This window comes from Lissotriton vulgaris, chromosome 9 (assembly GCF_964263255.1).
Source record: "Lissotriton vulgaris chromosome 9, aLisVul1.2, whole genome shotgun sequence".
NCBI classification, from domain to species: Eukaryota; Metazoa; Chordata; class Amphibia; order Caudata; family Salamandridae; genus Lissotriton; species Lissotriton vulgaris.
This window is the reverse complement of record NC_141697.1, coordinates 531430760-532445858: the sequence shown is the minus strand read 5'-3', so window position 1 is coordinate 532445858 and position 1015099 is coordinate 531430760. Positions and strand designations below refer to the sequence as shown.

General features: G+C 46.2%; 1 protein-coding gene and 1 long non-coding RNA gene across 2 annotated transcripts; one reads left to right on the top strand and one right to left on the bottom strand.

Moving 5' to 3' along the window:
* The first annotated feature begins 41240 nt into the window (after positions 1-41240).
* ITPKC (inositol-trisphosphate 3-kinase C) lies at positions 41241-944127 on the top strand. Its single transcript, XM_086938015.1, has 9 exons — positions 41241-41541; positions 371721-371858; positions 659983-661558; positions 903254-903353; positions 915546-915759; positions 916659-916863; positions 921137-921238; positions 926533-926604; positions 941541-944127. The coding sequence occupies exons 3-9, from the start codon at positions 660167-660169 to the stop codon at positions 941742-941744; spliced, it is 2289 nt and encodes a 762-aa protein (XP_086794141.1). The 5' UTR covers positions 41241-41541; positions 371721-371858; positions 659983-660166; the 3' UTR covers positions 941745-944127.
* On the bottom strand, positions 131355-144705 carry LOC147690376 (uncharacterized). Its single transcript, XR_015299789.1, has 3 exons — positions 143561-144705; positions 136491-137065; positions 131355-134003 (listed from the first exon to the last, which is right to left on the bottom strand). It is a non-coding gene; the product is annotated as an uncharacterized LOC147690376 (long non-coding RNA).
* Positions 944128-1015099: the final 70972 nt, after the last annotated feature.

Below are 1015099 nucleotides of genomic sequence, written 5' to 3'. Positions count from 1 at the left end.
TGGGGGAAGAGGGTGCGTTACCTGTTGATGTGGGGAGCTTGAAAGGGGTATCTCGCACAGACAGAGCTCCGGTATATTAAATTGCCCCTGGGACCTTTTTTTATATTTTCACTCGATGCGAGGCACAAGATGGCTGCTAACACTTGCTGGTTTGAAGTGTCAGCAGCCAATCAGAGGACCCTTCCTGGTTTGAAGTGCTAGCAGCCAATCAGAGGCAAGCTCATGCCTGGGAGCTAGGCACAGTCCAAATATATATATCTTTTTTTCCTTTAATATCTCAAAAATTACTGAACGGATTTACACCATTTTAACAAAAGCGCGCTTTCTGGACCAAAACCTTTCTCCCTGCCAAATTTTTTTTTTTTAATTCTTTATTGTCAGGAGTTCAAAAGAGATATTCATATTTTCATTCGTTAATTGCAGGTACATTTCTTTAGCATTTGCACTCAAGAGGAAATGAACTCGTCATATTATGCGTCAGCAATTAACATTATTTGCCACGGTTATGCATTATAACAGTGAGTGTACACAAGCATATGTAGATCACAACCCACGTTAGTTCCTTATTCATAGAAAATACCCTGATAAAGCAATGTTGATAGTTTTGTCTGAAATTAGCAATATGAAGTGTAAGTAAAAACAAAAAAACATTAAAACCCAACTTTGGTCATCATAGTGCAATTGAGTGCGCTCATATACATACAATTTCTTACATGTTCAGTTACACAGCAGTTCACCTACGATAGCTGTGCGGTCCCGCATCCTCCCGGCCCCCTCCTGCATTATACTGGCATGTCTTCTGCTACTAGTCTTCGTCATCCTCAGATTCCGAGTCCTCACCCTCCGGCAAAGCCTCACATGGTTCGCCTCTATACTTGTTCCATGGCGTCCACATTCTATTCCACTTGCGGGGGCAAGCTCTTAATACATACACTGCCCTTTCCTTCACCATTAGGAGGTCCATGTTTCTTATCCACCCTGCCACCGTCGGCAACTCCGGGGCTCCCCACCGCTGTGCAATGTCCCGTTTAGCCACTGTCACCGCCAGTGTGACCCACAGTTGACCATACCTGTTTAAGTCTGTAGGATCCCAGACGTTCAGCAAGCATTTACGGGGTTCCGGCAGGACAGATACATTGATAGCCTGTGAGATTGTACGCATAATTTGCCTCCATAGTTCCCTGATTTGTGGACATTCCCATAGCGTGTGTAATAGAGTGCCCTCCTCCCCGCACCCCCTGAGGCAGTATGGGTGCGGTGCCCTCTGTATCCTGTGCAGTAGTGTGCGGGTGTAGTAGGTGCGGTGTAAAACCTTAAGCTGCACCAGGCGGAATCTAGCTGAAATGCCTACCTCCCGTGGCGAGGCAAGTGCCTCGTTCCATTCCGTATCATCCATGTCCCCCAATTCTCCCACCCATTTTTCTTTAAGGCGTTGTGTGGGATCTGGCAGATTATTAATCAGTTTTTTGTACGTGAGTGAAGTCGCTTTTTGCTCCATAAATTCAGTCAGTAGCCTGTCTTCCAGTGGTGATGATTCTGGGGGTGTGGTGTCTAGTGGGATTGCTCGCAGTAGAGCATGTCGGATTTGCACATACCGATACGTTTCAGAGGGGCCCAAGCCGTATGTCTGTTGGAGCTGCGGGAAAGGGACAACCGTACCTTTGTCCCAGAGGTCCCCCACCACTGAGATCCCTATATCGTCCCATCGTGCAAACCCCTTACATGTTCGCAGGTTACCCAGTGTTTTAGCGTCCCACAGTGGAGTTAGCCTGGTGAGTTTACCCTTCCACCCCAGGCGTGATTGTGCCGCATGCCAGAGCGTCGCCGTGTGAAGTGTTGGGCCAAGGAGGGCCTTCACTTGTGGGTAGTTATAGAGCACTGAGAGCATGCCCTCAGTCCCCAGTTGTGACCAATCCGCCTTATATGCAGGGTCCTCCCGTGATACGTGGATCCAATGATTAATAACCTTAAGCTGTGACGCCCAGTAATATAGTTGGAGATCTGGTAGCGCAATCCCCCCTTCGTACCAGCCCTTCACCAATTTAGTCTGTGCTATCCGTGCTGGGCCATTACTCCATAGAAGACTGGAAACCAATGCCGCTACCTGTCGGAAGTATTGTGGAGTAACCACATAAGGGGAGTTTTCGAGCACATAGAGAAATCGTGGGAGAGCCATCATTTTATAGAGTGCCGCTCGCCCTAGGAGGGTCAGCGGTAGTGCGGCCCAGTACTTGACATCTGCACGCAATCGCTGCAGAGGTGGCTGTAAGTTCTCGGTGTAGAATTGCGTAGCCTCGGCAGTCACAAAGATACCCAGGTACTTAAATGAGGAGGTGGTTATTTTGAGGGGGCAGTCGGTTGGCAGCACCGGGCCCGGGCCTTTAAGTACATAGAGTATGGACTTGGACCAGTTCAGGGTATAACCCGAAGCCTTGCCGTGCTCGTCGCAGATGGTCAACAGGGCGGGGACCCCTTCTGTCGGTCCGGTCATATAGATCAACATGTCGTCCGCATATAGGGAGACCTTGTCCTCCCACCCGTCTTCCCAAGTGATGCCCCGAAATAGCGGCGTCGCTCGAAGCAGGACTGCCAGTGGTTCCAGTACTAACGCAAACAGAAGGGGCGATAGCGGGCACCCTTGTCTAGTTCCCCTCCCCAGTGGAAAGGCTGAAGATATGTGACCATTTGCAACCACCTGCGCCACCGGTGGGGTATAGAGTAGTCGTATCCATGCAAGAAATTGCGGGCCGAAACCCATTCGGGTCAGGACAGCAAACAGGTACTCCCACTCCACCAGATCAAATGCCATTTTCGCGTCTAGTGAGAGTATCACAGCCTGTTCCGTAAGAAGATGCGCCCGCGCCATTACCCCGTGCACCCTCCGTAGGTTCAGCGCTGTGCTCCTGTGAGGCATGAAGCCCGATTGGTCAGGGTGTATTAGGGTATTCAGATGCTTGGTTAGACGACTGGCCAGGAGTTTCGCCAGGATCTTTGCTTCTGCGTTGAGTAGGGAAATGGGTCGGTACGAGGCGCAGTCTGTCGGCGGCTTGGCTGGTTTGGGGATGGCTACGATAGTGGCCGTACGTTGGTCGAGCGGAAGCAGTGCCTTTGTCACGCTCTCTTTGTACATGTCTAAGAGAGGTTTGGCCAGTATCGAATCCACCGCTTTATACCATTCCACAGGAATGCCGTTGGGGCCTAAAGCCTTGCCGGATTTCAGCGCCTGTATTGCTAACTGGATTTCTCCCTCCGTCAGGTCTGCATCAAGTTCCTGCCGTGCCTCAGGTGTGAGCACAGGGGTAGAAATGTGGCTGAGCGACGCCATGGCCTCCTGTTCTGTGACCGGTCGTGTCGGTGTGTAGATCCCCTGGAAGTGGTGAGCTAGTGTGTGGACTATCCGTTCTGGGTGCGTCTGCAGCTGGCCCCCCGCATCGTATAATCGTTGTATTCCCTTGTGACTACCGCCCCGCCTGTCCAGCCATGCCAGCATCTTCCCTGCCTTATCTCCCACATCATAGATGCGGTGTGCTGTGTTCGCAAGGTGTCCTTTAGTGATTGTAGTGAGGTGTGCCTGGTGCGGTGTCAGGGGTGGGGTTTGCCATGTGTGCATTATTTGCCGCGTGTAATGCCAGTTCCAAATTAGCCAGTTCGGCTCTGGATTCCCTTTTGTGCCCAGTAATGGCCGATATTGACGCCCCTCGCAGGACCGTTTTATAAGCCTCCCATAGTACTGAGGGTGAGGCAACCGATCCCGTGTTTTCATTGAAATAGTGTGTCGTAGCCAATTTAAGTTTCTTCCTGATACCGGGTACCTGCAGATAATTGGGGTATATCGGGTATAGCCTAGCGCGCTTATGCTCTCTGGTAGAAAGGTGAAGTGAGATCGGGGAGTGGTCAGAGATGCCTCTTGGCAGAATTTCCAGCCCGTCCACTGAGCCCAACCCCACCCCCAGAAAGAAGAAGTCAATACGTGAAAGGCTATCGTGGGGGGCTGAGTAGTGCGTGTAGTGCTTCGCCATGGGGTTCAAATGACGCCACACATCCGTGAGGCCCATGGCAGTCAGGAATCCAGGAAGCATGGTAGTGCCTCTCCGGCGATCCCGTATGGGAAGGGTATCCAGTAGGGGGTCCGTTATAGCATTGAAGTCACCCCCAAGGATCATATCCCCTTCCGGGAGATCGATGAGAAACTGGCCAAGTGCTGGCTGTGCTGTAGCATGTAACGCTGGGGGGGATGTATACAGATATCACATTCAGAGCCATCCCCTCCCATTGGCCTGAGAGCGCCGCAAACCGCCCCTGATCATCTGTCTTGTGGCTGGTGACTAAAAAGGATGAGTTGTTCTTGAGAAGTATCCCGGTGCCTCTGGAACCTGAGGTGAATTCGGAGTGCACTGCCATGGTATAGCCACGCCTATTCAGTGCTTTGCAAGTGGTCCCTGCCAGATGTGTTTCCTGAAGCAGCACCAGGTCAGATTTATGACGTTTAATGGTTTGCAGTACCAAACCACGCTTAATTTTGTCCCCCAATCCCCTGACGTTCCATGTTCTCCCTGCCAAATTTAGCGTAATTCCGTTCAGCAGTTTGACTTGTAGCCCTGTCTAAAGTTTCCTATGGAAAATGCATTGAGAAAACACTTTTCGCACCTGCCTTTTTTCTAAACCCCCCTCCCATGACCAATCACCCCTAACTTTCAAGATAGGAGCTGGTCAAAAAAGAGAAACTTTTTGGAAAATGTCGTAAAGATTCGTCAAATGAAGCCAAAGTTCAAAGCACCTGGAGGGCTCCAGGAGTGGAGCTGCACAACTCCCCTCCCAACATGAGTGAAGCCTCGGGGCTGCGGGGACCCCAGTGGGCCCCCGCAGCCCCAGCGAGCCCCCACTAATATTTTTTAAGAATTGCCCCCGGAACCTAGCCCACCTATGGGCCTCATTAAAATAAAATGTGGGACCCCGCGGCCCCAGCGTGAATTTCGCCGATATTTATTTTTTACTTTTTTTAACGCTTTCTTTGGCCCTGAGGGTCCTTTTAATATCCCCTGAGCAGGTCTAGGGGGTCAGGGTGTTTCTACCCTGCCCCCTTCTCTTGTTTTCTACCTTTGTTTCACTGTTTTCTAGCAACTCACTTCTACCGAGCCACAAGATGTCTGCCAACACTTCCTGGTTTGAAGTGTTGGCAGTCAATCACAGTGAAGCCCGTGCACAGGACTTAGGCTGCACCCAGATATCAAACATTTTATTTTTCTAATTTCTCAGCAACTACTGAACGAATTTACACCATTTAAAAAAAGGGTCACTTTCTGACCCAAGCACTACCTTTTTGCCAAATTTGAGGTAATTCCGTTCAGTAGTTTCGACTCTAGCCTTGCACAAAGTTTCCTATGGGAAATAGATTTTTTGACTCTTATTTTTTTAATTTCTCGAAAACTACTGATTGGAGTTACATCATTTCAAAACAAGGTTGCTTTCTGGAACAAACTCTACCTTTGCCAAATTTGGGGAAATTCCATTCAGCAGTTCGGGCTGTAGCTTGTCGCAAAATTTCCAACGGAAATTAACATGGGGAAAACGCGTTTTGGGACCCCCTTTTTTCTCAGCCCCCGCTTGATGAATCACCCCCAAACTTTCAGGGTAGGAGCTGACCTGGATAGACTTTTATGTGGGGAGAATTTTGCAAAGACTTGTCAAACAAGCCAACGTTATTAGCAAGCCAAAAAATGTTTTTCCTATGGAAACTAGGTTGTAACTATAACTACCTACTGCCGACTGCCAGTAGGTAATATATATATATGCTAAAAAGGTGTATTGCACTGAACAATGCGTCACACACCCCCACCCATTAGGTTTTAAAGTCACCTTTCTACCCTTACTGTGAAATAATCAAGGATAAAGGAAACACTATATAGCCTCACCTTTCCTCTCATAACTTCCACAAAAGCACATATTGATGCTGTGTCCTGGAGAAAACAGCTGCTGGTTGATCGCTCTTGACCAGCTCAGCCCAGGCTATTACCCTGTTTGAAAGGCAGACTTTAACCAGTACAGAATGTGCTGAAGGTGCTGCTGGGGTAGCAGTTCATGAGCGCCACTCCGGTGTCGAAGCAAGGCCCCTATGAGTACCTGTGCACTTGTCTGAGGAAAAGTTTGGGTACTCAAGGGGAAAACATTAGAAAGTGCCAGTAGGAAATGCCGGTAAGTACCAGACCATTTCAAACACAGTTTAAAATCACATGTTGATTGAACGTTGTTGTATTCTGCATTTTGATAAAGCATGCACTTGCTGCGCCAGACGTGTGATCTGTTAGATGCATGCCATAGTGGGCGCTTAGTTCTTTAATGCATCCTTTAAAGGTCCAGTGCATCCTGTAAATGGCATTCTATGTTCCATCGTTCTCGTTACTGACTTGGCCGTTTCTATCGCCATTCAGTAACATAATCACGGAGATGGAGGTCATTTGAGGATAGGCTCATTTATTGGATTTATTGTTTTTCACAATAAACTTCTTGGAAACTTACCAGCATCTAGTGAATTTCTTCTTTGTGTACAACATATATTTGGAGACTGGGTGGTTTTTCTCCATTTCCAGATCCCACCTCATCCTGACGCGATTGTCACAGCTTCCTCTGTGGCAGTTCTTTCGTTAATTGATTCTTCGGACCTCCAGCAAGAGCTATGTGTCTGTCATATGGTCTGGGACTACTGACCACCCCCTCCCTGTCTTGTACACCACCACACCAACCGTAAAGTAAAAGACATACTAGGAATTTCTTTGGAAGGCAGGGGGTCTCACGACACCCCGACCGTATTTATTAAAATATGAAAACAATAAAAAAATTGTGAAATGAAAACATTAATCAAAACATTAATACCAACATTAATATGCAAAATTCTGACATTAGATATACAGCAATGTAGACAGGTATGAAAGGGCTAACCTTAACAAATGTCTAATACAGCGTGTTTCCTAACTGAATTTAACATCCTACGTATGAATTTTGCATCCTAACATTTCTGGGCCTACGGCAAGGTCGCTAACCGATGTCAGATCCTACCTGCCAGCTACTCCCTCACGTATGAGAGAGCGCATGCTCGACAGAGCCCGGTTACCGGGAGAGTACGTCCCTCTCCCGGTTACTCCGTACGCTCTGTGAACTCCATTTAACCAAAAGGAGGGCCCTTTTACTTTGCGCCATTTGCTGACGTCATAGTGTTCGTGCGGGGTGGCTACCAGCCTAAGGAAAGCTTGACTCCCTCCCCCGCACCCTTCCAACCAAGTGGATATCCATGCCCCTGAAGTTCTAGGAGAGATCATTAGCCCCTTCCCCTGGGCGGCCCCATTCGAGAATGGTGACGCCCCCTATGAGGAAAAGCAGTCAGAGTACAACCGATGCCCAGGCTGCTGGCGCAAGACGCCTCTTAGTTCCCATCTTGAACAGTTATCAAATAAAGAGACAGGCGCTGGAAGCAGGGACGCAAGAACAGAGTTTTATTTCTCATGAGGAGAGCCTGTCATTTCGGACACGCACACAGTGTCTTCAAGAGGTGCTCTAAAAGTCTTACTGAGGCTTCGTCTTTTATACACAGGTCTATGACGCACAAACATTCCTTATTGCAATAAAAGGCACTTTGAAGTACGAAAAGACATGTCTGGAATCCCAGCTTCAGGCCTATTCCCATACCCTTCGCTCGGATGTCATTCCCCCTCCCATATGTAACAAGTGATTGTTACCACGGAGATTCCTAATGAGGCTACTTAACATCTCTCTCACTGAATCTCGGGTGGAACAGGACTGGAAACATGCCATGGTCGTCCCCCTGCTTAAAAAATCTGGTGCTGACATCACAAATCTTGCCAACATCAGGCCTATATCCCTGCTGCCAGCCTGTTCCAAAATATTGGAGCGCCATGTTAACACCCAGCTCAATGAGTTTGTTGAAAACGTGGGATATCTTCATCCATCCCAATCAGGCTTTCGCGCTAATTATTCCACTGAATCCGCACTCCTTGGGGTGACTGAGCGACTCCGACACGGTATCGATAGCGGTGAGACCTTTGCGCTTATTCTTCTTGATTTAAGCGCTGCTTTCGATACCGTGTCCCATGCCATCTTATTGGAGTCTCTCTGCTCCCTTGGTGTTGTTGGACCAGCGCTTGCCTGGGTGGCCTCATTTCTCAATGAGCGCACCTTTCAGGTTTTCTCAAACAAAGCATAATCTGCGATTCACTCCTCTGCTTACGGCGTCCCTCAAGGGTCTATATTGAGCCCTCTGTTGTTCAATATTTACATCAGACCACTTGCTTCTATCGTAGAGGACGCCGGTCTGTCTATATACTCATATGCAGACGACACGCAGATTGTGTTTTCTTTGTCTAGCAGCAGGGCTCAGGACACTTCTGCCCTTAAAACTGGCCTTTCTCGTGTTGCAGCTTGGATGCAAGCGCATCTGCTAAAGCTCAACAGTGACAAGACCGAGGTGATCATACTAGGCATACATAAAGATCTGTGGGGCTCTAGACACTGGCCCAGTGATATGGGTCCGCTGCCTACCCCCGTGCCTGTTGCCCGTAACCTCGGTGTCCTGATCGACGATAAACTCTCGATGAGGCAGCAGGCAACTAAGGTCGCTGCAATCTGTTTTAATACTCTACGCTGGCTGCAGAAGATCATATGGATGTTGCCTGAGTCCACTCGAAGAACTGTCGTACAAGCCCTTGTGATGTCCCGCATCAACTATGGCAATGTGCTCTATCTAGGCGCAGATAAAGCCACAATCAATAAACTCCAGGTTGTACAGAACTCAGCTGCTCGCCTGCTGCGCAATGTTCCACGTAGAACGTCCGCAATGCAAGCTCTGCGTGACCTTCACTGGTTAAAAATTTCTGATCGTGTGGTCTTCAAAACTTTGTGCTTCCTATTTAAGATTCGTCAGGGTTTTGCTCCCATCTACCTGCACAATCTTGCCCAGCCATATCAGCCTGGCCGCTCTCTTAGGTCATCCAACAATGGCAATCTTGTGATTCCTAGAATCCGACTGGCAAAAATGGGAGGCCGTTCATTCGCATATCTAGGACCTAAGATGTGGAATGCTCTCCCGTTGGCGCTAAAAACAGAAACTAGTCTTCTTGCTTTCCGCAAAAAATTGAAGACTCTTCTGTTCTAAGTTCTTCGGTTCTGTTTTTCTTTTCTTTCAGCAATTGCTTGTTTTCTTCTTCAGTCTGTCCCTGGCGCCGGGAAACCCATTGCGGGTAGCTGTGCGCAATACAAGTTCAATAAATAAATAAATAATATTGTAATCTTGCAGCCGGACATTCCAACAGGACACGAGGGCAAGAGGAGATGGTCAGATCAAAGGTTGGGTAGGCGATAGGGCACTTCGGCTGATGTATCACATTTGCTGTGCAGGGCCATATGGGGGGGGTGTACATCCACGAGGCTTGGTCTTATGACTTGGGACCGGGTCGAGAGGCCAAGCGTGGCCAGGAGGGATCATCAGAAGAGGAGAAGGGTGTTCCTGGGGGGAAGGCGAGGGGGGGGTGTGTGTGTGGGTCAGGCGGGGAGTCGCTTTTAGAGCAGGGTCGCGCAGAGGGAGGGAGTGTTATGGCCTGGGATTTAACAAATGGGGCAGGGAGGCCGCGGTATCTAAAATGGCTGTCATGTATGTGCGTGCATGGACCTACGCCGTTGGGATGAGGCGGTCAATGCTTCGTGGTATTCGTTCTGCTTACAGTGAGAGATATGGCGAACACAAATGAACGCCGCTTATGTACATTTACATTTGTCATTTTTCACAGTCGCCGCTTTTTAACATAAGTTAGTTCATTTCCGTGTTTATCCTAACTGGCGGGGTGTACATGTAGCCATGTGTGGTCAATGAAATAGCGTTTGTCAATACTAGCGGATTGCGTATAACCATGTGCAGTCGATGCGATAGGCGGAATGCAATACATATGAATTCACATTTGTCGGGTTATACATACAAGTCTAGAGATCGGTATACTACTCAATCGGGGTCAAACAAGGAAAATGTTCCGACATATTATAGCAGTTCTGATTCTCTCTCCCCGGTGGTATTAATGTACAGATAAAGGTGACCGATAAACATTTTGAAAGCAATACAAAGTGGTCGAGGGAGGAATTCAGTTCTATACAAGCAATTAGTCAAGGGATAGAATGTTCAAAAAAATAGGGGGGGGGGTCTTCGTCACAGTGTCTTTTTAGCAGCGAGCCATCACTGGTAGGCTCTAGTAGTCCGTCTTCTTCCGTTGGCGCTGTTGAGCACCGGCGGTGGAGCTATAGGTCCAGCTCGGATCCAACCTTACGCGTCGCAGGGTGCGATCTGTCCTCTGCTGTTAGACCACAGTCCTGTTTCCTGACTACTCTTTTTTTAGTGGTGCCTCATGCTGGGCACCTGCATTTCTTTCTCCTTCCGTGGCAAAACCCTATTCCACCTAAATCCTGTTCTTCTTTTCGGAGTCAAAATCCATGTGGAAAGAGGGGGTGTCGTTGGATAATCGAGGGAAGAGAGGGCGGAGTGGGATCAGATCTCTGAAACAAACCAAGGGAGCAAGGGATAACGAGCAGGCAGGCCCATTGATCGGGCTCGAAGGGCGGGGGGGACTTCTGGCACACGTGAGTCGGCAAACAGAGGGCTTCAAGGCGGCCCTTCATCCTTTCAATTTCCGTGCTTGAGAGTGGTGCCTCGTCCCGCGTTTCGTTGCTCTGCGGCTCCACCTTTGGTCAAAGTTACAGATTCTTCATGATCTGCGGCCAGGCTGAGCGTCACGTCCGGCCCCTCTCCTCCGGTGATTGTGCATCTTTGAATGGGTACAAAACAAGCTTTAGAGAACTGGCAGGAGAAGACATTTATACATTTCAATTCTGTCCCAAATCCTAAGTAGTTGGGGGATATGTTCATCGGTCACAGTTTTGGTGTTCATTCATGACGTATATGGAGAGAAGTCAGACTCCTATCGACTGTGTGTTCTATCAAACTCGAAATCGGACCCTTCAGTAGAGACTCGTCTTTCTAACCCGAGTCCTGACAGTCTTACATTTTCCTTCAGGGTCGGCTAACTCTTGCAAGCAGGGGGAAGTGCTATCATCATGAGAGAGGGACAGGGGCTAAACATTCTTTTCTCGGGGAGCAACGGTTAATCAGGGTCATCAGTTATACTTCGGGGACAGCAGATATGGAGCTGGGGTCAATCGGGAGAAGCGAGGACGTTCTCGGCATTCGTACTTGGATGCGGAGGGGTGGGGTAATCTGGGCATTGGGGATTGTTTTTTCTAACGAACTGAAAAACGGAAGGCCACTGACATATAGTCCCCCCTATAAAAAGGCCAGATCAGGGGACATCAGTCGTCTCACCTGTCCTTTCCTTCTTAGCCAATTCAAGTTCCTCCATTTTGCAGAAAGGAGAGGTAGTAACATGGCAATTTACGATCGTTTTAGGTTCTGTCAATTTTTTCTGAACACCTTTGTGTTCACAAACCAATTAGGCTTGTGCCGGCGGGGCACAACGTAACCACACAAAGGAAAAGGAAACGGGAGGGGGATTGGACCCTCAGAGAGAGTCGTCCGCATTCTAAACGAACTATTCGGTACACGTACGACATGGAGGGAGAAAGAGAGAGAGAGAGAGAGAGAGAGAGAGAGAGAGAGAGAGAGAGAGAGACGTGTACGATAATAGGCCATTTAGTGCGCACACAACACAGGACAGCGGGGGTCAAGTTATATAGAAACACAAGCTGAGGGACAACGTAGATCCATACATTACGTACACACGAATTTAGACAGGGGAGATTGTATTACATACAAAAACCCAAGACAAAACATAGAACAGTTTCTGGCCACAAAGATTTCTGCCTGCATGCTGCGCATTCTTAGTATCCTACTTAATTCATCTGGGTGCTGAGCTTTTTTTTTTTTTTTCTTCTTTTTTTATCGTCGGCTGCCTTGTCTGGTGGCGTTTTGGTTGCAAATACTTACACTTTTGTCAATTGGTCGGGAGCTAACCTGGTCGGGCTAATGCTCATGGTGGGATCTCCGAATCGTTTTTAGTGAATGGATTTCCAAGCTGAGACAACAGAGGGTATCAGTCGGGAGAACAATGGGGCAGCTTTGAGTTTTATGTCTATGAGGGTGCAAGAAGAAGGTGGTAAATCTTAAACATTGACTATATTCCTAGTCTTTCAGGCGGAGGGTACTTGGGTAGACCTCACCCCGGAATATTCCTTAACCTTTCCTTACTTAGTTAAAGTTTGAATTTACTCATTGGTGCACGTTATTCTTGGTGGCACTATTTGGGGTGCCGGTTGGAGTCATATTTCGGCATACTGTAATAACCTGTCAAGTTTCTGCTTCACCCTCCCAGTCGCAGTGTTCAGAGAGAGAGAGAGACAGTTATTTCCAAGTAAGGGAGCGCTATATCTTTGTTTGTCCATCGTGTATGGGCACCATGTTCAGACCCCCCTTTTCCCCATTCCATTGGTCGTTCAATCATCACTCAAGTCATACACAAAAACATTTCTTTTATCAATCCAAACATGTGCATTGTGTATTCAGTCGAGCTATACACATCAGAGCATGCACACGTGCATTCATATCGTGCAAATTCGTCACGTTCTCAGGGGTAGTCTCCATAGGTAATATCTAACTTTCACAGTGCTATCCTGACTTCCGCACAGGACCATGGCGTGCTGCTTAGGTCTTCTCCATACTTTAGGCAACGTTCCGATGTGACCTGCAGAAAGAAGGGAAGAAGAAGGGGTGGGGCCAGCGTTTTTAAACCACATCCGCGCGCATAAACCCGAAAATGCCTTTACTTACAACATACTCGACCTATCTCCGCGGGATGCAGTCCCCACCATCTCGGCGTTTTAAGCCCAGAGGGACCGGTAGTGCGGGAGAGATAATTATTGATGGACTGCGTATTGCATAGATCGCCCAAGTGTGGTATTACGGGACGTGTGCAGGGAAGGGTCAAGACAGAGGGCAGTCGGTGCAAAGTGGGGGGTGAGCTCGTGTTCTCCTCCGAGGAAGAGGGATGGTCCAAAGTGGTACAGGGTCGTTTTGTGCACCAGGTGCGGAAACTAGAGGGGCTAGGTAGCATTCCTTCGGAGTGGCTTAGGGGCGTCTAAAACAATTTCCCTGATACATGTGGCATACAAGTAGAGACTAAATACAGGGATCTTTATCGATTGCCTTACGTTGCATAAAAATGAAAAAACACACACAACAAACCTGGACCATTCACGTTTGCAATATTTCTGTGTACTATACTTTTTAACCTTTAACTAATCGAAGCTGCTTCATTTCACCTGTATTGTACTTATATCGGAAACAGTGTTCATTTATTCAAAACTTACCAATCTAAGTGCTACAACTATGTTTGTTTTTCAAAAACCTTTAATTAAAAATGTTGGTGCACAAATACGGGCCTACAACCACGTGGGCCGGCCACGGAGCAGACTGGAACTGTACACGCGGGGATATTTATTTGAGGAAAGCATAACAGAGTCGGTGGTCGGGGATTTCATAATTAAAATGTGCGACAAATACGATAAAATCATGTTGAAAATTCATTGTGAGCAAGTACCATAAGTGTCGAAAAATTTTTAAACTTTCAATAACATGATGCGCCAAAACTTAATATCAATTCATTGTCTGAACATATAATCGGTACCCATCCCATATCAATTCATTGTCCGAACATATAATCAATGCCCATCCCATCTCGCCATGTGCAAAAATTGCATACATATCTCATGATATCAAGGCTGAGCAACCGGGACACAACAAGGAGTTGCGAGTTTCATTTGTACCGGCGCCATTTTGGGTGAGGTCAGGCAGGTCCAAGTATAGTCAAAAGGTCTCCATCAACTCGTGGTTGGACCAGAACCTCTTTCGGCAATCCAAAAGTTTTCATTAAAGGGTAGCAAAAGGGACTGGCGAAATGAACCATCAGTCAAAAAAAGGGGGGGGTGGCAACAATCATTCCTACCGGGTCATACTGGTGTCCCACCGGAACTTGATCAAATTGGTAGTCCGCAGGATTTTAGTCATTCATACTGAGGCTGGCGCCGGCATGAGAGCGCCATCGTCTCGTGGCTACATCCTGGTCGTTCCGTCGGTGACCATGGCAGTCATTCCCCATCGGGGGGTGCCCGCGGGGGGGGGTCAGGGGTCAGGGGCCCCGCCCCCGCGGCTCTCATAGAATCTTCAAAGTCGAGGAGAACACTTCTGGTCGTGGGACTTATTTTCTAGCTGACAAGCGACCGGGCCATCTTTTCACGCCGGGCCCGCTCCTGCAGGGTCGACCGCCTATTTCATGAACTTGGCTGGTTTGGGCGAAGCGTCGCTGTATCGCAACAGTGGACGAGCCCTTGTCGGGTGAGTGGAGCGTCGCTGCACCACAAGAGTGGACGAGCCCTTGTCGGGTGAGTGGAGCGCTGGGGGTGCAGCTGGGGGCCTCCACCTGGGGAGGTGGGAGAGGCTCGTTCGCGCCGCCTCTCCCTCCCAGTGCACCCCACGCCGTTTCCCGGCTCCGACGTTCGTGTTGGCCGGACCAGGCGATAAGAGGGGGGGGGGGGTCGGAGGCATAAGCAAGACATCCCCCCCCGGTGGCCTGCAGGGCACCAGAAGAGGATGGGAGGACCAGTACATTCCGGGCCGACCATCCCACGACCTCTCCGGCTGATGGCGGTTAGTCGGGCCCCGCCCTGCACGTGTCGAGGCCTCATCTTCCGGATGGGCGTAACCATGGACCTGTTGCACTTCGGGAGCTTCCGGAATGGGGGTAGGTATCTGCTGACTTGTATCTATCTCATGTTACCGTTTATTGGGCGTGGCGGGTGGTGGGACGGACAGGCATGTTTGGATCAGTGAGGGGCTGCGGAGCCTAGCTACCTCGTGGCTGCCGTGATGTCAAGCTTGGCTTCTCTTACCACTTTCATGTTTCTTATTGTGGGCTGTTTCTAACGTTTCTCATTTCTAGCGAAGTCACGAACTCATCAGTGGCCTACTGATTTTGCTCGATTTCTTTTTCCTTCCTTTTCTAGTGTGTTTCATGCTAAAGTTTCTGTTAACAGGATACGGTGATTACTTCGTATTTTACATATGTCCTTTTATTAGGGGTGCCCTCCGGTTGAGCCAGATGATTTACCTCTAATAAATGGTCCGGGTGGAACTAGTTTACCAATCAGTGGGGAGCAGATAGGTATGACAGATTACAACGGGGGACAAAGGTCCGCATTACCTACCCTTCACTACTTGCAAAGACTAGACAGGATATTTCTATTCCACGTTATTTGCAAACAGAGAATACCTCAAGCGAACTATTCCTGGAACAATAAATGTCCAGGCAACTAATCAATCAGTGGGGAGAAAAACAGGCATGACGGATTACAATGGGGGACAAAAGTCTGCATTACCTATCCTTCGCTATCTGCAAAGGGAGACAAAATATTCCTATTCTTCTCTGTTTGTAGACAGGGAATATCTCAAAAGAGCGATAATCGATAAAAATCGATAACAAACAATCAGTGGTGAGAAAGATAGGCATGGCGGATTACAATGGGGGACAAAAGTCTGCATTACCTATCCTTCCCTATTTGCAAAGAGAGAGGAACGTTCCTATTCGTCGCTGTTTACAAACAGAGAATGTCTCAAAGAGAACCAATACTTCAAGTAGCAACCAAGGCTAAATGAACCAATCAATGAACAATACCAGTATTTAAATACTGATTCCAATACGAACAATCAATCAATCAATCAGTCAATCAGATGGATAAAGCCATCCTTACCCGGACCGGACCGTGCGGACAGTTCTTCGCCTTCCCTCTTCCAGCGCCCGATCGTTCTCTTACTCCATGTTTTTACCGCAGCATTCCTGTGGGATTCCAGTCAGGACAGTAGGTCGCTTGAGAGAGGTCCGTTCAGAATCGGTGAAGTTCATTCAATCGGCAGCCGGACGAGGGCCCTCTCATGGCAGGTATACTCCAATCGTTTAGATGTTCACCCCATCGTCTGGACCTCTCTTACCGGACCTTATGTCGCTGTTGGGCCCCAAGTGGCGCCAATTGAGGAAAAGCAGTCAGAGTACAACCGATGCCCAGACTGCTGGCGCAAGACGCCTCTTAGTTCCCATCTTGAACAGTTATCAAATAAAGAGACAGGCACTGGAAGCAGGGACGCAAGAACAGAGTTTTATTTCTCATGAGGAGAGCCTGTCATTTCGGACACGCACACAGTGTCTTCAAGAGGTGCTCTAAAAGTCTTACTGAGGCTTCATCTTTTATACACAGGTCTATGACGCACAAACATTCCTTATTGCAATAAAAGGCACTTTGAAGTACGAAAAGACATGTCTGGAATCCCAGCTTCAGGCCTATTCCCATACCCTTCGCTCGGATATCATTCCCCCTCCCATATGTAACAAGCGATTGTAATCTTGCAGCCGGACATTCTAACAGGACACGAGGGCAAGAGGGGATGGTCAGATCAAAGGTTGGGTAGGCGATAGGGCACTTCGGCTGATGTATCACATTTTGCTGTGCAGGGCCATATGGGGGGGGTGTACATCCACGAGGCTTGGTCTTATGACTTGGGACCGGGTCGAGAGGCCAAGCGTGGCCAGGGGGGATCATCAGAAGAGGAGAAGGGTGTTCCTCGGAGGAAGGCGAGGGGGGGGTGTGTGTGTGGGTCAGGCGGGGAGTCGCTTTTAGAGCAGGGTCGCGCAGAGGGAGGGAGTGTTATGGCCTGGGATTTAACAAATGGGGCAGGGAGGCCGCGGTATCTAAAATGGCTGTCATGTATGTGCGTGCATGGGCCTACGCCGTCGGGATGAGGCGGTCAATGCTTCGTGGTATTCGTTCTGCTTACAGTGAGAGATATGGCGAACACAAATGAACGCCGCTTATGTTCATTTACATTTGTCATTTTTCACACCTAGGACCTTAAGTTGCTGCTCACCGATCATGGCCTTACCGCCACAGGCCAGCATAGTTGACCGACAACCTGCCCCCCCCCCAAAATCCTCCTCTGAAAGGTCATGCCTACCTAACAAAACCCTCCAACCATGCCAAGATATTCTTAGTCTATAAGTCATTGCCTGCCTCTGTCAGATGGACCCCGTCGCGTAAGTAGAATTGATCCCCCCAGATGCACCCATGCGGGATAGTCTGCAAATTAGGCGTTCAAAATAGTTTCTCTATCTAGCTGTTGATCCTCTTTACTGAGTGATTCAACGCCCTGACCAAGTCCCCCCCTCTCCACTGCAGCCTAGGGATCAGTTGAGACCATACTATGGTGCAGCCAGGGCATATCTTAGCAAGCCAACCCACTGCCGAGATGATTTCTTCCAAAAGGACCCTCCTGCCCAGTTTTGCTAATTCGTTTCCCCCCAGATGTAGTATAACCACTGAGGGCGGTGGGATGTGTTGGCCGAGTAATTCCAAAAAAAACACCCTAAGCTGGTTGAGGCAGAGCCCCCCCTACCATGAAAGGATATCTTGAAACCCCTCTGCTCCGCCCTCCTTCTACATCCGCCTGTAAGGAAAACATGTTTCGCACGTTTAACATATGAGTGACCCACAATCCATATTACTTGTGTCCTCCTTTTGTCTTCTTGCGTTTGTTGCACTGATGATGGATGCTGTTGATGACCCAGAACCAGTTCCCGCCCTGCGTCACAGGCTCGAGAAACTGTAACAAAGCAAACGACAAGGCAGGTGTCAGATATTTTAGTTGCACCTTACAACATGTGCAGCCGCACATAACGTTTATAGCAATTGGAAGACCATCTCCCAATTCTTTTCACACTGTTGGCATGCAACCCTCTCGCTGTTGCTTCAGTAGCTGCCCCAATTCTAAAAGAATGTGTCCCAAAATCCTCTGGGTTGAGACTGACCTTGCTGATTGCCATTGACAACACCCTTCTGAACTGAAATTTGGTGAGGGGGTTCCCGTCTGCATGCACTAACAATGCCCCCCTGTCTTGCCTATCCGCTGCCAGATGAAAGCCTCAACATGAGATACGGGGCAGCACGGATTTGCCCATGCCCAGTGAAGTACTAGGCTATCCCCCCGGGCCTCCTGATCTGTTTTTGATTTAAGTATTGTTACCAGCATTGCATCACCCTTTATCCTTGTGCTATCAAACCGGAGCCCACCCTGCGTGTCCAACTTGTTTCTAGCCACCAGTTCACTTACTCGAAGTGCCCCATAAAAAGCCAATGAAAACGCGGCTTTGAATAGTAGCACCTCCCATGCGGAGCTACAGACGTTGGGCAGAGCCACCAATAGCGCCGCAAGCTGCTCTAGACCTATTGGTTGTCTGGGATGAGTGGTATTCGCCTGCATACGCCGCCAGCCCCTCAGTGCCTTACGCACTATGAAACTGTTTGTGGGATCTCTAGCTCCCTTGGACTGCGCAAAAAAGGAGACGGACGCCTTATGTCTGCTAGCTGTCGCAGCTGAGCGCCCCTCCGTGTGCAACATCTCCATGTAAGCAGCAAAATTCTCTTCCTGATCCCATCTAACCTCCCAATCGTGCCCCAAAAAACAGCAATAAGACATAAACGCCCCTTCGTATGCCGTCCTGGTCCTGGGGGCTAGGCTAGCTGCCACGAGGTTCTGTAATCAAGGACACCAATCGGCCAAAGTGTTGTTGGGAAATGTGCCGGTGTAGCCTCTGCAGCTGGTAGATGTTCCCTGAATACCTGCATTTTAAAGCGAGAGAGTGTGACAGCTGCGTTATTCTGGACCCCCGGGACATGTTTGGCCCTAAAGTGTACATTCAACTTCAATCATCTCAGCACAATCTCCTTTATGAGGCGGAGTATAAAATTACACCGCGCTGCCTGTTGGTTGATACATTCAACTACACTCATGTTGTCTGACCAGAAAATCACTGATTGATTGCACAAGTGTTCTGGCCAAACCATCAATGCGACCCATTTTGGAAACAGCTCCAAGAAACCGATATTTGCAGGCAAACCGCTTTCCTCCCACCATGCTGGCCACTGTTGTGCTACCCACTTGTTTCCAAGTGTGGCGCCGAACCCAACACTACCCGTAGCGCCAGTCCATTGACCTAACTCTGCTGATGTAGTGGGGGGCCGGACCACACTACTCTGCCGTTGAAGTCCTCCAGGAATGCCATTCATATCCGCATATCCTGGTGAACCTTCACTGACAGGCTAGTGCGATGGTGTTTTTCCCGCAGCCCCTTCATGGCCTGGGCGATTGAGCGTGAGAAAGGACGTGCCATAGGTATAACTCTCAGTGCAAAGTTCAGCTGCCCCACGGTCTGCTGTAGCTGCTGTAATGTCACCTTTTCCTTACCCAAACATTGCTGCAGGGCTGCTCTGAATTTCTCGATCTTTCCTCTGGGCAACCTAAAACAACCCTCCACTGAGTCCAATTCAATGCCTAAAAATTCCAAGCATGTCCCCGGGACAACAGTCTTTCCAGGTGCTAGCGGGTCCCCAAAAAGTCAGCATGAGCACGCAAAATTTCTGCAATGCCCACGCGCACTCCTGCGAGCCCGCCACGCCCAGAAAAATAATATCATCCAGGTAATGCATGACATGTTGGTGACCTGTTGTCTGCCTCATTACCCATTCCAGGAATGAGCTGAATGTCTCAAAATATGCACAAGAGATCGAACAACCCTTGGGAATGCACATATCCATATAGAACTTGCCTTCAAAGGAAAAACCTAGGAGGTGCTGGTCTAGGGGATGTACCAGGAGGAGCCAGAATGCAGATTCAATGTCAGTCTTAGCCATTATTGCACCGGGGCCAAGGGTGCTCAACATCTCTACTGCTTGGTCAAAAGACGCATACTTAATGCTACAAATGCTCTTGTCGATAGCGTCATTCAATGATGCGCCCCTAGGTGCAGATAGGTTGTGGATGAGTCTGTACTCGCCCCTCTCCTTCTTTGGGACTACTCCGAGGGTTGAGCAAACAAAATCGGGTACCGGGATGTCACCAAAGGGACCAGCTATCCTACCCAGGCGCAGTTCTTTCTCAATTTTAGCGGCTACAACAGCTGGTTTATGTCTCACTGACAACTGATTTCTACATTCTGGCGCCCCAGTATATCCCACCGCTGGGATCCGGAAGCCATGGGAGAAACCTTCCTGCAGTAGCCTTGCAGAATTATGGTCTGGGTACCTGTTTAACCAAGGAATCTTAGCCAGGACATCAATGGGTGAGTGAATGACACGCGGGCCTCCCTCTCTAATCCTATTTTCTGAGGTGTTACCTTTTGAACGGCATGCCGTTTCTGGGTGGGAAGGGTGTCCACATATGTAGCACGCGTGCTTGAACTTACAAGTGCCCGCTGCTCTGGTGCAAGTACGTCTGTTAAAGTCCCAACACACGCCCTTTTTGTCCCCTCCACCTCTGCTCTTCCGGGGCGCGTCACCACCTTGTGCCGGCCGAAAGGGCTACTGGGGTTTGGAAGGGTAGGTTTTGTTCCAACTTGCATCTGCAACCACTGACTGTCCACCTGTGAACTGGCCATGCCATGAGAGAGAATCTACCCTATCCCAGGTCAATGAGTGGTCAAATTCATTTGCTTTCCTGAAGGCTATATCATACTCCTTCCACCCGTCCCCTCCATGCTTATCACTCCACATTGTGATTCTACTCTGGTAACAGGCCATTTCAGCCTGCAAGTTGGGGGAACGTTCAGCAGTGATTGCCATGAATACCGAGAAGGCTCTAATCCAATTAGTCAGTGTCTCCTCCACCCTGAATTTACCCAATTGTGTCCGCAATTCACTAGGCAACATCCATTCTTTTTGTGACCTGGCATACTCGATTTCACTATTGTCAATTAACAATGAAAATATATTCACATATTTGCCCGCCCAAATCATCTCCTTCACCACTTGTTAAACATGTTCGCCCAGGTTTTCCCTCCTGGACGGTATCGTGCCTTCCCCTAACAGAGGCAACGCAACATCCTTACCACTTTCCGCAACTTGCGTTGGTGCCACACTCTTATCATTCACCACCGCGCTGGCAGAACCTGTTTGAGGAGAAAGGTGTGCTAGGCGCCCCACCGCCACCCTTGGCCAACATAATTTTTTCCACCATTTTTTGTACCTCTGCGGAAGGATCTTATGATGAAGGTAACAACCCCCCAATCTGTAACCAAGGGAGCACTGCTGCTATCTGCGCCGCAAGCTCTACCGGCACCGGACTAACCACAGGGGGTACACTCCCTGGGGAGAGGGATGCTGGGTCCTGATCCACGACAGGTGCCGGGTTCGCAATTGGTACTACCGGACTTACTGCTGGGAACGCCGGGGACGCCGGATTTGGAGGTAACGGCGGCGTGGCAGGAGCCGTTGCCACCGGTACACTTAACGGGGTCATGGGAGTAGGTACTGGCACCTGGTCAGGGACTATCTCTGGTGACCCCACTCCCACTGGTGCCTTGGGGGCCTGGCTATGAGTCTTCTTGGCCCTGCCCCTTTTAGGCTGTACCGCCAGCTCTCCCCTAGGTTGAGGGGGCACTATCACCCGCTTGGGTCTCCCCTGTGGCCCTACTTGACCATCCAACCTCTGACTCATCTCCGCAACACTTCTCCCTAGCTGATCCACTTTCCCCAATCTCTTGTCCATCGCTGTCATTCTGCCCATCATGGACTGCAACATGGGCTCCATGCGGGAACTTTTTCCGCCCCGTCCACTTGCCATTCCCCCGTTTAAGAGTGGCCCAACCTACACTGCAAATGGCTGACACACTTATAGGCACGATGTGCCTTGTACCTTATTTGTTGGAGGCTCTGAGGCTGGCCGTAAACACCACGCAACTGTGACCGCAACACACCAGCTAGCCTGAGTGCTTGGGCGAGCGAACTCTAGCCCGGTGGCCCGCCAGAAGCAATGAAATGCAGGCCTGCCTCAGTCCTCGAATCCGGATGTCCCCTGTGTTTTCCGTCCGTCCGTCGACTCCACAGAGCCTCCCTTCTGCCACTGGGATAATTGGCCTACGATAAAAGCAATGTTAGAAACAGTATTGGATGCCAAAGTATTTTTCACCTTGCAACTCCCAGTCAATCTTCCTTATTAATACCAGACTTACTCCAAGCCTGCACAAATGTGACCATGGACAATCCTCACGTAGTGACAAAAATCCTGCCTTTATTTCAATTACAAACCTCAGTTCTTCAAACTATTCCCTGCTGTGTGAACTGCCCCCTATTATTGCTGTGGTGTCCTATACACGCCTACTGTTCACAAGCCTTTTCAATGACCCATGCGATCTCCCATCTAGATACTAACCAGGCCAAACCCTGCCTCAAATTCACTTCCCCCTATGTTGCTTGCTATCCCAACCTCGTTCTGACAACAATAAAAAAGGGATGGGGGGCACACCCGACTTATTTGGCAGCCTTTAGTAGAATCACTAAGGTATCACCCCAAGAGCTGAATGAGGCCTCATACAACAAAGACCAATCACCCGACAATGAATTTGAATATCCGGCAAAGCCCCCGCTAAATAAAGCGTTTCCCGGGCTAATCTATGCGTTCGGCCGGGGCTCGAAGCGCGATCTGCGTGTTAGATAACGATGTCGCTTGCTGCCAACCTCGCACATGACTTAACAACTAAGTCGGAGGCCCTTAATATTCAGCCTGACCACACCTGCTCTTACCGCACTGGGCCCCGGCCCAATATCCCGCCTCGCAGCACCTAACCTCTACCATGCTGCTCTGCTCCCGCGTAAACCACCCTGCACAGTTCCCTGCCGCCGGTCCCTCGACTCGCCGGTCTCTGCCGCTATACCAAGCGTCCCGGTGCCGCCTCAAAACTCCGGCTGCGGGGTCGCTCCGATGTACGGTGGCCCGCTTCTCTGTCCAGATCCTGTGAGACCTGAAAGATAAATAACAGAATTATTTAACCCCTATCCGAGGGGCACGAAGTAGGCGTGAGGAGCGTGAGGTGCAAGAGAGCGCCTCCCGCGCTCCTCAGGCCTTTTAACCCCGTGGCCTTTGTGGGGGCTGACCAGTCCAGCTGGCCCGCCTCCCTGCCAGCCCACCCCCTTGACCCGGAAGCAGTCTTAGTGCTTCCTTGTCAATGGTCAGGCTGCACCAATCGGTGGTGAGGCGCCACACGCGGGGGGTTCCGGCACATTTTTGTACGTTGTTTCATCTGAAACATTTTCAGTGATTTTGTTCATTATTTTTTTTGTGTTAGTTTTTTCTGTTTCACTGCTTTATTGACTCCCTAATTTTACAAAATGCCTGGAGGAATTAATTCTCACCAACAACCTCCGCTCCATGATTTTTAGATGGTCCTGGTAAACTCAATTTGGAATGGAAGCACTGGTTTAAAATATTCAAGAACTATTTAGTGGCAATAGATTGAGTTGAGTACAATTCCGCTAGGAAACAAGCTATGTTATATGTTTTTTGGGTACGGAGGGGCAAAACATTTTTGATAATTTACTTGAAGTGCCTGCTCCGGTTGGAGAAGTGGGGGATACATGGAATGTATTTTTTTTTTATTTTATTTTTAAAACCTTTATTATAAAAGAGCACACAGCTATTCAGCCTAACATCCCGGAGGCAAGGCAGCATAGTATCAGGAGGAAAATAGTGCAAGGCGATTTACATCAGAACATTGCAGGTTGTTTTTTATTATTTTATAAAAGATAACCAAACCAAGAAAGAAACGCCAAAGGGCGCAGAAGATAGGCAATGGAGTAGCGAGGACGTGTATGGGTCGGTCAGAGGCAGAGGAGGACAGGTAGAGAATCGATAAAATAATGAATATATATTAGGATGGGGAGGGGGAGGGAAGGTAAGAACAGGAGAAATACAATAAGCATAAAGCAGTTGGTGTCACAGGTTACGGTGATAGGTGTTCGTCCCGGGGAATAGGTTCCGGTGGTAAGCACACATCACCCCTGTATGCATTCCATGCCCCCCACACTTTGTTCCACGTCTGAGGCCTCCCCCTGGCAGCATAAACCGTCTTTTCTCTGAGCATACACCAATCCATATTGGCTTTCCATTGTACCACCAGGGGGGCCGTGGCAGCACCCCACTTTTGGGCGATATCTCACTTAGCAATCATATTGCCTAGTGTCGCCCAACGGGTCTGCGTCGTGTTGTAATCAGTCGGTTCCCAGACGTTGAGGAGGCACCTCCGCGCCTCCGCAGCCAACTCAACACCAGTCACCTCTCCCATAATCCGGTGTACTCTCGCCCAGTAAGGGGCGATAACGGGGCATTCCCACAGAATATGCATAAAGGTAGCGAGGACCCCGCAACCACGACGACAAAGGCCATCGGGCGAGAAGCCCATGTGCACAAGCCGGGGGCCGGTGACATACACCCGGTGAAGGATTTTGAATTGCACCAGTCGGAGACGCGAGGAGATGGCGACCTCCTTAGGGGAGGACACTGCACTCTGCCAGTCCTCGTCGTCAAGTTCCAGGCCATCAGCCACCCATTGTTCTCTCAAGCACAGGAGGAGATCAGTTCGAACATTTATCCGTTTTTTATAGGACAATGAAATAGCGCTGTCAGGCATATGGCCGTCCAGAATCCTGTCCTCCAAGGGGGAGCTTTCGGGGATCTCTCCCTCCGCTGGCCTAGCAGAAATCAACGCGTGTCTCAGCTGGGCGTAGCGGAAAAACTCTGAGCCGCCCAAATGATACTCGGCCTGCAGTTGGGGAAAGGTCTTGACTTCTCCCTTAACAACCATGTCGTCCACTCTGGAGATACCTATGAGATCCCATTTATCAAAACCCTTGGTGTGCCACAGTCTGCCCAGGATATCAGAGTCGTACAGTGGGGTGAATCTAGTCAGTCTGCCCTGCCAACCCTGTGCTTTAGTAATCACCCGCCAGGTGTGAACCGCTGCCTTGGTCGGGCCCGTAAGGCGCCGATCGAAGGATCTGGAATACAGGGCGCGATAGTAGTTGCCACCGCGCAAAAGCCATCTGTCCATTGCGTAGCCCGGGCTGTCCGCGGGGCCATAAAAACCATGGTTGATGGCAGTGAGCTGAGAGGACCAGTAGTAACGCCTGACGTCCGGCAAGGCGATACCTCCATCATACCACGGCAATGTGAGCTTCTGGATGGCGACACAGGGTCGACCCTCCCAGAGCAAGGCGCGTTGCAAGCTCTCAATTTCTCGAAAATAGCGAGCCGGAACCGAGTCCTGAGTGTTCTGTAGGGCGTACAGGAACCTGGGCAAGGACATCATTTTAAACAACGCCGCCCGGCCCAGGAGAGAGAGCGGGAGCTTGCGCCAACTATCCACATCTCTCTGCAGCCGCTGGAGAGGGGGAAGGAGATTGTGTTCATAACGCGCCTTTGAACTACCGGAAATGTATATTCCCAGGTACTTAAAGCCCTGACCGGCCAACTGGATATTGCAGCCTCTAGGGAGGCGCGGCGTGTCCCCCTTTAGAATGTAAAGGGAAGACTTAGCCCAGTTAATGACCAGACCAGAGTGGCGTCCAAACAGCCTGAGCACGTCGCATGCTACAATGAGTGACTTGCAGGGAGAAGTAAGATAGAGCAGGATGTCATCTGCGTATAGAGAAACTCTATCCTCAAAGCCCGGGGCCCAACTGATACCATGCAAGTCCGGGTGCACACGTAGCATGGCCGCGAGTGGCTCCAAAGCCAGCGCAAACAGGAGAGGTGACAGGGGGCAACCCTGCCTGGTACCTCGATGGAGAGCAAAGGACGCCGACATGCGGCCATTGACTGTAACATTAGCCAACGGGCAAGCGTAAAGAAGTTGCACCCAACTCAGGAAGCCCGGTCCGAAGCCAAGCTTCGCTAGCACCGCCCAAAGATAACTCCACTCAAGGGAGTCAAAGGCCATCGTGGCATCAAGGGAAGCAAGCACCGCCGGTTCTTCAAGGGTGTGAGCTCTGGCCATGACACCATGAAGCTGACGCAGGTTAAGGGCAGTGTTACGGCGAGGAATAAAACCCGATTGGTCCGGGTGCACCAAATCACCGATGACTCCAATCAACCGATTGGCAAGCAATTTGGCTAGGATCTTAGGCTCCGCATTGAGGAGATGGGGCGGTAGGATCTGCAAACGTCTCTCGGTTTCCCCTCCTTGTGAATAACCACGATGGTGGCCAACCGCTGATCCAAGGGGAGGAGGCCCTCCTCCCGGGCCCTCAGGAACATAGTCCGCAGATACGGGGATATCACATCCGGTCGGATTTTATATAACTCGACCGGGATACCATTAGGGCCAGTCGCTTTACCCGAGCGTAATGCACGGATTGCCAAGGCGATCTCGTCAGCGGATATGTCCCGGTCTATGTCGGCACGGTCCTCTTCAGAAAGACAAGGGAGGTCAATGGCCGAGAGGAACGCGGCCGAGTCAGCCTCGGAGCGGTCTGAGTTGGAAGTATAGACACCCCGGAAATAATCAGCAAAAGACTCGGCAATGGCACTTGGGTCCGTGACGGTCACTCCACCATCGCCCAAGATCTCCGGCACCACACGGCTAGCCATCTCGCGACTGTCCAACCAAGCCAGCAGCTTTCCGGCCTTGTCCCCCACATCGTAAATACGACCTTGCTGTTCCCTGGCCAGTATAAGAGCAGCATTCGTGGCGAGATCGTGGTATTCCGATTGCTTAAGGGAGAGGTCATGCAAAAGAGAAGGGTCGGGCTCGGGTCCCAAACGGGACTCGAGGTACAAAACCTCATCTTCAATACGCGCGAGGTCGGCATCCCTGACTCGCCTGGCCTCCGCAATGAGAGCAAGGGCCTCACCCCTCAACACAGTCTTGAATGCCTCCCACAAGGTGATAGCCGAGCCAACCGAGCCTACATTTTCCGAGAAATAGAGGTCGATGGCCTTGGCCAGGAGCGCACGCGTCTTGTGATTACGGAAATACCATGGGTTTACCGCCACCGGACGGTCAGACAGGACAATGTTAAAATCAAACGAGACCCACAGCGGGGAATGGTCGGAGATACCCCGTGCCAGAAAACGGGCCTCAGATACGGCAGGCGCATGCGCAGCCAGGGTAAGGACGTAGTCTATACGGGACAGACTTCCGTGGGCACGCGATAGGAAGGAAAATTGGCGGAGCACGGGATGTAGCAGTCGCCAACTGTCCACCAACCCCATAGAATCAAGGAAGGAAGGCAACCACATTTGGGAACTGCGGAGATCTCTCGGCGGTTGGCGGTCCAGGGAGCCAGAGCAGACTGAGTTGAAATCACCCCCCATTATCAATAGGCCCGCAGGCAGGGATAAAATGGCGCCACCAAGGTCTTGGAAGGTACTGGATTGCAGGCCCGGGGGAACATAAACCGAAAGTAGCGCTAAGGAACGCCCCTCCCATCTTCCCGCCACCGCGGCGTAGCGTCCCCTCTCATCGATCACAGTGACGTCTATCTCAAGGGGAAGGGACGCACGCACCAGGATACCCGCCCCCCGGGAGCCCGAAGAGAACCCAGAGTGGGCCACCATTTTGTAGCCTTTACGATTAAGGGCCTTGCAAGAGTTCCCCACCAAATGTGTCTCCTGTAAAAGCACAATGTCGGGCATATGTCTCTTAATCAGTTGAATCACCACCCCTCTCTTAACACGGTCACCCAACCCATTGACATTCCAACTGATCACTTTCAATTTCCTACCCCCCATCGTCCCGCAACCCGTCCGACCCGACCCCAGCCAACTCGATCCTCAAGTAAACAGTAGTAAACACAATCCAGTGCCCAAAGAAAGAAGAAGAGAAAGAACGAACACACAAATAAACTGGCATAGTTGCACCCCCCACCCTGCACCCCTGCATAAGACTAAAAAGCCCCCCCAACCAGCAGTGTGCCTGTCGCCCCAAATAACTACTCTACAAAAAGAGACCCAGAGGAGTAAGGAATCTCCGCGAACACCCCCCGCCACCCTCCATGTATCAACAGGAAAGTCAACAGGGTCAATTAAAACAATACCCAATAGTCACATGAGGCGGAAAGACCAAGCACCGGTTTTTCCCACTGCAGAGCCAAGTCTCATAGATCGGGCCACCAGCCGCACCTCCATCATGGTCGTCTTGGGCGTCTCGGCGCGGCGACAAAGTATCCAACCAGTCACTCACATTCTCGGCAAAGTCAAAGAAAAGGGCACGGCCCTCATGTTCAATCCGGAGTTTGGCAGGAAACATCATGGAATACTTATATCCCATATCACGCAATCTCCGTTTCACCCCGGCATAGCTCTGGCGCTGCCGCTGTACCGTCCTGGTAAAATCCGGATAGAAATGTATTTCGGCGTTCTGGTACTTGAGCGGTCCATGTCATCTGGATGCCTGCAGGACCGCGTCCCGGTCACGAAAGTCGAGAAGTCGTGCCACAATGGGCCTAGGCGCCACGCCCGACTTCGGCGGGCCGCCCGGCACACGGTGGGCTCGCTCCACCGAGAAAAAGTTGCTAAGGCCAGACGGTACCAGATGGGTCTTTATAAGTTCTTCGACAAAGAAGTCCGTCGCCGCTTCTTCTGAACCCTCCGGGACACCGACAATGCGGACGTTCTGCCGCCTGGCACGTCCCTCAAAGTCCTCCAGCCTCCTTGAGAATTGATCCGCAGTCATCCGCAGGTTCCGGACCTCTGTTTGCAGGTCCGAGACGTCGGCCGTCAGGCTGGAGGTCTTAATGTCCAGTGTTTTGACACGATCATTAGTTTTGCCCAGGTCAGCTCTAATAAGAGTCAGGTCAACGGCCATAGTGTCCACCTTGTGTGTCAAGACCTCATGTTGCTGCTGCATGTCAGCCCGGAAACTGGTGATGGCTCCCATAATGTCGCTCAGGGTAGGCTCGGAGCCGTCTGGCGAGCCCGTAGGTGGGAGGCTCTTGGCCGAGGCTCCCGTAACAGGCGGCGTCTTCGGCTGGGTATAGCGCTCAATCCGGTTCTGTTGCGACTGTGCTTTCCCGCGGACGCCTTTGTTCGATGTCTTGTCGGGGTCCCCTCTGCCCGCCATGTTGGGTCCGATGAGGACAAAGGGCTGTGCCAGTCAAGCCCGAGCCCAACGAGCAAGATAGAGTTTTCCGGGCTGAACAGGGAGATCAGGCCGTCTTGAGAGCGCACTGCGGGCGCTAGTATTCCGCCAGCAGAGACGACAGGCAGTCACTCCGCAGATCGATCGTGCGGAGTGACGGAGTCCGGAGAGACAATGGCACAGCACTGGCACGGAGTTCCACTCGACGTAGCCCCGCGTAGGAGTCACCGATTCGAAATCGGAAAACAGTTCTCGCCTCAGTAGACCATCAGCAATGAGAATCCACCCTCGTGGATCAGGATTTCAGACAGGATATCTGAGGAGGATCGGAAGGTCCGCGGAGCTCCGAGCTTACGCGGCCATCTTGGTTGCCCGCGAAGCTCCTCCCCCACATGGAATGTATTTATTGAGGCTGAGAAAAGACTAGAGAAACAATTTACTACTGAGCCGAATGTTGTTTTAGAATGGGTTAATTTTTATTACGGCCAACAAAGTTATGATTAAAGTATTGAACAGTATGGGGATAGTCTCTGCATTTTGTCTAGTTCCTGTTGTTTTGAGGATGCTGGTGATCAATACTTAAAAAAACAAATTGTGTTTTATTGTTATTCTAAAAAAGTACAAGAGCATTTACTGTGTTGTACTAATCCTACTCTACAACAAACTGTCAAAATTGCTAAAGGCATAGCACGTTCTGTTCTCTCTGTCAAAGCATTAGCGAATGCATCTTGGATGCCTAATGATCTCAATAGTACCTGTGTGAATGCAATCAGTAGGGAATGTTAAGAACAATAAGTTCACCAAGTCTAATATGTGTTACAGATGCGGTTCATACAATCATTTAGGTAATAGTCCCAATTGCTCTGCCATGGGTAAAAGGTGCAACAAATGTAGCAAAATTGGCCATTTCATATAAATCTGTAAAAGTTCTGGTTCTAGTGCTGTTAGAGTGAATTGTGTTCCTGAAATCACTCAACACTATACACCTGACCTGATGATGAGGAGTGCTTCAACACTGTTACTGTTTTGAGCTTAGCATAAAAATCTTCTCATGTTGTAACAAATCACTTTCTTCATTGTGATACAAAGAAAAATTGACCTTTTTGCAAAGTCCAAATTGGTAGTGTAAGCTTACAAATCATGGTGGAATCTGGTTCACCAGTAACTATGTTATCTGAAGACACATTTGAAGGTTACTAGAGTAATACATTTATTGAAACACCTGACATCAAGGCCATAGCGTATGGGGAGTCAGACATTTTTACCAAGGGGTATTTTATTGATGTTTCAGAGTTTTCTGGGAGGTCCCCCTCTTTCAAAATATATGTAACAGTTAATGGTTGTGACATAATGGGTTGGAGAGAGCAAGGGAGACTAGGCATAGTTTTGAGACCTGGCCCTACCGTTCTCGTCATGCTGGTAGAGGATCATACTAGTGAAATAGATACAATTTTGTAGAAATATCCTACTGTATTCTCTGATTCTGTTGGTGCCGTTAAGGATTTTGAACATGAAATAATTCTGAAACCAGGCGCAGTAGCAGTCAAACATAAAGTCAGGGATGTTCCCTTATCTATTAGAAATGAATTGAGGCAACATTTAGACCAGTTACGTGCAGAAAAAATATTTGAATCTGTCAATTCTGCAGAATGGGTCAGTGCTGTGGTGATCGCTAAAAAAAAGAAAAAGGTAAAATCCGTTTGTGTGTGGATTTACGCTTCTTAAACAAAAAGATTATGGTGGACTGCTATCCACTCCCTAAGATAAATGAATTCCTTTGGAGGGAGCTAAAATCTTTAGTAACATTGATCTGAAAGTGGCTTATCATCAAATTGTGCTTAAAAAAGAATCTTAAGCCCTTTGCACTTTCATTACGCCCTTCGGAGCGTTCAAGTACTTACGCTTGCCCTTTGGTCTTGCATTGGCAGCAAGCGTGTTTCAAAAATTTATGTTTACTCTATTCAAGAATGTACATGGTGTTTTAGCTTTCCAAGATGACAAGGCTTATTTTTCCTAAAGATATTTTTTAACACAGCCATATTCTGGACAACGTCTTGGGTATTCTATCTAAGCACAGTATGCCGGTTTCAAAAGACAAGTCTAAGTTTTTGACAGATAACGTAAAATACTTAGATCATCAAACCAAAGGAAGATCTTATTGGAGCTTTAAAAGAAGCAACCTCACCTTGTAATGAGGATGAATGTTGATCCTTTTGGGGGTGGAGTGATTAATATGCCAGATTTGTTTGTGGTCATGCTACTCTCATGTAACCACTTAATAAAATGTTGAGGAAAAAAGAAAGATTTTGTTGGGGTACAGTTGAATAGAATGTTTTTCAGGAGATAAAAGACATACTATCTAAGGTGCCTGCTTTAAAATCGTATGTGAGTGGTCACAAATGTATTATAATGGTGATACCAGTGCTGTAGATTTAGGTTCTATCTTATGTCAGAAAGTAAGTTTGTCTGAAACTACGTTGCTTTCGTTTCCAGGGTCTTATCCTCAACTGAAAGAAAATATAGCACCATAGAGAGGGTAGCACTTGCCTGTGCAAGGGCTATAACTAAATTTAAAACATATTTTTGAGGCACAATTTTTAGCTTATGCACAGATCACAAACATCTTACGTTTTTTTGTGTGTTAAAGAAACTGCCTGTGCTTCTTCAAGACTCATCCGAATCTTATCTAAATTACAAGAATATAATTTTGATGTCATATATATACCGGGAAGCACAAACTCCAGAGCTGATTGTGTATCCTGGTTACCCGTCCCACAAGAAGAAAGCGTGGAAGTTGAATTGTTTGAGAATGAATGAATGTATTGTGGCGAGCATGGATGTGGTACAGCTGTGTGAGGGTACTATTACTGAAACAGAATGGGACACTACTTGTGAGACTAATTAGATTTTGTGGGATGTCAAAAGCTTTGCTCAACAGGGTTGGCCTCCCATCAAAAATGTCAAGTGTACTTATTTGTGTTCTGACAATTAGCTGATCAGCTTGTCCTTGGAAAATGATATTCTTATGAGAGCGGGAAAAAATGTTATACCCACTGCTTTAAGACCTAAGATTTTAGAGTTAGGCCATATTGGTCATTTAGGGGTTACCTCCACCAAGAAAACCCTAAGATGCTATTTTTGGTGGTCTTACATGGATGCCGATTTAGATACCTTTGCATGTAATTGTCAAGAATGTATCTTATCTAATAAGCACTGGAAGACAGAAGGTACTCCTCTAGTCACTACACCATTACCTCAAGTCCCTTGGAATAAATGTGCTTGTGATTTAGATGGCCCCATCATGACACTACCTTTTAATAGCAGGTACGTAGTTGTCATAATAGATTATTTTTTGAAGTGGATATATTATGATTTTGTGCAAGAGACATTCACTCAAGAAGTCATTATAGTTTTGTACAAAGTCTTTGCTTTAGAAGGCTACCCAAAGGAGTTGATCACGGATAATGGTGTACAACTTGTGTCAGAAACTATGGAGTCCTTTTTAAAAGATAAAGGTATTAAGCACTATGATGTTGCTCTTTATTTGCCTTGTTTCAAGGGTGCTGTTGAAAATGCCAAGAGACTCATCAAGGAAGGCATTCGAACTGCTCTCATATGCAACAAGGATGTTGTTAAGTTTGTCCAAGATAAAGTTTGGGCTTACCATAATACTCCTCATAGCCTTACTGGAGTCTCACCATTTTCCTTTTTGCAGGGCAGACAAGCTCAGACTGGTTTATGTCCTGTGTGGTTAAAAGACAGATCACAAAGTATTGTGGGGGAGGTTGTTAATCTTAAAGATATTAAAACAAGAGTTCAAAAATCACAAATCACAAAAGAAAACCAAAGCATATCATGGTAACAAAAAAAGTATTGGTACTACTGCTGTCAAGGTTGGGTCATGGGTCATGTTGAAGAATATGAGACCTAGGAAATCCAAAGTGGAGTTCAATTTTCATGGGCCTGTCAAAGTTACCAAAGTTGCTTGTTCCTCAGTTCTTATGAAAGATGGGCATTGGTGAGCAGTTAAGAATCTTGTTTTGTTGAAGGAGTTTTAAAGCACAGTGGTAAGAAATAGTTTGCAACAACATCAAAATTGTGATTTGTTTTTGCCTTCTTTATTTCCTATCTTCACTGAAAGGGATAAATTGGATAATCATCAAACCAGGGCAGAGGATTGTGTCATCATTCAAGGAAATTCAAGGATGATCAACAATACTAACTGTGATGATTTTCAACAAAAATGTCATTACTAAATATGGTAGAGTTTCAAAAAAATCTTCATATTTGCAAGGGTTTATGGTTTAATTTACTATTTTTTGTGTGTTTTTGTTTAGAAGAAGGGGAGATGTGTTCTATTCGGCATTGTTATAAAGCATGCGCTTGTTGTGCCAGACGCATGCTCTGTTAGAGACGCATGCCCTAGCGGGCGCTTAGTTCTTTCCTGAATCCTTTGAATGTCCAGTGCATCTTGCAAATGGCGTTCCATGTTCCATCATTCTCGGTACGGTCTTGGCCGTTTCTTTCGCCATTCAGTAACGGAATCACGCAGATGGAGGTCGTTTGAGAATAGGCTCATCTAATGGATTTATTGTTTTACAGTAAACTTCTTGAAAACTTACCTGGATCTAGTGGATTTCTTCTTCAGTATACAATAAACGTGTTTTGTGTTGTGCAGGTGAGGCCCTAACCTACACTAAAGTGGAGGAATTTGAAGGCAATGGGAAACGAAAATAAAGCAATTTCTAGCTATAAAAAAGAAACCTGCTCAAAGAATAGAATGCTGAAATCTAGGATGGTATAACAGGAGGTATTTGATCATTCTTTGCAGTAAATTTGAGGGGCACCATGAATATAACCACGCAACCAATACAAACATAGAGATGCCGCCTAGCTGCATAATGAAAACCTAACAGCTATGGCAGAACAACAGCATTGAACAAACACAAAAAAAGAAGAGAGCACAAGAATATAACACAGAGATAACACAGGAGATGTGGCTACTGACCACAGCTGCTGTGGTTATAAAACAGGGGAACCATAGCAAAAATGTCCTGCTCTGTAAATATGTAATATATAATTGTCCAAGCCTAATCGCTGTTAAAATGTAATCCTGAGTGAATTTGCAATTTGTATACATATTTATATCTAACCACTAGTATATGAAGTAGACATTTGTACTTACTACCATTCCTATGTGATGTTAGAGTTTATCTGTTTGTATCTCTTGCTTGAGTGACTTTACAACTTGTACATTTGTAATTTTTCCCTCCTTTCACTCTACTTGTATTTATAACTCTAACCACTAGCATATGTAGTAGACCTTGTACTTACTACCATTCATATGTGATTTTAGAGTTTATCTGTTTGTATCTCTTCCTTGAGTGAATTTACAACTTGTACATTTGCAATGTGTCCCTCCTTTTGCTCCACTTGTACATTTGCCATTTTTTTCCTGTTTATATCTCTTTCGTAACTCATATAATCCAAAGTCCTTATGTAACGCAACTGATTATTTTTTGAAGCGCTCTGACACCTATGGGTAATGCTCGCGCTATATAAAATCGCATTAAATAAATAAAAATAAATGAAATTAAAAATGCTTCAATCACAACACCCTTTTGATCTGGGCAAATCACCATCTCTCTCTCTCGCTGCCCAAATAAATGTGTAACTTCGTCTGGTTTTACTGAAAAACGCTCTAATGCCCTTGAGCCAAGTTCGGGCTATAAAAAACACAAACTAAAAACAATGTGGATGTTTAATTTAGGGCCATACCTCATATAATGTAAGAAAGCCAAACTTGATGCTAGTCTATACCCAGTGGCGTAACGAAACTTGAGGGGGCCCCCCTGCAAAACACATGGAGGGGGCCCCCCCCGGTGACCCGGCCCACCACCTGCCACTTTGCCCCACCCCCCAAAAATCTAGCATATTTCAATTTGAAACCTCCAACATTTAAATGAAATACCTCTATATTGTCTTTCTGAAAGTTCTAATGAGAAAGTGGGAAACCCTCTCAACATATAAGCTATGCCATTTCTAACAATAATGTTAAACGCAGATTATTTAATTGAAGCAGCAATCAGAACGATGCCAAGGAGCAATCCTATTGTCTCAGGAACTGCAGCAATAAGAACAATGCCAAGGAGCGATCCTATTGTCTCAGGAATGGCAGCAATAAGAACAATGCCAAGGAGAGATCCTATTGTCTCAGGAATGGCAGCAATCAGAACACTGAAAAAGAGTGGTCCTATTGTCTCAGGAACTGCCTATGGCTGAAGAATAACTATGAAGGGTCAGAATTAGAATTGACATTAATGGACAACAACATGAAACTTTGAAAGTCTAACCCAAACCTGGAATTCCATAAAAGCTCGACTGGGCAACCAGTGGTGCTGGTGATGTTTATAAATGGTGAGGCGTAAAAGTTGTGTGGGAGAGCACCATGGCGAGTGAGCGCAGCGAGCGAGCCTGAACCATTAAAAGAGGGTTCGGGGGCTCTCCTCTGAGAAAATTTTGAAAAAAGAGTAGGTAAATGGTGCGTTTTCAAGCAAATGTGAGAAGCAAGAAGGTTATTAAAGCAATTGTGAAAGTGTAGTTATTACATTATTAAAGACATATCACATACCAACAACATGATAGCTGCTTATTCAGTATAACCACAGAGCTTCAAACAGACTTCAATACACAATGCAGAGAACCTCACATATTTTTTTAATTTAAACTGCAAACAACTAAACAAACAACTGAACAGAAACATTCAAGAAGAAATATTATGATTGACGTATTGTTCATTTTCTGTCCACAAAATCTAGAGAAGTAGTCACTCTGCACTTCAAAAAGTGTTCATCTTTATATAGCGGGAACGCAACCCGAAAGTATTAGCGCAGCTGACTTTACATGAGCGCGCCAGTCAGTACACATTGAGGACGCAATCAGTATCACTCAGTGTCCTCCCTCCGAGCTTCATGCAAACAAAGTCAAGAACTGACTGGCACGCTCATTTAAAGCCAGCTGCGATAATACTTTCGGGTCGCGTTCCCGCTATATAAAGATTAACACTTTTTGAAGCACTTCAAAGAGTGTTCACAAAAAAGTATTTAGTTCATTTCATCATGGACTTTGCAAACTCACTAACAGGGTTAATAGTGAGTTTGCAAAGTCCACGGTGTAATAAAATACACAGGGACTCACTGGAAATAACTACATATTTTCTTGTTAGGCACGGGGAGATTAATGATTTTTCCCCAATCCCCAGTATCACAGGATGTTGAGCCAACGACGCCACGCCGACTTGCTTGAACCACACACCACAAATATTTTTAAAAAGCGAAGGAAAGTTTTATTTAAAACAATCTGTTCAAGAATCATTTAATGTCATCAGGGCAAGACGCTACAGAACAGAGCTGGTTTTATCAGGGGGCCCCCTGAAAGTCTGGGACCCTGGGCCGGAGCCCACTTTGCCCATGCTCAAAAAGTCTCTGGTTGGCATCTGACAGTCTTTTTTGCTGCACCCTTCCTCCTCCTTTTCCATGAATTCCCTCACTACCACTCACCGACAATGCACCTCATCTCTCTATAACACCTTTCTGACAAACATTTCATTTTTTATAGCTCTACTCATAGTTTACTCACACTCAGTTCTGTGATCTGCATGGTACACGTTTTTTGTAGCATGCATATTAACCCTATGCGCCTTGTGGGTGGTTGGAGTGCCGACGTGAGTGCATGGTGAGTGATGCAACAGTGTGAGAAATGGGTAAGAGGAGTGGCTGCAGGGTGAGTGAGGTGACCATATGAATTTGGGTGTGGATGTAAGTGCAGAGTGGGACATATGAATGCAAGGTTAGTGATGGGCTTGTTTAAGTGAGTTTGCAGATTAAGCAGTGAGTGGGACAGCTGAGGTAAGTGTGACATGAGTGCAGGGCCAGTAGTATGCTTGTGTGACTGCAGGGTTAGGTACAGCAGGGTGAACAACGCAAGTGCATTGTGAGTGAAGAGTGATCACTGTAAGTGCAGGGTGAGCGGGTGAATGGTGTGAGTGCATGGTGATCAGTGTGAGCACATTGCGATTGCTGTGAGTGCAGGTTGAGCGTAAAAGTGACGTACAAGAATGAGGTGTGAGTTGTCTGAATGCAGGGTGCATTCCCAGACACTTGAAGTAACTTAGCATGTTATTGACGCCGGCGTAGGGTTTTCAGATATACGTTAAAATATTGCTATTATGGCGTTAATCAGGGATCGATGGTTGAGGAAATAAATAAGGACCTGATCCTCCAACAAACTTCCTGTCTTGTGATTAGGGTTGCTAGCTCATTATTTTGATGTCCCAGACGGGACAAAAATAAGCACTCACCTAAAGCCGTATTTTCAGCACCTATCTGTTCATACTTCGAACAACAAATATAAATAGAAAGCACTTTTAATTGTGTTCTTGGGCTGCCTGAATGATCCATGACTGATCATTAAAGTGAGCAAAGACAGGAAAGTCACATTACAGATCAATACAAACTTTATTTATAAAGCTATTTAATGTCAAGACAAGGTTTTTCCAAGCTCTTTAAACAACACATTGCTGTCATTTTTCTTATGGCAACCTTACTTTATATTCCTTTTCATGAAATGCATTCTCACACTACGGCATTAAATGTAAAATTCAAAAAATGTAAGGAATAGGCAGAGTGTGGGCCCAGGGGGTACTGGAACCAGAAAAAAACTAAACCTTGGTAACCAGTTTACAAAGGTATGTAAATATGCAAAAGGTCTCTGGCCTCAAGGCAGTTGCCTTCAACCCCCTTGCTTCTGGGCCTGGAAGATGAAGTTACCTCCACCCAACGCACATGGCATGCGCCATTAAATTTATGAAGTAGGACTGTTATGAGGCAACTCACTGGTGCAACCAACGCCGACGAGAGAGTGTAGTACTAGCTGTGTGTGCTACAGTGCTGATGGGGTCCCTGGAGGCTGGAAAACAGGGGCTGCTGAGGGCATAGCTGCCATGGTTTCAGATTGGTTATGTGTGACATTTTCATAATTTCAGTGTAATTATGAGTGACATTTCAACAACTAGGAGTGACACTTTCTAGTGTGCCAAATCAAGGAATGAAGACGAGGGAAACATAGAAATATCAGAAATTACACCCATTGAAGCGACAAGAAACTCTAAGAAGATCTTAAAACTGCTACAAAGCACCAGAAATGTAAGGACACTAACCTATTGCCCTTACATAGGAGTGCTACATAGAGGCTGTGCTTTGCTGCAGCCAGGCCGCAGAGTCAGGGGTTTTGAGGGAAGCAGAGGCGTGTGAGAAGGCTACATACACATAGCTGGCAAGTTTTCAGATTCTGTGACATCACCATGGATTCAGTGCACTTATGAATGACCCTCAACAGCCAAATGTGTGACACTTAGTGTGACATTTTCCTACGAGCAAGACCAAGCAATAAAGTGCAAGGAAATAATAAATATTAGAAATGATACCCCTTTGATCAAAGAAAAGCCCTAAAACATCTTTCAAAACCACAAAATGGAAGGTTAAAATACTGATACAAAACTATTTGTTTACCAAGAACATAGAAAAGTAAAGCAATCATCACCATAAAATGTCTTACACCCAGATGCTATTGAATTTTATTGCATCCTATTGGTACAGTGAAGTACGTGTTGCTGAGATCGAAAAAACACAGGGTTGATATGTTGATGTTCCAGCCAGTAAAAGAAAAAGTAAAATCAAACCTGCTACATATTTTTACCGTTTATCCCTATACTTCACACACATAAAAAGAAAGCATGCTTAAATGTGTTCTGACCAACTGATACCTAAAGTAAACAAACACCGAAATTGCACATTACAAATGACTAAATACGCTTTTGTTTCCATTTAGTATAAGGCATGTCCAGGATCCAGGCCTTTGCAGAGTCTTAAAATAACAATTGATGGCCGGAAATTTTCTCTTGGAAAGGTCTGAACTCTGAATGCATGACTCACCCGAGTGTTCCACAGTAATACCCATCTTTGTATTTAAAACTCTGTTAGTTAACCTATGGATATGAATATTTACATAGGCCTTCTCACTAGTCAACACAATGGACTGCATAATCAAAGATAGCTGCACGACGCGTTTGGTTCACATTTACTACCAGCCTGGTATACAAGTCTCAGGCCACTTTTGACATTGACAAGTTTGGTCTAACTTTAGGTAAAAGATTTACTCACAAGAAGATACTCCTGTGAGTACATCTGCTCGCGGTAGAGGGTGAATGGGCCTTACGGATCCAGTTTGTTCTGGGGTGGAAAGTACCTGACGGCCTGAACACACACACACTCGAACACACAGGAACACACACACAAACATGCACACAAACACACACGAACACACACACAAACACACATGCTCCCCCCTCCCCAGTGTCTGTGGTTAGTCACAAACTTCCTCTGACTGCTACACATCCTGGCTATGGTTGGCGGTTTACTCCTGTAAAGGGTCATAGTAAATCAATCTCCATGGTAGGAATGGGCAGGGATCACCTCTAAGATTGGGAGTGGGGAGGAGGAGAAGGAGTTTCTCCACAGGAGTACATGTTTTCCCTCACAAAAGAAACACACGCGACTGCACTTCTGCGAAGGTGTGTCTGAAACGCTGTGCACAGTAATGCACGTGGACAGCCCCTTACATAAAAACAAGGACGAATTCATAGAGTTTTCCCATACTGGCAGTTCTACTGGAATTGAATACCCAATAAATTAATGTTAGCGTTGGTGCAAAGGGCTGTGCCTGTGGAGATTGAAGGGTTATATCTAGAAGTCACAAATCATCACTGCGGTTTTAATGATGCCTTCTTCTGCATACCGTGTCCTTGGGCTCGGCCAAATTATCTGGTGCAGCCATTTCTTAATCCCAGAAGAAGCCTGGCCTCAAATATATAACTTTTTGCTCTTTACATTCACTTGCTGCTTAAGCAGCTGATCTACTTGTAAATTAGTGGGAACGTTTTCCTTCAAGTGCCTCAGAAACTCTTGAGCCTGTCATGTTTACATTCGGAGAACTGCAGGATCTATAGAAGCGCCGACTTTATATACATGGGCAGTGCAGATACTGAGATTCTGGGGGTAAAGGGTGGGTGGGGAAAGTCTCGAGCCTTTTCAAAGTGTTGCCTCTACCTTCCTGCTTCAGCCTGTCGACCTTCGTAAACAGAAATATGCATGAAAATAATTTATGTTAAGAACCTAATTAGCATTTTTCTACTAATGGTACGGTGTTACGAATACGACCCTGCACCCAGCAGAGTGGGCTACCTGTGTGACATTCGTTATTGGGAAAGGCAATGGTTTATTATAAGCCTGAAAACGTGCGATGGCTGTCATCATCTGTCTAAAACATACCTGTTTCAGAGGAGGCGGGCCGGGCAGCTAGCAGAAGCAGACGGCAGGGGCAGGGTTGGGCAAGGCTAGCCAGGCAGGGGCTGGGGGGCTTGTAATACATTAATTTAAATTATGGCCGGTGACGTCCTTCGGACAGTCCTGCGGTAGGAGCGTGGCTGGGTCCTGGGAAGGCGCACCTCTGTCTCACGCTGTGACGCAGCACACTTTTAATTGCGTGCGCACGTCACGGCAAATGCAATCAGGCCAGGGCAGGCATTGGTCACCAGCCCTGTCCCACCCCGGAGAACACTCAAACGACGAGCCTCAGAGGCCCCGGCCGGGCCCGCACTCCAGTTATAAGAGGCTCGGCTGGGGCCCGTGCGTGCGCAGAAAAAGTTGTGCCCCATTTTATTAATGAAGAGTGGGAAGGATTCATGAGCCTCTGAGGCCCGGGCGACGGGCCGGGGGGCCCCCTGGTGCATGCCTTGCGCACCATGATCTAATTTGTTAAAATGCCGGGGGAGTGCTGTGCGCACTGTGCACCATTCAATCAATAATGAAGTGAGGGCCTCCTGGAGCGTGGGGGCCCCTGGAGCGGGGGGGCCCCCCCGCAATGCGTGGCCTGCGGGGGCCTGTGTTACGCCCCTGTCTATACCTTTACAATCAGAAAAGTTAGCTCGATGCTGTCTCTATCCCTGACTGCGGTGGGCAGAGACTCGCACTCAGCAGGTGCCCACCCTCTTCAGGTGAGCGCGTCGCCTCCATGAGGCGCACGAGACGCCCATTGGGCTTTCAGTAAACAAAAGTTTGTAAGGAGGTGGGTGGAGCAGGCGTGGGAGTGGCCAGCAGCGCCTCCTTCCTGTGATGGCCACGCCTCGCTGCAGCGTTGTCGCACTCCGCTGGTCCCGCTAGTGTCACTGTGTCTCGAGCAGCCGGCGCGTGGGAAAGGTTCTGTGAGGGAAGCAGGTTTCTTACGTGGCGCGGCGGGGGACACAATACCTTGAGTGATGACGCGCCATGTAATTCGCCTTTACTGGCGAGCCCAAGGTTCGCCGTTGCGTGGAGCTTCGCAGTCCGCTGCTCTTTCCAACCCAGGAGGAAGCTGAAGTTATTAACGCCAGAGTAAAGAGGCTTCGAGGGCCAAGAATAAAGACGGGCTGCAGGTGAGTGGACATGTGAGTCCGCTTTTTATGTCTCCGATCCTTTCGCTTGAGGAGAAAATAACGGTAATTTACAAGCCAGTGTAATGACGCCACACATATAAACCAACAATTTCGCAAGAAAACGTCCAGCTCAGACTCCTGCAATCATAGAATAGACAACTAAATAGCACGGATCACAGACTCATTGAGGAAGTGGCCAGACCATCCTCAACTTAGTCACCAAACTGCAAACCGTCCTGAAACAGCCAAAGAACAATCTTGGGGATAACTTTCACAACTTGGTACGCCCACGGCTAAACAAGATATCACAACCGTATTCAGTCTCAACACGGATAAGCAATATATCTCTCAATATAACATTTGCACAACACTATGTACTGTAAGCAGGACCTCTCAAATTATTGTTTCTGCGGTATTTTCAATCTTCTGGATTTATTTTATACTAGCCAATGTATTCCGCCATCTGCTGCATAGTTTACAGATTTCAACAAAACATGTTTCCAGCTCAAAGTCAGTTGCAACACAATGGCAGACCCATAGCAAATATTAGTTGGTTATCTTTTGGTCGTTACAGCCTGATATCAAGCTGTTGCCGATGAGATTAAACAGTTACATAGGCAGTAATAATGCCCCAAATTGATGAAATGTGGACTGGCTTTTTGTCTGTGCTTGAAAAAAACCTTATCATCACCGGAATGCACATAATAAAAGAGGGGCACCTTTTATTATAAGTGTGCACATAGACTTTTTTGTGCTAAGTGCAAATTGCAACTTTTCAATAAATATTTTACTCTGAGTGATAGAAGGGGCTCTGTTAGTAAAAAGCTGTTACGTACTTTAGGATGCAATTTAATCACTTGTTGAGTAACATTTTAAACAGTATCTGGCTAATGCATAGACTGTTCTTTCTTAATAAACCTTTGCTTTTTGCCCAGCATTGGGGCCCCCTTTTTAGATTTGGCTTCAGAAATCGTTATCTGCTTGTATGATCCAGTTGACAGCAGTTCTTCAAAAAGTACAATAAAGATAACTACATAGAGAGTGTAGGCTTTGGGTCTGCCCCTTTCATTAGTTTTTATGTTTTTTTTATTTTTGGTTTGCCATTGATTTCATGGGCTGTCCATTTCGTGGATTGTTGCATTTACCATGAGTGATGCATTAGGTTTCAGTGATAGGGCATCAGTGGCAAAGCAAAGTTGCCATTGGATTTTAAGTAAGGACACTGGGCTCTGACTACTGTTTGAGTAGTAAAATAAGGCAATAATCATGGTTGAGTAGTTCCCTGAGGTACCTGTGCCTTCTTTACATTGATTGCTGCTTCCTTTTGAGCATCAATAAGTCCTTTTTTAAACTGTATCTGTGACAATGTGTGTATCTTGTATTTCCAAGCAAGTGTGTGTTCTCTGATGTATTTACTGTGCTCGTATAGAGAGATTTCAGTTGCTGATTTATGGCTTTTTTGTTTTCAGAAACGTGCTGTTTGGATTCCTTAGTGTGTCATAAAGATAGGTCACTGTTCAATAATGTCTTTTGCTCATTTATTTGTTTCACTTTGCTGGCCTGAAACCATGTTGGAAGTGCGTTTTTCTTTTGTTACAGAAGTGAACATCTGCGCATACATAGACTTTATTAAATCCATCATGAAATACTGGCCATGGTCAAAAGCATCAAATTTGCAATATATTTTTTTTGCTTTCTACGTTTTTCACTTAGGATGCAAACGCCATTTTCTGATTCCTTTTCATAAAACACATCTTTGATAGCCCACCTTACCTCTCCTAATGCTGTATGTTCAGCAATGGGGCTCTACTACTATCTTCCATACTGGTGTAGTCCAAGACTTTGCTTTTATATGTATTTCTTTCTGGGACATCTGGAGGGAGCACGCATAAAATCTTCAAGTTAACACGCCTCTTAACAAAAAGAAAGGCATATTGGCTCTCTCTCTGCTTATATATAAATATTTTAAAATTACAAAACAAGAAAATAACAGTCAGAGAACGTGCATCTTTGTGTATTAATTCCTGCCAAATTAGCTAGTCTTCCAGTGTCCTATAATTTTAATGGCCCTAACTAAAACCCAGTAAAGCGCACAGTATGAAAACAGTCAACATAACATTACAGTAGTAAAATGTCAAATCATAAAGGAAAAATAATAATAAAGCAGCTGTGCAATGTCAGATACAATTAACCACGGCAGAAACACTCAAAAAAACCACCTCATCTTAAAGAGCAGTCAACAAAATCTTGTCACTATAAGTGGGCGAAAAATGTCTGGCCGTTCTAAAAACAGCTGATAAAACAGTTGAACAAAAATCAAAAAAATAGATCATAGTATCTAAACAGCAGCCAGGAAATGAGTATGCACGTCTAAAAATAGGCAGTCGAACGCCACAGAATCCTACACTCAATTATCCTAAAGGCAAGAAACCTAATCACAACTCCATAAAAGGCAACCCTGAAAATGGCACCCTTAAAAGACGTCAAATGCATAGCTCTAAAGAGCTAGTGGAAAAAAAACAGCATCTCACATACAGGCAGAAGAACATCCCACGATGATAACAGCCAGTATAAAAGTAGCTAGCAAAACTCCACTACATAATTCATTATTCTCCTACTGAATTAATGGAGCTATGCAAAATAAAATGTATCATACTGTTTGTTTCTGAATCGCATCACAGCGTTAGCGCAGATGGATAACATTTGCTCGTCAAACAGTAAGAGCAATTTGGAAGCCTTGTTGGGTGTATGTTCCCTTCTTCTGTCTATGCTAGTCACCACAGTCCTTCTGCTGATATTCCCTATTTCTGTCATTTTTGTTCTAAACAGGATAACAGATACGCTTTCAGACCATCCCTTCCACTTTTATTTGGACCCATCAGAGCTTTCTTCAGCCAGAAATATTAGACCAGTTGGCTTCCCTTGTACTGGGTCTTTGGCTCTTGCTTAAGCCACTTCTGACCTTATTGTTATGTTATGTTATGTTATAGGTGTTTGTATAGCGCACGGCTGCCCCAGCCAAGGGGCGTCCCGGCGCTAGCTGCCATTGTCCAGGGGACAGCTGAAGATGTAAATTGGAGTTATTGAAGTTATCCCCCCTCCCCCGTTAGCAGTTTTTAAAAGCAGAACTTCAACAATTGTGCATGTAGTATGGGGTCTGACAGCCCCATTCTTGTGATCATTTGGGTCAGTTTTCGTACAGTGCCCCTTAGGAATTTTCCATGCAGGTTGAAGAGCTTCTCATATCGGTTTGCTCCATAAGTTTGCAGACTTTGTTGCATAGTCATTATCCTCCCTTAACACAGGCACTTACTAGTGGTGATTCGTTCATTTAGACAGACCAGCTTGATTTGCTAGGGATTAAGTAGTCATACAACAACAAGTGTACCCAAGTGAACACAAAATGCTGATCCAGTTTAGCTCTTAGATACCCTTGCAGCCCCTATACCCAGATTGCCCCAGTCTCCCATAATGACCCTTGCAGCTCCTATACCCAGATTGCTCCAATCTCCCATAATGCACTAACTTAAGGAATCGTGCGGAACCATCATCTTGCACTGACACAAGGGCTCGCCATAAAACGCTTCCCATCACAGAGCTGTCATCTTGGATTCTGCATAAGTCAAAATTGAGTAATATTGATGATATTGGTCTTGTAAGTCATCCTTATGTTGTGACACTCTGTAAGGCATTGAAGACCTCCAGTGAGAGGGATGGCATATATAAATATTTAGGACTCTTCTGGGCTAGGCTAAATAATATTTCTTCTTTTTCTGAAAGACAATATACTGCTCCAACAGCTCCCAATTGTTCCCCTTACTCTGCCTGCAGAACTTCTTTATGGAGCCCAACAGGGCATGAACTGCTTTCCCATCTTGGTTCCTTGCTTGTTTTAGGTGAGAGCTTCATTTATTATTAGTGCATGCCATTGTTGCCTCTGGTCTCCCACCATGGGATGGTTCCCCTTAATCTTAAGCTCATCCAGTGACTAGAATTTTACATGATCTTTGCTCTCCCGAATACTTCACAATGACAGCACCTGCAAATTCTCCTTCCTCCTGAGAACGAGCTATTGATGACCTTATTAATAGCAACAGTTGTTAAGTCAGACATTTTGATGAAGATGTTTTTAACTCATAGGAGTCCTCCAATCCTGTTTCCAGTAGCTGCTACAGTTAATTATAGAAATTTGAGCATGGCAGTGTGGAAGGCTCTCACACCGCAGCATGAAAGAATCTTGGTTGAGAAAGATGGTTCTTGCCAGTGGCGTAACCAACGCCACCGCAGTGCGGGTGGGGGAGGGGGGCAAGCTCCACCTCCCCCAGCACTGGCAGGTTCCTGGCCTGAGAGCTCCAACTGGGTCCGGAACTTGGGGTCCTCCTGCATTTACGCGGGGCTCAAGTTGCATTACGCCACTGGTTCTTGCCACCTTGGTTTGCACTCTTCGTATTGGTTTTTCAGGTGCAGCTGTCCATTTACTGGAACCATGAGAAATCCCTCAGTCCATGCTGGTTGGCTCTTTTGCTGTTCGTTTTGACCTCGAAAAGTGGTACTCTGAGTAGTAAGCTCTGTTTTGGGTCCCTTTCCTATATTTTCAACCTAGAAATATTCTTCCCTGTTGGTTCTGATAGATGTTGATGTTTCATTTTACATATTGCACATTACAATCTAAATTGTCTCAGCACCCTATACTAACTAGTAGGCCTGTAGTCAAAAGAAGTAGAAGTAAATGGGTCTTATGTTTTCATGACCAGCAATATAGATTAGGTATGTTTACTAACTATGACGAGTGATAAAGAGGCATCTAGAAATCCAGTACAGGAAGGGAAGCTAGTTAACGAAAATGTATTTGCCGTCTTTGAAGCTTCGCAAGGGATAATAGTCTCTTAATGGTATTTTAGAGCCACCAATTCTTGCTAACATTCAACTATAAAGCAGTGCACCGTTAAGGCAAATTCTTAACTTTTGACAGAATATTGTTATACTACCTGCAGTGAAAAGATTTTACGCCACAGTATGGGAGCATTCGAGTTGTGGATTGGTGAAGCAAAAATTTACAGTACGCTACCTGTTACTATTATGATATGTTTACAACTAAATAATTTAAATCACCTGTGCTATTATATAAGTTGTATTGTATACGTGAGCAGGACATAATCTCATACAAATTAGAAGTGACGATACTGTGCAATAGTGAAGTATATACCCTGTTATTTTAATTTGAAAATGAAAAACTCTGTATACAAATTTACTAAAAGTGAATTCTTTTATTTTCTGGTAGCTATAGTCTGTGCTCATTAGCGTCGGGAAATATATTTATGTATCTGCTGTTTTTAGAGCGTGAACACAACAAATGGGCAAAGGAGTTCGCTACTGGGTTAAAGGCAAATATAAACAAGTGCTTGCAGGGGTAGCTGGGTTCTGAAAGCAGAAGCGTAAGTGGACAGTTATTTTCTTGTGATGTCGTTTTCTTTGAAGAGGTGTGTCAGCTATGTACTAAATTGCAGTAGGTTTCGGAAGGTCCTGATTAATTTGCGGATGCAGTTCCAGTTTATTTGTGTATAAAGGGAGGTCTTTTACCCTGTTTTTTCTTTTTTTTTTGTGCACTTCTTTGCCAGCGGTCAGATGGTTGCTAGTGTAAGCCGTTACTGACAATGGTGTCTGACATGTTCCAGATACAAGATTATGGGAGGGCTTGACCTATAGTTCTAAAGTCAGTCAGTCAACAAAGCTTTATTCGATATGAAATATCTTAAAAGCATTCAACATTTAAAAACACAGTACATAATAAATATAGTTAAAAAGAAAATTACATTAATAATCAATGTTACAATAAAAAGATAAAAATGTATTAAACAAAAGCAGCTTTGATGAAGAGATAAAAATTGATAATTGGACTTATTCATCATAAAACTTTCGATCTTATAAGCCAGGCCCAACTTAGAAATTTGGCCGCCCCGCAGGCTAGGGTTGTATTTGCATCTGCTCGGAGGATTCTGAGGGCGGTAGAGTGATTCCTGATCTCAAGCTGTCGGCACACAGGTTTTAACCATTTCATTCTGGGTTTAATGTAAGCCGGACATACAAAAAAAAGGTGTGGGATGTTTTCAACTACACCTGCACAGTGTGGGCAATCAACGGGCAGTTGGTGAGGAGGACTCCATTTACTCGTGCGTTCACAAACAGGGAGGGTGCCCAACCTGAATTGTATAAAAAGAGCCCTATCTCTCGGTTTCTGAATAAAATCCATGTAGGGCTCCAAGCGAGGCAAAAGCTTGTGTTGGCGAAACTCGTCAGTCCATCTACCTAAATTAGGATCTCTATGCTCCTGGTTATCGATCCATGCCCAAAATGCTCTCTTGGTTTCTCTTTTGGACTGCGGAATCCCTGCCTCCCATGCAGTTTTAAGACCAGTGGCCAAAAGGAGCCTTTTTACATTAGCTAGCCAACCAATCTTATATGATCCCTGGAGACTCATTACTTCTCTAAGGCCGTCAGCATAACCAGATAATTCGGGGATGCGCCATAATCGGGCCCAATAAAGGAGGGGACGCAAAGTAATTAAATCCTTGATTGAGCGACGACCCAAGTCGCTCAGGAGTGGCTTGGTGGGGGTCCCCCTGGGGATCAAGGCAAGCTCTCTAAAGAACTTATTTTCTGCCAATGCAAGGGTGTCTACGTTACCAAAGCCCCAAAGTTCAGCTCCATATAATGCACAGCCCACAGCCTTTGCGGCGTAAATCTCCAGTGCTGGGGCGATGGGCCTAGAGATTGAGGCACGATGTTCCCTCCCTATCGCACCCACAACCCGCTTGTGGTTTAGGGCCATTTTTTCAATGTGTGGCTGCCATTTCAGGTTATCTGAAACTCTAATCCCCAAGTAATCAAAAACTTTCACATGCTCTAGAGGCACACCATCGAGAACGAGGGTGGATTTGGACGACCTACTAGGGTTGAAATAGAGGAGCTTTGTTTTGATAACTAGGCCCCTCTCCTTACAAAAGAGGCAGAACCGATCCAAAAACTTCTGTAAACCCGCTGGTGTTTTCGATACCAGCAGAGTGTCGTCCGCAAAAAGTAATGCAGGGACTTTGACACCTGCCAGAATGGGAGCATCGGCATTAATTTCCGATAAGAAGGAAACAACCCCATTCACAAACAACGTGAACAGGGTTGGCGCCAATACGCATCCCTGGCGGACGCCTCTGTTCACGGGGATTTTGTCTGTTATTTGTTCCTGAGTGCCCCATCGAATACGGGCATAGTTCCCATCATGCATGCAAGCCAGGAGGTTCAAAATGGGCGGGGTAAACCCCATCTCTTACAAGACCCACCATAGGCGTTCTCTAGGAACCAGGTAAAAGGCGGTCTTCAAATCAATAAATGCAAGATAAAGACCACCTTTGCCAATGGTTACCACCTTCCAGTGTAGAAGTACCAGCCTAAAAGCCTGGTCGATTGTGCTTGTGCATGCCCTAAACCATGCCTGGAATTGCGAGATGATATTGTTTTCTTCGGCTCACGAAAGGATCCTCTCCAAGAGGACCCTGCCAACCACCTTCTGACCTGCATCGATAAGGCTTATTGGGCGGTAATTGGCAGGGTCCCCCCTGGACCCTTTTTTGTGAATAGGGACCACTACTGCTCCCTTCCAGGAGTCTGGGACTGGAGACCCTTCAAGCAAAGCATTGATCAAGAATACAAAATAAGTGGCCCAATGCTAGGCGTTTGCTATAAATAGGTCACCCGGTATACCATCATGTCCCGGAGTCTTGGCTGTGACGATTTTATTTATGGCCTTCACCACCTCATTTTTCCCTATGGGGTCAAAGGAGCCCAAGGGAATAGAGATGGATGCCATTGGGCAACTTAACGACCCGCATCTCTCCAAAATCTTGTCTCCTGCATAGAGTCTCCTGAAGTGATCAAACCACTCCCCATCAGTAATATGGTTAGGGATTTGGTCCGGATCACAACCATTAGATCTTCTTACCAGGGCCCAGAAGAGCTCGCCATTCTTAGACTGGCTCGCTATCTTCAGGCTAGTCCAATGCGATTCTTCCCATGCCCTTTTCGCCTTTACGATGGCTCGTCTATACTGTTGCCTCGCCATACGCACCTCAACAGTATTGTGGGTTTTAACGGCAAGTAACAATGCTAGCTTTTTCCTCCTACAATCTTTATTGAACCACTTCTCCATTGGCTTACTACTCATGATGCGCTTTTTATGAGACGGAGCCTCTAAAAAGAGCGAACCCAACAGGTCAATTGTTTCAACATAGATTGTCTCCACCACTGAGGGCCCAGTCTCGTTCATACAAGCAACCAAAAGCTTAGCAGTCTGATCTCTTAAGATTTCCCCCGAAGCTAATTTTCTTTGTTCATTCAGAATGAATTTTGGCCATTTGAGAAACCTTTTGCAATTGGATGGTATAATTGCCTTTGATAGCATCTCAGAGCTAGTGATAGGGATAGAGGGTTATGGTCGCTATCAATAGACGGTATAACAATCATGTCACACACATATTTCCATTGCCTCTTATCAACCAGTATATAGTCAATTCTGCTCGGACATGACACCCTGTTATAAGTGTTTGCTCCCAAGACATCGGAGGGTGTACGCCCATTAACAGCTCTTAAACCAAGTTCCAACATTAGGGCACTCAGTTGAATGACCACCGGTGACCATTTCTTGGCTGGCAAGATCGACAGTAAAGGTATACCCCATCTTGCATCTTCAACATGGGTTCCCAGAATATCATCAATTGCCAAAGGTTCAAACGTACAGTTTAGGTCGACGGCAATCAGGGTGAAAGAGTCAGGGGGGCAGGACAAAAGCACTTCAGACAAGATGGAAATAGTTGAAGATTTTGCCCCTCCTTGAGTGCCTCTTGCATAGATGTTAAAAAGTTCTAAGGTTATATTGCCCGTTGTGCCTTTAATCATTAGTCTCATCAGGTCTGATGTTGGACATGAGTGATACACAACTTTACAGTTAAGCGCAGCCTTAACCCAGACCATGAGACCACCAGATGGGCGCCCGCGTCCAGAGGAGATGGCAGGTATATGGAAACGAGTAACCGCGCTTGAACAGCGGCTCGAGACTCCATGTTTCCTGGAATACACGCAAATCATAGTCATCAATAAAAGTGTTCCAGTCCGGGAGAGATAGCTTGTTGCGTAAGCCCGCTATGTTCCATGAAACGACTTTAAGATTCACAATAGAACCACTGCCTTGAGTTGAATAGGGGCCCCATACATTCTCTAAATTATCCTCTAAAGGTGCTGGAACTATAGTTGGCGATTCAGGAAATGGACACAGGGTTGGATGAGGTGGACTGGCAGTACTATTGCTGAGTAGGGCAAGAGTGCTTGAAGATACCCCTTCGTGAACCTGAAGTCAGTCAACGGCCTCCAAACCGCTAAACCGGTTTTCGATAGAGATTTGACTCGGTGTTGGTAAAGACTCCAGTCTGCCCCCGTTAATCAAGCCCCTCCCATTCCACTTTACTAATGTCCACCCTTCATCTACAGTGGGAAAATAATCAGGGGGATAAAAATAGGACAATGGGAGGGATAGGATGGAAGCCTTTGGACTATAGTATTTCCAGTTACAAATGTGCTCCACTGTCCTGGGGTCTTTAAAATTAACGAGAACGCAGTCCCCCCTGATATCCTTAGCCATATGTCACACCCAGGACACCCTTCGTACCATGAGTATTTTACTCGAAATGTGCGTTGGCAGTGGTCTATACTTGTTTAGCCAATCGGCAACTTTATTTCTTAAAACCATAAATGACTCTTGGCCTGGTTTACTCAGGGCCGGGACCCCTGCTAAAACCACCAGATAAGGGCTTACTTCCGGGGGCAAGTCGATGTTAACTACCCCCCCCGGGAGCCTGGGCTACGGGGTCCCCAACTCCCTCCTTCAACTGAGCTGATTTGCACTGGGTTGGTTTGTTAGTTACTGAAACCACTGGTGCCTTAGTTGGGGGGACAGTTGAAGCCTGTAAAACAGTAGTCGGAGCTAACGGAATTACCCGATCAGTAGCGACCTTCCCTCCCCGGGATTCATTGAAGGAACATTGACCCTTGGTATAGTTACCATCTTTAATGAGTCAGCAATTCCCAATGATGCAATTTCAATCTTGCTTAATTGCTGTTCAATTTTGGTCAATCTATCTTCAACTGGGCGAAGAAAGTGTTTCAAAAGATCACCCATTTTAACCAAAAGGGGGTCCTCCATCCATACCCTTTTCCCTGGGCTCCCTAAGCTCTTGCCCCCAGCCTCAGCCTGGGGTACCACTCTCGTGGGTATTAGACCTTCATTAGATGCGTCTACAATTACAGGTGTAGTCGCAATGGCCTGGTCCCCTACAACAGTGGTTACTCGAATATTTTTGGGCAACTTCACTTTCTTACCACCAGTTTCATTAGCCTTCCCTTGCTTATGCTTTGGAATTGCCCCTTTTTCTTAATCTAACAAGGGAACCCAAACAGTTGGCTGAGGACCGTGGGGAATTATGTTACAAAAGACAATGGTCCTTAGCTTATCCAAATCAGAGGTGTGAATGAAATATAGGCCATAATAGGAATCTATATTTGTCCACTGTCCAGCCGGACAGGGTATTTATTTAAACAATGAGAAAGCAGTTTAATAAATGTTTTAGGCACAGTCCTGTACCTTACTCTGGAAGAACAAACAACATATAAGAAGAAAGAGTTCAAATTGGGTGGCGGTTAAACAGGACCTCCAGGCCAATTGCATCTGCGCGGACCCCGTAATTCAGGCAGAGGAATCTCACTCTGAAAGCGCGGTTTACACCAATTTATGTAGGTGGACTCGCCAAACACTACTGATAAAAAGAGCCTATTAATGGGCGGTTGTATTACATTTATAGACAGGCATTTGTTTTCAACCCTAGTCCTGATGATGATCCCGTGTAACTAGAGTAAAAGTGGATCGAAACGTCGACTTAATGTAGTGCTCTCACAACCTAGCCATTGTGTTTTATCTTAGTTGTGTCTAGCACTTCCTGGCAAACCTTTAATCTAATATTGATTCGAAAGTGGCCAGCATTGCTCTCTTTTGCCTGTGAACTCTTTCTTCTTATATGTTGTTTGTACTATCTGTGCTCATGCTTGAGTATCCGAATACAAAAGTTTTTCCCCTGGACTCTTTGTTAAAATCCAAACTTACGCAATGTGGATGCTTAGTTATTAACACAAGAACAACGGATATAAGTTCGATGTCAAACTATCATTAGTATTTTAGTGCATATCGTTGTTTTCTTTGTTATTTTTGGACCAAAACAATGGATGATAAACTATATTAACAAATGTCACATGTATTTTATGAAATATTTATGAGCTTCTAAATATTGGGGTTGGAACATAATTGGTTATTGTTTGACATCGAAGATGTTTCTGTTGTTCTTGTGTTTATTAATTAAGCATCCACATAGCATAAGTTTGGATTTTAACAATTAGTCCAGGAGAAAAACATTGGTATTGGTTTGGCTGAACCCTATCCCCTGTGCCTTTATAAAAGGTGTTACTCTCTAAGTTGTTAATGTCCTCATGCTTGAGCATCCCACTGTGCTTTGTTGTTTTCAATCATTTAAATGTATGAAAATGTAGTAATTTCTTTTCTTGTAGCTGTACATGGCATTTTACTGTTTACCAACAGTTAACATACGCCCTTGTAAAACTCCATGAAACACTAATCTTATCCGGGTTCCAATTACTTTATTAGTTTATTATTATTATGATTATTATTTTTTTAAATGTAAAGTTTTTCTTGCAATTCCGCAAAACAAAGAATAAATAAACAAGAAGTAATGTAGAATTGCATCCCTGTAAATTGCAAAAGTTCTCTGGCTTGACATATACTTTCGCTGGACTCTATAGATTCAGGCTGCACAACCAAGTGTCATCAAGTTCAATCAGAGCAGGACTTTACTAATATAAATAAGAATTTGACATCCAGTAAGCATCAAGAAACATACACACAACTTATCATGAGTCTGCATGAAGTTGATCTAAAAAGCATTAATACAAGTACCCAGATAACTCCCCTCTACAGTGCTAGGTGAAACCCACCTCTCTATACATATATGCAAAGGCAGCTTTCTTAAAAGGATCATAAGGCCCAAAATCTTTCAAGTGTTATTGCTTCTCTTCATGCATACCGCCATCTATCCCATTAGCTCCAAGCCTTTGACCAGTTGCATCCTGGAATGTCAGATTCTCCTGAAGAAGTCCCTAAATGCTTTTGGGCCCCAACATGATAGGTAAAGTGGCTGAGTAGTTATCTGCCATATCTTTACAGTAAGTAAGATCTGTAATTCATTCTTCAGTTTTAGGCATTGTTTCATTACCCCATTTTAGTGCTACTCATCTCTTTGCAAGCAAACATGCCATAAAGGTATATTTCCTCACTCCTTTAGGTATCTCCTGGTCATAGCTTAGTGAAGCTGTGAGAGAGTTCTTTCAAAATGTTCCATTTTGGAAAGGATCTCAAATAGTTGGACCCAATGTCATGTTAAATGGGGGCACAACCAAACGGCATGTATAGAATCAGCTCTCACAGACCCCACAACACTGTCAAACCTTCGACCCATATCACTTCTCCCAGCACTATGTAAACTTACAGAGACATGCGTAAACAAACAGCTCACCGCGTACCTGGAAAACAATAACCTTCTTCACCCTAACCAAGCGGGTTTCCGTTCCCACCATTCCACTGAATCTGCCCTCATCTTCTCAACGGAAACAATTAGATTGGATCAGGGCAAAAGAGCTGTCCTGATCCTACTTGATTTATCCGCGGCATTCGACACGGTGTCCCACGATATTCTACTTCATCGCCTTAGTAGCGCAGGCATAGGGGGCACTGTGTTGAAATGGTTCACCAACTTTCTCAGACAAAGAAAACAAACCATCATCCTAGGGCCATATCACTCTGAGGCCAGGGAAGTTCAATCTGGGGTACCTCAGGGCTCTAGCTTAAGCCCTATATTGTTTAACCTGTATATGGTCCCATTAATGAAACTCATCTCCTCCTTTGCTATCAGCTCAATAGCATACGCCGATGACACTCAACTAGTGTTAATTCTAGATGAGGACGCCGCAATTGCCGAACGCTCCCTTAGGGACTGTCTGGAAGCCACCTTTAAGTGGATGAACATAAACCACCTGAGATGTAACACCGCAAAGACCGAAATTCTACCCTTCGGGAAAAATAATTTGTTCTCCCCCCAAACCTGCTGGCCACCCAATGCCGAAGCCCCGCCAAGCACTATAAAGAGTGCCCGCAACCTAGGCATCAAATTTGATGAGGCATTATCATTCAAACAACAGACCATTGAAGTGGCTGGCTCATGTTTCAATGTCATCAAGAGCCTTCGGAAATTCTTTGATTTCCTTCCCTTATCAGCCAAGAAAACAGTAGCAGTGGCATTAATCACATCCAGGCTAGACTATTGTAATGGTCTATATGTAGGGGCCAACAAAGCCTTACTACGTAAGCTGCAAATGGTACAAAACGCTGCAGCAAGATTAGTGCTAAAAACATCGAGAAAGTCCTCGGCTTCGGCAGCACTAGACACTCTCCACTGGCTTCCCATTCAAAAGAGAATACTATTCAAACTACTGATAATTTCCTTCAGGGCATTCCACAAAACAGGTCCAATTTACCTGTACAACAAATTCAACCGCTACCACCCCGGACGTCACCTAAGATCTGCCACGGCCAACCTAATGATCATCCCAAAATTCCGACTGTCCACTAGAGGGGGAAAGTTTCTGACGGTCAAAGGATCAAGAGCATGGAACAAACTCCTTCCTCAAATCCGGGAAATCTCATGCGAAAGTAGATTCAGGAAAGCCATCAAAACCTGGATCTACAATCAAACAGCCACTACCTGCAAAGCCCTGGTCTAACTCTGAAACGTCTCTAGGGGTTATTATATCTTTTCCCCCCCTTGATCCACACAAATCACATCTAGCGCCAAGATGCTCCTCGGAGCGATAGAGCGCTATATAAAACCCGAATCAAATCAAATCAAAATCAAATAGCGAAGGAAATTAGAGTTCACATCCAAACCTAAAACCTCAAGTCAAGATGGAGTGTAAATAATCAATGCAAGAATTTAAAGTGTATGATTTTGTGTTTACTATCCATAGATACATTTTCTGTTTGGATACAGCAGTAATGCCATGCCTTGTCTGGCAGTACCTCTGTCAAATCGCCCTCCCACTTTGCCAATATTTTAATGATTGAGGTTAGTCGGTTAGCTCTGACTGCTTTATGTAATTTGGATATAATGTCTTGGTGCCCGCTGCTAGTGATAGGTTGTGTCAGGGCTGCAAGTGCATGTGGTTCACAGTGAAAGCAAGACTGCCTTGCCTGTAGTTAATGACAAAGTCTGAAGTATAAAAAAGATCTAAAGGTGTGGATCCCTCCATATCTTTAAGGCCCTCTAACGATAACAATTATTTGGCTGAATGGAGAACTCCTAGCTTAGTTATATTTAATCGCAGCAACTGTTTTTGCACCCTCAGCCCTAATGCTGCTTCCAGCTGTGGGTTACTATGGATATGGATCTTCGGTAAGTATACTTCCTCCAACCCCAGAGCCTTAGCAAGCTTGTGCCAAGCGTATATGGTGGAATTTAATGTGTAGATTTGCACTAAAGGTCTAGGTAAGGGCCTGGTCAGTACAGTAGTCAATGGAAAGGGGGTAATCATTTCTCTTTCTGTTGTAATCGCTGGAGATTTGTACTTAGGGTAGTTCCACTGAGAAGCGTAACTTGCCTGTACTACCCAGGAATAAAGATCCAGTTGTGGTATCGCAAATCCACCTCTTGCACATGGAATAATCAATACTTCCCAACTTAGTTGAGGTTGCCTAGCTACTCACACAAAATTGGTAGATATCCTATGCAGGCGGTCAAAAACGGATCCTGAGAACACAATGTGTATATTGGTGAAGATGCACAAAAACATGGGTAGGAAGATAATTTTAATAATAGTGCCCTGCATGTTAGAGAAAGCAGGAGGGGACATCAAACCAATGTTTTCTTTTCAACCATAACTATAACGGTCCCGTATTTGTACCACACAACTTTCTCCAGAAGGCCATATATATTTTTATGCCCCAGTAGCACATTGGTACAGTGCATCGCTCTAGTGTGAATTCAAGGTGTAGCTTATTTATATTCAGTGTAATCGGAAAACCGGATTTATTCCAATTTATCTGAAGTCACGGATATAGTCCACAGTGTATAATCTCTCTAATCAGAGGTGAAACATTGTTAGACAGCTATCTCACATAAAGAAGTATATTGTCAGCTTATATTGAAATCAAGTATCTAGCACCAGCAATCACAATGCCTCCATATGTGTGGGATTCTTTAATGAAACAGGCCTAGGGCTCTACTGCAATTGCAAACAGTAAAGGTGAAAGGGAGCACCCCTGCATTGTACCACAGGTAATTGGAGAAACAGAGGAAACTCTTCAATTCAGCCTAATCTGTGAAAATATATTTATTATAGAAGGGTTATCCTGCCCAGTAGCCCGGCTCCTTCGCCCCATTCGCATGAGAACTGCAAATATGTATGGCCACTTGAGAGAATTGAATGCCTTTTGTGCATACTGTTTTTATTAGTGTATAAACACTCGTGTTAAGTTGATTGAAAGGTTCAAAATATACTTATCTTTGCTCGAGTCTAGCATTAGCTAAACTGCATAAACTAGAGGAGTATTCAGACTGATAAAGTTTGGCAAACCATATGCCGCAGCGTCTGTAACGGGTTAAGCCACCTTTGTAAACAAGTGTCACTAGAGGACACCCCTTGGCAAGTGGGAGAACATTTACTCCAGTGCAAGTTTTCAGCCAAACCTTTCACAATACAATGCCTGAAAGGGCCTCAAACAAGACAGGAAGTAATGCAATCCACACTAGTCAAAGTATTTATCTGTTTTGTAGACCTGTTGTTCTTAACCGTTGAAGTCTGTGGACGAGAACTTGAAGTAAGGGACACCAACCTAAGCAATTTCTATAATTCGAACCTCAAAATATTATACTAAAATAAAGAAACAGGTGTGCATCAAACTTATACACAAAGTATGGAGTATTTAATTTAATTCTAAAACAAAAAATATACATACACTGATTGTATGTTTTTTTAATAGGAACGTTGGAACTTTTCAAAATGTGGTTTCATTTCTTAAAGATGAAATGATATGGTAGACTCAAGCTTATCAATTTTGTTCTCATAATACTTGATCTATTTTTGCTCGAGCATACTAGTTCTTCAATTGAGGCATGGGCGTCATTTAGGGGTCGCCAGAGGTCACAGCTGTGACCCCTGGCTTGCCCATGTTACCCATGGCACTGTATTTGCGACCTCTGGCCTCTGAGGTAGCAAAATCAGTGCCAGGAACACAGGCGGGTAGCTCGTCCTTATGGGCATTTGTTGGGGCTGCAATCTCCTTGTTTTTTGGCTTTTTTTTTAGTACACTAATAGTGAATAATATATTATTCCATATTAGTGTTTTAAAAAATAGAGTACAATTATGATCCTTCCTGGCAGCAAATGTAAGTAAAATGCTTTTAAATGCAATTTGTGTCCATACGTGCAAGTAAGAGTGTGTTTATGTGAGAGACAGTGTTTGTATGTGTGAATGTATATGTATGCATGTGTGTGAGTGAACCTAAAGGTCAATTGGCGTGTGATGTCACTTTCCCCACCCCAGGCCTATTGGTTAATTGACGTTCATGAATTGAGGCAACCAATTGTCCATAATAAATTTTGTGTGCTGCACTTGTGCTACTCTCATGAATCAAGTTAAGGATACACCAGTGATTAATTCGAGCCATGGATGCAGGTGGAGGTCACCAGCAATCCTTTTTGGGGACTGGCGCTTATTTTTCCTGATTGGACATTTCGCAAGAGCAAGTGAGAGAAAAACACTCAAGGGCAAAGAAGAAGCAAGAGAAAGAGGGTAAAAAGTCACAAAGAGAGAAAACAGGAACTTGCAAGCTACGATAAAGAGGAAGTGAATGTGTGCTAGTGGATTAAAGAGGCATGAGGTGGATTCTAACTATGCATGTGCTGACATTTAATAGCACCAGTTACCGGCTTATGAAAAGCAATTTGGGCACCCGCACTCATTCGTATACAAGCACTTAAGGTGTACATTTTCCTTTTTTTGGATCAGGCTGCGAATATTTAATTTTATAAACAGTTGCAGATCCCCAAAATAGTTGTTGCAGATCCCTGGGGCCTACAGACTCTAGATTAAAAGTCACTGTTTTATACTGTTAAGCGGCAATCTATATATATTATGTGAGCAAGGCCACCCGCGGTGGCCGGAATGCGTCATACCGCCATGTCAACGAAATAAACATCATTTGAAAAAACACATATCTTAGAAGTCCGTGTCCTTGTGGTGGAAGTAAATCACTTTATCTGGGACTGGTTTCTTTATATATAAATGTGTGTGTACGTGTGTATGTATGTATATATATATATATATATATATATATATATATATATATATATATATATATATTTTAGAAAGGTGAAATGTATTCCTAAACAATTCTCAAATTGTTTTTAGAAAGCTTCCTAAGGATAGTTAGCTTCTGTAACTATCTATAAGTACCAGGTAAGGTCCTTCTTTGAGTGGCTTCGAATAGCATGAAACCGGTACAAGATATTTAGCAGGCATTTGTTAGTGAGGACAAAGGTTTCATTACATTGCTGCACTTCTGTGGTTACTTACAATGTTAACACAAATTAATCGGTATTGAAACCCAAACGTCCTTTCTTGCTAAGGTTTTGTGTTTGACATATTTAATATATTTTGAGTTGTCTAATGTTATGTTTGTTGAATTGGTTTTCTTATCTTAATTTTGGGTCATTTAGAGCAAAACAGTTAGTACACCCCTTGCTTGTTATTTCACAATTTGCTGCAAGACTGTGATTTTAGTTGAGCAGGTCATCTAACACGAAAAAAGTGGATCAATTGTCAGTGAAAAATAAAAGCTTCACAAATAATTTTATATTTGTTTTTGTTAACTCTTAATATCGCATTAAGGCTTGTTTTTGCCCCCCGTGAGACGCCCAGACCAGCTGTTCAATAGGTCTTTAAATACTGAGGTGATGCAATCAAACTATCATCACACCTGATGCACATAACGCGCAGTTTTTATGTGCCCCGCAATTGCAGCATTTCCCGAGCATATTCCGGACGATAAGAAAGCCTAAACAATGGTCCTAGTCTCCGATTTATAGTTGCTAAGTTTAGTGAAGTGAAACAGTCAAAGATGCATTAGCTGATTAGGCAGTGTTAGATTGTTTTCAAACGGCCTGATAATATTCCAAGCTAATCACAACGATTTTACATGAAAACAATGTGCCACAGATACACCTTTCAGGGTAAGGTTCTTGAAGCTGATGTCGAATAAAGCATTCGGCAGGCAGAAGGAGTTAAACGGAGGCCAAACTTCACCTCCCATTCTTCAGTGCTCAGTCCTCTGCATATTCATCATAAATAAAAGTCATCCATCTCTCCGATTGGACCAACAAAAAAAAGAATGGCACAAAGCCTGATTACGTAGTTACAGTGTAGCCGCCTTCTATCTAACTCATTTGAAAGTGGTAGAACATCAGACTAAATCAGTGCAAATATTTTTATTTTTTAAGGAATAGTTTTCAAACATGAATTTTGAAATATTCGTGCTTCCACCCACCCTGAGAATGCCAATAGTGAACTAAAAGGCACATCAGTTGTTTCCACCCCCCCTGACAATGCCAATAGTAAACTAAAAGGCAAGCCAGCAAGTAAGCTATTTGCACCCTTTGGATGGCCTGGACCATAAAATCAGTTGTTGGAGAAGTTTTCGTACAGTGCACATCCTGAAGGAAATGTATTTCAAGATCGTATTATATATAATAATAAAGAACAAGCATGGCAAAGCCAATAGGTTACGCACATGCGAAATCTATTGTCTTTGCCAATGTTTTTTGTACATGTTGCAGATGACTATAATAAAAATGTGAAATAACTGAAAGAGCTGCCGACATTGGGGACTGGGTTTGATTCTCTGCGTTGGCTCAACATCCTGTGATCCTGGCCATAAAATGCTGAAATACTTTATAGAACATTTATGTGCTTTTTAGGTTTCGCCTGGGGCACGGAGCGTTAGCTCCACCCCCAGGAGAAATCTCTAGTCTTCAGTATGGGGTGCCTTGAATACGCCCTCTGTTCCATTGGCTAGCTCCATAAATGGAGGCTAGCCATTGGAACAGAGATCTGTCCGTCAATCACGGACCAGATTCGTGGGCATTCCTGACATTTTTTCCCTCTCTTCCTCTTTCACGTCGTCATTGCGGCGGTGGGCGGTTCCTATTTTTTTTTGTGGTCGCCTTGTTTTGGTCAGTTTCGAAGTGTATTTTTCAGGAGTGGGCTGCGCGATTGCCCTCTCCGTGAGTCAGAGAGGAGTCTTCGCTGGGATGCCCCCCCCGCCCCGCTTCCGTGTCTTTCCCGCCGCCCCCCTCCCGCTTCTGTGTCTTTCCCGCCCCCCCTCCCGCTTCCGTGTCTTTCCCGATAAAAATACTGTTGCAGAAGACTGAAGTCTTCACACTTTAGTCACCAGCCACCTTGAAGTACTGCACCTACGGTACCCGCATCAGCATGCTTTTCTGTGCTATATTTAACGTCAAAGAGACCCACCGTTCGACCGACCCTCCCATTGCCTTAAGACGCGTGCGTGCGCTTCGAACACTTCACAAATGGATACGTGATGCAGCCTGTGCACTACTTCGGACGCATGCGCCGCTTGCTAATATGGCTCAGAACACATGCAAGGTCTGAGTAGTGTTGCCTGTCCAAGAGTCGGCGCAGCTTAGCCAGCTTTTCATTGGCTATCTTTCAGGAACCCCGGAAAACCATTGGAAATCGTGGAGAATACTGACCTACAATTCTTGTGGCTCGAACTGACCACACCAGCTGGAATAGACCTAAGTTGGAAGTGCGAAGAGTCAGTATAAGACAACAACCGGCCCAGGGTGGTGCTTTTACGACATGGAGGACGACGCGCCTGTAATTTATGGGTTAGAATTCCAGGTAGGACTATCATCAACTAGAAACAGCTATGTTGGTGTATGGAGGGTTTAGAAATTAAATTTGTTCCCGCCACAGCATTTTTGACACTACAGTTAAAAAAAAAACAGTTTGCATTCTGAAACGTATTGTTTTAGAGGTCTCATTCTGCACATGGGCTGGGGTTGTAAAGTGCCTTATGAGTAGTAATCAGTGTGGGCTCAGCTGTAAGAACAGGTAGCTTCTTCGTTACTCGGTCAGGATACACTTCGAACATACGGTTCAGTTGTAGTTTGCAAGTTTAGGTATACGATACATGGCACTTTTCTGTCCAGTCTCTGGTCAACGCCAAACCAGCACGTCATGTAACATTGAAACATTCCATGCAGCATCAAAGCAACGGGACAAGACCAGATCCCGGTAGAATTCTACAAAACTTTTTGGGAGGTACTAGCCAAAGACATTTGGATAATCTGTTGCTTGGCACAGGGAGGCAGAATTGTTCCTCAGTCTTGGGCGGGTGCCGATATAATCGTGATATTAAAAAAAGATAAACCCGCTACTGAGCCGGGTTCTTATAGACCCATTACATTGCTTAATGCCGATGCAAAGATATTCTCCAAGGCACTGGCCAATAGACTGAGCAAGGTGATAGAGAGGGTGGTCTCCCCTACACAACATGGATTTATACCAGGGAAAGGAACTACTGTACACACTAGACAGCTGATTACTATATTGGACGCTGCAGCGGCCTCAGGTGACCCTGTCGCGGCTATCTTTTTGGATGCCGAGAAGGCTTTCGACAGGGTCTCTTGGGCGTACCTTTGGAAGGCTATGGAGTGGGCTGGTATAGGTCGAGGATACATAACTGCAGTCCAGGCACTATATAAACATCCTAGTGCTAGGATACGTATTAATAGATCATACTCTAACGCAGTGCAGATCAGACTGGGGACTAGGCAGGGATGCCCAGCTTCACCCTTACTATTTGCAATATATCTAGACCCCTATCTGAGAAGGCTCACAAAAAATAGGAGGATTACTCCAGTTATGTTACACGGGAAAGAATATAAATTATTTGCCTATGCAGATGATGTGGCTGTCATAACACCGACACCAGAGGAGTCATTGGCTGAAATTGAACAGGAGGCAAGGAAATTCGGAGAGGTGTCTGGATATTTAATAAATAGGGGGAAAACACAGGTTGTTCAGAATATACACACCACATTTGCAGATGCAAGAGTTGTCTCAGACACAAAGTATTTGGGTGTTAGGGTGACGGCAGATTTAGAAAAATTAGTAGAGATAAATTTGGAACCATTGCTAGCCAACGTTAAAAGCAACCTGGAGAGGGTAAATAACCTACACTTGACTCTTATGGGTAGAATTAACTTTATTAAAATGGTTACTTTTCCGAAATTTTTATATTTGTTCAGGGCAATTCCACTTTTTATTGAAGGGATATGGTTTAACAAAATAGAATCAGTAGTAAATAAATTAATTTGGGCACAGGGGAAGACACGTAGAGCGTACCGGTTTTTAACACTACCACGAGAGAGGGGAGGCTGGGGAGCACCTGATTTTAGATTCTATTACTGGGCAACAGCTCTACAATACTCCAAAGGACTATTAGGCGGAAGTCCTCAGGAGGACGAGGGGAGAAAATGTCCGGCGAACGTATATGAAGCACTCTTAGGTAAAGCGGCAGAAAACGCTTTAGTAACAACGGTGGACTTTGCATATTTTAAGCATACAAGATTTAAGACTCTGAGTGCGATATATAAAGTCTGGAAAGCAATAAAGAAAAAATTGGGACTGGGAAGGTATAATCGGTACTTAAGGCTCTATATGAATGATAATCTCCCTATGGAAATTTTTTGGGACACAGCTATGAAAGAATGGGATGAGAAAGGGATCAAGAAATTGGGGGACTTAATGGATGAAGGGGGAGTAATCTTAACGTTCCAAAATATACAGCATAGGTACAAAATAGCTGGACATAGCTTCTTCAAATACCTACAAGTGAGGAGTTACTTCCATACAAAAACGGGGGGTGCAGGAGGGATGGCGAGATGCAAGATAATGGATTATCTGGGAAGCAGCCTCTCATGCTCAATAAGACAGCTGTATGCAGAGCTACAAGTTTACAAAACAGATGACAGAGAGAAATACAGTAATAAATGGAGAGAACAGGTAAAGGCACGACCGGAAGATCTACAAATTTCCTTAGATTTTGGTCGAACTATTTTATGCTCAGCTACACTCCAAACCCAACACTATAAAACAGTCTATTCACTATACTATACACCAGCTAGAATAGCCAGTTGGGGAGGCTCCACTGGAATAACGTGCCCAAGGTGTAATTCAGCACAGGCTAATATTACACATATGTTCGCACAATGTCCGCAATTATACACCTTAAAATTGGCAATAGAAGAGTTTCTGGAGAAATCACTGGGAATAAAAACTAAATTAACTGAGGAGCTGATAATTCTGGGGGTAAGCTCAGAGGAAAATATAATGTATCCAGAATTCTTATTCATGGTTACAGCAGTATACAGGATAATTGTTGCAAAAGCATGGAAGGAGAAGATAGCACCGTCATTCCAGACTTGGGTAGCAAGATTATTATCTACATATAATTTAGAGAGGGCCATATATGACAGAAAAGGAAGGAAGGCAAAAGCTATGGGGTGTAAGATATGGCTGCCCATTGAGCATTGGAAGTATAGGAAAACTACGGGTGGCAATAACTGAGAAATTTGTTGAGTCTATAAGATTAACAGATATGTTGTATGATGTGCCATACTTATGTTTAGTGTGTTAGTATTCTAAATCTGCATATTATTATTATTTAGCAACACAAATCTGTATTTGTTGTAAAAGACTATGTAAATGTTTAAAAACACATTGGATGTAACAGAAAAAAGGAGGGGGGGAAAAAATTTCTTGAATAAAGATATTTAAAAAAAAAAAAAAAAAAAAGGAAATCGTGGAGAATACTGACCTACAATTCTTGTGGCTCGAACTGACCACACCAGCTGGAATAGACCTAAGTTGGAAGTGCGAAGAGTCAGTATAAGACAACAACCAGCCCAGGGTGGTGCTTTTACGACATGGAGGACGACGCGCCTGTAATTTATGGTTTAGAATTCCAGGTAGGACTATCATCAACTAGAAACAGCTATGTTGGTGTATGGAGGGTTTAGAAATTAAATTTGTTCCCGCCACAGCATTTTTGACACTACAGTTAAAAAAAAACCAGTTTGCATTCTGAAACGTATTGTTTTAGAGGTCTCATTCTGCACATGGGCTGGGGTTGTAAAGTGCCTTTTGAGTAGTAATCAGTGTGGACTCAGCTGTAAGAACAGGTAGCTTCTTCGTTACTCGGTCAGGATACACTTCGAACATACGGTTCAGTTGTAGTTTGCAAGTTTAGGTATACGATACATGGCACTTTTCTGTCCAGTCTCTGGTCAACGCCAAACCAGCACGTCATGTAACATTGAAACATTCCATGCAGCATCATGATGATGCAGGAACACAGAAAACAAAGGGAAAGCAAGACACAACATCTTGCCTGTGTGTATTGATCCCTTGCTGAGAGCACTGTCCGTCATGGGGCTACTTTGTCTGGCAGTCACTTCCATTTGAATTTGACTGACTGAGGGAGCCTGGTTTATTTGTAAAGGACAACAAGGCTTTTCATTCATAATTCCGGCAGCGGGGACGGGTGCTAATGACAGAGCCCTGAATAATGAGGGCGCGGTATTCAAGGCAGGAAGGAGCGCGGCCGGGGGTTGCCAAATGCGGCAGCCAGAGAGGAGACGGACTGCAGGGAGCGCAGGCGGCGCCGGCACTCTGGGATCCACATCTGCAGCACGCCCTGTGTGACCCTGGACACCCGGAGAGATCCGCAGCACGCCCTGTGTGACCCTGGGCACCCGGAGACAGCCACATCTACAGCACGCCCTGTGTGACCCTGGGCACCCGGAGAGAACTGCATTAGCAGCACGCCCTGTGCGACCCTGGGCACCCGGGGAGAGCCGCATCTGCAGCACACCCTGTGTGACCCTGGGCACCCGGAGAGATCTGCAGCACTCCCTGTGTGACCCTGGACACCCGGAGAGATGACCGCTGAGGATGGCACGCGCCTTACTGAGGTCAGACTGCCCATTTCACGTCCTAGAGAGAGGGGGCGAAAGGGAGAGGAGAAGTGGGAAATTTTGAGATGTCGAAAATGAGGGAGAAAGGTGAACGAAAAGAGAGCGGGGGCCAAAAGAAGACCAGGAGAGCGGCAGTAAGGGATGGAGGCACAGAGGAGAGGAAGATAAGCTGAGCAGTGTAGGGGGGAGGGGGGGTGTAGAGAAGCATGGAAACGGAGACGGGGTATGTTTGTGTTTCGGGTGCACACGCGCGTGAGCGCTTGAGTCACTAGTTGTCTTTTCCGAAATTAATTTTTCAGTTGTCTTTCTTAAATACGCTGATATTCCCTTTCCGTTTGTCTGTTATCTCGGCATTGCTTTATTTTTGTTTTTAAAATGCTTTTGTTGTTGCAGTGAATCATTTTCTGTTTGTGTCATTTAGGGTGGGTCAGATGGGGTTCTAGGCGCCCCCAGGTCAGATTTTCACTTGGGTCGGAGCCTTTGATTTACTGCTTCCTTTGTGGGGTTTTATTGGTGTTGTCGGCTGCGCCGTCCTTTTCTTGTAATTATAATTCGGGAGAAGTAAAGTGAGCACGACCCCGAGTGCTGTGGAGTGGAGTGTGACGTCAAAGTTCAGGTCTGGAGGGCGGAGTCAAAGCTTTAACAGCAGCAATATTTAAAGTGCCGTCATAACTACTGGAGTGAAGTGCTGTGTCTTTGGGGTTGGAGGGTTGTGCGGCGATGTCCATTCAGTGCCGCCTGTAACCACTAGTGCAAAGCTCTGTGGAGGTCCCGGGTATATCCCTTCAAAGTGCCACCGTACCTACCGCTGTAAAGTGCATGGGGCGGGGATAGTCATTGAAAGTGCAATGTAAAATGTAACGTGGAGAGGGTCTGGATGTTGAGTGTGACCTGAAGCTTGTATTTCCTGCATAGCAGACAAGTGGTGTCCAAAGTCTCGCTGCAAGAACTGTTTTTTGTTGCAGGTTTATAAAGCATGAACTGGACCTGAAGGTATCGGAGCGCTTTACATGAGCACCAGCTACATTACACAGTCAAGGACACATTCATTTTTTATAGCTACAGGGAGAGTGAGTGTTTTGCCCAGAATCACAGGACGCTGTGCCAACGCTGAGACTCCAACACGGTTCTTCAGATTCAAAGTCGACAGTTTTGGCCGTTAGGCTACCCCCCCTAAAAAAAAAATGAAGAGGGGAAATAAATAAGTGAAAGTGGAGCTGATAAAAAAGTTGGGGCGGTTAATCCTTAAATACATTCGGTAACCTATTATTAAATAGCAAAGTGCAGATGGGTGTGATCTCGAAATGCCACGGGAACGTTTAGGAGACTTTAGTCGAAAAAATGTCCTTTAAAGTGCAGTGGATGGAAAGGGATTCCCTGCACTTCATCTTCACACTATAAGCGTACCGCGTAATGTGTGCTAACGTGTTCATCCGAAGTGCAGCAGTGTTGTCTAGTATAGTATTTACGGTTGGAATGAGTTAAAGTGCAGGCGACATCTGTACACACAAAATGACCCGGGTATATGGATTTAAAGTCCAGTGATTGTGGACGAGCTTAAATTGAATTAGTGTGTGAATTTAAAGTGAAAATCAAATGAGTAATGTGCTTTGAACGTGCTGCAGGGTGTACGTTTAAATACGTTACTGAATAACGCGCAGCTGACATAGGTGCCCTTAAGTGCAGAAGGGTGTATTCGAGTAAAGTGCAATGAGAAGGGAGCCAGGTCCTCACCCAGAGGGACAGTGCGTCCATTTAAAGTGCAACAAATAATGTTTGAGGGTGCAGTATGTGGGCTGTGAGAGCTGTGAGGGCTGTGAGGGTTGTGAGAGCTGTGTGGGCTGTGAGAGCTGTGTGGGCTGTGTGGGCTGTGAGAGCTGTGAGAGCTGTGTGGGCTGTGTGGGCTGTGAGAGCTGTGTGGGCTGTGAGAGCTGTGTGGGCTGTGAGAGCTGTGTGGGCTGTGAGAGTTGTGTGGGCTGTGAGAGCTGTGTGGGTTGTGAGGGCTGTGAGGGCTGTGAGAGCTTTGTGGGCTGTGTGGGCTGTGAGAGCTGTGTGGGCTGTGAGAGCTGTGTGGGCTGTGAGAGCCGTGTGGGCTGTGTGGGCTGTGTGAGCTGTGTGGGCTGTGAGAGCTGTGTGGGTTGTGAGAGCTGTTGGCAATGTAAATAACAATGCCATTTATTTATAAGTAAAAAAAAAAAGAAATGTCATGAGCAATGCCAATAGCTCTAACTTTTCCAAAGGCGAAACCATTGCATTGTAAATGCTTGTTTATAAAAGCTGCCCATACTGTGAAAAAATGTGATTCATTCACTTTTAAAGTGTACCAGTTTCGTAGGTATGGAGAAGAAGAAGCTTGTGAGGCAGGAAGCCCCTGAAGGGATAGAAGAAGGGCCAGGAAGCGCCTCGGCGGTGCAGGAGGCGGCACTCACGCTTCGCCACAGGGAGATCTGGGGCGGCAGAACCTCAGTAGGAAAGAGGGAGATATTAGCCAGAGCTGGTTCCAAGTTGGGGGTAGTAGTAAAATATAGCAGTAATTTGTATTCAGGGGGTTCCCTAGACATTTTGAACCCTGTGCCACTGCACCATTAAAATCATGACTCTAGTGCTTGCAAGTTAATGACACTTCTGACTGTATAAAATATAGAAACAATTGTGATTCAGTGTGTTTCCTGAACCTTTTGGCCCCTATGCCACTGCACCATTCAAATCATTAGCCTAGTGTCTACAAGGCTACTGCACCTGTGACTGCTTGTAAGTAGTAAAATATAGCAATACGTGGAGTTCTGTGGGCTTCCTAGAGCTTTTGGCTCCTGTGCCACTACACCTGCTGCACCATTCAAATCATTACCCTAGTGCCTTTAAGGTAATTGTCTTTGTGACAGTTTGTTTAGTAGTAAAATATAGCAACAATCAGTGCCCAATGGGTTTCCTAAACCTTTTGCCCCCTGTGCCACTGCACCTGCTGCACCACTCAAATAATTATCCTAGTGCCTGAAAGGACAAATGAGGTAATCATTCATATCCAGTAATATTTGTGTTCCGAAAAAGACACAGTTGCAGACGGAATACATAGTTATTGTGGAGCTAAACATAACCACAATAGCTTTCATAAATAGTGCCTTTAAACTTCTTTAACTCTTTAACGCTAGTTGCCACAGATGTCATAAATAAAGCATATGCTTTACATATCAAAGTGAAAACCAAACGTTGTTCAATTATGTTATGATGTGGCTGGCTCTTTCCTGTGAAAAGATCTTATGCTGGGCTTGACAGTGAATGGGCCATAAACAGTGTAAGTTGCCTAAGATCACCATATGTTAGGCTGAGATTGAAATGCGGGTTTGTACTTTGTTCCTAAAAAGCAGTTTCACAAATTCAATGGACTCACCAAAGAAGAGGAATTTTGCAAAAAACATGTTGAATAGGAAGAAGTCTCTGCAATAATACCAAAAATATATTTCATACACATGCAGAACTGTTTTATCTTAGTAGTACTAATACATCAGACTAAATCAGTGCAGTCCACAAGCGCCCTCCTGAACGTTGCATGTGGCCCCCGTTGAATGGGCAAGCATTTATTTATAAGTTCATAGTTTACATTGATGTGACACAAAGCAAGTAATTAGTACATCAGGCTATACATCAGTGCAAGTTTTTTTGTTCTTGGAAGTAATAGTTTTCAAACATGATTTTAGAAGTGTTTGTTTCGTTTCCACCCACTCTGAGAATGCTAATTGTGAACTTCATGCCCCACGACTGAGAGGCAGGTGTTTTGTACAGGTGAAGAACAAGATACCATTTGAGATGGCCAAGTCTAAGATAAAAATGTTAAGCAAAAGGGCATAAACAGGCTCCATGGAGAAAGTAAGCTGCATTCCTCTTTCCTGTAAACGCTCTCACTTTGAAGGCAGCCGAAAGTAAAAATAAACACCAGGCTTCCTCGAAGATGCAACTTGACATTTGACATTGGTCTTTGAATGCCCAGCAAATGTGATGAGATTAAAAAAATTCTAATACACTTGCAAAAATTGTCTTGGGTCCAGTCAGGCACATTTGTCAAACCTCAAGCTCAACCCTGGGTAGCTATGGCTTTGAGCAGCAAGGCTTAAGCAAAGGAACAAGTGTAAAGCATTTAACAGTACCAAACAAAGAAATACGAAAGCCACAAAACAAGAAAGAAATCCAACACCAGTTTATAAAAATAGATAATATTTTAATGAATTTTTAGAGTCCATGATGAGTAAAAGCCACTTAAGGGTTCCGTAGATACAGATTTTTAAAGAATACGTAACCTCAATATTACCGTAAATGAGCATTGGTAACCGTAAAGTTTATACATTTTTGAAAAGTTTGTAAGAGTTGAGTTTGACTACTCCTGAACAGCTTGGGCGACCAGATCTGACAGAGATGAGGTCGGGGGGGGGGGGGCACTAAGGAGTATTCAGATAGTTACTTGGCCACCAATGCATTTTCCAGTCCAGTTCCGAACTTTACCGCACAACCACTAAAGACTTCAATAGAGTGATCCTGATGTTGAGAATGCTCAAGGATGCTGTGAGTGCTGTGAGGTCCACGGGGCTGCCTGCAGTTATTCCTCAGTCCACAGGTTAGGTAGGGTGACTATGGCCACAAAGGTCGTGATCCCTAGAAGTCCACTTTAGAAATAGTAGAAGGCCAGCTGAGGCTGAGCTACCGGTCTTCATTTGCAGCAGTCCCAGCGATATCCTTTGGTGGAGGCTGGTGACCCCCTTGGCGGCCAGTCTGGACTGAGATGACACTTCTGGGTCCAGCTGACACAGGTGCAACTTATGGCCATCAAGGATTGGTCTCTTGGCAGCAGTCCAGCAGCAGTCAACAGAGATTGTACTGGGGTGGGCTACTGACTTCATCTTTGTTGGCCCTGGTGCTGATTCCAGGGGGTCAGCCAACAGACCCTTGGGGCCACTTCTTTGGCCGGGACTGGGGAGCAGCTTTTCCCAGAGCCACAGGCACAGACCTCTCTTCGCTAGCCCAAGGTGCGACAGGTGCAGTCCAGCAGATGGTGTAGCCTCTCTCTGCCAAGACCAGGGATCTTCAGGGCAGTATTTTTTTGGTCCTCTTTGCAGATCCGGTGTGATCTGAATTTTATGGTGCCAAGGGTATCATATGTATTCCCAGAAAGTGCCAAGGGGGGGATAATGCGGTCACTAGCCAATGGACTACCAGGTCCCTTTCTTCTTGTTGCCGACTTTGCAGCTATGTTTGGCATCTAGCAATCCCAAGTCCATTTTTCTGCCTACTCTAAAAATGTCAGGACCATTCCTCGGATGTTAGAAGAGTGATAGCCCACCTTAGAGGTTTAGTGTCTTGTGGGCTTTACGCCCAGAGTAAAACCGGCTTGGGCGCTGGTCTCCTCTCTCTGTTCCCATCGCCAGGCAGTCTACAAGAACAAAGTGCAGTCTGTCGAATTTGAGTGCCATTTACCCACCAAAGGCGGCCTAATCTTTGAAGGTCGCCTTTTGGGCCAACACCCTAAGTGGCGTCCTGCGAAGAGGAGGTAACACCTTGTTCTGCAGAAGGATGCTATACTTCCTAAACCTGGGAGTGGTTCACACTACTCCCCAAGAGGGCAGAAAGCTGTCTTGTGGCCAGTGACCATGTGAGGCCACTGGACAAACAGGGTCAGAGAGTGGCAACTTGCTAAAAGTTGTATTTCTTTTAACATTGACATTAAATTTGACTTGGGCATCAAGTCTGGTTGAATGCAACAATTAATTTAATGCCTCACTGTACCCACCTATGTAGTCCCATTCGGAAGTTATCCGGGCTGAGGGATCAACCAGTAACCCTTTGTTAGTCAATGAGGCTACTAACTCTTCCACAGCAAAACAACAGTTTGGAAGTGTTGCTGTCGGGGCATATATATAATACATATCCTACTTAATAATATACAGCTCCTTGTCTTAGGACTCGGGAGACTTAAATATATTGTTGAGGGAAGTGGACGCTTTAACATTGGTATGAATGGCAAAGTCGAACTGGCAGTTTTACCACTGCACTTCCTGTCTGCAGTGGAAGGCTGGGAGCCATTTTGTACTTGGTAACACGCAGGGTGGCACAATCAGTGCTGCAGCCCTGAGTGGGCCATCTGCCTTACATACCCTGGATACCATATACTAGGGACTTATAAGTGAGTCCGTCTCTGCCATTTGGGGGTAATACATTTGACAAAAACTTTGTAGGGGTTAGAACTGACACTGATGTCTGGTTACATACCTCAGTGCACTCTACTCTGAGTCATTAAACCAGCTGCATCAGTCTAAATGTATGGGAGGTGAACATGCAAAAATAGGCATTTCATTACTCACCCCCTGCTCCTGATGAAAGGTGATGAGTAACTAATCCTGGCCCTGGTGGTTCTCATCATCTAAGTGGAAAAACCTTGAAAGGCCATCTACATTGGCATAATCAGTCCCAGGTCTGTGTTCCACTGTAAAGTCCATACCCTGTAGGGAGATGGACCATTTCAACACTTTGGGATTCTCTCCTCTCATCTGCATCAACCATCTGAAAGGTCTGTGGTCAGTTTGATCTCTGAAGTGAGTCCCAAACAGGTAGGGCTTCTCAAGGACCAAACCACAGCAAAGGCTTCCCTCTCAATGGCCTTCCAAAGATGCTTGCTGGGCAGGAGTCATCTATTCATAAAGGCAGCTGGTTGATCCTGACCCTGGTCATTCAGCTGTGATAATACCACCCCAATCCCATGTTCTGAAGGATCAGTTTGGACAACAAAAGTCAGGTGCCTTGAGGACAGGTCCTGAGCAGAAAACTTCCTTAAGGGTGTCAAAGGCCTTTGGACATTGCTCATTCCACATGACTTTCATTGGCTACTTTTTATACAGAGCTTGACAATTTCTTAAAAACTGCTTCTTAGTGTCGACTTGGCGGATCTTTCAAGTGATTGCTAACTTATTAATTGTCTGGTACAGCTAAACACAAGTTCTGGATCTCACTGCTAGGCACCAGTTTGAGGATTTGGGTGTATTATACGTTATGGCTGTGCAGACTGATCATGTAATACAATCGCAAAAACTGTCTTGGGTGCCATAAGGCTCGTTTGTAAAACCCCAAGTTGAACCCTTGGTAGCTATGGCTTCGAGCAGCAATGCTTAAATAAAGAAACTAGTGTAAAGTACTAAACAATGAAATAAGAACACCACACGATACAATGAAATAAATCCCACACCAATTTATAAAAATTGATTACATATAATGGCCCAAGCCATCTTGTATCTGTAAGCCAAACCCCTAAAACTGCACCAACATCAGTACCCCTGACCACTGGCACTCGTCCGTATTCAGTAACTGACTATGGGCCAGATGTATCAAGGCTTTTGCGACTCGCAAAGGCTGAAAATCGCAGAATTTCGGCCTTTGCGACTCGCAAACGGCCGTTTTGCGATATTTCACATGTATGAAATAATCGCAATTTATTTAATCGCAATTATTTGCGATTCCTTCTTTTGCATAGCATTTAAGGAATCGCAAATTTAGCGATTCCTTAAATGATATGTATGACACATTTTTGGTGTGCGAATTTGTGTTAAAAAATCGCATTTTACCATCAACTTGTAGTTGGTGGTAAATTGCGATTTTTTTCAAAAATGCCCTAATTGGCATTTGTAAGGGTGGCATGTGACACTCATACATGCCCATAGGGCATGTATGTGTGCCACATGCACACACATGTAGATTTGAGGGGTGCAGCAGGGTGTCTTTGAGACACCCCTGCACCCTTGAAATAATTCTCAAATTGCGATTAGCAAATTGCGAATTCGCAATTTGAGAATTACTGCACAATCATTCCTATGGGCCTCCTGGCCCATAGAAATGAATGGGAAAATTATTCCTTAATTGCGATTAGCAATTTGCTAATCGCAATTAAGGAATTTTAAGGAATCGCTAAAAAATAGCGAAATTCTACATACATACCATTTTGCACTTCTCAAATAGCGATTCCTTAACAATCGCTATTAAAGAAGTGCAAAATGGTTTCTTGATACATCTGCCCCTTAATTCCTTCTTCAGACTTGGTGGTGGAGGCACCAAGACAGCACTCTTTATGGGATGTGAACCAGGACAATTTAGATCCAAGGCCAGAGGGTACTTGCATTAACATGCAGAGAGTCTGTGATGGGCCAAAATTAGACCTCTCTACAGCTGTGTGCCCCTACGTGATCATCACAAAAGATTTTTGCTTCCAATCATGCGTAAATATAAATTCAGGCAATGTCGTCAGGGATTGTATTTTTTACAATTGCTGCCTGACCCTCTAGTTGTCTGCTACTGTGTTGCTTCCTTTTTATGTTTTTATTTAAAAAACAGGAGTTTGCTCACTGATGGAATTAATTGTATTTTATGCTTTTAATTGGTTTTATTGCTGTCTTTGCTTATCAATGCGATGTATATATGTACCTTTATGATTCATCTGGAAATTAATCGAATAAAGGGATTTTGACGTGACTTGACTTGATTATATTGTTACAAAGATTTAGAGCCCAAGATGAGCTAAATCCACTGTAGGATTCCAGGGATACAGATTTTTAAAGAAAACTTAAATCTCAGTTTAACCACAAGCGAAAACTGTAAAGTTTGTAAACTTTTGAAAAGTTTTCAAGAGTTGAGTTTGACTACTGCAGCCCTGCTTGGGCGACACAAATCCTACAGGGAGGAGGTCTGAGGGTACAATAAGGAGTATTTGGACAGTATCCTGGCCACCAAAGTGTTTTCCAGTCTAGTTCCAAACTTTACAGCATGGCCAGCATAGATTTCAGTGGAGTGGTCCTGATGCTGTGTATGCAGCAGAAGGGAGAAAGATCAAAGATGCTCTGGGTGCTGTGCGGTCCACAGGGGTGCCTTTGCATTTGTGGTTATTTCTCGGTCAGGTGGTGCGGCTTTGGTCACAGGTCAATGTTTTCTCGAAGTCCTCTTTGAGACAATAGAAAGCCATCTCCGTCCACATTGTCCTAATGATATCCTTTGGTGGAGGCTGGTGTCCCTCTTGGCGACAAATCTGCACTCAGATGACACTCCTGGGTCCAGCTGACTCCGGTGCAACTTTTACCTGTTGAGGATCCGTCTCTTGGGGTGCCCAGTGGCAGTCGGCAGTGATTCTACTGAAGTGGCTACTGACCTTTCAAGTTAGACTATTCAGCTTTGTTTGCCCAGGTGCTGGTTCCAGGGGATCAGCCAACTGATCCTTCAGTCACTTCTTAGGTCTGGGAGCAGTTTTTCCCTCAGCCATGAGCCACAGGCACAGTTCTCACTTTGCTAGCCCAAGGTGCAGCAGGTGCAGTCCAGCAGGCGGGACAGCCTCTCTCGGTCAAGTCTAGGGGCCAGCAGGCCAGTCCATCTTCTGTCCTCTTTCCAGTTCCGGTGTGATCTGAGGTTCAGGGTGCCAAATTTATTCCCAGAAAATACCCTGGGGGTGATGCAGTCACTAGCCAATGGGCTACCAGGTCCTCTCCCCCTTGGTGACAACTTTCCGGATATGTGTGGCATCTAGAAATCCCAAAGTGCACTATTCTGCCCTCTCTCAAGATCTGGAAATTCTTCCTGGGATGTTAGGAGCTGGGGCTGCCTGTGGGCTACACGCCCAAGGGGAAAACAGTTCTCTGCGGTCTACAGATGGTTGTCGAGGGGGTACCTTGGGTACCTCACTTTAAAACCCTGCACTGTGTGGCTGGCACCATGGGGTGCCTGCCACAGGGTGCAGAGTTTTACACACACCCATTTCTCTATAGGAGCCTGTATTACGTCCGGTTTATGGCCGTAGCACGAGCTCCCATTGAGAACAGTGGAACCCGACTAAACAGTTTCGGTCGCATCGCAATCAGGTGGTCGGAACCGCCAACCTCAGGTTGGTCGGTCCAAAGTCCGGGGCGGTGCCGGTCGGAGGCAACTCCGACTGACATCATAATAAGCCCCTATATGAGAGTAGTTGTTGGTTTGAGAAGAAATGAAGGAACCTGGCTTCAAATGCTTTACATAGATGTTATAGTCATGTGGTTCTTGCACAAAATAGCATTAGCTTCCGCATATAAAATAAAATGTTTTATACCAATGCGGCTAGAATCTTGTTAGCAAGGGTAGTAGTTCTTTGGAAACCCTTTCCTGAAGGAATTAATACTTTATCCCTCAATCCGAAAATTTAAATCTGCATTAAAAACCTTAGTCTTGGTGATAGTGTAAGGTTTCATAGTGGCCTGAGGCTTCTGTCTTTACCTAGGTACTCCCTGGCCTTAGCATCACTTTTGTAGCCACGATACCCTCTTTGAAGAGCAAACAACACATGGTAAGGAGGTACCCTCCAGAAAGGTTGGAAGGGAGGACAAACTTTGAGGTGGAAAAACCTCCAGAAGCAGATGAAGATGGTATAAGACAAATGTCAGGACTCAGTTACCCAAACACTGAGTTGAAAGATCCAGACTCACAAGACTTACAGAACATTCTTGAATGTTGATTCCTGTGAATTATGGATTTCCTCCAGCATGGCATTTATTGGAGTTTTCTCTCCAGTCAGTTAGTCTTTTTTTATTTTATTTAATCAATAAGGTGCTTCCACAAGCAGTAGATAGAAAAAAAACATCAATACTATACAAGCTTAAAATACACAAAACAGTTTAAATACATCGATCTAAAAGTTTTCGCTAAAGAAGTCTCATAGATATTAATGACACATTATAATACAGAAAAAGAACCAACAAATTTCATTATACAATAACAAGTGATCTTAACAAATATTACCAATTTAACAAAAATGAATAACACATAATGCAAGAAAGGATCTAAAGAATTTCATCAAACGATAGCAAACATTTATCGTAGAACGATGTAAAAAAAAGATAAAGTGCTTCCTCTTGTGTTGCTATAAAATGTTTAGAAATAACCGGACAAATGAATTTTTGTTGAAGATGTAAAAGACCCGTGCAAAAGAATAAAACAGGATTCATATACTGTTACTTGGCACTACAACATTGACAACCTAGATGAAATGACGTTTCCTTCTTTTTGATCCCTGTATTTTCACCACTTGATATTTGATCAAGCCTAAACTTCATAAAGAATCTTCATACAGAGGGACATAAATTAGCCTCTAGGTTAAATAGCATCTCACTACGCCTTACACACATAAGCTCAGATGCAGTCTTTTTATATCTAAACAGTGTCGGACATCATCCTTAAAACCTTTTATCTTAGCAACTTATTTTAAAGAAACTTTAGAACACTACTGTTCTTACAGGATGGCACTTCCTCACATTTGAAGTCCTTCTGTTTCAGACTATAGGAGTAAACATTACCAAATGTGTAAATATCCTTCCTAACCCTCAAGAGTTCCCTCCATGTGATCTTTCTCAACTTGTTGTCCAGGCTTCAAAACAATTGAAAGAAATAAAGGATCACCTGGGAATAGGCTTGAGAGTTTGTCCCAATCAGACTCAGTTCGAGATTAATAATTTTGGCCTAACTAGAGGTACTAATGTTAAAATGTAAAATCTGATTCTCTAATTTTTTGATTAAGCTATTCCTCATTCATTTTTCACCCCGCCCTACTTCCAGCCTGGTTCTAGCCTTGACACTGCATCTGTATAAACATGAGTAAAGAATCTGGATTGGGACATTGAAGGCTGTGTATACATGCAGAGTCAGCTCAAAAGAACAGCTGGCGTCTGCTTTTGGTTTTTCAGACAGTGGTAAAGCCTCAAGTAAAGTTTCCCCAGATAGCATATCTTGTTGTGCAGCTTCAGAACGCGACAATTGCACAAGGCACCAAGGCTGTGATTTTTTTACCGGTACCTAATTTGTGTGTTTTTCCCAAAGCTTTATTTACCTCTGGGCGTTCCTTGTTTGTGATCTCTTGCTATAAAAACCCATGTAACCATCGTTCGGTGTGCTTCCTTTCTTGAGTATCTCTATGGTACTTGTCGGACAAGGCCCCATTCATGAATGTTAATAAATGACCCATGGTTTGTACTTTGCTCCAGTGTCGATTCCTCCTTACTTGTTAAGAACCCGTAGACAAAGAGGTGACCCTGCACCAGTGGGTTATCAATAATCCGCTTCCACAAATTGGCGCCCAGACGTGGGGCACTATCAAGGGCTCGCAGTCGGACTGGGGAATGAGATTGTGTCGGTAAGATGAACTTCGCTGAGGGGCGCCCCACCTGAAGAGACTAGGGTTTCTCGTGGTCCAGGGTGATTTTTCAGCTCTCCGACTCTGATCTTCCTAGTGGCTGCTGGCCTTGACTGGGGCCCTCAGACGGTCATTTTTTTTTGGATCAGGGAGGATCGACAGGTCGGAGTTGAAGACTACACATAAGGTAGATCTGTATTGAACTGGTTCATTTGGTTAGAATGTGTTTGACATTTGCTTGGACTTTATTTGCAATTTTCTTGGCATTTGTTTGGTATCCGTTCGGAATCTGCTTGGAATTTGTTTTGGAATTTGGAATCTGTTTTGGAACCTGCTATTTGTTTGTCTAACATTTTTCCTTACAGGTGATGTGAGAATATTTTTTATTTCTCTCTGTTAATACCTTTTTTATATCTTATATAACATGCCTGTATTTAGTACACTTTGGAAGTTTTGTTGCTGCTTCTGCGATAAACAGAGCATTTTGGAAGCAAGTCAGCCGGCGTCACCAGAAGGTATGCCGAATTTTGAGATGTACATCAAATATGGTATTTGTCCCATCATGTATAATGCATTTTGGAACAAATATAATATACAAAAGGGAATCCTCAGTTGCAATGGCCTTAGAGGGAACAATGGACCCTCACAAACTCGAGTATTTAGAGAAACAATTGTTTTTAAAGAAAGTTAGGCCAGCTATGTTTGACATTTTGTATATGTGGAGGAAGGCAATAAAGGAGCAGCAGCTCAAGGCAGAGAAGGTACAAAGGAAACAGGAAAGGAAGACAGAGTATCAGAAGTATAAGGAATTGGAGGTTAAGGAAGTTCAGGAGAAAAAGTAATGTTTAGATAGAGAGCACAGATTGCTAATATCTAAGGAATATATAGTCAGACCCACAGTAGAAGCATAAATCCACCAAGAAGATGTGAATTCAGATATTGATGAATTATTGATTGAACGACCCCCACCCCCATATGTACCTTTAACACCTCTTCCCCCTGGCCACCAAATGTCGTTCCCCCTGTACCTCCGGCTCCACCTCCTTTGCCCGCGGTTGTCCAGCTCCCTATTTTCCAACCAGTACCGGTAGATCCCTTACCTCCCCCCATCCCAGGCCACTGCGCCTCCATCCCAGGCTACTGTACCCGAAATGACTGATGATCCTGAACTTTCTGTATCTGTTTTGACCCCTCGAATTCTTCGTTCTAATGCATCTCAATCACATCAAGAGGTTGATGGTATTAAATTGGTTGAGTGACCTAGAAATGGAGGTTGGAGAAATGATAGATCAGATATAGGATTTTTCTGAGGGCGAGCTTCTTTGTCTCATAAATAAGCTTTCTCATCAACTTATGGTCCAATGGGAGATGACTACAGGACAAAATGGTCCTGATGATGTTAGAGCTATTAATCAACATTTTCAGATAGGAGCCTTCCCTGTAAGTAGAATTAACACTGCCATAGCATTGATAATTGGATACCGTAATTAACTTTCTTCCTGTCCTCGAATAAGACCTATGAGGGAAGCCGCGCCTCAGTTCATTCCTGGAAGAGGGAATGCAGATAATGATGACCCTAATAGTCCCAATGTTAGAGCCCATTTTTTGTACAATTAGATATATACACCCTGGAAAAGGACAGATGTATTTACTTTAAAAGCCTCTTTACCAGACATACAGAAAAATCCTAGAGGATTTTATGATGTACAGGCAGCCATTGATTCTAGTGTTATGACCTTAGCTGATATTGATATGTTTGTTTGTATGATCCTGCCACCGTATATGTGGCGACTTACTCGGAAGAAGGATCATGCTGTTGACCTAGGAGGATATTGGACTGCCATCATAGCAGCCAACAGGGATAGGAAACCTGGTCAGAAACCTAGTCAGCTTATACTGGATCTTCCTGGTAACATTCTTACATAAAAACAATGGTTCCGGTCAGGAAGATAGATTGGGTACTTCTCACTGCTTGTAAACAAAAACTGGGAGAGGCTGTCCCTGATTTCTATACTCGCTTTGAGGAAGTGTACCACGGTTTTAGTGGGCAAGATAAATCTACACCTACGGGTGCCCATTTATTTGTAGATCGATTTGTGGGAAATTTACTTCCCGAGATATCTGTTCGCTTAAAGAATTCTGAGAGTACGTGGGCTTCAGTAACCCCGAAAGCTATATCAGATATGGCTCAGTATTATCAGAATCAGTTGACCACTGATCAAGAACGGAAAGAAGGAAAACTAAAAGAATTGAAAACTAAGGTAATGATGGTCCAGGCCTATGGACCTCAAGGTCGAGGTTGTGGTCAAACCTATGGTCAGAATTTCAGACAAACACCTCCAGCAGGGCCACCGCGTAGACAAACTCCACTAGGACTGGATCACTGTGCTTACTGTAAGGAGAAAGGACATTGGCGTTCTAAATGTCCTGTTTTAGTTGCTGGTGGGAAACGAAGGGGACAAGTGAATGGTAGCCAGGGGTCTTCAGCTTCCCAAAAGCAGCGACAGCAGGTTCAAGCTCCAGAGAGAAATAGGTCAGGAAATTATTTTGATCAACAAAATAATCAATATTCTATGGAGGATTGGAAATCAGAGGAAACTGTGGGAACACATTTTTCTTAGGACAGCGTAGTACAAGGTGGACCAGTTGAGATACCTGTAGACCAGTCAGGACCCTATATAACAGCCACCATACTTGGGCAGGATCAGAAATTTTTAGTGGATACAGGGGCGACACGTAGTGCGATATTTCAGAAACTGGTCCCTGGGACACCCTTGTCTAGCCAAGTGACTACATCGATAGGATTTGATGGCACACCAACTCCTAGTCCTGTGTCCCATAAATTACCTTTGCAGGTTGAGAATTTTGTTGCTTCAGCCCCCTTTTTACTTCCCCCACATGCTCCAGGTAATTTGATGGGACTTGATCTTTTGAAATATTTCCATGCTACTATACATTGTTCCCCATCTGGAGTACGTGTCATTTGTGGGAAAAAGACATTGCCTAAACAATATAATTTTTCTTTATGTTTGAATCTTGATTCTGTCCCTTCATGTGTTTGGGCTACTGCTGACACAGATGTGGGAAGAATGGACAATTCCCCAGTACACATACAGGTTCGGGAGGATGCTTCCTTACCAAGGTTCCCGCAATATAAGATATCAAAAGAAGGTGAGGATGCGCTGATATCTATCGTTTATGAGTTGGTCAGATATCTATCATTGATGACATGATACGTACAGGAGCTGTTGAGGAAGTTTCCTCTAATGCATGCAATAGCCCCATTTACCGATTCATGATTGATTTAAGAGAAGTCAACAAAATAGTGATTCCTCAATATCCTGTCGTCCCTGATATTACAACCTTGTTGACATTAATCCCACCTACAGCCACTCTATATTCTGTTATTGACCTAAAATATGCCTTTTTCTCTATTCCTATACACGAGAATAGTAGATATTTATTTGGATTCTCATTACGGGTCGCTCATTTAGATTTTGAAGGGCTCCGCAAGGCTATACAGAAAGTCCTAGCATTTACAGTCAGGCACTTAAACGGCAGTTGGATGAACTTCTTTTGCCACCAGGAGTTACAGTTGTGCAATAAGCTGATGGCATTTTGCTAGCCGCAGACACAGTTGAGCATTGTAAAGAGGTCACTCTCTCCCTTTTGCATCATCTTGCTGTCAAGGGACATAAAGTCTCTAAGAATAAGCTGCAATATTGTCAGTCTGAGGTCACTTATTTGGGTTACCTCTTGGCTAAGGAAGGCCACACTCTGACTAAAGACAGGATTCAAACTATCCTAAAAATTCCTATTCCAAGTACTCAGAAAAAGTCAGGGCACTTATTGGTATTACTTCCTACTGTAGACAGTGGATCCCCAACTTCTCACTTATCATCAAACCTTTTTTGACTCTTGTTACTAAAGACACTCCCTCTCCTCTACCCTGGACATATGAATGTCAGGAAGCATATCAGCAGCTTTGTGCATCCCGTTGTTCTGCTCCAGTGTTAGGCACTCCAGACGATGCTAAGCCTTTCATATTATATGTATACGAGAGAGACGGATGTGCATCGTCAGTTTTTACACAACCGTAAGGTAGTAAACATCGTCCATGTGCCTATTTTTTGGCTGTATTAGACCCAGTGGGCGGAGGACTTCCAGGCTGTCTTAGACCGGTTGCTGCCACCGCCATCTCTATACAACAATCTGAGGGGGAGTAACAAGCTTATGGTTATGGTACCCCATTCCGTAGATGCACTCCTGAACCAGACTAAAACACAACACTTGACTAGCTCTAGACCCACAGGATACAAACTAACGCTTTTGGCACCTCATATTAAACTCAAGAGATATTTGACATTGAACCCAGCTACATTGTTACCTTTGCCAACTGAACAAACTCGTGATTTGCAAGACAGTTTTTTCCTAACAGAAGAACAAACTAAGGGGAGAATAGATTTTAAGATACACTTTTGTTAGATCCTGAGGGGGAATTATGGGTGGATGGTTCTTGCTTGAAATTACCTGATGGCCCCACCTCTGCATCCTATGCCATAACCACATTACAAACTGTGGTAGAAACAGCCCGTATTCCACAAAAATCTGACCAAGCAGTTGAACTCATTGCGCTTTTGAGGGCTTGCGAACTCAGTCAGGGATTATCAGTAGTCTTTGGAAGGAATGGGGATTCCTAACCTTCCATGATTCTAAAATACAGCATGGTGAATTGGTAAATAGTCTTCTTATTGCCTTGACATTGCCAAAGAGTGTAGCCATTATCAAATGTACTGCCCACAAGAAAATTATAGATAAAGTGGGGCAAGGAAATGCCTTTGCAGACGAAGTGCAAGAAGTACTGCAAGTATACACACAAGTAGGAGGTATGTATTACGAACCCAAGCTGAAAGGTGGGAAAATATGTATACAGAGATCAAAGAAATACAGCAGTTGGCTCCGGAGCAAGAAAAGGCAGAATGACAGAAGGAAGGAGAGTTGGATGATGAGGGATGTTGGAGATCAAAAGATACGTCGAAATGGAAGTTGCCCTATGCCTACTTATTATGTTTTGTGACTATGGCTCATGGACCTGCTCACGTCAGTGCAAAAAACACCATCTCCCGACTAGAACAGGTTTGGGATAATCAGCACATTCGGAAAACAGCAGAACATTTGGTCAAACATTGCATGATATGTCTACAGCACAATCTTGGGAAGGTACTATCAACCCCTACTAGTGGATTTTCTCCTCCCCAGGTTCCCTTTGAAGCACTTCAAATGGATTATATTCAGTTAGAGCGCTGTAATAATTTGAAGTATAAGTTAGTTGTGGTTTGTTCCTTTAGTAAGTGGGTAGAAGCTTATCCCCCCAAAAGACAACACAGCCTTGACAACAGCTAAAGTTCTGTTAAAGGAGTTCTTACCCCATTTTGGGGTTTGTAGAGTCCTATGGAGCCTCAACGGCCCCCACTTTACTGGCCAGATAATAGAGTACCTAATGAAGGGTTTAGGTCTAAAACAAAGGTTTTGTGTTGCTAATTACCTCCAGGCAGCGGGTCTAGTAGAGGGGTACAGTGCCACATTGGAGTTGAAACTAGCGAAGATACAAGCAACAACGGGCCTTAATTGGCCAGATGCTTTACCCCTAGCGTTATCTGTTTGTTCCATTCCACATAGTAAGATTGGACTTTCTCGCTACGAAATAGTTTTTGGCAGGCCTATGAATGTGTGGGGACCCCCAAGGCAAAACATGATAAAATAAATACAGTACCCTGTTTTGAGTGATTACCTGAAAATTTGATTGAAAAGTATTCTCTGATTTACCAGCAGGTGCATGAAGCCCAACTAGACAAATCAGAGTGTCCCGCTCATGGTCTCCAACCAGGCGATTTCGTGTTGGTGAAAAACTTTCAACGCTCTAAGAATCTTGAGCCTTGTTGGAAGAACGTCGAGCAAGTCTTGCTGGCAACCCGAGCTGCTGTCAGTGTCACCAACAGACGCAATTGGATAAATGCTGCACACTGCAAGCGAATCCCAGCAATTGTTCTCCAGCCAGAAGACAGAAATGATCTGAAAGACATCTTACAGATTCAGAAAAGTGGTGCTCCTCTGAACTAAGACACTCTGTTTCCTGATCAAACTGCGCCTTCAGCAACAAGGTATGATTTACGACCAAGGAAGGGAAGGAGCAGAAAGAGATACCGGAGGACCAGTTTCAATTAGTGGAACGGTTCAGCTGTGACACGGTAGGATCACAGAATCGGCTGAACTGGGTTCAGGGGGGGGGTTGTGATACGTGTTTAGTGGTGCCTGGATCTCTCTCCGCCCTGTTGTTGCATCAATACCAAGAAGGAGAAATGCAGAAATTGGGATCTAAGTTGTGAAGCAATGACAAAACTCTGTGTATGGTGACTCTGTTTATATTATTGATAATATTGGCAGCAGTTTTTTGGACTAAGGAGAAAGTGATTCTGGCTAGAAACTTATTGCCTACTACTCCTGTCCCCACGGAACATTATTACTTCACTCTTCCCTATCAAGAGAAAAAACATTGTATGTCGTATCTCAATCATACTTTCATCCAAATGTTTCATCATACTCATAATGCTACAAACACTACGAACTGCTGGGTATGTGGAATGATGCCAGCCCATCAGAAGAAGGGAGGAACGCCTTTCATTACCTTGCCATTTTCACATAATGGCTCCTGTAAAGCCTGGTTTGCACTTTTGTGGGCCTCTGCAATTAGTAATATTACTCAAGCTGATGTAGGAAGACTCAGTGCCCAGCTCAATAAGGTCTTTTACCCCGATGATGAAGGCCACCCGCAGGCCAAGGGAACTGTATGGGAGTATCGCAGAGGAAATTCCTCCACAAGATATGTTTTTCCTAACACTCGAACAGCCAAAGGTAATGGACCTCCTGTTATCGCTGTAACCAGAGCCTGAGCACATTTTTGTGTGAGCAGTATTGGCAGCATTTCCGTGGGAACAAGTGACTGTACTACAGTATTGAATATCACTGGAACGAACAACATCAGTTTTCTATCTTCCCATAATCCTTACTTCATTTGTGGAAACAAAGGTTATTATCATCTACCAGTTAGATGGTCCGGCATATGTTATGTGTCCTTTTTGCTTCCTCCTGTGTTTTTAGCACCTGCGTCTTATCACAAAGACCAAAAACTAATAAATGACATTTCTTTGAATCGATTTAGAAGAACCATAAATAATGATGAAGTAGATCAAACTGACACTGTATTACAACAATATGTTGATTTTAATTTGGGACTCTTATTCTTTGTTGGTGCAGCTTTAAATAGTAGCAAAATTAGGCGTTTGACCCGTATAGTAGAGGCTGTAACAAATCAAACAGCACTGACTCTTGGTAATATCACAGATGAGCTCCAAATTGCAAGGATTATAACCCTGCAAAACAGAATGGTGCTCGATGTAGTACTCGCTGATCGTGGTGGAGCATGTCGCATCATCGATAGTAGCTGTTGTGTGTTCATTCCTGACCACGCCCCTTCTGTCTATGACGCCATTTCCAAATTACTTAAAATAGCTACAGAAATACATCAAGACCAAGGAACCTGGTCCTGGTCCGAATGATTACAGGGACTTATTTCCACTTGGGGTTGGAACTTATTAATGGGAATAATAATTATAGGAGCCATCTTTCTCACTTTCTGTTGCTGCATTCAATGTGCCCCTACGATATGTACAACTTGTATAACCACCTGTATTAATATTAAACCTCCCCCAATTAATGTTCATGAATTGAATGATGCACACTGAAATTTACGAACTTCTGAATATTAACATACAAGATTAAATATATATACTTTAAAAAATGGATTCAGCACAGGCTGAAAAGGAAGGACTGTTAAAATGTAAAATCTGATTCTCTCATTTTTTGATTAAGCTATGCCTCATCCATTTTTCACCCCTGCCCTACTTCCAGCCCGGTTCTATCCTTGACACTGCATCTGTATAAACATGAGTAAAGAATCTAGATTGGGACATTGAAGGCTGTGTATACATGCAGAGTCAGCGTAAAAGAACAGCTGGCGTCTGCTTGGGGTTTTTCAAACAATGGGAAAGCCTCAAGTAAAGTTTACCCAGATAGCATATCTTGTTTTGCAGCTTCAGGACGCGACAATTGCAAAAGGCACCAAGGCTGTCAATCCTTTCCGGTAACTCATTTGTGTGTTTTTCCCAAAGCTCTATTTACCTCTGGGCCTCCCTTGTTTGTGATCTCTTGCTATAACAACCCATGTAACCATCGTTTGGTGTGCTTCCTCCTCGAGTATCTCTATGGTGCATAGTCGGACGAGGCCCCATTCCAGAATGTTAATTAATGACCTATGGCTTGTACTTCGTTCTAGTGTTGATTCCTCCTTACTTGTTAAGAACCCGTGCACGAAGAAGTGACCCTGCACCAGTTGGTTATCAATAATTCGCTTCCACACTAATACCAATATATCAAGGTATCACTGTTGAGCGAATAAGTCTGAAAAACATGACCATGAATTTCTAAACTGAAAGCATCAAAATACTGCTCCACTTCATAAACCAAACCTAAACATTCTAATTGAGTTTTGGGTGTTCGTAACCCAGCTTTCTGCAGTTATAGTCCAGAGCTGCAGGTAAGGTGCCCTAATGAGGGGCAGGAACATTTTAAAGATTTTGGGGGCTCTGGGCAAAAAGGAATTTTGGGGTCCCCTGTTCAGAACAACTTTGAATTTATGGTCTAATTTCAGCTTCTTCATACTCTCTTTAGCCAGGTGACTGACAGTGCACAGGCACATTCGTCCAAATATTCGTGCAAACAATTTCTTTGACGCCCTCCTATTTCTGATATGTGAGGTCCTATTTTGATCTGAAAGAAACCTTTTTTGTTTGTTTGATCTGTTCATCACATTTTTGTACATAACCGCAAAACAGTACACCATCTTACAAATTATAATATATAGCCAGCATGTAGTCAGCCAGGCTAGATTTGTAACCCAACATTGCAATGGTATGAAAAACATCCCTGTTACCTTTTGCATCTATACTTGTAAATGACATACCCCATTAAGCATTTATCGGTATCCCTTCTGCAGCATGGCTATGAAATCTTGTGGTAATACAGTAACATTCTACTGTGCATACACATATCTATGGCCTATATACAACTTATTTGGCTTCACTCTGCCATAACTCATCAATCTGTTTATGCAATCAAACAGTCTCATTAATAACTCTCAACATAGAAACATCATCGGGGGCAGAATTTCCTGGGAAGGGGGGCTGGAGCCTTATAAAGGTAGGTATTAAAACATGAATCTCAGTTGCTATGAGACGTTACTCTTGTCCGCAATTATATAGTTGTACTACATGTCTGCTTGGAGAAGTTTACATAACAATTTGGGGTGTATGGGACACTCGTCCCAAATCACTGTATATCACAGGCCACGGTTCAACGCATATGTTACAAAATATCAATCTGGAAGAGAGGGATCCGGAGGGTCTTCTGGTACCATCAGTCCCTGAAGCGTACATAGCATTACATTCCATGCAGTAGAGATAGGGAATTTATGAAGCCCAAGCACATCTTTGCGTATTAAAGAGACCGCCTCTGCCTTAACCCAATTCAGCATTGAGAGAAACTAAGCCTTCTTCGGTGGGGCCTCTTCCGCTTTCCACCAACGTGTAATAAGCTGTTTGGCCACAATTAAACCCAAATCTAAAAATTTAGAAAATGCTTTATGTTTTTTGCTTCTCAGGAACACGCCTGTGATACATGCCTCCCACGTCCGCTGTACCTCCCTGTCAGTGCTAGTGGCCAAGGGTCCAATCACCCTGCCCCCGTATGAATGCAGCCCAGGGCAGGACCGGAGCATATGCAGCAGATCTGCATCTACCAGTTTGCAACGCGGACAACATGCGTCCCATCTGTGAAAGTACCTATTTATTTTGGCTGGGGAGAGATATGCTCTGTGAATAATGAAGAATTGGATCAATCTAAAGCGGGCATTTCTAGGGATCCGTGTAGGGCTCTCCAAGACTACAGACCACTCCTTCTCTGAATAGGACCTCCCCCGATCTGCCTACCATTTAGCTCGCCCGATGCTAAATCCACTAAAGCGTGCTCTCGGATCGACTCTGCAAACCACTTCTCCAGGTGCCGTCCCGTACCCATTACGTGTACTTATTGCATAAGGAGATGTGTTGGAGGTTCCTGCGCAATATCACCCCACCAGGGCCTCATCATGGTCGTCCAGGAGGCATAATTCAGGAATTGGCCGAGAGGAACCCCATCCTCCTCCGTAATGGTGAGGAACTGCCATAATGCACCCTCACCATACAGGTTGCCCAGGGTAGTAAAACCTATTTATGCCCAATCAACAAGATCCGAACTCTGTACCCGTCCTCTCACTGTTGGCATACCCAGCAATGGCATAACAGGTGCATATGGTATAACGTGCCTTGTGAGGCGTAGCGCCCTGCGAAAGCACCGTGATCTGAACCAATAAAGAAAGCGGTTCATTCGATCTGTTACAGGGGTGGAATAAGAAAAGGATCCTATCCAGAGAGAGCGGGGGCCACTTTCCGCAGAGTCTGAGAGGTGTATTTCCTCCACCCATTTTGCTACCCATAATATTTGGGAAGCCAGAAAATAATGCTCTAAGTTGGGTAAAGCCAACCCTCCCCTTGACTGCAGCAGGTGCAACTTCGTTAAGGCCCCCCTGGACTGCAAGTTGTTCCAGACAAAATCCCTGACGACCCCCTCCAGGGAGCGAAAGAAAGACACTGACAGGTAAAGCGGGAGGTTAGAAAAATAGTAAAGGAGACGTGGCAGCATGACCATTTTTATTAACTCCACTCTACCTATCATCGATAGATGTAAATGTACAGGAATTTATATAGCGCAAATCACCAACCGGTCTCTAAGCGCTTGCTTAGGGAACCCGTCCTGGTATTCCCCTGTGAGATAACCCCGGCAGGGTATACGCAAGGTGAAAGCCAGGCCTCCCGCCACAAGGGGCCGTTGTGGAGATTAAGCAAGCTATTGCCCAGAGACGCAGAGTGTGAACCCGTGAATCGAGTAGGCACCGGAGCGAGAATTGTCGAGTCCATGGACATTTTAGGACTCAAGACCCCGCCGAGCCGGGAATTGAACCCTGGTCCCGGCCTGACCTCTGCTTCCAGGTCTACCTCCTCTAACCAGTGAGCCACACTTCTCCACTCCAGATGGAGCGTCTTCCAAAAATAAACCTTTTTTTATGGCTGTGCATGAAACATAAATTCAGCATTTCTCTGAAAAATGTCTGTAATAAACTCTCACACATCACCCACATTAAAAATAAATGAAAGGAAAACACTATTTAAAACAGTTTGTTTAAGAAGTACTACCGCTTGGAAAGAAGCCATGGCAGACCAAAGGTGTGAATTTAGCTCGCAGTGGCTTGCTTTCAAAAACTGAAAAACTGCTTTTCTGAAGTGCTTCGGACTGTCTGTCCCACGTGTTGGTATTCAGAAAACTGCTCTGTCTTCCCAGACACATTATGCCAGCTCCACCCCTTAATTGGCCAGGAGGAAAGCAAGTCCATGTACCTCAGAGCAATAGGAAAACTTAAACAGTTTATTGACTTTTATCTACTCTTCTGTAAATGCTTGGGCTTGCATTCAACCTCGGAAAAAAGGTGGAGCTGTGGCACAGTTTCTGTAGAGAGAGAGAGAGCGAGAGAAATTCTTTTCCCAGTGCCAGCTTGTACAGGAGGGACAGCTGGAGCGGTGCTGCGCTCCATAGAAACAGTCTTGAAAGCCTGCCATGGTGAGCTTAATGCGTCCCTTCTTCCTGCAGTCAGCTGAAACATGCCAGAAGGGGATAGCACAACAAAGAGATGGGGTCAACCCTCAAGCAAATTGGGATAGGTTACACCAGAGGGGCAGGAAACTGGACACCAAAGAATACCTCTTGAGTAGGAATGTTGCCGTAGTTATAGCTAACAATGAAAACATTCTGATTCGCTGGGAATTATTATTCCATTGTTAGTAGGCTATTGAAGCACCCAGCTTCTAAATCTCTTGCTTCAACAACAATCCACTTCTTGACATAGAAAAACACATCTTCTTCAAACTTGCATCTTCTGAGCAACATAATTGAACAGTTCTTGCTACTTAAAGGTGTCTGGAATTATATGATTGTCTACCTGTCCAAGGGATGGGATGATTCAGAAATCTATCTACTTGTCCAGTAAAAAAAGTCCGCTTGTCCCCCTTGGTGCCGTACAGTGAGATGACAAATATGGTAGAATTCTCATTGTGCCAGAGCACTGATAATAGAATCTCTGATTACATTAGGGTTCGTATTATATAAGAGGTTGGATTCTAAAAAGGCTCTGCACTTTTTTTTGGGCCACTTTCCTGCAAATCTACATACAGGGACTGTAAGTAGGTGTGAAGAAGCAGATCCAGGGTAGAATGTCATGTGAATCAGCACACCGAAAAAATAACATGTTTAAGGATATCACCAAGTCCTCGCCAATGTCTTCCTACTAGGGCACGAGTAAAAACATTTCCAGGATGGGGAAAAAAGGTGAGGTAGGTAATAGGGAAAGTAAATTTGCAGTTCTTCAGCAGATTCCCACCTGGGTAAATGTACATATGCATATTTGCTCATTCAAGAATGGAATTCAACAATGGTTTGTTGGGCACATATTCGAGCAGCGTATTTTTGGCTCAACTCTTACGTGTCTCAAATACATAACATAAACATGTTCTTAGCACATGCTTTCTTTCTGCCCTAACAATATTAATGTAATGTGTTGTACTTGACATCATTATTGAAGTGTATTCACTGTAGGATTAGGGATTCATGGATACACTGTGTGCCTTAACTTTGTTAAATGATATACTCTCTAGCGACTTGATGAATAAACCGTCCTCACCTATTAAAAGTGTGTTTACTTTAGAAACGACAATGGTTTATGTAATGTGTGCACTAATATTTCCTATTTGCATTTAAATATAGTTCTTAGAGATACGTATGCACAAGCATTAAACATTTTACTCTATGCTACATGTAATGTGAATCTAATGTACTTACATTTTAATTAATTTGTGTTCTAATGTACACACATTAGATGCGGGCCATTAATTTAATACTTTTAAGTTTTCGTGACAAGGTCTGTTTTTTCATTCTGCATAAAATGTTAGCCAGTTCTGCTTGCATATTTTTTCCTTGAAGGTAGGTTCACATGGTTTGGTAGTTTGAGAATAGACACAACTCAGTACTGTAGGTTCACATGGTTTGGTAGTTTGAGAATAGACACAACTCAGTACTAGCGATAGAGGGTGAGCCTGAGAAGAAGTCCTTAACAAGGAACATGGAGAGCCAGAGCGTCAACCAAAAGTGTCCATTTATTAATGTTGCAAAGGCTCATAAGTGATTAAGGACAAAATATCGTTCCTATTTCTGGCCTCGGAAATAATGTCGATGTTTTTGCTTATAACATGAGAATGGAAAGGACAGAGTGGTGTTACCTGGAATATTCTGGTGCAAATGACTGGAGTTCACGCTGTTTGAATTTAGGCTACTTTCCTTTGGACTTTGAGAGGTTTAAGCCTCTAAGCGTATTCCCTTTCACCTTTGCGGAGTGTGGCTTAGGCTAACACTTTATCCCCTGTCCCAAGAAGACTCTTGACCAAGCTTCTGAGATGCTGTCTCCTTCCTTTTACTGCATGCACGTTTGCACATTTTCCCTATTTTTCAGCATTTTCCTGATTTTGGAGATTCTTTAGGTTCCAAAACCATTCTTGTTAGCTTAGATTCGACTTAGATGAATTTAAATTGTACTCATGTATAGATGAGAGAAGCAGAAGCTTTTCTCTAAGCACCAAATCCTACTGTTGATCTTTTGTATTGCTGTGACTGAATTACATGTTTGCCTTATACTGGTATGCCTAAAGTTCTTTAGGAGGGTGGGTTTCGCAGTTGTTGTTCTGTAGCTTTACAGCATGGTTCATCAAAGGCTGTCCTGGAGGGCTGGATCCATGCCAGATTTATAGCATTTTCTTATTTTTAAATGTAGTTTTCTTATATACTGTCATGGATCCAACCCACGCACACAAATCACTCTACGACATCGGACCAGAATGCCTCAACTCTCGACTGTCCTTCTACACCCCCTCCCGCCAACTACGTTCTTCCAGCCAAGCCCTCGCCACGATACCTCGCATCAACAAGACCACCATGGGAGGCAGATCCTTCTCTTACCTGGCTGCTAAAACATGGAACTCACTCCCCGCTTACCTTCGCCTTACCCAGAACCACCTAGCATTCAGAAAGCAACTTAAAACGTGGATATTTGACAAGTAATCCTCCTCCCCTTTCTAAGCGCCTTGAGACCCTCTGGGTATGTAGTGCGCTATATAAATTCTCTGACTTGACTTGACTTGACTTGACTTTAGAGAAAACTGCTTTACTGCATGGTTTTGAGATTTGTCTATCCTAATGTGACTGCTAAATTGTAATAAACCTTCTTAACTATAGTCACTGATTTCTAGTCCTTATTGTGTAGCTAAATGGGTTACACTGTTAATTGAAATTGATTGATTTAATGCTAACTTCCTTCACTTCTCAAATGGCAAAGAAAAGGTCCATCGAAGGACAAATGGTTAGAGGGTTGGCCCAGAGCGCAGCACAAATGGTTTCCAGGCCTACTTCCTAAAACTCCATTAAATTCCTGAACGTCTTAAATCTGCATAATTGCAAGAACGTGCTTGTGGATGCACTATTGTGACTTTCTTTAGAAATCGGGCGCCTCGTTTATTTTCATGCTGCCCCTCATGGCTTTGCATTAATTCAACATTAATATTAGCATGCCACAAAAAATGGAATAATGCCTCAGAGAGATGGTATTTATATTTGCTCAACAGTCTAGCAAAACGTCTTTTCCAAGTTTTTTTTGTGTGTTTTATTTTGACAGCAAATGATCACAAATATTGTTTTCATGCTCATACATGTATTTGCATATGATCAGGTATCCTTCGTGGAGCATTGTAAATAGACTCATACTGTTACATTTTGCAAACTTATCTACACATTTTATACTGGAGACACTATCGGTATGGCGAACTTACCACTTACCACTGTGATTTAGTTTCTTTCCCAGAGCGCTTGCCCCCAATGGAAAAGGCTTTGCGTAGTGAATTATATACAAGTTTGTAAAACGTATACGTGTAGTTACAAATCTTGCCTTAATGTCAAACTATCATCAAATCACAGATCCATACTATAGTATTGTAAACTGGCAGCCAAATAATTTTTTGCTGTAACTGGTTGGGTCTACTTGTCCACTGGATGAAATTAATATGAAAACTTGTCTTCGACCCTAAACAATATATCCTGCGCGTTGGTTGATACGATTTCCACAACCCTGTGCTTTCTTCACAGTCAGCCAGTCTAGTCAACAAAGTAACTTAACTTTTTCAAATAATGCTTTACGGCTGAAGAAAACTTTTTTTTTCATTATAACTGCAGCAAAATAAACATATAACATAAGTGACATAAGTATCATATGTTCTGTCCAATAAAACGGGCAAAGGGTTATTGTGACATTAACAAACCACTCTGTCTTCTTAATATTTTATTGCCATAATCCCCACCATGGAATTATCTATTCTTAATACACTTACATATTATGTATACTTTAAATATTGCACCCGACATATGCGATTGCTTCTTGGCAAGTGATTGGTGGTCTTACTCCACTCCTGTTGAAGAAGCAGCATTTGGGACTGATGAGTTGTCTCTGTGTCAATATGTGCATCTGCTAAACTAGTGCTGATCATGTTGCAGATTCTTCACATTAGTTTTGCCACAGTTTGAAAACGGTCAGATTAATTCAGGATTGTCTAATTCAGTACCTTGCTGAATGAAATGCAGTGTACCAATGCCCGACAATTTCTGGCGCACACATTTGCACTATTTTAGCAGAAACTTTTACATGCGTGGGTTGTGCAGGTCTCTTTTCTGTTTGCTAATGCTCGCTCGCACAGCACATGTTGGGTATTTCTTTAAGTTGTTTGTCTGTTTAGTATGGATTTTCCTTTCTATTTAAATATTTTCCTAGATGAGATCATGATATTGAATCCCCTCAAATTTGAGTATTGAAAGCTTTGTGCAATTATATTAAACTTAAGTTTTCCAAAGCAGTTTATATTTAGAATAATTCTGGAGGGCTGGAAATAGAAAATGGATGTGTGTTAAAACTGGGACGCTGCGGTGGAAAGTAGCACAGTACATAGCTGGATAGATTTAATCTGTATTAAGTGTTCCGTCAGTATGTTTACCCAATGCAGTGCTAAATGGAAATTGGGCCGGTGGCTGGACGACTTCCTTGAGCCGGATCTTTGCCATATGAAAAAAAACAAATCAGGCTCTTCAGAATAGAGAGGATGTAGCCTTACGGTTAGAGCGGTCGACCTCGAAGCTTGGGAACCAGGCTCGAATCTCAGCAACGACGCTCAACACCGTGTGATTCTGGACAAATCACTTAATCTCCCTGTGCCTAACAAAAAAAGAATGTGTCCATCTGTAACGAATCTAGTGCTCATGTAAAGCGCTCTGATACCCGATGCCTCGGGTCTAGTTCGCGATATATAAAACTTAAAAAAAAATACAAGAAAAAGGAAACTGAGACTGTGATTGACGATTACAGAAGCCTACTAAAAGCACCAATTAAAGCTATTTGACAAACACACTTCTTTTTATTGATTGCCTTAACCCTTTCGTTTGTCCCACCCCCAGTGCTTATCCCTGTTTTTTTATGTTTGGAGCCCTGTCGCCTAGCCCTTCATAACTTTTTTTCCACAAGTTTTCCATAAGAGATAGCCAAGACACATTCTGTAACTTTTTTCCACACATGTTGAGATTCGAAAGGAACTCAAGGTTTGTGGGTTCCTTTCGAATCTCAAAAATCTCACAATAAAAAAAAATAGTCAACATGTAGCAAGTTGATGGGTAATTGTTTTACAAAAATGAGAAAAAAGTTACTGAGCAAGAAGGCATGTCTTTTTTTTCTAAAAGTTACATTAACAAAAGGTTTGCTTGGTTAAGATCACCATCTTTACTGCCTTCAGGAACAAGAAGAGTTGTAAAAAAACATTTTTTTATCACACTGTTGGTATTTTTCAACAGGTGCAGTTGCAAATTGTGGTGGATACTAGTATGAAACCCATGGCTAACCCCGGAAATGTAGGCATTTCTGAAAGCTAGACAAAATTCTGAAATTCAGCAACTCCAGTGTAAATCTCTCATGTTTACCCATAGCAACTAATTGTTGAAATAAAAAATAATGTAAAAAAAGGAAAAAAAATATATATCTAACAATGTTTTCACCTGTAATTATTTCCCCAGATGGTTGATTTGCAAAAGTAATGTACCATTACGTCCATCAGACCCTTCTGGTTATAGAAATATAAAGTGTTTTTCAATTGTCCTAAGACGTGATATCTAGAGCCAACACCTGTAAAATGAAAAATGTGTAAATGTCCTCAAGATACTGAGTATAGTAAAAGGGGTGATTTTTACAACTGCTGAATTTGGAAGCCAAATATGGAGGCAGATTCATCTGATAGTAACACATGTTCTACTAATCTGTGTTCCCACACGTCTCCTGATTCAAAAGAGTACCTCACTTGAGTGTGTGGGCTTAGTACCCGTGACACGAAAGGTCCCAAAATGCAGCTAGGGAGCCATCAAATTTTAGTCACAAAATCAACCCATTTTGGCAATGTGGGTAGCAGTGGAATTCAGGCCTGGGCTAAACAGGCACTCAAGAAAACCTACTAAACCCGACCATTTCTGAAAACTAGTTTAGGGTGGTGTGACTTGCATGGACCTGTCTCTTTACTTATTTTTGCATTTGTTTTATACTACGTACTTTACCTGAAGGTGTCAGAATGCTTTACATTAGAACCAGTTACATTACATAAGGACTTCAGAGTACATGATTTACATATAAGATACGAAACATATACATGCGTTTAAACACAAAAAGAAAATGTTACAATGGTGTGTACGAAAGATGTGCAATTTAAACTAACAACGTAGCTATAATCTGCCAATATTGGCGGGAAGTGACAAAGTTCCTTATCATGCACTTTATCCCATATAATACATGGTCACACCATCATCTTTACTCTAGACCACTTAAAACCTATGATTTCATACCCATACAAACCTCAAGCTTAGGCTAGAACATGCAAAGTTCTGGAATCGAAAAAATTCTTTCCACTCAGCATTCCACAATTCACTCTATAAAACAATACTCCACATGTTTGGTTGGCATAGCGCCCTTAACACGAACGATTTAAACCAGCGTCCATGTAAAGATCACAGTTTTCATCCATTCCTTTTGCAGGGGCGAGGCCCAGCCAAACAAATGGGGTGCAGTTTTTTATTGGGAGAAGTGTGGGAACGCTGGGTGAAAGGGATTTTGTAGCTCCCAGCAGATTCACAGAATGTGAGGAAAAATGTGTGATTTCTGCTAAAGTTTGAGATTTGCTAGACATTCTAGTCAAGAAAGCATAGGGACTTTCACACTAGCCACATTACCCTGGTGGCACCTCGTTCTCTAGGTTTCAAAAAGGCCAAAGGTTCGTACGGTTTCCCGATTGGCCGCTGACCCTGTTCCCAAACAGTGCAGCTATTCACCATGGCAAGTGAGAGGAAATTGGGATGTATCTCCTCTCTGCTGGCCCGTATGTCAAAACTGCACCTTAAAGAATCCACATTTCCTCTTGCTTGCCTTGGTGATGCTCAAGAGGAAGGAGACTGTTAGGGCGTTAGTGGCAGAGGTATGGCCTAGTGACGTGACAGACCGGTCCCCACCCTATTATCTTTATAAAAAATATCCCTGGCATCAGGTGGGTTGTCTGCCTTTGGGGGCAAATTGGGTTACATTATTTGACTTGCTTGTGTATTATGCGCTATTAGCAATTTTGCCCCCCCACCCCCATCCAAAGATGGACGAAATTCTGTTGGGCCATTTGTGGTCTTGGATCAGTGTCTGATGCAAACATGGCCAGACCACATCCTCTACTCTCCCTTTTTTTGGCCACTTTTTCCTGGCGTTGAGTGGGCTTTTGGAGCAGTGAATTGGGATGCCGCCAGAGTGAATACCAGCGGCTGAGAATAATTTGAGCATTCCACCCATCACTGTTTTGTATACTTACTGTGTCTCCCTAAGTGGAACGGGTAATCCCAGACGTGAGTCCCGTACACACTGTGCCACTGGAACCAAGCTGTACCCGGCTGATGAGCCCATAACTAGGGTAAAACCAACCCTGAGTTGCTTGTGTTCCGGTTCAGGGAGGAACTAGCTTGGGAGTTCGGGTTGGACTATTCTTATTGGAGTATGTTATGTTATAACAATTTATTATGCGCACAGCGACTCCAGCGAAGGAGCATCCCGGCGCAGAGACACGGAGCAAACATAACACAACAAGGAGATAATGCCACAGAAAAGTGCTAGAACAGACTAAAACAGGGAGGCTAAAACAGGAAGGTCTTTATGGCTCTACGGAAAGACAGCAAGTCCTCAAGCAGCCGAATTTCAACTGGGAGGGTGTTCCAGATTCTCCAGTATTAGGGGTGTCTTTCATAGATTCACATGCCTGAATCATTCCCCGTCGTCGGAGTGGGAGCCCACGGTACATAAAAAAGTAGTAAAATATACCCTTAGTACATAATAAATAACAATATACCCAACCAGGAAGTAAAGTAGCCCCAGCTACAGTAAAGAAAACTTCCACAGTAGAACCTGTCCAGGTCATTATGTATGGACCAAACTGCAGCCAATCAGGCCACAGCTCCCACCAGAATGCTCTCCCCAGAGACCCAGGCTCTCAGATTTTTTACCGCACGTCGTGTGATAGGGAGTCCCTCTGAGCTCTGCTCATTTCTTCTCTTTGATCGAGTTTATTTCTACTACGATGTCTACTTCTAAGTCCCTCTTCAGGGCCTGTGACTCGTGTGGAAAGGCGAGACTGTTTAAAGAAGATCCACACACTCGCTGCATCTACTGTTTGTACCCTGACCATCAGGTTAAGGAGTGTAGCATCTGTCGTAAATTTTCACCTAAAACCCTCAGGGACAGAGAGGGTCGCCTGCTGCTGTGGCTGCAGAGGATAAAGAACAAGGATGAGCCACTTTCTGAGGTAGGAAGTTTCACCTCAGAGTCTACTAAGGGGTCTAAGAAAAGGAGAGCTGAGAGTGCTGTGCCTACTCCGAAGGCTAAGGTGGCGAAACACCAGATCGCCTCACAGACTGGAGAGCCTTCTACTTCGAAAGCTCAGAAATCCTCTGAGAAATCTGTTAAGCTTCCAAGCTTAAAAAGAACGGAGTCTTTAGTGTCTCCTGTGAGACCTGGGCATAAGGCACCATCAACGCTGCCGATTTCCAGTCAGGCTGCCTCTGCCATGACTACTACTTTGACTTTCTCCTCACCAAAATCGACTATGGTGATGTCCTCAGCCTCCTCTCCAACTTTTGTTCATGTTCAAATCCGTCCCATTTCGTCGACGAAGGCTATCACACCTCTCGTCGACGATAAGACATCGACGACTCTGAAACAGTCGACGAAGAAACCCTCGTCGTCGTCGACGGCTGCTCCGTCGACGAAGAAGACCTTGCTGCCGTCAACACCATTGTCGACGAAGATATCGTCGACGGACCCATCGACGACGAAAAAGACCCCGTCGACGGACGTGTCGACGAGAGCGTCGTTGACGAAGATGAAAATTGTCTCGTCGACGGCCCCGTCGACGGCCCCGTCGACGATGAAGACTGCTCCGTCGACGGTTCCCTCGTCGACGACGAGATCCACCACGTCGACGAAGGTACCACCACCTCTGAAATCGAAAGAGCCCTCGTCTTCAACGTCCAAGGCGACGACACAGAGCTCGGATTTGCCACAATTGCAAGACAATCCACCTACACCTAAATTGTCGTCTTGTACAGACCTGCAAGTATGGTCAGCAAAAAGCACTGCCATACCTCTTCCATCTCCAGCCACAACTGCGGCTTTATTGCAAAAGAGGTCATCTCAATCCACGCCATTGTCGCCACTCCAAATGCCAGACAGGCTATTGGATTCTGAGGCAGAATCTGGTGATGACATGTTCCAAGCGGCTGAGAGTCCTTCAGACTTGCTGATACAGGTTAAAGATCAAGAGGAAGAGGAACAGCAAATTCAGACACCTACATTGGTGAACACATCTGCGCCAGGGATGCAGATGCCAATGGAACTTTATGAGAATCTGCAATATATGCTGAGCGATTATTATCGCCGCTTCCCGCCTTCGTAGTCGGGCGACTCTCATGTTACCTCCCCACAGCCTCAAGTGAGTAAAGGTGCAAGGGCTGGTAGGTCGGAAGAGGCACAGAATACCCGACCTACCACACCATTATCTCCCCACCAACAGGATGATGACAATTCGGATGAGGACACTCATGAAGAAGGGGAGTTGAATAAATCGGACTCTTCGGAGTATGAAGACTATCAAGCAGATACACCATCCCCAGATGAACAACCAAAGGCTGAGTCACCACCGGTGGATATAGCGAACTTCCATAGAATTATGGACAAAGCTACTAAAAGATTTCTGGTTTCAATGGAAGCAAAGCAAGATGAATGCTTTCTTTATGATTTTAAGACTTTATCTCAGAAGCAAAGTTGGTCTATCCCCATTATAGACTTTATCTGGAAGGAGGGGCTTAAGATAATGGCCACGCCAAATTCTTCTCCTGCGGTATTGCCGCGAGTCGACAAGAAATATAGGGCGCCCGCCTCTTCGCCTGCTTGTCTCATCGGCCAGGCAAAGACGGACTCAGTCATCGCGCAAGCAGCTCAGAAGAGGGCTAGGAACCCCTCAACTCAGATCTCCATTCCAACGGACAGAGACGGAAGACGCCTCGATACCATTGGTAAAAAGGTATCTACTATTGCGGCCACCACTGTTAGAGCTGCTAATTCGTTAGCAATTCTCGGTAGATATGACAGACAAATGTGGTCTGACATATCGCCATACATCCAGAAACTGCCTGAGCCAGACCGCTCTGAGGCCACCAAGATTTTACAAGAAGGCGAATGTGCTTCGTCTGAAATTATCGACGCAGCAGTGGACGTGGCGGCCACAGGATTCAGACAATTGGCAGGAGCTGCAGTGCTCAGAAGAGAGGGATGGTTAAAATCTACGTCCTTTCGACAAGAAGTTCAAGCCAAGGTTTTAAATATGGCTTATGACGGCGAGTTCCTTTTTGGCACACATGTGGACGAAGCCTTACAGTCCATTAAAAAGGATACAGAAACCGCACGTTCTTTAGGTACTCTGCAGTACCGTAAATCTTCCTTTCGTGGTGCAAAAGGAAGGGGTAACTTCTCCAGCAGAGGAGGTTATTACCAGCAACGCCAATATTCGAACAACCAAAGCAACCAGAGGTACCAGCCTTACAAACAACAACCTTATGGTCAAAGACGGAATACTTATACACAGTCCCGAAGTAAAACTACCTATCGGGGTAGAGACAACGCCAACAAAAAGTGAGAACAGCGTCCTGCCGCCACTTTGCCTACGCCAGCCACAAATTGGAGGAAGAATATCCCTGCATTACTCTCAATGGTCCAATATTACAACAGACAGATGGGTCTTGGATGTAATCTCAAAAGGTCACATGTTGGAATTTGTGAAAACCCCTCCAAATTCGCCCCCAAAAGGACCACCCCCAGCACATCTCAGGGAGCTGTTCGTCCAAATCAATGCAATGATTCGGAAAGGGGCAATCGAGAAAGTACCACAACATCAGAGAGGAAAAGGTTTTTACTCTCGTTTTTTCTTGATCCGCAAAAAATCGGGGGAGTGGCGCCCCATCCTCGATTTGCGTGCCCTCAACAAATTTATCAAGAAGTTGACTTTCAGAATGTTGTCACTCCAAGAGATCCTCCAGTTTCTGACGGAAGGCGACCACATGGCAACCCTGGACCTTCAGGATGCTTACTTCCACGTACCCATCTTCCCCAGGCACAGGAAGTTCCTAAGATTCAGAGTGGCTGGCAGGGACTTTCAGTTCAAGGTCCTTCCCTTCGGACTACGTTCAGCCCCGAGGGTATTCACAAAGATGTTGGCACCGGTGGCGGCCCACTTGCGGTTGCAAGGTGTCCAGATTTACCCATATCTGGACGACTGCCTTATCAAGGCCAATTTCTATGCCGCCGCAAGCAGTCATATCCAGACATGCCTTTGCCTGTTTCAAAATTTAGGCTTCTCAATAAACTTCAAAAAATCGGACCTAACACCGTCTCAGAGGACGTCTTTCCTGGGAGCGACTCTGGATTCCAAAAGAGCTCAAGTCTTCATTTCAAATGAAAGACAAGCAAAGATCCAGGAACTGGCGAGGGCACTCCTCAGAAAAAAGTGTGTTTCAGTTCGAAGATTCAAGTCTTTCCTAGGGATGTTGTCATCGTGCATCCTCCTATCCCCGAACTGTCGTCTGAGGATGAGACCACTACAAGAAGAACTTGGCCACCAATGGGTGCAAATTTCCGGTTCCTTCAAAGATGTCATCGTCTTAACGCCTCGAATGAAACAAGCAATTCTGTGGTGGACTCAAGAACGCAACCTGCGAGTAGGCTGCGCCTTTCTAGCAGAAGTCCCCAGTTTCATCGTAACCACGGATGCCTCGCTGGAAGGTTGGGGCGCTCACCTTCAAGGGATGACAATCAGTGGCAAATGGAGCACACAGCAAAAGACATGGCACATCAATTTATTGGAGTTGAGGGCCATCTTCCTTGCACTCAAATCATTTCAAGCGACTCTGTCAAACTCGTCCGTGTTAATCCGAACAGACAACACGACGAGTATGCATTACCTGAACAAACAGGGGGGCACAAGATCAGCCCGTTTGTCTCAGCAAGCTCAGGAAATCTGGAATTGGGCCCTGGCACACAACATCAACCTGGCAGCAGTACATGTCCCGGGAGTAGCCAATGTACTAGCAGATTCCCTAAGCAGATCCAAATGCAGCACTCACGAGTGGGAGCTGCATCAGCCGGCACTGGATCAAATTTTCCAGAGATGGGGTCGCCCGATCTAGATCTATTCGCGACCTACCACAACAAGAAATGCATCCATTTCGCGAGCTGGATTCCACACAAGGACTCTTGCGGGGACGCTCTCTCAATGAACTGGGAACAAATCTTTGCCTACGCCTTCCCTCCGATTCCTCTAATTCCCAAGGTCATCAAGAAGATGAGGAGACAACCGTGTCGTATGATTCTAATTGCTCCACGGTGGCCCAGACAATACTGGTTCACACAGCTTCTTCTCCTCTCAGAGTGCGAACCAGTTCAGCTGCCTCAAATTCCGGATCTTCTGACAATTCAGGATGGCAAAATATATCATCCAGACCCTCATTCTCTAAAATTATCAGCTTGGCTCCTCAACACCATGAGTTCGCACATTTGAACATTCCTCAGGATTGTCAGGAAGTCCTGAACAATGCTAGGGCACCTTCTACGAACAGAACTTACAAGCTTAAATGGAAGCGTTTTTGCGCTTGGTGCAAAACTATGGATTTACATCCTATACATGCTGAACCAGACAAAATTTTGCCCTTCTTTTTACATCTTGCTAAATCGGGCTTGGCGCACTCTACACTTAAAGTGTTTTTAGCGGCCATATCCAGATACCGACAGGACGGCAAGAATTCACTATATTCCTCAAGAATTATCCAGCAATTCTTTAAAGGTCTATTCCGCATGTTTCCACCAGTACGTAGGCCACCTCCATCCTGGCACTTGAATATTGTGTTAGCTCAAGTTATGCGCCATCCTTTTGAGCCAATTCATAAAGTTGATCTAAAATTCATCACCTGGAAAGTTGCTTTACTACTGGCTTTGACATCTGCCAGAAGGGTCAGTGACATACAGGCGTTTACATCTAAACCACCTTTCTTGCAATTCACAAATGATTCGGTGATACTGCGCACCAATCCGAAGTACATGCCTAAAGTACCATCGGATTTCCACCTGAATGAGCCAGTCATACTTAAAACGTTTTTTCCACATCCGCAGACACCAGCGGAACGAACTCTACACTCGCTGGATATCAAACGGTGTCTTAAATTCTATCTTTCCAGGACAGTTGCCATCAGAAAGACTGATCAACTATTTGTTGCACATGGCAAACCACGACAAGGCAGTGCAGTGACAAAAAAAACTATCGCTAGATGGGTCTCTTCAGCGATAGGGCTCTGCCATCAACAGGCAGGTAAACCCTTGCAAACCGTGCCCAGAGCACATTCTACGAGAGCAGTCGCTTCTTCGACTGCTTTGTTTGCTGGTGTGCCTCTCCTGCATATCTGCAGAGCTGCAACTTGGTCCAGCAGGCACACATTCACGAGGCATTACTGTCTGGATTCTTCAAGCGATACCGATGCCTCGGTGGGAAGAGCAGTCCTGCGTAATCTTTTCCAATAAGGTGAGCCTCTGCTATTTCTCTCCCACCTCCTCTTGCTCTTTTGACGCCTATTGTGTTATTGCTTTGCATTGTGTTTTTCTTGCATTACTGCTATGTGCCTTGGCGTCCAAGAGCTATGTATATGTTGTTGCTATTACTGCTCACTACTCTGATTCAGGCATGTGAATCTATGAAAGACACCCCTAATACTGGAGAAGAACAATAGTTACTTACCTGTAATCTGTGGTTCTCCAGTATTGGTGTCTTTCATAGATTCACATGCACCCACCCACCTCCCCTCAGAGGCTCACTCAGGCTGTTTTATCTATACTTTACTCCGGTGCACTCCGGTGCTACAAAATCTGAGAGCCTGGGTCTCTGGGGAGAGCATTCTGGTGGGAGCTGTGGCCTGATTGGCTGCAGTTTGGTCCATACATAATGACCTGGACAGGTTCTACTGTGGAAGTTTTCTTTACTGTAGCTGGGGCTACTTTACTTCCTGGTTGGGTGTATTGTTATTTATTATGTACTAAGGGTATATTTTACTACTTTTTTATGTACCGTGGGCTCCCACTCCGACGACGGGGAATGATTCAGGCATGTGAATCTATGAAAGACACCAATACTGGAGAACCACAGATTACAGGTAAGTAACTATTGTTCTTAACGCGGCTCTCACCCTAAAGGAGCGTCCCCCCATCCTGCTGAGCCTGAATCTGGGGACAACAGCAAGGGCCTGACCTTGAGATCGAAGATTGCGGGTAGGGACATAGAAAGAAATGGAGTTGGCCAGAATCTCAGGGCCTATGCCTCTTAGGATTTTGAAGGTCAGACACAAGACCTTGAAAAGAATACGCTTCCTAACCGGGAGCCAGTGCAGGGAGCGGAGGACATGAGACACCGGGCAGAACTTAGGTAGTCCAACAATGGCTCTCGCCGCGGCGTTCTGCACCCGCTGCAGACGGGTTAACTCAGCCTGGTTAGCCCCAGCCAGCAAAGAGCTAGCGTAGTCCAGACGAGAGATGATGGTTGCCTGGACCACAAGCTGTCTGGTAGGGGCATCGAAGAACTTAAGCACCGGCCTTAAACCTCTTAAGAGACCAAAGCAACAGGCTGCGATTTTTTTGGTGTGCCCTATAAATGTGAGACCAGCGTCTAACCAGACCCCTAGGTTCTTCACCTCCGACACCGGGGTCGGAGTGGGGCCCAACTCCGAAGGCCACCACTGATCGCCCCAAAGCTCCACTCCCTTCCCGACAACCATAACCTCTGTTTTTGTGGCATTAAGCTGGAGACAGTTACCTGTCAACCAGCTGGCCACCGCCTTCAGTCCAGACTGAAACCTGGGGGCATCCTGTTCCGCATCCCCGCTGAGAGTAACCGCCAGCTGTGTGTCGTCGGCATATGAGACCATGGTTAGGCCCCACTGCCTTGCGACATCAGCCAGCGGTCTCACGTAGAGGTTGAACAACGTGGGACTCAGCGAGGACCCCTGCGGAACCCCCATGGCCAGAGGCTGGAACCTGGACTTGAAGGGAGGGATGGCAACACAGAAGGAGCGGTTGTCAAGGAAGGAGCGCAACCATTGCAGCGCCTGGCCACCGATACCAATCTCCTCGAGCCGCTGAAGGAGGATGCTGTGCGATACAGTATCGAAGGCGGCGCTGAGGTCTAACAAAATCAGCGCCACCGTCTGACCAGCATCCAACCTTGCACGGAGATGTTCCACCATCACAAGAAGGGCAGTCTCCGTGCTGTGGCCAGCACGGAAGCCATTCTGTGTGGGGTCGAGGGCATTGGACCGGGCTAAGTGTTCAGACAGGGCCAGATTGACATGGGCCTCTGTCAACTTAGCTGGCCAGGGTAGCAGCGAGATGGGACGATAGCTTTCCGGCTTAGACGGGTCAAGAGAGGGTTTTTTAATGATCGGAGACACCACCGCCTGCTTCCAGCTAATGGGGACAACCCCGTCTCTAGGGAGAGATTGACAAGGGAGCGTATAGCCGCGCGTCCCACAAAGGTCTGGTCTCGAAAGAGGGCAGGCCTCACTGGATCGGATGGAGACCCAGATTTAACTTGCGTAGCAAGTTTGTCAAACCCTTCCAGGGTGAGAGGGGGAAATGAGAGCAAAGCGGGCTGGTGAGGTGTCTCCTTAGGACTACCCAGCACTTTACCAGTGCTCGGGAATGTCCGATATATAGCCTGGACTTTTCCCAAGAAATAGGAAGCGAGGGATTCACAGTGTGTGACAGAGCTCTCAGCCGTGGAGATAGACCGCTTAGACATAAGATCTTTCACCGCCTTGAAGATGGCCTTCGACGGGTTAGTGCTGTTCCGGAATTCCTCGGCATAAAATGCCGCTCGGGCACGACAAATGGCCCAGTGATAGAGCTTGACGGACGCGACATATGTAGGGATAAGACTGATTTGTATATGGTTGTTTAAACTGTAGTGGCATGGTGTGCACAATAACAATGAATTGGGATACAGCCCGAGTGATTATCAGTGGTTGAAATTAATTCAGGCATTCCATCCATCTCAGTTTTGTATGCCTTTTGGGGTAAAGGCATGGCCTGATGATAGGATGGGACGCCCATCCCTTTTTTTTTGGCCAATAAATCCCTGGTGTCTAGTGGGTTTCTGCCCTGAGTAGGCTGTTTTGGGGGTAAACACCCCCTATCTGCCCCTGGGGGAGGGGGGCAGAAAGGCTGTTGTGCACAGAGTGGTAGCGGGGGGGGCACATTCTCATAGACTAAGCTGTGGACTTTGTTTTTCATTTCAATCTTTATTTCGATCTACTTAGATCATAAAAGATATACATACAATTTAAAATCAACTTGCAATCAATAGAAAATAAAACAAAGATTATAAAAACCTTACAGTAAACATTTTAAAAGAGTAACAATGCATTCTAGTAAAAAATCAACAGTACATTTCATTTTTCACGAATCAGTGACTGACTTAATATAACGAGTGCGGGTGTGCCACATCGCTGTTAGGAATTTTGCCACCGCAACCACAATCGGGGGTGATAAATCCATCTTTAAAATTCTGTATGCTGGAAGATGATGTCTAAAACCTAGGTTTTTTAAAAGGGGGATGAGCCAGTGCCTCCTGGATCTATGGTAAGCTTTACAAAAAAATATGATGTGCAAATCATTTTCCTGAGGATGTGTGCATACCGGGCACTGTTCTGTGGGCGAGGGCTGACCCCAGCGTTTGGTGAAAGCCCTAAGGGGGAGTGTGCCGTATCGCCACTGCAGAAACAATTTCCGGGTCAAAACGGGACTAATGCCATCAAGGACGTGCTCTAGATAGTATGAGTCTTTGAATTTGATGAACAAATTGGTGAGGGACCCCTCCCGTGTACTCTCTACTAATGCATGTAAATTTCGCTCATAGAAATCCCTTGAGAGGAGTTTACGTGGGATCCTAGAGCATGCATTTCCCGGGTCTAGACATAGTTCTGGTCTTCCTAGGCTCTCACAAGTTTGTCTAATGTATCTCAACCAGGGGATGTGTAAGGCATTTGGTAAAGATAGGATCTCTTGGAGCTCAGTCCTGTAATTCATGAGTTCAGGCGTACTCCAAATTCGACGCCAGAAAGTGATTGGTTTCAGTCCCAACTCCTCTGTAATTGGTCTTATACCCAGATCTAACCTCATCGGGAGAAGCGGGGTGCTTGAGGGTAAAGCTACCAGCTGCCTAATGAATTTATTTTCAGTGGACAACAGGTTTTGGGCTGGTGTGTGACCCCACAATTCCCCCCGTAGGTGACTGCCCCCCTTGCCTGCATTTTATACATTTGGAGCACAGGACCACGGGGTTTGTAGGTTGACCTATTCACCATCCTGCAGATGCCACCCGTTAACTGTGCTAATTTCATGTTCGCCTTAGTCCGGTGCGTATCCCAGGTCATGTTTTGGTTTATATTCACCCCGAGGTATTCAATATTAGATACCCTCTCGAGTCTCAGTGTGCCTATAGTGGGATTGGGGCGTGTTGAGGAGGGGGGGTTGAGAATCATATATTTAGTTTTGAGGGCATTGATTTCAAGCCCCCGCTCCACGCAAAAAATCGTGAACCCATCCAAGACCCGTTGTATTCCCATAGGGGATTTGGACAGCAGCAGGGTATCGTCCGCAAACATAATGGCAGGCACCCTGCTCCCGTTGAGCTTTGGAGCATCGATGTCACCTATCCTAGTCAAATGGGCGATTACCCCGTTGACAAAGAGGCAGAACAGGGTCGGTGCAAGCACACAACCCTGTCTCACCCCCCTGTCATCGGGGAATCTTCCAGAAAGTGCCCCATTCCTACCGCACCTAACACATGCAAAATTCCCCTGATGCAATCTTATCAAGATCGAGAGGATATCAGCTGGGATGCCCAACTCTGCCAACACAGTCCATAGTCTAGCTCTGGGCACTAAGTCGAAGGCGGCACGCAAGTCCACAAATATTGTGTACAAACTGCCACCCTCTATTACGGCTGTTTTCCAAAACAGAAGATTTAAACAAAAAATCTGGTCCATGGTTGAGACCCCCTTTCTAAATCCTGCCTGGTAGAGGCTCAAAATTGCAAATTCCTCTATCCAACTTTGAATACGGTCAAGTAGCAACCTACCAATTATTTTCTGGGGTACGTCTATGAGGCTGATGGGCCTGTAGTTGGCTGGGAGCAGAGGTGACCCCTTCTTGAATATCGGCACAATCTCTGCGCCCAGCCAAGTACTCGGGACCTCCATACCCCTCAGGACAGCATTAAATAGCAGCACCAGGTAAGGGGCCCACATGTCAGGCTCCTGCTTAAATAAGTCGCCAGGTAAACCGTCTAGTCCGGGCGCCTTGCCTGGTGTCAGCCCTGCAATGGCGGCTCGCACCTCCATCTCTGTGAAGGGTTCCACATCTGGTGAGCCACCAAGGGTCGGTTGTGCTTGATTTGGAGCCCCATCATGAACCATGTAAAGTGACTGGAAATGGTCCTGCCAAGCCTCTGCTGAAATATTGGGTTCGATAGCCGAAACTGGCTCCTCGGACCCCGTGTTGACAATGCCCCAGAATTTGCGGGAATCCCTGCCAACTAATAAGGTGGCAAGATTTTCCCACTTCTCCTGTTCCCATTCACTCTTTGCGTGGGTGACCAAGCGTTGTAATCCCTCCTTCTGGCCTGAGTCTCAAGTCTATCAGTACCCGCCTTGATTGAAATCAGCAGGTCTGATTTGGCCTTACGGCATGTAGCGTTATACCAGGTTGGGCGGTTGGGCGGTTGGGACAGCCGCCCCCTCTTATTCCTGTGGTAAATAGGACTTCAGCTACTGACTTAATAAGATCCTCGTGTGCCAACCTCAGTTGCTCATGTATATCCTGGGTGCTAGCAAGCTCCATTATTGAGCACACCTTATCAAGTGTAGGGATGACCCGGGCATAAAGCCCTGAAATCTTCTCTGCATTCACTGCTAGCTTCTCCCACCTCACTCTCCGTCAATTGTTCGTCAGTGCCAGCTGGTGCGGGTGCCGCTACCCCTCTGTCAACTAAGCCGGGGAGTGCATATTCCAGTTCAAGCGCATTATGGTCGCTGTCTTCCCTTTGGATCACCTTAAAATCAATGATATGCGACCATAAAGCGAGTTGGACCAACATGTAGTCCAGTCTAGACTCCCTACCCACTCTATTGTATGTGCATTTGGGGGGGATGTCGGAGGTTATACGTCCATTGCATGCCCGCACACCATGTTTGAGGGTTAAGCCAGTGATCTGGACGGCAAGAGGAGTCCAAGCTCGGGGGGGTGGGAGGGGGGGCTGACGTGGGGGGTACTGACCACACTGCATCCTCCTCTAGGGAGAGTCCATCCAGTAGGCCTGGGAGAGGCTCAAAATGGCAGTTTAAGTCCCCTCCTACCAGAAAAGGTGTACCCTGGGGAATGTCGCTGAGGAAAACAGATAGTTCGTCGATGGTACGCGACTCCTTTGTGATGTTTACCGGCCTGGAGTAAACGTTTACTACGGCCAGTCTACTCAGGTTAGGCCACTCCAACAGGACCCCCAGAATATCCTCCGAGGCTGTGTCAGGTAATCTGGCTTTACAACCCAGGTCGACCTCCACCCACTTTGCAAGACCTCCTGAGGGGCGCCCCTTTCCCCCCCATTTCGCCGGGATGGAGAATGTCGCGAAGCCTGGACGATAGACATCCTCTCTCGCCCAGGTTTCTTGAAACATACATATCTCCATACCCTATATAAATAAGCTCCAATCCGGGCAGTTCAATTTGTTCCCCAGGCCAGCCACATTCCACGATAATATCTTTAAAGAGGATTTTCTATGATCCGAAGTTTTTAATGATGGAGTGTCCGTCTCGCATGTACTTGGCAATAATTCCTGCTCGACTATAATATCTGTCAAAACAGATCGGGACCCTGCAATAGTCGATTGGGCCGCCTTGATATGTTTTTCCTTCACGTCCCGGTGAGTCTCCCCAGGGGAATTATCACAAAGTTCAGTGGGGTGGGTAGTTTTTCCTTTTTTGGGACCCCCCAATTGGCCACCGTCCTCCCCCGTCCTGGCCAGATACTGTCAGTCGACCATATCTAAACAGCTAAACCTGTTGAATGTCGGAAAGTGGGCAAAGTGCTGAGGTCTGGAATGGTGGAAGGCTCCTCTCTCTCTGCCGGCCCATCCATCCCTCCTACTAGGAATTGTTTCCCATCCCGCCTCCTCCTCGTGTATCCACGCCGTTGGTGGGTAGAAAAAGGATAGGGGTAGGGCCTGGATAGATGTCCCCTGGTCCTGGTGCGACCCTCTGCATATATGGGAGACGGTCCTGGGATCCCTAAAATTAATTTGGACACAATCTCCGGTGATTGATTTCCTTGAGTTACCTAACCATGGGACTCTCCTTACCATAAGAACCTCGCTCATAACTCCATGGGGAAGAGGTCTTTATGTACTGAGCCAACTAACCACCTTATTTTTTAGTGCCAGAACAGGTTCTTTGTAATTAGGTTTAAGCTCGGGGACGCCAGCTAGAATAACTGTATATGGACTTGCCTCCGGTGGCAAGTTAACTGGCCTAATTTTTTTAGTGGTGACATGTGCTCCCTGTGTGACTGTAGCTTTCCTCTCGGTGTTACTGGAAGGTACGGCACAGTCAGTTGACTGAGGGATAGCAGTAAGTGGTGTGGGCTGCTGAGTCTGTAATATTATGGGAGCTATATTACCATCCTTCACTGGGGGCACTAATGTGGTCTTCTTGTTCCTAAGCTCCACCCCTCCTCCAGCTACCTTACTATCTTTATTGTAATTGTCCACTAGTTGCACCGTTTCTTTCTCTATTTTCACAAGCCTGTCCTCAATCTTTATTAGGCGTGCTTCTAGGGGGCTTATTAGTAACTTCAGAAGAGCGGCAATGTTGGACATAGTAATGTCATCATCGCCATTGATTTTATTTGTGCGAGGAGGATTTACATTATCTAATGCCTGTGGGGATGAATTCGTGATGGGTGGCACCTTAGTATAGTCCGGCTGTGCTGGTCCCTTATTAGTTGAACCCTTTTTATTACCCACAATTACAGGGTTGCGCTTTGCAACTTTAGCCTTGCGCCCCCCCCCTATTTTGTGCCCCTCTTTTCCTCTTTGGTATAGCTCCTTCCCTTTCCCCCTGTGTAGGATCACTAGTTATACTGTTAGTGCCGACCGTGTTACCTATAATGACAGAAGGTGTGGGGGGAGGGGGGTTTTCTTGAGACCTGGGTAGGGCTAGTAAACTTAGCTCATCAGGACTACTAGCATTGCTATGAAGGGTATAATTGATTATATTAGTCATGGCTAACGTCCCACTAGCCCCATTTTCCTCAGTGTCTAGCTCAATACGTTCTAGTCTATTTTCAGGTGTCCTAGTATGAGCTATAGGGCCTAGAGAGGATCTTTTCACCCATTCAATTTCCTGGGATACACGCCTTTCAAGAGCCGAAATTTCATCAATCAGGAGAGACCCCGCTTTGACAAAATAATTGGCCAGTGTACCTTTTGCTTGTCCGGCTGCCAGCGTGCTCTTGCTCCTTGTCTCTCTAGCAGTCGATGATTATGGGAGCTAGATGAGATAGTATGAAAAGATGGCAAGAGCAAAAGGGGATGGCCCAGTCCCGGTCTCGTCCGTTTTCGAACGGCCTCAAACGGCCCGCCCTTTGCCTGGGCTTAGCCCGGCGCACGCCCGCACGCGTCCCGCGTTCGCGGTAATGGGCGTGGATATATAGGTGCAGCAGGGGGCGGTAAGAGACACCAGGTGCGCTGTGTTGTTAGAGCGCGGTGAACCCTGGGTCTCGCAGTCCCGGCCCCTTGCAGCACACGGCAGTCGTCCCAATGTTCAGCAGTTCTCCTCGGTGGCGGCAGGGAAGATATGCCCAAAGTCCTCGACCCAGCAAGACGGCTGCGAGCGGCACCCGCGGAGCGGGGGCCGCGGGCCGTAAATAGTTGTGAGGTAGGAAGGGGCGGGAAGAGACACCAGGTGCGCTGTGTTGTTAGAGCGCGGTGAACCCTGGGTCTCGCAGTCCCGGCCCCTTGCAGCACACGGCGGTCGTCACAATGTTCAGCAGTTCTCCTCGGTGGTGGCAGGGAAGATATGCCCAAAGTCCTCGACCCAGCAGACGGCTGCTTTTTATATAGCATCTTGGTTTGCTACTGAGGGCCAGTGTACCTTTTGCTTGTCCGGCTGCCAGCGTGCTCTTGCTCCTTGTCTCTCTAGCAGTCGATGATTATGGGAGCTAAATGAGATAGTATGAAAAGATGGCAAGAGCAAAAGGGGATGGCCCAGTCCCGGTCTCGTCCGTTTTCGAACGGCCTCAAACGGCCCGCCCTTTGCCTGGGCTTAGCCCGGCACACGCCCGCATGCGTCCCGCGTTCGCGGTAATGGGCGTGGATATATAGGTGCAGCAGGGGGCGGTAAGAGACACCAGGTGCGCTGTGTTGTTAGAGCGCGGTGAACCCTGGGTCTCGCAGTCCCGGCCCCTTGCAGCACACGGCAGTCGTCCCAATGTTCAGCAGTTCTCCTCGGTGGTGGCAGGGAAGATATGCCCAAAGTCCTCGACCCAGCAAGACGGCTGCTTTTTATATAGCATCTTGGTTTGCTACTGAGGGCTATCACAAGTGTTGTATTCCCTCTCTGAGTCCTCAGTCTGTGGCGAACATGAAGATCTATACCGATGAGTAGAGTATATGTGTAAATTTACCTGAATTGCACTCAGTGAATAGACTTTAATGCTTTTGCTACATTCTGCCAATTAAGGAAAGAACAAAGCCTGTTAAGCGAGCGGAAAAGCTTTTTAATGCTGTGGCAGATGGGCTGTACATGCCATTAGCACTGTGTGTGGAATGCTGAGATCAATTCAGAAAAACATAAGGCTTATAATACTAGCAATATTAACCACTCTTTGCATGCTTTTTAACTTGAGTAAGAGTGTTAAGCAGGGATACAAAGATCATTGGAACAGTTGACTTCGTTGGCTATGTTGTACACTAAAATTAAGGGACAGGGTGCTAATGGCTTTATTACCTATGTGTTTACAGGCATTACCAGCTGTTAATTGCCATTCTCCCCTTTTAGGCGGCCTCCCATTATTTTCAGGGACCAACAATGTTTTTCTGTCAATCAGCTGTCAATCAGCAGGAGTCAATGCCCTCCATAGAATTTGAAATCCATATTCACAACTTAAGCACAGGACCGTAACACAATTAGGAGTTCTGTAACATTCCATGGTTTTAATAGAGTTGTCATCATTCCATAGTTCTAAATACTTAATTTTAGTAGTTTTAGCGGTGCCACACATTTACTGGGAGTATTGTCACAGTAAGTTTAAAGAATTAACGTAGTAGGCATATATACTGTAATTTAGGTTTGCTCAGGTGCAAAATGAATACAGGACATTTGTCATGGTTAAACATATAAATACATTTTTTTATTTTACCATTTCCTTTCAGTGTTGAATAATGAATTTCTACCATAAGTCTATATTCCTTGTATATCAAATATATGTCTATTAGGTTCAAATTTCCATGGTTGGTGGAGGGCTGTATAGCTGTTCTAAGTCTCCTCACTGTGATTGTAGAGCCACGATTGAATAAATATGACCAAAATACTTCTATCTCCAAGGATTTGGGCTTTAATTTTATATCCTATAGAGTTGATTTTGAATTGAGAATAAAGTCCCCAGATGGAATGTATACAACAGTTTGTTGTTAAAATACCTTTGTACGATCCTATTTATATCATCAGTATATTTGGTTGGCCTCCGTGTGATTCGTCCGGTCTGAAATCCTCCAATTAATTTGAAGCTGTGTGCTAATTCCACAGAGAAATCAAGATATTTAACCAGACTTAGTTGACAAATAACTATAACTAGTTCTGTCTGATCTGTCATTGCTGCCTACTCGCATGTTACAGAGTATTCATGTGGCCAGTGTATCTGTTTGTAGCACTAACAATATTCTTCACTTTTACAGAACATAAAAAGGTGAGGTGGTTGTTTCTGGCCGCATATATACTGCTGGTTCGATAGATAGTGGCATGATGCAAATGGTACACTACACAAATGCAAATTCTCAGTAACAATATAGATCCAGAGAACATTTAGTCAAAGAAACAATGCACACTTATTCTTTGAATTTTTGTTTCAAAGGACCTGGGGAATTTGATATGTTGCTGTGTACTTCTAATTCCTTGGACCAGACCATAGCCAGAAAATGCAGATGCATTCTCCCGGGAGTCATGTCACCAAGGTGACCTGACAGAGTAGTCACACAAGAGAGGCAGGATTTAATTCCAACATGTGAGCATAGCCATCTACATTCCTTGCCCCCTTCAATCTGCATTGGGAGCATCAGAAGCACCACAGGTGTACCCTGGATAGAAGCAAGAGACCGATGAAGAAAGTCCAATAAAAACCAGGGCATGGAGAGAGACCCCATGGTGTTTGTGCCTGCCACACAAAAGGACTTACAAGGCATTCGATAAAACATACTATTGCCAATTTCAGATATTGCCTTCGAAGAGACCAGGGAGAGACTTGCGAGAATTTCACAATTGTTTTGATCTTCCAGAATAATATGCAAAGGGCAGAAAAGTACTGCAGAAAAAAGAGAAAGAACAGTAGGAGAAATAGTTGCTGAACCTCCATTGCCTCGGCAGGAGGGTGAGTACCAGGCTGCTTAAAAAGAAAGGTTCCACATGAAATTGAACTTGTATCCCAATGAAAATGATTGTTTTACCTGATTGGGTACAGAAATTAAGGAAAGCTTCCAGCAGTTATCTCAGATAAAGGGATGCTGAGGCAGACAAAAACTGTCTAACTTTGTTGAGAGCTTAGTCTGGGAAGAGGACTTCTGCAGTGCCTCTAGACATTCCCAGATAAACCTACAAAAATGGTGGGGCACACAGTCAAGCTGACAAACACACACATATACAGTCACAATCAAAGTCACAGCCACACAAACACACAACAATCAAAATATTGCGAGTCAGAAAGGCGCCACATTTAACAAATAAAAAATAAAACTTTAATTTACCTTATCCTGCAGCACATACTCCATGTCCTCCAGTCCCTGGCTCCAGACTCCTCTGAGCGCGAAGTCAGGTCCCAAAGCAAACTACCTTATCCAATCCCGATGCTGCTCTCATGCTGCTATCAATGTTAAGCAGCATGAGTGAAGCGTTTGGATTGGTTGGAGGAGGCTGGCTCAGTGTTTCGGAAGGCACTGGACAGCTGAGTTGGAGACCTTTGAATTGTGCATGTCGGGCTGGCTATAGCAAGAAGGCTAGCTAAACCAACATGTGCTCTTCAAACTGAAGTGACCACTCCTCATTGCTGCCAATCAGCAGCAATGACGCAATGACTCAATGACACCGCCCCGCCCTGGCTCTCTGTTCAGCAGTGAGTTGAAAAAAAATCATTTTATTACCATTTTATTTTTCCAGTTTTCTGCATAGCATTGTGGTGGTGGAGCGACGCTCCTCTGCTCATATGGAGGAGTCGCCACTGGACATTCCTGCAAATGCACTGCTACAGCCCCTAAAATTAGACTCTGAAGTTACTGCAGTTCATTCATTTTTTCAGGTGGTGGACAGAGAAATGCCGCTTAAATCCTGAGACTAGGAAGGAACCTTGAAGTCCTTCATGCGTCATCCCCACTTTCGTTTAGCTTTTTCAACATAAGATGGAAAAAAAGGAGCAGAGGATGGTAACAGAGTCATAAGAGTGCAAAATAAAATGTGTGTTTTTTTTTAAAAGTCAAAAGAGTGCAAGGTGGGATTCTAAATGGTTCAGAGAAAGCTTCAAATAGTCTTACCAAGAAAGCTTCAGACCCCTTAAGTCCAATTAAGGATCTTTCAACAGTGTCTGTGATTGTGATTCCATCTACAACCTATGTTCAAACCCTAAATAAGGACTCGTTTGTGGTCTCCCAAGCGAGATAAAAAAGCAAAGCCTATAGTTATGGAAGTCTCTACTGGTCCTTGTGCCAGGACCTCTAGGACACTAGAGACCATTGGTCTTTTTGCATATTTATTGTGCTAATTTTTGGGTAGAAAACTACTGTAATTAACATGTAAGTTTAGAGTCTCAGACCCTTGACCAAAACGAAGTGGACTTTAAGATGAATTGAACAATGGCAAGACTTTCATTGACTGGCTCGTGAATCGGGTTGAAATTCCTGATTTTATGATTTGCTCCCTTCCTATTTTTTTTCCTTCTTTACAAATTCTAATATGCAAAGGTCTGGACCTGGCTGAACGCAATAAACAGGCACTTGACTAGTGTAGATGTTTTCGTATTTTTTTCTTTTCTTTTACATATCTTGGAGCACCACCAGCCCGAAATCAACCTCGAGGGGAACACCTAGTTCATTCATTATTTTTGTTCATTGTAGAATTGGGTAAAGTGGATAGAGTTGTAAGTTTTGGTAGCTATTCAGATAGAAGTCTGGTTCATTGGTCATCTGAAACTCATGTCTATTTTAGGCTTTGTTGTAGCTGAAAGTGACAAGTAATGCATTAATGTAATGGCCACAGGAGGAATTATTCCGTCGACCATTGACCTGATAAACGTAAACAGAGTGATTTCCACTTGTGGTAGACGTAGATCAGTTGGCCTTCCACATGTATCTTTAGAAACCTTTCTCAACATTAGAAAGCCTACAACGTTGGAGTACTGAAAAATAAGCACTAAGCCTCATTCACTGATTATGGAACCCAAAACGCATCATTTGACCTCCGTTATATGTTGTGCACTTTAAAGTGACCCTCAATTACAATTTACAAACCTGTTATAAACGTTTGTGCTCACAGATAATCTGCATTACTTATATACCCTCTGGACACATACTGTATACTCTCTGGCTAACACTGCATGACCTCTGTCGTGTTGTATATGGCCATACTCTGCATGCCCAAACCATGCTCAGCCAGCTGTCGAAGAGAGTTGTCACACAGAGGACCATGTCTGCATCATTGAACTCAAGCAAGTGAAGAAGTCAGGAAAGCCTTCTTTTCACTTCGGTCATTGAACGAAAACAATCCCATTGGATCCTTTCAGTGGTGAAGAATAGCTGTGCTAGACAGCTAGTTAGTACAGCTACTTACTTTTAGGCTAGTTCTTCCCTATTCAGCAACTCAGCAGTAGAACAGCTCTTAATTTTTAGGTACAGTAGAGCATTCCCACTTTGGAAAGAGATACTGATGGATCACTGACAGGATACAGGAAACAGAAATATTGTGTGGACAGAATATCGTGTCAGAAATATCGAGGACCAAAATATTGAGAAGGTAAGTGCAAATAGGTGAGCATAGATTAACTGTTCTTAACTCCACATCTGCGTACCTTGAAGAAATATATATTGAAGGTAAGTTTCCAAAGTTAAGCAAAGTTTTTCTTTATATAACTCCAGATATATGTACCTTGAAAAGATATATATATATGTTGGTTTAACATAACAATATAAATATGATACATCAGTATAGAATGAGCATTGTCTTGTGCAATGCTACTTTTGCTCAGAGATATGTTTTGTGGTTAATTGCACCTACTAAATAGTTAGGACATGATCTTTTATAAGATGCAGTTATGGGTAACCGATTCACGGCATAATTGTTTATCAAATAACCGTTTCATGACAAATGTTGCCTTAATGTGCATTATGTCGAAGAAACAGTGAATGGTTAGAAATGACTTACATGTTGATGCAGCAAAAATGCGATACGTTTCTATGGTCATTTGTGAAATTTTAACACATTTCAAGATGGTGTGCATTTGGTGTATAACCACCTAAGTCCGTTGTTTGTGTCAATAAGGGTTGCAAACACAGATAATGGTGCCGCGCAGTGCATTCCGATGTTAACACTGACGAAGGGATTTCATTCCCGAAACGCGTTTGTTCGAAGAATAAAACCTTTCTGCTGAAACTGCTGCTGCTGTTTTCGTGAGTGCTGGCTTTCCTTACAACCCGGCTGGGTATTTGTGAGGGAATTGGAGCTTGGATTTGTAAACGCGAACACCATCGCGTTACTGGCACCCGCTTTCAGAGTGACTCGTGCGTTTGGTGTTTTTGGAGCGATTATTAATTTGAAACGAGTGCACCACCGTTACCGGACAGCTTGAGGGATAAAGAACTATATTCCCCTTGATTTGAAAAGTGGTGTCCGAAGTAATCAACGAGCAATACAAAAGCCGGCACAACTTCAGAAGCGTTAAGCCTGCTTGTTTAATGTATTGCTCTATGTGATTCCAACACATGTTTTCATAGACGGTTAAGCGAGGGAACTTGCAGCAGCAGGCAGACAGACTGTGGGTATCGCCTCCCGGGACCGGGATACTGTACGATACATAGAAACTGAACATGTTTAACATGTCGGAACGCCGAGATGCGGCTGGAGACATCTTCAAAATTAAAAATCCGGACATCACTAAACTACCACCAACAACTAATGTGGCAGTCTCCAACACTTTATCAACCCAATTTCAAAAATTGGAGAAGCTATATGAACGCGAACTCCGCAAATGGTGGGAGGGTACATCATTGCAGGGGTACATAGAGGTACAGAGGGTGCCTCGAGGTCTTCGGATCTTTACTGTACCCGCATACGAGAACCCTGACCCCCTACTGTTAGAAACATGGGCGGCACATATAGCTAACTCTTGCAAAGGCATGCTGGAGATCTTGATTCAATTTGCGTGGAGCGACCACGACAAGGTCGTGAAAGAAATAGAGGAGTTGGAAGAATTGATTGCACAGGATACTAACAAGGAAGAACAAGAACAACTCAGGGCTAATATGAAAAAGAGATTACAAAAATATGAAACTAAAATCAAGCAGAGAAAACAAGAAAAATTTGACCGTGATGAACGGCATTATGCAATGGGGAGGGTTTTGACTTTCTCTAAGAAATACGATCAGCCACGTAAAGAGGTTGCGAGAAAAAACCTCATGCCGAAAGGCAACATGGAGACAAGAGTTGAGACCTCCGACTCAGAAGTCACTGCAAGTGAATTATCTGAAGACGAGATGGCAAACACCACTGCAGCACCTTCAACATCAACTACTAAGACCCCTTTTCAACAGGAGTTCACAGTCATCCAAGAGAGCTGGCTCCGAGATGGCAGGAAGAAGCTCCCAGAAAAGGTAGACAAACCAGAAGGGGAGGTTGGAAAGGGAAGAGGCAGAGGACAAACAAGAGCAACTTCAAGGGTCACCAGAAGTCAAAGGAGAGGCAGATGGTGAATGCCTCGGACCAGCTAACCATTGTTAATTTATCACAGAGACAATTAACAACTACAGAGGAGTCCGTTTTAAAATTAGGACTCACTTTTTGTCCTTATAAAAACTTGGAATATACACAGACAAGAATTGATCTGTATAAGTTCGTTCGAAAAGTCAAATTACATAAATTCTTTAAAACAAAACCGACTGCTAAAGAAGCGAAACATCTAAGAAATAACAAAAAAGACACTGATCTCTTATGTGTGAATGATTTGACTGCTTGTGAGGTTTTACAGAATCTAAGACGAGAAGCTGACATGGAACCGTATACAACAAGCAACTCCTTAACACAAAGATTGGCTGGTGTGAACATTGATCAAGAAGCACCCAAAAGTGACTTTAAACTTGCTTCTAGATTTGTCCCCCAAACTGCCATGGATGCTATCGACATCTTTTCGGATGTAGTCATCAGGGACCTGATGACGATGAGGATTGAATCCAATCATCGGAACAAGCATCATAACATCACGAAGGAACAACAAATGGCGATCAAGAGTTTGACGGAGGACAAAACGATTGTATTCAAACCCTCCGACAAAGGAGGCAACATTGTCATCATGTCCAGACCACAATATGTTGCAGAAGCCATGCGCCAGCTCCAAGACACGTCGTGCTATACTACCATTACGAAAAAGGAGTACTGGGCAAGTATCGAAGAACTACATAGCTTGCTCAAGAAATGGCACGATAGACAGATGATCGATCTTGATGAATACCTTTTTCTAAAAACAATGAACCCTACTCTTCCTTGTTTCTATCATCTGCCCAAGGTGCATAAGAACATTGAAGCCCCTCCGGGCAGACCCATCATTTCCTCCATTGGAGGCCTCACAGAGAATCTCTCAAAATTCCTGGACCACTTTTTGTTTAGCTTCGTATTATCTCTGAAATCTTACATCAGGGATACGACGGACTTGATAAAGAAAGTGGAACCTCTTGTCTGGCAACCCTCATATGTACTAATCACCTTAGACATAACAAGCCTTTATACCTGCATAGACCATGAGCAAGGTCTTGGAGCTGTTGAATTTTTCCTGAATCAAAGAGAATTGAAATTTGCCACTCATAACAAGATGTTATTGGAACTTATAAAATTCTGTTTATACAATAATATCTTTCTTTTTCAGGATGTACTGTATCAACAGCGCTCTGGTACGGCGATGGGCTCCTGTTTCGCCCCCAGCTATGCAAATTTATTCGTAGGCTGGTGGGAGGAGCAGGTAGCCTGGGCCCCCAGGAACGCCACCTGGAACAACAAGGTGGTGTTATGGAGCAGGTATATCGATGACCTGTTCCTAGTGTGGGATGGGTCTATTGATGAGGCTAACCGGTACATAGAAGTGCTGAATGAAAATGAGTGTAATCTTAAATTCACTGGTGAAATACATAAAGAAAGGGTGAATTATCTTGACCTTCAAGTAACTGTAAGAAATGGGCATATCTGCACCCAACTTTATCGTAAGCCGACCGCAGGCAATAGCGTTTTACACGCTTCTAGCGGTCATCCCCGTAAACTCATTAAAAATATCCCTTACGAGGAGTTTTTGCGACTCAAGCGCAACTGCACACAGGATGAGGATTTTGAAACAGCAGCCGCTGACAGTATAGAGAGATTCTGTAACAGAGGATATAACTGGAACCTCCTTCAAGATACTTTAAAGAAAGTTAGAAAGATACCTCGCAGGACCCTCTTTGAAGATAAAAAAATTGAGTCCTCTGAAGAAGTGAACTTCCGCATGATTATACCTTTCTCTGCGGATTCCTTTAAACTAAGATCCATTTTATCGAGGCATTGGCATATTCTCAAATCTGACCCAATAGTAGGGTCTGATATTCCTGAGAAACCATTAATAACTTTCAGGAAGGCACGTTCACTGCGTGATGAGATGGTTCACAGTTTTCTACAAGCACAGGAGAAACAGATAGGGACACTAAAGGATGTTAAAGGCTTTTTTCCTTGCGGAAAATGTAAAGCCTGCTCTGCCAGTAAAAGAACTCTGTCGTATGAAGTCACGGGCTGTAAAGGTGGGAGAAAAATCACCAAATTTATGTCCTGCCATACGGACCATGCAGTATATTGCCTGATATGTCCCTGTTCTTATAGATATGTGGGAAGTACTATCAATCCTGTCAAACTTTGAGTGTTGGAGCACATGCGGGCTATTGTGATTAAGGATTTCACATATCCAGTAGCCAGGCATTTTGCAATTAAACACAATAGTGACAGGAATCTCCTCAGATATTTCTGTTTAGACCAAGTTGTAGAAAATCCCAGAGGGGGCAACAGATTACAGACGCTGAGAAGATTGGAGTCCCGTTTCATTATCGATCTAGAAACTAGGGCTCCGAAGGGACTGAATATTGGGGAAGAATTGTCAACTCACTTGGGTTGAATGATATATGTTTAGAATGCATATCAGCTTGTCTTACATTCTAAACACAAGAGTGATGTAAATTCTGATCTTTAATTGAGGATGTACTCCAATGTAATTTTTGATGACCATGGAAACTATATGTAAAGTTTGTCATTTTTTCTTAACATTACTCTGAGATGTTAGCGGCCACAAAGGCTGCAATTGCCGATCCACGGCGAGATTTGGTTTAACATAACAATATAAATATGATACATCAGTATAGAATGAGCATTGTCTTGTGCAATGCTACTTTTGCTCAGAGATATGTTTTGTGGTTAATTGCACCTACTAAATAGTTAGGACATGATCTTTTATAAGATGCAGTTATGGGTAGCCGTTTCACGGCATAATTGTTTATCAAATAACCGTTTCATGACAAATGTTGCCTTAATGTGCATTATGTCAAAGAAACAGTGAATGGTTAGAAATGACTTACATGTTGATGCAGCAAAAATGCGATACGTTTGTATGGTCATTTGTGAAATTTTAACACATTTTAAGATGGCGTGCATTTGGTGTGTAACCACCTAAGTCCGTTGTTTGTGTCAATAAGGGTTGCAAACACAGATAATGGTGCCGCGCAGTGCATTCCGATGTTAACACTGACGAAGGGATTTCATTCCCGAAACGCGTTTGTTCGAAGAATAAAACCTTTCTGCTGAAACTGCTGCTGCTGTTTTCGTGAGTGCTGGCTTTCCTTCCAACCCGGCTGGGTATTTGTGAGGGAATTGGAGCTTGGATTTGTAAACGCGAACAGCATCGCGTTACTGGCACCCGCTTTCAGAGTGACTCGTGCTTTTGGTGTTTTTGGAGCGATTATATATATATATATATATATATATATATATATATATATATATATATATATATGAACGCTCAAAGGTCCCTTCCCTCAAAGGAACGACAGCACTCCGGGGGTGATGAAATTCACAGCGGTCTTTGTGTATTCAAATGAAAGTCAACAAAAAACGCGTTACGTCGTCAGCCTTCGTCAGTATCTTTATATATATATGCTCCTCCAACCGGTTTACCGTGCAATATATATAACAGAAATATTGCGAAGGTAAGTTTACTCCAGATATATGTACCTTGAATCTATATATGTATAGCTTCAAGGTACATATATCTGGAGTTATGTAAAGGAAAACTTTGCTTATCTTTGGAAACTTACCTTCACAATATTTCTGTCCTCCATATTCTTGACAAGATATTTTGGCCACACAATGTGCTTTCTCCGATATTTTGTCTAAATACCAAACTGACACTATTTTAAACCTTTATTAACTGCATACGTTTCTCTCCTTACAGAAGTTGAATATGCTGAATTAGGTTCATATTCTGGCAGTTGTCCAAAATGTCTACTGGTGTTGTTCAGTGAATCTTCTTTTAGGTCTGACTTGACAGCGAACCTGTCACCAGACATAATGTGGTCAGCCTAAAAACAGAGCTTTAAGGAGTACTACAGAGAGGGGCTTTGGCTCCACCCACATTCTGTTAGCTAGGATTACATGTTTTGATTCAGAAGGTGTGTGCTTCCACAAAAAAGTGCTTCCCATTCAAGCAGATGTAATTTTTTTTTTTAATCATCCAGTTGCCTGAGCCAGAAGCAGCATTGCTACCTGAGCCTGAACTTTCAGGGGCAAACACAACATTGTAATCAGTGGCAACCGCTACTTAACAGAGCTGATGGGGCGGGGGAGTGGGGTAAATGGGGGAAAACACTCTTACCTGCAGGACATCCTCTCGGACCTCTTCGGCTCCTCTGTCGACAGCAGGAACCAGGAAGCACATAGGCTCCTAGACTCCCCTGGTCAACCACAACGCTGGCTTACAGCAGCGTTGTCATTGGTCTGAGCTCCGTGGTTCGGCGCTCAGAGAGGGACTGGGAGGCAGTGCATTTCTCCAGCCAGGCTGTGCATTACTGCCGATGGAGAACATGCATGGTGTGTATGGCTTGGCCGGCCAAACGGCCATGCTCACTTTATAGAGTGTGCTCACCACTCCTCCCCCTGGCCCCTGCTCTGGCCAGCCCAGACCCTCCATGCACCTAAGCAGGAATGGAAAACTAAAATGATAATAACATTTGTGATTATCATTTAAGTTTTCCTTTTTAAACTTCATGCAGAGCAATTGGGCGATGCTCCTCCGCATTTGCACAGGAGATGCTGCTGATTGTAATGCTGCTAAAGTGTCTTTAGATAATTAGCTAATTTACATTGATTGCTCTACTCTTGCAGCAGCACAGATGAAAAGATGGCAGTCAGCAATAATGTTTTGCAGTCCGAGTACCCTCATCTTTCATCATTAACTTTAGACTTCAGAGGTCATATATGCCTTTGCCATGCATTGCTAATTATCCCATATATTAAATCACTCATGACATGATCTATAACATAATTGATTCAAGACTTTGCATGACGGGCGTGAATTCTAGTTACTTTAGGGTATGAGTTCTAGTTACTTTAAATAAATATAACTGGTGTATTTCAGGGTTTTGTTAGTTTAAAGTGGTATTTTTTAAATGACATTTTCACCTAACTATAATGTTACTTTAACCTTTAATTTTTTAAGGGCAGTTTAAGTCTTTTGTTCATCTAAAGTAAGGTAAAATTACAAATCTGAAAGAGACACGTTAGTGATAGATTCCTTACCTTGCAATATCCCCCAGGCTTCAGTCTGGATCCGGAAAGTTTTCTGCTTAGCAGTACCTCTGCTCGCCGGTAGGTGGAGCCGTGCGGCTCCACGACCGTCACTGGTATCGTAAGCGCTGGGATGACGTCACGGAGGCTACTTAGGTGCCACACATGCGCCCTGACGTCAGTTCTTTCTTTTTCCGCGCCAAAAGCGCAGATCTGGATTGAGCATGTACCTCAGTTATTGTTTGACCTCTTTTCTCTAGACTTTTGTCTCTCTTTCTTGTCTACTGGTGCACGTAGGGATGCCCAGCTTTAAGTCTTGCGGGTCGTGCCACCGTAATATGTCGGTGGCGGACCCCCATGATGTCTGCCTCTACTGCCTGGAGCATGACCATTACTCCCGGGACTGTCGGGACTGCCGTGCTGTGGTCCCGAAGGCCTTACGGGAGCGGTGCCGGAAGTTGCTGGAGGTCCGGCCCTCCTCTCACCGCCGCTCCGGGTCTAGGGGCCGTTCGCGGGACCGGAGCCGTCGCTCCTCGGATTCCAAGTCTTCCCCGTGAGATTCCGGTAAGCGACGCCATAAAAAGAAGTCGAACAAGCGTGTTTGCTCTCTGACGTCTCCCTGTCACTCCCCAGAGGCAGACATGGGGGACAGGGGCTTCGCCACTGCAGCTCCTCTGGAGCCTGGGAGTCCCACGGCCTACCCGCTATACCTGGGTCCGTCGGCGACTCCCGAGCCATGGACCGCCTGTTTAGGCCTCGGGCTCCCGCCGGCTCACCTACGCGCCCCGTGGTCCCGTGTCCAGGACCTGTTGGCCCAGCGGCACCGCCACTGGTGCTAGCCCAGGAGCCACTGGATCCAGGCCCCTCGGCTCCGGCCCCGGCGCCCCAAGGTGCAGCACCGCTGGCTCCGGCCCTGGCGCTGCCCTTGGCCCTGGCCCCAGCCTCGCCACAGGCATGCCCCTACCCCAGTTACCAGACCATTTTGTTCCGGCCTGGGATCCATGTTGGGATTTGGCTCCGGCGCAGCCCCGGCTGGCTCCGCTACCGGCGGCGCTGATGACCTCTCCGGCTCCGGCCCTGCCACCACGGCTGGCTCCTTCTACCCCGGAGCCGGACGAGGACTGGGACGGCTCTGAGGACCCCCTTGCGCAGCAGTGTGACTCCGAGCAGGATTGGGTGGATGAGCTTCAAGATGCGGGTAAACTTGATGAGTCTTCTGGCCCGTGGTTTGCCTCACCTCCGCCTACTATAGAGGAATGCGCTTCCTATACTATGGTGTTACGCTGCTCCGCGGAGGCTCTCCATCTCGACCTCCCTACGGTCTCCCTTAAGACCAACCTCCTTACGGAGGTGCTCCAGACGGCGTCTACGTTGTCGGAGCTGCAGCTCCCTTTCAACGAGGCCCTTACTGAAGTCCTCTTGGGTACTTGGTTGTGGCCGGCCTCGGGGGCACCGGTGGATAAGAACGTCGCTAGGCGTCCTCGTCCGGCGCTTGGTGATCCATGCCTTCTTGACCACTCATCCCATGCCTGAGAGCCTGATCATTCAGGCCTCGACATCGCAGAGTGCTTTTCCCTCGGCTCCACCAGATAAAGACTCTAAGAGGCTGGACCAATATGGCAAGAGGTTGTTCTCCTCAGCCAGTTTGGGGTTGAGATCGGTTAATACTGCCTGTTTATTGGGCTGTTACTCCCACGCAGTGTGGGATTCGGTGGTGGAGGTTCTGCCTCAGTGCTCTGAGGAGGTCCAGGCTGTCCTTTTCCAAGCAATTGCGGAAGGCAAGGATGCAGCGAAGTTTGCCATCCGGTGTGGTTTGGACACTTCTGATTCATTGGGCAGGGCGATTTCCACGATGGTAGCCTTGCGGCGCCACGCCTGGTTGCGTTCCATTGGGTTCTCACCCGATGTCCAGAGCTTGCTCATGGACATGCCCTTCGATGGCTCCCGTCTATTTGGTGACAAGGCGGACAGTGCCCTGGAGCGCTTTAAAGGCTCATGGGCCATAGCCAAATCTTTGGGCCTTTCCATGAAGAGCCCCGCCACGCCAGGGTTTCGTTCCTTTCGTGGCCAGGGTGGAGGCGCCCAGACGCGCTACTCCTCCAAGCCTGCGCAGAACCCGCCCCAGCGCGGACGCAGCTACCGCAGGGGCGGGTCTGGTAACCAGCGGGCGGGTCAGTCTACATCCACACTCGCTGCTTCCACCTCCAAGCCATCCTAATCCGGCCTTCAGGGAGCACAACACGCCGGTAGGAGGCAGGATTCGTCATCACCTCCACCACTGGCGCGACATCACATCGGACAAGTGGGAGCTGCAGATAATCTGCCACGGTTACTCGCTCCCCTTTCTGTCCTCCCCTCCTGCCATGCCACCTCGGTACTACCACGTGTCGGGGGATCATTTGGCTCTTCTCCGTCAGGAAGTCACTTCCCTCTTGGCCAAGGGGGCCATCGAGCGAGTTTCCGATCAGGAAGTAGGGAATGATTGTTATTCCCACTACTTCCTGGTCCCCAAGAAGGACAAGGGGGGCCTTGGCCCTATCTTGGACCTCCGGGACGTAAATCGCTTCCTCCAGAAGGAGAAGTTCAAGATGCTTACTATGTCTCAGGTCCTGGCTGCCCTGGACCCTGGAGACTCGATGGTGGCGTTGGACTTGCAGGACGCCTATTTCCACATCCCCGTCCTGCCAGCCCACCGGCGCTACCTGCAGTTCACGGTAGGCCGGGAGCATTTTCAGTTTGCCATGCTCCCAGTCGGCCTTACCAATGCCCCTCGGGTGTTCACGAAGGTGATGGCGGTGGTCGCAGCTCATCTGCGCAGGTTAGGGGTGTCAGTCTTCCCCTAACTCCACGACTGGCTGTTGAAGTCGGGCTCGCCCCAGGCAGTCGTCACCCACCTCCAGACTACGGCCAACCTCCTGCATTTGCTGGGGTTCTCCATCAATGTGCCGAAGTCGCACCTGAGTACCTCTCAGAAGCTCCCTTTCATCTGAGCTGTTCTGGATTCAACACTGTTTAGGGTTTATCCTCCCGAGCAGCGAGACTGGGATATTCAGGCTATGGTTCCACTCTTTCAGCCTCTATCCCGGGTTTCAGTTACGATGACCCTCCGGCTTCTGGACCTGATGGCCTCCTGCATCCTGCTAGTGACACATGCCAGGTGGCATATACGGGCTCGTCAGTGGGACCGGAAGTTCCAGTGGGCACAGCATCAGGGCAACCTGTCGTATCACGTCCAGATCTCGGAGGGCGCTGCGCGACAGTTGCAGTGGTGGCTCACGAATCGCGATTGGGTCAGTTGCAGATCCTTCTCCCTTCCCCAACCGGAGCTCACAGTGGTGACTGATGCGTCCTTCCTGGGATGGGGAGGGCACATGGGAGGGGCGGAGATCAGAGGCCTCTGGTCTCCAGCGGAGTCGAGGCTCCATATCAACCTTCTGGAGCTGCGGGCGATCCGGCTTGCACTGAAGGCATTCCTTTCCTCTTTCCGGGGAAGTGTAGTGCAGGTGTTCACGGACAACACCACTGCCATGTGTTATTTCAACAAACAGGGCGGGTGGGGTAGTTGCACCCTATGTCAGGAGGCTCTGCACCTCTGGACATGGCTGGAACATCAAGGCATTACCTTGGTGGTTGAACACCTGGCTGGTTCTCTGAGCGCCAGGGCGTCTGAACTCAGCCGCCGGTGCATGGTGGATCACGAATGGTGCCTGAACGTGGCACAAGGTCTCTTTCTGCAGTGGGGAGGGCCTTGGTTAGATCTATACGCCACCGAAAAGAGAACGCGCAATGTCATCAGTTCTGCGCATTGGAGTTTCCAAGGCGGCACTCGCTCGAAGACGCTTTTCGTGGCGAGTGGATTTGCGGTCTGTTGTACGCATTTCCGCCTATACCATTTCTGCCCAGAATGCTGAAGAAGATCAGGTGCGACCGGGCCCAAGTCATTCTTGTGGCTCTGGACTGGGCTCAAAGAGTATGGTATCCCGAGCTACTCAGTATGAGCATCGATCCCCCGGTCCGTCTGCCTCTTCGGGAGGATCTTCTGTCGCAGTAGCAGGGGACGGTCCTCCACCCGACCCTGTCTAGTCCTCCACCCGGCCCTGTCTAGCCTCCACCTCCATGCGTGGACATTGAGCGGCGACAGTTGACTGCTCTCGACCTTCCCCCCGAGGTCTGTAATGTGAGTCTAGCAGCCAGGCATCCTTCCACCAAGATGGTATACACCTGCCGATGGAACACATATGTGGCATGGTGCACAGCAAAGACTGTGGATCCCCTTTCAGCCCCTCTTTCTGAGGTTCTTCTGTTTCTCCTTTCTTTGGCCCAGCAGGGATCTGCTCTAGGCACTATCAAAGGCTATCTTTCTGCCATTTCACCCTTCCTGAGGCTCCCTGATCAGCCTTCTCTTTTTAAGTCCCCAGTTGTTAACCGCTTTCTAAAAGGATTTACACACACATTTCCTCCCGTGCCCTTCATAGTGCCTCAATGGGACTTAAATCTTGTCTTGACTTTTCTGATGTGCGCTCCCTTTAAACCTCTTCATAACTGTCCTTTACGTCTTCTTACTCTTAAAACAGCTTTCCTGGTTGTTATAATCTCTGCCAGGAGAGTGAGTGAGCTCCAGGCCCTTTCTTCCAAACCTCCTTTCCTTTCCATCCATCCGGACAAGGTGGTCTTGAGAAGCCATCCTTCTTTTCTGCCAAAGGTTGTCACGCCCTTCCACATCGGGCAGACCATTACTTTGCCCACCTTCTTTCCGCCTCTGTATCTTTCAAGTGAAGAGGAGAGGCTCCACTGTCTGGACCCAAAACGTGTGCTCGTATTCTATCTGCAGCGTACACAGCCGTTCCGGGTGGATGATCAGCTTTTTGTTGGCTATGTGGGCGCCAAAAAAGGTTGGGCTGTGCACAAATAACCATCTCCTGGTGGGCTGTTCTGTGTATCAAAGCATGTTACTCCTTGGCCAAAAAGGAGCCTCCTGTGGGGCTGCGTGCCCATTCTACCAGGGAGACTGCAGCCACTACTGCCTTGGGACGCGGCGTTCCCTTGCAGGACATTTGTCAGGCAGCTACGTGGGACTCGCTGCACATGTTTACGAAGCACTACTGCCTTGATAGTCGGGTCCGGAGAGACGGCTTCTTTGGCCGTTCTGTGCTCCGTGACTTTTTGGTGTAATCCAGTTTGCAGACCCACCACGGGGTTGGTATTGCTGGGGTATCTATTCTAAGGTAAGGAATCTATCACTAAAGTGTCTCTTTCATATGCACAAGTTACTACTTGTGTAACAATATATCTGTAAGAGACATTAGTTAGTGATAGATTCTTTACCCCCCCCCCATGCATCCTCCCTGTTCTGCAAACTGATTACTAGGGTTAAGGTCATCCCCTTTTAGGGCCCTAGTTTTTTGCACCAAAGGTCGGTTTCTGGCATGGCACTCCATTTCGGCACGGAATATTGTGTACAGAACTGACGTCAGCGCGCATGAGTGGCGCATAAGTAGCCTCCGTAACGTCATCCCGGTGCTTACGATGCCAGTGACGGGTGCGGAGCCGCACAGCGCCACCTACCAGCACGCAGAGGTACTGCTAAGCAGAAAACTTTCCGGATCCAGACTGACGCCTGGGAAATATTCTAAGGTAAGGAATCTATCACTAACTAATGTCTCTTACAGATATATCGTTACACGAGTAGTAACTTGTGCTTCCTAACTAAGCGTCACTTTAACCCTTGTTTTTTTCAGGGACACAGATACATTGAGGGCCTTTGGGTCAACTTTGTTCTGCCAGTGGTCTGTGTGAGTGTCATTTATGCTCTGCTTTCATCCGTAAAGCATACTGCATGGGTTAATTGTTCAGTCCACGATAGTCATTAGATCTCTTCCCCGGTGAATAACACCATTTTCTGATCATGTGTACACCCATCTGAAAATCAGTGTGCTTCATTGTCAGAGTTGTATGGCCAGTACTTTAGTTTCACCTTTCTCCTTTTATAGTCCTCCTTTCGTATCTTTCCTTCTCCTCTTTATATTTTAACGTTTTTTAAGAGGATACTACAGCTGTCCAGGCAGTGCTAACTGCTCTTTTGCTTGTCACTAATTTTATCTGCAGTGCGCCACATCCTACATGGTCACTTCCTCTAAACCTGGAGAACATTATGGAATGCTGTTGTTCATAATATATTATTGTTTTACCATTCCAGGATGGGCAAAACGTTGGTGCTAAATGTGGCAGCCATTTTAGAACTTTGAAACAAAAATAGACTATTTACGTTATGGTCATTTTTTATCTGATCGAATAAAGGATTTGACTATTTATGAAATTGCTGTATTATGGACATTCGCTGCTATGTTTTGTTATCGAAGGCTTATGCTTTGACCTACTTGTATGATTTTAATTTCTCATGCCTGTGTTGTTGATTTTGTGCGTGTTTTATTGCTCTAGTGTCAGTGGTGAATGCAGGAAAGAGTCAGTGGATGGATGAATGGATGCATGTGTGAAAAGATGAGTGACGGAGTACCTATATGATGACTTATTGGGTGCCTAAATTCAGCAGTGGCACAAAAGGCACTTTCATTCATAAGCCGGACCTATTGGCATTGCCATTTCTTGTTATTGTGGGATCCAACACTAGTTTTACAGTACAATGACTTTTCTTTGCGGTTTGCATTGATGTGCCCTTTTTGTCTTTAGAAGATGGCTGCCCTGTTGCTGGCATTTAGTGTGGCAGCAGAAGGTCTACTGCAGTACATACTCAGAAATCCTGTCTTACCCCAGAAGTGTCATGGGAGATGTCTGAGTCTAGCCTAATACCAATCATAGGTTGTCATTGAATTTCCCCAAATCCGTTTTAGTAACATCCAAGAGCATTCAGTGCTTAGGAGCAAACATGGTCTTCAGCTTGGCAAATGTCTTTCCTCCTCCAGAGAGAATAATTACCTTTGGCAAAAGGGTGGATCATTTTATGAGAAATGACACAATATCATCCTTGTGGGTCAAGGGGATTTTGAAATAACAGCAGTCCTAAAGAGGGGCCCCAAATACCAAGCTGCACATGTGTTCATTGCAGCCACATCTGGCTGACCACTGGGCAGAACTGATGGACCACCAGTCCAGACTCCTCCCAGTGTGACCATATTTTGATCCATCTTTGTAATGATGGGCAAATACTAAATGTGCTGCTCTGTCCGCAACTGGCAGTCAACACTAACTCCTCACAGTATAGGTGGCAGGAACCTTGTGGAGTGCTCTCTTTTAGTGGTTTGAGGCACAAGTAGAGATTTGCCTCTTGACACATTCAGTATCAATGACATCTTCTATTTAAAGAAACATGGGGACATCCACCCGTAGCTGTTCATGTCTTGTCTATGGTAATGAGCCTTAAAGTATTACATGTTCTTACTGGTCCTCCGCATTGCTGATATTGCATACCAACACAGGACAGAATTACTAGGCATCCTCATTGAGTGAAAAAGTCTCCAAATGGTGCTGGATCCGTTCTTCGAGGCATGGGTCTGTCAGCTATAGATGCCCTTGTCACTCATATGAACACTAAGTGCAGCAAGCAGGTGGGCCTACTAACCAAGGGAATGAGCAGATGTTGCATTGGATATGGCCTTTCTTTAGTGTCTTCCCTTAAGCTCCTCTGACTTGGAGGATTCCTTCAGGAGATGAGCCAGGATGGTCAATCATCCTAGTTGTCCCGCCTTGGCCTCACCAAGTTTGGTTTTTGGACCTGCCCTTGTGGTATAGATGGACCACATCATCCCCTCGAGAGGAAAGACATTCTGACCTTGAAGGCCAAAGAATGTGGCAGTATTTCCTACTAGTATTGAGCATGTTAGCATTTGCACGCCTATGTGTTTCTTCAGAGACCTTGGAGGTGGTAGTGGCTGCCATTAAGTACTGCACCAGAACTTAATCTAAGCATTTGCTTTTGCACACTCTTATTGTCCACTAGAAGGACTTGTCTGCTCACCGGTTTCTTGGATTGTGTTCTCTTTCTTATTTCACCTGGCTAAGCGCGGGTGTCGGAGGCAGATGTCGAGGACCACCTGCAAGATTTGTGTTTTGACCAGGCAAGACATCCCGCAGGCAGTTGGCGCCCATTCCTTTCAGTAAAGCCGGTTAAGCTTTTGGTGGTCGAATAACATTTAGATTTAAGTGTCTTCAAGCACTTCGGCTGTGAATTCAACATGTTCAAGAGGGGACATTTTCAGCTAGAGCTAAATGTCACCTGCAGGAAAGTCAGGAGAAATTACAAGTAGCTTGAGGTAATAGAAGCTGCACTGTGGACGAAAGTTAAATGTGCTCCTGTAATTCAGGCTCCCAAAATATGAAAAAGAGAGCAAGAGGGTGCTTGATTTAAGGGGAAAGATGACGGTTCGTTCAATACAATCCTAATATTATTCCTCCTGTATTTCGTCTTGCATTAGATTGCTTTATTCTTTTTTAGAAGGGCAAACGGTCGCAGAAAAGGATGTGACAACTTTTCTAATCTACTCTCTCACAGCGCATCGTAGACGAATGATAATAGGGTGACCAGAAGAGACGTACAAAGGTGCATTTAGAGGACAAATCAATAGGCCATCGAAAACAAAATCAAATTTTCTTTTCTGTCAAATTATAGTCAATCATCCCAGGAAGCAGGATCCATTTGGTAGACGTAAAAAAATATTAGAGCTTTTAACTTTAAAACTACATTATGTACCTATAAAGTAAAACAGCAAAACATTCTATTTACAGAACTGTGGAACTCATCTAATTTACGTGATTTATAGAAAAAGTTCTTTAACATTCAACTCTGATATTTGTAATGTTTTGTATTTCTTTGATTGATTTTGTTATCTAAGCTGTTAAATACATTACCTTAAAAAATTAAATGCATTGTTGTGCCGTTAAACGTGGATGGTCAATTAAACGAGAATGTGAATCTGTGGATTCATTTGGCATTCATTTAATGTATTTTAAAGCATACACGTTTTCTAGCATAAATCCGGACATCGAGGCAGAGTACAATGTCTCTATGTTCTTTTTAATGACTAGTAAATACATCGTCATAGGTCACTCTCCTGGCAGTCTTCTTTGCAAGATCCTGGAGAAAAAGTATTGGCTTAATACGCAAGCAATGTACATCAAGGCTGACCTCAGCCCAAAATCAAACAAAGATTCTCATTCAGCAGTAGGGACAGGTCCGCAATTGATGTTGAGACAAAAATATCGTTCAGAAAAGGATCTTGCAGACTGTTTATTCATACTGCGTTGGCGCACAGGTACTAAATATAGTTACAATGAAACCTAACATTTATGAGAACAGATAGATCCTCTTCATTTAATAGCGAAGTGCAAAAGTCTCCTATAATATTATTATGCGAATCAGTTTTTAACCTCTAACCCGCCCTCCATGATGATGACTTTTTAGGTCTAGCATTAGTGTAGACCAAGGCCACAGTATTATGTGCAGGGGCGGGCCAAATTATGCAATATGTTTGAGTAAATTATGCGGCATAAAAGGGCAAATTATGCGGCGTACTGCGGGGCTTTTTATGACAGTATTACTTCCTTATTTTTTCATTCTAAGACTAGTCTGGGCATTGGTTGCACCTCATTAGTACCAGTTTAACACCCAGATAAATAAATAAGCTGATGGCAGAACTCAATGGTACAATGTGGCCTGTAGACGGGCCAAAACAGAACTCCTTGGAGTAATAAAGGAGGGCAAAGGAGGGGAACGCCTTAAGCAATGCAGGCATGCCTACAAGAAACTTCTCGCCCAGGCTAAAATAGAATGGGAGGAAAGCCAGTGGGAAGAACTCACCAAGGCCCTAGCAGTGCAAGACCAACGCCTGTTTTGGAGAATGGTGAACGGGGGATCAGGGAGCTTACATACGGCTGTGGAGCCTAACATAGCTCCTGGAGTGTGGCAGGCCCACTTCCAGTCCTTATATAGCGCTGAGTCCGGAGAACTCCCTGCGGTGATCGAACCAGAGAGGCAGGGCTCTCAGGCGGATCAAATAACACTGAGTGAGGTCACTGCTGCCATTTCAGGCCTGGCTTCGGGGAAGGCCCCTGGGCTGGACGGGCTACCGGGAGACCTGTACAAGCAGGAGCCCACCGTCTGGGCGCCCTACCTCGCTGCTCTCTTTAATGGCATTCTCGGTGGGATGGAAATCCCTAGTACTTGGCTGGGGGCTGAGGTGGTCCCGATTTACAAAAAGGGATCCCCCCTCCTCCCAGCCAACTACAGACCAATTAGCCTGATCGACGTAGCGCAGAAGTTGTTCGGCAGGGTCCTCCTGAATAGGCTTCAGGAATGGATCGAGGAGGCAGGTGCCCTCAGTCCATATCAGGCAGGTTTTAGGAAAGGGGTATCGACTGTGGACCAGGTTTTCAGATTGAACCTGGTCTACTGGAAGACAGTGAGGTTCGAGGGTGGCAGTCTCTACACGATTTTCGTGGACCTACGAGCCGCCTTCGACCTCGTGCCCAGGGGAAAACTATGGGTCATTCTAGCAGGGATGGGCGTACCACCAGACATCTTATTGACCTTACAGAGGCTGCATCACAACAACTATGCGCAGGTAAGGTGTGGGAGGTCGGGGGAGTTGACTGAGAGATTCCCCGTGGGCAGGGGGGTAAGACAGGGTTGTGTGCTGGCGCCGACCCTGTTTTGCCTCTTTGTCAACGGGGTAGTCGCTCATCTGAACGCCACTGACTACACAGATGCCCCCAAACTAAATGGCAACAGTGTGCCCGCAATAATGTTTGCGGACGACACGCTGTTGGTATCCAAAACTCCCATGGGCATCCAAAGGATACTTGATGCCTTTGTGGCCTTCTGTCAGGACAGAGGATTGGAAATCAATGCCATGAAAACCAAATACATGGTATTGAATCCAAGCCCCAAACAGCGCCCGAATCCACTGCTGGGAGCAGCACGGCTGGAAAGAGTAGCCACGTTTGAATATCTCGGCGTGACACTCAACGAAAATATGACCTGGGGGACCCATCAAACCAGGGCCAACCTTAAATTAGTACAAATCACCGGGGGTATCTCCCGGATGATGACTGGCTCGACTTATCGCCCATTGGGGGCCCTAATTCAGATATATAAAGCACAAGCCAGGGGGGCGATCTTGTACGGGGCTGAATTGTGGGGCCATACTCCATGTCAGAATCTGTCAGTCACGGAAAACAGATTCGTAAGGCAAATTACCGCACTTCCTCCCAGCACCCCACTTCTCCCTTTGAGGCTTGATTTAGGGCTACGGCCTCTCGCCGACGAGATAAGTCTAAGACCCATAGCCTTCTGGCGCAGGCTTTGGAGCAGTGACGATCTCGCCGACTATAGGGCGGAACTGGCCGAAATACTAAAACACCCCAAGGCGCTTAGTATCCCCTGGGTCCAAAATATCCAGTCAGTGTGCACAGATCTGGGGCTCCCCGAATTGTGGAATAAACCAGCAGATACAGCACCCAGAATCTCTAAGAGATTTCTGGCGAATCTGTATCATGAACACAAAAGGGAAAGGGCTTTAGCTACCCAGACAGAGGGGTCCCTTTCCTCTAAATTCCTGCAAAACAAGGACCTTTACGCATTTGAAAAGGCTTTTGATCCTATATACCCCGTTCTCACTAGAAAGTTATTTCTCCAGTGGAGATACGGCACACTGCCTTTGCGCTCCTTTTCTAGTACCTGGTCGCAAGTCCCTTCCACCAAGTACTGTCCCCTTTGTGTTGACAAAGAGGAAAATGACTTGCATGTGATTTTTTTCTGCCCAGCATATATGGCAGCCAGAAAGTACTGGCTGCTGCCTTTGATCAAGAACTTGGGTGGCAGGGAATACATGCCTATGTATAGGATTCTAAAATGTGATGTTTCCGGCCCAATTGTTTTTGCGCTTGCCAAATTTTTTACAAATGTGTGGTATACACGTAATCGTCTTTTAAAAGATGCGGGGTAGACTGTTGAATTCCTTTATTTTTAACAGTGTTAATAATGTTTGATGTGGATTTTAAATCATGTACTGATGTTTTATCAAATCTGATACAATTATGTGATTTTTAAATTTATGTGTATCTTTTATGACCAAATGGTCGAAATAAAGATTGAAAATGAAATAAATAAGCAAAAGAAAGGTGACCTGTCAACCTTTGCGTAGGGCCTTCCACTGAGTGGTAACACGTTGCTGTACTTTTAGTAACTTTTGCATTGTTTAAGCTAAAATCAAATTATTATTTTGTCAAAATCAGCAGATTATGTGGCAGATGTGGCAAATTATAATTATGCAAACATTGCACAATTGCACAATTCCAGTGTCCCCGGTCTAGACCATTTTATTTTACCAAAATGATAGCTAGTGTACTTATAGGGGCTTTCAGACAGTCCTCTTTATCAGTTGGTCTGCTGTGTCATTCACATTTTTCTGCCACCCACTACAGCAATACAGCATGGAGCACAGGGCCAGCCCACTTCAGCCATTGTCAAATTTCACTGCAAGTGATGACATTCTACTCTTTCGCATTCTGTTTATAAACACAAAGTAGTTTGCTAAGCTGCCACTGACCACTAAGGCAAAGTGTGCTGTGTGGGGCCAAAAAATATTTCTGCTCTGAGTGAGTGTTTATTTTTTATATTAACGAGGGCCTTGCATATCCTCAAAAATAAAGTTTTACAACACTCAGGACCAAAAAATCCCCATCACCTGCGGAGCCCCCCCAGGATTCCATAAAACCTCCTGTCATCTTCAACCTGCACATGGAACTGCTTGGGCCTTTACTCATACTTAACAACAATATGCTGATACACAACTTTGAAATTCTCCATACTACCGCTACGGTGGAGATCCACGCCTCCACGTAGCACCTGAACGCTCCCGCCTCCTTGCTCCTCCCTCTACCATGAACGCGAGCGCGATGGTGATGGCGATGGTGATGGTGTTGGCATCTATCTGAAGCAGATGCCGGGCCGGCGTTTCATCCGGAGTCGAATGCCGCCCCGATCACTTGATAGCCTGATAGCGGTCCTCGTGCTGCTCCGCTGTCAACTCTACCGCGAAGGATCCGAGGAGGCGCGTTGTTTGGGCTGCTGCTGCTGCAGGGGGCTACAATATCGGTTCCACCGGCTCCATCATCATTCTCTGTATCATTTCACCGGTGTGAGGTGGATTCTGAGGTCTGGTATGCTGGTATGCTGGATACGCTGAATGGATCCTAGTAGGCATTGACTCTTGACTTTTTTCCTCAATAATAAACGGCACTCCTCACTAAAGCAATTTGATAGCGTTTCTTACCCAGCAGTCACATTTTGCAGTGTTTGAATACTACATGCTGCATACAGGACTACATCTCCCATATTGCCCTGCTTTCCTGAAAATCTCGTGGTCACACTCTATTGCTTTGTTCAATGCTAGAGTGTTTCTATTGTGTGACTCCCCCCATTTTGATAAACTTCTGGAATAACTGCAGTCGTTAATGGGCAAACTAACAAATGTGCGTGCTAAGGCGAGAGCCCGACGGCTTAAGGCTATAGAAGAGGCCGCATCTGAAAAGACAACTGACCAGATGGAAGGCAGGGCGGAGATTTCTTTGGTGAGCTCCGAGGGGGAGATTGAGGCAATTATAGAGTCCCCTGATATTCCTGATACATTGGGGAACGCTCGCCCACTTGAGACTCTTCAAACTGACTCTATTCAACAAGATTCCGTGCCTGTAGTAGATACTAGTGCACAGATGAAGGCGTTGTCTACTAACAAACCTTTAAGACAATTTCCATTGTTTGAGCCTAGAAATAACTCGCTCACGTCGAGCAGTTCTGTTACCGCCCAGCCTAATCCTGGTTCAGTTTGCGCTCAAGATTTAAGTACAGCTCCTGCTGCAATAGTAGTCACTAACTTGAATGACGGAGCTGATAGTCAGGTGGTTCAAGACGCAAGTTATGGAATACAAGTCGGGGAGGAACAAGCGGGTTTTACGAGCCCTATCCTGTCTTTGAATACTGAGACTAACCAGACAACAGGTTTAAATACAATGCAATTGTCAGTCAAGGACATGCTTAACCTAATTTTGGATGAGATTCGTGAAGTGAACCAGTCTCAAAAAGCAGAACTTGCTGGAATTCAAAATCGTTAGGACAAAATTGAGGATATTGTCACTTCTTTCCCACCTCGTCTTCAGGAGGCTGAAGCCAGAATTTCAAGTTTAGAGGATGAAATCCCCAAACTTCAAAAGGACGTCAAGGACGTTTATAAATCGTCTAAGACCTTGGAATCCAAGCTTGATGAGTTGGAGAATTACAATCGTAGATCAAATCTGCGAATAGTAGGGGTCCCGGAGAAAATTGAGGGCTCGAATATGGTTCAGTGGGTCACTTCTTTTATATCGCACGAAGTCATTCCGGAATTTAAAGGTGATTTGACAATCACCCGAGCTCATCGTGTGCCCGCTCAGCCATTTCCGAACTCCCCTTTTCCCCGTACTATTTTGGTTAATTTCGCTGACTTTCGGGTTAAAGAGACAATTCTGACAAGAGCCATAAATCAGGGTCAGTTCGCAGCAAATGCTACTTCAAAATGCCGGATTTTTTCCGATATGTCTGCCGCCGCTGCGAAGCGTAGAAAAGAGTTTGTGAAACTTCTGCACCTGTTTAAAGCTAAAGGGGCACAAGCCTCTATAGCACAACAGTCGAAATTAAAGGTGCTGATTAAAGGCAAATTCCACTTGCTAACAGATATTGATGAAGCCAACGATTTGCTTAGCCAAATGTCACCCGGATAGATGTTGTAGGCAAACTCTATGTTTTCCTAGCACACTTTTTGCTTGTATTTTTTTCAGGTTTTTTCTTTTTTCTTTCTTTTTTTTAAATGATGGTTATACTCTGGTTACAGATATGGTGGATTTGGTGGAGGGGTGAGGGAGCGGGAGGGGGAGGGCTGGGCAGGGAAACGGGGTGTTATTCCAAGACACCTCTATGGTTGGGGGGAAGACCCGGTGGCGAGCGTGGGGGAGAGTATTAGGAGGAGGGCCATGGGTGAAGGGGGGGAGGGGAAAAAATGGAAAAATTGAGGTTGTTTTCAGTGGATTTGAATGTGGTAAGATCTTGCATTTTTGGTACTCTGGTAGGCATTTTTGCATATATATGCGTAAATTAAGTTTTTTTGAGATTAAAACTTTTGTATTTCTTTGTGCAATTAATTATGCTCCATGTCGCTTAGGACGGGGTTGAAACTGATATCCTTTAATGTGAATGGTCTGAATAACGCCAGAAAAATGCGTGCAATAGGGTCCTGGATTAGAACTGAAAATCCTACAGTGATCATGTTACAGGAGACTCATATAGCTGCTGCTAAAAAAGAGGATTTCAAGATGTTTAAAACGTGGGCTTCTTTTCGGGGGTTTTCGTGCGCCATGGGTTCACAACGAGGTGTCGCTCTATTTATAAATAAAAATCAAGAGATTGAGATAGTCCAGACTGAAAATGATTCTTCAGGTCGTTGGTGTTGGGTTTCATGTAAAGTTAAAAATCATCACTCCTTGATTACTTTTATTTGCTTCTATGCCCCTATAGAGGATAATCCCCAGATTTATGATGCTCTGTTTCAATCTCTTCTATTGGTCGGTGGAGATATCATTATAGGTGGTGATTTTAATATACTCATGAACCCTAATTTTGACTCCACATCATCTCTTAAGAGGCAGTCTAAGCCTAGATCCCTTAAGACTATCCTAAATTATATATCTTTATTTGGTTTATGTGACCCATGGCGTGTGAGAAACCCTCTGAAAATGGAGTATACCTGCTGGTCAGGAAGGTTTAAATCCTCATCTCGTATAGACTTTTTTCTAACATCTAGACAGCTTAAATTTAGTTCACAGAGATTTTACCACAATGGCTTTTCAGACCATGCTATGATAGTGATTAATTTTGACTATGCGGAGACTACTAAGGTCTCGAAAAGATGGATGTTTAATAAAATGTATTTACAGAATTTGAATTGGATATCAGCATTAAAGTTGGAGATAGCAGAGTACATTAACCGAAATATAGGCACGGCCCCTCTTCATGTTATCTGGGACTCGTTAAAGGCTTTTTTACGGGGGGTTCTTATTAGTAAGGGTGCGGCTGAGTGGTGCGTTGTGAAAATTAAAAGGAACTCTTTGCTTCAAAAAATTCAGGATTTAACATTACGCTATCAACGTCAACCAAATTATGCAGTTGTAATTCAATTGAGGGAAGCTAAACAAGCGCTCAGCGCTCATTATTATGAGCAAAGTGAATTGGTGTTTCAGAAACAATCACAAAAAGTGTACGAAGAGAGTAACTTTTCAGGGAAATTTCTAGCCTGGCAAGTAAAAGAACAGGCGGCTTCAAATTTGATTCATTCCTTAAAAGACCCTCTTACTCATTTCGATACATTTGATCAGGCTGAAATAAATAATATCATGCTTAAACATTACGAGAGTATTTACTCTCTAAAACATATTTTCGATCACCAAAAATTATCAGAGTTTTTAGACCGACATGAAATTCCAAGTCTACCCCTCGAAGATCAGAGGCATATGCAAAGACCTTTTTCTAAAGCAGAATTGGAAGAAGTTGTTAAAAACCTTCCATTAGGCAAGGCTTGTGGTCCCGACGGCTTCCCCTCAGAATTCTTTAAAGTTTTCTTTAGTTCCTTCAGTGACTTATTTTTGCTATTGTTGAACTCAATGCTGGAAGGAGGGCAAGTCCCGGAATCCTTCCATGAAGGTACAGTCATTAGTTTTTTAAAAAAAGGGAAAGAATCCAAAGATCCGAATTCTTACAGGCCAATTACTTTATTAAATTCCGATTATAAAATAACTACTAAGATGCTTTCACTCCGTCTTAATGATCATGCGGCGGATTTGATCCATCCAGATCAAAACGGTTTTATAATAGACAGACAATTATTTACTAACACACACTTTTTAGTTGAAGCATTAGATTATTTTGAAGCACGTGGGATACAGGCCTTGGTATTACTTTTAGATGCAGAAAAAGCTTTTGATTTGGTGGTATGGGACACCCTTTTCCTTATTTTATCTAAGTTTGCCATTTCTCAACGCATCATCAATTTGATAAAGAATTTGTATGTAGGGGCTAGAGCAAACATAATTATTAATAAATCATTAGCAGGCTCAATTTTAGTACAACGTGGCACTAGGCAAGGCTGCCCTTTATCACCCATTCTTTTTGCTTTCTTTATCGAACCATTAACTATTGCTATCATGAATTGTTTTCAGATCAAATCTCCAGTTACCTCCATGGCCAAAATCAAACTCTACGCAGATGATATTATGTTACTTATTAAACCCGATTTGGAGTCACAGACTTATATTTTTCAAATTTTTGAAGAGTTTGAATCTCTAGGAGGTTACCGAATTAATAAAAAAAAGACAGAAATATTGGTTTGTGGGGGTGCAGACCCAGTTTTACACAAAGATTTACAAGGCTGTATTAATTCAAAACCTAAAAGATATCTGGGAATTTTGTTCTCTTCCAATATTTTGGATTTATATACACTCAATTTCGTCCCATTAATAAAAAAAGTTCAATCAATGTTTGCTCGTTGGGACCCTCTGCCTTTAACTATTCTCGGTCGCATCAATTTAATTAAAATGTCAATCCTTCCTCTTTTTAATTTTTTGTTCGCATCAATTCCAGTCTATTTGCCGGGTACTTTTTTCTCCAAAATAGAATCTATGTTTTCCAAATTTATTTGGGCAAAAAAAACACCCAGATTAGATATACGGACATTAACTGCAGAAACTGAGTATGGCGGTCTTTCCTTTCCAAATTTGAAAGATTATTACTATGCTTACTTTGCACAGTATTTAGAGAGATTTAAGAACAGGAATGCAGCAACTAGTTGTTTTATAAATTTTTTCTTTGATTTGATATGTTCAGAAATTCAAATTCCATCCCCTTTGTTTGTACCGAAATCTCCCAAATTTGTGCGGTATAAAATCCTAAATTGGTTTTTTAAACGACGTAATGCAATGCTTAAGAGCTATTCACTTCCACCCTTTCATTTACTAACTCCCTTAATTGGAGTGTTTTCCTTTTTAAAGATTAAAATCGATCCCATTGTTATAGAAAATTGGGGCCCGGCCGGGTTCAGAACATTAGCAGATTTTTTGGTCAGCGGAACTTGGCTCTCTGTTAACGAGATGTCAGGTCGAATTGTTGGCAATTTTTTGCTAATTGGTTCCTATTCTAATTTAATTTATCCTATGTTGGCGCAATTAGATCCCGGTACCATTTCGAATTATACTTCTACTCTTGTTTTAGATCTTTTTGTTAATAACTTGGAGAAGAAACCCGGAGCATGGAAACAGTGTCTGATACAAAGTCGGGAGGTAGAGCTGACTGCTAAAGCTATCCGTAAATGGTACACTCAGGAAAATTTAATATTGTCACCGGAAATATGGAAAACTATTAATCAGTTTAATTTCTGTGTACTGCGTGGTGCCAATTGGCGCCGGATGTTGTATTTTAGCAAGTGGCTATTATATCGTACACCAGTAATAATTGCTAAAATGTATAACAATGCATCTGCTTTCTGTTTTAGACATTGCAATTGCGAACAAGCCGATTGGTCACACATTATAGTGTTTTGTCCTAAAATTAAGCATTTCTGGGAAGAAATTATTGGTTTTTTAAAAACTTATTGTATGTTATCAGTCCCATGCAATGCAATAATGTTTTATTTGGTTATGATCCTGATTGTACATTTTGAAGTCACTTGGCAAAATTGATTTATATTATAATGGCCGTGGCTAGATCTTTACTATTGCAGAATTGGCTTTCAACCTATATCCCGACGCTGCAGGAATGGCTGGAAAAAATGAAAAGGGTTAGGAAAGCAAATTGTTATATGCTCAAAGAGTTGGGGGTATTAGAAAATTCGATCAAATTTGGGGATGATATTTTGAGTAAATTGGTTTGACATTACGTTAAGTTGAAACCAAATGTAATTTTTACTTTGCTGTGATTTTCCGTGTTTTTTGATCTATGCTGCATAAAACCTGAATACAACTTCAATAAAAAGAATTTAAAAAAAAAACTATGCTGATACACAACTTTGAAATTCTCCATTGCTTTAGACATCCAATACCTCAAACACTGTCTGTACATCAGCAAAACCTGGATATCCAGCACTCTACCTGAAGCTCAATACAACCAGGATATAATTCCTGTTACTTACCAAGAAGAAACAAATAGTCCATACCTGGCTAAGAGACATCAACTTTGATGGCTTTTGAACCTCAACTTTCACAGAATGTCAGATCACTTGGATTCCCCCGGCACAGCATCCTCGCCCTAAAAGAACACATTGCTTAAAAAAACAAAGATGGCCTAGTACTAGTCTGTCTTCTAAAGAAAGTGAAACCATTACTTCCAGAAAGCCACTTCAGAACTGATGTTCTAGCCCTCGTACTCTATGATCTCGGTGGTGGTAACGCCCTGCTCCATGGTCTCCCAGACTCCTCACTGGCACCTCCTTAAGGGCATCCTACATGCCACAGCACATTTCATCGAGGGTCTGAACAGACCCCTGCTTATTTTCCAGACAAGCTCACCATCTCTTGTGATACTCTGCACAAACGCAGCCAAGAGACCATCAGACTGCAAACTAAGTGTGAAAAAAAAGAAAAAACAACGCAGCAGGCATTTTCCATCTATTCACTCAGGATCTGCAACGACATCCCCGTACCCTTGAGGATCACTTCTGTAATTTAGGAAAGAGTTGAAGATCCACTCTTTCAAGAACACAACATCACAAAGGAATAACCATCTACAAACCAGCTACCTCTCCTATTATTCATTGACGTTATGCTGTCTTTGACCCTGTGCAGTTCTCCACTACCTTTTGGCTAGGTTTGCGCTATAGAAATACCATGTACATATACACATATATACTTCTCCAATCCTGGTCACAAATTGATTAAACAGGCACCAACTCCTTGGGATGTTAGGATCAAAGAAAGTCTTTATTCCAAGCGATACACCGCAGACACGTTTCGGCGGACACGTCCGCCTTGCTCACTACATCTGGATTTACTTGGTACATATATACCCATGAAAATATAAAACAAGCATTGATGAAGCCTAAAAGACTGGTGCTAACGATTCACCTGTTGAGTTTGCCAGTGCTTCATTCCTCTATTGAGTAATTGTCCTGACATCCGCACAGACAAGATTGATTAGGTTTTCTATATATTTAATGTTGTATACGTTGCATCGGACAGACAGTTCATTATAAAACAGAAGAGCAATATCGCCAGTTGCCTCCGAGGCCAAAGTTGCAGTTCAGTAACCTTTTTAAAAGAAAATGTTTTTAACATACTTTATTGTGGACCTTGACATCACATCCAGTGCATAGATTAATACAGAACGTCCTTTATTCTTGAGACACCTACCAAAGATACATTGCATGAGTCTACTATCAAGTGTTGGTACAGTACTGAAATAAACAAACCCGACAACATCCCCTCCCTCCCTAACCTTCCCACCCCATACTCCTGGTCTGTCTATGTTAACGCTAATAGTAACCAAAGGGGGTCTAGCAGGGTATTTCCCGGGGGTCTATATTACCCTTAAATTACAGTATGTGGGCCGGGGTTCGGGAGCCTCAAGTCAGTTGGTCGTGGAACAGTATAGTAAATTCTCCAGTATTAGGGGTGTCTTTCATAGATTCACATGCTTGAGTATTCCCCGTCGTCGAAGTGGGAGTCCCAAGGTACATAAAATAGCACTAATATATGCATGTATATATGAGAAATATCATAAATAAAAATATACATACATATAATGCAATAGAAATGTAAACTTAAAAGAGTACCATAGAACAGAATAGGCCCATTGAAAAGCCCAAGGGAGAATTCACTTTAGTAACATATTAGAGGCATTATGTGTTGGTCCACATTCCAGCCAATCAGGCTGTAGCCTCCTCTAGAACCTTCTCCTCAGAAGCCCAAGTCCTCAGATTTTCTACCGCACGTCGTGTGAAGGGAGTCTCCCTGAGCTCTGCTCAGTTTTTCACCAGTTCTAGCTGTTTTCTCTTCAGAGATGTCTTCTACAAAGAAAACCCTTTTCAAGGCTTGTCCATCATGTGGTAAATTGCGCCTTTTTCATGAGGACCCACACAGTAAGTGTATTTACTGTCTTTACCCGGATCATAATGCCTCTACCTGCAAGTTCTGTCGCACCTTTCCCCCTAAAACTTTGAGGGATAGAGAGGCCAGTCTCATTCTGTGGCTACAGAAGTTGAGATCTACTGAAAGTGTGGTTTCTGATGCTGAGAGTCTGTCATCTGGATTTTCTAAATCCTCTCAGAAGCGTGGGTCTGAGACTGAGGTTCCCTCTCCTTTTCTTAAGAAGAGTAGAATGCTGGGTGCCTTCAAGGATGTCTCCCCACAGGATTTACTTCAGGGCGCGCCTACGGGACCTGGCTCTCTGGCGTCTAGACCCAAAGCTGTGCCTTCCTCTTCTAAATCGGGCACTAGCTCGTCGACGGGCCCGTCGACGCATCCGTCGACGACATCAGCGTCGACGAAGTCAGTCATGGCTGTTTCTACGTCGACGACCACTTGTTCCTTGTCAACCAGCTCTGCAACGATGACGACCATCTCGTCGACGAGCAGTCATGAGGTGAGACCCATCTCGTCTACCATTAAGATCTCGTCGACAATCAAACCGTCGACGAAGAAATCATCATCGACGCGCCTCTCGTCGACGGGTCCTCTGTCTACGAAAAGCAAGCCATCATCGTCGACGACAACTCCGATGTCGAGATCTTCATCGTCGACGATTGCATCGTCGACGACTACATCGTCGACGACGACCACTCCATTGACGGTAGCCACTCCGTCGACGACTGCTCCGTTGACGGTTCCACCTTCGTCGACGGCTACATCCTCGTCGACGAAAGCATCTTCGTCGACGGTTAAAGCTGCAACCTCGTCGACGACCTCGTCGACGACCTCGTCGAGGACTCCGTCGACGACCAAGAAATCATCGTTGACAAAGACTAAATTACCAATTTTTACGCCGGTTTCTTCCACAACGGCGCAAGGGTCCCTGGGTGGTGCAAAGACTGTGGAGTTCTCGTCAAGGGGCTCGTTGACGTCACATCAACCCCTAACCACTGCTACCACCTTCAAAGTGGTTACTGCCTCGTCTCTCAAGACTATACCACTCATCCAGTTAAGTCCAGTACGGAGTGGATCACAGCTTCCGGAAAAACTATTTCAATCCGGAGGAGAGGAATCAGGAAATGACTCTGAAATGGATCAAACTTATGGCCCAGCTTCCAGTCCTTCTGAATTACACATTAAGTGTCAGGATGATAGTGACGAGGATGAGGACGAACATAATGACGTCGAAGATGGGAATTAACTTTTTCCACTTGATGAGGCAGAACCAACTAGTTATGAACAGGTTACACAAATCCCTTTGTCTTTGGTGCAAAACCTGCAGCACATGCTGGATGACTACAATCGTAGGTTTCCACCATCCTTGCCTACTTCTCCAGCACCTCAAGTGCCCCGGGCTCAGTCTCCAGCGCCTCCACCTCAATCTCCAGCGCCTCGACCTCCAGCTCCGGCACCTGTTGCACCTACGTCTCCAACTGGTACTCGTCCTTATACCGATAATGAGGATCAAAATCCTCATAACACTGAAGATAACGACACCGATAATGAGATGCAGGATTGGGACAATTATAGGGCACAGACACCTTCTACTCCACCTGCATCACCAAGAGCCTCACCGCCAGTAGATATCGCGAGTTTTCATAACCTCATGGTTCGTGCTGCGAAGAGGTTCCATCTTACAATTGAGGCGCAACAAACTGATTGTTTCTTATACGATTTTAAGGACTTGCCTCAGAAGCAATCACATAACATTCCTATAATCGACCACATATGGGAAGAAGGTCTGAGGTTGATGGAACGTCCTAATTCCATACCAGCTGTTTTGTCCAGGTTGGACAAAAAATATAAAGCGCCACCTACTTCTCCGGCCTGTTTGGTTTCTCAACCTAAACCAGATTCTGTGATCACTCAGGCGGCACAAAAAAGATCTCGAAATCCTGCCATACCTTTGACATCTCCGCCTGATCAAGATGGCCGTAAGTTGGACTCCATTGGTAAGAAATTTACGACAATAGCAGCGACAACTGTGAGAGCATCCAACGCCTTGGCTATTCTAGGTCGCTACGACTGCCAAATGTGGTCTGAGATCGCTGCTCTGATCCCTCAGATGCCCGATTCCATCCGAGATGAAGCGCAGGCCATAATTCAAGAAGGGGAGAGAATTTCGGCCGAAATAATCGATTGTGCCATCAACATTTCATCCACTGGTTTTCGGCAACTGGCGGGTGCTGCAGTCTTGCGCCGTCAAGGCTGGCTAAAATCGACCTCTTTCCGCCCAGAGGTTCAATCCAGGGTTTTAGATTTACCCTACGACGGTGAATCTTTATTCGGCAAGCATGTCAATGATGCATTGGAGCTGATAAAGAAGGACACGGACACTGCAAAGTCCTTAGCAACATTACAGTATCGAAAACGGCCATTTCGTGGGGCACGTGGTAGAGGAGGAGGAACCTCTACTTTTCGTGGAACAGGCCAAAATCGATCATACACCTACAATGATAATAGACAGAGGAGCTCTTATCAGTCCCAGAGTCGTCAATCCACCTCCAGACCTTACCAGCGTAAGTCCAATTACAGAGGTGGTGCGAACAACAACAAAAAACAGTGACAAATCCAAGCTTTACCCTCCGGCGACTGTACATCTTGGAGGTCGGATCTCAAAGTTCTTCTACGATTGGTCCAACATTACCACTGACCAATGGGTCTTGGACGTTATCTCAAAGGGCATACCCTGGAATTCACGAAATTCCCCCCCACTCGTCCACCTTCGGGTCCACACTCTCCCCATCTAAAGGAACTGTTGGCTCAGGTGAAGCTAATGATCAAGAAAGGAGCCATAGAAGTGGTACCGCAAAATCAGCGCGGCAGGGGATTTTATTCCCGTTTCTTTCTAGTAAAGAAAAAATCAGGAGAGTGGCGTCCCATCTTAGATTTGAAGGCTCTAAACAAGTTCATCGCATCAAAGACTTTTCAGATGCTAACCCTGCTTCAAATCTTGAATTTCCTCATTCCAGGAGAGTTCTTTTCAACGATAGACCTTCAGGATGCATATTTCCATGTACCTATTCATCCCAGGCACAGGAAATATCTCCACTTTACAGTCGGCCAGTTTCATTACCAATTCAAAGTCCTACCATTCGGCCTTCGTTCAGCACCGAGGGTATTTACCAAAGTTCTAGCCCCGGTTGCTGCCTACCTGCGTCTCCAGGGCGTCCAGTTTTATCCGTATCTGGACGATTGTCTAATAAAGGCCAAGACTTTTCAGTTAACGGAACAGCACATTCAAGTCTGTACCTCCCTCTTCGAAACGTTGGGCTTGTCCATCAATCTCCAATAGTCGCACTTTCTACCATCTCAACAGCGAGATTTTCTAGGAGCCTCGCTAGATTCTCGGCTGGGACAAGTATTCGTTTCTCAGGAGAGGCAAGATCGAATGATAAAGAAAGTACAGTTCCTACAGTCAAGATGTACAAATCATTCCTCGGCATGGCTTCTTCGTGCATTCAGCTAATTTCCAACTGCAGATTGCACATGAGAGTCCTACAGGAGGAACTGGACAAGCAGTGGAAGCAGGTATCGGGGTCGTTCGAAGACAAGATCCATCTAACGCCCCGCATTCAAAAAGCTTTGGAGTGGTGGGCTCATCCTCCAAACATAGCGACAGGCCGTTCATTCAGAGACGAACCACCAACACTTACACTGACAACAGATGCATCCCTAGAAGGTTGGGGGGCACATCTCGATGGGATGTCCGTAAAGGGAAAATGGACGACGTCTCAGCGCACTTGGCACATAAACCGCTTGGAACTCCTGGCGATTTTCTTGGCCTTGAAGTCCTTTCAGAGGCTAGTGCAGGGACAAGCATTGCTGGTGAGGACAGACAACACCACCAGCATGCACTACCTCAACAAACAGGGCGGCACAAGGTCTCTCGTGCTGTCACAACTGGCACAGGAAATATGGGATTGGGCTATCCAACGCAACATACATCTCACAGCTGTTCATGTGCCAGGTGTGGCCAATGTTCTGGCGGACTCGCTCAGCAGAGCCCTCTCAGACAACCACGAATGGGAAATCAATCAGCCAACTTTGGATTTCATCTTCCGTCAATGGGGACAACCGCAGTTGGATCTCTTTGCAACTGCTCTCAACAAGAAGTGTCAACGATTTGCGAGTCGGCATCCACACAGGGAGACGAGCGGGAATGTCTTTTCAATAGATTGGTCGAACGACTTCATCTATGCATTTCCCCCACTTCCGCTCATTCCTCGTCTGTTGCACAGAATGAGGTTCCAACCGTGCCAAATAATCCTGATTGCACCCAAGTGGCCGAGACGTCCTTGGTTTTCGGATCTTCTTCTGTTCTCTCTGACAAATCCGATACCTTTGCATCCTCTGCCTCATCTACTAACGATGCAGCAAGGTCAGATCTGCCATCCGGATCCAGCATATCTCCAACTTCATGCATGGAACCTGAGTGCAATGAATTTACACGCATAAATATCGACGAGGATTGTAGGGTGGTACTGGCAAGTGCTCGCGCTCCATCTACAATCAAAACTTACCAGTTAAAGTGGAAACGTTTCTGTGCTTGGTGCTCCACTAAGTCCTTGGATCCAATGTGTGCTCAGCCTGAGCAGATCTTGCCGTTCTTCCTGTCATTAGCAAGATCAGGACTATCACACTCCACTCTAAAGGTGTTCCTGGCTGCAATTTCCCGTTTTCGCCATGATGCCGTAACATCTTTGTACTCCTCCAGAATAATTAGGCAATTCTTCAAGGGCCTTTTTCGGATGTTCCCACCGATCCGTCGGCCCCCACCTACTTGGCGATTGAACTTGGTTTTGTCCCAACTGCTTTTGCTTCCATTCGAGCCCATCCATTCGGCAAATCTGAAATTCCTCTCTTGGAAAGTGGCTCTTTTGCTTGCTCTGACTTCGTCCAGGCGTGTCAGCGACATCCAGGCATTTACTACACAGCCACCGTTTCTACAGTTCTCCAACGAGGCTGTTACGTTGAGGACAAATCCCAGTTTCATTTCAAAGGTTCCCAGTGATTTCCATCTCAATGAACCAATTATTCTTAAAACTTTCTTTCCAGCACCACAATCTGCAGCGGAACGTTCTTTGCACACTCTGGATGTAAAGCGCTGCCTCAAGTTTTACATTCAGCGCACAGCGGCATTTAGAAAGACAAATCAATTATTTGTGGCATATGGCCCGGTGTGCAAAGGACAAGCTGTTACCAAACAGACTATCACCAGATGGATATCGTCTGCCATATCCTACTGTCATCAACGGGCTGTCAAGCCCCTTCCTGCTCCAGCTCGAGCTCATTCCACGAGAGCTGTATCGACTTCTGCTGCCCTCTTTGCGGGGGTACCTCTGAGGCACATCTGCAGAGCTGCTACTTGGTCTAGCAGCCATACTTTTACGAAGCACTACTGCCTGCAATCAACAGATGCCGCGGATGCAGCAGTGGGTCAAGCGGTGCTGCAGAATCTCTTCCGATGAAGGTGAGCCTCTGTTGCTACCCGCCTCCAGTCATAAAGGTTTTTTCTCATAAATTTGGTATTTATTACTTATTTAGTGATATGTTTGCCAAGACTTTATTGTGTACCTCCTTTATGACTTATGTGATGATTTTACTGCTTTCTATTTTTATTCAAGCATGTGAATCTATGAAAGACACCCCTAATACTGGAGAAGAACAAAAGTTACTTACCTGTAAACTGTGGTTCTCCAGTATTGGTGTCTTTCATAGATTCACATGCGACCCTCCCATCCTACCCTCAGAGGCTCTCTTCTCCTCAGACACTTATAATTACTTTGTGCTACGAAAATCTGAGGACTTGGGCTTCTGAGGAGAAGGTTCTAGAGGAGGCTACAGCCTGATTGGCTGGAATGTGGACCAACACATAATGACTCTAATATGTTACTAAATTGAATTCTCCCTTGGGCTTTTCAATGGGCCTATTCTGTTCTATGGTACTCTTTTAAGTTTACATTTCTATTGCATTATATGTATGTATGTATATTTTTATTTATGATATTTGTCATATATACATGCATATATTACTGCTATTTTATGTACCGTGGGACTCCCACTTCGACGACGGGGAATATTCAAGCATGTGAATCTTTGAAAGACACCAATACTGGAGAACCACAGTTTACAGGTAAGTAACTTTTGTTCTTATGGTGTTAGGATACATTGTGGGGATGATAGATCAAGTAGTTCGAATTTGTGTAGCATGCATCCCATTCCATTGAAATGGGTTGTTTTCATAGTCCTTTCTCTTCCTCCCTCCGAAGGGCTACGCTCTCAGCTTTCCCCCACTGTATCATGCTGTCTTGCCTGCTGGATAACGTTGGGCACCTGGGGGACTTCCACCTCATGGTAATGGCTCTTATTGCCAAAATGAGGGCCAAATCTACAAATCTCAGTTGTACCTTCTGTGTTCTCGTACGTCTACGAATGTCCATGAGGCAGTCCAAGGCGTCCTCTGAGACAGTAATGTGTGTGACCTCGCCTAAGGACTGACGAGCGCCATTCGAGTAGTCCTGTAGGTGGGGGCAGGTCCATAGCATGTGAAGAAAGTCTGCCTCGTCCCTTTTACACCGGGGGCAGCAATGGTGTGCTTCTGGGAACATACGGTGGATCCTTTGTGGGGTGAGATACGATCTGTGAAGGACCATTGTTTGTATTAATTTTAGTTTGGCGTTACGGGACACTCTTTTAGGGTGTTCAAGCATGCACTTCCAGGCTTTATCTGTGATTTCTGTAGCAGAATCCTCAGACCATTTTGTTCTAAGGCATATAAGTGTGGTTGCAGCGTGTGCTCGTATACCCGTATATAGCCATCTGACTAGGTGTCCCCCATTCCCCATATAATATAAGAGATGGACCAGGTTATGTAACGGAGGTTCACTATGCTGTGGGGACCATGTGTTCTTAATGTAATGAGAGACTGCAGCTTGTAATAGATATAAACGTGTGGGTGCACCTGTAGCCTGTAGAAAGGATTTGTGATTAAGTAGAGCACCATTTCCGAAGAATGCCCCAACATCCTCCACTCCCGTCTCTACCCAGTCGCGGATCCTGGCCCTTGTGAGTCTGCCCTGCGGTGTGGGAATACCCAATAAGGGAATATTCATCGAGTATGGGGCCGCTGTAGAGGTATATGACAATGCCTTCTTCCAGCACAGTAGTGCCGTCTTTAGTAGGGGAGGGCTATCCACAGGGATCTTAGCCTTAGGTAGGAGCAAGGAGTGTAATGCGCCGGTCCAAATCCCTAGGTGAATAGCCAATTTCCTGTAGGTTTCTCCTGGCAGTCCAATAAGAAAACCATTGGAGCTGACTAGCGTAGTAATAGGCTCTGCTGTCGGGAACTCCCAGGCCTCCACCACAAGGTTCCAACTGGAGGTTCTGTAGACTCACTCTCCTATGGCCTGTCCCCCAGATGAGCTCCACTAATATAGCATTCAGTGTGTGGAAAATAGACTGTGGGACAACAATAGGTAGGTTCACAAAATAATACAATAGGCGAGGGAGCATTACCATTTTCGAGATGGCGAAATGCCCCATCACCGATAAAGGCAGCGAGGTCCAAAAAGCCACACTGGCTAGAAGGGCCGTTATGGCCTTCACTAGGTTGCCATCAAGTTCCTCTATCTTTGTTCTATAGGCCTGAATGCCCAAGTATTTAAAGGTGGTAGGGGCTACTGGCAAGGCGGACACGCCAAACCGTAGTTCGTCTGGGTAGGGTATTTCCTGGAAGAAGTAGGCCAGAGATTTTCTTGGGAAGAAGGCCCGAGACACGTTTGTACGTGGTAAAGATATCGGGAAGGGGAGCATTATTGGCAGTCAGATCATGTAAATATAGTAGTATGTCCTCTGCATAAATTGAGATCAGGTGGGTCATGCCATCTATGGGAATCCCAAGATGGTCTGATGACCTTCTGAGAGCTATTGCCAGGGGCTCTAGTGCAAGAACGAACAATAGGGGAGACAGCGGACATCCTTGCCTGGTATCCCTGTGAATTGTATACTGGCTCGAAATATATCGACCCGTACGGGCTCTAGATGTGGGGGAAGCATACAGTAGGCGCACCCATTTAAGGTATTTGTCTTGGAACCCGAATCGCTGAAGTTTCGCGAACATAAAATCCCAGGAGAGGGGTCAAAGGACTATTGAAGGTCTAATACCAAGCATACCACGGACTGGTATGCGTGCGGGCGGCCCTCATGACATAATGTAGCCATCTCTGGTTAAGGGGTGTGCTATGGTTCGGCAGGAACCCGCATTGATCCCGATATATGAGTGTATTAAGGTAGGGTTGAATGGGATTAGCAAGGACCTTGCTCTTTCGCCAGCAGGGAGAGGGGCCTATAATTAGACATATCAAGGCCGTCACATAACGGTTTGGGTAGCGAGGTGACTAATGCTTGCATGGTGGATTGTGGTAGATGGCCTGCTTCTAGGGCGGCCCTATATACTGTCTCTAATGTGGGTACCAGAGCGCCTGAGTACGTATGATAGAATTCAATAGGCAATCCATCGAGCCCAGACGCTTTATTACGATTCAGACCTTTGATTGCAGTTCGAATTTCTTGTTGGGTGATGGGGCCATTTATTTCTTTTTGTACTGTATCTGGGAGTACAGGGAAGGTAAGATCCTGCAAAAACTCTGCAATAGAAGAGTTCTCATCTAGTGTGGGTGCAGCATAGAGAGTGCTAAGATGTGTGTAAAAGGTTACGTTTATCTCCTGCGAATTTGTGTTATTATCGGTGGGTCAGGCCTATCTCGCACTAGGCGGGCTAGCAATGTACCAGTTCTATCCGCTTCTGAATGTTTTCGCTGCATGAATGCCCTATGATCAATTATCCGTAGAGTCTCTAGTATCTTAGCGTGGTCAATACGGGCACTCTGTAGTGCCTCTCTTTTATTCGGGTCCGTCACAGCCTCCTGTACTAGTGTGGTCATTTGTTGTTCAACTCTGAGCAAGCGTTGATGTGTCTCTTGCAGGGCTCCCACTATCTGTCCTATTGACACCCCCGTACAACTACCTTTAGTGCATCCCATTGTATTAAGTTAGATGAGGGTGTGTTCCAATTTTCTGCTAAATAATTAGTACTGGTGTTGGAGAGTGCTGTTCGAAATAGAGCTTCCTCTAGTAATTGTGGGTGAAATTTCCAGGTGGGTACAGGGGTTGGTACATTACCCTAGGTAAGTGTGAGCTCTAGGGGATTGTGGTCCGAGAAGGTTTTTGCCAGATATGTGGACAGACAGACCTGAGTGACAATGGAATTGGAGCAGAGGAATTTATCGATCCTGGTATAAACTATGTACGGGGCAATAAAAAGAATACTCTTTATGAGTAGGGTGTAGATGTCTCCATGCATCAGAAAGCACCCAACCAACTGCCCAAGTATTAAATGTGTCAGCTAGCTTACTGGCATTTGTACTGTGAAGGGGAGGGTGGAATCTATCTATGTTTGTGTCTAAAACGGCGCTCCAATCATCTCCCAACACCCATGGGATACCATCCCATTCAGCCAACGCTGCACTCCATCGGTGGAGAAATCGGTCCTGATCAAAGTTAGGGGCGAAAATACTGCCCAAAATCACCAAGGAGCCATCTAGCGTGCCCTTCAATAGGATGGTCATCGATTCAGCGTTCCAGTTCGATAAATGGGACCCCGTGGCGTAACCATATGGTCGTACCCCTAGCAAATGCTTAATAGCTTGTAGAGTAGATCTGCCCTCGCCATTTTTTGTGTGTTTTTTGTGTTTCTGACTCAGTTGGATGGAATTCCTGCAGAAAGACTATATGGGCATTGCACCTAAGGAGATAGGCGTGTATACGGTGCCTCTTCTGAATCGCCCCCATCCCTCGTACATTCCATGTTATTAAGTTATTAAACCTTAAAGTGGCAGTGGTTCTAGGCATGCAATAATAGACTGAGTGGAGCTCCACATTAGATGGAGCCGATAGACCGACATTGACCAGGAGTCCCTTTCCCCTCTAACACTAACAAAACATGGCACAGCGACCGAACTACGCTGGGCCCAGCAACAATTTGCAACAATCATACATCAGATAACAGTGCGTACGCTCATAGGGGGGTCGCTGCCACCAACCATGGTCGTGTAAGTAATCTAGTATAGGCTACAACCGGTATCCCATCAAAGCAATGATAAGTTTGCAGGAGCTCAGTAGCCGTCTGTCAGTACGTTCTCTGCAGATAACCCAAACTCATTACATAATCATACAAATTAAAACATAGCTCTAGCATTAATGTTCAATACGTGAAAAAGGATATAATGAACGCTGGAAGGCGGGGTCTGCATCTTCTGCACAAGAGTTCAAAGTGCAGCGATTCCTGTGTTGTTCCATACTCATTGTGTGTCCATATCGTGCTTCAATTATCAATTAAGCCATCCTCTGTTCTGGGTGTGATTGTAGGGAACAGAGTAATACTATGCTCTGAGTCTGAATTTATGGTGCTATCGTCTGAGTCCGTGGGGATCTTGGTGGAGTCCTCTCAAAATGTCCCAGCAACAACAAGGACCCCGTCCTGGTTGAGTCGCTGTTGTTCGCGAGATGGTCCAGCGCAGTCTTTGTTCTGAATGAGCTTCCTTGCCCGTTGGTAACCCAGCCTTTGTAGTTTGTCGAAGCCCTGTGAGGAGTTGTCCGAGCGGCTGAACTGGCTTGAACCAAGGCACATAATCTTGAGCTATTCCTTGGCGTCCACCGGGCTTTCGAAGAAGTGTTTTTTTTTGTCATAAATGACTTTCAGTCGAGCTGGGTACAAAAGGGCGTATATGAGTTGCGCTTTCTTGAATTTCTTCTACACAGCTTGATAGGACGATCTTTGTCTTTGAACCATGACGGGGTAGTCGGGGTACAGGGAATGCGATGGTTCTCGTACTGATTCAGTGCTTTTTCTCTTGTAGCAGTATATCACAGTCCCTATAGTTCAAGATTTTTATTATAGGGGGCGAGGTGGTGCGCCTGGCTTGGGTGCCCCGGTTGGTATTCTATGGGCCCGCTCAACACAGAAGTAAGGAGAGAGACCCTCCTGTGCTATATTGTCCCTGAACCAGGCTTGCATAAATTCTGCTGTCTAAGTGCCCTCGCTGGGTTCTGACAGGCCAATGACACCGATGTTGTTGTGCCTATTCTTACCCTCTGCATCTTCCACCCGGTCTAACAGGCCCGTCACCTGTTTCTGTAGCTGTTGTTGGGTTGCGGTATTCGCTGTGTTTCGGAGGTTCATGTCTTCGAGGGCTTGTCCGTGTTCTTTAACGGAATCAGCCAGTTTCCAGTGGTCCACCGTGAGTAAAGTAAGGCCTTTGGTGAGCGTGCAGATCTGCAGTTCAAGTGCCGCCCTGGAATCACGGATTTCTTTAAGTATTAAATCCAACTTGTCGGGTGTATCTTCAATAAGCTCCAGAGACGCAGCCCCCGGCAATGAAGGCCGACTGGAAAGCTCTGGCGCAGTGGAGGGGGCGCCTGCTCCTTGGTGTTCATCCAGCGTTTTTGCTCTGACTCTGCCCATGTTGCGTGTCGACCTTGGTGAAGCGTATTATTCTCCGGTCGCTCGGGGTAGGTGGACAAAATGATGGAAGGGGAGGAGGGCCTATTCTGCTCCACATTGGCCAGGCCCTGCAGTAAGTCCCCAACAGGAAAATATCAGTGTGTATTGATGAGGCTCGATGTAACAGTTACCCGCGGGATAACGCTCGGGCGTCACCCTGGGAGTTTGTGACCGTGCACCACCGCCGGGCCTACATGGCCGGAGAAGGGCCAGATGACAGAGGAGGTCCCATGTATAAACCAGCAGAAGCGTCCCCCCGCTGAGGTTCTGGTGGGGGGGGGGTTCACATAGGGGATCTCACCGTACAAGACACCTCGAGGTAGGCCAGCGAAGTCTTCAGGGGGTTTGTGAGTCAGATATAGTCCATCAAAACCACGGGGGAGAAAGCATACGTGACGTGATGACCGGCTCCAATTAGCTATGCCTCCCTGAGCAAATGCAGAGTCTTGTAGTGCGTAGTGTAACCCATCTGGGCCGCTCTAGCAGTCCTGAGGCACGGCGTCGACAATGTGGAGCCCGGGCCGCTATGGGGCAATGCTGGTAGAGAGAGTGTCAGCAGTGCCCAGACTGTAGCCCTGTGTAGTAGCGTCGCCCCTGGTGGGCGGGGAGGGGTCCACGGCAGCTGGTGGACGAGAGCGCCAGCAAGCCTCAGTCCTACCCCGACTTCAGCCGATCCAAGTCCGTAGCGCCGGAGCCACACCGGACATCAAGACGCAGGGGGGCTAACGATGTGCCCGGTTATAGAGGCCAGAAAGGAGGATGATGCAACAGAATCAATGCGGGCGTACTAACTCACTGCACTGTCTCCAGCAGGGTCCCTCCGGCGTTTCCAGGCAGCCCACATCGTCGCCGGGTCCGCCGGGAGCGACGTGAGCCCAGTGCAGCGGCCGCCCGCAGGCACCTCCCGGGCACCGCCGCGCGGCGCGCATGCCCGTCCACAGTGCACCAGGGCCTCTGTGTGGAAGCCGATATCCGACCCGGCACCGGCGAGCAGGCCCGTCCTCCACACCTCACGGGATCACGGCTCCGGGGGTCAGAGAAGGTATCGGACCATGCAGGGGACCACAGTGAACAGGTGTCCTTGTCCACAGTCGCCAGTAGACCGGTCCAGGATAAATAAATCCCCCGAGGGTACGGAGCTCTACCAAACCCCGACCGTCATCTTTGTTAAGTAACCTTAATTGGATTCTGCATACTGCAGCTATCAAGTCTGGGGTGGAAGGTCCAAATATTGGCATGTCCTTTTTTAGAATGTGTAGCAAGGTTCTAGCTGCAATCCGCTTTCAAAATGTTCTTTGTGTCTGTGTATGTGTCTAAAAAGCACAATTTGGCTTCAGAAAATGGCAGATCAGTGAGCGGAATGCCTTTGAAGTTTAATGACTTACAGAATTCTCAATAGGCCAGAGATTGCATCATGCTGGTAAGTATAATAATTGTCTTTTGGTAACAATGCTGTCTGTTATTCTGGGCAAAGAAAGCATTTCTCAGGCTGCAGGACAGGTTTTATCAATGATAAATGGCCCACCTTCCTTTGTTAGCCCCTGTAAAGATGGAAATCCTTGAGGTGGTAACTATGGATCAACTTCCCCCTCTGCCATTGAAGTGTTTGGACCCAATGTAAGCCTGAAAGGATTGAAGTGGAAGAGGCAGTAGTTCTCATAGCATGCCTTCACTGGGGTACTTTTGATCTTAACCCATCACAGAGCACTAGCATACTTACAAGTACTTCTTTGAGGATGTAAAGAACTAATGGTTCATGAAATCTTGCTGCAATTATGCTGCCTTGGGTATTATTTTGCGTATAAGTGTACCTGTTTACTTACAGTGGGGGATCAGCTGAATGGATCGGGTCAATGTAGCGTAATGATTATTTGTAGAGTAGCGCTTTGTATTTAAACCATAACTGTAAGGACCAGTACAGCCATACCAAAGCCCAGTGGTTGTCTGTTATTTTCCCTACACAGCACACTAGCGTTGACAATAGATGCTTGCAAAATACCACAAGAAATTTATCTTTAAGGTATTCATCTGTTTTTATTTGTACTGTTATCTCCCTTTATGTAGTGCCTGCGTGGTTAAGACCAGATTCCTCATAGGTTTACCATGAACTACAATATATTTTCAAAACTTTTAATATGATTGTGTCTGCATGAATTAGCATTACCTATTTTATTCATTCAAAATATGATACTAAAGAGTGCTTTAAAAAAGGCCAACGTGAACTAGCTTTCTCAACTCAAGTCAGTCATGAAGGTGGGAAGGGAAGCATACCTTTATTCTAAGGGTAAGACTGGTTACTCACTGCATTTTCCAGTTCCTGTTGCTGTGGGAATTGTTTGTTTAGTTATAAAAATGAAATTTCATGGATGCTAGGTGTTTTTGAATCATTGTACGACTACCCCAAAAACCCCAATGTTGTCCCTGAAAATTCTGAACAAAAAGGTAAGTCTGACACATTTTGAGATGCTAGTCTATGTTTTGAAGGCAGTCTAATCTGAAAGAAACACGTTAGTTATAGATTCCTTACCTTAGAATTACCCCAAGGTGTCAAGACTGGATCCGGAAAGTTTTTCTGTCTGCAGTACTTCTGTGCGTCAGAAGGTGGTGTCGGTCGGCTCCGCGTCTGTCGTCAGCGTCGTGGTCGCCGGGATGACGTCGCTGCAGCTACTTAGACGCCGCACTCGTGCGCTGACGCCAGTTCTCTCTTTTCCCGCGCCAGCCAGCACAGATCCAGGAAGACTGCTTTTTTCGAGTCTCCAACTCCGAAAAGATGCACAAGGGATGCCCAGTTTCAAGGCATGCGGTTCCTGTAACTGACTGATGTTGGTGTCAGATCCGCACCGCGTGTGCCTTTTTGCCTGGAGCGTGACCACGACCCCAAGTCGTGCTCCAACTGCCGGTCGATGGCGGCGAAGGCTTTGCAGGAGCTGTCCCGAAAGCCGCTTTAACACTGGCAGTCGGCTCGATGCCGTCGGCTCCATGCCGTTTGAGGTCCCGGTCAAGAGGAAGGTTGGGGAAACCGGTTGCGGAGCCACCACCATTCAGGTTCAAAATCATCGAAGTCTTCGCACTCTGGGTCGGGTAAGTTGAAGCATTAGAAGAAGTCGAAGAAGCATTGTTGCTCTTCGACTTCTCCTCGTCGATTGGCCGAGGCATGCGGGTGGTGCCCCTCGCGAGGCTTCGCGCACGGAGCGCGAACTCCGAGTTTCCCTCCCTTTCCGGGACCCGGAGCGATTCCCGCCCAGCTTCGTACATTCTACGAGGCGATGCATGCCATCTCTGGGCAGACCGACCCGCTGGCGCGCCTTCGGGCCCCGGGGACTCGGTTGTGGGGACTAGGTCTTCGCTGCCGGTGGCTCCAGCCCCGGCACTGCAGGCCCCCCTTGGATCCAGGCCTGGATCCAGATCGGCGCTGGTTGACCTCATTATGCCTCCACTGGCGCCGCTTCTGACGGCACCAGTACCGTGTTCGACGGCGGTCAGGCCCCCGGGCGGCGACGACTCCGGCCTACATCCCAACGTGGACATGGAACCGGACCCGCGTTGGGTGGGGTTTTTATGCCCTTGTTCACTCCTGGGGTCCCTGTTCAACCACAATGGCACCCAGAGGAGAACACCTCCCCTGACCTTGGCATGTTGTCTCCTCCTACCGTGGCTACGGAGGAGGGAGCGTCATACACAGTGGTGTTGCATAGTGCGGCCGAGGCTCTCAACCTTGAGCTTCCTACGGTGGTAGTGAGGACTGACCTCCTGACTGAGGTGCTTCAACCGGCTGCAAGCTCTTCGGAGGCCCTGCTGCTGTTTAATGAGGCCCTCTGGGCATGTGGTCCAGGCCCAACACGGGGGGGTTTCGTGGACAGAATGATTGCCCGGCGCCACAGCCCGGCTCCAGGTGACCCGACCTTCCTCTCCCAACATCCCACCCCAGAGAGCTTGGTAGTTCAAGCTTCCACTTCCAAGAGCGCCTTCCCTACCGCTCCACTGGAAAGGGTATCCAAGAAGCTGGACCACCTTGGCAAGAAAATGTTCTCTTCCGCCAGCTTAGGACTGAGGTCCGTAAACACTGCATGTCTCTTGGGCTGTTATTTGCTTTCAGTGTGGGATACGGTGGCGCAAGTCCTGCCTCAGTGTCCGGAGGCTGTTGCCGCCGGGAGGAATGCAGCAAAGTTTACGATACTTTGTGGGCTGGACACTGCCAACTCTCTTGGCAGGACCATTTCAACATCGGTAGTGCTTCATCGCTACGCCTGGATGAGGTCCACTGGCTTTTCAGGGGATTTCCAGAACACCATGATGGACATGCCCTTTGATGGCAGTCGCCTTTTTGGCGACAAAGCTGACAACGCCCTAGAGCGTTTCAAGGACTCACGGGCCAAGTCCTTGGGCCTCCCCACCCGTCCGGCGTAGTCTGCTTTTCGCCCCTTTTGTGGCTACGTAAGGGGTGCCCCGCTATGTCCCGCCCAGAGCCACAGGCTGCAGCAAGTTACCCAATCTTCGCGCAGCCGGGGACGTGGAAACAACCGGCGTGGTTCCGGAACCCAGTGGGCGGGCCAGTTCACCAACTCCCCCTCTGCAGCAGCCTCCAAACCCTCCTAGTCCGACCTTTCAGGCCCATCAAATGCCAGTGGGTAGCAGTATTTGCCATCACCTCCCCCACTTGCGCACCATTACGTCGGACAGGTGGGTTTTGCCAATAGTCTGAAGGGGCTCTTCCTTCCCCTTCGAGACTACTCTTCCAGCCATGCCACCCCATGTCCAAGGATCATATGGCCCTTCTCCAGCAGGAAGTTACGGCTCTCTTGCCCAAGGGAGCCATCAAGCGTGTTCCTGTCCCAGAAGTGTATTGTGGTTGTTACTCCCATTACTTTCTGGTCTCCAAGAAGGACAAGGGCCTGCGTCCTATAGTAGACCACAAGGACGTCAATCGCCTCCTCCGGAATAAGAAGTTCAAGATGTTGAAGTTTGCCCAGGTCTTATCTGCCCTTGACCCGGAAGACTGGATAGTAGCATTGGATGTGCAGGACGCCTATTCTCACATCCCCTTCCTGCCTGCCCACTGGCATTACCTATGGTTCACGGTAGGCCACAAGCATTTTCAGTTTACCTTTGGCCTTACCAGCACCCCTCGGTGTTCACGAAAGTGATGGCGGTGGTCCCAGCTCATCTGCACAGATCAGGGGTTTCAGTCTTCCCTTATCTCGACGAGTGGCTGTTGAAGGCGGGCTCGCCCCAGGCAGTCGTCTCCCACCTCCAGACTACTGCCGACCTCCTGCATTCGCTGGGGTTGTCCATCAATGTGCCGAAGTCACACCCGATTCCCTCTCAGAAGCTCCTCTTCATCGGAGCGGTTGTGGAAACAACTTGTCTTCCGGTCTATCCTCCTGAACAGCGAGTCCGGGATATTCAGGCTATGTTTCTGATCTTTCAGCCTCTATCCCAGGTTTTGGTCAAAATGACCCTGAGGTTGCTGGGCCTCCTGCTGGTCGATCATGCCAGGTGACATATACGGGCTCCGCATTGAGACCTGAAGTTCCAGTGGAATCTGTCCGATTCTGAGGGCACTGCACAACAACTGCAGTGGTTGCTCATGAACCAAGATTGGGTCTATGGCAGATCCCTCTCCCTTCCCCAACCAGACCACATTGTGGTGATGGATGCATCTCTTCAGGGATGGGCGGCCACATGGGAGAGCCGGAGATCAGATGCCTCTGGTCTTCGGCGGAGTCCAGCCTTCACATCAACCTTCTGGAGCTCCTCGCGATTCGTCTTGCACTGAAAGCATTCCTTCCGTCTGTCCGGGAAAGAGCAGTGAAGGTGTTCATGGACAACAACACCACCATGTGGTACTGCAACAAACAAGGTGGGGTGAGGTAATGGACCCTATGTCAGGAGGCCCTCTGCCTCTGGACATGGCTGGAACATCAGAGCATATCCCTGGTGGTTCAACACCTGGCAGAGCGGACAAACTCAGCCGCAGGTGCATGATTAATCACGAATGGTATCTTCACTCAGGGGTGGTGCAAGGTCTATTTCGACAGTGGGGAGAGCCTTGGTTAGATCTATTTGCCACCGAAGAGAACGCGCAATGCAATATCAGCAATTCTGCGCGTTGGAATTTCCAATGCAGCACTCACTCGGCAACTCTTTTCGTCGCGAGTGGAGTTGCGGTCTGTTGTACGCCTTTCAGCCTATACCACTACTGCCCAGAGTGTTGAAGAAGATCAGTTGCGACCAGGCCCAAGTCATTCTTCTGGCTCCGGATTGGACACGAAGAATCTGGTATCCCGAGCTGCTCAACATGGCCATCGATCCTCCGATCAGACTGCCTTTTCGGGAGGATCTTCTGTTGCAGCAGGAAGAGACTGTCCTCCACCCAAACCTGTTCAGTCTCCACCTCCTTGCTTGAGATTGAGTGGCGGCAGTTGACATCTTTTGACCTGCCTCCCGAAGTCTATGTCGTGATCTTGGCAGCCAGATGTCCCTCCACTAAGATGATATACGCCTGCCAGTGGAACCAATTTGTGGCAAGGTGCACAGCAAAGGCTGTGGATCCCCTTTCTGCCCCTCTTTCTGAAGTACTCTTGGTCCTTCTCTCTTTAGCCCAGCAGGGCTCTGCTCTGGCACTATCGAGAGCTATCTTTCAGCCATCTCTGCCTTCCTTCGGCTGCCAGATCAGCCTTCTCTTTTCAAGTCCCCGGTAGTTAAACGTTTCTTAAAAGGCTTAACACATCTTTTTCCTCCAATCCCCTTCATTATGCCTCAGTGGGACTTGAATCTTCTCCTTACCTATTTATTGTGCGCTCCCTTTGAGCGCTTCATAACTGTCCTTTAAGACTCTTGACTCTTAAGACCGCTTTCCTGGTAGCCATCACTTCTGCTAGAAGGGTAAGTGAGTGCCAGGCCCTTTCTTCCAAACCTCCTTTCCTGTCTGTCACCCGGACAAGGGGGGTCTCAGGACCCGTCCATCCTTCCTTCCTAAGGTGGTCACTGCCTTCCACACCGGGCAGACCATCACTTTGCCCACCTTCTTTCCGCCTCCGCATCCTTAGAAGGAGGAAGAGAGCTCCACCGTCTGGACCCAAAACGTGCACTCTCCTTCTATATGGATTGCACAAAACAGTTCTGGGTGGATGATCAACTTTTTGTTGTCTGCGTGGGTGCAAAGAAGGGTAAGGCCGTACACAGATGCACCATTTCTCGATGGGTCATGGTGTGTATTAAGGCTTGTTACTCTCTGGCTAAAAAGGAGCCTCCAGTCAAGCTATGCGCCCATTCCACCAGGTCGACGGCAGCCACTACTGCCTTGGGAAGAGGAGTTCCGCTGCATGACAACTGTCAGGCAGCCACATGGGCATCGCTGCACACATTCGCCAAACACTACTGCCTGGACAGCCAAGTCCGGAGAGATGGCTTCTTTGGCCGTTCTGTTCTCCAGGAATTTCTGGTGTGAGTTTGGTTCGCAGACCCACCACCGGGGTTGGTATTGCTGGCGTATCTATTCTAAGGTAAGGAATCTATAACTAATGTGTTTCTTTCAAATGCACAAGTTACTTACCTTCGGTAACAATATATCTGAAAGAAACATTAGTTAGCAATAGTTCTCCAGTATTGCGGTGTCTTTCATAGATTCACATGCCTGAATCATTCCCCGTCGTCGGAGTGGGAGTCCCACGGTACATAAAAAGCAGTAATATGCACATAATAACTAAATAACCTTGGTAATAACCAGCCAGGAAGTAAAGTAGCCCTAAGCTACAAGAGCAAAATCTTCCACACTCATGACTATCCTAGTCATTTAGTATAGACCAAACTGCAGCCAATCAGGCTTTTCATGTTTCAACAAGCCCTTTACTTTAAATGGATCATTTTCTACCACTTTTTGAAAATCTAGTGTTTGTGTCTTAAAATGTAAATTTTGCACTCCTTCCCAGTCTTTTAGCTTCAAAAAATGTTTTTCATCATTGTATAAAACCATTGTTTTTCCCCCTGAACCACTATGTCCTCGAATCTGATGGAACAGCTAGTTCTGATTGTTCCTGAACTATTCATTTTCTCTACAGATATATTGTCCCACTTTGAACTGTACATCACCGCTCTGAGGAAGGTGTAGCCCCATCCGGGGCCCAACACCGAAACGCGCGTCAGCGTCCTTTTTCATCTGGGGATAACCTTACTGATCTGCTTTCCATCCCCCTGATGATTGTTCTTCCATCTATAACAATCTGATCAGTTCATGGCTGTTATGTTCCTGTGAATTGTGTGTATGTGGTATGAATTGTTTGATACTTCAGTATGTCTGATGGTATGAGAGCTTTGTATGTATGTGGGACTGTATTGATGATAATTTATTTAGTTTTATATAAAAAAAGTCATGCGGCATGGCACTTGTGTATTTAAATTTTTTTTCTAACGAATAAAAAATCCTATAGTTTTGTCATCATGTTCTGATATAATTCCTTGAGTGTCGGGGGGTTATTTATTTATTCAAGGACCTCTCTGTTAGGCCTGTAGTTGTAACTGACTGGCAGGTATATTTTCTCCTTTTGTAGTGTGTTTTTTCCCTGCTTACCTGCCTGCTATTATCCGGGGGTCCCCCTTCTATTTAGTAGTTGCAGCCAATCAGGTGACAGCACCCACCAGAATATTCTCCCCAGAGGCTCAGGCTCTCAGATTTTCTACCGCACGTCGTGTGAAGGGAGTCTCCCTGAGCTCTGCTCAGTACTTCAATTTTCTGACTAGATTTCTTCATCCAAGATGTCTTCTACTAAAAAATCTCCCTTCAGGCCTTGTGAATCCCGTGGAAAGCTTCGGCTTCTTAAAGAAGATCCTCACAAAAAGTGCATTTACTGCCTTTATCCTGATCATGAGGTGAGAGAGTGTAAAACCTGCAGGACCTTCCCTCAAAAGACCCTCAGAGACAGGGAAGGACGCCTTCTTCTGTGGCTACAGAAGATTAAAGACCAGGACAACCCCCTTTCTGAAGTGGGAAGTGTGGCTTCAGGGTCATCTATACCCTCAAGAAAGAGGATGGCTGAGGAAGATCTATCTTCCACTGGGACTAAGGTGTTGAGAAAGACTCAGCCCTCCAAGGGCTCTAGTTTGCCTTCTGTAAAAAAGGCTCCTCCACCTTCTGGATCTTCATCGGTATTGCCCCCTAAAAGGACTGGAAAGTCTTTGGCATCTGAGAGGCTTCCTGAGAAGGTTTTTCCTCAGAAGAAGAAGTCAACGCCGTCGACAGAGTCATCGCCGGTTCCATCGTCGTCGATTATCATCGTCGACAGCACTTCAACGTCGACAGTCACCTTCTCATCTCCTAAGCCTAAGATGATAATGTTGTCAGCCTCTTCGCCGTCGACGCTGGTCTCTGTGGTGGTATGATCTATCTCGTCGACGAAGGTAATGCCCTCCATCGTTGACGCTCCGTCGTCGATTACTAAAGGAAGTAAGATTCCGTCGACAAAGACTGGCCTGATGTCGATGACCCCACTGTTGACGAAGACTACCCTGTCGACGAGTGCCCCGTCGATGAAAACTGGTTCGACGTCGACGACCCCACCGTCGACGAAGGCTGCCTCGATGTCGAAGATCCCACTGTCGACGAAGACTGCCTCGTCATCGACAGCATCATTGTTGACGAAGGATGCCTCGTCGTCGAAAACATCGTCGAAGATTACACCAGCACTTAAGTTGACTGTCTCGTCGACACCATCTCAGTCGACGACGGCACAGTCTATGACAAAACCATCAATGCCACGTTTATCGACGTGTACAGCACTACAAGTATGGTCTTCCACACCATCTACAACCTCGTTTGCCCAACCGATTTCATCACCTTCTCTGCTTGAGAGACGTGGTTCATCATTACAAACTCTATAACCACTTAAGTTGCCTGACCAATTGTTGGATTCAGATGAAGATGAAGAGCTATCAGATGTAGACGACAGATTCCGCACCGCTACTAGTCCCTCTGAATTACTTATTAAATATCAGGAGGAGGATCCAGAGGAGGAACTGTTCTCTGAATCTGTATGTCAAGCTCCTACCACGGTGCCCTCAACACAAATGCCTTTGGACCTTCTTAATAATTTACAATACATGTTAGACGATTACTATCATCGTTTTCCTCCATCTCTCCCGTCCACTCCGATGCCTCAGGCCTCTACATCTGCATTCAGATCTCCAAGACCACCTTCTCCAGCATCATCTCATCATTCTCAGGAAGCGAACACCACGGATGAGGATAGAGAGGAAGGAGAGGTGGATGACAAATCTAGTCTATCGGAGTGAGATGACTACCAAATTCAAACACCATCACCTTCGGCTTCAGCTGCGGCTAATTCGCCTCCAGTAGACATCGGAGGTTTCCATCTTCTCATGGAAAGAGAGACGAAGAGGTTCCTAATCCCGATGGAAACAAAGAACGACGAGTGCTTTCTTTATGATTTTGCAGATCAGCCGCGAAAGGCAAGTCAAAACTATTCCCATCTCTGACTTCCTATGGAACGAGGGTTTAAAAATTATGGCTACACCCAATTCCCTGCTGACTGTATTGCCCTGCTTAGACAAAAAGTACAAGGCACCGGACAATTCTCCTGCATGCCTAATAGGACACCCTAAAGCTGATTCGGTCGTTGCTCAAGCAGCGCAAAGACGGGTCAGGAACCCCTCTTCACCTATTTCAGCTCCACCTGATAAAGATGGCAGGCATTTGGACTCCATCTGGAAGAAGGTCTCCACGATGGCAGCAACCACTGTAAGAGCTACTAACTCCCTAGCGATATTAGGGAGATACGACAGGCAAATGTGGTCCGACATCTCCCCATACGTCGACATGCTACCAGAACCGGCAAAAACTGAAGCAAAGCAAATATTGAGAGAAGGTGAACTGGCTTCAGCAGAGATGATCGACGCAGCAGTAGACGTAGCGTCTACAGGTTTTAGACAGCTAGCGGGTGCGGCTGTTTTGAGGAGACAGGGATGGCTAAAGTCCACATTGTTTCGCCAGGAGGTCCAGACCAAGATAGTCGACATGCCTTTTGATGGAGAGTTTCTTTTTGGCCAGCATGTTGATGAGGCCCTACAGGCTATTAAAAAGGGCACTAAAACAGCGAGATCTTTGGGCAGTCTGCAGTTTTGCAAGTCGTCTTTTTAAGGGGCTAAAGGGCGTGGATCCTTTTCCAACAGAGGAAATTACAATCAACAAAGGTCCTATCACACCTCTCAATCAAAACAGAAGTACCAGCCCTACAAACAACAATCTTACGGACAGTGTGGTAACTCTTACACGCAGTCCAGAAGAAAGTCCTCCTACCGCGGAAGAGATTCCAATAAAAAACAGTGAGACATGCCACCTGCCACCATCTCTGCCCTCCCCTCAGTCAAAAATTGGCGGAAAAATATATTGATTCTTCTCGAACTGGTCTGCAATTACTACAGACAAATGGGTCCTGGATATAGTGGCCAGAGGACACAATTTTAGAATTCATGAAAATCCCCCCAAATTCTCCTCCCAAGGGCCCGTCTCCGGCTCATATCAAGGAGTTGTTCACCTAAATACAATCAATGATACAGAAGGGAGCGATGGAAAAAGTTCCTTACTTGCAAAATGGAACAGGTTTTTACTCAAGATTTTTCCTCATAAGGAAAGTCGGGGGAATGGCGTCCATCCTCGACTTGCGCGCACTCAATAAGTACTTAACCGCATGCGCGCTAGCGGGTTTTCCCGCTGCGCCCTGAAGATACGAAATTCGCGGGTTACGTGACAAAGCCAACTCGTCATGCGCACAGCGCAGGTAACGCCCATGACGAGCTGGCTTTGTCACCAGCATCGAAGGGGTTAAAGAAGTTGACCTTCCGAATGTTAACACTTCAAGGAATACTCCAACTTCTTTCTATGGGGGATCACATGGCCACCCTCGACTTTCAAGACGCTTATTTTCATGTGTTGATCCTCCACAAGCACAGAAAAGTCTTACGATTCAGAGTGGCTGGCAGGGATTTTCAGTTCAAAGTTCTCCCCTTTGGACTTGGTTCAGCGCCCCGTGTTTTCACACAGGTTATAGCTCCGATAGCAGCACATCTACGCTTAGAGGGCATTCAAATCTTCCAATACTTGGACGATTGCCTTATCAAGGCCAGTTCTTTCACAGCAGCAAGCGCACTTGTTCAAAGGTGCCTGTGTCTATTCCAGTCTCTGGGTCTTTCCATAAACTTCGAAAAATCCCATCTCATTCTATCTCAAAGAAAGCCTTTCTTGGGAGCCACACTGGACACCCATCTCATTCAGGCTTTCGTCTCTAAAGAAAGACAACACAAGATCTGCAAGATGGCTCGTGTATTGCAACAAAAAGAGTAAGTTTCGGTTCGGATCTTCAGATCTTTCCTAGGGATAATCTCATCATGCATCTCTCTGATTCCCAACTGTCGTCTCCGAATGAGACCTTTACAAGAGGAACTCAACCTTCAATGGTTGCAGGTTTCGGGGTCGTTTTACATTATCTGCATAACTCCTCGTATGAGAGAAGTCTTTCACTGGTGGACTCAAAGAAAAAATCTGCAAGAGGGATGTGCATTCCTGGCGGAAGTACCAAATTTTACCATCACAACGGATGCTTCCCTCGAAGGATGGGGTGCACACCTTCAGGGAATGACTGTCAACGGAAAGTGGAATGTGCAACAAAGGAAGTGGCACATCAATCTCCTAGAGATGCGAGCCATTTTCTTGGCCTTGAAGTCCTTTTGAACAGTCATCCAAGGGTCCTCGGTTCTAATTCGGACAGACAATACAACAAGTATGCTCTACTTAAACAAACAGGGCAGTACAAAATCGACCCTTCTCTCCCAGCAAGCCCAGGAGATTTGGGATTGGGCTCTGGGTCACAAAATCAATCTTTCAGCGGTTCATGTTCCAGGGGTATCCAATGTACTAGCGGATTCTCTCAGTAGATCTGTAATATCCATTCAGAGAATGGGAGATCCGTCAACCGATGCTGGACCGAGTCTTTCGGAAGTGGGGACACCCCGATCTGGAACTGTTTGTAACAATTCAGAACCGCAAATGCCCACACTTTGCAAGCTGGCTTCCCCACAAGGACTCTTGCGAAGATGCGCTTTCGATTAACTGGTCTCAGATATATGCATACGCCTTTCCTCCGATTCCGTTGGGTCCCAGAGTCATCCGCAAAATGAAGAGACAGCTGTGTCACCTCATTCTCATTACTCTCAGATGGCCTCACCAATACTGGTTCACCGAACTTCTCCTCCTTTCGGAATGCGCTCCCATTCAGTTTCCACCAATACCGAACCTTCTGACCATTCAAGGGGGTCAAATTTGTCACCCGGACCCAGCCTCCTTGAAATTAGCAGCTTGGCTCCTCAACACATTGAGTTTGCACATTTAGATATCCCTGCGGATTGTCAAGAGGTTTTAGCCAATGCTAACCAGCCAGGAAGTAAAGTAGCCCTAAGCTACAAGAGCAAAATCTTCCACACTCATGACTATCCTAGTCATTTAGTATAGACCAAACTGCAGCCAATCAGGCTTTTCATGTTTCAACAAGCCCTTTACTTTAAATGGATCATTTTCTACCACTTTTTGAAAATCTAGTGTTTGTGTCTTAAAATGTAAATTTTGCACTCCTTCCCAGTCTTTTAGCTTCAAAAAATGTTTTTCATCATTGTATAAAACCATTGGTTTTCCCCCCGAACCACTATGTCCTCGAATCTGATGGAACAGCTAGTTCTGATTGTTCCTGAACTATTCATTTTCTCTACAGATATATTGTCCCACTTTGAACTGTACATCACCGCTCTGAGGAAGGTGTAGCCCCATCCGGGGCCCAACACCGAAACGCGCGTCAGCGTCCTTTTTCATCTGGGGATAACCTGACTGATCTGCTTTCCATCCCCCTGATGATTGTTCTTCCATCTATAACAATCTGATCAGTTCATGGCTGTTATGTTCCTGTGAATTGTGTGTATGTGGTATGAATTGTTTGATACTTCAGTATGTCTGATGGTATGAGAGCTTTGTATGTATGTGGGACTGTATTGATGATAATTTATTTAGTTTTATATAAAAAAAGTCATGCGGCATGGCACTTGTGTATTTAAATTTTTTTTCTAACGAATAAAAAATCCTATAGTTTTGTCATCATGTTCTGATATAATTCCTTGAGTGTCGGGGGGTTATTTATTTATTCAAGGACCTCTCTGTTAGGCCTGTAGTTGTAACTGACTGGCAGGTATATTTTCTCCTTTTGTAGTGTGTTTTTTCCCTGCTTACCTGCCTGCTATTATCCGGGGGTCCCCCTTCTATTTAGTAGTTGCAGCCAATCAGGTGACAGCACCCACCAGAATATTCTCCCCAGAGGCTCAGGCTCTCAGATTTTCTACCGCACGTCGTGTGAAGGGAGTCTCCCTGAGCTCTGCTCAGTACTTCAATTTTCTGACTAGATTTCTTCATCCAAGATGTCTTCTACTAAAAAATCTCCCTTCAGGCCTTGTGAATCCCGTGGAAAGCTTCGGCTTCTTAAAGAAGATCCTCACAAAAAGTGCATTTACTGCCTTTATCCTGATCATGAGGTGAGAGAGTGTAAAACCTGCAGGACCTTCCCTCAAAAGACCCTCAGAGACAGGGAAGGACGCCTTCTTCTGTGGCTACAGAAGATTAAAGACCAGGACAACCCCCTTTCTGAAGTGGGAAGTGTGGCTTCAGGGTCATCTATACCCTCAAGAAAGAGGATGGCTGAGGAAGATCTATCTTCCACTGGGACTAAGGTGTTGAGAAAGACTCAGCCCTCCAAGGGCTCTAGTTTGCCTTCTGTAAAAAAGGCTCCTCCACCTTCTGGATCTTCATCGGTATTGCCCCCTAAAAGGACTGGAAAGTCTTTGGCATCTGAGAGGCTTCCTGAGAAGGTTTTTCCTCAGAAGAAGAAGTCAACGCCGTCGACAGAGTCATCGCCGGTTCCATCGTCGTCGATTATCATCGTCGACAGCACTTCAACGTCGACAGTCACCTTCTCATCTCCTAAGCCTAAGATGATAATGTTGTCAGCCTCTTCGCCGTCGACGCTGGTCTCTGTGGTGGTATGATCTATCTCGTCGACGAAGGTAATGCCCTCCATCGTTGACGCTCCGTCGTCGATTACTAAAGGAAGTAAGATTCCGTCAACAAAGACTGGCCTGATGTCGATGACCCCACTGTTGACGAAGACTACCCTGTCGACGAGTGCCCCGTCGACGAAAACTGGTTCGACGTCGACGACCCCACCGTCGACGAAGGCTGCCTCGATGTCGAAGATCCCACTGTCGACGAAGACTGCCTCGTCGTCGACAGCATCATTGTTGACGAAGGATGCCTCGTCGTCGAAAACATCGTCGAAGATTACACCAGCACTTAAGTTGACTGTCTCGTCGACACCATCTCAGTCGACGACGGCACAGTCTATGACAAAACCATCAATGCCACGTTTATCGACGTGTACAGCACTACAAGTATGGTCTTCCACACCATCTACAACCTCGTTTGCCCAACCGATTTCATCACCTTCTCTGCTTGAGAGACGTGGTTCATCATTACAAACTCTATAACCACTTAAGTTGCCTGACCAATTATTGGATTCAGATGAAGATGAAGAGCTATCAGATGTAGACGACAGATTCCGCACCGCTACTAGTCCCTCTGAATTACTTATTAAATATCAGGAGGAGGATCCAGAGGAGGAACTGTTCTCTGAATCTGTATGTCAAGCTCCTACCACGGTGCCCTCAACACAAATGCCTTTGGACCTTCTTAATAATTTACAATACATGTTAGACGATTACTATCATCGTTTTCCTCCATCTCTCCCGTCCACTCCGATGCCTCAGGCCTCTACATCTGCGTTCAGATCTCCAAGACCACCTTCTCCAGCATCATCTCATCATTCTCAGGAAGCGAACACCACGGATGAGGATAGAGAGGAAGGAGAGGTGGATGACAAATCTAGTCTATCGGAGTGAGATGACTACCAAATTCAAACACCATCACCTTCGGCTTCAGCTGCGGCTAATTCGCCTCCAGTAGACATCGGAGGTTTCCATCTTCTCATGGAAAGAGAGACGAAGAGGTTCCTAATCCCGATGGAAACAAAGAACGACGAGTGCTTTCTTTATGATTTTGCAGATCAGCCGCGAAAGGCAAGTCAAAACTATTCCCATCTCTGACTTCCTATGGAACGAGGGTTTAAAAATTATGGCTACACCCAATTCCCTGCTGACTGTATTGCCCTGCTTAGACAAAAAGTACAAGGCACCGGACAATTCTCCTACATGCCTAATAGGACACCCTAAAGCTGATTCGGTCGTTGCTCAAGCAGCGCAAAGACGGGTCAGGAACCCCTCTTCACCTATTTCAGCTCCACCTGATAAAGATGGCAGGCATTTGGACTCCATCTGGAAGAAGGTCTCCACGATGGCAGCAACCACTGTAAGAGCTACTAACTCCCTAGCGATATTAGGGAGATACGACAGGCAAATGTGGTCCGACATCTCCCCATACGTCGACATGCTACCAGAACCGGCAAAAACTGAAGCAAAGCAAATATTGAGAGAAGGTGAACTGGCTTCAGCAGAGATGATCGACGCAGCAGTAGACGTAGCGTCTACAGGTTTTAGACAGCTAGCGGGTGCGGCTGTTTTGAGGAGACAGGGATGGCTAAAGTCCACATTGTTTCGCCAGGAGGTCCAGACCAAGATAGTCGACATGCCTTTTGATGGAGAGTTTCTTTTTGGCCAGCATGTTGATGAGGCCCTACAGGCTATTAAAAAGGGCACTAAAACAGCGAGATCTTTGGGCAGTCTGCAGTTTTGCAAGTCGTCTTTTTAAGGGGCTAAAGGGCGTGGATCCTTTTCCAACAGAGGAAATTACAATCAACAAAGGTCCTATCACACCTCTCAATCAAAACAGAAGTACCAGCCCTACAAACAACAATCTTACGGACAGTGTGGTAACTCTTACACGCAGTCCAGAAGAAAGTCCTCCTACCGCGGAAGAGATTCCAATAAAAAACAGTGAGACATGCCACCTGCCACCATCTCTGCCCTCCCCTCAGTCAAAAATTGGCGGAAAAATATATTGATTCTTCTCGAACTGGTCTGCAATTACTACAGACAAATGGGTCCTGGATATAGTGGCCAGAGGACACAATTTTAGAATTCATGAAAATCCCCCCAAATTCTCCTCCCAAGGGCCCGTCTCCGGCTCATATCAAGGAGTTGTTCACCTAAATACAATCAATGATACAGAAGGGAGCGATGGAAAAAGTTCCTTACTTGCAAAATGGAACAGGTTTTTACTCAAGATTTTTCCTCATAAGGAAAGTCGGGGGAATGGCGTCCATCCTCGACTTGCGCGCCCTCAATAAGTACTTAACCGCATGCGCGCTAGCGGGTTTTCCCGCTGCGCCCTGAAGATACGAAATTCGCGGGTTACGTGACAAAGCCAACTCGTCATGCGCACAGCGCAGGTAACGCCCATGACGAGCTGGCTTTGTCACCAGCATCGAAGGGGTTAAAGAAGTTGACCTTCCGAATGTTAACACTTCAAGGAATACTCCAACTTCTTTCTATGGGGGATCACATGGCCACCCTCGACTTTCAAGACGCTTATTTTCATGTGTTGATCCTCCACAAGCACAGAAAAGTCTTACGATTCAGAGTGGCTGGCAGGGATTTTCAGTTCAAAGTTCTCCCCTTTGGACTTGGTTCAGCGCCCCGTGTTTTCACACAGGTTATAGCTCCGATAGCAGCACATCTACGCTTAGAGGGCATTCAAATCTTCCAATACTTGGACGATTGCCTTATCAAGGCCAGTTCTTTCACAGCAGCAAGCGCACTTGTTCAAAGGTGCCTGTGTCTATTCCAGTCTCTGGGTCTTTCCATAAACTTCGAAAAATCCCATCTCATTCTATCTCAAAGAAAGCCTTTCTTGGGAGCCACACTGGACACCCATCTCATTCAGGCTTTCGTCTCTAAAGAAAGACAACACAAGATCTGCAAGATGGCTCGTGTATTGCAACAAAAAGAGTAAGTTTCGGTTCGGATCTTCAGATCTTTCCTAGGGATAATCTCATCATGCATCTCTCTGATTCCCAACTGTCGTCTCCGAATGAGACCTTTACAAGAGGAACTCAACCTTCAATGGTTGCAGGTTTCGGGGTCGTTTTACATTATCTGCATAACTCCTCGTATGAGAGAAGTCTTTCACTGGTGGACTCAAAGAAAAAATCTGCAAGAGGGATGTGCATTCCTGGCGGAAGTACCAAATTTTACCATCACAACGGATGCTTCCCTCGAAGGATGGGGTGCACACCTTCAGGGAATGACTGTCAACGGAAAGTGGAATGTGCAACAAAGGAAGTGGCACATCAATCTCCTAGAGATGCGAGCCATTTTCTTGGCCTTGAAGTCCTTTTGAACAGTCATCCAAGGGTCCTCGGTTCTAATTCGGACAGACAATACAACAAGTATGCTCTACTTAAACAAACAGGGCAGTACAAAATCGACCCTTCTCTCCCAGCAAGCCCAGGAGATTTGGGATTGGGCTCTGGGTCACAAAATCAATCTTTCAGCGGTTCATGTTCCAGGGGTATCCAATGTACTAGCGGATTCTCTCAGTAGATCTGTAATATCCATTCAGAGAATGGGAGATCCGTCAACCGATGCTGGACCGAGTCTTTCGGAAGTGGGGACACCCCGATCTGGAACTGTTTGTAACAATTCAGAACCGCAAATGCCCACACTTTGCAAGCTGGCTTCCCCACAAGGACTCTTGCGGAGATGCGCTTTCGATGAACTGGTCTCAGATATATGCATACGCCTTTCCTCCGATTCCGTTGGGTCCCAGAGTCATCCGCAAAATGAAGAGACAGCTGTGTCACCTCATTCTCATTACTCTCAGATGGCCTCACCAATACTGGTTCACCGAACTTCTCCTCCTTTCGGAATGCGCTCCCATTCAGTTTCCACCAATACCGAACCTTCTGACCATTCAAGGGGGTCAAATTTGTCACCCGGACCCAGCCTCCTTGAAATTAGCAGCTTGGCTCCTCAACACATTGAGTTTGCACATTTAGATATCCCTGCGGATTGTCAAGAGGTTTTAGCCAATGCTAGAGCACCTGCCACGATTAAGACATACAAACTCAAATGGAAGAGATTCTGTGACTGGTGTCACTCTGCCAATTTACATCCAATTTTTGCCAAGCCAGAACAGATCTTGCCGTTCTTTCTTCATCTGGCTAGATCGGGTTTATCTCATTCCACGCTGAAAGTTTTCTTGGCAGCCGTATCAAGGTTCCGTCAGGACGGCTCTAACTTTCTTTATTCTACTAGAATAATTCAACAATTCTTTAAAGGACTACTTCTGAATGTTTCCTCCTATTCAACGTCCACCTCCATCCTGGTATTTAAATGTGGTGCTCGCTTAGCTCATGCGTCACCCCTTTGAACCTATTCATGAAGTGGATCTCAAGTTCCTTTCGTGGAAGGTTTCTCTACTTTTATCGCTGACGTCAGCAAGAAGGGTCAGCGACATTCTGGCGTTCACGATCAAGTCTCCTTTTTTACAATTCACTTCAAATTCAGTGGTGCTTCGTACCAATCCAAGCTTCATGCCTAAGGGTTCCTCAGACTTTCATCTTATTGAACCAGTAATTCTAAAGAAATTTTTTACAAATCTGCAAACAGTGGCAGAAAGAGCTTTGCATTCCCTCGATATCAGGAGATGTCTCAAATTCTATCTCCAACAAACTGCAACAATGTGAAAAACAGATCCGCTATTCGTAGCATATGGAAGGCTACGTCAAGTTACGCTGTATCCAAACAGACTATAGCCCGTTTGATGTCCTCAACGATTAGTCTGTGTCATCAACAGGCAGGAAGGTCTCTACGCTCTATGCCAAGAGCACATTCTACAAGAGCGGTCTCCTCTTCCACAGCTCTCTTTGCTGGTGTGCCTCTTCATCAGATCTGCAGAGCGGCAACTTGGTCCAGTAGGCACACGTTCACCAAACATTACTGTTTGGACTTTACAAGTGATGCAGATACTTCAGTGGGACAAGCAGTTCTCCGCAATCTTTTCAAATAAGGTGAGCCTCTGTTCCCTCCTCCACTATGCTCTTTTTAGACGCTTATTCTTACATGTTATTTTCTTTTGCCAAGTATGTTATGCTGCATTGAAATGCATGTTTACATTATACTGTGATACAAAGAGCGTCTAACGAGCATTATGATTTGTACTGCTATCTACTCTGATTCAGGCATGTGAATCTATGAAAGACACCCCAATACTGGAGAAGAACTATAGTTACTTACCTGTAATCTGTGGTCCTCCTGTATTGGTGTCTTTCATAGATTCACATGCACCCACCCACCTCCCCTCAGAGGCTCCTCAGGCGATTATGTTGGCTTCACTCCTGTGTGAGAAAATCTGAGAGCCTGAGCCTCTGGGGAGAACATTCTGATGGGTGCTGTCGCTTGATTGGCTGCAGTTTGGTCTATACAAAATGACTAGGATTGTCATGAGTGTGGAAGTTTTTGCTCTTGTAGCTTAGGGCTACTTTACTTCCTGGTTGGTTATTACCAAGTTTTTTTGGTTATTATGTGCATATTATTGCTTTTTTATGTACCGTGGGACTCCCACTCTGACAACGGGGAATGATTCAGACATGTGAATCTATGAAAGACACCAATACTGGAGAACCACAGATTACAGATAAGTAACTATTGTTCATTCCTTACCCCCCCCACCCATCCTCCCTGTTCTGCAAACTGATTTCTAGAGTTAAGGACATCCTTTCAGGACCTTAGTTTTGTGCACCAGTGGTCAGCGTCTTGCATGGCTCTGCGTTTGTGGCGCGGAAAGTCGTGTACCGAACTGACGTAAGAGCGTGAGGGCGACGTCTATGTAAGTAAGTAAGTAAGTTACTGAGCTTATATTTTCGTGTTACTAAATGTTAGTGCTTTAGTATGAAAGACAAAGATAATCTGAATGTGTCTATCGATGTTAAAAAGTGGAGAGGCTTCTGTCGGGTCACAGCATAACTTTCAAAGTGATGCAAGTTTCATAAGAATTTCTCTAAAACTTGTCCCTTTGCTCTTGTGCATGCAGAAGAGAGCTGACATTGGTGTCGAGCCATGCTAGGAAACTTTAATTAAGCTTAAAACCTTCAAGTGTACATTCTCATTGACAGCCACCAAGCAGTTCCATTTTGATGAAACCGCTTTATTTGCGACAGCTGTCTTGAATAATAAACTGCAACACACACTAGTGGTTGTGTGGCTACCTTTAAAACTCGTTGCTATGATGCGGTTGTCCCTACAAACATTGGGTTCTAGGGTTACATCTCTGCAAGGTTTATGTCTCACAAAAACTATTGATCCGCAGTTTTCTTAAGATGGACAGTGGCCATCCTGAGTCGCCACAACATAAAATTCAAAACTTCTAGGGCCAGATGTAGGAAGCCTAATTCCGGTCGGTAATGGCCAAAATTACCGAATTTCGGCCGTTACCGACCGGAATTAGGCTTTTCATATGTAGATGGCTACATTTCAGATTTGGTAATTTACCGAATCGGTATTTAAGAATTTGGTAAATTACTGATTCTTAAAAATACCGAATCAGTAAATTACCGAATCTGAAATGTAGGGGGCACTCAAATGACTGCTTTCTAAATCGATAATGGCCTTGAAAAATTTTACAAAAAAAATGGGGGAAAAGCCAATTAGGGAACTCTTAAAATGTTTTATTGCTACCTGCATATCAATTTCTATTTATGGCTCGGGAAAGTGGGGATAGGCGAATATAAAATCCATCCAACTAATGGAAAACAGGTTCCTGAGATACATCTTAGCGGTACCTGAGAGTGTCTCAAGTTATGTTTGTCACATGGAATTAGGTCAGCGATACATCGAATATGTAGTTAAAGTCCAGCCTATACTGCTTTGGCATAGGGTCTGGACTACTGAAGAATGTACACTGAACTGAACCATTATGATGGATGTTTTAAATCTAGGACATGTGAGTAGGATTAAATGGCTTGTCTATGTGAAAGACTTTTTAGTGAAAATGGACTGCCAGAAATAGTTTGATGATCCCACCTCAATGTGCAACATCCCAAGAAAAGTACTAAAAAAACAATGCATGGAGTACCTGGGGGTTAAAAGAGCTAGTCAGGAAACAAAGAAAAAGGCTGTAAGCTCACATCAATTGATATTGAGTCAGGATAAATTACAGCCGTATTTAACCTTACATATGAGTAACTATGAGAGGTTTGTCCTGACACGTTTTAGGTTAAATATCCTTTTTAGAGCTCTCAGTTTCCCTGTTATGAATTCCTGGTCATATGATTTAATTAAGTGCCCGTGTGACAATATATCAGTTCAATCGGATATTCATATTTTATACTTCTGTAAATGTTATATATTGTATCGGAGGAAACTGATTATCCCAATGTTAAAGGAAATGAATGCGAAACGCTGTCGCCCAGCCTTTTTAGAAATGCAGAAACTAGATACTGTTTTAACAGTGGCATCTATTTTAGAATTGTTTTAAAATGTTTTTAGATCACGAAAATCAATTTGTCTGTAAGAAATTCTATATTTAAAAATTGTTGCTGACCTTTGATGATTAGCTTTTTAAAATAAATGATATTTTTTTAATTTTTTTTTTTTTAGGATACATTTCATGTATGATACTTCGTTTTAATGTATTTCCTGTATGTACTTTCATGGTTATTATTGATTAACCGAATAAAGTTTATAATAATTGAATTGACTGCTTTTCCAATTGTAGGATTCGTTATTTACCACCAACTATAAGTTGGTGGTAAATAACAAATACCTTTGAAAATGCAAATCTGTGCATTTTCAAAGGTGCCATGCGGCAGGCATACATGCCCCTAGGGCATGTATGTGTGCCACATGTGCACCCATACACAATTGAGGGGTGCAACAGGGTGTCAAAGTGACACACTGCCACCCTTCAATGTTTTCCCCCTTTTACCGAATCGGTATTTACCGATTTGGTAATTGCCATTCATTCCTATGGGCCTCCAATGAATGGCAATTACCGAATCGGTAAACCGTATCTTACCGATTCTGTAATTTTTAACAAAAAATCATCCCATTTACCTATTCTTAAATACTGAATCGGTAAAATTCAGTATTTAAGAATAGGTAAATTGGGATTACCCACATCTGGCCCTTAGTCACTGCAGCTGTTCACTCTAAAATTCTGGGGAAGCAGCTCAACTGTAGGGTTCTGCGCCTCACATCTGATCTCACAGTATTTGTCCGATCTTCGAATCACGTTTACATTCCTGTGGCACTTCGTGTCGATCTGCCATGCCTGCAAGGAACTTTAGTAACCACATTATGTAGCATCTGATGCCAAAACAAGACAAATTAAACAAATCAAGACTACAAGGCAAAGAAAATTATAAAGCAAATAGGTCACTATCATTATTATTGCATTTTAGCTTACAGGTTTGATTCTTGAACATGTTTTTGTTGACCCCCATCCCTGAATTAAGTGGTAGGTTCACTTGAGGCAATGGGAAAGAGCTATGTATTAACGGCCTCGTGTTGGGGGTGTACCATGCTAGTTTTTTGACAACACACTGCCTTCTAATGCCTAATGTAAACATATATGCAGCTTCAAACAAACTTAGAAATTGTTTGTTTTCTTTCTTAATGTACTGTTCTTTCAGATGATACTCCTGGTTAAACCAGATCTGGAGGGACTGGGACCTAAGTAGAACTTGGTATTACTCCAACACAAGCTTACTTGGTGAAGTTAGAAATCCTTAAAAAAAATTTATGGGTCTTCTTTAGGAAAGCATTATGTGATGTTAGTTTGTCAGTTTAGAGTATCACACGAAAAGGAATGACCAAGTGGGACTGTGAATATATGGAAACAAGGGGTGCAAGATCCCCTTATTGGAGTTCATTATTAATAAATGGAGGCAATGTTGACAGGCCATCTTCTTTTTAAATGGCAGAACATGGAGCTTGAAATGTGGGAGGCAACAAGGCAGTAATTTCTGTGAGTTATGCACTAATCTAGGCATCCTTCTTTCAAGGCTGGCATATATGTGGTCTAGTGTGTGTGATACAAAGACGTGTAAACGTCACTTGAGCAGAGATAGGAAGCTAGGGGCCAAACATACAGTTATGGAGTGACTGTGTCAAACCTAATGGCTCTTTTTAAATGGAGTTCCGCTATTTTATTGAGTTTAAGGCTGAGGCTTTTCGGACAGGGTTTGACATATCCATGTCTGGAGCCAGTAGTCAGTCTGAGGCTTGGTCACTGTTGAAGACAAACTTGTTTATGGTCTGAACAGAACCTGGCATTCAATAACGTTTATGGGTAAAAAGTGGTTCCACAGTTTTGCACTGTCTCTAAAAATTATTCATGGCCTATGTTTTAATGATATAATTTCTTCACAATTATTTTCGCACGATTAGTCAGTTCTGAAATGTTTTGTCTTTGACCGCAGCTGCTTATTAAAACAAATATGGGTACGAATCATGTGCAGAGGAAGGTATATAACATTTTTACTACCAATATGTTTGTAAGGGAATTTCAAGAACAAAGTTCAGAAATCCGGATGGGAAGAGAGGAGAGGAGATATAAGAGACGACCTCCTTTCAGTTAAAATCTCACCTAAAGTATTCTACACATATAGACCCTTCCCAGCGGAGGATTTTATATTTCTGTAACGTGGAGCTTTGTCCTCAGTCAGGAGCTCCACTTCACAGAAATATGAACCATCCGCTGGAAAGGGTCATGTGATCTTTTCATGAACATAACTTGCACGCTAGCAGCAGCAGAATGACCACATCAGAATATAGTCCCAGCCAGACGCGTTTCGGGAACTAAGGCCCAGATGCATGAAGCTAAAAACCGCTCGCAAAGGGGCAGATTCTCAGAATCTGCCCCGTTGCGACCAGTATTTTTGCATTTGGGATGCATCATCCCAAATGCAAAAATCGCAAATTAAGAATTCGCTAAATTGCAATTACTTGCATTTAAGGAATCTTAAATTGAGATTCCTTAAATGCAATGTACTAAAGTTTAAAAAATAGCGATTTCGCTAATAGGGCACGCAAATTACCATAAAGTTCAACTTCATGGTAATTTGCAAAAACGTTGAAAAATGCACCAAAGTGCATTTTTCAAAGTTTCATGTTGCGCACACACATGCCCTAAGGGCATATGTGTGCGCAACATATGTGCACAGATCAATTTCAGGGGTGCAACAGGGTGTCCTTTGGACACCCCTGCACCCTTGAAATCGCATTCTAATTTTGCGATTCGCTAATTGCGATTCGCAAATTGAAAATGTCTTCCCATTCATTCCTATGGGCCTCTAGGCCCATAGGAATGAATGGGGAGGTATTCCTTAATTGCGACTCGCAATTTGCGAGTCGCAATTAAGGAATTTTAAGAAATCGCTATTTTTAAAGTGATTTCTCCTTGCATAGCATTTTGCTATTCCTTATTAGCGATTCCTTATTTTTTGCTAATAAGGAATCTCAAAATGGATGCTTGATGCATCTGGGGATAAGTTCCCTTCTTCAATGGCTTGTAATGCGTGAAAGCAAAGACAGCACTTTTTTCGCACACTTTTCAATTCTGAGTCCCCACCCATGTGGGCGTAACCAACCTAATGGAATTCTGGTTCTCGTAGTGTTTGAACGTTCTCCTCACGTGAGTCTATCTTTCATTCAAATTAAAAGCAACAGTTTTATTCAAGTGGGAAGATGGGCATAATGCTTACACTGATTGCTCTGCTTTTCAGTTGTGACTCGTTGTGCACTGCCTCCCACGAAGCGCTGGCATCATCATGATGCCAACGCGGGCACGCTTGACTGGGGGTAAGCCTCTTTCCGTGTCTGGGCACAGCCGCTATTAATCCACAAGAAAGGTTTGTCCCAAAGGAAAGCGCCTCTGGCAGTTGAGTATACAATCTTTTAATGAGCATAACTTGCAGGCTAGCAGCAGCATAGTCACATCATGTCAACAGGACCCCCCGCCCTGCAACATACCCAAACATCCCGCAAATAACACACAAGACGCCAGTGTTAGATTGGGGAAAATTGCTGCAGGCTTATTACAAACAACGTTATGTAATCATGGTGGGTTATCTTACGGGCGATCCAAGGGCAGGCCGCATTCTCGCCACCTGCCCGCCTGATGAGCCAAGCAGCACTGTGGCAAACCACCCATATGCTGCACCATTATGGTAATAAATATACTCACGCCCCTTGCGGGGCGTGTCTAGGCAAACCCCCGGTTGCACAGGCCCACAACCGCCCGAAGGACTACTGGGGCGCCGACACAGGTTCCCGGCCTCCCTTGAGGTTCCAGGTTTTAGGCTCTGGCACCCCTATGTGCCCGCTGAAGTACAGTGCTGTACCTCTCTGCTTCCAGATCGCCCTGTAACTCCGCCACCGTCGCCGTCCGGGCCCCCCACCACTTCGCTACCTAGATTACCTGCAATCCTTGCTCTGCAGAGCTTCACGTAAGTCCAAGAGGAACAAGTCCATCCTCCCGGTGAAAGGTGAACCCCGTCAACCTCAAAGTAACCCTTGTTCCTGCCCTGGGTAATTTCATGCCTGATGAAACCAATGCCCCTCTGCAGGTGACTTTACGCATTGCGCTGGTGAATCTCCTCCTAGACCTTTCTATTGCTTCACATTAATAGGCGCCCTGCAACACCCTGCGTGGCACCATTTCTGGCCACTCTACCTCGTACTCCCTAACGAGTCTGCAGACTTCACCCGGGTCCAATTACATCTACAGCAATAGCGCAGACCTTCCCAAGTACGTGAGGCCAAAGCTCCCAAGGTGGGAGACCAGGCGATGGGGAGGGGCTCTCACTGAAGCTAGCAACACCTCGAGTCTAGGCAAGGGGGTGTACCAGCAGCTTCCTCTCCTATCAGCAACCTTATAGCTGCCGTGCTTCCTGCAAGTCTTAGGGGAAAAGGTCCATTCCTACCGGTGAGAGGTGAACACCGTCGACCTCAAAGTAGCCTAGAACCAGTCCTGCAACGCTATTGCTTCCCAGGATTTGGCTCCCTGCCACGCCCTACGTGGCACAAAACCTGACCCCCATACTTCACATAGCCCCAAGCGTCTGCAGACTACACCCTGGTCAAACTTTCATCTTCTGCAGTCACGCAGTCCTCCGGGTACGTGAGGTCGTAACCCCCCAAGAGGATGACCAGGTGATGGGGAGGGGCTCCACAGAAGGTATAGGTTGCTCAAGTTTATTCACAAGGCTGACCCAGCTCAAGCCAGGGAAACCCAACCATACGTATTCTGTGCTCGTGAATCCATGTGTTCAATTCCTGATTGATGCCCACCGTGCTGAACCACAACCCCTCTGGGCGTAACGTGCAAAAGTGGGTGTTAAAGGATACCAGATAGACCAGTGTGCACCCCCGCAACAAACTAAGCGGGGAAAATAGTGAGGGCCCCTCCCCCTTGTGAGACACCGGAGGAAGCCATGACAGCAAGTCTATAAATTATGTATTTGAGGTATCCAGGAATAATATCGCACAGCAATTAAAGTAGTTTCATAATAGCTAATATGAACAATTCCAATAGCTTATATACACAAATCTACTCGCTGCGCGTAGGAACGTACAGCCTCCTACTAGCCGGAACAGGTGGATGTAAAATCTTCGCCTGCTGGTAACATGAGCTTGGGATAATATGCCACTTGTAAACATTAACTACCCTTAGTGCATGTCAAAAGGAGGAAACCCAAAATACTATGTGTGATCAGCTCGTCTCCCGCCATCGCTGAAAGGCTCCCTGGTACATCCGGCCCGAAGCAAAGGAATATTTGCTAACCCGGCGGCTGTAACTAGCATGCATGTTTCAAGACCCAAATGTGTAATGCTGGGTCTTGAAAAGGCCGTTGTAAAGTATGTTTGGGTCTCTCACCTGCCACATTAAACTTCATCTAGCAAACAAGGGCCAATGTGGGGCTACCTGAAAGAAATAGATGGCCTGTATAACAATGACCAAAGTCGATAAAGTCAGAGGCAGGCACTGCATCCCCTGTTGGGTGACCCATACAAATCCCCTCACGCTTAATTGATGAAGTCCTAACCCGGGTTACCCTACCTGTTGTTCAAAAGTGACCCTCAATGTGGAAGGACACCTGCCCTGGTTCGCTCGGTAGCCCCACTAGTGCAGCCCTCAACCGATGTTTAAAAATGGGCATGCTTGTATCTTGTAGGAACTGGTGGACGTATGTGATGTGCAGTACATAGATGAACCTTGGCCTGAAGTACGCATGCATAATAACTGCGCGCTGAATACAGCAGGAGCCTGCCCTAGAAACTGCCCCTTGTGTAGCGACTTGGGGAGGACATACAACACCCCTTCTGGATGACTTAGCACCGCCCAGCTGTGCCCACAGCCCCACACAATTGCCAGATGCTATGGTGCCTGAGCCTGATGACCCCTCAGGTGGCCCCCAAGTAGGTTGGGTGGATCTCCATAGTGGTACCCGCAATTGAAACAGAACCTCCCTATAAAAGCCCTGTCCCCCTTCATATAACGATATGAATTCACTGAGATGGGACAAGGGCCCTCAATGCCGCACGCAACCAAGGGCAAGCCTGTATGCCAGTAACGAGAAGCAGGTCGACCACAATATACTCATACGGAGTAGGTACAGGTAGAAACTATATTACTTAATCAAATGGTAATTAAAATTGACTGCTGAACATTGTTTACTTTTCTTCCCATAACCACCTCCGCCTGAGTAGTCATGCCCTCGCTGTTATCTGAGAGGAGCCTTTTATTATAGAAAATTAATTCTCCTTGACTCAGGAGGAGTCCTCCCAGGGTGTTCAAGTGGATTGAGAGTCGCCAAATACGACGTGTTCTCCTTCTACCTGTGTTTGGTACCTATTGTAACCACGCACATTACTTCTCTCTTTGAACACCCTGTTTGCTACTTCTTAACGATTGTTTGGTACGGTACGTGCACCAGTGCCACCATTGCCTACGACGTTTGCTACTTGATATTTCATGTCCCCAGCTCTTGCAGTAATATGCCAATACTTGCACTCAGTACGCTCTTGTAGCTTGCACGCCTGTAACCTGTCTCCTGAAAAGCTCCGAATGCTAACTCTTGTAATGTATGCTCAGGAGAACATGTCTATATTTGCTTTTAAAACATGTTCGCTTATAATGCTCTCATGTATCGGATCTGTTCATATTGAGGAGCGCTCTGACACATGCTGAAGAAGTCCGCGCTGTACGAAGGCATAGATAGTGTACAAGGATGTCCACTCCTGCGGGATGAGTAGAGGCAAGGCAAGACTCGCACCCGCTTCACCTGCAACAAAGTCGACCGCTTACGCAATGAGGCCCCCTCACCACCATTTAGACAGGTGCCTAGCCTAAACGCTGCCATGCCATATCTTTTCCCCCACTAGGTCGACGTTCGAGCCAGGTAACTTTTAGGCGGGGGGAATATATAGTCATTTTCACTCTAGGTCTCCCTTCTCTTTGCGAAGCTCGGGAGCAGCCGAACTGTCCTGCTGTTATAAGGGCTCTAAGTGTAAGCCTTACCAATAATATGTACCAGCCACGGTTACTACTTAAATACTTTATGCAACGAGCCCCCTAAACCAAGCCAATGGTTAAACTTGTATGTGTGCTGCTACCAGTTGTATCCTGTATCCATGTGCAATGACCAGAAAATAAAATCCACACGGGCGGCGCACAATGCACCAATTCTTAGTGTGCATCATAAGCCGCGCCCAAATTGTGTTGTCCTTGCCCCCTTTGAGGGACCCTTCCACATGGACTCAGGAGCCATCAGATTCTCCCTAGTACAGAGACTTATGGAGAGCCGGTCTGTTCTGTTAATAAAATATTGGCGGTGACGCCAAAGGCCACAGACTATTGATCTTCACTTATGACCCAGGGAAATCTATGTTATAAGTGCTGTGCCATCATGTCAGGTGCCCCTTCTGATGTGTGATTCCTTTAGCCCTTGCTGCCCTGCAAACAACGGATCGGACCCAAGGTATGGCCTAGATGTGGCAGCAGAGTTCTGTGTGTGTTATGTCTGTGGAGACATTCCCTGCACTGGCACAGTGGAGCGCCGAGGTGAACCGGGTAACCGAGCGCTCACCTCGCACCAGTTCCGTTACCCTAGGACACACCTACATTCTGTTAGGCACCGGGGTGAAAGAGTCATTAGCCCCGAATTTCATTTAATGCGATTGTATATAGCGCAAACTTACCCGAAGGTGTGACGTGGAACGGCCCCCGGGCGCGAACCCTGGTCTCCCGCGCCAAAGTCGGCGGACCTCTCCCCTAAACTTAGTGCTGACGTGGGGTTCCTATTCTAATCGTGTGCCAGGATTGTCATGTATACCTGTGTGCAGGCCGTCCCCTTGGCGGTTCGGATGGACGCTTCACCAGGATTGATACCTCTCGGGAGCCGTGAGTGATGCAGACGCTCGGATTCCAAGGAGGGGATGCACTTACTAACAAATTATGTCAATACGTTATAAGGCGCCTCCTATCCGCTTTGCCGCAAGGGGAAAAAGACCCTGCCCCCCTGCTGGTAGCCGAACTTATGCCTCAGAGAGGCCCGTGACCCCAGAGGCAGAAGCCCTAGCCTCTGAGCTACCGCTCCAATATGCAGGGAGTTTAGAGGGCAAGCGGGCCTCTAGCGCTGCGGGGAGGAGGCTGTAACATTCTTCGTATAGAGGTGCGATGCACTTCCGAACCTCAAGGCACTACAAGCGAGGCCTAGCCCCCAGAGGGGGCCACCATCTAGGCGCCCGGGCGGTATACGGTCGCTCAATGAACAATGATGACCCACGCTACCTAAACATTTAGCAAGCTACCTTAGGCCACACATCGTTGCGGGGGGGGGGGGGGCACTGATCGAGCGTAATGAGCATTACCTGGGCCAGGTCCCAGGATAACGCTATAGGCGGGGAACCATGAGAATCGTGCTCTAGTTGTGTAGGCACAGGGGGATGAAGTGGTTTGGCCAGATCCACACAAGTGGCGCCGAGGTCCGACCCGGTTCCCAAGTAAACAGTTCTATGTCCTGTCCCCGGTAGCACTATCCCTAGTCGACATGGAAGATACCGAGGAACCCACCACACTGTGGAACTAACTTATTACCCGCCTGATGATCACCATTAATCACCGCCTACGCGGGACCTCATGGTGGCTGGCTGCGGGGGGGGGGGGGGGGTTGTTGAGGACTCTCTCCATCCCTGCATGCCTCCTCGAGGTCTACCCCTAGATCACAGGCTAAGGAGGGCAGAAGCCATGAGGCCAGGCCAACTCACCCTGCCATCCCCGCGTCCCGCAACTATCCACAGAGTGAGACCACTCCCTAACCGTTAACAACAGACGTGCCTACGATCCAGTGGGGGCAGAGCTAACCCGTGTCCTCGGAAATGCCCAACATGTTCCGCACAATTGCTCGCAGTGACTGTGCACCGATAATATCCCAGCACAGCGAGCCACGTCCGCGGGGGAGGGGGAGGACAAGACCCAGCCCGAGGGAGGGGGCTCTCGAAAACTCCAGGCAGCGACGGCTCGGTCGGGAGGGACTGCGGACCTGCACCAAGCGTGGAGACAAGGAACCATGTCCACCGCCCGGTCCCCCAGGATCCTGCCCACCCAGCACAGCTAGCTGGCACGGCCGGCCACGCCAGGTACGAGCGCTACTCCCTCCTTTTCCCAGGTACCCACGACCGAGGACCAGATCCCATCCCCCAACACCAAGTCGACCAGGGGGTGGGAATCCGAAAAGGGGGGGGGTGTTCAAGCTGCGCCCGCCAGGTGGAGGACGCGTTCCCGCGGACCCCCCTACTACACGCTGAATTAGACGCCAGCATACAAACCGTACCTCAGCCCCTGGGAATGGGGGGGCGGCGGGGGGGGGGGGGGGGTTCGGGGGTATCAGCGCAAATATGGTGCAGTACCCCGACACCGCGCCCCCGTGCTCTATCACCACCAGGCCGCCGGTAGCCATACTGCACTCCGCCACGCAGACTCAATACCGCGACCGCATTTCTAACATAGCGGGGGGGACATCACTATTGCGTGCAATCCAGGACCTAAGGACACAGCTAAGTAGCTCATACCCACATTACTTGCAACCCCCAATGCACTCGCCCCAGGACATCCGCTGTGGCGCCCCTGATGCCTGCATGGTTGTAAAAGGGGACCGAGCAAAGGGTGCCCTGTCTGAGCGACCAAGAGACCGGGGGAGGGGGGGCGGACTATGGCTGACTCACCGCACTCATCGTTCCCTGAGGAAAAGTAAGTAGCCCCGACCACGTAGGGCTGGAACCTTCCATCTTTTAATCCAAAGTCGAACGCCTTATCATCAAGCCAGCGTCACCATAAGGAATCGTGCATGGAACGAACAACGGCAGGTAAATGCTGTTACATAGGGGGGGGCACGACCGAGCCTGAAAGGACTGCACAAACGGCCCAATATTGGCGGCATGACCGCGAGGCCGACCGACATATTGCCCCCGCAGAGCAAAGCAAGGGCACACCCTACCGAGACTGAAATAGGGGAAACGATCTGGTCTGTGTGGGGGGGGCTGGGTGCCACATGAACTAACCACCCGACACCTGCTGGGTAAACCGCCCGAGGACTCGTGCTTCGGCCTGAAATGGCGGGCAGGAGGTAGCATCCGGTTCCCGTCCCCTTGGGCACCCACCCACGCGCAGTGATGAGCAGACAACGTGGAGAACCTAGTGGGTGCATCTGGGTCGGCCAAGGCCTGCACTGATCCCCCGCCAGTTCGACCGGTGAAGGTCCACTGCGTGAGCTCAGATGTTGTCTCTGCACCCCCGCCTCCACAGCAGTCCGCTCCCAAGCAGGCCACCTAGCCCAGCTCTACCTCCGAGAAGAGGGAGTAGGCGGAGGGGGGGTACCGGCCCCTGGGCCCTCCCTCACCGCATCTAAAAAGAGTGTCCCTGGGGCACGACGCGCGGCGTCCGGAGCGGCAAAGAGGCTACTAAGATGGCGGGGGGAAGCTAAATGCCCCCTCGCCCTGCCTGCCGCCCCGGACGTGCGTCACTGGCGCCACCCTCCCGCCGGGACTCCACCGGCCCGGGGAGGAGAGGATGACCGAAGGCAGGGGGGAGGACCTCTGTGGCTACGGGGCCGCCCTGCTGATGGCCACCAGGTGGCCTCGGGCAGCCGCAGAATGACTACATCAGCAAATAGTCCCGGCCAGAAGCGTTTCGGGAATTAAGTTCCCTTCTTCAACGGCTTGTAATGCGTGAAAGCAAAGACAGCACTTTTTTTGCACACTTTTCAATTCTGAACCCCAACCCATGTGGGCGTAACCAACCTAATGGAATTCTGGTTTTCGTAGTGTTTGAACTGTCTCCTCAAGTGATTCTATCTTTGATTCAAATTAAAAGCAACTTCCCGAAACGCGTCAGGCCGGGACTATTTGCTGATGTGGTCCTTATTCTGCTTCTAGCCTGCAAGTTATGCTCATTAAAAGATTGTATACGCAACTGCCGGATGCGCTTTCATTTGGGTCGTATATATCGGTTTTTAGCCTTTTCACTGCAGTTTTAGTTTTGTTTAGTAGAACAACCAAATTGTTAACATTGTATAATGGAGCCTTTCCCGTTGCAATTTTGGATTAAAAAGCATTTTGAAGTGCAGTGTTAGAAACAAGACTACTGAGCACGCAGTGCAACTGCTGTGGCTGGGACAAAATAACCTTAGCGTTGTAGGCTTGACAGAGAAGATATGACACTTGTGGAAAATTCCGTAGTCGTTATCTGTTTAACAAACATTTCCTTCACTTGTTAAACAGCTCAGAACGGCAGAAACAAACGTATTTAACTTTTACACTACCGTGATGCCCTGGTCGAATAAAGTCTGGTTTATTTTGAAATTGTAAACAAAGGTAAATATCCCCAAAGACCTTCTAACCATAATAAAGGAATTGCATAGAGGAAACTGGGCGCAAGTCATTAAGGATACCGAGGGATCTCTGACGAAAAAAATACCCATTGACAATGGTCTAAGACAGGGTTGTGTTCTGGCCCCACAGCTATTCCCAATTTTCCTGTCAGATCTCCCGGCCTATCTTGAGGTAGAGGGTAGTGCAAGTCCGAGAATGGATGGTAACAAGGTGCCCTGTTTACTCTATGCAGATGACCTGGTAATAGTGGACCAGACCGAGAGAGGCCTCCAAAGAAAGCTTAATGCTTTCAATGTATACTGTGCCAGAAAATTCCTAACAGTTAACTTAGACAAACAAAAATACTATGTTTTGGGAAAAAGATAAATAGGTTTAACTGGTACCTAGGGGATCTTAAACTAGAGACGGTAAATGAATACCGTTACCTGGGTGCATGGTTTGATAAGACATTGAACTGGTGTACCCATTTGGATTCACAAAAAGCAAAAGCACACGCTTCAATCTGTGGTCTAAAAAGGTTCAACAGGGACTACGGAGAAATGTCACATCGACCTATGTTAAGAGCTCTTGAGGCAATGATTCCCCCCCAAGTCCTATATGGAGCAGAAATCCTTTATTTGAGCGGTAAGGGAGCTTGGGACTTGGTGGAGGGGAAATGTCTAAAAAGCCTTCTATCTCTCCCACAATCGTCCATGGTTCAAGCCATAAGAACTGAAATAGGTACAAAGTCATGGGATATACAAAATCAAATGGCACTAATTAGACTTTGGAATCGATTCGAAGATTTAGAAGGGCAAAAAGTTGCCCAATGGGGTAGGAGAGAAATCCAAAAGAGTGACCTAAAATGGGCAAAAGCGTGTAGAGAAAGACTGATGCAAATCTGTAAAAGGTTAAAGGTGGAGGTGTCCCAGGAAACGCTCCAAGTATCATGTACTAAGACTGAGTTGAAATTAAAAGGGAAGGAAGTAAGCAGAACCATTGACATGGGATACCTAGAGAAGAAGAAATCAGTATCACACATGATGAATGCCTGGTCAAATGAAAACTGGTAGATCAGACAGGGTGTTGCAGGTGTAGTTTAGGATGCAAAGGAGACCTGGTACATATCCTACTTGATTGTCTGTCATTTTTAGAACAGCGGAAAAAGTGGCTGCGTCCTGTATTAATAAAATACGATGTAAGGACAAGGGCGCAGGCAACAAATTTACTATTTGAAATCCCTACTATTGATATTGCAATTGGCCTCGGGAAATATATAAAGGCGATGTTAAGTGCATTAAGAGGCCAAGAATAATCTGTAGTACTGTATGAACTCTAACATGAAGGAAATGATACAAGAACCAAAGGAAAGAAATGAGTTTTAAATGTAGGAATACGTTTTTATTGCAAGATGTAAATTTTTAGTGAAATAGATACACGTAAAAAAGGCATGTAAGAGTTTTACCTGACATTGGATTAATTTTACATTGTTTTATGGGTTTTATGAGAATATTTTAAACTTGTGATATTTCCTATTGCTATTGTTTAAAGACTATGGTCTTAATAAACAAAAATGTTGACTTGTATATATCGTTTTTAGCCTTTTCACTGCAGTTTTAGTTTTGTTTAGTAGAACAACCAAATTGTTAACATTGTATAATGGAGCCTTTCCCGTTGCAATTTTGGATTAAAAAGCATTTTGAAGTGCAGTGTTAGAAACAAGACTACTGCGCACGCAGTGCAACTGCCGTGGCTGAGACAAAATAACCTTAGCGCCGTTGTAGGCTTGACAGAGAAGATATGACACTTGTGGAAAATTCCGTAGTCGTTATCTGTTTAACCAACATTTCCTTCACTTGTTAAACAGCTCAGAACGGCAGAAACAAACGTATTTAACTTTTACACTACTGTGATGCCCTGGTCGAATAAAGTCTGGTTTATTTTGAAATTGTAAACAAAATCTAGTACTATAGAAACATACATTATTTATGTTCAATTTAAAAAATAATGCAAGCACAGTTATCGAATCTCATATCAGTCTCGCTAGTCATTTAACAAATATTCTACAGTACTACGTTTTCTGTGGTACAAAAGAGGCATAATAATATAAAGTCGTCAAGCCATTTAGTGACTTATGATTTACTTTTTGAAATTCGTGCTGCATGTAACTATTGATGGTGAATGGGTGTGCTGGATCCAGGCTTGAGGTGAACTGGTAAAAAAAAAACGTTCTTAGGAGCTTAGTTGATGGCGCAGGAAGGGGGAAAAGGGTGTTAAAAATAAAGCTGGCAGAAAGAGTGTTGGTACAGGAGATTATGTGGTTCTTTCTGCAAAAGGAGATGGTAGTCAACACCTTTGATCTAGATTAGCAAGCGATTCCTAAACATTGTTCCAAGGGCAACCATTCTTTATCCTTGATTTTCTCAAAAGTGGTGATTAATTTTGCCTGACTGTATCCAGTACCTGATTAGTTGGTGTCTTGGAAGTGTGTGATGACACAGACCATGCCCTTATCCCAAATTACTTTATGAATACTGGAAATCAACCTGAAACATGTATATTGTTTACTGCAAGTTTCATTACCAAATTGCTTCAAGTTGCTTAAAAGAGGGGTAATGTGATAGGTTAGAGTGACTGACCCAGTTTTAGGAGTTGCAAGAAAGACAGCAGTTACAGTAACAATGGTTTTTGTCCTATGTGAATTGCCTAACACAGTGTTTCTCAACCTGTGGGTCATGACCCACTGGTGGGATGTGGTCCAGTTTTAGGTGAGTCATGAAAGCCCAAACAATAAATAAAGATGCTTTAAAATCCAGCATGTGCCTTGTTACTTTTGCTGCGCTTCAAAGATAGAGATCAAGGGCCAGATGTAGGTAAATGAGATTTACCGATTTTTAATTACCGATTTTTACTGATTCGGTAATTAAAAATCGGTAATTCTGAGGGGTGGATATGTAGGAACATCCAGATGTTCCTTTTACCGAATCGGGAAATATCTGTATTTACCGATTCGGTAAATACCGACCGGTAATGCCCCATTCATTCCTATAGGCTTTGAAGCCCATAGGAATGAATGGGGAATTACCGGTCGGTATTTACCGAATCGGTAAATACAGATTCTGACAAGGGTGCAGGGGGTGTCACTTTGACACCCTCTAGCACCCCCAAAAAAGGTTCGGGGGCCATGTGGCAGGCATACCTGCCCTAAGGGCAGGTCTGCCTGTCATATGGCACAGGTGTGCATGCACACATGTGCATGCACACCAGAATCGGTATTTTACCATCAAATAGTATTTGATGGTAAAATACAGATTCTGTAATGCTTGTGGGACTCAGAAGAGTCCCACCTACATATCAATTTTACCGAATCGGAAAAAATACCGATTCGGTATTTTACAGAATCGGTAAATTTACCGATCGGTAAATTTACAGATTCTGTAAAATACAGGGCCCTACATCTCAAATTGCATTTACCGGTCGGTAACGGCCGAATTCGGCCGTTACCGACCGGTAAATGCCTACCTACATCTGGCCCCAAATGTTGGACTATCTCTTCTAGAAAATAGCTGCTTTTTTAACTTGGGGATTGGCATTTTTAAAATCCTCTCATATAGCAGTCAGAGAAAGATAGGTAAAGTGAATGATGTGACAATCTTTCTGGGGTACAAGTAGTGTGAAAGGAAAGACTGTAGGATGACATTTTTCTGTTACACACAACAACATGTAAATACCAGTAAATGAACTTTACACATTCAACAGTTAGGAAAGCAACATTTAAAAGCATATTTTGAGGGTAATTCTGAAGTGTTATGAAAACAGATTTTAATAGCATCAAAACAAATCAAGACACTTTACTTGGTGATGCACAAATGATAAATATTCACTGAAACACAATTTCCACACATTATCATTTGTCTGCAATATTGTTTTATCAGTAAAACAGTATATCTCCAAATTTAATGGCCATTTTAATAGAAAATGTGTGGTCTGTAAATGGCAGTGCTCTACCATATGATGCTTTACTTACATTAACAAAACACCCACCTCATGTCCATTGAAAATAGTTCGGTCGTGAAAGCTTGTTGTTCTAAAAATTGGTGTATGGTTCTGAAAGGTTTGGGAAGCACTGGCCTAAAGTATTTGTAGTTCGGAAAATACAGCAGTTACAGACATAGCTGTGAAGGCCGACAAAATTAAAATGCAACTGTAAATGGCGTAGCAAGAGCTTAGCTGCACCCTTTACAGAATTGCAAGGGGGCATCTGTAACAGAGATGGGGAAGCTTGGCTTCAGGAGCAAGTCTTTGCAATGATTGCATGTGAGGGGTGGTGGAGAGTGAGCTAGAATTGGATGATGTTGGTTTTATATCAATATTTTATTGGCATTTAGGAAATTAAAACGTTCGCTCTTATGATAAGATGCAATAGTCGCATGCAGATTATATAAAACATTTGATTCTATGAAATAGTATAGTTATTGTATATGTAGCATTAAACAAGGTCCTACAGCATACATTAAAACGGCATTGCAGGACCTAATGTGAGTGTATCTGAAACTATTACTATTGCTGACCAGAGACCTCAGTGTGTTTAAGTGGACATCCTCTTGCTCCCTATATACCTGTTCATACCTCTTAACCATTCTTGGATGGCAGGGCAATAGGGGATGGCCAATACTTTGCTGTTTCCCTTTTAGTTAGTAAAAATTCCATGACAGGTGGCGAACACATTCCTCTTTGGTAACACTCCTTCTCCATATTGCCTAGTGTTACAATATTAGGTGAGGCTTCTGTCAGCTTGTCAATATATTAGTTGATGTACGTGCATTTTTTACCAGTAGCATTGAATGCTATTGCTTCCATAAGTGACAAGGAAAAATCTGTTTATGATGGTGACAGGAGAGACAGTCTGGGGAAGCTCCTAGACCCATTCTCCAAAGGTAGATGGGTGATTAATAACCTCTAAGGAAGTATTTAAATTGGACCGGTATTTTACAGAATCGGTAAATACCGACCGGTAATGCCCCATTCATTCCTATAGGCTTTGAAGCCCATAGGAATGAATGGGGCATTACCGGTCGGTATTTACCGAATCGGTAAATACCGATTCTGACAAGGGTGCAGGGGGTGTCACTTTGACACCCTCTAGCACCCCCAAAAAAGGTTCGGGGGCCATGTGGCAGGCATACCTGCCCTAAGGGCAGGTCTGCCTGTCATATGGCACAGGTGTGCATGCACACATGTGCATGCACACCAGAATCGGTATTTTACCATCAAATAGTATTTGATGGTAAAATACAGATTCTGTAATGCTTGTGGGACTCAGAAGAGTCCCACCTACATATCAATTTTACCGAATCGGAAAAAATACCGATTCGGTATTTTACAGAATCGGTAAATTTACCGATCGGTAAATTTACCGATTCTGTAAAATACAGGGCCCTACATCTCAAATTGCATTTACCGGTCGGTAACGGCCGAATTCGGCCGTTACCGACCGGTAAATGCCTACCTACATCTGGCCCCAAATGTTGGACTATCTCTTCTAGAGAATTGCTGCTTTTTTAACTTGGGGATTGGCATTTTTAAAATCCTCTCATATAGCAGTCAGAGAAAGATAGATAAAGTGAATGATGTGACAATCTTTCTGGGGTACAAGTAGTGTGAAAGGAAAGACTGTAGGATGACATTTTTCTGTTACACACAACAACATGTAAATACCAGTAAATGAACTTTACACATTCAACAGTTAGGAAAGCAACATTTAAAAGCATATTTTGAGGGTAATTCTGAAGTGTTATGAAAACAGATTTTAATAGCATCAAAACAAATCAAGACACTTTACTTGGTGATGCACAAATGATAAATATTCACTGAAACACAATTTCCACACATTATCATTTGTCTGCAATATTGTTTTATCAGTAAAACAGTATATCTCCAAATTTAGTGGCCATTTTAATAGAAAATGTGTGGTCTGTAAATGGCAGTGCTCTACCATATGATGCTTTACTTACATTAACAAAACACCCACCTCATGTCCATTGAAAATAGTTCGGTCGTGAAAGCTTGTTGTTCTAAAAATTGGTGTATGGTTCTGAAAGGTTTGGGAAGCACTGGCCTAAAGTATTTGTAGTTCGGAAAATACAGCAGTTACAGACATAGCTGTGAAGGCCGACAAAATTAAAATGCAACTGTAAAAGGCGTAGCAAGAGCTTAGCTGCACCCTTTACAGAATTGCAAGGGGGCATCTGTAACAGAGATGGGGAAGCTTGGCTTCAGGAGCAAGTCTTTGCAATGATTGCATGTGAGGGGTGGTGGAGAGTGAGCTAGAATTGGATGATGTTTGTTTTATATCAATATTTTATTGGCATTTAGGAAATTAAAACGTTCGCTCTTATGATAAGATGCAATAGTCGCATGCAGATTATATAAAACATTTGATTCTATGAAATAGTATAGTTATTGTATATGTAGCATTAAACAAGGTCCTACAGCATACATTAAAACGGCATTGCAGGACCTAATGTGAGTGTATCTGAAACTATTACTATTGCTGACCAGAGACCTCAGTGTGTTTAAGTGGACATCCTCTTGCTCCCTATACACCTGTTCATACCTCTTAACCATTCTTGGATGGCAGGGCAATAGGGGATGGCCAATACTTTGCTGTTTCCCTTTTAGTTAGTAAAAATTCCATGACAGGTGGCGAACACATTCCTCTTTGGTAACACTCCTTCTCCATATTGCCTAGTGTTACAATATTAGGTGAGGCTTCTGTCAGCTTGTCAATATATTAGTTGATGTACGTGCATTTTTTACCAGTAGCATTGAATGCTATTGCTTCCATAAGTGACAAGGAAAAATCTGTTTATGATGGTGACAGGAGAGACAGTCTGGGGAAGCTCCTAGACCCATTCTCCAAAGGTAGATGGGTGATTAATAACCTCTAAGGAAGTATTTAAATTGGACCAGGTGCAATTTCACTGGGATGTCCAGTTCTCAGGAGGCTATCATTGCTACCATCCCTTAAGTTTCATTCACCCGACCAAGGCCAACCTCCCAACGCTTTCTGGGTTTGCCAACTTGTCTGAGGCTTTTTAGACCAGTGTGCAAAATACTTGTAATATACCTCTGAACTCAGTTGGCTCTTCACTAGTTTGGCATCCAGTGGACTGAGCTTCAATAATGTCAGCAAGTCTGACTTATGAGATTCTAATGCACATTGTAGTCGGAGATACTTGTAGAACTGGAATTTGTGTAGGCAGAATTTTGCACTTGAACAAGAAAGATTTCATGCGATCCTGCTCCCACACATTGAGATGCATATTTGATCACATTACCTAAAGCCTGCCACGCTCGCCATGTGTTTCAATTATTTGCCACAACACAAAGTGGTCTTGCGGGTGAATGTTTGATCTCAGCCTATCCAATTCACATATTGTGTCTAATAATATATATTTTCTGTCTATAAGCCATATTATGGTGCCTACATCTCCAATTGGTACTTTCTCTTTCTAACAGTTCATTTTCTGGTGCCATTACAGCCAGATAACCATTCACCTTCCTCAGGATGCCGATAAGTATTGTAAGCTTTATTCAGAGCTTAATGGAGCCGGAAAAGGGTGGCAAACCTCAATAAAGCAGATACCAGTGAATGGTGAAACTCCCAGTTCTTAACAAATATCTATCCTCCTAAAGTTCAGAAAACATCTGGCAGCACAAAATTTCTTCTTCAAGTAAAAGTTGTCAAAGATTCAAGACATTTTGCAGATGTTCTCAGTAGTTTATAACCGAAGAGAAATTGACTCCTTTGTACTTGAAGAATACCTTTACAGTCGCTCTGCCTTGTGTTCTTTGCCATTGGATTTAAATGTTGTATGCCCTCCTGCATCTTACAGTTTGTGTAGTGATTGGAGCTCCAAGAGTGGATTATCTAGTAGGCCAAGTGGCAGAAAACAGGCAGCATAAAAAAGCATACGCCAGCCTATGTCTGCGAAGGGCATGAAGATATATTCAATAAGTAAGTTGGCCTGGTGCAGTAGTGAGAAATAGGTATAATAGTTAGGTTGAGGATTCCAAGAGCGCCTTTATAAAGAAGACACCCAATTCATTTAATTTGGTGGCAGGAGGGATGTAGGGTGCGCAAGTGCTAACAGAATTCCATGGTTATCCATTTGCATGCCTAACACCCTTGCATAGCACCCTTTTTTACCTGAGAAAATTTTAGTGAGTCTAAATAGAAGATTTTTTTTCTAAACAAAATTGTCATCCCATGTTAGCCCCTATATGAAAAGTTTAGGTTACTCATATCACCGTAGGAAAGCACAGTTGGTATCTATGATGTCAGTCTTCGGGAGCTTCAGGGTAGCAAGGGAATGTCTATTTTCAAACTGCAAGACCACACCTTGTATAAGCCTTTTGTGAAGACCATTCATTTTTCAGGACAGGAGCGTGAATCTGTGGTGGTCATCTGTTGCTTCTATCTCCAAATTCATGTAGGGGTCGCATCTGAGCCAGAATGAATGCCAATCAAACGAATCCAATACATATAACAGTGCAAATGGGTGGTTATCCCACACCCCCAATTTCCCTCCACCCTGCACTTCTAACTCAGAATAATCTTTCACTTAAACTCAGGTCCGATACCAAGGTTGATTAGAACATTACAAAGAAAAAATTAAACGAAAGCTTTGTTCTAAACTGTGTATTCAATAAGCACATCATCCTGTTGGCAGTAATTTTGAGACAAACTAGGTAAATGTCCAATCTCCACCTTTCACTGTTTATATGAGTGATACTTTTAAGGTGGACTATATGGGAGAGAGGTGTGAAGATATCCGCCATTTATCACAATATGTGGAGTTGCAGAAAGTTGGGTGCCAAAGATAGGGAAGGGTGGACAAAAAATGTAACCGCTGGTGTCCACATGGTGTCTAGTACTGAGACCCATGCCCAGCTACCCTTTTCGGTGATCCCCAAACCACCCATGGTCTAGTCTAAACACTCCCATAAAATTGTCGAATACATTACTAAACATAAAGGTACCTGTTCTGCCAGTAAGATGCAGAAAGGATGGTGCACTATATTTGACCAATTGCAGAACCTTTCGTGGGCAGCCCAGGTAGGGATGAGTAGCGAGACCTAATTCCCAACCAACCCCTCCCACCTCCCCATTCACTCATTACTGTTTCCAATCACTCTTATAACATTACTGGCCAATACATCTATCAGCATATATATTTTTTTAACACTTTATTTTTGAGTTTTGAAACTTAGCATAAATATACAGTGATGCATCATCAATAGTGAAAAGAGGATGGTACAGTTGTCAAAGCATGATTTGAATAACAATGAAAACCGAGACATATCAATGCATACCATGTCAGAAGTATATGGAGTGGTGTGGCTCACTGGTTAGAGGCGGCAGACCCGGAAGCAGAGGATGGCCCGGGACCAGGGTTCAATTCCCGACGCGGCAGGATCGTGGACCAGGGTCAGCGAACTCGATAATTCTCCCCTCGGTGCCTACGCTAACCAGGGATCACACTCTGCAACTCTGGGCATTAGCTTGCCTCATCTCCACAACGGCCCCCCACATACGCCGGGGATGCCTGGTTTCACCTTGGAGATACCCAGTAGGGACCATCTCACAGGGAAAGCCAGGACGGGTTCCCCAGCGGTCTACAGCGCGGAGATACCCCATGTGGGGTGATTCGTGCGCTTTACAAGACGTCATTACATTACATATGTCATGCCATGCCAAAACAAGAAAAAAGAAAAGAGTAGCGAACCGAAGTCTATCCAGATACCGAAGCACCAGAGTTAGAATAGACATGTAGAGTCTGCACACTCAGTAAGAAACCCCATGTTAATGGGTGGAATCAGGCATTGAGAGGGTTTGTAGGTAATTTTTCAGTGGTTGCTGAATATCTTTAGGGCAGGAAGTGGGGGCTGCATATAATTCACTAGTTGTGTTGCAGTGGATGAGGCTGTATATCCATGCATCTACCGTAGGTGGGTGCTTACCTCCCCAAAGGATGGCAACCTCTCACTTGGCTAAAAGTAAGGCAATGGCAGTGTACCTTCATCCGGACTAAGTGACGTCATGGACATAACCCAATAAAGCGAGTAAGGGTCAAACGCAAACTGGGCCATCAGTGCAAGTCTAGGGAATACCTCCCTTTGGAATATTGCTACCATAGGACACGTCTGCGCCATATGGGCAAAATGTGCACTCTCAATGTGGCATTCTGGCGTGTGAGTGGAATCAATGCAGGCCAGCAATGCAGGTGTGGCATATGCTCTGTGCAAGAACTTATAATAAAGCAACTTGTGACTGGTTAAGAGGGACTAGGCGTGTTTGCATGCAACAAGTAGCCCATACCTTGTCTCTTAGAGAGTACCCTGAGTCCATCTCCCATGCTAGTCTGACTATGGAGTCATGGATTGGCAGGAGGTGCAGGCAGGAGTGGTATAGTTTAGAATTGAGCCGGTCCCCTTCCAAAGCATTGATCCCCAATGACAATAGGGTGAATTCAGTGGGAGCTAACGGAGAGGAAGGGATCTCCATCAGCGCACTCTGGAGTCATCAAAACACGAAATGGTCCATAAGGGAAGCGTCCACAAAGCTTGAATTAGCCATACAAGATCAAACATGCCCATCCAGGAATACGTCCCCAAAGTCTGCAAAGCGTAAGCCGTTAATGTGTGCTATATCAACACTTCCCTAGTTATGGAAATCCATGGGTTGACTGCCAGGGGGATCCCAGGGGAATAAAGGACTCAACCAACAAGCATTAGAATTAGCCGTCTCCAAGCCCAACAGGTTTTGGACAAGGTCTGTATGTCTTCTGGATGTAGTGAAAGTCTCGCCGGTAAGAGTGCTTCCAGTGAATTGGCGCTGCAAGGTCATCTTCAGGTTTATAGTATGGTATGTGAGCATCAGGATGGTACCAGTGTCTGGTATACTGATACTCTGCAACCAGATAGTAGAGATGTAATGGGGCCCCCAAAGCCCCCATGCTCATAAGGGAGCACCAGAGTGCTCCATCAAATACAAGGCTGTTTTTCTGCCCACACAAGCCGGGTCAGCACAGTCCACAGAATCGCACAAAACAAGTTAGTGAGGGGTATTGGAATGTTTTGAAAAAATACAAAAATCAGGGACGAACTACTATTTTATAAAGGCAATTCGTCCTGTCATGGATAATGGGAGGCAGATCCAGCATTCCACTTGTGAAGTTAGCCTTTCTACTGCCGGGCAATTGTTCAGGCTTATAACCTGTTCCTTATCTCGGTGAATATGAATGCCTAAGTAGCAAACTGAACGTTCACAGCACTTCAGGGTAAAGTTGCAATGTACCCGAGTAGTTACATCAGTTAAGGGTAATAGCACCGACCAAATCCAATTGATATGGAGGACAGACAAGGTCCCAAATCAGATTAATTCCTGAAGTATTGAAGCTAGATTGTCCGTAGGGTAATATACAAATAATATATGGTCCGCATAAAGTGAGGAAGCCACTATTACAAGTATGATAAGTGAAACAACAAACCTCTGTGTAGGTGTTTAGCCTTTACATGTGGTGCTAGTGGGTCCATCACTACTATGAAATGAAAAGTAGAGGCAAAAGAGGTCAACTCTGCAGTGTCCCCTGCTCGATTCAGAACGAGGACGAAAGTGTACCATTCACCCTAATCTGAGCAGTTGGGAGTGAGTACAGAAGTGTCACAAGGGATGAAAACTATGATGGAACCACTTTTTTCATTAAGTACGGCATGCAGAAACGGACGATCCAAGGAGTTGAAGCCTTTTTCTGCATCCAAGAGGGCGACCACGGCTGGCAATGTAGGAGATATCCTGTTAAACACAACAAAGATAGTGTGCAGATTTGGAGATGTTGAGTGATATGAAATAAAGCCTGTGTGGGTCGAAGAGATAATTTGATCTGTTCAGAGCTCAAGGCTGGTCGATAGTAGCTTAGCTAAGGTTTTATTATCAAAATGTAATTGAGATAGGGGCTAGTAGGAGCTGCAATGGTGTGGTTCTTTACCTGGTTTTAAGGGTAGGGTGATCACTCCAACTCGCAGCGTGGGAAACAGAACCCCACTCTCCAGGACCTCCAATTAGAGTACAAGGAGGAGCATGGCTAAGAGGTGCTTGTACGCCTTGTAGAAGTTGCCAGTATAGCCATACTTTGCCAGGGGCCTTGGAGTTGTCCATGGAGTCAATTCCTTGAAGGATCTCCTTAGCGGTAAAGGTTTAACTGAGAAACTGTCGGTGTGCAGTGTAAACCACACAGAGGAAATCTAGCTCGGGTAGGCTGTACGTTCAGTGACATTATCATCCAGGCATGTGGTGTACAGATTGACGTTATATCAAAGGAGCTTGAGCTCTACATCAACCGTGCCAACAAGACAGGTGCCATCCTCCCGGTGTATTTCAGAGATGTAGGACGTGCCTCCAGGGGGGTACAGGAGTCTTGTGGCAGCTCTCCCTCACTATAACAATGGGCCCTAGCATATTTCCCCAAGTATGAAAGCCTCAAGCTCTGCAGTGTCTCTAAACTCAGCCATCAAAGCGGCACGTCAGGGCAGTTGGGCTTCAACGACCTTCCAAGCACTAATGTGGCTCAGCTCAGGTAGTTTCACCTCAGTGCTGGTCAGCATTCTATGCAGATCGCACAGTATGATCGGTTAGAAATGCACATGCCTCTGGTATAAGCCTTAAAGATTTTCCATAAGTCAGCCTGCGATTGCACTGAGCCCTTATTAAGTTCAAAATATTCAATAATGACCATGTGAAGCTTTGTATGAAAGATTTCAGTGTGCAGTGCCATATGATGGAAATCCACCGGTGCTCCAGACTGCCAGCGATGGGGACAGTCAGTGACCTCACAACAGAGGAGTGGTCAAAAAGTGTACGCAGGAGGTGGGTGATGGAGCCGAGCCACAGCACTACAGTGGCAGAGAGAAGCAAATAGTCTATGCACGTCTAAGTGCAGTGCAGTGCGGAATAGAAGGTATATGCGGGGGACATGGGGTGCGACAGGCGCCATGAATCACGAAGTGTGTTAGTGTCACAGATGTTACAGAGAATTTGCAAAGCGCAGGGTTTTCCCACTGGATTTCGCTCAGTGGTTTTGAGTGTCGGGTCTATGATTATATTGAAATCACCTCCCAGTACAATATGATCTGCTTCAGTGCGGTCGATCAGGGTACGGAGCGAACAAAAAAATCTGGGTCGTTAACTTTTGGAGCATATACATTGACAAACAGAAGACAATGTGTAGCCAGGTATTCAGCCACAAGAACCTCATTGGATTGAAAAGCAGAGCTGGAAGGACAAGCGCTTGTGTATCAATATGGCTGCATCATAGGAGAATGTGCTAAAGCTGGAGATTTGCAAAGGTGTGGGAAGGGCCAGGTGGGAAGGTGATGTCCACATTGTTGCGTTGTAAATACTGCAACATCTGTTTACCTTTACCATGCTGTTAAGGCCTCTGATATTTCAGAACATGAAAATTGATTCAATTGATTAGGAGTACATTAACATGGGTAGACATGGCTCATGAGCAAAATCAGTATATGATGAATAATACATGGCATGTAAGCAGAGTGGTGCATCACGAAAAAAAGAACAAAAGCAGAACAACAACAAGTCCCCCACCCACCCACACCTTGCAGTACTATATCAAGTGAATCCCCGTAGCTGTAAACCAAAGCAAAACATGAATCCCTCAAACATATCAGAGGTATACACCTGGGGGAACTGCAAACACCACAGTGGGTAACGCCGATTTCTGATATATCACAAAAAGAAAAAAGATCAGTAGGAGTAGATAGTCACATAGGAAGACAGTGGTCCATCAGCAGAGGCACCAAGCCAGAGGGGAACAAGTGGGCACCAGGCGGCCGGTCGCCACGCAGTCCGCATCCAGAGTGGGTGGGTGGCCTACTGTCTCGGAAAGAGTTCCATGCTAGCCGCTACCTGAGAGTTCAGCGGGTCCCGGTCATTGTTATTGCGCTCTGCAGAAGCAGGCTTCACAGTGCGTTACTTGCAAAATGTCATCGCATCCACTGGGGTATCGAAAAAATGGCTCTTCCTATTGAAATCCACCCAGAGGTGTGCTGCATACAGCATTCCATACCGGAGTCCCAGTTTATGTAATCTGGCCATGACCTTGGTGTACATACGTCTAGCATCTTGGACTGCAACAATAAATTCTGGGAAAAGGAAGACACTTGATCCTTAGTACTGAAGCAGGCCCAACTCACATGCCCTCTGTACCGCTACATCACGATCCCTAAGATTAAGGAGACGTGCAATAATTGGCAGTAGTGATGCTCTAAGTATCAGGTGGTGGCCCAAAGATCTATGTGCACGATCAACTACGAAAGTGGGTGTAATGGCTGCCCTTTTCTGTCTCCTTTAAGAGGGAGAATGATGGAGAGTGACTCCAGCCTATCACCCCCATAGCATAGGGATTAGGACTATAGACAGGATCCCTTCCTTTCATATAGTAGAGCATTTTCGTGTCCCTTTCCTTAGTGTAGGGCTTATGAATTTAAGTTAGGAGATACATAAGTATTAATCAAGATTTGCCCATTTGCTAACGTGTTAGGATATTTTCCATGGAGTTACGCATATTGTGGGCCCTGTAGGCCTTAAACGAGACAGACTCCATCTTGCTCTCTGCCTGGTAGCTCGAGAGGCCTTCTAGGTCAAGTGTAGTGTTTTAGTTTCAAGCTGTTGTTCGCTTGGAGAGAACCGGCTCAGGCTGGCCCTTATCGAAGGAATGTATTTTTCTCCACTCCGAAGACACAACTTCAGGCCGGCCGGCTGGGAACGTGTCCTTGGTACGGGGAGGTACAAGAATTTGGTGGGCGGCAGGTTGCTGGCCGTAACTTTCCATGAAGGAACGGGCTTTGATATTAGCGAAGGTGTTAGTCAGTTGTCAGTTAGTTCGTAGGTGGCATCTAGCCGTTAGCATCTCTGCCATTAATTATTTCATGGCGGACAGTCGCCATCTTTGAAGTCCGAGAAAGATTTAAGACCGAAACTCTCTGAGAAAGACTGAAGGAGAATTAGCGCGGAGCGCACTGACACAGAGAGAGAGAGAGACGGTAGTTAATAACCAGCAAGGTTCCGGTGGCCTGGAGGGAAGCAGACGAGGTTGAGCCTAGCGGTGCAGACGTGTACTTGTGACGGCTGGGGTGTGACTGCGAGGCGAGCCAGGACACAGAGACGAGAAGGGAACCTAGATGACTGCCGAGTCCCGACTTCACGTTAACAAGGTGATCTCCGCCCTTTCTTTAATGAGCGCGCATTCTAACCTTTACCTTTTCTTTACAGAAATTATGTTGCATAGTATTGTGATGTATGTTTATTGTCAATAAATACCCTAGTTCTTAGAGAACTGATATGTGCCTTGTATTCTTGTTCAATCCTGGTAAATGGATTTCCTAGTTGAAAGTTGTTTGCATGAACGGATGTGAAATCCCGATCAGGTAAATAGTGATCAAATAAATAGGGAGCGAGTGGACCTTTGATGCCAAGAATAGGAGGTACATCATACCATTTGGGAACCGTATTAAAATTCATTATCATAGTTCTATCCCAAGTAGATAAATGAGACATTGTCCCGATAATTGCTCATAGGAATGTGGTCGTCGTTGATATGCGGCATTAGTGAGAACGTTGGGGAGGATTACCAGCGTGGATACCCACAGGATTGTGGCTTGCGTAAGTGAGAGCGTCAGGGGGGATGACTGGCGTGTAGGTTTACCGGATTGTGAACCGTTTGGAAAGGAGAGCATTGGGTTCTGCAGGCCCATGTGTAGACGCACCGGATTGTGTGTCATATCTGCCCTGGGGTAGATCAGTCTGGGTCGGAGTGGCCGCAAGACTAACTGATGTGAATAAGATATTGTAGAAAATCTATGCATGTGTATTGCTATTTCCCCATCCTTAGGTACGACCTGTATATACATATATCTATCCATATTCATTGTGAATACGTTCTAAGGAGGGAGGTGAGTACGTTTTGGCTGGGTTATAGGGGCCCCTAGGGGCTGATCCCATCTAAGCGGAAAATCCGGCCATTACAGTGGGGATGAAGGTCTGTCGCCCCAGGAGTTCAGAGAGCAAATGCTCAACAAAGAGGTCACCATGGCCAGTGTCTGTCATTTCCGCTATGCCTAGGATGCAGATGTTATTACGCCACCCCCTTGCCTCCAATCTTCATTCTTCAGGCCACTGTCTTCAATCGTGTCTCCAAATGTTCCAGTCTCTTCACCACAGTAGCAGTAGTGTCCTCAAGGTCTGAAAAGTGCTCTTCCGTAACAAATATCTGTGCATCTTGCCTGCTTTGGCGTTCACCCATACCATCCAGTTAAGTGGCGATGATATCAAAGTGTGCATCTATTGCACGTATTCCATCTTGGAGTTCAGCCATAACTTCTTACAAGCCTGCTGCAGCGGCGGGCGCAGGGCCCCCAGTAGCAAAGTCCTACATTTCAGATGCGGTCTCAGCTCTCCCAGTGGGTTTTAGTTGCTCAAAAGGCAATATCTCTGTATAGGGTCTCCTTGGACCATGTTAGCACTAGGTATAAGTGCGGTCCACTCCATGCCACTTGTAAGGAAGATGGTGGTCAGACTAGGCAATATTAGCAACAATGATAGGTGTAGGGAGGGGGGGTCCCAGCTGCTGTTGTGAATATCAGAGACCGTGTAAGATAGGGGGGACCCCAGGAAAGGACTTGCCCTATCACACCTGTATCAGCGTGCATCCAGGCCATGGGCCAGACTCCGGAGTGCAGCAGGAAGTAGAAGGCACTAGGGCTTACCGATACAGTCCCTGTCTGCGGCAGTTCCCAGACTCTGGGCGCAGGCACTTATATCAAAGCAAGCCCAGGCACCTCACCCGGGCCAGAGAAGAGCTATGCTGATGGAGTTAGGGATAGCAATGCCTCCAACTGGGGCCTCCTATCGAGCAGGCAGGCCCAGGTGGATCACTCCTGGGAATACTTCAGCCGCCTCAAGTAGCAAGAGAAAACAACTAGGCCATTAAGCATCCAGGTCAGTGGTGTGATCTAGAGGAGTAGGAAAAAGCATTGTACCAGTGCTATGTTGTTTGCAGGGATTCGAACGGGAGCCCAGAGCGGGCGCCACCAAGGCAGATGATTTAGGCAGTGAGGCTGCAGCTTGGCCCAGGCACAATGTCGATCACGCAGTAGGCCCGATCCTCAGGCCAGAGTGCTCAGCGGATGAAGGTGTTGGTAGGACTCCGCAGCGCATGAGCCGCCGCACCTATCCAGAGCCGTCCGATGGCCCCTCGTCTCAGGCTCATCTGCAGACCCTCTCACCGCGGGCCCTCTGAGGCACACAGCTTTTGCCAAGCGCAGGCCCGCCTCTCTTAGCAGGGCAGCCCCCAATAGCGGCTTAAGTCAGCCACCAAGGGTGGCAGATGGTAGGGAGGGGGTCCAGCTCATTGCGACTCATTTGACAGCGATTATCGGGCCAATCTGAACCAGGATCAAAGCCTGCTCCGTCGGCCATCTTGGTCGCCGGTGTGGTCACGCCCCTTGGAAAAAATTCTTAACATTACATCAGTGTTGTGTAGTTAATATTTTATGCATTGGGAATTTCTGAATATTGCACCTTCAAGGATCTTATGGACAGTAAATTGTATTTAATACATAATCACATTGGTAGACTAAATAGTAATATTTCTGTTTTATAGTCTGTATTCCTCCAAGTTTTGAGTAGATTTTCACCTCTTTCAGTGCTGATATATTTTTGGGTTCAGCATTGAGTCATTGAGTTACATCATCCATATATAACTTATTACCTGTGTATCTGCTAATGGGGGTGCATTATTTCTGAAGATAGACCATAAGCAGACAGTGGTTATTTGAATAGTACAACAAGCATTGCCAATGCCAGTAGGTCAAGCTTATAAATGAAAATACCTACATAGTCATTGATGGGTTTAAGCATTCAATAAGTCATCATACATGCACTCTGTTGTTCATTGTTACACTGATATAGCCATTCTTCCACCCATTGATTCATTTTCGCATTCACATTGTCTTACATAAGCACAATAAAACACACAAACTCAACATATACAAAATAAATGTAAGGAATAAAAGTAGAAAAAAGAAACTTGGCTGCTTCTTCAGCATGGGGTATACATACTTGTAATAAAGAAATTAAATATAGCAGAGGGTGACCATCTTGCAGTGGTATTGTACATAGGGTAACCTTTTTTTAAAGTTCAGGTATGGCAGCCGGAAACTGACCAATGTGTTCACCGTCTTGAAATAGTAAAACAATGAGGCACTGAGGTTAATACTATTGCAGTCACCTGGTTTATTGGTACTGGATGTGTGGGGCGGAGCATACTGGAGATAAAATGTGATTCAAACAAGCCCTTGGGTAGTACAGTTTGGGAAGCTGTAGTATGTGCTACAAATGAAAATAAAAAGTGGAGAAGGAAAGACAAATACATATCTTCAAGTAGACTCTGATTCTTCAGTGCCTTGACTCCTTACACTGGTGCACACTCAAAGGTTTGGCATCACTCTTTCATATCCTAACATAGTTTTGACTCCATAGTCAAAAGACATGAGAAACACTTCATGCCAAGTGGTATTCGAATATTTTGTTGCTACAAAATGATAAGAAGTAGCAAAACTACTTAAACCAAACACATTTTATCCCTTGAAAGTATTTCATCATGGATGATATGTCTCTTTAATCTTTCTGTTGTTTACAGAGTTAGCAACCCCTTACTAGAATTGCTCAAGTGGATTTTATTTAATTTCATTACATGTTATGTCAATTTCATCCATAGTGCCATTAATCTCAACCTTCATCACTTATTAATGCCCCTTAGAGGGTGTAGTGCCTACCCCTTCCTGGGTACCCACAAATGACTACGCCTCACACGGAGCTCGTTTTATGGCAACGATTCTATGATGTCCTTTGTTGGCCACTCTCAATATAACTCCTTCCTGAGTTATGGACAGTTCATCCTTTTTTAAAAAAAAAGTTTAATCTTTTTATTGAACAGTTTAAATAGAACAACATAGTAGCTGTAAATTTCTCAGCCCACATGGGCGCAATCTTTCACTACGCCCTTCAAAGCATTTTGACAATAACATGTATATCTGCCTTATATATCTGCAGTTGGGTCCTCCACTCTACTGTCTGCCTAGCCAGTAGGAAATCTCCGGGTATGTGGACCATTACATTTTCCCCAGACCCAGTCCCACTTCCATGGGCGCAATTTATTCTTGTAGACTTCTGCTTCAGCGATCATACACTAATCCATATCTCGCTTCCATTCAGCCAGAGTCAGTGTCTCCGCCACTCCCCATCTCCACACAATATAGGGTTTTGCGAATATTAGTCCCACAGTGGTCCAGAGCTGCTCAGCTCGATTGAGGTTAGTAGGTTCCCATACATTAAGCAGGCACAGTGTAGTTGTCAATGATATGGTGTCACCAGTGACAGCTTTCATACATGCAATTATTACCTCCCAGAATTGTTTGATGGATGGACACTCCCAGACAGTATAATAGAAGGTGCCAATACCTCTGCATGCTCTTCTACACCCTGCTTCCTCAAGCCTACCCATTTTAACGAGCATGGTGCATGTAATGTATGATCTGTGAAGTATTTTCAATCTTGAAGATATTGCCACCCCTCGAGGCTACGCAAGCGCCTCCCTCCAATCCTCCTCCTCCAGGTCGCTGACGTCTGCCTGCCACCGTTCCTGGAGACTAAGCAGTGTGTCTGGTAAGTTATTGATGATTTTTGTATACGTCAGGAAAATGGCCTTACTCGGCATGTATTCTGGATGAGCTTGCCCTCCAGAGGAGATGCCTCCGGGAGATTCTTCCCTCCCGAGACCGCCCCCTCTGAGGGCGTGCCTTATTTTGGAGTATCTAAAGAGTTCCCTTTCGGCTAGCTCATATTCTTTCTTCAGTTCTGTGAATGGTATCATACCCCCCCTCGCCCACAAGTCCTTTACCTTTGATATACCAATGATATCCCACTCATAAAACCCTTGGTACCGGCCTAGCTTTCCCAGGTCTTCTGCCCACCAGAGAAGTGTGGCAAGCGTCACTTTGTTGCTCCACCCCAACTGTTTTGTGACTCTCTGCCAGATTGCTACCGTCTGGGCTGTCGGACCCGTGAGTTGCAATTTTCTTGGGTGGTGTACAGCGCTTCATTATATCCCCCAGTTCCCTTGAGCCATTCATCCATGTAACACACCGGGTCAACCCGTCCACAATAAGCCCATCTGTTGACAATCGCCAGCTGTGCTGACATATAGTATACACAAATATTGGGAAGTGCGATACCTCCCTCGTACCAACCCCCAACCAGTTTGTGAGTGGCTATGCAGGGCGTTTCCCATCCCACAACAGGCTTCTAACCTCCCCGTCAATTGCTTTAAAGTATGTCTCCAGAATCGCATAGGTGTATTCTGCAGGGCATTTAAAAATCGCAGTAATGCCATAATTTTACATAATGCTGCTCTTCCTTTTTTTTTTTTAATTAAAAGTTTTATATTTTCAACATGTATCAGCAAATATTACAGCACACTTGTTTGAATTTTAGCATACAGATCATATTATACATTAAAAATTCTGTGTTCCACCCTTTCCACATGCACTTTTCTTTCATTAAGAACCCTAAGGTTACCAAGCCTGTCGTTTTAGGAGAAGACATAAACATAAGCCTAGCCATAATCACAAACATAACCAAATAAGGCCTATTACTACTGCATCCCTATCCAAGATTTCATGCAGTGTGTACAGCAGCTATATCCGTGCTCACCATTCCTCTCTTCCATAATTCTATAGGATGCTATATCTTCGCCCCCAACGCTCTAGCTCTCCGCCCCTTCCTGTCGTGTATTACTTTCTCCAAGTTGTAAATGGAGAGTAGCCTAGCTATCCAAGTTTGAAAGGTTGGAGGAGCTCTATCCAGCCAAGCCGTAGCTACACAGATTTGAAACACTGCCATGGCAACAAACATAAACTCTATGGGCTGTCCCTCTCCCTCCCTCATCAGTCCAAGCAGTATTAATTCCGAAGAGATTATTTCTTCAATCCCTAACGTTCCCCCTATGAAAGTCTTAATTGCCGCTATTAATGAATACAATTGTGGACATTCCGCAAACATATGAACTATATCAGCATTGGTTGAATCGCAACGCGGGCAAGTTGTTCCCGAGGTGCTGCCCCATTGTGCTATTCTAGCAGGAGTGTAATATAGCGAATACAACGTTTTGTAATGCTGTGCTTGTAGCATTGCTGAGCATAGAACCGAACATCCTAGATCTAAAGAGTCCTGGAAATTCTCTTGCGAGGTGCCTATTTTCTTCCCCCATTTTGTAGCAAACTTTCCCCTATCGTCCTCTTTCAGTACATACAATTCTGCATACAGCTGTCGGATCGTACAATGCTGACTACGCTCTATATACTCCATTATCTGGCATTGCTCAAACCCTAGTGTACCTCCCTGTTTGTTCATAAGATAGCTTCTCAGCTGTAGGTACTTAAAAAAGCTCCTTCCGGATAGCTTATACTTTGTGTGTAGCTCCTGAAACTGGAGGATGCCTCCCTGATCACATAGGTCTACTATTTTCCTGATGCCCTTTTCCTCCCATTCTCTCATAACTGAGTCCCTAAAAATATCCCCAGGGAGTGACTGATTTGTATATAGCCGAATATATCTATTGTATCTCCCCAATCCTAGTTTTTTTGAGACTGCCATCCACACCTTATACGCTGCCTTTAAAGTCTTGAACCTTGTATGCTTAAAATAGCTGAAATCAATTGTATTTAAAAAGCCAACAGTGCAGTATATACATTTGTGCAGACGGTTCCGTTACCCCCTTGATCTACTCCACCTCCTCCTATCATCCCCTGGAAGTACTAAAGGGCCTCGGCCCAGTAGTATAGTCTAAAATCTGGGGCGCCCCAACCCCCTTTCCTCTCGGGAGTGTGATGTACCGATATGCTCTCCTCGTTTTCCCTTGCGCCCAAATAAGTCTGCTGAGGATTAATTCTAGTTTAGTAAACCATGAGTGGTAAAAAAAAGGGGGATAGCCCTAAAGATATATAAAAATTTAGGGAATATAATCATCTTAATAACATTTATACGGCCCATTAGAGTTAGATGCAGGTTGTGTATTCTTTCAGTGTTTTTCTTTTGCTATTAAGGGCTCCATATTTATTTCTACCAGCCTAAATCCGCGGTCACTTTGATCCCTAAGTAAGTTGCCTCGGGAACCACCCTAATGTCCTGATATACTGTGATGTTATTTTGTACTATCTGTGTCTTCCCCTTATTTAATAAATACCCCGAGATTACACCAAAATGCATTGCCTCCTGCTCAATTTCCATAATGGCCCTCCCTGGCTCTGGTGTAATAATTGCCACGTCATCTGCGTAGGCGAACACTTTGTATTCCCTACTGTGCAGCTTAACCGGAGGGATATTGTTATTGCCTACAAACCTACCTAGTATAGGGTCCAGGTATAGGGCAAACAGCAGGGGTGAGGCAGGGCACCCCTGACGGGTCCCACGCCTTATCCGAACTACGTCCGTATATCCTTTATTGATCCTGATCCTTACCGTTGGTTCAACATACAGGGCCTGAATTGCTTTAATAAACCCCTGGCCGATACCAAACCAAGCCATCACTCTCCACTAATAGTTCCAGGAGACCCTGTCGAAAGCCTTCTCTGCATCGAGAAATATGGCAGCGGCATGGTCCCCTGCAACTCCAGCGGCATCCAGGATAGTGATCATTTGCCTTGTATGTGAGTGGTCCCCTTCCCTGGGATAAACCCATGCTGTGTATTACTGACCAAGCTCTCAATAACCCTACCCAATCTTTGTGCCAATGATTTAGAGAAGATTTTGACGTCAGCATTCATAAGCGTGATTGGCCTATAAGACCCTGGTTCTAATGGAGGCTTATCTTTTTTAAGTAGGACTATGATATCTGCCCCCTCCCAGGAGTGTGGAACTGAAAGCCCCATCTGTGCCTGCCCAAAAGTCTTATGCATATCTTTCCCCAACACATTCCAAAAACTTTTATAGAATTCTGCTGGGATTTGATCCGGGCCAGTAGCTTTTCCAGAGGGAAGTTTCTTTATGGCTGCTTGAATTTCTTGTATTGTTAACAGAATGTCTAACTCCTCTTTCCCCTCATTTGATAATTCTGCATGTGGTATTTCGCACAAATATTCCATGATCTCCACATCTGTGTTAGGGGGGCCCTGATCATATAGTGTTGCGTAAAAGTTCCTGAAGACCTCTCTAACGTCTTCCACCTTGTTTATAACCCTGCCTAGCCCATCCTTAATTTCTTTTATTTCTCCCATTGCCAGGCTTTGCCTTGCTCTAATTGCTAGCAGATGTCCAATCCTCTCGCTATATTCATAACATTTCTCTTTTCGCTAGCTTTTGCCTTAGATATTTCCATCTTTAATAAGATGTCCTCTATCGGATCTCGCTTGATTATAGCCCCAATAAGAAGTTCTTACAAATCCGCCAATTCTTTAATCCTTTTCTCCATCTTAATCCTCACCTGCCTGTCCCTATACAATGTATAACTCAGAGTTTCCCCCTCACTGCAGCCTTGAACGCATCCCAAGTTATGCCCGATGAACCCATTCCTCTATTTGTCTCCCAGAAAAATGCGATCCACATATGCTCGATATACCCTTCCTCCCTAAGTAGCCCTCTCTCAAAGGTCCATAAGTGCTCCTTCTTCCTTTTATTACTGAGAACTAATGTTAAAATAAGTGGATTGTGGTCTGATAGTATTCTTGGTATCCTTTCCAACTGACTGCTGCTTACCAAAGAACTTGAGACAAGAAAATAATCTAATCTGGCCACCACCCTATGTGGTGCCGAATAGTATGTACTCTCTGTACCTGGTGGGCTATTGTGGGCCCATAAATCCACTAATGCATTATTTCTTACTAAATTTCCAATAGCCTGGCAAGTCTTCTTCTTTCTTCCCCTATGTAAACTCCCTCCCTCCCGTCTAGCCCATCCATGCCATTCATATTGAGGTCCCTGCAGCAAATTATGGGTTCGGGCCACAATGACAACTCTGCATCTAGAAATTCGAAGATATCTGGTTCATCATCTGTTGAGCCGTAAATCGAAACGATTGTGCATCTCCCCGCATCCGTTTCCCCCTCCACCTTCGCCCATCTCCCCCATTGATCCTCCTTTTTCCTCATGACCCTGGCCCCTCCCTTTTTTGCTAATATGGCCACCCCTCTTGTCTTCGTGCCTTGTTTTGTATGTGCGTGTACATCAAAACCTAGCTGATCCAACAAGTGTTTATTATTCCCCTCGACATGGGTCTCCTGAAGGCAGATTACGTCTAGTTTAAACATTCTCAACATAGAAGCCACCTTCAACCTCTTGCCTCCTTCATTCAGACCGCAAATATTTATAGAAGCTACCCTTAGCGTCATTTTGTTTACTAAATATTTCCTTTCTTACTGCCAACTTCACTCTAGCCTTTCCTCGTGCATTTCTCACCCAAAAAGTGTGTCTCTGTATCCTTCTGTCTTTGTGCTGTATCAAACCTACCGCCACCACCATCCTCTCACCCCTCCCCCCCTGACCCCCTCCCCATATAGATCCTCCCCCCGTCTACAGGCAAATAGGTCAGACATAACCTATGTGTGGCTGCTGTAGATTGTAGTGTCTCTACCCTCTCCTTCCCATACCAAAATAGAATATGCTGTGTCGTCCCTATGGAGCAGGGGTGGCCCATTCCCTCTGTTACCCTGTCCCCTTCCTTTTTCTGTAAGTTCCTCTAAGAACTGGGTAGCCTTTATTTCCGAGTAAAACATCCTGACCTGCCCTCTCGTTATAACTTTTAACCTTGCTGGAAACAGTAAGTATGCCTCTGAACCCAGACCTTGAAAGGATGTGATTAATTGCCTAAGCTTCCACCTCCTCTCTACCGTTACATGGCAAAAATCCGGTCTTGAAAAGAAGTTAACCCCCTCAAATGTTTTCTTAGCATCTGGTCTAGCTTTGTCCATTATCTCTTGTCTTGCCAAGAAATTTCCCATAAAGACCAGCATAGACCTAGGTAGGTTATTCTGATTGCCATCCCTTCTCTTCTTGAGTGTAAGCGGGAACCTGTGTGCCCTTTGAACCTCTGTCTCCCACTGCCATTGTGACTCAGGAAAGGCTCCCTTCAACAGTTTAATAACATAACCCCTCGGGTCCTGCCCTTCCACCCCCTCCGCCAGTCCAAGGAGTCTAATGTTATTCCGCCTCTGACGGTTTTTCAAAATCCTTCATCTTCCACTGGAGGTCTTCTACCACCTTCTCCTGATCCGCATTAAAGGTCTGCCAATCCATTACATCATCTTCCAGTCTGCCCGTTCTTTCCTCCACCTGCGTCACTCTTTCCTCAACTTCTTCAACCTTCCTATTCATCTTCCTTAGAGAACCTTGGATCTTTTTAGTTGCATGCCTGGCCCTCCGGCTCTCCGCTCTGGCTTCCCCCTGCATCTGTTTTAACGTGCTAAACATTAAGTCCAGCGTAGCATGCCGTGGTGAAGACCCGGTATTATTCCCTGCTGCTGCTGCCCCTTCCACGTAGCTACTTTCTTGATATACGTTTGCAGTGGCTGAGTAGTCCCATAGTAGTTTTTTATTCATGCTGGCCGGGGAGGCACCTCCTGCCCGTCTCGTCGCAGACTTCCTTCTTTTCTGCGTGCTTTTGCCCCCTTAGCCAGTAGAGCCTAGATCTGAGTCCGAGCTCTCCCCCATGCAGCTTCCCCCTTCGCTCGATAAAATAGAGTCAGATTCCTCATTAACTGAGAAAAACCTGTCCCCTTCAGGTGAGCCTCCGCCTCTGGCTCCTTTATTCTCTTCCAGATCTCTTTGCGAGTCCAGTCTTACCAAGCTACCCCATTTTGCTCCTTCCACCTTCCTGCTACTTAGTCCTGCCTCGACCTGTAGCAACGCATCCAACATTGGACAATTAATGGTGTTCGCTATCCCCTGAAGCGCTGTCTCTGCCCCCTCCTATGCACCCCCGCTAACCTCCTGTTTGTTGTCCGTGTGAGCTGCTGCCTTAATGCAATCCGCGGAAGGCGCGCTTTCCGTGATCGTCTCTGCCTCTTGCGGTTGCCTGGAAACCATGACGCTTGCGTCCACGAGGACGGCTTTCCCCGGACCGGCGTCCACAAGCGGAGTATGCCTCAGAGCGGGCTCGGCTGCCGTTCCTGCCACTGACTTTGCCGAAAATGATTCTGTTAAGGTAGGCTACCTCAAAATGGTTTCCTTAGGACCGGCGTCCACAAGCGGAGTATGCCTCAGAGCGGGCTCGGCTGCCGTTCCTGCCACTGACTTTGCCGAAAATGATTCTGTTAAGGTAGGCTACCTCAAAATGGTTTCCTTAGCCCCGGGGGTGGTGTTTGCCTGTTTAGGTGTATCGTCTTTCATGGCTGGGCTCTCGTTACGTTGTATTCTGAGTGCCGCTGTTCCGTGCAGTTCTTCGCCAGTGTTACCCGCATTGTGCGTTAGCTTCAGTTCCATGTTCTTTCCTTTATCCATCTTCTTAAGTTGCGCCTTCGCCGCCACGCTGGTTACCGATGCAGAGCGCTTAGTGCTGGTAGGCTTCTTCACGTTGCTGCCAGAGCTCGAGCCGTCACGTTGCCCCAGTGCCTTCATTGTGCTAACTGGGCCCGGTAGCTTCTCCTTTTCTTGTCTTGATCACTGCAACATTGCTCCAAATGGTGTGTAGTTGCTAACGCCACAGTAGAGGTTCTTCCACCAGGATTTCACTGCCAGCAATACAGTATAAATCCCTCGGTTTAGCCGCCGCTCTGGGCGTAGATATGCCTTCCCCTTCGCCTGAGCTTGTGTATATTCAAAGTTCCACAGCATGTCCGAATTGCCTGTCCGTCAACATTCCGTTCAGGAGAGGGAGGGAGTGCGACTGTCCTCTACAGTCCACTGGCGGCCATCTTGCCCCATAATGCCACTCTTCCTAACAGGGACAGCGGTAGGACCCGCCAATGTTGCACATCTCCCCTCAGTTGGACGAGCGGGGTGAGAAGATTCCGCTCGTAAAAGACATCCTCCCTGGAGGTGATATAGATGCCCAAGTAGGTGAAACCCTCTGTTTCAATTTTTGCCCCGCACCCCGCTGGCAGGGCCGGAGCCGCGCCGCCATAAGGGGAAGACCACCGTTTTGGACCGGTTGATGGTGTAGCCAGAATACTGCCCAAAATTAGAGCAGATCTTGAGGACCCTGGCAATGGAGGATCGCGGTGACACTATGTACAGCAGCACATCATCTGCATATTGCGAGATTCCGTCTTCCCGCGCCGCTGACCATCTTAGTCCCTGGATAATTGAATCTTACCTTATCCAGCTTGCCATAGGCTCTAATATCAAAGCGAAAAGGAGTGGAGACAACTGGTAGGCCTGCCTTTTACCCCTATTTAGATTAAATGCGTGCGCTGTATGCCTGTTAACTACTACTTGTGCCAGTGGTGCGGTATACAGTAATTGAAGCCAGGTCAAAAATGTACCACCCAGACCCATGCGCTCAAGGACTGCAAACATGTATGGCCACTCAACAGTGTCGACAGCCATACGGGTGACAATATTGCAGCGTCCTCATGTATAGTGTCTCTTTGGCATAAAACTGCATTTATTCGCCATATATTTAGGGCGGTGTGGCGGCCCGGCATAACTCCGGACTGGTACGGATGAATGAGCTTAGTCACTACTGGGATCAGTCGTCGAGCCAGGACCTTATCCAGAATTTTGACCTCTACATTAAGGAGGGAAATGGGCCTATAAGAGGAACACTCCTCTGTCGGCTTGCCATTTTGTGGATTATCACCATGGTTGCCAGTCGCTGATCCTTGGGCAGTACCCAAACCCGCTTGCTTTCTTCAATCACTGCTAAGGAGATATGATGCCCCCTTTGTGGCAGTTAACTTGGGAAGCTCTATTGGAATGCCATTAGGCCCCATGGCCTTGCCGGATTGTATACTATGTTTAGCAGCAACAATTTCCTCTGCTGTAAAATCTTCCCCAAGCTGCTGCCTATCCTCTTTGGGGAGGACCGGAATCTGGACATCTTTTAATAAGTGCAGGGACTCTTTAATTGTGCTTGATGCTTCTGGGGAATAGAGACGTGCATAATGATTGGCGAAGGCCTCTGCGATCTCCTGTGGGTCCTGCAACCACTCGCCCTCGGAGTCCCTTATAGTCGTAACCCATCTCCCTGCCTTATCCTTCTTGTCTAACCAGGCAAGTAGCTTGCGCGCTCTGTCTCCGAGTTCATAGACTCTGTGTTGTATCACTCGAAGTTTACTAATCGCTGTTTCTGCCACTAGGTTTTTATATTCATAGTGCTTCACAGCCAGTGTATGCTGAGTATCATCTTCTAGTAGGGGGACGGGGGACTGCTCCAGAGCCAATATTTCTCTCCCGATTGCCTCTACCTTATTCCCTTTCTCTTCCACATGTCTAACCACAAGAGAGAGTGCCTGCCCCTTCACAATCGCCTTATATGCCTCCTAGATGGTCTGTTGGTACTGGACAGACTCCACATTTTCTTTAAAGTAGTATTCAGTGGTTTTTACAATGTCTACTTTGATGTGTGGGACCACGAGGTAACAGGGTTTAATTGATATGGATCGTAGCATGGATTTCTGGCTCAAACTAAATTTGGCCAATATTGGAGCGTGATCTGAAATCCCCCTAGCTAGATGGCTAACCTCTGAGAAGTACTGTTTGTCTACCGCAAGAGTGAGGATGTGGTCAATCCAGGAAAGGCTGTTGTGTAATCCAAAGTGGAATGTGAATTGTTGCGTCGCAGGGTATGCCTCGCGCCATACATCTATCAACACCCGGGTAGTCAGGAATTTAGACATAGTGTTGCCCATGCGTATAATAATTCTTGGCGGGAGTCTTATCTTACTGATCATTGAGGGTCATATTTAAGTCGCACCCTATTACCAGCCCCCCCGTCGGGGAACTCAATAATGATTTAGCTCATGTCTGGTTGTGCTATGTTATGTAGGGCAGGGGGTATATATGCAGACAGGACATTGATCCTTGCGCCCTCCCAGCACCCGGTCATTCCTGAAAATCTGCTATGCGGATCAGTGTATATGCCTGTCACCGTGAAGGGGAATTGCTTACGCATCAGTATCCCTGCCCCTCTGGAACCTGAAGTAAACCCTGAGTGTACTATGAGCCTGTACCCCCACCTTTTGAGCGCCTCACAAGTATTCCCTATCAGGTGGGTTTCTTGGAGTAGCACCACGTCTGGAGGCTGTCTTTTGCTTTATTGAAGTACTACCGCCCTCTTGAGTTTGTCTCCAAGACCATTTACGTTCCAAGAGAGTATGCGAAAGGACGCTGCCTCCCCTACCTCTCTTATAGGAGCCCCCCTTCCATGCCTTCCCTCACCCGCCATCTGTGCAATCACCCCCAGGAGAGCAGATAGCGGCCCGCTCATTATGTGAGCACGGCATCCTCGTGTCCCTGACTGCTTTGGTGATTCTTTGGTGTACTGTAGTTGACCCATCTTCTGAAGTGTCAGTAGTGTTCTGGTCTGCTGCTGCAAGTGAATTATATAACTGTAACGACCGGATTTTCGGACCAGATGGAATCAGCTCCTAAGAGCCCCTCTAACCCAGTCGGAACGTAATCACCTCCCTCCTTAGAACGTATTTACAATGGGTATAGATATATGTATGTACATCTCGTACCTAAGGATGGGGAAAATAGCAATAAACATACATAGGTTTTCTACAATATCCTATTCATACCAACTAGTCTCACGGCCACTTAGGCCCAGACTAATCTACCCTGGGGCAGGTCTGATTATATACTCTTACACCCTGATCTCCCTCAGTGCTCACTCGACACGCAATCCGGCGTGTCTACACATTGGGCTGCAGTCCCAGTGCTCTCTCCCTTCATCTGATCCACAATCCGGCGGATCTATACACCGTCTCCCCCCGGTGCTCCCTCACTTACAATATGATCCACAATCCGGCGGATCTATACACCGTCTCCCTACGATGCTCACTCACAACATGATCCACAATCCGGCGGATCTACACACCGTCTATCTCCGGTGCTCTCATTAACGCCGCGTACCAACTTTCCTATGAACACCTGTGGAAGGAATCTCTCCTTGTCTACTCGGGATGATACTACAATAATAGAAGTTAGCACGGCTTTCCAAATTAAAATATGTACCTTCTGCTCTTGGCATCAAACGTTCCCTCTCTCCCTCATTTATTCAGTCACCTCTTACCTGACCGGGATTTACATCCGTTCATGCAAACAATGTCTGACTAGAAGATGAGGTTACCTTGATTGAACAAGAATACAAGGCACATGTCGGTTCACTAAGAACTGGGGTATTTTATTACAATGATTATAAACACAATACTATACAATAACATATATTCTACAAAGAAAAGTGAAAGGTTAGAATGTGCACATTATAGGGGAAAGGGTCGGCATCACCTTAGTAATGTGGAGTCTGGGTTCAGCAGTCATCTAGGTTCCCGTCTCGTCTGTGCCTTGGCTCGTATCGGAATCACACCTTAGCAGTCACGAGTACACGTCTGCACCGCTATGCTCTGTCTCCTCTGCTTCCCTCCAAGTCACTGGAACCTTCCTCGTTATTAGCTGCTGTCTCTCTCTGTCTCTGATCGCTCTGCGCTACTTCTCCTTCTCCTTCAGTCTTTCTCATAGAGTCTCAATTTCATGATCTTTCTCAGACTTCAAAATGGCGATTGTCTGCCTGGAAATAATTAATGGCATTGATGCTAACGGCTAGCTGCCGCCTACAGACTGACTGACTCACCGCCTAACACTTTCGCTAATATGGAAGCCTGTCCTTTCATGGAAAGTTACGGCCAGTAACCTGCCGCCCACCAAATTCTTGTACCTCCCCGTACCAAGGACACGTTCCCAGCCGGCCGGCCTGAAGTTGTGTCTTCGGAGTGGAGAAAAATACAGTCTTTCGATAAGGGCCAGCCTGAACCGGTTCTCTCCAAGCGAACAACACTTCGAAACTAAAACATTACACTTGACCTAGAAGCCTCTCAAGCTGCCGGGGCAGAAAGCAAGATGGAGTATCTCCCGTTTGAGGCCTACAAGGCCCGAAATAAGCATAACTCCATAGAAGGTATACTAACACTCTTGCAAAAGGACGGATTAGCACTAATACTAATGAATCTATCCCCTAACTTAAGTTTATAAGCCCTGATCTAAGGAAAAGGGTACGAAAATGCACTACTGTGCCTTATGAGTAGGCCCTGTTTATAGTTCTAATCCCTCTACTAAGAGGGTAATAGGCTGGAGTCATCTTCAATCATTCTCCCTCCAAGGAGGGCCGAAAAAGTCGGTCAGAACACTTCACCCTTGACTCCAGTCTATTAATCATTTAATTATATGGAACTAACATCTGTGGAAGAATAATAGGAGACAAAACTAACTGATCTATTCCTCTTGCCAAATCTACAATATTGAAGTAGAGAAGGAATACACTGAATACAGCAGCAAATGGCTACTAAAATACAAATAGAAATCATAATACCCCCTAATATCTGTCGTAGGGAATGTAAGTCAGGTAACCAATTGAAGAGCCAGTCAAACCAACCCTGATCAATATGTTTTCTAACTTCAGCAGTCAAGTCGTGAAGCTTGTCAATATGGGCTTGGATAGATTTGGTGTGGTCCGACAAATTAAAACAGCAAAGACCCTCAAAGTCAGAACAATCATGTCCATGCTTTAACAATAGTCAATAGCTGCGCGGTTCTGCAAAATTGCTCTGCATTCACCCTGGGCATCTAATAACATGTCAGATAAAATGGTAGAAGTTTGATTAATCGATTTCACCATCCAGCAGGCCATTTTCCCAATGGATTTGGCGTTGTAAACTGCCAACGCCGGGACACCAATAATGGAGACAGCTAAACTAAGGTATTCAGATTTGGAATAGAGATGCAGGGAAGAATCACAGTCCTCATGTAACATCATAGAATCGCGGACTACACTGGAATAAGTATTGGGATGTGAAGAAAACATTAATAAACGCAGTCTGGTGATGGCACATGGACCTCCGGAAATATTTGCAGGAATATAGGGCCAGGAGGAATTCCCGCAGGAAAATAACCAACCAGAGGGTAACAGCATTGTACGGTAATGGCTAGGAGCAACCAATATACGTTTACAGGTCATATTATTTTTAACAGAAACACATGAAGTCGGGAGTCTTCGTAAACACAGTAAACATTCATGAGCCGAAAAAGAAGTGGCAGGTTTTTTTTTTTTTTTTTTTTTTTTTTTGTTAACTGTATTTTTATTGCAGATATATAGTAAACATACAGACAGTTATTTCGAGTGTCTCATCAAGTAGCAATGACCTACACCAGTTGTAAAACAAGTTTTACACAGCCGTGTAACCCGCATCCCGGAGGTCGGGCGGCAATAGCTAGTAAACACCGGACCAGGAAATCGTACAAGGAAACAATGACATCTGCTCGACAGAACGATCTAGTATCTGCTTTTCCGTTTCTCCCCCACCCCTGACCCCAACAAAGAACTGGCCCTACTGCCCAAATGAATTTCTTTTTAACCAAACAGATCATTATTGAGTCTGTGTAGCACCTCACAGTCACGCTTCATACGTTCCCCCATCGCGCTGATGCTCAATAATGCAGCGTCTCAACATCCCCAACTAAGAAAGCCCTATCCATCTCTCCCACCACCCCCACTACCCCCACCCCCCCTTGTCAGTGTGCCCTCTACTGTCTCTCTTGTGACATACTATAGACCTCCATAAGAAAGCGGGCGACTCCTCCTGAGCTTCTCCAAGTTCGGCCCCCCGGCCAAGCGGGAGTCCAGGCGCTGCCCCAATCCGCGCACGTTACCCCTTCCATCCTCCATCTCGTTCGGCCCATGCCGTCAATCTCGCCTGCTGCAGGTTACGCGGTCTAGCATGCCACATCCACAACCAATGTCCCCGCTCTCTCCCCCTCTGTCGCCCCCTCCTGGCTCGCCGGCACGTCAACCTCATCATCCCCATCAGCTTCTGACAGTGCCTGTAGGTCCACCACTAGCGCGCTCCATGCCCTGGCTGCATCTAGCGCTTTATCATTAGCGGCGCGTCTGGCTAATTGTAATCTAAGTGTCCCTTCACTAGTCGCCCATTGCTGGAAACACTCCCGCCACCTCAGGAAGCTGGGTCCCCCCCTAGATTTCCAGTGCAGTGTGAGCTCCCTTTAAGAAGTGGCGGGTTTTAACTTCAGTTTCACACATTCGGTAATTGCTTTAGGATCAAAAGTCAAGAAAAAACATAAATCACCTTGCGTGATATTATAAGTGGTAATTTGGGAATTAAATGGGGGAATTGACTCTGAGAGAATAGTACATAAAGGACAAAATTCATGAGCCGCGAAATCGCCCAGAATAATATTGGGTCGGGCACTTGATATATTGAAAATGTGTCTTAAAGTGTCCGTGGAGGCAGGGACGGCAACCAGGCAGGTTGCTAAAATGTCAGTTACAGAACGCATGGGGGTCAAACAAAAATGCGGGGAATTAGTAACCCGCTTAGCCAGGGTGGTCCAAAAGTTTGATGAGGAATCCCACGCAGCGAAGGAACGCGGAACTCGGGTTCTCCAATCAACCGAAGTCTGTGGGTTCTCTCCTCTCCCGGCGTAGCAGACCAAAAGGAGTCCAACGCCGGCACATCCTGCAGCAGCAGTCCAGAGAATGATCTGAAAGAAAATCAAATACAGGCATTATTCATTCTTGTAAATAACATTTGTCAGCCGGGACAGCTTCCCAGCTATCTTTCCCTGGTTTCATCACCAAAATGGTATTATCATGACCGGTTGCAATAATTTCAGCCTGTTCAGGGGGATGTTTAGGCGATTGCACCCATATTTTCGCTCCAGGGTTATCTGTAGAGCCGAAGCCTTTCTGGCCTCGCACAGTTAGCAAAGTTGGGGCAATGCCTTTCTGAATCTCACCACTGAAAACAGGCATAATTAGCAATTGAGCAACTCGGTCAGTCTTTTGAATCGATAAATCAACCTCACTGCTATTCAGCAGGAGAACCTTATTCTCTCCCTGATAATCACTGTCAATCACTCCTCCGAGTACTTGAACACCTTTCAAGGTAAGGCCCGATCTAGGGGCGATCAGACCAAAATTTCCAGCTGGTATACAGACACCAACGCCTGTTTCAACAATTAATCGATTTTTACTTTGAAGAATAGTATCATTCATGGCATGCAGGTCCAAGCCTGCGGAACCTGGGGTTGCTCTGCATGGAGCCAAAGCTCCGGGGGTAATTTCCCAATACATTACAGTATTGCCAATGGTGTTGGGCTTTGCATCAACATTTGGAGGAAACAAACGCATCAAAGGAGATTCAGCATGTAACAAGGGACGATTATTCAGGATCAATAATGCTTGGACTAAAAAATCCCTCCAATTTCTGTAATGTTCATCAGTTAATTTTCGCAGTTGTTCCTTTAGCAAAGCATTCATTCTTTCAATCAGGCCTGATGCCTGTGGATAATAAGGAATGTGAAACACCCATTCAATATTATTTTCCACACAAAATTCCTGCACCAATCTTCCACGAAAATGGAATGCGTTGTCAGATTGAATTTGAAATGGAACACCATAATATAATATTATTAATTCAAATGTTTTAATGGTATTGATTTGGGTAGCTTGTTTGCAAGGGAAGGCCACTAAAAGGCCACTATAGGTATCGACAACTGTACAAACATATTGACAATTTTTGCTCATAGGGAGCGGGCCAATATAATCAATCTGCCAAATCTGAGCGGGCAATTTTCCTCGATGTAAATGGCCTTTAACAATATATGGTACTTTCCGTTTTCTAGAATGTTGACAGATGGGACAATGCAGAATAATATCTTTAATGTAATTTAAGGGAATATAAATTCCTCGATCGGCAGCCCACCTGCTAGTGGCTCTCTCTCCAAAATGTCCTGCTTTCTGGTGGGCCCATTTCGCCAATCCCGCCAAATCAGAATCTTGCATGTCCACCACTGCCTCAGCAATTTTAGATTTTTCATCTGCAATGTTATGAAAGAATTTGTCAAGGGAGTCTATTGGGGTATGAGCATCCACATGAAAGATTGACACAGTACTCTGTGGGAGCATTTCCCAAATTTCTTGCCATAATTCTTTTCCCCACAATTCTTTTGAATGCAATTCCCAATTATGAGAATGCCATGTTGGTAACCATACCGCCAGTCCATTAGCTGTGGACCAGGAGTCAGTGAAAATATGACATGTGCCAGGTAGTTCCTGTTTCAAAACTTGGTAAACAGTGTATAATTCAGCATATTGACTACTCTTTCCTTCACCAGTTGTACTGAGCAATTTCTGCGTGATCGGATTATAGGACACTGCCTTCCAATGTCGCTTCTCACCAATGAACCTCGCTGAACCATCCGTAAACCACACATGTTTTCTGTCCTCCGCGGACAAATCATCAAATGGCTTACCCCACTTGACAGGAGATTCCTGTACTACAGGTACGGAGCAATCACTCCCAGTCTCATTCGATGGCGCCTGCGCCACTTGCTCATGTAATGCTGCCACACCTTTCGGACCCACACGTGCCCTGTCCTGAATGTACCATTTCCATTTAATCACGCTCGCCTCTTGAGCATGTCCAATTCGATGAGTTTTCGGCGAACTAAAAACCCACTGCATGATAGGAATTTCAGGTCTCAAAATCACAGCATGGCCTAAAGTCAATTGCTCGGTATCCACCAGAGCCCAATAACACGCAAGCAACTGTTTTTCAAAAGGTGTATAACGCTCACCAGCCTCAGGTAACTTTTTAGTCCAAAAACCTAACGGTACTTTTTGTCTGCCTTGTTTTTGCCACAGACTCCAATTCGCATACAGACCTTGTACAGACACATTCAAATCCACATCACCCTCACCCACAGGCCACAGATCCAAGGCGTAAAGAATCGCTTCTTTCGCCAAATTAAATGCATTCTGTTGCGGTTCACCCCATTCAAACGCATTCTTTTTGCGAGTGACTCGATATAAAGGAGCCAATATCTGACTCAAATGGGGAATATGCTGACGCCAAAAACCAAACAAGCCAATGAAGCTCTGAGCTTCTTTTCTGTTCCTCGGGACTGCAAAATCTAAAATTTTTCGTTTAACTTGCGGGATCACCTCTCTGTGACCTTCATGCCAATTAATGCCTAAAAACCGCCAACATTTTGGGATGGACCTTGCAACTTATCAGGATTAATTTCCCAGCCTTTTTCACGTAAGCAGTCAAGGATTTGATCTAATTGGGTCTGAACTTGATCTTGTGTCTCACCTTGAATTAGAATGTCGTCAATATAATGACACACTTGAATTTGCAGGTGTACAATTTCTTCGGACAAATGCTCCGCCACCAGCCGGTGACAGATCGTAGGACTATGTACATAACCTTGAGGAAGACTTCTAAACGTCATTTGACGTCCATTCCATGTAAAACTGAATTGTTCCTGACACTCGGGGGCAATCGGAATTGAAAAGAAAGCATTAGCAATATCAATAGACGCATACCATGTACCTGGATGCTTCTGAATTCTTTGAATTAAAGTAACAATGTCTGGTACTGCAACAGTCAAACGGGGTGTGTGTTTGTTTAGTTCTCGATAATCAACGGTCATGCGCCAAGAATTATCACTCTTGCGCACAGGCCAAACGGGGTTATTCCAAGCAGAAGTAACCGGAGTTATAACTCCTGCGTCAACCAGATCCTGTATTGTGGCACTGATCTCTTCATGACCACCTGGAATACGATATTGTTTCTGAGAAACCACTTTTGCAGCCTGGGGAATTTTTATGGGGGGCATCCGTAAACGACCAACCCGTACGGGTCTGGACGATATGTAGTGCTTATTTCCAAATTGATAACAACCATCCTCCAAATGCAAAGTCATTCCTTTCAAAATATCAATTCCAATTATATACTCCAAAAGCGGTACAACAAACACAGAATATTCTTTACGGGGAATTCTACCTATTTTCATTTCAAGTGTAGTTTGCACTGCGGGGGTTTCTTTTCCACCTAAACCAGTAATCGTAAAAAATTGTCCTTTGAATTTCTTTGATTTACCATGAATTAAAGTGGCCTCCGCTCCTGTATCTACCAATGCTCGGGCCCTTTGGATATTACGATGTTTCAAAAAAATTTCAATATCTACATAGGGTCTGTTGTCTCTGTGAGCCCACCTGCGTACTGGAGCTTGACCTATTTCCTAGTCATTTTTACTGCGTTCTGTCAACCAAGACAAATCAGGATAAATGCTCTCAGGTTTCTTGGGTATCAAAATATCCTGTTCATATCCACCTCCATTACGAAATGGATTTTTGTCATTTTCATAGAACTGTGAATTACGATCAGAAAGCCTGTGACGATCCTCTCTTCTCCTCAACTCAGGGGAATAATCCCTTTCATCTCTATATCTGTAGGAAACACGATCATCTCTCCCCCTTTCTTTTTCCCCCTCTTTCACTCTCACTTTTTCACGGCGAGGGGACACATCACGTTCATAGCGCCGATCATCACGGCGATCAGAATCCACACGACGCCTCTCATCACCACTGTCATCAGAATAACCACGGTCACAATCATTCTTACGCACACGACGGGCACCCTCCTTCCGATCCAAACCACGCTTACGAAAGATATCCCATAAGCGATTATTAGGCTCACCGTCAATGACCTCCCTTTTCACACCATCAGCCAACAGTGCAAGAAACATATCACGTCTAGAGAATTTATACTCACCAGGAGCACGAGCATCGGGTCTGGACTGTCTCTCAGGTTTAAACCATTCATCCAACTCACCAAGTTGACGAACAGATTCAAGCACCATAGACAAAGGATTACCAGTCTGATTGATTAACAAAGTCATCATAACCTGCTTATAAGCAACAGGGGAAGAACGGATAATGCGATTGCGCACAGAAGATGTTAATAGACCATCCAACAACCTATCAGAAGTACTGAGAAAAATCGCAGTTTTCATCACTTCCTCTTTCAAACGTTGCGACGCATCGCGCAAAGTGTACCACGGCTTGTCATTGACAGGCCAATCAGATTCAGTAGGGTATTTATGGTTACAGCCATCATTTGCAAGCTGGAGTAGACTAATTTGGCCAGCACCATTATAATTCCGAAAATGATCTTGTACAGTAGAATCGGAACTCAAAGAGCAAAATCGTAGACAATCACCTGCATCCAACATGATACCTGCAGCACCTAATTCATAAAGGCGCACCATCCACGTAAGCAAAGCCTCACCAGGCCGTTGTCGAAATCGTTGTAAAATGTCACTAACCTCCTGTTGAGTAAAATCTTCAATACTATCCAAATGGATACCATTCGGCATACCAGGAGCCTGTTGCAATTTGCGTCGAAAAACTGGGTGAGCAGAAACCTCTGGAAGAGCTTCCGAAGAAGCTCGATCCTTAGATTCAAAGGAACAATCAGGACGAGATACGTCATCAGAACGGGAAGAGCGACCACGGTCGCTAGAAACATCGTCTTTGTCACAAGAAGCAGATTTACAGTCATGTCCAGAGAGAGAAGATACGAGCTTGTCACCCTCCTCAGCCGAGGAGCCAGAATCATTCGAATCCCAGATATTACCATCCCACTCATCGGGGTTCCAATCCAGTCCGGCTTTTGCCACAACCAGACGCACTTTCCGTGTAGAAACACGACCACGACGGTGTTTGTATTTGTATTTCGCAATGCGCACCGCAGCCCTCTCGGCTATAGTCTGATAAGTCTCAAGTTTGTCGGCAAGCAATTTATTCTGACATCGCAAAAGAGTATGCGCATTCTGCACTTCAACAAACTTTTCTTCCATATCCACAAACCGCTTCTGCAATTTAACAAATTTCTCATGAAGCATTCTGTATGCAGTCAGCACAATCCAACCTCTGCGTCCCAAAATAGGAAGCTCATCACCCTTAACTACTGGCGCTTTTTGCAAGCAGGAAACCAAATCAGCAGGCTCCGACTGCTCCAAACAAGAAGTCCAATTCTCACTCAAACCAGTAGAATCGGCCCACTCACGGGCCAAGGCTTCGTAAGGCGTTGATTCCCAGCCGGGAATTTCAACAGGCAATTTAAAAGTAGATTTCAACTTACGCGAAAAAAAATTGAACACACAAAAAATATATACACAATTATCAACAAGGAAAATACGTACGAGCCGAGCGCAAACCAACAAGATTAAAACAATACAGCGCACACAGGCTTCGTAAACAGTTTGTGACGCCAGATGTAACGACCGGATTTTCGGACCAGATGGAATCAGCTCCTAAGAGCCCCTCTAACCCAGTCGGAACGTAATCACCTCCCTCCTTAGAACGTATTTACAATGGGTATAGATATATGTATGTACATCTCGTACCTAAGGATGGGGAAAATAGCAATAAACATGCATAGGTTTTCTACAATATCCTATTCATACCAACTAGTCTCACGGCCACTTAGGCCCAGACTAATCTACCCTGGGGCAGGTCTGATTATATACCCTTACACACTGATCTCCCTCAGTGCTAACTCGACAAGCAATCCGGCGTGTCTACACACTGGGCTGCAGTCCCAGTGCTCTCTCCCTTCATCTGATCCACAATCCGGCGGATCTATACACCGTCTCCCTCCGGTGCTCACTCACAACATGATCCACAATCCGGCGGATCTACACACCGTCTATCTCCGGTGCTCTCATTAACGCCACGTACCAACGACGATCACTTTCCTATGAACACCTGTGGAAGGAATCTCTCCTTGTCTACTCGGGATGATACTACAATAATAGAAGTTAGCACGGCTTTCCAAATTAAAATATGTACCTTCTGCTCTTGGCATCAAACGTTCCCTCTCTCCCTCATTTATTCAGTCACCTCTTACCTGACCGGGATTCACATCCGTTCATGCAAACAATGTCTGACTAGAAGACCAGGTTACCTTGATTGAACAAGAATACAAGGCACATGTCGGTTCACTAAGAACTGGGGTATTTTATTACAATGATTATAAACACAATACTATACAATAACATATATTCTACAAAGAAAAGTGAAAGGTTAGAATGTGCACATTATAGGGGAAAGGGTCGGCATCACCTTAGTAATGTGAAGTCTGGGTTCAGCAATCATCTAGGTTCCCGTCTCGTCTGTGCCTTGGCTCGTCTCGGAATCACACCTTAGCAGTCACGAGTACACGTCTGCACCGCTATGCTCTGTCTCCTCTGCTTCCCTCCAAGTCACTGGAACCTTCCTCGTTATTAGCTGCTGTCTCTCTCTGTCTCTGATCGCTCTGCGCTACTTCTCCTTCTCCTTCAGTCTTTCTCAGAGAGTCTCAATTTCATGATCTTTCTCAGACTTCAAAATGGCGATTGTCTGCCTGGAAATAATTAATGGCATTGATGCTAACGGCTAGCTGCCGCCTACAGACTGACTGACTCACCGCCTAACACTTTCGCTAATATGGAAGCCTGTCCTTTCATGGAAAGTTACGGCCAGTAACCTGCCGCCCACCAAATTCTTGTACCTCCCCGTACCAAGGACACGTTCCCAGCCGACCGGCCTGAAGTTGTGTATTCGGAGTGGAGAAAAATACAGTCTTTCGATAAGGGCCAGCCTGAACCGGTTCTCTCCAAGCGAACAACACTTCGAAACTAAAACATTACACTTGACCTAGAAGCCTCTCAAGCTGCCGGGGCAGAAAGCAAGATGGAGTCTCTCCCGTTTGAGGCCTACAAGGCCCGAAATAAGCATAACTCCATAGAAGGTATACTAACACTCTTGCAAAAGGACGGATTATCACTAATACTAATGAATCTATCCCCTAACTTAAGTTTATAAGCCCTGATCTAAGGAAAAGGGTACGAAAATGCACTACTGTGCCTTATGAGTAGGCCCTGTTTATAGTTCTAATCCCTCTACTAAGAGGGTAATAGGCTGGAGTCATCTTCAATCATTCTCCCTCCAAGGAGGGCCGAAAAAGTCGGTCAGAACAATAACAAACAACAAACAACGTCCCAATCTCCCTCCCCAACTGCCAACCTCTCTCCCCACCCTGCCTCCCTTCATGACGGTGTCAATAAACCCTCCTCCCCAACTACGCAGAGTGCCCGTCTCTGTGTACCCAACCCCCCCACCTCTGCCCTTGGTTCATAATTAAACTATCTGCTATAAAAGACATATGCATATAGTTATTGTTATACTCAGCCTCTCCTCGCTTGCCGACCTCTGGTTGCTAACACAGTTCTTTCCCCAAATGCGGTGCAGCTTGTCTCTCCTCAGGCCCATTGGTCCCCCTGAGACCACTTAAGTGAGTCCTCGGATCAAGTTGCGCAGTTCGTAAATGGACTGTCTAAAGTTTTGAATGTCCTCCTCAAATCGCCGATATGAATCCTGCTGTATAGTTTATGTAGTACTCGTAATATGCTGGCCTTTTGTCTCCTTGGGTGGGATCCTGCCACTTCTGTGGTTTCCCTGCTCGCCACTCCTGCTCGTCTGAGTTGCCTCGATCGCCCACTTGCCACCATCATTTCAGCCAGCCCCAGACATCTCCCGGTTTGGTAAAAAAACAACTTTTGCCCTCTGCCTCTATTTTTTATTTTGCTGTGAACAACATGACATATTTGAACTCCTCTCTCTCAGAATTTTTTTGATCTTCAAAAAGGAGCGTCTCTGCACCTTTGCAGTGAAATCCAGAAAGAATGTTATAGTACTATTTTCGTACTTGAAAGGTGATGCACTACGTGCAGTTTGAAGAATAATGTGCCGGTCCCTGAAGTTGAACACCCGAGCCAAGATGGGTCGGGGGTGTGCACCTGGCTTAGGCCTGCCCCCTGGCACCCGATGTGCCAGCTCAATGGAAAACTAGTTGGAGAGTGTCTTGGGCTGCAGGTGCTTCTTGACCAGGTCCTCCATAAATAGATCTGCGGCGGGTCCCTTGGCTCTCTCCAGCACTCCCAAAATACGGATGTTATTTCTTCTCGATCTGCCCTCGTAGTCGTCCAGCTGGGCTGTTAAGGTTTTGATGCAGACTTGCAGTTCTGCTTGTTTCTTGAGAACTGTTGTGTCCGTACTCAGGCCTCAAGCCACTTCCTAAGCTTTTTGACCCATGAGTCCATTTTCCTAAGGTCGGCTCGCAGTAGGGATTTATCAGTGGAGACTGAGTCCTGGCTCCCCTCCAAGGAGGTGCGCACACCGCTGATAGCTGCCATTAAGTCCTGCAGCGTGGGGGATACCTGCTCAGTCCGCTTCTGTTTCACCTCCTGTTCTGCACTGGATTGCGCTATTTCTCCCTTCTGTACTTTCTGCCATGAAAATGTATCCAGCTTGGGATGATGCGAGCCTCGGCCACCTTGATTAGCTGCCATCTTTACACCTTGACTAGCAAACCTCCGAGCCTGGCCTGCGTATTGTCGGAGTACTCACAGCTTCCTACCAGGGAACAACCCATGGTCTGTCGGTTTTCCCCTTTAAGGGACTTCGTCCCCCCAGGAGTGTTAGCCTGAACTGGTGTATTGAACTGGTGTAGTGCACAAGCTTGTCAGTGCAGTGTGCCACTGGTATCAACCTCGGGCCTTCTTACCACTTAAGGCTGATCTCCGTTGCTGCAGCTTGTGCCACTAGCAGCCGCTCAATGCCCAGTTTCTCTGCCGCTGCAGGGCACACTCCTTATTCTTCTTTGAGGATTAACACACCTCTGCCACCCGGTCTCAATGTCTCACTTGCGCCAGGCCGTTCTACAAGCGCCATTTGGTGTCGTGAAGGCCCCCTCGCCCAAAGAGGATGTCTGTATGGGGCCCGTAACTACTTTGGGCGTACTGGTGCTGCACAGCAGCTCAGGGCAAGGGATCAGTTGTTCACACAGGCCTAATCTCCTCAGACTCCACACACAACCGGCCTGGCCCCAGCCGGCCCCAGGCCTTTCTCTTGGGTACATGAGTCACTGGGCTGCACTTCTGCCGCCCGTGCGGGTGTCCCTGTGTTTCGTTGATGCTGCAGCAAGTGGAGCACCCCCCCCCCCACCGCAGCAATCGTTTGTGCGCCACCTCCTTGACTCCGGATCGGTAAATAGGTGATAGGTATGTAGGGGGCATTATTTTACCGAATCGGTAAAATTACCGAATCGGTAATAAAATAAAAAATCGGTAAATTTACCGAATGTGAGCCACCCAGATATAGGTGGGACTCTTCAGAGTCCCAGAGGCCTTACCGAATCGGTATTTTACCATCAAATCAAATTTGATGGTAAAATTATTACCGAATCGGTATTTTACCATCAAATCAAATTTGATGGTAAAATTATTTTGATTTAAAAAAATCACAAAAGTTATCACAAACAAACATCAAAGCCAAGTTAGACATAACATAAAGTCACTATATCACCATACTTGTTTTGTACAAGGACATATAATAATCATGATTAAGACAATAAATAATTTACTAAAAAAAGCTCTAAAACAATCCCGTGTTAGCGGCCAGGAACTTACATAATAAAAGTTGTCTTTTTAAAAAGAGCATCAAATCGCACAATAAAATGCATCATACAATAATAATGAAACATTTAACATATTTTAATTACTGGCTTGCTTGTTTTCTTACAGTAAGGAACCTTTTGTTCTTTAAGTATTGATTGTCCCTGTTTCCAGGTGGTTTCTGAGAAGGGTGACCCATGTCACTTTTAAGCTTTGTTGAATGTTGACTTTCAGTTGTCACAAATGTGTTGACTATCAAACAGTCGTATCATATTTTGCTCAATCATTGTTAAAATCAGTTACTGAATATTTTGAGACACTTCAGTTGGACTAAACGCTACATCAGTCATCCTTATTTGTTTTCTTAAAGATTCAATGTTAAATCTTGTATATCACTTTCCTTTTGGGTGATTCCTGCTCCATTCCATCGAATACAGTTGTATTGGGCTTAGGCTGCAGCACCCACTATTTGTACTTTATATGAACTATTTATTTCCTTGATTCCTAATGACTTACCTAAGTGAGCTAATATTTGTAGTGATCTCATCGGTTTGGTTATCAGTGTTATCACAGAGATAACTTCATGTCATCACTGGAAGGATACTGATGACGTGCACAGGTTTTATTGGTGCACTTAGCTGGTGACGTTCTGGTATCAAATGTTTAGTTTCTGTAGCATGACTTGTAACTTGGACATGTTAATGGACAGATGCTCTTTGGAGAAAAGGGTTAGGTGCAAAGTATGGTACATTTCTGTGCAGCATTATCTCTACGTGACTGCCTCTAAGATAGGATATAAACACGGACATCTTGGGAGGTCATGCTTAAGTTGGTAATGAACTTCCAGCTGACAATTATAGAAGGTGCTGGTCATTGTTTTGAATATTCAATATGATTTCTCATAATAGCAATAGATTAAATAAACTACTTGCTGGGATTTTGTAAATCCACTGTTTCACTGCATTTTTTCTGCCCTTTTAGTAGATCCTTAACACGGTAAATGACCATCAAGGCCTTTATTTCCACAGAAGGAAATCAATAAATGTAACATTCTTTAGATTTGATTTGTGTGAACCTGTGATTATTAATGAATATGTGAAAGCAATCCCTCTCTTGATTTTGAAATGAACTAGCGGAAATCTTTGATGGTATTTTGACCGTAAGGCGGATTTGTAAATTGCAGTGTTCACCCTAAGGAGGTGTCTTTGTTCTATAGACACGTAACAGATACGAATTGTTACACAACTCAGTGGTACCCATTTTATCATCCTTGGAAGGATGTAAGGCTGAGCGGAAGCAGCGTGATCCAACCTAGACCATGGTTAGATTAGTTCACATAGTCACAAGATCCAGAACACAACTTGTTCCTATTTGATGATGTGTGGGTTGTCAATACAACATTTTAAAGGATGTGCTTCCAATGGGATTCATGAGAAAGCAGTCCATGTGTTAATAAAATCCCAATCACAGTTGTTATTTTTTCTAACTTTTTTGTGTTCGGGTCCTGTTTTGGATGATGAGATACAATTGTAGGATGTGTACTCATGCTCTAAGTCCTTTCATTCTTTCCTGGTATCTTAAAAAGTAAAGTAACATTTAGAAAAGGATAGCTCTTCCTTTTGATGTGGTTTGCTCTTCTGTGCATTGGTGTAAGATACTCTAGCTTTATTTTTGTGCATTGTGTGTGCCGCCAAGTAAAATAGTTTAAGACAAGCATTGTTAATGCCAGTAGGTCTGGTCTATAAATGAAAATGCATTCTCATCCACTTGCGAGTTTGTGTACTCTGTCACTCAACCTTGCCCTCAAGCATCCATTTATTCACCCACAGACTCATTTTTGAATTGACTCACTTACCCATCCACAAGCAAACTGCACATAAACACAACAAGCATATTCAAGATGAATTAAAAGAATAAATGGGCATTTACATGCAATAAATCTGCCTCTGCCATTGTTTTTTCTGTTTGCACTGTCAGTTGTGTTTTTTTATAATGTTTGTTGTGTAACTGTGTGAGCGCCATTGGTTTACATTATTGTCTTAGTAAAAGTTGCTTATATTGCTTAATTTGGAACGGGTATCATTTTTATAATGTTGCACAATTTGTTCTATGTGATATAGTTTTCATGATTCGTTAGTATGATTCTCTTATTTATATTGTTTTCAACATTAGATACATTTATGTTTTGTGTAATTTTGTGATTGAACCTTTGTTATTATTATAGTCTTTAATTTGCCCCAGGTTCGAGTAATAGATCTGCCCCTGTTTGATGTAACTAAATAGTAGAAATGACATAGTAGTCCACCACATTGGTCAAGAGAGTGTTGTCTGGTAGACAATTGAAAATTGAGGGCCTTACTCTGATTGCTGGAGTTAGGAGAATTAAGGCATATATATATATATATTTATCACCGTGACCAAGCCTTACCGCGAAACGCGTCGGCTTTTGTAACTATTGTTGTTGAATAAAGGAATTTGAGCATCCTGGAGTGTCCCGACCTTTTCTGTACCCTGGAGGGTAGACAGGAAGATTGTTGTCATATTTTCAAAAACGCCGGTTTTGTGGAAGGGACCGCCGCACAGTTAAGAGCCCTGGATTACCGGCACATTGTGCAAGTATATATATATATATATATATATATATATATATATATATATATATATATATATATATATATATATATATATATATATATATATGTGTGTATATATATGTATATATATATATATATATATATATATATATATATATATATATATATATATATATATATATATATATATATATATATATATATATATATATATATATATATATATATATATATATATATATATATATATCCAAAAGTTTACCGTCTTAGATTGTTGACAGAGAGTCGAGGCCCAGGTTAGCTTGGTTCAAGTGCTTTTATTCGGCAACAACAACACTCAACGCGTTTCGCAGCCTCCGCCGCTTTCTCACGAGAAGACGGTAAACTTTTGGATTTAACGGGGCGAGGCGAAACCCCGTCGAGGCCCGCCACACTGAGAGGCGCAGGCAAGAACTTCGCCAAGCTGTTTGGAATATATATATATATATATATATATATATATATATATATATATATGAAAATCCAAAGGATTGCTTCACTGCAATAAATGCGCACTCAGGAATCCGATGTCAGCATAGAAATTTATTTTTCAGTTATCACGCTACGCGTTTCGACACTCTCTGTGTCTTGATCACACGTGAACCACCCTGCAACGTGTGGTGTATTATGCTCAAGAAAGGTAAACATGGAAAAGGTGACTTTACGATAGAACAGTACATTTCCTTGCTCCAAACAAACCGCCATTTTGTAATGGGGTAAATACCAGGTACATTATATTCTAGTACAAGGGTCTACTATGCACATACAAAAATAAAAGTCAAAAGGTAATGAGTGTTAAACAAGAATGAGCAACCTGCTGGTATATTATTACCTGGGTACATGTTACTGAAAATTCGGAAATCTCGACTTTTCATATGCATTGTGTCCAGATAGGTACAGAAAAACACCAAGTATTAAGAGAAGGTGCATATGATGGTGGTATCAGTTATAACAGCAGAATGTGACTTGCAAGCGGTCTAGTGCCCGTAGTTTTAACAAAATATAATTCAAAATCATGATTTTGAGCCTCTTCCAAATTTATTGAAAGAGACGACATAATCCCTTCGGTCTAGTGCCTAAGAACTATGAACAGTTATATCTAGTTCATCATATTGGATGTAAATCACCATTACCATAGGGAGAGCATACTCACACCCACACAAACAGGTACGGAGTGCACATCTAAGTGAGAAAGGACGTTTCACTTTCGTACTGGTGAAGGTGTCTTTCATTCAATGTCAGAGGAGAGAGAAAGATACAAAGACCGTGAAGTGATTTGTGACGGACGAGACTCCAAATTCCCATTACCTATGAAAAACACATAAACATACAGTTAAAATCTCTTCAATCAAATCTTGCTTAATCAGAGTAATAACAGTTTCTTAGTTTCAAAGCACATCTGAGCATAATACTGTCTTGTAAACTGTCAACCTTATAATTTTGTATATACATGACCATGAAGAAGGACTGATTACCAAAGAAATCAGAAAATATGACAGTATGACAGAGGGATGTAATAATCAACATTAATCCTCATGAAGATGAGTGGCTAGTTCCTCATCAAGGTTGTGACCCCCGGGAAACTTGGTTTCGAGCTCCATTATCCATTTTGACTCCTTCTTTCTAAGGGCCAATTCTCGGTTACCACCCCTTCTACCTATATTAACCTGTTCAATGGCATAATATTTCAGGAGGGAATTATTGGATTGGTGGAAATCTTTTAAATGACGCGCAATGGGGTATTTCTCATCGACATGTGTAATGGCTCTGAGGTGTTCCTGTACGCGTTTTTTGGCTGTGCAGGTAGTACTCCCTACGTATCGGAGTTTGCAGGGACACTCCAAAACGTAGATCACAAAACTGGTGTTACAAGTTAGAAATTGTTTGATTGCCCTTGGTTCCCTTTTGCCTGGGATATCGATGTTTTTCACCATCACACTGGATTTACAGGCTTTACAGTGGCCGAATGGGTAAAAGCCCTTGAGGCCCTGTATGTGTTGTCTCTTTTCTGTGATGTCACCCTTCACTAAGATATCTCTAAGATTCCTTCCTCTGTTGTAGCTGATTTGTGGTCTGTCTTTAAGAAGGGGACCTACTATATTGTCAGACTTCAGGATGTTCCAGTTATCAGCAAGTATTTTTTGAATTTTGCTTGATTTGCAATTGAAAGTGGTTACAACTCTAGTTTCTTTATTAGGATCTTGGTCTTTTTCTTTAGGTTTGAGTGCTTCAGTTCTCTCTACTTGTGTTATTTTGAGAACTGCTTTAGACAGCACATGTTCCGGGTAACCTCTTTCCCTGAACCTTTCTAGCATCTTTTCTTGTTCAATTGCAAGACCCTCATCACTGCTGCAATTTCTCCTTGCCCTCAGAAGCGCCCCATACGGAATACTCCATTTGAGCGAGAATGGGTGTGCACTGAGGGCATGAAGTAAGCTGTTGCCAGCAGTGTCTTTCCTATGGAGTTTGGAAATATATATATATATACATATCAGTTAAAAAAAATATATATATCAGTATAAAAATATATTCCTGTTGGTAAATGGGTGTTGGAAGAAAGAACTGCCCATCATGCCTATCGCAAAGGTTGATTAAGTTCTCTGGGAATGGTCCATATGTACTTGGAAAACAAATTCCGAAGGTTTTAACTACTGTTAATAAATAGACTAGAGAAGTAACTGATGAAGTAATGTAGGGGAAGAGCTTACGGTAATTGAAAGAAGGAGAGCGGAGCTGAGGATCCTCCCAGCATCACAGCATCATGCCGCCTTGGAATAAGTCAATTGCGGTCTGTTTGGGGCATAGTGATCAATGATGCTATAAAACACATTTTAACAGAAATTGTTCAATCAAGGGTAATGTTGTTGGAACACTTGCTACCAATTTATGATGCCCTCATTCATGCCCTGATGGCTACGAGATCAAAGCATGGTACTTGCCCGCCTGTCAGCTGGCCAGTAAGTTGACAACATGGTCCTGCTTCAGATGATCCGATCTTCCTAACTAAGCACCTTATTTCAGAGAGACTTGTGGTGCAGGCCTCTTATAGCAAGGTCGATTCCAATGTTTTCCTGACAACTTATTCAGATTGGAAAGCAAAACGTATTGCCACTTTTGGCAAGCAAATATTTTCATCCATCAGTCTAGCTCATAGATCAATAAATGTGATTTGTCTGCTTGGCAGATATACCCATTCTCTTTGCGACATAGCCAGCAAGATCATGCCTGTTGTGCCGGCAGACCTTAGACCTTTTGTGGCTCAGACGATACCTAATTGACAGGATGCAATGACGTACATCATCTGTGCAGTCCGAGATCCTGCGGATTACCTTGTCAGGGCTGTAGGCACCAAAGTCATGCTTCGAAGACACACATGGATGAGGTTGGATGATGTGCAGATGTCCCTTATGGATATGCCCTTTGATGGGTCAACACTGTTTGGGGGAAAAAAGCAGACACTGTGGTAGATAGGTTTAAAGACAAATGCGCCTCTGCATGCTATGCTCTTTGCAGTTACTGATGGCAGCAAAACAATTTTTCCATCAATTCAGGAAATTCGTAATTTATTCCAGAGTCGAGCATTTAGGCAGCGTTCAACATTCCCAGTGGGTGGTAAAGCAGACCATCCAATTTTTGGGGTGTTATGGCTGTAGCGTTGGCAGACACCACACAGTCAGCAGTATTTCTCCTCATTCTCAGCAGCAGCTAATGAGGCAATTTAGTTTAACTTTAAATGTTCATTGTAGACTGAAGGAAGGCTGGATTCAACATTTCCTCCTTGGCTACAGTCCCATTAAATCCTACAAATGCGTCTTACAGATCATTCATAGGAACTGTGTTCTACCTTTCATTTCCTCCTTGCTTCACCTTCCCGTCTATCCAGAATGATTTTTAGCGGATCTTTTGACAATTCTGAAACAGTAGGTACATCTTTTACTCACCATGGGTGCCTTTAAACGGGTATCAGCCTTGGAGACAGGTGAGGGATGCTATTCGCTTTACTTCCTCACCTTAGACCTTCACTCTTTGTATTGTTTTCCTCAGAAGGAAAGATTCAAAATGCTCAAGCTGGCTAAGATCCTTTCCACCCTAGACCCAGGAGATTGGCTGATGTCCCTGGACACTGTCACATTTTTTTCCATATACCCTTCTTGCAGTCCCATAGGCGTTAACCTGCAATTAATTCATGTGAGCCAGAAACCTTTCCAATTTGCCTTGCTCCTGTTTGTCTTTACCTCAACCCCATGGGTGTTCACTAAAGCAACGGCAGAGGTTGCAGCCCATCTTTGAACATCAGGAGTACAGGTTTTCCTGTCCCGCAATGACTGGCTGCAAAACAATGGATCCCACGCAGTCATGGATCACTTCTGGATCACTTCTGGCTGCCAAACTCATTACATTTCTGGGCTTCTCTATCAATGAGCTGATGTCCCACATGTGCACTACATAGAGACTTCCATTAATTGAGGCGATTCAGGACACTGTGACATTCAAGGTAATTCCTCCACCACAACGAGCCTGAGACATTCAGGGTATGGTCCTGATGTTTTGGAATCAGTCTGGGATCTCTGTGAGGATGGCCTCATGCATTCTCCTTTTCCACCACACCAGTGTCACTTACAAGGCCTGCAATGGAATCTCAAGTGCTAGTGAGATCAACCTCAGGAATGCCTTTGTGACCCAGTTTGCATATCCAGGGAGACATCTCGGGATCTGCATTGGCGGTTGTCGGATATCAATCTGATCTGTAATAGGCCTCTCTCCTTTCCCCACCCAGAGCTTCCTAATAGAGGCACAGCCCCATATCAGTCTTCTGGAGCATCGGACAATCCTTCTGGCCCTTAGGACTTTCTTGCTTTGCATTAAGGGGAGTCTAGTGCACATTCTCTACTGCCATGTTGGAACTTCAGCAAGCAAGCCTAGTGGTACACTCTGCCAGGAGGCTCTGTGCCTCTAGATGTGGTTGGAACATCTTCCTGGTCACCAGTTGTCTGATAGTCCCTGAATGCCAGATCCAATGAACCGAGCACACATCATTTGACTTATAACTTGTAGTTGCTCCATTTCGTGGTTGTGCAATTCGCCTTTGCTCGCTGGGGGGGCCCTGGCTAGATGTATTTGCCACATTGAGAATGCCTAGTGTCAGCAATTTGCGCACTAGAGTTCAACTCTTTAAGAGACGTATTACGGGTGGAATGGAGTGAGGTACTCTTGTATGCTTTCCTGACGATATCTCTCCTGCTTAAGGTTCTGAAGATGATCAAGAAAGACGGCCCAAGTTATCCTAATTGCCGTGGACGGAGCCAGGAGAATGCGTTACCCACACCCTCTGAGCCTGCGCATTTGCCCTCCAATCACTCTTACACTTTGGGAGGACCTACTGTCTTAGCAGCGTGGGAGGACCTTGCATCTGAATCTTCACAACTTATCCAAGCATGGAAATTGAGCAACGGCAGCTAAATGCAATTGAATTGCTGACCTAGGTGGTGGATGTTATTTTTGCTTGCTGCCAGACATCCTTCTACGAAGTCCGTCTAATCTGGACACTGGGACAAATTACTTGCTTGGTGTGGATTCCACCTGACCTCCTACCCCCACCGAAACCAAACTTTCTTAAGTACTTTTATTTATTCTCTACCTAGTTCAGTAATGCCCTACAATGGACACAGTGAAAGGTTAATTATCTGCCCTTTCTGCCGTCCTTAAAGTCACTGTAATTTATTTCATAAAAGGTATGTCACTTGTTTCATTCCAAACTATTGGTTTTGTAATGCCCCAGTGGGACCTTGGCCTGGTCTTGACATTCTTTATCTGTACACCCTTTAAGCCTAAGTACTGCTGCTTTTTAATGCTATTGACAGTGAAAAAGTGTCTTCATCTTTAACAAAATCATGCCATGGAAATGGTTTGTAGGCACTGTCAGTACAACCACCCTTCACTACCTTCTTTCGGACAAGTGGATGTGGAGGATCCAGACCGCTTTCCTGAATAAGGTCATTATGCCCTTTCTCTTTGGACAGTCGATTATCTTGGTTTCATTCTGTTCTCCACCTCACCCCTAGAAAGAGGAGAAGATGCTTCATTGCCTCGATCAAAAGAGGGGATAGAGCTTCTACATTGGTCAGACGGAAGATCACTGGAGAAATGATCGGCTCTTCTCCTGTTTCTTAGGTGTGAAGAATGGCATGGTGATGCGAAAGAGGGCACTGCTTAGGTGGGTAGTCCTCGGAATTAAGATCTGCTATGCACTGGCCATATAACAGCCCAAATAGGCATGATACCCTATCCATCAGGGCCAATGCCACTACAATGGCATTGGTACAAGTGATGCTTGTTCTTGACATATGTCAGGTGCAACATGGGCATCGGTGCATACGTCCATGAAGCACTAATACTTTTAACAGCCATGTACAGCTAGAAGGACACTTCAGTCATTTTACCCTGCAGGGCTTTACACTGAGCCTCTGCCAAAAGACTTTATCTTTGTGAGGTACTGTTTTGTTATCTATTCCAAAATTGAGGAATCTGGGTTAGAAGTCCCCAGCAGACGAATTTGGTTCCTTACCTTAGTAACATTATTTCTGGTAAACTCTGTCTAACGGGTTATTCCCAACAGCCTTCCCAGCTCCCCATTGTGTGAAGTAAACTCTTTAATGTATAGAAGGGTTCCAAGTAGCCCTTAATAAACCACCACGCACCCCCTCTTTACCTTTCCTCCATCAACTACATTTTCTTCCTATCAGGAAACGAGCCATCTTTAAGTTGTTATGTACGGTCTTTAAGTCTCTCCAGGGGAGGCGCCTGGCTTACCTCAAGAAGAAACTTGAACTCTATCAACCTGTGCAGCAGTTGAGATCTAGAAATCACAATTTGCTGTGCACGCAAAGAATAAGAAGGGCCAAAATGGGCAGGCATGCTTTCTAGCCCCCAGCTATTGGAACAGTGTTCCTGAGGAGATCCGTGCATGTTCCAACCTTTCTCGATTCAAGAAAATGCTTAAGACCTGGCTGTTTTAAGATCTTACTGCTCATAGTGTGGTCTCTTCTCAGGCGCCGAGAGAGACCCCTGGGGATGATTCGTTGTGCCATACAAATTAGTAGAATAATTGTTGTATGCTTCATATTTGAAGGCCTGGAAAGAGAAACAGACAAGAAACTGACATCAACATCTTGGGGGCAGGAGTGTTTATATGCAACTCTGCTTTATCATTTTTGGGCGGAACAGATCCATTTGACACCCCTAGTAGGTGCACTGGAGCATTGCTGTTGTAATGCCCCAGATCCAGTCTGGCACCTGGTGGATATTCTAAAGTTGAGAAATGTGCGGTTAGGTAGAGAATTCTCTCGAAAGAACCTTACTGTAGGCCAGTAACGTGTTTATTTGCACCAGTTCCTACAAATTATGAAATACTGCATTTCACAAATTTGATGGTAACTTTCATTGCAAATAGGTAATAGTGGTACAATACCAAGCGGGGCTTCCAATAGATATACATGTTGGATGGCAAATCTTGAGATGGTAGAACGATACTATGCTAATTGAGGTGTAGTTATTTCACATTGTTTGAAGAAAACTTACACATTTACACATGTAAGTGATCTGTAGTAGTACATTTTTTGATCATGCATGGGTCTGCTACTCTGCAGAAAATATATCAATGTCCATGGTAGCATATAGATAAAAAAGAGAAGCAAGGGAGACCCCAGGAATAGGTGTTAGGTTGACCTATGGCTTATTGGAGACCTCAGCATCTCACTTGAAATGTATGCCCATATTAGGCTTGGTTCCTCTAATGATACATTCACTCTCCTTTTGTCCTAGTTTCAGTTCTCGATTCCCTCCCCCTTGAGAGTTCTTGTATTTACTAGATTCCAAAATAGAAGATGTTATTGTGTTGATGGTTTTTTATAGAGATTTCTAACCATAGATACCTCTTTTTTTTTTTAATACTTCCTCATGCGTCAGACTGGATCAGGAAACATTTGAGCAGTACCTCTGCCGGTAGGTGGCATTGTGCAGCTCTACACTGATGTCGTTCCACTCGGGAAATGATGGGTGGAGCCAATATTGGTGCCAATCCTACTTGCTGATGTCTGTTGCTTTCTTTCCCGCCACCAGATGCGGATCTGGAGCTACTTCTTGTCTCTTCTAGACCATTTTACCTCAACAAACTCTGTAAGGGAAAATGTCACCTCCCAGGACGACGGGGTTTAAGCCTTGTTGGGCCTGTTGCAAGCAACATTCTGTGACAGATCCCCATCAGGTTTAGCTGTGGAGCCCAGGGTCAACTCTTCACTGCAGTGTTTGCTCATAAATAAATCCAAAGTCTATTTGGACAGTGCGGCAAAACTCGGTCGCCAAGCATCGGAGACATCCGTGTCTGGGCCAGTCCAAGTCCATAAGTTGGTTTTAATTCCGTTCCCACTTCAGAAGTCGGTCTAGAGTCTGATCATTGTTGCACCCCATATCCTCAGGTAGGTTGAATAAAAAGCATAAGAAACCCAACCATAATTCTGCCCCTACCTGGACAACATCGGAGCCAATTCTGCAACTTGTCCCCGGCACAGCCTGAGTTTCCAGGGCTAACTGTAAGGCTAAGGCAGATCCAAGAGTTCCGACTACCTATGGCATGCGTATGGGCCCAATGGAGCAGAGCTTCTCGATTGGTGATACCACTGGTGGGTTTAACCTTCGGCACCAGTTGGACCCACTGAGCCCACCACTGGGCACCTGTTGGCACCCTTTGTCGACTCCACCTCCACATTTCACAGCGGTCCCCGGAACATCAATACCTATACTGACTCCAACAACGCTGGAGGGCGAGGCGCTAGCCATTGTGCTTTATGGAGTCGGTGCTGTCCCAACCTTGACCCAGGCCGTGCTTGGTGTCTTCAAGCCTCAGCCCTGGTCTACTCCACCTGAGCCTCTCAGCTTCCCAGTTCGGCTAGATAGATCTTATAGGCTGCATTCCCTATTTTGGCTATACACTGACAATGAGTATCATGTGAAAGGCAAGTTTGGGCAACCTTACAATGAAGACAACTGTTATCAGGACCCCCAGGTTGCCAGTGTCCAAGACTCCTCTTCTGATACTGGCCTAGTCTCACCTCCAGACGCTGCCACTGTGAAAAGTAGCTTCTTTGCAATTATTCTGTAGAGTGCAGCTGATGTTCTCGACTTCCCCATCTTGGAAGTTAAAACTAACATGCTAAATGAATTTCTCCAAACCGGTCAGACCAATACTGAGAGCTTCTTGCCCTTTAATGGAGCCCTCACTGACACTCTGTTAAGCGCATTGCCAAGCTTTGCTCTGGTCCTCAATGCATTGCCAGACATCACCCTGCAACTCCTCTTTTGTAACACAGCAGCCCCCTCCCAAGAATTTAGTGGTGCAAGCTGCCACAAGCAGTACAAATGCGAATTTCTTTCCCACTACTCCAGATAGAACGTCTAAGAGGGTCATCTCTCCGATTGGTCATTGCCGGTTACCTTTTAGGCTGCTTTTCCCACGTTCTCTGGGGCTGCCAAATTATCCCATCTCATAGTGACCTAAGACATACAAGATGCCCTGATGTGGCAAAATTTACAGTCTATTGTGTCCTGGATACCACAGATTCTATTTGTGGAGCCATTAGCACTAGCGTCGCTATTCGTTGCCACACCTAGTTAAGATCTATGGGTTTCTCCGGCGATATACAGTTGTCCCTTATGGACATGCCCTTTAACGGAACACACCTTTTTGAGGACAAAGTGGACTTTGCCCCAGAGCATTTCCCTAGCACACTCCTTGGGTTTTTCTGCTCTGCCATGCCAACTGCAACAGTCTTTTTGACCATGCCATGGCTCTGGCAGGAGCATACAGACACCAAATTAATCTGCAGCAGGGTTTGCAACCCATTAGTGGCCATGGCACCCACAGATCCCACGGTCAGTGTCAGCGGGCCAGTCAGTCTAACCCCCCCCCCCCACACTGCGGGCGCACCTGCCAAACCTCTTTAGAGTGGCCTTGGTGGAGCACAGCCACCTGGTTGTAGGCAGAATCCAGACATTTTTACCAGGCTTGAAGACTATAAGATTGGCTAGCTGGGTCCTGCAAATTGTACAGAAGAAGTATGTCCTACTCTACCTGACCGCGCCACTGCACCTTCCACCATCCCCAGAAAGACTAACAGAGGACCGTCTGTCCGTCATATGGCAGGAAGTGCAAGCACTTTTGGCCAAAGCGGCTATTGCGAGAGTGCCACATTGGAAGTGGTTTATGGTTGTTACTCCAGATACTTCCTGGTGCCAAAGAAAGACGAAGGTTTTTGTGCCATTTTAGACCTGCGCCCTCTCAACACCTTCCTTCTGAAGGGATAATTCATAATGTTTACTATAGCCCAGATCTGGTCTGCCCTTGACCTTGGAGACTGGATGGTAGCATTGGACCTGCAGGACACATTTTTACATCCCTAACCTGCGGGCCCACAGGACCTATCTGCAGTTCTTGGTAAGACAGGTGCATTTTCAGTTCAGTGTGCTCCCCTTTGGTCTCACCAGCACCTCTTTGGTGTTCATGAAAGTGATGGGGGTGGTGACAACATTTTCAGAGGTTAGGGTTCCCAGTCGTCCCCTACCCCGACATTCGGCTGCTGAAGGTAGTCTCCCATCAGGCAGTTGTCACCTTCCTCAATACTATGGCGAAACTCCTGTAATCCATGTTGTTCACTATCAACGTGCCAAAGTCACATCTGACTCCTTCTCAGATGCTCCCTTTCATGGGAGACATTCTGTATATGATTCAGTTTTGTACCTTTACCCCAGAAAGGAGAGTCCAGGACATCAGGCTAGGATCCCCATCTTTCAGCCTCTGTTCTGGATTTCAGTGAGGTCGGCTCTGAGCCTGCTGGGATTGCTGGTCAAGCACAACTTGTGGCATATGCTGGCTCTTGTGTGGGATCTGAAATCTCAATGGTAAAAAATCACAGGGATCTGTCCTACCACTTCCAGATGTCATAGGAGATTGGAAAAGGCCCATAGTGGTGTTGTTCGACCGCAATTTCGTCAGTAACAAACTCTTCTCCCTTCCTAGCCAGAAATGACGGAGGTGGTCAATGCATCGATTCTGGGTTGGGACAGCCACATGGGAGAGGAGGAGATCACAGTTCTCCTGTCTCCAGCGGAGGCCCAATTCCGCATCCACCTTCTGAAGCTGAGAGTCCTCCATCAAGGGAAGGCCTAGTGGAGGTGTTCACAGACAACACGACCACCATGTGGTATTGCAACAAACAGGAATGTATGGGATTGTGGACCCTGTGCCTGGAGGCTCTGCGCCTCTGGAAATGGCTGGACCATCAAGCAATCTTCATGGTGGTGGATCATCTACTGGGATCTTTGAATGCCTGGGCAAATTACCTCAAAGGTTGACGCCTAGCAGATCACAAGTTGGTTACACCTAGAGGAGGTGCAAGGTCTCTTCCACGCATGGGAAGAACCTGGACTCAATCTCTCCCCACTGCTGAACAAAGGCAGTTTCAGGAGTTCTGTGTGTTGAAGTTTCCAAGGCGTCTCACTCAGAGATGCGTTCTGCCTGCGGTGGGACTGGGGACTCCAGTAACTCTTCCCACCGATACTTCTCCTGGCCCGAGTTTTGAAGAAGATTAGGAAGAACCAGGCCCAAGTCATCCCATTGTCCCCAGATTATGCACAAAGAGAATGGCATCCAGAGTTCCAAGATTTGAGCATCTGTCATCTGATCACTTTTCCCTTTCAAGAGTATCTGCTATCGTAACAGCAGAGTAGGGTCTTCCAACCGGATCTAAACTGGATCTAAACAATCTCCACTTTTAGACTTGGAGATTCAGCTGCAACCTTTGACCTTCCTCTGGAGGTGTTTGATGTCATCATGTCAGCCAGGCGTCTCTTGACAATAACTGTATACGCCTGTCATTGGTACAAATTTGTGGTCTGGTGCAGCACTCAACAGATAAACCCCCTCCAGGCCAAGTTGTCTGATGTTTTGTGGGATACTCTTTTTATTAGAAGGGTGGGGAATGCTGGGTGGTAGGCATTTGGTGCTTTCTTGCTCAATCAAAAACCTTCCCTTACACAAATGCATGATAAATGTTTGATTGATTTTAAAGAAGGTCTGACACTCGCAGTGCATTTCGGGTAAGAAAACATAGGGGGATCCCAAAAGTCACAAAATCTTGGACTCTCCTGGGTATCTAGTTTTCAGAAATGTCTGGGTTTTGTAGGTTTCCCTGATTGATGGCTGAGCTGTGCCAAAATCCTGCATTCAACCACATCATACAAATGGGACAATTTTCAAGACGAAAACTTGATGCCTTCACATTGTGTTTTGAGGCCTATTGTGTTGCGTGTGCTACGCTTAGCCACGCAAGTGGGCTACCAGTTTTATTGGGAGATGTGTGAGAACACAGTATAGTAGAACATTTTTATCAATTGAACTTCTCTCTATTTTCTGCTTCCAAATGTAATCCAGTTTGCAAATTAGAACCCATTTTGCAAAATGTCCTCTGAAACAGAAAATAGTAGGGATAACCCCCAAATTCAGAGTTGTACAAGTAGCCAATCGTCCTAAACTCACTATCTGGGATATGTTTAAAAGAATGCCTAGGTTCCCTGTAAAACTATTTTTCATTCATTACATTTTAGATTATGGATTGATGCATGTTCTGTAAACAATGAAATATCATTATAAACTGCAGCTAAGTTCTTATTGCTTGCTTTTTGTCAACCAGGTGGCAGTATCCTCAGAGTTGCACCTAATACAACTTGAAGTGCTCCACAGGACCTATTTCACAGAGTGACATTATGCAAGATAGAAAAGACCACAGACCAACTCAGCCTGCAACAATGTGGTGAAATAGGCACCTTTTCACACAATATGGGAATGCCCGGCAATAAAAACATACTGGGCGACAAATATGAGCACGATCACACAGGTTAGTGAAGCTCCTGTACCACCAGAACCAAAATGTTGTCTCCTAAACATCTGGGAACCAACAGAAATGAATCACACGGGCAAAGCTTGGGCAACACTAGGCATGACAATAGCAGAACAAAATATTGCCAGACTCTGGGGGGCACGTACTATCCCAATACTGGAACAATGGTGTAAGGATATTGATATGACGGCTGAAAAAGCTACATAATTTCACAGAGGGTACCCCAAAAAATGGGAGCGGATGTGGGGCAAATGGAATACATTTCGGGGAGGCATCTGTACCCGACCTGCTGCAGACCCATTCTCAGACAATAATGAATAAATTGGAATACTATACATTCACAATCAGGCCTAATGATATATATAAGACATAATGTATACATGTGGTTAAAATAATGTATAATGAAGAAAAAAAATGTTGTGTAAATGTGTCATCGCAAATGTTGCTAATGGAAGTCTTGTACCTAATAAAAATGTTTATAAGACAAAAAAACAAACACTATATATATATATATATATATATATATATATATATATATATATATATATATATATATATATATATATATTCACTGAAAAAACCATAGGTTATAGACCATATATAGTTAGGAATGAGCATTTACAAAACCTTAATTTACTCGCACAAAACCATAGAAATTCGCATATATAGTTAGTTGCAATAACTATATATCGCGCACCCGCAATCCACTGCTGATGATGTCACATATTACATCATTCATGACATGGTCAGTGACATCACTGATGACATCACTGATGGCATCACTGATGACATCACTGATGACATCTCATTTGACATTACTGATCACATCACTAATAATATCATTCATGTGATAATACGATGAACCTCTTCAGACTCTAATATAACCTTAGATACAATCAGTGTAAACAGACACTCACAGATTGTCACTCATCCATGGAGTTACTCACACATCTAGTCAGTCATGAAAAGAATCAATCACTCCTCCATTTCCTCAACTATACAGTTATACACACCTTACTAATTCAAACATATTCTAACACATATTTACTCTCTTATACAATCTCTGATACAAGTTCACAATGATTCATAAAGCCACTCTCACATTCACTGGCTCTTATGCTCAGTTATTTATATATGTCAACTCTCACATGTACTGTGTTTTACATATGTACTTACTTTGACATATAGCACTGAGATATCCATTCACTCACCAATACACTCATGCACACAGTCAACTGCCCATACAGCTGTTTCCACATGCACGTTTGAACCCATACATCTAGTGAATCAACTGCTCACACATCTATGCACAGAGTCATACACCTCCCAGCCACCCACACACATACTCAGTCTTCCATACAAATACTTGGGCAACCATGAATGATGTAAAATGTGACATCATCAGCAGTGGATTGCGGGTGCGCGATATATAGTTATTGCAACTAACTATATATGCTAATTTCTATGGTTTTGTGCGAGTAAATTAAGGTTTTGTAAATGCTAATTCCTAACTATATATGGTCTATAACCTATGGTTTTTTCAGTGAATTTCAATGGTTTTTTAATAGCAAATATCAAAAGCTGTAAAATGTCAAGTACGTGGTAGGTAAAAACATTTTCGTATTTATGCACGCTGATGTGCTTTGAACGCTGTCCCCCCCCCATCTCTTTTCTTTTAGGAGTATTCTCTCTTTGCAGATAGTGAAGGGTAGATAACGTAAGCCTTTGCCCCCATTGTAACCCGTCGTGCCTGCTTCCCTCTACATTTGATTGATTGTTATCCAAGCATTTACTGTTTTAGAATTGGGTGCTCTCATGCTGACGCCAGCTTCAATCTGAAACATCCAGAAACACTGTAGACTACCAATTCAATCAGTTCCGGTGGAGCCCCAACGTGACCCGGTAGAGAAGAACTTGCCCTCCCCTCTTTGACTGATTGTTCTTGTTGCCTGTCCCTTCTCTTGTCATTTAACAGAACTTTTTGGACTGCTGAAAGGGGTTGTATTCCGACCGCTGGTTGGTGGAGACATTTTGACTATATTCTGGACCTACGTTGTCGCGAAATGCGTCATATGACGCGCCACGTTAGCGCACCCGGAAGTGCTCCGGTGCGCAAGGCGCAGCTTACCGGAAACGATCCAGAGCGCGGAGCGCGGCGCGCAGCGCGTAACGTAAGCATAACAGGTCATGTGACTTGTTAATAAAACTTTTCATTGGTTCATTTTACTTTTGGTTTCCTAATGATGGAAGGCTTGATCATATGACCTAAAAATAACACTTTTCATTGGATTAAAACATTTTTTTTTCCCAAACGATGAAAGACCCACCTTTTTTTTTCTCACTCAGCAATCAAAAAAGGTTCCGTTAGATGACAACAGTGGGGACAGGCAACAAGAACCATCACTCAAAAAAGGGGAGGGCAAGTTCTTCCCTACCGGGTCACGTTGGGGCTCCACCGGAACTCATCGAATTGATAGTCTACAGTGTTTCTGGATGTTTCAGACTAAAGCTGGCGTCAGCATGAGAGCACCACCATCTCGTAGCTCCGTCGTGGCCATTCCGCAAGCAATCATGGCAGCCGCTCCCCACCGGAAGCCTGCGGAAGTCGGGGGCCCCCAAGACTTTTGTAGAATCTTCAAGGCTGAGGGGACGCTTTCGAGAATGGAGCCCAAGCCCTAGCAGACAAGCGTCCGAGTTCCAAGGTGTCCCAGGGCCATTTTAGTGGACCAGGCCCAAATCCGAAGAGCCGGCCGCCATTTTAAGAGTCCTGTGGCAGCCGCCTATCGCTGCACCGCAAGAGTGGGAGCAACTCAACTACATGGTGAGCGAGATGCTGTAGCCGCAAGAGCGGGCGGTAAACAGCTGAATGGCGGAAGAGGCACAGTGTAGCAAAAGCGGGGGGAATGGCAACTGAAACGGTAAAGGGGCGCCCCACTACAGCAGACGAGCCTCCACCTGGGGAGGCCCATTCACGCCACCTCCCCCTGAGGAAAGTAAAACAGAAGGGCACTGTAGTTTCAGACACACTTAACACTAATGACTTAACAAAGATATCGTCTGTCTATGAAGCAGCTGTCATATTCACAGAATTGACAAAGAAGTGTGCAGACACCAATGCTATTAAGAAACACAAGGAAATCCCTAACGCATCAGCATTCTCGGAAGAGGTTGACACAGATGACATCTTAAGGAACAAAGAAAGACAAATTAAGGATGAGGAAGTTGTCACTTTAGTTTTTTCATCAGCTAGCGACAGCAACAAACACATTGTAATGGAGATTAGAGAGGCTACGGATGGGTGAATAAATTATCAAAAGAAATGGCGACTCCCCCCTTTAGCAGATTAGCTAAATCTTTGCATAATTTGGGCATAAAAGTTATATTATTGGAAGTAGATGGTTATAGTTCTGGTTAATTTCCATTCAGAGTGTCCTACACAGCACCACTCTAGGTAAACACTACTTTATGTAAAACCTGGGACATAGCACTCATTGGAATGTTTGTGATCTTTCCTGTTAAGTTGCATCATAAGTTATTTTAACCATTCCATATAAAGTCATGTATAAAAATGAATACACAGACACAAATAACATGTGTATCCAAAAACAAAATACAGATTTCGGCCTTATTTATTGCCTCTAGTTTTCAAAGGCAAATTTCTGTGGAAAACATGCACATTAAGGGTTGCCTTTCCTTAAACCTTTGTTTTTAAAAAAAAATTGGAAGAAAAAAAAAGTCTTCCCTTCCATAAATAACCCAAGACTTTTATTTTGTTATGGCAAGGGAACGAAATAGAGAATAAACTATAGTTGGTCACCATGGGGTTTAAAGAAGGGATGGCTCTTCACCTGGGTGCCGTCCAGAACTCAGCACGTTGTGCTGCCTTGGAACTATTCGCACAACAGACCGCTACTGACCATTGTTGCTTCTGTTTTAATAAAAAAATGTTAAGGTGTTTACTGTTTTTGTTGCGATGTATATATTTATAAGTTATTAAAGTGTTATAATCCTACTACTTTGTTGGAGTGCTATATATTTTTAATGTGACACATAATTGTGAAGACTTTGATGTACAAAATGGCATCCCTGGAATCTTCCGCTTCAGGCTCGGTCCCCCACACCCTTACAGTGAGAATCCCCTCCCCAATCACAATACAGGATCGTTATCAGATAGTAGGAACGCGTGTGGTGTGACGGATCTCATGGGGTTGGGGCCTTGATCTACTGTAACTCCTTTGAAGAGGGGTGATTCTTTACAGTTGGGGCCATAAACTACATCCGCAGGGCTTGGTGATAGCCTGGGACCGGCCTGGACAATCGGACACAGAGGAAGAGGAGTGTCAGAGGGTGCGGTAGTGAATAGGGTGAAAGGGTGGTGTCGGGCGGGAACAGGGTGTTATTCTCAGGGAAGAGCAGCGCAGATGGGGGGAGGTTTATGGCCCATGCATAAGACAGAGAGCGGGGGTGACCAGTGCGTGGGGGAGATGCTTGCGAGAGTGGGGAGCCATGCTGAGGATCAGCGGCGTTCAGAGAGTGGGTCTGGTCAAGGCATCTAAAATGGCTGCCGTGCACGACAAAAGTGTGGCATTGGAAAAAAAGCAAGATGGCGCAGACAATGTTTATCAATACGAATTAATTTATAACAATTATTTTTAACAACATATTTACTCGCAGTGTCAAAATGGCGGTCAACACGTCCTGATTTCCCTCGAATCGAACGTTAACAGACGTCATGATCGGCGTCGTGCAGAGAGTGGGTCTGGTCAAGGCATCTAAAATGGCTGCTGTGCACGACAAAAGTGTGGCATTGGAAAAAAAGCAAGATGGCGCGGACAATGTTTATCAATACGGATTAATTTATAACAATTATTTTTAACAATATATTTACTCGCAGTGCCAAAATGGCGGTCAACACTTCCTGATTTCCTTCGAATCGAATGTTAACAGACGTCACGCAGCAAAAAAAAAAACGCTCATGCGCAGCCGCTGGAAGACAAGTATCAACATATATGAGCATCCTCAGCCACCCTCAGAAAACATAGGGGGTCAGGATACGTCTCCCGTACCCCCTTATACCCATTTCTCACATTGTTTTTCCTCCATCTTGTAATTTAATTAAAACGAAACACAAAATGGCGAATTCCCGTTTCGCCACCGGTTCGCGAACCGGAAAGCGCTTCTACCGCGAAAAATCAAATTTTATCGTACCGGGCGCACCCCCCCATGTTTTGCCCCGCGGGGCCCTTTTAAAGCCTCCACATCAAACCTAGGGGGTCAGGGAGGATCTACTATGCCCCCTTATGGTCATTTGCCCCTTCGCTTTGGCCTCCTCTTGTCTCTCGATCCTACCGAGAGACAAGATGGCGGCCGCTCCGGACTGTTTCGAATGTTGACAGACACCGGAGAGCCAATCAGCTTCGCTTCGCAAAGCTCCGTTACGCGAAAAGTACGCGAACTGGAGCGCTATCCGGGACGCTGTCACAGATATATCTGTTTTTTTAAACGTTAATTTCTCAAAATCCACTGGAGCACATATATTGAGACCCAGCAAAGGCACATCGGGCTAACAGTCCCTACAATTTTGCCAAGTTTCGTGTAAATCCATTCAGCCGTTCGAGCTAAAAGTGAGGCCAAGCGCCCTATGGAAAAATGAATGGGAAAAACGCGTTTTGGGACCCCCCTTTTTTCTTGGCCCCCCCTAGACGAAACCCCCCCAAAGTTTCAGGGGCTGATTGGAAACAAAATGTGCCATTTTCCTGAAAATTTCAGCCGATTCCGTCCACAAACGCCAAAGTTATTAGACATAGAATTTTCAAAAGTTCCATAAAGAAAAAATCCTAACTATATATACCTACTGGCGACCGCCAGTAGGTAATATATATAATATCACAGAATCCGATAGTAATAGAGGCTGTCAGATGGGGCGGTCCTCACTCAGGGTATCGGAAACCCTGCAACATGAAACACCAATTCCTGACGATTCTCAGAAAAAAGCAAGGACACCTTGGAAATTGCAGTATTACAGATATTACTGACTGCACCAGAAACGTGTTTCAGCTTACGCCTTGGTCACACTGAAGGCTAAGCAGCAACACCATCTTTTTATTTAGTTTTACAAGTGCACCAAACATAGTAAAAGGACAATAACCCCCCCCCCCAAAAAAAGGAAGTGAAATTTCACAAAAACATAGCGGCCATCTTGTTACCTTCATACAGTTAAACACATAAGAAGCCTTATTTTGTATACACAATCCTGGCTAATTGTAGCCTCTCTACACAAGCCACTGGAAACATAAAAATCTCCAATACAGATGTACCTTTTATTTACAGCTATACAAAATAGGTCAACTGTATACTCATGTGGCTTAGACTGATATTAGTCTTTCAACTTGAACACTTGAGACAACTAATCATATGCTCATTGCTTGCTTGTACCCATATCTTTATAACTGCTTAATAGCTGCAATAAAACAAGCTAGCCCAACAGTCACATGTTCACAGTATATGTGTAAACAATTCTGCCCCAGTGGGCGTAGGATTTCAACATCTCTCAGGTGCAATTTCTGATGTACGTAGTCAACAAATCTGCCCCAGTGGGCGATGGATTCCAAACTCATAATATGAGTACATGGCCTGAGTTAAAAAAGGGCACCCCACCTAAAAAATGTGACAGATGACATAAAATCATTGAATTATATTAGAAAACTGTTGAAAAGCAGACAAATTACATAAACTTTGTATCTTAAAAATTACATTCACCAGATGGAGCTCATCACATATATGCAGTTCATTAACCTTACTGTCATAGATGTACCGCTAACTCTTCACTTGAATTTAATCCTAAGGGAGTCATAGTATCCAGGTTAATGATGTATTTAGACTCTAGTTGGCGTAATGACAATTGTCTATTCCCACCCCTTACATTCACTGGGACAGCATCAATCACCACGATTAAAGGTTTTTCATCTTGAAGGTGGTAATCAAAGAAATGTTGGGCAACTGGATACTGCCAGTTGTTATGGCGTATTGCTCTGACATGCTCAAGTACACGCTTTTTTGCGCAGTGAATCGTACTGCCAATATAGGCTTTAATGCAGGGGCAGATTAGTGCATAGATGCAGTACATGGTATTGTAGGTAAGGGCTTTCTTGATTACAAATTCCCTCTCTCTGCTTGCTATAACAAGTGTTGTGCAGTCCCTGCTGTTGCTGCACGCTTTACACTTTTTACAGCATCGAAAACCTGGGCGACTAGTACCTGTTGTACCAACCATCTCAGTCACATGGTTCGGACTCAATTCATCTCTGAGAGAATTACTTCTCTGAAAAGTAATTTGTGGGCACCTGGTAAGGTGTTTTCGAAGGTTTACATCAGTTAGCAAGATGTGCCAATGTTTTTTAAGTATCTGACGCACATCCTGCGCTTGTCCCGAATAGGTCGTTATAAATCTCAATTTATCATTCTCGCTTTGACGAGTTGTTGAATGTAGCAATTTTGCACAGGTTACAGACTCAACTCTATTACATGCCTCTGATATAGTTCAACCACTGTATCCTCTTTCTTTAAAGCGTTGAAACATTCGTTCTTTTTCTTCACAGTAACTGCTCTGTGAACTACAATTGCGTTTAGTGCGTAGTAATTCGTCATAAGGGATACTGTATATAAGTTTCCGTGGATGGGCACTCGTGGCATTCAAAATACTGTTCCCTGCAGTTGTCTTCCGGAACAGTTGTGTTTGTATGGTATTATCCACAATTTCCACCACAACGTCCAAGAATTCTATTCTAGTTTTGCTTATATGTTCAGTCAGAGCCAAAGTTTAGTGACTAAAGTCTTGACTGAGTCGATATCCCCATTCCACATAATGAAGATGTCATCAATAAACCACAGCCCCAGGGCACAGCGATCATCTTCTGGAATTTGTGAGACCACCTGCTCCTCCCACCAGCCCATCACCAAATTGGCGTAGCTGGGGGCAAAGCAGGTTCCCATCGCTGTGCTCCGCGACTGGCGGTAGATGACATCATCAAATATGAAAAAATGATTAGTCAAACAAAACTGAATCATTGCTAAGATCATTTCAGAGTGTGACCATAGAGAGATTGAACGAGTTTTCAAATAATGTCTTATGGCCTGTAGGCCGAAATCATGTTGGATGCACGTGTATAAACTACACACGTCAAGGTGAACCTAGGTGTAATTTGGTTCCTAATAGATCTCATCAATAATAGTTAGGAAGTGTGTTGTATCCCTTAAATAATATCCACGGGTCAAAAATCATTAGTATGTACCCTACATATAACTGAGCATAAACACACTAAGAACAATGTCACGCAAACTAGGAAAAAATCTTAAAGAAAATTTCCGATTCCCATCACTCACCAAACTTGCTGACATGCTTCATCATCTGGGTCTCCTCTTTTTAACCACTCCGGTGGTTCTAAGGGCTACAACCGTATCAAAGGGATAGGGAGCCCGAGGATGTTTTGATCACACAAATAGTCTTACCCGATGAGAGTAATTATCATGTATGGATTGACGTGCAGTGCTTAGGTGAAAAAGTGAGGTTAAAATTGAGATATGAGAGACCTACATTTTATTGATGTATCTCATAGTTCAAACTAAAAACAGTGCAAAGATAGTGTCAACAAATAACTATCTAGAATATTATCGTGGTCGACATGTTTCAGCAGACTTGGTTAAAAGGTCTAACCGTGCTTTCTTCAGGACCCACCTAGCATATGCTACTGCAAGAAGTGAAAAAGCAATACAATGTAAGAACATAAAATTTAAAGTCACATAAAAATGGTTGGAAACAATACAGCCATAATCATCTATCTTGTGGTGTGTATCATCCTTCCTTTTTGAGCATTCTTTGACAGAAGGTGTCTGTAAGGGAACAAGGAAGTAAACATACTAAACTCAGTATAGGTATATGCACAACTCATATAGGAAAACATAATAATTACAGAAAAGTGTATATAGTGGCTGTCAAGTTGCCAGCTATTAGTCCCAACAAATGGGTCATCAGCTTATAATTCTCACCTTGGTGTTCAAAGGAAGCTGCCTCACCTTACCTGGCAACGGCTCAGGATAGGGGGGGAGGCACCGCTCTAAAAAGTGGAAAGAAGAACAATGAGCAATGGCTGTTTCTCCTGCCACTTCAACAACATCTAAAACTGTCACTCAGCCACACTCGCATGCACTTCACGTCACTAGAAGATTACAATACAGAATATATAAATATGTACTGTTGTCGTCTTAAGATGTGTCTATCTCTTAGGTTGGCTTAAACATAGCCCATTGAGGCTCTTATCTCTAGACTTAACACCTTTATCGAGAGATGCGCAAGCCTGCTTACCACATACTTCTTGTAGTGTCTACATCTTAAATAGGACAATTATCTTGCGGCGTACTGTTCCACTTTTACATATGGAGGGAATAGCTTGTTGTTAGGCTCACTAAGATATTGTCCTCATTAACGCCCACAGTAACACTGCCACAAGCTAGCATAAACTGCCTAACAAATTAATCAGAGATCGGTGATCTCGTTCTTTTTTCTCGAGATCCAGGTCAGACACGATGCCTACTATCGCATATCTCTCACGGAGTCCGGGCTGCCACGGCCAGCCCCTCCCCGTTATACGCTAAAGACCCACACAAATAGTTAACTTATTCCTGCTTACTGATCTCTGTATATAGAGAAGCGTAATAACGGTAGCACCATCACGGTCCACAATTAGAAGAGTGGAGCCCCAACACGACAAGCGATATATAGCCCAAACGTAGGCGAAGCCTAAACGGTCTAGGGACTCACCTGACCGTCGGTACCTCGTGACAGGCAACCAAGCCGTCGGGAAGGTACTGGTATGTCGAAAACGCCAATATTTATGTTTGTCCCGATTCCTTGTTCCTAGTTGCGCTTCGCATAGACGTTTTCATGACGTCATCAGTGTTTGCCCACAGGGCTGTAGGGAATTGTAGTTTAGGAAAAAATACAATAGTCTTTTTTTTCCTTCTTTCTTAAGATTCAATCCCCTTTAGAAATACCACCTCTGTAGAACATCAAACTATACATTTTGAACCCATTACACTTAGGAACCTTTCTTAGATGAGATCATATCTATAATTACTTTGACACTTTAACAATTAATTGGCTTAGCCCAAAGGAAAGGATTGGGAGGAAGGGAATAGACTCCATCTTTATAGTTCTTAGACATTGTAAAAACTCTAAATGTAATCCATATTAATTCCATCGAAGTACAACTGCCACAATTCCATTGTCACAGGTGAACAAATAGTTCTGCATCCATGTTGTGGCCCCAAGGTATCTCTGTCCCAATAGAGAGTATCAGTCGTGATTTTTGCCTCCTAAATTTTTCACTGTCACCTCCTCTCTGGTGAGCCCTCACATGTTTGATGCCCCAGTAATTAAATGTCGATAATGACTGGTTGTAAACTTGATCAAAGTGAAAGGCCATTGGGTTATTCTTATCACCATTTTTTATCGCTCTCATATGTTGTAGGATTCTTAATTTCAATTTATTCTTGGTACTACCAACATATAACTTTTTGCAGCCACATTTTAAAACATAGATAACTTACTGTGAGTTGCATGTTAATTTTTCCTTGTTTCGCTCCTCATGACCTTCAACTGTTCAATAACTCTTGCAATTTAGACCATGGTATTAGTCCTTGCAATACAGCCCTCCATATTTCTAGTTAACCAGTTTCCTTGTTTGTGTTGTTCTTGCTGGTGTACAAAAATTCTCCTAGCTCTCAACATCTGGCTGTCGGGGATCTTCCACTTGAGGGCATCTGGATGGCCACTATTCGCATGTAGTATAGAGTTGGTAGCTGTTGGTTTTCTATGGATCCTGGTTGTCAATATGTTGTCCCAAATTTACAATTCTACATCCAGGAAGTTATATGATTGATGACTTTGTGTGTACGTGAATTGTAAATTACAATCAATGTGATTGAATTGAGGTCACAAATTATATATATATATATATATATATATATATATATATATATATATATATATATATATATATATATATATTTTTTTTTTTTTTGCACAAAGGACGCCGCACACAGCAACTTCTTTTTACAGGTTTATTTCAGTGCCCAGTCTAACACCAACGCGTTTCAGCCTGACGGCCTTGCTCACGGTAGGTGCAATTACTTTCTTGCAACTGTTTATACTTTCTTTGATTTCTACTATTCCCATAGACTTCTGGGATATGTAGTCCATGTTTACATACAAGAATACACTTTCTGTTAGACATTGTTCTCAAAATTATTTCATGGGATACATTTTATCGCAATGTATTTCAAACAAGTGTGCATTTGATCAGACATGCTGCATGCTTATCAAAGTTCGATATTTGAATGCTATTAATGACATTTATAATACATGTAGCAGTGTTGCATTTACACATTTTCAAACATTTTTGTGTGTATGAGGCAAACTTATTGCAACTTGCATTTATATATATGTCCTGCGTTATGGTATAGTACCCATATCAGATTGCTTTCACATGATAGTTCCATGCTGCATGTCCTTATCTCTTAGGAGGGCAGATATTTTTAGGGCCTCCTGTCTCTGCTTGTTACTCCAAATGCACATAAAGCTCCTCGGCGAAGTTCATGCCTCTCAGAATTTTTGGTTCTTAGTCTTATAATGTACCTTGATTCCAGCTGTCGGAGTTTCTTTTTTCGATCTCCCATCCTCTCATGTTCCTCCACAGAGTTGATTGCAAAATAAGACATTTTTCTCCAGTCTCCCCCTTGGCAAGTTAAAAGATGTTTCGCTGTGGCGTATGCCATATCTTTATTTTTGACCGCCCTGATGTGCTCCAGGATTCGTTTTTTCAAATTACAGATTGTACTGCCTATGTAGAGCATTCCGCAGTTGCACTGGATGGCATACACCACAAATTGCGTCGAACATGTGATCTTTTTCTGAATTTCGATTAATCTTCCTTCTGGGTCTGTGATGCTTTTTTTATTGATGCCAATTTTACAGGCTTTACAGACTTGACATTTGGTAAAGCCATTTTGTTGTTTCTCCAGCCAGTTTGGATTCTTGCTCTTTTGTTGTTTTCTTTGGTTGAAGTGGCTCTGAACTATTGTGTCTTTTATAGATGGTACTTTTCTGAACGTGATCAGAGGATTCAGACCCATTAACTTAGCCATGTCTGTATCCTGTTTGAGGATGGGCCAGTATTTTTGTACTGATTGACGTATTTTGTGAGACTCCTTGCTGTATGCCAGTATTAGTCTTGGAATTTGTTGAGTTTTTTCCTTTTCTTTTTCTTCCTAGTTTTGTTTACTAGGATTTCTGTTCGTGAAATTCTCTCGATCTTATTTACACATTTTTTTTAAAACACGTTCTCGATATCCTCTTCCTCTTAGTCTTTTTGTGCTTTCTGCAATTTCTTTTTTCACGTTCTTATCATCTGAACAATTTCGTTTCATCCTCACGAACTCCCCATATGGAATGTTCTGAATTACTGATTGGGGGTGAAAGCTCTTAGCATGTAAAATGCTGTTCGTCGCAGTTTTTTTCCTATATAGGGTTGTTTGAATCTGATCTTGTTCTATGTATACGCAGATGTCCAGGAAGTCAATTTTTTGGCGATTCATTTTATAGGTAAAAGACAACCCAATGTCATTGTTGTTTAGCTGATCAAAATATTTGACAAAGTTTTCCTTGGTTCCATTCCAGATTAGGAACAGATCGTCTATGTATCTGGTCCATAGTACGATTTTTTTCTAAAGCGTCGCTATGCTCTGTATTCCAGGCTATCTCCTTCTCCCACCAACCCATGGTTAAATTGACGTAGTTGGGGGAGAAAGCCATGCCCATGGCACATCTGCATATTTGATGGTAAATTTCATGGTTAAAGAAAAAGATGTTAATATTTAAGCACATTTTTATCATGGTTTTTTGCGCATTGAATCGTACTGCCAATATAGGCTTTAATGCAGGGGCAGATTAGTGCATAGATGCAGTACATGGTATTGCAGGTAAGGGATTTCTTGATTACAAATTCCCTCTCTCTGCTTGCTATAACAAGTGTTGTGCAGTCCCTGCTGTTGCTGCACGCTTTACACTTTTTACAGCATCGAAAACCTGGGCGACTAGTACCTGTTGTACCAACCATCTCAGTCACATGGTTCGGACTCAAGTCATCTCTGAGAGATTTATTTCTCTGAAAAGTAATTCGTGGGCACCTGGTAAGGTGTTTTCGAAGGTTTATAGCAAGATGTGCCAATGTTTTTTAAGTATCTGACGCACATCCTGCGCTTGTCCCGAATAGGTCGTTATAAATCTCAATTTATCATTCTCGCTTTGACGAGTTGTTGAATGTTCAATAGACATATATAGAGAAATAACGTCAATTGTGACCATTAGATACGATGGGTTCCATGATGCATTTGAAAGAGTTCGTAGGAAGTCCTCCGTGTCTTGGATATATGAGCTAAGTGTCGCTACCATGGGAGCTAGGTAGTGATCCACATAGGATGCAATATTTTCATATGCAGAATCGCATGAAGACAGGATTGGTCTTCCCGGTGGGTTTATCATAGTCTTATGCACTTTGGGCAAAAAATAGATTGTTGGAATAGTAGGATTCTCCTTAAGTAAAAATTTGTATTCATCCGTATTGAGCAGTTTGTGATTGTGCCATTCATCAAGATTTTTCCGAATGTCAAATAGCATCTTGTGTATTGGATTAGATGTCATTTTCCTGTATTTTGTTTCATCCTGAAGTTGACGATAGGCCTTTTTTTTGTAATTTTCCGTATTCTGTATCACAATGTTGTCGCCTTTGTCCGCGGGCTTTATTATTATTTTAGTGTTGTTTGCAAGATCTTGAAGCACTTTGTTCTCACAGTTTGACAGATTTTCTCTTGTTTTATTCGAGTTCCTTACTTTTTCCATTTTGCTTATTTCATCCATGATGGCATCTGAGAAAGAGTCAATTTTATTTCCAGGGTTTAGCTGTGGGCAATATTTAGATTTCTTTTTATATCCGCTGCTTGTGTGCTTTTTGGTGTTTATGTCTTGATCTTCCAATACAGAAATTGCTGTGCTTTCATCGTCTGATAGATCGTTTGCCAAGTCATACAGATTCTTCAAATGTGGTATCATTTCTATTGTTAGACCCTCATTTTCATTTGTTGATATTCCTTCAGTTGTGCCAGCTTCTGTACTTGGTGTTTTTTTATTGTGTTGGTTTGCAAAGATCTTAGCAAGCTTTAATTTGCGAACATATTTATAAATGTCTATTTTGGTGTCCACATAATTGAAATGTTTTTGTGGGCAGAAGGAGAGGCCCTTATTTAATACTTGATGTTCTGTTGTCGTTAATATATGGTCTGATAGATTTATTACCAGATCCTCAACCATTATGTCCTCTTGGCGCGGTTTCTCAGAGGGTAAGATCTTTTTCCGGTTTGATCGTCTGGTTTTCCGGTGGCTCCTAAAGATTTTGTAACGTTTGTTCCAAACCCTCTGCCTCGGCCCCTGTTCTGTCCCTGGTTCCGTGACATGCTCTGGTCAAAATTGACCAGTTCCATCTCCTCTAAAAAAGAAAGAGAAAAAGTAGATGCTGCGGTTGATGTTCCTCCCCTTTGGCTTTTGCCGATATCACCATCTGTTACGCTTACATCCGATTCACTACCAGATTCTGGTTGGCACAGTCCCTTTGCATAGTTTCTTTTTAGAGCATCGAATCTCCTCGCAAAAGTTAAAATTTGACAATTTTTGTAGTCTGATTCGTCTCTCAGGAATTTTCGCTGTTTTGGTTGCTGAATTTCATCCTCATATTTTTCCAAACGCTCTTCCATTTCTTTGCGTAGCTTATCTGAATCGTTTTTTTCTTTTTTTGATGTTATTTTCTCTTCTATTTCCTTTATTAGAGTATGTATTTCTTCTAAATCCTTCTCAGAGTGTTTTATCAAAATGCGCATCATTTTCTTGCTGCATTCCATGTTGTTTATTCCCCATTCCTCCAAAAGATCCCTTCGTGTGTCTGGGCATGTCTGATCAAATGCACACTTGTTTGAAATACATTGCGATAAAATGTATCCCATGAAATAATTTTGAGAACAATGTCTAACAGAAAGTGTATTCTTGTATGTAAACAAGGACTACATATCCCAGAAGTCTATGGGAATAGTAGAAATCAAAGAAATTATAAACAGTTGCAAGAAAGTAATTGCACTTACCGTGAGCAAGGCCGTCAGGCTGAAACGCGTTGGTGTTAGACTGGGCACTGAAATAAACCTGTAAAAAGAAGTTGCTGTGTGCGGCGTCCTTTGTGCAAAAAATTGTCTTTTTGGCCATTGGTCTGGCCCAACGCCAGCACCCGCTGTGGAGCGATCCTGTGAGCAGACCACATTGAATGAAAAAAAAAAATGTATATATATATATATATATATATATATATATATATATATACACACACACACACACATACACGTGTTACCATCCTTGTGGGGACTATGTGTGAATACCAGCCTTGTGGGGACTAACCTTTCCCAATGTTTTTAAAATACACTAATAACAGAAAAATGTTAAGAAAAAATTCATTATACAGGATCCTGCTTCAAATTTGCAAATATATTGTTATTTAATCGTGCGCACAACACCATCCTTGTGGGGACTTGAACACGTGCTACCATCCTTGTGGGGACCTAGTCCGTAACACTATTTGTGATTGAATACAGTCAAAGGTGCATGGCTAAATGTTTATTTTATCAACAATATACACAAACAACATTATAATCTATTCATATATGAATTGCTACTATATACTAGGGGTATACATTAAAGACAGGTTCTGTTAATATGCCAGAAAATATCATATCACGCTTAAAGAAAGACCCTTAAAGCTGTATTTAACCTATTTATTAGTGCTTAAAATCTTAGGAGATAAGGGAACAAACACATAAATAAATTAACATATGGAACTAAGGAATATGGTCAAGTGGAACCCAGAGCTTGATTAGTTGCTAACATTTTTGCCAAAATAGATGTTCAAGTCCTATCAGAGTCTCATAGGTGACACCTGTTGGCTTTGCCAATGCTTGTTATATGACTGTTCTTCACCCATCTATGGGAATGACGCTGATTTAATTTGTAAAGCATTAGGAACAGTTTCAAAACTATCAATTCAATTAAATGTAATTTCAACTTATGGCAATATTTAAATATATTTTTTAGGAATGTCACTAATGTTCTAAGAACATGCTTTTCTGTTAAAATTAAACTTCCCATTGCTGTAGGCATGACATTACTGCAGATCGGCATCTGAGAGAGCATAGCTGTTCACACAATGCAACTCTAGGCACTCACTCATCTAGCCATCATCTTAAGAACGTATTCCAAAGTGCATATTATTATGTAATCAAATTTGTAAAAAACAATCAGATCAGTTTATATTGTATCATGTTTTAATGCACCATCATTATTTAATTGCAGATAAGGATCATACCACAATAGTGATGTAATCTGGGATTCAAATCGTATCCAAATTATTTGTAACAATGTTTAACAATTTTTAAACTCAAATAGTCTGAATTCAAAATTTTCATGTAAATAAAGTTTTACTTTATTAAATGGGGAAAATGTTAGTTTGCATGAAAAGTATGTTTTAACCCCGGGTTTTGCAGCTTTTCCCTTGAAATATCTGTGCTTTCTGCTGCTAACTTGTGTTCCTGGTGAACAAAGTGTGTTTAAATGCAAAGTGTGTTTAAGACTGCAGTACCGCCTCCTGTCTATGGGGGCAGAGGGAGCAAAAATATAAACACACTTTCTGAAACACAGGTCCCCACAAGACAATTTTTTAAAAAGTTGTAAAAATTGAGACAGATGTTCCTGAAGCAATTTTTTATCATTTAAAGGACATTACCTTGTGGGGACCTGGGTTCAGGTCCCCACAGTGCAATCAAGTCCCCACAGCGTGAGTGTGTTATCACACCCAAGTCCCCACAAGGATAGTAACACAAACCCACACACACACACACACACACACACACACACACACCCACACACACACACACACACACACACAGCGTAGGGGCCGTATCCTGGCCCTGAATTTGAACATATACTACAAAGGACGCAGCACTCCGGAGTTGAATTTGAAGATTTTATTCATGGCAACACTTCACCAATGCGTTTCAGCCCTCCCACGGCTTTCATCACAGTTAGTGAGTCTTTTCTCTCTTGCACTCTATATACTAATGTGGCCTTATGGGATTTGTAGTGTCATTCAAATTGAAAACTTTATTAACACTATTTACAAACAAGCATTGGAAATGCAATAGGTCTCGCCTTTGTTTAAGTTTAAGCAATTTGTTTTGTGAATGGTATTGTTTTTTTAGCTTTTTTTTACTTTTAACTCCCCAAAAGCTCTCTTGCTTTCTCTTCCTATTGTTAGCAACACCTTCAGCTGTGTTACATCCGCCCGCCCGCACCTCTATTACACTATTATAAAGCCAAATTTTGCCGGAACAGTTATGGGCTGTGTGCTTAGTTAAAAAAATAAAAACAAGCATTGGTAAACACGAATGTTGATCTGTTAACTGTGACAATATCTGTAAATCATTGTTTAAAACAAGTAAAAGATGCAGTTTTTTATTATTTAAATTAAATTTTTTAAAGTACCTATTATGGCTGTTTAAATTCAAACTGGAGCACAGGAGCTTTTAAAAACAAGCACAGTGAAAGTAAACAAGTGCAGCAAGGGCACTCACTGAAGAATCTTTCCTGTTCTGCGTAGCTCCAGTCAGACCTCTTGGCTGTAAAATAAAGAGTAATAAAGCGGGTAGTTCCTGTTTCTGTTGGGGCTACTCGCTTTTGTAGCGGGGACGATGAAGTAAGTAATATGCCACCAAAAGATGCAGTAGAAAAAGGAAGCAGGCTCCGTGGAGCGGATCGCAACCCCCAATTATGCTGACACAGCCTGCAACTCTGGCGGAGTTGTTGATGTGTAGGCCGGCTGGCTGGTCTACCGCTGATGCGAGCCGCACCTTTTACTTGGGCACAATTAAAGGGTAGGCCGGCTATCCGGTCTACCGCTGATACGAGCCGCACCTCTTCCTCGAGCACCGTTATCAAATGCGTGGGCCGGCTCGCAGGGCTACCGCTGATGCGAGCCTTACTTCTTTGATGATTCCTTCACTGTCGCAGGGACTGGAGCATGGCTTCACTTATCAATGCAGTGAAGACGTCCCGCTGCCAAGCCACGGCTTACAGAGGTTCTGGTCCCAATGCAACTTCTCCTCCGGACATAGGCCGAAGCGGTGAGAGTAAGGCATGCAGTACTTGGATGATCACGCTGCTAGCTCCCAAGACGGCCACTGTGGCCCCCGGGGATAGCAGGTCGGCAGACCAGTCTTTTCCCCGGGGTGTTCGCGCGAGGCTAGGACAGGCAGAAAGTTAGGTAGGGGGTTAGGTCATGGGTGGGAGGGGTTAGGAGGCTATTTAGGGGGACAGGAGGGGAACAACTTCCTTTTCCTGTCCCCGGTGTCTCAGGGAGAAGTTAGTTTTGGAGAGCAGGCAGAGTGTGATTTAGGTAGGTGGAGTGTGATTTATTGTTTGTGGACGTCGCAACTGGTGCCCCGGTGCGACGATTAGCCTAGATTACTGGGTCTGTAGTTAGGCGGGGTGCTATTTTGCATTAAATTCCGCGTGTCGCCACTGGTGCCCTGGTGCGGCGAGCGTAGGTGCCAAACCTCACGCATCTCGCGGACGGACCGAGCGCGGGTGCCAAACCTCATGCATCTCGCGGACGGAACGAGCGCTCAGGACCCATAATGACAACGCCCGACGCAGAGGCGGTGCGGGCTGCGCTGCTAGTGCTTGGCCGGGCTGGGAGGGCGGATCTCCTTCAGCCCGGTTTCCTGGACCAGGCGTGGGTCGGTATGACCCGCACGCCCAGGTCAGCGTCTGCGGGGGTGGCTGCTGTTGTCGCAGCATGTATGGATGAGCCCTCTGGGGCTTGGGAAGGTGTGCCCAAGAAGGGTAAGGGTAAGAAGCAGCAGGAGGCCTCCAAGAAAGGGGGGAGGCGACTGAGCCTCCCTGCCAGGATGGAGGCCGGGGAAGCGGAGCCGGAGGAGGAGGGAGGGGCCGAGGGGGAAGGGCACAAGGGCCCCCAACGTGCTGTTGGGGAGCCCGGGCAGGGCCAGGCTTCGCTGGCGTCACAGGCCAGGGTGTCCAGGAGCATGGGCCAGTTGGTGGGGTATGACGAGAGCAGTGAGGGCAGTGGGGGGGAGGACCTGGATGAGTGGGAGGTGGCGGCTGGTGAGGAGTTTGCTATCACGCTGTCAGGGGGGGAGTCTGGGGGAGAGGAGGAGTTCACCGTCCTTGAGCAGCCAGTCGACCTTTCGGGGGGCCGGAAAAGGGGTTGTCAAGACTCAGGGTTCCAAGGGCAAGTGTCCTTTGAAGGCGCAGCAGCAGGTGGGGGTAGGGCAGGCGGCGGGGAGTGCTGCGGCACCAGTGCCCGGGAGGGGAGGCCTGGGGGAGTCAGGGCAGTCTTCCATGTAAAACAGGTGGGTGCACATGACCGAGGAGGAGAGGGCCCGCAACCAACGTCGCGTCTTTGCTGAATACGAGAGGGAATGGCAGCGCTTATGCGAAGCCAGGGAGGCGAAGTCGAGTGGGGTGCCCAAGGGCGATGAGGCCCTTGCACCTGCGCGTGGCCGGGGGCCGGCTGGGGGTCGAGGAAAGGGGTCCCAGGGACTCAAGGGCAGTGGGTATGGGTGGAAGGTTCAGGGACTGCCTTGACGGATCAGAGACCTGGTGGCACCGGGGCCTCCCCGAGCGCATACGGCTCCGGGGGGTGGGACCAAGCCAGCAGGGACAGCTGGCAGAGGCCAGGGTGGGCCGGCGGGGCGCAAAACGGCCTCCAAACACCAGGACGAAGAAGCAGGGGGGTCCGCGGCGGCCTGCCCTCCAACGAGGGAGCGGGCACCGGCGATGTTGGAGTGTGAATTTATGCCTGGAGTGAAAGGGAAAGGTGTTAAGAGAGCTGTGACGGAAGTGGTGCCACTGGATGTGCAGGATGAGTGGTTGGACTATGAGAATGAGGAGGATGATTTGGAAGAGGGTGAGTTGCGTGAACCTGAAAGTGTGTGCAAAGCTAGGGCGGCAACGGCCAAGGTTGGTGCTTTCCAGGAGGCATGGGACGGCGCCAGTCGGGCCAACAGAGGTAGTTCGAAGCCGGCGGACGCACGGCGGCAGGAGAGGGACGCTCCTGCAACTTTGTCAGGTGAGGGCGCTTGGTGGGACACCTGGACGGAAGGGGGGAAAGGGGGAAGGAAGAAGCCCTGCCGGTCGGTGGGGGTGGGGGATGGGTCTGTGCGGTCTGGGACCCAAGGTGGGGTGGTGCCTGTGACGTCTGATGGGGGGAAGCAGGTCGCGACGGCCAGCGCGCAGACTGACAAGGCGGAAGACATGGAGGGAAAGGATGAGGGGGTTGAGAAGCTTCGGAAGAAGTTGCCATACATGGGGCTGGCGATGTCTCCGGGATCGCATTTGTCGGACAAAACGAGGGCAAGGATCTGGAGGCATGAATATGTTGATGTGTTTAAGCTCCTGCATAGGGAGATTCAGGCGAAAGAGGGGTCTAAGGAGGAGGAGTGGGAGTTGACCAGGTGGCCGAGGGTGCCGGTAACGATGGAGAATTGGATGTCGGCCTTTTTGATTTATGCGAGTATTTATTGCGAGAAGTACGGGGATCGGGCTATTGCTTTGTTGAAGTATATGGATGTGATCAGGAAGGCGCAGCTTCACTTCGGGGGTTTTGTATGGTTGAGCTACGACGAGGAGTTCAGGGCCAGTGTCAGTGTTAATCCTGACAAGCCATGGGGGGACGTAGACCAGGAACTCTGGATTCAGTGGATGTCTTCGACACAGGCGGCGGCGTCTACGCATACGGCCAGCGGTCTTCCGGTCACTTATCGGTCTTTTCAGCCGCGCCCCGCCCATTCTGGGGCGGGTAGTCAGGGAGCTGCAGGTGGACAAGGGAACCAAGCTGTGTGGTCTGGGGCAGTGGGGCAACAGTACAAGCCAGTGGCTTCCGGGGCCTGCTGGGGGTTCAATAAGGGTTTCTGCAACCGTCCCTCCTGTAAAAGATTAGACATGAATGTCCAAAGTGCTGGGGGCGTCACCCAGTTACACAGTGCCTCACCCTGGCTACGCCATCAGAGCAGTGGAAATTTACCAAGGGTAGGGGGCAGCCTGGGCCGAAGGGCCCATACTCCGGTTAAGGTGGAGGCCATGGGTCCATGGCTCTCCCGGTACCCTGATATGGAGGCGGTGCTGCGTTTGTACTGGGGTTTCGTGGAAGGTTTTCGAATTGGATATCAGGGGCCTAGGGAGAGGTGTTGGGCTGAGAACCTGCGGTCCGCCAAGGAACTGCCGGATGTTGTGGCGCGTAAACTGGAGAAGGAGGTTTCGGAGGGCAGGATTGCAGGACCTTTAACTGATTGGCCGATGTCGGATCTCATTGTCTCGCCGTTGGGGGTGGTGCCCAAGAAAGAGCCTGGGGAATTCAGATTGATTCATCACTTCTCCTGGCCGGAAGGTGGGTCTGTGAATGATTTTATCGCGGAGGAGGATTCCAGAGTGCTGTATGCGTCAGTGGATGATGCCATTGGTTTGGTGAGGTCCTGCGGGAGGGGGGCAAAGCTGACCAAGTGTGACATCAAGTCGGCCTTTCGCCTTCTCCCCATTCATCCGGCAGATTTCCCCTTGTTGGGCATGCAGTTTGATGGGCACCTCTTTGTGGACATGGTGTTGCCGATGGGTTGTGCGATTTCCTGCACGCTCTTCGAGACTTTCAGCTCATTTTTGCAGTGGGCCTTCGTGGACCGCAGTGGGCACCGGCTGGTGTCCCACTATTTGGATGACTTTCTGTTTGTGGGCGCGGGTCGCTCTGGCGAATGTGGAACGGCTCTGCAGCAGTTTCAGTTGTTGGCACAGGAGTTTGGGGTGCTGTTGGCACCGGAGAAGACGGAGGGGCCTAGTTGTTGCTTAACATTCCTTGGTATTGAGTTGGATTCGGTAACTTGGCAGGCGCGCTTACCAGTGCAGAAGGTGGCGGAGATGCAGGATGCCTTGAGAGGCGCACTAGAGGTCAGAAAGCTGCATTTGAGGTCTGTGCAGCGTTTGTTGGGATTGTTGAACTTTGCCTGCAGAGTGGTGAGGGCTGGGAGGACGTTTTGTAGGCGGCTCGGCATGGCCATGTCGGGGGTGGCCGTCCCACACCACAGGGTCAGGGTCACGCTGGGAGTCCGGTCGGACTTGCGAGTGTGGCTGGCGTTCCTGGAAGACTTCAATGGTGTGTCTTTGGATTTTGCACGGGACAGGATGGTGTGGCAGGTTCAACTCTACTCGGACGCGGCGGGAGCGGCAGGTTTCGGGATCTTCTGGGACGGTCGCTGGTGTGCGGAACAGTGGCCAGCTCACTGGCTGCGCCAGGGCAGGAGCATTGCGTTTTTGGAGTTTTTTCCCTTGTTGGTTGCACTGCTGGTGTGGGGCCCAGAATTCAATACCAGGTCGGTGTTGTTTCATGTGGACAATATGACGGTGGTGGACTTGGTGAACAACCAAAAGGCGAGGGACCTGCGAGTGCTGCGCTTGCTGCGAAGTTTCATGCTGCTGTGTCTGCGTTTCAATGTGCTGTTTCGCGTGCAACATGTGCTGGGCGCGAGTAACGAAATTGCGGATGCGTTATCTCGTTCGCAGTGGCAGCGCTTCAGGAAGCTGGCGCCGGGAGCGGAAGCTTGCAAGACCAAGGTGCCGGAGGGTATCTGGGCGTGGGGGGAGTGAGAGTGGTTGATTTGGTTGAGAGGTCCTTGGCGGAGTCCACTAGGCGGGCGTACAGGTTGGCGTGGGCTGAGTTTGGGAACTTTGTGGGTTGGGGGAAGGGTGAGGGGAGGTTGCCCAGAGAGGTTTGTGAGCAACGGGTGGTGCGCTTTGTGTTGGACTGCATGGATAGGGGATTGTCGCAGACGACGATTGCTGGCAAGTTGGCAGGAGTTTCTTTCTACAGCATGGTGCATTTGGCTTTTGATCCGGCTAGATCGGATCTGCTGAGTCGAATGTTGAAGGGTTGGGGGCGGGTGCGGGCGGAGATGGGCGGGGGTAGTTGCCCCGTGAGGCGGTTACGTTTGACTTGTTGGAGAAGGTTTTAAAGGAGTTGCATTTCTGTTGTTACGACGGGGAGGAGGTGGCGTTGTTTCGCCTGTGCATGATCTGGATGTTTTTTGGAGCATTTCGGGTGTCAGAGTTGCTAGGGACCCGTGGGGCGCCGGGTCGGATGTTTGCAGATGTGCGTGTGGATGGGGTTCGGTTGGGCATATGGTTGGGGCGTTCTAAGACGGACCAGGTGGGGCAAGTGGGTATGGCTGTCGGAGAGTGGGTGTGCTAGTGTGTGCCCGGTGCGTGAGTGGCTGGGGTTTTGTGGCCAAGTGCGGAGGTCAGAGGGGGAGATTTTTGTGCACGCATCGCGAAAGCGCTTGACGTCATTCCAGTTGCTGGCTGTGCTGCGGTTGGCTTTGAGGAGGCTGGGCAGGGATCCGGCTCGCTTTGGCACGCACTCGTTTCGGATTGGGGCAGCTACTGCGGCGGCGGGTTTGGGTTGGTCGTGGGAGGAGATCCGGAGGATTGGTCGCTGGCGGTCACGGTGCTGTGAGCGTTATGTGCGCAAGTGAGGGCGCGGGGTGTGCGGCTTGGCAGCTGCGCTGCCTGTCGGTTTTTCCTTGTTATGCTTGGGTACTAATCTCTTTCTCTTCGTAGGTTGTGTTCGGAGACCAGGGACCAAGACGGTCACTTGGGTCGTTGGGCATTCTTTTGTGCACTGGGCTTCGAAATACGCTGACAGGCAGGTGTACGGCCTGAGGAGCAGCCATCACGAAGTACAATGGTGGGGTTAGAGTGGAATGCGCTGGGGTGAACTGTTGCCATGGCTAACGAGGAAAGTGTCGCAGCTGGGCTGCCCGGACATGCTTATCATCCACCTGGGGAAAATGACTTGGTGAAGCAATCGGGGGTGTCACTGTTGCATTTGATGCAGAGGGATCTGGAGGCGATGAAACGCAAACTGGCTAGCGCCTGTATTGTGTGGACTGAATTTGTTCCACGAAGGATCTGGAGGGGTGCACTCAAGCCTGCGGCCGTTGAAAGGGCCCGCAGGGAAATGAACAGGGCTATGAGACTCTTCTGTGCGGATCAGGGCAAAGTGCTGGCTCATGTCGGGCTTCAGCTGGAATAGCCACTTCTTTTCAGGGATGACGGCGTGCACCTTTCTCACATGGGAAATGCATTTTACCTGATGGAGCTGCGGGATCTGATTAGTTTTTTATGGAACGAATCAATATGGTGTAAGAGGGACTGAGTTTGAAAGGTGCACGCTTGGTGGGGCAGGTAACCCCCCTCCGGGGGTTCCCTGGGTGGAGGGAACTGGGAGGGGTGGGGAGTCCATGACGGGCAGAATCACCCTTCCAGTGAGGGAGTTACAGGTGCAGGATGGGAGAGAGTGGTAGACGGGAGTGCGATGAATGGAGATGACGGAGGAGTTGGAAAGTGAAAAGGGGAAGTGAATGAGATGCAAAGAGGTCGTGGTGTGATTTGGGAGTGGCTGGTGGAGCATGTGAGTGGATGATGGGTGAAAGGCAGGATGTTGGGGGGATTGTTCAAGTTAATGATGGTATGTTTATTTGTGAATGTCATGCCTGTCCTAATAAATGGCCTTTTACGCAAACTGATGCGTGGAGTGGTTATTGCGCGATGCGGCCCCCGGGGAAAGCAGGTCGGCAGACGATTCTTTTCCCCGGGGTGTTTGCACGAGGCTAGGACAGGCAGGAAGTTAGGTAGGGGGTTAGGTCAGGGGTGGGAGGGGTTAGGAGGCTATTTAAGGGGACAGGAGGGGAACGACTTCCTTTTCCTGTCCCCGGTGCCTCATCTAGAAGTTAGTTTTGCCACCCACCCACCCTACATAGATGAAGGGGGGACGCTGGGTGTTTTGTTGAAGTTGCCAAGTTGGGCAACATGCCAGTTTAGGACAGGATGGCACAATAAGGGGTGTTTCCGGGAACTGGGAGGGGTGGGGAGTACATGACGGGCAGAGTTACCCTTCCAGGGAGGGGGTTACAGGTGCAGGATGGGAGAGAGTGGTAGACAGGAGTACGATGGATGGAGATGACGGAGGAGTTGGAAAGTGAAAAGGGGAAGTCAATGAGATGCAAAGAGGTTGTGGTGTGATTTGGGAGTGGCTGGTGGAGCACGTGAGTGGATGATGGGTGAAAGGCAGGATGTTGGGGGGATTGTTCAAGTTAATGATGTTATGTTTATTTGTGAATGTCATGCCTGTCCTAATAAATGGCCTTTTACGCAAACTCATGCGTGGAGTGGTTATTGCGCGAAGGGCCAGACAGACGATATGCAGACACATGCACATCGCGTTTGCAGGGGCTGTATTTTTATTAGCGCAGAAGTTAAAGCGCTTGTTTGTTGTCAGAAGTGGGCAGAAGCCATTTTAGGCATTTATAAAAGTTAGAGCTATTGGCGTTGAAATTGACCGTGTTTTACTTCTTTTTTTTGTTTACACTGGAATCTATGTTGTATGTATGTGTTCGTTGTCAGAAGGCTGCGCTTGATGAATCAGATGTGCATTTAAGAGACTCAGGCTGTGTCTAGTGGAAAAAGACTTCCACGGGGATGGGCCTTCTGATGTACCACCCCGAGCGGGGCTTAATAATGGTGTTATTTTTCATGTTCATCCTGCTCCTTCAATGCATACATTCCGGACAGTGGGTGTTCATCACCATTTAAGAGCAGCTGTGGATTGGGGGGAGATTGCCGAGTGGCCCTTATTAGTTTGGTGGGTGAGAAGGGGTCGATTTTGTGTTTCCTTGCCGTTTTGGGCAGGAAGTAAGCCTGCATATGGTGATTTAAGGAATGGCGAGGGCGTTATATCTGCTATACCCGAGCAAAGGGTGCTGTCTAAAGCGGCTCATAGTTTGAGCCCAAGCCACGGCGGCCATGCCCTGCATAAATTATTAAAGAGGCGTGTACTCCGGGAGCTTGCTGGAGTGCAGCCTCAGTGAAGTGGTTCCATGTTCATAAAATGAAACAGTAGGAAATGTGTATGAAGAGCAAAATAAAAGGATTAAGTGTCAGAGCTATTCTGATAATGTCAGAAAAAAGGCCACTTTAAATAGAGAAAATAAATAAAATAGCATGGTCAAGTATCACGAAGGGATTTAGTGTGGAAGAGTGGCGCGTGCGAGTAGCAGGCTGCACGGCTTTCTTTGTTTAGAGCAACCGTGGGAGGGCACTTAATGAAAATAAATAAGCAAAACAGCGTGGGCATGCAATACGAAGGCTATGGATGTGGGGGAGGAATGAACAATGATGTGGGTGAGTAAGTGGCAGCACGGCTTTTTGAACACAGTGCACAGGGAGAAGAGCGGAACGCGCTGATCAAAGAAAACCGCGCAAAAGTGCACAAGCACAAAGGGTACAAGGGCAATGGGAGGGGCCGGGAGCAAAGACAACAGGGACAACGGATAGCGCTTGCAGATGATAGATATTCAAAACAAGAGCTGTAGCGGGCAAGCGAGCAAATGCAAGTTTGATGACCTGCCGGCAACGAGACATGTGGCTGCCATTTAAGCATGTAAATTATGAGACCAGATTGTTTTTAATTAAGACAGCACCTGCCTTGCAGGCGTTCGTGCAGCGGGGGAGGGAAGGAGGGAACGGAGCATATTCAAAATTTAAAACGCACTGCTCCGTCAAAAAAAAGCACATTGTGCCTGCAGTGAGAGTAGCTCAGTAATACAAGAAAAAAGTGCCTAGCGGCTAATTAAGAGACACTGTCTCCCGCTGCAAGCATCCACTCCCGGGGGGCAGGGCCAAAAGAGGACAGGGTGGCAACAAGAAAGGACTAAAAAGCCTCCTGTGCAATCATCACACTATGTTCAACATAATCTATGACGACAAATGACGCACACGAATGAAAATTGCAGGCAGAGCTGAGACGACTTCTGTAACGGTATTGATTCCAAGAAACCCTCGCATGGCGAGACAGCGCATGCGCACTGCTAACGCCAGGCAAGACCTAAAAAGGATTTCCACTATTGCCATTTCATTTTCATAATGGAATATGTGCTTCACTTCAATGTAATTCAATAAGTATTGTCTAGCATTACAATTAAATCACGATTCATTCAATTAATCGAGGCTATACCACCTTCTGGTTCAAATACCCTTATATTTTTTTTGTATAGTACATTTTTTGTTAGGTGTATTTCGCAGTGCATCAGGGTATCGTACCCAATTTAATTGTTGCAGACAATTAATTGCCACTGTTTCTATCCAAATTCTCCTACTGAATATACAGAAAGTTCATGTTTCAGTTATGTTCTCTATCAAGGATTTTACTCTAAATGTACAAAAAGTTCCTCATCACTAGTAATCCCCTTTGGGGTCTTTGTCCCGAGTCTGATGATGTAATGGGATTCCATTTGGCGCAGTTTTCTTATTCTGTCCCCTCCACTCTCATCAGGTGATATTGCATGGATGCCGTAATAACTCATTGCCTTCCAATTTCCATTCTGACATTGTGCCATATGTTTGGCGGTGGCAAATGTCACGTCCCTTTTTTTTACTGCTCGGATATGTTCTAAGATGCGTTTTTTGTGCATGCAAATCGTATTTCCAATGTATTTTAATGCCCAATTGCATTCAATGATATAAATTACATATTGGGTGGTACAGGTGATCCTTTGATTGATGTTTATAATGTTCCTATTGGGTTCTGTAATTGTGTCCATATTTCTTCCGATTTTGCATGCTTTGCATGAAAAATACATTTTTAAAGCCTTTTTGTTGCCCAGTCAGCCCCTTTGTTTGCTGAAGTTCCTAAAAGTGGCTTTTGACCAATAGATCTTTTAAGGATTTGGTTTTCTTGTATGTTGCCACCGGTTTTGACCCCAGTAGTTATCCTATATCTCAGTCACCTGCAATTAGGTACCAGTACTTCTTTATTTTATTGAGGATCTTTCCACTTTCCTTACTATAATTTGTCACAAATCTTGGTGCCTCCTGTTTTTCTGTTTGTTTCATTTTATAATTTGGTATCAAGGTCACCTCTCTGGGCTTTTTATCAATTATTTTTTCACATATATTTAGTGTGGTCTCTCTGTATCCTCTTACTTTGAGTTTATCCATGGTTTCCTTAATTTTCTCTTCTGCATCTTGAGTTTTGGAGCAGTTCAGTTTCATGCGCATAAACTCCCCATAGGGGATGCTAGCTATTAGTCGTTTGGGGTGAAAAATTGTCCCATGTAGGATGCTATTTGTCGCTGTATCTTTTCTGAAGAGTATAGAATGTATTTGGTCATCTTCAATATAAATTAAGGTGTCTAGGAAGGCTATCTCTTTTCTACTTGAGGTGCAAGTAAAAGACAAACCAATTTGATTCTCTTTTAATTTTTGATAGTATTCTTCAAATTCTTGTTCTGTGTCATTCCATATTAAAAAAAAGGCATCAATATAGCGGACCCATAAAATTATCTTTTCCAAATCATCCTGATTGTCCACACTCCATGCTACTGTTTTCTCCCGCCAACCCATTGTGATGTTTGAGTAATTCAGAGAAAAGAAAATGCACATGGCAGTCCCACACTGCTGTTTAAAAAGTTAAAAAAGAAGATGTTGGGAGTTCGAGAAATTTCAATCATTGCAAGTAACATTTGTGTATGTTTCAGTTCAGTTACTTTTCTCTATTTGAGGAAGTAATTGCACGCTTCCAGACCAACTTCATGTCTTATAGACGTGTATAAGGATACCATGTCTATAGTTATCAATAAATATTGGTTACTCCAACTAATACCTGTTAATATCCTGAGGAGATCTCCTGTATCTCTGATATAGGAACTCATACTTTGGGCTATTAGTGCAAGAAACGTGTCCACATATTCTGATAAATTTTCATAAAGTGATTCACACAAGGAGACAATGGGTCTCCCAGGTGGATGGTGAAGAGTTTTATGTATCTTTGGTAAGAACTATATTGTCGGAGTTACCGAGAAATCCTTTATTAAAAATTTCAATTCCTCATCGCTGATAAGGTTTTTGCTATGCCATTTATTTAGTTTTTCACTCAGATCATTCTGTTAATTAGATTTGTTTGAATCTTGCAGTAGTTGGTGGTGTCATCTAGCTGCCTGTAGGCTTCCTTCATGTAATCTTTTGTATCCATCAATACAATATTTCCTCCCTTATCAGCGGGTTTCATTATGATTTCTTTATTTTCCATCAATTTCTTAATCGATTCCTGTTCCTTTTTACTTAAGTTTTCTCTTTGTTTCTGATTTCTTGCTTTTGGTATCTTGTCCAGTTCTTCAATTATCGCCTGAGAGAATTGATCAAATTTGTTTACTGGGGATAGCACAGGGCAGTATTTTGATTTTCTTTTTAATCCTCCCTCCGCTTTATCAGTTTCAATGGCTAGATGTTCCAACACTTGTTCCTCTGTCATCTCCTCATCACTTAGATTATATAGGAGGTCAAACATACTTTTTATATCTGGTATTTGGTTGATGCTGATCATTAATTCACTTCCATCTCCTTGAGTTCTTTCTTCTATTTGTCTTTTTTTTAAATGTGTGTTGGTGTGTATCTTGGCTAGTTTAAGCTTGCGTACATATTTATGTTATGTTATGTTAAAATAATTTTTACCGCGCACGGTCACCAAACGGTTTCATGGCGCTCATAGACAAAAGCAGAAGGGCCAAGCAGCAGGGTTACTCATAGGCTAACTGAAAGAGATGAGTTTTGAGTAGTTCGCGGAAACAGGTATAGTTAGGACAGACTTGAATGGGAGTCGGAAGGGAATTCCACAATGCAGGGGCGAGGAAAGAGAAACACGAACCTCCATGCTTTTTACGTTTATACCTGGGGACAGTTAGGAGGTTGTGAGCAGGGGAACGGAGATTTCTTGAGGGAGTGCGACGCTTAAGGCTAGGGAAGTGAAAGCTGGGGTAAGAGCAAGGAGTGCCTTAAAAACGGTACAACCCAATTTAAAAATGCATCGAGAGGCCACTGGGAGCCAGTGCAATCTCCTCAACAGGGGCGAGACATGTTGGTGTTTAGGCTGTTGAAAGACCCGTCTGGCCGCCTGATTTTGTACCAGCTGAAGCCGATGAAGGTGGTAAGCAGGAATCCCAACATAGAGGGAGTTGGCATAGTCAATACGGGAGGTGACAAGAGCCACGATACGAATTTTGCATAGGTCAATCCATACTTGTGTATAGTTGTAATGACTCTCAGGGCAAAACGATAAGCCTTTATAGTAAAGCAATTTCGTTTTTTGTTAATGTGTATTTTGAGAGCTTCAGGATTAAGTTGGTGTTGTCTACTTTTGGTTGTGCAGCGAATATTGTTTTCTTGCACTTTGCACGTCAGGTTTTTCTTGTGCTTGCGAGGTGTTTTCTTCTCCTTTTTCTCTGCCTCGATTTGTATTCCTTCTGTGTCCCCTTCCCCTCATGAATGTCTGATCCATGTGTTTTAGCCGCAACTCCCCCAAAAAAGTTACTTTCGGTGCAGCCGATGTTCTACTTGTTAACTCTCCTTCACTAATGTCAGATTCACTTGTGCTTCCAATCATTACATTGGACACTTGTCTTGGATAATGTCTTTTGAGTGTGTCAAAGCGCTTTGCAAATGTAAAAATTCTGCCATGCCTATAATCTTGTTCGTCCCTTTTAATTTTCAGTTTTTTTCGTTCCTGTATTTCAGATTAATATATTTCTTTCTGTAATTTAGCGATTTCTTTCTGATTGGTTTGCCTATTAATATTTTCTTCCATTTCCTCTAGTTTTTTAGTTAGTTCTATTACATCAGTTTTTGCTGGTTTTATGAGTATACGCATCGTGTTTAATGAACATTGCTAATTGTTTTCAGCACATTCCTCTTTTGGTGTCAGGATGTGTAGGCATGGTAATAATATGTAATCCTCTTGGAATTCGCTTCACATCAATGTACTTTTCCAGTGCTATTATTTCCCAGCTTTTATTGATCTCTTTTTTATATAATCTCTCCATTTCATTAATTTGTTGTATAACTGATAAATCAGTACCATTTTGTCTGCTTAATACACTTGTGCTTGGGTCATCTGTTTCAATCCCCAGTTTAAACATTGTTGCTGCCTTCAATGCTCTTTTGCCTGCGCGTGCCTCCATTTGTAAACTTCTGACAATAAGTCACTATCTAGGTGTTGCAGGCGATAATCTTGTCATTTTACCACAGTCACCGTTTACTCAACTCCCGCCAGATTCGCTCAGACTGCCAGCCTTATTGTTTATGTGCCTGATTCCATAAGTCTAGAGCAAACATTTGGCTGCTTCGAGTTAATCGCTCATGGATTCCGCATATGCCACTAACCTCTCGGGAGACTCATGTGTAGGCGACGCCCTGCGGTGCTATACCTCTGAGGTGAGTATCTTATTCTCGCTAGTCACGTTAACTCGGTAGCCACCGAACACGTTACTTTGCCTGCAATGTGCAATGTGATCCTTGAAAGTCCGGTGCCCTCAACAGCAGGTGCACAGCGTAGGGGCCAGATCCTGGCCCTGAATTTGAACATGTACTACAAAGGATGCAGCACTCCGGAGTTGAGATTGAAGATTTTATTCATGGCAACACTCCACCAACGCGTTTAAGCCCTCTCACGGCTTTGATCATGGTTAGGGAGTCCTTTCTCTCGCACTCTATATACCCAGGTGGCCTTAATGTGGCATTATGGGATGTGTAGTGCCATTCAAATTGAAAACTTTATTAACACTATTTACAAAAAAGGATTCCCACTATTGTCATTATACATTTTCATAATGGAATACGCGCTTCACTTCAATGTAATTCGATACAGTATTGTGCAGCATTACTATTAAATCACTATTCATTCAATTAAGGGAGGCTATACCACCTTCTGGTTCAAATACCCTTATAATTTTTCTGTATAGTACATTTTATGTGGAGGGTATTTCGCAGTACATTTTAAACATACATATATTCCTGGGGGGCGCTAGAGGGCGCCGGACAAGATGGCCGCACTTACGTGAGGCTCTGTCCAGACCTAGTCATATTCGCCCATTTATCCTGAAATATCTCGTGCCTGCACCCTGTGAGGAAGCTGTGAGGACCCCACTGATATCGGGGATCAGATGCGACGCTTCTTTCTGGCGCCTGAGGTGACACGGAGAGCCCCTGGGGGTTGAGACGCTCTGAGCCGCGATCGCGCGGGTGCAGTCTGGTGGCCTCGTGGAGAAGACGTCCCGCTGCCGCCCGACCTGAGGACTCCGATACCTCCTGTGTGCGCTGTCCCAGAGGCGTGGAGTCGGCGGACTGCGGAGGTGCGACTGCGGCGGTGTATGACAGCGGAGTAACTCCGGAGCGGTGGCGGAGCGGCGAGCGGCCTGGACCCGACCCGCCGGCGTTGGTGAGTGGGGCGGGGCGCTACGCAAGCCCGGGGCTGCGGAGGTGGCGCCGGGCATGGTTGGGCCGCGCCGCGCGAGCTGAGGCTGGCGGGGGCAGGGCGGAGGGACCACGGAGCGTAGCGATGGCAGAGCAGCGACCCTGAGGAGTGAGTCCAATCGCCTGGGGCTGCGGCGGTGATTTGCCTTGAAAGATACAGAACCGCTAAGGTCATATGCGGCACTAGAGGACTCGCGACCTGAAGCGCATCCGCCATTTCAAGGGGCAGACATCCAGATCGGGAGGCATTGGCCTTTAACAGGAGCCTCATCGACAGTAGCTGCGGACTGTGCCCGTGTTTGTGGTGCTCTGTTCCAAGTCATTGGAAGCTGTGCTGGCTGTGGACATATAGTGCTGTGGAGTGCCTGTGATTGCGACGAGGTGCGCTTCTGCTCTCTCTACCAGCGCTATACTGAAGAGCACTGCTGTGGGCTGGAAATAGCACGAGGCGGTACCTGTGTGTTCTGGACCTGAACCGTGGGCATAGCCTGGAATAACTGCATTGCTGCTTGGCGCCTCTTCTTGGGCTGAACTAACCGCCACCATGGGCAGGACAGACAGGAATCAGCCTAAAATAACGTTTGAAGCGAAAAAAAAAATGCGCACACCTCTTCCCAGGCGCCTGCTGACTCTGATCAGGGGGGGGCTGTAGGGGGCGCCCCGAACTTGGAATCCACCCTGGTGGCCATGCAAAAGACCTTACAATCAATAGAGGGCACCATGGAATCAGTCAATCACCGCCTCGATCAAATGGCGACACAATTCGACCGCCAAAACGAACGCATGGGGGAGGTGGAACAGAGAGTATCTGCCACGGAGGATGGGCTGGCCACAGTCTCTTCTAAAGTGTTCAGTATGGAGAGGGTGTTGGCGGTCATACAGGCCAAAAACGAGGAGTTGGAAGGGAGGTCCAGAAGGAACAACGTAAGGGTCACGGGCCTGCCGGAATCCACAAATGTGGGCCGTATGGAAGACTACATGGAGCGCATGATTATTGATATATTTGGGGCTGACCAACTGTCCAGAGTCTTTATAGTGGAGCGGGCCCATCGCTCTCTTGCCAAACGGCCTCCGCCTGGGGCACCACCGCGGCCGATTGTAGCCAGGGTACTAAACTACAGGGACCGAGATACTATTCTTCGGCTTGCGAGGGAAAAAGGTACTATTGAGTACCAGGGCAACAAACTCGAGTTCTACCCTGACTTCACCATGGCGGTGCAGACGGCTCGAAAAGAATTTGCTGCGGTGAAACAGATGCTGCGAACTGAAGACGTAGCATATGCCATGCTTTACCCGGCACGCCTGCGGATCGGACCTCCTGCGGACAATAAGATATTTTCCTCCCCAAAGGCGGCCATGGACTACGCCAAAAAACTGAAAAAGAGAGCTAGGGAGCCGAGGGACCGCCGGGACGATGGCGGGCAGGAAGAGGCCGCCTGATCTGAAATGTGCTGTTAACTGTGGAGGGGGAATTGATGCGAGCTACTGCGTTATGTCACCTGCACTGTTGCTCGGGCTGTTATAGCTTCTAGGCCACTGGGGTCTGCTTTGCCCTGTTAAGCGTATATGTACACTGTGGATGGAGGGACACAATAACTGATGGGGACTTAGTGGAATGTGAGGCGCTGCTTTTTTCTAGGTCATTTCACCCGAGAGTGCAGTGCAGGGCCGGGCTGCGGTCCGCTGGGTTTGCGCGCTATGTTCACGTGCTGCGGTGCGCATGCAATGCGCTTTTGCCTGCAAGTTCTGATATATTCGCTGTGGACCCGGGCGGGGGCTACTCTAACAATGTACTGAGGTTTACTCGATTGTCTGTTACTGTACATATTCACGAAATGGGGCTGCAGGCATGGGGATGTAGTTCTAGTGTTAGGTCTACGCTCTCGTCAATTCCTGGCGGGAGTGGAGTGCCACTACGCACCCCAGGATGGGAGATCCCCACACGCAGTTGTTGGTATTGTTGGGGTTTGTGGAAGGGGGGACAATGGGGTTGCTTTGGCACATTGGGTACGCTGAAGTGGGTGGCGGGATGGGGGTTGGATCTTTGGGGGATGTTGGGGGACTGTTATCTTTCCTGGTCAGGGCAGTGAGACCTATGATGCTGATAGACTGTGCTTGGAATTTTTGGTTCTGGTTCGGCCTCCGCATTGGAGGGTCTTATGTCATTTCTGTGCTGATGGTTGTGGTGGACGGGCCTCCGAGAGGGGAGCTGGGGAAAGCCTATTGCATTGAGGGTGGATTGCGGGATTGGTGTTATGGAGAGGGGGGGTAAAATCAAATGCATTACTTGGAATGTGCGGGGACTCAATAGGCCGCAAAAGACTAGACAAATGCTTGCCTTTTTGAATAGACATGGCGCGCAGGTGGCGTTCCTTCAGGAAACGCACCTTCAGGGCAAGGCGGCCGAAATGGTGGGCAAACAATGGGCGGGGGTGAGACTGGCTACGAAATACTCTTCCTATGCAAGAGGGGTGATGATTCTGATAAAGAGGAATGTACCATTTGAAGTTATACATGAAGACATAGACCTAGATGGTAGATACATCATAGTGCAGGGTAAATTGTGCGGCACACTGATAACTCTGCTCAACGTCTATGGGCCAAATGTGGATGACCCTGAATTTTATGTAACTCTCTGGAACAAGCTTTATTTGCTTGCACCATCGGCTGTCATTTGTGGGGGGGACTGGAACGTCACACTGGATTCGGATCTAGATAGGAAACAAGACAGACCTCCTGTACGTAAGAGGGCAGTGGATGCGGTGTGTGAGGGTATGGATGGGTTGCGGCTGCTGGATGTGTGGAGGCTACGCAATCCGACCAAGCGGGAGGGCACCTGCTACACCTCAGCGCATGATACATGGTCGCGATTGGATTACTGGCTAACGACCCGAGATGTCAGCGGTTGGGTGGTGGGTGCTGAACATCTGCCTCGTACTATCTCTGATCATGCGCCCGTCACACTGGTGCTGCAGCTCCCATCGCATACCCCCACTCCTTTCACCTGGCGACTTTCCTCTGGGGTGCTGACGGATCAGGTGTTGTCTGAGAGATTGAGGCAGATAATCGAGGAGTTTTTTACGAACAATGTGGGGACTGTAGACAGAATGGGGACAGTCTGGGAGGCCTTCAAGGTGACGGTGAGGGGTGCGTGTATAGGGCTGAGGTCAGGGGTGCTCACGTCCATTAGGGGTTCCATGACAAGGTTGGAAAGAGAGTTACTGATTCTGGAGCGGCAACTGGAAGAGGGGGGAGATGGCACGATCCTTGCTGACATTCGAACAAAGGTGGACGAATACAACGATCTGGCGGAGCAGGAGGTGAAATTCCTCTCAAAGAAGGCTACAGCTAGGTATTACGGCGAAGGGGGTAGACCAGGAAAGGGCCTGGCAGATCGGATCAGGGATCCATGGGCGCGTCACTGCACAGTGCAGGAGATTGAGGATCATGGGAACGTGGTGACTAGCACGGAGGGTATACTGGCCTGCTTCTCCAAACATTATGCGAAACTCTATGAACATAGGGACACGGCTGATGAGGCAGAAGTAAATCAATATTTGGAAGACGTAGCCTTGGTGTGGCTATCTAGGGGACAGCAGGAATTCCTTATGCATCACATCACTGAGGCCGAATTTAGGGACGCAATAGCGGCCCTCCCTAGTGGTAAGGCGGCTGGTACGGATGGCTTGCCCTCCGAATTTTATAAAACATATGCAGATTTACTGATCCCGCAGCTGGCACAGGTGTTGGAAGAAGCGTTTGACTGCGGACAATTGCCGGCAACCATGAGGGAGGCACTGCTGGTGGCACTGCCTAAACCGGGGAAACCGCCTGATAAGTGCGACTCGTATCGTCCCCTTTCACTTATGAATACTGATGTAAAGATAATCGCGAAAATCCTGGCCACAAGATTGCGTTTACTGCTACCTGTTATGGTCTTACCGGACCAATCGGGTTTTATACCACTTAGATCCACTACACATAATTTAAGAACACTCTTTGCTGTACTGCACCTGCTTAAACCAGAACTGGCTGCAGCCGCGGTCATGCTGGATGCGGCTAAGGCCTTCGATTCAGTGGCGTGGAAGTACATGATGGCTGTACTGCACCGGATGGGGGTGCCGTTCTTCTTCACGTCACTAATTGCCCTCTTATATACTGCACCCACGGCGAGAGTTAGGGTCAACGGACACGTATCTTCCTCGTTCCCGATACAGAGGGGGACGAGACAGGGATGCCCTTTGTCTCCGTTACTGTTTGCCATCATGATGGAACCTCTGGCCTGTATGTTGCGGCAACGGTACGCTGCAGCTGCATTGAAATTCCCGCTCAGATCTCTGGCGGTATCAATGTACGCGGATGACATGGTCCTGTACGTTAGGGAACCGGCCCTCCACCTGGAGAACATCTTACGCGAATTCATTAAGTTTGGTCATCACTCCGGACTCACTATAAATTGGGACAAATCTGTGATTGTGCCGCTCACAGAGGCAACTCGTCAGACCCCGCTAGAATTCCCCCTGGAATGGGCAACGGAGTCAGTTCGGTATCTGGGCGTCTGGGTGCATAGGGACTGCCAGGAAGTCGTCCGGGCCAACTATGGAGTTGCTATATCTAAGCTAGAAGATCAAGTAGCGCGCTGGACTCGTCTCCCATTGACTCTAGCGGACCGAATATCCTTAATTAAAATGGTGGTGTTACCGAAATTTCTCTACCTTTTCATTAACATTCCTATTCTGTTGAAGTCGCATTTCTTTGCAAGGATTAGATCGCTTCTGATAACTCTCACATGGGCTGGCAAGAAACCGAGAGTGACTTGGGAGGTGCTGACCAAACCGTATGCGCTGGGGGGGTTCGCCCTGCCGGACATGAGGCTGTATTATCTCTGAGCACAGGCGCACTTTGCGAGTTATTGGTTGCACGCTCCGCCATACACCCCGCATGTGGCGCTTGAGGCGAGTGCGGTTCTGCCGTATCCGCTGAGGGCCATGGTTGTTAACAAACATTCGGTTTTTGAGAAGGGAGAGATAGACACAGTGCGGATCACGGCGACAGCTTGGGAACACCTTGGTCGACGGGCGGCCCGCCTGCCCGCCTGCCGTTGTATGCACCGGCTATGCCGCTACTTTACCACTCTGATGTCTCGGTAACCGGTGAGATTGGAGGGTTACAAGTTTTGAGGGAAGCCGGATTGCAATCCATGGGGGACCTTTTTCCAGGGGCGTCCTTTCTCTCCTTACAGGCCATGACGGCTGGATCGACCAACACGTGCATGCCTACTTTTATTTATGCCCGGCTGCGGGCTGCGATAAAAGATTTGTATCCAACGTATCCGGAGGAGCCACCGACACTCGGGGCATTGCAGTTGCTCTACACAGCTAAAGACAGGGCTAAATTGGTCTCTAAACTGTATAAGGCTGCGCAGGAGGATGAGGGAGGGGGGGCGGAACTGGCAAGAGCGCGGTGGGATAGAAGTCTTCCAGACCCTCTTAGTGATGAAGAATGGCGTGAGTGTTGTAACATGACGGGAGGATATGTGATAAACGGAAACTTCCGTCTTTTACATTATAAATTTCTGCATCAGTGGTACTACACACCAATTCAACTAGTGAGGTATGGGCTTCGAACGGCTGCTCGGTGCGTGAGATGCAGTGAGGATGATGCTGACTTTATACATCTGGCCTGGGGGTGCTCGCGAGTGTATGACTTCTGGAGGGCGGTGACTGAGTGTCTGACGGTTATGACTTCAACTGAGGTTAAGCTTGATGTGCGTCTTTGTCTGTTGGGTATAGCCTCTGGGGTGGCAGCACAATCACGACGTCTAGTGGTGCTGGCGCTACAATTAGCCAAGAGGAGAGTCGCTATGGGATGGGGGGGGAGGAGGGCACCAGACGTGCAGCTCTGGCTGAAGGATATGGCTTACTGTAGAGACCAGCTGCATTGTTATTATGAGGGTCTGCCGGAGAGATCACGCCCGCAAGACATATGGGCTCCGTTTACGCTTTATGTCTTGTCTCTGGAGGACAAGATAGTGAGAGGAATACGACCACTGAATTGCTGGGAGAAGATCATGTATCTGATTGAGTGTTGCTCGAAAGCGGTGGTGATGAATGCGTCGTGAATTGTGCTCGTGCTGTTGTGCTCGGTATGTTCTGTACATTTGCTATGGGAGGTTGACCAGAATGGGCTACCTTCTGCTATCTTGCTGTGATCCGAGTGTATGATGTAAGAATTGCGTTACGATGCCTAATCTCTCCATGCACACTGTGCCGTTTCCTGCAACAGCTAACCCTTGAGCGGTGTATGTGTCCGAACCGTAAGGCTCACTAAGACCAGGACTGGGAGGGGTGGGGGGGAGTTTAGATTGTTAGTCGGTTGACTTTGTTCTGCAAAATCGAAAAAATTAGACCGAGATCACATAAGGGCTATACGGCCGCTATCAACGTGTTCTTTGATCATTGCAATTGGAACATATATGGTGCCTACAGGATCTCAGTCTGGAACTGCACTTGTAATGATGATGTATGTTATTGAGAACCACTGTGACTGTATGGAACACTAATTGCGGCCGGCCCTGCCAGTGGGTTGTAGGCGCACCGCTGTGTTTATTCGTAATGTGCAATAAAGGTCTACCAAAAAAAAAAAAAAAAATACATATATTCCTGCAACCAGTTGGTCTGATGGACCTAATAGTTTATTACTTTTAGCTGCTGCTTAGAAAAATGCAAACACTGTGTTAAAAATGTTTCTTTTACAAGAGCCCCACCACAGGTTTGCGGACCTGTGGTGACGCCAACTGTTGTCACCAGCACAACGGGAGGTAGTTTCTAATGGATGGCATTATAAGGCAGCTTGTTTAAGCGGAACTGATCATCCAACCACTGAGGTATTTTATTAAACTTTTTAACAGCGGATACAAGATGGACTCACTTGAGTAATACTTTGTGGAACTACGTGAACCACTAGGCCATCCGAGTGATCACGCCCAATGGGGCAGTGTTCAAGGATAAAACTATATGCACAATTCTGTCCTGTGGTTCGCTTGTAAACGCCAATGATTAAGGGAGAGATACCCAAAACGCATCTGGCAGCTAGAAAACAGTTGGCCGGTTTGCCGCTAAACCTGACTGCAGCCTTCATTAAAATAAGAGAAATATCACCTACATGCGCGGCTCTTCCATTGGGGTAAACTTTGCTGATGGAGATATATATATATATATATGTGTGTGTATGTATATATACATGTATGTATGTGTGTGTATATATATTTTATATATATATATATATATATATATATATATATATGTGTAATATTACCTACTGGCGGTCGCCAGTAGGTAGTTATAGTTAGGACCTACTTTCCATAGGAAATCCACAACATTCTATTTGGAATAACTTTGGCGCCGGTGGAGGACTCTTCGCGAATTACTCCAAGAAAATGGCCTGCTCGGTTCCGCTCCTTCCCTGAAAGTTTCGGGGTGATTCGTCAAGTGGGGGCCGAGAAAAAAGGGGGTCTAAAACGTGTTTTCCCCATGAAATTTTCATAGGGACCTTTAGCCAGGGCTACAGCCCGAACGGCTGAACGGAATTACACGAAATTTGGCAGAGATGTAGAGTTCTGTTCGCAGATTGTGCTTTTTGTTAAATGGTGTAAATCCATTCAGTAGTTTCTGAGAAAATTGCAAGTAAAATCATAGCGATATCTAGAGACGGAGTTCAGCACGCGTACTGAAATCTGTTCAATTACGAGCGCGAGCTGCATGCTGATTGGCTGTGAACTGTCTGTCAACACTCGAAACCAGGAAGTGTTGGCGGCCATCTTGTGCCTCGCTAGAACCGAGGCACAAGAAAACAGTAAAACAAAGTTGAGGAATATGGGAAGGGGGTAGGCTAGAGACATTCTGACCCTCTAGGCTTGCTCAGGGGGTCGTACATGGATGTTTAGGCTCGATTTTTAAATTTTATTTTTTAAAGAAAAATCGCGGCGTATGTGTATGGAAATACCTACAATTACGAACAGGAGCTGCATGCTGATTGGCTGTCAATACTCCAAACCAGGAAGTGTTGGCCGCCATGTTGTTCTTCGGGAGAGGAGAGTCACAAGAAAACAGTAAAACAAAGTTGAGAAATAAGGAAACTGGGCAGGGTGGAAAGATTCTGAGGCTATAGTCTTGGTCAGGGGATTATCATGGATCTTTAGGCTCAATTTTTATTTTTTTTAAAATTAAAAATGGCGGGTACTCGTGCAGTACCTGTACGCGGTGGAAAAGGTGAAAAAAAAGTAGAAGTCGGTTTTATTCATTAGGTCCCGGGGGGGGCAAATTGCCCTTGTGAATAACCATAGCAGCCTAGGTTAACATCGGAAGTTGGGCTGCTATGGGAATTTACAAGGGCCTATGTTTTTTTTATTAATGTTAGGAGGGTGGGCTTGATATTACGTCCTTGTTAATTGCCATAGAAGCCTATGTTCTGGTGTTAACATGGGCTTCTATGGGAAATAACAAGGCCGTATTATCATGGTCATTATTATTATTATTATTATTTATTTATTTATTTATTTTAGGAATTTGTAAAGCGCAACTGTCACCATTGCATTCATCCTGGAGCTGATGAGATCAGAGGAGACGGAATAGAAAATACAGGGAGAGAGAGCTTACAGGTGGATTAACAGGGGAATAGCCAAGTTTTAACCCTTTTTCTAAATGGGAGGAGTTCAGTGAGGTGCCTGATCTCGACAGGGAGAGTATTCCATAGTTTGGCAGCTGCCACCTTAAAGGATCTGCCTCCGGCTCTAACTTTCCTGAATCTGGGTATGACTACCAGTTTGGCATCAGAGGATCGAAGCTGTATGGTTGGAGTGTACCAGGCGGGGCCAATACCATGGAGAGCCCTAAAGACTATACAAAGGGCTTTAAATTGAATCCTTTGTCTTATAGGTAACCAGTGCAGTTTTGCCAGGGCGGGCGGTCCATGAGCTCTTCTTGGAAGCCCCAGGGCCAGCTTAGCAGCTGCTGATTGGACCCTCTGGAGCCTGTCCAACAGGAACTCAGGGGAACCAAGCAGGAGGGCATTACAATAGTCCCGCCGGCTAAGAATGTTACATCTGACCACTTGGGCACAGGCCTGGTAAGGTAAGAGGGGAAGAACTTTTCTTAGGGAGCGAAGGATGGCAAAACAACAGGCAGACGTTTTTTGGACATGTGTCTCCATACTGAGCCTGTGATCCAACATGACCCCCTAGATTGCGGACTGATTCCACCGGCCGTACGTTGGTCCCTGTTTCCGGGGGCCAAAAGTTGTTCGGAAACGGTCGGGGAATCCTAGTTCCGGCACTGAAGAGCACCTCCGTCTTCCCTGCGTTGAACTGAAGGGAGTTGTCTTTTAGCCACCGGGACGTGTCACGCAGGCAATTATGAAGGACCTCCACAGGAGTTGAGTCCTCTCCTTTCAAGGAGAGGATCATTTGCGTGTCGTCAGCATAGTTGATAATCCTTATGTTAAAACTTTTAACCATTTTATCGTCTGTTTCTTGCCAATAAAACGGCGATAATTGTAACACCGGTCTTTTTGAGCTCTCTCTCTCTCTCCCCGTACACGTCGCGGGGAACGCCACATTTCTGGGGCAGTGATATGTAAAATGAACTTCCACCTCCGGGTACCTGCATTGTCTGGAGTTTTTTATTAATGTTGGGAGGGTGGGCTTGATAATACGTCCTTGTAAATTCCCATAGAAGCCTATGTTCTGGTGTTAACATGGGCTTCTATGGGAAATAACAAGGCCGTATTATGATGGTAATTATCGCGGTTTTATCGCTGGTTTCTTGCCAATAAAACGGCGATAATTGTAACACCGGTCTTTGATAATATGCACCTAAGTTTACTGGTCAAAAAAAGAGCAACGGGTCATATTATCCACAAAAGGCGATACATTATCGTCGTTTTTATCGGCAGGAAACTGCCGATAAAGCGGCGATAATGGGCTTGATAATATGCCCTTGTGAATAACCATAGGAGCCCAGGTTAATACCAGAACCTGGGCTGCTATGGGAAGTTACAAGGGCCTAATATTAAGCCTATTATCGCCGTTTTATTGGCAGTTTCCTGTCGATAAAAGCGGCGATAATGTATCGCCTTTTGTGGATAATATGACTCATTGTGCTTTTATTGACCAGTAAACGTAGGTGCATATTATCAAAGACCGGTGTTGCAATTTTAATTTCTATGATAGTATGTAAAGCTTTCATTTTTTTTTGGGTGCAGCAGTTGTACTCTCTTTGTATGCTCAGCGTCGTTTCGAAGCCCACGTTTTCTTTTTCTTCAAGTTCAACAAGCAAACCTTTCTTTGTATCAGTTAGTAAATCTGTCGCTTTCTTTTCCTGGTTCGTGTGCGTCATCCGCTGCTGTACTTTTGTACAGTATTAATAGTAATATTTTTTATATATTTATTTGAAAGGTAGTGCAGAGGCACCAAACGTTGATTACGTACTCCGTCCATCGCCATTTTCGTAGTTTCTCACCATTGTTTTTATTATATCTGTTAGTTAGAACTCAGGAGTTTTCAATCTAAGTCTTGAATATCTTACTATAGTATTTCAACATTATTTTTATTGTGGGCCGTCACACCCCTCCCCCACAAAGTAAAAGAAGTAGTTTTTTAAAATTAACTTTTATTAAACAATAAATATAAACGAAACTCAATTATAACTATATTGGAACTGGAAAAATAACTTAAACAATGTTATAAACAAATTGTGAAATGGATTCCAAAAGGTGTCAGATTGGTAATCTGCAAAAGAAAAAAGAAAATTAGAGTTTATGTAGATGTAAGTAAATGAGCTGAAGCATTACGGGGCATATTATGAAGAACGGCGATAAAATTATCGCAGTTTCAGTGGCAGGAAACTGCAGCTAAAGCGGCGATAATGGGCTTGATAATATGCTGTTGTGCATTCCCATAGCAGTGCAGGTTCTGGTGTTAACCTGGGCTACTATGGGAATTACAAGAGCATATTTATCAAGCCCATTATCGCCGCTTTAGCGGCAGTTTCTTGTCGCTGAAAAAGCTATAATTTTATTGCCGTTCTTGATACTATGCCCCTACAAGTTTTGGTAATACTTCATTTTTACTTGTGCAAGTGACTCGTACATTCCAGTTCTGTTATAGTGCTGCGTTCAAGTGGTGTCTATATGGAAGTGCCTAGTGTGTTACTGACGCCCGTTATGGCGACTTATTTCTAATGCATTCCTGGGAAGGCTTTGTAGATCTAGGCCTCTGTGCTTACCGTTGTATAAACCTTGCGGGTACACATTTCAGGCAGTTGGTGTCACAACTTATTCTGAACAATTCTTCTACACGTCTACACCTCGAAGACAGCAGTGTCTAAGTTTAAGAGAGAAAGAGAAATGATGTCACAGAGAGTGAGAGAGAGAAAGAGAGAGAAAACAACAGTAAAACTGTGTCGCAGAGTCTGAAGTTGAGATTTTTTCCTTGCGTCACTTTACTCATGTTAAAAGTGACTCAAAAGTGGCGTAATAAGGTTGTGGATCTGTTTGTCAGACTGTTGTAACCTATCTGTTGTAATTGCTCGGAGGTAATTATAGATCAAACCCATTATAGCCACTTTAGCGGCAGTTTGCTGCTGATAAAGTGGTGATAATTTTGTCGCCAAGGCTTGATAATATGGCCCTCTCTCGTTTCACAAATAAAGCTAACTACAGTTTTACGAGTGCAGTGTACCTGGTACATTTTACTTGTTATAGTGCCGCATTCAAGTGGTGTCTATATGGAAGTGCCTACTGCGTTACTGACGCCCGTTATGCCGACTTATTTCTAATGCATTCCTATGAAGACTTTGGAAATCTAGGCTGCTGTGCTTACCTTGTATAAACAGTGCGGCCACCGGAGTTCACCACTCCACTTGAACTCTGCTTCTATACGTGAAAGTATATTCAATAAGTTGCAGAGAATTCCATTGCTGTTGCTCGATAGGCCGTGGTTGCTTCTGAACGATGTTTTCTGAACGAAACAAAAGGACATTTTGATTAGTCATCGTAAACTGAGTTGCGTAACTACTATCAAAGGTGAATTTTAATGTGGGTTCCTAATATTCCGTAGTTAAGACTGTTGCAGCTCCAGCAAACAAAGGAAGATCAATAAGTTAATAGAGGCCTGGGACGGCCTCGTGACGCAGAAAAAAAATACTATCATGGACGCCCAATTAATAATAATAGAGGCCTAAGCACGTGGCGTAGTACAGAAATACGACACAGAAATTTATGCACACACAAGTTTTAAGATTAAAGGTGTATAGGACCTCGTGACTTATAAAGAAATAGTTAGCACCATCGCTGCTGATGGTTTTCCCTTCCTGTGCTGTTTTCCAGGCTTTACCATTGTTCATGACGAGCTCAGCTTGTCATAAGCACAGCTCAACCGTACCTCATGACGAGCTGAGCTCGTCATGAGCATCGAAGGGGTTAAATTATGTAAGTACAATTTAAAACCATTGAGGGGTAGGAAAGCCATATGAAGGATAAAAAAATAGTATTATGCATATACAATTTACAGTGGAGGCTGATGTTGTGACGTCTTCTCTTACCTTTGTTTTTGTCATCTTTTGTTGTGTCTTGAAAGGCTGTGGTTTCGCGGAGTCTGGGGTGTTTTCGAGAGTGTGTGTGTCATCGCAGCAGAGAAAGGTAAAAGAGGGCGTGCTCACGTTAGTGCCCGCATTATATGGGAACCGCGGCGGCTGACCAAACCAAGCCCTGGGCGTTATTGGTAGCGTTTTCACGGTCTGCAAGAATGATAGCCCTGGGGGGACATCCCATTGGCTAATGTACTGGTTTCCAGGCTAAATGATAGCAAGCATGCTTGGTGGTGGCATGTGTGTAGTGTGGGTGGGCGTGCACCGCGCATGTGCAAGGATGAGTGTGTGCACTAACAATTAACAACAGAGAGAGATGGGGCGGTGTTATAATGTACGCAGAGGCAGGCCCAGAATCGTATCTGCAATGAGTCAGCACTTCTAATCATTCTCCTTAGCGCGCCCTGAGCTCTGATTTGTCACTGAAAGGTGATCGCACCATAGTTTGTACTGATTATCATACTCAGCGTGTACCTGCGCATACAGTACGAATATGCTTTGACGTTACGCGTCGCATTAAAGCTTCGGTGTGACGTCATGTGCGGCGTTCTGTATGCGAAAGAGGGCAATGTTTCTACTTGGTTTAAAACATGTATGTATTTAATGTACATACTAAGGGCAGACATTTGGGATAACTATGAATTTTTTTAGTACTTGTAATAATCATTTATTACTTTTAAAAAGAATCACACAAATCGTGGTAGAACATCATGCGTAATCGTATTGAAAGAGTTGCGCAAGCGCATCATAAGCGTACGCAAAGCCATGTGAATTAAAAAGTAGAGATTTGATTGGTTCATAACTTTTCCTATTGCGACTGTTGAAAGTTCCGTCCCATTATAATTATTCAACTTTGACTTTTTAAGAAGAAGCATTTGTTCTGAGAATCTTCTCAAATAGAAGGAAGTACACAATAATAAGAGCAATGGAGTCTTCTTCCAGCAGTTCTTCAGAGGAAGATTTCATTCCTGAAGAACCTAAAAGAAGAGGAAAGAAGCTCTAATTGTGAAGTTTTTCGCGTATCCAGAAGGTCAAAAAAAGGTTAATGCTCCAAAAGTAACCTGTAAAATTTGCGAAACAGCTCTTTCAAGGGGTGATCCATGTACAAAAATACTCCTTTGGCACAGCAAATATGGTGCGACACGTGAAGAATTTGCACCTCAAGAACTTTGCTCAAGCTGCAAGACGGAGGTTACACGAGAACCCACCTGCTGCTACACCAAGCACATCAACTGCGGCAGCAGGATTTTAAGCAAGCAGTCCACACCCACATATTGATTCTGACTTTGCTAAAGTTAAAATTCTATGCATTTATTGCGATAAACTTTTATGTTATGGGGAACAGTCTATAGACTTGATGAAACGCAGGATGCAGGATCATTGCTGTCCTCTACATTAGTTGTTCTTTTTAGGTCGAGGACCTAAAGGCTGCGCTTGCGCAGTCTTTGGTTGGAGAATTCATGTTTTTTAGACGGGGCTTGAACCCGCCTCTCTCCTCCATCTCTCTTCCATTGGCTGGCTTCCTAAACGGAGGCCAGCCATTGGAGGAGAGAGGTATCACTCCAATCAAGCCCCGTCTCTTTCAGATTTGGGGGAGTGTTTTTGGCGTTCTATCCACCTGTGACGTCATCTGTCACTCAGAACGCCAAAACACGCCCCCGAATCCGAAATTTTCGGAGTTGCGGCCGCCATTTTGCGTTTTTCTTGTTTTTCCAAATGATAGCAAGTATGGAGTTACTTAAGCACCCGAGCCTTGGCGACACTATATAGCTTTGTTATGCCACATAAAGCATTATTGATTTGAATTGTTGTTTCCCCATCCTACAAGGCTGTCACGCATGCTTGATGCTTTATCTTACTTTTGTGACGTAGTTGCGACTCCCCGAGTGTTGGCGGACATCCGGCCAGTCCGTGCGCTTGCGTTCGTGCGGCTGAGGCGGAGCCTCCATTGGGTTAGGCTTTTAGAGTGAGATCAGCTCTAAAAGCCCCAGTGACCGGGTGAGAAGGACTCGGGAAAGGGAATGAGTTCACTGGAAGTAAGGGCTAAAAGCAGGAAGTGAGACTCAAAAACTGAGATGCGAGTCCCTCTGGCACGAAAAACGACCTAGCAAAGTCGGAAGTGAAATGATACCGGAGTCCGGTGTGATGGATACCATATTGGAGCTCATGTTTGACCACTGGAAGGCCCCAGAGGCCTGAAGGAAGTCTGTAGTTAGCCGGAGAACCCCCCGGAAGCCAGTAGTGTGATTGTGAAGCATTCAACCCTGACTGTGGGAAGGGGCCCAGTCATGGCCCTCGAGTCCCCGTCGTGCCAGGATCCTTCCTCGGGAGGGCTTCGTAGGCGCCGGCGGAGGCTGGATTTGCGACGGGTGTTTGTTCGTCGGCGTGAGCCACCCGTCATCCCCGCTCCAATCCCACCACCGCAGCCTCCGCCGCCGCCTCCAGAGAGCCCAGCTGAATGCACTCTGTGCCTTGAACCGCAGCCCCCGGGCCCTCCGTTACTACCCTGTCCACACCGCTCGTGTCTGGCCTGCCTGCGGCAGTACCTGCGAATAGGGATCACCGAGAGCCGCGTGGACATCTGCTGCCCCGAGTGTGCTGAGCTCCTGCAGCCCCACCACGTCCGCGCCATCCTGACAGGGAAGTCGGCATGACTCGCATTATTGTTGATGGGCTTTCGATTAGTGGAAATGGAGGATATAGGACAAGTCTCTGACCGTGAAACCCAAGGGAAATAGGGATCAACAGCAAGTCTGTAGTGGGTATCTTGAGATGGGGTTGTTGAGAGGGTCCTGTGCGGGTACACCTACAAAATAAGTCTGCATTTGAATCTCTTCCTTATTGCTTAAGGTCCGATGTTCCCAGAAATGAGTGCTGACCACGTCCGTTCAACTGGCTCTGTGGGGGAACCTGACTCCTCACTTCTCCCATGCCCAATCTCTTTCTGTTTCTAAACACTTGTAGGTTACTGTTAATTCACAAACCTTGCCAGCTACTCCCTCTTTCCCACCCCTCTCGTTTTGCTCTCTAAACTCGTAGATCAGTTGTAATTCCAGCACCCCTGTCCTACGACCAGCAACACTTCATATTTACCATTTCCTGGCGGCCTTCGAACCCACCCCGCCCCCTGCGCCCGTAGAAACCTCGCACAAGTACGTCATCAGCTTGCTACTGCCAACGTGCCCGATTATTGCGATGCTGCAGTTTGATTCGCATATTATGCAGTAAGAGTGTCACAGTTTATAAGGCGAGGAAGACACCTAACTCGGGGGGCCGTGTCTGTGCCTAGGTACAGGCCCAAGGCAGCAGATGTGGACATCTGTCTTCGAAACGTCTCCCCTTTTTATCTGTTTTTAATCCAATTTAAATTTTTGGTCTTTCCCTTTCTGTAAAATCTTAGTACTATTGACTCCAGCTCCTGAAAATATTTCTCGCACTGGGTGCACGTTGCTTGAACGAAAAGACATTCTTTGCTTGCTGCTTTGGGCCTCCAGGCACTTGTTTATCTAGTGAGAAGGAACTTTTGAGGTGGAGTTGTGGACATGTGGGGTGGAGCTGCATAGCCCATACTGCCTCTACTCATTTATTTGTTTCTTCACCGAATTAACCTCTTGCTACATCAGGGGTCAATCCCATCACGTCAGTAGTCTTTCCATTCCACCTGCGCTCTAGTTATGTCCCTCCCCCGGAACTCGCACAAACACTTTCTGGTTGCTTCCACCTACGCATATATTTTGTTCCTCACTTGAATGCACGGTGGTGCTATCTTCTTTGATCTCTTCAGATTACATCTCTCAATTATTCATGATATTAGCAGTGGCAGGTAGTACTCTCATATGTTAAGGTTGTGCTTCAATGAACAACAACTGCTGTTTACTGGCATGTACTTAGACCCGCTAACATTAGATTCTCCGATTTGCATTTGTCAGAGATACCAGTCAGGCTCTCCACCCTGCCCAAAAAAAAAATGTTAATGGTTTCTCCGTATTTCCTAGAAACCAGAGTAGTCCTGGAAGCCATTTCATTAGCAGATTGTGGTATGCAGTTATGCTCGCTCATTGGGCTGTACTATGCTTTCCTTGAATTCAAGTTTACCACGCATAAAATGAGGCTATTGCACTCAACCGGTGGCTGTGAGCTGCTGTAACGCAATAGTTGTCCGACTATTGTGGGATGAAGTTGATGGACTCTGTTGGTTAGGTTTCAAGTTGCTAGATAGGGTTGTGTGTGTTTTTAAACTTGGATCCCAGTGGCCTCTCTAGTTTGTAAGTGGTAGTAGAAAGGATTGCATGGCACCCGTGTCTCTCCAAGACTTGGTGGGGAAACTTGCTTTCCATGGGCATTATATTATGACAGACTTGTATAGTGCAAACATGGAACTTGTAGAAACATGTTGGTTTTTATTCCATTACGCTGAGAAATAGGGGCGACGTTGTTTAACAATTTGTTGCCTGTTCTATGTCAGTACCCTCTTTTGTTAGTGTGGCGCCTCCCTTCTTGTAGATATGAAAAGGTTGAGACGGAAAGAAGCATCTGTTAGGTGTAATGGTCGGTCCTTTACGTTAAGAATGTTGCAGAATACAGGTGTTTTCAAACATGATCTTTGAGACCCTTTCCATACAAATTCAATAAGTGCGAAGTATACTTCAAATCACGAAGTAGAAAGTGCTTTTAATAATAAGTCCTTATTTGTGCTTGAACCAGCTTTTACTGTGAAACAAAACCTTGGCTATAAGTTCTTATGCTGGAGCTGAGTAAGGCCCTACAGATTCGGGTTTCATGTCTTCCTTTCTTTACACCCCTGCAGTCAACATATCCTGCTTGTTATTGGCAGTGTTTTAACGATGTATTTATTGCCCTTTTTCGCCGACTATGTGTAATCATCAGAATGGAGAAAGTAGACGCAGAACATCTTATCAGGAAGAGATAATTAAGTCAGAAGGGAAATGCCCCATTTCATTTTGCTGACACAACCAGTTCTGTTGCTCAGAAATATAACAAGTTGTGGTTCGTATTTTTGACTGGACGGCGACAAGCAATCTCATGACGAAGCAGGAGGGGTAATTTTTCGTCAGGGAATGCATAGTTACCGTTTCGAAATGACGCCCTCATGGTTCTTGGTGTGCTTTCTCTTTTATTCCCCCCCCCCCTTGTTAATCTCTTCCTTGTACACGGGTTCGATGAGTTTGTACTGTAAAGCACTTCTTGGCCTGTGCACTGGAGACGGCACCAGTATAATTCACAATCCTGGCACTTGTTCGATCTCCTGTACACGAGCCGGCAGACTAGTGATTTGCTGCTATCTGTCCAGCAAGCAGTGGTAGCCTTCAATTCTCTTCTTTCGATACTTGGGACCCCGTTGATCTTCTCGTCCATGGACATTCTCTGCTAGTGTATCTGAGCATCAGCTTCTGCCCCGATCAGCTTCTTCGACTCTTGTCTTACTGTAGCACCCCCCTCATTCAGCGCAGCCGTATGTCACCAGGGCACCACATTTCTATCACACCGTGACCCACAACCCTATCATCCGTAGACTTTTAGTGCCCTTTCCATGAGGCACAGACTTGCAAACACATTGGTCTGATGCGCTGGCTGCCACACCCTCAGGATGGCGTGGAATATGAACTGTTGTCTGCGTGTCTCTGTAAACAGCTGATGTTGGAGAGCTAAAGCTATGTCTAGGTGTCTAGGTGTATAGTTACCAGGCTTACTAAGACATGTTTATTGTCTTTTTATGTTGTTGCTGCTAGCATAGCCTTTGGTGACCAGTTTTTAGGTCGAGGACTCGTCGCACTGCTGTAAGCAGTGAGGGCGGAGCTCCGAAGATTTAATGTTTTTTAGTAAGGGGGCTTGAACCCACCCCTCTTCTCCATTGGCTGGCTTCCTAAATGGAGGCCAGCCATTAGAGGAGAGGGGCATCACTCGGTTCAAGCCCCGTCTTTTTCGGATTCGGGGCGTTTATTTAAAGCTTCTTTCTATTTACTTTCTCTCCTCTTCCCATTGGCTGGAATTTTACCTTCCAGCCAATGGGAAGAGGAGAGCAAGTAAACCACGCCCCCGGATCGGAAAAAGACGACACTTTCTCCAAGGCATTTCTGCTTTGCCTCGGAGAAAGATGGTATTCCTTTCCCCCTTGCGCCGTGTCCTTTCTGCCTGGGCCACAATGTGTGCTGTTTGTCCCCTCTTGTGAAGTAGCTGCCATGGCTACAAAACCCCTACAACCAAGCATTACCCCTGAATGATAAAGTGCACTTCGACGCCTCGGAATGAGGCATGCAAGAAACGCTATAGAAATGCAAATACAATTATTTCAACTTGTATTTGTTAAAAGGATTGGTGACATGATGAATTACACGCAGCCTAAATATAGGCTGCCCTTCCAAAAGAAATTTGTACGTCGAGTTCGTTGGGACCTGCGCTGCGTAAAAAATATACAGCAGTAAAAATAGAAGAAAGACTCGAGTTTCGCGTCTCTTCGGTGTGTACTAACTCACCCTGGGGAGAAACACCTCTATGAATGGAGGTAGATTAGTCACGTGGTCACCAAGGCAACCAATGAGCGTTCTGCATTCTGCGGGCACTTGATTCAAACTGGCACCGCTGCTGCTACTCTAGGGAAGTGCCTTCCGTGTAGGTGACCGTCTCTGGGGTGCAGCTTCATGGTACTGCAGACAGCCACGGCTGAAAGCCTTAATATTGTGCCGCAGACATCAAAGCCGCCCTTCCACAAATACCTATTTCTTCCCAACGGTGCATCTTCATGGTAAGTTTGGATTTCTATAGCAATCGGCGAGGGTTCTGGGTGTGTGTGTGGCTCTGGGTGTGTGTGTGTGGCTCTGTGTGTGTGTGTGTGGCTCTGAGTGTGTGTGGCTCTGGGTGTGTGTGTGTGGCTCTGGGTGTGTGTGTGTGGCTCTGGGTGTGTGTGTGTGTGGCTCTGGGTGTGTGTGTGGCTCTGGGTGTGTGTGTGGAACTGGGTATGTGTGTAGGGCTCTGTGTGTGTGTGTGTGTAGGGCTCTGTGTGTGTGTGTGTAGGGCTCTGTGTGTGTGGGGGGGGGGGCTCTGTGTGTGTGGGGGTGCTCTGTGTGTGTGGGGGGCTCTGTGTGTGTGTGTGTGTGGCTCTATGTGGCTCTGTGTGTGTGGCTCTGTATGTGTGTGTGTGGCTTTGTGTGTGTGGCTCTGTGTGGGTGTAAATGCAATCAGTCATGCATTAGCGAGCAATTAAGCTATTGGCATTGTAAATGACAATGCCATTTATTTAACGATTAAGCTATTGGCAATGTAAATGACAATGCCATTTATTTATGATTTAAAAAAAAAAATGTCATGAGCAATGCCAATAGCTCTACCTTTAATAATGCTGAGACCATTGCATTGTAAATGCTTGTTCATTTTTTTGTTCCGCTTGGAATTTGTTGAGAAAACACACAAAAAATACAAAACAAAAAAAACAGGTTTTTTTAGAACTACCTTCACTGGTCAAAGAAAGAACTATATTTCTATGTTAGTGTGTAAAAGTTTGTCAGAATGAATGTGTAGTTCATAAAGGAATGAAGGAATATGTTACTAGTGTATGGAGAATGTGAAAGTGCAGAACTATAAGGAACTGCTACAGCATAAATCTATAAGCTGTTTATCTATAGTATACTGTAGTATGTCCGAAGCACTTGGATGTATCATATGTACATAAATATGTTACTAGTCTATCTTTCAATTTGCGCTGCTGGTGAAAGTGCCTGGGTGAATTTGTATGTGTTAGGGGCGGATTTACAATCTACTTGTGCCTCTTTTACACAGCCGTTGCGTCACTTTTGTGACACAGCGGTGGTGCAAAAGATGTGCCATGGTGTGTGCTATTAACAATGTGACGCATCTATAGGGTGTATTACATTGTAAAGCGCTGCGCCAGAAGAGGCTTTCTTGTGCAGAAGGGGGTGCAGCAAGGCCTCATAAAAGTGACTTAGTGAAAAGTATAACATTTTATTCAGTGACTTTTGAGGTTATGCTGCGTCAAAACATTGCACATGCTTGAAGCAGGTGTAAGGATTGATACAGCATTGTGAGGATAGGGCCGCAAGATAATTTCTGGAGCTGTGTTATACTTGCAACCGACATCAAGCAATAATTCATTCAAAAATTACTTTGCAATTTAGTTTTGTTATTATTTTATAATAAGAATATGAAATATAATCTAAAAAATAAAATAAATATAAATATTTATATTAAAAATATAAGAAATTAGTCTAAAAAGAAAGACATAATAAATAATACAATTGCAAATTATCATTTAAAAAACCTATTAAATTGACTGAAAAAACCATAGGTTTCACACACGTTATAGTTAGGAATTAGCATTTAAAAAACCTTGCAAATTCATTGAAAAAAACATAGGTTTCACATGTTATAGTTAGCTGAACATTTCTCTCATACAAAACCTTTGAAATTCCTCTGTTATAGTTATCTCAGCTAACTATAACTTGCGTGCCCGCAATGCACTGCTGATGACGTCACATATTACATCACTCATGACATGGTCAGTGACATTACTCATGACATCACTGATGACATCTCAAATGACATCCCTGATGACATCACTGATGACATCATCCTTGTGGCACACCTCCTCATACTGTAATATAACCTTTGATACACAATCAAAAATAAAAGCTAAAAGTTTCAAAAAAATGGAGATACCAATTCCAGTTAAAACAACCTATTGAGTAATCCCAAAATCTACATACACATCCACTCATTCACCAACAGTTCTATATAGTCACTGATACATGTACTGACTCATCATATGTACTCATACACCTATATATCCTGTTATACACCGACACTCATCTATAGAGTTAGTCACACACATACTCACACAAGCAAATAAACTATCAAATATCCATTTACTTGCATATACAGCTATACACTCACCACTACACTAACTTCTACAGAATCTTAGACATACTTACTCTCTTAAACAATCACTTATAGAAACACATACTTATTTATACAGGAAGTCTTAGAATCTGTCGCTCTCAGATATACTCACTTATATACATCAATACTCACATATACTAGTTTAAAACATATGTAGTTACTCATAAAGATACTATTGAGACAGACATTCACTCACTAACACACCCATATACACACTCATCCACCCATACAGTCCTGCACACATGCTGTCTTCAAAACACATACAAACAGTGAGTCAGTCATTCACGCATCTGTGCGCTAAGTAATATTTCCCACCGAACCGTACAAACACTCATTTTGGTACTCAAAAAACCAACTAATAACTAACTAACTAACTAACTCATGTAGCTACTCTCCAACCCATGCAGCCACTTATATACAAAGTGGGACTCTGATACAGATATTTAAATATTTAAAGATTACTCGCTAGTACACCTATTCACTAAGATATACTTAATAAGTCAGTTATACAATGAATTTTACAAAAAAAACATCCATTTAGACACTTATTTACCCATTTATTCTTCCATCGACCTTTAGATATACATATATAAAAAAATATTTTTCAGAAAGACACACATTCACTGGATGATGTCATAAGTGATGTCATCAGGGATGTCATTTGAGATGTCATCAGTGATGTCATGAGTGATGTCACTGACCATATCATGAGTGATGTAATATGTGACATCATCAGCAGTGCATTGCGGGCGCGCAAGTTATAGTTAGCTGAGCTAACTATAACGGAGGAATTTGAAAGGTTTTGTATGAGAGAAATGTTCAGCTAACTATAACATGTGAAACCTATGGTTTTTTCAATGAATTTGCAAGGTTTTTTAAATGCTAATTCCTAACTATAACGTGTGTGAAACCTATGTTTTTTTCAGTGTGTGTGTATATATATATATATATATATATATATATATATATATATATATATATATATATATATATATATATATATATATATATATATATATATATATATATATATATATATATATATATATATTCCTGCAACCAGTTGGTCTGATGGACCTAATGGTTTATTTCTTTTAGCTGCTGCTTAGAAAAATGCAATAACTGTGTTAAAATGGTTTCTTTTACAATTCTGCTTGTTTCTAAAAGGAAAGGTGGGGGAGATAGTGATCTTAGAACTGCAAACCTTTTGTTGGTAGCATTTTTACAAAGTAAATATGCTTTTTTGCATAGCACTTTATAAAAATAAAGTTAAAAAATGTTTGTTACATTTCGACTTTTTTCTCACTCCCCCTCCACCCAGGGTAAACCACACACTGTGGGTACCACAGAATCCCCAACATGTGGGGAGAAGGTTTCAATTTTTGCTAGGACGCCTTTTGTGGAAAAATTTATCAAACCTGCCACAAATACACTGAGCACAATCAATCAATCAATCAGTGACACTTATAAAGCGCGCTACATACCCGTAGGGTCTCAAGGCGCTGGGGGGGGGGGGGAGGGGGGGCGCTACTGCTCGAACAGCCAGGTCTTCAGCTTCTTCCTGAAGGAGAGGTGGTCTTGGGTCAGGCGCAGGTCGGGAGGGAGGGAGTTCCAGGTCTTGGCGGCCAGGTAGGAGAAGGACCTTCCTCCTGTGGTCGCTCTTTGGATGCGGGGGACGGCGGCGAGGGCGTGGTTGGCTGATCGAAGGTGGCGTTTGGGAGCGTAGAAGTTGACTCGGCTGTTGAGGTAGCTCGGGCCTTGGTCGTGTAGGGCTTTGTGTGCGTGGGTGAGGAGGCGGAAGGTGATTCTTTTGTTGACGGGGAGCCAGTGAAGGTCTCTCAGATGTCCGGAGATATGGCTGGTTCGTGGGATGTCGAGGATGAGTCTGGCTGAGGCGTTCTGGATCCGCTGGAGTCTCTTCTGGAGCTTGGCGGTGGTACCGGCGTAGAGGGCGTTGCCGTAGTCCAGTCGGCTGGTGACGAGGGCCTGGGTGACGGTCTTCCTGGTCTCGGTGGGGATCCACCAGAAGATCTTCCGTAGCATGCGTAGGATGTTGAAGCTCGCCGAGGAGACGTTGTTGACTTGCCTGGTCATGGAGAGGGAGGAGTCCAGGATGAAGCCCAGGTTTCGTGCATGGTCTGTCGGTTTGGGTGCGGTGCCCAGGGCGGGAGGCCACCAGGAGTCGTCCCAGGCGGAGGGTGAGGAGCCCAGGATGAGGACCTCTGTCTTGTCCGAGTTCAGTTTCAGGCGGCTGGTCGTCATCCACTCGGCTACCTCTTTCATCCCTTCGTGCAGGTTGGATCTGGCGGCGGCGGGGTCGTTGGTCAGGGAGAGGATCAGCTGGGTGTCGTCGGCGTAGGAGATTATGCTGAGGTTGTGTTTGCGTACGATGGCCGCGAGGGGGCTCATGTAGACGTTGAAGAGGGTGGGGCTCAGAGATGATCCTTGGGGGACGCCGCAGATGACTTCGGAGGCCTCTGACTTGTACGGTGGTAGGCGGACTCTCTGTGTTCTTCCGTCGAGGAAGGAGATGATCCATTTCAGCGCCTTGTCCTGGATTCCGATGTTGCTGAGGCGCCGTACTAGGGTGCGGTGGCAGACCGTGTCGAATGCCGCGGAGAGGTCTAGGAGGATGAGGGCCGCTGTTTCTCCATTGTCCATCAGGGCTCGGATGTCATCGGTGGCGGCGATGAGGGCGGTCTCGGTGCTGTGATTGGCTCGGAAGCCGGACTGTGAGGGGTCGAGGGATCCGTTCGTCTCGAGGAAGGCGGCCATCTGCTTGTTGACGGTCTTCTCAATGACTTTGGCTGGAAACGGGAGGAGCGAGATGGGGCCGTAATTCTTGAGGTCGGTGGGGTCCGCTGTTGGTTTCTTGAGTAGAGCGCTGAGTTCGGCGTGTTTCCAGCTCTCAGGGAAGATGGTGGTGTCGAAGGATGTGTTGATGATGTCTCGCAGGTGGGGTGCGATGACAGCGTCGGCCTTGTTGAAGACGTGGTGAGGGCAGGGGTCGGTCGGTGATCCGGAGTGGATGGAGTTCATCGTGCGGATGGTGTCTTCGGTGCTGATCGGGGTCCAGGCGTGGAGGGTGGTGGTGGGGGGTGGTTGTTCGGTCATGGTGTGCGTTGGTTGGTTGTTGAAGCTGTTGTGTATGTCCGCGATCTTGTTGTGGAAGTATGAGGCGAGGGAGTTGCAGAGGTCTTGCGATGGGGTGATGTCGTTGTTTCCTGCGCTGGGGTTGGAAAGCTCTTTCACGATGTTGAAGAGTTCCTTGCAGTTGTGTGCGTTGTTGTCCAGTCGGTCCTTGAATGCTGTTTTCTTGGCGGCGCGGATCAGCTGGTGGTGTTTCCGGGTGGCAAGTTTGAAGGAGGTCCTGTTGTCCGGTGTTGGTTCCCTTCTCCAGACTTTCTCGAGGGCTCGGCAGTTCTTCTTGGAGCTCTTGAGTTCGTCGGTGAACCATGGGGCCTTCTTGCTGCCGGGTCTGCTAGGCGGGGTCCTCAGTGGGGCGAGCTCGTCCGCGCAGATGCTGATCCACTTCGTGAGGTTGTCGGCGGCCTGGCTGGGGTCCGCTGAGCTGGCAGGAGGGTGCTGGCTCAGGGAGGTGGCGAGCTGGTCTGCTGTGATCTTGTTCCAGCTTCTGCGGGCGGCCTGTTGCTGGTGTTGGTGGGTCGTCGTTCTCTTGAAGGTGAAGTGGACGCAGCTGTGGTCCGTCCATTGAAGCTCTGTGGCGTGGCTGAAGCCGATGTCTGTGCTGGAGGAGAAGACTGCGTCGAGTGTGTGTCCGGCGAGGTGGGTGGGGGTGGACACCAGTTGCTTGAGTCCCAGGTTGGCGAGGTTGTCGAGCAGGGTGCTGGTGTTGCGGTCGTTGTTGTTCTCCAGATGGAAGTTGAGGTCCCCCAGGAGGATGTAGTCAGCGGAGGGGAGGGCATGCGGGCTGACGAAGTCGGCGATGTCCTCGCTGAATTGTGTGCGTGGTCCAGGGGGTCGGTAGATCAGGGTGCCTCTGAGGGTGGTGTTCGGGTTGGTGTGGATCTGGAAATGCAGGTGTTCGGCGCTGGTCAGGGTGTTGTCGGTGCTGGTCGTGAGACGGATGGTGTTCCTGTGGATGATGGCGATGCCTCCTCCCATCTGGTTGGCGTTGCGGTCCCTCCGGACGATCTTGTAGCCCTCTGGGATAGCGATGGCGATGTCGGGAGCTGAAGAGGCGTTCATCCAGGTCTCCGTGAGGAAGGCAACGTCAGGGGCTGTGGCGTCTAGGAGGTTCCAGAGTTCGATGGCGTGTCTGTGGACGGAGCGGGTGTTGAGCAGGATGCACTTGAGGTGGGTGCTGCTGGTGTTCGTCTTGGCGGGTGCTGGTGCGAGGCAGGTCCGGATGCAGGTGAACTTGCAGGCGTGGCAGCTGAAAGGTCCGTGGGTGCGTCGTGGTGTGGCTTGGTGGCATTCTGGGAGTCGGCCGGTGTTGAGTGCGATGAGGGAGGCGGCGGAGTACGTCAGGCGGGTAGGTCGGGGTCTTCGTGGGCCAGGGGTCCTGGCGCTGGTCGCGATCCGGTCGCGGACGGGCGCAGACGGGCTTACCTTTGGCGCGCCTTCGGCGCACAATCGGCGCGCCCGCTGCGCGTGACCGCTGCGCGTTCGCACGGTCGCCATTTAAGGCGAAGTGCGCGGGTGGGCGGAGCAGCTGGGAGGCGGGAGCGGGGAGGGAACAGAATAAAAAAAGGGGCGGGGTCGGCGGTGGTGGCGGGAAGCGGGGGGCGGCGCGGAAGGCGGGAAACACGGGGGAGCACAGTGGGGAAAGCCTCAGCAGCTAAGGTGTTAACGTTAATTCCTAATAGATGGGGGAGGAAGAAGGGATCCGGGAAAAGACCAAATGTGGGATTGCTAAAAACGTCCTGTTGAGAATCCCTCTTTGTGTTTAACAGGTGTAATTTCTCTAGTGACTTGTTTTATCTGACTTTATGTCTGGGCAAGTGTCTATTTTTTTAATGACTTAACATATGAACTTAAGCAATATGTTACAAAATGTTGTCCTGAAAGCATTTCCTGAGTATAATTAACGTGTGTACTGGAACAGGAGGAAGGATTCAGCAGCTGTACCGGATCTGTACTCGCCAGAAAGACAGTTTTAAGATAATTCAAAATTGCTATTGTGTCTGCTTTCCTGGTTTGAGGCTGCCTCTGTAAGTAGCAAGCGAGTAATGGTGTTAACAACAAGGACATTTTAGTTCTTCTCTGTGTAGTGAAAATGGATGCTTTTCACTGTAAATGGATCAGAAACAATGGAGGATACTGTCCCTTGTTGCAACAAGAATAGACAAAAAGTGTTACTTATTGGAAAGGCAGTAGCTTTAGAGCGAAAGCAGCTCGAACTTCACATCTTTCTGGGGGTCTTCAGAGTCTTCTTGTTTTGAAGAAGGTGTTGGAAGCTTTATAAATAAATTAGGGCCGAATATATAAAGGAGTTTTTCGATCCCAATCATGCTGAATCGGAGTGTGCTGGAAAAAAACTGCTTTTAGCAATGTACTAAACCCGTTTTAGGAGTCAGTACTTTTTACCGAATCCAAAAATGGGTTTAGAAATAAAGACGCTGTTTGGAAGGAGCATGTTGTAAGTGTCCCTTATAGATAGTGATTTCATAACAAGACGGGAGGATACCATTATGCATTATTCCTTTTATGCAAACTCCACACAGCCCCTTCGAAGTATTACATCACAAATAAAATTGTTCTATAACAAAATACAGCTTTCCATCCTCCCCCCGTATATGCAGTGAGGAGGGGAATGGTTATCCATGAACCAAAATGCCAGTCTGTAAGCAAGGTCATTTATAAGACCATAAATCTAATTATTACCAACCAGTAAATGGGACGCTCTGTAGTGTGATAGCAAATCAACCATCGCTAGTCCTTCGTCATATGTTGATTTTCAGCATTTGCTAAATACCACCCGTTGGAACCCTCTCCCTATATAAATGCAGTAAGGGCAGAAGTAAATAATGGTAAGATCGCTTTGGATGTGTAGTATAGGAAGTTTTGTACTGTTTAGAGTAGCCTGGGAGAGTGATCATTTTCAGTAGTGCAAAAAAAATAAATGGTGGACGGAATGAACAATGTCAAACACTCACCCCAAGTAAAGAGATATGGGCCTAAATTCATTGTCTTTTTTGCTCACCATGCCATTCCAGTTTGGACACAGTCATATGCAATTCAGTCTTGACCCTGCTCCCCATGGCAACAGTCCAGCCCGCACTGCCAGGCCAGGTCCTCCCTGCACCAAAAACAACCATCCTAGAACCAGTTTTGGGGTATCACCCCTTATCAGCCAGGGTAGCTTGACTCCGATGGCCTTGTGAGCCCGGGGCCCACGTCTGGGTATAACCGTCACACTTATGGCAACAAATGCAAAAAGAACAAATGATAGATGGAATGATGAACAATATCAAACACTCACCCCAGTAAAGAGATCTGGGCCTAAATCCATCGTTTTTTTGCTCACCACGCCATTCCAGTTTGGACCCAGCCATATGCAAATCAGTCTTGACCTTGCTCCCCATGGGAACAGTCCAGCCCTAACAGCCAGGCCAGGTCCTTCCTGGACTGGAAATAAGCATCCTAGGACCGATTTCTCCTTTCTTGCTGTGCCACCGGAGTCAGGCTAGTCTGGCTGATGAAGAGTGAGAACATAATGAGCATTGTCCAAGGCCAATGCACTAAGACTACTTGTTACTTAACCTACAAGATCATACAGATGGAATGGTACCACAAAGATGAAATATCAATGGTAGAATAGTGACTTGTTTCTGTAACTTTTCACATCCATCTGACAAAGCCTACTTTTACCTGAATATTTCCTAATGGAATTGAATAAAGAATTCTCTCTTCCACTACATAACTGCTGGCCTATTTTATGAGTGCTGCTTGCATCCTTATGTGCACATTGCCATAAAACCCAGAGCATTGAACCTAGAGCACTGCCTGGAATGCATGGCATTGTGTAAGAGAATGTATTGTACCACTTGTTAAATAATAATTAGGCCTGGACCTCTGTACTAGAGTGAATGTTTGACATTGGTCAACATTCCATCCACCAATTGTTCTTTTTGCATTTTTTGCCCTAAGTGGGACGCCTATGCCCAAACGTGGGTCCCGTGCTCTCCATGTCACTGGATTCTAGCTAGCTTGGCTGATGAGGGGTTGTACTCTGAAACCGATCCCAAGATGCTTGTTTCCGGTCCAGGGAGGACCTGGCCTGGCACTTCTGGCTGGACTGTTCCCATGAGGAGCAGGGACCAAACTGGGGTGGCATGGTGAGCAAAATAACGATGCATTTAACACAGATCTCTTGATTGGGGGTGAGTGTTTGGAAAGTTTCAGCACCACGCCCATCATCTTGTTGTGTTTGCTTTTTCAATAGTACAACACTCCTGAGTAGGGAAGATGACTTTGAAGACCACCGTTGGAGGTCATTTCGCATTGCCGCAAACCAAAAGGTAAGATTATCAGTTTTGGTCTGTGCTGCCTTAGCCTGACTGTGAATACCTAAATAGCAGACGCCCACATGATGCTCCCACTCCACATATCACCCCAGTGGCCCTATGGTAAATAGTTTCCTTTTACCTCAATTAACCCAGAGCCTCAAGTGGTGCCAGAAAGTATCAAGGATATCCATTGTGATCGGTCCGGGGTGCATGGGTCTCTGCCAAGGTTCATTAATAATTCATCCGCTTATAGGGTTACCCTGTCTTCATAAGTATTAGTCCATTTGAAGGCCCATGTAAGTGGGTCTGTGCAGAGAATGTGTGGTAGGGGCTCTATAACTGTGCTGATATAGATCCTCCAATTCTTACCGAAGAATGTGGTTTCTCATTTAGCAAGTAGTGCGGGCTGCATCCAGATGTTCGAGCAGTGAGAACAAAAAGGTCTATTGCCTTTTTTGATAAGACCTAATCGAAATCTGTGTAGCATCACAGCCAGTAGTTGCCAAATATTATATTATGTTGGGTAGATCTGTGTGGCATACAGCTGCTATGGTCTTTATGAATAAGGTCAGTAACATCTGTGGAGAGCCATGTTGCAAGTACTTTGGCCAAAATTTTAGTTTTGCAGTTGATCAATGATATAGGCCTATATGATGAACAGAGGTTTTTGCTGGGCGATCTACGTTAAGGATAGTGACAATATGTGAGATCTAGTAGGGATTTTGTATTGATATTGGATTGGGAGAAAAATAACTCTATAGGGGGTCCATAAGGCCTGGGAACTTTCTTATGGACAGTTGAGAGATAGCAGAAGCAATCTCATTAACAGTGATAGGCTTGTCAAGTGTGCATCGCTATATGTGTGAATTCCTGCCATTAGACAAGCCTGTGTTTTTGCATAAGGCAAGACATAATGGGCAGCAAATGCATGTGCCAACCCCTCAGGAATTCTAGGTAAGATGTCTACAGACTCTTCCTCAATCGGGCTAATTTTCCTCAGCCAGTGAAATAGTTTGCCTGTTTTGTTGTCTAGCTCATAGAGTCGGCGCTGGGACAGCTGCCAGAGTTTCCTGGACTCATTAGATTGAAGTAGCTTGTGCAATTGCATGGCTTGTTTCTTGTGTACCTGATTGTTTGGCCTGTCTGAGGATGGCTTTCCTCTTAATTTTGTTGAGCAGTCACTTAACGTTCCAAGTAAGGCAGCGGAGCGAGGTATTAGTGTTTTGGAAGGTCATAATTGGAGGTTAGATCGAAAATCACAGGCGGGCGCGGAGTCTTGGTATGTTCAAGTTGAGGAAATAGGATGCTTAAGAGAACACAACGTATACAACTTTTACTATGGCACTTCTGATACTTTTAACAGTGAAGTTGCTGTCCTTTATAAACAGGGCTGATTACACCTTCCCAGATGGGGTAAGATGTCACACTCTGTCTAGAATATCCCAACTAAGCAATAAAAAAACATATTAACTTCCCGTATAAAAACAAAATAAACAGAGTGGGCAGGCTCTGGTGATAAACCGCCAGTGCCTGTAGGATCTCAGACACAGTATGGCATGTAACAATAGGAGTTTGATTGCGGTTTATGGATAAAGAGGGAGCTAAAGGCACCCCCACCCTATTTTTGAAACGGAGTACTGACAAATCGACATAGTAAATCAGACCGCTGAGGACTGGACTGTTAGTAAAGACGGCGGTGAGGATATTGTCGAGGCCAAGTAAGGGTAGCATCCAGTTCTGAGCCTTGGAAGGGTGACTGCGGGGCACTTTCTGGTGAATGAGTTGACTGTCTTTATGAAGAGGCCAAACAATCCATACGGACTCTGTAGCTCATGTTGAATCTCAGCGAATCTAGGGGAATGGAGCACTACCATTTACGTCTCCAATTTCACCAAGACCTCTTGCACCAATAAATGTCATGATTGTGTGTTGCTGCTGAAGAGTCAGTCTCTGACAGCAGTCTTTCCACTCAGTGCAGGCCTTTATTCCACCCACTGTCGGGCAAGTTCTGGTGGATCAAAAATAAAACAATTATGTTTGGAAAAAAACCTTAAGTTTGACTGGCAAGAGTAGCAAATATTGCAGTCCCATATTTCCTAGTTTTTGTTTGACTACGATGGAAGTCTTCCATTGTTTTGTACGTCCCTCATGTAGTCTGAAAATACTGTTACATTATGGGAATCATACTGGATGTTGCCCTTTGTCCTGACTGTGTGAAAGACTAGGTGCTGAGCAAGAAAGTTAACAAATTTAGCAATAAGAGGTCTGGAGGCGGTTCCTGGGTGTGGCCTGGCCCAAATGGCGATGGACTTAATCCAAAAGAAAACAGTGAGACAGCTCCTGTGTAGGCACGAAGGTCTCCTGCCATGTCATCAAAAATTGGACAGGGATTGATCCGTCTACCCCCTGCAGAAAGCTCACAAATCTCAAGTTAGGAGCAGAGCTCTGCATCTTCCATTCGTATGTGAAGTGCATGGGCCTCAGTTGATGCCAAGTCAGGGTACCCTTGAGCTCACTGACAGTGTACTCCATTTCAGATATTCTCCCCCTTTGCATCCGATGACCCTCTCACAAGCATTGCAGAACTCCTATTTGGAGCAGGGAGACATCAGTTCTCACATTGACGATCTTTGCCTCAAGAGTACGTTTTAAGTTGTTTATGACCTGTAGAATAACTGCAGTAGAGGTGTGGTAAGATTGAGTTGTGACCATTGGTGTTCCATCTGTGTCAATGCCCTAATAGTAATTGTTTTTTTAAATGTATTTGTCAATCTTCTTCTCTGCTGTGACTGAAGCTGATCTGTCTCTCCCATATGGTATGGTTATTTTTTAGGGGTTTGTCCAATAAGATCAGATATAGGTCTAATAGAGGTTAAGAAGAGGGTGGGGTATCAGGTCACAAGCAACTATCTGGTCTTCACACAATACCTCAAGCACAATGTGGAGAAAACTCTATAAATCTGTGTCTGCTTTTTAATGTTTTAATGTGAGCATGAATGGCTCTGATCTCCAATGCGCAATAAGCCTGGGCCTACGTGACCTAGTTGACCACTCATGAATCGTCTCAACCTCCCGGGAGTTGATGCACTTGTCAAAGCACCCCAGGAATAGGCGAAGTGGTGGATAATAGGTGATCGTTTCACTATGTAGAGAGGGGAGAGATATATGGAACAACCACCTGACATCAGAAGTTAGCAGGTCATTGTTCACTGTGGTTGGATGCCTCTAATGCAGCAGGTAAGCAGGGAACAGCACCTGGAAAGGTCTAGGGAAGATAGGAACCTGGGCTAAGAATATCCGCATGGTGGAGCTTCCCTGCTTCCAGCGCTTCGAGTCTAGCCACCAGTCATGTGTCAAAGATGGATGGGCGCTCACTTTTCCTCTGTTCCCGGAAGGCAACAAGCAGCCATTTATGCTTCCCGGGTTAGTGAATGCGGTTTGAGCCTTTCAAGGGCCATGTAGTCTTTAGTGTCAGAGGGCCCCAGGATCATGTGCCAGATCCTCCAGAGGTCTCGTTAGCCACCTTCTTAAGGGAGCCACAGAAGTGCAAGCAGTGTTGTCACACCAGGGTGTCCCAACATTGGGTTGTTAAAATAATAAAATGGTAATATACAATTCTTTGCTCCCTGAACTGACATAGAGCCTTATCTTTGCACCCTTAGATTCTAAAATGAAGAGGGGTCTTCAGAGATGGGGGCTTATACACCTCCACATCCTCTGACAGGTAGTCCTTTTCAAGATGATGGTGCTGCCTCATTTCCTGTGTCTTTTAAACTTTCTCCATAGCTATTCCGACACTGTGGTTTACAACCCTTAATTATTTAATTATTCCCTTCCTCTAGGTTGGGGCCCCCCATATCACCTTTGATAGTTGCCGGCAATCACACTACAACTGCAGAATGGGAATGGCAAACTTGCATCACTATTATATAGCATTCCAGTTGATTGTGATTAATGACTGGCTTAGTGGGGGCTGGGATGACCTGACCTACAGGGTCGAGTTGGCCCTGTTGAGACTAGACCAAATCATGGGTATCCTGTATGGTGCTCTTCTCCCTCAATTCCTCACGGTAATTACACCTGTGGTCCTCCTGAACTGGTAGGCAGCGCTGTGACTTATGGCTGGGATCATAGACTGACACGTTTGACCCCTCTTTGGATGGGAACGTGGCTGCTTCACACATCAGACGTGAAGGGTTTGTGAAATGGGACCGGATAGGAATCACTCTGGTCGGAAACCCATATTCAGACGTTTCAGGATCTACAGAAGCAGTATCCAGTCTCATGTACCCAATTTCCCAAGTACCTACAATTAGAACACGCCCTTGCAGCTCACATCCCCTTATATACTGACATTTCAGACTTCAGCTCCCTGGTGGCTAAACTAATAACTGAGAGGCAAACCTACAGCGCAGTCTCACAAGTATATCACTCCCTGGTCATCAACTCCCATGACCAGTTTACAAGACCGAAACAGAGGTGGGAGGCTTGGGTGGGGGAACTGGACGATACAGCATGGAGGGAAGCTAAGATGGCCCTTTAGGAATTCGCCATCTCCACATGCCTCAGGTTGATCAAACTCCACTATCTCCATCTAAACTACATGGCACCTTAGCGGCTTTAGCGGGCGGGCATGATTCCCTAAGCTAATTGCTTCTGCTGTTTGTCGCTGGATGCAGAGTTTTCCCACATGGTCTGTTCATGCCTGGTGCTCACTCAGTACTTGCGTGGGATAGAGCAGGAACTCTTGTCAGTCTTGGACTGGGCCTCAGACCTCCCCCCTCGAGCCCCTTCTGGGCTTGCTGGAGTATTCGGGTTGAACAAGACTGGAGTGTGTGTTAGTTGGGATTGTTGCATTGGTCGCCTAGTGGTAAATGACCTGAGGGTGGAACTCCAAGAACTCTCTCTCACTGTCTGCTTGGTGGGCAGGGCTGGACTGCTGTGCTGAATAAGAACAGCCTATCTCCACTGCCAGGAGTTGCCCACAGAAACGTGTGATGATTTGGGGCAATTGGTGGGAATATCACAGTTTAGGTCTGCCTTATTCTGAAGGCAGTAGAGCAAGTGGTCAGATGTGAGGGGGATGGGTGCGCCGTACAGCCAGCGTCAAGACTTCGCATTATGAAGTCCCCAGGGAGTGTCAAAGGAATCCCAGTAGGCTCCTGCTTGATCACTGCCTGTGCTGCTGCTCTGGGCCTGTAAGACTCAACTAAGTTTTCAGCCCACCCCCATCATTCCACGTCAGCTGCCACCATCATGTCCACCGCACAATATGCCCCTGTCTCTGCTGCCTCATTCTGCACCTTTGCCCACCAGCAATCAGAGAGACAGGGACCAGTCAGCTACCATGTCCTAAAGGCCGGGCTGGCAGATATGCCATAAGGATTAGTTACTTACCTGTAATCCTAGTTCTCTTCCAGGGGTATCCTCATCAAAGTCATAAGCATTAGAATATTCCCGCCCATGCGCGGGACCCCGAAAACACTATATTATATGTGCCCCACATATATATATACATATATATATATATATATAAATAATATATATATAAAAACAAGCAATAGCAGGCAAATCACATTAGAGCTGAAATATGCTGTGAAGAATTTCCACCCTACATGTATAATAAGCATTAGAAACATGAGAAACAACACCAAAGATTGTTTAGAAATTGTTTTAATGCTCAGAAAGCAGCAGAAATTCTCATAACTCACTGGAAGCATAGGAAGCTCCCAGGCTGCATTGCAAACACACAGTCTAAAAAGACTGAAAAGCTAACCTGTAGCTGAATAGCAATAAACTGACACCGTGCCTTTAAGGCACTCATGACCCCCTGTATCCCATCATGCCCCAGGGGTGACAGTTAGGTCAGTTGTTCTTTTCGGAGACTGAAAACAAGCCCAATAACAAATAGGTTAACAATATCTCCTTATTAAAGAGTATCCTTTGCCCGGGGAGGCGGGAGGGTTGCTTATGACTTTGATGAGGATACCCCTGGAAGAGAACTAGGATTACAGGTAAGTAACTAATCCTTCTCTTCCAGGGTATCCTCATCAATAGTCATAAGCATTAGAATAGAGTAGCGAGCCTCTCCTCAACCCTGCGGGCAAAGGAATGATAAGACAGTAATCTCATCAATAAGTCTGAGTAGACTATAGACCACCCAAACAGATTCCTCAAGGAGGCTTGCCCTACTTGAGTATTGGCCCTGGAATCATATTCGAGGCAGTAATGCCTCGTAAAGGTATGAACTGATTTCCAGGTTGCAGCCTTGCATATTTCCGACATTGGAATGTCATGCAAGAAAGCCACTGTAGTGGCCTTCCCTCTAGTGGAATGCGCTTTTGGAGACATCAACAAAGGTTTGCCTGCTAGTTGATAGGCCAACTTAATGCAAGAGACAATCCATCTGGAGATGGACCTCTTGGCCACTGGAAAACCTGTTCTCATTGAGCCATAGTTCACAAACAGCTGGTCCGTTTTCCTAATCCCTTTAGTCTTTTCGAAATAAAACTTAAGCACTCTCTTAAGATCTAAGGAGTGAAGTGACCGCTCGGCTGGGGTCGTAGGATTTGGGAAAAAGGAAGGGAGGGAAATAGACTGATTTATACGAAAATCAGAAATGACCTTAGGCAAGAAAGATGGGTGAGCCCTTAGGACTACTCTGTTGTGGTGGAAAATAGTATAAGGTTCCTTCGCACAGAGCGCTTGAATCTCACTTACTCTGCGAGCATGAGGTAATCGCCACCAAAAAAGCTGCCTTCCAAGAGAGATGTTGTAAGGAAGCTTTGTGGATGGGCTCGAAAGGAGGTGACATTAACCTGGATAGAACTAGGTTTAATTCCCAAGGAGGGGAAGGATTTCGCACAGGGGGATACACTTTCTTCAACCCCTGGAGGAAGTCCTTAACCACTGGAACCTGAAAGAAAGACATCTGATCAGATGATTTTCTGTATGCTACAATAGCTGACAAATGCACTCTAATTGAAGTGTACTTTAAACCAGCAGTTGCGAGGGAAAGGAGGTATGGTAAGATGACGTCCTCCTGTCCCTTAGTCGGATCCAAGTGATGATCTCTACACCACAAGTAAAATCTTTTCCACTTGAATGCATAGGACGCTCTTTTGGAAGGTCTCTTAGCCTCCTTTAAAATGTTCATGCATTCGGGAGGCAAGTTCAAATGTCCATATTGCAGGACCTCAGGAGCCATGCTGTTAGGTTCAATGATGGGAGGTGGGGATGCATTATCCTCCCGTTCATCTTGCTCAACAGATCCGGCCTGCAAGGGAGCCGTTTGTGTGGACACACAGACAGATGTAGAAGGTCCGGATACCACCGCTGCCAAGACCAATCTGGAGCAATCAGGATCATTTCCATGTTCGATCTGAGGAGCTTGGACACTACTCTCGGGATCAGTGCTAGGGGAGGAAACGCGTATGCGAACATCCCTGCCCAATACAACAGTAGAGCGTTCCCCTGCGTTCCTGGCCGGTGGAACCTGGACGCGAAGGCGTTGCATTTGGTGTTTTCGTCGTCTGCAAACAAGTCTATGGATGGACGACCCCAGCAACGAAAAAGCTCTTCTACTACTTCGTCGTTTAGCACCCAGTCTGGCTGATCTTCGAAGTGCCTGCTGAGTGCATCTGCTTTGATGTTTAACTCGCCTGGAAGGTGCACTGCCACTACTGCGAGACCTCGAGAGAGAAGCCAATGCCAGATTGTCTGAGCCTCTCGAGATAGTGGGCGAGATCTTGTGCCTCCTTGTTTGTTCAGATAGAACATGGTGGTCGTATTGTCCTTCTGAACTAGTACTGAGTTGGATGTGATCGCTGGTAGGAAAGCTTTGAGAGACAGGAATACCGCTCTGAGTTCCAGCATGTTGATGTGGTATGTCTGCTCCTGCGCAGACCACTGGCCTTGAATCTGAAGCGGACCCATGTGTGCTCCCCAGCCTTGCAGGGAGGCATCCGTCACTATAGACTGGGCAGGAACGGGTTGGTGAAACGGCACCCCCACCATCACATTCTTTCTCCGAGTCCACCATCTGATGGCTGTAGGAGAGTAGGGTCTGCAATCCTATGATCACCCCAGATTTTTGCTTTTTGCTTCACTGGTTTACGACTTCTCTGGCTGTGGGCCTGCTAAATAGACCCACAGCCTTGCTGTTCTCTCACTAAATTGACACGTGTACCTTAGGTGCATTATCCAATTGGTACTGGGCCACCTTATCAGACCCTGTAACTCAGGGCATAGGTGTACCCAGGGCCTACCAGGGGCTGCAGCATGTATTATGCCACCCCTGACTGGCCATCTAAATCTGACACAACTGGCTGCACGACAGCTGGGGCAAGGTGGTGTAATCACCCTTTGCTTTAGATATAGTATACCTATATCTAACCCTAAAATGGACACACAGATTCCTATCAGTCACTCCTATGGCAGGCCTTGACAATCCTGAAGGCAGAGTGCTTGGAATCGTGTGAGATGGTGCTCTGGCATGAGCTGAGCCCGTTTGCAGCTTGCGGAACCAAGTCCTAATAGCTGTTCCATGATAACGCATACCATATACTCTTAAGTGCGTTATAATCCTCGCGGTTATATGCTATCTCTGGTATCGCTTTATCAAAACATGTCGAGTAAGGTGTCATACGAATTGGAATACTAACCCCTCGCCAATTCTGGCGACGGGGTTAGCATTCCACCCTTCTAGAGGGACACGAAATGTATGTAACTGTGAACCCCGGTTAAAGTTAACTCAAGCCTCAGCATCACAAAATGGATGCTGCCACCACAGACACAAGTCTGACCCCCTGCAGCTGGGAGTCCTTCCAGCGAGGGGAGCTTGGACAAAGGGTTTCCTGTCAGGGGCGGTGCTAGCACCATCCCAGACAGGGTTTTGTGTATCCTGGGTAGGCAGGGCTTTAGAGGAAGGTGACTGCAAGTGGCACCCCGGTGCTCACTATGCATCTGCCGGCTAGAACCAGTTCCAGGGGCACACCAGCCCCTGAGCTGGGGAAAGTCCGGCATGGGAGAGGGGTGTAACCACCCCCCTTCCTGGTCCCACCCATGGGCAGGACCTAGTCGCGTGCCAGCCCCTTTTCCTAGTATAAAGATAGGAGCGGGCCCCCTTCCAAATTAGATCATCTTTGAATCCTGAAACTACTTTCTACGAAAGGAACTCTCGACTTCTTCTCAAGATTTCTCCCTTGTGACTAAGGAGTAGTCACCCTGCACCCGCAGGCACCATCCAAGAACACTGCGGTTTGCTGCACGTCCTTCCTCCGGAATCCGACTGACCAGCACGACGAGACCCGGCTTCCCTGGCACCTCTGACCTCTACCCACATCGTCAGCTCGGCTGAGATCCGTGGGTGCGACGAGACCTCGAGGGACCGGCCATCTTCAAGACTGCACAACGCTTGCCCAGCACGACCGCCGAGGGATCCTCGAGTGAGTGCTTTGGGGTCCGAGAAGCCCCAACCCTGAGCAGCTCCAGCACCGAAGTTCAGCCCTCCAGCATCCACCAGATCTGCGTGGGGCCCTTCTGCTTTTTGCTGCTCACCGCGTTGTCTGGCTACTAGCCCGCTGGCTTGTGGCCTTCCCGACGACGAACGACGACATCAACACTGCTGGTCTGGTTGCTCCAGACTGGCCCTTGCTCCCCTCCAAAAGAGGAGCACCCCGGACCCTCCTGGTCCACTCCAGACGCCATTTTAAGTCCACCGCGTGGGCTTGCATTTGCCAAGACTTGTTGCCCCAATCCTGAGTCCAGCGAGGTCGACAGTAGATACCATTGTGGGACAGCTCGCACCTCCATCCTGGTCGCCGACAGCGCCTCCTGGTCCGTGAGACTGCAGAGCCCAGCGTCGCCCACTCACCTGGTCGAGGTGACTCCATCCGGTGCCATCCTGGTGCCCATCTAATCACTAGCTAGTGATTCAGAACTTGGTCCCCTCTGCTTACAGGTGTCTTCCATCTTCGATCCAGGCTTGGATCACTTCGAACTTCTTCACTGGTCGCCTGCCAGCAACTTCTTCTTTCAGGCTCCATAGACTGCAACGAGGATTCCCGACGTCTTTCCAGACCTATGCAGCCGCAGCCCCTGGGCTAGTTAACTTCGGCATTTCGGTGCCCCAGCATAGCCTCACTATCCAAGGGTCCAGATCCTTTTTCGTTTCAGCTCTACCTAGTCGGATTCGTCCGATATCACTAACTTTGTAAATTCCTAGCATCCATAGACTTTGTCCCGCATCCCGCGTGAGAGTGCACACTCTGCACCCGAGTCCCCTAGGCCTCCTGCTAGTAATCTGAAGGTTCAGTAGTCCAGTCCTAGCGATTCCAAACCCTATGAGATTAGTACTTACCTGCTAGTAATTTCGCATTCCACTTTTGTAGTATATGGTTTTTCGTGCCCCTCGGGCATTTGTGTAAATTGTGCAACTTATAGTATTTTCGTAAGAGTTTTGTTGTGTGCTTAGTACCCTGTCCTCATAAAGAGTACAGGGCTGTTGTGATCTAAATAAATACACTGTTTATTTTCATAACACTTGTGTGGTGTGCTTTCACTTGGTGTTCAAGGGGTATATGTGATGGTATAACAGCTGGCTTAACACGCCCTCTAGAGTTTAGCCCGAAGACTGCTCGTATCCATGCTACTAGGATAGCTGGTCTATAAGGTTGACTTACAACCAATCATCAATAAGGGTTGTTTGGACTGATACAAAGTGCTCACTAGAATAGTGAACATTATATATCAGGCCAACTTCTCACATTGGTGAGCAGCGGTTGGGATTTGAGCTTGCTGTTGTTTTACCACACGTATCATAAGAATATCATTGTGAAAGATCACATAAGTATTAAGGTACATATAACTTAGCTTAGAATACTCTGAGTTCTACTGAACCAGCTGTTGTAGTTCAACAAGGCTTAGTACACCTTGACTACAACTCTTAGCAAGGGATCAGTAGGCAAACAAATAGTGTAGGTAGGTGCATCGCTTACACCACACTAGAAGCATGTCTAACCACGGAGAGTCTTCAGAGACCCCTCTTGTGGTTGTGGACCCTCCACAGGTCCCTTCCAGATATGCTGCTCTTAGCTTCCAGGAGATGAGACAAATCTGTACATCCAGGAAGCTAAAACAGGGTTCTAACCCTACCATTCCTTTTCTGATTGGTCTCTTAGAGACTTATGATACCAGGAGGACTGCCAACACAGATCCTTCTCATCCAGATGGGAATATGCCCCACTGGTGACCCTGACCGCCACCTCCAGGCAGCAGATGATGCAGAGGAGGAGGAGGAAGAGGAGTTATCAGGGGATGAGGCTGACAAAGGTCAGGTAGAAATCAGTAGACTAACCAGGACCAACTTAAGCAGGCATGAGAATGGATTTGGGGGACCCCCAGGGCCACTCTCAGGCAGGCTTAACATTGGGAGTGGACGAGTTAGATCTCTATCCAGAGGCTCTAACAGATCCATTCTAACCAATGGCTCTCAGACCTCTTCTCATAGAGGGATGTCATCCCCTAAGAGGAGAGAGCATGAAGCTAAGATGAGGGAAGCCAATCTGAGGATTGAAAGGGAAGAACTTGCCCTGGCCAAAGAGAGGCTTGCCTTTGCTAGAGAGCAAAAGTTAAGTGGGCTAGATTCCACTGGTGGCAGCATTCTCCCAAGAGAAAAAGACAGAAGTTTAGACACTAGACACCTGAGTAAGATAGTGCCCCCCTTTAAACAAGGGGATGATATCCACAAATGGATAACTGCTTTGGAGAGGGCCTGCACTGTCCTGTGCGTCCCCCAGAGTCAATGGGCAGCTGTCTTGTGGCTCTCCTTTGAAGGCAAAGGTAGAGATAAGCTCCTCACTACTAGAGCTGAGGATGCTAACAATTAGCAAGTCCTGAAAAGTACACTGATAGATGGGTTTGGCCTAACCACTGAGCAGTACAGGTTGCTGTTCAGGGATACCCAGAAAACTCAGTCTCAGGATTGGTCAGATTTTGTAGATTGTGCCACTAAGGCTTTGGAGGGCTGGTTGCTGGGCAGTAAGGTTACTGATTATACAGGATTGTACAATCTGATCATGAGGGAACAGATTTTAAACAATTGTCAGAACCAGTTGTTGCATCAGCACCTTGTTGACTCAGATCTGACCTCTCCCCAAGAATTGGGAAAGAAGGCAGACAGATGGGTCAGAACAAGGGTTAAGCAGAACCAGGGCCAGAACCAGGGTGGTCAGAAGAAAGCAGACCAGAAGGGTAAAGATACCAAAGGTGAACAAAATGACCAGAAGTCTTCGACAAGTCCCCAACAAACCAAAGAGGGTGGGGGTCAGGCTTCCCAGAAGAAGAAGACTCAAGAAGGCCAGTCTAAAAGGTGGTGCCAATACTGTACAAGTAAAACTCACTGGTTTAGTGAGTGCACCAAGAAAGGAGGGCAAACTCCTGCCACTGCAGCCCCTAAGGCAACTGCACCCCCTAGTACAGTCAGCAGTGGTAGTGCACCTCCCAAGGGATTAGTTGGGTTAACCTTGGGTTCTGAGGGGTTTGACAACTTAGTTAACACACTCACTCAGGCTGTCCTTGTCTGTACAGGGGATGTGGATATATCCCCTGATGCCAGTCCCAATACTTTGGGCAAATACAGACAGACACCTTTTATCAATGGCAAGATGGCTCAGGCCTATAGGGACACTTGTGCCAGTGTCACAATGGTGACACCTAACTTTGTGGACCATGGACAGATCATACTAGGACCAGAGTACCTAGTGACCAATGCCAGCAATTTCACTACCCACCATAGTATGGCACTTGTTGATTTCTCCTGGGGAGGGGTAAGTGGCCAAAAGAAGGTTGTTGTTAGTTCAGACCTCCCAGTTGAATGTTTGTTGGGCAATGATTTGGAGTCATCCCTATGGTCAGAAGTGGAGCAGAGGACTCACATGGAGATGTTAGGCTTGCCAGCACATGTGCTTGCTGTGACTAGGTCACAGGCCAGAAGATGCCCCACTGAACAGGTGCTGGATCCTGGAACAATGGACCAGACACCTTCCAAGAAGAAGAGCAGTAGGGTTAAGGCAGTGCCTTCCCCTTTGCCCCAGGTTGAGGATCAAGTCTCAGAGGAGGCTGACCTACAGGAACTGAGGGAAACTGAGCCTAAAGAATTTGAACTTGATCAAGTTGAGTTTCTGGGCTCAGGGGGACCCTCAAGAGAAGACCTGGGGAAGGAACAGTTAGACTGCCCTTCCCTTGAACCCCTCAGACAGCAGGCTGCTGCTGAGGCTGCAGGGAACGCCACAGGTACCCACAAGGTATACTGGGATGATGGACTCCTGTACACTGAGGCAAGAGACCCCAAACCTGGTGCAACCAGGAGGCTGGTTATCCCCTTGTCTCAGAGGGGTTTCCTTGTTATCTTGGCCCATGAGATTCCCTTAGCAGGACACTTAGGCCAGACAAAGAGTTGGGACAGGCTTGTCTCACACTTTCACTGGCCTCATATGAATGAAGATACCAAGGAGTTTTGTCGCTCCTGTGTCACTTGCCAAGCCAGTGGTAAGTCAGGTGGCACAACAAAGGCCCCCCTTATACCAATGCCTGTGGTGGGGGTGCCCTTTGAAAGAGTGGAGATTGACATTGTTGGTCCAATGGAACCCCAGACAGCATCAGGGCACACGTTTATACTGGTGGTGGTGGACCATGCCACCAGGTATCCTGAAGCTATTCCCCTTAGGACCACTACAGCACCTGTTGTGGCAAGAGCCCTAGTTGGAGTGTTCTCCAGTGTGGGCTTCCCTAAGGAGGTTGTCTCTGACAGAGGTGCAAACTTCATGTCAGGATATTTGACTGCTATGTGGAAGGAATGTGGTGTCAACTACAAGTTCATTACACCCTATCATCCACAATGCAATGGGCTTGTTGAAAGGTTCAACAGGACCCTAAAAGGGATGATTCATGGACTACCTGAAAAGCTCAGGCGTAGATGGGATGTCCTGATACCCTGCCTTTTGTTTGCTTACAGAGAGGTCCCACAGAAGGGGGTTGGCTTCAGCCCTTTTGAACTTCTGTATGGGCATCCTGTAAGAGGACCCCTGTGTTTGGTGAAGGAAGGATGGGAGAGACCTCTCAAAAAGCCTGCAACCAACATAGTGGACTATGTACTTGGTCTCCGCTCCAGGATGGCTGAGTATATGGAAAAGGCTTCCAAAAACCTTGAGGCTAGCCAAGAACTCCAAAAAGCTTGGCATGACAATAAGGCTGTCCTGACTGTGTACAAGCTTGGACAGAAGGTGTGGGTGTTGGAGCCAGTGGCCCCAGCAGCACTCAAAGACAAATGGTCTGGGCCCCACACAATCCTTGAGCAAAAGGGAGAGGTCACCTACCTGGTGGACCTTGGAACTCCCAGGAGCCCCCACAGGGTGCTCCATGTGAACAGGCTCAAAGCATATGTTGACAGGAAGGACATGAGCTTGCTCATGGCCACAGATGAGGGACAGGAGGAAGAGAGTGACCCTCTCCCAGACCTGCTCACTCAGAATCCTGATGATGGATCAGTAGATGGTGATGCCTTTTGTGGCAGCCTCTCTGACCATCAACAGAAGGATTGTAAACAGGTTCTTCAATCCTTCAGACATATGTTCTCTCTGACACCCAGTCAAACCAATTGGTGTACCCATGAGGTTGACACTGGTGACAGCCTGCCAGTCAAGAGTAAAATCTACAGGCAGCCTGATCATGTTAGAGACTGCATCAAAACAGAAGTGCAGAAAATGTTGGAGCTGGGAGTCATTGAGCCCTCAGATAGCCCTTGGGCTAGTCCAGTAGTTCTAGTGCCAAAGCCTCACACCCAGGGTGGTAAGAAAGAGATGAGGTTTTGCGTAGACTACAGAGGCCTCAATGCAGTCACTAAGACTGATGCCCACCCAGTACCAAGGGCAGATGAACTTATAGATAGATTGGCTTCTGCCAACTACTTCAGTACATTTGACCTGACAGCTGGGTATTGGCAAATCAGGTTAGCTGAGGATGCCAAGCCCAAGACAGCATTTTTAACCCCTGGTGGACATTATCAATTTGTGGTAATGCCCTTTGGTCTGTAAAATGCACCTGCCACCTTCCAAAGGCTGGTGAATCAAGTTCTCACTGGGCTGGATGACTTCTGTGCAGCATATCTTGATGATATAGCTGTCTTTAGTTCCACCTGGGAGGATCACCTGGTCCACCTGAGGAAAGTGTTAGAGGCACTGCTAGCAGCAGGTCTCACTATCAAGGCCACAAAGTGCCAGATAGGGCAGACACAGGTTGTATACCTGGGCCACCTTGTAGGTGGAGGCCAGGTTCAGCCACTGGAGAGCAAGATACAATCCATCAAGGATTGGGCTCCTCCAACCACCCAGACTCAGGTTCGAGCTTTCTTGGGCCTGACTGGTTACTACAGAAAGTTTGTCAGAAATTATGGATCAATTGTGACTCCACTTAATGAACTGACAAGTAAAAAGATGCCAAAGAAAGTTCAGTGGACAGCAGGCTGTCAAAAAGCATTCGATGACCTAAAGCAGGCCATGTGCACAGCACCTATCCTAAAGAGTCCAGACTACTCCAAACCATTCATTGTCCAAACAGATGCTTCTGAGTTGGGTGTGGGAGCTGTTCTATCTCAACTGAATTTTGATGGTCATGACCAGCCCATTGCTTTTATAAGCAGAAGGCTGAACTCCAGAGAGAAAAATTGGTCGGCTATTGAGAGGGAGGCCTTTGCTGTAGTTTGGGCCCTGAAGAAACTGAGGCCATACTTGTTTGGCACTCATTTCAAGATTCAGACCGACCATAAGCCCCTCTTATGGCTAAATCAGATGAAGGGTGAAAACCCCAAACTGCTTAGGTGGTCCATTTCCCTACAGGGGATGGATTTTACAGTGGGGCATAGACCTGGCACTGATCATGGCAATGCAGATGGGCTCTCCAGGTATTTCCACTTAGAGCAAGAAGACTCACCTGGTCAAGGTTAGTTTATTGTCCCAAAGTTTGGGGGGGGGGTCATGTAGGAGAGTAGGGTCTGCAATCCTATGATCACCCCAGATTTTTGCTTTTTGCTTCACTGGTTTACGACTTCTCTGGCTGTGGGCCTGCTAAACAGACCAACAGCCTTGCTGTTCTCCCACTAAATTGACACGTGTACCTTAGGTGCATTATCCAATTGGTACTGGGCCACCTTATCAGACCCTGTAACTCAGGGCATAGGTGTACCCAGGGCCTACCAGGGGCTGCAGCATGTATTATGCCACCCCTGGCTGGCCATCTAAATCTGACACAACTGGCTGCACGACAGCTGGGGCAAGGTGGTGTAATCACCCTTTGCTTTAGATATAGTATACCTATATCTAACCCTAAAATGGACACACAGATTCCTATCAGTCACTCCTATGGCAGGCCTTGACAATCCTGAAGGCAGAGTGCTTGGAATCGTGTGAGATGGTGCTCTGGCATGAGCTGAGCCCGTTTGCAGCTTGCGGAACCAAGTCCTAATAGCTCTTCCATGATAACGCATACCATATACTCTTAAGTGCATTATAATCCTCGCGGTTATATGCTATCTCTGGTATCGCTTTATCAAAACATGTCGAGTAAGGTGTCATACGAATTGGAATACTAACCCCTCGCCAATTCTGGCGACGGGGTTAGCATTCCACCCTTCTAGAGGGACACGACATGTATGTAACTGTGAACCCCGGTTAAAGTTAACTCAAGCCTCAGCATCACAAAATGGATGCTGCCACCACAGACACAAGTCTAACTCCCTGCAGCTGGGAGTCCTTCCAGCGAGGGGAGCTTGGACAAAGGGTTTCCTGTCAGGGGCGGTGCTAGCACCATCCCAGACAGGGTTTTGTGTATCCTGGGTAGGCAGGGCTTTAGAGGAAGGTGACTGCAAGTGGCACCCCGGTGCTCACTATGCATCTGCCGGCTAGAACCAGTTCCAGGGGCACACCAGCCCCTGAGCTGGGGAAAGTCCGGCATGGGAGAGGGGTGTAACCACCCCCCTTCCTGGTCCCACCCATGGGCAGGACCTAGTCGCGTGCCAGCCCCTTTTCCTAGTATAAAGATAGGAGCGGGCCCCCTTCCAAATTAGATCATCTTTGAATCCTGAAACTACTTTCTACGAAAGCAACTCTCGACTTCTTCTCAAGATTTCTCCCTTGTGACTAAGGAGTAGTCACCCTGCACCCGCAGGCACCATCCAAGAACACTGCGGTTTGCTGCACGTCCTTCCTCCGGAATCCGACTGACCAGCACGACGAGACCTGGCTTCCCTGGCACCTCTGACCTCTACCCACATCGTCAGCTCAGCTGAGATCTGTGGGTGCGACGAGACCTCGAGGGACCGGCCATCTTCAAGACTGCACGACGCTTTCCCAGCACGACCGCCGAGAGATCCTCGAGTGAGTGCTTTGGGGTCCGAGAAGCCCCAACCCTGAGCAGCTCCAGCACCGAAGTTCAGCCCTCCAGCATCCACCAGATCTGCGTGGGGCCCTTCTGCTTTTTGCTGCTCACCGCGTTGTCTGGCTACTAGCCCGCTGGCTTGTGGCCTTCCCGACGACGAACGACGACATCAACACTGCTGGTCTGGTTGCTCCAGACTGGCCCTTGCTCCCCTCCAAAAGAGGAGCACCCCGGACCCTCCTGGTCCACTCCAGACGCCATTTTAAGTTCACCGTGTGGGCTTGCATTTGCCAAGACTTGTTGCCCCAATCCTGGGTCCAGCGACGTCGACAGCAGATACCATCGCGGGACAGCTCGCACCTCCATCCTGGTCGCCGACAACGCCTCCTGGTCCGTGAGACTGCAGAGCCCAGCGTCGCCCACTCACCTGGTCGAGGTGACTCCATCCGGTGCCATCCTGGTGCCCATCTAATCACTGGCTAGTGATTCAGAACTTGGTCCCCTCTGCTTACAGGTGTCTTCTATCTTCGATCCAGGCTTGGATTACTTCGAACTTCTTCACTGGTTGCCTGCCAGCAACTTCTTCTTTCAGGCTCCATAGACTGCAACGAGGATTCCCGACGTCTTTCCAGACCTATGCAGCCGCAGCCCCTGGGCTAGGTAACTTCGGCATTTCGGTGCCCCAGCATAGCCTCACTATCCAAGGGTCCAGATCCTTTTTCATTTCAGCTCTACCTTGTCGGATTCGTCCGATATCACTAACTTTGTAAATTCCTAGCATCCATAGACTTTGTCCCGCATCCCGCGTGAGAGTGCACACTCTGCACCCGAGTCCCCTAGGCCTCCTGCTAGTAATCTGAAGGTTCAGTAGTCCAGTCCTAGCGATTCCAAACCCTATGAGATTAGTACTTACCTGCTAGTAATCTGAAGGTTCAGTAGTCCAGTCCTAGCGATTCCAAACCCTATGTGATTAGTACTTACCTGCTAGTAATTTCGCATTCCACTTTTGTAGTATATGGTTTTTCGTGCCCCTCGGGCATTTGTGTAAATTGTGCAACTCATAGTATTTTCGTAAGAGTTTTGTTTTGTGCTTAGTACCCTGTCCTCATAAAGAGTACAGGGATGTTGTGATCTAAATAAATAAATACACTGTTTATTTTCATAACACTTGTGTGGTGTCCTTTCACTTGGTGTTCAAGGGGTATATGTGATGGTATAACAGCTGGCTTAACACGCCCTCTAGAGTTTAGCCCGAAGACTGCTCGTATCCATGCTACTAGGGTAGCTGGTCTATAAGGTTGACTTACAACCAATCATCAATAAGGGTTGTTTGGACTGATACAAAGTGCTCACTAGAATAGTGAACATTATATATCAGGCCAACTTCTCACAATGGCCTCTTTCGTCGCCTGGGAAAGAGCGATTCGATCTTCCCAGCGTCCTGTCGCTTGGTCCCACTGATCCTCCAGAGCCTGTTGTAGAGGACGCATTCTCAGCCTGGCGTTTGGGATGAGGAGCTCTCTGCCTCGACGTGGAATGGCGATGGTCAGCCGTCGACGGAGATCTCTGTCTCGACGTCGAGTGCCTGTGCGACGACGGCGGAGGGGTATTGGGCACACTCGACGCCGAGCGCCGACGCTGCACTGACGGAGACTGCGTCCTCGACGCAGATCGACGAGCTACTGTCGACGGCGGAGGGGTCTTGGTCCTCGACGCCGAGCGCCGCTTCTTGGACGACGGCGGAGGGGTCACACTTCTCGACGCCGGTCGTCGCCTGGTTGACGACGGCGAAGTGACCTCCCTCGACGCCGGTCGTCGCCTGGTTGACGACGGCGGAGGGGTAATGGATCTCGACGCCGACCGTCGCCCGGTTGACGGCGGCGGAGTAGCCTTCCTCGATGCCGATCGTCGCCCGGTTGACGTTGGCGGAGTGGATTTCGACGACGGAGCTGGATCTTTCGACGTCGTCGACGTACCTGGTCTTCTCCTCGACGGCGAGCCCGCCGTCGACGGTAGTTTTGAAGGGGAAAACTCCACCTGTGGTTCTTCTCTCAGCGCCGAGCCCGGTGCTGAAGTTGAAGGGTATGAAGACTTCTTTCTTGAAGATGTATGAGCCTTCTTGGAGCCCTTCTTCACTGGTGATCTTCCTCTTGAAGCCCTGTGAGCCAGGCCATAAATTCGAATCCTCTCCCTGTCTTTGAGAGTTCTTCCTGACAGGTGCTCACAATGTGGACAGGTGCCTGGATCATGATCTTCAGGCAGACATAGGATACAGACGTTGTGGTTGTCTGATTTTGCCTTCTTGTTCCACAAGAAGGACATTTATCAAAGAGTGAAGGCATTCTCAGAAGAAAATGTTCACTAAACTGACTGAAAGAAGCAGTATCTTACTTGACTAGATGTTAAATGTCGAAGTAAGAGAAAAAGTTGTCAAAAAAGAAGTATTTTTCTGTCAAAAACCAGAAAAATAGTGGAGCTGTGTAACCAGGGTCCTTCTCTGAAGGAGCCGTAAAGAACAACTGACCTAACTGTCACCCCTGGGGCATGATGGGATACAGGGGGTCATGAGTGCCTTAAAGGCACGGTGTCAGTTTATTGCTATTCAGCTACAGGTTAGCTTTTCAGTCTTTTTAGACTGTGTGTTTGCAATGCAGCCTGGGAGCTTCCTATGCTTCCAGTGAGTTATGAGAATTTCTGCTGCTTTCTGAGCATTAAAACAATTTCTAAACAATCTTTGGTGTTGTTTCTCATGTTTCTAATGCTTATTATACATGTATGGTGGAAATTCTTCACAGCATATTTCAGCTCTAATGTGATTTGGCTGCTATTGCTTGTTTTTATATATATATTATTTATATATATATATATGTATATATATATATATGTGGGGCACATATAATATAGTGTTTCCGGGGTCCCGCGCATGGGCGGGAATATTCTAATGCTTATGACTTTGAAGAGGATCCCCTGGAAGAGAAACCTTCGTACTTTGTCAAAGGATTTCAAGTGCCTCACCTGGCGCCTTGTTGGCTATCTAGCCACGCCCCGATTGCCTGATTTTTGATGTTCTATATGACTGCTTAAGAGAAATCAAGGGCAGGGATTTCTGTGGATTAATGGTTGAGTTGCTGCCCCATTTAACTTTCAGTGAAGTCCTTGATCACCTTCTGTAACAAATTTCTAGTGTCGTAGTCATTGGGAGGGTTGCAATAGCAAAAATGGTAGCACTGGCCCCATGTTTCTCCATTCTTCAAAACAAACAATGGCCAATAACTAGAAGAACATTCAAACCACTCAACTGTTTGTTAATTTCACTTATCTGGGCGGGGAAGAGGAGCTGAGTCAGATTAAACGTTCTGAAATCCGACACACTGAAGGTAGGGCTGGGTTTCCCCGAACTGGAGGAGTATTATCTGTTAGTCCAACTAAAGCATGCTGCTTGATGGTACGGACTATGTTAACTGGGAAAAGTGGCTACCTGTGGACTCCTTGGGTTTATATGACCTACTGAAATATTTGATGGTAGGTAGGCAACAGGATAAACTCTGTCTGTAGTTAGTGCGACAAGTGACAAATGTGCGGGAGTTAGTAATAAAGAGAGTTTTGTGCAGACCCTCATTCTCTAGATAGATTCCAGTATGGTGGCTACAGCAGATCATACAAAACAGCTATGCAGTGTCTTTGGAAGCTTGAAAGGAGGGTGGGTGCAATACACTTGGTGATCTATACCCACGTGACAAGTGTATTACATTTTGAGAGGCGCAGGCCAACTTTGGGGTAGGCCAGGGTCAATTTTTACAATTTCCCAACACTTGACTAGATTGGTCAAAGAGATGTGGACAGATTTTCTAAAACCCGTGGCGTGGCATTTACGTTGGGGGCATTGTTTGATGGGGGCTACTCTTGGGCCTGGTCTCCCACCTCTATGCAACCCTGAAATAGGATAAATCGGAAGTGGAAATGCGTGCTGAGGCAAGATGGGAGGGGTTTCTCGTTGAACCACAGACAGAGATATGATGGCAGAAAGCTTGCGAGATGGTCCATGGTGTGAGTAGTGATAATTGATTCAAATTGGCTCACTTCCATGTGCTTTACTGTGCATATTTATCACAGGTGCGCTTATGCAAACTTTACCCTGGAAAATGTGATCGATGTCTCAGATGTGGGGAGGGAAGTGCTGATTGCTTGCCTATATACTCTGAGCTGCGCCATTATGGCATCATACTGAACAGTCGTGGCCTGGCAGCCAATGAGCAGTGACGAGCATTCCCTTGCCGACATCCCTACGACATTGCCTACTAAGCATTTTCCCTAGCATAAAAAAACAACAACAAGATGCAGTGTAGATTCACACTCCTGGGATTAGTTTTACCAAAAGGAGGCTAACTATTAAATGCCTGTTGTACAAGGGACCCACCCTTAAGTCTTGGATCCGAGATGTGTAAGAATACGCCTTAGCAGAGGAGAGACACATGAGAGATTCGAACTGACAACAAGGTGGGGGATGATTGCTCAACTTGGGATGAGCTGTTACAAGAACTAGTAGGCCCAGATAACAATAAAGCACTAGCAAATCACACAGATGCATGCAATAGGGGAGGCCACATTAAGTTAGGAGGGCTAGTCCCATGAACATAACTACTGGTATTTTACCTACATACTACGCTAACAACGGCAGGCCATAGGTGTTGCCCCTCAATCAAGTTCAATACAATTTAGTGTCCTGTGCATACGCTTCTGGCACTTGCCGCCGTTCAGTGCCACTGGAGACCAGAAAACAGGAAATTCTTCTAAAGGAAGGTGCACCAAGAAAAAAGGTCAAATTCGCAAGATTAAGTCCATCATCTACATTTATTATTCCATAGTATTGCACACATTTTTTCAAATCCACCAACGAGTTTCGTTCCTGGATGCCTAGGAACTTCATCAGAGCTTAAAGTATACTGTGGACCGCAGTATATACTTGACAGTTTTCAGGACTCGTGTCTCGAGCTGGGGCAAGATATGGTCCCTGTATATCATCTATGGACGGGATGAATGTAACCCTGTGATATGATGAATGCCCTAGTATGGTACAAAAACTAATATTCTAAAGTATTGTGAATAAGTTACACTATACTTTAAGCCCTGAGGAAGTTCCTAGGCATCCAGGAACGGAATGTGTTGGCTGATTAAGAAAAATGTTTGCAATGATGGACTTAATCTTGTGAAATTGAACCTTTTTCTTGGTGCACATTCCTTTTTAAGAATGTGCTGGTATTGTACCTGTTTAAGCATGATATTAGGGCCTAAAAGGCTCAGTGCTAAAAGTCAGCCTGAGTGCAACTATAACAGATAGATGGGAGAAAAACAATTCAGAACACAGCCAGTACCCTACCTGTAAGAAATGTATGATTATGAATGTAACGGGTTTTCATGTTGTAAGCGGAGAGCGGGTGCATTTCCAATGTGAAACTTGAGAATGTAATGACAAGCATATGCCTGTCCTGATTGTACAGTTGTGTACTGTATGACATAAAATGTATGTTTTTAAAAAAGTTATTTTATGAGAAATTATCTACTTCCACTCCTGCCAAAGTGAAATATTGCAGTGCCCTCAGAATCAGCTGCACACTGCATTTGGGTGTGTGTAGCAGAAGCCTGGTATGACCAAATGTTAAGCATGGGCGAATTTTGCGGATCTCGCGTTCGCGAATTTTGCGGATTTGCGAACTCGCAATCCGCAAAATCCGCGAATTCCCGCGAATTTGCGGATTTTTTTTGTGTGTTCGCAATTGTTTCTGCCAGTTCGCGGGGATTTGGTACTAGTTCGCAATTGCGAACTTACTTGTCGGCTCGCAACGGTCGCGACTATGTTGTTTCTACGTCTGGTTCATCATCACAGCCTCCCAGCACCCTCTGTCTAACCACTGGCACCCTCTCTTTGACCCATGCCACCCTCTGTTACATCAATGCCACCCTCTGGTTCATCATCTCTGTAGAAGATGGGGGGGAAAAGCAAGCCCACCTGCCCTGCTTGAACTGACATGAATTAATTTGGGGTTAGTTTATTAACAACACCTGCCCTGCCCCAACTGACAATAATGAATTAGGGGCTAATTTATGTGTCACTGAAAGAATTTCAAGTTCCAGCCTGGCACCTGCTTGTCTGCTCCTTTAGCTGTAAATCAGGACCTTTGTGGCATACAGTTAAGGTCAGAGCAGGGTCACACAATAGTTGCAAGCAGGCAACCGAATTCTGGAGGGCCCCCTCAGGAAGCACTACAAAGAATCGTTACAAATCATGAGGTTGACCTTTTGCACCTGCTCATTGCTTTTGCTTTTGCTGAAATCGTTTTTCGGTTTTTTCGCGCTATTCGCGGGGCGCGGCGTCGTGCGAAACCGACCGCGGAAGCCGCCAATTCGTGCGAATGAGCATTTTATTTTTTTGCGGCTTGTTGTTTCGCGAGTTTTTTTGCAGTATTCACGAGCCGCTTGCAGCGCAACACGCGAATTTACCCCAAGGTCGAGTACGGGCGCGGCCATTTTGTTTGCGTGACGTATTTCCGTTTCCGCCCGCTATGTATAATCTCGCGCAGTAAGCGCATTGCGAGTAGAGGTTCGCACGAGATCGCGCGGGAAATCTAGAGGTTCGCACGAGATCGCGAGGAAAATCTTGCGCGAACTTACTTTCGCGCTCGTGAACGGGCGCCGGCCATCTTGTTTTTCATTCATTTCCTGTGTCTGGGCATGGTGTTTAATCCTCTTGGTATCTTTGCCATCCTTTGCTTGTTTTCAGTTTTTTTTTACGATTTTGCTTCTTATCTATCCCTCTCTTTTCCTAGCTGTATATTTTTGTCTTTTCTGCAATTTTTCTTTACTTTTAAACTACTTTTTTAAACTCTTTTCTTTTCTTCTTCCCTATCCTATTCTTTCTTAATTTTCTACTTCTTCCTACCTTACCTGCCCAGACCATGGTCAAGCCATGCGCCGTGAAGCTGCCCAGGCACTTGAGGGCCGCAGCGGCGGCGGGGAGTAGTGCTGGACCCAGTGCCAGGACAGCATGCGGGAGATTGAGGGGGGAGCAGGTGACGCGACGGGAGATATTCAGCCCGGAGGAAGTGGGCGCGCTGGTCTACTTCGTCCAGCGCCGCCTGCCCAGGACCATCGCGGGAGGCGGCAGGATCGCGGCCGGCAGCTACAACATGCGGGAGCGCCGGAAGCGGTGGGAGAAGGTGTGCTGGGCCATATCCCACCTCTACGGGGTCCAGCGCACCTACAGCCAGGTCACCCATCGCTGGACGGACCTCCTGGACCGCGAGCGCGACCTGCTGGACCAGCTCGGCTTGGAGATCCCCGGGCTTGGTGAGTAGTAGTAGCCATTTAATCACTCACTACTATGATGTTTTCTCCTGCTCTGCGTTGTTGTATTGCAAATATTTGTTTTTTACATGGAGCAAGCCAATAATGCCGCTGATGACGATTACATTGTAGTTAAATTATATTTCAAAATCTTCTGTGCATTTCAGGTGCACTGCTCTCCTTCTCAGTGGCGTTGCTACTATGCTTATTTGTTTTCTATTTCGTGGTCTCATTGGCCTGAGTAACTATTATGTATGAGTGTACTTTACAGAACTGCGTAATGCTAGACACTAGGGGGCAGATTACATTTACAAGCCCCTTGCGCCACGTTTACGTTGCCTTGCGTGACGCAACAGCGGCGTAAACGTGCTGCATCCCTGCGAGTCATTTACAGCATGACGCATCTAGGGAGATGCGTCACGTTATAAAGCCATGGGCCTGCACCACAATGGGTGCGTTCCTAGTACGCAGGGTGGGCGGTCCGGCGGCTGTGCGCCTCGCAAAATTGCCTGCGTGAAATCTACAAGATTTAACGCAGGCACTTCTGCGACGCTGCTACGTCAATTCAATTCCTTATGTCTGCTCGAAGCAGGCTAAAGGACTGACACAGCATGTTAAGTATTGGGTGGCCCTGAGCATTACTGGAGTTGCATTGCGTTGGCGACGTGACTCCAGCGATGCGCCACTCTTACGTGACGAGATGCGTCACGCAAGTGCCTACCCTTGCGCCAGGGCGCGCCGCATTGTAAATGAGGCGCATCTGCCGTGTCGCAAGGGTAGTTTTGCGTGACGCATTTGATCTGGCGCATCTCTGGAGATGCGCCAGAACGCGTAAGTAAGTATGCCCCTAAGGGGCAGAATTGCAATTACCGTCGCATCCCTGCAAAGTAGCAGGGATGCGCCATTAATTGTGCGGCCCGCTACCACCACCAAACATGGTGCGCCGTATTTGCAATGCGGCGCACCATGGGCCCAAAACGTCACCGAAGCTTTACTGCTGGAGTTGCGTCACAACGATGGCGCAGCTCCAGCAATGCTCTGGGGTACCCTATCTCCCCAATGCTGGGTCAAGCCGTACGTCTGCTTCAAGCAGGTGCAGGGTTTGTGTGACGCATCATTGTCCTAAAGGTGACTGATTGAAATTTTGTAGATTTCCCTCAGCCACTATTAGGATGTGTTCCAGCGCAGGAATGCCCTCCCTTGCGCCGGAACGCCCCCTGATGGCGCAGGGCTTTATAACGGGATGCATCTCCCAAATGCGTCACGTTGTTATAATATTATACGCCGCACCATGGCGCCCTTTTTTGTTTAGCTGCTGCGTCACAAAAGTCACGCAAGAACGGCGCAAAAGAGCCGCAAGGGGCTTAAATCTGCCCCTTCCTTTGTACCCCTGACAATAAGAAAAATAGTGGCGGTGGATTGATAGTTTGACTATTTAAATGACTGGTAATGTAGCAGGCAACTGTTAGTGTTGTCACTGATCTGACTGAAATCACAATGGAGTTTGTCTGTCACTTTGCGTCTTGCCTGCGGACTGCTGCCTGCCAGTCCTAGGTGAACGTTTCAGTACTTTGTTTAGTGAGTTACGTGACTTTCGAAGTCACAGGTCCGCAAATAAATGAAAACTAACCCTAATCAATATAATTTCGCGGAAATATTTTGTTATTGTTCTTTTGAAATGTTTGATTTGGTTGACATTGACAAGCAACAATCATCCATGTTTTCTGTTCTTTCTTTCATGTTGTACGTCAGCTCCCCCCAGGGGCGAGAGGAGGACACAGGAGCAGCAGGCGGCGGATGCTGTTCAACAGGGCCAGGATCGGGCAGGCGAGGGCTCCTCTGCTGGCCCCAGTAAGTTTTCATTTTAGACTAGTACCTATTTTTCCTAGCGTTCCTCATTTGACTTTTTTCAAAATTGTCTTTGCTCTTCTTGTAGACTGTATCTAAATTCTTATCCTGCCTCTACTATGACTCCCTGTGGTATTACTAGATTATTCTTATTAGTCTGTCTGTGTAGCTAACTAAGATTGCACGGTTGGCGAAACTCCCATGATTCTAGTCAGCAATAGCTCTATCAACTTAGTGCAGTCCTCTGGGATTGTCCATAATGTCTTTTGAAGTGTTCTATCTGGACTCATGCTTGCAAAAATTGCAAAACCTTTCGCTCAGTCACTCTAGTCTGGACCAAAAAACACAGATTGTATTTAAGTTTAAAAGCTTTATTAAAAGTAAACACATTTATTAAAATGAAGTCATAATAAAACTAAACGTTTAACTGATAATGGAAAAGTGGTTAGTGCTGACGATTAATTGAAGACATTTCTTGTGGTCGAGCCGAGCTCTCACCTCGTTTCAACTTGATCTTGTTGTTAGAAGTCCATCTTCTGTCTGTGTGGAGAAAAATGGTGCGTGTTAAAAAAACAGCCTTCATCAGTTGTGCCAAAAAGTGCAGCAAGACAACCTTCCCTGGAAAAAGGGACATTTTTTTTAACTTTAACGTAGACAGTCACAAATTACATTGTTTTCACATGTCTTCATTCCTAGACCAAAGACTAGTGAGTGCTTTATTCTAACATTCTTAAATGTACTTTGTAGGTGGAACATCTGGTGGCGGGGCCAGTGTGGAGGTGGTGGTGCTCGACACGGAGGCGGAGGGCGATTCTTCAGGGGAGGAGGCGGCGGCTGTGAGAGTTGAGACGGTGGTGGTGGCGGCCAGAGGTAAGCTCTTATATATTCCTTACTTATTGAGATTGAAGACTAGCTGGGAAGGCAAGAATATGAGATGCATGGCTGGGTGAATGATGAAGCAATGATGGGTGGAAGGACAACAGCCTGGGTGGGTGACACAGAAACTGTATGTGTCCATATACCTGGATCATGCTACTATCTGACTCTTAGATAGCATATGTGTATCTAGAGCAGGGGTACTCCTAGTACGGCCCGCGGGCCGGTGGTGGCCCGGCAAGCCTTCCTTGGCGGTGCGCAGACCTTGCAGACAATCACTGCTCCCCCGGACCCCACAGAGCAGAGGCTTTTTTGTATTTCACCTGTTAGCGCCCCTGCATCTCCACTCTGACAATCACTGCTCCCCCAGCCCCCACAGAGCAGAGTGGAGATGCAAGGCCACAAAGAGGTGAAATAGAACAAAGCCTCTGCTCTGTGGGGCCGGGCAAGCAGTGATTGTCAGGGTGGAGAAGCAGGGGCGCTACAACAAACAAAGCCTCAATAATATGTTAATGGTCTTTTAAAGACCTGTTAAGTACTTTGGTGTTGTTGTCTGTGTGTGCGCGTTGAGGAAGCGGTCTCAACCCGGGCTGAAGGCTGACACAGATAGACACACACACAGTGACATGACAGAGGGGGAGGGAGAGGGAGGGCAGGAGGGAGAGAGAGATGGAGAGGGAGGGCAGGAGGGAGAGCAGGAGGGAGAGAGATGTATGTAAATGCTGGGTCTGGTGGCTCAGTGGATGAGGGCATCTGCTGCAGGGACCTGTGTGCAACCTCATGGTCACAAGTTATCGTTTTGCTTTAGCGCCGCCCCCTCTGACTCCGCCCCCACCAGTGCGGCCCTCGGCCCCAAACTACACTGTAAATGTAGCCCCTGAGAGAAAGTTTGTGAGTACCCATGATCTAGAGAGAGTAGACGGTCAGTGGATGAACTAAGTGTAACTTTGAAGAGCATGTAACACTGCACCCGCACGTCCGTTCCAGTGTAGGAAAGGCAAGGAAAAGAACTTTTAATTTTGTCCAAATACTACCATCAATAGTAGCAGTAGTTTGTATTGCAAGCACTGCATAGATCCAGTTATTACGGTGGCCACTCCCTACCTCTCTTAATAAGTTTAGTAGTACTCAGTCATTCATGTGTGGATGTATCACTGGTCACTCAATAAAAAGCAAAGCACCTAAAGTCATCCCATATATAAGCAAAAACATCCCATGTGAAGTGATAGATAATCAGATTATTTATCTTCTTCAATTTTCCATTTCTAGTACTCATTTCCACTGTAGGGTGAAAGTTAAATTAATTAAGCAGTAGCCCTTGAGTTGTAACAGAGTATTCTCAGTGCCACCCGTAATAGAAAAGTAAGAGCTTCACCACCTGCATGTACTGGACGGGTACAGTAACGCAACGCAAGTCTAGGTCACTCCTCATGGCGTGCGTCTCTTTTTCTTGGGTGCAAGTTTACTGCGCTGCCATTATGCCGGCTTGCAGAAGGTAACGTACCAATTTTCCAAAACAAGAGACAAGAAGAAGAATAAGACTGGTGTACTTTCATAGTCGACTCCAATGGAAGTCCATAGTGCTCGTAGAATTTGTTCCTTAAACTCCCACTAATGTTAGAGCAAGGATGAAGAAGTGGGAGGTTAGATAGATACTGGCCTCAATAGTTATGTAATGCGTTTGCAAGTTGCTAGTTGTAGTGCAACACAAATTTCTGCTGAATGATTGAGTTAATCTTAAAGAGCATTGGTTACAGACTATGTCTTTCTTTCTTCATATAGGTTCTCCTTCCAAACGAACAAGGAGGAAGGAGCTGGCTAGAGCGGCCCGGCAACGGCGGATCGATGCCACTGTGGCCGAATATCGGCGGCTGGTGGCCCTGGAGGACGAAGAAAGTGTGCAGTCGACCACAACAACTACGTCGTCTGCATCGGCCTCCGTTCCCCCACGGGCTGCCAGTGCCACCCAGCACAGTGGTCCACCCAGACTGAGCCGGGCTGCCAAAGCCAAACGCCACCGCCGAGTAGCAAGGACAACAGCTACAGCTGCCTCTCACAGCCGTTGCACCTACAAGGCATTGAAGGCACGCCTGCGCCGCAGTACCCTGATGGTGTCCCGCCTCCAGCAGGAGCTCCACCACTTTTCCAACCAGTTGGAGGGGCTCCGCGTAGAGCACGCCTTGCTCCGCCAGGAGCATGATGCCCTGGCCCAAAAAGTTGACAGCATCCACCCATAGTGTCCCTTGCCCCTTTTTTAGAGACTTTTGGGGGGTGGGAATTGGGAGTTGGGTTTTTGGGGACTTTTGAAGGACAATCGTTGGGGTTAGGGAGGGTCTTGCGGGAGATTATTTTGTTAGGGATATAAATATACTTTTTCAAACTTTATCTGAGCATACCCGTTTCTTACTGCTTGCCTGGCGGGTGGGGGTTTAACAGTGACTTTGTTTTCCTGAAAGTTTAGTTCCATTTTCTTCCTTTAAGTGTAAATGCCCAAATGTTTTCAACACTAAGTGCCTCTCACAGACTAAGTGAAGTGAATCCAAGAGTCCTAGGACTTTAGTAGTACTACCTTCAGTCTCTCGTCTCTCGTACTAATACTCCATTATACTCCCAAACCACCAAACGCTTATCTTACCTGTAATTTGTGTTTGAAAGTAGGGCTAGACCCAGGGCTGGCTCCACGGGAAACAGCAAATAAGGTTGGCAATCTTGGTCGGATAAAATTTCCTCATAGCGGTGGTACTAGTGGTGTGACACAGTGGCAGTTGCATGCCTATGAAAAAAAAGAAAATGAAATCTGGTTTGTCCTCCTGAGCAATTCAACGGTACAACTGAGAATATAGCAGGTGACAGAAGTACAGTAGAACAGTGCCACATTGTAGCCTAACAAATGGTAATGTATAACTACTAATTCGGTTGAAGTTCTTTCACATTAACAATGGTTCTTTGTCAAGCAGAGTAAGAATATATCCTCGGATTTCTTCACCAGCCTGTTGCTATCACCTTATCCTCCCAGGCAAGTGTGTGGATTTATTGCTGTAATTTAGTCACACATCAATCAAAACCACACAGCCCGGGGGAAGAGGGTTAGGGTTTGAAAAATGGATGGGTACGGGGGTTTTTGGGAAAGGTTTTGGGAGACAAGAAAAAATAGCACAGCATAGACAAAGAATTGTGAACATAAACAAATCTTTGGGTACAAACCTATCCATCAATCTTTGAAAGTGCATGCACTACTGCAGGGCCTGTGTGGAATTATTGATAACGATATTCAACATAAGGTCTCTGTAGCCAGATACCCGAGAGCCTTGCTGGTCACTATAAATCCATTCACAACAACACTCAGTGGGGTTGGTCTGGAAGGTATAGTAGATAGAAAAGGAGAAATTGCTTTTTTTCTAGGTGTCCCCTCACTCACCAGGGTTGCCCCTTGGTGACATGCTTCATCATTGGGGCCATCCCAGTCCTCTACGGCCTGGGGCGTGCTGCGACTTGCGAATTACGTAGGAGCACTTACAAATGACTATGTGTGGTGCAGATGTGATAGTGGAGTGGACTAAGTGATGTGTTAAGGGATCAATTTAGAAGCAGAGAGAGATCCAAGAAATGCAGTCACAGTCAGAGAAAAAGGCAAGGGATACTGTATCTATGTGGTTGTAGTGGTCCTGTTGGAAGTGGTAAGTCAGTTGCCTGCAGAAAAAAAATCCTCCTATTAGCGGCACTCCTCCATTGCAGCCGACGCTTCGTCCATCGATGTTGGTCACCAGAAGACACCCTGTAAAAAAAAGCACAGCATAGACAAAGAATTGTGAACATAAACAAATCTTTGGGTACAAACCTATCCATCAATCTTTGAAAGTGCATGCACTACTGCATGCATGTCAGTGAAAAGTAAGTAGTACATTCGACAACTGTGGAAGAAAGAATGCGACAGTACAGGGCCTGTGTGGAATTATTGATAACGATATTCAACATAAGGTCTCTGTAGCCAGATACCCGAGAGCCTTGCTGGTCACTATAAATCCATTCACAACAACACTCAGTGGGGTTGGTCTGGAAGGTATAGTAGATAGAAAAGGAGAAATTGCTTTTTTTCTAGGTGTCCCCTCACTCACCAGGGTTGCCCCTTGGTGACATGCTTCATCATTGGGGCCATCCCAGTCCTCTACGGCCTGGGGCGTGCTGCGACTTGCGAATTACGTAGGAGCACTTACAAATGACTATGTGTGGTGCAGATGTGATAGTGGAGTGGACTAAGTGATGTGTTAAGGGATCAATTTAGAAGCAGAGGGAGATCCAAGAAATGCAGTCACAGTCAGAGAAAAAGGCAAGGGATACTGTATCTATGTGGTTGTAGTGGTCCTGTTGGAAGTGGTAAGTCAGTTGCCTGCAGAAAAAAAATCCTCCTATTAGCGGCACTCCTCCATTGCAGCCGACGCTTCGTCCATCGATGTTGGTCACCAGAAGAAACCCTGTCCACTGCCTGCCTGATGCTGAATTGTGGCTCGCTACTGTGAAGCCTGACTCCATCCTTTTTTCCCCATTACAGAGACTGAAACCCGGCCTGTAATTATTCAACGAAAAACAGGAAGTGATATAATATTACAACACCACTGATAAATAAATATAAGGTATGTAGGCTGTGGAGTGCAAAAAGTCACAATTTGATTTTCCTAGTAGACAGTACAATATTTTTGAAAGTGCGTACTCTGTCTGAGTCACCTTTTGAAGGATAAATAAGTATGGGCAAATTAATGTAGCGGATCTTTACCCTCAAGCTAGGTGTACTGTAAAGTGTTTTTTAGAACAAAATTAGATCTTCCTATCAGTGCTCCTACCCAGACCCTTACTAAAGCCAGTCGCAAAAATGTAGAAGACCCCCAATCAAATCTCAAAAAACGAGGCCTAGCAGAAAACTGGTGACAAAACTTACTTTGAAAGTAACAGTAGGCCGAAGTACCCCCTTCCTAATTACCCCTTACCCACCGTGGATTGCATTCAAACCACTTGCAAGCAACCAAGCAAAAGTAGCCATAGCCAGCATCGCTCCAAGACTCGAAATCCCCCCCACTCAAACACATGCAATAGAAATACTGCTAACCCTAACGAACCCTAAGTTAAGAATAGTGGCAAAGGCTTTCTTTAACTATGCCAAATCCCCCCTTTCCCACCATGGATTTTCTTCAAATGACTTGCAACCAAAATTACACATTCTCACGAGTGCTCTAAGACCCCAGAACTCAGTTGCAAAAATCTAGAACACCCCGAAACACATGCAATCCTGCTGCTAGGGCTAACCCTAACGAACCCTAAGTTACAAAAAGTGCCAAAAGGCTTTTCCGCCTGGATTTTGTCCCAACCACTTCTACCCGGTATTAGACCTTCCCAGGAATGCCCCAAGACCCGCCAACCCACCCGCCAAGAAGCATAACACCCCCAAACAGGCCAAAAGCAAAATCTCATACTTGCAATATTTCTCGGCCTTCGGTCCAAACGCGCTGCGTAGCTAGGCCATAAGTCGGGGTTGCCACGACGGATTTCCTGAAAAGCAAATGCAATCAAGATTAGAGTGTCCCAGCAGTGCTCCCAGACCCCGAAACTCACCCACAAACACCAGGAAGCCCCCCAAACAGGCCCCCGAAAAGGCCACATTGAGCAAAATGTCAGAAATAGCCAAAAAAAAATCGGCCTGGATTTTGTCCCAACCACTTCTACCCGGTATTAGACCTTCCCAGGAATGCCCCAAGACCCGCCAACCCACCCGCCAAGAAGCATAACACCCCCAAACAGGCCAAAAGCAAAATCTCATACTTGCAATATTTCTCGGCCTTCGGTCCAAACGCGCTGCGTAGCTAGGCCATAAGTCGGGGTTGCCACGACGGATTTCCTGAAAAGCAAATGCAATCAAGATTAGAGTGTCCCAGCAGTGCTTCCAGAGCACGAAACTCACCCACAAACAGACGGAACCCCCCCCTAAGAGCACCTCAAAGGCAAGCAAGTCATCAAAAACACTAAAAATGTTCCACCTGGGATTTGGTCCAAAACACTTTTATCCGGTATTAGAGCTTCCCAGCAATGGCCCCAGAGCCGTCAACCCAGGCGAAAACTAGTAGAAGACCCCCAAACAGCCAAAGAGCAAAAGTACAAAAATGGGGACTTAGTCAATTTTTCACAAATTTCCCAAATCACTCCGCGCGCGCTCTGCAGCTAGGCCCTAACTCCCCTCTGCCACCATGGATTTGCTTCAAACCTCTTGCAAAGTAAAGTATATATAGCCAGCAGTGAGCCCAGACCCCGAAACACACCCACAAACACCAGGAAGCCCCCCAAACAGGCCCCCGAAAACGCTACATTGAGCAAAATGTCAGAAATAGCCAAAAAAAAAATCGGCTTGGATTTTGTCCCAACCACTTCTACCCGGTATTAGACCTTCCCAGGAATGCCCCAAGACCCGCCAACCCACCCCCCAAGAAGCATAACACCCCCAAACAGGCCAAAAGCAAAATCTCATACTTGCAATATTTCTCGGCCTTCGGTCCAAACGCGCTGCGTAGCTAGGCCATAAGTCGGGGTTGCCACGACGGATTTCCTGAAAAGCAAATGCAATCAAGATTAGAGTGTCCCAGCAGTGCTTCCAGAGCACGAAACTCACCCACAAACAGACGGAACCCCCCCTAAGAGCACCTCAAAGGCAAGCAAGTCATCAAAAACACTAAAAATGTTCCGCCTGGGATTTGGTCCAAAACACTTTTATCCGGTATTAGAGCTTCCCAGCAATGGCCCCAGATCCGTCAACCCAGGCGAAAACTAGTAGAAGACCCCCAAACAGCCAAAGAGCAAAAGTACAAAAATGGGGACTTAGTCAATTTTTCACAAATTTCCCAAATCACTCCGCGCGCGCTCTGCAGCTAGGCCCTAACTCCCCTCTGCCACCATGGATTTGCTTCAAACCTCTTGCAAAGTAAAGTATATATAGCCAGCAGTGAGCCCAGACCCCGAAACACACCCACAAACACCAGGAAGCCCCCCAAACAGGCCCCGAAAACGCTACATTGAGCAAAATGTCAGAAATAGCCAAAAAAAAATTCGGCCTGGATTTTGTCCCAACCACTTCTACCCGGTATTAGACCATCCCAGGAATGCCCCAAGACCCGCCAACCCACCCGCCAAGAAGCATGGCACCCCCAAACAGGCCAAAAGCAAAATCTCATACTTGCAATATTTCTCGGCCTTCGGTCCAAACGCGCTGCGTAGCTAGGCCATAAGTCGGGGTTGCCACGACGGATTTCCTGAAAAGCAAATGCAATCAAGATTAGAGTGTCCCAGCAGTGCTCCCAGACCCCGAAACTCACCCACAAACACCAGGAAGCCCCCCAAACAGGCCCCCGAAAAGGCCACATTGAGCAAAATGTCAGAAATAGCCAAAAAAAAATCGGCCTGGATTTTGTCCCAACCACTTCTACCCGGTATTAGACCTTCCCAGGAATGCCCCAAGACCCGCCAACCCACCCGCCAAGAAGCATAACACCCCCAAACAGGCCAAAAGCAAAATCTCATACTTGCAATATTTCTCGGCCTTCGGTCCAAACGCGCTGCGTAGCTAGGCCATAAGTCGGGGTTGCCACGACGGATTTCCTGAAAAGCAAATGCAATCAAGATTAGAGTGTCCCAGCAGTGCTCCCAGACCACGAAACTCACCCGCAAACACCAGGAAGCCCCCCTAAGAGCACCTCAAAGGCAAGCAAGTCATCAAAAACACAAATAATTTTCCGCCTGGGATTTGGTCCAAAACACTTTTATCCGGTATTAGAGCTTCCCAGCAATGGCCCCAGAGCCGTCAACTCACCTGCAAAGAGGTACAACAACACCCCCAAAAGTGCTGAGTCTTTCTTCATTGGGCGTAAACCAGCCCTCTGGTTTGATGGAAATAGGAGTCTGGAGGAGGAGGATAGAGGAGCATGTTCTTCTGAAATTGTGAACCTGAGGAATGCAGACTGCGGCAACTTCAAATCAATTAGCAAACCAGTGAAGACAGTTCTGCTGATGGGCTTGATTTTGTGATTATCTGATTAAAGTTTGTAATATATTAACTGTGCACAACAAAGAAAGACAGACAGAAAGGAATAAAAGTGAATAGGGACGAAAAAGAAAGTTATTGATTCGTTGTCTCATTTTCAGGGCTCGGTATCACGGTCCAGGAATAAGAATAAGGCTTCGTCATCATACTCTGCGAATTCAGGCAGGGTGAGCTCAGTGTCACCTGACAGAGTAGAAATTCCCTCATCTATGTTGCTGGCCACCTCCTCTTCATCCGGCACGCGTTCTCGTACTCTGAAATCTGGTGGTATGAGGTGCTGATTCATCTTGATCATTGTTAACCTCTCCACATTTTTGGGCGAGAGGCGGCTCCGTTTGGGAGTTACAATGCCACCAGCAGCACTGAAAACCCGTTCAGAAGACACGCTTGCGAGTGGGCAAGACAAGTAGTTTAAAGCCAGGTTGGTGAGCTGTGGCCACAATTCTTTTTTCCCATGCCAATACGCCAATGGGTCAGAATTAACATAGACCTCTGTTGAGTCATTCAGATAGTCCTTCACCATCGACTCAAGGTCCTCTTCCAAGGTTCCTCCACTTTGCTTAGCTCTTGCTGTGCCTCTGACCTTTTGAGAACCAAACCCACGCAGAGCTAGCCAATCCTCTTCAGCCTCCAATGTTCCTGTTGTGTCTCGTGCAGGTGATCCGGTTGCCGGTGTCTTTAACGGCTGAGAGGTCACTTGTGCCACAGCCACAGGTGCAGAAGTGGATTGTTTTGACTGGGGATGGCCTGCTGATGTACTGCCATTTCCTTCAATTTTCAGCCGTTCTGTTTCAAACTTCTTGGCTGACAAGGCTAGCCAACGTTTGTACTTTGGAACATGTTCATCATCAAAAGGAAAGAATGCTTGGCCTGCCAGCGCCTTTTTGTAGCGTGGATCCAGAATAGTAGCACAAATGTAATGCTGTTCTGAGTGGATCTTTTTAAGACGTTCATCACCTTGTAGGAGCTCTAATAATTGCTCAGCCAGAAGCAAAGAGTCTTGGTTTTTGTCATCTTTTTCAAACACAGAACACACCTCCTTCAGTTGGTCCTCCAGCATGTACAACAATGGGATAGCTTTTCCCAAATTAGAGTCCTCCTTGCTGACTGCACGCGTGAAGAACTCAAAAGGACGAAGCATGCGTGTCAGGCCTTGAACTATGTTCCATTGCGGCCCACCCATCCTCAGCTCCTCTGTACCCTCTGTAAGGAAATATTGATCGAGTTCCATATACTGCTCATACAGACGCTCAAGCATGTAGAAGGTTGAGTTCCAACGTGTTACCACCTCCTGGATGAGTGCTTTCACTGGCATTTTACGTTGATATAGCAGGCTCCTCAGCTGCTTCCGGGCCTTAAAAGAATGGCTGAAATGCTTGCACATTTTTCGGCAGGTGTCCAATACACTGTACGCTGCACTGGCTTTATTAGCCAAGAATTTTTGGACAACCAGGTTTATACAGTGCGCCAAACACGGCACTCTGAAATAGTAACCGTCCCTCATGGCCTTAACTATATTGGCGCCATTGTCCGTGGAAACATAACCAACCTGGCGTTTTAGTGGGGACAGCCAGTTAAGGACCTTTGTGTTAAAGACATCCAAAATGTTTTCTGCTGTGTGACGTTTCTCCAAACCAAACATGGCTAGTGTTGCATGTTTCCGAGCAGCTTTAAAAACAATGTCCGTGTCAACACCTGCGTTTAGCTTTGCTTTAGCCCCTGAAAAAGAGACCCAGTGTGCAGTGATGCACATGTAATCAGCGCCTGCGCCACTGGTCCACATGTCTGTTGTCAGATGTATAGTGTGAACAGCACTCTTCTGCAAAGCTGCCCCAATCACCTTCAGAACATCTTCATGTAGTGCTGGAACCGCAACTCGGGCAAAATAGAACCGGCTAGGAACCTTCCATTTAGGGCAGAGCGCTGCCACTAATTCTAGAAAACCAACCCCTTCTACAAAAGAAAAAGGGAGAAGGTCCAGAGCTAGCATTTTAGCCAGCTTAGTGTTATACAGACGCGTCATTGGGTGGTTGCGTTCATATTGCGCTTCTGTAAACAACATCTTTTTAATGTTGCCCTGGACCAAGGATTTACGGGATGATGATGATCTCTTCGACCCAGTTACGCTCGCTGATGTACTTTTCCGCATTGATGTCTCACTCTCTCCCACACTCTTAGTGTGGCTCACATGGGGTGTGCTGCTGACAGGGGTACTGGGTGTAAGTGAAGTGTTTGAATCGTCTTCTTCCTCCTCGTCATCATCAGATGAAAAGTCAACGTTTTCATTACGTGCAATTCTGGCTTGCATAAACGCCTCTAGGTGCGGAAGCCATTGGACAGGGTGCGCTCTCTTAAGATGACCTCTCTGGCCTCCGGTACCATAGTTAGAACCAAGCTTACCACGACCAACTCGAACCTTACAAAGGCTACAAATGGCTACGTTTTCCATTTTTGGGCAAACACTAAAGAAGTCCCAAACTGGAGACTTGAAATGTCTTTGGGGGCCGGAGGAGGCGGCGATACTGGTGGTGGTGGTCCTGCTGCTAATGCCAGATGAAGTGGAGGATGTGGATTGCCGAACTTCAGTACGTTTTGCACTTTCACCACCACGAATTGAGGTCGAGGACGAGGTGGGTACCTTCTTGCGAGGAAGAAATATGGAAGCGGTAGGTTTTGGTGTACTACTTAACTCCAAATCTAATGATTCCATTTCCATTGCCTCCTCGCCGACATCATCATCACGCTCAGCAGCTTCTCGGGATAGGGTCAAAATGTCTCTTTGCTGCATGCCCGGTGGGGCTGCAGTGACCTTTGTGATGACTGGCTCGTCATCATCGTGAGAGGCTTCATCACCAGCAGTATCTGTCACTTCTTGTTGAGCCTCATCACACTCCATAGGTTTCAGTTTTTGGACGACCTTCCTTTTACGCTTAGGTACCTGTGTCAGATCATGGTGTGCCTCACTGTCAGACCGCAGTTGTGGTTCCCAAGACAGATCACTTGCATCAGAACGAGGTGGGCTTGAAGAAGATGTAGACACCCCCCTTGATCTTTTCCTTGCTAGGGATGTGGAAGACAATGAATGATCATCAGGAGGAGTGGCTTCCAATGATACCTCGGCTTCATTGTCGATTTCCTGATGTGCCCCTACTTCGGGAGGAACAACTATTGTGGGCACTTGTGAACCTCCATGCACCTTTGCTTGCGCATCTCCTTTTGCTGCCTCTCCTTCCACATGTACTTGGGCGTGTACTTGCACATGGTGTTGTTGTTGCGGCTGTGGTTGTTCAACACTTGTCAGATGAGTTACAACAACCTGTGTTGATTCAGGGACATTGCTGCTACTTTCTTGCGATGAGCCAACATCACTGGTCGATGGTGATTGGAGAAGTACACTGACTGCCTCTGAAGCACTCAAGGGCTTTGACTTAAGTTGGCGTGGTGGTGGAGGCACTGAACCCAATGGAGCAGGGGTGCTGCTCCCAGCTTGGTCCCCAGCAGATCCTGCTGCTGCAGGCGTACTTTTTTTTTTCTCCCAAAAAACGTGGCGGCTGGCACACCAGCCTCCTTGGTAACTTGCTTCTTCTGCTCCTTACTAGCAACTTTCTTGCTAGAGGAGCTACGGAGACCTTTCTTTGGGGCCATCTTCTTCAGAGCAGGTCAGACAGCAGGCCGCAGTTGCACGAATTGTAGAGTTGTCTGAGGCCAGACGTGACGTCGCGTGACGTTATGCTGCACACACACACCGCTGCAGGACTTCTTCCTGGCACTGGTGGTTCTCTTGAGTCTTGTGCACCTAAAAAAAATGGAAGACAGAGGAACATCAGTTCAGTTATACAGCACAAAAAAATCGAAAAACACTGCAAAATCAGCACAATCCCAATCCATCCATGCCCTCCATAATGTTTAAATTCAAGACAACCCACAGAAAGACTAGGCCCATGCAAGACTCACTACCCCTGGGCATAAATAAAGGTTGAAAAGTAGGCAAAATGGTTGGAGGCCTAACAACAAAGCCTGCATTAAAAATGGCCACTTGCCTGCTAGCACATGGCCAGTGCCTGTAGCTGCACTCAAAATGGCCACCAGCCACATGGCCTGTCCCTCCCCATGAACACCCCCAAAAATCGAAAAACACTGCAAAATCAGCACAATCCCAATCCATCCATGCCCTCCATAATGTTTAAATTCAAGACAACCCACAGAAAGACTAGGCCCATGCAAGACTCACTACCCCTGGGCATAAATAAAGGTTGAAAAGTAGGCAAAATGGTTGGAGGCCTAACAACAAAGCCTGCATTAAAAATGGCCACTTGCCTGCCAGCACATGGCCAGTGCCTGTAGCTGCACTCAAAATGGCCACCAGCCACATGGCCTGTCCCTCCCCATGAACACCCCCAAAAATCGAAAAACACTGCAAAATCAGCACAATCCCATTCCATCCATGCCCTCCATGATGTTTAAGTTCAAGACAGCCCACAGAAAGACTAGGCCCATGCTAGACTCACTACCCCTGGGCATAAATAAAGGTTGAAAAGTAGGCAAAATGGTTGGAGGCCTAACAACAAAGCCTGCATTAAAAATGGCCACTTGCCTGCCAGCACATGGCCAGTGCCTGTAGCTGCACTCAAAATGGCCACCAGCCACATGGCCTGTCCCTCCCCATGAACACCCCCAAAAATCGAAAAACACTGCAAAATCAGCACAATCCCATTCCATCCATGCCCTCCATGATGTTTAAGTTCAAGACAGCCCACAGAAAGACTAGGCCCATGCTAGACTCACTACCACTGGGCATAAATAAAGGTTGAAAAGTAGGCAAAATGGTTGGAGGCCTAACAACAAAGCCTGCATTCAAAATGGCCACTTGCCTGCCAGCACATGGCCAGTGCCTGTAGCTGCACTCAAAATGGCCACCAGCCACATGGCCTGTCCCTCCCCATGAACACCCCCAAAAATCGAAAAACACTGCAAAATCAGCACAATCCCATTCCATCCATGCCCTCCATGATGTTTAAGTTCAAGACAGCCCACAGAAAGACTAGGCCCATGCTAGACTCACTACCCCTGGGCATAAATAAAGGTTGAAAAGTAGGCAAAATGGTTGGAGGCCTAACAACAAAGCCTGCATTCAAAATGGCCACTTGCCTGCCAGCACATGGCCAGTGCCTGTAGCTGCACTCAAAATGGCCACCAGCCACATGGCCTGTCCCTCCCCATGAACACCCCCAAAAATCGAAAAACACTGCAAAATCAGCACAATCCCATTCCATCCATGCCCTCCATGATGTTTAAGTTCAAGACAGCCCACAGAAAGACTAGGCCCATGCTAGACTCAAATACCCCTGGTGAAAAGGCCACAAGTACAGGCCCAAAAAACGAAAATCACTGAAAAATCAGCACAATCCCATTCCATCCATGGCCTCCATGATGTTTAAATTCAAGACAACCCACAGAAAGACTAGGCCCATGCAAGACTCACTACCCCTGGGCATAAATAAAGGTTGAAAAGTAGGCAAAATGGTTGGAGGCCTAACAACAAAGCCTGCATTCAAAATGGCCACTTGCCTGCCAGCACATGGCCAGTGCCTGTAGCTGCACTCAAAATGGCCACCAGCTACATGGCCTGTCCCTCCCCATGAACACCCCCAAAAATCGAAAAACACTGCAAAATCAGCACAATCCCATTCCATCCATGCCCTCCATGATGTTTAAATTCAAGACAACCCACAGAAAGACTAGGCCCATGCAAGACTCACTACCCCTGGGCATAAATAAAGGTTGAAAAGTAGGCAAAATGGTTGGAGGCCTAACAACAAAGCCTGCATTCAAAATGGCCACTTGCCTGCCAGCACATGGCCAGTGCCTGTAGCTGCACTCAAAATGGCCACCAGCCACATGGCCTGTCCCTCCCCATGAACACCCCCAAAAATCGAAAAACACTGCAAAATCAGCACAATCCCATTCCATCCATGCCCTCCATGATGTTTAAGTTCAAGACAGCCCACAGAAAGACTAGGCCCATGCTAGACTCACTACCCCTGGGCATAAATAAAGGTTGAAAAGTAGGCAAAATGGTTGGAGGCGTAACAACAAAGCCTGCATTCAAAATGGCCACTTGCCTGCCAGCACATGGCCAGTGCCTGTAGCTGCACTCAATTCAATTCAAAGAATCTTTATTCGGTGATTAAAAAACACCATAAAAGCACATTTATATTTACACAATTAAAAAAGCATTAAACATTTCAAAATTCTTTGTACAATATATTAACAGACTTAGCTGCAGCAGTATGGCCATATTTAACATTAAAAAGAGAGAATAAAAAGTTTCAATCTACATCTCTAGTGAGCCTTAGTCTTAGGGCAACTTTAATAAAATTCATAATGCTACACAGTGTCAAAGGGTCCTCGGCTTTCTGTAAGAAAACTAATGCCTCCCTAGCGTGGACCAAATTTGCTTTTTTCAAGATATTTACAAGGTATTTACGCCGGGGCATAGAGTAGAGAGGGCAAAGTAAGACCAAATGAAGGGAATCCTGCGGAGACCTATTGTCGCAGCCGCAGGGCCCCTTCTGGTCTATTGTTGTGACAAACCCCGCTGGTGATGCCAACATGAATGGAAGTAAGTTTAGTCTAAATCGGCACATCAGGAACCTATCCTGGGCATTGTGCATGAGAAACAAGTACGGCTCCATACCTTGAACGCTTTTTACTTGGCAATGGGCCCTCACAGTCTTTTTACATCCTTCAGCCTCCTCTCTGCACATGGTTTTCTGTTCCAGGAATAATCTCCCCACTTGCTGTTTGTCCTGGGCTACAATCGATGCAGGGTGAAAGAAGAGGTTCCCAAGGCCTAGCTCCTCTAAGATATTCTTTACATAAAGGAGCCAAGGGATGCGCATACATTTGTCCCTCTTCAGACAATCTGATAAAATTTCTCTACTTAGTGACGCCTCCGGGTTCACCCAAATTTTTAACCATGCTATGATTGGCCTCAGTTTTATCAGATCTTCTATGTATGGTCTCCCTAACTCACTGTGGACAATCAAACCAGCAGTACATTGTGGAGCCCTCAGAACTGATTTCAGGTATTTGTTTTCTTCTCTTTGTATGCTAGTGGTATTAACAAAGCCCCATACCTCTGCCCCATAGATTACCTTGGAGCAGGATACAGAGCTATACAGGTTTAACACCTGTTCCGGGGACCATCTTCCTAGCCTCCTGCCATAACTAGCAATTGCCCCATTAGAAGATACCATTTTACCACAGCGTTCCTCCACCAAGGTATCAAACCGCAAGGCACCATCAAATGTAACACCAAGGTATGGGAATGTTTTAACCTCTTCCAAAATGTGGCTCCCTATTTTGTAGGTAAATTTAGAGGCGTTTTTTTTTTCCCTGCCAGGAGCACATAACATTTACTGAGATTTGCAGAAAGATCCAGGGCACCCATAAAGCTAACGAATCCGTCAATCAGGGTTTGAAGGCTCCTCGGTGTGCGTGCGATCAAAACCGCGTCATCTGCATAAAGCAGAACGGGAATGTGACGCAACCCCACCCTTGGGCAATCTGCCTTCAATCCTAGCAGAAACTGCTCTAAGTTGTTGATATAAAGGGAAAACAAAAAGGGAGCGAGAATGCAGCCTTGATGCACTCCACTCTTGCAAGGAAATGAACTAGTCAGCCCCCCCTCCCTATTAAAGCGGACCTTGGCAGTGGTATCACTATGCAGTTCTCTCAAGATGTTAATTAGGCCGCTCTCTATCCCCATGCTGAGCATCATGCCCCACAGTTTTTCCCTGTTCACGTGATCAAATGCTGCTGCCAAGTCCATAAAACCCATATAAATGGGTTCATCACTAGCTATGGTATACTTGGCAGTGAGCATATATAGATTCAAACACTGATCGCTAGTGGACCTCCCTGCCCTAAAGCCGTATTGGGTGTCCGAGAAGATGTTCCTTTCCTCGGTCCACTCGGACAATCTATTAAGGATTGCCCTCCCCAAAAGCTTTGCTGACACATCAATCAGGGAGATCGGGCGGTAGCACTTTGGGTCATCCCTGTTGCCCTTTTTGAAAATTGGCACAATTACTGCCGTGGACCAGGATCGGGGCAGGCCATAAATAATAGCGGTGTTTATTACCCTTGTCATAAGGGGGGCCCACAGTTCGATGTTACTCAAAAAGAGATCGGGAGGGATTCCGTCAGGCCCCGGTGCTTTGTTTTTAGTCAGACCCTCAATCCCTGCAATTATTTCCTTGATGGAAAATTCCACCAGTGTGGCCTCGATAGGACTGGCCGGGGAGTCTACAATGGAACCTGGCTCGTGATTATAGAGGCCCCTAAAGTGGTTAATCCACTGCTCTGGGAGACTATTAGCCCCTATACCCGGGGAGTCTTTTTCCTGGAAGGTTGGGTTATTAATTATTTTCCAGAAACCCGCTAGGTCCTTTTTTTCCCCCGCTTCTCGTAAATCTGCCCATGCTTCCGCCTGCAAGGCAAACTTCCTCCTCTTAATTTCTCTTTTGTAAACGTCTCTACACTCTTTTACTTTGTGGGGGACCCTTGGTTTGGCTTTAAGGGTGCTTTTCAGCTCCCTCAGAGCTTTAGAGCAGGCTTTATCAAACCAACGGGGATTCCCGTCAGTCTTGAGAGGCAGACTGGTTTTTAATAAACCGTTGACCAGCTTAGCAATCTGGTCGAAGGCTTCCATTACCCTCGGTCCATGGACTTCGGTGTCCAGGCAATCGTTAATAGCTAGTTTCCCTGCGTCCACTAAGCCCTTATAAAACTTTTCTTCATCAATTTTAGCCCATTTTAATCTCCTGCCCTGGTCTGATGCTCTCTCAGTAATAGTAGGGTGGGCTCTGGATCTTGGGCCTGCCAAATACAGCAGTTCCAGGACAAGAGGGTTGTGGTCGCTAAAACCACTCCACTCAATCCCTACACTGATTATCTTGTTCATTAGTGCCCTAGAGACCAAGATATAATCTATAAAAGAGGAGCATCCTCTACCCTTAAATGTGGGGGGGAGTGTGCCACCCTCCTGCATCCCTACCATATTAATGGTATGTCCAAGATCATGTTTAAGCCGTAACATCCTAAGGGCTAAGCCCAACGGCGTGTGAGTGAAATGCGGTCCCTTCTCCGATGGACATCGGGACCAATCTATGTTTGTTTGGACCAGTGCTGGGCACAAATGGCAGTTAAAATCTCCCATAACCACTAGCCCATATGAAAGCCCGTTATTTTGACCTGTTAGTACCTGGCTCAACCTGTTATCCAGTTCGAGGGCAAAAGGGGAGTTAGATCCCGCAGTCTCATTATTATAGAGGTTTACAGCGACGAATCTAAGTCCTTTCCCCGTGAACCTAACAGCCTGAATCCTGTGGGAGTTGCACTCAAGGCAAGCATATTTTCCCGGTAGGCTCAGATCAGTATAAATGGCCAAACCTCCCATGGCTCTCCCTGATCTTGATTTTTGCGCAGGTACAACAAAGGACTTATACCCTTCTAGATGAAAATTATTCTCCAGGGCCCAGGTCTCCTGCAGGCATATTATGTGAAAATTCCTGATATATTCAAGCCACTCCTTGTTGTTGACTTTCCCAGCCAAACCGGCTATATTCCATGAAATAATTTTTAGTGCATCCCCCACCTGGACCCCACTTCGTTGCATCCCATCTAGAGGTTCTCGCCCTTCCTCCCCCGGGACTGGTCCTTGCGCATCACCCATGTGTGCATTTTCTACGGCCCTCGGTTCATCCAACACCTGGCTCCGGGCACTACTTGTTGATAGGTGGGTGGGAATCTCCTGCTCTACATTTTGGGCACCTCTGTCCCCGCTATCCCCCCTGCAGTGTACTGTTTGTCAGTCCACCCCCTCAAGTCCATCCAAACAATGGAACCGATTAAAAGTTTGGAAAGGTGGTAATGGCCTATTAAGTGGTAGCCTGGGATTGAACTCATGGTGGTGGGCGCCCCTTCGGCCCACCCTTTCCCAGTTGTCATAAGAACGGGTGCCATGTGTGCGAACCGGGACAGGAGGAAAGAAAAAGGACACCTGAAGTGTTTGGATTGTTGTCACTAGTGATCTATTCCTTCCCTGGCATATGTGAGCAACTGTTCCAGTATCCCTGAAGCTCACCAATATGCAGTCCCCTATGATGGATTTACGTGTTCTCCCTATCCAGGGTACCCTTCTGACCATTATTATCTCGTTACTTAGGTGTACAGGTAATGGTCTATTCTGATTTAGCCACTTAATCACCTTAGTTTTTAAAGTGCAGAAATCCTCAGCTTCACCCTCCTTTAATGGTGGGACGCCCGCCATAACTACTGTGAAGTCATTCGCCTCTGGTGGTAAGTTGGGTCTGCGTGGCCTAGGGGGGGGGCTTCATTAATGGGGTAGGTGCTACACTTTCTTTCGGCTGTACTATGGGGACGCTGTTTACCTTTGCATGGGGGCTAGATCCTGTACCATTGGATGGTTTATTTAAAGCAGGATTGTTCCTCTGAGTTTGTGGTGGGATGGTCGTAATGGGCGCCTGTGGGGGAGCCAGGTGTAGTGCGCTATTCGGGGCTTTTGAACTGACAGTGGATTTAGGGGCCTTTTCATGGGATTTGGGCGGGTTTTTAATGCTACTTAGTGTGGCCTCAAGGATGGTTAATCTTATTTCCACTTTCTTAATACTTTCACTAATAGGTAGCAAAAGTGACCTAAGCAGGAATTCCAGGTTGCCCAGCGGGGCAACAGAAAGAGGGGCATTGGTGGTGTTACTAGCCATCTCGTTAGACACAATGGGGGCCCCACCCTCCTGAGCCGTGGGTATGGGGTGTAAATCACCCGCCACAGTCACAGTTGGTGTGGTATGTTTAGGTGGTTTCCCAAAGTCGGAGTGGGAGATCTTGGGTTTATTTTTAACCTGGGCACCCTTCGACTTCCTCCTACGTTTATTTGGGGGGGGTCCAAATACACCCTGCGCAGCAATTTGTTTTGGTTTAGCTTTTCTAGGCTTTGATTGTGGGGGGGGGTTGGGAGATTAGATCAATCGTCTCCCTGGTTGGGCTTTCGCTCCTCACTGGAGTTGACGTCCTTGGTGTTTGTGGGGGCGTTTTCGTGACATCCCTAAGCAGGATAGGGACGTCTTCCAATAATGTTACATCTGGAGTAGGTGTAGGGGGATGGTCTCCTAGGTGTCGGCCTTTCAAGTTGTCAATGGAGCGTCTCCGCTCAGCCCTAAGTCGACTTAGCATGTTTTCCTTGTCCCCTTCTACCCCCGCCCGTGGGAAGTAGTTCTCTAGGGTCATGTTTTTTGTTCCTGCCTGTCTTAAGGGGGTGCTTTCCCTTGCCGGGGACGGCATTGTTTCTTGGGGTATACTACAAGCAATAAGGTTGTTTAACAGTTTCGGTACCTGGGGGTGGGCGGCGGGCCAAGAGAATAGGCCCAGCCCGGCCTCCTTCGGCCCCTGACGGCCACAGACGGTCCCGCCCTTGTCCCGGGCTTCTCCCGGCGCCCTCCCGCGCGCTCCCGCGATGCGGAAGCCCTGTACACTAATATACACACTGCTACCTCGTGATAGGTTGATAGGCGGGTGGGGGCGTGGCCAGGTACGGGCAGGGCAGGTCCGGTTTTACTTCGTTGGCGGGGGCGTGGCCAGCGGGGAGAGCAGCCCAGGTGTGACCAATTGGGCGCGCAGGGACTCCTGGACGCTGGAGTCCCTGCCAAGAAGCTCGCAGCCCCGCCGGCTCGCTTGCCTGACCCGCGTTTACTCTGCCAGAGTCCAGAGTCTAACTTGCACAATCCGCTGACACACGCGCTGCGGGACCCGCGAAGCGGGTCCGGCGAGGCGCTGCCTTTCTCCTCTGCAGCAACTGGGCAAGACAGTCCACACGCTTCCCTGAGGCAAGGGTCCGCTCCTCACAGCTCACAGAAGGATCCCCACCAGCCTCCTTGGTAACTTGCTTCTTCTGCTCCTTACTAGCAACTTTCTTGCTAGAGGAGCTACGGAGACCTTTCTTTGGGGCCATCTTCTTCAGAGCAGGTCAGACAGCAGGCCGCAGTTGCACGAATTGTAGAGTTGTCTGAGGCCAGACGTGACGTCCCGTGACGTTATGCTGCACACACACACCGCTGCAGGACTTCTTCCTGGCACTGGTGGTTCTCTTGAGTCTTGTGCACCTAAAAAAAATGGAAGACAGAGGAACATCAGTTCAGTTATACAGCACAAAAAAATCGAAAAACACTGCAAAATCAGCACAATCCCAATCCATCCATGCCCTCCATAATGTTTAAATTCAAGACAACCCACAGAAAGACTAGGCCCATGCAAGACTCACTACCCCTGGGCATAAATAAAGGTTGAAAAGTAGGCAAAATGGTTGGAGGCCTAACAACAAAGCCTGCATTAAAAATGGCCACTTGCCTGCTAGCACATGGCCAGTGCCTGTAGCTGCACTCAAAATGGCCACCAGCCACATGGCCTGTCCCTCCCCATGAACACCCCCAAAAATCGAAAAACACTGCAAAATCAGCACAATCCCAATCCATCCATGCCCTCCATAATGTTTAAATTCAAGACAACCCACAGAAAGACTAGGCCCATGCAAGACTCACTACCCCTGGGCATAAATAAAGGTTGAAAAGTAGGCAAAATGGTTGGAGGCCTAACAACAAAGCCTGCATTAAAAATGGCCACTTGCCTGCCAGCACATGGCCAGTGCCTGTAGCTGCACTCAAAATGGCCACCAGCCACATGGCCTGTCCCTCCCCATGAACACCCCCAAAAATCGAAAAACACTGCAAAATCAGCACAATCCCATTCCATCCATGCCCTCCATGATGTTTAAGTTCAAGACAGCCCACAGAAAGACTAGGCCCATGCTAGACTCAAATACCCCTGGTGAAAAGGCCACAAGTACAGGCCCAAAAAACGAAAATCACTGAAAAATCAGCACAATCCCATTCCATCCATGGCCTCCATGATGTTTAAATTCAAGACAACCCACAGAAAGACTAGGCCCATGCAAGACTCGCTACCCCTGGGCATAAATAAAGGTTGAAAAGTAGGCAAAATGGTTGGAGGCCTAACAACAAAGCCTGCATTAAAAATGGCCACTTGCCTGCCAGCACATGGCCAGTGCCTGTAGCTGCACTCAAAATGGCCACCAGCCACATGGCCTGTCCCTCCCCATGAACACCCCCAAAAATCGAAAAACACTGCAAAATCAGCACAATCCCATTCCATCCATGGCCTCCATGATGTTTAAATTCAAGACAACCCACAGAAAGACTAGGCCCATGCAAGACTCACTACCCCTGGGCATAAATAAAGGTTGAAAAGTAGGCAAAATGGTTGGAGGCCTAACAACAAAGCCTGCATTCAAAATGGCCACTTGCCTGCCAGCACATGGCCAGTGCCTGTAGCTGCACTCAAAATGGCCACCAGCCACATGGCCTGTCCCTCCCCATGAACACCCCCAAAAATCGAAAAACACTGCAAAATCAGCACAATCCCATTCCATCCATGCCCTCCATGATGTTTAAGTTCAAGACAGCCCACAGAAAGACTAGGCCCATGCTAGACTCAAATACCCCTGGTGAAAAGGCCACAAGTACAGGCCCAAAAAACGAAAATCACTGAAAAATCAGCACAATCCCATTCCATCCATGCCCTCCATGATGTTTAAATTCAAGACAACCTACAGAAAGACTAGGCCCATGCTAGACTCAAATACCCCTGGTGAAAAGGCCACAAGTACAGCCCCAAAAAACGAAAATCACTGAAAAATCAGCACAATCCCAATCCATCCATGGCCTCCATGATGTTTAAGTTCAAGACAACCCACAGAAAGACTCAGTCCACCCACCACTGAGTACCCCTGGGCAAAAGGCCCCAAAACAGCCCAAAAATCGAAAATTCCAAAATTTTAATTGCAGCAACTGTAATGCCCCAAACAAACTTACTTGTAAAATTTCTAATCCAACAGTGATCCAAAGAAAGTCAAAAAGGCCTCAAATCCAAATATCCAGCAGCATCCACAAAAAGTAATCCTACCAGCTCCAGACCCAAATGAAAAGTGACCAGGAGATGGACTAAGCACTGGGAGGAGCCTGCTGAACAGGAACAGGAAGTTGAAGACTGTGGGGCACTTCCTTCCTCCCACCCCCCTGCCCCCCTCCCCAAAATGGACTCCTCGCTAAAAAAGTGCAGGCAAATGTCAAACTAAGGAGTTATTCAGATAAAAATCATCATTTCTAGAAGGTTTATGCTGCTTGCTGGTGGATTTCTTGTGCAGAATTGCAAATTTTATATTTTCGCTCGCCGCATCTCAAATCTCGCAATTGCGAAGTACCGCGAGACGTGATCTCGCCGTACTCGCGTTGACAAACTATCGCTGGCAAGCCGCGATGACGTAATCGCGCTCGCCAATTCCCGCGGGATCACACAGCAAGATCCAAAATGGCGCAGCACTCGCAAACTATCGAGAAAAACAACTCGGCAAACGATGATAAATGCCGCGCGCCGCAAAAATTGTATCACCAACGCCGCGCGCCGCAAAAAAAATCCGCTGCGTGCGAATTTGCGGATTTTGCGGGAAATTCGCAAATCTCGCGGATTGCGAATTTCCCAAAAATCCGCAAAATCCGCGAGCGTAACGGATTTTCCGCCCATGCTTACCAAATGTCCTATGTAGCGGGACCTGGCAGCAGAAGTAGTAACCCTTGTCCATAGTTCATGTGCTGCTAACTCCTGTTAGACTGATTTTGTCTGTGCACAGTAGGCTATGAGTGGAGCCTGAACCTTTATCCACGCTTTGCACCCAGGGCCTGTATTCTATAACCCATGACCCTGCAAAATAGGATCTGGGAGGAAAGTTTATCTTTCAGCCTCCTCCAGCACCTGTCTATTCCATGTACATATCTTTTGGCCCTCATTTTGTATGATGTCCATACCATGTGCCCATTCACCCACACTGGGGTATACGGCTCCAGTCTGGTGACAAGCTATATCTCGCTTGCCAACTAAAAGTCCCATCAACACAAATCATTGAGCTCATCATCCCATTCAATCCCTAATAATGTGTGGGCCTGGTCCAGGTTCTAGGGATACCCCACCACAGCTTGAGGTAAATCTCAAAACTAGTAGCGAGCAATTTTGGGGCACTTTCAAATCAGGTGAAAAGAAGTCTGCCTGTCCATGAGCACAGAGTGGGCAAGATACGTCCCTTGGTCTACCCATAATGTAATGGCATCTGGTTTCTCCATGATTGGCATATTTGATTTACTTATAAGTCCCTAGTACAGTTCACTATATGTGCCCAGGGCCTGTAAATGAAATGTTACTAGTGGGTCTGCAGTACTGATTGTGCCACGTAAATGAGTAGCCCTTCAAACATGTCTCAGGCCTGGCACTGCAGAGCCTGTGTGTGCTGTTTAAACTGCCATGTCAACCTGGCAAGTTCTCCTTCTTGCCAGGCCCAAACCTTTCCTTTTATTACATGCAAGGCAACCCTTAGATAGGCCCTAGGTGCAGGGTGCAGTGTATTTAAAAGTGTTACTTGTCTGGGTATTGAAAAACTGCTAAATTAGCTTTTCACTACAGCAATGCCTATCTTTCCCATGGGTTAGCATTGGAGCTACCTTGTAATACTTTACAATTGTAACTTCCAATTGGGAGCAGATGGAAAATTGGAGTTGGTATCTCTGGAATCACAATGTAAAACACATCTTTTAGTGAAGTTGGGTTTTAAATTGCAGGTCTGAAAATGACACTTTTCCAGAGTTGGTATTTTCTTGCTTAACCATTCTCTAGAAAACATGCCTGGGTTGGATTACAGCTGCGCTTTGCGAATTCACTCTAGACAGTCAAACACAAAGGGAGCTGAGCTGGGGTGTGCCCTGCATATCCTGATGGCCCATCAGCAGACTGATTGGTCTTCCTGATCTAGAGTGGTTGGAGGAGTTGGCACTTCCACCTGAATAGGACTGTGCTAACCCCTTTACAAAGAGCTGCTATACCCCTCTTTAGTGTGTCTAGAGCAGGGCCAGGAAGGGCATGCTGTTGTGCACTACAATGACCTTTCTTTGAAGTCAAACCTACTTCAAAGGCTATAATTGATACAAGTACTGGATCTCTGACTCAATATACTCCAAATGCTTCTGGACTGAGGACATTCTGCCAGGAAGAAGAGCTGTTGTGCTGCCAGGAGGGACTGCCACTTTTCTGTGTTGCCCTGCTGCTTCTTGTCTGGGAGACAGAGGCTTGGAGTTTACTCTCTGCTTCCTGCTTTCTAAAGGTTATCCAAGGGCTTGACAGAGCTTGCCACCTATTGCTGAAGTCTCAGGGACATAAAAGACTTCACCTGCATCTTGCAACCATCACCTGGGATCCTCTGCTATGAGTCCTGGCCTGCCAAGTGGTGCCAAACTCAGTTATCGGCACTAGGAGGTGAATTAGGTGCTGTAACCAAGAAACTTGATGCTGAGTGTCAGTCAGAATTGGCGCCTTTCTGAGAAATGGATGCACCACCTCTGCCTGCACTGAAGCTGTGGACACCACTCAGCAGGTGTGCAACGCCATAACCTCGACTTCAGGGCAGCCCGACCATGCCCCATTGCCTCTGAAGAACTGCGGCAGCGTGAATCTCTACACCGCATCACCGACTTCCGTGGTGCCCTATCCCGACTCCGCCGCATTCCCAGCCCTACGTGACCCCCGATTAACGCATCACCTTGGGCCCAACTGTTCGAATTCGACACAGAGTAATCAATGCCCCGCGCTTTAGATATCGCCGCTGCTTCAACGCCTTCCGTAACTGAGGACTCGCCCGCAACCGACACATCACCACCTCTGTGCAACTCATCGTCCTGGAGCGGCAAAATCTTCAACGACCCTACACCGCTTTAAGGAATCAATGCCTCACCTACTACCACGACTCCTCACCTCCACAGCGTGACATATCCGATATCATGTCCTTGGTTTCCGACGCCATGTTGTTGGTTTTTTACGCCACCAAGGCACTGAGGTGCGACCAGTTACCCCAGTGGGAGCTATAGACTTCTAAGCACTGCATTTTGATTTCATCTTTAAAAATTCATAATATGACTTGTGTATGTTGGATTTGGGTTGTTTTGCTCTTGATTTACTCAGATAAACATTGTCTGTTTTTCTGAACTGGTGCGGAGTACTTTTGTGGTGCTTTCACTTTGTTACTTACTGTGTGTGTGTATGTGTGTGCACACATTTTTCACACATTTTGTCTTTAGTTTAGCCTGACTGCTCCGTGCCAAGCTACAAGGGGCTGAGCACAAGTAACCTTTTAGTGTGTACTACACTTACTGTGACTAGAGTGTGGGTCCCTACTTGGACAAGCACACCTCTACCAACTAGAGACCCCATTTCTAACAAAACGCTTAATGGTTTACTGACTAATAAAGAAAATGAGATGGGTTTAGACCGTCATGAGTAGGTTAGTTTCACCCTTGAAGATTCTTAATCTCTGTCTCATTCAAACCAGGTGAAGTTGATACGAATTCTGTTTCAGACTTTGGTGTTTGTGATGCACATTCTGGCTACTTAAATTCGCTAATAACCTAATTAGAACAAGCATTGGCATAGCCAATAGGTCTCGCCTTTGGGACCTTATAAGTGTTTAGCGATGCAACAGTTGATGTTGCTGCACCAAGGATATTGTGCTGCATAACTAAATACTTATAAAGCCCCAAAAGAGAGACCTATTGGCTATGTCAATGCTTGTTTTTTTGGGGGCAGATTTTGGGCCGGTTTTAGGGTTAGTTGGGTCCGTTTTTACTGTTGATTTCCCTTATATTAAAAAAACCATTGCCTGCAGCAAGCACAAACACAACATTTAGTCTCCCATACCTTGCAAAAAACATATACAACTTGTTTTTACAAGTTCAAAAGAGGCCTGATTTGGAAAAGTGTGCCACTGTTTAACTATCTGATTCACTAACAGAAGACACTTTTATTTTGGTTTCCAGGACTATTTTTTGTGCCAGTTTGACGCTGGTGACAGACACTTTCCATAACAAAACAAACATTGCAACCCTAGGTGGCTAGGGGTAGCATGTTATGTATGCAATGTGCATTTGACTCCGGAAGCTGATAAAACCAGTGTAGCAGAAGGTGACGCACAGGATCAGCCTTTTGCATTTTGCAAAAGCAGAAAAATCTGTTCAGTTTTGCAGTATAAAATTACAGCATAGGCTCGCTTTTAAAGTTCTATGGTTGTGTCTGTACAGCAGTTAACCAGGAGAAGCGCGCTGTCTATCACATGAACGTGAAAAGAGAGAAGCGCTTAACACCTGAACCCCTCAAGCCTTTTTTGCCTAACGACTGACATCCACCATAACATTCTGCTGTTGATATTTTTGCTGCGTTCCCTAAACTGATCAGTTTGCTTGGCACAGACATAAGCATATACTTGCTGCTGCTGGTTAGAAGCTGTTCTCATCACTGCACTGCGACCTGTGGGCGTTCATTAAAATTCTATGTAGGAGATGAATACTCACTGAGCCCACGAGAATAAGCACTTCCCATTAATTGCGGCAGTCACAGATTTTTTTACCATTCGACTTAAAGAAAACCGAACACCAGCGGCTGAAATAAACAAGACAGCATAAAAAAACATGCAGTTGAATATACTTGACCAAACCAAAGGGGATGATGGACAGAGTGGTGAAAATTGCAAGCACTCACCCCCAGTCAACTGATCTGGGTTTAATCCATCATCATTCTTTAGCTCACTCCGCCACCCCAGTTCAGACATGGCCATATGCAAATCAGTCTGACCCTGTGCCTCATGGGAACAGTCCAGCTCGAACTGCCAAGCTATGTCTTCCCTGGACCGGAAGCAAGCATCTTGGGACCGGTTTCTGGCTAATCAGCCGTCATCAGCCAGGCTAGCTTGAATCCAGTGGCAAAGTGAGCAAGGGACCCACGTCTGGGCATACCCTGCCAACTTAGGGCGGACAAAACAAAACCAAAGGGGATGATGGACAGAGTGTTGAAAATTGCAAGCACTCACCCCCAGTCAACTGATCTGGGTTTATCATCATTCTTTAGTTCACTCGGCCACCCCAGTTCAGACATGGCCATATGCAAATCAGTCTGACACTCTGCATCATGGGAACAGTCCAGGCCGAACTGCCAAGCCATGTCTTCCCTGGACCGGAAACAAGCATCCTTGGACCGGTTTCGGATTCATAACCCTCATCAGCCAGGCTATCTTGAATCCAGTGGCAAAGTGAGCAAGGGACCCATGTCTGGGCATACCCTGCCAACTTAGTGCGAACAAAGCAAAACCAAAGGGGATGATGGACGGAGTGTTGAAAATTGCAAGCACTCGCCCCCAGTCAACTGAATATACTTGAACATAGACACTTAAAATTGCATTGTAAGAACCTTTGTGCAATCATATATACACATACCAGTTTGTACCAAGTGACATGAAAGGGACAAGCTTGGGATAAACTTTGATGCAAAGACGTGCACTAAAAACTAATACTGTGAATCCTGGTCACTATAAAGCGCTCTGACTTCGTCCTTAGATTGACAAAATCAGAAATCGATAAACTGTAGAATAAAGTGTCGAATCTGGATGATTTAAAACTCAGAGGCTTCACTAATATATTTATATTAAAAACAACAACCATCGTCGAAGCACAACAGTTACACTGTAAACAACACAAGGTTATAGGGTACCCTTGTATCGCATGTATTGCCTGAGCAACAGGTGGCCTCTGCAAATTTAAAGGGGTTGTGAATGAACATAACGCGCCGCCCTGGTGCAATATAATCACCATGTGAAACCACCAGTAAGGATTTGCATGAAAATTCTGCTGTTCACTGAGGCAATACATCAGATCTTTCATTGCAGCGCTGTCAGACTGTCCGTGTTCTGGTCTGGACATCAGATTTTCCCTGCCCTTCTCTGTTGGAACATTTCAGACCCCTTTCTTTCAAGATACAATCCATCATTAAGCGCAGAGGGGGCTCAGTTACAGGGTGCCATGGGAGCTTCTTGAGGGAGCTCGAATTCAGCCCGCGCTGAAAGAAAAAAAAAAAAGCACACGAGTGGTGCGCGCCCGCGGCGGAAAAAGTGAATAAAACAGCTGCACATCTGGCGAGTGATGTGCGATGTGTGCGCACAATGACGAGAGCGGAAACCCATATGGCGCCTCTGCTCGTCATTGTGCGCGTAACCGCACGCCTGTTCCCAGCAAAAGGGTAGCGTCTGGTAGGACTTTTGAAAGCCCACAGACTAAATGTCTCGCCGACAGCGCGAAACCTAAAAAACGATAGGCAAAAACGGATTTCTAGCTATTAGCAGCATGCCATTAATGGAACCAAGGGTACTGTCTCATAAACTTAATGTATTACTTGGTTTTCTGAACAAAGTTAATTAGATTTTACTATAAGATATACAAATCAGTGCTGAAGCATGTGTATGTAGTCCAGAAGACTACTACTTCAACGCATCAGTTTGGAAGCTGTCTTTCTACCCCCAATTGTGTTGGATTTCTTTTTTTAGATTGACGCTTATTTCGAATTAGTATCAGGGCCCTACTGAAGTGGTATGGTGTCAAATATTCTAGATTTCACTGGACATGGAAGTCAGGCTTGTAGAAATAATAATATATTTTGTAAGTTTGCGTACCCAGAAAAAAGATCGTATTTTAAGATCGTGTACTAAAATGAAGAACTACCGAAAAGGCTTTCACAGTTTTTTCGAGTGAGCTCACATCGGCCTGGGACGTTAACTCATAGCGCGTTCGAACATTTAGCTGTATTATTGAAATATGGTTTGCGGCGTTATAGGATGTGAAATACTACATGCAGAACTGTAAATGCCTGAATTTGCGGTTGGTCTAGATAACTTGGCGATTATCCCTGAGTTTACGGGCTAGATTGCATGACGTTGCTATTTATGTTTTGAAATTGCCAATGTACACAAAAAGCAGTGAACACATTGTTTTAAAATTCATTTTTATCGAAATGCAAGGTACAACCGTCAGAATTCTTTGAGTGAAAGAATGGTTTATGTTCTTACTGTATTTCGTCCGATTCCAGTTCAAGTTTTATAAACCTTGTTAATGTGTATCTCACTGCAATGTTTGGTCATTGCAGCGAGAGGGCAGCCTTATCCCACATTTAGTGCACGCTTCTCTAAAGTATAGAACTATTAGACATTTTGTGTTTGCGAAATGCCTGTTAATTTCTGGACAGACCTTATTGTGATCAACAGAAAAAGACCTCTAGTAGGAACTAACAGAGAAAGGGACTTTGGCTTAGTTAATATATTTATTTACCTTCCTGCTAGATATGTTCGCTCAGAAGTTGTGTGTTTCGTTGAAAAAAATGTATGTATTACAGATTATGCTCAGTCCAATAGGACTGACTTGATTATAGTGACATGATAATAATCAAGTCTGTAGGCATGATTGGTTTATTAGGAAAATAAAGTTATATCAAATGTCACAGTGCTGGCCTGTTCATTAGAAAAAGTTATGATAAAGGCAGTAGGCCTGACTTCTTTATTACCATGTTCAGTGCCCTGCTGCCTGTTGGCTAGGTTTGCTCTATAGAAACCCCACGCACATGCATACATACATACATACATTTATTGCATATGTTAAAGCCAATAGACCTTTATGGGTGGATAACTTTTACACTGTGTCAAGGGTTTCGGACCATGTATTATATAACATAGATTCCCACAGCTTACTAGTGGACAAGGCCTTGATTACTCTGGCTAACAAAACCTATTTTTTTTAATTAAATTCCATTTTTTTGTCATGATGTTATGTGATTACAAGAAAAAGAGCTATACATAGTAGTACTAAGAGCGGGGCTGTGGTTCCGTCCACTTCTCCTTCTCTGCACGCCTTGATTGAATAATAGTTGTGATAGTCTGCCTAAGAAGTTATTGCTCCTAATTGATAAGTACATGTTAATGTAGACCTCCGATCACATACAACTTTGCGGGTCGTATGCCTTTGAATAATAGAGTAGATAGGAATTCTGACTAAGTTTTACAGACACATCAGAGGAGGTCGCACTATAGTATATAAGTAATCCTATCTATATCCAAACATATTCATCCATTTGCAAACCTATCCATCATGTATCCTTCCATCCATCCATCCCTCCATCCATCCACACTTTCACTCATCCATCCATCCACCCTTTCACCATATCCATCCATACTCTCATCCATCCACTCTTCCACCCATCGATACACTCATCCATCCAGCCATTTACCCTTTCACCCACCCAGCCATTCTTTCACTTACTCATCCCTCCACCCATTCACCTTTTCAGTCATTCCTTTCTTTCTCCATTGGCCCTTTCACTTAGCCATCCTTCCTTCCATCCATCCACCCATCCTTCTACTCATACACTCATGAATCCATCCATTGACCCTATCACTCATCCATCCTTTCACTCATCCATCCACCCATTCACTCGCCCATCATCCACCATTCCACTCATTCATCCATCCATTCACCTTTTTACTTATCCATCGAGCCACCACCCATCCCTTCACTCACTCACTCGCCCACCTTTCATATTAATTATGAGCTGATCCTTTGTCTGCAGAGTTGCATACAGAAGAGGCCCATCAAGAATTTCACCCTTGCTGTAGTTCCTAAAGCAAGGGGTGGGGTGGGGCTAGGTTTCACTATGCCCCTGCACATAGGCAGTCTGAAAAAGTGGAAGTCATGAGTTATGTATGATGCACAGTGCCATGAGGTGACTGTGACATTGTGTTGTTTCCAGGGCTTTAAGCCGGATGAAACAAAGGGGTGGGGGGTCTCTCCAAATGGGTTGTTTGATGTAATTAAGGGTGTGGCTTTAAACACCTAAGTTAAAAATCTGTGCTTAGCATAGTGTGCCGCCGGACTTGTATTTTGCCTCTTCTGTCATTGCATCCAGATATATAACACAGCAAGTAACGTTACACCTACAACAAGCCAGAACTATTGGCATTGCCAATTGTTAGTTGCATAAAATAAAAATGCAGCAACCATGGCTTCGTTGGATAAAATATTGAACATGCAGTTTTCTAAAATGATGAGACTGAAGAACCCTAGCCCCTTCTTTTTAACTTATTTCACCAGCTTCTTTGAATGAACTGGATTCTCACGTAGCAGCATTGGCGTTTTTGCACATTCTTTCCATCTGACAAAATGCGCTGCCCTAAACGTGGCAGGAGGAGGCCACTGCATGCAGTAACTCTCCAAACTGGCCCATTGTCATTCTATATGTGGCAATCAGCCGCAGACAGAATGACAGTGGGCGGAGTGAAGCTGCTCTTGTGCACCCAGGAAGAGTGCGAGGCGGCCCCATTAGGGAGCCTAGGCTTAAAGCAGGGAACAGTGCTGTTTCCTGCAATGCCCAAAATTATGGGCAAAAGGCGTCCGTAAAAGGGATCCTCACGGACAACGGACGTGAGGTCCAAATTACGGATGGTCCATGAAATTTACGGATGGCTGGTCACCCTAATTCTGACGGATACTATAGGAACGGTTTTTATGTGAAATTGCTTGCCAGAAACCTAAAAAGTGGTTTTACTTTATGAACTCTGTGATAAATGCAATAATAGGTGGGGATTTTTACAGTGTGAACTCCTTGTCAAACTCCATGGGTATGATCTTTAAAGTGTTAACCCTCCGACAAATGCATAAGGATGTGGCTTTACATTGTGAACTCTGATAAAGGCAATACGAGTTTTTTTTCACAGTGAATTCCATGACAAACAACATATTAAGAGCCTTTAGTTTTTGAAGAACTTGACTAATACAGTATAAAAGGGTTATTTCACTCTGTCAGCTCTGACATATGCAGTAACAAGTGGTTTTGAAGATTTATCCCTTTTAGTTTCAGCCATAATAAATACTCAGTGTTTTTGAAGCAAATGCCAAAGTATAGTTTGGGTCTACCTAATAGGTTGTGAGTGTCTTTAGGCCCTGGTGACATGGTCATGTTTATGTCAAGTTCAAGCCAATAGGCTTGCTTGCTTTATTGATTTTTAAATATGACAAATGCAGCAGTCGCTCACTTTACAATGTAAACGGATTGAAAAACTGTGTAGGCTTAATCTTTTTGATTGTAAACTGCTTAATCTTTTTCACATAGGCCCATAACTGCAGACCTGTGAGCAGATTCGGGGACCTGAAATTGGATCTGCAAATCCTGCAAGAAAAAAGAGGTGTATTTGCTTTTTGGTACTCTTTCTGTCGCCCTTGGACAGCGCCCAGAAACCTTCCCCTTGTGGTAAGTTCTTGCACATCCAGTGCTTATATGTCATCTCTGTCAATTTTGTTGGTGTGTAGGCTTTGTTGCCCTACGTCCTGTAAAGCCACAGCAACAGGTGTTTGTTGTTGCTAGCCAATCAGATTGCAGGTGCAGGAATCGAAGAGTAGACATTTGGCCATTTAAACTGGCAAGCTTGAAACTCTTTTAGGTTTAACTTGGTTTTTATTGACATTCTGCAGTAATAACACAACAATTACAACGGTTTTGTAGCCATACATCAGCATATCTGCCCCCCTGGGCTCGAGTACAGAAAAGCAGCTATGCCATGATAATAACAGCCAGACATAACAAACCAAACATTTTTATTTTATTTATTTATTATTACATTTCTTAAGCGCACAGCTACCCGTAGGTTTCCCGGCGCTGGGAGTATAAAGCAGTATACAAAATGAGGGGAGAGTCTAGTCAGCAGTCTTACATATTGAAAAGCCAGGTCTTAATTCCCTTACGGAAAGTCAGGAAGCACTTTTCGGAGCGCAGAGGGGGGGGTAAAGAGTTCCAAAGAGAGGGAGCCAAGAAGGAAAATGAGCGCCCTCCCATTTTTGCTCTCTTGATGCGCGGTATCCGGAACTTGTTCTGGGTGGAGGACCTAAGTGTACGCGGTGGAAGATAATACTGCACCAGACCAGATAGGTAGCGTGGAGCTTTTCCGGTCATTATTTTATGCATAAAACATAATGCCTTAAATTTGACCCTGCTCTCGATCCTCAGCCAGTGTAGTTTACGCATATGGGACGAGGCTGAGGATCTGGCGGGTAGGTTACAAATAAGACGAACAGCCATATTTTGTACTACCTGGTACTTCTTAGTTTCCTCCTTGCAGGCACCCAGAAGTAAGATGTTACCATAGTCCAGGCGTGAGATGACAAGAGCCTGGACTACAGTTCTCAGGGTGTCGACAGGCAGCATCCACGAGATTTTCCTAAGCCACCTGATGATGGTGGTACAGGTGGCGGAGACTTTCACGACGTGTTGCCTGAAGGACAATTGATTGTCCAGGAGGACTCCAAGATTACGAGCAGAAGGAGTTGGGGTGGGAAGAGGGCCCATCTCCGGCGGCCAATGTTGTGGGCCCCAGAGCGGCATGTCAGGGCCAAACAGGAGAAGTTCAGTTTTTTCCCCGTTTAGTTTTAATTTGTGCTCCAACATCCATGCCGAAATCTGTTTAAGTCCAGCTTGAAGGGAGGAAGAGGGGAGGTGCTTGTTAGTGGAAAGAGAGTAGATGACTTGAGTGTCATCAGCATAGGAGTAAATAGAGAGACCTGCCTGTTCCGCCAAAAAAGCAAGAGGTCTCACATATAAATTAAAAAACAGGGGACTGAGAATAGAACCTTGTGGGACACCGTGATTAGAGGGAAAAGTTGATGAGACAGAAGTAGAGGAAAAAACTTGAAACGTGCGATTGGACAGAAAGTTAGAGATCCAGGCCAGGGCGGAGCCATCGACACCCACCTCTCTCAGGGTGGACAACAAGATGGAATGGGAGACGGTGTCAAATGCGGCACTCAGATCCAGTAAAATGAGTGCCACGGTCTCCCCGTTGTCCACCCTTTGCCTGATGGATTCTGACACACCAAGGAGAGTGGTTTCAGTCGAGAAACCAGCCCTGAACCCAGATTGAGAGCCATGAAGAAGGTTAGAAGTTTCCACATAAGAATTAAGCAAAGAATTAACGTGTTTCTCCAAGATTTTAGAAAAACATGAAAGTAAAGAGATAGGTCGAAAATTAGATGGATTATTAGGATCTAAGTTGGCCTTTTTTAATAATGGAACCACCATAGCGTGCTTCCAATCGTTGGGAATGCTAGCTTCAGTGAGGGAGGCATTCAAAACCTTTAGAATAATCAGAAGTAGGGCTGGGTCCAGAGAGCTAAGGATTTGGGGAGGCATAGGATCAAGGGGGGACCCAGATTGTATGTCCTGTAAGTACTTTTTTAAAAGCGGAGGAGAGATGTGGTCCCAAGCGAGGAGTTGAGGAGGCACGGAAGTAGAACAAGGGAGGGTGCCAAGTGAGGGAGTACCTGAGGTTGAGACGGGGTGAGTGGACACAGCAGGAGAGGAATTGAAAGTGTCATAAATTTTCTCAATCTTTTCAACAAAGAATTTGGCCAAAACTTCACACTGGGGGGTGTCAAGACAGGGGGCCTTAGGTACAGTAGATGCACCTGACAGCTCCTTCACCATTTTGAACAGGTCCTTAGGTCTGTTCTGTGCCGTGAGGAGCGTGGTATTCGCAAAGGAAGCTCTGGCACAATCACACAACGTGTGGTATGTTTTAAACATGCACACTGAACCCTTCCCCCTCCCTTTCCTCCCCCAACTGGTGTGCCAAAGACTGAGCTGGAGGAAACCTTCCTTTCGGCACAGGGCTAGGGTGAGAATCAAGAGCCTGTAGGTGGTGTGTTCGGCTCAGTGAGGCGGAGGAGGCAGAGATACTTCGGGCATGTGATCTCATTCATTTCAGTGGCCAACAGAAACACTATAGGTTGCCAGACATCATTAAAAATGGACATGGAGTTAGTGAGAGAGGCCTGGATCCGTTCCATCCCCAGAATGTACCAGACCCTGTGTAGCCACCCCAGGTATGTTGGTTTGACTGGCGTGCCCCAGTGCGATAAGACGTTTTGAAGGGCTGCCCCCATGACTAGGCCCATCTGAGTTCCCCTCCTGGATTGCAAGGGATAAGTGAGGAGGTTGGGCAAGCTAAGTATTATATAAGCTGGGAATCTCGGGATTTGTGTTTCGAACCTTCTGTCTACTTCATCTAAAATCGCTTGCCAATAGCCTTCAATTTTTTCACACTCCGATTACAGGTGCGTCAGACTACGGTCTGGGTTTCCTTTCATTAGACGAACTGGGGTAAGAACCAATATGTGGCCACCTTGATTGCCGTCCCTCTGCTAGCCGTGTTCCTTGCTGTGTGATTAGCACTATAATAGATATATTTCCTCTCTTTTGGGGAATGGTCTCTACCTAGATGCGGTGCCCAGCGTTTCTGACTGGCTGTTGGGGTCTCGGGGGGTTGTCCCTGATTTTTTGAGCCAGCGGTTCTACGTAGAGCGCAAAAAGGAGGGGCGACATTGGGCACCCCTGCCTTGTCCCTTTCTGGATCTCGAAAGAGTGAGACAAGACCCCGTTTACTCTGATTGTCGCCTTGGGCGAACTATAGAAGCTCGAGATCCATTCCCGGAACCTGTCTTCCAGGCCGACGCGCCTCAGCACCTGGTCCAGATGGTTCCAATTCACCCGGTCAAATGCCTTCTCCGCATCGACCGACAAGAGAAGAGCATTCATATTCTTATAGGCTAAGTGCAGGATTCGTTTGGTATTATCGCTGCTTTGTCGATTCTGGATAAAACCGGCCTGGTCCGGCTCTATGATGCCCAACATGAGCGGGCCAAGGCGGGCTGCTAGTATGCCCGTGAATAGTTTCAGGTCGACATTCAAGAGTGACACTGGGCGATAAGAGCCACACAATGTGACGTCTTTCCCAGGCTTTGGTAAGACCACTATAGACCAGCATCTCTGGTGGGATGGCCCCCGGACCCATGAATGAGTTAAACAATCTTGTCAAAGCCGGAGTCAAACATGATTGGTATTAGCAGGGTGGGCGACCTTTGGGCCAAGGGCAAAATTAAGACCTTTGAGGCATTAAAGATAGAATACGAGTTGAGTGACAGGGAATTTTTCAGATATGCACAGGTTCACCATGCGTTGACCTCGGTTTTCACTGTTGGCGCCGACATCCCTGAGTCCTCCCCGCCCGAAGATCGTGTGCTTGATGGTCATGTGCCCGATAGCACGATTTCATTAATATACAAGAAGTTGATCAAAAATCGGGCGGATCTACTTATACGTCTCAGGGAGGTCTGGACTGGTGACGGTTTGGAGCTGGATGATGAGGACTGGCAATCTGCGTTATCTTCACCTAAGGAGGTGGCTATTCCTGCCCGTCTCTGCCTTGTTCAGCTTAAAATCCTCCATCGTGTGTATGTTACTGGTCCGCGCTTGGTTCGTAAGGGTTATTCCCCCGATGGGTTATGTAAACCTGGCTGTGGAATGGTTGGAACCTTCCTTCATATAATTTGGGAGTGCCCGGAGGTGGTTGCATTCTGTAACCGTGTGCATGCAGTGATGGAGAGGGTCACGGGAGTTGTATTACTGCCTGAAGCCAGGCGCTGCCTGTTGAATGTGTGGGAACCGAATGATTATAATGTTGCTCAGACCCAGTGGGCGACCCTTGGGAACATGATTGCCAAGAGAGACATTGCACAGTTGTGGGGTTCCCAGCGGCCGCCCACGGTATCGGTATGGAAGGAAAGTATGGATTGGTGCATGTTTAGAGAAAAGACTGTATATGTGGCTAGGGATAGACCTCGAAAATGGAATAAAATCAGGAACCAGTGGAATGCCTACAGTGGAAACATATGTACGCCCCCTTTCGTTGAGAACCTAGATGTCTCCCTTTCCCCCTGATCTGACATTCCATGTATCCTTCACTTTATGTTACTTTCGACTGGCTTACCCGCTGACCGCCCTAATCTCTGTATTAGTTATATGCTGAATAACATTGCACTCAGAAGTCCTTCCTGTATGAACACATGTCCCTGTATATTGTACTATTGCCTTGTGTATTGTTCTTTCTTTTTTTCTACATAAAAAACGAAAAGCCGGAGTCAAGACCTGGCAGAAGTTTTTATAAAACCTGGCTGAGTAGCCGTCCGGGCCTGGGGACTTCAGTAGCTTGAGGCGAGAAATCGATCCTATCACCTCTTCCACCTGTATTGGGGCTTCCAATGCCGCTGCTTGCCCGGGAGCAGCCCAGTCGTGTGGGAGTCCCTCAGATAATTTTCGATATGGGAAAGAGATGAGTTATCCCTCTGGTAGAGCTCGACATAAAATGCCCGGAATGATTCTGCAATCCCGTTGTCACTCGCCTCCATGTCGCCGGAGGTCCTTCTGATGCCCTGTACCTTTGTTTGTTGAGTATGAGCCCGGAGCTTGCTCACCAGCAGTCGTTCTGTTTTGTCCCCCCGATATAGAAAGAATGTTTGAGCCGGAGTGCGGCATATTCGGCCCTATCTAGATCCAGCCCTGCCAGCTGAGCCTGCGCCGCTTTCAATTGCTACCAGACCCTCGGAGCTCTCGTCCTACTGTGTACCCTCTCCAGTTCCAGGACTTGTGCCGTTAACTGCTCCCTTTTAATTTTACGTTCCCTATTCTCAGCCGCTACTATTGCTATTAACTCCCCTCGCACCACTGCCTTGAGGGCACCCCAGAGAGTGGTGGGGGGGGAACTTCAGGGGAATCGTTGAGTGTGAGGTAATTTGTGATGCATTGAAGGACCTGTTCTCTCATTTCTGATCTATGGAACATATTCTCCCTTAATCGCCAGCCCCCAGGTTTGTGTCTTGGGCGGGGTATCTCCAGGGACACTGTGACTGCATAATGGTCTGAGAGCGCTACATGGATGATGTCTACATCTTGACTAGCGTTGCAGCTCAGACGTGCCTATTAGATAGTCTGGCCTCGCATATGAACCATGGGCTTGTGAATAAAAGGAGAATTGTGTAGAATGTGGGTGTGCCTCCTGCCATAGATCCGACAACCCTCAGGATTGTAACCACTGCTTCCCTTCCTGTGACAAAGCCCCCGTTTGGCCATAATGTTGATTTGATCTATCTGCCCTTGTATCCATTACTAAGTTGAGGTCTCCACCCATAATTACCCATCTCTCCTGCACCCCCAGAACTTCAGACAAGGCGGCCTTCAAAAATTTCTCTTGCCCCGAATTAGGGGCATAGATTAACCCCACCACCAGAGTACGGCCCCCCATTTCTACCTTGTAGACCAGGAGTCATCGATTTATGTCTTCTACTTTATCCTCCACCCACCCTGCAAAGCTCTTAGCTACCAATATGGCCACCCCAGCCGTCTTATCTTGAGTCGAAGAGTAAAAAACGGGTGAGGGAATGCTCTGGACCGCATGCGATGCCAATCTTTAGGGAGGAGATGAGTCTCCTGCAGAAGGCACATTTCTGCTGCTCCCATATTCTCTAAGCTGGATAGTATGGCCCTCCTTTTATTGGGATTATTGAGGTCTTTAAGATTAAGGGTAACGATGCAAAGTGGAGAATGCATCATAGGGACTGTACCTTACTCTCTCTTTGAATCAGGGATTAGAACCCTCCCTATCCCCAATCCCGCCTTCCCCTGTCCCCAATACTGCCAATACCCAGCTCCGTGCAGCGGCACCTGTCCCCTGCCCTGTAGCACACCAGTTCCCCCCTCCCTAACCCCAACACAAACTCCCAACATTCCCTGAAATTTCCATTACCCCCGTCACATGGTCTTGGGTCTCTGGAAAAGAAAGGAGATAGGGGCATATGGTGGTCCAAGACTTCCCGCCCCCGCAAGCCCCCCCCAGCTACATCTCACATGAATATTGCAGTTCCTCCAAGGATCATGAGGCATCCTGAGATGCTGTGTCCTTCCGGACAGTGACCAGGGCCGCTCGCCTCTCTTGTGCTATGAAACTCGCCGCCATGCGCCTCTTCCCAACTTTTTGCAATAGCGATCTAGCAGAGCAATGTGCCGGGCTAGCTGGCTCCTCCTGTCTGGGAGGGGAGAGACCCACCAGTTTACAGGCATCAGTGAGGGAACTGATTTGCAGGGGCCTGCCGTCCCATTTAAAAATCAGACGGAACGAATGGCCCCATGAGTAAGCGATCACTTTGTCACTGAGGAGGGTAGTGAATTCCTTAAAGTCCTTTCTCTTTTGTAGAGTGCTAGCGGCCCGATCCTCGTAGAGGGTGATGGAGTGGTACATATATTTGATGGGTTGCTTCATTCTAGCCGCGCGAAGGATCCGCTCTTTAAGGGGGTAGTCTGGAAGAAAAGCCAGAATATCTGGAGGAGGCGCTGGTGCCCTCCGTTTCAACCCTACTCGGTGAGCTCGATCTATTCGAATCTCCATGGAGGACTCTGCTCCCAAGATTGCTCGGAAGAGCTCTTGTAGATAATGAACCATGTCCGTACCTTCCACGTCCGATGGCACCCTCCTCACCCTTATGTTTTTTCGCCGAGAGCGATTTTCGAGGTCCTCCGTGTGGGTTTGGAGGTCCAAGTGCTGCTCCTTGTTATTTCCTCGTCCTGATTTTGTTCTTTTCTTCCATGGAGGCCAGTCTTTCGCCTATCGCATCCACATCCCGCCGGATTTCCTTCACTTCGCTAGCTACCTCGCTTTTAAGGGTGTGACAGTCCTCTCGTAGGGTGTTGAAAAGAGACTCCAAAAAGGAGGGTGGGATTGGAATCTCATCATTCCCTGGGTCTGGTTGGTGAGGCTTCGTGAAGGGGACCCTTCCCCTTTGCCCCCCGTCGCTGTTGGATGGGTTAACATGTCCTTCTTACCCCTCAGAGAAGACATCTGAGCTGTGTGGGGTCGAGTGCTTGGGCGTTGAAGTTGCAACTCGAATGAGTTTGCCTCCACATGTTCCCTGTGGCCATATCTGTGTCCTAAGTGCTGTTTCCGTGGATCCGGCCGTCAACTGGTCACCACGGCCTTGCTCCGGCTCGTGCCCCTTGGCCTCCTGAGTCGCCGCTCCCTTATATGCCTGTGATGTGTCTATTCCGTGTAGGCGATGTTGCGCGCGGAACCTTGGGCCAAGCCCTCCCACAAGCCCCCAGGTCCGATGTTGTCAGCCGAAGTGTCTGGCCAAACGGCCACTCGAACCTCAAGGACTTCCAGATAGATGGCGCTACCCTCTCCGTGTTGACCCCCTCCTGTGGTTGTGGTTAGCTTCTGACGGTGGCGGGGACCTTGTCAATATTTCCACCTCGCCTCCCCTCTGCAAGGCCGTGTGATTCTCTCGCTCCCTGTGTCAATGTCTTTCTCTCATCTGGGTATGGGCCTCTAGATATCCTCCATAACGCTGCCGTGAGCGTAGCTCGATCCTTCAGTGGGCTCCACTTACGGAGGGAGGAAGCGCCAGACGAAAATGTTGGCCGGTACTCCCCAACTTCCAGCCTACCTCTCACTGCCAAAGCCCCGGTTCGGGGAACAGCTCCATAGACCTCCACCACTCCCAGGCGAAACAGTGTTAGCCAGCTCTTCAGTTCCTCGCTCCGCCGCCGCCACTATACCAGGCCTCAGCTCTGGTCCCTCTGTGCCGGTCTCAGCGTCCTCTGTCGGGTTGGCCTGGCCTCCCGACACCCTCCACCGGCCAGCTCCCCGGCAGTCAGGTTCGCCGCCGCATTCAGCTGCAGGATCCGGGCAGCAGCTCCACTCTACCCACCTCTGGGATCAGACTACAAGGGCCTCTGGGAATCGGGTTAGTCGGCCTCTCCCTAGTTCCACGAGGCACTCTGCCTCACGCGTCGCCGTCTCGTTGTTTCTCAGCAAGGCTCACCGCTGTGGACCTCCGGAGCCTCGCCACCTTCTTCGCTGTATCCTGGCCGGGATCCCTCTCCACACTTTGTGGGTGTCGCCTTGCAATTATGCGGCGGAGCCTCTGCCCCAATCGGCAGCCCGACCTCGGCTCACGAGCCGCGCACCCCCGTTGCCGCTGATCCGCTCAGTCTCAGCCCCACTGTCCCACAACCAGGCTCCGTCCAAGCTGCCAGGCAGGCCAGGCCGCTCACCCTAGCCCGCGGGGCGGCTCCCTGCTGCTCGTTGCCGATGTCCGGTCCGCAATGTTCCATCAGATCTCCCGCTGCAGCCTGCCGCCCCAGCCAATTTCTTGTACTCACTGGGGGCCGGTTAGTGGATTGGCACCTGGGCACCTCTCGCCGCCCGCCTCTGTCAGTAGTCCCTCTAGTGTTGGAAGGCGTCCACCATTTTAGCCATCCTCATGGCGCTCCAGCGCAGCAAGCGGCATCAGTTTCCAACTCCTCCCGCCTGATCGAACTTAAATGACACTCGATGTCAGGCCGGAGAGGAGTCTCTATTCACCCCTTGGCTTTTGGGGCCTGCACTAGGCATTGAAGAGCGAGTCTGGACCGCGGGAGCCGGGAGACGATAGGAGACACGTCTTACCCGCTCGCCGTCTTGGCCATGCCCCGCTTGAAACTCTTTTGAAACCACATTTGAATTTTTCAACAACTAAATGGTCGGATCAGTGGTTTCAATTATCATTTTTTAAAGCAATTTGAAATTTGTGGATTCAGCAAAATATCAGAATTCTGTATTGTAAAGAAAAAAATCTGAGAGATGTGGGGAAGCAAGATGTCTGTTTTTGAAAAATTATGGGGTAGTAGATATGCTTAGAAGCTTGGAAAAATTGTAAGAAAATTGTTTAAAAAAATCCACTCAACCTATGGGGAATTTGGTGAATTTGATGGAACCTGGCAGCCATTTTTATTCAGATGCAGGCAGCGCTTCCCCTAAATTCACTACTTTGAGAATTAAAGCGTTTCATGAAATGTACACTGTTTTTTAAAAAAAAAACGTTGTTTTAATTGTGATAGATCTGATGGACACTTCTAACTGCCGATTCCTTACCTTTAGAATATACCCAGAGGTAGACTGGATTCCAGAGATTTAAACAGTATTGTTTCTGCGTGCCGGTAAGTGGCACCATGCAGCTCCTCATTGACTTTGTTCCACCCAGAAAGCAACCATGAGCAACACCCCTGGTATCAACGTGGATTCTTTTCTGTCTGCCCCAACGTATGCAGTTCCGCCTCTTGCTCCAAACATTTTCCTGGTCGAATGATGAGTTTTTTGCTCAATATTTCCTTTATTCAGAGTGTGCAAGAGAATAATGTCTCCTCCGAAATCTACAGGGTTTAAGCTGAGGAAATATAAATTTTGGTCATGTTATGTTCCCTAGCGCGTACCCCACCGACTCCATGTACCAGCTTAAAGTGCATGTAACTTCCCTCCTGTACCAGCTATGAAGACGCAAATACATTTGCGTCCAACGTTAACTTGTCCTCTTTCAGATCCACCCTGAATGGATTATATAGTCCGTTCCTAAGTATGCTATGCCACCGTCTTTTTGTAGTACACTTTACATGTTTCCCTGCTCTGGCAGAGTAGGCCCTGATTACTGCCATCGAGCCTCTTTTGGCTTCCTGACTCTGACAGCCTCTGCCCAGGCTACCTCTGTACCCGTGAACTCTGACTTACTTTCAGCGCGGCCCCTCGCGCTCAGCTCAGCCTGCTTTCTGCCAAGACTGACTATAACCTTCGAGTTATCTGTTCCGCTCCTCGAGAATGCATTCCTGCCTACTAGCTCCAGTAAACATCCTCCCCAGCTGCAAAGCCCAAGGGCCGACCTGTCTCAATACAAGTAATTCATAGCCTCTGTTACCATGCTTCCATGGAAGGCCCCGTGCCCCACGCTTCTCATGTAGACACTTAGGCGCTTATACACGCATCCACAGTTAGCATAGAATAGCTTCTGCCCTAGAGACCTTTCCGCCCAGATAGTATGGTTCCTAAACATCAGATATCAGATACGATAAAAGTACAAGTTGGTCTGACATGCCAGACTTCTGTCTCTTTCCGTCAGTGTAAATGTCAAGTCCCCTGCACCCCGTCAATCACACGTCATGCAGCCGCGCGCGCATCCAAGCTTCCGATTTCTGCTGACACTGCAACAATTCTGTTAGCACCACCCCTTGGTGCCACCCACTTGCGTCACCTATCAGTGACGTTTCTAGCACACACCTCTGATTCACGCCTAGTTTACGCCTCTTGATTACGTACTAGTAACACGTGTATACTGTTATCTTGTCTTCTCTCAGCTGTTACGCCTCTTACATTACTTCTTATGGTATAAATCAAGTATATAAGCTATGTAATGTCAATAAAGTTTGCTCTATCCCTTCTGACACCCCTGTGGTGGTCAGAACATGATATCCTGGTCTAGACCATTCCTTTATGAGGAATAAAACCCTTAGAAACTCTAACACCACGGACTCTGTCTTTTTTCATTCCGATTGAGTTGCTATTGATTAAGTACTTACCTGCATAGAAATTAAGAGAGTAAATTAATTATTTACGTCATTTTGGCGCCCGAATAGGGACCCCTCCCCCACCTCACGCGCCGGTTGGCGCATTGCAAGCTCTGTCCCCTGCCGTCAGTTAGACGGAACCTACGCGTACCGGCAGGATTTCCTGCATCTCCCTCTGACCCAAGGAGGTGACGAAGACTGCGATCAGTGCCCAGACGAGGCGGTGAGGAGTGCGGAGGATCCCGACCAGAGCCTAGCCGAAAGAAGCAAGGTCCGAGGTGTCAAGAGGTCCACCAGGTTTCCGAAGTTTTCCGAAGTTTTCCGAAGCTTTCCGAAGTTTTCCGAAGTACCGAGTCGAGTCCAGTCGAGTTTTCCGAGGCCTTCTGTTTCCGTGCTTCCCGGTGAGTACCATTGCTGGGTCGTATCTAGACGGGTTTGGGTACGCAAGTCCGGTCTGCACTGTTTTTAGGCAGTGTATCTGTACTGTTTAGCAGTATATCTAGTATTCCGAATTTCTGCACTGTTACATCAGTGTATCTGTACTGTTGAGCAGTACATCCAGTATAGGGGGGTAGTCATCTATGTTTTATTATGTCTTCTTATGTGATTAATGTCGTGGTATGAATGTGACTGTTTAATGTGCATTATTGTGTTTCTTGTATCAACTAGCTGTAACTCGTATTAAATAGTAAAGATCGAGCACTCAGTAATAAGTAAGCAAAATGCCGTTTTTCAACAAGTTAAAGCAGATAGGAACCAGGAAAGGGATACTGGAGGAAGACATTCCTATTCCCCCTAGGGACACTCCAGGTAACTTTATGTACCACAAGCATGGCATAGATGCCATATTATATCTAGATTTATGGGCCGATTACACCAAACACCTAGACGAAAGACACAGATGGCCTGTTACTGGAACATGGGATGCCGAGTGCATCATGAAGGTAGAAGAAGCATTATGGAAAAAGAAAGCTAGACAATCCCAGAAAGACGCCATAGAATTCTGGCGTAAGGAATCACATAAGCGTGCTGAGAAAGCACTCCGTAGAGAGGACAGACTTAAAGAATCAGAAAAAGCCCAAGAAAATGAATTAGTTATTGAAGGGATCCGAGTAAAGACAGAACAAATAGACCGTGCTCGAAACAATCTTGTAAACGGAATGTATCTCGCGGCCGAAGGTACACCTGAGGCCCTATCAGACATACCGAAAAACTTACCGTCACCATTAGTTCCAACTAAAGTAAGGCATAAAAGTACTAAAGACATATTCCTAAATTCATATTTAGAGGATGTAGCACCAGCTTACGCCAATCTGCCTGTTCGTGCCCTGCCTACTGACAGGGATGGGGGTGGCACTACGCCCCCAGATCATGTTCCGCCAGTACCGCGACAGACTTCCCCTGTTCCGCCAGCTCCGCCACTTCCCGCACTCAAGATTGACCTACCGAAACAGGTCCTACCTGATCCTACTAAACGACAAATTCAAGTTCAGATACAGACTCCGCGGAGAGATAATGCCCAAGCATCCGCCTCAGGAGGTGCGACTGCGGGTCCGCAGACCCCGCCATTAACACACAGATTCAATTTAAGGGACACGCAGAATCCGTTCGTGTTCCAGTCTCCCCGTCTTGACGCATTAAAGGAAAACATGTCAGTTTGCAGATATGATCCAGTACCCGGAAATAACGATCTAATGATATTGGCATCACTACGATTAAGATCTGCCACTGATATCTTGCTATGCTATGTAGGAATGAAGGAGCGTCTCGATAGAATATACGAGTTTATACAGACAGGGAAAGACCCTGACAGTATCAAGGATGCCATGGATAAACAGAAAGTTGACATTCAAGCACAGATATTACGATTTTTCATAAATTGTCTAATAAGAGAACGAGACAGGCCCGAGACAGATCAAAGTGAATTAGATGGACTAACAAAGTGGGGTCAAAATATAGCCGAAGGAAAACATGACAAGGGGGCTTGCATAGCCAGTATGTACCAGAAAATTAGAAGGGCAGTGATAACGGCACATCAGAAAGGGAATGATAAAGCTTCCTCCGAGGAGGAAGAAGAACTTACAGAACAAGGAAGGACTGCAGATACTATAGCGTATGTAGGTAAAGGAAACTACCTTAGGAAAGGCATCCGTCCGGAAAACAAGAGAGTTTTTCTCTCTGCTTTAACAAACCCGAATTCTTCTGAACATCAGTTCCAGGAAACTGATAAAAGGCTTCGAGACCGAATGGGGTACCATGTACTCAATTCTATGGATGAACAGGAACTAGCCCGGTCAGCCGTGTTATGGGCCGAAAACCCAGACATATATAATGACGATACATTAGCACAGACATTCTTGAACCTTTCCCCAGACGAGCAGAAATTAGCAGGTGTATACATGATTCAGCACCTCCTCATCAAGTTCAGAAACAACCATTCCGATCCAGGTCCTTTACACGAAACATTAGAAGCACTACTCATGGATAGATGGAGAGGTTTCAGTACCAAGTTAATACAAATAATTATAGAACAACGACGTAAATATAACACCTTTATAAGTTCTGAATATGTTCCCCCCCCGCCTCCAGAAAGAAAAACGTACCACATGCAATGCCTGAGTGGCATTGAAAGTCAGAACCCCTTACGAGAAGTACACCCAGTTATGGGTGCGGATCAAGTTTTGAAGCGTGTGTATGTCCACACACCACTGACTAAGTTAGAACTGTTAGAAATGAAGAAATTAGTCCCGTGTCATGATAAAGACCCTGCAGGTTTTCACAGAGAGCTTAAAGACATGTTACTGATGGGGGATTACACATATGATGATATTATGAAAATGTTAAAAGTACTGTTGCCCACGGGCATTTACGAGAAATTAAAGGAAAAGGATTGGGAGGTGGGAGAGTCTAAGATAGCATGGGCAGAAATAGAAGACGAAGAAAGCAAACGAATCCCAGGGGTAGGCCTTGGGGATAGGACTAAAGCACTGCCCGGACTAATAGTACAGGTTTTGCCAAGATTATTGACAACTAGAAAGGAAGATTGGGACGCAATCTCGTCCTGTAAACAGAAACAAGATGAAGATACTAGTGACTTCTATTCAAGATTCGAGAAATGTTTCATTATAAATAGTGGCCTACAACCAAGCAGCGAGTCATATCCACATCTTTTCGTATCAAAATTAGTCGAGAATTCCCTACCGTTAGTTAAAAATAGAGTGTACAAAGTTGAAAGTACTTGGCAGGCAAATACGCCATCCCAGATGTTACAAATGTTACAATATCATCAGAACAGAATTAGGGAAGAACAAGATCAGGAACAGAAGCGTATGAAGGACACAAAAATGAAAATGTTGGTGGCTCAGACGGTCCCAGCCGACGGCCAGAGAAAAGGTGGGGCCCAGACAAGTCACAATACAGCTCCCGTTAAAGGGACATGTAATTACTGCAAGCAGCCAGGTCACTATGTACATGAATGCCCAGTCCTGAAACACAACATCTCAACAGGTAAAACTAAAGAAAGACCGCATCCGCCTAGACAAGATCAGGTCCAGCAACAGACTTCACAAAATGTACAGCCGATGCAGAATACACAGCCTATGCATGCTCCATCACACACAGCACAGACAGTAGCAGTACCGCAGCCACAGCCCATTGCCGCGACTCAGCAAGTTTCACAACAGATGTACCAGTATGCCCAATCTGCATATCCAGATTACCCCCGATACACATGAAACAGCCTAGAGAGGGAAGGTGGTTTGCCTCTTATTGAAATTCCTGTAGATCAAGAAGGTCCTTATGTACACAGTCACGTATTGGGAAAAGACAGAAAGTTTTTAATTGACACAGGGGCAAGTCGCACTACAATCAGTCACAATGAAGTCCCAGGGGCACCCCTCTCAGGCTCACAGAATGTATCCCTTGGTTTTTCAGGACAGCCTATTGTAAATGAAGTTTCGGAACCAGTACCATTAGCTGTGGGTCCATTGTCCCGAGTTACAGATTTATTACTCACGAAATCATGCCCAGAAAATCTGTTAGGAATCAAAACACTGAAGGCTCTAGGAGCCATAATATGCTGTTCCCCGGAGGGAGTCAGACTCTTTCTACGGGATTTCAAGGGTCATTATGTTTTAAGAGATTTTGATGTCAGATTGAAAAATGTACCAGATCACTTATGGGCAAAAGGCCCAGCTGATGTAGGTTGTATGCATATCACTCCATATCGTGTTACACTCAAGACAGGAGTTGTTCTACCCAGAATCAGACAATACAAGTTACCACCCGATGCTGTAGTGGCTTTACTGAAAATCATTGAAGAGCTTATTGCCTAGGGAGTGGTCGTAGAGACCGACTCCAATATCTGTAATTCACCCATCATTCCAATTCTTAAACGTACAGACCCCAATGCACCGCCAGTATATCGGCTGGTGATTGATCTTCGAGAACTGAACAAGTGCATCGTAACGCAGTACCCTGTGGTCCCCGATATCTCTTCCCTATTGACTGCTATTGATTCAGAAGCAACGTTCTTTACTGTAATTGACCTCAAGAACGCTTTCTTCAGTGTACCTATTGATCCGGAGAGCCAATATCTCTTCGGATTCAGTTTAAATGGACGAAGTTTCAAATTTTCCCGCGCACCTCAAGGATTCACAGAAAGCCCCAGCATCTATAGTCAAGCACTGAAAAGACAACTAGATTGTGTTCAAATGCCAGTTAACACCGCTTTACTGCAATACGTCGATGATCTACTGATCACCGCACGAAGTGAGCCCGAATGTGAACAAGCATCATTGACAGTTTTACATTTCCTGGCCGACAAGGGACACAAGGTGTCTCCTTCGAAGCTACAATTCTGTGTTCAGCAAGTTGTGTACTTGGGTCACTTGCTGTCCAAAGTGGGGAGACAGCTCACTCCCGATCGCATTCAGTTAATTGTAAATATGCCACGACCCCAGACACAAAAGGAAGTGCGGGCCTTTATAGGCCTCACCTCGTACTGCAGACAATGGATTCCTCAATATGCATTTCTAGCTAAACCACTCATCCAGTTAACGACGCAGGAGGCAGCAACTTCGCCTGCCCTCCCTTGGACTCAGGAACATACACAAGCCTTTGAGGAATTAAAGAAAGCATTATGCCAAGCACCAGTTTTAGCGACACCATGTTACAACAAACCGTTTACACTTTTTGTTACAGAACGTGATGGTACAGCGTTATCTGTCCTCACTCAAGACCAAGCAGGTTCACATAAGCCTTGTGCTTATTTTTCAAGTACATTGGATTCAGTAGCCCAGGCACTCCCTGCGTGCTTAAAGTCAGTAGCAGCAACAGCGTTAGCAATCAGACAGAGCGATTCAATTGTTCTAGGTCACCAGTTAACAGTACAAGTTCCACATTCTGTAGAGGTTCTTTTAAACAGAACCCAAACTCAACACTTGACTATAGCACGACTGACAGGTTACGAATTGACACTATTCCAGCCACACATAGAAATCAGACGTTGCAGTATCCTGAACCCAGCAACACTGTTACCTACAGTTATGACAGATCCAGTTCCGCATGATTGCATAGAGATCATTAATGCAGTAACAAAGCCCCGACGAGATCTAGCAGATGTTCCGTTGACAAATCCAGACCTGACACTTTATGTGGACGGTTCATGCATGAGAACAAGTACAGGAGAGTTAGTGGCCGCGTATGCCGTGACCACTGAAACTGAAGTTAAAGAAACACATCGTATTGATACACTGTCTGCTCAAGCGGCAGAGCTCATCGCTCTGACCCGAGCCTGTATTCTAGCCAAGAACAGAAATGTCAACATATACACTGATTCCCGTTATGCGTTCGGAGTCGTACACGACTTCGGCATGCTGTGGCAAGAACGAGGTTTTTTGACCTCTCATGGTGCCAAAATCCAACACGGTCCTCTCATTCAAGCACTGTTAGAAGCAATACATCTGCCTTCAGCCATATCCGTCATGAAGTGTAAAGCACATACTAAAGTCACAGATTCTGTTTCCCAGGGTAACGACCTGGCAGACCAGACAGCAAAACATACAGCACTGACCCACACTCAGATAACTGATACGACAATGACAACAGATCCGACAAACTGTATGACAGTCAGGGATCCCACACTAGATGTTATCGACATTCAGACACATGCTACTCCAGAAGAAATAAAGAAATGGATCGAACTAGGAGGGATCCAGACAGATCAAGGTTGGATGACAAAGGGAAAATCTACATGGTTCCTCCCTGACTCTATGGTTCAAGTTATGATAAATACAGCACATAGTCCTGCACATCTAGGAGAGAAAGCGATGTTAGACAGTTTACAAAATCTCTGGAACAATAAACACTTACGAGCAGCAGCAAAACAGAAAGTGCGTACTTGCATGATCTGTTGTCAGTTCAATCCAGGAAAAAGCGTCCCTGTAGAGCAAGGTGGATTTCATCCTCCCGATCACCCTTTTGAAGTCCTCCAGATGGATTATATCCAGATGGACCGTTGTCGAGGATTTAAATATGTTCTCGTAATTGTCTGTGCTCTGTCCCGCTGGACCGAAGCATACCCAGTCCCAGATTACACTGCTCCGACCACTGCCAAACAGCTGGTTCGTGAATTTTTTCCACGATACGGCTTGCCTCGTGTCGTGTACTCAGATAACGGTCAGCCATTCTCATCTGCATTAATGAAAGAAGTTTCCTTATTACTGGGATACCAGTGGAAGTTCCATTGTGTCCGACATCCCGAAGCAGCAGGCCTTGTAGAAAGGCATAACCAGACATTAAAGATCCGCCTTGCCAAAATATGTCAGGAGAAAGAGGTCGACTGGATAGTCGCCCTGCCAGTGGCACTATTCTACATGAGAATGGTCGCCCATTCGAGATCAGGGCTATCCCCGTACGAGGTGGTCTTTGGCAGACCACCGAATATGTGGGGGACGCCCATTCCGAAAAAGATTACTGATGTTGATTGTAACATGTTGACAGATTACCTTGCCTCCTTGATGTCTGCACTCCAATCATGTCGTTCACAGGTTGCCGCAGCCTTCCCTGACAACACTGATGTAAAGCCACACGACGTCCGTCCTGGCGACCTTGTGTTCGTCCGCAACTTCGACAGAAAGAGTCCGCTGGAGCCCCGCTGGAAGTCCCCGAAGACCGTTCTTCTAACAACAAGGACGGCCGTGAAAATAGAAGGAAGAAAGGGGTGGGTCCACACGAGTCATATAAAAAAATTCTTTGGACTGAAACCTGATCGAGACTCGTCCACCCCCACCAAAGACTGTGTCGAACAAAAAGACTTTACAGAATCTGAACGAGAAAAGACTCCTCAAGAACAATATCGCATGAAATTACGATCTAGCAAGTCAGACAGTTTAATTGTTTAAGTCCTCCCCTAGGTGAATCGGTTAAATAGTCTCTGACATGTATCCCCTAGATCGAGATAGAGAGAGAGAGAGAGAGGCCAAGAAACGTACATATTGTAAATCACTTCGTAGTCACTGCATAGTGACACTATTAATCATGTTTATTCTTAGTATTCTAATTATTGTTGTCAGCATCATATTACCCATCTATTACCCTATTTTCAAGCGTGAACATTCTGCCTATAATGTATCTGCTGAACACACTTTTAGTGAGTTACCTCCACACGAGCTTTCCTACAGACTTGCGCTGCGCAACAATACATTCATTAGTATGCTACATCATTCTCATCAAACTAACAATGCTACAAATTGCTGGATATGTGGCCGACTCCCTCCCTACCAGAATTACAAGGGAGCCCTGCCCCTCTTTCCGTATCCGTTCACTCACAATGGCTCCTGCGGAGCATGGTTTAAAATAATTAATTCCTTAGATCCTGACATTGCTGTTTTCGATGGGGGCTGGGTTTGGGGAAATCTGAACTTAGTCCTGCTCGACGTCTGTTACCCAGATAAGGAGGGACTCCCCACCAGAATAGGAACTGATCTAGAAAATGAAGTGTATGGATTAGGTAATTATACAATTAGCCTTATGATTCTTACTGTCGAGTCCGAAGCTGCACCAGTTCTACCCATTATGTCAGTATTGCCAGTTACTGGTGAATTATGTATCAAGAAGAAAGGTTCAATACACTTAGGTCATAGTAAATGTACTACTGTGGTCGAATTCAGTGATCATGGAAAATCGTCTTTTAAAGCTATTAGTCACTCTTACTTTGTTTGTGGTCATACCGCATACATACGTCTACCTCCAGATTGGGATGGTACCTGTTACATTGCATTCCTTCTGCCACCTGTTTTTCTAGCTCCTCCTGATTACCATAGAAATACCAATCTAGTAAAGAATAGACCCAGAAGAGATATCCCACTTGTCGACTACACAGAAACGGCATGGGAACAGTACACCGACTTTAATAAAGGATTCTTTTTCTTTTTAGGCCCTGTTCAGAATAGTAAATTAATACGCAGATTAACTAGAACACTTGAAGCAGTAGTGAATGAAACTGCCTCCGCCTTAGGTAACTTAACCGAAGAGCAGTCCGCCATGCGGGTTGTTGTCCTTCAGAATCGTCTTGTTATTGACGTCATCTTGGCAGATAGAGGTGGAGCCTGTAAGGTCATCGGGTCAAGTTGCTGTGTTTTCATACCACAAAACGCACCATCTGTATATCAAGCTATCACCCGTCTCCATAAAATTGCAAATCAGATACATCAGAATCCAGGCACCTGGACTTGGTCCGGTTGGTTCTGGACAACGTTAACAGCCTGGGGATGGAAGATCCTATCCTTCCTAGGCATTGGCCTAGTCCTAGTATTCAGTTGCTGCCTGTGCCTGCAGTGTGGGCCAGCGATTTGTGGACTGTGTGCCACGTCATGTATTGAACACTCCAGTTTTCTCTCAAAACGTAAACGAAAGAAAGAAGAACAAATGATGTTGCAAGAACAAACTGATCGATTCATGAGGATCGATATTTCATGAAGGGTCCGTAGGGAACAAGGAGGGAATGAGGAAATATAAATTTTGGTCATGTTATGTTCCCTAGCGCGTACCCCACCGACTCCATGTACCAGCTTAAAGTGCATGTAACTTCCCTCCTGTACCAGCTATGAAGACGCAAATACATTTGCGTCCAACGTTAACTTGTCCTCTTTCAGATCCACCCTGAATGGATTATATAGTCCGTTCCTAAGTATGCTATGCCACCGTCTTTTTGTAGTACACTTTACATGTTTCCCTGCTCTGGCAGAGTAGGCCCTGATTACTGCCATCGAGCCTCTTTTGGCTTCCTGACTCTGACAGCCTCTGCCCAGGCTACCTCTGTACCCGTGAACTCTGACTTACTTTCAGCGCGGCCCCTCGCGCTCAGCTCAGCCTGCTTTCTGCCAAGACTGACTATAACCTTCGAGTTATCTGTTCCGCTCCTCGAGAATGCATTCCTGCCTACTAGCTCCAGTAAACATCCTCCCCAGCTGCAAAGTCCAAGGGCCGACCTGTCTCAATACAAGTAATTCATAGCCTCTGTTACCATGCTTCCATGGAAGGCCCCGTGCCCCACGCTTCTCATGTAGACACTTAGGCGCTTATACACGCATCCACAGTTAGCATAGAATAGCTTCTGCCCTAGAGACCTTTCCGCCCAGATAGTATGGTTCCTAAACATCAGATATCAGATACGATAAAAGTACAAGTTGGTCTGACATGCCAGACTTCTGTCTCTTTCCGTCAGTGTAAATGTCAAGTCCCCTGCACCCCGTCAATCACACGTCATGCAGCCGCGCGCGCATCCAAGCTTCCGATTTCTGCTGACACTGCAACAATTCTGTTAGCACCACCCCTTGGTGCCACCCACTTGCGTCACCTATCAGTGACGTTTCTAGCACACACCTCTGATTCACGCCTAGTTTACGCCTCTTGATTACGTACTAGTAACACGTGTATACTGTTATCTTGTCTTCTCTCAGCTGTTACGCCTCTTACATTACTTCTTATGGTATAAATCAAGTATATAAGCTATGTAATGTCAATAAAGTTTGCTCTATCCCTTCTGACACCCCTGTGGTGGTCAGAACATGATATCCTGGTCTAGACCATTCCTTTATGAGGAATAAAACCCTTAGAAACTCTAACACCACGGACTCTGTCTTTTTTCATTCCGATTGAGTTGCTATTGATTAAGTACTTACCTGCATAGAAATTAAGAGAGTAAATTAATTATTTACGTCAAAGCCTTGTGGATACTGTTGTAAACAGTGTCTGTGACAGACACAAAGGAGTTGAGACTGTGGTGTTTGGGTTCAAGGCACAACTCAGTCCTCCGTGGAGTGTGTTCTTATGAATTCGAAGGTGATTCAGAAACTTGAAGCTCAGCTGTACATCACCGAACACCAAACAAAGTCACAGAAGTCCCGCTCCCACTTGAAGGTGAAAGTCCGCTCCTGCACTCTGGGCTGTACCCATGACAGTTCTTTGTCAATTCTTCTGGTAAGTCAGATCGAGGCACAAGAAGGCTAAACAGAATTTGTGGAGTCTTGCCACTCTAAGGTTTTGAGGATGTCAGGGTGCCTCCTGGTCGCTTTCTCTGGCCCCTACCGAGGAGCAGATTCTGCAGCTGATCAAAATACACTCCAACTTCCAGGACCATCAGCAACGTTCCAACAGATTGAAGTCTTCAAAGAGGCCAGGTTGCACTTTTTTGGCACTCTTCCAGGCTCCTAACATCTGTGGAGGCATCCAGTTGGGCTTCCACTGGCAGGTTTGCTCTTGACCCCATCTGTGCCTCCTCAACCCATCTCCAGTTCCACTCTGACACCATAGCCGACTTCTAATCCAACATCATAATCCATTGACATTGACACCAGCTGCAACACTACCATATGCCACCCCTGCCCCAATAGTCCTGTCCGACTCCAAGTCAGATTTGTCTCAGCCTACATCGAAGTTGTGTCCCGAAGTTGCACCAATGTTGCTGGTCCAAGTTCAGTCAGATTCTCAGAGAATCATAGCTTTGCATCGGAGCTGCATTCCAATGCAACAATTTTTCAGTTTGGACTCTGATCAGATTCAACCAGCCTCTGGGGATGACAATGGGGATGAGGGGATTATTTTCTCCCGAACTATGAAGATGACTCTTTATATATAAAGACTTGCAGGAGGCCACTGGGTTGTGTTCTTCCCCTGAGCCATCAATGGAAGAGAGTGCCTCCTTTGCCGTGGTAACAAGATCAGTAGTGGCGGTATTGGATTTATAACTACCAACTATAGACCTTACAACTAACTTACTGACAGAAGTTTTGCAACTTGAACAAACTTCATCCGATCCCTTAATTCGATTTAATGAGACACTGACTGACACTCCTATGGGCAGCTGGTCTAAGCCTTGTTCCAGTGAATAATGAACAGGCTGGTTGCCAGGCATCACTGGTGGGCACCAGGCAACCTTGACGTCTGGATACAGCACCTTAGACACAACGTTTGGTGGTTCAGGCTTCCACTAGTAGGGTGAACCCTGTTCATTCCCTACAATTCTCCCAGGAAGAGCGTAAAATGAATTGAGGCATTCGGGAAGCAGATAGTTTCCTAGGCCAACTTTGTCCTCTGGTAAGCTGTTTGTGAGGAGATATTGCAACGCTTTATAGGACGTGGTTAACAAGAACTTGTTGGTACAGGTGGAGCGCAAGAGAGCCCAATGGAAGATGGACGCAGATTAGTGCTGCTCTGCGGACTGGGGAAAAACATCTGCACACAATCCTTACCAGAGTGACTATCCTACACGTAAAACACGCACCCCACGGTGGGGAATTGGAGGAGGCATTGATTTTGCCCAGCAGCGAGACTATACAGCACCACAGCAGTGAACTGCTGGGAAGTCGACGGACCTGGAGCGAAGTGAAGAACCACAAAATGGAGGCCACCTGTTGAGATGCGGAGACATTATCATAATCCAGTAAACAGACCGGAGGGTTGCTGCTGCGGAACCTGGGCAACGGCACAGAGAATTGGCTATGGGCTAGACCATGGCGACTGCCAAAAATACTGCGGAGCTGCGAGGTGATAGCTGAGTCAACTCAGACAGCCCAAGGTGCGGCGGAGGCAGCCATTGAGAACTGAGCTGGATGTGGTGAGCGGTTGTGGGGGACGCCTGGAGTGCTGTGTGCATTGGGCGGCAGCGGAGCGGTATGGAAGAGGCTGGTGACCACCCGCGATAGTTCTCAGCTGATGGAGAGCGTAGCAGCGTATTGGTACGGGTGAGCGGCAACACAAAAGTCTGGCTGTGTGAGCCACGCTGTGTCTCAGTGGAGGCCTCGGCTGTGGTGCCTGACCAGGCTATGATCTGGAGTTTGGGCTGTTAGAGAAATTTCCGTCTATGGAGTTACTCGGCCTTGTGGCTTGGGAGGTCAATTCGTGCTATAGAGGCTAGACTTCACCGGTGGGTGCCAGGAAGGAGGGATGGGGGGTGGCGGGCTGGGCCGTGAGGCAGAGAGTCCTGGGCCCTGATGAGGCTGCCATACAATAGGGCTCTGCTGTGAGTTGCTATAGTGTGGAGGATCCACTTAATATAACATGCGTATTTGTGAAGCGCACGTTCACCCCAGCAACGGGGCATCTTGGCGCTGAAATAACGGATGTATATTGTTACCTAACTCAATGGTACTCATTTTATAGACCTCAAATAGATGAAAGGCTTAGTGGACCCGCGGGCATTTGAACCTGTGACCATGAGGTCGAACACAGGCCCCTGTAGTGGATGCATTAGCCCACTGAGCCACCAGACCCGGATCAACTCTGCTTGTAATACCTGAGGGGCCCTTAGGGAGCAACTGTGGACACAATAAGTGGGGACTCAAACAAGCATTGGAAACAGTATTCTAGGAAGAAAATAGTTCCTAAAGTGAAAGATTGCACTTCACCCCCTTGCCCTACAAACCTCAGAAGGCCCACAGGTGTCACCAGGAACATAAGGCTGTCTCGCCTCACCTTTGAGGCCAAGTGGGCCACAAAGTCAAATAGGGAATCAATGTCAGACTTGGAGCAAGACACTCAGCCCCTTGGGTCAGCGGAGCTAGAATATAAGCTGTTGGCGATGCAGCAGAGCCTGCAATCTATTGATGGAAAAATAGATATGCTAAATCTACGCATCTCTATGGCAGAAGATAAGATCCAGAGCACCCAAGAGAAATGCCTAAATATGGAGAAAGTTCTGGAGATTCTCCAGGCCAAAAATGAGGACCTTGAAGCAGTGTTTTGCCTATCCAGGGAACGCCAAGGTATCCAACATCAGGGAAACAATCTCTCCTCCTTTCCAGGCTTTACGGCCACTGTGCAACAGGAGGGAATTAAGTACATCATGCTACACCCAGCTAAACTGTAAATTGACTATCAAGGCTTCCACAAAATGTACAACACCCCCAAGGCAGCAATGGATTATGTGAAATAATTTACTGTGGCCCGAAGAACTCAGCAGGACCCGGCGATCTAAGATGTTCGGCGGCAGGAGGGACTATGGGCGCAGATTTGTCGTGCCCGCCCCGCCTGTCAGCTGTTGGGGGCACAGGACGCTCAAACTCCAGACAGACATAAGCTGGGGTGATGTCAAACTGGATGGGATCAAATGATATGCGAGGTTTGCATGGAGAGAGCGGCATACTGATGTTGGGGGATGTGAACATCATTCCAAGATGACGGCGCGTGGCAAGGGTCTGAACTCAGCCGTGCAGAAAGAACACTCACATCATGACCCCCCTACTAACAGTCCTATGGAACATTATTAGCTTAATGTTTCACTGGTCACCTCCATCCACCAGGAGGTTACTCAGGTCTCTAGCCGCCCCCATGTGGATTATCCTGTGTTCCTTTTGTTAGCTTTGAGTTCAGCATTAAGCTTGAGGTGAAACCCTCAGATGTTCCTAATTGTACCTATTTTGATTAAAAAAGAAGATGGCTTTAGCAAAGTTGGGCTGCTGAAGTGGGAGGGGGCTCTGTTTTGCATTAATTACCTACAAACACATGCATAATGATATTGCCAGGTACAATGCTTCGTTCAATATGGGTACAGCCACGTGGGATCATGGGGGCTAGGACGGTGGCCAGGGCTCCAAGTGCTGATCTGTTAGTTTTACTAACATGGAATGTAAGGGGACTTAACAACTCAAGAAAAACAGATGGGTATTGGCCTATCTTGATAGACATAAGGTGCAAATAGCGCTGTTGCAGGAGACACACCTAAAGGGTCGAGCTGCAGAGGTGGTGGGTGCACGATGGGCTGGTTACTGTGTGGCCTCCTCCTATTCTACCTATTCGAGAGGCGTCATCATATTGATTAAGAAAGGAGTCCCCATTGAGGCCACACACTCGGAGATAGACAAGCAAGGCCGCTATGTGATAATAAAGGGTGTCCTTTACTGTACCCTAATGACCATCGACAACACTTATTGGCCCAATGTACAAAAGCCTAATTTCTTTTCACATATATGGTGTCGGCTGCATTTTCTGCTACAGAAGATTGGCAGGGTAAACAATCTGCAATGGTGATACAAGATGAAATGGAAGACTACGGTCTGATTGACAATTGGAGATTTAGAAATCCTGAATCAAAGGAAGGTACGTTTACCTCATCAGTCCATGGATCCTAGTCCCGCTTAGATTACTGTTTGGGGACAAGGGAGGTGCACACGTGGGTGCGGGACATTCAGCACATGCACAGAACAGTATCGGACCACTCTCCGGTGAAGCTGGTGTTGAATATCCCAACTTATGTACCCACGCAGTTCCAGTGGCATCTGCACCCCACAGCGCTTCTGGACCCGGTATTCCGGGAAGTGGTATGAAAATCCGTAATTGAATGCTTGACCATAAACACGGATGTAGGGGATAGTGCGGGGGGTTCTCTGGGAAGCATTTAAATCCAGCATACAGGGGTATGTGTGTGCGCACAAATAGGCATACTAAGAGATATCCACACTCAGCTTCAGAAAATAGAAGGTACACTTCAGCAGTTAGAGCAGGACTATGAGACCGCTCCAAAGGCTAGCACCCCAGCGGCCATAAGAGTCGAGGTCACAGCTTATGATGCTGCAGCGGCACACGGAATCCACCCTCTCTCCCATAGACAGGTGGTCAGAGTGTATGGGGAGGGCGGGAGGGCGGGAGGGCCTTAGGCCAGGATGACACTTAGCCACAGAACTGAAAAAACCATGGGCGCACATAATTAGCGTTAACAAATCTGATGGCACACCGTGTTTTGACACGCCAGCAATTGTGGCGGAATTCTCAGCATTTTACGCACAGTTATATAGTTACTGGTAGAGCACGTCAGGTGCGAATATCTCAAAATATCTGGATGATATTGGTTTAGCATATCTCTCATAGGGCCAAATTGAATACCTCATCTAAACTATCACGTCGGATGAAATTAAGGATATTATAAAATCGCTGCCTAATAATAAAGACCCGGGCCTAGATGGCTTACTGGGTGAATTCTATAAAGAATTTGTGGAACATTTCTTTCCCCGCACCTACACAAGATGTTTAAGGCAGCATACACTAAGCAAACACTGCCCCCATCTCTTAAAGCATGGGTGTGAGTATTTGATTGATTCAGATACTCCGTCCATCACCCCCCCCTTTTGTACCGCTTTTGGCCGCCATAAGTGTGGCAGGGTATGCTCAAACGTGAGTCCCTTGCTCACTTTGCCACTGGATTCAAGCAAGCCGGGCTGAAGACGGCTGGAATGCCAGAAACCGGTCCTCGGAAGCTTGTTTCCGGTCCAGGGAAGGCATGGCTTGGCAGTTCGGGCTGGACTGTTCCCATGAGGCACAGGGTCAGACAGATTTGCATATAGCCATGTCTGAACTGGGGTGGCAGAGTGGGCTAAAGAACGGTGATGGATTAAACCCAGATCTTTTGACTGGGTGTGAGTATTTGAGTGATTCAGATACTCCGTCCATCACCACCCCCTTTTGTACCGCTTTTGGCTGCCATAAGTGTGGCAGAGTATGCTCAGATGTGAGTCCCTTGCTCACTTTGCCACTGGATTCAAGCAAGCCAGGCTGAAGACGGCTGGAATGCCAGAAACCGGTCCTCGGAAGCTTGTTTCCGGTCCCGGGAAGACATGGCTTGGCAGTTGGGGCTGGACTGTTCCCATGAGGCACAGGGTCAGACTGATTTGCATATAGCCATGTCTGAACTGGGGTGGCAGAGTGGGCTAAAGAACGGTGATGGATTAAACCCAGATCTATTGACTGGGTGTGAGTATTTGATTGATTCAGATACTCCGTCCATCACCACCCCCTTTTGTACCTCTTTTGTCCGCCATAAGTGTGGCAGGGTATGCTCAGACGTGAGTCCCTTGCTCACTTTGCCCCTGGATTGAAGCAAGCCGGGCTGAAGACGGCTGGAATGCCAGAAACCGGTCCTCGGAAGCTTGTTTCCGGTCCAGGGAAGACATGGCTTGGCAGTTCGAGCTGGACTGTTCCCATGAGGCACAGGGTCAGACTGATTTGCATATAGCCATGTCTGAACTGGGGTGGCAGAGTGGGCTAAAGAACGGTGATGGATTAAACCCAGATCTTTTGACTGGGTGTGAGTATTTGATTGATTCAGATACTCCGTCCATCACCACCCCCTTTTTCACCACCCCCTTTTGTACCCCCATCTCTTAAAGAGGCTTTCCTGATAACACTCATGAAACCAGATAAAGCCCCAAACCAATGCTCAGGGGTGTGGGATTTATTAAAATATCTACTTGTCCTCTAACAAAATCCACTTGTTCCTTTGGTGCCATGCAGTGCAGAGGCAAATTATGGCAGCAATCTCATTATGTAATCACTCTGATAAGTCTCTCTGACTATGCCAGACCTCATATCGTACTAGGGTTTGAAATCTAGCAATTTGCTAAATTTGCTACCTTACCGCAGATCTACATACTGGGGCTGGAGGTAGCAGTAAGCAATAGTTCCCCATGGTTAGAATGCCCTTTTGAGTCTGTGCAATTCTTCTGGCATGTTTTATGGGTCATCATTATCTCGTTTTCAATATTTTACCATACAGAGAAAGGCTGAACGTTTACTCCTGACAAGGCAGAAGTAAAACTTCTTCTAGGGTTGGGGAAAAAAGTGGTTGGTGGGAAAGTGAACTTATTACTGCTCAACCGATTTTTGCATGAGCAAACCTACAAATGCATATTTGCTCGTGCTAAAATGCAGTTCACAAATATTTTCTAGGAGTACGATTCCCTGACCTACTCCTTTAAATTCTTGAAAGCCATAAATCTGCATTAATGCAAGGATATATACCATGGCTGTACTTTTGTGACTTTCTTTAAGAATTGGGCCCCTATTTAGGTCTTGTGTTAACCAAGACATTTTGTTTTTATAAAATTCCTGTTTCTCGCTCGCTCTTTTTTTCTCTCTCTCTCTCACTTTCTATCTACTGGCTGGCTTCACTGTGAGTGACATCATTCTGATTTTTCACAAGGAGCGTATCGGCACGCAAAGTAGTTTCTTTCAGTGCAACATTCAAGAGGGAAGCTAAGATCTTCCTAATGAGTAAGTTCCTTCAATAGGCAAGACAGTTCATCACTAGCACCGTGACATAGATGTTTCCAAAACAGAACAACATGTAAGTAAAGAGAAACTCACCAGTTATACTGGGGATAACCTTTGTCGGTTCTATACTATTCCAGACGTATGGATGTCGAATGCACGGAAAAAGTCACCTCAGAACTATTGGTACTGGAAGTCCCAGTACACCTTGTAAAGTAAGCAATCCCAATAACTTTTATTGTAACCATGAAGGTAGACATATACAGGAATTATATAGATATATGTTAGTTTTGATATCAAGTTGTATCCTAAATCTACCTCATGTCCTTGTACATACTTAAGCTAATACTGTATAGCTGTACACCTAACCTATCTACCAAACAGAACAACAATGTAAGTAAAGAGAAAGTCACCAGTTCTGTAGCAGGGGATCTCTGTGTATAGTCATAATCTAGTGAATAGTCCCGCCCATGTGCGTGGACCCCGGAGCAATCAAAAATAATCTCTTAAAGTGTCGAAAAAATGCAGAACTGCACAGACACCTAAGAGAGAAATTAAAGACATATAATGCAGCCTATAAACAGGCTACACTGTCCAGTACTTCAACTAGAAATTCCACCAAAAATCCACAAACAGCAAAGCCTGTCCAGATTTCCTTTGCCCTAGCAGCAAAAACCCTCTGAAATGATAGAGAGGAAGACATGGACAGACAAGCCCCATAGGCTGCCATTATGTGGCTCAAAACAGGGTTCTGTGCCTTTAAGAGAACTTTCCAGAACTTAACAGTATCCCAGAATGCACTGCAGGTCCCTTTTACTTTCAGTTCTTTTTTCTGGCTCCTGCAAGCAGGACCCTGGAGCATTGAGCTCTCCCATGTTAAGGGTTTTTGGTGATTTTTTCACTACTTTTCTCAAGTTAAGTGCTTTATTGCACTTTGGTGCCTTTCTCCTTGGTTCTTGCACTCTGTTTTTTGTCGAATATGCCTGCTTTATTCGATAAATGCCCAGAGTGCTCCAGGAAGAAGGCCAAATCGGATCCCCATGAGGTGTGTATCCTCTGCCTTCCCTCTTCACATATCCCAGAGGAGTGTGTGATATGTCAAGGCTTCTCTGGCAGGACCCTGAAGGACAGGAAGAAGATCAGACTTCAGGGCCTCGAGGATAGAAGATTGAAGGCACAAGGTGGGTCTGGAAGGGCTTCTTCTGCCCATGCTGAGGCCTCTGGGGGGCTCCCCAGGGGCAGGAAGGCCAGCAAACGTCACCATTCTCTGCCTGGGTCTGTTGCGGCCACTACGGCATCGAGAGGAATGACTACGGTCTGCTCCCCATCGTCGGAGACCAAACGACGTCAACGCTTGGCATCCAGGGATGTTACTAGACCATTGAAGTCCCCGGTGACTGTCTCTTCGTCGTCCTCGTCGACGTCGGCGTCGAGCTTTCGACGTCGACAGGCCAGGCGTCGGCGCTCGCCGTTGAGGCGACGCCGCCTTTCGCCGTCGGCGAAGAGGAGGCATGCGGCGTCGAGGGAGTCCTCGTCGTCAAGGTCGCCGTCGAAGCACGGGTCGACGTCAAGGCCCAGGTCGCCGTCGAGGCACACATCGCCGTCGAGGCATGGAAGATCGCCGTCGAGGCATGGAAGATAGCCGTCGAGGCGCAGACGGTCGCCGTCGAGGCGCCGGAGATCGCCGTCGAGGCGCCGACGATCGCCGTCGAGGGGCCGACGATCGCCGTCAAGGCGCCGACGATCGCCGTCGAGGCGCAGAAGGTCGCTGTCGAGGCGTAGAAGATCGACGTCGAGGTGAAAGCGTTCGTCGCCGAAGAAGAGGCGCTCCTCGACGTCAAAGAGAGGCGGAAAGAGGCCTGACGCCGTGGGATGTTCGCCAACGTCCCAGGTGGGTAGAGATGGAGGTTCGCCGGGATCGGTGTACTCCGAGGTGTATACCCCGTCAGGGAAGGTGACTCCCCCTCCTCCATTGCCGAGGGGCCTCCCCCCGAGGACTCCTACTCCTCCTCCGTTGCCTCCACTGCAACCTGGACCAGGGTTACCAGTGAAGCCGCCTCCAATTCCACCGAGGTCGACTTCGTTGCCTATTCTTCCTACGCCTCCCAAGGGTACGCCTAAACCGAATGCCCCGTCCAAGCCCAAGTCACCCGCTCCGGTGGATCCGGTTGATCGCCCTCGGCCGAGGAGGTCACGTTCACGTTCAGGCTCCGGACGGAGAGGAAGATCAAGGAGTCGTCATAGATCCTCCACCAGATCAAGGCGTCGCCATAGGAGGCGGGGGTCTAGGTCCCGCACGGACTCTTCCAGGACCCATTCCTACTCCCCGACCTTATCGGACTCCCCAGAGACCAGGGTTTCTCTAGTGGATGACATTGCCACTTTCCAGGAGGTCCTCCTGAGGGGGGCTGCGAAGCTGGGTATCGCTGTGACGGCTCCTACACCTTCGACGTCAGTGATATTCGAGACGCTTCACAAGAGGCATCTGTCTCGCCCTTTGCTTCCGCTAGTACCTGGATTGAAGGAACCCGCAGAGGAGCTGTTCCTCACACCGGCGGTGGTGAAGGCCGCTCCCTCCCGACTTCTAAAGAAGTACAGGGCCCCGGATTCGGACCCTGCCTTTCTGAGAGTTGATCCGGTACCGGATTCGGTGATAGTGACGGCGGCCAGAAAGCTACACTCTACCTCCCTGTCCTCCACCGTGCCGCCAGATAAAGAGAGTCGATGGATCGACTCAGCTGGGAGGAAGGCGTGTGGGACCGCATCCACAGCCATGAAGGCGTCCAGCGATACAGCTCTGCTGGGGCGTTATGACCGGGCGCTGTGGGACTCCCTGCAACAGTTCGTGGAACTGCTACCAAGGGACAAGAGGGAGGACTTCCAAGAGATCCTCAAGGAAGGGATGCTAGTGTCCAATCAGGTCATCAGCGCGGCTGCGTATGTCTCCTTGTTGGCTGCCCATGGTTACTGCCATGGAATCAATCAGCGACGACATGCCTGGCTTCGGCTCACGTCACTCAAGCCGGAGGCCCAGCAGCGGGTGGCCAACCTGCCTTTTTCCAGGGATACTTTGTTCGGAAAACACGCAGATGATGAGATGGCCTGCATGAAGGCGGAGGCGGAGGCGGAGACCCTTACGGCTGTGAGCTTGGAGAAGCCCAAAGAGAAGAAATCCTACAGGCCGTTCCAAAGGCGCTACGGCGCACAAGGAAGAGGACGGGGGCAGTCTTCGGGGCAGCAACAACAGCAGCAGTTCCGGAGACCCTTCCAGAAACGACAGAAGGGTAGAGGGGGACAGCAGTCCTCGCGCGAACAAGGGCCTAGCCGGGTCTCGACCCTGAGCGGTTACTTCCCCTTCATCCGTTACCCGCTCCGGTGGGGGGAAGCGTTCAATTATTTCTGGCAGAGTGGAGAAAAATTACTTAGGACAAGTGGGTGCTGAATATTGTTTGAAATGGATACAGTCTTCGGTTCATCAGCCCTCCTCCAGTGATCCCTCCGGTCAGCTCGCAGTATCAACTGCGCAAGCTCCAGGCGGAGGCCGACATCCTGTTAAGGAAAAAAGCAATAGAAGACGTATCTCTGTCTCAAAGAGGAAGAGGTCTGTACTCCCGGTTCTTCCTGGTTCGCAAGAAGGACAAGAACGAGTTCAGGCCCATTCTGGACTTGCGGCAGGCAAACAAGTGGATTCGCAGAGAAAAGTTTTGCATGCTGTCGTTGCATCAGATTTTTCCTCAGTTGCAACAGGGGGACTGGCTTTGTGCCATAGACCTACAGGATGCGTACTTCCACGTGCCCATCGCGTGCAAACACAGGAAGTTTCTGCGATTTCAATACGGCATCAATCATTACCAGTACACAGTGCTGCCATTCGGGCTGAAGTCTGCGCCCAGAACATTTTATTTTATTTATTTATTTTATATGCTTATAAAGCGCCGGACTAGACTCCCGAAGGGGTATCTCCGCGCTATAACTGCAAATGAGAGTGATAACAAGAGGTGTAGCCAGATGTAATATGATCATTAGTTGGTAGGGAACAGGTAGGTTTTTAGATTTCTTCTGAAGTTCATATGGTTGGTAATGGATCTTAGGTCCAGCGGTAGTGTGTTCCAGAGTGTGTCCCATTCTCGAAGTGCATGGCAGTGGTAGCGGCACACCTCAGGAAGAACAAGGTGTTTGTCTACCCGTACTTGGACGATTGGTTGATCAAGGCCTCCTCCTTCTCGGAAGCTCAAGCACACTTCCAGAAGACGTGCGTTCTCTTGAACAAGTTGGGGTTGCACATCAACATGTCCAAGTCTGTCCCAATCCCGGTCCAGAGCATTCAGTACTTGGGAGCCACCATCAATACGCTGTCAGCAAGCGTGTCTCCTTCGGAGGAGCGACGGCGATCGATCCTTCGGAAGGCTCAGGCTCTTATGACCACTCCATCTACAACAGTGAGGATGGTGTCTTCTCTACTGGGGTCGATGGCCTCTTGTATCTTCCTCGCTCCTCATGCACGACTACACATGAGACCTCTGCAGGAGTGCTTGGAGGACCAATGGGACCAGAGGAGAGGATCTTGGGACGACAAGATACGACTGTCTCTGCATGCTCGTCAGTCCCTGAAGTGGTGGTGTTCAGCGGAGAATCTCCTCAGAGGTTTTCCCTTCCACAAGGACATTTCCACTCAGACTATTGTGACGGATGCTTCTCTCCACGGCTGGGGAGCGCATTCGGGAGACTTACAGATTCAAGGCATGTGGTCTCCGATGGAGTCCACGTATCACATCAATTTCCTGGAACTCAGAGCTGTTCACTTGGCACTGAAGGCTTTTCATCCGTCCTTCCAGACCACCTCTCTGCTTGTACAGACGGACAATACGACCACAATGTATTACCTCAACAAGCAAGGGGGCTCGAGATCGCGCACCCTGTCTCGGGAGGCGCAGACGATCTGGCACTGGCTTCTGGCCAGAGGACTGACAATAACGGCTACCCATCTACCAGGTGTGCAGAATGTTCAGGCAGACGCACTGAGCAGACTGATTCAGGAAAACCACGAATGGGTCACAAACGACGAAGTACTAGGAGAAGTCTTCGAAAGGTGGGGGACTCCAGACGTAGATCTGTTCGCCACCGCCGAAAACAGCAAATGCCGAGACTTCGCCTCCAGGTTCTACCAGCAAGGGACGCTGGGGAATGCTCTCTGGATCAACTGGTCGAACAGCTTTGTGTACGCTTTTCTACCCATTCCCCTGATTCCAGCGGTGCTCATCAAGCTGTCTCAGTCCAGGGCACGGATGATCCTGATTGCCCCTGAATGGCCCAGGCAGTGGTGGTTCACGGACCTGCTTCACCGGTCTCTCCTTCCTCACATGCGGCTGCCGTGCAGGCCGGACCTTCTCACGAAGTTCGGGGGCAGATGTTGCACCCCAACCTCTCGTCTTTGAGTTTGGCGGCATGGCTCCTGAGATAGTGCAATATGGCCATTTGAATCTGCACGAAGATTGCATGGACATACTAAAGGAGTCTAAGCGACCTTCCACTCGGACCTCTTATGCTTACAAGTGGAAGAGGTTTTGTATCTGGTGTGGGTCCAAGAACTTTGACCCAACGACGTGCAAGGAAGATGTCATCCTTCCTTACCTTCTACATTTGGCGCGGTCTGGCCTTAATGTTCATTCCATTAAGGTTCATCTCGCTGCATTGACTGCCTACAGGAAAAGCCCTTCACAGACTTCCTTCTTCCAGATCCCTGTGATCAAAGACTTTTTGGGAGGCTTGAAGAAAGTGTTCCCTCCTGTCAGGCTTCCTTCGCCTTCATGGGAATTGAATGTGGTGCTGTCCAGATTGATGAAGGAGCCTTTTGAACCCATTCATAAGGCTTCGTTGCAGCACCTGTCCTGGAAAGCGGCGTTCCTTGTGGCCATTACATCGACCCGCAGGGTGAATGAAATTCAGGCGTTGTGTTGCCAAGAACCTTATGCTGTGTTTCATGCTGCTAAGGTTGTCATGCGTACTCACCCTAAATTTCTTCCCAAGGTTATTTCTGATTTTCATGTCAACCAGACTATAACTTTGCCTAAGTTTTTTCAGAATCCTTCGTCTCCAGCGGAAAGGTCCTTGCATTCCCTAATTGTTAGGAGGGTGCTGAAATTTTATCTGGATAAGACCAAAGATATTCGTAGGTCAGACCAATTGTTCATCAATTATGGATCAGTCAGGACGGGTCTTGCGACCTCTAAGCGGTCCATCTCTAGGTGGATTGTGTCCTGCATACAACTGTGTTACCAGAAAGCTAATAAGACCTTAGGAGGTAAGCCTAAGGCTCATTCCACCAGGGGCAAAGCTGCCACGACAGCCTTGCTCCGTAATGTGCCGATTGCAGAAATATGCAAGGCCGCCACATGGAAGTCGGTTCATACCTTTGCTAAGCATTACTGTCTGGACACTGATGCCAGAGCAGATGCTCAGGTTGGACAGGCTTCGCTGCGGAATTTGTTCGCACGATAGTGGTGTTGATTTCTTTCTCCACCACCGCTTTGGTGTGGGGATGGGCTTGCCATTCTATTCACTAGATTATGACTATACGCAGAGATCCCCTGCTACAGAAGGAGTAGTTTCTTTTCTGTAACTCCAGTTCTGTAGTAGGGGTATCTCTGTTATAGTTATAAGCGCCCGCCCTCCTCCCCTGTGGAGAGATATTCATGTAAGGAATGCTACAGGTCTGGCGTGTCACGCCTTCAAAAAGTACTGAAAGTAAAAGGGACCTGCAGTGCATTCTGGGATACTGTGAAGTTCTGGAAAGTTCTCTTAAAGGCACAGTACCCTGTTTTGAGCCACATAATGGCAGCCTATGGGGCTTGTCTGTCCATGTCTTCCTCTTTATCATTTCAGAGGGTTTTTGCTGCTAGGGCAAAGGAAATCTGGACAGGCTTTGCTGTCTGTGGATTTTTGGTTGAATTTCTAGTTGAAGTACTGGACAGTGTAGCCTGTTTATAGGCTGCATTATATGTCTTTAAATTCTCTCTTAAGTGTCTGTGCAGTTCTGCATTTTTTCGACACTTTAAGAGATTATTTTTGATTGCTCCGGGGTCCACGCACATGGGCGGGACTATTCACTAGATTATGACTATAACAGAGATACCCCTACTACAGAACTGGAGTTACAGAAAAGAAACTACTCCTTACTGGGGATAACTTTTGTCGGTACTATACTAGCCCAGACTTATGGATGTAGAATGCACGGAAAAAGACACTTCCGAACTATTTGTAATGGAAGTCGCAGTACACCTAATACAGTAAGCAATTCCAATAACTTCTACTGGCACCTTGAAGATAGACACATACAGGAATTATATAGATATATGTTAGCTCACTGTATATATTTGTGCTAATACTGTATAGCTATATACCTAATTTACCTCATATCATTGTGAAACGTTCTGCTATACACAAGATGTATCTCTAACCTACCTCATGTCATTGTGAAACGTTCTGATACCCAAGGGTCACGTTCGCGCTATATAAAACTCTTTAAATAAAAAAATAAAAACTGTGCAAATTTGTGGTTTTTGAGACCAAAAATATTTTTGCTTTTGCCAATGTTTGTTATAATGATGAGGACTTAGCAGTTACCACAACAATAACGTTTATAAAAACATGGCTGACCATCAAGGTCCTGCTTTTTGGCTTTGCCAATGCTTGTTTATTGTTGTTTTCCTATAATTTCTTTGAAACTGGTTACACTGATTTCCCATTATAAATATTCTTTGGGAAATACTAGCATGCATTAACACATTTTACTAAATGATGCTTCAAAGAAACGGTACCCAACTCTTTCCACACAGGGCTAATTCCCCCGCGGTGGGGGGGGGAAGAGGGGAGGTCGCGTGCGGCGCCGCAGTACTCATGACGAGCCCAGCTCGTCATGCTGCACAGCGGAGCTGTCCGCCCACTGCTGTGGAACGCCCGCACAGTAGGGGAATTAGCCCCGTATAGGCGTTCCACAGCAGTTATGACGAGCTCAGCTCCACTGTGCCTCATGACGGGCTCAGCTCGTCATAATCGCCGAAGGGGTTAAATGTTCACAGTAGTTTAGCAAAATGTTTTTTTCTAGTTGCATTTTTTTTTTACAAACATTTCTTTTTGAAAGCAAAAAATTATCAATCTTCCTTTCAAGCATTTGCATATATATGCATCTAATGAGAGAGCGTCCTGGAAGCATTATACATAGTCTTATATTGTTAAACTTTTCAAACATGCGCACATATTTTTATACTGGAACCACTGTCAGTAGTGCCGTCTGACCTACAACATTTCCTTAGAACGCTCACCCTTATAAGAAAGATTTTCCATTAATGATCCATAAATCCAAGTTCGAACAGTATTAACATACGGACACAAATATTCCTGTAACTGCATACAATGCCCTTCTCTGATCCATAATGTGGTACTGTAATCTGGCAGCCAACAGTTTGTACTGCAGGGGGTTGGGGCTACTTGTTCCAAGGAAAAAATGAACATCAAAACACATTGTCCTTGACCCCAAACAATTTGTCCTGGGTGTCAGGTTATAGGAATTCCACAACCCTGAATGCTCTTCTTATAGGCTGCTGTCCTTATCAACATTGATAAAAAAATTCTTGCCAAGATATTGTCCCCCAGACTTCAACCACTGCTAAATAACATGATTTACAGGACCAATCCCTGTTTATACCCACCTGCTCAACGGCGCAACACGTACGGACTATATTTGCATTATTCCATTCGCTGATGTGAGACCTATCACACAATTTAACACTACTAAACCGACTTAATTTAAAGCTTTGTGTAAGTTGAATATGGCTGAGGAAAACTCTATAGAGGAATTGAATACATGAAAATTGAAGACTAAAGAAAAAGTAAAGAAGGGAGAAAGGATCAGTTGGGAAAAGAAGAAGCAGCAGTTAGGCTGTTAGTAATACATTAGAAACTTAACCTGTATTTACAAAAAAGGGGTAATTTATGTGTGACTAGCAGCCCGTCCCGACCTTGTCTGGGAGCAACAGGCTTCCCCGCCCCACGCCCGCCCCGACATTGTCCAGCAGCCCGGGCCCCCGCCTGGCCCGTCCCCTGCCTGCCCCAACCCCCGCCTGCCCCGACCCCCCCCTGCCCACGACATGGGTCACCTTACCTCAGCTGCTGCTCCTCCCGCCTGTCCTCTGTTCTCACCGCCGCTGGCCTGTCCGCTGCTCCTCACGTCACCTCCCCCCCTCACCATGTCCGCCGCTCCCTTACCTCAGCTGCCGCTCCTCCAGCCTGTCCGCTGCTCGCACCGCCGCTGGCCTGTCCGCTGCTCCTCACGTCACCGCTCCTCCCCCGCGCCATGTCCGCCGCTTCTCGTCGCGCTCCTGGACGCCGCTCCTCCCCGCGCTCCTGACGTGAGCACGCACGTCGAGGCCGGTACTACTTCGGAGGGACTACTTTTTTTTTTACTCTACATTTTTTAAATAACGTTTTTATTTTACATTTATATAGCCTATAACCATCTACACACCCTGACGATTCCAACGGTGTATCGGGTATGTGGATTGGCGCTGTGGTTCCCGAGTTTACCCACCTCAAAGGCTGAAAGTTCTTCCTTTATTATAGTAGTATAGATAAGAGAGAAAGATCGGGATCAAAGGTCAGAGATGGTGGTTTTGGGGTGATTGTGTCCAAGAGTTCAGAGGTGTGCATGATGGAGTGTTTCAGGGCAAGAGCCTGTAGGTAGTAGAGTTCATTATGTGTGCAGTAAAAATGCCTATTTTCAGCTTTTGCCAAATTGGGTAGGAAGATGTTATTTAGATTTAGTCCAGCACATGAGGTTAGAGCAAAATTAGCGGCATATCTAAACCAATAAAATTAATTGTAGAGAAACAAATCAACCACAAATGCAATACATAGTCATGAAAAGGTGGAGGAGGGCACCACAGAGGGGGAGTGAAAAACAAACTAGGTGGATAAATCCTGTGAAACATCTGCATCCGCCAACCAACCCAGAATGGGTCCCTGTTTTTACAAAAAAGGGGTAATTTATGTGCGACTAGCAGCCCGTCCCGACCTTGTCCGGGAGCAACAGGCTTCCCCGCCCCACGCCTGCCCCGACATTGTCCAGCAGCCCGGGCCCCCGCCTGGCCCGTCCCCCTGCCTTTCTCCCCCGAGGATCATTCTGAATTAGCACCATCTCTAACCTATTAATGATTAAGTATTCCCGCCAACAAATCCACAGATCGGGAGGCTAACTCAAGAGCCAAAAAGAAGCCAAAACCAGTCTTGCCTACGAGATGGATAAAATATATGTAGCAGACAGGTAGGGAGGAATAGCTGGTGAATGTCCTATCATGATTATCTTTGAATCAGCTACAACCACAACGTTAGAGATGCCATACAACTTACCAAAAACAAATCCCCAAAACAAACGAAAAATAGAACAAGATGCAAAAACATGAACCGCATTGGCTCCCACAAGCCCACAGCAGTCCTCCAGCCGTAGTTTTATGATGAAGAGACGATGCAGAGTATGATACCAGTCGTTGGTACATTCGGGATGATGTACCTTTACACGTGATACATACAAAGCTACGTGAGACAGTCCATTACTGTGCCGAAGGTCAGCGACCATTACTTCCATATTAAGCAGATCACTCCACTTATTTGCCCTCCACTGGAACGGATCCTCAAGAAGATCCTGAAACGACAGGTATATTAATTTATAAACCAGCCCAATGGTTGGATATAATGGAGCATTCCTTATAAGTTCCAGACCAGGGTTATCAAAGCAACTCAGATCTTCTTCCTTAAGACTAAAAATAAAGTGCCGCAACTGAAGATATCTATAAAAAACTGTGTATGGAAGAGTGAACTGTTGATGTATTTTTCCAAATTAAGATAGAACATCTCCATCAAATAGTTGACCTAAATTCAAAAGGGTTAACCCTACCCCAGGTCTCCCTGAAGCCATCATGGATACAATAATGAAGGTTAGAATTATAGCCCAAATACGTAAGCCAATAAAGCGGGGTGATACCGGAAAATATTCATCTAAGGGAACTCCAAAAAAGATGAAAACATTTCTAATGTCTTAAAACAAGTTCTCTTAAAGTTTCATGCATCCACAATAGAACTGTATTGCGGTCTTGCAGGACGCACAGAGAGTAGCACAGGGGTTTCGCCTATTTTAAATCGTCGTGATTTTTGCTGTCATTACTTTTACCAATTTTAATTGCTGTTTGATTGTACTGCTACTAGAATTCACCCGCACACTTGCACTATAAAAAAACCTACCTTCACCACCCGCTATTTTATCGTGGCCAGAACTCCCGGTCAGCTATTGCGCCATTTTGGTTGAGGGAGGGTCAGGCTTACTGCCATCTTCAGGCGCCATCTTAGGAGGCGCTCTAGATGCTTGGCAGCTCCTACAGGCCACCATATTTAAGTGGGGGAATGCAAGCGCGCAGTTCTAGACTATAGAACTGTATTGCGGTCTTGCAGGACGCACAGAGAGTAGCACAGGGGTTTCGCCTATTTTAAATCGTCGTGATTTTTGCTGCGAATACTTTTACTATTTTAATTGCTGTTTGATTGTACTGCTACTAGAATTCACCCGCACACTTGCACTATAAAAAAAACTACCTTCACCACCCGCTATTTTAGCGTGGCCAGAACTCCCGGTCAGCTATTTCGCCATTTTTGTTGAGGGAGGGTCAGGCTTACTGCCATCTTCAGGCGCCATCTTAGGAGGCGCTCTAGATGCTCAGCAGCTCCTACAGGCCACCATATTTAAGTGGGGGAATGCAAGCCCGTCTGCGCTCCGGAGGCGTGAGGCGCCGGCAATGCCGCCCGTTTGGATGGCGGTCGAGGGCGGCTAACCTATTATAGAGAACAACTTTTGAAGCTAGGTAAGACAGAATATAAAGGTTCCCATGAGAAATGCTGGAAAGACCCTCATTGGTGGGCTGATTAATAGCCGGTCACTTGTTAAGCATTCCACTGAGGTCTCAGGTCTGATAGAGGATATGGGACTGGATGCTCTGTTTTTAACAGAGACTTGGACAAATGCAGTTAGTTGTAGAAATGGGATGTGCATGTCCTAATGGCTATAAAATTCTTCACAAGCCTAGAACCACGGGCAGTGGAGGAGGGGTGGGGGTGATTTTTAAAGAGGAGCTGGATATTAGACTTTTACAGATAGACGAAGTAGAGGGGATAGAAATGATGGGGTTCTCATTACAATCTTCTAGCGGTAACCTACTTACAGGACTGTTGTGTTATAGGCCTCCAGGTGGTGCCACACAATAGCAAAATCTCTTTGATATTATCACTAATCTTACGTTGACACACTCCAGAACGATTATATTAGGAGATTTTAATCTTTAGGAAGACGGGAATGTTAGCAGCCAATTGCGAGATTTGAGGCATACATGTACAAACTTGAATCTGTCCCAGCTGGTGGAAAGTTCAACACATCAAGGGGGGCATATTCTTGATCTGTTATTTTCCAACCAGTCCACAACTAGGATACTAAATATAGTGCCTCAGAACTGGTCTGACCATTATCTCGTCTATTTTAGCATTGGGATGTTATACTCTGGGGATAGTGCTGGTCAGCAAAGGTCCTGTCGGAGAGGTAAGGAATGGGCAAAACTAGATAAGACTAGAACTCTTGTATTTGCCCCAGATGTTACATACTTTGTACCTACGATGACCGCAGAAGAAAACTATAAAGTTTATACTAACCATATAACTGACATCCTGGACCAGGTAAACCCTATAAAGGAAATAAAAAACAGAAGCAAAATCACGGCTCCTTGGTATAATGAGGAGCTGAAACAGCTCCGCATGCTCCGCAAGAAGGCGGAAAGGAAATGGAGAAAGTGCTACAGTGAGGAAGATAAAAAAAGATCTAAGATTGATACAATTGCACTATAAAGAGCGTATTCTTAAGGCTAAGGCAGATTTTTATGCCAGTTTAATCATACAAGCGCCAAACGGGTCAAAAGCACTTTTTAAAATGATCAAGGACCTTTCCTCCCCTATATGCATGGAAAATAAAGTGGCAGCATCCCAAAAATGATGTGAGGAAATCACTCTACATTTCCAGGATAAGATTGCATAAATCGTGGATACTCTCCACGTTAATAATAATGCTGAACAACGTAGGCCCAGATGCATAAAGCTAGAATCCGCTCGCAAAGGGGCAGATTCTCAGAATCTGCCCCTTTGCAACCGGTATTTTTGCATTTGGGATGTATCATCTCAACTGCAAAAATCACAATTTAAGAAATCGCAAAATTGAGATTACTTAAATTGCTATTGCATTTAAGGAATCTCAAATTGAGATTCCTTAAATTCAATGCATTAAAGTTAAAAAATTAGCGATTTCGCTGATAGGGGGCGCAAATTACCATGAAGTTGAACTTCATGGTAATTTGCAAAAACTTTGAAAAATGCACTAAAGTGCATTTTTCAAAGTTCCATTTTACATGTGTGAAAAATGTACCCATATGCAGATTTCAGGGGTGCAACAGTGTGTCCTTTTGACACCCTGGCACACTTGAAATTGCAATCTCAATTTGCGATTCTCTAATTGAGAATCACAAATTGAGATTGTCTTCCCATTCATTCCTATGGGCCTCTAGGCCCATAGGAATGAATGGGGAGGTATTCCTTAATTGCGACTTGCAATTTGCGAATCGCAATTAAGGAATTTTAAGAAATCGCTTTTTAAGCGAGTTCTTCATGCATGGCATTTTGCTATTCCTTATTAGCGAATCCTTATTTTTCCCTAATAAGGAATTGCAAAATGGATGCTTGATGCATCTGGGGGTTAATCCTGAACAACGGAAAGAGGAAGTTCAACAACAGCCTGTATCTTTGGATAATTTCCAGACTCTAACAGAAGCTGCTTTTGACAGCTTGGTGGATAGCGTATCCTCAGGCTCCCCCCTTGATCCTTTCCCCCATAAAATGTGGAAGTCATTTGGGCGAAATAGCTTTCCATGGCTTGAGGCAGATATGCAACCAGTCCCTGGAGGAAGGAATGGTCCCGGAATGCTGGAAATTGGCGGTGGTGACTCCACTGGTTAAGAAGCCTTCTTTGGACCCGTCAACACTGGCAAACTTTAGGCCATCTCTCTCCTACCTTATCCGGCGAAAATTCTAGAAAAAGCAGTCAGCAGGTCACTGTCGTGCTTCTTGGAGGAGAATCATCTACTTGATAAAGATCAGTTTGGTTTTCGCCCAGGTCATGGGACCGAGACGGCTCTGGCCACTATGCTGGATAATTTGCGTATGCGAGCCGACAACGGGAATGCCACTGTTTTAGTGCTTCTCGATATGTCGGCCGCATTCGACACGGTGAACCATCCCATTTTAGTGGAAAGACTGAAGAAGATAGGAGTGAAAGGTCGGGCATTGCAATGGCTCCAATCTTATCTAGTAGGACGACAGCAGGTGGTAACCTTAGCACTGTTCTCCTCTAGTAAATCTCCAGTCACCCATGGGGTGCCGCAGGGATCTGCACTTAGTCCTATCCTTTTTAATGTTTATCTGCAGCCCCTGGTCCCCATTATAAAGTCTTCTGGAGTCCGCCTAGTCAAATATGGAGATGACACGCAACTGGTATTTTCTTTAGAAGGTGACCATGCACTATCTCTGGACAAGTTCCAGCAATGCATGCGGCGGACGACTGACTGGCTCAGAAGAAATTATTTGCAATTTAATAGTGGAAAGACTGAGGTGGTATACTGCTCCTCTGGTAGGATGCCTAGACAATTTCCAACTGAGTTTAGACTTACTCCAGAGGAGGAATCACTAACCCCGGCCAGTAAGGTATGTAATCTGGGGGTGATGATTGATGACGATCTCCAGATGGAATCACAGGCAAATAAGACCACCAGTGTTTGCTTTGCCTTAATACGCATGTTACGTAAAATACTCCTCTACTACCCAAAGAGTTGCGCTCACTGGTGGTAAGAAGTACAGTGGGAAGCAGGCTGGACTATTGCAACTCCCTGTATTTGGGGGCTCCACTATACATCTTTCAGGGGTTGCAAAGAATCCAGTCTGCAGCAGCTAAACTGGCCCTTGGCAGGCAACAGAGTTCATCTACAACTTTGGCTCTGAGAGAGCTACACTTGTTGCCTATAAGGGAAAGGGTTCATTTTAAGTCCATCTGTCTGGTTTTTAGAGCGGTACATGAGCTAGGTCCTGTTCCTCTGCAGGAAAGGTTTACATGATATCAACCCATAAGGCAGCTTCGCTCCTCTAGTGCCGGCCTGTTGATGGTCCCTAGATTTAAACGGTCTACGTTAGGAGGAAGGGCATTCGGTGTGGTTGGTGCCCGTCTGTGGAATGAACTCCCCCAGAGCCTTAGACAATTCAACTCCCTTCTAGAGTTTCGCAGGAACCTAAAAACCTGGCTCTATCCCAAGGCCTAAGTCCCTGTTCTTTTTTCTCTCTGCTGTGACCTGCCTCCATTCTGGTCATCTCCTATCAGTCTGAAGCGCCAGGATATCCGTAGGGTGACAGCATGCTCTATACAAGCTCCAAATCAATCACTCAAACAATCAATCACGATACCCAAACCAGGGACTATTGATTAGCCAAGCGGAAGAAACTCTGTGAACATATGCGCCAGTGGCCATCGCCAAACTCAAAATTAAGCAAAGTCGTGAAAAAAAGTACTCCAAATAATAAAACTTCAAAACCGAACATAAGACCTCACCATCTTCCTAGCGCTGTTGTAAGAACTGAATCTTACAGTGAGGCTTCCGAAAACTCCAAATAAACTTCTGCCTCAATGCCTCCACTTAAGTGAAAAAAGCCATTGGGAAAAAAGTGGAATACAATGGAAAAGATAAAAATACAGAGGGAGAGTAATCTGTGTAGGCCTCCGATCTAAGCAGGTGTCAAAGCAGCAACGTCACCCGCATAAACCAGATTTTAACCTCAGAAAACTGCATCTCTTCAGACCATTTCAGAGATTCAATAAACGGTTCTATATATAGCGCAAATGGCTATGGGTAGAGAGTGTACTCCTGCTGGATACACGGAGAATATAAATGGGATCTGATAGCAAGCCTGCACTGCGAATCCTTGCTGTAAGACCAGAATAGAGGCGTCTCACTCAAGAGACACAGACTGGGCCTAAGCTGGCAATAAATGGACCCCCCAGAGGAAGGGCCAAGAAACCCCTTGTCTACATCCAAACAGATCATACCAACAGGACCCTCGCCAAAAGAGGCCACCTGAAAGGCCATGATTGCTGTGTTGACATGCAATGTTGTGTCCTTGCCTGGGATAAAGCTGTGTTGATTAGAATCCACCAATTCCGATATGATAACAGACAGCTGATTGTCGAGAACGCTCGTATAGATCATAGAATCTGCGTTAATTAAAGAAATTGGACTGTATGATCTACAGTGTTTGGGATCCTTCCCCTTTTTTGGAAAAAAGACAATGTTGGTCTCCCTCCAAGACTCTGATATCTGGTTAGACTCATCAAAAGAATTAAATAAATCCCTTCTTTAACACCAGAGCAAGAGTCTGCGAAAAGGTGGAATAAAACTCTTAACAGTATCTGGTCAGGACCGAAGCCTTCCTACTGGCAAGGGAGTCAATGGCATTTTCGACCTCCAGAAGGGCTATGGGTGCCTCAAATTTGGAACAATGCCTAGGAAACACCTTATGATCATAATGTTGCCCGATGAATTAAAAAATGTCCTCGTTGGAACAGAAGGAGTCCCTCCTATAAAGGTCCTGAAAGAACCGGCGGAAGTCGTCACAAATAGCAACTGTATCGGTCATAAGATCCCTGTCCTCATCCCTGATCTGCTGGATGGTATTAACATTAAACTGTCTCTTACTCTAAAGGAAAGAGTTTGCCCCATGCTTTGCTGTTTTCATAACAAGTCATCTGCTTGGCCCTTCCATTTTTTTCACCCTGTCCCAAATTTGTTTTCTACGGAAGGCTCTGAGAGCAATATCCCACTCCAAGAGCCAGTCGGCCCGAGGTCCATCCTTCACCATAATACTATATCCTAAATCAGATTTCAAGTTGCCAAGAGTCCGTTGTGTCTCAATTTCTTCCATCAATACCATCCTCCCTGGACAGGAGGCAAATTTAAGAGTCTGTCCACGTCCTGAAGCCTTGAGGGCATCCTGACCACTGGAAGTGGCACTGAGCCAATAATAAACCCAAGGAACTTCCTGAAATCGATATTCATAGAACTAACATAGCCACCTTCCAATAGCAATCTACTTTCAAGCATCTAGCTCCAAGGCTCCAACACCAGAGAAGCTCCCTAAATTGAAGAAACAGCGACAGAGAATTGTGGTCCGACAAGACCCTCTGATTAAGTACAATTTTGGACGAAGAGGTCAAAGTATTACTAACCAGGAACATATCTAACCTTGACATACTTAATGAAGAGCAGAATAAAACATAAAAACCAGTTGATTAGTGGATTTTTTGGTTTAATACTAATAGTAACGGCAACAGTCCTGGCTAGCAGCTGCACAATCTATTGTTGAATATTATTGTTGTCTGCAGATGTAGTTTTAAATGATTTGAAGATCCATCTGCAATCTGCCACAGGTGTCCCTCATAAAAATCAAAGAAGCAAACGAATTGGTCTGTAAAAGAGCTCCAATATGAGAACTAGTCTTTTGTTTGTATGCATATCCTGAAAATATGTCCTCTGGTATGGTAACCCAAGAAAACTTGTATTGAACAAGTACAATATCAGAAGTTAACACTACCCTTAGAAGGCCCCCAGAGACATGTAACACTATTCACAGTACGCATGCCATAATGTGTCTGACAAAGAAATGAGTATCATACTGCCTTGCACTGGTGTAAGGAATAGAGAGCCCTCTGAAATGCTGACAGGTTAACATGCTGCATCACCCATAAACTGCTCCTTAGAAGCATCAACACACCCTTAAATTATCAATGGACTCTGCCGCATTACAGGCATGCTGTTCTAGACACTTGAAGAATAAGTCCATGCAAAAAATATGCATGAATCACTGAGCTTCACCTACACTACTTGGTAGAAGATGACTCATAGCTCTGCTCTCTCTATAGGTAATCGCCAACACTGCCCAAGTGATCATCGATGTTGCCCTGACTCCTCTCGCCAACCATGCAAACATCTTTACCCCCATCAGTCTAATTTTGCTCCAAGCAGATCATGTATTTTGTCTCCCAGAGGGTACTTGCTGACTTCTGCCGGCTTCCAACATGCATCAATAATACTTAGTTGGTCCCGTCTGCTTTAATGCAATTGGAAACTGACTTTTTGTTCCTAGATTAGATAGTATTTCTTCTATCAGGCAGGAGTTGACTACCAGGAGGCTCCACTGCATTCGACCTGTCCAGCCTTAGAATTCAGAAGGGTTCTCCTAATCCACCATTAAGTTTTTTCTCAATGTCAGCACTCTGAAGGTATGGTAAAACTACGGAATTAGCAAATCCAAGTATTTATGACACTGTTAGGTGAGACATGGATGGGATTTCTAACAGCTGACAGTCTTACCCTGTGATTCTGTTCTTGCCTGCATTAACGCCTGGGAGTCTACTCGGCGAAAGGGGTGCATTTTGTCCAGGAATCATCGAGGCTGACCAAACAGGGGCCGGGACTGCGAGATCCAGGGTTCCGCGCAGGATCAACGAAGCGCACCTGGAGTCTCTTCCCGCCCCTTGCTCCTCCTCACATAAAGACACGCCCCCATCGCTAAGCGGGACTCGTGTGGGACGCCGGACGAAGCCCGGACAAAGAGAGGACAGTCTGAGACAGTCCGAGACAGGCCGTGACTGGACTGGGCACGACATACTGCCCGTACTGACAACAAGTTTCCCGGTCAAAGTAAGACTTTCTGTGCCTGGTTACAACCACATTGCGACTAATTATTGTTCACCTTCTTCACCTAGTGCTTAACCCAATTGTAATTGTATCCCATAGAATTTGTGTTATAACTAACTCTATTTAGGATGCCAAAGAGGATTCCTGCCGCTGTGGCAAACACTATGGATAATTATATGGTACACGTTGTAACCAAGATCAATAGTGAAAGAAGACAGTCGCTAAGACTAAGTCAATCCCCCATTCTTCACCCCCCGAGTCCACCACCAAATTCCCCATGGGTAGATATACCATCTCAGGATGTAGGAAACGAAAGCCCAGATACAGAGATAGGTGATAGTGAGACTCTTAACCATAGTGTACTTTTAGAGTCTGACCAAGAATTAGATCATGATAACGATACTGAGTCTCAGTTGGAAGATACAGTACATGATTCCCCAATACAGGTGGACACACAGGTGAACACCGTAGTTGAAGATCCTCCTGTTCTTGTGCCTGTTACACGGGCGATTAGAAAATGTAGAAAAGCACAGACAAATCGAGGAGGGTCCCTCCCAGGTAAAAAAAGGGTTGCATCACCACCGAAAATTAGGGATAAAAGTAGGGGGCAAGGGGTTGATAGCGATAAATCCAATGTGGATGATGAGTTACGTAACAGGATAGCGGATATGATTGACAGCAAGCTTAAGGCTTTTATTAAACCGGTGATGGCTAAATTAGATAAGCTCTCCGCTGAAGTAAAGAAACTAGGCACGGTTCAGAAAAAGATAGCGGATGAGGTGACAGACCTATCAACCATAGTCACAGATCTAGCTAACACAACTAAAGAGCTCGCCACGAGTGGGATAGAGGGAGGCGCAAATGTTGCACAGACCAACCCCCCTGGACACACACCAGTAACAGACCATAACCATCTAATGATACTAGAAGATCCACCTCCAAAACCATCTGATCTGACCACATTAAGCACAGAAAAAGACTCATTACAATTTATAGAAGATGGCTCACCCTTAGTATTGGTACTGGCAAATGTCCCTCCTCTGATTACTGGCCAAATAGAATCCCCTACATCACTGACAAGTAAGGCCCTGCACTGGCTGTCTGGTAATATGCAGATGGCCCCCTGGGGGAAACAACAGCTAGCAGGAGAGGTCAAGTCAGCAGAAGGGTACCTTGGATAGGGCAAAATCCCAAAAAGTTTACTGGTGATTGTATAGTTTTAAACTTTACGAATTCAGCTGTACTACCAAACATTCTATCAAACATACTCCCCCCCCCCCCCCCCCCCAACGCAGGAGAGGCACTATTGTCCCACTTACTTTAGAATGTTTTGGAAAGAAACAGCGAAGTATGACTTACCCCAAGATAATCCATACCTTTACTAGATCAGCACGGAATGGAACAACAAATGGATGGGGCATAGGTGCTTTAGCTAACAATTGGGGGTGCAGTTCAGATAGGTGGGAAGGGCCACAACAGATATACCAACATGAACATCAATACCCTACCCACTTTAACAACCAGTTTAACATCCCTATCTCCAACAGGTTTGATGCTTTCTATGGACAGGGAGGGTTGGAAGGGGTTGAATGACTACCCAATACACTCCTTTCTCCTGCTCATAGTAATTGTACACAAAAAGGAGTAGGACTAGGGTACGAGGATAACACAATTGTGTTGCATGTACCCAACTCCGAGATGACAGTTTCCACAGCCCAGACAAATCGATCTATCAATTTATCAAATATGAATAACCCAGCCTCTACACATGTAGACATAATACATAATTCTGTGGTAGAACAGGTAGATAGATGCATAAGCCCAACGCATGTTACCCCAGCTGAAAAGGCTGACACAGACAAAGACACCAAAATTCTGTGCTCATTATCACCCTGTAATGAAAGTTTAATATCTTGGAATATCGCAGGGCTTCTTGATAAATCTAATGACATTGGTTGGTTATCTTTAGTCAAACAACATGCGGTAATATGTCTCCAGGAAACATGGCTGGTGGGAAAAAACGTACATATCGAGGGTTTTCAAAGTTTTTTCATCCTAGCAGAACCTTCAATTAGTGGTAGAGCAAAGGGGGGGGTTGGCAATATATGTTAATTTAGCTCTTACATTCTCTAAAACTGAGTACCATTCAGGTAATCGAAACATTCAGGTTTTAGAGCTAAAGAGGGGTAAAACTACTTTCACCCTGATTAACTTTTACAACGCAGTCAATCAGACAGGTGACTGTAATATACAGCCTTTTTGCGACTTTTTGAGAGACAATGTTGGGAACTTGCCCCGTCAAATGCTGCTCGCAGGTGATTTTAATACACACCCGTGTGGAAACCCCGGAGAGACTGTCATCGACCAACTGGGATGTAACAGCCTGGAAGGTTTCCACTTTGATCACTCGTGGCGTGGAACAGAATTAAACACGCTAATGAATGAAAATAATCTAATTGCAGCAATGTCTACGGTGGCGGACCAAACCCTTTTTCCCATTCCCACGTTCAAAGGCCATGCAACTGGATCATATATAGACCACATTTTATTGTCTGCTGACCTCGCCAACACAGTTCTGGACTTCTACATCCAAATGAGCATTTATAGCGATCACAACCCTATATGTATCAAAATGGGTGGGGGGATTTTTGAACAGTGAAAGCCACGAGTGGATAGCGTGTCCATAAAATGTATAAATGGAAAGCGTCGTTTAAAATGGTCAATGGTGAACTGTGAAAATCTGTATAATTCTATTAATAATTTATGCAGTTCTGAACTTTCACTATGTATATCACCTGTATCATCACCCCAACAAATTTTGGCATCCTTTGAGGGCGTTGCTCTAATAGTAGGGTCTATGCTAACTGTGCCAGTTAAAGGGAATGCAAGCAGTAATCCAAAATGGTTTGACAATGCCTGCTCCAAGGCCAGCTGTGAGCTCAAGACAGCACTGAAAACTAAACCCAGAGACCCGGTGCACATTAGGGTTATGCGTGCTAAGTATAAAAAGTCCCTTGCTACCCGTAAGAGAGAGGTAAAGAAAAGTGTTTGGGAGTCTCTTTTAGATCCCGAAACATTGAGAAATAGTGCCATGTTTTGGGATATTATAAACAAACCCCTATTTGATCACTCAAGTAACTCTGCCGTGGGCACAAATATCCCAGAGGAAGAGTGGGTTAATCATTTTAGTTCCATCTTTAAAAGCAATGAGTTACAGGCAGAATATATCCCGGTTAAACCTAAGGAGAATTCATTGCTCTTCTCAATAAACAAGGTTGAAAAGGGAATTGAAGGGCTGACAAGTAACAAGGCCCCAGGACCGGATGGTCTCCCACCGGACCTTTTTAAATCCTGTATATTGCTATGGGCACCAGTCCTCACCGCCGTACTTAATGCGGCCGTGGTTTCTGGTTGCCCAAAGTCATGGGGGGTATCCACCATTGTACCCGTGTTCAAGAAAGGAGACCGTAATAGCCCCCTCCGCTACAGACCAATATCTCTAATTAATTCTGTCGTCAAAGTAGCAGGGGAGTAATTTTAAATAGACTGGTCGCATGGGCAGATGAAAATAAAGTAATATCCCCAATTCAATATGGATTCAGGCCCGGTCACTCTACAATCACCCAGTGTCTGAACTTGTACCTAATTATAGGGAAGTACACCAAGGCCCGACAAGGTACAATTCACATGGCGTTCATGGATCTGTCGTCGGCTTTCGTCTGTGTAAGCCGTAGAAAACTCTGGGACGCCATGATGAAAATGGGCGTAGAGCAGAATTTAATTAACATGTTAGCAGATATGAATTCTGATACGAGGGCAAACGTCCGGTACACACGAGATTTAAATGTGACAAGAGACTTTGGAGTGTACCGGGGCGTTCGACAAGGGTGCATTTTAGCCCCGTTCCTTTTTAATTTATATATAAATGATTTGGAAGAGCATCTTTTAAGTACAGGAGCAGATTATCCTTATATTGGACGTAAAGGACTGCCGGTTCTGCTTTATGCGGATGACGCAGTCCTTTTGTCCAGAACTGCTAACGGTCTTCAAACATTATTAAACTCCTTCTTTACATTCATGAAATCTCGAGATTTGAGCATAAACAATTCTAAATCTTTCGTAATGAAGGTTGGCCAAGGCAACAAAAAAACAAATTGCTTAAACGTTAATGGGGTAACAATCCCTGTAACAAAAACATTCTCCTACCTCGGAGTCCTGTTCGATCATCAACTGAACTGGGAACCCGTAGTACAGAAAAAAAAGGGAGAGGTAATCAGGGATAACGCGGCAATATCCAACTTTGCAAGAAAAAGGGGCAATAGCCCAGTGGCTGCATTACTCCAACTTTACCAGGCCAAGAGTGTTGCTATTGCATGCTATGGCAGTGAGATATGGGGATACGCACCACTAGGCACCCTGGAGATAGTAGAAAATAACTTTCTCAAACAGATAATAAGGGTTCCTAGGGGAACAGCAAATTTCTCCGTACATGAAGAGCTAGGTATGCCATTTCTATGTGATAAAATAGCAGTAAACCCTCTAGTATGTTGGTTAAATTGCTGGTTAAATAACGATGTACCTCTTACCCAGCTTATATTGAGGGAAGCGCTAACATGGGAAAATAGGCTTAAGGTTCCTTGGATAAAGTATTTAAGTAACTGCTTCAACGAAATAGGGCGTCCCGAACTCTTCTTAACACCAAAATCCATTTCGAAACAGGATGTTATTCTTGTGAAGAAGGCTTTTATCTCTTCCAGGTATTTAGATAGGGAGGCCGGTGAAATAAGGAAAGGAAGTGTACGAAAACATGTGCTACTAAAACAACTTTGCTCATGGAACCGTACCTGTCATGGCCGATGTCAAGCTATGATCGTTTCTTGTTGACAAGGTTCAGGCTGGATTTATTTCACTTACTCCTGGCCGTGCCTAAGGGATCCCACCGTGGACAAGTGTTGCCGGCTTGCGGCTGCGACGAAAAGTCTCCGCAAGACCTGGCAGACTTTTTATTTTTTGTCCGCTATACATTATACCACGGAGGTTATACTTAAAACCCTGCCTCAAAAAATTGAATTTCTCTCAATTTAGACCAGCACTTTATTATCTTCAGATGCTAAACTGTGATTGTACCTTATTTGTATGCAGTTTTTTAAAATTAGCACTCAAATTTAGGAAAAGTATGGAAGGATAACTGCACTGGTATTAGATATATTTTTAGAAAAATACTAACCTTTTTTATACCCTAAGAACATCCCTTTTTAACATTTTGAGTGTATATTCTGCCTGTAACTTCTTGTAATCTATTTAATCAAACTGTTTTTTAACCTCTTTATGTAATTATGAGTCAATGTATGTTTTGTGTGTAATGCTTTTATGGTTGTTATTTTAAATAACCGAATAAAGTTATTTGACTTGACTTGAATAAATCCTCAGATCTGGTGTAATAATCCGAAGATGATCTTTTGCTTAAAAATGAGACTGGGCTCACTGTGCAAAAGGCAAATCTCTTCTCTGATGGGTATCAGGTTATATGTATAACGAGTTCCCAGCAGAAACATTCAACCTGCCTGCTCTATGCCTCTTCACACCGCACATCACTGCAGGCTCCTTCTTTGTTTCACTCTCCATATTTCAAAAATAATCTCGGTATTCTAGGCCTGAGGCAGGGAAACCGAAGTAGAGGAGAGAGATATAACAACTTATTTGAATGTGGTATCTCGAGGAATATTTAGTCTGATTGTCTGGTGATATAACAACTTGATAATGTGGCTAGCAATTCACATGCAGCCCAACGTTCAGTACTTCCAGTTCTTCAGTTTACAAGACAACTAACTGCCCATCTCCAGTGGCTTGCGTTGTTCAGTCAATTCTGCAGAAAGAGAATGTAAATTATTTCTTCTTTGACAATCACTAACTCTGGTTCCATTGCTTTGGATAGCTAGAGGAACCTTTGTGTGTTGTAATAATTTTTTAACATACATATCCTAATATCGCGAATACTTGAACTAAGCATCTATTTTGCCGGACTTGGATTTAAAGTTTCCTGCTATTATTTAATTTTGTTTTGTGATATGCTTAAGCGCTAAATGTGGAGTCATCGGACACACCACAGTGGATATTAGCTTTTTTGGAAACAAATGGGGCCTATCTTAACTTGCTGGGTGTTGTTGTGTAGGAATGCGTTGAAACATGCTACTGCTGTGTTGATTTTTTATTTAATTTAAAAAAATGTAAATTCAATATATAGATTATGTGTACATAAAAGCTCCCTTTTCATCCATACCATGGCAAAAAAACGGCACACTCCCTTTTTAGTATCCGTCCTATTGAGTCTGCCTCCTCTCAAATTATAATGATCAATAGTAGGAAGTCGCATTGATCCGTACATATAAATTAATACATTTTATTCCGACGAGTTATGGCATTCTTGTGCCCGTATCTGTGCAGCACCATGTGTCTCCCTCTTGTGAAGTCCCATATATCTTCTGGCAGAGTTGGACTGGCTTATAGGGCAATCAGGCAGTGATTTTCCAAGTTATTTACAAGGTTAGAAATAATCGGTATGTTGATGACTTTGGCATTGGTTAAGTCCCACGATGAGGATGACTTCTTGAAGGAGTGCAATATTTTTTTAAACTTCCAACTCAGACGCTGATACAAAGTCCTATGTTGTATTGTCATTTGGTTGACTGAACCACAGAGCCTTTGTTGCTAGCTTCATCACACACCCTTGTTTTAAGTGCTACTTGTTCACAAGTTTATGTAATGATTTCGCTTGTTGATGCTACTGAACATCGTATGTACTGCTTATTTATGTTCTTGAAAGAACAGTTTTTTCTCAAATACGTGTTTTCATTTAGCAATTGTCTCGAGGCCATGGCTGGTGGATTTGTATAATGGGCGACTGTAGCAAAACATAATTTAAATTACTAATTGACAGACTGTACATTTACAGTTTCTGGTCCGAAGCTAATTTGCAACCGCATTCCGAGAACCCAGTGTACAAAGGACGTCTCAACTGATGATAAAAATCAGAAGTGAATAGTGCTTTTTTTGTATGACATCTTTGCTTGCACATATTATTAAAAAAATGAAAGTAAGTATGCAAAGTAATGAAAAACAACTTCTCAAGCTTCGATTGGTCTGTATATGTCCTTGGTAGAATATCCTTATGTCAATGGGATGATTGTTGAGCACTCTAAAGTTCACGTTTTTTAAAGCCTAGCCCTGCCATTGGAAGTAGAGAGCCACTGTGCCCATGACGTCAGAGATTCTTCCAATTCTCTATGGTGCCGTTTTAGTCTTTTTTTCACCACACAGGAAAATATCTGGACACTACTTCATTGATGCATTCTTTCTTTCCGACGTATCACCCCTTATTCGCCTGTCAGTTTCTTTTTGTTGTCGCCTTTTTGTGTTTTTGCTTTCTGACCAGATGCAGATTTTCTGTCTATTTCTTTATATGTCCATATTATTTGCCTCCTTTAAACTTATTTAAATTAAGTTTCACTTTTTGTTGACTACTGTACTCTGCGTTTTCTGGCTTGATGGCTTATTAAACAATGTATAAGGCCTAGTGTCAAAAGTCACTAGGACTCCAGTACGCACTACAAAAAAGTTATTTATAAGGTTTATCTCATTCGGTTTAGTTTAAACCTTTTATTTAGAAAAACATCAAACATATGTATGTACTCATTATTTTCTTGAATTGGTGTTTTCCAACATGAATATTACAAACTTCGTAATTCAATGGTTAAATTGTGAGAAACAGAAGGTCACATTTTATCAAAACACAGGTACAGTGCGAAATCAACACAAAACAAATGCAAACAAAAAAAAACAATGCATTTCGGGGCAATGGCCCCTTCGTCGGGGGTCTAATATATGAAAGCACAGTAGTGACCTGCATGTGGTGGCTCCTAATTAGCCAAACATTTTCTGTTCTTTAATCAAATTTGCATCTGCATATAAACCTTGTGTGCAAAGAGAAAGAAACCTGCGTGTCTAGGTAGTCGCGTTTCGATCACGCAAAAGTATCTCTTCACGATTCGCCCGTTTTGACGATCCGTGCTCTTTGAAGTTCACGTCTAGAGAACTTATAGTCCCCACCAGTACGACCCTCAGGTCGAGATTGTCTTTCAGGTTTAAACCACTCACCCAGCTCACCAAGCTGACGAACAGAGTCAAGCACAGCAGACAAAGGATTGCCAGTTTGATTAATCAACAAAGTCATCATGACCTGCTTGTAAGCAACAGGCGAAGAACGGATAATTCGATTGCGCACAGAAGATGTTAAAAGACCATCCAGCAATCTGTCAGCAGTACTAAGAAAGATAGCGGTTTTCATGACTTCCTCCTTTAAACGTTGCGACGCATCGCGCAAAGTGTACCATGGTTTGTCATTAATAGGCCAATCAGATTCAGTAGGATATTTGTGATTACAGCCGTCAGACGCAAGCTGGAGCAAAGTAATTTGACCAGCACCATTATAGTTCCGAAAATGATCTTGAATAGTAGAATCAGAACTCAAAGAGCAAAACCGTAAGCAATCAACAGCATCAAGCATAATACCGGCAGCGCCGAGTTCATAAAGGCGCACCATCCAGGTAAGCAAGGCCTCACCAGGCCGTTGTCGAAATCGTTGTAAAATGTCACTAACCTCCTGCTGAGTAAAATCTTCAATACAATCCAAAGCAATACCAGCTGGATTACCAGGGGCTTGGTGTAATTCGCGCCGAAACACAGGGTGAGCAGAAACCTCAGGAAGAGCTTCCGAGGAAGCCCGCATCTTAGATTTAGAAGAACAATCGGGGCAAGATACGTCATCCGAATGGGAAGAACGAGCACGGTCGCTGTGAGGAACCGTATCAGTATATGAAGCAGATTTACAATCACGTCGGGAGCGAGAAGATTCGCGCTTGTCACCCTCCTCCGCCGAGGAGTCTGAAGCATTTGAATCCCAGATATTACCATCCCACTCATCAGGGTTCCAATCCATTCCGGCTTTTGCTACAACCAGACGCACTTTACGAGTAGATACACGACCACGACGATGTTTATACTTATATCGTGCAATGCGGACCGCAGCTCTTTCGGCTATGGTCTGATATGTTTCAAGTTTGTCGGCAAGCAATTTATTTTGACAACGCAAAAGAGTATGCGCATTTTGCAACTCAACACACTGTCCTTCCATGTCCTTAAACTGCTTTTGTAGCTGAACAAACCTCTCATGAAGTATCCTGTATGCATTAAGAACAATCCAACCTCTGCGTCCTAAAATAGGAAGCTCATCACCCTTCACTACTGGCGCTTTCTGTAAGCACGATACCACATCGGCAGGCTCCGCCTGCTCCAAACAAGAAGACCAATTTTCACTCAAACCAGTAGAATCAGCCCACTCACGGGCCAAAGCCTCGTAAGGCGTACACTCCCAGCCGGGAATCTGAATCGGTAACTTGAAAACCGACGGTGATTTTTTCGCAAACATATTAACACAAAAAATTATTTACACAATTATACACAAAATATTATACGTACAAGCCGAGCGCAAAACAACAAGATCAAAACAATACAGCGCACACAGGCTTCGTAAACAGTTCGTGACGCCAGATGTAATGGCCGGATTTTCCGCTTAGATGGGATCAGCCCCTAGGGGCCCCTATAACCCAGCCAAAACGTACTCACCTCCCTCCTTAGAACGTATTCACAATGAATATGGATAGATATATGTATATACAGGTCGTACCTAAGGATGGGGAAATAGCAATACACATGCATAGATTTTCTACAATATCTTATTCACATCAGTTAGTCTCGCGGCCACTCCGACCCAGACTGATCTACCCCAGGGCAGATATGACACACAATCCGGTGCGTCTACACATGGGCCTGCAGAACCCAATGCTCTCCTTTCCAAACGGTTCACAATCCGGTAAACCTACACGCCAGTCATCCCCCCTGACGCTCTCACTTACGCAAGCCACAATCCTGTGGGTATCCACGCTGGTAGTCCTCCCCAACGTTCTCACTAACGCCGCATATCAACGACGACCACATTCCTATGAGCAATTATCGGGACAATGTCTCATTTATCTACTTGGGATAGAACTATGATAATGAATTTTAATACGGTTCCCAAATGGTATGATGTACCTCCTATTCTTGGCATCAAAGGTCCACTCGCTCCCTATTTATTTGATCACTATTTACCTGATCGGGATTTCACATCCGTTCATGCAAACAACGCTCAACTAGGAAATCCATTTACCAGGATTGAACAAGAATACAAGGCACATATCAGTTCTCTAAGAACTAGGGTATTTATTGACAATAAACATACATCACAATACTATGCAACATAATTTCTGTAAAGAAAAGGTAAAGGTTAGAATGCGCGCTCATTAAAGAAAGGGCGGAGATCACCTTGTTAACGTGAAGTCGGGACTCGGCAGTCATCTAGGTTCCCTTCTCGTCTCTGTGTCCTGGCTCGCCTCGCAGTTACACCCCAGCTGTCACAAGTACACGTCTGCACCGCTAGGCTCAACCTCGTCTGCTTCCCTCCAGGCCACCGGAACCTTGCTGGTTATTAACACCTTGGCTGCTAGGGGTTTTCCCGCTGTGCGCTGCTTCTTGTGATATCCCATTGTTCATGACAAAGCCAGCTTGTCATAAGCGCAGGGCAGGTAACACTCATGACGAGCTGGCTTTGTCATCAGCGCTGAAGAGGTTAACTACCGTCTCTCTCTCTCTCTCTGTGTCAGTGCGCTCCGCGCTAATTCTCCTTCAGTCTTACTCAGAGAGTTTCGGTCTTAAATCTTTCTCGGACTTCAAAGATGGCGACTGTCCGCCATGAAATAATTAATGGCAGAGATGCTAACGGCTAGACGCCGCCTACGAACTAACTGACAACTGACTAACACCTTCGCTAATATCAAAGCCCGTTCCTTCATGGAAAGTTACGGCCAGCAACCTGCCGCCCACCAAATTCTTGTACCTCCCCGTACCAAGGACACGTTCCCAACCGGCCGGCCTGAAGTTGTGTCTTCGGAGTGGAGAAAAATACATTCCTTCGATAAGGGCCAGCCTGAGCCGGTTCTCTCCAAGCGAACAACAGCTTGAAACTAAAACACTACACTTGACCTAGAAGGCCTCTCGAGCTACCAGGCAGAGAGCAAGATGGAGTCTGTCTCGTTTAAGGCCTACAGGGCCCACAATATGCGTAACTCCATGGAAAATATCCTAACACGTTAGCAAATGGGCAAATCATGATTAATACTTATGTATCTATCCCCTAACTTAAATTCATAAGCCCTACACTAAGGAAAGGGACACGAAAATGCTCTACTATATGAAAGGCAGGGATCCTGTCTATAGTCCTAATCCCTATGCTATGGGGGTGATAGGCTGGAGTCACTCTCCATCATTCTCCCTCTTAAAGGAGCCAGAAAAGGGCAGCCATTACATTACACCCCTTGACTGCAGTCTATTAACCACAAACTAAATAGAACTCACATCAGTAGAAGAATAATAGGAAACAAAATTAACTGACCTATGTCTCTTGCTAAGTCTACAAAATTGGAGCAGGGAAGGAATGCACTGAATAAAGCAACAAACAGCTATTAAAACACAAATGGCAACGATAACTCCCCCTAAAATCTGTCGTAAAGAATGCAAGTCAGGTAACCATTTAAAGAGCCAGTCAAAGAAACCCTGATCTATGTGTTGTCTAATTTCTGCAGTCAAGTCGTGGAGTTTGTCAATATGGGCTTGGATTGATTTAGAATGGTCGGACAAATTAAAACAGCATAGGCCCTCAAAATCGAAACATTCATGACCATGTTTTAACAAAAGATAATCAATAGCAGCGCGATTCTGTAAAATAGCTCTACGTTCGCCTTGGGCATCTAATAAAAGATCAGATAAAACAGTAGAGGTTTGATTGATGGACTTAACCATCCAGCAGGCCATCTTGCCGATCGTTTTGGCATTATAAACGGCCAATGCAGGCACTCCAATAATAGAAAAAGCTAAACCAAGATATTCCGATTTAGAATAAAGATGGACAGAGGAATCACAGTCCTCATGCAATGACATTGAATCACGTACCATACGGGAATGTGAATTAGGATGTGAGGAAAATATTAATAAACTCAATCTAGTGATGGCACATGGGCCACCAGAAATATTTGCAGGAATATAAGGCCAGGATGAATTCCCGCAAGAAAAGAGCCAGCCAGATGGCAATAACATGGAACGATAATAACTAGGGGCAACTAATAAACGTTGACATGTCATATTATTCTTAACAGAAAGACACGAATTCGGAAGTCTCTTCAAACACAGCAATCGTTGATGAGCTGAAAAAGAAGTTGCCGCTTGTATCTTCAGTCTAATACATTCGGTGATAGCTTTAGGATCACATGTCATTATAAAACATAGGTCTCCAGGGGTAATATTAAAAGTAGTAATCCGGGAATGAATAGGGATATCGAGGTCTGGAAGAGCAGTACATAAGGGACAAAATTCGTGGGCCGCAAAATCGCCCAGAATAACATTTGGTCGGGCATTCGAGATATTAAAAATACGTCGCAAAGTCTCGGTAGATGCTGGTACGGCGACCAAGCAGGTCGCTAAAATGTCAGTCACAGACCTCATTGGTGTAAGACAGAAATGTGGAGAGTCCGTCACTCTCTTTGCGAGTGTTATCCAGAAATTAGATGACGTAGTCCATGCCGAACGCGGAACTCGGATTCTCCCATCAACCGACGTCGGTGGATCCTCTCCTCTCCCGGCGTAGCAGGCCAAAAGGAGTCCAACGCCGACACATCCTGCAGCAGCAGTCCAGAGAATGATCTGAAAGAATACAAATACAGGCCTTAATCATTCTCGTAAACAACATTTATCAGCTGGGACAGCTTCCCAGCCATCTTTCCCTGGCTTCATCGTCAAAACGGTGTTGTCATGACCGGTCGCAATAATATCAGCCTGTTCAGGAGGATTTTTAGGCGATTGCACCCATATTTTAGCTCCAGGAAGATCAGATGATCCGAAGCCTTTTTGTCCTCGCACAGTTAGCAACGTTGGGGCAGAGCCTTTCTTGATCTCACCACTGAAGACAGGCATAATCAGTAACTGAGCAGCGCGGTCAGACTTTTTGATCAATAAATCAGTCTCACTGCTATTAAGCAAGAGAACCTTAATCTCTCCCTGATAGTCACTGTCAATTACTCCTCCGAGCACTTGAATACCTTTCAGGGCCAGGCCTGATCTGGGGGCAATTAATCCAAAACTACCGGCAGGTATACAGACACCAATGCCAGTTTCAACAATGATTCGGTCTTTTCCTGGTAAGTTTGCATCATTTAAAGCATGCAGGTCTAGGCCTGCGGAACCTGGGGTCGCTCTACATGGAGCCAAAGCACTGGGTGTAATTTCCCAATACATGACAGTGTTGGATAGAGAATTAGGCTTTACATCAACATTTGGAGGAAACAAACGCATCAAAGGGGATTCAGCATGTAACAAAGGGCGATTATTTAAAATCAATAAAGCTTGAAACAAAACATCCTTCCAATTCTTATATCGGTCATCAGTCAATTTACGCAATTGTTCTTTTAACAAACCATTCATTCTCTCAATCAGTCCTGAAGCTTGTGGATAATATGGAATGTGAAACACCCAATCAATGTTATTTTCCACACAGAATTCCTGTACCAATCTTCCACGAAAGTGGGATGCGTTGTCTGATTGAATTTGGAATGGGACACCATAGTACAGAATAAGCAGCTCCAGGGTTTTAATGGTATTCACTTGGGTAGCGTTTTTACAAGGGAAAGCGACCAGAAGGCCACTATAAGTGTCAACAACTGTACAAATATACTGACAATTCCTGCTCATAGGGAGCGGACCAATATAGTCAATCTGCCAAATTTGAGCGGGCAATTTTCCTCGATGTAAGTGGCCTCGAACAATTTGAGGCACCTCCTTTTTCCTAGAATGCTGACAAATGGGACAATGTAGAATGACATCTTTAATTAAAGAAAAAGGAATATGAATTCCCCTATCGGCAGCCCACCTGCTAGTGGCCTTTTCTCCAAAATGTCCTGCTTTCTGGTGGGCCCACTTCGCCAATCCCGCCAAATAAGAATCTTGCATGTCCACCACTGCCTCAGCAATTTTAGATTTCTCATCTGCAATGTTATGAAAGAATTTATCAAGGGAGTCAATTGGAGTGTGAGCATCTACGTGAAAGATTGTTACAATACTCTGCGGGAGCAACTCCCAAATTTCTTGCCTTAATTCTTTTCCCCACAATTCTTTTGAATGCAATTCCCAATTATGAGAATGCCATGTTGGTAACCATACCGCCAGTCCATTCGCAGTGGACCAGGAATCAGTGAAAATATGACATGTGCCAGGCAATTCTTGCTTCAAAACCTGGTAAACTGCATAGAGTTCAGCATACTGACTACTCTTACCATCACCAGTTGTACTCAATAATTTCTGCGTGATTGGATTATAAGAAACAGCTCTCCAATGTCTTTTCTCCCCGATGAACTTCGCTGAACCATCCGTAAACCACACATGTTTTCTATCCTCCACGGACAGATCATCAAATGATTTACCCCACTTAACGGGAGACTCCTGCACTACGGGTACGGAACAATCACTTCCAGTCTCATTGGAGGGCGCCTGCGCCACTCGCTCATGTAAAACCGTCACACCTTTCGGACCCACACGTGCCCTGTCCTGAATGTACCATTTCCATTTAATCACGCTCGCCTCTTGAGCATGTCCAATTCGATGGGACTTCGGTGAACTCAAAACCCACTGCATGATGGGAATCTCAGGCCTCAAAATCTCAGCATGGCCTAGGGTCAGTTGCTCGGTATCCACCAGAGCCCAATAACAAGCAAGTCATTGTTTCTCAAAGGGTGAGTAACGCTCACCAGCCTCAGGTAACTTTTTAGTCCAAAAACCTAATGGCACTTTTTGTCTGCCCTGCTTTTGCCACAGGCTCCAATTGGCATACAGACCTTCCACAGACACATTCAAGTCCACATCACCTTCACCCACCGGCCACAAATCCAAAGCATACTGAATTGCCTCTTTAGCCAAAGTAAAAGCATTCTGTTGAGACTCACCCCATTAAAACGCATTCTTTTTACGAGTGACTCGATATAATGGAGCCAAAATCTGACTCAGATGGGGAATATGCTGACGCCAAAAGCCAAACAAACCAATGAAACATTGAGCCTCTTTCCTGTTCCTAGGGACTGCAAAATCAAGTATTTTTCGCTTCACCTGTGGGATCACTTCTCTGTGACCTTCATGCCAATTTATTCCTAAAAATTTTACATTTTGGGATGGACTTTGTAATTTGTCAGGGTTAATTTCCCAACCTTTCGCTCGCAAACAGTCAAGGATCTGATCCAAATGGGACTGTACCTGGTCTTGCGTTTCACCTTGAATCAAAATGTCGTCAATATAATGACACACCTGAACTTGTGGATTCGTGGGCACTTCAGACAAATGCTCTGCCACCAGCCGGTGACAGATCGTAGGACTGTGTACATAGCCTTGAGGAAGACTCCGGAACGTCATTTGACGTCCATTCCACGTAAAACTGAATTGTTCCTGACATTCGGGGGCAATTGGAATTGAAAAGAAAGCATTAGCAATATCAATAGAAGCATACCATGTACCTGGATGCTTTTGAATTCTCTGAATCAAAGTGACAATGTCTGGCACTGCAACAGTCAATTTAGGTGTGTGTTTATTCAATTCTCGATAATCAACAGTCATGCGCCAAGAATTATCACTTTTGCGCACGGGCCAGACGGGATTATTCCAAGCAGACGTGACCGGAGTTATAACTCCCGCGTCAACCAAATCCTGAATTGTAGCAGTAATTTCTTCATGACCACCTGGGATACGATATTGCTTTTGAGAAATTACCTTCGTGGCTAAAGGAATTTTAATAGGTGGCATTCGCAAACGGCCAACCCGTACGGGTCTGGTCGAAATGTACTGTCTGGTTCCAAATGATAACAACCATCATCCAAATGCAAAGTCATTCCTTTTAAAATGTCAATTCCAATTATATATTCCAAAAGTGGTACAACCAACACAGAGTATTCTCTACGAGGAATCCTACCAATTTTAATTTCAAGTGCAGTTTGAACTGCGGGTGTTTCTTTACCACCTAAACCAGTAATTGTGAAAAACTGTCCTTTAAATTTCTTTGATTTACCATGAATTAAAGTGGCCTCCGCCCCCGTATCAACTAATGCTCGGGCCCTTTGGATATTACGATGTTTCCAAAAAATCTCAATATCTACATAGGGTCTGTTGTCTCTGTGAGCCCACTTGTGTACCGGAGCTTGACCTATTTCCTAGTCATTTTTCCTGCGTTCTGTCAACCAAGACAAATCAGGGTAAATGCTCTCAGTTTTCTTCGGTATCAAAATATCTTGTTCATATCCGTCTCCAGTACGAAACGGATTATTGTCATGTTCAAAAAATTGTGAATTACGGTCAGAAAGTCTGTTACGATCCTCCCTTTTTCTCATCTCAGGGGAATAACTCCTCTCCTCTCTATGTCGGTTGGAAACACGATCATCTCTCCCCCTTTCACGGTCATCCTCCCTCCCCCTCTCGCCAATACGATGAGGGGATGCATCACGTTCACAACGCCGATCATCACGGCGATCAGAATTCACACGTCGTCTCTCATCACCACTGTCATCCGAACCACGGTCATACTCATTCTTTCGCACACGACGGGCACCCTCCTTCCGATCCAAACCACGCTTACGAAACATGTCCCATAGGCGATTATTAGGCTCACCGTCAATGTCCTCCCTTTTGACACCATCAGCAATAAGAGCAAGAAACATGTCACGTCTAGAGAACTTATAGTCCCCACCAGTACGACCCTCAGGTCGAGATTGTCTTTCAGGTGTAAACCACTCACCCAGCTCACCAAGCTGACGAACAGAGTCAAGCACAGCAGACAAAGGATTGCCAGTTTGATTAATCAACAAAGTCATCATGACCTGCTTGTAAGCAACAGGCGAAGAACGGATAATTCGATTGCGCACAGAAGATGTTAAAAGACCATCCAGCAATCTGTCAGCAGTACTAAGAAAGATAGCGGTTTTCATGACTTCCTCCTTTAAACGTTGCGACGCATCGCGCAAAGTGTACCATGGTTTGTCATTAATAGGCCAATCAGATTCAGTAGGATATTTGTGATTACAGCCGTCAGACGCAAGCTGGAGCAAAGTAATTTGACCAGCACCATTATAGTTCCGAAAATGATCTTGAATAGTAGAATCAGAACTCAAAGAGCAAAACCGTAAGCAATCAACAGCATCAAGCATAATACCGGCAGCGCCGAGTTCATAAAGGCGCACCATCCAGGTAAGCAAGGCCTCACCAGGCCGTTGTCGAAATCGTTGTAAAATGTCACTAACCTCCTGCTGAGTAAAATCTTCAATACAATCCAAAGCAATACCAGCTGGATTACCAGGGGCTTGGTGTAATTTGCGCCGAAACACAGGGTGAGCAGAAACCTCAGGAAGAGCTTCCGAGGAAGCCCGCATCTTAGATTTAGAAGAACAATCGGGGCAAGATACGTCATCCGAATGGGAAGAACGAGCACGGTCGCTGTGAGGAACCGTATCAGTATATGAAGCAGATTTACAATCACGTCGGGAGCGAGAAGATTCGCGCTTGTCACCCTCCTCCGCCGAGGAGTCTGAAGCATTTGAATCCCAGATATTACCATCCCACTGATCAGGGTTCCAATCCATTCCGGCTTTTGCTACAACCAGACGCACTTTACGAGTAGATACACGACCACGACGATGTTTATACTTATATCGTGCAATGCGGACCGCAGCTCTTTCGGCTATGGTCTGATATGTTTCAAGTTTGTCGGCAAGCAATTTATTTTGACAACGCAAAAGAGTATGCGCATTTTGCAACTCAACACACTGTCCTTCCATGTCCTTAAACTGCTTTTGTAGCTGAACAAACCTCTCATGAAGTATCCTGTATGCATTAAGAACAATCCAACCTCTGCGTCCTAAAATAGGAAGCTCATCACCCTTCACTACTGGCGCTTTCTGTAAGCACGATACCACATCGGCAGGCTCCGCCTGCTCCAAACAAGAAGACCAATTTTCACTCAAACCAGTAGAATCAGCCCACTCACGGGCCAAAGCCTCGTAAGGCTTACACTCCCAGCCGGGAATCTGAATCGGTAACTTGAAAACCGACGGTGATTTTTTCGCAAACATATTAACACAAAAAATTATTTACACAATTATACACAAAATATTATACGTACAAGCCGAGCGCAAAACAACAAGATCAAAACAATACAGCGCACACAGGCTTCGTAAACAGTTCGTGACGCCAGATGTAATGGCCGGATTTTCCGCTTAGATGGGATCAGCCCTTAGGGGCCCCTATAACCCAGCCAAAACGTACTCACCTCCCTCCTTAGAACGTATTCACAATGAATATGGATAGATATATGTATATACAGGTCGTACCTAAGGATGGGGAAATAGCAATACACATGCATAGATTTTCTACAATATCTTATTCACATCAGTTAGTCTCGCGGCCACTCCGACCCAGACTGATCTACCCCAGGGCAGATATGACACACAATCCGGTGCGTCTACACATGGGCCTGCAGAACCCAATGCTCTCCTTTCCAAACGGTTCACAATCCGGTAAACCTACACGCCAGTCATCCCCCCTGACGCTCTCACTTACGCAAGCCACAATCCTGTGGGTATCCACGCTGGTAGTCCTCCCCAACGTTCTCACTAACGCCGCATATCAACGACGACCACATTCCTATGAGCAATTATCGGGACAATGTCTCATTTATCTACTTGGGATAGAACTATGATAATGAATTTTAATACGGTTCCCAAATGGTATGATGTACCTCCTATTCTTGGCATCAAAGGTCCACTCGCTCCCTATTTATTTGATCACTATTTACCTGATCGGGATTTCACATCCGTTCATGCAAACAACGCTCAACTAGGAAATCCATTTACCAGGATTGAACAAGAATACAAGGCACATATCAGTTCTCTAAGAACTAGGGTATTTATTGACAATAAACATACATCACAATACTATGCAACATAATTTCTGTAAAGAAAAGGTAAAGGTTAGAATGCGCGCTCATTAAAGAAAGGGCGGAGATCACCTTGTTAACGTGAAGTCGGGACTCGGCAGTCATCTAGGTTCCCTTCTCGTCTCTGTGTCCTGGCTCGCCTCGCAGTCACACCCCAGCTGTCACAAGTACACGTCTGCACCGCTAGGCTCAACCTCGTCTGCTTCCCTCCAGGCCACCGGAACCTTGCTGGTTATTAACTACCGTCTCTCTCTCTCTCTCTCTGTGTCAGTGCGCTCCGCGCTAATTCTCCTTCAGTCTTTCTCAGAGAGTTTCGGTCTTAAATCTTTCTCGGACTTCAAAGATGGCGACTGTCCGCCATGAAATAATTAATGGCAGAGATGCTAACGGCTAGACGCCGCCTACGAACTAACTGACAACTGACTAACACCTTCGCTAATATCAAAGCCCGTTCCTTCATGGAAAGTTACGGCCAGCAACCTGCCGCCCACCAAATTCTTGTACCTCCCCGTACCAAGGACACGTTCCCAGCCGGCCGGCCTGAAGTTGTGTCTTCGGAGTGGAGAAAAATACATTCCTTCGATAAGGGCCAGCCTGAGCCGGTTCTCTCCAAGCGAACAACAGCTTGAAACTAAAACACTACACTTGACCTAGAAGGCCTCTCGAGCTACCAGGCAGAGAGCAAGATGGAGTCTGTCTCGTTTAAGGCCTACAGGGCCCACAATATGCGTAACTCCATGGAAAATATCCTAACACGTTAGCAAATGGGCAAATCATGATTAATACTTATGCATCTATCCCCTAACTTAAATTCATAAGCCCTACACTAAGGAAAGGGACACGAAAATGCTCTACTATATGAAAGGCAGGGATCCTGTCTATAGTCCTAATCCCTATGCTATGGGGGTGATAGGCTGGAGTCACTCTCCATCATTCTCCCTCTTAAAGGAGCCAGAAAAGGGCAGCCATTACATCAGCTCACGACGCGGAAGCACTTGGAGACAGGCACACCGCCACCACCGACACCCATACAGAGGTGTCTGGCTCAGTGGACAGCTTGCCGCTGTTCCTGAAAATTACAGCCCAAATGGCAGAGGAGTTCTGATCTGCTGAGACTATGATCCCCTCCGGGTGGTAATGTATAACTGACCCCCCCCCCTTCTTTCGTATATGGTGGGTTGCATGGGGGACCCACTTTGTTGAGGGCTAACTAGCCCATGCAGACCGTTCAGTGACAGTCGACAGAGGCCTGTCACCCCCCGGTATGCACACGGACTTCATTGACTTGTGCCCACGTTGGGCACCACGGTTTGGCTCCCGGGCACGTTGGCTTGGGGACCTTTTTGTTCAGGGGTTATATGTTTTCACGACACTCTCACCTTATCCCAACGCAGAACTGACATGGGTACCCGGGTGTTTCACTGAGTCGCATCACACAGATGGTTATGGGGCCACTTAATAATTACCAACTGTGCACCTGGAACGTGCGTGGCATGGGAGCAGTGCAGAAACGTCATAGAATATTGGCCCAGCTTAATCGCAGGGGGACACAGATTGCATGCCTGCAAGAGACACATTTGAACGCTGCTGAAGCTGTGAAGCTGCGCAAGAAATGGAGGGGGCAACTATTTGCTACCTCCTATTCTGCGTTTTCGAGAGGAGCAGCGATATGGTTTCGCGGCTCTGTCCCCTTCCAGATGTTGGAGCAAAGAATCGATAATGAGGGCCGATATGTATTTGTGCGGGGGCTGTTAGACGGGGATGCTATTGTATTTGGATGTGTGTACTCGCCGAACTCAAATCAGTCGGAGTTCTTGTTAACAGTGAACGGGGTGCTAGCGGAATGGGCTGATCATCGTTCGTTCATTGGGGGTGATTTCAATGCTGTGCTTGATGTTACATTGGATAGGTCACATCCCCCTTTACAGGCGGCTGAGAGTAGGAAACAAGCGGATGCTCTTACTAGATGGGCTGAGGGCTGGGACCTGACAGGTGCATGGCGCAGCACACATTCACAGGAGAGGTAATATACTTTTTTCTCCCCACCACACCAGCTTCACACCAGAATCGACCACATTTTCTGCTCCCGCTCCATAGCAGATGCAATTGTCCAGACCCAACACATGGGGAAGACTCTATCCGATCACAGCTCCGTAGAACTCACCTGGCAATGGGGCAGGCGGCTAGCCCCCATCCCCACTTGGAGACTGTCTCCAGACCTCCTTGAAGACTCGGTATTCCGGGCCTCTCTGTCCGATGCTATAGTAACCTACTTCTCCACAAATATGAACACGGCCAGCACCCGTCAAGTGGAATGGGACGCATTTAAAGTCTGTCTGAGGGGGGCAGCAATGACCGCTGGAGTGGGCAGGAAACGGGAGGTAATTAATCAACTGAAGGAGGTGGAGGGCTCACTAGCGTCCCTAGAGAATGAGGCTGCCGGCACACATGCACCCTTCACACCACTACAGGAGGCTCACATTAGACACGCAGAGCTGCTGGAAGACCTGAGGCTCCTAGACTATAGAGAATACACGAACAGGCAGCATACACAGGCGGATAGAGCTGGCCCCCTTCTAGCCCGCCTCTTACGGGACTCCCCAGTTAACCACCCTATTCTGAAAATCTTGGACCAGACGGGCAGCCCAACTACCACCCAGGTCGGGATTAACATGGCGTTCAAGGAATACTACACCACGCTATACAGCCCCCCACAGCCCCTCCCCGAGGTTGCATTCGAGTCCTTCACGAGGGACTTAGACCTGCCTCAACTCACTGACAGGCAAATCAAAGACCTGAAGCGCACCATTACAATAGCTGAAATCAGGCAGGCAATACGAGCCCTCCCAAAGGGCAAGACCCCCGGAACAGATGGCCTACCAGCCGACTTTTATGCAACATACATAGACCTTCTGGCCCCACGGTTACACGCTGTTTATTTGGAAGCACTACGGACAACTGCCCTACCGCAATCGTCTATGCAGGCATTAATCACGTCCCTTTTGAAACCTGCTAAAGAAGGGCTTCAGATGGCTGACTACAGACCTCTGTCCCTTCTCAATACTGACTCCAAGATATTGAGCAAGGTACTGGCATCGAGGCTCGTGCAATACGTACCACAGCTGGTCCACTCGGACCAATGTGGTTTTGTTCCGGGCCGCAACACGGCCATGAACCTCAGGCGATTGGCCCAGCTCATGCTCGGAGACCGGGAGGACACGAGCTTCAAAGGCTGCATATCCCTAGATTTGAAGCAAGCATTTGATTCCCTTAGATGGGACTATATGTTTGACACGCTGTCTAAATTTGGGATTCCACCCGAATTCCTCGCTTGGGTCAGATTGCTGTACACCACCCCCACAGCTAGAGTGCGCACCTCCGGCCATATATCGGCTCCTATAGCTATAGCACGGGGCACCAGACAGGGCTGCCCACTCTCCCCCCTCCTCTTCGTCCTTGCCCTTGAGCCTATGCTCTGTAAACTCCGGCTGATGGCCCCCCGATATGGCATTCTAAGGCATGGGACGGCACACATAGTGTCCGCTTACGCGGATGATATTATCTTATATCTCCGGGACTTGAGGGGTGACTTGAGCCCTATTGCCCAGGTCTTTGAGGACTTTAGGACGATCTCTGGCCTGACCATAAGCGAATCCAAGTCCTATGGGTTCACATTTGCAACCGCAGGCCTGACTACCCCCCTACCCTTCGCCCCTCACGAGTTCCAGAGGGCTGAAACCACCTTCAGATACCTGGGGATGCAGATTTATAGGGAAGCTGACAAGATGATTGACGGTAACCTTGGGAGGGCCATCAGAGTGCTGAAATCGCAGATACAATTTTGGCTCACACTACCACTCTCCATATCCGGCAGAGCGGCGATATCCAAGATGGTGATGCTCCCCCGTCTTCTCTACCACTTCACTAACTTGCCACACCTGATCCCAGCAGCGACATTTAAGACTCTAGACACTCTACTCACCGAACTTGTATGGGGGCACGGCCGCAGGCGTATAGGTCTGTCCAAGCTGCAGCTCCCCTCTGACGCCGGTGGTATGGGCCTGCCGGACTTTAGAGCTTACAACTATGCGTGTCAGCTACAATGGCTGGCCTTCTGGGTGGCGGGTCGCAATCTTCAGGAGATCGATATGACGGATAGGGAGCATGCAATGGGGAAAATACACACGTTACTTTTGCCCAACTCGGAAGGCATTAAAGTATACGTCCCCTGCGTCATCTTATGCACCCACGATCCCGCTCTTGGGCATCCCGCTGGCCACGGGAACTCTAACGGCGGACTCGCTGGAGCAATGGCATGACGCAGGAGTGTCGCATGTAGGTGACCTGTTTGCGGAAGAGCACCTGTTGTCCTTTGAAGACTTTAGAACCACCCATGGAGTCCCTAGAGGCACCTTCCTCCTACACGCTGGCCTTCGCCACTATATCACACACAAGTGGTCCCCTGAGGGACAAGAGCCGGTTACAACCCCTCTCATCACAATGCACTACCTGATGGGCACGGGCGCCCACCTGACAAGGTGGCTCACTGCTAGCATTAAGAGGGGGAGGGCGTTCGATCTGTCACCACTTCGGGAAGCATGGGAGGGAGACATTGGTAGGCCCCTGAGAGACAAAGAGTGGGAAGGTATCCTTCAGTTTCCCAAAAAAGTAGCTAGGAACCCCAAGTTTAAGTTCATTCAATTGATGCTACTACATAGAGCCTACCTGACCCCGCACCGCATACATATCATGTTCCCTGATGCGAAAAGCAATTGCCCCCGATGCGACACCGAGGACGCATCACTGATGCACATGCTTTGGCAATGCCCCAAACTAGGATATTACTGGACCACGGTCCATGATTCGCTCAAGAGAGCGGGTGCTCTGTCCCGATCTCCTACACTAGAATGCACATTACTGGGGTTGGGACCCTCACAACGCACCAGAACCGTGGCGGCACGTTTCTCGGACCTGGCCCTGTTGCTGGCGAAGCGTGCCATCACGATGAGATGGAAGTCACCTAAACCTCCCAACCCTGAACTGTGGAAGGCGGAGGTGGTGCGATGGGGTAAGGCAGAGGGAGAGGCACTGCAGCGGGAGGAATACAGAGGCCTGAGGAAAACGCCAATCTCGCTGGACTGGTTTGCCACACTGGGAATGTTTGAAACTGGGGACGACGGGGATGACGGGGATACATGTGCCTCGCCGAATGTAGGATAAATGTGTCCTTAGCCAGACTGTCATGCACTGTCACTGACTGTGGTGCGCTATGATGAGGTGCGACGATCCTCAAACCACTGTACTTGCCTCGTTCCATCTGTGTGTACAGACAGATGAAGCTATATGTTGTAATGCCGTAAGTGACCCAGTTTAATGATCATTCAGTCATATGTTGTTGTGAGAGTGTCGGGTGGGTTGGTTGAGGGTGGGGGGAGGGATAGCATTGACCGGGGTTTGTCTATCTGGTGACGGTTATAGTCATCAACGAAATGAAAAATAAAGATAACTATGCAATTATATGTTCTAAGCGAACACATGAATGTATTACCCTGCTTCCTACTGGGACTGGAAATTTCTGTAACTGCTTTACCTACTATGCTAATAAACAGATTTTCAAAAAAAAAAAATCGAAAGGGAGGAGTCCAGGATGAAGCCCAGGTTACGTGCGTGATCCGTAGGTATGGGTGCGGTTCCCAGGGCCGGTGGCCACCATGAGTCGTCCCAGGCAGAGGGGGATGACCCTAAGATGAGGACTTCCATTTTGTCCGATTTTAGTTTTAAACGGCTGTTCTTCATCCACTCAGCTACTTCTTTCATTCCTTCGTGTAAGTTGGTTTTGGCGGTGTTTGGGTCTTTGGTGAGGGAGAGGATCAGCTGGGTGTCGTCTGCGTAGGAGATGATGTTGAGGTTGTGTTGGCGCGCAATGGATGCGAGGGGACTCATGTATACGTTGAAGAGGGTAGGACTGAGTGATGATCCTTGTGGTACGCCGCAGATGACTTTGGTGGCTTCTGATCTAAAAGGGGGAAGGTGGACTCTTTGGGTTCTTCCGGCGAGGAACGAGATGATCCAGTCCAATGCTTTTCCTTGTATTCCGACGTTGCTGAGGCGTTGTATGAGGGTGCTATGACAGACTGTGTCGAAGGCTGCGGAGAGGTCAAGTAGGATGAGGGCGGCTGTTTCTCCTTTGTCCAGTAGAATTCGAATGTCGTCTGTTGCTGCGATGAGGGCGGTTTCGGTGCTGTGTTTGGCTCGGAAGCCGGACTGTGAGGGGTCGAGGGATTTGTTGGATTCAAGGAAGGCGGCGAGCTGAGTATTGACGGCTTTCTCAATGACTTTGGCAGGGAAAGGGAGGGGCGGTAGTTTTTAAGTTCAGTGCGGTCTTCTGTGGGTTTCTTCAGGGGGGCGCTGAGTTCAGCATGTTTCTAGCTTTCCGGGAAGGTAGCGGTGTTGAAGGAACAGTTGATGACATCGCGGAGATGGGGTGTGACGATGGAGTCTGCTTTATTGAAAATGTGGTGGGGACATGGGTCGGTTGGCGATCCTGAGTGGATGGAGTTAATCAGGCGGATGGTGTCTTCTGTGGTGATTGGGTTCCAGGCGCAAAGGTTGTTAAAGTGTGGTTTTGGTTCGGAGGTGGGTGGAGTGGACTGGTCTTCGGACTGGTTTTCAAAGCTGTTATGTATTTCGGCAATTTCGTTGTGGAAGAATGAGGATAGCGAGTCGCAGAGATCTTGGGAGGGAGTGATGTCGTTGGTGGCGGCGGTGGGGTTGGTAAATTCTTTGACTATGTTGAATAGTTCCTTGCTGTTTTGGGCGTTGTTGTCAAGTCGATCCTTGAATGCTGATTTCTTGGTGGATCGGATCAGTTGGTGGTGTTTGCGGGTGGCGTTCTTGAAGGTGGCCTGGTTGTCAGTGGTTGGGTTTTTTCTCCAGGCTTTCTCGAGAATACGACAGAACTTCTTGTATTTCTTAAGGTCATCGTTGAACCAGGGGGCTTTTTTGCTACCTTGCTTGATTAGATGGTTTTTCAAGGGTGCTAGTTCGTCGGCACTGTGGGTGATCCATTGTGTGAGGTTGATGGCTGCTTGGTTTGGGTCTGATGATTTGGCAGGGGGGTTTTGGTGAAGCGAAGTGAGGAGCTGGTCGGTGGTGATTTTATTCCAATTTCTTCGAGGAATAGGTAAAAAGCGTAAAGAGGCTAAAGGAAGTCAAGGAACAGAGACAAGGAATTGCAAATCAGAGCGTAGAGAGTAAGAGAATCTGTATGCAGATATCACTGAACAAAGATAAAGTGGAGACAGCGAGTATAAACATTTGAAATTAATAGCGAGATAATGTAATATTCTCTGACCAGTGATCAGGAGCTACCACAGCTAAGCCAAGTAGGAATTCTAGGAATTCTTGTACGTCAGCTAGTCAAGTGAGAAAATAATGCAAAAGCAAGAGTTTTCAATTGGGGATTTGGAATTAGTTGTTACTTATAAAGCCTGTAGTAGGAAGAGGAACCTATGACTTCAGGGAGTCCAAGCACCACTTCAAACAACTTGAGAGGAAATGGAGACTCAACAAAAACACCACTATAAAGTTCCATATACAAAGCCGCCCTTAACCTCTACCACCAACAACTATGAGATGCAAGGAAAAATGCCCTAACTCTCATACTGAAAGCCAGCTCCAACAAAGGCAAATAACTCTTCAGCATCATCAACGGGGTCCTCCAATCCTGCAGCTTCCAACAACGGCATCATTCCATACCAAGCACTCTGCAACAACCTCTCAAACTTCTTCAAACAGAAGATTGCCAGATCTACAACACATTTTGAATGTACTACAACACATTTGACCCACAGCATACCAATACAAACTCCCCCAATCAGCCGAAAACCTAAGCAACTAGAAGCCCCTCTGTAACAAAGAAACCACTGCCCTGATGAAGACCATCCACTCAGGAGCCCCCTCAGACCCATGCCCCTACATCATATACAACCATGGAAGAACCATCATCTCACCTATGCTCACCACTATATTGAAAACCTCCATAACCGATGGCACCTTCCCATCTTGCTGTAAAAATGTGGAAGTCAATGCCCTATTGAAGAAACCAACAGTGGACCCCAACATCCTCAGCAGCTACAGACCCATCTTGCTCCTGCCTTTTCCTGCTAAAGTCAGTGAGAAAACCATCAATACCCAACTCGCAGACCACCTAGAACTCCATCAATTCCTAGACAGCTCTCAATCAGGCTTTCGGCCAACCACAGTACATAGACCGACATCATTGCAGCCACAGATGACATCACAAGCGTCCTCGAACAAGGAGAAACGGCCACATACATCCTCCTCGACCTCTCCGTAGCTTTCGATACAGTCTCCCACAAATCACTCATCAGAAAGCTTCAGCACTTCTGTATCTGCAGACCGGCCCTCAAGTGGATATCCTCCTTACTTATGGACAGAACTCAAAAAGTTAGACTTCACCCCCTATTCCTTAGAACCCAAGAAACTCATCTGCGGAGTCCCTCAAGGATTGGCGCTCAGCCCAACACTCTTCAGCAGCAACATGACGCCCCTCATGGACATCGTCATAGCCCACAGCATTAACATAGTATCCTATGCTGGTGACACACAGCTGATCCTCTCCCTTACTGACTCCCCCAACTCTGCCAACACAAATTTTACCAGCTGCATGAGCACTGCCTCTACGTTTATGAAAAACAACTGCCTCCAGCTCAACACAGAAAAATTCAAAGTCTTTATTTTCAGCAACAACCACTCCCCATGGAACACCTCTAGGTAGCCCTCCGAACTTGGCTCCCCATCCACCCATGTGGACCATGCCAAGAACCCCAGGAACATCCTGGACACCAATCTCTCTATGAACAGATCGATCAACGCCGCCTCCTCGTCATGCTGCCAAATCCTGTGAATCCTGTATAAGATTTTAAAGTGGATCCCACTGAACACCAAATGAACGGGTCAGTCAGGCTCTTATCACATGTAGACTTGATTACAGAAACGCCCTCTACATCGGAATCCCAGCCCATGTCCTATGCCGACTCCAAACCACTCAGAACTCCACCACCAGACTCATCCTGAACCTTCAGTGAAATAACCACATCTATCCACACTTCAACAATCTCCACTGGCGCCCAGTCCAGGAAAGATGTAAGTTCAAGCTACTCACCCACGCATACAAATCTCTTTACAACAGCGGTCCAGCTTACTTCAACCACTGCTGCAACTTCTACCAACCCACCAGACACCTTTAGTCTGCGTCCTAGGCAAGAGCACTCCTCCCTCACATCAAGAAGACCAGAAGGGGAGGACGCTCCTTCTCATACCTCAGATCCAAGACCTGGAACAACCTTCTAAAACACCTCGGAACCTCCCCCTGCCCCTCCCTCATTGACTTCTAAAGGAACCTCCAGACATGGCTCTTCCAGACATGATCTCCTCCACTTCCTCAGACCTGCCTTACTCAGCTTCTGGATACACTCACGGGTGATTAGCTACACTCTAGAAAATCACATAGCATAACTTAACATAGTTGAAATAGAATAAAAGCAAGTAATGGAGAAAGTATTGGAGGGAAGAAATAGGAAAGTAGGATATCATTTTCTGTATATTTGATAGGTCAAAGTAACAGTTCTAGACCACAGTCAAAAGTTGTTTAGAAAAGCACAAGGAAGATGCTGTTGAGATGTCTAGCCAAGATTCCGTGCATTCTTCTGCATCATTTTCTTTGCGTCCATACATATAAAATATCCTTTTATTAAGATGAAATGGCAATGATAAATCTAATATTTTCTTAGTAGTTTAATACACTGCCATTACAATTTGAATGTGGTCCTTGATTGCTTACCAAATGACATGTCAAAGTAGTAGTGCACCCATAATTGTAGCATTTTCTGTATACCCATACTTTCACATATACAGATTATAAACTGTTTTGCAAAATCAGTCTATCCATTCAACAAAGGTGTCCCTTCAAATTATGTACAACTTGTTTCATGGTGCATAAAGAATTCTCAAATTCTTGGGTGTGGTGTTTGACATTTGTAAGTCCGTTTTTAGCCCTTCGATCCTTTCACATTTTCCAGAATGCTAAACCAAACAGGAGAACTCTAAAGTCACTGCTGCACCAGTGTGCTCTCACATTGATTTGGCTTGCAATTGCCGTCTCAAAGGATAATTGTGCACAAGTGTATGAACCACTTGCTTTGGTGGGGTTGGGCGTAATCTGTCACTCTCTCCGAGGACAGGTTCCGGCTTGTGATAATCAATCTCTAGAAGGAATCTGTTAAATAAATCTCTGTTGAGGTTGGCAACTATACAACTTACGGCCTCATTACGAGTATGCCTGTGCAAAATTTTAATTACGTTGGAGTAATTGGCATAATTTTTGATAAATTAATGTAACTAAATGTATGTGAAATTACAGAGATTGCCTTATTACGCCACCTTGCATATTTTCGGGTAGAAATGGTAACGCAAGTTGTATCGTTCAGGTAATTTTTTAATGCAAGCAGCATTTAAGGTCGTTTTTTTTTTAAACACACAACTACAAATTCGAACACGAATGTCAGTATTTTGAACGCGAACTGTAGTTCCTTTAAAGTGGATGGTCAACAAATATTTCAGGTACATTTTGTACTTGAGCGAACTGCTCGGGTAACTTTTGAGCATAAAAGTACAAATCTGAACACATGCAGCAGTATTTTTTATTCCAGCAGCCGTATATCAGCTCGGTGTTGATGTTAAGGTACATTACTATGCTGTTATTAAAGACAAAAATTAATTGAAGCAAGCCTTTTTCAAGGTCAATTTATAGTAGTAGATTTAAAAAAAAGAAAATAACCAAGTTATTTAAATTTTTTGTTATTTAAAAATACCTAAGAATGCAACAGTACACTTCTTAAAACAAATGCAAGTTTCTATTGAGCCCACGCATAATTAGGTCATACAAATTGTTCTTATAGTAGCAGTAACACAGAATCATCTTATGCTATTCAAATAAAATACTTGCAAGTGCATAAGTCCCAGCTACTGCATGATTCTAAGTTCTATGTTTTTTTCCTCCACTGACTATAGCCTCTTCGAGCCCACTAGAGGAGTGGCTCAAGGATTTTGTATTGCTCCCAACCCTTGGTAGAGCAGGGCACCACCTCATATACCGGCTGTGGGAAACTGATGGTTACTACCAGAACATTCAGTGAAAGCATGGGTTTTTTTACCTGTCCCCTGAGAAAGACAATAGTTGGCCTCTCTTAAAAGACTAAAAAACATTCACCACGTCTCTAACAATAACTGGGGATCCCTAAACGTCCCCTGGTTCAGAATTTTGGGTTGGATCATGCATCATGCCACATGCCCGAAATTTATGATACGAAAGGTACCCTTTGTTAGAACATGGATGGAACCCAAAATTATGCCACCCCCATCAATCCCCACACCAACCCCGACACGTCCATGTTCCTGTTAACGCGACTCAGACACCAGGTTGTATTTTTAATTAGCTGATGTTAGCTAGCAACAAAAATCCTTTTGAGCTTCATAATGAAGCCCCTAATTTAATGTGATGATCAGTGTGTTGGTATGGCCAATACCTGACCTATTGGATGTCTATCAGCCTCCCCTGTCCCTCTGCTCAACCCTGAGTAAGAAAACCTGGTGAGACGCCTTAGGAAGCACCCAGTGAACTTGTTGGACACCATAAATAAATAAGGCATTAAGAATGATTAGTTGTTTGCTTCCTCTCATCGCACTTACTTTGGGACCATTATTTGATAGTACTCTGAACTTCTGTCAGAGCCTCTCAGGAAAGCTGGTGCACAGTGTTCACTGGGTCTGGGATATCTTTGTTGCTATTTCTGCAGAGGAGATCTTGGGGACCAACTTGCAGCGGTTTTTCACTGCTAGAAGAAGAGCTGTTGTTGAACTATGACTGGAGCTGTCTCTGACTCAGACATAGGCTAAGACTCAGCTGAATGTTAATCCTACATTTGCAAAAGGCCTCCAAATGAGCGGAATAGCTCATTGAAAGATAGCAGCTATCTAATATGCTTCTCTTCAAAATAGCGCGCATTGAATAGGAATCACAGTTCACAAGGAGATTATGGATTTTACCCAAATATTTTCGCACTTCAGTATAAAATAGTCAATTGACCTTTCCTCTAAATACTGCAAACTGAAATCACTTGTCCCCCAATAACGTGTTTTTTCATTGTTGTTGATGTGACAGCATTTTAATGGGACTATTTTTCAATAAACTATTTTGAGTATCCTTTTAATGTTAACCCTATACCACCTGCCATGCAAGTTACTGAAGTTCATACTCTGTTAGGAAGCATTTTGCTATTTTCTCGGAAGAGTACATTGTTTTAGAAACAATACCAGTTTCGGATTTACATGCTAGTCGTAATATGTATATTACACTTTCCTTTCTAAATCTTTGTGTACCAGGGTAACTGTTTTTAATATGTTTGTGAATTATTTTTGCAGGTGCTTTGCAAGCAGATTTGTAGTCATACAAGACAACTCTTTATTGAATGTGTTTTTCTACCGAAGGTTACACATTTGTAAAGAAATAATTTCTAGTTGGATTGAGGTTTTAATTGGATTTTCTTAGAACAAAATCATCTGTGTAGCCATAGAGGGCTGTCAGGGACTGTCCGGGACTATGTGGAGAACACAGTCAGGGACTTGGACAAGGACCTGGTATAAAAGGTACACAGAAAGAGGACTACAGCGCTGCCCAGGATCATACAGGGAGTCAAAGGAGAAAAAGGGATCCACAGGGGAAGCCTGTAGAAGTGAACAAGATGGGTAAGACTCAGAAAGGAAGGGCACCCACAAGGCAATTTAGCATTCAGACTAACTACACCCAGGACAGACGTGCAAGACATATATATATAATACAACATTAACAATAAAGGGGAGTGTGGGGTAAAGCACTCAGGAGCTCCACACAGTAAGACTGAAGCTCAGTAAGTTTCTCACCCACAATTGCTGTTACAGATACTGACTGCAAACACCCACATGTAGGATATGCATGCAAAGGCAGGGTCTGTGAAGCTTATACCTATGGTGATGTTATAACTGACAATACTCACAGTGAACAAGAAACACCACCTAGGTAGTCAGCTGTCCCCATGGATCCTGGCGATCAAACAGGAACACGCAAGGCAGTAACAGCAAGAGGGTAGAACTAAACACAAGCACAATAGACAAGGAGCTAGCAAGGAGGAGTGCTTAACAGGAAAGGAATCAAGAAAACAAAGTAGCATAGAAGGCAGTGATGGGGCAGGAACAAGAAGTGAGCTAAGGCTTAGGAGTCAAGGCAGTTCTGCAGACAGTGCCGGTTTAGGAACAGGGAACTACCAAAGCTTCAGGAGTCAAGGTAGCAATGCAGGCAGTGCTAGTTCAGGATTAGGGAAATTACTAAAGCTTCAAGAGTCAAGGTAGCATTACAGGCAATGCTAGTTCATTCAACAGGATATTACTACAGCTCAGAAGCCAAGGAGGCAAGAGAGCACTGCAAGCAGTGCTAATCAGGAACAAGAAATAGCTGAAGCCCAGGAACAGGAACAAAGAATAGCTATAGCTCAGGAACTCAGGAAACCAGAGCACTGCAGGCAGTGCTAATTCTGGCACAAGTAATAGCTATAGCTCATGAACTCAGGAAACAAGGTAGCACTGCAGTGCTAATTCAGGAACAAGGAAAACAGCAGCAGGTCAGGAACAAGGCATAACTAATGTTCAGGAAACAAGAATAGCAAAAGCTCAGGAGCACTGGAAACAAGGCTCGGTCTCATCGGTAAACAGCTACAATGGCCAACCCTGGCCTAAGGGTAGCTGGGGCTTAAAAGAGCTCACAGTAATCATATATATCAGGTGTGAGCAGGCTAGCAGCAGCCAGCCACAGGTGAGCTGAATTCCTCCACCCATCCTTGGCCTGCAGGGATGGAGACAAAGCAGTGAGCAGGGAATTCTGGGTAATGGAGTTTCAGGCATGAGTAGGCTGGCTTCAGGTATAAGCAGGCTGGCTTTCACAAAACCCGGGATGGATTGGGAATGGATGTCAGTTCCCAATAAGTGTCCAAATGCCTGGAAGTCAGAATATGCATGAAGGGGAGGGTCTAGAAGCTTATTAGAAGACTGGAAAGTCCGACTATGTGGCCCCCTGGTGGTGGGCACGAGAGCACAGGGAGCGAATTGTGACAACGGCAACCACCTCCTCTCAAGGTTTCATACAGGTTATGCATCATTACACCATCATTCGTAATGCTCCTCCGCAATTCGTTCTGGGCGGGGGTATGTGAGGTGGTGCCTGACCTGACCTCGTCAGAGCCGGTCGCTCCACCTGCCGCGTGGCTCCTCCTGAGTGCACCCGGTCTCCCTGGTACCACCGCCCGCTCGCCGCCGCCCCTGAGGCTGTGACTCCTGTGTCTCCGTTTTTCGTTCATTCTCTGTGCCAGCAGTTGTTGTTTTTCTCCCCGTGTGGTGCCCCTGACTGAGTGATTTTTGTAGTTTTCCGCTTTTCCCCCCGTTGCCTTCCGCTCCCCGCTCCCTGCCGCTGCTCCCCTGCGGCCCGCCCCCTTTTCTCTTAGACCATCTCCCCTTCCCATTCGCCACCCCGCTCCCGCCCTCCAGCTGCTCCTCCCTCCCACTGGACATTTAAGGCGCTTCCACGCAACGGGGAGCGGTGACCTGACCTGACCTTGTCAGAGCCGGTCGCTCCACCCGCCGCGTGGCTCCTCCTGAGTGCACCTGGTCTCCCTGCTACCAAAGCCCGCTCGCCGCCGCCCCTGAGGCTGTGACTCCTGTGGCTCAGTTTTTCGTTCATTCTCTGTGCCAGCAGTTGTTGTTTTTCTCCCCGTGTGGTGCCCCTGACTGAGTGATTTTTGTCGTTTTCCGCTTTTCCTGCCATTGCACCCCGCTCCCTACCGCTGCTCCCCTGCGGCCCGCTTCCTTTTCTCTTGGAGCCTCTCCCCTTCCCATTCGCCACCCCGCTCCCGCCTCCCAGCTGCTCCTCCCACCTCCTCTCCATTTATGGCAGAGCCCGGGCGTACGCGCAGCGAGTGCGCCGATTGTGCGCCAAAGGCAAGCCCATCCGCGCCCATCCGCGCTTGGACCGCGCCCAGCGCCAGGAACCCTGGATCTCGACGATGCCAACGCACCCGACGAACCTACGACGCCGCCACCCTCCGCGCACTCAACACCGGCCGGAACCTCGCCTGCCACTTGGCCACCCCGAAACGCACCCACGGACCCTTCACCTGCCAAGAGTGCAAATTCACCTGCAGCCATCCTGGGCCGGCACCCGCCAAGCCTACCACCAGCAAGAATCACCTCAAGTGCATCCTGCTCAACACCCGCTCCGTCCACCGACATGCAGTCGAACTCTGGAACCTCCTAGACACTACTGCACCCGACGTCGCCTTCCTCACGGAAACCTGGATGAACGCCTCCTCAGCCCCCGACATCGCCATAGCCATCCCCGACGGTTACAAGATCACCCGGAGGGACCGCACCAACCAAACCGGAGGAGGCATCGCCATCGTCCACAAAAACACAATCCGCATCACAACCAACTCGGAAGACACCCTCACAGCCGCCGAACACCTGCACTTCCAGATACACACCGACCCCAGAACCACCCTCAGAGGCACCCTAATCTACAGACCCCCGGGACCACGCACTCAATTCAGCGAAGCCATCGCAGACTTCATTAGCCCGCACGCCCTCACCTCCCCAGACTACATCCTCCTAGGAGACCTCAACTTCCACCTGGAGAACAACAATGACAGCAACACCACCACCCTGCTGGACAACCTCGCCAACCTCGGACTCAAGCAACTGGTGAACACCCCCACCCACTACGCCGGCCACACGCTAGACCCCGTCTTCTCCTCCAGCAAGTACATCTCCTTCAGCCATTCCACCGGACTCCACTGGACAGACCACAGCTGCGTCCACTTCTCCTTCAGGAAAACCACAACCCACCACCACCCGCAACAGGCTCTCCCGCAGAAGCTGGAGCAAGATCACTGTGGACCAGCTCACCACCTCCCTCAGCCACAACCCTCCCACCATCACGACGGACCTCAACGATGCAGCCCGCAACCTCGCACAATGGCTCTCCAACTGCGCCGACGAACTCGCACCACTGAGGAAACCACCCAGCAGACCCCACAGCAAGAAAGCCTTGTGGTTTACTGACGACCTCATAAACTCCAAGAAAACCTGCCGCTCCCTGGAGAAAACCTGGCACCATGATCAGACAACAGAGAACATGACAGCCCTCAAGAACACCACCCGCAAGTACCACCAACTTATCCGCACCAACAAGGATCTACAATCAGAGTACTTGTAAAGCATGCTACTTATCCGTGAGGGTCTCAAGGCGCTGAGGGGAGGGGGGAGTTGCTGCTACTTTTCGAAGAGCCACCCAGAAGACCCCACAGCAACAAAGCCTCGTGGTTTACCGATGACCTCATAAACTCCAAGAAAACCTGCCGCTCCCTGGAGAAAACCTGGTGCCATGATCAGACAACAGAGAACATGACAGCCCTCAGGAACGCCACCCGCAAGCACCACCAACTGATCCTCACCACCAAGGATCTACAATCAGAGTACTTGTAAAGCGTGCTACTTATCCGTGAGGGTCTCAAGGCGCTGAGGGGAGGGGGGAGTTGCTCCTACTGTTCGAAGAGCCACCCAGCAGACCCCACAGCAACAAAGCCTCGTGGTTTACCGACGACCTCATAAACTCCAAAAAAACCTGCCGCTCCCTGGAGAAAACCTGGCGCCATGATCAGACAACAGAGAACATGACAGCCCTCAAGAACGCCACCCGCAAGCACCACCAACTGATCCTCACCACCAAGGATCTACAATCAGAGTACTTGTAAAGCGTGCTACTTATCCGTGAGGGTCTCAAGGTGCTGAGGGGAGGGGGGAGTTGCTGCTACTGTTTGAAGAGCCAGGTCTTGAGGAGTCTTCTGAAGGTGAATAGGTCTTGGGTCCTACATACAAACTACATACAAACAAGGTCTGGACAACAACACCCACAACAGCAAGGAACTCTTCAGCATCATCAAAGAGCTCTCCAACCCCAGCGCCTGCAACAACGACATCACACCCTCGCAAGACCTCTGCGACTCACTCGCCTCGTTCTTTCACCGCAAGATCGCCGACATTCACAACAGCTTCGGAGCACAGACCACGCACACAACCACCGAACCAGCGCACCCAACCGCCACCCTCCGCACCTGGACCCAGGTCACCACCGAAGACACCGCCCGCACAATGAGCACCATCCACTCCGGCTCCCCTAACCACCCATGCCCACACCACATCTTCAACAAAGCAGACTCCATCATCGCACCCCAGCTCCGGGACGTCATCAACAGCTCCTTCACATCAGCCACCTTCCCGGAGAGTTGGAAACACGCCGAGATCAGCGCCCTCCTGAAAAAACCCACGCGGATCCCACAGACCTCAAGAACTTCCGACCCATCTTGCTCCTTCCTTTTCCTGCCAAAGTCATCGAGAAGACGGTCAACAAACAACTCTCCGCCTTCCTCGAGACAAACGGATCCCTCGACCCGTCACAGTCCGTTTTCCGAGCAAACCACAGCACCGAGACCGCCCTCATCGCAGCTACCGAAGACATCAGGTCAATGCTCGACAACGGGGAAACCACCACCCTCATCCTGCTGGACCTCTCAGCAGCCTTCGACACGGTACTCCATCACACCCTGATACAACGCCTCAGCGACACCGGAATCCAAGGCGCAGCCCTGGAGTGGATCATCTTGTTCCTCGCCGGAAGAACCCAGAGAGTCCACCTCCCCCAGTTCCGGTCCGTGGCTACCGAAGTCATCTGCGGTGTCCCACAAGGTTCCTCGCTCAGCCCCACCCTCTTCAACATTTACATGAGCCCCCTCACAGCCATCGCACGCAAACACAACCTCAACATCATCTCCTACGCTGACGACACACAGCTGATCCTCTCCCTCACCAACGACCCGGACACCGCCAGAGCCAGCCTCCAGGAAGGGATGAGAGACGTTGCGGAATGGATGAAGCTCAGCCGTCTGATACTTAACTCAGACAAGACGAAAGTCCTCATCCTGGGACCATCCCCCTCTGCCTGGGACGACTCCTGGTGGCCACCCACCCTGGGCACCGCCCACAGACCACGCACGCAACCTGGGCTTCATCCTGGACTCCTCCCTCACGATGACCAAGCAAGTCAACGCCGTCTCAGCATCCTGCTTCAACACCCTGCGCATGCTCCGAAAAATCTTTCGATGGATCACCACCGCAACCAGGAAGACGGTCACCCAAGCCCTCGTCACAAGCCGCCTGGACTACGGAAACACCCTCTACGCCGGAACCACAGCCAAGCTCCAGAAAAGACTACAGCGCATACAGAACGCCTCGGCAAGACTCATCCTGGACATCCCCCGCCACAGCCACATCTCTGCCTATCTGAAAGATCTGCATCAGCAAGAGAATCACATTCCGACTCCTCACCCACGCACACAAGGCTCTCCACAACGCGGGCCCCAGCTACCTCAACAACCGCCTCGCACTCTACACACCAACCCGCCAGCTCCGCTCCGCCAGCCTCGCCCTCGCCACCATCCCACGAATTCGCAAAGCCACCGCCGGAGGAAGATCCTTCTCCTATCTGGCAGCCAAGACATGGAACTCCCTCCCCACCCACCTCCGGCTGACCCAGGACCATCTCGCCAACAGGAAACAACTCAAGACCTGGCTGTTCGAGCATTAGCGACCCCCCCCCCCCCAGCGCTTTGAGGCCGTTACGGGTGAGTAGCGCGCTCTACAAATTCCTTGATTGATTGATTGATTGATGGTGAGGAAATAAAAGTTAGATGTGGTAGCCCTTTTGGCCAATTTGTAAGACACTTCCATATAATCCTGCCTCTCATTGGTCAGGTGTGTGCTGCTGAGGACAAACTAAAGCGGCTGGTGTATGTTGTAGCATTGGGAAGGGTAGTCGAAAAACGAGTGCACTTGCTGGCCTGTTGGATGTTTGCTGAGGGCTATCTGCTGCATCACTGGCTAGAAAGGCTGTCATTACCTGATTTATGTCTTCACTGAAAACAGTGCTATGTTGTATTGCTACAAGCACGATGGAGTGTAGTCCTGAGGCGTATGTCAAGAGGCTTTGCATCTCTATAGGCAGCTGTAGCAGCAAAACATCTTTTTAGCCTTCAACCATGTGCCAGACCCGATGAATTGAGCAGATGTAATTTTGCAGATCACAAGTAGTGTATGCATCCCTAGATGGCACAGGGCTCCGACACGGTATGCCATCGCACTCTAAAGACACGCCTCCTAGAAGCCGGAATCCAAGAGAAGGCCCTTGACTGGACCACATCCTTCCTCTCAGGCAGAACCAAGAGAGTCCGCCTCCCACCCTTCCGATCCGAAGCCACCAAGATCATCTGCGCCGTCCCCCAGGGCTCATCCCGACACTGTTCAACGCCTACATGGCCCCCTCGCACAAGTGGCCCGCCATCACAACCTCAACATCATCTCCTACGCCGACGACACCCAGCTCATCCTCTCACTCACCAGGGACCCACACACCGCCAAAACCAATCTCCGCGAGGGAATGAAGGCCGTCGCCGACTGGATGAGGAGCAGCCGTCTGAAGCTGAACTCGGACAAGACGGAGGTCCTCAGCCTGGGACGACTCCTGGTGGCCGACCATGATGGGAACAGCACCAACACCCACCGACCATGTACGCAACTTAGGATTCATCCTAGACTCCTCCGTCTCCATGTCCAAACAGGTCAACGCTTTCTCCTCCTGCTACAACACCCTCCGCATGCTCTGCAGGGTCTATAAGTGGATCCCGACCGAAACAAGAAGAACGGTTACACATGCCCTCGTCAGGAGCAGACTGGACTACGGCAACACATTCTACGAAGGAATCCCAGCCAAACACCTACGACGACTACAACGCATCCAAAAACACCTCCGCACGACTGATCGTCAACGCCCCCCGCTGCAGCCACATCACGCCCACCTGAGAAATCTACACTGGCTCCCCGTCGAGAAGAGGATCACCTTCTAGCTCCTCACCCACGCACACAAAGCACTCCACAACGCCAGACCAGCCTACCTGAACAGCAGACTCAACTTCCACACCCCCGCCCGCCAGCTCCGCTCCGCCAGTCTCGCCCTCGGCGCTGTCCCCCACATCCAACGTACGACCTCCGGCGGCAGATCCTTCTCCTACCTCACCGCCAAGACCTGGAACACCCTCCCTACCCACATACGGCAGACCCAAGACCTATTCACCTTCAGAAGACTCCTCAAGACCTGGCTCTTCGAACAGTAGCAGCAACTCCCCCCTCCCCCCTCCCCTCAGCGCCTAGAGACCCTCACGGATAAGTAGCACGCTTTACAAGTACTCTGATTGATTGATTGATTGATTGATTGATTGATATTAGATCAGCGGTCAAAGCCCTGGCTAGATCTGTTTCTCAACATCGAGAATAGGAAAGGCAAACTTTTTTGTGCATTGTAGTTTCCACAAGAGCACTTGTTAGGAGACTCATTCAGGCTTGATCGGACAAATGGGCTCCAATACACCTTCTCACCGGTTCACTGACCAAATATCGAGGAGCAAAATATCGACCTGTCAAAATATTGAGGAAAGAATATAGAATGCCAAACAATCAAATTCCTACCTACAAACAGGTAAATGCAAAAGAATCGAATCTAAAATACCGTTGTAAAAAATATAGTTAGTGAAAATATCAAATTTATAAAGTTTCTTAAAAGTAATGTAAAATTAATGAAATAATAAATATAATTAACTAACACATACTTCAAAATACTTAATTAACCTTAAAATTAGTAAATAAGAATAAAAAAATAAACTTTCATTTTTATTTTTTTAATGCATATATATATATATATATTAACGTAATATTAATAAAAACATATTCAAAATTACTATTCCTACTCCAGTGAGTGCAACCGTTGGATAGCGGGAGGGTAAAATTTACTTTTCCCACTACAGTGAGTGCAACAGAAGGGAAAGCGTTTAATAGCGGGAGGGTAAAAATGACTATTCCCACTCCAGAGAGTGCAACAGTAGGGAAAGCGTTGGATAGCGGGAGGGTAAAAATTACTATTCCCACTCCAGAGAGTGCAACAGTAGGGAAAGCATTGATAGCGTAGGGGTAAAAATTACTATTACCACTCCAGAGAGTTCAACAATAGGGAAAGCGTTGGATAGCATAGGGGTAAAAATTACTATTCCTACTCCAGTGAGTGCAACCATTGGATAGTGGGAGGGTCAAAATTACTATTCCCACTCCAGTGAGTGCAACAGTACGGAAGGTGTTGGATAGCGGGAGGGTAAAAATTACTATTCCCACTCCAGTGAGTGCAACAGTAGAGAAAGCGTTGGATGGCGTAGGGGTAAAAATTACTATTCCCACTCCAGTGAGTGCAACAGTAGGGAAAGTAATGATTTCATATTTTAATACAAAATAAAATAAATTACCAATTACAAAATATGTAATAATTAATTAATTATAAATACAAATAAATATTAGGTATTACAAATTAATTACATATTAGTAATTAATTAACAACCAATTAATTTTCCATTCCAAAAATTAATAAATAAAACAAATACCAATTAATAATGAATTAACAGTAAATTAATTATCAATACACAAAAATAATTTAAATAATTAGTTCATTACAATTAAATTACTTCCCACCCTATTCCCCTATAAACCTACAACCTGCTACGAATAATAAATTAATACAATTAACATAATGATCAATTAATAATAATGCTTTACCAATTAATAGCAATTAATTATCAACTAATAATTAATTAACAATAAATTAATTATCAATACCAATAAGGAAAAATATTTACTTAATTACAATTAAATTACTTCCCACCCCATATTCCCCTATAAGCCCACAACCCGCTGCAGAACTAAAACGCAAAATTAAATTAAAAATAATGAATCCTAAAAATGTATATTTAGTTTACTAATATAGCTTACATTATTTCCCACCCTATTCCCCTATAAACCCACAACCCGCTACGGAATTAAATTACGCAAAAATTAAATAACATAAAATTCATTACTTAAAAAAATTAAACATACATTACAAAAATAATATACACTTTTAACACATATACTAACATACAAAACACTTAAAAATATTCGATATTATTAAAAATTCAATATATTTTTATGCCAATATTATGTACTTTGATATTTTGACAGTCGATATTACTTACCTGCATTTCGATATTATTATTATGTCCATTCGATATTATGTCCAGTCTATATTTTAGATTCAATATTATGTCCATTCTATATTTTTGATTCGATATTGTGTCTAGTTTCCCTTCTCACCACTTCTTATCGTACACCAAGTTCTGAAGATGGACAACATCCAAGTCATCCTAATTGTATCAGATTGGACCAGGATAGTGTGGCACTTGAGACTCCTGAGCATGAGCTTCTGAACTCCAATCAGATTGCTATTTCGGGAGGACCTCCTGTCTCTGCAAGAGGGCAGGGCCGTTCATCTGAACCTGTGCGATTTACACCTCCTTTCATGGAGATTGAGCAACGGCGGTTCATTGCGTTTAAGTTGCCGGCTGAGGTTGTTGATTTAATTTTAATTGCCAGACTCCTTTTCACTAAATCCTTCTATGCTGGGCACTTGCACAAGTTTGTAACCTTGTGTTGTGCTGGGACACTGACCTCTTACAAGTGAAATTTTCGACAATCTTTTGTTTGTTCATTCTTTAGCAGCAAGGCCTTGCAGTGGGCAATGTAAACACGTATTTGTTAACCGTTATGGCATTTTTATGTTTGCCAGACCAACCATCCTGTTTAAATCCCCAGTTTGGACGCAGTTTATTAAATGTTTAACACACATGTTCCCTCCCGAACCATTTGTGAGGCCCTGGTGCTCCTTAACTTGGTCTTGACATACCTCATGAAAATACCCTTCGTGCATTTGTTTAGCTGTTCGCTGCATCTCTTGACCCTGAAAACTGTTTGTTAGGTCAACTCATTGTATGTATAGTGGAGGCACTTTCAGTGCAACTGCCCTACACCACCTTCTTCCCTGAGGGCTCAGGCAGAGTTATTGTCTAAGATTGTGACTCGGTTCAATGTTTGGCAGTTGATCATTGTACCAGCATTCTTTGCTTCTCTCACCCCTCAAAAGAGGAGGAGAGTTTTCACTGGTTGGACTCAAATATGGTTTTGAGTTTTTAAATTGATCCTACCAAGTATGCAACCACCTCTTTGTGCGGTTTTATGGAGTGCAGAAAGGAAATGCTGTGCAGAAGAGGCCCCTTTGGAGATAGATAAACCTCTGCATCAAGATCTTCTACACATTCACCAAGAAACAGCACCCACAGGATCTGCAGGCTGATTCCACCAGGGTCAGTGCTCCAATGACTGCTTTGGCACAAGTGGTGCCTGTCCTTAATATCGTTTAGGGTGCGACTTTGACATCAATACGTGGGTTTCGGAAGCGCTACTTTCTTGACAGCCTGGCCCGAAGGGCAGGACACTTAACTCGCTCAGCTCTGCTGGGCTTTTTGATTTTCAATCCACTTTAGACAATCAACTTTTGGGATGTACTGCTTTCGGTATTTGTTCTAAAAATGACATATCTGTGGGTAGAAGTATCCATCGGATGAGCAACTTACATAACCTTCGGTAATGCCCCTCCTGGTGGATACTCTACAGAATCATAGATTCCTCCCTGTCCTCCCATCTCCCCATCCTGTGAAGTGGCATCTATTTGACATTTAGAAAGGTTCCACGTTAGTGCTCAGCACACTATCACCAGCAATTGTTTTATGCTTCATGACTGACGGTGCATAAAATGAATGAAGAAACTCAGGTCAGTGCACAGTGGAGGCGCTTATATGCAACTCTCCTCTGTCACTTATGGTGCGGTATTGAAGCATTGTGAAGCCCCACAACTCCACTGCTTTGCTGGGAATTATCTGGACCCAGTCTGCTACATGGAAGATAATCTATAGGATAAGAATATGTTGTTAGATGGAATATCCACCAGTAAAAGCGTTATTTTTGGATCTGTGGTGATGTTGACTTCTCACTGTTGTGTTCAAGAATAAGGGGGTTGTATGGTGATGGAGTCGTGTACAGGCATTTCATAAGTCAAAACAATGGAATGTCACTTGGGGTTAACTTTGTAGATAAGCAAGGATTAGGATGATAATGATGTGAAGATGAGAAGGAGAAAGATGAGGTGGTAATCCCTTTGTGATTTACAGGTTTTCCAATTTCTCTAATTGTGTATTAATCGTCACAGACAGTATACCCTTGCGTCTTGATGCAGGCTTCTGGCTTCAACTTTCGGTATGCTTTGGTACGCACTAGGCCTCGTGGGTGAGTTAGACTTCATAGCTGTGCCCTGGTAAGGGAACTAACCTTTTTTCTATTTGTGTGCATGGAAGAAGGAGCCCTTCTTATCAGGTGAACTTGCCTGTTAGCTAAAGATTGGGAGAATGAAGGAATCATCAGAGAATTGAGGCATTTCACAACTAACCACAATTCAGACATACCCATGTCAATCCTGGGCATGCTTAATGGAATTGCTGCTGATTCACGTCCTGTGTCAGGCACTATGCATTTTTAGGGAAGTTATTTCTTAACTTTGCTCTGATTGCTCCTCCCCCATCACAAATTCACACCAGTGTAGTCTCCTATACCCTTTACAAGACATGTAGAGTCAGGGGTTTACCTATCAATAGTGCAGTAGGTGCAGTGGCATAAGATCCCGGGACCATAAGGGGCCCATTGGGCCTCAAATACATATTTATTTCTACTAAAACAATGGATTTCTTATTTGCAGAAGGCCACTGGCAGCCTTTGTCATGCCGCTGCTATAGTGTCAATTTTCGCCTCTGTCTATGTAGAGAATAGCAAAGATTAGGTTTCCAGCCACCTTTGAAGAATGTGAGACTGAGTCTGCTTTGGCGGACTTTTAACTTACAACCTCCAGATGACTACATCTGCTTTAGTGCACACAGCCATCCTCCCGGCACGATACGGAAACCACCAAGGCAGACCCCTCTTCAAGATTTTGTGGTGGGCAAATTGATTACCATAAATTGGGTAATGGTAACATTTGTTATTCACAGCACATAGAAAAAGCAGAAGCGTGTTGTTAAGCTCTGTATAACAATTATATCATTACAGTTGGGGAGGGGCAGAGGGAATACAACTAAGTAGATGTAACAGCATGTAAATAGCAATGGCTTTTAAAGAAGGGATTCCTGCTAGCTAAGCTAGTGCGATGAGGTGCGATGAGTGTTAGGGTACAGATGGCAGGGAGGTGACGCTAGACTCCCATTCTTCACTTTCTTCCTTCTCAACTCTCTCGAGTTTGGTTCGTACCATTAAAACCTGTAGCTCCATAGCATACAGCTCATGCAGTATGCTCTTTCTGGAAAAAAACGTTTCTTTTAATGGGGTTTCCACATGCCTACTTAATTATCCCACTAAGCAAAAGCATATATAAAGTGTGAGCAGCCCAGTGCTTAGTAAGAGTTCCATGGGTGCTAGTGCAGACAAGGAAATGGGTTGCCTTTCTGTGTTGGGTAGGAAACTGTAGCCATATTTGGAGTTTATTGGGCTTCTGCATCCTGGGCCCCGGTGCCACTTCGTCTGCTGCACTGTTAATAGATAGGTCTTTGAATTATCTTAGTGCTGAAGTAGTCGCATGATGTTGCATCATATAAAACAGTCATGAATAATAACAGCTTGTTCCAATTCAATCTGGACACACTGAGCAACCAGCATGTTTTGTTTATGAATGACTGAAAATATTTCTTAAGTGCACAGCTACTACAAGAGTGTCCGAGCGCTAAGGCAAATGGCCAAAAGAAAACATCATCCACCCTACAAGTTGAACAGATAGGTTTTTAGTTGCTTCCGAAAACCAGTTCTGTCTGGAATATATCTGAGTTGGAGAGGAAGCCTATTCCATTGCTTACCTGCCAAAACAGAGCAGGCTGAACCACCCAACCTCTTATTCTTAGTGTGTGGAATAACTACAGTCGAGCAGATTGTGAACATAACATTCTTCGTGGGTGGTATGTTGGACAGGTATTTAGGACCAGCCTTGTAAAAAGCTTGGTGCGCAAAGTTCAAGGCTTTAAAAATTATCTTTTTCCTCACTGGTAGCCAATGCAGTTGGTCACAATAGTGAGATATTGAGGCACGTTTGGGAAGCTTAAACAAAAGGCTAATTGTCGTATTCAGCACAGTTTGCAGTCGTTGTATTAGGTAGTCCAGTATCCCCAGATAGAGAACACTGGCGTAATCCAATTATCAGGGCCTGTCCGAGACTTTGTCACACAGGGACCTGGACAAGGACTGGGGACTAGATAGAAAACTTACACAGAAAGAGTAGTACATTGCTGCCCAGGATCACACAGGAAGTCAGAGGAGGAAAAGGGATCCAATGGGGAAGCCTGTACAAGTTAATAAGATGGCTAAGATTTAGAAAGGACAGGCACGTATGAGGTATTTTAGTATTCAGAAAAACTACACCCAGGATGAATTTGCAAGACATATATATGAAATAACATTAACAATAGAGAGGAGTGTGGAGTTAAGCACTCTGGAGCTCCACATGGTAAGACTGAAGCTCAGTAAGTTCCTCACCCACAATTGCTGTTACAGATACTGACTTCAAATACCTACATATAGGATATGTATGCAAAGGCAGGGTCTGTGGAACTGATACCTATTGTGATGTTATAAACATAACTCAAAGTCAATACTCGCAGTGGACAAGAAACATCACCTAGGTTATCAGCTGTGCCCAAGGATCCTGGCGATCAAACGGGAACACACAATGCAGTAACAGCAATGGGGTAGAACAAAACACAAGCACAATAGACAAGGAGCTAGCACGGAAGAGTACTTAACAGGAAAGGAAGGAAAACAAAGACACTCTTGGCAGAAAGCAAGTGACAATCATACAAGGAAACTAGAAGCAAGACAGGAGAACAGGAAGACAGAAAACTAGGACCTGGCTAAAAATCGTTGGCAAAGCCATTAAATAGGTCTTACCACAGGTGCGAGCTGTTGGCTTTGCCAATGCTGGCTTTAGTTGTATGTGTGCGTTTTGAACATTTAACATTGTGGGAGCCTGACTAAAATGGGCCTAGAAGATCTAGTGTGCTATTATGAAGCGCGCTTTGTGATGACTAAGAGCGCAGCTAATACGGTTGTAAATTATTTGTAACAGAACAGAAAATGGCGCCCTGTGATTCTTTGAGAATTCGCTATTAGGAATACGATTTACAGAAAGATTATATTCAGCATGGACCCGTTAGAAGGGTTTGATAGGATGCATAAATCAACAGCAAGGAATATTGTTAAAAAGCTGATTATGTAAGAATTAGTCATGATTATTCAAACGGGGTTTCTAGTATATATTGACTCTGACTAGAGTCATTCCAGCTTTTGTGTCCGATTGCAAAACACGTATTGGCTGCCTTTATTTAATCATTGAAAACAATAAAAATTAAAGTGTGTTTGTTATGTCGCGCCTCTATACTTGTTTTTATATATTTGTATGCCACAGATGTGAAAGTAAATGCGCCCTAATAATGCATGTTATTTACAGCAATTGTACTAAAGAACACACATTCACCAATGTATTAATGCGGCTCGGAGGTCAAATTCCATATTTTAAATTCACTAAAGTAAAACACTGTTTACAACCGTGCATGTTACATTGATTTGACACAGGGACACCACTCCCCTAATACTTACAAAGTCACTTCAGTGTGACTATACAGTGCTGCACAAGTGTAACCCCTGCATTCTGGTTTTGGTAAATACCATGTTTAAATCAAACACTCATGAAAAACGCCTTGATACGAACCTGGTATGCAGACACACCGGAGGCTTTTCATCTCGTGACTTATGGCCCCACACATGCAACAATGGTAATTAATAGTATATGCAACTATGCGCCTCTGCACATATACTAAGAGGTAGGCTGACATCGTAAGAACTTAAGGGATCACTTGTTTGGTAAAGTGCGTGGTACGAACCTGTCCTGTCAAAGGAGAGCTTGAGGAACGTTATAAACCGAGGCACTGTTGGTAATATGAGGCCTTATTGATAATATGGTGGTGTCCACTTTAGATTTTCCCTTCTATGTCCATTTATCAGTGCAGTATACTGTATACATTCTGAATCCTTGAGTTTGAATAGTAAATAAACTAAAGACAATCAAAACTGCGTCTTTGCAAAATCAAAACTAACTTGCTGCAATTGTAGTCTAGTCTGGCCGTCAGCTTCTCTCGGTCAGCGGTGGTTTTAGCTTGTGAGCGTTTAGCCCCGTAGTGTTCTGGTTGGTTTGTTGAGTCAACTTTTCTTTACTCCTTGATCTGTGTTATGTTTTCACTTTTCAAAGGTTTCATAGGGGTCGTTGCAACATTGTAATTCCATGCGAGTTGAGTGCTAGTTTAGGTAAGATTGAAAGCCTTGTAATTAGAAATCATTATTAGTGATACAGCCAGATAAATGTGTTTTACTTTTTTATTGCAAGCTTTTGGTGGCCTTGTTTAAGTAACAGCATATTGCTTTCTCTATATTTTGTGGCATATGCAAGGGATAAAAAGTAATTAAGCGTTGTACCAGCTTGCCAAGACAAGGCTTGTGGCGTTGCCAGTGCTTGTTTTCAGAATGGTGGGGTACCTGGGCATCCTGGTTCTTCAGAGTAGCTGACGGATTTACAGCCGTGTGTATTTATATCTCCAGTGACGTGTGGAGCAATAAAGGGCTCGTGGATTGGCGCTCTCCTGTCAGCCTGCAGAGACATGCAGAGTCCAGTCCGGCACTTCTACATCAATAGGTTCTTGCTGTGGTTTGAAAGTTGCTCATCATTTTGTATGACACTCAAATGTGGCTTGCAATTACAAAAAAGGTTGGGGACCCCTCTTTTAAACCATTACCCAGGAGGAAAGTCCTATCCAGGAATCTCTAGAATGTGGAGATGAGTGGTATAATTTGGTGAGCTGAAAGTGGACTAAGACAGCTGATAGGAAGAACAGAGTAGTTTGAAACACAGGTAAAGTTTGTGAAGTCTGCCCTTCTTCCTAAAAAAGCATGCGAAGCAAGAAGAACAGAAACTGGAGCACGCTGCTGACCAGTAACATATGTATCAGGTATTAAGAGACAAAGAAGGAAAATAACTAGCTATACATCAAAGATGAGGAAAATTGAGGAAGAAAGGGAAATAAAGGGCAATAATGTAAAGGGTGTGGATTTAGCCTTACCAGAGTACAGCCCGGGAGAAAATCTCAATGTAATCCATGCAACATTTGGCCGTTTTTTTTAAATCCCATAACAAAATGAATATCTAAGCTATTTGTCACATTTCAAGTAATATCTGCAATTATTTTTTATTTTGGCAATACATGCTTATAACTGTGCTGCTGTGTACATCAGAAGTTAGTTCCATTATTGTGACTTCACCTGCTTGGTATTTTTACTTGATATCGTTACTGGAGGCTTATTCTCCCTTTCATCCCTGTGTAAAGCGCTCTGATATCCCTTGGGATCTTGTTCGCGCTATATAAAACATTATAAAATAAAAAATTAAAAATAAATTTAAAAAAACAAATTAGTTATTGTGGACTATGCCACCCGATTCACCAAAGTGTTCCCCCTTCGGGCCCCTACCACTAAGAACATTGCAGAGAAATTTTTAGAGTTGTTTTCCAGGGTGGGCTTCCCCAAAGAAGTGTTAACGGACAAGGGGACTCCGTTTATGTCCCGCCTAATAAAAGAAGTTATTCCACTCATTGAATATACACCAACTCCGCACTTCGGTCTACCATCCTCAAACGGATGTTCTCGTTGAGAAGTATAACCGGACTCTAAAGACCACCTTGAAAAAGATGCTCACCCTTGAGGGACAGGATTGGGACATACTTCTGCCTCTGGCCCTCTGTGTTACGCTCCCAGGTACAGAGTTGCCTGGGTTGTTCGGCATTTGGGATGCTATATGGACAACAGCCTAGGTCCCTTCTGGAGATGACCAAAGATGTCTGGGAATCCGAAGAGGAAACGGACCAACATTCTTTATTGGAATACACCCAGCAACTGAGGTCCAAGCTGGGAAAACTGAGGGACCTGGCCTACTCGAATTTGGAGAAAAGTCAAAACAAACAAAAAAATACTACGATAAAGTAAAAAAATTGAAGGAAACTATCAGTGGGGGACTGGGTATTGGTCCTGCTTCCCTCCTCCACCTGTAAGTTCCAAAGTGAGTGGTTAGGACCTTACCGGGTAACAGAAACCCTGGGCCATACCACGTACCGAGTACAGTCCACCCCTACCAAGACCCAGTGTTACCACTTAAACAAGCTAAAGAAATGGCTCGGGCCCCCAACTACAGCGGCCCACCTTACCTTGCCCACATCCACTTCCCAAAGCTCAACACTCGAAAAACTGGTGATTAACGAAGACATCACAGACGAGATGAGGGAAGAATTACACTAAATTCTGTTGCCCTTTTCACCCATATTTTCGGACCTTCCAGGGAAGACTACCCTAGCTGAACATAAAATCGAAACACCGACAGGGAAGATCGTAAAACAATGAGCCTATCAGATACCGGCGGCCAGGTAAGAAGCGGCACGAGAAGAATTACAGGAGATGCTGAATCTAGGAGTGATTCAACTGGTCGTCCCCGATCGTAATGGTCCCTAAGCCAGACGGAACAACACGTTTTTGTATGGACTTTCAAGCCCTAAACGATATTTCAACCTTTGACGCCTACCCTATTCCCAGGGTGGATGACCTTCTAGAAAAACTTGGCGACTCAAAATACAACCTTTGATTTAACAAAAGGGTACTGGCAGGTGCCCCTCCGAGAAGAAGACCGAAAAAAGACTGCCTTTTCAACGGATTACTGATAGTTTGAATTCAATGTTCTCCCCTTCAGTCTCCACGGGGCACCTGCCACATTTCAAAGATTAATGAATACCATCTTAAAGAAATACCCCTCTTTCTGTTCAGCATATCTGGCTGATATAGTCGTCTTTAGCCCAAACTGGAGCGAACATTTAGAACACTTGAGAACCATATTGCAAGCGCTCAGATGTGCCGGGCTGCACATTAATGCTAACAAATCTCGAGAAGCTTATCAAAGAGTAAAATACCTCGGGTATGTGTTGGGTGATGGAATGATTGCCCCCCAGGCCGAAAAAGTGAAGACTATATTGGAATTGCCTTTTCCCACCTTTAAAAAGGAACTGCTGGCTTTTTTGGGCCTAATTGGCTACTACCGGAGATTTATCCCCCAATTTGCAGAAGTAGCTGTCCCGTTAACTAACCTCCTTCGAAAAGAGATTAGACCACTGCAACTCCAACATCCCTCCTCCGAGCTGATAGGGGCCTTTAAGGAACTGAAAAGGGTCATCACCTCAGGCCCGTCCTCATATCCCCAGACTTTAGCAAAACGTTCATCTTGTCTACCGATGCATCGAACTCAGGGCTGGGGGCTGTCTTGTCACCACTAGGAGGGGATGGGCTGGAACACCCCATTCTGTTTGTTAGCAGAAAGCTATTCCCCCGAGAATGTAAATACCCCACGATAGAGAGGGAGTGCCTAGCAAATAACTGGGCCATTGACAAGCTTCGTTATTATCTGGAGGGTAAACGATTCATCCTCTACACAGATCATGCCCCATTACAATGGATGTCTCGAGGGAAAAGCCCAGAACCCCAGGGTACTCCGCTGGTTTTTGTCTCTACAGCCCTTTTCTTTTGCAATACGACACCATAAGGGAAGAGATAATGGGAATGCTGATTTCTTGTCCAGGGTTTTCCCTCTCCCCGATCGGGAGAATCCAGGGGGGGGGGGAATGTGACAGGTTGGGGTCACCAGGCAGGAATCTAGAGGAACAGGGCGACTGGTAGTCTGCTGTACCTCTTTCTACACCTCTTGTCCCCTTTCAGAAGGAAGAGTGGATGCCCGAGAACAAAACTTTATTGCACTATACATACGACAATCAGATGAGTGGCTCCTTTAACTGGGGATTCCTTCCTGACGAGACTCTTCATTCTTTACGACATCAGCGCGTTCAAGGCGTTAAGGTCGGAGACTCCGGGAGATTCAGTGTGCACCGACACCGGAGGAGAAAAGGAGACGAGCGAGAGAGAGTTCGAAGCGATCAGAGGTGCGGAAGGAAACACCGGAGAAGCACGAGAGGCAGGTCCCTCTGCAGTCCAGACTGAGCCAGGAGGCCAACAGTACCACGAGCCGCCGTGCCATGCCCCAGGAGGATCATGGCTAGAGCAGGTACGGGACAAGTTCTCAGGGTGGGTGGTAAGGAGAGAGCGTAATCCCCGATAGTAAGAAGTCTCCGACCCCCACCACTTCAAAAACCCTAATCGTTCACCGACACAAGCACTACTTCACCACCCCTAATTTTGTGTGGAGCTGAGTGTCACTGCGTGCACAAGTCCGGTGTTTTTCCCTCACTCCCGGTCCCTTACATGGGCTATAAGTAGGTCAAGGGTCCTGACACGAATTTTTTTCTCTTATTACACACTGCCTACTACTCTACCTGACGAGGCGTACACCCTGTGGAGTCCAGAGCCTAGGAGTCCTGACAGATAAGCCTAGCAAAGTTCTCAAGGACACCCAAACCTACCACCACGATGGATCCCACTACTTTTGCAAACAAGAGACTCACAAGTAGACACAAACGTGTTTTAGGAAAAATAAAACCATATCTACCCAGATCTGGCCTACGCTCAGTTCTTGCAACCCCGTCACAGTGAGCTTTAAGCTCTGAGTTCGAAACCCCCATTTCTTGTCCATTCATGCTGATAGAATGGCACTCAGGACCAGAGCTGCTTTTCTGCCTAAGGTGGTAACTCCCTTCCATCTGGGGCAGTCTATTACCCTTCCGACATTCTTTCCTCCCCTTCACCCTTCCAAGGAGGAGGAGCGGCTTCACAGAGTGGTGCACAAGCGCACACTTTCCAGATGGATTGTCTTGTGCATCAAGATTTGTTACTCTTTGGCCGGTAAGGAATCTCCAGAGGGTTTAAGCGCTCACTCTACCAGAGCTAAGTCTTCTACATCTGCCTTATCTAGAGGTGTTCCTGTGGAGGACATTTGTAGAGCCGCAACTTGGGCCTCCCTCAACACTTTCGTGAAGCATTACTGCTTATTTTTTATAATGTACACAGATTCCGAAGTGAGGAGGGACAGACACTTTGCACGTTCTGTCCTTTAGGGTTTTCTGGTTTAAAAGGGTGGACAGCCTCCTCTGAGAGTTGGCACTGCTGTGGGACTCTATTCACAAGGTGAGGAATCCACTGGCAGATGTATCCATCAGAAGAACAAGTTACTTACCTTTGGTAATGATTTTTGTGGTGGCTAGAGTATCTGCCTTGAGATTCCTCACTGACCCACCCGCCTACCCATTGTCCACCCTTGTATACCTACAATAGTGATAATATGATAAAAATCTATCTGTTACTGTCAAAGGAAGTGTGTTATTCTTTTTGCTTTCCTGCATTGACTTCACACTTTGTGGGTTAGTTTGAATATTATGTACTGTGTATACTGTATATATATTGTGTCGTCCATCCTTGTGCCTCGAAGGCACGTTAAAAAAAGGACGGAACTAACGTCATCACGCCGACGAGGTTCTCTTATGGCTCGAGTGACGTCAGCGGAGCCATGCTTCTGTGACATCGTCTTCGTCGGCGTGGAGCGTTACAAAAATTTCCGAATGCTGCTGGTGGAGGGGATATTCACAGGGTGAGGAATCCACAGGCAGATACTGTATCTACCAGAAAAAGCATTACCGAAGGTAAGTAACTTGTTCGTCAGTCCTTCAGATCCAACGCTGCGCAGTCCTACTTACTACTACGGAACGTAAGAGGCAGCAATCTGCCGGATGATCACAAGACTCCAACAGAAGATTATGAGTTTTACCAGGCCCCTGCTACTGCAGTCCCACAACAATTTGGTCCAACCTTCTTGCAAAAATGTAAGTCCATCTCATCAGACCAATGGTTGTTAGAAATCTTTCAACATGGTCACACCCTGGGATTTGTTCATCATCCTCCGATTACCCCACCTCGGAAGGTACCGCTTAGCTATCTACCGCTTTGTCATCTACCAGATCTCAAGAAGGAAATAAAATCACTCCTTTCCAAACATTCTATTGAGAAGGTACCCTTCAAACAGCGCAATCAAGGGTTTTATTCCCATTTCTTCCTTATCAAGAAGAATACAGGAAAATGGCAGCAGGTCATGGACCTCCGGTTGCTGAATAAGTTAATCAAAAATCAGTCCTTCAGCATGCTCTCTCCACAAGAAAACCTTCTTCTCATGGAAAAAGGGGATTATTTGTCTTCTGTCGACCTTCTCGATGCTTATTTCTACATTCCATTCACCCAAGCATCCAAGGTTTCTCAGGTTTGAAGTGGCAGGGTGCCATTACCAATTCAAGGTGCTTCCCTTCCGTTTAAAAACGGCTCCCAGGGTGTTCACCAAATGCATGGGCCTGGTAGTGACCTCTCTAAGATGTTCAGGTCACCAGGTGTTTCCCTACCTAGATGACTGGCTAATAAAGGCCCCAACATTTCAGGCGGCCAAAACCTCCACTCAAGTCTGCCGGAATCTTTTCCAATCTCTAGGCCTTCGCCTCAATCTAGAAATTGTCTCTCGTTCCTTCCAGTTCTGGGACTTTCCTGGGGGCACGCCTCGCCACACATCTCGGCAAAGTCTATCCCACTCGCGAAGGAGTTTTACATCTGCAAAAGATAACTCCGCTTCTCTCACCAAAAAAGGTCAGTTTCTGTGAGAAAATACAAATCCATGCTGGGGATCATGTCCTTGTGCATCCAGCTGGTTCCCAATTGCCATCTCCGTATGCGACCGCTGCAGGAGCAGCTGGATGCGCAATGGGTTCAATCCAAAGGTTCGTTCAAAGGCAAAATTCATATCTCGACTGTCATGAAGACTTCGATGTCTTTGTGGAAGACCAGGAAAAACCTTATGCAAGGCCTCTCCTTCATTCACACTGCTCCTCAGTTAGTGATGCCTTCGGACGCTTCAATTGAGGCAAAGGGGCTCACCACCAGGAATTGCATGTTCACAGCAAGTGGTCCAAGCAAGAGTCGAAATGCCACATAAATCTTCCAGAGCTCAGGGCGGTGTTCTTAGGCGTGAAAGCTTTCTTGCTCGTATCTGGGGATCTTCAGTTCTTGTCTGGACAGACAACACTACCACCATGTTCTATCTCCAGAAGCTAGGCGGCACGAGATGTCAAGACCTTCCCTCCAAGCTCAACAGATTTAGGAGTGACTTCTTGTCAACCACATCTACTTACGAGTGGAACACGTGCCAGGAGTCCACAACCAGTGGGCCCACTCTCTCAGCAGGGTGCCCAAGCAATGCCATGAATGGGAACTGAACGACAAGCAGTTGCAGGTGATCTTCTAATCCTGGGGCTACCCAACATTAGATCTGTTTGCTACGTACCTCAACAAAAAGTGTGCCTTTTACACAAGTAGAACTCCTCCGCCGGGATTGTGGGGAGGTGCTTTTCTGTTCTCATGGACAGGGAAATTCGCCTATGCCTTCCCACAATTTCCCCTCATTCCTCGAGTCTTTAAAAAAATGAAGCAGGAGCCTTGCTGGCTCATTATCAATGCCCCGGGTTTGCAAGGCAATTCTGGTACAACTAGCTGCATCACCTATCAGAGTGTGCTCCGAGTCTCTTTCCTCCTAGGGAGGACCTTCTCTACATTGACAAGGGCCAAGTGATCCATCCTTAAATTTTCTCTATTCATTTGTTGACTTTGCTCCTCACTTCGCTGAATTTGGGAACTTAAACATACCCGAAGACTCCAAGGCAATATTGCAAAACTCTTCAGCTCCTTGCATTCTCAAGTGCTACTCTTCAAAATGTAAGAGATTTTGTGCATGGTGTATTGCTCTGTGAGCAGGTAGCTAGTCGGGCTGTCTGCCCCTCCCCATTTTAAAAGAAGAGTGCTCTGGAGGATTTTTACCGGATATTGATATGTTTATGTGGTATCTTTTATTTACATATAGTCAGGTACATATGTCCCAATGAGTCTTGGGTGACTACACCTGGTACCCCCTGCTTGGGGATTGTCAAAAACAAAGGTCAGGAAGTTGGGGAAACAAATGGTAAGTCAGGAGAACACAATCCACATCCACCGGTGATTGTTTCTTCTCCCTCTAGCTGGTCTTGTCTCCTCCTTGCTTCTGGTCCTCTTGATGGAGGGAGAGGGGCGCCGGCAATGGAGGTAGCGGGAACCAAACATAGAAAGGAAAAATAAAAAAAAGGACAGAATCAGGTCTCCAATTTGGACCAGTACCAATGATAGGGAAGAGTGCTCCCGTCACCTTTGCTTCCTTAACGTGCGGTGCCTAGGTGCCAAGGAAAAATTCAGTGTTTTGGGTGGTGTGGCCCTTAACCCCGCCCAACAATCCCTAAAAGAAAAGAACCCGGTTTGGGAAACTTGCCTGGACCCACAACCCTCCTGGGCCGTGGGGGTGGAAGTCTCACAGCCTCCCCTTCCAATGTTGGAGTGCTGGACTCTATCGCGTTGCTCCCTGAGCGGTTGTCCGTATGCTGCTCCTTCTCGCCAGCTGAAAACGCATCGTCGGGCACCTCCTCCTTGTCAACTTCACTTCTTTCCTTCGATTTCCCGGGTGTATTGTGTGATGTCCTCTTATTCTCCGAGGTCCCGCCTGGCTGTTCCCCGATTGGTGGGAGGCTGTCAGCATCCGGTTGGCCCACTAGACCGTCGACTCTGCTTCCTGTGGGCCACATCGCGGCAGCCATGTTGCAAAGTCGGTGGTTCCTGTGTTACGGGAGGGGAACACTCACATGCTCATTCATTGCATCCACTTTCAACTTCTCCGGAACAAGTACTGCCCTAGCTCTTGCACTTAGTCAAAGCAGGGTTCTCACATTCTTCCATAAAAGTTCACCTTGTTTCCATATCCAGATATAGACGACGCCTGGATCAATCTTCCTTGTGGTCTCATAGATTCATTAAAGAATTTATGAACGGTCTCTTCAGGGCCTATCCCCCGGTGAAAACTCCGCCAGTTCGGTGGCAAATAAATACAGTTCTTTCGCAGTTGATGTGACCTCCATTTGAACCTGTGCACAAATGTGACATAAAATTTCTTTCTTGGAAGATGGCTTTTCACTTAGCCATTACGTCTGCTAGGTGTATCTGTGAGATCCAAGCATTCACCATAAAAGAACAATATCTCCACTTTCTGGCAGACATGGTTATACTACGTACTAATCATTCCTTCATACCTAAAGTGCCCTTCAATTATAATCTCAATGAACCTATAATCTTGCCTACATTTTTTCCAAATCTGTCCTCGGCGGTGGAGAGAGCTCTCCATTCTTTGAACATCAAACGTTGCTTGAAGTTTGATTTGCAAAGAAGAAGGGCTTTTCGTAAATCCTCTCAATTGCTGATATTCTTCACTGCAACCAGCAAGGGACACGCCTTACCTAGGGCTAGTATTGCTTGTTGTGTTACTTTGGCGATTTTCTTCTGTCATGAAAAGGCTGGCCTCCGTTGCCTGCAAAGGCGCAGGCTCATTCAACGAGGAAAGTGGCAACTTCATCAGCCCTGTTTGCGGGAGTATCTCTACCTGACATATGCAGGGCGGCAACGTGGGTGAGGACGCAAACATTCATGAAGCATTACTGCCTTGATGGTTGGAGGAAGGCAGATATAGCTGTTGGACAGGCTGCACTTCGTCGCCTCTTTGCATAAGGTATGCGGCTATAAGCCTCATTATTTATTTGCTTATGCCTATTTTGATATATTGTTACTTGCATTACGTGAACTGTTATCTATGAATATTTTTTCATGTGTTTTTCTTTTTGCATTATGGCATTTTCTTGTGTTGTCATGGTGGGATAGTTTGCCTACCCACCGCAAATGTTGGTTAATAATTGTTGGTATACTGCTAACTAGTCAGATTCAAGCATGGGAATCTATAAAAGATATAAAAATAGAGAAAGAATAAGTTACATATATATTGTGGTTCTCCAGTATTGATATCTTTGATAGATTCACATGCGACCCCCCTCCACCCCGATTAGGCTCACCATTTTACCTTTGAGTACTCTCTCTATATATTTATATAAACTTGTGCTCGAAATCTGAGACGTGGTGACTCTGTGGGGTGGGTTACCCTAAAGCACAGGCCTTCAATCTGTGGGGCGTGACCCCCAGTGGGGTCGTGGAGTCCTGGGAAAGGGGTTGCACATTCCCCAGCTTCACTTGACCCTGCAGTCTAAAACCTTTGTTTTCCTTTTGGAAAAAGATAGCCGTCCTGGGACGATCCTTATCAGTTGCTTGCCTGAATGAAATGCAAATGTGCCTATAAGTTAGTCTGCAAGTGTAAAGGATGCTTCAATTGATCAAATCACTCCAAGTTTTGTGATGACAAAGAGTTGGTATTTTGAGTGGAAGTGCAAAGAGTTAACGACTTGGCTGGGCAGTGCTTGCTTTTAATTTTAACTGCATATACACAGCCCTTAGTACCCCTAAAGAGGTGTTGTAGGGATAGTTATGTGTAAAAAAGAATTGCATTAAATACATTCTGGTATTACTAATATCTACATTTTGGAAGCACCATTTTATCATAAAACTATTTGCACGTTTTGCAGCATCTTACCTTACACTGTGTGTAATGCAAGTATAAAATAGTGACTTACATATTCACAGTGCTTTCTGTCACAGGCTGTGACCTCGTAGCACTAAAAATGCATATCACTATTCTCCAATGCACCAATCAAGATTTAATTCTGTGGCTCTTTGGTGACACACAGACCTCTGCTGTGCATTAACTAATAGAGGTTTGATAATGTACTACAGTACAATTCCTACTGAGTAGCAACCTTTTACATTTATTTTTCATTTAGGCAGCCATTATTTTATATGTAGATTCCTGATGGTGTAAGACCTAAAAAACCTACAGAATGTTTTGGGGCTTATTTATGATAGGCGTGCATCGCCAGAGCATCACTTTTTTGACGCTCCGTTGGCACAAGTGTCTCAACTATACCTATGAGGCGGTGCAAAGTCACCCTGCATGGCTTTGCATGGCCTCACAGAAATGGAGTAAGACATAGCAGCGCAAAGCACTAGGTTGCCGTACTCTGCGTCAAGAAGTTGTTTCATGGGCTTTGCCTGGGGTTCCCACGCAACACCCATGGATTTTGATGATGCCCAAGTTTACAAAATCAAGTAAACCTGGGGCAGCTCCAAAAACGGACGCCTCACCAGTGGAGGCGTAACAAGAAGAAATGTTTTCATTTCTCCTCATTTTTTCCTCTTTCCATGTGTGCTGCATTCTGCAGCTCACACGGAAAGAGGAAAAAGCCTCTCAGGATTGCTTTTGTGAAGGAAGGTGGCCCTAACTGTACAAAACAATCCATCCTTTGTGCTAGGCTGAGAAAGCAAAAGACAAATAATCGATGGACGGAATGCAGAACAAATCTAAGCATTCACCCCCAGTCAAAACATCTGGGTTAAATTCATCATTCTTTTGCTAGGCAGCAATTTGTGAGTCAACGCAAGGGAAAAGGACAGGAATGCACCGTATTTCATAAATATGGTGCATTCCTGCCCTTTCACATTGGCATAGGGCAGCGCAGCAAACAGACTTGCGGCGCTGCCCTATGCCAATTTCTCACAAATGAGGCCCTTTGTTTTTACCTACACCTTTGACTACACCCCCACGCTCACTGACCTTTGGTTTTCTAAACACTGTTTAATATTATTTCCCCACCGTAAAAATTATTTGCTGTGGGAATTGAGGGTGTTTATGATTGTCGATGATGAGTACCAGGTTCTAGAAATTTTTGTCAAAAGGGGGTCCTTATGCCTAAAAAAGTTTGACAAGGGCTTCTTGGCATCAAAAATTTTGAAGACCCCTGCCCTAAAGTCTCTGCTGTGATTGGCTGGACTTTGAATGTTTTAAAAAGAGGTTCAAAGGTTGCTAAATTGAATTTTCTTTTCTATGGAGGTCTATGGTAATATATTCAGTACTGCTATTTCTATTGTTACCGTGGGACTCCCACCATGACGACAGAGAAGATTCAAGCATGTGAATCTATAAAAGATATAAATACTGGAGAACCACAGTGTAAAGGTAAGTAACTTGTTTTTTCCAGGCCAACGGCTGAGCAGATAGACAGCATGGGAAGTCAAAACCAGGATGAAATTTCCTTCAGTAAGGCATATGTCAACGTACATTGGTAGTAAAATGCTAACATTTACCTATGGGTTTATTGTTATGTTATTTTTGACTGTTTAAATTGCTAATACACGAAAGATCTCATAGTATGAGTGTGCGTTTATCCGTTAAATAATTGTCGAAATATACGGTTTTAAAACTTTATTCACAAAATAAATCTGGATAAATCTGGATAACTTGGAATGTTAAAAAAATAAATACAATAAAACCGGGAGCCTTATTTATAAATGTCCAGAGCATGTTTGTGGAGCCAGCGTGCATTAATTAGAGCTGCTTTTAGTCTAGCCTGAGTCTCGGGCTGATCCGGCCTCTCCCTACTCCTAAATTTAGAAAATAAAATGGAAGTCTGAAATTACTGCCGTTCACAGGACCATCAAACTTCAATAACACACGGTTACCAAAGTTCCCCGTGCAGGTTAGTGGAAATAAAGGTGATTTTGGGATGTACTTCGAGAGTGCAACCAGCATTATGGCTGACGCTGGCCGCAGTTGGGAAACGGACACGCACAGATGGTGTCATGTCGTCTCGCCTGACTCTGGCGCTGGGATAGGGCAGGCGGACGCGGAAGGGGCGGAGTTAGGAGGGCGGAGGAAGGCAGGGCAGTTCAGGGCGCGATAGAGAAGAATAAAGAGCTACTGATCAGAGCTCCCGTCTCCGTGTTTCCTTGGGGGTGGCCCCGACACGTTACTGGCGACGAGGGTGGGATTGCTGTGATCCACCATTTGCCCCCTCACAGCCGCGATACCTAGAGACCACATTGCTGAATCGAGCGCTCTGGTGGAAAAGAGTGCGAGGAGAGGAAAAGCAGCCCGACCTGAGAGCGGGCCGTGAGCAACGGAGCACCACATTGGCAGACCGACACATGAGACCCAGGGTGAGTCCAGTCTAGTGACTGCCCTCTTATGAAGCAACAAAATAAAAGGGAATTAATGTGATGCATGCAGAGATCCACGTCCTCTCCGGTGGCCATCTTTAAGTCAGGCATCATACATAGGATAGCAATGACTCCTGCCACAGTGGCCATTTTGAAGTCAGGCAAGTCACCGAAACATCGTACAAGCCTGCAAATCTCCACAAATAAAGGGGCACAGAGTCTATTGAGGCCAAATCCTCACCCAGCATGTCAGTAGAAGCTGATTCCACGAACGTAACTGCCACTGGATCTGCCCAGCAGGCCTTACAACCGACAACAATGCTCGTGGGAGTGTCATATCTATGCCCTCTGGAGCCTCTGGAGCTGACATCCGGGAATAGCATGGGACCCAAGTGGAAGAGCTGGGCCGAAGATTTCGAAAGACTTTATAACGGGGCCTCAAGTGCTAGACTCGAAACAGAAGCTGATAGCCCTGCGAAACTTAATAGGGAAAGACATCGCGCAAATCATTAAAGAACTGCCTGCTGCCAATGCCGCCTCGTATGAAGATGTGAAGGGAGCTTTGGACAGGAACTTCTCCATGAACGAAACCTCGATTACGAACGATATACCTTTAATCTTGCCTTGCAAGAAAAAGATGAGTCAATGTGCGATTTCATTGCCCGCATCCGGCGCCTAGCCCGAGCTTTTCAAAGGTCTAGGGAAGCTCACCCACTTCAAAGTCAAATTACACATCATCGAACAAATACCACCGATAGCGCAACACCACAGAAAAGTGCCATTTCACCTGCAACAGGTGGTGGACGATGAATTACAACACCTGCTGAGAACAGACATCATTGAGCGATCCACAGGCCCTACTCTCTAGGTGTCACCAGTGGTAGTCGTACCTAAGAAAGGGCAGGACAACCAGGTACGCCTATGTGTGGACATGCGAGCCCCGAACCCAGCTATTGAGAGGGAATGCCATCCCGGACCCCACATCAGTGACTTGATTGCGCATCTCAATGGGGCAACCGTCTTCTCGAAGCTAGATCTTAACAAAGGTTATCACCAGCTGGAATTGCACGAGAAGTCTCGATACATCACCACATTCACCACTCATCAAGGCCTTTTCCGATACAAGCGTTTGAACTTTGGAATATCCTCAGCCGCCGAGATTTTTCAAGAGGCTATCCGGCGTGTTATTCACGGCATTCCCAACGCTTTCAATTCCAGCGACGCCATCCTGATCTTTGGGGAGAATCATGCGGAACAAGACAAAGCATTAGACCGAGTATGCCATGCATTGCTCAATGCTAACCTCACACTCAACCCAGACAGGTGTGAATTTTACAAGTCCACGCTGAAATGTTATGGACACATATTCTCCAAAGACGGCATGAAGCTATACCCCGAGAAAGTATCTGCCCTTGCGGACACTCCACAGCCAAAGGACGTCAGTGACCTTATCTCATTCCTGGGGATGGCAAGTTACTGTGCCTGCTACATTAAAGACTATGCCACCATCAGCTACCCGCTCAGAGAACTCACTCGCCAAGGACTGCATTTCCTGTGGTGCTCTGCATGTGAACACGCATTCAACAAAATCAAGAAGGCCATGAGCACCGCTATCAACCTAGCCTACTTTGACACCCAAAAAAAAAAAGACTGAAATCACTGTAGATGCCAGTCCTGTAGGATTGGGTGCCATCCTGGGACAATACGACGATGAAGCTGATCAACGACACGTTGTTGCGTACGCGAGTCGCAGTCTCACTGACACGTAAAAGGTGAGTCAATGTGCGATTTCATTGCCCGCATCCGGCGCCTAGCCCGATACTGCGAATTTGACACGTTCAACACCGAGGACGCACTCCGTCTGCGCATTATTGAAGGATGTCAATCGGAATTGCTGCGCTGCCGATTGCTGAAGAAACACTACACGCTCGAGGAAATAGAAGAGCTCACCCGCATTAATAATCAGTCGGAAGAACATGCCAAGAAGATGGAGGCCAGCAAATCTGACAAAAAGGACAAGCTTTTCGAATACAGTCTCACGCAGAGTCGAGGCGCCGCCCTGACCATCGCAAACCTGGAAGAACGGCAAAGTCCAACCGTGCGACTTCCTCACACCATGGAATTCGAAACAGTGAAACAAGCAGACCGGCCTCAAAATGTTACTGATACGGCCAAGATTACCTGCATTCAGGCCAATGTCCTGCCATAGGTCAGCAGTGTCATCGTTGTGGAAGGGAAAACCACTTTGAGGTGGCTTGTCAGACGCGACGGTCGGACATGAAGCCATCCAAGCCAAGCACAGAAACTCGCCATCACGCAAGAGCAGTACGAGGAAGAAGAAGCTGCTCGTCCAGCTCGTCGAGATCAAGCGCTCAGTCAGTCAACTCCTACAAATTCCGGAGGTCGACATCCCAGGAGTCGGAGTCTCTCACACCCATCTCGCAAGACATCGATGAATATGTGTGCATGGTGTCCGATCCCGACAGATTGAAGAAGTACCCGCGAATAAACATTCAAATAGGGAGTCACCCCGCCAAGTTCGTACTGGACACAGGAGCATCACTTAACTATATTTGTGCCATGAAATACCAGAAACAACAAGTGATGGACCGAATGTGGATCAATGTCACACATTCCCCCAGTCAAAAGATCTGGGCCTAAATCCATCGTTTTTTTGCACTCCACACCACCCTGGGTTAGACAATGGCGATATGCAAATCAGCTCTGACCCTGTTGCCCCATGGGAACAGTCCAGTCCGAACTACAAAAGCCATGTCCTTCCCAGAACGGAATCAAGCATCCGAGGACCGGACCGGTTTCGAGGTAACACCTCTCATCAGCCCGGCTAGCTTGACTCCAAGTGGTGTGGAGTGCCTGGGACCCACGTCTGGGCATAACCAGCGCACTTAGGGCGGCAATTGCAAAAACAACAAGTGATGGACCGAATGTGGATCAATGTCACACATTCCCCCAGTCAAAAGATCTGGGCCTAAATCCATCGTTTTTTTGCACTCCACACCACCCTGGGTTAGACAATGGCGATATGCAAATCAGCTCTGACCCTGTTGCCCCATGGGAACAGTCCAGTCCGAACTACAAAAGCCATGTCCTTCCCAGAACGGAATCAAGCATCCGAGGACCGGACCGGTTTCGAGGTAACACCTTTCATCAGCCCGGCTAGCTTGACTCCAAGTGGTGTGGAGTGCCTGGGACCCACGTCTGGGCATAACCAGCGCACTTAGGGCGGCAATTGCAAAAACAACAAGTGATGGACCGAATGTGGATCAATGTCACACATTCCCCCAGTCAAAAGATCTGGGCCTAAATCCATCGTTTTTTTGCACTCCACACCACCCTGGGTTAGACAATGGCGATATGCAAATCAGCTCTGACCCTGTTGCCCCATGGGAACAGTCCAGTCCGAACTACAAAAGCCATGTCCTTCCCAGAACGGAATCAAGCATCCGAGGACCGGACCGGTTTCGAGGTAACACCTCTCATCAGCCCGGCTAGCTTGACTCCAAGTGGTGTGGAGTGCCTGGGACCCACGTCTGGGCATAACCAGCGCACTTAGGGCGGCAATTGCAAAAACAACAAGTGATGGACCGAATGTGGATCAATGTCACACATTCCCCCAGTCAAAAGATCTGGGCCTAAATCCACCGTTTTTTTGCACTCCACACCACCCTGGGTTAGACAATGGCGATATGCAAATCAGCTCTGACCCTGTTGCCCCATGGGAACAGTCCAGTCCGAACTACAAAAGCCATGTCCTTCCCAGAACGGAATCAAGCATCCGAGGACCGGACCGGTTTCGAGGTAACACCTCTCATCAGCCCGGCTAGCTTGACTCCAAGTGGTGTGGAGTGCCTGGGACCCACGTCTGGGCATAACCAGCGCACTTAGGGCAGCAATTGCAAAAACAACAAGTGATGGACCGAATGTGGATCAATGTCACACATTCCCCCAGTCAAAAGATCTGGGCCTAAATCCATCGTTTTTTTGCACTCCACACCACCCTGGGTTAGACAATGGCGATATGCAAATCAGCTCTGACCCTGTTGCCCCATGGGAACAGTCCAGTCCGAACTACAAAAGCCATGTCCTTCCCAGAACGGAATCAAGCATCCGAGGACCGGACCGGTTTCGAGGTAACACCTCTCATCAGCCCGGCTAGCTTGACTCCAAGTGGTGTGGAGTGCCTGGGACCCACGTCTGGGCATAACCAGCGCACTTAGGGCGGCAATTGCAAAAACAACAAGTGATGGACCGAATGTGGATCAATGTCACACATTCCCCCAGTCAAAAGATCTGGGCCTAAATCCATCGTTTTTTTGCACTCCACACCACCCTGGGTTAGACAATGGCGATATGCAAATCAGCTCTGACCCTGTTGCCCCATGGGAACAGTCCAGTCCGAACTACAAAAGCCATGTCCTTCCCAGAACGGAATCAAGCATCCGAGGACCGGACCGGTTTCGAGGTAACACCTCTCATCAGCCCGGCTAGCTTGACTCCAAGTGGTGTGGAGTGCCTGGGACCCACGTCTGGGCATAACCAGCGCACTTAGGGCGGCAATTGCAAAAACAACAAGTGATGGACCGAATGTGGATCAATGTCACACATTCCCCCAGTCAAAAGATCTGGGCCTAAATCCATCGTTTTTTTGCACTCCACACCACCCTGGGTTAGACAATGGCGATATGCAAATCAGCTCTGACCCTGTTGCCCCATGGGAACAGTCCAGTCCGAACTACAAAAGCCATGTCCTTCCCAGAACGGAATCAAGCATCCGAGGACCGGACGGGTTTCGAGGTAACACCTCTCATCAGCCCGGCTAGCTTGACTCCAAGTGGTGTGGAGTGCCTGGGACCCACGTCTGGGCATAACCAGCGCACTTAGGGCGGCAATTGCAAAAACAACAAGTGATGGACCGAATGTGGATCAATGTCACACATTCCCCCAGTCAAAAGATCTGGGCCTAAATCCATCGTTTTTTTGCACTCCACACCACCCTGGGTTAGACAATGGCGATATGCAAATCAGCTCTGACCCTGTTGCCCCATGGGAACAGTCCAGTCCGAACTACAAAAGCCATGTCCTTCCCAGAACGGAATCAAGCATCCGAGGACCGGACCGGTTTCGAGGTAACACCTCTCATCAGCCCGGCTAGCTTGACTCCAAGTGGTGTGGAGTGCCTGGGACCCACGTCTGGGCATAACCAGCGCACTTAGGGCGGCAATTGCAAAAACAACAAGTGATGGACCGAATGTGGATCAATGTCACACATTCCCCCAGTCAAAAGATCTGGGCCTAAATCCATCGTTTTTTTTTTGCACTCCACACCACCCTGGGTTAGACAATGGCGATATGAAATACCAGAGCATGAACCCCCAGCCCAAACTGTAACCTGCAGCTGTGCGAGTCTACACATGGATGTCGAGGAAACCCCTACTGTGTTTGGGACAGTTCCACACAACTCTAACCTACAAGAACCGACAAATACAAGCCCACATCCATGTGATAGAAGGCCCTGAAGCAGCGGACTGCCTTCTCAGCTTGCCGACAGCGAAACGTCTCAAGCTTGTCGAACTTCTCTACACGGTCGACGACTCTCCGGACATTGTCAACAAATTCCCGAAACTTTTCAAAGGTCTAGGGAAGCTCAACCCACTTCAAAGTCAAATTGCACATCAACGAACAAATACCACCGATAGCGCAACACCACAGAAAAGTGCCATTTCACCTGCAACAGGCGGTGGACGATGAATTACAAGATCTGCTGAGAACAGGCATCATTGAGCAATCCACAGGCCCTACTCCTTGGGTGTCACCAGTGGTAGTCGTACCTAAGAAAGGGCAGGACAATCAGGTACGCCTATGTGTGGACATGCGAGCCCCGAACACAGCTATTGAGAGTGAACGCCATCCCGGACCCCACATCAGTGACATGATTGCGCATCTCAATGGGACAACCGTCTTCTCGAAGCTAGATCTTAACAAAGGTTATCACCAGCTGGTATTGCACAAGAAGTCTCGATACATCACCACATTCACCACTCATCAGGGCCTTTTCTGATACAAGCGTTTGAACTTTGGAATATCCTCAGCCGCTGAGATTTTTCAAGAGGCTATCCGGCATGTAATTCAAGGCATTCCCAACGCTTTCAATTCCAGCGACGACATCCTGATCTATGGGGAGAATCATGCGGAACATGACAAAGCATTAGACCGAGTATGCCATGCATTGCTCAATGCTAACCTCACACTCAACCCAGACAAGTGTGAATTTCACAAGTCCACGCTGAAATTTTATGGACACATATTCTCCAAAGACGGCATGAAGCCATACCCCAAGAAAGTATCTGCCCTTGCGGACACTCCACAGCCAAAGGACGTCAGTGACCTTTGTTCATTCCTGGGGATGGCAAGTTACTGTGCCTGCTACATTAAAGACTATTCCACCATCAGCTACCCGCTCAGGGAACTCACTCGCCAAGGACAGCAATTCCTGTGGTGCTCTGCATGTGAACACACATTCAACAAAATCAAGAAGGCCGTGAGCACCGCTATTAACCTAGCCTACTTTGACACCAAAAAAACCCTCTCAGCCTAAAAAGGAAAGTCTTGCGGTTGTGTGGGCCTGCGAACATTTTCATTTGTTTGAATACGGGAAACACTTTACACTCATCACGGATCACCAAGCGCTAATTACCATCTTTTTTTTTTTTACATGCTTTTTTTTTTAAAAACATTAATTTTCAATTTTCATATTGCACAAACAATAAACACCCCCCTCCATTGGCATCAAAACAGCACATACACACATCGACTGACTCATTAAGGCACCTTTCGCCAACTGGAGGTCTCACCTGGGAACATGTTCACCTAGAATACTTAGCAGAATAACACACAAGAAACAAGCATCATCGTGAATACTTAACCCGTCCCTACACTATCCAGGCTACTAGCTTCACCTTAGGGGGCTTCCTCCTCAGAACCTGATCCCTCCGGCGAGAATAGCTCGCCACTCGTCCATTCTGAATCGCTATGTGAAGTGTGACCTCGTATCCCAAATCCGGCCGCACACATGGCTTGCCAGGCCAATAGGTCTTCTTGCAATTTCTCATCCCTCCTGCAGCTCTGCATATGTGTTTCTTCTGCCAGGGACCATTCCCGCACATCCCTGAGCCACGTGCGTATTTCTGGGGCCCTCTGGCCCATCCATGTGATAGACACCCTGCGTCTGGCCAGCACCAACATCAATTGCATTAATCTATATGACAGCTTTCGTTTCATTGGCCAAGGGACCAGCGCCAACAGACAGTGCAAAGGTGTCAGTGTAATACGGAGTCCCGTTGTGGCCCCTATGTGTTCTACTACGCTCCCCCAAAAACTTTGGATCAGCGGACAGTCCCAAGCCAAGTGCAGGAACCCTGCCCCCTCTGCGCAACATCTGGGACAATTATCACCCCTGCCTGGTGAATAGCGACTCAATAAGATCGGAGTGAGGTAGGTGCGTTGCAGGAAATTAAAATGTATTAATTTAAAGCGTGCATTACAGGATACCTTCTGTGTTAGGGCCCCTATTCGCTTACGCTGCCCCTGGTCCAGTGGTGTGCCTAAGTCCGCTTCCCAGGCCTCCCACGCCGGTGGTACCGGTGGGGCCGAGTCCTGATGCATCGCAGCATATAGTAAGGAAATAAGTCTACTTCCCCTAGAACAAGACAATAGAATATTCAAGGTGTGAGTCGTCGGGGGCACCTCTGGATCTGAGCCCAGAGCCACTGCGCCACATCGCGCAGCCCCTGATAATGCAGATACTGCCCTCTAGGTAGACCAAAGGCCTCCTCCACTTGTTCATAGGTCAAAAAAGTCTCAGTGGGTTATAGGTCGGCCATGGATTCACAGCCCCCGTCCCGCCAGGCCCGAAAGGACATATGTTGTACCATAGTCACCATGGGCGCCAGGATCCAAATTGGCAAATCCCTGTGGAAGGGCGCCGTCGGCAAGATCCTCTCTATGAATCGGTGCCATACGCTCGCCGTGTGTCTCACGACGTAGGGCAAAGTCTCACTTGCCCCCCTGCCCCGCATCAAAGCCACCCGCAGCTCCTGTACCGCCGCTCTACCTGCCAATAGTTTCGTCTCCCAAACGTCCGCATCTGCAAACCATCTAGCAGCCGGTAGCAGCTGCGCGGCATAATAATACAAATTAAAGCGCGGGGCCTCTAGGCCTCCCTCTTCATAGGAGCGCATCACTGTATGAAGGGCTACTCAACTACACGGGTCCGCCCAGAGTAGGGACGAAAGGAGCATATTCAGGGTCCAAAAGACCCTGGGGGGAAGAGGACATAGCTTGTTCTGAAGCGTATAAAGCGTCCTGGGCAGCATCACCAGCTTAGCGACGGCCAGCCGACCCATGAGAGATAACGGCAGGGTGTTCCAGAAGGACACAGAGCACTGCAAGGACTTAATCACCCTTTCAATATTGCAGGCCAGTGAACCCGCCTCCGTTGATGCCACATAAATACCTAAATAGTGAAAACTATCTATTTCCCGTCGTAGCCCGAGCTCCGGCAAATCCTCTCGGGGCATTAATTCCAGCCCTGACAATGGAAAAATCAGGGACTTGTGTCTATTGAGTTTAAGTCCCGACGCCTCTCCAAAACTATCCGGCTGATGGAGCAACACCGGCAGCGCCTCCCGCGGGGCCCTCAGATAAAACAAGGCATCGTCCGCATACAGAGAGATAACATTGCAGGTGTCTCCCACCCATATGCCCCACTGCGCCAACTCCAAACGGATCCGGACAGCCAAAGGCTCTATGGCCAGGGCAAAGACTAGTGGCGAGAGGGGACACCCCTGTCGTGTACCCCGTTCCAATTGCCACTCCTCCGAATGCGCCGTTTCCAGTCGTACCCTCGCCCGGGGAGAGATATATAGGATACGGATCCAGCGGCAAAATTTGGGGCCCAAGCCCATCACTCTGAGGACTTCTTGCAAGTAACCCCAGTCCACTGTATCGAACGCCTTGGCGAGGTCAATGGACACTAGCACCGTCTGGTTCTCTGACCCCTGGACCTCATGTACGATGTGATTCAAGCGCCTTAGATTCATGGCGGTGTTACGCCCTAGAATAAAGCCGCATTGGTCCGGATGGACCAACTGCGCCATGTGTGGTTCCAGACGGGTGGCCAATAACTTTGTCAAGATTTTCACATCCGTATTAATCATGGTGATTGGTCGATACGCGGAAGGGTCGAGTTTGTCCCCCCCCCCGGTTTAAGGATCATACAAATCTCCCCACTGGACATGCTCTGCGGGAGAGACCCGTTCTCAAAGGCCTCAGTAAAGACCTGTACTAGGAGATGCGACAATGTGTCTCCAAACTTGTGATAAAACTCAGGCGGGAATCCATCCCTTCCCGGTGACTTCGCTCGCAGCAGGCGGGCTAGAGCTGCCCGTACCTCCCCTAACGTGAGCGCCAGATCCAGTTCCTCCTGGTCCGCTGTAGAGAGGGATGGGAGGGTAATCCCCTACAGATAAGGGGAATAAGAAGCCACAGATATGTCCGTGTCCGCAGTGTATATCTGCTGAAGCTGGGATCTGAGGGACTCAAGAATTGCACGCTCCGAATGTACCACGTCCCCATTGGGGTCTCGGAGAGCCACGATACGTTCCGGGGTCTGCTCTTTCCGGAGGATCCATGCCATAAGCCGCCCGACTTGTCTCCTTCCCTATGAAGCCGCTGCCTATATTGGCCAAGGGTATACTTATCAAGTCGGTCCAGAATATCATGGACCTTACCAAGGGCCGATTGCTCCTCCGCCCTCTGCAGGTCGTCAGAGGGCGCAGCTGCTTGGACTTGTGCTAGCGTGTCCTCTGCTGCTCGCAGATCCTGTAGAAGCTGCTTCCTGACTCCGTACGGGAGTCCCATACAGGCTCCTCTCACCACCGCCTTTAGGGCCTCCCATTTGGTGGCCAGCCACAAGCCCCCCTCCTCCCAATCAAGGTCCACATAGTCCCCTAGGGCCGTTTCCACATGCGCCTTCCCCACTGGGTCCCGGAGGATATCCACCGGAAACCTCCAGGTACGTGGGCGGGAAACCGGGGTTTCCCATCGTACCAGACATGCCACCGGGGAGTGGTCGGATAGAAAGCGCGCCAGATGTGTCACATCAATGCCTTGACATGTTATTCTCTGCGTTAGCAACTAGAATCCTATCGAGGCGACTATATGTGTTATGAGTGGGGGAAAAACAGGTGTAAACTTGTTGCGTCGGATTAGTCTGATGCCAAATATCCACGGCCCCTATATTCTCCATAACCTCCTGAAGCCGGGCAGTCATTCAGGGTTTTGTGCCCTCCCGTGGTGGGGACCTATCGAGGACCGGGTCTAGAACACAATTGAAATCCCCCATCCAAAGAATTGGAGTCCCCAAATCGTAAATCAGGACGTCTTGAAGAGCTTGAAAAAAGCCTGGATCATCCACATTAGGTGCATATGTATTCAAAAGGACAATGTTCCTACCATCTAATTTTGCCCTGAGGAGCAGGTATCTACCCTGAATGTCTGCTTCCACATACTGGAGTGCGAATGGGACCCCAGGCGCCACCCAAATCAACACCCCTCTAGCATATGTAGAATAAGAGGAATGGAATATCTGACCCCTCCACTTTTTACATAGCTTCTGCGCCCCCTCGTCCGTAAGATGGGTCTCCTGAAGACATGCAATTGAAACCCCATGCCTGCGAAGCAAAGAAAGGTCTCAATATCGCTTAGTGCAAGTACCTAGCCCCCTCACATTCCAGCTCATAAATTTGTATCCCATTGTCGATGATGTTTCCCACCTCCCCATAAAACGCCACCCCCAGTGTCCCTCCAGCCCAGTGCCCGAAGTGTCATACATGTGATGCCTACAACATACCCCTTCCCCCACCCACACGAGCAATATACTAGCAACAACAAAACCAGCCGATATGCCCTTCCCATGCTGGTGCCAGGATGTGCACAGCCTCCCCATCCGCCAAACCTGGCTAAACCTCCCAATAAAAAAAAGAAACAACCTCTGTCCCCCCTTCCCCCCCCCCCACTCAGCTCCCAGCAAGGCCGCCATCAGAACAAAAATGCAGTGCAGTAAAGGATACCATTGTGTGTCCAGATCTTCGTTCGCTAACACCCCACCCCAACCTCTGAAAAACTCTGACTGGATATAGCCTCCCTCTAAGTATTGGTTCCCTTACAGTCCGTCCTGGGTCAACTACCAGACCCAGAGTCCATCAATCCATGCAGTACCAGTTCCTCTCTTCCCTGCGGGGCCTCCAACACCCGCCCCTGCGCCCCAGCCATCTCCGGAATCGTGGCACTGGTAGGGGAAATAATATCCGTGGTGGGTATGCAGCGTGTCTGGCACAAGAACTTCACCCGGGGGGGAGGAGACTTCGATTCCGGTGGCAAGCAGTCAGACTCCATCAAATCCAGGCAGAGGGCTCCATCCTCCCCCACTGTGACTCGTCGTCCCTCTTCTCCCCCATCCGTACGGGACCAACGCCGTTGCCTGCCGGTGCGCCTCCGCTGCGGTCTTGTCCCCCATGTGTTGCGGTGTCCTCCCCGCTCTCCCGGCGGGAGGGCATCCCCCCTAATCTCGAGCCACTCCCAGACTTCCTCTGGGGCTTCGAAGAAGTGCGCCTTTCCGTGGGAAATGACTTTAAGTTTGGCCGGGTAAAGCAGCATATACTGTAGGTGCATCTCCCGGAGCTTTTGTTTAACTGCCAGGAAGGATTTCCGCTGCTCCTGGACCAATTGGCTATAGTCCGGATAAATAAAGACCTTTGCATTCTCAAACGCGAGATCCACAGACTCCCTCGCCGCTCTAAGGATGCAGTCTCTGTCACGATAGTTGAGGATCTTGGCAATGAGAGCCCGTGGCGGAGCTCCGGGCTTCGGCGTGGTACCAACGCTCTATGGGCACGTTCAATCACGAAAACATCTGACAGACTTGCAGGACACAACACCGTACGAATCCAATGCTCCAGGAAGCGTTCTGAGTTGCCTGCCTCCGCCCGTTCCGGAATACCCAGCACCCTTATGTTACTACGGCGCGCTCTCCCTTCCGCATTCTCTGCCCTCCTCTCCAGCGCCTCCGTCGTGGCAGTAAGCCGCAAGACTGTTTTTTGAGGGACGCCACCTCCCCTTGCAGTTCGGTGATATTCCCCTCCGCATCCTTAACCTTGTGTGCCACCTTGCGGAGGTCAGTCCGTAATAAATTCATGTTGATGGACACAGTCTCAATTTTCTGCTCCAGGGCAGAATGGGACCCCTGAATCGCTTTAACCAGTTCCGCCCGGGAGGGCTCTTCAGGAGCTGGGTCCTCCTCATCCTGTCCCGACTGGCGCGTAATCCTCTGTGAGGGGAGTCGCTGCGTGGTGTACTGCGTTATGGTGTTGGGCTGCGTAGCCCGGGGCGCTTTATCTTTTCGCATCGTGGACATCAGAGAAAAGTCCCCGTAAGGCTCCCCTGGTGGCAGAAGAAGGCCACGAGCCCCACACTACAACCTGTGCAGAGAAGATCCGCCCGAGTCCAGTCCCCGCAGGATCTCCCAGTGACTCAGAAAAAAGACCCTTCAGGGCTCTCCTGGTAGCAAAGGAAGGCTCCGGGGCATCCCGCTTGTGCCCGTACGTAGGTAGGCAATGCACCCTCTATACGCCAGACTCTGGCTCACAGTCCGTCCGCAGCAACTCAGCACCACGGTCCTCTCAGCCTGGAAGGGCTCTTCTAGTAGTGCCCAAGGAAGCGGGACTCAACCACCACGGCGCGACCGGGGCCAGACCCAGCACACCAGATGAGATCACACTATCGGGCGGGGGCCACACCCGCTGTTCAGGGTGCCACAGTCAGGACCCTTCGTCAGGACAAAGGCCGGCTTCAAGTCCCAGCAGTGTAGACCACCGGTCTCTCAGTTAAGGGTGTCCCTACCAGGCGATACACAAGGGCAGGGTCGCACTCCGTCTCCAGAGCCCCTCAGGCGTCTCACCCCACAGTCCAACCTCAGTCTTCTGGGGCCTGAGGCAGTTAGCTCAGTCTCGGAGTCCCCAAGCCGGGCAGTCCCTCTTCCCGTAGTCCTCCCGGGCACTCCCCCCGTTAGGCCGGCTCACAGGATCTTCATCGCTGCACCACCACCACCACCAGCCGCCTCCCTCCTGGTCCCCCGGTGCACCACTCCACTACGGGTCTCAGTCGCAGGGTCACAGGCCCTCAGGAGGACCCAAAGCCACGGGGCCCTCCAAACCACCACAGCACCGGTCCGGCACAGGAGGGTCAGGGGGCACTCCTACCCAACCTCCAGCCGGATCAATTGCTTCAGTCTGCAGGCCCAACTCCAGGGCCCCCGCAGCCCGCAAATGGGTGAGGCGCATGATGTCAACAGGCGTCCCTCAGGGTCTCCCACGTCTCCAGGATACAGGCGCGCGGGCCCGCTCACAATCCCCGGTGCCACCACTGTCCGTGGCCCGGGTCCGATAGTAGCGACAGAGCTATCTGCCGCATCCGGTGGTCTCAGGAAACTCGCTCCCCCCGGGGCGCTAGCTGGCAGCGGGCCCCGGTCCACCGCTGTCACTCCTCTTGCCGTGGGAGGCCCGGATTGCAGTGGGCCTCCGCCGGAAGCAGGCACCAACGTCCCACAGGGCAGGCCGCAGTCCCCGGCCCCGGAGTCAGCAGACCCCGCCTCCGTGCAGCCCGACCAAGCCGCCACCAAAAGCAGGCAGTCCCTGGAGGAACGACTCCCGCCGGGGCCCCAGCCAGCAGACGGGCACGATCCGTCGCCGCCGCTCACCTCTCCGGGATAGCCCCGATGGCAGTGGGCCCCCCGACCTCCCGACTCCTCCGCTGCTTTAGATGCAGGCCGCAGACCCCGGCCTCAATTAGCGTCGGGCCCGCCTCCGGCACCACACAGGCTGCCCCAGGTCACTTCGGCTCAGCGGGGCCCCAGGTGGCAGCGGGCCCCGGTCCTTCGTCGTCGAGCTCAATCAGCGGGGGGCCCGATGGCAGTGGGCTCCCCAGAGCCAGATCGCCACTCCCTCCCGGAACTAGGCCGCAGACCGCGGCCTCGATTTACTGCGGCCTCCGGACCGTCCGGGCTGCCTCCTCCACTTCCGTACCCCGCAGCAGCCCCGCAGTGGGCCAGGATATGCCCCTCAGTCGTCCGGGCTCGTAGAAACCTTTATTTTCTGGCCATGAGGGCTGTAAGGATCTTTAATGTAGGATTTTGTGGCGGCTGGGCGGGAGCCAACGGAGCTCACGTCCTGTCGGCCATGTTGCTTGGCCACGCCTCACTTATTACCATCTTTGGCAACCCGCGGGCAAAGATGCCCCCACGGATAGAAAGATGGGGAATACGTCTGCAGGACTACATTTACACCATTATCCACAAACCCGGAAAGGCAGAAAACCCAGCGGACTACATGTCACGACACCCACAAACTCAAACAAAAGTGCGACGTTCCGTGGCGGAGGAGTATATCCACTTTGTCATTGACAATGCATGTCCTCCAGCGGTGCCGCTAGACGCCATTCGCGAAGCATCTGCCCAAGACGACACCACTCAAGCCATCATGCTCTGAATACGCACCAACTCGTGGAGACACTTGGAACATGCTCACCAGGACACAGCTGTCGATACCCAGGAACTTGCTGCATTCAAACACGTCCAAGAAGAATTATCAATTAGCACGGACGGCTTACTGCTGAGAGGGGGAGGATAGTCATTCCTCAGAGACTGCGACAAGGTGTTATCAACTTAGCCCACAAAGGACAGCGAGGAGTGGTGGCCACGAAGAAACGCGTCTGGTTCCCATTACTTGATCAGATGGTGGAAGCCACCCTCAAAGACTGCGCCTCGTGTCAATTGGTGGGTCGAGATGAACCGCCGGCGCCACTGCAGATGTCTGAGCTACCAGACGGCGTGTGGCAACAAGTAGCCATCGACTTCTTTGGTCCACTGAAATCCTGAAAGTACATAATCGTCATCATGGATGAGTACTCTCGTTTTCCCATCACACAGCAAGTATCCTCCACCAAAGCGACAGCTGTCATCCCTGTCATCGATTAAACATTTGCAGCCAGGGGAACACCCATGACTGTGAAAACAGAGAATGGACCACCCTTCAATGGCCACTAATTCGCCGAGTTTGCAAAACATATAAACTTCAAACATCGGAAAATTACTCCCTTATGGCCTCAAGCCAACGTGATGGTCAAATGCTTCATGGGGACACTAAAGAAAAACGTTCAGCAAGCCGAGCTAGCACACCGCGACATCCAGCAGGCACTCAACGAAGTGCTGCGAGCCTACCGAACCACGCCACACAGCACCACAAACCAATGTCCTGCCACTCTGATGCTCGGGCGGGTTCTACGCACTCGGCTCCCCGCCTCGGGTGCCGTCATACAAGCACGAGCCGTGACTACAGATCATGACACCCTGGTAAAACTTGACCATGAGAAGAAATCAAAAATGAAGCACTACGCTGATCGACGCAGGCATGCGCGACCAATGGACATTCATCAAGGACACTGGGTGCTGGTAAGGCGCGACAGAAGAACAAAAGCAGATAGTCGCAACCTGACACACCCCTTGAGAGTCTCTAGCCGGAAAGGGACAATGATCACGGCTGAGGCTGAAGGTAAATAAATAACAAGGAACGTGTCCCACTGCAAAAGGTGCCACTCCTCTGTCTACACTCGAACTCAGGACCTAGACTCTGAGACAGATTCGTCGAGTCAAGGAAGAGACCGCAATGGCACACCTCGCAGAACGCTGCCACTTGAAGATGTGAGGGACCACGGTCCAGCTGAACAGGCGCGGATAAGTCGCCCGCGAAGGGCAACTAGGTGACCTGTTGAAGAACTCTGAGAGACAGTAAGCATTATTGTACAAAAGGGGGAGGTGTCATGTCGTCTCGCCTGACCCTGGCGCTGGGACAGGGCAGGCGGACGCGGAAGGGGCGGAGTTAGGAGGGCGGAGAAAGGCAGGGCAGTTCAGGGCGCGATACAGAAGAATAAAGCGCTAATGATCAGAGCTCCCGTCTCCGTGTTTCCTTGGGGGGCCCCCGACACGATAGATGGGCAGGCCTTTGGCGCGCCCTCAGCATGCCTTTCGCAAGCCCGCGGCACGCGTCCACGCTACGGCCAACATTAAATAGGCGACCTTGAACAAGTGTGTGGAACACTAGAGTGCTGCTGTTAGCAAAATGGCACCTCTTTTTGTCTCCGTACACAGTCCCTAGACCACGTTTTAACCTCGTTTAAGAATCACAAAAGTAAAAGCATAAAAATTGCCTATGTTTTTAAAATCACTTCACATCCCCCGCCCCCCAACGTGGCAGCAACAAATTTTAGAACACAATCTCATCACTCATCAGGGCCTTTTCTGATACAAGCGTTTGAACTTTGGAATATCCTCAGCCGCTGAGATTTTTCAAGAGGCTATCCGGCATGTAATTCAAGGCATTCCCAACGCTTTCAATTCCAGCGACGACATCCTGATCTATGGGGAGAATCATGCGGAACATGACAAAGCATTAGACCGAGTATGCCATGCATTGCTCAATGCTAACCTCACACTCAACCCAGACAAGTGTGAATTTCACAAGTCCACGCTGAAATTTTATGGACACATATTCTCCAAAGACGGCATGAAGCCATACCCCGAGAAAGTATCTGCCCTTGCGGACACTCCACAGCCAAAGGACGTTAGTGACCTTTGTTCATTCCTGGGGATGGCAAGTTACTGTGCCTGCTACATTAAAGACTATGCCACCATCAGCTACCCGCTCAGGGAACTCACTCGCCAAGGACAGCAATTCCTGTGGTGCTCTGCATGTGAACACACATTCAACAAAATCAAGAAGGCCGTGAGCACCGCTATTAACCTAGCCTACTTTGACACCAAAAAAACCCTCTCAGCCTAAAAAGGAAAGTCTTGCGGTTGTGTGGGCCTGCGAACATTTTCATTTGTTTGAATACGGGAAACACTTTACACTCATCACGGATCACCAAGCGCTAATTACCATCTTTTTTTTTTTACATGCTTTTTTTAAAAAAAACATTAATTTTCAATTTTCATATTGCACAAACAATAAACACCCCCCTCCATTGGCATCAAAACAGCACATACACACATCGACTGACTCATTAAGGCACCTTTCACCAACTGGAGGTCTCACCTGGGAACATGTTCACCTAGAATACTTAGCAGAATAACACACAAGAAACAAGCATCATCGTGAATACTTAACCCGTCCCTACACTATCCAGGCTACTAGCTTCACCTTAGGGGGCTTCCTCCTCAGAACCTGATCCCTCCGGCGAGAATAGCTCGCCACTCGTCCATTCTGAATCGCTATGTGAAGTGTGACCTCGTATCCCAAATCCGGCCGCACACATGGCTTGCCAGGCCAATAGGTCTTCTTGCAATTTCTCATACCTCCTGCAGCTCTGCATATGTGTTTCTTCTGCCAGGGACCATTCCCGCACATCCCTGAGCCACGTGCGTATTTCTGGGGCCCTCTGGCCCATCCATGTGATAGACACCCTGCGTCTGGCCAGCACCAACATCAATTGCATTAATCTATATGACAGCTTTCGTTTCATTGGCCAAGGGACCAGCGCCAACAGACAGTGCAAAGGTGTCAGTGTAATACGGAGTCCCGTTGTGGCCCCTATGTGTTCTACTACGCTCCCCCAAAAACTTTGGATCAGCGGACAGTCCCAAGCCAAGTGCAGGAACCCTGCCCCCTCTGCGCAACATCTGGGACAATTATCACCCCTGCCTGGTGAATAGCGACTCAATAAGATCGGAGTGAGGTAGGTGCGTTGCAGGAAATTAAAATGTATTAATTTAAAGCGTGCATTACAGGATACCTTCTGTGTTAGGGCCCCTATTCGCTTACGCTGCCCCTGGTCCAGTGGTGTGCCTAAGTCCGCTTCCCAGGCCTCCCACGCCGGTGGTACCGGTGGGGCCGAGTCCTGATGCATCGCAGCATATAGTAAGGAAATAAGTCTACTTCCCCTAGAACAAGACAATAGAATATTCAAGGTGTGAGTCGTCGGGGGCACCTCTGGATCTGAGCCCAGAGCCACCGCGCCACATCGCGCAGCCCCTGATAATGCAGATACTGCCCTCTAGGTAGACCAAAGGCCTCCTCCACTTGTTCATAGGTCAAAAAAGTCTCAGTGGGTTATAGGTCGGCCATGGATTCACAGCCCCCGTCCCGCCAGGCCCGAAAGGACATATGTTGTACCATAGTCACCATGGGCGCCAGGATCCAAATTGGCAAATCCCTGTGGAAGGGCGCCGTCGGCAAGATCCTCTCTATGAATCGGTGCCATACGCTCGCCGTGTGTCTCACGACGTAGGGCAAAGTCTCACTTGCCCCCCTGCCCCGCATCAAAGCCACCCGCAGCTCCTGTACCGCCGCTCTACCTGCCAATAGTTTCGTCTCCCAAACGTCCGCATCTGCAAACCATCTAGCAGCCGGTAGCAGCTGCGCGGCATAATAATACAAATTAAAGCGCGGGGCCTCTAGGCCTCCCTCTTCATAGGAGCGCATCACTGTATGAAGGGCTACTCAACTACACGGGTCCGCCCAGAGTAGGGACGAAAGGAGCATATTCAGGGTCCAAAAGACCCTGGGGGGAAGAGGACATAGCTTGTTCTGAAGCGTATAAAGCGTCCTGGGCAGCATCACCAGCTTAGCGACGGCCAGCCGACCCATGAGAGATAACGGCAGGGTGTTCCAGAAGGACACAGAGCACTGCAAGGACTTAATCACCCTTTCAATATTGCAGGCCAGTGAACCCGCCTCCGTTGATGCCACATAAATACCTAAATAGTGAAAACTATCTATTTCCCGTCGTAGCCCGAGCTCCGGCAAATCCTCTCGGGGCATTAATTCCAGCCCTGACAATGGAAAAATCAGGGACTTGTGTCTATTGAGTTTAAGTCCCGACGCCTCTCCAAAACTATCCGGCTGATGGAGCAACACCGGCAGCGCCTCCCGCGGGGCCCTCAGATAAAACAAGGCATCGTCCGCATACAGAGAGATAACATTGCAGGTGTCTCCCACCCATATGCCCCACTGCGCCAACTCCAAACGGATCCGGACAGCCAAAGGCTCTATGGCCAGGGCAAAGACTAGTGGCGAGAGGGGATACCCCTGTCGTGTACCCCGTTCCAATTGCCACTCCTCCGAATGCGCCGTTTCCAGTCGTACCCTCGCCCGGGGAGAGATATATAGGATACGGATCCAGCGGCAAAATTTGGGGCCCAAGCCCATCACTCTGAGGACTTCTTGCAAGTAACCCCAGTCCACTGTATCGAACGCCTTGGCGAGGTCAATGGACACTAGCACCGTCTGGTTCTCTGACCCCTGGACCTCATGTACGATGTGATTCAAGCGCCTTAGATTCATGGCGGTGTTACGCCCTAGAATAAAGCCGCATTGGTCCGGATGGACCAACTGCGCCATGTGTGGTTCCAGACGGGTGGCCAATAACTTTGTCAAGATTTTCACATCCGTATTAATCATGGTGATTGGTCGATACGCGGAAGGGTCGAGTTTGTCCCCCCCCCGGTTTAAGGATCATACAAATCTCCCCACTGGACATGCTCTGCGGGAGAGACCCGTTCTCAAAGGCCTCAGTAAAGACCTGTACTAGGAGATGCGACAATGTGTCTCCAAACTTGTGATAAAACTCAGGCGGGAATCCATCCCTTCCCGGTGACTTCGCTCGCAGCAGGCGGGCTAGAGCTGCCCGTACCTCCCCTAACGTGAGCGCCAGATCCAGTTCCTCCTGGTCCGCTGTAGAGAGGGATGGGAGGGTAATCCCCTACAGATAAGGGGAATAAGAAGCCACAGATATGTCCGTGTCCGCAGTGTATATCTGCTGAAGCTGGGATCTGAGGGACTCAAGAATTGCACGCTCCGAATGTACCACGTCCCCATTGGGGTCTCGGAGAGCCACGATACGTTCCGGGGTCTGCTCTTTCCGGAGGATCCATGCCATAAGCCGCCCGACTTGTCTCCTTCCCTATGAAGCCGCTGCCTATATTGGCCAAGGGTATACTTATCAAGTCGGTCCAGAATATCATGGACCTTACCAAGGGCCGATTGCTCCTCCGCCCTCTGCAGGTCGTCAGAGGGCGCAGCTGCTTGGACTTGTGCTAGCGTGTCCTCTGCTGCTCGCAGATCCTGTAGAAGCTGCTTCCTGACTCCGTACGGGAGTCCCATACAGGCTCCTCTCACCACCGCCTTTAGGGCCTCCCATTTGGTGGCCAGCCACAAGCCCCCCTCCTCCCAATCAAGGTCCACATAGTCCCCTAGGGCCGTTTCCACATGCGCCTTCCCCACTGGGTCCCGGAGGATATCCACCGGAAACCTCCAGGTACGTGGGCGGGAAACCGGGGTTTCCCATCGTACCAGACATGCCACCGGGGAGTGGTCGGATAGAAAGCGCGCCAGATGTGTCACATCAATGCCTTGACATGTTATTCTCTGCGTTAGCAACTAGAATCCTATCGAGGCGACTATATGTGTTATGAGTGGGGGAAAAACAGGTGTAAACTTGTTGCGTCGGATTAGTCTGATGCCAAATATCCACGGCCCCTATATTCTCCATAACCTCCTGAAGCCGGGCAGTCATTCAGGGTTTTGTGCCCTCCCGTGGTGGGGACCTATCGAGGACCGGGTCTAGAACACAATTGAAATCCCCCATCCAAAGAATTGGAGTCCCCAAATCGTAAATCAGGACGTCTTGAAGAGCTTGAAAAAAGCCTGGATCATCCACATTAGGTGCATATGTATTCAAAAGGACAATGTTCCTACCATCTAATTTTGCCCTGAGGAGCAGGTATCTACCCTGAATGTCTGCTTCCACATACTGGAGTGCGAATGGGACCCCAGGCGCCACCCAAATCAACACCCCTCTAGCATATGTAGAATAAGAGGAATGGAATATCTGACCCCTCCACTTTTTACATAGCTTCTGCGCCCCCTCGTCCGTAAGATGGGTCTCCTGAAGACATGCAATTGAAACCCCATGCCTGCGAAGCAAAGAAAGGTCTCAATATCGCTTAGTGCAAGTACCTAGCCCCCTCACATTCCAGCTCATAAATTTGTATCCCATTGTCGATGATGTTTCCCACCTCCCCATAAAACGCCACCCCCAGTGTCCCTCCAGCCCAGTGCCCGAAGTGTCATACATGCGATGCCTACAACATACCCCTTCCCCCACCCACACGAGCAATATACTAGCAACAACAAAACCAGCCGATATGCCCTTCCCATGCTGGTGCCAGGATGTGCACAGCCTCCCCATCCGCCAAACCTGGCTAAACCTCCCAATAAAAAAAAGAAACAACCTCTGTCCCCCCTTCCCCCCCCCCCCACTCAGCTCCCAGCAAGGCCGCCATCAGAACAAAAATGCAGTGCAGTAAAGGATACCATTGTGTGTCCAGATCTTCGTTCGCTAACACCCCACCCCAACCTCTGAAAAACTCTGACTGGATATAGCCTCCCTCTAAGTATTGGTTCCCTTACAGTCCGTCCTGGGTCAACTACCAGACCCAGAGTCCATCAATCCATGCAGTACCAGTTCCTCTCTTCCCTGCGGGGCCTCCAACACCCGCCCCTGCGCCCCAGCCATCTCCGGAATCGTGGCACTGGTAGGGGAAATAATATCCGTGGTGGGTATGCAGCGTGTCTGGCACAAGAACTTCACCCGGGGGGGAGGAGACTACGATTCCGGTGGCAAGCGGTCAGACTCCATCAAATCCAGGCAGAGGGCTCCATCCTCCCCCACTGTGACTCGTCGTCCCTCTTCTCCCCCATCCGTACGGGACCAACGCCGTTGCCTGCCGGTGCGCCTCCGCTGCGGTCTTGTCCCCCATGTGTTGCGGTGTCCTCCCGCTCTCCCGGCGGGAGGGCATCCCCCCTAATCTCGAGCCACTCCCAGACTTCCTCTGGGGCTTCGAAGAAGTGCGCCTTTCCCTGGGAAATGACTTTAAGTTTGGCCGGGTAAAGCAGCATATACTGTAGGTGCATCTCCCGGAGCTTTTGTTTAACTGCCAGGAAGGATTTCCGCTGCTCCTGGACCAATTGGCTATAGTCCGGATAAATAAAGACCTTTGCATTCTCAAACGCGAGATCCACAGACTCCCTCGCCGCTCTAAGGATGCAGTCTCTGTCACGATAGTTGAGGATCTTGGCAATGAGAGCCCGTGGCGGAGCTCCGGGCTTCGGCGTGGTACCAACGCTCTATGGGCACGTTCAATCACGAAAACATCTGACAGACTTGCAGGACACAACACCGTACGAATCCAATGCTCCAGGAAGCGTTCTGAGTTGCCTGCCTCCGCCCGTTCCGGAATACCCAGCACCCTTATGTTACTACGGCGCGCTCTCCCTTCCGCATTCTCTGCCCTCCTCTCCAGCGCCTCCGTCGTGGCAGTAAGCCGCGAGACTGTTTTTTGAGGGACGCCACCTCCCCTTGCAGTTCGGTGATATTCCCCTCCGCATCCTTAACCTTGTGTGCCACCTTGCGGAGGTCAGTCCGTAATAAATTCATGTTGATGGACACAGTCTCAATTTTCTGCTCCAGGGCAGAATGGGACCCCTGAATCGCTTTAACCAGTTCCGCCCGGGAGGGCTCTTCAGGAGCTGGGTCCTCCTCATCCTGTCCCGACTGGCGCGTAATCCTCTGTGAGGGGAGTCGCTGCGTGGTGTACTGCGTTATGGTGTTGGGCTGCGTAGCCCGGGGCGCTTTATCTTTTCGCATCTTTGACATCAGAGAAAAGTCCCCGTAAGGCTCCCCTGGTGGCAGAAGAAGGCCACGAGCCCCACACTACAACCCGTGCAGAGAAGATCCGCCCGAGTCCAGTCCCCGCAGGATCTCCCAGTGACTCAGAAAAAAGACCCTTCAGGGCTCTCCTGGTAGCAAAGGAAGGCTCCGGGGCATCCCGCTTGTGCCCGTACGTAGGTAGGCAATGCACCCTCTATACGCCAGACTCTGGCTCACAGTCCGTCCGCAGCAACTCAGCACCACGGTCCTCTCAGCCTGGAAGGGCTCTTCTAGTAGTGCCCAAGGAAGCGGGACTCAACCACCACGGCGCGACCGGGGCCAGACCCAGCACACCAGATGAGATCACACTATCGGGCGGGGGCCACACCCGCTGTTCAGGGTGCCACAGTCAGGACCCTTCGTCAGGACAAAGGCCGGCTTCAAGTCCCAGCAGTGTAGACCGCCGGTCTCTCAGTTAAGGGTGTCCCTACCAGGCGATACACAAGGGCAGGGTCGCACTCCGTCTCCAGAGCCCCTCAGGCGTCTCACCCCACAGTCCAACCTCAGTCTTCTGGGGCCTGAGGCAGTTAGCTCAGTCTCGGAGTCCCCAAGCCGGGCAGTCCCTCTTCTCGTAGTCCTCCCGGGCACTCCCCCCGTTAGGCCGGCTCACAGGATCTTCATCGCTGCACCACCACCACCACCAGCCGCCTCCCTCCTGGTCCCCCGGTGCACCACTCCACTACGGGTCTCAGTCGCAGGGTCACAGGCCCTCAGGCCCTCAGGAGGACCCAAAGCCACGGGGCCCTCCAAACCACCACAGCACCGGTCCGGCACAGGAGGGTCAGGGGGCACTCCTACCCAACCTCCAGCCGGATCAATTGCTTCAGTCTGCAGGCCCAACTCCAGGGCCCCCGCAGCCCGCAAATGGGTGAGGCGCATGATGTCAACAGGCGTCCCTCAGGGTCTCCCACGTCTCCAGGATACAGGCGCGCAGGCCCGCTCACAATCCCCGGTGCCACCACTGTCCGTGGCCCGGGTCCGATAGTAGCGACAGAGCTATCTGCCGCATCCGGTGGTCTCAGGAAACTCGCTCCCCCCGGGGCGCTAGCTGGCAGCGGGCCCCGGTCCACCGCCGTCACTCCTCTTGCCGTGGGAGGCCCGGATTGCAGTGGGCCTCCGCCGGAAGCAGGCACCAACGTCCCACAGGGCAGGCCGCAGTCCCCGGCCCCGGAGTCAGCAGACCCCGCCTCCGTGCAGCCCGACCAAGCCGCCACCAAAAGCAGGCAGTCCCTGGAGGAACGACTCCCGCCGGGGCCCCAGCCAGCAGACGGGCACGATCCGTCGCCGCCGCTCACCTCTCCGGGATAGCCCCGATGGCAGTGGGCCCCCCGACCTCCCGACTCCTCCGCTGCTTTAGATGCAGGCCGCAGACCCCGGCCTCAATTAGCGTCGGGCCCGCCTCCGGCACCACACAGGCTGCCCCAGGTCACTTCGGCTCAGCGGGGCCCCAGGTGGCAGCGGGCCCCGGTCCTTCGTCGTCGAGCTCAATCAGCGGGGGGCCCGATGGCAGTGGGCTCCCCAGAGCCAGATCGCCACTCCCTCCCGGAACTAGGCCGCAGACCGCGGCCTCGATTTACTGCGGCCTCCGGACCGTCCGGGCTGCCTCCTCCACTTCCGTACCCCGCAGCAGCCCCGCAGTGGGCCAGGATATGCCCCTCAGTCGTCCGGGCTCGTAGAAACCTTTATTTTCTGGCCATGAGGGCTGTAAGGATCTTTAATGTAGGATATTGTGGCGGCTGGGCGGGAGCCAACGGAGCTCACGTCCTGTCGGCCATGTTGCTTGGCCACGCCTCACTTATTACCATCTTTGGCAACCCGCGGGCAAAGATGCCCCCACGGATAGAAAGATGGGGAATACGTCTGCAGGACTACATTTACACCATTATCCACAAACCCGGAAAGGCAGAAAACCCAGCGGACTACATGCCACGACACCCACAAACTCAAACACAAGTGCGACGTTCCGTGGCGGAGGAGTATATCCACTTTGTCATTGACAATGCATGTCCTCCAGCGGTGCCGCTAGACGCCATTCGCGAAGCATCTGCCCAAGACGACACCACTCAAGCCATCATGCTCTGAATACGCACCAACTCGTGGAGACACTTGGAACATGCTCACCAGGACACAGCTGTCGATACCCAGGAACTTGCTGCATTCAAACACGTCCAAGAAGAATTATCAATTAGCACGGACGGCTTACTGCTGAGAGGGGGAGGATAGTCATTCCTCAGAGACTGCGACAAGGTGTTATCAACTTAGCCCACAAAGGACAGCGAGGAGTGGTGGCCACGAAGAAACGCGTCTGGTTCCCATTACTTGATCAGATGGTGGAAGCCACCCTCAAAGACTGCGCCTCGTGTCAATTGGTGGGTCGAGATGAACCGCCGGCGCCACTGCAGATGTCTGAGCTACCAGACGGCGTGTGGCAACAAGTAGCCATCGACTTCTTTGGTCCACTGAAATCCTGAAAGTACATAATCGTCATCATGGATGAGTACTCTCGTTTTCCCATCACACAGCAAGTATCCTCCACCAAAGCGACAGCTGTCATCCCTGTCATCGATTAAACATTTGCAGCCAGGGGAACACCCATGACTGTGAAAACAGAGAATGGACCACCCTTCAATGGCCACTAATTCGCCGAGTTTGCAAAACATATAAACTTCAAACATCGGAAAATTACTCCCTTATGGCCTCAAGCCAACGTGATGGTCAAATGCTTCATGGGGACACTAAAGAAAAACGTTCAGCAAGCCGAGCTAGCACACCGCGACATCCAGCAGGCACTCAACGAAGTGCTGCGAGCCTACCGAACCACGCCACACAGCACCACAAACCAATGTCCTGCCACTCTGATGCTCGGGCGGGTTCTACGCACTCGGCTCCCCGCCTCGGGTGCCGTCATACAAGCACGAGCCGTGACTACAGATCATGACACCCAGGTAAAACTTGACCATGAGAAGAAATCAAAAATGAAGCACTACGCTGATCGACGCAGGCATGCGCGACCAATGGACATTCATCAAGGACACTGGGTGCTGGTAAGGCGCGACAGAAGAACAAAAGCAGATAGTCGCAACCTGACACACCCCTTGAGAGTCTCTAGCCGGAAAGGGACAATGATCACGGCTGAGGCTGAAGGTAAATAAATAACAAGGAACGTGTCCCACTGCAAAAGGTGCCACTCCTCTGTCTACACTCGAACTCAGGACCTAGACTCTGAGACAGATTCGTCGAGTCAAGGAAGAGACCGCAATGGCACACCTCGCAGAACGCTGCCACTTGAAGATGTGAGGGACAACGGTCCAGCTGAACAGGCGCGGATAAGTCGCCCGCGAAGGGCAACTAGGTGACCTGTTGAAGAACTCTGAGAGACAGTAAGCATTATTGTACAAAAGGGGGAGGTGTCATGTCGTCTCGCCTGACCCTGGCGCTGGGACAGGGCAGGCGGACGCGGAAGGGGCGGAGTTAGGAGGGCGGAGAAAGGCAGGGCAGTTCAGGGCGCGATACAGAAGAATAAAGCGCTAATGATCAGAGCTCCCGTCTCCGTGTTTCCTTGGGGGGCCCCCGACACGATAGATGGGCAGGCCTTTGGCGCGCCCTCAGCATGCCTTTCGCAAGCCCGCGGCACGCGTCCACGCTACGGCCAACATTAAATAGGCGACCTTGAACAAGTGTGTGGAACACTAGAGTGCTGCTGTTAGCAAAATGGCACCTCTTTTTGTCTCCGTACACAGTCCCTAGACCACGTTTTAACCTCGTTTAAGAATCACAAAAGTAAAAGCATAAAAATTGCCTATGTTTTTAAAATCACTTCACATCCCCCGCCCCCCAACGTGGCAGCAACAAATTTTAGAACACAAATGTTGTGAGGATACCTTCGGTGTGGCCTAGATGTCTTTTAGACAGAGATACTAATTTAAATTAAAAATGTTATTAAAAATGTATAAAATGGCCTGTTTCACATTACTTGTGTTTTTCAGTTAAAGGGTTGCGGCTCCTTTTAGGGTTCTCTGAGGAAGTTCACGTTCTTCAAAAATATGTACATTGTGTTGGTAATGTGACCTTTTTTATGTTACGTCTGTAGCATGTTAACGTACTTTATGGGATTAAGTTTCACCGATACGAGCGTGCTTTCTGAGATGCCTGAGGCACTCGGTACCTGTCAAAGCTTGCACTGAAGGGAGTTTAGTGCTCCGGTGTACATTCTGGGAGGTGATGGACACACCTAAAAATTCTTTGTCTTTTTAGTTCTCACTGCCGTTGTAAACGCGGCATCATCATGATTCGAAAATTAGGTTGCGATTGTTACGAGCGATTGTCCTTTCTTTACTGGCTTTTAGAAAGACATATGAAATCATTATTGTCGTAAAAAAGTTGTTAGATGTGCAACTAAATAGTACATCCTTCGATATGACAGTGTGCTTTGCATTTCGTGTAGAATTTTGAAGTCCAATGGTAACTACATCTGTGAGTCATTGATTTGACTGATCATAAATCGTGTCACAATATTTTTGTCTGGTTATTTTTGCCTGTTGTAAAACGCGGTCTACTCATTAGTTTAATGTAAACATAAGTATTGGTTTTCATATAAATATTTTAATGGCCTTTTATTTTTTCCACTCAACGGACATATGCGATCCATTAAATTCCATGTCCACTCAACCATGACCCATATCTTTTCAAAGCCTTACATCCTACGGTATCAAGGCTTGTATTTTTTGCTGAAGAAAATGTGACCCATGGGTTGATCTGCGACGTGTCCATATTTTTAAACAGTTATTAGTGTGCCTCTCTGTTTACCTTTACATTAAATCAAGAAAACAGATGTGGAACAGAACGGGGAAAAGCCTACATCTATATAAAGCAATCGGGTTCTTCTATTGTCCATCAAGCAAATGTTAGTAAGTGAAAGAAACATTGAAAAACCCGCTTGGCTCCAAAAGATTGTACAGACACAGCTATTACTGTAACAAACTTACCTACATCTGAGGTCAAAACACGGAAATTAGTTTTTTAAGTACTTAATGTCTGCCTATATACGACATCTCGGGGCCTGTACAACTTCGTTACCCAGTGTTCCCTAGCTGATTTGAATTTAGCAGGCCTTTTTGGTCACTTGTGACAATTATTTAAAAAACACAGAACTGCTGGTGCTTATTAAAACAGGAGAGACCGGGTTTGCAGTGCAAACATTTAGCAATAAGCTTTCACTATAACGCCAGGTGTCCGCCCGTTGGAATCCAGGATGTGGGGGTCCTGGATGAGTAACATCTTGATTCCCGTTTCTGGTCTCCTCAGTATGGTATGCTGTTTTTAACACATTGCGGTCTTACTCTAGCGAAGAATGACCCTTTGCCTAGGACTTTGCTTTACAATTTGTATACACATTTCCTTTCTCATTCTTTTAAATAATTCATTGGATTTGTAATCAAAAATTCATCAGGAAGGTCTCTTTCTCTGCCGGTTCTGCTAAGTTGCAAGGTACATGGTGTGTATGGAAGTCTGATCTCGAACATAAAAGAGACAAAGCAGCAAGGCATGCACGAGGTGTGGTGTTGGGATTAATTCATTTATTTATAGTTGCGGTTTTATATGTAATAAAAAATGAGCAAGAACATTTGGGCGCTATATACAAGAGAACAGGAATACAATAACAAGCATTTACAATGCAATGGTCTCGGCATTTTTAAAGTTCGAGCTATTGGCATTGCTCATGACATTATTTTTATTCATGTTTTTTTTAAAACATAAATAAATGGCATTGTCATTTACAATGCCAATAGCAGGGCAGGAGAGCAAGCACAAGCAACGAGGGAACAGGACAGCAAGCACAAGCAACGAGGGGGAGGGGGCAGGACAGCAAGCACAAGCAACGAGGGGGGCAGGACAGCAAGCACAAGCAACGAGGGGGCAGGACAGCAAGCACAAGCAACGAGGGGGGACAGGACAGCAAGCACGAGCAACGGGGGGCAGAGGAGCAAGCACAAGCAACGAGGGGGGGAGGACGCAAGCACGAGCAACGAGGGGCAGGACAGCAAGCACAAGCAATAGGGGGGGCAGGGGAGCTAGCACAAGCAACGAGGGGGGGCAGGGGAGCAAGCACGAGCAACGAGGGGGGTAGGGGAGCAAGCACAAGCAATGAGGGGGCAGGACAGCAAGCAAAAGCAATGAGGGGCTCAGGGGAGCAAGCACAAGCAACGAGGGGGGTAGGGGAGCAAGCACAAGCAACGAGGAGGGGGCAGGACAGCAAGCACAAGCAACGAGGGGGGCAGGACAGCAAGCAGGAGCAACGGGGGAGGGCAGGGGAGCAAGCACACGCAAGAGGGGGGAGGACAGCAAGCAACGAGGGGGCAGGAAAGCAAGGGGGGCAGGACAGCAAGCACAAGCAACAGGGGGCAGGGGAGCAAGCACAAGCAACGAGGGGGGAGGACAGCAAGCACGAGCAACAAGGGGGGGCAGGACAGCAAGGGGGGGCAGGACAGCAAGCACGAGCAACGGGGGCAGGGGAGCAAGCACAAGCAACGGCAGGACAGCAAGGGGGGCAGGACAGCGAGCACAAGCAATGGGGGGCAGGGGAGCAAGCACAAGCAACGAGGGGGGAGGACAGCAAGCACGAGCAACGAGGGGGGGCAGGACAGCAAGCACAAGCAACAGCGGGGCATGGGAGCAAGCACAAGCAACGAGGGAAAGGAGGACAGCAAACACGAGCGTCACAACTGCACAAAGGGCGCTTCTTACCATATGGGTTCCTGCTTTGCCCTGCTGCAGTCAAGCCTCCTCATCAAAAGTAGACGTGGACGAGCGACGAGCCGAGCCAAGGGTCTGGGAGCAATGCAATGCAACGCAACGGTCTTGCCTTTGCAAAAGTTAGAGCTATTGGCATTGTAAATGGCAATTTTTTTATTTATGTGTTGGTTTTGAAAACAGGTAAATAAATGGTATTGTCATTTACAATGCCAATAGCTTAATCTCTCGCAAATGCGAGACCTATTGCATTTGCACATACACACACACACACAGCCACACACACCCAGCCACACACACAGCCAGCCACACACACACACAGCCACACACACACACAGCCACATACACAGATGTAAGACTGTCAGAGGCGCAGCAGCTTCGACAACAGTTTTCCCAAAACGTTGACAGAAGAGCACTGGCAAAGCCAAAAGGCGGACAGCAAACTACAGATCTATCGTATTTGCCAATGTTTGTTTAAAATTTGGACTAATATGGAAAACAGTTGGTATATTCTACTTTGGCATCACTGACGCATCAACAAACCATGAAAAAAATATTATTTCCTTTTAATGTCCCCACACTATGAATAAGTTAGCATATTCATGGCAGACACATTAACTACACTCCAGGCAATATATAGGACCTTGAAAAACGTGTGTATTATTCCGGTCTCTTCCTGTAGTCTAGAGACTAATCTTCTGCAGAACCCACGGGTGTTAACGTTCGGTCTGCTTATTATTAGATCTTTCTCCTTGAAGGTCAATTAGTGATCAGTGATACAAGTTCTTTTGCAGCATAATCATCTATATAGTACAGTCACACAAGCATGGAGGTTCTTAACCTATCCGGTACAGCGCTGGAGTACCAGGACTTATCTAGTATTTGCTTAAACACATATTGTTCATTTTGCCCCCAGTTGAAACGCAGGACTACAAGTACCAGAAATGAAAGATCAAACTGGAAGTGAGTCCGCCTACTCACATCTATCGTGACAGCCTGAGAGGTCTACAGGGGCAAATTCAAAGCCGCATGCATGAAAATCTCCTTCTGCACCCCCAGGGGACTACATACAGTTGTTTGTTGAGCTCATGCACACTGAAGCTCACTGCACGGAGGTAAAGGCCATGCTGCTGCAGGATCCTACCCCATTCTTCTTCTGCTGCTAGTGGCCAGCTTTCTCATTACAAGCAACAGTATTGGTACACCAAACTGCATCACTATCTGTCCACTTCTGAAACTAGCTCATGTGACCCTTAACACGTAGCAAACCACCCGCGTTGTTCATCTTCAGTGCTTGGTATTTTACATTGCACCCATACTGACAGAAATACAAACAAAATAAAAGGACATCTAGTGTTAGAAGAGACTGCCGCACGGTCTAGGCATGTCGATACTTCACGTGGCCCAGCATGAGAGACAAGCTCTTCCTGGACAGAGAGATTCAAAGCAACCTGTCCCAGTCCTCTGGCAGGGAAATCTGTGCCCATTGTGGGATGCATGCACAACAAAATACCACCAAGACAGAGCATCGTAGAGTTCAGGAGAACCGACAATGCACGCGTTCATGGGAGTGATTTAAATGGGCAGTGAAATACGGATACTCACTCTTTAGAGCACCTGTTTACTCCGGAGACTTGCTATTAGGGTCATCCAGCCAATGTAGAGCAGAAGTGCCTGCAAGTGGCGGGACCCTCCCCATTAAAATATAGCGCGGGTAGTCAGTACTGACCACACGGGCACTTCAAAAGGAGGGGGTGCATGGGCTTTTCATAAAGCAATGACCCGTGCAACTCTGAGCCCGAACCGGCACATCCGCATCCTGGAGTCCACATGTATGAAGAGCAGAATGACCCTTACAGATGCACACGTCCACTGAAGTCAACAGGTGACAAGTCGTTCAGAGGCAGACTGCGTGCTGCTACACGTGCGGCTCACTGCTGTCCACAAGTCCCACATGCCTACATGTGCAGCACAAGTAGCGACAAGTGCCCATCTTTCTTTGCCATGCGTGTAACCGGGGGTACCTGTACCTCACCCACGGAGCCACCACACAAACCCTGTGGTTTCCAACCCTCTACCCTGCTCGGTCACTCACCCTGGGTCATGCAGCCTGGGGCTGCGGGGAGGCAACTGCCGGTGTCTCGTGGCCTGGGAGGAGGAGGAGAGAGAGCTGCACCAGCTCAGCTGAACACCGACAGAGTGCGGCCGGATCTGAAAACCAGAACAAGCCCCACCGCCATTGAAAAGAAGTGAGAAGCAAGCCCACGCCCACCAAATGGAGTCCATGCAATCCCCCACCGCACCCGAAAATGCGTAGAAAAAGTAACAGCGAATTACTTTAATTCTAATGCTTCTAGTAATGATACATGAGAAGATTACGAGTGAACAAATCACAAAAGCAAACGTTAAGTTACATGAGGCAAAAATGACAATTGTGAGCAAACAAAATACAAGAGGTAGCAAAAGGTACATTACATGAGGAATAGACTCTGGGACACGCCCACCTGACAAAACGACGAAAACAAGAAAAGCGAGGCAGAGTCTGCTCACGCTGCCTGCACGCGCCAGTCGGCCCTCTGATTGGTTAATAAGGAACACCAATCAGAGAGCTGACTTGAGCGTGTAGGCAGCGTGATGAGGGGTGTGCTCTCTCCCGATGACGTCAGAGAGAGAAAGAAGAGAAAATAAACGCCCCTGAATCGGGAAAAGACGGGGCTTAAAGGGAGTGACGCCCCTCTCCTCCATTGGCTGGCCAGCATTTACGAGGCCAGCCAATGGAGAAGAGGGGCGAGTTCAAGCCCCCATACTAAGAATTATTAAATCTCTGACAGAGACTGTGCAAGCGCAGCCTTCGGTCCTGGACCTAAAAACAGCCATCTTAGCCTCATAGCTGCTATTACACATTCCTCCCCAGTGCTGCGCTGTCCATTAGAACTAGTGCTGAATGGACGTTCAATGGTCGTGCGCAGCACTGGGGAGGTAGTGCTGCCGTCGGCCAATGCACCGAGGCAGCACTTAAGGAGATAAACAATCAGTTAAGCAACAAAGCAGGGCACTCTGGTCAAATCAATGTGATATTAGGCAGTGGATCTTAAGGATGGGAATTAGATAAAGTGATCGCCACTTTAGCCAAATTGTCTTTCAAATAAGAGTTCCGAGATGTTCCCATAGCCCTGCTCGCAGACATCTAGTGCCTGGAGTACAGACTTTAAGTCCTATTTTGTAAAGAAATGCCTGAAGCCCCAGAAAAGCCAGAGTTGGTGGTGAGCTAGGCCAAGGCGTTGGCGCTTAAGGGGATGTCATTGAGGATGAAATCTTCGGATAGATTTGAGTTTCTTTTACATACTGTTGATAAAGATTCCCAGAGTTACTGAGAATCTCTTCGAGTGATTTTAAGTATAGATTGAACAGATTTGTGGATAGGGCCCTTCTGAATCCCTTGTTGTGCGTAAACTGGACTTTGATGGATTAAGAGGTCACAATTTCAACTATTTGAGAACGATTAGACAAACAGGAGGTGAACCAGTTGGGACTCCTCCATTGATGCCCATCCTTTCATTCATGATGTTAATCAAAGGGATGTTGTTGAGAGTATCAGGAGCATCCAAAAGACCTAGCAGCATAAGTAGGCAGGAGTTGCCACTGTCTAGAATGCGAAGTGAATACTTCAAAACACCTTTTCCTCCAAGGCATCGAAGGCCTAACACCACTTTTTCTACCCCGCTGGTTTTGGTTGATATAAATTAGAATAATTTTGCTGTTTGCTGTGAGTTTTTTGTTCTTTATTTTTCTCAAATATGTGCATTTGATGTAATGATGTAAAGAATTCACATCACGAAGTTGTATAAGAATTCTACCAAATGCACAAATCTGAGAAAAATAAAGATCATAAGGAACAATTGTACAATGTGTTGGAGTTTTTCCTAGTCTTTTTTGGGGGCCGGTTCATTATTCAATCTGCTTTCTATAGCTTGTGTTATTCATGTTACTCTGTACCTTATTTTATTTGAAACCTCGGCATAGGAGCAGGGATGAGAGATGTGTTTATTCCAGGCTACTGCCCCCTTATTTATTTTACAAATTGGGCTTTCCTTTGCAATGACTGGGCTGAGGCATTGATACATGTATACAATAGTGGAAGCTATACAGTATACTAGCTGCAGTAACAGTAACAATAATATACTGCTCAGTACTCTATTGCTCATTTTTATTTGAAAATGGTTGCATGGATGAATAGATGGAGGTAAGGGTGGATGCATGAAAGCCGGGAAACAGCTCCTCAATAAATAGTCTGGTTGTCATGATGCTGTTCAATTTCCGGTTCCATTATGCAACACAGCTCTTTATTCAGTACATTCTATTTACTAACTGGGAACATTGCAGCAAGGACAGATGGATGGGTTTGTGGATTAGATAGACGAGATTTGTATGGATTAACTCATTGACTGCCCACAGTTGTTGGCCTCACATACATGTTGCATAGCACTCCATTCTTTTTGAAAACTGTGTGCATGGGAGCATGGACGAAGGATATATGAATGCCGGACTATAGCGGCGTGTTGAACGAACTCGTCTTTGATGTGCACATTAGTAGAATCAGCACACTATTCAAATGTTAATTAACAATAACATGCTGCTTGGTACTTTATTGCTCAAGTACACTGTGGCTCCAGTTATTTTGAAAAGCAATATGCATGATAGCGCAGTTGAATGGCTTGGTGGATGTATGAAGGTCATGCCCCAGTCCCTCTTGTAATAGAATGGGGTTTACTGTGCAGTCACTGACCTTACATATAGGTTGAATAGTATCCTATTGCTCATTTTGTTTGGAAAGGGGCACATGGAAGCACAGATGGGTATCAACCAGACATCCTCCTAATGGGGTATGGCTTTTCAACTGTTTATGGCTAGATAGTCTTTTTGTTGCAAGGTTCCTGCCATTGTCACATCTTCTACATTGACCTCACCATTCCAAAGGATGTCCCTCAGGTGAATGATAGTAGCCTCAGCTGTGGACTGAAGAGGCTGGACATCCTTATGACTTTCCAATGGCACCACTGTTCCCGCCATGTTATGATTGGAGACTCATGCCATTTCAGTGGAGGACGCTTGTTCAAAGGCTTTCCTGATACGATTATCATCTAAATCTCCACTACTTCTGTGTGGTTTGTAATGGCTCTACTCTACAGCATGTTCAGCTGCCACCTTTGAAGGCTGCTCTGGCTTAGTTGTAGTGAAGCTGCTACTCCTATCAAAAAGTGTAGACTTGGTCCATCCACCTGTAAGAGCAGGGCTACTACCTTCATTATATTCCCATACAAAAGAAGGGCACTGAGTTTCACCCAATTCTAGATTTATGTAACTTGAACCAGTCCTACTCCATTTTGAGTTCAAGATGCCGTCTCTTGGACAGGTGCTGACAGATATTCAGAATACTGACTTGATGTGCACTGTGAGACTTCAGGATGCATGCTCATGTGGTCTCATCCAGAATATGACACTTCACTTATGTATACAATAGAAGGCTAATGTTTTGAGCACAAGAAGCTTCTCCATATTCAGAACGTGTTCCTTTTAGTCTTCACCAAAACTTGGATTCTGATTGCAGCTTTCTACAGCTGCAGAAGGTCCACTGCTAACACTCGGTAAAGGACTGGATTCAGGTTGCCAGAGGGCATCCTTGGGGAGATAAACAACATAGCCTTTTTCAGTCAATCATGTTTATTTATGATGAATATCCATAAAGCATTCCATACAAATGTCGAATAAATAATTTTTTTTTAAATCCATTAAAAGAATACGTTCAGGTTGAGGTTTGAGGGGAAAGGAAGATGTCGGATTGTTGCCGCCGCTGAGAGTTCACACCCGGAGCTGCTCCCACGCCATGAAAGCCTCTGTGAACATAAGAAAAAGAAACTTAGGAGGTAACGACTTGTTAACACCGGTCTGTCTCTTGCTTTGCTGCCATTAAAGGCTAAGGAGTTAATGTTACCTACTTACCCGAATGATCCATGTGATTGCTCGGATGCCGCTGCAAGTCTGGATCTCCGCCCGGTGTGGTTTGTCTGATGCCCTACGCTCCTCTCTCTGCTGGTTTTCCTGGGGCTGTGCAACCACTCTGGCTCCTCTCTACGGCATGGCTCCTCCATAGACGACTGCTCAAAGAGATGGGCATGCTGGATCACGCTCTGCCGCGACGATGGCTGAGGCTGCTGGCTCTTTCGACGAGGAGGGGAATACACAACCTTCTGCTGTGAGGTACAATACAGCACGATCTATGCCCTCCATAGTCGGACGTCCAATTATGAAGGTACTATAATCTGCCAACATTACTGAGGTTATTATTCTTGAAGGCACGGTGGTTCCCCCACCAGGGACTGAGTTGGTGGATGCTATTTTAGGGGCTGTTCTTTCAGGTACAAGGGATAATGCAAGACAAGATGCTGAAAATGAGAACTCTACAACCAATTCCCGTGGGGGAGGATGGCAACACTGAGCTTTCAAAAGGGCTGCTAATTAACCCAGAAAGTTTACCTGTGGACTTGGCTAAAGGGGGAAATAAATCAAATGGGGTGGGTAATGGAACAACCCACCAGCCTGGCAGCTTAGCAGTTAGTAACTAATCATACCCCACATAATCAGCAAGGGGAGACAATGCCTGAACCCAGTACTACTCTGGGAGACACGCTAGGGCTAAATTCCGATGCTGGAGCCGGCCAGGCATGGAATGATACTTTGATGCGGCTGGTAGAATATACAACTAACCCTTCATTCCCCATTACCGATGATTCTCCTGGAAGCAGCCCTTGTGACATTGCTAGCCCAAGTATAGCTCACATTGATCTAAACATTCTTGCCGCAAGTGATGGGACATTGCATGTTGAATTTGGCAACTTTTCACTTAGCTGCAAAAAAAGCAATATTAAAACCAAGACTACTAGATCAAAACAAAGGAGCTGACAAGCAAGGCAATATATGAGACAGCAGGATAATTTCTGGCAAGTTAGCCTCAGCTAGTAGTCCTCTCCACAAGTGGGTTACGGCAAAGGGGGAAGTTAAAAATGTGATATTGCGACTTTCTGCCTCTGACCCAGCAATGGGAATTGAACCAAAACGGGGGTCTCAAGGTGCTAGCCAAGGGCTGGTAGTTTTGGATGTGATGGACTCTACCATAAATGGCTATCTAGTATACATGGGACCAGGCACTCTCCCTCTGCCTCTCCAATCTCCCTAACAGTCGCAGAAAATAACAAACCCGCCGGTTTATGGAGTGGGCCGGATGAAGCTTCTCTTTCGGCCATTCTTCAAGCATTACAGGTACAAAGAGAGAAAGCACAAAAATATTACACTCAGGCCAGGGCTGACATTTCACTGATCAAACAGTCTCTTGCGGAGGTAAAGGGTAAGGTGGCCACCCTTGCATCAGATATTACGGAATTACAGCAGCGAGTAGCGGATACCGAAAAATATGTTACTAAATCAGCTAAAACTTCAGAAGTACACGATACACAGCTCAAGCTCCTGCAGGGGAAAATCGAGGATCTTGAGAACCAGCAACGCCCCAATAACCTTCGGCTTTTTGGTGTCCCAGAAGGCGAAGAGGGCATGGGACAACGGGGATACATTGTTCAACTGTTCCAAAAATCTTTCTCTGACCTGGCCAACTGGGATTGGACAGTCAAATACAACGGGTGCACAGACTGCCATTAATTTCTACCAAACCTGCAGGACGTTTCCCTAGGCCTTTTCTTATTTATTTTGACGATTTCTTATTAAGACAGACAGTCTCAATCAAGGCTCGACCCACTTCTCCTATTCGTCTGGACTCCTTCTCTGTTTTTGTTAGATCTGACTTTTGTAAAAATACTATGAACAGACGAAGGAAACTACGTCAGTTTATCGATCCACTAAAGGCTGAAGGGGCACAGGTTTTTTTTATAGGAACCCAACCGTCTAAAAATTATTAAGGATGGGCAAACACAACTGGCATATACAGAGCAGGATGCCCAACAGGTCTTGGCCAGATGGCGACAGGGGGCTCTAAATAACTATACCTATACCTGAGCGGGCCTGCCTCCTACTTTTCTTTACTTTATATATTTGCTATTTTCTATTGCTGTGCTTTATTTCATACGTCATCCGACTAGGTAAGTGGCTGGGTTGCTCTCTGGTGTGATATCTCTCCAAGGCTGTCCTTCAGCGACAGCAATGAGGGGGGTAATTCCTTTTCATAGACACGGGGTGGGTGTAGGTAAGGGTCTGGGGGTGGTAGGGGGGGTGTTGGGTAAAAGTAAGGTTGGCATAAGACTTGAAGGTGAAAATACTGGGGAGGAGAATCAGTATGTAGGAATTTCTACGTTCATTGCAGATTGCATTATTAAAGGTTATTTAAAGCTAGTTATTTTTACCACTGGCAATTCAGTGGTGTGTGATATATTTTTTTAGTAATATGGGGCTAATTAAATGTCTTAGTTGGAATGTGGCTGAGTTAAAGGCTGGATGTAAACGCCAATTTGTTACGTGAGGAGATTAAAATGTACCGGCCTAATTTGATATTTCTAATAGAAATTAATTTGGCTTATAAGGATCAGGCGCTGCTAAACCAGCTTAGATATCAAACCGTTGTGTGTACATCTCGGGGTGCATCATTTAGGGGTGTTGCCATTCTAGCTACTAGACCACTCACATATAAAACTCATCAGGTCTTAGCAGACAATAAGGGAAGACATATTTTTTGTATTAAATATGTTTTGGTGGCCGTTCACGGGCCCAATATTGATGACCCTGAGATATTAACTCCCTAATGCTAATTATACTGGAGTGACAAGGAATCTTAATAATTATGGGTTATTTCAATTGTGTTATGAATTATGCTATGGATTCTACTACTTGGCGAACAACTACAAGAATGCCTAAAGTGCGGGCATCTATTCTCGAATCAGCACGTTTACAATAAACTAAAAGATATATGGAGAACATTGCACCCAAATCTCCCTGGGTATATATACTACTCTTACCCACATAAACAATATTCAAGGATAGATTTGGCCTGGGCTAATTACACTGTACTTAGATGATTGTAATCAGATGCATATTTATATTAATCTTGTAGATGCACGAGAAACATTTGCAGGTATACTTAAGGAAAGAGGGGCTGCTGCTTATAATAAACACTGATCTATCCAATACGAATATGGCAAACAAGTGGGAAGATCTTAGCATATCAACCGGCTGATAACAAACCTAAAAACTCAATAAAGGCTATCAAAGGAGCGGGAAATCTACTCTTTACAGAAACTCATACAATACATACACAATTCGTATCCTTATATGAAAATCTTTGTGCTCCATCGGATCCAATAGTAGCAGAGGAGCTTTCTAATTATATAAAAAGAGATACTTTGGCACATGGTAATACTGCTATAATGGCATTTGACTATGCTAGACAATCTGCTAGCAATTTGGGAATGATACTATTGAATGGTGAAAAAGCATTTGATTGGGTGGCATGGGTGTGCTTATGGCCTACTCTTACTTCATTTGGAATGGCTCACAATCTGCGCTCTTTCGTATATATAGAGGTACTCCCCAGGGCTGCCCTCTTTCTCCATTACTGTTCGCGTTATATTTTGAACCTTTTATACAGGTTTTACTTGCTAATAAAAACATCCTGCCATTATGTCCAGGACCCAAAGAACTAAAACTTAAGCTATAAGACTCTTAGAGATTTAGTCTTCATTTGATGGGGAATTCAAGCCACATACTCTCTTCCGACATACTATGATAAGTTTCCTCTCTGGGACAATCCATTACTCCTGGGCATTTTTCATGCTGGTGTTTCAAAACGATGGGCTAAGCTTGGGATTGATCTGCTCGGAGACCTTTATGATTGTAATGGTTTCCGAACATTTCAAAACTTGCAAGATACTTTTTTAATTCCACGTCAACATTATTTTAAATATTTACAATTTAGAGATATTTATTTTGAGAATACAGGGTCTCAGATCGGTAGAGACATGCGAATTACTGGTATTAGTACATAATGCTTCTCAGAAGCTTGCAATCCGGGTAACATATACACATATCTGTCAGGATAGAGTCGACCCCTGTTTACAACTAGCTTTAAAATGGAGTAACATTCTGGAGACTGAAGTCATCCCTATAATGGTAGCTGAATCACTTACAATATTAAAAGATGCTGTGTGGTCAACTAATCTAAAGCTACAACAATTTAGGACAGTATGTATGTTGTATTATACTCCTGAAAAGATTGCTAGCTGGTGACGACAAAGAGGTCAATACCCAAGCAATAAGGTGTACTGCCTGAAATGCGGACTACACGCTGCAAATATAGTGCATATGTTTGCTACATGCCCACTCCTACCGACATTTTGGCAGGGAGTTATACAAGTCTGTAAAGACCATCTAGGCTTAGATCTGGTTTTTACTACACAGGAGATTATGCTCAGATATAAGGGAGATTCCAGCTATGCACAACACACACTGTTTTCCATTTCTCTAGTTACCGTTAGATTATCTATTTCAAGGGCCTGGATTTCTTCTAGGCCCAGCAATGCTGTGGAGTGGTGGGCTATTCTTGTGGAGGTATTTGAGAGGGAAAGGGCATTGACTCAAACTAGAGGTTTAAGCTCAATGCTGAAATTTAACGCAGTCTTGCATAGAACGATAAAAGACTAACAAAATATATTGTGATACCCCATAATAATGTTGTATTTGTTGTAGTATCTTACATGTTCTTTTTCCTTTTTTATGATATGAACTCTTACATCTGTCTCGGAATCAGCACAAGTTAATGTTTATGTACTTTAATTGCATACCTTGCTTTAAATACAAATAAAAAAAATAACAATAAAAAAAATAATACATTCAGCAGAAAATTCATATATTTATAATTTACAATCAGTATAAAAAGGAATATAATGAAGAAATTAAATTACATTAAAATACTAATCCCCCTGCAAATGATATGTGGTTTAATCTTATTTTTCAAGCAGCAAATAGTTTGAAGTGTGAGTCAGCCTTGCAATAACTGATTGTAAAATTTGCCATACAACTAGATTATTTTGTAAACCCATGATCTTTATGATGGGGACAAGCCACTTTGACCGAGGTCTACAGTATGAAGGAGTTAAAACTGGTGGGTGAACAACCTTTACAACGAACCTTTTACAACGCACTACCATTACAACGCGGTCATTACAACGCAAACCATTACAACGCATTGCGCTGGGGGCGCTCTAGGATAGGGAATACGTTTAATTTTCTATCCAACACCTTCCCTAGTGTCCACGGGGACTGGAGTTGGAATAGAAAATTAAACTTTTCACTATCCAGCACCTCTAAGCGCTATGCGTTGTAAAGGTATGCGATGTAAAAACCGCGTTGTAAAGGCAGGCGTTGTAATAGCCTGCGTTGTAACGTCATACATCCAAACTGGTGTATCGCTGTTACAGCCTCCAAAGGGTAAAATGAGCTGCAATTTTTCTGACATGTATCTGGTAACAGTTTGGAAGTAAAATCAGCTAATGGTAAAGTGCTGAGTCTACATCTTGTATACTTAGTCTTAGCTATCAGTCTCATATACTAGTACATTTCAAATGGAGGATTAGATTTGACAGGCAAGAAAGCCTCAATTAGACTACCAGATGGAGCATTCATGTGGATTTAAGTTGGACCAAGACCGATAATGCTGATTTACTAGCTTTTTTGTTGAGCAATTTATTTGAGTTTAAGTGCACCAAGGATGTAAAGATTTCACAGAATACTGCTTTATGAGTGCTTAATTCTGAGTTACTCCATAATCTGATCCAATAAAGGATAAGCCTTCGTTTAGCCACTTCATTGATACCTCAGGTCGAAGGGTCCAACAGTAAAAGGGTAGATGTTGTGCTAAAGGGTAATTATATTAACGTTTTGATACATTTAGCTTAGCTAGATTTCAATGTATCCAACTTTTGATGCCACCATATTTGAGGCACACAGAGCTGCAAATTGAGCCTGTGTCTTGTAAATTCCATTTACCAGGGAATTACTTTGTGGGCCCAGACTGTAAGATAATATCATAGAGACTCTTGCCCTGTCATCCACTACAACAGTAATAATTGTTTTGCCCAAGAAGAGTTTAATGCAACCCTAAAGCCCAGTGGTCAAAGTCATGAACCTTTTGTTGCCTTTCAAATTCTAAAGAGGACACTTAAAAACTCTAGGTGAGTTAAAAAACATGAACTTTGTTTTTGATGAGTTGACAAACGGTCCACATTCCTCACATAACCAAAACATTAAGAAAATGTGTTCTGTAACCCAATTGTAGATTTAGATATTAATGAAGGTCAGTGTCAAAAAAGGGGATGTCTTTGAACCTGCCAAGCTAGGTGTATCATTCAAGCAGCTTCCAGGAGCATTAACCACTCAATTTATATATAACAAAAATAATATCGGAGTCATTACAGATTTTTGGTGAACATTGCAGTTAATTAAGATATATTGAGTCAATTTGCCATTAGGCCCACGTCTTACTGTGCTCTAGTTATCAGAATACAACCAAATGTTTAGGTTCAGTAATGGGGTTGATAGTCCCATGTCTAATAAATTCCTCTGCAGGGCAATGTCTCAAAGACTCATTTAAGATCTACAAATTCTACATAAAAAGCTGTGTTTTTCAATTTACACAGAAAGAGATTAAATATAAAAACTTGGTCAATGGTACTGAAGTTTTCTCAAAAAAACCAGCATGACCGGAGGAAATTACATCAGCCTCTATACACCATGATTTCAGTTTTACCAGAATCATTTTGTAGTAGATCTTTTCTATAAAATCAATTAGCCTCCTTGGTCGTAGTATAATGGGGCAGTTTGCAACCCAATTTTTATATATATATGTAAACATTTCTGCTCCAACCTCGGACGGTGGTATGGAAGCTCCTTTCGCTATTACATTAGAAGTGACCTAAATGTATGGCCCTTCATGCTTATTTAAAGCTCCAGGAGTATTATCCTAGTCTGGGGTTTTGCACGTTTTTTTAAACTACTCGGAGCAGAATTAACATTTTAGATAGTCCATTCTATGCCAGATCACTAATACTCTTGCAACAAGACAGAACAGGAATTCCCCCCATGCTAACCTCCATATATAATGTGAAAAACTATTTGTTCCATACTCTTGGCATTATGTGTGTTTCTGGCTTAATGGAATGAGATAGGGTGCCAAATGATAAAATATGCCAGATTCTTTTGTTGTTTTAGCCTTCAAAAAGCACTGTTATTCAAACCATTGTTCAAGAATCCATTCATCTTTTTTGCCTTCATTATAATTTTATACAGCCTATGAGCGTCAGGTGTTTCATCCATGTTTTTTGACCTTATTCCAATTAAAAGATTATGTTTCATAGTCCTACATGTCATTTTGTCTCAAGTAGATTTACTTGACTCATGGCCCAATTTCGGCAACTTCACTGAGTACAATTTGTAGACATCACTAAAAAGAGTCAACCATGAATATCTAACAAGAAGTGATTATAGTCAGGCAGATCCTTTATTTCTTACAGAAAGTTTATAATGTCTTTAAATGTTTCTTGTAATATGTCTACCTTTGGTATTATTTGCCATTCAATCCTCCTTCGATCATCAGCTAGACAAATTTCAGATCCTGTGGGATGATCATTTTTAAAATCGTCATCCTTAATAGTTATTAACAAATGCTTGTGATCACTCTCTGATCTCTCAGGATTAGAAATTTGCCTAGCCTACCAGAAGGTAAGTTTCAATTCTATTAAGGACGCGGAGGCGAGTATTATGCTCATTCATTCTTCGCTTTATTTAACAAAATTCCAACGGCAGCTCATCATGAACTTAGTAACAACTACATTTCCCATAAGCAGGAAAAACAAACAGTCTCTTCATAGTCCTTCCACGCTGTCCATGAATCCCAGCCAATAACTCATGCTGTCACTTCCTGCACTTCCTCTTTCTTCGCTGGAGGATCCTTTCCATGTTTAACCATTCTGCTTCACATTGTCGTTTCCTTCAAGAAACCACAGTGATCAATCACCTTTTCCTGAACATGAAGGAAATAGGCAAAACACTAACTCAAATTATACAAGATCGATATTATAACATCAACATGAAAACCATTATCGTGTCAAGCAATGCAAGAAAATAACATGAACTCAGAGAAGTACAAAAAGTAATTACTTACAGCCATACGGGGCGGGAGAGCAACCCACGCGCTTGCTGGGAGGGATAATCCTCGTCACCGCATCCTTAATAGAATTGAGACTTACCTTCTCGTAGGCTAGGCAAATTTCTATTCTATGTCAGGACCGGAGGCGAGGATTATGCTCCTTCAAAGCTTGTTGATAACCACCTGAGCCACATTTAGCAGCGGCTTAAAATAAAACCTCTTAAAGGTGGACTCCGAAGACCAATCCGCTGCCCTCATAAGATCTTCCAAACGCACCCCCAGGCTGAACGCCTTTGAAGCCATTGCCCCTCTAGCAGAGTGCGCGCCAAAATATCTCGTATTAATGCCTGCTTCCTGCATGATCCAACGCACCCAACGGGCTATCGTGGGGGAGGACCCGCCCTGAAAGGCTTTTTGAGAGCTATCAGGAGTTGTCGTTCGCCCTGTGGCTTCTTCATAAGCTTTCAAGCATTGCACCACACAGAGATGGTGTTTCCGCTAAAGCAGGATAAGAGATTCTGCGGGTATTGGATTTGGTCCGTCTACTCAGCATGAAGGTAACCCCTACTGGGGAGAAAACCCTTGCCGTAATCTCCATTGCTCTAACGTCTGAAACTCTCCTGCACGACACCAGACAGAGCAACATCGCCAACTTGGCTGACAATTCCTTCCGAGAAAGGAAACAATTTGGTGGCCAAGACAACAGCAAATTCAGCACTTGATTCACATCCCATAGGACTGAATAATGGGGCTCCGGAGGGAGCGATAATCTAATACACAAAGTAATTTACAAACGAAAGGGTTTTCCCCCAAGGGGTGCTCCGTCCACAGGGGCATGTCCCGCCGAAATAGCCGCGCGGACAGTATTTACTGATCTATACGCTAAGCCTTTCTGAGCCAATTCCGCCAAATAATTCAAGACATGTGTTAAACCTGCGACTACGGGATTTAATTCCCGTCGCATACACCAACATACCCATCGTGTCCAGGCTGACCGGTATCGTTTCGACGTGCTGTCCACCCAAGCTCTGGAGTATAGGGGCACAGCTTGGCCTGAAAGGCCTGGCAATCGCCAACATTGCCTGTAATCCACCATGCCATCAACTGGAGTGAACCTTCCTCCACTAGCCGGTGAGGAGTCCCTTCTGGACTCAGCAGGAGATGGGGAGTTGGGAGGAGTCGGATTGGAGAATCCCAAGAAAGTTCCAGTAGAACCGGAAACCAAACTTGCTACCTCCAACACGGCGTTATCAGGACTACAGAGGCCCTCTGTCTGTGAACTTGGGCATTTACTCGGGTTATCATGGAGAAGGGCGGAAAGGCATAACCTCTCTCCCGACTCCACTCCTGAGTGAACCCGTTCAACGCCACCACCAAAGGATCCGGTCTCCAACTGAAGAACCGGGGAAGTTGGCGGTCCAGGCGACAGGCAAAGAGGTCAATAGAGAAAGGACCCCAATGGTCCTGCAGATACCGAAAGATCTCCGGATCCAGTTTCCACACACTGGCGTCCCGGAGGTAACAGAGGTGCCAATCCGCCACTGTTTTCTCCCTCCCTGGGAGGTACTCCGCCGTGACTGATACCTGATTGGAGAGGCAAAACTCCCAAAACGGTTTCGCCAAAGTCGCCAGAGCCTTGGACCGCGTGCCACCCAGGTGGGTGATATACCTAACCGCCAACACATTGTCCATTTTCAGAAGGATGGACGCTTGAACTCTGTCCTTGGTCCAGCATCGGACCGCAAAGGAGCTCGCTAGGAGCTCGAGAAAATTGATATGAAGCTATTGTTCTTGAGGAGACCAGCTTCGGCCTGTGGAGAATTCCCCACAGCGTGCCCTCCCAGCCTGACCGGCTTTAGTCCGACTTTATGACCAAGTCGGGCCAGAACCGAAGATTGCTCTGCCGTTTCAGCCTCCATGTGAGACAGCCACCACTCCAACTCTTCTCCAACTTCGTCCGTCAGTGGAACCACCTGAGAATACGTCAGACCTTTCTACAGGTGATGCGCCTTTAAGCGCTGTAGGGCCCTGGAAAATTGCCTGGATAGAGGCTGAGAAAAGCCCTACCGGTCTGGCTACCTGCCGTAAGGACGTCCCCTGCTTGTCCAGGGTTTGATGTCTCTCGTGACGGATCTTCGCCACCTTCCTGGAGGGCAGGCTGAGCGTGGCTGAAACGGAGTCTATCACGAACCCCAGGAAAGAAGCATGCAGAGTTGGTGAGAAGAGGGATTTCTGTTAGTTGATCACGAACCCCAATTGTTAAATCAAGGTCACCGCCATCTGCAGGTGGGCTCACAATTGCACGGGACACTGGGCCATGATGAGAATATCGTCCAAATAGCCGATCAACCTGACCCCTCGAGCCCCAAGTACTCCACCGCCGGTTTGAGGACCTTGGTGAAACACCACGGAGCCGAGAACAGGCCGAACGGAAGACAACAAACTTGTAGGCTTGACCCTGCCAAAGAAACTGAAGGAGCCTCCTGTGTGGAGGGAAGATCGGCACCACTAGGTATGCGTCCTTCAAGTCCAGTCTCACCATCCAATCGAGTGGCTGGAGTACATCTCTGAGCAGGTGAATGCCCTCCATTTTGAAGTGCCTGTACACCAGCCACTCATTGAATTCCCGCAGATTGATAACCGGTCCCTGACCCCCATCTGCTTTAGCCACAAAAAATATGTTGCTGAGGAATCCCATAGGATGAACCTCCGTCCGGCATGTAGCCCCTTTCCTTAACAACCCGGCTACCTCTTCGTCCACCATCACCGCGTCTGCCGTAGAAAAAACTATCGGCTGAGCCCAAACGCTCTGACGCGGGGTCCTAAAGAACTCTATTTGGAAACCCCGTACAGTCTCGGGCACCCATGCGTCCCCAGTAAGAGCTTCCCAAGCGGGGAAAAACTGTGCCAGCCGGCCACCCACTTGCAACTGCGCCGTGGGTAAAACACACACCGTTGACATTGCCATCCTGGCCTCTGTAGCCGCCTCGTCCGCAGAAACGCTGCCCTCTTGTGGGGTTGAAATTATTAAAGAGCTGGTCCGCTTGGTACTGTTCACGTCCGGAGCCTTCCCCCCTTCCTTGTGGTTGCTGGTGCTGTCCCCGGCCGGGCGGGCGGCTCCTGCCCCGCGGAAAACCCAAGGGCTAAAGACCCTTTTTATGTTCGACTGCGCTTTGTCTAGGGACGTGAATGTGGCGACAAAATTCTTTAATAAACGGCTCGCCGAACGAGCCTCCCTACGCTGACGCCCCTTCATCTGAACAGGCCAGATCGCACAACTTGGGGTTTACCTTTATTAAGAGGGACCTGCGCCTTTCTGTTGAGAGGGCGCAGTTTGCGTTCCCCGATAAAGCAGATCGCGCGTTGCGCCCAAGCCGACAGAACCTCCGGGTCAATAAGGGAACCAGAGCTACGAGCCTCCTCCGCCATGTCCAAGATCTTAGTCATTGGACCAATGGCATCCAGCAACTTGTCCTGGCATGCACGCCAGGACCGATCTATCCCCTTCTTTGGGTCTTTTATAAACTTTGCAAGGAAGGTAACCATCTTTCCCTCAATCTCCGGTGTGATTGCCATCTTACCATCCAAGGAGGGACGGGGACACTCAGCCCTGAATCTACTCCTAGTCTCGTTCTCCAAGGGCTTCCTAAGGCGAGACGCCACATACAAGGCTGCCTTCTCAGCAGGGCCCCTTTCCGCTGACCTAGGGTGCACTATATCATCCAGATCTAGCATATCCGCTATGCCTGATTTTGGAGGGTCAATAGACCCCGAAGGCTTCCACGATCTCGAGGAGCCTGCCTCGTCATCCTAAACCTCTGAGGTATGGGGGCAGTAAGCTCTAGGAACGCTTGCTTAAGGCGCTCAAACGCATCCTTATCAACACCCTCTTCACACTTTTTCTTGGGGGGAGGGGGTCCCTCACTTTCCAACTGGGTTGTGTCCGACGCCCCCTCAGAGGCTGGGCCCGCTGTGCTGGGGGAAACCACCTTCGCGCACAGCTGTTCGATCTTATCTCCTAAGCACTGCTCCATTAGAGTCATAAGCTCTGTGACTACCCTATAAACGGAGTTATCAACTTTGTTGTAAAACTCATCATCCCACTGCAGGTAAACCAAGGAGTCTTCCTCCTCGTAGTAGTCCTGCTCCATTGTGCTCTCCATAAGGAAACTTGTAACCCAAAGGAGTTAGGTCCTTTATGGGCGTGGAATAGGCTGGGCCCTTTATCAATACAAAATACACAAAGTGCCTAGACCACTCTTTTCTTAAAACACAAGAACAATTAATGAAGGTCAAGAATACTCTTTATTGAACTCTGACCAGGTACTTATATTTTGTACCTTTTAATTTATATCCCACACTGTTATCTGGGATTGTAATTGAAAAGACACACTTTACTACAAGTACCCCAATCCTCGGTTCTGAGTCGTGACATAAAGCACGCCCACACAACGAGCGGCCATCTTTGTTGAGATCGACCGGGACATGTGTTACATTCAGAGTGACTTGAAAAATAGGTAAGGGCTTTGCCATAATCGCGGCAAAACTAGCTTTACTAGAGCGGTTATTTAATAGGGGTTACAGTGTTTCCCTTGTGTTTTTCACAGTACTAGAACGTGTGTGGCAGAAAGACGCCGTAGAAATCACTGTATATGATCAAGTAGGAGTCGCAATGCTCCAATGGAGCCCATAAAGAGCTAGAACTGCTTGATAGGCAGAACAGCAGAATTAAAACGTTTTTAAATGTTTTGCAGTCCTGTCTTGATTGCCACGACATGGAGTTTTTGTAAGTTTGAATGTGTTGAGTAAACTCCACAAATAACGCGAAGAACCAGAAAGGAATCTGCCAACAACGAATACAAAGGTAGGCCACATAACGGCTTTCAAATTAGGGTAGAGAGGCTTTAGGTTTGAATAACTCACACTCGTCATTTTCTTAAACAGCCCCCGTACCTAACACTTCTAGAACGCTGGGGATCACTAAAGAAAGAACACTTTCCGAGCATAACAAGAGAGTCTTTCACAGTCCACCGCCTAAATCTGGTATGTAGTCTTAAGTTAGAGACATTGCATTGGTCCTTCGTGCAACTTTAATGGAGACAATTATGGAGATTTATATACAAAACTTTATTGTTTTGTCGTTTACATCATACAGACAAAAAAGAAAAAAGGCCCTGATGAGATTCCAGGAACTGGTTTCCTGTAATCGAAACGCGTCTTTCCTCCTTTTGATTTTGTCTATCATTCATTGAGATCAAGTACACATCAATTTAATGTGTGTTTTGTTGTGATGATGTTGTTTTTTTGAGTTTGTGTAGATACATTGTGCTTTGTTTTGTTTATAAATTGGTTTGTATAGTATTGTAAATACATGTACAGTTTGTTCTATCTTTGCTAATGAATGTATATATAAAAAAACTTTGAAAGTTAAAAAGAAGTCAAAGGTACAAAATATAAGTACCTTGTCAGAATTCAATAAAGAGTATTCTTGACCTTCATTAATTGTTCTTGTGTTTTAAGAAAAGAGTGGTCTAGGCACTTTGTGTATTTTGTCTCCATAAAGGACACGTAGCACGAGGTAAAATGTAGCTGAGGGTCTCTCAGATGCTATTTGATGGCCAGAGGCACATAATTTAACAGTGCTGTCAATTCCCAGAACACCTACACTCCCACACTTACAACGGGACCAACTCTGCCTGCCCAGGTGTCCTTGTGAGCAGTGTCCTAAGGCCCCCCACAAAAAAAACCTACCTGTGCCACCGGGCGTGTTAGGGCAAACCTTGAATGTGCAGCGCACCACTACCGACCCGCCACGCGGGCGTTTTAAACTTTGGGGAAAGGTACAGACCCAGGCCAGAACTGGGCGATATGCAGGCAGGATGGGGCGCGGACTTTCGCGGTGACCCGAGCGCATTTGAGCGATGACTTACAGAAACACGCTCAGGGAGCACCGAGTCGCGGCGCCCCCCACAGCGCCCTCTGGTGGGCAGAGGACCGCACCGCGGTCTGGAAAGTGGCTGAGCTGCATAAGGAGCGTGCTAGCCTTCCCGCTGCAGTAAAGGGGAATCTGTAGAAACAAAATACACAAATCCCCTCCAAGCAAAACGCCCACTGGCCAATTTACAGTGTAACAAACATGAAGACGATGAAAGCACTTCTCTCTAGCTGCCGAGCAGCGAAGAAAGAGGAAGTGCAGGAAGTGACAGCATGAGTTATTGGCTAGGATTCATGGACAGCGTGGAAGGATTATGAAGAGACTGTTTGTTTTTCCTGCTTATGGGAAATGTAGTTGTTACTAAGTTCATGATGAGCTGCTGTTGGAATTTTGTTAAATAAAGTGAAGAAAGAATGAGCATAATCCTCGCCTCCGGTCCTGACATAGAATCACCATATCTATGATTTGGTGCCAATAAGACACAAGTATCAAAATATAATCAATGTGTGACAACTAAGGGCACATCTTGAAAGTGGGCATACTTGGGCTATCAGAGGGAGTTCTTCCATTACATGCTCCTATGAGTCAATTTGCTAGGCCCTGGTGTTGGTATGTTTCAGCTTAGTCTTGTTCCATTGACATATACTCCACACGTCATTCTCTTCTCATTTTCCTTAACTGATATGAACATTGGGATGTGTATAGAAATAACAATAAAATCGACAGCACACTATGATCGTTATTAGGTTCTCCAAATGTTAACAGATGGTCAAAATGCAGCAACGTTATTGACTCCTATTTTCTCGATAATGCACTTTGAATAATGATTGTGTATTCCCAGTTGGGGATCTGCTAGTCAAACATTGTAAATCAGGACAATCAGTACAAAATCCGTTTCTATCATAATTTATTAATATTTTTACTCATACAGCGAACCTGCCAAATGGCCGGTCTATCTTAGTTAGGGCAATCTTCAGTAAAGAAATTTACAAAACTATTAACCCCTTCGATGCTGATGACGAGCTCAGCTCGTCATCAGCCACGGGGGGCGTGTGCGGATGACGAGCTGAGCTCGTCATCTTACGTGGCTTTTAGAAAAAAGCCGTGCAGGGGAAAAATAACCGCCGCAGCGATGCGGTTAAGGAATATTGGCAAAAAGCCCAGGTCTCCTGTAATATTCATATATCATACCTATCTATATGGTCCTACCACCGTGAGCCTTTAAGTACTGTCACCAAGCCAGCTATATTCCAAGACTTGATCTTTGAGGTTTGGAAAGCATTTGTTTTAGAAGTCAAATCAGGTACAGTAGCAGATATGTATTTGAGAGATGCCTGCATGGCAATCAATCAGTAGCTGCTAAAATATCACTACATTCAGTCTTTAATTGAAAAACAGATCCAGAGTTTAAATCTGTTTTCTGAGCAGTAATATTGTGTGGCATAGTAAGTTGTGAAACATAAGGTTTTTGTATGTATGTTGATAAAGCAGACTTCAATTGGGCATTCGTTTTATTAGCTGCAATGGTCCGAACGTCTCTTGCCAACTGTCCACTCCTCAGATTGATATAAGTGAGCCCCACAATTATGTGATCAAAGTATCATAATCACAAGAAACTCATTTTACTGAACCAACTTCTGACCTAATGAATGAGTAATAGTGCCTAAAATATCATCGAAAGCATAACTTTATTAGCAAGTGAATTCTTGTCCTTGTGTTTCAGAGGAACCAACTTAAGCACTCCAGCATATATACTAGCCAGTTAGTCTTATGGCTAGTAAAACGTTCTTCCAGTGTTATTTGTCCCCAATGCATAATCCATTTTACAGCTATAATTAGGCATAAGCAAGCCTTCCAAGTTATAAGCTGGAAGCCCTGCCACTCAGCTCTTCAGTGGAAACATCACAGGTTTTTATTTATCCTATGAATAGTTTGTCTCATTTACTAGTGCATTTATCTTTTCAATCAAACTGTTCTCAGTGGTGCATAACTCTGCTTTCTTTGATTAACATGGACATAGAGGAGGAGTACAAGAGTGGGTGTCTCAATGAATTGCTTTGCGTGCATGTTTATGGTTTCCTCAGCACTAGCAGGATCTCAATTACTAAATGAACTTGAAGTGTACAAAGAGGGGTTGGTGCAAGGTCTTCTTTTTCTACTATGATACAGTATTTACAGCACTTTAGTACGCTATTACTATCCAAGGAATTACTATTGAGGCTGTTAGAAATCATTTCCATATTTTAGTTTTGATTGCCTAAGATGTTTTGTTGTTTTTTTCTCAAAGCTTTAATGATTGTATTGTTTGTTTTGCTATTGCCATCCAACGTATTTACTTGTCTTTTAGAAACAGTAACATCAGGATCATATGATAAGTAGTTAGAGTCTAATCATGATTCAACTTCATAAATTAAGGTAGCCATTTTAATTAAACATTCATCAGAATTTGAGGTGTTTTTGTGATCATATTACCAAGGTTATCATTTGAATCCCCCCGGACTAAAAATTATCCAGAAACACAGAAGAGCTTTCATACGTCTATAGATATAACTAATACTCATAGCAATAACAAATCATCATTGAGTGATACTATAGCATGTACTGGAAAGTTAGTTTAAGGCCAATCCAAAAAAGCCTAGCAACACTCAATCAGCCTTCATTAATATAGCACTTCCATCAGTGGAAAGTTAACACATAGTTCTCGTTTCCTCAACAGGTGTTGTTTGTTCTCAATAAATTAAAATCCTAAAAGGGTAAAGTCAAATGTACCTCTTTCAATAATAGGGCCCAGAGGGGTGATCCAAGCAAGCCCCTTCCAGGCTCTGAGGTGTACATATGGGCCTAGTCTTTGCCCACGCACAGCCCGGGCTTGTACCACGGAGCGTGAGAGAAGCACACTTGCTATAGTGGCAGTGATGGTGTGAGGGATCTCCTTTCGCCCCGGTAGTCCATAAATGCTGAGTGTAGAAGTGCTCCTTTGTCACAATGTCCTGCTGGGGCGTCCTGTACAGCAGGTGAAAAGCACACTAGTTAAAGCACCAGTGGTGGTGGGGAGGGCAGTCCTTCCTCCTGCCCTCCAGGAATGCTAGGCATTATAGGCCTCCACTGCCCTTGTGCCCTATTACAGCATCACATCCAGTGGGAAAGAGGTTCCATAGATTAGTGCCAGTGATGGTGGGAGCAGTCTCCTTTCTTATCGTGCCCTGTGGGAGTACTACTGCAGCAACAAATGATGGACAGACTGCTGAATGAGCCAAACATTCAACCCCAGTCAAGAGATCTGGATTAAATCCATCGTTCTTTTGCTCACTACGCCACCCCAGTTTGGACCCAACGATAAATGAAACCCATATCTGTGACTGGGGGTGAGTGTTTGAAAGGTTTCATCACTCCATCCATCATTTTAATTTGTGATGTTGCTCCTGGAGTACTAGGCATTTGAGTCCTTCTCTGCCCCAATGTCCAGCTGAAGCATTTCACCCAGAGTATTGAAGCAGGGGGATGGTCTCCTGACAGGAACAGTTCTCTGGGCTACGAATGAAGAGACAACACCCAGCACCAATGCCCAACATAAAACAAAAGTGGACCCTCATTTGGTGGTTCTTCCATGCATTTTCTAGCTGGACCTACCCAGAAGCATTACTTCAAAGCATTTGCTTGTCTCCAGGTCTATATCACCATTATTGCAGTCGACCATCTCTGGCCCACAGCAACACCCAAGAATACTGGAGTGCAGACCTATGAGGACATACTGCCTCCCTGGAAATTTCTGAGCCATGGCCTTGGGTTGAATAGTCGCTTTTGTATTGTCACTGTGCAAGCTTTTGTTTTCATTTGCTGCATGGCAACTGGGCTTTATGTAGAGCTTCTGAAGTCTTTAATGTCAAGTGACAATTACATTGGGTGGTGTGCTCCTCTGTCCTTTTAAAAAACATTATTTTCATTGTTTTTTCACACCTTTTTTGTTGTGACTTTCATGTTACAGTAGTATGATTTCACCTTTATACCAAAGTCCTTTTAGGATGATGGGTTCCAGTGAACTTCCCAATCTCCATGACTATTGTGTCATTCTTAAATGTAAGTCGCGGATATATAAGGTGGTGCTCAGGGGCAGCAGCCTTGATAAAAAGTGCATAGGACCCAAGTACTACTCTGGTTTGTGAGTTAGAGGTTTTCCAGCAAATATCTTTGAAGAAATTAGTTGCTTTCAAGGAAATGTGTCGCTGGTTGAAACCACTGTCTCTAGGATTTTCAAAATGGAGGGTATTTGCATGGTGGGTTCCTACTAATCTGTCCTTTACAATTGTATGAAGTATCGCTAATCATCCTCTCCCCAGAATAGTACCTAACCTCCTCCTTTTTATTTATGTACAACACCATTGCTCTCGAGATAGGTTTGTGTTCATGTCATAAAATACCAGTAAATGCATACCTTACTTGCTTGGTTCTGTAGATGTTGACCCTTATAGTATATCCAGAGACCTTTTTGAGAGAATGGGCAACAACACATTTACCCATGATTTTCAATTTTTAAAAAACGTTATTTACCATTTAGTACATCATAGCAACATAGGCATAATTGTTCACTGGCTTTTTCAGTACACTTGAATAAAAGGAAAGTGGAGCATATAACATCAACATAGCAGACGACATATCTTGTGTCTATTGAATAAAGCTAACCAGCAAGGTTCTAAAATACAGTCCAGATGGCCCATCTCTTACCCCTGCAGGTACTGCCCGGTACCCAGCTACCGCCCCCAGGCCCATCTGTATCCAACCGCCCGAGTCTAGCCCCAGTGCCAAAGCCTCACGGGCATCCAAGACTTAGAAGAACAGAGTGGGGAAATCTGCAGGAAATGGCGAAGCTGGTCACCCCACCCCTCAAGGACAATTCCTTGTTCTAGTTGTGAGTACGAGGCTCGACTCACAGTTTCCACATAAGACCTGTACGGACCCCAAATGTCTTTAGGACGAGAAGAGCTAGGTAGGGTGCTGGAGTATATTTCGCTGTTTGTGTTACAGTAAGCCAGACTATTCAGCCAGCTTTGCAGGGTGGGAGCTGTCCTGTGGCCCCGGTGGATCATTTTGTTTTCCTTTTGTGCAGAGTGATTTTGGTTTTCGTTTTAATATTAGAAAGATTTACCCTTGTAATAGTATGTAGGCATAGTGACAATACGGTTTTTTGAGCCTTTACTGTATGCAGCTGTTTTCCAGCTGAAAATAATTGTGCCCATTTGTGGGGGCAGTGATGGGTGCAGAAGCTTTAAATACTTTTTTTATGCACAATATCCAAGCAACATCACAATACCCCATCTAGTTCAACTGTAAGGTCTTAACTCTTCCACACCTTCACTCTTAAATGTTGACTTGAACCCTGTCCACCAGATCCCATATGTATTCACTGCACCCTGATCCAGCCGTCAAAGGGAACTTCAAAGTATATTTTAAACTCACAGTTTCAAAGAAAGTAACATAAAATAAATGGTTGAATACAACATTATAGCAAGACTTTGCGAAAAGGAAAAAAAAAGCATTAGAAAACCAACATAGTAAAATACGTTTAAAGTGAGATACACAGAAAGGAGCCAGCTGGAGGGAGCAAGCTGGAGTTGACATTGAAGGCTGTAGTTACATAAGAGTCCCTCAACCAGTTTAATGCAAGCACTGCAAGGGAGGTGGAAAGATACTCTAAAACAGCGAGTAGCATTAGGTGAGAAATAAATAAATAACTCTACCTGCCTGAGCTAAAACCTGTAGCTGAATAAGCTAGTCAAGAAAGCCAGTGGTTGAAAGGGATACACCCAAACATCACTCTATGTATTTTGTTAGTAGTAGGTATATTTGAAAGCTGCCTGTCAAAATCCTGACCAAAACAAAGGTGGCTGTATCGTGCCGGCTGCTTACTTTCCTCCCCTCAGTTGAGTATGGTCCATCCAAACTTAGTCTGTGATGGTAAAACTATAGATGGACTCTTAGAATTCTTTTGTGTTCCAATTCTTTCATCCAGAAAAGGCTATTCAGATCAACATTCCTAAACTTTCTTCCATGCTGGGAGCGGTGGGAAATGATGGGCTTGGCATTTGTTACCTCACTATGACACTACAAATTCCAAATCCATTTTTAAGTGGTTGTAGCCGACTCACCGTTTCTAGAGAGAGAGATCTGTGTTGCTGTAGTAGCATGGAGTCTTTCCATAGACCACTTTCTTCACAGAACAGTAGCTTTCTGTTCTTTGTCCTTCTCATTCAGTATTCAACTATTCTCAAACATATTTTTGTCTCCCTGCATAGAATAAAGGAGTAAATCATGTTCATGCTTTTAAGGGCTTCATATAGATGTAAAACAGAGATTAAAGTACTACGCCGATTAGCTTGCCTTATCTAAAGCACAGTGTTTTAAGTTCTACGTCCCTTGGTTCCTAGGTGGATACCATGCTGGGAGTAGGGTAGAAGGGTTTGAAGTGGTAAGGAATCTTTCTGGTTATCTGGTTCCTCCGGGTTATTTATCATCGCTACCACTCAGTTAATACATTGCTTCATTTATTACCTACTGCCTATGTGAGGGTAGAGGTGTATTTCTTTTCGATCCTCTACCCTCAAGGGGAAAAGGGTTTGCAGACATCAGACAATTTCGGTATTTTTAGTATCTACATAAAACAAGCATTTGCAATGCAACGGTCTCGCGTTTGGGACCTTATAAGTATTTAGCTATGCACCATAGTATCCATGGGACCACCTGCACTCACTTTTTAGTTAAAGCCCATTGCTATCAAACCCCCCGTTTTGTGAAGGAAAATTCGTTTAGACATGACTGGGTGAATTCAAGCTACATTTCTGTAATACCATATGGTTAATATTTTCACACTCCATAATTAATCAAGTTTAAGCTGTTGGCATTGTAAATGACACTGCAAAGATAAGGGGCCCCCTGATACTAATGTGAAGTTCACCTAGACAGGGAAATACATACTGTAAATAATCTAGGGTAACTTCAAATCTTTCAAAAAGTTAGAACATGTCAAAATAAGAGTAGTGACACTAATATTTAGAAAAATAGGATGTAGTAGAAATTTCTTTCGAACACAAATTCCCGAGAATTATGTGTTTGAATGAAATTTCTACTACATCCTATAATGCCCATCAATGAATTGTATTTCCATCAAAACAATTGAATTTTTGAGAATCAGTTTAAAAGTATGAATGTATGAAGGATGATTGCAGTTAATATGTTACATAAGCCAAAATTCTTTTTAGATTTTTCATGATCACACCTTTTATAATAGATATATTACTATGAATAATAAATAAATGATTTTGTATTTTTCTAAATATTAGTGTCACTACTCTTATTTGACATGTTCTAAGTAGTTCAAAGAATTGAAGTTGCCCTAGATTAATTACAGTATTGTAAATGACACTGCCTTTTATTTGTTTTAAAAAGGAAAACAAAAATAAAAGGGATTGTTATATGCAATGTCAATAGCTCAAACGCGTGTAAATGCCAGACTTATTGCATTGCAAATGCTTGTTTAGTGCGGTTTACAATTGTATTTAGTACAAACGGACGGGGACACAGGGAGACACACACACACACCACGTACAGACCTCGTGTGTGTACACACACTCTAAAGGACGCAGAAGCTGTTGGCTGTGACCACAGCATGAAACCATCAGGTGATGAGCTCGGCACAGCCTGAGTGCAGATCTCCTCAGCGTCTGCGGTGTGCTCAAACTCCACTGCTGCAAGGACTGCTATGAGATTTGTGTACGTGGGGCAGTGCCCCTGCTGAAGCTCTTGTGCTGTGCACAAGGAGGGGAGAGCAGAGACTGTCTTTAGTGATACCCTCTGGTCTAGACCTGCGTGCAGGAGACGTTCACGGATGCTGAAGTGTCATCGGTTGTGTACGAAGGTGGATCTGACTGCATAGTTACCCCCATTTTTTAACCTGGTGTTTTGCTGGTTTTCGACTTAGTTTGGCTGGGACTCTGCTATTCAGGACCCCAGCCTATCTGCTTTCTCCCTAAATTGGTTGCTCATTTACTTTAGGTACACTCCAGATTTGATTCTGGGGTACCCTTATAAGTCCCTAGTATAAGGTATCCTATATACCCAGGGCATAGGTACCCCAGAGGACTCTCAGGGGCTGCAGCATGTATTATGCCACCCCTGAGAGACCATGCAAAATGAGCAGCCTGTGTAAGGTGGTGTATGCACTCCTTACTCAGATATAGGTTCCCTATATCTACCTTATCACTACACATATAAACCTATCAGTCACTCCTATGGCAGGCCTTATCAATCCTGAAGGCAGGGTGCTGGGTTTTGTGTGAGAGGGTGCCCATGCATGAGCAGAGCCCCTCTGCAACCTTCAGAATCTATCCTCCAGGGTTGTTAGTAATGCAGCCTAGAACATGTACTCTTAAGTGCATTATAACCTCGTGTTAAATGCTAACTTTAAAACGGGTGCACAGAACCATGTTGTATTTGGTGTCAAACACCTTGAAATCATACCTCCACACCAATAACTGGTGTCTGAGGTATGATTCCTCCATGGTAGAATCACTAGTGTGGGGCACCGGGCTACCCGGTACCAGCTTTCCTTGACCCTGGCATCACAAAATGGATGCTGCAGCCACAGACACGAGCCCTCCTGCTGCTGGACAAAACTCCGGCAGGGGAAGGCCGGACAATAGGTTTCCTGTCAGAGGGAGGTGTGACCACCTCCCAGACAGGCTCAAACCGATTGCAGGGGCACTCAGTTCCTGCTCTGGTGCAAAACTGGACAAAGGACCACCTCTCTGTCCTAACCCTCTCATAGGTGGTCCCCAGAGTTTGTCCCACCCCTTCCTTGGGTATAAAGTGGGAAACGCTGACTACAGGACTTTAGATTTACCTTGACGAAACTCTGCTACAGAATCCTAGTACTTCAACTATCTACACTTTGTTGGATGACCAAAGAATCTCCCTTGGAGTAAAGGAGTTACTCCCCTGCAAGGCAGGCACCAAAGACGCATCTGTCCGGTTTGCATCTACGCAGCTCCTGAAGAACTCCGAAGACTTTGCAACACAAGAGGTGGGTTTCCAAGCTTCCCGAGGCTGATCCATGCTCTCAGCAAACCTGAGATCCAAAGCCCTCGTGGGGACTGTGCAACCCAAACCCCTGGACACCGTGACCATTTGCAGCTGCATATGCTTCTTGGGGATACCTGAGGCTATGCATTGGGCTACTTGTAGTCCAGACCCTGAGCAGTGATTCCACCAAAGATTACTGGCCTACACTCAACATGTGACCCGTGGGCTGGTATTTAGTGATTCCTCTCAAAGAACCTTTGCGATCCCCCCTTGTCCTTCAACTTGTGGGTCCCTGAGAAGAGTACTGTAACTTTGAACAGGCTTACTTGGTTGCTCCAGACGTGCCCTGACTTTCCATTGCGTGGGAATTCGCACTCCCCTGTGCACAAGAGCAGCCCCACCCCGCCCATTATCATTCTGTGTGGGGCTGATTGCCACATACAGAATGACAATGGGTCAGTCTGGGCTTGCACAGCATGTGGTGGCCTCCTACACCATCCGCCCAGGGCAGGGCATTCTGTCACCTGCTTGTAGGTGTAACGCTACTTGTTCGAAATGTAACGTTACTGGTTGTGTTATGCATCTGGATGCAATGACAGAAGCAACAAAAATACCAGTCGGGTGGCACAATATATTAAGCACAGATTTTTAGCTTATGTGTTTTAAGCCACGCATTTTATTGCATCAAACACCCTTTTGGAGAGACCCCCTTAGTTTTTTCATCCCACTTAAAGCTTTGGAAACAACACAGTGTCACAGTCACCCCACGTCAAGGCACTGTGCATAATGCATGACTCATGCCTTCCACTTTTTCAGATTGCCTATGTGCAGGGGCATAGTGAACCCTGCTCCACTCCACCCCTTGTTTTAGGAACTACAGCGAGGGTGGAGTTCTTGATGGGTCTCATAATTAATGTGAAAAGGTGAGTGAGTAAGTAAGTGAAGGGATGGCTGGATAGATGAGTGAAATGATGGATGGATAAATGAGTGAAAAGGTGGATGATGGGTGAGTGAATGGGTGGATGGATGAGCGAAATGATTGATGGATTGATAAATTGATAAGTAAAAGGGTGGATTGATGAATTGATAAGTGAAAGGGTGAATGGGTGGACGGATGAGTGAAAGGATGGATGTAAGTCTGGATGAGTGAGTGAAAGGGCGGGTATATGAACTAAAGGATGGATCGATGAGTGAAGGAGTGAAAGGGTGGATGGATGAGTGAAAGGATGGATGAATGATAGGTTCAATGGATGGATTTATGAGTGGATGAGTAGATGGATGGGTGGGTGGATGGAAGGATGGATGGCTAAGTGAAAGGAAAATTAAAAGAGGAAGGGGGATGGGTAAATGGATGACTGAACAGGTGAATGGCTGGATGGATGAGTTAATGAATGGATGGGTGGAAGAGTGGATGGATAGATAGTTTGAAAGGGTGATGGATGGATGATGGATGAGTAAAAGGGTAGATTGAGGGATAGATAAGTGAAATGATGGATGGATGGAAACGGGATGGATGGTAAATGGATGAATATGGACATTATTGGTCACACAGATGGAAGGACAGAATGAATGGTGAAAGACTGAATGATGGATGAAAGTATGATTACACATTGTAAGCCCCATTATCTGAAGCAACATTTCCCATACATTGACTTTCCCATTTATATGAGTGATTGTCTCTTTATAATATGTTTTGGAGTGTGTTGTAACACACTCCAAAACTCTGCCCCACATACTTGGGATGAGTAGCACTATAGAAGAAATTAAATACACATGAAAGAGGGTCTATGTGAAGATGAGGGGCGCCATTGGAGGGTGGTATCAAGGCCAGACTGGCCGGACCGGGCATCCGGTGTTTTCTCTGGGAGCTGGAAAGGTGGGGGCTCTTTTGTTACCACAAAAAGACCTGCACATTTGCTTAAAGCTGCGCGTATACTGACAAACAATGAAGTGCACAATTGTCTCAACCTAATATAAACTTATTTTCACTTGTACTTTAGTGGTTGTCTATTTACTTACTTATATACTATTGCACAACCTTCTCTGATGTGTCTGTAAACCTTACCTTTTGTCCCGAATTTTGACCCGTTGTCCTGAATTTTTACACTCACTGTCCTGAATTTGCACCCATGCCAGTTGGTCACCCTATACATCATGGTTGGGGGAGGAGGCGGTGATCCTCGTTCAGATGGAAGCAGGGGGCTACCAATGACAGAGGCTACAAGTGCAGGCACCCTGCAACCCACTCATCACCACCACATGAAGGAAGAAAAGAACCCGATCAGCTCGTCGACCCAGCTCCCAGAAAGAAACTTTCAGACGCCATGGAAAGGCACCAGCATTTACTGTCTGCGAGTCTTTCAAATTAGATTTGTACAATAAAACCATTTGAAAAGGAAACTGCATTAAATGTCTGCCCCATCACGGTTACCACTGCGTCTTCAATCCCTCGTTCACCCCTCTTTTAAACCTCACGTCAACTCGTCTCCTTCAAATTTATGGGAGGGGGGGCTAATTCATCCAGCCAAAGCCATGTGCAGAGTGGAGATGCAGGGGCTCTAAGTAGGGGTGAAAACACAACAAAGCCTCATTACCAAGTAAATGATCTTTTAAAGACCTGTCTGAAGTTCTCGGTGCGGATGTGTGTGTGTGCTGTGTTGGGAAGCTGTCTCAGACAGGCACACACATTCTTATAACATTCACACCCCTCAGAATGACAAATCACCACTTCTAGCTGCTTCGTCATGGGGTGGGGGTGGGAAGATGTGCACAGCAGGGGGAAAGGGATGGCCAGTGCAGGTGACGCTATTCTTTTGTATAGGAATTTCTGCTGGCATCATAGCCGAGGGTTTGCTGTCTGTGCACTTGTATAGATGTGTATTCATACTAGTGCACAGACAGCACACCCTGGGCTATGACGCCAGCAGGAATTACTTTACAAAGGAAAAGTGTCTCCTGCACTGCCTTCCCTTTCACCCTGCTGTCTGTGCACTTGTATGGAATACACATACACGGCGCTGCTCAACAGATAAATGGTGAACAGGGCCATGAATCGGTCTCTTTTTGCATCCAAGGGCACCTGCGAAGAAACAGAGGAGGCCCAGGCAAGTATAATCCAGGAGACATTTGACCCACACTTATCTAGAAAGTGAGACCTTCGGGAGAGCCTGGATGCCAGGACGACAGTGCTGCTGATCAGCCCGACTCCACTAAATAGTATCAGAAGAACAGGCAGCAGTTTTTACGTAAGTTTTTAGGAGGAAGAGAGTATGTTTTCCATTTTTGTACACATATCATTTTAAGGTTGAATCCTGTAATCATGAATTCATGATGCGACTCAAATGATATGGTCGCTCCAGTTTTAGAAAAGACAAATTTTATTGGTGCAAATTCGAGCATTGACAGCCGACACGTGTTTCGCCCTCTATGGCGATTGGCGCCAGGGCTTTCTCAAGGCTAGTTTGAATTTCGTTTGTACATTCTGTTAGGTTCTCTAATTTACATCGTAATGTGACACGTGTTTCGCCCTCTATAGCGATTGGCGCAAGGGCTTTCTCAAGGCTGTAAGGATAAGGAAAATGTATATTTCAATGAAAAGTGCTAATTGAGATACATGACCCCAAGAAAAAGTGTTATTAAGTGCAGGCTGAGTGATTGACGGGGGGAGACAACAGAACAAGATAATTTCTGTTAAAATGATGTTATTAGTTTACCGAAATCTCAAAGCAGGTGCAGGTATTGAGATAGGAAGAAGAGTGCAAACAGGCAGCAATGTTGACATGCATTCATTGGTAAATAGATATTCTAAATATGATGTTTTATGGTGTTGCCAAGGTAGCGTATTCATTGGTCTTTAAAAAGTTATTTCAGAGAGAAGAGAAGAAAAAGTAGAGAGTAAAGAGAAAAAACGTAAGTGCCAATAACTTTAATGCATTCTACAGCATCAGCATTACCTACTGGCTACGTATCTAGGTTACGGTGTTTTAGACTTACATGCATTTAAACGTCAAGGAGGACAGTCCCCTCCGAATATGTAAATGTAGTGTAAGCTTGTAGCGGCAGATTTACAAGCCCCTTGGGCCACTTTTGCGTCACTTTTAACACGGGAAAAGTGACGCAAAAGTGGCCCAAGGGGCTTGTAAATCTGCCCCATAGCGTTCAGCTTTTGGGATGCCAAAGGGGTAATTTTAGGGTTCAGGGTGGGTATGGGTTTTGGGGTGGCAATGATAATTTTAGGGTTCATGGTGGGTATGAGTTTTGGGTTGCCAGGAGTCTTTTAGAGTTCAGGGTGGGTATGGGTTTTGGGGTGTCAGGGGAAATGTTAGGGTTCAGGGTGGATATGGCTTTTGGGGTGCCAGGGGTAGTAATGTTAGGGTACAGGACGAGTATGAGTTTTTGGGGGGCAGGGGTAATTTTAGGGTTCAGGGTGGGTATGGGTTTTTGGATACCAGGGGGGTCATTTTAGGGTTCAGGGTGGGTATGGGTTTTGGGTTTCAAGGGGGGACATTTTAGGGTTCAGGGCGGGTATGGGTGCCAGGGGCACAATTTTAAGGGTCAGGGCGGGTATGGGTTTTGGGTGCCATGGGGCTAATTTTAGGGATCAGGGAATATATGAGTTTTAAGGGGGCAGGGGGTAATATTAGGGTTCATAAGGGTGCTCCAATTGTTGTCCAGTTTCAAATGCAGAATTCACCACTTTTTTTTCTCAGCTTGGCCTAAGCATTACCCGATCCTGATTGTCTGCCATTTTAGCACCGCCCCTATTAATTAACATTAGCCATGCCCCTTTGTTTGCCAGGTTAGCCCCCCCCCCCCCGGAAACATTTCTGCGGATGCCCATGCTGTTGCCAAGGCTTGTTGGTCTCCGATCCAGACACCGACCCCCCAGCACTCGACATCCTTCGTGGGTCAGCTCGCCTGCGTATTCTGGTCATTGTCGACGTCTCCTGGTCCCCTTGGCAGCGGAGTCAAGCTTCACCTCTTCGCACCTGAAACACCCAACATTGGTGGGCATTGGTCTACCGTGCCCCTGGTCACCCTGGCGTGACCCAGACTCTGTCTCCTCTGCTTTCAGGCTCTTCACATCCTCGATCCAGGCTTGGATCGCACCAGACATTTTTCCTTTCCACTGCAGCATCAGTTTGCAGCAACTTGTCATTGAAAACAGCAACAATTCCTGAAACCATTTGGCACCTATGCACCTGGCTTCCCTGGGTGAGGTAACACGAGTACTCTGGTGCTCACATGGGTGCTGGCCTTAGTACCTTCTAAGTCTAAAGGGGTTTGCTCCAAGTCCTCTCCAAAGTGTCCTTAATCTTTACTTTTCCAACCGCGACTTTCCCATAGGAATGTATGGAGCTCACGGCTATGTTCTCACACTGCACGCGTCCCCCGTTGGTCTCCTGTGTCACTACCTTATGTGGTTGCTTGGGGTCCGAGCGATTCTACATGCTCTAGGCACTGTGTCTAGTGAAGTCGTGATTCTTATACCACTTTCTTAATATATGGTTTGGTCTCCCCCTGGGGCCCTTTGTATATTGTGCTATGTACTGACCTTCTAGTGTGTTGATATTGTGTATCTTGTTCTCTAATCTCAAAAAGAGGTTGGTAGAGCGTGTTTAGTAATAAATACATATATTATATATATATACCTGGTTCTCCTTTTATTTGGTCATTCAAGAGGTTATAATCTGGTAGACCAAGCTGCTTTACACTCCTTCAAGACTTAGCCTGAAGACTGCTCCCCATAGCTACCACTAGGATAGCTTTCAATAAAGGTTGTCTTAAACCTATCATCAATAAGGGTTGTTTGGACTGGTGCAAGGTGCCCACTATAACTAGTGGACAGCATATGCCAGGCCAACTTCTCACTGGTTGTGTGCTCACAACTGAAGGATGCGTGCACTTCGCACACAGTGCTCATGCTGTGCACAAGGAGAGGAGAGCAGGCACTGTCTTTGGCGGTACCCGCTCCTCTAGATCAGTGTGCAGGAGACGTTCACGGATGCTGCAGCAGCCGTCATCGGCTGTGTGCAAACCGAAGGATGCGTGGACTCCGGACTCTGCCTGCAGTTCGAAGGTCTTGTTCCTGAAATACTAGATCTGCCTTCGCCAGACGGTGATCCCGCGCCCCTGATTAGGCCCTAATCTGTCGAGAAGCTAACCCAAGGCTCAACGACCAGGAAAGAGTTTAATCAACTCTGGCAGAAACCAAGAGGGCAGAACTGAAGCCTGAACGATGCGCGTGCACGAGGAAGGAGGCCAGACCTCAGTGCACAGTCCACATGGATGGTCACGGCAAAATACTAATCAGGCTGAAAATCACCAGCGCACACGTGCTCAGGCAGCAAATACTCCTTAAAATGAGCTCTTGAAGAGTTCTCATGAGATCACAGCTACAGATTCTTTCAGATTCTCCTAGTGCCAGGATACCGCCAGAGGCTGTGCCATTTCACAACACTGTGACACATTTAACAGCTTGCCCAAATCTAAGATGGGGAGACACCCCGACCTCCAAACAATGTAAAGAACTAGACCAATTTCTTATCTCAACATGAGCCGCGTGTTTATTTTTGCATCGCGCATTCACTTTAAGTGAAAGCGGGATGCAAAAATAAACACGTGGCTGATGTTGAGATAAGAAATTGCTTCACGACAGCTGTGAAGCAGAGGAACCAGTCCGGATGGGCTGGATGAAAGGGAGAAAGGACAGTCGCCAAGAAGCATCATTTTCAATGGGAAGCCAGCGTTTAGCATAAACGCTGACGCGACCCAATTAAAATGATGGGCGGGGTTTCAAGTCCCCTTCTGAGGTCTCCTCTCTTACTATATGTCTTGCCGAGCGAGCAGCGCATGCGGTGCAACGCTAGGTGAGACCTAAAAAAAAGTCAAACTGTATCAACACTGTTAAGAACCACATGGAACAACCTGCAATGCAACAATTTATTACACCTGCCCACAGGTAATCAACTTTCAACCTTACTTTTCTGCTCCTTACACGTCCCCAGGTCACATCCTACCTCAGTATTCCGAAACCTACTTGCATGAATGTGATTAATAGCAAGGATGTTACTCTCTCCTACCTATCTATTTGATTGATACTCACACTCGCTCCTGTGCCTGCCTTAGTACCTCTGAGTGTACCTTTCTCTTTCACGTCTTTCTCCTTACTCTTTCCTTACTACACCTCAGTAAACTAACCATCTCCCTTTTTACAAATCATGAACTCTCCTGAGTAGCCATATGTGCCATACCTAACCCTTCTGACCTATCTAATCATGTCATTCTCATAAATGTCCCCTTCTGTGCTGTCTCACAATATCTAACCTCTTTTCCCCACGTGCATGAACTCACTCTGATAATTGCACCTAACTTTTAATAACTTAATTTACCACTAGAAACTGGAGAAAATACTTCAATTTCATCAGAACACAAGACTATCACAATAACCAACACATTTTCCACAATAACTAATGACCCCTGAATAAATTACTAACTTTTGGTTTCAGAGTGGAATGCTACCTGCCCATGAACCGTGTCAGTGCCTCGTTAGCAGTAGTAGGCCTTATATAAATGCGATTAAAATGCGATATATGTTATTCTATGCCATGTGTCTGTTCGCCTTCTATATACCCCATGTATTCAAGTCAAGTCAAGTCAAGTCAAAAAGCTTTATTTCGATAAAATTTCATTATCATAAAAGCAAAACAGTAAAATTAATAATAATTTTTATAGTTTACATTGTTGCATTTTCTAAAAAGAAAGAGAATTCTATCTTCCTGGCCTGATCGAGAGAATAAAAAACAAACTCTGGGTTTTGTTTACTCAGTAACACATAGCCAGTTGATGACAAGAAGCAAAACATTACTAGAATAAATATTCTTTAAAAAGGAATTAAACAGAGTATTTTAGCTTTCTGGCTCGAATAGCCCAAGCCCAGGATAAAAATTTGGCTAGGGCACACACATAGGGTACATAGCTATCTGAAACAAGTATCCTAATTGCCACATCATAGCTCCTGGTTCCCAGCTGACGGCATAGGTTCTTCAACCACACCCTTCTTGGGTTAGCATATTCTTTACAGACAAATAAGAAATGGGCTAATGTCTCTGGGTGAGCTAAGCATGATGGACACAAATCAGTTTTGCCTGTACAGGATTTCCATGTTTTGGTAAAAGTATTCAGTGGCAAAGTACCCGTTCTAAATCTAAAATACAAAGACCGGGCAAAAGGTTTCCCGATTATATCTAAGTAGGGTTCTCGCCTGGGACAGTCTTTAAACATCAAAAAGTCCTCTGTAAGCCTGCCAAGGGACGTGCTGGAGTGTCTTTGGGAGCAGATCCAATCCCAATAGAGCTTTTTGAGTGTTTGTTTTGGAGGTGAGGTTCTGCTTAACCAAGAATCGAGTAGGCCCAAGTTGGACAATAGGATTTTCATATCTTTTAGCCATTTGATTCTGGCCCAGTGCGGTGATGCCATTATTTCTTCAAGACCTCTGGCGTAGCCACTAAGTTCTTCTACCCGCCAAATACGGGCCCATAATAGGAGAGGGCGGAATTTCGCAATTTCGCCGATCTGGGTACAGCCAAGGTCCATGAATAAGGGTAAAAGTGGGGTGCTTTGAGGGAGGGACATTATTTGTCTACAGAAATTATTCTCGGATCTTTGCAGAGCTTCGGTAGATGCAGAGCCCCAAAGTTCCGCTCCATAAAGGGCAGAGCTGACACCTTTGGCAGCGTAGATCTCGAGGACTGTTCTTATTGGTTTGGATGAGCTGGAACGTTGCTCCCTCAAGAGGGCACCTGTGATCCTTTTATGGCTCAGCAGCATCTTGTCTAAATGGGGCGTCCAATCCATTTTGTCTGAAAGGCGTATCCCTAGGTAATCAAATACCTTTACCCTTTCCAAGGGCTCAGTGTTTAAGATAGGGGGACGCACTTGCTGTTTGGGCGGATTAAGGACCAGGTACTTTGTTTTATTGGTATTAATTACCAGGCCCCGGTCAGTGCAAAATGATTGGAAATTGTCCAAGAGTTTCTGTAGTCCCATTGGGGTTTTAGAGATTAAGAGCGTGTCATCCGCGAAGAGGAGGGTCGGTATGCGTGCCCCAGCCAGGGATGGTTCGTCAGATGGAGATTTAAGTAGATGCTCAACCACCCCATTGATGTACAAAGAAAAAAGGGTGGGAGCCAGAACACATCCCTGGCGGACCCCTCTCTCGACCGGAATACAGCCCGTTTTCTCCCCTCCAGAACCCCACCTAATTTGGGCAAAGCTGTCCTGATGGAGCCTGACCAGTAAGGATAGTAGATACTGTGGCAGCCCCATGTTGGCCAGAACCTTCCATAACAAGTCCCTAGGGACAAGGTCAAAGGCAGTCTTTAAGTCGATGAATGCGAGATAAAGACTGCCCTTGCCTATCACTACCACCTTCCAATAAATCATCATAAGCCTAAATGTTTGCTCTATCGTTCCAGTACCTACTCTAAAACCGGCCTGGAAATCGGTTAGAATTTTGTTTTCTTCTACCCAGTTGAGTATCCTGAGTAAAAGAACTTTACCGACAACTTTTTGGCTGACATCTAGCAAGCTAATCGGCCTATAGTTGGACGGATCATCCCTTGGGCCTTTCTTGTGGATGGGAACCACCTCCGCCCCCTTCCATGACGAGGGAATGGGGGCGCCCCTACAGATGGCAGCAAGGAGGGAGTGGATAAGTTTGCCCCATTTAACACTATCAGATTTTAACAGGTCCCCGGGAATGCCATCTGGTCCAGCAGCTTTTTGTGGAATGATAGAGTTTATAGCATATTCCACTTCCTTTAGCGTAAAGTCAGGGTCGCTAGGGAGAAGCATATAGTTAATGTAAGGAGAGGATTGAACAAACCTTCTCTCATTGGGGCCATTGTGACAGGAATAGAGTTTGGAGAAATGGGCCTCCCATACTTGTCCCGAAATGTTGCAGGTTATAAGGTCACTATCCGGTCTGTTTCGTGCCCTTATAGTGTCCCAGAAACATTTGGAATCTTTTTTCATACTTGCTTCCTTGAGGGTTAGCCAGTAGGCATCATCCCACTCCCTTCTAGCTAACTGCAGGGCCTTTTTATGTTCTCTTCTGGCAATTTTAATTAATGGGAGGGACTTCCCTTTAACTGCCTCTATTAAACGAGATTTGGCCTTCCTGCATGTTGCCGAGTACCAGTCGTGTTTGCCTTTGGGTTGAGATGGAGGTTTCTGTTTCCCTGAAGACGATTGTACCCAAAAGAGGTCCCCTATGGTTTTTATGGCAGCTTCAAAAATAGCAGTGGCCTTGACTGCTGATTTAATTAAATCAATAGAGCCAATTTCGGCTTGCGTGCCTTTAACCACTTCATCTATGGTGGATAATTTGTCGGTGTTGCACATAATCTTGCTCCACTTTAAACGCCTGCCACAAGAGGAGACAGTAATCCCCTGTGGGCAGCTTAGTGGGACTGGCAACACTTCAGTGGGCCAAAGGTTTTTTAAAGATAAGGAAAGTGAGTTGTGGTCACTCTCTATGGTAGTAGTAACAACCATGTCGATAACAAGACTCCAGAGGCCCCTATCCAACAGGATGTAGTCAATCCGTGTAGAGTGACCAACTCTGTTGAATGTAGGAGCACCCAGCAGATCAGATCGAGTACGGCCATTGGCTGCTCTTAAACCAAACTCCAATGTGAGTGCGTTTAGATGGATTGCACTACGAGTCCAGCGCTTGATGGGTGGGATAGAGAGGGTAGGGATACCCCATCTGCTATCCTCTTCTCCTAAGTCAGGTATTCCTTCTAGGGGGAGTGGCTCGTATGTGCAGTTAAAGTCCCCTGCTACTAAGATATGACCAAGTCCACTCAGCTCCCCTAGTTGGGCCTCAAGCTCCATTATTGTAGGTGAGATGCGCCCATTTTTTGTTCCTCTAATGTAAACATTATAGAGGTCGACAGTTATTCCTCCCTGTAAGCCCAGTAGGGAAATACCAAGGATATCAGGTGTTCCTGCCTTCTTGATAGTTAGCCTGCAATTAAGCAGGATGCTTATCCAAATAATAAGCCCCCCCGATGGCCGCCCCTTCCCTGTCTTGGGTTTTACTGCTGGTGTAAAAAAAGTGACAAACCCAACCCGGTGCAGTGGTTCAGTAGCCCATGTCTCTTGGAATATACAAATTTTATGAGTATCAACCAGGGCATTCCACTCCGGGAAGCCTAATTTCCTTGAGATCCCAGCAAGATTCCAACTGAGGATTTTTAGCTCGCCATGTGGTGAGTCTCCATCTGGGATCACGGCAAATTGGGGGTTAGGTGGATCTACACTGCCCCTAATTGGTGAAGATGGTGACACCTCTGGGTATGTAAGAAGAGATGTATCCAATACTACATCCTTCGTAGTGTTATTACTGTGAGGGAGGTTAGTATCTAGGCCTCCCTTTAGGGAAAGTCAATCGACCTCATCTAGTACACAGTACCTATTTGGATGGGCAAACTGTGAATAAGAGGGGTTAAAGGACGAAGACGGGTCCTGCCATGGCTGTTGCCATTGATGGTTAGCAGAAATTGATGGCTGAGGGAGTTGTTGCCACTGCTGGGCAGGTTGGAAAAAAGGTGGTAAAGGGTGGAAAGGTTGTTGCCACTGGGGGCCAGCATGGTGCGGAACCAGAGATGGAAAATTAGGCGGCTGCTGCCAGTGGTTAGGGGCATATTGTGGGGGATGTGCAGGTCCTTGATTGCTTGGAAAAATTGGCAGATGGAAGTTGGATCTTAACGAGTTAGGGAGGAAGTAAGACAAGGGGAGTGGTTTTATTTGGGTGGCAGGACCACTGTTAGGTGTATTGCAGATGAAACTCGCTGCCCCTACATCCCTAAAATTGACAGTAATTACATCCCCTGATATTGTTTTCTTGCTCCTACCCACCCAATCCCCTCTACGCACAGCAAGGATTTCCCCACTCATACTACTGGGTAGCGGTCTGTGTAGTTGGAGCCACTGGGCACATTTGTTTCTTAACTCTACATAGGTTTCTTTGACTCCTTCCTTCAGTGGGGGGACAGCAGTCAACACAACCACGAAAGGAGAGACTTCTGGTGGCAGGCTAATAGATTTGTAGCGAGCCTGCCTAGGCTTAGGGGCTTCAGAGTTATTTGTAGAGTGAGAAACTGGGGTGTTCGTGGGTTTCCCTTTGGAATCCTTTGCTTGGGAGGTGGTAGATTTAGTACCAGCGGCTGGTTGCTGCAAGGACGAAGCATCGCTCACCGCTTTTGGAGTGGGGATAAGTGGGGGTTGAACAAAATTGTTCCCTAGATGGGGCAAGTGTGATGCAGGTGGATCCTTGGTGGATGGGGGTATTTTCGCCTTGTCGGTTATAGTCTTAGTGACCTTGACTGGAGGTTGAGGATTAGGGGGTGGTTCTCTGTGCCCTTGTTGCTGGACAGACCCAGGCTCATTGATCTTGTTGGGCCATTTTGTATTAATGAGCGACGTAAGTCTATCGAGTTTAGAAATCAAGGGTTTAATTTGGGCTGCTATTGTGGCCTCAAGATCCTGCTTGAGGTCCGTAACCATATTTTCGACCCAACAGGGGATGCCAGACGCTAAATGTGGAGTAGGTGATACCAAATTGTGGTTCCTGGCTTTGGCTTTGGGCTTCTCCTTGGGTTTAGACTCCTTGGATTTAGACTTGGGCACTGCATTTATAGGTATAGTAGTAGCCTTACCCCCGGAGTCACTAGGCACGGAAGGGGTCGACTTGGCAGTTAGCCCATCCGGGCCCGGTTCCGTCCCTCTAGGTGTCCGGCAGGCTTCTAGATCTGGGGTCGCCTCCAGATCCACAAAGGACGGGTCCGAGTCCGAACAAGTAACTGACAAGTCAACGGCACTCGGTACTGTAGCAGTGCCTATAGTGGACGAGGGCAAGGGTAAAGAGCGATTGTTCAAGGCTTGCTGGGAAGGTGAGTTTGCATTTGCAAGGGAGCCCAGGGAGGAGCGTTTGGCATTCATAAGGTCCAAAGAGACTCTTTTCTCCAGAAGTACAATGCTCTTGTCAATTGTCTCGTTTACCCGTGAGATAAAAAGGTCAATGGGACCAGTCACTTGTGCTACCTCCGTAGCTTTTTTAGTACAGCTTCTAGTTTTGTGTCGCATGATTTAACGTTGGTAAGACGGTACCAGGCGTTGAAAGGATGTGGCCTCAAAGAGGAGTAAGCGACAGATCAGCCTACCTGGATGGTGGTTTCAGGGCGAAGAGACAGGGATTCAGGGCCTGGGCCGTCCTCTGCCGTCCTTGAACGGCCTTAAACGGCCCGCTCTTTGCCTAGTCTTCGCCCCGGCCGTTGCCCCGCGCGCGTCCCGCGTGCGCGTTGCTCTGAACGATGTTATAGGAAGAGCAGGTGAAGGGGGCGGGAAGAGGACCAGCTGCGGCCGATCAGCGCCGCGCTGCACGCTGGTCCTCGCAGTCCCGCCTCAAGCAGAAAGGTTGGTGGCAACTCGCTGGTATCGCGTTGGTGCTCCTATGCACTATCAGGTGTCCTGGGGCAAATCACACAGCAAAAGTCTTTGCCTTCGAGCGGCCCCCGCGAAGCGGGGGCCGCGAGGCGTGGCGCTGGAAACAAGCAGAAAAGGGCTTAGAGGCAGGCAGCACTCTCGGCGTCCCAGAGGCAAAACGCAAGCTGCTCACACACCGCAAGAACTTTATCGGTGGAGGGGGCGGGAAGAGGACCAGCTGCGGCCGATCAGTGCCGCGCTGCACGCTGGTCCTCGCAGTCCCGCCTCAAGCAGAAAGGTTGGTGGCAACTCGCTGGTATCGCGTTGGTGCTCCTATGCACTATCAGGTGTCCTGGGGCAAATCACACAGCAAAAGTCTTTGCCTTCGAGCGGCGCCCGCGAAGCGGGGGCCGCGAGGCGTGGCGCTGGAAACAAGCAGAAAAGGGCTTAGAGGCAGGCAGCACTCTCGGCGTCCCAGAGGCAAAACCCAAGCTGCTCACACACCGCAAGAACTTTATCGGTGGAGGGGGCGGGAAGAGGACCAGCTGCGGCCGATCAGCGCCGCGCTGCACGCTGGTCCTCGCAGTCCCGCCTGAAGCAGAAAGGTTGGTGGCAACTCGCTGGTATCGCGTTGGTGCTCCTATGCACTATCAGGTGTCCTGGGGCAAATCACACAGCAAAAGTCTTTGCCTTCGAGCGGCTCCCGCGAAGCGGGGGCCGCGAGGCGTGGCGCTGGAAACAAGCAGAAAAGGGCTTAGAGGCAGGCAGCACTCTCGGCGTCCCAGAGGCAAAACCCAAGCTGCTCACACACCGCAAGAACATTATCGGTGGAGGGGGCGGGAAGAGGACCAGCTGCGGCCGATCAGCGCGCGCTGCACGCTGGTCCTCGCAGTCCCGCCTCAAGCAGAAAGGTTGGTGGCAACTCGCTGGTATCGCGTTGGTGCTCCTATGCACTATCAGGTGTCCTGGGGCAAATCACACAGCAAAAGTCTTTGCCTTCGAGCGGCACCCGCGAAGCGGGCGCCGCGAGGCGTGGCGCTGGAAACAAGCAGAAAAGGGCTTAGAGGCATGCAGCACTCTCGGCGTCCCAAAGGCAAAACCCAAGCTGCTCACACACCGCAAGAACTTTATCGGTGGAGGGGGCGGGAAGAGGACCAGCTGCGGCCGATCAGCGCCGCGCTGCACGCTGGTCCTCGCAGTCCCGCCTCAAGCAGAAAGGTTGGTGGCAACTCGCTGGTATCGCGTTGGTGCTCCTATGCACTATCAGGTGTCCTGGGGCAAGTCACACAGCAAAAGTCTTTGCCTTCGAGCGGCTCCCGCGAAGCGGGGGCCGCGAGGCGTGGCGCTGGAAACAAGCAGAAAAGGGCTTAGAGGCAGGCAGCACTCTCGGCGTCCCAGAGGCAAAACCCAAGCTGCTCACACACAGCAAGAACTTTATCGGTGGAGGGGGCGGGAAGAGGACCAGCTGCGGCCGATCAGCGCCGCGCTGCACGCTGGTCCTCGCAGTCCCGCCTCAAGCAGAAAGGTTGGTGGCAACTCGCTGGTATCGCGTTGGTGCTCCTATGCACTATCAGGTGTCCTGGGGCAAATCACACAGCAAAAGTCTTTGCCTTCGAGCGGCACCCGCGAAGCGGGGGCCGCGAGGCGTGGCGCTGGAAACAAGCAGAAAAGGGCTTAGAGGCAGGCAGCACTCTCGGCGTCCCAGAGGCAAAACCCAAGCTGCTCACACACCGCAAGAACTTTATCGGTGGAGGGGGCGGGAAGAGGACCAGCTGCGGCCGATCAGCGCCGCGCTGCACGCTGGTCCTCGCAGTCCCGCCTCAAGCAGAAAGGTTGGTGGCAACTCGCTGGTATCGCGTTGGTGCTCCTATGCACTATCAGGTGTCCTGGGGCAAATCACACAGCAAAAGTCTTTGCCTTCGAGCGGCACACGCGAAGCGGGGGCCGCGAGGCGTGGCGCTGGAAACAAGCAGAAAAGGGCTTAGAGGCAGGCAGCACTCTCGGCGTCCCAGAGGCAAAACCCCCCCCCATGTATTCTGTCTTTCTGGACGTCGTCTTTCATGCTGTATGAGGAGGGAAGTGTATTGTGTATCCTCTATTAATCCTGATTGGGTTTTACATCAAATTTTTACAGCAAACATGACTCATGTTCTAGATTGCTTGGAATATACCATAATTCCATCAGTTATGGTAACATCTTTTATGGCAATAACTCAGACTGTAAATGCCATTTTAATTAAGAACTTTAAGCCTAGTTCATGGGATACCAAAAGATGATTTAATGCCGACTGTATTTCCTGTCATAACAAACTAATTAAGACACTGAAAATAAGACCCCGAAACTTACTAGAGGTTATACAGTTACGCCTGGACTACAAGCAGGCATTACAGAAACGCAAGTTAAAGATTAGGCAGGAAGGTTGGGAAAAACTGCACTTAGCCTGCCAGACCATAGATTCCAAAGTCTTTTGGCAAACTGTTAATCAGGACTACTTTAATGTGAATAACAGTGGCAAAATTGACGTGGCAATTATGCCTGAGACTTGGGTGGAGCATTTCTCAAATTTATACAAAACTATTAGTGATCCTGTTTTTAGCATTAATATTAATATTGGGGCTTTAAGCATGGAACCTCCAACACTAGATGAGGTAGAAAGGGCCTTAAGTCAGACGGTGAGGAATAAGGCCTCAGGCCCTGACGGCATACCCGCAAACTTGTTCCTGGCCAATACATCCCTGTGGCTTCCGTTATTAACAAACATATTAGGCTGTTATGCAGCTCAAGGACCTCCTGACTCCTGGAGAACTGTGACAATAATCCCCATTTTCAAAAAGGGCAATAGGGCTGATCCAAAATGTTACCGGCCAATATCTCTGATTGACTGCACCTGCAAGATCATGGGCAGAGTCATCTTAGAAATATTAGAGGCCTGGGTACTAGAGAATGGTAAGCTCTTTGACATTCAATATGGATTTAGGAGAGGCCTGGGGACACTCGAACAGTGCCTTAATCTGCACCTGGTCATATGCAAATATACTCTAGCTAAATAGGGTTCCCTTTATTTAGGGTTTATGGACCTGACATCTGCCTTTGACTAGGTGCAGAGAGGAATGCTCTGGGAGAAGATGTTGGGGATGGGCATAGAACCATCAATTGTGCATTTCATAGTTGCCATGCATTGGGAAGTCACTGGGACGGTCCGATATCGAGAAGACGGGAAGCTCACTGATCCAATTAAAGTGAGCCGTAGAGTCCGCCGGGGCTGTGTGCTCGCCCCATTTTTATTTTGTCTGTACATAAATGATCTGGAAATTTCTATCACAAATGGGCATGTGGATGCACCCCAGATAGGCCGAAGGTTATTACCAGCTCTATTGTATGCAGATGATTGTGTTTTGATGTCTTGAACAGGGGTGGGGCTGCAACGTCTTTTAACTGGTTTTAATAATTTCATGAGTGACCTTGACCTTAAGACTAGTGTTGCAAAATCTCAGATTATGGTGCTGGGCAAACATCCAGCCACTGTAAAGACTTTTATTATAGGCAGTGAAAAATTGCTTCATGTGCCCACTTTTTCTTATTTAGGAGTTACTTTTGACTCAAAAAGCACATGGCGGCAGCTAATGGAGAAAAGGATTAGGGGTTTTATTCAAAATCTTGAAGGTATTTTTAGATTTAGTAAAAAACTAGGTTCACTGCCTGTAAACCTAATGGCTCGCACGTGCGCTGCCACCTTATATAGCGCAGGAGTCTGGGGTTCATGCAGTAGTTTAGGTCTTCAGCGAGCGGAAAACATGTTTTTGAGACGCTTGCGGACCCTGCCACAAAGCACCCCTACAACCATGTCTCACAGTGAACTTGGCTTGACTCCCCTATCCTTTCGAATACAACTAGCACCTCTTTTATTGTTTCACAATATCTGGGTAAAAGAAGAAACGGTTTTGAATCGTACTATTATCACAGATTGTTTGAAACTAGAGTGGGCGAACAAAATCCCTTGGCTCTCCTATATTAAAGCTCCATTGAGGGACCTGGGTTTGTCACATTGGTTTGACAACCCAGTGAATATTGCTAAAATACCTAGGGCCAAGTTAAAGAAGGAATACATGGCGCATTTGTATTTTAAAAGAGACATGCAGGAGATGGGAAAAAGCAGGGTTACTGACCACTCATTTTTGGTGTGTTCAATGGGGACTGAGCCTTACCTTTCTTTTTTACTTCAGTCATGTTAAATTATAGTATCTTCTAAGGTTTAGGTTTGGAACCTCACGCTTACTAGTTTCATATCCACGAAATGTATATACAGTTGCTGGATTGGATGTATGTCCATGTGATTCGCATTCAAAAGCAGAGCACAATGCACTTTGTTTGTTTGCAATCTTTATATTAATCCAAGGCGCACTTTTTTGATACCACTTTTAAAATATTTGAATATAAGAAGATGCCAAGCAGCTTTTAAAGGATGAATGTTTCTCTTTGATGGTTTATAGATATATCTCCACTTCAGTTCGGCTCAGAAATATTGTTGGGAAATTAGTCTGTATTATATCTTACCACTGCACTTTATATTTATTGCTGTTTTTAAAATGCTGACATTTGGCACTAGAATGTGGCTTCTTTCTGTCCTAATATAATCATTGTTGTGTTTAGGGCGTTGATATGAATATCATGAGCTTTCTTCACCTGGACATTTGTAAATTCGTATTTCTCTTCTTTTTTAAAAATTATGGTTTATATTGTTTACTTTTTACTAAATCAGAAAGTCCTTGTCTTTTATAATGTTTTCTTTTATGGCTTGGAATATAGCCGAATTAAGATTTCTGAATTGTGTTGTCGTTTTTCATATTTGTATGAAAGGGGACATGAAATATTTCTTGTGTGCCTTTCTTGCCCTGCACTGGCTGAGAAGTGGTGCTATCTAAAATATGAGTGAACCATACCAGTTAGAAAGGGAGACTGAGTAGTACAGTTATCCTTGCTCCCGGTGTGTTGTACTTACTTGTTTTCTGTCATACTACCTATCCAGTAACCTAATAAAGGAGAATTACGTTTGCAATGCACTGTGCGCCATATCCTGTCTCCTTTTTCTACTCTGAGACCCTCTTCGGGATTCACATATGCTTATCTAAAAAAGAAATACGGCTTTACAAAGAATTGTCAAATCAGCAGTTGGTTCAAACAGGTTTTCCATGTCTACTTTACTGTGAAATGCTGTTGCTCTGGGATGCACACGACAAACAAAGTGCGTCCAAGTTCTCAGGTGTCTACTTATGTTCATGGAGGCGCCCTACGGGTGCATGCGTTTGTAAATCAGGTAGGCAGGCAAGCTTAAATTAGATCTGTGGTGTGCACATGTCCAACTTTTTAAGCTTTTTTCAGTGTATGGATGACTACATACTTTGAAGGCCTGTGTAAACGCCCAGTTCCTGGGCGAGGTTCATTTGGGTTTACATACAATTTCAAAGCGCAAATAATGTAAATGTCCTTAGTTTTGCTTCAAAAACATTTATTTATAATTCCTCCTATGGGAGTGATTTGCATTTCTAACTTTCTATGTGTGGACTGTAGCTTTGATCTTAACACTTATTTTTTTGTCTGAGAACGTTTTGCTCTGTGTGATTGATTGTTCATGCTAGTTTTTAGGTCTCGGCCTGATGTGAGCAGTGCATGCGCTGCTCTGGTCATACGAGGGCTTCTTGGAATCAATGCGATTCCAGAAGTTGTGTCTCAGCTCAACCCCTAATTTGAATTGGCGTGCGTCATTTACCATCATGGGACGACTGCAACGACCCCCTGATCGCCTCCCCGGCGACGCTCAGGCCACGCCCACTTTCGAGGCCACGCCCACTCCGTGACAGTATTTAGAGCGCGCGCATTGGGAAGCTGCCGCCAGAAGTGTCAGAGCTCCGCAGGCAGACGCCGGGAGACTCGTTTTTTTAAAAATTGTTTGAAATTGATTTTTACCTGTGTGAAACTGACAAGTAGCCTGTTGCCTACTCTTCCTCAATCTCTAAAATCCAAACAGCGTCCTTGGGACGACTGCAACGACCCCCTGATCGCCTCCCCGGCGACGCTCAGGCCACGCCCACTTTCGAGGCCACGCCCACTCCGTGACAGTATTTAGAGCGCGCGCATTGGGAAGCTGCCGCCAGAAGTGTCAGAGCTCCGCAGGCAGACGCCGGGAGACTCGTTTTTTAAAAATTGTTTGAAATTGATTTTTACCTGTGTGAAACTGACAAGTAGCCTGTTGCCTACTCTTCCTCAATCTCTAAAATCCAAACAGCGTCCTTGGACGACTGCAACGACCCCCTGATCGCCTCCCCGGCGACGCTCAGGCCACGCCCACTCTCGAGGCCACGCCCACTCCGTGACAGTATTTAGAGCGCGCGCATTGGGAAGCTGCCGCCAGAAGTGTCAGAGCTCCGCAGGCAGACGCCGGGAGACTCGTTTTTTTAAAAATTGTTTGAAATTGATTTTTACCTGTGTGAAACTGACAAGTAGCCTGTTGCCTACTCTTCCTCAATCTCTAAAATCCAAACAGCGTCCTTGGGACGACTGCAACGACCCCCTGATCGCCTCCCCGGCGACGCTCAGGCCACGCCCACTTTCGAGGCCACGCCCCCCCCCGCCTATATCATGTGTTGCCAGCGGAAGCGCAGCGGACGAGCGCAGCGGGAGCGCCGTTTGCGCGCCGAAGGCGCGCCTAAGGCAAGCCCGTCTGCGCCCGTCCGCGGCAGACCGGGGCACGGGGCCAGACCCCCTGGCCCTCACCCCCCAGATAACCGCTACGACAAAGAAGAGCTCCTCAGCCTTCGCAATAAACATCTCAAGGTATGTGAGCACAGTATTGATCTCAGTCGTCCCACCAACCCCTGTGAAAACTGCGGCTTCACCCTTAACAAACACTCCAAAGCAAGTGCGCCCAACGGCAACGTCCAACCAGAGCACAGTAGAATAATCAGTGGCGCTCTACTCAACTGCCGCTCCCTCAAAAAACATAAATTGGAAGTATTCGACCTTTTAACTGACAATAAATGGGACCTACTATGCCTTACTGAAACTTGGCTGGACGAAGACTCAGACCCTGAAGTTAGGGAGGCCCTGCCCCCAGGCTATGCAATTTGCAGGCAGGATAGACCTAAGGGAAGGGGAGGCGGCATTGCCATAATCTACAGAACGAATATGACATGCATCCTCGAACCTATCACTATAACAGATAGCGAAACTGGAGTTTTCTCCATCGATATTGACAAAAATACGGTCATCAAAGGCTTACTGATCTATAGACCTCCGGGAGGTAGCAGAAACTTTACGGAAAGTCTTATCCAGAACGTCACCCCACTGGCTATGAGATATAGGAAGTTCATTGTATTAGGGGATATTAACCTCCACATTGAAGACCTTAACAACTCAGCTGCTCAAGAATTATGCCAAGAGCTGCAGATCCTACAATTAGTCACTACCTCCCACGTCCCGACTCATCGCCATGGGCACCTTCTAGACCCCATTTTTAACAACATGGAGGATTTGAAACAGGATACTCCCATTCCTTTGCCGTGGACATTTCTTAGTTCCTTTTCACTTCCTAGTCATGCCTCATCATATAAAAACTCACCATGGCGCAAATAAACTGCAGAGAAAATGGGCCAGGTTCTCCATGGAGTCCTTCGAACATCACTTCCTACTAAACGGTTCCCCTGCAGACCTAGGAGTGGACGTTGACAGAGCTTGCGCAGCCCTGGACGAACACATCACTAAAACCCTGGATATGACTGCCCCTTGGGCCAATAAGGGCCCGGAGCGACAAACTAAAACTGCACCTTGGTTCAATACAACTCTTAGAGAAACCAAGGCAGCCTGTAAAAGGCTTGAACGCGCTTGGAGAAGGAACTACTCATCAGAGGCAAGAGATGTTTACAGAGCTAACATAAAAGAATATCACCTCCTAATTAGGAAAGCCAAGGCGTCCTTCTATGCGGATCGAATAGATAGTGCTTTATGTTCTCCCAAGGAACTCTTTAGGATTTATAAAGAGATTACAACACCTCCCCCTGTCTTAGAGCAGGCAGATACATCAGCACAATCATGTAACGCCATCGCGGAATTTTTCCATAAAAAGGTACGCGACATTTACAACAGTTTCCCAGATGATGCCAGAACTGGCTCTAACCTTCTTCCTCCTCACGAAGAAGCAGCGTGGGAGGCGACGATCGAAGACTGCCTCACAGTATTCCAGACTCCGTCGGAAGATCTCCTGATAGCCATTGCTAAAGGCATTAAATCAGGCTCCCCGCATGATCCTGCCCCTGCCAAATTTCTGAACAGCGCCATGAGTCATCTGGCACCCTATGTTGGCCATGTTCTATCTACCTCCTTTGACACCGGCAAGGTCCCTCTCCGGTGGAAACAGGCAGTCGTACTGCCTCTGAAGAAAAAACCCAACATCAGTGCGTCCCAGCTTAGTAACTTACGCCCCATTTCGCTTTTACCCTTCTTTTCTAAACTGGCGGAAAAGCTGGTTAACCAACAACTCTCCGCGCACATAGAGTCCAGAGGCCTCCTGCACACCAACCAATCGGGCTTTCGTGCACGCCACTCCACAGAATCAGCCCTCCTTTTTTCAACTGAGGCACTGAGGAGGCACGTAGATGCGGGACATGTGGCAGCACTAGTGCTTCTGGACCTCAGTGCAGCCTTCGACACTGTAGCACATCATACGCTGCTGCAGTGTCTGAAGAAAGGAGGGGTGACAGGCCGGGCCTGGTTATGGCTGGAATCTTTTCTCACCAACCGCAGCTTCTCGGTAGAGCAAGGAGGAGCACGCTCCGACACCTTTGACCTTGGTCAAGGAGTGCCGCAGGGCTCAAGTCTCAGTCCAACCCTTTTTAATCTATATGTCACCCCAGTGGCTTCTACGGCAGAACGATATGGGGTAGAAGTAGTGACATACGCAGACGACACACAGTTGGTGGTCGCTCTGACCCAACCTGCTGAACAAGCTGCCGCTAATTTCTCAGCATGCCTCCAGGACATGGCGGGATGGATGGCGAAGAATTGCCTCCGTCTTAACGGTGACAAGACGGAGGTGCTGATTGTTGGAAAACCTCCCTCAGTCTGGACATCTGCCTGGTGGCCACAGACCCTGGGGCCCTTTCCTACCCCTAGTGATCAGGTCAAGAATCTGGGAATATGGGTGGACTCGAAATTGGACTACGACTACCATACCAGACGGGTAGCCGGTACGTGCTTTTCGATCTTACGGAAACTCCGCAAAACCATCGACCTGCTCCCTGAATCATCTAGGAAGACCCTTGTCCACGCCCTGGTCACATCAAGATTGGACTACGGCAACGCCCTATATCTGGGGGCCAATGCCTCTAGCCGGCGGCGACTGCAGACTATCCAGAACGCTGCCGCCCGCCTGGTCCTCCGGTTGCCCAGAAGAGCCCCCTCAAAAAAATCCCTACAGACTCTTCACTGGCTCCCGATCAATGAAAGAATTGATTTCAAAGTCCTTTGTATCAGTCATAGGATAGTACATGGCAAGAGCCCGGCCTTCCTTCAGAACCTTCTATGCCCCTACACGCCCACTCGTCAACTCCGCTCGCTAGGAGCAGGCCTCCTCGCTGTCCCCAGACACAAGAAAGCCAGAATGGGAGGAAGATCCTTTCGCATTCTGGCAGCACGTAAATGGAACTCTCTCCCCCTGAGCTTAAGAGCGGAAACATCAGAGCTCATCTTCCGTAGAAAGCTCAAAACATTCCTCTTTCCCAATGATTAGCCAGTCTTGTTTGTCTAACGGAGTCGATGGCTCTTCTGACAGCGCGGGGACACACGGAAGTGTAACCATGCGCTCTACAAATTCAGAAATAAATAAATAAATAATAAATAGGTGATGCTAAACTGAGACTTCTAATTGTAAATGAGGCTATTTAGTCCGTCCTGGTTGCCGCCTTATCTCCTTTTGGCCCCGCCCACCGGGATTGGATCGTTTACTGGGGGCGTGTTACTATCTCCTCTAATTACAGGGTGAGGACTTTTTTTGTCATTCTGGCTGCAGCGAGGCGCACGCTGTGTGCTTATTGTTATTCCATCTTTTTTTTTAATGTTTTCATTGCGCCGGTCCCGAGGTCCACTTGTTGTTCCCGTTGCAAAGAGGCTTACTTACTTTGTTGTTGTTTAGTTTTACGGGCATGTATCATGTTTATTAAAGGAGCCGCTCCTCCTGCAAGCTCTTAAACACTACCGCGGCACACAGGGGCTGCCATAGCCGTCCCTGTGTATGCCAGACGCGAGTGTCCCACTCTACACAGTTTAACCAAATATAGGCTTCCCGAGGCTCTGGTTGCCGAATTGCGCTTCAAAGTTTGTCCTGATAACTACTGGTCCCCACGCGGCTTTCTTGACGCCTCAGTGACCTCCTCCCGACCCTGCTGTTTCTCCTGTTGTGGACAGCTTCGGCGGCTATGCCACGTCCATTATTATGATGGATCACAATCGCCCCCTCTTGATACAGCCCACCAGCCCGTGGCTTGCTGTTAGCATCTGCACAGTAAAACTGCCTTGTTTAGCCCTTTCTGTAGCCATATTAGAACAAGCATTGGTAGATGTCCGAAAACCTCTTATGTCATGAACGGACGAGTGGTAATGTGGTGACGGGGAGCAATAATAAAGGCAACACAACTTTATTTGTTTCTACGCTTAACGCCGTGAAATGTTTGCATACTGCCTTGTGAGTGGCCCATAGACGTGTCGATCGAGTGATGTCACATTTATATTTTCTGTGCAGCGTGTGAACATTGACATAGGCAGTGCTCTGCTTGAATGCGCCCTCGCTGTCCTCCCTGACAGCAGTTGTCTGTTCAGTAAGTGCGGAGAACAAGGGGCGGCTCGGGTTTTTGCTGCCCATAGAGAGCCAGGACACCTCGCTGTGCTGCGCTGTAGCAGGGCGGTGCAGGTTTCCTCTCACTGGTAATACCTTGCCATGGATGCTGAGAGGGGCGTCACCGGCGCATATAACTTGGCTTGACAAAGTTTTTAAGGTTTGGAACCAGAAGCACTGACCGCAGGACCATCTGTGAGACCAGCCTGCTCCACTCAGCGCTGGGAAGTCTGAAGGGAGAAGCAATGTAATAAGCCGTCTGCCGGGAAAAGCAATGAAATAAGCACTGTGTGTTAGAAAAATACAACAAGGTGCTAGGGTAAAAAGAATACACTCAGAAATCATAATGAGGGCTTCAGTGGCCACCGGGGTCTTTGTGCTGTCTCTCACAGCCATACCAGCCACCTACCTGTTCAACATTGCGGCTGCAACCAGCAGGTGAGGTGGAGAGCTGCCTTGCGTGGCTATCAGGGTGCGAGGGATACAGGCACGCGCCACAACACAGCTGTGCAGCTTATCTGGGCAGATCTCGGACTCTGGCTTTTGGGGGTTGAATGGTTGTCTAGCTGCCTTTAGGAATGCACCTCCCAGAATCTGCATCATAGAGTATAAAATACACTCAGGGCGAATGACTGTGAGTGAATTTGAAAACTGGAGGGTGATATAGCGACAAGTGGGGTTTATTTATACGTTTATTATATATCGCTAGCTGAGCCGTGGGTATCAGAGCGCTTTACATACAAGAAAGAACAAGCATTAAAAATGCAATAGGTCTCGCCTTTCATTAAGTTAAAGCCATTTGCTTTGCTATACGATACCATTAGCAAAGCAAATGGCTTTAACTTAATCAAAGGCGAGACCTTTTGCATTTTAAATGCTTGTTATTTTCTGGCAGGAACTCTGTAGCCTGGATCTAGCGGTCCCTGCTACAGTTAATATTTCAAATTAATGTAGAAACAATATACAGCTGCCCGAGTTCTTTTGTAAAAAAACGATTTATGTTTTCTTTACATGTTGTACTATGTGAATATAAATGAATGACTATATGCAAGATAAATGCTTGTACGTTCAACACTTAGCAGGTTTTTTCTAGCATACCCGCTGTGAGACTGCTAGACAAGGAGGGTTAATGAATGTGTTGATAGAATTTGTTCTTTTAGATCTGTGAAGCATTTAAAAGTCAGATTGGATCTGGTGCCTCCTTTATTTCACTGAATGACTCATCCAAGATCCATCTGCAAATGACCCTTGGAGTGAAACGCTGAGTGAGGTATTCGGAGTGGTGATGATTTAAAGACATTGCAGAGTAAGGATTGGGAAAACATCCCTAAAAATCATCCCAGTATGGGTATTTTTCTCAATCCCAAAGCAAAGGAAGACATCCCTACGGCTCCACCAAGGTTCATAGCTATGCTTGCTGACTTCTAACTGATATTCCCCAATAGAGCTTCTTTGAATACTCAAACCTATTACCACTTCCTGCACTCCACCTGACCAATTTAGTCCACAACCATAAAATCAATAGCTCACCTCCAAAAAACTACTCTGGCCTCCCTAGTTAACCATGCATTACAACGTACTACCTATCTTTCTTAATTTAAAACTGCTGTTCTTCCCTTTTTAAGGAACCTACTGCAGGCCTCACCTGTCCTTCTAACTAACCCCCAATTCTCTACTACCCTTCTTCTCACAAATAATTTAATTCCACCTCAATGCCAACAATCTTCTTAGCCCCTTCCAATCTAGCTCCTGTGCCCTTCACTCCACTGATACAGCCCTCATATATGCAGATAACTTCATTGTCTTTGCTCACAACAACCTACTCTCATCCAACCTCATACTTCCAAATCCTCTACTATTTGGGACACAGTTGATCATCCTTTCTTACTTGCCAACCATTGGCATTATAGACTCTGCTCTGAGTTGGTTCTCATTCTATCTCTCTTACCAGTCTGTTGGACTTGGCCCTTTTCCCTGAAATTTTTCGCTTTTCGCTCCCCTAATTCAGGATGTCCCCCCATTGTAACGAAGTTGTATAGGCCCTGTAAGGTTGAGATGCCCTGTTTAATGTTAAAACCAATGCTAAGGTGCAGGTGCTCACTTCCCCCAACATGGCTGCCACTGACCCCTGCTACTGCAGCATGGTCCTTTTAGGCGCACTCTAGTTTCCAGGAGCTGGCTGGAACCCCTAAACATTGTTGCAATACCAGCCTGCCTTGCCTGCCCATAGCTAGACTAGGGAAGCTCCTGGAACCTTCTAGAATAGGGGCGGAGTCTACTTTTGCCGTCTTAGAGGGTGGTCACCTGACAGGGGCCTATATAAAGAAAAGGAGGGAAAGTTTTCAGTCAGTTGGGGCATCACTGACCGGCGGGACCCTACGCGGGAGACTTAGGCGGTAGGGCCTAGTCAGAAACCTATACCACTGGGGGTGACAGGGTTTAGGCGCTGCCCACCAAGCTGTGTGAGGAACACTGAACTAGCCCACTGATCTGGCCCGGCGAGAGGGGAACCCAGAGACCACCTACAGTGACCTGCTGAGGAAACCTGTCAGCCTTGAACTCAACCCCCCCCCTTCAAGCAACCAAGAATCTGCTTCCACAAAAAGGGCGCCAGAACCACCAAGCGCCAAGAGGAAACCTAACTGACCAGGACTACTGGGGATCAACCAGGTACTGGGCTGTGCCATCTCTGCCCCCTCTGTTTGCACCTGTGGCCCTTGCGCTGTCCTGCCTTAACTGCCTACCCAGCGCTCCCCTACAGTGCCCCCTTGAACAGCGCTGAGGTCCTGGAAGCTATTGTGCCTTGAAGCGCTGTACCTGAGAAGCGCTATTACTCAGACTGCCTGTCCTGCTAGAACTGCTGTGACTGCCCCCATAGCGCGTGTCACCCAAGCGCTGGGCCCCCAGGAGAAGCACTGATGTCTCCAAGTGCGTCCTGCCTTTCATCGAGCCGATTTGCCCCCCTGAGAAGCGCTGCGAAGCCCTGCTAGCTCTGTGCTTTGAAGCGCTGAGGAGAAGCGCTGGTGGCACCACTCACCCCTGCCGCCCCGCCAGAGCCTCAGGCACCGTTTGCGGCCTCTGCCGGCCCAGAAGCGCCGACCTCATCACCCCCACGGTGGCCCCCGGGTGCCAGGAGAGGGCCGCCGTAAATCTTAGTCAGGCCGCGATCTGAGTAAAAGGAAAAATGCTAGGAAATTTTGGGCCCTAATCAACCAATCAACCTCAAGTTCCTCAAGTTTTGGAACGGCAAACATTCAAGAAGCAGAATGGGCAATATATCTCACGGATCATTTCAATTCACAAGTCCACCAAGGTCCATCAGGACAGGGATTGCCTTTAGAATGGGGTTCCGGTCTTGGGATTAAAGAGCGCACTCCCATCGACCCATTACCACTCTCTGACGAGGCTCATCAGGTGACGGATGACAGGGTTATCACAGCCGTGACAAAGGCCAGACAAGATGGAGCACCAGGTCCTAACGGCCTCCCACAAAACTTGTTCAAATCAGACATAACTTTTTGGTCTGGATTGTTAACTAATCTTTTTAATTATGCATTGAGAACCGCAACAATCCCAGACTCGTGGCGGGGTGCAATTATTCATCCGATTTATAAGTCAGGCTCGCGAGCTGTCCCTAACAACTATAGACTTATAGCCCTGTTAGACATTGAGGCGAAACATTACTCAGGGCTCCTCCTGGAGGACCTGAGGCAATAGGCAAACGATCACAATAGGGTGCTAATGAACTAAACCGGGTTCACTGCCAACTCGGGGACCATGACTAACTTATTAGTGGTGTCATCTAATGTCGACAAAGCCCTTTTAACATCTAGGTTTGCGTTTTGCTGCTTTGTCGACTTTAAAGCCGCTTTTGACAGGGTCCCCAAAGGCCCTATGGGAAAAGCTGAGGAAGTGGGGGGATCCCTGACAAATTGCTGAATGCAATTATCCAACTGCACTCACGCACTTGGGTTCGAGTGAAGCTGGGGTCCGGTACGCACCTCTCGCGAAAAGTCTTCACAACGAGAGGGGTCAAGCAGGGATGCGTGCTGGCCCCCCTCCTATTCAACCTGTTCATTGCCGATTTGTCTAGTACCCTGGACGGCGTAAATAGCCACTCGCCAAAAGTAGGAGGTACGGCCTTGAGCAATCTTTTATATGCCGATGATCTGGCCTTGTTTAGCCTCACCAGGGTGGGTTGCAAAGGCTGCTTGACACACTGCTGCAATACACGATCAAGAACCAACTAGAAGTCAATATGAAGAAGACTCAGGTTGTCCCATTTGGGAAGAAGCGATACACCGGTGGCGGATGGTCCTTTAATAACAACAGCCTCGCCATTGGCCAGTCGTACAAATACCTGGGGGTCCACCTGGACTCCAAAGGCAACCTTATAAATGAGCTCAAAGAGATTGCAGTTAAAGCAACGACGCTTGCGGTGTCATTGACTAAGCTTTCAAGAAACCTTTCAGGTCCCACGCTGTCTCCTCTCTTGGAAGTCTTGAAAGCGAAAATTGGCCCCACCCTGTCGTATGGCATAGGGATCTTTAAGGGAAAACTGAACAGTGCTCTAAATCAGCACACTACTAAAATTTATAAAAAGGTTCTCCACTTGCCATACTCCGCATCCCCTTCACAGATCAGACTAGAGATGGGTTATTGAATTATAAGGTTTCCTGTATTGGGGTATTTCTTAACCTCTGCCACAAATTACGACAATCCAACCCAGGCACACTAGAGTCCCTAGTCTGGCTAGAAATAACTGAGAAAAACCCAGGAGGATCATTTGGTCGACTTTTTAAGGACTATATCCAACAAATTTCAGCAGACGGCCTCTGGGCCCTAAATCCTAGTCAGTCTGCATTTAAGCTTGCTATAAAAAAATGTGTAAGTTCGCTATCACTCATTACCGACAAAACACTGTTTTCAAAACGAAGCCACGTGTGGGCAGTTATTAATTCCTACAATCGGCTGACCCCTGCCACTTACTTTTTCAGTTCTTATTCACTGTACTTAAAACGCAGTTTCATCACTATTAGAATGGGTGACTGGCGATTCTTGCAAAATTTACCCCCCTGGCGTCGCGTGGAGGAGGACACAACTTGCAGAGGGTGTGGCGAAGTAGCAGAAACGCTACTGCATGTGGTCTGCATTTGTCCCGCCTTCGATCTCCAACGCAGGGTTAAGCTGAAGGGGGAGTGGAATCGGCTGGGTGTTCGGACCTGTAGGCAAGCCATTATTGCAGCACTGAGCCCAGATAATGCAGACTTTTAAACAAAAACAGCCTGTCACTGCTTTACCCTTACCTGTTTTAAATTAATCAATGTATTTTAAATAACCCCAAAGTACTGGGCAAACAACGCTAACAATGGTTTAAATAGTAGTTCATGTGCATGGGGCTGTTTTATGTATGGACTCGCAGCTCATAGGAGCAGTTTTAACAATTGATTGCTTGTACCGTTTTAATGCTATGAAGAATGCAAACCTGAAATCCTCTTTTAAAGATATTTGTTTTATATCTAAATAAAGATATTTTCTGAGGAGAAGGCCGCGCTAGGCCCTGAAGCCTGCCTCCACCATCACGTGACGGGGGCGTCTTCCTGGATCCCGCCCCCGTCAAACGCCGCACAACCATTGGTCCTGGCTGGCTCACCCCCATTATCTGCGCCCCCATATGCCGCGAGAGCCAGGTCCTTCCTTGTCAGCATTCCCATTGGTCCCCCACACCGCTGACATCAGGACAGGCCCGGGAACCAGCAGCTTCACCATCGGAGGGCTCCGGAAGAACCTGAGAGCCCCTCCGAGCTGTTACGCCCTCGGGCCGGCCCTACCATCAGCACGGGGCCTGTGCCTCCCTGATGTGCCTGCAGCCGGCCCCTCTCACCCAGAGGCCTGCTGACATCGCCGCAAAGGGGCCGAGGAGGCCGGAAGAGACCAGGTAACCCCCTGGGATGAGGGCGGAAGGCCACAGTAGGCCCCGAGTTCACCCCTCCCCCAGGGAATACTGTTGTTGGGCCCCGTTGGCCCTGTGAAATCATTCCCAAGTACTGGAACTGGGACGGAACCCCAAGAGACACCTTTGGGGCCTAAGTTGGTCCGAGTTAACCCCTGGTTGGGGAAAGTAGTTGGTTACAGGCGACTGTTAGACCCTACTACCAGGAGTGTGGTGATTGCCTTACCTAATGTTACTCCTGAGTAAGGAAATGTTTATACCTGCCGTAAGAGGAGGTTCACACTGATTTAAGGATGTTGCCTAGTTTTTAATGGAAATGTCTACCCTGGCCTGATGTAATGTTCATACTGCTTCTTTATTGAGAAGCGGATTGATGACCTCATGCACCAGATCTGCCCCTTCTAAATGCAATATTGATGGAGGTTTCCACTAGTGAATTTCTTGCAGGGGGTGATACGATATAATTTTGACAAAGAGGTTATTACCGTGTATTTTCTTGCAGCTGCTGACTAGGAGCAAGGCTGATGCCAGGCCTACGCTTATTTACTATATATTATTTATTTATTTATTTATCTATTTATGGCTGTGTAATGAAAAGTATACTCTTTTAAGGAAATGTGAATTGAGTTAATGCTACCTTGATTACCTGATCGCCCCGAATGGTCTATCAGCCATGACCTTAATCCAGATAAAAGTACATTGTTTAAAACAATCTCACTGGTGTGTGTTACCTGTCTCAGTGGGTGTGTGTGCTGTGTGGTCACTTTACAACTAAGCTTCGGGTGCCTACCTGCTCGGGCCAAGCTACCCCCGGGGACCTGGTGACCCTAGTTCCTACATAGTCTTTCGCTGGGGACTGGCAATCTGTCACACCCCCTCTCTATCTACTACTACCACTGTGCTGTACTGTGGTCTCTCTTCTCACTCCGCACTACCACTATTGGCAATATCTTTTATTCATTCAGATTTTCTACCTCCACCATGGGGTAACACACAAATGTGTGTCTCCTTCGGTACCTTTTCACCTCTTCTCCAACCTTGCATGATTTAGACTACCTTTTTTGTTATATATCATTGAATGGGATTATGCTCCTTCATTGTAATTGTAAATCGTATTTATATGGCGCTTTCTACTCCGATGAGGCGTTGAAGCACTTTGCAACAAGTGGCATGCCATTCCGAAAACAGAAATACAAGTTTAATTGTTAGCAGATTAGTAGTACGTGTTTTTTATCCATTGTGCATTAGCTGTGTTAGGTTTGTGCTCTTGATTTTTTGTGTGTTTAGTAGAGTTTAGAGTAGGGAGTAGAACGTTTTGCTCTGTGTCAGTAGTAATGTATTTTTGTAAGTATAAGTCTTGTGTGCTTGTTGGGTAATATGGCTAAAAAGGAGGTAGAAGCTTCAGAAGGATTTTGGGAGGTCATAGTATTCAGAAAGGTTTAGGATGAGTCAGAAAGAGGAGGGATGGGACAAAAGTTGAAGGGAGTATTTCTTTTATAACAACATTGAAATTAACTTATACATACATATGTACACATGACACTTGGTAACATTTTAGTGACTGGAGTAAACTCCTATATATATATTTTTAACCTCATGAACTCTGTTAAAATTGTAATCAATTTTTTAATTATATATTGTCCTGTCGCTTTTATGATTTTAAATGTAATCGAATAAAGCTTCTTTTGACTTGACTTGACTTGATATATCTATAGGTACATAGAAGCAGCAATATGTACATGGTCTGACGGTCAAACTTACCTAGCAGTAGAGTACAACATTTGTTTTTTGCCCAAAATACTGTAACTTATAGATGCATATATACACGTAACACTTCTTAAAGTTTTAGTAGCATACATAAACCGATCTGTGTATGCATCTAAATGTACATAGAAGCACCAGTTCTGACATGCTTTGAAATACACATGTATCTTGAGATGTAATATACATGTTCCCCCCTTATATTAATGTATGTGCTTATAATAGTAAGCCTAGATCAATGTACAATGGCAAACAAATAATGACAACCTCATCTCCATGCTGTGTAATTGCGGTACCCTATTGTGTTATGAGTACAGTCATCATGTGGGGTAGAGAAAGCTCTTGACCAATCTTCTGAAGGTGAGATAGTTGTCATTGGATCTTATGTTTGTGGAAAACCAGTTCCATAGTTTGGCTGCTAGACCAGAGAAATATTTTTCACTAATTTTTTTTTGCTTGAATGTAGGAATTGTGAGGCATGGAGCCATTATCGTGTGTAAGTTCCTTTGTTGTGTGTATTTGTTGATTTTATTTCTGATGAAGAGTGGTCATCTTGCCATGTATTGCTTAGTGTGTGATACAAAGCAGCTTAAAAGTGGATCTTCTGGCAACTGGTAACCAGTGTAGGGCCCTGAAGCCAGGTGGCATATGTGCTTGTGGCTTTACATGTAGTAGGAGTCTAGCAGCAGTGTTCTGAAATCTCAGTAATCTTTTAGTTGACAAAAGTGAGCCGTGATACAGACTAACAGAGTAATGCAGTTTTGGTAGGACAAAAGAGATGGTAGCTTGAATCTTGTGGGAGAATCCTAGAAGCAGGAGGTTGTGTCACAGTATCCACTTGGACATGACAGCTTGGCGTCCAAGGGAATTCTGAGGTTTCTTTAGATATTTTTGGTGGTGATCCTGGATCGTCAGGTGCAGAAAGTATGTTCTCCAGTAGCCACAGGTGAGTATTTTAGTTTTGGCTGCATTTGGTTTGAGGTAGCTCCATGTCATCAATCTTCACTTGCCTTTGAGTCAACGGCTCAAAGGCAACTGAAGATTTTTGATATTCTAATGTACTGTTTGCTTTCCAATTTTAGAAGCATCTGTGTATTAATATCAGGAGAAGTCAAAACCAAAGATCAGATCTGGAAATGATTTCATGTAGATGTTGAAAAGCATGGGTGAGATGATTGAGCCTTGAGAGACTCCTTTACTAATGCTGCATGGTTTAGAAGGAAATGGTGGAGTTTGCATAATATTAGTTATTTGTGTAGGTGTGATATGATCCAGCTGAGAGCTGTGCCCTTATTTCCGGCTCCCTTTGGTCTTTGGATTAGTGTGTTGTGATCCACTTTGTCAAAGGTAGCTGAAAAGTCCAAGAGAAGAAGGGCTGCAATCATGTTCTGGTCTACAGTGTTGTTACTGTCATCTCAGATAGAGATCAGGGCCGATTCAATGCCACTTCCTGGACGAAATCCAATTTGGAAGTCGGAAAGTATGAAATTGTCTCGAGTAAATTGTGACAGCTGAGTGAAAGGTGCTCTTTCAATAAGTTTGCCCAGTAATTATCCTTTTTCTATGGGTCTTTAGTTGCTGATTAGCCAGGTTAGGTTTTTCTTTTTAGTAACTAGTTTACGTATGCCTTTTTTAAGCCTTCTGGGGAAAATCCTGTTTGGGATTGTCACTGAGGTTGATAGTAGAATATTTTTGAAGATTTTATTTGGACATGGGTCAGAGGGACAGCCAGCTGGCTTTCACGCTTTGGCAAGCTCAAGAAGGTCAGTCAGTGATAGTTCTTTGAAGGAGCCTAGAGGCTGTGTTGGCCATTCCCTGAAGGGTTTTTGTCAGAAATGGTTTGGGGATTTTGTTTATTTGTTGATCAATTAAGACCCCAACATGTTTGTTTAGTTGTGTAATGATTTGCCAGTTTTCATCAAAATTCTTGAGAAATGGGATTGGTAGCTTCTTTGCATTTTGGCTTACGGAATTCTCTGTGTATTTTATAACATTCTTTATTGGGACACGTTGCATTGTGGACTTGGTTGAAATAATATAGTTAATCTGCCTATTTAGGTCCTATGACGAGGTCAAGCAAAAGCTCAGGGCGCTGGGGCTGCGCTATGTTCTCCTTTTCCCGGCCTGCCTCAAGGACAAGTCCTTTTTCTTCGACACCCCTCAAGCAGCCTGGACCTGGCTCACAGAGGAACGTCCCCTTCTGCCTGGGCGGGTGCCATCCCCTATCCGAGGGCCCACTCTCCGGCCTACCCATGAGATGCCTAAGCCGCGGTGATGCCGCACTGGACCCCGCAGGCGGGCCGCCAGCGACAGGAGACCTCTCATTCACCGGAGGGGAGACCCCGGCGGCCTCCTCCGCCCCCGGATCAGGAGGTCCCCCCCACTGCTGCGTCACCATCCTTGGTCACCATTGACCGGTCCTCGGAGTCGAGTGCGAGCCTGCGTAAGATAAGGTCGGACTCGGACTTGTCTGGCAGCCCTGTGGTCCGGGACACCTCACACGATGCAGAGGCCTGAGCCGGGGCCACGGGATGTCTGACTGGGAATGACTGAACCCGAACAGCCGGGCCGCCCCCTGACCGGCCTATTGAGCCTTGTTCAGTGCCCTGAGTGCTGGATGCCTGGAGGGGCTCCCCTTTGGAATAGGAGTCCGAACTGCTCATGTCTTCCTTCCTTTCTGCGCTCTAGTTCTGTCTTCCTCTTCCTCCTGCTATTATATCCTTTCTGTCCCTTGTGAGACTGCTGCAACTTTCCTGAAACGTATTTCCCTTGAAGCTGTACTGTCTATAGCTGCTGGCATTTATCCGACAATATGGAGGGGGGTCCTCCTTAGTTGACTCTAGATTGGTGCTACTGCTCCCAATTAACCGTTTAAGTTTAGTTTCATTCCCCTAGCGGGGGGTTTCTTCTTTGGGTGTTTGAACTTTAGGGCGACAGATGCTTCCTGTTTTGAAGTGTAGGGTGGGGGGAGTTGGGGGGTACCTGGGAGGGGGGAGTCCGTTGGCTCCCATTGGTTTGTTGTTTTTAGCCGCCTAAGGGCCGCTTTTTAGTTTAGCTCTGTTCCGCAGCTCCTCCGCCTCCGTTGTTGCTGCCTGCGGGCTGCTGGTTGCAGCTCCTCTTCTTGATGAAATATGGTGGGTATATCCTCTCCTGACACACACACCTCCTGCTCCTTGATGCTTTTGTTATTCTGGGTTTCAGCGGGTTGCCACGGGAGATGGCCGCAGGCAGTCGCCCCCTTTCCCTTGTTTCCCACCTGGACCCTTGGTGCCTATGTCCCACTGGCCCACTTTGACTACCTTCCTTTGCCTTGGCACGACGCTGCAGGTCCCCCCCTCAGGGGTGCGTCTCCCGTTGATCCCATGCTTTCCCATGTCCCCTCCTCCCCCAATGGCGTACACTCTGGTTAGACCCCTCTACGTTCTCTCTTGGAACGTCAACGGTCTTCTTGACCGCATTAAGCGCTCTGCCATTCTTCGAGCAGCACATCGCCACTCGGCGTACGTCTTCCTTCTCCAAGAGACCCACCTTCTAGGCACACAATGCAACTTCCTGGCCCGATACGGGTTTGCGATGGTCTGGCATTCGGGGTTTAAGCCCGGATCCCAAGGGGTGGCGGTTTTGCTCCGGAGAGGTCTCCCCTACACCCTGGTTAAGACATACACTGACCCACAGGGGCGATATGTGGCGATGTCGGGCATGGTGGAGGGTTGCCCCCTGAATATCCTGAATCTCTACATCCTGCACGCCCTCCTGTCCCCGACGCTCCGGTGCCTTACACAGATCCTTTCCTGATTCCAACACGGCCTCACGGTAGTTGACGGCGACTTCAACGCCGTAATGCAGCCTCGGAGAGAGACGACCGGTACCCCTTCTGCGACCCGAATCTCCTCCGCAGCTGCCCTGTCGAGCTGGGCTTCGGCTCTGCGGCTCTGTGATATTTGGCGAGTCTGGAACCCCCGCAAGGCACAGTACACTCATACATCGGTTTTCCATCATACCCATTCCCGCATTGACCTCCTCCTGCTCCCGGCACTCCCATCTGGTCTCAGGAGCGAGTATCTTGCCTAGGGGATTGTCTGATCACTCCCCCGTCTCCCTCCGAATTGGCTCCGCCCCGACAGGACCGCGAGCGGTATGGCGTCTCAACGCGTGGTTCCTGCAATACCAGGCGCTAGTGGACGCGCTAGGGCAGGAGCTAACCCACTATTTTTCTGCCAACGAGGGTTCGGTTCCCTCGCAAGGGACCCTATAGGAGGCCGGCAAGGTGGTGATTCCCGGGGTGGCGAGGGGGCTTGTCCACGCCAAACGAGTGGACCGGTTGGCCAGGCTCGCGGAGTTGGAGTCCCAAGCCGCCCGGCTGGAGGCTGAGCAAGTCGCCGTTGGTCGAGATGACCCCAATTGGCGATGATCCGAGAAGAGCTCCGGCAGATCTCACTGGACTCGGCTCAACAGCTGTGACGGTCGTCAGTGGCGCGGATATACAGCTGGGGTGATAAAAATGGTAAACTCCTCCATAACCTGGTTTCCTACCCCAAGTTCCACCGCATTATTCTGGAGGTCCGCGCACCGGATGGCACCCTCCAGGTGACCTCTGAGGCCATAGCCGGAACCTTTGCGGACTTTTACGCTCACCTCTATGCGGCCCGACCGGCTGACGCGCCTCTGACCAACCTCCTATGCAGTGCCGGTACTCGACTCTCCGCTCTTGCCCCATCAACTGCGGAGGCTCCGGAGAAGCCATTCACCTTGGACGAAGTCCTGGAGGCCATCCCCCTTCTGAACCCTGGCAAGACACCTGGTCCGGCCAGGTTCCCACAGGAGTACTACGCGGTATTCCGAAATATTCTGGCTCCCCAACTACTGGGCCTCTTTCATCACGTGGTGGAAAATGGCTCCATTCCCCCCGAATCGGACCTGGCCACGATCGTGGTCATGCCCGAGATTAAGCTCTTCGCAACGATACTAGCCCAGAGGCTTAAACCCCTTCTACAGGACCTGGTCCTCCCGGACCAATGTGGGTTCATGCCGGCCAGAGGTACCCGTCATTGCATCCGCCGCCTCCAGTTGGCCTTGGCCCACCGTTCCCGCTTGTCCCGATATTTGGCCCTCCTCTTTCTCGACTTTGAGAAAGTCTTTGATACGGTGGGCTGGGCGTATCTACAATATGTGCTGGAGGCGATGGGCTTTGGCCCACTGTTCCGCCGATACATTGGGATTCTTCACGCGAATCCCAAGGCCCGGTATGCAGAGGCACACGCCAGGGGTGTCCCCTCTCCCCACTTTTGTTCGCGTTAGCGATGGAGCCCCTGGCGATGCTCATCCGGCAGGACCCCCTTGGAATGAGAGCCACGTTGACAAAATAGCCCTCTACGCCGATGACTTGTTCCTGTACTTGGCGGACCCGACGACCTCGGGCCCCAAATGTCTGCTGATCCTTGCCGAATTTGAGAGTCTCCGACCTTCGGCTTAATGCGGCCAAATCCACCCTGGTTCCGCTGCATCCCTCTCGGTAATGTTTTGACTGGCAGTCGTCCGTCCCCCTTAGACGCCACTCGGTTAAATACCTGGGGATATAGGTAACCCTCCTGACGGAATTGGAATGGGCACTGAACATCACGCCCCTGGTAGCCCGAATGCGATCAGACCTTAAAAATGGCAAACCCTCCCCCTTAATCCTTTGAGACGATGCGCACTGTTCAAAATGATGGTCCTCCGCCGCTTCCTCTACACCTTACAAAACATTTCCCTTCCCCTCTCTCGCACCTGGTTCCGCGAGCTTGACGGAACCTTATCCAGATTCCTTTGGGGTGGCGGAACCACGGATCTCCCTAGCACACAGCCGCATCCCCTCTTTTGATGGGGGCCTAGGGGTGACTCACTTCTACATCGACTATCTTGCCCCTAAACTAATTGTCGTCCATGATTGGTACACGGGCGGCTGGTCGGATCCAGCGTACCGAGTGGAACTGGAGGAGACGGACTTCTCACAGATCCAGGCGTTCCTCTATGGATGCCCGGTGCCACAAACCATGGCGCCAATTACAAGAGCGGTCCTTGTGGCCTGGCGCGCCGCGCTGCCCCACACAGGATGGGACCGCAAACTTACTCGTCAGACACCACTGTGGCATGGCAACTGGCTCCGGGAGGTATCGTCCTTGAGCGGATTCCGTCATTGGGACCTTATCGGTGTGTCGGTCCTTGGAGATGTCTGGGTGGAGGACCACATCCGTGCCTTTGCTGACTTGCAACAGCGCCACGCCCTTCCCCACGCCCAGCATTTTTGATACCTGCAGCTGCGCCACACCATTCATGCACACCTCCCCTCACCAAACACCCTCCCAGAGTTCAGCCTGCTAGAAGCTCAAGTGATGATGGGGAATCTGGGTAGGGGAGGAGTATCCCGAATCTACCGCTCCCTCGGAAACAACAGCCCCTTGTCCCTAGTCCGGCTGCGCAACCGTTGGGAGGGATGGGTGGGACCCCTAGAAGAGGCCGCTTGGAGGGACACCTTAATGGCCCTGCGTACCCTGACCACATCATCCAAGCTGCGCCTGGTGCACATATACTATTTACATACGACTTACCTCACCCCAGAGAGGCTTTTCCGAGCCCGATTGCGACCCTCCCCATACTGCCCGAGATGTGGCCAATCCCCGGCCGATTTCTACCACATGGTGTGGCTATGCCCGGTGCTGGAGAGGTTTTGGAAAGGAGTGGAGCAGGAGCTTTCACAGGCCCTGGGTTGGGAGGTTCCTCATGACCCGCTGCGAATGCTGTTGGGGATCTTCGATGGTCTGGATGGCTCTAGGTTGGATAAACGCCTACTAGGAACGGCGGTGGCCGTGGCCATGAGGGACATAGTTCAACACTGGTCACGCACTGTGGCACCCACGGTGGGGGGATGGAGGAGGGGGGTGGACTGGTGTGGCGCCCAAGAAGAAGTTCTATTTGAATCCCGGTGTTCTCCTGAACTGTTTCTTAAAATATGGGGGAAGTGGTTTAACATGATCCCGCTGTGAACCCAGGTACACAAACTGTTTTTAAGAGTTGATATTATTGCCACACAAGCTGTAATGTTGGACTGGAGTGGATTGACCCTACCCATATGCACTGCTGATTTTGACCCATTGTACATGTTGATTTGTGAACTGCTGCCAATGAATTTTCTTTGCTGTTTTAAAATACTGAATAAAGTTGATTATCAAAAAAATCTGCCTATTTGATTGTTGACTTGAATATTATGTTGTTTCTGCGTGGGTTTATCTTGTTATGGGGTTGTTTGTTTTGAGATAATTGCATTGAAGCTTCACAATATGTTTTCTAACATGTTTTAATCCTGCATTCATCCAAGGGGGTTGAGTTATTTTGTTACGTGTAGATGTTATCAGTGTAAATAAGAGATCAAAAGCTTTCTGGAGCCATTTTTAGAGTGTTTGTACATAATTGATTGTAACCAGATCTGTGTTGTAGGTAAGCAGGTTTCTAGTTCCTCCAAATTCAACTTGTTCCAAGGTTGATATGTAGTTAAGGGAAAGATGATTTTAGTTGGGATATCTCATGTGTGTCCAGCAAAATGTGTAGGGGATTAGAAATGACCTGTTGTGTGGGTGTCCAGACCATAGAGGATGGTGCAGAACTCTTCTAAAACAGAGTTCATATACTTTCCCTTCTCCAGAACATCTTCCACTTCTAGCTCCATCTATGATCCACTGGGTAACTAACTTTTGCCATGTTGGCCAGAATTTGTGGAGTACTCTTCAACTCCTTTATTGAGATTAAACTTCTCATTGCCATCATAGCCACTTCAGTAAGATATCCTAAATGCTTGAATGTATATGTTTCCCACAAATAAACTACACTTCGGCTTGCAATCAAGTAAATTGATAGGGAAGGAACATGGCGGCAGGCTGACGTCTGCCGTGAGAGCTCCGGACCGGGAGGTGGTTTTCCTACTATGAGGCAGAATCGCAGGCTCCGAAACGGTGAGAAAACATATGTAGGCTCACCTTTTACAGCGACCCTGCTCTGATTTGTTTTTCATATTATTTCCTTATGTTCTTCTGCGGCGAGAAATCAACCGCTCCTTAGCCGCGTCCTGGCTGTCCCTGCATTCAACGAGCACTAGGACCCTGCGGACAAGGCAAGCTATGCGAGCGCCCGGGCTATGGGCTGGTGGGGACGTTCTTCCTGTTGTGCGGCGGACCGGGAGGCTGGAGAGGCGGCTGGAGAGGCAGACGTCGACTTCGTTGAGTTACGAATGAGGCGTACCGGTGAATTAGCGAGGCACATAGGAGGAGGAGACCGTCGAGTATCTGGCGGCGTTCGAGGCAGCTGTTGGCAAGAGTCAGCCTCAGCTCGCCTTTAAACGGCAACCATTCATACTCGTATTCAGTGAGGTCAGTCAAGGGGACACGGGGAACATTTGGGAGTTGGATTGCCAATTTGCAGCAGGGGCAGTAGGTTTTGGGTTGTTTGGAAGGAGGTCATCAAGGGCTGGTATAGGCTGTGTGGAATTTGTGAAGTGTACCCCTGCTATCTCGAACCTGACGCAGTGTAAGGGCATGGACCCAGGTACAACCCCTGACACAGTGCATTTGTACCCCTCCATATAACAGAGACCGACAGCATCCTTGACTGGTCCCTCTAAGTGTAGCCCGGTAGGGGAGGAGAGCAATTTCAAGAGAAAGGACAAGGGGCTTCCACACATGCCCCCCGCTCCCCAGGCCAGGAATAGATTCCAGCTAAGGTCTAGATTAGAACTCCAGAAGACTGGGACTGGGACTGAAACTGGGTGTCTGAGTACCTTGAGGGTAGAAGCTACACCATTAACCCCCAAAGAGAAGAGGAGAGAAAGAAGGGGGAATATTGCAAGATCTGGTGAGGTCAAGAAGCGAAAGCTTCCGAATGTGTGCTCGTCTCTGCCAAAGCCTACACCCTCTCTAAATTCCTATTTTAGAATTATGGAGAAGGTGGTTGACCCCAAGGTGGGGGGGGTCTACTACCCTGACCCCTGTACAAACATCTAGTATGGGTAATGGAATTGTGACTAGTATCCCTAATACTCTTAGCATCAGTACTCCTAGCCTCCAGTCAGCTGATGGTCCGAACGTGATAGATTTGCTTAGCGCTCAAAGTTCACCTATCGACAGCTCACCCAGTGTGCTCAGTATGTCCCCCCCAGTGCCTCTTAAAAATAAATACACCGTTCTGGCAAAAATAGAGGACAGAGAGGGGTCGGAGGAGCAGGCTGAACAAACAGAATTGGAAGGAACAGAAGGAGCGCTTCCAAGTCAGAACTCCCCACAGGCTGATCAAGTCGATTCTTTAATTCCTTCAACTAAACCAGCAGTCGAAATTGGGAGCGATAAAGCCACAACAACCCCACCAGTAACTGCAGAAGGGAGCATATCACAGGTAGAGACTCTTCTTCTTAGCCTCAGGGAAGACCTTATGTCGAAATTGGATAAAAAATTTGACACATCCGAAGCTAATCAAAGAAGCATTCATGAGCAGTGAGCCAATCTGGAAGCGAAGTTAGACGATGTCTGTAAACGCACGGATGTTTTGGAGGAGGAAGTTAGCCTGCTTACTGGGGCCTCAAAAAGGCATGATAGAGACATTGAAACCCTTAGGGTGCAGAACAAAGCCCTGCAGATGGACGTCGAAAGACTAGAAATCCATTCAAGGAGAAACAATTTAAAATTCTTAAAGATTCCTGAGGGAGCAGAAAATGGTGACGTCAAAGGTCTTATTTGTAAACTCCTAAGAGAGGGAGTTCTCAAAGACAGCCCAGATATTAATCTAGAGGCCGAGATCCAAAGAGCACACAGAGACCCCTTCAGGCAGCACGCAGGGAGGTCAGGCCCAAGAAAGATTCTGGTAAACTTTCTTACTTTCACCGTGAAAGAATTGATTTTAAGCAGGGCACTGCAAGATAAAACTCTACAAATTGGCTCTGCTCACTATCTTATACGCTTGAATGTGGGGAAAGTAACTGCGCAGAGACAGTGGGAGCTGGGGATCCGGATGCCAGACTTAAAGAGCATGGGCGCACAGGTGCAAATGAAGTTCCCAGCCTTTTTGAGAGTGGTGTGGAGAAACAAAACATATAATTTTACTTCACCTCAAGAAGTTGATGATTTTCTCACCCTAATGCGCGAAAGTGCACTTTAATAAAATATAAATATATCTGAATTTAAATCATTAGGAAGTTGGTTAACCATCAATACAGCGTAAGACCATTGAGGTATAAATTTCAAAACTGTATAGGATTTCTGAGAAAATTCACAACAAAATGTTGGGTCAGAATAAAGAAAAAAGACAGAAAAAAAACTCGAATATATATCTTTTGGCTAATAACGGAATAATTTGAAATTAAATTACATACTGTTGGATGCTATGAGAGGGAGAAAGAGTGACATAAGTAGGTAAAAAAAAAAAGAGGGAAATGGGAAAGCGCACTTAGGTATACTGGAACACATGAACATACATGAACATTATTCAATGGTTTAAGGGTTTATAAGTAGGATTTAAAGATAGCGTTTAGGCGCCTGTATGTAGTTTAGCACACTACAGAGGGACCACCTTCAAGGGTTCCGATGAGCTCTCAAATTGGCGACAAGATCGCCAGAAGGAAAAAAGGGGGGTTCCTCATGGGAGGTGGGTAGGGGAAAAAGCGGGAAAAAATAATCCTCATATACATAAACAAATTACACTTTATCCCAATTGGGAGCTGGTTAATGAATCATTCGGTGGATATATCATAATTCGGTCAATATGACATGTAAAATAAAACTCATTAGTTGGAATGTCAATGGTCTGAGGGACAGTTAGAAAGCTCGCAGGATAATTGATTTTCTGTATAACCCGGGAGCATATATTTGCCTACTCGAGGAGACTCATTTAGAGAAGGAGGAATGTAAGCAAGTTTTTAAAAAATGCAGGTGGATTCAGGAAGTTGTCTGCTCAGAGCAAAGTGGCAGTACGAAAGGGGTGGCCATAATAATTAGGGCGAACACAGGGATCAGGCTTACGAAACATGAGACAGATTACTCTGGGAGATGGTTGGTGACATCTCTAATTTTAGGGCGTACTCCTCTCACCTGTGCAGATTACTGCGTCCCAATCAGGATGCTCCAGGGGCATTGTTGAAACTCAAAAACAGCTTAATAGAGACAGATGGTCCTATAATTCTAGGGGGCGATTTTAACCTAATTTTTGATAGAGATCTGGATCGTACCTCTAGAGTGAGATTCACTCCACCCAAAAAAACTAGATTGGAGCTGAAGAACATCATGCAGGATTTTAACTTAATAGATATCTGGAGACTTAAAAACGCAGGGAAAAGGGATTACTCCTTCTATAGCAGAAGGTATGGCCATCATTCCAGAATAGATTTTTTTTTACTGGACAAAACTCTTTCCTCAGTAGTGGACTCCATAACTTATATCCCGGCCATCTTGTCTGATCATTCAGTGGTGGAAATGGTGATTCGGCTGAGGCAAAAAGTACAGTAAAGGAGGTAGACCTTAGACCGGACATTACTACTAGATGAGGAGGTCAGACAGGACCTTGCGACTCAGACTGAGGAGTTTTTAGGGTCAACAACGGGTCAGAAAGCAAACAAACTGCTTGGGAAACATACAAAGCTTTCACCCGAGGTCTTCTGACCACCCTGATGATAAGGAAGAACAGACAGGGGAGGAAGAAAAGGGAAGTACGACTACAGAAAATTAAAGCAAAAGAACTTGAACTGCAGAGAGCATCAGCTGAGCAGTCTCATAGTAGGCTCCCCCTTCAAAGGGAATTGGACAACCTGCGAGCAGAGTATCAAGCAGAGCTACATAAAGACTTAAAAGACAAATGGGATGTGAGCAAATTACAACAGTTTGCGTATGGGGAGAAATGTGGGCGCCTTCTCGCGTGGAAAGCCCGAGCTGACAGGACGAGGAATCAGATCGATAAACTATTATTGTCAAGCACAGGGGAAACCACAGATGACGATGATCTCATCAGAAAGGAGGCCAAGAGGTACATGCAGTCTCTATATGGTCCCAATACTTCTCTGAACAGGGAGCAGGCAGAAATCTGGTTGCATAACATACAGCTCCCTGAGTTATCAGACTCAGAAAGGTCTTTCCTTAGCTCTGAGATAAGGGAAGGTGAGGACTCACTTGTTGAAAATGGATAAAGGCAAGCCCCGTGGAACTTTATAAGATTGTATTGGAACAAATAGCTATAGTCTTGACATTATTATTTATTGAAATCTTACTTCAAGGGGGGCAGGCTCCAAGGTAATGGGCTGAGGCTATAGTCACACTACTACTGAAGGTGAATAAAGATCCAAGCAAGATAGAGTCATATAGATCCATCTCTCTACCTAATGTGGATTATAAGGTATATGCGGGGGTATTAGCGACTAGACTGGCCAAGGTAGTAAAATCTGTCGTACACTGTGACCAAAGGGGTTTTATTCCAGATAGGCAACTCAACGAACTGACTTTTCAAGTGGTTGCGGCAATAGATGTTGCTCAAGAGAAAAAGCTGCCCCTGACCATCATGGCAGTCGACGCCGCCAAGGCTTTCGATCAGGTAGATTGGGAATAACTCTGGATGGCTATGGCCAAATTCGGCCTCCCAAATAACTTACTTTATTACAGCTATCAAATCATTATACTCTGCTCCAACAGCAAAAATCTTAGTAAACGGCTCCCTCACAGATCAGATCTTTATTGCACGAGGTACTCGACAGGGTTGCCCCCTGTCGCCCCTTTTGTTTAATCTATATATTGAGCCTTTTGTTTGCTTATTAAGATCGGATCCACTAATTAAACCCCTTAAGATCGCAGACATAGAGCTGAAATTTGCATTATACGCAGATGACTTGTTGATGTATACCTCAAATCCGGAAGAAGCCATACCTAGACTTATACAACTTGCTGAAGGTTTTGGTGAGATCTCCGGGTATACAATCAATAAAGAGAAAACGGAAACAATGGAATGGAATCAGCAGGTAGATACAGTAGGGAGTAAACATAAAATGAGGTACTTAGGAGTCCATCTAGCTAAAAAAATTGAAGAAATTCCAAAAATTAATCTAGATAGAGTTATCAAGGACACAAATGCCCTACTACAACGATGGTCCTCTCTCCCCTTAAATATCTATGGGAGGGTGAATCTTCTGAAGATGATTATCCTCCCCAAAATCACATTCTTATTTAATTCTATTCCTTTATCTTTTCCATTATCTTTAATTAGAAAGCTGCAAGGGAAATTGGGATCATTTATTTGGAATTCTAAAGCCCCGCGAATCGCCTGGAAAAAACTAAGAAGAAGCCTAAAAACAGGAGGGCTGGCTTTTCCAGACTTACTTCTTTACTGCCAGGCGTTTCATATCAAACACTTTAGATTAATGGCTGGCCAAATAGATCAATCATCTATGGGTCTGCTATTTTCTGCCCTACTACAGGATGTCCCACAGGAATTAGACTATTTCCTCTTTAAGTTTGGGGACCCAAATTTTTTTTCAAAAGTAAGGCTGAAGATTTTGGGGACAGCTCTGAAAAACTGGGTATTTGTGAGGAATACGTTGAATATCCCTTACTACGCATCACAGGCCCCTATATGGGATTCACCAGGCCTTCCAGCATGCCTAAACGACCACTTGTCACTGGCATTAAAATGGGTGGGGCTGAATTACTGGGGGGATTTGCAGGAGGATGGACAGCTTTTGAGTTGGGATATGTTTTCCAATCTGACAAGGGGTACCCTCACCAGATTTAAATACTATCAATTATCTGGGTGGTGGGCAACAAGGCCAATAAGACCCTCAGATAGTAAAACCCCAAATCCTAAATTCGATGCGGTGACGAGAAGTGGCAGGTGGAAGAGTCAATTATCCTTTTGGTACTCAGCGCTGCTAGAGGGCGAAGAAGTGACAGAAGCGGAGGTAAACAAACTGTGGTCCAATGCTTTAACATTGGACAGTGGGACCTTTATGGATTTTTGGTACGACTCTTTTAGCATTTTAAACGCAATAATAAAGCCAGCAGCACTAAAAAGAAATCATTTGTACACAATGTACAGGGTCTATATAACTCCAAAGAAACTGGCTAAATATTCCAACATAGTTTACCATTGCCCGAGATGTGGTCATCCGAAAGCGGATGATGTCCACATGTTTGCCGATTGTCCCGAACTAAAAGAATATTGGGACAAGATTAGTGAATTTCTGGAAAATGTTCTTTCTATGCCCATCACAATCTTTACCCCCACTATACTATCAAGGCTTATTTCGGGTTATAAAGTAAACGATCTCCCCACTAAATTTGTTTTTTATGTTATTTTACTTGCAAGGCGTGAGATCTGTAGAGCCTGAAAGGACTCAATTCCACCCACCTTCCCAAGCTGTTTACGGCAAATCATGTTAATTAGTAAGTCAGACATGGCTTGTGATCCCGCGAGTCAGGTTAATGTTTGGGCGGCCCTGGAGGCATGGCAACTTCGATGATTGGTTTTCCAATGATTTATCTGGAGCCCTGCTGGTTCCCTGGACTCCTAAGTAGCATGGGCGCCCACAGGTTGGTGAAAAGGAGTATGGATGGGAAGGTAGTGGCTACTTGAGGGTGCAGGCTTACCGCCTTGCTTTTGGCCGATTACAACAAGGGCTGGATCAGGACGACAAAAGTGCATTGAGGCGCCAGTTTCCCATCAAGAGTACCAATCATGGTATATGAGGATTACCAAAAGAAGAAAAAAAAAGTAAATTGATAGGGATCTTTGTTCCTGATGTATGTCATCTGACCCTTTAGGACAATTTAAAAGATGGCTACTGCATGTAGACCCATTGAAGTTTCAGCGCTGGAGTAATATTCATCTCCCTGTGCCACCTCTGTTTTAACCTTACCAGAGGACCCCACTAATAAATACATTACTTGATGTAGCTTACTTGGTAATGTTAACAGAATATTTTCATAAGATCCCTCAGATCAACATTATCAAGAGCTCCCTTTCTTAGGTTGCTCCCTTCCAGATGCACTGTCATTCTGGATGAAGGACTCCATGATGAAGCAGCCAAATAAAACATATAGGTGAGAATCTTTTGACAGCCCCTTCATGGTTTTCAGCAGGGCTGTCAAGTACACCGGATCTAGAGTATCCGACTCAGCTTGTTTTATTAGTTGGCTATATCTTTGTTATTGTTAACAGATTGGTAGATATACTCAAGATAAGCCTGGTAGGCACATTTTTGGATCGGTCAAAACATGACTCACCCATAGTACCTTTGAATGCTTGCCCATCAAAAAGATAGTCTTTTCTGGCGCCATTGATTCAAGACCACTTTCCTTTCACCTTTCAGATCGGAGGCGAGATGCATCAACTGTGGGGTCTTCCCAGGGTCTGTACTCTGCTCACACTTACACAATATGGAGTACAGTTACGTGAATGTATAGATGACATGCAGCTAATGTTCAAACTATCCACTTAGTAGGAAAATCCTTCTATCTCTTTGCCAGCCCAAAACGTATTCACTGAGGTTCTGTCTACTTTGCAGTGGTTGATGGCCTCAAATTTTCAGAAATTCAGTACTACAAAGACGGAGCTCATAATTACCAAAAATACGATTGATAAATGAAATCCCTCTATCTGACAAGGGCTTATGGGCCCACCTCTGCCCCCTCCAAACGTGGTACGAAATCTAGGTATTCATATTGATGCCGGCCTTTCCTTGGAGCCCTACATATCCAAAATAGCCAGCACCTGCTTCTTGCATATGAAATGTGAAGAAAATTCTTCCCTACATTGATACATTCCCATAGTTAGTGCCATAGTGCAATCTTGCCTTAACTAAAGTAATTCTGTTTACCTTGGCCTAGAGATCTAACAATGCTACTACTGGTGCATAGTGCCACAGCTAGACTGGTCTCCTGTACTAGATGCTGCAGATTCAGGCCACGCCTCATAGCCTGGTTCTGCAAACCCAGGTTTTGAAGTTCCAGTTAAAGTTTAATGTGAGAATCTGCAAATTCAAAAAGCACTGGAAATGCCTTAGGTCTCGCCTATGTGAGAGCTATGGTTTTGCCAGTGTCTTTTAGCCATGTTGTAAGGCTGTGTGGCTGCCATTCAGCATGTCTAAAAGTTAGTGGTGTGGTATAGAGTAGAACAGCATAGAGGTAAGGGGCATAGAAGAAAGTGGATTAGAGTAGAGTGGAGCGGCTTAGAGTGGAGTGTGGTGTAGGGTAGAGTGGCATACAGTGGAGTGTCATAGAGTAGAGTGTCATACAGCAGAATCATATAGAGTGTCATAGAGGGAAGTGGAGTAGATGGTCGTAGTGTGGAAAGGAGTGACGCGTAGAGAGGTATGGGGAGGAAAGCAGTGGTGTAGGTTAGAGTGGCATAGACTAGAGTGACGTAGAGTGCCATTGTGTAGAGTGAAGTGGCATTTAGTGGCATAGTGTGGAGGGGCATAGAATAGATTGGCTTAGAGTGGAGTGGCGTAGAGTAGAATGGCAAGGAGTGGTGTAAAGTGGCATTATGTGGAGACGCTTGGAATAGAGGGGCTTAGAGTGGCATAGAGTGAGGTGGATTGGAATGACGTAGAGTAGAGTGGCATAGTGTGGAGTGGCCTAGAATGGCATAAAATTGAGTGGCATAGATTGGGATGGAGTGGAGTAGATTGGTGTAGAGTAGAGTGGAATGGTGTAGAGTAGAGTGAGTTAGAGGGAAGTGGCGTAGAGTGGCATAGAGGGGAGTGGAATTGAGTTCAATAGAGTAGATTGGCATAAAGTGGCATTGAATGGAGTGGCATGGAGTGGGCTGTTGTAGAGTGGAGCACAGTGACGTGAAGTAGTGTTGAGTATAGTATAGTGGCATAGAATAGAGTGTTGTGGGCTACAGTGTAATAGAGTAGAGTGACGTAAAATTGCCATACATAGTGGTGGTTGACCAGCGGTGGCAGGCCAGTTTAGTGCCTGGCAGGAGATCCTGGTCTTTGGGCAATCCCTCGGGACATGGCCAAAGGCCGTCCACACCATGGATAAGCAGCCCACGGCTGCCTGGTGTAGGGTCTGGCTGGAAGGATTGACCCTGGAGGAAACCTGTGCACAATCATAACCAAAGACCGTACGCAGCAGAGGTTGGCCACCTGGCTAGGCTGGTCTTAGACCTTGCGTGCAACCTCCACTGCACATGGCTAAAGGTCCCACCCAGCTTGGGCTGGCCGCCCATCGCAGACAAACCCTCTCTCTTACTTTCTTAATTTCAAACACTTTGTCACTGATTCTCTGAAGAATTCTTATTAACTAGTGTGCCATCCACGTAGTAGCAATTCAAACATGACTTCAGGCCTACCACTGTAGACTGACTGCAACCGAGCAAAACATTCACATTGGCTTGTCAAAACACATCCTTTAAACCTCCTGTTTAAATTTTTGTAAGTCGCCCATATGTGAGCCTTGTAGCCCATAAGGTGGGGTGTATGGTATTTAAACGTAGCACATGTAGAATAATGATATTACCATCTCCCTACTGTGGCAGTACCGTACAAGTTATTTTCACTGTGGCAAGTCCACTGGCCCTATGTGGAAAACCAGAGTACAGACTGAAATACTAATACTATATCTCAGGAATTTGACCACCTAGAAAAATAATTAAATATTTATTTGTAATAGTTATTAACAATCCAATTAAATAGTGAAGTCAGATTTTTAATAAATATTATTGAAAAGTAACATTTTGCAAATTACCCCTCATCTACATGAACTATATGATAACTAATTAGTTCAAGTCTCTGCTACCTCTCAGCCTGTGCTCAGCCCTGAATGAAGGTGTAAAATACCTCCCAGGAGCAATCATTAGACTAACTTGAATGGGAAGAGATGACTCCTCTGCATGGTGCATGGTGGGTGCTGTGGGAATCCATTTTGATACTACAGTGTCTTTTGAGACACATGTAACTCTTCAGGCACACTTCAAAGGGTGAGAACAGGATATTGAAACAATTCTTGTGTGTCCACTGTCTGGTTGTTGGAGGAACCTGCTTTTGATCCTACCAAATGTCTGCCTCTGGGTTTGTTGTGGGTACAGTGCCTGTATGAAACTGGATTTTAGTGTTATATATGGGAGGATACTAGTATTACCATAGTACGATCTCCCCCACACACACACACCCCAAGCACCCAGAGCCCAAGTTCAGTGTGGCCGAAGACTTTTGCCATCTTGAAACTATCCTAACACATGTCATTTAGGGCCTGCTGGCTGTAAGGCAAATGGGAAATACTAAAATAAAGGGGTTAGAGTGTGCCCAGGAGTCCTTCCCACCCACTAGCTAGTGCCAGTCAAAAATGTGGCACCTCCAGCCACCTACTTAAGAACCCTTTTTTGGACCTGTAGAAGATCTGAAGAGGACGGACCTGCTGTCTGTGAACTGAGAGGATCCCTGAAGGCCTGGACATGCACCCTATGGCACCCAGGACAAAAAAAGTGAACTCCAAGCGTCAGTTGGCTGATCTCCTGTGTGGCTATGGGAAGACAGCAAGCAGCAAGAGGCCTTTTCCTGGAGGTACCCAGCTGACCAGTGGCAACTGGATTGGGTTTTGCCTTCTTTGTGATACCTTGTGAGTTCCTAGGTGCCACCTTGAGGCCCGGGGAGTTTTGAAGTGTAGTCCTGTGGTACTTAGGACTTAAAAGGCTACGATAGAGGGTAAAATTGTTACCAGGATCAGCCTGGTTGGTCTATCCTACCTACACTCCATTGTAGTCTGCTTCAAACTGTGCCTAGGTCCTGGTCTGCTGCGGCCATTGACTATTGTCTAGCATTGGCTCTTTCTGGTTTTTGACACTATTTCTACTTCAAAGTTTAAACAATCATATCTCTGCTTCCCCTTAATGAATTTTTGTCATTTTAGTGTCATTTGGTTTATTAATATTTACTCTATTCTTCTCAGTTTGGTTTAGGAATTATATTGGATTGGATTTTGACTTTATTACTGTTTTGGTACTGCATAAGTACTTTACACATTGCCCTAAGTTGAGCCTCTCTGCTCTGTGCCATTGCTATGAGGGGCCTGAGCTCTGGTTAATTTAGTGACTTTGAGGATATACTCTGGCAAGTGTTGTGAATGTTGGTTGTGGTGGGTATTCTCTCACTTTAATTAATAATCCAGTTTCCTATGTGTAACTATCACAGGTGTAAGTTTTAGTTTGCATTTAAGCGCCTACAGCCCTCAAACAATGTAAAACAATTTGTTGTCTAACAAAACCCAATTTTTGATACTCAGAAAGGAAGATACCGCTCTCTGAACTTAGAAAAGCTGTGAACAGGGAGAAAGAAATGCTGCACTATGCATTGTTTCTATTGGAAGCCAGGCCATGCAGCGCAGACATGTTTCAATATGCTTGTTCAACTAGTTTGACACACGTGCCATGAATAAAGCACAACAGAGCCATGCACCCAAATGGGTAATCCCACTACATCCTCAAGAAGGACAAGGAGCCCCCAAAACTGAGAAAAACAGCCCGAAGAACAACAGCAGCAGAAAGGATGATGCAGTGGAAGCATCTGAAGAGGTAAGAGCTAACCTCCATTTGAATCATTGAGCTAGATGCTTCAGAGGGGCCGCCCCTAAAGATATTTCAATGACCTGACCACTTCATGTTTAAGTTAACCAATTTAATCCTGCAGGTGATGTGTAGGTCAGCTTAAAGTTTACTTTCTGCTTCTGACTGCTTGCAAAGGACCTTTTCCAGGCAGGCCAAGGTGTTTCATTGTCACCCTCCCCAGAAATGGAAGGTGATACACGGCTGTTAGTGGTAGCTTATGCCTCTGGAAGGATACTTCAGACATGTTTTGTGCAATATCTTGACTCTTTATAAGCTTGCAAAGGAGTTTTTCAATTTCTGTATGGCTGTGTGGAATTAGAAATGTAAGGAAAGGAGGATCCCTCTTTTTCCATTCTGGCTATAAGTGTCTGTCCCTACAGGGTCTGGTGATGCCACAAATCTAGTAGAAACAAGTATACAACCGAGCCTGACTGTGCTGGGTCTTGATGAGATCAATATAGAAATAATTTAAACAACTTGAGTCAGTCTTTTTTTTTCTTTTTTCAAACATACTGAACCTACCCTTTGCATAGAGTGTTGTTGACATGTTTCTTCTATTAAAAATAAGAGTTGAGGCATTCTTCATGGTGTGTTCTTCAATGCTTCTCCTGTAACATGCTATAATAGCTGTAAAATAAGTGTCATCATTCTTATTGTTATACGGGGAGAGTTATGTTAAACATTGCTTATTGTTCGTCAATGAGTGGATGCTTTCACAAACTGGAGTATTAATTATTATAGTAATATCATTTGGCACCTACGTCATTGTTGAGAGGTTCTGCATTGCAAGTGTGTGTTTTGTGTCCTCCACCTATTGTGAAAACAGTTGGATTGTCAGGTTATCGATGACGGTGTGGCCTTTAGCAGTGAAGTCCAGAGCAGTAGTTTGTTTCCACCCATTCTTGTTTGTTGTTCCAGGGTGCATAGCTGAAATATTGATGCGGATTTTGGAGTGCATTGTGACATAAAGAGTCAAAGGTTTTCTATTGTAAAAAGGGGCCCATAGTTGCAGAAGTCTTGGTGCAGAATTGTTTGTGCCCAAAACCTCATGTTTTAGGACTCTGAAAGTCCATTCAGAGGTACAACCTTTATGGAAGCCATGATGGGCATTCAGTCCATAAGTGAGAGAATAAGTTGCATGTCGTTGGCATAGGGGAGGACACTGATATTGCAAGATTCTGTCTAGAGAGATCATGCATGTATTTAAGAGGGTCGGGCTCAGAGAGTGTCCTTGCAGCACTCCACTGATAAGGTCTTGGCGTCCGAGGTGAACAGTGTTAGGCTGACTGACTGGGTCGGTTTAGTCAAGATGGAGCAGATCCATTGTGGTGCAGGTCCTTGGGTACAATGTGGTGTAGGTATTGGATGAGGATGGATGGTAGACTGTGTCAAAAGCTGCAGAGACGTCCAGGAAGTTGAGGGCCACCTTGTCTCCTTATCCAGAGTGATGCAGATGTCATCTGGGGCAGCAATGAGGGCAGTTTGCAGGCTGTGGTTGGGTCTGAAACCAGACTGAATGGAGTTGAGGAGTTGGTGGTCATTGAAGTATTCTGTGAGGTGTCTGTTGACGATCTTCTCTAAGGCCTTGGCTGGGAATGGTAGCCGGGAAATCGGTTTGTAGTTGCCCAGCGTTGAAGAGTACTCAGAGGGTTTTTCTGCAATAGGAGGACAGTAGGATGTCTTCAGGCATCTGGGAAGGGAACGGAAGAGGTGGAAGCATTCAGAATGAATGTGAGCATTGTACTAATGGGTTGCAGTCCTCTGGAGTAGGAGTGGTGGGGGCCGGGGTCTGATTGGGCCTCTGAGTGGATGTACGTCATGGTGGTGATGGCTTCTTCTGGGGTAATGACAGGCCAGGTAGTTAGCATTGATACTATGGAAAAGATCGAGAGATGTTAGGCGGGGTCTTTTGGGTCGTTTGCAGGCGGAAGTTGCTGTAAATGGTGATGATTTTGTGGCTGAAGAATTGAGAGAGATTGTTGCAGAGGTCCTGCAAGGGAGTGATCAAGTTTGAGGTGGCCGATGGTGAGGTGATAATTTCAGAGAAGCAAAGATTTCTTTGCTTCTCTTGGTGTTGGCATCGACGCAGTCCTCCAGAGCTGCTAGTTTGGTGGTCTGGGCCATTCGGTGGCAGCGTCTCAAAGCAGATTTGAAGGAGCTTCTGTCTACATTATCCTTACTTATTCTCTGCTTGCACTCCAGTTGTTTTCAGTGGTGTTTCCTCCTTGTTCCTACTGGCCTTTGGTCTTGATCTAGTATTGTTGTGTTTGAAGGATCGCCAGGGGGCCATGGTGATGGGCATGTCCTCCTGACATAAGTGCCCAAACTAATTATGTCTGGATCCCGGATGTTGATTTTTATTGTAATAGACGAACACAAATCATGTGTGTGTGCCATTATATAGCCCTGTCTCATGGATTGTGGGCTTTTTGAACCAGGATGTTGTGAATGTATCTAGGAACCTAATTAGATATTCCCGATTTATGCCCTTGTGTGGTTATAATAAATCATATCCATATAGAGGCATAATAATCATATCCATATTAAGTCATACCCAATGCAGTCCAAATGCAGGCAAGGCAACTCCCATAGACTCCTAGAAAGTACAATGCGTTCTTAAACAAACCAAGCCTCCAGCAGCCCGGGAATTTCCCCTGCTTCTGTTTTGATTTGTCCTAGAACTCCTGAGAGTCCTGAAAGAACTGCCAGTTCTTAGTGACGTCTTATGTCCAACCTTACGTCAAACTCGGCACCTTCCAGGTATAAATATACCAGCATCTGCATTAAGCAAGCTCACAGTGGTTTGGAGCAGATCGGCTATCTACTTGCCCGACGCCCAGCTGATGCGAGGTCCTAAAGGAAGCCGACCCTCCCTGCTGACTCACTGAGAGAGACGCTGTCTTTTTCCCTGCCGGGAAAATCCAGCTCCAGTGTTTCCCTGACACCCTCGCGGAGAGTATCGGCAAACAGAGGTATTCTATTCATGGATAAATTTTACAGTAGCAAATGCTGTAACACACGAGTTCCACTACTACAAATACACTCCTTTTGAGGAAATCGAAATTCCAATAACTTACCAAGAGCATAAGCTCTGGTTCAATGGCGCCTTAAAACATCAACATCACATTGCCAGGCTACGTCCACTAGGTAGACCAGGAGCCACATGGCCGGTTCTAGCCAGCTATACACCACATCCTGACATTGAAAAAATGTCTAGCGAAGAACTTTTAATTCGAATAAAAGAATTAACAAATGCATATAGGCAACTAGTTCAATTGACAATTGACGGTACAACCTACCGCCAAAAACTAAAAGAAACAGATATAGCAGACCAAGCTTTTGAACTTGCCAGAATAATTGAAAAATCCTATGAAGTATTAGGTAGAGACAGTTTGGGTGGGAAACCACTAAAACCACAACTAACTGAAAATCCTGAAAAGACTTTCATTAAAAATAATCTCATTTCTCAAAAGAAGAAGTGGGAGTGTAATAAGCAAACAAATCCCAGAGAAAAACATTTTAAGACCAGAGGAAGGTCTCCCCAACGAAGGGAGAGATCTCCAGAAGAGGGGGGGGGGGGGGTTGGGGGGGGCAAGTCTCCACAATTGTAGCCCTCTAAAAAAAGATATAACCTTAGAAATAGGGAATATTTGAGAAAACCTGACAGATATCACGATATTGATACACGTCCCTCTCGATCTTTTCAGACTGCCTCACAGAAATCGGAAAGAAGAGGACGGTCAGAACATAAAGAAGAGCGCGTCAAGTCCAAAGACAAAGAAGCTGCTCATCAAAGTAAAAAATTACAATTTCCCAAAAAGAAGGTAGCCAGTATTAACCCCTTCAATGCTCATGACGAACTCAGCTCGTCATGAAGTACACTGCTCGTGTGCTGATGACGAGCTGAGCTCATCATGAACAATAGGATTCAAGAAAGTGCAGCATCCGGGATGAATTGCTACAGCACTGATGGTGTTAAAATAAAACATGCAGAGGATCCTGAGGACACAACTCAAGAACGGAGAGTGGGCCCAAACAATGCTAGACAGCGCAGCAGAAGTGACAATAGCTCGCAAGATCCTGATGAATCTTCTAGAGACAGTGGACACGATTGAATACATTCAAGTGGAAACTGCAGACACCCGAGTTAGCGTGCCCCATAAACTATATGAAATAACATTACGTATAGAGGGAGATAAAACTAGGAAAATAAAAGGTCTCTTCTGGGAAAACCTATCTAAAGGCTTTGATATCCTTCTAGCGAAAAAAGACTGGCCACCAGAGTTTGACAGGGAGTGCCCACATGGCGAAGAAATGATTATGCCTGCCTTCTCAAATCACATTCCAATACATAAAAAATACACATATGCAAGAAAATGGGCAGTGGCCCAAGCTCCTGCATTATATAAAAATCATGTAGGATGGGATGAGGATTCTCCTCACCATAAAATCCAGTTAAAAAATCAACCAACTGCTCAGAGGCAGTATCCTGTTAATCAAGAAGCTAAAAAACAAGTCAGAGAGATCTTAGATCAACTTGAATATCAGGAGGTGATTGAAACCTGCACCTCACAAATGAACAATCCTTTGTTTCCTGTCTCCAAGCCAGACGATTCATATTGTCTAGTTTTGGACTACAGACACCGAAACTCTTCTTGTAAAACGTTTACAGTGCAAAACTCACACAGTGCAGCACTAATGAATAATATTGTGCGCAAAAAATATAAAACGGGGGGGCGTGGCTAGCAGCCGGCGATGGAGGCAGCCTAAAAGAAGAACTCCGTGTTTGAGGCGGCTCCCGGATCAATCCGATCATCTATCCGTTTTTAAAACTTCCCGGGCGGGAAGGCACAGAAGCCTAGGACCAAGCGGCAGCGATCCGGACATGCAGGACCTCAATCCGAGGTCGGGAAGTACGGTTCTGGCAGTGCCCAGGGGGGGCCTGCGCGCAGCGACCAGACCGGGGACCACAGTGAGCGGCAAGACAGGGAGGAAGTGGCCCGTCTCGGGCACCGAACTACCGGAAGTGCCCGGCTGCGGAGAGCGGCGGCAATAAACTGACCGGAGCACCCGGCCGCCATCACCGGACATCAGAAGCCCGCGAATCCTGGCGTGGGGCACGTCGGAGGTGAGGGAGAAACAATCCCGGGCGCCCGGCGAGGGCAAAGGCCGGCGCACAGAGCGGCGAAATCCAGGCCGGCGGCCGCCATCTTGGCCGGCGGCGACAGGAGCGCTGGGGAAGGAGACCGGGGATCCGCGCTGCTAACTAGACCGTGCAGCAACTCCCCCCCGCCGCCCGAGGACGCACTGAGCGGCGAATTGCCTTCGATTTAGTTCACAGTTTAGTTCATGTCAAAATGCACATTTGAAATCTTGTGTACAAGTTACAACGGAAGTGGTAGCAGCCAGCTAGTACTTAATTGTAACTTTGGAAGCAACGTGGCTCTATATTCGACCAATGAGGGGGTGTTTCTACCTATTCATATTGCACAGTACAAGAGGAGAGCATAACGGAATGGGACTTTTCTGCAAAGCTATTTGATGCAACGCAAACCGTGAACTATATAATCCTTAACCCCTGAAGCGCTGCGTCTACACAGGGCACTCGTCCTTTACCCGGTAGGGTCTGTCTGGCATCAGCCCGGGGCCCCCCACCTACATCAGAGGTCCCGAGCAGTGGCTCCGGCGGCCACGAGAAGGAGGTGGTACACGTGGCAATTAAGGGGGGCAGTGACAATTCCCTCAGGGTGACACCGACCGGTCCCCTACCCCGCAAATTGGCCCGAGACCCTACTGGCAGCTTCACACCACCAAACAACGGAGACCCGGTCCAGCCTGGCACCATTACTAGACGCAACACCTAGAGCGCCCCTCAAAGACTGCACCTTACCCCTACATACCGAGTGGGCCCCGGGACCACCCCCTAATAGCTGTTTGAGGAGGTCAGGGAGGAACGGCCCCCAGTGGAACTTGGGGTGAAGCGACGACGCAACATCAGGTCGGCCCAAGGTACTCCGAAATGGCCGGCAAGGGGCCTAAAAACGTGGCGGCGCAATCACGCCTGGACCGGTTTGCTCTCCCTCGCAGGAAGCCAAACCACAATCAAGCAAGACGGCCGACGTGCCCAGCGGCAAGAAGGCGACAATTGACGACGTCATGCGGGCCCTCACGCAGGTACAAGCCACGGTGGGGTCGATCTCAGCTGAGATTACGCTTATAAGGGCGGACTTTCATAAAATGACGGAGAAGGTGAACAACATGGAAGTGGTGACCAAATCCTTGGTTGAAGACGTGTCTGAACTGCAAATTAGCATGGAACGCATCTCAAAAGAAAATAGGGAACTGCGCGATAAGCTCGATGACCAGGAAGGGCGCTCAAGACGGAATAACATCCGTATAATAGGTGTGCCAGAATCGGAAGACACGAGGGCGATGGACCTATACGTGGAGAACCTGATCAAAGAGACTCTGAAGCCCAAAGGACTCTCAGCCTTCTTCACGGTGGAAAGGGCGCACCGGGTACCGGGAGGGCGCCATAAGACAGGCGCTAACCCCAGACCAATAATTGCGAGACTCTTCAATTTCAGGGATCGAGACGCCATCCTACAGGCGGCGAGGAACTCTCCTCCCATTAAGATCCAAAACGCGACACTGGCATTCTTTCCTGACTACACGGCCGAGGTTGCAAGGAGGAGGAGAACCTTCTTTGAAGTCAAAAAAGAACTGAGACCAAGAGAAATCCCGTATTCAATGCTCTTCCCGGCCAAGCTTCGGGTCGTGGCTGACAACAAGACCTGGTTTTTTGATTCCCCGGAGGTGGCGCAAGATTGGTTAGAGGGATGGAGACCGGCGGGCCTCCCCCGTCGCTCCAACAGACAGAACAAGCACCGTACTGCTGGCTCTCGGCAGGGATCGCAAGCCGACGATGAAGACGCAGAGATACATTCTCCTTTGGCCGACCATCATGTGGACAGTGCTGACGGAGGGCTATGAATCACTGCTGTTGCCTGGATGAACCGATGAAAATGAAGAATGACAAGGCCGCTTTGGACACTGGGCGGAAGGGCCTCCGCAGCTGAGGAAGGGGGCCGCCGACCACGGAGAAACCTTCACCCCAGCGAGCAAGTACTATGTTATGGGTTGGGATCAAGCACTCTGCTGAGTTGGGGGGGCGGGCAGTTTTGAGTCCGTTGAGCAGGGGGGCAGGGAGGGGGGGAGTTGGGGGTAGGATGGGGCTATGGTTCTTAGTTTCTACACGGGGTCAAGATTGCTACGAAGGGGCACATGTACACAGAATGATAATGTCACGATGCTGCACGCAGAGTCGCTACACGGACCTCCTGGTCCTCCATGCGCACGACTTCTCAGTCCGCATACCCGAACATGATGGGGGAGGGCACTGATATAGGGCGGGCATCCCCGTTGAGCCTCATGTCCTGGAATGTGAGGGGTCTGGGCGACAAAATTAAGCGAGGGCTGGTCCTGCAAAGTATAAAAAGACTGAATCCCGCCCTGGTCCTACTACAGGAAACACATCTCACAGGCACGGCCACAAAGGCCCTAGACAGGAGGGGCTATAGCATGGTGGCCCACTCTGAGTTCACGAAGGGGTCCCGGGGCACCGGGATACTAATTCACCGCTCGTCCAGGTTTATAATCCAATCAGTGGCAGTGGCAGTGGACACACAGGGCCGCTTCGCAGCGGTGCATGGACAATGGGAGGGGAAACCACTTAACATAGTATTGGTATACATCCCGCCGGCACTGCACACTATAGCCTTCCCGGAACTAGGTAAATTCCTATTAGACCTTCCAGAGGGGACCCTTGTCCTGGGCGGGGATTTTAATGCAGTGGCTCAAGACTCCCTAGACCGACACCCGATGCGCACACAAACACCGGCACACTCCAAATTGCAGGACTTCATGGAAGCACAGGGCTTAGTGGACATCTGGAGGCTACTCCACCCAGTAGACCGGCAATACACATACTACTCGGCAGTTCACGACAGCCTGTCACGGATTGACTATTTCCTGACGTTGGAAGGGGGTCTCCTCACTTTCACTGACGCTCAGATTGGACCGCGAGGGGTCTCCGACCACTCCCCGCTAACACTGACTCTCTCCAGTCAGGAACGGACCCATAGGCGAATCTTCCCTATCTACCCGGGTTACCTTGGGGAGCCTGACATAGCCAAGGCCTTGAAAAGAAATACACGATCTTACCTCACCGAAAATGTAGGTTCAGTGGCGTCGCCTACGACCCTGTGGGAGGCCTATAAAACGGTACTCCGCGGGCAGGCGATTTCAGTGATCGCGCAGCACAAGCACACACGGCGTCAGGAACTAATAGGTCTGGAGGGACAACTTGACAAGGCGACACAGGACCACGAAGGGAACCCAACTGGGGACACACAACACGCGCTCCGAATGGCCCAGCAGCGCCATACCGACTTTCTGCGCCGCAGAGTGAGGGAACATATGTCGGCAACTACGAGTAGGGTATACGACGTGGGCGACAAAGCAGGGAAACTCCTGGCATGGTTGGAGAAAGCACGGGGAGGTCAGAGGGCCATACTCCAGCTGAAAGACCCTAATGGCGAGATGCATACTAGTCCGGCAAGAATAGTGGAACTCCTGGCAGACCACTTCCACTCCGTGTACACCCCTGAGTATGAGGTCACGCGGGAGATGGCGGAGAGCTCGCTCATAGGAGTGCCGACCCGCACTATCACCCCCGACCAACGAGACGAGCTTGACTCCGACCTGACGGCGGAGGAAATACAGATAGCCATAACAGCATTACACCCGGGGAAAGCATTAGGCCCCAATGGTGTGCCGATAGAGTGGTACAAAATTATGTCCGAAACGCTGTCCACGCCATTGCTTGATATGTTCCAGGAGTGTCGGAAACAGGGGCGACTGCCTCCTGACCAACGCACGGCCACAATTATCGCGATACCCAAGCCCGGCAAACCCCCTGAGGACTGCGGATCGTACCGCCCGATCTCCCTCCTTAACGCTGAGAGTAAAATCCTGGCGAAACTGTTGGCCACCAGGCTCCTGCCTCACCTGACGCATTTGATACACCCGGACCAGTCGGGCTTCATGCCGCACCGGAGTACGGCGCTGAACCTGAGACGGCTGCACGGGGTGCTGGCCCGAGCCCCGCGGTTGGAAGAACCAGCGGCGGTACTGTCACTAGATGCCAAAATGGCGTTTGACATGGTGGAGTGGCGCTATCTCTTTGCGGTCCTGGAACACATGGGTATGGGCCCGACGTTCATATCATGGGTCAGGCTACTGTATACCGAACCCGTGGCGCGGGTAACCGCAAATGGCCACATATCAAGGGAGTTTTCGCTGGCACGGGGCACGAGACAAGGGTGCCCACTCTCGCCACTACTGTTCGCCCTAGTATTGGAACCCCTAGCCACAGTTATCAGAACCACCCGGCTGCTGATAGGCGTACAATGGGGAGGCGGTTGGGAAGATAGAGTTTCCCTATACGCCGATGATATGCTCGTCTACCTCATGGACCTCACGAACAGCATCCCGGTCCTACTGGCACTGTGCGAAACCCACGGTACAGCCTCAGGTTATAAACTTAACTGGTCCAAGTCCATAATCTTCATGGTGCAGGGCGACCTGCCAGCGCTGCCTGAGGATTGCCAATTGCTCGTAGAACACATCTCCTTTAAGTACCTAGGGATACGGATCACGAGGGATCACTCAACCTTCATTGACCTGAATCTTAAACCCCAGTTGGACAGGCTGAAGGCGGATGTGCGCCACTGGAAAAATCTCCCCTTAACATTGTTAGGTAGAGCAGCGCTCTTCAAGATGATGGCGCTGCCCGCTTCCTCTATGTCCTGGAAAACACGCCGGCGATGGTCCCCGTATCATTCTTCCGCCAAGTGGCGGCACAATTATCCGGCCTTCTGTGGGGTGACAAACCAGCTAGGGTTGCGCAATTGAAGTTAACCAGGGACTGGTACAGTGGGGGGATAGCCCTCCCCAACCTCGAATTGTACTACTGGGCCGCTCACCTCAAGGTGATCAACCAATGGGTCCACGCGGCACATGACGACCCGGCATATCAGGCGGATAGGCACCAGCTGGGCACATCCACCCTTCTGGCCTCACTCTACAACAAAGGACTAGTGAGAAAGTTAGAGGGACCTACCAAACACACAGTAGCCATCTGGCACAAAGCGCAAAGACGGCTCGCATGGGAGGGAGTGATCACTAACCTCACGCCACTGTGGGACACCAAAGCCCTCGGCAACCTGCGCAGTTCAAAAGGGTTTGATCAATGGGATACCATTGGGATCTCCACGGTGGGCGACCTATGGACAAGGGATGGCGTGCTCTCCTTTGCGACCCTGAGGGAGCAATATAACCTAGAAGTGACCGAAACATACAGGTACATACAAATTAGGCACGCACTCTTGTCGGTGTTGGAACCAGGTGTGACGCTACCGGAATCAGCCCCGTTAGAGGACCGATTGCTTACGGACTACATGGAGTCCAGTGCAACCTCCCTCACTTACCGCAAACTGATGAACAACCTACCGGATCCCCTTGAAAGGCTGAAGGAATACTGGGAGGATGAGATAGGAGACCTAGATGAGGCAGACTGGAACGCAGCCCTGGCATCGCCCAGGGAGGCGGGCATTTCCACCAGATTCAGGCTGGTCCAACTCAAAGTACTACATAGGGTCTACTACACCCGCACTACACTATACAAAATACACAGAGCAGAACACCCGTATTGCCTGAGAAAATGTGGAGAGGAGGGTACACTGTTCCACACTATATGGACCTGCCCAATCATACAGGACTACTGGAGGCGTGTCACACGCACGATCAGTCAAGCCCTCCAGAACCCGTTCATGCCTGACCCCAGAATTTGTCTCCTGAATGTGTGGGGCCCAACGGATTTGTCATTGCATGCAAAGGGCTGGGTGGTCATTGGGGTAATGATGGTAAAGCGTGATATCGCGAAAAATTGGGGGGCACTGGAGGCACCGACACTGGCGCAATGGTGCAGGAATATGGACGTGCTCATGGTGACGGAGAGGGCAGTATATCAGCAGAGACATAATCCACGTAAATGGAACAGAATTTGGGCACCATGGAATGTATACAGGGGGGACATTTGTGAGCCCTTGCCTGAAGAGGAGGATGGGGACAGCTCAGGGGACGATGAGGATCTGGAGTAAGGAAAGGGGGGAGGAGGAAGGCCCAGATACACAGCATGGCCCCGGGATCTGGGGGACATAACTGGAGGAGAGAATGGTACTACCGGAGACTGTCTTTAGGGCTGCTGAAAGCCTATACACACACCAATGTTGCAATAGCCTACAGTTTAAGATCATGTACGGCAACCCTTGAAGTAGCAAGTTTTATGTTGGGGGGGGGGAAAAAATAAAAAGTTGCTCTATTAATCGTAGACAGCCGAATGTTGACGCTGCTCTACAGAACGATTGATTGTCATTGTATACCATGTGATAGCAACAACAAAAATAAAATTAAAAAAATATATATATATAAAACAACATTAGATATTTCAAATGTTTTTTTCTGTCAAAACATTGCACCAGAAAGCAGGTATTTGACCGCTTTCTCCAGCATGGGGGCCCAAAAGCAATTTTGTTGTCTCCCACAAGGATTCAAGAACAGCCCAGGATTATTCTCAGCTAGTGTAACAGAGTTACTACAGATATATGATGATGAGGCATTATCTTATGTCGATGACATCTATCTATAGACAATGACCTGGAGACACACTTGAAGAGAGTGAACACCATCATACTTGGGTTCGCATCTGAAGGGTACAAATTTAACTTTAAAAAATCACGAATTGCCCACCAGACAGTCCTATTTTTAGGATATGAATTATCAAGTGAAGGCAAAAGCCTAGCAGACAACTTCCTAGAGAAGTGTGCAGTACTCCAAGCTCCAAAAACGCTGAAAAACGTACAATCCATTCTAGGTTTCCTGAACTTCGGAAGAACTTACATTCTAAATTATGCAGAGAGGGCTAAACCACTCTACGAATTAATAAACCCTGATTTTAAACCAACTAATTGGACTCAGAAACACACAAAGATTTTAAGATCATTACAAACAGACATGTTAACTAAAACAAAACTGCAAACACGCGCAAACGAACGCAACCTTGTAATCCGAGTCATCCCAGGAAGATGCGGATTTACATACCTGTCCTCCAAAGAGGGAGAAACGGTACCAATAGCTTACAAATCACACTTGTACACACAAGCTGAAATGAAATTCAGTTCTACTGAAAAAATTCTAACTGTGGTACAAACTGCTGTAGCAAAAGAAAGAGCCCTCGCACAGGGTAAACGTATAATAATCGTTACACCTGTACCTGCTTTAGAAGCAGTAACGAGCAAGCATTCCAAATGCTAAAGCCTTATATCCGAAATGGATACAATGGGTTAATTCTCTTGCTGCACCAGACGTAGTATACAAATTTGATCCCAGAATGAAAAAGCTAGAACATCTAGAATACGAAAAAGAATGTCCTCTGTCGATCGAAATTCTACCTCTAGAACAGTACACCTGTGTAATATACGCAGATAGATTTGCACAACATTACTTTGTAGATAAAAAGGTTTACAATTCAGCGTGTGCGAGTGCTAAAGGTCGCTGGCGCTTAGGGAAATTCAGATGGTCACTAAAACTGAATCAATTGGAAACTATACAGCTCAGCAAGCTGAACTACGAACTTTAAAGATGGCGCTTGAAAATGCAGATCGCGAATTCCCCACACTAATAGTGTGCGACTCGCATTACTGCGTCGAATCTTACAATAATTCCATGCAGACCTGGATTAAAAATGGTTACAAAGATGAAAGAGGTGGCACAATAAAATATAAAAAACTATGGGAACAAATAGTTCTTTCACAGAAAGAACTACAAAAGACTCACGTGATACATACGCAGAGTCTTCAACGTGATGGCGTTCACTTTGCAGGGAATTCATTGGCTATTAAAGCCACAGCGGCAGCTGGTCACTCGGCTTCCGTAGCTACAAAAAAGCATTCTAAAAAACAAATAGATGGTGAAACGCTGCTTGCAGTAAAAGCCTCCTTGGAAGGCAATTATGCGGCGTTACCTCTAAACTATCCACTCGGAAATACATACATTATTGATGCGAACTCTGTTCCGTTTGCTCAAATCCCTGGAGTGGGGGATAGAGTAATTCCAAACACGAACCAGAGAGTCTTCTTGATTCAAGAAGCACACATGGGATTGGGTCTGAGGCACCAAGAGATCCTGAAATCTCTAATAGAATTGCAATCACGATACTGGTGGCCGGGAATGAGCGTGCAAATTTATAACTTTGCAATGGATTGTCAGGACTGCAATAGAGATCGCAGTCATGAACCGAACCAGGAGACTGACAATAGCACAGTCAGTCCAGCCCAGGCACCTCTGTTAGACAGCATTAGACTGTCTACACGCATGCATCCCAATGGACATATGCGGTCCCACAACTACTAGCACGAGATTCATTTGGATGTGGCCCCAGCGCTCAGCTGACGCCAGAACTGTTATAAAAGATTTGCGCGTCTTTATCCGCACATATGCAATTGGCATGCTACATTCTGACCAAGGTCCTGCGTTTAGCTCTAGAGCTTACAAGGAGGCCATGGCCAGCATGGGCATTGTATTGCGGTACTCTAGTCCATTCCATCCTGAGGGAAATGCGGTAGTGGAGAGAAAAAAACGTGACATAAAGCAATCTATAACAGCGAGGGTATTAGGTTCGGGTGATGGGTGGGTAAAACATCTAATAAGTGTCCAACGTAGTCTTAACAATCTGCCAAGAAATTCTCTGGGTGGAATCACTCTGTATGAAATTTTGTTTGGTACAAGAATGATTATCGAAGACCTCGATAGTCAGACTTCAGTGGTAGAACAAAAAACTTTTGATATCAAAGATCGTTTGGCTGTTTTACAGAACTTGAATTAAACAAGAAGAAGTCTAAGTAACACAAAACTAAAGCCAACAACCACTGAAGAGAAACCACCTTTCCCAGCAAGACCTGTCTGGATTCCAAAGATTGGGGATCTGGTCAGAGAAAAAATGGCGGTGAAGAAGGAATTTGGGCCTTCTTACAGAAAAGCAGTACCTGTCTTAGCTATCAGCGGAACAAGATCAGTAGTACTACCGCCCCTTGCTGGTAAAAAGGAGAACCAAGTTGTATCAATCGACCTGGTAAAACAAAACCATGTGACAAATAATAAGTAGTAGACCCAGTGGACTCCCAAGAAGTAGCAGAAGACCAAACCTTGCTACAATCCAAGAGGTTCAAACTGAGAGACTAATCACATTTGATAAACCTGCAGTGAATAAAAAAGGACTATGCAACAAAGCCATGGAACTTGTGCCACTTGAAACCCAAATTTCAACAGTTCGTCAAGAAACACCTGTCTACAATGATGTAGCCTCGGACTATTCCAATATGAACAAGCATTTACAATGCAACGGTCTCGCCTTTGCAAATGTTAGAGCTATTGGCATTGTAAATGACACACTTTTATTGATGTGTTGGTTTTGAAAACAGAGAAATAAATGGCATTGTCATTTACAATGCCAATAGCTAAATCTCTCGCAAATGCGAGACCTATTGCATTTGCACACACACAGAGCCACACACACAGAGCCACACACACACAGAGCCACACACACGCACACACACAGAACCACACACACATACACAGAGCCACAGACCACGCGGCTCTTGGTGTTTCCTATCTGCATTGGCAATTATCACCCCACTCTCTGTATTGTTCCCCCGGGTGTTGTTTACTTCTCAGCAAGTTTGCGAAGAAAACTAGTTTAGCAAGAAAATCTCCATAACATGTTTTTCCCCTCTCTGAGCTTGATGGAATCAGTGTGGCGGAGTTGTATTTTTCCATGCTATGACCGGGGTTTTTGGTGAGAATGTCCTTTGGGTCGCTTTTGGTGTTGCAGGTGGGTGATTTTCGGGAGGGACAGGGGGGTATGTGGTGCTGTTTTCGGGGTGCGGGGGCTCTTTCTGTGGCTGCCATGCAGCACTTCCTCCTCCCGCAGCCCCCTTTTTTTTTTTCTCTCTCCCTGCTCGGAGGGAGGAAGAGAGAGAGTGAGAGAGTGTGTGAGAGAGAGAGTGCGAGAGAGAGAGAATGTGAGAGAGCGAGTGTGAGAGAGCGAGTGTGAGAGAGTGTGTGAGAGAGAGTGTGAGAGAGAGTGAGTGCGTGTGAGAAAAAGTGAGTGTGTGTGAGAGAGTGAGTGTGGGAGAGAGAGTGTGTGTGTGTGAGAGAGAGAGAGTGAGAGAGAGTGTGAGAGAGAGTGTGTAAGAGAGAGAGTGTGTAAGAGAGAGAGAGAGTGTAAGAGAGAGTGTGTGTAAGAGAGAGTGTGTGTAAGAGAGATTGTGTGTAAGAGAGAGTGTGTGAGTGAGGTAGAGAGAGTGAGGTAGTGAGGTAGAGAGAGAGAATGAGGTAGTGAGGGCAAGAGAGAGAGTGAGGTAGTGAGAGAGTGAGTGAGAGAGAAGCACTGCAGGAGTAAAGGGCACCCAAGGGAAAGCTGTACAGATAGGGTAACAGGGCTGACAAGATTGGAGAAGTGTTAAAGTGACCTTCACTGATTGTTAACTTGAATTAGTCCCACCTATGCAAAAGTTTGCATCATTTGTTGGTCCATTATGCCACAAATTAAATGAGCTGTTTGTTTCAGTACAGATTGCAGAATAAAACCTGTATCCCGACTAACTTTCATCTAAACTTTGTTGTTGGCCAGTCTCAGCCGAGAAGCCAAGGACTGACGGAGGCCGATCTGTGATCTACGGTCTGCAAGTCCCATCGAAGCAAATGTTTTGTGAGCTGGTCAGAAGCATGGGCACGTGCTGTTTGGAGGAAAGGCTATGCTTCTTTCGGATTCTGTTCACTTGCATTACTTCCAAACTATAAAGTAATGGTATATGCACCTTGAAACTATTTCAGTTAGCATTTTGCACTACGATGAAAACTGGCTTGTGCATTTACTCCTGCAGAAGAGTGTCAAGAGGAGAATCAGCAGGCGTCCCTGTAGGAGGTAGTGTATTCAAGACTGTGCAATACAATACATGCTCCCTTCCCAACTCACTTGGTCTTGAACGCCCAGTCATACACTGCACCACCATACATTGCGAGACAAATCGGGACATACATTAAAACGAAAAACCGCCTGTTTGTCTATAGTTGATTGTACTCGGTGGCCTTGAGAGAGGAGGCTGAACTGTGGTGAAACTGCTGGGTTTGTGTGTACGAGGGAGGAGAGGAGTCGTAATTGTGACAGAACTTCTGGATGTAGGTGAAGGAGCTGGGAAGACCTGGCACAAGAGTGGAGGAACGGCAGGATCTGAGGGTTGGAGTGGCCTAGGATGACTGGTTTCCCGATGGATGCCTTGAGACAGAGTTTCACTTATACAGTCTGTGCTGCCTGCCTCTCACGTTCAGATGAGTGGGCACAGGTCCTGCAGAGTCCCCTTGCGGAGTTGCGTTGTGCAGAAACATAGCCGCAGAACAACCATGCATGAACTCCAGCATCCGTGGGGGTCCATGATGTGATTATCCATGTCTGGGCTGATTCACAGAAGCCCAGCTCCCCCCACTTCTGGTAGGCAGTTTCATGAAATGTTCATCCCATTGCAGATATTTCCATTTGCCTGTGCTCATTCCTGTTTCGCTGCCGTCTTCTCCTATTCTGCTGCTAAGTCACTTTTCCTACCTCACCACTCTTCTTATAATCTGTTCTGTCTCTGAACACTTCGGCAATTCAGTTTCTCCTCCTATGTCTCGTTCTCTTTCTCATTTCCTCCCACTGAATCTTTGCTGTGCCACTTTCTTCAAAATTGTCTTTCTCAGACTCTTTCAGGTCTTTTGTACTTCAAACTGCTTGGATCCGCTGAGGGAGACGGTATGTAGGGAAGGGCGACACTGATGGCGGGAGTGGATGAAGCAATGGGGACAGCACGTGCGAGAAGCAACTAGCAGCACAGGGAGGGTGGGGCACTCTACGGCAAACGGGCAAGCGAAAACGAACCAGAGAGGACGGGTGGGCTGAAAAGAAAGAGTGCAGTGCTCGTGAAATGGGCGCCGCAAACAGTATATGAAAACAATGGGCTGCACCTTTGAGCCTGGTCCACGGAAATGATGTCCGCACAAAGCGCATCGACACAGCCAAAAATAATAACAACAAGAGGGTGGAGAGAGGCGTGGAACGCAAAAAAGAGGTGGAGAGACTTATGCACACACCAAAAAGGCAAACAAAGCAAAGAGTCACTGGGAAATGCACAAGAGGAAGGAAATATCTTTTCGCGTTACAAACATGCAAAAGCACAGCCATGAGACGAAGTCAACAAGAACACGTGCCAGTGCTCCCCACTCGCCGGAATCAAGGACATCCCGAGCTGAGCACGGGCATTCATCAGAACAGGACCCCCGCCGGCCGCCATCTTCGGAGAAATGACCTAAACAACCTAAAAAAAAAATAATATTAAACCACCGCCCACCGCTGCAATGACGTTCTTAAAGGGGCGGAGAGCGAAAAAATCGCCGGAACGCCCACGAATCTGCTCCGGCAATGATTGACAGATCTCTCTTCCAATGGCTAGCCTCCATTTATGAAGCTAGCCAATCGAAGAGCAGGCTGGACAAAGCCCCCGTACTGTTCTAACATAAGATTTCGCCTGCGCGAACGCTGCTGCGCAGCGGACGCCAGGCGAAACCTAAAAAGGAAGGAGCAACTGCAAAGATTAATAACAATCCTGATGCCATCCAAACAATTGACAGAACTGCATCTGGCTACTTTATCAATTTCGATGACTTTTCCGATGATCCAAGTGAGCATGGAGACAAGCCAGCAAACAAAACTTTCAAAGACAAAATTACAGAACTCTTTCATCAACTTGGAGAAACATATCTGATTTCACCCTGGATTGAACTGTGGATTGTGTTGGGTGTACTTTTCCTCCTGCTCTTGCTCATCTTAGTTTTAGGCTTGGGAAGAATGATTGATGGAAAATACAGTACAATGGACACAGCAAGCCAGAACATTAACTTGGTTCTAAAACCTCACAGATTCTCTCACGTTGAAAAAAGAGAACTATCATCAGTGAACATCACAGCCATTCCTATACCTGGTGGTGTAGCATGGGACAATACTGATTACGAAATCTATGGCCCGGTTGAACTCTTGAAATATCCACATCAGTTCAAGATTTCTTTAAGTGACTTTTTTTTTTTATTGGCATTTCAATTACAACAACGGACGCCCAGGGATCCAAACATGAGGCATTCATGCCCTTTACAACTTTGCTGCATTAAAACACTCCATGTCCAAAAGACTACATGATGACCCTTTACATTACATCTAAGTACAGTACATTTCGAGAATTTTACAGTTGCTCATCCAACCCAGTTAAGTAATCTACTAAATATTGCCAGTAGTCTTTTGGTCGTGCTCGTAGCGGCAGGTCTTCCTCATACAGTTTCAAAGTGTCCTTACAGTACACCATATCCCTAATACATTTTTTGACCTGTGGTGCCTTCTTACCTCCCCAACACATCGCCACGGTTCGTTTGGCCATAAGAAGGGCTATTACACAAAACTTACGTCTTCTTGCCCTAATGCCCGGTAGGAGGCCTAGTAAGCATGCTCGTATAGTGCAGTCAATCCTGTTTTCTACCATCTTGCCTAGAATATCTGTGACCTCCACCCAGAATCGCGCTACCACCCCACAGTACCATGCCATATGAATAAAATCAGTGTTCTCAGTTCCACATCTTTGGCACCTAGAGTCTGTGCGCATGCCATATTTGTCCAGTCTTTGCGGTGTATGATAAGTGTGATGTAGGTATTTAATGTGTATGAGCCGTAAATTGCCATTTGGGGTTAATAAGTCAGTGATCGTGCCCGATACACTCCATTCGTCTTCAGTCAGTGGTGTATCTAAGCAAGCATCCCACTTCCGAATTGCTTTATGTGCAGTCTCACCTATTTCAGCCTGCAGTGATACATATAGCCTGGACACCAGATGCTTGGGATCCGATGACTTCAATAGCATTTGTAAAGTCATAAGTACATCAGGCTCTGCTGGGTAGGTCGGGTAATGTGTTTTGAGTGCTCTCAGTAGCCTATTGTATGTGCATCGAAAGAGCGTCAATTGATTTTGGAGGTAGTCAAGGTCATCTAATGTTTTGACCCTTCCTTCATGGTATAGGTCCCCTATTTTGTCCATTCCCACCCGTTTAAGGAGCTCCATCCCCACCTTCTCCTGTGTTAGCGACAATGCCGGATGATGATGTAGTGGAAGCTCTGGTGCGTATATTGGCTGCTTCTTTACCATTTTGGCTATCAGTCGCCATGCGTCAGTTGTGGCATCTATTGTATTTATATCTTGCTTGTGCAAGGGAGGCGTGTCATGTGTTAGTATGCATCCAGGGGTGTAGGAAGGGCGTCCCCCTCCTCCACCGCCACATGTGTAAGAAATGGGACCTTATGATACCAAAAGTGGGCATATTGGGCCTGTGCACATAGGTAGTACAGCAGAAAATCCGGCACCTTGAATCCCCTTCTCGCAAACGGTAAGGTCAGTGTGTGCAGATCTATTCTAGCAGTCTTACCAGCCCAAATCAATTTTAGGGTTGCAGATTTTATCGCTTTAAATGCTGGTGCTGGTGGTTTGATCAGGATATTATTATATATGTAGAGTATCTTTGGTAGCAATACCATCTTTACGATCGCTATTCTATCCGCCATGGACAGTGGCAGCTGGATCCATCTGTCTATTTTCTGTTCTAGCCCTGCAAGCACTCTTCTATAGTTCGTTCGGATTACCACTTCGGGATCTCTATGAAACCACACTCCCAAGTATCGCACCGGGTCCGTCTGCCAGTCCAATGGGTATTCTATTTGGAAGGGGAGAGTGCTATCAGTAAGCGGTATTACCGTAGTTGATTCAGGTTTTCTTTCGGGTCTCGCACGTATAGTAGCACATCAGCTGCATATAGTGAGATATGGAGCAGTCTCTGGGGAAATTGCAACGCTGAGTGGTGATGTCCCTGACGAATCTTGCAAGCTAGAGGCTCTATCGCTATAGCAAACAGTAACTGGGAGAGTGGGCAACCCTGCCTGGTGCCTCTCTCAATAGTAATGGGCTCCGAGACATATTTGTTAACACGAATGCGTGCAATGGGCGCTGTATAGAGCAGGTGCACCCACTGAAGAAACATTGGCGGGAATCCCATTCAGCTCAAGGTAGTGAGCAGGTAAGTCCACGCTATGGTGTCAAACGCTTTAGCAGCGTCTAATAGTACCGCCGCTGCCTTCGTATCAGGCGTCAAATAATGGGATAATGCAAATAGATTTCGAGTGTTGTGGGATGTTGATCTAGTTGGGATGAAGCCTGACTGGTCCGGCAGTATCAATCTGGTCATTAGATGTTGAAGTCTAGTCGCCAGTATTTTAGAAAGTATTTTAGTATCAACGTTGATCACCGAAAGTGGTCTGTAAGAGCTGCATGTAATTGGATCTTTACCTGGCTTCAACAGCGCTAAAATCATGGCCTCTCTTAGGGAAGTGGGCAGTGTCCCTTTCTCATGTGCATCTCCCAGCATAGCCACTATATGCGGCGCCAGCATGTCTACAAAGGCCTTATAAAATTCCCTGGTGTACCCATCCGGTCCGGGTGCCTTGCCGTTTGGCAGGGATTGTATGACCTCCGTGACTCTTCCACCGTCACTGGCAGTGATAGGTACTGTCTTTGCGCATCCGACAGCCAGGCCAATGCCACGTCATCACAATATTGCGCTATTTCGGCTGCTGGAGCAGTTGTGTCCACAGTGTACAGTTTCCCGAACTCACTTCTAAAGGCCTCCAATATCCCCCATGTGTCATGCCGTAGCTCTCCACCGGTATCCCTTACCGCTGCCACCACCGGAGGTGGCCTCTGCGCGCTTATTTTTGCAGCCAGTGTGGCTCCAGGTCTCCCAGCCTCACCAAAATTTCTTGCTACCCGTCGACTGTGCACATAAGTTAGTTCTGCCTCTACATTTTTTTGGTATGCAGATATTTCAACTCTAATTTTACCTAGTATTTCCAGTACCTGAGTTCGCGCAAATTCCAACTCCAGGTCTCTTATTATAGCCTCACCTTTGACAATTGCTGTCTTAAGTCTCGCAATATTCCTGCATGTGTGCTAATGCATGTACCCCTAATTGTGGCTTTGAAAGCCTCCCACAGAAGCCCTGGGTCATCAGTTGTGGGTGCATTAAGTGCAAAATATTCTGCTATGGCCTTACCTATCTTGTCTTTATATATCGGATCAAGTAGTGCTTTCCCATTGAATCTCCAGTTAAACGGAGGTGGCACATAGTGAGGCAAAATCAGCGTCAAGAACACCGGATTGTGATCTGACTGTGTTCTTGGCAGGTGTGTGATATCCACCATCCACTGTAGCACTTCGGGGGATCCAATCCAATAATCTATCCTTGACCAGCTGTTATGAGCCGCTGTGGTGTGTGTTGCCTCTAACATGCTTGGATGCTTCATTCTCCAAAGGTCTACTAATTGCCTATCCCCCAATATGTCGTGTATTTTCTTCAACGCTTGTTTGTGTGTTACTGCCGATGCACCTGACCTGTCAACCTCATCATTCAATGCCACATTAAAATCACCTCCCCACACCACCGGGGCATCTGGTACTTCAGTCAGTATTCTCCAGACGGTATCGTAAAATGTTGGGTCGTCTACATTTGGTGCATATATGTTCAGCAGATTGATTCTGTGTCCCCTAAGTGTGCCCGTGACTGCCACATATCTCCCCTCGCTATCAATGCGCACGTGTTCCATGATGAAGTTCAGCCCTTTTCTGAATAGTATTAGGACCCCTCTCGATTACGAGGAGCAGGCCGCTCCATAAGTAGCTTCCGCCCATCTTGTACCAATATGTGATGGTGTATGAGGATCTACGAGCATCTCTTGAAGAAAGGCTATGTCTACGTGTAACCTCGTGAAGTATGCTAATATTTGTCGTATCTTCTTAGGATTTTTTAACCCCGCACGTTCCAAGTTATCAATTTTAGATCACTCAACTTCTGAGTATCACCCATTGTCTTTCTCTAGTTTCCTATTGCTCTGGTTGTAGTTTCTAGGATGTTTCATGTAGTGCAACCTCTCCAGCAGATGCAATGCATAAACAATCACATGTCTCCCTTGGATTCCGTCCGTGTCTCTCAAATGCAGCATTACAACTCAAACTTTTCCAACACCTTCCCTCCTCCCCCCAAGTCAAGTCAAGTCATAATTTATATAGCGCACTACATACCCAGAGGGTCTCAAGGCACTTGAGGAAGGGGGGGAGTTTTACTTATCGAATATCCAGGTTTTAAGCTGTTTTCTGAAGGCTAGGTGGTTTTGAGTGAGGCGGAGGTGGGTTGGGAGGGAATTCCAGGTTTTGGTTGCTAAGTAGGAGAAGGATCTTCCCCCCATGGTGGCTTTGTGGATGCGCGGGACGGCGGCGAGGGCTTGGTTGGACGAACGCAGCTGGCGGGTGGGGGTGTAGAAGGAAAGGCGCGTGTTGAGGCAATCCGGTCCGAGTTCGTAGAGGGCTTTGTGTGCGTGGGTGAGGAGACAGAAAGTTATCCTTTTGTTGACGGGGAGCCAGTGCAGGTCTTTCAGGTGACCGGAGATGTGGTCTTTGAGAGGGATGTCTAGTATGAGTCTGGCTGAAGCATTTTGGATGCGTTGGAGTTTTTTCTGCAGTTTTGCGGTGGTACCGGCGTAAAGGGTGTTTCCGTAGTCCAGACGGCTAGTAATCAGAGCGTGGGTGACCGTTTTTCTTGTTTCAGTGGGGATCCAGCGGAATGTTTTTTTGAGCATGCGTAGGATGTTGAAGCATGATGATGAGACGGCGTTGACTTGTCTGGTCATCGAGAGTGAGGAGTCCATGATGATGCCCAGGTTCCGTGCGTGGTCCGTCGGTATGGGGGCTGTTCCTAGGGCCGTTGGCCACCAAGAGTCGTCCCATGCGGAAGGGGATGTACCTAAGATGAGGACTTACGTTTTGTCCGAGTTCAGTTTCAGACGGCTGTGCTTCATCCACTCGGCTACTTCTTTCATCCCTTCATGTAAGTTGGTTTTGGCGGTGATTGGGTCTTTGGTGAGTGAGAGGATTAGCTGAGTGTCATCAGCGTAGGAGATGATGTTGAGGTTGTGCTTCCGTGCGATGGTTGCGAGGGGGCTCATGTAGATGTTGAAGAGGGTGGGGCTGAGTGATGATCCTTGCGGGACGCCGCAGATGACTTCGGAGGCCTCTGACTTGAAAGGGGGGAGGCGGACTCTCTGAGTTCTTCCAGCGAGGAACGAGATGATCCAGTCCAATGCTTTTCCTTGAATTCCGATGTTTCTGAGGCGTTGTATCAGGGTGCTATGGCAGACTGTGTCGAAGGCTGCAGAGAGGTCAAGGAGAATGAGGGCGACTGTGACTCCGTTGTCCAGTAGAGTTCGGATGTCGTCTGTTGCTGTGATGAGGGCGGTCTCGGTGCTGTGTTTGGCTCGGAAGCCAGACTGTGAGGAGTCGAGTGATTTGTTGGTTTCAAGGAAGGCGGCGAGTTGATTGTTGACGGCTTTCTCAATGACTTTGGCAGGGAATGGGAGGAGCGAGATGGGGCGGTAGTTTTTGAGTTCGGAGGGGTCAGCTGTAGGTTTCTTCAGAAGGGCGCTGAGTTTGGCGTGTTTCCAGCTTTCTGGGAATGTGGCGGAGTTGATGACGTCTCGGAGATGGGGTGCGATAACGGAGTTTGCTTTGTTGAAGATGTGATGGGGGCTTGGGTCTGTAGGGGATCCTGAGTGGATGGAGTTCATCAGGTGAATGGTGTCTTCTGTGGTGATTAGGTTCCAGTCGAAAAGGTTGTTCGGAGGAGGTTGAGGTTCAGAGGTGAGTGGGGTGGACTGGTTTACAGGTTGGTTGTCAAAGCTGTTATGAATGTCGGCGATTTTGTCATGGAAGAATGAGGCGAGGGAGTCGCAGAGGACTTGAGAGGGGGTGATGTCGTTTGAGCTGGCGGTGGGGTTGGTGAATTCTTTGATGATGTTGAAAAGTTCCTTGCTGTTGCGAGTGTTGTTGTCTAGTCGGTCTTTGAGTGCTGATTTCTTGGCTGTTCGGATTAGTTGGTGGTGTTTGCGGGTGGCGTTATTGAAGGCGGTTTGGGTGATAGTGTTTGGGTCTTTCTTCCAAGTTTTTTCAAGGGAGCGACATAGCTTCTTGGATTTCTTGAGGTCATCGTTGAACCAGGGGGAGTTCTTGCTTCCTTGCTTGATTTGATGTTTTTTCAGGGATGCTAGTTTGTCGGCGGTTTGGGTTAGCCATTGTGTGAGGTTGATAGCGGCTTGGTTAGGGTTCGTTGAATAGGCAGGTGGTTTTTGAAGAAGCGATGAGGAGATCTGGTCGATGGTGATTTTGTTCCAATTTCTTCGCAAAGTAGGTTGAGGGTGGTTGTGGATCGTGGTCTTGTTGTAAGTGAAGTGGACGCAACTGTGGTCCATCCAGTGGAGGGGTGTGGTGTGAGTGAAGGAGATGTGCTTGCTGGAAGTGAAGATAGGGTCGAGTGTGTGTCCTGCGCAATGAGTGGGGATGTTGACAAGTTGTTTGAGTCCGAGATTGGCGAGATTGTCCAGAAGGGTGGTAGTGTTACTGTTGTTGCTCTTTTCCAGATGGAAATTGAGGTCTCCCAGTAGAATGTATTCTTCCGAGGGGAGGGCGTGTGGGGTGATGAAGTCAGTGATGATGTCGCTGAATTTTGTACGGGGTCCTGGTGGCCTGTAGAGGAGGGTGCCTCTGAGTGTGGTCTTGGGGTCGGTGTGTATCTGGAAGTGAAGGTGTTCGGCGATCGCGAGGTAGTCTTCTGAGCTAGTTGAGACGCGTATGGTGTTCTTGTGGACGATGGCGATGCCTCTTCCTGTTTGGATGGGGCGGTCCTTACGGATGATCTTGTAGCCGTCCGGGATGGCTATGGTGATGTCTGGAGCAGAGGAGGCATTCATCCAGGTTTCTGTTAGGAAGGTGATGTCCGGAGAAGAGGTGTCTAGTAGATTCCAAAGGTCGATGGCGTGTTTGTGAACCGACCGGGTGTTGAGAAGGATGCATTTAAGGTGGTTGGTGTTGGATCTCTGTTTGGTGTTCGTGGGTTTGGTGTGGGTCTTGATGCAGGAGAATTTGCAGGGGTGGCAGGTGAAGGTTCCATGGGTGTGTCCAGGTGCTGCTTGGGCGCAGTTAGGGAGTCGGCCGGGGTTAAGTGCTAAGAGGGTGGAGGCGTCGTATGTAATGCGGGAGGGGTGGGTGATGCGGGGACCAGGGGGATTGGCGTGGGCGCGGTCCAGGCGCGGACGGGCGTAGACGGGCTTACCTTTGGCGCACCTTCGGCGCGGCCGCAGCGCGTGGACGCTGCACGTTGGTTCATCTGTCTTAAATGGAGAGTGGAGGGGGGCGGAGCGTGGGAGGGTCGGCAGGGAGGCGGGAGCGGGGAGGAGACACGGGCCACAAGTAAACACCACAACCAAATGGCCGAAATCGAAACCGGGGCACAGCCGGAGTGCGAGCAGAGGTAAAGTTGCACAGAAAACACAAAAACACTTTTAGGCTGTTTTAAAAATCGCCGCAATGCAAGGCCAATGATTAATAATAAAAATGAAATCCTAACGATACCAGGCGCTATGTGCAATTCAGGCGCTGTATCAGGGCAGGCAGCGCTGTATCAGGGCAGGCAGCGCTGTATCAGGGCAGGCAGGCGATGAGGTCAGCAAGGCTCAAGGCGTAGGTAGGTTAGGCAGAGAGCGAGGGAGCGACCGCTATGGAGCAGGTCCAGACGGTCACAAAGAGAAAGAGGACGGGCGAGTTTACTCTACCAGTGGGTGGGAGGGTCGACAGGGAGGCGGGAGCGGGAAGGAGACACGGGCCACAAGTAAACACCACAACCAAATGGCCGAAATGGAAACCGGGGCACAGCCGGAGTGCGAGCAGAGGTAAAGTTGCACAGAAAACACAAAAACACTTTTAGGCTGTTTTAAAAATCGCCGCAATGCAAGGCCAATGATTAATAATAAAAATGAAATCCTAACGATACCAGGCGCTATGTGCAATTCAGGCGCTGTATCAGGGCAGGCAGCACTGTATCAGGGCAGGCAGCGCTGTATCAGGGCAGGCAGCGCTGTATCAGGGCAGGCAGCGCTGTATCAGGGCAGGCAGGCGATGAGGTCAGCAAGGCTCAAGGCGTAGGTAGGTTAGGCAGAGAGCGAGGGAGCGACCGCTATGGAGCAGGTCCAGACGGTCACAAAGAGAAAGAGGACGGGCGAGTTTACTCTACCAGTGGGTGGGAGGGTCGGCAGGGAGGCGGGAGCGGGGAGGAGACACGAGCCACAAGTAAACACCACAACCAAATGGCCGAAATCGAAACCGGGGCACAGCCGGAGTGCGAGCAGAGGTAAAGTTGCACAGAAAACACAAAAACACTTTTAAGCTGTTTTAAAAATCGCCGCAATGCAAGGCCAATGATTAATAATAAAAATGAAATCCTAACGATACCAGGCGCTATGTGCAATTCAGGCGCTGTATCAGGGCAGGCAGCGCTGTATCAGGGCAGGCAGGCGATGAGGTCAGCAAGGCTCAAGGCGTAGGTAGGTTAGGCAGAGAGCGAGGGAGCGACCGCTATGGAGCAGGTCCCCACCCACTTTAGCACCCCAAACATGCCAAAGACACTCCCTCATAGAAACACTGAACATAACCAAACCATTGTAGGGGGTCACCCTTTTAGGGGGTCCACTTGGGTCACATTTCTCCATCCAACATAGTGGATGTGGCCAGGGGTTGTGCGCGATGCTAGTACAGTTCCATTTATGTCAAGTACAATTTTTATAGCATTTGCTACCGCTCTCCCCCCTATCTTCTCATGTCTCTCTTATGTTTTCACAGGAGTTTTGGAGATTCTAGTCTATTCCCTCCCGCACCGCTACACGGGTCCAGCATAGGCTGCCCAGTTATAGTCTTACCATCTCTCCACTATGTCCACAATGGTCGCAGCCATTTTGCCCCTATCGGAGCTCAGCACAGACAGACACCATACATTACCACGCTTCACTGAGTCTTCCTCATGCCTCCGAACTAGGTGCACAACAGTCTTAGCATACACTGCCCTCTCCACTCGGAGCAGCGCCTCAGCTGCTACAGTCTCCAGTGCTTCAATTCCCGCTTTTGTGCCAACCAGATTGTACACATAGCAGGTCTATGTCCGCACTACTCCAGCGGGGGGGCGCACGTTCAAAAGAAAGGGTATTTTGCAGTTTCCTTCACACTCCCTGTTGTAGTATAGTGGTACTGCGGCAATTGTTTCCTCCAATCTGAAGCTCTTTCGCTCGCGGTTCGTCCATCTTGTTAGTTGCAAGTTTGCATGCTTAACTCCGAGTCCTGGTGCTGTTCCTGTCTACGTTGCTCCCGTCGCCTCTGACCTAACTTTTTCAGGAAATCATTTGCTTCTTTGGGAGTCTGACAGATCACTGACTTTCCATCAGTGGTGATTTTCAATCTGGCCGGGTATAGCATTGCATAGTCAATATTCATGTCTCTCAATTTCTGCTTTACAGTCGCGAAAACTTTACGCGCCATTTGCACGTTGACAGTGAAGTTGGGATAGAATTGCAGCTTGAATCCTCGATGTTCAATTGTCCTTTTCTCCGGAGCCATCTGTAATACCGCGTCTCTATCTCTGTAATTTAGAAGGCGCGCCACAATAGGGCGTGGAGATGCTCCCGGTTTAGGCCTCGGCGCCAGGGTTCTGTGTGCTCGTCCCACAATAAACACCGCCGATAAATGTTCAGTTCCAAATATCGATTTCAGCAAACCCTCCACATAAGTCTCCATCTTCCCAGTGTTGGTCGATTTAGGTACTCCCGCTATGCGGACGTTATTGCGGCGGGATCTCTCTTCCAACTCTTCCGCCTTGTTTTTTATGACTTTCAGCACTCTGTCCATCTCCGCACACTTCTGCGTTGTCGTGTGTGATTCATCTTCTACAGCCGGCAGTCGCGTTTCTGCCTCTTCCAGCATTTCCGCGTGTTTATCGAGCTTTACGGCCATGTTGTCAACTCTTTGTGTTATTGAATCTAGTCTTGCAGGCTCTTGTGTATAGCTTTTAACGTTTGCGCCAATCCATTTTGCGATTCAGTGTCATTTTCCATCTCCGTATCTGAGGGCGCACTAGCTCCCCTCGCAGTTTTCCTGGAATCGAATGCCAATTTTGACTGCACTTTCTCCGGCTTCCCCATTGCTGCCCGCCTCGTTAACCTCCGTTCGTGCCAAGTATGCCTCTCCAGTGCTCGTGCGCAGGCAGACAGTGTTTACAGAGTATCTCCTCACTATCTATACAGGTTATGCAGCTCCTTTCCTTAGACACCCTGCTTACTGTCTTCACCTGCCGACGTAGTGTGTTGAACAGCCCGTAGCGTGTTATCTCCAACAGGTGGCTCGCTTATTCCCCACTTATCTCTCCTTAGCTTGGTGTCCACTCTGATCCCAGCTCTTGTATACGTTGTCGAAGGAGGCTTATGTGCGTCTTATACGCTAGTGCTTCGAAATTCCCATGTGGCACCGACCTCAGTTGCTATAGGGCGCAATCACTGTGTATTCAGTGTCTCCTTCACTTCGCGCTTCTCCCCTCTTGTTCTCACCGCGTTTCGCGCCTTTTTGAGCGCCCGATGGTTCGACTTTCACTGGGGCACAGTGGTTCTTCCGCTGGCACTTTATCAGCGCACTAGTAGCCCATTTCCACCGCGCACCAATATTTTATGTGCAGCACTAATCGTTCATCTGAGATTTGCATCAAGGCTCACTCCACAATAAGTTTATCGATCCGCAGCCGCCCTCTCCAGTCAGTCTCGTACCGGCGCCGCCATCTTGTACCCTCGGCTTGCACATCGCTGCTTTTCCGCAGTAGTACACATACACAATTGTGGATATATTTCTGAGTGTGCCCCTTATGTCATCAATGTGGTCATAACTGTATCGCGTCGGGCGCCCTCACCTTCAGACTGTTGTGCAGTTTCCCGGTTAGTGGCAGCTCAATTTGTTCTGTTCATTGTTTCTCGGCAGTCTTGGTGCATTCCGATTTCGATTTATGCCAGTTTCAACATCAGGAACTCCAGTTTTACGCTATATTCACCTGTTAAAAGACCCTGGCCGGCGGAGCTGTCTTAAGAGGCAGCCATTCCGCTGTGCGCCCTCTAGCGCCCCCCAAGATTTCTTTAAGTGACTTTGTATCACCTAGTACTTTCTCTGATGATTGGGACTTTGAAAATATTAATATGATGTCAGATTTAGAAATGTCAGCAAATTTTACAGAACATGATTATTTACAGGGTTCATCGAATTATGAAGAAATGTATTGCTTCAATCATTTTGGGCATCATTATTTGCATAAATCTGCTAATCCTAGAAATGTGTTCAGTCATAATCAATGGGAACATTGTCCAACTCCACCAAAAGGTAGTTTGAAAACATTTCATGCAAAATTCCCATACTTCTCAGAGTTTAATGTCACTGATCCAGAAACGTTTTATTTTAAAATTATAAATAAGACAGGAATGAAAAACATGTTGACAGACACTAAACTGATTTATTCTGAAAAATGTTATGAAAAAATGTCTACATTTGGTTTTGAATTTTGGAAAAACAACATTGAGACAAAAACTGTATGGGATACAAAAGAATGGCAGTTACAAAGGTTTAGAATCATTGTTCAGAGCCTGCATGATCCCAGAACAAATAATGTTCCTGAATGACACCATTCAACAAACAACCTGTCTTGGTCTAGCCAAGATAAAAGATTTAAATAACCTGTCTATACCAAAGCCTATGCCTGATAGAAACAACACTACAGATGAGGGGTTAGACTTCTCCCATATTTTAAAACAAAACAGAACAAATCCTAATTGGAACAAATGGTTGATCTGGCCCACAGACGCTACTAACAGTCAAGATAGATTCCTGAACAAAATACAGGGGTTCAAACAGAATAGGCCAGACCCAAGATATTCCCAGAGACAACATCCAGGGATAGTTATAACATACAGTGTAGGAAAACTATGCCTCGAATAGCTACAGAGATCCACACTTCCCGAAATTAAGAAACACGTAATTTTACTTAAAGAAGGTGCTGACTTGCGAGATTTCTTAGTGGGACCTCGCAAACAGCGTCAAAAACGTTTCATATACGCCGGTATATACGCAGCTTACAATGAAGCTTGGAAAATAACACAAATTGAAACTGCAGAAAAAATACGAGAAATTGATCGTATTAATTTGGAAAAATCACTTTCTGTAGTGGACAATGGGTTAACGACTCCGTCCTCCAGAATGTATTCACTGGACAGCATTGTATCTTCTGCTATTGATATAATAGAACAGGATATGCTAATGTTACAACATGGCCAGTCCCAATTACGTTCTATTGTACAGTTAGGCTGGATGTTACAAAATTTGCGTTCAGGCAACGTGCCATGGCGTCTAATCAACTCAACGTCATTATTTTCTATCTATAACCTTACTGATAGACAAATCTCTTTGGCAAAGAGAGGGGCAGACTATACGGTGCTGAGCATTGAAAAACTAGAAAAATTACCATTGACAATGTCAGAACGACCGGTCATTGAATGGATAATACATGGCACCATTACAATCCCAATAACAACGTTTCAGTTTCAATACTGCCAAAAGTATATACCAGCAGGCCTGTATGAAAGGTTGGGTAAAGGATTCATCAAGACAACCTGGAATTTACTGTATACACATAGATGTTGGAGTGGGGGCAAGAAAGAAGTATTTCTTAGTGGTAACAAATGTAAAAATTCACTAAGCGGTACACTTCAGTGTCAAGGAATTAACTTGCATGGAGCCTGCGAAGGTTCTTCAATTAACCTTTCATGTCACCAGCAAGGCTCCCCTGCTACACAGATAGAGCCTTTTTTCAGACAGCTTTCCAACGGCAGCTACGTTCTAATAAATGACCATAGCTGTTGTGGCATGGTGCCAGGAAAAGCCTATCTCGTGAGCGTTACTTCCATGGTCACTTGTTGTATGCAAGTATTATATCCAAATAGCAAACCAGACATGGAGGCAGCAATATGGCCTTCTTTGAATATCTCTTCTATTCAAATTGATACTTTAAGCAGAATGAAGTCTATTCTTTTACAAACAACTGTGCCTTTAACCTCGTCTAGAGAAACGTATGATCTGCAAGTTGCAAGGACAGCAGCAGAGATACAGGCATTATTATCAACAAATTGCCTCGTCATAGAAATGTTAAGTCAAATTTTAAACATGTCTGATACCAGCGGCATCGCACATGTATTTAAGACAATTTTTTCAGGACTGCTAACACCCTTCGAAGCAGTTCTTGGCATCTTCCCGAATTTTGTGCATTCTGTGTTCAACGGCCTGCCTCTCATCTTGGGACTCATAGCAGGAATCATATTTTTGTTCCTTCTGCTCCGATATGGCAAGTCCAGTCACTGACAAAACTGAGGCTACAATGGAAGACACAATCCTAGCAGTACAATACCGAGAGCGGATCACTAAAGTCCTCGGCTTGGATCGGCTAAGAGATCTGAATACTACCTGGTTTCTTTCATTCAAACCAATCTGGCAAGATTGCATCCTACCTATATTAAGATGCTTGCTTTGCGGAGAAGAATGCTTGTTAGACGTCTGTCTCACACTTCCATCAGCAGTACCTATGGATGTCGATACTTTGCTTGGTTCGGTAACGGCTCATGCAACGTGTTGTCCCCAGCAGCTACCCATTCTGATGACGGCATTCGTTGAGACCTCACCATTACGATTAGATGGCGGTGAGGTACGAGATGAAAGCGGCACACAGGTACAACCTTCCGTGACCATTGCTGATCTAAACACCGATGATGGCAATGCATCGCATGTATGCACTATTTCCACTTTTTTGGAGTTGGCCCATCTTTCACCTACTGTTGTAGACAAATTTTTTGCCGGCGTATCTGAGGTAATGTTCTCTCCTAACAACGGGAATAATATTTGAAATAGCGAGCACACAGCGTCCCCTGAACTTTGAATTCTGCCTTCAGTTTTGATAAACAGAACTTCTAAAAAAACATTGGGACTATTTTCTTCCCGAAAGCGAAATTATTTTTCTCCAGTTCCCAAAATATGTACCTTTTTTTGGCACATGATACTTGCTTAAAGTAGAACTATTCTTAGAGGACAAGATTTCTATTTTTTTTTTGGGAAAACCTTTATTCAAAAAGAAGGAGATACATGCGCAGGCCCACAACCATCATGACCGGCCGCAAAGACAATCAATGAAAACAGGAGAAACTGAAGCCAATCAGTAAACAGGATATATCAAGATATACCAGATGCGGTTGTGGGGCTCGCAAACAGGATATGAGGTTTTCATTTATAAATTTTAGAAAAAGAGTAGGGGCTGCAACAACAAGGACATCGCACCTCACAGGATAGGAGCACAAAGGAGACGATTGGGACTTACCCCAATTACAGTCGGAGATAGGCTATAACTAAAGCGAATATGCAATCCGGGCAGCCACGGCGATAGTACTGGACAGTAAACCACAATACAATAATCCACATTTCTAAAAATCACCCCAGAGAGCCTACCCCCCAAGAACAGAAAAACAGAGGCTTGTCGAGAAGCTGAAAAAAGAAAAGAGAAAGGTGCAAGACCAAGAGACAGCCAACCCTACGAAAGAGGAAAGAACCCTCCCAAAGCCGGAAAACAGCAATAGGGACCATAGAACAAAACAAACTAAAATAACAAACCCCGCCACCCTGCACCCCTGTAATGGCTACGGCCTAACCCACTAACAGCGGGCCTGTCGCCCCGGAACTGCCCCACAGAAGGGAAAATATAAGAAGAAGTGGAGGAGGAGAAAATCAAACAAGCCCCCGTACACCTGATACCTCCCGCCGGCGGTGACCCCCCCATAGCACAATCATCATCAATAAAGCAAAAACAGTCAGCAGTATCACGGGGAGGACAGTCACCAGGAAACCCCCCCCTCCTACCCCCGGCCCGGTAAGGTATTCGGTGCAGTCCCGGCAAAAGTAAACGGAGCAACCCCAGATAAATAGAAGTCAACCCTGCAAGCTTCACGAGGAGATCTATCTCCAAAGTCATAACAGTTGCAAACCAAGGGAGCGTCTCAGATGGTCCAAAGCAGTGGCGAGGAGCAAGAAAACCTCAAAGTCAAAGTCAGCCCTGACCAGTGCGAAACCGTTCCGGAGCACATCCCAACCAAGCCACATCCGACCAGAGGCAGTCAAAGCGTCCATGGCGGACCAAGGCAGTGAAGGTGGAGCAAAGTCCGGTCTCAAAATGGCGGCATCCGTTATGCAGACGGGCCGGAACAAAGGAAAATGGCTATCCCCTTCGACGGGGCCCTGAGACTCGGCAATGAAGAACAGGACATCCAGCGACGACACACCATCGGATAGGAGACGTAGAGGGAAGACCATGTACTGTAGCAGGTGAAGGAAAGGTGAGGCCGACTCTCAAAGGAGCAAAGTCGGGCTGCCGCTCGGGCCCCTGCAGATGGAGTGTCAAATCGCTCGTCTGGATCGCAGATTTCTGTACAGGCGCTGCAGCATCCGTGGCCGGTCGCGAGCAGACACCATCCAGTTTCGCCACCAGGGAGACACATGCGCCGGTGAATTGCGAGCGGAGCGCCCCAATCGCCGCCATTACGGATCTCAATGAATGTGCGCCAGCCATCCCTTCCATCCCGGGGTCCAGAGGACGGAGGGGGACACAATCTCCAGCCCACATCGCCGGGCTCCGGGCACACATTTGGCGATCGCAACAACAAGGGCGCCCCGAACTGGCACACTCAGGACAGACACCGGCCGTGGGTGCAGCCCGTCAGCCCCCGGACCGGGAAACGAGGGTCAGGCACACAACCCACAGCCGCGGTGCAGGAGGATCGCAGCACGTCACAGTGTCTCTTCTCCGGCACCATCCATCAACGAGGACAAGAGTCAAGAGCGGAAAGAATTATTCAGACCTGGAAGACCGGCCACAATCGCGGTCCCACAGCCGATGTTGATCATGTCCCTCTCGGGTGTTTCAAAAATCGAGGTCCCGGCGGCAGCCCGGGAGTAGGCCAGAAATGGGACACGACATAACTTCGTCGCTGGATAAGATAGGAAATCCGGGAAAGCACCGTTGGCATCAGGCAACCTTCATACATCCAGGCACAGGGCGTGGGTAGAGGATAAACAACAGGATAGACGGGTCGCCGGCGGAGCCGGGAGCCTATGCGGCCATCTTAGTTCGCGGCGTAGCTCCTCCAAGATTTCTATTTTTAAAATACATAGAGACAATATTTTGACTTAGCCTCTAGCACATGTACAGTCTTGTATAAATATGTGAGCCATTTCATGAATGTAATTTTCGCGATTCATTCAGTTAACATTCTAAATGAACAAAATATGCATTTTCTGAATGATACCACTGCTTGAAAACGTACAGTATTATACTCATTTTTCGTGTATACACCATTTCAAATGCAAACGATGTATTTTGGGGTGGGCTGAAAAACACATGCATCTTTATATGTTTATTATTGCTTAGTATTTAGTAATGATGGACATTATACGTGGAGTGGGTATTGTGAATGTATCTAGGACCCTAATTAGATATTCCCGATTTATGCCCTTGTGTGGTTATAATAAATCATATCCATATAGAGGCATAATAATCATATCCATATTAAGTCATAGCCAATGCAGTCCAAATACAGGCAAGGCTATTCCCATAGACTCCTAGAAAGTACAATGCGTTCTTAAACAAACCAAGCCTCCAGCAGCCCGGGAATTTCCCCTGCTTCTGTTTTGATTTGTCCTAGAACTCCTGAAAGTCCTGAAAGAACTGCCAGTTCTTAGTGACGTCTTATGTCCAACCTTAAGTCAAACTCAGCACCTTCCAGGTATAAATATACCAGCATCTGCCTTAAGCAAGCACACAGTGGTTTGGAGCAGATCGGCTATCTATTTGCCTGACGCCCAGCTGATGCGAGTGCCGAAGGAAGCATACCCTCCCTGCTAACGCACTGAGAGAGACGCTGTCTTTTCTCCTGCCGAGAAAATCCAGCTCCAGTGTTTCGCTGACACCCTCACGGGTTTTTGGGAGATCGAGTCCTGAGAGAGAGATACAAGACCTCCTTCATTCTATACCCAAGGTACGGAACTGATTAGACCCATAGAGAATTCTTGATTCAGATTCTTGGCAAAAACTGTAACTCCTTCCCTGTACTAGGCTTAGGTTAGGTACACTGGGGTAGGCGTATCTTAGAAACACCAGTTGAGTACGTTTAGGCATTATTTTATCATTGTATGTATTTTATCCATTTTAAGTATCTTATGGCTTAGAAACCATATAAATGCTTTTACAGTATTATTTCATAATACTCCTTTTACTGTACGCACTTTACTTTATGACAAGTATTGCAATTGTGGCAATTCATTTCTCTTGCATGAGAAAGAAGACTGCTCAATAAATAACCCTTTTATTGAAAACGCCCGTCTCTATTTCTCTGCATTTCTGGTGAAAGGAAGCATGCACGATTGACTGAGTAAAATAGCTATCTATTGTTTCCGCAACTCTAGAGATATATTCCTTATTGCAGGGGGAACAAAGTTGTCATGTGATATGGTTGTCAGAAGCTAATCCCTTCTTGTCTATTCAGGAAAGCTAAACGCCTTCTTGTTTACTCGAGAAAGTTTCTAGTGACCTCTGAGCTAGCTGGCACACACAATTAAGTCTAACATATTCAATAGAGACCTAGTCGACATCAGTCCTACGTCTAAGCTATCATTTATGTTATTCCAATGCGAAGAGCCTATTGGGAATATAGGAACTACACTACAAGGAGGGGCATCTAAAGCACTACCCTCATAGTGGTGAAAGGTTACTGCCTTTGCCATGACCTAACCCGCATGAGCAGAGTGGTCGAAGTTTACTGTGTAGTGATCAAGAGGAGTGAACAGGCTTTTTTTGCCTCCCACTGGATTGAGGCCTTCAGGCTCACTTATTTTAAATTCCGCTGCCGTACTCTTAACTCACGTTTGCCCTACATCGGATTGGAGTGTAATGCTGCGCTTTGCATGTGTGCTATATACATTTACTCGGTGTATTTGTGCCTGTTAATGGCACAATACAGGGATGAGCCTGTGCTGGGCAATGCATGTGTATTATTTACACATATTGGATGTATGGTTGCCTGTTAATGGTACAATACATGGAAGATTTAATACTGTGCAGTGCGTGTATGTTATGCATGTGCTGGGTGTATGTGTGCTTGTGAATGGTAATATATGGGAGATTTAGGGTTCCATTTTGAGAGATCAATAGCTAACTATAAATCCTCCTTTATTCATAAAATCAAGAATTTGACTGGAGAATCAAATCATTTAGTGCTGCTGCTTAATGTATTTTGTGTAATGGACGACACTGTGCTAATCCTGTGCTCAAAACGTTTGCTAGAAAAACAGACTTGCTGCTAGTGTTGTAGGGTGCTCTATACAGGATCTGCTGTCCACCTAAACTTAGAAACTACCCGGAGTTCTCTGATTCTTTTTTTCATAATTTGTGACACTCTAAGTCTGAAAGGGTATTGTTTTGACTTACACTGGGAATATAAAAAAACACAGAAAAACCTCTCCTAGAACATTATAAATCTGTAGGTAATGTATCCATTAATTTATATATATCATCATTGTCCCACACAAGCAAAATTGTTTAGAGAAAACATATAATTTTATTATTTGAAGTCCATCAATGATTCATAAAAAACATATATATATATGTACAGTTCAAATCAGTCAAAAAAGCACATCATATAGCCCCCAATCATTCTCACACATCCAGGCATCCTCTCAAATAACCACAACACCATACACAATGACACAAAAACACTACAAATATAACAAGACAAAAATACAAAAAAGGAACAAAATAGTGCACTGTCCTTGTGTCTGGACAAAGCTAAATCTCCCTGAAGAGCTATAATTGTAGTGAACGTGTCAGGGGTTGCTTTTATTAATTCCAGGTTTGCTTGCATGGTATTTTACCAATCCAAAGCTGTAAACTGTTCCTGGAGTGATAAAAGACTTTTGTCATTTTACAGCTTGGCATGGTTGGCACTGTGCTAATCCTATCTGTAAAGACTTTGCTGTAGAAATGGCAAAAGACTTTGTCCTTTTCGAGCTCAGTGTATAGCACTGTGCTCATCCTATGCTTAAAAAGTTTGCCAAAAAAACAAACATTTGAGGTGAGCACATTCAGAGTATGGTGGTGTTGTAGGGTATAAGACGACCCTCTCTTGCAGCCTAGTTCTGCTGATAACCGCAAACCTTCACACATCCAGAGGTTCAAATACAGCTCAGAACATGCCCTCTGAGTACCCTGGGGCCCCTGGCACAACAGACCCGATGCCAGTCACTGTCAAACATGCCAGTGCTGAAACTCATCATATACACATTCTCTTGCCCTCCAGTATTAGGGGCAAGGTTGACTAGTTTATTGCTCTACTTTTTATATATTTATCTCTTGATGATGCTGAGCCAATACTCTTTTTATTAACAACTGTTTATTTACCAATACTGAACATACACAAACACTCTCCACCTCACATAATTGCACAAAACCAAATTACATACATTTCACCAAAAATAAAATAAAAAGAACATAAAATTGGCAAAATTTATTAATACAAATAACTGAATAAGTTAGCTTTAGATGCAGCAACAATTGAAAGCCTGGGTTTCTAAATATTTGTCCATGCATGTACATATGGGACTTCGTATAGTGCAATTTTTCGTCTCTTTATTGTTTTTCATATACATATATACCTTTTTTTTGTAGTTATGTTTTTATATATTTATTACTATACTCCCACTATAGATAAAACAAGACTCTTCAATTCACTGCTCTATGTCTCAGTCTACACCTCTTTCAATACAGCTCTACCTCTACTCTCTCACTCATCCCAGGTCTAATTTTACTACTGTGATCTCCCAAATAATCCTTTGTGGACTCTTCCCTCCTTTATCCCTCCTTTGACTTATCCAGAGTCGAATTTTACTGCTATGGTCTCCTGGGTGGCCCTTTCTGGATTCCTCCCTCCTCTATCCTACTTAGACTTATTCCAGACCACAATTTGCAACTATGATCTCCTAAATATTCCTTTCTAGACTCTTCCCTCCCCTATCCTATTTAGTCCAACTAACAGACTCACATGCCCACCAATCCAATCAAGAACTTATATTTCCCTCTACTAATCCACCACTAATCCTCCTTAGGTTCCGAAGTAGCATGCTACTCGCTGAAAAGCGATTTGGCGCCTCGTCAGGGGTAGTGATCGCTATATAAATTCAATTACAATCATATGTATCAGCCATGCTTGTCCAACCTCATGCAGCTCACAGCGTAAGGCTCAGCAGCAGACGTTAGGGTGCCCAAACCCACACGACTGAAGGCCAAGGGAGTTGGGCACAGATCCTGGCCACATTGCACATGCTGATGGAATCGAACTTTACATTTAAAAAACACTGAAATTCACAGAAAGAAACATAGGTTGAAGTGATGTTATCATCAGGAATTGTAATAATATCTTGCTTTACATTACAAAAAATAGAATTCACAGGGAAAAAAACAAAGGTTATAGGAACTTAATAGTTGGGTGACGATGCCAGTTAAAACATACAGTTTTAAACAAACAAAACAACTGAAATTCACGAGTTATAGTTATCTCCCGTAGTTAAAGTAACTATAACTCTCTCCCTCACCATGCCCTGCTAATTACCTCCCATTTTCACATTACTCATGACCTGTTCAAAGATATCATTGATAACATCTCTGCAACATCTGAAATGTTAACATAATTGATGACAACACTGTGCATGGTGAGGGTGTAAAAATTGATTTTGTCAGCGTATTTCTATGTGTGGGCTCCCGTATGTGGGGGAGACTGGCCAGGAGTGCCGCACCAGGATTGGTGAGCACAAGTCAAATATCCGCAATCAGAGAAGCGGGCCCCATTGGTATCTCATTGGTCCCTAGCCAAACACCTGGAAACAGACCTTAAATGGTCTATCCTGGAAAAAGTGCACAGTGTACCAGGTAAGGACGCCACCTCTATTAGGAAAAAAGAAAGGTGTTCTGGATTTTCCTTTTGGATGCTGTTAAATCTGGGCTCAACGGTTTGTGCCCGTGGGAAAATGTCTTTCTGTAAATTGTCCACACGCTTCTTGGACATGTGGTATCAACTTTTTGCCTTCCCCTTCTGGTGTTACTCTACGTATGAGCTCCATTGACCACCGATATTGATTTGATACATCCTGTCTGAAATTCTGGCCGATTTGTTCTTGTTTTGATGTATGGTTTGTACATGTTTGCTACGCAATGTACCTGAGTCCCCTTCATGAGTATCCAATTTCTCTAAAGGCAACTTGAACCTTTATCTGTTTTTTGAATCTCTGCCTTTCCCTTCTTACTCTGGGTCCTCCTAACCTTTTATTAATCCTTTGTGTGTTTTTTTGAAAACGTGCCTTTTTCGAAATTGTAGCTTGAACCGTTAGCCAACAGCTCAATATATTTCCCCCATATCTCTTTCTCTCATCTCTGCCTTTTTGTTTTATTCTTTATTCTGTTCTGTTTTCCCAATCCTTGATGAATCCTATGTATTTCAGATTTACGATGCACCGCTCCCAGGATGCACCATACAGGCTTATGAAACAGCATATCTCTGTTCTTTGTAAATTCCATCTCTGGAATCCTTCGCGTCTTTTAGATCGTAAACGCACTGTGTCTATGGTTCTTTTAGCAAGCTTCATTAAATGGGAAAGTAAGAGAATCCAACCCGATATCCAGTCCGTCTTTTAGATCGAGTCGCGTTGCCTGGGGAAACTGCCACTCAGGTGCCGTGACTTAACAATCTCGTCGGGTTGGGCCCCCTATTTAAACCCTGTAAGACGCTGATTCTAATTCTTACTGGAGCACTCCTGGCGTGACGGAGGCTCGGAAAATGGCATTATTTTGCCCTGGATTCGACATATCAGGTAAGCGAGCCTGACCTTGAGAGCTCTGATGCCTTAGTATCCCTAATCTTTATGGCTTACTATGGCCTCCGCTCAGCCGATTCTCTCGGCCCGCTAGCTTCATGCATTGGTTTTATTAATATTGAGCGGCGATGGCTCGAACCTTGTTGTTCCTCTCCTTTAAGCCTGGACTCCCTATGACCATCTGTTTAGCAGGGCTCCGGATTTAATCTTCCAGAGCTGCCTGTTTCCCCTTTGGAGGCTGATATAGACCGCACCTTAGTTTAGAACCATCCGTTACATTTAAATATATTGAAATCATGGTTAATCGAAACCTGTATTTACGATCGGTTCCACTTTGGTTCCGTTGTTTTTCAGCATCTATATAACAACCGTCGAAATTAAAAATGAATGCCTGTGAACCTGCGATTATTGCCCCGGAATTCTGCTGATGAGCCCCTGTAACGAGCCCTTGTGACCACGTGACCACTGGTTAGCCGCATACACGGTAATTACTAGTTACTACTAATCTCCTGTTTAGGAATAGGCGCACCAATCAGGTTGAAATTTTATAGCATTTATGCTGCATGTCCTGCTTGAAATTCCACAAAAATTCTTTTTCTCATTCAGCAGTGCGTGACCTTTGATTGAAACTGAGTATTTGTGCCCCGGTGGACCCTGCCTTGAAGATTTTCCTACGAGTCCCTGCGACGAACCTCTGTGATCGTATGACATTTTGTTGGGCGCACACACAGTAATTATTAGTCACCTACAAGCCGTTGTTAGAGAAGGGGTTTTGAATTATGCGATCTGGTGTGAACCTATGTAGCCCCTTTGTTACATGTTCGACCTGACCCTTACGGATCCCTTTTCTTTGTTCTGCAGCTCTTGACTACTGCGTGTAGACTTACCTTGCTCAAACCCCGGAGTCTTACATATCTTGAACTAGCTTTCCGTGCCTGATCCATTGTCGGGAAATGAACCCTTAATTAGGAGGGTGTTTGGCGGATTCTATACAGAGCTCCTGTAGACTGACAAGGCGAACCTGAACTTTCCCTCCCTTGCAACATTGCTTTAGTGTTGATGTTGTATCATTACTCCCTAGGTGTACATCCTGTGCACTGTTGTATCTGTCCCCACGAACGTTGATACCAGGATTTCGGTATACAAGATATTCCGCTGTAGGCCTAGACCGGCCCAATTTTTAGGTAAATCTTTCATATATTATATGGATGAAATGATGCGAAGAGCTCTTTTCTATCGTAGATTAGTGTAGCTGTGCTCTCTATAGGGACTTGTACAGAGTTGGAAAAAACCTCCACTAATATGACTGATTAGTATGAGCTGTTTAGAAGTTGAGATTTACGGCACCAGTGTGAATGTATGAACGTTATGTGACGAAGGGGTTTGTCATTTGTTCGCCCTATGTGTGAACTCACCTTTTAACCATATTTATCTACTATGTATGAACAACCTTTGAGCCCATCACGTCCACAATCTAAATGTTGGTACCATGATGTCCTTTTGAAATGAAATATCTCTCATGTTCGCATGTCTTATTAATTTAAGTTTAATCCATAGCAAACCACGGAACTAGAATAATACTGGAATGTTGTCAATATAATGTGTTCCCATGATGCAAATGTTAAAACGTGTTTTATATACACTACAGACTGGCCACCGGTTTGATCGTTCTGTTCTACCCCACCCCACCGACGCACAAGCCCTGATGAAGGTGCAGCCATAAGATCTGGCCAAGCACCGAAACGCGCGTTGGCGTTGTTTTTGGGATCCTTCTAATTTGATCTGGGGTCTCCGGCCTCGTGCCGAGAAGACCCTCCTTGGTCCCTAAATGTATTATTGTGTTAATTGATTACGATGATGTTGTATGAACTGTGTTTCGTGTGGTAAGTTGTGTGAATGTGAAAGGAGGTATAAGTGAAGAGAAAGGATGATGTTGGATGATTGTTGAGAGGGTGAGGTGGGGTCGTTAGGAAACCTTGTGAAATATGAAATGTTATTGTTATTTAAATCTTTGATGCACTACGAAGCCAAAATGAGAATAAAAATATCTATTTTTCTATATGTAGTTTGATCAATCGTGTGGCCTGATTGTGTTTTTTGGTGAGCTCAATGTTGTTTAACTCGAATCTTTTGGACTCCTTGTGAGCCGCTAACCATCATTTACCAGGGCAGACTCTTTCTAGTTTGGTTGCTCTTGTTATCCCCTGCTGTCTGCCCTGAATTCATTTAAGGGGACCTCTCTATTTATTGGACAATGCCAGTTAAAACATACAGTTTTAAACAAACAAAACCACTGAAATTCACGAGTTATAGTTATCTCCCGTAGTTAAAGTAACTATAACTCTCTCCCTCGCCATGCCCTGCTAATTACCTCCCATTTTCACATTACTCATGACATGTACAAAGATATCATTGGCAACATCTCTGCAACATCTGAAATGTTAACATAATTGATGACAACACTGTGCATGGTGATGGCGTAAAAATTGATTTTTTCAGCGTATTTCTACGGGTGTATTTTGTAAGATACATCAATTCCTAACTATAACGTCAATTTAGTCAGCTGACCTTCAAGTTGATTCTAGACTAGGGCTAGAAATTTTGCTCATGGGACTGGAGTGGAAATGCTAAAAACATCTCAGCCATTATAAAAAAGGTGGCAGAAGACATGAGAAAAAGTAAGAATCTATATCATAAAGGGTAGAGTGACGCTATTTTATGGTGACTCCATATTTTTGAGGAAAAGATGAAGTACAATCATCTGGTTAAATTCCTCCAAGAGGAATGCCAATATGGTATGTAGAGCAACATGGCAAAAACTGTGGGGGTAAACTACGTAATGGGACATGGGTACAGTTTGAAAGTCCAGGCCTTGATAGATTGGGGTAAGGTGCGTGGTGTGAAGATATTGTGCCTCCTAATACTGGTTCTCTAGCCATTATGTACTACATAACAAAGTTTTAAAAACGTTATCAGCCATTTTCAAAATGGGTAACTAATCCAGTAGCAGACACTGTTTCTGTTGATATGGTCAGTACCCACTATTTTTGGTGGTTGCCAGTTCTGCAGATTATGTTTTGCCAATTCTCTTCTCTTTGAAATACAGTGGCACCAATATAGCAGCACTATTTTTTTCACATTTTCAAATGGGGACATCTGACAGAATTCCCAAGTTTCTGTTTTTTTTATTCCTTTATATTAATTGTAAAATGCTCTCTAATATCTCAAGTGATTCCTTGACAAATAATGAGGAGTGGGAGCTAAAAATATCCTTAATTCTACATTGGGAATTATGTGTGTATACCCTAGTATCACTCTGTAGATCTGTCCTATGAATGCAAACACTACTTGAATCCCTGGCCAGGAACACATTTTCGTAAGTGCTAGATTGTTTGATTGTACAATAAGCTTTTTAGGTTTAAAGCATTTTATTGGTGCAACACGAGTAAACAAAACCCACAAAGCATATAAAGTGTCACTTCACGGCGGCTAGGGCCACACTCTCAGCACAAGTCTCTTCAAGGGACATCTTAATTGAAGACTAGTCCGCAGTGACACATAAAGAAAGGCAATGTTGCAATAAGATAATAATCCCCCCCCCCCCCCGAACTCCCCCCCAGTACCCCAACTCCCCGATCCCCTTACCCCTCCCCCCCCCATCGTCCAGTGCGCAGGTCTATTCCTTGCCGTCCACCCCGGCCACCCTGTAGTGTAAGAGTCCAGCCCAGCGTCCATTCAAGAGGTCGACTCATCGGGTGTCGTGAGCCTTAAGAGGCGGAGGTATCTTGGGCAGGTGATTTCCCTGAATTCAGTGAGCAGCAGGGACCGGAACGGCTGCCAAAGGTCGTCAAATTGTTCTATATCCCCTGCCACTGTGAGTGATAGTTTCTCCATTCCTAACACATGCCACAGTCTATGGAGCCAGCCTGTGATAGAGGGGAGCGTGGTGGTGCCAGTGTAGGAGGATGTTCTGTACTGCTGAGCCTAGTGCAATAGCTATCTGTCTGCCTCTGCGGGATCTAAGAGGAGACATCAGCCCATTCGGGAGTCCTAACAGTATGTATGCTGGGAAGCGTGGCAGTTCAGTGTCGAAATGGGAGTCAATGTCATCTATCACTTCTTTCCAGTAAGTGTCTAGAAGTGGGCAGCCCCATAAAATGTGTGTCAATGTGCCCACTTGCCCGCATCCCCTCCAACAAGTGTTGTCCATAGTACGGTCCATCTCATGTACACGTTCTGGCGTATAATACCAGTAGGTAGAAACCTTGGTCAGTGTCTCAGTGAGTCCCATATGGTATGCCGAGTGCCTTGCCCTGTACGATATCTGCTCCCATTCTTTATGGCTCAGTGTCCTGCCTAATTCCCGTTCCCAACGTTCCCTCCCGGGATTGTAGAAGTGTGAAGAGGGCGGTTGCAGTAGTTTATAGAGGTCGGTAATCAGTTTCGCATCTGACGTGCGCGACAAGAGCCACCTCTCATAGGGGAGTAGCCACCTATCCGCCATCTCCCTACTTGTGTGTGTAGTGCCCAGTGGCGAACCTGCATGTAGCGGAGTCTTTCGGTCTCCGGGAATGAATGCACTTGTTGAAAGCGCGGGAAGGGGATGACACCCTCCGGGTCGTACACATGACACAGGGCACGACACCCATCCGCTCGCCAGTGGGTAAAGACCCCTTTTTCCATCCCCGGAGTAAAGTCTGGGTTGTCGACCAGTGGCGTGAGTGGCGAAGGAAATGTGGTGAGATTGTGAGCGATGTTGGTGGCATCCCAGACCCGCAGGGGCACCCTGGTGACAGCGGAAGCATATAAATTTGCGGGGCGATGAGCTCGACGCAGGAATGGTACCTCCTGCAGGGGCCGGCCCGCCACCGCCTGATCCTGGAAGAGCCAGTGCTTGTCCGATTCCCACCTACTCCACTCCACCAGATAATGCAGCTGTGCAGCCTGAAAGTATTTGCGGAGATCCGGTATCCCTAGTCCCCCAGCCTCAGGGGCCAGCATAGAGATTGCCTTCTACATTCTAGGTTTCCTACCCTGCCAAATAAAACGCGCAATATCTGCCTGCGTTTGTTGGATCCACCCCGTGGGCGGCTGGAGTGGTAAGGCCCTGAACAGGTACAGAATCTGGGGTAATATCGTCATTTTAACCGCAGCTATTCTGCCTAACCAAGAAAGGGTGCTGCTATTCCACCTTCCGAGTTCCTCACGGATCTTCTTGCCTAAGGTGGTGTAGTTAGCTGCCACCATAGCTGGTAGGGTGGGAGCCAGCTGGATCCCCAAATAAGGCACCAGATCCGATGACCAGAGCATAGGAAACTGGCTTTTTAAGTAAAATCTTGTGGCTGGCGCGAAGGACACATCCAAGGCCACCGATTTCCCCATGTTCATCTTGAAGCCCACTACCGCAGCAAAGGAGTCTAGCTCCCCAATGCACGCCGGGAGGGCAGTCCGGGGGCTATCCAGCGACAATATGACATCGTCTGCGTAGAGGCTTATGGTGTGAGTGAAGCCCCCGAACCTCACCCCGACGCCTCGGGGTTGGTACGTATTCGCTGGGCAAAGGGCTCCATATATAGGGCAAAAAGCAGGGGCAAAAGCGGGCACCCCTGCCTCGTACCTCTCTCAATGTCAAAACTCCGTGAAGAGTGGCCATTCACACGTATGACCGCTGTCAGGAATTTATAGCAATTAAAGATCATGGATCAAAATGTATCTCCTATACCCACTTTCAACAGGACCTGTTCTAGGTAGGGCCAATGTACTCGGTCGAACGCTTTTTCGGCGTCCACCGCCAACATCATTCTCTCTCTGGGGATTCGGGAGGCCTTCTCTATGAGGTGAACAATCCTCTTGTTGTTGTCCACCGTCTGCCGCCCGGGAACAAATCCTGCCTGGTCCGGTTCTATAAGTCCCGGTAGATGGGGGGCCAATCGGGCCGCGAGAATCCCTGTGTACAGCTTGAGGTCTACATTTAAGAGAGATATCGGCCTGTATGAGCCGCATTGCGTCCGGTCCTTCCCCGGCTTGGGGATGACCGTGAGAGAAGCCCATAAAAGGTCAGGCGGGATGGCACCAGGGTCAGCGAACGAGTTAAATAGGCGGGTGAGGAGCGGAGCCAGCGACGTGCAAAATGTTTTATAAAAGAGAGACGTATATCTGTCCGGCCCCGGAGCTTTCCCATGCTTAAGTTTGGCAATGCGGAGATCACTTCCTCGACCCGGATATCCCTGTCCAGGTACTCGGCCTGCGAGAGGGCTAAAGAAGGGAGGGTGAACGAGGCCAAGTACGCCGCTGTCGCTGGTTCATCCGGGGGATATCCGGCATAAAGATCTGCGTAAAACCTGCGGACGTTTTCGGCGATATGAGCGTCCTCCGTAACCATCCTCCCCGTGGAGTCAGAGACCTCTTTCACCATCTGTCATTGGTGTGTCACTCGGAGCCGGTTCGCCAGCAGACGGCCACAGCGGTCCCCCCCGGAGTTGTAGGTATGGCGCAGGCGTAGCGCAGCATACTCTGCGCGGTCCATATCTAGGGCCGTCAGGAGTTTCCTCGCTCCTACGAGCTGCTTCCATATTCGGGGAGCCCCTGTCCGACGGTGTATGTGTTCGAGTTTGCGGACCCGTTGTGTGAGTTCCTCCCTTTTGCGCTGCCGCTCCTTGTTTTCAGCTGAAGAGATGGCCAGAAACTCCCCTCTAAGTACCGCCTTCAGGGCCGCCCATTGTGTCGCCAGGGAGGTATCAGAGTTATCATTGTGAGACAAATAGTCCTGAATAGTATCTGTTATGTGTTTTACCACCGCCTTCCTGTGCAATAAGGTGTCCCTAAGGCTCCATACCCTGGGAGGGCAGGACACCAGGGGTAGGCATAGTGTGGTGGACACCGTGGCATGATCCGATAGGGAAACTACCCCTATCTCCGTCGTCGAGGCCAAAGCACATACCGGGGTCGTGACCAATAGATGGTCCAGTCCCGCGTACATTTTATGTGCGTGGGAATAATATGAATATCCCTTGTCATTGGGGTGCGTGCAACGCCAGAGATCATGGAGGTCCACCTCTGCCATCTGCGCCTTACATCCGGCCGAGAACTCCCCGAATTGCGGAGAACGTTGTGCGGACCTGTCTAGGGTAGAGTCGAAGACCATATTGAAGTCACCTCCAATGATAATGTGCCTGTCCTGCGAGGCCGTGACGTCCACCAGTGCCGACCGTAAGAAGCGCTCCTGTTGTTCATTAGGGCTATACAGGGACCCAATCGTGAAGACAACCCCCCAATCCTAAACCTGTAAGTAAGCAGCCTGCCTTTGTGTTCTGCCTGTTTGTGGAGGACAACTCCCCCCTCCCCCCCCCCCCTCCCCCCGAAATGCCGGGCCACCAGAATTGCCACCCCTGCAGTCTTAGTGTTGCTGGAAGAGAAAAATTGTGTTGGAAATTTATGGGAGCGCAGCCTGTGGCAGTCACGGGGCAGCAAGTGGGTTTCTTGAAAAAGACAGATATCCGCCTGGGAACTCTCTAATAGAGACAACACCACCCGTCTCTTAACCGGGTTATTTAGGCCCCTGATATTAAGAGTCACAATCCTAAGGGTCGTGGGTGGCATTTGGGATGATGGAAGTAAAAGCGTAGAACCCCCGCCGGTGCGGAACATGGCGTATGAATGCTTCTGGGGCGGCTGAGACTTGCTTAGTGCACTGGACGACCCACCCTCCCCCCTGGTTCCCCTACCTCCAACCAGAACTCCCCCGCCCCTCCCCCCTGGCCACCCCCCCTTGACCCCAACTCAGAACAACCCCAACATCCCTCCCTCCCTTTTCCCTGTCCTCAGTGGACAAGTCTGTGGTAAGTTACTTAAGTGGATGTCCAGCCACTACACTCCCGCCCGCCACCCCCCCTCCCCAGAACCCCAAAACCTGCATTGTGAAGAAGGCTATGTCGATCTCCCCCCCGGAGTCATTTCAGGGTGTCAGCGCAACGTCACCAGAGGCCGTGTCCCTGGCTACCTCCCACACTGCGTTGTCCATTTCCGCTCGGATGGTGAGTGAGTCCGGTCGAGCAGAAGATGCAGAGGTGCGACGTTCAGAGACTCTCTGCCAGCCGTTTCTGGTGGTGCGTCTGCGACGTGGTGTGGGCGCGTCTTTATCCGTCGCGGTGATTCCCAGTACCCCGCAGGTACCCTGGAGGGAGCCAAGCTGGTGCAAGGTGCCGTTCCAACGGAAGATGAGGCGGAAAGGGTGACCCCAGGAGTATTGCGTCCCATGGTCTCTCAAAAAGTCAGTCGCTATTTTGAATGCTTTGCGTTTCTGGAGCGTGATTGCTGACAGATCCTGGAAGAGGGCAACCGGGTGCCCCCGGAATCGCAACGACTGCTGCTTTCTCGCTTCACGGAGGATCCGTTCCTTCAACGGAAAGTCAGGCAGGAAGGCCAGGATATCAGGCGGTGGCGCTGAAGCCCGACGTGTCAGGCCCACTCTATGCGCTCTGTCAATTCTGATGAGGAAGTCCTCCGGCTCACCCAGCACCTCCCTGAACAGGGCCTGCGGGTACCCAACAGTGTCCTCACCTTCTTCTTTAGGAGGCGCCCCCCCCGGACCCGGACGTTGCTCCGGCGGGACCGGTTTTCGAGGTCCTCATTGTGCGCCTGAAGGTCAAGTTGTTGATCTCTCAAGCGTAGCACTTCCTGCTACAACTGCACGATTTTCTCATCCCTCGTGTGTCCTGCTCCTTCCATGGTAGCCACCCTTTCACCAAGGCAATCGTCCTCTCTCCGTACCTCGCAAACCTCTCCGGCCACCTCCTGCTTCAGCGTCTGGAAGTCATCTTGAAGAGAACTGAAAAGAGATTCCAGGAAGGATCTGGTGACCGGTGGTTCCCCACGGCTCGCCTCCTGCGAGCTTCTCGAGGGGCCCGGCGAGTGCTGTCCTTTGTCCTGTTTCGCTGGACCCGTGTTCAGCATTTCTGGCAGCGTCCGTTCCCCCTTCTGGCCCCCTCTGTTGCCAGCCATCCTATAAGTGGGGACCTCTTGGCTGGAGTCCTTTCGTGCAGTCGGCCAGCTTCAATGGTCAGCAAAGTTCAGAGGTCGCAACCTACCCGGGGCGTCTACTCCTTCTGTTGCCAAGGCTCGGCCTTCCTCCCTCAATGGGCACAGCGGTCCGTCTACCTCTGCCTCCGATCTTTCAGGTTGCTCCCCGCTCTCAGTCACAGGTCGGCGGTCATCACCAGCCTCAGGGCGGTCGCGGTAGGGTTCGTCCAGTTAGTACGTCTGTGCCTCACCACCGCCCTTCTATCACTTACTTCTGGCCCCCTCTGTTGCCAGCCATCCTATAAGTGGGGACCTCTTGGCTGGAGTCCTGTCGTGCTGTCGGCCAGCTTCAATGGTCAGCAAAGTTCAGGGGTCGCAACCTACCCGGGGCGTCTACTCCTTCTGTTGCCAAGGCTCGGCCTTCCTCCCTCAATGGGCACAGCGGTCCGTCTACCTCTGCCTCCGATCTTTCAGGTTGCTCCCCGCTCTCAGTCACAGGTCGGCGGTCATCACCAGCCTCAGGGCGGTCGCGGTAGGGTTCGTCCAGTTAGTACGTCTGTGCCTCACCACCGCCCTTCTATCACTTACTGCTGTTCCGTCCCATCGGGCACCAGGTACATCTGGTATCTGCCATTGTCGGGCAGGTTCCGTCTCCAGCCCCCAAGGTCTCACCGGCCCAGCCGCGATCTTTCTCCGGTCGTTCCCGCGGCTAATAGACCTATTGGCCTCCCCCGTCCAATCCGGGCCGCAGCCCCCCGGTCGGTAACGTCCGGTGTGCTCTCCTCCAGGCCACAGGCCGCTTCGGCAGACCGCTACTGCGAACTTCTTCCACCAGGGGTCTAGTCAGATTTATGGGGGGCTCGGCTTACGCCCGGGTCCTCTGCTGCGTAGGCCGGCCGTCCTCTGGGCCGTTCGCCAAAGGGGCCGCGCTCCTCCAGCGAGGCCAATCCGGGCTCAATACCTCTTTTTTGGCGGTGATGCAGTGCATTCCCTGGGATCTTGCCCTCCGTTGTTATCCTCCTCGTCATCGGCTATTTGCCTTCACTTTGCCCTCAGCGAGGGCCGCTGCCACTCAGCCCTCCGCAGGGGTTCGAGCCGCACCGCCGGTAGGCCGCGTCCCCGGCCTCGCGTAGGGCATAATGCTGAGTCACGTGCTCCGCCGCCGCCTGTCTCCGGGCGCCCCTTCTCTGCTGGGCTCCGCCGGGGATCTCCCTAGGGCCTCACTCCCACTGCCGGGCGATCTGCGCCGTTCTGTTCTGCCCCAGGCCTGGACTCTATGTCTTTGTCTCCAGCACGGGCCCCGGTTCCCGACCTCTCCTTCTGCGCAGCCTCTGCCTTCGGTCGCTTTTCCGGGGCTCCGCCGCTGCTTACTCCGAGATCGCTCTGTGCTCCGGGGTGGGTCCACGGATGCTCCCCCACCTCCGATGCAAATCTCCAGCAGAGCGGGGGTAGATCAGCAAACATTTACGGTTTAGGGGCCCAGGTTCGCGGGAGCTCGTGGAGAGTTCGACCGCTCACCACGCCATCTTGGCCACGTCTCACAATAAGCTTTTTAATCCTAATGTAACTCCTTTATCTATCGTGAGGACTCGATTTTGGTATGGCAACATTGATTGCATATTACTTCGTCAAAATGTACACTATAAGGTATGGGTGTACTTCTACACTTAACATTATAGATCAGGTCATAAAAAGACATTTTAGAAGCCTTGAGGTGGCTTGTTAAATTGCTTTGCAGAATGCTGGAATCCCTGCCAAATTTTAGTGCACACTGTGACAGTCTTTCTAGACCAGAAACATCTGAGTGCTCAGTGAGTGATTGATACTACCTTAATATGTTGTGGCTATCGATTTCCACTCAACCAGAGTGGGTATAAGGTTCTGGGATATCTTTGCAGAAGCAAAAGGTAGGGGTGGAATATACAATGATGAAATTCTCCTAAACAAATTGCATCGTATCAGCCAAAGCGGAGATGGTCATTCCTCACATTTAACACTCAGCAATGGGGTATCGGAGGAATACCAGCACTGAGGGACTTCAACTTAAAGTTCTACGATTGGCCCCTGTGTTGATACCAAGCACAGCAACTGCATTTCACTCTTAAGGGAGTTTGTTCAGAAGAATGGTCCTGGCTCTTTCACCGAGCCCCCTTGTCTCAGCTCTAAAGATTGTGTGAGATAATGTTAAGCTAACAACATGCACACTTCCAGTATAAGCCCTCTGTTTGCTCAGACTGCTACATGTGAACATACTTCATTGTCCAAACAGATCCTTGCTTAGGAATCTGTATGTGTTTTATTTTTAGAGATGTTGGGATCATTGAACTACCACGGAGATTAGGGTTGGAATAAGGGCCAATTTTGGCTCAAACTTTAAGAAACCAAAACCTTTTCTCAAACAAAGGAAGCATTCATAGGAAACCTGTGAATTAACTTGCTGTTTCTCAGACGGAAAACGTTTGGTATTTGGTTTTAGCAGCACTCTCCTGCATAAAGGAAAACATTTAACAGATTTCAGTTTAACCAGTTGAAGTTGACCTCAGTGGCACAGGCATGTGAAATGAAACGCCCTGGATATGAAGGCGCAGCCAGGTGGAGTCATTGACTCACTTCCTCTCACTTTTCCCTAATGCATGTTAATGAGACTCCGATATTTGCAACCTGCGCTGTTTTCCTTAAGACACTAGACAATACAGGAGCCAAAGTTGTCATACTCAATAGACCCTGGGGTTGCAATTTGGACAGTGCTGATTTTTATAGCATTGAAACCTGGATTAAAATTCAGACGTTGGTCCCATGAAAGTATGAGGACAAACAGACTTGCCAAACCCTGGTGATTCGAGTGCCTTGTAATTCACCAGGAAGTCTAGCCAACTGAGGGGATCCAAATGCAAGAATATCAAAAGGTTCCTCACACAAATTGAGCACCTTCATATCAAATGGCAAACAACAATAAATAGTTTTGCTTTATTGTGCACAGTTCTATTTCTTGAGCTTATGTGTTCATTATTCCTTCAAAAGAGGAAACTTAATTTTCAGATCTAAGATATTTCTTTCTTTAGTAAGAGTTCGGCACAGTACTAGAGTAAGTGCCATTTTAAACACCACCAACTGTTAAGTGACTAGTGATAAACTATAATTTAGATTGATCCATAGTTAATACAGTACACCATGGACAAACCAGACATGTTCACTGGATTTGTTATATTATGTCCCTTGGGACCTGTGTGTTGCAGTCATTTTGCCTGCTTTTACTGAACGTCTTACAGGCACTGGCTGCCACAGGCGCTGCCAGATGCAGAATTTGTCCTTGCGCTTCAGTAGCTTAAACATTGATATCGAGTTTGCTCTCCTGTGTTCATCAAAGTGCTGTTCCCCATTGCACAACACTAATGGTTTGGAACAATACCAAGATTACTTGAATTTAAATTCCCTTCAAACCTCTATATGAGAATACCAAATGTATAAGTTCTCCATTGTATTAATCCCTTCACTTACTGAGTTGCACGCAGCACACGTGCAGCACTGGGCTTGAATTTTTAGGGGAATATTAGATACCAACTGTTCACAATAAGTGTACTGTAGAACAATCTGTTTGCAAATTAAGTTATCAGCTCCATGCTCCTGGGGCATGCATGTAAGTATTAGAACAAACAAGATGGATCACAATGGCTTGATAATTCAGAATTGTGTTATTTATCAGTTGTATCCATGCGGAGCCACAGCTACACTGTGTCACCTTTAATTTCTACCCATTGTCTCCAGATGTACTTAAAATATTATTGCATCTCTCACAGGAAAACTGGTTTTATGCTATGGCAAATAAACTAACTCCAATCAGCTAAATTTGCCCTTCAATAAACCACTCAAAGCTATTTGCAGTCCCCAAAAACAAGCTCAGTTGCACCAGGGAGCCCTCTAAAAACAATTGTCTCCGTTCAGCCAGATATGTCTTCTTCTGTTTAACTCGTGTCTGCTAGAGGAGAAGTGTGGCTCACTGGTTAGAGGAGGCAGACCTGGAAGCAGAGGTCAGCCCAGGACCAGGGTTCAATTCCTGGCTCGGCGGGTCTTGAGTCCGAAAATGTCCACGGACTCGACAATTCTCGCTCTGGTGCCTACTCGATTCATGGGTTCACACTCTGCGACTCTGGGCAATAGCTTGCTTAATCTCCACAACGGCCCCTCGTGGTGGGATGCCTGGCTTTCACCTTGTGGATACCCTGCCGGGGTTATCTCACAGGGGAATACCAGGACGGGTTCCCTAAGCAAGCGCTTAGATACCGGGTCGGTGATTTGCGCTATATAAATACATGTACATTTACATTACCAGTTACACGCAAAGGGCTTATTGTCATTGGGGGGAATAAAACAGCTTTTTGCAACGATCTACATCAATTGCAAATGTTTTGATGCTCTACATGCTAGACTTTACAATTGTAAGGAAAATGTTGCTGCTTGTTCCAAATCGTTTCATTTCATCCCCATTCTAGCCTTTTTATCCACTATGGCCTTTGATGTGATGAAAGATTCCCTTGAAAGAGTTGACGTGAATTTTTGTGTGTAGTGATACCACCTATGCATGGTCCATTTTAATGTTTGTACAGTCACTATTGGACCCTAAGTTTACTTGCTGCACATATTTGCTCATGTTTTACTACTTTAGTGAACACTCATTAAGTACTGTATACAGAAGCATAGTGCATTGTGATTTTTTTCCTTGAATTAGCCTCTGCAACCACTTGATATTGAGCTAGGTAGAAGGCAAATAAATAATAATGAAGAAGAACAGCTGAATTTGTGGATCACTGCAACTAATCATGTGGATAGTTTATACAAAAAACAATAAAGAACACAACAGCTGACCAAGGTCAAGCACTTAATTTTCACTAGTTTCATAAATCCAAAGATAAGTGCAACAACTCCCAGCATCTGCCGTTGAAAGATGCCAATCCATATATATAAAAACGAAAGTATGTCTGTCTGTTTGTCCTTTATGCATTACTACACCATTCATCCGATGGCCATGAAACTTTGGGAAGTTGTTGAGTACACTCCCGCGAAGGTTTCTGTCAAAACAACTTTTTAAAAATCGGCCCCACAGGGCCCTCATAATCTTTTGAATACTGAAATAGACAGCGAATATGCGAGCATCGTCGACAATTATGACCCCCAAACGGAAATCGATTGGTCAATCTACATCTGAAGCACAAAAGAAAAAGGCATTACGAGCTTCAGAAACAGACGAGCAACGGGAAGCAAGATTAGAAGCTGTTCGAATACAAACGGCTCAAGCCCATAATGCTGTTTGAATACAAACTGCTCAAGCCCGTGATTCCCAAACGAACGAGCAAAGAGAATCAAGTTTGGAAGCCGATCGAGTACGTACTGTTCAAGCCTGTTCTTCTCAAACGAACAAGCAACGAGAATCAAGATTGGAAACAGACCGATTACGCACTGCTCAAGCCCGCTCAAATGAAACAGGAGAGCAACGAGAATCAAGATTGGAAAACGATCAATTACGCACTGCTCAAGCCCGCTCGAATGAAACAGGAGAGCAACCAGAATCAAGATTGGAAGCCAATCGAGGACGCACTGCTAAAGCCACACTTAGAAATGTTTCTAAAAATATAATGAATAAGTTTCAATAACAATGACACAATGTAAATTTAATTTTATCATAACGAGTTTCCTTGAATTTCCTTTCTTCTGAGATCGCAGCAACGCGCGACGGGTAAGCTAGTTTAGTATAAAAGTTCACAAAGAAGGAAGGTGCACTGGATAGAAGTCAAACAGGAGCCACACTTGTAGTCCGAAAAAGTTCTTCTTTTTATTAAATCTTGTTTTCTTTAAAACCGGCACACAGCCAACGCGTTTCGTTCCCTAGTGCCACGGAACTTCGTCAGGGCTTTCTGGAAATATCAGTTAATATATGAAAAACTGGAATATTCCAAGGTCGATCAAATACAGATATTTACGAGATCATGTATGATTTGATCAATTTTGAATGGTCCACGTAATCCTGGATCAAACAACAGGTTTCAGAAAGGCTCACATAAATTCGAGGAATGCTTCCAAAAGTTTCTTTAAACAGATTTTTTACAAAATAAAACTATAATTCAATAATAGTCACCAGGTAGAAGCATGGACTTATAAATATATTTACACCCGGGTGTGAGTAGGACCCGTTGTCAATATCTTAATAAATTGAAACTTATATCCAGTGAAAATCACAAAATTGGAACATGGGCTGGTAAATATAAAGGCACACAGGTGTAAGTAGAACCCACTGTCAATATCTGTCAATATCTTAATAAAAATGATACCAGTATCCAATTGTAGTCACAAGGTTTTCTCTTATGTATTCCCATATTAAAGCCTACTTGTGTGTCTATACATTCTTGCTTATGTTATTGTTTGCTGTACTTTGTAAAGTGCTCTGAAGTAGTAGGGCCAGTTCACACTATATAAAAACATTGAATACATTTGCCTGATTGGACTTGTAACTCTTTAGAATAGCTGTAATTTTTTGGATGAGTTTAAGTCAACTGCAAACATTCAGTGTCAACCAGTTAAAAAACGGTAAGGCTTTTGGTGACCTTCTATTGGTCAACTCATGCGACATGGCTAAGAGACAACTGCGGAGTCTGTCATAGACAAAAGTGGAATGTAATTACCTTCACAAACCATTCAGTGATGTTACCTCAGATTCTTAATTCTAGACACATACCTTCTACCAATATTCGCTGTCTTACAGACAAGAATGTTTATTGCATCTTTTTTCAAACAGTAAAGTAGGATGTAAACCAAAGGAATTGCATACGATACATCTCGATTGTACCTGCAATGATTCCCTATTTCATAGGGCCCTTGTCATACTATTTTGATTCAAACCAAATGGACACTTCACATGGCAGGGATGTCATCAGCTTCATTAGGAACACCACCCAAGCCTAAAGATAAAATGTTATGGTTGCTTTGACTGGAGGGAAGCACCTTTGGTCTAGTTAGATATTTCCATACGCAGTAGCTTGCAAAGATATAACGTACTGTGACTGGAGGGTCTACGGCAATGTGTTGCCTTTCCCAGCTATCACTCATGATCCTACTAGTGATGAGAGTAAGGTGCAACTGCAGTGCCCAAATAAGGATAGTGGTTCCTGTTTTGATCAGATCCCTTGACATTAGCTCTCAATCAATATAGCCCTGGGTGAAATGTGAGCATTCAAGTTGCTCATTAAAAGTACATAGTTACTGTGGAGCTCCACTGACATAACTTCCAAGGCCTTCATGACATATGATACCAATCTCTTGTTCTGGCTACCAAGGCAGATACATATATTAGCTGGAATCATATTTGCCAACTGAACTTGTTAAACCTCTCTACCTATGCTGGAGGTCGATTTTACATTGTGAATCCAGAACCATATAGTTCCAAACCTTACATGTGGAAAGTATGACTGCAAACACTTACATGGAGTGCCCTTTATTTGATGCCACAGTTGAGGACAGTGGTAGGTAGGTTTTCTTGTTTGCAAGGTTATGTGGGGTTATACCAAAATGCTGTCCTACGGTTTTCTTTGTATAAATTGGTTGGCTCTGTTCGCCTGCAACTGATGTTCTATATTTTCAGGCAGGTGGAATATTTGCTGACTGGCACAGGTAGCTGTGAATGGATTCTCTAATGCATTGGCACTTCTACATACCAGGTGGGAATGTTATTCTTCCACATTTTGGCAACAAGTGTTTCTGGTGCACCCACCTCCTGATCCTATTGTGTAGGCAAAGTGCATAGTGATTGTGGAGGAGGAGTGGCTACTGCTGTACGATTTTTCCCTTGGAGGGGGCCAGCCTTTTACCTTAGGTGATTTGCTTCACGGATGCAGGGGCAGGTAATCACAGTAAATTTGGAGGAGGAAGCAGTTGAGGTGGCTTGGTCACAGGCCTTTCTGTTTGGGGCATTGAGGAGTGGCCTGTTGGTGTGTGCAAAGAGGTATGTGCTAGTACTTTACTTCAGGAGCGTTGTCCAATGCCAGCAGCCACCAAAATCATTGCTTAGTGTTCTGAGCTGGAATGCTTAATCAATCAGGGGTTATTAAGCGTGCTACTCACCCGTGAGGGTCTCAAGGCGCTGAAAGGGGGGGGGGGGTGCAGGGGGGGAGGGGTTGCTGATCCGTTAGCCGAATAGCCTGGTCTTAAGGGCCTTGTTGAAGGTGTTCAGGAAAGGGGAGAGTCTGATGTCTGCCGGGAGTGCGTTCCAGGTTGTGGCTGCAATGTGAGAGAAGGATCTTCCACCTGCTCTGGCTCTGTGAATGCGTGGGGTTTCGGCCAGTACGAGGTTGGAAGATCAGAGGTTTCTTTTGGGTAATTGGAAATTGATTCTGTCGTTGAGGTATTTGGGTCCGGTGTTGTGTAGGCATTTGTAGGCGTGGGTGAGGATTTTGAAGGTGACTCTTTTCTCCACCGGCAGCCAGTGGAGCCTCCGTGGGTGTTGGCTGATGTGTTCGTGCTGTGGGATGCCGAGGACAAGTCAGGCGGCAGTATTCAGTATCGTATGGAGTTTTTGTAGTAGGGACTTGTTTATGCCGGCGTATAATTTGTTTATATAGTACAGTCTGCTGGTGATGAGTGCGTGGGCGACTATCTTCCTTGACTCTGGGAGGATCCATTATGCTTAGGCATATGCATTGGCATGCAAGCAGATAGTATTGGCAGATAGTATTTGAGGAGGAAGCTAATATAGATTATCCACTGTGTATTGAGCATATTGGTTATCAAACCCCTGTATCAAAAAGAGAATTGGTTCATAATGTCTTCATACTCAGGGGCCGATTACGATCTCTTTAGGAAACTCTTCCAACTGAATCGGTTTCGGAATCGCTTCCAAACTAATCAGGTTTTACCTGTGTTCCAAACCACTATTGACAAATGGGGTTGTTGGCGAAAACCTTGCACCCTGTGGCAGGCACCCCATGATGCCTGCCACACTGGGCATGCATGGTAAGGAGGGACGCATGAGTACCCCCACTGGCTCGATTCGTTGGGCCCCGGATGAAGGGGGGCCTGCTATGGGCTATCAAAGTGAGATTCCGACAGGCAAGCTGTCTTGAAACAACCGATTCTGAAAGGCTGTCCAAATCTGACATCCTAATCGCTTGGCTGGAAACACGGTCTGTAGACCGCTACGATTCGTCTCCGACTGACTTGGTTACTCCCAATGGCTTTCAGAACCGAGTCGGACAGTCCGAACGCTTTCCAGCCATTGTAATCGCTCATTGGGAAAAGTGTCTGAGTCGGTCGCAAAGGCGGATTCCGAATCGGATTCGGACAAATCGAATGCCGCTCAGAGCCATTCCGGACTACATCGCAATCAATCCCTTAATTGGGGGAAATCTAAAAAGTGAAGTGCACCTGTGGGGAACTCTGCCCCGCTCCCTGGTGGTATGAAGGTAAGAGCGAGCCATAGGGTATGGTTTGACTGCTTTATTCACTCTCTTTGGGGTTAAATGCTCGGTTTTATCCATATACTGGGCAGCATCCCAGTTTCAGACTGGAAGGTTTGAGTCTTAGGATGTCAGGATAATGGTCGGAAATAATAACACAAACTTAAAGGGGGATCAGAGATAATGTCTCTCTAGGGAATAGATCAGTAAGTAGTCGCATTCAGGGTGGCCCCATCTGGCTTCCTCCTGGAGTCTTCTAGTCCTGCTTTACTTCACGTCGGCGTGGTCTTTAACCGGCCTCCAGTAGGGCAGAAGGAAAAAGGAAAACACACAAAAAACCAAGTGTCAGGGCTTCTGTACAATAGTTTTGGAGGATAGGGTAGACGTGCCCTTCCGACACCAGTCCCTAACCGTGAGGTGCCTAAGTGAGGGGGGGGGGGGCAAAGTTCTATTAACGTGGTGAAGTGCTCAGGCGGCTTGCCCACCACCTCTTAATGGAAAACCCAGTCTCCCCCGTCACTTGCCTGTTGCCACAGTCCCTGGTGACCGTGGCTCAGTGAGATCCCGCCTCCTCTGGTTCCCTCAGGGGGCCGGTCTCGCTCGCGTTGTCTGGATTCTCTTGGGCGCTGTCCTCCTCCTCCGGGCAATTTGCGGTCTCTTCCCCGTCCTCCTCTTCGTCCTCGTTCTCGGCGTCCGGTTCTTCGTCCCGGGACTTCGGCTCCGGCATACACACTCCCTTCCCCGCGTAGCCGGCCATTTGAATCCCCGGGTCGGATGGAGTCGTGGTTGTTCTTGCTTGTGCACCTGGTACGCCAACCTCGCTTCCAGTGTAGACCTGTCCAGCGGTCATCTTGGGTTGGGTCGGGTCGCCGAAACTCTCACACTGCCTTCCCTCCGAGAATGTACAGTCGGGCCATTCGGCTGCAGGACATCTTGACAGGTAATCCACATTGGTCTGCATGGTCCCGGGCATGTGGAATGTGCTGTAGGAGAAGGGCTGCAAGGCAAGAAACCACCGAAGAACCTTAGGGTTAGTGTCTTTATGTAGGGCCAACCATGTCAAGGGCGCATGATCAGTTAAGAGAATAAAATGTCTGCCCAAAAGGTAATACTGCAACGCCTCCACTGCCCACTTAATGGCCAAGCATTCCTTTTCTATAGTTGCATAGGCTGTCTCTCTAGGGAAGAGTTTTCGGCTTATGTATAGCACCGTGTGTAGCACCCCTTGTCCATCTGGTTGTGATAGTATGGCGCCTACGCCCCTTTCCGAGGCATCGGTCTGTAAAACAAAGATTTTCTGGAAATCGGGACAGTTCAGAACCGGGTTGGTGCAAAGGGCTGTTTTCAGGGTATTAAAGCTTTGTTCCTAGGAAGAGGTCCATGGCATAGTGCCTCTTTTTAAAGGTTTGATGAGTAGGTCTGTTAGAGGGCTGGCCAAGGAAGAAAAGTGTGGAACAAACCGCCGATAGTATCCCACCAAACGCAAAAAGGATCGTACCTCCTTTCTGGTAGTGGGGCGTGGAATTTGGGAGATGGCCTTTATTTTGTTCACTTGGGGACGGATTTGTCCCTCCTGGATATCATAGCCCAGGTAGTCTATGTGGTCGGCTCCTAAGGTGGTCTTCCTGGGATTGATGGTTAAACCCGCATCCTGTAGGGTTCTGAAGATTTGATGTAGATGCAACAAGTGGGTTTCCCAATCCGGGCTAAACACCACTATGTCATCCAGATATGCCCTTGCGTATTCTCTATGGGGCCCCAGGACTACATCCATGAGACGCTGAAACGTCGCTGGGGCTCCATGGAGACCGAAGGGCATCACCCTAAACTGGAAGAGACCCATGTGTGTTGTAAAGGCTGTCTTGTCTCTACTCTCCTGTTCTAACGGAATCTGCCAGTATCCTTTAGTTAGATCTATACTGGACATGACTTTTGGTTGACCTAGGGTTTCTATTAGTTCGTCTATCCTAGGCATAGGGTAGGCATCAAAGTGTGACACTGCGTTCAGTTTTCGGAAGTCGATACAGAAGCGAATGCTTCCATCCGGCTTCGGCACTAACACGATGGAAGAGGACTAGGGACTTTGGAGGGTTCAATAATCCCTGCCTCCAACATCATTTCAATTTCTCCTTCTATTGCTGTTTGCCTGGCTGCTGGGATACGGTAGGGTGCTTGTTTAATGGGTGGTGTATTGTCAGTGGTTACTGTGTGTTCCACTAGGGTTGTTTTTCCGGGTTTACCGGATACCACTGTGGGAAAGGAAGCACAGAGGGTTTCTAATTGTTTCTGTTGTTCTTCAGTGGTCTGGGAGCCCCAAGTTGGGTGTTCTATGTCCTCTTGGGTGTAATGGGCCACCTCTAGGGGTTTGGTGGTAACAACCAACAGACTGTTGGGCTTGGAGCAGGAGGGTACAGTTATAGGTTCTTCCCAGGCTTTCAGGAGGTTTATGTGGTATATCTGTGATGCTTTATTGTGATGGGGAACGGCCACCCGATAAGTGACAGGGGTAACTTTGGCTAATACAGAAAAGGGTCCCTGCCAGGTCGCTAACAGCTTCTTGTCAAAAGAAGGCAAAAGGATAAGGACCTTCTCCCCTACAGCTAACTCTCTTAATCGGGTTTGTCGATCATAGAGGCGTTTTTGTTGTGTTTGGGCGTTCTCTAACTGCCTGTGTGCTTCTTCCTAAGCCGACGCCAAGGTGTCTTTAAGGTTTTTGCTGTACTGAAGTAGAGGCTTTCCTAACTCTTCAGTTTCCACCCACTGTTCCGCTGCCATGTCTAGCAAAGTACGGGGTCTCCGCCTAAACACAAGTTCGAATGGCGAGAAACCCGTAGACCTCTGTTCATGGATGCGAATTGCGTAAAGAACCAGGGGTAGCTGCTGATGCAAATCCCTGCCGGTGCTATCAATGTGTTTCCTCAACAGGGGTTTTATGGTCTTATTGTACCGTTCCACCAGACCATCGGTCTGGGGATGGTACACCGATGTCCTTATCTTCTTAATCAGGAGAATGTCACAAACTTGCTTCATAAGTCGCGACATGAAGGGAGTCCCTTGGTCGCTAAGGATTTCCTTGGGGAAACCCACTCTTGAAAATAGGATTACCATGGCTTGAGCAACTGCTTTGTAGTTCGCTGTGGTTAGGGGAAAAGCCTCGGGATATCGAGTGGCGTAATCCACGATAACCAAAATGAAGCGGTGACCCCGGGCAGAGGGAATTAGAGGTCCCACTAGGTCCATCCCCACCCGACTAAAGGGAATGTCTATAATGGGTAAGGGTTGAAGGGGAGCCCTAGGCAGGGTAGGGTTATTGACCAGCTGACAACGGACACAAGCAGCTCAAAACCTGGCGACCTCGTGATACACCCCTGGCCAATAGAACTGTTCCAATAAGTAGTCTAGGGTTTTTTCTTTTCCGCAATGGCCGCCTACAACTTGGCTATGAGCCAAGAGTAGGACCTTGTAACTGAATGGGCCTGCTACTAGTAGCTGTTCCCTTTTCCCTCTAGCGGTCTGAGTAAGGCGATACAACAAACCCCTTTTTACCACGAAATAGGGACCTACCTTCCCTTCTTGCTCTTCCTCGGCTTGTGTCCACGCATTCTGTAGGGAGTTGTCTTCCCGTTGGTCTGCCCTGAAGCTACGACTGGCACCTGACGGTGGTTCTGGGGAGAAAAGAACATTCACTGAGGGGGATTTACTCTGTGTGGAGAAGAGAACCCTTTCCTGTCTCTTTTCTTTTCTACTTTTTCTCTTTCGCTCTGGTGGTTGCTCTATGGGGATTTGTGCAAAGGGGGCGTCAGGCAACCACTCGGAGGATGTTTTAGACCCGGTTAATGACTGTAAGTACTCGGGAAAACGTGGAAGATCAGTCCCTAGCAGGACCCGCTCGGGTAGTCCTAGTATAACCCCTACCTTCCTTAGTTGTATTTCCTTTAATATTTCTAGGGTTACTTCTGCCAGTGGATAAAGTTTGTGTTCTCCATGAACACTAGTCACCTGAACCTGTGTGTCTGGAATCAAAAGGGCCTTTGGGACTAGGTCAGCAGCCACCACGGTTTATTGGCAGCCTGTGTCAAGCACTGCCTCTACTGGTTTCCCGTTTACATGAATCTTTAAGTTATAAGGGCTGGTTGTATTTCCTGTGCTATAGATCCTCCCCTTTGTATAGCCTACATCCATGGGTTCGGGGGCAGGGGACCTGGCTGGACAGTTACGTGCAATATGGTCCCATTCTGCTCAGTGAAAACACTGGGGACCCTGATATGGTATCACGGCCGGTTGGAACATCTGGGGTGTTTTGACTGAGGAAGGGGTATTTCGGTGATCCAGTGAAGGGGGTGGTGGTCGTAGAGGAAGACGGACAGGGGTTGTGTTGGGGCGATGTGCTAAGGGGTGAAAATCCAGAGAGCGATGGAAGGCACAGGCTAGATCAACCGCTAAAGTGACTGACACGTTAGGATGTTGGTGTATCCAGCTCCGGGTGTTTCCTGGCAGTGCTTCTAGGTATTGTTCCAGGACCACTTTCTCGGTCAACTCGTCTACTCACGTGGTGGTGGGTTGGAGCCAACGACACCCTAGGTCCCGAACCCGATAATGTAGAGTCCTAGGGTTGTCGCCTGCTGACCTTCTTTCTTTTCGGAAGCGTGTTCTATAATAATCTGTGTCATATCCTAGTCTCTCTAGGATCGTTCTCTTTATGTCCGTATAGGGGGTACGTCCGTCAGGATTAGCCGCCTGGTAGGCTGCCTGTAGCTCTCCTGATAATAAGGGGGCGACATATTGACCCCAACGCTCGGGAGGCCATGCAGCGGTGGTGGCCACTCTCTCAAAGTTCACAAAAAAGAAGTCAGGGTCATCGCTGGTTTGGTATTTCTGTAATACGGCACTGGGCTTGTTGGGATGAACCCTAGTGTTGGCTACGACATCAGACAGTCTCAATATGGCTGTGTCTTGCACCTGTTGGTTATTGACCAGAGGAGCCGCCTGATCCCGGAGAGCTGTGTGTAGCTCCTCTCTATCCTTCTGGGCTTGCTTCCCTTGCTCCTCTACCATCAGTTATAAATGTCGCTGTCCCTCCGCTAATTGGGTGACGATGTTCTCCATGTTGGTGGGGTCCGACTGCAAAACAGAGGTCGAAATCCCACTTCTGACACCACTGTGGGGAACTCTGCCCCGCTCCCTGGTGGTATGAAGGTTAGAGCGAGTCGTAGGGTATGGTTTGACTGCTTTATTCACTCTCTTTGGGGTTAAATGCTCGGTTTTATCCATATACTGGGCAGCATCCCAGTTACAGACTGGAAGGTTTGAGTCTTAGGATGTCAGGATAATGGTTGGAAATAATAACACAAACTGAAAGGGGGATCAGAGATAATGTCTCTCTAGGGAATAGTTCAGTAAGTAGTCGCATTCAGGGTGGCCCCATCTGGCTTCCTCCTGGAGTCTTCTAGTCCCGTGCTACTTCACGTCGGCATGGTCTTTAACCGGCTTCCAGTAGGGCAGAAGGAAAAAGGAAAACACACAAAAAAACAAGTATCAGGGCTTCTGTGTACAATAGTTTTGGAGGATAGGGTAGACGTGCCCTTCCCACACCAGTCCCTAACCGTGAGGTGCCTATGTGGGGGGGGGGCAAAGTGCTATTAACTTGGTGAAGTGCTCAGGCGGCTTGCCCACCACCTCTTAATGGAAAACCCAGTCTCCCCGTCACTTGCCTGTTACCACGGTCCCTGGTGACCGTGGCTCGGTGAGATCCCGCCTCCTCTGGTTCCCTCAGGGGGCCGGTCTCGCTCGCGTTGTCGGGATTCTCTTGGGCGCTGTCCTCCTCCTCCGGGCAATTCGCGGTCTCTTCCCCGTCCTCCTCTCCGTCCTCGTACTCGGCTTCCGGGTCATCGTCACGGGACTTCGGCTCCGGCATACACACTCCCTTCCCCGCGTAGCCGGCCATTTGAATCTCCGGGCCGGATGGAGTCGTGGTTGTTGTTGCTTGTGCACCTGGTACGCCAACCTCGCTTCCGGTGTAGACCCATCCAGCGGCCATCTTGGGTTGGGTCGGGTCGCCGAAACTCTCACAGCACCGATTGAGGTTAGAGTGCATTCACTTTGTCTCTTTAAAACCATTTCAAAGCAGTATCTTACTTCTCACCATGAGTTGACCATGTGCCAATCCATCACCTCAATTTTTCAGTGTGCCTAATCTATCATGCATGAAATGGGTTAGGATGTTCAACACTGATTTATTAGCCATCAGTTTTGATACTTTTCACTCCAGTAGGAAAAGGCATTTTTATTGAATTGAAACTTCTGGGCAAGGAAACTGAGGAAGTATTTGAACATCTACCAGCCACCACAGAGGGTAGATGCCGGAGTCTGAGACTGTTTTACAGAGGCTTGGATTGGTTTAAAAGTCATTTTACTGAAGAGACACACATTGTGATGGACATCAGCATATCAAGGAGCCTATGTATTCATACGTGTTGGCTTTCAGACGTTTCTTAACAGATTGTGAGTTTGGCCTTACCATGTACACTTAGTAAAAGATCAATTGATTATTCACTGTTCAAAAAGATCCAGGAGCAGCTCCTTTGCCAAAGAAATCCATTGTTGCAGGAGGCTATTGAGACTATCAAGAGTGTGGAGCAGTCAATTGCATCATTCAAAACTATAAATATTCAAAATAAACCAATTGAGGTGGTGGTAATTTCACTTAGAGTGAGAAATATATACGAATTTTGGAGTGCAATTTCGACAGAATAACATAGCAAAAGTTATGTGTAATAGACATTCAGCACAATTTAAGCTGTGTCAGGGCAGGAACAAAGAATTCTTTAAGTGTGGCAAAAGGGGTAATGCTAGGAGTTTGTTTTATCAGATGCAAACAATAGTGTGCTGCTGATTCAACAGTATTCTTGGTCAGACGTCGAACTGAAGGGATATATGGTGGTGTCCATGGAGTTGGATGAGAAAAAGGTGCGATTACTTAGGGGGTAAGATGGTTGTGCACAGGTAGATATGAGTCCAATTGAAGTGGTGCTATCTGTGTGCATTGATGAAGTACCATCTTGAACTCCTTCTTGTGATGTAGTGGTGGATTAAGGCTCTCCAGTCACAATATTGTCTGATTAGTAATTGTATGAGGATTTGCAAAACAAGAGTCTTCAATAGATTTATGTAAATGTGTTTGTGTTTGTCAAGGGAGAAAAATACATTTTGTGGTGGATATACAGTTCCAACATAAAACTGTTGTGGGGAAAGTATATGTGACATCCAAGGGCGGCAGTACCAAGAAAAAATTGGGATTAACTTTGCATCTCTGTGCCATCAACCCAGTGGTATGTCTAGAATGGTGCGGTTGAAAACTTATTGGATAGTCACACGAGTCGATTTCATAAGGAGTTTGGGCGAGGTGATGGGAGTTTCGCATCACATCCAGTTAAAGGGAAATGCTATTACAATATGATGCAAAGTGATGCCTGCTCCTTTGGCTTTGAGTAATGAGTTGCCATAGACACTGGATGACGTGTAAGGAAGCGATGATTGAACCGGGCAATGCTTCAGAATGGATTAGCCCAGTGAAAAACAGAAAAGTTAAGATCGTGCGTGAACCTCCGGTCTGTGAACAAACGTATTGTAGATTACTGTCACCCACTACCTCCAATTCAAGTTGGATGAGGCTACGCTTTTGTCAACCATTGATTTAAAGTTAGCTTACCACCAGATTATGCTTACTGAGGAGACATGCCATATCATCGCCTTGATTACTTCTAATGGCGCATTTTGCTGCACTTGGATGGCATTTAGGGTGCTGTCAGTAACCTCCTAAATTTTCAGATGCTGATGCATTGCTTCTTTGGATACACTGAGGGGAGAGAGGTCAGTGCCTTCCAGGATGACATCTTGATGTATGCTGACTTATTTGAGATGCTTGTGAAAATTGGTATCAGGCGTTAATCTTTGCTAAAAAAGAAAGGGTTAACAGCGCAAGTTGAGAAGTGCAAATTTGTAACCTCAAAGGTTGAATGTCTAGTGCACCAAATTACCAGTGGGAGGATTGCACCTAAAGAACTCATTTTGAAAACAATTGAGATAATTAAGGTGCTAGAGAATAAGGATCAGTTGAGAACTTATCTAGGGTTCTGTGAATACTTTTTGTTGGTTCAGAATTTTGCAGAGTTAGCCATGTCTTTAGAAACGTACTTAAAAAAGAGTCAAAGTATAATTGGGAGGAGAAGTAGGCTGGGCTTTTACGAAGCTGAACAAAGAAATTATTAGTGACACTGTCTTCTTATAATAATGATGCTAGAAGTATTATTATGGTGGATATGCCAGTGTAAAGAGTAAAGAGAAAGAGATGAGGTGTAGAATGCACTATAGCATTTGCGTCAAGACTGTTGTCTGAGGCAGGGTAGAAATACTCAGTGATTGTGAGGGAGGCTTAGGGATGTGCCTGGAGTGTGCAATACTTAAGGACATACGTGCAGGGAGGAATGATTCAGCTAAGAACTGATCAAAACCATTGGTGTTTACTTTGTCTAAAAAAAGAAAATGGGTAAGGGGTATTGCAGTGTCTGAGGAGATTGTCTTTCGTGATTTATATGTCAGTATGTTATGTTGACGAAGGTGATTAGCGAAGAGGGTGGGGTAGCTTCTGTGAATGTGGTGGCAGGAGTAAATCAAATACTGACCAAAGAGGACTGAATATGAGCAAGTTTACAAAACATTATGTTGAACATGGTTAAAAATTATCTGTTGAGTGGATAGTATGGAAAAATGTAATTATCTCAAGAGTTACATGTGTATTGTAAGATACAAGAAGAACTGTCTGTGTAGGATGGCGAGATGATGAAAGGTAATTGCTTTGTTGTACCCATTGTTTTTTATCTCAAATCTCAGAGTTGGCACATTTTTGTTACATTGATGAGACAAGACCTGGCCAAAAGTACAGTGCAGTATTCAGGTGGCCATATATGGAGTCAGAAATCAGATCTTTGTTAAGAATTGTGCGGTATGTCATTGCGTACAAAACTATGGTAGTGGAAAAAGTGGTAAAAATTAGCTGATAGATCATGGAAGAAATTTACTTGGATCTGTTGACGCTGTCTTAGGGTATTGAACATAGTGAGGAGGTGCTTTGGTTATGGTTGATTATTTTTCCAGATGAGTTGAATTAAATTGGCTAACCACTCCTGATACAGATACTGGAATTGAGTTTTTGAGGGAGAGATTTACTCTCACATCGAATAATAGTACACAGTTTGCAACTTATAAATTGCAGAAGTTGTTCAAGAAGTAGGGAATAAAGCATAAACATACAGCTTTGTACACTCCCAATATGAATTGGTTAGTGGAAAGAATTAATAGGTTAATAGTGGACGGGGTCAGCTAGCAATAAAGTCAGGCCTGAATGTTAAAGGGCCTTTACAAGTTCTTGTGTTTGTACATTGTCAGCTATAGATCCCGGTGGAATCTGGGAAAAGTTGCCATGGTGAACGGAGACACTTCACACAAGATGAACATTTTGGTAAAGTGATTTTGCTGTTTTTGGTGGTGGATCCAAACATGATAGTCCAGGAGGTATGACAAGTACAGAGCTTCAATGTAAGGATAAGGTGCAATTACATGGACAGCAGAATGATTTGGGTATCACATCAACTGGGTGTTGAGTTAACTGGAATGTCTAGGATAGTGTGTAAAAAGAGTTATACACCAAATTCTAAGGCACGTTGCAAAGAGAGTTGTGCACTTGAGGAATAATCAGGTTCCAGGAACAAATGTGTTCTGAAAATAATTGACGACTATCTGATGTATCAAATGATGGGATTGCCACAAGTATATTTTCACACAGCAGCTTCATAAAAATTAGGTTGTGTCTTGTTTTGGACTCTTTTTTTTCATCCTTTATTTTTTTGAAGGTGATTATTTGTCTTTTTGTATTTCCAAAGGGGGAAATGTGTAGTAGATAGGTTTTCTTTGTTATGTAGGTTATAGAGGTTATTCTAGAATGTTATTTTTGGGTTCTCTTGATTTTATTGTTGGGCTTTGTTAGCCTACAACTTGATGTTCCTAGTTCCAGGCAGTTGGAGTATTTGCTGACTGGTACTTGCTTCTGTTGCCTCCCATTAATTGGCACTTTTACTTACCTGGTGGTAATGTGATTCGTTCACAAGTACTGATAACAGTATTACGATGGAAAAGTAATTGATTCATCACCCAGTTTTCTTGTAAGGCAATAGTATGTAGATCTCACTCTGTGGTTTTCCGCGGAGTTATCTAGACAAATCCGCTAGATTCTGCCGAGGTCCACAGGTGGAATTTGGTGTGTTGCGCTGCTCGCTCTGATTTTTAGCACTGGGAGCTTGTTCCTCGCTGTAAAAACAGTGCGAACAGCACCAAACATTGCTCCAGAGGGTGTTGCTTCTTTCTGAAACTCAAGTAGATTTTCTACTCAAGCAATAGCTTTCTCAATGCAAACGATCGCTACCTGCCCGGCCACCCGCGTTGAGAACTCTCGCCAGGAGGCGTTCTAGCACCCGAAAATTGCACTAGGGGACGCAAATGTGCACTTGAGAAAAAATTCTGCCATGCGGCTGTTGGTAGAGTTTTCCTATACTCTGTGTTCCAAGTGGAAATGGAGTGGGGAAAACTCCACAAACTCCGCAAGTGGAGCAGAATTTTCTCCCACCCCTATTTCTTACAAGGTTGTGGCCACTCAGTTTTGCAGTTCTCCTCAGTTCCTAGTGAAGTGTGACTTCCTTCATTTACACTTTGATTCTTGGGACAAGTCAGACCACATCACCTTTCATATTATATATTGACCACAGAGATATATTTTTGATAGTTTGTGTGTAAAATAATTTTTTTCAATTTCAAAGAAATACCTTTACATCTGTTCATGTCAGTAAAGCAGGGCCTTATTGCATGCAAGCTGAGGAGGTTGTACAATAATTATTTGCAAAATAAGTACCACAAGTGTGTATGTGTGCTAATAGTTTTGTTTGCTATGAGTGGTAATAATGTTATTTTCTTTTTTATATTTCTTAATCTGCAGAAGACCTGAGAAACCTTATGAAGTTCTCTTGAACAGTAATCACAATAAGAGAAGGAGCTAAATCAGGAGATTGGATTTGGAAATCAGACCCCTCGGAGAGCAGCCGGTGGCACCCTTCCTTCAAAGCCACCAAGCCTAGCTGCAAAAGCACATCATCACCCAAGGACTAGATACAACTCCCAACATGGGCCAAAGAACATCCAGGTGTGGGAGGAAAGAGAAGGCAACGACTAAGAAGTCCTTAACACTATGCCTGGATTGTAGCCTGCACAGGAGGAAGAAAAGGCGGAGAATGAAAATCCATATGATCCCTAGCAGGGAGAAAGAGGAGTGGAGGAGCAGGGAGCAAGTATCACCTCTGCTGCAGCAAGACAAGGGTGAAACCAGGGAGGAGTTGAATGGGACCCTGCCCAGGGACTGGAAGCAGGAGGCACAGGATGACTCTGGAATGAAGTTGGGTGGAGAAGAGCAGGAAGGACAAGGCAGGAGAGAGGTCCAAAAGGAGCCTCAGCTAACAGGGCAGGACATAAAGGAGGAGGTGAAATTCAAGATTGGCCAGGAGGGGACTATCTGCAGTATAGTGAGCTCAAAGCTGGACACTGGCAGGAGACAGCATCAAAAGCAGCATGTGGTCCAGCCTTTGAAGGTACTCCACAGGGAGACCGAGAATATGAGGGAACAGCAGACAGCACAGGAGTACAGGAGTTCTCAGAGTGGGTCTACAAGTGAGCCACAGATTTCCCAGGACAGAACATTAAATGAACCAGGAAGCATTCTGGAGATAAATAAGGAACAAAGGAGCTCCCAAGATTGTACAGTGAAAGAGCCATCAGTGCCCATCAATACCGGATTTGGATTTACAATGTGCTATGAAGAATGGACAGACACCATACAGATCACATCCCTGGAACAGAGCAACTCCATTGTGAGTGTTCCACAAGTCAAGACATTGCATGAGCAGACGAGAGGCAGCAATGACTGTATTAAGGTACCACAAGATGGCACTTTAGAAAGAGGTGCCCACAGCAGTACTAAGATAGGCCTTGTGGTCCATGAGAGCCAAGTCTCAGCCTCCACAGAGAGCCATAGGAGGTTGGAGGATGCAGTATTCCCACAGAACTCGAGTGCTGAAAGTGACAGGACCTCTGCTGCTATCACACCAGAAGTTGATATATGGACTGCCTCCCAGGTTGATCCAGCCTCTCAGTTCCAACAGAGAAGGACTCCCAAGGGTCTGAACTTTTCAGGTCCCATCCCGCAGCTAATAGTCACCCAGGAGCCCAGCCCATGCCGGAGCCTTAACGAGGACCAGGGCATCCCTTGCCTGTACCACGGCGAGCTAGGTCCTGATCCCAAGGGTCTGGGTGAGGTGGAGTCACCGTGCTCAGACAGCGGCTGTGGGGGCTCACCAGTACCCTATTTCTTCCTCCGTAAGATGTCCAGCTCCTCCTCTGCCGGCCTTTCCTCTGCCTCCTCATTTGATGAATCAGAAGATGATTTTGGTGGAAGCGACCTGGAGCACAGTGGGCACCACCTAATCCCTACCCTTGGAGGTAGCCCAGAAGACTGCGCAAGAGTAAGCACCTTGTGCAATTTAAAATATCTCATCTGTTTGTGCTGTTTATACAGGAACGCTATGGTGTAAACATCCTGCCAGGCACTAGGAGACATTATGAAGAGGGAACAGTTGGTTAATTGGGATAGTTGAGCATTTGTACTACCTTGTGGTCAGAATTGATACACGGATGTTAGACTATTGCTTATGGTTACTTCATTTGTAAACTCAAATTCCAGCTCAAATGGTCTTTTTTGATTAAGAAGGAGTGTTACATTGTTGTGCCCTAAATGCTACTTTGCAGTCACTTTGGAGTGCAACAGTTTACAGTAGGACTTATAGAACTTTGATGCCCAGATGTGAAATGTGAGCCTTTTCAGTATTCCTCAGCGGCTATTAATAACATTACACTCAGTGTGTTTAAAGTGAGTTTAATTCCATCTTCAAGAGTGTCCTGGATCTTAGCTCTGTTGATAAACCTTTCGGTGGTGTTTGATGCAGGAAGACTTTGATAGGTTCTGGTAGAGCAGACATTTAAAAAAGTCAGGACCACCAGAAGCATACCCTATGAGAGTGTGTTTAGGAGCTCGTTCGATAAATTTTCTAAGCATATTCTTGACTCTTTTGTATATTCTTTTTATTGATGACAGGGCAAAGTAAAAAATGTTTTGATATGTGACAGTTTATAAGCGAGCAGACAGATGTACCAGGTTTTATCTTTTTTTCTAAAGCAAAGTATGTTCTCCTCGTTGGCGATGAGCAGTACAGGCAAGCTCTCCATCATATCTGCCAGAATTTACCTTGATCTGTGAAAGTTCCATCACCTCTCTGAAGCCTTTGGTATTGTGGGACCTCCAAGTTTCTGGGGTAGGAGGAACGTGGAACGCAATGTCTAAATTGTGAGGTTTTGACAAGCGCTTATCCCGGTAATCTCATTTCAGAGTGGTGACCGGAAGATCGATCAGTGTTACCGATGTTAGGATCATTGCTTGATTACATGGCACTTCCATTGGGTTTGTCTACTTAGTGGTGATTTCTATGGTTCCTGTACTGTACAGATGTGCTTTCAGGAATGCAGATCAGAACATTTCCTGTAAGTTTTCAAATGTTAGGATTGCTTGGATTCTCGTATTATTAGATAGCTTCTGGCCACTGAGTCTACGCACTGGAAAGTTCCATTACTTCTCAATATTAAGGAATGGTGGCTCTATCTGAAGAGAATGCACGTGTGAAAATCTCATTGTGCCTTAAACTTATGTTACCTAGTGATGGCTGGATGATCCCTTTTCTAAATTTTAACCAGGTAGATAGGTGTATTTTGAATTTAGGGCATGTGCGAATATTTATTATTATTATTATGAGAGTTTTACATTGCGCTGGCAAGACCCAAAGGTATTAAAGCTCTTAACAACATTATCTTATTGATAACATACAACAATTAGTTCAGGAAAACAGCTGTGTAGCTGTGTGGGAATCAAATCAGGGGTTGACCTAGAAGAAAGAAAAACACAGAAATGAAAGTACAAAAATAACTGGGTATAGAAATTCTATTGCGCTGGGCGATTGTTATCCAGCCGGACGAGATGCCAATTAAGGAGGAGTTCCTTTAGCTGCCTCTTGAAGCGCACAAAGGAGGGGCTAGTTCTGATATATACTGGGATGGAGTTCCCTATTTCAGGGGCATTTTCTGAGAAGGAGCGTGCCCGGGTTCTTTGTGATTTTTAGGCAGAGTGAGGAGCAGGGTGTTTGTTCTTTTCATAGGTTTCTCGTCTGACCTGCCTTGTTGAGTTGGGATGTAAGGTAAGTTGGTTTACTGGTGTGAAGGACTTTGTGAGTGAGATAGGAAGTTTTGAAGCTGCAGAGAGCTTTAGTCGGGAGTCAATTTAGTTATTTCAGGGAAGGTGAGATGTGATTGTATTTTTTGGTTCCTGTGACCATCCAAGCTGCTTCATTTAGAGTGCTTCTTAAGGGGACTAGATGGGATTTATGCAGTGCCTGTAAGGGTGGCATTCCCGTAGTTCAATCTGAAAAGCACCAGAAATTGTGTGGTAGATTTAAGATCATTCACAGGGTGGAAGGGTTTGATTTTGTACATGAGTTTTAGGTTGCAGAAGGCACTCTTAGCCGTATTCTTTATATTATTTTTCATGTTCAATCGTGGGTCTAGTGCAATTCCTAGTGATTTGGCTGAGTCAGCAAGGGTTGCTTTGCAATTTAGGGCGTCAATGGAGTTTAGCCATTCTTGCATCTGAGTGGGGGGGGGGGTCTGTCCTTTGTTGGATAAGAGAAGAATGTCTGTCTCATTTGCTTGTTTGAGGATGACGGTGACAGGCTACATGTAGATATTGAACAGTGTAGGTGAGAGAACCGAGCCTTGGGGAACACTCTGGGTTATTGTCACTATGACTGAAGTCGAATTGTTTATCTTTATTTGTTGAGAGCGGTTTTGTAGAAAAAATGTGAACCATTGCAGGACCACCCCTTCTGCTCCGATCCTTTTTTTAAAAGGGGTCCAAGAGAAGCTTGTGATCGACTGCGTCGAAGGCCACCGATAGGTCGAGGAGTATGAGCAGGCAGCATCAGTCTGTATCCAAGGATTTGTGTAAGTCATCTACTATATTCAGAATGGCTGTTTCTGCACTGCATCTTTTTTCTGAAGCCCAATTGATGTTGTGCTACGAGATTGTTGCTGTCAATGTGTTGGTTGAGTTGTAAGAGAACACATCTCACAAGAATTTTTTCTAGGAAAGGAAGGTTGGAGACGGGTCTGAAGTTATTGAGTTCATTCTTGTCTGCGCCCATTTTCTTTTAGCAGTGGCATGACTTAACAGAATGTGAGGCAGTCTGTCATAACCCCAGGCATCAGAGAGCTATTTAGGTCCTGTCAAACAATATCCCATTTCACTAGTATTCTATGTAATGGTTGCAGTCTAAAACGAGCAATAACCAACCGTATAATATTTTTGACTTTTTACTACTTCTATTATGAAAAGGGTATTATTTTGTGAAAACGTTCAAAGAAGTACTTGTGAGAATATGCTTTTGTTCTTGTACCACATTTCCCATTGTTCATATATTTGCCAGAACAATGCATTCGTTTTCCAGTAGCGCGCTAGAAATACATTCTATATTTTTATTTTTATTTCCACTACGCTTCGGCACACAAACCCAAATAGAAAGCCCTATGGTTTGTTGCAAGTGATGCTGGCAACAATCATTGTTTTTTTTTTTTTTTACCTGGCTATGCATTTTATATTTATTTATTTATTTATTTATTTATTTATTTATTTATTTATTTTTTGGAAAACTTTATTGTGCAAAACAACGTCATTACAGATATGGGCCTTCAACCACAGGGGCCGGCCGCTAGTGCATGTAGATCAATTACTTGGCGTCAAGAAGCGGCGACTGATCCCTAGAGGTCCAGCAGAAGTACAGGATACATGTTCGGCAACTCAGGAGGTAGACAGGATGTAAAATTTTTAGAAAGTAACAAAGAGAAAAACAAAAGAACAAAACTCAAGGCGAGAAACATTGTAGAAGATGTCGAGCTCCGGAGGGGGAGACCTACCATACCGGATAGAGAATCAGGAGGACAATAGAGATGACCGGGGGGGAGGCAGTGGAGAAGTCAGGACAATCAGCAAAGGAATACATTATTCTAGGAACCTCAGAGGTCAGTGGGAAAGAGAAATGTCTGGAGTATCTTCGAAGGGGGGCGTACAGATGTTCCCTCGGTAGGCGTTCCACTGGCCCCAAATTTTACTCCACGTCCTAGGCTTGCCCCTAGCCAAATATACCGTCTTCTCTCTAAACATGCACCAATCCATGTTCTCCTTCCATATTGACACGGTGGGAGGCCGTTGGGAACCCCAAAGCTGCGCAATATCCCTTTTGGCAATCATGTTCCCAAGTGCCACCCACCGGGCCTGGGCAACGTTGTAGTCATTCGGCTCCCACACATTCAACAAACATCTTCGAGCCTCAGGCAGCAGAGCGACCCCAGTGACACACTCCATTACAGCATGCACGCGGTGCCAATACGCCGCGACATCACAGCACTCCCAAAGGATATGAAGGAAGGTGGCACTCATTCCACAACCGCGCCTACACAACCCATCCGAAGAAAAACCCATAGCAACCAAACGAGGACCCGTTACATACACACGGTGAAGAATTTTGAGCTGGACGAGACGGAGACGGGCCGGAATGGCGACCTCTTTCGGGGAGGATAGTGCGGACTGCCAGTCCTCGTCATCCAATTCCAACCCGTCTCCAGTCCAGGCCTCCCTAAGACGCACAAGGAGATCCGCCCGATTGTTGATTAATTTCTTATAAATCAAGGAAATCGTACTATCGGGCAGATGACCATCGAGTATACGTTCCTCAAGCGGGGAAGATTCGGGGACCGTGGTACCGGCCGTGAAGACCGACAACAAAGCGTGACGCACTTGTGCATATCTGAAGAACTCCCGCTCACTTAACTCATACTCACTCTGAAGCACCGCGAAGGATTTGACCGCACCTTTCACCCAAAGATCACCCACTCTGCTAATGCCAATCGTATCCCAGTTCTCAAAACCTTTCGTCGTCCAGAGGAATCCCAATCGTTCCGAAGCAAACAAAGTGGTCGCTCGCGTCAGTCGATCATTCCACCCCATGGCCACATTCCCATCCTTCCACACACGCACTGCAATCTTAGTGGGTCCCGTTAGGTTCCTCCCCGCCGTCCGAGAGTAGAGCGCTCTGTTGAAGTCGCCACCAGGCAACAGGTATTTATCCATCTCAAACGCCGGATTCGGGCCGGGTGCATACGTAGCATGGTTGATGGCGGACAACTGGGAGGCCCAATGATACCTCCCGATGTCCGGGAGCGCAATGCCCCCGTCATACCAGGGGAGAGTTAGTTTTGAGAGAGCGATGCGTGCGCGACCGTCCTAAACAAGTCTCCTCTGTAAACCCTCCACCTCCCGAAAGTAGGTCGCCGGAAATAATATCAAAAGAGTTCTGAAGTGCGTAGAGGAATCGGGGCAAGGACATCATTTTAAACAGTGCCGCTCAACCAAGTGGTGACAACGGCAATCTACGCCAACGAGCTATGTCAAGCTTCAAGCGACGGAGAGGAGGAAGGAGATTATGCTCGTAGAGGACAGCCGGGTCCAACGATACGTAGACCCCCAAGTACTTGAAGCCAGATTGTGAAATTTGAATGGGGAACCTAGTCGGCAAGGAAGGAAGGCCACCGGAAATGAAAATACACACACGATTTAGACCAATTAATAATCAAACCGGAGTTTTTGCCAAAAGAAGTGAGGACGTCAAATAGGACGTTAAGGGATTTGCGAGGGGAAGTGAGATACAAGAGAATATCGTCGGCATACAACAAAACCCGGTCTTCAAAATCGGGGGTCCACTGAATGCCCCTGCCTAGTACCCCTCCCAAGAGCGAAGGATTGGGACACCCTACCATTGACAACAACCTGAGCCAGCGGATCCGTATATAAAAGTCTCACCCAACTGATAAATCCCGCACCGAAACCGAACTTCTCCAGAGTGGTCCAGAGGTATGGCCACTCTATCGTGTCAAAGGCCATCGTGGTGTCTAATGAAGCCAAGATGGCCGGCTCGGACAGAAGCTCCGCCCTAGCGAGAACGCCTTGAAGGTGCCGCAAATTAAGAGCAGTGTTCCGGTGCGGAATGAAACCAGACTGATCCGGATGGATCAGGTCACAAATAACAGTGAGGAGACCGTTAGCAAGGACCTTGGCGAGAATCTTCGGCTCAACATTCAGTAGGGAGATAGGCCTGTATGAGGCACAACTGTCACGAGGCTTGCCCACCTTAGGAATTACCACTATAGTAGCCAGACGCTGGTCACTAGGGAGGGAGCCAAGATCACGCGACTCCGTAAACATATCACGAAGATAGGGTGCAACCTTGTCCGGGCGTAATTTGTATAATTCAATAGGCAGTTCATTGGGCCCCATGGCTTTGCCAGAACGGAGGGAACGGATCGCAGTCGCAATCTCGTCGACCAACAACGATGCCTCCATACACTCTCGATCCTCTTCAGACAGGCAGGGCAGCGCGATGTCTCTCAGCAAAAAACGAGAGTCATCCTCATCTCTGTCTGACACCGGGGAGTAGACCACACTAAAATAGTCAGCAAAACATTCCACAATCTCGCCAGGGTCAGTCACATTCACACCGTCAAAATTTTGAATCACAAGGGCCACACGATTCGCTCTCTCCTTCTTATCGAGCCAGGCAATCAATTTACCCGCCTTATCCCCAACATCATAAAGTCTACCTTGCTGTTCCCTGTACATCGTTTTGGCAGCATCTGTCACAAGGGATTTATAATCAAACTGTTTCAAGCTAAGGGCGTGGAGTCTGTCCCGGGTGACACCTGAGTCTAGGTCAGCCTCCAAATCCAGTATTTTAGCCTCCAGACTCTCGACCTCCCTATTCCTAGCTTTCTTAGTCTCAGCTATTAAAGATAGGGTGTGTCCGCGAATAACAGTTTTGAAGGCTTCCCACAGGGACACTGAGGACAAAACAGACCCCTCATTCTCCAGGAAGTAGTGGTCAAGCGACTTCATGAGGCTGGTGCGGGTCTTGGGGTTGCACAGATGCCAGGGATTGATAGGGGCGACCCGCCCCACAGAGTGCAGCCCCTTTTCAAAAAGAAGCCACACATGAGAATGTTCCGAAATACCCCGGGCCAAGTGGCTAACCTCCACCAACGTAGGAGGACTGGACAGCGGGCATAAGGAAGTAATCTAGCCTGGAGAGACACCCATGAGCACCGGAGTGATAAGGGTAGTAACGTAGCGTCGGATGCATTAACCTCCAGCAATCCACCAGACCAAAGGTGTCCAGGAACCCACCAAGCCATGATTGGGAAGCGGGAAGGTCCCTGGGGGGGTGGCGGTCCAAATCGCCGGAAAGTACAGATTTAAAGTCCCCACCCATAAGGAGAAGACTATCAGGGAGCCCCAGCATCATCCGACCAACATCCGAGAAAGTAGAGGTCTGGAGGCCGAGGGGAACATACACCGTGACCAAAGAAAGAGTCTTGCCCTCCCACCTACCGGTGAGGGCGGCGTAACACCCTCTGTCATCAAGAATGACATTATCAATCTCCAGAGGGAGGGAAGACCGGACCAGAATACCAACCCCTCTAGAACCAGTGGTGAACCCGGAGTGTGCAACCAATCGGTAACCCCACCTATTCATAGCGTGACACACATTGCCGACCAAATGCGTCTCCTGCAGGAGTACCACATCAGGGGACAAACGACGTAAATATTGCAGTACAACACCCCGTTTTATACGATCTCCCAAACCATTGACGTTCCAAGATATGAGCTTCAACCCACTACCCCCCACCCCCAAACGTGTTGCATGAGGCTCCCCACAAAGAGCAGGACACCAGAAGCAGAGAAAGAACCAATATGCCGCCTTGAGAAAGGAAAACACAAACACCCCCTCCCACCCCCCAACTAAAACCTGTTACAACTCCCCCCTCCCTGCACCCCTGCAGTAGACTAAAAAGCCACCCCAAAATGCAGTGTGCCTGTTGCCCTAACAATCCCATTCTACAAAAAGACCCCAGAGGAGGAAAGAGGCCCGTCCCCACCCGCCACCCAGAAGTGGACTACCACAAGGCAACATATACAAAAGAAATAGCACCCAGCTGAGCGACGTCCAATGTTCGGAAGTCAGGGACCGAAAAGTCACTTCTGTGCAGGCTCACCACCCTCGGCACCGCCAGGGTGCTCCGTCCGATCGCCTCGGCCCGGCAGGGAATCCAACCAGTCACTCACACTGTCCGGTCGATCGAAAAAGAAGGTCCGTTGCTCATATTCCACTCGAAGCCTGGTAGGGAAAAGCATCGCGTACTTCAAGCCCAGGTCCCGGAGACGTCGCCTAACCCCCTGAAAACCCATCCTTTGTCTCTGGACAAGTTGAGTGAAGTCCGGGAAAAAATTGACCAAAGAGTTTTCAAATTTCACCGGGCCATGCACTCTCGATGCCTGCAAGATCACAACACGGTCTCTGAAATGAAAGAGTTTTCCGATGATTGGCCTCGGAGGGGCGCCCGGCTTGGGCTTACCGCCCGGGACACGGTGTGCACGCTCCACAGCGAAGAACTTACTCAGTCCAGAAGGGGCAAGATGGGTGACGATTAGATCTTCGACCAGGAGGTCCACCCAGTGAGTCTCGGGGTTTTCTGGAACACCTATGACGCGAATGTTGTTGCGTCTTGCCCTGTTCTCGAAATCCTCCAGCCGATGGGACATTAGGTCTATTTATTTATTTTATTTTTAAAGTTTTATATAGCGCGAACAAGATCTTCGCAGATATCAGAGCGCTTTACATATAAGGGTACATGAGGGAACATAGTCAAACAAGTAAATCAATAGATCATACAGTACAAATAGTACAAATAAGTGACTGCAAAGCCAATCATGTGAGTAATAAGACAACTCAAACACATACGTAAATGTGTCAAACCTGTAGTACAGATCGGTGCTGGGTGTTAATAGGGTTCTAGATAGTCGTTCAAGTGTATTTAGCCATGAGGATAGCTTTTACTTCTTTTTTAAAGAGTGTAGTGGAGGAGATTTGCCTGGTTTCGGGAGGGAGTGAGTTCCAAAGGTCATTAGCCGATTTCAAATTCCCAAGTTCAGTTTGGAGTTCCGACACATCGACCGTGAGGCTGGAAGTCTTCAAATCCAATGACTTCACTTTTTCGTTAGTTTTAGACAGGTCAGCCCTGATCAGAGTGACATCAATGGCGACTGTGTCGATTTTACTAGCCAGAGCCTCATACTGCTGGCCAATGGTTTCCATCATGCCGGTGATGGTGACCATAATGTCCTGCAGGGACAAGTCAACAGGAACAGAAGGGTCGTCTCTGGCGTCCTCCGGGGTACGGCTGGAAAGCCCGGGGGATCCTTTGGCTTGAGTGTACCGGTCCATAACGTTTGTCTGGACCGGTCCCCCACGAAGAGACGTCTTGGTCTTCCGCTTCTCGGCGTCACCCCTGCCCGCCATACTGGAAAATGCTCCCCGGAGGGGCCCGCGCGACCTGGTGAAAATGGCCGCCGGCAGGCCGGGCGCCAACAAACCACAAGGGCTGGCTCGTATGGCCAAGAAAAAGTCACAATTTGACCCAAAAGAGCTAAAATGAGGAGGCAGTGCCGGAACTAAATGGAGGCTGGATTGGTCCCCAGCCGGGCGAAACGGTCTCTCAATCAGACCCTGCAAGGATCCGGAAACGAAACCGAAAGTGGAGGTACGGCCACCAAGGAGGCCCCACTGCCGTTGTTGTTCAACTCCGTCCCGGATCCGCAAGTCGCCAAGTCCCCAGCACAGCCTCCAGGTGGGCCTCAAAGTGCCGTAATTTTGGTTACCCAAGTCCGATTTCAATTCTGAAAAGAGTTATGGACTCAGTCGAGGTTCATCTTCGAAGGCCCGTCCAAGAAATCAGGATATCTTCAGGATAAATTGCGAGGAGTGGCGAGGGTCCGGGGAGCCCTGTGCTCACGCGACCATCTTGGATGCGCACTAAGCTCCTCCTCCCAATAATCATTGTTGACAAGCATTGGCAATGTCATTAGGTCTGGCTTTAAAGAAATGTTGTATGGTTATATGAAGCATTACAAGTAAATGGCATGGCAGTAAAAATGTATTTGTGTGGAAGCAGAGAACTGTAGAATAATATTGGTTTAGGTTAAAAGGTCAGGTGGCCGTTGCAATGTCAAGCCAGACCTAAAAATCTATGTATTGTAGGTTACTGACTGCTCTCCTTCCATCTGTGCTGCTGCCAGAGAAAACCAACATACATTATCTTATTATCTAAAGCACTTTAATAGCATTTCATTGTCATGTGTGTGTCCGTGAAAGTTCAAGCTTAGACAACTGGATAAAAAAAAACAAAGTGATCACAACTCCGTGGAGGGCAAACACTTTTCTTGTGGAAGCACAAAACGTCTGCTCAATCAAATACTTCTCAAATGGTAAAGTACATTTTTACATGAATAACCATTGTGATGTCTGAATTGTTGTAACACTGTCATCAAAAAAATGTTTTACAAAAAAACCAATATACTTCTGGCTCCCAACATGTGGGTGAAGTCAAAGCCCCCCTCACCTGTCACGCACACAATAGTCTGGGGACAGCTGCGTTTTCAGTCCAGACCATAAAAGGGCTCAGATGTTGATAAAGAGGGTAACTGTAGAGTTCTTCTGACTTGATTTAGCAAGATGATTTCACACCAGTGATGGGAAAGTAAACTTGAAGTAGTTCAAGAGGGGGCATATTAGGCCTTCGTCGGGGCTAGTGGAGAGCCTCTAAAATGTGGGCCAGTTTATAACTATCAACATTTGTGTATAAGTGACTCCTATAGAAGTAACTGAGTAATTGAAGCCTTTAGTAGCACTCATTCTTACCATTGGAAAAGTTGAAAAGGATTCTGGCATCTGTTTGAGTGTGTACATGTGGGAAAAGTGTAAAGAAAAGAGAACATTTCAGTAGTTTTATATATGTTGTCTAATAATAAATTTTCAGTTACTCACATTTAGTTTGTCACAGTGATTAATGGATAAACTTGGAACATGTTTGTTATTTGTTATCCCTTATTTATAATATTGACCAGTTAAACATTCAGGGCCAGATGTAGGTCGGTCGTTATTTTCGGCCGTTACCGACCGGTATTCAAGAATTGGCATGTAGGGGCGCAATTTTACAGAATCGGTAAATTTACTGATTCTGTAAAATACCGAATCGGTATTTTCACCGATTCGGTAAATCTCAGATGTAGGTGGGACTCTTCTGAGTCCCAAAGGCCCTACAAAATCGGTATTTTACCACACAATCCTATTGTGTGGTAAAATACCGAAATCAGGTGTGCATGCACACCTAGCCATGTGACAGACAGACATGCCCTTAGGGCATGTCTGTGTGCCACATGGCTCACATGCCTATTTGTGGGGTGCCAGATGGTGTCAAAGTGACACCCCCTGCACCCTTGCAAAATTCTGTATTTACCGATTCTGTAAATACAGAATCGATATTTCCCATTGATTCCTATGGGCTTCAAAGCATCGGTAAATACTGAATGTTACAGATTCGGTATTTCCACATCTGGAAATACCTACATATCCACCCCTTAGATTTACCGATTTTTAATTACCGAATCGGTAAAATTCGGTAATTAAAAATCGGTAAATCTATTTTACCTACATCTGGCCCTCAGTTTTTATGGTAGCATATCATGGAAATGTAAGAACTGTGGGTTCACACAAGGAAAAACACCTGCAATGTCTATTGGATTTTCCTTAAATAGAAGCATTAGCTTAAGAAGTATTGATTCCATGGAAAGGCTGGTTTAAGGTTCAATTCTACAGTTGAAGTTTTTTACAAAATATTCACTTGGTAGAATATTTTAGCTTATTCACAGTTTACCCATGTTCCTGAGGTTAGAAGAATTTCATTCTACCCCACCCCCTAAACTGCTCATACCATTTCTGGTCTAGACACTCTTCAAGGCTTTACATTTTGTTTAAATAAAATGCAGATGGCTTGGTACACTTTTGAATCAAAAATTAGCTGCATTTTTTTCTCAACAGATGAGAGGAAGGGACAGGGGCATCACGGAGGCCCTTGCAACCCCTGCGATGCAGGGGGGTCCTCCTCCATCCAATGAATATCTGAGATATGGGAATTCATAGGGTCCCTCATTGCATTCTGCAGTGCAGGGGGCATCCTTTTGAGATATGCCACTACCCATAAATGTGCAGGGTTACAATTTTTCATCCGATTAACCTTTTAGTTGAATGAGAGGCCAAGGGAGTCAGCATTACTAAAACAATCCAACTTCTGTGTAGCCCATTTGGCCATACAAAGAAGTTAAGTGGGTTTATTACAAGTTTATTATTTATTTATTTATTTGGCATACTTATATAGCGCTAAACTGTCACCCAAAGGGCATCCTGGCGCTTTGACTCAGTAAGCCGAACCATCGATGCGGAGTTAGGCTGCTCTGAGAAACAAATGCAGCTTAATAACTGATGCAATATATATGCAAATCATGAACATGTTATAAAGGTACAAAATTATAACTAGCAAGCTGAAACATCGAAAAAGATTCAGATACAATATCATAAGACCTGCAATGAACACAGTCACAGAAAGACAGATACTGAGAAATAGAAAGTGGTGTTCCTTGAAGAAAGTCTGATCGTCCTTCCTAAACATGAATAGATGCTTAAATCACCTAACCCAAGTTCTGAATATAAGATACAAATGAGTCATTGGGAAAGGACTCAGAAGATTTCAGAAGTGAAGGAATGTGTCAGCATAGTGAAAACTCCAGCAAAAGTCTTCTAAAAATGAGAATAAGTGTTTAGCATAAAACTACACACTTGCATGGAAACAGGGTTACTGTACCCCTCAGAGTCGAAAGGTATCTGAACCGAACTCTGTGTGAGACTAATCAAAACCCAAAAGTTTCAAGAACAATCATATCTATCCCCATATCACCAAAAACCCAATTATTTCTCCTCACTACAGTAGGCATCAGCAACATCTTCGGATTTCCCATCCTACAAACTTGGACAGTCACTGCAACCTTGAGCATCTCCTCGTTCCTGATGCGCGATGAATAGGAGCCTTCTTCTGCTCATCAGTTCTTCACGTCCTTGCTGAGATTTCGCTTCTCAGGTCTCACTATCAATAATACAACAACTCTCCTTTCTCTAGCTATGAAATCATGAGAAGAACACACCAGCAAAAGAAAGAACATGCAAGGCAAACAAAAATAAATTCCAAAATTAAGGCCTTTAGTCAAGCTAGCTTTAGTTAAGTACTTCAATGTGTATTTTGAATATATGATTATATATGCACATACAACATCAGAATAAATGCAAACATGAATAAATGGATTCATGATTACTTATACAATATGTTTTAATGAATGCAGTATAACTTGAAACACAAGTGTATATGTGAATGAGAATTACATATCTTCATAGTTAAACTAAAATGTAACCTTCACATGTATATAGGTCTATAGTTTCTACAGTGAATACATATCAATGATGCATTTAAATGCTTAATTTCATGTCAATAGCACACAGTGTCAGGTCCACCTGAACATCGTGCCTCTGTGACATGAGGGGTAGAGCCTAAATTGCTCTGTTTCAATTGCATTGTCCATTTTACAAGTAAAAAAAAAAAAATTGTATTCAGTTTTCTCTTTAAACATGTCTTGTCATCTTACAACATATTCAGTAACAAAATTACATAGGGTAGAGCATACGGAGCCCCTAGTAGTTCAGTGGTACAGTACATAGTCAGTTTAGACCCAAGTGTTCTATCTTCTGCCAGCACAAGTCTCAGCAGGCTAAAACCTTTGCCTTCAGAGGCCTTATATAAAGGTTATATTATTCAAGCCAGAGGCCCCACATCTCACAAAACTTCCTGGGACAGCCTCTTGCCTGATACGTAACCCTCTCTGCTGCCATGAATAGGCCCATTCCCCGCTGCCATTCCTGTAGAGTTGGTGGTTCAGGGGCTTCCCAATATCAGGCCACATATCATTTTGCAACTACCATGCCTTGATTTCCAAAGAGGAGCTTGCTTCTGGGTATGACTACTCTGTGGTTATTCACAGTAGGATGAAGACCTCTGACCTCCTGGTCAGAGACTCTTCCTTCTGCCCCAGAAGCTCCGATGTTGTGCCGCTGCCCCCACACCTCTCCTAGTAAGTAGGTGTTCGAGACCTGTAGTGTCTACCCATTTTTGTACCTGGTGAGCATTTTTGTGCCTGTAATTGTTTTCTGACTGTAATTGTCATTTCTATCTATTTTTGTTTAAGTCGCCTGTTTTTTGTGTTCCATTACCTGTGTCTTGTTGTGTCCTCCGTGCCTGTTTTGTCGCCCTTTCCCACCGTTGCTGCCCCCGTGGCCCCTCCCCCCTGCCCATTCCCACCTCCCAGCTTCACTTCTGTGCCCCTTACCTATTTAATGGTGGCCGCACCCAGTGGGCGCACCAAAGACAAGCCCGTCTGCGCCCATCCGCAACCCGACAGTGACCAGCACCAGGAACCCTGGTTCTCCGACCCAGCTGCCTTGCTCGCACTCTACCCCGGAAGGAGCAACAACTGCCAGCTTGCCTTGCTGAACACCACCCATGGCCAGTTCTCCTGCCGACACTGCCGACATTCCTTCACCACCCTCTGCACCCCCACGGCCGCCGCACCCACGCCAGACACCAGCACCACCAAAGCCCTGAGGGGCATCCTCCTAAACGTGCGCTCACTGCACAGACATGTCATAGAGATCTGGGACCTCCTCGACACCATCTCACCAGATGTCGCCTTCTTCACGGAAACTTGGACCAACACCTCATCCACCCCAACATGGCCACCACCATCCCCGACGGATACAAGATCCAGAGGAAGGACCGCCCAAACCGCCCGGGAGGAGGACTCACCTTCGCACACTAGAGCTCACGCCGACTCTCCACCACCACCACGAGCGACTCCCCCTCCCCAACTGAATAACTCCACTTCCAGATCCAGACCACCCCCAGAACAACGCTGCGTGGCACCCTTGCCTACAGACCCCCCGGACCTCGAACTTCGTTCATCACTACCATCACCGACCTCATTGCACCCCACACCATCGCCTCCATGGACTATATACTCATCGGAGACCTGAACTTCCACCTCGAAAACCCCAGCGACCCCAACTCCACCGCCCTCCTGGACAACATTGGACTGAAACAGCTCATCGCCACCCCTACCCACAAGGCAGGACACACCATCGACCCCATCTTCGCAGGAGGGAACAACATCCGTTTCAGCCACACTACACAGCCCCTCTGGACTGACCACCACTGCGTACACTTCTGTTTCAACAATGCCACCGTACACAAACCCACTCCACGACCTCAGCGAAGGAATTGGAACAAGGTCACAGAGGAGCACCTCAAATCCACCCCCAACTACGATCCCCCTCCAGCCTCAACAGACACTAACTCTGCAGTCAAAGAACTACAACGCTGGATCACCAATTGTGCAGACAAGTTCGCCCCCCTCCGGAATCCCGACAGACAGCGCCCCAGGAAGGCAACTTAGTTCACCACCGACCTCCAAGAATCCAGACACACCCGCAAACGTCTCGAAAAATGATGGAGAAACAGCAAAACCACAAAAGACCAGACCACCTACCAGAATGCCATGACAGAACGCCACCAACTCATCAGATCCAACAACAGAACCTTCATCTGTAACAAAATCCTCACCAACTCCAGCAACTCAAAGGAACTATACAGCATCATTCAGCAATTAGTCAAACCCCCCAGTGAAGCCACGGACGTCACGCCCTCCCAGGACTACTGGAACAAGCTAGTCTCTTACTTCCATCTGAAAATCAAGGCCCTCTATGACCACTTCAGCGAACAGACTCCAAAAACCACCCCTTCCTCCAGCAATGATAGCCAGCCCAGCAACACCGCCTGGACCTCGGTCTCCACTGAAGATACTGCCACGACCATGAAGAGCACTCACTCAGGAGCCCCCACGGACTCCTGCCCGCCGCACATCTTCCACAGAGCCGCTGCTACCATAGCACCCCAGCTATGACGCACCATCAGCACCACCTTTGAAACTGGCACATTCCCCGAGGACTGGAAATGCGCAGAAGTCAAACCCCTCCTCAAGAAACCCTCTGCAGATCCGACGGACCTGAAAAACGACCGACCCGTCTCTCTTCTCGCATTCGCGGCCAAAGTCACCGAGAAGATCTTCAACGCCCAGCTGACTAACTTCATCAAGGAGAACGCCATCCTCGACCCTTCCCAGTCCGGATTCTGCAGCAACTACATCACAAGACTGCCCTCCTCGCCGCCACAGACGATATCCGCATGCTCCTCGACCAAGTATTTTTTTACGTAAACAAGGGAACCCAGAGCAGCGGATCCACGCTGACGGAGAAGAGGAGAGAGACCATCGTGTCTCCACCTTCCACCCACCGTCGATTATACTGTGGAGTAAGCACCAGAGACCGCTGCCTTAAGCGGTACATAATCCAAGGAGCAACGCACTCCTACATCCGAGCCCCTATACTAAGGAAGACTCATGAACCTACGGCCTTTCAAACAAATTCGTCCTTGACAAGGCAACTCCAATCCTGGGCACTTGGCAGTACCCCTTACGCTCAACAGCGCCTGACCAAGCCAACCCTTGAGACTTGGCAGGCGTTCGTATTGGAAACAGGCAGTGATTAATACAGTTCTGATGATGATCCCGGTTCATTAGGAGCCATGGGATCGAAATGTTGACGCTTAAAAACAGTGTTGCATGAAATCCATTTGTATATTAATCTGTACACACTGTATGTCGAAACTTGTTGTGATTGATTAATAATTCGCAAGCGACAGTTGGCTCCAAAACTCTTTTTGCCTGTTAAAAACTTTTCTCTTGTTTTACTTTCTTTCCTTATCCTATGGTCTTTCTAATTCTTGGTATAGGTACAGGATTGTGCCCTATCTAAATGTTTGTATGTGACCCTCTTTAGGTCAATCCAATTCCTTTTAAATCCAAATTAAACATTCCTCGCCCGGCTGGGCTTGGAAACTGAACTATAGTACTGATTGTGGTCTATTAGTTTATTTGTCTGTCTATTGAATCCCCTGAGGACCCTTGTTCTCTTTAATATGCTCCTCGACCAAGGGCACACCGCGGACCTCGACTCCGTCTCCCACCGCACTCTTGCAGCCAGACTCCACGACACCGGCATACAGTAAACCGCCCTTGACTTACTCTGCACCTCCCTCGTCGGCAAAACCCAAAGGAGCAGACTCCCGCCCTCCCTCTCTGAACCCACAGAGCTCAACTAAGGAGTACTCCAAGGATCATCGCTCAGTCCCACGCTCTTTAACATCTACATGGCCCCCCTCACCGCCATCATCAGGCAGCATGGACTCAGCATAGTATCCTCAGCCTGGGACAATACCTGGTGGCCGACCGCCCTCGACAACCCTCCACCCCAAAGGACCACATCTGGAACCTCTGCATCATACTTGACTCTCCATGACCCGCCAGATCAATGCTGTCACCTCCACCTGCTTAAACACCCTTTGCATCCTGCGCCAGACCTTCAAATGGATCCCACCCCCTAAATCCAGAAAGACCAGCACCCATGCACTCATAACAAGCAGACTGGGCTACGGAAACGCCCTCTACACTACTGGAATCAACAAAACCCTGCTACGCGAAGTCCAGACCATCCAGAACAGCACAGCCAGACTCATCCTTGGCATTCCATGACATGATCACATCACCCAACACCTGCAAGACCTCCACTGGCTCCCCGTCGAGAAGAGAGTAAGGTTCAAGCTACTCACCCACGCCTGCAAATCCCTCCACAACAGCAGACCCAAATACCTCAACAAAAGAGTCTCCTTCCACGTACCAAGAAGAAACCTACGCTCCGCCGACCTCGCCCTAGCAGAAACCCTGCGCATCCGCAGAACCAGAGCGGGTGGAAGAGCCTTCTCCTACGTCGCGGCAAAGGCCCTAATGAGCTCCTGGCCAACATCAGGCACTCCCCCACTCTGCACACCTTCAGGAAGAGCCTCAAGACCTGGCTCTTCGGCTAACTCGGAGCTGCACCCCTCCTCCCATCCCCAATCGCTCCTTGAGACCCTCACGGGTGAAGGTGATTGATCGATTAATTTGGTGGCTATTGGTAGGATGACTCCTAGTATCTTGTTAAGTTCTTCAACTATCTTATGCCAGTAAACACTTATCTTGGGGCATGACCAGAATGTGTGTACAAAAGACGCCATCTCGTCTCCACATCTCAAACAGGTGGGTGTAACAGCCCTGCGAAATCTGTGGAAGTGTGCCCTAGGATAGTATACCATATGAAGGACTTTAAATTGAATAAGACGCAGGCAGGATTTGATTGCCACCTCTCTAGGGTGCATCAAGGCCGCTTCACAGTCTGTGGAGTCTAATTCACGCACTTCATTTTTTCCAGGTTTCTTTTAGTTTTGTCAGGGTGTCAGGGACATTGTTTAGGATAGTCTTAGAGGTCCATGATACTGCCTTCTTTATTAATTTCCCTTGAAGGAGCCGCCCTTCAAGTGGGGTATATTCCTGGAGGTCTTCTATTACTATCTTTTCTGCCTGCCAGGCATGTTTTAACTACAGGTATTTAAAATACTGGGATGTGTGTAAACAGTATTTCCGCTGTAGGGAATCAATTTCGCCCTCTTTGATAAGATGCCTCAATTTGGAGATGCCAATCATGTCCCACTTTCTGAAATTCCGTAACATTCCAAATTCTTTTAGGGGTGTTCCCAGCCATAGAGATGTTTCCCATGATAGTCTCTTTTCCCATTTCATTACCCTTTCCCTGCCACCGCGGTCACTTGAGTAGCAGTCAACAAACCTGCGACCCCATACCCCCATAAATATAATGTAGGTATAATGCTACTGAAAGTGGGTTTTTTCAAGCAAGTAAGTTGGGTGGTTTCCAGGCTGATACTCCACTCATTGATCACAATTAGATGTGCTGCCCAGTGATAGAATAGGCCTGTATATTAGGAAATGAAATACCCCCATTATGGTGTTTCCTCTCGATTGTCCCTAGTGCCACTCTCGGATGTTTCCCATTCCTCATCAACGTTCGGGTTTCACTTTCGATCCTAGCAAACACTTCATCAGGGATCTTATGGCATACAGGAATTTTAAAAGTGACACCATTTTGAAAATTGCTGCCCACCTCAATATCATCAGCTGCAGTGTTCTCCATCTTTCCACATCCCCATGGAATTCGAATCACCCTCTTGATACTATAATCAAGACTGGTTTCAATATCAGGCGTCACGTAAATACCTAAGTACTTAAATCCCTGCCTGTTGATACACTGCTGTCTGGGACATCTCTGTTCAATGAAGGAACTTGCTGCTGTGTATTGCCTAGACCTATTCCAGTTAATTCGGTATCCTGCATGGACCCTATAGTTATCAAAGATATGGAACAAAGCTGGGAGTGACATCAATGGAAAAAATACATATAGAAAGATGTCGTTCTCACATAGCGATATTTGTTCATCGCTTAGGTCGCCCTCTGCTTGTCTGAATCTCTCTACACTCTGGTGGGCCCTGGTTATAAGTACCAGGGGTTCCAACACCAGGGCAAACAAAAGGGGGATAACAGGCACCCCTGCCTTTTGCCCTTCTCTATGGAGAATTCAGCAGACATTTCACCATTCACCCTAACTCTAGCGATCAGGTTGTTATAGAGTAGGTTTATTCAGGCTATAAAGTTTGGGCCAAATCCGAATTTACCAGTACTCCTCAAGAAGGGTCAATGTATAGCATCAAATGCTTTTTCAGCATCTAATAACAGGATAATGTGGGGTCCTTCCGGGGGCGTGGCCAGTTGCATAGCACGGCAGACGTGTGCTAGGAGAGCCCCGGAGCCCGAGCTCGAAAATCCTGTACATGCACATCCTGAATCTATATTTTGACTCCCCACGGATCACAAGAAAGTAAATCCCGACCACCTGAGGCATCGACGCAGAGTACCTGGGCTCATCCGGATCCCCCAGGGCGGACTAGCCTATACTTTGGGAGTGCCTGCCACAGAGGGACGGAGCGAGAAAATGGCGTCGCTCGCTGAGGGCAGAGACTGGAGCCTACCGGGGTAAATGTGAGTCCCCACTGCGAGAGAGAGAGCTGACCTGTGCGCTACTGAGCTGGCGACTGGCGATCTGACCCCGGAGACCTGAGGTGGAGCGATCCATCCCCGGACCTGGGTCGGGGTGCTCCATATGCGGCCTTGGCACTGTCTACCCAGCGCTGAGAGTGTGCGCGCTGTGCGTGACCTGGGCCTGTGCCGGGAATCCGGGCACCAGCGCTGGGGACTGTGGGCTGCTTGGACTGGCGATTTGTGGGCCGGTGTGCTCTTCTCTCCCCCTCCCTGTATGAGACATTGGGGGCAGCGGCCGCACCGGGACACGGTAGGGGGCAGACAGAGGGCCTGTGCGACCTGTGTGGTCGGCCCGAGCCCTGAGCGGCAGGATTTCGGTGGAGGCGTCCCCACCACCACAGCAACGGGACATCTGGGAGCATATGCATGATCTGTAGACCGCATCTGAGGGTTGAGAGGCCTCGGACACCGGCTCGCATCTCTGTAATCGGCTCTGGTGCATTTTGCAGAGTGTCTCACGCGGGGGCATACGCAGTACCTGCTGCGGCTGCGGTGGGGGCTTGGAAGCCTCTGATGCCCCTTGAGCCTCTCCCTTGTTGGCCATTACAGTCTGCTGGGTGCATAGCGGTGATGACTACAGGTGGGGCGGTGTCCTGGGACACGCTCTGTTCCTCCTCTCCGGCACCGTGGGGGACCGCCCTGCACCTCGTGAGTTTTCTTCTTCCCGCCGATGGTCCAGACAAGACGCTATATTTGGGTCTGCGAGTGGATGAGACTACACGCACCACAGTGGCTGCTTGACCTGAAATCACGTCCTGAGTACAACCAGTGTCCATGAGGTGTGGGAGCTGGTGACCAGCTAGTGCTGCTGTCTGCCCGACGCCGCCCTCGGCGCTGCCGGGCCCCATGGCCATCGGGCGCTCGGACGGCTTACAGGGGAGATAGATTGTAGGACAACCCTACCCGTGGACGATGGGTTGATACAGGGGCAAAACCCAGGAGACAACAGCTCCTAATTCCCAAGGTGCGGACGAAGTTGATTCATCCCATAGCATGCAATCACTCAACATAATTCCTCCCACAGAGGAAGGTAGTGTGCCGGATATGCTCGACTTAATACTGAAGGAAGTTCGGGAATCGCGTAGAGCCATAGAACAGCAAATGGGTGCCCTTACTACTGGTTTCACTTTATTGAAAGCGGATCATGCTATGCTGGCAGATGAAGGATCATAGCTCCACGCTGCAGGACCTGGTAACGCAACATAAAGAACATGCGATCCAGCTCCAATCCCTACGGAAACAGGTCACTGGGCTGATGGATCGAGTGGAGGACGCGGAGGGCTGGGCACGACGTAATTATATCCACATTATTGGACTGCCAAACAGAGTGAAGAAAATGAGGCTGCGACGTATATGAAACATTAGCTCCGCACACATGTGGCCCCAGAGGGTCTCTCCGACTACTTCTGCGTCGAAAGGGCGCACCGGATCCCCACCGGGAAACCGAGGGTGTGAGCACGTGAAAAACCACAGATCCAATTCGAGAATTGCCAAATTTCATTATATCCTGACTATACGCTCTTGGTACAGCGAAGACGCTCTTCTTTTCTGGAGGTGAAGAGAAAGCTACTCACAATGAATCTCAAATATGCATGACTATTCCCAGCACATCTGAAGATCATCTACGAGCAGAAGACCTACTTCTTTGAAAGTCCGGAAGATGTTGAGGAATGGCTAGAGGTCATGGAACCTACGCAACGCTTGAGCCGGAACCCCTTTCACCACATGCGGGCCCAGAACTTCAAGACGCCGTTGATCGCAGCAAGTGGCCAATTCCACCAGTGAGCTGCCCTTCCCAGGGCCACACAACAACAAGTCCAAACTGGCAAAGAAACAGCCCTGACAGCTGCTTATACCTTCAGAGACAATTCCTCCCCCAGGCTGTCAGAATCGTCGGACCACAGTACAGTCCGCTCAGACAGCAGCCTGCAGCTCTTCCCTACAGTGACGCCATAAACGGCTGACTGAATACTGGGATAGTGGCGGCTCTCCCATGCTGACTGCAGTGACATGACCTGCCGCCAAAGGAAGGCATTGATGGGGGGGGCATCCCCTCTAATAATCGCATATCCTTTGATGTTTGGTCTCTCTATAAACTACAATGTGTTCTGTAATGTTCTCAATATTACGCTTGGGCCCTGGGACGATCCAGTTTAATGTTTACCTACATGATGGTGATGGCTACCAACCCCCACTTTGCAACTGCTACTGTTTATAATGTTCTATTTCAATATTTTTCTTGTTTGGTCTTGCCTGGTTTTGATTGTAGGCATGACCGTGTGTTTGGGTTAGGTTGGGGGTTTCATAGTTCTGGCACATTGATACTGTTACACCTCATACGGCTGCTTGATCTTATTCACAGTAGGAGATTCACAGGATTGGATGGTACAACAGTTAATGGATAAATATAAATTTGTTACATGGAACGTCAGAGGGTTAGGCTCTGTACATAAAAGGCATAGAGTGCATGCCTTTCTGTTACTCCTGGGGGCCCTGGTGGTTTTCCTCCAGGAATCGCACCTACTGGAGGCAGAAGCTGCAAGGATGAGGAAGAAATGGAGGGGGCAGGTAATATCCACAAATTATTCAGCATTAGCCCATGTGGTGACGATTTGGATAAAAGCGGGAATACCGTTTGTGTTGCTAGACAAGCTGGTAGATACACAGGGCAGGTACATGTGGCACCCTAGATCGTTCACCGGTTATTGTAGGGAACATTTATGCTCCGAATTATGACCAACACAAATATTTCTTGAGTCTGAACACCATTTTAGCGGGGTGGGAAGCGTATCCATGGCTCTTAAGAAGCGACTATAATGCGGTCATGGATACGTCACTAGACCATTCTCATCCACCTCTGAGGGACACAGTGATTTGTAACAGGCGGAAGCACAAAGGGCACTGAAATACACTTCCAGGGGTGGCAGTTACGCCGACAACATTCCTCTGGTAGGAATACCACTGACATCTAGTAGGCTGACGCAATGGACACCTAAGGCTTGGACAGATGCAGGGGTGGAGACCGTTGGGGTGCTCTTTAGTGATGGGGCACATCTGGATCATGACACCTTCACATGCATTACTGGAGCATCTACCACATTGTACATTACACATGCTGCCCTAATACACTATATTAAAAGATGCTTTGCTCCATAGAGGGAGGAACCCCAATCAAACGCTCTAATAAAAGCACTTTCCTACATGGGGCACAGGAGCCACTTAATCAAATGGCTCTACCTTAGCATCCGCACAAATGCCCGGGCTCAGCTAGATCCCACAAGGGCTCAATGGGTAGCAGAGCTGGGTCGAGACTTAACGGACAAAGAATGGAGTAACATACTGGAATACCCATGAAAAATACCACATAATGCCAAGTTCAAGTTTATCCAATGCACAATTGTACATAGAGCCTACCTTACCCCGCGTAGACTGCACAGAATGTACCCGGACACGACACATCAATGCCCCCGGTGTAAATTACCGGAAGCGGAACTCCTGCATATGTTGTGGGCATGTACAGGCCTTGTGGAGTTCTTGAGGGGGGTCAAAGACAAGTCTGAAGTAGTCACCTGCCTGTCCATGTGAGACACAGCACTAGAGTACATATTAGGAGTTCGTAGACAGACGAAAACACACAAGGTACAATTACGCTTTTTAGATTTGGCGCTTATAGTCGCAAAGAGATCGATCACAACGTGCTGGAAATCAGCCAGGGCCCCCACCACATCTATGTGGCATGACGAATTGCTTAGATGGGCTGGAGCTGAAAGCGCAGCACTGCGCAGAGAAGAGGCCTGCAGCCTTAGGAAAACCCCAATATCCCTGGAATGGGATGCAATGGTGGAAGCCTATGACAATACCAGCCTGGACGATGTTCCGTTAGTCCCAAACACCCAACTACCCAATAACACCTGTTATGATAAGACACAAAGTACAGTAACACAAGGTGGTTACGATCACGAAATGTACATAGAGTAATTGCTCTGTATAGAGATGGTTGATTCAGTTAATGTAATGTATGGCCAGAACCAGTTATAGGAGTAGGGTGGGTATTAGCAGGGTGGTGGGTGGACCAGAGGGTGTTGACTTAGTACAAATATTCTTCTAAGAGTCTTGTGAAAAATACAGAAGGGGAATCTAGATCCACACCAGTTTATTACTGCAGTTTCCTTCTGAAGCACACGAGTTTTGATGTTATAACCATACCTGTAACAGGCCTTGCATGACATAGAATTCTGTTATTGTATAGACACAACGTAAACATGATCAAAGTATGTAAGCAGACCTGGAAGTAAAAGAAAAAAAAACAATAAAGTTTGTAAAAAAAAAAAAATGCGGGGTCTTCCCTATATCAGATGGTCTGAATCCAGTTATACAATCGACGGAGGTTAAATTTAGTCGACCTCCGGGGCATAAAGCCTAATTGGTCTATGTGTATTAACCCGCTGATCACTGTTATTAGTCTATTAGCAAGTATAGTGGCTAGTAGTTTGGTCTCTGTATTGAGGAAAGAGATTGGCTAGTAAGAGCCACATTGCTTCGCCTGTTTGACTAATTTATATATTCCCACGATGGTGGTGCTATTTAGGTCTGGATGTAGGGTTCCCATTTCCTTAGCTTCACAAAACATCCTAATAAGATGTGGGCCCAAGACACCATCATTCTTTTATAATAGCTTCCTCGGTATTTGTAATGGCTGGATTTTCTGAGTAGGTGGGATCAGCCCCTAGGGGCCCCTCCAACCCAGCCAGAACGTAATCACATCCCTCCTCAGGACCAACTATCCAGGCACCTGGGTACCTACCTGAGGATGGGGAACTCGCAATATACAAGCTCATATTATTAAAAACACCACTAAATCTATAGGGATACTAAGAATACTCACTGATTACTAGGGATATCCATACCCTACACCACACTTATATTCACATCAGTTGGTCTCGCGGCCACTCAGACCCAGACCGGTCTACCCTAGGGCAGATATGACACACAATCCGGTGCGTCTACACATGGGCCTGCAGAACCCAATGCTCCCTTTTCCAAACTGTTCGCAATCCTGCAAAACTACACGCTAGTCTCCCTCCTAGCGCTCTCACTTATTCAAGCCACAATCCTGTGGGTATCCGCGCTGGTAATCCTCCCCAGCGTTCTCACTAACGCCGTATATCAACGATGACCACATTCCTATGAACACCTATATATATATATATAGTGGGAAGTCTCTTCACTAAGGGTCTGCTACTACAATATTAGGAGTTAGCCAATTAATATCATGTGTCTCCTATTCTTGGCATCATAGGTCCACTCACTCCCTATTTATGTGATCACCACTTACCTGATTGGGATTACTCATCCATTCATGTACCTAGTAAATACCTAGGAGCTTTATTTACCTAGATTGAACAAAAGTATGAGACATATGCCAGTTTTCTACAAACTGGGGGTTATTTTATTAGTACAATATAAACCTTTACACAGATCTGTGACTGACAAAGACTATAGGTAGAACACACCGCTGAAAGAGAAAAGATTAAACATAACAGGAACACTCCGCTGAAAGAGAAAAGATTTAAACATACAATGGCTTAGGGAATAAGGACAAGATTAAGGATGGAGTTCACCTTATTAGTGTGTAGTCTTGTTCTAGCTGTCATCTGGGTTCCTCTCTCGTCTGTGCCTTGGCTCATCTCAGACTCTCTCTCTCTCCTGCACTCTTGGGTACACCTCTGCGCTGATCACTTTGCACTGGACTCCTCTCCCCCACGAACTGTCTCCACCTTCCAGCTTCAATCTTAATGGTTCCTGCCGCTCTGATCACCGTTCATTCCACTAGCTTATTCACTCTGTCTCTGCGCCAATGTCCAATTAACTCCATCTGCTCCCATAGGTTAGTCCACGATCTCTCCTCCGTCTCTTCTAAAAGGCATTACTTCAGACTCCAGCTATTCACACCTCCTCCTGATAAGCAACTGCTTCTGACTGCTTCCTTCAGTTCCAGCTCACTATTCAACTCAGCTCTTCTCCAGCTTGAACCCTCTCTCTCTGCCAACTCCACTCCACTGCTTTCCACTCCTCCACCTTAACACGACTCTCTGGCTTCGCCACCTCCACTCGACTCTCACTCTGCTCGACTCACTAACTCCGCCTCTGCACTTCACTGATATAGAATGCTGTTTCCTCATGGAAAGTTCCAGCCAGCAGCTTCCTCCCACCAATCCCATGCACCAGGCTCCTTGCGCTAGACGCTCCCACAGTGACCAGTCTGCTTGTTTCGTCTAGAGACCTGAGCCCGGGAACAATTCCTGATTAGATTCAGCTCTGGCCGGTTCTCTCCGGTCCGCTTAGGGCGAACAACAGCTATAACTATAAACTTTGCCTTTGCCCTGAAAAGCCTCTCAGCTTCATCAAGATGGAGTCCCTCTAGCTCTAGGCCTGTAGGCCTGAAAGGGATGAAATGCTCCTTAGCTCTGTCAGAATACCTACATAAACCATACCAATGTGTCTAATATGTCAAAGCCAATAGGCAATAGACAGGTTAAAGTCAAGAATAAAGGCATATTAAGCAGCTATCCTCTTCTAGGTCTGGAAAAAAGGGCTTAAAAGGGCCAACACAGGCTAAGAATACCTATACTAGATGTGAGCAAGATTAATGATCTATATCACTGCTAAATAAAGCCAAAAACTCTGCCCTTACAGTATTCCATTAGGGCCTGGAGTTTTCTCAGTCTTCAGTTGACTGATGGCCGCCAAAACTTCAGATAATCCTTTCTCCTTTTCTAGTTTTTCTCTTTCATCTCCCTACACTGTGGGGGCCAGGACTCCCTCTCGGTATATCTTTATTTGGCTATCTTCTGCTATGGGTCGAACCTTATAAAAGGCTGTGTAGTATCTTGCGAACTCGCATGCTATGGCATGGTGTAGAAAAAGAATCTTCATTCTCTCCTATAATCTCGGTTACCCATCTAGCCTCAACTGCCTTCCTACCCAACCACGCCAACAGTCTCCCTACCTTATCTCTGACGACATACAGGCGGTATTGCTGAGACAGGATCATGTCCCTGGTTTCTTTCTTTGCTAGCAACAGGAATTCCCTGCATATTGTGTAAATTGTTCGCAGGACATTGGTGTCCAAGTGGGCTCCAGGCCTCTTCTCTAACTCCGTAAGGGTGTGTTCCAATTCTTCCATGTCTCGTATCTCCTTTTTCTCTTTGTGGGCTATAATATTTTGAGCCGTGTTCCAGAGCACCATCTTGTATGACGTCCCAAAGAGTCACAACGGCTGATATTGAGTTCTTGTTTTCAGTGAAGTAGAGTTCTGTATCCACTTTAATGTCTTTGGTGACTTTATTGTCTTTGAGTTCCCAAGCATTTAGTCTCCAGGTCTTCGCCCCTCCATCTTTTTGCACCCCAAATGCCAACCAGAGCGGGGAGTGGTCTAATAGCCTCTGGCCATATATTCAGCTCTACTACACTAGAACATGTCCACCCTACCCATATAGGAAAATGGCCCACAAGGAGTCCACGGATTTAAATACGCAACATTGAGCTTTTCAGGGGGCCCCTTTTGTAATGGCATATATTCAGCTCTGTCCAACCCTCTTATTTCACCCGCTGGCGTGAAAATATAGTCCAATCTGGAAAACACTCTATGGTCTCCAGAGTAATACGAATATGTACGACCAAGGAGGTGCAGCCGACACCAGAGATCCCGAAAGGCCCCTGGCCGTTGCAAAAGGTAGCTAGAGATGTTTCTTTCAGTGGTTCCTTTATAGGGCTAGTGCGGTCTAGGTTTGAGTTAAGTACATCATTAAAGTCACCCCCAACAATGTGTAAAGAGGAGCCTGCATCCAAAAGTATCCCTGTCACTGCATCTAGTGTCACTTTTGGTAGTCTTCGGTGGATGTAGCATAGACTTAATAACTTGACTGCTTTCCCATCCCAAATCCCCTTTACTGTCACATATGTCCCATTCATATCGGCCCAGGTTTTCTCTCTGTAAAAAGGGGGCGTTTTTTGGGCTAAGATGGCCACCCCACGCGACCCTATGGTAGATCTTGTGTGTGCCAGAGTCATGTAGGCCCCCCTCCCCAGGAAATGTCATTGAGTACCTCTTAGGTGGGTCTCCTGTAGGAAGACTACGGGTCAGATGTACGACCATTTGCTTTTGCGATTCGCAAATTGCGAAAAATTGCGAGTGCAAAAGCAAATGTACAACAGTATCAGAGACACTGTTAGCGATTCCCAATGGGATCGCAAAATGTGAGGCTCATCAATATTAATGAGCCACTCACAATTTGCGACCCCGTCGGGAATGGCTGGCTCTCCCAGGGATGGTGGCCTGCTGGGCTCAGCAGACCTCCATGTCTGGGACTGCTTTTCAGTTAAGCAGATTTTTTTTTAAAATGCAGCTCGTTTTCCTTAAAGGAAAACGGGATAGATTTAAATTAAAAAAAAAAAAAAAAACATTTTCATTTCATTTTCTAAGGGCAGGTAGTGGTCCTTGGGACCACTGCCTGCTGTTAAAAAATATTTTTGGACCCAGTCACAAAGGGGAAGGGGTCCCCTGGGGACCCCTGCCCATTTGCAACTCCATTACCACCCTCTTGAAGAGGTCAGTAATTTGTGAGTGTTTTGCGACCGCAATTGCGGTTGCAAAACATTCTTACATAGGATAGAGACTCGTTATTAGGAAGGGACGCCCTTGGCACGCCCCTTCCTAATATCAACTTGCATTTCCTAATTAGTGAGTCGAAAATAAATTGTGACTTGCTAATTAGGAATTGTACATGGCCCTGTAACATTTTGCGCAAACGGGTCGGAAATCCTTTTGTGCATGCAATTTAGGGTCGTATATCTTGCCTTAAATCTGGTTTGGGCCTCCTAATATTCCTGGCCACAAGCCCTCTCTTGACCTTGTTATCTAGACCATTTACATTCCAGGACACTATCGAACATCTGCGACTATCTGAGTGGCCTTGTCCCGCCATTTACATTTCGTGTTGCCATTTGATCTTTGCACATTGGGTCTCACTATCCTATCCATGTAGCTTCTGTGCATGGCCCACTTGTATTAAAAAGTCATTCCCCTTAACCAACATCCCCCTCCTCAACATTACCCTCCCCAATCTCCCACGCCTCCCACACATTCCCCCAACTCGCCAACCTAGCAATCCTGTTACGGGACAAGCCAGAGAGGTCTGTAGTCCCTCCCCCAACCCACTTATTTTTCCCCTTACTACTTCAAAACACAGAAGTAATGAAAAACAATGATGATACATTACACCACCGCTGCCCTGAGGAGCCTCTGTAAAGTCTGAAGGAGCAGGGCGAAGGCTCCAGTTACCCCTCACTCTTGTAGTAGTGTCTCTGTGCCACCAGTTAGATGCCAGGTTCATCTTCCCCTGATGTGTCGTTCCTTACCAGGGACTTGGTCCCAGTTGGACCCCCCCCTCTAGCACTGTAATTGCTTGAGTCAGTCGAGGAATGACCACGGTCAGAGTCCTGATGGGTCCGACTATCACGATCTCTCAGTGTTCCTTACATTTTATGTTGTAAGGTTGGGTCTCCTTCCGTGTCTGAGGATATTCCAGGTCTTCGTTTCCTTTGGGGTACCTTCAGTGGAGTCCCTCTTCTCCATGACCCCTTGAGTCGGCTTTTCCTCCACCTTCCATATTGATGTGTCTTGGACCTTGCACCTCCAGGGTACAGAGTATCTACACCTTGCCGGCTGCCATCAGTGTTTCGCCGGGGTGGACGTTCCTCTAGTCATGTCCAAACACCCTCAGGCGAATAAAAAAGGAACACTTTACCCTCAAAGATCACCTTAAGCTTTGCGTGGAAGAGCAGCATATAGTTGAGTTGAAGGTCTCTCAGTTTGACTTTAATGGAATCAAAAGTACAACACTGTTTTTGAACTTCTAGTGAATAGTCAGGAAATATCATGATTCTGGTATTTTCATGACAGACTTGTCCCAGGCGACTAACCGCTCTCAGTATCATATCCGTGTCTAGAAAATTCAAGAAGCGGGCTATCATAGGACAGGGGAGGCGCCCGGAGACAGATTGCGAGCCAAGGCCCTATGGGCATGCTTGATAATGAAGCATGAGGAGAATTGTTCCATTGCAAGGGGGGCCCTTAACCACTCTGTCAGGAAAGCCCCAGCATTAGATCCCTCGACTCCTACTGGAAATCACATGAAACTGAGGTTGTTTCTTCTGGTGCAGTTTTCCCAACATCCACTCTCTAACTGAGGTCTTTAACCACCCTTCCAAGTACTGAAACCTCTTTTCTTAGATCACGGGTTGTGTCTTCAACCTCGGAGACCCTCATCTCCATCGTGGTCACCCTTTCCGACACGTTCTGTAGATCCTTAGCGCAGGAGAGTCACTTCTCACCGGACCCCTTCGATACATTCCTCGAGGGCTTCCTGTGAAGACTGGATTGCTGATAGTAAGGCAGCATTATCTGGGAGGGCCGAGGTAGTCTGTTTTGCCTCTAGTGTGGGGGTTTACCACTTTTGTGTATTGATGCAATTTACCTTGTCTCTTTGGTTTGGGCTCCTTATCCTTACCCATTTTCTTTCAAGTTACAGGTAGTAACCAAGAGGACCCTTTAAGTGCTAAAAAGTGCCATGTAGTACCATCATTCGCCTCCACTTCCCCAGTCCAGATGACTTTCCCACTCGTAATGCAGAAGGAACTGTTGGCCAGAACCAGGTTCCGGAAGGTATGCCTAGGACCCGTCCCTGCCTTATAAGACTCAGTTTGCTTGGTTCCCCTTTCATGTTACCAACATCAATCAATCAATCAATCAATCAATCAATCAAGACATTTGTAGAGCGCACTACTCACCCGTGAGGGTCTCAAGGCGTTGGGGGCGGATGCTGCTACTGCTTGAATATCCAAGTCTTGAGTAGCCTCCTGAAGGTTAGTAGGTCTTTGTTCTGCTGTAGGAGGATGGGGAGGGTGTTCCAGGACTTGGCGGCGAGGTAGGAGAAGGATCTGCCGCCGGCGGTCACTCTTTGGATGCAGGGGATGGTGGCGAGGTCGACGGAATGGAGCTGGCGGTTCGGGTTGTAGAAGGTGAGTCGTCTGTTGAAGTATGTTGGTCCGGTGTTATGGAGTGCTTTGTGTGCGTGGGTGAGGAGCTTGAAGGTGATCCTCTTGTTTATGGGAAGCCAGTGCAGGTCTCTCAGGTAGGGTGTGATGTGGCTGTGGCGAGGGATGTCGAGGATCAGGTGTGCGGAGGCGTTCTGTATGCTTTGCAGTCGTTTCAGCAGTTTGGCCAGGGCTCCCGCGTAGAAGGCATTTCCGTTGTCCAGCCTGCTGCTGACGAGGGCCTGGGTGATCGTTCTTCTTGTGTCAGTGGGGATCCACCTGTAGATCTTTCGGAGCATGCGGAGGGTGTTGAAACAGGAGGATGAGATGGCATTGACTTGCTTGGTCATGGAGAGTGTTGAGTTGAGGATGAATCCCAGGTTGCGTGCGTGCGTGGTCGGTGGGTGTTGGTGCTGCTTCCAGGGCAGTCGGCCATCAGGAGTCGTACCAGGCTGAGGGTGTGGGGCCGAGGATGAGGACCTTCGTCTTGTCCAAGTTCAGCTTCAGACGGCTGTCCTTCATCTATTCAATGACTGCTTTCATTCCTTCGTGGAGGTTGTTTTTGGCAGTTCGAGGGACTTTGGTGAGTGAGTGGATCAGCTGTGTGTCGTCAGCGTAGGAGATGATGTTGAGGTCGTGTAGTTTGGCGACACGGGCGAGCGGGCCAATGAGATGTTGAACAATGTCAGGCTGAGGGATGATCCTTGGGGTACGTCGCAGATGATCTTGGAAGCTTTAGATCGGAAGGGGAGAGGCAGACAGGCAGAAGGAAGTGGTCCAGTCCAGTGCTTTACCTCAGACTCCTTCATCGTGGAGGTGAGTGTGTAGGGTGTGGTGGCAGACCGTGTCGAAAGCGGCTGAGAGGTCCAGGAGGATGAGGACCGCGGTCTCGCCGTTGTCCAGCAGGGCCCTGATGTCATCGGTAGCGGCGATGAGGGCCGTTTCGGTGATGTTGTTGCTGCGGAACCCGAACTGGGACGGGTCCAGGATGTTGTTCTCCTCGAGGTAGCGGGTCAGCTGTTTGTTGATGGTTTTCTCAGTGACCTTTGCCAGGAACGGGAGCAGGGAGATGGGCCGGAAGTTCTTGAGGTCCCTCAGGTCTGCCTTGGGTTTCTTGAGAAAGGCGTTGACCTCAGCATGCTTCCAGCTCTCCGGGAAGGTTGCGGTCTCGAAGGAGATGTTGATGGCCTTGCGGAGGTGGGGTGCAATGGTGGCGCTGGCTTTGTTGAAGATTTGGTGAGGAGGGCACGAGTCTGACGGGGAGCTGGAGTGGATGGTGCTCATGAGGTGTGACCTCGACCCCGGCCTCGAGGAGCACCTAGGCAGTTTCGACCATAAGGATATGTCTCTAGCCACCCATGTCAGCGAGTCCCAAGCAGTAAGTGCAATGTCCCCCAGGTCAGGGGGTGTCTAGCAAGGTGCAGGTCTGTGCTCCAGCGAGCCGACCCAGTCCACGTCTTTGGGCTTTCCTACCAGTATAGTGCACTATCAGGGGAGGGGGCATGCTTGCGCACACCAGTAATGTTGAATGTGCAGTGCAGTACGTGCAGCCCCAGACAGCACGACTCAGCAGCGTTTCTTCCCCTAGGTGGTGAATAGTTTTGGTTAGTAGTTCCTACTTGTCCAGCTGTATTGGTTGCAGTTGATGATCCTGGCCCCAGTGTTTGGCAAACGGTAGGTCCCTTAATGTTGTCCAGCAAAAGAGCACCCGCCTGGGGATGCACCCTCACCATAGGCCCTCCTCTGTGGTCAGGGACCTGGGGAAGCCCACCTAGGCCTCAGATTCCCAAAGTCAAGAGGGGAAACAGGTCCCACCAGGTCTCCAAATAATCATCTGCTTCCCTCCTACATGGCAAGTCTCTTGAGGAGTACACGAGCCATCCTAGGACACCAGCCAGTCTCGGGAGTGGGGTCGCATCTCCCCACCGGTCCTATCCCCTTTAGCCGAACTGCCTCGCTCTGGCCCCATGTTCTCTCCCCTCCCCCTCTCCCCTGGGCTCGGAGTGCTGGCCTCGTCAAGTCCTGAGACAACCTCTGCCCCATGCGACCAGGGCTGACGGCTCTCCCCTCCGAGGAGGTGCGCAGTGTTCCGTCGCCGTTTGCACAAACAGCCCAACACGCACCCTTCAGGACTGCTCGCTGTGGCGGAGGCCAAGTCCACGTCTCTCCAGCGGCTGACTCTCTTTGTATGAGAGAACCTTCCCCGGGGGTTCACTGCTTCTGCCCGCACCTCGGCACGCTCTCCTTAGTGTGCAGCTGGTGGCAGAGCAAGGTAAAAGCTTGGATGTAAGGAGTATTGTTGAAGAGCTCTTTCTCAGAGCGTCCACCTTGATGGCTTCTCTAGCCACCCCCTCCTCCCTGCCCCCCATTTTATAAGTTTCAACCAAAATTTAATAGGTACCTGTGAAATTTAGAACAACCATTGTAGGCTGACTTTCAGAATGCCAGGTGGACTTGTGTTGGTTATTGCTTTCAGTTGTAACTTATAGCTAATGCACTTACAATGCCTTTTCAGCAAGGTAACTGTAATATTAAAATTCATATGGTGAAACTTGTAGGAGTGCGTTACAAAACCAGTAACACCTTTGATACTCAATGCCACCTAACATTCTTCCTCTCTTGGGTTAACTTCCCAGTGTTGGCAGTGGCCACACCTTTTGGCTCATGAAGGAGCTCTGTCATGCGGTGTGGCCAAAAAACAGATTTTTGTATATTAATCAGCAGTTGCTGAAACTAGCTTTGTTGTTTTGATTAGGGCGAGGCATAATTGCAGAAGCTTTGCTAGATTTAAATACTCATTACTTATCAGAAATGCAGTAAAACTGTCTCGCTATTGAGTAAATGCTCCAGGGTCTATTTCTGTACCTCTTCAATTCTTAACGATCCTGAATGAGACGGGAGATGTATAGATTTTCTCCTTTAGAGTCTCAGCCTAATAGTTTTTTATACAATGGGAATCAAACTAAAAGATGTTGCCCTTTTCCCAGGGTGCTGGACAAGATGGCTGGCTAGACACGTTTTAGCGCTGCGCCTGCCCCAAAGGTTTAGAATCCTGCATAATCCTGGTGTTTTAGTGACCTTCGCAACCCGGACCAGTAGCGGAAGCCCCCCTGACTCCAAGGGTCCCGATGCTGTAATGGGAAAACGACCCGCGACCGGAGAACGTCACTAAGGGCCACTGGAGTCCTGTCGGAATCATGTCCCCGGTTATGGCCTGCGCACGGCTCTGTGAGGCATGGGTCGGAGGGCAGTAAAGGAGCCCCGGGACCTGGGTGAGTTCCCGCCATCGGGACTAGATCGCTGTCGGGACCCAGGAGGGGGTGCAGGAAGAGAGTGACTGCTACGTGCAGCCGCTTGGCCGGCGGGTCTCTGACGGCCGGGGGCGTGACCCACACGAGGCCGGTGCTGTGCTGGACCCCGGTTGAAAGTGACGCGGGGCTGCCTGGGGGCCCGTGTAATGAAATGTAACATATGCGGCCTGAAATTGGAGCCGGGTTGCTGAGATGAGGAGCCCCCTGTGCAACGTTGCATCCTGAGGCTGAGGCCTGTACAAGGCCAGTGTGGTGCAGCCTCTCTGCACCCCAACTGGAGAGGCCTGGAAGTGGTGCGAGGGCTGCTTGTGGGCCTGTCGATCGGATCGCAATACCTGGGGCCAGAGACCAACGCCTGGTAGACGGGGGGAGGAGCTCCCACATAAAATCTGGTGGCCAGGAGGGAGACCTGTGCGGGCCGGTGAGGTGCGACCTGCCTGCACTACAGCTGGAAGCAGCGGGACTTGGCACGGGGGCCCCCTGATGACACGTGTGACAGATTGCTTAAGTCCAATAGAGGAGGTGAGGAGGAGCCTACCCCCATTCATCAACGGATCCCCCCGACCACGTACGGCGTGTGGGGTGTTTGCTTGGCAGGATCGGCGGAAGGCCGGCCAACCGGGTGGGAAGAGGCTAGATCACGAGGCGGAGCTCACTGGGAGGGTCGGTGATGTCAAATAACAGCCCCAGCCGGCGGAAGGGGGGCCTGCGCTATATCGATGATGCTGGGGCCCCCGGGGAGGAGGCAGACCGCCTGAGGGATTTCCCAGCTGAACTGCTTACGACATTATAATTTTCCTGTCTGGGAAGACACCGGAAGCACCCCGAGACAGCCGCGCTGGACATGGGGAAAGACCGACCCATACGAGGAGCCCAAACAAATAAAAGAATGCAATACATAGTTCCGGGCCCGACTTCGGCGGACTGCCCCAGAACAGGCCTGGAGCAGGGGACCCACCAGGGCTCAGCAGTCCGGGACAAAGCCGACATTTTTCAAGTGATCTGTGACTCCAGGGTGGCTTTAGAAACCAAAATGGGCGGGATGGCCATGGATTTAAACTATCTGCACCTGGATCTCAGAAAAGTGGCAGACAGGGTTACCACCACAGAAGAAGACCTGAACGCTTTACAGGCGGAGGTCCGTCACCTGAGGGAGATGGTTACAGTTCTCCAGGGCCACCCGGCCCTGCTGGAGGACCGGGCAGAAGATGCTGAAGGGCGGTCCAGAAGGAACAATCTTCTTAATTTGGGATTTCCAGAAAAGGCGGAAGGGCCGACGGCGGACCTATTTCTCGAGGACTGGATTGGCACAACATTCCCGAACCTCCGACTCTCCAAAATGTTTGTGGTAGAAAGAGCTCATAGATCTCTTGGGCCGCCGCCGAAATCAGGATCCCCACAACAGAGCTTTGATCGCCCAACTGTTCAATTTCAGAGACCGGGATATGATCCTGCAACACATTCGCACCACTGGCCCGCCAGAATTGAAAATCATGATATCCATATATACCCAGATTATACAAGAAAGGTGCAAGAACTACGGAATGACTTCTTGGGCGTCAAACGCAGGCTGCGTAGCCACAATATAAAATACAGTTTAATGTTCCCGGCTAGGCTCCAAGTACAATATGGCGGCAAGACGCACTTCTTTGGTAACCCGTCGGAGGCGGCTGACTGGATGGACTCGGCAGGCCAAGATCAGAACCAGGGCTGGCAGGAGCAAAGGCGCTGGAGCAGTCAACGGCAGAGCCAACAACATCGAGATGAGGAGCAGCGACCGAGGGGACGAGATCTGACGGATGGAGGACGAGATGGCAATCTCCTTACAGAACTGGAGGCGATCCCAACACAGAACTAGTTCTCTTCATTATGTTTGGTACAGGAAACACAGTCGGAGTTGGGAGGTGCTCCCAGCCCTGTTGCTGAGGGATCTGGAGAGAAGTGAGTGGTGGCCTTAACGCTGAGATCGAGGGATTCGGGGTCATAGACACTGTGAGTATCTGTTTTGACCCGAGGCGCCCTTGACTTTCCAGAGAGACTTGAATGGGAGGGCATTGGGCCCAGAGACATTGGGAAGGAGGGGGGCTAGATACATGTTTTTTGAGGAGGTTACATTATTGCGCCCATATATTGTTTTGACTCGCCGGCTGTAGAGTGCTGAGGCGGCCTGGCTAGACCAATGGTCGGGCGGGGCTGCGCGGTGCCAGTCAGTCGGCTGATTATCAGAGTTTGGCGAAAGGTTTTTTTCCTGACTTGAGAAAGTATGTTCATTTGTATTCGTTATTTCAAGATGAATGGGTGATTTTGTTTTTTGGAGCTAATGTTTTCTGCACCACCTTTGTTCCGCTACCTCTCGGTTGAACAATCTTCGCACACTACTACACTTCCCTGTCCACGGGCCCTGGGAGTTATTGCACCCCTAATACCCCAACTGAGCTGCCCTGTGGCCCGGCTCCCACCATGGCCTCCTCCTCCCCGACGATTCTAACGCGCTCTCTTCGCTCCACCGAATGTTAACGGCCTCCTGGATAAAATTAAGTGTCCAGCCGTCCTGAGATACGCCCAGCGTCAGTCTGTGGACGTGCTCCTACTCCAGGAAACCCATTTATTAGGTCAACATTGCCCCTTCCTCGCTTGCTATGGTTACGGCACTGTCTGGCATTCTGCGTTTTGTAGGGTGTCCAGAGGGGTGACCCTTCTGGTGCGTCAAGCGCTTCCCCTAGTGGCGCGTAAGGTGACACATGACCCTCAGGGTTGCTTTATTCTTTTGGAAGCTGTACAAAAGGGGGTGGTGATGGACAGAGCATCTGAACCAATCAAACACTCACACCCAGTCAACAGATCTGGGTTTAATCCATCACCGTTCTTTAGCCCACTCTGCCACCCCAGTTCAGACATGGCCATATGCAAATCAGTCTGACCCTGTGCCTCATGGGAACAGTCCAGCCCGAACTGCTAAGCCATGCCTTCCCTGAAGTCCTTCCAAGATTTACAGGCTAGGCACTCCCTCCATCCCTCTCAATTCTTTCACTACCTACAGCTGCGCCACGCCCAGGTTCCAGATGGCACGTCCCTGCCCGAATATAGCCCGCCCGAGGCGCAAGTCCTGACCGGGGATCTGGCGAAGGGTGGAGTCTCTCGGATCTACCGCTCACTCACCAACAATACCCCTAACTCACTTTCCCTGCTCCGAGAGAAGTGGGAGGGCTGGCTTGGGGCTCTGGAGGACGTGGATTGGAGAGACGCCCTAATGGCCCCTAGGACAATTGTGGTATCAGCAAGACTGCGCCTGGCCCAAGTTTACATTTTTGCACGACACCTATCTTACACCACTGAGTTTCCACCATGCTGGGCTTCGGCCTGATGCTAACTGCCCCAGCTGCTCTCACCCCCACGCTGACTTTTATCATATGGTGTGGCTATGTACTGCGATTCAGGGGTATTGGGAATCGTTAACACAAGACCTGACAGGGGTCCTGGGCTGGGAGGTACCCCTTGATCCCATACGCGTTCTGCTGGGTGTCACCGACAGACTGGATGGCTCCAGGGCTGATAAGCTCTTCCTCAATACTGCACTGGTGGTTGCCAAGAAGGACATTGCCGCTCACTGGTTGGACACTGCCCTTCCCACTTTAAGGCGCTGGCGCGGGGGGGGGTGTTGTGCAGGAACGCCCCCTATACGTACCCAGGGGGTGCCCAGAGAAATGTTGTTGCATGGGAGGAAATGGGTTGGAGTACTCGACGATTGAGATGATATGGTGCTCTCCCCAGGTGAACGTGGATATGTTCTTCTTGGTTCTTTATGTGATCTTGATGTCATAGCGATGTGTTTTCACCTATCCAGCTAATGTGCGAGGTTGCTCTAAACGGTGCTGTTTGTTGTCAAATTCAAGACTCAATAAAATTGATTGTCAAAAAAAATGATCCCCAAACCAGGGAAAGATCCCTTCCTCCCCACCTATTATGAGCCCATTTCAATGCTGAATGTAGATCTTAAAATCATCAGCCAGGTGTTGGCAAGTAGGCTCCTCCCCTATCTTCGGCGGCTGGTCCACGATGACCAGTCTGGGTTTATACCGGGCAGGAATACGCTGCGGAATATTCGCCGCCTCGCCCACGTCATGCAATCGTTGGAGGGACGGACTCTGCAGAGCACCTTAGTGTTCCTTGATATCGAACAAGCGTTCAATGCGATCATATGGGACTATCTATGGCAGGTACTTTTAAAAATGGTATATATCCGACAAGGAGCATAGAGGGTAAGGTCAAAACCACAGTCGCCCTCCACTCACAAAATCATCAAAACAATGACTGGGTCTACATTGGCAACAATATATAAATTATAACGTTTAACTCATATTGTACCTTTACAAGTGTCTCCCCATTTCCTTACTTCCACTCGCGGTAGTGAGTATCACGTTGAATCCCAAATTTTAAAAAGCCTCCATCCCAAATACGACAGTCTATCAAGCAACACCAAACAACAGTACGTGCTACTGTGAAAAAAAAGTGCAAAGGCAAGATGACCCCTGACGGGCGAACCACCATTGGGATACCTGATAGGTACTCACCAGATAAGCCCTGTTGTGGAATGGGAAGCGATGTAGGATAAGTCTAGAGGTCATGAAACATAGATGGGGCAAAGGGGGTTTAGAGATCCCAGATTTAGAACTTTACTATTTTGCGTCCCAATTGCAACATGCAAAAGCCTGGTTGGACACGGATCCCTCTTGGGAGAGGTCCCTGCTGGCAGGTACATATGGGGACCGACAGCTAGGTGCGCATCTATGGCGGGCGGGGGCACCGAGAACACGGTCCTCCATTGGTGCGGCTTGTGGCTGCAATATGGAACCGGGTGGTACGATGACTACTCCCAGAACGGCCTTTTGCCCCAGAGTTGGACTTCTGGCTGATGCCACCCTTTGCTCAAATAGACCAGGTTATGTCTACAGATAAATGGAAGGAGGGGTGCTGCCTGATGTTGTCCGACCTCTACCCGGACAATAAATTCACCACTTATCAGGAGGCGGTGACCACCTTTGAGTTGGGATCAGGCCAATTTCTGCAATACGCTAAGATAGCGGCAACAGTGCGGCAATTATGGCCCTCATTTCCAGAGGCTCCGGGGCACACCCAAACAATGGTCACCAATATCACTATGGCAGGGGGACGAAAGTTTGTTACCCACCTCTACAGGGCGTTGAGGGAAGATAATAAGACTTGCCTCTAAAGATAGAACACAAATTGCAACAGGTGTGTCCGCAGGAGGTCACAATGCGAGACTGGGAAAAAATACACAAGAGTGTACAGAAGGTGTCGGTAAGTAACCGCTTCAAACAAATCCAGTATAATTTCATATATATCGCTCAACCAGGAGGCTCCAGGCCATCAATAGCACCAGGGATCCACGTTGCCCTTGATATCGCAACGATCAGGTGGATTTTCCGCATATGGTGTCGGAGTTCCCAATGATCCAGACGTACTGGGTAGCGGTCCTCGAGGATCTGACCAGGATAATGGGGTGGATGATTACCCTGGAACCGCGTCCTTGTCTCCTGGAATTGATTCCTCGAAATCCTAATCGAAAGATTAGCAGGCGATTTCTGATGCTGGGGCTGGTTCCAGCCAAACGGCATATTGCAATCCATTGGCTAACCCATCAAGGGCCTTTATTAGCATATGGAGGAGAGACCTAAGGGAGTGGGCTCTGGCAGAGGAGGGACATATACGGAACACCAGGAGGGATGATAAACTGCCCGAGGTCCTAATGGCGTGGATAGCGATGATTCAGGAGATAGCAGGACAGGCCTCCCAACCTACACCGGAAAGCTCAGGGAAGACATCTGTGAGGGGGAGGCCCCAGGACAAAGGGGAGAGACACACGGAGACCCAATATAAATATTATGATGCACAGACCTCAAGTTATATGAACCCGGCAGGGGAGGGGGGTTTGGAAGGGAGGTTAGGGGGGGAGTTCATTACTGTTGAGTTATGTTTAAGCACAAAAAGAGGATGAAAATACTGATGATTGCGGAATCTCCATGGATGTGACCTTCGGTCTAGACTCTGACATGTATTATTTTGGAAACATACACCACCTCAGCTGAGGTGGACAAGCTGTATGATCGTATTTACACATGCTCTAATGATTTGGAGAAATAAAACTAATAAAGAAATTTGGAGAAAAAAAATGTTGCCCTTTTAGCGAAACAAAGCACTGATGCATCTTATACTAAGCATTTCCCAGCCACTACCTTTCACCTGCCTTTAGCATGAGACGGTTAAACAATGCCATTGCCAAAACGTCTAAGAAAATTAGACCATCACGTATTTGGAGTTGGTCAGGTCCATGCCCTGTTGTTAGTCCAAGAACAGAACAATTGTGTGTGCCCTAGTCCTCGGCCTATGGGGATCGATGTTAAGAAGCACTGCTGTTACTTTCAGTGCAAAATATTATCGTAGTGTGTCAGTAGTCTGAATAAGGTTCCTTGAAGTCATTGTTTACGTGCAAAAAGATAAAGCAGGCAAACTTGATAAACCTAAGAAAGATATAGCTGCAACATTGCCAGTTATGTTGAGAAAGCAATAGTATCTTACTGGATTGCAACTCCAATGGTTCCATCATACAAGACAACGGATTCCAGTAGAGCTTTGATGCCATAAATATAGTGGGCATGTGTTATACAAATCACTTAGCATAGCTTAATATAACACAGAAGGTAGAGGGCCTGTGAGGCAAGCAGCTGAAGGGGGAAAGGAGCCACTGTTATGCTACGTGCAGTGTACAGCATTGTCCCAGTTTACCCTCCTAGCTCGGGAAGGAGGATAATTTACATTACATATAATGTAATAATGCCATAACTTGACGCAGCTAAGAGATATCAACCCTCCGTAACCTCCCCGGAGGTTTCCTCTTACCTCATCCTGTTTAACTTTAATGATTCTCGAAATTAAGGTTTCCTATGAGTTTATTTACACACCCCCTTTAGAAGTTGATATAATGAATGCTATGTTGGGGCTGAAAGAAACGTCCATGTGTATTTTCCATAATGCACTGATCTTTGGAGAACTAAAATCCTGTTTGAGTCTTCTTAGATCCTTTTAACACAGTAAATCAGAGTAGAAACCACGCAGTGTGTATGAAATCTCGTATATATATATATATATATATATATATATATATATATATATATATATTCCTTTTTTTTAACCTCTTAAGTGCTTCGAACGTTCGGCGGCCGACGGCACCACTACCTCAGGAGTGCTGTATATATATATTCCAAATGCAACAAGGGCCTTCCGGGATTGTCTCCCGTCGTCAGTTGGCGCGTTATTCGGCAGACCCCAAAGCCGAACTTGTTAATGTCCAGAAAACCTATTTGCCCATAAGCAATACGCGCACTCAGGAGTATGGCTGCTATATTTTATTGCTTAGAAAACGTTACGTGTTTTGGCACCAGTTGTGCCTTGATCACACGTTAACCAAAATGACACAATGGCACATTTAAATAAAGTTTCAAAAAACAAACATAGACAGCGAAGAGGTAACTTCTGCAAAGTAGGTAAGGCAGGTCATGAGTGCAAGTAAATGGGTCGGCCATTTTGTAGTGTACAGCCACATAAAGTAAAACATAGTAGACCCATCAATGTAATCTGAGAGTGTACTTCTTACCACAATCATATGTAAGCCATACAATGGACAACATAAGTAATTTCGTGTTGTTCACATCTGCATGGCTCTAATGACAATTAGATTCGAAGTAAAGGCAAGTGCCCCCGCGAAACGAAAAAGTCAAAAGTGGTGTAATCCCTGGTATAGGGGATACACTAACAACAAATATTTCATAAACCCCCTACGTAAGCTAGGGATGTTCATAGTACCCAAATTTAATTGGTACTTGTATGTGTTATTCAAATAATAACACCCTAGATCGAACTAATTGATGATTTCCTTCGGTCTAGTGCCAAAGATCGACTTGAACAGGGGACAGCCCTACTGCTAAGTAATGTCTCCCACTAATAAGATTATTCCCTCTGTACTCATGATTATGTCAAATTCCCTAATAATGTGGGTCCCAAATTGTACTTTGCAACAATGGAGGCCTGTAAGGTCAAATCTCCTCTATTCAAAAACTCAAACAAAAATTAGAGCCAGAAAATGTCAAGAGAGCAAAAAAGTGAAAGTCTTATCTCTTAAGTAGTGCAGGGATCTTCTTTTGAATCGTCGAAGAAAAAGGTGGGGGAGAGTGAGGTGAATAAAAACAGTGAGTTCTCCCTTCCTTTCCTCCTGAAAGAAACATATGAACATACTATTAAAAATGTCATACATTTAAAATCTCATACATCAGGATATCAAATTATAAACTAATCTATTACAGTACATTTTAAAAAAGGGCAGATAGATAGTAATTCATGGAAGTTTTGAACAGAATAAGCATGCTTAATAAGGCACTATATAGAACAGATCTGACCCCTTATCTAGGCTACTCTTCGTGAAGATGGGTTGCTAATTCCTCATCTAAGTTGTGCCCTCCAGGGAATATAGTTTCCAATTCCATAATCCATTTGGACTCTCTCTTTCTCAGTGCCAGGTCTCGGTTGCCACCTCTTCTACCAATATGAACCTGTTCCAACGCAAAAAATCTGAGCAGAGAATTATCAGATTGGTGAAGTTCTTGAAAATGTCTCGCTACAGGGTAGCGAACATCTGAATGTGTAACTGCTCTCAAATGTTCCTGAATACGTTTCTTAACCATGCATCTTGTACTACCCACGTACTTAAGTTTGTACGGACATTACATCATGTAGATCACAAAGTTGGAATTGCATGTAAGGAACTGTTTGATCTCATGTTTTTTATTGCGTCCTGGAATTTCTATCTCCTTAACCATAAAGCTTGTTTTACAAGCCCTACAATGGCCACAGGGATAGAAACCTTTTAGGCCTTGGATGTGTTGTTTGATGTCAGATATATCACCTCTGACTAAGAGATCTCTTAGATTTTTACCTCTCCTATAGGTGACTTGGGGCCTTACTTCCAAATGGGTGCCTATTACATGATCAGTCTGTAAGATTTTCCAATTGTCAGCCAAAATTTTACGAACTTTGTCAGACCTCAGGTTGAAAGTAGTGATAATTCTAGTGGGATTTTTGTCATTTTCATCCATGGGCTTAGATTGTAATGTTTCAGATCTCTCCACCTCTGAAATCTTTTTGATAGCTTTGGTGAGTACCCACTCGGGATATCCTCTCTCTCTGAATCTAGTCAGCATGTTGTTTTGTTCCTGAGCAAAGCCTTCAGTGTTACTACAAATCCTCTTTGCCCTTAACAACTCCCCATAGGGAATACTCCACTTGAGTGGTTCTGGGTGAGCGCTCAGGGCATGTAAAAGGCTATTGCCGGCCGTCTCTTTACTGTGTAATTTAGAGATCAGATTACCGTTGTTAATCTCTATGATGGTATCTAAGAATTCAATCTGGTGGTTACTTATTGTGTGGGTAAGCTGTATATTGTTTGTGTTGTTGTTCAATCTCCTAATGAAACTTTCTGCCTCTTCTTTCGTTCCACTCCACACCAAAAAAAGATCGTCAATATAGCTCATCCAGCAACTAACTTTGGCAAAATTTTCCTGAAAGTTCTCATCATTTCTGATTTCCTCCTCCCATTTTCCTAAGAAAAGGTTACCAAAGCTCGGCGCAAATGATGAACCCATGGCTGCTTTCAATATCAAAGAGGGAGGGAAGAGGAAATGGAGTCCATTCAGTTCCCCTATGCGAGTAATTGGTAATCAAAAAGAGAATGGACACTAGTATCTGCAAAAACCAAATAGTTTTTTATCGAGAACCCTCATAGACTTCCTGGAATCGTGTCGTAGCGGTATATCTTTTTTCCGCCCCCTCAGGAGTCATGGCATAGTCATTGGGTTAACGATTAACGTGCAGGGTGCCTGCCTCACCAGAGGCTACTTCTGGTATTTACAGAAGCGTCCAGAAATAAAAAGTGGGTAGAGAATTTTAAAATTAATGAATAGATCAAAAGTGAACTTTATTTACAAAGACTAATCACTAAGCTTAAAAACCATTGTGATATATTGGTAGTCGAGTTATTGAACTACCATATCGTTTTCAAAAAAGTGTCGACATGTTTCAGCTCTCGGGGCCCTACAGGGTCAGGGGAGCTTTCGTCAGGACAAGGACAGATAACAAACATACATGGAAGTACACACACTATTTGTGTGGTTCGAAAAATGATGGCATGGAATTTCCAAGCTGTATTTAGAAAAAGGAGAGAAAACACCAACAATTCGTGAGTTGGGTAGTGTGAGGTACGGCATTCTAAGGCACACATTATGTACAAAGCATGATTAATGCTATATCAGATTACTCTAATTATTGAAGTAATCTCGATGAAGGTTTAAAAAGGAGAAATAGCAGGTCTAAAATAAGTACGGGGAGTGGGGAACAGCCAAATCGCCGTCAGGTTATCAATGTCTTAGAGACGGGTATCATGCAGAAGTCTTTACATGGTGACCGGATTGGAGCAGAACCTGGGTTAGTGATTATGATTCACATCTCTGCTCTAGAAACTACATCATACATCAGGCAGTCAGTGTTTGTATACAATAGCCGTATTACAAGTATCCGAAGGGTACCCAGTCATTCATTAAAGTTTACCTTTTTTGTTGAGTTATTGGGCATCAACAGGGACTGAGAGTCGCTCCTGGAGTTTCACTAAGAGGGAGACAACAGAGGGTCTATAGTTTTTAGTAGAGGCGTTCTTACCTGGTTGCTGTATGGAATATCAGGAAACGCCATTCTTACCCATGCGGCCCGGATTTCGTGCCTAGTGCTGACTCTGCCCCTGGTTCAGGGTAGGTCAGAACTCTCTACGCTTATATACTAGTTGCAGACACTAAAAAAGGACTAATGGTCGGAAATGTAATTGACGTTGTAAGATGGTGGACTCTCTGATGGAGTATTGAAGTACAGTTAACTGAACTGATGCCAAGGGATGTGGTCATTCATACCTATTACGTCAGTTCTCAAACGATCAACCCATCTCTGTTCTTTGTTGAACAGGACTTGTTCTGCATTGTGATCCTTGAAATCGAGCATTTCCAGAACTGTCCATTTTAGATCATCACACGTATGACCAGCTTCTACAAAATGGGCACATAGTTTGGTCGTGTTCTTTTTCAGCCTCACATTGCTCCGATGTTCTCCTATACGGAGTTTGACTTTACGGCAGGTCATGCCGATATATTGTTTTTGGCAGGGACATGTGATCAGGTAAATCACATGTGAGGAGTTACAATTCGTATGGCTCCTTTGTGTCCAGAGTAGTTTGTCATTCAGTTGGAGAGTTTTTGTGCAAGTGGTGAATTTACAGACCCCGCATGTGCCACAAGGGTAGTGTCCAGTCACTGGGGTCATATTGATGTCTCTGATATTTGACCTGGGTAGAGGTTTTTTCGGTCTTGTGTGAACAAGAACGTCTTTTATATTTTTCGTTCTTTTGTTTGCGAACCTTGGTTTAGGCCAGTTTAAGTTTCCAGAGGTGAGTATTTGCCATTTTTTCTTGATGAGTTTTTGGACTTCATAGGTGGCTGGGAAGTAGGTTGTTACACAGGTTACGAGATCCTTCACTGGTTCTTTGGTCGTACTTTGTAGTAGACATTCTCTCGGCTGGTATTTGGCTCATTTTGCGCACTTCTTTATTATTGCCGGAGTGTAGTTCCTTTTCTTCAGTTTCTGGCTCAGTTCTGCTGCTTGTTGTTTATAGTCAGTTGTTTTGCTACAGTTACGTTTGTGTCTCAGGAATTGGCTGTACGGAAGGTTGTCTCGTAACGGCCGGGGGTGGTAACTGTAGTATGATAGCAGGCAGTTCTTGGCCGTCGGCTTCGTGTAGGTTTTAGTTTCAAGTTTGCCATTCTCTGAAAAAATGGTCAGATCCAGGAAATCAATTGTAGTTCTGCTGGATGTGAAAGTGAATTTTAGCCAGGGGTCTCTGCCGACGGCCAAGAACTGCCTGCTATCATACTACAGTTACCACCCCCGGCCGTTACGAGACAACCTTCCGTACAGCCAATTCCTGAGACACAAACGTAACTGTAGCAAAACAACTGACTATAAACAACAAGCAGCAGAACTGAGCCAGAAACTGAAGAAAAGGAACTACACTCCGGCAATAATAAAGAAGTGCGCAAAACGAGCCAAATACCAGCCGAGAGAATGTCTACTACAAAGTACGACCAAAGAACCAGTGAAGGATCTCGTAACCTGTGTAACAACCTACTGCCCAGCCACCTATGAAGTCCAAAAACTCATCAAGAAAAAATGGCAAATACTCACCTCTGGAAACTTAAACTGGCCTAAACCAAGGTTCGCAAACAAAAGAACGAAAAATATAAAAGACGTTCTTTTTCACACAAGACCGAAAAAACCTCTACCCAGGTCAAATATCAGAGACATCAATATGACCCCAGTGACTGGACACTACCCTTGTGGCACATGCGGGGTCTGTAAATTCACCACTTGCACAAAAACTCTCCAACTGAATGACAAACTACTCTGGACACAAAGGAGCCATACGAATTGTAACTCCTCACATGTGATTTACCTGATCACATGTCCCTGCCAAAAACAATATATCGGCATGACCTGCCGTAAAGTCAAACTCTGTATAGGAGAACATCGGAGCAATGTGAGGCTGAAAAAGAACACGACCAAACTATGTGCCCATTTTGTAGAAGCTGGTCATACGTGTGATGATCTAAAATGGACAGTTCTGGAAATGCTCGATTTCAAGGATCACAATGCAGAAAAAGTCCTGTTCAACAAAGAACAGAGATGGGTTGATCGTTTTAGAACTGACGTAATAGGTATGAATGACCACATCCCTTGGCATCAGTTCAGTTAACTGTACTTCAATACTCCATCAGAGAGTCCACCATCTTACAACGTCAATTACATTTCCGACCATTAGTCCTTTTTTAGTGTCTGCAACTAGTATATAAGCGTAGAGAGTTCTGACCTACCCTGAACCAGGGGCAGAGTCAGCACTAGGCACGAAATCCGGGCCGCATGGGTAAGAATGGCGTTTCCTGATATTCCATACAGCAACCAGGTAAGAACGCCTCTACTAAAAACTATAGACCCTCTGTTGTCTCCCTCTTAGTGAAACTCCAGGAGCGACTCTCAGTCCCTGTTGATGCCCAATAACTCAACAAAAAAGGTAAACTTTAATGAATGACTGGGTACCCTTCGGATACTTGTAATACGGCTATTGTATACAAACACTGACTGCCTGATGTATGATGTGGTTTCTAGAGCAGAGATGTGAATCATAATCACTAACCCAGGTTCTGCTCCAACCCGGTCACCATGTAAAGACTTCTGCATGATACCCGTCTCTAATACATTGATAACCTGACGGCGATTTGGCTGTTCCCCACTCCCCGTACTTATTTTAGACCTGCTATTTCTCCTTTTTAAACCTTCATCGAGATTACTTCAATAATTAGAGTAATCTGATATAGCATTAATCATGCTTTGTACATAATGTGTGCCTTAGAATGCCGTACCTCACACTACCCAACTCACGAATTGTTGGTGTTTTCTCTCCTTTTTCTAAATACAGCTTGGAAATTCTATGCCATCATTTTTCGAACCACACAAATAGTGTGTGTACTTCCATGTATGTTTGTTACCTGTCCTTGTCCTGACGAAAGCTCCCCTGACCCTGTAGGGCCCCGAGAGCTGAAACATGTCGACACTTTTTTGAAAACGATATGGTAGTTCAATAACTCGACTACCAATATATCATAATGGTTTTTAAGCTTAGTGATTAGTCTTTGTAAATAAAGTTCACTTTTGATCTATTCATTAATTTTAAAATTCTCTACCCACTTTTTATTTATGGACACTTCTGTAAATACCAGAAGTAGCCTCTGGTGAGGCAGGCACCCAAATTCTCTACCCACTTTTTATTTCTGGACACTTCTGTAAATACCAGAAGTAGCCTCTGGTGAGGCAGGCACCCTGCACGTTAATCGTTAACCCAATGACTATGCCATGACTCCTGAGGGGGCGGAAAAAAGATATACCGCTACGACACGATTCCAGGAAGTCTATGAGGGTTCTCGATAAAAAACTATTTGGTTTTTGCAGATACTAGTGTCCATTCTCTTTTTGATTACCAATTACTCGCATAGGGGAACTGAATGGACTCCATTTCCTCTTCCCTCCCTCTTTGATATTGAATGTATTAAGCAGCGCACAGCTGCGGGGATTACTGCAGAACTAGTCACAGTACTATACTAGATTCTGCAATTTCTAAAAATGGAGAACAATATGGGTCTAAGTTTTTCGGGAGCGACATCGATGAAATACTAGCAGGTCATTCTCTATTACAAAACCAAGAACTCATTGAAACCATAGCGCAAACTGATGAGTGGGACACCCTAACAAATAAAAAGCGAGAACAGATCCGGACCGCAATACACGGGATCATAATGACTGAATACCTCAGATCAAAATCCGCACCGAGAGGTTTATGGGTGACCAATGCGCCCAGAATCTTCCTACACGACCTAGTCTTCCGTCGTGATTGGTCTTCCATTTCATGGAAATGTACACTAGACTATTTAGTCTTAATTGTAAAAACAGCCAAAAGGCTATCTGATGCCCTTCTACAAGAAATAGAAGAGTGCGAGAACGAACTAAAAAAGAATATAAATCCCCAAGTGTACAAAAAACGCTTAGACGAAATTACGAAAGAAATGGATGAAATGCAAGAATACTTGACACAAAATAAGCTCCAAAAATTATCAAAGGAACTAAAAAAATTCAGTCAAGAAAAAATGCACCCATATTCAAAAGAAGACTTTGTTTTCGCAAATCATGGATCGGATGCCGATTCCACCGGAGGCACCTCGTCAGACGGCTCAGAAACAAGTTCTGATGGGTCGACACCGAGGAGAGGTCGGAATAATTTTAGATTCCAACGCCCGAGACGTGGAAATATATGGCAAAGACCACCTTTCTACCACGGCAACCCAATGCCGTATTATCCTCCCTATATGCCTCCCTTTGCCGGTTGGATGAATCCTTTTCATCCCAATGGTAACCAACAACACCAAATGGATAACCAACATATGCCAGCAAATGCGAACCAACACCAGGCACAGCCTTTTTTAGGGAGAGGCCAAAACATTTCGAGAGGCAAAAAGAAAAACCTCAGGTGGCAGGACCAACAGCCCACGGTACAAACAAGGAGCATGGCGTCAGCTCAACCGAGCACGAGCAAGAAGACACACTAATTGTGAATCTAACTACTCTATCCCTGACGGAGGACCAGAAGAATGTCCTCAACAAAGGATTAGGTTTCGTCCCCACTCCCACAACAGATCGGTTCAAACTCAAATGTGAAGTCTCCGAATTCTGCAGGACACTAAAATTAAAAGCATTCTTCAATAACTCTACAAACCCAGGGACAAACGGGGATACAAACTTGAGGAGAAAATCCAAGTTCTGCCCACCAACTACAGCAGTACCTATTGAAATCCAGGCATTCGAACAAGCCGTGATGAAAGGGATAGATGAAATAAATCACAAGAAAAACGTCTATCAAAATATGACAAAGAGAGAGAAAAAAGCTCTATCTGAGCTCAGAGACAATGAGGATATTATCATTTAGCCCGCAGACAAGGGGGGCGGGGTAGTCATCCTCACAAAAGAAGGCTATAACGAACAATGTCAAACTCTCTTGATGAATGAAACTTTCTACAAACGTCTTGACTCTGACCCCACTGAAAGATTAACCAACACGATTGCCATAATGGTGCATGAGGCAGAATCAAACAATTGGATATCAAAAAAAGAGGCAGAATATCTTACACCAAAGAATCCCAAAATTCCTTTCTTTTATTCACTGCCGAAAACCCACAAAAATAGACTCCCTCCTCCAGGACGCCCGATTGTCTCGGGAATAGGGTCCCTATTGGAGCCATTGTCGAAATTCGCAGATGAATACTTGAAACCCCTGGTCCAGAAAACATCCACATATCTTAAAGATACGAGAGACCTACTGGGCCAGATATCTAGTGTAGAATATGACCAAAGCAGCATGCTACTAGTGGGACTGGATGTGGAATCCCTCTACACCAGTCTACCGCAAGAAGACACGCTCAAAATGTTGGAGGACCTTCTTTTCAAGCAAGATTGGAAACACAAGACCCCACGTCACTTCATTCTGGAGTGTTGCAGACTGGCATTACAAGAGAACTACTTTGAGTATAATGGTCAACTATTTCTCCAATGCCATGGGACCTCCATGGGGAGCGCGTTTGCGCCCTCAGTAGCTGGACTCTATGTGAGCCGCTTAGAAGAGGAATGCATCCTGAACAATACCAATCCCTACTTTTCCAACATCAAATATTGGAAACGTTACATTGACGATGTCATACTACTATGGGACACACAATCGGATCTAACCATCTTCATAGACTGGCTTAATGGCAGAGACCCCTGGCTAAAATTCACTTTCACATCCAGCAGAACTACAATTGATTTCCTGGATCTGACCATATTTTCAGAGAATGGCAAACTTGAAACTAAAACCTACACGAAGCCGACGGCCAAGAACTGCCTGCTATCATACTACAGTTACCACCCCCGGCCGTTACGAGACAACCTTCCGTACAGCCAATTCCTGAGACACAAACGTAACTGTAGCAAAACAACTGACTATAAACAACAAGCAGCAGAACTGAGCCAGAAACTGAAGAAAAGGAACTACACTCCGGCAATAATAAAGAAGTGCGCAAAACGAGCCAAATACCAGCCGAGAGAATGTCTACTACAAAGTACGACCAAAGAACCAGTGAAGGATCTCGTAACCTGTGTAACAACCTACTGCCCAGCCACCTATGAAGTCCAAAAACTCATCAAGAAAAAATGGCAAATACTCACCTCTGGAAACTTAAACTGGCCTAAACCAAGGTTCGCAAACAAAAGAACGAAAAATATAAAAGACGTTCTTGTTCACACAAGACCGAAAAAACCTCTACCCAGGTCAAATATCAGAGACATCAATATGACCCCAGTGACTGGACACTACCCTTGTGGCACATGCGGGGTCTGTAAATTCACCACTTGCACAAAAACTCTCCAACTGAATGACAAACTACTCTGGACACAAAGGAGCCATACGAATTGTAACTCCTCACATGTGATTTACCTGATCACATGTCCCTGCCAAAAACAATATATCGGCATGACCTGCCGTAAAGTCAAACTCCGTATAGGAGAACATCGGAGCAATGTGAGGCTAAAAAAGAACACAACCAAACTATGTGCCCATTTTGTAGAAGCTGGTCATACGTGTGATGATCTAAAATGGACAGTTCTGGAAATGCTTGATTTCAAGGATCACAATGCAGAACAAGTCCTGTTCAACAAAGAACAGAGATGGGTTGATCGTTTGAGAACTGACGTAATAGGTATGAATGACCACATCCCTTGGCATCAGTTCAGTTAACTGTACTTCAATACTCCATCAGAGAGTCCACCATCTTACAACGTCAATTACATTTCCGACCATTAGTCCTTTTTTAGTGTCTGCAACTAGTATATAAGCGTAGAGAGTTCTGACCTACCCTGAACCAGGGGCAGAGTCAGCACTAGGCACGAAATCCGGGCCGCATGGGTAAGAATGGCGTTTCCTGATATTCCATACAGCAACCAGGTAAGAACGCCTCTACTAAAAACTATAGACCCTCTGTTGTCTCCCTCTTAGTGAAACTCCAGGAGCGACTCTCAGTCCCTGTTGATGCCCAATAACTCAACAAAAAAGGTAAACTTTAATGAATGACTGGGTACCCTTCGGATACTTGTAATACGGCTATTGTATACAAACACTGACTGCCTGATGTATGATGTGGTTTCTAGAGCAGAGATGTGAATCATAATCACTAACCCAGGTCTGCTCCAACCCGGTCACCATGTAAAGACTTCTGCATGATACCCGTCTCTAAGACATTGATAACCTGACGGCGATTTGGCTGTTCCCCACTCCCCGTACTTATTTTAGACCTGCTATTTCTCCTTTTTAAACCTTCATCGAGATTACTTCAATAATTAGAGTAATCTGATATAGCATTAATCATGCTTTGTACATAATGTGTGCCTTAGAATGCCGTACCTCACACTACCCAACTCACGAATTGTTGGTGTTTTCTCTCCTTTTTCTAAATACAGCTTGGAAATTCCATGCCATCATTTTTCGAACCACACAAATAGTGTGTGTACTTCCATGTATGTTTGTTATCTGTCCTTGTCCTGACGAAAGCTCCCCTGACCCTGTAGGGCCCCGAGAGCTGAAACATGTCGACACTTTTTTGAAAACGATATGGTAGTTCAATAACTCGACTACCAATATATCACAATGGTTTTTAAGCTTAGTGATTAGTCTTTGTAAATAAAGTTCACTTTTGATCTATTCATTAATTTTAAAATTCTCTACCCACTTTTTATTTCTGGACACTTCTGTAAATACCAGAAGTAGCCTCTGGTGAGGCAGGCACCCTGCACGTTAATCGTTAACCCAATGACTATGCCTTGACTCCTGAGGGGGCGTAAAAAAGATATACCGCTACGACACGATTCCAGGAAGTCTATGAGGGTTCTCGATAAAAAACTATTTGGTTTTTGCAGATACTAGTGTCCATTCTCTTTTTGATTACCAAGAACCCATGGCTGCGCCACGTATTTGTCTATATATTGTCCCATCAATCATAGAAATATTGTTTTTAAGACATAGTTTCATCATTTCCGCCAGCATACGAGTGTGTTCAAGGTAGCCTATTTCCCTTCTCTTCAAAAAGTGGTAGCTCGCGTCCATGCCTTGTACATGATCAATTATAGTGTACAAGGCACTCACATCCATGGTTATTAACAGAGAGCCCTCTGTCCATCGGATATCCTGTATTTTGTTAAGGTAATCTGTGGTGTCTTTAGTGTACGACGGTAATTGGCACACATATTCTCTTTAAAAATGGTCGATGTATTTAGACAGATTTTCATTAACACTACCAATCGATGACACTATTGGCCTACCCGGTGGTTCACTGTAATTTTCATTAACCTTTGGAAGAAGGTAAAAAATGGGAAGTTTAGAGTAATCCTTCTTGAGAAAACAGAATTCATGCCAGGAAAGTAAGCCTTCAGTATGCCATTCACTCACTTTTTCCAAAGTCTCCAAGATGCTGACATTGTATTCATTCATGTTGCTTTTGCCATAGAATCTACCCCCTTCTAATTGAGAGAGAGCTTCTTTCACATACATGTCCCTCCCCCACAAGACAATATTACCACCTTTGTCTGAAGGACGAAGAACAATGCTTTTGTCTTTTGCTAATGAAAAAATGAATTCTTTCTGTTCTTTGGTGAGATTGATCTCACCTTTCCTCAATGTGGGGCGTGTATGTTTGAGTTTAGTAAGCTCCCTAGTCAAAACCTCGTGAAAAGTATCTATCGAATCATGGGGTAGAGTCGGATAGAAGACTGATTTTGGTCTAAACAAAGTGCCTGCCGCCCTGTCAGTTCTCGTTTCTCTGAGGCCTATGACTTGTTATTCCTGTTCAGTATCAGGTGAGATGCCTCCTAAGGAATACACAGTTTGGAGCATATCTACATCTTCTATAGTAAGTTCTGGTACAGATTCCTCACTATTTCTGGTGGGTATCATTTTCTTATTGCTAAGGGCATGCCATTTGGATAATTTTAATTTACGTATAAATTTAAAAATGTCCACCCTAGTGTTGGCATAGTCAAAGAGTTCTGTTGGACAAAACGTGAGTCCCAGACAGAGAGTTCGCTTTTCTTTTATGGGCAGTGTTCTGGATGAAAGATTCATTATTGTCTTATTTACAGTCTGTTCATCCATCATTATCTCTTTTTCCTGTAACCACCTCGTTTGTTTCCCACTGGTTTTGTGTTGGTTTTTTCCTCTCCTTTGCTTGAACTTGAGTTGTCTCTGTCGCGATCTCCCCTGCCTCTTCCTCTTCCCCTTGGTCATCCACGTGTTGTGTAAAATCCTGTTTGAGTCTTCTTAGATCCTTTTAACACAGTAAATCAGAGTAGAAACCACGCAGTGTGTATGAAATCCCGTCTATATATATATATATATATATATATATATATATATATATATATGAGAGACAGAGCTCGTCCCGGCACAAGCCTGCGCCACCAATTATCGTAGTCAATCGGTAAAAAGAACGAAGAGCTGAACCCAACTTCAGTGCTAAACAACAGGGTGCTTTATTAAAGTATGTTGCTGAGCCTGTCCGCCATTACGCGTTTCGACTGTTCCTACAGTCTTGATCACATGGTAAGGTCACATTACCTGCTATGGATATATATATATTCCTTTTTTTTAACCTCTTAAGTGCTTCGAACGTTCGGCGGCCGACGGCACCACTACCTCAGGAGTGCTGCCGTCGGCCATTGAACGTTCGAACCTCATAGCTGCAATGGAACGTCCAGCACTGGAGCTGGACGTTCCATAGCCGTTATGAGGTTAAACAAAATGTTACTTCTGTTCGCGATTATATTGCCGTTTGAAGGGAAATCCTTCTATTATATTCACTCTTGTCCTATCAATCCTCCCCACTATACTCTCCTAATGGGACTTGATAGCAGAACTGTTCCAATTGAAGCAGGCTCAAGACTGATTTGCATGTAGCGGGGTCCAAACTGAGGTGGCAAGGTGTGCAAAATAACAATGGACTGAGATTTGGCCTCAAGTAATTAACAGTGGCTGAGATTAATTCAAGTGTTCCATCTATCACTTTTTGTATACTTTATTTTCAGGGCTCGGATCGAGTCAGATCATTGGTTCGGCTCTGGGTCAGCTCTCCCTGTTAATTTCTTAGTTCACACTTCTATAAAGGCATGCTAAATTTGGAATGGGCCACTCTACACATCAAGTGTAAGGTGCCAACATAAACAGTGAGTTTTTTTTAGTATAAACGTTATGAAATGCCACAGATTTTCTTTATGTAGTTCTTAAAATTCCAGCAGAGTAGGAAACTGAGGCATAGAGAAATACAGCAAAATGTCTAAAATCACACAATTTGGTTAAGAGGAAAATCCGAGATTAAGACCCAGTTCTCATGGTTCCATACACAGCAGCTTAAGTGAATCTGTTACTTTGCACCTAACTGTATATATACCTGTAACTACGTGGCTCAGAATTTCCCCTGCAAGTAAGAAGCGACATCAAGCTTTGCTGTGTAAGTGGTTTTTCAAATCTTAGATCTTCTCTTACCTGCAGTTGCATCTCCTTTTATATGTAAAGGTCTACATATACCAGAGGGCACAATAACAACCAGGAATTAATGACGATGGACACAGGACAACATGTGAAGTCTGCTTGATGTGATAATGGTTTATTTGCTATCATTGTAACTGCATCTGGCAGTAGCTAAAAACCTTGGAGTACTTTTATTGTCACCTGTAGGGGCAAACCAAAGCAGAGAACCATGTATAAAAACGGTACAGGGGAATTCCTGACGTGTTAAGTGAACCCTTTAATCTCTAGTCCCGTATAACAGGTAATTATAACTTGCTTATTAAATAAAGCTTCAAACCACACTTTTGGTGCTTCTAAGCGCTGCATGAAACTGACAATATTTGTCTTTTGCTACAGCTCGTCATACCACACTAGACCTTAAATAGACCACATGTAAATAGAAGTATTGTATCTTTTATAGATTTGCACGCTTGAATCTTCCCCGTCGTCATGTTGAGAGTCCCATGGTAATAGTAAAATAGCAGTATTAAAACGTTAACATTCAAATGGCCGTAAGAATTCACTAGCTTTTAGCAACCTATTACCATTGTTATAAAACATCCAAACTCAAGCCAATCAGAATAGAGACCATAAAGTCTTTTCCCCCTGCAGGGCCAGCATACCTCAGATTTCTTACTGCACGTCGTGTGTTAGGGAGTCTCCCTGAGCTCTGCTCAATCACAGTGATGCTACTGTTGCCATTTTGAACTCCAGCTAACTGTTCATCTCTTCACTTCATATTTCTTCTGAGGTACAGGCCAGGAATGTGAGTATCTTTTTTTCCTTCATAATGTCAGAGTCTAATAAAAAAGGCATGTTTAGGCCCAGTAAGACTTGTGGAAAGTCCAGACTTTATTCTAAGTACCCACACAAGGAGTGCCTTTACTGTCTGTATCCAGACCACAAGCCCAGAGAATGCAAGTACTGTCGTACTTTTTCCTCAAAAACTCCCAAGGACCGTGAGGGTAGGCTGCTTCTCTGTCTACAAAGGAAAAAAGCAGCAAAAGACTGACACCAAGGCTGAGAAGAATCCCTATACCTCCTCCAGGAAGAGAAAAGAAGAATGGTCTTCTTTGTCGCTTAAGGACCCTAAGAAATACAGATCTCAGAGTAAAGAGAGTTTATTGAGGAGAAAAAAACCAAAAAAAGACCAGCCCAGTCCTTCCAGAGATTCTTCACCTGACAAAAAACGCTCTTTGATGGCCTCGGCGACGAAGAAATCTCCGTCTACGGCCTCTGTCTCCACTGCAACTGGCGCTACGTCAGCAATTTTGTCAGCGACGCCTACTACGCTGACTGTCAAGACGCCGATGGTGGCTGTGTCTACGGTGGCAGTGGTGGCGTCACCGGTATCGGCTGCGGTTAGACCATCGCCTTCGGCAAGGGCTTTTCCATCGGCGGTTCAGCAGGTTCGTTCACCGTCGGTGACTCTTTAACCACCACAGTCTGTTGTGTAGTCGATGGATCAGTTGACGAGGGAAAAAGTCAGTCTACTTCTAAAACAGATGCCTTCCCTTCTGTAGAACTTTTAAAAAATGTCTCCTCTACCACCTACTTGTCTTCTGGATTTTCAGGAGTCTGAAGATGATGGGCCTTATGGTCCTGCTTGCAGTCCTTCACAACTCACAACTCAGGGTTAAGTGCCATGACTCTGAGGAAGAAGAGACAATGGATGATCCATCTACTTATTTGGAGGGGGACTATTCTTTCTCGAATAGGGGGCGTCCCAGTTCCCAACGTTTGGATGCATTTCAAGAGCACTATCCTTATGAGTAACAGGAAGATCAAGCTCAAGAACTCTCCATAAATATCCCCATGTCATTGGTAACTGATCTTCGGTTAATGATGAACGATTATCATAAGACATTTCCTGAAGCGAATTTTGCTCCACAGCTGCCTCCCGTTCAGGAGGGCCCCACTCCTTTATCGCTGGCTGAACCCCTGTTGCAGAAGAGCACGACCGTTCTGCCACCTGTGGAAATTCCTGCGCAAAGTCAGGATGATGACGATCAACTAGAGGAGGGGGAACTGCAGTTGGACCAGGATGTCCATGATAAGTGACTCTCCGCCTGCAGATATCAACGGGTTCCACGATCTACTGGAATGCGCTTCTATGCTCTTTGACCTTCCTATGCCTGCCAAGCAGACAAGAGTGCTTCTTTTACGATTTTGAGCATACAATGTTGCGCTCCTCTCGATCCATTCCCATTGTAGACTTCTTGCGCTCCTCTCGATCCATTCCCATTGTAGACTTCTTATGGCAAGAAGGAGTGAATTTGATAAAGACGCTGCCATACCAAAGGGGATGATGGACGGAGAGTTGGAGCAAACCAAACAATCACCCCAAGTCAACTAATCTGGGTTTAATCCATCATCATTCTTTCGCTCACTCCACCACCCCTGTTCAGACATGCCATATGCAAATCAATCTGACCCTGTCATTAATGAAGACGCCAGCTTCTATACCTGCAGTGGTGCCGAAATTGGACAAAATGTACAGTGCGCCCGAGGACTGTCCCACATGCCTGATTGGTCACCCATGTCCTGATTCAGTCATTATGTAGGCAGCTCAAAGGAGATCGAAGAACCCTTCCTCTCTGTGTGCGGCTCCGCCTGACAAGGAAGGGCGCCGATTGGACAACATCGGCAAAAGGTTCTCCGCTTTGATGGCCACTGCCATCAGAGGTGCCAATGCCATGGCTTTCCTCGAAAGGTATGACAGCCAGATGTGGTCCGACATCTTAGCCTTGCTGGACTTCCTTCCTGAGGATAAGAAGAAAGAAGCAAAGGAGGTGCTGTCAAAAGGAGGGAGAGCCTCTTTCGAAATGATTGCTGTTGCTCTGGACATTTCTACAATGACCTTCAGACAGATGGCGGGAGCAGCGGTATTGAGACGGCAGGGGTGGCTAAAAGCTACAACGGCCTGTCCGGAGGTTCAGGCCAAAGTCTTAGACATGCTGTTCGACTGCAAATTTCTCTTGTGGATGAAGCTCTGCAGTCAATCAAATCGTATACTGAGACTGCTAAGTCTTTAACTAATCTGCAGCAGAAAAAGTTTGCTTCCTTCCGGGGCAGAGGTCAATATGTCTCTTGCCTCCAGCTTCAGCAGCGTTTCCAGCCTTATTATCAACAGAGCTTCCGTGCTCTGTACTCTTCGCATCCATTTCGGCAAACCTCAACACCAGCCTGCTCCAAAGCAGTGGCACGTCGACGCCCACCATCAGGAGGAAGGGCTCACGACTAGAATAAGAGAGAATGAGGATCTGCAGGCCCCTCCTACCGCAGGCCCACTTGCTCCAAATTCTTCAGTGAATAGAAGCTTAAATCTTCCGACAAATGGGTGTTAGACGTATTTCCCCACGGTCACACCCTTGAATTTGTTCAACAGCCCCCGAATTTGCATCCGCGAAGAACTTCCCATTGTCATCTCCAAATCCTCATGAGGGAAATCCAATTGCTCCTTGCCAAGCAAGCAATCAAAGAAGTGCCACCCGATCAGCACAATCTGGGATTCTATTCTCACCTCTTCTTGATACAGAAAAAGACGGGATAATGGAGGCAGATAATGGATCTCAGGTTATTGAACAAGTTCATCAAATCTCAACCCTTCAGAATGTTTTCACTTCAGGAAATTCTGCTTCTCATGGATGTGGGGGACTATATGTCCTCTCTGAATCTTCTGGACGCATATTTTCATGTTCCCATTCACCCAAAACATTGTTGTTTTCAGGTTCAAGGTGGCAGGGTGCCATTTTCAGTTCAGAGTACTGCCCTTCAGGTTAAAGTCGGCTCCAAGAGTCTTCTCCTAGTGCTTGGCTCCAGTTGCGGCCTTTCTATGGCAAGCTGGTCACCAGGCATTCCCTTATCTGGACGACTGATTAGTCAAGGCCCCATCGCTCCAGGCTGCCAGAAGATCAGCAGACTCCTGTGTTTGGCTCTTTCACTCCCTGGAGCTCAGAATGAACCAAGAAAAGTCCTCTCTGGCTCCCTCCAGGTCGATAGTATTTCTAGGAGAAACTCTGGACACTACGCTTTCGAAAGCATTTCCCACAAAGGTCTGTCCGCAAAAAAGTGTGTTTCAGTAAGGACATACAAGTCAATGCTAGGGATGATGCCATCCTGTAACCCTCTGACTCTGCACTGTCGCCTAAGGATGAGACCTATCCAGGAGGAGCTATGCGCTCAATGGATTCAATCTTGAGGCACATTTGAGGACATCATTTCAATCACACCGGTGATGGTTTCAGTAATGTCTTGGTGGACAGTCAGAGACAATCTCTCTCAAGGTCTCTCTTTCCTCATGACAAAGCAAAAGTTGGTTATGACATTAGATGCTTCCATGAACAGGTGGGGTGCCCACCTGCAAGAATTGCCGATTCACTGAAGGTGGCCGGCTCAGGAAGCACAGTGTCACATAATCCTCTTGGAGCTGAAAGCGTTTTTTTCTGGGCCTCCAAACATTCCTGCCAAGAATTAGGAAGTCATTTATACTTTTGATTTGAATGGACAATCAATCAATCAATCAATCAATCAATCAATCAATCAAAGTACTTGTAAAGCACGCTACTTACCCGTGAGGGTCCCAAGACGCTGAGGGGAGAGGGGGGTGCTGCTACTGCTCGAAGAGCCAGGTCTTGAGGATTCTTCTGAAGGCGAGTAGGTCTTGGGTGTATGTGGGTAGGGAGGGTGTTCCAGGTCTTGACGGCGAGGTAGGAGAAGGATCTACTTTCGGAGGTCGTTCGTTGGATGCGGGGGACAGGGGCGAGGGCGAGGTAGGCGGAGCGGAGCTGGCGGGTGGGTGTGTGGAAGCTGAGTCTACTGTTCAGGTAGGCTGGTCCGGCGTTGTGGAGTGCTTTGTGTGCGTGGGTGAGGAGCTTGAAGGTGATCCTCTTGCGACGGGGAGCCAGTGTAGGTCTCTCATGTAGGGGGTGATGTGGCTGCGGCGGGGGACGTTGACGATCAGTCGGACGGAGGCGTTTTGGATGCGTTGTAGTCGTCGTAGGTGTTTGGCTGGGATTCCTGCGTAGAGTGTGTTGCAGTAGTCAAGTCTGCTGCTGACGAGGTCCTGTGTCACCGTTCTTCTTGTTTTGGTCGGGAACCACTTGTAGATCCTGTGGAGCATGTGGAGAGTGTTGTAGCAGGAAGAGGAGACGGCGTTGACCTGCTTAGACATGGAGAGGGAGGAGTCGAGGATGAATCCTAGATTGCGTGCATGGTTGGTGGGTGTTAGTGCTGTTCCCAGTGTGGTCGGCAGCCGGAAGTCGTCCCAGGCTGAAGGGGTGGGTCCGAGGATGAGGACCTCCGTCTTGTCCGAGTTCAGCTTTAGACGGCTGCTCCTCATCCAGTCGGCGACGGCCTTTATTCCCTCGTGGAGGTTGATTTTGGCGGTGTGTGGGTCCTTGGTGAGGGAGAGGATGAGCTGGGTTTTGTCAGCTTAGGAGATGATGTTAAGTTCGTGATGGAGGGCCACTTGTGCGAGGGGGGCCATGTAGACATTGAACAGCGTTGGGCTGAGGGATAAGCCCTGGGGGACGGTGCAGATGATGTCGGTGGCTTCGGATCGGAAGGGTGGGAGGCGGACGCTCTGGGCTGTGCCGGAGAGGAAGAGCGTGGTCCAGTCAAGAGCCTTCTCTTGGATTCCAGCTTCTAGGAGGCGTGTCTTTAGAGTGCGATGGCAGACCATGTGGAAGGCGGCTGACAGGTCCAGGAGGATGAGGGCTGATGTTTCGCCGTTGTCTAGTTGGCGCCTGATGTCGTCTGTGGCCGCGATGAGGGCTGTCTTGGTGCTGTGGTTTCATCTGAATCCGGACTGGGACGGGTCCAAGATGTTGTTGTCTTCCAGGTGGCGGGCCAGTTGCATGTTGACAATTTTCTCGATGACCTTTGTTGGGAACGGGAGCAGGGAGATGGGCCGGATGTTCTTGAGGTCCTAGGGGTCCGCTTTGGGCTTCTTGAGAAGGGCATTGATTTAGGCGTGCTTCCAGCTTTCTGGGAATGTCGCTGTTTCGAAGGAGATGTTGATGGCCTTCCGTAGTTGGGGTGCGATGGCTGCGTCTGCTTTGTTGAATACTTGGTGTGGGCACCGGTCAGACGGAGATCCTGAGCGGATGGAGTTCATGACCTTGCGTGTCTCATCGTCATCGATGTTGGACCAGGAGGTCAGGCGGTTGGCGGTGTTCACAGGGGAGGTGGAGTCTGGCGTAGTCGGGCGGTCGTGGTGTTGAAGCTGTCGTGGACAACACCACAACCATGTTCTATCTGCTGAAGCCAGGTGGGAAAAGATCTCAGGCCCTGTCAATCCTGGCATCCTGGCTCAGCAGATCTGGGAATGGCTGATGGTCCACTCAATATCAATACAGGTTCAACATGTGCCAGGTGTCCAAAACGATTGGGCTGATTTCCTCAGCAGGGACACAAAGTAGTGTTACGAGTGGGAGCTAAACGACAAACAGCTGCAAGGGATTTTTCTCTGCTGGGGGTTTCTAACCCTAGATCTGTTCGCTATGTCACTCAACAAAAATTGCAGATTCTACACCAGCAGATTTCCTCAGCCAGGCTCTCCAGGAAATGTCTTCCACTACTCTTGGGAGGGAACATTTGCCTATGCATTCCCTCCGTTTCCTCTCATTCCAAAGGTTTTGCAAAAGATCAAACGAGAGCCTTGCCGTGTCACTCTAATCACCCTGGCGTGGGCGAACAACAGTACTGGTTCACATAGTTCCATCACTTATCAAGGTTTTCTCCAAATCTGTTTCAGCCAAAAGAAAATCTTCTCTCCACGAACCAGGGCAGAGTGGTTCATCTTCAAATCCACACAATACACTTGTTGGCTTGCCTAGTCATCACGCAGAATTAGGACAATTAGAGATTTCTGAAGAATGTCAGGCAATACTACAGAAAGCCCAAGCTCCTACGATCAAATGCTACTCAGCCAAGTGGAAAAGATTCTGTATATGGTGTACCGCCCACTCTTGCTTATCCTCGCTCATCGCCACCTGAGGACTTTTTGCCCTATCTCTTGTCTCTCGCCAAAGCTGGTCTGGCGCATGCATCCATCAAAGTGCACTTAGTGGCAATCTCTAGATACAGACGACGTTCTGGTTGTTTGTCTTTGTCGTCTAACAGACTGATAAAAGAGTTCATGAGAGGACTTTTCAGGCTCTACCCTCCAGTAAGACCTCCTCCATTGATATGGCAATGAAATACTATCCTGTCACAGCTTATGAAGTCACTGTTTGAGCCAATTCACAAATGCGATTTAAAGTACCTCTCTTGGAAGGTGGCCTTCCTGTTGGCCATCACGTCAGCTAGACCCATTAGTGAAATTCAGGCCTTCACAACAATGAAACCCTACCTGCAGTTCTTTCCAGAGAAAGCGATTCTTCTTACTCCCGAGGTACCGTCTGCATTTCATCTAAATGAGCCAGTGTTTTTGCCCTCCTTCTTTTCAGCTCCATCTTCGCCAGCTGAGAGAGCACTCCATTCTCTGGACATTAAACGCTATTTAAAGTTCTACTTGCACTTGCAATCAATCGATCAATCAATACATTTGTAGGGTGCACAACTCACCCGTGAGGGTCTCAAGGTGCTTGGGGGGGCAGGGGTGCTGCTACTGCTCGAGTAGCCAGGTCAGGAGGAGTCTCCTGAAGGCCAGCAGGTCCTGGGCCTGTCGTAGGCGAATGGGTAGGGTGTTCCAGGTTTTAGCTGCGAGTTGGGAGAACGATCTGCCGCTGGCGATCGCTCGACGAATGCGGGAGACGGTGGCGAGGGCAAGGTCAGCGGAGCAAAGCTGGTGGTTCAGGGTGTAGAAGGTGAGTCGTTTGTTGAGGTATGTTGGTGCGGTGTTGTGGAGAGCTTTCTGGGCGTAGGTGAGGAGCTTGAAGGTGATCCTCTTGTTGACGGGAAGCCAGTGAAGGTCTTTCAGGTGGGCTGAGATGTGGCTGTGGCGGGGATGTTGAGGATGAGGTGTGCAGAGGCGTTCTGTATGGGTTGTAGTCGTTTCTGGAGTGTGACTGGTGTTCCTGCGTAGAGAGCAGTGCCATAGTCCAGTCTGCTAGGGACAAGGGCCTGGGTGACTGTCCTTCTGGTACTGGTGGGGATCCATCTGTAGATCTTGCGGAGCATGCCGAGGGTGTTGAGGCAGGAGGAGGAGACGGCGTTCACTTGCTGGGTCATTGACAGTGCGGAGTCCAGGATAACTCCCAGGCTGCGTGCGTGGTTAGTGGGCGTCGGTGCGGCTCCCAGTGCGGCCGGCCACCATGAGTCATCCCAGGCGAAGGGGCTGGATCAGATGATGAGGACCTCCGTCTTGTCCGAGTTCAGTTTCAGGCGGCTGATCATCATCCATTCGGCAATGGCCTTCATTCCTTCATGGAGGTTAGATTTGGCGATGGTGGGGGCCTTGGTGAGGGAGACGATCAGCTGGGTGTCGTCGGCGTATGAGACGATGTTTAGCTCGTGGGATCTAGCGATGTTGGCGAGTGGTGCCATGTAGATGTTGAAGAGTGTCGGGCTGAGAGACGACCCTTGGGGTACGCTGCAGATGATCTTGGTGTCTTTAGAGCGGAATGGAGGAGGCGGACACTCTGGGTTCTGCTGGAGAGGAAGGAGATGGTCCCGTCCAGTGCTTTGTCGCGGATCCCTGCATTGTGGAGGCGTGTGCGGAGGGTGTGGTGGCAGACTGTGTCGAAGGTGGTCTAGAGGTTCAGGAGGATGAGGGCCACGGTTTCTCCGTTGTCCATCATGGCCCTGATGTTGTTGGTTGCGGCAATGAGGGCTGTTTCGGTGATGTGGTTACTGCGGAAGCCGGATTGGGATAGGTCCAGGATGTTGTTTTTTTAGGAAGGAGGTCAGTTGCGTGTTGATGATCTTCTCGATGACTTTTGCTGGGAAAGGGAGGAGATGGGCCGGAAGTTCTTGAGGTCCTTGGGGTCAGCTTTGGGCTTCTTGAGTAGGGCGTTGATCTCTGCGTGCTTCCAGCTCTCTGGGAAGGTGGCGGTCTCAAAGGATCTGTTGATGATTTTGCAGAGATGGGGTGCAAAGGACTTAGCCTTTCCGAAAACCTTCTCAGTTACTCATTGCCTTCTCTGCCCCTAGGAAGAGTCAGGGTTTGACGCGAGCATCTAACGCTCACTGGGTCTCATCAACTATTCTCTTTTGTCATGAGAGGTCTGGCCGCCCTCTCTTTCCAGGGTCGCAGCGCACTCAACACGTAAGGTGGCACGTTCCTCTGCCCGATTTGCAGGCATGTCCTTTCCATCTGCGGGGCGGCGACATGGGCGGACTTCCATACCTTTTGAAAACATTACTGCCTGGATGCTTGGCAGAAGGCAGCTGTAGCAGTTGGTCAAGCTTCTCTGCGTCATCTATTCGCAGAAGGTATGATCTCCTGAGTGTCTTTTTCTCCTAAATAAGTGTACTTTTGTTATGATAAGTAATTAATATGTTTTCAAATATTTCTATTTTACATTTTAGTATATGTATGCATTGTTATGAGCTCATGTTATGTGCTCTTTCTGATTATCATTCATATTTTGGTTTGTAGGTCACATGGTGGGATGATTCACCTTGCCCGCCGCCTCTGACCATTTGGTACTGCTTCATATTCTGATTCAAGCATGTGAATCTATAAAAGATACAATACTGGAGAAAAAACAAGTTACTCACCCGTACACTGTGGTTCTCCAGTATTGATATATTTTATAGATTCACATGCAGCCCTCCCTAGTCCCTTTTTTAGATTCACCTTCCATACCTCTCTTATTACCTTGTGGTACTCGCACCTAAAATCTGAGGTATGGTGGCCCTGCCGGGGAAGGAAACTATGGTCTACGTTCTGATTGGCTAGAGTTTGGATGTTTTATAACAGTGGTAACAGGTTGCTAAAAGCTAGTGAATTCTTATGGTTATTTGAATGTTTAAGATTTACAACTGTTATTTTACTGTTGCAGTGGGACTTCCACCATGACGACAGGTAAGATTCAAGCAAGTGAATCTATAAAAGATATCAATACTGGAGAACCACAGTGTACGGGTAAGTAACCTGTTTTTTTTATTTTTTTTTTATTTTGCCATACAGAAAAATACAGCTGAGGCTTACATTCTCATAATACAGTGGATATGTGTCTATATATAGCGCATAAAAACCATTATCAGCTAGAACCATATACCCAAATAGAATCCGGGGCAACATGAAGTCTATGTACAGGCAATAAGATTTTTTTTTTTTAGAGAAATGGCTTTTTTAATAAACAGAGCTACATATGATAAAAGGATAAAAGGCAAACATAGAAGCAGCATTTCATAACAGTTATAGCCATACATTTCATTCTAACCGGATAAATGGAGTTAACCAATCTGTAAACAGGCACCAGATCTTTTTCTCTTTTACCCTACCCTTTTTTCCTTTTCACTCATAAAGCGCTTTTTCTAAGTTATAAATATGTAGAAAGCGGCTTTTCCACTGTTGAAAAGTCGGAGGCTGCGAATCCAACCAAGCAGAGGCAACCGAGTCTTAAAACTGCCATTGCAATAAAAATCAGCTCTTCTCCCTTCTTCCCTGTGGACTCATTCACCCCCAATAGCATAATGTAGTGTAGTTCCTATATTCCCAATAGGCTCTGCGCATTGGAATAACATAAACGATAGTTTAGACGTAGAACTTAGGTCGACTAGGTCTCTATTAAATATGTTAGACTTAATTGTGTGTGCCAGCTAGCTCAGAGGTCAATAGAAACTTTCTCGAATAAACAAGAAGGGATTAGTTCTGACAACCATATAACATGAGAACTTTGTTCCCCCTGAAATAAGGAATATCTCCAGAGTCGCGGAAACAATAGATAGCTATTTCACTCAGTCAATCGTGCATGCTTCGTTTCACCAGGGTTTTTGCAGAGAAATAGAGAGACAGGCGTTTTCAATAAAAAAGGCTATTTATTGAGCAGTCTTCTTTCTCATGCAAGAGAAGTGAATTGCTACAATCATAATACTTGCTATGAAGTAAAGTGTGTACAGTAAAAAGAGTATTATGAAATAATACTGTAAAAGCATTTATATGGTTTCTAAGCCATAAGATACATAAAATAGATAAAATACATACAATGATAAATAATGACTAAAAGTACTCAACTGGTGCATATAAAATACGCCTACTAGGGCGTGGCCAAGATGGCGGCGGAGTAGGACGTCATGCTCGGTCCCTCCGTCGCCGCTTTCAAAATAGCATTGTTTTTCGCCCTGCAGAGTTCCTGTCCCGGGGCCCACAGCCGCTGACTGGCCGTCGGACACGGCCGGGGGGACTCTGCCGAAGTTTGTGGTTGCTCCGGAGCTGCGTGGCAGCTTTACCAATTGCGGCCGAGCCGCGGCCTGTGACCGGGTTGTCGTACTCTGAGCGGCCGGAGCCCACATCGGGCGTGCCACTACAAGAGGCCCCAGAGCCGCCGGAGCCCTGTAGAGGGGGCCCCCTTGCCGAAGCAGAGCAGCGCCGGAGTGCACCAGGAGGCGAGTGCTCATCGGACCCCGCATCCCGACCGCAGGTAAAGGGATCCAGCGGCGTCATCGGAGACCGCGAGTGTGGCCCGGAGACTGCTCGGCGGACCGCTGAGTGAAGCACGGTAGCGAGCCCCTCCAAGCCCGCATTGCCTGCACTCCCCCCGCGCCGCCACGGATAGGCGCTGAGCCCTGATGAGGGGCATTCTCCACGCTACGGTACTGGCCCGGGGATCTGCGGCGGGAGGTTGGCAGGCACTGCAGGGGTTACAAGGAGGCCCTGGTGGACCGCGACCCGGTGAGTCACCTGCGCCTCTACATTGGGCACTGTGTGCGCTCCCTGACGAGCCGGGGGCTTCTGGACCTGCCCTTGGGCCCCACCTGACGGGGCCTACTCCGGTTGTCGCTGGCCTAGTAGTGGGAACCTAACTGAACAGGGCCCGTGGCAGCAGGACGGATCAGTCGACGGGGGGCCCCCTGACGGCTTGCTTCGGGACTGTGGGTACCTGAGCGGCGAGGGACACCCCCCACGAAGCATCCCACGGGCGCCGTGCTTCGCCGACGACTTGGCGCACCGGTGAAAGGGGGCGACAACAAGCCGACCGTGGTCTTGGTGCGCCGGAGGAGCTGGAGCACCATGGCGGCGAACAGGACAAAGAAGGATAAAGCCCTGAAGGACGGGGCTCTGAAGAGCTCACCGCTGCGATCCACCCCAGTAGCTGATAAGCCCCCAGCTGCGGACGCCAATGAGACCCCGGCTACCAAGGCTTTCATGCGAGAGCTCTTTGCGGCCATAAAAGAAGACATTCAGGAGCTGCGGTCGCAGCTGGCTTCAGATTTGAGGGAGGTGCAGAGGGATGTCGACGCCATTGGTAAAAGAGTCCCGACCCTGGAGGACCACGACCTGGAGACGGCCGGGGACATACATCGGCTTCAGCAGGAGGTCATACGTCTCACAGAGCAGAATCTTGACCTACAGGCGCACACAGAGGACTTGGAGAACAGATCTCGGCGTAATAACATCCGTATCCGAGCAGTCCCGTGGAAAGGTGAGGGGTCTGACTTGAGGGAATATGTTGACGGCCTCTTTCGCCACATTTTGCAAGATGAGGACCTCCGTGAGATCCTCTTGGACAGAGTTCATCGGGTTGGCCTTCCACGTGGAGCTAATGCACCTCCCCCTGACATCCTAGTGTCCGTCCACGATTTCCAGCTCAAGGAAAGGATTCTGAAGAAAGCATGTGAATACTCTCCCCTCATGTTTCGTGAACATCGCCCGGTGCTGTACCAGGATAAGGCGGCCTCCACTCTGGCTAAGCGAAGAGACTTCCGGCCGGTCACCACCTTTCTGCGGGAACAGGGAGTCCCCTATTCCTGGGGACATCCCTTTAGGCTGGTCTTCCGATGGAAAGGCAAATTGATCCAGGTGCGGTCCTTGGTAGTGGCTCGTGAATTGTTGGGACTAGATGCTGATGCCCAGGCGGAATCCTCATCCTCCCCATCGAGACGTCGCTGCTGCTCCACAGAGTGGCAAACTGTCGGTAAACCGCCGAAGCCCTCAGGCCCGGACCTGTCCATCAGCCTACAGGAGAGAGATGCTGCGGTCGCATCTGTGGCAAAGGTGACGGAGACTCCTGAAGGGTCCTGAATTCTCCTTCTGGTTGCTTGGTCTCTGCAGGATGACTGCTGGCGGCGGAGGGGCCTGACCGATGGACTTTGATGGGTAATGTACTGCCACGTTCCCCGAGTATTCTGTCCTGTATCAGGATCTGGGTGGCTGGTGGGGTTAAGTCCATGCCCTCAGCCCTTTGGACTTCTGTGACGGACTTTCGTTCCCTCCTTCTGTTCGCTACATGGGAGGGCACTGTCAGACTGTTGGGGATTTTGTTTTTGGGGTGGTTCCTGGGGGGGGAGGGTGGTGGGGAGTTGGGCCGGAGGGGGTTGGGAGGGGGGGTTACTCCGCATCAGCCGCTGAATGCCTCTATTTTGCTGCCACATGAACTGCTGTCTGGTGGTGATGGGCCTGGCCTTGGAAGAGCTCTGTGTATCGCCTTTACAATGGGGAGGGAATTGAAAATTGTTAGTCTGAATGTTCGGGGCCTTAATAGCCCAGCCAAGCGTGCGGCGATCTTATCGCTGTTGGAGGGTGCGGAGAGTGACATTTGTCTATTGCAGGAAACGCACCTCCTTGCCAAGGACACCAAGAGGATGAGGGACAGGCGTTTTCCGATTCAGATGTGGTCCTCTTGTAATGCGAAAAAGCAGGGAGTGGCGATACTGATCGGCGCGAAAGCGCGCTGTAAGATTCTGACTCAGGTAGTGGAAGTCAAGGGCCGATTTCTAGCGGTCAGGATTCAATGGGGCGACACCCGCCTTACCGTGGGCTCCCTCTATGCTCCTAATGTACAACAAGAGCCCTTCCTGACCTCGGCGCTTGCGGACGCTCTGGCTTCCCCGGACCCCTGGGTGTTAGTGGGGGGTGATTTGAATATGGTGATGGATTTGTCCCTTGGCAGGTCCGAGGCGCGTTCCCACCCGACTGGGGCCATTTACAAGGGGGGTCTGCTGTGGCTCCAGGAAGGGGGACTCCAGGATGTTTGGCGCACCCTCCACCCGCTAGAGCGCGACTACACCTATTACTCCGCAGCGCACAAGACCTACGCGCGCTTAGACCACTTCCTCGCCTCTACCTCCCTGATGCCCCAGCTCTCTGCGGCGGAGATAGCTCCACGTTCCTAATCTGATCATGCTCTTATCTCAGTAAAGGTGTCGGGGGTGGGGGCACGCGGGCTTCGGGTGGTTGCAGCCTACGTGACTCGCTCCTCAATTCCGCCTCAGTGGTGGAGCGCCTGCAGGACACGATCGCACACTACTTTGCCACTAACGACGTGGAAGGCATGCCGCTTAGCTCGATATGGAAAGCGTTAAATTGGTGGTGCTGGGTGACTGCATAGCGGTCTCAGCTTCGCTAGCCGAACTGCGCAAGGACAAGCGTGAGGAGCTTATGCGCGATGTGCAGGGGTTGGAAGCGATCCACAAGCGAACCGGAGCGCAGCGAGTCTGGAGAGAACTGGAGACGAAAAGACGCATGCTGAAGCATTTAGACCTTGACCGCGCCGAATACACGCTCCTGCGTCTGCGCCACAAATTTTATCTTAGCGGCGATAAAGGGGGCAGAATGCTAGCACACCGCTTGAGAGCGCGTACACAGCAGGCGGCCATTCCGGCTATTAGGGATGCGCATGCAGTGGAACAGTTGGCGGACGGCCACATAGCGGACTTTACCATCTGTACTCTGCACTCTGCTCGCATTACTGAATTGTATTGACTGCCTGATCACTTAGATTTACCGCTTGCTCGCATTGTCTGATATTGTGGTGATTACCTGATTTGTTAGCGTAGCGCTTTATCACATTGTCCACATTGCGCTTACTTCTTTGTGCCTCTGTGATCTTGTAGAGCTATATTTGCAAGTCCGCACTGGTTAATTAAATTATAATTAGAATTGTACCTGATTGTGCCGGTGCCTCTGCCCACATCCTGTTTCGCTTTTGTTTTGCCGACATTTTGTTGTTGTGCCTCCCAGCCAGGCTCTCCACCCCGCTCGCGCCTCCCAGCTGCCCCTCCCTCCCACTGAAGTTAAGAGCTGACCTGTACACACGAGCGCTGTGACCGTCCTGACACGCTCAGAAGCGGTCGCTCCCCACGCTCCCTGCTAACGTGGTATCGTAGCGCTTTGCTGCTCATTGCTGCCTTTACCATCTGTACTCTGCACTCTGCTCGCATTACTGAATTGTATTGACTGCCTGATCACTTAGATTTACCGCTTGCTCGTATTGTCTGATATTGTGGTGATTACCTGATTTGTTAGCGTAGCGCTTTATCGCATTGCCCACATCGCGCTTACTTCTTTGTGCCTCTGCGATCTCGTATCGCTATATTTGCAAGTCCGCACTGGTTAATTAAATTAAAATTAGAATTATACCCGATTGTGCCTGTGCCTCTGCCCACATCCTGTTTCGCTTTTGTTTTGCCGACATTTTGTTCTTGTGCCTCCCAGCCAGGCTCTCCACCCCGCTCCCAGCTGACCCTCCCTCCCACTGAAGTTAAGAGCTGACCTGTACACACGAGCGCTGTGACCATCCTGACTCGCTCAGAAGCGGTCGCTCCCCACGCTCCCTGCTAACGTGGTATCGTAGCGCTTTGCTGCTCATTGCTGCCTTTACCATCTGTACTCTGCACTCTGCTCGCATTACTGAATTGTATTGACTGCCTGATCACTTAGATTTACCGCTTGCTCGCATTGTCTGATATTGTGGTGATTACCTGATTTGTTAGTGTAGCGCTTTATCGCATTGCCCACATCGCGCTTACTTCTTTGTCCCTCTGCGATCTCGTAGCGCTATATTTGCAAGTCCGCACTGGTTAATTAAATTAAAATTAGAATTATACCCGATTGTGCCTGTGCCTCTGCCCACATCCTGTTTCGCTTTTGTTTTGCCGACATTTTGTTGTTGTGCCTCCCAGCCAGGCTCTCCACCCCGCTCGCGCCTCCCAGCTGCCCCTCCCTCCCACTGAAGTTAAGAGCTGACCTGTACACACGAGCGCTGTGACCGTCCTGACACGCTCAGAAGCGGTCGCTCCCCACGCTCCCTGCTAACGTGGTATCGTAGCGCTTTGCTGCTCATTGCTGCCTTTACCATCTGTACTCTGCACTCTGCTCGCATTACTGAATTGTATTGACTGCCTGATCACTTAGATTTACCGCTTGCTCGTATTGTCTGATATTGTGGGGATTACCTGATTTGTTAGCGTAGCGCTTTATCGCATTGCCCACATCGCGCTTACTTCTTTGTGCCTCTGCGATCTCGTATCGCTATATTTGCAAGTCCGCACTGGTTAATTAAATTAAAATTAGAATTATACCCGATTGTGCCTGTGCCTCTGCCCACATCCTGTTTCGCTTTTGTTTTGCCGACATTTTGTTCTTGTGCCTCCCAGCCAGGCTCTCCACCCCGCTCCCAGCTGACCCTCCCTCCCACTGAAGTTAAGAGCTGACCTGTACACACGAGCGCTGTGACCATCCTGACTCGCTCAGAAGCGGTCGCTCCCCACGCTCCCTGCTAACGTGGTATCGTAGCGCTTTGCTGCTCATTGCTGCCTTTACCATCTGTACTCTGCACTCTGCTCGCATTACTGAATTGTATTGACTGCCTGATCACTTAGATTTACCGCTTGCTCGCATTGTCTGATATTGTGGTGATTACCTGATTTGTTAGTGTAGCGCTTTATCGCATTGCCCACATCGCGCTTACTTCTTTGTCCCTCTGCGATCTCGTAGCGCTATATTTGCAAGTCCGCACTGGTTAATTAAATTAAAATTAGAATTGTACCTGATTGTGCCGGTGCCTCTGCCCACATCCAGTTTCGCTTTTGTTTTGCAGACATTTTGTTGTTGTGCCTCCCAGCCAGGCTCTCCACCCCGCTCCCGCCTCCCAGCTGACCATCCCTCGCTCCGCCCCCTCCACTATCCACATATGACAGACGCATTTGCGCGCAGCGTTCACGCGCAGCGGACGCGCCCTATGCGCGCCGAAGGTGCGCCAAAGGTAAGCCCGTCTACGCCCGTCCGCGCCTGGACCACGCCCAGCGCCAGACCCCCTGGCCCGCAAAATCCAATCCACCCGCATAACGTACGACGCCTCCACCCTCTCAGCACTCAACCCCGGCCGTCTCCCAGACTGCTACCAAGCCGCCCCAGGACACACCCATGGACCCTTCACCTGCCACTCCTGCAAGCTCGACTGCATCAGGACCCACACCAAATCCACAAACTCCTCACAGAGATCCGACACTAACCACCTGAAGTGCATCCTGCTCAACACCCGCTCGGTCCACAGACACGCCATTGAACTCTGGAACCTACTCGACACCACATCGCCGGACGTCGCCTTTCTTACAGAAACCTGGATGAACGCCTCATCAACGCCCGACATCGCCATAGCCATCCCGGACGGCTACAAGATCATCCGAAAGGACCGCATCAACCAAACAGGAGGAGGCATCGCCATCGTCCATAGGAACACCATCCGCATCACGACCAGTTCCGACGATAACCTCACATCTGCCGAACACCTTCACTTCCAGGTCCACACCGAACCCAAGACCACACTCAGAGGCACCCTCATCTACAGGCCACCAGGACCCCGCACACAATTCAGCGAAGACATCACTGACTTCATCAGCCCACACGCCCTCCCCTCCGAGGACTACATTCTACTGGGTGACCTCAACTTCCACCTGGAAAAGAACAACAACAGCAACACCACCACCCTTCTAGACAACTCGCCAATCTCGGACTCAAACAACTCGTTGACACCCCCACCCACTATGCCGGGCACACGCTCGACCCAATCTTCACCTCCAGCAAGCACATCTCCTTCAATCACACTACAGCTCTCCACCTCAGCAACCTTTTCATAAAACGAAACAACTTTTTGTGTCTTTTTCACCACCAGACAAAGGCAACCTCATATCAAAATCTGGGATAGCTAGGTGGATTGTCAAATGCATACAGATTTGCTACCACAAAGCTAAACGTAGCCCATTCTACAAGAAAGATAGTGGCTTCAATTACATTTTTAGGGAACATTCCCATAGATGACATCTGCAGAGCAGATACATGGTCTACACCGCACACATTCACATAACACTATTGTGTAGATGTGCAAACTAAACAACAAGCTACGTTGTGCCAGGCTGTTTTAAAAACACTGTTTCAAACTACTGCAACAGATACGGGTGGTCGCCGCTAAAGGTGGGTACTGCTATACAATCTATGCACAGTGTGTAATCTGCATCTCATATGCCTCGAACTGAAAATGCTACTTACTAGTATGCATCTGTTCTTGGCATGTAGAGCTGCAGAGTTACACACGCCCACCTGCCTCCCCGGCTACCTTTATATATTCCAGTATTATCTTAATTACATACAGCTTACATGAGCATCCTTCCTGTTTCTTACTAAAACTCCATCATTTCCCTGCTGGTGAAAAACAATCGAAGGATGGAAGCGATGCCCATGTGCAGTGTAATCCAAAGGAGGAGTCACCTATCTTGTGACTTCCAAAAACTTTTCAGGACAAAAACAACTTCAAACATCCGGGCCCAACACTAAGTGGCGATCTATGCACAGTGTGTAACTCTGCAGTTCTACATGCCAAGAACAGATGCATACTGGTAAGTAGCATTTTCCTTATGCTGCTTCCTCTTGCTGCAAGCAATCTGTTGTTCTGCTTCCCTGCTCGCATCAGTGTGAGTAGTGAAAAAGAACACAAGTCTGCTCCCAGCCGGCAGGAGTATTTTTTAAAACTCCCGCTCGCTGGAAGCAGACTTTGTGTTTGCTCCAGTTTTGCGGGATATTTGAAAATGCTCTCTGCATAATGGAGCAAATGCATGTTTCCCTGCCCACACTGGTGCAGGCAGGGAAAGGTACGATGCAGGGAAACCATTTTGCCCTAGGGGCGAGTTCTCCACGACACCACAAGTGAGCTGGCCCCAGGAAATGGGGTCCCCAGGGCTCAGAGAGCCCTGGGAACCCCCTTAAAAATTGTGTGGGCCCGAAAGATGGGTTTACCGGGCTGAATACAGTTCTGGGAGGGAGGGGGCACCTCCTCCCCTTAATTAAAGAATGCAGCAGATTTTTTTTCGATCATGCTGGAGTCCTGCGGTATCAATGCAATACATTCAGGGGTTTAATTACACTTTTGGTCTGGGTGGTGTCCCTCCGGGTTTTGCCCATGGGGCCTCTGGAGGCAGTGTATACATACCATGCTCCCTTATATCATTCAGGACAGGGTAGCAACATTTTTCTCATGTTGCTTGCAGCCAATCAGAGTGCTCGCTCCCTGGGCTATCAGAACGCTCTTTTTAAATTTGCGTTCCTGCAAGACTCCTGCAATCCTCTCGCGGACCCAACCTTCCAGATATTCAAATATTTTTTAACCTTACTTTTTCGAAAATTATTGAACAGATTTTTACCAAATCACAAAAGTCACAATCTTCAGACCAAGATGTAACTTCCTACTAAATGTGGAATAATTCTGTTCAGCAGTGTTTGCTGTAGCCCATCTTGAAGAAGTGTATGGAAAATACACAGGAATATATATATATATATATATATATATATATATATATATATATATATATATATATATATATATATACATATATATATACATATATATATATATATGCTTCCTCGCGTTGTTGTGACGCGGGGTGAGCGGAGGGACTTGCCTGGAGACCCGAGCAGTCACTGATTTCACGCGAGTCCCGGGATCCCATGTGGCAGCAGGTCCCGTCGGACTCACGCTACAACTTTGCTCACTCTGCCAGTTCATCCAACCAACTCAGCTACAGCCATCCGCTGTCGCTTGTGCCTCCACATCCTGCTAAACCCTGGCACACGCTTTTCTACTCACCAACAAGTATGGCTGTCGTCCGGTGAGGGCTTGATGCACACGCGGTGAGAGCGACTACCTGACTACTGCCTCTACTGCACGGACCCGGGAGGCTTCTCACAACATCGAGCCCCGACAGTACTTCACAGGGTGCTGCCGTCCCTGCGTGACGCTCTAGACGCCTCCGGAGCAGACTGCTCGATGCCAGCTTCCCTCCGATCACTGGCTCGAGACCCATCTAGTTGCGGTGAGTGGATGCGAACATGGGACAGTGCGTAGTAGCGCTACCTGGCCCGCACATCTTCTGGCGACCCTACAACACCTCACATTTCATTAGGCTGCTTGCAGGTATGTTGCTGCTCCTCCAGACCAGCTCAACTAAGGCATATCTGCGATTCCTCAAGTGGCGCTGCTCACACTTCTACCGGGAGGCCTGCTGGTTCCACCACTGTAGCCGCCAGACTCTCACTAATCTCCAGGCCGCTACGATATTGCCGTGCCCTGTGGAGCTAAAAGCTAACCTCCTATCTCATGCTCCCTGCATTCTAACATATATTTGGAGACGGGGGTCTCATTAACACTGCCATGAAATCTGCCACCAGTTGGTACAGTTCAGACGAAAGTGCCCTCAATAGTGTCCAGCCCTCCGCGCGGTGCCTGCCGCTTTCTGCATACAAATGCAGGGGGGTACCATAGGTACCCCCCATGTGCACCCCCCCTTCAACTAGGGGGCCCGCAACAGGCCCCCGCAGTGAAGATCCGTATGCTTTTCCACGGCGGAAAACACGCCGCGGAAAAGCATATTTGACAGCCCATCCTAATATGGCGGACGGTGTCTGAGAGACACCGTCACCATATTAGAGCTTTTCCGCCGCGGTTGTAAGCCAACTGCGGCGGAAAAGCTGCGGACGGAAACCAGGACCCACCAGCCATCCTAATGTGGCAGTGGGTCTTTGGTCAGGGCCGGCGGTGGCTTTCGCCGGCCCCGAGGATGCGGAAAAACCGCAATCCTAATTAGCCCCTTGGTCTGGAAAATAGGATCAATTTATTGCAAAACCTTAGGCTGAGCAAGCTTGGATGAAACATAAAAACAAATTACATTTATTTCTAGATCTCCAAACTGACAATCAGCGAAAGGACATGAGAGAAATTGCAGAAGATATATTCTATATTAATTATTACATTCTCTGTACCTCTTCGAGAATTATTGTCTCTGCAGTGTGACACCCATCGCTGGAGAGGGTGACCAACTTTTTGAAATGCTGAAATGCTCGAATGGCCCACGGACTTCCAGCTTGTAAACATCACTCCTGACAGCCCAGTTTACAGTAAATATTCTCAAATCACCACTCAGTGTTTGAGTGTACAGTATGTCTGGACATTTGCAACACTCAGGTGTCGAGCGAACATTACAGGGCCAGATGATACCTGCTGAGCTGAGGCGGTCTGACATCTGGTCTACTTTGAAAAACGACCTTTTTATTACATGGGCAAATCAAAATAAACTCTACCTGTGGGCTCAGAGAGAGAGGGGTGGAGGAGAGAGCAAAAAAGGAGATGGTGAGAGAGAGAGCGAAAGAGACAGGAAGAGTGAAAAAGGGAGAATAAGAGAGGGCAAAAGAGATGAGAGACAACATGAAGAAGAGTGACAGAAGGAGGCAGAGAAAGAGAGAGAGGGACGAAGAGAGAGTGGGAATTGATACGGTGAGATGGCGAGAGAGAGAAAGGGAAGAGAGAAAGGGAGAAAGACCGCGAGTAAGAATGGGGAGAGATATATAGAGAGGGAGTGACTGGTATGGGGCGGGAGAATGGGGAAAGGTGATGGGAACGGGAGAGCGAAAGATGGAGAAAAAGAGAGAGAGAGAGGAGTGGGAGTGAGATGAGAAGTGGGGAAGCAGAGAGAGGAGAAAAGTGAAGAGTGCGAGAAAGGGTTGAGAGGGAGGAAGATGAAGAGTGAGAAAGGGGCTCACAGGGATAGAGATGAAGCAGGGAGATAGAGAGAGAGATGGGGAGCAAGTGTGAGGGAAAGAGAGATGGGTGTGGTGAAAGAACACAAAGAGTGAGAGACGGAGAGGCCTTAGCTGGTGGAATGAGCTCAAGAGAATTGCGGACATTGTGCGAGGGCTGATACGGCAACAACAGTTTTCATTGCACGTACTGTGTACTAGTGAATGGCACCCTCTGAACTCTGCAGACTTTTGTGTGGGTCCCGGATAGGAATCTTTGTGTATCTGCATATCTATTCGCAGAGGATTTAGGAAGAGAAGTGTGGTGAAACCGTCTGGAAATTAATGAGATCTCTTTTCACTAACCCAGCCATGGCTTGATGCCAAGCAAGCTAGGCCGCTAATCCCAGATAGTGACTCGGGGTAGCCCGAGCCATTCCAAGGGGCTTGTGACCCACCCATCCCTCCGGCAGTTTGACTGAGGGCAGGCTCCCGCCTTGGCCCCCTCACTCCTCCAGACATGTAAGCACGCACTTGCAGTTCCCGCCCCACCATTTGCGCGTGAAGGCCCCTTAATAGCTTTCATGGCTGTGCAGAGCTAGGTGGAGCAGGCTCTCCCGAGGCTGCTGCCCCATTCTATAGCTCGCCAACCAGTGGTGTGACTTATGGGTATAAATAGAACACTTCCTCGTCAACTATCTTAAACTACTTTGTGGTAGAAAACCTTGTATAACCGCCTAAAAGCGCCCCTGCGCACCTCCACTTGCGCCCAGTGCCATAGCTGTCTTCCCCTAACTGTCACCTTGACCCCGCCCGCAAATCTAAATTACCCAATCCCGCTAAAAAACCTGGCCTGGCACGCACCATTGCCCGAAGTAACACTGGGTGGATGCTTGTCAAATCATCAACGCTCCTCCAGGACGCTCCCATTCAGAAGACCAGTGTGTTGTATGCCGAGAGTGACAATCTACACTTTTTGAAAAACGAGAGTATAAAGTTTGCTACATAGATTATACAGAAGGTGAAAAACACAGCCAATCGCTTTCATTACCGCTCCCCAGCCCCCCCCCCCCCCCTCCCCCCCGAACTGCATACTCCACTCCCCTAACACCACAAGCTCTCTAATACCATAGGCAGGGCTTTAAGTGGGAGGGGTCCCGTCGGTGCTGCTGAGCACCAGCAGTTCTAACAAGCAACCTTAGCTGAGTCAGATGAAAAAACCTCAAACTACAGCTCCCAGAATACAGTGATTTGTTAATTGAACAATCGAGGCTGGAGATTCTTCTCATCTCTATGGCCGTTTCTATTCTGATACTGCGAGTAGCTTCAGTGCTTATCTTTGTTCTCAGTCTTCTGTTATATTAGACTCCCACATCTGGAAATCTGTAGAAAGTCTAGAAATTATACATTATTTGGTGGACGTTCTGGCAATATGAAATGAGTTACTGAAAACCGTGACTTGAAGAAACGGTTCACAACCTCTCTTTCATTTAGTTGCTTCCCTGTGAAATGGATCCAAAAAAGAACAAGCCCACGAGTGGTGCGCGCACGTGCGACAGCGAGCCATGTGGTTACAATTATTGCGCCTGTGTCTGGGCACGATAACTGAAACCACATGGCAGCGGTGCGCGTAATAGACACCCAATAGGCCATGGGCGGAGCATTGCGCTCGCCTTTGGCCAATTGCGTGCTGTCTTTGATAAAAAGATGCACGCAAAGGCCAATAGCGTGGGCCAAAAGGAAAAGCAAACGCTTGAGTGTGTGCGATTCCGAGGTCTGTTTTGAAACCCCGTACATGAGGTCTCATACTGCGTGAGAAGTGCTGCGCACTGCAACATAGGCGCAAGACATAAAAATAATAAAAAACAAAAATTATACAAAATAATTTTTAGAATGTAAACATTATAATAAAAAAGAATGTATTCTCCTATCTGACAAAAACTACAACAACGCTGAAAAATTAAAGTAAACACCCTATAAATAATTCAGCCATGGGCCTCTTCTGTAAAAAATGTAATTTAAAAAAGTCACACAAGTACACATTGCTAATATTAACTTAAACTACATAACCTCCCTTACTATGCCCTTACACTAGATAAATTACTAAATATTAGTTTATAAAGTAAAACGTGAATTTGCCACTGTAACTCAGCAGCACGCTTCTGCCCATTATTGCGTACTTCCACCGACTAATGAAAATGAAACACGCTGTACATTAAAAAAATGGCAGTGGTTATGCAATAAAAAAAGACAATTTATTGCATGAAGAACAAATGTAAAAGGTAAAAAGGTGACTAAAAAAATGTAAAAAAAGTATTTTGAAAAATTGTAAAACCGTAAAACACCTAATGTATTAACAAAATGTTATATATGAAATTGAAGTTTATTTGCATGAGTTAATTAAAACCATTGCATTACAATAAAATAACATTTAAAAGCACCATAGTACCTGCGCTTGGCTCTTGTATCAAAGTTAAACAAGCATTTACAATGCAACGGTCTCGCCTTTGCAAAAGTTAGAGCTATTGGCATTGTAAATGAAAACATTTTTAGGTTTTGAAAACAGATAAATAAACAGCATTGTCGTGTACAATGCCAATAGCTTAATCTCTCGCAAATGCCCCACACAAACACACAGACCCACACAGAGCCCCCCACACACACAGAGCCCTATACACACACAGAGCCACACACACAGACAGAGCCACACACACAGAGCCACACACATACACACACAGAGCCACACACACACACGCACACACACACACACTCACACACACACACAGAGCCACACACACACAGAGCCAAATACACACACACACACACAGAGCCACACACACAGTAACACAGAGCATAATTCCAAGAGCCAAGGTAGTTAAAAAATTACTTGTGAAGAAGCATCCGGGGCACCATGGAGGCGCTGACAGCTCATTTGCTTACGTGCCCCCTCCCCCAATGATTTATTACGCTCAGCCTAGTCCAACCAGTCATGGTCCACAGCCACTTTCTATCTCAGTCTACTCCAGTCATGGCCTACAGCCACTATCTATCATAAAGTTTGTGCAGACAGACGTGAACAGGGAATGTGCGATCGATCTACTAACGGGTATTGCACATTCCTAGGTGGATCTTGTGCACTGGCAGGGACCCCACGTAGACATGAAGAGGGAACGTGTGATCTCCTGAAGGGGGTGTCTCGTGCGTGGTTTCGGTGATGGGAGAAGGGATCCTCAGTTTGCTCGAGGAATGGAACACCTAAGTTTAACCTACATCTAGTGTCATTCGGAAACTTCATTGGTTACCAGTGAGGCAAAGAATTAAATTCAAGGCTCTGTGTATAGCCTTTAAAACCATCCACGAAAAAGGGCCACTCTTTTTAAAGCATTCTCTTTGTCCATACAGGCCAGTTCGCATTCTCAGATCTTCTAAGGCAAATCTTTTTGAGATGGCTAAAACAAGAAAAGCTACTTGGGGGGATAGATCCTTTTCAGTTGCCACTGCCAAACTTTGGAATGCCCTTCCTAATAATCTCAAGAACATTCCTACATTAATACTTTTTCGAAAACAACTAAAAACTTGGTTATTTACTCAATAGACCAAGCAAATCACACATAAACCCTGCCATATTACGATCTTCTGTCCAGCGCCAAGACACCCTCGGGTATTCGTGCGCTTAATACGTTTTATAAAATAAATAAAATAAAATAAATGGATAAGTACTCTGCTGAAGATGTGTGCACATGTTTGGGTCACAGTGACACAAGAAGGATCCCTGTGCACACGAGTTACGAACGCAGATCTGCTTCAAGGGGGTAGTGCGGGCAGGGTCTCTAGTATGCTGAAAGAGAATCTTAGATATGAATGCAGCAAACGGGAAATTGCTTTTGTGAAAGCTCAGGGGCTTAAGTAATAGTGCAGTAGCAAGTGAAGCCCGTTATAGACATGGCCCCCCGGGCAAAGAGCGCCTGTCCTGGGGTCCAGTGTGTAAGCAGGGGTTCTGTGTGGGGATGGGAAGGAGCTGGCCCTTGTAGGGGCTTTAAGTGGGCTGGGTCCTGCCGGTGCTGAGCACCGGCAGTTCTAACAAGCATTTGCAATGCAATAGGTCTCGTATTAGGAAAGTTTGAGCTATTGGTATTGTAAATGACAATTTTTTTATTTAGGTTTTGTTTTTGAAAATAGCGAAATTAATAGGTTTGTCATTTACCATGCCAATATTTATTACTTTCGCAAATGTGACACCTATAGCATTTGTAATGCAATATGTGTTGTATTTACGTGACTTACATGTATTGATAATACAAATAACAATGGTTTTTATTTTTTTAAATAATTAATACTTAAATAAAAGTTATTGTAATTTATACTGGCAATAGCTTAAACTTTTGTAAATAACATTTGTGAAGATTATGTTCAGTGTATTTTATTGTGACGAAAATCCAAGAACATATGTCAAATATTAACATCTTTTTGTTACATTTGTAATAAAGCTTGAAACATTGAGATAACATATTTGAACCAGTTGTTGAATGGTTGTCAAAGGGGCTCGGGGGCGAGGATGAGAAAAGAGCGCGAAAATGAGACAATTTGCCGACATGATAAAGGACAGCCGTACAGGGAGAGACAAGAGTGAGCTGAGACGAGCATGCACCATTGTCTCCTTTCTCTTTGCACGCGGTGAAGGCAAAGCACGGACCATAGTGTAGCAGCCAATTAATACATGAAAGGCCGGCGTCTAAAAATGGAAGCGCTTGATCCTTTTTATTAGAATATGCAGCTAGGCGGAGGGAATAAGATTATGATGACCACAAGCAGTTTGGTGGATGAACGAAGGAGAAATAATACGATGAAAAGGGCAGTATCGTTGACAAGAAAATAAATTGTAGGCAAAATACGATTACATTTCCTAAAATCACGGAGGGACATTGGTTCAAAAGAATCCTGCAGAATTGTGTAAAAGCCTAGATTAAGGTTGCCGTTATGGAGGTTACTCAAGAGGTATAATGACCCGACTCTGAGTGTTCTGTTCTGATGTCTTACATAGATAGTATGGGCGTTTCTAAATTACCCACCACCTCGGCGCGCGCTAGCCGAAGGTGGCGGCTGGACCGCGCAGCACCCGGCGGATGCCATATCTGAGTATGTGCGCACGCAAAACGAAACCTATCGTGGGGTGGGACTTCCGTTTTGTGAAGCCCGCGCCCACTGAATGCCTGGAGGAGCAGTGGTGACGAGGGGCTCCCATGCCCGTAGAGCCCCGCGGTCGGAGGCTGCACAAGTCCGGAGTGCCGGTGAGCGGGGAGCGAAGAGGGGGGGGGAGCGGAGAGGGCGGGAGGGGGCGGTGCCTGTATCTGTGCGTGTGTCTGTGTGTGGGAGGGGGAGGGGGAGGGATGTCTCTCCGTGCGTGTGTGTGTGTGTATGCTTGTGTATGTGACAGCCGTACAGGGAGAGACAAGAGCGAGCTGAGACGAGCATGCAGAATTGTCTCCTTTCTCTTTGCACGCGGTGAAGGCAAAGCACGGACCATAGTGTAGCAGCCAATTAATACATTAAAGGCCGGCGTCTAAAAATGGAAGCGCTTGATCCTTTTTTAATAGAATATGCAGCTAGGCGGAGGGAATAAGATTATGAGGACCACGAGCAGTTTGGTGGATGAACGAAGGAGAAATAATACGATGAAAAGTCTCTCTGCGTGTGTGTGTGCTTGTGTATGTGTGTGCGCATGCGTGCAGGGGGAGGTGTGCCTGTATATGTTTGCGCTTCCCAGGAGACAGCCGCGCGTGTGGCCTGCGCCGATCGCCTTTTGCGAGATGCGCGCGCCAGGTGCTGTCTCCTGGGAAGCAGTGTCAGTAACAAAAGATCTCTGGCGAGACACAGCGCTTACGCGCTGTTTTCGCTACGAGACCTAAAAAGCAGGTGATGAGACGGGTACCCCAGAGGCTCTCGCCCCAAATTGGGAAAATTATTAACTTGGCAGCAGTACAAATTACAACCATTGAGAAAGCCAAGAGTCCTGGCTTGTTTTAGGTGTAATGTCAGCAGTAGTATTGTATCTGGATGCAATAACAGAAAGAGGCCGCAAAATACCACCCGGGTGGTACACTATGCTAACCACAGATTTTGTCTTACACACTTAGCCCATGCTCGTAATTTTATAGGTCACGCCCCTTTGAGAAAGCCGCCAGGTTTGTTATCCTACTTAAAGCCCTGCCACACATTCCCCTGTCCTGGCACACAGGGGTGTAAATACAATTATAAAAATCAATTTGTGCATGGGATAGGGGGTGGGTGGTGTGGGAATGGTGCCTCGAGTGTGTGCGTGTGATATTGGGCGTGGCTCAACGTGCGTATTAGTTTAACACTGTTTCACGGCGCTGCCCCGCCCCAGGGCATTAGAGCTCTTTACCATAGAAATCTTACATCGAAATTCGGGGAGCAATAAATTATTAATTTAACAATCTGAGAGATAAGGAAATGGAAGGAAGGCGTTGAGCATTTTGGTGTGAACGTGAGGGCAAAAAAGGTGTGAAGGTCCTAGGGCATTCTGCGCTGGGCACTGGCTGCAGGCACATGGGTGGACAGCAAATGAGGTGTACTGGGTAATTTTTGAGACCAAGGGAATAAAACACTATTGGTTAATGAGAGAATATTTTGTAAATGAACACTTGACAGAAAGGCCATAGACCCCTGATCTACCAGGCTTCGCAGTGCTCTCCACCGTGGCCTGCGCGTCAGCGGTGCGGGAGGAGCCCTCCGCAGGCACCAGAGAGGCCACCGCGTCCTCCCTGCCGCTGCCAGGACCAGAGGCCTTGGCTCCCTGCAGCCGCTGTCGTAGCCCGGCAGCCTGGCATCATGCCGGCCACTGCCGTACCCAGAGGAGCCCAGGCATGCCCGCGCACTCTGCCCACTGTGCTATGACTCGCGCTGAGGGCCCGGAGCCAGGACGCACACAGGGCTCTCCTGGGACGACCGCTGCAGCGGCCTTTCGAAGTCCGCCATAGGCGAGGGCGTGGACAGTTCAGACAGGGTCCCTTCCTCGTCTCACAGATAGGTGAATGTGCCACTGTCCACCGGCTCCAGGCTCACGCCCCCTCGTTGCCCGGCTCCCGCTGGGTGCGCGCCCTGTACCCCTCTGGCCTATGCGCGAGGCCGGTGAGGGATGCTAATGCTCACGCCCCCCTCGTTGCCCGGCTCCCGCTGGGTGCGCGCCCTGTACCCCTCTGGCCTATGTGCGAGGCCGGAGAGGGATGCTGATGCTGGTGCAATGGGAGTAGTGCCTTGTACGGCCTCGGACACCAGGCTGCAGTCGCTGAGCGCGTCTCCTGGTACCGCGGCCCTGACCCAGCGGTCTGTCTCCAATGCTTCCAGGGAGCTGCTCTCTGCATGCCCTGGCCCGGTACTCCCCAGCGCCCTCCTCACGCCTCTCAGTGCCGGGCCTGGTTGTGAGGTCCTACAATCGCAACAAGAAATAGAAAAAATAAGAAATAGAAATACATCTATTTCTTTCATGTTGGTATAATCGCGGCACACCTGCTTTACTTATAACATTTTAAAAGTAAAGCGCGGGTGCCGCGATTATAATAACATGAAAGAAGTTTCTCTTTTAGCCCCGTCCCTTTCAGACTGGGTGCCCCTCCTTCCTGCTTGGGTAAAAGGTTCCTTATCTTCTTTATGGGGCCATCTGGACCATAAAGAAGATAAGAAACCTTTTACGCCAGCAGTACGTCAAGTAACCCAGTCTGAAAAGGACGGGGCTTAAAGAGAAAGAAGAACGTCACTAGGACCTCTTCTCCAGTGGCTGGCCACCGTTTAGGACGCCAGCCAATGGAAAAGAGGGGCGGGGCTTAACCTCACTATTGAAAGTTCCTCTATTCATTAAGTCTCGCCAGCTCGACTGCGCATGTGCGCAGTCTTTCACAGGCCGAGACCTAAAAATAGCTAAATTACTTCTGATTATGTGCGGGAAGCTACGCGTTGTTCATTGGACGCTGCCCCATAAGCTTAGTCTCCAATTTTTTGGTCCGTCACTGCTCCCTCTCTGCAACCTTCTCCCCTTAGCAGCCGGAGCTTTGCCTATGGGCACCAACTCTCTAGGAAGATGCAGGTGCTATGTGCTGAAACGTAGTCCAGGACTTAAATTTCATGCTTACAGTTGCACATTCCTGCAGAATCGGCCTATGTAGAAAGCTGGTCCCCGTCTGACTCAGACGTTTGCCGGGGCCTCCATTCTTTCCGTGCCCTTTAGCGCCATGTGTACTGACCTTGATCCTGATTCTCTGGTGAAGTGCTTGTGATTTGCGACTTTTTGAGGTTTAAAAACAGTCCTTAATTGGATAAGATTGCCGGGATCCCCAGCCTCTATTGTACTTCATTGGACTGTGCCCCATAAGCTTAGTCTCTAATGTTGTGGTCCGTCACTGCTCCCTCTCTGCAACCCTCTCCCTTTAGCAGCCGGAGCTTTTCTTGTGAGCACAAATGCTATTATATTATTAGAAATGTAAACAGAATTTGTATATGTTTTTATATTTAATACGAGAAATCATTTTTAGATATAAAATATTCTAAAATTGAAATTGTTTGGCTTCTATTTAGGTTATTTATTAAAATGTATTCATAAATATTTCGTAGTAAAATATATGTATTTTATAAAGTTTTTACGTTTATATACTATTTTTAAATTGTTGTTATATAATAACTATTTACCTATATATTTTTTAATAACATGACACATTCTTATCACTTTAAAACATTACATGCAAAATTCCAAATGTTTAGATTTTTTGTTTTAATTTATATTTAACTTTAATGTATTTCCAAGCTTACGCTCCATAAGACTCGCATCACGGTCTTCATTTTTTTTAAAATAATGTTTATTTAAAACATTTTTTAAAAGAGATACTTTACTATTAGTTAGATTAAGTGGTTCAGTATTAAAATTCTCAAATATTTTTTATTGTACCCAATAATAACACAGCCCCCTCATGTATTCCCGTTGACCATAAAAGCCTGCTTCTAAAATTTGTTGTGAAAAATTGTTTGTTAGAAAAAAATTAAAATATATTAATAAGATAATGATTATTACTTTAAAATAATACATTATATTAACAGTTTTAATTCATTTTTAAATAACCTTACAAATGAATACACTCCCAGATTTTAAACCCTATAACTTTACCACCTCGCTCCTAATTTGTTTTAAAGGCAGCAGTTATGTTTACCTAGTTTTTTATTCAAATCATTTAATAAAACTCTTATTACTTTAAAAGATTTATTTACTTGAGTCTATTATCTAATTGAACTTTTAAATAACCTCAACAATGAATATGTACCCTCAGCTGACCCTTAAGCCACATAGCCTTAAATCCTGTATCTAAAAAATGTTGTCACTTTAATTTTTAAATAAAATTATGTTAAATAATTCTGAAGTATTTAAGCACCAAAAACACTAAAAACGTTTTTGGGTAAAAAAAATCATCAAAACAAATATTTTCCAAAAGAAATGTAAACATTTACTGTTTACTTTACCAATGCCTTTTTTTAGCTCTTTTCAAGAGAACAGGATTATGTTACAAGTATTTTAGGCACAGGAAGATCAAGTGATATACCCAGCATCACAGGGTGTTGAGCATAGTCAGAAATTCCAGACTGGTTCCAAATTCCAAAGTCGGCTGTTCTAGCCCTTAGTCCACTTCTATTATTATTCCTTCCGTCAGCTTCGCTACGGCAATATGTCAAGGCTTCCTTTTTTTAGTGCAGTAAAATTATGTTCTCACAGGTCTGCCCCAGACACTACAGCAGTGGGATATGTTGAAGCTCAGCTGAATACGGCTCCAATTTTCCCCAAAAACTGACTTTTTTTAGAAAGTCAGAAAGTATATACTTATGGCCGACTCAATTGTACTGTTTTTTTTTTTATTGGACATTGTTATTCTGAATTGCTACTCTTTACTGTTCTCGGCCAATTTTAATTAAGACACTGACTGTATGTGTACCGTAAAACCTGAAGGGAGATCATCTTAATCATGTGACGTATTTCGACGGCGTCTAAGTTCGTGAGCGGCACCATGTTACAGCTCCAAACTTTGCGCTCAACTAAAGCAGGACCGATTTCAGGCCTGCCCCGGTGAGTGGGCGTTCACCGGGGAGTTGTGCCCCGCAGGATTGTAAAACTGACTGTAGAGCATAGCACCATCATCATGTATGTCGGAAGCGCAAACGTCACGCGCACCCACCGTCCTCACGTCGACGAAAGACGTCACACGCAGCGTTTACTCAGAGGTGGTTTGTAAGAGCTGGAGGGGTGGAGCGCTGGATAGGAGTTTTCACTATGTGTACAATTGACACTCTAAGCACTGCTGGGAGAGCTGATGCACGGGAGGGAGTGGCGGAGGGGACGCGAGAGGTGCTCGTGACGCAGGGTACCGTGTCTGGGGCTACGACTCCAGTTCGCCCAGAGGTACAGGCAAAGTCATTTAGCGAGAAGTCGTGGAGCCCATCAACCGGCGGAATGTGCTGTAGAAAACTATGTACTTAGAGGCACCTTTGCGAGCAAGGAAGGAACCCGGTGTCCTCGGCTGGCCGTTTTGCATCGATGACCTAGGCTCCGTGAGCTCAGCAGTATTGCTCGTATAATTGCGAAGGTGTTAAGCCTAGTCCTGCATGCCTTTCGTTGGTCATAGTGGTGTTGGCCGATCTCTAAAGTAGTTGCCATCGGTTTTCGCACTGTGGATCCAACGATGGAAGGAAGACGTGAGGAAATGTGAGCACGGCTTTCTTTTAACTCCGCGGTGCATGCTCTTCTCAAACTATTTCAACAACAGAGGCATGCATTTTTTTAAATGAAAAGCGTCAGGACGCTGGGACTGACGTCCAAAAACACTGACTGCCACTGCAAATACGGGACATCTGGGGATCCTAAACCGGGGATCCCGCAGGAGAGTACAATGAGAGAGCCAGCGATGCCCAACACTGAGGGATTTGGATTTCCAAGGTGCTCACAGGATAAGGCAGTGGCGGTTAAGGTACAATCCTTGGACCACAGCAATAACATTGTGAAGATCTCACAAAGCAGGACTACGGAGGATTCGGAAAGACACAGCAACGACTTTATCAAGGTCCCACAGGACAAGACATCCAGTTTGATCGGAGGGTCCTCCGCAGGGAGTGCCCAGGCCAACTCAAGAGAGGGGGGCCTTGTGGCCAAGGAGAGCCACATGACCGTGGATAATGCAGTGCACCCACAAAACAAAAGTCCACAGGGTGACCGGACGGTGTTGGCAGCCAATATTACCCCAGAGGTTGTCATCTGGGGAGAGGAGGCTCCCGAGACCGAGCTGGCCTTCCAGCTTCCACAGAGCAGGACTCCTAGGGGCCTGAGCTTCTCAGGCCCCATCCCGCGGCTGATAGTTACGCGAGAGCCGAGCCCCTGCCGGGGTCCTAACGAAGAACGATGTATCCCTTTCCTCCACCCCTGGGAGTTATGTCCCGACACCAAAGGGTTGGGGGACGCTGAGTCTCCCTGCTCGGACAGCGGCTGCGGGGGCTCCCCTGTTCCCTCTTTTTTTCCCCGCAAGATGTCCAGCTCCTCGTCTGCCGGCCTGTCCTCTGCCTCTTCCTTTGACGAATCTGAGGATGATTTTGTTGGAAGTGATCTGGAGCTCAGCGGACATCACTTGATGATGCCTACACTAGGAGGTAGTCCTGACGACTGCACAGGGGTAAGCACTCACTGCTTTTTATTTAAGTCTGTCTCTTGTTTATGTAGCACATGTACCATGTAAACATCAGTTCAGGCATTTAGACGTGGTAACACTAAGGGGCATTTTGGTTCTGTTAGGGTCTTTGAGGAGTTCTACGTCGTTGAACATTTTTAAAATGGTTAGTATTAATACACGGATGTTGACTTGCGGTTTATGGTTGGAGTATTTGTGAAACTCAAGTTCACCATCATAGTGGTCGCTTGGGCTAGATGTAGAGTTCCATTTTAAGATTACTCATTGAACAGCTGACTGTATGGGGTGGGGTTTTCTAGTGCCTTGCATGTTCCTTGGAACACCAGGTAGGAGTTTAGGGACATTGCTAGAGGTCTGTTGCAATCTAATCAGATTTGAGGTGTGACCCTCTTGCAATATTTCTCTTTCGTTACGTACCTGGCTCTCAGCTGAAATACATTTCGAGCAATTTTATTTTCACGAGTCTCCTGGCAGGCAGGTGGCTCCGTCCTTGGCATTTACCTTTTGATTATAACAATAGCATTTTGTGGTGAGCTTAGCTCGGGCCAGCGGTCCGGCTTTACTCAGGTTGTTGCTCACAGTTAAAGGGCTAGCACTATACACCAGGCCTTTGCCTTCTTTCTCCATCCTTTATGCAGATCTGCAGTAGAAACATAAACAGTAGTATTTTTAAAATTGAAGAAGTGCTTCTGCAACAGAGTGCAAACATGAGTATATTAAAACGCAGTTACTTGCTGTTTTTTGTTTAGATGACAGCTAGTGTATGTTTTTACGCAGTTGTTCATTCAATAGCTTTTCTTGTGCTTGGGCTCAGTGTCCCTTGTAAATTTGATGGCCTGCCCATCTCTAAATTTGGTGTGTAAAACTGAGAAAGGGGAGAATTCTTGGCGATTGGTGTTAGTGTTGAGCACACAGTGACAACTTTTCTTATCTTTATTAAAGTTCAGACCACCAGAAATATACCTTATGAGACGGCAGCTGGGAGTACATTAAGTAATTAAAGCAAATTACAACTTCAATGAGCCACTCGGTTATGCTGTCGGCACTTGTTAACCATGTGTTCATTTATTGTAGAAGCGGTAGGTGCACATGTATGTTTTTGTCATAATGACAGAAGCCATTCATGTTCATAATCTGAGGAAAGGTGGAAATGATAAATTCTTCAGCACATCTACACGAACTGACAGTGGTCTGCCACCGTTCCGCCAATAACCTGTGATGGAGAAATATATTGTTTGAGGTTTTGAATAGTTCTTGCAAATGGCACTGCCTCTTCTGAGTGCTGACTTTGAGATCACTTTCACAGATGTTAAGGACCATTGCTTGATGAAATGGTGCTTCTGGTAGGTTTTGCCAGCTCAGTCTGTGTGCTGTACTTTCCGCTTTCATTTTTGTAGTTTGGAAGTGGTCTTTTTTATATTTTGGGATTTTTAAGCTTACTCCGTGTTTTGGTTGTGCAAGTGCTAATTACAGGAGCTTGGTCCCCCTTTTATGCTCTCGTTCAGCACTAGAAGTGTTTATTTAATATTATTGAAAGGGAGTTCCTGACGAGAAAAGTTCCAGAAGTTCGTATTATTAAAACAAAGTGATTCCTTATGATTAAGTCTAGTGTGGAGACTGCATTATGCATTACATAGTGAGCAGTGCAACTTGTGTTGGGTAGTAAGTAGGCCGTTGATGAAAGCCTTTGCTGTTTGGATGATGCCAGCCCTTTTTTTTCTTTTTTAACGTTTAACCACACATATAACTACATTCAGAAATCACTGCAAAAACCTGATTTGTTTTTTTCGCCCAACCAAAATATATCGCATATGCTGAAACGCGTCATGCGAGAAATGATTAAACCCTACAACACAAGACCAGCCTACCTTAACAGTAGACTCAACTTCTACACCCCTGCCCGCCAGCTCCACTCCGCCAGTCTCGCCCTCGCCGCCATCCCGCGCATTCAACGAACGACATCCGGCGACAGATCCTTCTCATTCCTCGCCGCTAAGACCTGGAACACCCTCCCTACCAATCTGCGACCGCAGGCGACCCAGGACCTCCTCACCTTCAGAAGGCTCCTCAAGACCTGGCTCTTCAAACAGTAGCTGCACCCCCCCCACTCCCCCCCAAGCGCCTTGAGACCCTCGCGGGTAAGTAGTGCGCTCTACAAGTTGACCGATTGATTGATTGATAAGCTGGATGGCAAAGGCTTACTCCTGTGTCGGTGTCAGATTTTTTTTTTTTATGAAAGTATATCTATATACCGTCAGTTGTGGCGGGTTTTACTTTGCTGTGTCTGTGTGTATTTATATATACAAATTGATCTGCTTCCGTAAAAGAGATGAGGGGACGCGGAAAGGGCTAAAAAACAGCATTTATTAAGTTTGGCATGCCGTGTTTCGGCGATTTGCCTCTTCAGATGCCTCTGGTACAGGAAGTCCATTGATTTCTCTTTTTAATGCTTGGCCCATCTCCTTAAAGTAGTGTAGGCCACGCCCCAACTGCATCACACTCGTCGACACTCGCGCTGCTCAGTGTTCACTTTTGAAATACTGCAACATCCAGCATGCAGTTTGTTTGTTTATGCAAATATATATATATACACAACTGACAGTGCCCTAGTTTGGCCTTTTCACTGTGTTAGTTTTAGTCTAGTGGCTCCTTGCGCGCTACTGTTTAGTTTTCAGTTAAATAGATATAGCTCTAAACCAAAGCAAAGATCTACGACCTTAACATTTCTAAACACTTTAATGAGCAAAATATCTAGACTACAGCGACCACTGTATATTCCATGGTAATTTTCATGTTTCAAAGCACAAAATGGATTGTTTTTGCTTTATTTTAGTGAAATCACAGTGCCCAGGGGTAACAGTCTTGTTTCTGTGGAGAAACAAGACTGAGCTCTACACAAAAGGTCAATCACTTTAATGATCCTGATACAGGACTACTATAAGTCTTTCTCGCTCTCTCTTAGGTAAACTTGCCAGCTTTTCGTGTTCCCACGCTTTTGACGCAGTTTTAAGGTGTGTTCTCCCAAAGGAACTTGTTTAACAGCAATATTTGCATTTAACTAGTTTGGCTATCTCGATCAGTGAGATGAATAATTGGAGAAGCTTTGAATAGTTGTAATTACTCCTTCATTTGAATGCATTAAAACTAAAAAGTCTCGCCCTTGAGTAAGTGTACTTGGGCTTTTTTCTTGCAATTCTGCCTATTGGGGGTTTCTTAACGGAGAGGATTACTTCCTCAACTTTATTCTCAGCGGAATAGTTTCATACAGTGACGGACGAATGAAAAGGCCTCGATTAAAGAGTAACAAGCTATGGCACGGATGCATCTAATATAAAGAGAGCCTAACAACCAATTTATACATGCGTTAGCCATTAGGCAGTTGCACCATTGTCCCAACTTTTGCCAGTTCCAGACCTCACTTAATGTCAGCTAAGTCATTAAAGCAACAGGCATAAAAACTAAGAAGAATACGTTATGATTAAAACAACCCGTTTGTCTCTTAAAGTGTAAAACATTGTTTGAATGTACCAATTACCGTCATTTTTTCTCTAAATAAATAAAAAATCATAAATCCACCCCTCCCCACACACGCATGCATGCAAATTTCGAGAGGTATGGTTGCAACACAGCCACTTACTTTGCAGCTGTGGTATTGCTCTGTTGTAAATTGCAAAGGGTCTCCCAAATCTACCACAGTGGAAATTCAAATGATCCACCAAAGCTGGAGCCACAAGGCCTGCTACATAGGAGGTGGTCAGGTGAAGGTTGAAAGGAGATGTTGTTATGCTGAATGCAGTGTAGAACATTGTCCTAGCATGCCCTCTTGACTCCTAATGAGGCTAATTTACATCACATACATTGTATGCCGGAACTTGACCCAGATGAAACAGTCCCTGCTTAACCTCCCAGGAGATCTCATTTCAGCCTGTTCGAATCACTTTGAGGTGTATCAGAATTAAGGTATTTGATGGAAGGTTTTTATTTTGTATTTTCTTGTCATTTTAGGAGTAAACGTAAGTGAAAGATGAAACAAATTCGTAGTCTTTAACATCCATGATAACCTGAACTTTACAAACAGATCTTGGTTGTCTGCTTGGGTTCCCTTATGAACACACGTGTATTGAAGCTATATTTGAATAGTGTCTTTGAAACAAGATGTACATTTTTAGGGGAATGTGAAATTCTGTTCAAGCAGTGTACAGTAGCTCTGTGACCCCCCCCCCCCCTTTTCTTTTTACAGTCTATTAGCTTTTATGACAAATCGGTCTTTAAGCTTATCCATGTAGACTTTTTTTTCCTTCGTCATATTACCATTTTTTCTTTTTGTGCTATTTTCTGTTCTGTCGTCCAGGCTTAATTTCTACGCTCGGAAGTGGCAATTGACTCCTTTGTTACCCGGCCTCCACTTTGCACCCCAGAAATTTGTTTTTATGCAGCTACCGTGTTGGTGATCAGTACAAAGGAGTGTGATTGATGGATGCAAAACGTGATTGTCACTGTGATCGTTTTCTTTACATTGGCTTCACTTGTACTTATCTCAGTTTACACTTGTACATTAGAAGTGCACCCGTCATGCATTTTCTCTAAATCCAACTGGCAAGACCTCTTTCCTTTCTCCTTATCCAAACTAACATATTGTACAGGACGCACAGTACAGAACTTGTGCTCCCATTGCACTCCTGGCTTGCAACAGGAGCTGATTCTGACATATCGAGATGATTGATAGTGATTTCATGTCCTTGCTGCTGCCCTGCTCTATACTGGAATTGCAAACTGTTCCTATCCGATGTGGGAGAGGCACTCTTAGAAGTCAAGTGCATTTACGTACTTGTTAGACCTCTTTCCATGATGGTTTTGTCCTACATATCTGTTGAAGTGCACAGAAGCAGATTGGTGCCAGATTGACAAGCTCACTCAAACGCAAAAGGCCTCTGAGAGCTCAGTGAATCACATGGACAGCTTCGGCTCCATAGAGGGCTTACGGAACAGCTCTGAAGAACTCTGGCAAACAGATGAGCCCAGACTTGCTATGAACCTTTTTACAATGTTGTGTGGGGCTGTACAGAAAAGGCTGTGGATCTCCTGGTCCATGTTTGCGGAGTATGCTGTGTCATAACCTAGGTTAGCGCACGCAAGCTGCAGCTGGCCTTATTGGAACTGGCACCTGCATCATCCTTAACACCTTCAGCCCGGCGAGAATTCTCGCGCTGTGCTGAAGGTTCTAATGGGCCAACGGGCTCATGACGGAACGGTTCCGTCATGAGCATCGAAGGGGTTAAACATGTCAAAGGAATCATTGCCCAGGCAACCAATCATTGTTCCAATAGTCACCATTTGGGAATTGAAGGCTGCCGGCTGTGACAGTTGAAACAGATTAGCTGATGTGAGAACTAGTGAACAGCGAAGAATAGGGATATTTGTGGTGAATTGAGAGATAAATGGATGGTCACTGGAAAGAGCAGGTTCCTCTCTAGGCCTTTGTGGTGGAGTAGTTTAACTTGAGGTCATGACGGACAGCTAAGGCTATCTGTAACCACACCTAAAAGCGAGCAGAAGGTTGTTGAAAAGAGGGACAGAATGCACAGCTTAGCATAGTTAGCTTTACCATCGACGAGACCAAAACGCAAATGGTGATGGCATCAATTGATTAAAAGACCTAACTCATTCATGAACAAGTAATGAATAGAAAATGTCTGCGGCTCTGTTTAGTTTCCACTTCATACTCCTCCCTCCACACACGTCTCGTGTGCTTTTAAAATGCAGACCTCTGCATTCAACCTTTACCCAAGTTGAGAGAAGACATTTTAGCAGAGAAAGAGCATGGTGCAAACCTTTAAGTTTGGTTCACTATAAGAAAGCACTTTTTGTATGCCATTATTTGATTCCATAGTTCAGTGCTACTTTACTTTAACAACTGATTTATAGTTACTTTTCTGAATTAGCATCTGTTTAACTGACATTAAATATCTTTAGTCGCTCAGTTCAGTCGTTGAAACGCAGCTCTACATTTATTCATTTAATGATAGTTGGAGGACCGTGACTTTCCTACCAGGAGTACTTTATATACTGATAGAAGTACTGCATTAGATCATTATCTCAAACCAAGAGATTGTGCAAGCAGAGATAGGCAAATGATGGCACAAATAAGGTGAGGTACTACAGTAAAGCGTGCTACATTTTGCATATTTTTGTCAATGGTAAAGTCAGTGTTCTGTTTAAGCTGTTGAGTAGATATGCAGATATGTTGGTGATTCTTTTATCTAATGTTTTAATTGCACGCCTAAGAGACAAAAATATTTGCATCCATGAAATAATTGCATTAGTTTGCGCCAAACTGGATTGCATTTTGTGCAGAGTTCATGCTAACCCTGTATGGAAAAATATGTAAGAAATGTTCGCTTGGTAATGGTTAAGGTCTGTCACTTTATTATGAAAAAGGATAGATTTTAATGTTTTCAGACCTTGAAAGGTCAGGATTAAAACGAGTACTTGTTGATTTTAAATGACTGTAGGTGGGAAGGTAAAAGTATATTTGTGTATTCGTACTAAAAAAAATCTCTTAGTTGCAAAAGTATACATTTTCAAATATGATTTGAGGTATATGAACTGTTTGTATGGCCTTTTTAGGCACAGCATCAAACTGTTAAAACAAAATATGTACAGGGATCGGGAGTAGTGGGTGGCAAAAGGTGCACTTTCCCATCGTGGAAGTGCAGGGCAGATATTTTTAAAGCATTCTTGATATTCTGGAAAGAACACGTTCATGACGTTTCATATTCAAGAGCAATTAATACTAACTGGTGCTGATCCGGAAATACTGCTGTTACAGAGGAAACAGATTTGATACATTGCACCAGTTGGCCTAAATGACAGAAACGGAGTGGAGTGTCCCATTTGAAGAATTGGTATTCTGTTGTTTAATTTTTTCACAGGCTTTACAGTTCGAGGCACGAGAACAGTAATTGTGATTTATTTATTATCAATGCGTCCAGCCATTGAAACTGAAATGTTACATAGTTTCAAAGTGTTAGGATTTTGGTATCGTGTACAATTTGAATTGTTTCAAGCATGCATATTATGTTTAGTTTATGTAACCGATTGTAACTTATGCATATGATAAATATAGGGTAAACTTTATAAAATATTTTTTTCCCAGGCCAGGTGCCTAGCTTATTTAGTACGACAGATGTTGCTTGATATTTTCGATCATAAACTCCTCTAGAATTCATGTTTGGTAGGTAGATTGAGCGTTTCCTGTATGTCATTTATCTTCCAGTGTTTTTTTTTTTATAGGATATGGGTAGATTCATTGTACTAGGCACAATGTCATGACTAACCTCTTTCTAATTATTTAATAACATGTCTTACTGAATTGTGAACCTGGCATTATAAATGGCAATAGATAGCCTCAAATTTAATTATTCCTGGGGAAATATATGTTTACCCTGCTGTTCCTTTAAATCACATTTGACTGGTCAGTTCTGTTCAAATGATAGACTACCACTTTATAAACGCATCTTGTTAACCTCTTACGTGAATTTCTCCTATGGATTATCGAAATGATTGCGGAACTGGAATAACAAATCAATTTGTGCTCAAGTTGAGTTATTCCTAATACCTCTGAACAGTATTGAGATGAGGTGCACGTTTTTGTATACCTCCTAGTTTCCCAGGATAATAATGTATGGTGCTGGGATCAATTCGTCAGGTAAGTTACACAGGCAGAAGGAGCGTCCGTTCCAGTAGGAACGATTGAATGGTTTGATGGTTTGATGGTTGTCAATTGGGTAAATCACGTGACCCCCCTTCACTGAGTGGTGCAACCAGTACAGCATTAGTACCGCTGCATCGTGGATATTGTCAGTTATGTCTTGAGTAAAGGGAGGAGGTAAACATAGAATTGTGCTGAGTTATAAATAACCTCCAGGAATGTATGTGTTTCAAAAGTGTTTTTTTTTTTTTAAATAAAAAAACACGCTGTTCAAAACTTAGGGTTGTGTTTTTGTTTTGATAGACTTCGGCCAGATTATTTCCCTTGGATGTTTTAAATCAGTTGTTAAGACCACATGGTGGTTCTCATAGACACTCACTGGTGTTCAGGTCACTAAATAGGCACATGGTAAAAGAAAACAATTTAACACTATGTCGGACTAACTGATACTTTGGACAATGGGCAATCTGGTGCATTTGGCGGTTTTCTGCACATAATTGCACTTTGATTGCAAAATAGGGGATTTTTACATATTTACAGCCTAATTAAGTGTTGTATATAACCACTGGAGTAGCATACTCATTGCAGTTTTACACAGGATATGTCATGCATGGTGAAAAAAGGATGGCGACCCCGCCCCCTACACTCCTTGGGGTGATTATACCACAGAGCATCATATTCAAGTGGCAGTGTCGCCAGTATATCTGGGGTGGATGAGACCCCTAGCCAGGTCTCCGTGAGGGCGAGAATGTCTATGTCGCCGTCCATCAGGAGTGAGAATACTTCCAAATAGTGTTTTTGTAAGGAGCGTGTGTTCAACATTGCTATTTTTAGTCCCTGGGTATTATGGGAATGTGTCAAGGTCTTAGGTCGCCTGGATTCGCCCTCTCTCTGCAACAGGGCTTCTTCCTGGAGCTTTGCTAATGTTGTCATATCTAGTCCTTCGTTACCGGTTCTTAGAGCCCGGGGGGAGTCCATGGAAAAAATGTAGGAGCGTCAAGGGGTTCTGGCCCCTTGGCCCGTCCTGGCGCAGACGGGCTTGCCTCTGGCGCCCGCTGCGCGCTTGCATTCTGGTTCTTTAAATAGTGTATGGCAAGGAGCCCTCAAAGCCACTAGAGCGCTAACCAAGAAGGCGTCTTGGGAGCGTCTCTAAGCCCCTGAGCCCCCACTCAAGATGGCGGTCGGGAATGAGGCGGGGCGAGTCTCACCCAAGTGGCGAGTAGTGTGGGTCAGTAATTTTAATGTGCAGGCAATGCAGATATAAAGGGAGCAAAGAGCACAGAAATAAAAGGTTAAGCTAGCACTAATTCCAAAATTCCAAATTATCGACAACAACAAATTCGATTTTAAAAAGGAGCGAAATACTCCAACACTGTTTAAAAATACAGGCACGGATTTTAAAGCGGCAGCGTGACACACCAGTTCTTTATACGCGCGCTGCAGACTGGTCCCCTAAATAGCATTTACCAAGGAGCCCTCGAAGCCACTAGAGCGCTAACCAAGATGGCATCTTGGGAGCGTCTCTAAGCCCCTGAGCCCCCACTCAAGATGGCGGTCGGGAATAAGGCGGCGCGAGTCTCACCCAAGTGGTGAGTAGTGTGGGTCCGTAATTTTAATGTGCAGGCAATGCGGATATAAAGGGAGCAAAGAGCACAGAAATAAAAGGTTAAGCTAGCACTAATTCCAAATGTGACCTATAGCATTTGTAATGCAACATGTGTTGTATTTATGTGACTTGGATGTAGTGATTTTACAAATAACGATGGCTTTTAATTTTTTAAATAATTAATACTTAAATAAAAGTAATTGCAATTTCCCTAAGTGCTATTTGGTCGATGGTAACTCTGTGAAAAGAGTATCTGGTAATACTGTCATTTGTGATGAGGTATTTTAGGTGTGTGAGATGTAAAGTCATGATTAACAAGTGCTGGGAGGCATGTGTGCGGACCGCGGAAAGTATGTAGGGTAAAAGTATTTTGCTAACAGCAAAATTAAAAGCGTAAAAACCTATTAAAAATTGTAGGACACTACCCAGTGAGGTAATGTTGTGATAGAAGATTATAATTTTAGCACTGTGGCTAGGTTTATGGTGGGTGCTTGTGCAGTAACAGAACACGCACTATATAAAGTAATTTATTGGTTGGCAGGGGCTTGAAACCCGCAGAGCGTTTGTGTATAGCGACGCCTGGCTGTGAATAGCTCCAGCACACAATGTAGAGTGGAAGGGCCAGGGAAGGGAGAAAGCGAGCTAGGGGCGAACGGGGGTACGTGTAGTAAAGAGCTACAAATTAGCCTACAACACAATAAAAAAAGTGCTAAAGGGCACGTGTGGACTGTAAAAAATATGTATAGATAAATGAAGTATTAAGGGTAGGATTAAAAGTGCAGTAGTGTATGTGCAAATTGGTAATATGCTACCTCATTGGGTAATGTCCTGTTGGGAAAGAAAATTGTAGCACTATGGCTGGACTAAACATGCTTGCTTGTACAGTGAAAGAGCGTGTTCTATGAACATTAATGTATTGTTGTGGTAGAGGTTTGTAACCCGTACAGCCTATGTTTATAGGCATGCCCGACTGTAAGCAGCAGGAACATATAATGGAGGGAGAAGGGGTCCGATGGGGAGAGGAAGGGAGCGAGGGGCGAACGGGAGTCCTTATATGATCGCTACAAATTAACTTGTAAGTTAGTAAAAAGTGCTTTAGGGCATCTGTGTGGCCTGTGCAAATTATGGAGGGGAATATCATTTATTAATGCCAAAAATGCAGAAGCCTATTAAATGTGGTTAGTGGTACCGTGTGGGGTAATGCTTAGTTTGGTTCAGCGGCTTTGAACCAGTACAGCGTTTGTGTATACTGATGCTGCTCTCTGACCAGCACAGAACGGGAAAAGGTGGTGCCAGACGGGGGAGGGAGGAAACGAGTGAAGGGCGAACGGGAATCCATATCTTAAGGCGCTACAAGATGGTGTGATAGATAAAATTAGGGAATATGCTGTGGAAAAGGGCATGAGGGTATCTGTTTGGGCCGACTATTTATGGCCAAGGTGGAGCATGACTAGAACTGGTATAGAGTGGAGGGAGGGGAGGTTGGACCGAGGTGAGCGCGGAAGGGGCAAGGAAAATCTCAGTGAAAGGCTCCACAAATTAACTTGTGATGTAGAAAATAAGTACTTCATGGCATTTGTGTGGGCCGTGAACAGTTTGTAAGGCAAAACTATTTAGTAAAGGCAAATACAAGGTGCAGGAGCCTATTACTACGCTATGGGATAATGCTGCGTTGCAAGATTATTGTGGTAGCACTGTGGCTACACGCAAAACTGAGCGCGTGCTGTGTATATCAATGTATTGTATTTTGGGTAGCGGTTTGAAATCTATACAGCGTTTGTAAATAGCCACGCTGGGCAGCGTCTGTGTATACCCATGGCGCGCTGTAATTAGCACCGGCACAGAACAGAAAGCACGCTGTGTGTGAGTTGTACTGAAACACTCACAAGAACGGATTGGTTTGGCAGTGTGAAACCGATACACCGTTTGTTTATAGCCACGTTGGGCAGTGCCTGTGTATACCCATGGCATGTTGTAATTCGCACAGAACTGAAAGCACGCTGTGTGCGTTGTACTAAAACACTCACACTGGGGCGGGGGGGTTGCTTAATGAGGTAGTGTGAGGAGCCATAGCCAGAAATATGATGTTAGTGCCATCCCGATAATAAACTGAGCTCTTTAAACTTTCAAACTTGTACCTTTTTATGGAGGGGGGAATGCTGTGCTGAACACGTGAGTCCAACTTTGCATTCTCCACAGTTCACGGGGCCCAGGCTAGAGTACAATGGGCAAGTCTGTAAGCAATAGAATGTGAAGCAATATTCACAGAGCAAATACTGATTAGTATGTGTGACACGTAAATGAGGGGAAACGTCACTGAGCAATATTGCTGAAGACCCGTTTTTGTACATGAAGGATTTGTATTTTATATTTTGGTGCTAGAAGAAGAGAGAGCACGCAGGGGGCGTAACTGTAAATTAGATAGGCTGCGGTCACGGGTGTGTACGGGGCGTATATACAGACGTTGGGAGCACAGAAGAAGCACCGGGTGAAAGGGGATACTAATAAATAGTAGCAGATGGAGGGAGGGGGAGGGAGAGAAGGAATCACAAATATTGTGTAAGTAATAAAAAGCATAAAGTGTGAGTGACCTAAGAGACATGAAGCAAGGTGATATATGTGTAAGAGCAACAAACCACGGATATAAAGGGGCACCGTTGTCTGTATCCTGCATGTAGGCGCTACGAGCAGAGAGAGCAGGCAAGAGCCTGAGAGCGCAGCAACTGGAGTGCATGGGTTGGCGAGATTTTAATAAGGGCTATATGGTGACCTGAAAAGGAAGGGTGCGGTTAGTGGGGGGAGAAAAAGCGGGTTAAACAGAGAGCTCAGGGAGTTCAGTGACACTGCTGGTGGAGTGGGCAGCACGGGAGAGCTGGCTCAGGGACATGCTCAATTGAGTTGCACTGCAGCCTCCATTACAGAGGTTTACTGGGAGAGGATAGGGCTCTGGGCAGAATCAGCAGGAGCCAGGAAGCAGGTGGCAGGGGGAACACGAGGGGCAGCCAGGGAGGAAAGAAGCAGGAAAAATAGATATTAGCTTGAGGAGAGAGTGTTGCTAGAGGAGGCTGTAAAAGAAAATGAGTTCAGAGGGAGCGAAACATTTTCAACGAAGCCTAATACGAAAAGAAGTTTTAAAGGGGGAAAAAAACTTACGGGGTCCTGAAAAGGAAGGATGCAGTCAGTAGGGGGAAAAAGCGGGTTACAATGGAGAAAAACAAGTTAAAGCGTAGAGAAAAACTAAAGGTAAGAGGACCTGAAAGGTAGGATGCCTTCAGTGGGTGGAGAAAAAGTGACTACAATGGAGAGAAAAATAAAGGTTTGGGAGGCCTGAAAAGGATGGATGCAGTCAATGGGGGGAGAAAAAGTCAGTTAAACGGAGAGAAAAGCAAAGAAAGGTTAAGGGGGCCTGAAAAGGAAGGATGCGGTTATTGGGGGCAGAAATAGCGGGTTAAACACTAAGAACAAGCTCTTGGCATTGCTGTGGGGAGGGGTGGAGGAGAAATGCGAGACACAGCCTGGCGGCCGTGAAAAGTGTGAAGCAGGGGGCGGTGGAGCGGATGCCTTTGAAGTGAAGCTCTCGGCATTGCTGTGCAATGATGCGAGGCAGGCGGCTCGGAGACCAAATGGAAAGCGCGTGCACGGGCACATGCACTCTGCACAATCTGCCTGGTTTAGCTTTCCTGGTTACAGCTCTATAATCTCGACATCTATTTTACGTGATAGAATAGTCGAGACCTAAAAATGGGAAAAAGTATATGTGACATTCCAATAATGATACCAATACAACATGCACAACACAACGCTATAAGCACAATAAAGTACATTGATATGAATGGCATTGGGTTGATGAACATTTCCCCCACCATACAATCCACCCCAACCTTAATACCAAGATAGTCCGACCCCCCCCCCTTCCAAAATAAAAAAATATTTATATAAAAGGTAAGTAAGGCAAGTAACTTGCCTTTGGCGAAGCCCACTGTATTCTTCCCTATGCAATGACGAACATTCAGTGGGCCTCCACAGCTTAACCTTCTCATGCCAACCCAACACGGTAGGTGGCGTAGGGGACTTCCAAAGATGTTATCTGTTGCTTAGCTAATAGGATTGGCAAGTCAATAAAACGAGAATCCGCCTTTGAAGTTTTAGATCGAGGCTATAGTCCCAAAGGGCAAAGTTCCACTGTGTCCCAGTGTGTGTTGTCTGTTAGGTTTCTGAGCGAGTCACTTGTTTCCTCCCAGTAAGATGAAAGAGCAGGGCTGGCCCACAACATAGGCAGGAGGTCTGCGTCATCAGTACATCTGGCGGAAGCAGGTACTACTGCCAGGAGTATGTTACATTCTTATACTTGTTTCTATGAGTTCACTAATTGTAGTGTTTTTTTTCCCACCTGAATAAGCACAATGTAAGGCATTGGGCTGCTTTATTTTTTAAAAAAAATATGGAAATCCACTTGTAAATTGATTAGTGGATTAATATTTGTTCTAAAGAATTGAATGGAGTACTTTGTTCATCATAATTCCAAATGGATACTTTTTTTTTTTAAAAGAAAAATTCCGAAATCATGGTTAAGGAGTGATGAAAACAACTGAGCCAGCTGGAATTTAACTTCCTTCGTCTTCCATTATTGTATACATTGAGCGCCAAGTGTTAGGGCGCTTCGCAGGTGCTCCCAGTTATCATGCTGTGTGAGACATCATCCTCTTACCCAGATCGCAAGGTACAGTACTAATTTGGCAGCCTAGTTCACTTACAGCCTTTTTGCAAGTGCAGGGATTCCTCTTTTCTCTGGAAGTACCTCATTGTCAAGTCACCCCTCACCCTCCTTAACGGCTCTCCCCGACTCCTAAACCCACCGGAAAACTCACCCATCTCTGCTCAGTGGTGAATTCTACCCCGGAAGGCAGAGTTACTAACTCCTGCCTCTGGTCTAGCCATCAGTTCCTCACTTGTTCAGTGAAGACTGACTCTACACTCTGCTCCTAATCTTTCAGCTCCTCCAAGGCAGTTTGAGCATCCAGTTTGCCCAGCCTTTATGTGCTCCCTCTCTGCTTTCTTCTCTCCTCCCCTATTCCAAGAAGCTGCCTCTACATTTTCAGTTGTAGGGCTTCTGGTTGGCACGTCTGCTGAGGGCATGTTTTTAGGGAATCAGTGTGTATTGACATATGTTTAAGGATATATGTGTTTGCCTTGTTATTGCGGGTACGTCTCTCTGCTGGTGTATGTGGCTAAGTTGTCTGTCTACTTGCATTGTGTGTTTCTGTGCAGGGTGAATGTGTAAGTCTATCACTCTTTGCAGGGGAGTGTGTGTGCTTAGGAGATGTGTCCGTAGCTGCATCTTAGCGGCATCTGCTGGTTTTGGGGGTCTTTCTCTGCGGGTTATTTGCCTTTGTCTGCCTGCAGGGTATTTGGATGTCTCAGGTTCTGATGCTGGCCCGTGCGACTGTTATCCTTCAATCGCACAGAAGCTGTCTTCTGAAGATAATTCTTCTGCACAGATTACTTTGCTAACACTTGTCCCTTGTATGGTAAAAGTGCAACAAAACAAAGGTAGAACAAAACAAGAAATGAGAATGTGATTGCTCAAAAATAGGGAAAGATTAACAAATGGATACATAGACACCGAGATCACCTATGTACCGGCTTGAAAGAAAATAGTAACAAATGGATACATAAATACAGAGACCACCCTATGTACCGGCTTGAAAGAGAGGTAATGCTACCCCATACACACCTGCACTAAATATATATATCTATGGGGGGATGGGTGGTTCTCGCTTGCTGCCCGCGACCCGGGTGACCCTGGTGGCATGGACGAGGGCGACTAAGACCATGGGCTGGCAGGACAGACGACAAAAACCGCTCCACTGAGGAAGGAGACTCAGTTCAGGGAATTACGCAAGCTCACAGGGTTTGAGGCCTGGGATCCCCACGATAGGGGACACAGTCAAAAAAGGGGAACTCAAAACATGGGTCAAGCTTCAGCAAGAATATGATATGAACAACCCTCAATTCCTTAAGTACGCGCAACTGCGCCAAGCCTGGCAGGCGGTAAATGTCCCGAGCGACCAACTTACGAAATATGCGTCTTTGGAGGGTGGACTCCTGCAAGAGGTGATTACTCGCAAGATGGTTTCATTTACATACAAAACCATTAATAACAGTATCCCAGATGGGCTGGTGGGACTCCGATCGCGGTGGGGGCCATGGAGGACATAGATTGGGAGGCGGCGTTGATGCACCCCAGGGAAGTTGCCATAAAGGCGAGACTCCGGCTAATTCAGTTGAAGATACTACACCGAACATACTATGACAGAGAAAAACTGCATAAGATGGGGAGGGCGGAGTCTCCACTTTACCTGAACTGCACCTCGGCCAACAGCGATTTCTTCCACACCGTTTGGGCATGTCCCGCACTTCAGCCATACTGGATGCAGGTAGTAGGACTACTGGGAACCGTCCTGGGGGTGACCTTGCCAATGGAACCCGGGTTTGTGATCCTAGAGATACCAAGCAAGGTTGATATCACCAGAACACAATTGATCTTTGCTTCACTGGGGCTGGTTGTAGCCAAAAGAGACATAGACGAGATGGGGGGTGGCGGATAAGCCGTCTATTCAGGAGTGGACGAGGGATATGGACGTATACATGACAGCCGACCAGACCACATACTGCAGCAGAGGGTGCCCCAAGAAATTCCATAAAATCTGGGACCCATGTAGACGGCACTTCGGACTGGACATGGGTGACGACACGCAACAGTCCGCGGCATATACCACAATAAAGACTCAGACTCGGGGGCCCGACTACGCAATGCCCTATCGATCATTGGTGTGTTCCAGACACTATTATTCCCAGATTCCATACGCATACACGTAACCATAGAGAAAAGTCACTGGTGAAGAATACTGGCTCATGAGATTCCCGGAGTGGTTGGGGGGAGGAGGGGAGATGGCCTGGTGATTGAAGAAAATGTATATACCTGTTTGAGATCAATTCTTTGTGGATATCTCATGCTAAATTGTATTGCGCTGCTTGTTCAGTTAAAAAATGTTAATTTTTTTTTTCACAATTCATCCTCATTATATGTAGTCAGTTTTTCTATACCAATTGTACCCTGCAAAACTTCTGCAAAATCAGCCTTTAATGGTAGAATAATTTCTCTCCTGATCTATTCACTTGGTTTTACTGTAATCACAGTAGTAACTGTACAAATAATAAAAGTAGATGTATCAACAGTAGGTGTAATAGCTTCATTTTCAGGCAGTGCAGTTGGCACTCCCAATGTATATGTACCCATACTCTGTTATCCTAACCTCCATATCGTGAGATAGTCTGGGTGTTGGAAAACATTATATGGAGGAGGTCTGAAATCTAATAAGTCATTTAAAAAGCTAAAAAAAATAAGGAAAGAGTAAAAAGAAGCGATGGAGAGAAATAGTTCAGATAGAAATAAATATAAAAATGGGAAGGCAATGAGAAATAAATATAAACATGGGAAGGCAATTCTCGGTGAGACTGCGGGCCAGGCGTAGAGCTCAGAATGAAACTATGAAAATTAGCTGAAAAATAAGTAACCTCTTCATGTTGAAGGTTAAGTGTGGGGAGAGGCTGCATTTAATATGCTTAGTGCAGAGCCTAAAGTTAGGATACATGGTGGGGTCCAGGTTGGGTTTCTTTAGCAACGAGGAAATGGCATAATTCCTAAGCAAGGGTAGGGAGATGGTCCTCTTGATAAGACTTGTAAATCGGTACCCTCCTACTTCATTAATTTTGCCATAGATAATAATATAAGGAAGAAATAAGTCAACTTGGTCCATTGAGGAGGGCTCTTCCAAGGTCTGTAACAGGTTCATATTGGGTGTGGTAAGGAAATGTGTGGTGGTTCTTCACGTTATGCTGTTTTCCTCTTAGAACAGCAGTGGAATGCATGCTCTTATTGACAGAATCCCAACAGTAACAGCGCACTTTCTGGAATTGGTCTCATGGTCTTTAGTTCGAGGCATCAGATGAAATTGACTCATTAGTGTGAAGGCGCAGAACGGCTCAAGATAATTGCTTTATTTTATTGTATTGTTTAGCTTCTGGATCGATGCCTTGGTAGTCCCTGAAATTCCACAATTCAAATGGAGTTTAGGGCACAGCTCTTACAACAAGTTCTTATAGTAAGCTGACACAACTGCTGTGGTCCCTTGGACTTAAAATGTTGAACCCAATAGCTGCTCAGATCTAAGCAGGTACCCTCGCAGTAAGCACAGGTGGTATCGTTTGTCGAACCTCCAGTACGAGGCCTTTTCTGCTCTGTCTTGTTCCCGGAGTTCAAGCAAATCCATGTCCTGTACTGTTGCAGTGGCACAGGGCGTGGAGCGGCGAAAAAGGTCTGAGCAAACTGGCCACATTCTGTCCAGTGGCGCACCTCAAAATGACGCCCCCCCCCCCCCCCCCCAGTCTCCCGTATCTCACAGATGTTCATGGGCTTTGGGCTGAGTGAGAGCCCCCTGAAGGGTGGTGCTGCCTGGCTGCCCTCTTCCCCACGGCGTGCCAAGCATTCAAGTTGTGCAATGTTTATGTACGGACCTCCTGTCATTTTTGAGCTACTCGATGTTTATTCATACTTGAGATATTTTCACACTGTGTCTTGTAGGCGCATAGACATTTACACCACACAGCCGTGCATCTTTCGTCTCGTTAACTGCCTACAGCAATTCGGTAGAGCGTATAATAGTTCCAAAAGTAGATCTATTATTGTTAAGGTAATACACTTTATTTTTTTTCTTTTAAACCATATTCTTGCACTTCTGTAATGTTTCTGTGACAGAACCGTACTGGTCATTTCACCACGCTTCATATCTTTTGCCATGAATTCGCTACTGAATTCACTGATCAACAACACTAAACTATTTAGTTATTGAAATAAAACCAGCATTTTTTGGGAAAACCGACTTCGGCTACTTCCTTATTTATGTAGGTCTCTGCAGCCGAATTCTTGTCAGTAAGCGATTGACTTTTGGGTTATTGTCGGTGCCACTGGTATTATGCGGCGAGAAGCACCAAATTATGTTGCAGGGGTGACCTACTTATTTGACTAGAAAATGCAAATTATGTGGCATAATGCAGCACATTTTTTTGTTAGTATAACTTCATTATTTTGTAAATTGTACCAATGGTAATGCTGTCTGGAAGTGAACAGTCCCTTTAGGCTTTGTCTTCCTTGATCACACTTTCATTTAAGGGGATGACAGTCAAGTGCTGAAAGCTCACACCTCTGCGTTTCTCTTGTGGGCGTTCCACGCTGGAGTTTACCCCGCTGGAAGGCACCCCTCCTCAAGAAGTGTGTATGAAGAACACACTGGAAAGGACATTTGAAAGGAAGGCCACTCCAAAACTTGAATCTTTTATTAACTCTTAACTTGCCTAGATACCCAAATGAAGCTTATTTTAGAGTAGACTAACCTTTTGCCAAAAAATTCATTTGCATACGCTTTGGTAACTGAATGGATCACAGCAGTTATTTCATAGATCTCTATACGCAGAGAATTACCATCTAAAACATTTTACAGCCTACCTTAATCCTGTGTGAATTGTTCATTTCAAAGATAACGCCTTTGCTATAGCTTTATAGCAACACTTAAATGTTCATATCGTACAGGAATGTCATGGCTGCTTTACAACAAAGAGCAGATGCTGCAGTAATTACAAACCGGAGCAAATGTCACCACTCCTGGCTAGAGAGGCCCTGTTTTGTCTGAAAAAAGGAGGATGCTCACAATCAATAACAAAATAACTTATGAAAATCATACTTGAACTAAAGCACCACAGATGGATGTGTTTTCAGAGAAGAGACTACACTTTTTAGGTCTCGCCTGTCGATGCGCATGCGCATCGAGCAAGGCGAGAGTATTGGGACTTATCAACTCTTTATCCACACTGCAAGGAATCGTGGCGATTCCTTGCACGTCCGTCTTTGTTTACCCGCTCCGCCCCCTCCCCTTCCCGCCGTGTCGCATTTCTCCTCCCCCTCCCCTCTCTTCCCTCCGGCTTGTTTGTTTATTTGACCCGCTCCGCCCCCTCCCCTTCCCGCCGTGTCGCATTTCTCCTCCCCCCTCCCCTCTCTTCCCTCCGGCTTGTTAAGCTCCCTGCATTTTATCCCTCTTCTCACCGTCCTCTTTCATCCCCTTGCCTCGTTTTCTATTATCCGACAAATTACGCTGTTCCCATGCCGATATTGTTTCACTTTCCTGAATGTCCCCAGAGCAGTGTTAACCCTGCACAGCATAGTAATTGCCTGTCCCGAAAGGCACATGTTCGTGTTGCTTTCGCAGGCATTTCCCTTGAGGTTTGAGTGAGAGTTTTCGGTATCGGCCACCCCAACCCCCACGTGTTTTTTTGTTTTTTGCATTCGTCTCAAGTGCTTGTCGCTTGATAATTGCTCATTCTACCCATGCGCACAGTGTGATCGGCGGCCCTTCCGGCAAGCATTTATAATACCATCCAATTTTCTGTACTGTTTCAGAGCTGCGTGCACGTAATGCCTACTGTTGCTATGTCCGCAGTGGCAGATTACATTCAATTTTATAGGAGCCATCATCACACAATCCACGCCAAGTTTCAAGTTGTGACGGTTACTTTACGTTTACACCGCTCAAAATCACCTATGCGGTAGTGACGCAGACTTTGTATTTACACATTGAGGGACGAGGCTCGAAAGTCTCCCAAAAGTAATTCCGCTACATTCAGATGATTAAATAAGTTTTGTTGAAACGCAGTAAATACGTTTTTAAAATTGTAGCGTCCTTACCAGTACTGGGCCCTCTTCAATGACTACGTCACACACGGAGAGTTATTCACGTCTTTATTCTTAAGCGTGTAAAGCAAGACCCCAACATGCTAAACCTGCATTCACCTTATTACCTAACAGCGCTTACAACACAGGTCTACTAGCATTCTTCGTAACCTATGGTTCCCTCCCCACAGCAATGCCAATAGCTTGTTTGACTCGTGCCCCACATCTGTGCCTCTTTTCTTCCGGTTCTTTTTATTTTTTTTAGTAGAAGCTCCCTGCATTTTATCCCTCTTCTCACCGTCCTCTTTCATCCCCTTGCCTCGTTTTCTATTATCCGGCAAAATACGCTGTTCCCCTGCCGATATTGTTTCGCTTTCCTGAATGTCCCCAGAGCAGTGTTAACCCTGCACAGCAAAGTAATTGCCTGTCCCGAAAGGCACATGTTCGTGTTGCTTTCGCAGGCATTTGCCCTTGAGGTTTGAGTGAGAGTTTTCGGTATCGGCCACCCCAACCCCCACGTGTTTTTTTGTTTTTTGCATTCGTCTCAAGTGCTTGTCGCTTGATAATTGCTCATTCTACCCATGCGCACAGTGTGATCGGCGGCCCTTCCGGCAAGCATTTATAATACCATCCAATTTTCTGTACTGTTTCAGAGCTGCGTGCAAGTAATGCCTACTGTTGCTATGTCCGCAGTGGCAGATTACATTCAATTTTATAGGAGCCATCATCACACAATCCACGCCAAGTTTCAAGTTGTGACGGTTACTTTACGTTTACACCGCTCAAAATCACCTATGCGGTAGTGACGGAGACTTTGTATTTACACATTGAGGGACGAGGCTCGAAAGTCTCCCAAAAGGAATTCCGCTACATTCAGACGATTAAATAAGTTTTGAATACGTTTTAAAATTGTAGCGTCCTCACCAGTACTGGGCCCTCTTCAATGACTACGCCACACACGGAGAGTTATTCACGTCTTTATTCTTAAGCGTGTAAAGCAAGACCCCAACGTGCTAAACCTGCATTCACCTTATTACCTAACAGCGCTTACATCACAGGTCTACTAGCATTCTTCGTAACCTATGGTTACGTTTTACGCACACGTTGACAGGGCATGGAAAAGACTAGCAGCAGACACTTATCAGAAAGTGATCACACCATTCCTTACATTTCCTTCTGTGGCGCCTCTTTGTTGCAAGCCCCAGGCTCGCCCACCCCCTCTCCCCTGGAATGATGGTTAACAAGCATTTGCAATGGAATAGGTCGCACATTTACGAGAGTTTAAGCTACTGGCATTGTAAGTAACAACGCGTTTTTTTTATGTTTCAAAAACCAAAACATAAAAAATGCATTTTCAACCACGTCAGAATTCACGTTTCCGCGTAGCAGGTACAATGTGACCCTCACCCTCACTCACCCTCAACCCCTCACCCTCACTCACCCTCAACCCCTCACCCTCACCCTCACTCACCCTCAACCCCTCACCCTCAACCCCTCACCCTCAACCCCTCACCCTCAACCACTCACTCTCACTCACCCTCAACCCCTCACTCACCCTCAACCCCTCACTCACCCTCAACCCCTCACTCACCCTCACTCACCCTCACTCACCCTCACTCACCCTCACTCACCCTCACTCACTCACCCTCACTCACTCACCCTCACTCACCCTCACTCACTCACCCTCACTCACTCACCCTCACTCACTCACCCTCACTCACCCTCACTCACCCTCACTCACCCTCACTCACCCTCACTCACCCTCACTCACCCTCACTCACCCTCACTCACCCTCACTCAGTGCAATAGATCTCGGAACATTTGAGTTAGAGCTTTTAGAAATGTTTATGGCTTTTTTTTTTTAAATTCTTTAGCATTGGCTACAGGAAACAAATGCTAAAGATTTACAAAAAAAACATAAACAATTCTAAAAGCACTAACTCTAATGCTGCGAGACCTATTGCATTTCCAATGCTTGTTTATACTGGTTGTACCGATGCGTGTACAGCTGTATATCACAGCCTATAATTTTCAACTTACTACTTGTTAGTGACCCTTTAAGTACATCCAATGCCGAAATTTGATTGTAAATCAGTCAGTGACAGGCTGGAACTCTGAGAGTCTGATAACTTTGACCCCAAATATCACAAACTATGGAGCAAATAATGCTCTTACTTTTTTTGAGTCCGTGTGGTGGTGCACCAGGCAGATCCCGGGCTTCGACCCTTCTCTTATCCCCCTCATATGGCGCTGTATGCCTTGCTCTTCACAGTAAAATATCAGACTAGTGGAAAAGCCCATGACAAACTGGGGTAGCCCTTGGAAAACAGTTAAGAAAACCTTCAGCTCGCAGGGGAGTGTTAGGCCTTTTTTTTAAAGGATCCACAGGGAGAACCTGCAGGAGGATGGCATCATCTACCCAGCACTAATATTGCCACCTCTGCTAAAAGGACCACGTGTTAATCTAACTCTTCTTCGGTGACACACCTGGGTAGTGCCCGGTGACATGCCACTACAAAGGACACAAGCTGAGTGGTCTGGAAGATCAACAGGCGAGAACTAGAAGACCTCACGTTACGTGCACTGAAGACGGCCCACCCAGGAAATCTTTACTGGGGATGGTCTGGCCACCAGAAAGAAAGCAGGCGCTAGGCACCAGCTGGTGGAAAGGGATGCTACACTGAAAGTGAGACTCCTGGAGGATTGCGATTTTCCCCCTGGCATGTCTAGAATCCATGCATCCCTGCGAGGTCACAGAAAGCAGGGCCCCTCCTTCAGACAAGTGCAATGAAATATGGTACTGAACTATTAAAGGGATTTCCCCTTGGCCTATATACTAAACACAGATCTGAGCCAGTCAATGGGCATTATACATCACTATTTTTAACACAATGCAGCATCGCTATTTCCTGGAGTTGCTTGCGATACCCTAAAGCTCACTCATGGTAGAGGGTGCCCTGTCCATTCTTCCTGGGGGCTCCCTGCTGCCAGCTTCAATGTTGACATTACAAGCATAAATAACGATAGATACATGAGGCACACTATTACGTTATGACCGGTTCCAATGTCAGAAAGACAACATTTAGTTAATATAAAAATCTTTCTTTTGGGTGCTTTTAAAGAGAGATTAATTTAGTCTGTGTTGGTCCTTTCGTGGAACTTAACTGCTTGGTGAACACTTTTCTTTGCCTATTGATGGGCTTAGTTATGCAAACTAATTCATGTTGCATTGGCAAATCCAATAGCTATCACCTTTGATATCAAGGATGGGCTGTTGGCTTTCTCAATGCTTCTTTCCCCTAGATGGGCACCAGTGATGAACACATACACTGTGGTTATCTTGTAATGCTTTTCCTTAAAGCATTACACAAAATATAACAAACATGGCTGCAGTACAAGTGGCCATCTTGGAGCGATTTATTTTTTCTTCTTTTTTCATTCAAAATGGCCTGATAAATGTTTGACTTTGACAGTGCAAGTGATATAATTCAACAAGTATTGGCCACCCCCAAATTCAAAGGTTCTGGCTCGCAAATGGAATTACTTTTAAGTCCCTTCCTATCACAAAAGCCACTGCGAAAAATAATGGCAACGCCATCTAAACCTACACTAAATTCCACAGCCCACCCCAATAGGAAGTAAAAAAAAAACATTGGTCAAAGAGGATTGGCTAATGGAAGAAAATGCCTAGTTGAAGAGATGGGCTTGATAGAAAAAGGTTTGGTGAGCAGACCAATAGTTGTCCTATTTAACCACAGCCTTTGTATGGGTATGCAGGATTTGATCAGAAGATGGTTGCATAATGATATTGAATAATATCCCCTAAGCGTTCATGAATTACATATGATATAAGTTACAAATGTAAATAATTGGTCATTAAAGTTGCTGATCTGTGCAGGAAAACAATCTAGAAAGGTAGTGAACCAGAAGTATAATTTCCTGCTGTATAAACTCAAGTAAACAAACAGTTCTGTCATGGGGATGAGCCTTGCCTTTACACTGTGTTAAGTTGACATGCGCTTATTAGAAGTTTAAACACCATTTTTTCCTTTCTGCAGCCTCTTTTCACACAGCACACATTATTATAAATGTTTAGAGTTAAGCTACCGTATTTTCCGGCGTATAAGACGACCTATTAACCCCTTAAAATTTTCTGGAAAGTCGGGGGTCGTCTTATACGCCGGGTACAAAATGTTATGGTATGTTTTCATGCGCTTTTTCATAGCGAGGACTTCACTCGAAGGTGTCAGACCGCTTCACAATAGGAAATAACAAGAAACAACACACCTTATGTTAAAAAATACAGCCACCGATACTGGCAACGTCCACACCGAGCCCCCGCGCCATGAATTGTGCAAGTATCGAAAGCGAGCGTTTTTTTTTCATAGCGAGGACTTCACTCAAAGGTGTCAGACCGCTTCACAATAGGAAATACCGTATGTAACAAGAAACAACACACCTTATGTTAAAAAATACAGCCACCGGCCCTGGCAACGTCCACAACCAGGCCCCGCGCCATGAAGTATCGAAAGCGAGCGTTTTTTTCATAGCAAGGACTTCACTCGAAGGTGTCAAACCGCTTCACAAGCGAGCAAATGGCGCCATGAGTCTTACCTCGACTGCCGCTGCCGCTGTACACGCGCCTCCAACCGCTTGCACATCCCCAGGCAGACGATGCAGCAGGACGAGGCAGCAGGACGTCCGAAATACGGTATATGGTAACGGGCAGCCAGCGCCGAAGATGGCAGCGCCCGGTGTGTTGACACGTTTGGCACGCGCCCCTCTCCTTGACATGGGCGTGGGCATAGAAAGGGGACTGTCGAATGTTCCCGAATGTTACCGAAGGCAGTAGAGCACTTGCCGTGATTGGCTGGTTGTTGCGAAGAGGAAAGGCAGTCTGGTGACCAGATACCGTATTTGCCGTACCGTACGTGTGGTGTTGAAGACAGTCTCTGCACCTGTTCATACTGTACAGCACCAGTACATCCAGTGCTAATGGCTGACAGTCAAGAACCCGGCAAGGCTCCAGCAGCACATCCAGTGCAAATGGCAGACAGTGAAGAACCCGGCAAGGCTCCAGCAGCGCATCCAGTGCAAATGGCTGGCAGTCAAGAACCCAGCAAGGCTCCAGGAGTGGCAAGAAGAAGGAAATATGAAGCCAGTTACAAACTTAAAGTTGTGGATTTTGCCACGGAACATAATAACTGTGCTGCTGCAAGACAATATGGAGTGACAGAAAAGATGGTTCGGGCCTGGAGAGCAAATGAGAAAGCATTACGGAGTATGCCAAGGGGCAAGTGTGCATTAAGAAGAGGCACCCCACATTGGCCAGAACTCGAAAAGCATGTAGCAGACATGGTGGCCGAGCATCGGCAAAGCGGTTATGTTGTGACCCGAAATAAAATCCGATTGGTTGCACTTCAGTGGGCCAAATCTAATCCAGATCTCAGCCACAGATTTAAGGCCACTGTATCCTGGTGTACCAAATTCATGGGAAGGCATAATCTGGTATTGCGGCAAAAGACAAAAATTGCCCAGAAATTACCTGCGGATCTTGATGCCAAAATGCATAGCTTCCATCGCTACGTTATTAGGCTGCGCAATGAACATGGCTATGCGCTAAGTAGCATCGGAAATATGGATGAAACTCCAATGAATTTCGATATGATTGCCAACAAAACTGTCCATCAAAAAGGCGAAAAGACAATTTTAATAAAAACAGGACATGAGAAGTCCAGTTTCACAGTGGTACTAGCATGCACAGCTGATGGCGCAAAGCTGAGACCAATGGTTATTTTCAAAAGAAAAACAATGCCGAAACTCAAGTTCCCTGTTGGTTGTTTTGTGCATGTGAATGAGAAAGGATGGATGGATGAAGAAGGGGTAAAGCTATGGCTTGATAATGTATGGAGCAGGCGACCAGGTGGACTTCTACAAAGACGTAGTCTACTGGTGTGGGATATGTTCAGGGCTCATTTAACTCCGAGCACCAAGCAAAGGCTGGCAAGAATAAAAACAGATGCTGCAGTTATACCTGGAGGATTGACATCGTTGGTGCAGCCACTGGATGTGTGCCTAAACAAGCCATTTAAAGATCGCATCCGAGAACAGTGGAATGAGTGGATGGTTAGCGGTGAAAAAACATACACAAAAGGAGGAAACATGCGTGCTCCACAGTTGGATGTTTTGTGCACCTTTGTTATAAAGGCCTGGAACGACATTGATGCAGAAACTGTAATAAAGTCTTTCAAGAAGTGTGGCATATCAAATTCATTAGATGGTATGGAGGACGACTATTTGTGGGAAGGTGAAGAGGATGCCGAAGAAGAGACCACATCATCTGATACGGAATTGGTACCAGATCCATACGATGACTGCCTTACAGATGTACCACAAGATTTTATTGACTTACTTATGAGATCAGATGACGAAGAGGAGGATTTTGAAGGCTTTTAAAGGGAACGTTGTAAATCCTGTAGAAATCCCTTGGATTTATGGAAAGTTATGGGAAGTTTAATCCACTTGCACTGTTTCATGCACTTATTTATGTTTACCGTACCGTACCGGTATATTCAGAAGTGACAGTTTTTCATATGGTTCTAAATAAAAATATTGCGAGTAAAGCAAGATTGTTTATACAACCAATTTGTTTGAGTTCAGTCTTTGAGTTTGTAAAATAAACGCTTAGGTAACACTGTCCACTGATAAAGCCTTACTGCTCACCCACAGGGAGGAGGACTAGACTAATACGGTAAGTTCAAAATACCGGTACCGTACATTCTCGGAATGGCTATGCAGGACTGCGTTGGACTGCGCTGGAAGTGGGGGTCGTCTTATACGGCGAGTATAGCACAAAACCTAAAATTTTTCAGGCAAAGTAGGGGGTCGTCTTATACGCCGGGTCGTCTTATACGCCGGAAAATACGGTAAGTGTTTTGCTTCACACGAGAATAATATGTTTTTCTATACCAGCAGCCTTGCTTGGTAAGCTTTGTCTGAACAGTGAGTGTCGAGGCCTTCAAGTTTATTTCAATGCAGTGGTTGTTGTTCGGACTGATCAGCGCACGTTCTAGACATAACATATATGCAGCTGTGGCCACCTCTGATTTTGGCGCGTTTAATAATGCACTGCTTAGGGATGGTCACACAAACTTGGAGAACATTCGCATGCAGAGAGCTGGTGCAGAAACTGATGTGATCCATTTCTGCTAGGACCTGAGGTATGGGGCCACCCTTGTAATCTCAAGAGACCTTCTGTAGCTATAAAATAACCTACTAGCAAGGGAGGGTGAGATATAGGTGTATTCTAACCTGTTTCCATTTAGCATTGTAACATGCTTTCTCCCTTTGTATTTTATGGAATAGTAACTATGCTGATAATCTTGTTGCTTATAATATGTTTTGCTTGTATTAGCTAAAATACTGCGCATGAGAACACAGCATTAGAAATAGATGTGTCAAACTTGCTCGTGTCTCCTTTTACTCCCTGTTTTGGACTGGTATGAGAGTATAACGAAAGAGTGTTCATGTACCTTGGGGCCCCGGTATCTACCACAAGGAAGCTCCAGGTCACTCAAAATGCGGCAGCCCGCCTTTTGTTGGGCCTTAACCATCGTGAATCAGGCACAGAGGCTCTCAAAAAACTTCACTGGCTTCCTATTAAGGCCAGAGTACTGTTCAAATCTATGTGCATCATGCACAAGGCCATGTGGAAGACCGCGCCAGCAATGATTCGTTCCTTAGCAACTCCGTATCTCCCCCATCGAACTTTGCGATCTAGCACTGCTTTTCTGGCCACCATCAATAAGATCAAACGAACCAGATGGGGCGGACGTTCTTTTTCTTGGAATGCCGCCAAGGCCTGGAACACCCTGCCCACTAATCTGCGCAGCGAATCGAACCTTCTGAAATTTAGGAAGAAACTGAAAACTTTACTTTTCATCTAATTTTAGTTTTACGCTCTCTGTCCAGTTTGGCAACACTTAGCACTACGAGGCCCTCGGGTTGTTTGCGCTTAATAAAACTCAATTAATAATAATAATAATGTGTTCCACATTGCCTGAGGTATTCTAAGTTCCATGTTCTTGGTTGTCTAATCATTGGGGTTATGGAAGAACCAATGAGACACTGATTGCTAGTCTGGTAGGGGATTTTGGCTACTAAGGTGAGTTTTGGTACACCCTAATTCACTGAGGTTCCAAGTCTCTATGCACAGTTCTGTGTATGAGCAGAATCCCTGCTACAGTTCAGTGTTCCAAACATTCAGGCCTGTTAGCTTTTTCGACGAACCTCCACTTGAAAACTAAAATTCTTTTTAGTTCTCATTTGATAGGCCGATCTCTAGGACTTGAAGTCCTCGCCACCAATCGCAGATGCTGTATGTATAGCCTCCCCACCCAGTTACCTCACTGAAACAGGAAATATAAATGAAATAGCTAAGCAACTGAAGCAGTGAATGCTCACAATGGACTGTTAGTCACAATCTGTTCACCAATGTTTCAGAACACATTGGGGGGGGGAGTTTTTCATTTACGAAGGGGATTTGTTCCAATAGTTTGCAGTCACAAGTTTAAGCTGTTGAAATACCCTTGAATAAGACTACCTCTGTAATTAGTGTTGGGAATTATCATTTAGCCATTTTTGATTTCCTAATCTGTTTTAATTTAAACTCTTTTAGCAGAATATTTCCCCAGTATTACAGATTGGAACTACTTCTATATTATCAAACTTGCCTTCTAAATTTTACTTTTCATGGTGCCTTGTTGCTATATTGCTAGCTGTTAAATGAGGAGACTTGAGTCATAGGACCCTTTCTTCGCCACATGATCAACGATGATGGATTGTAAAAAGAAGCCAATAGTAAGTTCCATTGAATATGCACCTTTACTGGCATTCAGGAACTGATGCCTCTGTGGTCACAATATATCTGGTTGAATTGCACTGCTCCTTTTTAGGTCTTGCGCCTGCGATTGCAGGGGCGAAAGCCCCTGCTGTCGCAGAGCGAGTCTATTGTAATCGTTTCAGTGTTTTTTGCTTTCAAGGACTAGGCAGAGCGCACAAGAGGCTGTTACGCGCACGCAGCCTGCCGGAATCGGGTCGCGCGCATGAACACGCGCTCCGATTCCGGCAGGCTCTTCACAACACATTTACAACACACATACAGCCCAACCCCCCCGCCGCGCATACACATACATACAGAACCCCCCCCTGCCGAGCATACACGCACACACAGAACCCCCGGCGCTTACACACACACATCTCCTACCTCATCTCAGGTGTGTCTTCTCGCTCCCTTGCCCCCGCTCTTCTGGTGCGCGCGCCAGCTCCTCTGTGGTGCAGTTCCGTGCTTGTTCTAATTATCCGTGGGGTGGGGAGCGGAGCGGGGGGAGTTGCGGTTCAGGGTTCTCTCATCGTCGGGGCCCGCAGCGGCAGCAGCGTTAGGACCGGCTTTCCTCGGAGTCTGTGTAGGGCGGGACTCCGCCACCAGGCCCGCCCCCGTGCAGCACCCGCCCGTGGAAGAGGACGAACAACAGACTCCAGAGCGGGCGGACCAGCAAATAGCGGACCACGAGGGCTGAGGACACCCGCAGGCTGACAGCTGCTTCACCACACCCGCGGCCAAAACAAGGAGCCCCTCTCCCAACCCTGCCTTGTCTGGGCACACTGACGCTCCTGTCGACCTGCTTTCACAGGAAGTGTCGTATCACCTCCACCGTGGGTGGGTGGCGGCGAAGGTTCAGGATGCCGGGCGTCCCCCCCACGTCATTGTGTGGGCGCCGTGGCTGCAGCCGCTGCCCAGGCACCCACGACCCGCCGCCAGCTGCTCGGCGCCCCCCAGGTCTTCATTCATCTCCACTCAGTGCTGCCACGGACGTCAGAGCTGCTGCCCCCCCCGCCAGGGCGCCAATCTGAGATGAGGAGCCAGCAGCGGGGGCTTCCCGGGGCCCCGACTCTCCCGGCAGTACAGCTGGTGCCAGGGGTGGCGCGGCTGGTGGGGGGCGCTCCCACCACGGCGCTTCACCACGCCTGACGTGTGTGCGTGGAGTCTGACGCCGTCCCGCTCGGCTTCGGTAAGTACATCTGTAGACATGCGTGCGAGCCTGGGGCGAGTGCCCTGCGTCTTGCATTGGAGATAGGAGCAGAAAGGGATGCCACTTGGCATAATGCAACGAAACGTAAAGAATGACATTGATGTCTAACACACGCCATTCGACGCACTTGCATTAACACACATATTCACATGTTGAGCAGTACAATACAGAGGTCAACCCATGGTATCGGGGTTAATGTAACTAACCTGAGAAATCATAGTTTACTGCCTCAGGTATTCAGTATTACAATCACTTTACCGAGATTTGCTCGATGAGGATGTAATAATGCCCTTGTAGCCTACGTCTGGGTAAATACCGATATTTAGAACTTGCACAAATGGAAACAACAAGGTGGCACAACCCTTGTATCTAGAGTCACGGACAGTAATAATCTGTTTATTGACGCCTTCCATATGTGTGCCACACTCTACCAGTTGTGCAGGTCAGGAGCCCGATGAGATTTAAGCGCTTAGAGGCTTTGTCAGAGTTATAAAGCACTGAGTACAGTCCACAATACAGTACCATTGTCGATGAAGAGAAAGGGCAGTATGACTCACTCGAGGCTTGTCTTCTCAAGGGTCAAAGCCCCCAGCAGTCAGTTATGGTAGTAATGACACTGCCCACCGCCATCTATACTATATAAGTATTAATTATTAAAAATATTAACAGCCATTATTATTGGTAATATCAATAACTGTAAGTCACGTAAGTACAACACATATTGCGTTACAAATGCTATAGGTGTCACATTTGCAAAAGTTATAACTATTGGCATTGTCATACACAATGCCAATAACTCCAACTTTAATGCTGCGAGACCTATTGCATTGTAAATGCTTGTTTGCATAGTTATTAAATATCGAATGGTATAAATACGTAATGGTTTCTATACCTGTTCCTAAAGCTATCCATCATGTGCAATTTTACATCATTTTTTAAAAAGCATATGCATGTTTCCTACGACACACCTTACATTGCTGAACCACACAGGTGCCCACAACCCTCATCTGTCCAGATCAGCTCAGGCTACAGTTAAATAGGTCTCTGCTACGATGTTGCAAAGTGTTTGAAGAGATTCTGTCCCTCGTGTTGCTCACCATCAATAACTGATTTTTCAAGAAAAAAATGAGCTTCCTGACTACAAACTGAGAACAGTTAGCTTATTTTTTAAAAAAGCCAACTTCCCCTTTACAAGAGCTGTACTGCTACTGACCCATTTCATAAATCTAAATTACGGTTGCATGTGATATCATAGAAACAAAAAATCATAGAATGCTATTACTGAGAAACCATTTCATCTGAACTCTTTAATGGAAATTTTCAGAATGAATGGCATTAACCTTTCCATAGAAACCAATTGATTGAATGTCTTTTTGGTCGAAATTGGCTTTTGAATGCTTATTTGTTAAGTGTAAATGCAATGGTTTCAGGTCTCACTTTCAGAAACCGTTTTGTCAGAGATATTTAATTTAGTGTGTTACTTCAAGGGACATTATTTCATATTTCTTTTTTTACATTGTTGAGCAATTACTTTGGATGCTTATATTTCACTAACCAATCACCACCCCTGAACCCTATCCATTGCTGACCCTTCACAATCCCTAAACACCAATAAACCCTGCCCCCTAAATCCTCTCTCCGCACCTAAACACCACTCATCCTTGACACCTGAAAGTCCTTTCTGCCGCAAAAATCCACCGCCCCTGAACCATAAAATGACTCACTTTCACTAACTATCCAATCCTGAACCCTAAAACCTCCTTTCTACACCTAAACCCCACCCATTCTATATGCCTTAAAACACCTCAGCACGCCCAAACTCCAGCCATCGCTGAACCCTACAAAAACCTCTCCGCTTTAAGCACCAGCTGTTCATGGCCCGTAAGAACTTCTCACCCTAAACAACTCATCCCTGAACTGCATCTAAACTTCGCACATCCCATAAACCGTAAAACTCCTCACCACCCTAAGCTTCACCCCATCCTGAACCCTAAAAAATCTTCACTACCCCAGCTGCTACCCATAATTGAATCTTAAAAGCCTTCACCAGCCCTTAACCTCGCCCATCCATGAACAGTAAAACTTCTCAACATCTTTACACTCCAGCCATCCCGGAAATCTGAAAACCCCTCACATACCACTTATCCGTCAACCCTAAAAAACCCTTACCATTCCACCCATCTCTAAACCCTAAAAATCCCTTTCTATGCCCTAACACCAATTATTCCTGACCCCTAAACACCTCATCATCCTAAACATGAACCCATACCTGAACCCAAAATCCCCACAGGAGTCCTAAATTCCAACCACGTTTAATGTAAATCTGTATTTTTCCGTAAAATTATCTTTCCATTAAAAGTTAACTTTTTTTTGTGCTACCAGTAGTCCCATGAAGTATTACCCACTCCTAAACAAACTATTTTTAACATTCACAAAGGGAAAGCGGTTTCCAAGAGGCCTCTTCCCTTTTGTAAATAGCTTACCGCCTAGACTTTGGGATCGCTAGCTTTCCAATTGTTCTGACTGCTATTTTAATCCTACACCATTGATATTTATGGATAGGAATTGTTGTTTGGAAGATATGTCTATAATGCTCCCCTTCCAAATAGCCTTTTCTTATCTATTTCTAAACCTGTGTTAGAAGTTGCTAAAAAGTTACCAACTAGTACATTGTTAAAAATTGTTTTTAGGTTGCAAACCCCAGATCTGAGCGTTTGCACCCGAAAAACTGCTTTGTGCATCTTGGCAAAAAATAACTCAGTTTTGCGACAGAATACATTCCTTTTGTGTTGAGTACACCAACTCATTTTCTGTAAGTGTTTATTTGCTTCTGTAAGAGAGGCATTCTTCTGCCTTGGCCATAATTCGAGGATGCAGCAAATAAACCTCTTCCCAAAGATTCCAGTAATCTGTTTATATTAGAACTCTGCAACCCTGACCTGTATATCACTTCTCAATTTCCCAGCTATTCTTGGTATTTATCCAAGGGCACTCATCGGAGAACAATGTATTTTCTTTTCAAAAAGGAAAAAATACCATATCATACCATGCACAACCTGCCTATACAAGTAAGTTTATTTTCTGTGTTCCCTTCTCTTTCGCCTCGTCTTTTCTTTTTCCCCTCTGTTTCTTTCTCATTCTTTTCTATTTTCACACTTGTTTCTTCTTTTGTTGCCTTCATTCCTTTCTCCCCTTACTCCTTTCTTTTTCTCTCCTTCGTTCCTATCTTTTCTTTTGCAGTGATCTTTTTTCTTTTGCCCCTTATTTTTTCTATCCTTATTTTCTTCCTTCTCACCTTCTTACTTCTGTTTAGCTCATTGTTTTTCTTTCCCTTTTTGTTCTTTCTCAATTAGTCTTTCTTGCTTCACTTCTTTTCCTTTCTCAATTAGTTTTTTTTCTTTCATCCCTTCTTTCTTTACTTGTCCCTTCTTTTTCATCTTTCTCCCTTCATTTATTCTCCTGGTACCTTGTTCATATTCTCCTTATTTTATCTCTTGGTTCCTTTTTCTTTCATTTTCTTCCTTATTTCGCCCTTTTGCTCTTTCTCTCTACACATTTCTTTCCTTCTCTCCTTAGGCTTTTCTTCTCTATTTCCAGTTTTCATTGTGTTCCTTGTATCCTTTTTCTCGATTTCTTTCATTGTTTCCCCCTTCGTTCTTTTTTCCTTTTTGTTTTCTTTCCTTATTGCATTTTTTACCTTTCATTCCTTTTCTTTTCTTCTCTCCATTACATTTGTTTGTGTAAAATGTATATAGAGCAAGAACAGCCATAAGTGGTTTTACCGACTCCTGGGCTATTGGTCACTGGTTTCCTCCTCCAGACCCATTGAACATTTATTCATGTATGTGGCATGGATGAAATTAGTGTCATGGGTGTGGTTGTTTGTGTGTTTGCTGAGCTTTTTTGGGAGCAGGCTTGTTGAGAAAAATAAACGGAGGCTGATGGTCAGTAGAGCAGTCCATATGAGCTTAGTGCTTCAGAGAGAGATTTGCAGATTTTGTATATTCTCTTGCAGGTGGTTCAGATTCTGTCTGGGCCGAGCAGTTCAATCTGGGTAGTGGATAAGAGATTGTTACTTTGGTCAGCAGCAAGTTTCTATAATAGTCTGAGAGATTCAGTCTCACCTCTCATGTGAGTCATACATTTGGGTTGTTAAATTGTTCTATGGAAAGTCAGTTTATATGCTATGTTGCTGTAATTGCACCAGGATACTGATAGATACAGCTACCTGTGGATTCCTCACCTTTTGCAATAGCCGAATGAGCCAGCATTCCACAGAAACATTTCTTTACAGCTCTCCCATTTCGACTTCATAATGCCACGGCTCCGCACGCAACTCTGCGTGACTTCATCTCAGCCATTAGAAGCACTCGTCGGCATGCTGATGTCCATTCCCTTTTTTGCGTGCCTTCGATGCATAACCTATTTTTCCTGGTTCTCCATAGTGCTAAAGGCTCTTCTGACATTTTTTTCCTGAAAATACCAACATTGTTTTATGGGAAGAATGTCACCTCCACGGACGTCTGGTTCTAAGCTTTACAAGTGAATTTGTGGGTCAAATGTCGATCACAGACCGACACGGCAGCTTTCTTTGTTGCTTAAGTTCAGACTACGACTTCGCTAGTTTTTCTTGCCATAAGTTGAACCCCAAGGCATTGAAAGAGAGGGAGGCAAAGCTTTTCATGGCAAAAGCGAGAAAGGAGAAGAGAGGATATCGGAGGTCTCTTTGGTTGGAGCCTCCATCTTCCCACTCTTCAAAGTCGTCCAAGAGAAAGCATAAGAAGCAGCAGCATCATGGTTCCCGGCGCTGTTCTTCGAGAGATGACTCGCCGAAGTCGGTGTCCCTGAGTACGAAGGCTCATTAAGGCCGAGGTGAGTTGTCTCAGACTCCATCTCTAGAGGTCACTCAGGCGGCACTCTCAAGTCTAAGGGCCGTGACTCCACCTAGACGCCCTGCCTCGGAGTCTGTTCCAGATCCTTTTTTGCCACCACTGCAGCCTATGCCTCCTAGATAGGAGCAGGAGTACCCCAGTGTCTCTGACTCCAAGGTATGACCTGTTGAGTTTTCTGAATGCTGTGTATAATTTTCAGTAGGTTGGTGGCTCCATCTGGTGCACCTGTGGGCTCCATGGGTCCACTCTCTAACTCCTTAGGTGGATTTCCAACACACTATCCACAAACACTGTTCCTTCCATATATGCCGAGGGCCCAGGTGACCTGGCCTTCTTTGGCACTGAGGATGGCTACGCCATCACCAGTGGGAGAGGTTCGTCGAGAGACTCCGGAACTGGTCAAACCTCAGACGTCGACTGGATCGGTGCTGGCATCACACCTCTCCACTCCAGAGCCACTGAAATATGAAGTCCCCCGTGCCATTGGAGATGTTGCTGCCACAGGCATTGCCTTCAACGATGCCGATGGTCAAGCATATGTTTCGGAGAGAGGCCCAGCGGTTTATTGAGGAGGTGAAGTATTTTTACGAGCAAAATCCAGATATGTAAGAGGGTGAAATAGTATCTTTAGCTCCAGAGTTTGAAGGCCTGGAGGTTGCAAGTGATTGGGCTACCTCTTTAGAATGGGAGTTCTCGTCTCCAAAAGGGATTCCAACACCTGAAGTCGGAACCAATTACTGATTAAAAGGCTGCTGTGATGCTGGAGTTACCTTTGCCTTCTACCGAACTTAAAAGTAATTTGCTTACAGAGATATTACTTTCTTCATCATCCTCTACAGAGCCTTTGCTGCCTTTCAATGAAGCTCTCAGAGCTGATTTTTTAAATCTGGCAGAAACCTGTGACTTTGGCAGCAGTGTCTAGGTCTGTTACAAGAAGGTATAAGCCTGCTCCTAGTGATCCACCGTTCTTGTCCTCTCATCCTACACCTGAGAGTCTGGTGGTACAAGCTTCCTGTTCCTCAAAGCTAATGCTGGGATAATTTCTGACTCCTGCAGATAGATGAGAGTCCAAGAGAATGGAGCAGACTGCAAAGAAAGTGTTTTCTTCTGATAGCATGGCCTTGAAGTCGACCATTGCAACCTGTTTGTTGGGGTGAAAATCCATGTGTTAATGGAATTAGCCAAGACAGTGGTCCCCAAGTTGCCTGATGATGTTCAGGGGTCTTTTTTCTGAGTTACTGAACAAAAGTCAAGTGGTTTCCGGTCCAGTCATTCAGTCTGGTTTGGATACCCCTGATTCAGCCACCAGAGCGATGGGATCTTCAGGACAGACCCCCCCCAGATGCAAGAATAGCTATACTCCATTGATGCTTTAAATTGTAATATAACCCGGGCTGATTCCGCCAAATCACTGGGAATCACACTAGACCCACAATTGAACATGAACAATCATATAAAGAATATTGTGAATAGTGCCTTTTGCATCCTAAAACTCCTGAACAAAATCAAACTCTTAATCCCTCTGAATTATTTTAAGTCTGCTGCACAAGCTCTGGTTCTGTCCAGATTGGACTACAAGAATGCCACCCTCACAGGCACTGTAAAATCCAACCTAGCCCCGCCAAGAACCACTCTAGAGCCACTCTAAATGCAGCTAATAAGATGGTCATTAGAGTAAAAAAAATAAGATCACATCTCTCTTTCCCTGAAATAACTAATTTGGTTCCAGATTAAAACTCACTGCAGCTTCAGGACTGCATGTCTCACTCACAAAGTCCTTCACACTGGTAAACCAGCTTAGCTTGCATCCAAACTCAAAAAGGCAGGTCAGACGAAAAACCTAAGAAGCACAAACACCCTGCTCTTCGTTCCGCCAAAAAATCACAAAAACAGAACCTAGGCATGCTCCTTCTCTGGCCACTTCACCTTTAACTAGTGCCGTAGTTTAGAACACCATATAAAAACCTTGGTCTGTTGTATGAGTCATTTTCACTCTGCAAGTGCTCAGTACAGACTATTCAGCAGAACCACAGTTTCCTGTGTACTTTGTAAGTAACAATGTTGTTTTTCCATTACCTTGCATGCACAAAGCTGTTTTAAAAAAACACTTCGGTATTTACAGCAGTATTTATTCCTCTGCTTAATCCTTGTTCAGCAATATTTTTATACATCTTTTCATGATAAGTTTTGAAATTGGTGATTAAATAATAATAAAGGATTGTTTATTGTATTTAGGCTTTCTCATAATACACGTTAAAATAGCATTATACACATAGTAAAGTGCATCCCATCCAAAATATCATTATAAAAACTCCAAACAATAATTCAGTGATAACACTGCAGTTTTTTAAAATCATTGTGATATTGTGGTTGACTGGTGGCTGGTGGAACCTGATTTACAAAACACTAAGGAGTATGCCTGTTTGCTTTGGACCATTATGGTATAACCAGCAACATATAATCCCCCAACAGTAGTAATTATAACCATTGTATGAGAGATACATTTGGCTTAGTTTGAATGCTATCCTACAATGTGGTGGGGCTCAGCTTTTAAAGCAAAAATTACAAGAATCGGTTAGTGGATATCAAGTAGTTTGTTTTCAGGAAAAATTGCATGAACAATATTTTTTGATGGATGTCTGTAAGAAAGCGTGCAAAGAGTAGGTTGAGTCAGGAGTTAGTTCTAATAGTGGTCAGTGCCTAAAATTGGGTTCATTAGTTAATGTGCCTGTGAAATCATTTGCCCAATTGACATGCCAAATTTAGCGATAAGTTTTAATCTTCAACCTGAGATTACATAAAAAAATCTGTGCCTGCTTAATGTCTAACTAGTATTTAAATCAAGCAATGTTCTAGTTAAAATGAGGTAATGGAAACTATATTGTGTACTAAGGAAATGCATGCAACTCATATCAACGCCTTGGGTGACTTTAGCATGCACTTATGGTACTTATTTGTGGGGTAAATGATATAGATGTGTTGGCAGATATTTGGCAGATTCTCCGTAAATTTGTTATTCTGTTGATAGTTGATGATGTCTTGTTGATCGTGTAGACTTATTCACAGTAAATGGTGCTATTCTTCATAACTTTCACCCCACTGTGAAAGTTTGTTGGTCCTAGCAAATAGTCATGCAAATTGTGCTTCTGTTGCCTGTAGTGTGAACTCAGTTATATTAGATATGTTTTGTTTTGTTTAAACAATTGTTTTCAGACTCTCTGGTCCTGTCCTAAAAACAAGACATATTTAAAAAAAAGCAAAAAGTGAGATATCAATTTTACTGCACTCCTCATCAAAAAAGCTTTGGCAAATCTAATAGGTTGGGTGTTTGCTGCCACCCTTTTAGCTTTAACATTACTTGTTTTGTCATGTTTTTTTCAAAACGTCATTATTGGGGACACTGCCAACACCCAAAAGCAAAAAGATTTCTGGTTTCAAAAAGCACAAATTGCAAAGGTAATCCCCGGCTCTGAAATTTGTTTGTGGACGTGTTCTTAGTGACAAAGCAGAATGTTAGAATGTTTTCACTGACAGTGAAGTTAGCCAATAGCTGGTTATGGTCCCCAGTCCAGTGGTCTCCCACCTTACGATCAACACAACTGTTAATGTCATTGCCTCCGTAAGCCAACCATTTCCTCCTCTGCAGTATATTAGCAACCCAATAGGCATACATAGAATACATCCATGGGAATACACCAGGATCCACACCATGTCACATTTGAGAGATACCTGGGTGGAATCATCCCAGGTTAGCGGCATACTGCGAGTAGTAATTAATGCCCTGTAACTAAACTTTTCTTGGGCCAAAGCATGATGCTTGAATATGGACGACGGTCCTTCCCTTCCGCCCATCATTCGAGAATTCACTGTGGCCTGTCATCATTTACTATCACTTTGTGCTCTTGCAGTAACTCGTCACGGACCTGAGCCGTTAGTGCCCCCACATTCTCCAAGTGCAAAACATCACTGTCCGAGCCATGCATTCAATTGCATTGATATTTTCCATTCACTTGTTGTTTTTTTAGTACACATGAGGACATTGAGATCAGCCATTACTAATATACATTGAGATTATTACTCCATTTAATTCAAATACTTCCTGGGCTGTTTGTGTAAATGGAAAATATTAGTAATTTTGACAAAAGCAGACTATAGTTATTTTTGTTACCAGTTGCTCACTGCTAAGTGTCACTGCTACTCAATTTCTAATTTTAAAATTTAATATCGATTTTCAGACATTGGATCACATAGTGTTTATGATGTTTTGATGGTTTCAGAAATTACAGCCAAGATTGGGAGAAATCGGAAACGTATTTAAAATAAAATGCATAAAAGAAGTCCGTTTCAGTTTGTTGGTTTATGAGGGAACTAAGGATACACATTCAACAGAACTTACTAACATTTGAAACGGGGGCACCCCCCATAAAAATATGGAATTTTCTAAATGTTGTTGCTGTATGGCATCTGTTACTTAGTTGTAGGATGTTAGTACTCCATGCCAGTGGTTCTTAACTTTTTGACTTCTGTGGCTTCCTACTTAATCCTTACTGGAGCACAGGAACCCTCACTGAATCATTATTGGAATCCAGGGACCCCCACTCTGTCACTACTGTTAATATATGTCATTTTCTAAACAGTTGCAGACCCCATGAGTTGGTGTCACAGACCTCCAGGGGTCTCCGATCCTCCGGTTAAGAACCACTGATCTAAGCAGTATAAGTCCTTGCAAGTTGGGAAATAGGAATCGATTGGTCTACATTCCCACTAAACATTTCAATATATTGGCTTGTGTTCTGCACCCATGAGTCACATATAGGTTATTTGCATGTCTTGATTAAGAGGCAACATAGTTATTCAAGAGCATCTGAGAGAATGAAAAGAAGTAAAAAAGTGCATACCGTTTTGGCAGATTGATCTTCACCATTTTGCCTTTACACTGGGTAATATTTTTTTGTCTTAACACACCATAGTCTAGGATGCATCTGCTTTTGACTGGATAAATCAGTATTCATTGCAGTCAAATCTGGCACACAGAGGTATTGACCATGTATTGAACATGGTTTGTTAATCTTGATAAGGCACTTGTATATAGAGGTATTGGGGAGGGAGAGTTACAATTAAACACTCTGGGGTGTTTAACTAGAAAGATAATGTGTTTTGATCTCGAGCAAGAATAGGTGCTGCCCAGTGATGTTTAAGTTGTGTATTGCCATAGGGAAAGGGTTAATATTGCTGCTACGATCCCCCTTGGGCATATTCTCTTCCACTTACTCTTCAGGTGTAGGAGTGTAAACTTGTATTGATTGGCTGAAATCAAATATGATTGCAATGAGTGGTATGATAATAGAACTAATGAACTGATTGTGTATAAGGGTTTAGGGCAAGGATTGAAGACTCCTCTAGCTCTGCCAGATTTCTAGGCTTGCGTGTCTTGTGACAAACAACAAATTGCATCTATGACATTTATAGCAGCACAGCCCAGTCGGTGAAATGTGAAATTTGTGTTACCTTTATGGATAAATCTGCAAGGATTTTTAAGTTTTCTCATGTACAAATGGTCAAGTCACTTGACGTCTCAGTTGGCGCCGCGGTGCTTCGTCTTCTATTTTCACTGCTTTGGTAGTATTTTCATGCTAGCTGAAATTGTAAGAATGCTGGAAATGCGTAATAAAGATATTTCGTCCCCCAGATTTCATCTTTGAACTTCTACCTAGTGCCAAATTGGTTCTGAAAATAGGTCCTTGGTTACCTTCCATCACATTAGTATCATGGTGCTGCACTGCATTCACAGTAATGTCTTGCAGCTCCATCGGAGGGGATGTGTTGACTAGTTGATTAGGTGTCTCGTTCGTGTCAACAGTTCTTTTTTTTCTTTGAAGCTCAGGTAGATGCAGGATTTAGAGCCATTGAGATTTCCCAAGGCTTTATGAAGATTTTCATCTTTTTCCAAATTATTTTGTTGAGTTTTGGAATCATGTCACCACTTAAGTCCTCTGGCTTCTAGCTAGGTAAGACATGACGTGTATGGTAAATGACTAGCACCAAAAAATGCACCCTTAGGCACCTAGAGAAAGACAACCAAACATTGTAAGACCTCTTTCAATGCAAAATGTAGATCTCCTTGATCTAAGACAAGGTCAAGGTCTCGCTTGTGATTCACAATCCCTTTCCTGAGCAGAGGCACAAGAGACAAGAAGAGCATTCCTCCCATAATAGTACGAAAAGAAAAAGAGAGATGCATCTTATTTCGGGCCAAACCTTTCCAGCTTCCCTGCGGAGTTCCACAGGGTTCTTCCCTCAGTCCTTTCTTATTTAACCTGTATGTCGCCCACTGGCAAAACTGGTGCATTCCTTCAGTTTCTGGGTGACATCATATGCAGACGACACCCAAATCATAGTTTCCATATCTGATGATTGGGGAGGGGTTGCAGATAGGTTCACCTCTTCTATGGCCGAAGTCTGTGCTTGGATGAGAGAGAACTTGCTTAAATTGAACTGGGAGAAGACTGAGATTGTTGTTTTTGGGGCGAAAAATTCAATCTGGACCGAGAGTTGGTGGCTGAAAACATGTGGCCGCAGATAACAATTTGGGGGTGATCTTTGATAATTCTTTAACATTTAACATCTAGGTCAATAAAGCTGTGAGTTCCTGTTTTTGGATCATTAAGACCTTTAAGATTTTCCCCTTTCTTCCTGAGGAGCTAAGGGAAAGTGGTCATTTAATCAGTCAGGATTTATAAAGCACAGCTAATCACCAGATAGGGTATCGAGGTGCCTGCAGGTCCTGGAGGCTTATTGGAATAGCCAGGTCTTGAGGGCCATTCAGAATTTCGGAAGTGAGGTGAGGTCCAGAGGTGCCAGGACGGGCTGTTCTAGGGCCTTGCTGCGATGTGGGAGAAGGAGCGTCCTTCACGTCTGCTTCAGTAGTTGCGGGGAGTATCGGCAAGTGAAAGGGAGGGAAACGTAGTTTTCTCGACGGTTGGTGGAAGTTCAGGCGGTGCTTAATGTAGGCAGGTCCTTGGTTGTTTAGAGCCTTGTGTACTTGAGTCAGCAGTTTGAATTGGCATCTCTTCTGTACGGGGAGCCAGTGGCGTTTCCTGAAGTGGGGTGTGATATGGGTACATCGGGGAAGGCCAAGGATGAGTCTGTCTGAGGTGTTCTTTATGGTCTAAAGTCTCTGTAGGAGGTGTGCGGCAATTCATAAGTGGAGGGCATTGCAGTAGTCCAGACGGATGGTGTTGAGGACTTGTGTCACAGTGTGTCTTGTGTGTAGGGGTAGCCACTTCAAGATCTTACTTGGTATTCACGTACTGAGGACGCAGGCGGAGGAGACGGTATTGATCTTTGATTTTATGATGTGTTTGTTGTCAAATGATTCCGAGGTTTCTGGCGTAGTTGGAGGGAGTGGCTGCGTGTCCTAGGTCTGAGGGCCACCAGGAGTCGTTCCATGTAATGCTGCTATTGCCAAAGAATAGTACTTCTGTCTTGTAGGTGTTAAGCTGCAGGCATTTGTTCTTCATCCAGTTGGCGACGTTTGTTATGCATCTGTGGCAGGTGGTTCTGGTGGTGGTGGGGTGTCTGTGAGCGAGTGTCATCTACGTAGGAAATTATGTTGAGCCTGTGGGTTCTGATGATGTTGGCCAGTGGGGTTATATATGAATTGAAGAGCGTTGGGGCCGAGGAATGAGCCATGGGGGACACTGCAGGTGATCTCCTTGGGTTCAAAGGTGAAAGGTGGGAGGTGGATCCTCTGGGTTCTTCCGGTGAGGAAGGAGGTTACATACATCTTAGCGTGTCCCCTTGGATGCCGATGTGGTGGAATCTTTCGATCAGTGTGTGATGGGACACAGTGTTGAAGCCTTCCTAGAGGTCGAGGAGGATCAAAGCTGCTGTTTCTCCTCAGTCGAGGAGGGTTCAGATGTCATTTGGGGCTGATATCAGGGGGTTTCGATGCTGTGATTTGCTGCAAGAGTGGGAGGCGTCCAGTAGCCAGTTCTGCTCCAGGTGTGTCATAAATTGATAATATTTTCCAGTACCTTTGCTGGGAATGGGAGCATGCAGATTAGTCAGTAGTTTTTAGGTCTCGCTAAAGCCATTGCGTTAGCGATGCTTTGGCGAGATATTAAGTAGGGACTTTCAAAAATGCCCCCGAAGTCTGCAGGCGGATCAGGTACAGCGCATGTGCGCTGGGCGTGCACAACATTTGTTTTTTGCAGACATCCACAACAGCTTTGACAACCAACCCGGAAACCAACCCACCCTACCATTTGCTGATCATCTTCCCCCCGTGAACACCCTTAACGACTGGAACCCAATCTCCACTGAAGACACCATCCGCCTGATGAATTCCATCCACTCAGGATCCCCCACAGACCCATGTCCTCACCACATATTCAACAAAGCAGACTCCGTCATAGCACCGCACCTCCGAGACGTCATCACCTGCTCCTTCAACTCCGCCACCTTCCCGGAAGACTGGAAACACGCAGAACTCACCGCCCTTCTGAAAAAACCCACAGCGGACCCCACCGAACTCAAAAATTACCGCCCCATCTCGCTTCTTCCATTCCCGGCCAAAGTCATCGAGAAAGCTGTCAACAACCAGCTCGCCGCCTTCCTCGAAGCCAACAAATCCCTCGACTCCTCACAGTCCGGCTTCCGCGCAAAACACAGCACTGAGACCGCCCTCATCGCAGCAACAGACGACATTCGAACTCTACTGGACAATGGAGACATAGTCGCCCTCATCCTCCTTGACCTCTCTGCAGCATTCGACACAGTCTGCCACAGCACCCTTTTACAACGCCTCAATAACATCGGAATCCAAGGAAAAGCACTTGAATGGATCACCTCGTTCCTCACCGGAAGAACCCAGAGAGTCCGCCTTCCACCATTCAAGTCCGAGGCCTCTGAAGTCATCTGCGGCGTACCACAAGGATCCTCACTCAGTCCCACCCTCTTCAACGTATATATGAGCCCCCTCGCGGCCATCGCACGCCAACACAACCTCAACATCATCTCTTACGCTGATGACACTCAACTGATCCTTTCTCTCACCAATGACCCCAGCACCGCCAAAACTAACCTACACGAAGGAATGAAAGAAGTTGCCGACTGGATGAAACAAAGCCGTCTGAAACTGAACTCAGACAAAACAGAAGTCCTCATCTTAGGTACATCCCCCTCTGCATGGGACGACTCCTGGTGGCCGGAAGCCCTCGGAAAAGCACCCATCCCGACAGACCACGCACGGAACCTAGGCGTCATCCTGGATTCTTCACTCTCAATGTACAGACAAGTCAGCGCCGTATCCTCTTCCTGCTTCAACATTCTTCGCATGCTCAGAAAAACATTTCGCTGGATCCCCTCCGAAACAAGGAAAACAGTCACCCACGCTCTGGTCACGAGCCGACTGGACTACGGAAACACCCTCTACGCAGGTACTACCGCAAAACTCCAGAAGAAACTCCAACGAATCCAAAACGCCTCAGCCAGGCTCATATTAGACATCCCACGCAGCGAACACATCTCTGGTCACCTTAAAGACCTCCACTGGCTACCCGTCAATAAGAGGATCACTTTCCGACTGCTTACCCACGCACACAAATCACTCTACGACATCGGACCAGAATGCCTCAACTCACGTCTGTCCTTCTACACCCCCTCCCGCCAACTACGTTCTTCCAGCCAAGCCCTCGCCACTGTACCTCGCATCAACAAGACCACCATGGGAGGCAGATCCTTTTCATACCTGGCTGCTAAAACATGGAACTCACTCCCCGCTTACCTTCGCCTTACCCAGAACCACCTAGCATTCAGAAAGCAACTTAAAACGTGGATATTTGACAAGTAATCCTCCTCCCCTTCCTAAGCGCCTTGAAACCCTCTGGGTATGTAGTGCGCTATATAAATTCTATGACTTGACTTGACTTGACTCCGCCTGCAGCCTTTGGGAGGACTTTCGCGGCCATTTGATGTTCTCAGTGAGCCACGTGGCCACTGAGAACATCAAAGCGGCCGCAAAAATGCTCACCATTTGCAACCCCCTCCCTTATCCCACTTCCTGCTTGTTTAACTTTCACCTGCACTTTCATCTGAGGCATTTAATTCTGCCTTGTTCTGCCAGCATACGTCCCTGTTGAGGTCTGATCTCAGGCCTTCATGCCCCTGAGATCCCTGCGCCGCCAGTAAATGCAAGTGCACCTCCAATAGAAAGTGCAGTGGTGCCTTTCATTCTAATCAAGAGAGAGGCCTTCGACGTGCAGTGCCGTCCGGGGTATTAGAAGTGTGGCTCACTGGTTAGAGGAGGCAGACCTGGAAGCAGAGGTCAGCCCGGGACCAGGGTTCAATTCCCGGCTCGGCGGGTTCTTGAGTCCTAAAATGTCCATGAACTTGACAATTCTCGCTCCGGTGCCTACTTGATTCACGGGTTCACACTCTGCGACTCTGGGCAATAGCTTGCTTAATCTCCAAAACGGCCCCTCGCGGTGGGATGCCTGGCTTTCACCTTGCGGATACCCTGCCGGGGTTATCTCACAGGGGAATACCAGGACGGGTTCTCTAAGCAAGCGCTTAGAGACCGGTTGGTGATTTGCGCTATATAAATTCCTGTACATTTACACATTTACATTACGTTACTCCCTACTTATGCTTATAATAAAGCAGTGTAATTGAAATGCTACTTTACTAATGCTATCATGTGACGGCAGCTAGCGACAGTCGTGGAACGAGTGTCCTTTGGCAGCTCCAGGGTGTCTGCACCCAGCCCCCCCTTCCCTTTCCAGCTCCCCACACTCCCCTGACACCACCAATTTCTCCTTCACTTCAAAGCGGAGCTCAGTGCAAGCAGATTAGGGTGCCTTGTCAGACTGGCGCAGAATGGAGCTCTTATTAAGCAGAGATAGAACGCCTTAGAAGCCACGCTAACTGAATGTTAAACGCCGTATTTTAATATCATTCACTTCCTTTCATCTATTGGAACTTCCCTGTGGGGCCATGCACAGCCTGGTGTGCCTCGTGCTTAGCTTAGCATGCCTCGTGCACACCACCGGATTCCCGTGGAGAGTGTTACAACCACCCTTCCCAAGCACTTGCAATAGGTAGCCCGAGAACACACAAGGCTTGATTATAATGCATGAAGGACTATATAGAGAGGAGCCACGGTTGAAAGGACCCTTGTAGGAGGGGCGCCATTGAGAAGAATTGCCCCTTATCTTTAGGTTCAACAAGATCGGAAGCCCGTGAGTATACAGCCTTCTCCTACGTAAGAATCGGCGCTAGCACAGATTCATTTTCACACTCGGTGCAGAGAACGAACTGCACAGAGAACGAGTTGTTGCTTCGCTTTGCACTCCGCGCTCATCTTGACAAACACTTTTCCCGAGAGGAATAGCGTTCTGCATTAATCATGGTCTGTTGTTCATTTACAGATCAGTGGCAATTCAAGCAGTATCTGGTACAGCGAAGCACTCATGTGCAAGACACGCGCGTGGCTTTTGGGAAGTTTTATGTAAAATGGGTTTGAAGTTTATCCCATTTTAATAAAGCTAAATGGGCTTTCGTTTCGAAAAAAATGTGTTGTTTTCGTACCACCAATCATCCCATAACGGGATATTCTGGAGGCATTCAAAACAAGGGTCAAATAAAGTAAGAAGTGGAAGAAATATTACATAAAACTAGTCTCTAATGTGGGCAGTAGTGTCTCAGATTGAAAAGTTTGGCAAGCGAGATAATTTAAAATTGCTGAACACAGTCAGTCAATTAAGCCAGTTATTGGCCCTCATCTGCCTAATTGACCTGCACCTCAGGGCGCTCTCAAGCAAGTATAGGCAGGGCCATTGGAATGATGCATCATCTTGACCCGTTATCGATATAAAGTTCTTCGTGTGCGCTGTTTCACTCTTTTCTTGCGCTGTGCTATTGCTCCACTCTTACTGTACTAACAGCACATTACATTTTCACCCTGGCAGTTGCAGTAGCCTCTTTGTAAGGCTGCCCCTCGGCGGCCTCACAGAACGGTACGTGGGCGGTGCAGCCAGACTACTTGCAAGTTTGGAATGGCAAGATCAAGCGCCTCCTGCTTTGAATGGTTTAAATTGAAAGCCCGTTGAAAAAAAAAAAATTCACGCTCTTGTGCATGTACATTGAGCAGTCCTTCAAAAGCATCCGGAGTCTTAACTGAAACTTTTGCCGTGTATTTAAACGGAATGTTGCTGGTGCCTGGGGCTGGTCTAATTGCACACCCAGCCTCCGAATTCACTGCACAAAATAAAAATATTCTCTTAAAGAATCCATTATCAAAGATGGTATTGGGCAGTATGTTAGAACAAAATCATTCCCTCCCTAAATCTTTTCCAGTTTTCTGTCCTTCCTAGCTGAACACTTACCTACTTCACTGTACTTTCTGCTTCCACACTCTTTTCCGTTTACTGCTTTGTTCCTTCGTACCTAAACATCAGGCTGCTCTACTCCTCCTCCTACCCCCATATCTCTACACTCCTCCATCAGGTGTCATCGCGCCTGCACCTCCTTTTCCTCCTCATTCCCTTCTTTGCCTCCTCATTCCCTTCTTTGCCTCCTCATTCCCTACTTTGCCTCCTCATTCCCTACTTTGCCTCCTCATTCCCTACTTTGCCTCCTCATTCCCTACTTTGCCTCCTCATTCCCTACTTTGCCTCCTCATTCCCTACTTTGCCTCCTCATTCCCTTCTTTGCCTCCTCATTCCCTTCTTTGCCTCCTCTTTCCTTTCTCATAGAGTGACTTTCTGCCTCAGCTTCATATTTACTTTCAAAGTCATATACAATAATTCTTCATCTTCCTCCATAACCTTCATTTACCCGCACGTTTTTGTCACACACTTTACCAGAAAGCATCTTTTTCAACCCATTTAAACCCCTTCTCTGCCCAAATCACTTTTACACACTAGCTCCCTCTGTCGCCCTCCCTCTGTCGCCCTCCCTCTGTCGCCCTCCCTCCCTCTATCTATCTATCGCCCTCTATCGATCGCCCTCCCTCTGTCGCCCTCCCTCTATCTATCTATTGCCCTCTATCGATCGCCCTCCCTCTATCAATCTATCGCCCTCTATCGATCGCACTCACTTTATCGCAACCACAGCATCACCCAGCACCACCACAGCATCATCCAGCACCACCACAGCATCATGCAAGGGCACCACAACATCAATCTGTGCAACCATTCAACAACAACTAGTTCAAATATGTTCTCTCAATGTTTCAAGCGTTATTACAAATGTCACAAAAAGATGTAAATATTTCACTTCTGTTCTCGGATTTTCGTCACAATAAAATGCACTGAACATAATCTTTACAAAAGGTATTTACAAAAGTTTAAGCTATTGCCATTATAAATTACAATAACTTTTATTTAAGTATAATGAATCTAAGTCACATAAATACAACACATATTGCATTACAAATGCTATAGGTGTCACATTTGCGAAAGTTAAAACTATTGGCATTGTAAATGACAAAGCTATTAACTTTGCTATTTTCAAAAGCAACACATAAATTAAAAATGTGCCATTTGCAATACCAATAGCTCAAACTTTGCTAATGCGAGACCTATTGCATTGCAAATGCTTGTTGAGTTTGCTGGGGTCGGCGGAGGGTATTTTGAGCAGTGGTCTGACTTCGGCGTGTTTTCATGTGTCGGGAAATGCTGCTGTGGTGATAAAGATGTTAAGTAGGGTAGTGAGTTCCAGACCGATTCTTTGATTTCCAATGTTGAAGATGTGGTGCGGACATGGTTCTGTGGAAGCTCCAGAGGGGATGAATTTCATGGTGGAGGTCCTGTCCTGGGTTGACGGAATATTCCAGGTGGTCAGTGTGTGGTTTGTGTTGTTTACAAGGGTGGTGCATTTGTCAAGGAAGTCCATAGGTGTGGGTTGGGGTTCGACATTTCTGTATATGGTTACCTTCTTGTTGTGAAAGAAGTGGGGGCTAGGTTTTTGCACAGGGCGTGAAGTGGTTTTTGCTAGCAGCCACGTTGGAGGATTCCTTAGTGATACTGTAAAGTTTCTTAGTGGTGTTGGTTTCAATGCGTGCGGCAAGAGCCGTCTTCGTTGTTGCCTTCAGCAGGCCGTGGTAGAGGTTGAATGAGGTATAAAGACTGCCCTGTCGGAGGTGTCCTTGCTGGTGCTCCATCTCCTCTCCAACTGTTTGCCGTCTCGTTTTGCTGTTCTAAGTTCTTGGGTGTACCAGCTGGCCTTTTTGGAATATTTTCTCTGGATGTTGCTTTTGATGGGGATGTGGCCGTCTGTGCAATTAGTGAACCAGGTGGCGGTAGCGGGGTTGGCGGTGTTGAGGGCGCTCACCCAGCTGATCTCTGAAATTTGGTTCCATCTCCAGAGGGGGGTGTTGGTAATTTTAGGGTTGGGGGTGCACGGGCTGGAATCGGAGTGGCCGATCCATGTGATATCGGTGACATGGCTGTATTTGATGCCGTTGCTGAAGAAGGAAATTTGATCCAGCTTGTGTCTTGCGGAGTGTGTAGGGTTGTGGACAATCTGGGTTAATCCAATGTTGCTTATACTATTGAGACGGTGTGCAGTGTTTTTGTCGTTTGGGTCTTCTACCGAGGAAGATGTAGTCCTTGGAGACTAAGGCTAGGGGGCGCAATGAAGTCTGTGATGGTGTTGCAGAAGCTGGAGTGCGGAACTGGCAGTCTGAATGAGAGTGTGCCGCTGATAGTTGTCTTGTGGTCCGGGTGGAGCTTGAAGTTAGGTGTTCCATAGGAGTGGTGGTGGTGTCAGTGGTGGGGGTACACTGCATGGTCTCTTTGTGGATGATGGCTGTTCCTCCTCCTGGTTTGTTGGTGTAGTCCTGGTGAGTGATTTTATATCCGTTGGGGATCGCTGTGGCAATGTCCGGGGTGGATGTGGGGTTGAGCTAGGTCTCAGTGAGGGACACTGTTTGGTCCGAGGGTGGTAATGAGGTCCCATCATTTAGTGAAATGCTTGCATAGTGAGGGTGTGTTGAGAAGGGCTTTTGCACATTGGTGTTGTCGTTCAGGTTGTGTCTGTGGTGTGTTCGTGGTGAGGCTGGTGTCTGAGCTTTTGTGTGTGCAGTGGCAGGTGAAGTGGTAGTGGTTGCTGGTGAAAGGTCTTACTGTGGAGCATAGGTCAGCGTGCAGGCAGTGTTTGTTGCGGGGTCAAGGGTGTAGAGCTCGCCAATGGTATCTTCGGGGCGAAAGGGCCAGGGGTCATGGCGCTGGTGTTGGTTGATGTGGCCGGTCACAGTTGGGCTTGCTTTTCGCATGCCTTCAGCGCACCAGCGGCATGTTCGTGCTGCGGCCTGCATGAAGTAGGTCCTGGGGTGGGCAATGTTTCTGTTAGCTGAAAGAATGATGAGTGGGAAAACCCTGTCGAAAAAACCCCAGTGGGAAAACCTGGGCAGCTGCAGTGTCACTGGATCAGTCGGAAACCAGCAGGAACTGGAGGTCTCAGGCAAGTGGCACGCTAGGTGTTCAGGTGTTTGCCTGCTCATTGCACTTATTACATCTTCTCTTGACTACTGTAATGTAGTACCAATCAATACTCACTAAATAAGCTTCATGTCATTCAAAATGCTGCTGCTTGGTGTGTTCTGGGGCTGCCTAAACACATCATTAGAAACAACCAATGGTTGACGATTAAAAATCGGATCGAATTTAAAACTCTATGCCTGACATTCAAAGCGTTTCACAAACAAGGGCCGGAGTGTCTTAAAGAGCAGCTCATTGCTTACCGTCTTACTAGACAACTAAGATCTATGACATGGCATAAACTAGTGGTACCGCGCACAAGGACTGTCACCTGGGGAGACAGACGTTTTACGGTTACAGCAGCCAGACTCTGGAATTCCCTTTCGCTAACGATTAAATCAAGTCACTCTCTTCTCCAATTCAGGAAATTGCTGAAGACCTGGTTGTTCAACCAGTAACTTGTCCGCTCCTAACCATCACTGACAGGTTTTTCCATCTTTTTCTTCAGAGACATTAACTGAACTTATAGCACCAAGACTCCCACGGGCATTCGCTGCGCTTTATAAATTGTAATAATAAATAAATCTCAGTCAGGCAGGGCTTGACGACTCTCCATTAGTTGCCGTGAGAAAGCGGGTGACTTTTTTAAAGCCTTGAGCCTGGCTCATGAGGTTCTTCATCAACAGGGCTTATTTTATCTTAGGGCTGCCTTTAATTGGTGTGGTCCTAGCAGACTCTTGAGTTCGACAGGACAGAGAAAGGTGATAGTTACGAGGTTCCAGAAAACGAGGTGGGGGTAACAACCCTACACTGAGGGAGCTGCTAGAATGTTGAACTCTCTCCCAGAAAATAGGAGTCTGGAATATTATGCTACTTTCCGCAGCCAGGTGAAAACCTGCTTATTTCTATAACTTTATTGCCTGGGTAACTCCCTGGCTTGTTTGTCTGCATTCATCCTGCTAGAGCTGTCCCTTACCGTTTAGTGTCTTCTTGGTGATAGCGTTTTGATGCCTTTTGGTTTTATGCGATTTATAAATTTCAAATTTCTATGAATGTCAAAGTTGGCATTTTTAATAATCGCACTGCGAATATGTGTACGCGTTAGTAAGGCATTCCAGACCCGAACAGTATGTTTGGCAACCATGTATTTTATTGCATTTTTAAAACGATAGCATAACTCAACTGCAATATTTAAATAAGTCTAGAACTATTTAAACACTGGCAATGTAATAAAATAATTGTGAAAAATTCACAGGGGGCTTGATGATTTATTTTTATTTTTTCCCACTGGGGGAACAGTGCAGCTTTAAGAAGTTTGAAGACCACTGCTCTGGGTTATCCCGAGACAAATAAATCCTAAATCCACCAACAGAATCTTGTAGGGATGATTCTCTAGTTTGGGCTAGGAAACCAATGGAAGAAAGCACAGATTAGAAAATAAAAAAAAGTGTTGGAAAGAAAGGACCGGAGAAGGTACCTTACAAAACCTGGGCATTCATCAGGTTAGTGTCATTTTTGGTACTTTCGCCACAGACCAAAACATGCATGGAAACGCCTATGATTTATTTAGTTATTTTTGAGTTTTATATAGCGTAAACTAGACCCAAGGGCACCAGAGCACTTTACTGTAATTAAATAGAAGTAGATTACAGGAGCTGTAACCAGTTACATGTGCATCGTTTACAGGGAGAGAAAAGTCATATAATACAGGGCAGAGCGGATTTCTGTACAAGAATTGCATATAGATCAATGATAACTCTATAAACACAGGATAGGGCTGTACAAGAGTTAACTGTGCATTGTTTCCATAATTTACAGTAGGCATAACAGAAGTGGGAGAGAAAAGTCATAGCCAACAAGGCAGGAGCAAGGTAAACAGGGCTCCATTACAGGAGATGGATACACGTGGGGGCATATAATAATACAAAGTATATTGGGTGTGGTGTATCCATAGGGGAGTTGGGATTGGCCAGTGAACAATGGGTTGGTTAGATGGGGTATTTGGTAGATCAAGCAAGGTAGTTTAGGTGGATGAGTTTAAGATTTTGTGGAGAAGAGACCGTTTTAAGTATTTCCGTGAAGTTATGATTGTTTGTCATGCAGTTCCTTAGGAAGGGGATTCCAAATTTTCGGGGCGTTTCCCGAAAAGTATTATTTGAGGTGTTGGGTTTTCTTAAATTAGCGAGGGATGAAGAGAAGGATGAGCTTCCTAGAGGTCTTTTTTGCCCCGCTTTTTGAGTTTATTAGATAGGCAGGATTTCCAGAGTTGAGTGCTTTATGTGTTATGCTGGCTGTTTTGAATATACTCCTCGCTTCAATTGGTAACCAGTTGAGTTTCTTGAGAGTGGGTGTGATGTGATCGAATAGACTCTCTCCAGAGATCAGTCTATCTGCTGCTTTGAGTATGGACATCATTGGCAGAAGATGGGTTTTTGGAGTGCCAATAATCGTTGTGTTGCTGTAGTCCAGCTTGGATAGGACAAGGGATTGTATTACGGTCTTTAATTCTTCAAGTGGTTAAATGTCTTGATTTTCTTGATGTGTTTTAAAGTGTAGAAGGAGGCACTTTTATCGGAGGCGTTGATGTGCTCCTTCATATTCAGGTTTTTGTCGTTTGTAATCCCAAGAGATTTGACCGAGTTGGATGTAGATAGTTTGCAGTTTAGCGCGGTTAGACTGTCGAGCTAGTGTTGGATGGGGTAGGGATTGTTTTCAAGCTGGATGAGGAGTTCGGTTTTATTGGGGTTTAATTTTAGGTGGTTGTTGTGGAGTTGGGTGTGTATCAGAGAGACAATGTTGTTGGGATGTTGGATCTCTTTGAGTGAGGCGAGTTTGATTTTTCAATGAATACCCACAGTTGAGTTGTGTGGTATGTTTGTACGTAAAACATTTTCTACTGGATTTCTTTTGACAGGGAATTAGTGTTATGCATTAGCTGGAATGGAAAGGCTCTACTGAGGGATTTGGGTCCAATTTCAAAAGTGATATGGCTGCAAAGGGTGTTCCATGGCAGCCAGTTTGTAATCATGCTACTTGATTTCTTTTCTTCCTTTTTTTCCTTTCTTTTTGTCACATAAATGTTACTGCTTGGAGGTGAGGAGCTATGTTCTCCCTCCATTTAGTGAGATAGTTTTGCAGTCTTTTCTGGTTTGAATGTTAATAGATTCTTAACCTTCCTTTATTTGTGGGATTATTTTAGGAGTGTGCAAGTGAAGACACTGCTGGAGTATATATCCAATAGAGGAAGAAGTTACCTATGCAATGATAAATCTGATGGATATGATCACTCCAGTAGATTGCTTACATTCCAGTCAACCCCTTTTGAGTATTTGTTGTGATATTGTGGTTATTTGCTCTGCTTTGTCTATTTAAGTCCTTCAGTCATCAAAAATTAAGCCTGTTGTTACAGGAGCACATGACAGTTAGCATCACTTCTGGTGGAATGCCAAGATGCTGTTGTCCATGCCTTGCAATGCCGCGTGATGACACATAGAAGATTGCTGTGGAAACAATTTCACAATTCAACCAAGCACTTAAAAAGTGTTAAAGTAAGGTCTCTACTGGGGTTAGGCGTAGGGGGTTTGGGTGGAAAAAAGTTTGGTAACAGAAAGAATGTTAATGTTACTAAATGTAAGTAATTGTTTTTTGTTAAAGTTTAGATCTTACTATGTCACCTGTTAGCAGATGGATAAGAGCTGCATAGCTGGACATATACAGGGATATCCAAAATGAGTACTGACATTTGAAGATATATTTTCTTTTACCCAGCTCTTAAGAAGACGTTTCTGATCCCACCATAAAATGGGAACAATTTCCATTAGTTTCTATAGAGGGTAGTATATGTACTATAATATCTATTTAGTCGGTATTGAAATTAACCATCGATGAAGGACACTATTGTCGACCCTGGATGAAGACCAAACCAAGTTGCTTTGGACCTAGACTTTGAATATTTCCTTATACCTGTACACTGATTTTAGCAAGATAATTGTGTTTTATACAAATGGAAATTACCAGTAACAGTGACTGTGCTGCACAAAATTGATTCAGAAGGGAACATAACTAGTTATTTCACCAGTACTAGCGTGTATGTACATCATAAAGTAAAGAATAGGGGCAAAGGAGCAAAAGGGTGAACAAGATGACAAAGAAACAAACAAAAAAGGTGATGGAGAAGCACAGCAAATACATTGGAAAAGTACATTGGGGAGTAGAAGAGATAAGATAAATGAGTGCGGAATTAAGGGGCAGAAAATGGAAATCTGGAGAGGCAGGAAATATTAGAACGTTGCAAGATTGAGAATGCAAAATAAATCAATAGATAAGGGGATTATAAAAGGATAGAAATGAGGGAGGCAGAAATATAAAGAACACATTGAAAAGAGAGAAGCACAGCAAAGGGTGCAGTTGCTTGAAGAGGGTGAGACCGAAAGAAAAGGAAGATAATGAAATTATAGAACACTAAACATGCTCCTAAGCAAGGTTAATGTTTTGGCCAGCTGGTTGCTTGTTAGGTAGATAAGAAGAGCGCTGGGGGAAAAGAAGAGCAAAGGAAGTAGAAGTTATTGAAGATTTTGACCTGTAATTTTCTGAATAAATCTAGTGTAATATATTGGATTCATCCTTTCTTGCATATTTTGCATTACATGATTAATCATGGACAAAACAATTTCAGTAAATGTGCAGCGTACACTCGCTCTTATATAAAGACTGCAAAACACATTTTTTCTAACACTTAAAAGTGTGAAAGGGGATCAACAAAGACACACGTGTATATGCCTCTCATGCAATAATTGAAAAACGGGGGCATATGTGACATATACATGTGAGATTCCACTCCATGTGGATACGTTTCCAGAATGGGGCATATTCAATAGCCACTAATAAATAATTTGATTATACTTCATTCCATATTATGTATGAACAATTACTTATGAGGATTAGTAATGTAGGTTGTAACCAAGCATGCTTTACTTACAAATATAAGACATAGTAAATTGTTTGATGTCTGTGTCATCAAGCCCAAATCAAATACATTCTGGTTGAAAATAACTATACAAATAAGGAAAAATAGGAAATACCTACATGCCTATGTACTATATCCCAGAGACCCCAAAGTGTAGGACAAATGATTCTCCAAGGCAGTACCACGAGAGACAGAAAAACAAATTACACCAACGGTGATAGAATAAGACCCATGGAAAGTAAAGATGGTGTGAAAAGAGCACAGTAAGCCTCATGCCAAAAAAAAATCTTAAGTGAATCAAATGAAGCGAGAGTAATCTTGAAAAATATATAACCTACTTACAGCTCATTATACCAAACAAATCTTCTAGGAACAAGTAGGGAGCGAACTAATAGAAGTGAGTACAAGAATTAAACATTGAAAGATGCCAGCCAATAAACTGGGGGGATACATGTGGTTACATACCCGCTAATGAATGTGATCTGAGACATGCCCAAACAAACCCTGATGCTCAGTGCACATAGCTGCTGGTGACCCGTCACCATATTCTAGTAAAGCCATACAATTTCACACTGCCTTGAATGTGCTGAAACTGAATCTATTCCGGAAGTGAAAGAGCCAAACTTCCAATCCACCATTTTGCAGTTAATACTAAACACATCTCTCAGCGTCAAATTACAGGGAAACCTACAAAACAAATCAAAAAGTGTAGATAAAATAAGTATTATACATCAGTTCCCAATTTAAACCGGTTTGTGCGAAAAGCCTAGACAATGGCAGAGTTGAAGATCATAGCACAGTGTATTATAGAATTTGAATCACAAGAAAAAGACCATTGTAGGCATGAGGCTACCTTGTTTGTAGTCAGACTTCTTATGCAGTCTCTCCTTAATATGTAAATGTAATTGTGGGGCTGAGGATGAAGACAGTGAAAGCTGGAGAATGGAAAAGGAGTTGCTAACATTGTGAGGGTGCTCTTCACTCTAGGTACAAGTGCCTTGGGGTGCATCAGGTTTTGATAAATGCCTGTAGACATCTCTGTGTAACATGCAGGTCACACATTCTAATACTGACGAGACAGCTCAGTGTGTCATTGCATCTACTGCAGAGATGTGTCTAACCTGTATATTCTGATCTTAAATGAAGAAGCAAGAATAAATTGAGTATGTATTTTAGGTACAAGTCCTATAATCAGATATCCAGGTCATTGTTCTTCCTTTCCAATGCTGAGCATTTTGAGTCGTTGTGCCTTGCCAGGCCCAAGACTAAATATTCACGACCAGATTCACGAACTGCATTTACTTCTGCTTAAAGTGGTACTACTTACAACAAAATACAATTCACAAACATGCAAGTGTAAACCTCCATCTCTCCAATCTTTTCTATGGGAAGATCCTCACACATGCAGGATTACTATTTAGGAGTATATGTTGGTGGGACCAGGGTGAGTGGCTGCCTAACCGTGATCAACCTAGTGAGAAAGAGAAACGCGTTGGTTGTCCCTGTTAATCCTCGTGTGTCAAAATGGATTAAATGGAAGAAAGGAGAAAAACTTTAACCTGTGAGTGCGTTTTCAATGTGATTTTCGAATCTTGTGGAGAATATTAAAGCGTCGGGGCTCTGCCGAGGAATTCGCACCGATTGAAGCAAGCGCCTGAGGTCTGCGTTGGTGAGCCAGCGTTGGGATATACATATATATATAAGGCCTGAAACCTATGGTTTTTTCAGTGAATTTGCAAGGTTTTTTAAATGCTAATTCGTAACTATATAAGGCCTGAAACCTATGGTTTTTTCAGTGAATTTGCAAGGTTTTTTAAATGCTAATTCCGAACTACATAAGGCCTGAAACCTATGGTTTTTAGGTCTCGTAGAGAGACCTATTTCTGTTAAACCAGAAAATTACCTAACCAGGCGGATTTCTAACAGTTCATGTGAATCACGTGACCTAACAAGCACAAGCACAAGCATTTCCCCACATGTAAGGCGCCAGCCTCCCTCCCCTAATTATTCACTTCAGTTTTCACGGCCACAGGCCGTGACTCGCATTTCTAATCCCCCCTGCATCCGCCTCCCACAGGCTTCCCTCCCCCTGACTTCAAAGGCTCCCTCAGCGTGCGCTCGGCTGGCCTCACACCCCATCACCATATGCTTGTTCCCTCCCACTCGCTCGCTCCCCCGCGACCCCCACCAGGCTCTTGAAGTGCGGCACTCCACAGGTCAACCTGTACCATCACTACCAACTCTCCAACATGTCATGTGGTAACTACTCTTCTCCAGTATTAGGGGTGTCTTTCATAGATTCACATGCCTGAATCATTCCCCGTCGTCGGAGTGGGAGTCCCACGGTACATAAAAATAGCAATAATATGCCATAATTACACCGTAAATACCATTAGAATAAACCAGGAAGTAAAGTAGCCAAGCTACAGTAGGAAAAAAACTTCCACATCTATGACTATCATAGTCATTTTGTATAGTCCAAACTACAGCCAATCAGGCGCCAGCACCCACCAGAATGTTCTCCCCAGAGGCTCAGGCTCTCAGATTTTCTACCGCACGTCGTGTGAAGGGAGTCTCCCTGAGCTCTGCTCAGTTTCTTTTGGAATATCTCTACTTTCTGGTTAAAATGTCTTCAAGGAAGTCTCTGTTCAGAGCCTGCGAATCCTGTGGTAAGCTCCGGCTTTTTAAAGAAGATCCTCATGAGAAATGTATATATTGTCTCTACCCAGATCATCTAGTCAAAGACTGTAAGATCTGCAGGAAATTTCCTCCAAAAACCCAAAGAGACAGAGAGGGTCGATTGCTTTTGTGGCTACAAAGGCTAAAAAATTCTGATAAGGCTGTGTCTGATGTTGACAGTATTGCCTCGGGTTCCACTTCAGTGTCTAGGAAGAGGCCTGCGTCTGAACATCAACCATCTTCTGAGGCTAAGGTTGCTAAGAAAAATCAACCTACAAAAGGTTCTGACAAACCTTCATGTTCAAGGGCTGCCTCTTCAGGCAAAGGCTTGGAGAGTTCTTCTCATAAAAAGCCCGCCAAGAATTTGCCTCAAAAAACTGTCCAGAGTTCTTCTCAGGACTCATCCTTTCAGACGCCTTCCACTGTCAGCTCGTCGACGAGCCCTCCGCCGATGCTTCATCCACGTCGACGATGACCTTCTCATCTCCTAAATCGTCAATGATTATGACGACGGCGGCGTCTTCCCCAACTATGGTTTATGTGACGGTAAGGCCTATCTCGTCGACGACGGCCGTCGGCGATTCCTCGTCGACATCGAGTCTGAAAGCCTTGCCGTCGTCGAGAAGATCAGCAGCGACAATATCGTCGACGGCGCTGCCGCCGACGAAGGTCATTCCGACGACGACTAGCGCCCCGTCGACGAAGGTCAATCCGTCGACGACGGCCATCCAGTCGTCGACGATCATACCGTCGACGAAGAACATACCGTCGACGAAGAGCATACCGTCGACGGAGATGAAACCGTCGACGAAGGGCATACCGTCGACGAAGGGCGTCCCGTCGACGAGGAGCGCACCGTCGACGAAGGGTGTACCGTCGACGAGGGACATACCGTCGACGAAGGGTGTACCGTCGACGAGGGACGTACCGTCGACGATGGGTGTACCGTCGGTGAAAGGGGTACCGTCCACGAGTGGTGTGCCGTCATCGAAGGATGTACCGTCGACGAAATCCATCCGGTCGACGTCAATTTCAAAGGCATCTATAATATCGGCCACTGACACATCGGAAAACGCGCCTTCGACGCCGCAGTTTTCATCCTGTACCGCGTTGCAAGTATGGTCTCCGTCTACGGTTTTCGTTACACCGAAACCGATGACGCAAGTTCCTGACCGTCTTTTGGACTCGGATAGTGAGGAAGAAACAGATCAGAGGTTTGGAGTGGCTACAAGTCCTTCTGAATTGAATATCCAATTGAAGGAGGATGAGCAGGAGGAAGATCATCCAGCGGTGCAGATGCCGTCCCAGGTGGATTCCTTGCCACTCACTCAAGTGCCTATGGCTTTACTGTCCAATCTCCAATACATGTTGGACGATTACTACAGGAGGTTTCCACCTTCAGAACCAACGGGCTCAGAGCCGACTACTCCTAATACTGAGGTTCCGACACCAAGTTTGCAGCCAATACTTCCTACATCGCCTGCTTCACAGGTACAGGCGGAAGGAGCCGACCCTTTGTCTTCTGAGGAGGAGGAACAAAGGGAGGAAGGTGAGGTTCAAGATGAGTCGGAGTGGGATGAATATCAGGAGCACACACCTTCCCCTTCGCGCCAAGCTGTTTCGATTTCTCCACCAGTGGACGTGGTTGGCTTCCATCTCTTGATGGAACGCGCCACTAAACGTTTTCATATTGATATGGAGCATAAAGAGCAAGATTGTTTTCTTTATGACTTTAAAGACCAACCAAAGAGACAGATTAAGTCGATTCCCATTATTGATTTTATCTGGCAGGAGGGAATTAAGGTCATGGCAACACCAGCATCCATTCCTCCAGTCCTACCACGTTTGGAAAAGAAGTACAGGGCACCAGACAAATCTCCAGCATGCCTTATAGGACAGCCTAAACTGGACTCTGTGATAATTCAAGCGGCACAGAAGAGGGCTAGAAATCCTTCGTCCCAGCTGACGGCCCCTCCTGACAGGGATGGCAAACGCTTGGATTCTATAGGAAAACGCGTTTCTACAAGGGCGGCTACGACAGTTCGAGCGGCAAATTCTTTGGCCATACTAGGAAGATATGACCGGCAAATGTGGTCTGATATCGCACCATATCTTGATCTTCTACCTGAACCTTCAAAGGCGGAGGCGCTCAAGATACTTCATGAAGGCCAAAGAATCTCGGAGGAGATTATTGATTCAGCTGTGGATGTGGCCTCAACAGGTTTTCGGCAGCTGGCAGGAGCTGCAGTTCTTCGCCGGCAGGGATGGCTGCGATCTACTTCTTTTAGGCAAGAAGTACAACATAAAGTACTGGATTTACCATATGATGGTGAATATCTGTTTGGACCTCAGGTAGAAGAAGCCTTGCAAACTATAAAGAAGGATTCTGAAACTGCGAAATCCTTAGTGTCTCTTCAATTTCGAAAGCCGCCCTTTCGAGGAGCGAGAGGACGGGGAGCGTCCTCTACCAGAGGTGGATATGGCCAGCATCCTCTTACAGGCAAAATAACCAAAGGTACCAGACTCAACGCTATCAGTTTTACAACCAAAGAAGGCCTTCCTATCCCCAAAACAAGGGTAGAGCAAGTTACCGTGGAAAAGATAAAAGACAATGAAATTTTTCACCTGCCGCCACCGCTGCCCTATTCAAAAGAAAAAATTGGAGGGCGAATATCCAAATTTTACTCAAGTTGGCAGTCAATAACATCAGACAGATGGGTCCTAGACATAGTGTCCAGGGGTCATGCCCTAGAATTCGAGAGATTTCCCCCAAACGTTTCTCCAAAAGGACCCCCCCCAGCTCACCTGAAGGAATTATTTGCTCAAATCAGAGTAATGATGCAGAAGGAGCGATCGAGAGCGTGCCTCAAAAGATGAAAGGAATGGGGTTTTACTCCAGATTCTTTCTGATAAAGAAGAAGAATGGAGAGTGGCGCCCGATTCTAGATCTTCGCGCTCTAAACAAATACTTGAGAAAATTGACATTCAGAATGTTATCGCTCCAGGAAATATTGCATCTTTTGGCAGCAGGGGATCACATGGTCACATTAGATCTTCAAGATGCGTATTTCCATATTCCAATTCTACCTCGTCACAGAAAGTTCCTACGCTTCAGGGTGGCTGGCAGGGATTACCAATTCAAGGTTCTTCCTTTTGGACTACGGTCGGCGCCAAGAGTTTTCACCAAGGTTCTGGCTCCAGTAGCGGCGCACCTCCGGCTACAGGGGATCCAAATATTCCCATACTTAGACGACTGCCTTATAAAGGCCAGTTCTCGAGCAGTCGTTCATTCGCATCTGCAACAGTGTCTACACCTGTTCAAATCCCTGGGCCTCTCCATCAACCACGAAAAATCCAAACTGCAACCGTCACAGAGACAAACCTTCTTGGGAGCAACTTTGGACACTCCGGAACTTCGAGCCTTGGTCTCGGAAGAAAGGCAACTCAGGATAAAGGACATGGCACAGAAACTGTTGTCAAAAAAGTCAGTTTCTGTTCGGATATTCAAATCCTTTCTGGGGATGGTCTCTTCTTGCATCCCATTGCTACCGAACTGTCGCCTCAGAATGAGGCCTCTACAGGAAGAACTGACCCAGCAGTGGCTACAGGTCTCAGGAACGTTCGAGGATATGATCAGGATCACACCGACAATGCAAAACTCTTTCAGATGGTGGATGCAAAAACGACATCTTCAGAAGGGGTGTGCGTTTCTCCAAGAGCCACCAAGCCTCACCATCACGACAGATGCCTCTCTCGAGGGTTGGGGAGCGCACCTTCAAGGCCTCACTATCAGTGGCAAGTGGACTGCCCTGCAACAGCGTTGGCACATAAACCGCTTGGAGCTGAGAGCCATTTTCCTGGCGCTCAAGGCGTTTCATGCAGTCATTCAAGGTTCCAATGTGTTGATAAAGACGGACAACACAACAAGCATGCACTACGTCAACAAGCAAGGGGGAACTCGATCTCTCCTCCTTTCCCAGGAAGCCCAGGAGTTGTGGACGTGGGCTTTGGAACACGATGTACATCTTCAAGCGGTGCACGTTCCAGGTATAGAGAATGTCTTGGCAGACACACTCAGCAGAACGAAGGTCTCCACTCACGAGTGGGAGCTTCACCAACAGACGGTGGAGCGCATCTTTCGACTATGGGGTCGCCCAGACATAGATCTATTTGCTACGAAGACCAACAGCAAATGCAAGCTCTTTGCAAGCTGGCATCCCCAAAAGGACTCTCAAGGGAATGCGTTTTCTCTGGACTGGTCCCTAAGTTATGCGTACGCATTTCCACCAATCCCTCTTGTACCCAGAGTTCTGCGGAAAGTGAAGAAGGAACCGTGCAGACTAATTCTAATTGCACCCAGGTGGCCACGCCAATATTGGTTCACGGAACTCCTCCTACTATCAGAGTGCAAACCAATTCAATTAGATCCAGTACCGAACCTACTCAGTATGCAGGACGGTCAGGTCTGTCACCCAGATCCAGCATCTCTGAAATTAGCAGCCTGGCGCCTGAACACCGGGAGTTCGCCCACTTGAAAATCCCAGAAGAATGCAAAGAGGTACTAGCCAAGGCGAGGGCACCGTCCACTGTAAGGACTTACAGTCTAAAATGGAGACGTTTCTGCATTTGGTGTCAGGCAAACGGGCTTCACCCGTTTTCAGCAACACCGGAAGAGATTCTACCGTTCTTCCTACATCTGGCAAAATTAGGTCTCTCTCACGCAACTTTAAAGGTGTTCCTGGCAGCGATATCCAGATATCGGCAAGACGGTACTACTTCCTTGTACTCGACTAGGATTGTACAACAATTCTTCAAGGGACTCTTTAGGATGTTTCCTCCAATACGCCGACCGCCACCGATGTGGCATCTCAATGTGGTCTTGGCACAACTTATGCGTCATCCTTTCGAACCCATTCACAAGGCTGACCTCAAATATCTCTCGTGGAAAGTGGCATTGTTACTGGCGTTGACATCCGCCAGAAGAGTCAGTGACCTCCAGGCCTTTACCATCCAACAGCCTTTTCTGCAATTTACAAGCGACTCTGTAGTGCTCCGCACTAATCCAAAGTACATTCCCAAGGTACCCTTGGAATTTCACCTCAATGAGCCTATAATTCTGAAAACATATTTTCCTAATCCGCAATCACAAGCAGAAAAAGCATTGCATACCTTGGATGTCAAGAGATGTCTTAAATTCTATCTGCAGAGAACATCCGCCTTGCGCTCTTCCAATCAGCTGTTCATCACTTACGGGACTATTCGTAAGGGGCAGGCAGTCTCTAAACAGACAATTGCAAGATGGATTTCGTCTGCCATTGCCTTTTGCCATACGCAAGCGGGACGACCGCTGCAGACAGCTCCTAGAGCTCATTCCACAAGAGCAGTATCTTCATCAACGGCTTTGTTTGCTGGAGTTCCAATTCAGCAAATTTGCAGAGCGGCTACTTGGGCTAGTCGCCATACATTCACCAAACATTACTGTCTGGAGACAGCCAGCGAAGCAGATACGTCTGTGGGTCGAGCAGTCCTGCGGAACCTTTTCAAATAAGGTGAGCCTCTGTTTCCCACCTCCTTTTTTACTGTCAGGCTCTGTTATGCCATGTTTGTTACTTTTGCTTGCAGAACTGTATTCTACTATACGTCACAATATGTGTATTTTCAATTATACTGTTTTATGTACTATTCACTGGCAAGCTGGACAAACATGCTCATCTGCCTGACAAGGATGTACTGCTAGCTACTCTGATTCAGGCATGTGAATCTATGAAAGACACCCCTAATACTGGAGAAGAACAATAGTTACTTACCTGTAATCTGTGGTTCTCCAGTATTGGTGTCTTTCATAGATTCACATGCAACCCGCCCACCTCCCCTCAGAGGCTCTGTTAGGCTATTTGGGTTACCTTCACTCCTTGCGAGAAAATCTGAGAGCCTGAGCCTCTGGGGAGAACATTCTGGTGGGTGCTGGCGCCTGATTGGCTGTAGTTTGGACTATACAAAATGACTATGATAGTCGTAGATGTGGAAGTTTTTTTCCTACTGTAGCTTGGCTACTTTACTTCCTGGTTTATTCTAATGGTATTTACGGTGTAATTATGGCATATTATTGCTATTTTTATGTACCGTGGGACTCCCACTCCGACGACGGGGAATGATTCAGGCATGTGAATCTATGAAAGACACCAATACTGGAGAACCACAGATTACAGGTAAGTAACTATTGTTCTTTCTCCACGTCAGTAATTCAAAAGAATACCATCGTAGATTGTTTTTCCGTATCAATTTCAGTTGAAGCGCGTCATGTCGGCTGCCGGGCGCTCCCCCCTCCCCCTTCGCATTACCGTCTCCTTCACTAAAGGAAGGGGTGCTGTGCGGAACCAGTGAACAATTCTGCCCCCCTCGTTAGACCCACTAGCTTGCACACCTCTCACTTTGCTCTTGGCGATGCCGCCCACTTTTAAATTACTTTAATCAGCTCATCATTCCGAATGTTTCATAGACTTGAAATAACCGATATCTACAAGATGGCTGCCCCCCACCACCAAAGCGTTTGCCAGATGTGAGCTAATATACCCCCGCCCAAACTCATGCTATACGACACAACCCCTGCCTCGGTCTCTATTTAATTATCCCACTCATCCAGAAGGGACAAAGACGCAGAGCTCACTCACACCCCACCCCATATGCTGGTTCCCTCCCACTCGCTCGCTCCCCTGCTCCCCCGACTCCCACCCGCCTCGCACACCAGCAGAGCTGCTTTTTTTTATTACACTCTCTTCCTGCAAAAAGTTAACTAGACCGTGCAATCGTTCTCTTTTTATGACATTTGCATTCATCCACCTGCTGACATGATTCTGAAATATTCTTGTTCTTGAGAGCTTTATGCTGTGCTATTTAAAACTTCTGAGTTTACAAAAAAGGAGGGTTTTTTTGTGGGGAGGGATGCATTTTATGTCCAAAGCAATTTTAAAGATGAGCCGCTCCCCTTGTCGGCTGCACCTCAGCATTACCAGGTACATAAGCCGCAGTCCCGGCGCCCCCACTGACTCTGTGAATAGCGGCAACTTTCACTGAATTAATTCTGTGCAATGACAAACCGGTGATCTCGGAGGCCACCGGTATATTTGAGACAATCAAGGACATACTTTGAAACGTGAACACACAAACACGTGTGAAAGCTGAAGCGGACAAAACACGATCTTTTCCATCTGGACTTTTTTTGTGTGGCAGATCAAAAGTGCAGACACGCGAAACACAGCCAGGCCAACTGGCAAACAAATGCGCATCGATTTCCGGATAACAGAACCCAGTCACAGCGGATAGAAGCGGATGTGCCTAAAGAGATGTAATGGTCACCCTGGGATTCCATATTGATCCCAGTGGCTTCATTTCCTCTTAGTAGTGTGACCACATGCAGGTTTCCCCCCACACACCATCTCACCCTCACACCCCCTCACCCTCACCCTCACACCCCCAACCCCCTCACACACCCACACTCCCTCACCCCCTCACCCACCCCCTTACACCCTCACCCTCACACCCCCTTACAACCTCACCCTCACCCTCCCACCCCCTCACCCTCACACCCCCTCACCCGCACACACCCTCACTCGCACACACCCTCACCCTCACACACCCTCACTCACATCCTCACCCTCACACACCCTCACTCACACCCTCACCCGCCAACCCTCTCACCCTCACACACCATCACACCCTCACCCTCACTCACCCTCACTCACTCACCCTCATACACCCTCATCAGCATAGCATAACAAAATATAGCATGGCATAACAAAAAAAGCATAGGATACACAACCTCTCACCCTCACCCTCGCTTTAACACACTCACTCACCCTCACTCACCCACCCACCCTCACCCACCCACCCACCCTCACTCACCCTCCCTCCCTCACCCTCCCTCCCTCCCTCACCCACCCTCCCTCCCTCCCTCACCCACCCTCCCTCACTCACCCTCACCAGCATAGCATAACAAAACATAGCATAGCATAACAAAACAAAGCATAGGATAGGAAAACCTAGCATTACATAACATAGCATAGCATAGTATAACAAAGCATAGCATAGCATAACAAAACATAGCACAACAAAACATAGCACAACAAAACACAGCAAAACAAAACAGCAAAACACAACAAACTATAGCATATATAACAAAACAAAGCATAGCATAGCATAACAAAAACAAAACATAGCATAGCATAGCATAACACAACACAACACAACATAGCATAGCATAACAAAACAAAGCTTAGCATAGCATAACAAAACATAGCATAACAAAACATAGCATAACAAAGCATAGCATAATTAAACACAACAAAACATAGCATAACAAAATATAGCATAGCAGAACAAAGCATAGCATAACAAAGCATAACATTAAAAGCATAACATTAAAAGCATAACATTAAAAGCATAACATTAAAAGCATAGCATAACAAAGCATAACATAACAAAGCATAAAAGCATAACATAAAAAACATAGCATAACAAAGCATAGCATAAAAAACATAACAAAACATAGCATAGCATAACAAAGCATGGCCTAGCAAAACACACCAAAACATAACGAAACACAACAAAACATAGCATAGCATAACAAAAAAGCATAGCATAACAAAGCATAGCATAACAAAACATAGCAGAGTATAACAAAGCAAAGCATAACAAAACATAGCAAAACACAACAAAACATAGCATACATAGCAAAACATAGCATAGCATAACACAACAAAGCATAACAAAGCATAGCATAACAAAGCATAGCATAACAAAACATAGCATAACAAAACAAAGCATAGCATAATAAAATACAATAAAACATAGCATAGCATAACAAAGCATAGCAGAGCAAAACATAGCATAGCATAGCAAGACATAGCATAGCATAACAAAACATTGCATAACAAAGAATAGCCTAGCAAAGCACAACAAAACATAGCATAGCATAACAAAACACAACAAACATAGCATAGCATAACAAAACAAAGCATAGCAGAGCATAACAAAACAAAGCATAGAATAGCATATGAAAACAAAGCATAGCAAAACAAAACATAGCATAGTATAACAAAGCATAGTATAACAAAGCATAGCATAACAAAACATAGCAAAACACAACAAACCATAGCATAACAAACCATAGCATAACAAACCATAGCAAAACACAACAAACCATAGCATAACAAAACATAGCATACATAACAAAATATAGCATAGCAAAACATAGCATAGCATAACAAAACACAACATAGCATCGCAAAACACAAGACAACATAGTATAACAAAACATAAGACAACATAGCACAACACAACACAACATAGCATAACACAACACAACATAGCATAACACAACACAACATAGCATAACAAAACAAAGCTTAGCATAACAAAACAAAGCTTAGCATAACAAAACATAGCATAACAAAACATAGCATAGCATAATAAAACACAACATAACATAGCAGAGCATGACAAAGCATAGCAGAGCAAAACAGCATAGCATAATAAAACATAGCATAGCAAAACACAACAAAACCTAGTATAGCATAACAAAGCATAACAAAACATAGCATAGCATAACAAAACATAGCATAGCATAACAAAACATAGCATAACAACATAGCATAACATAACAAAACATAGCATAACAAAATACAACAACACATAGCATAACAAAACACAACAAAACAGCATAGCTTAACAAAACACAACAAAACATAGCATGGCTTAACAAAACATAAAACCTATAATAGCATAGCAAAACACAGCATAGCATACCTAGCATAACAAAACCTAGCATAGCAAAACCAAGCATAGGATAATAAAACACAACAAAGCATAGCATAACAAAACCTAGCATAACAAAACATAGCATAGCATAACAAAGCATAGCCTAGCAAAACACAACAAAACATAGCATAGCATAACAAAGCACAACAAAACATAGCATAGCATAACAAAACAAAGCATAGGATAGCAAAACAAAACATAGCATAGCATAACAAAACAAAGCATAACAAAAAAAAGCATAGCATAACAAAACATAGCATAACAAAACGGGGGGACTGCGGACGGACGGCAGACTGCGGTTGCGGACCGTGGACCGTGGCTTGCGGCTTTCGGCTTTCGCCTTGCGGCTGCAACAAGCTGTGGCGAGGACAGAGCTGAAAAACCGAGGGGCTGAAAATTGAAAATTCAGGCACTGAGACTGAGACTGGGCGACGCAAGCTGAAAAGAGGTGAGAAGCAGAGAAGTAGCGCTGTTACCGGGGGGTGCTCTGAGCGGTTTCCACCGAGTTTATCGCGCGACTGTCGCAAAGCTCCAAAACCAGTGCTTTCTAATAGCACCGCTTTTTCCTGAAAGTTCCTGAAACTAAAATTACCTGCTACCTGTTAGTGTATTACATGGGGGGGTACTGGCTACTGACTACTGACTACTGAGACCCAAGACTCGAGGAGTGCTTGCTCCATCCTGCCTCATCCAGCCCCACCCAGCACCAGCATCAGCACCAGCAAAGACCCTCGACTGATTTCAACTGATTTCTGCCTACACAACTAAGATTTAGTTAGATAAGAAGAGCGGGCACGATGGCACATTCTCATGGCTCCAAAAAATACAAGGCAGAATAAAGCTCTGCTGAAAGGTACTCCCCTGAAGGAGGGATCAGAAGAGTCGAGGAGAGGAATAGATGAAGGGAGAGTACAACTGCTCAGACCCATTTCACCTGCAGTGGTGGCACGTACACCTCGCCTCAGTCAACAGGAGCTCCAAGCTGGTAAGCCACTGCCTAACCTCCCCCTACTACTTTGAATGTAAAGGAGAAAGTGACTTTGTCCAAATTAAAAACTACAACTAAAATAAAAGAGGACGATATTTCTGCAGATAAGGCTAATAATAAGACCAAAAAGACTGGCAACATTAGTAGCAAGGCTATTCAACAAGGGGAACTAAATAACGACGTACCGTCAGGGGGAGAGTCAGACTGTAATTCACCAGTGGAGAGTAACTTAAACAAGGGAGTATCTGCGCAATCCGCGCAATCTGCGCAATCTACTCTGAGTGCTACAACCGGGCCTCCTGAGGTCTCTGAGGCTTCCAATGGGGGAGCTGAACTAGAGCTGAACACTGATATTGACACTGATGTACCCGATATCAACGTACCTTTACAAACCGATACGTCTCCCATAGTCACTCCGCTAACTCCTCAACCTACATATGTGCATCTACAAGCACAGATACTGGCGCCACCACCAAATACACCTCTAGAAGAGAAAAGTTCCAATATCGATAATGACATGGGGAATACTGAGGATAACTCAATACAGGAACTTAACTCTAACGACGAGTATGAGGAATTCGTGGAAGGAAAGGAGGGAATGGAGGAAGGAGTGGAAAAAGGGATAGGCAGAGGAACTGAGAATGCCCGAGCTCAAACAAGAAAAGATAAATCCGCTGTCACTAAAAGAAAGGGGAAAGGAAAAGGAAGAGCTAAGAAAAGGAAGACTAAAGAAACAGCAACACTGCTTACAACTCTACTCTGATCGGCTACAGGAGCTATAGGAGGGAACATAATCAAAGACCAAAGCCCCTTACTTAAGTGGATGCAGGTTAAAGGGGGCTCTCAAAAGTTGTCTATTGTACTACCAGGAAACCACCCCATAGAAGTTGACAACTCACAAGACTATACTTTTCAGACCCCTCCTCGCTAAGGGGACTTACCAAGCTCAGACCCAGTTCCAAATTCAATATCCAAACTGGCTCCTATCACTATGGTCTCTACGGACGTCACACCTGTAGTGCTTATACCTACTACTTTATGCAACCAGGCAACTGCATCACCGGTCACTTCAGCTTCTATGGCTACACCCATTACATCTCCTGTTACATCACTTATATTCTCTCCTATCACTTCTCAAACTGAGACTTCTTCTTCTTCTCTGGATTTAATCTTGAAAACATTAATGGTCCATCACGAAGAGTCTCAACAACACTTTCGCCAACTAAAGGAAGACAATTGTAAGATACATAACTGTCTACAGGAAGTCACTAACAAGCTAAGTGGAGTCACTAAAGATATTGAAGAACTACAGCAGAGAGTAGTTGATGTCGAGGAAACACTGGCCACTACTACTGCCTCTACAGTAGAACATAAGGAAGACATAGAGACCTTGAAGAACAAAGTCAAGGATCTTAAAAACAGACAGAGGCACCAGAATCTAAGAATTTTTGGAATCCCCGAAGGGACTGAAGGCTCCGACGCAAGGGCCTACCTGATCCGACTATTTCAAAATGCATTCCCAGACCTGGGTGATTGGGACTGGGATTGCCAACTCCAACGGGTACATAGACTACCGATCATTTCCAAGAAAAAGAGAGCAAATACCCTCGACCAATTCTGGCTTACTTCGGCAACTATCTGCTAAGACAGGCAATTTCAATTAAAGCTCGACCGAATACACCGGTGACTTGTGATAATATAACTCTTTTCTAAATCAGACCTCAGTAAGGCTACTATGGACAAAAGATGGGGGCTGCGGAAACTGATAGACTCTTTCAAGTCTAGGGGGGTTACAGCATATCTTCAAGAACCTGCGCGTCTTAAAGTTATAAATGCAGGGCACACTTATTTTTTTAACGATGTTAAAGATGCAGAGCAACTTTTGGCAAAAATGGACACTTAAATCTAGGTAGTTAGCCCTACAGAAACCTAGAATCTGAAAGTTACGAACAACCACTTTGTTCTTTATTTTCACTAACTTAAAAAAAAGGGGGGTGGGGAAAGCACTTTCTTTTGGGTCGGGATGGGTTGGGATCTTGTATACGAGTTTAATATGGAGGGGGAGATTGTGGGGAGACCTCTCTGGTCAGCTGCCCTTTCAACGGCAGCAGAAGATAGCGGGAGGCTTCCGGGTAGGTACTTGGGGTGGGGCCTCTAGAGCAGGGGGAGAAGCTCAAGGGGAGAGGGAAGAGGGGGAAAGGGGTAGGGGTAACAAGGGGGAAAGCGACAGCACAAGCACATGTACAGACCTGAATAATGAATTAAAGAATAAACGCAATAGGCACTGCTTACAGAGGCTAAAATTGAACGAATGTATCAAATAAATTGTCTAGCATGGAACGTCTCTGGTCTCAGCAATAGAATTAAGACCGTTAGTATTCGAAGAACTGAAAATGTATAACCCTCACTTTGCCCTTTTAAATGAGACTCATATTAGATTTCAGGATCGTAAGATGATGGAGCAAGGGAGATATGAACTGATTACTTGCACCTCTTTGAATGTACCAATTAGGGGTGTCGCTATACTTAAGAAGAAAACTTTCAAGATAGAGGTACTTAGAACTGCTGCAGACAAAGCTGGTAGATGGACATTAGCACAATTTAACTTAATGAATTCAAAATATGTACTATGTAAATGTAAATGTGTTGTATTTGTATAGCGCGAACAGTAACCCGTAAGCATCCCGGCGCTTGTACTCCTACCACAAGGGAACCCCTCCTGGCTTTTCCTTGTGAGGTGTCCACTCCTGGGCATCCCATGGTGAAACCAGGCATCCCTTGTGTATCGGGGGCCGTTGTGGAGACTAAGCAAGCTATTGCCCAGAGTTGCAGCGTGGGGGCCATGCTTAGATTCGGCACTGAGGCGAGAATATCCGGTCAGAGGAATTTAAGCTCGATCCCGCCGAGGCGGGAATCGAACCCTAGTCCCTGGCCAGCGCTCTGCATCAAGGTCTGCCGCTCTAACCATTGAGCCACACTTCTCCACTATGTGCCTTGTACGGATCAAACATTGATGATGCGGGGGTTTTTGATCATCTCAATATTGAATTTTTGGACTGGGAAGGAGACATAATAATGATGGGGGACTTCAATTGCGTTATGAACTACACAAGGGACACGACCAAGACAAACCCATCACAGCGTATGCGTAAATCATGGGCAGCTATTTTAGAGCTATTGCGTATTCATAATTTAAACGATGCATGGAGGAACCTATACCCGACACTTGCAGGTCATACATACTACTGTCCCCCACCAAATGTGCTCCTGCATTGATATGGCCTGGACGACAGATCGGGTTTTAGAGGGCAGTAAAATGGAGATCTGTCCAAAAGTAACTTCGGACCATAATCCCATCATACTACGGTTCAATATATTATCTCCTAAACCGGCTGCCAGGTTATTTTCTTTTCCAAGGTACTTGTTAATAGATACTTTTTTTGTTTCTTAATTAAAGAAACATATTAAAGAATTCCTAGAACTTAACTTGGACTCAACACACCTCATTTATGTATGGGATGCATGTAAAGCGAGCATCAGAGGGTTTGCACAGCAATTTATTATGAGACAAAACAAAGAACGAAAAGATGAGATTTTGGAAATGACTTCTAGAATACGGGCACTGGAAGAACATCTGGCTGAGGCTATCATACAAGAGAACTTAAGGGGACGAATTTCGAAAAATAAACCTTTACTGCAACTAAAACTGACTACCCTTCGATCTAAACCTAAAACTTTTTTAAGAGAAAAAGCTAGCTCGAAACACCATAAATACAAACAGTCTCAATATGAAAGTGGTGACAGTCGGCAAAATTCTTGCTTATAAGGTTGCTGAAGACAGGGCCAATTCTATGATAAAAAACATTAAAGGGGCGAACGGGATTAGCTACAACCAACCAGAACAGATACTACAACAATTTGTAACATACTATAGTAATCTCTACACACCTGAAACTACCCCTACTGAAGAGAATATGTAAAGATACTTAACCAAGAATTGGTCACTAGATGGGGAACCTGACTTAATGGAACCACTTGAAAGACATTTTTCACTATCCGAAATACAAAGGGCTATTTCTTCTCTCCCACAGGGGAAATCCGCTGGTGATGATACACTTCCAATGGAAATTTATAAATGCTGTAGCGAGGAACTGCTACCTACACTTTGTTCAGTGATTAATCAAATTGGAAACACAGGCAAAACCCCTAACTCCTGGAAAACTGCTAAAATAATCTTTTTTTTTTTAAAGAAGGATAAATCACCTGTGGAGTGTGGGTCCTATCAGCCCATCTTCTTGATAAATGCCGATGCTAAGGTTTATTCAAAGTTACTAGCCATGAGATTTGCCCCGCTAATGCCTAAATTAGTTAGTCAACACCAGCACGGTTTTGTGATGGGCAGAGACACAACAGCACATGTTAACACTGCTATTACTGCATTTGACGTTGCCAATACTAATTCCTCCCCACTCGGTATGGTGTTATTAGATCCAGAAAAAGCTTTCGACCGAGTGGGGTGGGATTATCTTTGGGCTTTATTAAGGAGGATGGGCTTTGGGAAACAGTTTCTAACCAGGATTCAAGCACTGTATGATTCACCCAATGCAAAAATAGGATATGCCAATTTAATTTCTAATAGTTTCCCGGTTTTAAGAGGCACACGTCAAGGGTGCCCCCTGTCACACCTTTTGTTTGCTCTTGCAATGGAGCCTTTTATCAATTCAATACTGACCCAAGAATGTATTATCCCATTTATGCATGGTAATAACTCCCTCAAAATGACTGCTTACGCAGACGATCTGGCAATTTATACAACCGATGTACCGAAAGCTATAGCTGGGATCATTAAGGAAGCTGATGAATCTGGCTCGGTTTCGGGATACAAACTAAATCTAAACAAAACGCAAATCGTTGTTAACTATAAGCTTCCGGACCCAGTTTTGGGGGTTTGTCACACTGCGAATTATTTGGGTATCAAAATAACATCTAACTTTAAAATAAATTATGGCTCTAAACTACGATACTTTATTGAAGTAGACAACAGGGACCCTTAAAAAATGGCATAAGGTTCCCTTAAATTTAATTGGACGAATCAACCTTATAAAAATCAACATCCTGCCAAAAATTTTGTATTTGTTTAGGTCCATCCCGCTCTTTGTTAACAACTTATTCTTTAAAAAACTGGATGGTATTCTAGGAAGCTATATCTGGGGCTATAAAAAAATCGTAGAGCTCTTTCTCTTCTCAAACTAACAGTTACTAAGGGTGGCCTCGACTTCCCCGTCTTTAAATTTTACTTTTACGCTTCTTTTCTGGGTCGTATACGCTGCCTTTTTTCTTCTAACTACCCTTATTTTTATCACCTACTTATGCTTGGAGCAAACTCTGTACAATTTCTAGCTAGAAGCAATGACCCGAACTACTTCAAACGAGTGAAGTTTAAGACCGCTAAAGACGCGGTCCATATATGGTATACCATCATGGCTATCAATAAAACTACGTTCTTTCACCCAAAGCTAAGCATGTGGAATAATCCGGGTTTACCCGAGATTTTTAGCGATCCAACAGTTGGAACATGGGCTAATCTCGGTATAAACCAACTTTCTGACTTATACGGATCATCAGGCTTTGTAACATTTGATACCTTAAGAACACTTTATAAACTACCGGTAAATGCGCTATTCAAGTACACACGGATACGTGATTTCTTCCTGAATAAAATGAAACTAAGGGAAATCTTAGACTCAGAAATATGGATCTGCATTTACGGGGAAACAAATAGTAATATAATTAGCCTGGGGTACAAATGTCTTTGTCAATCTAAACATGATGATTGCATTAAAATCGCACAGAAATGGACTACTACTTTAGGAATGCCCATCTCTCCAAATAACATTTCCACTTTTCTTCATAACAGTAACTCTTTAACTAACTCTTCTAGCTTAAAACTTCAATCTCACAAGACTGTATGCCAGCTATACTGCACCCCGTTTCACTTCTTTAAGTGGTCAGGGAACAATGCATTATCCGAACGTACAAAATGCCCAAAATGCGACCCACTAGCAGCAGATATAGTACATATAATTTTTTCATGCCCGGCTCTGCAAACATTTTGGGATGAAATAGAAAAATTGCTGAAATTGAATAAAATGTTCTTTGGTAAACTTTCTGCCGAGATGATACTTTTGGGAATACAACCAAATACTGCTACTTACAAGGACCTAATGTTTATTTTAACTTCTTGTGCAAAACTGATAATCGCTAGGGCTTGGATCTCAGACAAACCACCACTGGTAACCGAATGGTGGCTTCTGGTAAACGAGATACACTATATGGAATTTTCATCTGCCAAAATTCGAGGGATTGGTTCTTTGAAGAAAGTTGATAAAATTTAGGGTAATTTGTTCCCTATTCTCGAATGAACGACTTTATCTTTGCAGTACTAGATTTGTGAATAGTTCCTATTTCCTTCATGGTCAGAGCCTATTTGATGCATATGAAACTGATGTATTTTTCTTTAATATACTAAATCTTTTTTGCCTATTTTCTATTTGATTAAGTTTTCAAGGAATTGTATGTATTATAATTTTTTTTTCTCTCGTTGAAAAATGCTTTATTTTTGAAATGTACGTTTGCCTGTGCTGTCAATAAAAAAAATAAAGCATAACAAACATAGCATAACAAAACATAGCATAACAAAACACAACAAAACAGCATTGATTAACACAACAAAACATAGCATGGCTTAACAAAACTTAACAAAACATATAATAGCATAGCAAAACACAGCATAGCATACCAAACACAGCAAAACAGCATAGCTTAACAAAACAGCATGGCTGAACAAAACCTAACAAAACATAATAGCATAGCAAAACACAGCATAGCATACCAACACTACAAAACATAGCATAGCATAACAAAGCATAGCATAGCTAAACAAAGCATAGCATAATAAAACACAACAAAACATAGCATAGCATAACATATCATAGCAGAGCAAAACATAGCAAAGCATAATAACGCATAGCAAAACAAAGAATAGCATAACATAACATAGCGTAGCATAGCAAAGCATAGCATAGCATAGCATAACAAAACATAGCATACCATAACAAAACAGCGTAGCATAAAAAAACAAAACATAGGATATCAAAACAAAACATAGCATAGCATACAGCATCACTCAGCACCACCACAGCATCACTCAGTGGCACCACAACATCACTGAGCTCCACTACAGCATCAATCTGTGCAACCATTCAACAACAACTGGTTCAAGTATGTTCTCTCAATGGTTCAAGCTTTATTACAAATGTCACAAAAAGATGTTAACCCCTTAAGTGCTGCTGACGGCCAATGGTCGTCAGCAGCACTACCTCCCCAGTGCTGCGCACGACCATTGAACGTCCATTCAGCACTAGTTCTAATGGACAGCGCAGCACTGGGGAGAAATGTTTACACGCAGCTAAGGTGTTAATATTTCACTTCTGTTCTTGGATTTTCGTCACAATAAAATACACTGAACATAATCTTCACAAATGTTATTTACAAATGTTTAAGCTATTGCCATTATAAATTACAATAACTTTTATTTAAGAATTAATTATTTAAAAAAATTAAAAACCATTGTTTATTTGTAATATCAATACATGTAAGTCACGTAAATACAACACATATTGCATTACAAATGCTATAGGTGTCACATTTGCGAAAGTTATAACTATAGGCATGGTAAATGACAAAGCTAATAATTTCGCTATTTTCAAAAACAAAACCTAAATAAAAAATTTGTCATTTACAAGACCAATAGCTCAAACTTTCCTAATACGAGACCTATTGTATTGCAAAAGCTTGTTTCAGTGAATTTGCAAGGTTTTTTAGGTTTAAAGTATTTTATTAAGTACAGTGGTACAGCAGCAAAATCATAAGGGAAAAAGGGCAATAAAAAAAAAAAAAAACATTCAATGGCAAAGCGAATCAATGCTTTCTCCAGGGCTCGTCACCACCTATAGAGTGCAACAGTCCCAGCCGTGTAAGGGCCGCCCTGGGTGGCCGTCTTGAGTACTGTACCCGCGTGATGGACTGTAAGCAAATAACAGCCCCACTGTACCTCTCTTTCAATATAAGAAACCTCCACAACAACCACCCGTACCCACCCCTCCCCTCTTCCCCCCCCCCCTCCCCCCGTCCGGTGCTGCACAAGGTAGAACGCAGACACTCGCAACTCCTATCCGCATCTGCTCCCACTTTACGTGCGGGGTCCCCCCCCCTCATCCTGACTGTTCACTGTATCGGCGGTGTAAGTCTCAGAAGCCTCAGGTATCTCGGGCAGGTAAGCTCCTTGAATTCGGTGGCCAGTAGTGTATGGAAGGGTAGCCACAGCTCTTTGATTTGATCAACCTCCCCAGCCAGTGTGAGCGATATTTTTTCCATTCCCAGAACATGCCACAGCCTATGTAGCCAACCCGTAAGTGAGGGGATAGTGGGTGTGCGCCAGTGTATTAGAATGTTCTGTACCGCTGAGCCCAACGCAATAGCAATGTGCCTCCCCCTCCGGGATTTCAGCGGGTACATTAAGGCATTGGGGAGACCCAGCAGGGTATAGGCCGGGAAGCGGGGCAACTCGATACCAAAACAGGTATCTATCTCATTGATCACCTCTGTCCAATATTCCTGTAGCAGTGGGTAGTCCCATAAAATATGTGTCAGTGTGCCAATGTGCCCGCAATTGCGCCAACATGCAGTGTCTATGAGCCGGTTCATTTCATGCAGGCGCTCCGGAGTGTGGTACCAATACGTAGAGACCTTGGTGAAGGTTTTGGCGAGTCCTACATGATATGCAGAATGTCGTGCTCGGTACGAGATTTGCTCCCATTCCTTGTGGCTAAGTGTTCTCCCCAGTTCCCTGTTCCATCTCTTCCTGCTGGGGTTATAAAAATGTGAGGGCGGCGGTTGCAGCATTTTATACAGATCAGATATGAGTTTAGCGTCCGGCGTACGCGTCGCCAGCCATCTTTCATAAGGCAACAGGTTCCTGTCAGCCGACTCACGCACCTGTGGCTGCAGGGCCCAGTGTCGAACCTGCCAATATCTCATCCTATCTGCCTCGGTCATCTGGTAATTCTCTTTGAGGTTCTCAAAGGGGAGGATCCCGTCCTCACCGTATACATGAAAAAGTTCCCTGCATCCCCTCACCCGCCAGTGTGTAAAGGCTTCCGGTTCCGTCCCCGGTGTGAAGTCCGGGTTGTCCACAATAGGTGTGAACGGAGAAGGGAACGTGGTGAGATCAAAAGGTTTATTAGTGGCGTCCCATACCCTCAGCGGCACCCTCGTGATATAGGATGCGTAAAGGTTTGGGGGACGGTGCGGTCTGCGCAGGAACGGTATTTCTTGCAGGGGCCGGCCCGCTACCGCCTGATCCTGGAAGAGCCAGTGCTTGTCTGACTCCCACCTACTCCATTCCACCAGGTACCTTAGCTGTGACGCCTGGAAATACTTTTGAAGATCCGGGACCCCCAGTCCCCCCGCCTCCGGTGCTAAAGTCGTCAATGCCCTCTTCATTCGGGGTTTGCGGCCTTGCCAAACAAATCGGGACAGGTCAGTCTGCATTTGCCGTATCCAACCCTTAGGGGGCTGTAGCGAAAGTGCACGGAATAAATACAGGATCTGGGGTAAGACTGTCATCTTAATTGCCGCTATCCTGCCTAGCCAGGATATCGTCCCCTTGTTCCATCTCCCCAGCTCCTCTTTTACTTTCTTGCTCAGCGCCTCGTAATTAACCGCTACCATCACCTGTAACGTGGGAGCCAGCAGGATACCCAGGTATGGCACGTGTTGCCGTGACCATCGAAGCGGGAAACGCCTCTGCAAGTCCTGCCTCGTCGCAGGCGTCAGGGAGACATCCAATGCTATAGATTTCCCTACATTCATTCTAAATCCAGCCGCTCCCGCGAAAGCCTCGAGCTCTTCCATACATGCGGGTAAGGCCCGCCTCGAGTCCTCTAGCGAAAAAATTACATCGTCTGCATAGAGGCTAACCGTGTGAGTATAACCTCCCATCCGCACCCCGATTGCGCCCGAGTTCTGTCGCACTCTCTGGGCAAAGGGCTCCATGTAGAGAGCAAAAAGGAGAGGGGATAGTGGGCACCCCTGTCTCGTGCCACGTTTTTGTAAATCGTTTTTGGCCACTATAGGTGTGGCAGGGTATACTCAGACATGAGTCCCTTTCTCACTGCTCCATCAGGATTCAAGCAAGCCGGGCCGAAGAAGGCTGAAATGCCAGAAACCGGTCCCCGGTAGCTTGTCTCCTTTCTGGTGAAGAATTGGCTTGGTAGTTTAGTCTGCCCTGTTCCCATGATGCACTGGGCCAGGGACAGACTGATTTGCATATAGCCAGGTTCTGAGCTGTGATGGGGCAGTGAGATAAATAACGGTGATGGATCAAGCCCTGATCTTTGGACTGGGTAAGAGTGGTCTGTTTAACTCAGACACTCTGTTCATCACCACCCCCTTTTTGTAAATCGTTTTTGGCCACTATAGGTGTGGCAGGGTATACTCAGACATGAGTCCCTTTCTCACTGCTCCATCAGGATTCAAGCAAGCCGGGCCGAAGAAGGCTGAAATGCCAGAAACCGGTCCCCGGTAGCTTGTCTCCTTTCTGGTGAAGAATTGGCTTGGGAGTTTAGTCTGCCCTGTTCCCATGATGCACTGGGCCAGGGACAGACTGATTTGCATATAGCCAGGTTCTGAGCTGGGATGGGGCAGTGAGATAAATAACGGTGATGGATCAAGCCCTGATCTTTGGACTGGGTAAGAGTGGTCTGTTTAACTCAGACACTCTGTTCATCACCACCCCCTTTTTGTAAATCGTTTTTGGCCACTATAGGTGTGGCAGGGTATACTCAGACATGAGTCCCTTTCTCACTGCTCCATCGGGATTCAAGCAAGCCGGGCCGAAGAAGGCTGAAATGCCAGAAACCGGTCCCCGGTAGCTTGTCTCCTTTCTGGTGAAGAATTGGCTTGGTAGTTTAGTCTGCCCTGTTCCCATGATGCACTGGGCCAGGGACAGACTGATTTGCATATAGCCAGGTTCTGAGCTGGGATGGGGCAGTGAGATAAATAACGGTGATGGATCAAGCCCTGATCTTTGGACTGGGGAAGAGTGCTCTGTTTAACTCAGACACTCTGTTCATCACCACCCCCTTTTTGTAAATCGTTTTTGGCCACTATAGGTGTGGCAGGGTATACTCAGACATGAGTCCCTTTCTCACTGCTCCATCAGGATTCAAGCAAGCCGGGCCGAAGAAGGCTGAAATGCCAGAAACCGGTCCCCGGTAGCTTGTCTCCTTTCTGGTGAAGAATTGGCTTGGTAGTTTAGTCTGCCCTGTTCCCATGATGCACTGGGCCAGGGACAGACTGATTTGCATATAGCCAGGTTCTGAGCTGGGATGGGGCAGTGAGATAAATAACGGTGATGGATCAAGCCCTGATCTTTGGACTGGGGAAGAGTGGTCTGTTTAACTCAGATACTCTGTTCATCACCACCCCCTTTTTGTAAAACGTTCAATATTGAAGCGCCTCGAACCACAGCCATTGACACGCACCGTTGCCGACGGGAACTTGTAACAGTTAAACACCATGCTTCTAAATTTCTCCCCTATGCCCATTCGTGCCATCACCCGTTCCAGATACGGCCAGTGCACCCGATCGAACGCTTTTTCAGCGTCGACCGAAAGGAGCATCCTCTCCCCCGGGATCCTCGAAGCCTTTTCCAGTATATGCACTAACCTCTTAGTATTATCTACCGTTTGCCTGCCGGGTACAAAGCCAGACTGGTCCGGTTCAATCAGCCCAGGGAGATACTGCGCCAGTCTCGCAGCAAGGATCCCCGTATAGATTTTGAGATTGACATTTAGGAGGGAGATCGGTCTATACGAGCTACACTGAGCCCTGTCCTTCCCCGGTTTTGGTATGACCGATACTGTCACCTGTAGGAGATCCGGCGGGATAGCACCGGGGCAGGCGAAGGAATTAAACAGCTTGGTCAGAATGGGCGCTAAGATCGTGCAGAACGTTCTGTAGAAGAGGGTGGTGTAGCCGTCTGGGCCCGGGGCCTTCCCGTGTTTCAGCCTAGAAATTGCCGCAACAACCTCCTCTATCCTAATCTCACGTTCTAGGTAGTCGGCTTGCGTCGGAGCCAGGGATGGGAGAGCCACCGAGTCCAGATACTCATCAGGCTCACCCATCATCGAGTCATCCTCCGCGTAGAGCTCAGAGTAGAATTGGCGGAAAACCTCAGCTATTTCGACGTCTTCTGTGACTGACTGACCCCCTGCCACCGCAATTTCCTTTACTCGACGGCACTGGTGCGCAACTCTGAGCTTAGCTGCCAGTAATCGGCCACATCGATCCCCCCCTGTATAATATGCGTGTTTTAGACATAGTGCCGCATATTCAGCCCTGTCTAAGCCCAAAGACGATAGGAGTTTCCTCGCCGCTTTCAGCTGTTTCCAAATCCTGGGAGTCCCAGTGCGATGATGTACTTGCTCCAGTTCCCTGACCTTTTGCGTGAGTTCCTCCCGTTTAACCTTTCTCTCTTTGTTTTCGGCTGAAGAAATCGCTATGAATTCTCCCCGCAAAACTGCTTTACGTGCTCCCCACTGGGTCGCCAATTTGGTGTCGGGGTTGGAGTTATGCAGCTGAAATTCTTTCACAGACTCTGTTATGCGCTGCACCACCGTCTTTTTGTGTAGGAGAGTGTCTCGAAGACGCCAGACTCCACGATGGACTGGGGTCGACGGGGGAAGGAAGGTCCCCAAGACCGGCGCGTGATCTGAAAGGGAGATGACCCCTACCTCGGAAGCAGTGGCCATGTCCCGAACCGGGCCAGAGACCAGCAGATAGTCCAACCGAGCGTATGTCTTGTGTGCGTGTGAATAATAAGAGTAGTCCCTATCTAAGGGATGTAACCCCTGCCAAAGATCGTGTAAATCTAAATCAGCTAATTGTGTTCTAACCGTGTTCGACAATTCCCCAGTCTGTGGGTAACCCTGCGCTGACCTTTCCAGTGAGGAATCGAACACCAAGTTCAGGTCCCCCCCCCAGAATGATATGTCTGTCTGGTGACGCTGTGTTATCTACCAATGCAGAGTGGAGGAATCGGTCCTGGTGCTCGTTTGGGCTGTAAACCGACCCTATTGTAAACTGCAGAGGGCCCAATTTAAATCTATAGGCAAGCAGCCTCCCCTTCTGCTCTATGAATTTGTGTATTACTTCTCCCTTAAAGGATTTAGATACTAGGATAGCTACTCCAGCCGTTTTAGTGGTATTGGAGGAAAAGAACTGTGTGGGGAAGGAACGGGACCGTAACCTATGGCAGTCACCGGCTAGCAGGTGCGTTTCTTGAAGCAGACCGATATCTGCCTGAGAACCCTCTAATAAGGAGAGAATCGCTCTTCGTTTCGTGGGATTGTTCAACCCTTTTACATTCAGGGTCACTACCTTCAGCCCCGCCATACCAAATCAGAGTCACCTCGCCTCAGCGGCCGGCCTGTAGCAGAAAGTACCAAACCATTGATCGGATAGGCCTGCGAGCTCTGGCAAAGCTGAATGAACGCAGCAGAGGCACCAGACAGAGCTGCTCCAAACTCCCTCCTCCCGGATCCCATGTCCCCCAACCCCCAACTCCCCAACCTTCCCCCACCCCGTACCCCAACTCGAACCCCAAACTTCCCCCTCCTACCCATCTCCCACAACCCCCCCTTGGCCCTGAGTCCTGAAAGTCCCAGTCCTGCCCCTACCGGACAAGTCTGTGGTAAATTACCTTCGTGGGCGACCTGCCACAAGTATCCCTGCTTCGCCCTCCCGCCCCCGCCTCCCCCCAAGCCTGCTCCAACAGTAATGCAATGTCATTCTCCCCCCGGAGCTATGTTATGCGGTCAGTGCCACTTCATCCTTGACCGCCGAAGTCCTGGAGACAGTTCGAATTGCACTCGCCATCTCAGCTCTAATAGTGGGTGAGCCCGGCCTACGTGAAGCGGCTGACGACCTTCGCCTCGAAACTCTCCGCCAACCGCTGTTTGTAGGATCTCCCCTCCTCGGCGTGGAAGATTCCTCCTCTTCCGCAGTGATCCCCAGCACTTCGCATACGTCCTGGAGAGACCGCAGCTGGTGCGATTCGCCGTTCCACCTGAAAATGAGGCGAAAAGGGTGCCCCCACGAGTAGGGCGTGTCATGTTGCCTCAGGAAGTCCGTCGCAATCTTAAACGCCTTACGCTTCTGGAGTGTGATCGTGGACAGGTCCTGATACAGCGCCACTGGGTGACCTCGGAATGTTATCGTCTGCTTTCTTCTCGCCTCGGTCATGATCCGCTCCTTCAGCGGAAAATCGGGAAGGAAAGCCAGAATGTCCGGGGGAGGCCCCGTTGCTCGCCGTTGCGGACCCACCCTATGAGCTCTATCTATCCTAATGGGGAAGTCCGCAGACTCGCCAAGGATGTCACGGAATAGCTCCTGCAGGTAGTCTGCCATGCCAGTGTTCTCTTCTGCGGATGGCACTCCCCGAACCCTTATGTTGTTCCGCCGAGATCTGTTCTCCAAGTCCTCATTATGCAGCTGAAGATCTATGTGTTGGTCTCTGAGGCGGAGCACCTCCTGCTGCAGGTGCGTGATCTCCTCGTCCTGTCTCTGCGTGGAGCTTTCAACCGTGGCCACCCTCTCGCCGAGTCCATCTACTTCTCTACGTATTTCGCGCACTTCACCAGCCACTTCCTGCTTTAGCGCTTGAAAGTCTTCCCTCAGTGTCCCAAAAAGCGATTCCAGAAAGGATCTGGTGACCGGGGGCTCTCCACTGCCCACCATTTGAGAGCTGCTTGCTCCTCCCGGCGGCGTCTAGTTCTTGTCTCCTTTACCTTGGGACTTATTAAGCATCTCCGGGAGTGTGCAACCATTCCCCTTGCCACCCTTCTGTCCGGCCATCTTTCCTGTGGCCCAGCAGCGCGTGCGCTATACACTGCAACACCCAGCCGATTCCACACTCAACCAGGCCAGGAGCACCAGCGCGCGTCCCCGGGAGCCCCTGCGCCCGTAGTCCGGCCCCAGGTGCTTGCAGCAACACAGGTCCGAGCCCTCAATTGGCCCGATTGGGCAGTGAGTCAGGTGTACTTCTGTACCAGCAGCAGCCGCCGCCTCTCCGCGCTTTGCGAGCGCCTTTCCTCCACCGGTCAGTCAGCACCCCACAACAGCCAGTGCTGTGACGTCACAGCAGCCCAGGGCCGGCGTGCCGCTTCCCCAAATCCTGCTGCGTCGGCCGGTGGATCCCGCTATGCCTCCAGTGTCCGTGCACTCGTGGGGGCCTTCCCTCTCTGTCTCTGCCCCCAGGGGCCACCTCCCCTCCCCAGCGAGGCTCTTCGGGCCAGGCGCCGCTGCGGGCCTCCAATCGCCCCCGGCTTGGGGCACTTCATGCACTGGCTCCGTGCGGGGTCTATAAGTATTGCCTCCGGGGACTCGGTGGCGCCCCACGCCCCACCAGCTATCTCCTCACCTCCTCTGCTGATCACCGGGGGGGGGGGGGGACCAGGGCCCAGCTCCATCTCCGTCCGGCCTCGGCTCTCCGGACCTGCACCGCTCCAGTTCTTGAGTGCTCTTCGCAGAGCACCGGGGACCGCCTCCACTGCGACTGGCCGCGCCACCAGTGCCGCTGCTCCAGCGCTCCGGGCCTTCACTCCCTTCCGGCCAGGCCGCGGCCTCGATTAGTCTCTGGGGCGGGTCCGGGGCCCACTTCGCCACCGAGGGTCCGGTCAGCGCTCTCCGACCCCAGGCTCTCAGTCCCGCAGGGCCGCCGATGTGCTCCTTCGCGCCGCAGGACTACTTTCTGGAATCCCCCGGTCCAGCGCCACCTCCGGCCGGGCCCCAGGTTCGGCTTGCTCCGCTACCGCAGCTCGGGGCTCCAGCGACCGGGCCCACCACACTTGATGCGTCAGCCGGCGGAGGGACCGGATCACAATTCAGCCGTGCCCGGAAGCTCTCCCAACCGCGCCCGTTCTCCCGGGCTGGCGGGGGGGAGAAAAGCTATTTTCCGAGGCTCAGGGCCTAGTCGGGTGCGGGAGCTCAGGAAGAACACGTCCGCCTACCCCGCCATCTTGGCCACGCCCCTGCACGCAAGGTTTTTTAAATGCTAATTCCTAACTGTATAAGGCCTGAAACCTATGGTTTTTTTTTGAGTGAATGTGCAAGGTTTTTTAAATGCTAATTCCTAACTATATAAGGCCTGAAACCTATGGTTTTTTTCAGTGAATTTGCAAGATTTTTTAAATGTTAATTCATAACTATATAAGGCCTGAAACCAATGTTTTTTTAATGAATTTCAATGGTTTTTAAAAAGCTAATTCCTAACTATATCAGGCCTGAAACCTATGGTTATTTCATTTAATTTGGAAGGTTTTTTAAATGAAAATTTTTAAATGTATTAATTGTTGTTTTTTTATATTGATTTACTACATTTTTGCAGGCAGGTGTTCAGAGGGCACGCCCCCTTTTTACAACACTCTGCAGCGCTACCCCTGGCGCGTTTGCAGAGGAGGAACAAATTCCCCTTGCATACTGGGGGTCCCTAGGGGGTAACTAGCCCACCAGGAGCCTCCTGTATAAGCCAGTGGGCTGCATTGTAGAGAGGTGTAATGAGGCCACACCCTTTTTTACACCACTCTGCAACGCAGCCCCCGGGCATGTTTGCAGAGGAGGAACTAATTCCCCTTGCATACTGAGGGTCCCTGGGGGGCAACTAACCCACCAGGAGCCTCCAGTATGCGCCAGGAGGCTGCTTTGCTTTGCCCCGGAGGGCGGCGGTCCCCGAGGCAGTGTGGGGGGGATTGGGCACCCCATACTTCTTTATCACTATGCCCCCGCGATTTGGTCCCCGTTGGGAGTAATTTTTAAATAAACATACCGGGATTTTTTTTAAAAACATTTTTGGTCTTTGGGGTCCTTGTGGGACCCCTGAGCAGGCCTAGGGGGTCAGGGTGCTTCTACCCTGCGCCCTTTTTTTCCGACACGTCTGTTTTTCAGCTTTCTTGTGCCTCGGTCTACCTAGCACAAGATGAATGCCACCACTTTCTGGTTAGAGGTGTTGAAAAAAAATACTTGGGCAACCAATCAATAACCCATATAGCCACTCATATAGCTACTGATCAACACATGCAGCAGCTTACACAACAACAGACATACTCATGCACACATTCAGACAGTTTAGTCACTAACCCATGCGTTTAGTACGACACATTTAATCACTCACTCATACAGTCAGTCACGCACCTACTAAATCCTTCATCTAGACACTTATACATCCACTCATTCTTCAATATGTAAAACATATTTAAACTTTACAGAAACAGTCACTGGATGATGTCATCAGTGATGTCATCAGTGATGTCAAATGAGATGTCATCAGTGATGTCACTGACCATGTCATGAATGATGTAATATGGTTTTTTAAATGCTAATTCCTAACTATATAAGGCCTGAAACCTATGGTTTTTTAAGTGAATATATATGTGTGTGTGTGTGTGTCTGTATATGTATATATGTATATATATATATATTTCAATTCAAAATCGACCCCTCCTTGTAAGAGACTAGAGGACTCCGCAGGGAGCTTTACGGGAGCTCCTTTATTCACAGCTGATGCATGATGAATTTCGGCTCGAATAAGCCTTCCTCAGATGCCGCAGCTTAACGAGGTTGCTCCAACCCCCTCCCTTATATTTCTATGGCCTTCCCAGTGGCAGAAGGTCAGCTGACTCCACTTGATGAATTGCAGCTGCAGTCTGATGTTGTGGACTGCAGCTCCCAGAATGCAATGTTCCGGTGAATATATTTGGTGGAATCAAATTAAGTCTTCCAATGGACGCTGCAATACCAGGTAAGGGTGGGGGTTTAATGATGTGGCGAAACCCTGTGAATGAAGTCCTGGACACTCGAGTCCCCAACGTTCTGCCTCAACATACAGAGTCAAACCGGGCTGTCAAGCGGTGATGCAGTGATCCCTCCTCCCTGTGAAGTCATGTGCTGTCACTGACAGCGGCCACTTGCCTGGCCTGATCCTGAGGCGGTGCTGTGGTGTCCGATACCTCGCTAGAAAGCTTGCCACGATGCCTGTAAACCACAGGATATTTGAAGAACGGGTTCTCTCAACGCGCACTGGCAAGTGCGTAAAATATCTAAAATTTACCCCTCCTTGTAAGAGACCAGAGGACACAGCAGGGAGCTTTATGGGAGTTCCTTTATTCACAGCTTTTGTGGCATGATGCATTTCGGCTCGAATAAGCCTTCCTCAGATGCCGCAGCTTAACTAGGTTGCTCCAACCTCCTCCCTTACATTTCTATGGCCCTCCCAGTGGCGGGAGGTGAGCTGACTCTACTTGATGAATTGCAGCTGCAGTCTGATGTTGTGGACTGCAGCTCCCAGAATGCAATGTTATAATATACACACAAACACACAAGTGGGTTTTTTTTAGGGTTTTTTTCTCCATTTTTTTTTGTAACTTTACACTTACCAGTTTGGCTCTATTCCCTGTTACAGAATATGGCAACATGTAAGTCTACACTTAGTTGTAAATCTACCACTCTGAAGTTGTGAATAGTCAAAATTAGTAACATTTACTACAGTGTAAAGGTAAATTTACACGTGTAGATTTACTTATGTTTAAATGTACCTTTTTAAATTAGCCGTGTAATTCTGACCCTTGAGTTGTCATCACCAATACTGAAAGTGGAGAGGTTGGAACAATTTTAAACTTGAGAAGGTTTGAATGCATGTTTGAGTTCTGATAGTGCACAAGTCCACAATATGACTTTCAAAGAAAACTTCTTTTCAGGAATAATGTCTTCATTAATGTGTTTGTATCAATTACTGACTTTAGCCTTGGGAATCCTAAAAAGGATCCTACCATGTAATATCTCGTATACCTTTTAGTTAATGTGTATTAAGGACCACTGTTTTAATATTGGACTTTAGGTGACATTTACAACCTACTCATTCTTCAGCCGAGTGCTTTACGTTCATGTCACTGGGAAGTGAACACCCCTTTGAGTGTAGTTATCATTAGTACAGCAGGTGCGTGATGCTAGGGTCCAGAGCTGTGAGAGGTCCATTTCACTCCAATTAGGGTAGTATTTTAATATCAAACAGTGTATATGAAGAGGCATCTTCCTTGCTTTCTGTAGAGTCCATGACAGCCTAGCCGCATCATTGAATACCACAATGGCAGAATAAAACGTGATAAATATTTACAAAGTTATGTGCCTACATTGTACGTTTCCGTACATGTAAGGCTGTTTTATGCTTTTGTTAAACTCGCAGTTTTATAACTTGGGGGCAGATTTATGAGGCCGTTGCGCCTCTTTGCGCCGCAATTGCGTCATTTTTTTTTACGCAACTGCGGCGCAAACAATGAGCCCTATTTACAACGTGACTCATCTAGGAGATGCGTCACGTTGTAAAGCACTGCGCCATAAGGAGGCGTTCCTGCGCAGGGGGGGGGCGTTCCTGCGCAGGAACGCCTCCTGAAAGTGGCTGAGTGAAATCTATGAGATTTCACTCAGTCACTTTCTAGCCAATGCTGCGTCAAAACCCTGCGCCTGCTTGAAGCAGGCGTAGGTCTTGATGTAGCATTAGTTGAATGGGTCACCCCCGAGCCTTGCTGGAGCTGCGTCGCGCTTGCGACGCAACTCCAGCAATGCGACACATTTCCGGCACAGATGCGTCACGCATCTGTGCCGTTTTTGCACCATGGAAGGCGCAGCTGTAGCGCACTGTGGCGCATGTTAACTGGCGCATCCCTCGGGATGCGCCAGTTAACATAAATCTGCCCCTTGGTGTGGAAAGATTGATCTGTGTTTTGTTAGTTGAAGCAGAACTGGCTTCTGGTTATTCTGCTAAATTGCCTCACTAAAAGGTCAAATCTGACAGCCCCCCCCCCCCCCCCCCCCCCCCCCCCTACAGAGATATTGTTTCTGTAATCCTTATACAGAAATAGGTTTTCGTTCCTTGTCTTTTGTTGCGGCTGCCAGATAGGTGATTTCCTCAGGTGCGTTGTCTTGCTTTTATTGTCAGGTTATCAAGTCGGCTGCAAACCACAGCGGGTCGTAATGGAAATAGGCTATTATACGGTCTTTGAGATAGGTTACCAGTGTGGGCCAGTTTCAAATTGTGCTTCTGGTTAAAAGTCTTCCTGAAGTACTCTTTGTTAGTTTATGTCGGCTGACGTATCTATCTGTGCTGCCGTTTCCTTAGCAAAACAGCCTCGAATGCTCTTAAATATGATCATTTTTGTAAAGAATGAACTGTTACAGGAAATAATTTGCAGAATAATTGTTTTTGCTTTAAATACAAATTCCACATGTATATTGCGACTTGGTAAATCTCTTAAGTTATTTTTTTCTGATGAATTGCTCCTTTAGTCTTTAACTGTGAAAAGATGCCCCATTACAGTAAAAAATACAGTTACTGTTAGCAACATTATATTTTGTTCAGCAGCCTAGGCTGGCTTACATTTCACTATTTTACAAAAAAACAGAAGCGGACGTTTCAGACATTTCAAATTGAAATACTTCTGTCCGACTCGATTGTATGGCTTTTAGGCTGTCGGGGTTTTTAGATTAGAAATAGTTGTATTGTAAGCTTGTACCCCTCCACATAGACTGGCTAGGAGTCTGTCACTATAACCAGGAGCGTCTAAAAAAATAGGAGCAAAACCATGAATACCTTTTTCCAAAGTAACCTCGTACGGTGAAATGCTTATATAAAACCCGTGGTGCCCGTGAGAAATTTCATAGTAAGGTTTAGCCATGTGAATGAGAAGATGGAGCTCTGTCCAGTTTATCGAACGAAGACATGGAGTATGCAATTGGACTCAATAATAAATGTCAGTTTTGTTCTGCAATATGTGGCACCCTCAGACAAAATACCTGTAAGAAACCTATTAAAACTGTACTACTTACCAGGTTTGCAATTAGTTTAGCAGTCAGCAACAGGCACAACATTGTATAGAAGTTATTCCTCTCTCCCCAAATCTTTGTTTAGAGAGAGCACTGCTTGTATTTTTGCCAGCCCTATAATATTTTTTTGAGGAGCTGAAGCTTGAGAGAAGGCTCTGTGGTACCATCAATGTGCTGTAATTTATGACCACGATAACTAACATTTGTGTAGCTGCGGTCCACCCCAACGTCAGAAATATTGGCACTCATTTTTCAATAATGTTGGGTATTTCTTTGAATGTGTCAATTGTTGATTTGCATATTCTCGTGTTTTGTATTAGAGAATGCTGAAACATATGTATGTGAGTTCCTTTCGACCCATTATCACGTTGCTTGTGCACTGTACCGACTTGCTTTTGTTAATACAATTTGCAGAAGTAAGTGGGTAATTCCGGTAACTTCTGATATTGCAGAAACTGATCATTTCAAGTTGCATGAAAAAAAGAATATAACTCACAGCATGTTTGTAAGTCAGTTGGGATATTGGGTTACCATCGAAGTGTTAATCTATGTGGAGGGCTCTTTTAAGGAGTTCGAGGGCAGTCGAGTATTAAAGGTCCTAATTAATGACAATATGGGACTGAAAAAATGTCTACTCTAACTCCTCGGATGAAGGAACCATAATAAATGTAATACCTGGTACTACCACAGGTTATAGTTGTCTTTGCTATGAGAACGTGTATGGAGCATTGTGTGCTTTTAAAATCTTTGCCTCGAGAACATACACAGTTTTGTGCTTAACATTATTTGTGATCCTAGTCACCTTTGGAAAAAAAAAGTTCTGAATTGTGTCTTCTTGAACGTACTCCTGTTAAATTGTTATTCACTTGTATGTTAAACCATGTGTGAGATCCTGTTCGGGGGATTGGACACAGAACAGACTGATAAAGGCTATAGGGCCCAACTGTGTTGGTTGCAAGGGTGTGCTGTTACAGGCTTTCCAGGGTGATAGTATGGGGTTCACACGCTCAGAACTTTAAAATAGTCCAACAAACTCAATAATTACTAAGAAAGTGCTTTGTAATCACACATCTACACAATATTCAACTTGGTGCTGAACCTACCCCCAACAACTCCAAAATTAGTCAAATCCACAATCGCCACCTCCCCAGTAAAATAAAGCATGAATCTGGCACATGTGCAGTCTTGAATGACGCCCACAAGTCAAATGTGATTCGGTTCAATTAGTGTCAAGTATCTTACCCTTAGTGGTGTAGTGGGTAACCCAGCAATCTGTAGCATCCCACCTCATGCTTACATCTGCCTGGCTCAAACTCTAGTGCTGCCGTCCTGGTTGCTACTCCAGGTCTGGGTTCTTGACCAGGCCGTGCCAGTCACTATGACCGAACCAGCTCTTCGAAGTCTTACACCTGGCCCGGCCAGTACAGGTAGTCGCAGCCTAGGCTGGGCTATCGTCAACACAGCGGGTGTACACCAAACCCTGTTGGACCAGGCATTTGTAACCCCTTTCAAGTTGATGTCATCTTTATGGCAGATGCTACCCTGACCAGGTTAAGACATCATGGGGGACACAGCATGAGTTGTACTTAGCTTGCTCTTATGTAGTCCGCTGTCTCTGGATATCTCAAAGCCCTGGGGAAATGCTGGCTTTCTCCTGGACTGTCTCCTCTTCTGTAGAACCATGAAGCCTCCAATCTCAGCTGAGACACTTCTATGCGCTCAAACAGACCCTTAGCATCTCCAGCAGAAAGTGTAGACTTCCCAAGTGATGCCCCCCTCATCTCTGAGAGACTGACAGACACCAGTCCTGGTCACACAGAAGTCCTTTGAGTACTTTGCAAAGCACTCCCTTCCTTTGTTGAAGAACTTGGTACTGGTCAAAACTGCAGTGGAGTGGGTGCTGCTTTTATACACAACTTTCAGTCGCAGGATGGGGTCCCCTGTGTGAAATTTCAGAACTGATTTGGGGTAGTTCTCCTTTCAAGTGTCCTATTAGGACCGCTATCCAGACACAGCAGGCAGCACTGAAGGTGTTTCCAGACTAGAGCACTCACAACATGGGCACAATGAAGTTTGAGGTTCCTGCCCCTGGATGTCTCCAGTCTCTCTAAGCAGTAATCAGGGACTGACAAAATGACACACCTTACATGGAAACATCCTCCCCCATCACAACAGAACTTGCGGTCCCAGGATAACAAATCCTCAGCCACTTGCTAACAAAAGTCCTTTTCTTTATGGAATTTCAAAAGGTTGCACTGTCTCCATCCTGGTCACTTGAGTGTCTAGATTCCATCCTCCACCCCTGGAGCAGACTTGTCACATACTGGCACAAGTGCATCATTAATTCCAATAGTGACAAATGATGGCTGTGTAGATTTGCCCACTAGGGAATAGTCTGTGTGGCAGCCACAGAAGCTGCTCTGGTCATCTGAATAACAGGCATATGACTTAATTAGTTTAAGATTATTTCTTCCTTTTGTCGACTTGTTTCTACACATTTATAATTGCCGTCAGCTCAGGCATGGTGTCTTTTCTGTACCTGCCCTACAAGTTTCTGCAAATCTCTGGATCTACTTCTCCTATCTGTTTCTTAAAGGTTCTTGTTGGTCTCTCCTGTTCGACTTTTGTCTGTCGTTGACGGATGTTTCCTCTCCAGTTCTAATCCATTTGTTTTATATTTATTAGGGCGGGGACCTCATCTCGCTTCTGTTTCCTTGAACATCCAGAGTGGAACTTGGGGGGAGGGCATCTGATTCATGTCTAGCAGTGCTGGGCAGATTCTTCCAAGTGGGAAAGTTTGCTGCACTTGGAGTTGTCTGCTTGGATACCCATCGCCTGACTTAGCTCAGTTATTCCCTGGCCTCTTGGTGTATTTGAACCTCTAATTCTTTTCTGAGAGGAATGATGTTTGCCGTAGTATTCATTCTATCTTGGGCAATAAGCTTATCTCGCTGCGTCATTCTCTCATAAATACTTGTAATGTGGTAGACAATACAGTAGCTGCATGGCCTTAAGAAACTCCCATTACAGGTGTGACGAGCTTTTAGAACATGTCTTCTTGTAGCGCCTGTCCTGAACTTAGAATGATTGGCTCAGCAGTGGATTGTATAATGGCTCCTGCATCGTACTATGCAGCGAATTATGCAACATATTTTGGGTTGATTCTGAGAGATGAACAGTGGATGTGGCATAGTTCTGTGGTCCTGGAATTGCTGTTTGGATGATCGTTAGTGGGCGGATTAGTGGGTTTAGATGGGCTGTGAATAGATTGCTGGAGGACAGTGAGTGTGTGATGTCCCCTAACCTAGACCCACCTTTACCCTTTCTCTTGCCTTTTTGCTACCCTCTAAGGAAAATTCTTGCTATCTCTTTGTACTTCAATTTCAGTTCGTAAGTGGCTGGTATTTTAAGTAGTAGGTTAGGCTAGCAGATGAACACCAACTGTCTAGTGGGTTTGAGGCACTTGTGTTGCTTCCCCTCCTCACTCCATTGCACATTGAAATAGGTGATATTAAGATGCCATGTGGTGACTTGATGAGAGCTGCACAAACAAGCTGAACTGTGACGTGCTCAAGGACCTCTGGGTGAATGCTGTGAGCATCCTGTCAATCTCATTTATCAAATTAGGTGGGGAAGAGCCTCAATTGTTAACAAGTACATGTGTGTGAAGCTCCCTTCACGCCCCCTTCTTCTGCACCCTCTTCTCACTAGTGGCGTACTAGTTTTTTCTTTTATCAAAACTTAAACTTACTTGTATCTACTATTCTTGTAAACAAATATTGCTGTTGAAAAGCCTAATCTCTGGAAATGCCTTCTTTTAGCCTGTATACCCACCCAATTTGTCTCATCTGGGATCAGCTTCTGAAATATGAATACTGCAGCAGAAATCGTAGGCAGTTAATTGGTCTCACCCTTATCCAGGGGGCAATGATTTATTGGCTTTGCCAGTGTTTATATGTATTGGTCATACATTTCACTTTATTTTTTATTTGTACTTTACTGTTTCTAAAATGGCCATCAGCCATGTTGGAGCAGTAAATTAAAAATGCCAAATTCCTGCCAGTGCATCGTGAAACATGCATAAATATGCAGATGCTGTCGCCAGCTTGATTTTTTTTTAAAACATTGTTTTGATTTTTTAATCTCAAAATAGCCCAGTCTACATTTGAGCTTATCTGTGCCTGCATTTTAACATAGTCGTCGTCATTTTTAAGCATAAAGAAACGCAGGGAAAGAGGGAGGGGGACAAAGAAAAAAGACATGCAACATCCGAAACTATTTGAGAATGCAGCTCTTTTTTAAAAAAATAAAGAGTACTTTGTCACTACGACAGTCTGCCTTTTTTTTGGGCCTCCGAGGTCTACTGTAACATGCCTTGCATGTGGGAGTTTTGACATTCCACAGACTTTCAGAGGATACCCGTAGTCCATCGAACAGTGAATATTCTGTTTGTATAAACTCAATTTCTCCCTTTAATATTAATAGCTTCATTAATTGTATGTTCGTGGAATTATACGCATTCCAACAAATGTTTACCCACAATGGGCAGGGTTTCCTGTTCCATTATTTCTACTGCTGCTTTGTTGTATAATTTGATACGGTCCCCTTCTGTTTTTGCTGCAACAATACCAGTGTGGCTCCTCCTAGAATATTTCTCTATTTCAATGGCTCGGTTTTTGACACTCCTCTTCCTGTAGGCTGTGCCAATATTGTTAGTTGAAAAGAAAGAGATTCCTAAAATATCTAAACAAATTAATGTCATCTCCTCTTGTCATGGAAACTTTGCTTTGTGTACGGGGTTACAGCAGTTCTGTTGGCTCTTGTCTGCAACTGCACCCTGTTAATATGCAGACCTAGGCTCCACCGAGCTCAGAACATAGGACTCCCCAAAACAAATGACGGTGCAAACATATAATACAAAGTAAAACAAATTGGTTCCCTTAAGTAGGCTATCAAAATCATTCAATGATTAGACCAAACAAATTGTTTCTTTCTCTACTTTTTGAAATTGTTAAAATTAACAAAACATATCTTTCCTCTGAAACATGTCCCTTATTCACGTAATTATATGTCCATTAAATTTACCTTTGAAATCCTTTGTAACGAGGCAAGTATTCAATTTATTTTATCGTGCTACCAAGTTTTTTCCCGTATCCAAGAGAACGACTTACAAACCAATGCCTGGTCATTGTCCTTTCCATTCCATTCCTGCAAACCTGTTGATGCACGCTGCATTAGCAGGGTTTCCATGCACAGATTGAATGTAGTCAGTGAAGTAGTGTGGCTCACTGGTTAGAGGCGGCAGACCCGAGAGCAGAGGACGGCCCGGGACCAGGGTTCGATTCCCGGCGCGGCAGGTTTCTGGACCAGGGTCAGCGGACTCGATAATTCTCTCGCCTCGGTGCCCACTCTGATCAGCGATCACACTCGGCAACTCTGGGCATTAGCTTGCCTCATCTTCACTAACGGCCCCACCAGACCGCCGGGGATGCCTGGTCTCACCCTGGAGATACCCATTAAGGGACCATCTCTCAGGGAAGCCAGGAAGGGTTTCGCAGCGGTCGAAGCGCCTTGGGACCCTACGGGTAAGTAGTGCGCTATATAAATGCCAATACATTCCCATGCTTGCATGACCCACACATTCGATCATGTGTCCTTGGTTGAGGGAGAACCACACAAACTGAAGGGCTCTTGAGCTTCTTGAAGGTCTAGTAAGTCATGGCAGGATATGCAGGCGGAATTTGCTTTCTCTCGTTCCTTGTAAGCTATCTATGGCACGCACTGACTTGAGTATTGCTGGATTAGTGTGAAAGATGCACGCAGTTGTCGAGCACTCTTGTGAAAACTAGTTGGCCGTGTGGAAAATCTCTTGTATATATCGTATTCCTACAAGTCTGCCATCACCAGCCTAACTGTATAGGTTACTTTTCAATTCTGCTAGGACTGGAATGAATCTGAAGTGTTCCTTTGCGGAATACTAAACAGGTCAAATTATTCTTAGCAGTATACACTTCTTGGCACGTGTGCGTATTTGTGTATAATGTATATAGACCCGTATTTTCATCTTGCTTGAGGAGAGATAAGAACCTTCAACCTTTGCTCAAATCCATTGTTACATTTTACTCCACATTTTCCAGGTGCAGTATTGCTTATCAACGTGTGTAAACTGTAATGGATGTTGACAGATAACTTTAAAGTTCACTAAAGTTGACACTTGTGGTTTCCTTTAGGCCAAAGGGGCGCGTGGTATGTTTTTTTTCTCCGTTTTTGACGTTCAAGCCTGTTGAAATGAAATCGTTGCATCTCAGTAGCTCCCTTCTCACCACTTCGACTAAGTAGAACGTGTTCATTGAAAGATAAGGCGTTTCTTCTCTCACGAGGCACACCAAGGTTTAATCTTTTTCATGGAATAATTTCCACAAAGTTTTAATGTCTGCATTAAAGATAAGTAAACTAAGGAACAAGTCAACAGATTGTCCGTAGTTGGAGAGTTTGTGACATCTAAATTTGCAGATTGCTGCGTTTCTTATTCTTTGATTAGCCTAAACACAACTCAAGGCCTTAGCATGATAAGGTTATGGGTATAAGAAATCACTGACTGCAGATTGCACAGGAAACGAGCCATTGAATTATATAATTTATAATTGACGTTTTGCAATAGAAAAAGGCAAAATGCTGAAACTAACTCTTTAGACAAAATATTAATATTTATGTCTGGCCTACAAACGGCTTTATTTTTTTTTACCCACCAAACGGAAATAAAACAACGTAGTAAATATGAATTTACCATAAATAGGGGGATTTTCTGTCAGCCAGACATTATTATGCTTCCCCTGCCACAACATAAGGCAAAGAGTGAACCCATTTCAGCCATTGACTATCTTGTATGTTGTGTGCCTTCATTTTGATTCCTCACGTGTCCACCTTCTTTAAAAGAAACATACTTTAATGTGGGTTGATAGACTAATCGTTTATTGTGCCAATGCTGTTTTCTTTCCTTTCTGTTTTATTATTTCTTTTTTAGTCATCCCTGTTTGTTTAAACTGTCTGCAGGTTGCAGAAAATTCTATGTGCCAATAAAAGTCATTTTTTTGTGTTATTATAAGGGTACTCAAACACAAGGTATCAGTGCCCTATACTTTTGAACAGGAAGTGTTAGTGTTACAAGCATATACAGGCAAAAATGTAACTTAATGATTCTTCATTCACTTATACTTTGCAAGCCAGCAATTCTCTTCTTTGGTCATGTTTTTATTAGGTCCCGCTAGCGAATGCAGCACAGCTGCTTGCTAACGAGACTCTATTGCTGCCACTTTCTGTGCCGAAGGGAGACAGGAGGTGGCACGCGCGGACAGGAAATGTGCATGCGTACGGACAGGAAATGTGCACTCCGTTCGCATGCACATCTCCGGTCCCCGGAGGCTGGCGTTACACAGCTCGCGCATCGCACGCTTTCACTCTTGATGGAGTTCCAGGTCCCTTTTGAAACAGGAGAAGGAGGGTTTGCATCTGATGCCTCCAGGGAGAGCGTTCCATATCCTGGGAGCGTTGCCAGAAAACGATCGGTATTGGGTGTTTTTTTTCCCCATTTTCTGAGGAATAAGGAGAGAGTTGGAGCTTCTCAGCATTCTGGATTGACCTGCTCTTATCAGTTTGTTATTTAGGTAGTTGGGGGCAGGAGATTAAAGGGTTTTGTGTGTGATGCAGGCCAGTTTATAGATACATCTCCCTTCCATGGGAATCCAATTGAGGCAGTTGAGAGCTGGAGTGATGTGTTCAAATCTTTTAACTCCAGATGCGAATCGAGAGGACATTTTCAGCACTGCCCTTAGAGGGGCTAGGTGAGCTTTTGGAGTCCCTGTAAGGATGGCGTTCCCATAGTTGATTTTAGAGATAACTAGGGATTGGGCTACTGTCTTGAGGTCATCGTAGGGTAGAAAAGGTTTCAATTTCTTGAGGTGTTTTAGAGAGAAAAGAACACTTTTTGCAGAGTTTTTGATGTGGGCCTCCATTAATAAGTTCTTGTCAAGGGTAATGCCAAGAGACTTAACTGAGTCGGATAGTGTAAGGGGGCAGTTTAGGTCAATCAGATTCTTGAGCCATTCTTGGACTGGACAATGGTTACTTTTTGGAGAGAATAGGATTAGTTCCGTTTTGTCTGGGTTGAGCTTTAAGTGGTTAACGTAGAACCAAGATTGGATCTCGGTTAGGGTGATATTGAGGAGTTGGATGTCGCTGGGGGACTTGATCCTGAAATAGATTTGGGTGTCGTCCGCGTAAAGGTGGTAATTCACTCCAGCTTTTTTCAATAAGTTCTAAGAATAGATCCCTCTGAACGACCACCAGTCTCCCTTACAGAGGCGTACCTATCAGCAGTGCAGCTGGTGCAGTGGCACTGAGACCTAGGGTCCGAGAGGCCCACTACACTCCAGTTATAGTTGGTTTTGGTGCCAAACCTGGCAATGGGAGGGGGTTTCTGGGTTGCCCTGTTCTGGGTGGAGTGCCTGGAGGGCCCTGTTTTTTTTTTTTTTTTTTTTTTTTTTGCATCAGGCCCCCTCGCTATTCCACCGTTTCCTACTACATTTGATAAGACCAGAGGCTTTAGATTTCGCTGACAGTGGTAATGAAACAGATTGTAACACAAGCAGTACTACTAATACAAAAAAGTATTAAGTAGTAAGGCTCTGCACAAGTATGGAGAGCATATGGATTTAGGGTGGAAGGCATATGAACTTAGAGTGGGGGCTGCATTTAAAATGTACTATCAGCTGCCCGAGTGACTGTGCAGGGGGAGTAAAAAAATATGTAACGCTGCTCTTCCCAAAGGCCTTTCATTGTGTGGGTGGCCAGAACGCCCCTGTGAGGCCCCCTAACACTCCCCCGACCGCCCCTCACCCCGCAGAAAGTGGCGAGAGCCTCTGAGACTCTCCTATCTCATAGGCTGAATGAGGGACTTTCGGAATGATGGGGACTCCCTACGTCGCAGGAGCTCTGGGGACATATGATACACGATCACGGGTCTCTGCCAGCTTCTGCATGTGCCTGCTGACGCCTGCCGTGTCGCATCCCCAGTATTTGGGCTGGGTCCTGTGGGGCGATAGTGGGAAGGGAGCCCGCAACAAAACCGGCGTTAAAGGCTGCATGTCATCAAGGTGTAATAATCTGAGACAACAAAGTAATAACAAGAGTCTGTGTGCCGCAGTTCACAAACAGAGAAACTTTAAATGCACAAGCAAAGATTAATATGACACTTAACACATTTGTAAATGTGGAGAAGTGGAGAAGTGTGGCTCGGGGGTTAGAGGCGGCAGACCTGGAGCCGGAGTTCGGCCCTGGACCAGGGTTCAATTCCCCGCCTCGGCGGGTCTTGGGCTAAAAAATTCCACGGACTCGTTAATTCTCGCTCCGGTGCCTCCTCGACTCACGGGTTCACACTCTGCGACTCTGGGCAATAGCTTGCTTAATCTCCACAACGGCCCCTCGCGGTGGGATGCCTGGCTTTCCCCTTGTGGATACCCTGCCAGGGTTATCTCACAGGGGAATACCAGGACGGGTTCCCTAAGCAAGCGCTGAGATGCCCCAGGGTAAGTCGTGCGCTATATAAGTTTCATTCATTCATCATTTCATAAAGAGAAATAATACAAATACAGCAGGCGCAGTAATTGTCACACAATTGGATTTGCATTCCAGTAAATTAATTTAGCTTCCTCAACCAAACCCAATACACGCACAGATATCTATTTCTTTTTATTATTGAAGCTCTGCATACGCAAACTTCACATTTGTTCCACTCTGACTCTGCTAGGCGGCGACAATGTAATTACCATACAAAATATTGTTATAATTGTAATTGTAATGTATATCCTACTGTAAAACGATCCAGACCCACAGAATGAATACCTCGTACTTCCTGACAGAGGTTAAAAGGATTTTTGCTGTTAGTACCAGAGACTATATTATGCCATTCATAAAATTTTTATATTTCTGCTAGAACAAGAATGCCACATTAAGTGTTCTATGGATGCTAATAACTGTCCTTAGCCTCGCATCTGCATTCAGTTTGTATTAATGTTCACCTGGCAATATTTTTAAAGCAATGCTCTCTGTAGAGCAAAGAGCGTTATCTGATTGTTCCGTAAGGAAGATAAATGAACTGGCAGAAAATAATATTGATTTGTTCAGTTCGCTCAGAATCTATCCATGTTCTCCACTCTCCTCACACTGTCCGTCCACGCAGCTCAGGCTCTCACAATCTGTTACAATCTGCCCATGTGCTCCAAGCTCTCCATGTATGTACACAAGGCTTAAACTCAGAATCCATCCATGTTCCCCAATCTCCTCACAATGTTTTTCCATGCAGCCCAGGCTCTCGCAGCCTGTTCATGTGCTACAACTTTCCGTGTATGTTCAGGTAGCCTAAACTCCACAGAATCTATCCATGTCCCCCAATCCCTTCTCACTATCCGACCACGTAGTCAGGCTCTCGCAGCCTGTTGTTGCGCTCCTAGCACCTCAACTTAACTATCCCAGTCAACAAATTCCTCACCCTCTCGCAGTTTGTCCCAAACCCATCACACTTTATGTGCATGGGTCTAATGACACCACATGGTCTTTCAGTGTGTACAGTCTTCACACATGGTCTTTTGGTATTTGCCAAGCTCCTAATATTGTCTGTCCTTAAGCTAAAGCTTCTTACCATGGGTCGTGAGGTACCATGACCCCATCATGCGACAATGAGGAGAGTCGCGGACAGGTAGAAGAGGTTAGGGATTTGGCGATGCAGGATCTGTATGTAGGCACAGAATGTTGGGGATTGCTGTATTTGTTGCTCATTCAGCTGGAAAGTGGTTGTTGGAGGGTAATAAGGATTTATATGGCTAAATGTGTGACTAGTAGTGGCATCGGTGCCTAGATGAGGATTGAGATTGGTGTGGTTGTGGGGACACTGCTAAAGGTTGTGGTGGCCAGAGGAGAGTTGATGAATTCTTACTTTGTACAATCACTGTACAATCACTGAGTGGAGCACCAATGGCTAATACCGGACAGAGAGAGAGGGTTGTATGTATTTGTGGTTGCACTCAAACGTATCCATATTTTCCTACATTACTTTTAAAAAGAAGAAACCCAAACTGAGATTAAAAAAAACCCATAAACTTCCTATTTCATATTCAGGAGATGTAACCAATCAAGGCAGACACATTGACACAAGGAAATTTGTGTTATGTAAGCGAACCACTCTTTCTATGAGCGGTATTACATTTGGAAAATATATTTATATCCTGTATTCATATATCATATATCTGGATCTGATGGACTGGCGCTATTGGTAAATGTTATTTAAAAAAAAACTGCATGCAATTCTCTAGATGTGCTCCTTTCAATAGAGACAAATATATCTATTTATAGATCTATACATACATACACACTCTTTCTCTCTCCCCCTCCCTCCCTCTCTCTCCCCCCTCTCTACCCCCTCTTTCTCTCCCCCATCTCTCTCCCCCCCCTCACCCCCTCCCCAGTTGGTAATTATTGTTGGGTCTTCATTTTAATAAATGGAGCGGTTGGTTTGCCAAAAGTACGAGAAGCAAGGCTGGCAAATACGGCGCCAATTTTACTGCCAGCCTTGCTTCTCGTAAGCAAGGACTATCTGTACAAAGTGCGTGTTTACGCACCGTTTGCAGGTTTTCAAAACACATAAATAAAAGGCATAGTCATTTACAATGCCAAAAGCTCAAACTCTTGCAAATGCGAGACCTATTGCATTACAAATGCTTGTTAAAATTGTTCTGCTACTGTCCATGGACGAGTGGGTACATGTCACGTGAGTCACGTAACAGATTAGAAATCGTATGAAAAGGCTAACTTTTAATATTGTGCGTATGGGCTTAAAATCCGTAGCACCCAAAAGGTTAAGGAAAAACGCTTTTAGGTTTGCTGTAGTCAAATGATTCATTTTATGCTGCATCAACATTAATGCTTCATTGTGGATTACAATTACCCTAAATGCCGGTTGTTCCTTACTGTATGTAAGTTTTGTTCAGTTGTTGTTGGACAATTCTGCCAAATGCAGCATCACTGAGAACAAATTTGATTTAAGATGCTTAGTTTAACATCTGCAACTTCAGTCAATAAAAAAAATGAACCCTGAATCCTCTCCATTCTCCCAGTAGGGGTTACCCTCCTCTTTCCCTGTCCTCACTGACCATTGGCATCAACTACCTCATGTGATATCACTTTGAGGACATTAACTGCAAAGAATAGGGGGGAATGGGTGAGAGAGAGAAGCTTTGTGGCTCTAATGATCCCAGTTGTGAAAAATCTGAAAATGTTTGAAACCAGTGACAAGTACAGCACAATTAATTGTAGAAAGCTAGGCAAAAGAAGAAAAAATCAACAACTTTCTATTCTACTTTTAGAGCTTTCCACAGGATTGCATCCGCTTCAGCCATCATGTTTTCAGAGCCCCTGTCCTAAAAACAAGCATTTGCAATGCAATAGGTCTCGCATTTGCGAGAGTTTATGCTATTGGCATTTTAAATGACAATGCCTTTTATTTATGTTTTAAAAACCAACACGTAAATGAATGGCATTGTCATTTACAATGCCAATAGCTCAAACTATCTCAGCAAGCCCCAACTATAGCACTCTGGCATAGGGATGTGACCGAGTGGGCCTTAGCCGAGGAGACACATGTACGGCTTCGCAAGAGAGAGGACTTGAGGATTCATTAAAGCCCTTGCGGGCCATTACAGATAAGCTTCTAGCTCCTGATTCCAGGGGGGCAACAGACTCTGACACAAGTTCTGATTCTGATGACGCAGAACACCAAGATGCTGAAGAAGGGCACATGAGCAGGCCAACATAGTTATTATAAAGTACCTTTACAGACGAAGAAGGGGGTCCCCATGTCAATTTCCTTGAGAACAGGGAAGCAGATCTGTACATATGAAATTTTTGAATGCTTTTTGGTTGATCTTCTCATGTGTAAACTGTATTTGCATGCTATGTCTACTCTTATACTGATTGCCTGGTTATATGTTGATAAACTTAAAAATAAAGTTTAAAAAAAAAAACGCACTGCTTCAGTTGCAACTCCCAGCACCTACTCCTTCAGTACACTTTATTCACAGTGCTCCGTTTCTCCTACAGTAGCTACTCTCACTAGTCCTCCACTGGCTCTCGCTATCACAGTCTGACCCTCACACTTCTTTCCTCTCATTTACCTATTTGCTCTTCCTACCTCTCAGCAACCTCGACCCTTTTAACACACTCCATTACTTTTCCTTCCTACACCTGCCTATCACTTGTCCTTTTGCTTCACTCATCCTTCAATGCGCAGGTTCTTTCGCTGGGGAAACTTGAGGCGCCAATCACAAGAGTGTCCGTCTTATCTATTTCCGACTTGTGCTGTCTCCATTTCATGCATTAGCTATGAGAAATTCAGAATTATACGAACAAACTTTAGACACTGAAAAAAGCAAAAATTAAGCTAAAATCACGCTGAGCCAGAGAACCTGGTTTCCAGACGGGAAATTGTCAGATGTTTTCCTGATTTACTTCAACTGAACCACTTGGTCCATCGTACTTGAGATGTTGAAAGGGCCTCAACAGCACTCGCTGCTTTCTCCGCATACAATTTCTATTCTGTTCTTATTGAGAAAACCCTGCTCCCTCCCTCCCCTTCCTTGTACTCGCCTCAAGACCTTCAGAAGCTCGGCACGTGCCACTGACTCCCAGGACAGTTGGCTGCCAGGATTAGCTAGGAATACAGGCAGACCTGCTAGTCACTAGTTGTTCGACTACTACGTGGCAGCGTCCTTAGCGTTCAGAGAAATAGGCCCTACGCACCTCTCCCAGCGCTCCTTTTCAAAGTCGTAGTGGAGATGTAAGCAGTGCCTCGGACAGAAGTCCAGATTTCAAGAATTCTGTCACAAGCCAGAGGAGAAACCAGCATTTTATAAGGATACGTGTAGAAGTAGAAATCCTGTATAACTGTGATATATGTAGGGCGGAATAAAAATGTTACAAATATTCATCTTTGCATTTCACACAATTAATCGATCGCCATTTATCGAGGTATCTCTCCACAATCCTTCCGTCCTTCTCTATAAGTGCTGGGCAGTCCCATTTTGGCTTGTCAGGATATTTCATGTCTGTGCGAAAGCTCATTGGCAACAGAGTGCGACGCTTCACTTTCTAGCAGGGCGTCTTCCCATTCTGAGCTGGACACTACACCTCAGGGGGAACCTCTTGCTCAGACGTGAGAGGCTGGGCTGGACACTGCGCATACCTCAACAGGGCCTGGGATTCTAGAGCAGTGTTTTTCAGACAAACGGTCTAAAATGATCTGAAAACACATCAAAACCTTTAGACCATCGAGCTCTAAAAGATGTCTTTGTCTACTTATATAACATACGTAAGAGAAGCCTGGGTGGAAATACACTGATGTCATGCCGCCATGGCCATCTACACTGTGGGTGGCCATTCCCCAGTCTGTGCACAACACGAACTCGATAATCTCGAGCTCGTCTCAGACTTTTTCCACTTGCCCCCTTCTGTGCCTATCATCACAGGTCTTCCTCATTACAGACCACTGGTTAACCAAAGCCGAAAAGGTTGATAAAGCATTGCCTTGTCCTATTTATGGATAGAAACTGTTGTGGACTCCTGATTGGCTGGCACTTACCAGTACAGCCATCAAGGTACAGCAAGGTAGATAAACGAGTTCATTTCTACTGTGTGGGGGTAAATTGTCATTCAAATTGGCGTGAGTCGCCTTGCCCTTTGATAAAGTGAAAGCACTGGGTGTGCAAACATTAATTCTTACTTTCCAACAGCACACACACCACGCTTTCACTGCCGTGACCTTCGCAAGCATTACTTCTTACTTTTGAACAGCGCAAACGCCACAGCAGTGAAAACGCAGTGTGTGCGCTGTTGAAAAGTCATAATTAATGTTTGAAAAAGGAGTGGCATGAGAAGGAAACAGCGGACTAAAACAGAAACAGAGACAAGTTGGGGCCAAAATCACTGCATCGTGGTTACTAAATGAAAATAAAACTCACCCCATGAGGAGTTACGAGAATAATAACAAAAAAGTGTTTACCCACTAATTCGGGTGCCGCGCTTCGAATGAAAGTAAATAAATAAATGAGGTGCAGTGTCCACATACAACTTAGAACATCGAGCTTCACAGCCGCAATGACAAAAAAAAAAGTTCTCTCTCACTAATTAAGGAGCGAGTATCACGCCGCAAGTAAAGGATCCAGTCCGGGTGGGCGGCCCAAAAGTGGACAGGACGTTAACAAGAAGGTACTAAAAAGCCTCTTTAACAATAGAATGCCAGCGTTTTGCCTAAGCTATGGCGCAAGCCAGTGGGAAGAAGGGGCGGGTTTCAAGTCCCCTTCTGAAACCTTATTCACAACAAGAAGCCCTTGCATGTTGAGAGCAGCGCATGCGCGCTGCTAACGCCAGGCTAGACCTAATGAGCTGTGCTGCACAGCAAATGGAATGGGAGCACACATAGCTGGACTTGATGTCTGGAAACATGATCGTCGTCAGGGACAGAGAGGGCGTCAGTCAAGTAAGTACAGGAGATGGCAGTGTCGGGTACAATGAAATTATGCTATGGTGTAGAAAACCGGGAAAAAGACACATCAACCAACCACTCTCCATTCTACTTTCAGTGCTTTAAACATACCTGCATCTACGTCAGTCATCTGATTTTCCGAGCCCATAATGAGAAGGAGCTTTGCTGCACAGCAAATGGATTGGGAACAAACACCCTTGCTGCATTCGAGGTTAGGAAAACCGATGTGGTCTCATAGACGGGAAAGCAAGGAATAGGGTGGGGGCATGGGCATGCAAGGATGGGAGAAGGAAGTGGGGGAAAGGGAGGAAGGGGCAGCACACTAAGAAGTAGTAATGAGAGGGGGAAGCAGTAACACAGGGGAAATAATGCCTCCATCACAGACAGAAACACTCATCAAGAGAAATCAGTCTGCGTTGTTCCATGCGCCAGAGAAGTACCAGAAGTGATGACTGGCAGGTGCTGGCTAATTAGGGGGTAGCAAAGCAGAATGAACGAAAAGCCAACAACTTGTAAGCAATAAGGCAGGCTCCAAGCCCTCTATTGTAAACAGCTGTGTGTCGTATGCGAGAGCTCATAGGCGGTTTTAGGCTTGACCTAAAAATTGTTGAATGGAATTACACCAAAAATGGCATAAAAAGCTTTAATCAGAAAGCGTGGTTTTCATTATTTGGTGTAAATCCTTGTAGCTGTTTTCAATAAATTTGTGTTAAGAGATACTTGGCTTGGTCATAAAGGGGTTGCAAAGTTAGGTGTATCTGAACTGTTGTTGTCCAGATATGCTCTGGTTGGCGACTTTAAATGGGACTGGTACATCCTAATCTGAAAGAAACACGTTAGTGTTAGATTCCTTACCTTAGAATATCCCCAGGCGTCAGTCTGGATCCGGAAACTTTTGCGTAGCAGTACCCCTGCGCGTCGGTAGGCGTCGTCTGCAGGCGTCCCCTGCGGCTCCGCGTCCGTCGTCGGCGTCGTGCGCCGTGATGACGTCGCTGGAGTATATAGACGCCGCCTCCGCGCGCTGACGTCAGTTCTTCTTTTTTCCGTGCCAGTGGACGCAGATCTGAAGAGCAGTACTCCGGTCTTTTGACCAAATTTTTCGAATAGTTATTTTCTCTTTGTGCCTGATAGGATGCCTGGGTTCAAGCACTGTGATGACTGTGAGCGCACGATGTCGGTCACAGACCATCACCGCCTCTGTCTCCGGTGTCTGGGCCCCGACCACGACGTGGACTCCTGCGTCGACTGCCGGGCCCTCACCAACAAGGCTAGGCGGGAGCGGTCCCGCAAGCTACTGGAGCTCTGGGTGTCGGCCCCACGTCGGGACCGGGAGCGGTCCCGGTCCGGCCGGAGGTCGAGAGAGCGTTCGAGGGAGCGGTCGCGGAGCCGCGCCGAGCGTTCCGGAAGTCAACACCACTCGTCAGGCTCATCAGGTAAGAAGCACAAGAAGTCGGGGCGTCGTCATCGTACCCCCGACTCCCCCCCGACGCTCGCGCGATGCGGCCGGGGGCTCGGGTGACCCCAACCCCGCGGCTCCGCGAGAGTCGCCGGCGCGGCCTGCCTCATACCCTCCGGTCCCTGGGCACGGCGCGACGCCTGAGGAGATCGAGGCGTTCCTCATGGCCATGAGGGCGCTCGCTTCTCCGACGGGGCCTACGGCGCCTTCGGGCCCAGTGCTACCGTCTGGGGGCCCTAGCGGTTCGGGTGTCCCTGCCTCGGCGCCGTCGGGTGCTCCGGCCCCGGCGCCGTCGGGTGCTCCGGCCCCGGCGCCGCCGACGGCTCCGACCCCGGCGCCGCAAGGGCCTTCGGGATCGGCGCCGGCTGGTCTTCCGGCCCCCCCGGCGCCATTACCATCGGGGTTACCCCCGACGCCGTCCCCGCGCGGCGCCGGTTCTCCGGTGCCGGCTCCGGCCGGCAGCGGGGCTCCGACGCCGGCTCCGGGCGGCGCCGTCCCCCTACCTTCCCCGACGCCGGACGCGGAGCCGGACCGGCGTCGCTCGACGCCGGGCTCGGCGCCGGTGGGGCCCATGAACCCCGAGGAGCCGGTCTACATCGTTGACTCCGAATACGGAGAGGATGAAGAGTTCGGTGAAGGTTGGGAGGGGTCCGAGGACCCTCTGTCACGCGAGTGCCAGTATGACCCGGACTGGACAGGTGACTTGGGGGATGCCAGTGGTCTGGACGACTCTCCTAACCCTGGTTTGATCTCTCCTCCAACCGTGGCATCGGTGGAGGGAGCTGCATATTCAGTGGTGCTGATGAGGGCTGCCAAGGCCTTACACCTTGAGCTCCCCGTCGCGGCCGTGAGGCCTAACATCCTCACTGAGGTCTTCAAACCGCAGTCATGCCCACAGGAGCCACTGCTGCCGTTTAATGAAGCCTTGTCAGACGTTCTGTTGGGCACGTGGTCCAGGCCCGCTTCAGGTGCGCCTGTTGATCGGAACGTGGCCAGGCGCCACCGTCCTTGTCCGGACGACCCCAAGTTCCTGTCTACCCACCCCACTCCTGAGAGTCTGGTGATCCAGGCCTCGACCTCCCAGTCCGCATTCCCGTCGGCCCCGCCCGACCGGGAATCCAAGAGGTATGACCAGTTTGGCAAGAAGGTCTTCTCGTCCATTAGTTTGGGCCTGCGGTCTTGCAACACCGCTTGCCTCTTGGGCCGCTACACCCACTCTGTGTGGGATACGGTCGCGAAACTGCTGCCAGAATGCCCCATGGAGGTGCGGGCAAAACTCGGTCAGGCTGTGGCTGAGGGCCGAGATGCAGCGAAATATTTGATACGGTGTGGTCTTGATACGACCGACTCGCTGGGCAGAGCTATGTCAACGACGGTGGCGATTCGTCGCCACGCCTGGCTGAGATCCGCCAACTTTTCGGCAGATGTCCAGAATACATTGATGGACATGCCGTTCGATGGCTGTCACCTGTTCAGTGACAAGGCGGACCACGCGCTGGAACGCTTCAAGGACTCCAGGGTCACGGCCAAGTCCTTGGGTCTCTCGACCCAGCGTCAGCAACCGGGTTCGTTTCGTCCCTTTCGTGGCCAAGGAAGGGGCGCCCCCACACGTGCTGCCAGCCACGCGCCGCAACAATCCTTTCAACGCGGCGGCGGCCGTGGAAACCGCCGTGGTGGCGGTCGGGGACAACGGCGGGGTCAGACCACACCTCCCCCCGCAGCATCTGCCTCAAAATCCTCCTAGTCCGTGCTTTCGGCCCCATGTGACGCCAGTGGGTGGCAGGGTTCGCCATCACCACGCTCACTGGCGCACGATCACTTCGGACAGGTGGGTGCTGCAAATCGTCCGAAGGGGCTACTCCCTCCCCTTCGAGACCACTCCTCCAGCCATGCCACCGCAGAACCACCGTGTGTCGGGGGACCACTTGACACTTCTGCAGGAGGAAGTTACGGCCCTCTTGGCCAAGGGGGCCATCGAGCGCGTTCCTGGGCCAGAAGTAGGGCGTGGTTGCTATTCCCACTACTTTCTGGTACCCAAGAAGGACAAGGGGGGCCTACGTCCTATCTTGGATCTAAGGAACGTCAACGGCTTCCTCCGGAAGGAGAAGTTCAAGATGTTGATGTTAGCTCAGGTCTTGGCTGCTCTAGACCCACAAGACTGGATGGTAGCGTTGGACTTGCAGGATGCCTATTTTCACATCCCCGTCCTGCCGGCCCACCGGCGTTACCTGCGGTTCACGGTAGGCCAGGAGCACTTTCAGTTTATCGTGCTTCCCTTCGGCCTTACCAGCGCCCCACGGGTGTTCACAAAGGTGATGGCGGTGGTCGCAGCCCATCTGCGCAGGTTGGGGGTTTCAGTCTTCCCCTACCTAGACGACTGGTTGTTGAAGGCGGGCTCGCCCCAGACAGTCGTCCACCACCTTCAGATGACGGCAGACCTCTTGCACGACCTGGGGTTCTCCATCAATGTGCCGAAATCACACCTGTGTCCCTCTCAAAAGCTCCTTTTCATCGGAGCGGTTCTGGACTCGGCGCAGTTTCGGGTTTATCCTCCGGAACGGCGGGTCTGGGATATACAGGCTTTGGTTCCCATCTTTCAGCCGCTATCCCGGGTTTCGGTCAGGTTGACACTGCGGCTGCTGGGACTGATGGCTTCCTGCATCCTTCTGGTGCATCACGCCCGGTGGCGGATGCGGGCTCTGCAGTGGGACCTGAAGTTTCAGTGGGCCCAGCATCAGGGCAACTTGTCCGACCACGTCTTGATCTCGGAGGGCACTGCGAGACAACTGCAGTGGTGGCTTACGGACCGCGATTGGGTCAGAGGCAGATCCCTCTCCCTTCCCCAACCGGAGCACGTTGTCGTGACGGACGCGTCCCTCCAGGGCTGGGGTGGCCACTTGGGAGAGGCAGAGATCAGAGGCATCTGGTCTCCGGCGGAGTCCCGGCTCCATATCAACCTGTTGGAGCTGCGGGCGATTCGTCTGGCACTGAAGGCATTCCTCCCCTTTGTCAACGGGAGTGTAGTGCAGGTGTTCACCGACAACACCACCGCCATGTGGTACTGCAACAAACAGGGCGGAGGGGGGTCGTGGACCCTTTGCCAGGAGGCTCTGCGCCTCTGGCAATGGCTGGAACGTCAGGGCGTGACTCTGACGGTTCAACACCTGGCAGGTTCTCTGAACGCCAGGGCGGACGAACTCGGCCGTCGGTGCTCGATGGATCACGAATGGCGTCTGAACTCGGACGTGGCGCAAGGCATCTTTCTGCAATGGGGAGAGCCTTGGTTAGATCTATTCGCCACAGAAGAGAACGCGCAATGTCATCAGTTCTGCGCGTTGGAGTTTCCAAGACGGCACTCGCACGGCGACGCCTTTCGGCGCGAGTGGAGTTGCGGTCTGTTATACGCCTTTCCGCCTATACCACTTCTGCCCAGAGTGCTGAAGAAGATCAGGCGCGACCGGGCCCAAGTTATCCTTGTGGCTCCGGACTGGGCTCGAAGGTACTGGTATCCCGAGCTACTCAGCATGTCAGTCGGTCCCCCGATCCGCCTGCCCCTTCAGGAGGACCTTCTGTCGCAGCAGCAGGGGACGGTCCTCCACCCGAACCTGTCCAGTCTCCACCTCCATGCTTGGAGATTGAGCGGCGGCAGTTGAGGCCATTTGACTTGCCTCCTGAAGTCTGTGATGTTATTCTGGCAGCCAGGCGTCCCTCCACTAAGTCGGTATACGCCTGTCGGTGGAACAGATTTGTGGCATGGTGCACAGCAAAGGCTGTGGATCCTCTTTCTGCCCCTCTTTCGGAGGTTCTTCTGTTTCTTCTTTCTCTTGCCCAGCAGGGCTCTGCTCTGGGCACTATCAAGGGCTACCTTTCTGCCTTTTTGAGGCTTCCTGATCAGCCTTCTTTATTCAAATCCCCGATTGTAACTCGATTCTTGAAGGGCATCACTCACATGTTTCCACCTGTTCCGTTTGTGATGCCTCAGTGGGATTTGAACCTGGTTCTGACCTTTCTGATGTGTGCTCCCTTTGAGCCCCTTCATTCTTGCCCTCTCCGTCTCCTGACTTTAAAGACGGCTTTCCTGGTTGCCATCACCTCTGCCAGGAGGGTGAGTGAGCTCCAGGCTCTTTCTGTCAAACCTCCTTTCTTGTCCATTCATCCTGACAAGGTGGTTCTGAGGACTAGACCTTCTTTCCTGCCCAAGGTTGTTTCGGCCTTTCACATCGGGCAGTCCATCACCCTCCCTTCCTTCTTCCCGCCTCCGCATCCTTCAAAGGATGAAGAGCGGCTCCATCGTCTGGACCCAAAACGTGCGCTTTCATTTTATATGGATCGCACACGCCAGTTCCGGGTGGATGACCAACTGTTTGTTGGCTACGTGGGTGCGAAGAAGGGACGGGCGGTCCATAAACGGACCATCTCTCGATGGGTCGTTCTCTGCATCAAAGCGTGCTACTCTTTGGCTCGAAAGGAGCCTCCTGTTGGGCTGAGGGCCCATTCCACTCGGGCCACGGCGGCTACTACTGCCTTGGGCCGGGGAGTCCCTTTGCAGGACATTTGCCAGGCGACTACGTGGGCCTCGCTGCACACTTTCGCGAGGCACTACTGCCTGGACAGTCAAGTCCGGAGGGATGGCTTCTTTGGCCGTTCTGTCCTCCAGGACTTTCTGGTGTAGGAATGTATTGGTTCGCAGACCCACCACCGGGGTTGGTATTGCTGGGGTATCTATTCTAAGGTAAGGAATCTAACACTAACGTGTTTCTTTCAGATGAACAAGTTACTTACCTTCGGTAACGATATATCTGTAAGAAACATTAGTTAGTGTTAGATTCCTTTCCGAACCCACCCATCCTCCCCGTTCTGCGAACTGATACCTAGGGTTAAGGACATCCCTTTCAGGGCCCTAGTTTTACATGGCACCAGTGTTGGTTCTCTCATGGCTCTGCGTCTCCTGGCGCGGAAAAGCTGTGTACAAAGAACTGACGTCAGCGCGCGGAGGCGGCGTCTATATACTCCAGCGACGTCATCACGGCGCACGACGCCGACGACGGACGCGGAGCCGCAGGGGACGCCTGCAGACGACGCCTACCGACGCGCAGGGGTACTGCTACGCAAAAGTTTCCGGATCCAGACTGACGCCTGGGGATATTCTAAGGTAAGGAATCTAACACTAACTAATGTTTCTTACAGATATATCGTTACCGAAGGTAAGTAACTTGTTCATTGGCTGGCCACAACCTGGTTCATGCATCCTGAAAATGAATGAAAAGAAAAATATAAGGGGCTAGATGAGCACACCCTGACTCCAGGCAGCATCACAAAGAGCACCCCCCTCCTTTGATTGACTGGCTACAACATGTTGTGGCAGCCATTACAGGACTTGGGGATATGGTTCTATTGAAATGTATGGTAGTAAATTCTGGCTTTTTGAAGGTCAAAAAAATGGATCGTGTATGAAGGGCGGTAACTGATTTCAGTTCCAATATAAGCCATTTATTGGTTGTACCACACTCATTTTAGGAATTGTGGTGTTTTCTACAGTGGCCTCCTAAACTAGAACACTGATTTTAAGGATTCCTGCCGCAAAACACAGTATTTGTTAAAATGCTACAACCAGCCCCAATTTTTACTAAAGGTTACCTAAAGGCTTTTTCGATCTTGAATCTTAATGTAAAATATATATTTTGCTCTGTGTGCAGCCTCTTCCAGCAAGTTAGAATGGGGAAATAATGGGCAAAAAGGGAGTGCTTGATGTTGTCTGTATTTTATTGGCATATCAACAAATTAAATAAGTTACATCAAAGATAACATCTTCCCAGCTCTCTTAAAATTCATAAGGGCCTGAAATCAGGCTCTCCATCTGACCCCTGCACAGCCAGATTGCTGGCAGCTGTTGCAGAGACTATCACCTTGGAAGGCAATAGCATCAGTAACGTGCTCCTCCAGGAGGCTAATGTCCCAGAAGTCTGGAAGCAGGCCAAGGTTATTCCCTTACTAAAAAAAACCATCTCTTGATCCTCTTAGCCCTGTGAACTACCGTCCCATCTCCCGCTTGCCTAGTGTGGCTAAGGTGTGTGAAAAGGTGGTGACAAAACAACTCACTAAGTTTATCGAAAGTTCGGGCCTCTTGCACCCGGCCCAGTCAGGGATTAGGGCTTCTTATAGCACTGAGTCAGCCCTGGTGGAAATTTCAGAAGCCATCCGGGAGTGTCTGGAAGCCGGCTGGAGGGCAGCCCTGATTCTGCTCGACCTATCGGCAGCGTTCGACACGGTTCCACACTCACTGCTGTTCTCTCGACTTGCTGAAATTGGTGTGTCTGGTACTGCTTGGGGTTGGCTTAAGTCCTTTCTGGAGGGGCGGATGCAACAGGTCTGGCTTCCGCCGTTCTCTTCATCCCTTTGGACAGTGGCCACAGGTGTCCCCCAGGGGTCTTCCCTTAGCCCCCTTCTCTTTAATATCTATGTTACCCCATTGGTCCAACTTGGGGACCATAATCATTGCCTACGCTGGCAACACCCAGCTCCTACTTACCTGGGGTAAAGTCGTGGACTCCGTCTCCTCCGCAAAACATTTTTGTCTTCTGTATTTAAGTGGCTAGCTGCCACCCAACTAAAGTGCAACGAAGAGAAGTCTGAGATACTCCTCTACGGAAACTTCCCCCCCTAATTTTAGAGAAACGATCTGGCCACCCGAATTCTCCATGCCCTCATCAACAGGAAAACCTGCTAAGAACCTGTGGGTTTGGTTCGCAGAGGACCTAACATTCTCCACTCAGGTCAAGAAGCTTGCCGGTAACTGCTTTGGGCTACTAAAAACCCTCCGGAAATGTCTCCCTCTCCTTCCTAGGGCTGCAAAAGATGCAGTTATCAATGCTCTCATCTTATCCCGATTAGACTATGCCAACGCTCTGTACGTTGGCATCCCTGGCTACCTGCTGAATAAGTTACAGGTGGTCCAAAATGTGGCAGCCAGGCTTCTTCTTGACATCCCTATTAGAAGCAGTGTGGGACAACACCTGCGCTCACTGCACTGGCTTCCCGTGGAGTAACGGGTCAAATTTAAATCCCTAGTCATTGCTCATCACGTCCTCCAAGGCCTAGGCCGGCCTACCTACCTTCAGAAGCGGTTCTCCTTCTATGCCTCTACAAGACATCTGCTCTCTACGTCTCAACTACTAGCCCAGGTTCCCGCTTTAAACGTCAAAGGTTGGATGGCAGCTCTCTTGCCCTGAAAGCAGCATTGGCCTGAAACGCACTGCCACCTGCGTTACGCAACACAAAAGACCTAACATAACACCCCTGCTGTTCAAAATACAGACTGCGCAGCCTAATGCACGCTTAATTATTGATCAACAAAACACTGACCTTTCTTCTATGGAAGTGCGGTTTTTAGGTCTCGCCTAGCGACGGAGTGCATGCGTTGCTCGCCTTGGCGAGATGTATTGTTGTGGGTTTTGCGTCCGTAGGGGGACAGGATATGTGCACGCATACCGCATACGGCTCAAGAGCGGCACGAGGGACAGCAGATGTGCATGTGTACGGCGCGTTAGCACAACTCCTGCTCACTCACTTCCTCCCTCTCTGTCTCTATCAGGGCCCTTCTGCTTTCATTATATGCTGCTTGTTAAAAAATTGTTTCAAAATCATTTGCATGGTGGCCGCTTCACATTACTTTTTCGGCACGGGCGCCATGCTTTAGATTTCAGTGCGGTGCCCGCTTATCACCGCAACGTGCATTACTTTAATATTACCAGCTTATCACCGCAACGTGCATTTCTTTAATATTATCCGCTTATCACCGCAAAGTGCATTACTTGATTAATTCATTTCTTCCGGTGTGCGGTGACTGGCAAGACCTCTGACGTAGCCGTTACATGCTCCACGGTGTTGCTCAAGGAGGCCTCCCAGGCTCCGGTTGTCTTTGTTGTGGGGAAATTCTCATGCATCATATACTTTTAGTGTTCTTTATTAAATGCTGTGAGGGCGGCTGGGTGATGTCAGTGTTAGTCACAGCCCTTTGCACTGACTGACCTGTGCAGGCCCCAGCACATTATATTATCCCGGCCTCCACCGGTGTAGTGATTAATTTGTTTCTTCCGGTGTGCGGTGAATGGCCAGCCCTCTGATGCGGCCTTTACATGAGCCACAGTGTTGCGCTAGGAGGCCTCCCAGGCTTTTTAGTTTTAGATAGCGTGAACCGGACCCGAAGGGCACATTCAATATTAGTAGGCGCGGGGAAATTAAAGGGTGGTTAAGTTATATACCCAGATAAACCTGATAGCAAGTCGAGGCTCGTTTTAAAAAAATCATTTGTATGGTGGCCACTTCACATTACTTTCTCTGCACGGGCGCCATGCTTTAGATTTCAGTGTGGCGCCCGCTTATCACAGCAAAGTGCATTACTTTAATATTTTCCCTGCCTCCATTGGTGTAGTGGTTAATTCATTGCTTCCGGTGTGCGGTGACCGACCAGCCCTCTGATGCTCAAGGAGACCTCCTGGGCTCCGGTCGTCTTTACTGTGGAGAAATTCTCATGTGTCATATAGTTGTTTGTGTTCTTTATTCAGCGTTGTGAACACCATGTGTTAGGCTGCATTATGTTAGTGTTGGTCGCAGCCCTCTGCACTAACTGGCCTGTACATGCCCCAGCACCTTTTACCATCAGCATAAGTCATAGGAATACACGAGTCCCAAGTCAAGGACATGGGATGACCCCCACCTCCAGTTCTGACCATGTCTCTCTTCTTGTGTGAGCCACTGTCATTTCCTGTGCTTTCATCTGAACTTGGCCTTGCCTCTTACCCACTTTGTGATCCTGGACTAGTTTAAACTAGTTTAAATTATATTTTTATGTGCATTTTGACGGCATTTGCCTTTAAAATGCTAAAAGTATTCAACTTTCTTCATAATTTTATTTTTTTTAAAATGTATATCAGTTTAAAGCATTTTCGCCACATTAATCTAAAACATCTTCCTAATGAGTTCTCAAATGAGCAGACTGCATCTATGAGCAGTGATGTTACAGTGTGCAAGCACCAAACATGGACTATTAAGTATATTTTAAAATCAAGATGCTCTTCACATTGCAAGTCTGCATTCAACTGTTTTAGAAGAAACAGGCATCATTAGCCCTGCGGATAAAAAAAGTGCATGGCTATTTTTTTCATGTCATCAGCTCTTATTGTTGTCCATTTTATTTAGTTTTACATAGCAAGTACTTGGCTGAGAGCACCAGAGCGCTTACGAGAGAACCAGATGTCGCACATTTTTTAGACACAGAAAGATTAAGTAAGGAACACAGAATGCTACGCCCTCATCTCACCTAGATGCTGCTTGTTACTCCAATCTTCCCGGCGGACTCAGACTTCCCAGGCCTTTGTATGCTGGTTACCCAGGCAACCAAGACCATCTGCCAAGTCCTGTAAGGATCTTTCAGACCCTTAGAGAGGTGGGGCCTGGCCAGCAATGAAGCCCAGGTGCAGCACAACACCGGTAAGGCCTGCTCCTCCCTCCCCCAAAACAGTACAAATACCAAACAAAAACAAAAGTAAAATAATAACAAATGCCACAAACTTATACTAACAGCTTAAGAATACTCGAACAGGCAGTCCGTCACCTAGAGGACATCTTTTGGTTTTAGATAGCGTGAACCAGGCCCGAAGGACACATTCATTATTTATTTGGCACGGGGATATTACATGATTTACCCAGAATCATCTGATGTTGAGCCTATGCAAAAACGTGTTCTTTATCATTTGCATAACCGGTGCTTCACACTACTTCTGCTTGTAATTCTCAATTGTAATGCAGTACTCACAATACTGTTCGGTGGTAGCTACCCAACATTTGTGAATAGGCTTGGAACACTATGATGTCATCTGCTAGGTCACAACCACAGACCTGTCTGGTACTTTCTTGTGTTCCTAAGGACACTGCTTTTTGGTGAAACCGTGCACGCCCTTGGCGGGCAGAGCAGCCTCACACAGGGCCTCATACTTGTAAAGCCGAGTCTTGTCTAACTCTGCCTTTCCGTCCTTTCAGGGGCACAGACCGCTTTAGAATTGGTTCAGTGCTCCAATGGCCAATCTTCTTATGGTCATCGCTCTCCTAGCCCTCCGTGCTCTATCCAGCATGTTCACTGCTCCTGGATACATCCAGTTCCTGTTCGCTGCACCCATGCTTCAGGCAGAGGCTGGTGCTTAATTAGAATGGTCCTCTGTAATACTGTAGTTGTAAATAATGACAACACAGAGTGCGCCAGATTATAATCAGTAGCTGTGGGAGCAGCTTCACCCTGCTTTTTACAAGTGTCTCCTGCCGCCAGCATGTAACTACCTTTCTCTAACTCTTTCACTCTCTATTTCATACACTCTCGGTTCACTCCACCTCTTACTTATAAATGTAAACAACTCAAACTAGTTCTATATACCATCTCCCTCTCCCTTTCTATCACTTCCACACTCGCATTCTCTCACATAAGTAAAACGCACTTCCATTACAACGCCAATAGCTGTAATAAAAAAAACAAGCATTGGAAATGCAATAGGTCTCGCATTAGGAAAGTTTGAGCTATTGGTATTGTAAATGACACTTTTTTTATTTATGTGTTGGTTTTGAAAGTAGCAAAATTAATAGCTTTGTCAGTTACAATGTCAATAGTTTTAACTTTTGCAAAAGTGACACCTATAGCATTTGTAATGCAATGTGTGTTGTATTTACGTGACTTAGATGTATTGATATTACAAATAACAATGGCTTTTAATTTTGTAAATAATTAATACTTAAATAAAAGTTATTGTAATTTATAATGGCAATAGCTTCAATGTTTGTAATTAACTTTTGTGAAGATTATGTTCAGTGTATATTATTGTGACGAAAATCCAAGAACATTGCATTTGCACCTAAACACACACAGAGCCACACACATATAGATGTGGTGGTGGTGGTGGATCTGGGGGATATGGTGGTGGTGGTGGATGTGGTGGTGGATGTGGTGGTGGTGGTGGTGATGGTGGATGTGGTGGTGGTTGTGGATGTGGTGAAAGTGGTGGTGGATGTGGTGGTGGTGGGTATGGTGGATGTGGTGGTGGTGGATGCGGTGGTGGATGCGGTGGTGGATGAGGTGGCGGATGTGGTGGTGGAAGTGGTGGTGGTGGATGCGGTGGTGGTGGATGCGGTGGTGGTGGATGCGGTGGTGGTGGTGGTGGATGTGGAGGTGATGGTGGATGTGGTGGTGATGGTGGATGTGGTGGTGATGGTGGATGTGGTGGTGGTGGATGTGGTGGTGGTGGAGGTGGTGGTGGATGCGGTGGTGGTGGTAGTGGTGGATGGGGTGTTGTTTGTATTGGATGTGGTGGTGGATGTAGTGGTGGTGGTGGATGCGGTGGTGGTGGATGCGGTGGTGGTGGATGCGGTGGTGGTGGATGTCATGGTGGATGTGGTGGTGGTGGTGGAGGTGATGGTGAATGTGGTGGTGGTGGTGGATGTGGTGGTGGATGCGGTGGTGGTGGATGCGGTGGATGTGGTGGTGGATGCTGTGGTGGTGGTGGATGCGGTGGTGGTGGTGGATGGGGTGGTGGTTGTGGTGGTGGATGTAGTGGTGGTGGTGGATGCGGTGGTGGTGGAAGTGGTGGTGGATGTGGTGGTGGTGGTGGATGTGACGGTGGTGGATGTGATGGTGGTGGATGTGGTGAATGTGGTGGTGGATGTGGCGGTGGATGTCATGGTGGATGTGGAGGTGATGGTGGATGTGGTGGTGGTGGTGGATGGGGTGGTGGTTGTGGTGGCATTGAAAGCGTGTTAACTGTTGGCAAACGCGCAATTTTATTTTTACGTGCATACGTTTCTTATTCTTATTTTTCAGCATGTTTATTGCAATTTGGATTAAAAAAATAAAGCAAACCCCCTGATGGTGGATTTTCATCCGAAATGCATTGGGGACTGGGGATTGAATTTAGAATTACGAATGAATTATATTTCGGCAGTTCTTATCAACAATTAAATAATCAGTATATAGTGGCGCTCTCAAGTGGCTTGGAATCACATGGTGTAATAAAAATAACAATTTGAATTAAGTTAATTCAGGTTTGGTTTATGTGTATGGCAGTATTTCGGCTTTAAAGGCAGTGCACCTGTGGGACTATCATTTTTTTCTAGGATGTTTACGCAACCTTTAATGTCATCCCAAATGGAATTTCTTTGGAAATAAAGGCTTATTTGCTGTGTTTTTAATACCTTGCACGATGGCACAGTGTGTCCCCTTGATCTGCAGGACAGTTAGCTCCCGGCAGTACCGCATAGGAGGCAGGCATGTGCATGGAATTGCTCGTGCAAGGGTCCTCTGGCAGATATGAAGAGCAATAATTAGACTAGAAGTGACTCATCTTACAAGCTCTAGTGTTTTCTGTTATCGCTTTAATAGCTTGGATTTCCAAAGTAGTAAATCTCTTTTAAAGGGAAATATCCTAATACTAAATAGTTATTTCTGTTTGGTTGAGGTGTGTCAGAGATTTGACGAATTAATCCAAGAGCACACAGTGTGTCAGTGAAGAGCTGGGACTTTACGCTCTTTATTTGAAACCAATGGTACAAGCACCATAACAATCCTTCGGCATTTAAAACAAAACAATGCTCATAGCCTATTTTGGTGTCCCTTTTGGAGATTTCCGGCTCACGCCCACGACCGTTTCACTCTTTATTGCACGTGAGCCAAGTGTCGCCCAGGGCTGAAACTTGATAGGCTGAAAAAATGGACTGCCTACACTGATTTGCCAAACTCGACCGCGTTTCGGTTGTTTACAATTCCACGAAGAAAGGCAAGTTCTCGGCAGAAGCTCTTTGTGGAGAACCGAGAGCAGGTGTTTAAATAAAGCGGCAAAACAACCAATTAATCTGGATTTATTTGTCTCTTATTATTATTTTTGATAATTTTATTATGTTGATTGAAAATACCGCGTCGAACCATTATAACAATGTATCCACGAGACCCCCCCCCCCTTTTGCAATTAGCAGTTTGTTTTGTTGACCCTATTCTGTGCATTCTGTAGACGGTGAGGTTAGGAAGAGCGTGCAACAACTCCAGCGAGTACCTCTTAAAATACAGTTGCTTCAATCATAACAAGATGGCCGTAGCAGGCGCGTGTCTTAGGGTTCGCTCATCTCGCGCTAGTGTCTTTCTCCCTGGGTCAGTGATACAGGAAACTGCACTGAAGTGAACGGTGCCCCGGGAGGCTCAAACCTTTTCCCTGCAAGTGTTAACTGGCGTGTACACGTTTTGTTGTTTCTGGTGCCGTTAGTTTCAACAATGGGCAAAAAAAGAAGACGCCAGGATGACTTTCAGAAAGTGAAGTTGAAAGTGGGCAAAAAAAAGCTTAGACCGGAGAACAGCACCCAGTCTAACTTCAGGACAAAGGCGATCCATTTGCCGGAACAGCTGCGATGCCTCAATCAGCAACAGTCTCAACCCACCAACCACCGCAAATTAAGCGTACAGGTGAGAAGGAGCAAGTCAGGGTAACAAGCTTCTGTGTTCTGCGACACGGCGGGCAGGGGAGGGGGCGGAGCGGGGAGAGGTGCGACACGGCAGGCAGGGGAGGAGAGTAGGAGGAGGAGGGGGGAGGAGAGTAGGGGAGGCACGGCCTAGCGGCCGTGCAATCAAGAAGTGAGGGGGCGGAGCTGGGGGAGGCTGTGAGAGAGAGTGGGCAAGGCAGGCGGCTGGGGGCATGTGCATGCGCTTTTAAGCTCCATGCGCATGCGCATTGAGCTTAAATTTCACGGGCACTGCAAGGAATCGCCACGATTCCTTGCAAGTTGGTTAAAGAGTGTTTAAGCCCCCATAGTCTCGCCAGCTCGATGCGCATGCGCATCGACAGGCGAGACCTAAAAAACGAGATCTATTGCATTGCAAATGCTTGTTTTTAATGTATCCTGTCGAGAAGAGATGGAAAACCTTCCTTGTTTATGTGGTTGAATGTCTGAAGAATGAGACTACTTTCCTCCTTGTAATTAATGTGCTTGGTAAAGATAACTTACTGTGTTTGACGTCTTGTCACATGTCTTCTGAATGTCGGCTGAAGTGAGTCATTGAATTATGCATGCATGAAAATGGGGTGATGTGGACTTTGTAAAGCGAGGAAAACCCCATGTGAACTCTCAACGGTTTAATTCTTTACTTGAACGCCTCCTCCCTCCCACAAAACATTTACCTATTGCGTCCTTAACCAGGAAAATAAACATACAGCTGCTTTGCTGTTTACACATCTCTTTATTTGCTTAGATGGCTTTGTTTTCCCTCAGACTCTTGATGGCATTTGCATAATATTCGAATCTGAAGTCATTGTAACAGAAAATAGTCATCTGAGCATCAGAATCTTCAAGTGAAAGGGATTTTGAGTGGCTCTGGAGTCTACTTCACCAGGTAGCATATAATTATTCTAGTAGAACGGGCTAGTGGGAGTGAAACGTGGTGGTCACATAGGATTGGGGCACGAATATAATACAAAAAGTATTGACGACCTTTAGCGTCTCTGCCCCAAATGAGAACTAAATCCATTCTGGTTTATTTTTTAAACGGCCTTGGACTAGAGACATTTCCCATACTGTGTCTGCATCTTGTGAAGTTGTTCACTGGCGAATGTACATCTTTGTTCCATTCATTTCAGTGTCCCTTAGGCGTCCTTTCTAACCCCCATCTCCTCTGATACTCATCTACGTCCCCTCTCTGTCCTTATCCTTTCGCAACAGTTGGTGTTGATATGTATACTGATGAGAACCACGTCTGTCTCAAATTAAAGTGTGACTCGGATAGGAAAACTTGCCACTTTCAGGTATGTGTGCTAGGTACATGAATGTTAAGTTCAGTTAACACAAAAAAAATGTGGCAGTCTTACCTCGGACAGTTTTCAAATTGCAGTGTTTTACAATAACACCAACTTATCGGACAGGTGAAAATCCTTATGTTTGACTTGCTGTCGGACATTGTTTTTCGTCCAGCATGCTCAACATCCGGGAGCCCCCCATAAAGTGCTGCATGTGATCTTGTGTTGCTTCAGCAGGAGAACCCAAACCTCTGATAATTTACTGGTCTCCCTAAAGTTTACGTTGCTACCCATAGTACTTCGTGGCAAGACAACGGCCCCATTGCCAGGCTATGGAGAGACTGATAGTTTGTGTCAGCTGAGATTCTAGGGAGCCACACCGGACTCTTAAAAATTGTTTCCCCACCAGGACTGAGCACTGCAGGAGATCTAAGGGCTCACCAAAACAAATGTTGCCGACTGTTGGCCTAGCCTGCAATTCTACCTCTACACAAGCTTACCCTTGCTTAGGATGTCTAACCAAACACATCCTTGAAGCAGCCTGTGGCCTCAGTTTCTGTCCTGAACTGTGGGCATTTGTGAAATACATATCATGGTTTCCAGCTGAGAAGTCTATACTATTTTCCTTGGACTATACATTCCTTTGATAATTTGTTAATTTCCTATTCCTCCTTTATGGAGAAAACTTGGTAAGATTTTCACAGCTCTGGTTGGTCAGTCTTGTGGATTTTGAACATGATCACCTTTTGATTGCCCATGGCCTCCTAACAACTGCGATCGTATAGCAAACACGGAAAATATCTAATTGACTTCCTAAAAACTACAGTGGTATAACAAACAAAAAGACACAGTTGAATATAAAATAAGATAAGTATATAACTGACAAGGCATGCATTTGTTAATTGTAGTTAGATACCGCAGCATGCAGTGATTTGCTGTGTGAAGAAGGGTGACGCAAACCAGACAACAGGGAATACTCTACTGCCTGCAACACACTGACCAACAAGAACATCCTTTCCATTACAGATGCCCATATCACCAGGTTCCAAGTCTAAAATGGACACGCCTGCTTTTCTTTGATCCTTCTCCATAGGGTAGTGCTCATTTGGCTGAAGCTGATTGCTCTTACTCAGAATATGGGCAAATCTAGTCAGCAGAGGGCATTATACTCTCTAAACTTGACGTGTTAAATGTATTGTAATTATTCTGAACTACTTAAAATGAGTTTGCACTGCTGGCAAATATCCTCTTGCCATCAGGGGTTGCTGTGTCAGCTGCACAACCAAATAATATATTCACGCTGTGAGTAAGTATTTCAGTATCAAATCCCAAAAACTTGATTATCTTTGTATCATTTTCCTTTTTTACATTTTATTTTGTTTTCAGATTTGTCAGTTCAACGAGTACAACTCCCAAAACATGTTTCATCTACTTGGACTTTATAGGTTCCATTTGTAACTGTGTAACAAGCAATAATTCTCTGCAACCCCTTAACTGGAATTTATAATATCAGGCTTTTAAAGTTTTGATGTCTGAACAGATCAATCCTAAAACAGGATGGCGTAGGTGCTCATCTAGACTATTTTATCTTTAAAATCTGTTATGTTATGTTACGTAAAGTCTCTTTTTATAGCGCACGGCTACCCCGAGGGGTGTCCCGGCGCTATGAATATACTACATCCATAACTCCAGGAGCTGTGTGGTTGGTTTACCGAAAGGTGGTTTGACACGTTCTACTTCTGTATTGCACCTAACTGCATAATCTACCGGATTGAGTGGTCAGTGGCCATTATGCCATTGTGTTGTTAGTAGGTGCATTCGAACAACTGTGAAATGTAAGGCTCGTAGTTTGTGTGCCTCAATGATTGGTGTCCCCTCTTTTGAGGCACTATAGTAAATAAGCCGTATTGCCACAGCTAGGAAACTTCAGACAGATTGTAGACATATAACAGTTTTGACGTGTTAAATTTTGTCGGACATCATTTTCCATTGAGACGCAATGCAGTAGTAAATGAACTAAGAAGCAAAGGATTGTGCAGCTTGTGGAGGACTCCAGGTCTTTCTCTCATAGATTAAGATTGTTCGTTGACTCTCACAGTAATTGCTATGTAACCACCATGTGTTCACAGGGGGAAACGTCTCTGCTCCATAGGGTGATGAAACCTAGTTTGTTTAGTTGATTATCATTTTACGTTTTGCGTGGCCTACTATACCCTTTTGTTAATATTCATCATTCTATTAAAATGCACTTGCAACAACTGGAGATTTAATTTGTGTGTGTTTTTATATGTTCATGTTCCCAAAGCTGTTGCAACCTCCTGAAGTCTCAGCCTTGAGTGCTCCGCCTAGCTTTTCCTCAAGAATTCAGTGAAAAAAGGATAAGCATTTACTTCGGGATGCAGTAGTGGCTGAGGCCCTATGGCACAAGTACAAAGTTGTCTATTTCCTACCAACCACTTCCATCCTACTCCAGTCCAGGTTGAATTAGAGGAACTGGCTTTAATAGAGTCGTCCTACACATTCCTTTCTGCAACTAGAGCTGGTTTTAAAAGAGGTGTCTAGCACAGTGTTGGAATTTTAGAAATGTGGGGGTTTCCCACCGGCATAGATTAAATTAGACGACAGCCTTTCAGACACTAAAGAGGTTTAAAAGACGCATGGAATAGTCTCGTACTTTTTATGAATGCTATTGCAGATTTCCTACTCCTAGTGGCAGCACAAAGGTATCTTTCTTAGCCCTTCTTTGATTTATTTAAAGCAAACTGTGGTAGGCATTGCATCTTGAATCCATGTTACTCCCTATTTTGGGGGGAGTGAAGGAATGACCTTTCTGGGTTTTTCCCAACGAGTCCTTGTTGCCACTTTGTTTTCTTGTGAGTGCAGTGGTTGTCTTAAAGCTTAGGATGGAGGTGATCCAAAGGACCAACCAAATAAATACATATGCTTGAAGCCACATATTTTGAGGTATTTGATACGTAAATGGCAGGTGACTGTAGCATTAGGAATCACTGGCATCTTGAAATTTGCATTTGATTTTTGTTCTTATTGTGCATATCATATTAGTGAACTATATTGTACCTTATTCCAAACTTTGAAACCACTTAATGGTATGTTTATTGCTTTTCATGTTTAAATAATTATTCTATTCTGCGCAAATAGAACTCGTGAACAGACCTTCCCAGTACCTTGTAATCATCTCACATTTCTATGCCATCATGTAAATTCCTGGTGTCCTTTCGTAGCAAACAGACTGGGTGGTAGGAAGGGAGAGAGAAGTTGCATAAAGTCTCCAGGATGTTTCTCAGACTTCAAAATACCAATCTTACCGTTTACGATAATACAACTGATATTGTACTATACCATTATCTAGGACATAACAGTTCATAGCAGGAGATCACCTTAAAATAAACCTACCCTAGTGTCTGTTCGCCACAGTCCCTATTATCAGTTTGGATGGATGGTCTCACCGACAGAATCCAGAAATGCACTCACTGGGGTCAGCTTTAGGGAAAGACCTGTATTTTCCACTAATAAACAATCTTTAGTTTGGCAGGGTACCATAAGGTAGCCTCCGTTTTTAAAGACCAGAATGTTCTTTTAATCTCTAGCAACTGTCCCGTCTTTGCTGTGTGGACCTGCTGTAGTCTGGAAACATCAGGATTTTTTAGTAAGTCAAATGTACTTCTTTTTTTCCTGATGCCGCCCTTAGAGGCTCTTTCATCTGTTTCCCAGAATAGCAGTCATTCACCCCAAAGGTTACTCCTTTCCTTGGTTTCTTGTTGGCAGACTGTATGATTAACTGACATCAGCTTAAGTGTTTTTGAGGGAAAGACTTAAATACCTAAAAAAAACACTGTATGGCATCTAGAAGTGACCCATCCATCGAGTCCGGAACCCCCCAACAAATGAACTTTTACAGCTTTGGCCATATCGTCCTGATATTCAATCTGGGTTTCCAGGGGGATCATTGATTTTCTTTTTTTATTGCTCAGTCTCCAAGGCACTTGGGGCTTTGTTTTCTGTGTCAATTGCTACTCTTCCATTTCTACTTTACCTACTGTTGCTGACATTCTATGTATCGCAGATTCTGCTGCATTCAGTTGCTTATCCATTGCCAGTACGGTGTTTTCTATTGTTGTGACTCTTATTGTGTTTCTTGGAGTGCTCTGAAGTACACAGAGCCTCCAGGATCTGGGAGGCACCATTGTCTGGCCCGACACTCGTCAGTGACTGATATTGTACTGTATTGTAATTGCATTTATATAGCGCTTACTACCCCTGACGAGGCGTCAAAGCGATTTTTCGGTAAGTAGCACGCTACTCCGGGATCCATAGATGATTGGTGTTGAATTAGTATAGTAAAACATGCAAGTACTTTTTAAGTGGTGGCTAGTTTAGTTATTTGGATTTGGAATGATAGCAGAAGGATAGAGGAGGAAAAAAGGTTTGTATTTATATATCGCTTGTTACCCCTGATGGGGTGTTGAAGCACGCTACTCCGGAAGCCCATAAAAGATAGTGTGAATTAATACGGTGAAATATGAAAGTAATTTCAGTGGTGGATATTAGTCAGTTATTTGGAGTGAGAAGGATAGCAGAGGGATAAAAGGGGAAGAAAGGTTTGCATTCATAAAGCACTTGTTACCCCTAATGGGTGTTAAAGCACTTTTCTGGTGAGTAGCACGCCACTCTGAAACCCATTAATGACTAGTAAGTTTACTGGGAGTGTCCTGTCCTGTCTCCCCCCCGCCCCAACTGACATGGGAAGGGCTATGGTCCAAAAAAAAAGCAAGTGTAGCTCATTTGGGTTTTTCTTTTAAATCTTTCAAAGGCGTTGCAGCAGTGCATTTTCCCCCCTATTTTTTCCTCCCTTCAAGTTCAGTACCAAATTTGCAGTCTGCTCTAGTAGAGTACCAAACTTGCAGTCTGCTCTAGTTGAGTACCAAACTTGCAGTCTTCACCGAGAGCCCACTGCAAACCATCATCTAAGGCTCAAATGCACACACTTCTCCTAGTCATTTCGTGAACAGATCTTCATCCAGTAGGAGTGGGAACACGTTCACATGTCCCCTATGACCTTCCTTCCCAGATTATCTTCTCCACTGGCCCGCTACCAAGAGGATAAAGCAGGGAGCTTCGCTGGCTCTCCTCATAAGCACCACCTCACCTCTCCGAGCTCTATGTAGGAGAGCTCAGCAGGCACCCCATCTATTGATGAATCGTCCTCACCTCTTTAGAACGGCTAACCTTTGGGCGGTCCCTTTTAAAATGCTCTCCCAACAGCACTGCAGTTCTCCCTTGTTGGTCTGCTCGTTCCAGGGCTCATTAGGGACAGGCACCTGCTAGTGAGTATGCTGCCTCCTGCCGCTTCACGGGGACACTGAAGATTGGCATTGCTTTATAATTGTTTGTATGGTTATGAAAACGTTTCTGTCTCTGAAATATATCCATTATGTGTTTTAAATAGAAAACATATTGGCAACAGTGTCCATTTGGTTTAGTTCACTAAATCTTACTCAACATCATTCGCTTTAGCACATCCATACCTCTATTTCACTTTTCAAATTGGAGGCTGCAGTTTGTTTCCTTCACTAATGTTCAATTCTCTGCTGTGGCCATCTTTGTGCTAACAGTTAGATTTTCTATCCCCACTGTCCTTGTGTAGGTGTACAAGGATTTTGTAGCCCATACCTACAGGAAACATTATTTAGAAAGTTGAACGTTTTGATTGTGAAAAATAGCTAAATGGTGTGGCAGGGAAGTACTGCAGCTTTTAACAAAGCTGTACACCTACTTTGAGAGCACCCTACAGCTCTGTTCCCATCTGGCACCCAAACAACATTGCCTGGTCTATTCGATAGGCACGCTTTAATATTGGTTGCTTTCAAAGGGCTTAATATAACTCTGAAACACTTGGGGGGGAATGGAAAAGAAAAAGGAAAAATATGTAGTGTAGTATAATGACAAACGCATTTTCTCCAGAAAAATCTGGACTTGCTTTGTTACACCAAAATCCTGAATTTGTACACATCAGCAGTTAAATGAGATGCAGATGAAATGAGCATTAGCATAGCCAATAGGTCTTGCCTATGAGACTTATTGGCTCTGCCAATGATATTTCTCCATGTTGTACAGCACCGCCCCTGCTATACAGCAAGGTTAAAAATCCTTATAACACGTCTGCTGCATAATTTTGTAAGTGCATGCCAACAAGTATATTCATGCCTACAAAATGAAGCAAACATTATTTTTGTTATTTACCAATCCGAGATTGATTGGTAAATAAACAGTCGCGCCAAAAGTGCTTTTTTTAAATTTTAAGCAAAATCACTTTTAAAAAAACAAACAAAAAACTGGGGAGTATTGTGGGGTGAAAAGTGGTTGGTTGGGAGACGGAGCACACAGAGAAAAGTGCAGGCTAGGCGAGAACGGCATGGGCAAGAAATAACACGGAGCACGACTGGGACGAGTGAATGACACAGGCTTGAACGTTTGTGCAGGGACGAGTTGTGCTTCTTAGAGCAGATTCTTCAAACTTGAATACACGAATAGACTTCAACATATTTCACAGTAGCACCTCTAATGATCTTTTGTGGGAGCATGAAATATATCAGTGTTTCAAAGAGAATAGAGCGAGTGCTTTAAAACAAACACAGCTGGCACATGGGGTGGGGGAGCAAAAGGAAATGGGGAAAGCAGAGGGTAATTGACCCTGCCAACCACTGTGATAATACTGAGCAAGAAAATGCGCTACTTCCCATTTTTAACCTCACCCAGCACAAACTCTCAAGTGGGGAACTGTCATTGCTCAACAAAGGGCTCTCCTTTGTCCCCACCATCTGCCCAAACTATCTTGATGCCCAAACTGAATTGCTGAGACTCTTCAGAAAGGTCAGGCTACTTAGCTATTTCCTTTTGAATCCCTCACCCACTAAACACACCAACACCCCTTTCAAACCACCTTCCAAGTTTTCTCCTACAGGTGGAATGATCCCACCTGAAATCCCCACTTTCGAGAATTTTTTTCTAAATGATCTCACAGCGATAGAACATCAGAAATCATTTGTACCCTATAACATCTCCATTACCGAAAAAAATGCCCTTGCTTCACTGAAAAACAACTCCTCCCTTTTCATAAAACCTACTGACAAACAATCTAAATGGCAGTCCATCAGACCCGGCTTGGAAAGATTACATTGGCTACCTGTAAAACAAAGAACTGAGTTCAAAACTGGATGCATTATTTTCAAAGCCTTGCAGGACACTGGACCAAAATGTATTAGGAATCTTGTTTCTAGGTATAACCCATATTTAAACCTTCGCTCTGCGCATAAAAGCTTTCTGACTGTCCCCTCCTTTAAGAAAAAACGGTTGGGGGGTAACTGCATTGATCACCTTGCAGCTACCTTTTGGAATTCCCTTCCCCTGCCTGTTAGACAGAGCCCTGATCTTCTTACTTTTAGACGCTCTTTGAAGACTTGGCTTTTTAAACAGGCTTACTGTTAAAATATTTGGCTTCTTAAACAGGCTCACTGTCAGAGTAATTACTAGTGTTATGTTTCTCTCCGATAGCGCCATGAAGCCTACGGGCGTACGTGCGCTTAATAAGTAATTTTTAACATAACATAACATAACAAAGGGGGTGGAATTGTGATCCAGGGAATAGACAATTACCGAAATTAAATCCTCCGCCTGCTCAGTAATACTGACCACTATTGTAAACTTCCCTACAATCCCACAAAAGAAATACAAAAACTGATCCTAGACATCACCAATGGTGCGCTTGAAGCCGGGTACTTATCCAAAAAGGAACATGAATTCCTCAACACTAAAGCTCCCAGAATACCAGTGATCTATTGCTTACCTAAGATCCACAAAAACTCTGAAACTCCCCCGGGTTGCCTGGTTGTCTCTGGCCGCGGCTCCATATTGAAGCCCCTCGGACATTACATACATTTTTTTGTCAAAGAATTTGTTCCTGAAACCCAATGCTTCATAAAAGATAGCATGTCCATGATAAACATGATCGAAGAACATCCTTTTGATTCCACATCCAGCACCATGTGCACGCTGGATGTGGAATCCCTCTACACTAACATTCCACAACTCAAGTCATTAAGGGTTATTGAGAGAGTCCTCAACACACGATCACACCCACACAATGTCCCGTCCCTGTTCATCCTCTGGAAATCTGCCTGACAAAGAATTTATTCCTATTTGAGAGCCAATTTTATGGCCAGGTACGTGGGACATCCATGGGAGCTATTTTTGCTCCCAACCTAGCTATCCTTTACATGGAAAACATTGAAACATGTAGCATCCTGAATACCTCCAATCCTTTCCACAGTGCCATTGCCCTGTGGAAACGATATATTGATGACATTTTCATGTTATTTATTTATTTATTTTGTGCAATTTTTAAAGCGCGCAAATACCCATACGGGTGTCTCGGCGCTAACGTTCCAGAACTCACTTCATGCGATAGGGGGAATTTAGGAGGAAAACAGCCATGTTTTGAGGCTCTTTCTAAATTTGAGTAGCGTAGGGGCAGTTTTAATGTGGAGTGGTAGTGTATTCCACAGTTTGGCAGTTGCAGTGGTAAAGCATCTGTCTCCCCAGTTAGCCTTTCTTGTCCGTGGGACTTTTAGCAAATAGGCTGAGGACGATCGTAAGGTCCTGAGTTGTTCCACTGGACAAAGGGCTTTTTTTAAGAACCGTGGTCCAGGGTTGTTCAAAGTTTTGTAGGCTATGCACAAAGCCTTAAATTTAATTCGACTCCTGATGGGGAGTTAGTGTAACTCTTTGATGCAAGGGGAAGTTGGGGTGAATTTGGGGATGGATAATAGGATTCTAGCCGCGGCGTTTTGCACCGTCTGAATTTTGAGTACCTTTTCCTGAGCATTCAGGAGAAGGGAGTTACAATAATCGGTTCTTGAGAACACTAAAGTGCTGATCAGTGTTTTACCCGCGGATTGCGGTAAGTAGGGGAGTAGTTTTTTTAATTCTTTTTAAGATGTAGAAGGCAGATGATACCACCGCGTTGGCGTGATGGAGGAAAGTCAACTTGTTATCAAATGTGACTCCCAAATTGCGGACCTTAACTACCGGTTGGGGTGGGGGGCCCAGCTCAGATGGCCACCACTGGGGGGACCATGCCGGCTGCAAGCTCCCGAATGTCATCACCTCCGTTTTATCGGAGTTTAGCTTGAGGCAATTTGATGACATCCAGGAGCTTATCGCCTTCATTCCCTCTTGGAAATTAGCTGCGACAGACTCTGGCGACTCCCTGACTCACTTACTGCACTGGCTCAATAACAACTGGCGGGGGCTCAAATATACACTCTCTATGAGTAAAGACTCCATCCCTTTCCTTGATCTTGAAATTAAACACATTGATGGCCGTTTGACTACCAGTCTCCACCGTAAGCCCACTGAGCATAACACCCTGCTCAACTACAGCAGCCACCATCCTCGTGTCTTGAGAGACTCCCTTCCATTCTTGTAATTCTTTCGTATCCGAAGGAACTGTTATTTCAAGGAAGATTACTTTGCTGAAGCAAAAACTCTCAGCAACAAACTCCGTAATTGAAGCTACCCTCGAAAACTAGTACGCCGTTCTCTAAAACGAGCATGGTACTGCCCCCGTGAGGTTCTATTGGAACCCAAACCTAAGAAACACCAAGACAGACTCATATGTGTGACAATCTTCTCCCCTGCGTCAAACGCAATAAGAAAAAGTATACTAAAACATTGGCCAGTACTCAATGCAGGCGAACTACAGATAGACCGTCCCATGTTCGCCTTCAAAAGAGCAAAGAATATCAAAGACCACCTAGTAAGGGCAGTGCTGCCGCAACCCGCAACTAAAGTAACACTCTGATGCATGGGTTCTCCCCACTCTCACCGGCCATGTGAAATGTGGCGATTGTATAACATGTGATTCTACTGTTGAAGGAAAAACATTTTCATTTGGTACAAACAAATTTGAGAGAAAACACCTAGCTAATTGCAACTCATCAAATGTTGTGTATGCCATCTTTTGCCCCTGTATGAAAATCTATGTAGGCCATACAACCCAAAAAGTCAATATTCGCATTGGACAGCACCGTAGCAGGATAAGATGCAACACTGCAAATGCTCCTCTTGTTGAGCACTTCAAGGAAAAAGGACACAATGAGAGACTTTACATGGACAATTCTCACTTTGATCAAACACCCACCGTGAGGAGCGGATGTGTCTCAACTATTGAACAAGGAGGAATTAAATTGGATCCTGCGGACCAACAGTATCCGCAATGGACTGAACCGTCTTGAGGACTGGACATCCCTCCTTTAATTTTCTGATCCTCACCATTTGCAAATCTTCCTACTACTCTGTCAATCCTATGTTCTCCAAATGTTTTCCCTGTTTCCCCCCCTTTTTTTTATAAAAAAGGTGTTCTCTATTATGAATGACTATTATGAAGTATGTATATATGTACATAAGCTACCCGATGCTCACTGCACTTCACTTTTTGTCACCACACCACTTGGTTCTTGGCACACACTCCCCACTCCATGGCAGCATTGCCACCACCTTGATGCTCCTTAATTTTGTTAAGGGAATTAGTTGCAACTGTACTAGGAAGAAATCACTCTTACTTCCTATCTCTATTGCCTTTAGGGATTAAGCCACAATCTGCCTATCTATGCCCCACTCCAAGATGGCCGCCTTATTCAGGGCCGGAGTACCTCTTCCATTTCTTCGACCCTCTCTCCCACGCGACATCTTCCACTTAAGCCGGCTGCTTTCAGTAGCATGGCAGCGATCCCCGCGCTGCTCGCCTGAAAAAGCGATCCTGCTTTCGGTAGTTAAACCGTAAGTAGATTCTGTAACCCGCCCCCCGCTCCTCTCACTGTCCCCATGACCCAGCATTTAGTATTTTCTTGGTCTTGTCTCTTTTCCCCTTAGGGAGCCGCGATTCAGACGGCATCGATAACAGACGCAGGAATTAACACAGACCCGCCATCACCCCCGCAGGCTCTCCTTCCCGCAAACACTTGCTTTCCTGACTGGATCCTCGGCCCCCGTCACTCTGCCATGGTAATTTCCGCCGTGCTCCCTTTACCTAACTCGATATGCCAATCTGCTAACAAACCACCTCAACACACCGCGACGCATGTCATTATGTCACTTCTCTTCTTTCATCTTAAATAACCAGTGACAAGCCCCTTTTAAATCACTCCTCGCACTGCGCCGTATGTTACTATGTCACTTCTCCAATTCAAACCAGTGATAAGCTCATAGATGCTGCAGATTTCTCCTATCTTCTTATTTTTAAATCACTCCTCGCACCACGCCGATTCTGAATGTATGTAAACGCACTCCTTGGACACCGTGTCAACCTTTCTTACGTATGTGCCTCTACATACACTGAGCCGATTGCGATGTTTAAAAATCACCAACTCTTGAAACACAGTTCTGAATGCTCCACTGTCCTACCAGGCTCCGTGCTCACTCCGATAGTTATAACTCTACATACACTGCGCCAATTGCGATGTTTGAAAGTCACCAACATTTGTAAAACAAATCTGAATGCTCCACGGTCTTACCAGGCTCCGTGCTCACTTTGAAAGTTATAACTAAACAGCCACTCACTACGCCGGTTTCCCAAATTTTCACGCAGAAACCCTATAGTTTTGAGTCGGGCACGAGCATGCTAGCCATGCCAGTAAGTCACTGTGCCAAAAGGATTATGCCATCCACCATGAGTAATATTCGGTATGATCATGAAAAATGCCTTCATGTCACCAATAGTGGTAACTTTCAACACATGCCTAGCAGTATAATCACAATGTGTTGTTTTTCCTCTTTTTCTTCCCCCTTCCCTCCATTTTGTCTTAATTGCTCTGATTTTGTTTTAAATGAATGTAGTATGAAAGGCAATTATATATATTATTCAAGACAATCATGATTTATATACTTGTCCTGAAGATGATGCCATGTATCTGAGGTCTGGCATTGAAACGTCTCGACACATTAGTACCATATGTTCCTAAAACGCTCTCAATGCTCTGTACAATGGTACCTTCATGCAATCAAGTCTGTACACTGACTACTAGTACACAGACTGCCTTGTTCGCTCTTGCCTGAAATCTGTTGTTTTGTCTTGTTCCTAGTGGGTCACGGGCTGTGCCCCCTTGACATTACGTCTGATTCATTGCCATTGTTTGCATTTCTCAAAATAAATTCCTGTCCGGCTGGACAAAGGACATACCAACTATTTAGTGTATGCCTATTCTTACCCTGATCTCTCAAATACTAGGGTCCACTGTTTTCTGTAATAAGCTAACGCCCAAGGTCCCTACTGCATTACCTTCGGGTTCCCTTGTTTCCCAATAACTGGGTTGGCAGAGAAGCACACAAGGGAGGCAACTGGGAAAAACATGCCCTCTTATAAAATGCTTTACGCAAAAGATAGTACCAAAATAGCTAGCACTCTTGGAATAATAGGAGGAGCATATAGGAGGAGCATATACGAGCGGTGGTGAACAAGCTATGCTCCTTGGGAAGGACGAAGACAGGGTGGCAGGGCTAAAACAAAGCCAGTGAATCGAAAACAAGCACACGTGAGTGACAAAATACAAAGCCAGTAGTAAGCAATAGGCGGAATGCATTCTGAGGTAAGCTTTCAGCATGCCCACAGTATGCATTTGTTACTAGACAGCTGTGCTGTCGGGTGAGCTTCAACCTAAAAAGTAAGCTTTTGAGTCTTGCAAATAATGTAGTTTGTGTGTATGCAGTGTACATTACTTAATACATTGGCCTTGATCACTTTATATTTAGGATTTATTACATAAGTCACACGTACTGTGCCTAACATCCAGTGAACAAAAGACCAGAATGTGTTAAGAAGACAGACGTTTGCTGTTCATTCCTGACACTTTAAAAGTGCTTTTTTCTACCCATCACTGCTTAAATTTACCTGTTGATTGGTGGGCTATTTAGTTTAAAATCTACTGTTTTACCTGCCCTTGACTTCATAAATGTACCTGCTGGTTTATGGGCTTTGTAGTTTAAAAACTGCTGTTTCACCTGCCTGTGACTGATTAAATGTCCGTTCAAGTTTCCCCCTATACGGTGCTAAGACCTGTGCGAAAGCAATCCACCGCCAGCTCCCTTTTTAGGTCTCGTAGAGAGACCTATTGCCGCCCATCCACAAAGCTGACTTTTTACGATCCGGATTTTGACGAGTGCATGTGCTCTCATGCACGAGCTTGCCCGAGCCTTCTGCCTGCCTCCTGCCTTGAAGGCAATCTACTTCTCCGCCCCCCTGGCAGCCAAACGCTCTTCAAAGGGTTTGCTCCACGCCCCCGCCTGCACCACTCTCCATACTTCTCCTCCCACCTCCTACGGCCGTCCTTTCTGCCCGCCTCGCACACCACATCAAAGTGTCCAGATCACAGCCTGTCCAGCCTGTGCCTTCTCTCCCTACCATTAACCCTGCCCCCACCACCTCTCGATATTGCTGCTTGTTTTAAACTTGTTTCTTCATTTCGCGGCCGTTTTTTTGCGGCCGCCAATGCTTGTTTCATGTCTCCCCACCCCGCTCCGAGATCAATTCATGGCACTTCCTATGTGAATTCGATGCTGTGACTTGTTTTTTTTCTAGTTTATTCTTGCTGAAGAAAAGATATTGGAAGTGACCACGGAGAGCATCTCGCAGAGGTAGTTTAATTTCGTCGCTCTAGGCGTTCAGAGGCAGAGTTGTTTTCTCTTTGAAAGCGCATAGCCGAGTCCGGACGAGGCGCTTTCTTCTTCTCCAACACACTGCGTTTAAGGCAGATCTGTGTCATCTAGCTGGCGCGCGCAATATGACTCCCGCTTCTTGTAAATAAAACGTAGCTTGTTTCCCGTGCTGTAAATGCTGGGAGTCACGGAGTGCACACAAACACATCCGAGGCAGCCTGCGACTATCTCCAGGGCAATTTCAGGCGATGCTCCGGAAATTTATATTTTTTTTAATGGGGCAAAATAGTTCGTATTGCAACACTCCAATACACAATCATCCGGCACATTACAATGAGCTATTAGTTTTCCGTGACAGTACATCATGAACATGCAGATAAGAAAGTGAGCTCTCAAGGGTGTATGCGATTATCAGCAGCATGCACGTAACTCACTGAGCCATCTTCCTGACAGAGGAGGTGCCGAGAATTCCTCATACAACTTGCCTAAAAAGAAGCTGATGTATCCAACCTGCTGACCTTTTCCTGTGCCTGAATGGCAGTCCATTTTGTATGTTGCTAGTTTAATAACGGGGAAAGCATTCATAGTTGACCACTCTACGTACTGAACTAGTTTTTATTGTGCTGTGGCCTGTGTGGCAGTGCTACTGAATAAGAGCATATTTAGGGCCTTGTAGCAAGTGTGGAGTACTGTGCACCCCTCAGAGGCCTACTCACTGTCCACGGCCTTCTCTCTTAGGAAGAAATGTTTGACAAATTAACATGAAGCGTGGCACCCGTCCGTGATGCTGCACTTTCCAAATCATAGCCTGCACTATGCTCGCAGAGAGTGTGGGCGTGTGGAGCCTTGCTCTGTAAACATCATGTGGCAACAACGTGCATCTGTACTACTAATTATTCTTGTAATTATGCAGTTTCGTAAAACACCCTGCATACAGATAGAGAAATGATAGTCCTTGTTGTGGGAGTCCTCTGCCATTTAATCCTACTCATTTGTGATTTACGTTTTACACGATGCCGGTGAACAAGGTTCAGAAATCATCTCTTAATTAAGCACTGAAACCAAATCTCCCGCAAGGGATTTGGTCGGCAGACTGAGTATGCATTTGCATGTGAGGGGTAGAGGCTAATGTGTCCTTGACCCTTTAAGAGTGCCCAGATGCGTGTAAGTGGGCCCTTTTTAGGTCTCGACCTCCCAATGTGCAAGCGCATTGCAGCTCGAGACATATAGAGGTGGATCACGAAAGCTGACCAAGGGGCTTTGGCAGGTGGATTACACAGAGTGCATGTGCCTGTGCACGAGCTTGCCATTTGCTCCCCGAGCGGCCTCGCATCATCGCACCAGACCCGCCACAGCAATGCCGAGAGCTTCAGATTTCAAAGGAATGCTCTCCCCCGCCCCCCTCTGCGCAATGCCAGAGCTTGCCACTTCACGCGCTCTGCAGAATCAGCCCTCCTCTGAAGACATATTTTTTTTTCCTACAACGTATTTGTAGTTGATCTAGAGTCGGCAATGTTTGCTTAGTACATCGCTGTAGCAACAACTCTTTAGAAGCTCATCCAGTAGAAGTGCTTTTATTCTTGTTCATTGTATGCAGCTTTCCTTAATAATTCGAACAGCATTATTAATTATGCATACCATCTCATTGTTTCTGTTCCACTGTTTTCCTTCCTTTTTGTTTCACAAATTAGCTTTTCTTTCACCAACTTTAGAGTCGTGTGACACTCTTGTAGGTAGGTTGCGCGGTGTGATATTTGCATTTACCTTTCGACTAGAGTTATCTTTTTTTTAGATGTGTGAAATGCAACACAATTATCATGGAATGGTTATCCTCTGTTGTCCGCATTTGAACGCTCGCTTACAAAACTGATTTGTATACAAACTGTATGCTCAGTGCAACAATTTTGCAGGAAATTAACCTTTTCCAGTGAATATGTTCTGCCTGTAGCTTTTTCGATCCTGGAAATAACACCCGATGACTATGGGGGCCAGTTTCCACAATTTAGACTCTGCTGTACTGATCAGCTCTGCCAGTGCTTCTACGTCATTTCTTACTACCACCAGATTTTTGTCTCCACTAAAACATTTTCTCCCTTTTAGGCTTTAACATAATTTGTGTTTCTTCCACAGCCTTTTGGCTCAAAGTGCGACAAGAATCATCATATTACTCAGGGCTTTAAGTGGGATGAAAAACTGGGTGGGGTCTCTCAAAGGGGCGTGGTGAATGTAATTAAAGGCGTGGCTTGAACATGTAATCTAAAAATCTGTTGCTCGCATAGTGTGCCGTCCGACTTTTATTTTGCTGATTCTTTCTTTGTATCCAGATATATGATACAGCAAGTAATATCACACCTACAAGAAGTCAGGACAATTGACTTTGTCAATGGTTGTTAGTTGTACACGATAAATAAGCAGCATGTATGGCTTCTTACCCTGTGTGTTTCACAATCACTACTCACAGTTCCTTTAGAGTTTCTCTTTTTCTAGTCTGGACTGAATATATGCACTTTTGCGTTCTTTGTGTGAGACAATCTTTGCATTCTTTGTGTGTCATTGCGTGCAGTCCGAGCATAACAAAACACAACATAGCATAGCGTAACAAAACAAAGCTTAGCATAGCATAACAAAACATAGCATAACAAAGCATAGCATAACCAAACCTAGCATACCAAAACAAAGCTTAGCATAACAAAGCATAGCATAACAAAACATATCATAACAAAGCATAGCCTAGCAAAACACAACACAACAAAACATAGCATGGCTTAACAAAACATAACAAAACATATAATAGCATAGCAAAACACAGCATAGCATACCAAACACAGCAAAACATAGCATAGCATAACAAAACATAGCATAGCAAAACAAAGCAAAGCATAATAAAACACAACATAGCATAGCATAACCGAGTTGGTCCTGACGGGGGGTGGTTGCAGTCCCTGGTCTCCTTCCTTCTGGCCCTCTACCCTTGGCCCTTCCCCTCTTCCTGTTTCCAAGGTAAAAACCTTGGGTATTTTCATTAATCCCATGCTTACCCTTCATACGCAGATCAATGCAGTTGTATCTGCTTGTTTTTTCTCTCTGCGGATTATTCGAAGGGTTGCCCGCTTCTTCTCAACTGCTGCACTCAAGCTCATTCTCATGGCCATGGTGCTTTCGCGCCTTGACTATGGGAACGTCATCTACAATGGTGCGCCGGCTTATCTGCTCCGCCGGCTTCAACAGATTCAGAATCAGGCGGCCCGCCTGATCTACGGTCTCCCCAGGTTTAATCATACGACCCCTCTGTTGCAATCTCTCCATTGGCTCCCAGTGAGGGAGAGGGCCCTTTTTAAGCTTGGGTGTATCACCTACCAGGCCAGATCAGGGACCGCTCCCGTCTTCCTGTGTGAAGCCATTTCCCCTTACCTTCCTTCCCGAGAACTCCGTTCCACTCATTTGGCTTTTCTGTCAGTCCCTCGTTTCAGAAAACAGAAGTCCGGTGGGGCCAGATTTGCAGTGCTGGCTCCCTCCTTCTGGAACTCACTTCCATTTACTCTCAGGTCGTCATCTTCCTACCTGGAATTTCGCAAACATCTTAAAACATTCTTGTTCTCCAGATCTGTAGCTTTATAACCCTTCCTCCGCACCCACTGGTTTTCTGCCATCTAGCGCCATGAAACCGATTTTGGTATAAGTGCGCTCTATAAATATTTTAAAATTCAAATTCATAACATAGCATAACAAAGCATAGCATAACAAAGCATAGCAGAACAAAGCATAGCAGAGCAAAACATAGCATAGCATAACAAAACATAGCATAGCATAACAAAGCATAGCCTAGCAAAACACAACAAAACATAGCATAGCATAACAAAACACAACAAAACATAGCATAGCGTAATAAAACAAAGCATAGGATAGCAAAACTAAACATAGCATAGCATAACAAAACAAAGCTTCGGATAGCAAAACAAAGCATAACATAACAAAACATAGCATGGCTGAACAAAACATAACAAAACATAATAGCATAGCAAAACACAGCATAGCATACCAACACAACAAAACATAGCATAGCATAACAAAACATAGCATAGCATAATAAAACACAACATAGCATAGCATAACAAAGCATAGCAGAACAAAGCATAGCAGAACAAAGCATAGCAGAGCAAAACATAGCATAGCATAACAAAACATAGCATAGCATAACAAAGCATAGCCTAGCAAAACATAGCCTAGCAAAACATAGCCTAGCAAAACATAGCATAGCATAACAAAACATAGCAGAGCAAAACATAGCATAGCATAACAAAACATAGTATAGCATAACAAAGCATAGCCTAGCAAAACAAAGCATAACATAACAAAACACAACAAAGCATAGCATAACAAAGCATAGCAGAGAAAACATAGCATAGCATAACATAGCATAACATAGCATAACAAAACATAGCATAGCATAGCATAGCATAGCATAACAAAGCATAGCATAGCATAACAAAACAGCATAGCAAAACAAAACATAGCATAGCATACAGCATCACTACAGCATCACTCTGTGGCACCACAACATCACTGAGCTCCACCACAGCATCAATCTGTGCAACCATTCAACAACAACTGGTTCAAATATGTTATCTCAATGTTTCAAGCTTTATTACAAATGTAACAAAAAGATGTTAATATTTGACATATGTTCTTGGATTTTCATCACAATAAAATACACTGAACATACTCTTCACAAATGTTTTTTACCAAAGTTTAAGCTATTGCCATTATAAATTACAATAACTTTTATTTAAGTATTAATTATTAAAAAAAATTAAAAACCATTATTTGTAATATCAATACATGTAAGTCACGTAAATACAACACATATTGCATTACAAATGCTATAGGTGTCACATTTGCTAAAGTTATAACTATTGGCATGGTAAATGACAAAGCTATTAATTTCGCTATTTTCAAAAACAAAACCTAAATAAAACATTTGTCATTTACAATACCAATAGCTCAAACTTTCCTAATACGAGACCTATTGCATTGCAAATGCTTGTTGTCTTTGCAAGTGAAAAAGTCAAAATACACCTCAGAGGTTAAGCAGAGTGTGCTTTGAGACTGAAGAACTCTGCTCTTAGGCTTTAAACTGTGTTTGGAAAGTGTATGTAGCAGTAGTTTTTGGCTAGGAGTGTGAGTTGTTCAAATGTGGTAAAAGCAGTATTGTTAGTGGTTTAGATTTGGCCCTTACCTGCAGAGATTTGAATAGAACCTCTAGAGTGTGGATTGAGCCTGCTTGTCTCCAGGGAGATTCTGAAATTAAGAAGCACCTCCTAGCCTCCAGCTCCACAGCCTGAACTTAAGCTCACGTGCCCCTTATTCTTATTAAAGTTTACTACTGGTTGTTATGTCTGTGCTCTGATTGGTTCCAATATCTATAGTTTCTATTGGATTTGTGGCTTAGGGTTGGGGTTTTAAGTGCCTGATATGTAAATGTGGGTGTACTTGTAAAGCGCACTGCGACTCCATGGAGTATCCTGGCGCTGAAGACCGCTGGGGAACCCGTCTTGGTTTTCCCTGTGAGATGGTCCCTTTCTGGGTATCTCCAAGGTGAATCCAGGCATCCCCGGCGTCTGTGGGGGGCCGTTGTAGAGATGAGGCAAGCTTAATGCCCAGAGTTGCCGAGTGTGTTCCCTGGTTAGAGTAGGCACCGAGGCGAGAATTACAGAGTCCGTTTTGACCCTGGTCCACGACCCTGCCGCGTCGGGAATTGAACCCTAGTCCCGGCCCGTTCTCTGCTTATGGGTCTGCCGCCTCTAACCAGTGAGCCACACCACTCCACTACCACTCCACTACCAGTGAGCCACACCAATCCACTGAGTCTGGGGTTCTTATTGTTGCATGAGGCTAGGGTTTCTATTGGGCATGCAGCTTAGGGTTAGTGTTCTGGTTAGATGATAGGTCTTGGGTTCTGATTGGTTCCTGAGGCTAGAGTTTTAATTGGACTTAGGATTTGGTCTCTGCTTGGCTGCGAGGACCAGGCCTGTGGTTGGCTTTAAGGGCTTCGTTTCCTATTGGTCCTAGGGTTAAAGGCTAGTTTTGTGATTGGTCAGGGCTATGGATTGGTTAGGGCTATAGTTTGGTTAGGATTATGGATTGGTTAGGGCTATAGTTCCCATTGGCTGAAGGGGGGTCACTTAATCTCTAGGTCTATTTAACCTTAGGGCTCAGGGCACCACAACCTGGGTGTTGAGGCTAAGGGCGGGAGGACAAGGGCAGTTGCATGTTTAGGACTAGGCCCAGAGATGCTTCCCTTTTTCCCCCATTCACCAGCACCCACCTTAACCCATCCAAGTCCACAAACATATTAACCCACTCACAGCAAATGCACTCCACATATTTACCACAAACCAACGTACACACATTTCAATTGCTCAACACCCAACACAAAACCCCACAAAGCACCCCTATAAACCCTTCTACCCCAACTACAACACAGTGGCACATTCACTCAAACACAAAACATCACTCTATCCTTTACCACTAACCAATCTACTCATTACCAACGCAACCCAAATCCACTCCACACAAAATATCCCATCCAGACACCCACTCTCTGCCTCATACAAAGCACCAGCTCTACCCTCTAATTACTCCAAACAGATGCCTTTCTGTCAGTACCAAACCTATACTCAACCTTCCATTTTTACATCCACGAAAACTCCTTTTTTACCGAAAAAACACGACCACACAACCCTTATTCTCCACTTCGCCTCTCAAATTACCTCTTCCAGCAATCAAATCAAATACTCCTAACTCTTGTCCATCTCCACTCCCACATACATTCTTTTCCAAAACACATCACCAATCCCTTTGTTGCCTTCCAGCTTCCACTCACCAACAATACTTTACATACAAGTCCTTCACAGAAAACAAATATATCCTCTCCTCTAACTACTACTTAAAACATAACACACTCCAGCACAACAAAATCTCACAAACACACTACCCCATAATACTTTCCGTCACACACCGGAACCATACTCCCACTACCACCCTTGTGGCTACACACCCTGAACCAACTCTTCTGCCAAGCTTTCTCTCTTCCCCCACACCTAACACATATACAGCAACACAGCAACTCTCTTTGTAACCACCTCTTATGCATTGGACACTTAAAACATGACCCACATGCTGCACCACCACCCTTAACTCTTACACCTTCAACCCTAAACAGACACAAGCAAACCAAATGCCAGTCTTCACAACTTCGCATCTCCATGTCTACTGCGCAGCCAGGCTACTCTACAAAAATAACGCTGCTCACCAACTCACTCTGAACCACCACTTACACAGGCAGACCCATCAAAATGCCATCTTAGACTGCTGGACAAGGAATATGATACCAGAGAACTGCACTGTTGCTATCCTCACACAGCTAATACCAGCCCAAAGGACATAACTGCTAGCTCTTCTACAAAACAAAGTCATACCATCAACAAAAGAAATTCTCTAAGCTGCCTACTAATGCATGCTTGATCATTGTCAAAAACGAGCATCACATCTATGACCTTACTGACGCACAACCTGACTTACTCTTCATAAATGAATCATTGTTGGGAGAGGACATAGCTCTAGTGTTGCATGAAGCTGTCCCTCTGGGCTATCAAACTATCACACAAAATCATATAAGCATAAGAGGAAGTGTCCTAACTATTGTCTTCAAGCAACCATTAAATATCACTAAATCTGACGTCTCCATACAAGGTTGTGAAGCCCTCTTCACCAGGTGCAACCCTACACCATCTTCCTCCTGTAACCTTCTACTCCTTTACAAACCTCCACCTAGCAATGCAACATTCCTAGACACAGTTTCAAACCTGATGAGACTACACTCCAACCTATGCATTAGTGGCAACCTAAACATTTGGTTTGAGAAACAAAATATGCCTCTTCCAAAAACAATCATCACTGGCCTAGACACACTAAACCCACAACAGATCATCCACAAACCCACACATTGTGGGACACATCCTAGAAGTCATTTTAGCAAATCCAGAAATAGTTGCCTCTCAACCGATTACTCCAGTCACATGGTCAGACCACCATTTGCTTGCTTTCCAACATAACACAAAGCAACACACCTAAAACAGCCTTACATGCATCGACCATGGAACAAACTCAGTTTTGAACACTTGGAAACACAACTAACATCCAATACAGATCTCAAAAATTGAGGGGCTACGGGAAACTTTTGATATCCTACTACCACTAAGAACAACACAACAGAATAAAAGGAAACCAGCATCTTGTAGAAAACAGATCTAAAAGAAAGAAAATGGCAAATTAGAAAGCTGCAACTCTCCTAGCTCAAAACAAGCACCAATCATGACAAAGTTCACCTACAGAAACTTAACCGATTGTACAAGTCTGTAATCAAAAAACCTAAGAAAAGATTCTATACTGACAGAATTCAATATGCTAAATGTGTAAATAAAGAACTATATAAAATTGTCTATGCATTTCGTAAACCAAATTGCTTAGAAGGAGCTCATCCCATTGTTCAAGAATTCAGAGAAACTGGCAAATCGTTACACAATAAAAGCAGATATGTTAGACTCTTATTTAAAACAAAGAAAAGCCACCAGCACCTACCCTGTCCAAAAACTCCCTCAGAGAGTAGGCTAACCCAGCCTCTGCATTCCTTCCAACAAATATCAGACCATTCATTTATTCACTTATTCTAGTTAACCCCTTGCGTGCTGATGGCGGCCCCCGCCCGTCATGCAGCTCGGTGCTCGTGTGCTGATGACGGCTGGGGGGCGCCATGAACCCACCCACTCTTTAAAAGCGACGCATAGGCGCAGAATCGCGGCCGCACGCAAGGGGTTAAAGCAAACAGGCCTACCGGCAGCTCTTCCGGCCCATGTCAACCACAAACCTTCAAGAAAATTCTTCTATCTCTGTTGCCACACCAGTAAGAAGAATTATCAACATTTCCTTAACTGCTGGAATATTTTCAAAAGACCTAAAAAAGTCATACATATGCCACAAACCTGGAACCAATTATGTTATAAAAAATGTGTGCTGCTCTGGGAGTGTCCCGGCACTCAGGCATCAATTTATAACCTAGTCAGACTGTGTGAAAAACCAGATTTTCAGTTTATTTTTTAAAGCGGGAGCTCGCTGGTTAAGCAAAGGACAGGTATGCGGAGGAAGATCGCAGTGTGCAAGTTGGAGTCTTTTCATGAATCTTCTCTCTGAGATAGCCAACCCTAGAGTAATGCAAGGCCTTATGCACTAATACCATGGCCCTAAAATGCACCCTCTTTTTTGCAGGAAGCCAATGAAGGGCCTGCAGATGGGCGGACATGTGAGTCCTAGGTGGGAGTTTGAGTAAAAGTCTGGCTGCCGAGCTCTGCACCACCTGTAATTTGCTAAGAAGGTACTCAGTGACTCTGAGGTTAAAGGCATTCCCATAAACCAGTCTCATCGTGATCAGAGCCTGGATAACCTTTTTGATGGCTGACTCAGACAAGAAAGGTAGTAATCTTTTCAGCATGGAAGAGTGAGTGCTGAAACATGAGCAAATTAGTACATGTATCTGCGGTTGGAAGGAGAGGGTGTGGTCAAATTCGATGCCTAGATTCCTTATGGAATTCTGGAGGGTTGGGCTGTGGTGCAACCTTAAGCCAGCAGGTTCTTAGAAAGTTAGGAGGGGCATCTCCAAAGATCACAATCTCCTTTTTATTCGGGTTGCAATTCATTTGGTACCGGGCCGAGCACTGAAACACCTTAGCAAGAAATTTCAAGATGAACTCTCCGTCCAGCTCCTCTCCCCTACCCCAGGATAAGAGAAACTGCAAATAATCTGCATATGAATTTACTTTTGTGCCCATTGACTCAACTGATCTTGCTAAAGGCTTAAGATAAATATTGAACAGAGTCGGGCTTAGGGCAGATACTTGGGGTACACCCACAATGAGAGTTCTAGCTTGCACAAAAAATGGGGGTAGCCATAATTCTTGGCTTTGATGTCTTAGAAAAGAGGTACGCCATTTCAGGGCTGTGTTTCTGATCCCTGTCGCCAGAAAGCGTTAAGAGTAGTTGTAAATGGGGAAATATGTTGAAAGCAGCTATTCGGTCCAACATGATCAGAATAAACTTGCCTCCCTTGTCAATGGCACTTTTGACATGCTGCACCTCTACCAGGAGCGCTGTCTCAGTGCTAAAGTGAGGTCAGAAGCCCGATTGACTGGGATGTAGGAATTTGTTAACCCCAACATTTACAGACTGATTGCAAATAGACCTTTCCTGGGCATAGTCTATGAAGCTGGCATAGAGCGGACTGCCCTCGTCTGGATCACATCCTACCTTCAAAACAGAACAAATGTCATCCATACCCTCCCCCTTTCTCATACAAACTTACTTCACAAAAGTAGGAGAGCCCTCTAGGCTCTACCATCTCACTCATGCTTTTCAACAGCTACATGAAGTCATTGCCAGCATTGATCAGTGAATTTCACCTCACATGCTATAACTATGCAAACGACACACAAATACTCCTTAAACTGGAAAGTCCCAAAGACATGGAAACTGACAAATTCTCAGTTATTTCAGAGCCGTTGATCAGTGGATGACATGGAGCCATCTCAAATTGAATACTTCCAAAACGGAAATACTCGTGTGGCGATTAGAAAAATTATGACCCACTCACCACCTGGCCTGATGATCTGGGAACACCGCCTAAAGTATCTAAGGAAGTAAGAAACCTTGCCATGGACTCCAAGCTATCAATGAATGCCCAAGTGACAAACTAGCAAGATCCAGCTTAAATTCTATAACAAATCTGAGATGCATCTTCCCCACACCTGAAAATTTGCACACAAGTCCAGGCTATTATCTCGCTTTTTCTGTCTAAACTAGATTACGCAAATAGCTTCTACCACTGAGCATCTTTAACAACTATGAAAAGACTACAATAGATTCAGAACTCTATTGCCAGACATCTCTTGCATATAAAGCCACAAGCGCACATTTTCCCTGGCTTGAAGGCCCCACATTGGTTAGCGGTTGCCTGAAGATCCACATTCAAGCTGCTTTGTATCACCCACAAAGCGATACATGGAACAGGGTCACTCTTTAGGAATAAAATCACCAAATACATTCAACAAAGGATCCTTCCCTCTAGATTGGCACTTTGCCTGAAAATCCCACCATCTAGGGAAAAAACAGGTGGCCCATCCTTCTCTGTTCAAGCAAACAAACTATGGAACTCTTTAAACACCCCCCCAACATAATATCCACGGATAACCACCTTATCTTCAGAACACTACACAAGAATTGGCTCTTCCCCACATAACCACCATACTCAAACATAAATATACAGCAAACCACCTCCTGCTGTGATCTTCAAATAAACACTTTCTAGACCCTTCTCTCGTCTAACCCTCCACTATCCTTTTCAAACTAAATAACAGACACACGTGTCCACCACTCAAATTAATTCATAATTCCCTATACGAATCCTTTTTGGGTTCCGGAGTAGCGTGCTCCTTGCTGAAACGCGCTTTGACACCTCGTCAGCGGTATTAAGCGCTATATAAATGCAATAACAATTTATGGCAGGCTGATATTTTACCTTCTTTCTGCTGGTTACGTATGCCTCAAGTCCCCAATGGGCTCTTGTTTAGAGATGGGCAAAAGTGTAATAAACTGTGCTGCATATGCAACACTTGGTTTTATTCGTGCTTACCACTATTTTTCTATTTGAATAAATGTAGTATTGATTGCATTTGTATAGCGCATTCCTATCACTTGTACGATCCAAAGGCACTTTCGGAGTCTGAAAGCCCTTTACCGTTAAGACGCCTCGGCATTCGTGCGCTTTATAAGCCCTTTACTTACTTATTGTTGGACTCTCCGTTGACCGGAGCTTCGTATCAACAGCTCAGGAATGCAGCCATGTCACTTCCCTGTATGTTAGAAACGGCAACAGACAGTTATTAGCTTTGCACCTTCGAATGCAGAAGAACACGAAGAATTGTTGCTCCATGTTACTTTCCCTTCAAGCTAACTTTTCAATAATATCACGACTATTGATTGCGGTAACTCGATTATCTAATCGTGTTATTACTGCAGTCAAATTGACATTCTCTAACTGGAGCTCTCTGGGTAATGTGACTTTTAGAATGAAATGGACAATAAAGAATTACTTTTTTTTTATCAACTTCCACAACTTCCAGTCGTTTCCTCGTTGGAAGGTTGGGCATCAAGCGCAGCCTTCAGGGCGCCATTATCTTTACCTTATCTCTGCATTTTAGACCAGATTTATAAATAGCGTCTGCTGATTGCTGAAATATATCAGAGCTCATTGTTTCCCTCACCCAGCTTGGATTTAAACCGCTGTGACCTTTGAGCAGGGTTTGTCAGGTCCGCACTCTGCACTCTTGGTGACATCCTATCAGATTTCTTGTTTTCCCTTCTTCGCTGTTACACTTAACTTTTAGTTAGCGATTAATTTGAGGGGTGGCGAGATTTGTGTTCAGCACCACGGTGTGGATCGAACTGTCAGCTTGAGCAGCCGACCAAATCTGACATTTCAGGGAGGAACGAAAGGTTGCACCGTGGATGCCTCCGAGAGCTGAATGACGGCCGCTGCGGAAGAATGTCTGGGCACCCCCCTGGGTTGTGGAAGCCTGTCTTTACGAAGACAGCCCCCGCAGCAGTTCAGAACACCTTTGCTTTTACAGCGTTCACATCTTGCAATTCATTCCTTTATTTGTCAATATAAGGCGATTTAAAAATAGCATCTTTACCGTCAATTGCCAACTTTTTATTCTTAATTCTCTTTAGCTAAAAGCACGCTCTTACAAATGAAGCGTTCGATAAAAATGGAGCTTCCCAAGGAAGAGGTAATCAGTCACTGTAATGCTCTTGTTGATGTTAACCATCTACCAGTAATTTCCTAGAGGGAATAGCATTTTATACCATGTAATTCTTCTTCAACGATTGAAAGCCAGTTCGTTTTCTGCTGTAGAATCTTTGTATTTTACTTTGTGTTTGTGGAGCGAGGACTGTTTTTGTATTACATTTTTCGCTGCTCAGTGAGTAGATTGCATGCGCTCTCATATGAGGTCGGAGTACTGCCAGCTGTCGCTTGAGCACTTCACTGGTGGCCAGAAGGCCACTGTCCTTGCGTTCGTTGCCGTTGATGCTTAGGCACCCTGCCGGTTTTAAACTCCTCATTACATAACCACCATTCTGTCTTTGATATTTGCGTACACACACAGCTCAATCGATCCTATTATGCATTCCATTTTGTGGCACCTGTGCCGTGCTTTATTTAAAAGTATATTGTATGTGAGAAATCTAAAACGGACAAGAGAGAGAGGTGTTGTGATATCCTCAGTAATAACCTTGCCAACTTGTTCAGCACTCAGTTGTTTGAACTGGGCGAGGTAATAAAACATGACACTATTTGCTCTTCAGTGCCTGATTATTAGCGAATTACGTCACGTGCAGGCAAGTAGTAGTAATGGTCTTGCAGCCATTCCGTGAAGAAGTACAGCATGAAAGCATTATCTGCTTAAAACATAACTCACAGCGGCAAACAAGACGGAAAAATAGAAGAGCCCAGGAAGAGTGCATCTGACACAAAGGTATACACCCTCCTCACTGAAACGCTTTGTAGGAATTCTGCTTCTGTGTACGTTATTAAACATCATCTGCATCCCTTCATAGATTATTTGAGATCTTGCATCACTTTCAGTGGTTGCACTGTAGATTACCACTTTCCATTTCTTTTGTTCAGCGTATTGTGTGCTGTGAACTGTGGTCTCTGTGATCATTTGAACTAAGTACAGATTTGTTTGGAGGTTATAGCTTTATGTACATGTTTACTCTGAGATTCATTGTGTTACTTCTGACATGGTGAAACTGTATTTTTTCACTCTTTGAGCTCATTGGTGAGTCTCAAATGTACTGCTCATGCTTCCTAGAAGAGATGACAAATCCTCTGTCCAGAATCTTAGAACTCCTAATTCCCTCATTACTCGGGTAAATGTAGATAACGAAGGAATGGCAAAACCATTCTTTCATGTACATTCTCTCAGAAATAAAATTAAAAAACTACAACTTTTCTCTATACCGTTACAATTATATTTATGTTCCTCTGTTTTTATAAATCACGTGTCTATTGATTATTTGCCAGTTAGTGATTTGGTACACACTTCTTATTTAGTGGAGAAGTGTGGCTCAGAGGCAGAGGTCGGCCCGGGACCAGGGTTCAATTCCCGACGCAGCCGGGTGCAGGACCAATGTCAGCGGGCCCGATAAATCTCGCCTCGGTGCCATGGGGTCCCACGCTGCAACTCTGGGCAATAGCTTGCTTAATATCCACTCCGGCCCCATCACCGCCGGGGATGCCTGGCTGCACCTTGGGGATGCCCAGTAAAGGGACCATCTCACAGGGAAAGCCAGGACGGGTTCCCCAGTGGTACAGCGCTGGGACGCTCCAGGGTAACCACGCGCTCTATAAATCCAACATTCATTCATTCATTGTAATAGTATTGATATAGCACTTACTACCCCTGATGAGGCTTTCAAGCGAATTTCGACAAGTAGCATGCTACTCAAAACTCCAAAGTGGATTAGCTGTGGATTAGTATTGTGAAATATAAGTTGTTAATTGGAGCAGTGGACATGTGAGTCTATTAGTTCGATTGAGTAAGATAAATGAGGGAAGAGCCAAGAGAGTGTTATTTGGGAGTTCATTGTAGTACAGTGAAGTTTGTGATGTGTCAAAGAAGGGATAGAGGAAGGAAGCGTCTCAAAAGGGTTATTTGGGAGATCATAGTAAAATGAGATTAGGGAGGAGTCAGTGTGGAGGTAAAGAGGAATAAGAGGAGATATAGAGTAGTGAGTTGGGGAGAGTTGAAGGTTTTTTTTCTACAGTTGGGAGTAAAGTATATATATATATATATATATATATATATATATATATATATATATATATATATATATATATATATATATATATATATACACACACACATCGGAGCACAGACAGTTCTCGTCATTGCAGAGAATGCAGTGTAAAAAAAAAATATAGACACACAATAAAAAATAGCGATATTAAGTTGTATTTTATAAAGTTGCGTATGTACATGTATGGATAAATATTTAGAAACTCAGACCTGTACATAGACCTGTACATAAAGCAAATTTATTTTTTATATTTATTTTATATTTTTCCCAATATTCAGTTGTGCACTTTGTCCATCGATTAGTCCTAGCTTGAGCAGGCGTGGTATGGAATGATTGTACGTTTTTTCCTGTGAATGTGTATTTTTGTGTGAGTGCACCTTGTGGCGTGTCCTTCAAACTTGTGAGATACGTATGTTTTTGGGTTGTCAGTGTGTGGAGTATTACAATGGACTGTCTTCTCTCCTTGCACCAAATCTGAGGTAGCTGTGGAGGTGAGGTATGTTGCTTGAACTCCCTTTGGAACCTGCACTGCACAGGCTGCTTTCAGCCTTTCCCGTACGTTTGTGATCGATGTGGTGATGACTGAGGGGTGGTGGAAGTAGCTTTTAAACATTTTCCTTAACTTGGTCTCAAAAATTGTAGATTAGTGATACTTGATATTCCCCTAAATATGGGATTAACTGTGCTGTCTAGTTTCCGTAGCATATATAATCATATTTGCGGGCCTGAACCATATCCTACCTGGCCTGTGCACCTGTGTTAGACTACACATCTTTTCTTGCTGTTTCACAGAGGCACGCTTGTCATTTTTCTGTCCTTGTTGGTGCACTCCTTCATCTCCCACTGAATAAAAAAATGTGTGCGTGATACCTACTGCACAAAACTGATTTTATATGCTAAGGCCATTAATTTTAAAGCGTTATCAATCTGATTTTATGTTCTCATGATCTATTCTTGATGCACGACTAAGTCTTGCATCCTTAAGACCGTTAAATGTTTGTGATTCTATATTATGGAATGTTTTCCATGAGGATGTTGGACCGAAAGATTATCCTCTCAAGTTACACAATTAACCAAATATCTGCCTCTTACCTGGCAGTTGTGCTCATAGTCCACTGGAAAGACATACAAAAATGAAATCGCATAGTATGTTGCAGCTTTATAGAAATATACTGGTCAGCTATTTGTCAGTAGAGATTGATTTGGGCATGGTCCAGGCCAGCTCAGTTTACATTTTGCATGATCCAGGTTGTCTTTGACCTGTCTGACTCACTGTCACTTTCCACGATTGAGCAAGTGCAATCTCGTGATGTTTAGTTTCTGCGAATTATTCTAAAGTGAAATTTTTGGTACTTCAAGGTAACACCACCACCAAAATCTCATATTCACAAATGGGTCCTGTATGTTCTTCAAGACTTCGCTGAGACCAAGCAACCAAATCGTCTGAGACCAGCACGAAAATGAGACAAAAAGGCAACAGGCTATCAAAGTAAAGTCTTAAAAGCCTTTGTTAGAGTAAGGTGCATTTGAATTTGTATGAATGGCAAAAGATGAGTCTACCGTAACTTGGCCCCCAGAAATATGAATGCTCCTGCCCGCCCCCTCTAAAGCAGGCCTTGCATTTTCAACATGCTACCCACCTGCTTTTTCCTGCATGTTTTCTAGGAACAGGGAATCCATATAGCACTTGTCAAAGCACCTTGGCTTTTACTTGCAGAGTCTATGCTATTCCGAACATCACTATGTGCTTCATCTTGGCTGTCATTACTTCCCATACTGTAATCTGATCACACCCCGATGATCAGTGATCTTCATTCAAATGTTTGTGTTTTCTAGTGTAGACTAATGTCATCAAAAGAGCATATTGGTGCACTCAAATGAGTTATGCTTAACCGTGTAAAACCTTTTAGATTTTATGCAGTTTATATATCTAAAATGATTTCTTCTTTTTGCGTTTTAGAACAAATCATGGAAGAAGCTGAAGACTGTGGTGCACTGGTCTCCATTTGTTGTGTCATTTAAAAAAAGATATCCTTGGATCCAGTTAGCTGGACATGCAGGTAAGTTGTACATGGGAATTTTGTGTTGCTTACACTTGCTATGAACAGTGACCATCAAACCTTTCTGCCTTCAATCTCTCATCTCAAATTGAAGACACAAGAATGTGGGTGTGGGCGGAGATAAGATCCATTTTTCAAATAATATAGTGGAAAGCGGACCCTACTGTGTTCAGTAGTCCACAGAATCTACTTTCAACTTTCCTTGGGATTTTTTTTTTAACCCCCCCCCCTCCCCCCTCCTCCCCCCCCCTCCCCCCCCCCCCCCCCCCTTGTTGTTCTATATTTTATACTGAAATCTTTGAAATGGTACAGTACCCTAGACTGTCTGCATCCCTATCAATCTCTTCCTTTTGTTGGCAGAATGCTGGAGCATATGTATAGGCAGCCCCATCCATGAGCTGATAGCATAGCAGAGTGAATGACTCCATCTTCCACAATAGCCTGTGAACAATAATTATGAGAGTAAAAATACAGCATTTTCCACTCCCAAATTTCCCATAATGGGCTTTAGAGACCTTGAATTCTGCCTAGTAAAGTATAGCCACGTGCAAAAGTGGTTGAGAAGCCTTTAGGATCAGTCCTTTGAGATACTCCCTGTTGATATTAATTACTAAGTGGCCCCCTCAAGGTTTGTTTGTTGCTACAATCTTAATTGAAAATGTTCTGTAAACATTAGGACTCCAGCTCTGATTGGTTGCGAGAGGAACACTTAATTGTCTTTCCTGGCTGAATTCCCCTTCTAAGCAAAGAGGCTCGTTCCTAGGGCTTGACTTCACTGTTCCCAATGGGAGCCCACATCAGGAGATGGAGGAAATATTGTTGTTAAGCCATAATCAATTATATTCCCTCCTGAATGTATCCTAGGATTTAAGAGCCTACTAATCTGACCTGTGAATTTTGTGTAGATGGCTGGCTCAAGCTTACCTCGGGAACCTGCTCCACCTTGTAGATTCAGTCAACTACCTGGGTCTGTTTTCCAGTAGGGAATTGGGAGTTTGGTCTGACATGGAATGGTCCACGGCATTAGCCGATAGATGTTTTATTTTAATAGGCCACAGACTGAGTGGGGTTGAGCTAAGCATGCTTATTGAAGGACGCCACTCTGTGGCACCCTGTTGCAGACTCCACTTCTAGCCTCCCCACTGCCCTTTCACCTGGAAAAAGTTAATTACCCCATCTAATGTGACAAGATGGGGTTCTAGAGAAGGCTTGGTGTTACACCTCCGGATTCTTCATTGGAGAATAGTGAGTGCTAAAAATGGACCTTAGTCAATCCTTGACCTGTGTCATTTACCTAATGTGTGTCTTTCTTACTTGGATATGACACACTCTCTCAATGGCTGGGGGGAGGTCTCCTGGGAGGAAATCGCGGGAAAACAGAAGGCGGTAGGAAAGCTGGGTGAAACAAATTGGAAGAGTTATTAAAGCTGGGGTTAGTGGCAGAGAAGTAGTGCTGAGTTGAGATCGGTCAGTCAGATGTCTGTTGTGGAGATCATTGAGAGAAAAACTCCCTGCATGCAACTGTGATCCAGTTGGTGAATGGAATGAGTTAAGGTCCAGCATCATTCTTACTGGAGGTTTATGAGAAAATGTAGGACATTGTGGAATACTGCTGGTTGATCCCGCCTCTAGGGAAACCAAAAAGTTGTAATACTACGTCACTGAATCCAGACTTTACTCTTTGTCTAAGGGGCATAATAATTTATTGAGTCCTCTAGCACATTTACTGATGTGATTCTGGAAAGACTTAAGCCAGAGGACTACATTAAGACAGGCACAATGTTGTGCCCAATGAAGGACTGCTGCTGGAATTTCCCATAGTACATGAATAGTTGGAACTGGAACATGGACATTACCTAGTTGCCACATATCCCCACAAATGAATGTCTATAATGGATATTTCTTGGTCTGGAAGGGAGTGTTTCATTCCAAATGACCTGTAAAAGCCTAAAATGTCTTCGAGGAAGATATTGCATTGTAGAGGCCCAAGAATCAAGGAGGGGTGTCTAGTCTTATAATGCAAGGGGGAGGAAAGTATATGTTTTTTTAACTGACGTGATGGCAGGAGAAGTAGGTGGAATTAAGTGATAGGGTAAGATTGAGTTCATTCTGAACCTATTTATCGCAGACTTAATGAGTCACTCTAAAGAAGATGATGGAGTGATGAGGGTTTTGTAAAGGGTGAAGAGTGGCTGAAGATGTTTTTTGTGTTCATGAACCAGGTATTTCTGAAATAGATGACTTACATCGGCACCACCAGCTCCCAGAAGATGCAGATCACCGTTGGAGCTCTCCAAGGTTCCATCTCGTTCCTGGTTATCTTCAACCTATACATGCCCCCTCGTGTTGCTCTACTCACAGATAACCTCAAATTCACCAATATGTCAACAACACAACTGCATTGGTATTTGATTGCCCCCTCTGCTTCAGACACTTTGCCTCAAACACTACTTGCCACTTATCCAGACCTTGGTGTACATAACCGACCTAAGGCTTGACACCACCAAAACAGAATTCCTGTTGTTCAGCAAGATCAGCAAGCAACAAGTAGTCCAAACGTACCTCAACAGCAGGAACCTGGATATATTTGAATCCTTTGTCACTCATTGCAAGTCTTTAGGATTCACCCAGGACACTGAACTCCACCACCCCACCCCCTCCCCGCCCAAGGGGCACATTGCCATCACCAGGAAAAATAAAGCTTTCTGCTACCAGCACTATCTACTGACGAAAATAAAAACATTCTTCCAAGAGCACTCTTTACTGACGAAAGTAAAAACATTCTTCCAAGAATCCACTTCAGAATAGCTGTTAAAGCCATCTGATGACAGCAGTACCTTCTTCCCAGCCTCCAAGTTGATGACTTCCCCCACCAGTAGGGAATTCTTCATTCATCAACACTGCTTCTCAGGGGCTTCAAGAAATGTGACTGCAGCACTCCCAACCTGAAAGCCGGCACCACTTTCAAAATCATCTAGAAAGCCATTGCGACTGGCACACCTGGTTATTTAGTTGGAAAGCTTTTCACCTCATGTGCCATACCTGCAGCCTGGCTGCTGTCGGGCTAGAGACAAAGAAGTGTAAATAAGAAGAAAAAAAGTTAACTGGCTGCCTCCATTAATGCACCCAAGATCTTGAAAGACCTTCCTTAATACATCTGGACTGACCCATCTCTGCTTAAATCTAAAAGAGTGCTGGAGACCCGTCTTTAGAGAACACTACATCATGATGGGAGTAACAGTTCACTATCGCTCTCAGAAGACAGCTACTTTTTTGTTCACATTGACTGTCTTTGCCTTGGACTCTGTTCAGCACTCTGCTGCCTTTTGGCTAGGTTTGTGCTGTGTAAATGCTATATACCTACATGCGTACATACCCAGCCTGCACTTAAGTGCATAAGATGCTCCATACACACTGGGAATTTCAGTGCCGTACAACTTCGCCATCTCTTCTGTCGCTGCTGAGCAATGCTATACATTTTGAGAAGTGACAAGTCTTAAACTTGGTGCATGACTGGCTTGCAAACTTAGTTGTCCACAGATGACAGCAGGAAAGTAAACGTTTCTTAGTATGCTGCTGCTCATTTTCTGAAGTGTAGGTAACTGAAAAACGTAATCAGCCATCCTGAAACACCTTTCCTGTACCCCCAACCCCACCATCCAGTTCTTAATCCCTTTAACTGTTGAAATTTAGGAGCAGTGGTTATTTCTAAGCCAGTGAATTTGTGGGTACCTGTAGAAGCATATGATTTAGAGGGTATTTTTCAAAATGTCTTCTTTCTTGCACACTAGTTTACTTTTGAAAGGCACAAATGCAGCAAAATCCAATTGGTAATATCAAACATTCTGCTATTATGTGCTCCCATATGTCTTCCAGTAACAGTGGCTTCTCACTTGAGTGGGTAAGCCTTGTGCCTGCGACAGGAAAACGCAACATGAACACATCACATTTTTCCACTGGAATATTACCCTTTTTTGTTGTTGTTGCAAAGTGGGATATTCTGGATTTTGGGCCGTAGCTCAGCCTGCATTTAGGGAAACCTAGCAATGATGTACATTTTTTAAATCTAAACTCTTACCAGGTTATTTTACCCAGAATCCCTTGCAAACTACTACCTTTAGACAGTGTTGCAGTCTGTGCTAGCACATTGCACTTTTGTTCTTATTACTGACCACACCTGTAGGGTGGTAGATGTGCTGGTTCATTTTTCCACTGCTGCCACATTTGTAATATTAGAAGAGGTATGACTCTCCTCAATCACATATGTCAATGTTCCAAATCACCTAAAGTTAATCTTCAGTTCAGCAATGAATTGCGAGGTATTGTATGGGGAAGGTGCATAAGAACATAGGATCAAGTTTCCCTCAATTTGTGTCTGGTGGCTATAACAAGACCCCAAGAATTGAAAACTGCTCATAAAATCCTATTTGCAAGAAGAATCAGGAAGATGTACCTGTAAGAAAATGGGGCCACGCGTAAGGGGCGGGTGCGTGATGCGAATGTAAAACACTGCAGCTGGTTTTGTTACAGGGGGCTGATATTGCAGCTATGCTGCAAAACCGGCCCCAGTAACAAAAACACCCCCCTATGGGTCCAAAAACAGCTCCCACCCGGGCAGCTAACCAGGGAAACGCCTGGTGCCCGCTACGGTCAGTACGGCCCTGAATACAATGCTGAATAACTTAAATGCATAAACTAGTAAATAAAACCAGCCCAAGCTGAAGAAAAGTAAACGCTTAAAATTCGAAATTTGAGGGAAATTCTCAGAAAATCCAGATGTGAAAAGAACTACATAGTGTCTAGGAATCTACATTAACTTCAATGTCGGAGGAAGGGGATTAGGATCTTTAATAGAACTTACAAAACCAAAAGATCTAAATAAAACTGATACCCCCTACAATGATGTCAAAGGACATGTTTGAAAGTGCTCATAGATACTCTACCTAACAGCATGCTATAATAATGCTAACACAAGATTCCACAAGGGCAGAAGAGACTTTAGCAAAGAGGGATGCTTGATCGCGAGGCTCTGCTCTAATGATTACCATACAGCTCCATGGACTCACCCGAGGTATGCCCTGGAGGGCGAAACAATATTGAGGTAGACGTCTGGTCACAGGGGCAATAAGTTTTGGCCATGATCTGTGATTACTTCGAATTGCTATCACGACCTGTGAGAAGGGCACAATCTCCGAGATCTGGCATTGATGGAGACCCAGCATCGTGCCTAGGGATACCACCTGTAAACCACCAACCATGCTGAACAGAGACAACAATCTCTTACGTTTTACACCTCCCAAATATCTGAGGACGCAGTGGAGCGCATAGCAGATTCTGGATCTAAGTGTAGGATTACAGGACACCCAACAGTTTGCCCCTGTGGGGGCGATGTCGGAGGTGTCTTCTATTTTTGAGGCCTGACTGGAGTAGTATACATTGCTGGCAGATGACTGACGTCCATCCTGATTACTGAGTGTGCCAATACAGGCCTGTGTTCTGAGTGCTACGGTTACACAACAGGAACAGAATTCCATAGGCAAAGCAAGTTGATGGTTCAGCATTGCAGAGCCCCGAAATGCTCAACTGAAACAGGTACAATAGATGGTGGTAGTGGGGGAACCAGCTAATCCACTTAGGCTACTGCCACAATCCTCCTTTCAGACTCCAAAGCAAGTCTTAAGTGTACTGTTGGCAAGATAGATATGCTCTCACCAAGTTGGGCTATTTCATGGGAAGAACGGATTACACGAGCACTAGAACATATTGGCAGAGATTGGGATATCTGACCTAGAAGACCACATCACCATCGGAAGCAAAAAGCTACTTAAGATAGAGAAAGTTTTGACCGTTATAAAAGCCAAAAATTAAGAACTCTAAGTGAGATCACGCCACAACAATATCCCTTTACTGGCCTGGCTGGATCTACTAACATGAGGAGGAGGCCTAACGTGTTTGCCGAGAAACTGCTGTCTGAGAGCTATGATTATCCAACTTCTCAGGAATGTTTCTGGTAGAGAGGGCTGAGTGTTCCTTGAGTCCACAGCTACCACCTGGAGATGCCCTTTGTCCAATATTCACCCAGCCTCTCAATTTCCGTGTATGCACATGGTTTTACAACAGGCGAGGGAGATAGGAGTGTTAAATAATGAAGAATCCACATTTGCAATATATCCGATTTATCACTGCAGTTCAGGAAGCCCAATGTAAGTTTACTGAGGTAAAAAGTCTGCTCTACTCAAGATGTAAAATACTCCCTGCAGCATCCTGCACAGCTGTGAAGGGAACCCAACACGAATCCCCATTTCTTAGCAAGGTGGCAAAATTATACTGGAAAAGCACTGATACCAGTAGAGCCTCACACTGTGGTGAGCAATCCACAGAAAGAATAAAATGGGCAACACTGACTGACTCAGATCTATATCGCTGCCTGTTACAGACCTTGATGTAAGTCAAAAACTGCAGAGAGGAGAAGTATGGTTGGTCACTTACCTTGTTGCCATTTCTGCATTAATGATTTCTGGGCCTGCTTGATAGTCCTCGTAGAGATGCAGGTTTCTTTGAATCTATACTTTGGCTGCCAGACTAGCAATACACCACTATCACCCAGGGAAGTAATTGAAATAGCTGCGACACTAGGCAGTAGTTATTTTCCCTAAGGGACATTGAAGCCTCTATAGGCAGAATATTTCAGTCAAAAGCCCCAGGTCCTGATGGCATACCAGGGGACCTCTTCCTATATGACAAAATCGAGCTGGTCCCGTTATATTCTGTTACTCTCGAATGCTTTAGCAAGAGGTGCCCCGATTATGGCGAAGGGCAGAGGTGTTCCACATATATAAAAACGTTTACAGAGAATTGCCCTTTAATTATAGGCCTGTTAGCCTAATTGATGCAATTCAAAAGGTATTCTGCCGATCCCTTTTACAAAAGATACAGATGTGGGCCAATTAAAATGCCATTCGAAATCCAGAGTAGACTTCAGAGAAAAACGTTGAAAGTTGATCCAATGTTCTGTTTTCTCCTCCTTTATTGGAAAATTGTGGTCATTGGTAAGGGCAGTTTATATATAGCTATTATTGACTTGATGATTAGATTTAGTTTTAAGACAGAAGCTGTGGCAAGTCCTTAAAGGTATGGGAATTCCAACTGAAATTCTCAACTCACTCATAAGGGCCAATGAAGACAACTTTGCCAGAGTGAGGTGGGGTTCACAGGGGCAACTCAGTGACCCAATCCCTCTCGGTAGGGGAGTACAGCAGGGATGCGTACTAGCGCCCACGCTTTTCTCACTTTACACAAATGTGTATAATATCTTTCCTAAAAGCATGCCGATGCTCCAACACTAGGCGGGGAAAAAATTGTGACCCTCCTCTTCGCAGATGATACTCTGCTAGTATCTAAAACGCAGAGAGGGCTTCAGTCACTTTTAGATAGATACAAATGCTTTTGTGACATATGGGGCCTAATGATAAACACCACTAAAACTGAATTTTTGATCCTAATCCTGCACAAATCTTTCAGGGGTAGGCCTAAACTTGGAGGGGCACCCCTAGATAGAGTAAGCACGTTTGAATCCTCTGGCGTCTAATTGTCCAAGAAAATGTCCTGGAGAGCTCAGGTCTTAAAGATGGCCCTGAAACAGAAACACATAACAGGCTTTAGAGAAGGAACATTGTTCATCAACAAGTAAACCAGTAGCTGCCACCCTACAAGCCTATGACGCCAAAGCAGTGACCTCTGCCATGTATGGGTCAGAACTGCGGGGTTTTGATAACTTGGAGTAGCTTACCAGATTTGAGCATACATTCTTAAGTTTGGCATTGCTGCCCCAGAGCATTCCACTCCAACCCTTAATACTTGATATGGTTAGGAGACCAATTACTCCGCCAACTGCTATTCTGGGTTAGAATTGGGTAAATTCTGGAACTGTCTTTATTTGCCAACGCTATGACGGAAGTAATCCGCCTTGACAAAAGCAACAAAATTAGCTGTTTGTGCAATATAAGGAGGCTCCTAGCAGATATAGGGCTACAGGAAGTATGGGATAACCCCAACACATCCTTGTTGCAAAGAAGTAAAGTAAAAAGATACTACTGGGATTGGGTTACACAGTAGCCTGTCAGAATTCCTCTTGGGGGAAGTTAACAGCAGAATTTAGACTCCATAAACAAACCAGCTCCCTGGAGCCCTATTAAGACCTAATCCAAATATCCCATGACAGAACGCTGTATATCCATTTAAGGTTTTGCTCCCTGCCTTTGTACGACTCCCAAAGTGGATGGTATAGCAACACACTAGCACCAAGAAACTGCCCTGGGTGCAAATCCTACAGTGAATCCATGGTCCATGTCCAGTTCGCATGCCCGGCTTACACACAGCCCAGATCGTAGTGGTTAAAATCTATAGACAAATGGGCACACAAGATTACCAGGGGGCTATGGAGATGGCAGAGTCAAGTCTGTGCCCAACTTGTAAGACTAAGAGAGTGCCTGGTTAAGTCAAAAGTACCGACCTCTCAGGTGTGGTAGTAGTTTGGTGAAAAGGGAGCTGCGATGAGGGAAGACTAGCCTGCGACCAGAGATGTTATCTTCAATCCAGATTGAAAAGTGATAGGTTGCAAAGGGCACACTCGTACCTAGAAGGACTTGGGCAGTATTAGTGGTTTGTAGCCTGGCTGTTGAAGGGTCTGCATGTGGCATCATACTGTAGGAAAGTGCCCCTTTTTGTATGGTCACCCCCACACTTTTTTCCAAATGCTGATGTTTTTTATTCTGAAGGTGCGCTAGAGCCTGCTAACCAGACCCCAGTGCCAGTGCTCTCTCGCTAAAATATGATGCATGTGAATTGATAACTCCAATTGGCAAGAATGTTAACCCCTTATAAGTAAGTCCCTGGTAAGTGGTACCTAGGGGATGGAATGTAAAGGGGTCAGGGCCTGAAGCACTGATTTGCCACTCTGAGTGACCCAAATAAAGAGATGACAGCAGCGTTGCCATTGCAGACTGCATGAGCAGTGCAAACTGCCCAAACTCGACTTTGCCCTCACCATGAGTGTCAAAGTCAAAGCACTATTTTTAATATGTCAGTCACCCCCAAAGGTAGGCCTCCTGAGCCCAGGAGTCGATGTGCATTATATTAATGGACATATAAGTGCAAGCATATATGTCTCTATAGTAGCCTCCTTCCATTAGGGGCTACTATAAGTAATCATGAGGACCATAGGATAATATGGGCTGGCACCAGAGTACCCCCAGGTTGCCAGATCTATTATGGTCCCACTTGACAGTGTCATGTTTGGTATCAAACAACTTGTCTTGTCAAACTCAACTTTTTCCTAAAGTCGAAGTTAAGGTGGCATGCACCCATGTGGCTACCTTAGAGGTTGTCCACCTGCTGACCACAGCCTTTCCTGTGCCCTGGATAACAGTATGCAACTACTGCTGCTAAGACAGGAATCTGACCTCCTGTCAGGAGATGTGAACTCTCGCAGGAGTCAGAAACAAAAACCTGCCTGGCTGAGCGGAGTCATCTCTCTCCCTGACAGGATGGCTAGGGAAGTGGCATATCAGAGCAATGAGCTTCAGAGCTCTCATCACTTCTAATATGCAAGATTGCCTCTTCCCAGAGGAGGAAAAAGCCATCTTCTTGCCCCAGGCACATTTGCAACCAGGGCAGGTGGGAACATTAGATAGTCGGGATGTGCACGCCCCTAGAAGGCAAGCCACACTCCTAAGAAGGTCTACCTGGTCTGTACAGCTGAAGAAGGGTTCTGCCATTTTTAAAAGTGACAAAATAGAGGTTGCTCGGTAGAAAACCTGTAGGGGCGAGTAGCTCTTTGTCTACTTGGGCCCAATCCCCTAACACCCGTAAATCCGGGATATAAGGGGCTACCCTAGCACCAGAACCTCAGATCTTATTGACTTGCAACCAAAGAACAAAGAAGAGACCAGAGTCTCGACTTCAGGACCAGCACAAAAAAAAGCTGCACCTGTGGCAACCCCCCCCCCCACCCCCGCAACTGCATCTAGTAAAGAAGAACCCCTTTGCAAGTCAAAGGCAATTCAAGAACTCCCTTGGACTAGAGGTACTAGTTCCCTGCAACCAATAACCGCACCCGGATCCAAAGAATCACTGGCCATCAGACCCGTAATGGCCTAGTGCATTGTGGAAAATGTAGTCCTGACCTCGAGCAAGTTTGAAGCAGCTACCATTTTCCCCCAGACTCCAGAATGTCAAAGTGACCGAAGACTGAGCTTATGGCTGCCAAGGCTTTTTGGTTTCCAGTCTGACAGCAATTACTTTTGTTCGACCTTGTGCCTCGAGGGAACCCTGCTGCATCTTCAACCCAATGCCTCTGTGCACATTGTTGAGATTTTGCATCCCCTTCCTCACCAGCATCATCTTAGTGGAAAAACCAGCAACCCACGGCTCCCGCTTCAGCACCAGAGACAGTCAAGACTACTCTACACCCGGGCCCTATGAGCCAGGGAAAAATCAACTGGCTATCCGATTGTGGTCTTGGGACCTGCCTCTCCTTTACCCTCAGTGGTTTTTACTAAACTCGACCTGCAAGTGATTGATTGTCACTAGTACATTTCCCCATTAACTGCACGTTAAAGTTTCACAGGAGTGTGAAATGCACGAATATATCTATTTTTCAAAAATCCATTCCTACGGGTATATTAATTAGATAAAGTTTGTTTTGGTGTCCAAATTTCTATAAAATGTGCTTTATTTTTATAAACTGGTGTCTGATTTCTTTCGAGTCGTGTCAGTTACTTAGTATCCATGTTGGTACTCTGAAATGCTTAACACATGTTTCTCTAAACCACCTAGATGTGTTTTTCTATTAGTCCCAAAACGGTATGATTTCCAGTTGTAGACCAAAAATGAAATGTGATCATCTTTGTCAACATGATTGCATATCTCCATTCTCTTTGTTTTCACTGCCCTGAGGAAGTCTTTTTCAAGACGAAACAGGTGTTGGCTGTGCTAGTTCTATCTGGCCCAAGTGTATCTTATGTACAGACTATAGTACATTAGGGACTTATTTAACACATATTGGCCATTGTTTTATCATATATGTACTGTCCATATATTCTCCTCGTTAGACAACATTTCATTTTAAGCTTCTTACTAAAGACTCTGTCACATTTTAAAATTATAACTTTGTTTTTTCTCATCAAATTGGACTATTATTGTGTTTTAATGTAATTGGTTTGTGCGCCAGACATTAGTGAAAAATACCTCTTCTAAATGTCTTTGTCTTTGTACTTGTATAGCGCACAGCTACCCGCAGTGGGTCTCCCGGCGCTTGTACGAATACCTCAAGGAAACCCTTCCTGGTTTTCCGTGTGAAGTGTCCACTCCTGGGCACCCCCATGGTGAAACCAGGCATCCCCGGCGCTGTGGGGGCCGTTGTAGAGACTAAACAAGCTATTGCCCAGAGTTGCAGCGTGGGACCCATGATTAGAATAGGCACTGAGGCGAGAATATCCGGTCAGAGGAATTTATGAGCCCAAGACCTGCCGAGGCGGGAATCCAACCCTGGTCCCTGGCCGGAGCTCTGCATCAAGGTGATGCATTTTCATAAATAGCATCTTAGGAATTGCTTTCAGCGAACTAGTCCCAGAGACAAGAGTAAGACGGACTCATCTACATTGTACTAGAGTGATCACACGCCACAGTTTCTTGAAACTAACAGATTAATCTTATCTGACAATCATTAATTGTAAATGGTGATTGGTTAGACTTTATTACATGAGCACTGGTTCTGTGTGTGCCTTAGACAACGTTCTGAAATGGACTTGGTTTAATGTTATAGCGAATGCTGGGTACCCAGCTTTCACGGTTGTTTTTATTTATTCCGAGCTGAGTGCAGAAAATCATCATCTTGGTTTTATTCCTTTTTGCACAACCAATGCCACTGTTGTCGAACTGAGCTTTTTGGATATGGCTTCAAGCGATGTATATATTACTCTACAGCAACAGTTATAATACTTTTATACAATAGGGATGATGTAATGAATTGCACAGGAGTTAGGTGCATAAGTTACTGCTATTTAAAAAAGCTTTATTTTCTTGCATTTAGGAAAATGTTTTTGATTTGTCTGGCTAAGGAGACATGTTTGTGACACAAATGTTAAAACATTGAGAATGATCTTGTTTTTCCATTCTTTTTGTTTCTTGAAGGTAACTTCAAGGCTGGCGAATATGGTAAAATCTTGAAAAAGTATTGTGAATGTGAACAGCAGTGCCTAGAGTTACTGAATAAAGATGTACTGCAGCCATTTGTTCCAGGATACTACGGTGTGGTAGAGAAGGATGGGGAGAGCTACAATCAGATGGAAGATCTTCTTTCTGAGTTTGACTCTCCATCTATTATGGACTGCAAGATGGGTATCAGGTAAGCTTGAACTTGAGTCCAGTATCTGTTTGAATTGGTCTACTGTTTGACACTGAGAAAGTTTCTGTATTTGTGTTCTCTTAAAAGAGGGAATTGCCTGTGATTGTGAAAAGTAGGTTAAGGTTTATCAGAAACTGCAGAAAACGGAAGCCTAATATGAATTAGTAAATGAGACCTACTTGTTTCATCCTTTGAATCTTTTCTAGTACAAAACACCAGCGTAATCACTCAGGTCTGGTCCAATGACCTGACGGAGTGGAAGTCATTTTTATGAGTTTCACTTTTGATTCATTTCACATTGAACACTTGATTCCAAACCTTTTTCTATGAGATCTTCAAACAGCCATTTGTGATCTTTCAGGAGGCCTGTGTTAGGGCGACTTTTCTTACTGTAATTTCTTGGCAAATTTAATTTCCATATTTACAGTACACAAATACACTTGATAACTGTGACCATTGAGAAGCTACAGGGTACCAAAGGGATAACACTCCGGTCTTTTCTTTGCTGGCTGGCACATTCAGTTTTATTACTTTCATGACCATCTTTGCCCACAAATCTTTTCCAATCATGCTTTCTAAAGAAGTTTTGTAGTTTGGGGGGATGGGTAACGGTGCTGGATGTTAAGGATTTAATATTTCTTAAAAAGGGAGTGTTTGGTGGGCCTCCCCCAAAATAAAATGTATAAAGCGCTGTAATACGTGTGGGGTAAAGGCATGCATGATATCGACTCATATTTCTGACATAGTGATTTGCATGACCAGTTAGGACAGTACCATAACAAACACCGTCTTCCGACCATTCCTTTAGTAATCTGTGTCTTTGGATCTGGTTTTGGAAAGTATTTACTAGAGAACTTGCTTGAAGTAAAGTGCTAAATTATCTCTCTTATATTTCACAGAACATACTTGGAGGAAGAGCTTGTGAAAGCTCGAGAGAAGCCAAAGTTAAGAAAGGATATGTACGAGAAGATGATTGCTGTGGACCCAGATGCACCTAATGAGGAGGAGCATGCACAGAGGGCAGTTCTCAAACCACGCTACATGCAGTGGAGAGAAACCCTCAGCTCTACTGCTACCTTAGGGTTCAGGATAGAAGGCATAAAGGTGAGAAGCACAGAACAGTTTAAGCAGTCCAGCTAAAATGAATTTGGAAAGCTGCTAGGCGTGGCTCTTTGTCTCACTTCTCTGAGGTTCTGAAGTGATGAAAACAAAATGTCTGAACCTTCAGAACCAAAAATATGAGCACAGAGCATCAGTCAGGTAACCTTGCTGGTTTGTGAATTAACACTGAAAGAAATATTAGCGGCATATATTAGTAGATAATCTAATAATTTCAACGTTTTGTGCCCACCCCTACACATGAAATAGTCATAACTGCTATAGAGAAAATGGTGATCTTCTTAAAGACTATATACAGATATGCACAAGCTTCCAGAACCCGTCTCTTCATGAATATAAAAATAATTTTTCATATGTATATATTTGCTAGTTGTAGGACTTGGACCATGGGTCTCTGCCTAGTTCACTTTCTTTCCCTTGCTTGCTTATTATCTTTCTCGCTGAGCCTTTTCTCATGCACTCCCCAGGATCTCCTTAATCGAAGACATGAGAAGGTCTGTTGAATCTTAGATGGATGTTTACACAAAAGTGGATGTCTTCAAAGGCTGTTTCTTAGGGGTATTTAAAGTAACTGCATCCAGCTATCAATGTTACTTTTTTTGCTTCTTGGGCTACCTTTATATATCTCTATATATCTACTCTCTATGAAAAGAATACCTTAAATAAAGTAATGTGTTAAAATCTGAAATCTACTTGAATGTTCAAGAAAAATGGTGATGACACAGAACTGTAAGCACCTCTGACTAGAAAGTATTTAAAGCTGTTAATATCAGAACACACTTTGGGAACAGAGTACGTTTAGTTTCTAAGATTAAGTGGTCCAGACATGTCCTCCTTATGCCATCCTCTGTTATGGGAATCCAAATAGAAAAGAGCTGTAGCAATAATGTCACCAATGGGGGCACTTTATTTGGAGATGCTCGTGTAAAAAAGGAAACCAACTACACTTTTTGTGCTGCCTACTAAATAGAGCCCTTTGACGTCGGACCTGTCCCTTCTTGCCCAAAGCACGAAAAAGGGCTACAGATAATACACCATAACAGTATTTTGTTTGCATATTTATTGTGGATTAGTTGTGTTTTCTTACTGCAAAAATGACGTGGATGCGAACGTGCATTGACCATCAGGTCCCTGTAAAACTGAGAACAGGAGAGGTTCCTTTGTTTCAGACATGTTGCTTGTATTGTGGTGATCTCCTGTGTCTGACATGCATATCTTAACTCTACTCCTCATGCCCAGTCCCGATTTTTCCATCTAGTGCTCTTCACAAGTATACAGTACTGGACATGTTGTACCTCTCACCAAAAGTGCATACCTCATGCAAGGTGAAGTAGTCTACCAGCTACCCATAACTGGTTTCTCCATACGTCTCCTAAGCTGAAATCATAAATTGCTGCTTTAAGCCTCTGCCCTAGAGAAGAAGCATGACTTGTCCCCTAACAAAACAGTAGAAAGAGAACCGTAAACTCAAAGTACCTTTGTCAGAGCCTTATACATCCTACTCATGGTTGATAGTACAACGACTCACTACTGACCAAATAATCGGCATTTCTCTCAATCATTGGGAATGATTATTGCCTATACATCAGTTCTGTGTGATCACACTGATTTTATTACTGCACATGGCAGATACAGTAGACTTTTTATTGGAGCTCTTCGGGAACCACTATGCAGAAATGAATGCATTGTGTTGTGAATAGGACTCCTTCTACTTCATCCTTCCCACCTTACCGAAATCCTGGGGTGCGCCTTTTCACCAGGAGGAGTTTGTCCAAGCCTTGCATCACTGCTCTTTAAACTTGTGTCCATCACCTAACAGCTCAAGATGTTTAAACTCTTACTGTTAGAAAACCTGGTTTCTTCTCAAGCAGAGACAACATCATTGTAAGTCAAGCATAAATGCAGCATAAATATTTAAGCTGTTCCTCAGAAAACCATGCTAAAAAGTGTCTGATATTGTAGACAGGTCACAGGAAGGTTCTGTGTTCACTGTACAAGGAAGGGCAGCTTCAAAGCAGATGTAGTAATACCCACTTGGGGTCATATTTCAATCAGTTGTTAGTGGCTTCTACCTGTATGGAGGAGCTGTTGTCAAATATTAGATTTAAAGCTTAGCCTAGTGTACCACGTTGAAGACTGGGCCAAAAACACAGACTAGTTGATAAAATGTTGCTATGTATTGCATATTGTTATGTAAATCTCTTAACGTCTGGTGCTAGTATAGTATTTGGTTACAAGGCACTAGGAATTCAAAGTGTACACATTTCCTGACATAACTCTGTTACCCATCAGATATGGGACAAGAATTCTATTGGACTCCTCTTTCTTAGAAAAAAGTGTTTAATTCTTCCATAGACCAAGCCCATAAGCAGAGAAATTTGGGGTGTGGCGCTCCGATCTATTTCATTAAATACCACTTAAACTACTATTTTGATGAGGTGCCCGCCTCCATTTGGCCATCATGTAACCTTGCTTTCTACCACAGCCACAGATAAGATGGGTTCATCAGCTAAAACCTTTTCAGAGAGAAGACGCAAATTCCCCCTGCATGCCTGCTTCAAGGAATCTGCACATCTGCTTTATTCATACTAGGACAATGCCTGGCAGCCAAAATCTCTGCTTTTGATATAATTTGAATCTTTACCCAAGATCCTAGCCATCTATCAATGTGTTAAAATGTCACTTTACCTTTCTACCTGTGTTCTCCTTCTTGTTACAGTTATGGGTTCTGGGACGTTTTTGTTTAGTTATCACACCTTGGGCACCTCTCAGCACAATCTGGTATTAATATTTGAATTAAGTCACAGATGACGAGCAAAAACAAGAGCTTGGGGAACAAGAGAATGACTCAAAAAAGATGCCAAGACTGGGAAACTAAGGTTAAGGTCTTCTTTAGCATTAGATCGTCACAGATGGGTGTTCACGTATGAATATAGTGTGTTCAATGCATTGAAACCCATTAGGTAATTAAGGCAGTTTTTGTGATGCCAGCCAGCAATCATAGCATTTGCGATTTTCCTTTTTTGTATTTTAATTGTGCTCTGCACAGTTTGATGTAACATAGATGATTTGATGTTTGACAGAATCCAACTCCTGTCCCCTTCTTATTTGTTAGCACTAAAGGTTTGTGACTTTGCTTACTGCTAGTGAAAGACGGGTCCCTGTAAATGTAGCTTAACTTATGGTTACAAAATGCAATACCTTGCTTGATTGAATAGTAGGTTATCTGACAGAGATGTTCAAACTATCCTAGACTCAGCTTTATGGTTGGTCAACTAGTCTGACTAGGCCAAAAATGTTGTCTTAAACCTTCCCAGGAGACCTTTGTTGAAGTTTTTCTTTTTGTTTAGTACAAGTCCTTAACTTGCTCTCTCTTGGCAAGAATATTTGTCAGGTGTTTGAAAGGTCAGTCAGTTCCTGCAATATATTTTATCAATTATAGCTCAGGAGTAAAAAAAATTCTCGTTTGGTGTGAGTTTCGTTGGCAGCTTCTACATCCTATTGCAGAAGTAGTCATGAAGAGTTTGTGAAAGAGACCACTGAAATGAACATTCAGAATGTTTTTTTTTTCCCCCAGTTTTGTTTTTAGCTGTTTCCATTATGCGTTGCTCTGCATGGTATCACAGAGCAAGCTAAGATCTCTACTGCATAGTGTGCCACCTTTAAGTTTGGATGTTTGCATCACAATACATTTTCAGTTTTTGCTTCTCGTCTCTGAACAATTTGGAATTTTATTTAACTCTGCTTACATAATAGAAAGTGTTTTAAAAAAGTATGTTTTATTCTTATGAAAAGAAATACCAGCACTTCGCTATTGGTGAATGGTTCGTAGAATATTAAAAGGCTCAAGTGGTCCCCTTGCAAACAGAAATTAGCAAGTCTACAAGATAAAGATTAATTCTTAAAGTTACTTTGCTTTTTATGTTGCTATTCATAATGCTTTTCTTTTTGGCTTGGATACAATTTCTCCATTCAAGAAGCCTTTCTGTCAGTCCGAATCTTCTTATTCTGAAAACATCGCTGAAGAAAAGTATGGCCTATGTTTCTGAAAAAGCTTAAGTGTAAGAAACATCTGTTTGAGGGTAGCCCTAAAAATAATATATGTTAAATACTTAGGAAGATTATTGCAGTTGAATGAATGGATCTTATTATAGTTGGACGTTTTAATGATTTGTACACAATATGCCAAATGCTGTAACCGAAAGCGATCTAGCTACTGACGGTGGTCCGCTTTACTAACTTGGACTTCTTTCTTCAGAAATCTGACGGGACCTGTAACACCAACTTTAAGAAAACCAAGCAGAAACAGCAAGTCATGAATGCACTAGAGGACTTTGTTGATGGAAACAAAAATATTCTTGTAAGTTGTTATTCAAGCACTTTTGGGTTATGTATGATTAAGGAATGTGGTGGGTTTAGCCTGTCATAAATTGTCGATCTTGGCTCATGGTTTGTTTTGGAGTTATGAATAGGGCTTTCAGTTTCATTAACCGTGAATATTTGAGTTCAAATATTGTGCTCTGGCAAGGCATTCAAGTGCGGACACGAAATCCATACATGCAAGTCAAACTCGCCTCTATCTAATCTGAAACATTTTGTACTTGTACAGTCCTACTAAATCAAAAATACTAAATTTAATTTTAAATGCCTACGATTTGGAGAAAACTCACTGTCCCTTGTAACCTAGCAAATATTTTATGTGTTCTTTACTACAAATATGTAATACTTAAATGTATACTGTACTCAAATTGCCTCTAAGCTCACAGGAACTCTTTGCACATCTTGTCTGCTTTGTTCCTTCTCCATAGTGTTGCCATTCCCGACTGTCTAACCCATCATTCGCAAATGTTCTTTTCCTTGAGAAAGTATGCCTGTGTAACTAAGCAGCAATGAAACTTAGTGATCTATGATGTGGCAGTAGTTATTTTTTTGTTAAATTAGACTATAGCAATATGTATCTTTGATTGTGCCCATACAAAGATTACAACAGTTAGCTTTATTAAAACTCTTACTGATTAAAAGAATCCTTTAAACATCTGGAAGTTGAGAAATATTTTTAAGTGGTCACAGCGATAGCATTCTGTATCACAGAACATGATTCAAATATCGTTAAAAAGTAAGTTGAGTGATGGTTTCATTTCCGACTGTTCTGGAGTATGTAATCATGGAGCAGAAGTTGAAGGCCTGCCATTATCGTCTGAACTACTTGGAAAGAGTCACTGTCACCAGGTACATCAAACCTTTTACACATGCTGGATTTTACCAGGATTTCTCCTATCTTTGAGACAATAAATTAATTGGGAATGTAGAGAGCTTGTGATAAGGCTGGACTCAGGCTCATTGTTTTCTGAATTAAACTTTTGTGAATAACACAAAATTTCATTAGTTATAGGACTTTCAGTAGGTCTTATTTTTGATCATTGTAATAAATGACCTTTCTAAAAGTATACAGTATAGTGAATTTGAGATTTAATGATTTTTAATGTTCCACATAGCCAAAATGCACTGGCCTTGTCAAGCAAAGTGAAATAAATGCTATATTTTGTGGATATTAATGTTGCTTGTAGTCACTGGGTGTTCTACTTAAACTACTGAGTAGGAAATGCTGAGAGGTGGAAAAAGACGACTCCGGCCAGTGCGAGGATAAGATAGCAGAAATAAAGAAGGGATCTTGTGGAGGAAGTCTGCTTCCCTTAAAAGTTGCTGACTTGACAGGAGTACATAGATAGTGTTGATCTTTTCATTCGGACTTGCAAGACCACACAGAACTGGACAGGTGAGGTGTGGTTCAAGAGGGGATAAGTCGAGGAGAGAAGTTAATTCCCAGAGAGGGAGGTCGAAGCCCTGGTAAATACTTTGAATTGTACTGGAGGAGGCCAAAGAAAGACCCTGGGAGATGGGCATCTGCCTGGCATCCCAGCCCACCCAAAATGTCTACATTTAGGCTCATGCGCCCGCTTTCAAATAGATACATTTATCTGTGTCTGGAAAAGGGGAAAGAGAGAAATAATGAGCTAGAAAATAAGAGGTCCTGTGCATCTGATTTTCTGGAGTGTCTGGGTTCCTGAGCATATTCAGGTTTTATTAAGTGCATTTATCTGGATGCTGACGACTTCGTTTTGGTAATATGACAGCGGAATGTGACCTGGACTAGGCTTTTAACGCCCAAGGCATGAGCAAGGGCTGCTTGGCTCTAATGAAGCCTCCGTGCTTGTCAGTTCGTTTTATTTAATACTGGCTGTAAGTACTGGTCTGGGTTGGGGTTACAGGATGTACGACTTCTAGGAGTGAATGACCAATTGAATTAGTCAATGAATGGGTGTCATGCGTCTTTGAAAAGAACACAGTCTTGCCAATTGAGCATTGGAATTATATGCATAAGCCACACCTACACAACATCTCCTCAGAACCCTTCAGTTCCCATATTTGATTAATCGCGAAGTAAGTGGGCGCTGCTAGGGTCATAGAAGCTTTCTATTTTTACACAGAGAATGTTCCTTTGAACTGACCTTTGCTAGGGCCTGTGGTAACTCTGATAGCTATTGGTTAGTTAGTTAGTGAATTTTGCGCCAAGTGTCTGCAGGAGCAGGCAGTTAGTAGAGAATCCGTATGGCAGCAGTGCTTTATGAGTGGCACCCAAAAGAGCGTTTCGAGGCTAACTGTTCTACAATGTCTGGCCAGGTATGTTTAACTGTGAATGCCTTGACGGTTCAGAGGTCAGTAGTGGGAAAGTTAAAAATAAAATTGTAAATGGGACATGCAAAGACTTTAAGAAACTGTCCCTCTGCAATGGATTTTTAAGTCTCAAGATTTAGCCTGCCTTTTGTAAGTGGTTAATTGTCCTTAGAATTTACAAGAAGCCTTGAAAGGGAGACCGCTTAAGAAGTGAGGTCAGTTTGAAACGTGTTGGTCCACCAGATAGCATAGATTTAGGTCTGTGAGGAATCAGGCCTGCTTCATAGTGACCGTAGGATACAAGGCAAGAAGGAGGCATGTATCTGTGATAGAGTTAGGGCTAGGGAGTCTTTATTTGTGAGGTAAAGAGCAGGATAGAAATCTTCAAGACAACAAACAAGACAGCACGTGTCTTTGGTAATCAAGAGACCTGTGGCAAAGGGCGAGACCCAAAAACGAGAAGGAGAACACACTGAGAGGCCAGTGACAGCCCAAGAGAAATCAAAACTGAACAGCAGGGGAGGACCGCAGTAGGCCGAAGACCTATAAATAAGAGAAATCCAAAAGTAATGATGTAGTCAAGAGTAGGGAAAATGCCCCTGATTATGTAAGTACAAAGTTCAGCGTTGTCTAAAATAGAACAACGTCCCCACTTGGCACTCCGTCGGGTGACCACCCTCTGACAAATTAATCCAGGTAATTAAAATTCAAACGTCAAGTGGTTAAATCCTTAAGTTCCTTTTATCTAGAACGTCGTGGTGCATCATACGTATAGATCATGTTCTTTTAAAGGCATGGAATACATTTGTCGTCTTTTTTATAAATCCCAATGCATTATGGGACTGTGCCCTTTCTCAGGGGAATCCTTCCGGAAAGCAGTCAGATATAGCAATATTCAATAAGGCAAAAGGCGTGGAAACCGCAACGTAAAGCTAGTTCAAACATCGGCATCTACGTCACCCGAGTGTTTCCAAGTGGAAAGAACATGATACATACGTGTAATGCAACACAGTGTTCTAAATAAAAGGAACTTAAGGATTTAACCACTTGCTATGACGTTTCAATTTCAATAACTTGGATTAATTTGTCAGAGAAAGGTCACCCTACCGAGTGCCTAGTGGCGACGTTGTTCTATTTTAGACAATGCTGAACTTTGTATTTAAAGGATTTACGCCCAGGATCAGATGGCGATACCCACTTGCACCCTACCAAAGATCGAACTGGATTAACAGAACAAATCACAGATTAACTACAGAGTACCACAAAAAAAATATTGAATTTCTGATTATGTGAGAGCAGGATGGAGGCTCTAGACTGGGAGTTCGGTTATTATGAGAGGCTAGCCACTGATAAATACAGTGCCAGGGTGATTTCCTGAGGAATTGATTGGTTACAATAAGCGAGCCGGTCATATTGAGGGCCTAGATCTTTTACAAAGTGGCACTGTTTAAGTTTTAGAAGCTCATGGTTGAGGTTTTTTAAGCTGAGAATAAGATTAAGTAGGGCTTGTCTGTCATGATCCCAGACTCCTACTATGATAAAAACGATAACATTCTTTGTACGCCCCTACGTGATAGGGGCACTCCACAACTTTCTATGCAGACTGCCTACAACAAGAGCAAACTCTTCAAGATGAGAAGGGCGCAGACCCTGACCTGCATGAGATGTAATCTTGCAGACAGAATGTTTATCCTCGTGATCTGGGAGTTCCCAGTGGTTAGTGCCTACTGGAGGCTAATTGCAGTTGAACTAGGGGCAGTAATAGACATCACCATACGGCCCCCCACACCCTTACTGACTTTAATATCCTGAATATAACATGCCACGTGGACCACCTGCGTTCCACTGTACTGTCCTGTGCACTAGGCTTCATACTAGCAAAAAGAGTCTTAGCCAAACTGTGGATTAACTAACAAGCACCATCTAAGCAAATGTGGCGCATGGGTGTGAACACCTGCATGGAGGCTAAAAGATTGGTATATAAGGGGAGAGCATGCCCACAGAAATTGGGTAAGGTGTGGAGCAGATGAACAACTCACTTGGGTCTCGACTGGTAAAAGAATTGGTCGCCCAACATCGGCTCTGCCCAACCGAAACAAATGAGCACATTGATGTCAGAGAAGGGTCGTTATGATGGGGTGTGGGAACCCATGGACTACAATGGTGAGCAAACACTGCTCTAAAGTTTGATCGACTGTTGTTCTGTTGAAATCTACCTGCGTCAATGTAAAATTGAATTTGCGTCTTGATTGCAAAGCAATAAAGTTCTTTAAACAAAAAAAGGCTTCTCAGCTGAACTGAAAAGACTAGGAGCAGGGGAAGAGATCTGACATTGTGAAAGGCAAGGAGCAGAAAAGTAGGCCTCTGAAGAGTAAAGCAGAACGTAGTGTCGTGACAGAAAGCTCAAGATTAGGGCTGCAGCCTCTGAGAACTACGATCCTTCCAGGACTGGCAGAAGTGAATCGTGATAGCTGAGCAATAAGATGTGTGGTTAGTCGATGTCAGGCTGGCTCAATCAGTGTTTGGATGTAGTGACATCAATCCAAGCATGTGTATGCAAATAAAAGCTTTTATTGTACAACGTTGCTTTTAAAGTTTTGTTTGCTTCCTCTGTATAAATAGTAACAGGAAACAAAAACGTTTATAGAAACAATATACATTTTGACTCGTGACCTCGTGATTTATGATGTGTTTTTCCATTGTATAATGCCATTTAATATTTGGTTCATTGTTTCATGTCAGTACATGTACTCACTTGAGAGACGCACCCTCAATTTCTCCTGGGTGCACATAACATTGAACCATACTTTAAAGTATTGCTTCAGCCTCTTAAATTTAAATCAGTATTTTTTACTCAAGTCGGCAGCCCTGACAACAGTGTTGTTCAGCAAAAACATTAAACGGCCAAATCGACCGCATATTATATTTATTTTTTGAGTTGACTACTGTATCTTACCAAGGTGTGTTTTTACTTCACAGAAAAGCTATGTCACGAGATTAAAAGAGCTTCGAAACGCCTTAGAGAAGTCTGACTTCTTCAAATCACACGAGGTAAAAGGCTCACATTTATCTCCTTTTTAGCACTGATGAATGGACTTTAAATGTTATGGGGTTTTTCAGTTTCTTTGTAACCTGCAAAAATATTGTGCTTCTTGGCTATTTGTGCAATCCCAACTAGTACAACAAAACGGGTTTCATCAGTTGTTGATTTGAAGTTATTAAAAGAAAGTGGTATGCGGAAGTCTTTTTACGTGTTGCTCGAGGCAGCTTTAGATTTTGTGTGATACCTCATTTATTTAAACATACTGTATTGGCATTATTATTATTCATTATATGAGCGTATGATAATGGTACAATCAATCATTGAACCGGTGGAGCCGGGAAATGTGTATAGAGTTTATCTGCTTGAATAAAGGCGAGACTTTTTGAGGCAGGTGAATATTATAATTGTGGTAGTGTTAGTATTGAAAGTTATTGCCCAATTCCAGGATCCCTAGCTGCAGCTAGTCCCAATGTTATTTGATCTGTCGCTGGCTGGGATCAAATCAAGATCAACAAACTGGGAAGGAATACGGAAAAGAAAAATGAGGAAGGGGGCCCTGACATGCTTCAGCCAGTTTATCTGGAGAAGTAGCAGTTGAAGAAGTAGCTGCTTCTAGCTGGCTTAAGTAATGCAAGTGATCCAGTGGCAGAAGTGGAGGCAGGGGCACTACAATACCTGCTAGCTGCTAGTATGCCAAGCAATGGAGTACATAGGTGTTGTGGAGATGTACTGTTTGATAAGGAAAGGAGATTGATTGCTAAGGCAAACCTGGTATGGAAGGTGCAGCCAGACTTTCTAATACTGGCAATGATTTACAAAAATACGGGTATGAGATATAAGAACCGCACCGATCACTTCTAGTGATTTCACAATAGTCCAAAATATGGGCAGTGCAACGATTCGGAATGTCAAAACCCTAATTAAGATATGAATAAAAAGGAATATTTTAAGAACATTGAAATGGAGTCTGTGCATTACATTTAAAATCAGAGCTTAAGGCGGAATCTGGCAACCTAGTCGAAAATAATGGTGAAACACACTATTTGGGTCGTGCTGATCATTTGTGTAGACTTTCTACTAATGCATCCCAGACCCTAGCTATGGTGCATCTGCGCTGGCCCCCTCTAGATTCCTCCCCGTGAAGGGCTTTGTTTTCAGCATCTGCCCATTTAATGAAGGCATTTTGCGGTGATAGTTTGCTATGAGGAGAGCAAGGTTGGCAAAACGAGACACACTTGATCTTTTTTGGATGACGAATAAACACTAACAGCCACTGAAATCCACTCCAGGGGAATAGGTTTTATAGTGAGGGAAGAAAGTAACTCAACACCCTGTGCCAAAAATATCCCAAGGAGAGACATTCGCAGAGCAATTGAAGGGGGGGGGGGGGGCAGTGCTGGGGGGGTTGTCATCTGGCTGTGTAAAATAAAATATTGTGTGTTAGATTTAAATTTGACAGTACGCAAGACCAAAATGTGGAAAAACACTGGGATCTGACCACTCATTTGTTGGCGGAGCACTATACCCACCTCCACCTCTATACCCACCTCCACCTCCTGATACTGGCTCAGTAATAAAAACACTATACACATGTAAGAGAGGAGAGCTTTATAGAACCAGTTGATATGTCTGCATCCCAAGCCCGTGGTGTAAAGGAATTGTATGAATGCATGTATCTCTGGTTCAGTATCTTCAGTGGACCAGCACCGATGGAGTGAGTGCTGAATTGAACAATGCACAAGGAGCTGCCCCCAGTGTTGTAAGAATTTCTGCAACGCAGTAAAAGGAAGCAGACTAGCCCCATAAAACAGGTCCCTTATGGTAGAAAGATCGGAGCTATGCAAATGTTGTAAATGCTGCTCACCCGCTCGCTTTCCCAACGCCGTTGATTGTCGTTGCAGGCTCACACCGTAGACACCAGACTCCCCTGAGCCGTGTCTCCACTCTCCCGCTCCACAATTACCTGACTGGCTTAAAACGGCCTAAAGTAAGCTGCAGACAGCGGGGTCACGAGTGGGAATGGAGCGGAGGGGAAAATATAAGCTGAGAGTCCAGAGACTGTAGACCGGCGTGGGGTTTAGGACTTGTGCATAGGCAGTTTAATGGTCATTTGCCTCTACAGTACCCTCGGACCTGACCATATTTGGAAGGTAAATGAAAGTGGTCCAAACTGAGCTGAATAGGTTACTGGCTCAGACCAGCAACAGGAATCATTAAAAAAAAAGTGAAAACACAACAAGCAACTTGGAAGAGGCAGAGGAAACCAGCCGGCAGGGGCAAGGTAGCTCCTCAACCCCTCAGTGGGCGGGATAGCAAACATAGAGCTCTTGCATGCAGGCCAAACTTTGAACCTGGTGGTATCACAGAGTAGGCCACAATTGAGAGTATTGAACTGCTAGGACCAGTCAAGTGAGAAGCCATCCTCTGGATACTTGCATGTAGCACATGCACCTCTTACACCATGTCCACCTGCAGGGTAAATGCAAAGGGTGGGTTCTATCACCGGGACTGTTCTCAAAGGGGGTGGGGTAGACTCCCCATGGCAACGCCAAAGCTCAAGCACTTTATACAGAAGGACCATCTGAATGTACGAGGTGCACTTTTGGGCTAGATTTGATTTCACTTTTAGCTTTTACTTCTTGGAGGTAGCTGCCAGACAGGAAACACAGATGCATTGGCTTCCCTTTCCACCTTTTATTGTACTTTGTTTGCTTACAAGTGAATTTGCAATCATTTTAGGTAAGTATGCAATTGTTTTCATTCATTTCTTTCTTTCATTCATTCATTTATGTTGTACATTTCTCTGCCATACGGGAACCTGTGGTTCAGAAATGCCCAGGAAAGTCATCACTGGGGCTCAGGGTGTAATCCTCCTGGTGAAGTGCAAAGCCTCGGTGTCACACCACAAGGCAGTTTGAAGGAGGAAGGGATGAGCATGGACCCAACGGGAACCAATAACCAGAAGGCCTTTTAATTTGTGAGGCTGGAAAGGGTGCGCCTCAGCAAGTCTTTTCAAGGGGCAGGCCCGAAAACAATCTGCTCAGCCATCACAATTGGGCTGAGAGGAAGCAGAGCTCGCAGTCGGGTGCCCCCATGCCACCTCCCCAGTTGGTAGAAGTAGTTAGGCTAAGGTCACCCTGAGCCCCAGAGTGTGCCAAATAAGCTCTCCAGAGATTTTGTCCAGATTGCGAAAGAACTTGCTCTGCAAAGTGATTGGGAGATTTGTGAAGTAATATACAAGTTGGTGGATCACCATCTTCAAGAGGGCAATTCGACCCACTGGGGCTAGTGGGAGCGTTTTCCAAAAAAAAGCTTCCCGAGAGGCAAGGGCAAACATTGCTCTTAGGGAAATGCATTTGTTCTTTCAATTTTAACAGTTACAGATTGATATCGCTTTTCAGAATATTTGGAATTACACAGTGAATACTCTTATGATTACTTTCGGATTATTTTGCAAAAGTGCTCACTTTTCCTCATACGTTAGCATTTCTACATAGAACGCTTTCTATACCCAAAATCTCCTACGATGAGTCTCTATTCGAGGCAAAATGATTATCGAACTCGGAGGTAAGTATTTGACTGACAAGGTTGTAGTTTTGCGGTTAGGACCAAGGTTCCCCAAGGTACAAGTGGACACTCTAGTTGCACAACCAGCGGCACTGGGGCAGCCGGGTGCAGAGTGCATGGGCACAACGTCAGCCACTGGGCTAAGGGGGACTTTGGTTGGGCACTGGGGCAGCCGGGTGCAGAGTGCATGGGCACAACGTCAGCCACTGGGCTAAGGGGGACTTTGGTTGGGGTCTGCTGGCAAGCAGGCCCCTTTGGTGTTGGAGCAAAACTCCCAAGGTTGCGGTCAGCACTGCAGGGGCAAACAGCCAACATAAGAACTGCACCACCAGCGGCACAGAGTCAACTGGGTGCAGGAAGTAAAGCGGACGTCAGGGTCTTTGGGCTTCTCAGTGGAGACCGTTGGATTTGGGAAGCTGCAGGCTCGGTCAGGAGAACTTCTTGGAGGCGACCCACAGCTAGCAAGGTGATTTCGGATATGGGAGGATGCTTGGACATCGTCGATTGGGCCACCCAAAGCCGGGAAGGCGTTGAGTGCTGGGGTGTTTTAGGCGTTGATTTCTTTGGACTGGAATCGGTCGTGGTCGACTTCAGTTGGATAGAAGCGGTCGGACTTTCTGGACCGATTCGGTCAAGGTAACAGTTGTCTTACCGCCTTCAGTTGTGGATGGGGGGGCTCTTCAAGTAAAGGCTGCAGGTTTAGTTTCACAGCTTGTGGGAGGCCAGGGGTCACCAGATCCCAACTAAGGATCGCGGTGGGAACCTCTTTGTAGTATGGGGCCACTCAGCCTCAGCCTGTTGTGGCCGGGTGCAGAGTCCGTATTCTGGCGGTTAGTCTTTGGTTTGAGCAAGTCCGGTGCTCACAGGAGGCAGTCTGTTAGTTGAGTGCAGGGCAGGTCCTCTGGGGGTCTGCTGCTGCTAGACACGCTGGTTTCTTCGCTGTAGGCAGGTTGTGGTTGGGACAGGCCGGTAGGGCTGAGGCTAAGTCGGTTGGTGTCCTCTGTTTCTTCCTGGGTCAGCATGGCTCTTCGGTCCTTCTTCCTTCTTCCTCATATCTGAGCAGGCAAGGTTCAGGGTCGCCCCTAAATAGTACATTTAGATGCGTTAAAGGGGTGTGTAGGTAGGGACCAGTGGGTCCCTTCCTTGTGGTGGGTACACCCCCTATTATATTACCCTCCAGTGGGAAAGGGCATGAGCCTCTTCATAATTGGCGTAGTCCCTTCATCTTCAAGATGGAGCGGACTGAGATGTGTGCTTCACCTTGCTTTCTTCACCTAAGGGGTAGGGTTGACAACGGTGGGCGCACCTCTTCCTAGCTTGGATTTCCCACCGATTCTCCCGCCAAAGTGGAGTTTCAGAACCGGTGGGAGCCTGTTGCTTGGAGTCAGGACAGCGTCCAAAGCAGGCCTTTAAAGCTTCCCCTTTCGTTGGCGCAGCCCATCCTGGTGGAGAAGGCATGACACCTCTGCCCAGGATGAGCTTTGTTTCTGGACTCGGAGAGCGGCGGCCCACAACCCCGTGGTCCAGAAACCTCTCTGGTGGTGGCAATGGCGGGCAGTCATTCAGAAACCACACCAGGTCTGGTCGATTTTCAGGGGGCATCTCTAAGATGCCCTCTGAGTGTGTTTTACATTAAATCCCACACTGGCATCAGTCTGGGTTTAATGTGCTGAGACGTTTGCTACCAAATTACCCAGTTTTTAGGCCTCGCCTCTCAATGCGCATGCGCATTGAGCAGATCGAGACAATAGCGACTTAAACAGACTTTACCCAACTGGGCGATTTGGTGCTGTGCCCGTGCGCTTTTAGGTCAATGCGCAAGCGCATTGACCTAAAATGCGCGTGCACATCATCAAATCGCCATCTGTTCCCTCAGCCGCACTACTCCTACACCTTTGAAGTGAAGCTTAGCTTCACTTCAAAGGCCCCTGCAGCTTCACACCCTCATCGCCACTCTCCCCGCTCCGCCCCCTCCCCTGCCCGCCGTGTCGCATTTCTCCTCCCCCCTCCCCACAGCAATGCCCTCCGTCTTGTTAGCGTTTTGCTTCGTACTAGTGGGTGGCCTGTATATTAATGTATGCTGGCATGTGGTGGCATGGTGGACATCTGTGAAATGCCCCAGCCTCTGTATAGGGTGTTCTGGCTGCATCTGCATCTGCACTTACACCTGGCTAAGAATCCTTCTCGTCCATTGATCGGGGATTCGTGCATTAATTTGCTGCTTAAACTGCTGGAGATCTGTCTGCTTCACATTGAGTTCGCCCCCCAAACCACTATACACAAATTGAGAGGCTGTCGGACGCTAGCTAGACCTTCCCAGCCAGTACAGTGTGCAGGTGTTGTCTCGACTTGTAGCCGAGCTGCCAAATCCACAACCTGCGGCTCTTTCTCGGAGCGGAAAGCACTTTGTCTGGCCACATCTGAGCTTCGTCAGTGTTCATCCTTGAAATAACCCGCCTGAATGTCTTGTGCAAGGCCAGGTATGTCTGGGACCCATCCGCATCGACTGGGGCTCGGGAAGTTGTAAATATTCAAGAAATCTGACCCCCCACCTAAGACCATTTCCTAAGTAGTACAAGCTGACTCATTTACAGATTGTCTGATTGTGACAACAGGAATTGTCCAATGTGAAGCTGCCTAGTTTCTTGCTGTTCATGGCAAAGCTGGTGCATTGCTTCGCCACATGTTCTGCTGTGTCATAGTAAATCCTGTGAAATTAAGGTTGAGACCTTGAATTTACAGCTTCAGCCTTCGCAGTCCAACATACCTGAACTATAATCTCCGCAAAGGCCAAAAATAACCATTTTGCTAAGCCTGAAAAAATTGTTTCACTCTTCCTATAGGAATTCATTCTTAGAAACTGATGCGAGTTTATTTTGTTTATAGTCAAGGAAGGACAAAAAGTAAGCACTTGTGAACACTGTTCTGTCTTTCAGGTGGAATAACCATGCTGAAAGATAAATTGCAGCCCAGTTTTATTTGATATCCTGTACAAGCGCGGTCCGCTTCGGATGTGCTTGGTACCGTGTCTCGTTTTTTTTTCCATTAGTTGTGTTTGTGCCTACAAGAGTTCTGCAGCATGCGGCTGTAATGATCAGATCTACTCTTTAAATACATTGCTGTGTCTGAACAGTGCATGCACAGAGACTTCACACTGTAGGAGTTTCACCCCTCTTCACCTCCTAAACCCTGATTTTATTGCTGCACTGCCCTAGCCATTGGAGTGTTCCGACCTACGGAGGTATTCATTTATTTATTTACTAAATTGTACAAGCGAGGTCCGCTTCGGATGCGCTTGGTTATTTATTTATTTAATCAGTTGCACAAGCGTGGTCTGCTTTGGCTGTGCTTGTATATTTATTTATTTAATTAGTTGCACAAGTGCTGTCCGCTTCGGCTGCACTTGCTTATTTTTTTTTTCATTAGTTGTGTTTGTGCCTACAAGAGTTCTGTAGCATGCGGCTGTAATGAAGAGATCTACTCTTTAAATACATTGCTGTGTCTGGACAGTGCATGCACAGAGACTTCACACTGTAGGAGTTTCACCCCTCTTCATCCTCCTAAACCCTGGTTTTATTGCTGCACAAAATTGGCTTGCTTGGATTGACATTCTGAAGGCTAGTACTGATAAAATCTTTTTTAAAGGATTTAAAGGAACAGCGTGCCGTCCGTCACTGGCCCCCACTCTCATATTGTGTGTTGCTGTGAACATCATGTAATGAAGTACAGTCACAGGGGAATTGAAAAGGTACTATATTTACAGGATTCCCACAGACTTTTACTACATCGCCCTGCCAGGGCTGCAGCTGCTCGGCATGGTGTGCCCGTGCAGACTCAACCCACCACACCCCGAGCTCTGGCTTTTCAAGCTAGTTTGCAGGAGGAACTCGCTTCTTGGTCTCCCTCTCCCCATCTCCCCCTCTACCTGCTCTCCTCTCTCTCTCCCTCCCTCTCTCTCTCCCCTCTCTCTCCCCTCCGTCCTTCGCTCTCGTCCTCCGCCTCTCTTCTTCCCCTCCCTCTCTCCCTCTCTCCCTCTACCCTCTCCTTTTCCCTCTCTCCCTTTCCCTCTCTTCCCTCTCCTCTCTCCCCGTCTCTCTCTCCTCTCTCCCCCTCTTTCTTTCCTCTCTCCCCCTCTCTCTCCCCTCTCCCTCTCTTTACCCTCCCCCTCTCCCTGCTCTCCTTTTTCTCCCTCTCCCCATCTCCCCCTCTGCCTGCTCTCCTCCCTCTCTCCCTCCCCCCTCTCTCCCCTCCGTCCTTCGCTCTCGTCATCCCCCTCTCTTCTTCCCCCTCTCTTCTTCCCCTCCCTCTCGCCCTCTACCCTCTCTCCTTTTCCCTCTCTCCCTTTCCCTCACTTCCGTCTCACTCTCTCCCTTTCCCTCTCTTCCCTCTTCTCTCTCTGTCTTTCTCCTCTCTCCCCCTCTCTCTCCTCTCTCCCTCTCTTTACCCTCTCCCTGCTCTCTCCCTCTCCCTGCTCTCCTTTTTCTCCCTCTCCCCATCTCCCCTTCTGCCTGCTCTCCTCTCTCTCTCCCTCTCTCCCTCGCCTCTCTCTCCCCTCCGTCCTAGGCTCTCGTCCTCCCCCTCTCTTCTTCCCCTCCCTCTCTCCCTCTACCATCTCTCCTTTTCCCTCTCTCCCTTTCCCTCACTTCCCTCTCACTCTCTCCCTTTCCCTCTCTTCCCTCTCCTCTCTCCCCGTCTCCGTCTCTCTCCCCCTCTCTCTCCCCCTCTCTCTCCCCCTCTCTCTCTCCTCTCTCCCCCTCTCTTTCCTCTCTCTCCATCTCTCTCCTCTATCCATCTCTTTACCCTCTCCCTCTCCCTGCTCTCCTTTTTCTCCCTTTCCCCATCTCCCCCTCTGCCTGCTCTCCTCTCTCTCCCTCTCTCCCTCCCCTCTCTCTCCCCTTCGTCCTTCGCTCTCTTCCTCCTCCTCCTCTCTTCTTCCCCTCCCTCTCTCCCTCTACCCTCTCTCCTTTTCCCTCTCTCCCTTTTCCTCTCTCCCCTCTCTTCCCTCTCCTCTCTCCCCGTCTCCGTCTCTCTCTCCCCCTCTCTCTCCTCTCTCCGCCCTCTCCCTCTCCCTGCTCTCCTTTTTTTCCCTCTCCCCATCTCCCACTCAGCACCACCACAGCACCACTCTGCACCACCACAGCACCACTCTGCACCACCACAGCACCACTCTGCACCACCACAGCACCACTCTGCACCACCACAGCACCACTCAGCACCACCACAGCATCACTCAGCGCAGCCACAGCATCACTCAGCGCAACCACAGCATCACTCAGCGCAACCACAGCATCACTCAGCGCAACCACAGCATCACTCAGCGCAACCACAGCATCACTCAGCGCAACCACAGCATCACTCAGCGCAACCACAGCATCACTCAGCGCAACCACAGCATCACTCAGCGCAACCACAGCATCACTCAGCGCAACCACAGCATCACTCAGCGCAACCACAGCATCACTCAGCGCAACCACAGCATCACTCAGCGCAACCACAGCATCACTCAGCGCAACTCACAGCATCACTCGGCGCAACCACAGCATCACCACAGCATCACTGGTTCAAATATGTTCTCTCAATGTTTCAAGCTTTATTACAAATGTCAAAAAAGATGTTAATATTTCACTTCTGTTCTTGGATTTTCGTCACAATAAAAAACACTGAACATAATCTTCACTAAAGTTATTTACAAAAGTTTAAGCTATTGCCATTATAAATTACAATCACTTTTATTTAAGTAATAATTATTTTAAAAAGTTAAAAGCCATTGTTATTTGTAATATCAATACATCTAAGTCACGTAAATACAAAACATGTTGCATTACAAATGCTATAGGTGTCACATTTGCGAAAGTTATAACTATTGGCATTGTAAATGACAAAGCTATTAATTTAAATATTTTAAAAAACAACACATAAATAAAAAAAAGTCATTTATAAGACCAATAGCTCAAACTTTCGTAATGCGAGACCTATTGCATTTCCAATGCTTGTTAATAAAACCATTATGGAGCTGTGGAGTTGGTAGTGACCAACTCCCAGACCATATATTCTTTGTGGCTTTACTACACTTATAATAATGTCTGTGAATGGACTTGTACACTGTAGGGGTGGAGGGCGCATGCCAATGTACACTCACCTTAGGACTAGTGCACCCTGCTAGAGGAGTCCGTTATCTAGGCCTTGGGCAGTGGATTGTAGGCATGGCACCCAGGGGTGTGTGCCATGTCGACTTTTCACTTTTCTCTGCACCAAAACACGCAGCCTACTGTGGTAGAGTGTGTGGGTTAAGGTGCAGGGCCTCTAAGGGTGGCACAATTAGTGCTGCAGCCCTCCAAGGCCTTCCTTGGTCACAATGCCTTTGGTACACATGGTACCTTTTACAAGGGGCTTGCCTGTGGCCAGGGATGGGCAAACTGTGGATACAAAGGTACAGTTTTGGAAAAGAACACAGACCCTGGGAACCTGATTGGCAGGGACCCAGGCCACATAGTCAGGTTGCATCAGATGCCAGGAACAAATGGGGGTAAACATTCAAAGAAAGGGCACTTTACTACAAGTTGGTTCTAACTTTCTTAATGTGTTCACTCTTTGAACCATTACATAATTGTCCCTTAAGGTTCCTCACGTTTAAAATAATCTGTTTGGTTGCAATCACGTCCGCTAGGAGGGTGAGTGAGTTCCAGGCTCTTAGCTCCAAGCCTCCGTTTACATCATTCCATGCAGATAAGATGGTTCTTAGGACCAGAGCTGCTTTCCTGCCTAAGATTGTCACTCCTTTCCACTCAGGGCAGTAAAACACCTTACCCACTTCTACCCTCACTCTTCAAAGAAGGAGGAGAGATTACATTGCCTGGACCCCAAGAGGGTGGTCAGTTTCTACCTGGATAGAACCAAGGACTTCAGGTTGGACGATCAACTCTTCATGGGATATGTGGGCAAGATAAAGGGCTAGGCAGTTCACAAAAGAACGCTGTCCAGGTGGATCATCCTCTGTATCAAGATCTGCTACGCGTTGGCAAATAAGGAGCCTCCTGCAGTTATTTGCTCTAATTCTACCAGGGCCAAGTCTTTTTCTTCGGTTTTAGCTAGAGGTGTCCCTGTGGCAGACATCTGCAAGGCTGCAACTTGGGCCTCCCTCCACAATTTTGCGAAGCACTATTGCTTAGATTCGAAGGTGAGGAGTTTCGGCCATTTTGCACGTTCTGTGCTGCAGGATTTTTTGGTATAGGCAGCCAGGCACCCTCCACCGGGAGCGGGACTGCTTGGGGATTCAATTCAAAAGGTGAGGAATCCACAGGCAGATGTATCCATCAAAAGAATAAGTCACTCACTTTCTGTAACCCTTTTTCTGGTGAATATAGTATCTGCCTGTGGATTCCTCACGGACACACCCGCCTCACCATTGCCTTTCTGCTTATGACAAAAAATAGTCAGTGTATATCTTATGTGACTTCTTATTGAAATCATTTGATGCTTGGCACTAGGAAATGTCTATGATGAAGAATAACTAGTTTTGACTGTGTTTGTACACTGTGTATACTTGTGAAAATATTGTCGATTTACACGTTCACCTCGAAGGCACAGATAAAATGGGTGGAACTGACGTCAGCACTCCGACAAAGTCTTCTTATGGCTCCGATGACATCACGCGGAGTCTTTTCCGCAGCCGTTCCGTTGTGAAGTCCTCGTTGACGTGGGAGAACTGAGGAGAAAAGTTTCTGTGGAATGCTTCGCATTGGGGTAATTCTAAAGGTGTTGCATCCACAGGCAGATACTGATCCACCAGAAAAAGCATTACCGAAGGTAAGTAACTTGTTCTTTTCTGCAAAAATCATCCCAACTTGCTGCTAGAGCCGAAATGCACTCTTCTCCTCTGTTAGTAACTTATTGGTTAAGAAGCTAGTTGACAATCATGTTATATAGAGGTACAGAAGATATGAAAAGTTTGTATTGTGTAAAAAAAATGAAAATTTGTGGTCTTCATTTTATTTTTAATAACACGTTTTATTGAATTTTCGTGGTACCAGGTGGGCTGTAGCCCTACATACATACATACATACATACATACATACATTGGCACAGAGATAGTCCGGATATACAGAGTTGGTATACATTTTTAACCGCAATTGACATACATAAAACAACAAGAACTTTGCGCAGACAGTACCAAAGCCCATACATTACATTTAAGGAGGTCTAGGTGGGTACTCGAACATGCAGTAATGGAGCGTAGTGTGTGTCCTGGATTGGTCAGGGAAGTGGAGGTAACTTCAACCATCAGGGCGTCTGAGAAGGGAGGGGGGGGGGGAGGTCTATACCCCTGTATGCAGTCCATCAGGACCATTTTTTCCTACGCTTCCGGGAGCAGCCTCGCGCCTGGAATACTGCGAGCTCAGCGCCCATACATCTGTCCAGTTCCTTTCTCCATTTCCCCACCGTTGGGGCGGGGGGGCCTTTCTATAATTGGGCAATGTCCACCTTCTATAATTGGGCAATGTCCTGTTTAGGGATAGTAAGGGACAGGAAGAGCAGGTGGTGCTCTTTGCACCGATTCTCCCCTATCCCGTCAGTGTTGTGTAGTAGGAACAATTTAGGGTCATGTGGGAGATCCCAGGCTAATACCCTTCCTAGACATGTAGAGACTTTACGCCGGAAGGGTTGTAAAGCTGTGCAGCACCACACTGTGTGTATGAAGGTTCCCACAGCACCTTCGCAGCGTAGACCTTGGGGAGATTTGATGACCCCATCCTCCATAGACGGAGTCTTGTATAGTATACTCGGTGTACATATTTGAATTGAATGAAGTGACACCGCTGCTCCCCGGGGCTAGCTATGGCCTCAGCCCAGTCATCGTCCGTTAAGTCAGGTATGTTGTCTTGCCACGCCCTTCTGGTCTTGTGTAGTGTAGTTTTGGAATGTGTTGTTAGTGTCTGATGGCCCCGCCTGAATTTATTGGCACCCAGCTCCCCCATGAGGAGACGGGCTTCGATGGGATGGAACTGTATCTAGCGTTAGGATCCTGGGGGTCAGGGCATGGCGCAGTTGAAGATATTTATAAAACTGTGACTTGTGCAGCTGGAATTCTGTCTGTAACTGCTGGAAAGATTTTAAAGTGGTCGCCTTCATAATATGTCCCACTGTGGATATGCCCACCAGGTCCCATTTGCGGAATCCCGTCAGGGCCGCAATCTGGCGCAATTGGCTTCCGTGGCAAAGGGGGGGTCGCTTTGGTCCATCGACCCCGCCACGCCATTTGCCTAACAACGTACCGCCAGAGCCGAATCACCGTCTTACAAGCATGGGGCAGGAAGTCTAGGTTCTGCACACTATAAAGTAACTGAAGGAGAGGGCACCCTCCACTGCTGTGTGTTCCAGTGCAAATGCCGGGTCCAAAGGTGAACAGTACCACCAGTCATTTCTAATCAGTAAGTGAGAGGTGGCATAGTAGGAAAATGTATCAGCCGCTGCGCTACCTCAACAGTAAGTCCATTGCGCACAGGTTTGTTGCGCGACCCGGACTGCCCCACAATTCCATAACAATTTGTTGTGGATGGCGTTAATATTTGCGAACCAAGATTGTGTTATATGGTATGGCACGTTTTGTAACCAATACGGCAATCTAGGTATGGAGACCATCTTAAAAATCACTGAGCGTCCATACAATGAAAGTGAGAGGACCATATTGTCGTCTTATCTAGGAGACTGGTGAGAAGGGGATTAATGTTATGTGCCCATGAGGTCTTTGGGCAGGGCGACATAAAAATACCTAAATACTTAAGCCCCCTGTCGCGTGGGTCAGTTGGGCCACCCATGTGCCTCTGCCCTGATTGCCGCACACCGAGAATAGAACAGATTTTCAACGATTAGTATGGAGTCCGGTGGTCTGCCTGAAAACCTGGAGGATCTGCAGGATATGTGTTCATGAGATCCATGGGTCCGTCATGAAAAGGATATCGTCCACGTATAGCGCGATGCGGTCGGGGCGCAACCGCGGCCACACAAACCCCTGAAGCACTGGATCACCGTGCACCCAAGCCGCCAAAATGGTTCTACTGCTAAGGGAAATAAAAATGGAGATAGGGGGCAGCACTGCCGCGTACCACGACCGATGGGTAATGGGGCCGAGATATGACCAGCAATGCACACAGAGGCAGTGGGGTCCGTATATAACAGTCGAGCATATGCCAGGAAATGCGGGCCGAAATTGACCGCTTCAAGGAGCTGCAAAAGATACACCCACCTAAGGGAGTCAAAGGCCTTGTCCGTATCTGCAAGTAATATAGCCTCGGACGCCATAACGCTGGGGCCAATGCGATGGCGTTGTGAACCCGACGGATTTTGTCTAGTGGCCCGATGCAGCATAAAGCCAGATTGATCTGGGTGAATTAGGTCTAGTAGACAGGTGCGCAGGCGATCAGCTAGGACCTTGCCCAGTAGTTGGGGCTCAAAGTTAATCAGAGAGAGAGGCCTGTATGAGGACGGTCCTTCCGGAGGACGGCCTGGCTTCAGGAAAAGAACGATCTTGGCTTGCCGCCAATCCTGGGGCAACTGACGTTGTTTGAGTGCTTCGTGTATTGCCTCTAACAGGTGAGGGCTTAAAATGGACATGTGGGACCGGAGGAATTCCACAGGAAATCCATTGGGCCGGGGGCCCGGCCCTGGCGCAGCGCTACAAGCACCGTACTGAGTTAATCAGCCGTAATCGGGGCGTCTAGCTGGTCTCTCATCTGTATTTAATTGTTTATACATCATGCAAGTCAGCACTTTGCCAGTTTATTGTTGCAACTTTCAAAAGCAAGTCATCAACATGGGTATTTGCTATATTTTTCAATAAGGTCCACCCAAACTTTACTCTTGAGCGTGAGGGCATAGAGCAGCCTTTACCAAAAATTTAAGAAAAATCTCACCAGGAACCATTGGCTTTTTATAGAGACAGTATTGTTAGATTTTTGCTGTTTAAAAAGATTCAAAGCATTTTTTTGCAATTGTGTTTGCCAGTGTTATTTTCATTCTTTTTCTTTCTTTCTTGTTCCAAGAAAATATTTAACATTCTCTGTACAACTTGCAAGTAAAACTAACAAAGGTAACTTCAGATACTTTATACAGACAGTTGCACTTGGTCAACATATGTGAATTATAGAATATAAGCGCACTAGAAACTAACCTTGTATATAAATAACTCCATCACTCAACTGATGTGATGTGTAAACTAAATATACATTTTGAAGTCAACTGACACCGTTTCCTTACAAGACCAGACAAGCCTTTTTTTGTTTTAAATAATCTTCTGTATTCTGGTGTTCCTTGTTGCTGTTGACAGATATGGCTTCATTCTGACGATCATGAAATCTAAAACGTTTGTTTCACTTTGCAGGTGGTAGGCAGCTCTTTGCTGTTTGTCCATGACAAGGTAGGACATGCCAAAGTATGGATGATTGATTTTGGAAAAACCGTGATGCTACCAGACAAGCAGACACTAGATCATAGGTTACCTTGGGAGGAAGGCAATCGGGAAGATGGATATCTCTGGGGCCTCGACAACCTCGTCAACATATTTACAGATATGGTGACGGAGTGAAGGGACTGCATTCTCTTTGGCTTCCAGAAAACGTAGAAAGATACCTGGCTATCTTGCTCTCTTCAAGTTAACCCTCAATGAATATCAAGCACCGCTCTGAAACTGGAATCCCATTGGCTTGATACCGAAACGCTACATTGATGTACGAGGGAAGAGAGAGTCGAGGGGTCCTGCTGCACTGAAACCCTACAACTACTTTACTGAAGTACAGGGAACCGGACACCTCTTGGAAATGTCAGTGCAAGGATAAACTTAGCTACAGGACATTCAATGAAATATGCTAAACTTGGATTTTAAATTCACTGGAACAACCTTTAAGTTAACGTACAGGACATTTAGTAGGACTTCATGGACCTTAGTACTAGAGTCTACAAGTGCCCTTGATTTTTATAACTGTCAGTGCATGATCTCTGCTACTTTTTGTTATATTTATACATGCATATATATACATATATATGTTAATATGTGTTAAAGGAAACACTGGAAACATTGTACAGATTTTACTATTGTACAGGGATATGTTATTTAGCTTGTTTTAGGTAATTTACTGAGTATGGTGAGGATTTTTAAAGCGATCTTTTAAAGGGGCTGCTGGGAACATTTAGGTACTTTTAAGGAGGGGTAAAAGTTGATGGCATCTTCACGGTTGCTTATTTCACATACTAATGGAGGGTTAAATGCGCTATCTCTCTTTTGTGCTCATTGCCACCACCATATTTAGAAAATACTCACTGATTAAACGAAAACCCAATTTTTTTAATGATATATTTTAGAGTTTGTGTGCGTCAGCACTTGGAAGACACACACACAGCCCTCATGTCTCAGCTGCAATATTACTGACTCATGTCTGCTGACGAAGGTTTTTTTCTCTACTCAGTCCTTCAGAAGGTTTCAGGCAGCAGCCCATGTTTGCTTCAAATGCTGCATGTTGTATAACCACTGCTCACTGAAAGAAATTGCACCCCAGAATCCTAAAATAAGGGAACATCACTTTCAATTTGTTTTAGCCAAAGTTCCATCTAAACATGCACCTCTCACTGAGTGTACAGTTTTGCAAATTGACTGGAAATTAGGGAGTTTTTCTACTGGCTATTTTTGCTGAATCAAGTAAGTTTAATCAACCGAACTACCAGGTGTAAAGCAAGCATACTGTAATGTAGGCTTCAGTAACGCACACCAATTAAAACCGCTCTAGAAGTTTTATAATAGATATGTGCCTTACTGCAAAGCATTTTGCACACTCATTTTTATTAAATATGCCATTTAGCATTAAACACGGAAAATCCAGTACAGTGTAGGGTGCTTTAAAGAGACAATGCATTGAAAACAAACCAGTACACATGCATGTCTAATTGGGGGTATGTAGGACGGTAGATAGCAAAGCTGTTTGCACATTATACAATTTTTACAAAATATTTCACACTCGAGCTCCAAATGTCTTCAAATGGTCTCATAATGAACCAGAAATGGATGGGGTGCTCATTTCGCTTTTGTGCTTTGATAAGAGAATGGTGACTTTAAGCAATTTGGTTGTGTACTGCTGATCCCAAAAAAAAAAGCAAAGTGCAGTTTTGCAAACTGTAGTTCGTTTGGGCTGCTGCCGATTAGTCAGTGTTAGTATCGTGCAATTATCTCTGAACCTGTCTCAAACTTTAGTTATTATGTCCAAAATGTAACGGTTTTGTACGATGCAAACTGGGTGGTGGTGCACTACCACGGCTCAGATATTTTCCCAAGAAAATTATTTGTAATTGCTTGAATTGAGTTCTTTGACTTGCTTTTGAGTACATTTTCAGCACGCCAGCAGGCTTGTAACACTTTAACATTCCAAGTAATTATGAATAACATAAATGTAGACCTCCCTATCTCATGAATGATATGCATGATAAATTGAAACACTTATATAATTTTGCACATGCAAAAACAAACTACATTTTCTGGTTTGTAGAAGGAGTACAGTGCTTGGATCATCACGACTCTGTTAAGATAGGGATTATGGCCAGCCCAACTACACGACTTTATAAATCTGCTTGGAATTGTGAAGAAAGTTTAACAATGTTTGTTTTTCTGTTGAAAAATCTAGCCAAGTTCTCTTTTTCCTGCTGCTTGATTGAGGGACCAGACCTTCAGTCTTTGGCATTGACGCTCAAATATTACATCACTAGTCATCTCAAAACAAAAAGGGATTTATTTTTGCATCATGATTGCTGAACCAACATGTGTTATATAGGGGCAGAATGGGAAATGTTTGTGCAACATGTGTGTATGCCACTTAGAGATATTTGACTGATATCTTTTATTGGACCTAAAGTCACAACATTAAATGCTGTTTGTACATTCCTTTTTGAGGTGAGTTTTAATATAGCGAAAAATTGGTTTTCAACATCATTGTCTATGTATTTTTACTTTCAGTAGTGTAATATGTAAATATGTGTAATCATTCAGTTTTAGTGGAAAGTCGGCATTACAGCCCGCCTCTGAAGCACAATTTGATTTAAAAACTTGTTGAACGCCAATAATTATCTAAGGAGTTCATGATGGCTTCCAGTGAATGTAATGCTTTGGGCATTCGTAAAAAAAAAAGTCTGTGCGAGTTCTTCATTACCAAGCATTTGAATGTTCTAGTAAGAATGAAGAGAGTTTGGATAGTTGAGGTTGTTTGTGTGGTATTTTACCGCTGGAATACAGGAAAATGTCACTTTGCGTTCCTCCTGCAAAACCGCATGGCTAGTAAAGTCTGCTTGCTAATTGATTTCAACTCCTTTGTTAGTTTCTTTGGAGTGCTCTACAGGTTATTCATGTCACTATTCAGTGTGCCGAATAGGTGCAATACAGAAATATTTATTTATTTTGAGTGTCTTGTATTGCACTATCATCTTGTCTTCTGGATACCACTAAAGCTTCGAAGTGCTGGAGAAGATGAGAAAAGGAACTAGAAAGATAGAAAGTAAGGTAGTAGAAAGATAGAAGTGGGCAAGGAAAAATAACGGGAAAAGTAGACACATTCCAGGAGAGGGGTTGAAGAGTTTGTGGTGCTTCAAGTGCTCTCTGAGTACCTAGGATTAATGGAGAAAAAGGGATAAGTGTTGTGTAGTGTGCTGTCCACGTGCGCCCCTCGCACGTGGACTCTCTTTAGATAACTCTCTCGCGCTGCCCATTGGCTCACAAGCTGATCGAATGTTGACAGGTTGACTGTGGTGGGACAGTTGGTGCGACGTCTGCGACGCGCTTGCACACTTTCAGTGCGATGTCTGTGGGATCTTCACTTTATTTACAATAAACGTACCTTCAACTTCGGATGCTTCCTGTCTTCACTACATTCTTTGTGGCGACTATTTTGAGCTGAGACTTTGAGTCTCAGCTCAAACTTAACAACGACAAGACTGAACTGATGTTATTGGGCAAGAAGACATCATTCAACTCCCCCACGTTATCGCCCCCTTCTATGGGTGCTGGTCCCACCCCAAGAAATGTGATCAAGAGTTTAGGATTCTGGCTAGATGATGATCTTTCATTCAAAGTGCAAGCCAGGAAAACTGCGGCCACCTGTTTCGGCTTGCTAAAATCCATTCGCAAAATCCTGCCTCAACTTCCTGATAGACCCAAAAAAATCCTAAACCAAGCCATGATTTTATCCAGACTTGACTACGGTAATGCGCTCCATCTCGGAGCCCCGGCCTCTGTGATCTGTAAACTCCAGGTAGTCCAAAATTCAGCAGCTAGAATGCTGACGAGCACCAACCATCGCTCCTCAGCCAAGCCAGCGCTAAGATCACTTCATTGGCTACCGATAAAAGAACGGATACACTTTAAGGCCCTCTGTATTGCCCATAAAAATCTGCAAGGCAAAGGCCTCCCGATCCTTACCAATCTGATCAAACCATATAAAATGCCCAGAAACCTCCGCTCCAACGATCTTAACCTGGCACAAGTCAATAGAATCAATAAGGCTCGCGCTGGTGGCCGCCTCTTCTCTTATAACACCTCAAAGTTATGGAACTCCTTACCCCTCCCCCTTCGTCAGGAATCCAATTATCTTTCATTCCGTAAGAAAATAAAAACATGGCTTTTCCCCGGTAACTAATGAAATACTGGATCCCATCTTTCACTCTCAGATCCTCTGCTGTCGCAGCTTCAAGCGCTGGGATGCCTCCGGGTAGCCATGCGCTATATAAGAACTATTTTCATTTCATTTCATTCATTCACTAGTAAGAAGAAGGAAGATCCCACACAGTACCCACGCCGTAGTCAAGGACAATTCTTTACCACAGAAAATGTATGGTTGACAAGCGGAAGATTCATGAACGCAGTGTACTCCTGAAGTATAGTGTGTTGTCTACATCAAGTGTAAGGCTTATACCTTCGTCCTGCATGAGCCACAACAACGCTCTGGGGCCTTTGAGTCCGTCCGTGTCGCAAATTGAGGAAGCTCAGTGTGTGGTTTACCTTAAGTTCGAGACAGCCCTGTCTCCAGCTCAACGTTTTACTTCTGTAAAGAGATTCTCCCGGAACTTGTGTTTATGAGATCCAGCTGCAGTTGACTGATTCTATTCCTGTGGAGGACAACACTGCATGTGATGCGTCATTAGGAAATGCCATCCATGAGAGGAACTCCTTCCTCACTCGACATCGTATCCTGACGTCTTCCTGGCAGCTTACACCTCCTGCATCTATAAACCCTTTCGGGATGTCTCCCAGCACCGACGGCTGAGCACGATTTTTGTCGCACAGAATCCTGTCTTGCCCTCTCTCCTGAGGTGCAGTTTGCTTACAGACCCTCTGCCTTTTACACTCTTCTTTGCCCACGCACCGTCCAAGCAGTTGGCTACTTTTTCAGGTACAGTTTTTCGTTTGTATATTCCCATGGTTGTACTCTACACTGTGCACATCTCTTCACGGTAACACGTACACCTTCTTCCACTACAGGATTTTGCTCGAGTTGTGCCATGACTACATGGTGATGATACTTCGTTTTTTCAAGAAAAAAATAATTCTGCAGCCTGCTCGTCTAAGGAGACTTTTCGCATTGTTAAACTACTCCTGAAAACCCCGGAGTCCACCTGTCCGTCTGTCCTAGCAGACAACCATTGTGATAAGTTGGCCACATACTTCCATCAAAAAATTCAAAATATCCTGCAGCAACTCCCGCCCATTCCGTTGGACTTACCACCTATGCCCCTAATACAAGACTTACCACCTATGCCACTAACACAAGCCCAGAACCCCAACGCGAGACTTGAGACGTTCGCTGCCATCAGTAAAGAAACTTTGGCCCCTATCCTCCAATCCCTTAAAAGTGGCTCACCTTCTGACCCTGCACCAGTTAAAATCTTAAAACTAGTAACACCTACCATCCTCGGACCTATGGTACACCTGATCAATGCCTCTTTGGCATCTGGAGTGGTCCCCCCCAGCTGGAAAAAGGCGAAGGTCAGAGCACTACTGAAAAAACCTAATCTGGACCCTCTCAATCTAGGCAATTTCAGGCCCATCTCACTCCTCCCCTGCATCAGTAAAATGACAGAAAAACTCATAAATGTCCAGCTCTCCCACTACCTGGAGTCAAATGAATTACTTAAACCATCTCAGACAGGTTTTCGCCCCGGCCAGGGCACAGAAACAGCAATGGTGACGGTGGTCGAGGAGGCCAGGAAGATCATGGATTCAGGAGGATCAGTGGCAGTGATCCTCCTGGATCTGAGCGCGGCCTTCGACACTGTCAACCACCAAATCCTGATCCAGCGACTCAGTGAGCTTGGGATTACAGATGCTGCCCTGACCTGGATAAAATACTTTCTTCACGACCGCTCATTCCAGGTGATTGAGGGTGGCTATTCTTCCAGGGAGACCGCTATACGTTGCGGAGTACCACAGGGCTCCTCGTTGAGCCCCACGCTCTTCAACGTGTATATGTGTCCCCCCTTGGAAAAAATAGTCACCCCCCATGGGATTAAACTCCTAACGTACGCTGATGACACCCAGCTGGTAGTCTCTCTTTCTCAGCAGGAAAATCCTACCCCCAATCTGTATTCCTGTCTCAAGGACATAGTCAGCTGGTTGGACAGCTCGCACTTAAAGCTCAACAGCGACAAGACGGAGATACTGGTAATGGGGAATCGGGCCCATTTCCGGCCAGAATCTCTATGGCCCTCATGCATGGGTAAGCCTCCTACCCCTAAAACCGAGATCAAAAGCCTCGGTTTTTGGCTCGATCAAAATCTTACCATGCATACTCAAGCTAGGAAAACGGCTGGGGTCTGTTTTGGGCTTCTGCGATCTGCCCGGAAAATCCTTCCGCTTCTCCCTTTTCCATCAAGGAAACTCCTTATCCAAGGCCTCATCCTGTCACGCCTGGATTATGGAAACGCACTGTTTCTGGGTGCCCCGCGGAAAGTTACTACTAAACTGCAGGTGGTGCAGAATGCGGCCGCACGGATCCTTACCAATACCAAGAGCCGGTGCTCGGCTAAACCAGCTATCAAGGCACTCCACTGGCTACCCGTAGTAGAAAGAGTGCAATTTAAGACGCTCTGTCTTACGCACAAAATCCTCAACGGCAAGGCCCCTCCCATTTTTAAAGATCTGGTGACTCCTTACACTACTTCTAGACCTCTCCGTTCCTCCAATGCACACTTAACTCTGCTACCCAAGATCAAGAAAGTACGATCAGGAGGCCGGCGTTTCTCATACAACGCCTCCAAACTATGGAACTCCCTTCCCCCTGACATTCGTGCACAGCCGAATCTTTTGGCTTTCCGAAAATCTCTGAAAACCTGGCTGTTCCCGTGATATCCCCTTACGACTCCATCTGTACTCATTCAGCGCTGGGACGCTCACGGGCAGCCATGCGCTTTAGAAATCCAGTAACATTTAACATTTAACATACGCAGACCTTTCCGGTCAAATCTAGTCAACGGCGGTGCATTAGACTTTTCGATACTCTCTCTGATATTGTGAAAAACTTCTTCAATTTTACACAATGTCTTGCACATCTTTGTTAACCTATTCAATTGTGTTATGTGTGCACTCATTTACTCGGTGACATGCACACCTCCTCTTTCTCTTGCTCATTGCCTTTATGTATTCTACCACTGGGATTATTAGTTATTCTACATTGAATTTTCGTATTATATTTTTCTTTGCTTATAGTTTCTCTCACACCAGGTGTTATTGATAGTATTTTAAAGTGTGGTTTATTTTCTCTCTCCAAAAAGCTCTCCTCTATAGTTTTAGTTTTCATCCCCCTTCACCTTTCTACCATGCAAGCAGTTCACCCCCACCACCATTTCTAGACTCACCCGGTGAACCGCCCATTAAATGGCGTCATTGGCTTGATGCTTTTGAAACCTATTTAGGAGCTATAGGTGCACACCGGTTTAGACTTGAAAGAAAAAAGTTCTTACAGTCACATTCCTTAGGATTTGAAGGCAGGGCTACTCTTAAACACTTTACTGATGTTGTGGGTGAAGAATGAACTCTACGAATATGAGAGAACTATTAGAAAATTAGCCAAAAGATATGATGTCCAGCTTAGTATTGTTGTTTTAAGGCACAAATTCTTCAAACGTGTGCAGAAGAATGACTAGGATGTAGACATATACATCACTGCCCTTAGAAAAATGATTGCTGATAGTGAATTCAAAAACTTTAGTGAGCAGTTTGTACGAAACCAATTTATAAGCCAATGTTCTGACAGAACAATTTTTTTTATTTATTTAATTTTATTTGCATTTTCAAACAAAAAGGAAAACAAAAACAGAACAGGCATGTCACATCGAATAGCCATCACCTCCTACCCTCCCTCCACCCGTCTCCCACCTACTCCCGCATACCACTAAACAGAGCAATACATTTATATTGAAAATCCCATCTTTCATCTCAAGAAATTGCTGCCCCCGGTCCCTCCTGTGTACAGTAAAGCACCTCGTCGAACCCACCCTACTCTTTCAAAGTCCCCCATCCAGGCCATAGACGCGTCTCCATTTCCCCCATACTCTACGAAACTTATTCGGGCAGCCTTTCACTTTATAAGTAACTCTTTCAGCTGCCATATATGTGTCCATACCTTTCCTCCAGTCCGCAATCTTCGGTGGATTCAGGGCTCCCCACTCCCTCGCCACATCCCTCTTGGCCACCACTAATGCTAACGCCAGGAAAATTAAATCAGGTCGGGTCAGGTCTACCTCGGTCATTATCCCCAATAAGATTAGTTTAGGGTCCAGTGGTATGGCCACTTGGAGTATTTCTCCAAGTTCTCTCAGTATTCTAGTCCAATAACTTTGGAGGACCCCACATTCCCAGATGGTGTGATTGAAGTCGCCCTCGACATGACCACATCTCAGGCAACTAGGGTCAGCCACCCGCCCCATTCGGTGTAAACGGTGTCTGTCATAATAGGCTCTGTGTAAAATTTTGAGTTAAATGAGTATTAAACGGGATTTTATGGCCACCTCCCTAGAATGCATCAATGCCGTCTCCCAGTCCAACGTGTCCATCTCCCCTAGGTTCGACTCCCACACAGTTTTCAATTTCACTAGGCCGTCCAGCATGTTGTTGAGAAGGGTTTTATAGGTCAGAGAAACTAATTTGGCCGGCACCTGTTCCTGTAGTAGGCGGCCTCTAGAGGGGCATATTCCGGCAATGGCTCCGAGAGCGCTCCCTCCGCCTGCCATGCATGCCGCAGTTGCGCATATTTAAAAAATTGAGAGCTGTGTAACCCGTATTCTACCCTCAATTCCTGGAAGGACTTCAGGGCTCCCCGCCTCTGTAGGTCATCCAGCACGGAGACTCCTATGTCATCCCACCGTTTGAAGCCTTTCAGCTTGTGTAATTCTTTCAACCAAGTGCAGTGCCAAATTGGGGTTTGTGCCGATGGCTTTTGTCACCAGCCGATCCGTCGTGTAGCCCTATCCTATATCTCTACGGTCACCCTAGTCGCTGGTAGCTGTGCTGTTTTCCCTTTCCCTCCATATATGTAATGTAAGCATGTGCGATGGCCCAATTTTTCCCTTTCCAATCTATACGTGGGGTGATTTGCCGGGACGTGTATCCCGTCATTTATCGGGGCAAGATGTTCCGCCCAATAGCATGCCTCAATGTTGGGCAGGGAAATTCCTCCGTTGTATTGGTTTCTCTGTAACGTCTCTAGAGCGATCCTCGGCTGTTTCCCTAGCCAAAGCAATTCTCTAAGTCCCTCGTTCATCTCCGTAAAAGACTGGCGTGAAGGGGGAAAGTATTCGTTTTGCAGTGCATATTAGAACCTCGGCAGCATGATCATTTTATACATTGCCGCCCGTCCTAACGTAAGTGGGAGGGTCTTCCATCTGCTCGCATCTTCTTTAAAATTCAAAAGTACTTGTATGTTTTTTTTTTTTTTGTACGAGACAGAACTATTAGTTGTTATGTAGATTCCTAAATATATGAACCCTTCGGTTGTCACCCGCAACGTCTCAGGTAATGCCGGCCCTAAGCCTCCCTCCCCAGGGTTGTACAGGACAGATTTGTGCCAATTAATGGTATATCCGGAACGCAACCCATAACGGTTCAGTAGGGAGAATAGACGCGTTATCGAGACCTCCAGAGAGGTAACATATAGCAGGATGTCATCCGCGTAAAGCGATATTTTCTCCTCATACCCTTCATTTTGTTGGAATCCAAACCCAGTTATCTGTATCTTGTCGGACCTCGCACGCTACTATTTCAATGGTGAGGGCGAACCGTAGCGGGGACAGGGGACAGCCCTGACAGGTCCACCTCCCTATGGCAAAGTCCTCGGAAAGCACCCCATTGATCTTGACCCCGTGGGTCCGTTTAGAGAAGCGTGATCCACCTCCGAATCTTTGGGCCAAACCCAAATTTTATCAATACGCTGTCTAAAAAGGGCCAATGTACAGCGTCAAACGCTTTCTCGGCGTCTAGTGAGAGAAAGACGTGGGGCTCCTCACGAGCACATACCTCCATCAACCAGTTGTGCGTCCTCCGCAGGTTGTCTAGTCGCGCTGTCTGGCAAGAAACCAGTTTGGTCCAAATAAATCAGGCCTGTAATTACCTGTCGTAGTCGAAGGGCCAGGATTGTCGCTAATAGCTTTGTCTCTACGTTCAACAGAGATGTGGGGCGGTACGACGCGCATTCCCCTGGCGGCTTGCCCTGCTTATATATAGGTACTATAGTGGCCATACGGAGGTCCGGCGGAAGCATCCCTTCCTCCATTGCCCCGTTGAATAATGCCATCATATGGGTGGTAAGGAGGTCCGCCGTTCTTTTAAAGAATTCCGCCGGAAACCCATTTGGACCCGCGATTTCCCCGGGCGCAACTTGGCAATTGCTGCCCGCACCTCCTCCGTGGTAATCTCTGCCTCCAAACTGTCTCTTTCCGTCTCGTCTAGGCTGCGGGTCTCGACCCCTTCCAGATACTGATTGATCTCAGCCACCGAGCCTAGGTCCCTACCCCTATAGAATTGCTCATAGTAATCTGCAAACGTCTGTGCTATTGCTGTGTCCGTTCTACGAGGACAGCCATCCTCCTCTTGTTCCCTGCGGCTCAACCATGCTAAGAGTCTCCTAGACTTGTCCCAGACGTCGTACAATCTATGTAATGTCGCCTGTGCCTGTGCCTGTGTCTTGGTCTCATTATTTGTCAAATCCTTGTACTGCTGCTGGGCATCCAGCATACGGCGTAGAGTAGGTACCCCTCCATTCAGCACATGCGGTCTTTCAAGGTCCAGTATGTGTGTCTCAAGTTCCCGGAGTTCCCCTTGCCGCTTCCTCCTGTCCCCTGCTGTTTTGTATTCTATTGCGGAGAATCACCTTCAGGGCCTCACATATCGTCATCCCCAACTGAACTAAGCCAAGATTATCTGCCAGGTAGACCTTTACGTCCGCCCTAAATCCCCGCAGCAAGTCCCTGTCCTGCAGATCCCATGCTGCCAGTCTCCACCGTCCAGCTTTCGTCCCTACTTTCATGCCGAACGTCACCAGCAGCGGCGAGTGGTCCGATATGCCACGTGCTAGGAACTCTGCCCGACTCGCCACATCCAGCACACGGCGAGGCAGAAAGACATAATCCAATCTGGAATACACCTTATGCGCCCCTGAGAAATAGGAGTACATCCTAGTCTCTGGATGGAGCCATCTCCAGGTGTCCGTCAGCCCTATCATGTCACTAAATCCTGCCAGGAGGGACTGCACCGAGGGGTTTAGTAGTTCCCCGGACCTATCCATAGAGGGGTGAACCACATCATTAAAGTCCCCACCCACCACATGCAGGGAGTCTGGTGTGTTCAAGATAATATCTGTCACTTGTTTGAGGGTTCTGAACTGTAGTCTAGGAGGTGTATATACGGAGACCACCGTCAACTTCTGGTGTCTCCATGTCCCTGTCACACCGACGTAAGTACCTTGCGGGTCCGTCCAGGTGTCAGTAACTAAAAAAAGGGGGGGATTTCCTAACCAGTATGGCCACCCCTCTGGAGCCTGTCATGTACCCCGCGTGGGCCATAACCTTGTACGCCCCTCTAGCCAAGAAACCGCATAGTGTTCCCGGTAGATGTGTCTCCTGCAGTAGCACTATTTCGGGAGCCATCCTTTTGACTAAGGCCATGACCAGCCCCCTTATTATCTTAGTGCCCAGACCGTTCACATTCCAAGTAAGAATTTTGATTTGTCCACACTCTTGCGTCCCAGCCTCTGCGTCACCCACCTCCTCAGAAGACATCATACCGGGTCAGGACACGTCTCGGCGGGTCCCCAGTGGAGGGCCTACAGATGCAATGAACCATCGTGTCTGCAACATGCTTAAAAAGAATAACCAAACCGCCAAATTCTTCCCAATCAAGATCCCTCTGCCCCCCCCAAACCACCAACTGATGCATCCCAGGAACAGCCCCCTCCTCCGTCCAGACTCATCGCCATCCTAGTGACAGAGATACAGCTGTTCAGGTGAAGGTCTGTCGCCCACCCTTCCTCTTCCCCTCTACAAACCTGCCCGTGCCACCCCTCTTTGGGAGGAACAGCCCCCTCCTCCGTCCAGACTCATCGCCATCCTAGTGACAGAGATACAGCTGTTCAGGTGAAGGTCTGTCGCCCACCCTTCCTCTTCCCCTCTACAAACCTGCCCGTGCCACCCCTCTTTGGGATAGCTGTGCGAGATCAAAGACCCCAACAAATAACCAAATAAACCACAAATCAATAAAAAGCAATCCACTACTATCCAAATCAACAATTACAAAAGGAAAAAGGTGGGGGGGGAAATGAGGTCAACAACTCAGCTACATTGTCCGCAACAGGTCGACCTCTCTGGAACCCGTCCTCAGGAATTAGTCTTGTGGTTCCCCTTGCGAGGCCTCAGTGTCCTGCGTATGACCCTGCTCCATGTCTTTTATGGCCGCCACCAGGGGATGCATCGAGCGCCCTTCCACCATGCGGTGTCCTCCAGTTCCTCTTCGTCTTCCGATCGCGCCTTGTCCACTAAGAAGCAAAAGCGGGAGCCAGTCAGGTGGCCCGATTTTAAGTGAGGTTGTGCTCTTCCGCCTCTTCCTCAGAGTTCCAGAGGTCACATACGGGGTAGCCACCACTTCTCGGCTTCCACGGCTTTGTCTCACTCTCTGTGGCTTCGGCGATCCTCGAGTGTTTCCCCCGGGTGGTCCCACTCCGGCGGTCTCCGCTCCCCCGTCTGCTGCCTCCCCATAGGTGGGGGCTCCTCCAACCACAGCCAAGCCTCCTCTGGGGATTGGAAAAAGTAGTCCTCCTTGTAGAGCACTTTCAGCTTTGCGGGGAATAACAACATGTATTGTATTTGGAGTGTTCTCAACTTGGCTTTAACTGAATCAAAGGACCGTCGCTGTTTTTGTACCTCTTGGCTATAGTCCGGGAAGATCATTATACGCCCATTTTCGTGGCGGATATCGGCCATTTTCCTTGCCTCCCGCAGGATCATATCTCGATCTAGGAAGTTTAGGAAGCGAGCGATGACTGGCCGCGGTTTCTCCCCGACCGGAGGTCCCGCCATCAGTGCTCTGTGCGCCCTCTCAATTATAAAGCAGGCGGAGAATTTGTCCTTCGGGAATGTGCTCAACAGCCAGGAGTGAAGAAACTGACATGTTTGGTCCCTCAATTCCTTCTCAAAAGCCTACAAAGCGAAGGTTGGTACGTCTCGCTCTGTTTTCGGCATCGTCCACCTTCCAGAGAAGCTGCTTATGGGAAGCTCGGAGATCCACTAGGTCTTTCTTTAAGTCCTGCACTGTGTCTTCCGCCTCCCCTATTCTGCTCTCCATGTTAGTCACTCGTTCAGCCAGGTTACGGAGATCCTGTCGGAGGAGCGCCAACTCCGTCCCCACCTCTCCGATCTTGTTCTCGAGGGCCTCGCGGGACGCCTGTATCGCACTCATTAGAAGGGCCATGTCTGCACTCGCCCCATTCAGTTCCGCCGGCGGGGCCATGGCATACCTGTCCAGGGTGGCCTGTTTGGGGGGCTTGGGTCTAGATTTTTCTTGCCCATCGTGGGCAGCGCTACTGTTGCTCCCTCGCCCAACTTTCTGACCTCGAGACACACTTCCGTAGTGTCCTCGGTGCTCTCGCCGTCATCCACCTCCCGCATCATTCTGACAGAACAATTAGACCGAAGCGCCTGGCCTGCAATCAGGAATCTACCATCTCCCATGTGGAGTCCCATAGGATTCGGCCTTGTCTCTGACATTATTTAATCTATATGTCAGTCCTCTGGCTCGGGTAATCAAAGAGCATGGCATAATGTTGGTGTCGCACGCCGACAACACTCAACTAGTGGTCTCTGTGACACAAAGTGTGGGGTTAACAGCTGAGAGATTTCGTAATTGCCTCACAGATGTAATGACATGGATGAATTCAAACTTTTAAAAGATAAACACAGAAAAAAATGAGGTCCTAGAGATAGGGCAACTACCCTCTGTATGGAGCCAAGCCTGGTGGCCTCCTGAAGCAGGCACCTGTCCAGTCCCTGTGCCCCGGGTCAGGATCTTGGATTTGTGTTAGACAAGGACCTCAAACTTGCCTCACAAATAAATCACGTTTCCTCATCATGCTTTCCCACCTTAAAAATTCTACGAAAAATTCTGCCCTTCATTCCTCTGTCACTTTGAAAAACAGTGGTCGGAGCCCTGGTTCTGTCAAGAATCGATTATTGTAATGCCCTATACTTAGGAGTTGGCAAGGGACAGACCAAAAAACTTAAATCGCTCCAGAATGCAGCGGCTCGGGTTCTACGTGGCCTACCTAAATTTCACCCAATGTCAGCGGTGATTAAGGAGTTACATTGGCTCCCAGTCCATCAGAGAGTGAACTTTCAAGCCCTAAGCCTATTGCACAAGGCTATATATGGAGGAGGGGCTGTGGACATTCAAACTTTGTTCTCGGTATACCAGCCCCAACGCTCTCTCAGGTCTGCCAATACAGGATTGGTCTGTGTCCCTACAACAAAAAGAGTCATCTGGGAAACATGGCGCCCGCGTGCTGAGCGGTAGCGCGCGTTCTCCCAGTCAGTCCGCCTCTCTCTCGCCTGAGATGGTACACAGCACCACGGTCTAGCAGCGGATTACCTTCTCTGGGCTCCTATTCTTCTGTGACCCTTCCGACGGGGGCTGCAGCGAATATGTCCCGGTGACGCTGTGAGGCTTTCGCGGCTCTCCCTCCTGCTGCGCTGGTTGGAAGCAGCCGTGGAGATGATACGCAGCCGCAGAGCGGCGGCCCGCGGTCTCCTTCGGGGCAACACTGGCAGAGTCAGCACTAGGAACCGCCCCGGAATCAGTGTTTTTTTCCCACCCGCAACGGCAGTGTCAGCGGGGGTGGCCCCGGGGAGCAGGAGCAGAGAAGCAACCTGGTGATTACTCTGGAGCTAGCGGTAAGAGTGTGGTTCCCTTGGAACAGGGGGTGGATTGCATTGTTCCAGTAACAGGGGCTACAGGGGGTGCCCCCTCCACTCCGGATAAGAAAGGGGGTAGGAAGAAAACAAAACGGGTTAAAGCTGCACAGGGTACTCAAGCTCTAGAGGAAGCTGTTGCAGGGCACGGTTTGGGGGTAAGCACTGAGGGCACAGCCTCTATATTAACTGGTTCTACCTGTGACTTTCGACAGTGGAAGGGGGCCTCGTAGGAGCAGAGTCACCAAGTGAAGGCGAGGGGTGCAAGAAATAAAGGCCACCAAAAAGCTCAGAAAGCGGTGGTAAAAAACAGCTCAGCGCGCATTACCCCTTCCCTGCACTCCTTTTTTAGGGTCCAGCCCCAGATCTTGAATATTAAAAATCAGGCAACCTCCATCGACCCTATCGACCGCACTGTTGTGCATAATCCCCTCTCTGTTTCCATCACTACTCCTGAAGTGCCTAAAGTACCCTCTGAACTACCCAGTGAAATATCTTGTGACACCTTTACTACTTTGGTCGAACAGATAGATCAGATGGCAGCTTCAGTAACATCCTTCGAGTCAGCCAATAACTCAATCAGTCAGGAAAACTCTACCCACGTGGAGGTGCCACCTCCAGCAAATTCAGGGCTTTCTTCTCCCTCCCTGCCCTTAGTAACTTCAGGCCTTCCTCATACCTCCCTGACTTCTGTGCCTCCTCTGCCTTCTCGGCCAGAAGTTCATGATTTAAGCGGGGCAGAGAGCCAGAGGGCTCGATACAGGGTCTCCTGACCTCCCTGAAAGCAGATATAAAACAAGGTTTTATGGTCTCTGCTGACAATCAATCGAAGATAAGAGCGGCTTGTGAGGTGTTAGAGAGAAAAGTCGACCTACTCAATGAAAGAACTGAATCCTTGGAGGGCTCAGTAGAGGAGCTCAAGGCAAATTTGGGGTCTGCGGATGTGAAAATCCAAGCCTTACGCAGAGAAGGTGACGCCATGTGGGAGAGAGTGGAGACACTTGAGAACTACTCACGGAGGAACAACCTCCGCCTATTGAAAGTGCCAGAGGGTAAGGAAGGGAGTGACATCAAGACCTTTGTGGTAGCACTACTAAAAGCATTGTTAAATCTGGAGGAATTGGTTGATCACCTGGAAAAAGACATTCAAAGGGTGCATAGAGACCCTTTTCGATTAAATCCCAGCAGGGCTAAACCCAGGAAAATCTTAATTAACTTTCTTACCTACAGGCACTGGGACCCTCCACATGTTGTGCAGCACTACTATCTCTGGGCCTGCGGCGTCTGATACCTATACGGCCAACCTCTGCACTGGACTGCTGTGTGGCAGTGCTTCCTTCCCCAGCCAAGGTTTGAGTGTCTTCACCCTCCATTTCACCTGCTGAAGTCTCCATTTCTACCAGTGGAGCTACTGCATGCCTCCTGCTCTTTTGAGGTGCAAGTGTTGGTTGCGGCAGTGACGCAGGCAGTTCAGGTGAGGACAGTAGCAGAGGGGATCCTGAACGTTCTGGGGACACCTGCAGATGTGGAGACATTTCAAGGTCTTGGGATGGTGGCAATGGTGTTTGTGCACCAGTGTCCTCTGTGACATTCTCTGCACTTGTGCCTGCCTCCTGGCTGTCATCCCTCTGTGGTGCTGTGCCTTCCTTCTCCCTGGTACGCCTGCAAGATGTCTCGCCTGTGGACATAAGAGCGTACATTAGCTCTGTGCTCCTGTCTCACTGCTTCTACAATTATATTTCTTTCACTCAAACACTATGCATATTGCCTCAGCCTCATTATGACTGAAATGTTTAGCCTAACTTCTTCATTGCTGTTCTGTATGACATGGTAGGTCTTTCAAATACTACATGTCCCATGATGCATTGCTCCTGTCTAATACTACCTCTACTGCAGTGGGGTAAACTTTGCCACATAGGGAAAAGGGGTGGAGGGGTGGGGGTGATTGCTGTGCATGCGTCTTACCTTTTCTGGCGGCAGCTCTGGCTGAGCTGTCTGCATCTCCCAGTCCACAGACGCTCTCTGGTTCAATGGTGGACCCCACCAACTCCTCCAGCTCAGTCAGGGGAGATGCACGGTCCTTCCTTCCTCCAGTTTTGTTTGCCTCTTTGTGGAGCTCTGCTATTTTCTTCTCGTTTATGCTCCTGAGGTCATACCGTCTCCTTTTCAGGTCGTCTATGTCCCTTGGAGTTACTCCTACAGCATTCACCTTTGTCTGTATTTCCAGTCAAATCTTTCTTTTTGCAGATTCAGCCACAGTCAGGGACTGCTTTCCAAACAATTTCTGGTGTTCTTTCACCACCTCCTCCACAAAGACCTGCAGCTCCATGGTGCTAAATAAAATGTTTCTCTTCCTCTCTGGATGTTCCTTTTCACTGCTGCTTGCCATTTTCAAAGTTTAAAAGCACAAACAAAGTTTTCCTGTGACTCAGCTCTGCTTGCTCTCCCTCTCCAGAAGCTTATTGCTTCCATCTGCCTGGATTTGGCCACTTCCTGGTTGGGAGGGTGTGGGTGGTAGCACCTGATTGGCTGACTCATAGGTTTCACTTTCTTCCCTTTCCGATTCGGTATTTACCGATTCGGTAATGAATGGGAAATATCGAATCGGTAAATACTGATTCAGTAAATTCCGAATGACAGATACTGAATTTTACCGAATCGGTAAAAATTACCGAATTTTTAGCTACATCCCAAATACCGATTCTAAAATACTGAATCGGTAAAATTCGGTATTTTAGAATCAGTATTTTTGGATTACCTACATCTAGCCCTAAATTCCTTTATATGGAAATATAAAGCCACTAGATTGCCCTGGAAAAAGCTCAGGCGGAGGAGGGAAAAAGGAGGGTTGGCATTACCGGACCTGCAATATTATGCATCGCGCTTTTCAGCTCTCGCACTCGAGAATGCTGCTAAAATCTCCCACTACTACACCTGGAGGAGAAATGTTTCGGGCCATGTTAAAAGTAGCTGACCTATATATGTAAAGTAACAACCTAGGCAATCAACAGTTTTAAATGTGTGCTAGACAAAGAATAATAAACAGGTAACTACAGCTGGCTAAAAGACATAACATTTTATTCATTAATTAAAACAGAAAACATTTCATTCAATGTGACACAAAGTTAAAAATCATGCAGTATTGTATTGCAGGTGAAAAACAATTTTAAAAAAATTATACAATGAACAATAAATTCATGGACTAAATAAGACGAGTGGCGAAATTATTTGACTCTACGCGCGTTTCGGCGGCCAGCGCCTTCTTCCTTTTTTTTAAAATTGTTTTTCACCTGCAATACAATACTGCATGATTTTTAACTTTGTGTCACATTGAATGAAATGTTTTCTGTTTTAATTAATGAATAAAATGTTATGTCTTTTAGCCAGCTGTAGTTACCTGTTTATTATTCTTTGTCTAGCACACATTTAAAACTGTTGATTGCCTAGGTTGTTACTTTACATATATATTGTTTTCCCTGACCTAGGAATCATATGATCCATACTCTCCGGGGGTCCTTGATAAATATACACAAAAGTAGCTGACCTGCCAGCGGAAGGTTTTATGTTTAAGTTTGCGGACCAAAAATGTTTTTACAAAATCAAATTAAAATTTCTCCAATCATTAGCCAGAAGCTGGGCAATCATAAGAAGGAAACTCGGACTTAGCTATTTTTCAAATTTTGCACCACTGTGGGAATCGCCGGGGACACCATTCTGTTGCCAGGATAATTTGATTATCCCCGTGAGGGACTCGGGTATTTCAAAGTGGGGAGATTTGTTTGTAGAGGGTTCCCTGATGTCCTGGCAAGATCTACGGGGGAACGTAGGCCCTGGTCTATCTAGGTTCAAGTACATCCAGATGAATAGTTGGGCCCAGGCGCAGTCTAGACAGGGCACCCCTATGGGGAAGGATAGCGATCTAGAAGAATTGCTAGTGGAGAGGCCTGGGGGTAGCAAGGAGGTTTCAATTTGGTACTGGGCAATTGAGGAGGAGGTAGATGGCGATTTTAAACTCGCTGACGAGCTATGGGGAGACCAGTTAGATATGCAGTGTGCGCAGGTTTGGATGGCCTCATTTACTTTGCTACATAAAATAGCGAAGCCTGTTTGGCTGAAACAAAACCACCTCTTTACAGTACATCGGGCGTACTTTTCTCCCTTAAAGTGATCGAAATTCCAGCCGGGGAAAGTGTTCAATAAATGTGGCCTCCCAGAAGCATCTGATGTGCACATGTTTAAAGACTGTCCCTCTATCCAGTCTTTTTGGGGTGAAGTGAAGAAGTCTTTGGACTCTATTTTAAAGGTCTCATTGAATATGAGCCTTCCTCTAATCATCTTTGGCCTTGATGATAACATCGCGGGAGGCGCTAGATCTCTCCTCTTTTATGCAATCCTTATGGTCAGAAGACAAATCTGTAAGTTCTGGGTAGAACCTGCCGCCCCAACACACTCAGGATGGCTGACTTCGCTGTATGAAATATCAAGGGTGGACCTGGCTAGACCCTGCAGTAAGAAAAAGCTTGCATTTTGGGATTTATTGCTACAGTGGAAATGGGGTGTCCGGATTTTTCTTTTTTTTTCCGGGTCCTATGATTATGCCTTTCCTTCTCCATGGATCATCGAAACCGGTCTCCCAGGCAAATAACATGGTCCGACAGGTTGGAAACTACCTTGATGGAGTGAACTAGTCTACCCTCTAATTATGGATGCTCCTTCCGCCAATTAACCAATCGTGTCTTTGGTCGAGATATACTTAGACCTCTGAACTCGTTCACAAACGTTACGCAAGGTGGTCGGTGTTTTCTATAAGCGGGTCAAGGCAAATGAGAAAAAAAATAAGAGTTAGATGGGGAGGAAGGGTTTCTCCTACCAAGCGTCCATCTTGTGGAACTCCCTCCCTGTGACAATTAGGTTAGAATCCAATAGGGCCGTTTTTAGGAAAATGATAAAGACCTGGCTCTTCTCAAGGCCTTAAGATCTGTTGTTGTCTGCATCATATTCACCCAGCGCCAAGACGCCTCGGCATAAGAGTGCTTTATAAGTCCCTCAGTCAGTCAGTCAGACTAGAGAACCCCTCTAGAAGAGTCCATTCGTATTGCCAAAAGCATAGAAACATCACAGGTCTCAGTGAAGGAACTTGAAAACAAGACAGTTGAGGTCATTACCCCAATATGCATTACTAACAACAAAAAAATAAAGATAAGTTTTTTTAAGAAGAACTGACATATGCTTTAGGTGTGGTAATCGTGTTCCTTTCAAAAACGTCAGACCATGTCCAGCAAAAAATGTGGTTTGCAGGTCTTTTGGTAAAGTTGGCCATTTTGATAAAGTGTGTCAGGGACACAAAAGAGAAAATGTCAGAATAGGGCATGTTAAAGACAATAGTGACAGTGACAATGAAGATCCTTTGTCCGAAATGAAAGACATGATTCTTGTAGTCACTGACAGTGAAATAGGGACCGGGGATCCCTCCGATTGTGTTGACCCCCATGCAAACATACTTGTAGGTGAAAAGAAGCTATGTCTCCTTTTGATTCAGGTGCACGCGTCACCATGAATTCTGAGTCACTTTTTGCAGCCAGTTGGGACAGTTACTGCCCGCTGATCGTGCTCGTATATCCTACGAAGGTCGTAAGATCAATCTCCTAGGATATTTGAAGACATCATGGAGTTTAAAGGTAGGCACATTCAAGGTAAAATCTATGTAGCCATATCCTACGGTGGTTCCACCAAGGATTGTTCGACATGATGTTCTGTCCTGGTGCAAAGGAACAGGTTTTAGCCATTCGTGATTCCACACAAGTAGAAGATCTATTGAACAAGTTTTCTAAAGTGTTCTCCGATGATTTTGGTAAAATAAAAGGGTTCATAAATAAAAGTGAGAGATGGTACCACACCCATAAAACACAAACTGTGAAGTGTACCATTGAGCATCAGAGAAGAGCTGGAGAAAGAAATCTTGACATTGTGTAAAAGAGGTGTGATCAAACCTGTTGAATCCTCGTATTGGTTATCTTCTTTAGTTATAGCGCGAAAAAAGAGCAACAATCTCCGAATATGCATTGACTTGCGCAGTCTGAATAAAGAAATATGGGTAGACTCTCACCGCCTAACCAACATCTCTGAAATGCTAGGCATTGTGGCTGGAGCAAGGATTTTTTCTGAACTCGTCCTTGCTTCTGCTAATCACCAGGTTGAACTCGACAGAAGCTCACGCCATCGCACCACGTTCAACTCACCATCTGGCATGTACCAATTCTGTTGACTGCCATTTGGTCTGGCTTCAGCAGCTTCCTTTTTTCAGCACTTCATGGTCAATCTTTCTACAGGGATTAAAAACGTTGCCATCTTTCAAGATGAAAACTCTCCTTTTCCCCTGATCTTTCCGTCTTCTCTGCTACCGCTCCCTCCTGACTGACTAGGTCCTAGCGCTGGGATGCTCACGGGTTACTACGCGCTCTACAAAAACCTTAAATAAAATAAATAAATAAATGATGTCCTTATACACGCCGCTGACCAGACAACTCATGATGAAACAGTGTGCCGAGTTCTGTCCAAAATTCAAGAACATGGGGTTGTCCTGAAGAAAGACAAATGTGTGTTCTCAAAAGACTTTGTAAAATACCTTGGTCACACAATCTCGAGTGCTGGTTTAACACCCAAAACTAGTCTGGTTCAAGCCATCTGGGATGCTTCTCCTCCCAAAGACAAAACAGGAGAGAAGTCTTACTTGGGCTGGCTTAGTTTTATTCTCGCTTCATTCCCGATTATGCAACCAAAGTACACCCCATCTCCAACTTTTTAAAACATTAAACTTTTTTTGTGTGGGACAATGATGTGGGCATGCTTTTGAGTGGCTCAACTCAACTCGCATAGGTCGAAGCGTTGAAACCTTTTGATCCTTCAATACATTGCATCTTGACTGTCAACGTCCGCTGTTAGGCTCTTGGTGCTGTCCTGACCCAGCAACTAGGGACTCAAGAACACACAATCAGCTTTGCATCTAGGGTTTTGAGAGACTCCGAATCACACTACTCTGTAATTGAAAAAGAACTACTTGCATGTTGGTGGGCCATCTAAAAATGTAAATGTTACCTATGCAGCAGGAATTTCACCCTTCAAAAGGACCACAAACCTCCAGTGGCCATCTTAGGCAACACCAGCCATGGCAAAACTACGCCACGTATAGCCCGTCTCGCCTCTAAACTCTTCCAATACAAGGGGGAAGAACGAATGTGCAGATGCATTTTTACGCTTGCCTCCCACTCCTAACATGTCAGAGTTTAGCGAGAAACCCAATAACGATGAATAGCTTGAGGACTGCATAGTTACAGGCGTAGAACTACAACATGTTTGTTCTGTTAATGAAAATGATTGGTACGCTGCCATGGGCAGTGATGAAGTATTGAAATGTGTAAAAACACATATTACCGAAGGCTGGCCCAAAGAGAAGAGTTTAAATGTTGATGTACAACCTTATGTAAAAATCTGTGATGAATTAACTGTTGAAGATGGGCTTATTTTCGGGGTAGATAAAATTGTACCTCCTTTGTACCTCAGGAAAACTCTTTTGACCAAAGCTCACGAAGGTCATCTGGGTGCTACACTCACCAAACGAAGAGTTCTTGAATATTTCTGGCGGCCCCAGATGGACAGAGACATTGACGCCTTGGTCCAAGAATGCACCATTTGTGCTGGTAGTGACAAGACCTTACGTATTTCTAACCCACCTCTTACTCCCATTCCTCTTCCTGACAATCCTTGGAAAAAACGGTGAATCGATGTGGTGGGATCCTTCCACACCTTACCCCATCAGACGCTGTTTGCTATAGTCGTAGTTGACTATTACTCAAAATGGCCAGAAGTCAAATTTGTAGCCAAACTTGACTCCAAAGACATTCTTGACTTCATGAAAGATATTTTTATACGGGAGGGATTTCCTAAGACAGTAATTTCTGACAACGGGGTACAGTTTATATCTACTGATGTTGAAGAATTCTTCGAAGAATCTTCTATCATCCACCTCAAAAGCTCTGTCTATCATCAACAAACCAACAGGCTTGTAGAGAGACTTAACAGAGTCATTGGGGACTGTATACAGTGGGCCATTGATCGCAACAAAGTGATACTTATGGCTGTCAGAACCATGCTGTCGTTCTACAGAACCACGCCCCACTCAACCACTGATTTAGGACCTGCTTGGATGTCTAAGTGGTTCAAAAGTAGCACCCCTGCCCATGAGCTTGATGCTTTGGTTGGAAACAAAATTAGCGATGTACAATATAAACAAAAGACATATTTTGACTCCTGGAAACATGTCTCTAACAGGAAGTTTGCAGTATGTGACATAGTGAGAATAAAGAAACAAGGCTTTGTTAAGAAAGGTGACTAAGTTCAGCGAACCTGTTACCATTGATAAAATCTGTGGGAGTGCTGTACGTGTCAATAAGTGTAACTGGTGGAACATGAACAAGATTGTTAAGGTCAATGATATGTTTGGTGAGAGACCGGTCCCGTTTTATTATACGGTCTCAATACATTCTTCTGTTCCTACTCACAGTGCTTTGGATGTTGTTAATAACCCTCTTGTTTCCCCCAGGAGGAGTTACAGAGATATCAGATTACCCGTCGGGTTCAGGTAGTTTCCTTCTTGTTCTCACTCGTTCTCCTCTCTCTCTCTCTCCCCTTTCTTTCTCCAAGGAAAAGAGATATATGTAGTGTACTGTCCACGTGTGCCCCTTGCACATGGACACTCTTTAGATAACTGTCTCGCACTGCCGGTTGGCTCAAGATCTGACCGAATGTTGACAGTTTGACTATGTGATGGGACAGTTGGTGCGAAGTCTGCGACGCGCTCGCACGCTTTCAGTGCGATATCTGTGGGATCTTCACTTTATTTACAATAAACGTACCTTCAACTTCAGATGTTTCCTCTCTTCACTGCATATTGCTTAATTTGTAAACAAAGAAAGTGAGGAGAATGAGAGTACAGCCTTTGCAGGGAATGCTTACTTCCTTCCAAAAACCACCCACTGTCTTGGGTGGTTGTAGCGATGGAACAGAGTACCAATATGTAGGGTCAAGTAGTGCATGGTATTTAGTAATTTGATATTTTGCCAGTAAGGCAATACAGACAATACACATTTTGTACTCTAACTGTAAAATCTATAAAAACATTAATTTACTTGTTTAAAACCTGAGACAAATAGTCTAATAAAACCTTTAATATGCCTTACATTTCACTTGGTATGAATATTTGTAACTAAAATACTTATAATCAAAATGCTCACCCACAATATCACATTACAAAATCTATACCTTTATCTTTGCCTAGTGTTTACATAACCCACATCATAAATAATTGTCGATGAGACCATCAACCAAGCACCAAAGCTGATGAGACTTATTTATCTCTATTAAAATCAGGGCAAATTGGTGCATGCCTAATTGGCCAAGATGGTGAACTTCTCTTGTGAGCTCTTTGACTGAGACCACCCCCATCCTACTGCTGGCACAGACTAGCTTTCTCCCCCAGGGGAAGGCTCTTCGCTACAATCACCCAAGGACGCCATCCTTCATTCCTGCTGGCTGGGTGGTGCGGCAGATGCCTCATGGCATGGGGTGTGGCCTGGAGTGACTCAGCAGTGGCCAAGTACATCCTCCATACGCGGCACTTTGGCCCTCCTCCTGCACAGAGTGGCGGGTCCCCAGCAATTGACTCTCTGTCCTGGGGTACAAACTGGGTGAGGCCTGGACCACCGGGTGTGGGCAGCCCTCCAAGACGAACCTGGTTCGGCCCCAGCCTGGATCGGCTGCGGGTGCCTATCTGGTGGGGAGTCCCCTCAGGGGCTCTGTGCCACATGGCCCCGGTTACACCGCTGCCTAGGTGGAGACAACCACAGAAGAGGGGACCTCTGCTAAACGGGCTTGGAGTGCCCCAACCGATGGCAGCCGGCCCTGGGGATGCCGTGGGCCTTGTTGGGCTTTTCTTATGCCCACAGTGACTGGACTGGCCCGGTGGGGCGTGACGCTGCTTTCTATGCCCTCCAGGGCCCTCATTCTGGATGCTGCCCAAACTGGCTGCAGGGAGCCCTAGGGTTTGAGTTGTCGATTTTCGCTCCCTAGGGTACTGGAGCCCAAAGGTTACCCTCTGACTGCCCCAGCGGGACCTACCCCCCACAGGAGACCACCTGCCGTGGATGGTGGGAGGGAGGGGCCTGACTGCTTATGCTGCCAGGGTGGGTATCTCCTTGTACAAGCGGGTCAGCGCTTTTCTCCCCCCTGTTCTCTGCCACACATCGGAGGCCTACACCCGCGCTTCAGCTGTGCTCCTTCCCTGTGCTGTCTCTCTTCCAGGAGACGGCTCGGGCTACTTTAAGCCGAGCCCCTGTGTCTACACTGTCTCACGGTTCTACTATGGGGCAAAATAGAAATTCATGGATCAGTAGGCCCCCGCCGCCAAACACGACTCTGCTAAGGTGCCTCCCCCTCCACTGGTGGGACAACCAAACACAACCAATATTCGTCTTGCCATTCAGGCCTCTCGTTCTGCGCTGGAGTCCAGGATTGAGGAGGTTGGGTTGCAGCGTTGCATTTCTGCGGCAGGATCCCTCCCAACGTATTGGGGCACCAAGTGCCGGATATCGGACCTAGAGGACTCTGTGTCAACCTTGAAGGCAGAGATGGTGCACCTGACCACGGAGTCCTGGAATTGGGAGGTCTGGGCTGAGGATGCAGAGAACTGGACCCTGTGGAACAACCACCTGTTCGTGGTCTTCCCTGAGGGACTACCTCGAGAAATGGATCCTGTCATGGGTCCCTGAGGGACAACTTCCTCGCTTTTCCAGGTAGAACAGGGCCACACGCTCTTGGCAGCAGCCCTTCCTCCAGGGAACCACCCCACTCCCAATCATTGAGAAGATACTGAATTCCAAAGATAGAGACACAGTTCTTCGCCAGGCAAATCCTTATTCGACACTGAGACGGCCTGGTAATGGCCCACGGAGACCCGGCCACTGTGCAAGAACTCACCTCCTCCATTGGAGGTGGTGGGGACAGAACCACAATGTTTCCTTGAAGGGATCTGCCCGCCTCATCAACCACGGTAGGCGATGAGGCTTCTGCAAGCGCATTAGCCCAGGCCAGGAGGTCCCTTGCCTCTTCCACCTGGTGGACGGGGCCAGGACCTGAAAGGTTTTTTTTAGGTTTCGCCTGCACAGCGCTTGTGTTGTGCTTGTAAACTCTCTTGTATTTAATATATCTTAAAAGGGGGCTCTTATAAGTTTCCAAGCCCAATTACTGTGTTCATACGCTTTTGTGTAGAACTTTTTTTTGGTAATTTCCTCCTGCTGCCCACATTTACGCTACTTCTACTAAAACTGTTCACACTGTTTGTCCCATTCGTCGGAGTACTTAGACGCCGCCTCCGCGTGCTGACGTCAGTTCTTCTTTTTTCCACGCCAGCCAGCGCAGATCTGGAAAAAGCAGTAACCCAGTCAATTTTTGACTAACTTTTTTGAGATCAATTTTGATCCTTTTCAAAGTCTTGCGACTCCGATCGGTGCCGTAGGGATGCCTGGTTTCAAGCACTGTGAAGATTGCGACCGCACGATGTCGGTCACGGATCCTCATCACCTGTGCCTAACTTGTCTAGGCGTCGACCACGACGACCAGGCCTGCTCCGACTGCCGGGCCCTCTCTTCGAAAGCCAGGCAGGAGCGGTCCCGCAGGCCACTCGAACTCCGGCAGTCGGCCCCGCGCCGCGTGAGGTCCCGGTCCCACGGGAGGTCGAGGGACAGGTCGCGGGGACAGGTCGCGGGGACGGAGCCACCAAAGCTCCGGGAGTCGGCACCACTCCTCCGGGTCGAAGTCGTCGTCGGGTAAGAAGCACAAGAAGTCGAAGAGGCGTCATCGCTCTTCTGACTCCCCCCGACGCTCGCGCAACGCGGCCGGGGGTTCGGGTGACAACGCCCACGCGGCTCCTTCGGAGTCGCGGGTGTCACGTTCCGCCCCACACCCTCCGGTCCCTGGGCGAGACGCGACGCCGGAGGAGATTGAGCGCTTCCTCATGGCCATGAGGTCCCTTTCTCCTCCGACTGGGTCCGCAGCACCTCCGGGCCCAGCGGACCCGTCTGGGGCCCCTAGCGGGTCGGGGGCTTCGGCCCGACGCCGTCGGGTGCTTCGACGCCGCCCCCGACTTCGGGCCCGGCGCCGCAAGGTAATGCGGCCCCGGCGCCTTCGGGCCCGGTGCGGCGGGACACCGCTGGACCTTCCTCGGGCTCTGGATCGTCACCGGTGGACCTTACGACCCCCCCGGTGTCGGTCCGTCAGGTGTCGCCTCCGGCGCCGTCCTCGGGCGGCGTCGCCCCCGATTCCTCCTTTGCTCCGGTTCCGACGTCGGAGCGGCGCCGCTGGGCGCCGCATCCGACGCCGTTTGGAGATTTCCACTTCTATGAACCGGCCCCATTGATTGACAACCCTGAGTATCAGGAGATGGGTGATGAGGAGGATTGGGAGCGGTCTGAAGACCCTCTGACCAGGGAGTGTCAGTCTCTAGAGGACTGGGCAGGAGACCTTGGGGAGGCCAGTGGCCTGGACACCTCTCCAGACACTGGTTTTGTCTCTCCTCCTACCGTGCCTAGTCCGTGCTTTTCGGCCCATGTGACGCCAGTGGGGGGCAGGGTTCGCCATCACCACTCTCACTGGCGCACTGTCACTTCGGACAGGTGGGTGCTGCAGATCGTCCGGAGGGGCTACTCCCTCCCCTTCGAGACGACTCCTCAAGCCATGCCACCGCAACACCACCGCGTATCGGGGGATCACTTGCGGCTTCTGCAGGAGGAAGTTTCGGCCCTCTTGGCCAAGGGTGCCATCAAGCGCGTTCCTGGGCCAGAAGTAGGATGTGGTTGCTACTCCCACTACTTTCTGGTACCCAAGAAGGGCAAAGGGGGCCTACGCCCTATCTTGGACCTAAGGAACGTCAACGGCTTCAAAATGCTGACTCTGGCTCAGGTCTTAGCTGCCCTGGACCCAGGAGACTGGATGGTAGCGTTGGACTTGCAGGACGTGTACTTCCACATCCCCGTCCTGCCGGCCCACCGGCGTTACCTGCGGTTCACGGTAGGCCACGAGCATTTTCAGTTCATCGTGCTTCCCTTCGGCCTTACCAGCGCCCCACGGGTGTTCACAAAGGTGATGGCGGTGGTCGCAGCTCATCTGCGCAGGTTAGGGGTGTCAGTCTTCCCCTACCTCGACGACTGGTTGTTGAAGGCGGGCTCGCCCCAGACAGTCGTCAACCACCTCCAGACTACGGCAGACCTCTTGCACCAGTTGGGTTCTCCATCAATGTGCCGAAGCCACACCTGTGTCCCTCTCAGAAGCTCCTTTTCATCGGAGCGGTTCTCGACTCAGCGCAGTTTCGGGTTTACCCACCCGAACAGCGGGTTCGGGATATACAGGCTTTGATTCCAATCTTCCAGCCTTTATCCCGAGTTTCGGTCAGGTTGACGCTGCGGCTTCTAGGGCTGATGGCTTCCTGGATCCTTCTGGTGCATCGCGCCCGGTGGCGGATGCGGGCTCTGCAGTGGGACCTGAAGTTTCAGTGGGCCCAGCATCAGGGCAACCTGTCCGACCATGTCCTTATCTCGGAGGGCACTGCGAGACAGCTGCAGTGGTGGCTCACGGACCGCGATTGGGTCAGCGGCAGATCCCTCTCCCTTCCCCAACCGGAGCACGTAGTTGTGACGGACACGTCCCTCCAGGGCTGGGGAGGCCACATGGGAGAGGCGGAGATCAGAGGCCTCTGGTCTCCGGCGGAGTCCCGGCTCCATATCAACCTTTTGGAGCTGCGGGCGATTCGTCTAGCACTGAAGGCATTTCTCCCCTCTGTCTGAGGGAGTGTAGTGCAGGTGTTCACAGACAACACCACCGCCATGTGGTACTGCAACAAACAGGGCGGGGTGGGGTCATGGACCCTCTGCCAGGAGGCTCTGCGCCTCTGGCAATGGCCGGAACATCAGGGCGTGACTCTGGTGGTTCAACACCTGGCCGGTTCTCTGAATGCCAGGGCGGACGAACTCAGCTGCCAGTGCATGATGATCACGAATGGCGTCTGAACTCGGACGTGGCGCAAGGTCTCTTTCTGCAGTGGGGAGAGCCTTGGTTAGATCTATTCGCCACCGAAGAGAACGCGCAATGTCATCAATTCTGCGCGTTGGAATTTCCAAGGCGGCACTCGCTCGGAGACGTTTTTTGTCGCAAGTGGAGTTGCGGTCTGTTGTACGCCTTTCCGCCTATACCACTTCTGCCCATAGTGCTGAAGAAGATCAGGCGTGACCGGGCACAAGTCATCCTTGTGGCTCCAGACTGGGCACGAAGGTACTGGTATCCAGAGCTACTCAGTATGTCAGTCGATCCCCCGGTTCGTCTGCCTCTTCAGGAGGACCTTCTGTCGCAGCAGCAGGGGACGGTCCTCCACCCGAACCTGTCCAGTCTCCACCTCCATGCTTGGAGATTGAGCGGCGACAGTTGAGGCCATTTGACTTGCCTCCTGAAGTTTGCAACATCATTCTGGCAGCCAGGCGTCCCTCCACAAAGTCGGTATACGCCTGCAGGTGGAACAGATTTGTGGCATGGTGCACAGCAAAGGCTGTGGATCCCCTTAATGCCCTTCTTTCTGAGGTTCTCCTCTTTCTTCTTTCTCTTGCCCAGCAGGGCTCTGCTCTGGGCACTATCAAGGGCTAGCTTTCTGCTCTTTCAGCCTTTCTGAGGCTGCCTGATCAACCTTCTTCGTTCAAGTCCCCTATCGTTAATCGATTCCTGAAAGGCATCCCACATATGTTCCCTCCTGTTCCCTTTGTGATGCCTCAGTGGGACTTAAACCTGGTTCTTACGTTTCTGATGTGCGCTCCCTTTGAGCCACTTCACAACTGTCCTCTTCGCCTTCTCACTTTGAAGACTGCCTTCCTGGTAGCCATCATCTCTGCCAGGAGAGTGAGTGAGCTCCAGGCTCTTTCTTGTAAACCTCCTTTCCTTTCAGTCCATCCGGACAAGGTTGTGTTACGGACAAGGCCCTCTTTCCTACCCAAGGTAGTCACGGCCTTCCATATTGGGCAATCTATCACCTTGCCCACCTTCTTTCCGCCTCCGCATCCTTCCTTGAGAGAGAGGAAGAGAGGCTCCACCGTCTGGACCCAAAACGTGCGCTCTCATTCTATTTGGATCGCACACGCCAGTTCCGGGTGGATGACCAACTCTTTGTTGGTTACGTGGGTGCTAAGAAGGGGAAAGCGGTGCACAAGCGGACCATCTCGCGGTCGATCATCTTGTGTATCCAGGCGTGTTACTCCTTGGCTAAGAAGTAACCCCCTGTGGGGCTGAAGGGCTCATTCCACTCGAGCCACAGCGACTACAACTGCCTTGGGCCAAGGTGTGCCCTTGCAGGACATTTGCCAGGCGGCTACGTGGGCCTCGCTGCACACGTTTGCAAGTCCGGAGGGATGGCTTCTTTGGCCGTTCCGTCCTCGGGACTTTCTGGTGTGATTATTGGTTTGCAGACCCACCACCACGGGGTTGGTAGTGCTGGGGTATCTATTCTAAGGTAAGGACTCTATCACTAATGTGTCTCTTTCAGATGCACAAGTTACTAATTGTGTAACAATATATCTGTAAGAGACATTAGTTAGTGATAGATTCCTTACCGACCCACCCATCCTCCCCGTTCTGCGAACCAATATCTAAGGTTAAGGTCATCCCCTTTCAGGGCCCTAGTTTCATGGCACCAGTGTTGGTTTTTGGCATAGCTCTGCGTTTCTGGCGCGGAAAAGCTGTGTCTAAGAACTGACATCAGCACGTGGAGGCGGCGTCTAAGTACTCCGACGACCTCATCACGGCGTCGACGACGGGCGCGGAGCCGCAGACGACGCCTACCGACGCGCAAGGGTACTGCTACGCAAAAGTTTCCGGATCCAGTCTGACGCCTGGGAATATTCTAAGGTAAGGAATCTATCACTAACTAATGTCTCTTACAGATATATCGTTACACAAGTAGTAACTTGTGCTTTAAGTTCGCCAACAGCCTGATTTGCAGAATCTGGCCGTTTTCAGCTAGAAAAAAAGGCTTTCCCACTCTAACAAACCCTTTTTTGCGATTCGGTAACTATTACTGAATTGCAAAATAGGTTAGCGATTCGCTATTAGGAAGGGCGTGTTTAGGGTGTTCCTTCCTAATACCGAATCGCATCAGTATGTAGGAATATTTTGTGACTGAAATGCGGTCTTAAAACGTTTACATTTTACCACCTACTTGAAGTTGGTGGTAACCCATTTGTTAATGGGAAGGTGTCCCCAAAGGACCCATTCTCCTTTGTGAATGTTTGTAAAAGCATTTTGTAAGAGCAGGCAGTGGTCCCATGTACTACTGCCTGTTCCTAAAAAATGAAAATACAATTTTTCTTTCTTTTTTTTTTAGAACAACCTATTTTCCTTAAAGGAAAATGGGCTGCATTTAAAACAAGCATTAGCATAGCCTATAGGTCTCGACTTTGGGACCTTATAAGTGTGTAGCCATGCAACACTTGATATTGTTGCACCAAGGATATTGTGCTGGATAACTAAACACTTATAAGGTCCCAAAAGCGAGACCTATTGGCTATGCCAATGCTTGTTTTTATCTGGAAAGAGCAGCACAGTATTCCTAATTACAGCAAAAACACCACAGACCTAACTTGCTGCATGAGAACAAAAATGTGTATGTGTCTGTGGAGTAGTGAACCGCCACTTACCCAGCTTAAGTGGCAAGGTCTGGACCTAGGTGCCAAGGGCAGGAAAATTGGGTTCCACTAAAACATTAACTAGTTGTTTATGGGCGTCTTCTGTCTGCAGCTCTGCAGGCAAAAAACTCATAAATAATACTGTTAGGAAATATGACAAAGGTGTGGAAGGTGGGCCTAAATGTACTGGGAAGGAGACCAGAAGTTTCTGCTTTGTCAGGCAAGATGGCTGCCGAGACGCCGTAGGGGATGGTCGCATCCTTACTCTACTCCTGATGATAGATTGATGGAAAATGAAGTGCACACCCTGGCCGCAATCTTTTGGGTTTAACAAACAATAACTTTCTTACTACACTAATGCCTTGGTGAACTAAACTTTAAACTGGACCGGCTGGCATTGGGGAGGATTGTTACATAGTAATCAGCAGTAACTCATCGATATACTTTCAGCGCCTGTGGTTTGAAATGCTTGGAGTATTATCGGGCTGGCCCACGCTGTTAAAAGACTTCCCTCAAGTTGAGGATCGAAGTAAGGGAAAAACTCTGCTGGTATCTTTTGCTGCTTTAATCGTGAGGTCCTATCAGACAGGACGCACATACTTTTCAAGAATAATGGCTCCTAAACTTCACCGATCGACTAAGAAACATCATGACCCGACTGCCTCCGAGGAAGAAGAAGTATCTGTAGATGGCCCTGGAGCTCTAACCTGCAATCTTAGAGCCAAATCAAGAACAAAAGCACAGCTGAGGCGAGAAGCGGCAAAAGAGGCTAAGACGTGGAAGTTACGGGAGAAAGATACGGAAAAAGTGAAAAGTGCTCGGTCGACCCGATCGGTCAAGAAGAACACTGAGTCACAGTCTGCTGCCGGCGAAACGGTGGGAAGAGAATCAGCTTTTCGTCAAACTATGATAGTGGAGTCTTTCTTACCAGTGGCAGGAGTTGTAATGAGCGCCCAGCCGGTAACGCGACGGACCTTCACCGTCCCTACGTTAGCAGCGCTATGTGGAGAGAAGCAGAATCCCACACGTATGGAGAGCGCTGGGGCTGCTGATACTGCTGGAGCCACAGGAGCCGCCGGGAGCACAGGCAGCATGTCGGAGCCTCTCAGCCAGAATGAAGTTACAGATCCCGTGGGAACAGCCGCCTCGTCAACAGTTACAGCAGGGGGCGGGACCGAATGCTTAAAGGGCCAGGAGTCGTATGAAGGCTCAATCGAAGATAAAAATAAGACGAAAGATTTGTCTTCAGAAACAGTCAGGGGGTCTGATCCTGATGCTGAGATTAATGCGATGGATGTCCATCCTGGAAATAACGAGAAGACTAATGAGAATGCTGATGAACATTCAATTATAGAGGTACCGGATAAGGAGACTGCAACTACTTCAGTACAGCAGGAGCACGAGGTAATCAGCTATGCTTTGGAAAATAGAAGTGAAATGAATGTAAAGACTACGCAAAGCATTCCTGAATCTATTTTGGCATCACCCGGTGAGGAGATTTTTTTCACTGGAAACGACGAGGTGGATGACGAAGAAGATGAGGTCGATGGAAGTGAATACAGTAGCTCTGCTCGACAATCTCCCTCAGATACAGATTCGGAATTGGGCACCTCAGAAGATTCTGTAGTAGGCTCAGGTTCAGGAACCAACCTATCCAAATCTGATAATGTCTCAGTCACCTCTGATAGCGATACAGAATCTATGGAGCAAGAGACAGCACAAAAGGTGATAAAAACAAAAGCAAAAAACGCATCTAAAGAGATGACGAAGATTGTGGCAGACAATAACCCTATGTATAAGGGTAAGGTTAAAAACGACAATCCAAGACGTAAGAATCAATCTAGAGTGCCTCGTAGAAGGCATGTGAAAACAGTCGTAAAAAAGCTTGTCTGGGACAATACAGTAGAGAAGGGAGTAACTCAGTCTGGGGAACTTGTGACTACAGAAACAGGTACCCAGGAGGTTAGTTCTCAGGGAGCCGAGGGGAGCTCTGAAAGAGGTGCCTCAAATTTCGAAGTTCTATTCTCTACCTTAAAACAAATTCAAAGCGAGGCTCGTGCTGAGAGTCAGAGAGCAAGTAGGAGGGCCAGACACGCAAATAAAAAAATACAATCCTCCCTCCATAAGGTGAACAAAATGTATGAAGAAATGGTTGGGAGAGTATCTGAGATAGAGGCTAGAACGGGGAAATTGGAAGATGATCTTGTTAAAATGCAAGATGCTAGTAAGGATCATGATAAGACAACAGCGGACATGCTTTGGAAGCTAGAGGACTTTGAAAATAGACAAAGGCGGAACAATGTCAGATTAATTGGAATTCAAGAGGGAAAAGAGGGAGGGGACGTGCGTGGGTTTGTCATTGATCTGCTGAAAGGTGCATTCCCCGAGTTGACTTCATGGGACTGGGAACATGAGGTACAAAGAGCACATCGATTTCCGATGACACGAAAAGAATCACAGGGCAAGCCCCGCGCAATATTGTTATATGTCGGGAATTTCCTTTTACGCGAAGAGATAATCAATAAGGCAAAGCCACAGTCTAAACGCTCCTATAAGGAAACTGAATTTTTTGCTCGCCCTGACTTCTGCCATACCACCGTGGAAAGAAGGTGGCGTATGAGGCAACTTATTACCCCGTTCCAAAATATAGGGTGTGAGGCTTATCTAATGTTTCCCGCGCGTCTAAAAGTTGGTCTAGATGGCAACTATAGAGTCTTCTACTCTGAAATTATGGCGCAAGAATATCTCAGCTTCTTGAGAGAGAATAAAGGTCATCAAAAGTCTTATCATAAGGTCCCTGAGGTCCAAGATCCGCAAACTGGGACTGTCAGAAACATACCCCGTAAAAAGTAAAAAGTAAAAAAGAGAGGACAGGGTTAAAACGTTATGGAAAAAGCAGTTTATCAGTAAGAGTTAGATTTTTCAGGAAATCTAAGTGAAGATTGTATATTTACATGTGCATGTTTTTTTTTTCTTCTCTTTCTATTTATTTTGAAGATTCTGGGTATGCTCAAAACTGCTGATATGTTGTTATATTGTCGTTTAAACAGGTAGTACTAGATAAAACTTGGTAGATAGAGATTAAGATTAACTTTTTCTCTCTGTTGGTGAGCACTTCGAATGATATATATGATTAAAGAAAATCAGGGGGGAGGGGGTGAGACATCCCGGTGGCACGCGTCGGTCAGACATAGGTCTTATGGACCTATTTGCCCGTGGGGGGGAGGGGGTTCCTGAGGGAGGGCCTTCTGGGGGGGGGGGAGGGAGAGCACAAGGGCAGGGCACAATGGTACTGAAATACACTGGGATCACGAAGGGCACATTCTGAAACAGGTGCATGAGCAGTATGGCTGTAAGGAAGGGAATATGGAAATTAAAAACTACGTTTTGTATGTAGCAGATGTAATAGAGAGCAAATTTGTTAAAGTAAGAAATACAAGTAAACAGGTAGTCAGCGGTCCCGGAAAACCTAGACATGACTCTTAGATTTGTAACATGGAATGTGTGCGGCTTAAATGATGTCCAAAAGAGACAAAAGATAGGCATTCGATTACGCCAGATGAATGTAGACTTTATATTCTTGCAAGAGACACACATAATGAGTACGCAGGAGTATTGCCTCAATCAGTTGGGTTTTCATCTAATAGCAAGATCTAAACAAGGTGCAAAAAATAGAGGGGTCGCTATCCTGTCAAGGAGTAAAAATCTGATAACAGGGAAGAAACTAGAGGATAAATGGGGAAGGTGGGCCATGGCGGAGATTGTGATAGAAGGTGTATGGACAACGTTGGTGGCAGTTTATGGATCTACGCAGGATGACCCGGAAGTACTACAGTTTCTAGATTCTGAGTTAGCCGCCTGGCCCCCGCAGGTCATCATAGGAGGAGACTTGAACATTAATGGGGCAGAAGGATTGGGAACAGGACAGATTAGGTGTTATAAAGGACGGAAGAAAAGAGTCCACAAGGCCCTTGTGGATCTTCTGGTCAATAATAACCTGAATGATGTCTGGGGTACAATCAGATCAGAACAAAAAGGATATACATATTATTCTGCGCCACATCAAATTTGTGTTAGATTGGATTATTTTATGATTTCTAACAATTTAATGACAAGGGTCAATTTTGATAGGCTCCCAAGAATTCTCAGCGATCACAATCCAGTAGTTTTGACGATGAAATCAGAAGGAGGAATAGGAACTAATCGGGTATGGACATTCGAAAGAAGGCTTCTTTTAGATGATGATTACATATCACATATGTCAAAATGGATCACTGAGTTTTTTGAAAACAATAGAGGAAGTGCCTCGGTGGGAGTCATATGGGATGCTTTTAAGGCGGGTGTTCGTGGTGAAACATGTAGCTATAGTACTCATAAACGTAAAATAAAAGGGCTCCGACAAAGGGAGCTAGAGAGAGCTGTGTCAGAGGTAGAAGAACAACTTAATAGCTGTGTTATCTGAGGGGAACCAGCTGAACAATATATTTTAGATCTAATAAAAGTGAAGCTGAAGATGAACTGGCGAAAAAAGCGGCAGTATACTACACAATCAGAAGGGAGAAGTGTTATGAATATAATGAAAAAGTTGGGCATGTTCTCGCCATGCGCACCAGACAGATAGCGGCAGATGGGACTGTTAGGGAAATTAGGGATGAAAATGGTAATCTTCAAACAGATTCGGAAGAAATTAGGGAAGTATTCAGGAAATTCTATCAGACCTTATACGATCATCAACATCCTTGCGGTAACGAAGAGATTAGGGAATATCTTGAGAATATCCCAACCGAGAGGGTTTTGGACGAAGACGCAGATAGATTAGAAAGCCAGTTAGATGTTGATGAGATTAAGGAAGCTATGTGTAATCTCCCTTCAGCTAAGGCTGCTGGTCCGGACCAGATACCCTTAGAATTTTATAAAACTTTCTGGGGAATGCTGGCTCAAGAGTTAACTAAAATGATCCAAGCTGCTCAGTTGGGTGAGTCTATTCCAAAGTCTTGGGGGGGGGTGCAGATATTGTGTTAATTTAAAAAAAAAGGAAAGCCGCCTACTGAGCCTGGGTCATATCGTCCCATCACTTTAATGAATAATGACACTAAAATATATTCAAAAGCCCTGGCAATGAGATTTGCTGGGGTGATAAGTGCCTTAGTCAGCTGTAGTCAACACGGTTTTATTCCCGGAAGAGGAACAACCCACCACACCAGGAAAGTTATAACATTGTTCGATGCCGCCGAGGTCACAGGAGATCCGATGGCAGTAATGTTGCTGGATGCTGAATAAGCATTCGATCGGGTTTCCTGGGACTATCTGTGGCATACTTTAGTAAGAGCTGGATTCAGGGGTGGTTTTATAAAAGCTTTACAGACCCTGTACAAAGAACCGGTCGCGGCCCTAAGAGTCAATGGGGGTGTCACGGGTCAATTTTTGATCAAAAGAGGAACACGGCAGGGGTGCCCATGTTCCCCTTTATTGTTTGCCATGTATATGGACCCATTGATCCGTAAGTTAGACCTATGCCCAGAGATAACTCCGTTGTCAACATTGTTGGGACCCTGTAAGATACTGGCCTACGCTGATGATGTGGCAGTGATAACACCAAACCCCACGCAGGCAACTGAATTTATAGAAGAGGCCCGTAGATTTGGACAGGTATCGGGGTACGCCCTAAATGCTTCAAAGACCGAGATTATTAAAAACTCAGCGACCATGTGTGACGATAACCGAGTGGTCCAGGCAGGGACTTATTTAGGAATAAATATCTCAGCTGATATAAATAACTTGGTGGAAAATAATATTGCACCAATAATAAATAAAACAAAGAAAGACCTGGATTGGTACGAAAATTTACACCTATCGTTAGGAGGTCGAGTCAACATCATCAAAATGATGGTGTTGCCAAAATTTTTGTATATTTTTAGGGCAGTACCACTTCTATTTGATAACAAATGGTTCAAAATATGTGAGCAAATGATTAACCGGTTTATATGGGCTAGAGGAAAGGCACGCAGGGCATTGAGATACATGTCACTCCCGCGGGAGCGTGGGGGTTGGTCTCTACCAGATCTAAAATTGTACTATTGGGCTGCTGCATTCCAAAACATGTTGGGATTGGTTGGGGGGGCTGAGGTGGACGGATGGGATAACATTGGTTCACTTGCTATTTATGGTTTGGTTCTGGGTAAAAATGCGGAAAATATTTTTTTGAGATTTACTGAGGAAAGTTATTACAAAAGAACACGGTTTAAGACTATAATGGCCGCTTATAACATATGGAAGGGAATATCGAAAAAGATAGGGATTGGGAAATACAATGCTTACACCAGGTTTAAAAATAACCCTTCCCTGCCTAGTATGGTTTTTACAGGAGTTGTATTCCAAGACTGGGAGAGGCGGGGGATAAGAAAGATTGGAGATATCCAGGGACCCCATGGTATATTATAATTTGCAGAATTACAAAATAGATATACTTTAGATACAAAGCATTTTTTCAAATATCTCCAAATAAGAAGTTGTATAATAAATAAAAAAGGGGGGCCGTTGGGTCTTGACAGAAATGTATTGATGGACCTTATAGAAGCAGGCTCCGACTGTACCATAAAGAGACTATTTGGAGATGACAACACTAAAGAAAGATGATTTGGAGAAATGGATTAATAAGTGGTCTGAAGATTTGGATATAACCAGTGATATCTTTTCAGAGTCACTAGAGATGGGAAGAAAATTGTTGTGCTCATCTCTACAGGCTCAACATTACATGATCTTATATCATCTGTATTATACACCTGGGAAAATTGCTCAATGGGGGGTCTATCGGGAACTACCTGTTTTAGGTGTGGTAGCGCAGAGGCGGATTTAATACATATCTTTTCACTTTGCCCACAATTAGATAGAGTAAAACAGGACATTGGGAACTTTTTGCAGAATGTATTATCAACTACAATAGAATTAAATCCAGCTGTAATGTTACTAGGAGTTAGTCCTGAGGGCCATGTGAATAATGAAAACTTTGTATTTGTTGTGATGGCTATTTTCAGACTGCTAGTGGCCTCGGCATGGCTTGATCCTAATCCTCCCACATATCATCAATGGTTAGGCAAGGTATTATCAATACAAAAATTAGAATCCGCTATATATGCTAGGAAGGGGAAAAAAGGTAAGAAACTTGGTTTGCAAATACGGGAGCCTCTCATTCGGTGGAAACAAGGTTCTGATCATTGATCATTGATTACTGGGGGGGGGGGGGGGGGAATTGAGAATGTATTGTATAGAACCCCGTGTATCTATTGTTTATATGGTTTATCTTGGAACAACTATGTATGATTTGGTATTGTATATTTTTATATTCCTATTGTATATATGAATGTGTGCTCTACTACTTTGAATTCTATTGTGCCCTAATCATGTTTTAAGGGGAAAAAAAGGGGGGGGGGGGAATTCTTCAATAAAAATGTTTAAAAAAAAAAGGGAAGGAAACAAAAATGTAAATTTAAAAAATGATGACATGCAGACAACAGGGGAAAATACAAAGGGGTGAACACATTTAAAAAAAAAACAAAGTGCGAGAAAAAGATAAGCTAAAAGTATGGGTTAGTCAAAAGAAGGGTAGGTAAGAGCAAAAATGAAAACTGGAGGGTGAAAACAAGAATAGAATGATAAAATGAGGAAGAAAAAGTAAAAGGTAGCATAAAAGGGTGAATGGATAGGGTGAAAAGCTTGATAGATGGGTATGTGAATATATATCGATGGGTGGATGCTTGGAAGGATGAATATAGATATTTGAATGGGTGGAATGTTGGATGGAAAGGTGATGGGATGGATGGATGGATAGATAGATGTATTGATTCAGTGAAAGGCTGAAGGGAATTCTCTCAATAAGGGTAGGTTTGCTTGCTTCACATGCTCAGTGCGCATAGAGGTATAGCTCAAGTGGGGTGTATTTTAATTTTCTAGCTACTTCCCTTTGTGTGCGATGTGATAAATACCAGGCTAGCCACTGGTGAACAGCTGAGGGCTGCATGAAAATGCACGGTTCTTTAAGGAGTTTGCAAACACATTTTGGCATATATTGACGACCGCCACCAAATGTTTAAATACATTTTTTTTTAATCAGGCTCATAGAAAGATGGAGCATGAAGCGCTAGTGCTTACAAGGAACATGATTAAAGTCTATACAGGCCAGATTTGTGTGCACTGCTTATGACTAGGCAAATACGTAACCATTTTGAAGAAAAAAAAATGCAGACATTTTATAAGACAAAGTAGCAATGCTTTCATAGTGAGCAAGCAGAAGCCAGATTGTGTTTCCAGAAAAAGGGTAACATTTCCGGAGCAGGGTGTAAACATATTACCGCAGCAACCGCTGAATGTTAACAAGCTATGACATCAGCACACTGTGCAACAACATTGTTGTTAGTCAACTGCCATGTGCAATGTTCATCAAAATTGCAGGCCGTCCTCCTATAGAATGTGTGCCATGACAGCTTATTCAGAACGTAGTAAAAACTGTACTGCGTGGTTCCCAGAAAAGGTGCTGTGATACAATCTGTTAGCCAATTTTAAGCATTCTGTGAAAAATGTTGATAGTAAAACAGTGTGAGACTCCTTCCAGATGGCATTGGAGTGAATATTCAAAGTGGATGCCTGCAGTTTCATGAGTGACTGGAGGTGCACACCAGGGTCAGTAGTTACACGTTGGTGCACGAATTAGCAAATATGCCCTCCATTACTACTCACACGGATATGTGAATGGGACAACCCCATTCTTTATTAATGCTTTGTGATGTCTGCTAACAACCTTTCATCCAATGCGTATGCCAGATAAAGTCTGCATCGAGTGGTTGAACTGTTACTAGCCCGTGCTATGAAACCGGTATTTTTAAAAAAAATTTAAAGAGGCGTATTCTGTGCCTTTCGCCCCACTAATTTAGACATCCATTGCGTTAGGTCGATTTTATAAATGTTCTATTAGGTCAGCTTTGGAAAGTGAAAGCACGCATGAATGAACCTCCGCGATGTGTTAAAAAAAAGCCAGATAAATATAAAGCAAGCCTGGGAGTGGTGTGTGCGTAGGCGCGCAGTCTGCTCACTTTCAAGCACTGCACTCGTGCTTGTTGCGCGCCGCTGCTCGCTCCCGCAAGGTGGATGACGCCACAAGTACGAGTGTGTGCTTGAAAATTAGTAGAGCGACGGCTAAAGGCCCTCTTATGCAGCGCATGCGTGCTGCGTAGGCGAGACCTAAAAAGATTGCTTTACTTAAAAGCAGTCACGGACATGGTGGTCTGCTGACCCCAGCAGGCCACCGTCCGCAGGTTTCTACCTTATTAGTATTAATGAGGTAGGTTGATGAGTGACCCCCTAGGAATCGCTACCTGAGTTTCGTACGTTTAGGATAGTGATTATCTAATTGCGATTTGCAGAAAATCTCAATTATGTAATCATTATTACAAATGTTGATACATGTGGCCCAAGATCTCTTCCCACTGTTTAAGCCCCATTTATTGTCAAGATAAGACCTCATCCCACAAAGGCAGTTGTTTTTTATTACTTAGTTGTGTAAAGCAGATGCTTTATCCTTAGACCGTTTGGTGCATTTCCTATTCATGCCTCAGTCACTTTCTTTGGACTTTGTAGGCATTATCGGATTGATTTTTCAATCTAACCTATTTGGTCATTATGATCAAATTCGAAATGTTGTAATAAACCTTGCACGTTAAAAATAAAGTTAATATACAGGAGCTATGCTATATTTTACTACTAAACAGGCAGCCATAAGTGCATTTACTCCAGTATTAGAACTTTCATAGATTCACATGCTTGAATCATTCCCCTTCGTCGAGATGGGAGTCCCCGGTGCATTTATAAAAGTAATGTCACAATGGACATAGAAGTTAAAGGCCTAAGGCCTCATTATTTAGTAACCTATCTACATCCTTATTTAAAAAAAGGACCAAACTTAAGAAACAACCAATCAGTTGATACCACCCTCTAGAACCTTCCTGAAAGGAGCTCCTGTCCCTCAGATTTTCTACCCCACGTCGTGCTAGGGAGTCTCCACTGAGCGCTGCTCTGTTTTTTCCCTCATAATTTTTGGAATATTCAGGTCTTCAGATTTTTTCTTAGATTCAAAGTATTTTACAGCTTCTTATTTCTGTTGCAGGGTGACTTAACTGACTTCTCTATGTCAGATATACCTAAAAAAGTCAATTTCAGGCCCTGTGGTACCTGCAGGAAGAAGAGGCTGCATATCTACGACCACCATAAAGACTGTCTTTATTGCCTTTACCCAGAACATAAACCTAAGGACTGCAAGGTATGCCGTACCATTTCATCAAAAACTTTAAAGAACTGTTGGGGGAGGCTTTCACTATGGCAGCAGAAGCTTAAAGACAGAAATGACCCTGTTTCTTCTGAGGAGAGTGAAGGTTCCTCAAGGTCCTCTTCCAAGACGCCTCAAAAAAGACCACTGGGTGACTCTCCAGGTCATTACTCGCATAAACCTCCAAAAAAGATTTTAAAAAAGTCTTCAGAGGGTACTAAAAAGCAGGATCTGCCTTGTCAAATGTTCTTGTATAGCACACAACTCACCGTGAGGTCTCATGGCGCTAGCAGCGAACGAAAACGGTAGGTCAGACAGTAATCCGAGACTATTAGGCTACTAAGGGAAAAGCCAGGTTTTGACTTTCTTACGGAAAATTTTGTGATCAGTTGTGGAAGAAATGTGTTCGGGTAATTTATTCCATAATAAGGGGGCAAGATATGAGAAAGCATGACCTCCATTGCGTGAGGTTCAAATGAGGGGCTGAGCAAGATACGATTTGGAGCATGAACTTACAAAGTTCTACCAGGTAAGTACCATTTAAGTTTAGATTCAAAGTATTTTACAGCTTCTTATTTCTGTTCCTGGGTGACTTACCTGACTTCTCTATGTCAGATATACCTAAAAAAGTCCTTTTCAGGCCCTTTGGCACCTGCAGGAAGAAGAGGCTTCATATTGACGACCGCCATAAAGACTGTCTTTATTGCCTTTACCCAGAACATAAACCTAAGGACTGCAAGGTATGCCGTACCATTTCATCAAAAACTTTAAAGAACTGTTGAGGCTTTCACTATGGCAGCAGAGGCTTAAAGACAGAGATGACCCTGTTTCTTCTGAGGAGAGTGAAGGTTCCTCAAGGTCCTCTTCCAAGACGCCTCAAAAAAGACCACTGGGTGACTCTCCAGGTCATTACTCGCAGAAACCTCCAAAAAAGATTCAAAAAAAGTCTTCAGGGGGTACTAAAAAGCAGGATCTGTCTTGTCAAATTTCAAATGTTCTTGTATAGCACACAACTCACCGTGAGGTCTCATGGCGCTAGCAGCGAACGAAAACGGTAGGTCAGTGTAACGACCGGGTTCTCGAACCGGATAGGATCAGCTCCTCAGAGCACCTCCCTCCTCAGGACCCATCTATCCAGGCACCTGGGTACCTACCTGAGGATGGGGAACTCGCAATATACAAGCTCATATCATTAGAAACACCACTAAATCTATAGGGATTACTAGGAATACTCACTGATTACTAAGGACGTCCATGCCCTACACCACACTCATACCTCATAGTCTCGCGACCACATGGGTCCAGACTAATCTACCCTGGGGCAGTTCTGATTATTTACCATTACACACTGATCACCATCAGTGCTCACTCGACACGCAATCCGGCGTGCCTATACACTAGGCTGCAGCCCTAGTGCTCTCTTCCTCACAATCCGGTCCACAATCTGGCAGACCTACACACTGGTATCCCCCCCAGTGTTCTCTCAATCACAGCCCGATCCGCAATCCGGCGGATCTACACACCAGTGTCCCCCCTGGTGTTCTCATTAACGCCGCTTACCAACGACGATTACTTTCCTATGAATACCTTCAGCTCTCTCTCTCTATGTTGGGAAGTTTTCTCTCACTATTCACTAGAGGTTCACTACTACAATAATATTATGGAATGGCCGAATTACTTAATGTATGACTGTTCTTTTAGCCCAAGGGCTCCTCTCTCTCCCTAATTATTCAGTGGCTACTTACCTGATCAGGGGCAGCATCTGTTCTGGCTGTAACACCTGACTAGAAGGAAAGGTTACCTGTGCTTTAAGAACAAGAGACACACACTGTATGCAAGAGTTATTCCCTGATTTAAACGCTCTCTATCATAAGAACAACACATGCACACTGGTTCACTAAGAACTGGGGTATCTTTATTACAATAACAATAAAATGGGAATAGACACATACACAGATCTGCGGGGTCTCTGTAACTAACAGGAACTGTAACACACCACTGAAAGAAAAAGGATTAGACATACAGTATAAGGACAAGGTTAATATTTGAAGAATAAAGAACCATATCACCTAAGGAGTGTGGGGTCTTGCTCTAGCTGTCATCTGGGCTCCTCTCTCGTCTGTGCCTTAGCTCGTCTTAGATCCTCTCCTGCACTCTTGGACACACATCTGCGCTGATCACTCTGCACTGGATTCCTCTCCCCCACGAACTCTCTCCACCTTCCAACTTCAGTCTAATTGTTTCTGCCGCTCTGATAACCGTTCGCTCCACTAGCTTCTTCACTCTATCTGATTGTCTCCATGCCAATGTCCAATTCACTCCAGCTGCTCCCACAGATTAATCCACAATATAACTTCAGTCTCTTCCAAAAGGCATTACTTCAGACTCCAGCTATTCACAACTCCTCCTGATAAGTAACTGCTTCTGACTGCTTCCTTCAGTTCCAGCTCACTGACTGTCTGTCTGTCTTCTCTCTGTTCCAAGCATCTTTTGTCTCTTCTCCTCCTGCAACTGCACTCCTCTCCTCCTCTCCAATTCAACTCAAACTCTTTCTGATTCTCCACTCCTTCTGCAACTCCACTCCTCTCCTCTGCTTCAATCCAACTCAACTGCTTCCAGCTCAAACTCTTTCCAGCTCGAACTCTTTCTGCTCCTCCAACTCAACTGCTTCTGCAACTCCAGCTCAACTCCTTCCAGCTCGAACTCTTTCTGGAACTCCAGCTCAACTAACTAACTCCGCCTCTGCACTTCACTAATATAGAATGCTCTTCCCTCATGAAAATTTCCAACAGAGGGCTGCCTCCCACCGAATTCCTGTGCCAGCTCCAGGGCCCCTCGCGCAACCGCAGTGACCATCTGCATGTTACGTCTGAGCCCAAGAGACAAACACATTCTTCCGATAAGAACCAGTCCTGACTGGTTTTCCGCTAGCAGACAACAGGCTTAACTATAAACATTACCTTTACCCTGCAAGCATCTCCGCTCTGCAGGGATAGAAAGCAAAATTGAGTCTCTCTAGTTCTGGGCCTTGTAGGCCTGAGAAGGATGAAATAACCCTTAGCTCTGTCAGAATACCTACACAAACCATACCAATATGTAATATAAAGTCAGGACCACAGCATCCACCCTCTACTATAGGCAGGATAATGAAAGGACACATAATTATGTCAAAGCCAATAGGCAATAGATGGATTAGAGTCAAGAATAAGGGATCTATCATCATATAAAGCAGCTATCCTCTTCTAGGTCTGGAAGAAAGGGCTTAAAAGGGCCAACACAAGGTAAGAATACAGATTATAGATGTTAGCAAGCTTAAAGTCTTCATCACTCCGAAATAGAGCCAAAAACCATGTCAGAACAGTCAGACAGCAATCCAAGAATAGTAGGCTACTAAGGGAAAAGCCAGGTTTTGAGTTTCTTACGGAACAATTTGTTATCAGTTGTAGAAGAAATGTGTTCCGGTAATTTATTCCATAATAAGGGGGCAAGATATGAGAAAGCATGACCTCCATTGCGTGAGGTTCGAATGCGGGGCTGAGCAAGATACAATTTGGAGCATGACCTTAAAGTTCTACCAGGTAAGTACCATTTAAGTTGTTTTTTAGGTAGTTTGGGCCTGCACCGTACATTGTCTTGTGAACAAGACTTAAGATTTTAAATTGGCATCTTTGACGAATCGGAAGCCAATGGAGGGTTTGAAGATTCGGGGCAGATGCAGCTCTCCCAGGGAGGTTAAGAACCAGCCTTTCAGCCGTATTCTGAAGAATCTGGAGCTTGGTCAACAGATCATCTTTTAAAGCTGTAAGCAAGGCATTACCGTAATCTAAACGGCTGATAACAAGACCCTGCATCAGCGGTTTCCTTGCTTCCATGGTTAGCCATTTGAAAATTTTGCGAAGATTACGCAAGATCCCATAACAGACCCCTAAAACCTGATTGACATGGGGTTTCAAGGACAAAGAATTGTCAATGGTTATCCCCAGATTGCATACAGATGATTTAGGAGGAGGGCACATGCCTATTTCCGAGGGCCACCAATCCGGGACCAGAATTCCCCGGCCCTTCCAAACAAGATAATTTCAGATTTACTACTATTTAATTGTAACTTGTTTTCACTTATCCATTTGTTGATTTGAACTATACAGCTCTTAAAGCGAGCTTTGGTACTAACGTGGTCAGAGTCACAGGTGACCAATAATTGGGTATCGTCAGCATAGGACACGGTCTGATGATCCCAGCTAGAGGAGTAAGGTAAAGGTTAAACAACATAGGACTGGGTGTTGAGCCCTGGGGAACCCCAACAGTTACCGGGTAGCTACAGGAGGTCATTGAGTCGGCAAACACGATGGTGGACCTGTCGGCCAAATAGCTCTCAAACCAAGCAAAGGCTTTTCCTCTGATACCCACCTCCCACAGACGATGTTTCAGAATGCTGTGGGACATGGTATCAAAGGCGGCAGACAGATCTAAGAGAACCAGGACTGCTGATTCCTATTTCTCCAGGGTTAGCCTTATATTGTCGACGATCTCAATGACAGCAGTCTCCGTACTATGGGAGGCCCGAAAGCCAGATTGTGAGGGGTCGAGTAGACCATGTTTCTCCAAATGGACAGTTAGCCGTTTATTAATAAGATGGTCTAGCACCTTCCCAAAGTAAGGCAAGAGGGAGATTGGGCGATAGTTGACCGGAAGGTTGGGGTCTGCTGAAGGTTTCTTAAGGATGGGTTTAATATGAGCTTGTTTCCATTTCAGAGGAACCTTAGCTTGTTGTAGCGACATGTTAACAATTTGGGTTAGAACATTGGCAATTAGAGGCATGAGCTTGTTGCAAGCTCGAGGGGGGAAGGGTCTGCAGGGGAGCCTAATACGATTTTTGTCAGGCCTTCTAATACTTCGGAAGTGGTTATGGAGTCAAATTCTTTAAGCACAGGGACATCTATTGTTTCCGAAGGTAAGGCCAACAAGGGCAGGTCGTTGACTGAATAATGAGTCTGAATCGTCAACGGGAAAGAAGAATAGATGGTTTTAATTTTTTTATCGAAGCCTTCAAGGTTGATTCCCCACATCTAAGTTAGGTTTCTGTCAAAAAACCTCCCAAGAAATCCGCTTCAGACCCTCCTAAACCTCCTGTGAAGGTCAAACATGCTTTTAAGAAGCCTTCCTCAGCCCCGTTAATGGGCAGCTTGTTGATGGCAGTGCTGACGACAACAAGATCTCCATTGACCGTCATTGGGGTGACATCGTCGATGACCACCGTCGCCACGGTTACAGTAGAGTCTGCCCCAATCTCCTCATCGATGAAGACGTTGATGAGGAGATTGATGCCGACGAGACTGTAACTGTGGCGACGGTGGTCGTCGACAATGTCACCCCAATGACTGTTGATGGAGATATTGTTGTCAAGTTTCCTTGTGATCGACGGTAAAGATTCCCAAGGTTTTGAAGTCCTCGAAAAAGGTTCAGACAACAAAGGTCCCGGCGACAAAAATGACGACCATGAAGATGACAAGTGCTCTGTCGACGGCGCTGCCAGTGTCGACGGCGAGTCTACAGTAGACTACTCTCTTGTCGACGATTTCTCCCATTACGTCATCAACAGCCTCGTCGACGAGAGAGGAATCCTTAACAATGGTTTTTCATCCACGGCATTTTCAACTGGGGTATTGCTATCAATGTCCGTTGACGACTCTTCGAAGATGTGTATTCCAACGGCTACATCAATTACCTCATCGACGACACCCAGGTCTGGAACAGGAAAATAGTTTTTTCAACCAAAATTTCAGCGGGAGAGGCAAACACCATCCTTGACTTCACCAAGTAGAGTCCAGCCTTTGTTACCCGCTCATCTTTTAGATGATGAGGATGAAGACAGCCTGTTTGGAGCTGCACAAAGCCCTTCAGAGCTGAATGTGAAGTATCAAGAAGACTCCGATGATGATGAAGAATATTATGACCAACAACTTTGTTATCCTGACCTGTGACGTTAGCAGCAGTTGCAACCAGAAATGACTGGCCTACCCTCCACTCTTGTAACCGACTTATAATTGATGTTGGCAGATTATAAAAAGAACTTTCCTTCGTTGACACGGTCTCCTGCTCCGGTGCCTCCTCCACTATCTGTGATTCAAAGTCGACCTCCACCCCTTCCTATTCCTCAAGTGCCTGTACAGTAACTTCCATCCACGGATGAAGAGGATGAGGAACAGCAAGATGAAGGGGAAATAAAAGATGTGCAACTACAGCAAGATGAATGGGATGATTATTTTATCCTACCACCAGTGTCACCATCCCCGCCACAAGTGGACTCACCTCCAGAGGATATTGGGGGCTTTCATAACCTCTTGGAGAGCGCAACCAGGCGTTTCGAGCTTCCGATGCCTTTATGATTTCAAGGAACCCTTCAAGAAATCAGTCAAATCAATTCCCATTATCGACTACATCATGGAACATGGAGTCAGGGTAATACGGAACCCAGCAACAGTGCCACCAGTCTTACCAAGACTCGACAAAAAATATAAAGCCGGGGCGTGGCTAAGATGGCGGCCTGACTGGACGCGTTTTCCGAGGCTCCTCGACCCTAAACCCCTTACCGCCTTCTCAATAGCAGGTAATACCCCAATCACCCCCAATATATTGTCGCTGAGAAGACTGACCCGATCGACGCTACAGGCCGGGAGCGACGAGACGGAGCTCCGGACCTCGCCGGCGCGGAAACTGGGAATGCACGGCAGTGTAGACCCGGCGGCCGGGGTGCCCTCCGAACACCGGGGACCGGGGTATTAAGTGCCCTGTGCCGCGCAAGACAGCCGAGAGCGGCGGGCTACAGCTGGAGACCCCCGGAGAAGTGGCTAGAAGTTTGCAGCACCGCAGGGCAAGGACGCGGTCCGGCTGGGTCGCGGCAGCGACAGGGGGGAGCTGAGCCGGATACTGCAGCACCTGAGGCTTGAGGCCTAGTCCGCGTGAAGCGGTGACCGGGCCCGACCCCCCCACGCCCAGAACGGAGGGGCGAACGCACAGCAGCGACACAGACCAGAGAGGCGAGCACAAGAGGAGACACCCAGTGGCCGATGTACCATCTGGTGAGAAGCAGGAGGCGAAGTGCACTGACGGCGGAGCGGTGAGAGAGGCCGAGGTTGGCTGGGAGGCCCCACCCGGCCGAGCTGTTGTGCGCCTGCCTATATGCCTGCCACGGGTGGGAGCGGTGCCATCCCTGTGGCTAGAGGGTGAGAACTGAGCCCCCTCGATAGCACCGAGCCCCGGACCCGAAACACCAGGGACGGACTGAGAGGGAAGCACGTTGGGCCCACTAGACGGGGGACAACACCAGCGCCAGGCCGGACCAGCGGGTACTAAGTAGTACAGGACTGCACCTGGGGCCCCCTCTGTGGAACGCGGCGACCGATCCCCAAGCCAGACGCCCGGGGCAGGAGAGCTAACACTCCCCGAGGACGGTGGCCCCGAGTGGGAGTGACAAGGGAGATCCCCGGTTGCGGGAGTGTAGGCCGGAGCACAGACAAGAGCCCAGGAGGCGAGCCGGCGGAGTGACAGAGGGCAGGGCCGGGACCCGGATGGAGACTCAGGCGGGTCGTCTGGGAAGAACCTGGGTCCAGCGGACTAAGGGAGGGCCCTGGAGCCGGGGGGTGAGGAGTGTGCCCCCTACCTGTGTGGAGCCCGGAGCCGGTGCACCGAGGGAGGGCCGCTGGAGGATTGACCCGGTTGCCCACGAGACCGGGACCGACGCCAGCAACTGCGGTCGCGGGCCACCAAAGCGACGGGCCTAGAGGACTGGGCGCTGAACTTGAGTCTCACACAAAGTTTAATCCCCCCCCACCCCCGGTGGGAGCAGGGCAGCACGGCGAAAGGGTCCCCACCGCTGTACGCCGTCGGGGACGAAGCCTCCGGGCTCCCGGGCCCTTGCATCCGGATCCAGGCGAAGTGGAACCTGCTCCCGAATTAGAGTGGAGACCCCCTTCCCGGCTTTGGCGTTAAAGCAACGACGACATGGCCACCGCGGAACGCAAAGGCAACCGCAACATAGCGGACATGCTCCACAAAAATGCCGCGAAGGCTGAGAAGGCCCAGGCGCAGTCGCCTCCTAAGACACCGGTTGCTACCACGAACCCGGACGGCGAATCTGCGCCCATCACAAAGGCCTTTCTGGCCTCCCTCTTCAACACCCTGAGGGGCGACTTTCAGACCTTGAAGCAAGAGCTTGCGGGTGAGCAGCGAGAGCTATGCAGGGATGTGGACAGCCTGGGGGAGCGGGTAGCGGCGGTGGAAGAGGCGGATCAGTCCCGCAGCATGGAAGTGGAACTACTCCAACAAGAAATCCTGTGCCTCCAGGACCAGCAGGTGGATCTCCAAGCACACTCTGAGGATCTCGAGAATAGGTCCCGAAGAAATAACATAAGGGTCCTGGGAGTTCCATTGAAATCGGAAGGGAACAGCATTGTCGCATATCTACAAGACCTTTTCCGGGAGATCATGGGGGAGCCAGGTGACTTCGAGATCCGGATCGACCGAGCCCACAGGGTCGGCCCGGCGCGCCGGGCGCAAGTCCCCCCTCCGGATATATTGGCCTTTCTCCTGGACTTCCCTCTGAAGGAGCGCATCTTGAGAGAGGCCCGAGCGTGCCAACCGATCACCTTCCGGGGAGACCCGGTAGCCGTATTTCAGGACCTCTCTGCCATCACCTTGCAGCAGCGAAAAGCCTTCAAGGTAGCTACAGACTTCCTAAGAGACAAAGGCGTGCCTTACACATGGGGCCATCCGTTCCGCCTCATCTTCAAATGGAAGGGGACACTTCATCAACTCAGATCCCTTCGAGACACGTGCACGGTGCTGGACATCGTCCCACCGGAGGAAACGGACTCCAGAGGGCTTCCCCGCACCAATCAGTGGAGGGGCCTGCTCGACGATCCGGAGACGGTTGGCAAACAGTGTGGAGGCGACGCTCCCCCAAAACCTTCCGGAAGCCGGATCCCCTTGTGACTGCCCAAGAACGAGAGGCGGCTGTGCAGGAGGTGGCGGACAACACAGCAGCTAAACAGTAAGGTGCTCCTGAACAGGGGTTTGCCCTCATGCAATTGCCTCATTGGGGAGATGGGGTCGGGGGGCCGAAGAGTCGGCCGCCGCCATGTCCTTACCTACATTGACACTCTATGGACCTGGACTTTGTCCTGATAGGCCCGAGACTACGGGAAATGTTATGAGGGACAGTTCTGGGGGGGATTGCGGGGTGGGTGAGGGAGTTGGAGGGGGGGAGGTCTTCTAGTTCAGGGGAAGAGGGAGGGGGGGAAACCGGTGGTGGCAGCCCACTTTCATCTGTGCCGGATGACCCACATGGGCAGAATGATGGGGGTAAGATGGACTGGCTGGGAAGTCGCAGAGCCTTTCACTGCAACACGAGGGGAGGGACGGACATAGCGCTGGATGGTCGGCCCCTGGGGAGCGGGGGGGAGAGTTACGACGTGAGATGTATGCCTGAGGGCTTCAGTACCCAATTCCACATAGATAACCCGGGTTCCATGTTGCAATGCCTATTACAATAGGCACGTGGAATGTTAGGGGGCTCAACTCCCCCCAGAAGAGGCAGAAAGTTTGGAAGTACATCTTAGTCCACCATATAGACATACTTGCACTCCAAGAAACTCATCTCATGAAAACTGAGGACTTCCGCCTGAAACATAAGTTGTACCTGCTTATCTATAAGTCCTCCGCTCCTTCCAAGCACAATGGGGTGGCACTCCTATTTCGTTCTTCCACTCACTTTCAACCACTGGGCATACTAAATGACAAAGATGGTCGATGGCTGATGGTCAAGGGGCGGCTGAAGGGGAAGCTGTGCACATTTGTTACGCTCTACGCCCCCAACAGCGGGCAGAAGGACTTCCTACACACTCTCTTGGGTAAAGTGACGGACTTTGCAGAGGGCCCTTTATTTCTACTTGGTGATTTCAACTTGGTTTGGCAACCCTCCCTTGACAGCACGCACACTAACCGCTCTTGCCTGGGCTCCTTCCATCCTGACACTCAAGGGCTCATTCACGACATGGGCCTGCTGAACACCTGGCGCGCCCTCTATCCACACACCAAAGACTACTCCTTTTTCTCCCACGTACACCACTCCTACTCTAGGCTAGATTACATCTTCACCAGCCAATCTCTGCAGGGCGGGCTGAGGGAGGCTAGGATATTCCCCATCTCCGTGTCCGATTACGGCTTGTACTCAATCTGCATGACCTGGCTTGGCAATGCCCCCTCACCAGCCCGGTGGTATTTCCCAGAATCCTTAGCACGAGACAAGGAGTTGTGTACCCTCCTGCGGGAGACTATAAGGCTTTTATGAACAAAATAATCCGGAAGACACCTCTGAATATAATAATTGGGACACCCTTAAAGCAGTGCTCCGGGGCAAGTGCATAGAGCTTAACTCCGCCCTAAACAAGCAAAGATCAAAGGAAAGGGAACTGTTGGAGGAGGAACTGGCGTCGGTCGAACAGGCCCACAAACTTACACCCACCCGACAGACACTTCGCAGCCTCACAGCCATCAGAGGCAAGCTGCGGGCTATTTATAATAACCGAGCTGAATTCACTCTCCTTAAATTAAGGAATCTATCCTACACACAAGGCAATAAAATAGGGAAACACCTAGCGAGGCAACTGCGCGACAAACGAGAGCGGGAGTACTTAGGTGGTATCCTGGACCCCTCGGGGGCGCTATCCCACAAGGACGAAGACAAAGCTAATCTGTTTGGAGACTTTTATACAGCGCTGTACTCTGCAGACGGTTTAGACTCTGACACTCAGCGGGACTTTCTTCGACACCTGCCTATTCCACAGGTCTCCCAGGCCTGGAATGATGAATTAACGGCCCGATCACATTAGAAGAGGTGCTTTCCGCTATCAAAGCTTTGAAACCCCCACAAGGCACCGGGCACCGATGGATACACTGCACTTTTTTATAAAACTTTCGCAGCCGACCTTTGTCTCCACCTAATCTGGCTGTTCAACCTAATGGCCTCCGATGGGGATGCGGCGATATCTATGGCTGAAGCGGTGATATCGGTGATCCCTAAGGCGGGGAATGACCCCACGCTTTGTGCCTCCTACAGGCCTATCGCTCTCTCAAACATCGACGCCAAGCTCTACTCTTCGATCCTAGTAACACGACTACACACCCTTATGCCGCTCATTATCCACCCAGACCAGTCAGGCTTTATAGCGGGTCGGCAAACACACGACAACACCCGGCGCATCATTCATCTCATTGAAAAAGCTAACCGATTTAAAATCCCTGCCATCCTGGTCGGGTTCGATGCGGAAAAAGCCTTCGACCGTGTTGATTGGAAGTTCCTTAAGGCCACACTTCAGACGTTTGGCTTCTCCCCTGCATTCATACAAATGCTTCAGACCAATTATAAACTCCCGAGATCTAGAGTCTCAGTGCATGGCATCCAGTCTGCTCCCTTCTATCACTCCCGGGCACTAGGCAGGGGTGTCCCCTATCCCCCTTACTATTTGCCCTTAGTATAGAGCCTTTAGCTATCGCCGTCAGAGAGCACCGAGAATTGAGGGCCTACCATTCACAGGCGAATCCCATAAAATATCACTCTTCAAGGGCGACGTCCTCTTGTCCCTTTCCAATCCAAGTACGTCTCTCCCGCACCTAAGGACAGAACTGAGCCGCTTCGAGAAAGTGGCCGGCTTCAAAGTCAATCTGACTAAATCCTACATACTCAATATTACTCTCTCCCCGATGGAGGCCTGTCACCTCAAGACACTGTCACCCCTGGCGTGGGCACCCTCTTCGCTACTATACCTGGGAATGCAGCTTACGCCAAGGGTGGAGCAATTGTACAAGGCCATTCCCTCCGATGCTGAATCGCATCCAAGCGGAGCTCACGAGGTGGAGTCCACTTTTCCTCTCTTGGTTAGGGCGTATCCACGCCGTAAAGATGACCCTCCTTCCCAGATTGTTATACTTATTCCAGTCACTTCCCATAGATATGGACAGGGAATTCTTTGGTAAGGTGAAAACAATGATCCTGCGCTTTATTTGGCAGGGAGGGCGAGCGCGCCTCCCTTTCTATGTGCTTCGACGTCCCCAGAGGGAGGGTGGTGCTGGCCTCCCTGACATGCAGCTTTACTATAGGGCAGCCCAGCTTAGAATTCTTGTCGAATGGTCCCAGAAGGAATCCGAGAAGCACTGGCTCCATATGGACCGTAGTGTGGCGGGCAGGACGATCTGGGACCTTATCTGGCGCGCGAAGCGGGACAGGCCCAAGAACGCCTACCTTAGCACCCCGACACGTACCACTTTGACGGTCTGGGACTCGGTGGCGACCCTGGAAGGCTGGTCTTCCTTTCCTTCACCCTTTACCCCTATCCATTTCAACCTGGCTTTCCCCCCTGCACTCCAAGAAGAGCCATTTGATACCTGAAGGGAGGGCGGTTGTCTGGCCTTGACCCACCTGTTTCACAATTATGATCCCCTCACATTTGACAATTGCAAGAGAGACTATGGGGTAGGAGACTCTGAACGCTTCCACTACACTCAGATGCAACACTGGGCCCTAGGTCCCCAGATACGGCATGGGGCGACTCGATCCCTAACCAAATTCGAATCCTTCCTAGTTAAATCTTCAATCATGAAGGGTGCCATTTCCTTCCTATATAAGCTCCTGCTATCCTCAACAGCGTCCCCGCGGTCGCGATACATGACACTGTGGGAGGGGCTGGCCCAACGAGACATTGCTGACGAGGAGTGGTCCCATCTATGGTCCGATATTTTCAAATTTAATCAATCTGCTGATCTGCGGGAAGCACACTTAAAGACGATGACTGATTGGTACCAGTACCCCTCTAAACTGGCTCGAATCTTCCCAGGGACATCAAATAGGTGTTGGCGAGTGTGTGGACTCCTGGGCGACTTTCAACACATTTGGAGGGACTGTCCCTCTATTAGACCCTTTTAGGAAGAAATACTAGCACAGGTGAAGGACTTGCTAGGCTACCCTATACCGACCTCCATGGCTGAGACTCTTTTGGGGGTCCGAGACCCTATGCTAGAACACCAAACCAGGGCAGACAAAAGAATTATGTGGCTCTGTATAGGGACTATTGCGGCGGCTTGGAAGAAAAAAGAAGCCCCGGCGATGTCCCTGTGGCATTCTCGCCTCTGGAAGCTACTTAATATGGAACGTATGTCAGACATCTTCCGGGAGGACTTCAAGAACTTTGAATTTAGGTGGGGCCCACTGGTCGCCTTCCTGTCCCGCGGGTTGCCGAGAGCGGTCTGTCCCCCCACAGTACGAACTCTACATCTTTTCCAACTCTAAGTAATCCTACTTTTGCGACACCAATCAGGGACAACGCCACCACCGGGAGGGGGGAGAGGAGGGGTTGGGGGGCGGGTTTGGAGGGTGTTCAGTTCTCTGTTTACCTCGTGGTTGCTATCGGTGTTTCTTTTCTTATGCCTCCATTTTGAGCCCAAGGGGCAATCCCTAACCGCTTGGGAGCACTAACCTCTATTCCTTGAAGGACCCATTTGTGCACAAACTCCTCACCAGGGCCGTAGAAGCCCAGAACTCTGCTATTGACATTGCTGCTGAGAGAGACTTACTGGCACACCTATTACTCTTTGAAGCTGTATCCTGTCAATGGGTCTGTGCATTGGAAACGAGAAACGTGAACCTATATCTTTGGGCTCCTTCTTAGCTTGTTTGCCTGTAGGCTTTTGATCTGGTCGCCCCTATGTGGGAACATGGGCGGACTGTGCCATGAGTTGTTTTCAAAAAATCAATAAAAATATCTTTGAAAAAAAAAAATATAAAGCCCCTGACGATGCGCCTACCTGTCTCACGGGTCATCCAAGGCCTGATTCAGTGTCAGTCAATCAGTCAAAAACACTTTATTTGATTAATTAAAATCATAAAAGTACACAAAAACACACAATGCAAAGCTCTACTTTACATAAAAGGAATCAAAACATTTTTTTTTATAAAACGATGCAGTTTGTAAGTGGGTGAGAGAATTTCATGTAGTGATAAAAACTGCGAGAATACAGGCAACAATTAATCATTAGGATATGTAAAATCAGGCAACATTAATCAGTAACGAAAATCTCCTGCGTTTAAGGCGTACATCAGCGACTAAAAAATTAGCAATATAGAAAATATCCCTAGCGGAGTTAAGCATTTACAAATACAAAAGTGCTGGTTTAACTTGTAAAAAACCCTTGTCCCTCAGCAATGGAATTAAAATTTCTTTCGAATATCAGAGTAGAAATCACAAAAAATAATAAAATGCATAGTGTCTTGTGATGAAAAGTTATTGCACTGGCAGGGACCTAGATTCACAGGATTGCCCCACCCTGGGGTGGTTCCCAATGTATGATGAATTAAATTAAAACGAAATCTAGTTAAAAGCCAACGATGGAAGGGCTTAGTCACCAGTCGCAAGCAGGGCTCCATAGAGGGTGAGGTTAATGTTAAAAAATGAGCCCTAACTAATGATTTCATTAACTCTTGTTCTTCCCGTTCCATCATTAAAAAATTCAAAACATTGGATTTTATACATTTTACATCTTCCCGCTTAATACATTCTGGGGAGTTGAAGAGATCAATGCGCCCAATTTTTCCAAACTTAGATTTGACATAAACCAGCCATGGCACGCAGCTAGCTTTATCAAGAGAAACATAGTCCCGTAAGATCAAATGATTCAAGGTAATTTCCGGTCAAGACAGGTCTTTAACCAGCAAACCAACAGGGCAACCTTCAATAGATCAGTAAGATAGCCCAACCCCACTTCTGTATGAATAACAAAGGTGGGTGTAGATTGGAGCACAGACAGGAGGGTTCTTAAAAATCTGTTTTCTGCCATCTGGATTCCATCCTGTTGAGTATAACCCCAAATGGAGGAACCATAGGTAGCAATGGCCAAGCATTTAGATCTATATATACTCCGCAAAGCCTCAAATGGTCTCACGCCCAGTCTTCGAGCAAACCCCATTAGAGCAGTCATAGACCTAACCACAGCGTTTCTTTTCATTTTCTGTTGGGGAGCCCAAGAGCCTCTTTCATCAAAAAGTACCCCCAGATATGTAAAAGAGGGGACTCTGGTTACCTCTACCCTGTTACAGTAAAAGGTTTTAGGGTTCCTACTATGTTTACCTGCTATCATAACATGGGACTTCTGAGTATTCACCACTAGGTCCAAGGACAACATAAAATCGCCAAAGGCGTTCAAAAGTCTCTGAAGGCCTATACCAGTACGAGCCAACAATACTGCATCATCTGCGTATAGGAGAACCGGAATAGCAGTTTCTCCTACATGCGGGATATCTAAGCATGCCTCAACTAGAGATTTCTCTAATGCATTGATATAAAGTGTTAAAAGAAGGGGAGCCAGAATACATCCTTGTCTGACTCCCCTCTCAGATTTAAAATGTCTAGAACATTTACCATCCTGTGTGACCCTGACTGTTGCGGAATGACCCTGGTGAAGGCCTGCTAGAAAATAAACTAAACATGGATCAATGCCCATATCCAATAGTATGGTCCACAGCTTTGACCTGTTAACCAGGTCAAAAGCTGAGGAGAGGTCCATACAACCCCTGTAGAGAGAACCTTCCTTCGCCACCGTATACTTACTTATTAGAAGATGTAAATTCAGGCACTGATCCAGGGTGCTTCTTCCCTGTCTAAAACCATATTGGAGGTTAGAGAGGACCTCGCTACCATTTACCGGTCTTTAAAGACCGGAATGATTGTTGACAGAGCCCACGATCTGGGGAACCCCTGGGTTCCCAAGGCATTAAAAACATTTGTTAAAATCCTGGCCCAAAATTTGGGGTCCCCCTTGTACAAATCCAGCGGCACTCCGTCTGGCCCTGGCGCTTTATTTTTGGAGGTTTCGATGATGGCCCTTTCCACCTCTGACTCCTCAAAAGTTAGTAGCCTGGGGCACTTCACTTAGTAAAGAATTATCGATTCCCTTAGAACCATAAATTGCCTCAAAATGGGCAAACCATTGGTCCTCTGGGATATTACACTCCAAGGGGGTGTTATCTGTGCTAGAGAAAAAGGGAGTGTTAATTACCACCCAAAATTTCGAGCTATCTTTTAAAACCTCTACTGACAGGAGGTTTTCCCATGCTTCTTCCTTAATCTCTTGTTTTCGCAGGGTGACAGTGTGTTTATAATTTTTCTTCAAACATGCTGTACGTACCCTGTCTATAGGTTTACTTTTCAGAGCCAGAAGCAGATTTTCATGTGCCCGAGTAGGGGTGCCGCAGCGCTGAGGTTGCTGAGTGGAGAAAAACTCTCGCTTCTGTTTGGAGGCATTTGGGGGCTGATTGACAGAAAAATCATTCCGGCATTGCTGTGCGCTAAAACGGAGACGCGCTTACCTGGTTGCACAAACAATTCACCATCCATCTTGGGGGACTGCAAGTCCCAGGACTCTCTGTAGCATCACACCTGGACCTGCTACCGGGTACGCCCACAGCCCCAGGCGCATTTAAATAACCTCGCCGCACCCGCTCTGCGGGTGCCGCAGCGCTGAGGTTTGCCGAGTGGAGAAAAACTCTTGCTTCTGTTTGGAGGTATTTGGGGGCTGATTGGCAGGAAAATCATTCCGGCATTGCTGTGCGCTGAAACGGAGACACGCTTACCGGGTTGCACAAACAATTCACCGTCCATCTTGGGGGACTGCATGTCCCAGGACTCTCTGTAGCATCACACCTGGACCTGCTACCGAGTATGCCCAAAGCCCCGGGCGTGACATAAACGAGCAGACGATCCCACGGCGCGGGAGCGTCCCGGAAGAAGCACGGGACAAGGGCAGGACCGTCTGTGGCTGGCCAAGGCTGAGGCTGGGCCACCCCCCTTTAATTTGAACTGAAGTATCCGGAAGTAAGACTTTATTAGTAACTGTATTATGTCCTTAGGTAATGCAAGTACGCCTGTTCAGTAGATAATTGATATATGTTACCGCTTACCACATCTAGATATTTCTGCAGTATTCAAAACTAGGTGAAATGCCCTCAAAATTGGGAAAGCCAAGGAAGTCCATGGTGGGAGGTACTATTACAGGGACCTTGGATCAATTCATCACCAGGGCAGCTTCAGTTTTAGAAAAGGAAATCACTTTAACGGAGCGACGCCTGTCCCTGGAACCACTATGTAATAAGCGGTCCTCTTTTGGGTTCATTCCATCTAGCTACTACCCCACCAAGATCACAGATATTGTCTGGTAATGATAAGATTCAAAATAGTTCAGGCAGCATCTCACCTCCTACCACTTCACTAGATGTTTCCAGAGCCACACATAGGGATTCTACTAGAGAGGATCTAAGTGAGGAGCCAGTGTTGGAAATTATATCAGAGGAGAGTGATTTTTGCCCCTCAACAAAATTACTAACTAAAGCTCGCCCCCAAACCCAAGGGCATACTTCCAAAAGGAAGCGTAGGGGGATTAAGCATAGAGGAAGAGAGGCAAAACCTCCTAGATTATACGCATCCCCACTTAAGGAAAACTTCCATCTCCTGAGAAAGATAGGGTAAAATTCTCAGGCCCTTTTGTCCCCTCAGTCTCAAGTTATACATGAAAAAACTGAGCTAATGCTTAAATCTCTGTTAGTTTCATTGGTTGAAAGGATAAAAAGATTGGGAGAGAAGCTGGGGTCATTAGAGGAAGAGATAAAATCTAATACCATACTTATTAATAAAATGCTTACATCTACCCAAGGTCATCAACAAGACAGACCCAAAACCAAGATAAGCCAACCATTATTTTTGGATTAGAGAATGGAAAGGATGTGAACGATGCGGGACAACAGCTGGAGCCCCCTTCTAATATAGTGCCACCGATAAATAATACAAATGGTAGCCTAATTCAGAGAGACCAAGGCATGCTGGGTAAAGTTAACATACCCCCCAACTGCGATAATGAAGGGGACAATGGCGTCACAAATAGGCCGGTAGTTCGCATTGATCACCCACCCGAGGCAGCCCCTTTCGTAGTTGTCTTATCAGGGGTCCCTGAATTATTAATAGGTAAAAAAGAAGGATACTACGAGTTGAAAAACAAAGTAGTATATTGGTTAAGCAAAAACAGACCACTTCCTTTTAATATAAATGGGGAAATCCTTCATATAAGGAGAGTGGGATGGTTGGGACATAGGCCAAAAAACCTAGCTGGGGATTTGATCATCGTAAATTTTAAGGATAGGCGTGTAACTTCTTTTCTTCAAGGTTGGCGTGGCCAGAGAGGGGAGGGAGGTATTGTTACGCTGGATTTGTGGTATTTTTACCCCAGAGTACACCCTATGCCTTCGATAAGATCCCACTATGGAGATTCTTATGTAGCACGGCCAGCTATGCCACTGTCATCATAACACCCAAGAGACCAGTTTACGGTTAGATCTGTTGATCCCTATCACAATGGCTTTAGCATCCCGACATCAAACCAATTTGCACTGTTATCAGGCCTAGAATTTGTTGATTGACCCTTTATGGATTTACCAAGTTTAGGCGTGAAACATTTGACATCCAAAAGCCTGGTAAATTGTGATCATAAGGTGGTGATAGCGCCCAGTGAGGGTATGGAGGATAGCCGAGGCGACGAGCAAGTTCCCCCGGAGAGAGGCCTAATGCCCAGATGGGGAAACAGTATTAATATACAGGGTGACAACTACTTCAATCCCCCCATTGTAAGATCGGTGCTTGGTCCTGATAACATTGTTGCAACTTGGAATGTGTATATTGGGGTTGACCCAGGGGGGAAGAGCAAGGTGGGGGTCGACCCTGGCACTATTACTACCCTTGTAAATAGCGAGGATGTATGCCGCATAATGTTTTGGAATGTGGCAGGCCTTAGAGCCAAAATAATTAATCCAATTTGGGCAAACATCATTGATGAATTTGACATCATATGCCTTCAGGAGACATGGTCAATAGTGCCGCTCCATCTCCCTGGTTATAAGACATTGTTTACATCAGCGGTGGATGTCGCGCATGGTAGGGCGAAAGGGGGTCTGTCAGTATTCCTATCAAATCGGCTCCGCTACCAGAAAGTTCAATTACTTTCCACTAACATCTATTACCAGCTAGAGAGGATATACACTAATATGGCGGTGTGCGTTATAATTGTTAATTTTTATAACAATATCCCCCTAGCTGATATGGAAGTTACGTTAAAAAAATTGGGTAAGGATCTGAATAGAGAAATTGAGACTAATCCTAGAGAAGCGACAGTCATTTGGGGTGTTGATTTCAACTGTTCAATTTGTAAAAAGGGCCGACAAGGAGTTTGTGGCATTATGCTTGATCATGATAATGATCTAACACACTTTGAGCATTCGATGTGCCGGGACCTGCTAAACGATATTGTTTTTTCCGGGGATTTGGGGTATGCAAATGAACTCGCCCAAACTGAGTCTGCCTTTGTGCCAACTTTCATTGGCAGGGGAGCATCTTCCACAATAGATTTTATTTTAGTATCTGGTAGACACGGACATGAGATTATAAACTGCAGGACTTTGATTTGTGCATTAAGTGATCATTACCCACTAACCTTGGAGTTTCTAAACCCATTTCGGGAACTGGGTGATGGGCAATTTGGTAGGCAGAATGTTACAGATGTAAGCTTGAGTAAAAAAAATGGTTATTCCATCAAGTGGAATAATGTGGTCCCTGATGACTTGATGGCTAACTTAATATCTAAATGCCTACCTAGCTTCCTGACCATTCTGGATGAGAACACTAACAGTCAGGATATTATTAAACAGTTTAACATCATTGCCGCTCAAATTAAGGATAATCTATAGGTAGAACCAAAAAAACGCAAAGAAAATAATAGAAGTTGGTTTGAATCAACTTGTACTAAGGCCCACAAGAAACTTAAATATGCTTTACATGCCACTCCTCGCGACCCCATAGTGGTTAGGGAACTGCGGACTACTTATTATCAGGCATTGAAAAAAAGGAAATTGGCAATTAAAAGGGAGGCATGGGAGGCACTCTGTGAGGCCTCTCAAAATAGGGATGTTTCAGCATTCTGAAAAGCAGGTAATGCTCCATTCTTTGATGATAACACCAAACGACGTATGGAAATTGCCATCTCCGAGGACGAGTGGGTAAATCATTACTCTAACTTGTACAGTACCATAGTAGGTGAGCAGCAACTCTTTCCACAAACCCTTAGGGAAGGGGGAGCCAAGGATTTAAAGTTAGATGTTACGCTAGAGTTGGTAATAGCAAGCCTCAAAGCAACTAGGGGAGGTAAGGCCCCGGGGCTCGATGGAATACCACCTGACCTGTTCAAAAATAATGTTGAGCTCTGGGGGCCGATATTAGTGCAATTATTTAACGCTGCTTCTCAGACTGGCTTAATGCTGTCTTGGTTTACATCGGCCATTGTGCCTAAATGTAAAAAAGGGGATAGGCAAAACCCTATATGCTACCGTCCAATTTCATTACTGGACTCATCTGTAAAAATCCTTGGGAGAATCATCTTAGGTAGATTACACAGTTGGGCAGAGGATAACTCTGTTATTAGTGTTCTCCAGTACGGGTTTCAAAAAGGGGTCGGAACAGTGGACCAAGGGTTAAATTTATTTATTATTCAACAAAAATAGATTAGGGCTAAGCGGGAGCGCATTTATTTTGTTTTCGTTGACTTAACGTCAGCGTTAGACTGCGTTTCACATAGCAACCTATGGTCCATCTTGGTAAATTTGGGGGTTGAAGACAAAATTATTTACTTTCTTAGAGAACTGTATTCAGGTGCTACTGCTAAAGTACGCTACAGTAAAAATGGAGAATGTACCACATCATTTGGCATTGGGCGTGGGGTCCGCCAGGGATGCGTTCTCGCACCTTTTTTTATTCCTGGTGTATATAAATGGCCTTGAGGAAGCCCTGTTGAAATCATCTAACGACATGCCCATGGTAGCCAAAAGGCCTATTCCTGCACTTTTGTACGCAGATGATGCGGTTATCATGGCACGGACACCTATGGCATTACAAGGACTAATAACATCGTTCAAACACTTTTATGTCTATTTTAGATCTAAATATTAATTGCGCGAAAACATTCTCTATGATCTGTGGTCCTGGAACTAATAAAAAGAAGAGGCCTATATATATTAAAACTATCCCTCTAGATTGTACCCCCACTTTCCCATACTTAGGCATTTTGTTCCATGAAGCTGGCACATGGACAAGTGCTATAAAAGCAAGGAAACTGCTAATTTGTAAATCGATCATGGCCCTAAAAAACGTTGCTAAAAAAATGTAGAAAAAGCCAATAGTTGAACTTTAAAATGTATGTAATGCGACTTGTATTTCTATTGCTGTCTACAGTGCTGGCATTTGGGGTTATGATAACGTAAAACCAATCCAGCTTGCAGAAAATATGTTCTTAAGGTACATCTAAGCAGTATCTGAGAGTGTCTCAAGCTATATCTGCCATATGGAACTTGGTCAACCCTTCATCGAAGACACAATTAGGGTCCAGCCAATATTATTGTGGCACAGGGCTTGGACCAATAATGAGTGTGTATTGAACCGCGCTATTTTAAAGGATGCATTAAATCTAGATCATGTGGGCAGGATACGATGGTTTAGCTATATAAAAGATTTCCTTATGAAAGTGGGTTGTCAGAATTATTTTGATGACCCACTTTCAATGTGTAATATCTCAAGGAAATCATTGAAAGAACATTGCATGCGCTACCTGGAAGATATTAGAGCAAGTGAGGAAATGAAAAAGAAGACTGTTGTAGCTCACCAACTGATATTGGTTCAGGGTAAAATGCAACCATACCTAGCCCTTACCATGAGTGAACACCGGTGGTTTATTTTAACTCGTTTTAGGTTAAATATCCTTTTTAGAACCTTAAGTTTCCCAGTTATAAATTCTTGGTCACGGAATCTAGCCAAATGCCTGTGTGATGATTCCTCTGAACAATCGGATATGCATGTCCTATTTTTTTGTAAGTTTTATACTTTACCTCGGAAGAGACTGATTGTCCCCATCCTGAAGGAGATGGAAGCTAAGCGCTGTCGCCCAACATTTTTAGTATTACAGAAATTAGATGTTATCCTGATTGTGGCATCTATTTCTGATTTTTTTAGAAATTTATTTAGGCTGCGTAATTCAATTCGAACCCGAGAAATTTTAGACTTAATAATTATTTCATGCTGATCATTGTTCTCTAATGTACTTTTATATTTGACTAACAAAATGTTATATGTACTTTTATGGTTGTGTTTTAACAGAATAAAGTTGAATTGAATTGAATGTGCCCGCATACAATCGCCATAAACCATCTTTCACCCTTATGACCTTTAAACTTACTTTTAATATATTTGGTTTTTTTGCATAACTTTCAATGCAGAAAATACTTTATTAAATACAGTTGTTGCTTGGAAATGTGACACAGCATTGCCCAATGAAGATTTCAATAATAGATGCCCAGACTATTTTGGTTGGCAGTAAGATCGTTATCAGACAGTGACTGCACCCAAAAAAACAGAAAAAAACTTAATTTGGACGATATTTTGGCCCCTAAAAGTAACATAGGTCCAGCAAATAAACATTTTTTTTTTTTTTTAAGTTAAAAAACAATACTGCTTTCTTTTTATTAAAACTTGCCCCTGGATCTGGCTCAACAAATGCCCTCAAAACTATATAAAAAGTAAACCCTCCAGACCCACACCCCTCCAACTAGCGGCCCGCCAAAGCTCCAAACCGGGGCACACAAAGCACAACCCTCCACACAGACCAAATGATCCCTCCCACAACCTTCACCTCATCTACCACCCCCTTGGCCCCAATCCCCCATCAAACATTTCACACCATAAAAGGTACACAACCCACCACAATCGACATCACAATCCCTCATCCCCACCATTTAGCCAATTCCACACAAACAACACCACGGGTGTCAACACCCCCGAAACCATAGCCATCCACAAAAAAAATTAATCAACACTCCCCCACACACACCCCCACTAAACTTACTTTTAATAGTTAGGTCAGTTGCAATCTGATCACAGATTCCTTGAAAAGCTTTAAAAATATCCCGCTGAGAGTTGGAGCTATCCAGACATATGATTATTCTATCTTGAACCTTAACTAAGAGTTCAGCAAAGAATGTCTCAGGCACTACTTTAGTCCACTTAAGCCTCCTCCCCTGATCTCTAGTTGCAATAGAGCTACCTCCCACACTCTTAACCTCTGTTGTTATAGAACCACAATCCAACTCTATCACTAGAATAACTGGGTTGTGGTCACTAAAAATATAGAAACTGGCGTTGTAAGCCACTACCTTTGAGGATATTGCCATTGACAAAAAGATATAATCAATGATCGTATCCCTATCCTTTGCTTTAATAGTGGGTACCCTTTCCTGATTCAGTGATTTCCCAGGTGGCACAATGCAGGTCAAAGAAGCCATCATCTCCGTTATCAGCACCTCCGGACAAGGAGGGTAGGTGATTAGACAATATTGGCAAACAGTTTTTAACTATGTCTGCGTTAACAGTTAGAGCGTCTAATTCCTTAGCTTTGTTGGGTCACTACAACAGACAAATGTGATAGGATATCGCTCTTTATATCAACAACCTCCCATCAGACATCCAAGATGAGGAAAAAAAGGTTCTACTGGGCGAACGCTCAGCGTCAGAAATAATAGATTGCGCGATGCACATCGCTTCCACCAGTTTCCGTCAATTAGCCGGGGCCGCAGTCTTGAGGTGCCAGGGATGGTTGAGGCCCACAACCTTCAGGCGAGTGGTTCAGATCAAAATTTTATATATGCCTTACGACAGATAGGAACTGTTTTGTAAGCAGATCAATGAAGCCCTTCAGGGAATCAAAAAGGACACAGACACAGCTAAAACTCTGGGTACCCTCCAGTATAAAAGGATGCATTTTTGTGGTGCCCGGGGTAAAGTTCCATCATCCTACAGGGGAGGTTACCAACAATACCAGTACCCAACCTATACCTCCTCCAAACAGCAATACAAAACGCAGTTTGATCAGAGGCAACATCGTGGAACTGCCTACAACGAAAATTCCTTTCGAGGTAAAACTGGATTACAAAAAGAGTGTACCTGACACCAATAACCTCCCACTGCTTCCTGGTTACTATTTCTTCACGCCCCAAGATAAAAGGCAAAATCTCCCATTTCCTTCAAAATTGGAAACAAATTACAATGGATCATTGGGTCTTAGACCTGGTACAATTCGTCCGTTGCCTAAATTTCATACGGACACCCCCTCCAACCCCTCCTCAACAACTGACTCACAAGCATTTGCACCTCTTACAGCTGGAATTTGTTTCTATGATCCAAAAGGGAGCAATAGAATATGTTCATTTTCATCAAAGGGGAAAAGGTTTTTATTCTGGTTTCTTTTTAGTGCGCAAGAAGGTGAAAAAGTGGAGACCGATTTTAGATTGGAGAAATCTAAACAAATTCCTCAAGAAACAGTAATTCCGCATGATCACCATTTAGAAGTCTTACAGCTTCTTAATGGAAACGATTACATGGCATCCCTAGACCTTCAGGACGCATATTTCCACATACCCATACACAAGAATTTTCTCAGATTCTCTGTAGCCGACAGGCATTATCAATTCTGAGTGTTGCCCTTCGGGCTCAAATTGGCTCCTCACATTTTTACAAAATGCCTAGCACCAGTGGCTGCATATGTCAGACAGCATCATCACCAAGTTTTCCCTTACCTGGACAACTGGCTATCAAGGCTCCTACTTGCAACGCCGCAAAGGAGTCTTCCAAGACCTGTCTACGTCTCTTCAGCCAGTTCGGTCTCACCCTAAACCCAGAGAAATCAGTCCTACAACCTTCTCAGTGACTTACATTCCTAGGAGCCATACTGGATACTATTCTTAAAAAGGCTTAACCCACAGTAGAAGGACAACAGAGGCTTCTGACCTTAGCAAACCACATACGAACAGAAAGTCTCTTTCTGTGTGCCTATACAAATCTCTGCCTGGCATCATGTCCTCCTGTATTCTTCTGATCCCTCATTGCCATTCACACATGCGTCCTCTTCAGGAAGCTCTGAACACCCAATGGTTACAGGTCAACGGAACATTCGCCGACCTAATCCAAGTGACCCCTCAAGTGGTCAACTCACTATCTTGGTGGATTCACCCTCATCCTCTGTCTCAAGGGTTACCTTTCCGATCGCAAACCTCTCCTCTGGTAATAACAATGGATGATTCTCAGAAAGGTTGGGGAGTCTTCCTTCTCTTCAGATCAGTGGCAAGTGGCCACCATCTCACTGGAGCCTGCACATAAATCTCCTGGAACTAAGGGCGGTGTTTCTAGAGCTACAAGCTTACCGACCCAGAAACAAGCAAGGAGGAACTCTCTTTCCCTCTCTCTCAAGAAGCTCAACTGATTTGGAACTGGGTAATTCAACACAAAATCTCCTTGACAGTGGAGTACTTGCCAAGGAAGCAGAACACCGTAGCGGATATGCTGAGCAGAAAGCGGACTTCCTGCCACGAGTGGAAATTAAACCAAAGTACTCTCAACCGAATCTTCTCTCAGTGGGGCAAACCGATTATAGACCTGTTTGCCACTTGCGACAATGCTAAATGCCAAAACTTCCCAAACTGGTATACCTGGGATCTTGGGGGAATGCTTTTTCAATAGCATGGTCCTGCATATTTGCCTTCTCTTTTCCTCCAATTACTCTCCTCCCCAGGGTGCTGAAGAAGATGAAGGTGAAACCCTGCAAAGTAATACTAATCGCACCAGCGTGGCCTTGCCAACATTGGTTCATGGAACTCCATCTTCTATCCCTGCGACCGCCGATTTCACTGCAGCCAATCCCGTAACTTCTCACTATGAACCAGGGAAAAGTTCAACACACAGATCCAAATTCTCTTAGATTATCTGCTTGGCTCCTGCGTTCCAGGAATTTCGACATTTGAACATTCCACAGGAATTGAGAGAGATCCTGTCTCGTGCTCGAACGGACGGTACCAACAGAACTTATTCTTCAAAATGGAAAACATTCTGTATCTGGTGTAGGTTGGCTAAGATGCCTTACACAGAACCACCTCTCCTTCAGAAAACAACTCAAAACCTGGCTGTTTGATAAATAACGAAACCCCCCTACCCCAAGCGCCTTGAGACCCTCTGGGTGAGTAGTGCGCTATACAAATTTTGACTTGACCATATCACCTCCATCATGCTTCGATTAAAGTACACTTAGCGGCTATCTCCAGTTTATGGAGATCATCTGAGAGCCTATCCTTTTCGTCTAACAGATTGATAAAACAATTCCTTAAAGGACTCTTCAGGTCCTTTCCACCTGTGAAATCTCCTCCTCCAACATGGCAACTCAACACAGTGCTTGCTTAGCTTATGAAGCACCCGCTTGAACCAATACAATGAACTGACATAAAGTTCCTTTCATAGAAGATCGCTCTACTTCTGGCCCTTACATCCACAAGAAGAGTTAGTGAACTTCAAGCTTTCACTATGCATGAACCCTTTTTGCAGTTCAAACACAATGGTGTGATCCTATGAACCAGTACAAAGTTCATCCCTAAAGTCCGCTTGGACATTCATCCTAACGAACCAAGGACCAGATGTACAACGGTTTTTCACGTGCGCATACAGGGTTTAGACCCATTTGCGCACGCTAAAAACCTTGGGACCATGTACAAAACCTATTTTGTGAGTCTAATCAATTAGCGACTCGCAAAATAGGTATTGCGACTTGCTATTAGAAAGGGGCGTTTCCTTCCTAATAGCGACTCATGAAGCATGTATGAATGTTTTATGACCACAATTGCGTTAGCAAAACACTTGCAAATTACCACCTACTTCAAGTAGGTGGTAATGCAATCGGCAAATCCCCTTTGCAAATGCAGGCGAAAATATTTTTTAAGTGCAGGCAATGGTCCCAGGGACCACTGCCTGCCCTTAAAAAATTAAACAAACTTTTTTTTTTAAATACATCTCGTTTTCCTTTAAGAAAAACAGCCTGATTTTTTTTAAACTGCTTTATTTAAAAGCAGTCCCAGACATGGTGATCTGCTGAGCCCTGTAGGCCACCATCCCTGGGAGGGCCAGACATTCCCAATAGGGTCGCAAAATGCGAGTACCTCATTAATATTAATGAGCCTCGCATTTTGCAATCCCCATTGGGAATCGCAATCAGTGTCTCTGACACTGTAGTACATAGTAAATTGTGACTCGCAATTTTCTACTAGCAATCAAGTGCAAATTGCGAGTTGCAATTTACTATGGTCGTACATCTGGCCCCAGTTGTATTAAAATCTTTCTTTCTGAAATCTCAGACGGCAACAGACGAGCTCTGCATTCTTTGGACTAAAAATGCTGCCTAAAGTTTTATCTGGATAGAACAAAATCCTTCTGCGAAACCAATCCACTGTTTGTAGCTTATAGCTTGCCTAGAAAAGGTTTCCCTTTAACAAAATAGAGCATCTCGAGATGGATTTCTAGTGCAATTCTCTTCTGTCACCAGCAAGCAGGTGAGCCCCTGCGATCAAAGGTTCGTGCTCATTCGACTAGAGCAGGTCTATATGTATGGCATTGTTTGCTGGCGTGTCCCTATCAGACATTTGTAGAGCAGCAACTTGGAAGACACTACATACATTCACTAAGCATTATTGCTTGGACTGTGAGTCGATGAGAGGTGCTGCGGTGGGACAGGCCGTGTCAGTTATAGTAAAGGTGAGCCTTCCTTTCTTCCCACCAACCGTTCGATGCACATTTCTCTTTTTTACCTTTTTTTTATCAGAATGTTGAAAAGTATCCATTTGCGGTTATATATGTGTGTGTATGTGTGTATATATATATATATATATATATATATATATATGTATATATCCGGGGAGACTAAGGTATTTTACCGTTTGGTGCAAAGTCCGCATTGACTGCCCCTGCCCTGCCTGTGTTCCTGTGGAGCTGGAAGTTGCGGAGTAAGGGGACCAAGGGAGCCGGCCGTGGATGTTCCTCAACTTGGATGTGCACACAACCTACCTGTAACCAGCGCGAACCCATTGTTTTGCCTCACTCCGCCACACCACCCACCCAGGCTGGACGTTACAGTGCCTGCTGGGAACTGTAGTTTCTTCATCCACAACAAACTGCTATGGGTGTGACAACTTCATTAGGGGGAGGAGCAGCGAGCGCTGGACAGTTTTTTACACAGGTGGGGATTGATGGGTGTGTTCTGCGTTGGGCGCTGAGGAAGGCTGTCAAAGCCGAAATGCATTCGCCACCGCTGCCAGAAGAGGAATAAATACGAGCTGGCTTCTCAGAAAACCCCTTCGGCCTCTGAGTCCTTCTTGTTGGGAGGGACTGTTTCCACGAGATTTTGCTGCGCCTGCCAGGGACGCACTACGGAAGGCCCCGCGACACCAAAGGTCAAAGGACAAACACTGGCATCAGACTGCTTGCAGCTGCTAAACGTCGAGGTATCGACAGTTCCTTTGGACCGCCAGCAGCCACAGGGAAATCCGGGGAGACTAAGGTATTTTACCGTTTGGTGCAAAGTCCGCATTGACTGCCCCTGCCCCGCCTGTGTTCCTGTGGAGCTGGAAGTTGCGGAGTAAGGGGACCAAGGGAGCCGGCCGTGGATGTTCCTCAACTTGGATGTGCACACAACCTACCTGTAACCAGCGCGAACCCATTGTTTTGCCTCACTCCGCCACACCACCCACCCAGGCTGGACGTTACAGTGCCTGCTGGGAACTGTAGTTTCTTCATCCACAACAAACTGCTATGGGTGTGACAACTTCATTAGGGGGAGGAGCAGCGAGCGCTGGACAGTATTTTACACAGGTGGGGATTGATGGGTGTGTTCTGCGTTGGGCGCTGAGGAAGGCTGTCAAAGCCGAAATGCATTCGCCACCGCTGCCAGAAGAGGAATAAATACGAGCTGGCTTCTCAGAAAACCCCTTCGGCCTCTGAGTCCTTCTTGTTGGGAGGGACTGTTTCCACGAGATTTTGCTGCGCCTGCCAGGGACGCACTACGGAAGGCCCCGCGACACCAAAGGTCAAAGGACAAACACTGGCATCAGACTGCTTGCAGCTGCTAAACGTCGAGGTATCGACAGTTCCTTTGGACCGCCAGCAGCCACAGGGAAATCCGGGGAGACTAAGGTATTTTACCGTTTGGTGCAAAGTGCGCATTGACTGCCCCTGCCCCGCCTGTGTTCCTGTGGAGCTGGAAGTTGCGGAGTAAGGGGACCAAGGGAGCCGGCCGTGGATGTTCCTCAACTTGGATGTGCACACAACCTACCTGTAACCAGCGCGATCCCATTGTTTTGCCTCACTCCGCCACACCACCCACCCAGGCTGGACGTTACAGTGCCTGCTGGGAACTGTAGTTTCTTCATCCACAACAAACTGCTATGGGTGTGACAACTTCCTTAGGGGGAGGAGCAGCGAGCGCTGGACAGTATTTTACACAGGTGGGGATTGATGGGTGTGTTCTGCGTTGGGCGCTGAGGAAGGCTGTCAAAGCCGAAATGCATTCGCCACCGCTGCCAGAAGAGGAATAAATACGAGCTGGCTTCTCAGAAAACCCCTTCGGCCTCTGAGTCCTTCTTGTTGGGAGGGACTGTTTCCACGATATATATATATGTATATGTATATATATATATATATATATATATATATATATACATATACATACATATAGACACATACACACACATGTTAACCACAGTCCTTTTTTGCCGAATCACCAGCTCAAACAAAGGTGCAAACCACGTTGTGGAGTGTCAACAGAAAAGGTGCTTTATTGCACGTCCATGCATCGAAGGTAAAAGCAAGTGTCCAGCCTGACTCGTTGCGACCGCGTTACCGCGGTCTTGATCACATGACGCGCTGGACCAATATAATACTTTAAATAGTGATACAACCCCATATCTCCCATTGTAGGCACACCCACTAGTAATCAACATAGAGAACAAACTTCGAGGGATCCCCTGCTTATGACACAGCACTAAAACGAAAAAAAATTCTTAGTTTTATACGTTATATGTGGGATTGTGGAGATGCAGGGATGTGCAAGCTTATGTGCTCTACGAGTAAACTGTACATCCAGCAGCGAAGCCACATGGGCTGTCTTCCCTGTATGTACAAATGCGATGAGGACTACATGTTACTTGTCATATGTTATAAGTGTAAAAAAAACAATAAAAAATATCAAAAAAATATATAGAAAACAAGTTATACAGTGCAATAGTATGATCCCAAAAACATATATGTGGCATTAAGAACAGATTGTTCAAGTCACCATGTAGTAAAGTTCTAATGTGCATATTGCCATGACCAAATATTAAAGTAACACCTCTAAGTACACCTAAGTTGACACTAAAATTCATAAAGTGCAATAATAAAGTGCTAGTGCAAAAAAACAAGGTATTTTTTTCTTTCCTTTAGGTGTGTAAATATGAGCATTAATTTATTTGTGTTATAGTAAAATCTGTCACAACCGCTAGCTGAATGTCCTAACACATTATGAATGAAATACAAGTGCACAAATGTATTGCTTGTAGATAGAACCTGGTGACCAATGTAACATTATATATGATATTTCACGACTGTCTCATAAATCTAGGTAAAGTGCAAGTGCATAATAGACACCAATATTGTTACATCCTCAGGTAACACAGGTTATTAAACCGCCTTCTCATTGTGGCTGAAAGGGACTAAAAAACAGAAATAAAACCCTCTTAAACCGAGTAAAACTAGGATGACCCTGTAAAAACAGTTTTAAAAAAACGAGTTATATATATTTATTTATATACGTATTCTCAAGAAATAGTTATTGACTATTTGTAGATGTATGGCTGATATTTAGCGAAATGTACTGATTACTGCTTTTTACTCTGATTCAAGCATGTGCATCTATGAAAGTTCCAATACTGGAGTAAGGAATAAGTTACCTGTAACTGTAGTTCTCCTGTATTGGAATCGTTGATAGAATCACATGGGACTCACCCAACACCCCTGAAAGGGCTAATTTTTACCTCTGTTTCTTTTTGTACACACAGTGCTTGACAAAATCTAAGGGACTGGAGCTCCTTTGAGAAAGGTTCTAGAGGGTGCTATCAGCTAAATGGTTGTTTCTTAAGTTTGGTCCTTTTTTAGGTCTCGCCTAGCTTTGCAGCATGTATGCGGTGCTCGCTCTGCAAGACATATTGTGAGAGAGGCGAAGAATCCAAGGATCCAGTTCACATATACTATCAGTAGCAGTGAAGTAAATTACCTGGATGTGAAGGTTAAAAAAGATGAACAAAACTGTATACTCTCTACAGACATTTTTACGAAGCCTACAGATTGG

What these genes read in the sequence shown, in the direction of transcription:
- ITPKC (XM_086938015.1), top strand. Translation starts at nt 660,167, where the DNA reads ATGGGCCAAAGAACATCCAGGTGTGGGAGGAAAGAGAAGGCAACGACT. An exon ending in GACTGCAAGATGGGTATCAG is followed by an intron (nt 915,760 to 916,658) that starts GTAAGCTTGAAC and finishes TATATTTCACAG; the next exon opens with AACATACTTGGAGGAAGAGC. An exon ending in ATGGAAACAAAAATATTCTT is followed by an intron (nt 921,239 to 926,532) that starts GTAAGTTGTTAT and finishes TTTACTTCACAG; the next exon opens with AAAAGCTATGTCACGAGATT.